The following is a 1,043,446-nucleotide window of genomic DNA, read 5'->3' as shown; positions in this document are numbered from 1 at the left end:
CAGCATGGCTGGGATAAATCTTAATTTTGTGTGATCGGTGCCAGTGAATGGCCAGTCAGTTTTACATCTTTCCCCACTTTAATTTCTATTTTAAGTTTATCTCAATAATTATAATTATTTTTGGCACATGTGTTTGCTGGTATCTATTGGTAAAATGCCAATTACCAAGTAATTGTACTTTCTTTCTTTCATGTTGTAAAAAGAGCTGCAGTGTTATTCAATGCTGAGAGTATTTGTAAAGACAGCTGTACTCAATGTTGAGGAGCAAATCAGAAAGCAGCTTCTAGAGTTTATCCATGTGTGGTTACAAAACAAAAATCACCCTCTTCAGATATGTTATTACACACCTCTGGTACAGGTGAGAGTTGAACCCAGGTCTCCTGGCTCTGATGCATGGACACTGCAACTGCACCAAGGGAGCCCCAGGTGTGGTTCCATGTGGAAACCTGAAATTTACAACAGTCTTTGTTGTGATAGTACCTCACTAATAAATTAAAATACATGTAAAAGAGTGGAGTTGGAGTAACCCAGTATTTGAAGAAATGAAGAACTTTAGTTCAACGGATAGATTGGAAAAACTGGGATTTTTCTCCTTGGAGAAGTCATGATTAAGAGAAGATTTGATTAGGGTATTCAAAATCACAAGGGTTGGGATGGATTGGGTAGTGAGAAACTGTCTTCACTGGCTGTAGAATTGAGAATCAGACAACATAAATTTAAAGCGATTGGGAAATATGGCAATGATGCCATGAGGAAAAGCTGTTTCATGTAGCTGGTAGTTGTTATTTGGGACTCATCACTGGGGTGTGTAATGAAGGTGGATTCAGTTGAGCGAAGCTGGGATGTTGTGGTGAGATGGTCTCCATGTTAAGATGACCATCTTGCTTGATTCTACCATTCATTTTGCCATAGGCCATGTCGCTCTGAGCCTGGCAAGATGCCACCCTCTGTCTCAGAAAGCAGCGGAGGTGGGGTCACTGAATGCTTTTAAGGCAGCGATGGATAGATTCTGGTTAGGCAGGGAACTCAAAGGTTATTGGGATTAGATGAAAATGTAGGATTTGGAAAACAAACAGATCAGCCATAGTCTTTTTGAATGGCAGTGCTGGATTGAAAATGTTGGACCCTACTCCCAGTTCATATGTATGTTTGTAACTGTGTGTGAGTGTTGTCACTTTCAGAGAATAATGGAAGTCAAACCATAACATTTTATTGTTATAAGCAGCCATAAAATTTGAGCCAAGAGGGTTTTCCTGAATTCCTTATTGATAATATTAGTAAACACGGTATATTTATGCCCTTTAGTATTTGATATCCCCCACAAGTGGAAACATCTCTATTTCAAGCCCATCTTATTTTTCTAGGCATCTTTTCGGTTGCCGTAGAGTCTTCTCTTTTCTAGCGAAAATAGTGCCAGCATGTTTTATTTCTCCAGTCTTGCAATTCTGCTATTACTACTGTAAATCCTTTTTGAAATTTTTCCTGTACTATTACATCATCTTAAATTTATTATTAAATGACTACTATGATTCCTCTTTTGGAAATGATAGGATTGATTATTACAATGAGTCATTGTAATTTCTAGGTCTATTGTGAAGGATTCTGAAGTCAAATGTCCTCAGATACTTCAATTAACAAAAGAACTCTATGATAAAACATGCTTAAGTACAGAGTTTGGCTTGTCCTAGAACATTTTGTCTGTCTGCTTGATCATAGAGATTATGAATTTGATGTCAATGTATTATACATACATCTGTTATACGGCTGCAACAACACAATGCAAGAAAGGATGAAGAATAAAGTCAACAGGGAAAATTCACAATAGTGCGCCAGAACAAACATCAAATTTGACAGACATACAGCAAATATCTATCCCTTTTCAAGATGGCAGCAGAGTAGCAGGGCTAAGCCTAGGACTTGTCCGCTCACACCTGCTTTCTTTCCTTTTTATCTTCTTTTTACTTTTACTCTTTTTTTTTCTTTTCTCTTCAGTTTCTTTTCTTTAAAGTCTGGACAGTGGCTGGTGAGGGAGGAGGTCTCCAGTGGTGATGGCAGCAACACCAGGATGAGCTGGACACAGCTCCACCACAGTCCAGGCTTCCCAATGGGTGAGGAGTAGGTAGCTTCAGGCTGGATGTATTCCTTTTCTCTCTATCCTTTTTGTTTGTTTCTTTTTCTTTTCCTTTTTCTTTTCTTCGTCTTTGTGATATCATGTGGAAGCCAGAGCGATGTTGACTTTGTAGGTCCGAGGCGTGGACTCCTGGAATGGCAGCAAGGCATTGACTGCAGTGATGATACAGTGGGGACTCCTGACTGCAGTTGGCCCGGAGTGTGGAGTCCTGGCAGCGGGTCGTCAACTGTGGTAGTGGTGGTGCCTGGAGTGGGGGACTCCTGGCTGCTGCAGGCCTGGAGCAGGGGCTCTTGAGGGTGAGCAGTGGGTCATCGACTTCACTGGCGTCGGTGCACAGAGTGGAGAGTTTGAGCTACCGCAGGACCAGAGTAGTGGCCTTGCAAAAGTCCTGGAGACATGTTTGGGACCCCGGCTATGAAGATGAACTCTATTTAAGTACTTCCATTTATTCTTCTTGCACCTCAAAATGACACTGTATTGTGGTGACACAACAGCATTCACACCAGCTGAAGGGGAAGATTTTAAACTATAGCTGAACTAAATGGTTTAGATTTCAAATTATGTGCATAAACAAAACACAGTTGTGAGTAGGAAAAGTACTTTTTATTCCATAAGGAACCTGATTCAGGTTAAATTGACTACTGACCAGCAACAAGTGCTTACACCAATCCTAAAGCAGGATCACAGAGTCACTAAAGGTTTTAATGCAAATCTACCTACTGTAAGTATTCTGCTACTATAAGGGTGAACATAGAGGAAAGGTAGTCATTTTGAGATAGAACATTGTACACAGTCATATTAGGTTTGGGAAACTGTAGCAATATGTGTTTGTATCTTCAGTGTTGTACTTAAAGAACCTTGGCACAGTTTGAATAACAGGTGAATCAAGCTCTTTTACGCTGATAGAATGAAGTCACAACACAAGGGATGTCCACCATTAGCAGAATGTTGCCTTGAAAACAAAATAAATGTTTGCTAATCACATAAATGAGTAATGTAAGATATGAATTTCAGTGTTGGTGTGATGCCAGCTAATAATCATATTAAACAGCATATTCCTTTGGCTGGTTATACTGAACTTACCCAACCAGGCTGTGCTTGCAAAATGTGCGGCACAGTGTGCAACTTTTGATATGATCCTGCAATTGGACGACATTTCCTTGATGATCCCTAGCGTGTAAAGAATAACGCTGACCACCAATTTCAGATTTCCAATTGGGTTCGCAGTCTGGTGCACTTTCAAGTACTGGAAGCTACATAGATTTTAAAATGTAAACAAAGCCTGGCCGTTAAGGGTCAGTTATCATCAACTGGTGTATTCACCATTGTAATGCTTCTACCAATCAGAATCCACTTGCAAATCAATCAATATGCACTCTCATGAAAAGTAAATGTTGGTTTTCTTCTTGAATTAGTATTCAAGTGACTTGTCTTGATGAGTGCAAGATAAAAAGCTTTGTAAAAATGTCTTTTTTCAGCAACATTCAAGATTCCAATCTCTTGGTTGTCTGTCATTTCAAAACTCTCAGTGGAGGTTAATTACTCATGAAGCTACGTGATAGAGGGGTGAGATATAAAGGACGGGATAAACTACATTTCCTGTTATATGCTCAAAAAATGGAAGCTTGCCTATTTTCTTCAGTGTGGGAATGAGGCTTAGCTTGGAGCAAGTTAAGTGAAAATGAAAATACCCAGTGGAATGGAGAGGATGAACATAGAGGAAAGGCAGTCATTTTTATATTTGACAATGCCATTGTGATTTGCTACAGAACATGAAATACCTGCATTTGTTACCAACAATATTCCCAGCCATTTTGTTGGGAGTTTATAGCAATTGATACAACTGAGTGGCTTGCTACACCATTTCAGAGGGCGGTTGAGAGTCAACCACATTGCTGTGGGTCTGGAGTCACATGCAGACCAGATCAGCTGAGTGTGGCAGTTTTTCTTCCCTGAAGGGCATTAGAAAGCCATATGGGTTTTTCTGACAAATCGACAATGATTGCCAATAGATTCTTAATTCCAGATATTTTTACTGAATTCAAATTCTACCATCTACCGTGGCAGGAATCAAACTTGGTTCCCCAGAACATTAGCTGGGTTTCTAACGTAATAGCGTAGCAGTAACTCCACTAGGCGATTGCCTCCCGTATGGTTTTCAATTTTTAGTAAGACCTAACCATAGTGAACATAGTGTCTGCAGGTCCATTCAACAGTAACACGGTATTATCTTGATGGAATGCAGAGATGATCCAGTCGTGCAAGAACCAGAATTCCTTCAGGCCAAGAACTTCAATAATATTTGATGTCCCTAGTACAAACTCCAGCCACGCATTAAAGCATATCTATGCAGTAAAACACTTGGAGAAATAGGCCAATAGTGTGTTCAAACCATATCATAAGCTATTACACTAAAATGAGACTAATCCAGTGGCTGTGTGCAATTTGCCAAATGAAATGAATGGTGTTGGAGGCCACTGATGACTGCAGTGTCTTAGCACTGTAGGCCCATGAGGTTATCTATCCCTGGAAGTGTCGTACGTCACATGTGAGAAATATTTACTTAAACAGTCTGGAAGGTAACCCCAACAACTCACTTCCAATGGAATGAAAGGACAGGATTGGCCACATTGGGGAACCAACAAAAATCATAAAGTGCTACGTTTCAGTCTTTTGTGAGAAAAGATAGCTTGTGAATGTATTTATTTCTGTTTGAGCTGGACCTGAAAGGATCACAAAGTCACTAAAGGTTTTAATGCAAATCTACCTACTGTAAGTATTCTGCTACTATAAGTAAAAAAAAATCATTAATGAGATGTTAGAATTTTTCACACATATTGCATCTTCATAAGGTGGTGAGTTTTTTCCTGAACTGTTGCAGTCTCTGTGATGAAGATACTCCCGCTGTGCTGCATTGAGAGTTTCAGGATTTTGACCCTTGAAGATTAAGAAATGTGATATTTTTCCTGTTATCTTGTACATGGTACACAGTGATGCTACTGTGTCAGCGGTGAAAGTTATGAATGTTTAATATGATGCAATTATTCCATTACACTCCCTTGAAGATGGTGAGCAGGTTTTCGAGTCACTTGCTACAGAATTCCCAGACTTCCGCTTGAAGCCATTGTATTTAGATCAGTGGTACAACTATTTTTCTGATAACCCCAAGGACATTGGTGATGAGTAATTCATTAATAGTAACAGCATTGAATATCAAGAAGAGGTGGATAGGCTCTTTCTTTCTGAATATCATCTTTGCAAGACATTTCTGTGATGTGAATGTTACTGCTACTTATCCCAAGCTTGAACATTGTCTAGCTCAATGAGGGAACAGATTGTTTCATTATCTGACACATTGTGAAAGGAACTGAACGCAGTGTAAGAATCAGGAAACAAATCTGCTTCTGATCTTATAACAGAGGCTATGTCATACACGAAACAGCTGAAGGCAGCTTTGCCTAGAACACCCCTGCGTGGGCTCATGAGGCTGAGATGACTGAGCTCCAACAACCACAAGGATCTTCCTTTGTATTAAGTAAGAAGCCAGCCACTGGGGAACTTTACTTTGATTTCCATTAACTTCTAAATCTCCTTTTTGTTACACTCAGTTAAATGAAACCAAGGGCACTAACTCTCACCTGACTTCTAATGTTCAGCTTTCATGTCCATGTTTGAAACATGGATGTAGCAAAGTTAGGAGCTGAATGGACTAAGGTCAGCATCAATGCTCAGTTTATTGTTGAGTAAGGGCCATTTTTTGAGCTGTTAACATTGTTTTCTATTACTTTGCCAATGACAGAGACTAAATTGTTGGGACAGTAATTGACTTGTTTGAATCTTCCCAGAAGGTGGTGGGCAATTTTCAAAGTTTTCTGGTAGATGCCAGTGTTGTAGCTCTAGTTGAACAGCTCAGCTAAAGTAGAATTAGTTCTGGAACACAAAATTCGTCACGACAGCCGGAATATTGTAAAGGCCCCTAGTCTTTTTAAGTGCATTCAAGAACTTTTTGATATTGCAGTGAGTTTATCACTTGGCTGAACGCTAGTACGATGGCAGTGATCTCAGGAAAAGGCCAAAATGGATCACCCAATTGACACGTTAGCTGGAGATGATTGTAAACACTTCAGTTTTATCTTGTGAAGTCATGTAATGGTTTCTGCCATCTTTGAGGATCAAGATGTTTGGAGGAACCATTCCTGATTGGCTGTGACAGCACCTTGAAATCATAGGTATTCAAATCCCATCAGCCAACCTGTGAAATGGGAATGGAACATAATCTGATATTTTGTGGGCTGGTATCTGGGTGGCACGGTGGCTCAGTGGTTAGCACTGTTGCCTCACAGCACCAGGGATTTGGGCTCAATTCCACGCTTGGGTGTCAGTCTGTGTGGAGTTTGTACATTCTCCCCACTCTGCGTGGGTTTCTTCCCACAGTCCAAAGATGTGCAGGTTAGAACATAGAACAGTACAGCACAGTACAGGCCCTTTAGCCCACAATGTTGTGCCAATCTACGTTCTTACTAAGCTCGATCTACCCCACATACCCTACAGTTTACAATCCTCCATGTGTCTATCCAAGTATCTGACTCCACTACCATTGCCGGCAGCACATTCCACACACCCATCACTCTCTGTGTGAAGAATCTACATCTGACATCTCCCCTATACCTTCCTCCAATCACTGTAAAATTATGCCCCCTCATGATAGTCATTTCCGCCCTGGCAAAAAGTCTCTGACTATCCACTCTATCTAAGCCTCTCATTATCTTGTACACCTCTATCAAGTCACCTCTCATCCTTCTTCACTCCAAAGAAAAAAACCCTATCTCCCTCAAACTTACCTCATAAGACCTGCCCTCCAGCCCAGGCAGCAGCCTGGTAAATCTCCTCTGCACCCTTTGTAAAGCTTCCACATCTTTCCTGTAATGAGATGACCAGAACTGAACACAATATTCCAAGTGTGGTCCAACCAGAGTTTTATAGAGCTGCAGCATAACCTCACGGCTCTGAAACTCAGTTCAAACTGTAAAAATAATGGTCACTTCTTTTATATGTATTCATTGATGGGGTGTGGGCATCACTGACTATGTCAGCATTTAGTGCCCATCCCTAATTATCCTTGAGATAGAGATGAGGTGAATTACCTTTTTTCACAGAGGATCATGAGTTTTTACAACTCTTCCTTGAAAGGTGGTGAAAGCAAAGTCATTAAATATTTTTCAGGTAGAGTTAGATACATTACCGATGATCAAGAGGATGGAAAGTCATCGGGGTAAGCAGGAATATGGAGTAATCAGATCAGCCATGATCTAACTGAATGGCGGAGCAGCTTCAAGGAACTAAGTAGCCTATTCCTAATCCCATTTTGTATGCTTTATGCTTTTGGCAATGATAGGACTGTTTTCTGTAGAAGATTGATTCTTTTGGATGTTAAGGCAGTAGAGCCCTGCGAATTTGTAGTTATTTGCACGGAGTCTTGGCACAGAATAAAAAATTGTCATCAACTGAATTAAATGATGTTGTGCACAAGGATTGGTTTCTATATTTTGATTTCATAATCAACAAAGATTACAATATTTAGCATGTGTGGAAAAGAAGCCAAAGTCTGCCACCAGCAATAAAGTAACATTTTGTATACTCCACATGTAATCAATTTTAGCTGTATATAGCCATTCAGTTTTGATTGTGCATACTGACAAATTTTTCTCAAACAATATCAGTCTGGGGCACTAAGAGTGTTTAGCCCATTGTAGCTCTGTTCAGAACATTTTAAATGATAATCAGTTTCTATTGAGATGACTGCATGCTCAGCTAGTTTTATTTTATATAATAACTTTAAACTAAAATCTAAGTACTGATGAATAAGTGTGATCAAATAATTTTTAAAATAAAATCTGTTGATAAAGTATGGGTAAATGAATTTTTTTCGTGAAAACAGGAACATTTAAGTGCCAGCAGAATGTGGTACTTTTAAAATAGGAATGATTAAGGGGAATACCAATCTGCAATGTAGATTTTAAAAGTGTTCAACCTCCATCTACCACTTTTGCAATCGTCAAATGAAGGAGATGTGTTGTGAAATCAGGTAAGGGTTTTTGGGTGTGTTTTATTCTGGCTTCCATTTACCTTGATCTTGGCTGCCAACATACCTTCTAAAGCTCACCCCCTCCTCACCATTTGATATCTGAGTTAGTCTGTTTTCGGAAGTGGCTAGTTGCATCAGGAAATACAATTGATATCCACAGCTTGTCAGAATTCATCAACCTAATGCCAGATTTTCTCACAGATTCACAGTGTAAGGAATTCATTGGCATTTATTGACCATCCCTAGTTTCTCTCAGTAGTGAGCTGCCTCTTGAACCAATGGAGTCATTTAGCCAAAGTTTTTTTCACAGAGTTCCAGGAATTTGATCTAGTAATGATGAGGGAATGGCAACGCAATGATACCTCAGGAAGTGTGTGACTTGGAGATGCCATTATTAAAGTGTCTGCTGTTGTTGTTCTTCTAACATAAAAAATTGGAAAAAGAATAGAAGATTTGGCCTTTTGAGTCTGCTCCAATGTTCAAAACAATTATGGCTGATCTTCTGTCTCAACTCTACTTTCCCATCCACTTCCCATATCTCTTGATTCACTGAGACACCAAAAGTCTGTCTCATCTTTAAATATATTCAGCATTTAACCATAAAAGAAAATCTCCTCTGGGTTAGACATTTCCAAAGCTTCACAATTCTTTAAATGAAGAAATTATTCATTGTGTTAGCTCTAAGTGATTAGTCTATTAATCTGTGACAGACACTGCATTTTCAATTCCCTGAACATGGGAAACATGGGAAATAGGAACAGGAGAAGGCCATTCAGCCTGTTGAACCTGCTTCACCATTCTAGATCATGGTTGATCATCTAACTCAATGCCATTTTTCTGCCCCATCCCCATATTCCTTGGTATCATTACTATCTTAAAATCTATCAACCTTTACTTTGAACATATTCAATGACTGAGCTTCCACAGCCCTCTGGAGTCAGGCAGTCCAAAGATTCACCACCTCTAGAGTGAAGAAGGTCCTCATCATTTCACTCCTAATTGGCTTGTAACTTATCCTGAGACTGTGCCCAGTGGTTCTAGACACCCTCAGCCAAGGGTGGCATCCATTCTACATCTACCTTTTAGAATTTTGTGAGTTCAAATGAAATCATCTCTCATTCTTCTAAACTCTTAAGAACATAGGCCAGTCTCCTAAAACTCTCTTCCCACCATCATAGGAATTAGTTGGGTGAACCTCTGTTAAACCTCTGCTGTGGAAAATATACAGTACCTTAGGCAAAGTGACCAGAACTACTTTGAATACTCCAGATGCAATACAAATGAAGCAAGATATCTTTACTGGTGTACTCAAATCCTGTTGTGATAAAAACAGTCTGAGTGTCTGTCTTTTCAACTCTTTCAGAATCTTGTATATTTCAATGAATGACCAGGTATTCTTCAAAACTCTCAACTTCTCATCACAGGACAGCCCTTTCATCCCAGGGACCAGTCTAATGAACACTCATAGAATCATAAAGCACGGAAACAGACTGTTCAGTCCAACCAATCTATGCCGGCCATAATTCCAAATTAAATTAGTATCACCTCCCTGCACTTGGCCCATATCCCTTCAAACATTTCTTATTCATATACTTATCGAAATGTCTTTGAAACATTGTATACAGGTACTTCTGCTCCAACATATTCCATTAACACGAATTGGCTGTATCGCGATTGATAATTAGTGGACGCTGTTTGGATAATGTGAATTTTCTACAGGACAATATAGCAATTTTCTATAGCCATCTCCTTATAAAGCAATTTTCTATGGTGATTTGTATAGCATTATTTTCTACAGTGCAAGGTCACACAAGAATGCAACCACCATGTTGCAGGAGAACTACCTGTACTACTGAACTGTAAGAAATTTAGAAGTAAGCCAAGAAATAAGCCTGAATCTCAGAAGCAGCATGCTACTCTTAGTCTACCAATGTAAGTGAAAGTGATAGTTGTAGCAGATTTGGGAGATGCTGTTGCCGAAGAGTTTCAGCAATATATCTTATAGGTGGATGCATATAACAATCACAGTACACTGGTGTTAGAGGGAGTGAACATTTCAGATCCAAGATTCAATATGGAGTGAGGTCTAAGCCTTTTGCTCTGGTCATATGTTTTCCATGTATTGCTAACTCTATGCTGCCTCCATAATAGTTCTTGATTTCTCCCCAGTTCATTTTTTGCAGTTGTAAACATTCTTTGCCTAATGTTGCCTAGCACAAAGCCATCACTCTTACAAATACCTGACTGATAATGAATAGAAGGCTTCTGGCGAAATGTAACTGAGTTCGACTGAATTAATACACAATGAATTGTATGCTTTATTCACTGAAGTCAGGTTTTATGTGACTTTCAGGTGTAATTATATTCCAATTATCACAGATTATTTAGGCTGCATCAGCCTCAAAAAATAATCTTTGATGAAGAAACAATGGTTTTGTTAGATTATGATGCAAGAATATCAGAAATGAATGTGAAATTGGTTGTGCACAATGAAGGAGGTTAGCAAGGTGCAAATTCTATAAACTTAAGTGGCTGTCTTTTTTTCATCGGACAAAAGCAATTTAGGGAAAATCTGAATCACATGGGACTTGGCTAAACTCACTACCATAACCTGGCTTCAAATGCAAACTAACTGAATAGAACCAAGAGCTTCTTTCCGATGCAGGTATAGCACAAAGTTGGAAATAAATGTAGTTTTCGGAAATATTAACTTTTGTCAACAGTGTTAAACTGGGATCGTAGTTTGGCCACATATTAGGCATCTCTCCCAATTGTTCCCTTTCATTTAAGTCTTGTCCAGATTACTCTACAGTGAAAGGCTTCCTCATAAGTTCAAATGAGTTATATTAAAAGCCTTTTAATCTTTAGCTTTATTGTTCTTAATCTGAAAAGAACCAGCTTCATTTTAGAAGCCTTCTTGAAAGCCTGAATGGATGCGATTAACGAAATAGGTACAATTAGCGGAAACTCACAATGATAGTTTATTTAATCTGGGGCAGTGGCATGTTTTAATGGAAAGTGCAGTGTGAAGTGTGGTGTGTATTAGGATGGCCAAGGATTGGGAACTCTGCTGGTTTGTGTCCTGCACAACAGATAGACCTGTGTGCAATGTTGTTTCCCTTTAAAAGACCTCATGACAGTGCGTGCTGTGGCCTGTTCTCTCACAGTTTAACACTTAGTCCACCTATGACTAGTGTTGGGGTTGGGGGGGGGGGCAACCCTTTTCTTTCCCATTGAGCACTTTTGATTTTCACAACTATACAGGGCAACACTGAGCACTCTTCATCCAGTGTTTCCAGCCTCCACCTCAGCTTGTCATTAAGGCCCCAAATATCCAGATTGCCTTCATGCTATAAGCTTTGCATCTCCCCATGTCCCAACTCACCCGTTCACACGGGCCCTGTATCTGTCCATCTTTCCCACCCAGACCCTGGGTATATGAAGTGACTGTGCCAGCTGTGGTCATACACTGTCCATCCCCTTGAAGCCAGGATGCTCTTGATTCTGGATGAACATGCCCTTCCTCCCACATTCCTCCTCCTCTCCATCCATGCGTTACCATTCCACGCCTTTGCAGATGCTAGTGCTATCTCTTCACAATTGTTGATTTCCCTTGCTCCTAGTGTGCAACCCCAATCTCAGAGAATAGGATGCCCCTGGCAGTAGCGACCAATGGAAGACACCAGTAATATACCAGAACTTCAGGACATCCAGGAAAGCAGAGTTTCATTGCCCATAAATACCTCTGCTAAGGGTTTGGTTTGTTAGCTCAGTTAGCTTCTCAGCTGAACTCTGATATGGAGTGTGGGAACAATTGCTGCTATAGTTACAATGAAGGAGTCTCGCTTTCAACCTCTCCCCTCTCCTGAGGTGTGGTGACCCTTAGGTTAAACTACCACCAATCATCTTTCTCTAACATGAGAGGAGCCCTATGGTCTGGCAAGGTGTAGCAACTTTATTGTTAAGGAGCCATTCCTAGAGGAGGTTAGTCTGATAAAGTGGTGTAAGTCATCTGAAGAAGGGTCCAGATCCGAAACGTCAGCTTTCCCGCTCCTCTGATGCTGCTTGGCCCACTATGTTCATCCAGCTCTACGCCTTGTTCTCTTAGTGAACTGTATCAAGGCTTGGGAGACATAAAATAAACCTAAGTCTCATTCTACATCTGAATTAACTCCAGAAAATGAGTTTGCTTATCAGAATTTTTGCAAAGGATGAGCTGACCCCAGGGGAAAGACAACATGTTGGGTTTCACTTCAGGACTTCACTAACCATAAGAGACTAGGCTCATGTTGAGGATTACCACCTCAGAATGGACATATTCCTAACGATATCATCACAGTTTCTGCTCTACCATTGGCCATATGTCATGTCCATCCTCACAATGCCCCGCCTTTCCTGCCCTGATTGGAAGGGAAACAACCCTTTGCTACCTGACTGGATCAATTTTGATTATAAACTGCGTTTTATTCTTATTATCAACATTTCACTGCAAAGATGATTGCGGGGTAAGTTGCTTCATGTGGGGCACCAGACTGCTCGCCAGTTCTTTTGCCTTTCCCTTTCATTTTTCTTCTTATTTCTCTCTCCTCTCTGTATTAATTCTATCCCTCTTACCCAGTCCCAGCCCTTTTAACCATCTACTGAAGGAGTTCGGTAGTGACTGGGAATGATGTGGCAGGAGCTGAATGCATGGACCATGATTTGCAGTGACAGTGGATTGAGCGTAGGCCGGTGATAGCGGTGAGAGCAGGGCCGGTGATGGTGCTGAAAGTGGGACCGGTGAGGCGGTGACGGAAGTGAGAGCAGGACCGGTGATGCTCGTGAGAATGGGCCTGGTGATGGTGGTGAGAACGGGGTCGTTGAAGCAGTGACGGTGATGAGAGTATGGGCCGGTGATGGTGTTGAGAGCAGGGCCGGTAATGGTTGTGAGAGTGGGGCCGGTGAGGTGGTGATGGCAGTGAGAGCAGGGCCGGTAGTGGTGGTGAGAGTGGGGCTGTTGAACCAGTGACGGCGATGAGAGCATGGGCCGGTGATGGTAGTGAGAGTGGGGCCAGTGACGGCGGTGAGAGTGGTGCCAGTGAGGTGGAGATGGTGGTGAGAGCGGGGCTGGTGAGAGTAGGGCTGGTGAAGTGGTGACGGCGGTGAAAGAGGGATGGTGAGAGCAGAGCTGGTGAGAGGGGGACTGTGAGGTGACGGCAGTGAGAGTGGGGCCAGTGAGGTGGTGATGGTGGTGAGAGTGAGCTGGTGAGAGGGGTCCATGAGGCAGTGATGGTGGTGAGAGCGGGGCTGGTGAGAGTAGGGCTGGTGAAGTGGTGACGGCGGTGAAAGAGGGATGGTGAGAGCAGAGCTGGTGAGAGGGGGACTGTGAGGTGACGGCAGTGAGAGTGGGGCCAGTGAGGTGGTGATGGTGGTGAGAGTGAGCTGGTGAGAGGGGTCCATGAGGCAGTGATGGTGGTGAAAGCGGGGCCGGTGAGAGTGGGGCTGGTGAGGTGGTGATGGCGGTGAGAGGGGGATGATGAGGCGGTGACAGCGGTCTAGCGATTGGCGCAGTACCTGCACATTGTGGAGATGGGACGTGGGACTCTGAGATCTGGACTTTTTTTTCTTGCTTACTTTTTGGCTCTGTTCAATCTTTTTAATTCTGGCTTTTGTAGCCAAGTGGGCACAAGTGAATGGCAACTGTGCACTTTTCGCTGTACTTAGGTATTCCTGTACTTAGTACATGTGACAAATAAATGAACGAAATCTATTTCTGTAGATTCTAGGTCACTTGTGTCAATTTGGAAACTCTGCCTTGCCTTGGTAGAGGTCCTGGAGATTTCTGCAGTTGCAAATCTATTCTTTCAATGTAAAGTGATGAGAACTGGAGAATGTGGATTGGGAGCATTTATTTGAGTGTAAATCTACATCTGGGATGTGGGACGCTTTTAAAGACCAGTTGATTACAGTGCAGGACGTGCGTGTCCCTGTAAAATTGAATGATAGAAATGGCAGGATCCAGGAACCATGGGTGACAAGAAAAATTGTAAACTTTGTCAAAAGGAAAAAGGAAGCATACGATAGATCTAGGCAGCTACAAACTGACAAACCCATTGAGGAGTATAGAGGAAGTTGGAAGGAAGGAACTTATACATGGAATTAGGAAGGCTAAAAGGGGCCACGAAATGTTTTTAGCAAACAGGATCAAGGGGAATCCCAAGGCTCTTTATTATTATACTAGAAGAAAGAGGGCAACAGGGAAAGAGTAGGCCCACTCAAGGACAAAGGAAGGAAGTTATGTATGGAGCCATATGAAGTGGGGGAGATCCTTATTAAGTACTTTGTATCGGTATTCACCAAGGAGCAGGACATGATTGATGTTGAGGTCAGGGCAAAGAAATGACAGACAAAGTTTAATCCAGACAAATGCAAGGCAATGCATTTTAAGCTATTTAGGTAGGAATTACGCTGTAAATGGCAGAACCCTTAGGAACATTAACATACAGGCAGATCTGGGCATGCAGGTCCACTGTTCCCTAGAAGTGGCAACACAGGTGGCCAAGGTGCTTAAGAAGGTATATGGCATGCTGGCCTTCATTGGCCAGGGCATATAGAGTACCAGAGTTGGCAAACCATGTTGCAGCTATATAAAACCCTTGTTAGGATACATTTGTAGTATTGTGTGCAGTTTTGGTCACCACACGACCAGAAGGAATGTGGAAGCTTTGGAGAGAGTACAGAGAAGGTTCACCAGGATGTTGCCTGGTCTCCAGGGCATTGACTATGAGGAAAGGTTAAAAAGACAAGGACTGTTGTCACTGGAAAGCCGATGGCTTTACAAGATTATGAGAGGCATAGGTGGAGAGAGGTGGATAGTCAGATGCTTTTTCCTAGGATTGAAGTTTCAATTACAAGGGGACACAGGTTCAAGATGAGAGGGGAAATTTTAAGGGAGATGTGGGAGGGAAGGTTTTCATGCAGAGAGTGGCAGGAACCTGGAACACACTGCCAGAGGAGGTGGTGGAAGTAGGCATGTTGGTGACATTTAAGAAGAACCTGGATGGTTACATGAACAGTGAGGGAATAGGCGGATATTGTCGGAATAAGGGCAGAAAGTCTTTTAGTTTAGTTAGGGCATGACAATCGGCACAGGCTTGGAGGGCCGAAGGGCCTGTTCCTGTGCTGTACTTCTCTTTGTTCATGTGTTCTTTTGAATTAGCTGAAGTCAGGGGGTTATTCCTTCAAGTGAGCCGACATCCTGTCCTGTAGAAAATCTGTGGAACTTCTGCAATAGCAGCAAACCAGAGCCAGTTTTGAGCCACAGAACAGGAACACTATGTACTGTAAGTGTGCAAATTGGAGTTTTAACAGCTTCCAGCTGCACAGTCCCTCCCCTGTCCCCAAGCCCTGGCCATATCAATGCCATTATGCGGCATATAGCTACTTCTGCACTTAACGTACAGGTCAAGCCCGATCTGATGCTTCATATGTGAAATTAATTCAGGTAGGTCCAACTTGAGCTGAATAATTTCTTCCTTACCCATTTAACAGATTTGAAAAGCTAGAAGCAGTAATATGTCCGATAATTCACCTCATTTATTACCATTATGAATCATAGCGACTGGGAAATTTTCTGCACTAGAGGAGGCTGCACATTGATTTTAGCACACACTGTGAAACCCCAGTGACTGTCATTATCTTTTATTCTCTTTAATTTGCTCTCTTTGTAATTTATTCTGCGTTCTTTCTCTTCCTCGAGCTCACTTTTTAGCAAAAAAAAGGAGGTGATTAGAAACCGAATGAGGTTGATTTAACTATCCTTCACTGTCCCTGCTTTTGGTGCTGATTCATAAAATTAGTCAGTGTTGCCAGAGTGGCATTGAATTACAGGTGAGGAAGTTGGCAGTGGCATGCTGTTTACGTCCAGCTTTTCATGTCAGTCATGCCAAGATGACGGACAGTTCACTTTGCAGAATAAAAAGCGAAAGAACTGCAGATGCTGTAAATCAGGAACAAAAACAGAAGTTGCTGGAAAAGCTCCATATTCAGATGGATTCTATGAAAGTATTTACATTGGCCAAAAACAACAAGTTGTGCTTTTATAGTAACTTCAATGTAGTAAACGGTCCTTAGGCACTGAAGCAGCGTTATCCATCAAAAATGAACACTTTGAAGATAGATATGTCTTTAAGACAGATCTTGATCAGAATGATAGGTCTAAGGAGTAAGTGAAAGGATGAGAGAGGAGTAGTGAGGGACTGAAGTTCAGAGGGGAATTACAGAAGCTTGAAATTCGCTATTATTTGCTATCAGTAAGCTTTGCATGGTCCAGAAGGAGAGATCGCATTCAGAGTGAGACACAGCCTGAGTGAATATATCATTCAGAGGTTTTGGAGTAGTGTGGGAGTAGAACTGGTAAAGTTTATTTTCTTTTTCCATTTTAAACATTTAACATTCAGTAGTCTAGTGAAAAGGTTAATAAGGTGGCTGACTCAGCTGACAGAGGGACAGTTATCAGTCAGTCACCTCAAGCCTGAAAAGGCCCTGAATAGGTATTAATTACTATCGAAGCTTCACTAGTGTGAGTCATCTCAGGTCACCTCAGCTTTATCGAAGAAAGAGCCTGTTGAAAGTGTACAATCAGTAGACTGCTTGTGGTCAGGAAGGAGAGATCACATTCAGAGAATGATGCAATTCTAGTGAGTATATAGTTTGGGGGATTTAGAGACAATGTGGGAATTCAGTGCAATGGGGAAGAGGTACTTTTGTTTTTGGTTTCTAGTTTGTAACGTTTTCATTAACAGGATAAATTAAAGCCCAGGATCAGCAGTCGAATACAGAAGAGTGACATCACAGGTAAGCCATAAATTTATTGGCTGGTGAATAGTTAACTATCTATGAGAGGTTACTATCAGATTGAAGGTAAAAAGGGGAAACATTTACAGTTTACAAACTAAAAGACCAGTATGATGATTTTTAAAAGTCAAATTGAGAATTACGTAATTAAAATGGAAACGCCAAGCCAGACAACGTATTGTAACTGCATGATGTGGGAACTTCTGGACCCCACTGTAGTTCACAGTGACCACATCTTTAGCATGTGTTGGTTGTTTGAGGAACTCCAGCTCAGAGTAGATGAGCTGAGGTCTGAGCTTCAATCACTGCAACACAGCAGAGATGGGGAGAATTACCTGGATGCTATGTTTCAGGTGGCAGTCAGATCCTCAGATCAACTACTTTTAAATTCAGTTAGTCTTAATGGACAGGAGGATCTGACTTTGAGTCAGGCAGGTAGAGCTGAAGGAGCCTCAGTCTCATGAGCTTGTCTAGGGCTGAAGAATCTACATTTTCTGAAGAAGGGTCTAGGCCTGAAATGTCAGCCTTCATACTCCTCTGATGCTGCTTGACCTGCTGTGTTCATCCAGCTCTACACCTTGTTATCTCAGATTCTCCAGCATCTGCAGTTCCTACTATCTCATGAGCTTGCCTGATAGGTTTGAGATTCTCTCTCCCTCTGTGGATGACAGTGGGAGCTGTAGGGAGGATGAGCAGCCTGACCACAGCACCATGGTATAGGGAGCTGTTCAAGAAGGGGGAGAGAAGAGAAATGTAGTTCTATTCAGGGAAAATGTAGTCAGGGGAATAGACACTGTTCTCTGCAGCCAGTTTGAGAATCCCGAAGGCTGTTTGGCCTGGATTCAGGATATCTCATTAGGGCTGCAGTGTAATTTGCATAGGGAAGGGAAAGATCCAGTTGTAGTGGCCTGCATAGGTATCAGTGACACAGGTAGAAAAGGAAAGAGGTCCTGGTGAGGGAATATGAGCAACTAGCGGCCAAGTTTAAAAAGCAAAACCAAAAAGGTAATCTCCAGATTACTACCAGAGCAACGATCTAATTAGCACAGTGTTAACAAGATTAAAGAGATAAATATGTGGATCAAAAGTTGGTGGAAAAGAAATTGTTTCAAATTCATGGGATATTGGCATCAGTACTGGGGAAGGAGGGAGCTGTTCCAAGGATGGGCTCCTCCTGAATCATGCTGCAATCAGAGTCCTGGGAAATTACGAACTCGCTCATGCTATGGGGTGAATTTGCATTTGCAGATTTGTAGTTGGAGATGAATTCTATTGTGTTCAAAAATCACACAATTTGTAGACAGTCAATATGGCATTTTATAAATTCCTACTTTGGAAATAAACAAGTCTGACTCCAAGTTGATACGCAGCCAACTTCTAAACAAGGCCTCACACCTAAAATGTATTGTCTCACCTCGTGCATCACCTCGAGTATACTGAGGGAACTAATAAAACATTTAGCTGTTTCAGGGCAGTGACTTGAAAGAAGTTTGGGAACGTCCATATTAATCCTTTCCAACTGATTAAAGATTTAACAGCCATCTTGGGTTTGTTCAACACCATGTAAGTTCTATGAACCTTTGATCTTTTGCTTATAAATTCTGTAGACGAAACTACCTCTCTCAGTGAGAGTCTCAGTGAGACTCCGAAAGCTTGTGTCTTGAAATAAACCTGTTGGACTATAACCTGGTGTTGTGGGATCTTTGACCTTGTCACATAACTAGGGCTGTGAATCGGATTTTACACTGAATAGTAGGGGAGGGTTTTGTGGAGGTCGGTTATTCAGTTGCATGGAAAATTATGGAAACGATTGGGGGGTTGCTTAGCAGAGATTATATTAAAGCTTCCAGAATAACTAATAGGACAGGGAGTATAAAAGGGTCAGAAATTAAACTTCAGCATCAGAAGATACGAGGAAAAGCGCAGTCAATGCAAGACTGAAGGTGTTGGACTTAAATGCATGCAGAATATGAAACAAGGTAAATAAGCTTGTAGTGCAGATTGCACCAGTGAATTTCAATGCTGTGGATATCACAGAGATATGGTTGCAATGGGTCGAGGGAACTACATACCCAAGAACTATGGATGCCTGTAAATCAGGAACAAAAACAGAAGTTGGTGGAAAAGCTCAGCAGATCTGGCAGCATCTGTGAAGAAAAAGAATCAATTAATGTTTTGGGTCTGGTGTCCCTTCATTATTAGTTAGGAAAGTGTTGGTTTATATGCAGAAGATAGGGAGAAAGATGGGGATGGGGTAGGGAGTAAACGATAGGATACAGCCCAAAAGTGAGAAGAGCAGTTGATAGACGAAGGAGTTGATAATGATCTGATGAGGAGGGTGAATAGTTGTTAATGTGAACTGTTAGTGACAAACAGCAGATAATGTGTAATGGCAGGCTATGTGATTTTTAAAAAGCCCTGGCGTGTTGGGTAGGAGGCTGGGGCATGGGGAGAGTTTAAGCCCTAAAATTATTGAACTCTATATTGAGTCCGGAGGGCTGCAGAGTCCCCGGGCTGAAAATGAGGTGCTGTTCTTCCAGCTTACACTGAGCTTTGCTGGAACACTGAAGCAAGCCTGAGACAGATGTTGGCCAGGGAACAGGGTGGTGTGTTAAAGTGGCAGGCAACAGGTAGCTCAGATCTTTTTTACAAGCAGAACATAGATATTTTGTGAGGCGTTCACGCAGTCTATGCTTCGTTTCCCCAATGTAGAGGAGACCACATTGTGAGCAGTGAATGCAGTAGACTAGATTCTGGGAAATGCAAATAAAGTGCTGCTTCACCTGGAGGGTATGTTTGGGCCCATGGATACTGGGGAGGAAGGAGGTAAATAGGCAGCTGTTGCACCTTCACTGGTAACAGGGGAAGGTGCTGTGGGGCTGTGTTGGGAGTGAAGGAAGAGTGGATCAGGGTGTCCCAGAGGGAATGGTTCTTATTGAAGGTGGACAAGGGAGGGGTGGGAAATATGTGTCTGGTGGTGGCATCTTGCTGGAGGTGGGGGAAATGGCATCTGATGATCTTCTGGATGTGGATGCTGGTGGGATGGTAGGTAAGGACATGGGGACCCCTAGTGCTGTTGTGGGAGGGAAGAGAAGGGGTGAGGGCAGATGGGTCGAACCTGGTTGAGGACCCTGCCAACAACAGTGCTGAGGAATCCTTGGTTGAGGAAGAAGGTGGACATTTTTGAGGCTCCTTTGTCAAAGTTGGCCTCATCTGAACGTATGTGACGGAGATGGAGGAGCTGAGAGAATGAGATGGAGTCTTTACAGGAGGCGGGGTGTGGGGATGTATAGTCCAGGTTGCTGTGGAAGTCAGTGGGTTTATAGTGAATATTAGTAGTGAATCTATCCCCAGAAATGGAAACAGAGATGTTGAAGAAGGGAAGAGAAGAGTCAGAGATGGATCAGGCGATAGTGAGGGCAGGGTGGAAATTGGAAGTGAAATCAATTAACTTTTCCAATTCTGGATGAGAGAGGGAAGCAGCACCAATGATATCATTGATATATCAGAGACAGAGTTGTGGGAGGGGTCCAGAATAGGACTGGAACAAGGAATGTTCCACGTACCCCATGAAGATACTGGCATAATCAGTAAATGAAGTAAATGAAAGGAGTTAAAAGAGAAGTTGTTGAGGGTGAGGACAACCTTGGCCAAGTGGAGGAGGATGATGGTGGGATGGGACAGTTCAGGCCTTTCCCAGGAAGAAGCGGAGAGCCCTAAGACCGTCCTGGTGAGGAATGGACAAGTAAAGGGATTGCGCATCCATGGTAAAGAGGAGGTGGCTGGAACCGGCAGACTGGAAGTTTTGAAACCAGCATAAAGCATCAGAGGAATCACGGATGAGTTCTGCGGGGCAGGAGCAGGCTGAAACAATGGGTCTGACTGGACAGGGCTGGGGGCGATTAGTGCGGAGGCAGTGGGGGGGAGATCACTAAATGGAATGAGATCAGTTAGCATAATAGATACAATGGTAGATACAACATGAGAGATGAACACAGTAAACTAGCGCACCAGGGGGTTTTGGGGCATGTTCGGGTGATGAAAACGTGGATCAGGGTGTACCAGAGGGAATGGTCCCTGCTACCATTGTATCTATTTGGCCCATCAATGTCCTAGGCCCATCTATTATAGCTGCTTCATCAATGACCTTCACTCTATCATAAGGTCAGAAGTGGAAATGTTCACCAGTGATTAGTGCTTAATGTTAACCATTCGTATGCCCTCAGACACTGAAGCAGCCCATGTTCAAATGCATCAAGATCTGAACAATATCCAGGCTTGGGTTGACAAATGAAAGTAACATTCATGCCACAGAAATGCCAGGCAATGACCATCTTGAATAGGAGAAAATTTAATCACCACACCTTGACATTCAGTGGTGTTACCATCACTGAATCTCCCACTATCAATATCTTTGGGCTTACCATTGACCAGAAACTCATCACATAAACACAGGGGCACAAGAATAGGTCAAAGGCTAGTAATATTGCAGCAAGTAACACATCTCCTGATCTCTCAACGCCTGTCCATCATCTACAAGGCATAAGACAGGAGTGTGATGGAATATTCCTCACTTGCCTGGATGGCTATAGCTCCGATAATACTCAAGAAGCTTGACACCATCCAGAATAAAGCAGCTACTTAATTATCACTGCAAGCATGTACCCCCTCCAACACCAAGGCTCAGTAGCAGCCTGGTATAATATCTACAAGATGCACTGCAGATTCACTAAAGGTTCTTAGGCAGCACCTTTCAAATCCATGATCACCTCCATTTAGAAGGGAAGAACAGCAGACACATGGGAACACCACCAACTGCAAGTTCCGCACCAAGCCACTTACCATCCTGACTCTGAAATATATTGCAGTTCCCTAATGGCATTGTGGATCAACTTGCAACAGTTCAAGTCGGCAGCTCGCCACTACTTTCTGAATGTGAACTTGGGCCAGACATAAATGGTGGCCAGTCACTGATGCCCAAGTCCCAAAAGTGAATATAAAAATAAGTTAGGCTGTGCCTTCCTTTCAAAAAAAAAGTTGCTGACAGACAAATCTAATGAATTATAATTTCCCATCATTGCCACTTTAGCAGTCTAACTACATTTGTTGAATTCCTATGTTTTTTCAACGTCTACTCCTGGGATCATGACTTCTACTAATGTCAAATGATAATGTGTTATCTCTTTTTGTGTTTGGATGAAAGCCAACTTAGGTCCTTACTTCTGAAGCGGTTTTAGTTTGTCAACTAAACTTCACACTGAAATATAATCATTACATTTTCATTTGATTGGATATTACCTAGAGCTAATTGCCTATTCCCAAATTCTCATTTTTCTTCAAACCACATGCTAAAAGATTAATGGGCCATAATTTGTTCTGGATTGAATCTGATGGTGTATGCTGTGAATTAGACATGCCTTTGCATGTTTAGGATTTTAAGAATTTTCTGTGATAAATTCTTGAAGGTGCTAATTGATAACATCACACCAAGGGGAAAGTGGTATCTGGGACCAGCAAGACCAGGGCAAGTTACTGCACATTCCCTAATGGATCTGATTGAAGGATTGTAAAATGAACAATGCAAGAACTGAGAAGGAAGTGCAAATAGAGTAGTTGAAGTCAGTACCAGATGAGGTATTGAGAGAAAAGCCACAGTAGATTGAAAGTCATTACAGTCCACTCTCCAAGTAGAGAGAGATAAAACTCATGGCGAATTTAACCTATGAATCACCACACCTCAGGTGAAGTTAAGCTTTCAAACTGGCACAGGAATTATCCTAGATAACAAAGTGTGGGGCTGGATGAACACAGCAGGCCAAGCAGCATCTTAGGAGCACAAAAGCTGACATTTCGTTTTCATCACTCTGCATTACAAAGCAGCCATCTGAGCAAAGTGATACTTACAAAACAATGGCGCCTAATGTGAGGCTGTCACCATAGATTGAGATTCAGGGTCATACTCTGTCAACTGAGCTCACTGGCATTACCGGAAAGAGATAATTAAGGCAGAAAAACATGGGGGAAAAGGAGATCAAATGGTATTTGAATTCCAATGTTACTGAAAAGACATGTTATCAAAGCGTTTTGTCTTCTAATCATCAGGATAATTGCAAGAATGCCAAATTTCAAGTGATCACAATAATTTAGACAACAGAAGAAAAGGATTCTGAGTGGTGAGTTGGTTATCATTGGCTGAGGTGTTACTATGGAGAAAACGACAGGGAAATATAAGATCCCAAGCCTCCTGGATAATTCAAAAAACATGCAAGGCTTGTATGTGTTTGGCTTGTTTTCAAACAACAAATCCTGCACATATGTCATTTCTAGCAAGCAGAAAAGAGCCAGATTACAAGTTTAACTAATTAGCTTAAATTAATTATTTGTGCAAATATTAACTGATTCTACCCAAATGTGAAAGTAGACCTCTGTAGGTAACTGATAAACAATTAAAGATGCTAAATTTGGAATTGCTGTATTTGTTTTTGAGTGCAAATCAAATGATTCAGCATCATATCTCTCACCAATACAAAGATGTCTAGACCTCCAAAATAAATTGTAAAGAAGATAACCCAATCTAAAGTTATACTCATTGGAAATTAAGAGATTGAGGGGTGATTTGATTGAAATGTTCAAAATATTAAATGAACTGATACTGTAGATGGAAACTATTCCCACTGGTTAGGGAAACAAAGACTATCAGACATCTAGAGTCAGACATTTCAGGAGTGAAGTCAGGAAACATTATTAAATGCAAAAAGTGATTCGAACTCTTTCTGCAAATGGCAGTTCATACTGGATTAATGGTTAATTTTATCTCTGACATGATAGATTTTAATGAAAGGCAGTTAAATGAAGACTGATCATAGATTGGTGTGATCTTGAATGGTGGAAAGGTTCATTGGCCAAATAATCTAGTCCTGTTCCTATATTTCCAAATGACAGTTAAAACAAAATTTTAAATTTTACATTTTTACGTTTCCAACAACAATTAAAACCTGAAGGAATGATACAATCATAAACGCAATTGTGCATTTCCCAGTGACAGGGGAGTTAAATAGCAACAAGTAATGTATCACATTGTTAAAAGGGCACTTAGGTTGAAATGGACAGGACGCTCCTTTCTATGGCCAGATCAACCAGTATAAATTGTAAAAGTGCAGTAAACTGACAAGTGTTCAATAATGAGTCCAACCATGAAATTCTGTTTTTGCGAAACTAATGACAGAATGGTGCAACTTGGACAGCAGCATTTAGATCTTTGAATTGAACCTCCTATGTTGTCTGAAGTTGCTGTAGCATTTGTCCTTAAGTAACAGTGAGCATCTTTATTCTCACCAATATTTTGACAGCAAATTATAGCCCATTATTATTTTAAGGCTGGTAAAATAACTACCGCTGAAACTTTTAAATTGCTCTTGGATTCTGGTCTCCTTTTTCTCAAGCATATTATAGAACTTGCAACTAGGATTTCGCAGAACATGATCATTAAACGAATGAAGCTATTGGAATATAAATAATGTAAACCTACCTTTTAATGCTTTTCCTCTTCCACATGTCAGTTCCTTTAGATCAGGTTGGGACATACTTCAAATTGTCAATTACCACTACTTGTCATATTCACCAGTAGAGATATTATTCACATTACTGCACACTAACTGAACACTATGATCTTGTATTTAAAAAAAAACTCAGCACTCTTTCTTGCAGAGAGAGATTCCATATTTTTATCACATTAACATTTTTACGAGCACATAAATAATTCAAAATCGTTGCGCAAACCACGTCAGCAACTGCACTAAAACATTCAGAATGCTAACGATATACGATGGTTGAAAATCTCCAACACTCTGGTAGATTTCTGTTGAAATCCTAGTCCAGGCCTTGAGCAGTTTTCTGTCGGTGTTGTTAACATCAGAGGCTTACCTGTTCTAACTCAGATTGGCCCATGAGTTCGTTGGGTAACCTAGCCCAGGAACTTATGCACTCTTGATCTGTGAAACACTTGAGGTGGAATTTTCCAGTCCCAGAGGAGCAGAGAATAATGACCACCGTGATGGCTTAATTGGGAGGAAATTCAAAAATTGGATTATCGCTGCCAAGATAAACTCGAGCAATTAAATCCCCTCTACTCCAAAATGAGTTAACCTTCTCAACATTATGTGGCGAAAACTTAATATGCATATATTTGCATCTCATTAATTGCACAACTTTTCATCTCCCAATTAATTTCCGTGTACTTGAGATCCCCAATGCTTCAAACATTTTGACTGTACACAGCAAGAGGATAGTGGTGTTACTGGCTAGGTCAGAATTTATTGTCCACTCTGAGTTGCCCTTGAGAAAGTGGTGAAGAGCTGCCTTTATAAATCTCTGAAGGCCCTTTGGTGTAGGCAAATCCACAATGCCATTAGGGATGGAGTTCCAGGATTTCGACCCAGCAACACTGAAGGAAAGGTGATATATTTTCACTTCAGGACGGTGAGTGGCTTGGAGGGAACTTGCCGGTGGTGGTGTTCCCATGTATCTGTTGCCCTTGTTGTTTTGATAGTATAGTCACAGGTTTGACACATGCTGTCTAAGGAACATTAGTGAACTTCTGCAGTTGTTACTGTACATAGAACTGCTACTGAGCATCATGTGGATATAATGCTAATTAAGCAGGCTGTTGTCTCTTCGATGGTATCAAGCTTCTTGAGTGTTGTTGGAGCTGCACAGTTCCAAGCAACTATGACATGCAGCTACTATTAGTGAACCATTTAGATCTGTGGAACACTGTAGGAGATTTGATCAAGGTTTGGAACATTATTGCTTCATGCCAAAACTCTTCCCCCATCAGGAGTAGCAGCTGTTATCAGCGAGCTGCAACTCATGGATCCATACCTGCACCCCCCCATCAGGTATTTCCCTGAGGGCATTAAGGAGCACACAGTCATCAGTACAATAATAGCTGATGGCAGTACAGGGACTCCGAGGCTGCCAGGGGCTTTTGCGGTCTTGAGGAGCCCATGATCCAGGTGTAGGCTGAGTGTAATAAATTGCAGCTCCCCTTTTTGCTTTTGGAGCAGGATTGCACTTCAGATTTTGTTTACACTTCAGGCCCACATGTCTGATTTTTGGCCACCTGGTGCAGAGGTAACTTTCTCACCTCCTGTTGGAACAATAAGATCACAGCAATTGAATGCTTATGCCACCACTCTGCCCTTAGGTTTCTCTTTCCCTTTTTGTCCAAATACACCAAGGTGCAGGCCTGATATCTATAGTTGGGAAGGAGGTTGTGGTCGTCCTCTGGGTTTAGGCCAAGTCCTCTTAGATCTTGGCCTCCTGACAGTCTCCTTCACAACTATGGATGCAGCCTCCTCGGCATCAGCTGGCCCTGGCAATGGCATCATTGGCAGAGCGATGGTAGAGGGGACCTTCTGTGTCTTGAACCAAAACTTTTGGAGGGAGGGTTGGAGGAATGTCTGTCATACGTCCTCCTTGAGGGTGCCTGCTGGCTTCAACCTGCCTCATTGTGCAGTATGGGGTCCCAGAGTGAGGTTGAGGTGCCTCACCCTTCCTCCCTATTTGTCTTGTCATTGATGCTGGATGAATAGCATGGAGGTTGGAGAACAAAGCCAGCAGTCACTGAGCGTTCTTATGGACCTGAGTCTCCAAGCCAGCTGCCAACCATTCCATGGACGAAGCCAAGTTCTCCATCTTTCACTTTATCTTCTGAGGGCATCTGGCACACCATCCTGATGTCTCCAATCAGCCCCAACCCCACCCTCGTCACCTCTCTTTATAGGTTCATCATGTCTTTGTGGGGCACAGCTGAATCATACGGGTTATGTAAGTAAAACGTTCTCACCCTTTGTGGGAGGTCCTGGGGTCACAGATTCTGGTGTTCAATTTCTTACCTGCTGCCTGTATGTAAACAAGCCATGTATTTCCCTCCTCCCAGAGAATGCTAATGATACACCAGGACTGGGATTTTCCATAGCACTTTGTAATTCAACAACATCATCCAGGATAAAGTAGCCTCTCGATTGACACAATTCAAACATCGACTCCCTCCACCCTGCACCGGAGACAACAGTGTGTACCATCTACACAATGCACTGCAGCAATGCACTAAACCTCCTTTGACGGGACCGTCTGTACCATATAGAAGGACAAGGGTAGCAAAGGCACGGTATCATCACCAGCAGTAGGCAGTCTATTGCCACCTGATGCCTATGCCCACCTGCTGGTTTGCTGACATTTCCCAATCCTTTTTGACCAGACAGCAGGTGCGGCCTATATGTTAGCTATCTGAACCCTAAGCAGTCAAGGTGAAGCTTAGCTGGGACTTTAACTACCACTCCAAGCCTCACTCCTATTGGAATCCCTCACTTACACTGTTTAAAAACAACCAAGGTGTAGTTGCTGCGAGAAATGTTCTTTCACCACATAAGAAAATTCTTTAATGTTTGTTCTCCATCCTGTTTCCTTCATGTTGTTTGTCTGATGTTTCATAATATGGCCCACTGTTGAAGGTTTTCTGTGAAGTGAGTGATTCTATCTACTGCAACTGAGATCAGTGGGAGCTTTCTTCCCTTAGAGAAACTCACTGTTGAAAGATGCTATATGTATTAATGCTGTCGAGAGCAGATGCAGGTCAGCAGAAGCAGAGGATGCAATCCTTCAGCACCTTGTTATAAAGTATGTCCCTGCCCACATCATCATTCTGTTGATGTGATCATGAACAGATAAACTTCTGGCTTAAAAATCAATGGGATATTTATTTAACATTGCCGAAGTTGGAACAGACAAAATCTTTCACTGGATGATTATTATTAAACCTGTAATTTCCAGAAATTTGGTTCATTCAAGTTGGTTTTTAATTTGATCTGAGAAAAATTAATTAGGTAAGTTACTATTTGAACATCTTTGGGGGGTTGGTTTAGCTTAGTTGGTTGGTTTGTAAAGCAGGGTGACACCAACAGAATGGGTCCAATTTCCACGTTGGCTGAGGTTACCATGAGTGTCCTTCCATCTCAAACTTTGCCCTCCCTGGGACATGGTGATGCTCAGATTAAATCACCACCAATCATCATTCTCTAATGAGAGAGTAGCCCCAAGATCTGGCAATATTATAAAGGTCAGAATTTACTGCCCAGGGCAGTTAAGCGTCAACTACATTGGTGTGGAGTCATAAGTAGGCAAATAGCAATCACTTTTGAAATACTACATTCAATTCTGGTCTCCTTCCTATAGAAAGGATGTTGTTAAACTTGAAAGGGTTCAGAAAAGATTTACAATGATGATGCTAGGGTTGGAGGGTTTGAGCTAACGGGGGAGGCTGAATATGCTGGGGCTAATTTCCCTGGAGTGTTGAAGGCTGAGGGGTGACCTTCTAAGATGTTTATAACATCATGAGATTCGTGGATAGGGTGAATAGCCAAGGAGAGAGGAGTCCAAAACTAGAGAGTATAGATTTAAGGTGAGAGGGAAAATATTTAAGAGAGCTGTAAGGGGAAACTTTTCTATGCAGAGAGTGGTGCGTGTGTGGAATGAGCCTCCAGAAGAAGTGGTGGAGGCTGGTATAATTACACCATTTAAGATGCATCTAGATGGGTATAAGCTTAGGAAGGGTTTAGAAGGATATGGGACAAATGCTAGCAAATGGAACTAGATGAATTTGGGATATCTGGTCGGTATGGGCAAGTTTGATCAAAGGGTCTGTTTCCATCCTGTACATCTCTCACAGCAGGGGAGCAGCTAAGTGGCTTTTTAACGTGTAGTCTCACTGCTTTGTGTGAATCTATAGTAGTAAGTAGAGTGGGTTCCTTTTTCATGAGATGTTTTATTAAGGTCTGTGTCCTGATTAAACTTTGTTTTATATTTTTACAGGTACTAAGCTAGCTTGGAGCAGTATTTTTAGAGCACTAAGATTGTGCTATTTTCTGGGTCTGTGGATTGTTCAGTTGTGAAAATGGCCTTTAGTAGAGTGATGTGCTCTTCCTGTTGGATGTGGGAGAGTTTCCACGTTACTGATGATTATGTCTGCTGGAAGTGCGTTTGGTTGTGAATCCTTTTGGATCACTTGGATTGGTTGGAGCGGCAGTTAGAGGCAATGAAGGATTTACAGGTGCTGGGGGGGGTGAGGTGTGCGGGGTGGTGTGATGGATGGCAGTTGCAGGAAGGGAGGTTAACCAAAGATATGAAGAAGTCAGGCAGGAATTTAAAATGGACGTCCTCAAGGATAGTAATATCAGGATCACTCCTGGTGCCATGAGCTTGTGAGGGTAGGAATAGAAGGATAGAATTGATGAATGTGTGGCTGAGCTGCTGGTGCAGGGGAGAAGGACTCACATCTTTGGATCATTGGGGTCTCTTCTGGAATAGAAGTAGCTTACAAAGAAGTCAGATTCTGCCAGAGGAAGTGGTGGAGGTTGCTACAATTTCAACATTTAAAAGGCAGCTCGATGGGTATATGAAGAGGAAGGGTTTAGAGGAATATGGGTGAAATGCTGGCAAATGGAACTAGATTTATTTATGATATTTGGTTGGCATGGACGAGTTGGACTGAAGGGTCTGTTTCCATGCTGCACATCTCTATCGTGCGATGACTATAAAGATCAATTTGTTTTTGCAATTGACAGAGGTCTTACATGGCCACTATTAGGCTACCATTTTATTCCAGGATACAAACACGCCCCCAGAATATTAACCTGCAGCTCAAGGTTAGTTGTCTAGTGACATTAACAGTGTGCCACTGCCTCCCCTAATCCAACCCTACACAGATATTGCATTGCCTATGCATATGTAATTCTAGTTCATTCATCAAACAACCCATTCTCAATGTTGATGACTGCAGTCAGTATTATCCAACGAGTTCATTACAAAATGTTGAATATTCGGCTACCAATCTGTTTGCATATATTGAAATGAATCCAGTCTTAAAGTTAATCATGGAATTCAAACAATTTGAATTTTCTACCTGGCCAAAACATTAAGTGAGCTATAGTGCGGTGGATTGAATTTTTGGAAAGGAAATATGTACCAGAAGTTATAACAGGCTGTGTCGATCTGTTCCTCTGTTCTACACCATGTGGGAAATTGAAAGTTTCACCATGTATCTCTTTTCAAGTCTTAATGCGAGGAAGCTCCGGTGTAGTGATAATATCACTAAAGTTGTAATTCGGTACTCTGCAGGTTGATATTCTGGGGCTGTGAGTTCAAATTTCCACATGGCAGATGATGAAACTTGGAAAAAAATTAAAATCTGAAATAAACAGTGAACCTAATAGTAATCATTATGGTAAAAACCCATTTGGTTCACTAATGTCATATTGGGAAGGAAATCTGCTGCCCTTATCCGGTCTGGCCTACATGTGAGTCCAGAACCACAGCAATGTTGTTGACTCTTAACTACCTACTGGGTCACAAGTGCTGACCCAGCCAACAACACCCACATCCTATGAACCTTTTTTAAAAAGTTCGAGTGACAAAAATAGAGGCTTGCATTTACATGGCACCTTTCATGCGTAAGGGAAGAAACAGTGTCGTGTGAAAGGATGGAATTAAGAAAAGGTAAGGTTGGAGGAATAAGCAGAAAGCCATGTGGAAAAGTGACATTCCTGCTCCAGCTTTGTGGTAGTGTAAATGTCGCAGCGTGTGTTTATGAGGATGACTCTCCTTGTGTATGCTGGAGTTAAAACAAACCGCTGGCATAAACATCCATCTATTGAGGTGATTGCTTAATGGGAAACCTGAAGGGTCACTTTCCCCTAATATTTGTTGATCAGAGTAAGATACATTACTATGGAACAACAGTGTGGAGACAAGTAGAAGAGGTAGTTAAGCGCACTTTACTTTAACCACCGTAGTTATGAAAGGTCTACCTCATATAGTCATGGGACCTGAAATTAACTGGGCACCAACAAACCAACACTTGGAGTTCTAGGTCCTGAGTGACCATACAGGACCAGGGGATGGAGCCATGAATAAGTCAAAATGATTGGCCTAGAGCATCCACAGAACACTGCAGGACCTGTGAGTGGTACTCACAGTTGCCCGTGAGTTGGTCAGACCAATACAAGAAGATCAGAACTTTGCAGCAGGCAGAACGGTCACTGTTGGAGAGATCCTGGGCTGTGCACAGGTATCCCTCACCAAATTTCAACAGGTGAAAGTCACCTTAGCCCTACTCTCTCAATAGAGAGAGGGGGAAAGACACATAACTGGTGATGGAGGGAGGGCCACCATACCTCCACAGCCGGTAAGATTGAGAAGGCAGGGCCTTCAAGGTAACTCAGCTGGTATAGGAATTGAACCCACTCTGTTGGTATGCGTCACTCTGTAGCTCAAACCAGCCATCCATCCAACTGAGCTAAGCAACTTCTGGTTGACTGGATGGCTGCTTTGCATTGCAGAGTGATGCCAATAGCGCAGGTTCAAGTTGCACACTGGCTGAGGTCACCATGAGAGTCCAGCCTTCTCAACCTGCCCCATCACCTGAGGCATGGTAACCCTCAGGAAAAACTCACCACCAGTCATCCCTTTCTCTAATGAGAGACCAGCCCTGTGATCATCAGGGACTATGCTGATTTTACTCTATAGATGGATATGAGAAACTTATCAGGAAAAATAGAAAAGAATGGGTCTAACCCCAAAAACATGTTAGGTACCCAAGGGTGTGTTGGAAATGATAAAAGAGACAGGAAAGATAAAGCAATCATAAGCACAATTAATTTGTATCTGGGTCCATGCTAGTAAGTCCACAAACATGCCTTAGGATGGAAAAGTCCAGGTCATGGCTTTTGCAATGACAGAAAATAGTAACAAGGACATCAAAGATAATGATGAGGATGTAAATTGGGGTGATTAAGGCTGGAGGATGGGGCTGTGGGATCCAGGGGAAGTTTCTCCCCATATGAAGAAATTCTGACTGAGCACTCTGCTAACTGTTGTCTAGTAATATGGCCTTGATGTTGTTGCTGATAAGGAGAGGGCGTAGGAAAAAAGAAGGTAGGCAAAAGAGAACATGAAGAGGAAGGAGCTGAAGGTGGGGAGGAGGAGATAAAGATTGAAAATGTGGTTGATATTCCCTTTACACTTGTGAACAAATAAGTGATCCTAAAGTATCTGCCCAAGCTAAAGCTCAATGATAATGTTAATATGATAGCACAGTCCTGATGAAGGGTCACTGGGCCTGAAATTTTAACTCTATTTCTCCCTCTGCAGATGCTACCAGAATTACTGAGTTTCTCCAACAATTTCTGTTTTTGTTGGACAATATTGACGGGTTCTGGAGTGAACTTTCAAAGGTGCAGTGCTTCCACATGATGCACCTAAACGGTATGCATGTCCTCATGTACTATAAATGTGCCAAAAATCTGCAGGACTGGTGGACTCTCCAGATCCAGGATGAAAACTGGGGAAGAAAACAGAGGCTATCTGAGAGATTTTGGAATCAACTATAGGACTCTGTCTGCTTCAGAGGCAGGGAATGGAGAAGACCACAATCAGAAAAGCTGGTGCCAGACTAGGAAAACCATGGGATGTGGGCACTGATGTGCCAACAGCTCCCTGAGGCCCGGTTACTGACAAGCAGGGTCATAGTTGGTGTACACGGAGCCGGTGATGTTTAATGGATCAGAGCATCAGACAAGGAAACAGTGCCCCATTAAATCCAAGTGAAGTGTACAACAGACAAGAGAAACAGGGTTAATCGAGCCCACTGCCTTTACATCCAACTATCTCATCTGATTTATGAAACTTAATTTCAGTGTAGATTAGTGTGATGTGGTACACTTTGGATGGACAAAGAAGGAGAGTGCATAATACTTGAAAAATGAGAGTTCAAATGGTGTGAAGGAACAAAGGGATCTGGGTGCAGTTTTTAAAAACAAAAAGCCATTTTCCTGACCTCAGGATGAATGGCAGCACTTTCCAGGCAGTGAGTTTCTTTTTGAAGTGTAGTATTCTTTTGGAAAATAGGAAATGTGCCAGCCAATAAGCACACAGAAATGCTCCACAAATAGCTTTGAAAAGAATGACCTGTTTTAGCACCTTAACATCACACCATTAGATGTGCATTGTTGTCTTAATTAAAGGAAAAAATAAATTACCAAGAAACGGTAGGTTAAAATGCAGCTGCTTTTTGCAACGACCAAGATGACTGTTTTTAAGTAACAACATGGCTGACTATGGAACCTGCTCTTTATGTCTGTTCAATTAGATGCTAAGCAACCACAGCCCTGTTCAGGCATTAAGAATACATTATTGGCCATCACATCATTAGCAATTTTCAGGATCTTAATGAGTTTAGCACAGCATGGGTACTCTTTCTGTAATTAGTTAAGAATAAGCCTTTGGGAAAATACCAGGACTGTGTGTTACGATCTATTACTATTCACTAATCTCTCATTAACCTCTGATTGATAACTTTCTGACACATCTGCATTCTTCACATTCATGATCGGTTTTCTGATTTCCGACAGTTTGTAACTAAAGGTGAGCAGGACTGTGAAGGATGACACCATCAGTCACTTACAAAACACTGCTGGTACTTATGAGGGGAAGTTGGCTGACTTGTGAGTGATTTCCACGAGGTTCTCCCAAACTCCTACCATGACTTTTAACAGAGACCCTATGAAACAGGTCAAAATGCCATTTGCACCATTTCTCCGCCGTCAATTTATCGCTGAAGTTGCTACAAGAGGTCCAGAAAAATTCCAAAGGAATTACAGGCGTAGATTACATTGAACATGGGGAGAAATGTAGATCACCCATGATTGATTAGTACCTTGCTCAAAATCACAGCCTGACTATCATACGAAAATAAATAACTAAGGGTCAGTTGCACTTTAGAAGCTCAACTTGATCCTGATACTATGCTGCCCATTTCATTCTGAGGGGTAGATCATGCCTCACAAATCTAATTGAATTCTTTGAAGAGGTGACCAAACATGTGGATGATGATAGAGCAGTGGATGTGGCATACAGAATTTAAGTAAGGCGTTTGATAGGGTTCCCCATGGTAGGCTCATGCAGGAAGTAAGGCGGTATGGGCCGGGGGAAATGTGACAGATTGGATTCAGAATTGGCTGACCCTTAGAAGACAAAGGGTGGTTATGGATGGAAAATATTCAACGTGGTGCTCAATTACGAGTGATGTACCACAAGGATCTGTTCTGGGTCCTCTTCTATTTGTGATTTTTGTAAATGATTTGGATGAAGGAGTGGAAGGGTGGATTAGTAAATTCGCAGACGATATGAAGGGGGGTCGAGTTGTAGATAGTGCAGAGGGCTGTTCTAGGTTACAAAGGGACATTGATAGAATGCAGAGCTGGGCTGAGAAGTGGCAGGTGGAGTTTAATCCTAAAAAGTGTGAGGTGATTCATTTCGGAAGGACAAACTTGAAAACAGATTACAGGATTAAGGGAAAGATTCTTCGCAGTGTGGAGGAGCAGAGGAACCTTGGGGATCATGTTCGTAGTTCCCTGAAAGCTGCCACCCAGGTGGATAGAGTTGTTAAGAAGGCATATGGCGTTTTAGCTTTCATTAATAGAGGGATTGAGTTCAAGAGCCATTAAGTTATGCTCCAGCTATACAAACGCCTGGTTCAGCCACATCTGCAGTATTGTGTCCGGTTCTGGTCGCCTCATTACAGGAAGGATGTGGAAACGTTGGAAAAGGTGCTAGGAGATTTACAAGGATGTTGCCTGGAATGGAGGGAATGTCTAATGAGGAAAAGTTGAGCGAGCTAGGACTTTTCTCTTTAGAATGACAAAGGATGAGAGGTGACTTGATAGAGGTGTACAAAATGATCAGAGGTATAGATAGAGCGGACAGCCAGAAACATTTTCCTAGGGTGGAGGTAGCTATTACAAGGGGGCATAGTTTTAAAGTGAGCGAAGGTAGATATAGGGGAGACGTCAGACGTAGGTTTTTTACTCAGAGAGTGGTGGGGCGTGGAATGCATTGCTATTAGGTAGGCATACGGATGACAGTATACAGTAGGGGTGGAGGTTAGATAGACCTTAGGTTTAGGGTAAAAGCTCAGCACAAGATCATGGGCTGAAGGGCCGGTGCAGTGCTGTACTGTTCTATGTTCTATGTTCTTTTATATGATTGGCATGGACAGCAAGACTTGAGTGGGCAGACTGACTTTTTAAAGGCTTTTCAAAGGCCATGAAGAAAGCAGTGGGGTACTATATTCCAGAGATGCTCTTCGCTCCTCAGGAGCAGCTATCCCTCATGTTTGGCAGACCCCTTCCTTCCTACTGGCTTGCTCTTCAAATCCAAGCCCTACCACCTTGCTCCACTCGCACCCTCTCAGCTGGACAACATCATCCTTCGCCAGAACTCACTATTTACCCTGAGATGGGGTAAGATAGGGAGATGATGGCCTAGTGGTATTATTGCTGGATTGTTAATCTAAAGACCCCTTTAATGTCCTTTAGGGAAGGAAACTGCCATCCTTACCTGGTCTGGTCTACAAGTGACTCCAAGACCCACAGCAATGTGGTTGACTCTTAACTGCCCTCTGGGCAATTAGGGATGGGCAATAAATGCTGGCCTAGGCAGCGATACCCTCATCCCATGACTGAATATAATGGAATATAAAAAGATTCCGGCCTACCTTCCTCATGGGCCTGCCTGCAGTATCAGCAGCAGGTACCACTGAGCTCTAGGTGCTGCTGGGACTGCAGGAGCTGCTGGTCAACATGTCATCCAGCAGCATCCGAGGGAGGAAACCCAGCCCTAAACCCTACATTTGCTTAGCCACCCTCAGCATGTTATTCCTGTGGCATAGGCTTCTTTTCAGAGGTAGTGATTGACAACAGTTGAAGATACACCACTTGAAGGCATGCGTACCTCTTCTTGCAGCACTCTGGTCTCTAAAGCATCCTTCCACGTTAAATTACCAATGTATCCACATCCAAGGAGTACCTTCATGTGGAGATTGTGTGAGTTAAAGCTCGCTACAATCGCTGATTTTCTGCTGCTGGGCTAGTAGTGGCTATTACTGTGGCTTAAGTAGTTTGGAGGGCCCTTCTCAGTGGCCCAAGTGGCCTATAGTGAGGGAGGTTGGGGATCACTGGCAGGCTAGCCCCAGTGATCATGGTAGGATCACATTGAACATAGATGCTCCAGGGATGGTCATTGTTATTGGGTAGTCTCCCTACAAGGAGGCCTCCACCTCTGTCCCCAAGCCCGATGATGAAAAAATGACAATATTGGGCATGCCCCAATGCTTTCCTGTGCTATTTCACCAGCTTCCCCACCAACGAGTTTATTGACAGAGGCCTGACATAATTCTGCCCTGTAATGTATACAGTTCTTGCATCCAGCCAGCATTTGGGTCTGGGGAAAGCTGTGTTGGTGCTGTCTAGCTCCACACTGAATTACCATTTCAGGTCAAAACAACAGCAGGAAACATGTGCTCCTGAGATGCTGCTTGGCCTGCTGTGTTCATCCAGCCTCACATTTTATTAGCAGGAAACATGCAATGAATGTCACAACCTGCAGGGCACAGCCACATTGTGCATATGATGCATGGTTAGTTTGCCTGTATCTGGAATTCATTCCTGTAGCCCAGCAATTCTGGGAGGGATTAGTGCCTGCCCACTGGACTCCAGCTCATTTGCCTTTTGAAATCCCAGCGATAAGGTTTAGAAGAAATACCTTGACAGCTCTCAGCACACTGATTTCACCAGCTGTAAAGTTGGCAAACCAAAAGGGCTAATTTTAATTTCTGCCAAGAATGAAGGCAATTCCAAGTGGAATTGTCATTGAAGGCAGCAGGGTGAGAGCAAACTTTCAAACACAATTACTGTGTATTTTGGACCATATAAGCAGATATAATGCAAATTTACAATTAGATGGATGATAGAACACAGTTCACTAACAACATTGGGATGAATTTTAGACTCGCAGCCTGTGCGTAAAACTGATGCTGATGATCAGACCCGCTTCCTTTGAATCCCAACTAACAACGTTCTGTGCAAAATGAATATAACACAAGACAACAGGAACAAATGAAAGCCTCAGTGAGTAGTAAAAATATAATTAACCAGAATAACTTAAATGACCTTTAACATATGGTTGGAGATCCACCTGAGGCTCTTTGACATCTCGTTTGTGTTCGTAAACTTTTCCAGTGGGATTACATTAACATGAGAAAAGCCTGAAAAAAAAATCAAGAAAAGTAAGGGCCATATTTTAGTTGTGGGGCTAAAAGGCTAATCATTATACTGTACTTCACAGTTTCAAATGATTATTTTAACAAAAACATCACCATGCTCTAAATAAGCCTGTTTGTGCAATACAAGTACACCATGGTGATAGATGATGTCTTTGTTTCAAGGAACAGGTTTTATGTTTGCAGCCATTATTGTTTCTAATGCAGCTATGTTGTTAAATTATTCTAAATATGTTTTGAGAATCTTTGTTTTAAAATCATGACAATTAATAGACAAAAACTTGCCATAATTCTATGCACCAGAAGTTAAAATTTACTTTAAAGGTAACATTGACAGAATTATTGTTGCGAAAATGTCACACGTGACTCAGAGATTTAATTTTGTTTTATCCTACTGATACAAAAATTCAGTACCTTTATTTAATTTACAGTAAATGCAAATTATGCATCCCCCCCATTAAAATGTCAAATTATTGAGAGTGGAGCCTAGAAGTATGTTATTTTAGGTCAATTTTTCAAAGTAGTTCAAAGGCTAGAACGAGAGAAGCTTAACCTTTTATATGACTTCCCACTTTGACCTCGTGAACACGGACAATTGGTTTCATGGACATGAAATTGAACGAGAGACGCCCCCACCGCCTCCCCCCCCACCCCACTGCTGAAGTTCAGAAGGGAAGTCCTACCAAGAACACCAACCCAACTGGAAATTAGAACTAGCACAAAAATGTATCCAAATCTAACTTGCTTTTATCCTATCACATCTTTGGTCCTAAGGAAGTATCAAAGCTTGAATTTTAAATGCATTCAAACCTGCAGAGTATGTTTTGCCACTCAAAAGTGTTCATGAAATCAGACAAATTACCTAAAAGAAGTCTTTTTTTTATTAGGTAAGCTAGATGATCAAAAATACAATGAAATGGCTTGAAATCTACATGTCATGCCTTCTGTATTGTTATTATTCTGATAGCCTGCTTGTTGAGATAGAAATTCTTTGATGTATTATGTTGAAAACTCCTTTGAAATTGAAGAAATGCTGCTGATTTCTCCTATGTACCCAGTACCAGACCTGTTGTACATTTTATTTCCATGATGAAATTGTGGCTTCTAAAACTTATACACTCACCCTTAAAATATCCTGAGCAGGAGTTTTCCTGTGAATGTCAGGAGCCTTATGTTCTGGTCAGAAAGATAAAGAGACTCACCATGTGGAGCTAACAGTTACCAAGCAGTAATTTTCCCTGGGAAACCTGTGTAACTTGCCAAGTCATGACTAAGCTAGCCATTCATTGGGGTTTAGCAAAATAAGAGGCAATCTTATTGAAACATACAAGATTCCTGAGGGACTTGACAGTGCAGATGCTGAGAGGTTGTTTCCCCAATTACAAGAGTCTAGGACAAGAGGGCATAATCTCAGAATAAGAAGGTGCACATATTTATAACAGTTAATGAAGAATTTCTTCCCAGAGGGGAGTGAATCTGTGAATTCTTTACCATAGAGGGCTGTTGAGGCTCTCGTGATTAAGTGTATTTCAGACTGAGATGGACAGCTTTTTAATCAGTGGTTGAATCAAGGATTGTTAGAAAAAGACAGGAAAGTGGAGTTGAAGATCAGCTACGATTTCATTGAATGGTGGAGCAGACTTGATGGGCTGAATAGCCTATTTCTGCTGCCATGTCCTATGGCTCTCAAAACTCAACCCTTCCTTTCTATATACTCATCTGGATACATTTTAAATGTAATTGTAACAGTCTCCACCACTTCTATTGGCAGCTCATTGCATACACACACCACCCTTTGCATGAAAAAGGCATTCCTTGAGTCCCTTTTTAAATCTTTCTCACCTTAAACCCATACACTCTAGTTTAGGATTCACGCACCCTGGGGAAAAGACCTTAACTATTCACCCCACCCATGCCCCTCATGATTGTAAAAAATGTCGCTCCTCAGCTTCTGATGCTCCAGAGGAAATAAGCCCAGCCAAACCCTTCAACTCTGGCAACATCCTTGTAAATCTTTTCTGAACCCTTTTAAGTTTCACAACATCCTTCCTACAGCAGGGAGACCAGAATTGAATGCAGTATTCCAACATGGCATAAACAATGCGCTGTACAGCCACAACATGATCTCCCAACTCTTATACTCAATGCACCGACCAATAAATGTAAGTGTACCAATTGCTGTCTTTACTATCTTTTCTACTTGCAACTCTACTTTCAATGAACTATGAACATGGGCTCCAGGTTTCTTTGCTCAGCAACACTCCCCAGGTCCATAAGAGTAAGTGGATAAGTCCTGCCCTGATTTGCTCTACCAAAATACAGCTCGTCACACTTATCTAAATTAAACTCCATCTGCCACTCCTTGGCCCATCTGATCAAGGTCCTGTTGTACTCCGGGGTAACCTTCTGTGCTTTCAATTACATCTTCAATTTTGCTGTCACCTGCAAACTTACTTACCATACCTTCTATTTTCACATCCAAATCATTCATATTAATGACAAAAAACAGTGTACCCAGAAACATGGAGCTAGCAAACCCATACATTAGCCAACATGGATATTCACACCCATCCGCCTCTGTGCTGACCCCCTACAGGGTCTAAAATCATGTGACACTACCCACGCCCTCCACCTCTTCCAGGACTTCCAATTCCCTGGCCCCCAACACCTCATCTTCACCATGGACGTCCAGTCCCTATACACCTGCATTCCGCATGCAGATGGCCTCAAGGCCCTCTGCTTCTTCCTGTCCCGCAGGCCTGACCAGTCCCCCTCCACCGACACCCTCATCCGCCTAGCTGAACTCGTCCTCACCCTCAACAATTTCTCTTTTGACTCCTCCCACTTCCTACAGACTAAGGGGGAGGCCATGGGCACCCGCATGGGCCCCAGCTATGCCTGCCTCTTTGTAGGTTACGTGGAACAGTCCCTCTTCCGCACCTACACAGGCCCCAAACCCCACCTCTTCCTCCGTTACATTGATGACTGTATCAGCGCCGCCTCTTGCTCCCCAGAGGAGCTCAAACAGTTCATCCACTTCACCAACACCTTCCACCCCAACCTTCAGTTCACCTGGGCCATCTCCAGCACATCCCTCACCTTCTTGGACCTCTCAGTCTCCATCTCAGGCAACCAGCTTGTAACTGATGTCCATTTCAAGCCCACCGGCTCCCACAGCTACCTAGAATACACCTCCTCCCACCCACCCTCCTGCAAAAATTCCATCCCCTATTCCCAATTCCTCCGCCTCCGCCGCATCTGCTCCCACGATAAGATATTCCACTCCCGCACATCCCAGATGTCCAAGTTCTTCAAGGACCGCAACTTTCCCCCCACAGTGATCGAGAACGCCCTTGACCGCGTCTCCCACATTTCCCGCAACACATCCCTCACACCCCGCCCCCGCCACAACCGCCCAAAGAGGATCCCCCTCGTTCTCACACACCACCCCACCAACCTCCGGATACAATGCATCATCCTCCAACACTTCCGCCATCTACAATCCGACCCCACCACCGAAGACATTTTTCCATCCCCACCCCTGTCTGCTTTCCAGAGAGACCGCTCTCTCCGTGACTCCCTTGTTCGCTCCACACTGCCCTCCAACCCCACCACACCCGGCACCTTCCCCTGCAACCGCAGGAAATGCTACACTTGCCCCCACACCTCCTCCCTCACCCCTATCCCAGGCCCCAAGATGACATTCCACATTAAGCAGAGGTTCACCTGCACATCTGCCAATGTGGTATACTGCATCCACTGTACCCGGTGTGGCTTCCTCTACATTGGGGAAACAAACAACTGCATCTCCCAGTCGCAAACCATTTCCACTCCCCCTCCCATTCTTTAGATGACATGTCCATCATGGGCCTCCTGCAGTGCCACAATGATGCCACCCGAAGGTTGCAGGAACAGCAACTCATATTCCACCTGGGAACCCTGCAGCCTAATGGTATCAATGTGGACGTCACCAGTTTCAAAATCTCCCCTTCCCCTACTGCATCCCTCAACCAGCCCAGTTCGTCCCCTCCCCCCACTGCACCACACCACCAGCTCAGCTCTTCCCCTCCACCCACTGCATCCCAAAACCAGTCCAACCTGTCTCTGCCTCCCTAACCTGTTCTTCCTCTCACCCATCCCTTCCTCCCACCCCAAGCCGCACCCCCATCTACCTACTAACCTCATCCCACCTCCTTGACCTGTCCATCTTCCCTGGACTGACCTATCCCCTCCCTACCTCCCCACCTATACTCTCTCCACCTATCTTCTTTTCTCTCCATCTTCGGTCCTCCTCCCCCTCGCTCCCTATTTATTCCAGAACCCTCACCCCATCCCCCTCTCTGATGAAGGGTCTAGGCCCGAAACGTCAGCTTCTGTGCTCCTGAGATGCTGCTTGGCCTGCTGTGTTCATCCAGCCTCACATTTTATTATCTAAAATAATGTCGTCTTTTTCTTAATAACCGCTTTTAATTCAGCTTCTTAATTATTTCATTTTGTACTGGTTCAAGTGTTCTATAAATAAATTATTGTGATACTGGTTGCTTACTATGATTTTTCTTCGGTGTCATTAAACATCTTTCACATAACTATGACTCTTCAATATTGATCTGAATATCACCACGTTTCTGAGTGTATGGCAGAGCATAATTAGTAACCTGCGTGATCTGAGGTGGGGTACTAAAGAAAATGGATAAGAGTTAATTCTGAAGACTGGCAACACCACTAAAATTAGATATCAAGTTTTCGTTCATATTGGCAACCTATACTCATCTCTGAATCAGAACATCAGATCCCACTCTAGTGAAAAGCACAGAGTGAAGACTAAGAATCATTAGATCATCAGGGCTATTGTCATTTGAAAGGAAGCTTAACTAACACCCTTCGTGCCTTTTTTGGTACCTGTAAAAGATGTGAAGACCATAAGAGTACAACGGAGTCTTTCTTTTGTTAATTAGCTTCACTTTTTTTTCATTTGTAGAAGCTAAAGCCTCCTTTTGGAACTGTGGCTTTGACTGTAAGACCTTATAATGTTGAAGAAGTGCCAGAGTTGTAACAAGTATATTACTATTTAATGTTAATTTATCATCTGTTTTCTTTGCTTTGTGTTATCAAGTGTCTGTTCATCTTTTAACCGACTTCTCTAGTTTAGTGTTAATGATTTTCTTTTTTTTCAGGATGAAGGGGTCAAGGTGAATTTTGTTTCTTTCATTCCTGGTATTGTTAGTCAATGAAGCAGACAACAGAAAATTATTTCAATTTTGTAGAAAGTCAAAAAGTTACATGAACCAAGAGACAAGAACTCACATTGTGAGTTTAATTAATTATTGAAGAATGACAATAAGGAGGCTATGTAGCAGAGTAATAAAGGCTGTTTTAAATAGGTTTGAAAAATAAAACAGACAAGATTATTATATTTCTATGAGCCAGTGCGTCACAAACATTTCTAAGCTAAATATTTCTCTATAAAGTTTTTGATTGTATTTCTTATGAGCAACTGTATGTAATCAAATCATACAATTGCATTTTTTCCAGTTATAACAACAGTCATGATAATTTTGTGTACTGAATTGGATTTTAATGTGGCCTATAATGCGCAAAATTAAACTATGAAACTTTTCATTTTTGAGATGATCTAGTGCTATTGCATTAGGTGTGCATTTCTAGGCTGAAAGGAAATACATTAAAAAACAAGAATTGCATCATTACCTGCTTTAACTCTGAGTTACAACAATTCAGTGCAAGCATTCCAAATGCTGAGTCTACTGGAAATGAGTCAGTATTCTTTTCTGATGGTGCACTGGGTGAAACCGCCTTCCAATGTACTCTGAGATACAGAAACTATACAAATATCTCAAATACCTGAGGAATTAATGGGGCAGCATATTATGGACTGGGATTGGACTTTGCACTTTTGGTTAAGGAGGTGAAAGAAAACCTCTCAGGACGGCAGTGTGGCTCAGTGGTTAACACTGCTGCCTCATAGCACCAGGGACCCGGGTTTGATTCCACCCTCAGGCGACTATCTGTGTGGAGTTTGCACATTCTCCATGTGTTTGTGCGGGTTTCCTCTGGGTGGTCTGGTTTCCTCCCGTGGTCCCATCCTCTTTCCATGGTGGAAGGTGGCTTCCTCCAGAGTGGAATTGTTATGTGTGTTAAATCTGTTAAATTGTTATGAAGAAAGGGAGTTTAAATGAAAGAAAATCCGTGATGTGAATAAGTAACAAACAACAATTTATTTATTTAATCCTAGCAGTGAACAATTTAAAAGAATTACTAGCAAGGCCAACAATTCCCCCTTAACTACTAACTATTTCCTAACTGCACTAAATTCTACTGGTATGGTGTTCCAATAAACACAATTCCCATTTATATGAACCCCAAGTAATAAGAAAACTAAATTAAAACGTAGTCTTTCAAGTCTACATGATTTTCTGCTGCTGTTCTCAAATCACAAATGTCTTTCTACCACTGATCCAGCTGCCAGGGATCTTTTCTCTGTGAACTGTCCTGTGAGGACTCTGAGCTAGAAGTGCCCTGGAACCTTTTACGGACAGGTGGTGCTCTTTTAGAGAGCTTAGTGATTTCTTGTGAAGCTAGATGTTTATTTCTCAGATGGCAATTTGCTCTCACACCGATTTTAAAAAACTCTCTTCTTATATTCCTTGGATGACATACCAATCTTTGCACAAAAGCATTGGTCTGAGCTTGTCAAAACCATCAGATTTAAATTCAATCAGCTTTCAATTGCTAAGTGCTTGGTTTAAATTATTTGGCCTTTTCTAGCTAGTTGCCAAAACGGCAAAACATGCCTAAGGTTTCCAATCACACAGCCAATTGATAAAAGTTTCAATTTCAGAACTGGCTGTACATCTTCAGCTACATACAGATACATTTTTTTTCTGTATAAATCTCTAAGTTTATAAAAGATTTTTACCTCTTAAAGGCACTCTTTTCCCTTGTAATTTTTGTTACAATCAAATTCTAGCTTCCTGCCTTCCAATTCATGATTACTCTACACAACTTTGTCACAGTACATTCTGGTTGATTCAAGTCTGTCATTTATTTGTGAATTATTTTTAAAGCAATACCTTTGGCTTTGTGACTGTTCCATTCCATGTTGAAGCAAATGATTTTTACCATGATAATCGACAAAGTCCTATTATGTTATCATTAAATGCATTAGAGACCTGTTCCAGTTAAAGTGCCAATGCTAATTCAGCAGTACAAATGTTACATTGTACAGCTGGATAATAATTGCTAGAATGTTAATGGTCAAGGGTGATAATCCAATCGCAAAGAATGTAAAATCAAGGTTTATTGTTAAATTCTATGTCTTGTATCATTGGCACGGCAAGTTCAGACTTGTTAATGAGAGACTTATGGATTTCGATGGAGCAGAAACTAAGTGATGCCTCTCAACTTTTAAATTTGAAATTGAAGCAGAAAGTTAATCACAATTCTATTTTTCTTGATCTGCACATTATCTGCTGATATAGATTGTAATGAAAATGATGATTTTTAGTTAGTTTTTTACTTCATCTGTGTTTTCTTTCACCAAGTTTAGATTTTAGATTTCTCCTAAGGTAGAATGAAACAGACAGCTGAACAGTAAATTGCCTCCTTGCAACAGTAAATCTCTGAATGGTAAACTGTTGTAAAGAAACAGTTGACTCAACACTGCTCAGCTCAGTTAAAAGTGTAGCAGCAACATGTAAAAGCTGGAAGGCAAAATGATGTTAGTGTTAGTTGGTGCCTGCACCCATCGTTTCTGATAGAATCCCTGTTGAACTGCTAACCTGCTAAAAATTTTGGTTTCTCCGCATCAAATCACCTTCATTGATGTGAGCCAATTTTTTTTCAGTTCGTTTTAGGGTGTGTTCACACACTAGCCTCACTGCAAAGTGATTCCTGCTGCATCGTGACAAAGAAAATGATGGGGTGGGGTGGGGGGCTGCAATTTAATGGGAGAGTGACAGGAAGGTTCCAGATTAAGCCAAGACCCAAGGTAACCAGTCCCACACTTTCTTGAGAATTTCCTTGAGGCAGTATGTAGTGTGGGATCTCTCTCTTCCTTAACCAAGGCCATTGGCATACATTCAGACAGAGTCATGAGGAATATACATCCTCAGGCTGAATTTTCACATGATGCAAAAAGATTAAAAGTATCTAACTAGGATCAGAGTTGCCGTGTGTACAAAATAAACCATCACAGACCATTTCAAGCTGAATGGTTGGGTTGTGTGTCATAAATGTGATTTAATTCCTACAAAGTCAGAGGAAAATGTTGCAGATGCTGGGAATCTGAAATAATAGTGGAAAACGCTGGACATGTTCATTTGAGTGAGGTGGCACAACATGGAGCATTAACTTTTTATTATCTTCTCCACAGATGCTTAGACCATTTCTGTTTCCATCTCGCAAGTTTGGATAAAGTTTGGGGCATAAATACGTGAGTGGCGCCACCAAATCTAAAGCAGACTTAGAAACAATGATATCTAGATGTACCATTAACATTCCCAGTGGGATAGTAGTGTGTCCCTGTCAGACGCACTGAATGGCCTACTCCTGCTTCTATTTCTTTTGCCATTTCATAAACAGAAGCAATAAGAAAACAACTGATAGCTTTTTTTTCCCTTGTCCATTTAATGTTCTTCCCCGCTATTATGCCATTCAATCACAATGCAAAACCGAGATAACAAAGTGTGGAGCTGGATGAACACAACAGGCCAAGCAGCATCTTAGGACCACAAAACCTCCTTGTTTGTTACTTCAGAATTTGTTCTAAACAAGTTAGTAGAAAACTTTCTCGGACAGTGCAACAGGTCATCAGACAAACAGAGAAAATATCATAAATGACTAACTTTGTTGTTTGTAATCTCCATTTCCTTCTTGGTGAAAGAGAAATATTGTGTTATGTCTCACAGTCAGTGTGCTTATCTTTGAGCGTCATGGTTACGATATCGTCACTTACGTGATCTGAGGGTTCAAAGCCTCACTCCATTTTAATCAAGGCAATCATTTGAAGTATTATGGCACATAGAAAGCATACTCTTCTGATGTAACCTACAAACTTAAAATTAGCCCACACGCTTAGGTGCCTGAGAAATGTAGAGTGGAATCTTCCCAGCCTCTGAACGATATGGCATTAGTGAGAAAGATGGGAAAATAGAGTGCAATCAGCAACAATGAGATTGGTAATGTGGAGACCAAACATCTAACTCTCAAACCAGGCTTTGAACAGTCAGACAAGAATCCACATGCAACAGGCCTATTTGCATATGTTAGCATTCATTAACACATCATTACTGCCTCATCTCACCTCAGTGATATGCAACTTCTCATCTTCCCACTCACTGGCTAGAAACTAGACTTGCCAATTCCTGATACGGACATCAGAGCAGGTATCTGGTGATACCAGGTCACCACTTGCTTCTCCAGACTTTCAACTTGGAGAGTAGCTTCCAATATCTCAGGGCATGCTCCATGGGAAAAGGCCATCCACAGTCCCAGCCGTGGAGGTTTACATTGGATTTGTACCAACTTCTCCACACCCTCATAGCACATCTCCGATCCACTTAAAATACAGTGCTGCACTTTGCGGTACACCAGTACGTGTCATAAGAATGCTGCTGCCAAGGCTAAGGGACAGGCACCCAGTGTGTGGATTCGACCAGGGTGCATCTCAGTTGCTCTCTTATCTTTCTTTCACTGTAAGCCTACTTCAGTACTCGCAGCATCTCTGCCTGGCCTTTCTGTACTTTCCACTCAGTCAGACTCTAAATGCTCACAGTATTTCATTCTTGCCTCACCTTTTAGCAGAGACATAAAGCCAGGAGACTTGTCATGGTTGTCAGCAGTGATCAGTAAAGGGGGTGGACATGTTGCTTTATGGAAACAGTGCCACTTCAATCTCAGACCTGCAGCATGTGCCAGCAGCTCACGTTGCAAATACATTGCATGTGCTTTGACCAAATGGCCATTTCTCAAAGACAAATGAGAGTAGTCCGTGATAAGCCCAAAGGTGTTCAGGCACAGTAAATCAAGGGCATTGTGTACTCTTAGTTCAGGGGGTTGGACATGGCTCAATGGCCACTTGAGTTGGTCAGAGTCAGTGAGCATATCTGTACAGTCTGGGGAGGAGGCCACGGTCAGTTTGAAAGTTGTGTAACCAGTCAGGGAGCTGCACACAGATCAGTCAGGACGGTCTGTTCAGGCATCACTTGGGGCTGTCCATTCAGGTTGGCCAAAAAGGTGCCCATTGTCAGTCCTGGGGTCAGCTCAGTGAAACAGCTTATTGGTGGGAAAGTCAGTAGTGGAGATTGAAAGTAGCATGCTGGGATACTGAGAGGATAATAATTGTAAAGATATAAGTCGGGGGAGATGACAGAGAATTGAAGGATGTGGGTTACTGTGAGGGGGAGTCATCAGCAGTCACAACCATCCTGGTTTGATCGAGAAACAATGCAGCACAATGTTTAGCATAACTAAACCATATGCCTCACTGGGCAATGGAGGAAGAGTAGCACTCCCTGTAGAGGGTTTGAAGATGGCAAGCTGCTAAAAACAGATAACCTGGTTCTTAAATAGTAACAGAGTTATGAACGTCGACTTGCACTTGCAATGATATATCAGTTGTAACACCTATGAATTCTGAGAAATGCTTGTTTTTTTCCGACTATGTGCACAATGGTAACTCTTGGCTGGCAGCGCCAGACCTGGTGCCCAGATAGGTTTTAAAAATGGCAGTATTGCCAGTGGGAGGCAGGGGTAATGATGAGAGGGAAGATAAGACAAATGTGGTGCCATAGAGGCATGATGGATAGCTAATAATGTGAGTTATGGGCAATAGCATGAGAAAACTCTTTCAGGTTCACAGAGAAGACTTTCATGAAACTTGCCAAAATTGACAGTCAATTTCAGACAAAATTCAGTAATAAATTTCTATTGAATTCTTCAATACCAGGTAAACACACCACATGCTTATGTTCATGGGTCAGGTAACTTAGTTGGTGGGACAGCTGGTTTGCAATATTGAGTGATGACGATAATATGGGTTTAATTTTTGCACTGACTGAAGTTATCATGAGGATTCCCTTTCAAAACTTCACTCCTCTTCTGGTCTGAGGTGAACCTCAGATTAAATTCACCACCAAGTGTCTCCCCCTAATGGGACCATGATGACTTTTATATTGAGGGAGATAACGTAATTATTGGTGCATTGGGTAAAATAGCCTATTGGAGGTGAAATCACATCCAAGGTGACATTTTAATTCTTCTTTTCTAAAGTGCAACTTCTTTCCAACAGATTTCTGCATTTTTTTCCCCCCATGTTGATGACAATCTTTTTAATGTATTGCTCATTCTCACCCTTACGCGTTCTGTAAATGTTTCAGGGACATGTACTCTTTGATGTCATTATTATCCGGTAGCAACAGTTGAAACAGACGGGCAGATAGCTGCCTCAAAATGGACAGTAGGATAAATTTCTCCAATGGATTGCTGCAGCGGTCACTGAAGATAGTGACTGACTTATTTCAAAATGATTTTTCACTGAAAAGTGATTCATCGTAAATGCTTCGCTGAGGTAAATGGCATTGTATTGGAGTGAAGCGCTGTCATTGTCATTTTGTGGCTGGCAAAATGAAAGGGAAAATAACAGTAATTCATAGTGCATGAGTTATGATGTAACAAAGAAATTAATTTAACGTGGATCAATGTGTAGAGACTTTGTTACCAGTACTATTGTGATGACACTCCGAACACTGCAGTGAAATTCCATTTGTAAACCTTGACACTTTTCATTTCTTTGTAATGTTAACAATTGGTCCACCTTTGAGTTCTTTCAAAAGCGCAGACATATTTACCGCAATTAAGTAAAATGTAAATGTCAGTGGTGTTGTTTCTGACCACCTTACAAAATGCAATTTTCTAAGTAAAACACTCTCCATCTCCCGAAGAAAATAATCATTCCAGCAGACATGTTCTCACAAAGGCGTGTGCAACATCAAACATTAAGCAACAGATGTCAAAATTACGCTGTGCTGACAACTAACATTTATCAAATTATCCACTGAAGTCCCTAAGTACCAGTCATCTGCCAAGTTTCTCACTGCAGCCATGATGACATATAGAACATAGAACATAGAACAGTACAGCACAGAACAGGCCCTTCAGCCCACAATGTTGTGCCGACCATTGATCCTCATGTCTGCACCCTCAAATTTCTGTGACCATATGCATGTCCAGCAGTCTCTTAAATGACCCCAATGACCTTGCTTCCACAACTGCTGCTGGCAATGCATTCCATGCTCTCACAACTCTCTGTGTAAAGAACCCGCCTCTGACATCCCCTCTATACTTTCCACCAACCAGCTTAAAACTATGACCCCTCGTGCTAGCCATTTCTGCCCTGGGAAATAGTCTCTGGCTATCAACTCTATCTATGCCTCTCATTATCTTGTATACCTCAATTAGGTCCCCTCTCCTCCTCCTTTTCTCCAATGAAAAGAGACCAAGCTCAGTCAACCTCTCTTCATAAGATAAGCCCTCCAGTCCAGGCAGCATCCTGGTAAACCTCCTTTGAACCCTCTCCAAAGCATCCACATCTTTCCTATAATACGGCGACCAGAACTGGACGCAGTATTCCAAGTGCGGTCTAACCAAAGCTTTATAGAGCTGCAACAAGATCTCACGACTCTTAAACTCAATCCCCCTGTTAATGAAAGCCAAAACACCATATGCTTTCTTAACAACCCTGTCCACTTGGGTCACCATTTTAAGGGATTTATGTATCTGCACACCAAGATCCCTCTGTTCCTCCACACTGCCAAGAATCCTATCCTTAATCCTGTACTCAGCTTTCAAATTCGACCTTCCAAAATGCATCACCTCACATTTATCCAGGTTGAACTCCATCTGCCACCTCTCAGCCCATCTCTGCATCCTGTCAATGTCCCGCTGCAGCCTACAACAGCCCTCTATACTGTCAACGACACCTCCGACCTTTGTGGCGTCTGCAAACTTGCTGACCCATCCTTCAATCCCCTCATCCAAGTCATTAATAAAAATTACAAACAGTAGAGGCCCAAGGACAGAGCCCTGTGGAACCCCACTCACCACTGACTTCCAGGCAGAATATTTTCCTTCTACTACCACTCACTGTCTTCTGTTGGCCAGCCAATTCTGTATCCAAACAGCTAAGTTCCCATGTATCCCATTCTTCCTGACCTTCTGAATGAGCCTACCATGGGGAACCTTATCAAATGCCTTACTGAAGTCCATATACACCACATCCACAGCTCGACCCTCATCAACTTTTCTAGTCACATCCTCAAAAAACTCGATAACGTTTGTGAGGCATGACCTACCCCTCACAAAGCCGTGTTGACTGTATTTGATCAAGCCATGCTCCTCCAGATGGTCATAAATCCTATCGCTCAGAATCCTTTCTAACACCTTGCAGACGATAGACGAGAGACTTACTGGTCTGTAATTGTCGGGGATTTCCCTGTTTCCTTTCTTGAAGAGAGGAATTACATTTGCCTCTCTCCAGTCCTCAGGTACGACTCCAATGGAGAGAGAGGATGCAAAGATCTTCACAAGTGGCGAAGCAATTTCATTTCTCGCTTCCCAAAGCAGCCGAGGACAAATCTGGTCCGGGCCTGGCGACTTGTCAATCTTAATGTTTGACAAAATTTTCAGCACGTCAGTTTCCTCTATCTCTATCCATTCCAGCATGCACACCTGCTCTTCAAAGGTTTCATTCACTACAAAGTTCGTTTCTTTCGTAAAGACAGAAGCAAAAAACTCATTTAGGGCTTCCCCTACCTCCTCAGACTCCACACACAAGTTCCCTATGCTATCCCTGATCGGCCCTACTCTTTCTTTGACCATTCTCTTATTCCTCACATAAGTGTAAAATGCCTTTGTGTTTTCCCTGATTCCTTCTTCCAAGCCTTTCTCGTGCCCCCTCCTGGCTCTCCTCAGACCTTTTTTGAGCTCCTTCCTTGCCTGCGAGTAATCCTCTCTAGCTGAACTTGACCCTAGCTTCCTCCACCTTATGTAAGCTACCTTCTTCCTTTTCACAAGAAGCTCCACCGGTCTCGTCATCCAAGGTTCCTTTATCTTACCCCTTCTTGCCTGTCTCAGAGGGACATATTTACTCATCACTCGCAACAACTGTTCCTTAAACAGTCTCCACATGTCTATAGTTCCCTTACCATGGAACAATTGCTCCCAGTCCATGCTTCCTAACTCGTGTCTAATCGCGTCATAGTTTCCTCTTCCCCAATTAAATATCCTCCCATTTTGCCTAATCCTCTCCTTCTCCATAGCTATGTAGAATGTGAGGCAGTTATGGTCACTATCACCAAAATGCTCTCCCACCACAAAATCTGATACCTGCCCCGGCTCGTTTCCGAGCACCAAGTCTAGAATGGCCTCTCCCCTCGTCGGCCTGTCAACGTACTGCGTTAGGAAACCCTCCTGAACACACCTTACAAATACAGCTCCATTCAAATCTTCTGCTCGAAGCAGGTTCCAATCAATATTAGGAAAGTTAAAGTCACCCATTACAACAACCCTACCGCAACCACACTTTTCCAAAATCTGTCGACCTATGCTTTCTTCAATCTCCCTGCTGCTATTGGGGGGCCTGTAGTAAACCCCTAACGAGGTGACTACTCCCTTGCTGTTCCTAATTTCCACCCATACTGACTCAGTAGGCAGATCTTCCTCGACAAAGGAAGCTTCTGTAGCTGTGATACCCTCTCTGATTAGTAGTGCTACACCCCCTCCTCTTTTCCCCCCCTCCCTATTCTTTTCAAATGTTCTAAACCCTGGAACATCCAGCAACCATTCCTGCCCATGAGAAACCCATGTCTCTGTTATGGCCACAACATCATAGCACCAGGTACTGATCCATGCTCTAAGTTCATCACTTTTATTCCTGATACTCCTTGCATTAAAGCAAACACACTTTAACCTAACCCTCCTTCCACTGACCCCTTCACCCGCTTCCAACACAAGTCCTCCTCCTGGACACCACCCCCAGGCCTCCTACCCTCCCTCGACCTCTTCATCTCCAACTGCCGTCGAGACATCAACCGCCTCAACCTCTCCACCCCTCTCACCCACTCCAACCTCTCCCCCGCAGAACGGGCAGCCCTCCGCTCCCTCCGCTCCAACCCCAACCTCACCATCAAACCCGCAGACAAGGGTGGTGCAGTGGTAGTATGGCGCACTGACCTCTACATTGCCGAGGCCAGACGCCAACTCTCCGACACCACCTCCTACCGCCTCCTCGATCATGACCCCACACCCGAGCACCAAACCATCATCTCCAACACCATTCACGACCTCATCACCTCAGGGGACCTCCCACCCACAGCCTCCAACCTCATTGTTCCCCAACCCCGCACGGCCCGTTTCTATCTCCTTCCCAAAATCCACAAACCTGCCTGCCCTGGTCGACCTATCGTCTCAGCCTGCTCCTGCCCCACCGAACTCATCTCCACCTATCTGGACTCCATTTTCTCCCCTTTGGTCCAGGAACTCGCCACCTACGTCCGTGACACCACCCACGCCCTCCACCTCCTCCAGGACTTCCAATTCCCTGGCCCCCAACACCTCATATTCACCATGGACGTCCAGTCCCTGTACACCTGCATTCCGCATGGAGATGGCCTCAAGGCCCTCCGCTTCTTCCTGTCCCGCAGGCCCGACCAGTCCCCCTCCACCGACACTCTCATCCGCCTAGCTGAACTCGTCCTCACACTCAACAACTTCTCTTTTGACTCCTCCCACTTCCTACAGACTAAGGGGGTGGCCATGGGCACCCGCATGGGCCCCAGCTATGCCTGCCTCTTTGTAGGTTACGTGGAACAGTCCCTCTTCCGCACCTACACAGGCCCCAAACCCCACCTCTTCCTCTGGTACATTGATGACTGTATCGGCGCCGCCTCTTGCTCCCCAGAGGAGCTCGAACAGTTCATCCACTTCACCAACACCTTCCACCCCAACCTTCAGTTCACCTGGGCCATCTCCAGCACATCCCTCACCTTCCTGGACCTCTCAGTCTCCATCTCAGGCAACCAGCTTGTAACTGATGTCCATTTCAAGCCCACCGACTCCCACAGCTACCTAGAATACACCTCCTCCCACCCACCCTCCTGCAAAAATTCCATCCCCTATTCCCAATTCCTCCGCCTCCGCCGCATCTGCTCCCACAACAAGACATTCCACTCCCGCACATCCCAGATGTCCAAGTTCTTTAAGGACCGCAACTTTCCCCCCACGGTGATCGAGAACGCCCCTGACCGCGTCTCCCGCATTTCCCGCGACACATCCCTCACACCCCGCCCCCGCCACAACCGCCCCAAGAGGATCCCCCTCATTCTCACACACCACCCTACCAACCTCCGGATACAACGCATTATCCTCCAACACTTCCGCCATTTACAATCCGACCCCACCACCCAAGACATTTTTCCATCCCCTCCCCTGTCTGCTTTCCGGAGAGACCACTCTCTCCGTGACTCCCTTGTTCGCTCCACACTGCCCTCCAACCCCACCACACCCGGCACCTTCCCCTGCAACCGCAGGAAATGCTACACTTGTCCCCACACCTCCTCCCTCACCCCCATCCCAGGCCCCAAGATGACATTCCACATTAAGCAGAGGTTCACCTGCACATCTGCCAATGTGGTATACTGCATCCACTGTACCCGGTGCGGCTTCCTCTACATTGGGGAAACCAAGCGGAGGCTTGGGGACTGCTTTGCAGAACACCTCCGCTCAGTTCGCAAAAAACAACTGCACCTCCCAGTCGCAAACCATTTCCACTCCCCCTCCCATTCTCTTGATGACATGTCCATCATGGGCCTCCTGCACTGCCACAATGATGCCACCCGAAGGTTGCAGGAACAGCAACTCATATTCCGCCTGGGAACCCTGCAGCCATATGGTATCAATGTGGACTTCACCAGTTTCAAAATCTCCCCTTCCCCTACTGCATCCCTCAACCAGCCCAGTTCGTCTCCTCCCCCCACTGCACCACACAACCAGCCCAGCTCTTCCCCCCCCACCCACTGCATCCCAAAACCAGTCCAACCTGTCTCTGCCTCCCTAACCTGTTCTTCCTCTCATCCATCCCTTCCTCCCACCCCAAGCCGCACCCCCCGCTACCTACTAACCTCATCCCACCTCCTTGACCTGTCCGTCTTCCCTGGACTGACCTATCCCCTCCCTACCTCCCCACCTACACTCTCTCCACCTATCTTCTTTACTCTCCATCTTCGGTCCGCCTCCCCCTCTCTCCCTATTTATTCCAGTTCCCTCCCCCCATCCCCCTCTCTGATGAAGGGTCTAGGCCCGAAACGTCAGCTTTTGTGCTCCTGAGATGCTGCTTGGCCTGCTGTGTTCGTCCAGCCTCACATTTTATTATCTTGGAATCTCCAGCATCTGCAGTTCCCATTATCTCTGACACTTTAACCGATCCCTTGGTTCCTTCCCACTAGCTGGTCTACCTCTTGCTACTGCCTCACCTGCATCAACGCTCACCTCTGGTATACAGCTCAGGTTCCCACCCCCCTGCCATACTAGTTTAAACCTTCTCGAACTACTCGAGCAAACCTTCCACCCAGGACATTGGTCCCCTTCCAGTTCAGATGCAACCCGTCCTTCTTGTACAGGTCCCACCTTCCCCAGAAGGCATCCCAATTATCTACATATCTGAAGCCCTCTCTCCTACACCAGCTGCGTAGCCACGTGTTCAGCTGCGCCCGCTCCCTGTTCCTCGCCTCGCTATCTCGTGGCACTGGTAGTAAACCAGAGAACGTGGCTAAGTAGGAAAGAAACTGTCAAGAAGACAAAAAACACATTTCTTTCTTTGCGTAAAGATAGTACAAAATTTGCCACGTGTTAACTGTTCAATCTATGTTTTCTTTAAATGAAGAAATTTTTGGTGGAGACAATACTGACATAGTTTTTGATACTGACACAGTCATAGGTTGCATAATGGTTGGCTTGGTGGTACAGCACAAGCTGTAGGTCTTGAGTATCATCTGTGGAAGAATTATGAAGAGGCCAAAGAAATCACTATAGGCAAAAATGAGATGAATCATCAGGTCAATTATGCTCAGTAAGCCTTTTTCCCTGTTAGTCAGCAGTTGCTGAACAGCATTGCCAAAGTTCTTGCTGAGTTTGCTAAGAATGGTCATGATTGTGAAAATGTCTAAAAAGCGATAAAGTATAAGACGAGGCAAAATGGCATGCAGGAGACTTTTACAAAGTTAACAGTTGAACAGAAATAATTGAACTGATATTGATCATTTTCTCCAGCCGGATTTGCAAATGGGGCAGTATCTTGCACAGCCAGCAATTGGTGTGGGGGCAGGGGTCCCATCAGCCATCTGGAGAGCTGGCAATAGAGCTCAGCTGACTCTTTAAGACAGTGTCTGCCGAATCTAATGGCAATCAGGCAATAGCAAGCAGAGCAGTGGGCCTTTACCTGAAATCAAGATCATTGGTGGTGGCAGAACCACCCTGCAAGACTGTTTGGCAGCTCTTGTACTTGGCAGTGCAACAGAAGAGGCCTGGGCCACTCTTGGAAGAACATGCAGGATTGTGGGGGTTTTGGATGTAAGGAAACTGGTTTTGTGGATGGAGGGATGAGGTGTTTCGATGGTAGGGGGTTGCAGGGAGAAGGGCCCAGGGTTGAAAGCAAGGGCAGAGTCAGCCTGGTCCTTCAATCAGGCCTAGCAAGCTAAGCCCCAGATGTCAGGCTGTTTGCACACAGGTTGACTTCCCGGACACACACATTGGAACAGGCCCCCTGTGATGGAGGAATAAGTTTGAAGTGTCAGTGACCTAATTAGCAGTGGGGCAGGTTAGCTGCGTAGGGGCTTTCGCAGCTGGAACTTAATTCTGGTAGAGGTAGGAAGGTGTTGGAGTTCTGGTGAAGCACGACTTTACCTATTTGTGTGCTTCCCATTTCCAGGAGCATAATATTTCATCTGTTGTGTTAAATTTATTGCCAGGGGTTCAGAGTAGAAGTGTATGGAAGCCTTCTGCAGTTATATAGGACCACGCGTGGAGTACTGAGTTGCATGTTCACCTCCTTTTCTATGAAAGGAAATGCTTACCCCGGGGAAAGTGCAATGAACATTCACTAGATTGATTCCTGGGATAACGGGACTGCTCCATGAAGAGACATTAAGTGGAATGGGTTTATATTCTCCCTATCAAGGGAAAGAATAGTGATCTCATTGAAAAACATCATGTCTTTGACAGGGTATATTTGGAGAGGCTGGCTGGAAAAGTTAGAACTAAATGTCATGGTCCAGATCTGCACATAGCCATGGAGTGTCAGGGTCTTATCTAAAGTGACATGCAACCCCTCCAAGCATTTCTGATGGATCCTATTTTCACTAGCAATGGAAGGGAGATTGACATTATTCCCACATGGATGATGAAAGGTCTAGGCCTGAAACATTGACTGTCCTGCTCCTCTCTTGCTGCCTGACATGCTGTTTTCATCCATGTTCACATTGTACCAACTCTGACTTCAACACCTGCAGTTCTTTCTATCTGCAGGTGACTATTATTTGGGGTCTACCTGCCTTTGATGTGGGTCTCTGACTATGTGCTTTCTTTTTCTTAATATAAGGGATTAAGTACTTTAGGGGATTTAAGTGTATCAAATAGACTTTTATCTGCAAGTTTTTTTGATATAGTCAAGTTTACAATAGATAATTAGAAATTTACTTTGTTTCAACTCATTATGTCTCCTGAGGTCTACCTATTGTGGTTACTGGATAAATTGCTACAGACACTATAAAGGCAAAGATTGGCGGTTAAGGTGCATGGGATTAAATAATTGGGGACTAAATTGACGATAGGTAAAAGGTCATAGGGATGAGTGGGGAGTCACATGTTGCTATGATTTGACACTAAGTTGGCAATAGGGCCATAAGGGATCATAGAGATATGTGGGGTGGTTGTGTTGTCATGTATTTACACTAAGTTGGCACAGGGCTACAAAGGGTATGGAGATCGGTGGGAGCATAATTGGCATGGAGAATAGGGGAGCATTGGAGCTGGGTAGAGATATGTTCAAATGGATGATATGTAGGATTTACAATTCTCTAAAGCTAGACTTCCAGTAGCTGAAGGACAGATGTATTACCCTAACTCACTTAACGAGCAGTCAACCATAAATAGCTGTGGGGCAAGTTGAAGGCTAGCATGGGGGGGTAGAACCACCAAAGTCCTGCCCAGGGTGTGCGAGATGAGGTAAGAGTATTAACCCTTAACATCAAGGTTTCATTCAGATCAATGTGGCATCAAGGAGCCCAGGCAAAACTGGAGTCAACGCGTATCGGGAATAAACAGTCCACAGATTGGAGTCATACTTGGCACGTGCTAGCTGGAGGTCAGTCACCTCAGCCCAGAATATCTTTGCAGGAGTTCCTCAGGGTAGTGTCCTAGGCCCAACCATCTTCAGCTGCTTCATCAATGACATTCCCTACATTGTAAGGTCAGAAGTGGGAATGTTCGCTGATGATTGCACAATGGTCAGTACCAGTCACGACTCGTCAGATACTGAAGTAGTCCAGGTTCAATTGCAACAAATCTGGACATTATCCGACTTGGACTGACAAGTGGCAAGTAACATTTGTGCCACACAAGTGTCAGACAATGACCATGTTCAATAAGAAGCAACCTAATCACTGCTCCTTGATATTCAATGGTGTTATCATCACTGAATCCCACACTATCAACATTCTTGGAGTTATCATTGACCAGAAACTCAACCGGACTTGCCACATTAACACAAGAGCATGTCAGAGGCTAGGAGTACAGCAGCAAGTAACTAACTTCTTGACTCCCCAAAGCTTGTTCACCATCTACAAGGCACAAGCCAGCAGTGTGATGAAATATTCCCCATGTGCTTGGATGGGTGCAGCTCCAATAATAGTCAAGAAGCTCGACACCATCCAGGACAACACAACTCATTTTATTGGCACCACGTCAATAATCATCCACTCCCTCTGCTACTGATACTCAGTAGCAGCAGTGTGTACTGTTTACAAGATGCACTGCAGAAATTTATCAAAGTTCCTCAGACAGCACCTTCCAAAATCATGACCATTTCCATCTAGAAGGACAAAGGCAGCAGATACAACACCACTATCTGCAAGTTCCCCTCAAGCATGCTCACTATCCTGATGTGGAAATGTATCACCATTCCTTCACTGTTGTTGGATCAAAATCCTGGAATTCCCTTCCCTACACAACATTATGGGTCAACTTACAGCATGTGGACAGCACAATTCAAGAAGCTGCTCACGGCCATCTTCTCGAAGGTAACTAGGGACAGGCAATAAATGTTGGCGATACCCTCATCCCATGAATAAATTTTTAAAAATCATTCAAAGAGAAGTCAATCTTTAGAATTCCCTATCCCAATGAACAGTGGATATTCAATGAATGACAGATCTATCAATCTTTGGATACAAGAATCAAGAGATATGGAATAAGTTAGGAAAATACATTTGATGTACAAATTCAGCCTGCTTGTTATTAAATAATGCAACTGGATCAAGAGGTTGAATAGCTTAGATACATTCTTAGGATTGTTCAGACCATCAAATTTCATATAACCCCTCCAAATATTCATTGTCACCAACACAAGCACTAGATCCTGTTAACTTCATTGTGGAAATAAATCAACAGCATTGATATTTTGTGACATTTTTGTCTGGCTATTTAACTGAAATGGATAATTAAGTGTTCTCTGAATAATCAAATATGCTATGATTTATGTAGATGTTACAGACCTAAAATGCTTCCTTACAAAATACAAACTTGGAAAGAGGAACCATGAGTCAGCCATGTACAAGTTGCTACAGTCACAGGCGATGATCTCTGCATGGGTGAGTACTGAGGCTTACGTTTGTGATTTGAAAGCACACAATTGGTGTGATTCAACTTCCCTGATGAATCATGGATTTAACCAAAGACTCAGAGAATTCAACTCAACTTGCAACTGAATAATGTTTTGAGTATTTTACTACACAATTGTTTAAACATTATAAAGTTGCAACAAAATATCTTTACAAACTTAACTCTGTTATAAGTCATTAGAAAGCATGACATCATAGAAACATTCTGATTGTCTGCTGTTTTCATGGTGGTACAATTTGAAAATGCTGGACTAGGAAATCAAACATTGAGATGGAATGAGTGAATTACATTCCTTTAAAAATGGATCACCTTGACCCTTGTACCCCTCTCTATTTAACTGCCAAAAAGTGGAAAGCTCACCCACACTAAGTAGAAGGAAATGGTTGATGGGCAACTTTCGGATTCAGTTTCATGATCTTGTTGGACTGGTGCTGTTTGCTAAACTGAAGTAAGCTAAATTCTTTGAACAATACCAACGGTAGTCTTAGAAGCAAGAAGTTAAGATGATATGTAATAAATAATTCACAAAACTTACCTGAACCGAGCCTTTACTTTGCAGATTTATCAGCTAAACAGAACAATTAGAAGGACTCCTTATTACAGCCACTTGCTCAGCCCAGCAGGACGCAAAACGAATGGTTTCGTCTTTCTGCTTCTTAAGTTAATCAGCAAGAGGGATGGCATTGCTACTGAACTTTTCATTTATCAAAAAACAACAAAGAACTCTTGAAATTTGTAGGTAGGAATTAGTTGATGTGCAGGATAATTACATTTTGATGTGCGTCCTTTGATGAATAATTTGTGATCCTGGCTAAAAGGCATGGGACCACATCATATGGTCACTGCTTTGCTAATAATGTGGCCTACAGCTGAACAACATTGGAATCAGCATCCTTACAGACGACTTAACCAAAGCTGGATGCTGGGTGCTAACTAACATTCTGCAGGAGGTGAGAAGTAATTTGAGCTGGGAACTGGGAATCTAATCCAATCTAACTTGGAAGTAGAAATAAATTTCAGGCAATGGTAATGCGATATAGAAGTATGAAGATGGTGAAAAAGAGTAAATAGGGCATGATAATAAAAAGAAGTCAGGAGATAGGGAGGCAAAGAAAAGGAAAACAATTGCCAAGACTGGGAAATCCAAGCTAAAATATATGTTCATTAATGTACAGAGGCTAAGAAACAAATCTGAGGAACTAGAATTATGAGTCCAATGCTTTCCTTTGTGTTCAACAACAAAGTAACAGTAGCCTGGAAAACTAAAGACTGCCTCTTCCCAAATGCATCTAATCCATTTGGACTGGATGCTTTTGCCAGCTGCTATTATCAGTATGGCTGAATTTCTGCCTTTGATACTGGACAGGGAGGGATTCACTCAAGTAGTAACAGTAATCGAAGTCTCAGTACAGAATGGCAGTGCTAGGTGGCTGGGAACAGATTGCCTGCCTGTTCACTTGCCAGTATGTGACACAGGAGGAGAGGAGGGAACCCGTAGGGGGAAAAGATTGAAATAAATTAGCAAAAGTGGTTTTATTATTTTGATATGGTGGATGATGACTTATTTCCATCAAATAATAAATCTATTTCAAACTCTTTGTGGTGCTGTGCTAGCTGAATTCATAACAGACTGTTCTGTACGTTTGATATATACAGGTCAACATAAGACTGCTTCAGGGTGAATGTGAAGCGAATACACAAAGCAATATGTTCACCCTTCTCATCACTGATGTTTTCTAATCCATTTTATTTTTATTTTTGTAAAAGGCCCTGGCAGATGCTGCACCTCTTAGGAACAATATAACTTCAGAGAATCATAACAACCAGCAGAAAGCTTGTTGGTTTCTTTTATTAGTGCAGTAAAATTGTACTTTCAATCAGAATAGAAATATCAGTGCAATTTTCTGAACTTCAAATAGTAGGAAATCTTCTGCAAAATGGGACCCAGTTATTCGTCTCAGCACTGATCGACAAAGCATGTTTAATTATTTCAAATCTAGGAAATACCATTGCATTGGTAACACATTGCAGCAATCAGTAAGTTCTTTTTAAACAATTTAAATTGGTTGGGAGAAAGCAGATTGCAGGCTAGGAATCAGACCAGTGGTGTTGGTCCATGTGTGCCGAGTAAATCTCTGCTGGTGAAATAAATTTGAATTATTTATTTTTCTAGAATATTTCTCTTCTCCTGTTTGAAAGTGAAAGTATTTAGCAATTATCAAAAAAAATTTTTTTTCAGATTTTGTTAAATATCAGCTGATTTTGTATCACTGTCCAAATGAGCCATTTTAATAAAGGTTGGAGGTTTTAGTATAACCACAGAGTCCAATTATTGCAAAGAATGTTTTCTTAAGTGCAGGATATCAGATCTTAGATTTTTCCAAGGCTAATCTTTTGTTGATTTTCTTTGGGAACTTGTTGTTTTGTTTGCTGGATGCAACTTACTGTAGGCTTTATCTTGCCTTCAGAATGAACTTTTCCCTCTTAGCGTGCTCCATGATTCCACTTCAGATAGTTAATTAATTAATTTGACATTATTTAACTACTTTTTCAAAATACTTATCCAAAATATTTTTACAAACCACTTACAAAAGCATTAACCAAGTTTCCTTAAGTAGTCTAGTATTTAGATAAGACACAGCCTAATTTTAAGTGCACCTTTACTGTCAATTCCTCTGAATGTGGCTTATTTTATCTTCTAATATAAGAAAGCATAAAGGAACTAGTTACTAAACATGGTGGCTGCTAAAACTCAAAGTTTTTGGACTCCATTGAAGACTGGGACTAATTTATAAAATTCACAAGCTTCCAAAGCATTGGCCACAGTGGTATTCGGGATAGCCAACTCATGTCTTATGTGTTGGCTGTATCACAATCTTTTCTGAGATAAACAAAGACAGTAGTGTTCTAAGCTTTATTTTTATTCGTGTATATCAAGATGACAAGCAATGCCATACTGCAGCAAAGGCATAAATAAAAGCAACTGTTTATACAGCAACACTAAAATTCCATGCCACAGGTACAAAGCAGAAATTATTTAAGAATAAATAAGAAATTCCTTGCGTTTCTTGTTAACTTTCATTCTCTTATAATTATCCCAAGAGCATAGGGGAGAAATGGATTTGCACTGTGATTAAAGCTTAATAGGTCAGAGCTTGGTAAAATGGATTTATATTTTTCCATGAGACTGGTGGAAAACTGTCACAGGTCTGCTAGTTTAGAGAAATAGAATGAGTATCAATGATCTGAGGCGCAAGTGCTTTCAAAAAATAATTATAATTGCATTGCCAGCACCTTGTGACATCATAGAAACATTCTGATTGTCTGCTGTTTTCATGGTGGTACAATTTGAAAATGCTGGACTAGGAAATCAAACAGCCAGCCAACTATACGGCTAACTAGAGGACTCAAACTTTATACATTTTACAATGACTCCAAGGATTAAAGTTTATCCAGGTATTTTATCACGAAGAAAGTTTGAGACCATTTCCTTCTCATTTTGTTTTTTCTGTGAATTCTTTAAAGTTGTTCTAATGAATTTAATTGAAGCTTTCTTGCTGTACTGCAAAATAAAATAACACCAGTAGTCATGCCACCAAATATGGCTGAAATTGACAAGTCGGCGCAAAATACTGGTGGCACAGAAAAAGAACAATGTTTTATTATAGCTCAAATAGCAGTGTCCTCCACAATTTAAGAACATTCTTCCATTCTAAACTCAGTAAATGCAATGTTTCAGCTGCAATGAAAATCTGCTCCCTTTGGTGCTCAGCTGCATCATTCTAGTGAGATAATCTTGCAGATTAAATTCGGAGACAGAGCAATACAATGGTGAAGCAGTGTTCGGTTAGATATCACATGTAGTGCAGGTCTATTTACATGTGAGGCTTTTACTTCAGCCTCAGTTCTTTCAGATAATTTTCACAGGATCTTTCTTGACCGTCAATCGATGCACTTTGGTTATTTTTAGCTTTATTCATGTCAAAAGTCAGTATCAGTGAAAGATGGACACCAATCCCCTTGCAATTTAATAGATCAATTTTTGAGCGATCAGTCAAAACTGGCATATAATATCTAATCTGTAAATTTCTCTGGCTGGGAATAATATAATCCGTATTGATCCAGCAGACTTGAAAAGCAAAAGGTAAATGTGCAATACAGTACTTTTATTTATTTGAAGGGTAACTTGCTATTTAATGGATGTATATCTTCTCCCTTTCCTCTTCCTACTGGTCTCTGTGTATAAAGTATCATGAATGGTCAGGAGGATGGCCAGGTAATTTCTTCCAATGATGGTCTGAAGCTCCATCAAGATGTGCATGAAAGCAATTAGGGGTCACTCTCTCTCACTTCCCTTCTGGTTGGAAGTGTGTGGTTTCCTTTTGGCATCTGCCTATAGCATAATGACTGAAACCAGAAAGAAAACAGAGAAGCCTGGAGACACCCAAGAGGTCAGGCTGCATTGATGGAAAGAAGATATGGTTAATGTTTCAGTCTTGCTGACCCTTTGTTTAATTGCACAGTGTCCTTATACCAGTAACATTTGTCAATCATGTTGATTTGCTTTTTACTGAGCAGGTCAAAGATACTGATTTCTGGATGAAAGACTCCTTATAAATATTCTTTAATATATCAATTCAGACCAACATCTGACTTCAAACCCCTAAATGCCACTCAAACAACTCAGAACAAATACAAGTCATCCCAAACAAAACCCATTTTGATTCTGCAGACTGCACATTTATTTGTATGTTACATTGGAAATTGTCAGCATCATCTAATCTACACAAAATAATGAACTTGCATCCAATCAAATCTGTTGGGGATTGGGCAGCTTCAAATAGTGCAATTTTAATTACAGGTGAAGAAGTGTATAATTTGTCAAATACAGAAAATACATTTCGAGAACTATGTTTGTGGTGTGCTACAAGTGGGAGCTCAAAGAGAGATTATCTTACCAAATCCCAGAGATTACTTTTTGGACTCTTAAGGTATTTATGGACCTATGTTCAGAAACCCATGCTACAAAGCATCAAGATATGCAACATTCCTTCCTCCATCTGGGGAAGGAATACAGAATGAATCAGATATGGAATCCATCTATTTCAACAAGCAAAACCAATCAATTTAACTTAGGTAAATTTTGCTACTGAGAATAAACAGGAGAAACTCATGTGTGCTTCAGCATGGCTAAAAGGAAGTGCCTACAAAGGGAACAAAAGAATCTAGAGTATTATCATAAAGAGATAAATGTACTCTTGTGATTCTGGAGATATGTAAGGTTTTACATTTTATTGTAGGAGGTACTGTGCTTAGTGTTGGATCTTTGTGCTTTACAGGCAGCCATAAATTGTAAATTAAACAACATTGAATAAATAAAGATAAACACAGATAGGTCTGTGAGGATTTATCTTGAACTGAGCCACAAACTTTCTGATAGAACTAGTTGGAGAATTCTGGAGCTGTAAAGGTACATGAAAGGAAAAATGATTATCTTTTATATAGACCGAATTGCATGATGGGAAAATACAGAAAAGGTATTCAATATTTTTTAAAAGAGTTTATTCATGCACCTGAATTTGCCCATCGTACTGACAGATTCCACTGTAACTTTACTACTACCAATAGAATTGTGGTAGTACAATAGTACATCTGTGCAAGTACTAATTAATTAAAGAAACAATGCATCATTACCTGGTAGAATACATGCCAAGATCTACACAAAAAGAGGGAGTGAATTCACTGGTGATCGCAAATGTTGCAAAACATGGACCTGACCACATTGCCATAAAATGCTCCATTCCATTGTGCCAGGCTATGCAGCTATCTCTTATGGATAAGCTTAGACAGAAGAATGCTTTTGACCACAATCCATCAGGCAGTAGTCAGAATGTAATCAGAGATAATGGGAACTGCATATGCTGGAGAATCCACGATAACAAAATGTGAAGCTGGATGAACACAGTAGGCCAAGCAGCATCTCAGAGCACAAAAGCTGACGTTTCGGGCCTAGACCCTTCATCAGAGAGGGGGATAGGGAGAGGGTTCTTAAATAAATAGGGAGAACCCTCTCCCCAACCCCCTGTCTGATGAAGGGCCTAGGCCCGAAACATCAGCTTTTGTGCTCCTGAGATGCTGCTTGGCTAGATGTGTTCATCCAGCTTCACATTTTTGTTATCTGGTAGTCAGAATGTAATCTCCTTAAGGCGATGCGGGAAAAGGAGATGATATATCTTCTTGGATGGCTCTTGAGCAGATCATGAAAACCATTTGGCAGAGTGCTTCATAGCCAGAACTTTCAAACAAGCAAAAGGATTTAGCATGTCTGGTGGGGAAAAAGACCCCTTTTATCAAATTCTTCCTGCATGTCTGAGTCTCACGCCTTCCACATGTCCCCGTCATGATGAGGAGAGGAAGACTTTTAGAATGAGACTTTGCAAGGAAGGAGCAGAAAGAGATGCAATGCTTTTTGTTGAGGCTCATCCTGAGCAGTTAGCTCTGTGATTCTGAATTTTGGGGTGTATGGGCTATTCCTCTGAACACACACTGAGGTAACCATCACCTGGGGCTGAGTTAAAGACGCTTTTCATTTTCAGTCTGCCTGAAGCTTGTCAGTCTTTCAATGCATGGAGCTGTCCATGACTAGGTATTGCAGGTTGGCAGATTCCAAAATCCATAACGAATGCTGAGAGATGCACTAAGCAAGGATGAAGTAAGGGTCAGGACCCTAAGTCAGCTCATGAGCTGAAATTTGGAGTTGCGATCTCAACTGCAGCAAATAGCATTTGCATCATACTTATACCAGTTACTTACCATCTCCAATAAGTGACATTCTAGCAAATGCTCCTTGGCATTCAACACCGTTACCATCTCCGAATCCTCCACTCTCAACATCCTGGGGGTTACCACTGACAAGAAGTTCAGTTGGACTCACTACATAAACACAGTGCCTACAGGAGCAGGTCAGAAGCTAGGAATACTGCAGCGAGTAACTCACTTCTTGACTCCCTAAAGACTGTCCACCACCTACACAGCACAAATCAGGAGTGTGATGGAATACACCCCACTTTCCCAGATGGGTGCAGCTCCAAGTAGAAGCTTGACACCATCCAGAACAAAGCAGTCTGCTTGACTGGCACTGCATCCACAAGCATCCACTCCATCCTCCACCAACGCTCAGCAGCAATTGTGTGTATAATCTACAAGATGCACTGTAGAAAGTCACCAAAGATCGTCAGACAGCAACTTCCGAACCCACAACCATTTCCACCTAGAAGGACAAGGGCAGCAAATACATAGGAGCATACCATATGGAAGTTCCCCTCTCAATCACTCACCATCCTGACTACAAAATATATTGCCATTCCTTCACAGTCGCTGGATCAAAATCCTGGAATTCCCTCCCTAATGGCATTGTGGGTCAACCTACAGCAAGTGAACTGCAGCAGTTCAAGAAGGCAGCTCACCACCACTATTTCAACACCATCTAGGGACAGTCAAGAAATGCTGGCCAGCCAGCACCACCCATGTCCCATGCATGAATAAAAAAAGGCAGCAATGTCCGATCCCTGCCTCACCACTCTCACACTCCACTCCACACCCCCACTTCACCAAAGGATTGCAACAATTTTCCAGCCACAAAATGGAGCCACAGAGTGAAAAACCTGTATGAAAGCTTGGGACAGCTGCCACAAAGGCACAGGAGGGGAAATCAAACATCTCAGACCATTCAGCCGTAGTACACAGGTGGGAAAATGAAAAAATGTGCAGAAGCTCCTCAGGTCAAATACCTGGTGTGGAATGTTTCACATTACTCTTTAAATGATTGACTTTATTAATCAGCATATTTTTGTGATAAAACCTGGTTCTTCAGGGAGAAAGGCCACCATCTAAGATCTTTGAGCCTTTGCATATTGAAATACTGGAAACTGGAAACAGGATCCACTGGGCTTCACAGGATGCATCTTGTAATTATCTAGAGTACTGCGTTTGTGTTGAGCTACCTGAGGGGGCTGAATCCTGCGTGCAGAAATGTTTGATGCAATTGCACACATTTTTATATTCAATTTGAAATGCTTTGGATTTTGTTTTATAAAATGTTCTGAATACGGTATGTTTTTACGATACCCCAAAGCAGATATTGTTAAACACAGAATCTGAATGTAAAAACCAGCCTCACACGCAGTTACACACCTTTCAGTGTCTAGACCCAGAGTAGTTCTGTGGACGATGGAGAGCGCAACACTGAACTATTCTCCTTATCACAGATGCTTTGGTGCAGAGGGACCAAGAGGTAGAAAAAGTAAATAGTTGAAAATGAGGTTGTTTCACTGACAACAACCATTATTAAATGGAAAGTAGTGAATCCTGTGCCGCTTTTGTTCATTTGGGCATCACAACACATTCAGCAGTGACTATGTTTCAGAACTACTGCCTGTTGGAAGTCCTGAGAATGCAAATTCATTATTAAGACAAATTTGTACCCTCCGCTAAACGGGTTCCTCTGCATCCTTGAAGTCGAAGCAAGTTTCCACTAAAGTATGAACAAATATACTTCAGATTTGTGATGAGACTGCTTTATGTTTTAGCAAATGTATACAGCACATACAGTCTGAAGGGCAGTATCTGTACTTACTGATCCTGTGCCCTCAGCAACGATGGCTTTGATGAAAGGGGTCATTGACATCGAAACGTGTGAAACCATTGAACACTTTTATTTTCATAGGAAACGCTCCTAAGTGTTGAATGCATGTGGGGTTTTGCAGACCGGCGTTTCCATTATTTATATCGATCGGAAATCCCCTGCCTTCTGCTTGTGATTAAAGACTATACCAACGCTGTAACTAAAAGAGCAACGATTGACTCCGCTAACTTCTCTCCTCTCCGCAGACCCAGCAAGCGGCTACGAGTTTATGGTGATGGGAGCGGCCAAGGATTTAGAATGAGGATGTACAATGACACCAAGCCACTAGGTGTCGTAATTACTTCACCATTGCAGACAAATACGAGTGAAAATGAACGCAGAGACTTGCAAACGGGAACTGAGCCCAACTAATGTTGAGCTTTAAATATTTTAACAGCAGTACTAACTGCATCACACTAAAAAATGAGATATTAATCAGTAAACTTCACTCCTAAATGTTCAGTGCTTCAGAATGCTTTTCAGACGTGTAATTCAGTGAATGTTCATCAGAGAGATTCTGCAATATTAAATACTTATGCTGTCTTAATGTGTCGCCTGCTTGTAAGATTGAAAAAGGTTTTGTTGAAAAGTGGATTTTTTTTGTTTTATTTAGATTTTAAGAAAGCCTCGTTAATCCAGTCATCGGATTTCTATCTTCATCAATCAACAGTTAAAAACGTTATTTTATATCAGGGAACTGAATTCTGAAAGACTTCTCTAATAAATATTTGCAATTTCATGGTTCGACTCTTTCAATTAGTATTTTTTTTTAAATGTGCAAAGCCTGGCTGATACCAGGTGCTCTCAACAAAGGCATATTAATGATCGGAAATTGCACTTTGACTAATTTATAATTTGTATGAGATTAGTCTATCAAATATTTAATCTTTTAATTTCGAATTAAAGATAGCATAAGTCTAAATTAATGCGAGTTGAGAGACTCGAGAATATGAAATTGCAAACGCCCTTATTTTAAAATAAAACTGAGTTAAACACCAGCAAATAAAAACACCGATTTTGCCATCATTGTGTTGGCGTTTGTTTTAATTTCGAGGAGGCAGTTGACTTTTGGAGGCGATTTTTAAATGTTAAAAAATTGAAAGCGTGCCCTCATAAAACCAACGGGATAAGTAGTCGAAATGTTGGCAAGGACGGGCAGAGGGAAGCGAGGATCATTATCAATCATTTCCCAATTAGGTCATCAGCTGAAGGGACTGCTGCTCTGAATTCTTGACAAAGACGGTGTGGGTCCGAATGCAATCAGGTTGAAGAAAAAGGCAGAAGTGAGCGCTTTCGGAAAGTTTGTGAAGACTCTGCAAGATGGGGATGCAGAGAGGAGCCGCCCCAGGGCAGCTTTCTTTCTTTCTCTCTCTCTCTCTCTCTCTCTCTCTCACACACACACACACACACACATCACCTATCAGAGTCTAACACAGCTTGGGCATTAGGCAGCTCAGACACAAAAATTACTCATATACACAGACACGCTCATACAGAGACACTCAAACCTGTCGGCCTCCTGTGCCTCTGGGCTGGATGGCACTAGTCCCGCCCCGTCGCGCCCGTCAACCAATAGCAATCGGGCTACACCCGCTTGGTGGGCGGGGTCTTCAGGGTTCCTGGCTGCGACTGGTTACTTTGGCAGCCTATCACAAACCGGGGCCGCGGAGGCTGAGAGTGACTGTGGAGCATGATCACAGCGATAAGGCAGTAGGGAGCTGGGGGGCAAGTGGGTCTGGTTATCTCCTCTTCCCTTTTGGGCTCGTCTCCTCTCAACTGTGATCACTGGCTGCTTGGCAACTCCACTGCCCTGGCCTGGGCATGGACAGGAGGAAACAGTGCACGGAGTTTTAAAGAGAGAGCAAGCCTTTCCAAAGTCTCCTTGATTCCAACAGATAGTTAAGGTGTCCCATTGGGAAGATTACAAATATTTCCTGGGGCAACATGTGGACTTTGGGATTTGCAAAGCTGACTTCCCTACGCCCTTGCATAGCTGAGATTTTGATTTTTGCCGCATTACTCTGCAATGGTAAGTTTGAAGTTTACCAAGTCGACTTGCTTTGCACTTGTGAGCAATGGGTTATGTGTGAATCTTTAACTGCGGTAAGGTTCCGGGAGGTGGGCTGTAAAAAGTGATCTTGTGGCAATGTCCTACCTCCCAGGAGATAACGGGTTGTGCGGTGGGGAAAATGAAACACTCTGCTGACAGCTCATGGCCGGTATGTTTCTGCCAATGCAGCGGTCCAGCTACAGGTCTGATGGCGCTCGGTTGGGATGTTAGTCTGTCGTCTCAGTCCCTGGCCAAACGGGTTACAGTCTTATCTCAACCAGGGACAAGATTCCCAGCGACTGGGCGCCCTGGCTGAGGGAGTGGCGCTACCCCAGCTCGGATCACTGACATACTGGCTCGCCTTTTTTAAAACTAACTCCCGGCCGGAGATTTTGTAGGGCGTTTACTGGTGGAAGAAGTCAAATCTTTGTACTTCCGTTTAGGGGTCTGGAGAGCAGGGTCGTGAAAATGCAAGATTGAGCAAACTGTTGGTCAAGGTCAAGAACAGTGAAATCAACCTCCCCCTTCCCCACCTCCTCCCCACTTAGGGACCCTCTTAATGAAAGAAAAATGTCTCAACTTTCAGAGGCTTATAATTGAAGCAACCCCAACACATCACCCCAGGGTCACAGGCTTCTTAGCTACACACAGCACCTGGATCCAAATAATATCGACGGTGTTGCTTTAAAGAGAGAGAATGCGCGACCAGGCAGTAATGCTTGATTCACCTTGCTGACTTTTGGACTCTTCACCCCTCGTCTCCTGCCGAACTCCTCCTACCATTGAAACCACCTCCCAGCCCCATCAAAGCGGTTGGCTTTAGAGGAATCACGTCGCGGATCTCGCTGTGAGGTGGTCAGGCTGCTCTGAGAAGAGGGAGCGCGCATCATCCACGTCTGAGTGACTGGTTTGTGAAGATGTTGGCCGTGTGTGTGCGTTGTGTATGTAATCCTGCCAACCATCCGGATATAATGCTGATCAGGCCTCCGATAAAATAGAGATCTCTTCCCCGCCCCCCTCCAAATCCATTCCTGGTTTATCCGGGCTGCGATCTTATGCTGCAAGCTGCTCGTGAAAATATGCAGGGCTTGTCACCGCGGTAGTTTAACACTTTAATGAACTCTCAAATAACCTACACTGAATGCACAATGACCAGATCCGTAACGTTGCAAGGGCCCAGCGTATTAATGGTTTGAAACTTTTTAAAAGTTTGGCTTTATGATTTTAAACTTCAAGTGATGCAGTTACTTTTAAACACATTTCCCTAACTTACATTTTTTGGGACGATCTTTCGGGGGATCCCAGCAGCTAAACTCAACGTGTTGACGTAATAGTAAATGGATCTAATTACAACGGTGGGGATACAAAACCACAGGGTTAGTGCTGAGAGATTAAAACACTGTTGTGTGATCATACACAGACACTCCCTCTCCGATTTGCGGAACTTTAATTCTTGCCATCCCAATGATAATTATTATCCATCGCCGTTTGTTTTTCTTTAATGGGAGTGGGCTTAGGGCAGCTGTCAGCGCTGGGGGTGGGGAGTACCTGAAGAAGGGTCTCGGCCCGAAGCGTCGACCTTCCTGCTCCTCTGCTGCTTGGCCTGCTGTGTTCATCCAGCTCTACACCTTGCTATCTCTGCTCACTCAGGACGCGGCTCCCAGCTCACAGTCAGAGACTCGGAGATCTCACTCAGGGTTAACTCTGGGTTAGACTGGAGTGTGTGTGTATGTGTGAATGTATGTATAAAGGAGACATGTTTTATAGTGCAGTTTCTCATAACTTTAAAAACAAAGTGCATCTGAAAGTGAGGACGTGCCATTTTATTGGCGACACGTCCCTGCTCCTACTGATGTCGCTGTCCTCTTCACATTCACTCCCCTCACCCATTGAATCAACCCCATGGCGCTGCCGGAAGTCTGGGCTCGTTGGGGAGGGGGTGCTGGAGAGATTAACACCATGTATTTAATGATGGACGGGAAGTAATCGGCTTAACATCCCATCTTTATTTCAGGGTCAGTGCAGAGCCCCTGGATACCAGTATCTAAAACATATACATGTTCACAGCTGCTTGCCCCCGTCTTCGCTCTGATTTCTAGGTTTTCTTGCTTTTCTGCCTCTAAAGTTGCTGTGTAGTACTTTAATGTTTTTCCTACAAAAAAACTTGAACACTTCCTCACCACCACCCCACGCCAGTTTCCAGGGTAATGATACAACTATATAACGTTATGGTTAAATGGACAAGAATTTAACTTTGAAATGAAGGTCTCACAGAAATGAAAACAAAGACGTTACAAAATTGGGAACTGAGGAATGGAGGCGGGAAACAGACACATACTGATTTTTAAAGAGCCTAAACCACAAATCAGCATTAAACCAAATGTGTTTAACATTATGTCGATTTTTTAACACTATTGGATGATTGGGGTAGCCAGAAGGGGGGCTGAGGGTCAGGTATCTTCTTCCACCCCCATGCTCATGAGATTATCAATGTATTGACTAAATTTATTATTCACTGATAATAAAGAAGAAAATGAATGAATTCTTCTAATTTCACTTCTGTAATTTGAAGTGTTATAGCACTAACTCTGTGGTGGATATGACTGCTGCGTTTGTTTTCCCTTTTTTGTATTAAGATGTGAGGTCTAGTACTTGGTGGCTCTGCTTAAATCTCACCTGTCATCCAATTTCAGTGGAATCAAGTGCTCGCGTAAATACATTTGCCCTGTAAAGTGTTTCATAGGTTTTTTTGTTGAAGTGGCTGACAAGAATCAACAATTCTGATATGTTGTGAAATGCTTTTACATTTTTCTGTACATCACAGTGAAAGGTGCCAGTGCTGTGGTTCAGAGCATTTTCCACTCTGCTACAGTACAGGTTATATGCAAAGCAAAGTAAACCTTTAATTTCATCTTGACGATGCTGCTTAACTCCTAGCTCATTGATGTGACATTTTAGCCTTGATCTTTGCAATCACTTTGAATAAGATGGTCAATTTGTATCAAATTATTGATGCTCTTATTCTGTGAACTGTTTTCCACTGGCTGACTTTGTCCATATCCATTTTACTTAAGATCAGGGAAGTTCCATCACTCTGAACAGAACATAAGTGCTCTGATAAAAGCATTGCGGTACTGTTGTAATGGATTTCATCACGCATCTCACAATGCCCTTTATAAAACTCGTAATATCATAGGCTGCACTCTCTGTAGCTCTTTCTCCTTTTTCAGCTGAAGGCTACAATGGCAAGCAGAAGACTAATTTCGTCCAGCCAATGATAAATTGTTCTTTGAACCTCATTATGTTCCTTATGTTACGCAGATTGTGGGAATTTAAAATACCTTGTGGGATAAATAGATCTGTAGTAGAATCTGGATGATCTAGATTGAAAAGACAGCTTTATTAGGTAACCATATGGTGATTACACTGACACATCAGGACCTTAAAACGCCATTCACGTCTGGATGTGAGTTTGCTCGCTGAGCTGGAAGGTTAGTTTTCAGACATTTCATCACCACTCCAGGTAACATCATCAGTGAGCCTCTGATGAAGCGCTGGTGTTATGTCCCGCTTTCTATTTATCTGGTTAGGTTTCCTTGGGTTGGTGATGTCATTTCCATGATGTCAGAAACCATAACCACTCTCCCCTACATCAAAGACATTTCCGAAATGACTGCCAGACTACTCGGACCCCTTGGCATCAGGGTAGCCCACAAACCCACCAACACACTAAAACAGCAGCTAATTAACTTAAAAGACCCTATACAGACAACAAGCAAAACAAACGTCATCTACAAAATACCTTGCAAGAACTGTGACAAACACTACATTGGACAAACTGGCAGGAAGCTAGCCACCAGGATACATGAACATCAACTAGCCACAAAACGACATGACCCACTATCACTCGTATCCTTACACACAGATGAGGAAGGACACCACTTTGATTGGGACAACACATCCATCCTAGGACAAGCCAAACAGAGACACGCACGAGAATTCCTAGAAGCATGGCATTCCAACCAGAACTCATCAACAAACACATTGACTTGGAGCCAATCTACCATCCCCTGAGAAAAAGAACAGGAAATGACATCACCAATGCAGGAAATGACATGACCAACCCAAGGAAACCTAACCAGATAAATAGAAAGCGGGACATAACACCAGTGCTTCATCAGAGGCTCACTGATGTTACCGATGATTACGAAACGTCTGAAAACTAACCTTGCAGCTTAGCGAGCAAACTCACATCCAGAACCTCAACCTGAGCTACAAATCTTCTCAAAATTCACTTCTGTTCTCCATTGAAAAATTAAGTTTAAAAGCAAAAATTTCAACAGTAAAGAGTACAATAATATGTACTTAAATTGTTACAAACTTTAGAATGGAATCATGCTGTTTAGTATGTCTTGAAGTATTATACTGTAGGAAGCTACTGTACATGTTATGGGTTAATGATTGACAGTTAAGTGTGCATTTCACTTACACTCACTGCCAAATTGGAAGGAAGGCACATTCGGGCTAAGATAGTGAGCTCTGCCTTGCTCTAAGTTCTATTCCAATCAGTGTTCCTACGCCACCAGATTCTGCTCCTCAGACAAGGTGAAATAGCCTTGCATGAGATGATGCAGACTAACCGGGGAGTTCTGATTGAGGTGTGACACAAAGACTTGTGATGACAGTCAATCAACCAATGCCAGTGATAACTACTACTGATATGAGATAATTTAAGGGAGAAACTGGCATAATGCCAATGTAATTGGCAGGTTATTCAGAGGCTCACACTAATCCCAAGAGGTTTGGGTTAAAATTTCACCTGGTGGAATTTAAGTGTTATTAATATGTGCATTTCAAACTCTGAACCTGTTTCAGTGACAGTACCCATGAAGCTATCACTGATTGTTAACCCAACTGGATCAGCATTGTCATCTAGAGAAGGAAAACATGCCATCTTTACTCAGGTTAGCCTATTCGTGACTGCAGATCCACAGCAATGTGATTGATTCTTCACTGACTTCTGAAATGGTCAAGCAAGTCCCTCAGTTCAGAGATAATAAGGGATGAGCAACAAAGTTGGCCTTGCCAGTGAAGCTCATGTCTCATGAAAGAACGCTTCCTTAAAATCAAATGCCATTGGGACATTTCAAATGTCATCTACACTGTATGAATCTTCTGTGTAATTAAAGAATCACAGATGAAAGACTATAGCAAAATAAAATCAGTTGTATTCCATGTGCAAATAACCATTTCAGTTTGTTTCGTTGATATGTGTGCTTCCTGTAAGTGATGAGTTTCCACATGCAAACCTCTTGTCTTACTGTGCACTTTGCACTGATAGATCTCTTCAAGAGACTAACAAGTCTGTCTGAGCGGAGAGGAGTGGGCGCCTGAGTCTTTGTAACTTTCTCCTCATGGTTGCTAGAAATTACTGAAATGTGCTGAGCATAATGTGACTGCATCTTAGAGTTTGGAGCCTGGAATCGTCATAACAACAGCGAAAGCATCTGATGAACACTTGTGTGAGGAATGCTCCCACATCGCCTCTTATCTGTGTTACATATCTCAACTGGAATTGTTGCATTTCTTGACATGGAAGATGGGAGTGCATACACAGGCAGGCCCAAACTACCTTCATTTGTTATATGCATGTCAGTTATAGTCATGGCTTTGTGCTGCACTCTTCAAAGCAATGTCATTGAGGTTTATGGTGTAGATGTCTGTCTTGGGTGGCTATTAAAATGGATAGCATTGGATCTTCTGCCAATTATCAGAGTCGCCAGCATTCAGTCCAATTGGTTGAATTGAAGCTGAATATTGAGCACTGCATATTATGATTGGAGAATATGCTTCCACTAGTTTTGCATGAGGATCTTTTTATGGTGGGATATGAGCACTGTTGGCTAGCCCAGAATGTGTTGTCCATCCCTAATTACCCAGATGATGGTTAAGAGTCAACCAGATTGGTTGTGCATGAGGGTTTCAAATGTAGACTAGGTCAAGTAGGCATGGCAAATAACCTCCCCTAAAAGACATTAGTGAACCAGACATGGTTTTATAACAATTAGAGAAGGTTATATGGACTCTATTAGGTAAGCTCTTGTTTTTAGTTGATAATTTCTATCCTTGCATATCTTTCCAGACCAGTTGGGGAGTTGGCTTAAAGGTATTATTACGAGGCTGTTAATCTAGAAACTCGGCTAATATTCTGGTGACTTGGGTTTATATCCCATCAGATGGTGGAATTTGCATTCAATGTTTCAAAAAACATCTGGAATTATGAGTCTACTGATAACTGTGAAAATCCCATTTGGCTTACCTGGTCTGGCCTACGTGTGACTCTAGATCCACAGCAATGTGGTTGACTTCCAACTGAAATGGCTGGGCAAGCTACTCCATTCAAGGGCAGCTAGGGCCAGCCAATGACACCAATTGCCCACGAGTGAATAAAAAAGGTTGGTTCATAGTTTAGATTTTGACTTTATACTGAACTGTCAAAAACTAAAGGAGATTTCAACAATCACTCTCCCAGCTCCAAATCTACCCCTCTTTCAGAACCTCAGTACACAAAATGTACTCAGTCTGCTCCAGAGATAATGAGAACTGCAGATGCTGGAGAATTCCAAGATAATAAAATGTGATGCTGGATGAACACAGCAGGCCAAGCAGTATCTCAGGAGCACAAAAGCTTAGGCTGCTCCAGTCTGCTCCAGACCTGGTTAATAGATATTCTTTCTCATTTCCATGCTCGACAGTTGTTCCCATCTTCTACAAGTCACACCCAATAAACGTTTTGTGCCCGCTCTTTCCATGCCGCTGATTTACCCCCTCCTCCTTTTTATTGCCATCACTTTTCATCTTCATTCAGTAACCCCCAGCACCCGAATTTCCTGTTTTACTGTGCATTGTCCTCCCGCCCCCCCAAATACTGTGTAGTTTTCTCTGCCCACCAGTGCTACCTGAAACCAATGGCTCATGCATCTGAACTGTCCTTCTCCCCTCTGTACCTGTCTAACACTGGATTTGCTGCCTATCTGTGCCGTAGTCTGCACTCCCAGTCGTGGAACAGGTCCCAGCCATATTAAATAGAGACGGCGATGAACACCATTTGTGCTGAAATATGTGAGGAAAACGTGAAACCTGTCCACTGTAGACTATTTAAAAAAAAAATAAAGTTAGGTGGCGTGGGAGGGCTTTGTTTCTCTGACCTTTTGCCTCCAAGACACTGACATTGGCATAAAAGACTGCTGGCTGGCGTGACTGTTTCAGTTTCTCATCAGCGAGTGCTCCCTGACTCACCATACGTTTCCTTATCAACACCACTAATTACTTCTCATGCAGTGTGTGCGTCTTCATCGGCTCTTGTTTCAAGTCAGAATGGTGACATTCAGAGTTCTGGTGAGTGGTGCTCTTCAGATTACGGTATGACTGGTATCTCATTGCAGTGTGAGGAGAACAGATGGTACAATATGAATTAGCAGTCACACATTCATTTGGCTACTGCATGGTCATGACATTCGGTGTGATACACTAACGATGTGCATAGACTTGAAGTAATATATGGTGCACATTGCCGAATATCTCATTTTATCTCCATAGATCTCAATAATATGAAATCACCCTCCTAAATTAAAAAAACAAAATATGCACAGCCTGTTAATTAGAAATAAATTGTGTCATGACTGGAGGTGTTCCATCTGTTCCTTTATTGCATTGTTCAACTGTGCACAACCTTTGGAGAGTATGTAACATAAAAACGTGGGGATTGAGAGAGTGGCATTGTCCATTTTTAAAAAGTCCTCTTATATTGTCCATTCGTTCTTCCAGTGAATAAGACAATTTATATTATTGTGGAAATTTCGGCAATATTGGTCAACATGACTGGCACGTGAGCTGAAGATTAAGTTTCTTTTGCAAACTCTGGAGCTATTCTAGTACCTGTATGCTGCACATCTGGATAAATAACATTTGACTCATGCTTCTTCCAAGGCTTGGTAGCTGCTTGTGACAAGTTGAAAAGCTTCATTCGACAATTGTCATAACTTGTTGCTGTTTTATTTTAGTTCTTGTTGATCTCCCGGAAATCATTCATGTCATATCCACCCGTTCCTAAGTTGTATTTAGGAATCAGTCTTCTCATTTTTTTTTCCCAAAAGCAGGCAGAGATTCAAATAACTGCTGATAGCAAAGCAGAGAACCAAATCTCCTCTCTTTGACGTTTCATTATCTGCTAGTTTAGTGGAGCGGTTAGTCCATATGAAATAAACTGTGGAAGTCTTTTTGTTTAAAATAAAACATGAGTTTCATATTATTGTTTCAAGTACTCATTCACTGCTTGCATCAACGGCAAGCCTTTTTTTATTACATTGCAGTCTTCCATTAACTGTTTCTGGGAGCAGGAAGTAACCTTCGTATCCAAGAACATGCAAAATAATCTCTTAAAGTCTTCCCATTCCAATGTTACTGCATCCAAAATTTTTACGGGGATAAAACAAGAGGAAGGGTTGAACCTTTCAAAGTGAATTATTATCAAGTGAATAATTATTTAGGCAAACGGGCAAATTACTCATCTGGACTCGAGCATAAAATCTGTTTGGAAATGCACTTCAGGCATATCGTGAAGCATACATTTGTACTTGATTTATTTCTTGTATTTTAAACATTATACATACAGAAGGAAGTGTGCTGATTCAACATTTCTTCTATTTTGTTTCACTTTTCAGACATAAGAAAGATAGCATCCTGTATGTTAAGCTTAACTAGTTAACTGCAGTGGTCAAAGTGGTTAGACTTTCACTAGTTCTGCGTGCTCAATGCGCAATGAATGAGCCACACAGTAGAACAAAGAATCTCACTGTGTCTCAGATCTCAGCTGTAAATTTGGTTATCTGAGCAAACATCACAAGATTAACACAATTATGCAGTGAAGTGTGCTGAAAGTACAAGGTGATAAACAGGGTATTGATCATAACCATATAATAACGGAGCCAAAGTACTTGCTGTAAGACTTATATCGATACTGTGCTGATATAATCTGATTCATTCTCTGTGCCTGTCAGACTGGTGATATCATTAACAGTATGGGTTTTCATTTTATCTTTAAACAGATTGCCAGAAAAAATAACATTTATAAAAAAAAGCATATTATAGATCATCCACGCCAAGTCACTTATTTAAAAAAAAGTCCACAATATTGTGTTGCTTGACCACAATTATAAGAATCAGTTTGTCCATTGACAAACACGCAAATCCTAAACATCCATTTTCACTGTGATGTGAGGAACTTACGGCATGAAGAAAAGCCTGGAGTTACTTTAATCATGTGAGATTCTATTAATTCTTGAGTTACATTCAAATCAATTTAAGAAAGATAAGTCATATAACAAGATTAAATGTAAGGGTCAGAGATGTGCTGAATTAAGTTTTGAGAATATCAAAGATTTTGGGAATTTGCATTGCATTGCATCAGATAAAGTTGGCATTTACAGTAGACTGTGGATGATCTACAAAGCTTAATTGACCATAAGGCCATGAGACCATAAGGGAAAGCAGCAGAATTAGCCTGTTTGGCCCATTGACTCTGCTCCACCATTTGATATGTTTCTCAACTCCATTCTCCTGTGTTTTCCCCGTAATCCTTGATCCCCTTGCCAGTCAAGAACCTGTTTATGTCTGACTTAAATGCGCTTAATGACTTGGCCTCCGCAGCCCTTTGTGGTCATGAGTTCGACAGATTAACCACCCTCTGGCTGAAGAAACTCCTTCTTGTTTCACTTCTAAAAGATTTTCCCTTTTGCTTTGAGGCTGTGCCCTTGGATCCTAATCTCTCCTATAAGTGGAAATATTTTCTCCACATCCAATCTATCCAGGCCTTTCAGCATCACGTAAGTTACAATCTGATTTCCCTCCTCACCCTTCTAATTGAAACATTGAATTGACCACATGGTCTTGTCATTCTCAGTTTTTTTTTCTCTGTTTATCAAGACAAATGGAATAATAAATGAGCCTAATTAGCTCCTGCTTTTACTGGGCCCATAATTGATTCCCACATTCCTGGATGTGACATTATATCTAATGGCAGTGGAATAGAATATAATAGAACATAGATGAGTAATGGCAAACTCATTTCACTGTACCCATAGTTGTTAATCCAGATGGGTTACGCTGAGCAATGAATAACTTGTTTCCAGGGTAGGTTTCACTTGGGTCAAGCCTTTTGATTAAACTACATGTTCTACTTGTCATGTGTCACCAGCCTTTTTATCCATTCTTCCACAGTTGTACCTTTTACAGAGCATCTTTTAAAGAGAAATTTCTCTGCCATTTGTATCAATAAACATAACGAAGAGTTCTGATTCATAACACTAAAAACTCTGGAATATTTTTAATTCGGTGGTGTAGGAGAAGCTGCTGAATCTGACATACTAGAATTGCATTTAAATAATGTACACCTTTTAAAATGATTGGATTAATAAAATATGGTAAGCGGTTGCCTGTGTGTATATATGTGTGCGTGTGTGTTATATATATTATAGAAGTAAGTTTTTATGCTTTCAGCTTTTTCAACTGAAAATTGTCAAGAAAACTATATGTTTAAGCGTTTCTTTTTTGAAAGAATATTCTCAAATATGGATGACTGAATGCAACAAGTAGCTGAACAATATAGGTATCAGAGATAATGGGAACTGCAGATGCTGGAGAATTCCAAGATAATAAAATGTGAGGTTGGATGAACACAGCAGGCCAAGCAGCATCTCAGGAGCACAAAAGCTGACGTTTCGGGCCTGGACCCTTCATTGGAGAGGGGGATGGGGAGAGGGAACTGGAATAAAGAGGGAGAGAGGGGGAGGCGGACCGAAGATGGAGAGTAAAGAAGATAAGTGGAGAGAGTATAGGTGGGGAGTTAGGGAGGGGATAGGTCAGTCCAGGGAAGACGGACAGGTCAAGGAGGTGGGATGAGGTTAGTAGGTAGATGGGGGTGCGGCTTGGGGTGGGAGGAAGGGATGGGTGAGAGGAAGAACCGGTTAGGGGGGCAGAGACAGGTTGGACTGGTATTGGGATGCAGTGGGTGGGGGGGGGAAGAGCTGGGCTGGTTGTGTGGTGCAGTGGAGGGAGGGGACGAACTGGGCTGGTTCGTCCCCTCCCCCCACTGCACCACACAACCAGCCCAGCTCTTCGCCCCCCCCCACCCACTGCATCCCAATACCAGTCCAACCTGTCTCTGCCTCCCTAACCGGTTCTTCCTCTCACCCATCCCTTCCTCCCACCCCAAGCCGCACCCCCATCTACCTACTAACCTCATCCCACCTCCTTGACCTGTCCGTCTTCCCTGGACTGACCTATCCCCTCCCTGACTCCCCACCTATACTCTCTCCACTTATCTTCTTTACTCTCCATCTTCGGTCCGCCTCCCCCTCTCTCCCTCTTTATTCCAGTTCCCTCTCCCCATCCCCCTCTCCGATGAAGGGTCCAGGCCCGAAACGTCAGCTTTTGTGCTCCTGAGATGCTGCTTGGCCTGCTGTGTTCATCCAGCCTCACGTTTTATTAGCTGAACAATATAGATCAGTGAGGCATCAAGCGTAATGTTAGCATGTGCCTGAGTTCTGCAGCAGGATTACGACCAGTCAGGGCAATGTCTATCTGTAAATTTAATGAGTGACCTCTGCTGCAAGTGTAGATAATGGTTGGGGGGGGGGGGGGGGATAGGATGAGGATTGTAGAGAAGCTCACCTTTTCAATCACCTTGATAATAGAGACCCAGATAATGTTTTTCTGATGAAGGACCTAGGCCCGAAACATCAGCTTTTGTGCTCCTAAGATGCTGCTTGGCCTGCTGTGTTCATCCAGCTCCACACTTTGTTATCTCGGATTCTGCAGTTCCCATTAGCTCTAATGTTCTGGGGACCCAGGTTCAAATCCCACTGTGGCGGATGATGGAATTTGAATTCAGTTTTTTTTTATAAAGATATGTCTGGAACTCTCATGATAACTGAACGCATTGTCAATTGTTGGAAAAACCCCTCTGGTTCATTAATATCCTTTTGGAACGGAAACTGCCATCCTTAATTGGTCTTGCCTACATGTGACCCCAGAGCCACTGCAATGTGGTCAACTCTAAACTGCCCTCTGGGAAATTAGGGATGGGCATTAAATGCTGCTTGGCCAGTGACACCCTCATCCTGAGAATGAATAAAGGCGGGGTGGGTGGGGGGGGGAGTCAAATGTGAATAGTAGCAGTTGTACATGGATCATGGTTAATACTGAGGCATGCCATAAACACTACCAAAAATGAATATGTCATATGGACTTGTGGGCAGAACAGTTTAAGATCTCAGAGGAGAGAGACCCAACATCTGGTCCTCCTGACAGTATCTGTGATGATGTCCATCATATCAATGTAACCTGTAACTAGCACTAATGTTTAATAAACTATGCCTTGTTAACACAAGAGACTCTTCTAGGTCGACCAGAAAATGATTTTCTTCTTGTGCACTTGGTCAAGCAGGTCCTGTAAGTCCTTACACGTAGAGGACGTTGGCAGTAATGTTTGCTATGCAGTAGCCCATTTTAACAATAGCCATCTACTAATGGCTAACTAATAAGAGATAAATGGAACGTGTGCAACTGTACTTTGATCAGGGCCCAACATGTTTACCAAAGGAAAGTGTTGTAGGTCATTTCACTTTGTAGTTGGAAATAAAAACATGTTGAAATTATTCGGATTTCAAACTGAATCCTTTCTTCTTTTGTGAGAACCCTCTCTAATAAAGACAATATTTTTCACCCTAAAGTGATTGACTGATCTTTAGTTATAATTTTATATAGTTTGATAAGAAATGTACTCACCCTTTAAATTTTGAAAGTGATTTGACCAAGAGTCATGTGTGAAGATGTTATTCTGGAATCAAATAGTCTGTAATAACAAAGATTAAACATAGTTTGATTGAAGTGTTTAAGATAAGCTAATTGAAGGGGTATATACAGAGAAGCTATTTCTAACACTAGGGCCAGTCCAGTTCAGTGTATGGCCAATGGTAACCCATACCTTTTTGTTAAGATTGTTGCCTGCCATGTGTGTGGCATAAATATTACTCACCACTTGTCAGCCCACACCTGGATATTGTTCAGGTCTTCCTCAATTTAGACATGAATTCTTCAAAAAATAGCCATTGGTAGGCAAATTTGTTGATGATTAAAGGCCAGTGAGACTAACAGACTAAATTAACTGTTGCTGGAGTATGTCTTACCTGGAAGGTACACTGCAGCAATTCACTAAACTTACTTTGACAACATTTCCCAATCCCATAGTATTTATCATCTAAGAAAGAGAACTCTAAGCTGAAAGGAACACCACCGTAAAGTGTCTCTCCAAAGTACACAACATCCTGGTCGCGAGGAACATTGTTCCTTTAATTGAGATTGCCTGCATTTGGAGAATTCCTTATTTGACATCTCTGACACCACTGTTGCCACATGGACAGCATCAGGTCACGAAAGCTCATGCCACCTTTTATGGTTCAGTTATGAATTTTTGTAATTCAGTTTCTAGCTTTGCCAGTGTTGCTAGATCCAAGAACAAATTTAAATCACAAACAAAGTCAGAAATTGCTGGTAAAGCTGGTCTGGCAGCATCTCTGGAGAGAAAGCAGAGTTAACATTTCGCATCCAATGACCCTTCCTCAGAACAAATTTTAAGACCACATTACCTAATGAGAATCATCACAAGCAATCAATAAGAACAATGCAACTGTCTATCACATGCTCCCTTAGGGACGCCAGTGACACCATCACATAAATCAAGCAGCGAACTCCTTCTTTAAAAATGGAGAGTTAGCATGAAAATCAAGATTTGCTTTGCTTTTCAAACATGGCTTATTTAATCTGTAACAGGTCAGGGTTACTTACAAAGCTGTGCTAATATATATGAAATTGCCTTATTAGCTTTTTTTAAACAAACCTACTTATTAGTTGATTGTAATCATGGCTGTAGGTGTGGTTAAGGGTCTAATGTCACATTTTCCTCTTAGAACCTACTGCAAAAGATGCTGGACATGAGACTCGAGCTCAGTCTAGCTTGATACATGGCAGGGAGGGGAGAGGGCTTATCATGTGAACATGTTTATATGTCTATATGTCTCTTAGATTTTTTTATGTTTAAATGAATTGGGCTGAAACTTGTTATAATTAAATAACTCTCACTCAAACATTGAGCAAGGTATCAAGGTTATTTACATCATTGTGTTATTTATAAATGTATTTGTTTATTACTTTGAATATTTTGAGCAGCTGTACAAAAAGTATTTGTGTTATTGATTTAGTCCATGCAGTTTTGTTAGCTATCAGTATAACTGTCTATATGTTTGTTGTTAGTGAATGTATTTGCTCTCTATGATTGCAAACAAATGTACTGTCACCTGAGGGAGGAGAGTAACTTCTTCAAGGTAGGCATCCTTAGAAGAGACTTCGCAGTGGGGTTAAAATTGTTTGAGATAGTAGAAACTGCAGATGCCGGAGAATCCGAGGTAACAAAGTGTAGAGCTGGATGAACACCGCAGGCCAAGCAGCATCAGAGGAGCCAGAAAGCTGATGTTTTGGGGCTTGACCCTCCTTCTAGGCCTGAAACATTAGCTTTCCTGCTCCTGCTCCTATGATGCTGCTTGGCCTGCTGGGTTCATCCAGCTCTACACCTTGTTACCTCCAATGTACTGTCACTGCCTGAAATAAAAACACGTTGAATACTGCTAATGATTAAAATAAATGACTATTATATTCACTCCTGGGGGTGGGTTGAGGGTGGATTGGAGCCCAAGCTACACTCTAGACACTTGCCATGAAGGTGAGGAGTGGCTGACTGACTCAGCTGCTTAAAGTCCCCTAAAACTGGACCTGAGGGAGCTGGAATGGAGAGAGATTGAAGGTCAGGCTACGACTCGGGACTCGGGCTCCAGGCACAGTTTTAGGCACTGCAAAGTTTTTGAAAGGCAGATCTCGGAGGATTCATGCAAATAGTGAGTAATTCTCATGAAATCCTGGAGATCACTCAGATTTATCAGGAGACCGTGAATGAGGTGCAGTTTTTTTTTTCAAAGTCATACTACATGTGGCACGGTGGCTCAGTGGTTAGCTCTGCTGCTTCCCAGTGCCAGGGACCCGAGCTTGATTCTGTCCTTGGGCCACTGTCTGTGTGGAGTTTGCACACCCTCTCCATGTCTATATGGATTTCCTCCCACAGTCCAAAGATGTGCAGCTTAGGTGAATTGGCCCTGCTGAATTGCCCATAGTGTTGAGGGATGTGCAGTTTAGGTCGATTAGCCATGGGAAAAGCAGGGTTTGGATAGGGAGTTGAGTCTGTTACAGATGATCTCTGGAGAGTTGATGTGGACTCGATGGGCTGAGTAGTCTGCTTCCTCACGATAAGGACTCTCTGATACTTGCAACTAAACCATGGACTTGGCTTGTCCGCTCCCCAGTTTATTTGGCATTGATAGATTTGCCACATCCCACTTGAGCAATTTTCTTTTCAGCTGGATATATTGTTGTGAGTTTTCACTGAAAGTCCATATTTCGCAACAAAGGTAATAATAATTTCTTACCTTTTTGGGAATACCTTTTGATAGCAGATCAGAAGCTGAGATTGATTGGCAGGGAGTAGGTTCATATATGCTGATAATGAGGACAAATGACATAAGTCCATGAGAAATCCTTATAAACGTCTGACGGAATGAATTTGCTGATCAGACACAATTTTGCTAAAACCTTGAATAGATTGGCACAGGAAAACAAAATTAAGAGTTGGTACGTTCTGAATTGATAATGAGAAATCTAATCCAGATAGAGTCCAGAATAAGGCCCTTGAGACGGTTTGCCTAAAATAAAGGTTAATGATCACATTAACTGCTTTCATATGACAATGGTTGTCTACTTCCAGCTTCATAGCAGTGACCGCTCCCCATGCCTTTCCTGCCTCAAGACTTAATCATTCCAGTACACTAATGGTAAATCTTCCATGTTCTACCCCACATAACCTGAGTCATTCAAAACTCTGATAGTAACATTTGGCTTCTTGATCATTCCTTATTTTAATCACTACACTGTTCATGGCTGTGCCTCTGGCTCTCTAGGACCTAAACTCTGGAATCCACTCCCAAAACCACTATCTCAATTTATTATTTCTGTTGTGATCCTCTTTAAAATCTACCTCTTTTGAAGCTTTTGATCATTTGGTTTGAGATTGCCTCCAATGACTTGGTGCCACATTGTGTTCTATAAAGCTGCAGGTAAACCTTAGGATGCTTTACTGTGTTAAAGGCTTTATAATTAATTAAGGTATTAGCTTAGCTGGTTGGACAGGTGGTTTGCAGTGCAATAATGATACCAACAACATGGTTCAATTCCCGCTCTAACTGAGGTTACCATGAAGCAGTCACCTTCTTAATCTCTCCCCTCACCTGAGGAGTGCAGTGTGATCACTACACTCCTCGGGTGAGGCGAAGAGTTGTCTTTCTCTGAGAGAGCATGGCGACTTTACCTTCTGTCAAAATAAGAATTGAGGTTGGAGTAGACCTGAGAAGAAATGCTTGCGTGTTTAATCTATCTGCTCCCTTCTTTTCCCAGAATTGGCAAGAGATGTGATATGAGTGGAAATGTTCACTCTGTTCCTCGCTCCACTGCCAAACCTGCTGAGTTTCTCCAGTATTCTGTGTTTGTTTCAAACTTTCAACATCTACAGTGTTTTGCTTTTATTAAGCAAGTATATTGTTGCGTGGGTGTGAAAAACCAGAAATTCACTATCTCAGATAATGGGAACTGCAGACGCTGGAGAATCCAAGATAACAAAGTGTGGAACTGGATGAACACAACAGGCCAAGCAGCATCTCGGGAGCACAAAAGCTCACGTTTTGGGCCTAGACCCTTCTCTGATGAAGGGTCTAGGCCCGAAACATCAGCTTTTGTGCTCCTGAAATGCTGCTTGGCCTGTTGTGTTCATCCAGCTCCACACTTTGTTATCTTGAATTCACTATCTGTTGCCTGTTGACTGACTTACATCATAAGGTGATGGGCATTCTGTTCATCTCTAGCTCCCAATGTTAACATGAGCTACAGAGGAACCACTTAGGTTTTAAAGGGCCATAAAATTTCACAGCACAGGATATTGTTCTGCTAAGGAAAAATCCCAACTTGTTCCTTTTACCCCACAAAATTGCTGCTGCCTTCTGTAATAACTGCAGACTAATCATCATCAGGCTGGCGTTGCTTATTGTTGCCTCTGGACCCTTTACTTTGAGAAGCTTGCTGGCAAATTTAAAAACTGTCTGAGGCTCCGAGCTTCCTGTTGGACTCGTGACAGCATTTGGCAACAGTGATATTAACTGTAAAGTACCGAGATCAGTTCTGATTCCAGGAGAATAAAAGGAAGTACATTAAGGTTCCACAGAAACAGAAATAGCTACAGAAACTCGGTGGGTCTGGCAGCGTCTGTGGGGCGGCACGGTGATTAGCACTGGACCCCTCACAGCACCAGGGACCCGGGTTCGATTCCAGCCTCGGGCGACTGTCTGTGTGGAGTTTGCACATTCTCCCCGTGTCTGCGTGGGTTTCCTCCCACAGTCCAAAGATGTGCCGGCTAGGTGGATCGGCCATGCTAAATTGCCCGTAGTGTTCAGGGGTGTGTGGGTTATAGGGGGATGGGTTTGGGTGGGATGCTTCAAGGGGCGGTGTGGACTTGTTGGGCCGAAGTGCCTGTTCCCGCACTGTAGGGAATCTAATCTAATCTAAAGCAGTGTCGATGTTTTGAGTCCAATGACCCTTCATCAAAATTTTCATATGAATTTCATGTGTGTCTGCTCCTGATAGAAAAGCCGGAATAGTATTCCATTCCATTTGTGATTTCACAAATGCTGTGCCACAGATTAAATTCCACACTATATTTTACAAAGGATCAGCATATTTTTCTATTTATTTTGTAATCCTTCAGAGCTTTCTCTAGGGCTATTTAATGTACACCTTTTATGATATGTTGACTTACGTAGCTTTGATAATAGGCTTTCTTTCTTCCTTTGTTTACTTCAAGTACCTTCTGATATGATACAAATCCATTTTCTTGAGCTGCTTTTAGTTTGGAAACGCAGCCTGTAGTAAACCACTTTTCAAAGCCCCCTTCTATAGGGATTACTCCAGGAACTGCATGATCTTTTTATCCCATGTATTGAATGAGCACCTCCCAGAGTGGCTTTATTATAGTCACAATCCAGGCTGGTCCCTTCCACAACAAACTGACTGAGATCAATCCAAATTGTTTAAGAAGTTCCCAAGTGTATTTTACCTAAAGGCAACTATAAGCTATGATGCTTTTTCTTCAGTAAAACCTTCACAAAAAAAAGGGAAGTGTTAACAGGAAACAAAAAAAAATGTTGGCTGGTAGTACTGAACTTAAAAATTGCATAAAGGAGACGAGGTGAAGTTTTTCATCTCACTCGTCAGAGCTACAGTGTAAAAAACACTTTTTTAAAATGGGACCTTCTTGTAGGAGAGGTTGGTGCTGATTTTTGGGCCTTATCGACATAGCCTATTTTATCTTCCTGATGAACGTAAGACAAAAGTTTTAACTGCTTGTCTCCATTTAGGAATGTGAAGGAAGGTGCCAAATGGATATTTTAAGCTGGAGTTTGCTACTGATATCTTTAAAAGTCTGATGATTGAATCCATTTTTGCACTGAGGAATAATATTTGTTCTCTAGCAACTGATTTGTTTTGTAAATGCTCTTTTGCTATCTCTTGCAAAACTAACACAAGGAGAAAATATCCAACTAAATCATCCAGTTCCTTTTAATCAGGTTGAGAAATAGAGGAAGGGAAATTATTCCATTGCTTCCTCAGTGCAGACACTAGTCACGGATGTTAATTCCTTGTACTGTGTGACTGAATGCTTTGTGGTTGGAGCACTAAAGGATCTTTTGATAAATGGGTACACTGTGTTAACAGCACAAAGGGTTTGGAGGTCAAGCAGCCTGTGAGATACAGAGGCTGGGAACTGTGCTGTATATAACCATTGGCCCAGTGGCAGCACTCCTATGCATTGAATCAGCCACTGTCTTGGCTACCATTGCACTTGAAAGTTTCAATTAAGTGACACTGTTGATTATTTTTATTTAGCTGGGAATTCACCCTATCCATTCAGTACTATTGGGATGAGAGGAAGAAAAAAATCTCACTTCATTGACGGACTCCTTACAGTTTTTACACTCATTCTCTGGTTTTGACTCAATTCCAAATTACATGACGTAATATGCACACATTAACATTATCAAGTCTTAGCAGCATTTATAAAGAAAATTCCCCAATTTCCTTTGGTCTAACACAGATGGGACTCAAACAGTTGGCTGGTAGGATGAATAGTTTACGATTCTCTCGGACTGAGGGACTAGAATTATCCTCAAATTTATATTTGGGATCTGTGCAATGTAACATGAGATGTAATTTCAAACTATCAAAGAGCAAGTCTAGCATTAATATCATTGTTTATCTTGTCTCCAAGCAAAGGAATTAACATAGATGATGGACTTCCAATAAGGGTAGTGCCATGAGAATCCTGGAATAAAGAAGCAGTTGGCTTGGTGTTGTCAGATGGTCGAGAATTGTATGTTATTTGGAATGATGAGCTCAGATTAAATGGCAGGTTAGGGGATGTATGCTGTTGCTCATCCCTACCTGTCTTGAGACATTGTAATCATTATATTGAATTCCAAGACTGATAGCTGCATTCAAAATGTGGCCTTACAATGATATATTCTCTATTGAAATAACCTACTTTTGACTTGTAATTAAACGCACTTCAATACACACTCCTTGATAATAGCTTCTCGGTAAAGTGAAGCTTAGGACTGCAATTCTGCTGGCCTATACTCCAGGGTAAGTGGCATGCTTTTGCTTACGTTGTCAATTCTGTGTCGTTGGAGTCTATCTAGATTATATAAGTTAGAAAATATGATAAATAATCTTTTGTCGCTGACAAACTTTTTAAACTTTTTTAAAGATCTGTTTATTGAAGATGGAGTTGGTTTTGATTTATTGAGATAGTCTAAACAGTAATCTCGAACCAGCAACAGTCAGAACTTGCCTGTTTGACACCATGTATGATTTTTGAGTTTACGTATTGTTTAAGAAACCATTAATACATTTGGTACACACGTTCCATTTTATTTTGCTGTTGATTTCCAGCAATTTTCTATCCTTTTTGATTCTGATTTTTAACAATCTTAAATCCAGTGGTGACAGACCAATCTCTGCAAATTTACTGGTGGTGGACGTTGTAAGCAAAAAACAATTTTTAAAAAAGGTCCTTCATTGTGTGCATATATTTCATGTTGAATTTGACCTATTGTGTATCTTTATCTGAACTTTTTATCGCATTTACTTCATTGATTTGCCTCCCGTTGAGTTCTATTTGCCTTATAGCTTGGCCTTCAATTTTCTAGGTAGCTTTACATCATTGGCGTGTTCTATAAGGCTGCATGAGAGGTACCTTCCTTTATAGAAGGCTTCTCGATATTATGAGCCGCGATGAAACTTTAAAATAGACTGCGGAACTCTGTGACACTATTTACTTCACTCGTCACCTATTTGCTATTTCTGGCCTAACTAGCAAATGTTTCATTAAGTGGAAAAGTGCTAATTTTTACAGGCCTGAAATGTTTCTATGTGTTCGGAGAAATCCAAGCAGATTATATCTAGTGGATTGCAATTGTTTGCTAATCTAGCTATCAACAGTAGAATTCCTACATATTTAGTGACACAACCTGCCGGTGTTTCTTTGAAATATTATTTTTACTTTTTAAAAATTTTTGGTGAATATTGATCACATCCTGTAAAATGGTACCAAACACTGTCTCATTATTTTCACTGGTCTTACTCCTTTCACGAAGCTTAACACTCATAATCATCATGACCACTGACTCCTTGAATCAAGATAATCTATCACACTTTAGGATTTGAAGCAGCAATTCTTTTTAAAACAATTCTTGGTCTTTTGATATAAACCTGTCGTTCTAAGCCAATGCACAGCTATTCAGCAGTGTAGACCCTCAATCCAAATGTTCTAGAGCTTCTCAGAATATGTATTGATATACAAACTTATTAAGTTTAGAGTTTAAATTTTCACTTAGCAAAATGAGCAACTTTAATAAAATTGTTCTATTTGTGACTTTGTCCAACCCGGGAAGTAATTCTAAAGAGATCTCCAGTTCTTGTGAACAAGAGTATGTAGATGGTCACATGTTTTACAATGTTTTGTTCACTGACACTTTCTTTCAGACTCAAGTTTTTAAGCATATTGCAAAATAGACTTTTTTAAAGTGAGAATCTGCAGGTTGTCCAGTGTTTTAAAAGCAACAAGCCGGTTATGTGCCAGATATCTTTAGCTAGTTTGGTCTTTTATTCGATGTGCATCCCTCTTTTTGTTGTCCAAACATTAAACATCCTTCTGCACTGCAGCCAAGACTTGGCCACTAATGACATTGATGCTTTGCACCACCTCTGTGTTGCTTCCTCACTAATTTATCTTCGAGACTGTTCTTTTATGGAAGCACCTTTTACCTGATGGTGATTTGCACCAACTCTGAGTCAGGAAAGTTTGAGGGTTTTGCTAGAATGTGTGTAGCTAGCAGTTCCAGGGTCTGACTTCTCTGTAGCAACAAGACATTGCTTACCTTTAGGATGCTTGTGTCCATCAATGACCACTTTTAACTTTGGCAATGCAGCGATAGTGGACAATTATGCCAGATGCCTGTTGTTAATGACTAGGAAAAAAAGCATGATATGATATAGCTGTTGTGATGACTGAAGGATCAGTTAACTCACTTTCCCTGTGGGCAGTGTGATAGCTGATGGTACAGGCAAGACAGATGCTAGTCTATCGAAGGAAGCGGTCCAAAAATATTGTGTGAGAATACCATTGCCTTATAAGATTGTCAGCATATATCCACTTTTTCATTGTCTGGCTGAGCAAGCAAAACTTAATGTTCTCCTAAATTAGCTAATAAAGCTGTTGTTGGTATTCTTGTAATAAATGGTACAGCTCATTCCACCTGGTCATTTATGGGAGTGTACACGAACCAGCAAATCTAGTTAGTGAGAGTGTGGCCAATCTGCCTCTGCTTTCCAGTCACCTTTTATAGTGCTTTATTTTATCTTGTATCACACAAAGTGTGAAGTACTATTATTGTGGTTCTTTCCAAGATGTTTGCTGCCTCAGGTGTATTCTTGATGTGGACTGATTCTGCCCCCTGTCCATCGTCTTCCCAGATCCTCCTTGTTCTGAGGAATTTGTTGAAATAGATTCGGTGTCTGTGACTCCGATTCTGCTTCTTACCGTGGCTTCTAAACATTCCTGTCTGACGCAAAGTGCTGAGCAAGCATTGAAGATGTTTGGGAGTTATTAGCACACTGGATACATTGCGGAAGCTTTTGCAGATGAGTGTGCACTGTATTTCAAAAGATACAATGTATATAAAAACTAATTGGAAAGATTGGTCCTGATATTCCCCTCAAATATATCTAAGCTTGCTCTAAAACAAAAAGTGGAGAAAAATAGTACCAGTGGATGTGATCAATCAAGCTTCAATGGGAACAAAATCAAAAATTGCTGGAGAAACTCAGCAGGTCAGGCTGAGAAAGCAGCAAGAACATTTTAGGGTTCAGCGACCATTCTTCAGAACAGTTCTGCTTTCTCTCCACAGATGCTGCCTGACCTGCTGAACTTTTCCAGCAATTGTTGATTTTCTTTCTGCTTTCCATTGTTCATTGGTTTTCAAGCTTCAATGGGAAGACTGAGTAGGACCGTAGCAATGCTTTCTGCTTCATTTTTTCAGGGCTTATTGTAAGCCGCTCACATGTTGGAGACACAGCAGAGGTGGAATCATGGGGTCATAACAAACAGGGAGCTTGGGTCTGAGTGATTTCAGCCTGATGCCTAAAACTGGTAGCAGCAGCAGTTCTCTTAGTTAGAAGCTTCGCCCTTTTTTGTTGCCCATAGTCTGTGTTCTTGCAAAAAATGACGATCATTTAGAGGCCATGTTACACAAAATGCTTATTTTATCCCAGATTACCCAAACTTCTGGTTGACGGTGTGGCTGAACAGCTAATTTTAAATAAAGACTGACATCTTGAACAGTGGCAAAATTAAACCAAATCAATAAAATTTGGTATGTGAATTGATTATTTCAACAACTTACCACATCATATTGTTAATAGTATTATATCATTAAATAACTCTAATTATTGGCATCGCTTCTTAAGTTTCATGCCAAATATTGCTTTATGCTGTGCTTGTCTTCATGCTCTGCATTCAGTTAGTATGGGTATCAGGCAGCAAGTACTGTGCTAAGTCTGTGTACAAATAAATACTCCTTGAGTGACTATTTAATAAGGAAATTTTAATTAACCTCAACTGAACATGGAATGGGGTTGTTACAAAATATAAAGTGGACACCGTACAGTCTCAAACATTCAATGCTAACAGATCCTCCATCATAGTGTGTCTGTGTGTGGCCCGGAAAGCTTTTGATGGTAATTTCAAGACAAGCTTATAAATTATTAAAGCATAATCTCATCATGAATGTGCTTTGATCTCTGCTAAATTTTCCAAGCAATATATTTTCAGCATGAGTGTTCTGGAGAGCTTTTAATCTGTGGTGAAACTGTGTTTATTCAAAATAAAGTATTGCATCCCTATTTAAAGGGGCAGTTTCCTCATGGAAAAGTGCTTGTACGGACATACATTCTGAAGTTATAAATCATGTTGAAACATATCCAACTCGCATGTGTAGTCAATGACTATAACAGAAGTTATCCACGCTGCATTCTTTGCCTACCCCATTGATTCACCCTTCTCACAAATTTTGGTTTGCTGCTGTGCTAGCATCTGACCTTTTTGAGCCTAAAGGTCAGGGGTTCAAACTGCTCCCCACCACCATTCCCACTCTCCCCAACCCCCAACAGTCTTCAATATGGAAATGCCAGAGATGCTGTGATTTGGATGAAATACAGAGCCTTCTTTAAGTAACTGTATAGTTGGTAAGAGCCACCTGAAGAGAACAAGAATTAGTGAAATGCCTGATTTTCTTTTGAGTGCCTCAATTTGATTTCGATTTCGTTTCTCTACACTCCACACTGAATAGGGAAAAAAAAAGCATCATCAGGAGTTACCACCTGGGTCCTGTTAATCAGCCCTCAGCCCTGCCTAATGCCAGTTATTGTTAATAGTTTAAATTAAATTTAAATGCTTTTTTCTACAAGAGATCTTCCAGCTTTTACAGGAGAATGGGACCGAAGAAGCTGGAGAATTTATCCCTCTCCATTTTCGTAGTTTTCATGTATGATAGCTTGCTAACTGTGAACTCAGCAGTGTGAATGTATTTCTACCTTCAGCCATGATAAATAAAATCTGTTCATAAGTTATTTTGAAACAATCCAAATAAATGTATAATCCTGCAGCTCTAACAATTAATTATTGCAATCCCTTTGTTCAACAATGTGTTTGACTCATTATTCACACTGGATTACAATTTACTTACAAAGGATGGTGAAGTGCAAGTCAAATAGCATGCTGTCTTTGAATGGGACTTGAAATTATTTCATGTGTAGAAACCAATGGTTGCTTACGTCAGAATGGCTTGCTCATTTTGCTTGCTATCAGTTCAATGCATAAAGCAACAAGTTGGGAAAGCTTGACAAACATTGAAATCAATGACAGGTAACTCAGTTTTATGGATTTTCTTTCTTTAAATTGACAATTACACTGGAGGATTTCAAAACTGAGGTTGATACATTGAGGCCAGGGTATTCAGGGTTAATGAAACAAAGTGGATAAATTGACTTATGTTACAAATCAACCATGATCTAAATTAATGAATGAATATTCAAAGTGAATACACTTACTGTGCTATAGCATGTAATGGCCAGAGGAGTTATTCCCTCACTATTCTTGTCAGCAATTAAAGTTGCAGATGGCAAAATTAACACCTACGGAAAACAATCAATTATATTATTGTTGTCACATGACAGTATGGTGTCTGCCTGACACTTTATGTATAACTTCTATCGTGTGGAGGGGTTGAGGTTCAAGCCTCTAATTTCCAGGGTATCAGGATGCAGTTCTTGACTGATCCATCAGGAGGCACTGAGCAGGCCAAAAATAAGAGTGCAACACCTTGGGCTGTTCTTGTGCACCTTCTTATGGCTGTCTTCAGACTGATGCCCATAGATCTGTCAGAAAAGGGGCCATTTGGAATGAAGGGGTTAATTGTTGAGATGGATTACAGGTATATTCGGAGGCCATAAAGTAAGTGCGTCATTGTATAGGGCATCTGTACAAACAAAATAATTGAATCTCATTTGATGAAGATAATGCCAAGTAGAGACAGGAAATCATTGGATTTATATTGCAATCATGGGTTTAGAGATGCTGCTGTTACATTACATTGCTGGAATGTGTAGCACTGACTAGAGATATGACATGGAAAATCAGCTTTAGAACTTAAAAAGGGAGGATTTCTTGGGTATGTTTAAGCATGTTTATGTAAAAGTATTGAATCCAGGGAGAGGAGGTGAAGATCACCCTTGTAAAACATTATGATTTAGTTGCTTTAAATCCTAACATCAACTAAAAGGCAAACTCTAACTGAAAGCCCTATGTGAAATAAACTGGTTGGAAATGTGTAGGATATATAAATGGTTTGGTTTCCACTGGTTTGTTGCCTTGGAGTTTCCACGCAATCAAGGAGTGACTGTTGAGGGTGGTCTTGTAATGTTTGGTCTGATTCCTTCCAAAGCTTGAGCATGACTTGGTGCAATGCCTAAATAATTTACGCAAGAATATTAGCCGATGCATGAATACACAATGAACTTAGGAAATGTTGCTTCCTGAGCGCTCAGTCTGCCATTGATTCGGCAGATTAAAAACAGCTATCGAGGGTGATTGGGAAAGCTGCAAACAAGGGCCAATTAATTGAATCTTGGCTGAGGCTCCACCAGTTGGAGAATTGAAGGTAAGTTAGTTCGAGTCGGTTTGATTTAAGCTCAAGTAAAACACAGGATTTCAGGCATTGTGGTCAATGAGTGTTCATGTGTAATAAAGGTCTAAATAGAAACTACATCCAGCCATAAATTGTCATATCATGTATTGCAAAGCCTCTTCTGGTAAGTTGTTTTATATTTTCTTTAGGTTTTATGAACATGATTATAGTTTCTTGGAGTTTCAGACGAGTTATTCCGTTCTTTTTTCACTTTGTAATTGCATCCTTTCCAATTTTCCTTGTTATTGGAAACATTGATATAACAAAGCAAAAATGTGCATGGAAATTTATTCCCATATCATAACCCTTAGAAGGCATACTTCACATTTGCATTTTAAGTTTCTATTTCTAAAATAACACAAGGGAAATATAACAGAGAATTTGGATTTCAATTGATCTTGCTTTACAAGATCACAGTCTTCCAATATATATGAGAAAAACCACTCGACTGCTCCAGGCTTAATCATTGAAATCTTACGACCACCTCTGACAACCTCCCTACTAACCCCTAACTATCACAATATTCAAATTGTTTCTTAAATGTGGCTTCATTAACCTAAAGATTATGTTGATTATTGTTCTTGTGAAAAACAAATGTGCTGACGTCAAACTTAAATTTGCCTTCTACAGGTTCAGCCTGAGCTCCTTTATCTTTGGATTTCTGCTAAATTGTTGTGCCCCAGATGTGTTTTTTCCTGTTGTGCTATTTCCTTCAAGGTATAGACTGCCGTACAGCAGCATTCCAGGTCTCGGGTGATTTTTGAGCTGCCCCAATTAAAACTGGATTGGAATACACAGTTAATATGAAATCCAGTCTCGAAAGAATGTTTATGCGAAGGAATTGTTCCTTTTGAATGGATTTACAATTACTTAGGAACTGTTGACTTCAGGCTTCTCTGCAATAAAACATGAGTTAGTGCTGGCGGTTATTCTTTTTGACTCTATCTAACAATAAAAAACTCAAGCTTTTCACTTTGCAATTAAGATTGCAATTATTCACACAAATGAATGCTTTGCTAAGAAGTTCGCAACTGTAACCTGATGAAGACGAAAGAATATTTACTGAGCTCTAATGAATGCAGGTGTAAACACAGGCTGAGAGTGTGCCCATGTCTTCAGAATTATATGTATATACAGGGCAGGAGTGACAGGAAGAAAAATGAACAATTATCTTCAGTTCCATGCCTGTGGTCACTGGATACTTTTCCCCACATTGTGGTTGTCAGTTGTTTTCAGTTCTGGAATATTGTCAAAGGCTTAAACTCTCGAGTAACAGTAACCTTTTGGCTGCTCATAAAAGTTGATCTATTAAAGTAGTTTGGTGATCCGTGGTGGCAGCAATTTTTATAATGGAAAGTCCAACTGCTAGCGTATAATATATTGAGGAATTGAATTTTACATATTACTAAAAACGTCAAAGGTTAATAGCTGTATTGTCTATGACACCTGTTCTGAAGTGAACTTGTGTTCAGGGTCTAGACTGCCTTTTCCTTCAGGAAGCACAGGCTTCAGAATTTGCAACTTGTAATTTTACCAGTGAAATGTATTGAATTGCCTCCAAATCTGTGGTATTGTATTGAATTTTCTTAATGCTTCCTGTCTTGAAAATACAACTACAATATTGTTTTCTGGACAGGAGTGAGTGGGGGCTGTGAATGCAAACACTTCCCCGTGATGCACCGTAGTGTATTTATGTCTTTACCACATGAGTTCTGCCTGCATTAAAGAATAAATAATTCCTCCATACAAACAGTCACAAATTACAAATCAATGCTGTGTCGTTCTTGCATTGAGAAGCTAGTTGTGACTGACAGCAGATAACAAATTCAACATGACCACGCTGCCCCAGCCCCCCACACACACCCAAACAACATGCTTATCCAACCCCTAGTGTTTTTAATTTAATGATTTCTTCACATTTCATAGGCAATCTGAAATCTGTTATGGGACTGGGAATAAATAAAAGGGGCTTGAGTTGATTTGCTCACCACCCCAAACTGAGATTATATGCCTTTCTTTGCCAGGCCCACCATTTCCCTAATTAGCTATTTTTATTTTTGTATTCATTTTATATCAATTGTTTATACAATGTTTAGATTCCATCGGCACCTCTAAGGTTGAGAAATATACAGTTCAACAAAGTAAATATTTTCCTCAAATGCAAATTTATAGACATATAACTTTCATTTAAGCATCTTTTATTCAAGGAATATTATTCTCTTGTGTCACTTGTAAAATTGTTGCCCTGAAGATCCTTCATTTTTGAGGGAGCGACCATACACAGATCGACATTGTTATACTGATTTCACTGAAATCTAGTGTTGTCAAACAGTAGGGGAAGCTGATCTCTGGAAAACAAAAAATAAACAGCAATGTTCAAAATCCTTCAGGATCCACCACTGTACTATCTCCTCTGACTTGACTGTGTATTTTCAATATTTCTCTTTTTCTTTTGGGTTGCCCAGCAGTGGGCTTTGAGAACTAGTTATCGTTAGGCTGAAAGGTTCTGATGTAATCTTGGTCCTGATTTTGCAGTTATTGCAAACATGAAACTGACAGCGACTTCTGGAATCCACATCAGTGTGGTTGAAAGTGGAAATCCCAGAATTTGGAAGTAATTCCCGGCTCTTCCACGTGGTCTGCCCTTGAAGTTGCTGCAGCTTTGTAGTAAACACTGGATAGTGAGATCCTCTCCGCAAACTGTCATGTTGCTGTCTGAGCCTTTCCAAATGATGACTGTGGCAGATTCATGTGAACGTTGGGGTAATAGAAATCAGTGCCACAGCAGGCACTAGATCTTAGTTGGTAGATTTCAGCAATCCATAGGTAATTTTGCCACTTCGCCAGTGGCTACAAAATCTAAGCTGTTACATTTCAAATAATTTTTTTCTTTTTGCTTTCATGGGATGTGGGAGTCACTGACAAGGCCTAACTGTCCTTTGAATGTGGGTTGTGCAGGCCATTTCATAGTACAGTTAGAGGTCAATGACATTGTGATAAGTCTAGAATCGCTTGTCGGCCAGCCCAGGTGAGGATGGCAGGTTTCCTTCCCTAAAAGACGTTACTGAAACAGATGGGAATTTATGACTATCAGTTTTAGTTGTTGTGGTTAGCATTACTGAGACTAACTTTAACTTTATATTCCTGATTTATTCATTGAATTTTAAATTCCGTCAGTTGGCATAGTGAGATTTGAACCTGTGAGACCAACATTGTTAATCCCTGAGGATATTTGCTACATTTAGAAATAGTTTCTCGTACTGTTCCTCAGAGACAAACCATTTAAATGATAAGCAGATCAGATGCTCAGAGTTTCTCAATGTTGCAGACACTTTGCATAAGCTGATTTGGTTTTATGATGAAGGAAGATGAAGGTGTTTCAGTGTGAAAGGTAGGGATTCTATCATGTGGAAACAGACCATTCAGCCCATCAAGTTCACACCTCCAAACAGCCTTCCACTCAGATCCCTCCCCTTGGTAATCCACCTAACCTACATGTCCCAGAATGCTGTGGGCAAATTAACGTGGCCAATTCACCTAACCTTTGGACTGTGGGAGGAAACCAGAGCATCGGAGGAAACCCACGCAGGCATGGAGAATGTGCAACCTTCACACGGACAGTAGTCCGAGGATGGATAGAATCAAACCCGGATCCCTAGCGCCGTGAGGCAGCAGTGCTAACCACTCGGCCACCTTGCACAGTCCAGACCAATAAGCTGACTTTGTAAGAATGAAGGTGAACTGTTACATTGAGCCTGAGGTGTCATTCTTTAAAACAGTTTGAATCAGTTTGTCCAGAAGCTAAGATGAGAGGAACATCTGTACAGATTGCTGATCTGCTGAATAGTCATTAAGAGACTGGTGAGCATGAAACGAAATAAAATAAGGTCAGTGGTTTGAAGGTTCCCTCATGATCACAAAATTCTCACTTCAAAGACACATGCGAGTGGAGGTAGAGTTCGACGCTAGTGTGCCACGCAGCTGGATTCAACCTGAAAGTTAACTTGAGGTGACCAGGTGAAGAGCTGGATGAACACAGCAGGCCAAGCAGCAGCAGCGGAGCAGGAAAGCTGACGTTTCGGGCCTAGACCCTCTTTCAGAAGGTCTCGGCCCGAAACGTCAGCCTTTCTGCTGCTGCTGCTTGGCCTCTTGTGTTCATCCAGCTCTTCACCTTGTTATCTCAGATTCTCCAGCACCTGCAGTTGCTACTATCTCTGAAAGTTAACTTGCCAAGATTCCCTCCAGCTGGCAGCCATGCTGACATGTTTATTGGCTTTCAGACTGGATCCTACTGCATGCGAAATTGAATGAGACGCAAAATGAATGTTGAAAACACGTACCCCGGTACACGTTTGTGTTAGTGCAGACAAACAAAAGTTTTAATTTTAAGCCAGTTGAATAAGTGGGAAAATGTTGCCATTATGTGAACTAGCTTAGTGTCTGGTGGGCTACAGGATCTGTTGCAGAACTTTACAAGTTTTTATGGCTATGCTAGCAACTGACCGTTGCATGGAAAGATTCAATATTCAAGATCATTGAATTTACTACATTTTCCTTCATTAAATGCGTTATACAACTGTAAGTCGTTAAGAAAGGAAGGCTATTTCGCCAATTATGATGTCTCAGAAATCTGTGGATTTCATAGATAATTACTTAGTCCGAAATGGACTGATAGATTTGCTCATAAAGCAACAGTCATTTTGCATGCAGTAAGCACTCCCGTCAACACTAGTGAACTGGATCGCGCTAGTTTGTTTTCCGGGTTGGCTTGGTCACAGTAATGTTGCCCAGGACGCTAAGTAAGCACTTTGCTGTTCTGGCCACTTCCGATGTAACGTGAGTCCGAACCAGTGACGGAGGCAGATGAGGTATCGCTGACAATGCAGCACTCCTTTGCGCATACTCGATGAATACTTTCTTTCTTTCTTTGCCACAGTTTTATCGAACTTCTGTTTCCAGTTACAAGTTCGATAAGTATTTCAGCGCACTGAAGCATCGGAATCCACTTTATGCTTGTACCTGGAGTAACCAGTGTGGTTTGAAGTGAAATTGGTGTGCGAACTTGAGAGGACTATTCCACCCTTTTTAGCTTTAATACTACAGGGATTTTCGACTATCACCATTTAGCTTGGGCTGCATCTTGCAACTTGACCTGCAAGCACGTCATGACACAGTGTACGGGTATTATTCCACAAGCTACTACGTTGCTAGGCAACAGCAAAGGCTGGCAGGATATTTGTTACACTGGCTGACTGTTGATACTGGCTGGATTCCAGACTAAAACTGGACAGGAATCCCATGACTGATCCAGTAAGGGTTATTTTTTTATTAAATAATAGAAGCTGAATGGGACTGCCAGTGGAAGTTTTTACATTGCAGGTTTTATTCCGGAGTCTAACCGTGACTAATCTATCCATGAATAAAGTTTGCAATCTAAGCGCAGTCTTCTGATAGATCAGCCAGTGATTGTGTACAAGAGTGCAAGAGAGACGTGATTGATGGAAATTTCTGGAAGAGGGTCTTTTACTGGGACAGTTGCATTCATTCACTGCAAAGCTCCGTGCTATTAGCATAATCGTTAGTCATAATAGTGGTGTTTTCATTCACAATTCACTGTGACAGCCAAAGAATTAATTACACTGAGCCAGGATAGAGAGCTCTTCTGAAGAGTCCTGCAAGTTTGGCTGTTAATGGAGTGTTCTCCTGCTGATACTGTGCTGATGCTTGTCGGAGCATTCTGTCTGAATCCACAGGTCAATGATTCTCATTGCTACCCCAGTGCTAAGTTGGGGTGTCGCGGAATTTCCTGCGAGATAGATCTGTCCTGACTTGTTCTGACTCGATGTTTTTCTTTGTGCTTGAGCCTTTCCGTGGCTCCAATAATAATACATGAAGCAGAGAACTAATTTTCCCATCTCCTAACCCATGCTGTCTGACTCTATTTATAAATAAAATCAGATTCAGCTCAGATCTATTGGTTTCAGCTAAATTAGATCATTCCCTACTTCTACTTGTTACTTTCTTTTGAGGAGAAACAGGACAAACATCAGACAGCATCAAATGTAATCTGATGTCATTCTTTTGGGGGGTGTGGATTAGAAGTGGTGAGAGCAAATTTAGAGGTGCAGAGCAACCTATTCCACATAATTAGACAATTATTTGATACATTACGCTCTATTTTAACAGGGGACAAAAATTCATTGCAAAACAAATGCCAGTTTCTTAATCATAGCAACATAGCAAGATTTATGGCACAGAAGCAACGATTTGGCCCACCTTGTTTGAGCTGACTGAAAATGAGCTAACCAAGTCACTTGCCACCTCCCAGCTGTTGGTTCATGGACCTGTAGGCTTTCACTTTTTTTGTTTCTTTTTCTCTATACCTGTCATCTCTTCAGGTCAAACCTCCCTGAAGTTTCACTAGTATTTGAGAATCACGTTCTAAAATTTTGCGCTGTGCCCCAAGATAAAAATTGTTTAAAAACAAAGCTGCTCCCAACTTTTCATGAGTGTGACCTCTAGGACAAACATACTCACAATTTGCCTGTCCACATTGATCTCAGTCATAGCTATAAAGATCACAAAAGTAGTAATTGCTGGAAAAGCTCGGCTGTTCTGAAGAAAGGTGACAGGACCTGAAATGTTAACTCTGATTTCTCTCCACAGATGCCGCCAGACCTGCTGAGCTTTTCCAGTAACTCGTATTTTTGCTTCTGATTTCCAGCATCCGCCGATCTTTCAGTTTTTATGTAGCTACAAGGGTAGCTGTGCAGTTTTTTAGTACAGCAAGGGCTACGGACACTTCTGCAGTTGGCTTCAATGCAGTATGTTGAGAAATTGTGTGAAAATTGATGTTGTCTCAACTCATGGAGTGAAATTTGACCTCAGTGGACACTAGAATGGGTGGTAGCAGATTAGCAGCACATTGTGGTGACCCTCCCCTCTCCTCCTAAGTTAAAATCAAGTAGTGGATGGAAGATGTTAACCGCCAGCTCTAAGTTGTACTTACTCCCAATGTACAATATTGTCTCTTGTCTCTTGTCTCATCAGGAGTTTGATTTCGTTGAGTTCTTTCAATCTCAGTTTTTGATCAGTGTGACTGCTGTTTGCCTAGATTGCCCATTGGTTGAGATACTCAGCGGGCAGCTGTCTTTTTAAACAGAATATAGCAGGGTACCAATGGAGCTCATTGAGTTTTTGCTATCACTTTTGAAGAATAAGTCAATTAGACTTACTCCCCACTGTTTCTCCATTGTTTATCCAGTCTCTTCCAACAGTTACATTACTAATTGTATATTCATTATATCAGCCAACGTACTCCAAATCCTAACAACTGTTTGTGGTCTTTTTCTATTTCCAAATGCCAATGCCAAGTGAAGGAAGACTCCAGGATTTGACAGTACGGTGGCTGCTAAACGAGAGGGTGAACTTTCCTCTGAAATCCTGCACATCTAACGTAAGCAGGTTGGGAGTGAAATTGGTCTTTGGCGCAAGGCAGCAGTAACAAGGCAACAGACTGAAATCTGGAAACAGAACAAAGAACTGCGGCTGCTGGAAATCAGAAACAAATGCAGAATTTGCTGGAGAACCTCAGCAGCTCCAGCAGCATCTGTGGAGAGAGAAAGCAGAGTTAATGTTTCGAGTCCAGTCGCCTTCTGTAGAAGGGATACTGCTAGGTTATCTTTTAAGTTACTCATCGGCAAATGATGTCTAAAGCTGCTGGGAAGTTTCTAAAAACACTTTTTAAAGATGCCATAATACAGTAGTTATAGGAGGAGAACTGATTGTTGATATAGATGAAGATGCTTTACAACTTCATTTTTGGATGTAATTGCTAAGCTTAGGCTATGGTTCTGGGTCTGAACTGAAAAAGAGAGGTTTAAACTCTAAGCGTCTAAGGAGACAAGCCGAGGAGACTGGAATATGACTCTAGTGTCCAACTGGTTCTGCACTTAAACAGTACCAACAATTTACATTCATTAGACAGATGCAGTACAATAACCATTGCTGGAGAACTCAATCCACACAGAGACAATATTCATTCGAACTGCATATCTGGCTAAATTCAATCCATGTTGAAATACATATCGGATTACTTTTATGTGATCTGAAAGTAGCGAACTTTCAGATTGCCCTTCTGCAAATAGATTGCATGGTTCTTTCAGACCTGCATCTGCATTCATATATGCAGACAGTTATTTGTCTTTGAAGCATGAAGCTCTGATAACTATTTATAGTCTCCTACTCAAATATTAATCTGACCAGAACATAGAACATTGAACAGTACAACACAGTACAGGCTCTTTGGCCCACAATGTGGTGCCGAACTTTTACCAGAAACCTAAGGTCTATCTGACCTCCACTGCTACCTTTTATACTATCACCCATATGTCTATCTAAAGACTGCTTAACTTCCGAGAGCAGATGAGATTTGGCATTTCTAAACTAGTATGACGCCATAGGCAAAGGTAATGCCAAAGGGGCTTAATGATAAACTAACAACGCTATATGGAAAGGTGGTATTCATATTCACCTTTTAAACTAACCTGCACAATTAGTGATGCTACAGGTCAGTTTGGAAGTGGGTCATAGACATTCATCAATATGGGAAATCATTCATAAGTATTCAAGCGCTGTATATTTATTTTGGATCTAATGGAATCCTCTTGACATTTTCATGAGCTATTATGTGTTTAGTTCCACTAATTTTATCCTTGTACATTGACAATGTTTTAGCACAAAAGGGCATTATTTGGTCCATTGTATCTGTTCCCACTCTCCGCAAAAGCAATTTATCCAGTGTCATAGTCCCATCTTCTCCCTGTGGCACTGCACGATATTTGTTTCTTTTCAGAACAATCTAATTTCTTCTTGAACATGTCTACCTCACTCACAGGCAACATTCTCCTCTAAGCCGCATGACTACGTGCAGCTATTTGCAGGTTCTACACGTGCTGATCGATGCGCTAGTGCATTTGTTCCAGCTTCTGGAAGCTTCTACTGTGCACAGCCCTTGGAGATCCTCACAGCAGAGAAAATAACTTGAGTGAATGTTGCTTGCTCGCAGTACACTCCAGATCTAACCATTCATTGCGCATAAAAATTTTCCTTGTGTCACCAGAGCTGCTTTTACCAATTCCCTTACATCTTGTCCTCTTACTTGTATCATACGTGCTGTGTAGAGACACTTCATGATGTTGAATAGCTTTATCAAATTCTCCCTTAGCCGCCTTTTCTCCAAGGAGCACAGTCTGATCTTTTCAAACTTTAGAATTGAAGATCCCCATCCCTAGTACTATTTTTGAATGTTCTCTGCACTTTCGCCAATGGTCTCACATCCTTCCAAAGTATGGCACCCAGAACTGGACTTAGTTTTCTAATTGAGGCTGAATTAGTGTGCAATGTAACCTCATTACATATACTTGGCTGACATTCCAGTCATCCATTAGTTCATTGAAACAGGTGTATACAAGGGAAGACATTACCTGATTTACAGCTTTTCTTTAGATATATTTTGTCAGGTGTTTAAAGTGTATTACTGAAGGGAAAGAGGTGTCAAATGCTTGTAGTTTCTGCTGTCGAAACTCTAAAGTCCCATTAATTGACTGGGAGAATGGGCGTGGAAGTTGAGTTGGTGTGGAGACTGAGGGGTTAGGTATGGGGAGGCATAGAGAGGGGGTGTAGGTAATGAGGACTAGAGGGCTAAGCATTCCATAAATCAAACTGGATCAAAGTGTTGTAGAACCAAGATTGGCCTTTTCACCAGGCCTCCTCAGAAATGAGCAGACTCTATGCTGATGAACTGTTTCAACGGGTGGGGTGGAGGCCCAATTCTACAGTCTGACAGCTCCCACATTTCACAGATGAAATGTTCTGAACAATATGGCAGGAGGTCAGGGACGTATGACTATCATGAAAGCTGGCAGTTTTGCTGAGATGGACTGTAGCCCGTCATCGTTCATTGAATGCTGCACCTGTGGTACTATAATTAGGGGCTGGTTTAGCAGTCGGGGGGGCTATCCGTTCCTGAAAGTGCTCAGACATGGTTGTTCTGCCGGCCTGAATTCTGTCATGCTTTATTCTGAGCCTTTAGTAAGAATTCTGCTTTAAAGGGGCTGGAGCTGCTTCTTAGTTGATGCTGTACTGCAGATTGCAGTGAAACTGTATTGTGCTCTTATGGTATCTATAAAGAAAACAAAAGTTTCTGGAAAGTAACTGTTAATGATGGGTGTATCCTGGAGTCACACCTATTATTTGCTGCAAATCCTTTGGAGAATGTCCTCAGACTATACTTAGAATGTTCTTCAGATATTCCTAACATATAAGCACCCACCTCTAGCTCTGAATCTGTTGGTAAACTTTTCTCTCACATTCCCCTTTTTCAAGATCCTCACCCACTCCCTATTTCCCTGTTTTCCTCTAGCTCTATGAATCATCTGGTGCCTGGCATCGTTCCCATCTCTCACTTCCTTGGCAGTTTGTGAGGAAGATAAGGTAAAGTCAGCATGGTCTGTCAGGACCATAGGAAGACACTGAGAAATGGTTTATCCTGAGGGTCACCCTGCCTCAGTCAAGAGGTGAAATTGAGAAGATGGGACCTTTTATGGTGATCTCGGGTGGTGTGCAAATTGAATGCTAATCATGCTAACTGCATCACAAACAAGCCATCCAGCCAACTGACCCTTCCTCTAAATAAAGAAGCAGCTCTTAACAGGATAGGTGATGAAATCATGAGAAGTGACATCAGATCATATATAGTGATATAGAAGGGCTTACTCAAAGATAATTTTTCAACAATCTCTCTATGATTTGTGTATGATGTGTATAGTTCCATAAATTGTTCTGCTGACCAAGGCCTGTTCCATATCCATCTCTACACACTCTTACACATGGTGACTGGAGTAAAATGTTTCTTCAAGCAGTAGAGCCCGAACCCTGTGGTCTGCAGCACCAGCACAAAAATGAAAACAAAGACAGGTAACAAGGGGGCCATGCTCTGACACTAAAATACAGCAAGAGAACAAAGCACAGTAAAGCGAAACAGGAAGAAGAGGCTGAAGAGATGAAAATGAAGGAGGCCACTATATACAGTCTCTGGTGAAGCCCAACTAACTAAGTGGGTAAGAAAGCAGCAAACAAAGAGCAGTCAAACTCCAAAGTAATTGGAACCTAGTGGCTATCACACTCCAGAGGAAAGTACAGCAAACTAACAGCAACGATAAATGGAACTGGCAGAATGCAGGACAGACAGTGACCAGTGAGATCAGGATCGAAATGGATGGGAATGAGATTCATCTGTCTGGTATATGGAGTTGGCATGGTTTGTTAACCAAAGGGATTTCAATTCTCACTAATATAGACAGAAAGCACTACAGCCATCATTACCTCTTGTCTTAGATGTGGTTCTGAAAGACCCCACTGTTGTGAAGCAGGCCCACCATTGTGGACAGTTAGCCTGTAAGTAAAGAGACCATTGCAGGCCAAAATACCACAGCTGAAAACATCCGTCTCCAATATGATAGACATTCTTTGGGCCACAGATTTCAGTTTTCATAGAAGAAATAACAGTTTCCCAGCTATTATAGGAATCTTTCCAACATGATGCAGCCCAGATGGATCTCCAGGAAAGGAGGACAGACAAGTATGCACGATGCAAACAAAACCAAATACTGCGGATGCTGGAGATTTGAAATAAAAATAAAGTGTGGGAGAAACACAGGAGGCTTGGCAGCTTTCTTGAAGAAAGAAACAGTTAATGTTTCCAGTCCATTATGACTCTTGTTCACAGCTCTTCCGTAGATGATGGTGCCACACCTGCTGAGTTTCTCCAGCACTTTGTTTTTATTAGTAGGCATTAACCAGGATTAAGAAGACAGGAAAAAAAAAACAGACGGACGATTCTGTTTTTAAATGACTATCTTGGCAACAGTGTAAGTTTTCTGTAAATAAGCTGGCACTGGCAAGATGCTGCTGACCTTGCTATCCCTGACAGTGAGCTTACAAGAGATCTATGACCATGTGCTGAAGGAGGTGAGACATTCAAAAGTGTGGTATCTTTGGCAACTTGTCCTGCAAGATGCTAGGGAGACTGAAGGTAGTGTGAGCAAATGCGTGTGTTCCAAGTAGTAAGAAGGAGGTAAAGTAAGAGACCGAGCTGTGAGTAATTGCTGTCACAGGAACTCTGTAGTTCGTAGTGCAGTGTAGTAAATTCAAGTCTGCCTTAACCAGGATTCATTGTGAAGGGTTAGTTATGGACTTGTTTTCAATTGAGTGATATGTGCACTTGTAAGGGCATAAACAAAAAGGACAGTGTGTCTAGTGTGTAACTCAGCCAGGTCTGGTCAGGAGCAAATCTGTCACATTTATTTTGGGGTTGTGCCCAGCTGCATGAAATCTTCAAGCTGGGAGCTGGCAGCACCAGAGCACATCTTGCACAATGTCAACAGCACAATTTTAATGTTCATTGTGCCCCACCTTCTACCTTTAACTCCCACAGAGTAAGGAGAGATTTGGACTATATGAAGAGGTGGAGGTGACGCATTTTCCAAAAAAAAATAGAAGAATAATGAAAGACCCTTAGTTGGCTCAGCTCTCAAATCTCCTAGTAATTGGCAGAAGCCCCAGAACTGGTCAACTGTTTGGCCTGTGCTTGAATAGAAAACGACATGGGAAGAACTAAAGAAGGCAGAAAAAGTAACTTGAACCATTGGCAAAGCCTGCAGCCTGTTTCTATTTGAATTCACCAGTTGGTTCTCAATGGCACCAAGAGACTTCCTTTGTGAATGCTGGCAATGAAGTTCAGAACTAATCATACTGCTGGTGGATAAGCTAGCTTCTGCCACATTTCACAATGCTGATGAATCTTCTCTTCTTTTGAGATGAGAGCATTTGCATTTATTTCCAAATCAGTTCTCCCAAGCCTGCTTTGAGTATGGATTTAATCAAGACTGAACCAACCTTTTTATATCTTATAAACTACCAAAAGAATATGCTGGCTGCATCAGTCATCTCTGTCAGGCTTACCAGCTCTTTTAAAGATCTGTTTAAAATTGCCTAAATACTTCAAAGTGAGGAATCCTCCATTGTGCTGTTTTGTCTTTTGTGAATTGTGTTTAGATTGACCAATCTTGCTTCGTTTGAACACCCTTTATAGCCAGCTTGAAGTAATGGCTTGAAAGCCATTTGTGTGCGCTCCCAAATTTGAAGAGCCAGCTGTTCTGTACTTTGCAGTAAATTGATGAAAGTACTTAAACCGGATTGTGTTGAAGCTTATGTGCTTAGAATTGGTGTATAATAATATTTTGATTGGATTTTGGAGACTAGTAGGAAAGTTCAGTTTGAGCTAAAGGTTACCTGATATGAGAAATCATTTAATTGAGTGAATGATAAACCCTTTGAAAAGTATTAACAAATATCAGGAGTTTAGTTTGAAACATGGAAGTGGCACTTCATGTTTGTGTGCAAGATTCATTGGTCTGTATCGTAACTAAGACAAAAATGTGTTCAAGTTCAGCATAGATTACTTCTGTGCTATAGAGAAGTGATGGCTTAGATCAGAAGGTTGATGGACTAGCTTCCATGTGCAATCTACATTAATTGCCCAGCAAATTGGGGCACCATCTGTGTGTTTCACTCGAATTGGCTGTGACTGAAGTCAAAACTTTTTTGTGTGTGAAGTATCTCTATCGCTGGGAGATTTAGATACCAAAAGCAGAGGGTCTTCAGAAAACTGTAACCTAGCTAAAAGGAAGGATAACACAATTATTAAATTGGAAGAATGATGAGCTGAACCTTTTTAAGGGCATGAGCGCCATATTTGTATGTTTAACACAGAAATACTGTTATGCTTTCCTGTCACCTCTTATGCCCTAAATCCTCTCAAATCCAAGCCTGTAGCAATCCTTCCTCATAAGGCAACTATCCATTATTGTGGTAAGCCTACTCTGGACTGCTTCTGATGAATTGAAATCCTTCAAATGAGGCACCTAATACTGTACACAGTACTCCAAGTGTGAACTCACCAATGCCCTCTACCACTGAAGCCTAAGCTCCCTACCTTTCGTATTGCGGTCCCCTCACAATGAATGGTAGCATTCTATTAAGTATTAAGCACTGAAGCATCCTAAGCTGTGGGTGGGATGTGGACTGATTATATGCCTGATAAGCAGTGCTTCCATACTAGTAAAAGCAGCAAAAGAAAATCATTCAAGGGATGTAATAGCCTGAAATTGAAATTGAAATCCTTTTCACCAGTGAGTGTCTGGAGGTATCTCACAGGAATATACAACTCCAGTAGTTTCGATTGGAGGTTGCAGTGATCATGTTGGTGGACAAATAATCCAGAACTAAGTCTAATGCTCTGCCAACATAATTTTGAATCCCAACGTGACAGAGGGTGAAATTTAATTCAATTTTTAAAAAAATCTGGAGTTTAAAAGCTGATCTAATATATTGGTTACATGGTCAATCAATACAATTGATATATTAAAAAACGTCTGGTTCATAAATATCTTTTTGAGGAAGAAAATCTTGTCTTTAATTGGTTTGGTGTATATGTAACTCCAGACCCACAGCAAAATGATTGGCACTTCTCTAAAATGGCCCCAGCAAGGCACTTAATTCAAAAATGGGCAATAAATGCTCGGTCAGCCAAGAACGCCCACATCCCTATGAATTAAATAACAAAAGGATCTGAAATTAAGTTTTGTAAGGGCCACTGGTTGTCTATTCCCATATAGGGTTATTCATTGTGTCTAGTTTTTGGGATCTTTAATAGCAATGTATGAGATGGTTCTGAAGTTGTTAATATATACAGTAATTACTGTTTGTGTGTCTTTTCCTAACAAACTATTTTGAACTAGACATGCTGGAGGCTGTTAAGTCTGGCTAAAAAATGGCACAATCCTTTAAGTGCTGATAATTTATGATTTAAGATGAGGAGAGATATTTTCACTCGGAGGGTTGTGAATGTTTATAATTTTGTACTCCCAAAGGCTTGTTGCTGCTGCATTGTTCCTCATAAACTCAAGGTTAGGGCAAACAGTTGGAAAGTGGAGGTGTAGCACAAGGTTGCCTGTGAGCACATTGAGTGTTGAAGCTGGCTCCCTTTTCATATGTTCTTGTGAAGCAGTGCCCTTGGTAAAGAACGCCAGTGGTAGAAGCAGGTGAAATCTGCTCAAACTGTCTGCAGCAACTATAGAAGAAGTTGAACAAACTTCAGTTAGCATCTTTCACAACTGCACAACACCTGCACACCCCCAAAACGTTTTATTGACTGATCAAGTCTACTTGAAGAATAGCCATTATTGGAAGGTAAGAAGTACACCAGCCATTTTGCGCATCAAGTTTCGCAGACAGTTGTGGGGTAAATGACCTGATACCCTGGGCCTTAGTGATGTTGATGGAGGAATACTGGCCTGGGATATTAAAGAATCCATCCCCCACTCAATGAAATAGTGCATTGAGACCATTTTCATCCACATGACAGAGCAGTCAGTTCCTCACTTTAACATCCGATCTGAAATCAGGATTCAGTGCTCTTGGAGCAAGCCTCATTGTAGATTAAATATAGGATAATGCGTATTATTCTGATCCCAAACACCCTTCACACTAACAGTACAATATTTCTAACTCGTGTGCTAATTGTTGTTGAGCAGCTAGTGTCAATTGTGAGCAAAGGAATTGCACCTTTTAGAAACTTAAACTACTGAACCTTCTGTGAATTGTAACTTTTTTTATGGTGATATTTTGTTATCTGTTGTTCAGAGAGAAAAGGACAGTATTTCCAATCTTTCTTTCTACCTGAACACTTATTGTAAATACAAAGTTGTTCATTCTTCTGCTGCTCCCTGTGAATTTACAAAAGAAAATGTCAGCTGTTTTGCTTTTACTATTAATCAGTTGCTTGTAAAGTTGATACTGTTAACTGTTTCTGAATTTGACCAATGCATCACAATATGTTAAAAGAAAAGGGTAACTTGCACATTTTTCATCTTGCGTCGAAAGGGAGAAATTTTTGTCATGTCTTCACTGTCTTCCTCACTAACTGTCCATGGAAAATGAAACACTTCAAAAGAGTTTAGCACCTCTTCTGTTCTGTAGGCCGCTCAGTAATTGGAAATGTCACACTTACTTATGCATGCTAGGAAAGCGAACCCAGCAACACAGCATAGCATGGTATGATATTGCGTTTACTGTGAGGTGGAGAGGAGGAGAATTATCCTATGTTTTAAAGTTGGCCATATGGACGTCATATCTTAGCGTCATTGGGCTATATGTATTCGAAAAATGAATACTTTTGGTCTGGAACATTTCGACTGCAGAGGCTTGACGTGTCTCTGAACAACGTCCCTTTCATATTTTTAATATTAATGAGCTGCTGCAGATTGTCCTGCTTTAGCAGTAACATATTTACCATTACTGGTAAATTGTGGCATGAATGCCCAAAAGAAACCAAATCCATCTGCTATTAATCACAGCTAGAGTGCTGGAAAGCAATCGGATCCAGTGACTGTATAAATCAGAGCTTAATCATCCAGAAGGAATCAACCCTCACTGCTGCAAGTTGTGGTACGAGTGTTGAAAGTCATCAAAGCTAACTACCATAAACCGTACTTTCGGAACTTAAAAGGAGCAAATCCCACTTTCGAATTTGTGTTGCAGATATCTGATGGACGGTGATTTCGACTGCTACTGATCTGAATTCCTGTTCCAAACCTGATCACTAAGTCCTGATACCAATCTATCAAAGAAATCAAAATCAAAATCAAACCCCAGGGTATCAGTGTTTTCAAATAGAGGAAGCTAACAAGTGTAGGTGACAGCATAGATACCTTGAAATTGAAATGGAGGCTGGAAGAGTCAGTGCTGATATAATTGAAACGTATAAGATCCTGAGGGGATTTGACCAGATGGATGTTAAACCAATGTTTCCTCTTGTGGGAGAATCGAGAAATAGGGAATATAGTTAAACAGTAACGGCTCGCCCATTTAAAACAGATGAGAACTTTTTTTTTTCCTGAGGGTTGTGAACCTTCGGAATTTCCTTCCTCAAAAGGCAGTGGATACAGAATCTGTAAATATGTTTTTAAGTCAGTAGTAGATGGTTTCTTGATTACCAAGGGGATAAAACATGGTTGGGAATACACAGGAATATAGAGTTGAAGTAAAATCTGATCAGCCATGACCTTATTGAACGCAGAGCAGTCTTGAATTCCCCGGGCCTACTATTGTTCATTCTTTTTATGAATGAAAGCCAGTTTTGTTTTGAATTCACAATCTGTTTAATATTTGTTTGTGTTAATTTTCAGTAATGTGGGTTTGTATATTTGTTGTATGTAGTAACATTTGACAGACTTTTGAACTTGCTGATTGCCTGGTTAGCACTGCTGCCTGACAGTGCAAGGGACTTGGATTTAATTCTAACCTTGGGCAATTGTCTGTGTGGAGTTTACACATTCTCCTAGTGTCTGCATGGATTTCCTCTGGGTTGCTCTGGTTTTCTCCCACAATCCGAAAACGTGTGGGTTAGATAGATTAGCCATGCTAAATTACCCATATTGCCCAGGGATGTACAGGCGAGGTGGATTAGCCATGGGAAATGCAGGGATGTAGGGATAGGGTGGGGGTTGTTGGTCTGGTTGCGCTACTCTTTGGAGGGTCAGTGTGGAATTAATGGGCTGAATGGCCAGGTTCCACACTGTAGGGATTCAGTGATTCTGCTGCAATACGCCCCTGGCTGGTCTTGCATATTTCGCTTTCTGTAAACTTGGGATCTTCCCGAACTCTGCTGCCCATGTACTTATCTGGATCAAGTTCCACTTGCACGTTTTCCTGTGCTCATTAACCTTTTGGCCAGTCACTACCTTGATTTTAAAATTCTTACTCCTGTTTTCAAATCCCACCATGGCCTAACTAACACTGAAAGTTAGCCCATGCTCACAGCCCTCTGAGGTACATAGATACATCAAACAGTACAGAACAGGAACAGGTTTTTCTGCCCACCCTGTTTGGGGCAACCATGATGCTGTTCTAAACTAATCCCATCTGCCTGCACACAGCCCATATCCCTCTATTCTCTGCCTGTTCATGCATCTGTCTAAATGCCTCTTAAACTTTGCTAACATTCCTGCTTCTACCAGTTCCCTGACAACATGTTCCTGGCTAGGTTCATTCCCCAGTACAAAGTCTAACATGGCCCCTTCCCTGGACCATCTGTATATTGTTTCAAGAAACCCTCCTTGATGCACCTAGAAAATCTGCCCCATCCAAGCCCCTGGCATTGGGAGTCCACAATCAATATTGGGGAAATTAAAATCACCCATGTTTCTGAAGAAGTGTCTAGACCTGAAATGTCAGCCTTCCTGCTCCTCTGAAACTGCTTGGCCTGCTGTGTTCATCCTGCTGTACACTTTATCACTAACATCCCTGTTGTTTTTGCGTCTTTCCATGATCTGCTTACACATCTGTCCTCTATATCTCTCCCTAGTATTGGGAGACCTGAAATGATCCTCCATACCTCCTCTGTCTTCCTTTCTTGGTATAAGGCACTCTTTACACTCTGGCAACTGACTTTCTGCTGAAATTACTCCTTATATGTCTCATGCTGTTTCATTATGGTCCTGTGAATTTTTTCCCTTATGTTGAAGACACGATATAAATGTAAATTGTTGTTGGTGTTCCAAATCGGCTTTTCATTGTGGAAAGTAACCTGATTGTCAGTTCCATTTTACTATCAGCAACTGTTTATAATGAATCTGCAATACTGTTTTACAGCAGCAAGTTCAAAATTGTTATGCTATTTCCACAAATAAAACTGTTTACTTTTAAAAATAAATTTTGTATCCTGTTGATTCCTATATCTTTCTTAAATTTGGTTTGACTGGAAACTGATTTTTGATTTCCCAAATTACAAACTCAGCTAATTAGTGATCTCTGCATTATCATCAGCAAATGTTAGAATATACATTCTTAGTTTTTTAAATTCAGTTATGGAGATCTTGGAATGTGTTTTTAAATTTTACTCAAATGAATGTAGACTAATGCTTATTTTTCAGAATATACACTGCACTTAAGGATGTCTTGATAAACAGTTAACTGATTTACTTTGAGATATCTCTGAGGAATGATAGATATTCAGTGCATTTTCAACATGATTCATTGACTTTCCTTGATCTGAAAACAAAATAGCAATGGCTAATACCATGGGTGTTGTCACAAAGGCTAGTTGTTAGGGTCATTTCAGTGGGGTGACACATTGTAAACAATTGAGCTACACATGTCTACTTGTCAGAATATAGCTATCACCTCTTATATTTAAGAGCAGTCTGACCAAGCAAATACTAGTTCACTGAAAAAATTGTCAGAAGCATTAAATATTATTGAATAATCTATTTGTTGTGACTGAGGCTTCAGTAGTAACTGCTTGTTCAGGTTATCTGTTCCTGCATGTTCCCTAAAAATTGTACAACATCTTTTAATTCAAAAAAATGAGAACTGTGGCAGCTGTAAATCAGGAACAAAAAAGAAGTTTCTGGGAAAGTTCAGCAGGCCTGGCAGCATCTGTGAAGGAAAAATTAGTTAACGTTTTGGATCTGGTGACCCTTCCTCAGGGCAGAGAGTCACCGGACCCGAAACATTTAACTCTGATAGTTTTCTTCACAGATGCTGCCAGACTTGCTGAGTTTTTCCAGCAGCTTCTGTTTTAGTTCCAGGCATTTTATTAATATCTTCTCTGGAATACTCCCAAGCATTGAAATTTAGATGCTTTAGAGTGCTGAGTTCTCAGTACCTCTGAAAATGTAGATGCATTATTTGTGACCTTCAACTAACTTCATTGACACAAAAGAGATATCAGATTGGATAAGTTGTCTGCATACATTCGCCCCTTGGTGTATTCTTGTCCATTGCTGCTCTTTAGGTAAGAGCAAACTTCTGAGATTTACACTTTGCATCTCTTGCTAATTACTCATTCAATTAAAATGGTTTAATGCAAATGAGTCAATGGCAGTTTATTGTGTTACATTAGAAAACACGCTTCAATTAAATCATTACAGACAGAAGTGAAATTTTAAAAAAACTTCAGAAAGGTTGTTTCATTTTGTGAGATCAGTGCTTGTTGGACTTTAGGTGACCTAAAGGATTCATCTTTCTCTTTATCACTACTTTACAGAAAAGAGTGAAGATTCAAGTTATAATAACTTCAAAAAAAAATTTTACTTTTAATTTTGTGTATTCTGGCTGGAGGCAGGTCCTTGGTTCATCCTTGGCAAATTCTTTATCAGTGATGATGTGCCTTGAATTCCATGCTGAGGGGCAGAACCTGTGTCCACCTCAGTCAGAACAGGAAACTGAGCGATGTTTGTGACATTATCCTGTCCCACATGCTACATGCCGATCCAATTGAACTGATCAGCCCCAATGTATAAAATGCAACAATCTAATTTTATCTGCGTTTCAAATAAACTGTCTTTTACCTTTTAATATACAAGTGAAGTTTCAGATTGAAAACTGATTAAAGGAAATGATACAAGAGGATAGTAAAGAGAGAAAGCACTTGTGTTTTTAGAGTGATTTAGCATTTCCTCCTCATATCCCAATTGTATACCCACAAATGTTCATGACCAATAGTCCTTGTATACTATATTTTAATATGTGACATAACATTTGGAATTTAATTGGTCACTTTTCTTATCATTTTAGATGTTTTAAACAAGACTTATTCTTGTATTTGCAAACACACAAATCTTTTCCCATGGATATTTGAATACGTTCTACTTTGTTCAGTGTTCCAGTCTGGTAAAGACTGCTAACCATATATGTATTGATCTCAATTAGTTATAGCGTGTTGTGTAACTGGCTGAGAATTAAAGCAATTGAACAGTCTCTAAAGGCACTCTTACATTTCAATTGGCATCCCTGGAGAGCAGCAATCAAACAGAGATGTTCAAACTTCATGCTCTACAATTGTCTATTCACCTCATCTGTGCAGTCACTCCAAATCAAGGCTTGTTATAAGGGCAGTGATAATGGGAACTGCAGATGCTGGAGAATCCAAGATAATAAAATGTGAGGCTGGATGAACACAGCAGGCCAAGCAGCATCTCAGGAGCACAAAAGCTGATGTTTCAGGGCTAGACCTTCATCAGAGAGGGGGATGGGGAGAGGGAACTGGAATAAATAGGGAGAGAGGGGGAGGCGGACTGAAGATGGAGAGAAAAGAAGATAGGTGGAGAGGAGAGTATAGGTAGGGAGGGGATAGGTCAGTCCAGGGAAGACGGACAGGTCAAGGAGGTGGGATGAGGTTAGTAGGTAGGAGATGGAAGTGCGGCTTGGGGTGGGAGGAAGGGATGGGTGAGAAGAAGAACAGGTTAGGGAGGCAGAGACAGGTTGGACTGGTTTTGGGATGCAGTGGGTGGGGGGGAAGAGCTGGGCTGGTTGTGTGGTGCAGTGGGGGGAGGGGACAAACTGGGATGGTTTTGGGATGCGGTGGGGGAAGGGAAGATTTTGAAGCTGGTGAAGTCCACATTGATATCATTGGGCTGCAGGGTTCCCAAGCGGAATATGAGTTGCTGTTCCTGCAACCTTCGGGTGGCATCATTGTGGCATTGCAGGAGGCCCATGATGGACATGTCATCTAAAGAATGGGAGGGGGAGTGGAAATGGTTTGCGACTGGGAGGTGCCGTTGTTTATTGCGAACCGAGCGGAGGTGTTCCGCAAAGCGGTCCCCAAGCCTCCGCTACCCCTCCCATTCTTTAGATGACATGTCCATCATGGGCCTCCTGCAGTGCCGCAATGATGCCACCCGAAGGTTGCAGGAACAGCAACTCCTATTCCGCTTGGGAACCCTGCAGCCCAATGGTATCAATGTGGACTTCACCAGCTTCAAAATCTCCCCTTCCCGCACCGCATCCCAAAACCAGCCCAGTTCATCCCCTCCCCCCACTGCACCACACAACCAGCCCAGCTCTTCCCCACCACCCACTGCATCCCAAAACCAGTCCAACCTGTCTCTGCCTCCCTAACCTGTTCTTCCTCTCACCCATCCCTTCCTCCCACCCCAAGCCGCACCTCCATCTCCTACCTACTAACCTCATCCCACCTCCTTGACCTGTCCGTCTTCCCTGGACTGACCTATCCCCTCCCTACCTCACCACCTATACTCTCCTCTCCACCTATCTTCTTTTCTCTCCATCTTCGGTCCGCCTCCCCCTCTCTCTCCCTGTTTATTCCAGAACCCTCACCCCATCCCCCTCTCTGAAGGGTCTAGGCCCGAAACGTCAGCTTTTGTGCTCCTGAGATGCTGCTGGGCCTGCTGTGTTCATAGAGCCTCACATTTCATCATCTTGTTATAAGGGCACATGTTTTCTTCCTTTTATGCATAGTTGTGGTTGAGTATGCCCAAGAGGGTGGGACAGTGGGAGAATGATGCCATTGCATCAGTCCCTCAAAGCAAGAACTGTAACTGTGCGTCCTCTTGGTTAATTGAATCCTCAAGAGAGCAGTTGGAGCTACCCAGGAAATAAACTCTTCCAGTAAAGGAAAGGAAGTCAAAAAATTCTCCTGAAACATATAATGACCTCCGACTTGAAACTGTCTCTAGCTTCTATCGAACTGTAGTGTTTTGATATTGGAGAGGAGAGAAAGGCTGCTGCTCTGCCTGAGTTGCCTGTTCTGACCCAAAACATTTAACTCCGATTTGTCTCCACAGATGCTGCCAGACCTGCTGAACCTTTCCAGCAAATTCTGTTTCACTGCCTGCCTGAGTGCTGCAGTTATAACACAAAGCAGTGACATGATGCTCCATACAGAGAGCTTCAGCTTTTGTGCATTAGTGGCCACAGCTGATTATACCAGGTCCTTGAGGGGATCACTGAGTCCATTTACATCTGGTGTTTGAGTTCGCCTCTGGATGTTGGGTTCCTTTTTTAGAATTGAGTGGCCCTGTTGGTGGAATAACCAATACTTACTGGTAAGAGCAGCCACCTCAAGAGAAGAGTATTTTAAATGAACATGTTTACATTTGGGATCAAGAGTTTGTTTAAAAAGTAACCCACTGAACGCTATAGAACTCCATGCCCAATTCATAGTCACAATAATAGTAATTCCTCCACTATAGCAGCAATCTCAGTTGATGTCATCATGAAACATTAAGTTTTATCATTACACCATGTGGACAATCAACCTCTGTTATTGCTCCTTTAACTTTTACATTCACTGGTTTGTACAATGCACATAACCAAGTTGTGGTGTAAATGATGTACATTAGAATGGAGAATATGTATTGTGTTGCTACTCACTGTCCACTATTATGGGAAGTTTAACTTCTGGGTACAAGCCTTTGGAAGCCATCTTTGCACAGTTCAGCTCTTTTTATTGAGTTGCTGCATTCTTAAGAATTTGCTTTTCAGTAGAAGAACTCCAATTTCTTGCTTTCTTTTTCTGGTTGTGGGCATTGTTGCAAAATTGCTGTAAACTGGCACCTGTGCATGTTTCAATTGAATTCATGTTGAAATGGTGTTTCATAGGGACCAAACTTTCCGTAAAATATATTTCCTTTCTATTTGACCTTTTGAAACAAGCTGTAAAATTTACTGTCACTTTTTTAAATAAACACTATACTAACTTCTCATTTCCAGATTATTTTCAAAACTGAATTTAAATTCACCAAGTTCAATGGTGGGATTTGATTTAACTTCATTTTGATTAATGATGCATACATTAGTTGCCTGCAACATTAAAGTTCATGTAAATTATCAGTAAATTCAGTGCAACAAGATAGCGGGGAAGTTTAGGAAAGATATTAATTTTCAGTATAATCTTAAAAGGCTCTTGTGTCATCTTCCTGAGCACAATTACAATCACCCTATGATCGGAGTGTCCTTGTATGTTACCATCTGCCTGTACTGTGCGCAGAACAAAACTTTTTACTGTACACTTGACAATAATAAATCAAATCAAATTGTATAATTCTTGTGTTCTTGAGCCAATAAAATTAAAATGCTCGATACACCAGAATTGGAGAAACGTGTTTTGGTGGGTTGTAGATTTGGAGAAGATTGCAGAAAGGGGGGACATGGCTATGAAATGATTTATAAACAAGGAGCTCAATCTTCGAATCAAGGTGCTGCTTAATGGAGAGCATGGGGGTGAATAGAGTCTATTGTGAGTTAGGACACAGGCAGCAGAGGTTTTGGTGACCAAGTTTGCAGAATGCAGCATGTAGAAATACCAGACTCAGCTGTGCTAGAAAAGTCAAGTCTAGAAAACAAAAGCAGGAATCTGGGTTTCAGAAGCAGCTGCAGTGATGCAGGGGGGAGTACAACTTCAGCGTCAGATCGTTGCCAGAGAGAAGAACAGAATCAGTGGTCAGAGAACAAAACTTGTAGATGTGAATGACAACAAGGGCTTCATTCCTCACACCATTTAGTTTGCAGGAGATATTTATCACCCTGTGCTGCTAGTTAGCAGCCAAAAACAACCACTTAAGTGGTTTAAAAATTGAAAGAACTGTGGATGCTGTAAATCCAGAACAAAAACAGAAGTTGCTGGAAAAGCTCAGCAGGTCTGAGCAACTCAGCAACTTCAGTTCTGAGGAAGGGTCACTGGACCCGAAACGTTAACTCCGGCTTTTTCTTCACAGATACTGCCAGACCTGCTGAGCTTTTCCAGCAACAACTTCTGTTTTTGTTCCAAGTAAGCTGGTTTCTCAGCACATGCACTTTAACCAGTGAATTTTGTGTCGTTGTACAGTGTTTGCCAGATTGTTTTACATCTGTTTGCTTTTTGTGAGAATATAGTTAGTTTTTCATCAACACTAATGAAATATATTAACTATGTACAAATGCTGCAGATGTATTTGAATGTCCAAGATGTCACCTATAATCTATATCATTTAAATGTCACACATACACAATAATTGAAACATACTGAAGCAAAAGGGGCAGCACAGTGGCTCAGTGGTTAGCGCTGCTGTTTCACAGCGCCAAGAATTGATTTCTACCCTGGGGCGACTGTGCAAATTCCACACAGACGTTCTCCCTGTGTCACCAAGGATATGTAGATTAGGTGGGTTATAGAGGGATGGGTCTGGGTGGGATGCTGAGGGTCAGTGTGGACAGAAGGGCCTATTTCCACACTGTAGGGATTCTATATAAAGAAAAGAAAATAAAAATGATATAGAAACAGCCAGGTTGAAGTAAACAGTTCTTCAATATCAGATTTAGGAACTTGTGATGATCTGGGAGACAGGGGCACACAATTAGCTTGTTGTTCTATTGGCAAGTCAGTACATGTTGTTACCTTCTCAGGGTCACACTAATTTCTGGCTGATATTTTTGTTGGAATAATTAATGCAAGCCTTCAACCTGCATCAATTTTTGTTCACCTTAGGCCTTATAACTGGAGGAATATCTGCAGTTTTGATTCCATAGAAATAACTTTTAAAGTTGAAATATAGCTTTGACTGTTTTCACTTCAATCAATATTTTGGTTTGTTGCAGACAATAAAATCTAACATTCACATTAGGAAATGTGAATCACTCATGACACAGACAAGATCCTGAATAATTGGTATCAGACCAGCTTGTTCCAGGAGATATCTTCTCAGCCAAAGTTTGCATTAACCCAGGTGTTAATTGTACATGGAGCATAGAATAGTATGGCACAGGAATGTGCCCTTTGGCCTATTGATGTGCCTAACATGATGCCAAATTAAACTAATCTCTTCTGCCTGCCCTTGGTTCATATTCTCCATTCCTTGCATATTCATGTGCATTTCTAAAAGAAATCTTAAATGCCCCTATCCCATCTGCCTTTACCAGCACTCCTGGCAGCACGTTCCAGGCACCTACCACTCTGTAAGACACTTGCCCCTCACATCTCCTTTGAACTGTCCTCCTCTCACCTTAAATGCATGCCCCCTAGCATTAGACATTTCACCTCTGGGGCGGGAGAACGATTCTGACCATCGGCCCTGCCTATGCGCCTCATAATTTCCGCGACTTCAATCAAGTCTCCCCTTAGCCTCTGCTGCTCAAGGGAAGTCCTAGTTTTTCTAATTCCTCATGTGGAACATAAAGCGGTGCTTCCTAAACTTTTTCCCTTGGTTACTCCATTTCAAGGTTTGAAAGTTGTGTCCCCTGAAGGAAAACTGTTAGAGTGGGTGCATAGCTGAACAGTTGTTTCAACTTGGTCAGAACTCTGTCGGTCTTTAACTTCAGAGCAAAGTTTCAGCTTACCACCCTAATTGGCTCCCTGATCCCTAATGTAAAAAGTATTCATCTGCACTACTTTCTTTTAAAGGTTTAAAAAAAACTTGTAACAACTCTCTGTTTTGATGTGTTTAAGCCACTCTGCCTTTTTATGTTGCCTGACGCAGAACATATGGTCTATGCAGCAAGAATGCTAAGTGATTTGTACGACGATGTTTCCCATTACCAAGTCCCGGGGTAAAACCGTGTTTGGAGGAAAAGTGAAATTAGTGAACCTGCATCAATGAGTTTCACGTGGGCAGGAAATGTTTGGTCAGTTAAGTAATGACAAAAACAAAACTTATTTCGAACACTGTCATAGGATATGTCCAATACGATATGGGTGACCTTGAGAAAGCACAGCCTATATTTAAGCAGCAAATAAAGTACATAATGTAAATATACCAACAAATATCTGAAACTAGAGCACTAGAAATTATACACCGGAGCAGCTAATCCTCTTTCGGGACTGTCTAAACCAGGTCATTTTAAAGGCTGTATAAATTTGCTGTGGTTGTAATACATCTCCAAATTTAATAAGGCGTCAGAAAGCTACTAGAACATTCTCTGCATGGGGTGTATACAATGAAATAGGGTTTGAAACAAACTGGGGAAAAGTAACGGCAGATGTGGGAAGGGTAGGGTTAAAAAAGGAAATACTGAGAATGACCAGTAGGTCAGGTAGAGTCTACATGGTCCAGGTAGGTTGCAGTTTTGAAGAGGGCTCTACAACATCAGGTTAAACTGTGTGTCCCAAAACTCAACAGCTGCTGACTGACCTGAACGTTCCCAGAAGTTTCTGCTTTTTGTTGAGCTGACGCATGTTGCGAAGGAAACTGAGAGGTCTGAGGCTTTTTGTTGTGGAATTCAGTTTAAATGGGTTGTATTTCTTTTATTCAGTGAATTGCTACACTGCAGGGGTAGTGGAGCTACTGCGGTGTTTGATTTATAAATTGCTTGTGTTTTGTAGAATTTGATGCTTTTCAGTAACCTGCGATGTGGTGATGAGTGCTTCCCATTTATTGCCTTTTTTGACCTCCTTGCTTGGAAAGGTACAGAACCAATTTTGTTCGGCAAAGCATTTTTAAGGCAAACTGATTGATTTAGTCGGATGCTCCTCATGAATATTATCTATTTGGGGTACAGTTGTCCATAATTTTATTTGAATAAAGCTTGCAAAATACAATAAGATAGAGACTTTGTCCCTTTTGAATCAATTTTCTGCAATGCCACACATCCTGATGCTGAAACTGCTACTCATTTAAACTAACGTTCCCAATAATTCTCATTTTCAGATTTCACTGTAGGAATTCAGATGCAACTGTGCAGTCATTGGCAGCAGCTCGTGTGCAAAAAGGAGAGCACTATCACTCGATAGACTCCCTGTGGGCTGGCTAGCAAACAGCAAGAGCCAACTCGAAGTACGGCTTCGGGCACTTGACAATGGCCGGCAAACCAAGGGTGATGCCATGAGATTTTGATTAGCACAATAAGACAGCGGCATTTCCAATGATGATGCTTGCAGGCTATTTCATTATTGCTACGTACGTTTATGTTTATATGCTAAGATTCATAATATTGATGCTGTTGAATGGATGTTACATAACAATAACACAAGAACCTTTAATGCGCTTTGATCAACCCATGCAGGAGCTAATGAGGCAGCATCGATTTTTATATTATGGTGCATGCCTAATACCTAGGAGAAGAATTGAGAGGCAAGTAATGACTCAATTAAAGAGTACGTGAAAGAACAGTCTCCATTTCTAATATAAATTAAATGCAGTTAAATGATCTCGCAAATGTTCTATGTTCTAAATGCTACTCAATGCACTCTCCGTCTTTCACTGTTTTTTTTTCATGTGCTCACTTCCTGCTCTTCTCACGTTGTGCAGTATTTCTCGGCCCACTTATAAATCTCCCATTCGACCGCTAGATCACTTTCCAGCTCCAATTCCCCTCCCGCCACCGACAATTATATTTACGATGGTCTGTTCCTGGAGCTACTCTGATACATAGTCCAGATCTCACTGCAGCCCAAGGGCACGGTGATGGCAACTGGTCTGTGTGTGAGAGCTTTTGTTGACTTGCAGAGCTCTGTCTTGTCATAGGTTCACAGCTATTGTTTATAGAAGGCAGAACTGGCTCAGTGGATTTACTGGTGATTAGAAATAATGGGAACTGCAGATGCTGGAGAATCCGAGATAACAAAGTGTAGAGCTGGATGAACACAGCAGGTCAAGCAGCATCTTAGAAGCACAAAAGCTGACGTTTCGGGCCTAACCCTCCTTCAGAAGGGATTTACTGTTAGATCCCCTTTGCAACATTGGCCTTTTCAGAAGAGGTGGCTGCTGGGCATAGGAAGCACTCAGCACATTCCAGAGGGGAGGTGGAATATTGGCTGACCAGAAATGGTTAAATATGAGATTGTAGGAACTGCAGATGCTGGAGAATCTGAGGTAACAAGGTAGAAAGCTGGATGAACGCAGCAGACCAAGCAGAAAAGGGACTAGGCCTGAAATGCCAGCTTTCCTGCTCCTATGACCCTACTTGGTCTGCTGCATTTATCCAGCTCTACACCTTGTTAACTCTATATGGCGAAATATGATATGCATTTTTGTAACAGTTGAAGATGTGTAGGGCTGATTTTACATTTGTTTGGCTAACTGTGAGTGGTTTGGGTTTTTTTTTGGAAAAGGTTCTTGCTGTGAGGCCCAGGTAGATTTCACCCCATTGTTTTAGAAAACACGTGATCAAATACCCACTTAAAATTCTGGTCTCACTTTACCGCATGCCATTCCCGAAACAACTTGTCACTCCCCGGATATCTGCTGAAGACCAGCAGTCATTGTGCCTGCACAATCTTTAAAAGCCATTGTGCACCCAAGGAAGCACTGTTTAGAGTTGCCCTACCTGTTTGCCATGTGTGGAGCAAAGATTGGCAGACATAAATAAATTGGTGCCCTGCTGGGTGGGCTTGGTGCTGAAGATTCCATTGGATAGAGTGGTACAGATACTAGACTCCACGCTCCCCCCGCGCCCCCCCCCCCCCGAGCCCATGACGCCAGACTGTGCCAGTTGGCACAGTTACCATTTGTTCGGTGCAGTATCAATCATCTGGAGGAATGGTTGGCACTGTAGGAAGAAGATCATTGACTATCTCCACTATGCCAGAGTAGGTGTGGCAATCTTCTCCTTGAAACCTCGCACTGTCTCTGCCACTGCACCCACCTGCCAGCATGCTCTACCACTCTCACTAATGCCTCCAACATCATCATCATCTGTCTCTCTCGCTCTCACCCCCGACCCCACAAACCCTGCCTACCCTCTGTGCTGCCTGTTCACTTGCTCAGGGCACCTCCCCACCTGCACCAAAAGTAACGTGTGCCACCCACGTCCATCTCCCTTAATGCCTGCCCCCCTCTCTCGTTCTAGGAGGAATTTGAGTAGCAGGCTGCCCAACATTCGGCTCCTCACCTCTCATGAAGAGAGTGTCTGACCGACAGTGCCTGAGCCCTGGTATTGAAAGCTGCCCTTGCCTTACTGAGCTGGTGTCCCCTGACTGAAGGCTATTCCCCTTCAACCTGATTTGGCTTGTCAGCAGTCATAACAATTTTCACACCTCATATTTGTGCTCAAGGTCAAGGTGAGACAAAGATTGCATTACCTGGTAGCTCTGCCTGAGGGTGGGGGAGGGGGAAGTGTACAAACGCAAAATTTAACAAAGCAGAATGCCATCAGCATCCAGGAAAGGTCAGAATGAGTGAGTGAGCGACAGCAAGTGAAGAGCCCATAGTCTAGCCCAGTCCCTGAGCTGGATCCGTGTCCCTGAACACACACTGTCCTTACTGCAGCATCACAGTGAGTTACTGTTGCAGCCCGATGTGCAACATTGAAGCACAGAAATGTATGTGGATGGAAGATGTGCCACGCAGTTTGTTAAAGGCTGGAACAAGTCAGATGCCAGTACCTGTAGATGTGGGGTGTGGATGGTCAGTGCCCATGGATGTACAACATTGGGGTCCTCTGAAGCAAGTAGCAAGCTGACGTCACTATGTACCTGCTCTGATATCCATGCTGAGATTTCTTGACATTGAGCTTGTTTGGCGAGTTTGGCGACATAGGAAGCTGAATGCAAAGCGATAAGTTGGGCTTGAAACAAGGCATTTAGTAAGCAATAATTTCCTTTAATTGCCATCTTGCCGCTGCCTACTGAGAAACATGCCACACTTCTTGACAAGCTCTCATGATGCAGTTGTAGTGCTCCTGCCTTTGAGCAAGGACGCCCAGTTCAAGCCCCACCTGCTCTACAGGTGGGTAATAACATCTGTGAGCAGGTTGACTCAAAAATATTAAAGATGGGGTGAAACACTGCTGAGGTTGAGATTGACCTCTCTGCATTTCTCAACTGATTCTGCCCAAAATCATCATCTTAGCCCACCATGGACATACCCTACGAGGTTCTGCCTTTGTTTTGCCAACTTCATTAGAATATAGATTATCCTTGGGTTTAATGCATGGAATTGAGAAAATGCTTTTCCCATTTATAGAAGGGAATAATAATTAATCATAGATGAGAAATATTAGATAACCCTTTTTTTAGGGAAAATATATTAATATAGTCAAGATTACAAGGCTCATTATTCTGTAGTTAAATGTCCAGATGGCAGCTTCCAAGAATGTCAATCCATTGTGTCTACAGTTGCACTTCATCAGAGCCGATATTGTTTCTTTCACTGTTTTCTCTTGTTCACCGCCTACTGGGGGATTTGGGAGGATTCTGTTTAATAATTGTGGAAACGCTCCTCAGGGAGCTCCCATGCACAGTCTCTGCCTGGATGGTTTGAATTTATATTAAAATTTTTTAGATTCAGCCTGGAGATATTTAAAGTATAACTTTGAGCAAATATGGTCTTAGTGAATTATCAAAACAGCACCTGTATTGATCTGATCCCTCCTGCCTGTGATTATATTGTTGAAAGAGCAATCTTAAGAAATTTTTATTTGATATTCTCTCAAATTGCAATCCAGTGACATTTCAACTTGTGTTAAATTGAAATCTGCACAATTTTGTACCATGGTATTTCAGAATTATTTGATCCCATACAATTTGATAACGTCATAAGGATGTTACAACTCTCTCTGTTCCACAAAGTTCATCACCTCTTGGCTAATTTCACATTTAAAATAAATTATTCCCAGCTCATATCAAGCCACTAGGGAACTGAAACTCAGTGTACATGAATCAAAGAAAAAGAAAATAAATTAAAAGTTTGATTTTTACAGAATTTTAACATCAGTCTGATCGGTATCTGGTACACTAACTTACAACTTCAGGGAACATGTTGATTGGATGAAAATTTGTTGACATTAAGATTCTTGAATGAAGTGATCTTAGACAGCTTAAACTGATTTGAAGTGGATGTGGCCCCATTGTAAGGACTATTGGCTGTCTTAATTCAGTATTGAATTAGAGTTTTGTTGTGGCAGCTTCAAGGAACCTAATACAACTTCTGCATTTCCTAGCCTGATAAGAAATGTCTTTACCCAGATATGTTGGAGACCATGGTGACAGGGCCCAAGAACCACTTCTTTGTGTTGTCATTTAAAGTACTGCTTGAGGAGATAAGGCTCAGGCAAAGGCAGATTTACTGTGGATATGTACAAATCACATGAGGGGAAAAGGGCTAACCAATATCCTCAGTGACTCTTTCATACTTTGACGAACAGGTACTCAGTGCTACAAGAACTCAATGACCTGACCAGATCAGGCAACGTAAAGAATCAGCCTCATCTGTCTGCCACTTGTAGTTACTTATTCCTCGTTACAGTAAAAATATTTGGTTCCATTCCCAACAGTGTCCACAAGGTAGCACTATGTGTGCCGCTTACATGCCCATTCTACACATGAAAACATTTTTCTCATCACATGTTTACGTGCATTCAACTGCAAATGTTTGTGTTCAAATGTATTCACTTGATCTGTGCCCTTGTCAGTGCATCTGCCATTCTTTGCAACCTCTGCCCTCCACCTCATCAGGAAAAAATCTGACTCTGATTTGAATTCTTTGTGAAGTCTGGCCTATGTTGAGTGGAAGAAGCCTGTGTCAGGTGGCAAGCCCTGGAGCATTTACTGTCTTTCTGACACCGAAGTCGTAAATATCCTGCAGAACAAGGCTATAATAGCTGGTGAAACTAGGACAGCATTGACTGAAGGTTTACTTCATGTTCCCTCTGTGTTTGTTGTCGGTGAGTTATATGCTGAAACCCTCATGTTGCTTTCCATTCGTTCGACTGAAAATGACATGAGCACCATACCTGAGCAAACTAAGCGGAGTACTTCTTTTTCCTCTCTACACCCATCAAAGAAAGATGAACCAGACCTTTTTTGGGTATCTGGTCTCTGAACACTTTGTCTACTTTCATCAATCATTCTTTCCCTCCTGTACGCTACCACTCCCACCCCCACCCAACTGAGATATCCACCCAAGGTGAATTGGCAGAGTAGATGCTGGGGCAAGAAGGGTGCTGGAACAGAGGGAGCAATATTGACCAATTGACCAGACATCTCCAGTGCTTAGGGATCTCTGTCTCTCACCACCCACTTCTTTTTTTAAAAAAAGCAGAGCATCAGTTGCAAGGATGTGATGGCACAAGGAATAGTGTCTGGCACGATGCAGCAGACGGTGGCTCACAAACAATTACTTTTTAGCACAGACGTTAAACATTGCTAAACAGAGACTTGAAGTTGAGGCTTTTTTTTTTAAAAAAATTCATTCATGGGAAGAGGGTATCACTGGCTAGGTCAGCATTTATTGCCTGTCCCTAATTGTCCACATGGCAGTTAAGAATCAACTACATTGCTGTCAGTCTGGAGTCATATGTCAGCCAGGCCAGGTAAAGATGGCAGCTTCCTTCCCTGAAGGACATTAGTGAACCACATGGGTGTTTCTGACAATTGGCAATGGTCATTATTGCACTCTTAATTCCAGATTTTTTTAAATTTAAATTCCACGATCTGCTGTGGTCAGATTTGAACCCAGGTCCCCAGAACATGATCTGGGTCCTTTGAATTACCCAGCAATAATACAACTAGGCTGTTGTTGCTCCTCTTAAACTTGTCAGGTCTAGGAAGCAAGAGACATACTTAGGGGACAAAAGGGAACCAATTTAAGCAACATGAGAGGGAGTGCTGATTATTTGGGTCGTCACTGGTATGGAGATACAACAACATAGTTTACTATCCATCTTAATTTTTGCACCAGGTAGGTATGCTCTGATTATTCAGGGTGTTGGTCCAGGAATGCAGCAGAGATTGGCAGTCTCCATGACCACAGAGGGGCAATGTAAATACAAATACAGGGTCTTGTGCACCAATATATGTAGCTTCGAGTACACACAAATGCAAGCTCGACTTATAATCTTACAAAGATTGCTGGTGCAATTGTTAGCATTATTGGATTATTTAATAAATGATGACATAGCAGAATCATGTTTCATGCTAAATATACAGTTTTGAGGCTCATAAACATGGGCTGGCTGAGCATGTTCAGCATGTTGCCGATCTCTGGTCGGTGTAGATATTGGCATTCTCGAAATTTCACATGCTTAAGGATCAATCTTATGAACGACTTCAAATTGGACCCTAGCCACCTCACCGTGAAGCTTTTGAAACTGAGTTAGGGCATATCGAAACTATCCTGTACTGATCAAAACCACTTTGATCAAATCTTCACTCATTGTACTTTGCAAAGACTAACAAAAGGATCTCTGTCTGCCTTTATTGGCCCTGACCCAATTTACTGCAGATTTCCCTGAAAGGGAACATGTCTCAAAGTTGAACAAGGGGTGAAGTTAGCTGTCTCACGCAGCTATATTGCAGTGTACCTGAGAGTGGTTTTCTCCACTAACGGGATGCTGCCATCAAGCCAAAAAGTCATTTTGCCCACCATATCAATGAGTAATATCTGAGTTTTAGTGCTAGTCTGATGCCACATAAGTAGACCACACATTCCAACAACTGGCAGACTCTATCAAACAACATGTCCTGTTGACCATTTGGAATAGGCCTATGTTATGTAAGAAAGGGACTATTCTTGCATTACAACTTTATGATTCTAAAACTACAAGATTGTGGAGATTTCCATCCTCTGCTCCTTTCCCATGGTAGCACCTTGACCAAAACTTGAAAGGGTTGAGAAAAAATTGACAAAGATTTGCAGGGTTTGAGCTAGAGGATGAGGTTGAATAGGCTGGGGCTTTATTCCATGGAGCAAAGGAAGCTGAGGTGACCTTATACAGGTTTATGCAATCATAAGGGGCGTGGATAGGGTAAATAGACGAAGTCTTTTCTCCAGGGTGGGGGGGCATCCAAAACTAGAAGATAAGAAGTTTAAGGTGAGATGGGATTGATTTTAAAGGGACGTAAGGGACAGCTTCTGTGTGTATGGAATGAGCTGCCAAAGAAAGCAGTGGAGGCTGATACAATTACAACATTTAAAAGGCATCTGGATCAGTATATGAATACAAAAGGTTCAGAGAAATATGACCCAAATTCTGGGATGTGGGACTAGATTTATTTAGGATATCTGGTTGGCATAGATGAGTTGGACTGAACGGTCTGTTTCCACGCTGTACATCTCTATGACAATATGACTGTTGCCAGAATCTGTGTGCCTATTCTGAGAATTGAGATTGACAGTTAACTGTTCTTGTCGCATCTCCATACAGGTAATGGCCCAGCCGATCAGCATCCTCTCCTCATGCTGGATAAATTTTCCCTTGTGTCATGTCTGTTTCTTGCATCCTAGCTCTGAGTGCAAGATGGTAAGCTCTGACCTCTTGTCTCCTTTTATCAGTGTTTTCAGGGGTTCATTGGAGGACCGATGTCCAGTTCCTGCTGTAGTTTGTTGAATGGTTTCATGGATAGTGTCTTTGCTGGGGCTTTGTAGCACGAGGAATGACTGCAGGAGGTTTTGAATGACATGTTCAGTCTGCATTCATGGTATGGATAGCAGTTTGGATGGGATCTGTAATGCTAGGGGCTTTCACTGTTGATTTCCCTCAGTAGTTCTTCTGTTGTGCAAAGTTGGAACGAAATGGTTGAGGAAAGAAATTTCCCATTACACAGTAAGAAACAAAAAATATATGGTAATATTTTTGGCAGTAAAAATAAATTCCAGTAAGAGTGGGGAAGGATTTTGTAAAACTCTGAAACATCTATGCTTTGTGCATAAAGCCTTCCCTCTTGAAAATGGCTGGACAATGATACTCCAGAAACACTGAACTCACTTCGAAAATTCACCTCCCAGTTTTTCATTGTGCTTTTGGAAACAATTTTGTAAGACTGATCCTTGGTGCTTCTTCAGCAATGTTAACAATCGAGCTGAATCACAGTCTGGGAAATTGAGCCCTAAGGCATATGGAGCCGATTAATAATTGCTACCCAACAACCAAGAATGTGGAGTAACTCAGTGATGCTTCAATCCTTGGGAGTAATTTAATATCACTAAACCCTTACAAACAAATGAAATTTAATATTTCTCCAGCAGGTTTTATAAAAATGAAGCTCCAGCAAACTCAAATTGTTTTTCTTGCTCACGACTTGTTTTTCTCTTTCTTTGAAGATTGAGTTTTTGTGCACAATATTCTAGCAATTCTGCACTTTCCTGTCTTAACTTTTGACCTTTGTTGGTCACCATCTGCGTTCATTTTATTTCAACTTGAGTGACAGTTAAATTGTTACGATTGCTGAGACCTGGCTGCCAGGAAATATTTTTGGACAAAAGCAATATACAGAGGAATGCTGAAAATTGTCAACAAAAACAAAACAAAAATGCTCCATCTACACAACAGACCTGGCACAGTGGCGAGAGAGAGGGAGAAGAAATGAATGATTCAGGCCAGAAGATTTAATGAAAGTCTGTTGGTGAAATGTTATCCTTTTTCCAGTTCATTGAGATGAAATTTAATTTCTGCATGACAGAGGGGAAGTGACTATGTTTGGCGGTGAATCATAGAATCCCTGCAGTGTGGTAGCAGGCCATTCAGCCCATCAAATCCACACCAACCCTCTGAAAAGCATCCCACCCTATCCCTGTAACACTATTTCCCATGGCCAAACCAATGAGCCTGCACACTCTGGGCAATTATGCAGGTTAGGTGGACTGACAATGCTTATCTTCTGATTGTGGACAAAACCCCACACAGACAGGGGGAGAATGTGCAAACTCCAAACAGACAGTCACCTGAAGCTGGAATCAAACCCAGGTCCCGAGCAGTGTGAGAGGGCAGTGCTAACCACTCTGCCACCCGAGGGGAAGACTATGGGAAGCAGAGATAATGGGAACTGCAGATGCTGGAGAATTCCAAGATAATAAAATGTGAGGCTGGATGAACACAGCAGGCCAAGCAGCATCTCAGGAGCACAAAAGCTGACGTTTCGGGCCTAGACCCTTCATCAGAGAGGGGGATGGGTAGAGGGAACTGGAATAAATAGGGAGAGAGGGGGAGGCGGACCGAAGATGGAGGGTAAAGAAGATAGGTGGAGAGAGTATAGGTGGGGAGGTAGGGAGGGGATAGGTCAGTCCAGGGATGACGGACAGGTCAAGGAGGTGGGATGAGGTTAGTAGGTAGATGGGGGTGCGGCTTGGGGTGGGAGGAAGGGATGGGTGAGAGGAAGAACCGGTTAGGGAGGCAGAGACAGGTTGGACTGGTTTTAGGATGCAGTGGGTGGGGGGGAAGAGCTGGGCTGGTTGTGTGGTGCAGTGGGGGGAGGGGACGAACTGGGCTGGTTTAGGGATGCAGTAGGGGAAGGGGAGATTTTGAAACTGGTGAAGTCCACATTGATACCATATGGCTGCAGGGTTCCCAGGCGGAATATGAGTTGCTGTTCCTGCAACCTTCAGGTGGCATCATTGTGGCAGTGCAGGAGGCCCATGATGTGGAAGCATGTGGCCCAATGAGCTGCCTAGAACCTTTTTAATTTTAGATCTCGTTTCCAGACGCTGACACACTACTGGCAGTAGATATGAAATCCATTGTATTTCACTCAGTCAGAAGGCACCTTCCTTAGAGGACATGGTATTGGTTATATAGTAATTGAATTCCAGATTGTCGTAGGGTGCTTCTCTGAAGCATGTAAGGAAATTTACCTTTTCAGTAAACACCCAGGGAACAAAAGTATTCTTCTGATCAGATACTAGAGCACAACATCTCCCTACACTACTCCACTATTTCTTCCCCTCCCCCCACTGCACCACCTCTTGTCCAAATCAAGTAAAATCCTTAGCAGTATCCTGGAAAATATAAGCCACTTCCCATATTTTTAGAGCCTCCTGTCAGCGAAGTGAGATTGGAATAACAAAGTTCGCCAATGTCTCCAATGTGCTGAGCTCAGCCGTTGGTTGACCTGAGTAAAGAGACGAGATCTCAAGCCTGAGACAAAAGTTATGTTTTGACAAGTAGCGGTGATCCCTGTGTTCCTGTCTGCTTTGGACAATGTAGAGCAAGCACCTGAAAACACTGTATTAGAGCAAGAGGTGTCTTCACAAATAGCTCCAAACCTGGTGTAAGGAAAGGCAGTCCAATAATAGTCTTCTCCCTAGTCAACATGCCAATGTCCAGTCTCTGGTCACTCAAACCCAGCTGTGTGGAGCAGAACCAGTTGCTCATATGCCTGAAACCAGACCCCTGAAGCAACAGTATAATAAAATGTGAGGCTGGATGAACACAGCAGGCCAAGCAGCATCTCAGGAGCACAAAAGCTGACGTTTCGGGCCTAGACCCTTCATCAGAGAGGGGGATGGGGGGAGGGAACTGGAATAAATAGGGAGAGAGGGGGAGGCGGACCGAAGATGGAGAGTAAAGAAGATAGGTGGAGAAGGTGTGGGTGGGGAGGTAGGGAGGGGATAGGTCTCTCCCTATTTATTCCAGTTCCCTCCCCCCATCCCCCTCTCTGATGAAGGGTCTAGGCCCGAAACGTCAGCTTTTGTGCTCCTGAGATGCTGCTTGGCCTGCTGTGTTCATCCAGCCTCACATTTTATTATCTTGGAATCTCCAGCATCTGCAGTTCCCATTATCCCTGAAGCAACAGGTTGACTCAGAACTCAGTCACTGCAGGAGACCTCTTAGGGGAACAATGGGAATGTCAACAAAGCACCCCTGAAGACCTCAAATATCCCCACTAAGTTCTGAAAGCCCCTGGCTTATGACCAACCAAATTGTTGTGTGTTTGCTCAGAAAGATACTGAACACGTCAAGGTATTTTATCAAAAAGAAACAGAAGCAAAGTTGAGATAGCATAGAGAGCACACAAACCTCCAAACACCTCAACTATCTGAGCCTTTAAGTACCACGTGCTCTACATGTTGTGAAGTCATATGTTGGACTTGCCAGCCATCTTTAATATAGACTGTCTAAGAAGAAGAACTGAGTGCTTATTTGTATTCAGGAAGTAGGTAATTGCCTGGGGATGCTCCTCTTTATGAGAACAAACTGAGACTCTGGGTGTAGGAGTTTGGAGATACATCTGTGTAAAGTGTAAATAAACCTAAATACACTTATTAGCTTCTACGCTTCACTGCTTGGCTATTTAGAATAGGAGACTGACTGGAGTTCGCAAATCTTGATGCCTCCAATTGCCTCATCACTACACTCACAACACTGGTAGACCAGCATATCAAAGGGTTATATCCCACGTCTAACTATCCTCACACCAGAAAATCTCTCCCTTACCTATTACCCAGATGGTAACTCACAATCCATTTTAGCAATCAACAGGTACTCAAATGTGAATTATCCACAAACCTTAATAGATACTTCTTAAATTAGATAATTCTCAATATTTTTCACAGCACGTCATTGAATTATTACAAAGCTGTAGGTGAAATTAATCCAGAATGATGAGAGAAATAATAAAATATCTCATTGTTGGCCCAGCATGTTCTATTTAGGTAACAAGTTTGAAATTTTTTTTTATGTTTACATACTTTAATCATACATAAGTCCACTTGAAAAATCTCTTGACAATTCTAGACCGCACATTTTGGGGGAAAAGTGTCTTAAGATATTAATCACCTCCACGTAAGGAGCCAGAGAGGGTAGATGCATAGCACTGCAGGGTTAATAGACTGGATTCTTCATTGCGCTTTTACCTGCAGCCATCAAACATAAATCACCCTGCTGTCACCTTACATGCATACTGCACTGTTTTGTTAATTTGCTACTAAGCAAGTTCAGATTCCATTAATAACTTGCAAAGAAAAAGAAAGTCTGGTTTTATCACAGGAATCTTTGCATAATGAAGGGAATACAGTCCCATTTAAGAAAGAGCATCTCACTCAGCAAGGGCTGAGCTTCAAATGGGCAGCTTTATTTCATGGAATTCTTCATCACAGCTATTATGGAAATTAGTAATGATTACTGAAGTACCATGTGGTGTCAATTAGGCTCTGAAAGTGGAAAACATGAATTGGAGTGATAAGGGAGCAAGAAAAAAGACTTTGGACAACATGCAAGCATTGGCTCAGAATCTAAGAGTAGCATTCAACACTCAGCTTGTGTTTAATAGTTCAAACACTCATCACTTTATGCCCTTACATGTAATACAGTGAAATGTAGTCTTTATAGTAAAGGAACCAGTCACTGCCTCTGCTGTCTAGACTGTTGCGGGGTTCTTATCAACTGCTGGTTGCAGTGTTTTGTGTGGGTGACTAGCAGTTGCAAATCATGGTTGTAGGGCTCTTGAGCGACTTCACTGACACCTAATGCCTGCCTGGTACGATTTGCTAGAGGGCTTGCAAAAGAGTAAGAAACCCTGTTTCCAATATCATGCTGATATTTAAAAAAAACAAACACACAGGTGATAGGTCACCAAAATTAAGTAAACAATGGATAAAGGGAGAGCCACAGATATTCCACCCATTTTTACTCAGGCATTGAGCAGTAGTCCTTGAAGGGGACCACTAAGTATTATCTCATTTGCAGTGATGTCCCTTTTACGAGCTCAACATACAAATGAGACAAGTATCTGGACGTTACCACATGACTACTAAATCAGAGTTGACTCCTGACAGACTTAGCTGGAACATTACCCATGAAGATTTAGATGGAGTAAAAATTGTTCTACCTCTCAGGTAATTAAGCAACCACGTGCTCATCACTCTCACTGACTCCCATCCCACTATCCCCATCGACACTGAATCCTTCCCCAGCACTTGGGCACTGCAGTTTCCCACATCTCACTGTCAACCACCCTCAACCCACCTACACCAATCCCCTTCCTCCCAGGAAGCCTGAATTCCCACAGGACTCGGAGATCTGACGCTTGAACCCATTTCAATACACCACCTTCCAACCCTGACCAACTCCATACCTTCAGCCAGCAGTTCCCCTATCTACTTGCTGACCTCTTCATTTTTCTAATTAATTCAGTACCACCCCCACTCCTTCACTTAACTGGTGCCCTTCCCCCTAACCCATCTGCCTGTCACACTATCCCCCTCTCCTACCTGGCACCCCAGACAATCACGGACTGGTTCCTTCACTTCTTGCCCACTTGCTGCTTCACTCCTTCAGCTGTCTAACTTACACACCTAACTTCTCTCAGTAGCTGTCGAAGAGACTGTGGGACCTTTTAAACAGTGTTTACTGACTGAACATGGCAAGTATTGCTGTAACAAATTTCGTGACTTCCGTGAAGATTCCCTCCTGTGCTGCTCTGTAGTTTGTTCGGCTGTATCCATTGGAATGGATCTGACACTTGAATGTCGAGCCTGAAAAATCACAAGAAGTTAAGAAGATAAGATCAGACGAAAAATTAAGTGGAAATTAGATTCTGGCACAGAGGGGGATATTTGGGGCAAAACATTTCCACCGCAAAACTGGGAGACTGTGTTTTTAAAAATTATGGGTGCAATGATTTGATGATATTGTGCTCTGGGATCTGGCTGCAGAATCAGAACTCTGATCTGACTGCTGTATCAAATCGGCAGGTACCATATTCCCATTTCATCCTTGAACATGTTGAGATAAACTTGAAATACATAGTCACATGTGTATGTGGGTGCTGGAGGACATGAGGCCTGAGACATTGTTTGAAATGAATCAGACACAATTACCCAACATGCAGAGAAATGACCTTCATGGATGAGATCCTAGGTCTGAACTTCAACTGAGAGCCGATCAACTTAATAAGATAATAAAATGTGAGGCTGGATGAACACAGCAGGCCAAGCAGCATCTCAGGAGCACAAAAGCTGACGTTTCGGGCCTAGACCCTTCATCAGAGAAGGGGGATGGGGAGAGGGAACTGGAATAAATAGGGAGAGAGGGGGAGGCGGACCGAAGATGGAGAGAAAAGAAGATAGGTGGAGAGAGTATAGGTGGGGAGGTAGGGAGGGGATAGGTCAGTCCAGGGAAGACGGACAGGTCAAGGAGGTGGGATGAGGTTAGTAGGTAGATGGGGGTGCGGCTTGGGGTGGGAGGAAGGGATGGGTGAGAGGAAGAACAGGTTAGGGAGGCAGAGACAGGTTGGACTGGTTTTAGGATGCAGTGGGTGGGGGGGAAGAGCTGGGCTGGTTGTGTGGTGCAGTGGGGGGAGGGGACGAACTGGGCTGGTTTAGGGATGCAGTAGGGGAAGGGGAGATTTTGAAACTGGTGAAGTCCACATTGATACCATATGGCTGCAGGGTTCCCAGGCAGAATATGAGTTGCTGTTCCTGCAACCTTCGGGTGGCATCATTGTGGCAGTGCAGGAGGCCCATGATGGACATGTCATCTAGAGAATGGGAGGGGGAGTGGAAATGGTTTGCGACTGGGAGGTGCAGTTGTTTGTTGCGAACCGAGCGGAGGTGTTCCGCAAAGCGGTCCCCAAGCCTCCGCTTGGTTTCCCCAATGTAGAGGAAGCCACACTGGGTACAGTGGATGCAGCATACCACATTGGCAGATGTGCAGGTGAACCTCTGCTTAATGTGGAATGTCATCTTGGGACCTGGGATAGGGGTGAGGGAGGAGGTGTGGGGGCAAGTGTAACATTTCCTGCGGTTGCAGGGGAAGGTGCCGGGTGTGGTGGGGTTGGAGGGCAGTGTGGAGCGAACAAGGGAGTCACGGAGAGAGTGGTCTCTCCGGAAAGCAGACAGGGGTGGGGATGGAAAAATGTCTTGGGTGGTGGGGTCGGATTGTAAATGGCGGAAGTGTCAGAGGATGATGCGTTGTATCCGGATGTTGGTAGGGTGGTGTGTGAGAACGAGGGGGATCCTCTTTGGGCGGTTGTGGGGGGGGCGGGGTGTGAGGGATGTGTTGCAGGAAATATGGGAGACGCGGTCAAGGGCGTTCTCGATCACTGTAGGGGGAAAGTTGCGGTCCTTGAAGAAGTTGGACATCTGGGATGTGCGGGAGTGGAATGTCTTATTGTGGGAGCAGATGCGGCGGAGGCGGAGGAATTGGGAATAGGGGATGGAATTTTTGCAGGATGTTGGGTGGGAGGAGGTGTATTCCAGGTAGCTGTGGGAGTCGGTGGGCTTGAAATGGACATCAGTTACAAGCTGGTTGCCTGAGATGGAGACTGAGAGGTCCAGGAAGGTGAGGGATGTGCTGGAGATGGCCCAGGTGAACTGAAGGTTGGGGTGGAAGGTGTTGGTGAAGTGGATGAACTGTTCGAGCTCCTCTGGGGAGCAAGAGGCAGCGCCGATACAGTCATCAATGTACCGGAGGAAGAGGTGGGTTTTGGGGCCTGTGTAGGTGCGGAAGAGGGACTGTTCCACGTAACCTACAAAGAGGCAGGCATAGCTGGGGCCCATGCGGGTGCCCATGGCCACCAAGCTCACGCTGTCTGTGAGACGATAATTCATCAAAACACAGCTGAGGCTTCACTGCAGGGTCAATCTCTCAATCATTCCTCAGGGCTGTAGTGAAGCTGGTGATTAAGTTCTATGTCATAGACTGAGGATTTGGTCATGGAAACAACAGATTATCACATGGAGTGCTCTCTGACCCCTATCCATTCAATATAACCTTTTGTTGATAGTCAAATAGTCCCCTTGACCTGTACATTCTAAGAAAAGAAACCCACCTTTCCCTTTCAAAGCTCCTTGAAGCTTTTGTGAAAAGCTGTTTTGACTAATCTGTTTTGCCTCTTAATATACAATAGGTACAGATGGGAGAAAGTTCCTATCCCATTTTTTTTCTTGTGCAATTATCATTACGAGGGATGAAAGTAACTTTTTTTAAACAAGCTGGACAAGGCAATAATGTTTGTGAAGTTACAATAATAGAGGAGGACAAGACCTGAGGAAATTCATTCGCCATTCTTATCTCTCAATTGCAATCCTCATGTCAGCATTGTTCAAGGTCTCAATGTACTTTGATCAGTGCTGCCCACAGCTATTGCGGTATGAGCTAATTAATTTTGAGACAAATGTTATTTTTTGTTTAAAACGTGTTTCTGCACCTTTCTGTGTGCAGCTGTTGTTTTAGGTGTGTGTGAAAATCACTCATTGCATTAGGTTTTGGCAGCAATTTGTGTTTTCATCGGGCAGAATTGAGACTTGTTTGTTCTTGATCTTTTGTTGCTTCTTGCGCCTGAGGAAAGGGGAGAAATTGTGATTCCAATACCTCATTAATTATACAAATAAAACTCTGCTTCTGAGTGTGACCTTCAAACACTGGATTAACTCGCTTATTTCCACTTCATAGTCTCAATAGCTTCATAGTCCCACCAGCAGCCTTGCCTTGTTTGAGCTAGGTCAGTATCTTTAGCCAGTCAATACTGATCCTGTGGACTTCAGAATTTCCCAAATTCAAACCACATTGTGTGTTAAATGAAGCTGCCTCAGCCAGACCATTGTTGGAAGTGATGCTGCTGGACTCCAGTTTTCTCGGGTTAGAGATAGGTGAAATAGCTGGGCTTTCTGTTCCTGGGCAATGAACTGGGAAACTTACAAGAAGTGGCATGTTTTGGATGCTACATCAGAATGAGATCAGACTTCTGCCATTGCTATTCTTCTGAAACAAACGGCACTTGTTCTGTATTAGTACCTTTCCCATGAAAAATGCTGCATCTAAATTCATCTTTTTAGATACTGATGGACCTGGACTGCGTTCCCACACTTTCTCAGAAATGTGAAGTGTTCAGATGTTGAATTGCTCATAGAATTTTGTGAGAGATTTTCACGATTGAGTAGCATTGCAGGCAACGTATTTGCTACATTACCTAGCAATGTTATATTTACTGAGATTGGTGTTACTATAGGAAAATACAACTTGTGTGAACAATTGACTAAAGCTAGCTGCTTTGTTACTGTGTAATGTAGTCTGCACTATACGTACACTATTGTGTAGTGTGCACTGTAGCTCAGTGAGTAGCTGGGTTCCAAAGTTCAGAGTTCAAGCCCCCTCCTCTGGGGCTTGAGCATGAATATCTAGGCTGACAGTGCAGTATCAATGGAATGCTACACCCTCAGGAATACTACCTTTTCGAATAGATCTTAAACGACAATCCCCATCTGTCTAAGATAATAAAATGTGAGGCTGGATGAACACAGCAGGCCAAGCAGCATCTCAGGAGCACAAAAGCTGACGTTTCGGGCCTAGACCCTTCATCAGAGAGGGGGATGGGGAGAGGGAACTGGAATAAATAGGAAGAGAGGGGGAGGCGGACCGAAGATGGAGAGTAGGTGGAGAGAGTGTAGGTGGAGAGGTAGGGAGGGGATAGGTCAGTCCAGGGATGATGGACAGGTCAAGGAGGTGGGATGAGGTTAGTGGGTAGCTGGGGGTGCGGCTTGGGGTGGGAGGAAGGGATGGGTGCGAGGAAGAACCGGTTAGGGAGGCAGAGACAGGTTGGACTTGTTTTGGGATGCAGTGGGTGGGGGGGAAGAGCTGGGCTGGTTGTGTGGTGCAGTGGGGGGAGGGGATGAACTGGGCTGGTTTAGGGATGCAGTAGGGGAAGGGGAGATTTTGAAACTGGTGAAGTCCACATTGATACCATATGGCTGCAGGGTTCCCAGGCAGAATATGAGTTGCTGTTCCTGCAACCTTCGGGTGGCATCATTGTGGCAGTGCAGGAGGCCCATGATGGACATGTCATCTAGAGAATGGGAGGGGGAGTGGAAATGGTTTGCGACTGGGAGGTGCAGTTGTTTGTTGCGAACTGAGCGGAGGTGTTCTGCAAAGTGGTCCCCAAGCCTCCGCTTGGTTTCCCCAATGTAGAGGAAGCCGCACCGGGTACAGTGGATGCAGTATACCACATTGGCAGATGTGCAGGTGAACCTCTGCTTAATGTGGAATGTCATCTTGCGGCCTGGGATGGGGGTGAGGGAGGAGGTGTGGGGACAAGTGTAGCATTTCCTGCGGTTGCAGGGGAAGGTGCCGGGTGTGGTGGGGTTGGAGGGCAGTGTGGAGCGAACAAGGGAGACACGGAGAGAGTGGTCTCTCCAGAAAGCAGACAGGGGAGGGGATGGAAAAATGTCTTGGGTGGTGGGGTCGGATTGTAAATGGCGGAAGTGTCGGAGGATAATGCGTTGTATCCGGAGGTTGGTAGGGTGGCGTGTGAGAACGAGGGGGATCCTCTTTGGGCGGTTGTGGCGGGGGCGGGGTGTGAGGGATGTGTTGTGGGAAATACGGGAGACGCGGTCAATGGCGTTCTCAATCACTGTGGGGGGAAAGTTGCGGTCCTTAAAGAACTTGGACATCTGGGATGTGCGGGAGTGGAATGTCTTATCGTGGGAGCAGATGCGGCGGAGGCGGAGGAATTGGGAATAGGGGATGGAATTTTTGCAGGATGGTGGGTGGGAGGAGGTGTATTCCAGGTAGCTGTGGGAGTCGGTGGGCTTGAAATGGACATCAGTTACAAGCTGGTTGCCTGAGATGGAGACTGAGAGGTCCAGGAAGGTGAGGGATGTGCTGGAGATGGCCCAGGTGAACTGAAGGTTGGGGTGGAAGGTGTTGGTGAAGTGGATGAACTGTTCGAGCTCCTCTGGGGAGCAAGAGGCGGCGCCGATACAGTCATCAATAATTCTCCAGCATCTGCAGTTCCCATTATCTCTCCCCATCTGTCTGCTCATCTTGATGTACAAGATTCTATGATACTATTTCAAAGTAGTAGTGAGAGTGTTGTCATGGCCAGTGTTTCTCTCTGTCTATTGAAGGTTGCAGTGTGACCTGTTCTGAATTTTGCTCAACAAGAAGCATGGGTGGCTTGGTTGTTCAAACTTAGAGAAGGGATCCAGACTGATTTCCTGGAGAAAAGACGCAAAATACTTAGTTCTGAATAATCGCAAGGGCATCTGAAACGACTATTATTCGCCTCGTCACCAGGAGATGTCAGGGATGTAAGATTGCATAACTGCTTTAAAACTGACTATCCCAAAGATCCTAAATAGCATTTCTACCTGCATGCAAGGCCCATGTCTTTCAAGTAACCTGGGAGAGGTGATGTGTCTTTAGCAAGACCTAGTATCAGTTCAGAGGGTTCTTATTAAGATGTTCCTGAAATTTACAGACAGTCAATTAACAAGAATGTGTGAAATAAAAAGTGAGATGTCAGAATGATAGCAGTTTGTCCTGCACCTTAAGCAGACAAAATGCTGGTCCTAATGGACACCTGATAATGTAAATTTTGTAGTTTGGCCTCAGATAGAAGAGTCAGAATTGGTGAGGATTTGAATAAGATTGGAAGCTTCATGTAGCTTGAATCACTGAAAATCAGTTTAGAAACTGAGTTATCTGGCTGGAAAGGGAAGCGACCCATCAGGACCTGAGAACAGCTTTTGACTAGTTCCTGGAGAATAAAATGTCCACTTAAGGGATAACATGAAGTATATATGAAGCCTTTTAAAATTTAGATGGTGCTTTTTTCTGTGATATTGCTTTTTAGTTTGTTACAGTAAAAGTCCTAACTTGAAATCTTGCCATATGATCTTTTCAGTCAACCACTGAAATCAAGTATCTTTTTAAATGATACCAGTCTTTACAAGGATCATGAAGTATGTTGTGAATTGCCATTTCTGGGAGTACAATTAAGCAATTGCATGAGCCTTGGATGCTTGTATGGACTCTGAAGGAAAATAGTAAGATCTCAGGGGTGTTGATTTTGGTTCATGTAATAGAAAAGAAGATAGAGATCCTTTTGTAACGCAACGACTGTTGCACTTTTCAATGCATCAAAATGCAGCAAGGAAACTTCAGTTTGCTTATGTATTCTACGATTTACAAGAGATCGGTACTTAGTTTGCCAAAGGTAAGGTTACAAATGGAATTTTTTTCGGAATTCACAATCTCTTCAACTTTGTCTTTGGGAGCGATATGGTGTTGAGTGAGGGGAATGTGATGGAGGTATTATTTTGAAAGGAAGTATAATGGCGTAAAAGAGCATATTAGCAATGGGACTGCTGTGCTGTGAGATCTGACTTGCTACTTGGTGAAGAATCATTAAGGCTTTTTGTAAGTCTCTGCTCAGTCAATATAGTCAAGACACAAGATAAAGCAGTGTGAGAGCTTGAAGCAATGTGCCTAAATTAAGATTTTATCCTTGCTTGTGGGCTATATCCAACACATTACTAGTTTTTACTTTTCCCTCTGGAAAAATTTCTTTTTGAATAAATTGTAATCTCAAAGTTGTTTGTGTTTCCAGTATAAAGTAAATATTTACAGCTGACAGACAGGCCATTTGGTCCATCAGCTGATACTGTGATTATGCCCCACACTGGCTGACATTCAAGCTGTTCCACTGAGCCCAATCGATAGCTTATTTTATTTTTTTGCAGAAACATTCATGAGTTGCCAACGGGACAATCACCTCTCTTCCTGGAAATAGATATCAATGTTTATGTTGTAAAGAATATCCCAGTGTTTATGCTGCAGTTACAGGTGAAAGGAGTACTCTATATTGTAGTTTGCTATTCCATGCCTTTAGCAGTTTCTGTCTTGTGGTTTATTCTGTCATTCTGGCTTGAGATCACAGCTCGGAGGAAATTCCAGCTCTTGCCTGAAGAAAATGAATAGAGAAAATTAAAATGTGATAGGAATACATCCAGGTTTTTAGGTCAACGTTCAACATTTTTGGTTGCTGCTGGTCACAGTGAAGGACCTGAAGGCAAAGTGTAGAGGTATACCAACAGAATGAATAGCTTGAGGGTGACAGGGAATATTTTTTCACAGACATTTCACAATCCAAAATGCTGGGAAAGAGACTAATCTTGTGACAACTGCAGTCAAATGGAAGTCATAATTAATTCTGCCAGGGCTGGGTTAAAAGAAATGATACTTGTGGTGAACATCATTCCACTGCAGATTGCAAACTTTAAATAGAAGTTTTAAAAATAATTCCCAAGTGTGTTAATCTAATTAGATGAACCCAGTCGCTCCATTCTCTGTGTTACAGTTGACCAGATTACGAGTACTTCACATGCACTTCAAACTGGAGGAAAGTTTTCAGCAAGCAACTAATTAAAATGAGTCTGCACCTTTTTGTTTTGACATATAGTCCAGGATAAGAGGCTACACTTTTTATAGTGTGAGCAATCCTATGGTGATCCCATTATGTATTTTTATAGGGATTTTGGGGGGGAAAAAATGGATTCCTGAAAGCACTTAAATGTTTCCACATATTGCAAGTGAAGCCTTAATGCAGTTTGATTTGTTTATCTAAAGATTTTATTCACCTTAGTTCGGATTAGTGAATTAAAAGAATACTGCACAGTGGTAGGTGGGAACAGGATGACCATAATGCAGTCATGCTGCCAGCTGCGAAGGCTGTGCTTGTAGCTGCCCGTTATTTTCCATCACACAGTTGATCAGGAATCTCTGCTGCTTATGTCACCTGCTATTGATGTTTGTTGGAAGAATTTGCAGGTTGATTGTCTGGCCACATAATGAACACACGTCTTCAGCTGGAGTGAGCCTTGAAGCTGGTGCTTGGTTCGGAGGCAGGGATGTTATCCACTGAGCCATGGGACTGTGCAATTTATTTTTACATCTCAGATAGTGAAATCTTTTGTGTACGCCGAAGGGAATAAACAAGTCCTCTGTTTAGTAGCTTATGTGAAACACAGCACCTCCAGCTCTGAGAGGCAAGGAAGCTATAACTGGCCCATGACTAACATCTCCCATTCCTCAGACGACATGTCCATCATGGGCCTCCTGCAGTGCCACAATGATGCCACCTGAAGGTTGCAGGAACAGCAACTCATATTCCGCCTGGGAACCCTGCGGCCTAATGGTATCAATGTGGACTTCACAAGCTTCAAAATCTCCCCTCCCCCGCTGTATCCCAAAACCAGCCCAGCTTGTCCCCACCCCTCTAACCTGTTGTTCCTCTCACATTTCTCCTCCTCCCACCTCAAGCCACACCTCCATTTCCTACCTACTGACCTATCTCCTCCCTACCTCCCCACCTCTCCTCTCCCCTCCACCTATCTTCTTTTCTCTCCATCTTCAGTCTGCCTCCCCTCTCTCCCTATTTATTTCAGAACCCTCTCTCCATCCCCCTCTCTGATGAAGGGTCTAGGCCCGAAACATCAGCTTTTGTGCTCCTGAGAAGCCTCTTGGCCTGCTGTGTTCATCCAGCTCCACACTTTGTTATTTTTGAAGAGTGTGTTGGCAAGGCTGCTCATCCATGGTTGGATCCTCTCTTTATCTGATAGACACATTTCCATTAGGCATCACTGGACAGTAATCAGGCTGAGTCATCTGAAGAACAGGGGCAGCACGGTAGCTCAGTGGTTAGCACTGCTGCATCACAGCACCAGGGACTTGGGTTCGATTCCACCCTTGGGCGACTGTCTGTGTGGAGTTTGTATATTCTCCCCGTGTCTGTGTGGGTTTCCTTCAGTTTCCTCCCACAGTCTAAAGATGTGCAGGCTGGGTGGTTTGGTCATGCTAAATTGCCCATAGTGTTCAGGGATGTGTAGATTAGGTGGGTCTGGGTGGGATGCTCGGAGAGTCCGTGTGGACATGTTGGGCCCAAGGGGCCTGTTTCCACACTGTTGGGATTCTATGTACAGTCATATCAGACTCAAAACATTAACTCCATTTGTCTTTCCACAGATGCTGTTAAATCTGCTGAGTTTCTCAGCACTTTCTGTTTTGACTTAGTAATCCTAACTGAGTTTCCTATCCCACCAAAACTCAGAGTTAAATGAGATCCACTAATTAATGTATTGCACATTTTTAAAACGTTGGCAGCATCCACACTTGTGTCAATGTAAGTTGTTATTCATCATAAAGGTGTTATGCTGGCCCTTTTTATGCCTTATTTTTAAAGTTCAGAGCCTGGTAAAATTTGCATCGAACGCACCCAAGTGGATGTTGTAAATAACTGTGAGTGCATTTTTACAATGATTTCTCCAACAATACAGTTAGGTTTTATGTCACTGGCATCAGAATGTTTTTGTACACAACCACAACAGATCCAATCTCTAACGTGGTTCCTCATGTGGCAGATCTTTTTCCAGATTCCTCCCATTTTGAGCATTGATTTCCACCTTATGCAATCAAGTTTCAGAAATTTCTTTCCCTGAAAAGTAAATATTCAGCAATAAAGCTGCTATTCATGTATCCACAAAGGAATGGATACAGCCCAGATACGAAATTAAATTCTTATTTTCATTCCTTGTGTTTAAAAGCTTTGCAAAAGTGAATGTCGGCCCCTGGCAGAAATTCTTCCTCTTTCATAAACACAACATTATAATAGAAATATGGGGAGAATGCGCAAATATTCAAAGCCACTCACATGCCCCAAATTAATTTAGATTTTCCAAACCCAAAATAATGGACTTGTATCTAATTGTTTCTTTATGCTCCCAAATATTGAGCACCGAGCTGGCGACATATGGATTGCTTTACCTCATTTTTAAAATACGGATCATAGTCTAAGAAAGGTTGGTTTGGGAATCCAGTGAGCTGAATTGTCAGTAATTATGGTTAATCCATGCTACTTGTGCACAGTGGATGTTGGTACTGCATGGGAGCCCACTCAATGTGCTAAGGGAACACTTTTGTTTGGAATGAGCAATTTGTGTTAAATGCATTTGGATTTGTTGCTAAGAGCCACTCATTCAGTAGTGCTTTTTGAATCTGAAGAGCTTTTTTTTTGGCAGTTTATTGCCAGTAATTTTTACAGCCCTTAAACGTTTATTGAAAACATATGATCATTCGTTCAGACTCTGGATCACAGTGCACCATTTAATATTGCATAAATGTACATGAGTGACGTACTTCATTTGCCAGCTTTCTGTCCTTTTTCATTGTTTTTGTTTCGTCATCACCTCCCAATATCTAATATCATTTTGCCCGTTAGAAGTTCTACTTTTTTGCATGCCTGTCACAATTTCAAAATGTCTCAGACTGAAATTCATAATTAGTGAGCAGTAATTATTTTCTTCATTCCGACAAAGTACAATGAGAGTTTCTTTAATGCAGAAAAGATCTGTATTTCCAGCTGTGAGAAGAAAGCTGACTTTACGGTCCAGGTTTCAAGGACTGAGTTGTGAAACTCCTTCAGAACAGCTTATCCTAGAAGAAGCTGTGAAGAGGAGCTGTGTGGGAAGAACGCCGAGAAAGTGATTTCCTGATAGCAAGGGAGACAATCTGGATCAACCTGTTGCTAGGTACTAACTTTAGCTTTAATAGAGAAGACCACTGTAGTGATTTTAACAAGGTAAGGCAGGTGGACCTCATAGAATATGTACTCCATGATTGGGGTTATTAATCTGGTCCAATCAGGGAGCCCTGGCTGACAGATATAAACAGGAGTGACAAAGGCCCCGTTCGCTCAGATCTGGAGGATCTGGATCCTGTGTCAAGGACTCGCCATGCCTATATAACGGGTGACTTGGTGATGGGATACTGGCTTCTGTGGAGTTATTTCAACCACACGTTTAGAAAAATGCGAGCGCAAATGTTGATCAAACATGGAACTCATAGGAAAAGAGTGTTAGAGGATGGACGACTGGACAATTCCAAGCATTTTCATGACTGTTATGGGCAGTACTTTGTTCTAATCTTGGCTTCTATCTTTGATATCAGTCATATATGTGTGTATATAATGTATATGCATACATGTAATATCTTTCAAAGCCATGTTTATTAATCTATTGGGTTCCATATGCAAAACTTAATTTCTTTTATGTTAGTGTAAGTCATGGTTATTGCAAACAAAGGGACTTTGATCAAGTCTGCTTGTCGAGCGGCCCTGCAAATAATATGGTTTTCATTGCCTGTAAACCGTGAGGAGATCTGTCACAATGGTGAAAGAATTCAATCGCCACTCTAGTATTAGGGCAAACTTGGATCTTATCATGACATAATTCCCCTCATCGTTCTTTCTTTGTTTTAATATCCCAAGATCAAAATCTTTTCTCTTATTAAACCCATTCGTGGTCCCATGAGAAAACGGAAATTTCTGCTCCTGACAGTTCAGTGTGTTCATCCAATGATTAGCTGGAATTTGATTGCTTTTGGGTTAGGGAAGGGAGAACTACTCCTGAGCCATGCTGGAATTGGAGATGAAACAAGGATAGAGTTTTGGATTAGTCGTCATGTCTATCCTGTGAAATAATGTTAACTCATCAAGAACAGTGAGGGGCATTTGGCTGAAGTACTGGAAAGAAATTTGTTTTGTAAATATTTCCTCTCAAGGAGCCAGTGCTTATCACAGGCCAGCACAGTTTGAATTGACTGACCAAGTCAGATTGAAAGGCGGGTACTGAGGGAATGGTTTAACTTAAAAACACTCGGTGTAGTTGGTGAGTAAAAATATACACTGTGAGACCATGAATGGCTTGTCAGACAGCTGTGCTGCTTGTGAAGATCATATATAGTAAAGGTTATAGCTGTAACAGAGCTGGGAGTTGGGGGTCAGGGAGCCTAGCCCTCTACTTAGACATCAGAGCCTGTGAAAGCTACAAGGTAATCCTCTTGTCTATATCCAAAAGCTGAAGTTGACCAACACTGCAGCCAGAATTATATCCTGAAATAAAAGGTAGCTTTATTGCAGCATTTAGGGGGGTTTCCTTGTTCTCAGGAGTCCTGTGGGAGAGAAAATAATGCGAGTATTAACTCACAAGCTTGTTGAGAGGATTTCACGGCCACCGACAATGCTGCGGATTAACAGAAGAATGAAACTGGATGGCACTGCAGTGCAGTGAAGGGAGATTTGTCTGCATTGCAAACTTGGGTGATAACTGCCTGGTGAGCAATTCAGTGACATGAATGCATTTTATTACTGCTAAACAATAAAGCTAAGCTTAGTCAAATTTTCTTCTCATTGATATAGAAAAAGAGTAAAAGAATGAAATGGAATCAAAGAACACAATCACTTGAAAGACTGCATGTGTTTAATAAAAACTCTGAGCTTGACCCAAGTTCCCAAGTTTTATACTTTATGTTCTCCTCTTCTTTTAAAAATAAGGCCAGTTTTTTTTTCTGGATTCCACAACATGGGTCTCAGTCTGCTTTGCAAAGTAAACACAATCATCTGTCTGAGAGTCCAGACCAGTCTGTTGAAACAATTGGCTTTGTAAATGCAGAAGGTGCGGCTGTAATACGTGATTTTTCCACGACTTGTTTCCCACTTTCCAGGTTTGCAGCTGAGGGGACAGGACTCAAAATAAGGTGTACAATCAGAACAACTCAATTCAGTTTAAAACAAGAGTCATTTAATAGTTAGAAAAATTAAACACTTTAAACTTCCTTAAAAGGACTGATAGATTTACATTGGTGAACAATAAATTGATTAGTATTTGTGATAGAAAGGAATGAACTAAAATTTTCTCCTGTCTTACCTCTTGGCTCTGCCTGGGTCAGACAGTAACTCCAGTGCTCTCCAGTAACTTACCTAAGTGGGCATTCCTCATAAAAAAGAGCTTTGATAGGAAGTGTCAATGATTGCACTGTGGAGAGAGTGCAAGTGAATCCTGTTTCCAACCAAGATTCACATATGTACACTTAAAAAGAAAAAGAGACTTGTATTTGTTTAGCACCTTTCCTGACTTCAGGACATTCCATGCCACATTATAGGCAAGTAACTTCATTGTTCACCCAACAATATTCAGGATAATTGAGGAAGGATATTCTCCCCTCCTAAATTCTGGAACGACGAAAGCCACTGCTGCCCTACCTGAGATCTCACCTCAGCAGAGAATAGTGACTGAATTTGGAAGCTTGTTGTTCTGTGTGGTTCAGTAACTTACTTTACATACATGTTTCTCTTTCTGAGGGGCCCCAATTCTCCATGCACAAATAGGCATTGAACCGTTCTTCATTTTGTATTTTAAAAGTGTGCGTGTATTGTGACAGTTCAATGATGCCTGCTATCCATTTACTGGTTTACAAAATAGTCTGTTGGTTTCAACTACATTCAGTGGTGTGCGCACTTTATGGACATCGCACAGTTCAGCTGATGCTTTTTTTATACCCACACAGTGAATACTGTCAGAATTAGGTTTCAGCTAATGTCACCAATTGCAGGTTATATTCAAAAACAATTGGGATAGACGATCATAGTGAACTACGTTTTGTTCTTTGAGCTCAATGAATCCCTACAATATGGAAGTAGGCCATTCAGCCCATCAAGTCCAAACAGACCCTCCAAAGAATGTTCCATCCCATTCCATCCCTGTAACCCTGTGTTTCCCATGGCCAATCCACAGGACCTGCTCATCTTTGGACTATGGATGCTCTGGTTTCCTGGTGGAGAATGTGCAAACTCCACAGTCGCCCAAGGGTGGAATCAAACCTGGATCCCTGGCACTGTAAGGCAGCAGTGCTAACCACTGAGAGCCACCGTGTCGCCCTCATGTCAGGCAGGTCAAGGTTACAGTAACACATGGTTATCTTGTTTGATTAGAAACTTGGACAATCTATGTGGAGATGTGAGGTCAAATCCCAGCTGGTACTGGGGAATTTAAGTTCCCCTGATGAAAACAATATCTGAAACAAAAGCACTAATATTGATAATGATGGCTGTGGGACTGCTATAGTCTCCATTAAAATTTCACTTATGTCCATACCTTGTCTAGCTTGTATGTGACTACTGTCCATTGGTCGATTCAAAATTGGCCTCTGAAATGACCTAACAAGCTGCTGCTTTATATTCCAGATGATGCCTCACGTTTTCATTTTCTATGGAGCATTTAGGGATTGACAATAAATGTTGGCCTTGCCAATGATGACCAAATTCAATGAATGGATTTTTTAAAAAAAATCATTCACTCGCCATTCCTCTCGTTGTAATTATTGAATTGTCAGGTGAGAACGTCTGAAAAATGTTATGGCAAATAGAATATCACGAGCAAATAATAGAAACAACTATTGAACGCTGGTTATTTCAACTGGATGAGCAGTGGATGGACATAAATAAAGTTGATTAGGAGATTCTTATGCATCGATGTGTAGCTGTGAATTAACACAAGGAATAAAAAGTGACAAGACTAGGGGGCAGAAAATCTGCAGGGGATGGTCCTCCCTCCGGGAATTGTTCTTCAGTCTTCCAGGGTATGAGAAAATCATCAAAATGTGACAATTTTGGAGTGGGATTACTGAACAAGGCAAATTGTAAATGTAGGCCCAAGTGGTACAGAATGTTGGGTAACACACTGCCCTGTCAAATAAAATACTTTTGTCCTTTTTTGGTTATTAGACAGAGGAGAAACTCCTGCTACAGAATCTGAGGACTGTTAAAGAACAGATGGAGGCCATTCAGCAAATCCACAAACAGGGCTGTCTGTGCAGACCCATTGTTTGCCCCACAGAACTCATCTCTTTGTCTTGACGCAGGCTTCCCTCCCCGGCCCAGTCCCTGCCCGTGTACGTCCGTGATTCCTTTGATGCTTTACGCCAGTTTCAAAATTTCCGGTTTGCAGGCTCCAGCTGCCTCCTCTTTACCGTGGACATGCAAACTCTTTACGCATCCATCCCCCACCAGGAGGGTCTTGGGCTCTCCACTTCTTCCTGGAGCAAAGACCTGAACCATTCTCACCCACCACCACCCTCCTCCACTTGTCCAAACTCTTCCTCCCCCTCAACAACTTCTCTTTTAACTCATCTCATTATCTTCAGGTCAGAGGGGTTGCCATAGGGTACGTGGAACATTCCTTGTTCCAATCCTGTTCTGGACCCCTCCTCCCACGACTTTCTCTGGTATATTGACAATATCATCGGTTCAGCTTCCCTCTCTCGTCTGGAATTGGAAAAGTTCATCTTTCTTTTGCTTTGACTCCACCCTTCCCTTCCTTGACATCTCCGTTCCCATTTCTGGGGATAGACTTGCCACTAATATTGACTATAAACCCACTGACTCCCACAGCTACCTGGACTATACATCCCCACACCCCAGTTCCTGTAAAGACTCCATCCCATTCTCTCAGTTCCTCCATCTCCATCACATGTTCAGATGAGGCCAACTTCATCAAGTGAGCCCCTGAAATGTCCATCTTCCTCAACTGAGGATTCCCCAGCACCGTTGTTGACAGGGCCATCAACTGGGTCTGACCTAGCTCCCGCACTTCTGCCCTCACCCTTTCTCTTCCTTCCTGCAACAGCACTAGGGTTCCTCTTATCCTCGCCGACCATCCCACCAGCATCCACATCTGGAAGGTCATCAGGCACCATTTCGACCACCACCAGGCACACCTTCCCCCTCCCTTTCCCTCCCTTGTCCACCTTCCGCAGGGACCCTTTCTTCCAGGACACCCTGGTCCACACTTCTTTCACCCCCAACACCTCCCCACAGCCCTACGGCACCTTCCCTGTAGCCAGCGAAGGTGCAACACCTACCCATTTACCACCTCCTTCCCCAGTATCCAAGGGCCAAACATACCTTCCAGGAGAAGCAGCACTTCACCTGCAATTCCCAGAATCTAGTCTACTGCATTCGCTGCTCACAATGTGGTGTCCCCTACATTGGGGAAAGGAAGCGTGGAATGGGTGACCGCTTCACAGAACATCTACGTTCTGTTTGCTTAAGTAGACCCTGAGCTTCCTGTTGCCTGCCACTTTAACACACCACCCTGTTCCCTGGCCAATATCTGTCTCAGGCTTGCTACAGTGTTCCAGCAAAGCTCAATACAAGCAGAAGGAGCAGCACCTCACTTTCTGCTTTAGGACCCTGCAGCCCTCTGGACTCAATATCAAGTTCAATAATTTTAGGGCCTAAACTCTCCCATGTACTAGCCCCCTACCCCACACACCAGGCCTTGTTATCAGAGATAACAAGGTGCCGAGCTGGATGAACACAGCAGGTCAAGCAGCGTCAGAGGAGCAGGAAGGCTGACGTTTCAGGCCTAGACCCTTCTTCAGAAAATGAAGGCCTTGTTATCATACAGCTTGCCATTACACATTACCTATTGTTAGTCACTAGCACTCCCTATTGATAGCTGTTCACTCTCCTAGCCAGATCGTTATCAACTCCTTCGACTGTCCAACTGCTTTCCTCTCTCTTTTTCAGCTCTATCTTTTATCCTATCTAAAAACTCAGAACTGCAGATGCTGTGAATCAGGAACCAAAACAAAGTTGCTGGAAACATAGATAACAAAGTGTGGAGCTGGATGAACACAGGCCAAGCAGCATGTTAGGACCACAAAGGCTGACATTTCGGGCCTAGACCCTTGTGCTCCTAAGATGCTGCTTGGCCTGCTGTGTTCATCCAGCTCCACACTTTATCTCGGATTCTCCAGCATCTGCAGATCCCATTATCTCTTGCTAGAAACATAGACCTGCTGAGCTTTTCCAGTAACTTTGATTTTCTTCCTTTATCCTATGGTTTACTTCCTACCCCACATTCCTCCCTATCTTCTGAATATAAACCGACATTTCGCCGGTTACCATCAGTTCTGAGGAAGGGTCACTGAACCGGAATTGCGATTTTTTTTTTCTTTTCTTCTCAGATGCTGCAAGACCTGCTGAGCTTTTCTCGCAACTTTTGTTTTCCTGATTTACAGCATCTGCAATTCTTTAAGTTTTTATTCAGCATGTCCTGTTCATACTGGCCCTCTGCAAATGCAAGTCACCTAATCCCACTCCTCTTCTTCCATGCAGTCCTGCAAATTTATACCCTTCAGACCAACTGCTGCCTAAGGCCATTGCTTACTGCCTGCGATAGGGTTAAATTACCATGTATCTTCCAGCAGTCAGTATGTTAGACTATCTACACTGTAGGCTCCTCCAGCCCTGTAATATTGATCTTAAAGCAAAAATGCTGAAATTCTCAAAAATAAAACCAAGAACCACTGATGCTGGAGATCTGAAACAAAAGCAGAAATTGCTGGTGAAACTCGGCAGGTCTGACAGCATCTGTGGGAAGAAAGCAGCGTTAATGTTTTGAGTCCATTCTGAGGAAGAGTCATGGGGCTCAAGACATTAACTCTGCTTCCTCTCCACTGATGCTGCCAGGCCTGCTGAGTTTTGTCAACAATTTCTGTTTTTTTAGCCGAAATTCTCACCAGTTTGGGAGCCTCTATGGAGACAGGAGCACAGTTAACATTTAGATTCAAATGTGACATTTTTCCAGAACTGGAACTGTAGTGTTGGATGGTGTTCTTGCATTTAATTTTTGATATTCAGGAGGAGGTTGAAATTTTGGCAGTTCACTCTGTCTTCCTCACCTATTCTTTCGTGTGAAGGAAAAGTTTACGTCAACACGGCCCTCCATCTAGTGGAAATACTGAGAACTGACTCCACTTAGACAAACTGAAGCAACTTACTCGTGACAGGTCGTCCCTTTGACTCACTCGAGCTGATTGAAAATAAAGGAATCAACAGCTTGAGGTGTCGGTTCACCAACTGTTTGCAGTTTGGAGTTTATTTCAGCTGGCACAAACACTTACGAATGTCAGACTAAATCAGCCGTATGTCCTAGCAGAGGACAGGAACATTAAATCTTGTGTCTTATGTCAGTTTGTGTTTCAGATGCATTTTCAACTTCTTTTTCATGCGTTTCACATCTCATACATCTACTCACATTAACTGCATTCAGGGTTACTTTAAAGCAACAACGCTATGTAAGATAACATGGTGTAGATCTGGATGAACACAGTAGGCCAAGCAGCATCAGAGGAGCAGGAAAGCTGACCTTTTGGGCAGAGACGCTTCTTCAGAAAAGGGTCTAGGCCTGAAACCAGCTTTCCCGCTCCTCTGATGCTGCTTGGCCTGCTGTGTTCATCCAGCTCTACACCTTGTTGTCTCAGATTCTCCAGCATCTGCAGTTCCTACCATCCCTTCTTTATCACTTCCACATTTCCTTGGAAACTTTTTACCTTTGAAGTAAACCAACTAAGGGTACTTTTCATTTCCAGTGTGTTATTTTGCAGTCTGTCCACACGGTATGTATGCTAATCGATTAATTGTTCTTCTGAACAAGTCTGTTTAACACCTCATTAAGTCGCCAGCCACAGGGAGTCAGGCGAGAGTAAATGTCATCCTTCAAAGTTTTTGCTGTCCTAAACACTCACTCTCCATTTTGAGTCCACTTCTGCACATGGAGTGGCATTTGCAACCATCTCACAACCAATATGGCATTTTGGTAAATTTATTTCTGAGCTTAAAAAAACTCAGAAAAATAATAGATAATCAATGGCAGACAGAGTGGAGTATTTTCTGCAGCCTCTTACCGAGCCATTGTGTGAGAAGAAATCACGGCAGGCAAACGTCACTAGCAGACAGAGAAGCTGGGCTGCAGTAGACAAGGGAGCTCATTATGGACTGAAATGCCATGACATTTTACCTATACAAATGCTACATCGCACTTCATGACAAAGTAGCTATTAGTGATGCTTTCTTCCTTACGCAGCACAGGAGAAAAGGTCAGAACCTTTGTTATTTCACAGCTTGTGCACAAACACAAAATTGTTTAACAGGGCTCTGCAACACATGGCTACTAAGGTGGTTGCCTCCCTCAAGTATTTAGCACGACATGGATATTGTTAATGAGGATGTTGTAGTTCATACCGCTGACTCGTAAGTTGTATTTAAACGCAAGAACTCCTTGTTAGAAGATAAGAATGGTTTCACGTGGCTTCTCATTCCTTTGTGAGTTTCGTCTGGTCCGTTTGCAGTCAGCCTGAAGTAACCAGTCCACACAGGTTCAACAGCATCATTTCAATAACTACAGCAAAGATTGACACTCTTTTGTCAAGGTCACTGCTGTAGTCAATTAAACAGGGGCTGGAGTCAGTGGTTGAAATCCCAAACTTATTTTGTCACTGATTAAAAATTGATTAAAAATTTGATAACCTGAATAACTAGTATTGTTCAAGCCAAAAGTGGAGAAGGGGTGTTTGTGTTATTTTTAAAGGAGCAACAACTTCAGCATCCAATTTATAATGTTTACATTTCTGGACTCGATCCAAGGATGAATTTTACAAAGATTGGCAGAACTTTGATATCAGCCCGAATTCTGTGTTGTGAATCTGCAATTTGCCATGGTGTGTTAATGGTTACAATCACACCAAGGGTGGCTAGTTAATCATTATTTTTTTTAAAAAAAGCCCTTGTCATTTCTTGGATATCTGGGTGTTCGATGGCTTGTAATGGGTTAATCGCATGGTCAGGTTTACTAACAGTTCTACCTTCCTGCACTGACCTGTTACGTTATCACAGCGTGCACAATGTCTGTCTGTTTTCTCATGTGTTTGTGAGTTGGCGATGTTGCTATCTGGCCTGCATGCTTTTAGCTAAGTCAGTTTATTTAAACAGAACAAAGCATGAAAGGAATAGTATCTATCATTTTACTGAGCTTCATCTAGATTTAGAACACACCAAATACACTAATCACTAAAAGATGCACCAAAAATTAGCAAGGTCATTCAAACACAGACACAAAACAGGGTTTGTTTCCACAAGAGTAGAATTGAAAAGTAGGAAGACTGTACCAACCTGCTTCGTGCAATCCTGACCATCCTATTAGGAAAAGGATATGGTGACACTGGGGTTGGTGCAAGGAAAATTTCTAAGAATTGTACCAGAAGTGCATGGATTGTTCGGGGTTGGGGGGAGATGTCTCAGCTTGGGTTACTTTATGAAAGAAAGACTGAGTGGTCATTTAATGGACAGCTTCAAAATTCTGAAAGGTTTAGACAGAATGGATACAGAGAATGTAGAAACAAAAACAGAAATTGCTGGAAAAGCTCAGCAGATCTGGCAGCTCATGTGGAGAGACATTCAAGTTGACATTTTGGGTCCAGTGACCCTTCCTCAGAGCCCCTCGGAGATATTGTATCCTCTTCTCGGGAAGAGAATGATTCAAGGTCATGATTTTAAGATAGCCTCCAACAAATCCAATAGGAAATTCAGAAGAAACTTCTGTATTCAAGAAGAGTGGTAAGAACGAGGAACATGCGACTGGGAGACATTAAAGTAAATAAATTTGACACACTTAGAGACTGGCTAGACAAGCATGTGAGGGATAAGGATTGCACAGGACGATTCACATGGGTGGAGGCTCAAGTGGAGGGTGAACGTGAGCAAGGAATGGTTATCTTGAATGCTTAGTTTCCGTGCTGTATATCCTATGAGCAAATTCTCTCATTAAGGGTATAAGGTAGAATCCACCCACTCTTTGTACTGAGGGTCACCAAAAAATTCATTTATCTTCAGGAACATAATTCCTTTTATGCATAGTGGCCTCAGCAATAACTATCTTGATTTTTTTTACCAATAGTCTCGAGGGTAAAAAGAATCAATTCAAAGACAAATTCAACACTACTTTATCTTGCTTCAAGTTCTGGCTCATTGTGCAGTGGTCAAAGGGCATTGGCAACATGGAAAATATTGTATTGGAGGAAGTTTTCATTGCTGCTAAATACTGTTGCCTGGCTGCTGTCCAGTTGAAAATACTTCTGACAGGTTCTGGGCATCAATACAGTGTAGTGCTGCACAGCTGAGTGAAGTCCTGGGCATTGAGCAGCAGGCAGGTGCAGAAAAATGAAAGAGCTGGGACGTGTAGTTGGCACATTCCCACACTCAGCTACAACTGGAGGAAAACCCTGTAATGGGGGTCAATTAAGTGTCAAGCTCCAAGTAAGAAAATCTGTTTCAGACAATCATACAGTAGGCACAAAGGCCATTCCGACCATATTATAGCTTTTGAGAGAACTATTGAATTAGTTTTACTTCCCAACTCCTCCTCTACTGAAGTTTTTTTTTAGCAAAGTCCATGTACTGTAGGTGAATATTGGACTCACTTGCTAGCTTGCTTAAAAAATAAATGATTTTACCGAAAGCAGAATGATTTCTGGCAAGTCTTTCTGAAATTGTTTTAGAATATGTGACCAATATGAGAACAATATCAATGCAAGCAAGAACTCTGAATGAAAAAATATATTATCATGCAGCTGTGATAAATTTATTTTTATTTATTTTAAAAATATGCATAACAATACTTCCGTAGATTTCATAGAAATATGTGACCAATTTGAGAACAACATTTTAACACAAGCAAGAACCCCAAATGAAAAATGTATTACCTTGCAGCTATGAACATCTTTTTTTAAATTCTATTTTTCAAAGTAAGTATAACACAACACTTTGTACATCTAAGATAATAAAATGTGAGGCTGGATGAACACAGCAGGCCAAGCAGCATCTCAGGAGCACAAAAGCTGACGTTTTGGGCCTAGACCCATCATCTGATGAAGGGTCTAGGCCCGAAACGTCAGCTTTTGTGCTCCTGAGATGCTGCTTGGCCTGCTGTGTTCATCCAGCCTCACATTTTATTATCTTGGAATCTCCAGCATCTGCAGTTCCCATTATCTCTGATACTTTGTACATCTATTTTTCTGTGTAGTTATTCAGACTGAAGTAGGGGAATCAGCAGGATTGTTCAAGGAATGGTGTTAGCCTGGGACCATAGTGATTCAGCATTTACATTTTAAGATATTGATTTTTAAGAATAAGCAATTCAGTATCAGCATGCCCATTTGATATCATCAGAACATTTAGGTAACAGCGAGGAAGGGTACAGCGTGATGCAAGTAGAACTTTTGCAGATAGGGCAAATTGATGGCTAATGAATGTTTACATAGAAAAATGTGAGGAGATGCACTTTGGTAGGAAAAACAGAAGCAAGGTCAGTGCAGTAAGACCATAAGATGCACGAGCAGAAAGAGGCTATTTAAGCCATTGAGTCTACTTTGTTGTTTATTGAGTCTGCTAATCCTCATCTCTGTTCTCCTGCCTTATCCCCAAGATCTTTGATTCCATTACTGATTAAAACTGTACATCTTAGCCTTGAATATACTTAACCTTGCCTTCTAGGTAAATAATTTCACAGACACATTGAGAGAGAAAAATATCTTCCCCATCTTTGTCTTAGTGAGGCAACCCCTTAATTGGAGATTATGCCCCGTGGTCCTAGATTTTCCCACAAGCGGAAACAACCATTCCACATCTACCCTGTCCAGTCCCCTAAGAATCTTATTAGTTTCAATAAGGTTTTCTGTCATTCCTCTAAACTCCAATGAGTATAAACCTAATTTACTTAACCTCCCCTCAAAAGAAAATCCACCTCCCCACACCCCTGTACTTTGGGTGGGGAAGCACCATAATGAAGCAAAGAGAGAAAGTAGTTCAGGAGAACAAATCATTAAGGTAACATTGCAAATCAGCAAAACGATTCTATTTGTAACCAGAGCATTGGGATTAATTCCAAAGAGTATAGAAGGAGAAAGCAGCAATTTTATGCTAACCAGTTGGATCTCGATCAGGTGTTATACTGTACACAGTTCCACTTTCTGTACAAGAGAGAGAACTTGGAAACATTGGAGGAAGAATAAGCAAATTTGTAAGGATGGTACAAAACTGACAGACTATCAAGAAAGATTTTACTCTGGAAAGAAAAGACTTGGAGGAGATCAGCTGGCCATCTGAAATTGTAAATGTGTTAGACAGGGTATTTGTGGAGACAATGTATTTACTTTGGTATGTGGCATACAAAGTAAGGGTTCATAAATAAACATAATTGTTAATAAATGTAAAAGGAAAATAAGGAAGTACTTAATTGGTGAGTGAATGGAATATCGAACACCATTACCACAGGAGTGAAATAGCTTAGATGCTTTCAAGAGGAATCTAAATAATCATTTGAGGGGGGAAGAATGGAAAAATACTTGAGAACTGAGATTAGAGAGATGGAATTGGAGGGGTCTCATTTCACTATAAGCAGCACAGACTAGATCTGTGCCAGTTGTCCTATTTCCGAGTTGCATTTTCTCTATCAGCACATGAAAAGATATGCATTCAGTATGTAAACAAGAAACCCTGTCCATTTGTTATGGTCTGTTTTGTGAGTTTTCTCTCTGAGCATGATTGAAAGATCTCAGCCACATTTAGGTAAGAGAGCTGTCCACTACTTCATCCAGGTAGCCATTCATTGTGTTGTATCTAGGCAGTGAATATCAACACAGGGTAGTCAATTCAAACCCATCTTCAAGCTGTTCCAAAACTCACCAGCTCCTTCCCTTCTCTCTTTCTCCTTAAAGGTCTCTCTCACCTTTCATTTTGCTTTTTCTTTCTTTCACTTCGTCTCTACTTCACCTCTGCTGCTTTTTTATCTTATGAGTTGCATTTTAATTCTGTGTAAGTGAATAGGTTTTCGATGAATTAAAGTTGGATCTCTGTTTATCTCTCTCTCTCTACCTCTCTCCTCCTCTTTCCTTGCTTCATAGTTCCCTTTCCTTTCTTCCTCTACCTCTTTTGCACTTATTCCCTTAACACACTTGCCACCTCCCACTTTGTATCTATCTTCTCTGTTTTCCTTCTCTCCATCTCCTTCTGTCTTTTTAATATCGCTCCATTACCAACATCTCTCCTTTTTTAATTCTCCCCTCGCCATTCTTCTCTCTCTCGACAATGTCACTTCTCCCTTTTTTCAATTTACTTTTTCTGTTTGGTTGTTTCTTTTTGCTCCTGTGTGAATAGTGAGCATGAGTGGGACATCTAGCCTATTGTTATCCTACAAATGTCAGCAGCCTCTGCACCGATTAGACATTGGGCACAGTACTGCTTTTATATATGTTCACATTTTATGCATTTGTTTACCTCTTGAACCATATATCCAAGATTTCCTTCTTCTGTAGAAACTCAAGACTATCCAGGATTGAAAAATAATCAGTTAAATAGCAGAAATGTTGAAAAAAACTGTTTCTTCAAAAAAGGTCCAACTACCTCTGGTGCCATTTGCTTGCTTAAAACATGACACAGTTAAGTACAGTTCTCCAGATATCATTACAGTCAGACCTGATTTTGACATAACGTGGTTACAATCAGATGCAATGTTGGGAGTTTTATAGTGAGTAACAAATTGGATAAAGTTAAATTCTAGATATGGCGCCTCTTGCAAAAATAAAAGCCTTGTTTCGCTGTGATACTCCATATGTTGATGAAAAAGGTCTGCATTTATATATAACTTCCATAACAGCTGAAGTGCTCTTGAATTGTCATCACAATGGTAATGTTGGAAATGTGGCAGCCGATTTGCATTCAACAAATACTCATAAACAGCAATGCGATAATGAGCAAATAATTTGTTTTCTACATTTGTTAATCAAGGGATGAATGTTGGCCAGGAAAACATAATTACTATGGTGTCATGGGGTATTTTATGCTCCTTCTGAGGGGCCAAGCAGGGCCTTGTTTTGAAGTTTCATCTGGACGAGGGCTTTTTACGCACTATGTATATGTGGAACTGCCTATGAATCCATTGAGAGACATGTTAATTTTGTAAGAGGTGAGGGTTAATATTAATGGACGGGTTAGTACTACACAAACAATGTGCTTTAATTCTTAATCTTTTCAGCCAAGTATTACAATATAAATGCCACAGTCGGAACATTGTAAACTTGGATATTTGCCATTACTGCTGGTGATGCAGTACTTCAGTGATTGCCTCATGTCTTTGTGAAGAAAGAACCATTTTAGCTGGAGTTTCAAATTTGATGTTTCACTGATTATTACAGCTTTATGAATATGGCTATACAAAGGGATATACAACAGGTGAACAGTGTTGCATTACTCAAAATGGCACAAGTGAATACAAGAGTTGTCTTCGCAAATGTCATGAAATCAGTATTCCACTGTAATCTGCTGTGAATTCTGATTTATACAAAATGACACATGCATAAAGCTATTCAGGGCGACAAGATTGAAGAATGAGAATTGGAAGCTGGAAGAGATTTTATAGGGTATATTTCTGACGGATAGAGGAAAAAGTCACAAATGTAGAGGCATCAAGGCCAAAAATCTAAAGATTTATAGTTTAAGGAATAAATCAAGCATTTATGAAATGTCCCATTGTTAATGTGATGAGGAAGGTCACTGACTGAAGTGTGCTATTAAGATAATGCTTTGAAGTTGTGTGGGTTTTATGTGACAAGCCATTAGTAACAGCTGTAATAATTTAATTGGAGTTGAGAGCTGCAGAAAATGGTGCAGCAATTGAGACACTTCCGCTCCCTGCACTCGCTTTGTGTGCTCAAATCCAGCTTACAATGAATAAACCTTAGTGGAGTCACAACTGCACCTCACAAACAGCACAGAATTAATATTTTCATTTTTGAGTGAACTGTTACGTGGAAGAGGGAGAAATGTTCTATAATGAATGAGAATTTAAAAATGCTAGTTTTCTTTCACCTCGGTATTCCTAGAACTCCTAGTTCTGTGACATAGCTGAAGGAAAGTGAAATGATCCATTGAATCTGCGTATGATCCAAAATATTAAGAGAATCTTCCTTTATGTTTCTTTCTGTTAGCTTTTGTATTCAAGCTATCTAGTTTTAAAGTGCTCTTCAGAAGGAGCTTGGCAATGTTGCGGAGTATCCTCCCTCATTCCCTGATAGTGTTTTTAATGAATTGAGTTAATAAGCAGGCAGTCAGCTAGCTTGGCCACATTTTGGAGCATACAACAAATCCAGAGGAAAGCAGATTATGGCTGCTGACTGGTCCAGAACTATGTGCTGAGGGATACACTAAAGCTTTGGGAGGTTGCTGTAATAGGGGGATAGGTACTGTCTACGGCTTTTCAGTCACTGCACACTGCAGAGGTAAAGCTGTGAAAACCCTCAGGCTATATGATGGACGTGTAATGAACACTGTAAGTATTGACTGTAAGTAGCTGGTGAGTAACATACTGGCTAATTGGATAATTTGTTTTGCACTAAGTGATATCAACACTGGCCATGGAATGAATCTTTATAAGTCTTATGAATAAAGTATATTTTGAAATAAAATAATGCTCATACAAATATATTTTAAAAATATATTCTTGGGATGTGGGCATTGCTGGTTTGCCTAGCATTTATTGCCTGTCCCTAGTTACCCTAGAGAAGGTGGTGGTGAGCTGCCTCCTTGAACCATTTCAGTCCCTGTGCTATAGGTGGACCCTCTCAATGCCCTTGGGGAGAGAATTCCAGGATTTTGATCCAGTGACAGTGAAAATCGGCAATATGTTTTCAAGCCAGGATAGTGTGTGGCTTGGAAGGGAAATTGCCGTTCATGGTGTTGCCATGTATCTGCTGCCCTTGTTCTTCTAGATGAAAATTATCATGAGTTTGAAAGATTCTGATAAAGGATCCTCAGGTGTACACTGCTCCTGCAGAGTGTCAGTGGTAAAAACAGGTGAGTATTTGTGAATGTGGTGCCAATTAAGCAGCTGCTTTGTTGTGGATGGTGTCAAGCATCTAAAGTGTTGTTGGGCCTACACTCATCCAACTAAGAAGGGAATATTCCATCACACTCCTCCTGACATTTGCCTTGTGAAGATATGGCTTTGGGGAATCAGGAATTAAACTACTCATTGCCATCTCTAACCTGCTGTTGTAGTCACAGCAATTATATGGCGCTTCCAATTCAGTTTCTGGTCAATGGTAATCCCCAGGGATGTTGTCCATGGGCCGTTGAATATCAAGGAATGATGGATAGATTTTCTGTTGTTGGAGATTGTCATTGCCTCGCATTTGTATGGCATGAATGTTACTTGCCTGGATATTGTTCATACCTTGCTGCATATGAACATGGATTGCTTCTGTATCTGAATAGTGCTGAAAATTGTGCAATCTTTGGCGAACATCCCCAATTCTGACCTTTTAAGATGTAGGGAAGGTCATTGATGAAGCAGTTGAAGATAGCTGAGCCTAGGACATTATCTTGAGCAACTCCTGCAGAGATGTCCTGGAGCTGAGATGACTGACCTCCAAAAGCTACAACCATCTTCTTTTGTACCAGGCATGACTCCAATCAGTGGACTGTTTTCTGCCAATTCTCATTGTCTCTGTCTCTGGTTTTGCTATGGCTCCTTGATGCCACAGTTGGCCAAACCTAGCCTTAATGTTAAAGAGAGTCATTCAGCCCAATTTTTTTTTGTCTTCTATTCTTTGTTTTGTAAAGCATTGAAGTATTCACCTCATGGTTTTGTTTTTAAAGTTTCATGTAAATGCATGTAGAAGTGTTTCTAGGCAACCCAGAATAAAAGATGAAACTGAAACTGTCCTCCCCTTCTTAACCCACACAATGTAAAATATAAATCAAGCTGAAAGCTGTACATGGACTGGTTGCTTTAGAACCTAGGACCCCAAAAGGCAGTATCATGAACTTTCATCATACATGCAGTCCATCTGAACACCGGTTTATTTCTTTGAGGTTTGTTAGTTGATTTCCATGCAACTTTCTTTTCTTTTCTAAAACCAGACATCACTGTTTGTTTGTTTCATTTTTCAGTATGATGTTTGTTTACCTGTTTGATACTGCTGCTATCTCTGTTGTATTATCATGTGAAAATCTTCCTTTTTGTATTGCTGTGCTGGTAAATTACTTTTCTATCTTGTTAATTGCTTGGTTCAGTCCCGAAGAAGAGTCATATTGAACTTGAAATGTTTACTCTGTTTCTCTCTGCATAGATGATGCCAGGCTTGTTGAATTGCTCTGGTATTCTCTGTATTTGTTTGATTCTGGCATCCAGCGTATTTTATTTTTATTCTTGTCTTAGCATGAGAGAGTAGTACCTTTTGGTTTCAGCCTGGCTGACTAAATCAAAATACCCAGTGCAGTTCATCAACATTGTACATAGTTTATAGTTAGCATCTATAGGCACCCAAGATATCTTCCATGTCAAAAATAACAATGGATATCCCTTACACCTTTTAGATTAACTGTTTGAAAATCCTTCCCCAAGGAGCATGTGGCTTGAAGCTGCCAATCCTATCTCCCACTGGTTAGTTGCCAGGTCTGTATTAAAGATTGTGAATACATAGCATTAAATCTCTAGGCAGGTTCCCAAACAACACAATAAAATCTGCAAATGAAGCTCTACTATTATTTCTAAAGAGTCATTCATGTGTACTGAAAGCGTCCTTTATTGTGCTATTTGACATGTCATCGGTGAAGACATTAAATAGGATGGATGCTGGTGTAGAGTCTTGCTTCAGTCCATTTTGTTAGAGCGATAGTCTTGCTTCCTATCTGTCCATAAACAACATTTACGATTCAGAAGCCAATTTCCATCATATTTGACTCCTTTGTGAGAGTTAATCAAGAACTAGGCCAAAGACCATGTAAAACTTGGCATTGCAAAGAATGTAGTTTTTCCCTTAACTAATGATATTCCTTGTGATTTAGGATGTGTAACTTTAAAAATGTTATTTTTCAGTCTAGTGGCATATGGAGTTTTCTGTGTGGCTAAAGGGTTTAATGATTAACTTATGCATTTTCTGTAGCAATGGTGTTTTCTTTTTAAAAGCACTTTGAGAGAAATGGCCTCCAAGAACTATTGGATTTTTGTTTACATTGGAGGAATTTACAAGCACATAAAGGACATAGGTTTTTTGATGGAAGATTCTGGACTTGTATTTTCAACTAAAGGAAAACACCCACAGGCTGAAAAACTTTCAGCTGGAGAATTGGAATTAGCTTTACTGTCACAGGCACTCACATGAGTATGGTGAAACGTTTACAGGTCACCACGTATGGTAGCATCTAAGGTACAGATTAGTGTGTACAAATTCTTAGCGGGAAAATTGGAAAAATAAGAAAGTAAAAAGTCCAGCAATAAATTTTTAAAAAATAGAGAAATAGGAGTTCAGAATAGCAGTCCTTTCAACCCAGACCATGACAGGCTTCACCTCAAAGCTGGTAGTGCCCGGAGACTTGAGTCTGGGCCTGGTGGTCGAGGGCTGGGGGTCTGAGTCTGGACGAGGTGCTGGGGGTCGGTGTTGGCTTTCACCCCAAACATTGCCAATGTTGCCTGAGGACAGGAAGTGAAAAGAAAACATAATCTGAAAAGAGAGAGAAGAGAAGAAAGGAAATGGACAGAGCAGATGAGCTCTGGCTCAGGGATCCTACTGCCCCACCATCTTGGTGAGGAAATTCTGCAGGGTTTATAGCTGAAAATGGATATTAAAGTCTTTGTAACAGTGGAGAAACAGAAGATAATTTATATTTGTTAAAAATGCATTACCTCAGAGACAGGAGTTTAGTAATAGTTTTGGCCAAGGAGTGTTTGGCTAAACTCTAAAGGGAATTTTGAAACTGAGAAAATTTAAGCTCAAGCTACCAGATTGTCCAGACTGGAAGTTGACACCGCAGTTAAATTAATTGTATGGAGATTATAGAGAAGGCGACTCTGTCTGGTGTGAGTATTTTAAAGGCATTTTTGGGATATGTAAAGGAGTACACTGGGATTCATAAAATTATATTTTGTATGTTTTGAAATCTTCAAATATGTGTGTTATAGAATATAGAACATTACAGCACAGTACAGGCCCTTCGGCCCTCGATGTTGTGCTGACCTGTCATACCGATCTCAAGCCCATCGAACCTACACTATTCCATGTACGTCCATATGCTTGTCCAATGATGACTTAAATGTACTTAAAGTTGGCGAATCTACCACCGTTGCAGGCAAAGCGTTCCATTCCCTTACTACTCTCTGAGTAGGTCTGACAACTGGCTCTGAGGGAGCTGGATCAGTGTCAAGGACTCAGCACATATAAATGTGTCCTGGTGATGGGATACTGGCTTCTGTGGAGTTATTTCAGAACTCGTCAAAAGAACTTGCCTTTGTACGTTGGCCAGCCAGAAAATAATGCGTGCCACGAAAACAGATTTTCTACCAGTCATTTGGCACCATGTTGTTTGTGGAACAAGCAAATTTCTTAAGTATTCAACTATATGGAAATGGTTGCACTCTGGCCTCTGTGTCACAAGGCATTGTGTTCTAATCCCACTCTAAGACTTGAATACAAAATCACAGCTGACAATCCAGTGCAACACTGACAATAATGCTGGGTTTTGGATGAACAGTTAATCAAGTGTCTTCTGTCTTCTCAAGTGGCTATAAAAGATCCTATGACAATATTTCAAAAAGCAGAAGCATTCTCGCCAGCATCCTGACCAACATCTATCCCTCTATCAACATCACTTAAACTGATTAGCTGATCAGCAGCACATTTCTGTTTATGGGATCTTGCAGTGTGCAAATTACTAACCACAGATTCTCAATTACAACAATGATTACACTTCAGAAATATTTCATTGGCTGTGAAGCACGTTGTGATGTTCTGAAGGCAGGAATGGCACTATGGAAATGCAAGAATTACTGAAAGCAGTTCCTTCACTGCCTAACTTAACAGCAATTGCATATTTCTATAAAAGCAGTCATTAGCTGTGAAGTGTTTTGGATAACATGTGGTAGTAAAGAGTTATGCCAATAAGCACAAGATGTTTGTTAGACCTCAGCTGCAATACTGTGGACAGTTGTGGGCACCACACCACATTGGAGAGAGTACAGATGCAATTTACAAGTATGGTTCCGGGGCAAAGAACTTCAGCTGTGGGGTGGGGGAGACTGAGAAAGTTGGGACTGGTGTCTTTGGAGAGAAAGCTGAGAAGGATCTTCTTCTGATCTTCAAAATCATATGTGGGCTGGATGTGGGCTGGACAGAGTATGTAATTAGTTTGGTTTGATTTATATTATTTGCAGTTCATCTGTGAAAAGCATCTGCTTGTTAAAGCTAAGTCTACAAAATTGTTTATGTTTCAGTGAGCAATTACCTCTTTAACACAATTATTAAAAATATATGATCTATCTTTTACTTTGCAGTGTGTTATCTGTCTTGTCCAGCAATAACATCAGCCAGAATTATAAAACCTTCAATTCTTTACAAAGTCATGTGGTTATTAAAAAAGAGCTAGCAGAAGTTCTGGTTATTTCTTTACAAATATTGGATTTTTTTGTTGTGTTAAATCTGTTTGCTGGAAGAAACGCCACTGGTAACATTCCTCAGTAGCTTTTGATATCACTAGGATCCTATTGCAGTACGTTGAAATCATTCAGGCCTGACATTTCCCCCCCCCCCCCCCCCCCCCCCAGGTTAGAAGTCCACTACTGAGCAATTTCTTGGCTCTGGAAGCCTGTCTTTGGAGAAATTTCCTCTTGGGTGAGCAGGCATTAATGGGTGTCAGGTCCTCTGCCCCCTCAGAGTTCAGAGCTAGCCGCAGGGGCTGCCGAGTGCAGAGGCATTGTGAGAAAGATCCATCTCCGCAATGACTTTGTCCAAACTTTGAATGAACAATGAAACAAAAGGAGAAAACAGCTCTCCACCCATCACACCCCATCCATACCAATCCATTGGATTATAGAGATGCTGTTGAATAAAACCTAATAACAAGCTTTCAGGTTAGAGGTGTAGATGACTGAGGTGGCCTTCACAGTGCAGAGACCATTCCACCATTACATTTCCATTATGCACACATTGTAAATAAATGGTTGCTGATGACATCTGCTAGAAAGATGACCTAAAGACCAAGTAAGAGAACGTATATTTATCCAATGAGGGGAGCCTTTGCATTGGGTTACATGTGGTATAAATTAGTAGAAAAAATCTGCGTATATTGGGAAAGTATAGAGTTTGCCCCATTTCTGGGCATGGCAGCAAGCATCCTTCTATCTCAGACGCTCAGGGGTTATGTAGGTGGTAATGAGCATTTTTAAAAAAATCTCTGTCCCGAACCTTGGATGATATTAAGAGCACAGTGTCAGGAGAATCTCATCTGCATTTCTGAACCAAGTAGAATTACAAGCTGGTGTTCCAACATGCTGCACTCTGCAATGGTCTCCAATTAAAGTATAACCTCTTGATAGGTTTATGCAAATTGTAGGAAACTGTTCCATTGCTACTGGAATGAATTGTCATGTACACTATCCAATCTCACTATGTAATTAAGTGTCATTCCCAGGCACTGCAGAATAATAACCATTAGAATTACGTGAATTTGTGTAATTTGTTTTGTTTTGCTCTTTGACTTTATTTTACTTTCTGCATTTTGTAAATCAAAAATTTATTTAAATGTCCATCCACAATGCATCAATTTAGTCCCAGTGGGAGGCAATTCTGTTTAATCTATGATTTCTGGTTGTTTCCTGCTGTGTGGCTACAGTGACAATCCCAGAAAGAATTCTTATCTTTTCTTCACATTCACATTCATGAGACAAAACAAAATATCATTCTTGCTGAGATACAAGTTATTTTAATTGGAATGCTTATGCTGATGCAAACCTACAGCAGTGAGCGAGATCCACACCTATAATGATGCAGATTGTTATGAGTTGGAGAGTCCTATTAAGTCACTCTGCATATGCTAAAAGCTGCTCAAACTTGAGCCAATCCATGCTCAATTTTCAGAGGTGGTGCTATAGCCATCAATTAAATCAGTTATAAAATACATTGGCTTTAATTGCACCAGTGTAGCAGAACACTCTCAAAAATAACTAGCATTGCTAAGGGATTCCAAATGCACTGGGGAATGTAGAGCAACAGATGTGAAAAAGACTAATGAGAATACTTGGATAACATGTCTTGCACTCCAGGCTAAGAAATAATCTCTTAATGAATGTAATATTTGCCATTTCTGCAGAAGCTTATTTCTCCCTGGTGGCTTGTGAGATATTTCTATTGGGCAGCAGCTTTATTTGTTTCTGCAACTTCAGGTTCTCCTCAAATCTTCCACTCTCTGTGCAAATGAGCAATTATTTGTCAGCGGGATGGGGAAGCCCTAACCATTGACTTCACCAAGCACTTGCTTGTATTCAATGAGTGAGAAATTGATGACATGGGATAGGATGGAAACAGAGATTTTATCTCCCAGTGTGAGGCTACGTCTCACTGTAACTCCAGGGACTCGGTGCTCTGGTTTGACACATTTTCCCGTTCCTTCTGGAATTTGTATTCCGCTTCAGGCCCAAAATGACAGGTATCCCAGTTCATCTTTCTCAGCTGTTCCTGTAAAACAAAAGGAAGTGAGCTTTTTTTAATATACGTGTGGGATTCCTCCAGGTACTGTAAGCTGTTGATTTTGTTTTAATGGCTCTAAGGGACCAGTCTTGGAATTCCTTCAAGCTTACAGACTGGAAGTTTAATTGAAGTGTAACCAATGTGTGATGTCCTTCATATATGCTGCATGTTAATTTCTGCTACCCAGCAGGTTGTCATGACTTATTCCCATTTTGGCAATCACCCACCCTGCATTGTTAATTATATTATCCAAATGTTAGGTTAAGTAGAAACCAAGAGTGTCCTTTGCATTCCTGTTTAATGATGCTGCTTAAATATCCACCATTAATGTGGGACAATAGATGTAATGAGACCCAAGGAAAATGTTGAATTCTCATCGTGCAACCAGTCATGGAATCTTGTTTGAGGTGTGTTGACAGATCTGGAGCAGCCCTGTCAAATAGTTTGATTTGGTTCTTAAATAATTGCAACCGGCTTTACGTTACGCAATTATGATGCTTTTCCAGAGGTAGTAGGAACTGCTGATGCTGGAGTCTGAGATAACAAGGTGTGGAGCTGGATGAACACAGCAGGCCAGGCAGCATCAGAGAAGCAGGAAAGCTGACGTTTCGGGCCTAGACCCTTCTTCAGAAATTGGGAAAGGGAAGGGGGCTTTGAAATAAATATGGAGAGGGGGGTGCTGATAGAAGGTGGATGGTGGAGCAGAAAGGTGGAAGAGAAGATGGACAGGTCAAGGTGGCAGGGATGAAACTAGTAAAGGTAAATGTAGGTAGGATGTGGTACTGGGGCTAGGGGTTGGCCAGTGAAGTCGGAGAGAAGTCGGTCAGGTCAAGGAGGCAGGGCTGAAGGGGGTGGCTGGTCTTAGGATGAGGCTGTGGGTGGGGCGATTTTGAAGTTAGTAAAGTCCATATTGAGACCATTGGGTTTTAGGGTTCCAAGACGGAATATGAGGTGCTGTTCCTCCAGTTTCCAGGTGGCATCATTGTGATACTGGAGGAGGCCCAGGATGGACATGTCGTCAAAGAGTAGGAGGGGGTGTAGAAGTGGTTCGCAACTGGGAGGTGTTGTCATTCCAATACGCTGAGGGAATGCTCAATGATCAGAGGTACAGCCTTTCAGATGAAATGTTAATCCAAACCTCTTCTGCTATCCCAGATGAAGGTAAAAAAATTTGTGGCACTATTTCAAAGGGAATCCTTCAAAGTGTGTTGGATAATTATTATCCCTGAATCAGATCACTAAAGAACAGTTTATCAGGTCATTATCACATTGCTGTTTGTAGGAATTTACTCTATTTAAGTTGGCTCACTTTATTTACACTGGGCCTGAACTTGAATACAAATTCAAACCAGAGCACTGAGTCCCTGGAGTTACAGTGAGACATAGTTTCACACTGGGAGATAAAATCTGTTTCCATCCTATCCCATGTCATCAATTTCTCACTCATTGAATATGAACAAGTGCTTGATGGAGCTATAGAGTCAGACAGCATGGAAACACATCCTTTGCTCTAACTCGATGGTGCCAACTAGGTATCGTAAATTGATCCAGTCCCATTTGCCAGCATTTGGTCCATGTGTCTCTAAACCTTTCCTATTCATGTACCCATCCCAGATGCTTTTTAAATCAGAGGTATAGAGAGAGTGGTCAGCCGGAGACTCTTTCCTAGGGTGGAGGTAGCTATTACAAGGGCAATTACAGGCTATTACAAGTTTTGAAGTGAGTGGAGGTAGATATAGAGGAGACGTGAGAGGTAGGTTTGATACCCAGAGTAGTCGGGGCATGGAATGCATTGCCAGAGAGGGTAGTGGAGTCGGCCTCATTAGGGGCATTTAAGTGGCTATTAGATAGGCATATGGATGATAGTATAAGGTAGGGGCAGAGGTTAGATAGACCTTAGGTTTAGGGTAAAAGTTCGGCACAACACTGTGGGCTAAAGGGCCTGTACTGTGCTGTACAGTTCTGTGTTCTCTGTTCTAATTGTACCTTCACAAATTCCTCTGGCAGCTCATTCATGATTTGGTTCTTCTGAAGGATGATCGATCAGAATCAACTTTGTTTTATTGCAATGCTGTAAATGTTAGTGTTCCAAACATTTTCACTATTATAATCTTTGTCCAGTTACTTTTATCTTTTGGAAATGATGTGAACTGATTCTTCTTTTGGTTTTTACACCTCTTCATGGTAACATGAAGATCAAATAAGTGGGAAATTAGTTGGTCCACAAGACTCATTCCTTGAGAGAGATGGCCAGACCTTTTTATAAACTTCTTCCAATCAAGTTGTCACACTTTTTTTTTAAAAGTACAAGTTCATGGTGCTGATCACTCTCCTTTTTGTAATAAACTCTCTCTTTTCCAAGGCTCCTGAATATTGTGGCTTTGGAAGAGAAATCCTCATTAAACTACCAGCAAGGAAAGAACACGTGTGATGGGAGAAGGGACATTAAATGTCATCTGCTTCAGTGAGCACCACGTGCACTCCTCCTTGGCAGGTCACACAGTGGGAGACTAGGAAGTAAGAGGTAAACTGCCAGAAATAGCCTGGTCATAGAGCCATGAAGGGAAATGCACGGAAACTGACCCTTCGGTCCACGTTGACCGTGTTCCCAAACTGAGCTAGCCCCACCTGCCTCCATTTGGACCACTTCCATCGAAACCTTTCTGATTCACGTACCTTTTAAAATGCCTTTTAAACATTGTAACTGTACCTGCATCAACCACTTCCTCTCCCAATTCTTTCCACACACTAACCACTCTCTGTAAATGAGTTGCGCTTTTTAAATCTTCTCTCACCTTACAAATAAGCCCCTAGTTTTGAATTCCCCCATCATAAGAAAATGACCTTTTCTATTTACCTTATCTGTGCCCCTTTATGATTTTATAAGCCTCTGTAAGGTCACCCCTCAACCTCCTCGGCTCCAGTGAAAAAAGTCCCAGGCTACCCACAGTATTGTCCACATGTAGTCTCCAGTTGTGCAGCTTTATCTGGGTAGCTCAGTGGTTAGCACTGCAGCCTCATAGCACCAGGGACCCAGTTTCGATTCCAGCCTGTGTGGAGTTTGCACGTTCTCCCTGTGCCTGCGTGGGTTTCCTCTGGGTGCACCGGTTTCCTCCCACAGTCCAAAGATGTGCAGCCTAGGTGGATTGACCATGCTACATTTACCTGTAATGTTCAGGGATGTGTAGATTGGGGGGGGTTTGGTCTGGGTGGGATGCTCTGAGTGTTGGTGTGGACTTGTCGGGCCAAAGGTCCTGTTTCCACACTGTAGAGATTCTATGATTGTAGATTTCCTATCATAACAGGGTACATTTATAATGTTATTTACATGACAAAAACATGTAGGTATGATGATGAGACACACTTTTCAATAAAATATATGTGGGTGCTTGCGCTTATACCTTGCTTTATCTCAAAACCGAAACACTCTAGAAGGTGTGCAGGAGTCCACCTTCAGTGTCAATGAGCTCAACTGTCCCTGTCCTTATTTCCCTCAACACAAAGTATATCCACGGAGGGGCTTGAGAATTTAGTAACATTTCACACAGCAGAAGACCCCAGTTCCTCTACCAACTCTACCAACTCGATCAATCCCCCAGAATTTCCAAGCTGCATTGCATTTTCTTCTCTCTGTGACCACGAGCCATTCAGAAGTGGATATAGCAGTGGGACTACAACACAAGAAACAAAGCCAACCCCTTTCAGGTGGGTGAAGGAAGAAAACCCAGTCCCATATCACCACAGTCACTAACATTACAGCAGGATTATTGTTGGAAAGCAGATTTTCTTTGAAAATCACCAAAAATCATTAGCCTTGTCAAGTGTAATAAACCGCCACAGCATTTTCCAAAAAATTTACACTGATAGCTCTTCAAAAGAACCCATCATTACAATGGACGTGCCTAAATTGAAGTGTCTAACGGTTGCAGACTTCAGACCAAAAGCATCTTGATGAATGTTTTGAGCAGTACTATAATTGCAATGGTGGTATGATGGGCAAAGCAAAAAAAATGTGAAAACCATATGCATCTCAATAATTAACTTTAATAATGAGCAATAATCTGTGACCTACAGCCTCTGAGCCAGTAGAGCTTTGCCCAAAGCATCACAAATGTCCAATTCTGGAGATCCTGCAGGTTTCACATCTGCAGAAATTCAATTTATATCACACTGCCTATGGGCTATTATTCACTGTGCAACCTGGCTGTTCTACTTCCTCTTTTTTAAGGCCTCAGCTTCCAAGCTGTTTGTCTGTTTCTTGGCGAATTAACATAGTGTATAAATCCAAATGTTCGTAGTCTTTATCTATGCTCACAAGAATAGTTAATCTATACTAAAAGACATTGTTCAGAGGCATCACCCACTGGACGTGCAAGTTCTTCTGCTAGGCCTAGATTGAGGAGAATCTGATTGGCAAGAGGATGTGTTTGAGCCAGTGGTCAGTGAGTGAATAACCTTCTTGACTTGTCTTGTTTTGGCTATCTTTTTAAATAGGAGATTATTTAACATTAATATATAACTACATGGATTTTCAGATGATCTGTGAAACCTGTTGTTTGAACCTTAATTTGATCTATACAAACATGTTTTGAAAATAAAGGACCAAGAGGCAATGCCACCAACCCAGCTTTTGACACTTTTCGCTCCTATTCCTGACATGAAACCCCTTCTTGTTGGCTTCAGTCTCTCTACTGGATTCAAATATTTGTTCATTCCAGCTTCAATTGAGTTGGAACTGGCTCCTCTTAAAGTTAAGTCAACAGAAAATTCCAGAAATGATCATTAGCTCGGGCAATGCATTTGCAGAGAGATACAGAGAGCATCCAGTGTTTTGGGCAAGTATCATTTTTTTTTTATCAAGTGTGATGGAGGGCTTCTCTCTGTGAGGCCTAGTGGGTTTTGTAGTACTACTATCTCCCATCTCATTAGCTATCTATGACAACCATATGGTGCTCCTCTCACCCGATGGTGGGACCTACCAACGTCATTGGCACTGGCTGTCACTGTCACTGTCACCTTCTTGGGACCCCAGGCACTCAGTCTAGGCTTGGCACTCTGTATTGCCATTCACCATCAAATGAACAGCACAGCAGTCACAAAACACTCTTTCTCAAAGCATGTAGGTGCCATGGCTGACGCTTGCATCTATACAAATTGCTGTTTCAGCAGCAGGCTGTTTTGTACACCTCTTTTGAGTCACTGCTTTCATTTTCCCAAAGCTTACCTACCCAGCATCTAGTGAGTGGTCTACTTGGGACCATTACATAGAGGCTCCAAACATTCAGTCTTATTTGCGAACGCTGAAATTCAACAGAACTCAATATTAAAGAGAAGCTGCTTTTGCCTCTTGCAACAGAGGGGTTAATACCTTTAAAAGAAATGTAGGGATATGCATGAGAAATAAAGAGAAAGTAGGTTATATTGATGGGCTTTGATGAAGTAGACTGGGCGGAAGCATACGTGGAACGCATGGAACCAATTTGACTGTTGTAAAATCTGTATCATGTTCATAAATATGGCTAGTAAGTTTGCAGATGACAATAAAATTGGAGGTGTAGTGGATAGTGAAGAAGGTTACCTCAGAGTACAATGGGATCTTGATCAAATGGGCCAATGGGCTAAGGAGTGGCAGATGGCGTTTAATTTCGGCAAATATGTGGTACTGCATTTTGGAAAGGCAAATCAGGGCCGGACTTGTACATTTAATGCTAAGTCCTGGGGAGTGTTGCTGAACAAAGAGACTTCGCAGTGCAGAAAATTGAATCACAGGTAGACAACATTTGGTATGCTTGCCTTTATTGGCCAGGGTATGAGTGTAAGAGTTGGCAGGTCATGTTGTAGCTGTACAGGACATTGGTTCAGCCAGCTTTGGAACACTGCGTGCTGTGCTAGTCTCCCTGTTATGGGAAGGATGTTGTGAAACTTGAAAGGGTGTACAAAAGACTTACAAAGTTGTTGCCAAGGTTGGAAGGTTTGAGCTACAGGGTGAGGCTGAATACACTGAGGCTATTTTCCCTGGAGCATTGGAGGCTAAGGGGTGACTTTATACGGTTGATTAAATCATGAGGGGCATATGTAGGATAAATAGACAAATCCCTGGGATTAGGGAGTCCAAAACTAGAGGGCATAGGTTTAGGGTGACAGGGGAAAAATTTAAAATGGACCTAAGGGGCAACTTTTTCACAAATGATGGTGCGTGTACGGAATAAGTTGCCAAAGGAAGTGGTGAGGCTGATACAATAACAACATTTAAAAGGCATCTGAATGGGTATATGAACAGGAACGGTTTAGAGGGATATGGGCCAAATGCTGGCAAAAGGGACTAGATTAATTTAGGACATCTGGTCGGCAAGGACGTCTGTTTCTGCACTGTACATCTCTGTGATTCTGTGGTCACATGAGCTGTGCGTAGTGCTTCTCTGTTGTCCACGTGCATAATGTGTGCAAGTTTTACACCAGAAATTCCCAGAACACTGCACATAAAATCCACAGGGCCAGGGAAGTAATTCTGATCACCAAAGTCTTAGACATAGATTTTAAGGAGCGTCTTAGGGAAAGAAAGTAAGTCAGAGAGGTATGGGGAAGGTACTCCAGAGCTACAGCCCAAGTCAAATAAAGTTGCAACCACCAATGATCTAAAATTGGGGACAATGAAGAGGCCAGAATTGGATGATCGCAGACTTCTCAAACAGTTGTTGGAGCTGAAGGCAGCTCCTGTTAATGGGGAGCAAGGTCATTTGAGGAATGGGAGAAGAAGGATGAGATTCTGAAGATCAGTAGCTTGTCTGGGATCCAATGCAGTTCAACAAGTTCAGGAATGTTAGATGATAAAGCCTGTTGTGAGTTGGGGAACAGGCAGCGATGGTTTGAATGATCACATTTGTTGGCTAAATGTTTGGCAGACCAGCCAGGAGTGTGCTGGTATAATGAAGCTCAGACATAGCCCTAGCCAATGATGGTTTCAGGAACAGATGAACAGAGATAGGGAGAAGTTATATAATCTAACAATGTAGATGTAGGTGATAATGGGAACTGCAGATGCTGGAGAATCCAAGATAACAAAGTGTGGAGCTGGATGAACACAGGCCAAGCAGCATCTGAGGACCACAAAAGCTGACGTTTCGGGCCTAGACCCTCTGATGAAGGGTCTAGGCCCGAAACATCAGCTTTTGTGCTCCTGAGATGCTGCTTGGCCTGCTGTGTTCATCCAGCTCCACACTTTGTTATCTTAATATAGAATTAGGTGTTCTTTTGTAATGGCAGAATTAGAATTAGAATTAACTTCATTGTCGCATGAACTCACGCATGCATGGTGAAAAGTTTACAAGTCGTCACTTACAGCACCATCTTATCAAATGTACCTAGGTATAGATTCATATTGCAAATTCTTAAGAAAAAAGATTAGAACAATAAATAAATAAATCCAGCATTACAGACCTTTACACCATCTTGGGTACAAAAGTACAAAATCATAGGAATAAATTAGAAAAATAAAGAAATAAAAAGTTTAAAATAACATTGTGATTGTCATTGGAAGCTTATTTTGTAAACGTTTATGACTTCAAGAAGTAAAACAGTTTCTAAAATGCTTTTTCCTGCTCATTAGGGCCATGACTATAAATAGACCAGATACTGTCTTCTATTCGGAGTAGTCCACAGAATTTATGGTCCCCCATATATCTTCGATGGAAGTTCTGTAGGCTCGGCTATCCTTGGAGTTAATTGCTAGAAATCTGTTTTTCCCAGAGTCTTGTGCCATCCTTGGGCAAAACATGCAGTTTGAATCGGTCATTAGAAATCCTGTAGCTACCAGCAGCCCACATGGAGCCAATGGGAATGGCTGGAGAGCTGATCACATGTTTGTGTTGGTGAATTGAGGCATGGAACACTTGACTTCATGCGATTGAAATTATAATAATGAGATGGAAGGAGAGGTAGAAAGATTTGATCCAAGAAGTCTTTGACTGACTCAGCACCCCTCCCATAATACCTGAATGTGTCTTTAACAAAAATAGAAATAGCAGGAGAAACTCAGCAGGTCTGGCAGCATCTGTGGAGAGAACAGAGTTAACGTTTTGGGTCCAGTGACCCTTCTTCAGAACAGATTATAGCTAGAAAACAGGTTGGTATATATGCTGAAGATGGGGTGGAGAAGTGGAGGAGGAGTAAATGTTAGGTAGAGATGGAGCTCAGGAGATGGAGAAAGCAAAACAATTGGGCAGATAAAGAAATGGGTAAAGGTCAGCCTCAAGGAATTAAAAGCTGACAATGTGTTGGGTGTAGTAGTGGCCCATGTGATTATAAGGCCCAGTATGTGGGGTAAGGACATGGGAGAAGACCCTAAAATTATTGAACTCAATAATGAGTCCTAAAGGCTGTGGTGTCCCTAAGTGGAAACTGAGGTGTTGTTCTTTCAGCTTATGCTGTGCTTCACTGGAAGACTGCAGCAAGTCTGAGATACAGATGTGGGGCCAGGGAACTTGGTGTGTTGAAGTGGCAGGTACCTGGAAGCTCTGGGTCATTTTTGGAGACAAACATGGATGTTCTGTAAAGAGGTTGCCCAGTGTGTGTTCTATCTCCCCAGTGTAGAGGAGACACATTGTGAGCAGCGAATGCAGTAGACTAGATTGAGTGACGTGCAGGTAAATCAGTGCTTCACCTGGAGGTTGTGTTTGGGGCCTTGGACATGAGGAGGGAGGAAGTAAATGGGCAAGTTTTGCACCTTCTGTAATTGCAGGGGAAGATGTGGGGGTGTGTTGGGAGTGGAGAAAAAGTGGACCAAGGTATGCCAGAGGGACTGGTCTTTGCGCAAGGCTGATAAAGGAGGGGAGGGGAGGGGAATAAGTGTCTGGTGGTGGAAATACAGCTGATGATCCTTTGGATGTGGATGCATGTCCAGTGGTAAGTGAGGACCAGGGGGACCCTATCAGTGTTGTGGGAGGGAAGGGAAGGGGTTTGGGCAGAAGTGCAGGAAATGATCAAAAATGACTCAGGGCCTTCTAAACCATGGTGTTAGGAATCCTTGGTTCAGGCAAAAGATGGACATTTCAGAGGCCCCCTGTGGAGGGTGGAAACATCAGAACTGATGCAACAGAAGTAGAGAAACTGGGAAATGGAATGAAGTCCTTCAGGAAGCAGGGTGTGAAGATGTACAGTCGAGGTAACTGTGGGAGTTGAAGGGTTTCTTATGGATTTTAGCGGCCAGCCTATCTCTATAAATGGGAACAATGATGTTGAGGGAGTGAATGGAGGAGTCAGATGGACCAGGTGAAGGTGAGAGCAGGGTGGAAATTGGAAGTGAAACCAATAAACTTTTCCAATTCCGGGTGAGAGTGGGAAGCGGTACTAATGATGTCATTGATGTAGTGGGGAAGGAGTTGCAGGTGGAGGCCGAAGAAAGACTGGAATAAGGAATGTTCCTCGTACCCCACAAAGAGAAAGGCACACCTGAGGCTCACAATGGTACCCATGGCCAATCCTTTGACCTGAAGAGAGTGGGAGGAGTTAAAGTAAAAGTTGTTCAAAGTGAGGAGGAGCTCAGACAGGCAGGGGAGGCTGTTGGGGAATGGGGGCAGTTCAGTCCTGTTTCTTCAGACAAAGCAGAGAGTCCTAAGACCGTCTTGATGAGGGATGGACGTATAACATCATTGAAATCCATGGTGAAGACCAGAGTCTGTCTATACCTGTCCAATATCTTTGTGAAGTGTAGGAAGACCAATGAATCAATCAACAAGCCTCTGCCACTGCATTCCAGTTCAGTGGAATACATAACAGTTGCATATCAATCAGAATGAATTCAACTTGTAAACTGACATGTCTATTTAATATTAAACAGGTCATTGAGAAGGATTCCATATTCAGCCTATATTTACAGAAGTTGTAACCTTTACAGTTCCCCTTGAAATTTCAAAATAAAAGCACTTTTAAAACCTCTTAACAAAACCAATATGTTTAACATTTGAATTCTCATTATTTTCGTGCAGAATTTGAGTACAGAGCCAGATCTAAATCAGTATCCTTTTGCTCTGCCTGCAGTGTGAAGTCAGCCAAAGCTAGGTTATTCAAGCTTCTCTTACAATGCGTCGAAACAAGGAGATTCCTATAACACTTAGCAATGAAATTCAGTAACCGTTAATTCATTTGCAATGCTTCTCCAAACTGTACCTCTTAAAGGAGAAATATACTATCTAGTTAGTTGAAATCAATTCATAATTGATTCTGTCACATAGAAGATTCAACAATAGCACGCCACGAGCAAACATGGGCTCCAAGATTTCTTGACACTGACCTACAGGGTTTGATTGAGGAACTGAAGAGGAGGGGTGATGTGTTGCATTCATAAGAGGCTTGCTAGCCAAACTTTGCCGTTGCAGTCCATCCCAGAAATCAATCTGTGACGACCTGGGTGTAGTGCAGCACAAAACTCAATGTCTTTAAATGAGTGGTCAAAGTCAGAGACAGCATCTTCAACTTACACCACTAACCTCCTCTTCAGCTCAATTCACTATACAGACATGACTCACCTTTCAACAATGACAATGAGAACTGCAGATGCTGGAGAATCCAAGATAATAAAATGTGAGGCTGGATGAACACAGCAGGCCCAGCAGCATCCCAGGAGCACAAAAGCTGACATTTCGGGTCTAGACCTTTCATCGGAGAGCCACATCATCCAAACACGCTGCACCACATTCACTGACACAATTTCTTCTGTCTTGAAGAACAAGCTAGCTTCTAACTGGAGGTGGTTGATTTTTCTAAGCAGATGTTATGTCGGGGATGCATGGACATCACAGTCTCACCATCTGCCCTTGGCAGAGGTTGGCGCTGGTGGCAGGGTTGAAACTGTCCAAGATGGCACAATCCTCTTGCCTCAAATTTTCACATCCCACTAATTCCTCATTCCACAATGTACCTCTTACTGTTCCTGCCGCACACATCACCATAATATTTTCTTGGTTCCTCTTTTGCATATCCAAGAGCTCCAAACTGACCAGTAGAAGAGCAGATTGCAAATACAAGAATACAGTGATGGTGAAGAAATCTTGTGGAGGCTGCATTCAACCGAGTGTGGCTTCAAGGAGCCCGAGTAAACCTTGAATAAGTGAGAATCAAGAGGCAAACTGTCCACTGGCTTGAGTCGTATCTGACACATAGAAAGATGGCCGTAGATGTTGGAGATTTGTCTTCTCAGTTGCAGAACATCTCTGCAGGAGTTCCTCAGAGTGGTGTCCTTTGCCCAACTATGATTCATCAATCAGCTTCCCTCCATTGTAAACTCAGAAGTGGGAATGTTCATTCATCAGTGAACAATGTTCAGCATCATTCATGACTCCTCAGATATTGAAGCAGTCTGTGTTTGAATACATTGAGGTCTAGACAATATCCAGGCTTGGACTGACAAGTGGCAACTAACGTTGGCATCAATCAAATTCCAGACAATGACCATCTCCAATAAGAGGCAATCTAACATCACCCCTGATAGTCAATGGTGTTACTGTCGCTGAATACCCCACTAAAACAACATCCTGGGTGTTTTCATTGAGCAGAAACTCAACTGGACTCACCACATAAACACAGCAGCTACAAGAGCAGGCCTGATGCTAGGAATACTGTGGCGAGTAATTCGCCTCCTGACTCCCCAAAACCTGTCCACCGTGTACAAGGCATAAGTCGGGACTGTGATGGGATACTCACCACTTGTCTGGATGGGTATAGTCCCAACAACACTCAAGAAGCTTGACACTATCCAAGACAAAGCAGTCCGCTTGATTGGCACCACATCCACAAGCATTCACTCCCTCCATCACCGATGCTCAGTAGCAGCACTGTGTGCTGTCTACAAGATGGAGTGCAGAAATTCACCAAAGATCAGTTGACAGCATTTTCTAAACCCTTGACCTTTTCCATCTGGAAGGACAAGGGCAGCAGACACATGAGTACTGTTATGGTTTTCATTATATACCTGCTGCCCATGTCTGTCAGTTGTACATCAGAGCTACGAACCATGTTGTTAAAGTCCAGTAGCTACTCTCTGTTTTCTTCCAGTAGCTGAAATACAGATGGCAAAGCAGAATCCAACGGAAGGGAAGTGTCAACAGCTGCCAGGAGAATGGGCTATTACCTGCATGGTTTATTGCATTTGCTCGTAGAATAGTGGATATTAAGATAGTTGGATCCATTTTGATTGTGGTACCTCTTAGAATGGACATGCAGCACTGAAAAAGCCATACTGTGTGTTCAATGTCACCCTCCACAGTGGGAAAGCATGGACATGAGATTCAGGTATTAGAATTGCTTCCTCACATTCTGGGCAGATACTTTCTTCTGCTGGGAGTTCTCCTGCTCGGTCTCATAGCACTTTGTCCTACTAAGCTCGTTCTCCCAGTCATACTGTATCCCAAGAAAAATGTCTACTAGTGTGCCCTTGTCTGGGAGCATCTTATTTAGACAGAAGCCTCAATGTTAGGATCAAGTCCTCCCACACCTGCCACACCACTCCCTGTAGACTTCAGTAACGTTGAAGAACTTTAGAAAATGTCAAAAATTTGTACAATTGTATTGGTAGCCAAAAGGAATCAATCAGCAGCTAACTGAAAATCAGTGAAGATTTAGTGCGATTACAGCCAGGCTTGATTAGAAAACAGAGTTAACTGGGCGGTTTAGCATTAAAACAGCAGGACTACCAAGATGCTTTGAGTTACCCACACTGTTTGTTTTCTGGCAGATGCTGGCAGTCTGTGCACTAATGCTCTCACCAGCATGGCATTCATTGCAGCTTGCACCAGAAAATGCATGGTGGGCTGACTTCTGCTGGTGTCAGGAGAAATGCAGACATAATGTTAGTCCTAAAACAGACTCTCTATGTCTGAATTTTATGCTTTCAGTAGTGGAGGAGGACTGGAATTTTTGTGTGGGTTAATAGAACATGTTGGATTTGAATGCCTCAGCCGCTTCAGTATCCTAAAATAAAGCACTGTTGGCTGACATTCATCCAAGCACAATGGTGGAAATAAAACCATGCAGACCAATGCCACCTTGAATTAAACTGAGAGTCACAGGCAAAGAATGAATAGCAGTCAGATCTTAAATTGCATCAAGTTCACGGAAGACGACTCAATAACTGATTTAAATGTGTATGTGCTTTATACCAAAATAGTATAGCATCCAATACATAATCTAACAATGACAAATAATGTTTAGCTTTTGTCACTGTCCAGATTGGGAATTGGCTTGAATACATTTGGTTCAAATTAAACTGAAAACTTGCAATTGTGATATTGTTGAACACATTTTATGGAGGCTGGGCTCTCGACACTGTTCCAGAGATGAAGAAAGCTTACTGTCCTGACTTAAAGTAACCACCACCAGTATTAGTGATGCTGTTTCAGCTAGAATTGTGGAAAATACTCCATTCACAACCACAAAAACAGTATTTGCAGGAAAAGCTCAGCAGGTCTGACAGTAACTGTAGACAAAAATCAGAGTTAACGTTTTGGGTCTAGTGGAAGTGTCATTCAACCCGAAGCATTAACTTTGATTTCTCTTCCCAGATGCTGCCAGACTTGCTGAGCTTTCTCAGCAATTTCTGTTTTTGTTTCTGATTTCCAGGATCTGCAGTTTTTACAGTTTTATTTTCCATTTACAACTATATTGACATGAAGAAATTAATGTTTAGAATTCAAGAAGTCAGGTTACTTTGTTTGATTTACATAAATAATTAAGGAGAGATACTGGTCATTTAATTTACAAGAGTAAAGGCAAATGTATCTGAATTTGACTTTGATTATTTTAAACCTGCTACTGAGACTATATGCATTGTTTAAAATAATTTTCCTTTACAACAAAAGTACCAATGGCATATTTTAGTATAATAAGGTAGTTAATGTGTTTCTAACATGTTCAAAAAACAATCTGTCAGAAATCCAGATGAAAATAATAATGATTAGTTGTTTTTTGTTGGATAAGAAGGTATCAGTCACTGAGGAGCTATGGTGAGCCAGGTTTGAGACAGGGAAGCTTTATTCTTCAGGAAGCGCTGAGGTGAAATATTGATGTTTGTTTTGATTTGCCAATATAATCTATTCTAGTATAAGTTTTCACTGTTACAACTGGTCCCTGGCCGAGGATCCTCAATTTGTTACAATTCAAAAGGGGATCCTCCGCCCCCACCCTGCCGCCGACCAAGCCCACTATGGTTCTTCTGGGTGAGGAATGAGCCCCCTTTCTTAATCCAACCCTTCTCTCAGCCACAACAAAGTTAATTTAGAAAACAAAATCCCTTCCCTCAGATTAATTTTTTCCCATCTAATTATTCCTTGTTTTTATAGGAATCAAATTAATCAGGCTTTCTTGAGCTTTATAAAGGATGAGTTTATTAGCTATGAAATGTGAGAAAAGTCAACAAAATATGACATACATGTCCAGATTTGAAATCTGGATTGAGTAGAAAGATTTATGAGTCAGTCTTTGAGTCTCATGATGAATAGCTGGTGGAGAGTTTGTGCTGTCAAGTTGGATAGTCCCAGTAATGCTGATCTTGTTAGTAAAGCAGTTGATTTTGAGATTTAACACTCCAAGTTAGCTGACAGGCCTTTGTCCTGTTTCTTTTTAATGGTTGACTTCTAACATTCAGACTGGAAGAGCTTTGCATTACCTGCAGTGCAGAAGTGCCAAAAGATTGGCTTACCAACCCACCAAGACACACAGACCAGGAGCTGCAATTGGTTTTTAACCCTTTTCTTCCCCCCTTTTTCCGGGAAGGATATGAGAAAACTATAGTTTGAGTCATATTCTAGAAGAGCAGGCGTTCTGCTGACAGCAATAGTCAACCCATAAATTCTAGGTTACATGATAAAAATATCGAATCCCAGTATTAATTTGTTCATTTGAGACTTTAACGAATAGGGTCACAAGACAATCTGGTGGAATAACTTGAGCGCAAAACTTGGCACATGAAATGTACTGTGAGAAAACATGTGACATCGAACGTGGCCCACCACATCTGTGCCATTGTAAACTGATCCCATCTGCCTGCAGATGATCAGTATCCCTCTATTCACTGCCTCTTCATGTGTCTGTCTAAATGTCTCTTCAATGTTGTTATCTTGTCTGTTTCTTCCACCTCCCCTGGCAGAGTTCATGGCATCTAATCACACTCTAAGTAACAAAATTTGCCTTGTACATCTCATTTAAACTTTTCACCTCTCACCTTAAACCTATGCACTCTAGTATTTGGCACTTCCACCCTAGGAAAAAGACTCCGACAATCCACTCTATCCATACCTCTCATAATTTTATCAGGTTACCCTTTAGCCTCTGACATTCTGGTGAAAACAATCCAAGTTTGTCCAACCTCTCCTTACAACTGATAGACTGCAATCCAGGTGACCTCCTGGTAAACCTCTTTTGCACCCTCTACAAAGCATTCACATCGTTCGTGTGGTGTGGTGACCAGCACTGCATATAATACTCCAAATGTGGCCTAACTAAAGTTTTATACAGCTGCAACATGACTTGCCAACTTTAATACTCAATGCCCTGACCGATAAAGACAAGCATGCCGAATGCTGCCTCTTCCATTCGATCCACTTGTGTTTTCACTTTCATGGACTAATAGACTTGCACCCCAAGAACTCTCTGTATATCAATGCTCCTAAGGATCATGCCATTTACTGTATTATTTCATCTTGCATTTGACCTCCTAATGTGCAGTTGTCCAGATTAAACTCCATCTGCCATTTACCCCAAAGTTGTGCACTTTGGCAGGAAGAATAAACTTCCACTCATTCTTGCCTCATAATAGCCATCTGCCTCCAAACCCCCACCTGAAAAAGAAATCAGAATTTTAGATTTTTTTTCTATGCCTGCCACTTTGTGGCCTCTTCATGAATATGGCAGCAGTCGCTGACCGTTTTATTCTGCAGCCCATTTAGAGTAGAAACTGGATTGAGTGTGTCCACATTTGAGACATAGGAATTTTCCAATGAGCAAACAGCCAAGACACATGGGAACTTCTGAATTAAGAGCAGGTGTAGGGCACTCCTCCAGTCAAGCCTGCTCCACTGTTCAATAAAATCATGGTTGATTGGATTATTTCACATTCCTCCCTACTTAAAATAACCTTTCACCCCCTTATCTGGATTATATTTCGCATTAGCCAGAAATAAAAAATCAGCTGCCTTCCACATTGCAGTATCTAATTCAGTTTCGATGACAAGATATGAGGGTAGATCCAAAGTTGGTGATCTAATGTTGTAGTCAGAGATAATGGGAACTGCAGATGCTGGAGAATCCACGATAACAAAGTGTGAAGCTGGATGAACACATCAGGCCAAGCAGCATCTCAGGAGCACATCTCTGATGAAGGATCTAATGTTGTACATGTTTTTGCAGAGTGCTGTTTTTAAATGACTCTTTCCACTATCCGAAGGGACTAACCGATTTTTTACTTGAGAGTTAATATATCTGTTTGAATAGTGAGGAGAGCAGCTGAGTGCTTGAGTATTGGTACAATAATTTGACATTTGTCTTGGCATTCCACTTTTCCCAGAATATTGCACCTCAGGATTTGAATTCTTGAGAAGAACCTACTTTCTAATTAGTTTAATCTGTCTTTACAACTTGGGTCTTAATTACATGATTCATTGTTAGGTTCTTTTCCTGTCCTTTGTTTCTGCTCGATACTGTCAATATTGTAAACAAATAGAGGTTTGCCGCATTTGGGATTAAAGAAGAAGCAAGCCAAGGTTCATCACAACTGTACCTTAGCCTTTTTTGCTGGATGCATCAGCCTGCTTGACAGATAAAGCAAAGATGCCCCTGGTTCTGCTTAAACATTTGCTCACTGTCTTGGAGAGAAATTGTTGATGTCCCAAAAGGTCCTCTGAATACTCCAGTTTTACTTATCAACAAATATCAGTGTCAACTGATCAGTTTATCAACAAAAGATTAAAAAATTTATTCCATATTTTTGTTTTTGAAATGAAGCCAGTTTGTTACAGTCGCGCAGTGATCAGAAAAGCTCTGGAGAACCGCATGATCCAGTGCATATATCTTTCACAGTAACACGGACAGCTGGCTGGATGATGGAATAATTAACAGGTCATTTTTTTTGCTAAATTACTGATTTTGGTCAATAAAGTACATTTAATTAGCGCAATTTTACTCAGCAGGCATACAAGCAGAGCTATTTATCAGTGTTTATATGTATGCGCAAGTATTTTGGCATGGGATTTTAATTTAGCCCCAAGGAAAACTGAAATGTCCTTGCCAGAGGGCGTTTTAGTTAGAAATTTCACTGGTGTGTTTTGTTGAAGTGAGAAGCCACTTTGAAATTATTCTGCAGGACCTTTCATAGAAATAATGAACAAAAGACAAATAGCAAGCAGAATCTTTAACGTATTAAGCAAGTTTTTTTGAGGGATAAATGAAATAGTTAAATGGTCAAATCAGACAAATTATGTTGAATATTGGCTGACGTTGCAGGCCTAGACCCTTCATCAGAGATGGGGATGGGGTGAGGGTTCTGGAATACCACCCACGCCCTCCACCTCATCCAGAACTTCCAATTGCCTGGCCCCCAACACCTCATTTTCACCATGGACGTCCAGTCCCTATACACCTGTATTCCGCATGCAGGTGGCCTCAAGGCCCTCCGCTTCTTCCTGTCCCGCAGGCCCGACCAGTCCCCCTCCACCGACACCCTCATCCGCCTAGCCGAACTCGTCCTCACCCTCAACAACTTCTCTTTTGATTCCTCCCACTTCCTACAGACAAAGGGGGTGGCCATGGGCACCCGCGTGGGCCCCAGCTATGCCTGCCTCTTTGTAGGTTACGTGGAACAGTCCCTCTTCCGCACCTACATGGGCCCCAAACCCCACCTCTTCCTCCATTACATTGATGACTGTATCAGCGCCGCCTCTTGCTCCCCAGAGGAGCTCGAACAGTTCATCCACTTCACCAACACCTTCCACCCCAACCTTCAGTTCACCTGGGCCATCTCTAGCACATCCCACATCTTCCTGGACCTCTCAGTCTCCATCTCAGGCAACCAGCTTGTAACTGATGTCCATTTCAAGCCCACCGACTCCCACAGCTACCTAGAATACACCTCCTCCCACCCACCCTCCTGCAAAAATTCCATCCCCTATTCCCAATTCCTCCGCCTCCGCCGCATCTGCTCCCACGATGAGGCATTCCACTCCCACACATCCCAGGTGTCCAAGTTCTTCAAGGACCGCAATTTTCCCCCCACAGTGGTCGAGAACGCCCTTGACCGGGTCTCCCACATTTCCCGCAACACATCCCTCACACCCCACCCCCGCCACAACCGCCCAAAGAGGATCCCCCTCGTTCTCACACACCACCCCATCAACCTCCGGATACAACGCATCATCCTCCGACACTTCCGCCATCTACAATCTGACCCCACTACCCAAGACATTTTTCCATCCCCACCCTTGTCTGCTTTCCGGAGAGACCACTCTCTCTGTGACTCCCTTGTTTGCTCCACACTGCCCTCCAACCCCACCACACCCAGCACCTTCCCCTGCAGCCACAGGAAATGCTACACTTGCCCCCACACCTCCTCCCTCACCCCTATCCCAGGCCCCAAGATGACTTTCCATATTAAGCAGAGGTTCACCTGCACATCTGCCAATGTGGTATACTGTCTCCATTGTACCCGGTGTGGCTTCCTCTACATTGGGGAAACGAAGAGGAGGCTTGGGGACCGCTTTGCAGAACACCTCCGCTCGGTTCGCAATAAACAACTGCACCTCCCAGTCATGAACCATTTCCACTCCCCCTCCCATTCTTTAGACGACATGTCCATCATGGGCCTCCTGCAATGCCACAATGATGCCACCCGAAGGTTGCAGGAACAGCAATTCATATTCCGCTTGGGAACCCTACAGCACAATGGTATCAATGTGGACTTCACCAGCTTCAAAATCTCCCCTTCCCCCACCGCATCCCAAAACGAGCCCAGTTCGTCCCCTCCCCCCACTGCACCACACAACCAGCCCAGCCTGTCTCTGCCTCCCTAACCTGTTCTTCTTCTCACCCATCCCTTCCTCCCACCCCAAGCCGCACCTCCATTTCCTACCTACTAACCTCATCCCACCTCCTTGACCTGTCCGTCTTCCCTGGACTGACCTATCCCTTCCCTACCTCCCCACCTATACTCTCCTCTCCACCTATCTTCTTTTCTCTCCATCTTCGGTCTGCCTTCCCCTCTCTCCCTATTTATTCCAGAACCCTCACCCCATCCCCCTCTCTGATGAAGGGTCTAGGCCCGAAACGTCAGCTTTTGTGCTCCTGAGATGCTGCTGGGCCTGCTGTGTTCATCCAGCTTCACACTTTACTATCTTGGATTCTCCAGCATCTGCAGTTCCCATTATCACTTATGTTGAATACTGTTTGCACAGTCATCTAGAGAGTCCATGTGAGATACCAACATTAATTATGTTGTCCCAGTGTACGATAGACAAGCACTTAATAAACAAGAAAAGTACATTACTGCAAGCAAGATGAAACTGGTGAATTTATGACTCTTTAAGGACCAATTGTGGAAGATGTAAATGTTCAAAAATAACCAAGTAGCAAATATGTTTTCACTGCATTCTTGGTGAGGTGTACAGAAAAGCTTGCAATTTTATGCTCAAATGTAGTAAGACATCACAAATTACAATGAGAGCAAGCACGATATGCCAAATGATAGTTGGGTTATTTTTTCTCCTCATGATCTAGATTAGGGCTAAATTATATTCTTATTTTATAATATTTAATCTGAATTTTTATTTTAATAAATTCTTTATATTATGGGGAAGAAATAGCTTCATGGTATTATTGTTGGATTGTTAATCCAGAGACCCAGCTAATGTTCTGGGAAGCTGAGTTTAAATCCTGCTGTTGGCAGATTGTGCAATTTAAATTTCACAAAAAATCTCTGAGTCAAGAGATAACCATGAAACCATTGTCAATTGTCAGGGGAAAAATATCAACGGGTTTACTAGTATCCTTCAGCGAAGGAAATTTGCTGTCCTTGTCTGGTCTGGCCTACATTTGACTCCAGACGCACAGCAATGTGGTTGACTGTCAATTGCCCTCTGATTAGGGATGGGCACTGAATGCTGGCCTAGCCAGTGATGCCCACTGACATAACTCCACCAAGGCCAGCAACCCATTACCAAGTCACCTGTTATTTACATGTGCAAAGTACATGACACACTTTTTTTTAATCTGTCTGTCAGCCAGGGCTTCCTGATTGGCCCAGGTTAGTAGTGCTAATCAGGAAACTCACACTCTGTAAGATCCACCTGGCTGACATTGCTCCTACCATTACACCCACATCCTGTGAATGAATTGAAAAGATTGCTACAGCTCTTGAAACATGTTACAGTTCCCTGTCCTTTAAGTCTAGCTAACTGTTCAATCTTAAGGAGCAGTTTTGTTAAAATTCATTCATGCCAATGTGATTTGAATTAATACCTCAAAACCCTAATACCTTATCAACCACGCATATTTAGAAGATCTATTTGATACACATACACTACATCAGCCTTCCAATGGTTAGCTAACGGACTGTAGTAGAAAACTGAAGTATTTCTGTGTTGTATTGTGACATTGATTTCAAACCAGACAGTCTTGTATATTTAACACAGTTGACTGATGTCATGACATGTATGCACTCATCTCACCCACAATCACTTTCTCTGTGCAGTGGAGTCATTGTAGTGACTTCAGTCTGCTGTGTGTCTGTAATGTTCAGTAAGTGTAGAAACCAGACAATGTGTGTAAGTTTGTGATACTGTAGCCCTGTGACTAATTAGCATTGTTAATAAACTTCAAGGCATCTGCCTCAATAAAATCTTGACTCTCTATGGTATATGATAGGGAGGCTAACGTATAGAACATCACAAAGTGCATCATTCTACTAGATATTTGTGTTGTTGGCACAGGGAAAATTTGTCAACTAATATTTCCAGAATGCAGTTGTTTTCATGTTGCAGGAAAGTAACACCTCAACCTGCCAATGGCACCTGCTTACTAGTTATTGGCAAGTTTTATTCATGTAGTGTTGGATATTCCATGCCATATGAAGAGAAGGGGAGGGATATGGAACATGGGGGAGTCATGGTAGTGGCAGACTGTTGTGCAAACAGTGTGTTTGACCTCCTATTCTGATCTTGTCCGGAATAACCATATAACATTTTTCTTATGTGCGATCAGGAGGTGGATAGGAAACCTAAGGACTAACTGGACCTCTGCAATTAACATATCCATTTTTAATGTGCTATATTATAGTCAGACCAGCTTTTGATGCTATTACAATTACACATAGTCACCCTCTGCCACCACTCCTCTGTTCTCAACTTGATTAACTACAGTTTTATATTGCAATGTGCTCAGGAATGTAAAAAATAAAAGATACTTTTCCTCCTCATGTTTTTGGAGCTGGGTTTGCTAAACAGCTAATTTGTTTGCCCTGCTGTAGGCGGCCCGGCTCTTTTAAGATGTAAGATTTGAAAGCCATTTCCCTGGAGACAGCTGTCTAGATCGCACACACACACACACACACACACACACCAACCATGTTTATATTAAAGTGATATGCCACTCCCAAAAAATGTATGGGATAGCATTTTGCTTTGATTGAGATGAAAAAGAATTGTGATTGCCCCATTTGTATTCACAGCATGAAGGCATCATTATAAGATATCATCTTGTCGCATGCCTGTGATTTCATTGTGATACATGGCTTTTTGAGGCTCTTTTTCTTCCTAAAATGGCAGTGTGGACATTTTAGCAAAAGGAATGGAGACAAACATCATTCATTAATAAGCTAGTAAGTTTACAGGTTGTCAAAATCCTCATTTTTCATTGGGTTATGAATATAGCTCCATAAACCTTGCTCACACATCCATTCCACCTATGTCTTATTTAAATCTAATAGTGTCTCTGTAGTGTCGCACCACATTGTGAAAAGACTAACTCGGGCTGACTTGAAACCAAAGGCACTGTATTTAATACTTTATCTATCATTCAACATTAATTTAGTTGAATAACATGCTCTATCCAGATTTTCATAAAGTGACAGTGCCTGCAAATTCTTTTAAAATATTTCTCATCGTTGAATAAGTCTTTATAATAAAATCTGGCAATATTAGCTATCAAAGAGTAGCTGATGGCCTTGTGGTATTATCACTGGACTATTAAGGTGATATTTTGGGGAGACAGGTTTGAACCCTACCATGGCAGATGGTGGAAATTGAATCCATCAAAAATCTGGAATTAAGAATCTAGTGATGATCAAGCATCCATTTGTCAGTTGTCGGGGAAAAAAACCATCTGGGTTTGCTCATGCCCTTTAGGGAAGGAAATCTCTCATCCTTCCCTGGTCTGGCCAACATGTGACTCCAGACCCACAGCAATATGGACACTTATCTGATCTCTGGGGCAATTAGGATTGGGAAATAAATGCTGGCCTGGCTAGTGACATCCACATCCCTTATGAATTCATTTTAAAAAAAAGCTATCAGCTGTTGAATTAATTGTGTTAAAGTGGTGGTTCATTCTGCAGTGCAGATTGATCAATGGATTTACATCTGGCTGATGTGTTTGATCATTATGGAGAATTTCTCCATTGTTTCAAAAATGGCAGATGCCAATAATTGGAATTCCCACTCCTGAATACGACATCTACTATTTCTGCAGAGTGATGGGGAGAGCGTATCGGCTACCCTCTTTTTAATCTCCTTAATTCTTTTTAAGGCCAGGCTATGCTTCCCTCCAAATAAAATGTAGTTTGTTAATTTCTATTGTAGTGTTAACGAGCCAGTCACAAGATTTTCCTGCAAAAAAGAATCAGTTTTATTGTCTGCTAACCCCAAGAAAAAATAATGAAGTTGCAATGTCAAGCACACATTCACAGTGAAGTTAAAAGGGGATATGCCTTGAACCAAAGGAAGATTAAGCAGATGTACAGTTTAACCTCTGTGTTAAAATAAGATTTTAAACCAAGATCATGTTAATTGGAGTCTTAACTATATAATGATAGGAAATTTTGCAATTATTTGTTGATTTCTTGGTGTCCCAGATGTTTTTTAAATCCATGCTATTACTGGGTGCTTTTCCCTCTTGAGAAAGAGCTCTTCCCACCTCCAGTTCTGCCTTCTCTTTTCTACTAAAAACAGTTACTTGAAGTACGAGCTGTTTTGTATATCTCACTTGTGGAAGTTTCTTTTTCGGCTTGTTAATTATTGACGAGGAACTGTTTCCTCTATTTGAAAATAAAGCTGTAAACCAAAATAGAAAATGAGGGCCTTTTCATGTCTAATGGTATGGACTTGGCTCAGTGTCTTTTGGTAAATGTTAACTTCAGTCCAGACTGGTTTTGTTTGCTTGTTAAGCGTGGGTTTTATGAAGCTTGGCTCACCTGTGTGATCAGTTCATTGCTGTGGCCATTATAAGCCAGTGTTTGTAGCCATATTTAACATGATTCTGGAGCATGAAAATCCCAGAAATTAAAATCAGATGATTGAGTTTGAAAATTGATCGTCAGTAGAGCATATTTTGTCTCCACCGTGTCAGCTGGTATCTGGGTGAGTCACCTTTCATACAACTGCTATTTTGATACCCATATAGAGCAGCTACTACTTTGAGTCTCATGCTATTTAGGTGATCCAGTTGAGAGAAACGCTATATGAACTGATTAGCCCTGGTAGGAACAGGTCTGAACTTTGTCAGTCTTTTTGGGTAGCCATGATGTCCTTTTGGAGAGCTAAGGTTGCTTTTTGGATATAGCCTCAGGATTAAGAATATGCATGCTCTTGGAAGAGGTAAGTTGCACCTTCTGAGAGTAAGATTCCCTTTGGAATTGCTAAAAGAAGACACGAATGTTTGTAGCAAATTGCATTAACCCATTACCTGTCAACATAATTGCAATTCTCACCAGGCCTTTGCAGCAACTGTCTACAGTGCCTGTCGAAGGGAACAGCTAAGAAGTGTCAAAAGGACCTCTGACAAGTGAAAAGTGACTGTCAAAAGCAACTATAAACGGGAGTAGCCCACATGTTCATAACAATGCATTGATAGCATAACTTCTCCATTGAATAGCTGACATAAATGTTTGAAAAGTAACCAATAGATTACAGAATTCAAGTTATTTAATTTAATTTCCTGCTACAAGCTAGCTAACCAGTTTGCCAGAACCAGGTGCTGCCAACCCCAACTCGAGGTGCCAGCAACAGAGGGGAAATGCCACAACTGGCAGCAGTGGCTGAAATGGTGGCAAGAAGAGGAACCGAACCAGGAAGAAAATGGTTGTGCAGAGGAAAGACAGAAGCATGCTAATGGTGGTGGCATCAGACAGGACACCAAGGGACCATAGGTCTGTAGGTTTGGAGAGCAGGGTTGGGCAGTCCATAAACTGGTCAAGAATCCAGCACTCCTTTAGTAGCCAGTTCATTACTCAGGATTGGCTCTCATGAACAATAAAAGGTTGAACATGCCTGATGTAAAGAAACTGACACATTATCAGGGGACCTTTTGAAAGAAATTGTCAAAAGGAATTTTTGAAGGCAACTATTGAAAATATCAACACATTTGAAACTGCTACTTAAACTTTTGAAAAACAATGTCCACACATTTAATAAATATCATTGATTACTATTTCACTCTGTCAGTTGACAGAAGCCTGAAGGCTGCCAATATTGGAATCAGACTACACGAGTGATTTCCTAACCTTTCATTATCACAGGATGCATGCCATTTTACAGACTGACATTCCAATTTGCAGTTTCTTTGACGTGTGACTATGAATTCCAGTAACTTTTTCTATAAGGAATTATGCACTTGAATGTTTTTTTGTGGTAATTGGGAATTCTGCAGTTGAAGGAAATTAAATATGATGATTTTTGTTCTAACAGAAGAGTTTTTAAAATTAAAACCTACAATAGAAATTTACCTTTATTTTTTCACCTCCACATAGCTCCCAAAGCCTGCCCTAAGTGGAGTTTGGGTGATATTAACATGGCAAGTGTATGTGGAAAAGGAGATAGTTATGGGGACATGAATTGGCACTAATATGGCACAGGGACTATAAAGGACCATGGTAGCATATCGACAGCAAAGGTTTACATTGAGTATATGAGTGTTATGGAGGTAGGTTGGGAGCATGAGATGGCATGGAGGGTAAAAGGGCTTATCAATGATTGGAGCAGGCTGAGGTGGCATTGACTGGCATGAATGAGAGATGGAGAGTATGTGGGGTGATGATAGCTAAGAGCTGATGAGCTTTTAATGGTGATTTTAAGAGAATAAACCTCAACACAGCACCAGAGCACCGAGGCAGGCACTCTGCCCATTCAGCTTCCACACCCAACACCCTCTTCTTTGTGCCAAGGTCACCTGCCCCAACTCCCAGAGAAACTGGCTACCCTGAAAGGTAAGAATCCTAACTTCCAGGGGAGGGCACTTTCTCCTGGATCAGGTTTGTAAAACCAGCAAGTGTCCTGACTCAGGAGTGAAAATCTGGCCCTCTGACTTCACTTCTGGGAACCAAAAGCCACAATATCTTTTTTTGATGTGCCACAGGTTTTTCCAAACACTTGCAGGAACCTTTTTGGATACATACTGTATATGCCCCGTGTCTGTTGACAAGCCTGTGTTGTGGTTTGGTTAATGTTCCTAGTTTAGACAGGCATGCAGCAAAGCAAACAGTGCTGTCAAACTGCAGCTTGTTTAACAACATCATGGTCAAATGGCTGACCCACATCGACCGTCCTGAATTCAAGTATATTTGATGGATTGACAGGTGCATCAGATGTATGGGCATGTTGCCTGGTGATTCAATTGAGTAGCACTAAACCTTTTCATGAATATTATTAAGTCAGTGGGAGTGTTAAATCTTCCTGGGATTTCTGTAGCAAGTCCACCCTGACATACTGAAATGCTACCAGCTCTACAACTGTAGTTTAAAAAGTCTATATCTTAAACAGGGCGGCACGGTGGCTCAGTGGTTAGCACTGCAGCCTCACAGCACCAGGGGCCCAGGTTCGATTCCCGCCTCGGGCGACTGTCTGTGTGGAGTTTGCACGTTCTCCCTGTATCTGCGTGGGTTTCCTCTGTGTGCTCCGGTTTCCTCCCACAGTCCAAAGATGTGCAGGTTAGGTGGATTGGCCATGCTAAATTGCCCGTAGTGTTCAGGGTATGTGGGTGATGGGGGGATGCTTCAAGGGGCGGTGTGGACTTGTTGGGCCGAAGGGCCTGTTTCCACACTGTAGGGAATCTAAAAAAAGGCAGCAGGCTGTGTACCTCCTGATGGAATCACAGCTGGAATAATGTGTTTTTATTCTTGAAACCTCTCTTAAGCAGCACATGTATACTTCCATCCTTGATCAAGAAGGTAGAATGATGGAGCTCACAGGCACTTTCTTCAGCGCCTTCGATGGGTGGAAATTCTCAGGAGGTGTGCTTATGTGGTGTTAATATGCTTTCCTTTGTGCAAGTAATCACATCCCCAAACCATCCAACTGATGCAGGGCATACTTCAGACTGTCATCGGTCAAGGTGGAGTTCAACCTTTGACCTGCTTTTCAAACTGACCACGAAATTTTATTGCTACAGAGTGAGTAGGTCCTTTTTATATGTCGTTCTTAACCAATAATACACTAACTAGGCCTTGGCATTCAATATATATTCAACAAAATAAAGACTGTTTCTAAGGCTTGAAATGTAGCATTCATGTTTCTGAGTAAAAATAGCATGCATTATCTCTCACTTGATATATTTTAGTGGGCATTCTATGGGTTCTGAGGGAATGTTCCGTCTGCCTTTGCAATGTCTTCATGGATGAACTCCTCTCTATCTCTGTAACCATCCCCAGTCCTATAACTCTCTCAGATCACTGTGTGCTCCTTTTAATTCTGGCTTCTTGTGCATTCACAATTTCTACCACCTCATCTTTGACAGCTCTGCCTGTAGCTCCTTTGGACCCAATGAGGTCCGAACCTCCGTGCCTCCTTACCTCTTCCCCTTTTAAGATGTCTCTTTAAACCTCCTACTTTGACTTTAGTTTTTGGAAACTTGTCCAAGTATCCACAGGTGGCTTTGTATCAATTTTTGTCTTATAACACTGCTGCGAGGTGGCTTTTGATGCTTCACTAACTAAAAGGGACTACCTAAATTTTAGATTTGGGTTGTTTCTAAATAATTCAAAATGCTGACCTTATGCTATAATGATTTAGTGCACATTTTATATAGGAGTTAGAGATTTACTGCTGTATAGATGAAAATGTAAAAATATGGGTTGATATGATAAATATGCTATTAGATAGGGCGTGCAAGGAATAAATCTATTTTTACTGTGATGTAGCATAATTTAAACTTTGTCTTGAATAGATCTAGGCAAGACCTTTATGCCAATCGAGAGTAACTCTGTTGGAGGTAAATGCTAGAAGAAGTTAGGAATCACAAATTCCAATACAGAATTCAGTGTTTCTTATTTTTGTGGGAGGTGAGATTATGCAGACTTCATAGAATTGAACATACAACAGTTGAGCACAGTACAGGCCCTTCGGCCCATGATGTTATGCCGATCTATTGTCCTACTAAGATCAATCTACCCTGCATACCCTACAATTTACTATTCTCCATAAAGACCACTACAACTGTAATTCGCAGAGGCTGCTACACACTTAAATGACCAGCTGCCTCCGCTCAAGTCAGATTTTGGAGTTCCTGGTTTCTGGAGATTAAACTAGATAAGAGCAGATTTGTTCTCCTTGGATAGTTACAGCATCCTTTTTAGAGAGCTGTGATACTTCTTTGAGTATGATCACAATGCACTTTGGCAGTAAGGGATGGGTATCCTTCAAGGGTGAGGATCAAGGTCCAACTTGTCAAGACTGTTTAAGAATTTCCAAGAAGTGTCTAGAAGTGTCAACAAATGCCAAAATGTGTTTTTAATAATGAGAATGCTTTTCCTAACAAAATAGAGTCAGCAATATAGAATTTTAAAAGCGCCATTTTTTTTCTCTCATGCACCTGGGTACTTGTGGAAACTCAGAGAGTTGGCACAATAAGTGAAGGGGGAAGGTGGTGATAAAGTAGGTACGATGTTAGTATAGAGGTAACGAGGACTGTGGAGCTGGGTGGAGGGTATTAGGTTTCAAGAGTTGACATGGATAGAGCATTTAGAGTCTGTGGGAGTAAGGAGGTTGTGAGGGTTAAGGGTTGGAGGGACGGTTCATATTTCATCCCTTTTGGAGAATTTAGGGACTCCTTTTATCTGATCGTGGGATAATCTCAGTGAAGGCAAGGCACCCTTCGGCAGGGTTACGCTTCCCTTTGTTGGCAGGAAGTCATCCTTTAGGATGGTGAATAGGTATGCTTGTGTGTCATTTCCAGTCATTTTTGCAGGGCTGTTTTTCTCCGAAAAGGAAAGAAATGAACTAAGGTGCGAGGGGACAGAGAAAGAATATATCCTCAAATGCTGTCTCTGCTTGATATTAAATTAAATAAAAAAAATCACTTTTTTTCTTTCAGCTCATCCACCATGCATAAAACTGGAAGTCTGGTAGAAACAACGGAAATCACATGGTTTCTATAATGGAGAAAACACACCACTTTGACATTTGGCTAGTGAGTTCAAACTCCACTTCTGTAGACTGCTCAAAATTCTGTGATAGTGTACATCTACCAACAAGTTTGAAATGATCTTTAAAATCTTAACTATCAATCCATACAGGATGACAGTGGGGAATAGTCAATATTTCAATTCTGTGCTCACAATACAGATTTCAGATTTTGCTTCCAATAGTTTATTTATTATAAGCTTTCAGTTCCTCTATGTATACCAAGAAGTACCCTAATGTGTACTTTGAATCATACTCTTCAGACATGTCATTGTACACCTCCAGGGCGCAACTTTTTTTATTCATTTGATGAGGGCATCTCTGGCTAAACTAGTATTCATTGCCCATCCCTAATTGCCCAAAGGGCATAAGACCGTAAGACATAGGAGTGGAAGTAAGGCCGTTTGGCCCATCGAGTCCACTCCGCCATTTAATCATGGCTGATGGGCATTTCAACTCCACTTACCCCGCTCTCCCCATAGCCCTTAATTCCTTACGTGATCAAGAACTTATCAATCTCTGCCTTGAAGACATTTAACGTCCCAGCCCCCACTGTGCTCCGTGGCAATGATTTCCACAGGCCCACCACTCTTTGGCTGAAGAAATGTCCCTTCATTTCCATTCTAAATTGACCCCCTCTAATTATAAGGCTGTGCCCACGGGTCCTAGTCTTCCCGTCTAATGGAAACAACTTGCCAGTGTCCACCCTATCTAAGCCTTTCTAAGCAGTTGAGAATCAACCGCATTGCTGTGTGCCTGGAGTCACATGTAGGCCAGACTAGGTAATGATGCCAGTTTCCTTCCCGAAAGGATATTAGTGAACCAGCTGGGTTTTTCCAACATTCGACAATGGGTTCATGGTCATCATTAGACTCTTAATTCCAGATGTTTATGGAATTCAAATTTCACCATCTGCTATGGCAGGATTCAAACCCAGGTCCCCAGAACATGACCAGGGTCTCTGGATTAATGATCCAGTGATAGTATCAGTAGGCCGTTGCCTCCCACATGGGATTTGAGTCTGCACGTGCTGGCCTGGAGATAAGGACACTACCAGTGTGCCAAGGAGTTCTAAATAGCAGTCCCCATTTATTTTAGCTAAGCTTGTAATCTCTGTAGGTGCTGGAGAGGAATTATCATTTGCCACAGCTAGTTACGGGATAAAGTGCAACAGTTAAGTAATTTTGTTAGATCTTTCTCCATCGCCTTTAAAGTATTTAAGGCTGGAGTCCTCGCAATTGGTGTATTTTACACCCCAGCACCAGTCTCCAATTGATAACTAACTGCAGTTTGAGCGCCTTGAGACCAGTGGAACTTAATTTCACTTGTTTAGGCAACACACAATGCCTGTGCGGAAATACCTGTGTACCTTTGAGTTTCCCACTGGTGAGAAATTGAAATGTGTCAAAGTTGAGGTCTGGATAGCCCTTACTTGCTGAAAAATTCAAGCTGATGTCAGATAGAGTTAAAAATAGGACAGGTGGATGATCAAATCCTTTTGAGGGCTCTCTAAACTGCATTTGCTAGCACTTAATACTAAGCCTAGTAAGGCCGTAAAATCAGAATTATGTGACAATGCGGCAGCAACAGTATGTACGTGGGAAACCTTACTAGGCTTCACTCCAATATGACGTTGGGGGCCCAACTTCAGATTCACTCAAGTAGTTTATGGTGGATGCAAACTGGAAATAATCTAGCTGTTTGATTGCACCATTAGGGAAGAGGGAGTACTTTTTGAAGAAATCAGACTGGTGCTGTAGAGTCAAGGCCAGCCAGTGATTGTCTTCCTCACTGCTGATGCTCAAATAGTGATCCAGCAAATCACCTTGAGAATCTAGCTCTGCCTGATCAGCAGTAAGTCATTAATGAGTATATTGTGTTACATACTGGCAAGTTGTAGTCACAAGCTGAAGAAAAATCAATGCGTTAACTGTGAATAGGAAGCTTGTATCTTGTGCTCTGTCTCTTTTTCTCTCTCTCTCTCTCTCTCTCTCGTCTTATTTGTAGCTAGAAGACAGCTTCATAAGTCCACTGAGTCATCTGTAAAGTAAAAGAGGCACACTGTGCAGTTTTAACAAAATGTGGAGCTGGATGAACACAGCAGTCCAAACAGCATCTTCGAAGCACAAAAGCTGACCTTTCGGGCCTAGACCCTTCATCAGAAAAGCGCTGACATATTGGGCCTAGACCCTTCAAGATGCTGCTTGGCCTGCAGTGTTCATCCAGCTCTGTGCTGTGTTATCTTGGATTCTCCAGCGTCTGTAATTCCCATTAACACTGTGCTGTTTTGCATGCCTGAAGATCATGGTACTTGGATTACTAGAGAGGATTTGAGATGTTCATCACATTCTTCTATAGTCACGCTAGGGTCTGTAAGGCTTCCCCGGCATTAAACTTGTGTTTTTTTTTGAAAAGTAAAATCAAGATTTGGTGATAATCAAGTAATTTCCTCCGAGTGGTTCACTATTGAAATGGAGAGGGATTGCAGAATTTTACAGAGAGGTTTAGGTGTGCTGGTACATGAATTACATGAAGTTAGTAAGCAGATATAGTAAGTATTCAACAAATAGAATGTTGAGATGTATTACAAGGGAATAGAATGTAGTCGTAGGGACGTTTTACTGCAACTGTACAGGGGTGTAGTGAGAGTACATCTAGCCTGTAAAACTGTGTGCAGCTGATCTCCTTTTTTGAAAAAGGATACAATTGTGCCCAGAGAAGACTCACTTGACTTGTTCCTGGGATGTAAGGGTTATCTTGTGATAAAATGTTGGGCAGGTAGGACCTTTACAATACTGTGTACAAGAGGACAGGTAATCTTATTGAAACAGATAAGATCTGAGGGGACTTGATGGGGTAATAACTGGGAGGATGTTTTGTTGGGGAGAACAGAACCAAGGAGAAAAAGTACAAGAATAAAAGATCTCCCTGTTTAGCTAGAGCTGAAGAAAAACTTCTTATCTTATATTGAGTGATTGCTGGTATGTGGAATTTCTTTCCCCAGAAAAGAAGTGGAGCTGTTATTAAATCTATTTAGAGTTAGTTAGACTTTTGATAAATAAGCAAGTCAAGGGCTAAACAGGAAAGTTGAGATCAGTCATAATCTTGTTGAATGAGACAACAGACTCAAAGAGATGAATGGTCTAAGATTGTAGTAATTTGATTATTTGAGTAACAAAGGCCACTGGGTTGGAGCAAATTACTGCAACCGAACTGAAAACAACAAATGCTAGAGATCACAGTGGGTCAGACAGCATCCATGGAGGGAGAGCAAGCTAGTGTTTCAAGTTTCGATGACTCTTCAGAGCTGAGGTGAAGTGTAGATGGGGCAGCATTTATGCTATGGTTGGGAAGGATGTGGAGTTTAGTGTGCTGTGGAAGAAAGGATGTTGATGGTTCAGATTAAGTGATTGGAATGTGAGAATGGCAGAACAATGGTGTGTCTAACTGCCAAACTGGAAAGAACAGAGTCCCACTGGGGTGAGCAAGGGGGAGAAAGGACATGGTGACAGACAACGTAACAAGTAAAGTTAAAAGAAGGGGAAGGAATGGGAGCTGGCGCACAATCCGAAGATGCTGAACTCAATGTTAAGTCCAGAAAGCTGTAAAGTGCTTAGTCTGAAGATGAAATGTTGTTTGCGCTTTGATTCACTGGAGCATGCTGAGGACAGACAAGTGAGCACGTGAGCAGGACACTGTATTAAAACGACCGATGACGAGAAAGTTAGGGTCATGCTTGTCCATGGACAGGGGGTGTTCTGCAAAGCCATTACCCAGTCTGTGTTCAGTTTCTCCAGCGCAGAGTAGGCCACGTTGGGTGCAGTGATACAAAACACCAGATTCGATGAGGTACAAGTGAAATGCTGCTTTGATTCAGCTCTGAAGGGTCATCTAGACTTTAAACATTAGCTTGCTGTCTCTCTATGGATGCTGTCTGACCTGCTGTGATCTCCAGCTTTTGCTGTTTTCAGCACAAGTGACTGGGTATTTAGCTTATACATGTTTGAGACTAGTAATGGAAATTCCAGGAAATCACTTGGACTCTACTTTAATCCTAAAATTTGGATTATCCGTTTGTTGTCAATGGGTGGATATAGTGTTCGTTTTACTAAAATTTTGTGTGTGTGTGAGCTCCCTAGCAAAAGGTGTTGTTTTAAAATATTTAGTTAGAATTTTCAGAGTGTCTCCTGTGGCTTTGCTTTGTTCTTGGATGGCTACTGGGTTTTTGCTGCTTTCTTTTGACTTTCCAATCTCTTTGACTTGTAGGAGAAGATGTCTTTGCAGATCTTTACTCCAATCAGAGCCATGCCTGTGTCAGTTCATTGAGGTTGGGTTGATTCTTTGTACATCCAGCACAGGGGTAATGCGAGTTAAACACATTGAACCTCAGTTTGGAAGCTGAAAATCCAACAAAGGACAATAGTACCTTTCTGCCCCTTCTTTAGCCAGTGTAAGTAGTTTTGAACCAATGTGATAGTGAGTCATGTTTATGAAATTCAGCCATATCCAAAATTCTCTTGATGATCTCTCAGAAAGAAATTATTATTATTACTGTTAAAGTCATTGGGCATCTTAAAGGAATGAAGTTAATGTAAACTCCAAGGCTGCCATGCTCAGTTCAATATAATAAAATGTGAGGCTGGATGAACACAGCAGGCCAAGCAGCATCTCAGGAGCACAAAAGCTGACGTTTCGGGCCTAGGCCCAAAACGTCAGCTTTTGTGCTCCTGAGATGCTGCTTGGCCTGCTGTGTTCATCCAGCCTCACATTTTATTATCTTGGAATTCTCCAGCATCTGCAGTTCCCATTATCTCAGTTCAATATACTTGGCTTTTAATGGAAATTCAGAACTAGGCTTTTTATGGAAAATCAAAAGTGGACTTTTACGTGGCAATTAACTATCTTTAATAAGCTGTATTGTCTTAACCCTGATAATGATGCTTGGTATTTCAGTTTTATAAAATTACAGCCTCTCCAAGTGGCATTTTCCCCTCCTTGTAATTTTTAATGGATTTTCATGTCTGCCACATGACAACGTTACCTGAGTTTTAACTTGTATTCTACACTTCTATCATGGCCCATAAAGTGTTCAAGATCACCTCCTCTAAAAAAAAATCAACATTTCCCAGCTAAACCTGAGAAAGAATGGTGAGTTTTATCTAGTTGATGACCAGGAAGGCTGCTTGAGAATCAATTTCAAATGCAAGCACGTTGTCTGATTGGTCCCAATTAAGTCTCAGATTGCAGCTTTTTGAACTTAGTTATTTACTACATTTGGCTTGCTTCCTGTTATTGCATGGAAGAGACTGTTCAACCTTTCTTTTTCAAATTAGTGAATTTGATTTACAGCCTTCAAAGAGAAGTATCTGTCTGGAACCTCTGAAGAGAATAATGATCTGGAATTAATAAGGCTAAAATAAAGCCCAAATGTAGCCTGCCAATCACGATGGCAAGTGAAAATGATTTTGCTGTAGGAAATGTTGTAAATGTTGACTGTAGTTGGTAAGGAAATAGTTGGAAATACGTGTGTGTGTATATATGTATTTTAAGAACTAAGTAATTATAGTTACCGAGAGAGATTTTCAGTTTGCTACCAGTGTATAAAATTGATGTTGTGGATTGAGCACCTGTTCTAGAAACCTCCCAATTTCCATTTCTATTCTTCTCAATAGTACTAAAAAATGGAAAGTTTCTGTATCTGCAGCCAGTTAACAACAACATCCAATTATGTATGGAAGCAAATTGAAAATCCATTGTGTAATCTTAAAACCAGGGTCCTCATGGATAGATACAACCAAAAGGTGACCATTCGGTCCATTGTGTCTCAGTGGCTGTTTGATAGAGCCTTCCACTCCTGATTTTTCCTCATAAGGCCGTGCCTTTTAAGTATTTATCTAGTTGTCCTTTTGAGTGTTATGATAGAATATGCTTCCAATACCTTTTCAGGCACTGTGTTACAGATTACAATAACTTGGCAGTGTTTTAGAAAAAGGTTCTTTCCTGTTGCCTGTAGTTGTTTCACTGATCACCTTTAAACCTATGTCTTCTGGTTACTTACACTTTTTGCTGTTGGAAGCAATTTCTCTTCAATTATGGCCCGATTTGAAAACAATTCATTATTTTTGACTGTCAAACTGGCTATTATCAAGCTATTTTAAGGAACAGGAAAGACCCAAATGATATTTAGTGCAGTGAGCTCTGTTAAAAAGAGCAGGCAAGTCTAGAACCCCTGGTACCTGAAAGAATCTTTCTTTTTGCAAAGCAAAATATTTTATGTTCATTATGTTACAGGTGCAGTGATATTGCATTACAAGTAAAAACATTTTTGACAGGAAATTGAAGCTGAAGCACGGAAATTAAAAAAAAATGAGCTGCAGAACAGTAAAAGATGTTTAAAATGTAACTTATCAATCAAAATGACAAAAAACAAAACATGGTTTTGTTGCAGGCAGTTTTGTTAAAAATGAGGAAATCACAATGAGTCTCAAATAGTGTTTATATTATACTTCAGAAGTAGTCAAACAACCCTGTAAGCAGTAGAAATGATAAAACTTTTAGTAATTCAAGCATGGAGTACATAACCCTTGTAGAGTACTAAATCCACAAAAAACTGACATTCAATTTTCATTTTCTTTTCACTTTCAAAACACGAAAGGTTTATTTTAAATTGCATATTAGTTGGACACGCAGAGTTCCCCTTTAATGATCTGTTTTGATTGATTAAGTATACACAATGCAAACTGTAGTGCAAACAAGCCACAGTCACTATTACAACAAATACAGTAACTAAAAATAAAGAAGAACCCATGTAAAGGAAGAAATCCTTCTTCAGGAAAGAATTTCTGAATGCAAGATTCTTTACTTACCCGCTCGTCGGCTTCTTTTTTTGCCTCTACCATAAGGAGGGGATTGGGGAGAAAGTATAAATATGCAGGGATGAGTCCATTTAAAAGAAAGAACAGGTAGCTGAGCCTGGGGAGGTAGAGATATATGCTGCTGATGACATATTCAGAACTTCAGTACATAATGCAAATTTTTTACCTTATAGGAGTTGGTCTGTCTCTTTGAAGAATTACAGCATTCAGAATAATTGTGAAAATGTTTGGTTCTTTTCCTTGTGGAGGTTAGAACTCTAGGAATCTTTCAGCTCCGAAAAGAAAATGCTGTGGAGAGAAACAAAACATTGCTTTGTATTCTGTCTGTTGGATTTATGGCTGTTCATAAGGCATTCTACTTCCCCACCCCTCCCAGTTTCATCTTTTATTTTCTGGACAACAGTAAATTGAACACAGAATAGATTGGAGACCTATAACTTTGTATTGTACATCCAGGATTTACTCATACCTGTATTTAATATAATTAAATCATAGAGGAAAATCTAATCTTAGGTATCTGATGCAAACAGCAATGAGTGTTCCTCTGTGTATATTGTCTCATATTAGTGCCTGGTGAGGAATGTAATTTGAGATCCATGACAATCTCCAACAAGCAAGAATCTAATCATCTCCCCTTGATGGTCAATGCCATTACTATTACTGGGTTAGTGACGTGAATATGGAACATTTTGACTGGGAGGTGAGAGTGTCACCAATTCAGCCTTGGCTGACCCACAAGAAAGGTGAAAATTGTGACTGAATCTCTTATGAAAATCAAGGCATAAATTTGTCTCTGGTGGCACAAATATAGATTATCACATGGGTTGCTCCTTTCACTTGTCTTAATGGAACAGAATATCATGCATTTAAAAATCCTGCCTGTTACTCACTATGACAAATTTCTATTCTTCAAACCAGACAAAATAATAAAGCAGAGACAAAATTAAAAATCATCCTTTGGAGTAAGAACAATGTTTGGGTATCAATAACTTTGGAAGTGATCAATAAGGTTACCGATTATTATTTCAGCCTCAAATTATTTTTCAGCATTTCTCATACACTTGTGTATGAATTAATCAAGAGGTGTAACAGCAAACTTAAAGTTTTCGGAAAGTTTTGGAAAACCTCAGCAGAAGTGGCAGCATCTGTGGAGAGAAATCGGAGTTAACGTTTTGGATCTAGCCACCCTTAAAAACTGGAACATTTTTGTTTCTGATTTCCAGCATCCACCATTCTTTTGGTTTTTGTTTTGAAGTTTTCAGAAATGTGCCTGTTAAACAAGGGCAAAAATTTAGAATAACAAGGCGTAGAGCTGAATGAACACAGGAGACAAAGCAGCATCAGAGAAGCAGGAAAGCTGACGTTTCGGGTCTGGATGCCTTTCAGAAGAAGGGTCTAGGCCTGAAACATCAGCTTTCCCGCTCCTCTGATGCTGCTTGGTCTGCTGTGTTCATCCAGCTCTACATCTTGGTATCTCAGATTCTCCATCATCAGCAGTTCCTACTATCTCCAAAAATATAGGAAGCCTTACTTGCATTCTGAGGTAAAACTGCTTTCCCAAGAATATAAGATTAAGATCAGCTCTACAATTCAATTTGAAGAACTGAAACTAGAACTAAAATGACTTCCACGCAAACCGCAAAAGTGGGACCACAAAAGGTCACCGTTTTAAAAATTCAGAGCTACTAATTGATGATTTTTGTGCACTCAGACTAATACATAATTTAGATAAATACTTTTTAAAGTAGCAGTGGAATTGGAAAATTATTGCATCTCTAGATAAGAGACAATTCTACTGTTGAATGGGCTTAATGAAAGAACTTTACAGCCCAAAAAATGAGCAACTGTATTTTTATTATTTGATATTTGAAGGATTCCTTTTTTATGCACAGAATGCATTGGATCACAGTTTAAAATAATTTATGAAAAGTCTTTCGTAAATTTTGTTACCTTATCCATCCTAGCCATGTGCATTCACTGTTGTTATATCTCCCCAGCTGGAAGATTTAGATAGGATACAGACTTTTAAACTGCTTTTATTGTCAACACCATGTATGTTGTTGTAATGTTTACCAATGAGTTGATTGGCAAGATTGAAGAAGTGCCAGTTTCTCTGTGCAGAATGGTGCCCAATCCAATAGCCTGTCCGAGAGCTGACCAGCTATTTCACAGCTTATATTACAAAGCAGATGAAACTGGTAAGATTCTAGCTCCTTATAGCACTTTAATTATGTACTAAGGAAATAAGGCCCATACCTGTTGAATGTCTCGCATCAATAATTAAAAATGTCACTTCAGTGACCATCAACATGGGAAATGCAACAGCAAGATTTTTTAAGAACCATCCTTGTAGTAGAAAATGGGCCAGATTTTTCAGCCTGCTAATTAAATTTCTGAATGCTGTGTTGCTGCATAATAGCTGCTTCAAGAGAAGGTGAATAATAATTCAGTTATCCAATGAAGCCAAATATCTTCCACTCCTATATGTATTTCGTGACTTTGATTGTAAAGCTAGTTGTGAAGCTAATTGTATAGCCAGATAACCAACATGTAGGCTGAACAGAAAACCTGCTTGGGGATGCAGGCACTGTATTCAAAGTTTCAAAATACATAGTAAAATGTAAAACATCCTTGTTGGTCTCTAACCACACTCTCCATGCCCCCACCCATGCCAGCTGTGCCCTTGTACATAGCCCCATGGCCCTTTTTATCCCATCATGACTGAAGGCCCATATTATGTCTTAAGTCAATTTATCCATCTCCATGGCCCCTCATACTCTATGAGCAGTCCAGCATCCCCCAGGTACTTTATTGATCCTGTACCAACCCAGTGCCAGTTCACATCCTGCACCCATCAGTCTTGACCCTTCCTTACCCATGCCAGTTCACCTGTTATCTCAAAAGTCAGGCTGACAGAAAACACTGTCAATACTGTGAATTTATCCCTTATATAAGCAAGCATTTCACTCAAATGCTCAATGCCTTATGGAAACAAACATTTCCATTCTATAAGCGGTTGGAATTGTTCATCACATTCTTGAAAGGTACCTCAATATGAAAATGATAATTTGGAGAATCAGCCATTGTGAATATCTGAACTATTTAGTACTTTTTTAAAAAAAATTACTCCTTTTGGTCAGTTCTTTGACAATTTTGGCAGACCCATTGAGTTTATCCATATGCTTCTTCACAATTGCAAAGGGTGGCTTACCTCCATCAAGCCATACCATATCTTCAATAATGTGGTGACCGATAAAACATTCCTCCGAACTACACTCCCTGCACCCTACCCATGTCAACGCTAGGTTCAGGGAGGGCCTTGGGATTCCTGGCATCTTCCAGCATTTTCACCGCCACGGAAATGCTGTCCGTGTGGCAACTATTTTGGCTTACTTGTTGATTCTCACTTTGAATGGGGAATATTTGGATTTTTAAAGTTATAGTGATTACTCTGATGGGATTAATTCGTGCATTGAAAGTAAAATGACTTTTTATTACAAATCATATTACTGAAAAATAAATTTGCCTGGCTCAGTAAGTTATGCATATTTGCACAATGCAAACCCGTCAGTGATCTTAGCAGTTTTTTACAATATGCTGCCTCTGACTCTCTAATTTCAGATGGCAGTCTAATATAATTGTACATGTGATGAACTTCCTTTTGACTATTTTGAAAAGAAAACTACTTCTAGATTTCAGCAAAATGGTGCACTGCACATTGCAGTGAACGCTGCATCAAGGTTAAACAGGATGACAACTAAGTATCTTTCATACTTGTGCTACAACATCGGTGGCCTCTTATTTTTCCAAAAGCCATTGATACAAAATAATTTTGTTATCTGTACACTAATGTTCATTATTTTAACTTTCAGTGCACACTGTCAGTTCTGTGTGGTTGTGTAGAGTTTAATGACTGTTTAACCAATTAATACGGTGCAGTATTTCACAGTTGTCACCTGAATTTTTCTTTGTTGTATCACAATTCAACAAGATTTTCACTTTGCAAATGAGTTGTCACACAAATGCTTTTCCATTCCACAAAATATATTGAAGCTGACAACACAAATGAAAGTGATTTGAAATATCATTGCAAAGCAGTGACACAGAGCTAATGTAAATGCAAGAACATTTTCTTTCAGTATCACTTTTAATCCTCTTTCAATTAATACCTTACAAGTTCCATCCTGCAACACTGTTGAACGAGCTAGTGGAGTTGGCTGCAGAATGGTACACAGTAAGGACAGAGTCATAGGAACAGAAGTAATATGACCCCCTTGAGCATGCACCAACTTTCAATAAGATCATAGCCAATCTATTTGCCTTTCGAATTCCACATTTCCATCTATCCTGGATAACCTTTGCTTCCTAATAAAAAATCAATCCATTTCTGTCTTGAATATTCAGTGACTCTAGTTGCACTGCCTTCTGAAACAGATGTCCAAAATCACATACAGCCCTCTGAAAGAAATACTTTCTTCTCATCTCTGTTTTGAGGATGTCATCCTGAATGTTAAACATTTCTCCTTATTTCCGTACTTGCCTACAAGAGGAAACATCCATTCCATTTCCAACTTGTCAAGATTGATCTCGAGTCCTCAACATTGACTCCATCGGCCCATGAATTCTAAAGAAGAATTAGACTGAACTTGAAATATTCTCTGTGTTTCTCCCTCCATAGATGCTGCTGGACCTGCTGAGATTCTCCATCATTCTCTGCATTTGTCCCAAGAAATCTTGTGACATCAGGTCAAAATGAGCAAGGATTTCCATTCCCCCCCCCTTCCCCCCCCCCCCTCCCCCGCCAACCTCCCATGCTGGTTATTGCATATTGCACCCTCTCAGCAAATGACTCGGGACTGTTCATCACAAATGGGTCCGGTGGCTAATTTTGGAGAAGGAGAGAAAAGACTTGATAGAGATATTCAAATTCATGAAGGCTTTGGATGGACTTGATAGGGAAGATCTGTTCCTATTGGTGGAAGTTTTAAAAATAAAGGGGGGGAGGGACAGATTTAAGGTAATTGACAAAAGAAGAAAATCCTTGCAAAAAGTGGTTAATATTAGCCTGAGAGTATGGCGGAGGCATGTTCATTTAGGGCACTTAACAGGGAGTTAGATGGTTGCTTAAGAGGGAAGAACATGTAGGGTTACAGAGAGAAGATGGGGAGTGGCACGAGGTTAATTGCTCCTGTGAAGACCTAGTGCAGGTATAATGGGCAGAATAGCCTCGTTCAATGCTCCAGCAAGTCTGGCATTGCCAATTTGTCTGAATTTACTTCAGTTTTTAAATCCTCTTCAATTGCGTTCCCACTCTCTGACTTAACAGTGGCACCTCAATCTTGGACCTCTGATAGAGAACAAGAGGAGCAGCTAGACCAAGAGTAGCATCACCAGCTGCTTTCCCAGCTACCTGTGCTCTACAGGGCAGAGGGGATGAACACCAAGTTTGAGCTGGAAGAAGGCAAGACCCATAGCACTGGCTCTACAGGCAGAGAGGGGATCAGGTTTTTTGACATGTTTAGCACCAATGCCTCTGGATGCTCAGTGTTCACAGCAAATTGTTACTGACATCCTGGGATTGGACCTCCTTCCCAGTGAATCATACGGGCATGCTTCGTCACTGACCTGTCAGTGGGTCCCTACATCTCTTCAATGTTGTATGATCTCTTTCCCTGCAAGGAGAGTGAACAGAGAATAATGAGTGTCAGGAATGCCTTGTATGGGTGGAAGGGAAGGGTAACATTTTTGGAGGCTGTCTGTCAGGCATTGGTGCAATATGGCATAGCATTCAGTGAGTTGTGTGTATTCGCTGCTCTCACGGAGACATCCAAATCGTGAAGAGATAGAAAATCAGTGTAGCTGCAAGATGTATGGTTCTAGGGAGCACTGTGCTGGAGAATGCTTGAAAAGTCAGAATATGGGGCTGTGCACACACAGTGGGATGTCATTAATCAATCTTGTCATTTTTGGGCACTGAGTCCATTAGTACACACACAGATTGAAAGGACTGCACTCCTACAACTGGTCTCCTCAGCCACTTGCACCCATACCTTCCTCACAGATGAGCTCACCTCATTGCAGTTCGTAGAGACTCCAGCAGGACTTCCTGGTAAGAGCCCAGGGAGTAATCTTCACAGGATTTCTCTCGATTTGGTGGCTGCTGTTGGGGTCCCTTGAATTCAAAACAACCTTCCTTTTGGCATGTCTGGTGTAGCATTCTGCACCCCTGTTCTAACTGGGAAGCAGGAGGCTAGGCAGTAATGCCGTGGTTCAGTTAAACAGCTAAGTATAGTCCACTGAAGCATCCACAGGTTTTCAACTCGCTATAGCCCTTGCTGTTTCAGTAGGGACTATTATTTGAAAGTTCCGCCTAAAGCAGCAGCTATTTGACATCTGGTGTCTAAGACATTAATCCCAGCTGCCTTTTCAGGTGGAGAAAGTGATCCCGAAGCATTATTTTGAAGAAAAGCTCAGTAGTTCTTACTGGCAACTGAGCTAATATTTATCCCTCAATGAACATCACTAAATTGATTGCCTTGTTCTTAGGATCACGTTGTGCACAAATTGGCCACTCCAGTTTTCTGAACTACAATATCACTTCATCAGTACTTTCTGAACAGTACTTCTGAAAACAAATCATTGGCTGTGAGGCACTTTGGGATGATTGGAAGTTGTGAACCGTACCATCTGAATGGATGTTCTTCGTTATATGTCCCTCTAATAGGGTATGCTGCAGTGAGAAGATTGTAATAAATAGGATATGTGTGCCACAAGGCTCTGAGAAAAAAGGAGCAGCAGTTTGGAGACCAATAAAATGTGACAAAGTTTTTATGCAGTTTTTGGTCAGCATGGCAGCGATGTCCATTCCTCCAGAATGTTGGCCTTTTATGTTTTGAACTCTCTCTCCAGCCGGAAACCTCAAAGCCTTCACAATATTGAGAATCAGCTTTATTCTCAGACTCCAAATCATAATGAACTGATAATTCTACAGCCTGTGCCTCCTTAAGCACCATCTTATACACTCTCCATATCCCTGATCACATCAATGCGTCTATGCTTGCAACCCTATGTACCAATTGTGATTCCAATTCTTCCACTGTTTGTCCCTTCCATTCCCGAATAATGGATTCCCAACTGCATGTTCTATAATACGTCCTCTGCTCATCTGTCTTCAGAGTGCTGCATGTTTCTCTGCCTTTTGCTTTTTGTTTGGGAACAATTCATGTTGTTGAGGTTGTTCAGGATATTAGTGAAGCTACTTCTGGAATACTGTGTACAGTTCTAGTGGCTGTACTATAGGAAGGATATTATTCAATTGGAGAGGGTTCAGAAAAGATTTATCAGGATGTTGCCAGGACTGGAGAGTTTGAGTTATAAGGAAAGGCTGCGACTATTTTCAGTGGAGCGTACGAGATTGAGGGATGACTTTATAGGGGTTTATAAAATCATGAAGGGGGAGAGATAAGATGAATAGCAAAGGCATTTTCACCTGGTGTGGAAGAGTTCAAGCCTGAGGGCTATATTTTTAAGGTGAGAGGAGGAAGATTTCAAAGTGACCTGAGAGGCAACTTTTTCACACGGAGGATGGTTGTATGTGGAATGAACTGCCAGAAGAAGTGGTAGATGCAGATACAATTACAACATTTAGAAGAAACAATTGGACAGGTACATGAATGAGAGGTTTTGAGGGGTAAGGGCCAAATGCAAGGAAGTAGGACTAGTTTTGATTGGGGAAACTTGGTCGGCATGGATGAGTTGGATCAAAGGGTCTGTTTCCATGCTCTGTGGCTCAATGACTCTATATACTTGCCCTCGGGTAATAACTCTGAATCAATCACCTGATGTTTCTCTAATACGCTTCAAAAGTTTTGAAAAACTCTATCAATTATCATGTGCCTTCAATCTCTTGCTTCCCCAAGTTCTACCTTTCCAAGGCGTGTGTGATTTCACCTTGAAATGATTTCCTCCTTGAAGGATTCTGTACAGTACAAGAAATCATATCTAGGTTGGATTGTTCAAAGCTTCCGTTATGGTACTCAGGATGAGAAAGAGTTAACAAGCTCAAACTCTTGCCCTGTTCTACTTAAAATCATCCCCATGTCACCACTGTGCCTTCCAAATAAAAAAAAAACAGATGTAAAGAGTGCTTGACTCAGAATGATGAGGAGATGTTCAACAAATTGTTCTGTTTTTGCAGGTTAGAATGACATGAAGCCTTTCACTGAGAAGGTGGTGTGTTGATCTCCACAGAGTATGCCATTAGAATTTCCTTGCACATTTTCAATTTGTCATATTGTATCTTAGTAGAATAGATTTTTTAACGTGACTTACAACTGGACCTTTGTGCTGATCTTTTTTAACTACAGTATACGTATTTTATCTTCCATGTCTTCATGCTCACGGGTGCTTCATACTATAATCTACTTTGTAGATGCATGTTATAGAGTTTATGCCTGTTTGGTCTCGGGTAATTCGGCACTTGCACTGATAAATGTTAAGAACTAAATGGGTTCTTAGCTGCATGGACGTTCCTCGTAAGTGTATGTGTGCACAATTTCATGATTTCTGTAGCTGATCTTTATGGTATTTATTAAGGAGATATGACCCTAAGCCACATGGGAAGTTTCCTTTTAAAATTAATGAACTAGAAAGGCCCATCATTAAGCAAATCTTTGTGTTTTCTGGAGCTTCATGGATCGTTAATTCTTTACCAGTCAATGGACCAAAGCTAATCTGAAAGGCATTTTATCTTTTAAGCATTATTGTAACATTCAATTGACTTCTATTAGTGCAAACAATCTGACTGGACACACTGGATTGTGAAAAGTGACTAATAAAAAACATTGCTATTTATGTTGTGCTTGTAATTATAACCATCTTCATTCAAGGGATATGTACTATGATTGTGACAATCATTGGGCACGTAATAAGTGCTGGAGCAGCACAGTGGCTTTTTAAGGGTATTTGTAGATGTACGTGCGTAGGTGTGTGTAATTGTGATCTTTAATGGCTGTCATATCCATTGCAAACTCAGTCTAAAAAAATGTATTATTTGATTATAGTACATATTTAATAGTTTGCAAATTGAAAATGCTCCAATGCCTAGTATAAACATTCAAATAAAACTTATAAACATTATCCAGCACTTTTGCTGTGCAGTTTACAAAGTCGATTGCACTGGTAGATAATAGAAGTTGAAATTGTTATCAGGTGTTGCTGCAAAACAGTGGTTGATGGAGAATAGGTGATGGTGGTGGGATGAAGAGGGGAGGAGAACCGATACATGCAGTGCCCTGTTCACCTATTCTACATACCACTTGATGTTAGGTCCACTGCAACCTCTAGACATCGTTATAATCGGTGGCTGATTTGACACCACCCCTCTCTGCCACTGATAAGACAAATTCCTACCTTGCCAGCTTTAAGCTGAACTCTAAGCATTTCTGGACTCCTTTCACAACACATCACTGTGGCCAAGTGCCAGCTTAGTGGGGCCTGCATTGTGCATGCCATCATCAACCACACAGACAACAAACTCTGTTATCACTAAAATGTTTCAACAAGCCTGAAAATGTTCTGCACCTGCTGGTTTTTCAGGGCTATCTTTGACATCTCTAACTCTCAGGGTATAGATATACATTCATGTCGATGACAACATGTTACAAGTTCCCTGTCCTTTTGATTAGCTACCGTTTTGACGAGTCATTTCAAGTATGGCAGTGAATCTACTCCATACCAACAGAATGATGGAGAAGACTTTTTTCCTAAGTTTACCACAGATTAAACTTTCTCCAGCATTTATCAGCATCCACAAACATGGAAAAATCAATGCAATTATCCCATTGTCAACAATGAACAAATTTTTAAACATTGGAGTCAACCCATTTATGCCTGGCCTTCACTCAGTTCGGGTCCCTTGTAAAACTCAGATTAAAGAATACAATGACAAACACCACAAATAAACATTTGCTGAGAATCTTCTAAATATGCGCCATGTCCACTTGTTAACAACATGTTCTGATTTGTGATCAGAACGTCTTGAAATGATTGTTGTCAGCCAGATGAGATTGGGATTTCCATTGCTGCAGGAGACAACTATCCCAGTTTTGTCCTAGGGCTGAAATTGTCACCGGGAAATCAGCATTTGTTTCTGATTCAGGGAGTCCTCCTTTCTTGAAAAGATTTCATTCATTTGTATAGATCACATTGGAAGGCATTCAGTGGCAATGTGAAATCTGTCGCTGTGTTGCTCTAAGACAGTTTTGAAAGTCATCTGATGCAATTCTCAATTGCTGCTGGAAAACAAAACAACAAGCAGTCAAAAAGCGGAAGAAAGTTAACTGAGTGCCTAATGCCATTTTCAAGTTGGCTCAAAATAGGTGGCAATATTTGTGAAAGAAAAAGTATGGGAAAAGTTCATTCATTTTCAACAGAACAAGTGGAACATCATTTTGTGCAGTCATATCAAATCACACCTCCTCAGAGGTACTTACCAGCTTGGGGCAGCAAATTCAGCTCTTTCAATGTGAATTTGTGGCTCATTTTCCTGCCCCAGTGTGTGTATTTTCACATTCACACATGCTTCACAATCCCAGGTGCGGACTGGGAAGTTGCGAATTCCATTTAAAGCAGCAGGAAGACTTGGGATGCTGGGCCTGTCACCTTCCCAAGTGCCAATCTCACCCCCCCACCCCTACTAAACTATCTACTCTCCCTGTCCTGCATTAAAATCTGGACAGGAATGGTTGAGAATGACCCTTTGACCAACTGAGAACTTTGAGGGCCTCATCCCGCTGTTGCTGGTATCTATCCAGCAACCAGATAAGGGTTGCAGCACTTCAGAAAGCTTACATAGACTCTGGGTATGGCTTGGTGGGAGAACCACTTCTTCTTGGATCAATGTGCCTCATTGAAAAGACTCACCGGTGGCAAGGGCTGCACTCACAGCAAGTGCCACACCCCATCAGTTTCTGCACCACCTCCCTCCCTATTCAACGAGGTCTGCCTGTCTGACCCCAGCCGTTCACCCACAATTACCTATATTCTGGGCTCCATTGGCACAGCAGGACTGCCAGCCATTGATCAGAGACCACATGGATACCCTGATGGCAACCAGCAATCTGTAATATTTCTTGACTCACTCAGTTTGTGGGTGTTGCTGGCTGGTCCAGCATTTTTATTACCCATCCTTGGTTGCCTTGAGAAAATGGTGGTGAACTGTCACCTTGAACTACTGCAGTCCTTGTGCTGTAGGTTGACCCATAATACTGTTAGGGAGGGGGGTGGTTCCAGGATTTTGACCTGGTGATGGTAAAGGAATGACTATATATTCTGAAGTCAGGGTGCTGAGCTGGCTTAGAGGTGAACTTGCAGGTGGCGGTGTTCGCATGTATCTGCTGCCCTTGTTCATCTCGATGGAAGTGGTTGTGTGGTTTGGAAGATGCTACCAATGGATCCTTGGTGCATTCCTGCAGTGCATCTTGCAGATGGCTCTCACTGCTGTTACTTGGTGCAAGTGGTGGAGGAACTGAATGGCACCACATCCACAGGCAATCAAGTGGGCTGCTTTGTGTTAGCCACTGTCCTGAGACCATGTTACTAAGTTTGCAGATGACACAAAGATAAGTGGAGCAACAGGTAGTGTTGAAAAATAGGGGAAGCTTCATCCTAAGGAAGGATGTGCTGGCCCTGGAGGGGTCCAGAGTAGGTTTAGAAGAATGACCTGGTGCTGAAGAGCTTTTGTGTAAGGAATTGGTGAGGACTCTGGGTGTGTACTCAATGGAGTTTAGGAGAATAAGGAGGGATCTCATTGAAACTTACAGAATATTGAGAGGCTTGGATAGAGCGGATGTGGATAAGGTATTCCCACTTGTAGGAGAGGCGAGGATGTGGAGGCACAGTGTCAGAGTGAAGGGATGACCCTTTAGAACTGGGATGAGGAGGTATTTATTTAGTCAGAGAATGGTAAAGCTGTGGAATTCATTGCCACAGAACGCTGTGGAGGCCAAGTCATAGAGAACATTTAAGACAGAGATAGGGGTGGTGGGTTCTTGATTAGTAGGGGATCCAGGGTTACAGGGAGAAGGCAGGAGAATGGAATTGAGAAACATATCAGCCATGATTGAATGGCAGAACAAGCTCAATAGGTTGAATGGCTTAGTTCTGCTCCTATGTCTTAGGATTTTATAGTCATATGGCCATCTGAATGGGATTTAATCCTGATCAGACTCCCAGTAATGACTATGGCAGAGTTGCCACTGGCTTTGTAGCTTGTGGATGGATCTTCCACTGCGGCCATTAATTTCTACCCATTGTGGATGTCTGGCTATGCCTAGAATATAACATTGTCAGTTGCAATGGGTAGATAAGGAGCAAATGCAATTTGATTCTGAGAAATGTGACATACATTTTGAGCAGAAAACGGATAATGAAAGGAATTATTCCCAAAAATGGAAGACTTAAAAGAATGGAGAGATCTATCGTTGGATATATCTTCATCTTTCCTTTGGGAGTGCAGTTTGCGATAAAAGGGTTAATTGACTCCTTTATTTTACACTTAGTGGAAACTGAAAGCACAAGCAAATTATGTTGAATTTGTCCTAAATATTGGTTAGGGCATATTTGGAGTATTGTGTGTAGTTATAGGCATCTCATTATAGGTAGAAGGGCAAAGCATTTGGAAAGAAATTTCACAGGAATGTTGCCAGAAAAAGAAAATGATAATTCTGAATCAAGGATAAAATATTTTGACTTAATTAACTTTGAGAGGGTATAAGTGAAAGATTTTTACTGCTGGTTGGTCGGCCAATAAAAGTGGATAAAGTCAAGATTATAAAAGAGGACACAAAGTGGAGAGGTGGAAGAATTGGTTTCATTCAGAGGCTTATTTTGAAATGAAAATCTTTGCCACACATAGTTATTGAAGCAGAAACAATAACATTTACACAGCAATTGGATAGGTACTTGAAATCATAGAACATGAAAGGATAGAGAGAAAGGACAGCGAAATGTATTCGAATGGATCAATTCCACTTGAAAAGACAGCACCAGCGCAGGGACGATGGGCTCAAATAGCCCTCAGTGCTATAATTTCTGTAATTGTGCAATTTTATAATTATAGAAATATTACACAGACTTTGAATGGGAACATTATGAGAATGAGTTACTGTGCAAATTCCTATTTCATTCTAGCTTTTTAATGAGCCCAGCTGCACACTTTCAGTGATGGCACAGTGCCACTGTGGCAGGATCCAAATGATAACCATTAACATTCACCTGAGTAGTTTCAGATCTTGGTCACTCAGTTGTGAAAAGGAATCCAAAAAAGCAGTGAGGTGCACGCCCAAGGAGGGAATCCCGAGGTGCTGTCGATTGAGAACCCTCTCAGCAGCTGCTTATGGATTAGTGATAGAAGTGCACTAAAGGGAGACTACCATTTTGTTCTTTTTCCAATGTGTGAAATAGAAGGACCCAAGAGGGTACAAGGCAAAAAGAATATGTGTATCAAAGCAAAATTTACAGATTTCCCTTTTAAGTTGATTTTACATTTAAAGTGGAGCCCTTTGAATTTATTTGCCATTTAGCAGTCAGGCACGGACATTAAAACTGCTGATCCAATGTGCGTTCCTTGAGGGTAGCACTCTAGATTTGCCAACTGAGAACAAGTCATCCATGCTAGGTTTGATTAAAAGTGGATTATAAATTGGCTGAGGCAGATATGGGCAGTAACAGTCCTGTGGGGGGAGTTGGCGAGAGAGAGAGAAATCCTAGACAGGTAATGACAGCCTCAGCACCTGAACTTTCTGACCTTCACCTTGTAACATTTTGGATCAATTGAGATCAGAAGTTTCAAGGCAACCAATGCTTGGCATATGCAAGATATTCCAAGTGCAGCGATGTTCTTTAAAACATGAAATGGGAGGAGAATAGACATGTGGATATATGTACAAAATGTGGATAACGAGTAGGTATGAAAGGAAATGAACAGCAATAATTGCTTAAAGAGAAGGACTGTCCAATCTGAAAAATATTTGAATAAGGATCAGCTGTGAAGCATTTAGGAGGAAGTAATATTTGTTGTAATTGTATTACTGTCAGTAGTTTCCTCTGTAAGTAGCTGTGTCTTTGTCTTAATGTTAATGGGAATCAGATGCCTCCAGCTCATTTGTAACTTTGCCTGTTAGTTCCATTTAATTTGGCACTCTGTAACAAAATGCCACTTGAAAAGATTGAGAATAAAAGCACTCTCAGTGACTAATGAAATGCCTTCCCAGGAAAATACAAATATTTTGACATTTATCTCTTGACATGATCCCCTTTTGCTCACCTTGGGCAGTAAGCTCTTAGAAGGACAATCGAGTTTGAGATTCGGATTGATAAGGAGTAATTATTGAAGCAAATACTGCCTGGAACTGATGTAGCATGGGGGAGAGCTTGCATTGTTCCTGCCCATCAAAAACCTTGGGGCTTCCAAATCATGGGTGACAGGCAATTGCCTTCAATTCTTTGGTGGGTGACAAGTTGCGCCTGAGCAGCAGGCTGCTTTGTCCTAGTGAACAGCACTGACTGTGATCATCTCAAAGTGGATCCGGAAAGCATTACTATAAAACTGAAGCTTAGAGGCCACCAAGGACATAAAACACACATAGAGAAAGTGACTGAAATAGTCCAATCTCTTGGATTGCAATGGGTTCCCGAGAGTTGGCCTGCAATTTATAAACAGACTAATTGCACATTTAATTTGAATATTCTGTTGTCAGAAATCCATTTGATTCAAATAGGTTGAGCTAATCTCCATAGCTCAAAACAGAATAGTTTTTAATTGAAGCATTTAAATTTCAAACCTGTTTTAGACCTACACTACTCTGATAGGCTACACCTACAGTCAAAAGAAAAGTAAGCTAAGGATAATTGTGTTTTTTTAAGAATGGACCCCAATGTGAATTGACCCAGGTTTTGACAACCAGTTGGATTATTCATTTGGCAGCTAATTAGGCTAGTTGTTGTTATCTGCTGATCTGTTGCTATAAAGAAGGTGCAGGCCATTCACTGAAACTGAAGTGTACATCAGCCTGTGTGACAAAGCAGATTGTACAAGGTGCTTATCAGTGCAGGCACAGTGACAAACATCTGTTCAATCCCACAAAGCAGATGCCGCATTAAATAAATGTTCAAATATAACGCTGAAATGCATCATAATAACAATAATAGCATTGTGTTGGAACATTATGGTCATTACTGGGCCTAGGGCAGTTATTACCATCTCCTGCCTGGGCTGATAATGAGCTCTTCCAAGCCAGTAATGAGCAGAATGTCCAAACAAAACACTTTTTTTTTATTTGCAACTTATATATATACACACACATATGAATCTATAGTTTGTACACACAATCTATACACTTAAATTTGGAAAACCAGGGGAGAGAGAATGATGTCATGTCGACACTGTAGGTGGTGCTCTTTTGAAATTCTGATGAGAGTGCATTGTTATGGTAACATCAGAACCCTACATGACTGTGACTTGAGGCAGAGCAGATCGGCAGTGTTTGAGACTGACAGTGTCTGATCAGGAATTTGACATTAAATCCTCTAACATGTTGTCGCGCTAGCTGATTCGGACTTTCAAGCAAAAGGTGATCACCCCCACAATAGAGAAAATGAAATGAAAAGCATCACCTGCTCTTGACAGTGCAATAGCTTAGCACACTCGAGGACAGCAGCTGTCATTTGCAACTAGCTCATTAATTTTGTGGAAAAGAAGGACAGGACATTGCAGCTATTTTAATTGCTCAGTTACCGCGAGCATGAGGATGAGAAGAACTCGAGCAAGTGCTGTGTTAACATGGCATCTCTTCCTTGTGTCAAGTAGTTCTGTATCCTGCTGCTGTGCCTCAGTTTGTATCATACTTCTCTGTAAATCACAAGAGTCTGATTTCAAGCCCCATTCCAGGGCCTGAACATGTAAATCAAGGCGAACTCTCTAGTACCCAGTATTGAAGCAACAGTGCATTGTTGGATGAGCTGTCTTTCGGGCAGCCCCACCTGCCTTTCTGGCTGATGGTGAAAGGTCAGAGATGAGCAGAGCAGCAAGGCCTGGTGCCCTGTCAACACTTATTCCTGAAGCAGTATCAGACAAAGCACGCTATCTGGACATAGATAACAAGGTGTGGAGCTGGATGAACACAGCAGGCCAAGCAGCATCAGAGGAGCAGGAAGGCTGATGTTTTGGGTGTAGACCCTTCTTCAGAAATAGGGGAGGGGAAGGGGATTCTGAAATAAATAGAGAGGGGGAGGGAGATAGAAGATGGATAAAGGAGAAGATAGGTGGAGAGGAGACGGGCAGGCCAAGGAGGTGGGGATGGGGCTGGTAGGTAGGAGGTGTGGGTGGGGGTTGAGGTGGGAGGAGTGGATAGGTGGGAAAAAGGACGGACAGGTTTGTGAGGCAGGGATGAGCTGGGCAGGTTTTGGGATGAGTTGGGGGGGGGGGGGGTGGGGAGATTTTGAGGCTTGTGAAGTCCACATTGATACTGTTGGGCTGCAGGGTTCCCAAGCAGAATATGAGTTGCTGTTCCTGCAACCTTTGGGTGCCATTGTTGTGGCATTGGAGGAGGCCCAGGAATGACATGTCATTCAATGAGTGGGAGGGGGAGTTGAAAAGGTTCACAACTGGCAGGTATAGTCGTTCGCCACGAACTGAGTGTAGGTGTTCCACAAAGTGGTCTCCAAGATAACAAGGTATAGAGCTGGATGAACACAGCAGGCCAAGCAGCAGAGGAGCAGGAAAGCTGATGCTTCAGGCCTGGACCCTTCTGAAATGTCAGCTTTCCTGCTCCTCAGATGCTGCTTGGCCTGATGTGTTCATCCAGCTCCACACCTTGTTATCTCAGATTCTCCAGCATCTGCAGTTCCTACTATCTCCATGCTGCTGCTTGGTTTCCCTGATGTAGAGGAGGCCTCATCGGGAACAGCGGATACAATATACCACATTAGCAGATGTACAGGTGAACATCTGTTTGATGTGGAAGGTTTTCTTGGGGCCTGGGATGGGGGTGAAGGGGGAGGTGTATGGGCAGGTGTAGCACTTCCTGCAGTTGCAGGGAAAAGTGCCTGGGGTGATGGGGCTGGTGGGGAGTGTGGAGTGGAGGAGGGAGTCTTGGAGAGAGCGGTCCCTCTGGCAGATAAGGATGGGGGCGTGGTGTAAAATATCCTTGGTAGTGGGGTCAGATTGCAGATGGTGGAAGTGGCAGAGGATGATGTGTTGGATCCGGAGTTTGGTGGGGTGGTACGTGAGGATGAAGGAGAATTCTGTCTTTGTTGATATTGTGGGGAGGGGGTGTGAGGGATGAGGTGTGGGAAATGCGGGAGACATGGTCAAAGGTGTTTTTGACCACTGTGTAGAGGAAGTTGTGGCCCTCGAAAAACGAGCAGATGCAGCGGAGGCAAAGGATGGTGGGTGAGAGGCGGTACATTCTAGCTACCTGTGGGAGTCAGTGAGCTTGAAATGGATATCGGCTTCCAGGTGGTTGCCAGAGATGGAGACAGAGAGGTCCAGGAAGGAGAGAGGTATCGGAGATGGTCAAGGTGAACTTAAGGTTGGGGTGGAAGGTGTCAGTGAAGTGGATGAACTGTTCAAGCTGCTTGTGGGAGCACAAAACGGCGCTGATACAATCAATATTATGGAAGAAGATGTGGGGGATAGGGCTTCGGAAAAGGGATTGTTCCACGTATCCTATGAAGAGGCAGGCATAGCTTGGGTCCATGCGGGTACCCATGGTCACCCCATTTGTCTGTAGGAAGTGGGAGGAATTGAAGGAGAAGTTACTTGGGGTGAGGACGAGTTCAGATAAATGGACAAGGGTATCAGTGGAGGGGGACTGGTCGGGCCTGCGGGACAGGATGAAGACATGGGCCTTTAGGCCATCTGAAAGGGGAATGCAAGTGTATAGGGACTGGACATCCATGGTGAAGATGAGGTGTTAGGGACCAGGGAATCGGAAGTTTTGGAGGTGGTGTACGGCATGGGTACTGTCACAGACGTAGATGGGGAGTTCCTGGACCGGGTGGAGAAAATGGAGTCTAGATCATTGGAGATGAGTTCGGTGGGGCAGGAGAAGGTGGAGACAATGGGTCGACCAGGGCAGTCAGGTTTGTGGATTTTGGGAAGGAGATAGAAGCAGGCGGTGCGGCATTTGGGAACGATTCGGTTTGAGGCTGTGGGTGAGAGGTCACCTGAAGTGATGAGGTTGTGGGTGGTCTGGTCATAGCTGTTTGTGGGAGTTTTCCCCAACTTCTGTCCCTCACAGGTTGAAATTTAATGTCAGAAGCTAAACTTTGATTTATGAACCAACTCAGAATCATCTGCCATTTCCGATGCTAATCTTGAAATCTTAACTCCTTGTTCTTCCACATCATTGTCCTCATCGCTAATCCTACCTTCCACCTCACCCTCTCATTCATACAAAAAAATCCAGTAAAATGAAACTGCTTCAACTAATCCCTAATGAAAATAAACACCTAACCTAAGTGCTCAATGATGTAGGTAAGCAAACATTTCACTCATGATCAATGTATTATGCAGGCACGTCACAGTAATATTATAGTTTGAGAAGTCAGTCATGCAGCACAAATCTTAGAATGGATTGATGTGAACAGGTACTCCAAAATAGTTAGCATTGTTTTTTTTTGTTAACTCTTCATTTTGATTAGTTCCTTGGCAACTTTGCCAGTCCCAATAAATTTATGTACCTTTTGCATACAAACATGCCTTTGCAGATTGTTGAAGGATGCCTTATCTCTCCCGAACAGTGTCTTATCTCTAACAAAAGTGTCTTAACTCCAGATGGATCCCTAGCTCTCCAATAGGACAGAAAGATGAAACATTCTTCCAACTCTCATCAGTCACATCCCTGACACTCCCCTCAGCCACGTACATTTCCTATGCCCTACCCATGCTACTTAATTCCTTCTATCCAAACGCCATGGCCCCTCATTCCTCTATGCCAGCTTAGTGCCTACTTATGCCCACAACTCTTACCTCTTCGGGATGTAAGTTTGCTCGCTGAGCTGGAAGGTTCATTTTCGGATGTTCCGTCACCATTCTAGGTAACTTCATCAGTGAGGCTCCGGTGAAGTGCTGGTGTATGTTCCACTTTCTATTTATCTGTTTAGGTTTCCTTGGGTTGGTGATATCATTTCCTGTGTTGATATCATTTCCTGTTCTTTTTCTGAGAGAGTGGTAGATGGGCTCCAAATCAATGTGTTTGTTGATGGAGTTCCGGTTGGAATGCCATGCTTCTAGGAATTCTCATGCATGTCTCTGTTTGGCTTGTCCTAGGATGGATCTGTTGTCCCAATCAAAGTGGTGTCCTTCCTCATCTGTATGTAAGGATACGAGTGATAGTGGGTCATGTCGTTTTGTGGCTAGTTGATGTTCATGTATCCTGGTGGCTAGCTTTCTGCCTGTTTGTCCAATGTAGTGTTTGTCACAGTTCTTACAAGGTATTTTGTAGATGACGTTCGTTTTGTTTGTTGTCTGTACAGGGTCTTTTAAGTTCATTAGCTGCTGTTTTAGTGTGTTGGTGGGTTTGTGGGCTACCATGATGCCAAGAGGTCCGAGTAGTCTGGCAGTCATTTCGGAAACGTCTTTGATGTAGGGGAGAGTGGTTATGGTTTCTGAGCCCATTTTATCTGTTTGTTTGGGTTTGTTGCTGAGAAATCAGCGGACTGTGTTCATTGGGTACCCGTTCTTTTTGAATATGCTGTATTGGTGATTTTCTTCTGCTCTGCGTAGTTCCTTTGTGCTGCAGTGTGTGGTGGCTCGTTGGAATAATGTTCTAATGCAGCTTCGTTTGTGGGTGTTGGGATGGTTGCTCCTGTAGTTCAGTATTTGGTCCGTATGTGTTGTTTTCCTGTAAACGCTGGTTTGAAGTTCCCCATTGGCTGTTCGCTCTACTGTGACATCTAGGAATGGCAGTTTGCTGTTGTTTTCCTCCTCTTTTATGAATGCTACGCCAGTAAAGGGTATTATTGATGGTCTTGAAGATGGTCTGCAGCACAGAGGATCTTCGAAGAGCAGAAGAAAATCACCTATACAGCATATTCAAAAAGAACGGGCACCCAATGAACACAGTCCGCCGATTTCTCAGCAACAAACCCAAACAAACAGATAAAATGGGCTCAGAAACCATAACCACTCTCCCCTACATCAAAGACGTTTCCGAAATGACTGCCAGACTACTCGGACCTCTTGGCATCAGGGTAGCCCACAAACACACCAACACACTAAAACAGCAGCTAATGAACTTAAAAGACCCTATACAGACAACAAACAAAACGAACGTCATCTACAAAATACCTTGTAAGAACTGTGACAAACACTACATTGGACAAACAGGCAGAAAGCTAGCCACCAGGATACATGAACATCAACCAGCCACAAAACGACATGACCCACTATCACTCGTATCCTTACATACAGATGAGGAAGGACACCACTTTGATTGGGACAACAGATCCATCCTAGGACAAGCCAAACAGAGACATGCATGAGAATTCCTAGAAGCATGGCATTCCAACCGGAACTCCATCAACAAACACATTGATTTGGAGCCCATCTACCACTCTCTCAGAAAAAGAACAGGAAATGACATCACCAACACAGGAAATGACATCCTCAACACAGGAAATGACGTTACTAACCCAAGGAAACCTAAGCAGATAAATAGAAAGCAGAACATAACACCAGCGCTTCACCGGAGGCTCACTGATGATGTTAGAATGGTGATGGAAAGTCTGAAAATGAACCTTCCAGCTCAGCGAGCAAACTTACATCCAGAATCTCAACCTGAGCTACAAATCTTCTCAAAACTCGCTAACGCTTACCTCCTTCACTTCTCATACCAACTGAGTATGTACCAAAAAATAACCATGCAAAAATGGGAAATTAACCAGTTCTCTTACTTGAATTTCTATACTGAAAGCTACACTACATCGAAAAAGTCACTCATTCATTAGTACAGACCTTGGCACTTTGGACATTTCTTGAAAGGACAGTAAGTGTTGACATTTCTGGATACTTGGTGACACTTATTGACAGGCTTTAACTCAATGGACAGTTGTGAAGTGTTTACATTTATGGTCAGTCTTGTCCAAGATTAGCAAACCCATTGTGTGCCTAATGGTCCTCCCCACAAAGAACTCCCTGACTTTTATCCTCAAAAGAGATACCTGATGCCCTCATCTCTCCTTTCCAGTCACCTGAAAGGATCCCTGACCACCCCCTCCAAACCCAAATAAACTTGGGATTACACCTGCAAGAGTACCTCAGCCCTTGTGTGTTGACTCCTGGCTAATTAAAAGAAAATACACTGAGAACAGATGCCCTCTTACCTGGTCTGATCTTCGCACTCTGAATTTCAAACTCAAAGTAATCCAAACTCAGATTTTCAGCGGAGGCCACTTGTCTTTAGGAATCAAACATGTATGAACCATGTCGATGCCAATCCCATGAAAATGAGGAATGCCAGGTGAGACTTAGGATTTCCAACTTCTTCTGGCAATTTGAACCCAAATGGAGACATTCTCACCAGAGGCTGGTAGTTCTTGGACTCAGCAGCAGCACTCTGTCTCCTGCAGGAGGACAATTTAGCTCTCGGTTGCTCAACATCATCTCTCTCCAAAACTGAGAGCCAAGCTGCACTACTTTGCCAGTCAGGTGGGCCAACCCATTATAGCCCTGACCAGTGTGGGCCATTAAATGGTCCTTCAGCGGTCATTCGGTGATGATGTAAGGGCTTCAGTTGGCAATGGGGCATGGAGGTTGAGCTCAGATTTACCCATCCGGAACTGAGTTCAGGAGGAGGCACGAAGGTGACAGTCCTCTGGGATGCCAGCATCCTCCCTGATGCAATTGCCTTCCCAGATCCAGGCCTTTTACCTGTGGTATTTTCTGGCCTGGGTCCTTTGTAAAGGTGAGCACTTGCTGCCACTTGCTAATATACATCTTGGGTGCTCAAAGTTTAACTGTAAGTGAGTGAGCATAATTTTAGAAAGCAGCTTCAACAGGAGATCCCACACTTACAGATGGACGTAGAAAAGTGCCACAACACCCAGAAGACAGAGATTCCAATGGGGAGACAAAGAGCTGAAATTTGCAAGATCCTTCAACTTCAATGCCTGATTGTGACATTTGTTTTCACTTACATCACACCATTGGCATTTACTCCATTGTTCTTAGTTTTCTGACTTAATGTTGTAAAATGGGCTTTAAATTTCATGGATTTTGGGTGATTGCACAAGCATTGAGTTTCAGGATGATGCCTGGCTCTCTCATCAATTATTTAAACGTATTCTAGCCACAAATTATACTGATTCATGGATTTTCCAGGCAAATGTTTACCCTTATTCATTTCTGCTCATTGCAACAGACAGAAAGTGCCATCTTACTTTCTGCCTTAACAATGATGGAATCTCATGCTTTTTGGTCATGAAGTTGTGGTTTTGACCTTTAGTCCAGACTTGTGCAGATAATGCTGGCTACCTTTTCAGTGTGATGCTGATGGAGGTGCTCTCTTTCAGTGTCGCCCTTCTGTCTGATTAAATAGGCATAGAAAACCCTGCAGCACTTTCCTGAAGTAGAGCAGAAATTCTTCCATTAACCTTGTCAAAAGTCACAGAACTCCCAAAGTATGAAAGCAGGCCATTCAGCCCATCATGTCCACACACACTGTCTGAAGTGCATCCCACCCAGACCCACACCTGTCCCCTATCCTATCCCTGTAACCTTGCATTTCCCACCTAACCTGCACATCTCTGGAGCCACTGGACAATTTAACATGGCCAGTTCACCTAACCTGTACATCTTTGGACTGTGGGAGGAAACCCATGCAGACATGGCAAGAACATGCAAACTCCGCACATGAAGTCACCCAAGGCTGGAATTGAACCTGGGATCGTGGTGCTGTGAGGCAGCAGTGCTAACCACTGAGCTACCCGTGCCACCTAATCATGACATGATCAACCCAACAAAGCATTTTGTTTAAATGGAGATCTACACCTAACTCCTAAAATTGATGGAGTGGAAACAGTATTTAACGGAACCCTTTTAAAGCTGCAATAAAATTGAAGAAAATAAAACATCCTCTGTTGCAATGAAATCAATGGTGTAATGACAGAAAGCAGCATCTTCCTTTATAAAAGTGTGCTATCAGTTTTCATATTTGTTTGTTCGACAGACATTAGCAGACTTAAGTGACCAGCTATTCCCTTGTCAGTTCAATGTAGTATCCTGTGACATTTAATCAGCTTTGACATTGCCTTGAAGTTCAGAGCAGTTTCTTTGTAACCAATAAGCATGTGATGCAAACAAACAAGTTTTTTTTTCTCATTTTTCCAGTGATTGATAGGCACAGCTGGTAGAAAACTACATGTTTGCTTGTCAAGTTGTCAAACTCGTGTTGAAATCTTTGGACTCTCAACGTTTTTGGTACTGATTGCAAAATAGCAGATAATCGTTTGCCTATTATAATTAATGAGATCCATATTATCTGTAGTGATGAATTCTGTAGGAGAAAATTCAACAGAACAATTTTCCAGTTGTAAGTTGAGAGAGAGATGAGTCCTTCAGAAGACAACTGATCTATCCCATCACATTGAAGTGATTGTTTTGCTATACCTTCTAAACAAAAATTGGTTACTACATGAACTTTGCTATTACTTGCTGTCTGCCCAGTATGAAGCCTTTAAAAAAATACTATTTCTTTGAAATTTAAACAAATTGTGTAGAAAGTGAGCCAGCCTTTTAAAAAAGAACCCTTTAAAAAAGAAAGCATGCCTGGAAGTAGTCGGCCCAAAAATATGAGGAATGCCTGTTGAGCCCCAAGGGAGCTTCTATGATATGGAGACTTGGATGATGGCAGTCAATCGGTTAAGCCCCTTGAGAGCTTAATTAGGGCACTGTCCCCACTCAGCCAATGCAATAATTCCTGGCCTCAGAGAAGTGTGTATTTGCAGATTCGCCTCGAGCAAATTATCTCGAGGTTATTTCTGCTTGGATTTCTTTGATTTTGAGGGATGTCACTTTTATAGGCACTTTCCTGAAAGCACTTTGTTTGTGATTGCCTACAAATCTTTGCCCTTCCTTCTTAACGCACTGTCACTTTTGGTATTTGAGGATTACCAGAGCTTTTTGGATGAAAAGTATTAAAGTGGAGATTATTATTTTAAGCGTTCAAAATAAGATCTGAAAATCTATTGCTCATCTCATGGTTTAAATGACAATGATGAAAGATAGTGAGATAAGGTGTCAATAGAAGTCTATCTTAAAAAGACTGAATTAAGATTCCTAGCCATAAAATGATTTTGCAGCGTCCACGCTATTTGTAAAGTGACAAATTCCTTCAACAGCTCAGAACTTGAATGGTACTTTGCCAGAGAGTGTTCTCCTTTTCTGTACAATGGAAAGCTAGGAATGGTGCATTTGGTCTCTTTCTGCCAAATGGATTGCTTGCACAGACTGTTCTCAGTACAAGTGGAAATTCATTTATAACATTTCAACAACACTAGCACCCTTATTACAGTGCAGACTGCAATGAAACTCATTTTTATAGCTGGATGGCATCAACCCTATTAAAAGAAGTAATTTGCTCTGATGAAGTACCGTGGCAGCAAGATTGTCAAAGTATTTCATTGGGACTCGTTTTGCTGTGACAATAATGGTGATAGGAAAGCTTATTCACACACAAGCTGCATAGCAACTTTCAGTTTAGGGACATGCACAGTTAATCACAGAAATCCGACTGTCTGCGATATGATGTTCTTCCAAAAGCTTCTTTTGAATTACATCTCACCATCTGGTTCTCTGGTCAAGTGTATTAAACAGCTGGAAATTTCTGTACTTACTTCACAACTAAGGAATAAATTCACCATAACAATTTGAGACTTGCCCATTCCAGCCTAGGTACCCTTTTTAACTGTGATAATCATTGCCCAACATCAACAGTAGGGATACAAATGAGCCGTTTCGATTTCACAGTCATTTTTTTCAGATTTTAATTATTGTTGAAGGCGTTTAGTTTGAAACTTGAGCTAACTTTTTTTCATTTTCATTTCTGTTTCATTTGTCTTGCTTTCAAACCAATCTATCATGCCCTGTCTTTTTATTTTGCTTTTATGTGCCTAATGTCATATTGACTATTCCATGTGCCACGGGTCAGCTTTTCATCCTTTCGGTGGAATTGGATGTGTGAAAGAGATTTGTAGGCATTTTGATCCACCTTCCACCAGCCAATACCTGTCTAGGCTGTTATCATCTAATAGAGGATGGGCGTACTGGAGTTGAACCTGTCATCTCTCGCAGCAAACCTTAAAGGGATACTGAGGTGACTGATCCTGAGACAACCTCCATTCACAGAATCTTTGGCCCAGTTTTGGACATGGCTGTGAACCATGAGGTTAATCCTCAGCCTCCTCACCCTTTCCATTATCTCCTCAAATCTCCACATACCCCACCCCACTCATCTTCTATCCTCTACAAAGTAAAACTCAAGAGACTTAAAGTTCAAAAATGTGTAAGAACAAAACAAATATTATATAAATGGCCATTTTAAAAACCATTGTCTTCTTAAAAGCATAGAAATCTATCAACATAAGCAAACATTATTTGATTAGCCTCTTGAAAAACAATTTTCTCCATTGAAAGTTCATTAGTCTTTCAAAATAAACAAGCTCACGCTCTTTTTAATGGCTGCGTCAACAGGCCTGTTGAACAAAATTCATTAATGGCTTGAAAGGCAGCCAAACATTCATAATGACTTTTCACTGAACAACTGCTAAGGCAGGATGCATTACAGCCTTTGAACAGAGACAGTAACTCAACCATCTATCGAACTGTGAAACAGCCAAACCAGTGGTTGAGCTGAATGTGAAGGAAAATTGAATGTGATGGGAAAGCTCACACAATCCTACCTGTATTGAAATAGTGCATGATTAAGTGTAAAATAAGTCCGAAGATGTGCAGGTTAGGTGGATTGGCTATTCTAAATTGCCCATAGTGTCCAGGGCGGGGAATGCAGAAATAGGATAGGTGGTGCGTCTAGGTGGGATGCTCTTTGAAATGTTGGTATGGACTCGATGGGCCAAATGGCCTGCTTCCATGCTGTAGGGATTCAATGATTCTGAGTTCTCAGTAGCACATTATCCAGTGAAGGAAGGTGCTGTAATACATACAAAGACATTTTCTCTTTTACAATGGTGTTCCTTACCTTTGAGAACATGCTGACTATTAGATATAATAACTGAGCAACCGTATTATTTAATAGTCAACGTATTATGATGATTCACTGTTGTAAAAATAAACATAACTTATTCTACAGCATTTTGAAATGACATGTAACACCTTTGTGCTGACCTTTATTATTGTTTCTGCTGCCAAACCATGGGGATGAGGTAGAAATTCACTTTTAAAGTTCATTTGATGCACTTTTATCCTCCACATTGGGTGAGAAATGTGGTCCTAAATTGTTGATTCAGATTGCTCAGAAATAACTATTCAACCTGGGTTGATTAAGGGAATACTCCTTTAATGTTTTTGCATGCGCATAGCTGAAATATTCATTTGAGAAGCTGCACTCTTTGAACCTTTGGCTGACAGGACCGTACCATACAAACTGTCATTAGATGGTCTCTAGACAAGTGCAAGTCTAGAAAGTTAACAAGGTGTGGAACAGGATGAACACAGCAGGCCAAGAAGCATCTTAGGAGCAGGAAAGCTGACATTTCTTCAGAAGGGCCTCGGCCCGAAACGTCAGCTTTCCTGCTCCTAAGACGCTGCTTGGCCTGCTGTATTCATCCAGCTACACAGCTTGTTATCTCGGATTCTCCAGCATCTGCAAGTTCCTATTATCTCTCTCAAGTCTAGAAATTGACTGGTGCCCTTCCCTAAGTACTAACAGCAGACTCTGCCCCAATGTTTTAAACACACAGCCCTGGAGTTTAAATGCCTTTGGAAATTTTGATGTAAGGAGGTATAAAACCTGAGAATTTCTGAATGAGTTTGCTTCCCAAAATTAAAATCATTGCACTTCATCAATGTGAGGCTATCTACCTGGCCTGAAAGATATCTGCAAATAATTATACCTTGAGTTAGGGGTCTACAATTTTCTGACTTACATATACTCGGGAGCCGTTAGCAGAACAACTCAGCTACCATGCAGAGTGATACCACTGATATGTGTTCAATTCCTGTACTAGTTGAAGCCACCACAACAGCCCTGTCTTCTCAATGTTGCCTGAGCTATGGGGACTCTCAGGTTAAACTCACAAACTGTCGTGTCTCTGTGTCTCTGTGTCTCTGTCTCCATCCCTCTCTCTCTGGGTCCATGCTCTTCCAGCCAAATGTTGGAAAGTTATGAACATTGCTTTCTATTCTCACTTGATGGAATACGTGGTGCTGTACAGAACAAAAGCCGACATGCCCGGGGATGTCAACTGGAAGAGATGATATAGATCTAACCCTCAATGCAATATCCATACTGTCTGGTGGCCCAGGTACAGCCTGGCCAATGACTAATGAAACCGTCTGGAAGCATTGGTTCTGTGTGGAGATATGTGCATTCATTTCAAGACACCCTATGGAACATCCACAATAGAGACAGCCCTTTTTATCACAGGTAAGGTTATCATGCCCTCAATGCATATGGCTATCACCCTTTCTATGTTAGCATAGGCAACATGCTCAGTATCAAAGAGTTTAATGTCAACAGATAACTGATAAAGAAGCCTGACATTGACTAAGCCGCAGATTTGTCCCTTTCACAAACCCTGGTGCTTGCCTACCATTACAACCCTGGAAATGAACTTTTTTTAAATGTAAGCTCCCCTTTGTTGTTCTACATCATTAACTTCAATCTGATTCCACCATCCTCGATACCATTGTGGTTTGATGACTCCAGAATATCAGCTGACACTTTCATGGGAATGCTGAATGGCCCAGGAGTGCTGTTGGTCTGTAACAACAGCCCAACTCTTTCTTCAGTTATGCCCTGCTTCTGCGCCTTCCTTCAACTCATCTACAAATCTTTCTCTCAGACTGTGTTCCAGCCAGTGTTTCTACATCAGCTTCCTGTGCTGTGATTCCTTTCGGACTGAGTGCACAGACACTGCAAGTGGGCTCCTCTGTGTGACCAGCCAGACTATGGAGGGTGTTTTGGAGAGACTCATGTAATTCCTGCTTCAGTTGGGATTCTTCTCTTGCCCATCCAGAATTTGGGATGTTTAAACAAGGCCCCAGCAGAAGAAAATGGTTTGCCTCTCTGGGCAACCAGTTACTACTTCTGTGCTGACAACCTTTCCATCTTTTCTGTCACCTCGAAACAATTCCATAAGGTCCTCACCGTTGAAATTTGCTGCAACATGTGTCCCTGTATTGGTGCTTGTGAAAATTGATGACAGAGAAAATGATAGCTGATTTCCTGAAGATGGATAATACCCAAAATATTGACTGCTCCTTTCCTCTAGATGCTGCCTGACCTACTGTGTTTGTCTATCAGCTGATTTGACAAGTTGTGCTTTCAGGCCTATGAAGGGTAACATGCTGGCTCCACACCATATCTTCAGGGCTTGTTTGTATTGTAGAATAAGAACATGAGAATTGAAATCGACATTTTTGCACCTCAAACCTGTTCCACCGTTCAGTTACATCATGGTTAATCTACATCTTGATATCATCTACCTGCGTTGGTTTCAGAATCCTTAATACCTTCACCTAAACATTGCAGTCTCGGTTTTTAAATTTACAATTTACCTTGACTGCTGTTCTCATCCCTGAATAGCTGATATCTTTTCACATTCTCGCCTCTTGCTCTGGACTTGAGTATTGTTTCCATCTAGCCCTGTGTCGTGTTGGGCTTAAAGCTGATGTCTTTGAACTAGAGCATTAAGAGTTTATCATTAAGGGTTAACTGCTCCTGGCAATGAACAGCAATGAATCAAAGTGGTACAAACATGAGCGTAGACCTGGTTTTAAAAAAAGACATACCTGTTTGACTGAGAGATAACTGCATAACTTTGATCGTCATTGAGCCTAAGTCATAGAGACGTATAACATGGAAACAGACCCTTGCATCTAATTGCCTGTGCTGGCCAGATATCCTAGATAAATCTAGTCCCGTTTGCCAGCGTTTGGCCCATTTTCCTCTAAACCCTATTCATATATCCTTCCAGATGCCTTCTAAATCTGTGGTAACCATTTTATTATGCAGTTAACACAGCCACTTGGAGATATTTACAACTTTTTTCTGCATAATGGAATATCTGAAAAAGTACTGGAATGGAGATGCAGCATGTAATCTTTGACAAAGAATCGTATTAATATTGCCTCATTCATCACCTTTCCACCATCACGAGACCAGTGCCATGGGATCTGAGATAGAACTCTGAGTGCCACCGTTGCCAGAATCCCCAGTGGATAGAAAGCAGTGTGAGACTCACTTATTCATACATATATTGTGTAGTTTCAGCTAATAAATTCACTCATTAGTTTGCATATTTCTGTAATATATATAAAGCAGATTAAGCCAATAAATTTGCTTCATATTAAAGTGCATGTATCACCTGTGTTAAATTTGTTTAGACCTTAAAGAAACTGTTAGGTACTCTCAGCTTAACAATACAGTTTGTCAATCGTTTAACCATCTTAAACACACTGATTAAAAGACTCCTTAATTGTCAAAACTCAAAGGGCTACAAGCATAAACTTTGTAATCTGATTTTCTACCTTAGCCCTTCTAAGTTTATTTTCAGATTGAGTAACTCACAGGGCAACGCGAGAACAGATCCAAGATTAAGGGAACCTCAACTTCCCATTCTCCATTTGATTGGCTTATGACTAATGTTGCCCAGCATGGCCTCCACAAATAGGCATGTAATGCCTGGACCATTCTTCAGTGGATCTTGTACATTCCTGAGAGTGATTAGTAGGGCTAAATTGTTGAAATTTTGTTCTTGAGATTGCAATCAAGAAGGTACTTGACTCCCCAAGCACCACGTGGGTGAATGTGCCCTAGATGTTCAAAGCTTAATTCTGGACATGTGTTTCTGAACCAGGTTTGGACCCACAATCCCTGAAACGCTGCGGAAGAAGCCACAGGAGCTGCTGGGTGTTGAGCTGAGCTGATTTGAAAGGATCTGCTTGACAGGGAAAGAATAAAATGAAAAACAGCTGTGAAATCCATGCCCTCTCCCTCATACACAATGTATTATTCACGTCAATTCATGCCACTTCCTGTTCCCTCCACTCCCATGGTCCTTCATATCCCCATGCCAACCTGTGGTTCTTTACCAACCTCATGGCTTTTAACAGGCCCTCTGTGAATTTAGTGGTAATTCCCGGTCCGCAGTCACCATTCTTTGTCCTTACAGCCCTCTATGTCAACTCAGCAAGTATTCACCATGCTGATCTGTCAGCACAAGCGATGAAGAGGTCAATGTAAAAAAGAGTCTAGGATTGATCAGACGTCAGTACAGGGAGGGGAGAAAATGTCTTGAAATGACCTCACTGGAAAGCCATGAACTGATTTGCTATTGAACAACTACCGTTATGGATTGTATTTCAACTCCAGTACTTTCATAAAATGTAAATTTCTAAAGTAGCTTATAGAAAGTAAGTATTTATAGGCATAGGAGATGGAGCTCATTTGTGAATAAGGGCAAAGAGTTTCTACTTTCTACTAACTTCCAACTTTTAGTTAACAGTACACAAATAAGGTTAAAGCAACCTTAAAGTAGGGAAAGTAATGTAAAAATGTAAACCAAGGCATAGTGAGGCAGTTCAACCAAGCAGATTGCTCATCTGTGGCATGTTTCAAGTTGTGAACACTTGTAATCTATACAGGCCCATTTCAAATTGTGACCCAATGGCAACCCCAGTATTAACCCTGCAATGATAAACCTCATGCAGAAGTCAATGCTCGGTGAAATTGTAAACAGTGATTATTTTAAATTGACTTTTTTTAAATCTAAAGGGCAGGAGATTTATTTCTATCAAACACTTGACAGTCCACAGAGTTTAGCCACTTTTTATGATCGTCCATCCCAAGGAACACCTTACATTTTCCTCAAAAGTCTAAAGACTACAAGTGGTGCTCTGGAAATTCTCCTAACTGAAATTTGTTTGAAGACAATTTGACGTATGCAGTTGTCTCTATTGATACCTCAGTGAAAGTAGTGCAAGCTAGGTTTGGCAGGAGGAATTCCTGAATCCGGTCTCTGGCAATACTTTGGCAAAGTTGGCCTGTCAAAGGTTCAGGCCTCAATCTTGAGGTGCTCCAAGGGGAGACAGCTCATTGATTCATGAAATACTTAACTTGCAGCCCATTCTGTGCAGCAATGGAAGAATATGCAGAAGTTCAATGCATTTCGATAGGAAAATTTGATATATGTGTCTGCATTTCTGGTGTAAGTTATAGTTTGTATTTGTGCTTTGCTGCAGGATTGTGTTGCAATGACAAGCATTCAAATATTGGTAAAGATTACATGAATACTTTGGCCAGGACATCAATAGAACAGTTGCAAGTTCATGAATAAGGACTTTGGGGCATATGTACTTGGGGTAGCTATTTGGCAGAGATGTGGAAATCTGTTATGGAAATCTTAGTTTGACAGCTTTTCTTGTCTTGCATGTTTGGATCCAGGTCCTTTGGGTGTTACTGACTACATTCTAGCTGTCAGCTATCTCCTCCTAGGCTTATTGCACCAGTTATTTCAATGCCAAAGGGATAGTACTTCTGTTTGAAGAGATATCGGCCCAGCATCAGTAAACCTGAAGCGTTATGGTTGGGTTGCCTTGGCTTTGTGCAATGTTGTCTTATCAGAACCAAGATACTTGCACAACAGTCAAATGTAGGACTTTGGGATTAGGAAGAGGAAGATCAGTCGCAATTGCTCAATCCTTGCTAAAAATGCTTTTATTTGATGTCAAGTAAAGTCAAGATCATGCTGACCTCAGATTCTTATGATGCTGATTAACTTTTAATGTGTACTGAACCTGTCATGCAACAATTACTATTTTGGGAGAGGAAATGACATTTGCTACAGTCCTTGCTATGAAGCAAGTGTCTTGCCTACTGCCTGCGAAAGTGCCAAGTAGCCCTTGTTGACTGTTTGGGGGAAGCCCACCAGATTTGGTGCCCATCAGGCAATTAAGTGGACACTAACAGGTCTTTGTCCTGACTGAGCACCCCAGGGATGGATAACCTGGCCAATTAGACCGGTCAGCCATTCAGACCCTGGTAGAATACCATTATGTCAAGGAGGGGGACATATTTGCACATTCCACATCTATCCCATACTCTTGAGATAGTATGACTAGGTCTTCATGTGGGCACGGAATATTCCACCCAAGGAATCAAATCTACTCTGATAGCAACACAGAATGTAAATTGTTCAGAAAATGTTTGGCTAGGTTCGTGAAGGGACTTAAACTGTACTGTGTAGTAGAATCCCCTGCAAGGTATAGTGTTTCTTCGGAACTATCTGGAAACTGGCAAACCAGCAAGTGGCAGCTTCACTGAAAGATTAGTCAGAATAAAAAATGTTGCAAGCCTTGGGCCGTTTACTTTGGTAGAAAACGTATAGTATTGCTCTTGCAAAATTGAAACACAAACAACAATTAATGCTCCATGAGTAGAAATTAACACTCGCTGACCAATGAGTGTTGGGCCTGCAAAATCCTCCATCCTACTTCACATCTCCGTGACCACTCTCTAATTTTATCATGGAACAGGTGAGCTCTAGGCCATATTTCCTGCCTTTGATTTTATTTTTGTAATTCTCAATCGTTTGTTTATATTTTTTCCTTCTCCTTATTTTCCCGACCCGTGTGTGTGTGTCGGTACAGGGACTCAATTAAAACACCATTTGTGTAAATAATTTTGTTCAATATTCCAACACTGGGAAAATCACCCACTTGGCTGGTGAACCAGGAACAAGCAAAGCCCTGTAGGGGCCAATGCCTACGTGGGAAATAAAGTGAAAGGGGAGAGTAAGGATCAAATTAAAATAGCACTGGAAGGGGATGTAAAGCACTCCACCCACTGCGGTCCCCCTGAAGGCATCAAAAGCATTGGTGGGCACCACATACTCCCTCTTCAAAGACACCTGGGCTGGAACATGGCTGGGGAAGAGGGGCGGGCGGCAGGCTGAAATAGTCCCCTCCGCGGCCAACTACCTGGGCCTGTTTAAAGCAAGCCTGGCCAAGGCCAGGAGCAGACCCATGCGGAGATCCTCGGACCTGCCCACGCCTCGCCACACCGGGTGCCCGAAGATCAGCAGTGTTGTGCTGAAGTGCAACCAGAAGCAGAGAAGTAGGTCCTTTAGGTGATTTGAAAAGGGAGCGCAAAGACTCGCAACCAATAAATATTCATTTCATTTGACAATCCAAGTTTGCTATTATACAATTCATAGAACCCCTACAATGGCAAAGCAGGCCATTCAGCCCATCAAGACTGCAGCAATCCTCCAAAGAAGAGGACCCGCTTTCCCTTACACTTCCCATGGAAAATCCATCTAGTCTGCACACAATGGGCAATTTAGATGTCCAATCCATCTGACTGGCACATCTTTGGACTGTGGGAGTAAATCAGATTACCCAGAGGAAACCCACAAAGACTCTGGGAGAATGTGCAAACTTCACACAGACAGTTGCCCGAGCTGGAATTGAACCTAGGTCCCTGATGCTGTGAGGCAGCGGTGCCAAGCACTGAGCCACCGTGCTGCTCAAATTGGAACTTGTGTCCCCAGAGCATTAACCTGGACCCCTTGGATTATGAGCTCGGCATCATTACCATTACACCATTGTCTTTCTCCCCACTTTCCTGCCTTAGATTCAGTTGAGACATTAAGTGGCAACTAATAATCACTTCACTGTTTCCTGCCCAGCCTCAATTTCGAAATTGAAATTGCTCTGTTACATACTCATTTTAACACATGTCTATATACTTATGCGATGTGAATCTTAAAAGAATACTTGAGATGTGGTCTCACCAACACAATGTAAAGTCTAAGCATAATTTCCACAGCTGCATTCTTTTGCTCTGGTAATTTGTACTCACACTCTATTAAGCTTTTAATAGCTTCGCCAAATAGTCTAGTTTCTGAAAATGATATACTACTTTCATTCTCATGTCTATTTCTAAACTTCTCCTAATTCCATTCTTTTAATAAGGCTATATTTCACATTTTTGATCGAAGTGCAACAGTTCACATTTTTCAGCATTAAATTTCATTTACCTTCTGTCTTCTCAATTGCACACTAAACACGTTTTGCAAATCAATGGTCACATTCTATGCCTCAACTGTACTTCCTGTTTTTCCTCAGCAAGTTTTACCGGTTCAGGTTTGACTATGCCACGAGGTCAGGGAAACACGTATCAATGAGAAAGACATCACCATGCAACAAATCTGCCTGACAAGACATGGCTGATATTCTGAGATTGCATTTCTCACTAAGAACCTTGCTCTCAAATTGGATGCCTACGTGCATGACTTTTTGACCATTTGATATTCTTCGCAAGAACATTAGAAAGAAAAACAAGTTTATGCCACTCACCCCTTCAACTTTGTTCTACCATCATGGCTGAGAGTTAATATCAATGCCATTTGCCCACCTATCCCCATATCCCTTTACTCATGCTTGGTACTCAAAAATGAATCACTCTTTTACCATAAGACCCTGGGCAACAAGATCTTGGAGCAGAATTAGGCATTCGGCCCATTGAGTCTGCACCACTATTTGATCATGGCTGATATGTTTCTCAGTCACATTCTCCTGCCTTCTCCCCATAACCCTTGATCCTCTTATGAATCAACAACCTGTTTACCTCTGTCTCAGATACATTCAACAACGTGAGCTCAACAGCTTTCTGTGACAATATATTCCACAGATTAACCAGCCACTGGCTGAAGGAATTCCTCCTCATCTCATTTCTAAAGGGTTGTCCCTCTGAGGCTGTGCACTCAGGTCCTGGCCTCCCCGACTAGTGAAAGCATTTTCTCCATGTCCACCCTATCCAGACCTCTCAGTATTCGTAATTTTCACTGAGATCCTCCTTGCCCTTCTAAATTTCATTGAGCACAGAATGCTGATCTGCTCCTCTCATGACCAGCTCTTCATTCTAAGGATCATTCTTGTAAACCTTCTCTGGATCCCCTCAAAGCCAACACATCCTTCCTTAGATATGGAGCCTAAAACTGCCCAGAAAATTGCAACTGATCAGAGCCTTATACAGCCTCAGCAATACATCTTTGCTGTTGTATTTTGGCTGTCTTGGAATGAATGCTAACATTGCATTTGTCTTCCAAATTGCCTACTGAACCTGCATATTCACTTTAAGGGAATCCTAAACAAGAACTCCTAAGTCCCTTTGTGCTTGTGATTGCCAAAGCCATTCCCCATTTTGAAAATGGTTTAAACCTCAATTCATTCTACCAAAATGCATAACCTTATACTTTCCCACGTTATATTCCACCTGCCACTTCTTTGCCCACTCTCCTAGCCTGTCCAAGTCCTTCTGCATCTTCCTCACTTTCTCAACACTACATGACCCTCTGCCTATCACTGAGTGAGGGAAGTCCCGGAGGACTAGAAAGTGGCTGTTTAAGAAGGGAGGGAGGCAAAAGACAGGATACTATAGGTTGGTGACTATTGGTGCTCTGCAGGGGTTAGCATTGGGACCACAACTATTCATGTTATACATTAATGATCTGGATGAAGGCTTTGTTGCTAAGTTTGCAGATAACACAAAGATAGCTCTAGTCAGAAAGCATTTGGAATATTGTGAGCATTTTTGGGCCTTGCATCAAAGGAAATATGTGTTGGCCTTGGAGCCTGTCCAGAAGAACTTTCCTAAAATGGTCCTGGGCTGAAGGGCTTGTTACATGAGGAGTGGATGAAGACTGAGTCTGAAAGTGATGGAATTTAGAAGGATGAGGGGCAGCTCGTTGAAATTTACAGGATTCCGAGAAGCCTGGATAGAGTGGACGTGAAGATGTTTCTACCAGTCAGAGACACTAGGACCCAAGGGCACAACCTCAGTATGAGACGACTACCCTTTAGAACTGTGAGAGGAGGAATTCCTTCAGACAGAGGGTGGTGAACCTGTGGAACTCATTGCCACAGAGGGTTCAGGGAGTCCGCATCATTGAGTGTATTTAAGACAGAGCTGAAGAGGTTCTTGATTAGTAAGGGGATCAAGGGTAAAGGGGAGAAGCCAGGAGAATGGATTGAGAACCATATCAGCCATGAGTGAATTGCAGCAGAGATCTGATGGGCTGAATGGCCTAACTCTACTTCTGTATCTCATGGTTTATCTTTGTGTCATCTACAAACTTAGTAACAATGCTCTCAGTTCCTTTGTTCAGATTGTTCATGTGTAACATGAATTGTTGTAGTCCAAACATTGACCCTATGCAGAACTTTGCAGTCTAAAGATCTGCAGGCTAGGTGGATTGGTCATGCTAAATTGCTCATAGTATTCAGGAATATAGCCTGGACCTGCCTGAAACGTCAGCTTTTGTGCTCCTGAGACGCTGCTTGGCCTGCTGTGTTCATCTAGCTCCACACTTTTTGTTATCTCGGATTCTCCAGCATCTGCATTTCCCGTTATCTCTGTCACCGTTTCTGGCTGGCTGGAGAAGAACTACCCAAGGATTGTGATAGTGTTCCAAAAGAGAAGTTGCAGGAAAAGCTCAGCTGGTCTGCCAGCCTCTGAAGAAAAAAAATCAATGTTTTGGGTCTGGTGATTTGAACTGAAATGTTAACTCTGAATTGTTTTCCCCTTCACATCTACTGCTAGACCTGCTGAGCTTTTCCTGCAACTTCCGTTTGTTCCCAATTTACAGCATCCACAGTTCTTTCAGTTTTTATCATGATCGTGTTGTTTGGGACATGATATAGAAGGTCTGATTCCCTGAGTATGACTATTGTAGGCTGTTGCTTGACCTGCCTGTGAGATATACCTCCTAATGTGAGTAAGGAGGACTCTGCAGCTTGGATAAGGCTGGATTTACCTTTATAGGTGTAGAGCTGAATAAACACAGCAGGCCAGGCAGCATCAGAGAAGCAGGGAAGCTGACATTTCAGGTCTGGGCCCATCTTCAGAGATTTCTGATTTCTGAAGAAGGATCCAGACTCGAAACGTCAGCTGTCCTGCTGTTCTGATGCTGCTTGGCCTGCTGTGTGTATCCAGCTGCGTACATCTTGTTATCTCGGATTCTCCAGCATCGGCAGTTCCTACTATCTTTGGATTTACCATTGCTGGTTCCAGTACCAAGCTTGGTGCTGGGACCCAGCTGGTGTCACTTCCAATTTTGAGTTGTTTTAGCTGTATCGATTGTTGGAGTAGTGGCTCTGGAAGTGTGAAGGTTTTTTTCACATGTGCATGCAATGATATTGATTTCTCATCTCACAGAACCTTGGTAGCAGTTGGTAAAATGTCTTCCCTGGTCTCCATCAGCATTCCTAGAGTATATATCAATGCACCCAGAGAGGTGATCATTCCTAAATGTTTATATTGTCAAGAACCATTGCCATAATTATACTAAAATGCTCTCAACCTCTCCTGTGACAAACATTGTTTAGCACGTGAAAATTGATTTCTCTAATCAATGCCTTTGGAAAGTATTCATTTGGTTTTTACAGTCCAATTTTTTTGTGCAGTAAATAGGAAAAATGAATTTGTACAATTGTAGCTTCTTATTGTAACAATAAGTTTAAGGTACTTCCCTTAATTGTTATTGAAGCCCAGGTACTGTTGTTATGTCAGAAACACAGCAGCCAATTTAAACACTGTCAGATCCCTCAATATATAATCAAATTATTCCCTTTGTTTACTGTGTCGTTTGCAACATTCAGTATGATGCAACCTTTGAATTCATCCATTTATTTCATATTCCAGAACTTCTACAATGCATAGCTAATATTCGGACCAGTTTCTCTCCACTGGTCATAAATCAGGATCACAATGAAACTTTGAGCTCCCTATAAGTAGCTGTTCAGTGTGATTAGGAGCATTTCCTCCAGTTTTAAAATGAAAAAGGTGATTTATTTTCTCTCACAATACCAACCAAGATTTAAAAAGAGCACACATTGCTCAGATTGTCCAAATTGCAGTGAGAGAATTAAATTGATTTCTTTAAAATGTACTGACATCTCCATATGTCATCAGAATGAATGCAATTTCTTGGCATCCATCAGTTTGCTGCATGCAGGGAGATCAGAATTTTGACACGTAGTTGGTTTCTGACTAAATGGGAAGAGATTTATGAGGGATTACTTTAATTTTCAGGAGAAAAATATGAGGCCTTGAATTATGGAGAACAAAGTGAAGGACAATTACTTGCTTTTAAACATCATTTACTTTTTTCTGGAATGCCTTGGAGGAGGGCAATTTGTTAAATAGGAAAATGAGATAAAAATGTAAATGTAAATACAGAAAAAAGTGTATCATATCACGTTTCAGACCTGAGGTTTCCTTAATCAGTCTTGGAGCAAGCTTTGAGAGTTAGAGCAGATTGCTTTGCCTTTTTTAAAAAAGGGGTAGGTGGAGTGATGGGGTAGAGTTGCAGGAACGGTATGAGAGAGCTGGATGTGGAATACACATCCGGAAAGCTCAGAGGGTAGGCACAGCCCCATTTAACTCAAACTTTCCAGAGTCGCAGCCAGATTCACAAATGGCTGCTGGTCCTGATGGTAAAACCAGTAAAGCTGGTGAATGGATCACACTCAGAGCCATCTTGTACACTTCCAAAACAGAGGACCAGTGCAAGCAATATGCTCATTTCCAAGTATTGCTGTGTATTTTTTTAAGAAAACACTAACCTTTCCTCCAGTTGGGTCTGGAATCTGTTTGCAGATAGTCACTGCCATGGACCCTGGACACAGTTCTGACACTGGAGAGAAGTGGAGGTTGTGAGGGAGGTGGTGATTGCAGAAGGGGATTGATCTGACCAGAATTAGGATGGTGAATGGGGGCAGAGGGTGCAGTGAGAGTGTGGGATGGCGCCCTGGCCATGGCTGTTGGAAGCAATTTGGAGAAAGGCAGGCATTTTGCTACATCGTACAGATGGGGAGCCTTTGTGAGATTGACTTCTGTGTCAGATTAAGAACCACCTTGCTGACTCTGCAGGAAGAAACCTCAACTAGGACTTGGTCATGTTCCTTCTTTGGGTCCCTTGATTTGTCTTTTGACGGGATTGTTCTGACTAGTCACCTGCTCAGGACTCCAACTAAAATTTAATGATGACACCTCATGAACATTGAGCCTGGTCTGCATTCTTAACATAGCAATCTGCTGGGTTCTTGGAAAGTGTCTCACTTACCTGCTCAAAAGAACAGGTTAAGATTGGGACACAGCATGAAGAGAGTGGGATCAGAGGGACAGGTTTTAAGCAGTTGGATGTGGTTAAACCTCAATTATTTTCAGTTACCACTGGCCCCTGATTTAATTCTGCTTGTAATATTTAAAGCTTTGGACTGGAAGAATAGCTGAGACAGATTGAAATGATTTATTTTGCTGTTAAATTATTCTGCTAGGTTATGGGGCTGTGGGAAGGGGATATTCTTGTCACCCTCCTGGTGGGAAACCATCAACAGCCAACAATGTCAAGTTCCTGTCACTCCACCTGAAATTAACGACGCATCAAAAGAGAGGAAAAAAAGCACTTGAGCTTTTCTAGAAAATTAGTCACAGTCAGTTTTAAAAATGTGGAGAACACATGTGGCAGAAGTCATTGACAACATCATTTAAATAATCAATTCCAGCGCCAGTTGGATTTATATCTTCCCTTGCACATCTGCTGGCTACAGCAGTCAGGCAGGGAATTGCATGAGTGAAAGTGTCTGTTTCAACATCACAGGATCTGCTGAAAGGAGGCTAGACTGGGGTACCACATAAAGCATGCAGAGACATCAACATTTCATTCGACTGTTCTGCATTACTATTTGCCCTGAAGTTTGGAATTTAAAATTGCTATTTTGTAATTGGCAGTTTCCCTGGATTTCCTTGCATATGAATGCCATCGTTTCCTGAAGAGCTGCCTCAAAAAGAGACAGTCAGAAATTTGGGCTTGTGTTAGTTTGTTCACAACATCGACTTAGCACAGCAAATCAGGAGTATTGCCATTCAGCAGAGATTGTCAGACAACAATGCAACCAAGCCAAGGTCATTTCGTTGCTAATTCTGAATAAATGCCGACACTAAATTATGTTGTAAATTGTCAGCACAAAAACAGAAATTATGCATGTCCCAAAAAACATTTGTCTGAGGAAACTCATAATATCGTTGAAGTATAATTTTGTAGGTTGGTGTAAAGTGATGGCTGGGATGTTTCTGTTCTGCCCCTTGCAATGCACAACACTTTTCGAAACCATGAATTGCACGGTTGGAATATATTTGGTATGAACAGAGTACCATTTAATTTAAAAAAAAGCATCTGTGAAAGAATCTTTGATTCATTGCCTGTGCCTGGAAGGCTGCCACCGAAAGGCCATTGAAATCTAAGGCCCAAACACAGTCAGTGGATCCCAGTGGTGGCTAGGGTCCCCATCACTTACAATGTCATTCAGCATGATACTGGCAAGAGCGAACAAACACAGACATGGCATCCATTCCCCAATGGTCTATTGAATGAAACTCACAACAAACAGCGTACTCTAAAGATGTGATCAAATGACTTCAAACCGCACAGGATCAGATTTTTTTTAAAAAGGGCCTGTCTTTGCAGATTCAGCTTTGGCATTCTAGCAAAGACACCAGGGAGCAGATTTCAAACCAGTCATTTAATATTTGCGGAGTGCTCTGTTGTGACTGACAGTCATATGGACAGTGTTCAACAGTCTGTCACCAAGCATCAAGGAAGAGTCATCGTTACAGATGATGGCCAGCCTGCCATCAGATGAAAGATGTGTTTTGGATGAGTGCGTGCACTTGTGGGAACAAGTCTCAACCCACCAGGAAAAGAATTCTGGGCGGTCAAACACAAAATGTTTTAAAGACATTTACTTTCAAATTACTATGCAATGTGAACAGTAGTGTTTTGAAATCAAGGATGCTATTTTAACAACCTCCACTTGGCAGAAAGGGAATGGAGAGGAAGTTAAAATGGAGCAATTCTTTTTCCTGTTTTAGTCCCACCTTTTCTGTGATTTAACACCCAGTTTTGGTAGCAGATTCCCAAGGCCTCTGGCCTATAGGATGGAATTTTAACCTTTTCCTTTGTGGGCCTCCCAGCTCTTCCTCTCTGGTCACTGACCCTGTCTGAAACAGGCTTTTGTGAAAAAAAGGCCTCATAGGGACAGCTTAGAGTAGGGCCTAGTCAGACCAGGAATGAGCATGAGATTTGGGGAGGGGTCTAGGAAAGGGAAGACAGCAAGATGCGGAGAGCAGCAAGATATAAAATCCAGCCAAGGGACGCAGAAGCTCTGGAAGGAGTGGGCAATCTGTGCAAAAGGTATGGCAACTGGATCAAGAGGGGAAAGGACTGCTGAGGTCAAACAAAGGTTCGAGACTCACTGTGTGTGGAGAGAGTTAGTGGTGTGATGAGTTTCATCGCTTTCAGTCTGAGGTTGTCTTTGAAACAAGAAAACAGACATGAACAGCCTCAGCAACTCAGTAGGGACAAAATAATAAAATTGATGAATGAGACATACTGTTCTACTAGCTCCTTCAAAATGGACCTTCAGATTGACTACTACATCCATTCCCTCAGTATAACATTTTTCAAAGATAATGGGAATTGCAGATGCTGGAGAATCCAGGATAACAAAGTATGGAGCTGGATGAACACAGCAGGCCAAGCAGCATCTTACGAGCACATAAGCTGACGTTTCGGGCCTCTGATGAAGGGTCTAGGTCCGAAATCTCAGCTTATGTGCTCCTAAGATGCTGCTTGGCCTGCTGTGTTCGTTCAGCTCCACATTTTGTTGTCTATAACATTTTTCAATTCAGTTTTCCCTCTGAGGCAGATTTACATATATTGCCCTGGCCAATCCTTGCAATCATTTTAATGTGACGCTTTTTCAGTGTTTATCCTTTTGATGTGAAAGAAGTCAGAGGTGAACGTGGGATATAATAATGCAGAGAAGCAGCTGTACTGAAGTCTAGTCCAGTCTTCAGGGTTTGCCCAGTTCTGAAGAAGTGTTCTGACCCAAAATGTCAACTTGCCTGCTGCTCTGATGCTGCCTGACCTGCTGTGGTCCTCCAGCTTCACACTGTTGTTTCAGGGTTCGTAATCCCAGATCAATGTATTTTATTGCATTCAATATGATGTTCTGTTAGTTCAGAGGTTTACAATTTGTTGTGTGTTTGATGATTACTCCTTGATCATTACCATTAGGTTTCACAAGTTAGCATGCATGGTACTTAGATTCAATTATCTGAGATGGCTGAGTGGCCAGAATGAATAACAAGTAAAAGAACACTTCATGTGTGGCAGTATACTATGCAGAGCTGTCTTTGGGGGTCATCCTGCTGGTTCATTTTGGAACAGAAGAATGCAAAGAGATCATATAAAAAAAAGGTACAATTCCAAAGTTGGTGGAAGAGCAGAGGGGTCTGTGTTTATGTCCATAAACTGTTGAAGATGGCAGGATAGGAGAGAAGGATTAATAAAACATACAGCATTCTTCCTTTAATTAACAAGGGTATATGGTACAAAAGCAAGGAGATTATGTTAAACTTGTCTTGCACACTGCTTTAGCCTCAACTGGAGAAAGGCATCCAGGTTTCGGTGCAACACTTTAGGAAAGATGTGAAGGCACTAAAGAGAATGCAGAGAAGACTCTCCAAAAATGGTTGTAGAAATGGGGAACTTCAGTTACTGGAATAGTTTGGAGCGGCTGGGACTGTTTTTTGGAGTGGCTGAAGGTTTACAGGAGATTTGATGGAGGTCTTTGAAATCATGAGGAGTCTGGAGATAGTCTGTCAGGAAAATCTGTTCCCTCTAGGGGAAGGATTGAGAGTGAAAGGGCACAAATTTAAAGCAATTAGAGAAGAAGCAAGGTTAAAGTGAGGATAAAACATTTTAATGCATGAGTTGCTAGGGGACCTAGAATGCACTGCCAGAAAGTGGTGGAGAAACTTTGTTATCTGAAAAAGAACTTTGTGCAGGGCTATGGAGAGAAGGTGGGACCATGGCAGTGAGTAAATCATTTCTGCAGAGAGCTGGCACACACAAAAGACCAAATGGTCTCATCTTTATGTTTTACCACGTCTGTAATTTTGTAATGCAGTTCCACGCCCCATAAGGGGTTGCGCTCAGCTGATGAAAGAAAATCCAGCAGTTAATTCAGCAGAAGATTCGCCTCGGGAGCCTACAGCCCAATGGCCTAAATGTGGATTTTACTAGTTTCTAAATCTCCCCACCCCCGGCCTCATCCCATGTCCAACCCTCCCTCTCATCCCTGCCTCCTTGACCTGACACAACCTGTCCATCTTTCTCACCTATCCATCTCATCCACCTCATTGACCAATCCCCAACACTCCCTAACTGCACTCACCTATTACCACCCCACCTACCTTCCCCAGCCCTACCCCTCCTCTCTCTCTTTATTCTCTCTTTATAGCTGTCTTCCCTTCACCATTTCTGAAGAAGGGTCCCGACCTGAAACATCAACTTTCCTGCTCCTCTGCTGCCTGGCCTGCTGTGTTCCTCCAGCTCCACACCATGTCCCCTCAGCTGTTACTAGTAGTGCCCATGCTGCATTTCCAGTTTTCTTTGAATTATTGTCTGTCATATTCTGCACACCCTTCCTCCCCTCAGTTGAGGTCAGAGATTTGAATGTCAGGCTGATAAATAATCTTATTTATTGTACGGCACACTTGCATGTGAATTGAGTGGCTCGAATCCCTCAAGTAATCTGCCAGCAAGCACTGCAACAATGTAGCAAATTAATTTGGGATATGATTCCTACGAACTAAATTAGTGTTTAGATTTTTACTCACAGAATTAAAGAAACCAATACCAATGAAAACCTTAGACTAAAACTAAGCTGGCACTTCAGCAGTAGATGAAGGAAAAAATAGAATTGTTCAGGGACACATGGGGCAAATTTTGCTTCCTGTGATTGATTGGATGTGAAACTGACATCGCAGATTGCTTGCCAGCTCTAGAATGCACTTTTCCCATTGATAAAGGAGAAGAAGGATCATGCAGTTTCTATTATGAACAGTCTATATCACTGTTTTTAATTTTACACCATTATTGTTTTGGATCATTTTCACAGAGGTCGCATCTGCCTGCCTGGTGCTATTCTTCAGGTTAAAGCTCCCATGGTACAATTAAAACTCCTATGGAACAATCTTACATAATTGTACACAATTTTGTAGAAGAGCAGGGAGTTTTCCTGTTGTCTTGGCCAACATTCTACCTCCACCAGCAGTTTCAAAAACAGATCACCAAACCACTGATCTTATTGCTCCTTCTAGGAGCTTGTAACTCACACAGGTAACAAAAGGAACTTGTTTGGGACTCTTAAGAGAAACCAAAATTCTTTCTGGCTTTAAGTTTTTTTAAATACATAATCCTCTGCTTCAAACTTACCTCTTTCACTGTCAGAATTTCATTCAAGTCCCTGCTGCTTCCCTTCCTTCTAGTCACCAAGGTTTGACTTCTCTTTGAAGTGAAGTTCTACATTGACTCATGACCAACTGGAATCTAATCCAAATTGCCTTTCTTGTATGGGTTTAGGCTGTAACCCGATGGTGGGATGCTCACCTGTCAGAGGTGTATCAGCTAAGTGTGTGACATTCTTGTACATTGCATTGTTTGGCATGATTGTATGGTCCTCAGGCAAGGCTGAACTAAACTCAGGCTCTAATGTTCAGAACTTGAATTGCGCTTCCATTTTAGAATATTCTGTTTTTGTTGCACTAACTATTGCTTTACTTTTTGAGAGGCTAACCAACTAGTTTCTTCATCATTTTTCCTATTGAGCTTAATTTACTACATATTTTTCACTGTGTTTTCACTATTTATTGATGACATACACGTGTGCATGCACATGGACATGCATGCCTGCGCGTGCACACAGTTTGTCAGCTGAGCCCCAAATGACCCACATTTTAAAAATATTTTTATTTGGAATATCAGCTGTCACACTGATGGTAACACTCACATCTCTGAGCCACAAGGTTCTGGGTTCATGCTTTACTCCAGGACAAAGCTCAAGACTGAAACTCTAGTGCAGTGATGTAGAACTGCTTCATTGTCAGAGGTGACACATTTCAGACAAAATATTAAACCAAGGCTCCATCTGCCTCTTTGGCCTATTGAAAAAGATTTCAAAGCAAGTTTGGAGAAGAGCAGTGTGTTACAGGGGTCCCCTCCCCAATATTTGTCACTTAGTCAACATCACGAAATACAGATTAACTTATTATCACCACATTGCTGTTCTGGGAGTTTCCTGTGATTACATTTCAAAAGTACTTCATTAGTTATCAAGTACTTTGGGACATCTAGTGGTGGAGAAAAGCTCTATACACATGCATGTCTTTTCCTTTCCTGTGGAACATTTGATTTCTCATGACTTCCCTGATAACATTCGAGCCTGCTCTGCCATTCAACAGATCGTTTGCTGATTTGTTTGTGTTTTGAATTCTACCTTCCTATCTACCCCAATAACTCTTGATTTTGCCTGCCTAACAAGGATCTATCCACTTCTGTCTTTAACATATTCAAAGACCCTGTCTCCATCACCTTCTGAGACAATTCCAAAGTTACACAGCCCTCTGAGATCAAACAATAACTCCTCATCTCTGTCATGAAAGGGTGTCCCCTAATATTAAAACAGTTCTCCCTTCTGGACTGACAACAAGATGAAATACCTTTATCAGTAGTACAGAACTTGAGTATTGCTGTAAAAAGAAAGACTTTCGGTCAAAAAATGTTCAACCTGCTCACTCCGAAATGATGCACATTTTAAAAATATTCTTATTTGGAATGTCAGCTGTCACTGTTGACAAAGACAATTTGTAAGAATACCAATTTAAGGGGAAAATCAATTTGTATAATATAAGAGGAGAATGCAAGTTGGTTGGCTAGTGGACTTTGGTTTGACAGAGGCATGGCCAAGTGAAAATTTGCCAATTAATGATGATTAACAGTTAACTGCCAGGGTTTGTTTTAATTTTAAACCAGGCCTATTGACACAGATTAGTCAAAGCATGGCCTTGATAAATGAACCAGCCAATGGCTGTCATCTATTTTGTTGATTTGAAACGGAAACAGAAAGGCGCATGTATCTTCTCCATCTTTTAAAAATGGGGCCATTTTATGAACAGAGATACTTCCAGTACGTGCGAAGGTACACCACATTGCAAGGCTAACTATCAGTACTAAATCAGTTGTCTGCATGATTCTGTGCACACTCAGGATCATCCTGAACTGTGATAAAATATACCTTTTTCACCAATGGTGTTTATGGATTTTGTTTTTAAAAGATTACATTTGACTAACAGGTCATCCTGAGGATCTTCCCTCAGTGTAGTTCCCCTCAGGAACTATTTCCACTGATATTTTCTTCAGAACAAATGTAGTCATGTTCTGATTTACAACTTCTTTTTAGGACCCTTTCAACTTTGATGCAGTCAAACAGATCTTTTGTAAGGAACCTCATGAAATTCTTTCTGAAAATCAAGATAACTCTTAATTGTCTGCATCAAAAGCTCAAAATATCTGATGGATATGCAAAGTATAATCACAAACATTGGAACTTCCTCTTAGAAGACCTCAAATTGATTCCGTTATGTAAACCACTTTGCACCTTTTATCAGGGTGAATTGGATAGCACTTGAAAGCTAATCTTTCTATTTCCTAATTTAAGCACTAAGTTAACTCAAGGACACCTTTATCCACGAAGTTGAATTAACTATTTCATTTTCTTTTCATAACTAAGGTTCAACCATGTTTGGCAGCATTTAGAATTGTCTGAATGGAAAATAAGAATTAAAATGCCTAGTATTTATTTTATTTTGAAATGAAGTTTGAATGCTTGTAAACAAATGTCCTCATCATCTGTTTGTATTGGGTTTTGAAGGCACATTGTCAGTTATAGACATAGGCACAGACTCACCAGGGTGACATTGCTCCACATACAAAGATGGAGCAATGACTTCATTGAAAATCGTTTGACTACTACCGGTACATTAATGGGATTACTATTTGCTCAATTTACAGGAGTATGTGGTCAGTAAACATCTATCCATTGGATGATTGCAGTTGTTGTAAACACCAAATCTCCTCATCATTGAGCTGCTGTGCAGTCAGATTACATTGTGCTTGAATCAGCCATTCAGATTGTACATCATGGGCTAGCTTCCAGACTGAAAGAAACTGCAAATACTCTTTAGTCTTTCCTTATTAATTAATCAATGGAGGCTGGTATAAGCAGAAAGGTGTGATCCAAATAAATAGAGACTCATTTGACAGCAGTGCCAACATGATAGTATGACAGATGCCAAAGGCACATTGAAGCAAGATATAGCCCCAATGCAATCTTGATTAAATATTTAAATATCTAGCGGAACTTTCCATTTCCTAGGGGGATGACTATATTGTTAGGATGTGCTCCAGTTGAAGTCAAATGTCAGAAGCACAGAAACAACTGTTAGAATTAATCAGTATATTTTTCCAGTTTAGTTTGAAGATTATTGAACAAACCACTTCCTCACTAAAGAAAGTATGTGTCTGTGTGTGTGCGTGCGTAGAATAGTGCTAAACTTTGAAGGGGCCACATTTTCACCCAAGAGCAACAGAAAAAATTTAAAGGGATGTGGAAACAGAGAGACCTGGCTTTCACGGGCACAGGTGGTAAAGGTGATGTACAGAGATGCTAAGACTTTCAAACAAAAACCTCATGGGATCCCAGTTTTTATCATTGGATGAATATAGTACAAAAGAAAGTCATGATAAACAAGTTACTGACTGGCCTGGCCTCACTAGCATTATTGTGCCGTTGTCTGGTCATCACACTTTATAAAGGATGCTTCTGGTTTAAAGATAGAGGAAGGATTTATTATATTGATACCAGGGATGAGATTCTTTAGTACTATGGAGAGACTGGAGAAGCTGGGATTATTCTTCGTGGGTCCCAAAAGTTTAAATTTAAAACAGGAGTTCAACCAGCTCTGATGGAGTAGAAATTAATTCAGTAGCAGGGGAATTGACATCAAGAGGGCACAACTTTAAGATAACTGACAGATGAATGGTGGAGGTGGGGAGCGTTAGGTGAGAGATGGTGGAGGGGTTGGCAGAGGGCTAAATTTAGTTTTTTTTTAAACAACTGACTTGTTATGATTTGTCAAGATGTAAGCAGATTCAATAGTCACTGACTAGATGGAATTTACTCGAAAAGAAAATGATTGCAGGGCTTAAGGGTAGGGGCAAAATAAAGGAACTAATTGAATAGCTCCAATGATCAGCCAAAATGGTCTCTTTCTATGCTGTCAGGTTCCAATCTTGAATGATTGAATCAGAAATTTGAACTTTCATGATACCTCAAATTTCCAAAAGCACTTTTAATAGATGGTTGCACAATGTGTTCAGTGCTCAGAATCTTCTTCTGTTGTTAACGTATGCAAAATGTCCAATTTGCATATGATTTGTGAGCAAGTTTGTATCAGACCGTAAAATTGAAAATAGGTTATCTTATCTCCACATTCCTATAACCTGTCCCAGTTATACAGATCACTTCAGATAGTAATTGACTACAAAAGGGGCAATCAAAGCCCAGGAATGACTTATGGGGCTGCAACTTAATCAAAGAATTCAGATACTGTAGGAACTGCAGGTGCTGGAGAATCTGAGATAACAAGGTGTAGAGCTGGAGGAACTCAGCAGGCCAAGCAGCAGCAGAGGAGCAGGAAAGCTGATGTTTCGGGCCTAGACCCTTCTTCAGAAATGGGGGAGGGGAAGGAGATTCTGAAATAAATCGGGAGAGAGAGGGAGGTGGATAGAAGATGGATAGAGGAGAAGATAGGTGGAGACGAAACAGACAGGTCAAAGAGGCGGGGATGGAGCCAGTAAAGGTGAGTGTGGGTGGGGAGGTAGGGAGAGGATAGGTCAGTCCAGGGAGGACGGACAGGTCAGAGGGGCAGGCTGTGGCTAGTAGGCAGGCGATGGGGGTGGGGCTTGAGGTGTGAGGAGGGGATGGGTGGGAGAAAGGACAGATTAGGGAGGTGGGGGCGAGCTGCGCTGGTTTTGGGATGTGGTTGGGTGAGGGGAGACTCTGCCTCCCATTCCACAGATGACATGTCCATTCTGGGCCTCCTGCAGTGCCACATTGATGCCACCCGAAGGTTCCAGGAACAGCACATCATATTCCACTTGGGAACCCTGCAGCCCAATGGTATCAATGTGGACCTCCACAAACTTCAAAATCTCCCCTCCCCCAAATGCATCCCAAAACCAGCCCAGCTTGTCCCCACCTCCCTAACCTGTCCTTCCTCCCACCTATCTCCTCCTCCCACCTTAAGCCCCACCTCCATCTCCTACCTACTAGCCTCATCCCGCCCCCTTGACCTGTCTGTCCTCCCTAGACTGACCTATCCCTTCCCTACCTCCCCACCTACCCTAACCTTTACTGGCTCCATCCCTGCCTCTTTGACCAGTCTGTTTCCTCTCCACCTATCTCCTCCTCTATGCATCTACTATCCGTCTCCCCCCTCCCCCTATTTATTTCAGAACCCCTTCCCCTCCCCCACTTCCAAAGAAGGGTCTAGGCCCAAAACGTCAACTTTCCTGCTCCTCTGATGCTGCTTGCCCTGCTGCATTCACCGAGCTCTACGCCTTGTTATCATAGAATTCAGATAACTTCCTTGACAGAGAATGAATGGCTTTCTGTATTTAAAAAAGATCTAAAGTTTTAGTTCTGACAATCAATACCACTGTATTACCGAACGAGGATTCTCCTCTGTTTGATCTCCAGCGTGTGCCGAATTAGTTAACGTGAGCTAGGTTCAGAACCCTTGAATTAATGTCACAAAATATCTGAGAATTCTATTCCTGATTGCTGTTCAGAACTTCCTGTTGAAGATTTGTGACTGAGGAAACTCATGGACTTTGATACATATTATGGTGAAGCTGTTTTCTGTGGCTGGGACTCATTCATGAGCACATGCAAACCCAATGAGATTCCAGAGGATGATCGGTTTGTAGAACTAATCTTTTCAGCGGGGAGAATTAGGAGGAAATTTTCTTATTGACACAAACATGCATGTAAAACAAAATGAAAACACAGAAGGGAATAACGAGTTGAACCTGAAGTTTTGCAACTATAGAATGCAGGAATGGAGACCTGTCACATTTCAGACATGCATGTTTCATGGAGACAGCTGCTTATATAAATCAGCAGCTACCTTCAGTCATGTCAGATTCTGGTGATTCAGGTATGCAAAATGCAGCATGCACAGGTTAGACCTGGTAAGAGCTAATCTGAATTTTGTACATTTATTTGAACAGCCTAATACCCTTTTCGAGAGGTAAGGTACCCATTTGATTAATTCCTGCAATATACTGGGGAGAGATCAGGGGCCCTTTGAGAGAAGAAAGATGTGCTTTGGGATTGTAAAAGTATGTATAAAAATGTATTAAAAGTGAACAAATTCATTGGAACTGTGAAACTAATTGGAATTATTTGAAAAAATATCAAAAGGACTGCCAAAGGCTACTTACTCTTTTATTTAAGAGATGAGTGTGAAGCTGGAGGAAGGCAGCAGGCCAGGCAGCATCAGAGGAGCAGGAAGGTTGACATTTTGGGCCTAGACCCTTCTTCTGTCCTGCTCCTCTGATGTTGCCTGGCCTGCTGCCTTCCTCCAGCTTCACAGTGTCTTGTCCCTGACTCCTGCATCTGCAGTTCTTACTATCTCTGAGTGACTTACTTTTTATTTGACTTATTTTTCTAATCAACCTCATCAGAAATATTATTACACACCTCTGGACCATGGGACTTGAACCGAGGGGTTGGGACACTACTATCATGTAAAAAGAGAGCCCCTTCAAAGGCTACAATAATAGTTGTCAAGGCATTGAAAACACCTGCCTTTTAAATTTAGAAAGTGTTAGCTGATTTGTCAACATTATCCTGAGTGATATTGTCTTGGACTAGTGCTGCATTACTGACGTTTACAATCTTTAATTAACATTGAAGAATGCCTGCAAATTCACAGTTTGATTGGCAGCCCAAAATAGTTGTAAGCTTTCTGAAGTGGCATTTTCATTCCATTGTTTGTTCTGATTAGGGATTATGAAGTTGAATTAATATTTTTCATTGTCAGACAAAATGTAATTGCAAGACTGTAAATGTAGTTTTTTTTATGAATAGACAATAGGCAATAGACAATAGGTGCAGGAGTAGGCCATTCGGCCCTACAAGCCAGCACCACCATTCATTATGATCATGGCTGATCATCGACAATCCGTATCCTGTTCCTGCCCTATCCCCGTAACCCTTGATTCCACTATCTTTAAGAGCTCTATCCATCCCTTTCTTGAAAGTATCCAGAGAGTTGGCCTCCACTGCCTTCTGGGGCAGAGCATTCCATATATCCACCACTCTCTGGGTGAAGAAATTTTTCCTCAACTCTGTTCTAAATGGCCTACCCCTTATTTTTAAACTGTGTCCTCTGGTTCTGGACTCACCCATCAGCGGAAACATGCTTCCTGCCTCCAGAGCGTCCAATCCCTTAATAATCTTGTACGTCTCAATCAGATCCCCTCTCATCCTTCTGAACTCAAGTGTATACAAGCCCAGTCGCTCCAATCTTTCAACATGTGATAGTCCTGCCATTCCAGGAATTAACCTCGTGAATTAACCTCGTGAATCTACCTCAATATCCAGGTATTTCTGGATATAATGCAGAAGGTGCAGGATCAGTTCATTCCAAAGAGGAAGAAAGATCCTAAGGGGAAGCAGGGGTGGCTATGGCTAAGGAGGGAAGTTAAGGACTGTATAAAGATAAAAGAGAATAAGTATAACATAGCAAAGATGAGTGGGGAGCACTCCCACAATAGCAAGAATGTCCTTCCTCAAATTTGGAGACCAAAACGGCACACAATACTCCAGGTGTGGTCTCACCAGGGCCCTGTACAGCTGCGGAAGGACCTCTTTGCTCCTATACTCAATTCCTTTTGTTATGAAGGCCAGCATGCCATTAGCTTTCTTCACTGCCTGCTTGCTTTCATTGACTGATGTACAAGAACACCTAGATCTCGTTGTATTTCCCCTTTACCTAACTTGACTCCATTTAGATAGTACTCTGACTTCCTGTTTTTGCTACCAAAGTGGATAACCACACATTTATCCACATTAAACTGCATCTGCCATGCATCTGTCCACTCACCTAGCCTGTCCAAGTCACCCTGTATTTTCATAACATCCTTCCCACATTTCACACTGCCACTCAGCTTTGTGTCATCAGCAAATTTGCTAATATTACTTTTAATGTCTTCGTCTATGTCATTAATGTATATTGTAAACAGCTGTGGTCCCAGCGCCGAACCTTGCAGTACCCTACTGGTCACCGCCTGCCATTCTGAAAGGGACCCGTTTATCACTACTCTTTGCTTCCTGTCAGCCAGCCAATTTTCAACCCAAGTCAGTATTTTGCCCCCAATACCATGTGCCCTAGTTTTGCTCACCATCTCTTATGTGGGACTTTATCAAAGGCTTTCTGGAAGTCCAGGTACACTACATCCACTGGTTCTCCCTTGTCCATCTTCATAGATACATCCTCAAAAAATTCCAGAAGATTAGTCAAGCACAATTTCCCCTTCGTAAATTCATGCTGACTCTGACCTATCCTGTTACTGCTATCCAAATGAGTCGTAATTTCATCTTTTATAATTGACTCCAGCATCTTGCCCACCACTGATGTTAGGCTAACTGGTCTATAATTTCCTGTTTTCTCTCTCTCTCCTTTTCTTGAAAAGTGGGACAACATTAGCCACCCTCCAATCCACATGATCCTGAATCTATAGAACATTGGAAAATAATTACCAATGCATCCATGATTTCTACAGCCACCTCCATAAGTACCCTGGGATGCAGACCATCATGTCCCACGGACTTATCAGCCTTCAGACCGATCAATCAATCCAACACTATTTCCTGCCTAATATAAATTCCCTTCAGATCATCCATTACCTTAGGTCCTTCAGCCACTATTACATCTGGGAGATTGCTTGTGTCTTCCCTAGTGAAGACAGATCCGAAGTACCTATTCAACTTTTCTGCCATTTCCTTGTTCCCCATAATAAATTCATCCGTTTCTGTCTTCAAGGACCCAATTTTAGCCTTAGCCATTTTTTTCTTTTCACATACCTAAAAAAGCTTTTACTATCCTCCTTTATATTTTTTGGCCCGTTCTCCTTCGGACCTCATTTTTTCTCTGCGTATTGTTTTTTTAGTTATCTTCTGTTGCTCTTTAAAAGCTTCCCAGTCCTCCGGCTTCCCGCTCATCTTTGCGATGTTATACTTATTCTCTTTTATCTTTATACAGTCCTTAACTTCCCTCGTCAGCCACGGCCGCCCCTGCTTCCCCTTAGGATCTTTCTTCCTCTTTGGAATGAGCTGATCCTGCACCTTCTGCATTATATCCAGAAATACCTGCCATTGTTGTTCCACTGCCATCCCTGCTAGGGTATTGAACCATTGAACTTTGGCCAGCTCCTCCCTCATAGCTCCATTGTTCCCTTTGTTCAACCGCAATACTGACACTTCCGATTCTCCCCTCTCCCTCTCAAACTGCAGATTAAAACTTATCATATTATGGTCACTACCTCCTAATGGCTCCTTTACTTTGAGGTCCCTGATCCAATCCAGTTCGTTGCACAACACCAGATCCAGAATTGCCTCCTCCGTGGTAGGCTCCAGTACAAGCTGTTCTAAGAATCCATCTTGGAGGCACTCCACAAACTCCCTTTCTTGGGGTCCAGTACCATCTTGATTCTCCTAGTCTACCCGCATGTTGAAATCTCCCATATCAACTGTCATGATACCTTTGTGACAGGCCAATTTCAACTCCTGATTCAACTTGCACTGTACATCCAGACTACTGTTTGGGGGCCTGTAGATAACTCCCATTAGGGTCTTTCAGCTCTATCCATACTGACTCTACATCTCCTGATTCTATGTCCCCCCTCGCAAGGGACTGAATATCATTCCTCACCAACAGGGCCACCCCACCTCCTCTGCCCATCAGTCTGTCCTTTCGATGAGAGTGAAGTCTTCATAGACACTTACATTTTTATTATTTCATCTTTTCATGGATCCTCAGGTCTGCCCTTGTTGGAATCAGGGTGGGTTCATGGGTTGGCATGAGTGGGTATTAAATTGGTTTGGGGCAGTAGAAAGAAATGGGGGTGAGTGAAGGTATATGAGCTGGTATAGAAGGAATGGAAGATTTTGGAGTGGGGTGGAGTTAACCTGGGTTGGCATGGGTTAACCTGTTGGGGTACAGGGATTGTGCAGTGGGCCTGAGGGATATCGGGGTGTATGGCTAGAGGAATATGAAAGAACACCTTAACAAAGTGCTGATGCACTAAGGCAGGCTTTCTGTCATGCCCACCTCCACACCCAGCTGTCTCTACATTCATTCTGGAGTTGTCCTGTCAGACTCCCAGGGAACCCCACCACTCGGGATGGAAAATCCCAATGTTGGAGCACTTTCTCTTGAGCCAGGTCTACAGAGTTGGGAAATGTCCTAACTCTGTGCTGTGGACCTTGAAGTGAAAATCTAGGCCTTAATATTGAAATATTGACTGAGATGTTATCCAAATTCATTATTCTGTGTGCTTTTGTTTGAAAAAATCATAACAGGATTGATAATTAGTTAAGAATTTCTTTATATTTTCAATTAGCAAACTCCTTGCACTCACATTAAAGGCCAATTGGGAGGAGAATGAGTTTCCTGGCCTCTTCTATCTCCATACTTCATGTTCTCACAAAGCTGTTTAAAAAATTGGTCACCAAGAAAAAATGATAATGGCATTCAAAGAAGAGATTTAAAAGGTGTGACAAGTTTAAAAAAAACATAACATTATGAAAAAAGAGAATCAAGTAAATATAAAGAGGCTAACAAGGCTCAATAATTCTGTGCTGGATTCTTGTACCAGCGAGGGAGATAAAAGTATAAATCAACAGAGTCAAGATAGAAATAGATGTGTTTCTGATGAAAAGTAGAATAAAGGGCTACGTGGACCAGGCACGAAGGTGGAGTTGAGACAGGGATAAGATCAGCCATGATCATGTTAAATAGCAGAGCAGGCTTGAAGGGCTGTGTTGCTAATTTCTATGTTCCTATACATAACGTCGAGAACATTGAAGCTCAGGCTGATAAGTGACAAATAATGTTTGTAGCACACAAGTGCCAGGCAATGGCTCTACCATTGCAGAACCTTCTACCACAGACATCTCTGGTAACCATTGGCCAGTAACTCTCAGGACAAGTCACATAAATGCATTGCCTCCCAGAATAGATTAGAGGTTTGGAACTCTACAGCCAGTAACTCACCTCCTGGCTTTCCAAAGCCTGTCTAATACCTACAAAGAGAAAGTCAGGACTGTGATGGAAAACTCCCAAATGCTTAGGTACGTGCAGCTCCATTAACACTCAAGAAGCTCAACACCAATTTGGACAAAGTGTTTTACTTTACTGACCCTTCATCCACTACCTTCAACATTCTTCTCCTCCACCATGGATACACTGTGCCATCTTCAAGATGTGCTTACTGCAACTCACTAAGGCTCCCTCAAGAGAAATTTATAAGCTCTCAGCCTCCACCACTAGAAGGGCAAGGACAGTATATGGATGGGAACACTACCACTAGCAGATCTCCTCAAAGATACTGCACCACTCTGATATGGAACTGTTTCACTGTTCCTTCACTGATAGTAGATCACAATCCTGGAATTCCTTTCTTAACAACACCACTTCACAAGGACTGCAGTAGTTCAAGAAAGGAGCTCACCAGCATCCTCTTAAGGGCAATTATAAATGGGGACCAAATACTGGCCTCATACAGTGACACCCATACAGGGAAAAGGTACCAATCAGCAGATTACCCATCTCAACCTAACTGAATATCCTTATTTTCAGAAATGTGATAAATCATAGTGAACCGTAAGGAATAATTAATTGGCATTGTGCTGTTGCAGACTCAGGCTGGCAAGTGTTTTAGTGAAACTTCACAATGGGTGCTCAGAGTGAAGAAATGTGAGGATTTTTTGGTCTCGGAGCAGGAATGTGGCAGTGGAGCATAAGCAGGCAAAAGAAAAAAGCTTACGAATACAAGAAGATGCAGGAACTATATGTTACAGAAAGTACAACACAACCCAACACAATCACTATTTTATATGTTTTCCATAGTTCAAAAAAGTTGTTCCATTATTTTGGTTCAGTTGTAAATATTGAAACGTTTCTCCCCTTTATTTGCCTGTTTACTCTGCTATTCTGTGAAGGTTTTGACATCTTGCTGGATAGTAACTATTCTAAGTGCTAGTTCCTCTTTGACACCTGACCTAAGCAGTCTTTCTTCTTCAGTGTGGACTTCAAAAAGTGTCAACAAGCTGTTCACCACCGGACATCATTGACTGATTGATTAATTGATCACAGCACAGTCTAAACCAGTGACTGCAAATCCACACTTTCAGCCAGTATTGTTCAATGGTCAGAGGCAGGAAATCTGTCATATGTTCCCCTTCCTTAATTGGGGCCAATCATACTGCTCCACTCACTCTCCTCACTGGGGTAAGGTAGCTCAGTGAAAATTTTAGATCAAATCTGGGATGTTTGCAGTCAGTGGAGTTCAACTATTTTTGGCTTTCTACCAACTAGACCAGTGAAGAATCTCATTGAAGCATTTCTTCTCTGTACAGAAGAGTCATTGTTCCACAGCGAAAGGCCATTCAGCCTATTGAATGCTTTCTCTCTCCCTGCGGAGCAAGCCAGTCAGTCCCACCTTGCCCAGTTATTCTTGTAGCCCTGCAAGCTCACTTCCCTCAATTGTTTATCAAGGTTTTCTTTGGAAATAGTCTGATTTCTGTTTCCATTAGCCAGTGAGTTCCAAGGCATTGCTATTTGCTGTTAACTAAAGTCCTCTCTCACATCTACCCTGCATCTCATGCCCATAACTTTAGATCTATGTCCATCTCTGTACATAGGTCACTGACAACAGTACTCCCTTGTTTGCGTTATCTGAATTGGTCATAATTTTGTAGCTCTCTATCAAATATACCTTCAATCTTCTTTGTTGCAAGGAAAACAAGTCCGTCATTTACAATCTGACCTTGTAGCTAACTTTCTTCAATGCTGGAACCATTCTCTTCTGCATCTTCTCCGAGACCTCTCATCCTTCCTGAAGTGTGGTGATCAGAATTGGGAATGCACTCTAGCTGTTAATCAGTGATCTTTTTAAAGATTGAGCATAATGTTCCTGCTATTTTTTACTCAACACACCTATTTATGCAACCCAGGATCTCATATAACATTAGTATACCTTGCCACATTAAAAGATTGCTGCACATGGAAGCCCCAGGTTGCTGTGTTGCTGAACACTCCTTTTTGAGCTGTGCCATTTAACCTGTATTTCCTTATTCTATCTCTTCTGCCGAAATACATGACCTTGCACTTTTCTGTATTAAAATCCATTCCCTACCAGTCTGCCAATTTTACTAGCCTTTCAACGCCCTGCTAAATTTGATTGGTATCATCCTTAGCCTTTGTATTCCTCCAAGTTTGGTATCATTGGTAAGTTTTGAAATTTTGCCCTGTTTTACAATGCTGTGTCATTTAAAAAAGATGCATGGCCCTATCATTGATTTTTGAGGGTAGTGAAGGGAGTGGGAAGGGGGCGAGTGGATGTTGGGGGTGGGGGGTGGGAAGGGAATGGTGTGGGCACCAGTCTACCATCTTTCAGTATGCAAAGCCATCATCTACTATGACAGAGATAGTAGGAACTGCCAATGCTGGAGTATCTGAGATAACACAGTGTGAAGCTGGACGAACACAGCAGACCAAGCAGCATCAGAGGAGCAGGAAAGTTTGACCTTTTGGGTCGAGACCCTGTTTCAGAAAATGAATGTCAAACTTTCCTGCTCCTCTGATGCTGCTTGGCCTGCTGTATTCATCCAGCTTCACACCATGTTATCTTCTATGACAGTTTGTTTTTCCTAAATTCAATTATTTATTCAAGCAAACACTGGCCCTACTATTTCATAATCTTCAATTGTCATATTAATAAAGGTTTTGTGATATTTTATCAAGTACATTCTTAATATCCACATTGATAACTTCACTGCATTTCCTTCATTGACCTCTGTTCTACCAAAACATTAAACTTGGATTAGTCAGATATGTCCTGTCTTTTACAAATCTATTGAATAATTCAAACCTTTTAGTGTCTGTTCAGTTTTTCCCTTATAATTATTTCTGAAGCCTTACCCACCACTGATGTTGGACTAACCAACTTGTAGTTGCTAGGAACCCAGACATCCTTTTTTTGATTGAAGTTGTAACATATTCCACTTTCTGAACTTCTGACATCTCTAGGAAGATTATGGTAAGCCTTCCACTTCTCTGCCAACATTTCCTTGATGAAGTTGGGATGTAACCCACTGGGACCAGTTGACTGAACCACTCTAAACACAGTCAACCTTTCTGGTAGAATCAGCCTATCAATTTTCAGCACATGCACATTTGCCATCATTGTTTCCAGGGATAGTTTGTCAGAATTCCTTTCCTCAGTAAACTATGGTGAACAAAGTACTTAGTAAGTATTCTAGTATTGCCCTGTATCCCTCAGCATTTATCACTTCTCCTCAATAGGATCAACCACCCCACCTCTTACTACATGCAAACTATTTACATACTGGTAGAAAATAGTTGTTCTGAAGAAGGGAAACTGGACCTGAAATATTAATTCTGCTTTCTCTCCACAGACACTGCCAGACCTGCTGAATATCTCCAGCAATTTCTGCACTTGTTTCTGATTTCCAGCGTCTTTATCGCTTTGGCTTTTTGAACATATTTATGTTCTTGTTTATGTCAGCTGTCATTTTATTGTCTTTAATCTTTCTTTGCTCATCTGATTTGTATCTTCATTTCCTTCAGATTGCCAAGAAATCATAAAGTCACTTAGGCCTTTGCAGTTTCTTTCTGAGAACATGTTTCCTGTACATAAGTGGGACTCTGGGATGTTTAGTGGGAAGTTATGAATAAAGACCTTGATTCAAATATGCCTGTTAAAAATTGGACTTCTTTGTAAATGCAATCGGTTTATGGAGTCTGAAGATAAAAGACAAATTAATTTTAATTATTCAAATTTTAGGTTTCGCAGCCCTGATTATACACATCAAACAATATAGCATTTAGGTCATTGATTAATAACACAGAGGTCTGGATTAATAGGTTTGAGAATGGATTCAAATAACATCATTGCATATTGAGAATTTGAAAGCAGGTCAAAAAACTCTGGAGATCAACATAAATGACCTGAAAGCTGTTGGATTGAATCAAAACCAACTGATTCATTAACATTCTTTAGGGAAGAAAATTTGTCTCTCATTGGTCTAGCCCATAGGTAACTCCAGTCCAACACCAACCTGTTTGGCCCTTAACTGGCCTAGCACAACATTTAATTTTATCAAACACTAATTGCACAGTCTGCAGCGAGACAAACTTTGTGGCATATAAGGAAGGACAATGAATGTTGGCTTGACAGTGATACTGATTGCTTGAGAACAAATAATAAAAAGCTCTGCAAAACCATGGATCTATAGTAAAGAGGACAGTGTTCCTATTTGTTGTTCCAGCTGCAAGTGTTGTCTTGGCCGAAAGAACTTCCAATGTCCCTAAATAAATACAATTTTAGTTGCACCCAGGTGACTTAAAAATGAGAGAGACTCATGCTGCATGCATATTTTTGAGAAATTGCTAGGATACCGATAAAGAAGACTAACACCCATTTCACTGCAGGAAAATGATGAGTCTCTTCTCCGTAACTGTGCCATTTTATGAAGTTGTTGTGCTTTCCTTCATAAGTAACTGCAATAGATTAAAAATGCACATTTCTTACTACTTATTAATAAACAAAAAATAATTACTGGTTCTTTATAATAAGTGTGTGTGCTGAAGTATGTCAGGATATTTTCTTACCCCTCGTCCACAATGCTTAAACTCCAATGTTGCTCTATTGCACTAAAATGATGTTATGCTCCAGATGTAACAAATAGCAATCTTGGCATGAAATATTGTACAGAAGTCAACATTAATTATTGCATTATGATTTCTTCAGTAAGTCCATGGGGAAATATGGCCAATGGGAATAACAGTTCCATTACAATGAGGAATTATTGCGTTTCTGTATAAGTTTTCAAGCAGAAATTGTTATTGAAGTTGTTTGGCCTTGCATGCACTTTTGGAACTAATTCACTTCATTTTGAGCAGAGTCTCAGGCCCTCAAGTTATTATCTTTCCATTTAATGCAGTCATTAAGATTGTAGAAATTAATTTAGCTTTAGATAGACCACAGAGCTAGACATGCTAATGTGAGTCTTGAGGGAGAAGGCATTTTTACCAGCATAAGAAACAGGAATTATAGCTGTTGTTTTCATCACATAATTTGAGAGCAAAATGGAAGAAATTTTGCATTTCCCTTATAAGAGTAAGAAACATTGTGGATGAGGAAACATTATTTGGCCAATTGAAGCTGAATTCTCTAGTGCCCGAACATTTTGATCCTGGTCACAAGCTTGGCCAGAAATCATCATAGCTACTGGAAATGGAATGCTGTGGATGCTTGAAATCTGCAATGACAACAGAAAGCTCAGGAAATGCTAAGCAGGTCAGGCAGTATCTGTGTGGAGGTACACGGATTTAAGTAAAGACGAGATTTTCACCAGATTGTTTGTTTATTTCAGCAAATTTCTCGGCGAGGGATAGAATCAGACATGCTGGTCCTGGATGCAGATCAGAAGCAGCTCAAGGGCAGCTGAATGTGAAGGAAGGATGGTTAAAAGGCCCACTTTGGCTCTCTGAAACCTCATTTCAGTTTTTGTGCAAAGTATTAGGCCCTCTAGTTCTTACCTCTCACATCTTCCTCATCCACTCTCTCACATAATTTCCATGTCAAACCTATTTAAGTAGATCAATAAAACTCTCAAAGATGGCAGAACAGATGATGTGTCATGACTACAGTATATGGAGGCTCCTGGATGCCAGTGTGATTCTGGGTGCGCACATCTGTAGTAAGTGTTTACAGCCTGAGCAGTTTTGGTTCAGAATTCATGAGCTGGAGGCCAAACTACACACACTGTGACACATCAGAGAGGGGAAAGTTAAATGGATTTTTAAAAATCACCTCTTAGGATAGGGATCTCTGTATTTGGGTAGAGATGAGAAATTATAAAGGTAAATCACTTTTGGTGTGTTATATGAGTCTCCTTACAGTAAACACAGGGTAAGGTAGAGTGTTAAGGAAGAAATAATGGGAACTTGTCAGAAAATTATAATTTGAGAATTTTAATGTATATGTAGACTGGAAAAATCAGAAGAGTAGAGGTAGGTTAAATTTAAACAAAGCCAGACAATTAACTGTCAATCAGCACAAATGGGTGCATTCTCCATGGCAACGCCAAAGTCCATTTGTTGAACTATTAACACTGTCCTCTCATGCAGTATAAGTATTGATATCGCCTGAAATTGGTAATCTTGTGAATTGTCCTGGTGCATGCAAGACTGAAAACTTAATCAAAATGTTTCTTTTTCCAGCAATACTCAAGTTCTGTGTTACCAAATGGCTGTTTGGATAGGTGAGATAGATAAGTAGTGGCAGACATTTCAGGAGCTATTTTCGAATACACAAAATAAGCAAATTCCCACAAGAAAGACCAATAATTAGTGGATTATCTAACAAGTTAAAGCAGTTATCAAACTTAAAGAATTACCAAATAATTGTGCAAAAATGGGAAGCACGTCAGAAGATGGGATAAAAGATGAACAAACAGCAAATAATGACAAGATTAATAAGGGGGGGGATTAGAGTGCAAGAGAAATTTAGCTAAATACTTTTCAGGTAGTAGGAGTTTCTTTTGGTAATTAGACAAAGAGGTAACAAAGTAAATGTTGGTCCTATAGAAAGCGAATCTGGGGAATAAATAATGAAAAATAAGGAGATGGCAGTAGAATTGGTTCTTATTGTAGAGGATATAAATAATGTCCCAGAAATAGCTGTAATTCAAAAAATGGAATAAAAGGAGAAACCGGAGATTACAATCAACAGAGAAGTGGTACTAAGCAAATTGTTGGTGCAATGGACTGACATGAGCCTGGCTACTATGTATTTCACCTTAGGATCTTAAAGTTAATGGTTATAAAAATAGTTGACGCTTTGGTTTTAATTTTCCAAAATTCCTTTGTTATGGGAAGATCCCACTAAATTGGAAAATAGTGAACAGAGCTTCTTTATTCAAAAAAGGAGAAATACAGAAAACAGGAAATGACAGGCTAGTTAGCTTAACACCAGTTACTAGGAAGATTGTGGAAGCTATTATTAAATGTATTCCAGTAAGACACTAATAGAAGCCAAAGGCAATCACGCTGAGTCAACCTAGTTTTGCAAAGGGGAAATAATGTTTAACAAGTGGGCGTGTGTACTGTGCTGATATTTCCAGAAGACATTTGATAAAGTGCCACCTCAAAGGTTATTCTAGTAAATAAGAGCTATTGGGAGAGTATATTGGTAAAAGTAGAAGATTGGATAGCTATAAGGAAATAGGGTGTAAACATAAATAAGTCTTTTTTGAGTTGGTAAGGTACGAGTGCTGCACCAAAGGGACCTCAACATTTTTGATAATTGTATCAATGACTTTGATAAGGGATTTGAAAGTATGGTTGCTGAATTTACTGATTGGCACAACAATATTTATGAATGTTAAGTTGTGAAGAGGTCATAAGATGCGTACACAGGAATATAGCTAAGTGAGTGCGTAAAGATTTGGAAAATGGAGTATAATGTAGGAAATTGTGAAATTGTCTATTTAAGCAGAATGAATGGCAATCTTCACTAATAATTCAATGACTTTTTCATATCCTCAGATAATTCTAAGGTGTTTCATAACTAATATTTTCACATTGTTTGATAACCATGTCAGAAAGATGAAGGAGATAAAAATAGAATAATTGGCCAGTGGTTGAGGGAGGATTGTTAGCCTGAATAATGGATGAATTTCCTTCCCTTTTTTTGAATCATGACATTTAAATCTTTTTCATTCCCCTGAACAGACAGACAAGACCCTCGCTTGAGATTTCACCCAAATGCAGCATGTCTCTCCATGCGACATTTTCCTGTGACTCACTAAACAGACAGCCAGCATTCTCTGCACTCAAATTCTGGAGTGGTGCTTGAAATCTGATATTTGTTTTGACTGTAAGTGGGTAAACATTCAAAACTGAAAATTTTACATTGCTGTAGAGAAAGAGCAGGGGAGTAGGATGAGCTATTGCAAACATTTGGCTCAGACCTGATCAGCTGAATGATCACCTTTTCATTCTTTGATCCTAGAACAGGGCTGAACTGAGTTTAGGCTAGAGTAGAAAGATGGGGCAGGATTCTCCTGTGGTCTTGCAGATCCCACTGTCAGTCTGAAATAGGGATCAGAAGCCTGTACTGTGAAGGAAACAATCCCTCACCTGCAGTTTTTCCTCAGTAGGTGAATTAATAGTCAGGTGGTGGGTTTGCCAACCAATTAATGTCAGTGGGGAGGCTCTCTTAAGCTGGAGAGCCAAAAGGAGGTCACCCAGCTTCGAAGAAGCAGCAGGATGTCATGGTAGCCAAGTGAGAGCCCATCTGTCGCTACATTTCTCAAATTTAAAATGAAAACTGACGTTTGCAGCCATTTCACCACAAAATCCAAGTACGCAGGATGGACAATTAAATCTATGCGATCAGAGATAATGGGAACTGCAGATGCTGGAGAATTCCGAGATAATAAAATGTGAGGCTGGATGAACACAGCAGGCCAAGCAGCATCTCAGGAGCACAAAAGCTGACGTTTCGGGCCTAGACCCTTCATCAGAGAGGGGGCTGGGGAGAGGGAACTGGAATAAATAGGGAGAGAGGGGGAGGCGGACCGAAGATGGAGAGTAAAGAAGATAGGTGGAGAGAGTATAGGTGGGGAGGTAGGGAGGAGATAGGTCAGTCTAGGGAAGACGGACAGGTCAAGGAGGTGGGATGAGGTTAGTAGGTAGATGGGTGTGCGGCTTGGGGTGGGAGGAAGGGATGGGTGAGAGGAAGAACCGGTTAGGGAGGCAGAGACAGGTTGGACTGGTTTTGGGATGCAGTGGGTGGGGGGGAAGAGCTGGGCTGGTTGTGTGGTGCGGTGGGGGGAGGGGACGAACTGGGCTGGTTTAGGGATGCAGTAGGGGAAGGGGAGATTTTGAAACTGGTGAAGTCCACATTGATACCATATGGCTGCAGGGTTCCCAGGCGGAATATGAGTTGCTGTTCCTGCAACCTTCGGGTGGCATCATTGTGGCACTGCAGGAGGCCCATGATGGACATGTCATCTAAAGAATGGGAGAGGGAGTGGAAATGGTTTGCGACTGGGAGGTGCAGTTGTTTGTTGCGAACTGAGCGGAGGTGTTCTGCAAAGCGGTCCCCAAGCCTCCGCTTGGTTTCCCCAATGTAGAGGAGGCCACACCGGGTACAGTGGATACAGTATACCACATTGGCAGATGTGCAGGTGAACCTCTGCTTAATTTGGAATGTCATCTTGGGGCCTGGGATAGGGGTGAGGGAGGAGGTGTGGGGGCAAGTGTAGCATTTCCTGCGGTTGCAGGGGAAGGTGCCGGGTGTGGTGGGGTTGGAGGGCAGTGTGGAGCAAACAAGGGAGTCACGGAGAGAGTGGTCTCTCCGGAAAGCAGACAAGGGTGGGGATGGAAAAATGTCTTGGGTGGTGGGGTCGGATTGTAAATGGCGAAAGTGTCGGAGGATGATGCGTTGTGTCTGGAGGTTGGTGGGGTGGTGTGTGAGAACGAGGGGGAGGATGTTGGTTCCTGTTGTATAAGGGTGTAGTGGTACATAGGAGTTAATGCTGGAGGCACACTGAATGTGTCCAATATGGTAATGTCGTACAGCCTTTGGAAGGGGGATGGGAGTAGTGTTGCAGGAACAGCTTTAGATCTGAAAGGTGTATACCCTAACATTGAGGTCTCCTTCACAGTCTCAATGGAATTGCTACCGTTCAATAAATTGCATGTGTTTAAGATAGAGCCCAACTTTACAATAGACCAGCAGGTGTTTTTTTTCTGTACCAGACAAGACCAAGCAAGCTGCATAGATCCCTTCCAGATTCTCAGGAAAAAGGATAGTGGCAGCAAATTCAGAAGGATCAGATACGACGATGAGCTTTAGTGAGGATCAACTTACATCTGCTCCCTGGTCTGCCATTACTATGCCAAACTATTTGATAACAATATTTAGTTTTGAAAATATGATTGACCTTTGAGGAACTGCAGTCGTTGCAGTACCCATCAGGAGCTAATAGCGATAGTAACAAGTTCACTTTCCTAAGAAATAACTTCATAAAAGATCAAATTTCTATTGTCTTCGAGGGCTTTTGAACCATTGATCTCCTGTAAGTGATCGCAAGACATTTTTTTATGGAAGGCACGATGTGACTATTTCCCTGAATAATTGATTCTGTTCCACCTCAAAAAAAACAATTCAGGCAATTATGCAAAGCACCACCTGGTTTCCTGAACCTTCCATTTGAGCTTTTATTCATTGTCAGATGGTCTTGAATTTCTATCTCTATTTCAGCCCAAGCTAGGTGATCAGAAGACAGGCACGTATTCAAGTACAATGGTACACTGACTCTCTATCTGCTGAAATTAGCTAATAACAATGCGAGTGCTTATTTTGAGGTTACTTCAACAGTGCAGGTGGCCAGAATGAAAGAGAATAAATTTGCTGGACCCAAGTTTCCATCAGAGTTTTGCTTACCTTCACACCTTTTAGTTAAATATTGCATGAGAGAGTGTTTTCCATTGCTCCACTAGTTCATGATACCAATGGTGCACATAGTTCTTTAATTGCAATTTGTTCAAGTTTTTTTTGTAAACAATGACGTTACTCCAAAATTTGGAGATTAATATTTTAAAGCACAAGCACCCCTGCCCTCCTTATTTCAAAGAACTCATGCCCTTAGCCCACATCAAAGGGGTGCTGTTGTTTCTTGGCAGAAGGAGCCTTCTTTGCTGTTTCTATAAGAGATGATCTCCCATTACACAGTGTTATATTTGAATTAATAATTGTAATTGTTTGCGACAAAATGAATAGAATTTTTAAATGAATTATAAAACAGGCTTCATGGATAATGATTTCCGTGGTTCGCAGTGAATCATGTTAATTGTGGAGATACAAGTTCAGAGATTTAACATGTGATCAAATCTAAAGCTTCCCAAAAAAATTGGGAGTGTTGGTTGTTCTAAGTTTTCTTTAATGAAAAGCTTTAATCCTGACAGCACCCTCCACCCCACCACTTCAACCAAAACTAAACCTGATATTTGAAAGTTTTGTACATTTTAACAATGTGTTGGTAGTGTGCCCCTCTTTACAAAGGCAACCATGTGATGCGAGATTTTGCTTCATCTCTTTTGTATGTTCCTTTTAAATAGCCTACCATAACCTTCAGTGAGCAACTCACATCTTCATGTATGTTCTAAACATTGAATTAAAATAAACCTTGAGATCACTATGGTACTAAAATGACAACCATGAAATTAGTAATCTAATTTATACATGGATATGGTGTGTAGTCCAAATTTTGCAGTGGTGTTGTACAGATTCTCAAAACAGCAAAAAACAGTCCTTTTTTTGTTGCCTTGGGAAGGCCTGCTGTTAAAATGGCAATAATTAATAACTGTATTACACTGTCATGACTATGTTGACAGCATCTATCATACACCTCAATATTAAACACATTCTCTGTGTTACATACAGTTGCAGGTGCAGTGTTCTATTGAGACCTTTGGAATCTAAAATCTGGTGTTAAGGTAATTCTCAAGATCCTATGGAACATTTATTTTTAATTAGTATTTTTACTGTCTGTATTTTCGTCTCCTCATTAAGCTTCCAACAGTTTCTAGTGATCTATCTTGGCAGGGAGGCTGGAACAGTCTGTGTCATGGGATTTTCCTCAGTTGCTGCTATTTTTCCTCTGTGCTTGTCTTTTTTTTTGTAATCACTCTTAAGGTGTGGGTGACATGAACAAGGCTATATTTATTGCTTTCTCCTGTTACCCAGAGATGGTGATAGAGTGCTCTCTCTTTAGAAATAATGTTGGGTTTTGTCTCTGGTTCACTACAATAGTTATACGGGTGATTCTCCCAAAATTATTATGGCTTTGCAGAATTGTGGGTAGTGACAATGAAGGAGTAACGTTGTATATTCAAGACAGGCTAGTGTGTGAATTGTAGATGGTGCTATCTCCACAATATTTGCTGCTGTTGTTTTTCAGGCTTGATAGATGTTTTAGGGAAGGGAGAGAGGTCTAAATAACTTTGTAGACATCATATAATACAGCACAGTGTGGGGTGGAGAGGTTGGATTTTGAATTTAGTCCTAGGGACAACAATAAATACGTTGTATGGACTTGGATGGCATTGAGCTTCTTGAGTGTTATTGCGATTGTACACCTTCAGGGAAGTGGTGAATATTATATCACATTTCTTACTTGGGCTTTGTTGATTTGCGGAGGGATCTCAGGGATGAAGAGGTGAACCATCTTTCAGAGGTCTGTCCTGATCTTGTTACAATACTGCTGATGTGGCAGGTCTGGTCAGCTTTTAGTCAGTGATAATCTTAATTGGGCATTGATGGTAGGGTAGGAAGAGTTTTCACAGATGTTGTGGGGGTGGAGGCCAGAAGGTAGTGTAGTCTTCACCTGATTAAATGATACCTCCATCCCTAATCTTATATAGGGGAGGATACAATATTCTACTAGTAGACTTTGTTGAAAATGTTACACTCTCGACAATGTGTAATCCATAACAAGTTAGTAACCATTGTGTATTGCAGATTCTTATTAGGTGCAGGAAAAAAAAGGCAGAAGTCAGTCCTTCTCTAATACAATAAAAATACTTACGAAGGAAGAAAAATCCATATATAAAATCGAATACCTGATTTACATTGATAAAACATGAGCTCACTTGTGGAATATGATGGGTATATGGAATACATTCTTCACATGACCATGTTGTGATATCATCAGCAGAGCTGCTGAGGCCGCGCTTGCAATTGATTTATGTAAGAAATGAAGTTCTAAATCCTTTAACACTCTCTCATCTTGTAGATTGTGCAGACTATAGAATACAGACAAACTGAAAGCAGAGGGCACTAAGATATATAGGTCTATTGGCTGACAGTGTAATACTGCCAGAATAAAGTGGCAATCATCTTATACTGGTACAGCTGTTCCTCTAGGAGTGAATAGGCAGGTTGTGTGTGAAGCCAAGGAGGATACTTGGCTTGGGTTAACATCTTGCAGGACCTGAACTACAGTCCTCAACAGCACAATTCTCAGGAGGCACATTGGTACTTTTTAAAATGCAGAATCAGACTGACAACTCAAAGGTTATCATTGCAACTATGCTCCATTGTATCATTGTACAATCCTGAAGCTGGATGGTATTTGAAAACACACACATCCAATCAGCTACCTAGTTGGAATGAGCATTTGGCTTTTGTTGAGATCCGACTGGCTCGAAGAATGAGTGAAGCAACATACAATATGATATTATTGTAGTGCACAAAAGGCTTTCTGCAGAGATGAACTCTAGACAAATTCTTTTTGGCTTTTAACGAATAAGTGTTCTTGCTCATGCATCACTGTCTCTTTTTACATATAAAAATAATATTAATTACAACATTCTTATCACACCAAAAGAATTGCAATGTCTTCAGTATTTGAAATACATCTTGGTTTTGGATTAATGTTTTTCTGTAACTATCCAGATAAATTTGGCCATTTAATACCGTCTCAGTTTTTTTGTCGAGTCCATTTGCCATGTAGCTTGAAGTTAAATTGGTTTTAGTTCAGTTGCTTTTAATTTTTGCTTTGCAGTGCCCTGAGGGAAATTAGCTGCAATCAGGCCAGGTCTTGAAGGCTGATGCAGTTGTGCTTCCAATCAAATTACTTCTTTCTGTTTTATTAATGGTGACTGCTCAGAAATTTGGAAAAAAGACCCAAATGTCAAATTTTCACCGTTCAAATGCCCCATATGAAGCCACTTTGTTGCAAGATCTCAAAAATGTCTTCTTTCTTGCATTGCTTGAATGACAACTTGTGATATTTCAAGGTGATCAATAATGTACGAGTAAGGAATCCCACTTTGAAAATAAAAAGACACTGCAATTGGCCATGGTGGAGCCTTCAGAATTTAGTTATATTCCAGTCATCAGGGCCAATGTTTTAGTTTCTAATTTATTGGCATGAAAAGCAATGTGTATCAAAAGCAGGTTATTAATTTCACAAGCATTGCTCTGCTGAACAAATTGATCTAAAATGTTCAAAGGGAAAAAATTATTGAAAGAAATACTGTATTGTTGAATGGAAGGTTTCAGCCTCACCTTTTTAATTGGTCACAAGGCAAGTTCTAAATCACACTTAGCTTTTTGCTGGGCTAGAAAAAGAAAATGCTATTAATGCAAAACCCAGCAGGTCAGGCAGTATTGGTAGAGAGAAACAGAGTTACTGTTTCAGGCCAGCAAGAGGTCCAGATTTGGAAGTAATAATGATATGAAACTGTCAGTGATTGCTGTCATTATCCGTTTGAAACCTGTAGCTACTCTTGAGGCTTGGATTTTGCAACCTGTATGGAGTTTGAATGAAGACAATCAGTTGGAAAGAACTGTGATAACTGTTTGAGTGCCAGTGTCCCACCCCCATTCTGTTTGTCTCAAGTTTTTTGTGGAGGCATATGGAGAGGGGGTGGGGCCTATGAATTTCACAAACTCCTGAGGCCAATTGAGATCATTTGAAGACAAAAACAGAAAGTGCTGGAGAAATTCGGCAAGTTTGGCAGCATCTGTGCTCAGAGAAACAGAGTTAACATTTTGGCGACCCTTCTTCAGAATGATGTTCTTTGTGGGTTTTTTAAAGATCTTTTAAGAGCTTTTAAAAAAATCACTCTAAAGGTTTCAAAATTTGTTGGAGGTGGCCATTATTCCAGAGCTGCCCACCTCCAAGTAGCTGAAGGTAATATGGAGCAAGGTGAGGGTGCAACAGGGAGGCCTAGAAATGTCAGCAGGAAAGTACAATGGTGTTCATGGGTGAAAGGGCTTATGCCTTTTGAGGTGAAGCTGCAGCAGCCCATCACAAGTTTGGAGAGCAGCCAGTGTTTTGGAGTTGACACCTTCTTGGCATCGTGTGGGCATTGGAAAAGTGAGCCAGGGTGTTTTACCTCCACCTGACATTTACAAGGAAATAGCTAGAAACTGGTGCAGAAGTCTTCAAAACCCAGGCCTTTTTAGATCAAGAGTCATAGCTAGCAAAGAAAGGGTGCAGTGCCAAACATCTGGATGTCAGGGGAGGATGATGAAATGCATATAGTGAAGACATTGCCCCGAGTGCAGGATTCACAGGCAGAAGTGAGGATACGTGGGCTTTTATTTTTGATTTGTTCATAAATGGGGGAAACCCTGGCTGTACCAGCAATTATTTCCCATCCTTAAATGCCATTAAGAATGTGATTGTGAGCTGCCTTATTGATCTGCAGCAGTCCATGCCATGTTACCATGAGGGTGTTAATACAAAGAGAACACCTGAATTTTGACCCAGTGACATTGAAAGAAAGATGGTACAGTTCCAAATCTAGATGGTGTGTGGCTTGGACAGGTAATTGCAAGTGTTATTGTTCCCAAGCGGCCATACTGCCTTTGTCCTTGCAGCTGGTGGATGTCAGGGGTCAGAAGCATGCTGTTGAGGGAACCTTAGTGAGTACTGGTGCCACTAAGTGGTGGTGGACACAATGAATATTCCAGGTTATGAATGCAGTGTCAGTCAGGTGGGTTACATTGTCCTAGATGAAGTCAAGCTTCCTGAGCTTTGTTGTATTCATCTGGCCAAGTGGAAAATATTCTATCAATTTACTCTTGACTTGTTCTTTGTCGATAAATGACAAGCTTGTGAAAGCCACACAGTTTCCAGCCTTTGACCTGCTTTTGAAGCCACTGTATTTATGACTGGTCGAGTTCAGTTCCTGAGGGCCAGACTGTCAGGGAGGTGATGGCCTCGTGGTATTTTCACTGGACTGTTAATCCAGAGACCCAGACAACATTCTGGGTACCCAGGTTCGAATCCTGCCATGGCAGCTGGTGGAATTTGTGTTCAATAAATATCTGGAATTAAGAGGTTAATGATGACGGTGAATCCACTGCCAGTTATTGGGGAAAAACCCACCTGGTTCACTAATGTCCTTTAGGGAAGGAAACTGCCATCCTTACCTGGTCTGGCCTGCAAGTGACTCCAGACCCACAACAATGGCGTTGAGTCTGAAATGCTCTCTAAGCAATTAGGAATGGACAATAATTGCTACCTAGCCAGTGATGCCCTCATCCCTTGAATGAATTTTTAAAAAGGCAGATGGGCACACCCATCTGTGCCCTTATCAGCGATCACTGCTGATTGCTCTGCCCTGCCCTGCCCTGCCCATGGTGATCCTGAACTTCTTCAGAATTGCGTATCTTTGAAGAAAGCTCAGGTGCTTTCACACTGGTATGTGACCCTGGTGACAGGTATCCTCTTCACCAACACTGGACAACACATTAGTTCTGAATGTGATGGTGCACCGCAAGCCCATTGTGCATTGGTCTGGATTGCGGACCCCTGGGATGATGCCTCCTGCAAGGATCTTGGGTATAGTTCTACTGCACTCTCCATGGATCTCCAAAAAGATATGAACCTTTTGTGGAGGTAGATGCTCTGGAAGGGAACAGTTCGTCAGGCAGCAGACAGGAGGTGATTGAGCAGAAAGAGTCGGAGGCAAGTGGCAATGACACTGATCAGACATGTGTCTCAGCTACATTGTGAAGTGGCTCCCTTCTGCTATCCTTTGGGAAGCGGACTTTCCTCTGTTGTGGACCAAACTTCCTCAAAATATATTAAGAAGACAGTCTTGACCGTACTTTTTCTTATTTTAAAGGTTTGCGTAAGGCATTGCATTTTGAGTGCAACTGAATTGGTAAAAGTGAAACAAAACACACTTTATTCATGCACTCTAATTAAAATACAATAAAAACAAAAAGAAAGGAAAAGAATTGTCATTACTATAACTCTATTGAAATGCATAATAACATATTACCTCTTGATTAACTGTTCCAATATAGTAACATCCCATAAACACACACTTGGCAATGGCAAATTCAGTGTTGTTCCACATGCAATTCTGGCAGCAAGAAGAGAACCTTGGAGAGAGGAAAAAGAGCGTTCACATCCAGCGTCAAAGCAGCAACTGCTGCTGAAAGCTAAAACTAAAAACAAAATCCTGGTTCTGTGGGTGCTTGGCTGTACCCATTCAGGCTGCTTCTACTGTTTCAACTTGGGGAAAAAAAGCAATGCCCCATGAGCTGATTACTTTATTGGCTTTGGACTAGACTGCTCACCTCCAACTCAACCTTTCTTATTAAAAAAAAGGACAAAATAGATTTCTTAAAAACCATTGTATCATCACATCTCCTTTCCCTCCTGGTTACCAGGCTTTCAGCTGCTCTGTGACATTGCATTTCCCTGTGGTATACAGGAAGGATATGGCAGAAGCTGCAGATTAATCCCTCTGGACAGCCAGCAGTTTTAGCTGTGGGTGGCTAATGAAACTCAAACTTCATCTGACCCATCTCTATTCCCTTCTCCTTTTTACTCAAATTGGACAGGTAAGTAGTGTCCACATCAGTTAAGGGATCACTTCTGTAAAAGTCTGAACTGCAGCCCGTTTTCCTCCAGAGGCATGTTTTTGACCCATAAACAGGCACAACACTTGTCTTCCACATCTGTGGTGAAAGTTCACTTCCTGGAGTTTGCACATGCATGGAAATCAAGAAGTTGCAATGGTTCTCAAGTGGGAACACTTTAACGATACCTCCAGACTGCAAACAGTTAGAAATCTGTTGTTCAAAGCCAAATTTATTCATCACAATAAGAAACTGTACATTTTAAAGTTTATTTAAAGTTCATTTATGATATTCTAACTTCTAATTTATTTCCATGTAAATGTCCCAGTCAACAATTTCATTTGTTTTAAAAATGAATGGATCTGTTTTCTACAAAGGGCAGTGCAGTCTTTTGTCCTGTTTTGCAATTCTGATTCTGGGGTACATTTTGACCATGACACTGGGTACAACGCTTCAGCTTTTTTTTTAAACAATTGCTTTGAATATTGTATGCGTATGCGGTCTTAGCTTAACATCCCATCCCCATGTCCATCTCGCCCAACGTTACAGCATTTCCATAAAGCACAATTTGTAATTGTGGTTCATGGTGGTAACTTCATGTTTGATCAGATAACACAGAATCCAATGCACAGCAGAATATCTTCATATTACATTCTGACAATTTTTGTTTTGGGATAGGACACGGAATTGAGAGAGATTTCTTCTTCGAGCCTGATTCTGCAAAAAGGTCATATATATTGGAAATAATAAACTGTGTGTGATGTACAGCAAAGGCTGTGAAGTATAATGCAACACTGTTCATCTACAGCAGACAGAATCATTCTTTCACTCAAGACATTTTATTCTCTGGGGCTTTAATATTAAAGATAACCGCTGTCCAGGCACAAAACTCATTGTTTCTGCAACAGTTATAGAAATCACCCTCTTTTTTATGTCAGTATCAATGAGTAACTGACCCCTAAAAAAAACTTAGAATTACATATCATATTTCAATTCAAGGTGATCTTTTCACATTCCCAGAAAATCTACCCTCACATAAACAGACAAATTAGCAGGAAGGAATAGGCCACTCAGCACCTTGGCAAATTCCTGCCTATTTTGATAACCTTTCACCTCTTCACTCATCACGAATGGGTCAACCATTGCCATACAAGCCACCAAAGGCGGGACCAAGAAACTGATAAAGAAGGGAAAAACAATGTGAATGCAGGTTATGAGGAACATAAGAATAGACTATAAAAGTTTTTATTAATGTGTGACATCAAAATATTTTAGCAAGGATAAATATGGGCCCATTACAGGTGGAGATGGGGAATTTATGATGATAAACAAAGAAGTGGTAGAAATAAAGCAAAGCTACTTTGTATGTATCTCTTGTGTGTTTCTTCCTGAAACACCAGGCAACTGAGGGACTTGTTAAACTGAAGAGAGAAGCAAAATTAGATTCTGGAAAGGTCCCTGTTGACTGAAGTTAGCAAATGTATCCAGACTACTTTAAGAAGGAAAGAAGGAGAGTAGAGAACTACAGACCTGTTAGCTTGATGTAATAATATGGAAGATATTAGGATCTGTTATAAAGGATGTGTTAAAGTTCCATCTGCTCTAGAAGTGTGTAATAATATCTCTGAATAGGTTGCCTAGAAAAGAGGATGTGATAACACCATTTAGAAAAGAATGATAAACATGAATAGACCCAGACATGGATTTATGAAAGGGAAATAGTGTTTGACAATCTTGCTGAAGTTTTTGAGGGTGTTACTTTTAGCAAACACAAAGGAGAACCAATGAGGATGTAGTGTATTTCGATATTTCAGAGCATTTTTGACATGGTCCCACATAGGCGGTTAATAAACAAAAAATAGAGCATGTGGGATTAGAGGAGTGTCCTAATAATGCTGAATAACGGGTTAATGAACAGAAAGCCAAGTGCGAGACCAAATGAGTCTTAGTTGGAATGAAATTATTGGTAGGGTACTATAGGTTTCAGTGCTAGGCCTTCAACTCTTCACAATGTCTGGAAATGATTTGTTTGTGACAAGTAGTAGTAGTATTTTCAAATTTGCAGATGACACTGACTTGGATGGGAATGTAAGTTGAGAGGATGCAAGGAAGTGAATACACTATAACACATTAGATGGAATACAATGCAAATATGTTTGGAGTTCTTCAGTTGACAAGAACAAAAGAGACAGAAAATTTCTTAAATAATTTCTTAAATAATAAGAGATTGGGAAGTATGGTTCCCCCAAAGGGGCCTGGGTGTTCTTGTCCACAAATCCCTAAAAAAAAATGCAAGATGCAGCAAACAAATAAGAAGGCAAATTGTGCGATAGCATTTATCTGAAGGAGCTTTGAGTACAGAAAGAAAGATGTCTTGCTGCAATTCTGTGGAGCCTTATTGAGAGCACATCTGGAGTATTGTGAACAGTTTAGGACACCTTAACTAAGGAATTATACACTTGCCATTGATGGAGTGTAATGGACATTCACCAGGTTAATAAACAGAAAGGTGGGGATTGTCTTAAGAGAAGAAATTGAGGAAACTGTGTTGTCAAGAGTTTCAAAAAGTGAAATGTAATCTCATTGAAACTTACAACATCCTTAGACCGTGTAAGAGGGTGGATATAGATAGCATGTTCTCCCAGGCTGATGACTTGACAACCACGGAACAGAGTCTCAGGATAAAGGACAGGCCATTTAAGTCTGAGATGGGAAGAATTTCTTCTATCAAACAGTGGTGAATCTTTGGAAATCTCGTTTCCACAGTCCCCTGGTATTTTGTTCATTAAGCAGGTTCAAGATACAAATCGACCAATGACATCACGAGATACACAGTTCAGGAAAATAGCATTGAGGAGATGATCAACCATGATGTAGAGTGGTGGGGCAAGTTCAGTGGGCTGAATGGCCTTTTCTATTACTATATTCTTTACAATTTCTGATTTACAGCTGTTTCTGGGATATTACTTATATCCTCTGAATCGGATACCAATGTAAAGTACCTTTTCAGTTCATCTGTCATCGACTTATTTTCCTCTATTCATTCCCTAGACCCATGCTTTGTCAACCAGCACTCACTTTGTTAATTCTTTTTTCTACTTTTAAATATCTTTAGAAACTCTTGTGCTTTTATATTTTTAGTAGTGTTCGTTCACACTCTTATTTTTCTGCTTCATTAATTTGAAATCATTCTGTGCTGTTTTTATGTTCTGTTCAACCTTTTGATTAGCTACTCATTTTGCTTTATGTTTGATCCTTTCTTTAAGTATTTTAGTTAACCACAAATGGCCTGTTCTCGCCTTCTGGATTTTTTTTCACATTAGAATGCATTCAGAAATATCCCCTGAAATGTCTGCACCACATCTCTGTTGACCTATCCCTCGGTCTAATTTACCAGTCCACCTATGCTCCCTACATATTTTAAGAACATTCATTTAATTTTTTCTACTGCATACTAAAAGTAATGCAGTTTTATCATTGCATTAGAAGTCATTCACTAAACATCAATACAGCAATGTTTGTAGTAGTCCCATTTTTAGGCATCACTCAAAATCAGAGCAGGAACTGTTCAATCAATTGATTAGTGAAAGCTGCATTTTTCACCTTAGAGTGGTGCTTTGGCTTTATTTAGTTATTTTGCAATTACATGGGACAGTATTGTGATTTCTGCAATCACCATCATTTCCAATTTCCCCTACTTGCTTGGCATAAGAATGAATAAATAAGCTTTTCCTGGCTTGCTTTGTAGTCGTAGAATTTTTTACATCCTATATATCTTGCATTTCAGCTCAAGAATGGGCTACTGCCCTTGTCGTTTAGAAATCAAATTGAATTTGAAGGTTGATATCTTCCATGAAATTCAACACTTGAATACCATTAAAGCTTCACAAAACGTTTCTGATTTGTTTATGGTCACAAATTATTGTTATATCAAAGAATAAATACATCAGGGATAGTGTGCACTAAGCAATGCAAGATTACTGAGATTACAGTGGAAGCATTTGTCACTGGTGCAGGGACATGTTGCATACATGTCAGGACACATATTAACATAAAGGTACACATCGTATTTGGTGTAAAATCATTCATTAAGTGCAAGGGCACACATCAGAATTGAGAGCGTGCTTAATTGTTAGCGTAAGCATACATTGTTAGGTGTAAGAGCATAGATCATTAGTGTGAGGTTACTCAAAAGGGTACACAGCATCATTACTGGAGGGCAGCATGTTAATTAGTGCCTTGTGTAATTTGATTTAAAATGGTACAATTTAAATACAGAGACAATAATAGACATAGCAGAGCTGCAAGTATGATTATAATAAAAGTAATTGTGGAAAATAAACAAAGAAAATTGCTTTGGAAAGCATAAAGGTGTGACCTAATTATTATTCATGTTTATAAGAAACCTAGAAACATTCCCTTTAATCTTTTGTTTTTGTCCCATTCATTTAAGTGTATGAGTCCTTTAAATTGCACATCCAAGCATGCACACACATGGTTAAGTTAAAGGGGCCAACTTGTGCTTGGCCTGGTGGGGGACCATTTTGATAGCTGTGTAATCGTGCAGCAAAGAGATAATTTTGTATATAATCCTTGAAGTGTGTTCTTTTTATGCAGTTATGATATCTGGGGATTAATCATTTGAAAGATCAGCATTTCTTCAGCAGTGTTACATTTCTGCTCTTGCACTAATATCCATCCTTGACCTCCTTTTCTCACCCGCTCCTCTTTTGCTACAGGCGTGGGATCAGCTTTCCCAGAGTTCTTGCTATCATTAAGTCTTGGATGAGCAACAATTTCCTCTAGCTAAGTATTCTGCGGTCTAAAATCATCACTGTCAAGCTACAAACTACGTTTCCTTGTCAATGATACCATCACCACCCTGAGCCATTGTCTCAGGCTGAATCAGTCTGTTTGTAACATTAGCATTCCAGGCAATCCCACACTGAGCCTTTAACCCCATCTCTTTTCTACCTGACACCCACTGCTTTCCACCTCCATAACAATAACATTAACATAACACTTCTACCTATGAGCCCTCCTGCTATTGAAGCTCCCACTTGTACCATGACTTGACTATTCCAGAATCCCCCAAAAAACCTGACAATCTCTTCCTGGATAAACTTGGCTTATCTGTTGTTTGTGTTCTTTCCAGCACCAAATCTTGCTCGCTCCGTACCTCATGTGGCTGACTCACATTGGCTCCCAGTCATAGAGTCATATAGCACAGAAACTGACCCCTCAGTCCAACACATTCATGGTCAAATTAAACATTTTCCATTCTCCTGCTTACATCCCTTTGTTGCATCATTTCTCCCAATCTTGGGAACACTCAAGCTTTCTGTTCTTCTAATTCTGGTCTTTTTTGTGTCTGTACCGCTATTGTTTCACCAATAACGTCTATGTCATCAGTCATTTAAGTCCGACTTTCTGGAATCCCTTTCCTCAGCCACTCTATTTTTGGTTTTAATCTTTAAAGGGACGTACGCATCTCTGGCAATACCAGTTATTTATTGCCTGCCTATATCCGCCCTGACGAACTCCCATGCGTGAACTTCTGCAGCCTCTCTGGTGAAGGTACACACACTGCTGTTTGGAAAGGTGTTGCAGGATTTTACAGTGACAGTGAAGGAATGGCCATTCATTTCCAGCGGAGGGTGGCATATCATTTGGAGAGGAACCTGTTGGGGGACAGGGGGCGTAGCAGCGCTGATGTTCCTATGTGTTTGCTGTTCTAGTCCTCTAGGTGTTAGAGGTCAAGAGTTTAGATGGTGCTGTCAAAAGTGCTGAGGTGAGTTGCCACAGTGCATCTTGTAGCTGGTATGAATTGCTGCTGCTGTGCGCTATGGTACGGGTAAGTAAATGTTTAATTTGGTGGATAGGGTATTTATCGAGTGGCTGCTTTGTACTGAATGTTGTTGATCTTTAAGTGTTGTTGAACACACGCTCACCCAGTAACATTAGGACTAGTATTTCAGAAATACAGGTTAATGTTGTGGGGTGGGGGCAGGAAAGGATAGTAGATGGTGAAATTTGAACTCGATAAAATTCTACAATAAAAAAAGTAGACTAATAGTGAACATATGGATTGTTGTAAAAACCTGCCTTTGGGGAAGAAAGTCTGCTGTCCTTACCTGAATTGGCTTACCTGTGATTCCATATCCACACCAATTTCTTTGCGTTTTCACTGGTCAATAAATGCTGGCTAAGCCAGTGAGGCCTACGTCCCATGAAAGCATTTTTGAAAAAAATGATTTGTGCCTTGTAGATAGTGGACAAGTTTTGGGGAGTCAGGCGTCTAGTTTTGGACTCTCCCACCCTGGGAAAAAGGACTTGCCAATTCACCCTATCCATGCACCTCATGATGTAATAAACCTCCTATAAGGTCACCCGTCAGCCTCTGATACTCCAGGGAAAATAGGCCCAACCTCTCCCGAGAACACACAGCCTCCAAACCTGGCAACATCCTTGTATATCTTTTCTGAACTCTTTCAAGTTTTACAACACCCTTCCTCTAGCCAGGAGGGCAGAACTGAATGTAGTATTCCAAAAGTGTCCAAACCAATGTCCTGTACAGCCGCAACATGACATCCCAATTCCTATACTCAGTGCAGAGAACAATAAAGGCAAGCATACTAAATGCCTTCTTCACTATTCTGTCTACCTGTGATCTCATTTTCAAGGAACTTTGAACCTGCACTCCAAGGTCTGATGGTTCAGCCGCACTCCCCAGGACCTTACCATCAAGTGGAGAAGTGATTTGTCTTACCAAAATACAGCACTTCACATTTATCTAAATTAAACTCCATCTGCCACTCCTCAGCCTATTAGCCCATCTGACCAAGGTCCCATTCTACTCTGAGATAACCTTCTTTGCTGTGAATGACACCTCCAATTTTGGTGTTATTTGCAAACTTAATAACCATACCTCCTGTGTTCACCTCCAGATCATTTGTATAAATGATGAGAAATAGTGGGCCCAGCACTGATCCTTGTTACATAATGCTGATCTCAGATATCCAGTCTGAAAAGTAACCCTCCACCACCACCCTCTGTCTTTCACCTTTTGAGCCATTTTTGTATCCAAATGGCTAGTTCTCCTTGTATTCCATGTGATCTAACCTTGCCAACCAACCTGCTATGAGGAACATTGTTGAATGCTTTACTGGAGTCCATATTGATCAGATGCACCCCTCTGCCCTCATTAATCTCTCTTGTTAGTTCTTGAAAAACTCAATCAAGTTGGTGAAACATGATTTGCTATTCTCAAAGCCACATTGACTATCCCGAACCAGTTCTTGCTTTTTTAAACACACGTAAATCCCATCCCTCAGGATTCCCTCCAACAGCCTACCCACCACCGATATCAGGCTCACCAATCTATAGTTCCCTGGCTTTTCCTTACCACCTTTCTTAAATCATGGCACCATATTAGCCACTCCCCAGTCTTCCAGCACCTCGCCTGTGGCTATCGACGATACAAATCTGCGAATATGAATAATGGAAAAATTGAAATTAAGTGCTACACAAAGTCTATCATTTCTGAGCAATATGACAATTCTGTATGGACCCCATGTAGAATATGGCATGCTGTTCTGGGCAGAAAGGGTAAATGAGCCTTTAAGTAAATGTAGCATTATTTTGCTTAAATGCTACCCAGTCCGAAAGGGTTACATTATGAAGACAAGTTGTGTAGGCCAGGCTTATGTTCCTTTTACGTAAAGAAGACTCAGGGGCAACTTCATCATGATGGCTGAATTGATAGGATTTATAGGGGAAAATGGTCTTCTCTGGTGGTGGAATCCAAAACAAAGGAATGTAACCTTAAAATTAGAGCTAGATGATTCAAAGGTGACATGAGCACTTTAGACAGAGAAGCAGTTGAAATCTGGAAACCTATCTCTGAAAATGTTGTTGAGGCTGCATCAACTGAAAATATTAAAATTGACATTAATGGATTTTGTTTTGGTTAAGTAGGAGGATTAATTTCAATAGGACCGGGGCAGAGTAAGGGAAATCAAAAGGAAATTGGAAACATTGCACCTTTATCATAGAGAGTTAAAGGGATGTCTCGTGATAATTGAATAAGAATTGATATGTTCTGGAAATTTTTGCCACAACTGCAGTTCACCTAATGATAAACTTTGTCACATGGGTCATAATATGCAATTCCTGTTCCTTTCTGTTTAGAGTGAGATCATAACATTTTCTGTTGAGTGCAATCCTAGCACGAAAAAGGACTGGTGCTGTGGCATTTCTCATCTATGACTTCAAAACAATAACAGCAAATATTAAAGTCCCAAACCTCCTTTTTAGACATATTGTTCTAGTTTTATTACACTTTTAGTTGTATTAAATTTCCTAATCTGTTTTGAAAAATAGCAGTATTATTGTAGTGTAATGTATACAATTACAATGGGGAATGATTGAGAATCCGCCGTTGAGATTGCAATTGTTGGTAGCTCTGTCTGCAAACTGAAGAAAACCATTGCCTTGTCGGCTTGCTGTTTTGACCTTTTAACATACAGCACCTAAAATTATAGCAAGGACACGGGATCTAAAATTTATAAAGAATTTTATTATCGGTTTGATGGAACATTACCAGTGCAAAATTACTTAAGTGGTTTGGGGGTTACAAGTCATTTGTTGACAATACAAATTAACCATAATTCAGAATTCTGGTGAGATAGCAAGATGCTGGAGTCAGAGATGACGCAGTGTGGAGCTGGAGGAACACGGCAGGCCAGGCAGCATCAAAGGAGCAGGAAAGTTGATGTTTCGGGTTGGGACCATTCTACAGAAATGCTGGTATTTCTTTTCTGGACTGTGGAATCCCACAGGGGCAAGCTGCTAATTCTGGTTCCTCATGTCTATGGTACAGTACAAGCGCCTTTCAACCTGTCTAAATTCATTGTTTGTGTGCAGTGTTATTGCCAAGAAGATGAAAACTAAAAAAAGGAATTTGATGCACACCGTGAAAAAGAACAAATAAAGGATTTATACTTCATAAATTTAAGGCTGATGAAAGAGCTGATGATTAAATTAGTGTATTGAATATGATGGAATATCAAAAAGCAGGCACAGTTAACATTTTTAAAATTTTTATTTATTGCTCACTTACAGATGATCAAGAAGATTTTTTTGAAAAATTATGACACTGTAGAAGCCTGCTAATATTTGAGCTATAAGATCGTGGGTTCAATCCCTACTCTAGAAACTCAGCTGCCGAATCTGGTCTGACACCAGTCCATTACTGATGGAGTGCTGTATTGTCAAATAGGGGATGGTTCAGTTAAGATGTTAAACTCAGTTGGATATAAGAGATTATGTGAGGGAGAACAGTTTTTCAGTGCCTTGGATTACATTCACCCCTCAACCTACATTAGTTCTTTTTCAAAAACGACAGCTGGTTGCAAAATTTAACAAAGCATGTAAACTGGCATGAGGATCATGAAATGCAATTAATTTGTGCCCATTCCCTCTGATGTAGAGAGTTAGCAAACATTGTGCTATGTGCTTATTACTGTGATTGTCACATGGAACCAGTGATAGGGATGGCTGAGTGGTTGAATACATGTGTGCATGGAGTGCACGATTATGAGAAGCGAGCGTGACTTAGTTAAAAGTACAGAAGAGGAGTCGTACTGCTCTCAAAACAATAAATCTGTTCCTGTCTCCACACGTGATGCCAATCCTGCTGAGTTTCTCCAGCACATTCTGATTTTACTTCAGGTTTCCAGCATTCACAGTTTGTTGCTTTTCCTATTTGAAGCTAACCTGCACATCTTAAAGGGGATTTGTATTTTGATTGCTCAAATGCTGAAAGGCGATGCTTCACTAGCCTCACCACTGCTTTGTTCATTACTCCCCTTCATGAACCAACCAACATTCTCCAACGAGTATGACTGAAAACTAACGTTTGTAACTTGGCGCGCACCTGAGCACCACTGCAAGTCTCACATCAATACCTTAAGCTTCACTACAATTCCTGCTCTTGCAAAATGACAGGACACATTGCCCAAACACACTATACCGCACTCAGTGACACACTTTGCAGGACAACATGGTGCATAATCAGAAGTAGTAGCAGCACCTAACCAGCAGGAAAACAGCACTGCTGTGTATGTCCTGAATCTAGCAGCAGAGATTCTAGTGAGGCCACTTGTGAAACAATGTCCAATGATGGGACTGAAGGGATTGAGGAAGGATGATAGTACCATCCTCCCACATCCCGTGTCCCCTAACACCACAGTCCATTCTGATTAAGCAGCATTGGATTAAAAGTTTGCAAGAGATAGGAAATTGAGGCTTGATATAGCTGAGAATTTCTCAGATTGGAGATGAATTGGAAGTATTGTTCCCCAGGGATTGGTGCTGGGACCCTCGCTTTTTCTAATTTATATAACTGATTTAGAGTTGGGTGTTGAGGGTAAAATCTTGAAATTTACAGATGATACTAAGTGACGGAGATTAATGAATTATGAGGATGGTGCTGGACGATTTCAGAGGGACATTGAAAAGTTGGCCAAAAACACTGAGAAGATGAATTTCAATGCAGAGAAATGTGAGGTAATGCATTTTGGTCGAAGAAACATGGAGAGACAATACAGACTCAATTGTACACATTCTGGGGAAGTACATTGCTTATCTCTCCAAAGGTGGTCAGGCATGTTGAGGCAGTTGTTTAAAAGGCCTTCAAGATCTCTGAGTTTCTAAATAAAAGGAATTTAAAAGCAAGGAGGTGATGGCACACTTCAACAAATCACCTGACAGACTACATTTGGAGTATTGTGTTCAGTTCTAAGCACCTTATTTTGGAACAGATGTTAAAGCCTGAAGAGAAGGTAAAGGAAATTTACTAGAATGATACCAAGAATGAAGGATTTTATATACAAGGAAAGATTAGAGAAATTGGGTTTAATATCTCTGGAGCTGAAAAGATTAAGCAGTAACTGTATTGAGGCGTTCAAAATTCTGAACAATTTTGGCAGTGTAAACAAGGATATTTTGTTTTGACTAGTTGGTATGTCAGTCACTAGCAGTCACAATTTAAAGATTGTCAGCAAGAGACCGAGGACAGAGATGAGTTGTTAGGATTTGGAACACGTTGACTGGGACAGTAGTGGAGGCAGATTTCATATGAGTTTTCAAAAGAGAGCTGGATATATATTTGAAAGTGGTGAATTTAGAGGGCTGTGGAGATAGGGCTAGAGTATGGGATAAGCAGGATAGCTCTTTTGGCACCTGGTACAGACCTGAAGAATTGAATATCCTCCTTCTGTATTGTAAAATTCCCATGATTCTATATATCTATAACTTAGAATACCATCTTTTAGATGAAATCTTTAGGGGTACCTCTGCTCAGCTCACAAAGGTGAATGAAGAACTTAAAGATAAAGAAAGGAAGCAGGGCAAACTGGTCATTATACCACTACTGTTGCATTTTTAATGTAAAGCAAATGTTGCTGGTTTACAGAAAAAAATTGGAGTAAGTGGTATGTAAAATGAATGAGACTCAACAGGAGCAGCTACTGAAACATCGGCTTGAAATCAAAGCAGTGCTGGAGAAAGATGATAGGCAGGCAAAAATAGATGGAAATGCATTACACACACAGCCAAGAGCTACATATTACTCATGGGACAATCCTTTTAGGGAAAAAAAAAGTGACAGTGATACGCTAGTAAAATAATTAAAGCAGGACATAGAGGAAACCAAACAGCCACGAAAGCAGCAGATTCAAGATGATTGTGACTGAGAAGCAAGCATAAAGCAAAGAAGGCTGAAGGGGCTAGACAATTATTAAAACAGTTTCTGGAAGAGAAATTGTACTGGACCAACAGAAGTTGAAAAATTCGAAATTAGAAAAGTCTGAAGTATAAAACCAGAAGCTTCAAAATGAATTGGTAGCTCTTAAGGAACAAAATAGTAAAAGCTGAGAAGATTTAAATGACTTCAAACCTTGCAGAACAAGATCAATCTGGTGTAAACCTTGACTTTTATGCATCAAGTTAAGCAAATTCATTTTTAAGGACTCCATGTGCTGGCTGTGTAAACAATGTTGCACCTCTGACTGTCAGTTAACCTGTTATGGGTTTGCAGAATGTAGGCACTGAAATTAGTTGATTTGCTGTGATGCCTATTTCACAAGTTATAATGTGTTTTATCATTTTAAATAAACTAACTGATGGAGGTAATGAATTCCTGATGTATACTTACTAATCACAATGGATTAATAATCATGAACAATCTTACAGAGTTTCAGCTCATACGTCCTCCAGTACAATGTTGGGAGGCTCAGGTAACATCTGAGGGTAATAGCAATGATGCCATAGATCAAAAATCAATTGTAATCTGCCAATGCTAGCATCTATTCTCCAATTCTGTCAGAGCCCTTTGTGTAGCCTATTAGCAAGCCAAGGGTGCCCTCTGTGTACTTTGTCAATTTCCAGCACAGATCTCCAGCAACTGTGTCAATAATCTACCCATAATTGACCCATGTGGCCCATAGCAGAAATAAAGATGTGAGATACAGATATTATTTGGAATCCTAACAACACCGGTTGCAGCGAAAATGATCTGGTTATTATTAGCACTGCTGTTGTGAAATCTTGCTGCGTGCAATTTGATTGCTGCATTCTCTATGTTCCAGCAGTAGCTAGAATTCAGATGCTGTCCACTGGCTGGAAATTGCTATGAAACATGTCAAAATTATGAAAAATGCAGCATAAGCTTTCAAGATAGTGGGAACTGCCGATGCTAGAGAATCTGAGATAACAAGAGCTGGATGAATACAGCAGGCCAAGCAGGTCTAGACCCAAAACGCCAGCTTTCCTGCTCCTCTGATGCTGCTTGGCCTGCTGTGTTCATCCAGCTCTACACCCTGTTGTCACATAAACTTTCAATTTTTTTTTAGGGAAAATGTAAGCATAGTATTAAAGATGGAAAATGTCTTTGTATGTTGATTCTTGAAACAGAAATTTACTCACAGTACTACTGTAATGCATATCTGCAAACATGTGTAAATACTAGATAGGAGGAGATCAACTGATCCATCTGGTTTGTTCCATATAATCATAACAGTTAACACTTTGTACTATACTCCCAGTTGCTTGCAATCATTTCTGGCATGAATGACAACCCAGAGCAATTATAGAAAAAATATCTGATCAAATTTAGATCATCTTGACTCTAGTTAACATTATAAGGTATGTACTGAATTACTCCTTGTACGAGGTGATCTCTGGTCTAATAATATTCAATATAATACATCAAGGCTTATGGGTAGGAGCCAGCTTTCAAACCATTGTAGCTTATCCCACTTGCACATTTAATATCATGTACATTCAATTAACTATTCATCATGCTTTCAAGTAAAACAAGTGTTCTAAATGTCTATCCTTAATTTGGTTTTCAGTATCTTCTCTTGATGCTTTTTGATTCCAATTTCTGTAATGTCGAATAGCTTGCATGTCTTAGTAGAATACTTTCTCAGCCAGCTTTTTCCTAGATCCCATTAAGTTATTCCATCTGTCTTTCAAGTTCAACTGCTCTGATGCTCAATTATATTTCTTTCTTCTCTGCCATCTCGAATCAAAGCGTACGTATCTATAACACAAGGATCAAAACTGAAAACAGCAATTTTTTTTGCAGCAACAATTGCCTCACCTTTTTAGCTTATCTTGAAAGTGTTAATTGTTTGGTGCAGTGCAATTTCATAGATGCCAACAGCTCTTCAGTCCTACAGCTGAAGTGGCCCCTGTTTCAATGTTTGTCTTGATGGTGTCTCAGTGGGTTATTGAAACATGGATTCTGTAACAGCTGGACTCCAACATTCCCACATGCGCATACTTCCCACACAGTTGCTGGATAGTGACCAGGTTTAGGAACCCTTGGCAATTGCTTTCATTTTAATCTGGGAGTTCTAAGAGAGATGTTAGCATCCCTAATGTTTACTCACTTTAAATCACCTGTCTCAAAGCGGCCAGTGATTGAACGTGGGACATGTTTGCATGGTTCAACTACCTCCTCAATAAACTGTGAAGGCTGTTGTAAAACCATTCTCTTCTTTATTGTTTGTAAATTACTTGACCAAATGAATTTTGACAATGAAAATGGCTTATCTAAAATCAAATTCAGGTTCCTTCTGTATCTCCCAGTACCAATTCTTACTTCATTTATTTTGCCTTAGACCTGCAATTTGTGTTAAGGTCTATACTCTGCAATGAACAGTATTAAATTTAACCTGCCGTGCACGTCCCCAGTTGTAGCGTCCTACGGCCATATTCTCAAACTTACTATTTTCCTGATATTTGTACCACTGGTTTCATTGACCAGATCATGTTGTTTAGAATAGAAACATTATGGGTCAGCTATTTGAGTGCTGGGTTCATTCTCCTAATAATCCAATGGTTTAGTCTGTCTTCCATGTGAGGCTACTCCAATAATTACGGAGTTCACATTAAAACTATCTATGAAAAGAGTTCTTTTTAATGTCCATTGTCCTCCCTGCAGTTTGTCCCTGTGTAACGTACCAACTTCAGGAGCAGGTAAATTTCTGAAAAAGTGCCGAGACCCGAAACATCAGCTTTCCTGCTCCTCTGATGCTGCTTGGCCTGCTGTGTTCATCCATCTCTACCCCTTGCTATCCCTGCTGCTCAGATGATTGATTTTAAGGGTCTCTTCTTGATACGACCATTCGCGCATTTCAGCTGACTGTGGTACATAAACTGGTATTTCGTGTCCTCATTTCTCTGTGTCAGCTATTGATGGTCACTGAGTTGCAGCTATCAAATTGTCACTCTTCTGTGAAGACCAGACTTGAGAGGTAATTCAGCAAACATTCACATTAGAAACATTTTCTGACTAGTGAGGTCCTGTTGCTTTCAATATGAATTTCTGCTTCTAAGGAAAACATTTCTTTCAAATCTCCCCATCAAGACTTGCTTCACAAAATGTTTGTTTTAATTAGTGTCAGTATATCATGGTTTATCCTTACAAATGTTTTGTATTTGATGCTTGCTTTTAGCATTAGAGCAACATATTACATTAGTTGCCAAAGATTAATGATGTGAACCAGAATGACAGCTTTGAGAACATTACACTGCTGAAGAAGGAAACACGTTTTCTGTGGAGGGGTTGTAGGAACTGCAGATGCTGGAGAATCTGAGATAACAAGGCGTAGAGCTGGATGAGCGCAGCAGGCCAAGCAGCATCATAGGAGCGGGAAAGCTGTCGTTTCGAGTCTAGACCCTTCTTCAGAAATCAAGTTCAGAAACCTCTGAAGAAGGGTCTAGACCTGAAACAAAAACAAAGTTGCTGGAAAAGCTCAGCAGGCCTGGCAGCATCAGTAGAGGCGAAAACAGAGTTAAAGTTTCAGGTCCGCTGACCATTCCTCAGACCCGAGACATCAGCTTTCCTGCTCCCTCTGTTGCTGCTTGGCCTGCTATGTTCATCCAGCTCTACACCTTGTTATGTATGTTTTCGAGGGAGGTAGATGGGGTTGGTGATAATGGCTCAGACCTTTGTTAGCATGAGTATTTTATAATTAAGGGAAAATAATAATATGTCTTGAATACAATGTCAACCTGTTACCTCGACATACTTTTGGAATTTATAGGGGAATGTTAATTCCGAGACCAAGACCAGTATATACAGCTTTGCACAAATGGCAGTGAAACAGTTCAAATGTCACATCATAATATGGTTTGCATTTACTTTGTTTGTTATATTGACCAAATCCCTCCTCACACAATTTTTTTTAAGTAACTGACATACAGAAGAATAAATAATTTGCATGTGCCTTCCCCCAATGGATATGTTAACTTTGTTTTCCATTCCATTCAAACTTCTACAGCTTAAGAAAACCATCACATCTTTATTGGCTGCTCTTCATGAATACTTTCAGTGCTGAGTAATAATAGCGTGACAAGTGTTAGTATGAATAAAAGCATCAAAAAGCATTTATTTCCTGTGAGACAGCTGATGCAAACTCTTTTCCAATCTGTCACGAATTGTTCCACTTCCTACCTTGACGCTGCTCGGCTAATGATCTAGATGTAGGAACGGAGGGCACCGTTGCTAAGTTTGCAGATAACACAAAGATAGGTGGAGGGACAGGTAGTGTCGAGGAAGTGAGAGGCTGCAGAAGGACTTGGATAGACTAGTAGAGTAGGCAAAGAAGTGGAAGATGAAATACCACGCGGCAACGTGTGAGGTTATGCAATTGGGTAGCACGAATAGAGTTGTAGACTATTTTCCAAATGTGGAAAGGCTTTAGAAATCTGAAGCACAAAGCGACTTCGGAGGCCTGGTTCAGGATTCTCTTGAGATTGACTTGTGGTTTCATTTGGCACTTAGGAAATCAAATGCAATGTTAACATATATTTTGAGCATAGAGCCATAGAGTCTCAGCACAGAAACAGACCCTTTGGTCCAACCAGTCAATGCTGAACATGATCCCAAACTAAACTTATCCCACCTGCCTGCTCCTGGCCCATATCCCTCCAAATTTTTCCTATTCATGTATCCATCCAAAGGTCTTTTAAACGTTGTAATTGTACACACATTCAGCACTTCTGGAAGTTCATTCCACACGTGAACCACCATCTGTGTAAAATATTTGCCCCTTATGTCTTTTTTAAATCTCTCTCCTCTTACCTTAAAAACATTCCCCCAGTCTTGAAATCTCCTATCCTATGGAAAAGACAACCATCATTAACTCTATCTATACCTCCCATTATTTTATAAACGTCTGTCAGGTCGCTTTCAACCTCCTATGCTCCAGTGATAAAAGGTCCCAGCCTATCTAGCCTTTCTTTATAACTCATACCTTCCATAACTGCCAACATCTTGGTGAATGTAGAATACAAGAGCATGGATGTGCTGCTGAAACTGTACAAGGCTGTAGTCAGACCGTATATGGAATATTGTGAGCGGTTTTGTGCCCTTTATTTAAGGAAGGATTTGCTGGCCTTGGAGGGGGTCCACAGAAAGTTCACAAGAAAGATCGCAGGCGGAAGGGCTTGTCGTATGAGGAGTGGTTAAGGACTCCGGGTCTGCACTGAATGGAATTTAGAAGAATGAGGTGTAATTTCATTGAAATTCACAGAATACGGAGACAGCTGGACAAAGTGAACATGGAGAATGTGCTTCAACTGGTAAGAGAGACTAGGATCCAAAGGTACAGACTCAGAATGAAAGGACGGCCCTTTAGAACTGAGATAAGGAAGCATTTCTTCAGCCGGCGGGTGGTGAGTCTGTGGAACTCATTGCCACAGAGGGCTGTGGAAGCTGAGACTTTGCGTGTATTTAAGATAGATTCTTGATTAGTAAGGAGATCAAAGGTTACAGTGAGAACCAGTAGAATGGAGGTGAGAAACATATCAACTGTAATTGACTGTTGGAGCAGATTTGACGGACAGAATGGCCTAATTCTACTCCTATATCTTATGGTCTTAGCTGTTTCATGAGAGATTCAAATGTTTCAACACCAATTACATTGAACTCAGTGTTGTTAGTTCTAAAATGTCTAATGACCTAATTAAATAAATAGAACAAAATCTTTAATTACATGTGATTAAACCTAAAATCAAATCCCATTTCCAAACGTGTGTGCATGTACGCATTGCAGGGGTTCAAAAATGCAGCTTGCTACCATCTTCTCAAGGGTAATGACAGATGGGTAACAAATTCTGGCCAGCCAGTATTGCCCAAATCTGACAAATGAATAAAAAGAAAATTCAAATTTGGCATCAAGAAAGACAATCCAACAGAAACATCCTTTTTCAGATCAATTCACCCAGCATCAACAGGATAATCACTCAGTACCAGCCGAGTGGACCATGTGGTTTGGTTGCCTGACACCAGACTCCTAAAGCATCTACTCTACGCAGAATTTAGGAGATCCTCAGGTGGATAGTGGAAGCAGTTTAGATATTTCAATTTAGTCTGTTCAGACAGGTCAAGACATACATCGAGAGCAGGTGGGATGTGAATCAACGCCTCCTGGCTCAAATTTCAGAACATTACCACTGTACCACAGATACACCTTTGGGATGTCCTCAAAATATCCCTGAAGAGGTTAGACATCCCTGCCAACTCAGGGGAGTCTCTGGCTCCTAACTGAGGAAATGGAGATGATTAATTCTGGGAGACACCAAAGACATTGAGATACTTTGTTGGAACAGGCAGGGACAAAGTCAAAGCATTGGAGATAGCACACAAGTCTCCAAACACCTCATTGACCCAACCCTCAAAGTCCACAGATTGTACATTAGCCTTAACAGCCATCCTAAAACCAAATGAACGAGATTGAGGTGAGTCACCTTGGAGTTCCTGATATGTAAATTTGTGTATGGAATTAGCATTTAATGATATTTCAGGGAATTTTTATATAGTTGCTGAACTCAGCTGAAGTACTTAAATGGTCGATTTGATGCCATGATACTAAACCAGAACTTGGTGGGGCAGGGTATGTTGCAGAATATGCCAAAAGTTAGACATTGACCTTCAGTTCAAAGACTTTTATGTTGTAAGTTGCTGCAAGTGTAAGCTTAAAGTTATGGGCAAAGGCAATGGGTCCTTAAGTGAATTACAGGACCCACTGTGTTTTTCCTTCACCACATGGTTTAACAATTGAGGAAGAAGCAGTGGTTTAAGGGAGACAAATGGTGAATGAAGGCAAACCATGCGCCGAAGTGGAAATAAATAAAGAAAGAGAAGTCGATTCAAGAGATGAACAATGAAACAAAGGAAAATAAAATTTAAATATTAAATTTGCTGTTCCTTAAATCTTTAACTGTTAAGGCACTTGTCCTCTTAAGGTCAAGGCAAAAAATTCTTTGGTGATTTTGATGGGCAATTGATGTGAAAATTGGGAAATTCTTTAAAATAAGAGAGAAGTTAGGCTTGCTATATTATTTGTGAGATGTGAACACTAGAGTGGGGTATATCAATTGTGGGTCAATGATACCAGAGAACTCATAGCACATCTCTCCAATCCTTGAATTTGTAGACCAATTTTTACATTACTAATACTGTGCCTCGTTAACCTACCATTATTCTCTAAGAAATTTGAGCAAACTGTACTCCAATGCCAGTTCTCCCTCCTGAATTAAAGCTGAAAATGTGAGATCACTTCATCGTCTAGTTCTGAATGACAAATTACCAGTGTAAACAAATCATAAGTCTGAATTGTATTTAGTTGCAATTGATTCAGATTAGTGGCATTTTACTGGAATGGAAAATGGAGATAATGCTTTCAGCTACATTTCTTAATTCCTATTAGTTGATAACTGTCTGTAGTTAATCAGATTATGAGATGAACACATTATATTCATCTTTTTGAGTGGCTGTCTGACAGATGTTTCACAAAAAGAACCGCCCTTCCAACCTCCTTTCTTTCCTCTGAGTAGATTAAATCAGCCATTTCAACTAATACTGTTTTACTTGACTGACAACATCATAGGTGACCAGAGTATTGCTTTTGTCCTGAGGTTTGTTGTCTGGATTAGGTGTCTACTGGGACTGATGTTGATCTTTGATAGAGACTCGAGTCCAAATCCTGCTTTATACTTCCTGAGGATTTATATTTGTGAAATGGCTGTGAGAATACTCTGAGCTGTGACAGCTGAAAGAGCTTTATGAGAATGTAATAGGAACAAACTGTGTAAAGCATAAAAAAAACCAATTGCTTTTCATTTATCAGCTCACATGGGAACTCTAAACCTTATGTGACAAGCATTTTTAATAGGCAGCTCAACATCTATCACAGAGTTTGATACAATAAAAGACTAGGCCCTGTTCTGGTCAGTTTTAACTTGCCTGGTTGTATAATACTGCAGTGACATTTTTTTTAAAAAGTGCTTCCAGCTTCTTTCATCTTGGAACCAGGAACCAGCAATTTAAATGAAGCTTGGGCTGAGATTTTCCTGTTTTGCTGCTGATTTTGGACCTGCTTAGGATGGTCAATAACAGAAGGTTGTATGTCAAAAGCATTGCCTTTTTCTTTTCTGTTGCTGGAGGTGGCTAGCTAATACATCCTCACCCTATCAGATACAGATGCTAAATGAGTGAGTGGGGTTCCCTGTAGAATGTCATTTTTTCCCCATCTTGCTTGAAACTCCCTAGTGGCCATCAGGAAACAAGCATTGACTGGTCTGCTTGTCATGGGTCAAAAGTGCCTAATGAATGGTTTTGGAGTAAATGCTATTAAACTTTCTTTTTAAAACAAACTATGTTTTTAACAAGTTTTACATTTTTTTAAAAAAAGTTTCTTTTTGTTTAACTTTCTCTGTTCACTTTTAAAGGACTTGCATTTAATTATGTATGCCATGTTCTCCGGATGTCCCCACATCTCTCAGAGCTAAAAATTATTGTTGAAGTATAGTCATGGTTACTATGTGGTGATAAGCAGTTGGCAGTTGTGCCATGGAAGGTCCCACAGACATCTATGAGACAAATGATAACTAGTTGACAATGAGCTCTCCCACCATCCCCCCAATCCCACTCCTCAAACTCCTCCACAAGGATCCCATTTGAAGGTCATTCTGCTATTTTTAGTTAAGGCAGTCCTCTACTTCGTTACTTTACAACTACCACCACCTTTTCTAAATGAGATGTCAATTTGGAGTTCCAGCACATACATGCTGGGTGAATGGCCCATCTTTGCGATGTAACAATTCTTTGATACACTCCATTGGCTGTCATAGGTGATGGATGGTTCCATAGTCATCAAAGATCATAAATACAAGTCTGCCCTGTTTGTCTTTACATTGATTTGCAGAGGAACAACACTAGGTCATTCAGTCCCTTAAGTATGTTCTACCATTAAATAATATTGGGGCAGCGCAGTGGCTCAGTGGTTAGCACTGCTGCTTGGAGTCTGCACATTAGGGTGGATTGCCTTTACTAAATTGCCCATAGTGTCTGGGGCGGAAAGTGCCAGGGTTGGGATGCTCTTCTGGGAGAGATGGGGTGGGTGGTCAGTGTGGACTCAATGGGCTAAATGGCCTGCTTCCACACCGCCAAGATTCTATAAAGGGGTGGCATGGTGGCTCAGTGGTTAGCACTGCTGCCTCTCAGCACCAAGGACCTGGGTTCAATTTTACATTCGGTACACTGTCCGTGTGGAGTGTGCACATTCTCCCTGTGTCTGCGTGGGTTTCCTCCGGGTGCTCCAGTTTCCTGCTACAGTCCAAAGATGTGCAGGCTAGGTGGATTGACCATGATAAATTACCCATAATGTTGTGTAGGTGGGTTATGGGAGGATAGAACTGGGTGGGATGCTCTGAGGGTCAGTGTGGGGGTGTTGAGCAGAAGGGCCTGTTTCCACGTTGTAGGGATTGTATGAATATCATGCCTGACCCGTATGTGAACTCATCTATCACCATAAAACAAAGATATGTCCATACCGGAGATCTGAAACAAAACCAGAAATTGCTGCAGTAACTCAGAAGGTCTGGTAGCATCTCTGGAGAGATAGCAGAGTTAATGTTTTGAGTTCATTCTGATGAAGAACCACTGGACATGAAACATTAACTGTGCTTTGTCTCCACAGATGCTCCCAGACCTACTGAGTTTCTCCAGCAATTTTCGTTTTTGTTATTATCTCATCCACTTGGCTTGGCTTCATATCTCATAGTATGCTTGGCTAGCAAAGATTAATCTATTTTCAATTTAAAATCAATTGAGAGGGCATCTGTTGCTTTTTGTTGGTCACAATCGCAACAATTCGACCAGTGCTAGTATCCGTGGCTTGGCTTAGAAACTTCCACCAGAGGAAAACATTTCCATCTATCCTGCCAATTTACTTTCACAATCCTAGAAAGACCAATCAGAGCAGAGCAAGAAAATTGAATCCGTTTTGGATACTGAATCAAAATAAATGTGTAATTAGATGAGAGATGAGTATTTGTAATAAGTGAGTAATCTTTCCATCAGAGAATCACATCTGTTTAATCTTAATTGGCATGCTATCTTTTGCAGCCTGCTGCCGTTCTGTTGCGAGGCACCCTCATTGAATGCATCTGTAATGGAATAATGTTTTATTTACTCCAAAATTTTTCTTGAGCAGCGTTGTATTTCACACCTACAGCAACATCTGACAGAAGAACTGTCAACTGAGCATTGAGTGCTAACTGATTGCACATCAATACTGTCATGTAGTCAAGGGGAAAATTCATGATAAGCAGCCCTGTATTACTTGTTGAAGCAAAAATCTAAAATATATGATTTTGAGGATATCGAGGAACATTTCCATTAATTATGCATTTTTTTATTCCCAGTTGTAGAGAGTCGAACCATCACGGGCAATGTGGAAAGTGCGCAAAAATTTTCTTCTCTTCCAGTTTATCTGCCAGTGAATTACCGAATACATAAAGCCGGGAGTTCATTTTTTCTAAAAGAAGCCAACCAGGATATCATGCGAAACTCTAGTTTACAGTTCCGTGTGGAGCCGTTCTACATACATGAAACCAAGACACCCCCTGTAGTTAATGCCACTTATGGACCTTATGCTGTGGAGCAAGTTGTCCCCAAGGCTCTCTTGCAGCCTTCTAATGCTTTCAGCATGGTTGACAAATTCACTTTCAACTGGAAAATCAAAGCCAATATTATTGATGATAAAGTTTACTCCAATCAGCCAATCGTGCAGGTCTTATTTTACATCACCGGTCGAGATTGGGATGATTACAGTGTGAATGAAAACCTGCCATGTATTCGGGTGTATGCCTTTCGGGAGACGAGGGAGGTTAGAAACACTTGCCGCCTGAAGGGAGATCTTGGCTTATGCATTGTGGAGTTGGAGCTTCTACCGTCTTGGTTTAACCCCCCTACTGTGGTGCCCGGCCGTAAAAAGTTAGTTGATCAATCTGAGGGGAATCCAGTGGAACTTTATTACGTGGTGCAGAGTACTGATGAAGATGGGGACTGCGATGTTGATGAATCACGGAAGGGTAATGCTATCCGACCAGGCCGTGATGATGTTGGTGAAACGCTCCATTCTCTCCAGCGCATTGGCAGCATCCGACTTCGCCAAGGATCCGGGAACCCACAGCTTACAGAAATGAGGCTGGACAATAACATTGCCATCTCCGTTTTACAAAGACCTGTAAAACAAGGCGAAGTTGTCACTTTTCATGTGTTTCTGGCTAGCAGCTCAACAGTGGACTTGTTCACATTGCGGTAGGTCTTACATTGATTATAACGGGATGAAACGGGAACGTAAGTTACATCAAAGGGAGAGTAAATATGATGGAAGTGTTTTTAACCTGATATATTTAGTGTGAAATGTGCACCAGATATTTGCACAACATAGTCCTCATTTCTCCTGAAATCTTATTACTTTAATTGGAACCATTTTAAATTTTCTTTTTTAATTTGTTGGATGAAAAAACTTTATCTTTGCACAAGAAAGAGGAACTCAATTGTAATGTCAATTGAACTGTACAACAATTCTACCTGTGTCCATCAATTGCACAGACTTTACTGACCCACACTACAAATGTTTCTGACTTCCCAGATGAGATTGGTGATCTGTTTGAGGGAGGGCTTTAGGAAGGGGGAAGAACCGATGCGTGTGTTTCAAGATAATTTCCGAGCCAGCTGGATCCCAATTTTGAATTTGAGTACAGATTAATCATTCTTAAAGTCTGGGCCACGGACTGGGGTCTAAAATGTAAATAACAAATATGCAATGCCACAACCAAGAACATACTGGAGAACAGCATAGAACCCTCAACTGTCCACTTATATAGCATACATAAACCAGACAGATTCCCATACACTATTGCCAACTCAAATCTAAGTATCTCTTTTAACCTCTTCACCTTAGTTCTAACTCCTGTCGATCCTTGTCCCCATCCATGACCCTTTGTTCTTATATGCCCCGTGACAACTCACCTAGTATCCAATATGAGCAGATCCCATGAACTATGTAAAAGTGAAATAAAATAAATTTCTAAGTTTCTATTACAGTCAGCACTACAGAGTAAAATGCATAATTGTTCATGAAAATATATTCAATACGTTTAAATTCCTTCAAGTACTTAATTGCTCATGAAAGCAGAGTCGCACATCAAAAGGCTAATCCTTTAATAACCCCTTGGAACTGTCAATCAAACTGTAAAACTGAAGACACCCAAAGTGGTAATGACATGTTGTGGACACAGTTCAGCAGTACTAAGGTTATTATGATGACATTAGTATTTCGAAGATTTTTCATCAACAACCAAAATTGATAAAACAGATTTTTAATCCTCACAGACACATGTAGACAGATTTTTTTTCAAAATTTAGAGAAGAAGGATGTTAAATAATTGATAGCTTGACAGTTCAACATTTATATCTTCACCATGAAACAGTGGAATGTACATGGCAGCTTGAGGTCATTCTTGGAACAAAAATTAAATCTGATTATCCTACATAATTAGAATAAAAGGCTCAATTCATTTGTAATTCACACCTTTGTGCTTCATACCTTGTCCATTTTCCACTGCTGGTGAAAATGAGTACTGCTGAAAATAGAGGAAGACCTGGTCTATCATTCTTGAAGATTCCTGACTTTGTAAAATATTACCTCATAATCCAATGAAGTATCCATTTACCTTTTTAGTCTAGTAAAACATTGTGGCTATTCTATAAATGCATAAGATCAAATTGTTCTTCTGACTAAATTATTTTATGCAGTTACGATAGCACATGACATTATGAATTACATTGCAGTTTTTTTGGGGATATGTGGCAGCCATTTTGAAAACAGCAAGTTTTCACATTCACTGCCAATTTAATTCTAGTTTTTAGTGGGGGAAGAAAATAACCCTCTGGTCTTTTTTGTTCTAGGCCAACATTGCTGTCAGTGAAACTACACACCTGTGATCAATTGTGCTGAGTAATGATCTGTTGTAGCACAGTGTAAAAATAAAGCATGCTTTTTTTTCATTTTCGGATCATTAAGGTTAATAGCGTGCCCTAAAACAAATGGAAAAAACATTGTTTTGAAAGAAAATGAATTCTGATAGGGTTGCCTGTTTGAGTGCTGCTCCAGCAACACTCCAGAAGCTTGACACCACCTAGGACAAAGAAATCTGCTTGATTAACACTACATTCACAGGCATCCATTCCTCCACATAAATGCTCAGTAGCAGCAGTGTGTATTATCTACAAGATGCACTGCAGAAATTCACCAAAGATCTTTAGACATCACCTTCCAAATCCATAACTACTTCTCCCTAGAAGGACAAGGGCAGCAGATACATGGGAACACGACCACCAGGAAATTCCCCATCAAGCCACTCACCAGTCTGACTTGGAAATATATTGCCGTTCCTTCACTGTTGCTGGGTCAAAATTCTGGAAGTCCCTCCTGAAGGCTATTAGCCCACAGCAAGCGGACTGGAGCAGTTCAAGAAGACAGCTCACCACCACCTTCTCAAAGGCAACTCGGGATGGACCATAAGTGCTGTCACATCCAGCGATACCCGTGTCCCACAATGAATAAAAAAATTGAGTTAACTGAAGATCAGTGATTCATAAATGGCAGCTTCCAACAGAAATACAGTAGGAGTAGGCCATTCAGCCCTTTATGTCCATTCTGCCACTCAATATGATTATGGCTGGTCGTTGAATCCTGTTCCCACTTTCTCTTGAAAACATTGACTATTTTAGCTTCAATAGCTTTCTGTCTCAGAATCTCACAGGTTCACCACTCTGGGTGAAGAAATTTCTCCTCTTCTCAGTTCTAAATGGCCTACCCCATAACCTTAGTCTGTGTTCACATGCCTGGACTCCATAGTCATTGGGTTTTTCCTTTCTCCATTTACCCTGTCTGGTTCTGTTAGAATTTTAAATCTTCCTATGAAATTCTCCTTCACCTTTCTGAACTTCTGGAAATATTCTTCCTTCTAAGATAACAAGCTTATGAGAGCATACAGCAACCAGACAGGCTGGTAGGGTAAGGCTTAGGATGTTGACAAGCTCTCACATGACAACATTTCAAGATGTGGCACATTTAAATAGTTGGGCCATGCAAAGAAAAGTGAGATTGATGGTCACAATAAGTGAATAAATCAGTGCCAATTTCTTATTCACTTCAAAACAATTACAGGGCAAGTTTATGTCAGTGTGAAATTGAAATTACTTCACTTCAGTATATCTGTGTTCAGTACCCCAGAATACTCAAGGGAGGATACAGCTGAGGCCTTAACAGATATGTTTGCATCCTCATTGGCCTCAAGCGATGTTCCAGAGGACTGGAGAATGACCAATGTTGTTCCTTCATTTAAGAAGGGAAATAAAGCTAATCCAGGTAATTAAAGGCTGGTGAGCCTGATGTCAGTAGTGGGGAAGCTGTTGGAGAAGATACTAAGCGATAGGATTTACTCATATTCGGAAGTAAATAGACATGATAGTGATAGGCTGCATGGGTTTCTGCAGGGAAGGTCATGTTTCACTAACTTGGTTGAGTCTTTTGAGGAGGTGACAAGAATGATTGATGAGGGAAGGAGAGTGAATGTTTTGGTACCTCATGGCAAGGTCGTACAGAAGGTAGAGTCTCATGGGATTTGGGGTGAGCTGGGTAGATGATACAAAACTGTCTCAGTCATAAGGACAGAATGGTGGTGGAAGGATGCTTTTCGGAATAGAGATCAGTAACTAGTGGTGTTCTTTAGGGATCGGGGCTGGGACTTTTTGTTGTTTGTAACGTACACATAAATGATCTGGAGAAAAATGTACGTAGTCTGATTAGTAAGTTTGCGATGACACCAAAATTGACGTAGTTGCAGATAATGAGGATGATTGTCTAAGGATACAGCAGATTTGGGCAGAGAAATGATGGATAGAGTTTAATCCAGACAAATGTGAGGTGATGCATTTTTGAAAGATCAAATTCAGCTGCAAAATATACAATAAATGGCAGAGCCCTCAGGAGCATTAACATAGAGGAGGACCTAGGTGTACAGGTCCCCACATCCCTAAAAGTGGCAACACAGGTGGATGAGATAGTCAAGAAGGAAAACAGCATGCCCGTCTTCATCAGCTGGCGCTTTGAATATAAAAGTTGGAAAGTTATGTTACAGCTATACAAAACTTCAGTTAGGCCACATTTGGAATATTGCATGTCATGTTGGCTGTTATGGTTTTGCCACACTGCCAGAGGGATGTTGATGCTTTGGAGAGGGTGCAGAGAAGGTTTACCATGATGTTGCTTGGTATGGAGGGCTTTACTTATGAAGAGATGTTGGATAAGCTTGGTTTGTTTTCACTGGAAAGACAGGAGCTGATGGATGGCCTGATAGAGTTTGACAAAATTATCAGCGGTACAGATAGAGTGGATAGCCAGAGGCTTCTTGCCAGGGTGAAAAGGTCATCTACAAGAGGGCACAGGTTCAAGGTGAGAGGGCAGAAGTTTAGGGGATAAGTGCAAGGAAAAACGTTCACACAGAGTAGTGGATACCTGGAAGGCACTGCCAGTGGAAGTGGTGGAAGCAGGCATGTTAGCAACATTTAAGGTATATCTCAATAGACATGTGAAAGTGAGGTGAACAGGGATGGATGACGCATATAGGTAATACATAAGGGTCCAAGTAAGGATTAGGAAGCTTTGCAGGCTTAAAGGGCTGAAGGGCCTGCTCCTGTGCTTTATTATATTGTATATAATTGATAACAAAATAGAATCAAGGTAACACAGTGTGGAGCTGGATGAACACAGCAGGCCAGGCAGCATGAGAGGAGCAGGAAAGCTGACATTTCGGGTTGGGACCCTTCTTCAGAAATGGGAGAAGGGAACGGGGCTCTGAAATAAATAGAGAGGGGGGCTGGTGACAGCAGGTAGATAGTGGAGTGGGCAGGTGGAGAGAAGACAGACAGGTCAAGCAGGCAGGGATGAGGCAGGGGCTCGTTTTCAGATGAAGTTGGGGTGGGGAGATTTTGAAGCTAGTAAAGTCCACACTGAGTCTATTGGACTATAGGCTCCCAAAGCGAAATATGAGGTGCTGTTCCTCCAGTTTGTGTGTGGCATCGTTGTGACACTGGAGGAAGCCCAGGATGGACGTGTTGCCCAGGGAATGGGAGGGGGAGTTGAAGTGGTTTGCGACTGGAAGGTGTTGTTTGTCATGAACTGAGTGCAGGTGCTCTACAAAGTGGCATCCAAGCCTCCGCTTAGTGTCACTGATGTAGAGGAGGCTACATCGGGAACAGCGGATACAATATACCACGTTAGCAGATGTGCAGGTGAACATCTGTTTAGTGTAGAAGGTTTTCTTGGGGCCTGGGATGGGGGTGAGGGGGGAGGTGTAGGGGCAGGTGTAGCACTTTCTGCGGTTGCAGGGAAAGGTGCCGGGGTGGTGCGGGTACCTGGGAGAGTGGAGCGGACGAGGGAGTCGAGGAGAGAGCAGTCCCTCCGGAAAGCAGACGAGGGTGGGGATGGAATCATATCCTTTGTCGTGGGGTCAGATTGTAGGTGGTGGAGAATGATGCGTTGAATTTGGAGGTTAATGGGGTGATACTTGAGGACAAGGGGAATTCTGTCTTTGTTTTTATTGCAGGAAAGGGGTGTAAGGGCTGACGTGCGAGAAATGCAAGAGATGCAGTAGAGGGTGTTTTTGACCACTGAGGTGGGGGAGTTGCTGTTCTTGAAAAACGGGGGCATCTGGGATGTTCGGGAGTGGAATGCTCATCTTGGGAGCAGATGCAGCAGAGGCAGAAGAATTGTGAGTAGGGGATCGCACCCTTGCAGGAAGGTGGGTAAGAGGAGGTGTATTCTAGGTAGTTGTGGGAGTCAGTGGGCTTGAAATAGATATCAGTTTCGATCAAGGTATCACCTGAATCTGAAGGAAGCCACGTGATGAAAATTTTGACTTTTATTTTGAATATTATTAGTACGTATCAATCATGACTAAGTGCAAATGCAGCCCAGTGAAAATCTTTGTCATAAATTAAGCAAATTTTATCACATTTTCATTTTAGTTCCAGACCTTTACGATTCTCTGAGTACAGTGACAGGATGGCTCATGTGGTCAGTTAACACATTCACCCTGGAGAAAAATCCCTATGGTTGCAGTCAGTTTTGAAAGTTCCTTTTTGAGGAATATTTTTCAGAAGCTTTTTTTATTTACAAGTCTAACTTTTCTCAAGGGAGAACTTCTTAAATAAACACACCTGTAATTGTATCTCTCTGAAGCTGACTGCTGATACCCTTGTAAATTTGAATGTGTTTACCTTTCTGTTGCTGAGAGATTTTCAGCTGACTTTGCTTTAAGCTCTGGATTTTGCTACATTTTTAAATGAGATAGCTGGAGAAAAATGGAAAAGGAGTCCGTGGACCATGGACTTTATTTAAAATAGGAAAAGGACAGAATGAGAAATTTAGCAATATTGACTTATGAAAATACCTGTCCAATAGGCATTAAGGTTGTGTCGTTTGGAGTGTGATTGTAGAAAATTGTACAATAATTCACAGATAGTAATGACTGCTCCTTGGAGCCCAACATGTACAAGTGCTTCAGACCTTGCCTACCTTTTGAAGGGTAGTGGCATGGAAATAGTGGGCTTGGATATAGGCGTCTTATAACAGTCAGTTTGGGGTGAACACTGTAGTGTAGCTTGGGCCCAGTGATGCCTGCCTCTACACTGCTAGATAATAGTATCAAGGCAAGGAGATTCTCCAGGAAAGATGTACATGAATTGCAGAAGATATTGTCGGAGAAGTTGGCTACATGCAGATAAATGTGCATTATTATTCATGTCTCATCGAATTGAATTTGGAATTTCCAACAAAGTTCTGAGCCAACTAGCATCAGAGATGGCTTTCTCCATCTAACTAATGCTGCTCCTTATTTGGAACAAACTCATAATTACAACTGTATGTACTACTGAGTTAAGACCAGACAAATATATTTCCCAAAGTGTTAGATACCAGAAAATCTATGTTGAGATGCTCAATATTGTTTCTTAACGTAAGACCATGAACGTTTCATTAGCTGTAGGGCTAAACTATTCTATTTTTGTACATGATTTATATCCCAGGTGGGAAATTCTAAATCTTACGTGATCTCAAAATTGTATCATTCTGTGCATTTTCATAATTGTAATGCTGATCATTAAATAAAACATGTGGCTGATTCACATGCATGCTGCATGCTAGCAGTGTCACAGGCTGTGGTATTGTCCTCTTGATTAAACAATTGTTCTCATCCTGTATTTCTCTTACCAGCCGATTCAACCTTGAAAATTTGACAAATGAGCTTGCAGTAGTGAAGGAACTGAAATCCCAGAATAATACATGAAAAATCTCTTAGAAGTAACTGGAGGCATTTTATGCTGTGCTTTTAAGGTTTTGTAGAGGCTTTGAAACCTTCTTAGGTTCGGTTCAGTGGTGTGATGATAATCTCTTGGCATCAGCTAAATCCCAAAGGTTAGATGCAGTTAAAGATGGTCAAGTTAAACAGCCTAAGGATTTCCTTCCCAAAAAAGGCCGAGACACCTGATTCATCTCATTCAGTAAAAAAACAGAAGGACATTGACTAATTTGCTGCTCCTAATCCCTTAAAGCAAAATAACTTCCTTTGGTCATAGCCTTTCCATTTTTAGGTTTATAACACACACAAATAGCATCCTCTGTTCAGTTGTGTCAGCAAATAAGCTGAAATTAATGTAACATCTAGTGCATTTTTTGAAACTCAAGTTGCCTTGCTCACTCACACAAGTGATTAGCGTGTAAGCCGCACAAGGTAGCTTCAGAAACATTGGGTTGAATTTTGCTAAAAATTGGCCATGAGTCCATTTTAGGAAGTTTCACAGCAGGTTTCTCTTTGTGAGTTTTGGCGAGTTATCCTTTTCCGGACTTGTATGCTGAGTTCCCCACTTCACAGTTATTGATCCCTCTGCATCTCAGCTTGCTGCTTCCATACCCCAGACTCCACTTGCCCAGCTTCCCTGTCACAGCAGCGGCCCCCATGATCCCACTTCACTTTCATTGGGCTGACCCCCAGCACTGACTGTGTCCAACTTCCTGACTGACTTGGAAAGTGAGCTCTGTCAGATGAGTGACCAGAACCCTAGCTAATCTCTGTATGCAGCTGTCTGACCAACTTGCTCTAATACCTCGTCTCAAAACAGCAGTAGAATGAGATAAATAAATGGTTTATCTGGTGCAAAATTTGGCTGTAGTGTGACCTATACTTATAGAGATGCATTGATTCACCTGTCATTGAAAATAGTCATGGATAATGGGAACTGCAGATGCTGGAGAATTGGAGATAACACGGTGTGGAGCTGGATGAACACAGCAAGCCAAGCAGCATCAGAGGAGAAGGAAAGCTGACGTTTCGGGCCTAGACCCTTTTCTGATGAAGGGTCTAGGCCCAAAACGTCACCTTTAGTGCTCCTAAGATGCTGCTTGGGCTGCTGTGTTCATCGAAAATGGTCACAATTATTTTTGCACAGAAGGGAAATGATAAATACATGTCTTGTCGTTAAAGACTGCATTGCTGCATATACCACATTGCGCCTTTGCCTAGCAGTTAGTTTGCTTTGGATCTCTCACTCACTCACTCACTCACTGGTTTTCAGTGAGCTTTTTTAAAGATTAGATTCCCTACAGTGTGGAAACAGGCCCTTCGGCCCAACAAGTCCACACCACCCCTTGAAGCATCCCACCCAGACCGATCCCCCTATAACCCACATACTATGGGCAATTTAGCATGGCCGATCCACCTAGCCTGCACATCTTTGGACTGTGGGAAGAAGCCGGAGCACCTGAAGGAAACCCACGCAGACACGGGGAGAATGTGCAAACTCTGCACAGACAGTCACCCGAGGCTGGAATCGAACCTGGGTCCCTGGCGCTGTGAGGCTGCAGTGCTAACCACTGAGCCACAGTGCCGCCCTAATTTCTGCCTCATCGTGTCATACATTTTATAATGTTAAATAAACTAACCCATACTGTTAATCTTTGATGAAAAATTGATTGTTTGACCACTATCATTAACATGGCACGCATATGCAGTCAAACATGGAAATGTGGAAGTTGCTGTCTGATTTATCCTAGCTTCATCCTGCTCTCATATCTGAAAAAAATCTCTAATAGTGACTAATCTACCTCCTGGGAGCCTGCTCCATCTCTACACCTGCCTCTGTTAAAATGAGAAGTGGGCAGATTGGGTTCAGGGTGAGGAATTTTTATTTTCCTTAGACATTCAATTTGTTACAGGATTCATTGTTTTGGGCAAGAAAGGTTTATAAAAGAAAGTCTTTTCAAGGCTATGTTCAGTTTGTCTGCTTGAAAATATATTGTCAGATCTGTGTGGTATTTGCTTCTTTTTGACATGCAGCACAGTCATGCACCACAAGATAAATCACACACCTACATTCTTTTGTACTGTCCCCTTTCTGTTCCACTGTGATCTACTCCCCTGCACAACAATTCATCTTTAGTATTTCTTACTGTGTTGTCACAGTATGCACTGAGCATTTTTTTAAACTGCTTAGATTTTGATAGTAGCAAAATTGCATTGGAGAAACAACAGACCACTTGTAATCTCCCTCATTTTAAATTCAACATCTATACTTTGACTGTCTTTGACAGGAATGATCAGTAAATGCACTCTGAATACCCATATAGGTAATTTACACTCTGATCTTTTTGTCTCATCACGCACGTGGACTGGAAAAACAGAGGCATTGACATTGGTTGCCACACTGTCTGTTGCTTGGAGACAGATCAAAGAAGATTAGGATGAAAAAAATGTCCATTTACACCCTGCTGTCACTGATACTGTATGGCAGCACAACAAAGCTCCCTGTGCTGAGGTGTTTTAGTTCACAGGTCATACAGCTGTCTTTTAGTTTAGTTCTTAACATAAAAATAGAATACGAAAATCTGCAAATTTTGGGAATCAGAAACACAGAACCATAATATTTGATAAGTCGCACTAAGTTAAACGTCACCTGTGGAATGAACAAATAAGTTAACATTTAACTTGCTGTAACCCTTCCACTGAACTGGGAAAAATGTGACATCAGTAACACTGAAGTAGCAATAGGCCAAACTGAAGGGGGTTGAGGAATGAAAAATGAAAACAAAAACACCATTAGTTTAGAGAAATAGTAGGAACTGCCGATGCTGGGGAATCTGAGATAACACGGTGCGAAGATAACAAAGTGTGTAGCTGGATGAACACAGCCGGCCAAGCAGCATCTCAGGAGCACAAAAGCTGACATTTCGGGCCTAGGCTCCTGAGATGCTGCTTGGCCTGCTGTGTTCATCCAGCTGCACACTTTGTTATCTTGGATTCTCCAGCATCTGCAGTTCCCATTATCACTAACGTAGTGTGAAGCTGGATGAACACAGCAGGCCAAGCAGCATCAGAGGAGCAGGAAAGTTGATGTTTCAGGTTGAGACCCTTCTTCAGAAATGGAAGAGGGGAAGGGGATTCTGAAATAAATAGGGAGATGGGGAGGCGGATAGAAGATGGATAAAGGAGAAGATAGGGTGAGAGGAGACAGTCAAGTCAAAGAGGCAGGGTTAGAACCAGTGAAGGTGAACGTAGGTGGGGAGTTAGGGAGTGGATAGGTCGCTCCAGGGAGGACAGACAGGTCAAGGAGGCGGGATGAGGTTAGTGGGTAGGAGATGGGGGTGGAGCTTGAGCTGAGAGGAATCGTTAGGGAGGCGGGGACTAGCTGGGCTGGTTTTGGGATGTGGTCGGGGGAGGGGAGATTGTGAAGCTTGTGAAGTCCACATTGATACCCTTTGGCTGCAGGGTTCCCAAGCGAAATACTAAATGCTGTTCCTGCATCTTTCGAGTGGCGTCATTGTGGCAATGTAGAAGGCCCAGGATGGACATGTCGTCTGAGCAATGGGGGAGGGGGGGGAGTTGAAATGGTTCACGACTGGGAGGTGTAGTTGTTTGTTGTAAGCTGAGCGTAGGTGTTCCGCAAAGCCTGGGGACCGCTTTACGGAACACCTACGCTCAGTTTGCAACAAACAACTACACCTCCCAGTCGCGAACCATTTCAGTGCTACCCCCCCACCACATGACATGGATGACATACTGAGTTGATTTGCTGAGCATTTCAAGCAGCTTCATAATTTGTTTCAAGCTCTTGGTGTCCTTGCTTCAAGCATCATTACGTTTAAACATCGTTGGTTGGCTGCCAATAGTTGTGAGTCAAGCTGTCTGTAATTTAGCCTTTTGAGTCAGTTGGTAATCTTGCTGAAATTATCGGTGTCATGGAGCTCATTTTTTCAACTGGACAAGTAAAGTTACTGTATGGCATTTCATTAGATTTTTCTGCCACAGCTTATTAGCTGCTTACTGGTGCCTATCTTTATCTGTAACTGCAAGTGTCTTAGGTTGAGGGCAGATTGACGATGTGCAGTGTATATTAACCATTAACCGTCTTGGAAGAGGAAACGAGCTTTGCTCATAACTGATGATCATGTCTCTTACAACTTTGCAGGTGCAGACTGATAATGATGAATTGATAGTGGTTCTCTTGTTTGAAAGAAGGAGCAGGGTTTTGAACTTGCGCATCAGCTGAGGGGCCAGCATCTGGAGGTTTAAGTGTCTTGGCACTTAATGCAGTTTTCTAGGTTATCTGGAGGATATATCAGTGGAATTGGAGGCCAGTGACAAGTTACTCACTTCAGAGGCTAACATGTCAAGAGGCTGTCTAAAATCATGGAGATATGATCTCTGCAGGTAATTTGGGATGTTCAGACAGGAAGTCAGGAAATTCAGTATAAAGAGCGTTTGATGTTTGGAAAATGTGTTTTTCTTTGGGCTGAATAGGTTTCACTAAAAACATGAGGACACAATATATTTCTTCAATATTAAATCACCCATCATCCATATGTGCTCACTCACTTTTGAAAATCCCATTCTATTTTCACTGATTCCCTTGAGATTGTATGTTTCAGCACACTGCTATGGCCATACCTTCAGCCTTTGCTGAGTATAATCATTGAATCACTGCAGCTTGAACTTCTTTGACTCCTCTCACTTGACAGTGACACTGTTGTTTCTCCCATTTTTGCGTACGGTTAGATGATGAATGAGGAATGATCACTGCTATAACAAAAATTCTAAGCTTGACAAAATGGATGTTCAAAGCCGCTGCACGAATGGAAACGAGTCTTGAGAGGAGCTGTCTTTTCCAAAAAACTCTTGGAGAGGAAATTGGATCTTGGTATGCTAAGAGACAGTAACAACTGTCGATGCTGGAGACTGAGATAACACAGTGTGGAGCTGGAGGAGCACAGCAGGCCCAGCAGCATCAGAGGAGCAGGAAAGTTGACATTTCGGGTCAGGACTTTTCTTCAGAAATCAAGAAGGGTTCCGACCCGAAACGTCAACTTTCCTTCTCCTCTGATTCTCCCTGGACTGCTGTGTTCCTCCAGCTCCACACTGTGTTATCTCTGTTGGTAGGCTAAACTGTGTTGAAAGCCCACAGATTGATAACTTGTATAATACTCTATTCCACCCTCTCCCATTGGGCAGAAGATACAAAAGTTTGAAAACGCATAACTGTTTAGTTTGTTTTTTGGAGACCCTCATGGACTTGATGCATTAGCAAGACACTGACCTGGCTACAAAAACACAATCCTTTATTATTAAGCAAGTACAAGCTGTGGAGGATTGCTGTACGCAACCTGGCACAGAGTGCTGAGTTCCTTGAGCAATTGTCCCTGAACAGCGGACACTCCCCGCTTTTTATACTCTATTTTGGCTGCTACATAAAACAGTTACTACATTTGGAACATAAAGAGAACAGGATACAGCACTGATTGTTCACGAAGTGACTGATAACGACAGGATGTGATTTCAAGTTGCCAAAGTGTCTGGCTTGAACAAAGGTCACTGACCTTGCCACTTCAGTAGAAACAGAAGTTTCACCCCTTTACAGAAGTTTCACCCCTTTACAGTATCACAGAAGTCTCACACCTTTACAAACGTTTCCCACGCAGTCCTATTCAGGCAGGAAGTTTAAGACAGTTTCCACATAGCCCTGTGTGAGAAGATAGGGAACACATCATTAATGGGATGTTATCCCATTATCATCTCATCCCCTCCTTTTATCATTCCATGATAACCTACATTGGGGCTGAGAAGGGAGCTATTAGTCTGTCAGCAATAATTCTGCAACAGGAGTTCAGGCATACCATGAATACACAACAAACAGTTATGGCAATCATTAAGATAACCAACCCATGCAGTAGGTATGAGCCCCAAGAACTGCCCAGAAGCCATCCCAACTATCCTTCCCCAGGTTGTGATTCCTCTCTGTACCGGTCCAACTGTCCCTGTATGGCTTGGATGGCCTAGGTAATATTACAGGATTTATCAGTAATATGGGTAATGCATTTATCCCTTATAATCGTGCATACTCCTCCTTGTTGAACCAGCCGATAGCCCACTGCACACTGGGTTTGCTGAGCATTGAGCCGAGGTTCGGCTAATTCTTGATTTACTGCTTCCAATGCCAACACTGTGCTATTTCCCAGGGCAGTGAGTCCACATATAAGATAGTTCCGTTTTTTAGCAGACACCACCCCTGAGGAGCCTCCCAGGAAGCTGTATCCCAAGGGACAGCCCAAGGTGACCGGATCCTGCCACTCAATGCAAAACTCCTCACCTATGGAGGATGTGACAATTCGTCGTTATGCATGTGCTCGTTGGGGACAAGGGACCATGAGCGGTCAATGGCCCCAACAGCAAACAGCACCGGCAGAGTTGGAGTAGCAGTAGAAAAGTATCAAGAGATTCAAGAAGGGCTTCTTCCCCACTGTTATCAGACATATGAACAGACCTCTCATGTATTAAAGTTGGTCTTTCTCTGCACCTTCTCTGTCACTGTAACACTATATTCTGCTTTCTGTTCTATTACCCTGATGTATTTATGAAGGTATGATTTGTCTGGATATCACGCAAAACAATACTTCTCATTATATCTTTGTATGTGTGACAATAATAAATCAAATCAAATCAATCAAAGGTTTGGAGGTACTTCAAGGCAATAGCTGATGATTCAGCGTAATATGTAGAGTTACAGAAATGAGCATAAGAGACAACAAAATCCTCAACAGCCCAGAAGGCTAGAACATACACGGCCTGCCATTAACCAGGTTAGATATTTCAAGATTAGAATAGAATAGCCTTTATTGTCACGGGCACTCAAGTAAGTACAGTGAACAGTTTGTAAGGTGGCCTATTTGACACCATTTTAGGTACAGAGTCCCAAGGTACAGACACTTAGAGTGTTTTTTACAGAATTGAAAGAACAAAAGAAATAGTCTAGCATAGAAATACAAAGTTTTAAGAAGTATTTGAATTATTCAAAGTCCAGAATAAGAATAAAAAATATCTTTAAAAGTACTGAAGTTATAGTCCTTTTCTCTGAGTTGGTGCCTGTCAGATTTCAGAACATGTGATAATGGGAACTACAGATGCTGGAGAATCCAAGATAACGAAATGTGAGGCTGGATGAACACAGCAGGCTCTCTGATGAAGGGTCTAGGCCCGAAACGTCAGCTTTTGTGCCCCTGAGATGCTGCTGGGCCTGCTGTGTTCATCCAGCCTCACATTTCGTTATCTTAGATTTCAGAACATGATTTCATTGGTTATTTTCAGAGTTGGTAACTGGTCCAATAGCTTTAGAAAGTAATGATGTAAGGGAAATAGGTATGTCAAAGTTGGAAGGGATGGTCCAATTATTTTTCAATAGGAGAAGGTGATTGTGAGATGGACAGGTAAGCTGGGAGTTGGACATTGAAGAGGCAGAATAATTCAGGATCAAATCCAATGGTGGACATATTATGCAATCCAGGAGAGCTGATGTTGTCAAACTTTACTGCATAGTCAGAGGCCACTTGGCCCATAGCATGCTCAGAGGCAGGATGACAAATGTCCCACGTTTTTGTTAATTATATACTTTGTTTTGTTTAAATGGACTCTTACCAGATTTTAAAATGGCTGCTGTCGAACATAGAATAAGCAAATTGACTATCTAGAAATTTCTAGCGATTACCAGGACAAAAGTCAACTTGTCAGCTCCAGGAATATGGCATTTGTATGGCCTGAGCATTTCATCCAAACCAACACAAAATATTAGGAGACACAATCCCTGATCACAATCTCTACCTCAGCCAGTTATGAACAAATGAGACCATTGAAATTCATTATTAGTTGACTTGGTGCAAATATCCACCAGTTATCTCCTATAAAATGCAATGGTTTCTGATGAGGGAATATCAATCTACTTTAACTGAGTGTCCCAACCTCATGACCCAGTTACGTGACTGAATTTGCTGTGTTGTTTGACCTACATTTAATTGTATAGCTTGTGAGTCTGCTGGTAACATACGAAGCAGCTCCATTATTAGCTAAAAACCTGCCACTGATTTCAATATCTCTCAAAAGTCTGATTTCTGGGACGTGAAGGAAACCCTTATTTCCCCTGAAAAGTGAAAAGATAGCTTTTAACAACTATGCCTTCACCAGCAGGTGAAGGATTGCAAATATGACACTGTTGTTTAAGAAAGCAGCCAAGAATAACCCAGGAAACTACCAACGTGTCAGCCTGACATCAATACTGGGAAAACGGATAGAGGCCATAATGGGTGATACGATAAATATATACTTAGAGAAAAATTGAAACTTGACAGGCAACAAGGCTTTGTCAAGAGTAGGCTATGTCTGACAATTTTAACTGAATTCTTTGATGAGGTGACACAGGTAGTAGATGAGAGTAGTGCTGTGGATATTGAATATTTAGACTTTCCGAAAACATTTGGTACCACACAGCAAGTTGGTCATCAAATTAGAAATGTTTGGGATTGATGTGGCATAGTGGATTAGAATTTGACTTAAAAATAGGGAACTCTGGATAGTTAGAGATGGGAATTTCTCAGATTGTAGATGAGTTGAAAGTGAGTGTTCCCTAGGGATCAATATTGGGACCTTTACTTTTTCTATGAATGATTTGGAGATGGGTATTGAGGGCACACTCTCTAAATTTGTAGATGATACCAAGTGAGGATGATGTTGAGTGACTTCAGAAGCACATTGCAAAGTTGGCCAAATGGGCAAAGACGTAGAAGATGAATTTCAATGCAGAGAAATATGTGGTACTGCATTTTGTTAGAAGAAAGATGGACAGACAATTCAGGCTCAGTGGTACCATGCTGAGGGGAGTACGAGAGCAGAGCAACCTCAGTTCATCAGAGTTTTGATTAGTTCTGGGCACCTTACTTAAGGAAGAAAGTTAAAGCCCAGGAGAAAGTGTAAAGGAGGTATACTAGAATGATACTAGGAATGAAGGATTTTATGTATTAGGAAAGATAAGAGAAATTGGGGTTATTCTCCTTAAAGTGGAGAAGATTAAGAGGCGACCTTTATTGAGGTGTTCAAAATGACCATTTCTCAGCATTTCCTTCTTAAAATATTTATTCACTACTTTTAGACTGACTGCAGTTTCTGCTTGCATTGTTTCTGCGAGGACAATTTTACCAGAGAGGCATTTCTCCAAATCGATCATTTTTTCTGTGATTGTGAATGCTTTTTAATGTTGTTCCTCATTGACCCACTGAAAATATTTTCCCATTATGACCAGATTGTTGGAATCCATAATCCAAAAGAACCAACACACCCTGTGGTGATAGAACTTGGTATTTGTCATCGTAAAGAATGGATATGGACAGAGTTTCTTTATCAATATCATTGGAAGTTATAGTTTGAGGAGGAAAGCGAGTCACATGGGTCTCTCTGTATGATATTTAACAACTGTTGCGTCAGAATAGAAGAGGGCCAGGGAAGAGAAATCATTGAGGCTATGAGATAGTTTTACTGGTGGATTCAAAAACATAGAACAGTACAACACAGTACAGACCCTTCGGCCCACAATGTTGTGCTGACCTATTAGCCTACTAAGATCAATCTACCCTGCATACCCTACATTTTGTTATTATCCATGTGCCTTTCCAAGAGTTGTTTAAACGTCTCTAAAGTATCTGACTCCACTACCATTGCCGGCAGCGCATTCCACACGCCATCACCCTCCGTGTAAAGAAAAGATTGGCAAAAGAAAGATTAGCTTCAACAAAATGACACACTTGCTTTAATAATAACCGTTTATACAAGTTAAAAGCAAGAGTAATTAGAATGACAGGCACGATTGACTCACCTCGGTGTACTAGACCCAACAAATGAGGTAAGGGAAGTATTATCCCTTCCAAACTTACTTGGGTTTCCGCCCAGACATTTAATCTATACTTATTAATGTCTTGATGTGATATTCCTCTAAATGCCCTCTGTCTTTGCAAGAATATCCAATTCACAATACACAGTTATACGAAGGAACATCAAATGAGCACATATGAATCATAAGGAACATCAATATTCATTTACTGGTATCTGGTTCCTGTGAGGGGATTGATTTTAACCCATCTCAGTTTACATAAACTAGTAAGGTGGAGAGATAACAGTGTGGAATTGGAGGAACACAATAGGCCAGGCAGCATCAGAGGAGCAGGAAAGCTGATGTTTCGGCTGAAAATTTTCTGAAGAAGGGTCCCGACCTGAAACGTCAGCTTTCCTGCTTCTCTGATGCTGCCTGGCCTGCTGTGCTCTTCCAGCTCCACACTGTGTTATCTCTGAGCCCAGCATCGGCAGTTCTTACTATCTCTCAGGTAGAGATAGAAATCAATATTCAATCATGAACTCACCCTTCATGTGCTGCCTGTGATCTGAATGTGCGGTTGGATGGAATGCCATCCTAAAGCAGCTGGGTACCTCAAAAATTTATATAAATTGGGGTCCTGTCACGTCAAACCATTTTTCTTCTGAACATTCATGTATGATATTTTTCAGCAGGAAGGGTTCCCAAAGTTGTACATCGTATTCTTGATCAGACATTAAGAGCGAAGGCTTACAGGTCAAACTATTTCAAAAGATAGTTAAACGTTATCTAAATGTATTGTTACAATTGATTCTTCTTACTTAAACAGCATTGAATTGACTGGATGCTTTAAGCAAGCTCTTAGGAATAACTAGAGATAATGGGAACTGCAGATGCTGGAGAATTCCAAGATAATAAAATGTGAGGCTGGATGAACACAGCAGGCCAAGCAGCATCTCAGCTTTTGTGCTCCTGAGATGCTGCTTGGCCTGCTGTGTTCGTCCAGCCTCACATTTTATTATCTTAGGAATAACTAAACTGCTTTCCTTTTCCATCTTGGCTACTTGGCAACCACTCAGCTTTCTTGTTCCATTTTGCATCATCTTCCATTTGCACCTATTGAAATAGCACTTCTGTTCTGTGCTATCACATTAGGATTGGTCTAGTACTGGTTCTTCCAAATGCCATTAATGCCCTAGAATAAAAGGGTGGAATTATAGTGACATGCAACATTCATGGTTATCCACACTAAAACAGTTATCACATCAAAAGTACTTAATTTGATCTGTGAAGGCAAAAGACAATATACAAGTCATTTCACTTCCTGACAATGAATAAACGTTGCCTTTCTATCAATTCTGTCCTCACAGGACCAATTTTTATGCCCACCGTATCCTTATTCAAGTGCTCGTAAAATAGTTGTGTCCACTGTATGTGCGTTGTAGGAGAGCTCACATGACAACTGCAGACCAGGCAAGGTATTTATACATAATTGCGTTTTAGTCAAAACAGATTAGCCTTCCAAATTAACCAGGTTCAATTTTGTGACTACTTCAAGTGCAGTCTCTGTATTGCCTGGTTCAAAATAGTTGCAGGATATGGGGGGAAAAACATGATACAGACACTGAACAGGTGGAATAATATTTATGAGGATACCATAGCTATTAGACTAGATTCCCCAAACTGTGGAAACAGGCCCGTTGGCCCAACAAGCCCACACTACCGCTTGGACATTCCCACCCAGACCCATCCCCCCTATAACCCAAACACCCCTGAACACTACGGGCAGTTAAGCATGGCTGAATCACCTGGCCTGCACATCTTTGGACTGTGGGAGGAAACTGGAGCACCCAGAGGAAACCCACGCAGACACAGGGAGAATGTGCAAACTCCACACAGACAGTTATCCAAGGGTGGAATCGAACCCAGGTCCCTGGTGCTGTGAGGCTGCAGTGCTAACCACTGAGCCACTGTGTTGCCCCAGGTGAGGTTATATTTAACAGAAAAGGATGAACAGGTTGGGCCTCCTTTCAGTTGAAAAGACTAGATTGACTGACAATTTTGTACAGGTCATTAAACTTCCAAATGGTTTGATACAGCAACCAGAAGGAGTTTTTCCACCTGTAGGGAAGAGATCATCAATGTACAGAGGTTACCAAGAAATCAAATAGGAGATTCAGAAGAAGCCTCTTGACCCAAAATTGAGAGATTGTGGAATTCACTACAGGAAGTAGTTACAGCAAAGGAGATACTTTTGAAAAAGTTACAGTAAAATTAAAAAAGAACACATGAGAAAAAGACGCATAGATTAATTCAATGGAGAATAATGAAATATAAACACGGGCATGATCTTGTGCTAAAAGGTCAGTTTCTGTGTATTGTGTTCTACATAAAGTAGACAAAATATAAACATGGTTAATCAATTGTTTGAACAATATTGATTTTGTTTTCCCCCATTACTGTTCTTCAGGCAAGTGGTAGATATATATTTCAGGAAACTATGCAACCTCAGACATTAGTCTCCATGTAATTTATTCTGGTAGTAGAGAAGTAAACAGCTGGGAGTGCACACATTCCAAAAGCTTTTCACTTCAGACAGCAAGCTAGAAAATCACTCCCTTGGGAGACTGCTTGTCACCTTTCAATATGGAGCTAATCAATATCATACTGGCTCCATAACAAGGAATTTTGATTTTTCAGTTTTAGGAATTGAAATGACTCCACAGAGGCCAGCATCCTGTCATCGTCACCCTTTATTTACATGTGGAGAGTCCTTGACACTGATCCAAGTTCCTCAGAGCCAGTTCTCAGGGTGAACAAGACCTTTGACACTCCTGTTTACATCTGTCAGCCAGGGCTCCCTTTTTAGGGCTGTTAACCTGGTCCGTTCGGGGAGCTCACATTCTGTGAGGTCCACCTGGCTGACCTCATTACAATCACTACATCAATAAGGAAGGTTATTGGAAGTTTTACTTGTGACTTGCAGCTCCCTCAGGAGTTCAGTAAACTGAAGAGAGCCAGTGACTATGTAAATCGATACAGGGTGAGCAAGCTGTTTTATTTCAAAATCTAATATCTTTCTGTCCTGAAAAATTAATTTTCAGTAAAGAATGGAATTCCAATCAGCTGATGGGAAGGAGTGTGTTTAAATTGTCAATTCACTTGTGTGTCCCTCCTTGAAAAATCCTGTTTCTACCCACCATAATGCTTTTACTTATCTCTCATTTTGCAGATGTTCTGACTCTTCCATTTTATTTTTAGAATTTCCTATTTCATTCAGGTGGAAAAATGCTTTCTTTCTGTTGCTTACATACTTCTTCTTTTCCCATTCTAATGTTCTCCCTGCAACAGGCTCAGTGTCATGTTCCAAGGCCTTTGCTACTATAGGTTAATTTTGGCAGTCAGTGGCGATTCGTCTTCCATCTTCCTTTTCTCCAACAGAAGGAATTAGTCCATTATAATTATAGAACCAAATCTGGTATTTGTGGTGGGGGGTTTGGGTGGGGAACAGTGGCTAGCACTACTGCTTCACAGTGCCTGGGTTTCATTCCAGCCTTGGGTGACTGTCTGTGTGGACTTTGTACGTTGTCTCCATGTCTGCATGGGCCTCTGCCTAGTGCTCCGGTTTCCTTCCACAGTGCAAAGGTGTACAGGTTAGGTGGATAGGCCATGCTAAATTGCCCATTGTGTCCAGGAATGTCCAGGTTGGGTGGACTAGCCATGGTAAAATGCGACATTAGGGAGGCAGGATGGGTTCCTCTTGAAAGGATTGGTGCAGAATCAATGGGCTGAATGGCCTCTTTCTGCACTGTGGGGATTCTATGATATGTATTAAATTGTTATTATCATGAATCCTAATGATAAACCTTAATTTCTTCTCTGTGGAACAGTACAGCCTAACCCGCTTCTATGTTCACTTGCCCCATGATTGAGTAATTTTCCTGTCGGAGGAGGATTCATTTCCCTGGTTTGCAAGTCTGTCTGCCAAAGGGAAGTGACAGGTTAGAAACATTGCGATGCTTTGATGGAGGTGAGCAGTCAGTTAGATTGGCGATGGGTCTGCCAACTATTGCGGCAGGGGAAGAAAGGTGGGTCACTTTGAATATAGGACGTGTTCCCCGGTGACACTGTTGTTGCTGACATTTGAGAGGGCAGGTGACATGGAAGCCAGGATAGGGTAGGAAAATGAGCACTTGCTAGAAGTTTTTAGACTTATCTGCAGTGCAGTAAATCTGTTTGCTCCACTAAGTTTCTTCATTGTAACATTTAACTTGTTCTTCATGCAGCAGACCCCGTTCTCGCTTACTCAGTCAGAGTTAGTGAGGAATCAAAGCCAAGTTCTGAATGAGGTCTTTGGTTCTCTTAATTGGTCTAATCACTGCTGCAGGCACATTTGCTATCTCAACATCCCACACCCTCCTCTTGACTCGGCTTGGAACAGAGGCAGCACAGCGGCCCATGTTTGTGCCATTTATTTTAGTCTGTGTGTTCAGTCCTGAATCAGTCTGTTTGGGCCTCATTCTCTTCTGTTCTGTTCTGCCCTGGTATCAACTCATTTGTCTCCAGGTGAGTGGATGCACAGTCAGTCTGTTCACAGATAACAAGGTGTGGAGCTGGATGAACACAGCAGGCCAGGCAGCATCAGAGGAGCGCATCAGCAGTTCCTACTATCTCTCAATCTGTTCACAGATTCCTTTCTCTGATTAGCCTGGGGCATCTTCTCATTTCCTTTCATGGAGAAAACTTTCTCATCTCTTTATTCCAACCCTGAGATAGTAATCACAGATTGACAATAAATCCTCTGAACTACAACTTCTTGAGGCACAGATAGTGGAAACTGCTGATGCTGGAGAATCTGAGATAACAAAGTGTAGAGCTAGATGAGCACAGCAGGCCAAGCAGCATCAAAGGAGCAGAAAAGCTGATGTTTCGGGTCTAGACCCTTCTACAGAAATCAGAAATTCTTCAGAAATTTCTGAAGAAGGATGTAGATCCGAAATGTCAGCCTCCCTGCTCCTCTGATGCTGCTTGGCCTGCTGTGTTCATCCAGCTCTACACTTTGTTATCTCAATTTCTTGGGGCAGTTCTTTGTCAATTCAAATCATGGGAGCGAGTGAGTTTTCTATCTACATTTTTGATGAGGCATAATATCTGTGGAAATCCAATGGACTGAGGGCTCAGTTAGATAATTTCCCATGATGATGAAATCAAAGTCTTAAACCTCTGCATGGGTGGAAACTAACTGGATAGTATGGTAATTCATCACAATGAGAGGCAAGCTCTGAGGACTAATCAGTCCCTATTCTTTGTTTGAAGGTATCTGACTATATGGTGATGTTAACAGAGAGCTGAGTGAAGGTAAATAATCTGTTCTTTCTGTCGTGGAAAATGCATGGCACAGATAGGCTCTGACAGAAAGAGAAAACAAAGGTGAGACAAAGACTTAAGTTCAAACAGTGAGAATCTGCCCTTTGCTGGATGAAAACCATTGTGTTACACAGGGAATGGTGGATACAACAAATCAGCTTATGCCTTCATGCACTATTGCCTGAGATAATCATATCCAACAAAAAGTTATTGCTATTTGTCATAAAAATATATATTGGAAGAGTGCAGCAGGGTGAATAAACTAGTCTGCTTTGGACACCTACTTAAATTTAACCAAAATTGAACCAATCCATGTGGAAACATGGATGTGATATGAGTTTTTGTCAACTCCTAATTTCTATTTCTTGTAGCAGTCAATCATTTCACAGGAAATCAAGGACAGAGTCTGACCTCTTTGATCTTAATGAATTCAGATGGAATGGATTTGTGTCCGTTCCTGTTGTGTGTTAAAGCATTCAGATTTGTAGCGGAACACTGAGGAAATAAATCCCAATAATTGTTCAAATGCAGCACAAAAGCTCCCCAGGGTGAATGCTGTGCTTGTCTTTTCAACTTATCACAAAACTCCCGATCAATAACCAGGAAGTGAAGAAAGTGATGAAGCCACTGTGGTGTTATAGTGACTGTTTCATTGGAACATCTTAAAAAATGTTACAGCCATTGGGATTAAGAAACCATCTATGGGCATGCCTGTGGTTTTGTGATTAGCCTGGAAAAAGTGCTGCTGTGGATGACAATAAATGAGATCTTGAGATACAGAAGTGTGTGGTACTTATGGATAAGTTCCTGTTTTCTGTTCATGCGATACTTTAGCTACATTCAAAATGCCAGCCACTGGAATGTCTTCGGACAGATGATCAATCATAGAAGGGACTCGGGAAAAATAATTGTCACTACACAGGCAAAAGCCACGTGCCTCTCTTTCCCTTTTTGTATTGTCATTACAAACCACACTAAAGCAAGATTGATCGCTGCCATTAACTAAATATCTTGTCTACAATATCCTTCCAATGTTCAGGATCTTGTGATGCAGTAGTGTCCCTACTTCTGAGCCAGGAGGCCTGAGTCTCCAGTCCATACTCTTCCAGATGTGTGCAATAACATCTCTGAATGGGGTGATTAGGAAACGTCTATCCTTCCAATGTCACTTTTGTATCCTGACAGATTTCTTGGACCTTCTCATGGTGACTCAGGCAACAGACTGTTCTGTAATAGCAGATCTATTATACCAGTTACCACACCATTTACAATTGTGTTCTGAAGGTGCAGATGTGTCGAATTAAACTACATTTGCCAAATTGTTCTAAAGAGACCATTCGAGGGTCTAATGCAGACTAATTGCTGTTAGTGAGGGAGATGATAAATTCTTTGTTACAGTTCAGTAAAAGTAGGCAGGAAGTGACTCTATTTCCTTTTGGCTGCATTCTTTTGATACTTTGTGAGGCGGACTCAAATTTTTTATACAAAGGGAAACAAAAAGAATAAGTTACTACTAGATGTTAAAACAAAAGACTAGCTCAGCAATGACATCTCCAGGGAACTGATCAGATGAAGTGACAATTGAATAGCTTGGGGATTAATGGCTGGCTGAGAGGTCAATCATTCAGAACATCGCGATGGCGACCTCATGAAAAATAAACTAGGTGTTCAAAGATTTTTAAAAAGGTTTTTATTTAAAACAGTAACTGTTTGTTTTACAACTTGTGGTGAAATTAATTACACTACATTTAAACACCTTGTAATTCAAATGGAAATTTTATAGTAAGCCGTCACAAAGTGACTGCTTCACTGTAGTGATATTCCAACACCTCAGTGAATATGAACAACATATTTTGCAGACAACACGGCTGTGTTAGCATATGTGATAATGGGAACTGCAGATGCTGGAGAATCCAAGATAACAAAGTGTGAAGCTGGATAAACACAGCAGGCCAAGCAGCATCTCAGGAGCACAAAAGCTGACGTTTCGGGCCTAGACCCTTCATCAGAAAGGGGGATGGGGAGAGGGAACTGAAATAAATAGGGAGAGAGGGGGAGGCAGACCGAAGATGGAGAGAAAACAAGATACGTAGAGAGGAGAGAATAGGTGGGGAGGTAGGGAGGGGATAGGTCAGTCCAGGGAAGATGGACAGGTCAAGGAGGCAGGATGAGGTGGTAGGTAGGAAATGGAGGTGTGACTTGAGGTGGGAGGAAGGGATGGGTGAGAGGAAGAACAGGTTAGCGAAGCGGAGACAGGCTAGGCTGGTTTTGGGATGCAGTGAGGGGAGGGGTTGAGCTGGGCTGGTTTTGTGATGCACTGGGGGAAGGGGAGATTTTGAAGCTTGTGAAGTCCACATTGATACCATTGGACTGCAGGGTTCCCAAGCGGAATATGAGTTGCTGTTCCTGCAACCTTTGGGTGGCATCATTGTGGCACTGCAGGAGGCCCATGATGGACATATTGTCTGAGGAATGGGAGGGGGAGTTGAAATGGTTCGCGACTGGGAGGTGCAGTTGTTTGTTGCGAACTGAGCGGAGGTGTTCTGCAAAGCGGTCCCCAAGCCTCCGCTTGGTTTCCCCAATGTAGAGGAAGCCACACCGGGTGCAATGGATACAATATACCACATTGGCAGATGTGCAGGTGAACATCTGTTTGATATGGAAGGTCATCCTGGGGCCTGGGATGGGGGTGAGGGAGGAGGTGTGGGGGCAAGTGTAGCACTTCCTGCAGTTGCAGGGGAAGGTGCCGGGTGTGGTGGGGTTGGAGGGGAGTGTGGAGCGGTCAAGGGAATTGCGCAGAGAGTGGTCTCTCCAGAAGGCAGACAAGGGTGGGGATGGAAAAATGTCTTGGGTGGTGGGGTCGGATTGTAGATGGCGGAAGTGCCGGAGGATGATATGTTGTATCCGGAGGTTGGTGGGGTGGTATGTGAGGACGAGGGGGATCCTCTTGGGGCGGTTGTGGCGGGGGCGGGGTGTGAGGGATGTGTTGCGGGAAATGCGGGAGACGCGGTCAAGGGCGTTCTCGACCACTGTGGGGGAAATGTTGCGGTCCTTGAAGAATGTGGACATCTGGGATGTGCGGCAGTGGAATGCCTCATCCTGGGAGCAGATGCGGCAGAGGCGGAGGAATTGGGAATAGGGGATGGAATTTTTGCAGGAGGTTGGGTGGGAGGAGGTGCATTCTAGCTAGCTGTGGGAGTCCGTGGGCTTGAAATGGACATCAGTTTCTAGCTGGTTACCTGAGATGGAGACTGAGAGGTCCAGGAAGGTGAGGGATGTGTTGGAGATGGCCCAGGTGAACTTGAGGTTGGGGTGGAAGTTGTTGGTGAAGTGGATGAACTGTTCGAGCTCCTCTGGGGAGCAAGAGGTGGCACCGATACAGTCATCAATGTACCGGAGGAAGAGGTGGTGTTTGGGGCCTGTGTAGGTGCGGAAGAGGGACTGTTCCACGTAACCTACAAAGAGGCAGGCATAGCTGGGGCCCATGCGGGTGCCCATGGCCATCCCCTTTTTCTGTAGGAAGTGGGAGGAATCGAAAGAGAAGTTGTTGAGGGTGAGGACGAGTTCGGCTAAGCGGATGAGGGTGTCGGTGGAGGGGGATTGGTCGGGCCTGTGGGACAGGAAGAAGCAGAGGGCCTTGAGGCCACCTGCATGTGGAATACAGGCGTATAGGGACTGGACGTCCATGGTGAAAATGAAGTGTTGGGGGCCAGGGAATTGGAAGTCCTGGAGGAGGCGGAGGGCGTGGGTGGTGTCACGGACGTAGATGGGGAGTTTCTGGACCAAAGGGGAGAAAATGGAGTCCAGATGGGTGGAGATGAGTTCTGTGGGGCAGGAACAGGCTGAGACAATGGGTCGACCATGGGCAGGCTGGTTTGTCGATTTTGGGAAGGAGATAGAAACGGGTGGTGCGGGGTTGGGGAACAATGAGGTTGGAGGCTGTGGGTGGGAGGTCCCCTGAGGTGATGAGGTCATGGATGGTGTTGGAGATGATGATTTGGTGCTGGGGGGTGGGGTCATGTTCAAGGGAGCGGTAGGAGGAGGTGTCGGAGAGTTGGCAGTTGGCCTCGGCGATGTAGAGGTCAGTGCGCCATACTACCACTGCGTCATTTGGCCTCGGCGATGTTGACATCACAAAACCAGCCCAGCTCTTCCCCTCCCCCCACTGAATCCCAAAACCAGCCCAGCCTGTCTCTGTTTCCCTAACCTGTTCTTCCTCTCACCCATCCCTTCCTCCCACCTCAAGCCGCACCTCCATTTCTTACCTACCACCTCATCCCGCCTCCTTGACCTGTCCATCTTCTCTGGACTGACCTATCCCCTCCCTAACTCCCCACCTATACTCTCCTCTCCACCTATCTTGTTTTCTCTCCATCTTCGGTCTGCCTCCCCCTCTCTCCCTATTTATTCCAGTTCCCTCTCCCCATCCCTCTCTCTGATGAAGGGTCTAGGCCCGAAACGTCAGCTTTTGTGCTCCTGAGATGCTGCTTGGCCTGCTGTGTTCATCCAGCTCCACACTTTGTTATCTGTGTTAGCATATGCCTGTTTTATAATAGCTGAAGGCTTCCAAAAAAAATGGAAACCTATTCTCTGACAGGCAAACAGTCAAGAAGTGATTGCAATTAGGATTTCAATTAATAATGCTCCTGATGAACTGGAATGATTGTAAAATGATGAGCAATTGTGCTGGCTGCTTCCATTTATCAAGAAAATGGGAAAGCTTGGTACATTAGCATTTGTTGCATCATATATACTGCAATTATTTTGTGTTTAATCATTATTCCTCCTCAAGTCTGTACAGCAGCGGTGGCATGATCTGGAACTAAAAATTTCATTGGAAATTACCTATTTACATATTCAGACAGTTTCCTATCTTGTCAGTTTTTGTGTGAATGTGTTATGTGTTAGCTTTCAAGACTGGGTGTGTTTGGAGGGAAATCATAATGTTCTGGAAGTTGAGCATTTTCTGTAGTCATGTATTCAATTTTGAGGTGACCTGACAGAAGCGAAAGTTGTGCTAACAGAATCCCCATGGTGGATGTGTGAATATTCACAGACATTGTTATGTTGCTGCTTTGATGAGTCAAAATTTCCATCTTCTCAGGAGATGGAGATTTATCACATACATCTCTCCAAGAAGGCTGTATGTTGTTCCTATTTGTTAAATATCAGTTATAGAGGATGCTAGGTTTTACAGCGTTGCAATGATACTAGATGAACTGTATCTTCTCTTTGTTGCACTTTGCATCGAAAAGTTTTGATGTGAAAGTTAACAGCCAAGTTCAAAGTAGCATTTAGTGGATAAAACTTCAAGATAGCATTTACCAACTGATTGGGCACGCTGTCTCCCTCCAGCAATATGTTTTACAAGTAGTTGAAGCCAGCCTTGTTGTTTGAAGTGTGCAGATATTTGTTGCATGTTCCAATGTGTGTAGGGAGAAACTGATCTATTTAAGCATTACAAAGCGTTTGTAAAATTGATCATTGTAAAACTGAACATATCAAAATTGTGACACATTCCATCAGGAAAGGGCCCAGTAAATTTTTGAATTGTATTGTGACAGGAGTGCTCCTACTTTTCTGCAGAAAGTTTGGTATAAATGCAGCAGAAGTCAAGTTCAAACATGTAGTTCCAAAGAGTTGGTTTTAAATAGTCGGGGCAGTGCAACTGAATCCAATATATGTACAGCAGAAAAACCAGCCAGGATCCAACTCCTGATTGCTGTTTTTCTGGACGTGTGTAACTCTCATGATGGTAAGATTGAGCTCGGCCTGAATCGGTGACAATGGTTACCCAGGCTTTCAAAAAGATGACTAATTAGGTAAGCTTCGTGAGGACCGCGGAAGCTGTGGAATCACTACCCAGAATGAAGCACCATATTAGGATAGAAATAAATAATGTGAGGAGAAATTTCTATAATGATACAATATAATTCTAACTGATTTGTTGCAAGCTAAACAAAAAATGCCCAGTCACGATCAATCACGCGTTATATTACTGGAGGTTCTCTTTTATTTTTTAAGAATGTTGCCATGTCGTTAACATGAGGCTGTTGCCTTCATACTGTTAGGATTGGCAGCTTGTCTTAACAGTGATGTAGTGCCATTGTCATAAAAGCTTTCAAATACTTGATCACGGTAGCTAACTGTATTCCAACTTCATAACTGGCTAAAATTGTGCATTGAGTTCACTCGTGGTAAACATTTAATGCTGTATTAAAATCAGAGTGGAAAAAGGCAGCATTCAGTAGCAAATCTGAACAGGACCTGCAGTACTTTGAGCACCTTTTTCTATACAGCCGTAATTGGACAATTAAATCACAATTGGACAATCTGAATACGAGCTTCTGACTCCCTGATAAAGTAATTGGTACATAGAGTTTAACATTGAGGGCACCAATTATTGAAGTATGGGTAGAGGAGAATATTTGGAAGGAATGATGATGAGACTGTTTATGTGTACCCATGGCATAAATGACTGTTCACCATGTGAACTGGTCCCATAGTAAAGGTGATTCCCATGTGTCAAGGAAACATTGATTCTCAGCACACTTTGAACAGTAAATGACTCCAGCACGATCTTAAGATTGGATATGCCTTGTTCAAGTCCCCCATGCACCCCCGTCCCCTCTAATTATAGTTCCAAATCACATTTCAAATTATGAAAGATTTAGATGAAATAATTTTTGTTACTCAGCCCTTCATCTTTTATTTCAAGCGAACTAAGACCTAGCCTGTTTATCCTGTCCTGAAATGTGCACATTGTTTCCTGCCTTCATTTTTGGTATCATCCTTGTAGATCTGGGGATTGGTTAGCTGTGTTGGTTGGCAATTAGATGATGGCTCAAGATGACTGGAGTGTGGTGCAGGATAAAGCCAGCAATGTGAGTTGGACCAGCCTGTCCGTCATGGAAGTCCTGCTGTGCTTGTAGAGTGGTGCCCTTCAATCTATACCTAACCAACTGTTTGTCTCTCATGACGGAAGATGCCTCTGGTCCTTTGTGGATAGTGTCTGATAACCTGACTTTGCTTGGGATAGAAGTTAGACTTTGTATTGTGGTAATTGATGTTTGTTTTACGAGTAGAAAATCACACAGGGAGTATGTGCGTAACCTAGGTCAGTATTCTGGTACCCTGTTGAAATGACGTAGTGTCATACCTTCGAGAAGACTTGAAACAAATATCTCACCAATCCACTAAAACATACCCACAGCGTCATTCAGACATGAGGGAGTTCAGGCAGTGTCCTGGCCAGCACTTCTTCCACAATGAAGAAAATAGATGAAGTTATCATTCCTGGTTGAGAGGTGTTGCTGGCTGAACAGTTGCTGCAGATGCCTGAAAACAGACAGCTCACTACACGAATAATAAATAGTGTGAGCTCCTCCTAACCATTTCACTGTGATGAGATGTTATTATGAATGCAAGCATTATTCTTCTTTAGCAAAGATTTGCCTGTGTTGTAAACAAGTCAGGTTCCAGTATCAGTTTTCAAGGGAAGTGTTGAACCTCTCAATTATCTCTTGAAAGCAATTAACGTTGATTCCACCTCTGTGGAAATTAAGCAATTTGCTAATTCAGGATTTAACTGGGAATAATTAACAGCAAGTGCGAAGGTGGAAGCAATTCCTACCAACATTCTTACAATGTTGCCTGCAAAATGTAGTTCAAAACTGCAGTTATGGAGTTCTGTGCTTTGCTGGTCTGAACGTATTTTGGGATGAAGTTCCAGACCACCCATGTGAGATTACGGGTTTTACTTCAAAAAAGTAATCTCTCCTGTAAACGGAGGTGGAATGAAGTGATTTGCAACACATCACGGAGATGTTACAATATTTACCTATGTAATGCCTGTAGCATCTAAGAGAGAATGTGTATTCAATATGTTATGTTTGTTGCTGCTTTTGCATCTGTATAATGCCCAAATTATGAAGGCCTCAGTTCAGACAATCAGCTCTATTCCAAATTCATCCTAAGGCCCCAGCTCATTTCCACATTTTCCACTGAAAATTTAAATGATCATCCACAGACTTCAATGGTTAATAAGACATGAGAATTCAATGCTGACCGACAAGCTTACTTACAATTCCTACAAGCAATGTACAAATAAATTGCATATGGCAGAATTAAAGCCCTTAAAGGTTTTGGAAAATGCTGCTGCTTATTTATTTTGCATCCCAACAGTTATCTGTCTGTCAAAACCACAATATTCAGCTCCTTGGCCTTCTAAGAATGTTCTCTCTCTCTTTCTCTCCATTATAACAGTCTGGATTGTTATAATCCAGCAACATCTGTTGTTCTTGCACCTTAAAAGCTGAGCTTTAGTCAGTTAGTCCCACCTGCTGAGAGCATCTGCCAGTTTTCATGATCCCCTTCACAAGAGCCAAGTTTAGTGAGTTTGAGTGGCGTTCAGGGTCTTTTTCGGAGAAAAGTGGTTGTCTAGGAAGTTTGCCAGCTGGTGATCATCAGATAGTGTTTTGGAATGTATATGACAAGAACTCCCATTCTTCTAATCATTCTTTTTTGTTTGCATTCCTCATTGGCAACTCGTTTGTGGGATATTTGGCGTCTTTTTATTCTCGGTGACCAGTAAATGAAACAATTTGAAGAGGTGCTGCCAGTCTGCGCAATGAAAATGGAAGACAGATGGTGGGTTAGAGTGCAGCTGACAAGTTCTGAAGAGCTTTGTTTGCAGGTGCTGCTCCTGTCATCCATCACACTTTCAGCTAATGGCTGGAAATGTCAAATTGCACTCTGTAGATCTTTAAGTCATTCGTTAAACTGGATCAAACAGAAAACAGGACACATGAGGTTGGTGGGGGGTTGGGGTTGGTAGGAGAGGTGTATTAGAGGGTGGATGAGGTCAGTAGGGAAGTTTGCTGATTTGTGATCATTGAGGCACATTGTATAGTCTTTTCAAAGTATTATATAGTCTGCTTCTCCCACTTGATCTGGCATGTGTTCCTTCCTTTGAAACCTGAGACAGTCCACTTAAACCTGACTGTGTTCACATTTTCCTGAACTTGTCATCTGGCAAAATGTGATCTTTCACGGAATACTCTTTGATCTGTCACACTTGAGTTAGGAGATGTTTGCTACAAGCAAAGTCACTAGTTATTCCTCCTTTGCAAACAGTTTTTCAAATATTAGCAGCTTTGTCTTGGAAGATCAACTCACCTTTTGCTGCAAATCTCAAGTATACAAGTCACTGCAAATCAATCAAGTATTGCATTTTAAACAAATCAGAAGCGTAATGTGGTTTGCTTATTACAATAAAGTATGTTGACAGAGTGAGGTCCAAATATATTTTAAGGACTGCATTTAATAGAGTGCTGTTGCTCCCACTTGACAGTCAAGGGTGAGCCCAGTGATGATCCTGATGGCTGCTTTGAAGCAATTTAGTCCTGAAACCACCATTACTAGTTTTAAGGCAAGACTTCTGCCCTTATCCTGAGAGAGAGGTCCCACTCAGAGAGCTAATCGTTGATCACTCCAATTTTTTGCATTACGTCTTTGCAACTGATAGTTTCCTCCTCCTGTTGCTGATTTCCTATTTTACCAAATTTTATTTTTCTCCCCTCTCTTACTATTACATGTGATGTATGTTTTATGGCTCCCATTGACAGCACACATAGGAATTTGCAGTCGAAATACATACCATTCGACCCTGACAAGCCAATCAGTGCATCAAGGCAAAAATTTCATTTCTTCAAACATCCCATTTTATTTATATGTGTGTGTGTGTATGTTTGAATTATTTGCAGGTTTAAGGTGCTCAAGTTAACAATAAACATTGTCATAAAGAAAATAATCAATTATTAACAAGGTCAGTGTGTAAATTTTCATCAGTTGCACTTTCATCAATCTCTGCAAATGCATGCATGTCGGTGTTAAATTGTGCAGGTCTCCTAATAGTCTGGGTACACATTGCAGCTTGCTATTCCTCTTGTACCTGTACATTCTGAGGGTGGTGTTAGTTCTCAGTGGAGTGTTGTTCTCACGGTGAGCACTGTTGTTATGATAAGTGCTGTTGCTGATTCATTTCTGTTGGTGATGAACAGTGGACTGCTGGGACTGATGGTTGTTCTGTACATTGTACAGGTGGCAAGAACCCTTCTTCCTGATCTCATGCCTGTGCTGAAGGCACAGCGACTCTATTTGTACATTTATGTCTGTGGTAGCAACGTTATATCACCTTCATTGCAGTGGATTGTCATAACAACTGCTCAACACAGATTCCTAGTTGCCAGATAATAAAATGTGAGGCTGGATGAACACAGCAGGCCAAGCAGCATCTCAGGAGCACAAAAGCTGACGTTTCGGGCCTGGACCCTTCATCAGAGAGCCCCTCTCTGATGAAGGGTCCAGGCCCGAAACGTCAGCTTTTGTGCTCCTGAGATGCTGCTTGGCCTGCTGTGTTCATCCAGCCTCACATTTTATTATCTTGGATTCTCCAGCATCTGCAGTTCCCATTATCCCTAGTTGCCAGAGATAGTAGGAATTGCTGATGCTGGAGAATCTGAGACAACGAGGTGTAGAGCTGGATGAACACAGCAGGCCAAGCAGCATCAGAGGAGTAGGAAAGCCGAAATGTCAGCTTTCCTGCTCCTCTAATGCTGCTTGGCCTTCCTAGTTGCCACATGTGATGATCTATGTTGAGTACATTGAGCGTTTTTACTCTGATTGGCTCTTCATCGGTCGGTTCTGGGCATTATTTGGCAGTTTTATTAAAGTGAAAGCTTGTATCTTTCAGTTGTATCACCTTGGTTGTGTCACTTAGACCAGTTACTACTTCTGACTTCAGTCGTTTCTTTGCTTCTGGAAGAGTGGTGTGGATGTGGTGTGACATTAGTCTTTGTACTGAGCTACGATGCCTTCAGTAGGTGTACTGCTCCTCTCAAGGATTGTCCTATATGCATTTGTGCTGGATTTGCCCACTTTCTTTATGATCCCTTTGTTGATTTTTACTGCTACCTCAGCCTTTCCATTTGCTCGGGGGTAGTGTGGAGATGATGTGTGCTGCTGAATTTCTTAAACCTTTATGAAGTGTCTGAATTGTTCACTCATGAATTGTGGGCCATTGTTGCTCATCATAGTGTCTGAAATGCCGCAATAATTGAATGCTGCTTTCAGGTATGCTACAGTCTCACTGGTAGTCATTGGTGTCAGCTGGTCTAATTCCCAGCAGTCAGAATAACAGTGGTAGTGACAAGATAAACAGTTCCTGTGAAAGTGAAGGCTTTATTCATGGTTTGCCTGAGATGTCATGTGTCCTAAGTAGTTCTTTAGCTTACTGAACCTGGACTTCATTTCAGGCACTGCTTTGGTTGGTGTGGCCCTGAATCTCATTGCTCACCTTTGGTCATTCGAGCAGTTTTCTTGTCTTCCTCAGACTATAGTCAATTCCCTGTTGACTTGCATGGATGTGCTACAGCAGCTCTTTTCTCATCTGCTTGGGAGAAATGACTTTATTTCCTTTGTGTAAGATGCCATATTTGATTGTCAACTTCATATCTGTATGCCCAATATACACCGGTAGAAGTAGATGTATCCATGATGCTTTCAGGCTATCCCTTCTTTATTGCTTCGTATACACTTATAGAGTGGTATTTTGTTGCATGCTTTGCTTGGCTTGAGCAAGTTGTTTGTTTTGTGGATTCAGTATCTTTGTTGGGTTGGTGATTTTCTGGCCTTGACTAGCTATTGCTTCTCATTGATTCTGGAAGATTTCACACACTGTCTGATCACATCAACTTTCTTCATGGGTGGGCACTGCTCTTGACAGATGAAGTAAATAATGTATATCTGTTTCCCTTGTTTGTCTGTCATATCCAGATGATAGCTTTGCAAATAAGTAATATTCATTGTGGTCTCTTTGGTGTAGATAACAGCCATTTGAGGAAGATGCTTTGAAGTAGTTTGTGGCTGGACTCCACTGTCACTTTGTTTCTCCCAAATGAGAATTGATTAAAATGCTCAAAAGCAAAGATGATTTGTGGCACACTTTCTTAATCCTGTACTGTCTGCATTGATTGTCTTCTGGAGCAGTGAAAATGCAAAAGAGCATGACAGCCAACTTTATTTTCCAAACGGCATCCATAATGTAGATAGAAAATTGGTGCCTTCATGCAGCTACCTTAACAATAACCATTCTCAGCATGAAGGGTTGTAATGACCTTTGTGTTGCCAGGTTGTGCCAAACTTTCTTCAATGGTTGGCATAAGGCAGTGACATCACATCAAAGCTTTAGGATTCTTTGGATCTAATTCATACTGTCAGCTTTCTGGGTTTGTTTATTTCAACCAATTGAGTCAGCAAGAGTTCTGTTCTTCCTGATTACTCCACTACTTTTCCAGCTCTTCTACCTTGTTTACCAGGCTGGATTTGAATGGTTGAATCTGTTCCCTGCAGATGCTATATGATCTCACCCCCTTTATCTACTTCCCCTGGCCTAGTGGAGAGCAGCATGCTGCAAATCTCTTCTAGCATATTTAGGGTTGCTAGTTCAAGCTTTAGCTTAGCTTTGGCTGTGGATTTTGCTTAACATCTAATTCCTGAAGTTGAATAAATACTGTTAAAAGTACCATAATGTAGGATTCAAAGAATGTCTGCAAATTCTGAAAAATCTTTCCTGTTTAACTCTTCTGTTCCTCAGTGAGACCTCGGCTCCAATTTCCAGCACACACTTTCCAGCACCGTTAGGACATTGTTGCTTTATACGCTCAGTGTTATATTATGTCCATTACTATTTGACATTCTTGCCACTGAGAATGTAACAATTCCAACTCTGTCTATCTCCTTGCATTTCCACAAGAGCAAGGAGTAGCAAATGCTCAAACGTTTTGACTCACTCAGAATTTATAGACTTCACTTCATACTTCTTCCTTGCTGTTTCATTCAGGAGCTAGCTGCCTCACAGCTGTGAACATCCACACATTTTCAGCTGTATGACTTTGTGCAATGTTATAGCTGATGCGTCTTAAATGACTTTCACAGACTGCAAACAAAGACCCTTACAGCTCCCCTATTCCCAATTCCTCCGCCTCCGCCGCATCTGCTCCCACGATAAGACATTCCACTCCCGCACATCCCAGATGTCCAAGTTCTTTAAGGACCGCAACTTTCCCCCCACAGTGATCGAGAACGCCCTTGACCGCGTCTCCCGTATTTCCCGCAACACATCCCTCACACCCCGCCCCCGCCACAACCGCCCAAAGAGGATCCCCCTCGTTCTCACACACCACCCCACCAACCTCCGGATACAACGCATCATCCTCCGACACTTCCGCCATTTACAATCCGACCCCACCACCCAAGACATTTTTCCATCCCCTCCCCTGTCTGCTCTCCGGAGAGACCACTCTCTCCGTGACTCCCTTGTTCGCTCCACACTGCCCTCCAACCCCACCACACCCGGCACCTTCCCCTGCAACCGCAGGAAGTGCTACACTTGTCCCCACACCTCCTCCCTCACCCCTATCCCAGGCCGCAAGATGACATTCCACATTAAGCAGAGGTTCACCTGCACATCTGCCAATGTGGTATACTGCATCCACTGTACCCGGTGCGGCTTCCTCTACATTGGGGAAACCAAGCGGAGGCTTGGGGACCGCTTTGCAGAACACCTCCGCTCAGTTCGCAACAAACAACTGCACCTCCCAGTCGCAAACCATTTCCACTCCCCCTCCCATTCTCTTGATGACATGTCCATCATGGGCCTCCTGCACTGCCACAATGATGCCACCCGAAGGTTGCAGGAACAGCAACTCATATTCTGCCTGGGAACCCTGCAGCCATATGGTATCAATGTGGACTTCACCAGTTTCAAAATCTCCCCTTCCCCTACTGCATCCCTAAACCAGCCTAGTTCGTCCCCTCCCCCCACTGCACCACACAACCAGCCCAGCTCTTCCCCCCCACCCACTGCATCCCAAAACCAGTCCAACCTGTCTCTGAGATAATAAAATGTGAGGCTGGATGAACACAGCAGGCCAAGCAGCATCTCAGGAGCACAAAAGCTGACGTTTCGGGCCTAGACCCTTCATCAGAGAGGGGGATGGGGGGAGGGAACTGGAATAAATAGGGAGAGAGGGGGAGGTGGACCGAAGATGGAGAGTAATGAAGATAGGTGGAGAGAGTGTAGGTGGGGAGGTAGGGAGGGGATAGCTCAGTCCAGGGAAGACGGACAGGTCAAGGAGGTGGGATGAGGTTAGTAGGTAGCTGGGGGTGCGGCTTGGGGTGGGAGGAAGGGATGGGTGAGAGGAAGAACCGGTTAGGGAGGCAGAGACAGGTTGGACTGGTTTTGGGATGCAGTGGGTGGGGGGGAAGAGCTGGGCTGGTTGTGTGGTGCAGTGGGGGGAGGGGATGAACTGGGCTGGTTTAGGGATGCAGTAGGGGAAGGGGAGATTTTGAAACTGGTGAAGTCCACATTGATACCATGTGGCTGCAGGGTTCCCAGGCGGAATATGAGTTGCTGTTCCTGCAACCTTCGGGTGGCATCATTGTGGCAGTGCAGGAGGCCCATGATGGACATGTCATCAAGAGAATGCGAGGGGGAGTGGAAATGGTTTGCGACTGGGAGGTGCAGTTGTTTGTTGCGACCTGAGCGGAGGTGTTCTGCAAAGCGGTCCCCAAGCCTCCGCTTGGTTTCCCCAATGTAGAGGAAGCCGCACCGGGTACAGTGGATGCAGTATACCACATTGGCAGATGTGCAGGTGAACCTCTGCTTAATGTGGAATGTCATCTTGGGGCCTGGGATGGGGGTGAGGGAGGAGGTGTGGGGACAAGTGTAGCATTTCCTGCGGTTGCAGGGGAAGGTGCCGGATGTGGTGGGGTTGGAGGGCAGTGTGGAGCGAACAAGGGAGTCACGGAGAGAGTGGTCTCTCCGGAAAGCAGACAGGGGAGGGGATGGAAAAATGTCTTGGGTGGTGGGGTCGGATTGTAAATGGCGGAAGTGTCGGAGGATAATGCGTTGTATCCGGAGGTTGGTAGGGTGGTGTGTGAGAACGAGGGGGATCCTCTTGGGGCGGTTGTGGCGGGGGCGGGGTGTGAGGGATGTGTCGCGGGAAATGCGGGAGACGCGGTCAAGGGCGTTCTCGATCACCGTGGGGGGAAAGTTGCGGTCCTTAAAGAACTTGGACATCTGGGATGTGCGGGAGTGGAATGTCTTATCGTGGGAGCAGATGCGGCGGAGGCGGAGGAATTGGGAATAGGGGATGGAATTTTTGCAGGAGGGTGGGTGGGAGGAGGTGTATTCTAGGTAGCTGTGGGAGTCAGTGGGCTTGAAATGGACATCAGTTACAAGCTGGTTGCCTGAGATGGAGACTGAGAGGTCCAGGAAGGTGAGGGATGTGCTGGAGATGGCCCAGGTGAACTGAAGGTTGGGGTGGAAGGTGTTGGTGAAGTGGATGAACTGTTCGAGCTCCTCTGGGGAGCAAGAGGCGGCGCCGATACAGTCATCAATGTACCGGAGGAAGAGGTGGGGTTTGGGGCCTGTGTAGGTGCGGAAGAGGGACTGTTCCACGTAACCTACAAAGAGGCAGGCATAGCTGGGGCCCATACGGGTGCCCATGGCCACCCCCTTAGTCTGTAGGAAGTGGGAGGAGTCAAAAGAGAAGTTGTTGAGTGTGAGGACGAGTTCAGCTAGGCGGATGAGAGTGTCGGTGGAGGGGGTCTGGTCGGGCCTGCGGGACAGGAAGAAGCGGAGGGCCTTGAGGCCATCTCCATGCGGAATGCAGGTGTACAGGGACTGGACGTCCATGGTGAATATGAGGTGTTGGGGGCCAGGGAATTGGAAGTCCTGGAGGAGGTGGAGGGCGTGGGTGGTGTCACGGACGTAGGTGGGGAGTTCCTGGACCAAAGGGGAGAAAATGGAGTCCAGATAGGTGGAGATGAGTTCGGTGGGGCAGGAGCAGGCTGAGACGATGGGTCGACCAGGGCAGGCAGGTTTGTGGATTTTGGGAAGGAGATAGAAACGGGCCGTGCGGGGTCTCTGCCTCCCTAACCGGTTCTTCCTCGCACCCATCCCTTCTTCCCACCCCAAGCCGCACCCCCAGCTACCTACTAACCTCATCCCACCTCCTTGACCTGTCCGTCTTCCCTGGACTGACCTATCCCCTCCCTACCTCCCCACCTATACTCTCTCCACCTATCTTCTTTTCTCTCCATCTTCGGTCCGCCTCCCCCTCTCTCCCTATTTATTCCAGTTCCCTCTCCCCATCCCCCTCTCTGATGAAGGGTCTAGGCCCGAAACGTCAGCTTTTGTGCTCCTGAGATGCTGCTTGGCCTGCTGTGTTCATCCAGCCTCACATTTTATTATCTTGGAATTCTCCAGCATCTGCAGTTCCCATTATCTCTGACCCCTTACAGCAGAAGTTGGATTATATGGTTATAACGAGCCAATCAGTAGACAATTGCATTTCTCTAAACACTCAACTGTCAAACCACTCCTTTTCCCAAAGCTCAGTTTAGTATTACGATGTAGGTCTATGGTTCTGATATCCCACCTCGTTAGCCCTTCACTTTTATGTCCTTATACTAGATGATTTAATCTTAAAGCGTACATACTTAAAAGTGTTAGTGTAGTCAGAATCTGTTAGCAAACAGAGCGGGAAGCGAGAAATGCAATTGCTTCGCCACTTGCGAAGATCTTTGCATCCTCGCTCTCCACTGGAGTCGTACCTGAGGACTGGAGAGAGGCAAATGTAATTCCTCTCTTCAAGAAAGGAAATAGGGAAATCCCCGGCAATTATAGACCGGTAAGTCTCACGTCTGTCGTCTGCAAGGTGTTAGAAAGGATTCTGAGGGATAAGATTTATGACCATCTGGAAGAGCATGGCTTGATCAAATACAGTCAACACGGCTTTGTGAGGGGTAGGTCATGCCTTACGAACCTTATCGAGTTTTTTGAGGATGTGACTAGTAAGGTTGATGAGGGTCAAGCTGTGGATGTGGTGTATATGGACTTCAGTAAGGCATTTGATAAGGTTCCCCATGGAAGGCTCATTCAGAAGGTCAGGAGGAATGGGATACAGGGGAACTTAGCTGCTTGGATACAGAATTGGCTGGCCAACAGAAGACAGCGAGTGGTAGTAGAAGGAAAATATTCTGCCTGGAAGTCAGTGGTGAGTGGGGTTCCACAGGGCTCTGTCCTTGGGCCTCTACTGTTTGTAATTTTTATTAATGACTTGGACGAGGGAATTGAAGGATGGGTCAGCAAGTTTGCAGACGACACAAAGGTCGGAGGTGTCGTTGACAGTGTAGAGGGCTGTTGTAGGCTGCAGCGGGACATTGACAGGATGCAGAGATGGGCTGAGAGGTGGCAGATGGAGTTCAACCTGGATAAATGCGAGGTGATGCATTTTGGAAGGTCGAATTTGAAAGCTGAGTACAGGATTAAGGATAGGATTCTTGGCAGCGTGGAGGAACAGAGGGATCTTGGTGTGCAGATACATAGATCCCTTAAAATGGCCACCCAAGTGGACAGGGTTGTTAAGAAAGCATATGGTGTTTTGGCTTTCATTAACAGGGGGATTGAGTTTAAGAGTCGTGAGATCTTGTTGCAGCTCTATAAAACTTTGGTTAGACCGCACTTGGAATACTGCGTCCAGTTCTGGGCGCCCTATTATAGGAAAGATGTGGATGCTTTGGAGAGGGTTCAGAGGAGGTTTACCAGGATGCTGCCTGGACTGGAGGGCTTATCTTATGAAGAGAGGTTGACTGAGCTCGGTCTCTTTTCATTGGAGAAAAGGAGGAGGAGAGGGGACCTAATTGAGGTATACAAGATAATGAGAGGCATAGATAGAGTCGATAGCCAGAGACTATTTCCCAGGGCAGAAATGGCTAGCACGAGGGGTCATAGTTTTAAGCTGGTTGGTGGAAAGTATAGAGGGGATGTCAGAGGCAGGTTCTTTACGCAGAGAGTTGTGAGAGCATGGAATGCGTTGCCAGCAGCAGTTGTGGAAGCAAGGTCATTGGGGTCATTTAAGAGACTGCTGGACATGCATATGGTCACAGAAATTTGAGGGTGCATCCATGAGGATCAATGGTCGGCACAACATTGTGGGCTGAAGGGCCTGTTCTGTGCTGTACTGTTCTATGTTCTATGTTCTAAATAGAACACACTCCCAAATATCCAGTTATGGCTGTTTATCATGATAGTCACAGTCAGTATAGTAGAATTCATTTATGATCTAACTTAATAGATGCATAGGACTATTCCCTAGGGATTAGGAACAATCTAATCACCAGGTAAGCAATGGAAGTGCATCTTTGCACAACCCGTTATAGATGCTAATTGTTACAGTGGTAAAATACATGGTATAGCTTTTTCAATTATTTTGGATGAATGAATAATAATTGGTGAGCAAAATGATAGGAAGCAACAAAATAAAAGTAAAAAAAATACAGGAAGTCATTTTCAGATCTGTGGTATAATTTTTAAAAATTCTACCATGAGATGTTGGCGTCACTGGCAAGGACAGCATTTGTTGCCCATTCCTAATTGTTCTTGACAGTGTGGTAGAGAGTCACTTCAGTTATCTGGTGTAGCTACATCCATTTTGTGATTTGGAAAGGGAGCATTAAGATTTGACTCAGTGACTGTTGTAACGATGATGGATTTCAACTTTGAAGTATTTATAGACATCTTTTTACGTTTAATTCAAGAGTGTGTTTTTGTTTAAACAAGGACTTTACATAAAAATAAAACTGCAGATGTCAGTTCAGTGACTGGTAAAGTGATGTGCAAAGCCCACTGTGTTTCACACCTGTAAAGTGGTCATGGAAATTTCAGACAACAGGAAGTTTAGCAAGAAGTGATAACAACTATTCCCCTTTTCAGCAGAAAGCCACTTAGTGTCGTAAATTATGCAAGATGGAAAATAGAACTTCACACAGTCATGTCCATGTTGGTTACATAGCATCCATTTACTCTAGGCCCATTTCCTCACTCATTGCCTTGTATGTTCTGGTACTACAGATAATCATCTACTTACTTCTTAAATGTTATGATGGTTCTCATGTCGGCCACCTTTTCAAGCAACGAGCTCTAGGAATCCACCATGCACTGAATGAAAACATTCCCCTGTAAATCTATGCCCCTGGTTATTCATTCCCCTACTTCATTGAAAAGTTTCTTCCTATCTATCCTTTCTATGCCGGTCAAGATTTTCTAAGTTTCTGTCAGCACCGCCTCAGCTGTCTCTGCTCTAAGGAAAATAAATTGCTCTGTCTTCGTAACCGAAATGCTTCAGCCCAGGCAACACCCGGGTGAATCTTCTCTATACCCCATCCAGTTCAGTCATGTTCTCCCACTTCTTACTGACATCTCAGTTTTGCCATCCAGCAATAAACAAACAAAGGGGTTTAAAAGGGATTGTAGTCCAAGTCAGTCTGTGTTATAAGCCAGACATCCTCATGTGTGGACTAGTGTGCTGTGATGGCCACACCTTTGTGAACAGCTGATTTAAACAAGACTACACTGCATGGGAACCAAGGAGAAAAACTCACCTTATTCTGAATGCTGGACAGTTGAAGGGAATCAGAACAACAGAATTTCTGGCAATCTGCAAAACTGAGCATCTTGAAATCATTGCTGAACTGCCAATATCAATGCTATTGATGTCATACAATAACTGGTACAACTACTCTTCATAAACAATTCAGACTCTGATCTCTATGTTTTGATTTTGCATTTATCTTTTTGGACTCATCTTTCTCCTTTATGTGGTGTATTGCTATTTCTTCTTGCATTTAGTAACAAATAAGCTCACTGTTAATTCATGAAAGCCTGCTTATATTGGCTCCTTTTAAAATGTAAGTTCTTCTGAGTTGTGGAGGCCCGTGTTGGACTGGGCTGGACAAAGCCAGAAGTCACACCACGCTAGGTTATAGTCCAACCGGTTTATTTGAAATCATTTCACCTGATGAAGAAGCAGCAGTCTGAAAGCCTGTTATTTCAAATAAACTATAACCTGGTGTCTTGTGACTTCTGACCAAGCTCATTTTGGTCTAGAAAACAGTATCCACTTGGGAAAGGATTCTTTCTAAATTAACCTTGTAATGACCACCTAAGGGGGTGGATGCATCATCAAGGGGAGCCAATTCATCCATCCTCACTCAGAGTCTCAACGATTTGGGATAGCCCCTTGGAGCTATAACAAATTGGGCAATCTCACCAACACAGGGAAGGGACAGTGATATCGATGCAAATAAGGTGTGTGGCTTGGATGGAGTTTGCAGGTGGTGGTCTTCCCATGCATCTGCTGCCTTTCAAAGTGATCGAGGTCACATGTCGGGAAGGTGGTATTGGAGCAGGCCTTGTAAGTTTCTGACGTGCATCGTGCTGTGGTGCTCACTGACAATAGGAGGAGTTATGATCATAATGACAACTGGGGTGCCCAACAAGCAGCTGCTTTGTCATGGATGATATTCCTTGTTGGAGATGCACCCAGCCGGGCAAGTGGAACACAATTGTTATGCTCTTGATCTGTACTTTGTAGATGGTGGACAGGCAGCGGAGAAATGAGGGGGTGATTTGATAGCCACTGAATTCTCTGCCTCCAACCATAATTTTTATTTCAGTTTTTGTTCACTGGTAATCTCAAGGATGTTGATAGTGGAGGATTTTGCAATGGATAAACAATATATTTAGCCAAATAATCCATTATTGCAGTCTTTATCAACACAGTTTCAACACTCAAATACAGTAGGATGCTTGGTTGGAATATTTGAAATAAGGCAAATGAGTTTAAATAAATTGAATTGCTTTTGTCATATTGTTACATCCTCACCTTATCTTCTTCAAGAGGGCAGAGTGGGAGTAGGCTTGAGTGGAATTCTTTCATCTTTGATCCAAATGCATCTTGTATTAATATGTCAAAGTCTCCTTTTTGTTCACAGCTGTTAAAAGTTCTACTGAACTTGGTTTAGAAAATATGAATAAAAATTTCAATGAACATTGATTTAATTCTCAAAACTACTAATTCTGTGCCACTTGAAACTAATTTCACATTACCCCTCTGAAAGCATAATTGTGATAGATGTTGAGCAGAATGGAAGAAGCACAGCAAGACAGTATGTTGAGCTTTTCTGTTCTTGGATCACATTATTTAATTAATGCAATGAAAACTTTGTATTTGATTTGCTTTTGATATAGAAAATATTGGAGTTGTTGCTGAATGCCTGAGGAAATAAACTAGTTCCGTTTCTCAGTATTGTTGACATGCGTGTTTTCAAAGAAAGCTTTCAAATGGATCAATGTGATCACATTCCATTCTCAGTCAGGAGAACTGAATTGATATCATTCCTTTGATATTCACAGGCAAAGGTTTTTCCAGTCTTTTCACAGTCAGTAAATCAAAAGAAAAGGCAATGCCTGAACAAAGACAGTTGGCTAATCGAACTTATTCCTTTCACAGATTAAGTACAGTCAACTCTGTTGTTCAACACATCCAACCTCTTGATGAACATTTGTTCTTCAGTCTCTCACTGTCAGCTGTCAGCCAAGGTGATTTTTCAGCTCAGACGTCAAAGTGCTCCACAAAACATTCAATCTTCTCTGTGAGCCATCAGCAATTTTATGTCATTACAAGAACTCCCCAATGCATACCATTTATGAATAGTTTAAACAGCAAGTGACCCCGAACAGATCCCTGTGGAACTACTGCACTCATCAGTGTTCCCTGACCAGAACTTTCCCCATCCAACATCACCACCTGTTCTCTGTTGCTAAGCTAGTTTAAAACTCAATTAGATAATTTGTCATTGATTGCATGGCTCTGGGTCATCTTTCTGAGCCGCGCATGGAGAAACGTATCAAATGCGTTTTAAAAATTCAAGTAGTCTATTACTTCGGCTGGTTAAAAAAAAAGCAGGAAGTGGTATTCCGCAAGGATTGTTGCTGGGACCACAGTAGTTTCTAATTTGCATAAACAATTTGCACTTGTAAATTAGAAATTCAATTTCAAAGAATGAAGATAACACTAAATTTAGGAGTTATAATTAATGTAGACGTAGTTAATCTTAATTTTATAAAAAATTAAGAAGCAAATGAATAAACTTGTGAAACGGCTTGACCTGGCAAATAGACTCCAGCATATGATGTGAAGCTTACAACCTCAGAGAGTAATTGAGATAAATGTCATCGATGTGTTTCAGGAGACGCAAGGTAGACACAATGGGAAAAGGATAAATGTTTATATCAATGTTTATATCTTGGGGAGAAGACTCCTCCAGCGAGCCTTCCTGTGGAACATTTAGATTTCTTTTATGAATTTTCTGATAAAGTTTGAGCCTTCTCTGCCATTCAGTAAGATCATTTGCTGATCTGTTTGTGTTTTGAATTCCACCTTCCAGTCTATCTCAATAACCCTTGATTTTCCCCTGTCTATCAAGGGTCTATCCATATCTGTCTTTAACATTTTTAATGACCCTGCCTCCATCACCTTCTGGGACAGTGTTCCAAAGTTGCACAACACTCTGAGAGCAAACAATAGCTCCTCATCTCTGTCATGAAAGGGTGACCCCTAATATTAAACAATTTTCCCTACTTCTGGAAATTTTGTGATTCATACACAAGAATCTGGAGTGTATGATGAAACATCTTGGCTATTGCCTCTAATTCTCTGATTACCTTGTCTTATGAGCTCCTTTATCTTTGTAAAACTATTGATAGACTGACACAATATTCTTGTACATTTTCCCAATAATGTTAATTGAGTTCCAATTGCTATCAGGCTAACTTGTTATTTTCTAAAGATAGCGTTCCTACCTTGTTGAACTTTGCATTAACAATTTTTTGAGTACGTACCTAGTTAATCAGGCCTATACCTATTTCCTGTCATATGGCTCTGTCAGTTCATTCATATTTGGTACAAAAGATTCAATTATTTTGTACTTGTTCATGGGATGTAGGCATTGTTGGCAACGCCCACATTTATTAACATTCCTTAGTTATCTTAGCTGAAGTATCCACAATTCCTTTAGGAAGGGACTTCTAAAATCTCAACCCAGTGATGGTGAAGTCAAATTCAAATAGATCAGGCCGGTATGTTGAATGTCTTCAAAACACATGGGCTCAAACTTTGCTGGTTTGGGGCATCTTGTAATGTGCCAGGTTTAATCAGATTTTTCGCTGCACCCTTTACTTTAAAGAAATAGTCTCATGTAAGAATGAGTTGGCAATAGCTTTGCAAAAGCGATATGGCACTTAAGGTCTTTGTTTATTTTTATTTAGCCTCATCAACCTGTTCAGAGATGTCAGTAGGCACCTTTGGAGCAGATGGGACTTGTCCAGGGGTAGGGACACTCTCACTGTGCCACAAGAGGGCCCTCCTGTGGTATTAATGCACGACGGGGCAAATAGTCTACCTCCTTTTTTCACTATTGTGATGTGAGTGTTGAGCAGGTAACAGAGCAACAATGAGAAAGAAAGTGAATTAAGACTTAAATCAAGTAAACGAAATGAGGAAAGAAAGACTGTATTAAGAGAAAGAGAGAAAAGAGACCCAGAAAAAGTGACAAATTACATATTTAAGCAGAAATTTGCTTTATATGCAAAATTACACTTGAAATATCGATTGACATTCCATTAACAATTATCATATCATCAATAGTTTGCTTATTCTGTTTTGCTTTTAAGTAGCAACTTTAATGGGAAATTGGTGGGTAAAAAAACCCAGAAGGCTCTAAAACCGAGCTCTGAGTTCTGAGAGCATTCTCTTGTTTCTGCATCGTTTACATGCTGACAGCAACTCATGTTGACTTTCAACTCACAACATATCTGTTCCTTAACACAGTTGCCCATTTGCGAATGAAAAACAATGAGTGCCATTAAACGTGCTGTTAGTTTGTCAGCAGTTATATGATATGTCTTTAATGATCTCCAGGATGTCCCTTCTTGCAACTCTCCTGGATACAGGGTAATTTGTTGTAGTGTAAGAGTGAATGCCATCAGGTAAACTATAAAGTCAGAAATTGATGCTGGGACTGATGAAGGAAGGAAGAGGGAATTTTTGAGAATACTACGTTGTGAAGCAGAGATTATAAAACAATGATGCTGCAAGCTCTTATAATCATGAAAATATCAGCAGGAAGAGATGAAAACGACCAGAAGATGGGATTAAAAAGGTGGAAAAATATGTTGTGATGAGGACGTAAGGAATCTGCAAGGGGATATAAATAGGTTGCGTGAGCAAAAACATGGCTGGTAAAGTTTAATGTAGGAAAATATGGGGCTTTTAAAGAATCAAAAGGCTGACTATTATTTAAATGGAAGTAGACTTAAAAAAATGCGCCACAGAGGGATCTGAATGTTTTTGTGCATGACTTACAAAACATTAGCACACGTTAGGTGCAGCAAGTAATTAAGAATACAAATTCAAATTTGGCATTTATTGGGGGTTGGAGTTTAAAAATGTGGAAGTCTTGTTGCAAATATCTAGGCTGTTGTGTGAAGTAACTCCTGAAGCAATGTACACAATGTTGATCCATGTATTTAAGAAGGGTGCTGGCATTGGAGGCAGTTCAAAAGAGATTCACTCAGCTAAATCGTGGGATGAAAGGGTTGTCTTAGGAACTGCTAAACTATGCATTTGTTCATTAGAAGAACAATTCTTAGAAGAGTGAGGGGTGAATTTATAGAAGCATACAAGATTCTGAGGAGGCTTGTGAAGGTAGATGCTAGGAAGATGTTTCTGCTAGTTGGAAATCTTGAAATAAGGGAAAAGTTGCATAATTAGGGAACGCTCATTTGTAAAAAGAATTTCTCCTCCCAAACGATAGTGCATGTCTGGAATTCTCTAACTTAGAGAGTTGTGGAGGCTAGATCACTGAAATTATTTAAAGTGCAAGTGAGCAAACTTTGAAAGATCAAAATTGGGGGCTACGAGGAGCAGGTGAGAAAGAGGAGTTGAGGTCTGGGGCAGATCAGCAATGATCTTGTTGAATGGTGGATCAGGCTTGAGGGGCCGAATGGTCTATTACAATTCCTAGTTCTTAAGGTGCCCGTAACAATGCTACTGCCACACTGGAGCTACCTACTCTGATTCCAGTGTCCTGTCCTTTCCCTGCCCTTGAATAATTTCTTTTAAATGTTAATCTAATTTTGTCTTACATTTTGATGTGACGTGGCTTCATTTGATGTGTTCTGCATTCTGATAAGTACTTTCACGGCCTATGGTACAAATCCTATTTTAATTTCCCTTCGTTGATCAGTGAAAATAATCTTTAAGCATTTACTCACTCCAGATTTTTAAAAACTTTGAGCACATCTCTTGAATCTTCCCTCTAGCATTTTCTGCCTTCCTGAATAGGGGCCTAGTTTTGGAAAATTATTGAGCAGAACTATATTCCCTCTGAAATTATTAAAGGGATTCTATATTGCATTTTTCTTACAGCAAAACTTATGCTGATGTTCATAAAAATCTTTATATATGGATGACAAGTAAATAAAATTGCAAAGAGTTACTGAAATAATTTTGAAAATCCCAAAAAGATAAATACAATGGTTATTTAGATAGTGTTGTTTCTTCCAGCACAGTCATCTGAAATTGCACAAAACCTTACAGTATTTTAAGGGCAAGTTATGTCCATCATTTTGTCTCCCCTCTCTTTTATGCTCCAGTTCGTAAACAATTATAGCACTAGAAGCAGGTCTCAAATACAAAATTGGCCATACTCCAAATCAAATTGATCATCATTGGGAGGTTTTGCTAATTAGGGTTTATTTTATAAACCAGCAGGACATCTGGCGCAGTGGCAGTATCTCTATCTCAGGGCCAAAATGCACCAGTTCACCCATCTCCTGTTCTCGAGGCGTGTTACCATACGTCTGAACAGGTTGATTAAAAATAATTTCAAGCAGTGTCTAAACAATGGCCTATGAAACTGATTCTTTTGCTTACAAGAATATTAATCAAAGCATATTAAAAACTTTTTAACCCAGCTTTTAATTTACTAAGAAACTGAGTACTGAACTGAAATATAAGTAGCAAACAATTCAGTTCTTGTAAATATCCAAAAATGATATTAACTATCGAGATCCTCAGTGGCAATGAATGAAATAAAGATTAAAATGCTTATCTTTAGAATATTCTCACTTGGCAGTATAAATCAAGCTGCATCTGTCTACTCTTCTTTTAAAGCGAAATAAATTCTTTAAAAAATTGCTGTTAAAGTCTGCCCAATTGTGCTGGGTCATGCGTATTTGTCAATATGGAAGTAAGATTAAGTACAAACTTGAGGAACCGAAACTCTTTTTTAAAATGAGTGTGATTTGTGCCTTCATCAATTGGACCTAAAGTAGAAACTCTCCCCGCAATGTTTTCAATTTCTGGAATTGAAGTATCACGAGCACCTGCTTTTTTTTTCCCCAAAAAAGTGTCTCATTCTTTCTTACTCGCATATTAAAGATTTTATTACATTATCGTGGATGCAACGTGGATCTGAAAGGTTGTTGGTGTAAGTGAATAAGTTGACCATGAGCCTGGGAAGGGAAAGGGTAAGATTGGTCAGGCTTCCTATGCCGGCCTGTAATTCAGTATGCCTGTGAATGTGTGAATGTCAGGTGAGGACTGGATTGGCAATACTTACCAAATTTCCAATAGTGAAATAAACTGCTAACTTTAAATGTCTGACCTTGCAGAGTAATCATGGCCACTTGGATAAAATGTAATCTTTTGCCTATTGTCCACATTGTTTGAGGGTTGCAAATCAAGACTGAAACCACGATATCGCTATGAGGCAAAGTGAGGAATAACCTTATCCACAGTATAGGGAGTGAGTTTGCACGGCTCAGCACCTCACCTTAGTTGTCTAAGCTAACCAGTATCTGCTGTTAGAGTACTTCTGTGATCCCTGCCGGGAACGCAGGTCAGAGGCACCCAGTACAACATTCTAGAGGGATTATGGAGTTGCTCCTCAGAACTGAATAAACTGTCAAAACCTTGATGAGACGAAGAGAGTAAAAAGAAGTGAGGAAATGTGATTGATAAATGGGTAGTTTTCCCAAGCATCTCCTCAAGGAGCTGTAATAATGTGAATTTCTACGATCCTTTGTGAATCTACCTTGAATTTGAGGACAAAACTTAAAACTGGAGTAAGGATGCATTTATTTGTATGAAGAAATTTTTATTATGTATGTTGTCGTTTCTGTAATTTTCTTTTACAATATGCAAAGTTAGAAACCTAAGTGTAAAAGACTTTTGCATGTATGTACAGACAGATGTGTAGTCGCCATTCTACTCTAAATTGTGGTATAATGTTCAAAATGGGATTCATAACAGAGTGGAGATTGAGAAGAGCGTATTAACATTCCAACATCAAAGCTTCATTTTCTAAAGGTCATTCTTGGCTGTAGTATGATCCAAGATCATAGAATGTTATAGATAGACTGCAATCTGAAATAGTTTACCAAGACTGTCCTTTATACGAAAGATGTCAGTGTGGAAAGTAGCAGGGCCCATAGGAAATAACTTGATTTTGCGTACAAAATATTAACAGTGAAGGTCCACTCACATCATTAAAAAAAACCCTCTGGATGCTGAGAAGTTGAAAGATGAACCAGACAATGCTGGAAACATGTAGCAAGTGAAGTAGGGAGAGAATAACTGTTAATGGGGGAATTTTGAATTCCAGAAACACTCTGCTTGGGTAATATTTGAAAATTTAAAAGCATCTCAAAGATGAAGCCAAATTCCAAGCATCAGTTTTAAGGGAGGTGGACCAGCATTGGGTGGGATGGTGGTGGGGGAGGGAAGGATATTCACCCAGCAAGCTCTGTGGAAGCAGCTGAGCCATGTGAATTTTATAGTCAGAATTTTATAGAATCTATATTTCGGGTTTTACCTTGCTTTGTCATTCTTTCCAGGCCTCGGGAAAGCCCATAGTTAAAGGTAGGGGAGGATTGCTTCATAAAAGAAGTAATGCCTTTCAGACACTGCATATGGGTCACTTTCCATCAACAGATGGATGCACTCACCTATCCCCCACATCCCCCCCACCCCGCCACTGCGTTCTGTGCCACCACGGTTACCATCATCCCATCTTCGGAAATTGACCCCCATTCCCATTTCTTTCCTGCCCTGGGAGGAGTTGAGCCCTCCTTCCCCTCTATCACCGAAATGGTCCCACTGAGTTAACTGAAAGCTTCCTATCTCCTATTAGTTTGTGCCCTCAGACCCTGGCAGGCAGCCAGGCCTGTCAAAGCGAGCTTTTCGATGAAGTTTAAGATCCGCATAAACTTCAAAACATTTCATTACTGATTTCCCTATTCTATTCACAAAAAAAATCACTTGAATAAATATCAGGGTCATTGTTGCTGTTCGGTAAGTTTCTGTCACAACTGGAATGATTGAGATTAAATAATTTCCAAACAAGTCAAAAATCAAGGAAACAGGAGTCCCTGAGAGAGGGAGGGGTTGGGCATGGATGTGCTGGAGATCTGTAGGATCGACCTGTGATTGTGCAGAAGGCAGGAGTGATCACAAGATAAAATGGGCTGGTGCATGACAAACGTGGGAGATAATGGAATGTAAAATCAAAGATGGTTTTTGTCGATAAGTGGCAGTAGTGGACCTGTTCCCAATTCCTTTTATCCCAGAATATTGGATTGGCGGCGTAGGCTTTAAATTGTGGAACCCACTGAGGCTGGAAAGTGGCAAATCAAAAGGTGCCTCTCTGATGAAGGGTCTAGGCCCGAAACGTCAGCTTTTGTGCTCCTGAGATGCTGCTTGGCCTGCTGTGTTCATCCAGCCTCACATTTTATTATCTTATAATCAAAAGGTGCTGTTCCTTGAACTTGCATTAACTTCTTTAGCTGCCAAGCTCCTTCCTCAACAGTGTCCTTTCCTGGAATTCTTCCGTGCAGATTTAAATAGATTTATTTAAATAAATATTTAAATAGAGTCATTGAAACAAAATCGCTAGCAGTACAGTATGCTGAAGGGGAATGAATTATCTTCCCATCACGAACCTAGTGGTAATGACTCAAATCATTCTGTACTCCCTACAATCACCTCATCAAATTCATCAGACATCTCATCGGTTTACTGGTGTTTCTCGCTGTACCCTGCTGTTCGCTTGCTTGAGTGCACAAAAAGACGCATCTTTTACTACATAGCTTCATATGCAATCATTACAGGACTGAAAACCAACTTCTGTACATCCGGTGAGGGATAAAATCTGACATAGCAATTCAGTTCACTTTTTAAAATAAAAAGGTTCTTCATGAAATGTGGGTGTTACTGCGTGGACCAGCGTTGATTGCTCATTTGTAATTGGTCTTGAGTAGCCTTCTTGAAGCACTGCAGAATATGTATGCCCAGATGGTTAGGAGCAAGACTCGACCACTCAGACTTTTCAGCCAGCTTTGTCATTCATTAAGATCCTGATTTATTTTTTAAGTATCCCTACTGTGTGGAAGCAAGCCATTCAGCCCATCAAGTCCACACTAACTCATTGAACAGCATCCCACCCAGATCCACCCTACACCTGCAACCTGCATTTCCCAAGGCTAATCCACCAAGCCTGCATATCTGTGGACTCTGGAAGGAAACTGGAGCACCCAGAGGAAACTCATGCAGACTCAGAGAGAATGTATAAACTCTACACAGACAATCGTCCGAGGGTGGAATTGAACTCTGGTCCCTGGCACTGTGAGGCAACAGTGCTAACCACCGTGCCACTGTACTGCTCCCTTTGATAATGCCACATTACTGCCCATCCCTGATAATCTTTCATCCTCATGCTTCTCAACAATCTATCTCGCTCTGCTTAAAAAATCTTCAAAGACTTGACCTTTGCTGCCTTTCAAGCAAGAGTGTTTCAAAGACTTGTGACTCTCTATAATACATTTTTCTAATCTCTGTCTTGACTGGGTAATATCTTTGCATTTTTAAACAGTCGCCCATAGCTCTAGATTCTTCCACAAAGTGAACCACCCTTTCTGTATCCACCTTGCCAAGATCTTGTATATTTTAATCTAAATAACTCCTCAGGATCTTGTACGTTTCAATCAAGTCATCACTTACTCTTTGAAACTCCAGTGGCTACAAGCCTAGCGTGTCTAAATGTTCCTGAAAGAACTTGCCTATTCCAGCAAAACTTCTCAACTTCCAATAAAGTTCCACGCATCCTTAAAAATGGAGTCCAGTACTGTTCGCAGTACTCCACGTGTGGACTCCAGATGTGCCCTGTGTAAGTGAAGCGTAACCTCCCTGCTTTAATGTTCAATTCCTCTCACAATAAACAAGAACATTCTATTTGCTTTCCTAGTGAAATGGTTTAAGTGCATGGTAACATGGCAGCTTTTGCAATGCATCTTGCAGATGGTACACATCACCACCAACTGTGTATTGGTGGTGAAAGGAGTGAATATTGAAGATAGGGATATTTGTGGAGCTGCCTCTTCCAGAGAGTCATTGAAATGATCATCACTGTTTACAACTGGATGTGGTGGGACTGCAGAGCTCAGATCTGACCCTTTGGCTGTGAGAATGCTTAGCTCTGCTTATCACTTATTGCTTATGCTGCACGTCCAGCTCACGTTTAGGTATGTCTAAGGCTACTCTTGGTATACACTTCTGCTGGAAACAGAACCTTTGGTCCAACACGTATGTATGATCCAGACATTCTAATCTGACACAGTCCCATTTGCCATCATTTGGCCCTTATCCCTCTAAAGGCTTCCTATTCATTCACCCATCCAGATGCTGTTTGAATGTTGTAATTGTACTCATCTCCATCACTTCCTCTGGCAGCTTATTCCACACATGCACCATCCTCCGTGTCAAAACGTTGCCCCTCAGGTCCTTTTTAAATATTTCCCCTCTCACATTAAACCTATGCTCTCTAGTTTTAGATTCTCCTACCCTAAGGAAAAGAAACGCTTTGGCTAGTCACTCTATCCATGCTCTTCATGATTTTATAAATCTTCATAAGGTCACCCATCGACCTCTGACACTCCAAGAGGGGGAAAATCCAGCATTCCCTACACCTACCAGCCCTTCACCCTGACGGGAAGATATTATCTCTGAACTCTCGTTATCTCATTTTTAAAGGCCTCTGACTTCCCAACTGCTCCTTTATCTGTGAATAGCCTCCCCCAATCAACTTTTGAAATTTTCTGTCTCATACCATCAGAATTGCCTTTACTTCAGTTTAGAATTTTAACTTTTTGATCACTGACAAAGTTAAATGACATATTTTTTTAAAAAAGACAAAAAGGAAGCTTTGTCATTCTTTATTAATCAAGGTTATGGGAAAAAAGGAGAAGACAAACAGTCAATGTCAATAAAGCAGACCTGAAATACTTCAAGCAAGTGCGTCATTCCAGCAGAATGAAGTCGGTGAGAGAATCTGCATTTTTATCACAGCATTTAATGTGGAAGATAGTTATTTTTCATCTTCGTCTTCCAGACAGTTCAAACCTTTCAGTATGGCAGAGCTATAAATTAAATTACAAGAAAGGAAATATGTACAATACTGCAAAATATTTGCAAAATAAAGGAAAACTACAAATTGGAAGCTAACGTAAAAGTTTTTTCTGTTTGACATTCACAATGGATGGTACTCAGAGGCACTTACATTGTGTAATATCTTCATCCCTGTACCTTCTTCCTTGAAAGCCATGAAAGTTTCTTGTTTGACCACTGATTCCAATTCCTGTTCCTTATCGAGATAGTAGGAATTGTCGATGCTGGAGAATCTGAGATAACACGGTGTGAAGCTGGATGAACACAGCAGGCCAAGCAGCATCAGAGGACCAGGAAAAGTTGATGTTTCAGCTCGAGACTCTTCTTCTTCTTCTTCCTTATCACGGTTTTGCTGCAGGTCCTCATTTCTGTATTGAGATTCTCCAAGCCTTTCATAATTTTAAACACTCCTCCTGTACATTCCTTAATGACGGGAGAGAAGTGAAAAACCCTGGTGGTGGCTCTTATCTCATTCATTCATTATTCCTTTAAATTCTGAGAGAAGCTGTGCATCTCACTTCAATAACAGAAAATCGTGAATGAAATAGGGTGTCCAAAATGGGACATGGCATTCCAGTTCACATTATAGCATTCCTGGCTATGCAACAAATCCATAATGAGGTATCTCACCTTGCATTTTGCTCTGCCAAGCAGGGAGCATTGTGCTGACAGTTTTAGTGACCCATTCCCAAGACCTTTGAACTAGTCTAAAACTTAGTTGGAGAAAGTGTTCTTGTTGTTTTTGTCCATTTTTCTCAACAACGCACTGTTTTTTATTGGTAACATGTTTTAAAATCCCTCTGTTCTAGCCCTGTTGACTTTCCGAACAATAAAGGAAGTTTTCAGCAGCTATGTTACTAACAGTTGGAAGAGTCTGCGGCAAGTTCTCAGTTCACTGACAATGTTTTAAAGTATTTAGGTTAAGGTGACAGAGAGCTGGATTTGTGTAGCCCGTGTAATAAATTCTCTGAGATTTAGCAAAGAAGAACACAAACATTGTATTAATATTAAAATGCTGATGAGTAGATTGCCCAATCTTCACTCTGAGGTGCAAATTGCAAGATATAGTACGACACCAACTGGTTTCTCCAAACTCCAGTGTTACTTTCTGTGTTTTGTGGTACAATGCCTCCATCACTCAAAGCACAGTGTAACCACCTAAGCTTTGCATGTTTCCTCATCAGCAAGATCCACTTTTACATCTTTGTATGTAACATGACGATCAGTGGTTAAGAAAGGTTTAGAATTACAAATATTCACCTGTTAGAATTACATCCTCAGCGTGCAATACTGCCTGAGCCTATTGCTTGGTAACCCAGTCACAGGTATTGTCATTTATAATGAATTGACAGCAAACAGCAGGAGTGTGCAAGCTAAAAAGATTATGGACCAAAATTTTTAAAAATTTAGCAGCATTTTCTAGATCTCAAATAACTGGCACACTGTATGATAGTTTGGAGTTCATAGTGCAGGGTTAGCATGCATGCTTCTCCTCATTAATAGCAGTATTGTAATAACTGTGCTGATGATTAGTCATGGTTTACAGTATTAGTTCTATTTTTTGGTGGGTGCGTCTAAAATGTACTGTAAGATTATGAACATTGTTCTGTTTGTAATCTTCTCCGTAGCAGTGCAACGTTTTTCCATGGTTCATGGAAGGAAATGGCATTTTCCATTTTAACTCTAAGAAAGTAAATACAGAGAGTGAGAATTTTATCTTTGCTGTGGAGGCACTAGTAGAAAGGACAAGTGACGTTCGATCTATGGAACAATTTGTTCTGCCTTTCACCTATAACCTTTAAAACGTCCGTAGTAATGTTAGAGTGTTTTGAGCACAAAGGAATATGGAATGATGAATAGAAGTTTAAACTGACTTGCATATTTTGTTCTTTCTTTTGTATCATCCAATGGTTTCACAGCAACAAAGCATTTTATAAAGCATCTTTTGATGTAGAGAAAAATAATCCCAAGGTATATGGTGGGAGTGTAAAGAAAATTATTTGATAATGCTTTCATCAAAATTTGTACTCCAACCTTATTCAGTGCTGGAGTAATGATGCAATATTTTTCTGCTGTTTGTTTGACATCTGTTCAGAATAAAATGCAAATTTAGGGAATGTATCTGGTGTAAGCATTTTGAAAACGAATATAGGAGTTTGAATTTCTGTGATTATTCTGCTAACTGTTTACTGTGGATGGAGTTTTCTCCTTTTTTTTGTTGGTGTGAGTTAGTGACTAACAGGCCAATCCCAACGCTGAGGAAGTTCATCCAATTACCCACCAATCAATTCATTATGAACCGATCAGCAACTGTGGGTGAATTTCTCAGTGAATCACAGACCTCAACACAGGTGGCTTCTGGGTCCTAAAGTTTGCTGGACAAGCCCTACTCTTTGGGGATCCCAGGAAGAGGGATCATGGGGAGCTGGTGTCAGAGGAATTGTAGATAACTGTAGGAATAGCTTCAAGAATCCTCATATTCCATGCCTTTGATTGCCCCAGTTTGGGACAATTGGAGGCTCCCACCAATCTTGCAGGCAGGTCTGGTCAGTTTCCCTACTGGGAAACTATCCACTGGAGAGGCAGGTGATCGAGGAGGTGACGGGTTGAGTTACTTAAAGGTTTTCATTGGTGGTGAGTTGAGACAGTTGCCAAAGGCTCATTTCATCAGTCAGAACTGAAGTGAGGTGGGCTTTATGAGGTCAGCCATCGCAGACTGAATAGGTGTGTGGGTAGAGATTGCACCACTGGCATTCAAGTTAAATGTAAGACTGCATTCAAACTTAGGAGCCAAGACACTCAGTTGGAAGGATGTAAATGTGCCACATTAGGGATGTACCGACAATGGAAGTGGCCCAAGCTGTGTTGGTGGCATTTGAACCAACAACATTGAGAATGGGTCCCTGGGCCAAGAGAAAGCCTGGTCAGTATTCTGTTATAGTTAGCTGCTATCCACTGATCCTGAGCAAATGAGTTGTCCCAATAATGATCACACCACAAACTCCAATAAGTTCAGTACCAATTGTCTTTAGAGAAAATAGTCCATCTTGTCTTAGATACTGTTTGCATCAAAAGATGTTTCAAAGTCAACCATTTCTACTATCTTTTCCCACTCACCTGTTTTATCTTCCTCAGTACTTGCTATCTATACGGGGCAGCTGCAGTTGGCAATATATTGTACATGCTATCTTTTAGTATTTAAAATATCACAGAAAAAAAAATTAATTTCTGATATTTTGTCTTAAAAATGAAGTAATCTTAAATGATGAGGGACAGTTTTCTGCTGATTTTCTGGAATGTTCTATTTCTACAAAGCTGTGCAGAAAGGATGAGAATTCAGAATAGTAATTTCTAATATGTTCATTGAAAGAGTCCTCCTTGGAATTGTAATCTGCTGCCTGATGAGAACCAGAGCTTTTAAGAATTCCACAATATATTTAAAAGTATTGTGCTCCAGTCTTTGTTTTGTTTAGGAATAGCTGAAATCTTACAATAAAATCATGAATTAACATTCTTAAAGCTACATTAGGCAATCAATAACAAAGATGACTCATTAATTTAATCATTTTATCGTGAACTACTTAATAGTATCAATTTTATTTTTAAGAGAACAGGCCTATCAGTTACAGAGGGAAGGGATGAAATGCCATAATTGTTCAAACTATGTTTCTGGGCATTTGATATGACTGCTCCTTTCTTCATTGGAGTTTTAAGCAGACTGATCATGCAATATTGCTTGTTGTGTGCTAAGAGTTTTCGCCACTGACCTAACTTTTGCATAGAATCACGAAGAATAGAAGCAGGAGTAGGCCATTCAGCTCTATGAGTCTGGTCCTTCATTCGACATGATAATGGCTGATCATCCAGCTCAGTCCCCTGTTCCCACTTTCTCCCCATACCATTTGATTCTCAGTCCTAAGAACTGTATCTAATACCTTCTTAATCAGATTCAATGTTTTGGCCAATGTCTGACCACTCTCTGTGGCAGAGGATTCCACAGAGTCACCACTGTCTGGGTGAAGGAATTTCTCCTCATCTCAGTCCTGAATAGCCTACCCTTATTCTTAAACTGTGACTCTATTTCTAGCCTCCCCAGTCATCAAGAATATTTTTTCTGTGTTTACTCTGTCTGGTCCTGTTAAAAGTTTATAGTTTCTATGAGATCACCCCTGCAGTCTTCTAAACAGGAGTGAACATAGTGCTAGCTGATCCAGCCTGTCTTCATAAGTCAGTCCTGCCATCCCAGCAATCAGTCTGGTAAACGTTTATTGCGCTGTGTCCATAACCAGACCATCCTTCCTTAGGTAGGGAGACCAAAACTGTGCATGGCCCTCCAGATGTGATCTCATCAAAGCCCTGTACTATTGCAACAAGACATCCCTGTTCCTTTACTCAAATCATTTCACTATGAAGATCAACATACCATTTGCTGTCTTTACTCCCACTGCATTTGCATGCTTTCTTCCAGAGACTGGTGTGCAAGGACATCCCAGGTCTCAGTGTGTCTCCCCCTTTCCCAATCTGTTGCTATTCAGATATAATCTGCCTTCCTGGTTTTCTGACCAAAGTGGATAACCTCACATATATCCGTATTAAATTTTATCTGAGTCTTTTCTCCTACACCCAGTACCTTCAGGCCTGTGGCAGTAACTTCTGTTCCATTGGTCATAATATTTGATCTAATATGACAGTAATATTCATCCCTGTGCCAAGCTTAAATTTGACAAGATGCTGAATGAAAGTTGAGATTGTTGGATTCTCATGTTCCTTTAGGAGTGGTGTGGGGACTTGTTCCAAAGGAGGAGAACCAATCACTTTTAACTTCTTTGTAGAAGTGAATATCCAGCCTTTGGCTAACCTCAAGAAGTATCTTACTTCTGGTCATTCTTTAGAAGTGACTGACCTTTTTACATATATGTGATTCACTGTCATTGTTAGGTAATGCCTGTACCTGCGAGGTTTTATTGTTCCACAGCATTGACTCTGTCTCATAGGATCTGTTATTTGATCAGTTGAGTGCAATATTTTACTTGTTCAGCTTTAGCCTTAGTATTTACTTTTGAAGCATATTTGCATCTTAAGAGTTGTCTTCATCAAGATGTCTAATCCTGACTCTATTTGGATTATCTCTGACATTAAATCTTTTTGGAAGCACTTTATCTGTTTCTATTTCTTCTTAAGGTGTGTATTTACGCGTATTTCTTCAGAGTTGTTTGTAATTGTCTTGTTTTAAGTTAATGCTGTTCTAATTTTTGTTGTCAAAAGTATCTTCAGACTTCTAAACTCTGTTGTGCAGCAAGGCTGTTTGAAATTCTGCCATTAAAGCTTTAAATTCAGTTAACTAGCAATAATGTTTTGAGTTACTTCTTTCAAATTAGAATTTCTGCTCAGTAGCAATGTTTCATCTATATTGCTTCATGGGAATTCTCCCACATTTTAAAATGATCAAAATAGTGGTTCATTCCTTTTGGTGGGGTTTTCCACATTTTTCAGCCACAATAGAGTTTTTTTTTCTCAGTCATAGCCATAGCACAATGGGTCCATTATGTCTGCGTCATCCTATTTACACTAATCCCACTTTACAGTAATTCTTCCTGGATAAACTGAGTGTCTTCCTGTCTTTCATGGCCTAACACACAAAGCACATACCTATACTTGATTTTCATTATAAAGTTATTTGGCTTTGGTGTTAACAGTTCTTCCCAATTAACAATTCTATAATTTTATCTCCAGGGCATTCAATCGATTTCTATAGCACCGCCTTCTCATAGATCATTTGTCTCTTCCTAGCATAGCCAGTTTGAACTCTTTCCTACACCTCAGTGTTTTCAGCAATTCTTAAAAAAACAAAGGCGGGAGCACAATACTTTTAAGCATATAAGGGGAAGGTCTTCTTCAGGAGGGTTGTTTTCACCCTCCTGTTCCTCTCAACAACTGTTCCTCTCAACAAATCTGCCGACTCACTTTTTCCTTAAAGCAGTGGTATTCTTAGATTTTTCTTCAGGGTTAAATGGAATTCAAATCTGCAACATTATTCACCACATCACATTTTCACTTACCAGCCCTGCCACCATCTTGTTTTGATTACAAACCACTGGTTGGCTAGAGATGAGAGTAGTTCACTTCCACTGATCCTCCTTATTGTGCTGAGCATAAGGTACTATCTAGCTATCATTGCTGGAGGAATAGGTCAATGTGGAACCTTAACAAGAAAAGGCACTTTGCATCACAAGGTATACTTTATTGCTTGATAGCAATACATCTGGCATAACTACAACTATCAGAACCAAATGTACCTCATTTCTCTTCATCCCAAACTTTGTGCAGGATTCGCTGTTTCTCCCCCCAATGACTGTGTGACATCATTGGGTTGGGTTGACCATGGGGTGGCATAGTGGCACAGTGGTTAGCACTGCTGCCTCACAGCACCAGGGACCCGGGTTCAATTCCAGCCTCGGGTGACTGTCTGTGTGGAGTTTGCATGTTCTCCCTGTGTCTGCATGGGTTTCCTTCCAGTGGTCCAGTTTCCTCCCATAGTCCAAAGATGTGCAGGCTAGATGGATTGACCATGCTAAATTGCCTGTAGTGTTCAGGGATGTGTAGATTAGGTGGGTTATAGATGAATGGGTCTGGGTGGGTGCTCTGAGGGTCAGTGTGGACTTGTTAGGCTGAATTGCCTGTTTCCACACTGTAGGGATTCTATGATGATGATCTAATTTCAACATTAACACTTTCAAAACTTTACATAACAGAATAGAGATCAGATCTCTGCTCTATTAGGGGGATGCAAACATGTGTAAATTTAGTTTAGCGATTCTACTTTGCATAGTATTCTCCAGCTTTGACGCTAGAGAGGCTTGTGCTGAGCTATGACCCAGAGTCACATCATTCTCTGCTGTATCATCATTTCATCTGGCCATTTCCAATCTCTGCACTGTGAATATACTTTTCCCACTTTACTTAGCATTTTTATTGTGTGCTGCTTTCTCAACCTTCCCGTTGCTCCTCACTCTTGTGTCGTGTGGTTTTACACATACAAACATGAGTTTGGATGCAAGACAAAGTTAAGAATTGATTTTAGACTTGGACATCTGATGAATAATGATACTAATTACTCTTCTACATCGTATTTTGAGGTAAACCATTCTCTGATCTTACTGCTAATTCATTATGAGACTATTTGCTATGTGTGCTACTCCTTTTTTCACATTTGACAGATTACACTCACACTCTGCTATTTATGCCCAGTGGTGATCAACTCTGTGACATCATCACAGACATTGCTTTAGGGTCCGAAAGCCCTTCCATAATAGTCAAAATGTTCTCACAACTACTGGGCTCTATTTTGAAACTCCTTTAAACTGCTAAATTTCAGACAGCCTCCATTAAACTGCTTTAAAACATGTTAATAAAGGCATCAGATTAATTGAAAAATCATAATCCATGGTGGAATTCAACTCGTGAAATTATGTTTGAGCTATAGTTGCTGTATTTTAATTAGCATGGCATTGAATAGGTCTCCAGTTAAGTGTTTTGTTTTTCTCTGTTTTGCTCATGTTTAAAACATGAAATGGAGGACAGATTTTCAACATCAGCAGATTTTCACAGTTGTGCAGTTGTTTACTTTATCTGTCCAAAGACTGGAGCATACTTTTCAGATTACTGCTCTGCCAGTCAGGTTTTATTCAATGTGGCAGCAGTTCTAAGTGGAAGCATCTGGTGATGCTAAAATGTGTGAATGCTTCATCTGTGCCTAGGATTTTCCACATTACAGGTATGACTCCTATTAGCATTTCCAGAAGGTACATTGTGTGTCTAGCTTGCCTACAACGTATTAGACCTTAGGTATAATTTTTTTTCAAGAATATAACAGCATTAAAAAGTAATTGGTGCGTAAGTTAAATTTCATGCAAAGGCATTTTCCAGTTTCCTTCAAAATCTAAGAAATAGTTTATTCAGGGTTTTCCAGTTTGAGTTGTTTGTCAGTGAATGAGGTTAAGTTTGCCAAGGGCTTCTGACTCGGTGTCAAAGCTGTGGAAACACTGTTACAGATACCTCAATGCTATTATTGTATTTGTATTACTTACTTATATGCAGGTTGTAGCTGCCCTGACAAGGCCCATATTTATTCCCTAAGACCCTATGAGAAGACAGGAGTGAACTGTTTGTGCTGCCCCTGGCACACTCTTCTGTGCACTGCCTTGAACTTGGCAGGTCCTCTAGGTTAATGGTAATGGAATAAGGGAAATGCCAGACATGGAGCTTACAGATTTTGGTACAATGCAATTTCTGCTGTAGCTAGTGTCCCTGGTGTCCTCTCAGTGCGAAAACATAACTTTTGTCTACATGAGCACTAGTCCCTCCTGCCAGCGCTGCTGTTTATTGATGCATCTGGAGCAAGTTTGGGAAAGTTTGATTATTGTCTTTTAAATTTTGTGATTTTATTACATAGAAGCCAAATTTTCAACTGCTGTTATTAATGGAGCAAAGAAGTCACAGCTGAAAGCACTTTCAAAAATTATTTTGAGTCATTTGATTATACCAGTTTCTTCTTTCTTTCAATGATGGATTTGGCTGACAGTACCTGTTGGCTAATTTTCATTTCTCCACGTAGATCCTCACTGGGAGCCTATTTACCTGACCTTCTCTTGTGACTAATGTATGCCATATTGGTTCAACTGTAATTTGTTGGCATTCTGTGAAAATCTGAATAATGAAATCCCTTTAAAATGTGGCATCAAAATCTGCATGCATAAAAGGACTTCAAAATCTAATACCACAGATGAACAGACCTCGTTTCGCTTGTCCTACAGATTTGATTGGGTAGATCGATTAGAACACTAGAGATATTCTTGAAAAGATTTCTGCCTAACTTGCCTTCTTCATACTTTTTCATTAAGCAGTGTCTAATGAGTTGGGTTCAGCAGTTAAAATGTGACCGTACAGGCAAAAGAAAAAGAGCTGACCGTCAGTTCTAACCACAACCACTTTTGAAGCAGATGGGCAATTGAAATCACCCATGATATTTGGTCCCTGATTAGCCACCATAACACCCCAAGATCTGATTTTAAACAGGCATGAAGCAGTTGCACGAATCTTATTTTACCTCTCCTCTCAAATGCTCAGTCGATTAAAATGACCAGGGAATGAAACTAATGGATGTTTGTTCAGAGATCAAAGGATATGGAACAAAAGTGAGCAAATGGAGTTGAGGAGCTCAGGTTTCTTCATGGCCATCATTCTGCCCCTAAATCCTTATGCAGATACATTCTTCTGTTTGCCCTTAATGTGATCAATGAGATGTACAGGGACATGTTGTTATGTATTGTTTTTCAGTATGCCAGCAAAAACTTATAAATAGTACTTTGGCATTAAAGACTAAGCACTTCAAGAACCAATTTGTTTGATTTATGTAAATGCCCCTGGGGCTGGCATGTGGATTCTGTGTACGCTATTTCTCCCTGTTTTGCACTAAACTTGAATCTGGAATGAAAATAGAAGAACCAGAGGAAAAAAAATCATTGCCCAGGAAATATTAAATGCAAAGCAGATGCGGTCCGTTCTAAATTTTAAATTACCTTGTTAAACCATATTCCCATCAGTGAGTAACCGTCAGTGTCACCGCTTTAAACATAATTTGGAAATAGTTGATATTGCTGGTGAAGCAAGAGGGCATGATGATTCATTGAATTCTCTGAGCTAACGTGTCTCTGTGCGAAGCCTAAGACTAATGAACAATAGAACAGAATTACAGATGGATAAAGACTGTGTTACTCACTGTGCGTTTGACTCACTTTAAGCAGTTCTGTATTTTAGGTGACCTTGAAGCATTTATCTATATAAGTAGATTGTTTTGTTTAAGGCGTCAGCGTCACTTCTGACTATCATAATTAAGTTGCAACGTGATACTTTGAGGATTTTATGTGTTGTGAACAAGATGGTTGTGGTAGAAGGGCTTTGGAAAATGTCAAGGCTTCGACCGTGGTGTGCTAGCATTTGATAAACCTGAGTTAAGCATCGAACCAACTCTAATCTGACTTGTGACATGAGAAAAATCATAACCCAATAAAGGAAAAGGGTTAAAATCTCGTATCTGTATTGTTATAAAGTCATCTGCCAAACGGGCAGCGCTTTGAAAGCTTGTGATTTCAAATAAACCTATTGGACTATAACCTGGTGTTATGTGACTTCTGACTTGATACTATTATAGTTACAAAGCAGTGCACACAAGCTCCTTGGTGTAGATAAAGTATTGAAATAAACATTCTTGCATGTTCTGAGTGGATGTTTGATCTCCTTTTGTTTTTCTATAATTATGTGGTGTAGCATGCATAGCAGTTTGAAAATGCTTGGATACACTCACTGAGCTGCAGTTAATAGTGTTTTGGTGGTAGTGTGGTCACATTGTTTGTTGGAATGTAGCCCAGGAGAAGACGTCCTCTAGTTCTTTCAGATATTGTTGGTTCTGTAATTTTTTAATGGACCAATTATGCAGCACCAGGGGAGTAATTCTATCTTGTAATGTTAGTGTTCCATGAGTTTCAAGCAAATATGCCAAAGGGTTGCCTTGGATACAGCTGTGTGTTCAGCTGATGTGGAGAGTAACTGTAACGCCTAAGTTTTCAGTTGCTGCTGACTCATTTGGAAGTAGTTCTGGTCACCCGTCTCACACCAGTGGAATACAAATTTGCCAAATGCCACTCATATTAGGAAGGACACATCAACAGCTCCACCCTTGCTAAGACCTCTAGCAGCAAGAAGAATAAGCACAGCTATGTTATGGAAGCACCATCACCTCAAGCTCCCTCACCACTGAACCTTCAAATTCCCAACCACAAACCTGACTCCTTCTGATACAGCAGCTTTATGCTGAAGATTACAGACTGTGACCAGCCAGCCTGATCAATGTTATTTGTATCAAGTTGAAAGCTTGGGGCAGTGTGGAAAGAAGAATTCTCAAATGTGAGAGTTTGGAAATTCATATATGCTTTAAGCCTTCCTCCTCCAAATGTTATTTTATATGAAGCTGTACTAATTTATGACAACCTGTTGGATGTTGGATTTGTTGCTGAGTATGCTTGTTCCCAATAATTAGGTGAGTCAGTGCAATCAATACACAGCCCACTGGGGAAAGATTAGATATTCTCCTTTTTAGTCAGACTAGTTAGTGGTTCTTGCATTTAATCAATAGCCAACACTCCAGGGTTTTTATTTTGTAATAAGTTGCCTATGTGGTGTAGTTAGTGGTTACTGATAATGACTAATCATTCAATTATAACTGAGATTTTGAACATCTATTTCTTTGGCTTTATTTAAGGAGATGTGAAAAGGAAAGTAAAAGAACTTTTGACAAAACGTCCAATAGCTTCTACTGCACTTAGTGCTGTTGCAGTGCAGGTCTAATGAGGTCATTAATATGCCACATGTTACAACCGCCTGAAAAGCAACCGTAGGAATGCCAGCTGATCTTACATACTTCCGGTCTGCACAAGGGAATACATATTTACTGGGCCATGTGGTGCACTTTCTTGTGGAAAACCAGCATCTAAAATTGCCACACACAGTGGGGTCTGCAAAAAAGTTTTAAAAATGTTTCCTATTACAATGTTCATGCATCTTAAGGCCTGGCAAATATGGTACGTGCTAGTTTAGATTTTAGAATAAAAATAGTTTAAATATGAGAGTGTATATATGGTATATGTATTTCAAGACATCTTGTGTTCATGGGATGTTCATCATTTTTGCAACTGAGAGTATTACCCTATGGATGTGCTATTATCATACAGTATGGTGTCCACACTAACTTGTCTATCCATGGTTGCTTTTTGCAATACTGCGACAATAATGACAATACTTGAATTGAATTAGCTTAACTGTCACAAGTACTCAAATGAGTAAGGTGAAAATTTTCCAAGTTGCCACTTGCAGCGACATCTTATGCACAGTGTACCGAAGTACAGTCCTTAGTTACAGAATAGAGAAATGATGAAAAAAGTTACATTACAGCTATACACAATATAATCGTAAGCCAGAAAATCAAGAAGCAAAATTAAGAAGCCAAACATCACAGTCTCTCTCCAAAGGATCTGTGCAGCAGACTAGCGTAAGCGGCCTCCAGTGAAGGAGCTCTTTCTGGGGCAAGCATGCCAAGTACAGAGATGCTGATCAAGCAAAGAAGGTAGTGCTCGCTTAGCTTTGTGCATTGCAGGGAGATAGCTGCAATCACAAGGAACTGTTCTACAGTGAGGTGGCCCATACCAAGGAACCAACAGAGTGTCCAAAGCTTTGATTCAAGGTAGCTGCTAAAAGAGACATGAACGTCCCCAGTGGTGATCCTCACAAGTGGACTGCCAATGTAAAACAACTGTAGCCCAGATATACTATTTAATCTGACTTCTGAAACTCGAAAGCAGGCAGCAGCCCTGCAAGTAAAGCATCAGCAGTAGTCATTGAGTAGTGCTGGCAAGGGACAATTTCAAGCGTGGCATTTGTGAAAGACTTTGTCTTACTAGAATTTGTTTAGTCGTCAAAAGTAGTGCAGCAGATGATTCCGCTGAACATTTTGAAATTCTGAGACCACATTCCCATCATCTCCCATAGATGGATGGATGCCAGTGGTTTGAATATTTACACAGTGGATATGTTATTGTTGTCATAATAGTGATAAAATAAGAACAATTATTTTTCAACTTCCCTCATCTGATTTTAAGACCTGAGAGATTCATAGACTAAAATGGTTTCATGAAGGAAAAGCAATGGATTTCTAAATGGTCACAGTAATCACCTGACCACAGGTTGAGCCAAGCTTTGTGAAGTCATCAATAAATAAAAGTCCGTCTGAACTTAAATTAACTACTTTTATCAAAGGAGACTGAAACCAGTCAACTAGATCTGTTTCTCTGGTTTGTTTTATACAAATATGAATTGTTCACTTAAATAATGAATAACGAATCACCATCAACCCTCTAACGTGGAGGCAATGAACTCAGATACTAGAATGCACAAATGAGCTGCATTTCAAGCAACTACCTGAGCTGATCTGAGGAGGTAGATTTGTAACTGGAACTGGAGAAGGCTCTCCCCAAACAACACCCATACTCCTTTGCTGTCTCACAAGAGGAACAAAGACTAGTGACAAGGTAAATTGGAAAAACATCCGAACACTGATATTACAAAGATATCCACCTTTTGTTGAACCAAGAAATCCCTAATTAATCATCATCTCAAATTGAAACTTAAATCTTTAAAATTACCCTCAAGATTTTAAATTGCTTATTCTTTTATCTCCCTTTTTGTACTGGATGCTGTCTCCTTTTTAACCTGTGCTTTTTTTGTGTGTATTTGAAGTGATGTTTTAATTATTTTCCACAGAGTTGGCATAAAAGAAAATTACTTTTCCTTTTACTATCTTCTCACGCAGTGTAAACTGGTCATTTTCCCTTTACATAGGTATTCTTGCAAATTGTCCTGATGAGTTCAAGAGAAAATGCTTTGCCAATTGCGTATTTTATCAGCAATACTCCAAATTGTGTGCTACCGGATGATTTATAAATACACATTACAAACATGATCTTCTCAACCATTTATGTACAATATTTCAAAAATTGCTTTGCCATACATAGCCCTTTCTAATGTTAGTTATTCAGTGAAATACATTTATTATTTTTGTTTCATAGCATTTCTGTAAAGAGGTGAAGGAAGTTTTGACAAGCACAATGCAGAGCACGCTTGATGTTTATCCTGGTCTGTTTTAATTCTGGACGCCCTCCCCCTCCAGATCCAGCAGGAGATCTGCATTACTTCAGTCCTCTTCATCAGGAGCAATGACATGTGCTCTAGGCATTTATCTGACTGAAATTTCAAATTCACCACAGTCACGTTCCACAGAGGAAGGGCAGAAGTCCTGTCCCCATCACTGCTGGCCAATCAGATGCCTGTAGCTCACCACTGTTCGCTGCACCACAGAGAATTGTGGCCACAGCTGGTACTGCACTAAGGCCCTGTCCTAGGATTATTGCTGGATGCGAGGACACAGATGAGAGAGTGCAGAATTGGTGTTGTAGGGAGGTAGTTGCTGGTGAGAGAGAGAGGTTGATGGGTGCGGTGTGATCAGAAACAAGGCCAGTGAGATGGTTTTCAATTGCTCTGTTTCCTTTTCAGTGTTGGCACAGAATACCTGAAACCAAGGGATCACCCCACTGCAAGTCAGAGGGAAATCTGAGTCCCTTTTAATCCATGAGTCAACACTCAAGTCCGGCAGAGCCCAGGATAATTGATTTTCAATAAGTCATTAATGAACCCTTTAATGACTTCCCATGCCAGAGTGAGTGGGATTCCCACGTCGGGCTCCTGCCACCCTAAACTCATTGGTGATTGTTTCCACGAGGCCAGGAATCATATTCAATTCTCCATGCCCTGCAATGTTGTTGTGTCCAGCTGACTGTACTAAATCCAGCCTCTTGGCTGCATTATGCTCATCATCACCACAACCTCCTCCACTACGGATGGCTAAGAAGTGATGACTTTGCCAGGGAGGCTGACATTTCATGAATGAACTAAAACAGAAGTTACTTAAGTTTGTGGACTGTTGCTGAGGTTAGCTGATGCCCCTAGTGACGCAGTGAGACTGGTTGAGATTGGTGGACTGTGCGATGAGGTCAGTGGATTTTAACAATAAGGTTTACGGACTATGAGGCTGGTGGATTGGCACTGAAGCTGTTGGAATTGATGGTGATGATGTCTGTAGAAGCTCTCATTTCCCTCTTGAGTAGCCCAGGCTGTGTGGAATCTGCCACCTGAGACCAGACACTGTCTCTTTGACAGCACCATTTTTAACCAATCACCTTCAGGACAAGTTGTTGTATTCTCATTCTTCCCATTCTGTATTGAGCCGGAGATTAATGTGATACTTTGATATCAATCAATGATTTACAGCAGGATAGAAATGCGATGAAAAATCCATAGTTCAGAGATGGACAGGTTAGTTGGATTGGCCATGCTAAATTACCTATTGTGCTCAGGGATGTGTAGATTAGGCATGTCATTGGACTGGCTCTGGGTGGGATGCTCTGAGGGTTGGTGTGGACTCATTGGGCCAAAGGGCCTGTTTCCACACTGTGGGGATTGTATAAAATAGTACTTCAGAGACCAGGATTACAAATTTTTTTTTTGCGTTGTGGAGGGAGGGAGCTACTGATACTTCCTTGAAATCTTTGCATAACTCCTAGACAGTGATAGACTCACTCACAAAAGCAGTTATGAGTCCCATGTAATAGATAACTGATTCCAATGCCTGTTTGTGACAAAATGTTAAAACTCTAAGATAGCTCAGAGAAAATATGTCTTATTGAAGTTGAGCTGTTTGTTTCTCATTTTTTCCGTCTGAAAGTTGTTTTAGAGTTGAGCCACTGAGGTAATAACCAATACGGTTTACCTGTTGGCTCTCTAAACTGAGTAAGTCAGATATTTAGGAGTTGCATTTTTGCAGCCCATGGTACAATCAAAGAGTGAAAGGTCAAACTGAAGTGAGTGTAATCCTTCCAAATTGTAGGCTGCCCTCTCATTAGACAGAGATGACTGGTTGGTGGCTTAACCTGAGCTTGACCACAGCTAGGGCCAGGGGACAGGTTGAGAAGGAGACTTTGGCCGAAGCTGAAATTGAACCCACTTTGTTGGTGTCACTGTACATTTGCAAAACAGCTGTATTCTTACCTCCATTTCCTACCTACTACCTCAACCCGCCTCCTTGACCTGTCCATCTTCCTTGGACTGACCTATCCTCTCCCTACCTCCCCACCTATACTCTCCTCTCCACCTATCTTCTTTTCTCTCCATCTTCGGTCCACCTCCCCCTCTCTCCCTATTTATTCCAGAACCCTCTCCCCTTCCCCCTCTCTGATGAAGGGTCTCGGCCTGAAACGTCAGTTTTTGTGCTCCTGAGATGCTGCTTGGCCTGCTGTGTTCATCCAGCTCCAAACTTTGTTATCTTGGATTCTCCAGCATCTGCAGTTCCCATTATCACTGTATCCTTAATGGTTTGTTGAACTAATTCTTCTCTGTGCAGTAATGTACAGACCATTTTCCTTTTCCCACAAATTGTTCAATTCATCGAACCTTCTGGGTGTCAAGTCTAGGTTTGCCTTTTCATTTTCCCATGAGGCAAGACCCTTCCCTGGGCACTCGAAATAATGGGATGTTGGATAACCAGGTGACTCATTAGGTTAAGCATTGTCCTTGCATTTGTAGCTAGAGGATTAACGTCTAAAGCTGTTAGATAAATTGAAACCATACAGGTTCACATACACTGACACACAAACTCACTCATTCACGCATGCAAGCACTCCTGCACTCCCTGTCTCGCACACGTGCATGCACGTAGACTGTTTTGCACACACACTCACTCACTCACAAACACACACCCACGCACACATGCGCACACACACAATTGTGCACACATGATAATGCATACACACATACAATCACATGCACACATGCAATCATACATGTGCCATTACACACACACACACAGAATCTCTCTCCCTCTCTCTCTTACACACACACACACACACACACACACACACACACACACACACACACACACACACAGTCTCTCTCCCTCTCACACACACACACACACACACACACACACACACACACACAGACAGTCTCTCTCCCTCTCTCTCTCTCTCTCTCACACACACACACACACACACACACACAGACAGTCTCTCTCCCTCTCTCACACACACACACACACACACACACACACACACACACACACACACACACACACACACACAGTCTCTCTCCCTCTCACTCAAACACACACTCTGTCTCGCAAACAGACTCGCGCACCCTTATGTCACAATACCACCTCTGTTGACCTTGCTGTCTCTTTTGTTCTGTCTCTTTGTTTTGTTCACTCTCTCTCCTTCATAAATCCTATCTGTAAACCCAACTTTTACCAGCATTTTAGAAAGCTGAGTTTTTCATTTTTTAAAAAATTGCTAACATCGAAAACCAGTGGAACATGAACAAGAAGTTAAGAGCCAGAAACCCAAGTGTATCAGGAGAAAACAAATAAACCCAGTTCTTAATTTTATTGTTCTGAGACCTCAAAGAGAGCAATCGGTTGGGGGGGGGGAGGGGGGAGACTAACAATGCATAGTTAAATTAAATGACACCCTGTAATTACTCCAACTGTTCATCGGCACCGCTTTTATGGGCCTCAGTGGCAGCTTCAGAGATGTTGGCAAGCTAAGGCTCACAGAAGTTATGTTAATTAATGTTCACATGGTTTACTTGGCTGGAATCTGTAGTCAAATCTGGAAAACATTCTGATCATCAGTTGGGAAATTGAAGATTTAGGAAGCTGCATTTTTCAAATTTGGAAAGTCTGTGTGGCACATTGCCAAAAGCCCCCTGGATACCATGCCTTCAATTTCTTGAGGAGACAATTGTGGAACTGATTTGCGAGATAATAAAGTGTGAAGTTGGATGAACACAGCAGGCCAAGCAGCATCTCAGGAGCACAAAAGCTGACGTTTTGGGCCTAGACCCTTCATCTCAGCCCGAAACGTCAGCTCTTGTGCTCCTGAGATGCTGCTTGGCCTGCTGTGTTCATCCAGCTTCACACTTTATTATGTTGGATTCTCCAGCATCTGCAGTTCCCATTATCTCTGATTTGTGAGTTTCGCTTTATCTTCACAATAAGTCACACAACTGGAAGAAAATATTTTTTGGATTTTTTTAAAACCAAGTCAAATAGGGATTGTTATTGGGGCATCATCACTTTCTAGAGGAATGCTTCACTGTTGAATTTCTAAAAATAGAATCCCTACAGTATGGAAGCAGGCCATTTGGCACATTTAGGCACGCTGACCCTCCAAAGAAAATCTGATCCAGACTCCGCAACATTGTATCCCTGCACTTCCTATGGCTAATCCACCTAGCTTGCGCATCTCTAGATACTATGACATGGCCGATCTCCAATGATAGCTCAGAGAAAATGATAACTGTGGCTGCAGCTGGAGTATGACCATTGATGAGGTGGCTTTGTACTATAGGAAGAAACCCAAAAGGAGAACATGCAAACTCCACATGGACAGTCACCCAAGGGTGGAAAATTGAACCTGGGTCCCTGGTGCTGTGAGGAAGCAGTGCTAACCACTGAGCCATTGTGCTGCCCTTATATATTTGCATGTACACATATTTGAGGAAGGACACAATATTTACCACTGTGCTATACTCCTTTTTTTGGTTCTGAAAGAAGGAAAAACAAGATTTTCCCAAGTGAATCCCACCCGCTGCAAGTCCTAGTGAAGCAATGTCCTTTGAAAATGATTAGATTAAAAAATTGTCTTCAATTTTGGTGTGTAGATTTGGTTGGTTGCAATATCAGTTTCTGCCCGCAGTATTCAATGTAAATCAGTTTTCTACCATCACCAAAGTGAGATGAGATCATCTTCAGAAATGGGGGAGGGAAAATTTTAATGCAAACCATATCCCTCTGGTTCAAGAGTGCAAGTTATGAACAAGCTGTGGGGACACTTAAACAATAAACATTTTAACTAATTAGCATCAGTACACCACATTGTGCAGAAAAATTATATCACTGGGGAGTAGAACAGTTTGCACTTGCTGAAATCATAAAGGTACAATGATTTCCCGCTTTAAAAAACATTAAGGCCATCTCGTTTTCTGAAATTTATTCCAAAACTTAAACATAAAAGATGAATAATTGCTTTTTATATGATGCAGCTGGCACACAGCTTTGATGTAACAAGCGAGCTAACTATTAACTTCAGAGTTAATGAAGTAATGAAGTTATCCAGTGCCAAGCAGTATCCAAGTCTGTACTCCTCGAAAGCTGACAGCAAATTGTTTTGTGGCACAGCAAGCTCCCACAAACAGCAATATCCTAATGTCCATCAAATGTGTTTTTCAGTAATGCAGAAAAAGAGACAAACCTTGCACTATGGATGATTCTTCTGCTGTTTCTTCGTGCTATGGAATCGTTTGTTGCCTACCTTAGAGAGGTGACTGGACTGTGGTGTAATGTCATATGGGATCTACATTGCCGTTTTCTGCACACGTTCGGGATGAGTTAAATTATGGAATAATCTTTTCAAGATGGCAGAAGCAACAATGTTGGAGGCGTCCAGGCTTTCGGCCCGTCTGCACCCCCTCACGTGACCGACCGCATCCTTTCTTTTTATTTTATTTTCTTCACTTAACTTTTGGATCAAATTAATCTTTTCTTCTTTCTGCGGTTGAAGTAATTGGGAGAGGTTGTGGGAAGTTGGTGCGGGAAGGGATCCGGCCCAGACCATGTGGTTGTGGTAGTCAAGCCTTGAGTAACAGATCCAGGGTCAACAAACGGTGTGGTGGATCTGTTCTTTTCCTCTGCTTTGGTGGCGTCTGCTGCAGTAGCAGCCACGTGAATGATATCCTGGTCCTCAGGAGTTAGTTTTGGATGGTCACTTGGTTCTCAGTTGAGATAGGCCCCAATCCTTGAGAGTTGGGACCGCCTCCTGGCTGTGGCTGCAGCTGGAGTATGACCATTGATGAGGTGGCTTTGGCAGAGATAGCATGGGGAACTGCTTCAGCGTGCTTCCTCCCTGGTGTTGTGTCCTTTGGGACAGCTTTGGTGGCTTTGGAGTGTGGTGGTGTCCCGTATCCACTTAGGAAATCAAGAAGCCTGTGTATTGTAGAAAAGATTAAATTTTCCCTAATTTTGTTTGGTTAATTTGATTTTATAATAACTGTAATTAAAACAACACCAGCCTCTGGCATCTTGTAAACAATTTACTGTCACTTCATAATAATAATTTATTGTTACAAGTATTTGTGTTTGAGTCCCTGGCTTGGAACTTGAGCCTCTAACTATGAGTAGCTTAAGTTTTATGCTTGCTTAACATCCACTATTTGCACTACTTTCTGCTCATTTTGCACTTTTTCGTTGTATGTGATTTGCAGTGTATATTGCTATAAGTTGATAGGAGGTGCCTGTAAAAATAAGACATAAACATTTATGTGAAGGATCAAGGATATATGTGGTTCATTGTGTATGCAGAGTGCAGGTCTCAGTGTTTTAGGAGGATGCTGAATTGCTAGAATATTAGCACTCTTCAAATAATTAACAGCAATAAACTGGAGCTGACTTTCCTACAGTTCGATTTCTATCTATAGATAAAACCTTGCAAGGACTGAGGCTATGTGTTCTTTTATCAAGCACCCTTGTGGATGTCACTGTTTAATCTCTGGAAAGCAAGTTGTTAGTTGATGGTGGAAATTAAGATTTGGCAGGCTGCCAGGCTCAACACTGTGAGCGACATCCCAGATTGCTAATCATTGACGTGCAGAAAACCCAAATGGGATTTCGGGATAAACTGGAAATCAGACAAAAATACTGTTACAGGATTTTTTAGACCTAGGCTTTGTTTGGAGAAGTGGGAGGTCAGAGCTAAGAGGACAAATCTACAGTGTAAGGCAGTTCAGAATTAATTAGTTTAGTGAAGTGGCAAGACCTTGGGACTTGAACAAGGCAACAGCGATTTGAATACAAAGTGCATAAAACCCGAGATGTACAGCTACCTGGTGAATAAAAATTGTAAATTACTAAAAGGGTTTACAGTAAGCCAAGGTAGTGTATCCAACCAACATGATTTACTGTCAAATCCTGGTGGCAGTTCTTTATGATTGCAGACATTTGGATAAGATTTTTTTTAACGCTGAAACTGCTGAACCAGAGCTTTGCACTTGCCAAAAATGCACATAAACTGTGTCTGATTTTTCCAGTCTAAGGCCAATTAAATATACATAGCAAGCTCCCAAGCCAGACTGAGCCTGTAGGAAAGGGCATGCTGTTAACAATGGACTCAAGAAGTGGTGTGTTGTTGCAGTGCATGACAGATGTGATTTTCAATTGCCAGCTACAGATGTTTACTTAAACAGAGAGGGCAATCAGTGAAACATTTCCTTTTCCTACATTTGCGGAGATGTTTAAGCATCCCTAGTGGGAATTTTGCCTTTTTGTCAATAATACAAGGATGCCTCTGCATCCCCTTGGTGAAGTAGGAAATCCACAAATGATCATGAATATCAGAATCTCAGGCAACAAGTTAGATTAGTGTTTTAAATATATATGTATTCTGGAAAAGTGTCCAGTGTGTGCCAACAGTAGATAACTAAACCACTAATGTGTGCTTACTCTTACTTTGAGCCTGATGCTTCATAAGAGACTTTCATGAATTCTAGGCATATTGTAACTGACTGGTAAGTATTGTACAATAAACCTTTAGAGTTTGTACAAGATTGAACCTATCTTCTTTCATAGACATTGTGAAGGCGTCCTTGCCCAGTGGCCATCAATAATGTGACTAAATGTGTGGGTTATAGTGGGATGGGTCTGGGTGGGATGCTGCAAGGGGCGGTGTGGACTTGTTGGGCCGAAGGGCCTGTTTCCACACTGTAGATCTAGTCTAATCTAAAACCAATAAAAAGGATTGGTAGCATAGAATCTATCCATACAAGGTTGGCAGTGATGGCAACCAATTTAAGAACCAGGAGCCAACAATGCCCAAACCCCATAAATGGCAAAAGAGGGAAATCCTGAAGAGGTAAATATTTTCACAAAGAAACGTGATAAATGTCCTTGTTTATCTGCCTGTCTGTATGATAATGTTGTGCAGTTTACAAAAGTATTGGTAATTCAGTCTACTTTCACATAGCTTGCCTTTTAAAATAATGTGATGCGCTGCAGATCAAGTGACCCCAAGAATAAATTTCTCAGAGACTTTCCAGTGTGGAATTCATCCATTATGTTATAAGATTTTTTTTCTCTGTTTAAAAATGCCTGTGACTCCTAGGAGCATTTATGGATGTAAAAAAAATCTGCACTTATGTCAACATTGGATAAATAGTGATAATGTCATTAAGAATTCCCCACCAAGTCCTTCTGCTTGTGTCTGGCAGTCTGTTAGATTCAGTCATTTTGTTTGAATGAGTGCTTACAGCTCATCATATTATTGGGGAAGTGGCTTGATTACTGAGCCTAACCATTTGAGGGAGCTGAATTAACATGTGTAGCTGAATTTGAGGCAGTCTAGGTCAATGAATGCATTGCCATTGAAGTGAACTGTATTTGTTCACTGAACACTCCCAGCCAGTTCCTCTGCAAGTTTTCACGTTCAAACAAAATTACTTCAAATAATGAAAAATACAGATGTGGTAGAACTAACTAATTCTTTCAATTGTCACATTTACAAACAATAATATTAGGTGCACAGGGCAGTTTTTCACTAGTACAACCTTTCGCTGTAATACTGAAAATAGAAACTAGTACACTGACAGGTGCTGATTTTGCTGGAATGTAGCATCTTGCAGCAGTCTCTGTTCTAGTTTATTTCCTTAACCACCATTGTTTAGTGCTGCAGATTGCCAGAAGGTTGAGCTGAGAGTGGAGTGAGGGCAACAGATGCTTGGCGAAGAATAATGACCAACGTTCTATCTCCTTCATCAGAGAGATCTTGTAGATCGGGAAAGAAGAAGGGTGAAGGAAATTAAATAAATTTTGAGTCCAATCTGCTTAAGGAAGAGAAATAAAGAGAGGGGTTGAAAAATTAGGTAAAGAGAATGGAAAAATAAGAAAAATATTTTAAAATTTTGAAATTAAAGTGCTTGTAATAACACGCTTCTGTAAGAATGAAAATTCTCTTTCTGAGCTAGCTAGGTTTAGTAGCATTGCAGCAGTATAAATCTCCTTGTTAAAAATCGTATTCCTGGTGTGAAAGCTTGAGTTCACTAAGTGGAGGAAAGCCTAGCATTCAGTGACGTGTTGAATTGGTAACTAAGGCATTTCTGCAACAATTTCTTGAAGCTCTTAAACAGGTTGTGGATTGCCTATGGCCATACTTGACTGAAAACACCCGATCTTGGCTGGTCTTGGCTGCTGAGCAGACTTAGGATGGGTTAGGTCTAGGATAGGAGACCACCTGAAAATACCAGATGCAGCTGGTAGAATCCCTATCCTGGACCAGGAAGGCTGGGTTCAAGTCACACCTGCTCTAAAGGAGTGTAATAATGCCTGTAAACAGGTTGATTAGGGAAAAATAGGTTAAATTTAAGAAAACAAATTAAGGGTAATTTGTCAATTTTTTTCGTGAAACTTGGCAGAATGCTGCAAATTGTCTGAAGGCATCTGGCAGTTAAACCAAGGACGGTGATGGTGCAGTGGTAATGTCCCTACCTCTGAGTGAGAACACCTGGAGTCAAGTCCCACCTGCTCCAAAGGAGTGAAAAACCATCTTTGAACAGGCTGATTAATAAATATGTTCTTCAGCACAAGTTGTTGGGTGATTTACACATTTAAAACATCAAGTACTATTTAAACTCTCCTTTTCCAGCAAATTCTGAATCAATCTATTTGCTCCTGGAAGACTAGTTTACTTGTAAGAATTGTGGCTTTAGGCATTTTAGAAATGTCATAAGGTCACCTACACAAATTCTCATCGTAGCTATTGTAATTGTGCATTATGTAATGATCAGCAAATCAACAATAAGCAGATATTTTTAGTATGATTTAAAATGTATAAGCTAAGTAGGCACCTGGAAGACTGGAGAGTTCATTTTCAAAACTCCTGTTGGCTTTCCTCTCCCCAACTCTGTGATCTTCTTTACTTTTGGGTGTCGGTGTATCCCTACAGTTCTACTAACTAGCACCTTGTTGTGTATCTGTCCTGGGCTACACCATCTGTGCATTCTGCATTCAGGGATTCTCTTTCTTCAGCAATGCTAACCTTCTTCATTTTGTAAACTCTTGCCTGTTTAGCCTCTCCCTTTTCTTATTTACTATCTTTGATCGAATTTCTATTCCCTTCTTTGTATCCACTGCTGTCTCTGCAAGTATCTGAAAGATGCTGGATCAGCGGGAGTTGTAAAGTTTCACTTCGATTGCTGTTTATGTTTGGTGCTAAAGCAAAGGACATTTGTTGGTGTCGAGCTTTGAGATTGTTTGTCAAGTCGGATCAATATTTAAATTGCTGATATGAAACTCTTGGATCCATGCTCAGAAGGATTAAGAGGTATTAATGCTGAAAGGGCCATTTATTTCATAACTTTTAGACAGCAAGAAAAGATCAAGGGAAACATCACAGACATCTTTGCAACCTCAGCCCCATTTGGTTCAGAGGTTTGAGAGTTTATATTCATGTTGTGACAGGCACTGAGTAAAAATAATACCTGTTTAATAGGAACAAGCCCCTTTTAAGACATGTAATGTTACATAAGGTAACGGTTCTGAAAGGGTTCATTTTGGAGCCTGCGTTTAGTTCCGCCCGAATGGATAATGCCCTAAGAGCTTGAATGTGGGAAAGGCAGAGCATGTTAGGATCTTGAAGGGTGAAGACTTTTACTTTCAGGTCTCCCAGTCATCTTAGTAACAACTTCTAACCTACCTCATGTAATTGGTGCCTGATTGCTAACGCGCTAGAAAGTACATCTTCCCTTTTCTCATTTAAATCGCATGGTGATATTCCCTTCCATTATCAACCAAGAGGCCCTTCGACCCTGCCACACAAAGAGCATGGTGACTGCAAGCTACCCAACCACAAGCTTGCAGTGGCTGCTATTGCAGCAACATAAACAGATGAAACAAGGTGGAAAAGCTGCTTTTGAAACCATTACATTAATAATTGGTGTCCCAACATGAAATCAGTGGTTGGGTTGACAGCAAGAGTCTACTGAAGGAGTCAGAGAGGTAGACTAGCCCACATTCGGGATCATCTTTCATGTGTTATGACCAGTTGAGGAGGGGTGCATTGGCTTCGGTATTTTCAATTTGCAGTTTTTTTTTGGCATAACATCTTCATGAGCAAAAGGGAGAGCAATTTTATTGTCAGCTAACCCTGTGCAAAATAATAACATAAAAGTTACATACGCACAGGTACAAAGAGAAAAGGGGAAAGTGCCCAGCAAAAAAGGGGGTAACAGAATCTACAAGTTTATATTTCTTTGGGTATCCTTCAGGCTTTTAACCTGAGACTAGTATTGGTTAGTTAGGTTCTCGAAGCTTCAATATAGTAAATATTGCAGCTAGTATGTACGGTCCCAGGTAGTAGCTGTAATAACACCTCCTCTTTTATACAAGACATTAATCGTAAGGCAACATTCCTTTTCTGTTTTGATTATTCTAGCACCTGACTGTTACATCTTCTACAGATCTGTGTCTGTGGACTCCTTGCAATCCTTGAACCTCTCCATTAGTAATTTTTCACTATTTAAGTTAGACTCTGATTTGTACTGTTCTTGTACAAAATGGCTGACTTTGCATTTTGCTGCCTTGAAATTTATGTGTCATGGTTTGCCTGTTCACTTTATTAATGTCTCTTTTTTTATTTTATGTTCTAGTCTGCACTAATTTTTGAGGCCCCAGCGCAAGTCCTTGTTGGACACCACTATTCATTTCTTTCTGATTCGAGTGCACATCCATTATCTATATACTTTGGTATCCACTGCCTATCAAGGACAATATTTTTTCTTATATCTGTTCGTAGGATGTGAATATCATTGGCACAACCAGCAATTATTATACAACCTAATCTGTGTTTGAAAATCTGGTGGTGCCTTCAAACTTTCTGAATATCCATGAACCGTGTTTATAGCAATAAAACTAAAAGAGCTCTGAATGCTGGAAACCAAAAAGCAAAATAGAAATTGTTGGAAAAACTCAGCAGGCCTGGCATCATCAGTAGAGAGAAGTCAGAGTCAATACTTCGGGACCAGTAATTTTTCTTCAGAACTTATTGATAGCTAACAGTTTGTTATGTAGACACACAGAAGTAAGCAAAACAAAGCTTTCAAGGTGACAAATACTATGTAGGATTTCTGTGTATATTTTGATGAAATCATACATTCACCCTTAATTGATATTTCTTGAGTCAAATAATCCTATAATTTGGATACATTGAAACAGTTCACTTTTAAATTAAGTATGGTGGAATTGATATTTTTAAAATTGCACTTGAATCATTATTCCTCACCATGAGTTGAGATAATTGTGCTGAGAGCTGGCTGTGAGTGATGCCAGAGAGAAACCACAGTTGCTGGTGCTCAAGAGGCCCAGGTAAGTGATGGGATTACAATAATGCTGAATAGACTGGCAAAATCTCTGGTAAGTTCCACAAGTACCTTCACTGGTGATACATAATAATGATGGAACTGATGCCTTCAGCTATTGATAAAGTTAAACTGTAATGCTCTTGAATATTGTTTTTCAATCTTGGGGCTGCTTGATTGCTTTTTGATTTCAGTAGAACTGTAATTTCCTTCATCAGATAATGCTGTCAGATGAGAGCTGCCACCACTTTTAAACACACTGGATTTTCATTTACTCAACGCAAGGTATCGTGGCAACTCTTAAAATGTGCTACAATGAGAATAATTGTATTAGAAGTGTTGCAAGGCTCATGCATTACATTCTGCTTTTGTGTCTCAGTCCAGGAATGTAGTAGCAATTAACTCGTGATTCCTTCCAATATGTTTAACTAAGGTTTCTCATGGAATGAAGTACTTTATTCCGCTCAGTTTACAATATCAATTTTTAGAATGAAAAGGTATTCTAACTGACCATTAAAGTTTAAGGACAACTTAGGATCCCATCATGAAATGAAAATTCCGATTAAGAAAATAATAGGCATTTCTCATACATCTGTAGGTAAGGTACCCAATATACTTTGATAGGCTTAAAATCTGAAGAAGGGTCCTGACCCAAAACGTCCAGCTTTCCTGCTCCCCTGATGCTGCTTGGCCTGCTGTGTTCATCCAGCTTTATCTCAGATTCTCCAGCATCGGCAGTTCTTATTAACTCTGATCCAATAAGCAGTTGCCTTTTACCATGTTTATCAGTTATCTGAAGAAAGGTTGAATTTATCTAGCAACTTTCATGAACTCAGGGTATCTCAAATTGGTATAAGACAATGAAATACTTTTTGAAGTGAAGTCACTGTGGGAATGTAGAAAACCCTTAGTGTATCATTCCAATAAGACTGGAGCAGAAGTTATAGCCCAGGAAGGAATTCCCCATGATTAGGCTCATACTTTTAAATTGACTGTATCCTACTTGACTGTAGCCTAATGAGCTGAGATACCATTGATGCCAGCCCACAGAGCCAATAATGTCAAAGTCTGTACTGACTTAGCTAAACTCAAGTGAGGTACATGGAATTAAGTTAAAGATCAGGTATGACCGCACTTAAGGGCTGAAACATATTTGAAGAGCTAAATGGTTTATTCCTTTTCCTGTTTTATAATTGGGTGAATACAGTTGAGCTGAGTAATTTTGGAGTAGAGAGAATAAACTAAAAGCAAGTGTTTTCAATTTGTTTTATTTTGACCCATCTTTACCTTCTGAATGAATCCACCATTCTCTCTTTTGTTAATGTCCTGGGGCTGGGGGGGTGGGGGTGGCTTGAGTGGACAGAGGGCCATTAGTGTGGTATCTGATTGAAAGGTGCTCAAGGAGGATTCATCATGTGTGACACAGTTCTGCCAGTTGTCTCCTCACCAGGAGGAGAGAGCATTCTGTCCAGTGCTTCATCAAATACTAACATGGCTGGAAGCTGAGATTTCAACTTGCCACAAAATAATTTCAATTGTTGAATCAAATGTAATATTTACATATTGTTTGACTTTCGATTAATGGCCATAGAGTCATACTGAAAACCAAGTGAGGAGATGGTGATTGAAGGAGCAGCTTTGATACAATTTGTATCCCATAATACCCACACCAATCATCAGGCAGTCTGACTATCCTGTGGGCAGTCAGGAGTGGAAAAGGCCTCATGCTGAAGATCCAGCTTAGAGGGTGTTTACTCAGTGCTTTGTGCTGAATTGTTTGACTAAAACAGTGTGTTGGATATTGAGTGTGTTTATTGGAAATATTTCTCTCCTGACTTTCAGGCTGAGTTTTGTTGATGGCTGATTCCTGAATATGGAAGGTGAGGTGTAATTATCTGTAAGGTGCAGAGTGCTTGAGGATTCTTCCTGATTTCCCATTGTTGAGTTATGTGTGTGTGTGTTGGGAGCTGATAATTATCTTGTGAACTGTGAATAGTCAGTTCCCTCTGTGATTTGGGAGTCTGATGTTGCTTGTCTTTTCAAATGCCTCCAAAATCTCTCACCACCCCATCCCTGTAACTCAAGCATAAAAGGTAAAATATAATGACTTCTCTTTTATGTGGGGCCTTTCATTACCACCAGCTGTCCCAAAACTCTACAGCCAATGCAGCAGTTTTTAAATGTGGTCACTATTGTAATGCAGGGAATAAGGCAGTCAATGTGAACACAGCAAGCACGCATAAATGCCAATGAGATAATGACCAGAACTTTGATTTTCATGTTGGTGTTGATCAAGGGGTTAGTGTTGGCCACGAAACCAAGGATAACCCCTCTGTCCTTCAAAATATTGCCAAGGGATCTTTAAGGTTTTGCTTTAGTCTGACAGCATTCCATCTTTCCTTACACATAAAGCAGGGAAGATCTCTTTAACATCCATTTGAGAGAGAGCAGAAGGGGCCTTGCTTGAGATTTTATCTGAAATATGGCTCCTCTGACATCACAGCTCTGACCACTCCTTTTCTGATGGATGATTCTGTGATAATGGCTCATTCAATGGAGGGTTCTCTGTTACAATCCCTATCTGTCACTGTCATTTTTCAGTGATGATCAGGAAGAAGGACACATCACACAGGAAGAGGGACAAGATTCACTTCCAGGAAAGACTGGTGACTTGCTGGCTCAGTTCTTCTGCTGATGAAACCCTCATACATACCTTTTCATGTCAAAGTGTCAGTACTAATAGAGTCACATGTAGACCAGACCAGGCAATTGTAGCAGGTTCCCCTCCCTTGAAGAACAATATTTGTTTTTTTTCAGACAACCTGAAAGTTTTCATGTTTTTAATTTGATTCTGTTCCACAAATTCTAAATATTATGTAATTCAGCTTCATATCATAGAATGATAGTAGTAACGAGCAAAGATGCCTTTAAGGGAAAACTAGGTAAACACATGAGGGAGAAAGTCTCAGGAGGATCTACTGAGAGGGTGAGATGAAGAGGGGTGAGAGGGGGCTTGTGTCAAGTATAAACACTAACTGTGCAGAACAGCCTGTAATTTTTCATATGTAATTTTTCATGGTTAGATTTGAACTCTCAATCTCTGAATTGTTAACCAGCTCCATAGGAATTATGCCATACTTGACAACACTTTTAATAAAATGTCTTTTTATGCCTTCTTTCAAGATTTTACCTGGTGGCCTTGAGCTTTAGCCCAAAAGCCTGGGCTTGGATTTGGTAGTTTTGCCCAGGACTTGTGTAAAATAATGAGGGGTATAGACAGAGTTAATGGTAATTGTCTTTTCCCTAGAATGGGGGGAGGGGGGGGCACCTTTTTAAGGTAAGAGGAGAGAGGTTTAAAAAAGATATGAGGCACAAATGTTTTTCACTGAGGGTGGATCATGTGTGGAATGAACTCTCAGAGGAAGTGGCGGATCCAGATGAAATTACAACATTTAAAAGAAATTTGGATAAGTATATGAACAGGAAAGGTTGGGAGTGATATGAGCCAGAATTGGGCAGGTGGGACTCATTTAGTTTTGAATCATGGTCAGCGTGGACCTTTTGGACGACAGGATCTGTTTCCATGCTGTATGATTCCATCTGGTGATCTGTTGTCGTTTATATATTTGAATAGTGGACCAAGAAGCACTATCTAAATCCCACCAAAGTTAAATCCTTTCCAGAAATTACTGTCTGTTTGACTAAAGAGTTGAGAACCAGAAACACAGATTTAAGGTGATTCGCAAAGGAACCAAATAGTGAGTGGTTAGAATTGACAGGAATGGACTGGCTTAGAGAATGTTAAGACAAGGACAATTATGTTCATAAAAAAATGAAACATTCTTTCAGGAAAGAAATGCAGGGTAGTGGGGAAAAAGGTAGGAGGGACTGGCTAAATTAATAATATAAATGGCGAGCATATCCACAATGAGCTGAATGGCCTCCTTCAGTTCTGTAGCCATTATATATACTTACTTGTGTCCTTGTTTTTCAGCAGGATAACAATAATTTTCAGCCGGGTAAGTTTGCAGATCCAGATTGGGGAAAATGAAATGAGAAAGCTGGTATTTACTAATGACTACCACCAGAAAATATTAGATGTCAAATCAGTAAACTTTGCAGGAAATTTTGGGGTTATTTTTTGGAGGAGTTTGAGAATTCCACTGTTCACCTGCTCTGAAATTCTGGAAACAGCTATCTCTTGTCTTTGGTGTTCAGATTACATTGACAAACATAGTCATCACCCATGGGTGTCTGCTGATTGACCATGTTAGTAATACACTCACTTGTCTCCCATGATTGTGCCTATCCTGAGCAAAGGATTAGATTGAGTCAGTAGCATTCTTTCTTAAGCACAGTGCAGCCTCCTAAGACACTAAAGTTGTGTGTACAAGGTGTGTGCAGGACATCTGCTGTTCTGCTAAGCACAATCAAGAGCTGTCATCGACAGCACAGGAAGCAGGGAATGCCTCGTTAGTTTACTGAAGCAAGTTCAAGGCTTAATGTCTGTTGCAACATTGGCTCTCCCATGAAAAGAAATAAAGATTAACAAGACTGGTGTAAGCGATGAGTTTGGGGACAGCTGCTGCCGACAATGACTGGAGTAGATACATCACCCCCTGCCATTCTCGGGCACTGCTGTTCTTTTTTGTCGCTAGAAAGCTTCATGAACTCTGTGTCCATGTAGAGTTCCTTAGGGATAAATGTTGGCTGCAAGAGCTTCCACGTTGAACTGGCAAGCTGAGGTAGGTCTTCAATTTAACTTCTCCCCTGAAAGATAGCATTTTTAATGGTAGAGAACTCCTTCAGTACTGCACATGGCTTTTGGCTTGGAGTATCTGTCTTGACATTGAAACCACACAGCACAGCTCACAGAAATGTTATTTTATGTTAAAATATTTTAGTCAATTGATTGTTTGTAATTTTCTGTGCATTTTAATAATATTTTCATTTACCAATATATCTTAATTAGAGAAGTAATTACATAAAACAACTATTTAACCTGACATGTGTAAGTCCTTATTTAATCGGATGTTCAAATAACTCAAATCTGATTAAAAATGAAATGGATCCTTCTCATAGCTGGATTATTTTGGTACAGATTGTGTTTTTAAACACATTCAGGACTATTGTTCATTTTGTGTTCAAGGACAATAATCTAACTCACCAATCATTCCTGTCAGCTAGGTCAAAGCCTAACAACTAACAATTTGGCATTTCTCATCTCAAGGATGAATATTAAGGCATGATTGAAAAAATTACATTGCAAACTGTGAAGTTGATAACCAACTTGCTTGCTCAGCTATCTGCAAGAGACCAGCATAAGACTAATTTGACCTTGACAAGAAGACAATCGGATGGCAAAAGTAACAATTAAATTCCTAACATTTCCTGACCATCACTTAGTTTTCAGTTTAGGCGCTGCATAATCAAGATGTTGCTACCCTCCTGCTGTTATTTGAATGAAATGACATGTAGCAGAATGAGGCTTTGTATGCATATATACATTCTTTAGAAGCTGCTACTTTAGAAGATATTTCAAACAAAGAAGGGGTCCTTGCTATTATATGGTATTACAAATATACAGTGATTGGATCTCTAACTGTACCAACATTGGGAATAAAGAGGAAACCTTGAGACCATGAGTGAACATGAACCATAAAACTTCATTGTTGACTTAAACCTTGACTACAATCATCTTCAGTAAAAGAAAACCAGGATGTAACTTAAAAACATAAATATTGTCCAAGGCTCATAACCAATTCATTCTTTTCTATACATTTTTTTAAATGCATAGTTATATTTGTTACTATTGACATTTATAGTTAAAACTCAATGGATGTAAAAACTCTCATTTGTGGCTTGATGGTCGTAATCTTCACCCATGAATCAGAAAGTCATGAGTTCAAGTTTCAAATAATCAAGACTGACACTTCTGTAAAGTACTGAGAGTGCGCTAACCTATTATCATTCAGGTGCGATGTGAAACTAAGACAAAGTCTGAATGGCAACATCCAATGAAGAGACAAATCAGATAACCTGACTAACATTTAACCCTCAACCAATTTCTAAACTAGATTTTTTTTTCTGAAGAAGGGTCCAGACCCAAAATGTCAGCTTTCCTGCTCCTCTGATGCTGCCTGGCCTGCTGTGTTCATCCAGCTCTACAACTTATTATCTCTAAAGTAGACGGTCTGTTGACATATTTCGTTACTATTTGTGCAAACTTGCTAGGTGCAAATTGTTGTACAACACTACTCTTCCAAAGTACTTATTGGCTGTAAAGCTCTCAGGGAGGTATTGAGGTTGTGAAATGTGCAATGTAAAGGCAAATCTCTCAAATATTTAGAATAATTATAGAACATTGAGGTTGGTTCAGTCAAGTAATTATTTGTAAGAATTGCTTAATTGCTTTGTGAGAATGTTCAACTATTACATTTGTGTTCTTTAAGGAGTTGAATCCTGTAGTTCAAGTTCGCTAGATTTGGGACTGGAAGGAGCTAAGCGTAGAAATGTCTGGGATGGGAGAGGTGTAACAGGTGGGGCAGAAGAGAGTGTATTGAATTTTTAATATCAGGGTGTGTATGATGACAATGGAGGTAAAGAGGAGTGACTTGCTGTGTTGATGACCCAGGCTAATTTTGCAGAGCTGGGAATCTCAAGAATTTTGGTACCATAAAACTTACCTTCATACTTTTCCTCTTCTGGACTGCCAACTGACCAGGACCAGCATGTCAATAAGGCTACTCTTACAACTAGATCCCAAATGAGGTTACCACATTGAAACCAGGCCTAATGCCCAAATTGCCAAGCTTTTGAGTTACAGGATATGCACTGGCTCCCCTTTTTTAAAATTCATCCACTTTGTCAGTTTCTCACAATAAGGCTAATTTATGAAGGACCCCCTCCCTTGAGGATACATTTCCTCAAGATCAAATGAATTTATGCTTTGAAAGGATCCAGGCTTTCTGAGTAAACAGAAGAATGAACTTAGAAATTGCCAATGCAAGAGGAAATAATAATGCTACACACATACACACAGGTTGAAAATGAGAAGTCCAAACTATAATATTGAAAAATATATAGGTTAGCCTTGGGCATTTGTGATGGGTGGATAGTAGAGCATTTAATAGGTAAGTAGTCGATTTTGGGATTCCTGGCTGTGATGCACTTGTTCTTTCAGATTGTGGTCACCTTTTGGCACTCAGAAAAAGACAGTCCCTTACCTGCAACACAGAAGTGACTAGAGGATCGTTCTTCAACTATGACCTTTTACGGCATGCTAGTGCTCGAACCCAGGCTAGCACATTTAGTACCTCAGCCAACTGGCACACACATGGATTTTTAGAACAAAGCTTGCAGATCAGTCTAATGACAGATGTGACTATTCAGATGATCTACTTCTTGAAGTTTCCATGGATTAGATTGCCAATTTGAATCACAGCATCTGAACTGATATATATCACATCATGTGATTTCAACTAATGCACAGTGCATCACGTGGATAGCATCAAATCTGCGTGGAAGATGAGAAATAAATCATTTGTTGTGTACATGTGGACAGGAATTGCCTGCAACAATAAGCCTTGCACTAATTCTTCAACTTCATAAAAGAAGTGTTGCATGCTTTACTTAGTTTCTACAAAGAAGGCATCAATGGGGTAGTAATGCATGATTCCATGTACCTTTACACCAGAGCACAAGCTGAACCTCAGTGTCATATTGCAAGCAATACATGAAGTTGTTAATAAATTTGCTTGAATTGTGCCAGAGATAGTAAGAACTGCAGGTGCTGGAGTCAGAGATGACACAGTGTGGAGTTGGAGGAACACAGCAGAAAAGTTGATGTTTCAGGTCAAGACCCTTCTTCAGAAATGAGGAGGGGGAGGGGACCTCCAAAATAAATGGTGAGAGGACGGACGAGGCTGGGGAAGGTAGGTGGGATGGTGATGGGTGAATGCAGATTGGGTGGTGGGGATTGGTCAGTGAGGTGGGAGGGGTTGATAGGCAGCAGAGAAGATGGACAGGTTGTGTCAGGTCAAGGAGGTGGGGATGAGAGGGAGGGTTGGTCATGGGATGAGGCTGGGGATGGGGAGATTTTGTGTGTTTTGCATGAAAAACAGGTTAAAAACTTGCTAAATAATTTCCTTCTGTAGACTGTGGTTATAGTCAACTGCTAGAGTTCTGAAAAGTTTCCTTAATAGGTTTAGGAATTGGCAATGTAGCTGGGAAAATGAGGCACAGACTGAAAAATGTGATCATGTGCCACCCAGGACAGTGAGTGAATGTGCTAAGACTGATTTAATGCTCAGACTCTCATAAAATTCTCTCCTAGGTCTAAAATACATGAGAACAAGAATTTAATTCCCTCAAAAGAAATTGCTCAACTGTTGCTGAAAAATAAATACTTGGACAAGTAGATGTGAGCTTGTGCAACTAAATCTGAAAGATCTCATAAGACTTTACTTACTTTGGTTTCCCATAAAATAATGAGATCTCAGAAGAAAAAGAGTGAACATTTGTTGCAGTTTTTAAGATATATATGGCTGGTAATGCTACCAATGACTCTGATTGATTTCCAGTTTCCAGGTCCTGTAGATTTTGTGTAAGAATAAACAGACTGAGGGAATATAAAATGCTGTAAACACTCAATGGCTCAGGAGTCATCTGTGCAGAGAGAAAATGAGTTAATCTTTCATGTCAATGAACTACTTTTGGGAAGGCTGAAAGTGCTTTAGGTTTTAAGGTAGTGCAGGGTACAGTCTCTCAAATGCAACAGCCCCAGACTATGCCAGATTGTGGATTTTCTTTTACACATACATGGGAAATGGGCATTTATTGTACAGAGGATAGTTAAGGATCAATGGATTGCTGTGGGTCTGGATTCACATGTAGGCCAGTCCAGGTACAGCTGGCTGTTTTCCTTCCCTGAAGGATATTAGTCAATCCGGTAGGATTTTTCCCCAACAATTGGCAACAGTTTCATGGTCATCATTAGACTCTGAATCGGGAACAATAGCAAAGTTGCTGGAAAAGCGCAGCAGATCTGGCAGCACCTGAGTAGGATAAAAGAGTCAGGTGACCCTTCCTCAGACCCAACTCTCTTTTTCCTTCACAGATGCTGCCAGACATGCTGAGCTTTTCCAGTAACTGTGTTTTTGTTCCTGATTTACAGCATTCGCAGTTTTTTTTTGGTTTTTATCGGACTCTTAATTCCAGATTTCTATTGAATTGAAATTGCACTGTCTGCCATGTAGGATTTGAACAGAGGTCCCTAGAATATTGCCTGGATATGTGGAAGAATGGTCTAGTGGTAATATCACTAGGCTATCCACTGGGTCAAATGAGAGCAGGTAGGTGATAAAAATGAGCATTATCCGTTGAGGTTTATGAGCTTGCCTGTGGTAGTTCCATTTTCTATTTCTGAGACCAGCAATCCCTCCTGGAGGCCTGACTTCACCTGCAAGGTATTCTTGGTGAGGCAGGTTTCTCATTTTTAATCTGTATTTCGTACCAGTCTTTGAATTGATGGCACCAAAAAACACTGTTCAGTGGTTACAGTGATTTCAAGGATGAGGGTTTTGTAAGCACTCATGTATCTGCAAATAACAGTTCAAAGCATTTGCAAAAATTCATTTTCTCCCCTCCATCTTCGGTGTTCTGTGGGCTGAGGGACAACGCCCAGTTTTTGGTCAGTACCGATTTTCAGCCTTCAGAAGAAAGAGTAATGAGGTCCTGCAAGTAAACCTCAGAGTGAGGTCAGACTTGGTATACCATACCGGAGTGTGGAAAACAGGGAGGAGAGACAAAAGAAAATAGAAAGTCTGGTGAGGGTCTGAAGGCAGGATAAAATAAATGATAAAAAGGACAAATGGGAGGGAGAAAAACAAGGAAACTGTTGAGGAAAGAAACAAAAGCTGGACCCAGAGGAATTACATCACAGAATCATCTCCAACAGCTGCCTTTCTCAGGGGAGAGGAAGAATTGTGACAGGCAGTCAGTGTTACTGAGAGGAGTAGGTGAGGTGGGGGCCCTGTGACAGGCAGTCAGTGTCATGGAGAGGAGTAGGTGAGGTGGGGACCCTGTAACAGGCAGTCAGTGTTACTGAGAGGAGTAGGTGAGGTGGGGACCCTGTGTCAGGCAGTCAGTGTTACTGAGAGGAGTAGGTGAGGTGGGGACCGTGTGTCAGGCAGTCAGTGTTACTGAGAGGAGTAGGTGAGGTGGGGACCCTGTGACAGGCAGTCAGTGTTACTGAGAGGAGTAGTTGAGGTGCGGACCCTGTAACAGGCAGTCAGTGTTACAGAGAGGAGTAGGTGAGGGGAGGTGTCTGATACTCCCCTTTACAGCTCAGTGCTAGACCCCTGTTTTCAATGGCCACTCTGGGAAAGTTTGGCATGGTTTCCTCTCTGCTCTCAGCTATGACGTTGCTGGAGGACAACCTTCAGTTCTCTTTCTCTCCCTCATGTTCTTTGTTCTCCAGCAAGGAGGGAAACAAGAGACTCAGGAGTGAAAGTGATGAAATGCGCTGAACAAATAGGTGGATAACATTGTTGACGTTGACTATGAATGAGAGGAGAGACAGTGGATCAACAGATGGGGATGTGAAGAAGTATACAGTTCGAGGCATTTGGGTTTGTCTTTAGTTTAACGTGACATGATGTGTGATGTGCTGCAATCATAGAATCTCTACAGTGTAGGAGCAGGCCATGCAGCCCATTGAGTTCATACTGATTATCCAAAGACCATTCCACCGAGACCAAACTCCCCACTGTATATCCCTGCATTTCCCATGGCTAATCCACCTCACTTGTACATCCGTGAACATGATGGGCAATTTAACATGGCTAATCCACCTAACCTGCACATCTTTGGACTGTGGGTGAAAACTGAAGCATCCCCACAGAGACAACCATGGAGAATGTGCAAACTCCACATGTACAGTTGTCTGAGGCTAAAATTGACCCTGGGTCCCTGGTGTTGTGAGGCAGCAGTGCTTAATCACTCGACACAGTGCCATACTGAGCTGGAGTAGGTTCGGGGAAAGAAACATGAGGGAATTAGAGCGATTCAAACATCGGGATGTCAGGTGAATGTGCTCCAGGATTCAGCTTCCAGCCCTGTTTATACTATGCAATTACTGTTCCAACTGAATCCACAAACTTTATACCACAACTTTGTCCATAACTTCCAGTTCTGCTTCTCCGGCAGGATTCTTCCTCATGTAGGTGAGAACTGTTCTCCCTCCTGTGCCTTCTATCTCCCATTTGGAGAGGCATCATAAATGAAAACAGGGCACAGCCTTCAAATGTGTGTGTGTGAGCTCCGCTCTGTCATTTCATTGTGTTTAACTCCAAATTCTAGACTTCTTATTTCACAATTGTGATGTTGCCTTAAAGACCGGAGTTGAAGTTGACTCACGCTGTCCTTTGTTGTCTGCTCTGGGTAATTGGTCTGGGAATCCAGAGATGGTAATGTCATGACTGAGTTAAAAAACCACTGACTGATGTGCTGCCCTTGCACCTAGGTCCCCCATGCGGTGCCAAAACTTCTGCTCCCCTGTGTACTAGGAACTTACAGTCCAGCCAATGATGATGTACACTCTGAGCATTTAGTCAAAGCACAGACTGACAGAAGGACAATTAACTAAAATAAAACTCTTTGAATATCTGCTCTCATCACAGCAACTAAAACCCCTGCATATTGCTTGATTATTATTCCACTGTGAGCCACTGCATCAAAATACATACTGTGACAATTCAGTTCCATTCAACAATGGTTATCTTTTATACATTCAGGGGGAACAAGTTTAGGAAATGGTTAGCGCAAATAAACAGTCTCTCATGGTAAGAGGAAGAGACCTGTGAATGTAGCAGCATACCAAGTACACAGCATTAATTCTGATCCAAGGAAATAGTATAGTTGAAATTCTGGAAAGGCCGTTTTACTATCTTAAGAGAACAAGTACAGTGAAAATAATTGTAAACCCTAATATCCACAGAGAATGGGTTTACATTGGTGAAAAGTACACATTCGGAACAACAATTTCTCCTGATTTACACAACCTTAAATGGCTTTGTGCTTTGCTAGACTTCATATCATAAATTATTCTAACCCAATAGTATCTGAGGGACTCCCAATTCTCTTTCTGGTTAGTCTTAGAATGAATTTTCAATCAGTAAAACCATTAGTATAAAGTGGAGAAACATCAGAGCATCTTCCCCTGGTGGGAGATTGCGTTCTGTACGAGCTGACGGTACTGATTTTAAACAAAATCAGAGAAATGCCATAAAAATTACAGTAATTTGAATGTTATATTTTTAAAATGAAAACACTCTTAGAGAAGGTGAAGCATTTCCAGATCTGTAAGTGATTCTCTGCAGTTTGAGCTTTTGCATATTTCTCTGCAACCTGTTCAAAAGTTACAAGGTTACAAATGTTGCTGGAAAATCTAAATACAGGAAGTGTTTTGGAACATTTGCTTCACTGAAAGGCAACTGTTATTTAGACTATTTTCTTCCGAGTGTAATTCAATCTAATCCTGGTGTCTGTTTCCTTAGTACAGTACATTGATTCTTTATTGAAATTTTGTGCTTGCATGATCTTAATGCAAGGATAATTCTAGCAAGGTCACTTTCAATCTGATTTTGAAGACGTAGAAACCATTACACAGTGGGCTGCCTTGGCAATGTAGGTTTCCTAAAACTAGCCGATAATACTGAGGTAACAGAATTTACACACTGTAACTGCTTTTGACATGATTAATTAACTTGAACGAATATATTTGTAAAAAGCCCATTCAGACATCACGTAAATATAAATGGCTAAAATTCAAAAGATACACATCTCACTAATCATGCAGGAAGATTTAATTTGCACAGCTAGTCTTACATATGTGCACTGTATCACGTTAATCTGCTCCATCAGAATTGATAACTGTTGAATGCCACTGATTTTAATCAGAGGATTCAATTAAATCTTTGTGAACAAACGTATTTTTACCCCACTGCTCAATAAGTAAATGATTCTTAGAAGAAATAGTTAAAGTGAGTTGATAGTTGGTGCAAATTTGTCTAGAAGCCCATGTCTTCAATGAATGTGCAGATGGTTTTGGTAAATGTCAAATTAAATCAATACCAATATCTGTCCATTGTTAGTATAATGCACGTGTAACCTTTTATAAGAAAACCAATAACAATTTGCATTTGCGTAGCAACCTTGATTTAGTTTTATTCTCTTGTGGAACATTCGTATTGCTGGCTGGCCAGCAATTATTACTCATCCCCAGTTGTCCTTGAGTATGTGGTTTCTGCTTGAACCACTGCCATCCATGTGCTATAGGTAGACCCAAATGCCCTTAAAGGAAGAAATTGATGGTAGAAAATACATCCAAGTGCTTCACCAACTGAAGCCAATCAATAATAGATTTTGACCCCAAACTTGCATGACAACCTGGTTTTTGAGGAGGTTTTAACAGACTGGAAGCAAAGTTGAAGACTGTGAAGTCTCTGCTATCGAGTTTTTTTTTTTGCAGGAGGCCAGAGTCAGATATTGAGCGTGTTGGCCATGGTATTCTTCTGGAGGAGTTTGGAGAAGTAAGAATGACTAAGGCACTGAAAAGATTGGTAAATGAATCAAAAACCTAAAAAAATGTTAGCCAATATATCAGCAGTAAATTCCATGCATGTGCCATAATCAGCTCAAGTTATATTCTTTCATTCTAATGCCGTATGAAGTTTAACACTTTGACCAAGCTTTTGGTCACTTGTCCTTGCATGGTTCAGTAGCAAATGATGTTTGACAAAGCTCCTTGCAGCATCTAATGATGCTTTACTCCATGAAAGGCAGTAACATTACAAACACAAGTTGGTCACTCTGATGTGAAGTTTGACCATTTCAAATTATTAGAAAATACAAGTACTTCAAACAGTTTAACAATGGCATTTTAGTTGTGGTATTGATTGAGATAATTTATTTTTTGTGGTGCAAAAATGGTACTGAAATATCAGGTGTGAAGCCTTAGCTTCAGAGTGTTGCTGTCAGTCCCTTAGCCATAAGGTGTTTCGCATATTTCCACCAATGAATGTCTCTCACATACTTACCCTCAACTGCAGAATAGTAGTAGATAAATCAACAGCCTAGTAATGCTATCAGAGATAATGGGAACTGCAGATGCTGGAGATTCCAAGATAATAAAATGTGAGGCTGGATGAACACAGCAGGCCAAGCAGCATCTCGGGAGCACAAAAGCTGACGTTTCGGGCCTAGACCCTTCATCAGAGAGGGGGATGGGGGGAGGGAACTGGAATAAATAGGGAGAGAGGGGGAGGCGGACCGAAGATGGAGAGTAAAGAAGATAGGTGGAGAGGGTGTAGGTGGGGAGGTAGGGAGGGGATAGGTCAGTCCAGGGAAGACGGACAGGTCAAGGAGGTGGGATGAGGTTAGTAGGTAGCTGGGGGTGCGGCTTGGGGTGGGAGGAAGGGATGGGTGAGAGGAAGAACCGGTTAGGGAGGCAGAGACAGGTTGGACTGGTTTTGGGATGCAGTGGGTGGGGGGGAAGAGCTGGGCTGGTTGTGTGGTGCAGTGGGGGGAGGGGATGAACTGGGCTGGTTTAGGGATGCAGTGGGGCAAGGGGAGATTTTGAAACTGGTGAAGTCCACATTGATACCATATGGCTGCAGGGTTCCCAGGCGGAATATGAGTTGCTGTTCCTGCAACCTTCGGGTGGCATCATTGTGGCAGTGCAGGAGGCCCATGATGGACATGTCATCAAGAGAATGGGAGGGGGAGTGGAAATGGTTTGCGACTGGGAGGTGCAGTTGTTTGTTGCGAACTGAGCGGAGGTGTTCTGCAAAGCGGTCCCCAAGCCTCCGCTTGGTTTCCCCAATGTAGAGGAAGCCGCACCGGGTACAGTGGATGCAGTATACCACATTGGCAGATGTGCAGGTGAACCTCTGCTTAATGTGGAATGTCATCTTGGGGCCTGGGATGGGGGTGAGGGAGGAGGTGTGGGGACAAGTGTAGCATTTCCTGCGGTTGCAGGGGAAGGTGCCGGGTGTGGTGGGGTTGGAGGGCAGTGTGGAGCGAACAAGGGAGTCACGGAGAGAGTGGTCTCTCCGGAAAGCAGACAGGGGTGGGGATGGAAAAATGTCTTGGGTGGTGGGGTCGGATTGTAAATGGCGGAAGTGTCGGAGGATAATGCGTTGTATCCGGAGGTTGGTAGGGTGGTGTGTGAGAACGAGGGGGATCCTCTTGGGGCAGTTGTGGTGGGGGCGGGGTGTGAGGGATGTGTCGCGGGAGATGTGGGAGACGCGGTCAAGGGCGTTCTCAATCACCGTGGGGGGAAAGTTGCGGTCCTTGAAGAACTTGGACATCTGGGATGTGCGGGAGTGGAATGTCTTATCGTGGGAGCAGATGCGGCGGAGGCGGAGGAATTGGGAATAGGGGATGGAATTTTTGCAGGAGGGTGGGTGGGAGGAGGTGTATTCTAGGTAGCTGTGGGAGTCGGTGGGCTTGAAATGGACATCAGTTACAAGCTGGTTGCCTGAGATGGAGACTGAGAGGTCCAGGAAGGTGAGGGATGTGCTGGAGATGGCCCAGGTGAACTGAAGGTTGGGGTGGAAGGTGTTGGTGAAGTGGATGAACTGTTCGAGCTCCTCTGGGGAGCAAGAGGCGGCGCCGATACAGTCATCAATGTACCGGAGGAAGAGGTGGGGTTTGGGGCTAATGTAGGTGCGGAAGAGGGACTGTTCCACGTAACCTACAAAGAGGCAGGCATAGCTGGGGCCCATGCGGGTGCCCATGGCCACCCCCTTAGTCTGTAGGAAGTGGGAGGAGTCAAAAGAGAAGTTGTTGAGTGTGAGGACGAGTTCCGCTAGGCGGATGAGAGTGTCGGTGGAGGGGGACTGGTCGGGCCTGCGGGACAGGAAGAAGCGGAGGGCCTTGAGGCCATCTCCATGCGGAATGCAGGTGTACAGGGACTGGACGTCCATGGTGAATATGAGGTGTTGGGGGCCAGGGAATTGGAAGTCCTGGAGGAGGTGGAGGGCATGGGTGGTGTCACGGACATAGGTGGGGAGTTCCTGGACCAAAGGGGAGAAAATGGAGTCCAGATAGGTGGAGATGAGTTCGGTGGGGCAGGAGCAGGCTGAGACGATGGGTCGACCGGGGCAGGCAGGTTTGTGGATTTTGGGAAGGAGATAGAAACGGGCCGTGCGGGGTTGGGGAACAATGAGGTTGGAGGCTGTGGGTGGGAGGTCCCCTGAGGTGATGAGGTCATGAATGGTGTTGGAGATGATGGTTTGGTGCTCGGGTGTGGGGTCGTGATCGAGGAGGCGGTAGGAGGTGGTGTCGGAGAGTTGGCGTCTGGCCTCGGCGATGTAGAGGTCAGTGCGCCATATTACCACTGCGCCACCCTTGTCTGCGGGTTTGATGGTGAGGTTGGGGTTGGAGCGGAGGGAGCGGAGGGCTGCCCGTTCTGCGGGGGAGAGGTTGGAGTGGGTGAGAGGGGTGGAGAGGTTGAGGCGGTTGATGTCTCGACGGCAGTTGGAGATGAAGAGGTCGAGGGAGGGTAGGAGGCCTGGGGGTGGTGTCCAGGAGGAGGACTTGTGTTGGAAGCGGGTGAAGGGGTCAGTGGAAGGAGGGTTGGGTTCCCGGTTGAAGAAGTAGGCATGCAGGCGAAGACGGCGGAAAAACTGCTCTATGTCCGACCGTGACTGGTATTCATTGATGTGTGGTTGTAGGGGGACAAAGGTGAGCCCCTTGCTCAGGACTGACCGTTCGTCCTCAGTCAGTGGGAGGTCTGGGGGGATGGTGAAGATTCGGCAGGGCTCAGTGTGGCTGTCTTCTCTGGGGTTGCAGGCTGTGGAGGTTGTGGGCGGAGCGATGATGTCGTCGGCCGTGGGCGGGGTTCTGTCGGCCGTGGGCGGGGTTCCGTCGGCCGTGGGCGGGGTTCCGTCGGCGTCGACCGTGGGCGGGGTTCCGTCGGCGTCGACCGTGGGCGGGGTTCCGTCGGCGGTGGGAGGATCGGGGTGGGCGGCAACGGCTGAGGTGAGGGTGGTGTGTGGGCTGTAGTACCTGGACGTGGAGGTGGTGACTGCAGCAGCGGTTCCGGAAGTTCTGTGGCCGGCGGAGGCGGATGTGACGTCATCGGTGGGGTCTCCGGCCGTGTCCTCATGGTCAATGGCGGCGGGTGCATGGTGGGGGAGGGGCAGGGACAGAGTCGGGATTTGGGAGGCGCAGGAATCCGCCTCCGCCTCCGCCGCATCTGCTCCCACGATAAGACATTCCACTCCCGCACATCCCAGATGTCCAAGTTCTTTAAGGACCGCAACTTTCCCCCCACGGTGATTGAGAACGCCCTTGACCGCGTCTCCCGCATCTCCCGCGACACATCCCTCACACCCCGCCCCCGCCACAACTGCCCCAAGAGGATCCCCCTCGTTCTCACACACCACCCTACCAACCTCCGGATACAACGCATTATCCTCCGACACTTCCGCCATTTACAATCCGACCCCACCACCCAAGACATTTTTCCATCCCCTCCCCTGTCTGCTTTCCGGAGAGACCACTCTCTCCGTGACTCCCTTGTTCGCTCCACACTGCCCTCCAACCCCACCACACCCGGCACCTTCCCCTGCAACCGCAGGAAATGCTACACTTGTCCCCACACCTCCTCCCTCACCCCCATCCCAGGCCCCAAGATGACATTCCACATTAAGCAGAGGTTCACCTGCACATCTGTCAATGTGGTATACTGCATCCACTGTACCCGGTGCGGCTTCCTCTACATTGGGGAAACCAAGCGGAGGCTTGGGGACCGCTTTGCAGAACACCTCCGCTCAGTTCGCAACAAACAACTGCACCTCCCAGTCGCAAACCATTTCCACTCCCCCTCCCATTCTCTTGATGACATGTCCATCATGGGCCTCCTGCACTGCCACAATGATGCCACCCGAAGGTTGCAGGAACAGCAACTCATATTCCGCCTGGGAACCCTGCAGCCATATGGTATCAATGTGGACTTCACCAGTTTCAAAATCTCCCCTTCCCCCACTGCATCCCTAAACCAGCCCAGTTCATCCCCTCCCCCCACTGCACCACACAACCAGCCCAGCTCTTCCCCCCCACCCACTGCATCCCAAAACCAGTCCAACCTGTCTCTGCCTCCCTAACCGGTTCTTCCTCTCACCCATCCCTTCCTCCCACCCCAAGCCGCACCCCCAGCTACCTACTAACCTCATCCCACCTCCTTGACCTGTCCGTCTTCCCTGGACTGACCTATCCCCTCCCTACCTCCCCACCTACACCCTCTCCACCTATCTTCTTTACTCTCCATCTTCGGTCCGCCTCCCCCTCTCTCCCTATTTATTCCAGTTCCCTCCCCCCATCCCCCTCTCTGATGAAGGGTCTAGGCCCGAAACGTCAGATTTTGTGCTCCTGAGATGCTGCTTGGCCTGCTGTGTTCATCCAGCCTCACATTTTATTAGCCTAGTAATGCTGCCCGTTTTCAACAGTCTTATTTTTTGCCAAAATTTTGTTTTGGACCACTATGTTGAATTGTTTTAAACACATTGATTGTTCCAAGGGCACAGAGGTGGCAATGGGGGCCAATTTTATAATGAGCCAATTTTATTTTACTATTCTGGCTGGTGTTCAAGTTTTGCCTTCTGTGCTGTTGCACCCTCTGTTGGCTTCAGGATAAACATTTATTAAATGCTTCATACTTCCTGTTTATTTTTATTATAAGTAGTTCCATTATCTTTACCTGCCACTCTGCTCCACAGAACAGGAAAAGAGCAATACAAAAACAAATTGCTGGCGAAGCTCAGGAGATCTGGCAGCATTTGTGGGGAGAAACTAGAGTTAATGTTTCAGGCCCAGTGACCCTTCTTCAGAACTGATGGTAGCTAGGAATATGTTTTTTTTAAATGCAGAAGGTAGGGTGGGAAAAGAGGTGGACTGAAAATGATAAATGTAGGTAGAGCCTAACGAGTAAGAACAGTTGGACAGACAAAGGAGTGGATAATGATCAACCTGGGAAAATGAATAGCCACTCAGAGGGACTATTAATAGCTAGCAATGAGTTGCGTGTAATAGCAGAACTTGTGATATCAAGACCTGGTGTGGGGTTGGAGTAAGGATGTGGGAGAAGGCGCCTCAAGCCCTAAAATGATTGAACTTGATATTGAGTCCATAAGGCTATAGAGTTCCCAAGTAGAAAATGAGGTGTTGCTCTCCTAGAAACATTAACTCTGGTTTCTCTCCACAGATGCTGCCATACCTGCTGAGCTTCTCAAGCAATTACTATTTTTGTTCCAGATTTATAGTGTCCTCAGTTCTTTCAGTTTTTATCATGTGTATTCCATCTCCCTGTAATTAATGCTTTCTTTCCTATAAGTAATACTTCTAAATATTTATTTCTTTACATGATCGATGTTTTTTCACAGGGACAATATAATTCATTTTTGATGAAAACATAGACATAAATTGTTTTGATTTATTTAAGATTTGTTTAGATTCTGAATTTCCTTATGAGAAATATTATAGTTTATGTGGAGTATAGAACTTGACTATTGTTCCGAAGCTTCAAGGAGCATTTATTACTGAATAGAAACCTGTCTACGTACAGTGTAATGAAGCATGATTTTGAGTTGCTGGGTAATTGCTGAAGTTTTCACAGTCTATTTTCTCAGTATCATCTTTCATCAAATTAACAACATATCGAACAGCATTTCCCATGTTGTGTGAAGCTGGATAAAGCAGCTGCTACTGCAGGCACCAAGTGAAAATATTTGAATATGTGATAACGTGATAATGCACAATGCAATCCTGCATCCTGCAGTGTAACTCTGAACAATCCAATATTTCATCTCAACAACTATTGATCAACATAGAAGACCCATGATTCCCTTTAAGAAAATAAATAGGAGAGACTTTATTAACCATGCAGAAACAGAATTCCATTTACTTAACAGCAGCAAAATTCACTTTCACGTCGCAATTGTATAGGTCTCACAGTCAAGGTTAATGCAGAAAAAAATGAAACAATAATTGTCCTAACCTTTGTTTACCAGTTATGCATTCAATCACCATTTGAGCTTTATATTTAATGTGTTAGATATTTATGTTGCATTAAACTGTCTGCCAATGCACTTAACACCATTGTGAACTCTGTTTTATGTCCAGCTTGCTCTCTTTAACATGTTAAGTGAGGTCCAGTTTGGGTCCATTGTAAAGAATAATGTAAGCATTTTCAGCATACTCAATGAAATGTAGATATTAATATTTGATAACTAATTTGAGCAGCCATGGATGGTTCTATGGACTGAGCAATAGCAGAAAATTTTGTGCTGATCATTTTATCTCCATTCTTCTTTGGATTGTTTCCATCTGGGGGGACAGCGGGGAAAGAGTGAAAATCGAATTCGAGGGACTAACTTTTTACAACATCTGCCTTTTTTTTGGAATATATCTAATTGAAATGTTGTAACAGTTATGTGAGTAAAATGAATTTGGCTTTTCTGTCATGCTTCAACCCTCAGGCTTTCTTAGCATAACTTCTGAAGCACCATTGGGGAAATTGCTAGTGCAAAAGCTGTCACAAAAACGCAGAACTATTCCCTATATTTCAGTTTGTGATCTTGCTTCAGAAGATCAAAAAATGTCAGTGATCATAAAATGGCAGTTTTCATTAAAGCACGCAATTGCATATCCTCAGTCTGTCCAGCACTTGATAATCAATCAATTACTTTTAATTGGCAGTGGCATGATAAAGTGATTCAGGGAATAAATAAGATGATTGTTGAAATAGCCTGCTTGTTTGGGTGGTATTGGTTGTTTAGCATTGTTGACCACAATATTAGGAGAGCTTGCTGCTCTGTGTTACATTTCTTTTTGGTAATTTGCATGAGATAATTTCCCTTGGGATCAGAATGACTGTATATGGACCTTGTCTTCTCCACGTGTTCAGTGTTGGTTCGGGGGTTGAGTTCTGAATGTCATTAGAATCAGTTCAATGGCCTAAAGCCTTCAGCGATGCACTTGTTTTAAAAGAAGTCTTCTGAACCATGTAATGACTTAGGTAACTAAAAAAAATGCCAAGGATCAGCTAATCTAAGTGACACCAGATGGTGCTGGTCTCTGATATGTGCATCCAACTTAATAAGTAGATGACAACGAAGCTTCAGATATCAGCCACAATATATTCCTTTTTCCAAGAGTTGCACATCTGTCACAGAAGATGACAAACGTGGAAGTGATATTTTAAAAGCAATGTTTATTTTGCTACCTACTAGTCATTGTTTGGGGAATTATACATTATGGAATATTAATTCTACAAGTAATTGTATAGATACAAGATGGCAGTGGAGTAGGCAGCTCCCGGGATCTTGTGCCCCAGCTTGTCCCCCAGCTTGTCCTCTTTGTCCACTTTTTCCCTCTTCCCTTTTTTCTCAAACTTACCTGAAGGGAAGGTGGTTTCGATGGGCTCCAGAGCAACGTCTTCTGAGGCAGCGTGGCTACAGAGTCAATCGGTCGGTCTGTGAAGCCTAGAGCAGGACTCTTGTTCCATGTGGAGTAGGCCTCTGGCAGAGGCATGGAGCGGGCTGGCAAGCCTGGTGCAGGACTGTAACAGCAGAAAAGGAGCACTTGGACTCTCTTTAAGTTATCTTTCTTTAAAATTTTATTCTAAGTTAAAGTGAGTGGCACCTATGTACAGTGACGGCACACACCTTGCACTGAATTTTATATTGAATACCCGTGACAATAAAATGAATCAAATTAATTCAATTCAATTCAATTTTACTACTCCGACTCCCAATCACTTAAGAAGAGAGTTGAGGCAAAGTTTTTTTTCACATAGAGGGAGATTGGAGTCTGGAACTGACTGCCTGAAAGGTTGGTTGCATCAGAAAATGTTGTAGCATCTCAGCAGTATTTAAATATTCACTTGTTTTGCGATAGCCTTGACGACTGTAGGCCAACAGCTGGAAAATGGGATTAATGAAGTCAGACCTTTGTTGCATGGCACAGACAAAATGGGCCAAATGGTCTCTTTCTGTGCTGTAAATGTCTGAGTCTTCAGCTAATGAGTCAGAGGCTCTCATGTTCCATGTTGGAAGATAATTAGCATTTGAATGTACCAGTAATCCTTTTGAAGCTGCACTCCGCTTACGGTCTGAGAGCAGCAATAATATTACTGATGTTTTGAGGTTTAAATATAATTTTTGCATTATTATTATTAAGTGCAAAGAAGGTTTCAAATAACTGCCCAACACCAAAGGAAGATACTTTCTGTCTCCATCATTTTTTTTTAGTTATGTCTTCTAACAGTAATGCTATCTGGTCTAACGTGTACATTACAATTGATCTTAATGTCTCTCTGGCATCTTCTCTTCGCAAGACAATCTGGATCTTCTGGTCTTTTCTGGAAGACCTTACTGGACAGTACATTACATGCTGAGTAAGTGTGAGAATAAAACTGGCCCAGTTGTGATTTCTGTCGTGATAGAAAAACATATTGACAGAAGTTGACTGGGTCCACACATGGGAAATAAATCACTATCATAAGGTGGAGACCTTATTCAAATACTTTTGTTTACAATGCATTTAGATTGTGTTTACATTTGTTTACTTTTATACACACATTTAATTTCAAATGAAGACATGGCTGTCTTTGGGTTGACAGTATTGAGGCTAAAACACGTGTGTTCCGAGCAGATGATTTGTTTGCCTTGACATTGCATTGTAATTCAAGGGGATTCTTCAGGCCTTGGACTCCTGCAGGAAAAATGTCACTGTTCTGTTCCTTGGTGGGAGATTTTGTTGTTAAATCAGAGGACAAGTGCCTGCCTAGCCAATTCTACATAAGGCCAAGAGGAACATCCTATCTAATACCAAACTTAGTAACCAAATCCAAATTTGTAAAACAAAACATTGATTAACCACTTTTTTCACACTGTAACATTTTTCATGATCCTGCAAGGGACTGTAAATGCTTAAAAAAAATCCAAACATTCAGCAATCAGAATGTAAGCATGAGATTTCTCATTCTGGATTTTACCTCATTCTCATTTCACATGATGAATGATGAAGGTATTATTTTCTCTATTTGATGTACATTCCTAACTGACTCTCATCTCCTGTTGCATACTTAATCTGGTAACGTGCCCTACACCAAAGCAAAACTATAGTTGTCCTGTCTGTTCCCAAAACTGAACTATACATCAGCATAAGTAAAGGTATTGACTGCCTAGCCCACCTCTATGATGATGTGGAATGCACTGGGATTTAACAAACAGAAATTCAAGCAACTTGTTTACCTTCAGTGCCACCCTTTGATTCCCTAACCCAAATGAATAATTTATATTTCTCAAAGAGAGCATCCAACGTGAACGCCTTTAACTCATGAGCTGACGAGTCAGATATTTACAGTATCCAGAGAGACCGTTTGGCCCATTGCACAAAGGAACTCTTTGTTTTCTACAAAGCTGCTTTCAGCTTCCTTTCATTTGGAATGATGTGGAGGTGCCAGTGTTAGACGGGGGGTGCACAAAGTCAGAACTCACACGTCACTGGGTTATAGTCCAACAGTGTATTTGAAAACACAAGCTTTCACAGTGTAGCCCCTTCATCAGGTGAAGTCTTTCACTTTCATTTGGAAACTACATACATAATTTGTTTTTTCTTTAAAATATGGGCAGATTTTCTGATTTAATTAAGATATAAAACCCCAATCACTAATTCCATTATGACTCAACTTTCGAAATAACTTAGGATACCTTTTAAGTGTAATAAACTGAACTTTGTTATAATTGTATTTACACCTGAGTTATTACCAGTTTTTCAATGAGATGTCCATTTATCTTGCATATAACACTTTAGCTTCCAAACAGAAGTCTGAGGCATGAAACTTAAAAATGATACCTTGAGACAAATGAATTCTAAGCCAGATTTTGCAACACTTTTCCAATTGACCCTTCTTGAATGCAACTGATGATGGGATTTTACCTCTTGGGTTACTAAATAAACTTCAGCAGAACTAGAACGCTGAACATCTGTTGTCCTGCAGAAGTCAAAAAGTAAATTCAGTGCTTCTTCTCGAACAGTTTCAGAATAAGTTCTGCCAACATTAGTGCATCCTCTGGCAACTAACTTCAAAATGAGCATTGACTTCTGGAAGGTGAATCATGTAAAATAAACAGAGATAGTAAGAACTGCCGATGCTGGAGAATCTGAGATAACATGGTGTGAAGCTGTATGAACACAGCAGGCCAAGCAGCATCAGAGGAGCAGGAAAGCTTGACGTTTCATATTCTGGCTCTATCCCTCATGCTGTATGCAGGCACAAACACCATCAATGTGCTTGAAACTCTGCTTGAAGTCATGTTGGAATTCCAAGTGATAGGTTACTAAGTTAGACCCTGAGCTACTGTGACTGATTGCTGTCTTAACATGTGAAAGACAATTAGAACCAGACATGCAGTTGCCATCTCCCACTTTATTAAACAGAGAACTATTAGGCTATTGCAGGGTCCAACAGGTGTGCTTTTATAGATTTTTAGGAAAATTCTCCTCACTTACATAAAAGAAAGGCAACCAGTTCAGGATTCATGAAGTGATTGGAAATTAGTTTGAATTTTGTTTCATGCATGCATTCCTCCTGTGCCCAAATATGAAACTTGCAGAAGTGATTGTACATGACTATAATCTTTCTCGCTTGTGAACAGAAAATTGGAGCAGTGCATCTGAATGCTTTGGCCTGTTTTCATTTTCCTTTCTGGCTATTTCTGTGTAATGTCTGATTTGTGAGTAGAGAAAACTGGGTCATTGTCAACAGGGGCTCAATGATACAAAGGTTGACATCGTACATAATGAATACACATTACAGTGCAGTAATACTGATGCAAAGATCAAATAGTTAACGAAACAAAGCTTGATTAGGCAGCTTTCTTCCCCTCAAACTGTCATAAAGAAGAAATTTTAACCAAGTCCTTTTTTTATATAGAGCAAAAGCTATTGAATTGTAAGTTGCCCAGCTTCATTTCCTATAAGTTTATTTATAATGCTGAGATATATTTGCAAAATCCCATGCACTACCTCAGTTATAATATGAAATCTGATTTTCAAAACAACAGCTTCTTTTCCTTCTCTGCTAACTTTTTCTGAGGTTTAATAACCTCATCTAATTTACTATATCACAACATGATTAGCTCATGCTATTGAATAACTCTTCTGCCAGTGTACAGCTCAATGGGTTTCTGCTTTCTACCACTGGTTTAAAAAGCATGAGACATGCTGTGTTTTGAGTCATCCTGTAGCATGAATTTCCAGATGAATAATGTCAGAATTCTGGATCGCGGCTATTGCAGCACACGGAGTCTATGTTTATATGTCAGTCACTGGTACAAACTGATCTAAAGTGAGCCTGTGACCCCTTACCACAGTGTGGTGAAAGAATACAGGCAATCTGTATTTATGGCCCATGTCATGTTTCCTTAAGATCAAAGCATGTATTTCAAATTACTGCGTGTGGGAGTAGCCAGCACTGAAATTGCCCAACATAATGTTTTTCGCTTTGGCAATCGACAATGACCATTCCAGCCCCACACAGGCACTGTTGAATGCTTGCATTTTTGCAGTGCCACCAACTGTAGAGTTGCAGTGGCTTGACATGACAATACAGGGAGTTCTGCTATAACGTGTGGTTTGGCAACACAAATTGGCTGTAACGCAACTGACAAATAGGGGAATGCTGTTTCTTAAATGCAAATGTGTGTTGGCTGTAGCGCGACTACATCAGTGACCTTATTGTTGATATTTTGGAAGGTATTTTAAGAAAGTATTGCAGGAAAAAAAAAATTACATTTCAAGACTCTCCTCATTTTGGATAATGGTCTAATCCATCCTCCCACCACTGGTGAGCTTTCTGAAAACCGCAAAATGCTGTTTCACCCCCCAAACACAACTTCTCTCCTTCAACCCATGGAGCAGGGTGCAATAGCAGCTTTTAAAGCTTATTATTTATGACATCCATTTAAGAGGCTGCATGAAGCTACTGAGGGGGATAAGGACATGTTCTTCAGTTTTGGAAGAGTTTTTGCATCAAGAATGCAATTGGGGTGATGTCAGTAAGGACTGCTAACATGCAGTTTGATGGAAACTTCTCCCAGATTTTTTTCAAGATGTTAAAACCTTTGATCCATCCCAAGAATCAAAGAACATTGTGTTGCTGTTGGAAGCAAGTTGGATTTGAAGTGGAGAGTGAGGATGTTGAAGAGCTGCTTGAGTCTGACTGTGAAGACCTCTCTAAGCTGATCTACAACTTGTCACTGAGAGGGGAGTAGAATCCGGAGACGAAGTCTGGGATGCAGCACCACGAGAGCTTTCCACGTCTGTTTTGTCTTCCATCCTGAAGGAAATTGATAAGTATTTGCAGCTCTTAGAGGACAACAATTACAATGTAGAATGCAGCAGGGTGTAGTAGTTTGTGGAATAAGATCCTATTTAGCACCTTATGAACCGTTTCTTCATGAAAGAAGAAACAGGGCAAAGGAGCAAAAACTGGATGTCTTTTTAAAGCCAACCCCCAATAAGACAATGAGCCACAGCTGTCCACTTCAGGATTAACTGTTTTTCACCCTAACCATGCAACCACAACTGCACCTGAAGCTGGTGATGATGTTGATGATGATGACGACGACCCTCAGCCCCTGCATTTGACCACAGATCAACCTCAAAACCTCCCCTCCCATCAAGCTATCTTAACAATTTTTCAAGTTTGGGTGTTAAATTTACTTTTATTTCATTATTAGATATGAATTAAACATTTATTCAAACTGAGCTATCCTTTGTGTTAGGCATTTGAGTGATTTTTGGATGATTTTGAGTTATATTTTTAGGTGATCTGCCTGTAACCCTGTTTTTTCCCATAGGCCCCATTATTTCTCTAGCGTGTTTTTCTATAAATGTGATGTTGCGCAGGAATGCAACTATTACGTTCTAGCAGAACCCCCTGTATAAAGAATCCAGCAGAATAGCTCTGGAGAATTTCCCTTTCAGATTATGTTCTGATAATTTTTTAAAATGGTAATTTGAATGTCTAGACTTTCAGCTTTTAAGCCCATTTGACGAATGAATGTCCGAAAGGCACTTTCACATACATCGGTCAAAACCACTAATTAAATTGATATTGTTGCACCCAATAAATACCAGAATGCAATGAGGAACCAGATTCTATTATCATGAGTCAGAGATTTGTTAACTCATGATGAAGTCTTTTCGGGAAATAAAAATCAAGTTCACTGCTTTCTAATGAGTATTTTCAAAATGATAGCTGCTTGAGAACAGACAAACATTGACTTGGGACCGATGGTGTCTGGAAAGATTAAATATTTCTGCTGATACTCAACTTCAGTGAGGATATGTTTAGTGTTTAGAGTGTGGCTAGCAATGCTTCCCCCAGTTTATGGATAAGTAGTGTTGCTTACTGTCTCATGTGAGGAGCTGTTTTACTTTACAATATCTAAATGTGTACACAGGGAGGACTGAAACCCATACCTAATGAGTGGTCCTGGCAAAGTCATATTGTCACTAGACTATTTATCCAGAAACTCAACTAATGTACTCGGGACCTGGGTTTGAATTGGCCAGGAATGCCCGGTACACACAAAGCACAACAAATCCAACCCAGCTAACTACTGCCCCATCAGTCTACTCTTGATCATCAGTAAAGTGATGGAAGATGTCATCAACAGTACTATCAAGCAGCCCCAGCTCAACAATAACCTGCTCAGTGACACCTAGTTTGGTTTCTGCTTGGGCTACTCAGCTCCTGACCTCACTGCAGCCTTGATCCAAACATGGACAAAAGAGTTGAATTCCAGAGGTGATCTGAGAGTGATAACCCTTGACATCATGGATGCACTCAACCGAGTGTGGCATTAAGGATCCCTAGCAAAACTGGAATCAATGGATATCGAGGGGGAAAACTCTCTGGCGGTTGGAGTAATACCTGGCATATAGGAAGATGGTTGTGGTTGTTGGAGGTTAATTATCTCAGCTCCAGGGCATCCCTGTAGGAGTTCTTCAGCTGCTCCATCAATGAACTTCCCTCCACAATAAGATCAGAAGTGTGGATGTTCACCGATGATTGCACAAGGTTCAGCACCATTTGCGACTCCTCAGATACTGAAGCAGTCCATGTTCAAATGCAACAAGATCTGGACAATATCCAGGCTTAGGCTGACAAGTGGCAAGTGACATTCACGCCACACAAATGCCAGGCTATGACCATCACCAATAAGAGACAATCTAACCACCCCTCGACATTCAATGGTGTTACCATCACTGAATCCCCCATTATCAACATCCCAGGGGTTACCATTGACCAGAAGCTCAACTGGATTCACCACATAAACACAGTGGCTACAAGAACAGGTCAAAGGCTAGAAAGACTGCAACAAGTAATTCACCTGCTGACTCCTCAAAGCCTGTCTACCATCTCCAAGGCACAAGGCTGAAGTGTGATGGAATGCTCCCCACTTGCCTGGTTGGGTGTGGCTCCAAAGGCACTCACAAAGCTTGACACCATCCAGGAAAAAACAGCCCACTTGATTGGCAGTACACCCACAAGCATCTACTGCCTTCACCACTGATGCCCAGTAGCAGCAGTGTGTACTATCTACAAGATGCACTGCAGAAGTTCACCAAAGATCCTCAGACAGCACCTTGCAAACCCACAATCACTTCCATCTAGAAGGGCAAGGGCAGCAGACATATGGGAACACCAAAACAGCAACTCAAGAATGCAACTTACCACCACCATCTCAAGGGCAGCTAGGGAAGGGCAAGAAACGCTGGCCAGCCAGCGCCACCCACATTCCACAAAAATGAATAAAACAAAACATACTCAGGCAGGAGGCACAGAGTGGTGCTGAGTCTTTGTGGCTTGACCAGTGGTGGGAGGTATTGGTATTCATGGGCAGGGCTAATACAACCGTCATGAAAGGTTGGCAGTGACAATACATGTTACATGTCCTGGCAGAATTAATCAAGGATACTTGGTAGTATGTTACAGCAATTCTAATTCATCCAGCTAGGATTGTAGTTACCAGCTCAGTAAGCAGATCAGCTGGGTATAATGAAAACCATGCAGTGTGTTGTGTTCTAGAATGATGTGTATGAACAAGGCACCTGGAACAAGAGGCATCAGGTGGCTATCTGTGAGTGAGAATTCAGAATGTCTGCAATGAATGCAGCATCAGCAAAGTGTTCAATAACATCAGCGAGGTTGCCTCACAGAGAGGAACCGTAGCTTTTGTTTAATTACACAGTTGTCAGATTGCAAAATATGAGAAATAGGACAGTAAAGAAAGTATCACAGTTCAACAAGCGATGACAAATATTTGATTTGCTATTAAGCTTTCCATTATAGAAGTATTAACCGAACTTGGACTTTATGCCCTGTGTTTTCTGCCCTGTTTCAGCAAGTCCTGCCCTTTTTGTTTAATGTCTGGCTCAGAGGAAAGTTGCCTGTTTCACAGTTAGCTAATTGAAATGCAGCCCTTTCACTGAACTTACAATGTGCAGCTTGAGTCAGGATTAGATTTATAGCAGGTATCGTTCTAAGATCCTGTCTAGATTGTGGAACATTGAATTATTTTTATTTTAGGCTAATTAGGTACAGTGGCTACTTTGTTTCGAAAGCCAGTACTTTCCACAAAGAACACTGTCGATGTCCATTGAATCTTAAACATTTGTGTACAACAGTTTGGAGAAGTGCCCTTCTGAACAAAGACTGATGGTTTCGAATTTCTGCACCGAATGTTTCTGCTGCTGCATCTTTTTCAGCCGCCTACACTGGAGGAATGTATGATCTGCTCATCAACTTCAACCTTCTTAGTATCAAAGGGAATGGCACCTGAAGCCAACTGGCTGCAGGAGCTGGAGATAATTATTTGTGAGTTCGAGCCTGCTCATTTGCCCAGTGCTGAAAGTACTCACTCAAACTGAGGTCAAAAGTTGCTTCAAGTGTAACTTCACTGCAGAGTTGGAAATTCCTATGATGCCTGGCAGTGAGATAGCCCCCTTTGATTTTCACGAGCTGGGTTATTGTGTTAAATTCCGACATTTCTTCAGACAAAACAATCAAATGATAAAGTGCAGGACCTCTCAGTAGTGCTGACATTGTGCTTCGGTAGTTTGCTTCGATCTACCCAGCTGTTCCAGTTTAAATAACACCCTAGTGGAGCATTCATGCCCATCGCATGTCGGTCAAATTTCCTATAGGCAGCTTGTTGCATTTCGGAAGCCCAAAAAAATTCAAGTTGGCTTAAAAAGATATCTTTTTTTCTCTGTTTCTTTATTGAATTTAAAGGAGGATTGTATCCACACCCCCCACACTCTATCCCATTGGATCATGTTCAGAAAATTGTATCCAATTAGCCACTCTGGATACATTCAGTCAAGGCCAGGAACAATAGGTTCAAAACTGCAACCTTGCAGAGGAAGAGTCTACCTCTAGTCATCCCTTTCATATTGCTGCTGTTTAACTCTGGAGACCCACAGCCCGATAGAGGAAATGGAGGGCTGTAGGCAGTCATCTTAGAACTAATGTGTTTTCTTTTGCCTGCTGTTTTAACCATACTGTTGATGAATCCACATTGTAATTCAAACAAAAGAAAAGAAGGATCATCTGCACCTTTATAATGCTGAAAGGATATCAATATTGCAGTGGTAAACAAGTCATTAATTGGACTCGAGGACATCAGCATAAAATTAGCAAGCCACAAACAAGATTGGAGATTAGTAGAATTTTATTTTCTCCTTCTGCGTGTACAATGTATTTGTGGAATAGTCTCCAACTAAAGTAGTTAATCCTATGTGATTAGTTCCCTTATTATGACACTCTATGAAGAATCCCCTTGATCTTGGAATGTGTTAGTTAATCGATCATTTACTTTGTAGTACATGGTGCAACATTGTATTCAGGTGGCAGCAGGGAGGAAAGTCATCGCAATGTAACTGGGCCCAAGTCCTATAATGGATAACTGAATGCTGTACCATTATTTATACTGCAAAGAAAAAGCCAGACGAACTGACTAATCAATGGGACAGTGTGGAAATGGCTGCTATCTGATTAGAAAACTGATGTTTTCACCATTTTAAGCTCCAGAATTCTCATTTGGCAATACTACAGATAATTCATGGAGCAGAGGTTTTCATTCGGTTGTGCTGCTCTTTTCCATCACGTATTGTGTAATTGACTATATAAGTTAGAAACAGTGAGTTTAAAATTGGCCGCGCCCACAAACGTGATCATTCCTCCAAGGCCACTGTGCATTTCTGACACAGCAGCTCAATAAAATTTCAGGCCCAAGGATACGAGTTGACACATTTTAAACATGTTTACATATTTTACGAAGAAGCTGTCTCCTGTCCAGCAATATAACTAGCAAGTTGCACTGTAAAGTTTTAGTAGTCATTTCCAGTTGTTTGGTTTCAGATTATTCATAGGAGTTGGATTCAAAGCAGATTTGGTCTGTCTATTTTTGTGAAAGAATCATTTACAGTATTAAGAAAACTGCACCACAAGTTACCAAACTTAAGTGTGTCAAGGATAAATTAAGAATGCCTCTTATTGCAAAAAGGTTTATGGTGAAATTATGTTCTAAAACACTGGCTGTGCTGGATAATGGAGATTTTGTATCTGGTGATGTCTGATATTTGGCTTTGGTTGGAAACTGAAGAAAGAAAGGATGTTCAAAGCTAATGCGATGTGGGGCTAGATCACCAGTTCTGCCACAGGCAGAAACCATGGTTGGCCTTAACTGGTATTGTGAACAACCCTATTTGATACATTTTCTTTGCTTCTTTCTCTTCAGTTTGGTGGAAGCTGGTCTGTGTGTTTCAAAAGGAATGCTCTGGAGGAAGTTTTTGTTTGTAATCAGTGTTTGACGCAATTGTGACAGGCTTTTGACAACTTGGTTAAGACCTTCAAAATGAATAAGTCTCCTGTGGCCACTTAAATGCAGGATACATAGACTCAAGCTATCTATGTTGCGGTGTGTATGTACTGAGGTCATGGAGATTGTTGATGCCTGCAAAATGTCTCAGAATATTTTTGCTGGCATGTGGATTAGTTTAGCTCTGAGCATAGGTTCCTATTATTATACTTTTATTTTATTATATATCAAAATATTGTTGTATGCTAAGAATGCAACAATAATTCTGCATCCCAATTTGTCTAACCTTTACATTTCTCACATCTCTACATTGTTAGTCCAAAATCTAGTTTTGAATGAGCTAGAGTTTGCTTCAGGTAAATATTAAAAAGACTGAAATGATCGCCTTAGGCCCACACCCCAATCTCTGCACATTTGCCACCAATTCCCATACCTTGGTGCTACTATTTTAGGTTGAACCATCTTGCAAGCACACCATCTTATTGAACAGACTTTGAGAAAAAGCAGGGAAATGGAATTAGCTCCAGAGTTCTTCCAAAGAGCCAACACAAGTTCCATAAGCCTCAGTTGAATCCAAAGTGAATTTCTGTCACAACATCTGATCCAACACACAGATTCATGTGATACATCTCAGTAACATTGTCTTCCTCTATTGAAGTTCTTATCTATGTCTTTGATCCTTTCAGACTCTGCAGTGTTCTCATTTTAAGGGATTAAAATGAGGATGGGCTACATAAACTTAGTTTCTATTTGCTGCAGACAACAATTTTGAGGAGTAATAATTGCAGTACCTAAAGGCTTAGAAGGATTTGATATTGTTGGTACAGAAAACTTAATTCCACCTGTAGTGAAATTGAGAACAAAAAGAAATCATAAAATTAGAGTTAGGCCATTCAGGTGAAAAATCAGGAAGCAATTTTTCATGTAAATTTGGAGCAATCTGCCTCCAATGGTTGTGACTGCTGAGATGTATAAAGAAAGCTCAATTGTTATGTAGTTGAATGGCCTACTGCCGTTTTCTGTTCCTTACACATTAATGTCCCGAGTTTCAATGAACTATTTTTGAGGTTAGGTTGTGTTCCGTTTGGTACAATGAGTCAACTGATGATAAGGTACTGGTCCTAGTTTTGTGTAGAATTTGTCCCATCTCCAACCATTAATCTGGCATGAGGTTGGCTGAATTGCCAGAAAAGGAAAAACAGCAAAAATAACCACTGCTACTTTTCTGCAGATACAAACCTCCCCTTGAAGTTCTGCAGTGAACGGGGGAGACACCAGGGAATTTCCGGAACTGTAACTTTGATTGTTTTGTTTGGATCTTTATTAGGAGAATCCAGCCTATATGAATTTGCCTCATCTACTTCAGTAGACTGTTTAATGAGTATTAGTTGCAAGTTGACCCAAGTGTTAGTGTTGATTTAATATTATTCAATGAGACAAAATTAATCATTTGGGATTGCTTACCAAGTTGGTGAAAGGGATGAGGCTATCACTCATTGTAGCAGAGATAATGTTTTATAAGTGTAAATACTACATGAGAGAGATCTGTCAGTTTTTTTAATGTCTTTTTAGCTAATCCTATTTGACTGACAGCTTTGTCTGCTGTAAAATCATTGCTTTTGGTGAGGTTCCAGTTTGCAGTTAGAAGCAGTGAGATGGTATACGTAGTGTATCATCTCAAGGCACTATCACTAAAGCTGTGCCTTTCTGCACAGTGATTGAGCTAGTGTTGTTTATACTTAGCTCTTCCTCACAATTGTGTTTGAGATTTCCAGAATTGATGAAAGTTTTGAAATACTAATTTTGAAATGGATTCAAGACTTTCTTGACTGTAATGTTGTGAAATCTGTTGATTTTGAGCTTGTTTCTATTTAATGTTAGTATCTAATAAATCTGATTAATCCTTTACACAGAGTGATAAGGTTTACTGGAATATTATTTGTCCATCAGCTGGAGAGATTATGAGAATATGAGAAAAGATTTCTTATTTTCTTGAGCTTATGCAGGCATCTGATGTTCAATTTACAAATATTGGAATGGCTTGGCCAAATTGTTTTGCCTTTTTCTATGTTCTTAGTTGATATCAGTTTCAGTGTTAGTACCAGTGCAATGTAATGACCGTGAATGCATTTTGAAAGGAAGCCACAACAGCACTTTGCCACTGAACTCTCTGGCAGTGGTATAACTGGCATTGGGATAACATTTTAACAAGGCTAGGGAGGGGACAGGCAGGGGAACCAAAGCTAGCACTGTTGGATGATAGGGAAATGGAGAATTAATTCAGCAAAAAAGTGAGTTTTATGCTGCTTGGAATTTTTCAGGTGAAAATGTAATCAAATACAACAAGTTGAGAGAAAAATATTTTTCTTCATCCTTTTACAGAATGCGGTCATTGCTGCCAATTGTTGCCCATCATGAGGTGCCCTTGGAAAGGTGATGGTGATCTGCCTTGCTGATCTAGTGCAATCCTTGCGGTGTAGGGACACACATAGAATAGGAGCTGTAGGATTTAAATCCAGTGATAGTGAGAGGATAGTGATATGGTTCTTAGGCAGGATGGCACATGGTGTGGAGGGGATTTTGTTGGTAGCACTGTTCTGATGTATCTCCTGACATTTTCCTTCTAAGTGGGAGAGATCCTGTGTTTAGATGGTGCTTTTGGAAGGCACCTTGATGAGGCACTGCAGTACACCTTGTATTTAATGCACATTGCTGCTGCTGTGTATCAGTAATTAAGAGTGTAAATGTTAAGATTGAGGTTCGAGTGAAGTAGGCTGCTTTGTCCTACACAGAGCCGGGTTTCTTGAATGTAATTGGAGCTGCATTCATCCAGGATAGTGGAACATATTTCCATCACATTTTGACTTGTGCTTTGTAGATGCTGGTTTGGCTTTTGAGAGCCCAAGAAGAGGGCTTCAGAATTCTTGTTCCAGAATTCCCAATCTCTGACCCATTGTTAAAACTACAGCATATATATGGTTTCTGCAGTTTGGTTTCTGGTTAATGGTAATTTATTGGGGGATTCAGCAATGTAATGTCACTGAATTTCAAGGAGTGGAGGTGCTGGTGTTGGACTGGGGCGGACACATTCGGAAATCACACGGCACCAGCTTATAGTCCAACAGGTTTACTTGAAAACACAAGTTTTCGGAGCCTCAGTCCTCCTTCAGATATCAAGGGAGATGTTGTGCTCTGCCTTGTCAGAGATAGTCATTGCTTGGCACTTGTGTGGTGCAGATGTCAACAATGTCAAATGAAGATAAGATTGGTAAAGAGAAAATATGAGAACACAATGGCTGGAAATCCTGAGGCAAGTAATTAACTTGCTCTCCAAAAGGTAACGTAAAGATCCTAACGTAAATAGGAAGAAAGTGGTAGGGGCCATGAAGAAGCCTATTAGGTACAGAGGAAGTGATTCACACGTGAAGGTGCTAAGCAGGTGTATTGGCATTTACTGGGGATGAGGACACTTGGAAAATATCAGTAGAATAGAATATGGTGGAGGGAATGGATGGGGGATAATTGATACACAGTATGTACTGGAAAGACTGACTCAGGATGACTTACATCCTACATTGCTAAAGGATGTCCTACATCCTACATTGCTAAAGGATGTAGTGGAAGGCTTGTCATTATCTTCTCCAGATATGAGGGAGGTTTAAAGAGTGGCTAATGTGACATCTTTATTCAAAAAAGGATGTTAATTCCTTATAACTGCATGTCAATCAGTTAAATGTCAGTGATGAGTGAAGATTTATAAATAGTAATCAGGGAAATAATTAGGATGTTCTTTGAGAGATTTAAGTTAAGAAAAGCAGCACAGATTTGTTATAGAGATTGTATTTAACCAATACAATTGAATTCTTTGATGAAGTAACAAAAAGGTTGAAGCAAATCAAATGAAAGCTTTCTATCTGGTTTTAATAAGGTACCACATAAAAGACTGGCTGAGGTAATTAAGGGTCAGAGAATAGAAGAGCCAAAAAATTTGTTGAAGAACGTAGACAGCAGACTATTGTAAATGGGTTTTGTTCATGCTGCAGGAGGCAGAAAGAACTGCTCCCCAATTCTCAGTGCCACCTACTTGTGTTTTAAATACTTATGTACAAATCAATTGGATCCTGGAAGGCAGAGTAAAATTTCTGAATTTGCCAAAGAGGCTAAATTTGGTCTCAACTATAACAGACCAGAGATAGGCTAGAAGAATGAGTAGACAAATGGCAAATGGAATTTAATACAGAGAACTAAGTGTAAGGTGACAGAATTTGACAGAAGGAATAGAGACAGTCAAAATGGTCTTAATGGCATTGTTCTAAAGGCAGGGATAGAGGGATCTGGCAGCTCTTGCACACGGATGGGTACGACAGGTCAAATAGCCTCCTTCATCATATTTCCAAACTTCTCCAATCGTAAGTTTAGTTATCAGATCTAGATTATATGCTGAGGATACTATTTTTGATCTGCACAGCACAAGTATAAAGCACCCTGATTTACTTTGTTGAACAAAAAAATTTGGCCCAAACTTTTCTCCTTACTATTTCGAAGTGATGGACAGTTTTGTAATATTTGTGGCTCAGTTGGTAGCACTGTGACTTTTGAGCCTGAAGACATGGATTCAAGCCCCATTCTAGAGGTGGAAGCATAAATTCTAAGCTGACACAGTGATGCTGTACTGAGGGAATACTGCTGTGCCAGAGGTGTTGGATGAGACATGGATCCAGAGCCTTGACTATTCATTCTGGAGGTGGTATGAGATCCAATGGCACTACTTTGAAGAAAGGGAGTTTGTGCCAATGCCCTGGCCAATATATTTCCTTCAATCATTAATGCTGGAGCAGATTATCTGGCCATTGTCACAATATTGTTCAATGCGGCTGGTGGGAGTTGCTGTACCTAAATAAGCTGCCAGGTTTCCAACAATGTAACTTTGAAACGGCTACTACAGTTATAAACCACTTTGAAACATTTTGAGATGTTGAAAGGCACTATATAAATCCAAGCCCTTTTACTTTAAACATACCTGTGAATGAGCACTATCAATTTGATATCAAGCCACCAACCCTCCAGACAAACATATTTATTAAAACAAAAAGTAACGACCTTCTTCAAGAACAGGCAATTGATGCCTGTCAGGATTGATTGCCTTGGCGTAAGTAAGGCTTAGGCTGCTTCTAAGTATCTCAGCTAGATCAATGCTTCTGTAATGCTTTATATTCTTACAGCACAAAGCCCTGAGGTAGGCCAGAGATGCCCTGTTCTGTGTAGCAAATATGGAGAAGCCTTGAAATAACTGCTGCCAGCACATAACAATCTGGAACGAATGGAACACAATCGTAGCGGAACAGGATTTGACTATACTTTCAGACCTGATTGATATCTAGATTTCATCTTCAATTCTGCCTTTCCCCAGACTGGGATATTGGGCCCTGTTGTAACTGGTGCACGTTTTTTTAACTTGATGGATTCTGACCAGCCTCAGTTATAAGCACAGATATCCTGAGAGGATCCAGTCAAAATTGTGAATTTTTAATCTAAATAAACTTTTATACAGTTCTCATAGAGCCATAGAATTGCACAGCATGGAAACAGACCCTTCGGTCCAATGCCGACTATATGTCCTAAATTAATCCCGTCCCATTCGCTAGCATTTGGCCCATATCCCTTTAAACACTTAATATTCATGTACCCATCTGGATGTCTTTTACGTGTTGTAATTGTACCAGCCTCCACTGCTTCCTCTGGCAGCTCATTCCACTCATACACCACCCTCTGCATGAAAAAGTTACCCCTTAGGTCCCTTTCATATCTATTCCCTCTGACCTTAAACCCATGTCCACTAATTTTGGACTCCCTTACCGTGGGATAAAAGACCTTCACTATTCATCCTATCCAAGCCCGTCATGATTTTACGAACCTCTATAAGGTCTTGAAAATGCCTCTTCATACTTTTCCACTAATCCAAAGATGTTTTGCTCAACATTGTTGTTTCTATGGGTATAGCATTGCTACATACAGTGAGAAGGCTCTTTGTTGATTTTTTTTGCCATCCATAAAAGCAAGGAAGGATGAAAAATGATGCTTAAAACATTAGGATGTGTGTGCATTGTTTCACATCTAATTGAATCATGAGCATTAAAATAAATGTGCTCCTCTGTTACTCTGTTGACCTCACTTGCTCTGTCCCTCACTCTTCCTTCAAAATGTTGCGTCTTATCTGATCCCTCTCTTGCTCTCATTTGCTCTGATTTTCTTTTTTCTCTTGTGCTCATACTTGAAGTGGAGTCAAATATGTTTCCAATAAATTGACAAGGAATTGTTTGTATTGAAACTGAGTTATTATGAAGAGTAATCTAAGTAGATTTTTAATCGAACTGAACTGCATAACTCAAAGGTTTTAGCCTTGAGATATCTATTATAAAGCAGCTGGAAGTTGTGTAGAAATGTTACATCTTTGCAGGAGGAGTTGTTCGCTGAAAATGACATAGGACCAGTAGTCAGAGCTGACATTCTTGATTTAACAATGCTTTACCTGGCCTGTGAATGTTTGATGCTGGCACAGGCTGAGGATAGTGAAAGCTCTTTTTGTTCCTTTCTTGATAAGCAGAGAAATTCAAAACATCACAAAACTAAAATAATAATGGGGCTTCCAAATTACTCCACAAAGCTAATAATGTGGTAGAAATCAAACAGTAGTTGTTTGAAAGCCTGTTAAAACTCAGAGTAAATGCAACTCTTTCTAAAGCACGAGGCATTTTGACCAATTAGGAGCTGCAGGGGCCTGTTCTCTTCAACCCATTAAACTCTCAGTGGCAGCTGCAGTCATTATGATTTTCAGGAAACAGAAGTTGGAAATTCATAGGTCTCCAAGTATTAATGGTGAAAAGGTATGGTGTGAAAATCTGATGCTGAACATTTTAGAATAGTATAAGCATTGTAGGTCTGGAGGGAGGCACACTTTATTAATTCCTGTAGTATTTTCTTTGAAGTGTGTGTCTCATTCTGTTGTCACAGATAACTTACTTTGTCATAAACTAATGCTTCTTCATCCATTGGTGAACAGTGGGACCGCAGTAAGACAGGAGCAATGGATTTTGCTCCAGGCGGTCATATTTTCCATAGACTCACACCATGGTTCTTTTTTCACGCGAAGATATTTGAATTAAAATCTTGTTCTACCTACACTTCACTGTACAGAGTGAATCCAGCTGTGCAGAGTGCCACCTGTAGATCAGTCGATAGTACAGGCCTTCAAGTGAGAAAGTTGTCTGTTCAAGTCCAGCTCTGGGGGCTAAGATATTCAGTTGGAACACTGAAAGCTCACTGCATCCCGATAGTTTCAAGGAGCAAGCTTATCTACCAAGGGGAGCTGTGGGGGAACTGTGGTGCCATGTGATTGTCATGTTCATTCAGGAACGTTTGAATAGCACCTTTTAATTCTCAATCCCGAAATGCAGTGAGCATGAGCTTGCAGGGTCTCAGGTTTCACACAGTGAGGAGTCCTGAGAGCAAACGGATGCATTGGCTGACGTAATTTGGAAATGGAGATATCACCTTCACTCATCAACCAGGATTATTGCCTCTGCTGACTGGTTTGTATTTGTGAACAGCAAGGAGATAGAGACATAAGGGGGATGTGAGGCTGTAGGCATTCCTTTGTTAGCAGAGATTGATAGAGCAAGCCTTCGTCAATGACCAAGTGGCAGCTGAGGGAGTTCAGCGGGGAGCAGGTAATGGGTAGAATAGATGGGAGAAACCTTCCAGATACAGATAGTTCTGCTATAATGCAATGGTTGTGTTCTTGCGTGACCTTGCTCTACAGAAAATCACCATCAAAAATCACGTTCCAGGGAAATTGCTGTATAAAATTGCTATATCTATACAGCATTTACTATTCATTAGTCGTGTTATAACCAATTCATGTTCACAAAATATGCATTGTAGCAGAATTGTTTGTACATCCTTGGTGAGGGGAGCACAGCAGAAGGCTGCAAGAGGAGGAACGCACCAGGAATGCCATTGAGAGTCAGCTCCTTGCAAAAACAATGTTATAGGAGGCTGTACAGCTCAAAGCTCAGTTGCTCTTGAACAATTATACTTGTTTATAATTATTTGAGGCATCCCAGACCCCTGTAGTGGCTCTCTGTGTGCAGCCAAAGTATATTCGTTTTTCCAAAGATCAACCGAAGACATGGGTACTGTCTCACAGTCAGTAGCTCATCATGCCATCAGGCAGGCCACCAATGTCTTCTGCCAAAGGATGGGGTATGTTTCCAATCTGAAACAAATCAGCCAATCAGGCACCAGGGATTTTCCACCCCTGATGGATTTTCTCAGGTCCAGGAGCCATCACTTGTTCTTATGCAACCATCAAAGTACTAAAGACAGACAGATGGCTACCTGTCACTGAATGGCCAGCTGCTGTATGACCATAAGAAGAGCATGTTGCAAGTCAGTGCCCTGTTCTTAGCCAGATATTGTGATTCCTTCCAGTTCTTGCGCACTCTCATCAGCAACCAGACTTTCTAGATAACTGTTGGGGAAATTCTCTGAAAAAGGTGATTCCTGACCACATCTGGTACCTAGCCATGGTGGCAGAGAGATGTTGCACCAAGCTCATCGACTCCTATGTCCCTGCATTGAACAGACCTGTAGAATCTTGAGGATGTATTTCTGTGACCTTGACTGGTTGGGTAGCACTAACCTTGAATGGACAAGCAGGAGTGCCTAATGTTGTGACCATCTGCTTAGTCCTGCACTACATGATGCTATAAAAACAATTGGAGCTGGATGCAGGGGAGGACCTGAACTCTTCCTTAGAGTTAGACTGAAAAGAGGATGAATAGGGTGTTCCAGATGATTCCAGCCTTGAAGCATTAAGATCTTTCCAACTCACATAAATTGGCAATTATTACTCCTAACCTAAGTTCTAACCTTACTTTTCAAACATTCCAAAGATCAGGGGTAAGAATTTGCTGTGTAATAATGACGATGCTAATGCTATTCATGAATTGGTCAATGACTACAGCTGAGCACAAATGTGCAGTTAAATATTAAATTTACTGTCCTTATTTAAACTGAGCTAAAATGGCATCTCATCATCTGGTTCCCTGTCCATATGTAGCTTCTTTCATTTCAGTTTAAATAACCTTTTAATGGTGTTATAACTTTTCATTTTACTGATAAAAAACCTCTCTGGCACTGAAAATTAATTTTTACCGGTGTTGAATCCTATTCCTTTGTTTCGTAATTGTCATTGGTAATTTTAAAATTATCTAAATTATCTTGATGTTTCTACAACCTTTTGCTTTTTTTTAATCTCTTCTGCCGAATTGACACTTTCTGTCCCTCTTTTCATTTTGTTTGTTACTTGACATTTAATTCACAATATTAATTCATCCTTCTGGGTGCAGATCCCATTCTAATCTTCAATTATTCTTCAATCTGATTTTCTTAAGGAAGCACACGGTTGTTTGGCTTGTTCATAAATCCCAGATGCCTCATAAAGAGTACTGTGCTGTTTCAATCTCCCACTTGCAACAACTTACTGCACAAAATCTTGTAGAAATTAAACATGTGAAGACAAATTTAACAAATCGTGCAGTTCATTGGTTGGTTTCCATAAATTCTGGCTAAATATGTTCACACCATGAATATAATTAAATATGATCAGGAGTGAGTTTGGAGCATTTAGTTTCAAATTTGACAATGTAACTAGTTAAAAAGAATTGCACAAAAAAGACACAAGTACAATACTTAAACAATGTGGCGAATATATTTCTGTAAAATTGACATAGGTGTCTTGCAATTCCCTATTACTTAGAGATCAATAACAATGCTTTTATTAGTTATTATTAATCTGAGTGATAATAATTAATAGCGGAAATACCGGAATCATTATTTGTTGCTTCTCAGTTAAACTAAGTCATTTTCTGAAGAAGGGTCCAGTCTTGAAGCATCAGCTTCCCTGCCCCGCCACTCTGATGCTGCCTGGCTTGCTGTGTTCATCCAGCTTCACACCTTGTTATCTCTGACTCCAGCATCGGCAGTTCCTACTATCTCAAAAACATATTTATGTACTGTTACTTCTTCCAATACACATGGCAGTCCCTTTGAGTTAGTGTTATAAATTACAATGGTTATCAAACGTTAGTCACTAAAGGTTTCCTGGACATCAGTTGACATTTCTGCGCATGCTACAATAATGCATTGAGTCTGTATGGCATCTTCAAATTTGTGAAACAATGGTTTCTTGATATTCATAGCTGAAATGCTAAACACCTGCTAAGAACTATAGGTTCAAGCTGTTAAGATAGCAGTTCACTATCTCCTATACGAGAGATGTGATTCGAAGCAAAGAAAATGGAGGAAGTAATGCAGAATGAACTTATCACCCACAATTATTTTGAAACAATTTACTGTCCAGTTTGATTCCTATTTACCAGTTTATTCACTGCCATTTGTTAAGCAATGGAGTAGGGAGTGTTGAGTCTGATTCGTATAGGAGGGAATGTCAAGGTTTTTTAAAGATAGTCCAAAGAATTGGTAATAACATTTAATAGACACCGGGCACCATTTGTATAGGTAACTTTCTTTCAATCCAAACTAACATTCTTTCTTTGATTTTTGCAAGGTATTTTATCACCCAAGATTGAACAAAAGGGAATTCACATTTCATGACCTTGGGATGTCTCAAAGTGCTTTATAGGCAATTAAGTCTAGTCCTCATTGTAATGTAGGTAATAAATATATTTGCTTTGTTTTACATCCGAAAGTTATATCTAGGTGCTGTGGTGAACTTAATATTTTTAATATCTGCAGCATTTTGCCTTAAGTCAGTTGTCAAATTAAACGTTGTTAGATTGAAGGAATACTTCTAAATTGTACACTGAAAATAAAGGGAAACATTGATACTTTGTGAATTTCTGAGATCCACTGTAGCACCAATATGGCCTGCAGGGTGAAGCCTACTGCAGACTGTGGTGCCATTCAGTCAGCTTTGTCATGGATGTGTCCGTTATGCAATGTGACAAAGACCGTCTTCAGGCTAATGTGCAATGACTGTGGTTGCACCCCTAGTTCAGCTATATTCTTGGTAACCTTAATTACCATTGGTCATCTGGTGAGGAGACAAGAGGCAAACTGTCAGCTGACCTAAAACGTGATCACTGAGTTGGCTGAAGACTGATGAGACCAGTGGGAATGGCAGGAATTTACAGACAAGAATTTATAAGGTATTATTTCAATTAACTGATATGCGTTTTTGACAAGCGAGCTGTTATTTAATACTTTCCTTTCTTTCCTTTCTGAGATTGTGCTGTTAGCATTGATATTATGCAAAAGAGGACTCTTACATTGTTTTAAAAAAAACTTGGCATGCTATGACGCACTTCTGGAGCAGATGGAACTTGAACCTAGGCCTCCTGACACTGCCACTGTGCCACAAGAGGCCACTTACTAAAGTAAAGACATTGGAAAAGTTGGAGTCATTTGGGTTTCGAAGAATGAGAGAGAAACTTACTGAAACAAATAAGTTTCTCACGAGACTTGTCAGCTCAGATGCAGAGAGACTGTTTTTGCTTATTGAATATAGGATCAGAGGGCATCATCTAATGACAAGGGGTCACCCGTTTAACATAGACAGGGAGGAATTTGTTTCTCTCAGAGTAGTGAATCTGTGGAATTATTTACCACAGAGTGCTGTTGAGACTGAGTTCTAACGTGTCTTCAAGGCTGAGAAAAATACACAAACTTTTCCACAGTGAGGGGATCAAAGGCTATGGGGTTAAAACTGGAGAATGGAATTGAGGATTATCAGCATAGCCATGCTGAATGGTGGACAGAATGGCCTATTGCACTATAGTCACATTTTAAAAAATGCTTAAGCATGTAGAGTAATTCTTACTGTCAGCTGGCCGTTCTGATTTTTGATAAAATGATAAGTTTTTAATGAATTAGAATTGTGTCCATGCTGAAGCTCCTTTTGTAAAGCACTTACTCTGAAAATATGAAGAGTTTGTTCAGTGGATTTCAGGTCAGTGTTTTCTTTAAATCTCGGGTTTAAGCATCTACATTTGTTAAAGAAATTTCAAATAAAATTACTGTAGATTTGTGTAATATTAGCCTGAAATTTGAGTGTTTGAGCTTGGGGTCAAGTCTGTTTCCTATTCCCTGCCAGTGACCATCAAGGAGCGTTTGGATTTATCTATGCAAATGATTTGGATAAATATAGTTTGATATTATCACTACCTGAGGACATAATTATTTAATTTTAGAAAAGTTTTTTGAGATATTCAATTTTAAATCATAATGTCTTGGTCCAAAGACCTAAATGCACAAACAGTAACATATGAATAGGTCCAACTTCTGGTCTGGCCATTGAAGAGGTATAGAAGTGGGATTCTTCCTCTGAGACAAATTAAGCTAATGAAGGCATCACCATCTCAGGATCTAGAGTGTGAGCATTAAAGTGATAGGACCTCATCCATAATTCACAGCTTGAGCATACCAGTTAAAAAACATGTCAGCAACACAACATCACATGACAAACAGTATATATTTGCACTTGCTAGTAAGAAATAAATTAGTTGTATTATTTCTATAAATGAAAACCATTAAATTTATTGCCACATTCTCTTTCAAAATTCATGGGAAATACACACGTCAAGCTTTTGACTAACAATGTTTGTTAACCCTGCAGGCAGCGCTTACATTGACTTGTGTAATGTGCACATAGTCAGCTCTCATTTTGCTGTAATGGGAATTTTCCATTTTTATATAAAACAGGGGACTGTGGCTTCATTGTAGTCTTGTTAGGCTATTAAGAGTTAAAAGATAAAAGCCCTCATATATTAATCTGTCTGAACAATACCTGTTTATTTTAATTGGTGAAAGGTCCATCTTGATGGTCTGGTATCCCAATAATTCCTACAAACAGTGAAGTTCAGTGTGAATTCTAGACGTCCTGTCCCCACTTCCTCAATTTCCCAAATCTAGTTCGGTTATGACCACTTTTTTTTGAGTGGTTTTAAAACCTTTATCATCAAACCCAACTGTAGCAGCTCTTCAGCACCCAAACTGTCAGAATTGATTTTGATAAATCCAACTGAAGCAGTGGATTTTGTTTGATCTGATTCTACTACATTTGAAGGGTGGGAGTTGCAATTTCCATTACACCAATTGAAAGCTGAAGAAATGCAGGAAATGTCGCTTATGCTGTTACTCGAGATGTTTGCCAAGTTTATAGTGGAAAATTGGAAAAAACACCGTTGGAGATTTCATTTGATCATGCTTGGAGTTTGACAAGAGCCAATGTAAACAATTGAATAACATTACCATCCAGATCCACGCAAAGCACAACACTTTCTCGAATTTGACTCCATCAGTTTTGTGGCTCAAGCAGGACATGGAGGGGTTGTCTATAAAGCAGATGGCCAATGCTGTGCAGCTGACAAGTGTTCAGACAGCCAAAGAACACCTCGGTAGCAGCTACAGTTGAAATGATTCCACAGAGGCCAATATCCCATCACCAACTTGTCCTTCATTTACACGTGCATAATGCTTGAATTGGTGCCAGCTCTCAGAGTGAATTGGATGTCTGAAGCTCCTGTTTTTTTTATTATTAGGAACTTTCCCCACAGTACATTGTCTGTGGCCTGCCAGCTCGGAGTCAGTCCCCTGAACTGAGGAGATGCTAAATCCCCTGCTTGTATTTTTTTTGTTACCCCTACACTACTGTAACACAGCAGTAATGCTTATTTTTCACACAGCACCTATGTTCTGTGTGTGCAAGTGCAGAGACTCAGTGGAAGACACCATTGTTCAAATAGTTTTAGTCAATATTTCCACCATCAGGAAAAACGCCCATGTGGCCGCAAAACAGTAGAAAGCAAAACCTGATGGGGCAATGCAGATGTGAGAGACTCCTGTTCATATCTGTCAGCCAGGGCTCCCTGATTGGGGTTATTAATCTGGTCCAATCAGAAAACTAGGTCCACCCGACTGACCTTGTTACCATCGCCACAGCTGTGTTTGTTTCAGACCAGATTACCTCTCTACTGTTATTTAAAAGCTGGATAACTGGTTGTTAAAAATGTCTATCTACCTCATTTTGAAATTCACCTGAAAAGGGGAGCAGGATTGAAATACATTGAAGTGTCATGATCTGATTTTGAACAAAAGTTCATCGCTTTTTAAAAGTAAAGAAAAGGGAGGTTTGTGACGTTAGCTAAGATCTGGCAGAACATACAATTGTCAGATTGGTGGGAAGATGGCCCCTTGCCTCTGCCATGGTGTCAGGAATTGTGTGTTGGTAGTTGGTGTGTTGTTTAATGGTGATACATGAGGCATGTGTCCATGTAAAGCATTTTGAGGCATCAATCAGAGCCATTATGAAGTTGGCTGGTAATTTTGTTGGGCTGTAGTGCAAAAACAAGCATTTTAAATTGGCCAACTCTGACATCTGTCTCTCAATTAAAATTTCCATTCCCTCAATGAAGATCAGGAGAGATTTATAAACAGCAACTGATCCAATGTCAAAAGTATTTTGCCTCACTGGGCTGACACATTGGAAATCAAGGCCCACTCTTCCCCAAGTTGTGACAAGAGTTAAAGTTTTCAAAAGTATGGAGACTTCCCCTAATTTTACCAGTCTTTTAGTCCCAGATTGACAAGAAGCATGGATCAGATTTCTGTACTTAGTAAGAATGAGTATTTGTTACAAATAAATAAATTCGAACAATAGATAAACACTTATGAACCTTTGACAGATAACTATTGTTAAAACTCTAAATTGCTAATAAACTCCAACTGCGCGTGCATGCACACACAAACATGCACATACACATATACAAACCCACATATGTATACACACACACACGTGCACACACACACACACACACACACACACACACACACACACACACACACACGTGCACACATAGGCGCATGCGCCTGCATACACACACAGACATGTGCGCACACAGGATAATGAAAATGTTTTAATGGTTGGAGTGAAAGTTTGGCAACCCATTTCATTGGTCCCTGCTCTCAATGTTTGCTGAGCTGATTCTTGTACTATCAGAACACTACATTTCGATCCTATTTCTCCAGATACTTTTGCTTGTTTGTAGGAAATGGAAGGTGACTTGTTCCCACCCATAGAGTTTTTTTTGACTTAAGTTAAAAGTAATACCCTCCAGTAACTGGAATGCAGAAGTAAAGTATCTATTTTCAGGTCTGAGAAGCTTTTTCCTTCGGAACAATAAATAGCTCCTTCTCCTCTCGAGGTCCAATGGTTTCTGCCCAAATATTCATACCCACAAGCTGCTCAGGTACCTGGAGCTAATCACATAGTTATTGGCAGGCAGAAGGCCTTTGTCATTGGTCTGTTGACTAGTGACCAGTTTGCAATAATCTACCTGTTGCTAGCCAACCATCCGTTCTTGCACACTGCTTGATTCCAGCTCATCTGCAAACGAGGCTTCCAGTACTGCTTGAACAAGAGGCTGTATAACAGTACCTTACAGTGAGTGTCAACTTACTTGCTTTAAAAATGTGCAGCAATCCTTCAATAATCCTTGGTTTTTAAAATATCCTTTTCCCATTTCAGGTCGCAACAAAAATGCTGAAAATTTTAAAAAAGCATGGTCTTTACAACAGTCTTAAACTATTACCCAGAGCTTAAATTACCATCCACATCCATGACACTTCAGCTTGAGTATTACAGTGTCATAAAACTTCAGGAGGCTAGTTCCAATTCATTTTTACCGATATTCCACTTTGTTCAGTGCATAGTGCACGCAGTGCTATGGGCATAGAATTAATTTAAAGTGGTAAATGCCAGGAAGCCATTCCATGGCATCTTTCTAGATGTCTAAAAAAAAATCCACATCTACCCTGGGAAGGCAATGTTTATTTTTGTCATCCGACTCCTATTAGGGACTGCATAAAATTGCAGCAAGAGCCATTTCACAGCTTCACACATAACAATCATCTTCTTCAGCTAAATACCCAAACTGTCAACCATAAAAAGGGTTAGATCAACTCCTGTGATTTTAGGAGTTTTGAGAAGATTTGTAGCTCTGGTTGAGGTTCCTGTGATTTTCCATATCTGATCTGCCAGTTGTGTTCAATAGTAGCTATCAACCTCCCTTGGATGTCAAGACTTCTCATCATCTGCCACCTATTGATTTTTCTCCATTTGTGAAAAAGCACATTGGGACACACTTAAAGATGAGAACGATCCAGCTTTGAATGCATTGCATTAAATCCCTTGACTATTTCCGCAAAGGGTCACAGGAGTGCGGTAATCTTCATCCCATTTTGATTTTTAACCTGAAATGACCCTTTAAATCATTAAGTTTTCTTTTGCCAAGGCTATGATCAATTAAACCCAAAACCTCTAGTAAGCATTGACACTTATACAAGTTGGAATGGATTTGATAAACTATTGAGCACATTGAGTAGTGATTTGTAACTAGAAGGACAGGCAATCCCTGAATGTTTCAGACCAGAATTTGAATGTTACAGGAATATGGGCAGGTTCTTTCTCAGGGTCTGTGGGTTACAAAGACGTTGCCCTCCACCTCTAGAGTTCTTGTGTGGGATTATAGCAATTGTCAAGCTGTGGAATGGGGTCACAGTGGGGAAAAGTTTGGTAAGCTCTGATATACAATCATGTGAAGGGTCTCTCAAATCTTATACACCATTATTTCAGCCAGACATGCAAGCCACTCCAGCTGATGATTAACTGGGATTTAATAAAAGATATAGATTATACCATTTTCAGATGATGGTTGTTTTGGATTAACATTGACACAAACTGATATTTTGTAATTTCGTGAAAATTGTTGCTTGTTTTGAATTCATGAATGCAATCCAGCTGATATCACACTTGAAATTGCAATGGGCCAGACTTCGAGGAGTGGTGATCTCATGCAGACTGGCACTCCAGCTCTTTTGTTTGATGGAAAAAGAGAGATCCTCATTTCTGACAGGAGATTCTCATTTGGACAGCCTCAGAAATGCAGAGCCATATTTAAATTCTGACAGCTCTTTTGTAGTCTGGATTGTCAGAGGAAAGCAAGCCAAGTTCACTTTTCACAGCAGTCAGCTGCTCTATACTGAATTGAAAGATCTTGATAGCCATTTTGAAAGCTGCTGTCAAAATGGCTAAGTCTTTAGGATTAAGGGCAATATTAAGTGCAGGAAGAGCAAGATGTCAGATGGTTGGTGGTGAGGAGGGGGTAGGTGCCATGTAAGTATTGTGTCAGGTGAGTAGGGTGTCAGCTGGTAGGATGCCTGGTTGGTTGGGTGTAGCACGCCAGGTAAAGACTATGGCAGGTAGGTAGGGTGCTAGTTGGGGTGGGAGTGGAGCACTGGCTGGGTAGGGTGCAAGATTACATGGAGGGCAGTTAAGTGTTTAAGGTAGGTCAGCGTGTACTAGAGAAATAGATCCAACAGAGATGGTGGATTTTGGGACTGAGGTGTTCGAATTCAGCAGCACTCCTTCCATCAGCACTGGAATAACAATTTTGTGTTCCCTATTCTTACAAAGTAAAGTTGTTGGTCAGTCTCTTCCTGAATTCACTTGCAACATCACAACTGTAAAATCGTTCTTGGACAATTGCAATTGGGCAGTGTAGCAGAACGTACTTTTTAATTTCATTCCTTCTTGTATTTAAAGTGATAACCAGGTGCAACTTTATTAATTGAATGAAAATCATGAAATAAATAGTTTGAATGAGGGTATACTTCGCCTTTGGTTAATATGATATGAAAATCACTGAAAATAACTCAAAAATAAAAATATTCAGAGCCATTTGAACTTCACTGGGGAAGACACTAGTTTCTCAGTAATTTTTATTTGCATGATGTAAAAACTTTAAAAATGATCCTACTCCTGCCTGTTCCATTTAATTTGGAGACCAGCTAATCGCAGACCAATGGGCAGAAAATCACCATGTTTTTCAATCTGATTTGTGGGCCAGCTACTAGTAAAGTGGTTTTTAAACAACTATTAAATATGGTGGGAATGTTTTCACACTTGTTATAATCTGTGTTTAAAATTCCCCAATCTCTGGTGCTGGTTTGGCTGGTTTCAGCTGAATACTGCTGCTACTAACATCAGAGCAAACTGTGGGAAAGCTGCCTCCCATTCTTCAAGCCTGTACACCATCAGTGCAGTGTGTTACCCATTTCAGCTTTTCTCCTGATCTATCCTTACTGTCAGAGCCTTGAGAGAAGATGCCAAGAGATTTTCTGGATATTTGCTTTTACTTTTCAGAGCTTCAGAATTAAGCTAATCATTAATCTAGTCATTAATCTAATTTATGAACTGTTTGATTCATGGTTTTGTTTCTCCAAACAGGGCAAAAGCAAAGAAGGGTGTGAAGATTGTTAATGTCAGACCCAGCATCCCAAACTTGTGGGAAGTTAAACAGGAAATGGGAAATGGGGGCAAACACTCGATTGCAACTGTTGTTTGCCGAAAGAGACCTGGTGCTTTAAGTGGCAGGTAAGAGTTGATCAGTCACTTTAATCACACTACATAACTATGATGCATCTGGTAACAGTTGAATATGTCAGAGGCAATATTATATTCTATTACAGGTTGAGTCGCAAAATCAATGCTTTATTTGGGATGTTCACATTCAATGTTTGTTAACTGCATGTATTGTTGAGTAGTAAAACAGAAACAGGAGACCAGGCAGGAGCTGTGGAGAGAGGAACAGAGTTTACTGGCAGAGAGGGTTGATTCTTAATTGAGAGCACTGGAAAATTCCAGAATCCGTAAACCCAACTTGGGAGAAAGAACATCAATGCCACTTGTTCTAATTCAGGAGCTGGTGTAAACTGAAATCTGACCTACTACAGCCAGGATGAATTCAGAGAGAGACACAAGGGTCCCCAGGTTCGGAAACAAGCTTTATGAAAGGACTTTGTCCCAGTTTTAATAAAAGCAGAGTAACAAAAAGTAGCCCTTATCTCAGACAGCCACTCAGCTCCCACACACTCCCCAAACTTAATCCATGCTAACTCAACTAGTGGCCCTTGATGCCAACTCACTTAGTGTCTACCATGGATGCTGTCAAGAATCATGCTGGAACAAAATGAAATAAAGTTCTAGATGTTCATCAATGACCTCTTTGTTAAAGTAACACCACTCATAAGAAGGTATTGAATACATCTAAATTCCTTATAGTAGTGAATTGCTTATGGAAGCAAATTTCGCATTCATGTATTTGATCCCATATACATCTTTGTGTGCATAGCTCCACAGCAAAGATTTAGAATTGTCAAAGTGTGAATTTGACAGGACCATCACTGTGATAATAACAGGTAATGGAATCAGTCTTGTAGCACGGATTCTACAATGACAGCCCTCAGGCTTGTGTCAACAGACAATTTAATGCATTTCAGGTGCTGAATGTTTTTTTTTTCATTTGTAGAATGTTTCATTCTTCCAAAACAATAAAAATCTCCGAGAATAAATGCATTGACAACTTCACTATGCACAGCCATGCCTACTTTTACCAATTCTGATGTGCTCTTCTAATGAGAAATTTGCCTCTTCAGCTTGGCTGCCTGGACCTATCTGGTATCCAAACTATCTCAATGACTTCCCCAGCAGCTTTCGATCTTTTGCTCAAATACACATCCAATTAATGAAAATAGCATCCATTTGAAGGCAGCTGGACCTGTACATGTGCACCAAGGGGGCGCAAACTGGAAGCTCATCCCTTTCAGCCTCCTGCAACTCCATATTGGTAAAATGGTGTGTGCCAGGTTTCAGGGGAAGAGAAATGCTGGAATCAGGGCTTTGACATCATTTTGGCCACATTGGAGGCCCCTTGCATCCCCTGTAACCTCCAATTTGATGTTTCAGGTTGGTAACCTTTTACTAGGACGAGGGAAATTTAGAGACAAAAAATTTAAAACAAGTACAGAGGCAGGGGAGGATGAGACATGGAAAGGAAGTGAGGGAAAGATCTGTGAAGTGGTTGAAGACAGCAGTAATTAAATAACAAAAGTGATAATAGTGCAAGGCCAAAAAATGGTGACAACCAAGTCAAGTTTAAAAAACGGATGCGTCTCAAGGAGGTGTAAATGTTAAACAAAATCAATGACAATTGAAGCAGAGGTTATGATCCGAAATTGAACAAACTGTACAGTTCGGCTGTAGGGTGCTTATTTGCTGTTGAAAGATGAGATGATACTCATCAAGATTAAACGAAGCAAGGTAAGAATAGAGTAGAAGGCAGAGGATAGAGAGGCCTGCTTTGGAGTGAAGCAAAGTGAAACATTTGAAAGGTCAGGAAGTAATCCTGCTTGCTAATGCTGCTCAAAGTTTTCTGATGAATTCTGCTTTAATTTCAGCTATTTATTCAGTGTGAACATCCTTTAGAAATTTGATTTCAAGGAATTGGGTGGTGTGGTGAGTTTGCACACTGTGTTTGCTTTCAGGCTACTTCAAACTGACATGCAATCTCAGCTCTAGACTTTCAAAGTAGAATCAGTATGGGACATATTTAACGGTAAGGTGTTAAATGTATAAAATTACTGAAAGTTCAACATGATCTGGCAGACCTAGAAAGGCAGCTGAGGTGGACTACAATAATGATTGACTGTATGAGAAAATATGAACTGGTTAAGGAATATTGTAGAGTTTGAATTAGAGGATCTGTAATATTCCCAATCTGTGACCAGAGGGTGCTTGATAATGCAATACAGTGGAAAACAAAGTGTGATTCCATATTCCTGGAACTTTTCACTTTGTTGAATGCAGATACCACTTCCTAACTTCTGGGAATTCACAGTGATATTGGCTCTGAAAGAGAACTGTGAGATGCAGCATCTCAATTTTCATGACTTGCATTTGAATTACTTCATACCTGAATGGCTGAAAATTGGGAGAGGGGAGTACGCAGTGGGACCTGGGCGCCCTTGTACATCAGTTGCTGAAGGTAAGCATGCAGGTGCAACAGGTGTTAAAGAAAGCAAATGGTATGTTGGTCTTCATTGTGGGATGCTTCGTGTACAGGAGCAGGGATATGTTGTTGCAGTTATACAGGGCCTTGGTGAGGCTACACGTAGAATATTGTGTGCAGTTTTGGTCTCCTTTCCAGAGGAAGGATGCCCTTGCTCTCGAGGGAGTGCAGCAAAGGTTTACCACGCTGATTCCAGGGATCGTGGGACTGACGAATGAGGAGAGATTGTCTAGGTTGGGATTGTATTTTGATGGAGTTCAGATGAATGAGGGAGGAACTCTCATAGAGACTTATAAAATTCTAACAGGACTGGACAGGGTAGATGCAGGGAGGATGTTCCTGATGGTGGGTGTGTCCAGAACCAGGGGACACAATCTGAGGATTCAGGGGAGATCATTTAGGGTGGACATGAGGAGACATTTCTTCACCAAAGAGTGGTGAGCCTGTGGAATTCATTACCACAGGAAATAGTTGATGTTAGAACATTGAATGTATTCAAGAAGTAGCTGGATATAGCACTTGGGGCTAAAGGGATCAAAAGTTATGGGGAGAAAGCAGGATTAGGCTATTGAGTTGGATGATCAGCCATAATCGTGAAGAATGGCAGAGCAGGCTCGAAGGCCTGAATGGCCTCCTCCTGCTCCCGTCTTCTATGTTTCTACGTTAGACCTGTTTAATGGATTTACTCTTTACATTTGAAGTTGCGCGTCACTCCCAGAAGCGTCAGCTTGTGCTTCCATTCTTGTGCAAATCTGGCCATAATTTATGTTTAAATGCCTCTCTCTTTAATCAACCAGTCTTAAATTTTAACTTAAAAGATGTTGTTGCTTGAGTTACAGGCCCTAGTGTTAATTAACTTCATTTGTAGTGCCTTTGTGCATTTTAATAACTTAGCTAGATCAAAAAAAGTAGTGTTAATAATGGTAAGCTACTGTGACAGGTATAATTTCCTCGATTTGCAAGGCTTGTGTAGAAGTGAAGGCTTTAATCATGTTATCCGAAATGTTTGACAGGTTGCTTTTAAAAATACCAGTCCTGTTATCAAAGGAGATTTGTGTAGTAGTTTAAGGAGCAAACAAGATTTTCACATGAGTATCATGACAAGCCAGCAGGGGATTTTAATATTTTTAAAAATTTCTGCGGAGAATATATATGATTCAGAACTATGTTTCCATGGTTGTGAATACTTTGTATGCTGGCTTCATATCTCACTGTATTATATTAAATCATGAAAATTACAATTGTATATTTTATGAGTATAATGCTCTGCAGCTGTGTACTGTGCCTTATTGGCAAGAATTCTGTTGGTACGCTGCAAATTAAATGTATTTCGATAATATATTGCAACATTATCAGTAATTCTACATGGTTCTTGCAATAAATGCCAGTATTGTTGCTTTAAGAATTTGAGAGATGAATTATGATGAATAAGGCATTGAGCATAATTTGACGGTATTGTCAATTTGGAAGTGCTGCACAAAAATGAGAGATTTTAGTAATCGAATTTAAAATATACCTGTTTGGTCAGAAATGAAATTGAGGTATCGACCTAATTGTTTTTTACCATGTAGTTTGATGCCACATCAGGTTTGGCTTTTGTAGGAACTGGTTGGCGAGACGGCAGAATTGAGGACTCTCTTTGGGCTGAGACATCATCATTTTTTTGTACTTTTACATTGCATACTGTCATACATGGTAATGTTAATAATATTAGGATCTGACTTAGAATGCTCCATATCTAAGATACATCTTCTTTTGGGTGTTCATGCCAATGTTGTAGTATGGCCTGGTGTAGAGGTATTCCAGGGCACTCATTCTAATGTGAAATCTAATTCTGCCCATGCTATGGGATTTATTTTCAGTGACGTGCGCGTTCATGACATCATTACAATAGTACTCCAGGATCTCAATTCCCTTGCACAACAGATCAAGAGAGAGTTGGGCAGGGGCTGAATCACTGATTCATGTTCCTATGTTTCTACAAGTAACACACAATCTGTTTCATCTCGAATGATGTTGCTGGTGACTGTTGACTATCATCACATTATTGGTTAGCTTCTTCCTTTGCTCCTATTTACCTAGCATCAAGTTTAGGTTCGAATTCTGGTCTATGGCACTGTGGTCAAATGTGTGACATGATATCCATCATTGCAATTCTTTAATTGGTGTGTATTTGAAGTTCTGTCTCCTTTTTAAATACACATTAATTTTGAGGGGGGTGGGCATCAACACAATACACTGAGATGTGGGATATTTTCAAGTAGTGATTGCCAAAAATATATTGTGGCAAATGGGGTTAAAAGGTAACACAAACACAATGTTTCACTAGGATGGTTAACTTGCCAGATGTCATTTCCAGCAGCCTCTCATATAAACAATTAATAAAAAGCAAGGCAATAATCTACAACTCCCTATGCCCAACCTTTACCATGTCTTCCCCAATGACTGCCTTCATGGACGGACTTCCAAATTGCTTTACGGTTTCTCACCTAGGTTTGGGGTGAGGGAGTTTGCGTTGACGGTTTGCGCAGTTGTGCAAGGCTGTTATCAGATCTAAGGAAGTCATGCAACAAAGCCAGTGAATATCTGAAAGGACAAGTAAACCCAACTGACCATCTGCACTTAACAAAGTGTGGAGCTAGATGAACCCAGCCTGTATCCGCCTCTCTAACCTGTTCTTCCTCTCACCTATCCCTTCCTCCCACCTCAAGCCGCACCTCCATTTCCTACCTACCACCTCATCCCGCCTCCTTGACCTGTCCGTCTTCCCTGGACTGACCTATCCCCTCTCTACCTCCTCACCTTTACTCTCCTCTCTACCTAAGTCTTTTCTCTCCATCTTTGGTCCGCCTCCCCCTCCCTCCCTATTTATTCCAGAACCCTCTCCCCATCCCCCTCTCTGATGAAGGGTGTAGGCCCAAAACATCAGTTTTTGTGCTCCTGAGATGCTGCTTGGCCTGCTGTGTTCATGCAGCTCCACACTTTGTTATCTTGGATTCTCCAGCATCTGCAATTCCCATTATCACTGACCATCTGAACTTGGTTATCAGTGTAATTCTTCACACATTCGGGCATATGTTGTCCAATCCTAGGATCACATCTAATACTGGATACTGTATTGTGAAGTTTGCAGGCATGGACTAATTGGAAAGGTTCAGTACATTCCGTGTTTCAAACATCCAAAGGGATAAACTGTTTAATACAATCGACCAGTCTTTGGGATGTACATCATGACCATCAAACAACAAGGAAATTTGGGTACCACAGTGTTACTTTGCACGGGAAGCTAAAGGGCCCTTCTTATTCCCAAACAAACACTGAATGGTAATGATCATTCTCTGGTTCATTGCTACAGGTATTGCCTTGAGAAATCAATAACCTGCCTGATTTAAAGGTAAACAAAGATTGACAGTTAACAATCAGGCACAATCTAATAGGTCTATAGCACAGAAAAAGGGCCTTTGTCCATCAAGTCTACGCTGGTCAAAAATAAACACAACTATTCAGTCCCATTATCTAGCTCTTGGTCCATAGCCTTGTATGTTTTGGCATTACAAGTGGGCATCTAAATACTGCTTAAATACTATGAGAGTGTCTGCCTTTATCACTCTTGCAGGCAGTGAGTTCTAGATTCCAAGATTTTGGTGTGATCAGCTCAGGGTTGACACAGAACACTTTAGACTTGCTATACTTGCCTAGTACCAAGAAGGCTGAAAGAGGAATAATAAAACACAACCCTTCAACAAGCTGATCCTATATCAGTGTGTCAGTGATAATGGGAACTGCAGATGCTGGAGAATCCAAGATAATAAAATGTGAGGCTGGATGAACACATCTCAGGAGCACAAAAGCCGACGTTTTGGGCCTAGACCCTTCATCAGAGAGGGGGATGGGGTGAGGGTTCTGGAATAAATAGGGAGAGAGGGGGAGGCGGACCGAAGATGGAGAGAAAAGAAGATAGGTGGAGAGGAGAGTATAGGTGGGGAGGTAGGGAGGGGATAGGTCAGTCCAGGGAAGACGGACAGGTCAAGGAGGTGGGATGAGGTTAGTAGGTAGGAGATGGAGGTGCGTCTTGGGGTGGGAGGAAGGGATAGGTGAGAGGAAGAACAGGTTAGGGAGGCATAGACAGGTTGGATTGGTTTTGGGATGCAGTGCGTGGAGGGGAAGAGCTGGGCTGGTTGTGTGGTGCAGTGGGGGGAGTGGACGAACTGGGCTGGTTTTGGGATGCAGTGGGGGAAGGGGAGATTTTGAAGCTGGTGAAGTCCACATTGATACCATTGGGCTGCAGGGTTCCCAAGCGGAATATGAGTTGCTGTTCCTGCAACCTTTGGGTGGCATCATTGTGCAACTGCAGGAGGCCCATGATGGACATGTCATCTAAAGAATGGGAGGGGGCGTGGAAATGGTTTGCGACTGGGAGGTGCAGTTGTTTATTGCGAACCGAGCGGAGGTGTTCTGCAAAGCGGTCCCCAAGCCTCTGCTTGGTTTCCCCAATGTAGAGCAAGCCACACCGGGTACAGTGGATGCAGTATGCCACATTGGCAGATGTGCAGGTGAACCTCTGCTTAATGTGGAAAGTCTGACTTGGGGAAACCAAGCGGAGGCTTGGGGACCGCTTTGCAGAACACCTCCGCTCGGTTCGCAATAAACAACTGCACCTCCCAGTCGCAAACCATTTCCACGCCCCCTCCCATTCTTTAGATGACATGTCCATCATGGGCCTCCTGCAATGCCACAATGATGCCACCCGAAGGTTGCAGGAACAGCAACTCATATTCCGTTGGGAACCCTGCAGCCCAATGGTATCAATGTGGACTTCACCAGCTTCAAAATCTCCCCTTCCCCCACCGCATCCCAAAACCAGCCCAGTTCGTCCCCTCCCCCCACTGCACCACACAACCAGCCCAGCTCTTCCCCTCCACCCACTGCATCCCAAAACCAGTCCAACCTGTCTCTGCCTCCCTAACCTGTTCTTCCTCTCACCCATCCCTCCCTCCCACCCCAAGCCGCACCTCCATCTCCTACCTACTAACCTCATCCCACCTCCTTGACCTGTCCGTCTTCCCTGGACTGACCTATCCCCTCCCTACCTCCCCACCTATACTCTCCTCTCCACCTATCTTCTTTTCTCTCCATCTTCAGTGGGCCTCCCCCTCTCTCCCTATTTATTCCAGAACCCTCACCCCATCCCCCTCTCTGATGAAGGGTCTAGGCCCGAAACGTCAGCTTTTGTGCTCCTGAGATGCTGCTGGGCCTGCTGTGTTCATCCAGCCTCACATTTTATTATCCTATATCAGTGTGTCCTTGTTTACTTTACTCAGCAAATTTCCAGGGGCATTAGTTTCAAAGCCTCTACTCATCTGGGAGCTCCTTTCAATGTTAACAAAGTTATTAACCTGTCAAACCTGCCAAAGTATTCTACATACTATGAAAATTGATAGATTCCAGGTTTGGGGCTGACATGTATATATATCTCTGTGTAGCTCAAACGTAGACATTAATATTGCTTTCTTCCAGCAGTAGTTGTGAAGTTGGGTAGAGTATTTGTGAATTGAAAGGCAGGATGTTAGAATTTGATGTTTGTAAAATGGTGGGGAGAAGAGTGCGTGATCCCTTCAAAAGATAATGTACTTTTCCTAGGCTTGGAGATATTTTTAAAAATGTCTGCAAATGCACAGAGTGCTCTTGAAATTGAAACATTGTATCAAAAAGCTGTGTGGTTCGCAACCCAGGCAGTAGTTTATTTTGTTAGCAAGGCAACCAATTTGAATATCAGCCTTTTAATTTTAACCAGGCACTTAAAGAATGAAAACCCATTAAATTTAAATCTGATGTTTTTGGCGACCATTCTTATTCTAAGAAATTGATAGGTCATCATTGGTATAAAAGAAGAGGGTAGTTGAAAATCAGCATGAGAGGAAATGCTATCTGTTAGATTTAACAACCACCAGCCCTAAAGAGAAAATCACTGGCTCTCACAGAATTCTGTAAACTCTCAGAAAACTATTATCTGACTAAAGGTACAGCGGCACCTTTCGCTAGTATTGCTGACACCAGATTTCAACAGAGAAAGGTGTTCCTGACTGAAGAACAGCAGAGAAGGCACCAAACATTCTGGAAAATGTATCCAGGCTGTAATTTCGAGAGACTAAGTTTTAAGTTTCTTTAAGATTCTGTTTATGTACGTGGGACTGGTATTTATTGGAACAGCAGATCATTAAGAGTTTTGTTTTATTTTGGAATAGTTAGTATTTAAGGGGAAATTGTTTAGTTTGTTAGTAGTTCTGTGTAATTGGTTCTCTGTTAAAGTTAGATAAATAAATTGTTACTTGTTGATTATAGAGTGAGCGAAAGTATTTCATTTTATTTAACCACACTTTTATCATCAATTTGGAGGTGAAAGGCAGGTTATGCCACTTTTCCGATGTTCTTTAACAGATTATGAGGTGAGATGAGCATTTATGGGCGTCTCAGTTTTAGTTATCAGAGGCGGTCAACCTTTGCTTCATAACACAATCATTCTGTAAAGATACAAGTTGCTTAAAATAATATGACATACTGTACTCTTTCTTTTAAAGCCATGGAACTATTGAATGTTTCCTCTCTTAGGAAAATCAATTGATGTATTGTATCAATAAGATAACAACTGCTACTAGATTTTGTAATAACTCAAAATGCATTTGTCTTGTATATACCTGTATTTTTGTGAAGAACACTGCTCCTTGTTCATTATTTGCCTGATATCTTGGTTCAGTGCACCAAAATCCCTACTATATGCCAACAGTTTGCTGTACATCCGTGTAAAATTTTCTCTCTTACTTGCCTGGTCAGTAGGCATTAAGACAAATTCTGGTGTCTGGTAGTTACATAAACTTTTTACGTTGGAAAACGACAGGCATTCCAGACAGAGTTATATCCTTGACCTGACGATCATTCACAAATTGTTTTTCCTCTCTATTGAAGTTGCACAGCAGAGGTTAAGATATGGAGGTGTGGGTCTTGGACTGGCTTTGACAAGGTCAAAAATCTCACAACGATAGGTTATAGTCCAACAGGTTTATTTGAAAGCATGAGCTTTTGGAGCATTATTCCTTCATGAGGCGTAGTGAGAGAGGAGACATCAAGACTCAGAATTTATCAGTCAAAGATCAAATGATCATACAACTGATGCAAATGTATTGTAGAAACCTAAAATAACTGGCTGACTCCCACCCGTTAAATCTTTAATCAGTTAGAAAGGAGATGCAGATTTCAATTGATTAAAATGCAAATCCCAGAGTTTCTTTCAAGTCATTGCCACAAGGTAACTAAAGGTCTTATCACTGTATACAAGAGGCGACCTCTCAGGCCAGACAATGCATTTTAGGTGTGAGACCTTATTAAAACCTGTCTGTGTTTTAACCTGGAGTTAGGCTGGTTTTATTTCCAAAGTAGGAAGTTATCAAATGCCACATTGACTGTCTACAAATTGTGTGCTTTTTGAACAAACTAGAATACATCTGCAAATGCAAATTCATCCCATACATTTATATGTGTGTGTCTGTGTCTGCAGCAGGGAGAGAGAGAGAGAGAGAGAGAGAGAGAGAGAGAGAGAGAGAGAATTGTTATGTATCCTGAAGTCTGTCTTGGAGGATGTTTATCCAAAGATCTGAGGCTGAATGCCGTTGACCACTGAAATATCCCCCCAGTGGGAGAGAACATCCCTGTCTGGCGATTGTTGCATGGTCCCCATTCATCTGTTGTCGTAGCGTCGACATGGTTTCGTCAATATACTGTCCCCCGGGGCATCCTTGCCTGTAGCGTATGAGATGGATAACTTTGGCCGAGTCACATGAGTATCTGCAGTGTGGTGGGTGGTGTCCCCACATGTGATGGTCATAGCTATGTTGATGATCTGATGTATCTTGCAGAGATTTCCTCGGCAGGTTTGCATGGTATTGTGGCCAATGTTGTCCTGGAGGTTAAAGTTGGACCACATTTGATCAAAAAGCCATTTGCAACAGTTTTGAAAAGTCACTGGAAGCAAACTGAGAGCATTTCTAGCTCTATTGATTGCCTACTGCACCTGCATACCTGCTTCTAAAATATCACGTTTACATTCAATGCAATCACTTCATGGGCTTCATTCTGTCCAGTCTGGTTTGTACTGGAATGACCCCACTAGTGTAAAGGTCTTTGACTGCCAGAGCTTAACTTACGAATGCTCAGCATCAGAGCTACACTATTAACAAGGATCTGTTTTCTGTTGTGGCTTATAACCATAACAATCGCTTACTATTCCCTTACTTTGATAACCACAAGCCTTTATAATTAAGGCTGACTATGACAGATTAACAGAAAGTGAGCTGTGGAAAAACATGCCTTTTTAATTTAACAAATGAGATTATATTTCAAAGTTGAATAACCAAATGTTAATGGTTTTCAAATTTTTATCATAATCTGATGTTGAAAAACAGATTTCCTCATGTCATATTACCTGAATTCTGAGGCTTTGTAATTAATTGTTTTTTTTCTCAAGGAAGCTCTAATAAAATTGTGGAATGGTATATACACTTAGCTTTGAATATCAATTTCAAAGCCGTAATGTATTATATCTTGGTGCCGAAAAATGAGATCAGATATTAGTGGAGGTAGAAAAAACGAGGTCATGGAGCAATGGGATCTGTGAGTACAATCCCACCTCCATGAAAAGGACAATGCGGTTTAATAATGCTTTGAAAAATGTACAAAGTTTTATTTCTAGAGGATTATAAATGAAAAGTAGCAGGATTATTTGAGACCAGATGGAATGGCTGTTCCTACACATTTTCAGGTTACCACATGCCCCAGTAAGTGCCCCGTGTTCAGGGTTACAAGAATGGCAAACAATGGAACCAGTGAGCCGCACCTCCATTTCCCACCTACTAACCTCATCCCACTTCCTTGATCTGTCCGTCCTCCCTGGTCTGACCTATCCCCTCCCTACCTCTCCACCTATACTCTCCTCTCCACCTATCTTCTCCTCTATCCATCTTCGGTCTGCCTCCCCCTCTCTCCCTATTTATTTCAGAACCCTCTCCCCAGCCCCCTTTTCTGATGAAGGGTCTAGGCCCAAAATGTCAGCTTTTGTGCTCCTAAGATGCTGCTTGGCCTGCTGTGTTCATCCAGCCTCACACTTTGTTATCGTAGATTCTCCAGCATCTGCAGTTCTCATTATCTCTGAATGGAACCAGTGAAGTTTCCTTTAACTGGTCATGAAGAGCTATAACTGTGAGGGACAGCAACTGCTTACAACTGAGGCCCTTTTAGGTAGGAATGTGCAACACATGAGTTCTTTTGCCTCATCATGTTGGTCTTTGATGTTGAAAATAGCAAGCTCCTACAAAGATGCAAGTGCAAGTCTGCAAAGTGTGGAGTACTAAGCAGAAGACCTACCTTAGGCACACCACTACTACTGCATATAAATTATAAGTTGAGAAGCTGTGCTCATCCTGAATTGAACCTTGGTTAGCTGACACTTGCAGTAATGTGCCCCTTTCTGGTTACCGTATTACAGAAAAGGTATTCATACTCTGGTGAGAGTGCAGGGATTTACATACATAACACTAGAATTGTAAAGCTAGGCCTATAGGAAAGAATGAACAGTGTGGGTTACTGCTTCTCGAGGAAACAAAGGGACTGATATCTTGGAGGCCTTTAAAATTATGAAAAAGATAACCCAGGTAAAATGTTTCCACTTGTGAATGCTGCATAAAGAGAGCACATCAAAATCAGACAGTCACCAAGAAATTAAACAGAGAATTCGGAAGAAATTCTACTCCTAGGTGTGAATGTTGTTGCAGTGAATAGCATGGAGACATTTAATGGGGCCCAGGGAAAGCAGATGAGAGAGAACAGAATAGAGGATTTTGGTGATAGATGAAGAAAAATGGAATGAATCTCAAATGGTTTGCTTGTAATTCTGTACAATGTACAATAATTTTACCATCACAAATGTTGATGAATAATCAACTGTCAAGTTTGGGAAATTTTTCACCTATTTTTCCACAGAAATGATTTGGAAAATCATTGCATTTAAGGGTTGGATTCATATTGTAAATTTATACGTCAACTTTTTCTCGTAAAGACATTGAAACAAGAGATAATGAAAATGCTAAAGATTTGGGCGTTGAGGTTGTTGTCTCCAATATTGAATAAAGCACACCCACAAAGGAAATAGGAACTACAATTATAAATTTGACCACTTGTCCCTTCAAGCCTACTCTGTCATTCATTTAGATCATGGTTGATCAGTTTATCCTCCAAATTCCACATTCTCATCTGGTGCCTATAACCTTAGGCATGTAAGCTTAACAAGAATCTATTTACCTCTGCCTTAAAAATATGTAATGACCACCCCTTCCTTCACTGCCTGATGAAGCAGAGTGTTCCAAAGTCACACAACCCTTTGAGTGAAAACATTTCTCCTCATCTCTGTCTTAGAAGGGCAACTCCCAATTTTGAAACAGAGTCCTTTAATTCAAACAGATTCAGAAAGGGAATGGTTGACTTCTGAAAGAAAGCAATATTAGAACTCGCCTGAGATTTATAAGCTCCTTTTATCTTTATGGGTTCCTGATCCTGGCCACTAATGAGGTAGTGTCTAACATTGCTGCTTTCTTATATTAGGGAGATGGACAGATATGCTCTCTGAACAATCAAGGATTTTGCAAATAGACATCTGTTTCACTTGCTTTTGAAGGTTGAAATGCAGAAAACCAGTTAGAATTTACTTCATATTAAGCGAAATGACCCTCTGTGAGAACTGTGCACGACTCTGGTCTTCTTGCTATAGGAAGGATGTTGTGAAACTTGAAAAGGTTCAGAAAAGAACTTACAAGGATGTTGCCAGGTTTGGAGGGTTTGACCTATAAGGAGAGTCAGAATAGGCTGGGGCTACTTTCCCCAGAGCATCGGAGGCTGAGGGGTGACCTTATACAGGAAGCATTATTACTTATATTCTTTTGTGAACATGAGTAGTGCTGATTAAAACAATCAGAACCATTGCTCTTTTCGTTCACTTGCTATGAAATAAAGCAGCTCACTGCTATCTGGCCTCATCTTTTTAAGTGTTTTTCAATCCACTGTCAAAAGATTGGAAGACACATGAGCTAGGTGTGAAGTCTAGCTTGGGTCTTAAAACAGAGTGCTTTGTTAAGTTTCTCAATTTTGTCATTTTGTGTGTATGTAACAGCCGCATTCTAATGTTCATGCTTAATCTAGGGACTGATATCAGTACTGTACATGCGAAAGATTTATGTAAGCCCTGCTTATAATAATGGCTTATTGTTCTATTCCAAAAATGTTATATATCATAAATTTCAGGAAAACCCACCTAATTCACTTAAGATCGGCTAATGTAACGTGGTATGGAATTTGGTACTGATACTTGTTTGCTTTTCTCTTTTATTCACTGTAAATTCTGAGGGAAAGGAATGCTTTTTTAGAAATTAATGGATTCCACACTTTTTGAATGATTGTTGCACTGTGAAAAAATTACATTGTGACACTGCTGGTTATAATTATTTATTTATTCTTTGGCATGTCTATGAGCAAACTGGGAATGTTTACCTGACATTAACACAATGTATTTCCCTCTGTAACTGAGCTTTCCTTCTACAGAGAATTTATGATGATTTACAAATTTATATCCATAACTCATTAAAATTTTGGTAACAAATTTTTATATTTTCATTTATTTTCGATGTTATCATGTGACTACTATCTTCCTTTCACAGCTGCAGACTTAAACCTAAAATTATTGCGCAGGCAAATTACATTTTCAAAATTCCCTTTTTTAAAACATATATAGTAACTTAGAATCATTGAGCAATACAGCATGGAAACAGGCCCTTTGGTCCAAACTGGCCCATGCTGACAGTGGTGTCCAGTCAGCGAGTTCCAATTGCCTGCATTTGGTCCATACCCCTCTAAACTATTCTCATCCATGTGTCCGTCCGAATGTTTTTTAAATGTTGCTATTGTACCTGCTTCAACCACACTTTCTCCAGCGACCTATTCCATATACGCACCACTCTCAAGGTGAAGAAGTTGCCTCTCAGGTCCTTCAAAAGTCTATCCCTTCTCACTTTAAGCCTAGGCCCTCTAGTTTTCAATTCCCCATCCCTGGGAAAGAGACTACATGCATTCATCCTATCTATGCCCCTCATGATTTTATACACCTCAAAAAGGTCACCCCTCATTCTCCTACATTCCAACAAATAAAGTCCTATCCTGGCCAACCTCTTCCTCTAACTCAGGCCTACTAGTCCTGGCAACATCCTCGTAACTCTTCTTTGCACATTTGCCAGTTTAACTATGTCTTTCCTATAACAGAGTGACCAAAACTGTACACAATACTCCAAGTGCAGTCTCACCAATGAGCATCCTCATTCATAGAATTCTGACACTCAGATCTCTGATTCTTGAATTAGGTTACACCTTCCAAAGTTAATTCAGGTTTACATTAGGAAGTTAACAAAATATTGCCCAGGAGATAGTTGGAACTGCCGATGCTGGAGTCTGAGATAACAAGGTGTGGAGCTGGAGGAACACAGCAGGCCAGGCAGCTTCAGAGGAGCAGAAAAGCTGATGTTTTGGGTCTGGACCCTTCTTTTTCTGAAGAAAGGTCCAGGCCTGAAACATCAGCTTTCCTGCTCCTCTGATGCTGCCTGGCCTGCTGTGTCCCTGTAGCTCCACACCTTGTTATCTAAAATTTTGGCCTGATTTTGCTTGTGATCTGACATAGTAATATATGAGCAAAGATATCTGCCTGTGCCTGGGCTGAATATGAGTTTGGATTCTTTGGTGTGCTAAAATTCAGCTATTATATGATAACAGTATGATTAATAAGTTTGCAGATGGCACCAAAATTGGAGATACAGTGGACAGTGAAGAAAGTTACCTCAGAGTAAAATGGGACCTTGATCAGATGGGCTAATGGGACGAGGAGTGGCAGATGGAGTTTAATTTAGACGTGTGTCTGTTGCTGCCTTTTGGAAAAGCAAATCAGGGCAGGAATTAAACACTTAATGGTAAGGTCCTGGGGAGTGTGCTGAACAAAGAGACCTTGGGGTGGGATTCAGAGTTCCTTGAAAGATGAGTCTCAGATGGGTTGGATAGCGAAGAAGGCATTTGGTATGCTTGCCTTTATTAGTCAGTGCGTTCAGTGTAGGAGTTGGGAGGTCATGTTGCAGCTGTACAGGACATTGGTTAGGCCATTTTTGGAGAACTGTGCACGACTCTGGTCTTCTTGCTATAGGAAGGATGTTGTGAAACTTGAAAAGGTTCAGAAAAAAACTTACAAGGATGTTGCCAGGTTTGGAGGGTTTGACCTATAAGGAAAGTCAGCATAGGCTGGGGCTACTTTCCCCAGAGCATCGGAGGCTGAGGGGTGACCTTATACAGGTTTATAAAATCATGAGGGACATGGATAGAATGAATAGATGAGGTCTTTTCCCTGGGGTGGGCGAGTCCAAAACTGGAAAGTAAAGGTTTAAGGTGAGAGGGGAAAGATTTAAAACGGAACTAAGGGGCAACTTTTTCATGTAGAGGGTGGTGTATGTATGGAATGAGCTGTCAGAGGAAGTGGGAGAGGCTGGTACAATTACAACATTTAAAAGGCATCTGGATGGGTATATGAATTGTTAGGATTTAGAGGGATATGGGCCAAATCCTGGGAAATGCAATGAGATTGATTTGGGATATCTGATTAACATGGCCGAGTTGGACAGAAGGGTCTGTTTCCATGTTGTACAGCTCTATGACTCTAATCTAAGCTATTTGCACTCAACCACTGGAAATTTGGGCCTTGAGCTTTATTAGGTATTTTGTTGTTTCAATAAATGTAAGGTATTTTGATGTTGCAATAATATAATAGAACTTCAAAATGTCCTTTTCACATCTGTTGACTAATGCTCCAGTCTAGGGCATTTCATGCGATGAAACCTCCAGGAATAGATTTCCTTGCCGTTGGAAACCTTAATTAACATATGAGGTATTAGATGCCCTGTATAGCCAGATACTGTCACCACATTCTAAATAATGTATATATTTATGCCCAGCTGAAACAATGTAATGTTTCAGCCATTGGCAAGTACCCATGAATGTGTTCCACACATTTAGTTCTGACTCAAAATGCTTGAAATGTGGACCCAAGTAAGTTATGACTTCAGTTGTCTGCTGGGATACAGCAGTGTGAACAGCGTGCATAGGAGATGGCTGTGCAATTACATCTGGTCATCAAATGCTAAAGGATACTCATCAAACTGAGGAGTTCAAACTTCATAACAGTTCACACAGTTTCTGTTTGGGCTGATGCTTCCTTTTGTTAACATTATATTGATTCAACTCTCCCTTTCTTCTTTGAATAGATGACATCAGTTGGTTATCACAGTTACCTGGGCAGCTGTTTTGTACTGCAGTGAGACCAACAGCCTGAGTTTAATTCTCCCACTGGCTGAGATCACCATTAAGGTCTTGCCTGAGACTTGGAAACCTTTGAGTTCAACACCTTGCCAGCCATTTGTCTCGAATGAGAGTTTGGGACTTTGGCAACCTCTATTCTTGTATTGAAATAGTTAGGCGCTATGCTCATAAAGCAGGTAGAGAGAGATCCTAAATGTTAAATTGTCATCTGTTAATTTTTTTTAAAATGGATTTTCAGCAGATTTTAGAAAGCGTGCTGCCAAACACAGAATGAACAAATTGGCTGCTTCCAGAAATGTTCAGCAATCGCCAGGACTGAAGTATATTCATCATCTCCTGGAATTTAATACAACTTGCATTGTATAAACATTCCAAGAAAACCAACATAAATGACTGGTAGAGATAGTAAGAACTGCTTATGCTGGAGTCAGAAATAACACGGTGTGGAGCTGGAGGAACACAGCAAGCCAAGCAGTATCAGAGGAGCAGGAAAGCTGACGTTTCGGGTCAGGACACTTCTTCCCCCATTTCTGAAGAAGGGTCCCAACCCGAAACATCAGCTTTCCTGCTCCTCTGATACTGCTTGGCTTGCTGTGTTCGTCAAGCTCAACACCATGTTACAATTGATTCGTAAGTGGGATGTCTACCTCAGCCAGCTCTGACCAATGGAGACCATCATGACCTGTTTCTGTTGACTTGGTGTAAATGTCTCTCCAGTGATCTTATACCAAACACAATTGTTCCTGATAAGAGAACACCAAATCTGCCTCTTTAGTTGAATGTCTTAGCTCAAAGCCCTAGTTACACAAGTGAATGTGCTGCTTTGTTTGAACCACAGTTTAATTGTGCAGCTTCGACTTCTGTTTATCAGTTCCATAATAATACCAGAAGAGTAAACATTTTCTGAAGAAGGGCCCAGACGTTAGCTATCCTGCTGTGTTCATCCAGCTGTACACCTTGTCACCTGTATAACATTTCTAGGCTTTGTTAAATGCTTGTGTCTGACCTCAACATATCTGAAAGATCTGATTTCTGGTAAGAAACCTACGTTTTCATCTGTGAATTGAACCAATTTCCGGTGTACAGTGCCTAAACTTTCACCAACAGCTCAACTGTGTTTGAGCCCCCATGAAAGATACTTCTGTAAGCATCTAACCGGAAGAACTTCAACTGGACGTTGACTTGCTAAATCCTGCAGTTCACATAAACTAATTCTGATATCTTTGACATTTTATTAAGTTGTAATTTGTAACTTTCCTCCTTTCATTTTTCTTCTGCTTCTTTTCTGGGTGTGTGCAATGATCCATGCCATCCCTTTCCCCAAGGGTTGAATGCAGGCCCTAACTTTTTTAACCATATAGAATTTGCTGTAGATCATTTTGAATCAGAGTTAATTACCAGTATTTGGGGAAACACACCACCACCTATTTCCACAAGGGAAACGAAATAAGAAAGAAAACAAACACCTCAGTTGTAGACAAGTGGGGAGGACAGTAGGAATATTTCAATTCAACTTTCCTTATCTATGATACTGGTGTAAATAAACTTAGAATTTGTTGAAAAGATCAAAACTGGACAAGTTCAGAAGACATGAAAATTTATCAAAACCCACATTGCCTCTATATCGTGACAATCAGTTTTTGAGAAAATGGCTTTCATTCAACATTGGGGAAAGAAAAATAATTTGAAGGAACTAAGTGTTGATTGTGGAATGGAATTCCTTATGCAGACTCAATATACTTTTATCTTAAAATGCTGTACTTGTACAGGACTTCAAATTTGTGGATTTATGCCTGAAGCTATAGTTTATTGTGAGAAAAGTAGAGAAATGGGAAATGACAATGTATTCCTCTGGCAACATTTACAGTGGGATTAGATAATTGATCATATTACAAATGACAGGCTTTTTCATTTAGAAATTTATAAGAGCTTTTTAGGTTGATATTGAATAAAGTACATATGCTGATAAATGGATGTGTTTCCCTGATAAGATGCAGCATTTGACTTCATTCAGTTTGCATTTGCTGTGCAAACGAATTCAGCACTTGGGAGATAAAATTGGTGTATAAGTGAAAGACAATTATAATGTCCCAGACAGAAATGGGAATATAATGGCACTAGCGGTAGTTATCTACTCATTGCCTGTAATCTAATAAAACTGCTTTGCAATCCCAGTCAGGAAGAAACAGTAACATCTATCAGAGATCAGTACAGAGAGGAGAAAAAAAGTGAAATGCGCCCGGATGTAATTCACTGCTGATAAAGATCAGGCAGAACTGATACCAGATAGATAGAGCTCAAGGGTACTCAGCCATGACTGTTACACTCATATAAGCCTGAATCTCATTCAGATTTCCCTCCTACAGGGTTAGATTATGTGCCTGCAGTTCTTAACATTAGCAAGAACAAAAGACTAAGTGGAACTCTCAGATATTACTGTACCCAAGGCTAAACAATAGGCTTTATTGTTTTCTTATATCCTCACACCCCATTTTGCAACTTGTATTGCTCCTCCACCTCAGTCTTTGTCAATGTTTAACCAACTATATACCCCATGTATATACATTGGGCTTTTATTTGGTATTTAAATATTAGCACATTCCAAATTGTTGCCAACTGAATTCCTTCATACTCTCATTGATGATCTTCTGCTGCTGTTCTTGGTACATCATGTTCCACCTTATGGAAATTTCAACTTACCCAGAGCAACTGCTGTTACCGAGAATTTCCATACACCTATTACTCATGTCAGCCTGCATTGGTTCCAAATCCCCAATTAGTTTAACTTTAAAATGCCATATTGATTTTCAGATGCGACCAACCATTCTAAACCTTCTCCAGCCATGTTGCCTAATGCATACCAACCACTTCTTTCTCTATGGTTTTGTGTACATCTCCTCCAGTCTCCTTGCACCTGCATTCTCTGGATGTGTCATTCTAAATCATGGCACTTTGCTATTTCACACCCAATCAGCAATTTCTTTCCAAAAAAAATCCTCACCTTTTCAACTCCTGCTTTCTTCACCTCAAAATAATTCTCTCTGATGGCCTGTTTGATGCCTGTTAATTTCCAATGATTCAGTGATACTTTCCATACATGTAATTATAACTGCAATCTGTATGTTGGATTATAGATTAACATGTTTTCACTGATTGCCTGTGGATCACTGGAGTCATTTATTACGTTTAAATGTGCAAAATTTGTTAGTATTGTTTGCAAGCAAATTTAATACAGTCACATGAGGTGTAGTTTAGGTCAGAGTGGACTTTAAGGAATGGCTTAAAAGGAAGAAAGTAAGTCGGAGAGCTTGAAGAAGAAAATCCCAGTGTTTAAGGCCTAGAGTTGAGGGCAGAATGGGGGTGGGGGTTGTCTCAGAGTGGTGGTGAGTAAAATAAGTCTTGTAAGGAGATGAAGCAAGGATATTGTTGGATTGGCAAGGGAGAGAGGGAGCACCTGTGGGTAGCAGGCTTTGTAGGAGGCGGCTGGAATACATGTTATATAGGAAGGTGACTGTTTATGGAGTTGAACCAGCCTTCCAGCCCTCGATCTCATTTTGCAAACCGTGGAATTGAGTCTGGGTGGAAAGCATTCTCATAGTTGGCTACTTAAGGGTCAGTTGGAGTGAGGGCAGGCAGATCACACACTCCCATATCTCAAACACAGGGGAAGATGATAGCGTAGTGGTATTAATTTTGGACTGTCAACCCAGAGACCCAGTTAACATTTTGGGGACCCGGGTTCGAATCCCGCCATGGCAGATGGTGAAATTTGAATTCAGAAAATATCTGGAATTAAGACACTAATGATGGCCATGAATCCATTATTGATTGTTGGGGAAAAACCCATCTGGTTCACTAATGTACTTCAGGGAAGGAAACTGCCATCCTTACCTGGTCTGGCCTACATGTGACTCCAGACCCACAGCAATGTGGTTGACTCTTAACTGCGGTCTGGGCAATTACAGATGGGCAATAAACGCTGCAGAGCCAGTGATACCTTCGTCCTGTGAACGAATAAAGAAAAGAAAAATTGTGCAATAGTTGGAGGTGGATGAGATGTTAGGTAATAGGAAGGTCACCCAGAGAATTTTGAGACTTCCATCCATGAATCCACAGGACATTGGACCTCAAAATTCTGGTCCATGTACTCTGTACCAGTTCCTGAATTAATCCAAGATATTCAAGCATTGTGGTTGCAAAGCTTTACAAAGGTTGCAATATAGGTGCCTAGGAACAAACTGATAGTGGCTAGTCCCCCATGAGATATCAGTAACCTATTTGGAGAACATTGGGACCCTCGTATCACCTCTTTCTTGGGAATCTGCTGAACCTTGTGTCCTCAAGTGCTTAACTGGACAGGACCAAGTCACAGTTAAGCTGAATGCTGTCAGCCAATCAGAGGCCAGCAACTTTATTACCTAAATATTGTCACTAGGAGGCAGTGATAATGGGAACTGCAGATGCTGGAGAAACCGAGAAGAACGAAGTGTGGAGCTGGATGAGCACAGCAGGCCAAACAGCATTTTAGGAGCATAAGAGCTGACGTTTCGGGCCTAGACCCTTCATCAGAAAAGGGGGATGGGGAGGCGGATCGAAGATGGATAGAGGAGAAGATAGGTGGAGAGAAGACAGACAAGTTAAAGGGGTGGGGATGGAAACTGTACAGGTGAGTATAGATGGGGAGGTGGGGAGGGGATAGGTCAGTCCGGGGAGGACGGACAGGTCAAGGGGGCGGGATGAGGTTAGTAGGTAGGAAATGGAGGTGTGGCTTGAGGTGGGAGGAGGGGATAGGTGAGAGGAAGAACAGGTTTGGGAGGGGGTACGAACTGGGCTGGTTTTGGGACACAGTAGGGGAAGGGGAGATTTTGAAGCTTGTGAAATCCACATTGATACCATTGGGATGCAGGGTTCCCAAGCGGAATATGAGTTGCTGTTCCTGCAACCTTCGGGTGGCATCATTGTGGCACTGCAGGAGGCCCATGATGGACATGTCATCTAAGGAATGGGAGGGGGAGTTAAAATGGCTTGCGACTGGGAGTGCAGTTGTTTATTGCGAACTGAGCGTAGGTGTTCTGCAAAGCGGTCCCCAAGCCTCCACTTGGTTTCCCCAATGTAGAGGAGGCCACAATGGGAACAGCGGATACAGTATACCACATTAGCAGATGTGCAGGTGATGAACATCTGCTTGATGTGGAAAGTCATCTTGGGGCCTGGGATGTGGGTGAGGGAGGAGGTGGTGGGGGGTTCAAGTGTAGCATTTCCTGTGGTTGCAGGGGAAAGTTCCCAGTGTGGTGGTGTTGGAGGGGAGTGTGGAGCAGACAAGGGAGTCCCGGAAGGGGTGGGATGGAAAAATGTCTTTGCTGGTGGGGTCGGATTGTAGTTGCAGAAGTGTTCGTGGATGAAGCGTTGTATCTGGAGGTTGGTGGGGTGGCATGTGAGGACGAGGGGGATTCTCTTTTGGCAGTTGTGGTGGGGGCGGGGTGTGAGGGATGTGTTGCGGGAAATACGGTCGAGGGCATTCTCGACCATCGCAGGGGGGATGTTGCGGTCCTTGAAGAACGGGATGTGCAGGAGTGGAATGTCTCATCCTGGGAGCAGATGTGGCGGAGGCGAAGGAATTGGGAATAGGGGATGGAATTTTTGTAGGAAGTTGGGTAGGAGGAGGTGTATTCTAGGTAGCTCTGAGAGTCGGTGGGCTTGAAATGGATGTTGGTTTGTAGGGTGGTTGCCTGAGATTGAGACAGAGAGGTCCAGGAAGGTGAGGGATGTGTTGGAGGTGGTCCAGGTGAACTTGAGGTTGGGGTGGAAGGTGTTGGTGAAGTGGATGAACTGTTTGAGCTCCTCTTGGGAGCATGAGGTGGCGCCGATACAGTTATCAGTGTAACGCACGAAGACGTGGGATTTAGGGCCAGTGTAGGTGCGGAAGAGGGACTGTTCCACATAACGTACAAAGAGGCAGGCATAGCTTGGGCCCATGCGGGTACCCACGGCCACCCGGTTTGTCTGTAGGAAGTGGGAGGAATTGAAAGAGAAGTTGTTGAGGGTGAGGGACGGGTTCGGCTGGGCGGATGAGGGTGTCAGTGGAGGGGGACTGGTTGGGCCTGCCAGACAGGAAGAAGCTGAGGGCCTTGACGCCATTTGCATGAGGAATGCAGGTGTATAGGGACTGGATGTCCATGGTGAAAATGAGGTGTTGTGGACCGGGGAATTGGAAGTTAGAAGTTCTGGAGGAGGTGGAGGGCATGGGTGGTGTCACAGACATAGGTGAGGAGTTCCTGGACCAAGGGGGAGAAAACGGAATCCAGATAGGTGGAGATGAGTTTGGTGGGGCAGGAGCAGGCGGAGACAATGGGTCAACCAGGCAGGAGGGTTTGTGGATTTTGGGAAAGAGATAGAAGCGGGCGGTGCGGGGTTGGGGAACAATGAGGTTGGTGGCAGTGGGTGGAAGGTCGCCTGAGGTGATGAGGTAAATCTCCCCTCCCCCACTGCATCCCAAAACCTGCCCAGCTCATCCTTGCCTTCCTAACCTGTTCTTCCTCTCACCATCTCCTCCTCCCACCTCAAGCCATACCCCCATTTCCTATCTACTAACCTCATCCCGCCCCCTTGACCTGTCCATCCTCCCTAGACTGACCTATCCCCTTCTCACCTCCCACCTATACTCACATCTACCGGCTCCATCACCTCCCCTTTAACATGTCTGTCTCCTCTCCACCTATCTTCTCCTCTATCCATCTTCATTCCGCCACCCCTCTCTCCCTATTTATTTCAGAACCGTCTCCCCATCCCACTTTTCTGATGAAGGGTCTAGGCCTGAAACGTAGCTTTTGTGCTCCTAAGATGCTGCTTGGCCTGCTGTGTTCATCCAGCTCCACACTTTGTTATCACTAGGAGGCAGTGTTGCTCCCCGTACTACACCAGCCTAACACTTTGCATTGTTGTTGGATTCCAGGCCATGGCTGAATGATGGTGTGAGGGTAGTCTCACTGAGAGAATTATAGTGAGTAAGGGGAGCATGGAGGAGGGAGAGGGCAATCAGTGGCAAGGACAGCAAATGGATCTCAATGACCTACATCTTCCCAATACAGTTACCTCAAGGGGGTACTTGGAATGAAGGATGTCCCTGGTGACCCTACAAGCAATCCTGCATTATTTTGCTCATTGCTTCCGGCATGTTGAGACCCTGTCCACCAATAGATTCATACGAGCAGCAGCAGCAGGATGAATCCCCGAGGGAGCATTAATTGCCACAGGCTAATACAGGGTTCTTGCCTACCATCATCCTGCCCAATTAAATGCCCTTGCCATCAATCCCATCATGGGGCTGAGATCAGAAGGTTTTGGCCTAAATAATGCATGTCATGTCCTCCAATAACCATTGAGCTAAATAAGAATTGCACAATGTAATGCAATAAAAGACACACTATGTACATCTCTTGTCTGGATTTGACTTTGATCTGTATTTAAACAATTATCGCTCAGGATATTACAGAATGATAACAGAATTGCAGACAGAGCGCTAAGTAAAAGATAAGTACTGAGCTAGGGCTGGTTATGGCGCAGAGAAAAATTCTTCAAGAATTTCTAGGGGGGTAAAAAAAGTCCCTGGCTTCTAAACACAACTAAATGTTATAAGAGCTTCTTGAGAGAGTGTAATTAGAAAAATAATTACTCTAAAATATAATTGGAAACATCTTCAAGCCACCCAGTTTCTGTAAAAGTTAAAATATGTCCTGAAAATATTGTATATAATATATATACAAAAATATATAAAGTAATGCTGAAGTATGAAATCATTTGAATAAAATTGTAGTTATAGTCTGCACTAAAGTAATAAATTAAATTAATTACAAACATTATGATGGGTTCAGACACCATAAACTTTAAACCCATTCCATAGTTTCACTCCCAATTGGACAGTGCATTGATTTTACACAAATAAAATACTTTTTGTAAATGCTTTCAAAATACTTACAATGCAGTTGAACTTCAACTGTGTAAATGAACAAAGGAGAAAATGTGAAATTCTATTAATGATCCTTGCTTCTAATTCAATTCTCTCGACTGGTCTGCGCATTTTTGGAAGGGATTGTGATACAAAGTTACTATTCTATACTGTTGAATAATTTGATTAAAATTCTGATTGTAAACTGCTCTGCCGCACACATTCAAATTAATTACATGCCATCATAACATTCCTGATGAAAGCATTAAATAATGTGCTTGCCCGTTTAAAGCTTGCACTCCAACCATAAATTGTTGCTCTTTGTACCAATCACTTGGAGGTGGCCCCTGGCCAAAACCAACAGCATGGATCTCCCAGGAGGGAGAACTACTTGTCTACTGGCTTAGGTTGACCAATTTCTGAGCCAAACAATTATTGCACGTATTTGTGTTAGTTTATGTTGAACAGATTCCTCTCAAGGCAGTTCTGGAGTGAATCATTTCATTGGCTATGCATATCTCCATATATTATTCTTTGTTGGACTAACTATTATTCCAAACGATCAGAATTTTATTTCAACAGTAAATTAAGCAAACCTAAGTTCAAATACAAATGTAATATCTGGCAGATGCCTGGATAATAAATGCAGAGCACAATATTATTCAGATTAGTATGAAATAATGGTAATGGCAAAATGTGTAGAAATAATGACATTTCACAATATGTAAACAAAGAGGTATTTTCAATCTTTTTGTTGGCAGTGCAAGCAAACCAGCAATGCAAATCCTTTATAACAAGCCATAATTTGTGCTGGAAGTGCTATTTTGTTGTTGTTGCATCCACTCCAAAGCAGGACAGACTCTGTCACTGTAGTTTGAAAGTGAAGCATGTGGAGGTTCAGCGGTTTTGTCTTGTGCAAAGTGAGGTTTTTCAGCAACCTCTGTAATTTATGAACTGATGGGTTCCAGAGTGATTTCTTTTGTCAGGATGCTTGTTTAAAGGTTTGTAAATGTTATACATTGTTTTGTGGACTGAATATAAGAAAACGGTGAAATAAATTGGGATAAGAAGTTATGCATTTCTCATCCAAGCCAATCTGTCAATTTCAATCTCAGTGACTTTGGGTTGCATTATACCAAAAATCAACTATGTGTCAACTTTGAGAACTTCCAAGGTGTGTTCCTCTCCCTGAACTCAAGTGAGTTATCCTGCATAATTCTCTGCTGCACACCTCCTTTATGGCACCACTCACACACTGTGTTCATCAGCAGAAATACTCATCACTGCTGGTACCTTCTGGGATTTCCACCGTCAGTGCCCCGATGCACCAGTTCAACAGCTCTTCACAGTGCATACATAGAACATAGGACATTACAGCACAGTACAGGCCCTTCAGCCCTCGATGTTGTGCCGGCCTGTCATACCGATCTCAAGCCCATCTAACCTACACTAATCCATGTACGTCATGTACAACGGCAGAGAAATGAAAAATAAAAAAATTCTGGGCATGGGCGACACTTCATTGGAAGTAGAAGCTCATATTTCTCAGTGTGTTGCTAATTTGCATCATTATCTGCCTGGTTGGTTGCCATTGTAACTGCACTTACAAGAATTTAGTTATACATGTCACCTGGCCTTATTACCATTCCATATTCAAACCTTGTCTACTCTTTCCTTAATGCCCAGCATAGCCTAATAGCTTGCCATAGGTTAGGACTGATTGTGACTCAATAACCTGACCAAAAGATAGCCTTGACTGATGAGTGACAAGATTCCAGACTAGATTCTGTGCAGCTCCAGACTGACCTACCACTCATACCCTGTGATAGTGGGAACTGCAGATGCTGGAGAATCCAAGATAACAAAGTGTGAAGCTGGATGAACACAGCAGGCCAAGCAGCATCTCAGGAGCACAAAAGCTGACGTTTCGGGCCGAGACCCTTCATCAGAGAGAGGGAAGGGGAGAGGGTTCTGGAATAAATAGGGAGAGAGGGAGAGGCGGACCGAAGATGGAGAGAAAAGAAGATAGGTGGAGAGGAGAGTATAGGTGGGGAGGTAGGGAGGGGATAGGTCATTCCAGGGAAGACAGACAGGTCAAGGAGGCGGGATGAGGTAGTAGGTAGGAAATGGAGGTGCGGCTTGAGGTGGGAGGAAGGGATGGGTGAGAGGAAGAACAGGTTAGGGAAGCGGAGACAGGCTGGGCTGGTTTTGGGATGCAGTGGGGGGAGGGGATGAGCTGGGCTGGTTTTGCGATGCAGTGGGGGAAGGGGAGATATTGAAGCTTGTGAAGTCCACATTGATATCATTGGACTGCAGGGTTCCCAAGCGGAATATGAGTTGCTGTTCCTGCAACCTTTGGGTGGCATCATTGTGGGACTGCAGGAGGCCCATGATGTACATGTCGTCTGAGGAATGGGAGGGGGAGTTAAAATGGTTCGCGACTTGGAGGTGCAGTTGTTTATTGCGAATCGAGCGGAGGTGTTCTGCAAAGCGGTCCCCAAGCCTCCTCTTGGTTTCCCCAATGTAAAGGAAGCCACACTGGGTACAATGGATGCAGTATACCACATTGGCAGATGTGCAGGTGAACCTCTGCTTAATATGGAAAGTCATCTTGGGGCCTGGGATGGGGGTGAGGGAGGAGGTGTGGGAGCAAGTGTAGCACTTCCTGCGGTTGCAGGGGAAGGTTCTGGAGAGTGGTCTCTCGAGAAGGCAGAGAAGGGTGGGGATGGAAAAATGTCTTGGGTGGTGGGGTCGGATTGTAGATGGCGGAAGTGTCGGAGGATGATGCGTTGTATCTGGAGGTTGTATCCGACCCCATCACCCAAGCCATTTTTCCATCCCCACCCTTGTCTGCCTTCCGGAGAGACCACTCTTTCCACGACTCCCTTGTCTGCTCCACACTCCCCTCCAACCCCACCACACTCGGCACCTTCCCCTGCAACCGCAGAAAGTGCTACACCTGCCCCCCACACTCCTCCCTCACCCCCATCCCAGGGCCAAGATGACCTTCCATATTAAGCAGATGTTCACCTGCACATCTGCCAATGTGGTATACTATATCCACGGTACACGGTGTGGCTTCCTGTACATTGGGGAAACCAAGTGGAGGCTTGGGGACCGCTTTGCAGAACACCTCCGCTCGGTTCGCAATAAACAACTGCACCTCCCAGTCGCGAACCATTTTAACCTCCCCTCCCATTCTTTAGATGACATGTCCATCATGGGCCTCCTGCAGTGCCACAATGATGCCACCCGATGGTTGCAGGAACAGCAACTCATATTCCACTTGGGAACCCTGCATCCCAATGGTATCAATGTGGACTTCACCAGCTTCAAAATCTCCCCTTCCCCCACCGCATCCCAAAACCAGCCCAGCTCATCCCCTCCCCCCACTGCATCCCAAAACCAGCTCAGCCTGTCTCCGCTTCCCTAACCTGTTCTTCTTCTCACCCATCCCTTCCTCCCACCTCAAGCCACACCTCCATTTCCTACCTACTAACCTCATCCCACCTCCTTGACCTGTCCATCTTCCCTGGACTGACCTATCCCCTCCCTACCTCCTCGCCTATACTCTCCTCTCCACCTATCTTCTTTTCTCTCCATCTTAGGTCCTTCTCCCCCCGCCTTCCTATTTATTCAGAACCCTCTCCCCATCCCCCTCTCTGATGAAGGGTCCAGGCCCGAAACATCGGCTTTTGTGCTCCTAAGATGCTGCTTGGCCTGCTGTGTTCATCCAGCTCCACACTTTGTTACCACTAATACCCTGGCTGGTTGCAAGGCGCCTGCAGGACTGACTGTGGCTCACTCCCCAGACTGTTTGAGTAACCCCAACATGTTGACTGATCAAGTTGAAGCTGTGGACTCATTTCGGACACTGTTCCTGACTGATGATGATGGTTGGTGATAGCCCCAGTTGACTGAGGACTGCTTCCATTAGACACATGACCATTTGGTTGATACACATGCAGTGTATTTGCCACATAAGTTGCTGGCACACACAAGTGGGACATTGGTGATGGCAATATGCTGTGCCCATATGTATGCCCTCTTGACTGATCACTGCTGGCAATCATGACAGGCTGCCTGTCAAGTTCCTGCATTTAACAGGGCAGGTTAAAATCAAAGTAGGAGCTTTTAAATTCTGAACGAAGCAGCAAAGTGAAAAACACAAGACTGAGCTGCCAGGAGCAATTACGTGGGTGCATCATAAGTGAGTGCTAAGAGAGAGAGCGAAGATCCATGAAGTGGATCCTTTTCCAATTCTAGGGCAGCATGGTGCTTCAGTGGGTAACCTGCCTCACAGCACCAGGGACCCGGGTTCAATTCCAGCCTCGGGCGACTGTCTGTTGGAGTTTGCACATTCTCCTCGTGTCTGCATGGGTTTCCTCCGGGTGCTCTGGTTTCCTCCCACAGTCCAAAGATGTGCAGGCTAGGTGGATTGGCCATGCTAAATTGCTGGTAGTGTTCAGGGATCTGTAGATTTGATGTGCTCGCCATTGGAAATGCAGAGTTACAGGGAAAGGGTGGGAATGGGTCTGGGTGGGATGCTGTTCGGAGGGCCAGTGTGGACTTGTTGGGCTGAAGGGCCTGTTCCCAAACTGTCGGGATTCTGTGACTGTATGAGGTGGGTACCTGTCTCTAATTGCAAAGTGGCCATGAAACCGTATCACAACGAGAGATGTCAGTGCACTCTAAAGTGTAGCACTTTAAAAGCAGTGAATAGTCTCAGTGAGGTGGTGAGGTGTGTGCCTGGGGGCTTCAGGCAATCACTAACCATGGAGATGTTGGGAAATATTGGCTAAGATGGAAGTCCAGAGGAGCTCTCGGTGAGCTGGAGTCACCAAAACCCACTTTGGCATTCAGCAGTTGTCACTATTTGGATTCTGTCCGCTAAGGGAGACATTAGCAAACTGGATATAGATGAGGCGAGAATAGGGGAGAACAAGATGTTAATGTGCGGAAACACTTCTTATTACTCATTAGCAAGATTTTCATCTCGCCGTTCAAACTTTGGGTGACAAATCGGACCTTCCTTTCTTTTCATTCACAATCTCGTTTTTCCAATTTCACTGTATTTTTCTGACTGGCTTGTCGTTGCCCGCATTGTTCAGGCGCTAAGAACATTCAGCTTACAGGTTGCTTCCTGTTTTTTTACCCTCATCTCTATCTTGAAGGCACTCACTCATGCTGAAAGGTGGCTCCTTGCCTCAGTGCCTCAACTTTGTGAGTGCTGGCAGGCTATTTAAGCTCAGGCAAGATACCCACAACAGCCCATTCAGCTTAGCTGAACTGGCAAAGGGTGATATGAATCCTGGCTGATTATTTTTTTCCTTCCCTTCTCCCTAGACAAAAAGAACAGAAGTGATTTAAATCTCCCAATTCTCTCAACTGAGATCAATTCACTCATCACAGCGTCATGATTATAGTTGAGACCTTCACCTCCACATTGCGCAATGAATTCACCAAGTTTTCAAGGGCAACCCAAACATGTAAATGATTTTTCCATCATTAGGCAAAGAAGCAGAGATTGGCCATTCGGCCCATTGAGCCCACTCTGCCATTCAATCAGGTCGATGTGAAAATACTCAACTCCACATTCCTGTCTTATCACTGGACTTGTTTGATTGCCTTACTGATCAAAAACCACACTATTTGAACTGTTAAGTTTAATCTAACCAAATCTGACTCAAGGTATTGATTTGGTTTTGTTGATCTACAAGTTCAGCAAATGTCCATTTTCTTTGTCTCTGTTCCATTTTCAGGCAGTAACTAATGAATACTCATTCTCCATTCAGTCTAATGTGGAAATATGGCTGACCATTATGTTGCAAACCGTACAAATGTCACCAAAGGATAAGGACTCTCTGATTTTTGAGAACAATGTTTTGTCTCTGAGTAGAAAATGAAGGGTAAGTGCAGTCAGGAATAAAATGTGAACAGCTAAGTGCCATCTACAATAAACAGAAATGAACACAATTGATTAATTAGAAGAATTTTTCAGTACTGAAGCAGATTATAGTTCAGACCTTCAAATAGTCTCCAACAGTCCAGAAGCCACATTTGAAAGGGCCCCCTAATGATGACTGAAGTGTGCGTTCATAATTTCTCTTTCCTACTGGTGACATTTAGATCAAGATGACAGTGGTGAAGTTCCTTTCTGTATTCTTTCAACTTTGTGATTTTGAGCATCTCTTTAATGTTGAATTTCCAATGAAATGCAATTCATTATAATGATCTTATACTGTTAAACAATAGCAGAAATGTCTAGAAACTGAGCATCACCCTGAGAAAACTAATATAGTCGGAAAAGTGATTTGTGCTGTATGGATTAACTGTTAGGTTAGAATAGTTACAGTTTAAACCTTAGTGAAGTGAAATGAAAGAGATTCCAACTGTGATTTAGGCTTCAAATTTTCAATTTACGCATTTAGTGCACAGACATAAATCACTTTGGAACCTCAATAGCTTACTTTAGAAACTGTCATGTGATATTTTAAACCTGCGCTGTCTTTTGATAATCACAGCTGGGCGCAGTAAGTGTCAGTGAAGGAATGGAAATGCAGAAGGTGAGCTGACAGAGGCTGATTTCTATTCAGCAATTTGAAAATGAGTGTGCAGTCTGCTGACAGCAGTATAGCGAAAGAGGTAATCAAAACACAATTTCATGGAGCATTTAGGGAGCTATGTGTATGAACTACTAAACATAACAGATCTAAAGCCAGTGATAGCAACATCTGTAAGTTCATCTCTCCACTATAGTATCCATTAATGATTGTGGATATCTTATCGTGCAGAATGCTAGCAGCATCTTGCCTTTTCTATTCAGGAAATCTGCTATAGATTCCCCTGTCATCAGCTTTGATGCCAATTGATTAATGTTCCAAGTGAGTAGCAAAACATTTACAGCAAAACTGAAATTTTTAGACAAGTACCCAATTCACATAATTTACAGGCTCATCTTATCATCAGTTAATTTTTTTAGAAAGACTATTATTTTAGAATAGAATGGAATGTCCTTTATTATCCTGTACATTCTAGTACAGGAGTACAATGAAAAATTTTTACAAAGGCTGCCTCTAATGGTGCATCTCAGGTACAGGTACCTACATACAAATCTTGGATACAAAAGAGGAATAAAAGGAAAAGTAGTAGCATTAGTAACAGTGTTTAAAAAAATGTTAGAAATAGGATAGTTAATACATAGCTAAAGATTGACATTACAGTCTGGTAAAGAATTTCAAATAGATCTTACACTGCAGCAGCTCAGTGAGCACATAGTCTGACCACCCGTGCCAGGCTCCAGTCCAACAACTGTGCCGTTCAAATTTATTTTCAAGTAAATATTTTTGAGTCACTATTATCAAATGAGAAAACATGGCAGCTAATGTGCACAAACAAGGTCAATAGCAGATAAAAGTGATCAGTTAATTGTATTTTTTTGATAGTTGGTGACTGAAGAATGAATGCTAACCAGAATACCAGAAAACACCCTGTTCATCTTTGACTAATGCTACGGGATTGTTTACACTGCCACAGTTTCAGCAGCAGGAACCTAAGAGAATCCCTTGTGGACTTTCAGGGACACAGTAGTAGTGAACCCATGAAAAATCTGCTGTCCTGACACACCCCAGTTTGACAACCATGTTGGTGGCCTTGGTGTATGATGGAAATTCTCCTGCTTGCATGTTGTAGCCAGTGGACCTCTTGGGGCTGTGAGTTAATAGCAGTCTCTGTGAGAGATAGAAAGGAGACCCAGGAGAATTTTTGGGACAGTATTTTGAAACCAACAGAATTTGGTTGTTCCATGCATCTAATTATAACTCAGCACTTCGGTCTTTCTGATACAAAGGCTTAATCGCATCCACTTTAAGAGCTATTGTATGGGCTGATTCACTATGTGATCAATTATGGCATTATGCTTTGAATGTCTATTTTATGCCAAGCCAGTTCGCCTCTTGCTCAAAGCAAGTCAGTTAAGGATGATTGAATTGTACCTAGAATAGAAAGAGTGGATGGGATTCCAGTGGAGTGGTCAGATGCAGATGGAAGGAGACAGAACTGGTGGGGGAAAAGGGGAGGGAAAGATGAACTGAGAGGGTACAATGTGGATGGAGGGACAAAGGAAACATTAGAGAGGGAGAGGAGAATGAGGCAAGGAACAGATAATGCAAAGTGAAAAGGGGAGGAAATTTCCATTTTGGAATTTATTTTGTGTGACTTTGAGGCTCTAACTCAAATCTAAAAATGAAAGAGGCAGAAAGTGCGATTGAATTTCCTGGTCTCTCAGGAAATCAGGAGCAAACTGATATTGGGAAGTCAAAACTAAACCTTGATGGATCATGTAAAAGAGACACAAATCAGTCCAGGCTGAGCAGTAACGCTCGCTGTGTTCATTGAACAGATAAGATAAACCAATAAAGACTCATGGAGAATAGACTAGGTCCAGATGCTGAGAATAAATTGTGTTGGCTGTTTCTGTTACTTGGAAATGGCTGGTGGATCAATGCCATCCAAACTGAGTTGGGTTGAGCAAGTTCTGCAGAAATGTGTCATTATGGTGAAGACTATTCCCAATGATCAGTGGTTTGTCGTTTGCTGCTCTCGGCAGGGATCAGACTTTGTCCTAGAAAGATTGGACCCAATATTCCTCATGACTAAAGACAAAATTCTAAGGATTTGGTAACTGAGTGCGCTCACAATGATCTGAGTGGACCAATGAACCAATCATAAAATCTGTCTTGGCTGTATCGGGCATTTATGTGCAATTTATAGTTCATATTCAGTCACAATATGCCTGTTCATTTATGTTTAACTTATGATAATCCTGAATGTTAAAGTATAGGATAGATTTTAGTGTTTGCTTTGTTAATTTCCCTAAGGCAAAAATTCTTTGGTTTTAAATTTGTGGAATCTTGTGTCTAGCCACTAGGAGGGATTTCAAACTTAGTTCACTATGGAAAGAAGTTACTGGTTGCGACTGAGATTGAAACTACATCCATCCTGTTTAATCTGTGTGGATGAGACTAGGGATTTTGTAAAATACTGCTCAGTGTGGGAACCCACTGTTAAGGTTCAGGGGAAGTGCTTTGTTGTGTTGTTATCACAGCTTTAATATTAATATTTTTTGAGGTTTTTTTTATTCATTGCAAAGAATTGTGGAAGTTGATTTATTTGAAAATAGTTCATTTGAACTACTGAGGAGATACCCAGGTCTGATTTTTAAAGATCACTGAATGCATTTATTTTAAAACAAGACACATTTTTGAAGCCACATGACTTAAGCTGTTTGGATTTATTGGAAATTGTGTACCTGCACTTACAGCTGTCAGGATAATGTGATATTATTTGGTGTTCAATTGGAATATAGCTTGTGAAGAAATAAGACCACCAGATCAATATTGGCCACCTTCCTAAGAAACTGCATTTAGAATCCCACATAAGACCTAAAAGTGAAACAGAATTTTTCTTTGAGATGCTTTTAGAAGATTGCTCACTCATCTCTCCTGGACAAAGTGTGTCTGAAGTGACCCCAGTGAAAGCCAACTGTGGCTAGTGACCCATCGAGTTGTAAGGACATGAGGCTGAAAGCAACATTTTGTATTTTATCCTTTAGTGCTCCAAGAATTAATAGGTTATTAGGCCACAGTGTCTTGCTTTCTGAATGTTAATCGCTGCAGAGAGAAAAGAAAATTCCTTTACCTGGTATGTACAAGCATGTATGTTTAAGCATAGAAGAACGGCATTGTTATGGTGCAAAAAGTGACAATTTGAAGTGATTTAAAGGGATAAATAATTCATACTTTTATATTGCAACCTGAGTTACTCAATTTTGCATTTTTGCTGAATGAGTTTCGTTCATATGATAAATCAATAATTATGTTGCTTATTTAAAACTTGGATTGTGAATTTTGTTTTTCTGAATTTAATATAGATAACATATATTGCTGACTGGTTATATATATGTTGTGACTGGTAGAGTGACGGGTGTACAAAGAGACATTGACCTTCTTCAGCTTTGATAATAATACCATTTGGAAAGGTGGTGGTGGTGGGGTTTAGAGAAATTAATAAATCCATTGAATAAAGCACCAGTTTCAGTTTCAGTTTCATGGGGCTGAAATTTTGGCTCACTGCATGGTTAATGCAGTTCAAAAAGATACAGGAAGGCTTGATCCTGAATTAGAAAGGGGCTATTCACTTGTGAGCTTTGGGAGCAATTCTTGAGGCATGGTGCATATTGTTACATCTTTTGGTTCCTATAAACTCAGAATAACTCTTGCTGTTTCCCACATGGCTGGTGTACTGACATATTGTTACTTGGCACACATTGTGGAGTAACGCAGACTGCAGTGCCTGGGACATATATTTACCTCAGTTCCTGGATCTTTATGAACAATATAACCAGATCAGTATATTGTCGAGTTTGAGGTTAGAATGGTGACATTCATTATTCTCTCAGGCTGTAAAGCTGGAGTGGGGTGGGGTCCGTGTCATTCACTCTGTATGATAGGGTTGGGCTGTCAATGTACTGCTCAGTTGATGACGGTGATTTCTAAATACGCTAACCACTTGATGATGGAACAGTGAAGCAGGGGACATGCTTCATGTTAGTTTGCAGATCAATGCAGAAGGTGCAGTTTAATTGCAAGAAGTTGCTTATGGTGTGGGGATGAGAGGGTGTTTGCGTTTGTAGGTTCAGTTCACCATTTTGTTGCTTAGTCATGGTTCACTTTCTCAAAGTGTGCCTCAGATCTGGGTGGAGTCGGTTCTTTTCAACTATCATGTTCCTGTATATTCTAAACTTTGAACTAAATGGTATATTTTATAAACCAAGCATAGAAAGGCTGAACAAAGGTGAATTGAACCAGTTTTCTGTTTTCAGATTGAACAAAAGGAATTTTCCAGACTGATGTTGACTCAATGCTTTTTCCTGAAACTAATTTGAAGAGGTCATTTCAGAAGTTAATTTCAGCTACAAAGGCAATGGGGGTTTTAAATTTTGTGGTGTGAAAGCTAAAACACAGCACTTATAACTGACCTAACCACCTACCTTATTTAGAAAACAATTCTCAGTTTATAAAAGGCTCACATATTGAGACAGCCGTACTTCTACTTTGTTTTAAAAACATCAAGAATTTGTTCTAGGAGAAAGCCGTTGACCCAACTACAAGCAAACATATGAAGGTGCAAGTGTGTAATTGACACAGCATGTGCGATAATGCTACATCTCTGCCACCTTGACTGATCGTGTTAGCAAACATGACAATCTGTTTCGATTTGTGTCAGTGCTAAGAGGCAAGGCAAAACAGAACTACTGTGAATTTGTAAGCTCTGAACAATGCAGTAATGAGTAAAAAGGCAAGGTAAGGTGGATATGCTATGAGCACTCAACTGAGCATGGAGTGAATGAGTGCTGAGGACAGATGGCCCATACAGTTTGATTGTAATTGTTACTGCAGCTACGAGAATCGGACAAGGGAATGTGCAAAGAGATACTGCATTTACAAATGTGAGATTCTGTTTTCAAGTAAATGTCACCTGTGCCACCTATGTAACTTCAGAATCTATTCTTGTCATTTCCCTCCCACTATGCCTATTGTGAAGGGCTTTTTGTGGCTGGCAGCTATTGACCTAATGTACGGTTAAGCTTTAAGTATGGTGCTGGCAGCCAAAATCTCAGCAGGTCCTGGAACTAGTGAGAGTAATTCTGCGACAGGGAGCACACAATAGTGCGAGTGCAAAGTAATAACGTTGTGCAACATTCACAATGAGGAGCAAAACATAATATTGTGTGATTGAGCTTGTTTAAGCTGATGGAGCAAAGCCTTCCATGAATCTCCCTGAAATTAACACTTAGCTAATTTTTGGCACAATTCAACCCATTTGTTTTTCTTTCCATGACATAGTGGAAGGTCTTTAATCTGGCCTGTTAATTCTGTCTTTGCTGTCTGCACAGATGCTGTCTGTTCTTCCAGCTTTTTGCAGCATTTTCTGATTCTTTAAATTTGAATTTCCAGTAGTATTTTTGCTCCTCTATTAAATGGATGATGTTTGCAACAAAGGATCAGATTATCGCTTCACTCTGACTTGTGCAGCAGATATTTCCCTTTAACTGCATTACTTGGAGCCCCTCTATGCTAATTTGAGCATACATTTCTAGAAAACAAACAAGGTTTCTGCGTAATGCATTATGACAGCATGTCCCCCATAACCAGTTCAGAGTTCAGCTGCCTAACCGCAATTCTTTAACTTTCCTTTGATCTTGATTTCTCTGAAGGAGGCTTTCTTTTGAATACAAGGATCTGACATCTTCCAAATGTTCTTCTATTTACATTATCAAAGAGGTCAAATTAGATTACCCCTCAAACATATTTTCCTCTTCCTATTACTAAGCTTCAAGTAGATGAGAATCCACCAACCTCTATATAGATCATTGGAGTAGGTATCCATTCATTCTATGTTGCTTGCAGTGTTCATTATTAAAGTTAGGCATAGTCTCTTTCTTATCCGACACCTCTTTTAATAGTGTTCATATGCTAATGCTAATTATTACAACTAAATATTGTTTAGATTGTGTTGATTTCAAATTAACAAAAGACTGTTTTGGATTAAATGTTGATCAGTTTCAAAGGGTAATTCAGCATTCTGTACATTGGTACAATAAATATCCAGTCTGCATGACTTGACTATGTGTTAAATCCCAATATAAGCAATTGTGAAGTAATTTCCTGAAGGTATAGTTTAGACACCTAAAGTAATGTAGTAAGCATGTTTGCATCAGAGTTGAATTTATTTTAATTTGCTTTAGTAAGTGACTTGAAGAGTGCTTGTTATAACAACTGGAGGTGAGGACAATCCAAGGTACAAAGATTTTTTGTTGTATGCATTTGAGATTACAATTATCTGTTGTGGTATTTCATTCCTGTGCAATCTTACATAGAATTACTTCTTATTTCTCATCCAACAGTGACGAGCAAAACTAATGAATCTATTAATCAAAACAACAGTTTGAATCTAAAATGTCATATCTTTAATTGCATATTCACAAGAGTGATAAATCTAGTCCTGTTTGCCAGCATTTGGCCCTTATCCCCCTAAATTCTTCCTATTCATATATCCATATTGTTGCATTTAAAATATTGTAATTGTATGAGCTTCTGGTGGCTCATTCCATGCATGCATCACCCTCTGCGTGAAAATGTTACCCCTTAGGCCTCTTTTAAGTCTGTCCCCATCACCTTAAACCTATGCCTTCCTGTTTTTGACTCTTCCACCTTGGGGAAAAGACCTTGGCTATTCAACCTATCCGTGCCCCTCATGATTTTATAAACTCTATAAGGTCACCCCTCATCCTCCAATGTCCCAGGGAAAATATAGCCCCAGCCTATTCAGCCTCTCCCTGTATTTCAACCCCTCTGCCCTGGCAAGTTCCTTGTAAATCTTTTCTGAACCCTTTCAAGTTTCACAATATCCTTCCTATATCAGGGAAGGAACTTGTTACAAATGCTATGTATATTCAGAGAAAGAGACTTAAGCTTTAATTTGTACCATCATTACACATTCTAGTTTTAATTTCTGCTGCACTCTTCCGCTTATATTTTCTGCCAATTTCTGTTAAATTTTGGTTATTTGTCTCTTCCATACCCTACCTTGCTCGGGTTGTGAATGGTGTGGATGGTTGGCTTGCCACAGCATCCACAACCCGAGCTACAAATCTACTCTAAAACCTCAAAGACCGACGGGCGAAGCACCCTCAAATTGGCACAAAAATAGGAAAACTACGCCAAATGACAGAGCGCTATCTGCAAACAACTCTACTTCCTACAGGGGTGCCTCAGGAAGCAGATATTATCATGAAGTGTGAAATACAAACCACCCCATCAACAACCCACACAGCTTGGTGAAGAAACAAACAAAACTACCTTGCTCTCTCATATATGCCTTTCTGTTATTTTAAACTTCACTTCAAATGAACGTATTTACTACTACCACGAATCATTTTAAAACTTCTGCAAGTAACATCTTTTATTATTTGATGGTCACCCAACTGTGGCTTATGATCTGATTTTATTAAACAAGACTAAGAAGGTGCAGGTCAGAATGGGGATTGTACTTCACATTTTTGGCATTTGGCTGAAACACACGTTATCCAACTGACCCGACTGCTGGCTGTTGCAATTAACTGTAAGAAAATCCAAGTTCTCCAATGTTTATGATATATTTACCAGAATGGCTTCCTGTTCATGACCAAGTCCATCTGAAGTTTTTGCTCAAATGCTCAAACACTGAAGGATTTGCTTTCTCTTAATTTTGTGCAGTATCTATCGTTCACATTATAAGCAAGAAACTTTGTTTGGCATAAAAACAATTTTGGGTATTAACAACAAGAGTCATTAGTACACAAGCTCTGCCCCAAGTGTATTCATATCTTTATTTGCTTTATTTGGCCCAGATGTAGAAGAAGGACAATTTTGAATAGTCAAAGAGCCAGTAGGTTCCAGAATCCATGCTAATTCATAGATGAAACAATATCACCTGGGCAATAGCAAAATGCATCCCATATGTTCTACTTGTAAACAGTGAATTTGGAGCACCACTGATCACAATCCTGTTACCATTTACTGAGAGAGATGGAGTGCAGATCGGTCACCTGTATTTTTCTGCACTTGGCTGTTTTCCAGCAACATACTGTTCATTGCACAGCTGATGCATGGGTGCAGTGCTAAGTATTTTTACTTACACAACAGAACAGTGTTATTCTTGAGAATGGAAAACATTTTAACCTGCCACATGAATGTCTGATGAATTTTTCTTGTCCTCAGTTCACAACTGGAAGCTAATACCTTGCAGCACTACAATGCCATGTATTAGAGAAAAACATGATACTTCTCCAGAATCAGGCCCCTTTTCAGGGGATGATTCATTGGCGTTTCACCTTGTCTCTTGCAATGCCCCTCCAGAGAGTCAACCTCCAAAGGTCAGAGCCATCAGTAACTGTCCATTGCCTGGGTGAATTAGCACAGCTGTGAGTCTATGCTGATGGAGTTGGCATACTCCAGGAGCTCTGGATTGGTGACCTTGTCCTGCCAAGGGATCCTGAGGATAGCTCTGAGATAGCAAAGATGGAAACAGTTCAGCTTTTTTGCTCCCTTGCACACATTGTCTAGATATCACGGCAGTAGAGGAGCACAGTGAAAATGCAGGGACCGTCAGTTCACAGTTTTCTATTCTCAGACAGCTTACTGGTGTTCCACGAGCTTTCTTATTCAGAGTTGACTGACGGCCAGAACTTTTTCAATGTGCATTTTGTTGGTGCTTTGATATTTGAGGCAATCAAAACATCTGACTTCATATTGATAGTGGTGTGGTAAGACTATGGGCTGTGACATCTGTCCTCCTGATGGTCAAACTTAAACCCTCTTTAGAGGCATGAAAAAGTCGATCCATTTGTGAATTATGGTGTGGCACGGTCTGTAATGTTAGTGTGGCTTGGAGAAACTCTCTTTTGAGAGATTGTGGATGTCGGATAAACAGGGAGGAACAGCATCCCTTCAGTTCTGGAAAGTAGACCTGAAAGAATGTGAGGGCAGCAAAAGGGAGAGTGTAAGTGTCAGGACACAACCCTCCCTGTTTGACTCCACTGCAGATTACAAAGGGTTTTCAATGTTGCTGTCTCATTGCTGACCTGACACATTATGTTGCCAAGGAAAGAGGAGGTCACAGTTAGAAATTGCAGCAAGCGGCCAAAAACAAGATTGTTAACATCTGTGATAGCCTTTAATTCGAAATGGAAGGTGTAGTCAATGTATTAAGTCGTTGTTTGCTATTTGTTGGATTTGATTGTATGCAGACAGGCTGCTGCCATTACTTGCATAACAGCAGTAGCTACAAATGAGAAGGTATTACATTGATTTTAAAATACTAGAGGATGTGATAAGATGCATATGTGACAATTACTTAATTTATTATTATTCAGTTTTTTTTGGTGAAAACCAAATGATCCAGTTCCAATTTACAGCAAGGATTAAAGATTGTTAACCAACAATTCATTTGTTTTGTTTGTTGGCTTTTATGGGGTCATTCTGCATTGTTAAAGCAAATTATGCCTTAATTATTAATCATTGCATCTTATTGAATAAATAGTGACAGAGTCTCGAGGTTTACGCATTTGCTTTGAGGACAATATAATCCAGCAAAACACAATGAAAGTGAAGGGCAAGCAGCAATGCAACATTTTAAATCTGACAGTTTCTGAAATTACAATGATATGAATTTCAAATGGGCTCTTTTGTTTCTATTAATCTAACACTTCATTGAATTACATTTGTGTAGGTGAGATATTACAGCTGGTGTTAATCACTGTTGCCTACAGTGTGGTGCACTGATGGACAGGCTACTTAGTATTCCCCTACTTAACACAGAAACTAATCATTCAATTCTTCCTATAATATGATAGCACTCCTAATTCAAATTTGGCCATTGCAAACAACATTTAGACATTAAAAATGTCACTGTATTTCTTCTGAGGGACGTGAATGTATTTAATGATGGTGATTTCAATGTGAAGGGTGAGGAGGTTTTGAAAGCGATCCATTTTCGTGAAAGGCCATCGACCTGAAACATGAATTCTGTTTCTCTCTTCACAGATGCTGCCTGATATGTCGAGCATTTCCAGAATTTTCAGTTTTCAGTTTAGAATCCCTGATTCTACATGTTGTGTTAGCACTTATTTTGACAGCCACTATTCCCTATGTTCTCATAGAATGCCTACAATGTGGAAGCAGGCCATTTGGCCCATTGAATCCAACCTGACCCCTCCAAAGAGTGTCCCACCCAGACCCACCTCCTGCCATATTCCTGTATTTCCCATGACCGTTCCACCTATCTTGCACATCTTTGGACTGTGGGAGGAAACTGGAGCACCTGGAGGAAACACACGCAGACACAGGGAGAATATGCAAACTCCACACAGACAGTCGCGTGAAGGTGGAATCAAACCCGGGTCCCTGGCGCTGTGAGGCTGCAGTGCTAACTGCTGAGCCACTGTGCTGCTCATGTTAAGTCATCAATTTAGCTTATGAACAAACACTGACCTCTGTATAATCAAAGGAGGATAACAGAGAATCTTAGGACAAAAGAATGAAGTTGTAAACTGTAGCTCAGTAGTTTAGATAGTAAAGGAAAATCAGCACTGTTGAGGTGGAATACTAACAATTCCTTCTAAATAGAAACATGAAACAATAGTGTGCACTAATGTGAGGGATCTCAACATATTAGCTCCGAAACAGAGCACCGGCGGTGTTTTTTTTATTTAAACAGCCTTTGGTCATGCTGATTTGCTTCAAAATTGTATTTTCTCTTTCATTTGTAACAGTGGAGGAGATCTCAGGAAGGATTGATTCAATCACGGCACTGGATGCAACAGAGAACCATTTATGTGCATGCTGGTCCCTGGTAATTCCTAGCAATTTGAGGGCAATGTAACTTTACTGTGGTATGATAGAACTGGTAATGGTTCTTTACCGCACAAAGATCTGCAGTGGAGTGTGATAGAGGCTAACAAGTCTTTCAAGACTGGTGGGTGTAAAATGAAACAATGCCTATTAATAAGATTTTGGTGACATAATAGGCTCAGAATATTCCCAACCAGATTACATTCACCACATTTAGGGAAATGTTTTTGTGTGAGATATTGGCTCAGATTTTCCAGTGGCCAGATAATTGTTATTCTGGTACAGATGAGAGTTACATTTTGGGGCCGTGCAGAATCCCCATAGTACTAGGTTCTGTAGGAAATATCCAGGAAAAATTAAAGATTTCACTGGGCAGAACCCCTACACCCGGAACTTCCAAAAGTCTCCATTTAAATCAGAGAATTCAGAGGGGTCTGGTGTAAGTAAACTCAGGAAAAGTTAGACCATTAAGTACATGGTCTAACTCCTGAGTAAATATTATTGACTCTGTAGTTATCTTACACAGTCCTAAAATATACTTCCACTAGAACATTTACACCTCCCAGCCCCTGACCCGAATCCAATGGGACATGACCATCCCTCTCCCTCTCCCAACTCCCCCCATCCCCCACCCCAGCCCTTCCATAACTTCAGACCCAGTGAGACACAATGGCTCTACCCTTTTCCCTGCTTTCTGCCTAACAGTCCCTCTCCTGTTACTGGACACATTCCTCCACCTCTATGCCCAGCCCACTTTCCCCCTCCACTGACAGGGTCCCTTCTTCCCCAGCTCTACGAGCAAGCCCCCTTCCCTTGCCTGTACCAACTTCCCTGTCCCCCATTGCCAGACTCAGTTCCCCTCACCCCTGCTCCCACTTTGCACCTAATGCTCCCTCTCCCACACTTCCCCTACTCGCCCCACCCACAGCACCCCATCCCCAATGCCACTGCTCCACACCCAGCCTCTTCCTTCCCCTACTGCCAGAGCTGAGACCCTCTTCAGACATAATACCTACCCTCCCTTCCCGCCCGCATCCCCCGACCCGACTCAGTTCCCCTCTCGCACCCCATACTACCCCAAACAATGCATCAATTACCCAGCCTTCTTGCCATCTCACACCATGGCTCTGTACTGCATTGGCACGCAACCTGCCTGGTACCTCTCAGCCATTTGGCACCATACCTACCTTGGCCCTCTATTCACCTTGTACCTAACCCGCATGCCCCCTCTACACCATATTTACTTCATACCTGACCCTCCCAGGATCCTGCCATCACATTTTATTCATTGCTGTCAAAGTGGCTGTTTGGATCGTTACGTCGATAGCTGACTATTTTGTAAAGGGAGAATGTTTTTTCTTCCTCTGGCAGTACCACGGTCAGAATGGAAGTAAAGCTCTGCATTTCTGAGGTAGACCCACGTGGAATCTCCTCCCAGAAATGTGGAGCTCCCACCTTTCGTAAAAAAATTCTGCATGAAATTGTCACCTTGGGAAAATCAGGCCCAGTTGTTTTCTTAGATTATAAACAATCCTCTGAGGCTTTGTCCCAATTGAAATTGAAGTGATGATACTCATTGAAGTGTGTACATGCAACATGTACATTTGGTACACAAATGACATAGTACCTGCAACTTCCATTTTTTTCACTTTAAATAACAACTGTGAATGTTGTTCATTTCAAGTCACTCTCCTGATCATAGTTGTACATCAGTGAACAATTAAAAAATGATGCAACAAAGTATTTTATAGCTTAGCACTAATTAGTTCATCAACCACCATTCCTATTAACTTTGAAAGATTTATTTTACTTCAAGCTATTGAAGAATTACATAAAATCACTGTCAAAAACAAGTGGCAACTTACTTGGACTGTGAAACTTGAGATAGGAGAGGATTCACAATGACATGGCAACAAGTGAAGCAAATCATATTCCGCTGTCTAAAGAAGAGGGAACCAAATGAAATCTGAGTAAGATTGGCCTCCAGGTCAATATGACTTCCAATGTCCTACATTTGGGAAACTTAATTTGTAAGGATTGAATTTCACTGTCATGCAAGTACTCTTGTTGATTGGGAAGTGAGTCATAGCTGTTATCACAGCCATTACTGGATAAAGCATTACTTTTAAAACACTGAACATTTTATTGAGCAAAAAATTGCATCAATATACATCGGTGACCTATACTCTTCACATGTTAGTACATCTTTAATCCTTACAGACAGATATGACAGGCATCAATAGATGAAACAATTCATTTTGAATGACAAATATATTCATCATTTGCCCCCTGTAATTTTAAAAGTGTGCACACTTTCTGAAGGGTTAATGCATAAAGGAATAACTTCTCTTTATGTAGCCTTTTTCACATCCAGTAGACATTCCAATGCAAGCAGTTAATGACTCAGAGATGAGAGTGCTACCACTGACAGTCGTAAGTGTAAGATATTAAGAATTAACCATAATCGCTCTGAGAAAATTGTAATATGTTTAGGCAGAGTCAACATGGTTTTAGGGAAAAAAAATTGCATTTGACAGACCTTTTCAGTGTTTTCACGATGAAGCAAAGATTGCTGTTGGAGTTTCCAATGGTATCTGATAAAGTGGCCTATGAACACAAGACAGGTGCTTATGGGATAGAGTTCATATTTTAGCATTGATACAGGGTAATTAAATGGCATAATATAAAGGATATTTTCTGGTGTGTAGGCTGATACCAATGGAGTGTTGCAATTGTCAGTCCTAGGACCTTGTCTGTCTGCACTGTGTGTTTATGAATATAAGAACTTAACAGAAGAACCTATGAAATAGGAGCAGGAGTAGACCATCTGGCCCATCAAGCCTGTTCCACTATTCAGTAAGATCATGGCCGATCTTTCCGTGAACTTATCCCCACTTAATTGCCCGCTCACCATAATGCCAGATGATGGGACTGGCTGTAGCATTGATGATGCTAAATTAGGTGGGAATAGAAGCTGTGAAGATGACATATAGGGTACAATTGGCCCAACGCTGGCAGTAAAGACTGAAATCTGAGGTATGGTGCCAGTTCCCTGATGACGTTCTGCCTCTGAGCTATCTTGCCAGTGACTGGCTGTATGTGGCAGTGGCTCCATCCTGAAACTGACCAGTTTGGGTCAGTCAAGCAACCACTTCTAGATGCCATCAGAAGGAACTATGAGGAACCTTGTTTTGCCATACCAAAGAGCCACAAGTCCTTTATCACATTAAGTTGCATGAGTACAAAAGACAGAGTCTGAACTTCTCACCTGCCTCATGAATGTCCAGATAAACTGGAAGGGCTGTCATCAGTCAATTTGCTGCAGGTCTTCTGGGTCTCCCTCCATGGGACTTCACGCATTAGGATATGGAGATCAACTTCACATAATGATTGTCCATGTTTGGCTCAAACCCCAACTTAATTTCATTAGTTATAACTGAATCCAACTGCTCCCCTGTCGATCCAGGCCCATGAATGTGCTGTTCACCTGGGATAAATAATCTGAACTGCTAAACTTTCCACTTTGCCAAGCCACAATACAAATACTGTCACCACAAGGAAATATATCTTTGAACCTTGGTTCCACCAATATGCCAAGCCAAATTAATCAAAAACTACATGGCTAGAAATAAGAAAACTCAACAAAAATGTTAAAGCTTATATAAAGCACAACATATTTCACAAGCTTGTGAAATGTTGAGAGCTGGCCTCCCCCACATCAAAACATGGAGCCATGTCTCAACTATTTTTACAATCATAATCAAGGCTAAATTGTATGGCCTGAAAAATATTTTCTACCAATAAATTTAGAATAATGGTGGTCCGAGATTGTTGCTCACTGCTTTGAGACTAAGCTGATGTTTCACTACAGTACAGTCGTATTTCAATTGAATCAGTGGCTATTTAGTTTAGTAATCACCACTATTCAGTCCCAAAAATAAATTAATGATTCTGAGTTGGACCCACATTGGGATCGCACCTGAGATCAGCACCAAAGAGGTTTCTGACAATGGACAGATGTTATTGTGCGATAGCTGCTTTTGCTAGGTCAGTTTATTTAAGCATTTACACTAGTATCTTTTAGATTGCTTTTAGAGTTCTGACAATGGTGTTATAGATAACAGAATAGTGATTAAATGTAGTCATGATGTGTCACTGATAAATGCTGGAGTGGTTTCATTGTGATTGGCCAAGATTACAAAAGACCATTAAAACACAATGCAACATTGGCTTATAGCTCGGTTTTCAACCAGGGTCAAAAGCAGCAATCAGATTAGTAAAGGTGTTCAGTAAGGTTGGATTATACACAGGTTTGGGTATGAATGTTTGGGGCTGTATATGAAACAACTCTGAAACATCAGTCACAGCTTTGCAGGTTTTACATTCTTTAATTGTAGGATTGTCAATCTACAATTTATTATGCTATTAGCTGAATAAGCAATAAATATAATGAAGTACTTTATTTTGCAACACAAGTTGCCCAGAAAAAGATGTAATCCTTCAGAAAGACCATATTTTAAAATTTGATTAAAAATGAGTTACAGTAACTAAATTTATCCTAGAATTAGCAGTTAAGTGCAACTCAAAACTTCAGTTGGCATTTCTGTGAGGTCATCAACAAGAGTGAGACAGGATTAAATTGTAAAGGTTTGCACAGTTACTGTTCGCAGAATAGTGGCATACCGGTGATACAATTCACTATCAGCTTCCGCAGTGGCCAGCAAGCTCAGTGCATTGTGAGACATATCACAAGTTGTGAATGTCTAAAACTTGCTTTTTGATTTATGCTACTCCAGTGTTTGCTTCTCACAAGAAGTGGCTACCCTTAGCCTCATCATTACAATTCAGAAATTGCTGGAGTTGCACATTAATTGCCAATTAAACACATACAAATGTAAGTCTAAGAATTAAGAGCAAACCTATCATTTTAAGTTCAAGACTGGTACTGTGTTAACAATCAAGCACTTTAGCCAAGAAAGAGAATTATTTAAAGCCATTCAGTCAGATTAGTGCATCTAATCCAAATAGTTCAAGGTTTTGTATTTTGTTCCTTCCTTTGACTTTTTTTCTCAATACAACCTGTCTTTCTCTCTTCTGTACCTGATTTGACTTGATTCACTGACCTTTTCTGCTGCCCTCTCGCTCTTTCTCAATCAACATTGAGGTTAAGAGAAGGGCTATTGGCCCCACCATTCACAAAGGTCTGCACAGCCTTGTTGTCCTGCCTGTGCCACTGCCAGCCCTCCCTTCCAACAGTTATGGTGCAAAATCTTTTTACGTTTAAGCGTGTGGATCAGAGTCCAACAGCACATTGCCAAATGCCCTACTTCTGTGAAATTCAGTTCATTCATTTCTGTAACTGCAGACAACTGTGGTGTAGAATCAATTTGCATATAACTAAATGACTCTTTAGTAATGCAACACATGTACAGAGTTGGCGAGAGCAAGAACCCTTGTACAAATGAAAATGTTTGTGCTTCCAAACAGGCACCTGTGAATTTGGAAGAAACAATAGCTATGTTAATGGGGAATCTGCAGTGTAGTGCAGTATAGTTAAAATTTACCACAGAGACTTTCTAGTCAAAACACAATATCCATTATCTTCCGTTGGATATGCCATTCTCATTATCATAATGCCACTTTGTTCATTTTCATCCATCCCTTTTGACAGTTTCATCTGTTGATGAAAACAAGTGCTTTGCAATTTTGCTTTAGAATAATGTCATACAAACGCCTCTCTGCTCCTTCAGAGATGCACTAACCCATTTATTTCAAATAGCAGAAAGAGGAATTGGAAATGGGATTATCACACAGACAACGGACAAGCCTTCAAATTCCTAAAGCTCCCTGCTCAGTTGTCTGGAGTGTTAATGCTATTCCTTTGTATTATATCCTGTTATGTGAAGAAGTGAATGTATAAAACAGCCACGGGAAAAGCCAGAAAATAAAGGACTTCATAGAATCCCCACAATGTTGAAGCAGGTCGTTCAGCCTATCAAGTCCACACCGATGCTCCAAAGAGCATCCCACCCAGATCGACCCCCCTACCCTATCCCTATAACCGTGCATGTCCCATGGCTGACCCACTGAGCCTGTGCATCCCTGGATACAGTGGACAATTTAGCATGGCCAATCCACCTAACCTGCACATCCTTGGACCCTGGGAGGAAACAGGACCACTGGGAAGAAACCCATGCAGACACAGGGAGAATATGCAGACTCCACGCAGACAGTCACTCGAGGCTAGAATCAAACTTTGGTGCCTGGTGCTGTGAGGCAGCAATGCTAACCACCAAGCCACTGTGCCACCCCATCATTAGGACACCACCTCACCTGAATGGGAATTATAAACATGCACTCTATGGAGAACAATTGCCCAGTAGCAGCCTTTGCCAAATCAGTCAACAACTGGCTAGAGTGCAGGCTTACCATCTTGTGATTAAAGCAAGTGGCTTCACTGATTTTTTGTTTGCAAAGGCAAGACTGAAGACTTCACATCCCTCATTATGGGATGTTGAAGATGGTAAAATCATGCTCCAAGCCCGACTGATCGGATTGATGGGAAACAGGTAGCCTGAATGCTTTTTCACTATTCTTGGTTATGTTGGACCACTACATAAAAGATATTCTGGAACTGTTTTCTCAAAATATCCAATAATTTCAATACAAATGACAACAAACCTACTAAATACAGGAGGTGTGAGCTGAAACCTGGTTGAATTTAATGACAATCTAGCATGGAGAGTAAATTTCTAGCCTAACAGGACATTTAAAAAGCTGGTATAATTTATGGAAACATGTGACTCATAAGATCAGGCTGTGGCGGAACTGTCTGATAGAGCCTCAGAAATTTGAAAAGATCGATGAGGCAATAATAATATAACACACCCCAGTTAACAAGAACAGAAAGTATAATCATATGAAAGCTTGTGTCAACACAGTGGCCTTATTGAAAATTTGAAGTCATACCCAATCCTGCATTATTACACTGGTATTTATGTATTTCATAGAGAATCATTGACTGCCAGGGTAAATTGTGGATATGTTTTCCCCTTATTCCAAGAGATTGTTAATAAGGAAGTGGCAGTATATATCAATTGCACCATGCCAGCAGGGGACAGATCAATGAACCCTTCCCAATATCCATAACCCCGACAGTGCTGGTCAACCCACTGTCTCTGCCTGCTCCTGCCCCACCAAACTTATCTCCACTTAACTCGACTCCATTTTCTCCCCCCGGTCCAGAAACTCCCCAACTATGTTCCTGCCACGAACCGCCCATTCCACCTCCTCCAAAACTTCCAATTCCCCTGATTCTCAACACTGGTTCTTCACTAAGGACATCCAATCCCTAAATGCTTGCATGGCCCTCGCAGATAGCCTAAAAGCCCTTTGCTTCTTCCTGCCCCACAGACCCGACCAGTCCTCCTCCACTGACACCCTCATCTGCTTAACCAAACTCGTCCTCACCCTTAGCAATTTCTCCTTCAACTCCGCCCACTTCCTACAGACTGAGGGGGTGGCCGTGAGTACCCGCATGGGCCCAAGCTATGCCTGCCTCTCTACGATACATGGAACAATCCCTCTTCTGCAGCTACACTGGCCCCATCCCCCACCTTTTCCTCTGTTATATCGATGATTGTATCAGCGCTGCCTTGGGCTCCCATGAGGAGCCCGAATAGTTCATCCACTTTACTAACACCTTCCACTCCAACCTTAAGTTCACCTGGACCATCTCTGATACCATTCCCTCCTTCCTGGACCTCTCTGTCTCCATCTCTGGTAACCACCTGGAAACTGACATCTATTTCAAGCCCACCGACTCCCATGGCTACCTAGAATACACCTCCTCTCACCCACCTTCCTGCAAGAATGCCACCCCCTATTCCCAATTCCTTCGCCTCCACCGCATCTGCTCCCAAGATGAGACATTCCACTCCCACCCATCTCAGATATCTTCATTTTTCAACGACTGCAATTTCCCCTCTACAGTGGTCTAAAATGCCCTCACACCCACTCCCTGCAATAACAACAAAGACAGAATTCCTGTTGTCCTCGCATATCACTCATCAACCTCCAAATTCAATGCATCATCATCTGCCACTTCTGCCTGCAATCTGACCCCCCCCCCACCAAGGATATTTTCCCCTCCCCACCCTTATCTGCCTTCTCTCAATGACTCCACTCTCCCTACTAGCCTCACCACCCCTGGCACTTTTCCCTGCAACCGCAGGAAGTGCTACACCTGCCCCTACACCTCTCCACTCACCCCCATCCTTGGCCCCAAGAAAACCTTCCACATTAAACAAATGTTCACCTGCACATCTGCGAATGTGGTATACTGTGTCCGCTGTTCCAGATGTGGCTGCCTCTACATTGAGGAAACCAAGTGGAGGCTTGGAGACTGCTTTGTGGAGCACCTATGCTGTGACAAATGACAACATCTACCAGTCGTGAACCATTTCGACTCCCCCTCCCACCCCTTGAATGACATGTCCATCCTGGGCTGCCTCAAGTGCCACAACGATGGCACCCAGAGGCTGGAGGAACAGCATCTAATATTCTGCTTGGGAACCCTGCAGCCCAAGGGTATCAATGTGGACTTCACAAGCTTCAAAATTTCTCCTTCACCCACTGCATCCCAAAACCAGCCCATCTCATCCCAGCCTCCTTGACCTGTCTGCCTTTTCTCCCACCTATCTGCTCCTCACGCCTCACTGACCAATACCCACCTCCATTTCCTACCTACTAGCCTCATCCTTGCCTCCTTGACCAGTCCGCCTTTTCTCTCACTTACTGCCCCTCCCTCCTCCCTGACCATCCCACATCCCAACTCCCTACGTACACTCACCTGTACTGGCTTCATTCCTGTCTCCTTGACGCATCTGTCTTTTCTCCACCTATCTGCTCCTCTATCCACCTTCTATCCTTGCCCCCCCCCCCCATTTATTTCAAGCATCCCCTTTCCCTCCCCCATTTCTGAAGAAGCGTCCAGTCCCAAAACGTCAGCTTTCCTGCTCCTGTGGTGCCGCTTGGCCTGCCATGTTCGGCCAGCTCTACACCGTGTTATCTCAGACTCCAGCATCGGTAGTTCCTACTATCTCTGAATGAATCAGCTGGGCTTTTTCCTACCTTTTACTCAGATATTTAACATGACTACAAGAAACTGCTGCCTCACTTAAATTCTTCATGAAATGCCACAATATTTTTCTCAAACAGCATTAAGAACTTTGCACAATAAATGGGCCTGAGCTTTGCCAACAGACTCATGGTCCGTGCACTTCCAAAGAGATGTTAGAAAAGTAAAATTCTGTGTGGTGGATCTAACCAAGTTCTGTGGTTGGATTGCAGGGTTATGCGTATAGGGTGGGGTCAGGGTCTGGTTGTGATGCTGTTTGGAGGGTCAGTGTGGACTCGAAGGGCCAAATGGCCTGCTTCCACACTGTGTGGTAATTCAATGATTCTAACCCAAATGCCAAAGTACTACCCCAGAAAAATCCACCTGATAGAATCCCCACAATGTGGAAGCAAGCCATTCAGCCTACTGAGTTCATACTGACCCCCTGAAGAGCATCCCACCCAGACCTACCCGCTTACCCAATTCTCCTAACCCTGCATTTCCTGTGGCCAACCCATTTAACCTGTACATCCCTGGACAGTATAGGCAATGTAGCATGGCCAACCCACCTAAACTGCATATCTTTAGACCGAGGGAGGAAACCGGACCTCAGAGAAAACCCACATAGACACGGGGAGAATGTATAAACTCCACTCAGGGTAGAATTGAACGTGAGTCCCTGGTGCTGTGAGGCACCATTACTAACCACTGAGCCACTGCGCTGCCCTGTGAGTCGAGTCATCGAATCCATGGAAAGGCTTTGGTTCAAGATTTTACTCAAACTATGAAATGTCCAATGCTACTCTCCATACAAGTGGAATACTTCTCAAGCCTGTGACCATGAACCACAATTTAGGTTATGTGCTAAAATTCACGGACTGAGTGCCAAGTCAATCAAGTTGAATTTAAAAATCCATTTTTATTCATCCATTTGTACTGTGTAAGTGAGCAGATTGTAACATTTAAGTACAGAGTGTTCCGTTGCTGCTTACATTTGATTCTGCCTGGAAGTAAGGATGTGATGCTCTGGAAATGTTTCAATAGCTAATTTAAAACAGTTCAAGTCTCACTGAACAGCAGCTCAGCAGTTAGTCACGGAGAAAGGCAGAGAAGCTGACATGCCGCTGAGAGTTCTTCTGTTAGGTGAATAAAGTTAGGGCTAACGAAAGCCCCAAGGAACCATCGAGAGTTCAGCGAAGCTGAGAGTTGGGGCTTAAGGTAGCCTGTGAGCAACATCTATAGCTCAGGTCGGCAATGAGACAGAAATTCCAAAAAAACAGTGCCAGCTTGGTGATGTTAATTGTCTGTGAAAGAGTTTGCCTATATCAACGTTAGGTACTGGGGTGTTTGCACCTTGTTTATTAATGTAAAAAGACACATCTTCTCCAAGGTTTTCATTTTGCACTCATCAAGACAATTCACAAGAAATACCAAGATAACAAAATGTGAGGCTGGATGAACACAGCAGGCCAAGCAGCATCTCAGGAGCACAAAAGCTGACGTTTCGGGCCTAGACCCTTCATCAGAGAGGGGGATGGGGAGAGGGAACTGGAATAAACAGGGAGAGGAGGGAGGCGGACCGAAGATGGAGAGTAGAGAAGATAGGTGGAGAGAGTGTAGGTGGGGAGGTAGGGAGGGGATAGGTCAGTCCAGGGAAGACGGACAGGTCAAGGAGGTGGGATGAGGTTAGTAGGTAGCTGGGGGTGCGGCTTGGGGTGGGAGGAAGGGATGGGTGAGAGGAAGAACCGGTTAGGGAGGCAGAGACAGGTTGGACTGGTTTTGGGATGCAGTGGGTGGGGGGGAAGAGCTGGACTGGTTGTGTGGTGCAGTGGGGGGAGGGGACGAACTGGGCTGGTTTAGGGATGCAGTGGGGGAAGGGGAGATTTTGAAACTGGTGAAGTCCACATTGATACCATATGGCTGCAGGGTTCCCAGGCGGAATATGAGTTGCTGTTCCTGCAACCTTCGGGTGGCATCATTGTGGCAGTGCAGGAGGCCCATGATGGACATGTCATCAAGAGAATGGGAGGGGGAGTGGAAATGGTTTGCGACTGGGAGGTGCAGTTGTTTGTTGCGAACTGAGCGGAGGTGTTCTGCAAAGCGGTCCCCAAGCCTCCGCTTGGTTTCCCCAATGTAGAGAAAGCCGCACTGGGTACAGTGGATGCAGTATACCACATTGGCAGATGTGCAGGTGAACCTCTGCTTAATGTGGAATGTCATTTTGGGGCCTGGGATGGGGGTGAGGGAGGAGGTGTGGGGACAAGTGTAGCATTTCCTGCGGTTGCAGGGGAAGGTGCCGGGTGTGGTGAGGTTGGAGGGCAGTGTGGAGCGAACAAGGGAGTCACGGAGAGAGTGGTCTCTCCGGAAAGCAGACAGGGGAGGGGATGGAAAAATGTCTACGGTGGTGGGGTCGGATTGTAAATGGCGGAAGTGTCGGAGGATAATGTGTTGTATCCGGAGGTTGGTAGGGTGGTGTGTGAGAACGAGGGGGATCCTCTTGGGGCGGTTGTGGCGGGGGCGGGGTGTGAGGGATGTGTCGCGGGAAATGCGGGAGACGCGGTCAAGGGCGTTCTCGATCACTGTGGGGGGAAAGTTGCGGTCCTTAAAGAACTTGGACATCTGGGATGTGCGGGAGTGGAATGTCTTATCGTGGGAGCAGATGCGGCGGAGGCGGAGGAATTGGGAATAGGGGATGGAATTTTTGCAGGAGGGTGGGTGGGAGGAGGTGTATTCTAGGTAGCTGTGGGAGTCGGTGGGCTTGAAATGGACATCAGTTACAAGGTGGTTGCCTGAGATGGAGACTGAGAGGTCCAGGAAGGTGAGGGATGTGCTGGAGATGGCCCAGGTGAACTGAAGGTTGGGGTGGAAGGTGTTGGTGAAGTGGATGAACTGTTCGAGCTCCTCTGGGGAGCAAGAGGCGGCGCCGATACAGTCATCAATGTACCGGAGGAAGAGGTGGGGTTTGGGGCCTGTGTAGGTGCGGAAGAGGGACTGTTCCACGTAACCTACAAAGAGGCAGGCATAGCTGGGGCCCATGCGGGTGCCCATGGCCACCCCCTTAGTCTGTAGGAAGTGGGAGGAGTCAAAAGAGAAGTTGTTGAGTGTGAGGACGAGTTCAGCGAGGCGGATGAGAGTGTCGGTGGAGGGGGCCTGGTCGGGCCTGCGGGACAGGAAGAAGCGGAGGGCCTTGAGGCCATCTCCATGCGGAATGCAGGTGTACAGGGACTGGACGTCCATGGTGAATATGAGGTGTTGGGGGCCAGGGAATTGGAAGTCCTGGAGGAGGTGGAGGGCGTGGGTGGTGTCACGGACGTAGGTGGGGAGTTCCTGGACCAAAGGGGAGAAAATGGAGTCCAGATAGGTGGAGATGAGTTCGGTGGGGCAGGAGCAGGCTGAGACAATGGGTCGACCAGGGCAGGCAGATTTGTGGATTTTGGGAAGGAGATAGAAACGGGCCGTGCGGGTTGGGGAACAATGAGGTTGGAGGCTGTGGGTGGGAGGTCCCCTGAGGTGATGAGGTCGTGAATGGTGTTGGAGATGATGGTTTGGTGCTCGGGTGTGGGGTCATGATCGAGGAGGCGGTAGGAGGTGGTGTCGGAGAGTTGGCGTCTGGCCTCGGCGATGTAGAGGTCAGACGAAATACCAGTGTGAAGGGAAAACATTTATACTAGGCAAGAGGAGAGTGTTGAATGGCTAGTAAATAAGCTCTGGTTAGCAGAGATGTTGCCATGGAAAATATAGTAGTTAGATGATTACTGTCAGTATAGACAATTTAAACCAGAGAGCTTTGTTTGAATTCTGAATCAGGTTGATCAAGGCATTGCCCTGAGAAATGAACCAGAGAATGGCTGTCACCTATTTTATAGAGGTGAAACAGGCCCAGTAAGTGTTTTTCTGTCTGCAAGAACAGAGACCTCTGTATTAATATATTTAACTTCAGCTTCCTGCATATGTATGTATGCCATGCTGCAAGCTTGACTGACATTCCTAAATTGGTTGTCAACATCATTATTTGAACAGTCTGGATTATTTAGCAAATGTTGTCCAATTGCAGAATCATATCAAGTTTTGTAAGCAGGAGTTGGTAGGAGACAGTCGGCTGAAGGGACATGAAGTATGTTAAAATGTGCTTTTCTTAGAGATGTATGGCTTTTGCACCTGGTGTTACACCAGTATTGACATTCATTACATATTTGTCCAATAGGCAGAATGTATATGCTGCCCTTGTCCTTCTAGATGCAAGTGGTCGTGGGTTTGGAAGGTGCTGTCTGAGGATCCTGGGTGAATTTCTGCAGTGCATCTTGTAGATCGTACACATAGCAGCTGCTGAGCATCGATGGTGGAGGGAGTAGATGTTTATGGATGTAGTGCCAATCAAGTGGGTTACTTTGTCCTAGACGGTGTCAAGTTTCTTGAATATTGTTGGAGCTGCATTCTTCTGGGCAAGTGGGGAATGTTCCAGCACTCTCCTGTCTCCACACCTAATACAGAATGGACAGGCTTTGAGGAGGCAGGAGGTGAGTTACTCGCTGTAGTATTTGTAGCTTCTGACCTGTTCTTGTAGCCACTGCGTTTATGTGGTGAATCCAGTTGAGTGTCTGGTCCGATGGTAACACCCAGGGTGTTGACAGTGGGAGATTTAGCGATGGGGGTGGTGGTCAGATTTTCTCTTATTGGTGATGGTCATAGCCTGGCAATTCTGTGGCACGAATGTTACTTGCCATTCAAATGCCAGGCTATGACCATCAACATTAAGGGGACAGAATGTGCTGAAGGTTGCTGAAAGGAAACTCTTGCAACCTTATCAGTTCAGCAAGATATTTTGAAGTGAAGGTGAGAGTGCTATTCCACTGGGCTTGAAGGATTGTGAAATATATTTCTGGGAAAAGATAGGTCAGTTTGTTTTTGCTTTTTATGAAAAGATCTTTCAAAATTATCTTATTTTTGGCTTCTTTTCTTCACATTTTTAATATTATTCAGACCATGTAAAATTCGATAAACTTTAAAATTGTCGAATTTAATTAACAAATATATCGTTATTGTTATTCGCGAAAAACTAAATTTTTATTCATTCCAGTAAGTCTCATTTGATTGATATAACAAGATATAGACATGGATGAGCAAAGCAGGCCAAGCAGCATCAGAGGAGCAGGAAAACTGACGTTTCGGGTCTGGACACTTCTTCAGAAAAAGGGTCCAGACCCAAAATGTTAACTTTTCTAATCCTCTCGTGCTGCTTGGCCTGCTGTGTTCATTCAGCTCTTCACCTTGTTATCTCAGATTCTCCAGCATTGGCAGTTCCTACTATCTCTCATTTTGTGGATAACTTTGCTCTGGGCATATTTGTTCAGTTTTCTACAAGGATTCACATTTAATGCTAATCATAGAAGTCATGGTAATCTGACTTACTTGTGAATGAATATGATTTGTAGCTTTGGAAGACAATATTTTCGAAACCATTTCCAGGGAGACATAGTGTGGGAGCACAGCTTTTGTATACGTGGACAGAAAGAGCCACAGCCAGTCTCACTGTTCTCATAAGATTGTGTATCTTTCAAATGCTGAGAACCGTCTGCAGGTTTACACAAATGCTTCCACTTGACTTCATTAATGCATCCTCAATGTTACCCTGGGCTGTGGATCACATAGTGACACTGCCATCACAACTCTGATGCAAACAAAACCATCCCACCGGCCAGTATGCCCTCCCAACCCCCACTCTGTCCTTCCATTGGTCTCAACAGAAGCCAATTTGGTCAAGGTTAACCTGTCGCCATGAACTTGATCTGCTCTTTCTTTGTCAGCAGGTGGTTGGCCCTGTTAGGTGGTTGTTCTGATCAGGTGCTGAGTTCAAAGACAGATTGCTGAAATGACTGTGAATGGACCTTCTTCTGGGGGCAAGAAATACAGAATATTTGAAACTGAATTTTGTTACCTGGGGTCTGTTGGATCTGACAGGGTGGAGCTATACAGGGATATCCTGTATACGGATATCCTGCCTCGTGGTGTAAATGAGGGATTTGTACATTTTAGTCACATTTTTGTTCATTAAATCTGTTCTGAATAGATTCTTGGATAAAGAAAATCAAATAAACATGTGGAAAGTCAGAACTTTGTCAAAACATTAATTTTCGTCCTAGTTCCTTCCTACTGAAACTTAAACTAAAAGGATGCAATGATGTACCATTTTGTTAAAATCATTCATGTTCCACTGTTTGTTTTGTTGTTAATGTTTTCTTCCCTTTTCCTAGCTTCCTATTGTTCTACTTTGATTGCTTTTCCCACTGTTCTTCTTTGCCTGTGCCCATATTGCTCTCACCACAGCTTCTCACTCATGAAACATGAACAAATTGATTAATCGTTTTTAACTTTCTTACCCTCTGGGAAAGTCCTTCAGCTCCATGTGCCTTTCCAGAATGTCCTGTGGAAATCCCAGTCTCCTAAGTGCCTTTTTTACTCCCTGGTGTGTTTGTCAGAACTTTGCTGTGATTTTCTGTTGGACCTTTCTTCCTGTTGACTTGCTTCCTACAGGATTTAACCTGGAGGTGCAGTGTGTTACAGAGACATTTGATTGATCTGGATCTGTTGCATTGAACTTGTGGAGATCAACACCAAGTCTGCATGATAACCAAGAAACTTCTTTTCTCAATGATGAGAAAAATAAGTACAACTTAGAAACTGTAGCTTCAGGAAGATTAGTTTTGTCATGGCAAATATGTTAGCATTTTCAGTGTGAGCAGAGTAGATGGATAATTTTTGATCCTTCTGTTGATAGATTCATGTATCACAGGAATTGATGAATGTTTTTATTTGCTCTGAATGTTTTCTTAAGCTAATTGACTGTTTCCAACATTGACAGATGATTCTTATTCTTGTGAAATTACTAACTATGGAAGATAACCTATGAGCAGCAAATGTATTTTTACTTAATTCTTTAATCTTTAAATTCCTGAAGTTGCTTTTTTTCAGGTTGCTACCTCTTGTACTCTTGCTTGTTCAGAATATAAAGGATCTAAAGAAGTTATGCCTATAACTTCAGAGAACGCTCTGAGCCTGAAAACTCAGTGATGATGTACTCGTTCTATTTCTGCAGCTTTTTTTTAACGTCTCTCAGTTCTCCAACTCATTTCATCGACACCACATGTGAATATTTCCCTTGACTTAATTACTATGGCTGCCCTGTATCCCATAACCAAGTGCATTGGGCTGGATTTTTGCTGCAGGGTCCTTATTCTGACAGTGAACTGAATTGTATGCTGGGAAACCGGAACTGCTGGTGGCAGGACAAGGTAAGTAATTTTTTAGGAGTGTGCCAGTTATAAATAGCAACTTTTCAAGGGCCTCATCTGGTTAAGAACAGGAGGGCTAATAAAAGGCAACAGAAATATTGGTGGCCCAAGTGCCAGAGGGAGGCCCATGTGCCAACTGCTGGACTGTTTTCCATTGGCATAATGGCTCTGATAGTCTGTTAAGGATAAAAATAGGAAGGGAAAGTGCTGGAGAAACTCAACAGGTCATGGAGTTGTACAGCATGGAAACAGACCCTTCAGTCTGACCAGTCGATGCTGACCATAGTCCCAAGGGCCTAGGCCCAAAATGTCAGCCTTCCTGCTCCTATGATGCTGCTTGGCCTGCTCTGTTCATCCAACTCTACACATTGTTATCTCAAATTCTCCAGCGTCTGCAGTTTCTACTACCTCTAAACTAGTCCCACCTGCCCACACTTGGCCCAGATCTCTCCAAGCATTTTCCAATCATGTACTCATCCAAATGTCTTTTAAACATTGTAGCTGTTCCTACATCCACCTCTTCTTCTGGAAATTTATTCCACACACAGCTATTCTGTGTAAAAACATTGCCCCTCATGTCTTTTTTAAATCTGTCTCCTCTCACTTCAAAAATATGCCCCCTAGTCTTGAAATCCCCCAACCCCCACCTGCCATTTACCTCATCTATACTCCTCGTGATTTTATAAACCCGTATAATGTTATCCTTCAACTTCCTATACTCCGGTGAAAAATGCCCCAGCCTATCCAGCCGTGCCTTTTAACTCAAACCCTCTTCAGCCCTGGCAACATCTGGCAGGACAGGAGTCATACTTGAAACGTTAACTCTGTTTCTCTCTCCACAAATACAGTTGGTTCTGCTGAGATTTTCCAGCAGTTCCTGATTTTATTTGAGATCTCCAGCAGCTGCAGCATTTAGCCCCTTAGGGTGTTAAATGTGTCTGATTGACTTGTGGACTGGTAACCATACATCTCCACCCCAGTCACCTGAAAAATGGCCCAAACATAGTAATGTTGGCACATGCAGTTATGGAGAACTTGAGCACGTGCCACCCTAAAATAGAGGCCGAGATCGAGTTGTTGACTACAGTACAGAACAATGTCAATACCACCTTTAATCAGAAGTTTTACTATTAACACTCACTTTCTTGATTTTGTAGTGATTGCAATTAGGTCAGCCAGGTAGACCTCATGGAAAAGGAATTTCCTGATTGGAGATGTTAACCTGGCCCAATCAGGGAACCCTGGCTGACAGATACGATCAGGATATCAGGGGTGCTGTTCACTCTAGGGGTGAACATTCTGGCTGTGAGGTAGCTGGTCAGTGTTAAGGACCATCCCTGTGTAAGTGGAGGTGACTTGGTGAAAGGATACTGGCCCCTGTGGGGTTATTTCAGATTCTGTTTAGAAAATCTCTGAGTGTAAACTGGAAAATTCAGATGAACAGTTCATGTCAGAAGTGTTTGTTAAAACCCAAACTAATGAAAAGAAAAGAATCAATTGCATTCTACTTGGGGATGAACTGAGGTAACAAATATGTGGCTAATAATTTCCATTGGCCTCAGGGCTTATGTATATAAATGGTATCTTAACTCTCTGATATACATCCATTATTTCATAAGTCAATCTGAAGGGCATTTACAATGATAATGAATGATAGCCACCTTAGGACAATGGAAAACGTGTGGTTTACATGGGTATTAATTCAGTAATTATGCAGTGGCATGTAACTTACTGTATTTGATTAGACTGCACCAGTGATTTTTCTCACATGGGCCAGAGGTACTTGTTAAACAGTTGTAAAGTGCCTGGCAAAAATTCATTGATTTATGGACGGCCTGAAGTGCAGGCAAAGTCGTGCTCTCAGTTATTGGTAACTTCAGCGAGGAGCTAAATCAATGCTCCACTAATGTTAGTTTTCTACACCTTGCATCACCTGGACCTATTGATCTCACAACAGAAAACGATGAGAAACATGTTTCCCTGGAGTTTGGTTGGTTTATTCGCAAACTATGCAACTGCAGCCCTTTATGTTACATCTTAAATTGCTTTTCTTCGCAACCTCAAGTCTAAGCTCTTTGTGATCTCAAATTTAAGCTCGCCACTGCAGTGATCCTGAGATTATTTCAGGTAGCCTTACTACCAATTTTTAGTTTTGCCCGTGATTTCAGTCATGCAATGTTGAGTACTTAGCAACCTCCCTGGCACCATCCCTCAAAATGAATTATCTGTTGAACTGAATTTGATCGGGTGAATGGGAAACCTGACAGCAAATTGAAAATTTTCATAGACCAATCATAGGAGTGATACCTCAGGCTGGTATTTATTTCTGAGGTATGCAGGGGAGCTAGAGCCAATACGAGGTATGAATAAAAGAAACTAATGTAAAAACTTGAGGGTAAACTCCTTCTTTTGCCCATCAACCACTTCGCTGGGTGACTGTTGGCAAGGTGGCATTCCCATTCGGTGAGAAGTCTTCCGGCATTTGGCAATGCAAGATGGCCCCTAGTTGGACCTTTGATCATGCAAAGTGTTCCAGCTGTCTTCTTGGAGACGGAAGACCCCCTTCCCCATTGTGGTCCCACCAACAGTTAAACTGCCCCGATAACGAGACCTTGACAGCGACAAGATTGATGCAGCTCTCTGTCATTTCACTGGTTTTCTTTTCTCTCAAGCTCAACCTGTTTTTCCTGATCGTCTGCAGTTTCTATCATATTCTCTGACCAAGCAAATGTTGTTTTATTTGTTTGCAGGATGTGGACATTGCTTGCTAGGCCAGCATTTATTGCCCATGTCTAGTTGCCCACAGAGCAGTGAGGAGTCAGGCATTTTGATGTGAGTCCGGAGCCATATGTAGACCAGACCAGGTAAGGGTGGTAGAGTTCCTTCCCAAAAGGATGTCAGTGAACCCCATGGGTCTTCACAACTATTAGCAATGGTAACAAGAGTTCCAGTAGGCTTGCTTTTTCACTTTAGATTTTTAATCAGTTTCAAATTTCACCATCTGTTGTGGTGGGATTTGAATCCACCTTCCCTGTAGCCTGAAGCCAGCAACATTTTCATTGCACCACTAACTACTGCTAACACACAAGTGCGCCTTGGGCACGTACCTGTTTGGGATATGTGGATCGTCTGCCCTCATGAAATAGGATTTTGGTGGCCAGGTGACTATTTAGACTCTTTATAAATACTGCAGTATGCAGAAATTTAAAACATGGATCTTACATTGTGTGCAGAAGAGCTGAAACCCCTTCTGATTCACTTCTTCATTCTTTACCAGTGTACAGCAATGACTTGCTTTTAAACGTTGCCATTCACATAGTAGACAATTCCAAGAGCACAGGAGACAATATTTGACACATCAGCCCACACCATACTGATTACAGTGGAATCAGTTACCAAAAAAAATGAATGCCTTCTTGTTACTTAGCTCCAACAATTTTCACCTTCTGGCTTTGTTTTCTCAAGGCCCATTTTTTAATTATTCTTGAAAAACAGTAGGTTAAAAGTAAAACAAACTGCTGCTGGTATACAACAGGAAAATTAGTATCTGAAAGAGGAAGAATGTTTGATGTGCCATCACCAGGATTGATACTGTCAGCATTCAGCTTTCGAATGTATTTATAGCTTTTCCACACAAAAGAGATCATCCCATTTGTACTTTTTCTTATTGTCAAATAATACATTGACAAGTCATACAAATACCATTTAGCATGTCCATATTTGAAGAATATTGCAAGAAAGAACAGTCTCAATGATAATCGTTTTACACAGCAATATATTGTGTGGCTGAAATCTTGCAAATAAGGAGAGTGATTTCTCAGTTCAGACAGCAATCTTTTGAGTGCTTTTAAATTGATGTCCTGATGATGTCTTTTATATCTGTCCTTTGTCCTGTTAGATCTAAAAATGCTCTTGTTGATTCACAGAATTAATCCAATTACTGTCCTGATTGTTACTCCAGTTTTGGGCTTACAGGCTATTAGTAACTTGGAAGAAATTTAAGACATCCCATCTGATGCCCTTCAACATTATGCAGGGCAAATTTATTCTATACACGCAAATGAATCTCTTAACAGATACAAACAAAGGAGCTCAATTATATTGGCGGCAGTAAATGTGCGAAATGGCACTTCATTGTAGGGAGAAAATGTGCCCATGTTTGTTGATTCCTGTCCAAGGACTTTGTCTGAAACAAATAGCATCAAGAATATCAGGCACTTGTTGATTCTTTCCCATTATGTTAAAGATTTATACATCTCAGCACGTTTGATGAAACTGCAAGTTCCTTCCAATTATCTCTTCCCCCAATAAAACTGAATACATGGATCCATTTGCCAATTATCTAAAATCTGTGTCCCTCACCCCTATCCCAGGCCCCAAGATGACTTTCCACATTAAGCAGAGGTTCACCTGCACATCTGCCGATGTAGTATACTGTATCCATTGTACCCGGTGTGGCTTCCCCTACATTGGGGAAACCAAGCGGAGGCTTGGGGACCGCTTTGCAGAACACCTCCGCTCGGTTCGCAATAAACAACTGCACCTCCCAGTCGCGAACCATTTCCATTCCCCTCCCATTCTTTAGATGACATGTCCATCATGGGCCTCCTGCAGTGCCACAATGATGCCACCCAAAGGTTGCAGGAACAGCAACTCATATTCCGCTTGGGAACCCTGCAGCCCAATGGTATCAATGTGGACTTCACCAGCTTCAAAATCTCCCCTTCCCTCACCGCATCCCAAAACCAGCTCAGTTTGTCCCCTCCACACAACCAGCCCAGCTCTTCCCCTCCACCCACTGCATCCCAAAACCAGTCCAGCCTGTCTCTGCCTCCCTAACCTGTTCTTCCTTTCACCCATCCCTTCCTCCCACCCCAAGCCGCACCTCCATCTCCTACCTACTAACCTCATCCCACCTCCTTGACCTGTCCGTCTTCCCTGGACTGACCTATCCCCTCCCTACCTCCCCACCTATACTCTCCTCTCCACCTATCTTCTTTTCTCTCCATCTTCGGTCAGCCTTCCCCTCTCTCCCTATTTATTTCAGAACCTTCACCCCATCCCCCTCTCTGAAGAAGGGTCTAGGCCTAAAACGTCAGCTTTTGTGCTCCTGAGATGCTGCTTGGCCTGCTGTGTTCATCCAGCCTCACATTTTATTATCTTGGATTCTCCAGCATCTGCAGTTCCCATTACCTCTGGATTAACAGTTCAGTGATAATACTACTAAGGCCATACCCTAAGGTGGTTGATGAATTTGTTCACAATGTCAAGAGCAAGAAGTCCCATCTTTGCTCCTCTGGCCCATCATTTCAGACACCAGGCACCAACATCTTGGGGCACACTACACAACTGTTCATGCATCCCGACATTTGATCCATACCGGCCTCACCACACAACCAGTCCACATGCAGTACGGTTCTGTACTTCGATGGTGCCCCTTGGAGTGTGTCAGCATCTTTCATTGGAATGCTGGTAACAGGGCACTTTGCACACAGCGATGGGCACCCAGCTCATGGGTTGGACCCAGCTGCTCCTCGAGCCCCTCACTTGCTCTCTCAGCCCTCGCTCACTATGCGCTTGCTTCCATGTTCACGTCTTTTCCTTGTGTTGCCTTTTTGCACTGTGCCTCCTAAGCCAGTTTTCTGTTTTCTGTCGTATCAGAAGCAATGACACAAATTTTTTACAGGGCAGCTCTGACTGACAGCATTTAGCCGTTTAAGTATGGCACTGATACCAGGAATCCTGAAAGTGCTAAGTACTTCTGTGTATTGTGAGTGGGAGAAGAGGTGAGCAGAGTGCCAGAGGGAAGTGGTTCATTGGTAATGGGGTGAGTTTGGGAAGATGATGTGAGAAACCTCACCAGGCCTCATGGAAAGAAGCCCTCTAAAAACTTGCTAAAAATGGCACTTTGCCGATTTCAGGTAATATTCAGTCCTGGCAGACTCCAGTACAAATCTTATTCCATTCTAAACTGGTATAGTTTATTTGGTCATAGTCCTATCTTATCACAAAATCCATTTTGGTCTCTACTAATGTACTTTTCCTGTTTTACTCCAGATTTTCTTGATGCAACAATGCAATTACACTCTTGATGGGCTTCATATAATTATTATTTCAATATCAAACTAATTATTACCATTGCCTGATACTTGGGCAAACTCAGTAAATTGCTGACATTACATATTCCTTGAAATAGTGTGTTATCAGCTACATTGTAATTAAACAAAGGTGCCTGTTATAATTCTAGCCTGAATTTGGGACTTGCTGATGTCCAGCTGATCAGTCTACAGAGATTTTCATACAAGGAAGAAAATAAACAGTAATAACAGCCAATGTGAAGGTGAGGTGTGTTAATAACTCTGGAAACATATGGAACAGGCTGTACAAACAAAATTCAGTTTGTATTTTAAAGTTTTATATTCTTTTTAAAAATATATTGTTCCATCATAAAATCCTCCTGGTGGCAATAATGATGCTTCAGCGCCTCTACTGGACCAATAATGTAATTACAACAATTCAACTTGACTACAAAAAATAATGGCGAAGAATAATAATGAAAAAGTTTGACAAAGTGCATATGTGACTTTTATTGTACATAAATTTTAAAAATTCCAAACACAGCATTCCTGGTTACTTGGTGTTGCAGTAGTACAGACAACCAATCGTGTCAGACAATGGATATTGCTGACTGAAGTAAGTTTACTTAGTTAAAGGTTCTGCTCTCTGAAACTCTGCGCACCCCTTGAGGACTCTTTAAATGTTTTTTTGCATTTTAGCCTGTTGTGCTGAGGTCTAATATAAGGATGGAGAAATACACTGCTCATGTCTGTTGCTTTCTGACAGGCATTAAAGCTAATTTGTAAATATAGTGAGTTTTGAAGCCCCAGTGCTGAAATCTGCCGCTTTCTTCATTGAATGTGGACAGCCAGTTTCTTTGTCAGGAAGAAAATGTATCACAGGTCAGCAATTAAGTCAGCAGCAATTTCTGAGGAAGGGTCACCGGACCCGAAACGTTAACTCAGTTTTCTCCTCCACAGATGCTGCCAGACCTGCTGAGCTTTTCCAGCAACTTTGTTTTTGTTCCAGCAGCAAATTTGCTTGGACGGTTTTGCAGCTTCTGGAGAGAAATGGTTTGAGAAATTGGTTCGAGAAAGCCTGATCAGTACCCATGGAAGGAAAACAAGGGTACAATCATAACCTGAGAATCCAAACTATCTGAAGGAAAGAAAGCCTTTAAAATATTAAAATACTGCTAGTAAGGCAACATTAAGGCATTAATTTCATGTCTGATTACAGTGGGCCAGGCAGCAGCGGCTTTGATGTGTGATGTAACTGGAGCAAGCCATTGCTTGAGTAGCAATAGATCTCAGAACTTATGTGGATGCTCGCTAAAAGACAGTTGGAAAGGAAGCAAGTGTCTTCTGAATGGAGACATGGATTGTGTCAGTATACTTTGCATAACAACATTCTAAAGATAGTTTTCAAACCAGTGATTCAGTCGTCAAAAATACATTTCCCCTCCTTTTTTCAACATCTTTTTGGTACACACTGAGACAAGTTCTCAGTGCTGCATTGTCATTGCACTCCTCAAGCAGTGTTCTATCCAGCTAGCTAGCTCTACTTACACATCACATCAAAATTGTGCCTCTGCTATTGGGTTGCCTAAGAACGTGAATAATACGTTTAAAAGCACCATCACTGGTTGAATTGTGTAAAAGAAAACTTAGCCAGTTCAAAGCTTCCTTTCCTCCAAATGCTAAGGTCATAATTGAATTCTTGCTTTTCTTCAACAAGCCTGATTTATTTGTAAACAGATCACAGAGAGAAACCTCTTCACGTTTAATTTAGCCACAAACACTTAGTGATGTAAAAGGCCTCTCCCAAATCTAGTGTCTAGTCATTTCTAGCTGTTCTAAAATCATGATCAAAAATGCTATCACTGATCAACAGAAGGGCTAAAATTCAAGCAAATTAACAGTTTAAAACTCTTCTCTGTTTCTTGTTAATACAATGCTGAAGTAGCCTGCCTTTGGACAATGTGGTATGATTAAAAGAAGAATAAGGAAGGTAATTTCATTTCAAGTTCAAAGTAAATTGAAACTGATGCTCTTGCCCTTTGGTAAAATGGGTTTTATTTTTGCTGCTGTTTCAACAGACTCTGCTCAAATACTGAATGTGCTAACAATGTGTCACTATTTAAAAAAAGTGTTTTATCAGTGAGAAGATTTGCTGGCGTGAATTTGGAATTTTACACTATCGATAGACCAAATTTCAACACTGGAAGCCCAGATGTTTTTCGAAATGAGTGCTGTTGAGGAGTGATTTATTTCATAAAGTGGGATTTTTGGGCACAAGTTAGACTGTCTGATGCAGTGTTTTTGCCTCAGTCACAACTGGAATGTTGATGGTCCGAGCATTCTAATTTGGAAAGGTAGGAGAAGGATTTACTCCTTTGCAGATGTGTGGGCTGCAAGGGAAAGAAGGGACTGAAATGTACTAGGACCCTATAATTTACTGAGCAAGAGAAATTCCATAAGGAGAGGAGCATCTCCACCTATCAGTCTGGATGTTAGAGGAGAGGTAAGGTTATGCCATTGAGTAGAAATGCAGTACAGTAACTTGACAAGCCTTCTTCCAAACTCATAGCCAGTGCCACATTTAAGATAAAACCAGCAGATTTGTGCAAACACCACAACGTCCAATTGAGTTCCCCATTCTGATTTGGAAATAATTGTTTACCGTTGCCGGTTGAACCCCTTCCCAGCAGCATGGTGGGTTGTACTTACACCACGTGAACTACAGTTCAAGATGGCAGCTCACCATAGCCCTCCCAAGGGCAATTAGGGACGGATACCAATACTGGCCTTGGCAACAATGCAAACACCTTAACGATGATTAGAAAGAGAATAAATCACAGCAGCGTTCTCTGTATGTGATAGATAGGATAGATGACTTTGCCGTTGCACTTCTAATTAACAGAGAAACAGGGTCAACTGGTTGCTAGTTCAATATTTGAGCCATTTTTTTTAAACTGGCCTGGTGGAAAGCTAAGAGAACTGGATTGTAGATAACAAAGTGTGAAGCTGGATGAACACAGCAGGCCAAGCAGCATCTCAGGAGCACAAAAGCTGATGTTTCGGGTCTGGACCCTTCATCAGAGAGGGGGATGGGGAGAGGGAACTGGAATAAATAGGGAGAGAGGGGGAGGTGGACCGAAGATGGAGAGTTGCCTGTTCTACACTCTGACTGTTCTTACAATTCTCTGAAAAGTGACATAACTGCCTGATCTTTTCCAGTTGATTTTCAGGCAGGTAACCTTATCTAAACTGAGACCTCTACCATAGGGCAGACATTCAAGGATTACTGCAAATGGAGATTACCCTTTTCCTTATGTAACTGCACCTCCTCCCCCACTAAGATTTGGGATGGGCCGATACCAAGGTCAGAAGAGCAGCAAGCCACCCTGCGGCAATTCCCAACGCACACCAGGTCCACAGAGTTTTTAATTGAGGTCCCTCTTTCATTTCTGACTCTACCAGTGTTTGCCTGGGATTATAAAGAACAAGAAGAAAGAACAGTAACTGCACAGGAACAAGCCCTTTGGTCCTCTAAACCTGCACCAACACATTTTGCCCTTCCATATTAAACTGTCTTCACTTGCAGGATCAGTATAGGGTGGGGAATGATTTATATGGTCAGGAAAACCAAACTCAGCAGAACCTTTTGTCCTCAGTTGAATTCAAAACACTTCATTTTGGCTGATTTAATGGTGTTAGCCCAAAGTGTGGGAGACACAGATAGATAGCATTGAATTTAATGGTGTTGAAGGTTGGATAAGCTTTATAACTGTCTTGATATGAAGGGATTTTAATGCCATTCTCTTTAAACTTTAAAAATAACCGATTGCAATTGTCAGAGTGAGTGAAAGGAAATCTGCTGTACTGCTTCGATCGTCAAGTTTAGATTAGAAGAAATTGCAATGTTTGTTCATGCTGCTTTAATGGAGTATTTGTTGATGTTTCTCCAAGCACTGAAATAAGGAAGTGTGATGTCACTGAAATTTTATCAGACCATATAACAGAGATGCTTGGTGGTGCTTTAACCTGAGAGTCATGTTCCCTCAGGCGAGGGGAGTAATTGAGAAGGAGAATCAATCATGGTAATCTCAGCTGGTGCAGAAATTGCATCCGTGCTGTTGGCATCACTCTGCATCACAAATCAGCCATTCAGCCAACTGAACTAACCAAAAGCATGTGATTATGAGTGCTTGCCTGGGTTTCAAACACCACAGTCATCTCATCAGGGGTTTGAGTTCACAGTTTGAATGATAGGTTTAAAAGGCTATAAAAAGGTTAGCTGTCTTTGTTGTTACTGAAGAGTTTTTGTTTTTATTAACCACTTGAATAGATTTATGAGTGTGAGCTTTTTATTTTACTGTCTGGTGTTTAGTAGTGAGAGTTATTATATTTTTGTAAATTTGCTTTTGCCACATTTTCACATGGCTCCTGAGATCTGCCTATAGTGCACACTAGGTAAATGCTATCTAATTGTCATGGGGTGGGGTGGGGGAGGGCACAGTGGTGTTCGGGATGGGGGATTTAAACATGGACAGTGTAGACGGCAACATGAGCTGGCATTGAGTTTGTATGGAAGGTATGACATGCAATAGTGCATGAGGGCCAGGGAGTTTTAAAAATCAACTGAGACGAAGTCACAGAAAATCAAGGTGTGCCTTATAATCAGCTCATGTTAGCACTTGCCCACTCCCCCAGTACACCCACCTGTGCTCTACTTCTGAGAGATATGGGCCAGGAGCAGGTAGATGGGACTAGTTTAGTTTGGGATTATGTTTGACACGGACTGGTTGGGCCAGAGATCTGTTTCCGTGCTTTATGACTCTATGATTATGTGCTCCCTAGAGTGAAAATGGGGTTGTTTTTACTAAGGCAGGTCCAGCAACTTGAGCTATCTACCTTTGTGGACTAAATCTAGCCTTGAGAACAGCAACCAAAAACAACTAAGAACAATGACCTGGCTTTATATTGGAAGTTTAATGAAATAAGACAATCTAAATTGCTTATAGGAGTATTGTGATGCATAACTAGACATAAATGCATAAGACAATAATGGGGCAGGTATGTATAAGCTTGACAAAAGAAGCAGATTTTAAGGAGCACTGTTATGGCAAAGAGACAGGAAGGATTCGGAATAGAATGATGATGGGACTTTGGGCCTAAGTAACCAAAGAAATAGGCACCAGTGATGGAACAGTTAAATTTAGGGATTCTCATTAGAGATGCCAAAGGTATATTTTTCTCTATTCTTTTGTGGAATGTGAGCATCACAAGTAAGACAAACGTTTGTAGCTATTCCTAATTGCTCCTGAATTGATTGGCTTGCGAGCCCTCTTCAGAGGAGAGATAAGAGTCACAAATTGATCACACTAACTGTCATTTGAGCAAGATGAGAGGGAAAGTTGAGCTTTGTCACAGTCTCTTTGCAAGTCAATTGTGATTTTAGTAAGATTGGCTTGGCATAGGGGCAGAGGTGGAGAATCTGCTTGGAGGAATTCGAATATGGAGTTTTAGACGGGCACAACTTTTCGGAGAGCAAAAGGAAGTTGGAGGTTGGATGATAATTTGTAAGAATGAGTTGGAGACGGGTTAATTTATTGATGAGGGGCTGCTAATAGTAGAAGAGAGAGGGCCAATACCCAGACAGAGAGAGCAATTAACCATTCAGCTAATGTGAGGCTTGAAAGAGGAATTACAGTGGTCATACCTTTCATGGGAATAGGTTCAAGGAATCAGGACCCGGTTCTCACGGACAAGAAGAGCTTGCAGAGGGCATGAGGAGAGATGGGAGAGCAATTAACAAGCACTCCATGATTGAATTGTACTGATTTTGCACTTTCTAGATTAAATGATGTTATAAATCATCATGTTGCACTCTAAAGGTCAGGTCTGTTAGAATTTCCATTGGCTCCCTGGGGATTGACGGGTCCCATGGTAATTGCTGAAAAATCAAGCTCATGATCACAATCCTGACTCTTGCTGGGAATTATATATTTGTAAATGAGAGGGAGACATGTTAGGGAGAGGCTTGGGGTAGACCATAATGATTTGCCCTCTAGCATGGTCAGACAACTTGTTGAAACTCAGATATGAAGAATGGACACTTGAGTGAGGGTTGCCAAAACAAGTTGAGCCATTCCATGGGATGAATTAGTGTCTTCGGGAGAGGAGTGGAGAAAAAAAAACAATTACAGGTGGCCGACTTATCATAGAATTCTGTACTTTACTGTGAAGTATCACTGGTGGGCAATGAACTGTAAAAGACTGTGCATTAAGCTTGCCTATTATGGGAGCCTAATAATAAAAAGCAATAATGAAGCCATGAAATAGCAAGCCTGATGCCTAGAATTGACCTCTAAACCAATTATAAAGCAAGTAACAGACCCTTAATTAACATGGAGGTAACACTTAACAGCACTGAGTCCAAATTGTATTTTAACATTGTAATTCTGAGCAGAAAAGTAATTTTCATGCATGACAACTGGTTACTGCACTGATGTACTTGGGGTCAGTGGTGCAAATCTTCAAGGTCTTCTGTTTGAGAAATGCTTGGGTCACATCTGTGGGCTATTTAATTAGTTCCACTGTTGTAGATTTTTGAATTGTCATGTTTCCTAGTGAGAAAGTGGGAGTCACTATTTCCTGGAATGGGATTTGGTTTGTTAGTGAAATTACTGAATAGAAATAGGATCAAGCTGTTTAAGCTGTGCTGTTTGTTGGTTTCAGAAGGACTTGAGCTCTATTCATATCATGCATGTAAATCTTGGGGAGCAGGAGAAAGCATTTGTTTTGCTTTTTTAAAGATAAAACCCAAATGAATGTACTTACAGTCATAGAGTCATTCAGCTGTACAGCATGGAAACAGGCCTTTCAGTTCAATCCATATGCACTGACCAGATTTCCCAAATCAATCTAGCCCCATTTGCCCAGCATTTGGCCCATATCCCTCCAGACTCTTCTACTCATATATTGATCCAAATGCCTTTAAAATGTTGTTCGTGCCCCAGCCTCCACCACTTCCTCTGGCAGTTTGTTCCATACCCACACACCTTCTGCATGAAAACGTTGCCCCTTAGGTCCCTTTTAAATCTTACCCCTCTAACCTTAAGCTGATGCCCCTCTAATTTTCGACCCCGCTACCCTGGGGAAAAGACCTTGGCTATTCACCCCATCCATGTCAATCATGATTTTATAAACTTCTATAAAGTCACCCCCAGTCTCCGATGCATCGGGGAATATAACCTCAGTCTGTTCAGTCTCTCCCTATTGCTCAAACCCTCCAACCCTGGCAACATCCTTGTAAATCATTTCTGAACCTGTTCAAGTTTCACAACATCCTTCCTTTAGCAGGGAGACCAGCACTGAACACAGTACTCCAATAACCAATATCCTGTACAGCCACAACATGACCTCCCAACCCCTGTACTCAATGCACTTACCAATTACTTAGTCTACACTGAATTGCCTAATACTTGTGCAGTAGAGATTTGAAATTGATTTCAACATCTCTCAGGGGAACAAAAATCAGCGAGGCTTTCTGTTACTGTGTCCTTTGCTGGAAGTCCAGGTCTGGGTGAAGTATGATGAAAATGCAATCAACCTCTGTTCTTTTATTGCCTGTGGTTAATGAGTCTTTCAGCTTTCATCTCCGTCTGAATTATGTCCAATCCAAGCAGGGTGGACAATGTCTGTGCTCCACATCTTGGCACAAAACAGTTCTTTAATGTTTTGAAAGAAAGAGAAATGGTGGAGACAAAGGCGGATTAAAAATTGTACTTTAATTTGAAATCCGGTCATCTGCTGGATCTATGGGAAAGTGACATCAAAATGCAGAAAACTGTTCCTGGTCCATGTTAACGGTGTGATATAAATGCAGGCTGTTATTTTTGTAGTTGTTTAGATGCATCTTGTATCATCAAGCAATTTAGCCCCTAATACATTTGGAAGACATTTGTCTGTCCATCACTTTCATTATCAGAGTAACCCCATTTAGAAGTGCATTGCAGTTTATCGCTACGTTTTAATTCAGTATACAAATATACATGCCTCACAGTTGTTGTTGAGGAGTCCCACAGGATCCCATAACTTCATTAGCATTTTATTAAACTGCCCAAACAACATTTGTACTGTCCTTTATTTTCAACAGAGGAATTCTGATCACCAGTCAACTTAAACATAATAATAAAAATTACAGGCTTGCTTTGAATTTGATACCACTGAAACTTTGTTTTCAGGATTTATTTTCTTCTGCTGATCTTTGCATTTCTAATTGATGCAGATGCTATTATTTTTATGCTAGATTGGTTATGGGCCATTAAATATTATTGGCATATCACAAATAGAACTAGCCCATCCTATAGAGCACGAAGTAGTGTGACATTGTGTCTGTCCATTGACAATATGGGAACTGCCTGCACCTGCACCACTTCTGATCAAGTGCTCTCTTTATTTAGTGAACATGAACGTTTTTGCATTGCTGACTGAATGAATATTTTGAATGGGCAGAAAGAAAACATGAGCAACCCCATGAATAAAATAGCATTTACTAGTTTGGTGCAGCAGGGTGCTTTGTTGAGCCATTAATTTAGGAACATACTGGCAATTTCTCCCTGGAGCTGTCCACTTCTGAGTAAAGACAGGTCACTGCACTGACAGTGACTTCCAGGTCTTCATTCACTTGAGTGAAGAAAACTATAACTCATCTGGACGGGAGCTGCCCTACCTTTGTACAATAAGGAGGCACATCCATTAATCTTTAACTTTTATTTTCATACGACTCTATGGAACCATTACGGCTACAAACCGTTAAATGGCATGAACTTGATATGAAGCCCTCTGATATGCTCACTCCTAGCTATGTTTTGAATGATTAGCCCAAACTTATTTCAGTCCTTCAGTCACCATGTTTTTCTTCATACCTGTTTTAATTTGACTTGAGTTTTTTTACATTTAAGGCTCCCAGCTGATTCCCAGTTGATCTCAAATTAATCTTCAGCTCATCATTATTTGTTTAATATTTGCATCTCCAGTTTGAGTTTCTCTAATTTTTTTCATAAGTTAACCTCCTCATGTTCCTCTCTGCACAATGGATCAGCACTTTTCACCATGAACAGAATTAACATTGCTGTCTAATTCTTCTTCTAACTATTACTATCAAAAACATACTTCCTATTATTCCTTTCATTTTTTGATACTTATCCTTGGTGTACCTCAATTGTTGCTTCTCTTTCCGCAGTTGAGCTTCTCTGTCTTGCTGTCTAGAGTTCCTCTGTCCACTGATCATGCCTTTAATGGTCTTCTTGTCTGAGGTGCGCAGAATACTTCAGATCCTGTATTATGTAACCATGTTCCTGCAATAATCCTTTTCAAACGCAGGTCCAAGTGTCCACTGGCATTAAACCCATTGAAAAAAAGAAAGACTTGCAGTTATATCAATCCTTTTGTTACTGCAAAATGCTGCAGAATACTGCGAAGTGCTTTACAGCTAATGAAATACTTTTTGAAGGGTGAGCATTTCATAATTCAGGCTGACACAATAGCCATTTGTGCACAGCAAGCTCACAAGAAACGTAATGTGATGGTGATGAGATAATCTAATTTAGTGATGTTGGTCGAACAAGTTTGGCCAGGCTATTTGAGAGAACTCCCCTCTTTAAAATTGTGCCATTTGTTCCTTTAAACACAGCCAAGTGGCAAACCCGCTCTGAATCACTTGAAAGATTACATCTGTAAAAGAGCAGCACTCCCTGAATACAGCTTTATAGTGCCTTTGTGCTCAACATATTGTGCATACACCATCTTCTCATTTCAGCTTTCTTTTGCTTTTGTGACAGAAGAGATGAGTACCAACTTTGCGCAATATAAAATATTCTTAAACAGCTCAAAGAAGTTTAAAATTATTTGCTAATGCTCTTCTGAGAACTTTAAAACCACTTTATATAGAGGAATGTGCTTGTCCAGCTCACAGTAATCCGAGTCTGGAAATTTACCATGGAAGTTGGCTCATGAGGTCATGTTGTTGCACAACAGCAATTGAGATGTAGCTGCTGACCTTTCCTAGTGAGTCAGAGGCCTGAAAAGGTTAATTGGTTTGTAGCTGTGCTTTACTGGAGGAATGTGAACTGTATTTTGGATTTTACTGCGTGCTTTCTGTACAGTGAGATAACAGCATGTGGTGGATTACACTAAAATGAATGAATGAACTTGGTTTAATACTAGCAACATAACCGACAGTGCAAGTGGGAAGCACCCAGTTAATGACTTCAAGAGATTTAGCTAGGATCACAGTTTTTAGGGAAACTGATGAATGTGCAGTGATTGAGATTTGGTAAATTTTAAGGTTTTGCTTTCTTTACAAATAATTTTCAAATTAAACATAGGATAGAATTTGACCATTTGGCCCTTGAAGCTGTACTTCTATTCAATTTAGCTGACTTGCACCTCAACTGCACTTACCAATTTAGGCTCCATATCCCTTATGTAATATCCTCGCTCACTGACAAGTCATGAATCTCCATTCCAAAATTTTCAACTGATCAAGGCACAATTTTTGTTTTTGTCAGGGCAGGGGGTAGATGTTGGTCGGGAGAATAGACTGACCAATTTCCACAACCCTATGTGTGAAGAAGTTATATTCTAACGTCGCCCCTAGAATTTTAAGATTCTGTTGTCTGAACTGACTCACTGGATGAAATTTGTTGAATTATGCAAAAATTCTCTCTCAGTCATGTCACAATGCAGCAGATCATGAATCATGACAACATGGGGTTTGTGTTAACATTAATCAAATGTTCTGAAATGCATAGGTAAATCACGCAATTTAACAAACATTTCTAAATAAGTGGAGATATTAGGCTGGGTGTCAAAAGAAAAGTTCATGTACTGGGGTTTTAAGAAGATCCTGGGAGGAGAGGAATGACATGCCAGAGCACAAGCCTAGACACATGGAAATGTGGTTGCAATTGGTGTGGCGAAAGAAGGGAGCATCTAAATCCATTAGAGTTCAGGAAATAGAAAGTTCCAGCGGAGGGAGAGGAATGGCTGAGACCTAAAATGACATCAACATTTGGTGGGAATTTTAATTACGGGGCTTTGGATATATAAGAGCAGTTGAGCTCCTTAAGTTTAATCTGCCATTCAGTTGGTTCCATCAAATTTTTTATCTGTAGTCAGCAAAAACAAGATGATGAGTGAATGGCACTTATGGTGAAATTTCATACCTTCTTCAGAGGCAAGTTTAGTGACAAGGAGGTATTTAATTGGGGGGAGAATGGGACCACACTATCCTTCTGTCTCCATCCTGATGTGATTCCATAGCATGAGGTCTGGTTAACAACTTCCTGCCCTGTTGTTGATTGAAGCCCCAGTCATCAATTATTGTCCATTTAAAGGCTTCATCTCACTGGTGATGAGTTTAATCTTGTGGTGGGCAGGTTTTGCCATGCAGTGGGCTCAATAAGCAAATGCTAGCATCTTTGTATGCAAGCTTCCAAAGAAGGGGATGCTTTCTTGTTCAAAGGTACAGTGTCTGATTGCGGGACCCAGCTTAGGCGGAAGGGAGTCCCATTGCGAACCAAGGTCTGCATTTGCTACTAATTGGCTTGTCTGTCTTCTAGGACCGCCACCACATGATCCCCTTTTGGCATCACTTGTGTGGCTTACGTCTGTATTTAATAAAGAGGACTTGGCTGGATGTTGTGCTAGCAGCAGACCCCACATCCCAGAAACTTTGCAGACTACAAAAGAGCTGCTGGTTTCCATTCAAAAAGTTCCAAAAAGAGCAAGAAACTGATTAAAATTCCATACTTTTCTGAAAATGTCAGACTTCCTTTCAGTGCTGGAAAATCCCATTGCAGGGCAGAGTTAGGTTATTGTTACTTATCCAATTGAAAGTCCTTGTGTTGAATGGCCAATTGTAACACAGTTGAGCCCTAACAGAAGTAAGTGTTGAGTTCTTACAGGGGTATCCTTCAGCAACAAATTTAATTTAACAAGGCACAGCACACACCCTGGATTTCTGCAGTGATAACAAATTACCTTATGAAGCAACAGGTTAAGTTGTTAACACATTTGTTGGTTGTGACTCAATATTTGATAATATTCATTTTAAGAATGTAGAAATTGGATGGCAAAATTTCATAACATAAGCAATGTCCAATATTCTTTGATTGCTACCCATTTTATCTGAATAATGTTTGCATACACATGATGTATGATAAAACAAGTATTTGTTTACAACAAACAGATGTCTCTTGGTTAATTTTATATAAAGTGATTTGCTTTCGTACCATTGAAAATTGAAATAATCATCTACCTGATGCAAGTGGAAAATGTGGATTTACATCAAAGGTAGGTTAGTAAATGTGAGAAATTTTAAAACTGACCTTGTATTTGATAGAATAAATTGCTCTAGTGAGACATAATTAAACGTAATTTTATATATGGCCACAGAATCATGGAAAATAGGAGCAGTTGTCCGTCATATTATGGCCTGTCAAGTCTGTTCCACCACTCCTATGATCATGGCTGATCATCCAATTTAGTACCCTATTCTCTCTTTTACCCCATACCTTTTTATTCCTTTTAGCCTGAAGAACTATTTCAACCTCTTTCTTGAAAATATTCAATAGTTTGGCCTCAATTACTTTCTGTGGTGGAGAACGCCACAGGTCACCATTCTGAAGACATTGGTCCTCATTTCAATCCGAAATGGCCAACGCTATATCCATAGACTATGACCCCCTGATTCTGGATTCCTCTGTCATTGACAATATCCGTGTTTACCCTGTCTGGTCCTGTTAGAATTTTGTAGGTTTCCATGACGCTATCACCCCTACTTCCATCCTCACCCCCACCCTCACCATTCTTCAAAACTCCAGTGAATATCATCCTAACCGGTACAGTCTCTCTTCATACATCAGTCTTGACATCCCAGGTAGGAATCTGGTAAACCTTCATTGCGTTCCTCCATAATCAGAATGTCCTTCCTCAGATAAGGATACAAGAATTGCACAGAATGTTCTAGGTGTGGTCTCACCAAGGCCCTGTACAATTTCACCAAGACATTCCTGCTACTGTACTCAAATCCTCTCACTTGTTATTTGGCTACATTTCATCCCAAGTAGGATGCCTTCTGGCTACAAAAGAATGATACAGAACAATTCCACTATGTTGCATATTTTTCATTACTTTTTCCCGACAGTTGAGTGAATCTCATGATTTAACGGCACTTGGGAGTTGACGAGCTGGAATACACATTTGTTTTCTCAATGTATAGCTTTTTGACCTCAATAGATTGTGGCAATCTTCAGGAATTTCTGCACAAGACTATAATTTGTGACAAGGAATAGATATGAAAATTACAATGGAGAGGAGATATGACAGATCTTTGAAGAAAAGCCTCTAGAATTGCTGTAAAGACCTTTGAACACCTATCTGTCAGAATGCTCAAGAATTGTTGAAATGTTTTCTTAAAAGATTTCACATCTGACGAACTGTAGCACTTGTGATAAAAATCTGTTGGCAGTTTGGTTCTGTTTGTTTTCTGTATTTGACTATCGTAAGTAGGCAGGGCAACTATTTCAGTTGGTGAGTGTTTTTATTCTGCTCTCGAGGTGATACATTAAGAAATGGTTATGGAATATGGAATCAGTTTCTGGATAGTTTTCTTTACCTTTCAGACATGACTGAAATTGGAACATTCACCCCTCAAGCAATATTTAATTTGAATAAAGTCTAGACAGGCATTTTGAAACATGCCCGTCGGTTGGTGGATCCATAGCTCAGGATGTTGTTATTTGACTGCCTTTCATTCTTGAACATTGATTGTAAGAATATCGAAAGCAATGCATCTGCCTCTAAGCATGTGTTCTGAGAATTTGAAGTATCTTAGGCAATCTAGTTTTCATTACAGTAGTCTTATAAAGGTCATTGGGCAGATGTTTAAAGACTTTCAATTTAATTGAGAAATAATTTTCTTTAATACAGGCACTATTTTATAGCCATAGGCTATCTTGATATTTCACATTTATTGATGTACTTTTGATGTGTAGCCGCTGTTTCAATGGAAGAAAAGCAGCAGCCAGTTTCCAGACAACACATGGCAGTGAGACAAATGACTGGATAGTTGATTTTTGCAATTTCGATTGAGGGATAAATATTAGTCAGGACATGAAAAGATGAGGATTCGTTCTGAGTTGTACACAAGTGTATCCCATCTGCTCTTCTCCATGGTCCATGGCTCCCAGACATGGAATGCAAGGTGGTTTCCAACTGGGTTCAGACTCAGCAAGAACACCGAGGAATGCTGCAAACATTCTGTCAAGTTTCCAATCTAACAATACATGTGGTCATTATGGTCACAGAATGCAAAATATTTGTGTGATATTCCTGTTCCTCTTGGTGTAAGGCAATAACAGCGACAACTTACATTTATATCGAAACACAACACGTTCTGTCACATCCACATGGCTTTAGATTTGTGTCTTTCCAGCTTGGTAACGGTTTTGGTTTTGTTCTGGTTGCCATGAGGCCTCCTCCTGAGAGAGGCCAGTGCCCCGTGTTATCTCCATCCCCACTCCATCTCAGGGGAGGGCCCAACATTGGAGAGCGAGCAGGAGACCTGATGTGCAGCGTCGGGGGGGAGGTGCGGGATTGGTGCAGCATGATGGTCTCCAGCTCAGCGAGGCGGCAGATGCGGGAGCAATGGTGGTGGTAGGAAAGGAACACGTTGCCAGAACCCCAGTGACTGGAGGAGTAGAGAGAGTGAAGGCTACAGAGTGGGAAATATGAACTTTTGAAGCTCTTTCAGGCTTAGTAATTTAAATTTAATATACGTTTATTCAGCATTTTGCCACTTATCGAATTTTTTCAATAATTTATTTGTAATCCAAGATGGAGCCGGAGTGTGGCGACATTATGCGCTTTTCACTGTACCTCTACTGAGAAGAACAGTTGGTCATCTGCAAATACCATTTGATTGTGTACATCCACCTGGGAAGCCAGACAAGGACATTAGCTTAATACCTCATTCTAAAGGCAGCATCTCCACTGATGTAGCACTTGCACTGGCTCAGCCCATGTGATCGAGTCAATAGAGCATACAAAATATATCACCTGACAACCTTTTCTATTCCAAGCCGCCAGCTACAGTGCCCAAGAGATAGACCATCCAGATCAGGAATGTTAGGAATTCTAAAGTGAGGGACAGTTTTTTCCACTCGCAGGCAGATGTGCTTCCACTGATCTATGCTGTGACTGTGTGGGGCTGAAGTGGGACGTGGGTGACAAAGGAGCAGGCTCTGAACTGGAACTTCTCCAAAGCAGCCAGTGAAAGCAGAACAAGATAATGTCATACAGAGATGTAGAGATACCAGAGTTGGCCAGCCCTCTAAGTCATTTCTTTGGTCAAAACCAGTGAAATGCACTAGAGACGATTGGGCAGTAAGAAATTAGCATAAATCACTTGCGACTTTTGGTTCCAATGTTATGCACGTGGATTATTTTTACAGTTAAGTATCTGTGAAGTATGTAATTGATTGTGCACTGTGTGTTACTGATGGACCATGAAAGCACAGTCTGACATGATAGTAATTACTTATGTTGTACTCCAACATGTTTCTTAAATTCATACTGAGGAAACTTTGAGATTATAAGTCTGACTTTGATTCCAATTGCAATGCCTATTGCATTCATTGGTCATTGGGCAAAATCAAAGTCTTTACAAATATGTGGAAGTGTGAGTTCTGGTGCCTTCTGTTGTTTCAAACTTGCCACGCAATTCCCAGGTCTTATTTTTGTTGCCTGATGCATCTGAATGCTGCTGTTTGGGTGATTGTGCATGGATCAAGCGTAAAATCCTTTCCTCAAAGAAAGAATGTGATCGTTTTACGTCTAGTAGTGGGAGTGAAGAGGAATTCATCCAAATGGCCAATCTATGTTTAGTGGAACCTCTTTCTTTCAACTTGTGAAGTTTGTGGTTTGTCACTCCTAATTCCTTTAGCTTCCTTTGGTGGAGAAGGGTCAATTTTAATCCCTGTCCCCAGGGCAAAAATGAACAGATGGAGGGGCACCAAGCCATCAGAGGAAGGAAGGAATGTGCCACAGAAGGTGGATTGAGAAGTGCAGAAATACATCTTTTTGATTTGTTTGTGGAATGCTACATCACTGGGCAGCCCACTTTTCATTGCCCATCCCTAATTGCCCAGAGGGCAGTTAAGAGTTAGCCACATTGCTGTGGGTTTGGAGGCCAGGTGTGGTAATGATAGCAGTTTCCCCTAAAGGAAATCAGGTTCCACCATCTGCAATGGTGGTATTTGAATCGGGGTCCCCAGAACATTACCTGGGTCTCTGCATTAATAGTCTAGGTAATACCACTAGACCATCGCCTCCCCTGCTAAGCTAAGGGATGAGGGAAGTGTGCCATGTTATTAAAGGTTTGTAGAAAGCTATTGGCAAATGATGTAATTGAAACTGAGATTATAGTGAATGAAGGGTCGAATAGAATTCTTTCATTAATTGACATGAAAAAGGGAAGGAAAACGAGCACGCAGGAGGATAATTGAATTGACTTTTTAAAAGAAATTTGCTCAGCTTCATCAATCTTCCTGAAAGTATCATGTTTTGCAACTCTTTGTTCAGATCCATGTTGCAATAAAAGTGGGGTCAATTCTCGCTTAATATTGGGTGGCAGAGGACACCTCAGAGGAAGGGTCACCGGACCCAAAACGTTAACTCTGATATTTTCTCCACAGATGCTGCCAAACTTGTTGAGCTTTTCCAGGAACTTCTGTTTCTGTTCCTGATTTACAGCATCTGCAGTTCTTTTGGTTTTTATTTGTGAAATAGAAAGTTCATTGTTGATTAACCAAATAACCGTGGAAGGAATGAATCAGTAATACTTGAAAGAAATGCATGTTTCGAACTATTTAAGGTATAATGTTCGAGTTAACATTCGTCATAATCTTATTCCAGTGTATCCTCTTCGGTGAGCAACATTTGGGCACCTGTGCATGATGTAAGTGACTAAAAGCATGCTCGATGTGATTGCTGCTTGTTGATATGAAGGGATGAGGTGACGCTGTGCCAAGCAAGATGTGAAACTGCATATATCATAGTTAATCTGGAGTATGTCAAGACTATGTTCACAAATTTCACTGAAGTTACCCAGATTTTGGAATTGATCTCTTTAGTAATGTTTGTCTTGGCTAAAATCAGAAGGTGTATTTATAATCTGGTGCATTGGTCAAGCAAAGCAAGAAAATGCAGTAAGACCAGGGGCTAAAGCTTGTGTTCCTGGCCTGGCACTAGGGTGAGAGCACAATTCTGCCTCCTGCTTTACCGGAAATGCAGTCTAAATCCACACGTGGAGATGCGGTGATGGCCACAAAGCTATCGTTTCATAATTTGAAGGAAATGACCAATCAAAATCTGGAGTTCGGACCTAAGGTGTTGGCATCCAAGTGGTAATGGAATTAGCTACAGCGCGTCCTCCACAAGGAACACCGATCCCTGTTCTCCAGCGAGTTGAGTTCTGAATGGCCCAAACTAGTCCATGTATTTTCACTCCTCAGTTCTCACTTATTCCAGATTGACTGCTGATACTCCAATGGCAGTTGGTCAGATCAAATGCTGCTTGAGTGCAATAATTTGAGCCCCATTTCTGGGTTTGGGTACCATACTGCCTGCAGACTGTGGTTATGAAGGAAACAAGATATGAGGAAACTTCCACATCTTTCAAAATTATTCCACAATGAAAGGAATTTTACATTTGAAGCCCAAAGTTCTCTACCTGAGACGAAGGTGGATTCAGCATCTAGGGCATTGTTAACTGGAGGACAGAATAACTGTGATAAAGCCACCCACAAGGATCTTGTAAAAGTTCAATATTTTCTGTGCTGTTAATTCGGAAAACAGTGGCTGTGCGAAAGAAGCTTATACTTTTTAAAAAATCAACATTTTTTAATGGTTGACTGGCTTTCTGGAGGGATGGCACTTGAAATACTGAGAGGTGTAACAAAAAGAGCTCAGTGCAGCTCTAAAGTGAGCACAAGAAACAAGACAATCAATTAGAGATGGAACTGTAGGATTAGGCGTATGTCGGTGGAATAAGGTGGACTGAAGTGCCCTGGTGGGAGGTTATTACATCTGGCCCTGCTAGGATCAGCTGTTTTCTGCTTTTACTAAACTTTTACATGTAGCTGCAACCAAGAGATGATAAAATCACAGCAGGCAGTGAAAATTAAAGAAGGTATTTGAAAGGAACAATGAAATCAAGTGTTTTGTACAACTAAAGGCCTGATCCACAATGTAGATTTTTTTCTCAGGACATGAAGGCAATTTTAGATCAAAAGCATGATCTGCTTAGAGATTATCAACTTGAGCGTGGACCTTAAATCATCCTTGGAGATAGGTTGGCCTGTAGATCTGAAAAAAGCGCAGCAGATCTGGCAGCATCTGTGAAGAAAGAAAGAGTTAACATTTTGGGTCTGGTGACCCTTCCTCAGAACTGAAGGAAAGGTCACCAGACCCAAAATATTAACTCTTTTTTTTCTTCACAGGAGCTGCCAGGCCTGGTGAGCTTTTCACAGCAGCTTCTGTTTTTGTGATAATGGGAACTGCAGAGGCTGGAGAATCCAAGATAATAAAATGTGAGGCTGGATGAACTCAGCAGGCCCAGCAGCATCTCCTGAGTCCTCCTGAGATGTTGCTGAGCTTCTGTTTTTGTGCCTGATTTAGAGCATCTGCAGTTCTTTCAGGTTTTTTTTGGCCTGTAGATCTCTTGTGTTTGGTGTAAATCAGTGGAATTGGCCAGAACTGTGCAGAGTATTTTAATTGTGGTCTGACCAGGTCTTTGTATGACTGAAGCATGTGTCGGCCTCCTTTAATGCTTATCTCTAAATATAAAGTCAGCATTTTGTTTATTTTCTATAGTTATTCACAACCTTTGAATGATCAATGGACCTGTTTGATCCTGAACTGTTCCTATTCCTATTCTTTTCATAATTTAAGGACTATATTGTTGGTATCATTTTTCGGTCCAAATTGGATGACTTCATTTATCTACCTTGAAATCTGTTCTCATAGTTTTCATTTACTTAATTTATTGATACTTTCTGGTCATTTTAGCTTCAATTTACATAATTTTTACATCAAGTTTAGATACTTGGCTTTCTATTCCATCATTAAACTTGTTCATAAATACACGAATAGGTGAGGCCCCAATCCAGATCTTTGTGAGGCAGCACCGGTCACATTTTGTCACTTTTTGCTTGCCTATCGTATCTATTCCCCATCTCATACTGTGCTGCCAATTTCTCATCCTGGCTAAAAATCTATCTGCAATTGCCCAAGCTTCAATTTTTGCTAATAGTCACCTCTGATTACTTTACCGAATGCAAGAAAAGCGAAAAAAAAAACCCTGCCAAATGATCAGAGATGAATAGGGGCCTTAGAAGCGAAATTATGGCTCGCTGTACTCGCATGGTGATGAACATGTATACGGATGACTAGGCCTACTCCAATCAACATGAAGACCCACCAGATCAAGCTCCAAATAGCCACTTAAGAGCTGATCAACACTGAAGTCCCAACCCTGGCACAACTGCAACCAATCAGAAACTGGCAGCCCTTGAGAGCTGGAGATCAACACTGGAGGCCCAGGCTGTGTGGCCATGAGGGGCTGCAATGGTGAAAAGGTGAAGGGTTTAAGTTTTAGGGGAGAATACTCCTAATCGTTGTAAGAGGCACTTAAAAATTACAAGGCAATTTTAAACATTTGTTTCATGGCCCTAATTGCATATGGTTGGTCACCCAAGCTAATCCCACTGACCACAACTATAACCTCAGACAAGGTGTTCTGGGTGCTGAAAATCTGAAAGAAAAACCAATTTTATCAGGCCATCAGGATTTGATGAAAGATTTCAACCTACAATAGTGGCTCTTATCGCCCTGTCTCTCTCACCATAGATGGTGCTGGAGCTGATGTTTCCAACATTTCCTATTGTTATCCAGGATTTATACCTGCTCTTCTGAGCAGTCTAGGAGAAAGCCACAGGAAGTCAATGGGACTCTTCAAGTACACAAACCTCTCAATATGTTATTGGGGCTTGACTATTAGTTTGGCAGTGGAGCCTAAAATATGAAAATGTTGTGGCTTTGCCATTTAAGTCCATTTCATGGGAAGGAGAGTCAATATCAGAAAGAGACAATCACTTCATTTTTTCTTGTCGGTTCAGAAGGAGGAGGAGTGTTAAGAGTAAATCGAAATTTCCTCGCCTCCTATTGCTCAGGTCAGCTGCTTACCTCAAACCCTGCTCTTCTGAATCCTGGCCAAGTTATAACTGGAGCTCTCATGATACCGCATTGGAAAGAAGTCCATGGAGCAAGTCATTATGTAAAATACAAAGCCAATTCTCAAACACCGGCCAATCTGGAAACTCATCAGTGCTTAACATTATCGATCCTTGACAGAAACTCTGCTTGGATTCATTCTCATCTGATGTGACTGGGATTAACTGTCCTTTACCAGTTCTTAATATTTTCTAACTAACGGCTCAAAAATGTCCATTTTTAATGCCACAGTAGAACAAAATCATGCCAAACCACTCTGATAAAGGTGGATTTGAGTTTAAAATAAATGTCATTAAGAGTTACTTGCAGTGACAAGATGATGTGAGGAACAGGCCTTAATAAATGTTTGATCATCATGGAAGGTATGTGTCAACAGGTTAAAGGTCTCAGTGATGATATCAGACAAACTGAAATTACTGTCTGTAATTACTGAACTCCTTAAAGGGCTTGCTGTCAAGAGCAATGCTTTGTCTTTGTTCTCACCCCAATTTCACTCGTTTCTTTCAATCTTTCTCTGCCTTCAGGCAGGGTATGATCCAGTTAGAATAACGGAGAACCTTGATGAACAAATGTTTATCTTGCAGCTTAAGGTCTGGCTTCTAAATTTTGCCTGCCTGAAGTACATTATACATAAGCCACACACTGACAATGTTCAACAGTTTTTCTGCATGAACTATAACGTTCTGGATTTAAACACTAATGTGACTACAGGGCAAATTTAATGAAGGTCAGAGTTAGGCAGGTTAAAAAGACAGGTGTTGTTGAGGCCAATGCTGAAGGCTCTTAAAGAATGGGTAAGGTTTTAAGCAGTATTAAACGTTGTAGTAGGGCTCAAAATAGGCAATATTTAGACACAAAAGTCAGCATACTTGCTGGTAGCCAGAATGCGAAGTAAGCAAGATACTGAGATAGTTGACCAATGTGCAGACAGATGTGGATAATGACAAATGATTCTCACAATCCCATGTCGATATTGGAAATGTGCAATAAATGTGTTTATATTGCTGGAAGTAAAGATTTTGTGTTTTTGAAAATGATGGAAATAAGGTGATCAGAGTTGAAGGAGGTAGCAAAAGGTTAATGCTTATCATATTAAATTAGAACTGTCTTCCGATGATTGTTTTGGGGGCAAACAGGCTTTCATAAAATTTTGGGAAGAACTGCTGATGCTGAAGTTAGAGATAACGCAGTGTGGAGCTGGATGAACACAGCAGGCCGGGCAGCATCAGACGAACCGGAAAGCTGATGTCTCAGGCCTAGACCCTTCTTTGAAAAAATGAAGGGTTTGAACAAGGTTCCCGACCCAAAACATCAACTTTCCTGCTCCTCTGATGCTGCCTGGCCTGCTCTGTTAATCTAGCTCCACACTGCGTTATCTTCATAAAGTTTTGCTTTTTTAATTTCAGTACAGGCCTTTGTAGGAATTTAAACGCATGTAAAACTCCCTCCAAAGGCATCGGGAAAAATGTTCAACCAATCAATAGCTCAATTTTTAAAGCTACTGTCCAAGATCATGAGTACCTATTGTGCTGCAATGGGTGATATACCCAGACACATTGCAGTAATGCCCCAGGTGAGTAATCTAGTAAATCCAGGCTGATCTTCTGAGAGCATGAGTTCAGATCCCACCAAGAAAGCTGATGAAATTAAACTTAATTTATGAGTATGAATATAAAGCTCGTTATGCTGGCTGTGACAACTATCGTTATTTGTTTCTTTTTCAATACCTGGTTCACTGATGTACCGTTTGCTGTTCTCACTTGGCCTGGACTCTAGACCTACAGTCATGCAGTTGACTCTTAATCACTGCCTGAAATGTCCAGGCAAGTCACTCAGTTAATGATTGGCAACAAATGCTCGTCTGGCCAGCTGAATTCACGCACCAGGGAAGAACAATGTGAAAAAGTTCCATTTCTTGTTTAGTGTTGGTTCTCCTCTAATAGCAAGTGTCTGATAGCACTGGAGAGGAAACATGTCAGTGCCAATTATTCACATAGCTTCTGCTGGGTGATGTGTGAACGCTGACCTTATTTCACTGAGTGAGACCACAATTCAAAGCGAACTTCAAGCATTACGATGACAACAAATTAACATTTTAGTAGCAACATTAATGTAGGAAAACATTCTGGAGTGCAACGTGGAAGAGTAAGATTGGACACCAGGCATAAGTTATGTAGTCGGAGGCACTCCAACCGCCTGGCCTGATATGTAAATGTATGACAAATTATTTGAAAGCAAGACTTGGGACAGGGGTTCTGGAGAGTAGAATGAAAGCAGCTTCTTTGGCGAAATGGAAGGAATGCCATGGAACACCAGAAATGAATTCATCTGGGATAGGACATAAAGGGAGTGGGTTTTACAGGGTAGGGTAGAACAATGTTGTGGAGAGGTATATAGATGAGAACACACAAATTTAGACAAATGCACTCAGAAACAGCGAGCCAATAAATGGTGTTATAAACCACGTCGGAATGCTGAATTTAATGAAGGTCAGAGTTTGGCAGGTTAAAAAGACATGTTGTTGAGACCAATGCTGAAGGCTCTTAAAGAATGGGTAAGGTTTTAAGCAGTGTTAAAAGTTGTAGTGGGGCTTAAAATAGGCCATATTTAGACATTAAAGTCAGCATACTTGCTGGTAGCCAGAATGTGAAGTAAGCAAGATACTGAGATACTTGATCAATGTGCAGACAGATGTGGATAATGACAAAATTATGCGGTGGGGGTTGTGCGCAGGGGTGGAAAATGGCATTATGATTGTTCTTGTCTTCAACCTGTGGCCCATCTATGACAATGTTTAACAGGCCAGTTAATGTCATAAATTATCAGTTACATGACTGATGGAAATAAATAAATGCCATCAGCATTGACATGAAAACAGACTCCAGTAGTAGACCAGTCGGTGCTGGGTGCCTTTGAAGAAGACTGGGGAAGCTTAGAGGAAAAGAGTCAGAAAGCCAGAGCCCAGTGATGGTTTCAGTATCTGGCAGTGTCATGCTACACTTGTGGTGCTGTTATTGTGAGGGCACCCTTTTGGGGTTAAGGGGTGGGAGAGGGCATCTTTCAAACCAGGAGCATTCAATGGGCACCACTGAGAAGTTACCAGCTTTCATACAGCGGCCCAGTTCTGACAAAGTTCAGAATTGAAACATTAACTGTGTCTTTCTCTACAAATGCTACTAGAGGTTCTCCAGCACTTGGTGATTTATGTAAAAAAAAAGGAAATCATTAATCACAAGTGACTTAAACTTCATGCGGATTGGGAAAATCAAATTGTCAGGAAGTCATGAGGAAGAATTCATATTGTGTGTTTGGGACAGTTTATTAGAATAATCCATTGTGGATCCAACCAGGAACAGGCTATTTTGGATCTGGTAATGTGTGATAAGGCAGAATAATAAACAATCTCATTGTAAAAGATCCCTTTCGAAACATTGACCATAACTTTGTAGAATTCAGCATTCAATTTCAAAGTGACAAACTTGGGTCAGAAACATTTAAGACAGAAATGAGGGGGATTTTTTGACTCGGAGAGTAGTGTATCATGGAATTCAAAACTGCAGAGGGCTGTCAAGGCTGGGCCATTTAAGAACATTGAAGACAGAGAAGGACAGATTTCTGATCAGTAAGAATATAGAACATAGAACACAGAACATAGACCATTACCGCACAGCACAGGCCCTTTGGCCCTCAATGTTGTGCCGACCTGTCATACCAATCTGAAGCCCATCTAACCTACACCATTCCATGTACGTCCATATGCTTGTCCAATGACAACTTAAATGTACTTGTCCAATGACGACTTAAATGTACTTAAAATGTACTACTGTTGCAGGCAAAGCATTCCATACCCTTACTACACTCTGAGTAAAGAAACTACCTCTGACATCTGTCCTATATCTTTCATCCCTCAATTTAAAGCTATGCCCCCTCGTGCTCGCCGTCAACATCCTAGGAAAAAGGCTCTCCCTATCCACCCTATCTGACCCTCTGATTATCTTTTATGCCTCAATTAAGTCACCTCTCAACCTTCTTCTCACTAATGAAAACAGCCTCAAGTCCCTCAGCCTTTTCTAGTAAGACCTTCCCTCCATACCAGGCAACATCCTAGTAAATCTCCTTTGCACCCTTTCCAAAGCTTCCACATCCTTCTTATAATGGGGTGACCAGAACTGCACGCAATACTCCAAGTGCGGCCGCACCAGAGTTTTGTACAGCTGCAGCATAACCTCATGATTCCGGAACTCGATCCCTCTATTAATAAAAGCTAAAACACTGTATGCCTTCTTAACAGCCCTGTCAACCTGGGTGGCAACTTTCAAGGATCTGTGTACATGGACAGTGAGATCTCTCTGCTCATCTACACTACCAAGAATCTTACCATTAGCCCAGTACTTTGCATTCCGGTTACTCCCACCATAGTGCATCACCTCACACTTGTCCGTATTAAACTCCATTTGCCACCTTTCAGCCCAGCTCTGCAGCTTATCTATGTCTCTCGGTAACCTACAACATCCTTCGTCACTATCCACAACTCCACCAATCTTAGTGTCGTCTGCAAATTTACTAACCCATCCTTTTACGCCCGCATCCAGATCATTTATAAAAATGACGAACAACAGTGGACCCAACACTGACCCTTGTGGTACACCACTAGTAACTGGACTCCAGGATGAACATTTCCCATCAACCACCACCCTCTGTCTTCTTTCAGCAAGCCAATTTCCAATCCAGACTGCTATATCTCCCACAATTCCATTCCTCCGCATTTTGTACAACAGCCTACTGTGGGAAACCTTATTGAACGACTTGCTGATATCCATATTCACCACATCAACCGGTTTACTCTCATCTACCTGTTTGGTCACCTTCTCAAAGAACTCAATAAGGTTTGTGAAGCACGACCTACCCTTCACAGAACCGTGCTGACTATCCCTCATCAAATTATTCTTTTCTAGATGATTATAAATGCTATCTATCATAACCTTTTCCAACACTTTACCAACTGAAGTAAGGCTCACTGGTCCATAATTACCAGGGTTGTCTCTACTCCTCTTCTTGAACAGGGGAACCATATTTGCTATCCTCCAGTCTTCTGGCACTATTCCTGTGGACAATGACGAGTTAAAGATCAATGCCAAAGGCTCGGCAATCTCCTCCCTGGCTTCCCAGAGGACCCTAGGATAAATCCCATCCGGCCCAGGGACTTATCTATTTTCACACTCTGTCGGATTTCTAATAACTCTTCCTTGTGAGCCTCAATCCCACCTAGTCTAGTAGCCTGTATCTCAGTATTCTCCTCGACAACATTGTCATTTTCTAGAGTGAATACTGTCGAAAAATATTCATTTAGTGCTTCCCCTATCTCCACTGACTCCACACACAACTTCCTACTACTATCCTTGATTGGCCCTAATCTTCATTCTTTAAATATTCGGTATTCCTTAAATAGCTACATGTCATGGATTTGTGAGGAAAAGGCAGGAAACTGGAGTTCTTATTGATCTTATTGAATGGCAGAGCAGTGTTAATGGGTTGAATAACCTACTTCTGCTCCTTCATCATATCATGTCATAATTCTTTTCTTGGATGAATCAGTTCTCTTGTGTTAATTGCCAAGCACAACACCTCACATTTGGACTTAAACCCATCTGGTTTTTATTCAGTCTTGCAAAACTGATTTATTGTCAGACTTTATTCAAATATATTAATATTTTTGTTAGGCAAAATGCCTTTTTTACAGGACAACATTGACCAGGACAAAGTGAACCCCCATGGTGAAGAAAAATGATGTGATCTGTCTAGCCAGCACACAGTCTGAGGGAGTAATTACAGTCCACAGTGGAAATAAATCCCTTCAGCATGAAAAGATTTCCTAGCACTTTATCTTCTGCCTGATAGTGACAGGCCAACATTAATCCTTTCAGTCATCACAGGTAAAATGTCATTTTTTTGGGTGGGTTTTAAAAGGATGTTGCCAAAATATTTAACACAAAAATCTTCTCAACAACTTTTAATCAATTTTAAAATTAGATTTTCCATCATATTATCAACATATTCTTTCAGTTCAGGTAGTTTTGCCATTCAAATTATCTTATTGGTGTGTTCAAAGACTACAATAATATTGCATCAGAGACATCAAGTGTGAGGAAGTATTTTTTGAACAGTGTGAGATAGTGTTGTCAAGAATAATGTGATTTTATGCAAGTGATAAAATGTATTTAAATGGTGCATGGTGTGGAATGTTGTAAGCCACTTTTAAATAGAAACAAGAATAGAAATTTATTGTTACGTGTACTTTTACATGAAAAATACAGTGAAAAATTTTATAACTTGCCCTTCTGCAGTGCCTATATTTATGACAGAAATCATGCATAATAATTTTATGAAGTAAAATTAAGACAAAAGTTCATCATAGTTCAGTTAGCTGCTCCTGGCCCTGGGTGGGGAAAGCCAATGAAGGAATGATGGAATACCCAGAAGCCTCAGCCAGGCTGAGACCATCATTCCAGGACGAGAATGCCGTGCCAGCCCCAAGACCACTATGCTTGAATACTTAGCTGGAAGCCTCTGTTGAAGAAGACAACAATGCTGTGCTGAGACTGCTCCTCCTGGGTGGGACTGCTTGCTGGGTTGCTGAAATACCTGGAAGCCGATGCTGAGGAAGATCTCCACACGGGGATGAGACCTCCAAGTCGGGATAAAACCGTCACATCAGGGAGACTGCCATACCAGGACAACACCACCATGCCAGGCTGCTGGAAGCCACCTTGTCATTGCGCCGAGGAAAGCCTTCTGGCGAAGCCATTAAAAGAAAGTAAAGTGAGTCTTGCTGATAACTATAGTAACTGGAAACATTAAAGAAGAACAGAGAAAGCAAAATAAAAGTAAAAGATTTGGGCCCTGTATCTCAGGAAGCTTGTGCTGGCTTTGGAAGAGGTCCACAGGAGATTTAAAAGAATGATCCTGTGGGTGAAGGACTTGCCATTTGAGGAGCAGTTAAGAACTCAGTGTCTGCACATGATGGTGTTTGGAAGGATAATGGGGAACTCACTGAAAATTAGAGAATTCTGACAGGCCTGGATGGAGGGGACCTGGAGAAGATGTTTCCCCTTGTAGGAGATTCTATGACCCGAGGGCACAGCCTCAGAGTGAAGGGATGACCCTGTCAATCTAAGGCAAGAAGGAATTTCTTCAGCTAGAGGGTGGTTAATCTGTGGAACTCATTGCTGCAGAGGCCTCTGGGAGGCAAGTCATTGAGTGTATTTAAGATACAGACAGATTCTTGATTAATAAGGGGACCAAAGGTTGCAGGGAAAATGCGGGAGAATGGGGTTGAAGAACATGTCAGCCATGATTGAATGCTGAAGCAGGCACAATGGGCTGAATGGCCTAATTCTGTTCGTATGTGTTATGACCTTATTGTCTTAGGGTGTGGAATAAGGTATAGTGACACAAATGACATACATCATCATGAGTACCAGAATAAATGTAAATGAGTAGGACAAATAGGTACATATCATATGAAAACAGGCCTCTGCAAAAACTCTAATGCAAAATGTAACATTATAGGAGGTCATTTCTGGCTATGTAGTGTCATATGTGCTAATTAATCTTCGCATCAACTAAGTTCGAAATTGTCTGTGATTTTAGCAATGGTTTACCTTTTGTAACTATATAAACTTCTTTCTTCCAGTAATGGTAATAGTGTTGCTGCTTCCTGGCTACAGTAATGCTGATTTCCCCATTTCCTCAGTTTATTTCCATGTTGGCTTTTCTCCCATGTTAAACCAACATTGGGAATTTGAATGTTGGGAGTTGGGAAGTTGGATGTTGGGAGTTGGGAAGTTGGTTCAGATATTACCCTTAGCAGTCTAATAAGCTAAGTATTGAATGGGAGTTGGAGGCTGGTACTGGTGTGTAACATGTTGGCCTTTGTCTCCTGCTTCTCAAAGTTTGCTTCTCTGCCAGTTTCCACTGGCTGGTTGAGCTGGATAATCTCTGAATTTCCACTCACCTCTGGCCAAATTTTGTATCTGCCAGCCCTCATCTCTCCATCCAGAGCTTTCTGCCTGTTTCCACTTGTTTCTGGAGGAGATAATCAGCTCGCACAGTAACCAGTTGGCATTAAAATCATCATTCGTTGTACTGAATGGGTTTTCAGTTTCATATTTAAATTTATCATTTATTTTGGCTGTGTTTGAACTTAATAAAAACGTAGAATTAGAGTCACAGGCCAACTTTAGTCCCGAGGGCTTCAATGCTTATTTTGCGATTTAATTGTAGAGTTGGTATGAAGTTCTGCATTTTGTACTCTTCTGTGGTCTGCTGTGAAGAGAGACCTTATTTCTCTTGCTTTGTTTTGCTCCCAGCAGCCTTTAATCATGATCCTATCATTGTGGGGCACATAGATATAACAGTTATTTATATTGAGAGTGGCAGGATATGACATTCTCCATAATGATATCGCTCGAGCAAAGTAAACTGTGATTCCAGCTTTGGTATCCTTTGTATATTGAAGTCTGCTGGCAGATATATTAGATTTTATATCCACAGAAAAGGGAATGTTAACATTTCCATGTCAAACACACCTGCTGTTAAAGAAACTATATAGGTTCAAGTGATTTTTGGCTTTCACATCACTACATTCTCAGCTGTCTCTTCAGTGTAACCTCTCACTGAAAGTGAAACTTTCGAATGAAATACCATTCATCTAATTGCTGTTAGTGGGTGCTTGCTGTGCAGAAATTAGCTGCTCCTTTTCTGACATTACACCAGTGATTACCCTTCCAATGTGCTTAATTGGTGCTTATGGATGTGCTGAGGTAGTGAATGGTGTTGTGTCTAATTAGAAATCCTTTGTTTTTGTTGATGTTACAGCTGTTTGGATACACAATGTACAGTGCTTTACTAATTCTGAATTTGCTCTTTTAAACGGATTAGACTGTCAGAGATGTCTGATTCAAAGCTGCCACATTAACCTAAGCATAACTCATTTTATTAATACTGGTCCATTCCATTTCAAAAAATGATATGTACAAAGCTGCTTCACTTGCTGCGATTTTATTTTTATGCTTATGTTTGAAATGCAATGAATCACTTATTCAGAAGGTGCCCCTGGAAAATATAACTAAAATAACCGTTTCAATGTGGAAAGGCATACAACATGCTCGCAATAGTTCTTTCATTTTAAATTAGCAGGTATTTCTGGTACAGAATGCAGAATACAGGGATGGCAAATCATTCCATATTTCACTTATGGAGTATGATTTAGTAAAGCTATCAACCTGAACCTCTTCTAGGGCTCCTGGATGTATGGTACCAGGAAATAAAGAACAGTTCAGAATGGCTCCCAGCATTAATCATGCAATATGACATTTTAACAAATTCATTGCTAGCATAAAGCTAATCAGCTAATGCCAGGAAATGGTAAAAACAACAATTGTTCAGATATTAGGATATTTGTATTGGTTGGTCAATTTTATGTTTAAATATTGGCTTAATCACTTGAAATTATAAAGCTACAATGGCATCTCCTAATGTGGTTTTCTTCACTATTACAGATTTGAATTTGGTGAACAATTTTTTTTTCACATTTAGCTTATAGCTGAATCAGTTTCAAAGCCCGAGAAGAAACAATGTGTTGGAGAAACTCAGCAAGTCTGGCAGCATCTGTGGAGAGAGAAACAGGATGAATGTTTTGTGACTAGTGACCGTTTGTCAGAACTGACTATAGATGGAAAAAGGTGGTATCGATGCTGTTGATGGGCAGAAGTGCGGCAAATAGAATACTCCATGCAAGAGAGCCTGTCGGATAGCTGGATTGGTGCAGGAGTTGGGCTGGTGGTGGCGTTTATGGGTTGGTGTGCCCATTGCCTAGCAACTGACGTGCTGTGTTGTCAGCAGCGCAGAAGGTTGTGAATGGTTCTCCTTCCCAGAAAACAATGTAACTGGCATTTTATCAGCAGTGAATAGGTCTTCCACCCACACAGTGAAAATGGCTGCCTCTCTGTGGACTGCAGTGAGTTGCTGTGTAACCAACACGTTTTGCCAGTTGTAATGGTACCACTCCTGGTGGCACTGCTGGGGTTGCTGTGTTGTGGCACTCAGATTTCCTGCTCCAGTGGCAGCTGTTACAATTGATTCCTTTTTAGAGGCAGAGTCCCCAGTTTGTTTCTATTTCTGGTGGGATAATTCCAAATTGGGGATCAGTTAGCTCAGAAGGCTGGACAACTGGTTTGCAATGTAGAGACGAACGCCAACAGCAAGGTCTAAATTCCTGCACCAGCTGAGGTTACCATTCAGGACAACCCTTCCCAACCTCTCCCCTTGCCTTGGGCATGGTGGCCCTCCCATTACACAACCTCCCGTTGTCTGCCTCTAATGAGACAGCAGTCCTATGATCTGATAAGACTCTGGTGATGTTGTCTGTGCTTTGAACACCTCAACCAATTTGTGTATTAAAAACACTTTACTCAAGCGCTGTGATAACAAAGTGTGAAGCTAGATGAACACAGCAGGCCACGCAGCATCTCAGGAGCATAAAAGCTGACGTTTCGGGCCTAGACCCTTCATCAGAAAAAGGTCCTTTTTCTCAAGGCCCGAAACGTCAGCTTTTGTGCTCCTAAAATGCTGCTTGGCCTGTTGTGTTCTTCCAGCTCCACACTTTATTATCTTGGATTCTCCAGCATCTGCAGTTCCCATTATCACTTACTCAAGCGCTGTGTCAGGGTAAAAAAAATCTTGATGCGACTTATGTACAGGCCTCCTAACACCATTCAGGATATGGGGCAGAAAATAAATCAGGAGACAGAAACGGCATGTAAGGAGCAATCACAATAATCATAAGGTGGACTGGGAATATCCAGCTGGTAGTGAATCCCCAAGGAAAGGAATGTGTGGAATATTTTAAAAAATGGTGTTTTGGAGCAGCTTGTGGCACAGTTCACAATGGTGCTGGCAATTCTGGATTGATGAGGGAAGTCAGGGACAGTATAAAGAAAGAAAAAGTACACAATGTGGTGAAGACTAATGGGAAGCCAGCAGATTGGGAAGTCTTTAAAAACCCATGGAGAACAACTGAAAAAGCAATGAGGGGACAAAATAAAATATGAGCATAAACTTGCTAGTAACATAAAAGATTATGTGAGTGTTTTTGGTATATGAGAAGTAAGAGAGATAGGCAAGAGTGGATATTAGACTACTGAAAAATGAGGCTGGAGAAGTAATGGGGAAGAAAGAAATGGCAGAGCACCTGAATACTTATTTTCTATCGGGTTTCACGTTGGAAGACACCAGTAGTATACCAGAAATTCAAAAGAGTCAGAGGGGCAAACTGTTGAGCTTCTATGTGTGGAGTGATTAATAGGCTCCCCTTCTTAATTCAGTCACTCTCTCTGTTGCCCACAATAAGCTTAATTTAAAAAGCATCCCTTTCCTTACAGTTACCTTATGCTAATCTAGATGTACGTATTTTTAAAGGGAGCCAAGTGAGCCAGTCTTTTTTGAGTTAAAGAAAGGGTCATTTTATTAGCTACTAAACATGAGAAAAGATGGTAAAACAAGGCAGACACACAAGGATACACACAGATTAGAAATGTACATTGCGTAAAGAAGCACCAATTTAAAAGATACATAGACCTGTCTCCAGGTTCTTTGAAGAGCAGATAGTGGAAAGTTGCCCATTAAGTTGGATGATAGTGGTTACATATGCATTAGTAGTGAAGCAGTTGAGTTCGGGAATCTTGGCTCTGCAGGTAGCCAACAGTGTAGAATCTCTTGAGTTCTTTGTGCCCAGATTAGTTATGACATAACCCTTTTTATACTTTGCACGCACTGGCAATTTGCCAGACACCTGTAACTCTTAGTACTTTACTAACAAATAGAAGCTTTGTTCTATACGCACACTTCCTATTTACTGCTGACATTGATTCAATTATTATTTGTTAATTTGAAATCTTTTAAATAAGTCTCTCAGAAACCAATAAACGAGTTCTCTGACAAAGCTATTAAAAGAGGCAATTATGTGATATGGAGTAAAAAGAATTACAAAGAAATAACAACAACGCATCACCCTGCCCATTTTGGTGTTATTTCTACATGTGGACAGTAATCTTCATCCTATGTGAATTCTCTGTTTCTCTACCCCTTTGTTCTCTTGAACCTATGGTAACATTGTCAAGTGTTGACCTTGGCTGCAATTTTCGAGGATTGCTGTGGTAATGTGCAAAAAGTTGAAGTGACAAAGCAGGAGCAAATTCAAGGCATATCTCCAGGCATAGGCTCTAATTCAGTCATTCATTCTGGTAGTGCCTTACCCAGTTTGACAATCCTTTTATGTTGTTTTATTGTTTGTTTCCTGCTTCTGTCTTTAATTTCTTTCATTTAATGTAAGAACTTTTGTTCATCATGGTAGACCATTCAGTTACCAGAAGTCATCTATTTCCAGTACTCCAAGAACTGCCTTGTCTAGTGATTACTTCAGTCTTTCAGTTTTCCTACATTTTGAATTTCTTCATACTCAGCTATGGCAGAGGGATGGAAACAAAAGTGTAGGTTTAAACAGGTCAGATTCTTATCAGGAAATGGGAGGTGTGAGGAGGCAGTGGTATGGTAGTAATATTATTGGCAGGCAATCCGAAGACCCAGACTATTAAGGGTGACACAGTGGCTCAGTGGTTAGCACTGCTGCCTCACAGCGCCAGGGACCCGGGTTCGATTCCAGCCTCAGGTGATGGTTTCTGTGGAGCTTGCACGTTCCCCCCGTGTCTGCGTGGGTTTCCTCCGGGTGCTTCGGTATCCTCCCACAGTCCAAAGATGTTCAGGGTATGTGGACTGACCATGCTAAATTGCACATAGTGCCCAGGGATGTTTAGGTTAGGCGGGTTAGACGTAGGAAATTCAGAGGTAGGCGAGTTGGGATTCTCTTCGGAGGGATGGTGTGGACTTGTTGGGCCGAATGGCCTGTTTCCATAGTGTTCAATGATCAATGGTCAATAGTCATTCAATGATCAATGAAAACATTAGTTAGTGATGCAGTCAGTGATTCAGAAAGACAAAGAAAAACAAGGATTAAATGGTTAAAAACCGAAGGGACTGCAGATGCTACAAATCGGGAACAAAAACAGAAGTTGCTGTAAAAGCTCAGCACGTCTGGCCGCATCTATGAAGAGAAAATCAGAGTCAATGTTTCGGGTACGGTCACCCTTCCTCAGAACTAGAAGGTTCACAACCTGGCCTACAAATGTACTCCAGAACCTTAGGTATTGAAGGAGATCATGGAAGAAATAACATGCTCTGAGGATTATTTTCCAATCTTCATTGGATACATGTTAGGTGCTGGTGAACTGGAGGAATGCAGGTATAGTTCCATTGTTTAAGAAGGGAACAAAGTAAATGCCAAACAATTAAAGGCCAGTTAGTCTTACTTCAGTTGTGGCCAAGTTGTTAGAATCAGACCTGCGTGTATGGATAAACTGTCACTTAGAAAGTGACTCATCGTGGATAGTTAGCATGGCTTTGTTAAAGATGGTTCATGTCTTACAAATTTGATTAAATTCTTTGAGGAAGCGACAAGGAGGATTGGTAAAGGTAGTGCAGTGGATGTTGTCTGCATGGGTTTTAGTAAAGCATTTGACAAGGTCCCCGTAGCAGATTTGTCAAAAATGCAAAAGCCCATGGGATACAGGATAATGTGTCAAATTTGCTGCAAAGTGGGCTTAATAACAGGGAACAAAGGATAGTGGGCAATGGCTGCCCTTGTGAATGGAGAGCTGTTTCAGGCGATGTTCTGCAGGGACCCTTGTGTAATGTGTAATGTTTTATACATTAATGATTTGAAATTAATTGTGGGGAACATAATTGGGAAGTATACATATTGATGCAAAACTGTAGTGGACAGTGCAAAGGATAGTTGTAAGCCTCAAAATGGTATAGATTGGTTGGTGGAATGGGCAGGAAAGTGTCAGATGGAGCTCAACTCCAGTAAGTGTAAGACAATGCATTTAAGGAGGTCAAACAGTAAAAAGGAATAGACAATAAATGAGAATATACTGAGAGGTGTAGATGAAGTGAGACGTCTTGGTGTAAAAGTGCCCAGGTCCTTAAAAGTAGCAGTACAAGTAGAGAAGATTGTAAAGAAAATCTACAGTCTACTCTCCTTCATTGACAGGTATACAGTACAAAAGTTGGGATGTAATGATAAAATAACATAAGATGCTGCCAAGACCACAGCTGGAGTATTGCGTATTGTTCTGCTCACCACTTTACTGGAAGGACGTAATTGCTGTGGAGAGAGTTCAGAGAAGATTTACAGTTCTGAGGAAGGGTCACCAAACCTGAAACGTTAACTCTGATTTTTTTCTTCACAGATGCTGCCAGACCTGCTGAGCTTTTCCAGCAACTTCTGTTTTTGTTCCATGAGTTAGTTGCTTTGAAGCAGGAAATTAAAGTTGAAGAATTCCAAATAATTGAGACATTTTGCAGGTAATGTTGTGGTTTATAATTTACAATGCTTATACGTGATAAAAATGCTTTTAATTAAACAATGGAGTTTGTTTATGTGGCAATTGTAATGTATTGGTAGAAAGATTTGACCATCTGACCACCTCTCCCACGCTCTCAGAGATGGCAAGAACTGCCAATGCTGGAGTCAGAGGTAACACAGTGTGGTGCTGGAGGAACACAGCAGGCCAGGCAGCATCAGAGGAGCAGGAACATCAACTTTCCTGCTTCTCAGATGCTGCCTGGCCTGCTGTGTCGCTCCAGTTCCACACTGCGTAATCCCTCATGCTCTCCTAGTTCACATTGTTTCCCTGTACTGAAGCTGATCTAGTCCACAGATATCAATGTGACACCATTCACGCTGCTTCTTGTCTGGCCAACTGAGGTGTACTTGACAGGCGTTCAGAGAGCCGTACGCCGGCTTGCCTCCTTCCCTGCCACAGAAAGAAAGAAGGGGCTTTCTCCTTTCTGCCACAGGAAACACTGCTGAGGCTGGCAACCTTGCCACGTAATCCAGAGGGAAAATGTCAGCCAAAACTGAAATTCAGAGTGGGCTTCCTTTGTTAAGCCTGACAATCTGCAGCAAGGCAGCTGCGTCTACCTCCTGTGACATATCCTCCGTTTAAAGCTGTGAATTCAGCAAAGCGGTATCTGTAATTTTGTCAGTGAATTGCGTGCTAGTTCATTTGGCAGTCATTGTAACTCACAGTTCACGTCTCTAATTTAAAAGTAAACAGACTGAGCCGTTTCCATTAAAAGAAAGTCTTACTCAATTTTAAGTTCTGTTTTATCCAGTCATGGCTAACACAATACATTTTAAACATAGACAAATGTGATTGTTTCATTATTTAGATGAAAGAATATATTTGATTTCATAAAATGTTATAAAACTCTCATGGATTTGTCATAAAATATGGTAACTGAAGACCTCTGATAAAACTGATGGCTACCTTTTCCGTTTTAACACAAAGGGCAATACATTCTTGTAAAAATGGTTTTGTTTTAGTTCTGATATTTGAATTGAATGGGACTGATCCATCACTGAAACAGCATATTCGTGGGAGAGACCTCAGTGTGTCTTGGAAGTCTCCTGGCATTGTGGCAGTGTGTGTAGAATTGATGAAGTTTAATCTGACAGCTACTTGCATTTTGAAGTTGTCCCATGGAGATGGTACTAGTGGTCCAGATTTTCCATGAGACTTGTACCACTGGCATGATGCCTCTGAGGCATTGGGTTTGTTTCACACTGTGCAGTCCCTGAAAAGGATTGCACCATCACTCACACTGCGATGTGAACTCCTCTCGCTTTTATAGTGTCACAACAATGCCCTGAACAAAACATACCCAACTGACTATCGCAGCTTTGTGCCCTCCAATTAAGTCAATGGCTAGTGCAGATTTCCAGTATTTATGCCAGCTATCTCACAAGCATGCAAATGAAAATTGTTGAGGGAGCTGAAAATAAGTGACATGACTAAAGTTATGAGTGGTGTTTAATGGCCGCATCCTAGATGTGGGCTTGCCACTAGATGTGGGAAGTGATTGAGATTCTGACCTTTGCTGGTAGCATTGCTTGTCCTGTTTGCTCTTGGGGCAGTGCCTTCTGTGAGTCTCCAATTCGGCCTAACTGTTGTTTCAGGTTGGGGAGTGTTAGTAGGGGTTTTGGGGTGGGGGAAGTAGTCACCTGGTCAGGTGAAGGGACTAGCCTGAATTTTCAGCTTGGTGGGAGTGGAGAGGTGCACTGTCCATGCATAGATCTCTGAGCTGCATCCCTGCTTTCATTTGATATTTTTAATTCTTATATATAAATCCCACCAGAAATCTCTGATGTCGCTATGTTTGGTTCAATTTGTATCATATGCACAGTATAAGGCAAAAGTACAAGCCTGTACATGCAACTGATGAAAGGAATCCTGGTCAAGAAATTTGTTTTGACCTGCTTTTGGGTATGAAATGCTTGGTGTCTTCACAGCAAATGTTAGAAAGTGATGGCCTTTGACTTGTTCAAATGTAAGACTTTGGATTTACATGAATAACTCTGTGGAGCTATGAACACATTGTCTCCCAAGGCAACTTCATAGCTTCAGCTTCTCCAGAAGAGAGTCCCTGAGGGCAGTGGTTCTGTCTCTTCCTGGTTGGACTGGGGCCATGAATTTGGCAGATGACGCAATTTGAATTCAATAATGTTTTGTAATTTTTGGTCACCATGAGGCTACCTTTTTATTCTGAAGTGTTATTGCATTCAAATCTCACCATCTACAATGGCAGGATTGAACCTGTGTCTCCAGAGCCTTAATCTTGGCTCGGGAATACCTGTCCAAGTACATTATCACTACACCACCACCTTCCCTAATGTGACTCAATTTTGAAAGCTTAAAATGTGCTTTGAAACATTGGAGCAGATGTAGTCCACTCAGGCTGTCAGGCCTGTCTGACCATTTTGTTAAATTAAAGTTGATGTTTATCCGAACTTCATAATCCCTTAACATCCTCTGTCTGTCAGTTGTGGAGGTTTTACTCAAAAGGTCTGAAGTAAACAAAATAACACTAGTTTCTATTCTAATCCATTGTACTATGCTAATCCATGGTACACAATTCTCCCTCAGCTTGACCACTGTTACCGGTACATTGCAAGTATCATAGGGGAAGCCACAAGGTGGAAGAAATGAGTAAATAACACTGGGGGAGACAAACAGTATACAGAATGGGAATTGCATCGCGGACAAACATACTTAAGAGTTTATTAACATTTGTGTGAGTAATACAGGTGTGTTTTAGTTTGTTCCCAATGGCTGAAATTTGGCAGTGGTAATTAGCTTCCCTTTAATGAGACTGAAAATGAGGGTAGTTGTGGGGCTAGTGTTGGTTTCATTTCAACAATTTGTGGGACCTGGACAGTGTCTTGATAGCAGAAGCCAGCTAAGGTAAAGGTAAGGTCACTGTAATCCCAGAAGACCACAGAGCTGTTCTCTTTTTAGAGTGAGATGACTGGCGGTGGGTTATATTGAGGGCCAACATGTCTCAGGCAAGGGGAGAGGTTGAGAAGTCCCTCACGGTAACCTCATCTGGTGTGGGAATTGAACTCATGCTATTGGCATTACGAAGCATTGCCAGTCATCTACTCAACTGAGCTAACGATCCCCCCAGCAGCAATTAGAGATATCCTCAAGTCAGTTTGAGACCCTGTAGCTCAGTAGCCTCTGCAATACCACCAGGAGTTCAGGCAATTGCTGGAACTGTACCTGAAGGACAAACACACAAACGTGGATGCATACACTTACAATCAGTTAAGTAAAATCTAGGGCCACTCAACCGCCCCTGGAGAAGTGGGGTAGAATGGCAAATGTAGTGATTGTAATGAGGTGAGCCATTAAATGTGATTTCCCTGGTGGGGGCTGTTAAACTGATCCAATTAGGAACTCTGGCTGACAGATAAGAACAATGGTGTCAGGCATCCTGTTCGTTCTGAGAGCTGACTCTGAGGGAGCTGGATCTGTTTCAGGACTCTTTGCGTGTAAATAAAATGATGTGATACTGGCCTCTGTGGAGTTACTTCTGTGAAGACAGGGAGTGTCATTGCTTGCAGGGAAGACCATTGCTGTCAAGCAACCCTTCTGTGTCTTGAGGAATGTTGAGACACATGACTGCTGTGCCTCCAAGTGTGCCAGGGTATGCTTGGTTATGTCTGCCAAATAGTGCAGGACACCAGCTCCAAGTAATGCTGACGGTAAAATGCCACAGGGGAGCAGAGGTGCTTATTTAGCTACTTAGACATTCCCTACAACAATCCACCACTTGCTCCACTGTTGACACAATGACTTTGTCATGGGAAGATGGCAGGAACACTGCCCCAATCTTCTTGTACTGTGGCCATACTGTTGCAGGTATGATGGGCCAAAAGGCCACCTTCTGTGCTTTTCTGTGATTTTATCCCCCTCTAACCCTGCTGCCTCCTATCTGTCCTCAGAGAGCTGATAAAAATCAAGCCAATGTACTTGTCATACATTAGAGTTTGTGGTACACACCTATTGAATGTTGAAAGCTAAAAGACCTGTGGATACTGTAAATCCGGCACACAAAGTTGCTGTAAAACCTCGGCAGGTCTGGCAGCATCTGTGAAGGAGAAAACAGAGTTAACATTTTGGCTCAATTCTGATGAAGGGTCACTGGACCCAAACTGATAACTCTGTTTAATCCTTCACAGATGCTGCCAGACTGCTGAGCTTTTCCAGCAACTTTGTTTTTGTATCAAGTGTTGAAGTTGGACTGAGTGAATTGCCACAGAACCTAGGCTGCACGGTTGTTCAGTGGTTAGCACTGCAGCCTCACAGTGCCAGGGACCCGGGTTCGATTCCAGCCTTGGGTAACTGTCTGTGTGGAGTTTGCACATTCTCCCCGTGTCTGCATGGGTTTCCTCCAAGTTCTCCGGTTTCCTCCCACAGTCCAAAGATGTGCGGGCTAGGCAGATCGGCCACGCTAAATTGCCCGTAGTGTTCAGGGGTGTGTGGGTTATAGGGGGATGGGTCTGGGAGGGATGCTGCAAGGGGTGGTGTGGACTTGTTGGGCGGATGGGCCTGTTTCCACACTGTAGGGAATCTAATCTAATCTAAGATACTGAGTGCCCCAAGGTGGAGCCTTTTACTGACAAACAGAATGTTACTATGCACCTTTCTTTCTGCAGACATAAAAGCTGATTTGTAAAGGATGATGGCCATTCTTTGCCAAATTCCTGGATGCTTCATGTATCTGATTGTCCTCAAGCACTTCAGTGGCTTCAGCGTCTCGGGCATTTTGTAACTCTGATTTTTCTACAATTGTACATTCAGTTATGCAGCAGTGAGTTTACTTGAGTGTCAGTGCAAAATGTAATAAAGTGGTGGATACAGGATGTGGATCCACCCTTTATCATCCTCATGCTCACAGTCTTACCTTTCTAATTTCACTTCCACTGGCTTCTGTTGCAATTTTCTAATTAGAGGAGTGGGCATTTGCGGGGTGCGGGGGGCGGTTGGGGAGCACAAAAGGAAATCAACAGATTTGTTTCGAAACAATTATCTCATGTTCTGACTGCTGGTTCAGAGACATACTGACAGAGATTGTTGAATTCCTAAGGAGAATGTAGATATATCAGCAAATTTAGTGTAGAGTTATCAATGCCTGGAAACATTTACCTCTTATGATTCATTAGAGGTGTTTCAAGTTTCAAGAGCTGTTTGATCAAGAATGGGAATTAATAAACCTCCCTATTGCTTTGGTTCTGTATTAGTCACCCCTGAATGCCGTTAGTAGGAATCTGCGTCAAGGTCTTTCAGAAGCACACATTATGACAAGATGGATAATATCTCTTTCAAAACAAAAACGAAAAGAAAGGCACATCAACCAACATTCATTCCTAATCAACTCCCGCACCACCTTCACATTGTCTAAATTAAATACACTATTTCTGAACGTTCCTCCCTTATGAAAACAAAGTGAAAATTAATTTAATAATTCATTAATTTCCTGGCTCTCTATCCTCCTTATTCTTTAGAAAACTGACTTTCATTTTAACTTTTTGCTTTCTGCCAATATAACGGAGCAATTTGTTTTTATTTCCCCAATGGCTTTCATCCTTTCATTCCTTCCTTTCTTTTTCATGCTTCAATTTCTGCCTCCCCCAGATCTCATGTTTATAATTCTAATATATTCATCCTTTGTTCCTGTACCTGTTCAGTTCCGTGTAAAAACTCCTGTCTTCTTTGTATACCAGAGCTGACGGTTCAACTGTATTTTTCATCTCTTATTATGCTTGACAATGTATGTTTGATTTCTTCAAAAAAGACCCTCTTCTACTGTCTTTCTACTCAGTATAATATCCAGAGTACCTTTTTCTTAGAGCATAATGACCTGGCATTCTCAAAACTCTAATAATAATGCCTGTTTGAAACATCCTGTAATTCAGAGAAACCTACCACACTTAGATTAATCATTGTTGCTAATTTATCATGGAACTTTCGATCCAATCTGTTTGGTCTCGTGCCTATCTTTATACATTGTGACAAGAAGCAGTACTTGATTAGCAAGAAATTTGCTCCCACGTTTCAATTCCTGTTGAGTTATTCTTCATTCTATCCAATTAATCACTGAAGAGTTGAAATCTCCCTTTGATTTTACCTTCATGTTCTCAGCAACTTTAAATTGTATGGTAGTCAGCTTGTGGACTTTGTGTTTTTATCCAAAGTGAGAGTCTGTGAGCAGTTCCCTGTCCTGGAATGTTTTTACTTAAATTTATTGAGGGAATGCAAATCCTTAAAGCCAAGCCAAATGTGTTTTTGTTTCAACAAACCACAGCTCCCTGGTTGGAATCCTGGCCAGATTACCATCAAGGGCAACAAGGCTTGGCTTGCCATTTCATTTCTGAGGGTGGTGGGTGCACTTTGTGTGGTGCATCAGTGGAACCCCAAGCCAACTTCTTGCAGAACATGTTGGAGTTGGGCTGGTAGTCGGGAACTGGCATGGAGAATAGCAGTGTCAAATCGTGGGCTTTGTGGGCAGAAAGGCCATTTATTAGTTACTTAAATAAATTTCCTACCATGACACTTTGTCCAGTGTTAAGGGTTCATTCTGGGGTTGCGACTTCATAAAATTATCCCAGTGTCCTTTGAGGACCACTTTATATATTGATTTTGTTTGAAGTAAATCCTATTAGTTTATTGGACTTTAATTCTGGTTACAACAGTGATGAAGAGGTGTGTTTCCAGTGGACCTCATTTCTGAAGTTGTTTGACAGATTATGAAAATTTAAGAATTATTCTTCTGTTTCAATACCACGGTAATTTCAAATGTGGGGCAATAATTGCCAAGTGCCCAGGGTGACTCAAGATAAAGCATAATGGTACAATTACTCAAGTGAATTGGAGTGCTGGTGTTAGCCCCTGAGGCAATCATGTCTACGAGCATTATGTGCTATGAATTCACCAAAGGCCAATTTTCATCAGCTTATTATCATACTTCTGCAAAATAGATTTACCTTGTCCAGTGTATTTTAACATTCATCTGGATCACCTGCAAACCTGTGACCACCAGAAGAACGAGGAACATATAGATCCCTTTCAAATTTTAATAGCTATTTATATTAATAAACTTGCTGACTGTTCTGTTCTAAATTAGGTGAAATATGCATGAACTCTGGTTTGCTGAAGAAACATACTCCAGTTATAATCCCAATTATCCACAAAGGAGGTATATGTGCTGTGAGGATGTCAAAAGAATTTTCTATAACGTGTGAAGCTGTATAGTTAGAGGAGAACTGCAGCAAGCTTTTAAGCAAATGGCAATCAGTCTACTTTCAATATATTGTTCAAACCCTGGAGTCTGCCCTGATTGTGAGGAATTTCACAAAACTACTTTCAAAGATGGAATAAATGATACTAATCTGTTTTGTAACATCAGAGAAAAGAAACTTTCATTAAATGTTCTCATTTGTAAGACAGGAATCAGAGTCATGGAGTCATACAGCATAGAAACAGACCTTTCAGTCCAACCAGACCATGGTGACCATGTTACCAAACTGAACTAGTCCCACCGGCCTGCACTTGGCCTGTATCCCTCCAAACCTTTCATTATCCAGCTTATAGAGTCCTGGGATAGGTACCCCATATAGTAAAGGAGATACCTCCTAAAGACAGCAAGAGCTGATACCATGTATCTGTAAGGTTGGGTAAGTGATTTTCTTTATGTGAACTTAAACTCACCCCTTTGTTATTGCAAAGCTGACGCTCATGAAACAATTCCCATTGTGGCTGGTTTTAGAATTTTATAGAAGTAACACTCCTGAGAAATTTAGATATTGTCCTAACGTGGAGATGATGAAGTTGCTTGGGCTCCCTCTGGGGATGGGTTTGTTTCACATTCGCACGCCAAGTAACTGGTCTCAGATCTAAGTCAGTTACTTGTGCTGAAAAGTTGATTGTGAGAAGGCATCCAGCGCTATTGGATTTGGTGGTTCTCACGGACAGGTTGCCTCCTTCCCTTTCTGGGCCTGAATCTAATACCTGGATGCAGCATCATTTCTGGCATCTCTCTTGCTGTCAGGCAACAGCTTCATGATAACCATAATCCTATACAAATTGCTGTCCCTCGCTCACCAGCTGGAAAACACGATCTGAGACGAACATCCACCACTGTATCTACAAATAGATAAAGACAGAAATGAAGCACAAGGAAAGGGGTAGCGGCAAAAAAAAGTCACAATGAGTTGCTGTTTGTGGCCCAAATGCTGCTTTTAACCATATTTACATTTTGAGGTCTGCTGTTCATAACTCAAATATTCCCCTGATGGGTGGAATCTTACACTGTCCCCTGCGGCAAGTTTTGATGGTAGGAAATTTATTTAAGTAGCTAATAAATGGCCTTTCTGCTCTACTAACCATTGAGGTCCTTAAATGGTCAATTAATGTATACTCAAGGCCTTGCCCCATCAGCACTGCAAATCAGCTGGAGGTGGGTGAGGATATGAAAGGAACCTGACAAACAAACCCATGAGGATGCGACCCTTGCCTGATCGAGTGGGAGGCCGACAGAGAGTCACCTCATACCCTTTGTTCCTGAGCTCAGCTTCCATCACAATCCACACCCTGTGACTCTGTTCCTTCCACCATTCACTCTGACCTGGCATTCAACAACAAAATGAAGGCTTGAGTAGTTGCTGCACTGTTTTAAGTTGCTGTTCAACTGGCAGCTCTTGGCAGACAGAACTTCTACCTCTAGCATCCTTGTTTTGGGGAAAAGACCCACTTCAGGCCTCCCTGCTGTGGGCCCCATGCTTGTTCTCCAGGTCATGGTGAGGAACCCCATTCCTCCGCAAGAACCAGCCTGATTTCTGAGTGATGTTGAAGCACAGGATCAACTGCATGTGTGATATCAGTATGTACACTTTGCACACATGATTAGCAGCAAAGTGATGCACAAGAATGGTTTAGACATGACGTACCATAGCATTTCGTGAGCTCCTAGCTTTTATAAATTTTGTCATCTGTGCATACATAATATACGCATGCAATAATTCCTGACCACAGGCTGTTGACAGCGTGGACCATGTGGTCTACATCATTGATATTATTGAAGACTGGGAGAGTCTAGGACCAGAGGGCATAATCTCAGAATTAGGGTTGCTCATTTCATCCAGAGATGAAGAGGAAATTCTTCTCCGAGGATAGTGAATTTGTGGGATCCTTTACCACAGGGCAGTTGTGGCTACATTGTTAAGTATATTCAAGGCTGAGATAGACAATTTTCTTAATCTGTAAAGGAATCAAAGGTTGTGGGGAAAGGCAGGAAAATGGAGGTGAAGATTTTCAGATTCCCCCATCGTTTCAGTGAATGGCGGACCAGACTCAATGGGCTGAATGGCCAACTTCTGCTGTTAAAGCTTATGGTCTTATGAGTGTTGCATAGTTTACAGGGTTAGCAACTCATGGTGGCTGTCTACAGACCAAGAGAATCCACATAGCCTGCATAGCATCACTTCAAATGAACTTCTCGCTCAGTGATTTGCAATGCCAGCAAAGCATGACAGTTACAATAGACACTGGCGAAAGAAGTGCAGTATTGCACCCTACTCATTCATCTTTACCTAATTATAGAAATCAGTTAATTGCAGGAATTTGTAAAAGTTGCATCCCTGCACAGACAGAATATATGGTTGCCTTGTGAACTGCTCCCTCGGGTTGCAAAAATATATACACACCAAACACAGGAACTAAGATGTAGATGTTCCGTGACTAATGGCATGTGCAATGTACCGCTGAAGTACTGTCATTACTTGTATATCTGTAATTAACAAGCACATGTTTTCCATATGAATTTACATAAGGAACTGCATTTCAGCTTTCTATCTGTAGTGCAATTAATTTTCTTTGCTTCTCCACACCCTTGCTGTCACTGTACAAGTCACAAAGGTTCAGTGGCTTATTTTTATGAACATTTTGTTATTCATGTTGCCACTGGTGGAGCAAAAGCAATTACTTTGCACTGCAATGTTAAATTCAATAATTTCGAATTTGTTAATTGCTGCCATTTGTTGGGAATTTGGGTAAGCGAGTTTGGTGTCCACATGGCATGTTCTGAGTTGTATTGAATGACTACAAGCTCCAAATTTAACCTCACGGGGTGTTTTCACTGTATTTGACCTTTTGACAGGGGACAAGGTGTGGTGATGATATCACTGGACTCCTAACACAGAGGCCCAGGCTAATGTTCTGTGGACACAGCTTCAAATCCTACCATGGTGGCTTCATTAGGAACTCTGGAATTGAAAGCTCATTTTTAATCCGTATCCATGAAGCTATCATTGCTTGTTCACTAGTTTGAAGAAAATTTTGCTATTTTTAACTGATCTGGTCGACATGTGAATCCAGACCACTGTCTTAATTGCCCTCTGAGATGGCCTAGCAAGATGCTAAGTTCAAGGGCAAGAAGGCAATGGGCACACATGCTAACCTTGCCAGCAATGCCCACGTCCTGTGAAAGGATAAAAAATAAAGTATGTGCAGGGTGCAGGGAATGTGTGTTTGAACTGTTGGGGCCCAGAGAGGTGTATGAGAGGTGGCTGGAGTAGCTGAAGCATGGGAAGAAATGTGGAGAGATAACCAATAAAGGAATCGCTTGCATTTTGGGCTTGTTTGGGATGGCCCTTGTTTTTGAACTATATCCAAAATGTGCACAATGAAAATGGTTACCTTTATCCACTAAATTATGTTGGGTAATTTCATAATGACTAACAGATTAAGTTTCAAAAACATCTTGGATTATCAATGTTTTCTTAAATAAGCCTGATTGTATGACTATTTAAGTGAAAGAATTAGGTGATAGTACATAATTCTGTGCTCTATTAGAGGGATAATGCACAGCCGTTTCTTCACAAGATGAGTTGAAAGAAAATCCTTCAGTCCATTTGATCTTCTTTCTCGAGGACAGTCATTTCTGACAAGGCATTATTCAATTTCTCTTTGACAGTCTCCATAGCTCAGCCTGACTGGTCCTTTCAGTTTGCAATCACTCTTTTGAATTGGGAAATATTCTCCGATATCTGCCCTAAGTTTGCTATTCATAACCCTAAATCTGTGCTCTGTCATCTGTGGCTTTGACATGTTCTATATTTATTTTCTCTTTCTTTTTAAAGATGCCCAAAACCCATTCCAAAACATTTTCTTCCAAAGCTAATGAGCTTTAGTCAAGTTATTTGTTCCTGATCATCTTAATCATCCTTCTTGCTGTTAAATTTGTTGTTTACTATTTCTGTGGTCAGATCATTCTGATTTACCAACTGAGCCACCCGAAAATGCTTACAGTTAATTATCAGTGACGGATATTACGATGGAGTCTGATAGTCTGTATGAATGCTCCACCATTATTTGCAGTAAAGGACTGAGGCTGAGCTCATCAGTAGGGTCTGATTTTCAGCTAGTGGCTTTTGATTACATCAATTTACCTAGAATTCTGTTGGGAAAATAACTTAATAAAAGTCTCTTAAGTAAGTAATAACCAAGAAATAAATATCCATGATAATTAAGTGGAGGGAAGTGTATAAGGATAAATTATCTACTGCCGTTTAAATCTACTATTTCTGTTTCTTTCTCAAATGAAATTAGGCCCTTCCATATTAATGTTTGATAAAAAAAATTAGAAAATGCATCATCAAATGTATGGTATCAGCACTGAGTGACAACTATGCCAGATCCATTATTGTACATTAATCACATTGATAATTTATCGATCTTAAATCATCACTTAAAATATTTGTTTTCTTTAATGGTATGGTATCAGCACTGAGTGACAACTATACCAGATCCATTATTGTACATTAATCACATTGATAATTTATCGATCTTAAATCATCACTTAAAATATTTGTTTTCTTTAATGTCCAGCTGGGCATTTTCTTCACAAGTCTATGACCATTATGCAGTGCCTGTTTTGAAGCAGAAATTCAATAACTCTTCAAAGCTGTACGGTAAAACTGGGCCAGATTAATGCTGAGGACATCTCATCCATCACATCTGCAATTTAGTGTCTCTGTGGAAATGAAGAGGCATGTGGAAGGTGCACGAACGCAGAATATTCTTACCGTTTTCCATAAACCCTGACCCCTTAGAACATGTGAAGAGAATTTGTCAAACAACTAAATCCTTATTATATAAGCCATCAGAAGCAGATTAATGTTCCAGTTCAAACTGATTTCCAATTTTCTGCTGTTAGCCACAGAATCAAACAACCCATCTTGACTAGTCAAATGCTGAACAGGCTGAGCAAACAGTATCATTTTTTAAGGTCAGTCTAGAAGCTAAAACCAGTCTTACTGCTGGCTGACATTGGATTGCTGTTAATTAAAGCTGTATTCCTGTCTAGTGCTAGACCATAGTGTTGGTTTGAATAGTGATAGTTAGTGTGGATAATGGACATGATGAACGTTGATTGTAACATTCAGGCAGGAAGATGTCTGTACATTTGTAACAAAAAAAGACTGTTGATTTTCTGATGGCTTGAGAGGTTTATTTAGTAAGTAACTAACCTATAAAGAGTCAGGGACTAGATTAGTTTAGGATATCTGGTTGGCATGGATGAGTTGGATCGAAGGGCCTGTTTCCATGCCGTACACCTCCATGACTCGATGGCATAGGGTTAGGGAGAGGAGGATCGAATGATTCACCGTCTGAGTCTAGGAGGGCATCTAGTGCCTGTGAAACTGTGGGCAGGAATTTTCCAGCTGGGCAAGTGGCAAGACAGTTAGAAAAATGCAGCAAGAATGAAAAAAGTCAGATTCCCAAAATCAAGCAAAATGTTCTGATTTTCCCTGTTAAGGTTAAAGTGACAAGTTCTGCATCTCATTGATGAGTGGTGACTGCTTTAATTCCTTACATTTTCACCTTATTAATAATGAATCTTGCCTAATGTCTATGCATCTCCCCGTACTCCCCTCCATCCCCAAGAAACCAATCATTGGCATGAAATTCAGAATGTTCATCCCATCATCCAGCTACCTGTCATCAAACATCACTGGCTAGGCTAGCATTTATTGCTCATCCCTCGTCTCCCCTGTAGGGAGTTAAGAGTCAATACTTTGTTGTGGAGTCACATGTAGGCCAGAGCAAAAGAGGACAGCAGATTTCCTTCTTCAAAGGATGTTATTGAATTTGATGGGTTTTTGCAACGATCAACTGCATGATCACTGCTGGACTGGTCTCTTACTCTAGATTTTTATTGAATTCAAATTTCACCACTTGCCATGATGGGACTCAATGTCATGTCATCAGAACATGAACCTGGGTTTCTGGATTACCCGTTGAATGACAATACCACAATGCCACCACCTCTCACTGAAGTGTCACCTGTGTCCATGAATGCACAAATGCATTCCACAGGTCTTATTGCTGCACAATGCTTCTGAGCTTTCGTCTTCACACACTGAACTGTATGTATTTAAGAATATCACCAATTGTCGTTAATGGTATAGCATTTGGATGCTTTCGTGCTGGTAGTGGATGCATTGAAAGTGTGTCCTGCCAGACTTCTAAACTCTCAGGCTTATTGGGTGAAATAGCTAGCATTACATTCATCTGAACAAGGTGAAATAACTGAGATCATGTAGATGTATTACCCTGCCGCTTCTGGGAGGCCTCCACGCTGTAGTGTATTGCAGCAGAAGACTTGTCTGTGGTTGCGTGGCTGCTCAGGAAGTATGACATAGAAGAGATATTCTGGCTTTGACCTCCCCCACATAATATCAGCATAACATCCTGAATGCATACAGAAAGAGTAGTGCTCTTATTGCTGTTTCAGTCCAATGCAGACAACAGGGGGTAGCATGGCACTGATAATATTGGTGGAGCTGATGTGTCACTGGAACCTGCATAAGAGAAGGGATGCCACTGCGTGTGCCAGAGGAACCGTCAGCATCATAAAAATGAATTAACCTTGGCGATAATGGGAGAGCAACACAATGAAGCTGATTGTGTTCACTGGACATGGAGCTTTCAGCTTCGCGATCCGAATGGTCTCAATCCTCTTTCACAATCTCCACAATTTCCTCCTTTTAGAGACTAAGGATAACTGTCAGCAATCACCAAATCACCCCCCTTCCCCTGCACCATCTTTTCTCTCTCGGTCTGGTTCTGTGACAGCTTCTCCTGCAATGAGACAAAAGGAGGGATTGAGTAAGATGGAAAAGCTGTTAGTAGCTACACAGGAGAGACAGTGGATGAGTAAGAAGTATAGAGAGCAGCAAGGAACGGTCATCATAGATTATAGAGTCTGTGCAGTGTGGGTACAGTCCCTTTGGCCTAACAAGTCCACACTGACCCTCAGAGCATCGCACCCAGACCCATCCCCCTCTAACCCATCTAATCTACACACCCCTGAACACTACGGGCAATTTAGCATGTCCAATCCGCCTAACCTGCACATCTTTGGACTGTGGGAGGAAACCGGAGCACCCGGAGGAAATCCATGCAGACACAGGGAGAATGTACAAACTCCACACAGACAGTCGCTCAGGGATGGAATTGAACCCTGGTGCTGTGAGGCAGCAGTGCTAACCACTGAGCCACCATCCCGGCCCAAGTAGTAAGTTAGGGGGACAAGGTGTGTGAGAGCTGTTGAGTGGAGATGCTGCATGCAATAGTGAGAGTTGTAGACCATTGTTGAGAGATGTGTGCATTGATAGAGTTAGAGTGAGTTTGATGTAGCAGAGAGAAGATGGTGGTGCTTACCCCTGTGGAGTGCAGAAGATCATTGACTTTCTTGCTGTGCTGCTATGTGTTTTGTATGATCTGCATCCAGGCTGGATGAGGGTAGCCTCTTTTGCAATTCTGCAGGATAGAGGATGGATCTCCTCTCTACCACTGTAATCACCAGCACTTCCATGTCCCTGTCTGGAAGCAAAGTGTGACCTTTGTGTTCTGGCCCATGTCCTCAGTGAAAATGTTTAAATGTATGGACCATTTCTGACTTGCAGCATCTACAGTGCTGTGGAGCTGGACTTCGTGTACGGAGCCTTCACCTTGAATACTGCAAAGTCCAGTCAGCACTGAACACTTTCACCTCTCCAGCCCTACAGTTGTATGAGCTGGGGACCATAGGGGTCAGTTGCCTAATGGATGAGCTCAAAAAGCAGATGATTAAATAAAATTTGTAATGGGCCATAGTGGGAAGCCTGTCACGTATCTGACTGAAAATGACACTTTGCCAAAAAAAGGGGGAATTCAGCTCCATTTTACAACAAGGACACTACACCCTCAACAGTGAATGGAAGAGGAGAATGTTGGCAGAAAAAGATCAGAAAACCAACTGGACAAACCTGGGTTGACTGAAAGTGACTAATATATTTAGCATAACACGGTGTGAAGCTGGATGAACACAGCAGGCCAAGCAGCATCAGAGGAGCAGGAAAGGTGATGTTTCTGGTCGAGATCCTTCTTCAGAAGAAGGGTTTCAACTCGAAACGTCAACTTTCCTGCTCCTCTGATGCTGCTTGTCCTGCTGTGTTCATCCAGCTTCACAGCATTTTATCTCAGATTCTCCAGCATCGGCAGTTCCTACTATCTCTGTAACATATTTAGCAATCCATTTATGAAGTCTTTCTACCTTCTATTAATCTCATTGATGTGTGCTATTGCTGTTAATCTTTATCTATTGACTATTTATGAACTTTAGATTACATTGACCCAGCTCTTCCTCTTCAGACAGCTGGAATCAGATTCACATCCACATTTTTTTGCTATTATTTCTAACCAGTCTTCACAGACATATTAACATTAAGCAGTGCTAACATAGCCATTCATATGGTCATAATTACATTAAATCAGATTATTAGTGATGAACATATTTCAAAATCTGCGAAGTAAAAGGATAAAGCTCATCAAGAAATGGTACATAAACTTCCATACATAGGGTGTTCAAAATCACAGGAAATCAGTGTAAAGTCATCACTAGTAAATCCAGTGCACAAGAAATGCCTTTTACCAAAAGATGGGTTAGAATATAGAACTCACTGCCCAAAGGGGTAGCTGAGTTGTATAATCTGTATGTTGTGTAAAGAAAGATGGAGTTATAAAAGGAGGAGAATGGGCTGCTGGAATGCTCAGATAGGGATGAATGAAGAGGGGTTCCATAGAGCATTAATGCTGCAAACAGACCAAATCAGGTACCCATCTGAATGATTCCAGCCCAAGTCAAAGAAAATGATGAAGTGGTCCTGCCAATTTGATGTGTCAATGCAAGTCAATAAAAAAAAAACAAGCAGCTGGTAAAGTCTGTGTGTTGAATGTGGGCCCTGTGCTAATTCTCTTCAGATTACAGGAACTTTAACCCTCCTAAAAAACGTTAGTGAAGAAAATCTAAAATGCTGTTGCTAAACATGAGCATTACACTGTTAAAGCTCTAAAGTTGACTGGAGCTCATTTTTTTTTATTACAGCTTATTCCCAGCTTTTCACCAGAATACAATTATCTTACAAATGAGGTGAAGAAGTTCAAAAGTCCAGTTGAAAGCAATGCATGTTAATGCACCCTATTGTAACTGAACTGTGAATTGAACTGGTTACTGGGTTAGTCAAAGGGGAGATGAGGACTCCTTAATTATAAATTTTGACAGTGAGTTCAGTGCAGAAGAAAGGTCACTTACTGCCCTGCAAACTCCTTTTCAAAAATGAACTGTTTCTATTGGTATAACTGTAGCCTTCTAATCAGAATGCCTTTATACCAAATGCACTGTAGATGCCCAACACTCGATTTATTTCCACGGGATTTCAGCAGTTTCTGAAATGTATTTGGATGATTGTGTATTGTAATCAATAAAACATTGGTACACACTGGAATGTCAATTATATCATAGAAAGTGTGCTGCAAGATGACCTCAGCTCTTCAGAATGCATGGTATTTTCAAAGTGATGTTTTGTTGAGAAAATAAGACTGCTTGACTTTTTCAGCAGCACGCTAGCCCTGCTGAGGGATAACCTGAAGAATGACTCCAAAAAACTGACAGCTGCACGGAAAGAGAGTTCTACACGAGAGAGCAACCAGCCAGGATTGTCTGTTTTGGCCGCCAGACCCCAGTGTTTGAACAGTTGGTTGGTCTAAAACAAATAATAGTCAATTAAACCAGCAACCTGCTGTGGCAGCGATGGCGGCAGCAAGAGATGAGCTTCCGCACTGCTGTCCTTCATACACTTACACAGCCACAAATTATCATTAAACGTGCTTTCATTAACAGCAATATCAGAGGTACTGTGTTGAAGGCTGTAAGGATAACTCTTGATTATTTGCCATTGTATCTGATTGCAGTTGTCCATCATTTGAGTATCTAGTAAGACTAAAACATTTTTGGCCAACATGTTCCTCAGCTTATCTCAGACCATATAGGAAAGATGTGGATGCTTTGGAGAGGGTTCAGAGGAGGTTTACCAGGATGCTGCCTGGACTGGAGGGCTTATCTTATGAAGAGAGGTTGACTGAGCTCGGTCTCTTTTCATTGGAGAAAAGGAGGAGGAGAGGGGACCTAATTGAGGTATACAAGATAATGAGAGGCATAGATAGAGTCGATAGCCAGAGACTATTTCCCAGGGCAGAAATGGCTAGCACGAGGGGTCATAGTTTTAAGCTGGTTGGTGGAAAGTATAGAGGGGATGTCAGAGGCAGGTTCTTTACGCAGAGAGTTGTGAGAGCATGGAATGCGTTGCCAGCAGCAGTTGTGGAAGCAAGGTCATTGGGGTCATTTAAGAGACTGCTGGACATGCATATGGTCACAGAAATTTGAGGGTGCATCCATGAGGATCAATGGTCGGCACAACATTGTGGGCTGAAGGGCCTGTTCTGTGCTGTACTGTTCTATGTTCTATGTTCTATGTTCTAGTAGTAAACTCGCGGGTGGAGCACATGGTTCAGGCTGGGAGGCTGGAAGCTGATCAGCAGTTGGTGTCTCATTGACATGAACGGCATGAGCTACTGGAACCTGTGGGACATCCACAGGTAGCTGACCTTTTTTTAAGGAGAGCCTGTTCACGTTTTTCTTGCCTTTGCTTCTATGGTCCACCAGAGGAGAGGCAGTTGGGACAGTGACAAGAATTTTCTTTTGGAGTCAGGGAATCACTCCTCATGCTCCTGGTTCTGCAGGATCTAGTTTTGAACATTAGAAATTACGTATTGTTGGCGATTACTGCTTATTGGAGCCTGCAGCCCCTGAATGTGCCCAAGTGGAGCAGCCTTGTGCCTATCTCTAGGGTGCCAAACATCTTGACTGGGCTGGCTACCAGCTAAAACTGAAAAACAGGCTGAAGCAATTTTGGTTAGGGCATCTCCTAGTCATTCGTGTTTTATTGGTTCCTAAAATCAGCCTTCATGCCTATTTGATTACCATGAAACTGATGTAACTGGGTGCAATTTGGAACCTTTTATTTGTACAAGAGGGAATTCCTGAAATTGTTTTCCCGTTTTTGACCTGTATTCTGATTTCGGTCCTTTTCTCCTTTCTCAGTCAGCAAAAGTTAAAATAAACAGCCAGTAATTTGATACCAGTTTCCTGCAAATGCCATAATGTGAAACCAATGGTTAAGGTTTGGTCGATAGAGGCTGGATTGTTGAAGGATTGTTCCACTTTTGTCAGTTTCAATTACAGTTTCACCTCAAAACCTCTCTTGATCTGGTTCATGGCCTCTGACTGGTGAGAAGCATGTACAGGTTAACTACTAAATCAACAACAATCTCAGGTTATAAACGAGCTGCTCCCAAAGGTTTTGGAGCAATATTAGAGGAAATGAACCTGGCCCCTTTCCTTTCAAATGTTTACTAATATTTGCAAATCTCAAATGGACCCTGCAAAATAGTGCGCAGGTGTTTGCACAGCCAGGTGGATAAGATTTTTGACAAAATTGGAATAAATAGATCAAAGCACAAATTGTCCCTGTTAGAGCTAATGTTGCGTGTTTCAAACTTAAAAGGGAGATCATCTTATTTCCAATTCTGTAATAGAGATAAACAAAGGATGTTGTTTTAGCTCAGTTGGCTGGATGGCTAACTTGTGATGCACAGTAACACCAACAATGAGAGATGTGGGGTGGGGGGGGGGGGTTCAGTTCTCACACTGGCAAAGGTTACCATGAAGGGCTGTCCCTCTCAATCTCTCTCCTTGCCTGAAGCAAGGTGAGTCTCAGGTTAGACCACGACCAGTCATCTCTCTCTCTCTTTCATGAGACAGCAGCCCAATGGTAAGACTATGGCAATTTTACCTTCACCTTTTATAGATAAAGAAAGTGCTCTTTTGAAATGGTTGTCCACATAATTATTTTAATACTTCTCTCCCCTTGATGCTAATGAATCCATGGTTGAACAAAGCTGCAGCTAGATATAGCTGTTCATGAAAGGACCAACCAAAAGCCTACATCAGATTAAAATAGTTTGGAACAGTGTATACCTAGCCTGTGAGCTGTTCTGCTACGCTGCTACTTGGACACATTTCTTTAGGAAATAAATGTTGCTCATTGCTGGAAATATTCAAACAGAAGGTATCATTGTGACGAATGTTTTTACAGGACCAGATTGTGATTTGTGAGAAGGGCTTGTCTCCAATGAACTTAGAAAATACTTTAACTGAAGAATTATAATAGATGGATTCAGTTTGGTGAGGATGTAAAAATGAAATTCCCAAGTCAGATTTTAGTATCTTCATAACATGTAAATAATTAAATACAGAAGCAGGAACATGCCTATAATGAGCATTGGTATCGAATGGGACAGCTTTTGTTGGGACACACCATTTTAGTTAGACTTTCTCATGTAAGTTTGGCTTTAAATAAAAGTCCCAACAGTTTGCTGAAGTTGTGAATTGATGATGTACAGTGAAAAAGGGTAAAAGGGAATCTATAACCTTGATGGACAATGGAACAATTTATCTCCTTAAGCAATGGGAGATCAGGGTTGAGAAATAAACTGAATTGAAAAGCAGAGTGCGCAAGAGTTAACTAAGGAGGAGAAATAAAGAGTCAGAAATAAAGATTGGATTGTGGTGTTGGGAGGTAGAACAACTCGAAGGAGATATAAGTTAGAACTGCTTGTGACAGATGAGAGTGTGTGACAGTCATTTTTAATTATGCTGCTGAAAGGATGCTTACACTGTTAAGTGCTAGGCTTAGTTTGATAAGATTCTAGGCAATTACAATGCAAAGACGACGATTTCATGAAAATCACAGTGAGGTTCAGTGTGAAATGCCATTTTCCAGAAGCTAACAGCGAGCATAGAAAATTAACGAACAAATTGTTGTGTTGCATAATCCATAAGACATCGTCTCATGGCTATAAGTTGCTAATTCGTGGATTAGTAATTTGCAGCAAAGTATTTTCTAGCATGTCATAGCAGTGAAGGAAACAATTTTCCTTCAGTGTAACAAGGACCATGTATCACAAGCATTGTGCAAACACCACCATCGTTATGGTGTTGTTGTTGTCATTTGAATTGATCCACGAAATACTCTGAGAACTTTAACATGAATGCAGAGAGAATATCGTCCCTATTTGACAGATTTTATATCTCCCGTAATGGTCCTCGTATGAGGCCGAAAGAGAATAAATCACTGCTACAATAACACTATAGCATAGCGTAGACCTCTCTCTTATGGCTGGCTTTGGATACTTTCTAGAAATGGGAATGGTTTGAACTGAGTGGAAAAATGATAAAATTCAACTTATCTCACTGATAAGAAGTCAACGTAAAAGCACCCCAGGCTTAAGGGTTACAGAATTGAATCCAAAGAACATTAAGCCCATGTCTGCAGAATGCCACTGATTATTTTTGAAGTTATTTTGAGGTTTTGTCTGTGTGAGATTGGCATGTTTTTAATTGCCACTACTTACCACAGACATCTAAAGATGGTCAGTATTATATTTATCAATGACAGATGTTGCTAAGTCTGAACTGAGATGAAACGGTGGGTACAGCTTGTTATTAAAACTGCTTTGGCTTCTGAGAAAGGTCAGGCTCTGGCAGACATGATATTTGTTTCCCCCATGGACTGTTAAACCAATGCTTTCTGGAATCCCCCACCCTGTGTTGTGTAAATAATGTGTGAAATTTCCTGAAGGATGGATGAACAGAAGGAGTTTGTGTCGCATGGTTTCAGATTCACAATGGTAAGGATAAATCGAAGTTTCAAATATTTTCAGTCAAACCAGGCAAACAGTTAGACTGTTGAATTTTACTCCTGTGAATGTGTAAAAGATAAAGTCACCACAGTCCCCTCGGGCTGCTCTTTCATTAGGGAGAGAGAACCGGTGGCGTTTAAACTGAGGGTCACTATGCCTCAGGCAAGGGGTAAGGTTGAGAAGGTGCAAAATCATGGTGACCTCAGCCAGTGTGGGAATTTAACCTGTGCTATTCATGTCATTCTGCAGCAAAAGCCAGCCATCTAGCCAACTGAGCTGAATATGGTAGCTTTTTCTCTGTGAGCTCCCGCGAGTTTTCTTCTGCAATTTTACACTGCCCATCTCATTAACAGTGCACCGCGACTCCCTGGCTCAGCACTTGTGTTGTCTTCCTGTCACCAGCAGCGACATTGCTGCCTCGTGTCAGGACCATCCTCTGTTTCTCGTGCCACATTTACAACCCAGCTGAACACCAGTTCAAATACTGCCAGCCAGAAACTGCACTTTACAGCCTGAGTGTGAGGGAAATTGATAAGGCAATGGCTGATAGAAGAAATACTGCCCTCATGCCACTTTGCCAATGGGTGCCTGGAGGTCTGAGTAAATGATGTGCTGGAAAGGACAGCCAGAGAAGACCCCAGCACCACACTGTGCCAGCCTGCTCTGAAGTTTCCACATGGATCAGCGGAGAATCTACGGTCTGGAGGAATGCCCAACATTGCAGGAAGAAGGTCAGTGATCTCTGTGCTCCACAAGGAAGTGTCACCATTTTCTCTGCTTCATCTTCTTCTACTACACCCACCTCATTCACTTGCTCAGAACATCTCACAAACATTTCTCCACCTGTACCAGCACTAACAGCTGCACTGGCCACTTGCACCTCACTGAATCCCCCTGTCCTTGTCTCATTCCAGGAGAAAATGGCACACAGTAGGGCAGTGAGGCCAAAGATGGGTGATGGAGTGTCCGACATTGTCTGTTCAACTTTATTTCAGATTTTCAACATCTGCAGTATTTTCCTCGAAATTTCTAGAAAGCCCAGTTAGAGTCTGGGACAGTGTAAATGTGCGAAGAATGTTTCTACTCAGTAGAGATTACAAGCCCAGTGGCCATAAATTTAAGGTAGTTTCTAATAAATGGAAATAGTTACAGGGGTGAGGATGTGCAGCAGGGGGATTGTGGGTCACAAAATTGTCAAATGTCTAACCTGTGAATACTCATACACAATCTTAAACAAAGTGTAATTTCAAAGATCTGACATATGAACATTTCCCATTATTAAGTATGGTGCCTTTATGTATTGTCCTATGTTCTAACCTGTATGCAAATTGACTTGTGAACAGACTCCCAGGATGGAACTTGATCGGAACAGGGGAGGGGATTGCCCAGTTGGTATTATTGCTAGACTATTAATCCAGAGAGAGAAGTTTCCTGGGTTTGAATTCTACCATGGCTGACAGTGAAATATGAATTCAATAAAAATCTGGAATTAAGAGTCTAATGATGACCATGAAACTATTGCTGATTATCAGAAAAACCCATCTGTTTCACTAATGTCCTTGAGGGAAGGAAACTGCTGTCCTTACCTGGTCTGGCCTACATGTGACTCCAGACCCACGGCAAGGTGGGTGACTCTTAACTGTCCTCTGGGCAATTAGGGATGGGCAATAAATGCTGCCTGGCCAGTGATGCCCACATCCTATGCATAAATTTAATAAAAACTAGCACTGCCCATCATACTTTATTTATATAGGGAGTGGTTAAAATATGGAATTTGCATCTGCAGAAAGTGTTTGTTTAAAAACCTTCAAAACTTTCAAAGCAAAACTAACAAGTAAATGAGAGATAAGGGAATAGGGTGATAAGCTTCAAGGTTGAGATGAGGCAGGCGAATGGGAGAATATGCACTGAATTTTTTTTTTAATCTGAATTGGGCCCTTGCAGCTATTCGAATAAATATTCACTGCTCTTGGCATTTAATAATGGAGCTGCCTTCAAGGAAGTTGATACCTTAGAGGATTTTGTTTCTTTTATCTCAATCCAAGCTAATTTACATGCACAATATTTTATGCTAGGTTTTCTACTGAATTGCCATTGCACTTTCTCAGAAGTGCATGTCTCAAAACTGTGGAGTAATTTAGTAATGTAAGGGTGTGACAGAAAAAAATATCCTCCACCTGGATTAGTCACTGCAAAACAGCTTTCTGTTGCACTTGAATTAGCTGGAGAACAAATTCTGGGCTGGACATTTGTTCAAACCTGTTCCCTGCCAGAGAGGTTTGGGTTAAAATTGGGGATCAGGCATTTGCTCAGTTAATGTAGACTGGCAGGTCTGTAGTTACTCCTTTATCCTCTGCTGGCTGTTGCATTATATCGTTTGGTGATGGTCTTCATCCTCAATGCTTTAGTGTCATTGAATTTTCAGGGATGCAGGACACACAATGCTCAAAGCTGATGTCAATATAATGTTTAATTTTCCTGCACAATGCACAACAATAAGAATTGACCCCATTTCCACTCTTGACAGGATTTGATGCAATGATGCATTAGCACCCAAATAAATATAATTCATAATTGCTTGTGCAGTGACATGAAATAGGACCTCCAGTCTCTAACTAAATAGGTTTAGCTGCGCTTCAATGTACTAAAATGGCTAATATCTGAAGTTAGAATTCAGCACGCTGAAAAAAAATCACATATAGCCTTGAGTTTAGGATTGAACAAATTACGTCCCAGGCATGTTAATTTTGATTTTGCTTTCTACTTGTTTTTTTCCTCCCTCTCTCTTCTGTTACTTAAACTAATTTGGTTCACGTTTTGAAAATTTAGCCACTAACTTGTAGAAAATGTTGCAACTTCAAAAAATACTATGTTACAAATTATTGCTGATTAATGACAGAAAAGAATTTGGTCATGTTTTCCCCCAGGTGAACAGAGCCGTCTTGAAAGTAAGCAATTAAAATGGTCAGTGTGCAAATAGAAACATTTCAATGAGCCATCGGTCACATCACATCCATTTCACTAATCCTGTTCAGTTCATTGCAGATTAATTGCCAGTTTGTATTTTGAGTGGAAACTGGTAAACTGACTCAAATATATTTCAAATTTGCTTCCACTGGAGTTCAGCGCAACTCATTTCGGGATCCCTTTCTGTGTATTTGTCAATTAGTTGGATTTAATAACATGATTAAGAAGTTTTACAAAACATTGTGTTGTTGCAAGTGAAGAAGAACATTGTAGGAAGCAGAATGATGTCAATGGATTAGTGGAGTGGGCTGAAAAGTGGCACATCAAATAGAATTGGAGGGTTTGGAGATTCTTCATTTGGGAAGGGAAAGCAAGCCTAGATAATAAATAATAGGAAATTAGGAAGTGTAAATAGGAAATTAGGGAGGAGCAGACAGACCTTGGAATGCAGGCTCACAGTTATACTAAAGGTTCCCAAGGCTGATAAAGTATACTGAATGCTGTCTTTTCACGGTTATGACCCAATGTTTCAGAGCATGGAAGGTTGTGTTGGAACTGCATGAAACACTTGTTAGTCCACAACTACAGCACTGAATGAAATTGTCCTAGACAGAGTACAAAGGAGATTTACAAGGATGCTGCCAGGAAATGGAGATCTTTAGCAGTGAGGAAAAATTGGACAGGCTGGTGTAAGTTGACAGCGGTGGCTGAGGGGAGACTTTTACTCAGAATGTACTGGGGGGTTGGAAGCTACTATGTCAAAGGGTTTTGAAGATGGATACCCTAGTCACAGGAAATGTACATGAAACAAGTGATTTGACAAGGCAGTGAGTCCAGAGCTGGAAATTGAGTTGAGCCAAGGTAATTTGTTCTTGTCCTTTAGCAAGACAAGGGGCAAATATTAGTATTTTAATGATTGCACAGTTTTCTTTTTGTTAATTGAGGCATTTAGATGAAGGCTTGAATTCTACAGTGAGGGAGAGAAGATGAGGCAGTCCAAGCAGTAATGAGTAAGTGAGCCTATAAATGTTATTTAAACCTGTGGTATTTATCCCATTAGGCAGCTTGTACTCTAATGAAACCCTCATTCATGCCTTTGCACCTCCAAAGTCACTGCAATTACAGCAAGAATCTCCTGCCTATAGTTTCAACACTCCGTCTCAGCTCCGGTACATTTCTGCAGGAATTCCTCAGGGTAGTGTCATAGAATCCGTATAGTGTGGAAGCAGGCCCTTCGGCCCAAGAAGTCCACACCAACCCACAGAGCATCGCGCATAGACCCATCCCCCTAATCTACACAGCCCTAGGCACTATGGGCAATTTAGCTTGGCCAGTCCATCTAACCTGCACGTCTTTGGAATGTGGGAGGAAACTGGAGGTCCCAGAGGAAACCCATGCAGGCACAGGGAGAATGTGCAAACTCCACACAGACAGCCACCCAAGAGTGGAATTGAACCCGGGTCCTTGGTGCTGTGCGGGTGCAGTGCTAACCACTGAGACACCGTGCTTCTCCTCCTTGGCCCAAATATCTTTAACTGTTTCATCAATGACCTTCCCTCCGTCATAAGGCCAGAAATGGAGATTGTGCAACCATCAGCAACTATGTTTAGCACCACTTGTGACTCCTTGGATCCTGATGTAGCCCATATGGAAATGTAGCAAACCCGGACAATGTTTAGTTTTGGGCTGATAAGTGATAAGTCACATTCAAGTTGCACAAATGCCAGGCAATGACCATCTCGATTCCACTCTTGGGCGGGCGGCACAGTGGCTCAGTGATTAGCACTGCAGCCTCACAGCACCAGGGACCCGGGTTCGATTCCAGCCTCGGGTAACTGTCTGTGTGGAGTTTGCACGTTCTCCCTGTGTCTGCGTGGGTTTCCTCCGGATGCTCCGGTTTCCTCCCACAGTCCAAAGATGTGCAGGTTAGGTGGATCGGCCATGCTAAATTGCCTGCAGTGTTCAGGGGTGTGTGGGTTACAGGGGAATGGGTCTGGGTGGGATGCTGCAAGGGGCAGTGTGGACTTGTTGGGCTGAAGGGCCTGTTTCCACACTGTAGGGAATCTAATCTAATCTAATCTCTAAAACGAGAGAATCTAACCATCACCACTTGACATTCAGTGGTATTACCAACACTGAATTCCTACTTATCAACACCATGGTGGTTACCATTGACCAGGAACTGAACTGGATCAACCATGTCATCAACAGCTAGTCACAACTCCACAGACCAATCAACTACTTGTTGTCTTTGGAATCTCAATTCATACAAATCCTGGCTGAAAGTTTGACTACAACTAGCCTTCCCCTCTAGCTGAATGAATAACAATGTCAATGGCACTTAGATGAAGCACTAGTACTGTTTGAAATGTGCAGCAATCCCATGCACAATCCTTTGTTTTAGATCCATCTTTTCCCCATTTCCGAATGCAAACAAAAATACCGAAAAATCAGACAATGTGATCTTTACAATATTACTACATCCACTACCTTCAGCATTTGCTCCCATCACTGCAATGGCTGCACTGTGCACCACCTACAAGTTGCACTGCAAATAATCATCAAATCTCCTCTTACTGTACATTACAAACTTTCAATCTCTACCACTAGAAAAACAAGGGTTGCAGATGCATGGAAACATCAATGTACTCCCCTGCAAGCCACACACCACTCTGACTTGCAGTTAGTCTTGTTCCTTCACTGTTGTTGGGTCAAAATCCTAACAGCATTGAGGGTGCCATTATACCCCACCCAAAGACTGAAGCAATTTAAGAAGGCAGCTCACCGACATCTTCTCCAGGGCAGGTATGGATGGGCAATAAGTGCTGACCTAACCAACAATGTGCACATTCCATGAACAATATTTTCCAAAATTTCCAACTATTTTGCGGGTGGTGCCCAATTTAAAAATCTAAACCTTTATGTTTAGAACCTTCCATTGTCTCATCCACCCCTCATTCACCTTAAGCCCAATAATGTACCAAGCTGCATTCTCTGTTCCTCTCCCTCCACCACTCTACCTACCTGCCACCCCACCGCTACAGGGCTGTGCCTTCACCAGCCACTCCCTAAAACCTGGAATTCTCACTCTAAACATCTCCTCTTGTAAAACGACCTACTTCATCCCTTTTCATCAATCTCTCCTAATTACCTGTACTCCGGTTAAGTAGCCATTCTGTGGTGCTTCTGTGACTTGATAAGTTCTCCGACTTTAACAGTAGGACATAAATGCACACTGATGTTGTTGTTGTTTCCTTCAGTTAGAAAAGGGAGGAGTTTGGATAATAAGAGATAAACACTGAAGCAGTTTCAGTATTTTGAGATTTGTAAGGTTTGTCGTTGCAGTTAGTTCTTTAGAAGGGGTGAAAATGAACGTACACAGCCAAAAACCTTACTACTGATTTTAAACAATAAATGTAATTAAAAAAGTAATTTTTTTTCTCACCAGCAGCAGAGGAATTTTGTGGGAGCTAAGCAAATGACCTTGGATGTGCATGCTGTCAGTCTGCACAAAATCCCCAGGGCAATACTCTACCACAATTGCCCTCAACAACAACACTGTTTGTAGTACAGTAATAGGAAAATTAGGACGGCATGTGATGGATGTTTTTTCACTACACTTGAAATGGATGCTTAAAAAAAGGCCTCCCTTATAAGCTGTTGTAAAGCCATTCTTCAATATATAAACCACATTGGTTGTGTGTCGTTAGGTAGTAATTGCCTTTCAAAAGCCAGCACAAAAAGTGCACAAAACACAGATTGTATAGCCAGCAAGAAAATGAAAATGCAATGTACGAGGACGTGTCAGTCTGTTATAGTCTTACGTCCATGGGATGTTGACGCCTCACAACAGAACATTGAGGGTTTAAGAAATTCTGAAATTCAGCTCCTGAATAAAGCAGTATTTGGCAGAAATGTGCAAAGCTGTCTCTGGATCTCCGATTTTAAGTCGTGCTTTCCTGTGGGGATTGTCCCAACCACCTGCTGTAAAAAAAGGGGGATTGACAATTTCTAGGGGCAAGAGTACAAGCGGTGATTTATAAAATTGCCTCAAAGAATCTGCTGGCCTTTTGCTAGGGCTCGTAATTTTTATTTTCTACAGTGTCCCATAGAGATTAAAGTCTATTTCTTTCCACTCTGTCAAGTAGCCATTGACCAGAGTGTGCACAGTATAATAGGAGCATGAACTTGTCAATAAAAGTATGACAACCCAAAAGGTGCACACAGGGATGTTTGCAACAGATGAGTAATTATTAAGGGAAACTGGTTCAGTGTATGAATGTAAGTGAAAATCTCTGGATTTATGCTAATATTTTCTAATTTAGGGAACCCTAGAAATAAGCAGCAGGTTCTGTGGCTGTGTTTTTACACACACACTCGTACGTGGACAGCATTGAGGCTGAGGAGGGTATTAGAGGGACAAATCTTACTCTGGATTACTTCATATTGGTGACTAGGATCAAATGGGAGTAAAAACTTTGAACTTACACGTTAGGAACAGAAGTAGGCAATTCAGCCTGTGAGCCTGTTCTACCATTCAATACGATAATGGCGGGTTCAATTGTAACATTAAATCTGCATTTCTGACTATCCCTGATAATCCTTCACTCCTTTTTATTCTGGACTAGACCAAATGCCCCTCAAAATATTCATAAGATAGTCTAGATCCTAAAGGTTTCTTATTTTAAAGGTAAATGTAAGATGTTGCATTCCAGATGCAATTTGATTGGCCAAACTACCGCATCTAAACCAAAACACCCTTTATTCGTCCACTATAGTTAAAATACAACAAAGAAAGAAGGAATTTGATTAACTTAACTCTATTGGAAAATTTCACAGAATAATAGATGCAGTAACAATGATGAATTAACTGTTCCAATTTGGTAATAACCCATAATTACAACCTTGGCAAAAGGCAGCTTCAAAAAAACAGATGGTCTCACATGCAATACCTGTAACAGGCAGAGAAGCCCCCAGCTTCTGGTTGTAACTGAGAGAGGGGAAAAAATACCTTTCACTTCTTCCAGAGCCCTAACAGCTTCTGCTGAAAACTAAATCTCCTGGTTCTGTGGGAGTTTAACCACACCCATTCAGGCTGCTTCTATTGTTCTAACTTTTAAAAACAAAACCCAAGGCCTCTCAAGCCATTTACTAGTGGTTCTGGTAATTTGATCAGTGCCTCTGCCTTCAAATAAAAAAAACAAAATATCCTCTTAAAGCCACAGCACTGTCGCACCTTAATTTAAAAAAATCCATCCACCTTTGCCTTAAAAATACTCAAGAACTCCGCTCTCACTGCCATTTCAGAAAAAGAGCTCCAAAACTCTGAGAAAAAAAAATCATTTTGCCTAATATCTATTACAAATGGGTTTCCCCCTGATTTTTAAACAGTGAGCCATAGTTCTGGATTCTCCCATTAGGGGAAATGTTGTCTTCACATCTACCTAAATTACTTGACAATCCTTTTGAGGAATGTAAGATGGTACAGTTCTGGCCTGATGAAAGATAGGACAGGCTCAATGGCTGAATGACCAACACCCCTGTTCCTGTGTTCCTACAGATGTCACAGTTAAAATATTTCTGAATAAGACAAAGGAATAATTCCAAGAAGAAAGTCCTTTCAGTCTCTGTGGCTAACAATGCAGCCAGTTGTTTGTTACTGAAGCAAAGAGGTAAACACTGAAAATCAGATCCAGAAACCATGATGTCTTCCACAGTTGGATAGTTGGCGTTTTCTTGTACAAGTGGACTAGCCGGACAGCAGATCTTGGGAGAGAGTGAAGATTCCTCGATCTTCATTAGTTCTGTGGTTTTGCACTGCCCGACTTCCCATCAATACAACAGTATCTGTTTTTGTTTTGTAAAACCTTTTGTCTGACCTTCTTTCCTTTATAAGGGTGGTCCTCAAAGCCACAGTTCTACAAAATATCTATTCTTAGCCAGGTTTCTTTTTACAGTTCATGGCTCGAAACTGCTAATTTGGAGGAAGCAAGAGTTCCACTTCATTGAAAATACATTTTTAAAAATTTGCATATTTTTATCGATTAGTGAAGAAATTTAATACTGCACAAAGATATAATTGGCTTTAGAGGAGCACTAAGGGTGTTGTTGCCAGTCATGAAGTAAGTACACCATTAAATTTAGTACACTATTACATTATTTGGGGGAAGCAATGGCTTAGTGGTATTATGGCTGGACTGTTGATCCAAAGTACCCAGGTTATATTCTGGGGACATGGGCTCAAATTCCACCACGGCAGATGATGGAATTTGCAATCCACAAAAATATCTGGAATTAAGAGTTTAGTGATGACCATGAATCCATTACTGATTGTTGGAAAAACCGACCTGGTTCACAAATGTCCTTCAGGGAAGGAAACTGCCATCCTTACCTGGTCTGGCCTACATGTGACTCCAGACGTACAGCAGTATAGTCGACTCTGAACTGTCCTCTGGGCAATTAGAGATGGGCAATAAATGCTGGCCTGTCCAGCGATTCCCTCATTCCCCTTAATGAATAAAAGGAAATCGCACTTATATCTCATTCAGCAAGCCATAATTTTACAAGGGTTTTTAAAGCGTGATTATAAGTGTAAAAGTGGAAATGTTCATCACTTCATTGATTTTCCTCAATAGTGTATGCTCTGGAGAAGTGTGGGATCGCAAACAGTAATTTCTGCATTTCCACATTATTCTGTACTTGTGCAGGCTCTTGAAGATGTCAGTTTGGGCAGACTAATAGAAGTGGAAGCTTTACAAATAATACTGTCACAAAAACCAGACCAAGGTGTTTATGTAAGCAGCCCTTTTATTGGGGTTTGGTGGTGACAGAATTCTCCGGAAAAATTTTGGGTGAACTATTTGTAGAAATTGAGATGCAAAGTTCCAAGTTTTTTCTTTGAATTATACTGATCAAAATTGGTTGTATTTTGACTCAGAAAAGTGGTATTTATACTATTAATCTCCACACTCCCTGTTCAAAATTAGCTTAATCCATGATTGTAAGTATCATTTCATTGTGTTAATGTGGCTGATTTCAGATTCAACTGTAGAAGCAATTGCTGCTGAAATTGGGAAAGAATCTCTGAATCAAGCGTGCACTACATAATTGGGCTGTAAATGCTGAATGAATTATGTAGATCACACACATTACTTGCAATATAATATTTATTGACACAATAAATTAGCTTACTTAAATCAACCTGGAATGTCTTAAATATGCTTTCCATGACATTATTTTAAATCAAATTTTCACCTTAATTTCTTCCTTTGAAAGTTTCTTTCACTCTCCTACTGTTCTCGTGACCAAGAAAGCAGTGAAATGCCTTGTTTCAGTGATAATGGGAACTGCAGATGCTGTAGAATCCTCTGATGAAGGGTCAAGGCCTGAAACGTCAGCTTTGGTGCTCCTGAGATGCTGCTTGGCCTGCTGTGTTCATCCAGCTCCACACTTTGTTGTCAGTGAAATGCCCTGTTTCAAGTTTCTCATGTGAATTTCATCTGCACATCTCTCTCCACAGATGCTGCCAGACCTGCTGAGTTTCTTCCAGCAATTTCTGTTTTTGTTTTCACTCCTGACTTGTGCCTCATAAATGGCGCACAGATTTGGGGCAGTCTGAAGATGAATTACTTCCTGCAGGATTCCTAGAGTCTGACCATATATTAACTAAATTTAAATTTTACAAGTCTTGGTAATGTCTACTGTTATGAACAGACCCCAGTAAGAATTCCCAATTTATGATTCCAAACAAGATACTCCCAACAGTTAAGCTCCGGGAAGAGGCAGGATAAACTGATTCTCCTCGGTATTCACACCCACTTAATTGGTTACAGAAGGTGAATTTAAGCAAGATCCCAGCCTCTTGTGGAGTCCTTTCTCAAGTTTCAAATAAAATTAAGTTTAAAGGGCTCAAATTTAAACAGTCTTTCTTGAATGATCGAACAGACCATATTTAAAAATTGTTAAACAACAGAAGAAATAGTAACATGGCATATATGCATACAGACCAAAAATAAGAGGTGACTATAAAATGTTAAAAGCAAAATGAAAATGGATCACTTTGGGAAGTCTTTGTGAAGAGCAGATAAGACAATACTGCATCTATTATTGGATGGCACTGGTACTGTTGACATTGATAGTTGAGCATTTGATTCCAAAATTCTTGGTTTTGCAGATTGACAGGAATTCTGTTTTTATACCTTTTATAGCCAAGTGAATTCGAGCGTCTGGACTGAGAGAAAGCCAGCGCAGTGACGTTAAAATGGCCATTCTTAAAGTTGTAACCTTGACAGGACTCTAGTCCTTACACTACAATGCCTGGCTAATAACACACCCACTAGTTGTAGCTAGTCTTTAATCATTTTTGTACATTCCTGAAGGCTGAAACAGACATATTTGCAAGAAGTGGTATTTTGCTGATGTGAGAAAGATATTCCAACCCTGCGCTAGCTCTTCCTGTTTCAGGTTTGAAATTTCCCTGATAATTTTCAGATCTGGTATTCCATGGCTTCATATAGGACTTTGCCAGAGAGACTCCGAATTTATATTTGCAATTTTTTTCTATATCTGTAGCTGTCTTCCTTTTCATGTAAGCACATTTTTAAAAACTAAACTGCCTCTAAATATTTCAGAGTTCTGATCCATCATCATTGCACTATGTTATCCATTTTTTGAAAAACAAGCAAAATATATTCTAGATGAGCATAATTTGAGAAGCATGGCGTCCTGTGGTCAACAAGCAATGCTGATGATGCATTTTGCTGTCATAGAGTGTGTAGGCAGGGTTGTGAAAAGGAGACCAGTGCAGAGGCACAGGTATTGCTGGTGAAATTACCTTGATTAGATGGATATGTGCTAATTTTGTCTTATTCACTTTGAACCAAATGTGCCAGTGATCCATTGATCAGAGTTTTATTTGCCTTTGGGACTTTTGTTTTCAACAAAGCAACCTGCCTAATGTTAGATCAGATCATCATTGAACAAATAAAACAAAGGCTAGAGATGGCAGGGCAGGCAGTGGTGTCAAGATTGTGAAACGTATGGTGTTTGTGGAGGGTATAACCTTCAAACTTTCTCACATCTGGGGTAATTGTCAGTCTCTGGCTCAGAGTGACTGAGTGCAAAGTGGGTGAGAGTCACTGTTAAACATTGGGGAGTTGAGGGGACAGAATTTCTGTCTAATTTTCTCGAAGGTGTCACATTACAGATGGAAGGCACAGGGTCAGAAAACAGAGAGTGTGACTGTCAGAGAGAGTAAGGAGACATTTTAAATTAAATCCTATATATAATGGTCCTGTACAACATGCTTATTGCCTGTCAGGACAAGGTAAAACACCTGGGGGGGTCACCCACAATGCAGACCAAGACACCATACCTCAGAAGGCTGTCCAGTGGAACAGAAGAGAATACAAATGTGGTAGTGATAGGGGATCCTATAATAAAGGAGATGGATAAAGGCTCGGTGGTTAGCACTGCTGCCTCACAGCACCTGGGAACAGAGTTCAATTCCAGCCTTGGGTGACTGTGTGGAGTTTGCACATTCGCCCCATGTCTGTGTGGATTTCTTCTGGGTGCTCTGGTTTCCTCCCACAGTCTAAAGATGTGCAGACTACGCGGATTGGTCATGCTAAATTGTCCACAATGTCCAGGGACATGTAGGCGAGGTTGGTTAGCCATGGGAAATGCAGGGTCACAGAGATAAAGTAGGGGGTGGGCCTGGATGGGATATCTTCAGAGGACTGGTATGGACTTGATGGGCTGAATGGCCTGCTTCCATACCGTTGGGAATCTGTGAGATTCTATGCAGTCTGCTGTTTACCTGGTGCCAAGGCGAGGAATCAGACATTGGGATTATCGAGACATTAAAACAGAAAAATCAGGATTGGAAATTAAACATTGCAAGGTATAACATATTTGAACTTTTGGGAATAGAGAAAGTAGGAAGTAGGGTTAATGGAGTTACTAGAAGTGACATGGTGGGGTGAAAGTTTATTGGGGATATGCAGATCTTTAGATTTGAAGTTAAAACCAGATCAGCCGTGATACTGTTGGATGACAGAGCAGGCTAGAAGGGCCAAGTGGCCCTACTGCTGTTCCTTATTTGTACAATGAAAAAATGTGAGTGGTCATTGCTAAAACAGGAATAGTGGATCCTTGGGGGATTGCAGTTACAGTTGGAACTTCAGACAAGTTATAGTGAGAAGAATGGAGTATTGTTTATGGATGGGGCTGGTGTTGTTGGCGTTGATAGAGGTCAATGCATCACTGAAATATGGAAGGGATGGAAGAAGAAATATGCAATTGATTAAAGAGGAAAATAGTAAACAAAAATCTGTAGAGTTTTCTGCCAGTTCTAAATGATGGAAAATAATGAATCAGAGTATTATGTTAAAGGGTTGAGGGAATGGAGTTCAAGTAATGCGTGCAAAATTAATTTCTAATCCATTATCTAAGAAAGACAGACTTGGATTTATTCAGAGATAACAAAGTGTGGAGCTACAGGAACACAGCAGGCCAGGCAGAAGAATGGGCAAGTTGACGCTTCTGGTCGGGATCCCCAAGAGAAGGAGGTTAAACTTTCAACTTTCCTGCTCCTCTGATGCTGCCTGGCCTGCTGTGTCCCTCCCGCTCCACACTGTGTGATCTCTGACTCCGGCATCAGCAATTCTTACTTGCTCTTGAAATTATTTGGTCTGTTTTACAAACTCAGGATGACCCAACATGCTTACCAGTCAATGAAATACACTTGAAATGTAGTCAATGTTGTATTATAGGAAGCACAATTGTCGTTTTTCATGCAGCAAGCTCACACAGCCGACAATGTGATAATGACTAGATAATTTTTTTTATGGTGTTGATTGAGGGTTATATATTGGCTAGAAATTTATAGATAACTCCCTGTTCCTCACAGGAGTGTCATTTAACTTCACCTGAGAAGGTAGACCGAGTCTTAGATTGATGTCTCATCCATGAAATGACACTTCCATAGTTCAGCATTCCTTCAGCTCACAATTTAGAGCCTGGGTTCTGTAGTGCAATGTGAACTCATCACCTCCTGACTCAGACGTAAGTGTGTGAATGACTGATCAATAGCTGACAGTACCCAACTAGGCATCATCTGCTGCTGGATACAGTGAAGAGCTGAAAGTAAAAGTAGGGAAACTTATAGGCAATAGTGACCATATTGGAATATTTTTTAGGAAAATAATAATCAGGAATGTGTTGGAATACTCCTGACTTGCCTGGATGAGTTCAGCTCCAGCAACACTCAAGAAACATGACTCTATCCAGGCCACAGATGGCGGATACATGGTAACACCACACACCGCAAGTGTCCCTGCAAGCCACTCACCATCTTAACTTGGAAATGTATCGCCATTCTTTCACTGCGATCAGGCCAAAAATATGGAACTCGCTGCCTCATGACATTCGGCATCGAATGGACTGCAACAGTTCAAGAAGGCAAGACACCAGCAACTTCTCAAGGGCAACCAAAAGTGAGACACTCACATCTTATGAATTAATTTTAGAATATTGTGAACAACAAAAGGATAACAAAGAAAAGTTGATTTGGAACAGCTGAGATCAGAACTTGCAAAATAAAGTGGATGATACTTTTTGGCAAACAACGATGTTGAAAAGTAATAGAAATAATTTGAGATGGTGTTTAACAAAGCCGGTTTTCCAGGGAAACAAGAACAAAAGAAACACAAGTAAGACACCATGAATGACTTAAAACATAAGGGAAAAATTGAGGGTAAGGAAACAGGCATTACTAATATAGTATTGGAGTATTGCATACAGTTCTGGTCGCCACATTGTAGGAAGGATGTGGAAGCATTAGAAAGGGTGCAGAGGAGATTTACCAGGATGTGGCCTGGTATGGAGGGAGGGTCTTATGAAGAAAGGCTAAGGGAATTGAGGCTGTTTTCGTTAGAGAGAAGAAGGTTAAGAAACCTAATAGAGACATACAAGATGATCAGAGGATTAGATAAGGTGGACAGTGAGAGCCTTTTTCCATGGATAGTGATGGCTAGCAGAGGGGCCATAATTTTAAATTGAGGGGTGATAGATTTAGGACAGAAATCAGAAGTAGCTTCTTTACTCAGAGAATAGTAAGGGCGTGGAATGCCCTGCCTGCAACAGTAGTAGGCTCACCAACTTTAAGGGCATTTAAATGGTCATTGGATAAACATATGGACAATAATGAAATAGTGTAGGTTAGATGGGCTTCAGATTGGTTTTGCAGGTTGGCGCAATGTTCTATGTTCTGTGTTCTAATACATGGAAAGCAAAGGACATATGAAAAAAATCAGAAAAAAGTAATTAGGAAGGCAAAAAGGAACAATAATATTAAACTATCAAGGAAGAAAATAAAATATTTCATAGACAAATAGGGTCACAAGGGATAGTCATCATAAAACCACAGACTACAATAATGAAATGGCAAAAATATTAAATAATTACTTTGCTTCTCTGTTAACCAGGGAGACTAGGTCAGGTGGACATAGCATTGGAAGATGAAATTGGAAACAACATAACTGGATTTAAAATAAAAATAACAGAATATTTAATAAGCTAATCAACCTTAATCAGATAAAACTGGTCCAGACAGATTGCCTCTATACATTTTAAAATAATAGACAAAAGAATAGGCAAGGATTGGCAATGTGCCAGCGAATTGGTGTTGAGCCTATATCTAAGAAACAAGATGGAGCATATCCAAGTGCCTAGATTGGTGAACTTCAATTTGTTGACAGGAAAATTAAACATTCTCGACAAAAGAAAAGTTGAAAACCTTTTCGAAACTGTAAATATATCTTGTGGTTGTCAGTGTGGATATGACAAGGAAAATCAAGAAAGGCCGTGTTTCCTATCCCTTCACAAGAGAAATTTAAATGTTTACTCAGCAGAGGTAGTTAAAATTATAAAAGGTTTTGATCACATAGTTACATAGACACTATTTTCAGAGGCCATTGAGTTTTGCACATCAATTGGATAAGAAAGAATAAGAAAGGTTTGAGTAGAGCGTAAACAGTAGTATGGACTGATTGGGCTAAATAGCCTGTTTCAGTGGTTTGTATTCTCTATAATTATATCTAAACAAGTAATAAAAAGTTTCAAAATCTTTCACTACAAAAGTAGACCATTTGGTCCCACAGATCAATGCCTGTGTTGATGCTCCACATGTGCATTCCCCTCCTAACCATCCCAAAATATTCCAGCTTTATCTAACCCAAACAGTGTAACCTATTGTTTTCTCTCTCATCTTTACCTTGACTCCTCCTAAAGTATCTATACTATTTGCCTCAGCTGCTTCCTTTTGTAGTGTCTTGCGCATTCTTCCCAACCTTTACATAAAACAATCTTTTCTGAGTTTGCTTTTGGGTATAATGGTATCTCTCTGGATTTGGTCTCCTTCAAAACTAAACATGTCCTTTGAAAATCTACTTCAATCAATATCCTTCATAATTTTGAAAACTCTCAATTTGGATTACTTTTTATTTGAAAATAGTTACTTTTTTGCAAGGTATTTGTCTATCATTAATGTTTCAAACAGAAGCTGTTGGATAGCAAGCTTGCCATGAATTCAATTTCTTTCAAAAGAATTGATGTTTTCAGCATTAATTTGAGGAAACAGGTAAAGAAAAATGTTGGTGAGTGAAGAAAAAATGTTGGCCTTGTGTTACCTAACAATGTACTAAATCTTTGCCGCATCAGGTGAGGGGCTGAAGTTTTGTTGTTAAAATTCCCTTGACACCCAGCTACTCATACAAAGGCCAGTTGGGGAGAGCCTGTTTCATCCAAAGTACCTGTTTTTCCATCTAGAAGCTAACTCCTGAATGAAGAGGCAGAAACAGACCGGGATTAGGATTGGTGAAATTCTGAAGGGAGCTAAGTAAATGGAACAAAACAGCTATGATTGTGGAAGATAGAAAATTTCAAAGTGATGCGCTAGTTTCCTTTGCTTAAAAGGTTCTGTGAATTGTGCAGAAAAAAATATAGGTTTGCTAAAAAAGAAATATATATAAGTTCTGTTTGTGTGGTTTTACAACATGTAATTAATTATTTAAGAAGTCAGGTTGTCACTATTACACAACGATAATGTAAGTAGGACTTAGTTCTAATGTGTCAATAAGTTAATGATTTATTCCATTGTATTAAAAAACTTGGTTACATTTTATCCTTTTAAAACAGCAGTGACCCCATGATTGATGCTGACATCCACATTTGAATTCAAACCTATTAACCCTCATCTTGCATTACTAATGTGAGCCATATATCTAGGAGTTTTTTTGGCTGACCTCCTGTCCAAGCAGAAGATCAATTTATCTACTTTTTGATTTGTCTGCCAGTAATAGTGTGCTCTTGACTTGGGTTTCTACGTGGCCTCACCTGTTAATCAGTTTTAATGGAGTAATCCTTTATATGCTCAGGAGATAGCATTTCTTCGAAAGTAGCCTACATTATTCAACGCCTCATTCCCATATTTCTGTATCTTGACTACAAAATGAGACAGACAGAAAAAGATTACATGTCAAAGTACTAGTGGAGAATGGTGCTTTTGTAGAAAGTTAAAATTGTGCTCTGTCAATTAAAATGGAAAGCTGGGATTGAAATGTTTACTGGGATCTTACTGATCCAGGACAACAGGCCAGGTGTTGGGGTTGTGGTGGCAATGGACATAGAATGTTCCAGTGAGCCACATCTGGATGGTTCCCAGACACAGTTCTTGGCTGGCAGAGTTTTCCAGTTGCTCAAATGATTGCCTGACAACTGGAGACTGGTTGCAGACTTGGACAATTAAAATCCCAATTGAGAGCCATTTTCCTGGGCATTAACATGAACCCACCAGCTACAAAGAGATGACCACCTTATGGCTTCACAGGGGTCATTATCAAAGCCACAATCTCAATGGCTGAGATAGGAGGCTGACCAATAGTCCTCAGTGCCACTGCTAATGGAAAGGTTTCTGCTCCCATCGCCAGGATCTGCCAAATTGCCACAAGTTAAGATTTGATTAATCCTATTGCTCTAAATGAAGCATGAATGTGAACTGTCGGCACACCCCATTGCCTGTAGGTTTTAGTCCATAACATATATAACTTTAACAAGTGGCTATGATTTTCCATTTTTTGAGACATTTGCTTACGTTTTGGGTCTTGTTCCGGAGCTGATGCCACTAAAGTTACATGAGGTATTGTCTGCCTTATTTAGAAAGTGTCTATTTTAAAACAAATGCTTAAAATTCGTAGTATTTTATCCCTATCCTAAGTAAGACAAGTCTTTTTACTCAGTCAACACCCATGCCCCAAATCCAAGGAAATTAAGTCAACATGCTGGCACTTTCAAATCAACAGCATTGTTTTAATGGTCACACTGAACAGGATAACTAATTATAATTGCTCATGGATTACACTCAGTAACTGATTAACTTTTAACTGTTTTGTCGCAGGGCTATAACAGTATATTCATTGTTTGTCTCACAAGAACAATTTAAATTAATGTTGCCTGGATTTTAGAATCAATATAATTTCAAATACTATTCTTTTTTGTTCTTAACCTGATGGTTAGTTTATCTCCAGTTCGAAAGTTCCTCACAGATAATCTCACGTGTGGAATCCTCTGCTTCAGAACAATGAAATTGAACCAGTTGGTTCTTTAAGAACACAAGGACATTTTGTCACTGAAAGCTGTCATTAAGCCTTTCAAATCGATCCCTTCTGATGGAGTTCACTGTTCCAAAACCCCGAATTAATCCTGTCCCATTTGCTGTCCAGACAATTAACTTTGGATTCAATTCAACAAACTCCCTTACTGAAGTAAGTCATTGATGAAATAAACCTTGAAAGTCATCGATGGTCAAAAAATTAAACATTTTTTTAATGCTGTGCGATGTTACGTCATTGTGAAAGAATCCAAAAAATTGCTTCACAAAAATTATCATGGAAGTACAATTCTGTTGCAGATAAATATTCCCAGCAAGGGTGGCAGGGGGGCTCAGTGGTTAGCGCTGCTCCCTCAGTGCCAGAGACCCGTGTTTGATTCCAGCTTTGGGTGACCGCTTGTGCAAAGCTTTCACATTCACTGTGTGTCTGTGTGAGTTTCCTCCTGGCGCTCTAGTTTCATCCCACAGCCCAACACTTTGCAGGTTGGTGGACTGGACATGTTAAATTGTTCAGGGATGTACGGGCTAGGTAGATTAGCCATGGTAAATGTGGGGCTTTGGGGATTGGGTGGAGGTCTGGATGGGATGCACTTTGGAGGGTTGGCCTAGGTGTGATGGGCCAAATGGCATACTTCCACATTACAGAGATAGTATGATTCTATGAAGATCTTACATCTAGTGAGATGAACAGTTCGTGAATTTGTTTTTGATGAAGCTGGTTCAGGGAGGAATATTGACCAAAACATTGAGATTCAAGAATGCTTCTTTGAATGGAATGCATGGGAACTTTAATACCTAAATGAGCATCTCAAAAATGTTATTCCTCCCATATATTTGTACAATCCCTCTCTCATTTGGCCTTGTACTTTATCTCTGTCATACACTCCCTTACACTTGCTTTCTCTCTCGCTCTCTCTCTCTCCCTCCACCCGCAACCCCCCTCCCCCTCCCTCACACCCCATCTCTTCCATCCCCTGCAATGGTGATATTTCCCATGTTGAGACGTGGTGGAAAAGATATTTTGACGATTCCATTCAACTTGCATAAAAATAAATTTAGTAGTTGACCAGCTTAAGCTTTGAACAGAGGCGCTTCAGTGTTCTGCTATTGGGTTTGATTACTTTATGCTATAGCTTCGGGCAGTTTGAATCTGAATACCTAATATTTCTTTAAAAATGGCCTTTTGCTTGACAGAAATGTATTTTCAGATTATAATTTGATTCAGTACTGCATCCTAAATGGCTGGTCCCTGGTGGAGGATCAATGACAGCAGTTCAGGCCAAATTGTAATAAGTTATAGGTGGTACGGTACCATATGAATAAAATTTTGTGAGCAAAGTCCATGGCCATTCGACAACCGCAAAAACCAAGAAAGGTCGTCCCTGGTTACACTTCTATAAATGATCCAGTATGAAAATACAGAAAGGGGAGGCGGTAGTGGCAAACAAACAAGATGGTTTAAGGGAGTTACAATCCCCCCACAATAGAGCTTAACAAATAAGAGCAGAAGTGGACCATTTGGCCTCTTGAGCCTGCTCTTCCACTCACTATGATTGTAACTTATCATCTGCCTCAACTCCACTTTCCTATCTGCTCCCCATATCCATCAATTCCCCAAGGGATCAACAATCTGTCTATTCCCAACTTTTGAATACATTCAATGGTAGAATATCCACAACATTCTGGGGTAGAGAATTCAAATGATTCAAAATCCTTTGAGTGATAAAGTCTCTTTTTCTCTCAGTCCTAAATGATTGACCCTTTATCCTGAGATGCCATGTTTGAGATTCACCAACCAAGAGAAACAATCCCCTGGTGTCCAGCCTTCAAACCTGTTTGAAATTCTGTATGTTCCAGTAAGATGATCCCTGATTCTTTAAACCCCTAGCCATACAAGACCTTTTCACTCAAACCCTCAGTGAACCTTCCCTGCTGACTTCCAAGGTAAATATATCCTACCTGAAATCTGGACACCAAAGCAATGCACAGCATTCCAGGTGCAATCTCACCAAAGCTGTGTACGATTGGAGAAAAAAAAATCCTCATTTTTGTACTTTAGTCCTCTTGCTTTCCTAAATACTCGTTGTATCTACATACTTTCTGCATCCCTATTTTAAATACATCCAAATCCATCTGAACATCATCACCATTTCCAAGCTTCTTGTCTTTCAAAAAGCATTTCTGCTTTAATATGATAACCAGACTGAATAATCTCTCACTTTTACACATTATACTCCATCCTTCTTAATGTTCCCCACTTATTTAACCCCATCTGTGCAGCTTCTTTCTGTCCCCCTCACAGTTTATAATGCAACATGAGGAGACCTAGAAACTTATTTTCCTTAAACTTTTTTCCTATGTTATTAATATGGATTGTAAACAACTGGGATCCAGTGCTGAACACTGTGACACTCTGCTAGCCATATCTGGTATATGTGAAACTGTCCTGTTTATCCCGATTCATTGCTTCCTGTCTGTTAACCAGCCAGCTGTTCACATGCACACACTACCCTAATTCCATGAACTTTTTCTTGTATTGGACTTAAAAAATCTTTTCTTTAAATTTGTTAAACACAACTTCCGTTCTGTAAAATCATGCTGACTTCGATCCTGAAATGATTTTGTAAGTACCCTGTACTAATTACCTTTATAACAAGATCTGACATTTCCTGGTGACTGATGCCAACCCAACAGACCTATAGTTCTCTCCTTTCATGAAAAATGATGTTACATTTGCTAATCTACTGTCTGCTGAAATGATTCTAGAAATCTGTGAAATATGGAAAAAAATAACTTTAATAAAACTAAATAACTAATACCTTTTGTCTGCTGGCCTTATTTGCCTAAAATTCCCCACTCTTATAAGATTTTCAATAACTGATATTTAATTTGCTGGAGTATAAGTTGCTCCATCACAGAAAGTAATGAAGTGTGTAGCAAATGTGCCTCATTGAGACAAGATGCGGTCAAAACATATAAAATAGTTAACTTACATCTCTAATGACAGAAAATAACGCCAGAGTAATTTATATTTACATTCTAGGCCTGTTATATATACTTTCAAAAGCATGTAACTTTGTCCTTCAAAGCACTTAAGTTAAAATTGAGCCTACTTTAAACAAAAGCTGTTTCACTTAAAAGCTTCTTCATGAACATTTATCCAACAATTAAGCCATGAAAATGAGCTTCAGCCTGGAGTAATAAAGCCATTAACCCATGATCTTACTTCTGACCTCAGACATCTGGCTCTTCTCACTGGCAACAAAATTGTTGTATGTTGACCACAATGGAACAGAATACAATATTAATACCTCACTTGCTGGATTAAGTTAAATTAACTGGGCTAAAACTTTATTAAATTTTGATTTCCTGACACAGCTGTAAAAATTACTGAACTGTAGCTCGAATTCTAAATATCTGTTTTGTGTTTTCACAAAGTACGGGCCTGGCTTGCTAAATTGACCTTGAAATATTCTGATTATTCCAAGCTTGTTAAACACTGACTTGTGAAGTCAACTCTCATCACTGAAACAACTTGGCTGGAGATACTGCCTTTTGAAAGAGATGGTGACCTGCCTGGTCATGTGACACTATTTACAGAGCAGTAAAGGCCAATATGCATCCCTCAAGCAGCGAAGTGGATTAATTGGGTTATTTATTTCATTGCCGTTTGCACCTTGCTGGATATTGGCTGTTGACATGACAAAGGACTACATTTAAAGGCACTATTTAAACTCAAATTCTTACTTAATTATTTCAAATGTCCGAGCAATGGATCTCATTTTAAATGTATTGAACTACAATGGTTACAAAAGAGTGGAGAGGGCTCTTCTGGCATATTAGTAGGAACTCTACCTCTGAGCCAGGAGGCCTGTGTTCAAGTCCCACTTGTTCTGGTGATGTGTACCCACCAAAACAGGTCTTAGTCATGAACTGAAACCTTGGTTTCAAGATAGGCGCTTTCTTGGATGAGCCAAGCACATTATTTTAATTTCTTTCATGTTGAATAGGTGTCCAAATTGTTAATTGTATGTGACTCAGATGTTCAGCTGTCAGTCAGTGTGATTTTCGAATTTGATGGCATGATCACTGTCATGGAGGGCATTGGAGAGAATGGGGAAGAAAACAAGCCCCAGGGGTACAGGAACTAGCACTCAGTCCTCTTTACTTCCATTACTGTCTGCGACTCAGTCAAGAGACCCATCAACTTTGGTTAGACCGCACTTGGAATACTGCGTCCAGTTCTGGGCGCCCTATTATAGGAAAGATGTGGATGCTTTGGAGAGGGTTCAGAGGAGGTTTACCAGGATGCTGCCTGGACTGGAGGGCTTACCTTATGAAGAGAGGTTGACTGAGCTCGGTCTCTTTTCATTGGAGAAAAGGAGGAGGAGAGGGGACCTAATTGAGGTATACAAGATAATGAGAGGCATAGATAGAGTTGATAGCCAGAGACTATTTCCCAGGGCAGAAATGGCTAGCACGAGGGGTCATAGTTTTAAGCTAGTTGGTGGAAAGTATAGAGGGGATGTCAGAGGCAGGTTCTTTACGCAGAGAGTTGTGAGAGCATGGAATGCGTTGCCAGCAGCAGTTGTGGAAGCAAGGTCATTGGGGTCATTTAAGAGACTGCTGGACATGTATATGGTCACAGAAATTTGAGGGTGCATACATGAGGATCAATGGTCGGCACAACATTGTGGGCTGAAGGGCCTGTTCTGTGCTGTACTGTTCTATGTTCTATGTTCTAACTTTCAGAACAGGCAAGAGCATGCCATCATGGAACTGTTGACCCAGAATGGTGCTCTGAGAACCCAGTTCCAAATCCCGCCATGGCAAACGGTGGATTGAATTCAAAGAAAAAAAATCCTGTAAGTAAGAGTCTAATGATGACAAGTACAGTGGCTCAGTAGTTAGCACTGCTGCTTCACAGTACCAGGGACCCAGGTTCAACTCCATCCTCAGGTGACTGTGTGGAGTTTGCACATTCTCCCACTGTCTGCATGGGTTTCCTCCAGGTGCTCTGGTTTCCTTCCACAGCCCAAAGACGTGCAGGCTAGGTGGATTGGCCAGGCTAAATTGACTGTTGTGTTCAGGGATGTGTAGGTTAGGTGGGTTACAGGGGGATGGGTCTGGGTGGGATGCTCTGACAGTCAGTGTGGACTTGTTGGGCTGAAGGGCCTGTTTTGACACTGTGGAGATTTTATGGTCTATGAACTGGTAATTAGTGGAAAAAAATACCTATCTGGTTCACTAAACTCCTTTAGGGAGGTAAGTCTGCCATTTTTTACCAAGTCTGGCCTACACGTGACTCCAGATCCACAGCAATATGGTTAATTTTGAACTGCCCTCTGGGAATTAAGAGTTAGATAGTAAATGCTTCCCTCGCCAATGATGCTGGCATCCTTTGAATCAATTAAAGTACTGGAGGCCAAGGCTCCACTGGGTGGTGGAGTCAATTACACCCCTGAAATGTCTCAATGCGTTGAATATTAATTTTCACAGCACACAAATAACATTCAAATTCTCTGAGTAAGCTTCCTCCATAACTGATTATTTGAAACTTGAGATATGAAAATGCTTCTGCACGTTCAGACTTCGGGGATTGATTTGGATGTTTAGGTTTGAAATTACAATATGGTGGTCTGTTGCATGCACATCCTGCCTAGTCCTCTATTGGCTATGACATGTTTAATCAGATGGTTCCAGATTTATGTCTTTTTGTGATTGGAGAGGCTGGAAAACTGATGGTGGTTTTAAGGCCCAATTTGTTCAACCTTCTTCATAAACCCTTCATTGCAGGAATGGGTTTGATGATCCTTCTACAGATGTGAACGTCAATATAGAATTTATCCTTGACTTCATCAGGGTTGGTCATGGTAGGGATTTTCAGACGAGTGAGAGTTGCTTACCTGTTACCATGTAAAAGAGATTTAAGCACCGTCAGACCATTATTAACACTGTCAGAAGGCAACTTCTAAAGATTTCAACGATATATCAAATCCCAGAGTGACAAATGCCTTGTTGAGGAGCATCGATATGGACAAAAGAACAATATCTAACTTGGAATCTCTTTCTTTTCGCTGATGCTCTCTAGTTAGTGTGCTGTGAGAAGTACTAGCACTAGACAAAAGCAAAGACCTATGTGATGCATCCTTTTTTAATACCATTATTGAAGATAACTTTGCAATATTTAAACCAACTAAGGGCATCTGAATCAACACAATTGATAACTGCTAATTAAATAGTTGCAACATTTGACCATTGGGAAGAATACCCCTCGCTTTTGTTCCTCCTTAAAGCTATATCGAAGTAGTTGGCAGTTAGAGACGACAACTTTAAGACTTTCTTAACCACATAGCTGAAAATTTATAAACCATCCCAATATGAATCAAGACATTGTCTTACTAAAGGTACATGCAGTAAAATTTCACAACTCAATCCTTATAATCTCCATAAATCTACCAATGAGGGTGAAATCTAATAAAGTCTACTTACTGCTGGAGTGGTTAATGACAGCAATGCCTATGCCAACTTCATCCTGTTCTCTGTTCCATGACCACTCCGAAACAATGTGTGACTTGCTTTGTGTTTACCCTGCTCAGGTGGTTGAGACTTGCTGAGGTTCACAGTCTGGATGTAGTGCCTAACCAGCTGTCCGTTGACAAGAGTAGTTCTTTTCTCCAATATGTTGACTGTCAAGCTGTTCATGAGAGTGTGTATGTACTCTCTATCAATGGTAACCAGTGTGACCTTTAGATTTTTTTGAGAGTGACTACATTAATACAATCTTTGCCAGCTCCAGCTGTTTATTCCAAGGGGAATAGAACATAAAAGAAGATTCACTGAAGCTTCACAGGGCATTTGCGAGACTACAACCATAGTATTGTGCACAGTTTTGATCTCTTTATTGGGGGAGGAAAAGATATGATTGCTGTAAGTGCAGTTCAGAGAAGGTCACTCAACTAATTCCTGGAATGAAAGGTTTGTCTTATGAAGACCTATGAAAGTTGAACAGATTGAGCCTTTACTCATTCACATTTAGAAGAATGAGAAGTGATCTTACTGAAACACTCAAGATCCTGAAGAGCTGGATTATTTGGAACTAGACATCTGCTTGTTGAGGAGACTAAAAGATAGTTTACGAATGAAAGGTTTTCCCTTTGAAGATAGAGATATAGATAATGTTTTCCACTCAGAGGTTTATGGTTTGTGGATTTCTCTTCATGTGAAGGTAGTGGAGGCCATGCCATTCAGTTTGATTTCTGATTTTTGGTTTTATTGTCATATGTATTTTGCAGTAAGAATACAATAAAATACAGTGAAAAAGTTTCATTTGATGTCACAATGTGGTGCCAATTTGAATAATTTAAAGATAAGGAAAAAAAGATGTAGCTTGAAGACAGTCCATTAGTCCTGAGCCAGCTAATCATCACCAACAAGACCTGAGCTGCCATCCCTCCACCATCGCGTCACTGCTGTCTATGCTGGAGCCAACTAGCATTGACGTTGCTGATCCTTGGGCCCATCTTTGCTGCTGGGCTGATGCTCTTCAGCCACTGCCTGTGCCAGACCAACCAACATCAGAGTGGACCCACCTCCTTGATGTTGCTGTGATGCCCTTCTACCAACCCTTCACTGCCACCAGCGCTGGATCCAGCCAATAATAAAAGTTGCTAATCCTCAGGAGCCATCTTTTATCGCTGGGCCCACCTCTTTAGTTTATGAATAGCTGAATTAGTTAGTTGTTTGAGAGAGAAGACAGACAAAGCTTATAGGGTTGGGTGGAAAGAATAAAGTGGAACAGAGTCCACAGCCAGGTTAGCTGTGATCTTTTTGCATGATGGAGCAGGCTTGAAAAACTGAATGGTCTCTTCCTGTTCTTATTTTTCATTGTTGCAATAATTAGAACACTTTTCTAATCTCTTCCTCAAACTTGAGAGGTGAACAGTGTTGTCTTAGAAAGGCCCGCTCAATCACTTCGGCTGCCAAGTTTCACTTCTGTGTTCTTTTGATGAAAAACCCTGTGTGGTCTGAGCTGCCCTGTCCATTGGCTCATAGCTACAACTCCCAATAATTCCACATCTGCTGCTACTTCACTTGCTCATCACTTACAGGTTTTGTGACAGATAGATGATGGTTGGCGGATGACAGAAAGCTGATGAATGTGACTTGCATGTAGTTTGAAATATGCTGGAGGGATGTTTCAAGTTGTCAGCCTTGTACTCTCATTCTGGGCAAGTTTGATCAAGTGGTAGGATGAGTCTAACTGCCTGTAGATAGATCCAGATGCAGTGGGTGAGCAGGATGCTTCCTATATTTTGTTGAACTCTTTTGTTCCAGGACACAAGGTTGACTTACCTTCAGGATCATTGGACCTTAGGTTGGTCTTATCTGTTTCACCACTTGGAACCGTGTATTCCAGGGGAGACAAATCCTGAAATTGCTGTTGGAAGGCAATGTAAATAGTCACTTACTTTTGCTGATCTGTCAGTGGTTTGCTGGGTAATATATGTTTAGAGCTACAGTTGAGAGCAAGTTAAAGGTAAGGACACGTACAGGATAAGTTACTCCAAAGCATATGGCAAGCCCAGCTATGAAAGACTCCCTTCCCTCACACCCTGGCGATTGGCATCTGTCTTTGTAAGTAGATGGTTTGCTTGTGGTGGTCAACACTGAATTAAGCATTACCTGGTGTAATTCAGGAGCCTGTACTCTAGCATGGCTGTTTTCCACAGTATTTGCTGCAGACAAAGATAACAGATACCTTGAGAAGATACAAGATTCATTGGCCTTTGTTACCTTTTAGCTCTGCTCTGGCCAACTGAGCTTTTTGTTTCTTCCCACTACTTTCAATGTCTTTCTAAAGTGCCTCCAGAGATCACATCTGTAAATGACTCTCTCCCAGATGTTAGAGTCAATGTCAATTATCTTCATAACTCCCTGCGAGCTATCCTTGTGGCAGAGCTATATTGTGTATTAAAAGTGAAAGTTGCCCTATGAATAAAAGTGATGACTGATGCTAAATTTCAACTGAAGCCACTTCACCTCAGGCAAGGTCTTCATAGTGACTACAGCTAGTATAGGAATTGAACTCTCACTGTCAGTACCACTCCAGCTGTCTGACAAACTGAGCTATTGCCCAGCTCACTTTACAAAAGCTCTGTGAGCACTATTACTGCTATCATCCATCCAATGAACATGGTCGTACTAGAGCAGTTGTCCTTGATTTAATAATGTTTCTATAGAGATGAAATGGCAGGGGCTCCTGTGGTACAATGGTACAGTCACTAGCTCTGGGCTAGGAGGCCCAAATTCAAGTCCCACCAGCTCCAGAGATGTGTGATAGCAGCTCTGCACAGGTTGTTATAAGGAAAGTATCTATACTGGTGGAATGAACACACTTCAGGACCCAAGTTGGTGACTTTGGTCTGTAAGGATACATTCGCCACACTGATGGTGGAAACTGCTAAGTCTTTGTTCCTGCCTGGCATATGTTGCTCATGGCTCAGCACAGTAATTGAGTATGCAGAGGATGCAGGTTTGGCGTTCCCATCAATTTGCTGTTGCTTCACTCCCTTACTTAGACATAACAGCTGTAGTTGGCGTTGATTCCAGCATCAAGTGACAGATTGTTGTTGATTGTCTCACCTGGATACATGAAGTGATCAACTATCTCCAGTGATACATTCTCAGTGCTGATAGATGGCAATATTGTAAACATCAACATTTGTATTCCTTATACTGATACCCAAAACAAATGTTTTATAGTTGAGAGAGAGTCTGTCCAATTGCCACAGAAGTTGTTTATGCCAGTATTGAGTGTTAAAGCAGTAATGTCAGCATGGAGCAAATCTTCGACGGAGACTTGGCGCACCTTTGTCAAGTGAACATGACTTTGTAGGTCTGTGTCAGTTCTGATCTGTACGTAGAAACCCTCTGTTGATGACCTGAAAGCACATGGAGGCAATAAAGAGAAGCTTGTGCATGGGCCAGAACATAACCCGGTTTGCCTGCACTGTGGATCCGAAAGGGTCTTGCTGTTGACTATCATAGCTGTCCTTACAAGCAAATTTTCAGGAAAGGGGAAGGTCAAATTGAGCGCTTTCAGTGGGCAGCTGATTTTTTCCAGCAGCTTAAATATAGCACCTCTTTTCACTTGGTTGAATACTCTGGTGAGATCTACGAAGGTTTCCTTTTTTCATGGCATTTCCCTTGCTGCCACCGGAATAAGAAGATCATGCCGACAATAGATCCTCTAGTTCTGAAAACCACACTGGGATTCAGTGGTGGAGATGTTGAGATGGCTTCAGATTGATCAGGCCCAACTATTTTCTCTGATGTTCGGTAGAGTGTTGATTAATTTAATGATTACACTACATTGGTTCCACCCATTCAACGGATGTCTCACAGGGTCTGTGGGCAGTAACAATGAGTTCTGCTGTAGCTTTCAGAGGAAGTTAGATGCGTCTGTACTAGCTCTTAAGGCCCTACTTATTATGCCTGACTGAATGCTGTAGCATGCAATAAACTGTCTTGTTATCTAAAAAGAGTCCTTATCCAGTGTTACACAGCTGGGAAAATACCGCAGGGAGACGCCTCAGTAGATGCTGCAATCAGTGCACTCACCCTTTGGTCTTGTACAGGATCGCAATGTTTGTATTCACAAGACACTGGGCCTTCCCTCCCTCCAGCAGGAACAAAACATTGATGCAGATGTTAGAGTGCTAGTTTCCCATGATTGATTGAATTCAAGCAGTATTGCAACATTCACCTCTTATATCCATTTGCGATGTTGTAAGATATTGTTGTGCACAGGAGATGACCTCACTGCTCCAGGTGGGTTCAGTCGATCTTTTTCAAAACAGTAAAATTTTTTTTTTAGTGTTATATTGGAACTTTCCAAGATTTGGGGGAAGAAGTGACTGCACTGTACGAGCAGGGATGGAGGAGTGATAAAAGAAAAGAAATAAAAATCAGCTGGAAAAGGAGACATAAGGCAGCTGAAGGAGAGGAGCAAATAACTGTAAAACTCATTTATCAGTTATGATCCTTACTGTGGGTTCTGTCTGAAGCTTATGTAATAACATCTTGTTTTTAATGTATCTTGGAGATTCTGTTACATTTATTGAAATTTATGGCCCGGAAGGAGCATAAAGTTTTCTTTAACTTTTTAAATTTATAAACAACTTCTAGATATTATGCACCTCAGCACAAGTCACAGAATTCACAGATTCATTACCTCTCAATTGAGTGCTGATCTACTCTGCTGTACTGGTGTCTGGTGTCATTCTTAGCAATCTATACTGCTGGGAACATGTGAGACTGAGAAATACATGTAAGAAATTCAACACCTTGTTGGTGATGAGGAGTCCTTCATTGAGAAAGTACAACACTCAAGTCATAAGTACAGAACAAGATTACTCCATTCTCTTCAGAGTGCAGATGCTCTACTTTCTCAGATATTTCCCCCTGTGACATGATCCTCCTCTCCTGACCTTAGACTGCGGTTATACAGGTCTTGTAATCAGTACAATCTTGATACTTGCAATTTGAGACACTGTTTCTCTGTTATAACAAGGTTAAATTGAATGGCTGTTACCAGCTGAATGTATTTAGATTGGAGGCATGCAGCCATAAACTAAATGTTAACAGGCTAATTTCTTTTAAATATTGTCCATTCCACAGTGTTTAAAATAAATGGTAGCCAATCATGAGCAACTGATCTCAGCAAAGCATTCTTACCCAATTCTTTTAAAGACATTACCTTGGATTGCAGCACTTGCAATATTGAAGCACGACTTACTTCAGTATGTTCGTGTGAATGGCTTCACTGCCAGGCAGTCTGTTAAAATTATATAATCATATCATCATGGGCTTTTGATCTTCCTTCACTTGTTCATCTGACCAGCAACTAACTGAAATGCTGTTCACATTTACTAACATTTACATGGAAAGTGGTTCCCACAAGGGAGATGAGAAAGCATGCATTTGTGAAAATGTTTCAAGGCCTAGATCAAAATATCAATTTCTCAGAACATTTGTGACACACCCATGTAATTCAACTTGTCTTACGAATTTTGTCCAGTCTCAGAACACAAGTTTTAAGCAGATCAGTCAGACTAGCTTATGAATCTAGATAAGTGAGAAACGAGAATTTATGCAAATACATTCTTTTAGAGTCTTGTCCTCACCAATCTAGCTGTCATAGATGCATCCATCCATTGGTCAGAGTGATAAAAATGGTTGGTGTGATTCTGTCACAAACCCCCACACTCCTGAATCCCACACGCAAAGTTTTGTGGACACAAAATTCCATCCTCAGACTCAGGACACTCTCTATCGTGTTGTATGACACTACTGGCAGTTAATTTGATGGATGAAGCTCCATAAGTATGACCTAAATGAATGTGCATAAGTTCAAAAGATTGAGTTGAAGCATTTGCTGTGATCTTCAGCCAGCAGTGTCAAGTGCATGTTTTATCTTGATCTCCTCCTGAGGCCCTCAGCATTACAAAAGGCAGTCTTCAATTAGATTCACTCCATGTATTATCAAGAAGGAAGTGAACGTACTTCATATGGTGTTTCTGAAGAAGGGTCCTGACCTGAAACTTCAACTTTCCTGCTCCTTTGATGCTGCCTGGCCTGCTGTGTTCTTCCAGCTCTAGGCTGTGTTATCTTATACAGTGTATGTTGTGTGCTCTACCAACGTTCTGGTTGTAAGTTGAAGATTTGTGTTCCAGAACTGGATGCATTTGACTCACAGTGCCCCAGTACAACTTCAATACTGGAAACGATCCAAAAAAGGTAGAAAGATTGCCAAAGTATGACCTGTCATTGAAAAGCAGGACAAATCAAGCCCCAATAATTACAGCCCCTTCAGCAAACCTATTGGTTATCAGCCGGATGCCAGTGAGCATCGCTTTCTGAATGCCAAAAGTGAGCGGAATTGGGAGTACCTGATCTTGACATCAAAGCAGCATTGGAACAAGTGTGGTAATTGGGAGCCCTGTAAAATTGAAGTTGATGGGAATCATTGGGAAAAAATACTTATTGGCTGAACTCAAACCTAGCATAGAGAAGATGTTTGTGGTTGTTGGAACTCAATTATCCCAACTGTATAAGGTCAGAAGGTATGGATACTTGCTGATGATTGCACAGTGTTCACTGCCATTCACAATGCTCCAGATAATGACGTGCAGTATCTGCAGGCCTCAAAGACTGGACAGCTTTCAGTTTTGACCTGATAAGTGACAAATCACACTTGGGACACATAAATGCCAGGTATCTGTAGTCCCTTATGTAAGAATCCAACTATCTCCCCTTCATGTTCAATGACATTGCCTTTGCTTTATTCCCCACCATCAACATCCTTATCATCACACAATTGGGAGAGACCTGTTTGTGTCAATACAAAGGATTGGCCCAAGCGAATGGGAAGGCAGCAACGGGAAGAGGTGTAAGCAGAATTTGGTGGGGACAATTGGAAGGTGGCAGCTGCTTTATTGTGGAACCAGCAAGAGAAATACCACACCACCTGGCTCAATGTTCCAGTCAAAAGCTTGACATTCTGGGTGGACCACGCTTCATTGAAAACATGTTCGAAGACGCTAAATTTTACCAAGAACACTTCAGACAAGGCATTAAGCCATTTCTGTGCGATGGACCACATGTCTTTCTCAGGTTGGGTGCCCCTTAACGGTGTTTTTTTCCATCATCATTTATGTGGTGAGTGGAGTACCTCTGGGGAAATAAACTTGGACTTCCTGGGCACCTGCCATACGGAATCTTTTGTATTCTTTTTTGTCTTTATTAAGCATACAATATTGTTTGTTTATTGCTCAATTCAGTGCGAATGCAGCAGACATATACGATGCAACGTTTTGTGTAGCTGTACAAGAGGAGCATATTGAATGGTTGGGTAAGTAAGAGTTGAAAGCCAGGACCATCCATGATCATATTGCATGGCAGAGTAAGCTTGACAGTCCTTCTTCTGCTCCTGTTTCTTTTGTTTTCATGGTTTCAATGAATTAGACTGAGGATTGTTTTATTCGCTAAAAACAACCAAAGTTTTCCTGCATCAGTCTCAACAATGTGCCTGACAGCTTTGGACTTTAATTGATGTGGGGCCAAAACTGAGTGATCCTTGCAATACGTTCAGATGTTACCCTTGTGAACCTGTTCAACTATCTCTGTCTACACTTGTACTCTAATGAATCCATTTTCCTGATTGTTCCTTTGGACTAAAGTTTTTGAAATGTAGAAACCAAGTAATTTTCTTAACGTGGATTTTTTTTATGTGTGAATTTTGTTTCTTTCTCTGCCATGTGGCATTTGAAATTTATTATTTCCATCCAGTCCTGTGCTTCCTTCACTCCTGCTGGTATGTTTTTAAAGGCAAATGTATTTTTGTTCAACATCCTTGAAATTCTTTATGGTATTTAGTACTTTTCCAAGGTGGAGGTTTTTTTACTTTGAAAGATCGAGAGAATCACAGTCAAGAAGCCTATGCGCACTTTGTGCATTAAAATAGGATACTGCTTAAATTATTTGTTACAATCTCTAGTACTCCAGGTATCAGTTGGTTTTACATGAAACCAAAGTTGTCTTTTACAAAATTTTCTCATTTAGTACATTGTATTGCAGAAACGTGACGAATGCAGTGTTCCGCCGATTGTCACAAGTTTGGCTACTGGACTCAGATTCCAATGAGATGCTGCATTGTCAGATTTTACTTTATGCTCATGCCATTTATGCACAATCTTAAAGGAGGATTAGGGAGATGAAATCATGTTTTTTTAATACACCAGGACTCATCTCAAATCTAAATTGTTCGGGAATGTTTCACAAGGGAACCAGGCATATGGATGTAATCTCACTTTGATATTACAATATTAGCAGTGCTGGCTTCAAGACTGGAAAAAGTCCTCTACTCCTCAAATTCAGTGAGTGCCTTGAGGGCACACTGTAGGCATAGTCTGGTCCATTGCCCAAGCTATGATATTCAGTCTCTGTGGACTTTCTTGCTTAACAAATGGTGTCAAGAATTTGTAAAAACACAACAAATGTTGCTCATGTACAAAAGCTGTTCTGCTCTTTGAAGGTTATGCAATAAAAATGAAAAATAAAACTATAAAATAGGCTGCCTGTAATAAATCGTTCTGTTGTCTAAGAAAATAATCTTTGGCTTCTAGGCTAAAAGATTTTTTTTCCCAGTCTGCTACCTTGGTCACAAAAACATTGCACACCTGGGATAATTGTAGCTGAGGTGATGTGACATTGATATGACTTCAAGGATTATTTCAATTGTAAATGGATAAACTGATGTGATTCTGCACTGTCAATTCTACAGTCCTTTGTGTCCTGTCAAGCTCTTCCTCAAAACCTAAGATGTATATGTTGGGAATGATGGCATGTACCCACACAGGCTTTAACTTTAGAGTCAATTCCATTTTTGAGACAAAGGCAATAAATGTTAAGCACAGCAACTGAGTAGACAACTCTCTGAGGCTTTAGGCTGCAACAGACCTCTCCACAGTGAGTTTACTTGACTAGCTGGGATTTACCAGCCTAACTGTCCTATCAGTCCAGTAAAGCCTTGCATTTCTCTTTGGCCACTTAACATAAGAATCATGTTTCTTCCATTTGTCTGATGAGGTATTGTGGGCATAATGGAAGTTTATGTTCTGACAGCTAGACAGAGGCTATTTCGGTCTGATTTTCAAAACTGCAGTTTATTATTGAACTACAGTTATATTTCATCAATAAAGACTCATTTCTGAATCTAACATTTGCACTATAGCTGTCAATAAAACTTTAATAATACAATTAGGTAATAATAGCATAGTCAACAAGAAAGAATGCTCTTTGATCAACAGCTTTTCAAAGTTTCAGTATTTCCTTGTTTGATAACAAACATTTTCATAGCCTTTGGGTGCATCAGCTTTCATTCCAGATTTCTACTCAGTGCTGTTCTATCTTTCATGCCCAGTGGTGAGTAGCTGCAGGAAAAGTCTTGTCAGTTATCGGCATACAATATTATTTATGGACAAACCTTAACTGGTGTCATGAAGACAAATTGTTTGCAATATTGATTAGTATTGGTATTCCTTTTATTGGTCAGTTTTTAATTCCCCCTCTATCTTTTCCATGTCATGGAACCAACCCTGGGCTAAGGGCAGCAGCATGTGATGACTTTTGGACCTCTACTTCTATCCATTTTTTAGTGGCCTATTAGGTGATATATGATCGAGGGGCCTACCTCACTTTTGAAGTTACACTTGATTTCATTCAACGCCAGCTCTTCCTAATTGCACACGTAATCAGTAAATTGCAGAGATAGGAAAAACCTGATGACAATCCAGGTCCAGTTACATTGGCACATGGCTTTGGGATAACACAGGACCGTTATGATTTGGGAACTCCTTCACACCAACCGAAAAAGCTCTCAATTCAACCATAGTCTGTAATCTCATGACTTGCCATATTCCTCACTCTTTCACTGGCATCAAGCCAGGGGATATCTGTGGTATTTCTTACCACAGTTGGATGTTGAGATTGGGTTATTCAGTAAATTCAAGGCTGAGATAGATTTTTAATCGGGATTTCAATTTAAAAGAGAAAATTTAAAATTTAAATGGAATCAAGGGTCATGGGGAAAAGGCAGGAAGGTGGAGTCGAAGACAATCAGATCTGCCAAGTTCCCACTGAATGATTTAATCTCCAATAAAAGAGAATCTAGCCATTGTCCGTGGGCAATAAATGGCATTACCGTGAATCTTGTACTATTAACATCCTGTCAATTACTATTGACCAAAAACTGAACTGAACAAGCAATATAAATACTGTGGCTACAAGAGCAAGTCAGAGGCTAGGAATTCTGTTGTGATTGTCTCACCTCCTAAATTCTTGAAACCTACCAAGCATTTACTAGGCACAAGTCAGGAATATGATGGAATACTCTTCATGTGCCTGAAAAGCTGCAACTCCAGCAACACTCAAGAATGCCACCTAGAACAAAGCAGTGCTTCTGATTAGTACCTCACTCATCAAACTAAACATTGACTTCCCCAATCACTGACACACAGTGGTAGCAGCACATACCATCTACAAGATATCCTGCAGCAACTCACCAAAACTTGTTCGACAGCACCTTCTAAACTCTCAACCTCTACCACCAGCAGATACATGGCGATACCACCACCTGCAATTTTCTACCAATTCTCTCACAAGGTTGAAGTGCAGCTTTATCATTGTTACTTCACACTTGCTTACTGATTTACTGGAACACTTCCTAACAACACTGCTACCAGCTTCTCAAGACCATTTAGGGATGAGCAATAAAAGCTGAACTAGTCACAGATGCACAGTTCCCTTGAATAAAAATAAAATTACAAGCTTACACTTCCCATAGGCAGAAATTTGGCTGGAATATGTGAAGTAGATAACGTGCTACATTAATAACTAATAACACCAGAAATGGAGAGGCTTCCTACAGTGCCCTCCAGATCTTTGCAGTAGATGGAAAAAACACCACCCTGACAGACCAATGTCCTACATTACATAGTTCAATATGTGCTCACTAAACTAGCCATATCCACAGAACGTAATAAATTCAACAGATATAAGGATGGTTACTATTATTAACAAGGCAAAGACCTGGATGAACGCAGCAGGCCAAGCAGCATCAGAGGCACAGGAAAGCTGACGTTTTGGATCTGGACCCTTTTTCAGAAATGGTGGAGGGGAATGGTATTCTGAAATAAATAGAAAGAAAGAGAGGGATGGAAGGTGGATAGAGGAGCTGATAGGTGGGGAGGAGACGGACAGCTCAAGAAGGCAGGAATGAGGCTGGTAGGTAGGAGGTAGGGTGGGGTTTGAGGTGAGAGGAGTGGACAGGTGCTAGAAAGGATGGACAGGTCAAGGAGGTGGGGACGAGCTGGGCTGGTTTTGGGATGAGGTTGGGGGTGGGGACCAGCTTGGCTGGTTTTGGGATGAAGTTAGAGATGGGGACATTTTGAAGATTGTGAAATCCACATTGAAATCATTGGGGTGCAGGGGTCCCAAGTGAACTATGAGGTGCTGTTTCTGCAATATTTGGGTGGCATCATTGTGGCAATGCAGGAGGCCCAGGATGGACATGTCGTCCAAGGAATGGGAGGGGGAGTTGAAATGGTTCTCGACTGGGAGGTGTAGTCGTTTGTCGCGAACCAAGCGTAGATGTTTCCAAAAAGCGGTCTCCAAGCCTCCGCTTGGTTTCCCCGATGTAGAGAAAGCCACATTGGGAACAGTGGATACAATATACAACATTAAACAGATGTTCGCCTGCACATCTGCTAATGTGGAAGGTTTTCGTAGAGCCTGGGATCGGGGTGAGGGGGGAGGTGTAGGGGCAGGTGTAGCACTTTCCATGGTTTCAGGGAAAAGTGCTGGGTGTGGTGGGGCTGGAGGGGAGTGTGGAGCGGATAAAGGAGTCACGGAGAAAGTGGTCCCTCCGGAAAGGTTCTCTGTACCTGATTGGTAAGGTAACAAGTTTATTTTTTATTCTTTATTTTTAAGTCTTGGGAATTTAAAATAATGGGAACGGAGGTCAGGGCAGTTGAATGTTCCTCCTGCAGAATGTGGGAGGTAAGGGTCACCACTAGTGTCCCTGCTGACTACATCTGCGGGAAGTGCACCCAACTCCAGCTCCTTGAAAACCACGTTAGGGAACTGGAGCTGGAGCTGGATGAACTTCGGATCATTCGGGAGGCAGAGGGGGTTATTGAGAGGACTTACAGGGAGGTAGTCACTCCTCAAGTACAGGAAAAAGGCAGATGGGTTACGGTTAGGGGACGGAAAGGGAACCGGCAGGCAGTGCAGGGATCTCCTGTGGCCATTCCCCGCAACGATAAGTATACCGTTTTGGATACTGTTGGGGGAGACGACTTACCAGGGGAAAGCAGTGGGGCACAGGTCTCTGGCACAGAGTCTGTCCCTGCTGCTCAGAAGGGAAGGGGGAAGAGGAGCAGAGCATTAGTCATTGGGGACTCCATAGTTAGGGGGACAGATGGGAGGTTCTGTGGGGACGAGAGAGACTCACGGTTGGTGTGTTGCCTCCCAGGTGCCAGGGTGTGTGATGTCTCTGATGGTGTTTTTGGGATCCTTAAGGGGGAGGGGGAGCAGCCCCAAGTTGTGGTCCACATTGGCACCAATGACATAGGTAGGAAGAGAGATGGGGATTTAAGGCAGAAATTCAGGGAGCTAGGATGGAAGCTGAGAGCTAGGACGAACAGAGTTGATGTCTCTGGTTTGTTGCCTGTGACACGTGCTAGTGAGGCGAGGAATAGGGAGAGTGAGGAGTTGAACACGTGGCTACAGGGATGGTGCAGGAGGGAGGGTTTTGGATTCTTGGATCATTGGTGCTCTTTCTGGGGTAGGCGGGACCTCTACAAGCAAGATGGTCTTCACCTGACCCAGAGGGGTACCGATATCCTGGGGGGGAAATTTGCTAAGGCTGTTCGGGTGGGTTTAAACTTATTCAGCAGGGGGATGGGCACCAAAATTGTAGTTCGACTATAGAAAAGGTTGAGAGTAGGGTGGTCCGAAATAAAGTTTCAGGGAAGCAACATGGCACCGGCAAACAAGAAGTCGGATTGAAGTGTGTCTCCGTCAGTGCCAGGAGCGTCCGGAATAAGGTGGTTGAACTTGCAGCATGGGTTAGTACCTGGGACTTCGATGTTGTGGCCATTTCGGAGACATGGATAGAGCAGGGACAGGAATGGTTGTTGCAGGTTCCGGGATTTAGATGTTTCAGTAAGAACAGAGAAGATGGCAAAAGGGGCGGAGGTGTGGCATTGTTGGTCAAGGACAGTATTACAGTTGCAGAAAGGATGTTTGGGGACTCGTCAACTGAGGTAGTATGGGCTGAGGTTAGAAACAGGAAAGGAGAGGTCACCCTGCTGGGAGTTTTCTATAGGCCTCCAAATAGCTCCAGAGATGTAGAGGAAAGGATAGCAAAGATGATTCTCGATAGGAGTGAGAGAGACAGGGTAGTTGTCATGGGGGACTTCAACTTTCCAGATATTGATTGGGAACACTATAGTTTGAGTACTATAGATGCGTCAGTTTTTGTCCAGAGTGTGCAGGAGGGCTTCCTGACACAGTATGTAGATAGGCCAACAAGGGATGAAGCCACATTAGATTTGGTACTGGGTAATGAGCCTGGCCAGGTGTTAGATTTGGAAGTAAGTGAGCACTTTGGTGATAGTGATCACAATTCTGTTATGTTTACTTTAGTGATGGAAAGGGATAGGTGTATATCACTGGGCAAGAGTTATAGCTGGGGGAAAGGCAATTACGATGAGATTAGGCAAGATTTAGGGAGCGTAGAATGGGGAAGGAAACTGCAGGGGATGTGCACATTAGAAATGTGGAGCTTATTCAAGGAAACGCTCCTGTGTGTCCTAGATAAATATGTATCTGTCAGGCAGGGAGGAAGCTATAGAGTGCGGGAGCCGTGGTTTACGAAGGAGGTGGAATCTCTGGTCAAGAGGAAGAAGAAGGCTTATGTTAGGATGAGATGTGAAGGCTCAGTTAGGGCACTTGAGGGCTACGAGGTAGCCCGGAAAGACCTAAAGAGAGAGCTCAGAAGAGCCAGGAGGAGACATGAGAAGTTGTTGGCGGATAGGATCAGGGTAAACCCTAAGGCTTTCTATAGGTATTTAAGGAATAAAAGAATGACGAAAGTAAGATTAGGGCCAATCAAGGATAGTAGTGGTAAGTTGTGTGTGGAGTCAGATAAGATAGGGGAAGCGCTAAATGAATATTTTTCAACAGTACTCACTCTAGAAAATGACAATGTTGTCGAGGAGAATACTGAGATACAGGCTACTAGACTAGGTGGGATTGAGGTTCAGAAGGAAGAGGTATTAGAAATCCTTCAGAAGGTGAAGATAGCTAAGTCCCCTGGGCCGGATGGGATTTATCCCCGGATCCTCTGGGAAGCCAGGGAGGAGATTGCCGAGCCTTTGGCATTGATCTTTAACTCGTCGTTGACTACAGGAATAGTGCCAGATGACTGGAGGATAGCAAATGTGGTTCCCCTGTTCAAGAAGGGGAGTAGAGACAACCCTGGTAATTATAGACCAGTGAGCCTTACCTCAGTTGTTGATAAAGTGTTGGAAAAGGTTATAAGAGATAGGATTTATAATCATCTAGAAAAGAATAAATTGATTAGGGATAGTCAGCACGGTTTTGTGAAGGGAAGGTCGTGCCTCACAAACCTTATTAAGTTCTTTGAGAAGGTGACCAAACAGGTAGATGAGAGTAAACCAGTTGATGTGCTGTATATGGATTTCAGCAAGGGGTTCGATAAGGTTCCCCACATTAGGCTATTGTACAAAATGTGGAGGAATGGAATTGTGGGAGAGAGAGCAGTTTGGGTCGGAAATTGGCTTGCTGAAAGACAACAGAGGTTGGTAGTTGATGGGAAATGTTCATCCTGGAGACCAGTTACTAGTGGTGTACTGCAAGGGTCGGGGTTGGGTCCACTGCTCTTTGTCATTTTTATAAATGACCTGGATGAGGGCGTAGAAGGATGGGTTTGTAAATTTGCAGACGACACTAAAGTCGGTGGAGTTGTGGATAGTGACGAAGGATGCTGTAGGTTGCAGAGAGACAGATAAGCTGCAGACCTGGGCTGAGAGGTGGCAAATGGAGTTTATTGCAGACAAGTGTGAGGTGATGCACTTTGGTAGGAGTAACCGGAAGGCAAAGTACTGGGCTAATAGTAAGATTCTTAGCAGTGTAGATGAGCAGAGAGATCTTGGTGTCCATATACACAGATCCTTGAAAGTTGCCACCCAGGTTGACAGGGCTGTTAAGAAGGCATACAGTGATTTAGCGTTTATTAATAGAGGGATTGAGTTCTGGAACCAAGAGGTTATGGTGAAGCTGTACAAACCTCTGATGTGGCTGCACTTGGAGTATTGTGTACAGTTCTGGTCACCACATTATAAGAAGGATGTGGAAGCCTTGGAAAGGGTGCAGAGGAGATTTACTAGGATGTTGCCTGGTATGGAGGGAAGGCCTTACGAGGAAAGGCTGAGGGATTTGAGGCTGTTTTCATTAGTGAGAAGACGGTTGAGAGGTGACTTAATTGAGGCATATAAAATAATCAGAGGGTTAGATAGGGTGGATAGGGAGAGCCTTTTTCCTAGGATGGAGACGGCGAGCACGAGGGGGCATAGCTTTAAATTGAGGGGTGAAAGATATAGGACAGATGCCAGAGGTAGTTTCTTTACTCAGAGAGTAGTAAGGGAATGGAACGCCTTGCCTGCAACGGTAGTAGATTCGCCAACTTTAGGTACATTTAAGTCGTCATTGGACAAGCATATAGACGTACATGGAATGGTGTAGGTTAGATGGGCTTGAGATCGGTATGATTAGTCGGCACAACATCGAGGGCCGAAGGGCCTGTACTGTGCTGTAATGTTCAATGTTCTATGTTCTAAAGCAGATAAGGATGGGGAGGGAAAAATATCCTTGGTAGTGGGGTCAGATTGCAGGTGGCGATAATGCCAGAGGATGATGCATTGAATCTGGAGGTTGGTGGGGTGGTACGTAAGGACGAGGGAGATTCTGTTTTGGTTGTTATTGTGGTGAGGGGGTGTGAGGGATGGGTTGTGGGAAACTTGAGAGACACGGTCGAAGGCATTTTTGACCACCGTGGAGGGGAAGTTGCAGTCCTTGGGATGTCTGGGACTGGAATGCTTCATCTTGGGAGCAGATGCGATGGAGGAAAAGGAATTGGGAATAGGGGATGGCCTTTTTGCAGGAAGGTGGGTGGGAGGAAATGTATTCTAGGTAGCTGTGGGAGTCGATGGGCTTGAAATAGGTAGCAGTTTCCAGGTGGTTGCCAGAGTTGGAAACAGGGAGGTCCAGGAAGGAGAGAGAGGCATCAGAGTTGGTCCAGGTTAACTTAAGTTTGGGGTGGAAGGTATTAGTAAGGTGGATGAAATGTTTGAGCTCCTCAAGGGAGCACGAGGTGGCGCCGATAGTCATCAATATAACGGAGGAAGGGGTGGAGGATGGGGCCAGTGTAGCAGCAGAAGAGGGATTGTTCCAAGTATCCTACAAAGAGGCAGGCATAGCTTTGTCCCATGCGGATACCCATGGCCACGCGTCATCCCCACATCCTTGACCTGCCCATTTTCGCTTGACTGACAAATCCCCATCCTCATTCCTCACCGACACTTACCATTACTGGCTCCATCCTTGCCTCCTCGATCTGTCTGTCTCCTCTCCACCTATCTGCTCCCTTATCCACCTTCCATCCGCCTCCCCCCTTCTCTCTATTTATTTCTGAGCCCCCTTCCCCTCCCCCATTTCTGAACAAGGGCCCAGACCCGAAACGTCAGCCTTCCTGCTCCTCTGATGCTGCTTGGCCTGCTGTGTTCATCCAGCTCTTCACCTTGTTATCTCAGATTCTCCAGCATCGGCAGTTCCCATTATCTCTGAATCAGTTATTAGAATTAGATTTTATTGCCATGTACAATCAAGTATAGAAATGCATGAATACAGTGAATAGGATACAAAGTCACCATTCCCTGGTGCTATCTTGGTTAAAAAGCCAGAATGAGAAAAAACAGAGAAAGTGTAAAAAGAGCCAAAAGGTAAGGAAATGTCCAGATCTTTAAGTCTGAGGTCTTATCTCCGTGCCATGAGACTCAAAATATGAAACTTCAGAAAGTGTTCGGAGTAACCGGAATGCAAAGTACTGGACTAATGGTAAGATTCATGGTAATGTAGATGAGCAGAGAGATCTCGGTGTCCATGTACACAGATCTTTGAAAGTTGCCACCCAGGTTGACAGAGTTGTTAAGAAGGCATTCAGTGTTTTGGCTTTTATTAATAGAGGGATCGAGTTCCGGAACCATGAGGTTATGCTGCAGCTGTACAAAACCCTGGTGCAGCCGCACTTGGAGTATTGTGTACAGTTCTGGTCACCGCATTATAAGAAGGATGTGGAAGCTTTGGAAAGGGTGCAGAGGAGATTTACTAGGATGTTGCCTGGTATGGAGGGAAGGTCTTACAAGGAAAGGCTGAGGGACTTGAGGCTGTTTTCGTTAGAGAGAAGGTTGAGAGGTGACTTAATTGAGACACATAAAATAATCAGAGGGTTAGATAGGGTGGATAGGGAGAGCCTTTTTCCTAGGATGGTGATGGCAAGCACGAGGGGGCATAGCTTTAAATTGAGGTGTGAAAGATGTAGGGCAGATGTCAGAGGTAGTTTCTTTACTCAGAGAGTAGTAAGTGAATGGAACGCTTTGCCTGCAATGGTAGTAGATTTGCCAACCTTAAGAACATTTAAGTCATCATTGGACAAGCATATGGACATACATGGAATAGTTTCAGTTAGATGGGCTTCAGTTTGGTATGACAGGTCGGCACCACATTGGAGGCTGAAGGGCCTGTACTGTGCTGTAATGTTCTATGTTCTATGTTCTATTACCTACTGTTCACATATTCCTGGCAGTCAGCTGCCAGCTGCAGAAAAACCAGTTGAGACAGAATTACGATACAATGGGAGAGATGCTGAAATTTTGTGCTAATAAGCATTGACATTTCTATCTGTGATATGAAATACAGTGAGCACTTGATTAATTACCTAAACAGAGCAAAGGTTCTGTTCCTAGGTCACAAGAGAAATGACAGCATTGACTTTAACCAGTTTGGGAAAAATAACCAAATTTCTAAGAGCAGCTTTCTAAAACTTCATTCATTTAGTAAAGACCCTCAGCACAGGCAATTCTCTGACCACATTACAGACAGAAAACAACAGCTTTACATCGACGTCAGGGGAATGAAGTGGGGGAGATATGACTAACGGTCAGATTGAACCTATTAGTTGTGAGAATGTTTTTAAAGGGTGAAAGAATTCAAGACTTGGATGAGTTTAAGTAGATAGTTGAAGAGTGTCAGGCTGAGATGAGTGAAAGCTCTTCCACTTTTGATGCAGTGAATGGAGGGATGATACACAGGATGCCAGGGTATTGAAGGATGTGAGAGTACGTGGCGTTTGAGAAATTTGCTGAGGTAAAGGTTATGGAAATGTTTACAGATAAGACAGGATGTTATACTGGTTGAAAAGTGTGAAGCTGGATGAACACAGCAGGCCAAGCAGCATCTCAGGAGCACAAAAGCTGATGTTTCGGGCCAAGACCCTTCTTCAAAGAGGGGGATGGGGAGAGGTTTCTGGAATAAATAGGGAGAGAGGGGGAGGCGGACCGAAGATGGAGAGAAAAGAAGATAGGTGGAGAGGAGAGTATAGGTGGGGAGGTAGGGAGGGGATAGGTCAGTCCAGGGAAGACGGACAGGTCAAGGAGGCAGGATGAGGTTAGTAGGTAGGAAATGGAGGTGCGGCTTGAGGTGGGAGGAAGGGATGGGTGAGAGGAAAAACAGGTCAGGGAGGCAGAGACAGGCTGGGCTGGTTTTGGGATGCAGTGCGGGGAAGGGGATGAGCTGGGCTAGTTGTGTGATGCAGTTGGGGGAGGGGACGAACTGGGCTGGTTTTGGGATGCGCCCAGTTCGTCCCCTCCCCTTTGTAAGGGCCTGTTATCGGTTGTGAAATGGTGGCCCAAAGTGACTGGCAACAAGACAGTTTGTCACCTTTGGATGAAGTGCCAAATTTCTGCAGAGGTGTGATTATGACCTGATTTCACAAGGATTCAAATTATTTCAAAATTTCTGGGGAATTGGCACCAAGAAGGATGTAATAAGAAGATGAACGGTTGTTTTTTTTTTCAAAAGTTATAATAAAGATTACAAACATTTTATTTTGACCAGAGCAGGGCCAAGTTGAATTATGGCCACATTGAATGTTTAAATTGTACTCTATATTGCTAGAAGCAACATGGTTTAGTGCGTGAGGAGGGAGATTTGGGAATTTGTGTGATTGTGCATTAGAGATGAGAATGAGCTGGCAGCCCATTTGAAAACTCTTCATAGTCATTTCCATTGAAGTGCTGCTTGCTTTTTGATCTTTTTGCATTTAGTGAGATATAGCTTTTACATCTTTATGTCTGTTTCTTCCCACACTCTGAAGCTCTGCAGGCTAGGTGGATTGGCTGTACTAAACTACCTATAGTGCTTAGGGATGTTTAGGTTAGTTGAGCTAGATGTGGGAAATGCAGGGGTAGGGGGATGGGATGCTCTCTGGAGGGGCAGTGTGGACTTATTGGGCTGAATAGCCTGTTTTCCACACTGTAGGCGTTCTATGGTTTCTTTATGCCAGCACGGTGGCTTAGTGGTTCGAACTGCTGCCTTACAGTGCTTAGGATCTGGGTTTGATTCCATCTTCAGGTGACTGACTGTGTGGAGTTTCCACAGTCTTCCTGTATCTGTGTGGGTTTCCTCCCTCTCCTAAGATGTGCAGGTTAGATGGATTGGCCCTACTTAATTGCCTACAGTGACCAAGGATCTGCAGGCTCATTTAGGGATAGGGTGGGTTTGGGTGAGATGCTTTTTGGAGCGTCAGTCTGGGCTGAATGGCCTGATTTTACATGTAATTCCACCTTCCACTAATGTCAATGTCAGGTGGGACTTCAAGTTGGTGCTTGTAGCAAATGCTTGAGAGAAAGTAAATCTGAAAATTAAATGTGCGGTTGCAGGTCATTCAATATCTAATTGTTTTACAAAAACAAATGCGTTCATGAAACAACTTAAAGGGCTCTGGAGGAGGCGGCTCACAATGTGTAATAAATTTTAAAGAAATTTGGAATCCTTTTGATTTAATCTGTTTGAAAATTTAGTTGTGCAGATAAACTTTATATATTGTTTGAAAGAAGAAGAAGGGATTCTGTTAATTAGTTGTTTATTGTACTGTTAGTTATAAATTAATTGTGTTTTATGATAGATAGTTGTAGGTATTATCTGCTACTTTGTAATGAGATTAATTAATTACCTCGTGGTGAAAGCAGCTGTATGCAACAGTGACCATAATATGATTGAAACTCACAATGAAACAGGAATAGATTGAAGACTAGACTTTTAAACTTGAATAAGGCAATTAGGAGGTCATGAAAGCAGATCCAGCTGAAGTGAACTGACAAATGAGGTGAAGGGAAACCTGAATAAAGCTACAGTGATTGCTGTTTCAGAATACATCGAATGGATGAGTAAGAAAAACTCCAAGGGGTGGACCCACCGTCAGTGGTTAATGAAAAATGTTGAAGATAATACCAAACATAAAGAAAAACAATATAGTTACACAAAAATGGGTGGCAGGTCAGAAGGTCAGTCAGAATGTTTGTAAAAAAAATGTTTGATAAAATGATTAATAAGGGCAGAAAAAAATTAGAACTTGATAAAGCTAGCTGGAACTGAAGGTATGTTTGACAAATTTGTTGACAACCACGGAGGTAAGTAGGAAGGTAAGTTGTGAAATGAAAGTCAAGTGGCTACAAAGAGATATAGATTGGTTAAGATGAATGGGCCAATCTCTGGCAAATACAATATGATGTGGAGAATGTGAAAATGACCATTTTGGCTGGAAGAACAAAAAGAAGCAAATATCTAAATGACAAGCGATTGGGGTGCACTCAGTAGCTGGGTGTCTTAGTGAATGAATCACAAAAGGTACAAATCCAACAAGTAACTGGGAAATTAATAGATAGTTAATGTTTATTGCAAATGGATTGACCAGAGAAGTAGGGAATTATATGGAGCTTTGCTGAGACTACACCTGAAGTACTGTGTCAAATATCGGTCATCATTTTTAAGGATGAATTTAAATGTGTTAGAACCAGTTAAGAGAGGGTTTACCTGACTATTACCTGGGATCTGTAGGTTAGTTCATGAGAAGATGTGATGTTTCCACTCAAGTTTAGAAGAATAAGAGATGACTAAATTGAAACTTACATCGTTTCTGAAAAGTCTTGATAGGAAGGGTTTAGAAAGGATGTTTCTTCTCATGGGAGAATCAAGAACCAGGAGTCATCGTTTAAAAATCAGGATTCATTCATTTAAAACAGAGCTGTGGAGAATTTCATTCCTAGAAGGTCGTAAGTCTTCTAAACATTTTAAGGCAGAGGTAGATAATTTCTTGATTAGCATGGAAGGTTGGTGAAAGGTCATGAGGGTGGTCAGGAAAGTAGAATAATCAGATCTGCCATGATTTTATTGAATGATAAAGTCGGCCTGAGGGGCCGAGTCGCCTCCTTCTGTTCCGGATTTGGGATTCTGGGGAAGGGTCACCGTTAACTCTGCTTTTTCCTTCACAGATGCTGCCAGACCTGCTGAGCTTTTCCAGCAACTTTGCTTTTGTACTTCATATGCTTGTTTGTTCCTTCTGATTCAGTCCTTAATTCATTTTCAACCGCTTCTTGAGTTAAGTGTTGTAATGCTTGTAAACTGTAGCTCTATAAACAAATTTCAGTAAGCGTGTGGAAGGATTGTGTTCAATTCTAGTCTTACTGGAATATAACATATCACTGCTGGCTACAGCAAATGTAGGAAAATTGAAAATGGAGGACTAGGCCTTCAGGGAGTCAGCCTAATTTTCCTTAACTTAGACATGGGAAAATTTGGTGCACTTCCTCTCAGGGAGATTCCTCTGGCCACTGTTTTCCTGTATTCCTTCTGCTAATACAAAACAATATGCTCAGGCACAGGCGCAGGAACAGGAAGATCACCAGAAAAAAATCTTTATAATGAAGACGTAGGCTGAATTACCTTCAAAGCGGCAATTACTCTGATTTCTCAGGACTGCAAAATGAATGTTGGTTTTCAGTTCATTTATTTTGCAGTTTATTCCCCTGTCTGGTCTCGACATAATTTAAAGCATGAATTTATTTTGTGACTTTTCCATTCATCAAGAAACTACACAGCTCTATTGTTGACTGACTGGCCAGACATAGTCAGTCATGAACTGAATTAGTAACACAGGCTTTGTATCAGGATTCTCAGGCTCAAACTCTGAAATCCTTTTGTCCAAATGACTTAGAATCTAGGCTTGTGGATCTTGAAAAAGCTTTTATTGCGAGTGTTTCCATTATTACACTTAATAATATACATCATGTCCAATAACATGGGATTGCAGATATTGTGTACAGAAGTAATCAACTGAACAATAATACATCTGAAACATCCCTGCTGCTCTGCTGACCTCTTGAATACAAAGCACAGCCCAATTATAGCTACGTTCCAGTTTGATGTTAGCCAACTCCTGTTGTTATTTGCTGTAACTGACACTTGATTGCATGGAATCAATGCAGTTCCGAAATTGTAACAGATTACTTTCCTAAAAACAGAAAGAGATGGTATTAGTTACTTTTCCTGTGTCTGAATTGCTGAGACGTTGTTCAGGTAAACTTTATTAATGAAATTTTCGATGAACTTTAACAAGATGAGATGTTCTTACAAGATTTAAGCCCAATTATGTCCTGGGTTATCAAGTACACCAAGTAGTAAATGATTTCTATGCTTTAATGAAAGCTGGAGTCAGGCCTGCAGAAATTCGACCAGCATATTGGACATGTTTGGACCTTCTACTTTTTCTAATATGCTAATACTGTGCCTTGGACATGGAGATGGGTTTACAAACATCGATAACGAAAGCAAAACACTGCAGATACTTGAACCTTGAATGAAAACAACTTGCTGGAAATGCACAGAAGGTAGTCCATGGAAAGTCAGGTTAATTTTTCACTATTCGTTTCTAAGTGAGTAGTATTGACGTCAAAGTATGAAAGTCAAAGTTGACGTCAAAGTTTTAAAAACCCGGAAGAAATTATTCTGGCATGGATTTGTACTAATGACAAATGCACCAGGCCCAGATGAGATTCATCCACCAATACTAAAGGAAGTGAGAAAATTGCAGAGGGACTTGTTCCAATCTTTCATTTGCATCATAGAATCTTAAAGGCCTGTAACACAGGATAAAAAGGGCCTTCAGCCCATTGAGTCTGTGCTTGTTGAAAACAACCACCTAACTAATCGTATTTTTTGACACTTGGCCCATAGCCTTGTATGCCTTGACATTGCAATTGCATATCTGAATACTTCTTCAGTGTTATGAGGACTTCTTCCTCTACCACCCTTACAGGCAGTGACTTCCAGATTCCTACCACCCTCTGGGTGAACATTTTTTTCTCACATCCCCTCTAAACCCTTTGGCTTTAATCTATGCCCCCTGCTCATTGATGTCTCTACCAAGGAAAAAAAATTCTTCCTGTATATCCTATCTTTGCCCCTCATCAGTTTTTTAAAATAATTTTCAATCTCTCCTGGATTTGTGGCCTGTATCAGAAGATTGAAAAATTGCAAAAATTATGGCTAATTTCAAATAACGGTTGTAAAGATAGAGCCAGTAATTATGGACCAGTCAGTTTAATGTGAGTGGTTGAAAAACCTCAAAACAATTATTCAGGACAGAATTAATAGTCACATGGAAAAATGTGAGCTAATTTGCAAATATCAGCATTGATTTGTAGAGGGAATTTTTTTTCTAACTGTGTAGTAACCAGAATGTTGACATTGAATGATAATACCAAGTTAGATGGTTAGATTGAATGAATCTCAAAAGGAGATGCTTGGATTCTCTCATATTAGACATGGTCACTGCCTGCGTTGTGTGCAGTGAGATTTATTGCTACATGTTATTCCATGCCTGGATGTATCTGTGTTTAAAATGGTACTGAATATTGTGCTATCATCAGTGGACAGCCCCATTTCTGACCTTACTTTGGGGAGAAGGCCATCGATGAAGTATCTGAAGGTGGTTGGCCTAGGACACTAGTCTGAGGAACTTCTGTAGCCATGGCCTGGGACTGAAATGATTTGTCTCTGGAAATCACATTTTTTTTTCATGTGCTCAGTAAGACTCCAACCAATGCAAAGATTGTGGCTTTGGGAATGGGAGTGGCATTCAATTATGGGAATGGATTTTTTTTGACAAGGAACAAGAACAGTGGTCTTTTCTTCCCAGTGTTTGGTTGAAGGAATTCTCTGTTTCTTCAGTCCTGGATGTTAGATAAGCAGTATGACATTTCTAAAAGAGTTTAGGGTTCGGTAGAGATCAGGTACAGTCACATATTGTTAGTGTTTGTATGGAAACTGACATAACACGAAGATGTGAAGCAGCAAGAATTCAAGGATAGATCCTTGGGGGACACCAGAGCTAATGGTGTGTGTGTGGAAGAGCAATCTTTGCAATCCATTCATTGCTAATGAGGTGAAGTGTCAATTCATTAAAAGTAAATGGGGTATTAGCAGCATTAAAATAGCAAACAAAGAAAAGGCACATGAATGCACTAAGATAACACTGCAATCAGTAAATTATAGACTAACCCGTGACAGCAGGTTATTATGCCGCATCCTTTTAAAAGTTTGATTGGTGAGGTCAATTTTTTCCCCAATGATTTTTCTACCACTTTATCAGCATCAATCACAATGGACAGGGCATACCTGTAATTAACTCACAATTAATGCCACTCTATCAGGAGTTGATAACAGAAGTGAAAATTTGCTTTGGGAGAATAGTGTAACCTGTATAAATTATATATTACTGTGTTTAGAACACCAGGTTTCCTTTGTAAGCACTCATTTAGTTTAGATACTGGTGTGGAAATATTGGTGATATGGACAGAGAGCTCAGTTTAGTCAGATATCTTCATGCTTCAAGCAATGTTGAAATGATTCACACTGAATTCTAAAAGCATCTAGCGTGGCATTGTTAATGTTTGTCTCAGGTTTCTGTGTGCCTCTAATTTAGTGCACTTGTGAATTCATTTCAAACTAAACAGTTTAAGATTAATGTGTACTCTCTACAAGATGAACTGCAGAAATTCACCAAAGATCTTCAGACAGTACCTTCGAAACCCACCCCCATTTCATCTAGAAGGATAAGGGTGGTAGATATATGGGAGCACAACCCCCCTCCATGTTCCCCTCCAAGACACTCATCATCCAGACTTGGAAATAGATCACTGTTCCTTCACTGTCGCTGGTTCAAAATCCTGAAATTCCCTCCCTGACAGCATTGTGGGTCAACCACTGCATGTGGACTGCCGTGGTTCGAGAAGGCCGTAGTGCAGCTCACCACTACCTTCTCACGGGCAACTAGGGACAGGCAATAAATGCTGGTCAGCCAAGTATGTCCCATGATTGAACAAAAAGAAAAATTTCCCAGGCTTGATCAAATTTGGCTTGCAAGTAGGTGGCAAAGGGTGATGGTGGAGGGTTGCTTTTGTGGTTATGCCTCTGACCAGTGGCATAACACAGGGATTCATGCTTGGACCCTTGCTGTTTGTTATGTGCATTAATGACTTGGATGTGAATGTAAAAGGTATAATTTGTACGTTTGCAGGTAGCACAAAAATTGTTGATTTTGTTGACAGTGAGGAGAATGGTCTTAGACTACAGCCTGACATTGATCAGCTGGTAAATTAGGTGGAGCAATGGCAGATGGAATTTAATCCTGATAAGTGAGAAATTATGCATTTTAGGAGGTCTAACATGGGAAGGAACAAAAAAAGTATGTTAGGTCTCTAGGGAGTACTGAGGAACAAAAGAACCTTGCAGTACAATTCCATAGATCCCTGAAAGTGTCAATGCACATAGACAGGGTGATGAAGAAGGCATGCAGGATGCTTGCCTTCAGTGGCCCATGTGAAGAATATAGAAACAAGGTAGTCTTGTTACAATTTTACTAACCATTCATTAGGCCATAGATGGAATGGTGTGTGCACCTTCTCAAGGACAAGTAGGAGCGAGCAATAAATGCTGGCACCCAGCTATACCCTCATTCATGAGTGACTAAAATGTTTAACGAATTTTACACAAACATGTGGCACAAAATTACCAAACCACCAATACGCAACCAAACCCTATCTTCAGAGACTCATCAATTAAAACTTCATTTTCTTTTTTGCTCATCTTAATCCTAAGAGGAAATTGCAGTATTTTATTTGTGTAATAATATGTATTTTACCAGTATGATGAATACCTTATCTGATTGAAAGTGGTTACAATAAACAGATTTTTAGCCTGAAACCTTTCTCGACCATTGAAAAAAGCCATACTTGAATTGGAAGGGTCTTGAAGTATTTGAAGTTAGATGGTTGTGGCATCAGTGACTGGTGTGAGCAATCCCATTTATTATCCCTGTGGAATCAAAGCAAAGAGCTAAAACAATTTAAACCAGATCAAATATATTGAGGTGATTGAGTGAGACTGTCAAACAGAAGTATTGCAGTTCATAAATGGAGATTTAAATCTGTCAGAAATTTGGGTTGTCTGTTGAAACAAATGGAAATAAGTTACTTTCCTTGTTATAAAACAACTTCCTTTCTATCAGTTAGTAGCTCAGGACATTTGACCCTCAGCTACAATTCTGTCACTCAAAAAGCTGTTACAATCTAGGACACTTCTGTTGGTTGGATTATAAAATGGAACTTGGGTTGATTGATAAGTATCTGGTTATGCAAACATGCTTGTTATTTTCCCATTATATCAGCTATTGTATGATGCTCAGGCAGCTACAGGCTAGAGATAACGTTGCTAATGTTTGTCTGGTGGTAATGCAGCTGTAGAGAGTGGATTGGGATCAGTGGTATGGATATAGGGAAGGAACTTAGCAGGTGGAGCTGTGGCTCAAGAGAATGGGGAAGAACTGGTGAGGCTCACTATTTTGTGTCCAGTGCTGCCAACAATTCTCCCTGGTCATCACTGCTTATACTCATACAGTGGTGTTTCCAGAGAGTCAGAGGCAAATTAATTCATGCTAATAAGACTGGTGCTGGCAGAAACAGGACTGACCAATGGCATTAGCAGCCCATCTGAGCATTCAAGTGTTTTGGGGTAGGGGCAGGGTGGGGTGAGTCTTATGCTGATTCTGTTAAAAAGGAATAATCCCTCATTAAAGGGACCATAACATAAGCTGTCAGCGCACCCTTGGAAATGGAGAGGAGACCTGGGAGGTTGCCTCTGGATTTCTCACTTTTAATTGATGATCCTGCTCCAGGCATTGAGGGTCGGCAATGATATGAATTGATCAAGGGACAGGGGGAACAGGGTACCCACTCCCACTTCGCATTGACTGAGGAAGCCAGCAGAAGGTGTGTGCTGTCTCCAATGGGACAGTGTTGAACAAGAGGGCTCAGCTTCCAAGGCCCACATCCCTACTTTGGCAGCATTTTCCTGAAAGACACACCTCAGAGCAATACACTTCGCAGATCCACTCATTCCTCACATTGGAAAAGCCAGATGTCCCTGTGTGAGAAGCCAACATTCCACACTCAGGTTCATCTTGTCGCCCTTTTGCTGGTAAACCTACCACGAAACTTGTGGTTCCCTGTCTCCACATAAGCCGTGATGTGGAGGTGCCGGTGTAGGACTGGGGTGGACAACGTCAGAAGTCACATGACAGCAGGTCATAGTCCTACTAGATTATGTAAAATCACAAGCTTTCAGAGCACTGCTCCTTCGTCAGGTGAAATCACATAAGCCATAAGGACCCTTCAAGAGAAAAGGCTGCAGGAGAAGCCAGCACATAACTTAGTGAGATACAAAGACCTGGGAGAGGAAATGTGGTGGATGATGGTGTCCTACCAGTGACAGCCATCTTTACAGCCAATGATAGATGTGCCCAGCTGCTGCAGTATTGTAAATGTCAGCAGTGACCTGCTGTGACAACCTGTGCCTCCTCAGAAACTGGAGAGAGTCGATCCTCTTCCTGGAGACCTTGTCTTGGCTCCCTCCAGCAGGAGCCAAGCATCTACCTCCTTTTCCTGAGGAGCAGCATGTTGTAAGGAGCAGACATCTGGAGCTGGTGGTGTTGTTGACCCCTTTGCTGTTTGTCGAGCAGACGAGGCAGAGTAGCCCGAGCTGTCCCCATGCCATAGTGAAGGCTGGTAGCTGGCAGCTACAAGTGAAAAAAATGGAAGACGGGCGAAGTGACTTCCCAGAAGTTGAGAGCCATCTGTCAAGCACTATCTGAGAGAAGGAATCTTACAGCAGTGTTTCACCCAGCAGTGGCTGCAGCTCCTCACTTTCATTGATCAAATATTGAGGCTAGAATACTAGATAAAGACAACAATAGGAACTTATTACAATATTTATACACTTTGCCTTCTAGCTGCACAGGGGTTCCCCGCTCACATTTGAATGTAGGGAGGGAGCAGGATGATGTCTGGATTTTGGCATTTTTGGTGAATTTAAGAGCCACACATATACAAACCCACTGCTCCTTCTCTGTGTTCATTCTGCACTCCGTGCTTTCTCCCACTGAGCCTCACGAAGCCCGCGTTGAATTTTGCCTTAGAACCATATTCAGAGCCAACATTTGCACTTTGTAACTCATTTGACACACTTGGCTGTGTGTGATTGTTGGAAATATGTTAATTCCTTCCGGTTCTGCTTCTTCTTGAATACTGTCCATTGACTATATCTTTGAAAAGTGATTATATCTGAATCATCAACTAACTCGTGTTTCCTCAAAAGATGCTGTTTGACCTCCTGAGTCTCCAGTGTTTTCTGTTTGTAATTGTAGGATTTGTTGCATGTTGTTTTCTGTCCATGGGAATTATTTAGTTTATCTTCTCTCAAACTGTAAAAAATACACAGGAACATTCATCAGTGAAAGTGCAAATTGTTGTCATTTCTAATTTCCTTCATTTCACTCTATGTCTCTCTCACTGCTTCCCTGTTATTCCATTGTGGTCTTTAACATCTATGTGCAGCTTAAAATATGTCAACATTACTGCAATAGAAGTGCACTTTTCCTGCGAGTTCCTTAATCTCCAGGGAGTAAGAATAGACCCAACCAAGGGGTATCTAATGGATGGTAATACAAAGGGCTATGGAAAGATCAAAGAGGGGTAAAAGGATGATGAAGCACAGCACGATCACAGATGTAACATTTATAACACAACCATGTGTGGAGCTGGATGAACACAGCAGGGCGAGCAGCATCTCAGGAGCACAAAAGCTGACGTTTCGGGCCTAGACCCTTCATCAGAGAGGGGGATGGGGTGAGGGTTCTGGAATAAATAGGGAGAGAGGGGGAGGCAGACCGAAGATGGATAGAGGAGAAGGAAGGTGGAGAGGAGAGTATAGGTGGGGAGGTAGTCGGGTTTAGGTCATCTGGGGAGGATGGACAGGTCAAGGAGGTGGGATGAGGTGGTAGGTAGGAGATGGAGGCGCGGCTTGAGGTGGGAGGAAGGGATGGGTGAGAGGAAGAACAGGTTAGGGAAGCAGAGACAGGCTGGGCTGGTTTTGTGATGCAGTGGGGGGAGGGGAAGAACTGGGCTGGTTTTGGGATGCGGTGGGGGGAGGGGAGATTTTGAAGCTTGTGAAGTCCACATTGATGCCATTGGGCTGCAGGGTTCCCAAGCGGAATATGAGTTGCTGTTCCTGCAACCTTCGGGTGGCATCATTGTGGCACTGCAGGAGGCCCATGATGGACATGTCGTCTAAGGAATGGGAGGGGGAGTTAAAATGGCTCGCGACTGGGAGGTGTAGTTGTTTATTGCGAACCGAGCAGAGGTGTTCTGCAAAGCGGTCCCCAAGCCTCTGCTTGGTTTCCCCAATGTAGAGGAAGCCACACCAGGTACAGTGGATGCAGTATACCACATTGGCATTTGTCCAGGTGAACATCTGCTTAATATGGAAAGTCATCTTGGGGCCTGGGATAGGGGTGAGGGAGGAGGTATGGGGGCAAGTGTAGCACCTCCTGCAGTTGCACGGGAAGGTGCCAAGTGTGGTGGGGTTGGAGGGGTGTGTGGAGTGGACAAGGGAGTCACGGAAGGAGTGGTCTCTCTGGAAGGCAGACAAGGGTAGGGATAGAAAAATGTCTTGGGTGGTGGGGTCGGATTGTAGATGGTGGAAGTGTCGGAGGATGATGCGTTGCATCCGGAGGTTGGTGGGGTAGTGTATGTGAGGACCCAGGGGATCCTTTTGGGGTGGTTGTGGCACGGGCGGAGTGTGAGGGATGTGTTGCGGGAAATGTGGGAGACGCGGTCAAGGGCGTTCTCGACCACTGCGGGGGTCGTGGGGGGGGAAGTTGCGGTCCTTGAAGAATGTGGACATCTGGGATGTGCAGGAGTGGAATGCCTGATCCTGGGAGCAGATGTGGCAGAGGCGAAGGAATTGGGAATGCGGATGGAATTTTTGCAGGAGGGTGGGTGGGAGGAGGTGTATTCTAGGTAGTCCACCCACCCTCCTGCAAAAATTCCATCCCCTATGCAGGAGGGTGGGTGGGAGGAGGTGTATTCTAGGTAGTCCACCCACCCTCCTGCAAAAATTCCATCCCCTATTCCCAATTCCTTCGCCCTGCCGCATCTGCTCCCCGGATCAGGCATTCCACTCCCGCACATTCCAGATGTCCAAGTTCTTCAAGGACAGCAACTCTGCCCCCCCCCCCCCCCACAGTGGTCGAGAACGCCCTTGACCACGTCTCCCACATTTCCCGCAACATATCACTCACACCCCGCCCCCGCCACAACAGCCCCAGGAGGATCCCCCTTGTCCTCACATACCATCCCACCAACCTCTGGATACAACGCATCATCCTCCGACACTTCCGCCATCTACCATCCGACCCCATCGCCCAAGACATTTTTCCATCCCCACCCCTGTCTGCATTCCAGAGAGATCACTCTCTCCGTAACTCCCTTGTCCGCTCCACACTCCCCTCCAACCCCACCACACCCAGCACCTTCCCCTGCAACCACAGGAAGTGCTACACTTGCCCCCACACCTCCTCCCTCACCTCCATCCCAGGCCCCAAGATGACTTTCCATATTAAGCAGATGTTCACCTGCACATCTGCCAATGTGGTATACTGTATCCACTGTACATGGTGTGGCTTCTTCTACATTGGGGAAACCAAGCGGAGGCTTGGGGACCGCTTTGCAGAACACCTCTGCTCGGTTCGCAATAAACAACTGCACCTCCCAGCCGCAAGCCATTTTAACTCCCCCTCCCATTCCTTAGACGACATGTCCATCATGGGCCTCCTACAGATGCCACCCGAAGGTTGCAGGAACAGCAACTCATATTCCGCTTGGGAACCCTGCAGCCCAATGGTATCAATGTGGACTTCACAAGCTTCAAAATCTCCCCTTCCCCCACTGCATCCCAAAACCAGTCCAGCTCATCCCCGCCTCCCTAACCTGTTCATCCTCTCACCTATCCCCTCCTCCCACCTCAAGCCACACCTCCATTATCTACCTACTAACCTCATCCCGCCTCCTTCACCTGTCCGTTCTCCCCGGACTGACCTATCCCCCCTACCTCCCTCTCCTATACTCTCCTATACTCTCCTCTCCACCTATCTTCTTTTCTCTCCATCTTCAGTCCGCCTCCCCCTCTCTCCCTATTTATTCTAGAACCCTCTCCCCATCCCCCTCTCTGATGAAGGGTCTAGGCCCAAAACGTCAGCTTTTGTGCTCCTGAGATGCTGCTTGGCCTGCTGTGTTCATCCAGCCTCACATTTTATTATCTTGGATTCTCCAGCATCTGCAGTTCCCATTATCTCTGCAACATTTATAAATTTGGTTAATTGGTTTGAGCTGTTTCCTTGCTGGGATGCTGTGGCAGGATAGAAACATGCGCAGTCTAGCAGGGCATACGCATTGCTTATAGTATTCATCATGGGTTAAATTTTTCATCTGCAAACATGAGCCTGTGCCTTTGGAGCCCGTTTCTTACACCAAAATTTATTTCAATCCTTGAGGCTCTTTTGATAATCTGTACAGGCTATTATTCTTCAACAGGCAGGATATTACGGCTATCATTGCTGGTTAATTGAGATTGAAGATGGATGGGAGCAATTATATGCAATGTTAGTGATCCTGAATAGTCAGAATTGGGCAAACTGCAGTGTGTTTAGAAGTGGGGGTGGGTGGCATGAACTGGGAACAGATGGCAGCTGGCTAGGAAGTGGGAGTGCACCTCAGACTGGTGCTATTACAATCAATTTAGGAGCATGCCTAGTTTAACTCTTGGACTGTAAGTAATTTGCACACATTAAACATGCAGAAGTGGGGAGCTGGTTAGTATGAGATAATCAGGCAGCTTGGTGGCTGCTGACATACAGCTTAGATGTGGGAAGAATCTTGTCAGGGCTTCTTAGCTGGCGGTTGTAGGAAATAGGGATCGTGGGTTCAGACACACAATGCCAATTCATGCTGAGCTGATTCAATTAGCAGATTACAAGACAGCCAAGCATTCATGATAAGATGCTATTGCATAACAATGTGCACAGCTTCTGCTGAATTAATTACTGGGTTGGAACTTAGCCAGCAAATTAACAGTGGATTCCTTTGAACAGCCGGGTCAATAAAACCTTCAGAGCTGTTTACATCAAAGCCTTTGAAATCAGCCAGAATCTCAGGCATCACCCAAACATTTGCAACAGCCAAACAGATGGCTGAGACAGAATGTAAACTGCTCAGCTATCTGTCAAAGCTTCGAAACAGCCTGAGCTGTCAATCATAGTGTCATAGTCTTACAGCATAGAGTCATAGAGTCTTAGCAATTCTTTGATCCAACTCATCCATGCCAACCAATTTTCCTGAAGAGGCTAGTCTTATTCACCTACATTCGGCCTGTATCCCTCTAAACCATTCCTATTCATGCATCTGTCCAAATGTCTTTTAAATGTTGTAACTGTACTGGCATCAACCACTTCCTCTGGCAGCTCATTCCACACACGAACCACCCTCGGTGTGAAAACATTGTTCCTCTGGTCCCTTTAAAATCTTTCCTCTCTTATCCGAAAATCATGCCTTATAGTTTTGAACTTCTCTACCCTAGGGAAAAGACCTTTGCTGTTCACCTTTGCTATGCCTGTCATGATTTTAGAAACCTCTACAAGGTTCCCCCTCAACCAGCGAAACAAGTCCCAAGCTATCCAGCCTCTCCTTATAACTCAAACCCTCCAGTCCTGGTAAGATCCTTATAACTCATTTCTGCACCTTTCCCAACTTAGGATGCCAGCTTCACATTTTCACTATGTTATTCAATTTAGTGTTCACATACTATTTTGTAACAAAGCCTTTTAATTAATCACTATGTTAAGAAGATGTATAATTTATCAGTCAGCATTCTTTTCTGGCATGTGAAGTTGGGAACATCTTTTGAACTGATCTTTCACATGGATTTTTACTCTGGGCCAGGTTTCAATTATGGTTTGTAGTATCTCTGAGCTGCTGTAAACTTGGTCTCCTTCAAAAGTTGGTACAAATCCAGAAAACTTACGAGTGGTCTGAAATGCTCCCTCTGCAATGGAACGGGCTACACTGGAATACAGTCGGTTCTGCTGTAACACATGTTTCTTCAATGCGAATTGGGTTTAATGTGATAAAAGAATTTAGACTGCTGTTTGGAGAATGCGAATCCTCCTTACTTGTACTGGCTACAATGCAATCCTGGCCCCATTAGTTTCAATGACAGAGCTATTGAGCGATTTTCTCACAATGCAAGATCGCATGAGAATGGAATATCAGAACCGACTGCACTCTCATAATTTACCAGTTTATCCCATGCCAATTAAAGTCACTCTTGATAGAATTGGGGCAGGAATTAGTTTCTGACTGCCATTTTTAAAGGTTGGTCCCATGGAAATGGAAAATTTGGTTTTGAGGTAACAAATGGCATCATTGAGTCATACAGCACAGAAGACGTCCTTCAGCCCATCGAGTCTGTATTGACCTAACTATAATAATTCCACTTTTCAGCACTTGACCAGTAACCTTAAATGGTACATCATTTCAAGGGCTGATCTACATAGGAGCAGGAAAGCTGACGTTTCGGGTCAACACGCTTCTTCAGTGAAGAAGGGTCCCGACCTGAAACGTCAGCTTTCCTGCTCCTCTGATGCTGCTTGGCCTGCTGTGTTTATCCAGCTCTACACCTTGTTGTCTCAGATTCTCCAGCACCAGCAGTTCCTACTATCTGTAATTAAAGAACCTGTTTACTATGCTCTGCAAAACCATTTGGGTGAATTCAAGGCGTTGGGAGTTTATGTAATAATCTGAATGGGCTGTTCATTTTGAGGCTTTTGGTTCTTTCTGTGGGAAAACTCCAATGCTGGTTTTTGTTGCAAATGTAACAATACATGCATTCTGATATTAACAAGCCTAACAAAATTACATTGATGATGACTTTTTCAAACATCCTCGAAACGTTTTAATGATGAGAATAAAATAAGCACATACTACAGTACAATTGTACGTACCAAATATTTTGATATTTTACTGAGCCTTTGTTTAACAGGGACACGTTTATGAAAAAAATGTTTAATATGACAGCTAATCAACTCATTGTTTCTGCACCAGCTTTTTGGCTATGAATTACTATTTATAAAGGTTCTGGTCTTCCAATTTTCCAGAATATTTCAATGACAAAAAAGTAATCATCCATGTTCAGATTACAGGAATGGCTGATATTTTGCAATTGAAAGAGTTTTACATTTGCTTATTTGGGTATTTCAATTTTTTATGTGGCTTTTCTGTCAACCGACTATCAGATTCACAGATTAAATAGCATTGAGTGGCATGACTGCCAGGATTGATACAGCATGTGCAGTCATTAATGTACCACTTGACATTGATTCATGGTAAATGACAAAAGGCTGTCAGTTCCCAGTCCTCTTTCTGTCTCTCAGCAAATTTCAGTGGGCGCTTTGGTCTATGCTAAGCATAACAATATAACTAAGAGCCTGAAATTTCCAAGGGAATTTTCTTCTTTAAGTTGGCCAAATTTTATATTCACTGTTGTAAGATAAGAGCTCCATTCTGCTTTAAAATAAGACATGCTTTCCATTAATTAAAACTGTTTGCCTTAATATTAACTGTTCTTTAATGCACCAGGACTGAGATTATTGGTAGCAACAAGATAGGTCATGCATCTGAAATTTTATGCAAGTCCCCGGAACTGCATAATTAATTCATGATTGATAATTATCAAGCAAAGTTCAGAATAGCAGCACCTTGAGAGAAAACTTAATAAGGGCATACAATTTATCAAGGTACTAACTGTTTCCATGGTACTAAATTCACGAAATTGACCGCAAAGACTAACCTTTATGATGAATGAAAGATTAAATGGCCTTTTTCTGCCCCATAGATCAGTTCATAAGAGCATTTTGTGAAATGGCACTGAGTTGATGGTAGGAAGGTGCTTGGATCAGTGCCTGGGCTCTTGCCTCAGTTGGAGCACCATTATGGAGCACACAATAGGCATAAAAAGGAGTAAAAATGGTTTGGTTTGTGTTTTTAATAGCATTCAATGACCCAAAGGACAGCACAATATTCAATTTTGTGACGATACAATGGCTTTAAGAGGTACATTTTCTCCTGGTTTTCTTTAATGAGAAACAGTTGAGATCAGAGGTGGTAATTGGCCTGTTTCAACGTCCATAGTAAACAGCTTGTGAGGATTGGATTTTTTTTTTCTAAGGTTGGAACAACAGAAGCAGCCTGAATGGTGGGGTCAAGCTCCCACATCACCAGAATTTTTAGTTTTAGGTTTTCAGGAACAATTTTTGTTGTAGTCTTGAAACTGGGTTTGGAAGCTAAAGTACATCCTTCCTTGCTACACTCTCTCTGAGTTTTCTCTTGAAGTTTTTCCTCCTGGAGTTGAGAATTGCCTCTGAGACAATCTTTTTTAGTGAGTTTCCCTTTGCCAAGTGTGTTTTCTTTTATCATGTGTTACTATTTTGGAACAGTTAATTTATTGTAGTTAATATATCTATTGTTTTATTAAGCATTTCAGTACAGTTACAGTCAAGCCTTTTTTTTGTCTGTATTTTAACTGTAATGTAAAAATAAGATGTGTTTTGCTTAACATTGTGCAGTTTGACCAATCAAATTGCATCTGGAACACAACACCTTACAATGTGCCTTTAAAAGAAGAAACAAATTAAGATTTAGACTATCATCTGAACGTATTTTAAGGGGGTTTGGTGTGCCCTGTAACAATTTATCTTGTTCAAGTTGTGTCTTCAAATAGCATTGAGTATTCATTCATTACATGCTGCCGATCAAAGTACTGAATGGGACTTTTTAAAAAATTCATTATTGAGATGTGTTTACTGCTATCTGGGTCAGCATTTATTGTTCATCCCTAATTGCCCTGGAGAAGTTAGTGGTGAACTGCTGCAATTTCAGCGATGTAGGGTCAATGAGTTCTTTAATGAGATACCAGAAAACTACTGCCACTCCAGATATATTATCCATTCTTTCTAATGTTGTGGAAAGTAGTTGGAAGGGGAGAAAAATAAAGCTCTGAAGAGAGCTTTGATCTTATTGTCTGAAAGTTCAAATTCCTTCGCACATTTTGCATGAGTCAGGGATTTTTTGAAAGATGGTTAATCAGTCCGCTCATAATCAAGGGTAGATGAAAATTTACAGACTGACTATTAGTTGTGTTCATGGTTATATTCAGATATTCCTATTGACATTTCACGATAGTCAGAATTAAATGTACAATATATTGATTCTCACTTTCTGAGTATAATAGATTATGTCTTCATACATTTGCAGAAATAATTCTTTTAACCTTAAAATTGCTCTGTGTGTGTTATTGATACTTGACATTTGCTAAGAAAGCTATTTAATGCATGATTTTTCTATTTCCTGTTCATGGGTTAAAACATTGCTAAGATACACTCCGCGCAGTTCAACCAGTAATCTGGAAGAAACAATAATCCTGATGATTGATCATGAATTGTGTTTGGGAGCCATTTGGCCCAGTTACATTATACTAAGGAGACATGACTAGACGCTAACTAGAAAAAAGGCAGGTTCAGAGTCCAGGTTCTGGAAGTCTTATTACAAAAAGCAAAGGGAAACATCTTAAGGGACCCAGCTCAGGAGCACCTATGCAGAAAACATTGGCGATTGTCACTAAAAGACAATGCTAACTGAGGATTTGCGTGGGTGAGCCACATGCTGTGCCTCCTTGGTCTAAAGACAGTGAAACCTGCAGCCAGTACATCTACATAGGCCCTTGTACAATAAAATCACTTAAAATGCACCAAATTAATTTGGGCATGGTGTTGCCTATTCAATTGGCACTAGTTAAAATTAAAGAGGTCATTCAGCAAATACGCAGATGCATAACATTGAGCATGTCGGTGCTCAGGAAGCTAAATTATGTTGGTTAGGACAGTTATACCCTAAAAGTATTTCAACAGAAGCCCAATCCACACTTTTACTGAGTGCTTCAGTTAACCACGCTTCATAAAACTCACTCCAATTAATAGTTAGCTCCCCACATTTATGGAACCAAATCACAACCAATGAACTGTTAATACATATATATTCTTCCCTCATTCTATTAGGTCTCCAGCATTCCTTCAGACTACATTGGATGATAACCATGACAGTGGTTAGAAACTTTAAGATCTATTCACTGAGGACACTATAGAGTTTGGCATGCACCCTTACCCCCTATTGCATTGCTGAAAATAATTCCTGTGTAACTTTCTGATTTCTTCCTCTGCTGGCAGCAGATTAACCTGGTGAGGCCTCTTTACAGGATAAAGTTATGGTATGAAGCAGTTAAATGTGAAACTTTATGAATCCTGTTCTGTAAGATTTCCACTTTTGGTTGAGGTGTCCAGAGCATTGCTTTAAGATCCTAAATGTATGCTTGGCTGGAAGACTAGTTGTAGTGTGAAGTTAATTGTGTCTGTGCTCTGCTTCTGTTATCGTTTGTTTGACTGCTGCAAGCAAATGTTCCCACATTACAACAGTTGCTGTTGTTTAATAGTATGTAATTGGTTGTAAAGCACATTGGGATGCCTTGAGGTCATGAAAGGTTCTATATTCTTGTTTATTCAATCTGGAGGTATTCCTGAAGGGGAAGGCATGGCTGTCACAGTTTATATGTTGAATCTCTGTAGTTCTCAGCATGTACAGAATGGAATATTATGGATACATTGAGTCATACAGCATGGAAACAGCCACTTTGGTCCAACTTGTCCACATTGAGCAAGTTTCCCCAAACAAAGCTGGTTGCACCTGCCAGTTTTTGGCCATATCCCGCTAGCCTTTTGCTATCCATATACATGTACAATTGTGTTTTAAATTTGTGACTGTACCTGCACCTACCATTTCTTCTGGCAGTTCATTCTGCTGCGAGCCACCATCTGTGTGAAAAAGTTGCCCTTCAGGTTCCTTTTAAATCTTTCTCTTCTTACCTCAAAAATATGTCCATTTTGAACTCCCCGACTCTTTACTATTCATCTAAGCTATGCCCCTGATGATTTTATACACCTCAATAAGGCGGCCCCTCATGCTCCAGCAAGAAAAGTCCGAACCTTTCTTTCTCATTCAAACACTCCAGTCCTGGTAACATACTCATAAATCTTTTCTGCACCACCTCCAATTTAATAATATCCTTCTAATTGCAGGGCACCGGAACTGTGCACAATACTCCAAAAGTGGCCTCACGAACGTCGTAGACAGCCACAACATGAAATCCCAACTCCTATACTGAATGGTCTGACCAATGAAGGCAAGCGTGTCAAATGCCTTCTTCAACACCTTGTCTACCGGTGATGCAACTTTCAAAAAACTATTTAACGGAACCCCTAGGTCTCTCTGTTCGACAGCACTCCCCAAGGCCCTACCATTAATTGTATAAGTCCTGCCCTTGCTCATCTTACCAAATGCAGCATCTCACATTTATCTAAATTAAAGTCCGTTTGCTACTCCTCAGCTCATTGGCCCAATTGATCAAGATCCCTCTGTAATCATAGATAATCTTTCTCATTGTTCAATATACTACCAATTTTGCTGTCATCTTAAAAATTACTAACCATACTTCTTAAATTATCATCCAAGTCATTTATAAAAATGACAAGCAACAGTGGACCTGGCACTGGTCCCTACGGAACACCACTAGCCACAGACCTCCAGTCTGAGAAAGAACCACCCATCACCACCGTGTCTCCCACTGTCAAGCCAATTTTGTATCCAGTTGGCAAGGTCTCCTTGAAACCTGTGTGTTCTAACTATAGTAACCAATCGACCATACAGAACCCTGTCAAAGGCTTTACTGAAGTCCATTTCGACAACATTTACCGCTTTGCCCTCATCTATCTCCTCGGTTATGTCCTCAATAAAAAATCAAGTTTGTGAGACACTATTTCCCACACATAAAGCCATGCTGACTGTCCCTAATCAGACCTTGCCTCTCCAAATGCATGTAAATCCTATCTCTCAGCATTCCCTCCTGCAACTTACCCACCACTGACGTCTGATTCACTGGCCTATTGTTCTCAGGCTTCTCCTAGCAGCCTTTCTTAAATAAAGACATAACATTAGCCACCTTTCAATCCTCTGGCACCTCACCTGTGGATGTAGATGATGCAAATATCTCTGCTGGGGGCTGTGCAATTTCTTACCTAGCTTTCCACAACACCCTGGGATACATCCAATCAGGCTCCAGAAATATTTTCCACCTTTATGTTTTTAAAGACTTACCTTTTCTGTAATGTGGATTGTTTTCAAGGCATCGGTACCAATGTGCCCGATTTCCCTGGCCTCCATGTCTTTCTCTGTGGAAAATACTGATGTGAAATATCTGTTTAGTATCTCTCCTATCTCCTGTGGTTCCAATACATAGACAACATTGTTGATCTTTATGGGGCCCTGTTCTCTGCCTAGTCGCTGGTTTGCTCTTAATGTACTTGTAGAATCTCATTAGATTATCCTTAATGTTATCTATCTAAGCGATCTCAAATCCCCTTTTTGCCCTCCTGACTTCCCCAAGAATGCCCCATCCCCTAATAGTCTTCAAGAGATTCACTTGATTGCAGCTCTCTGGTATTATGTGAATCTAACATATGCACCTTATTCTTGACTAGAACCTCTATGTTTCTATTGGCCCCTACTTCTACAAGCCTTGCCCTTCACTCTAACAGGAACATACTGCCTCTGAACTCTTTTTATCTCACTTCTGAAAATCTCGCACTTGCCAGTCATCCCATTACCTGTCTACACTCTGCCCCAATCAACTTTTGAAAGTTCCTATCTCATACTGTCAAATACTGTCATACACACACTGTCAAATTTGGACTTACTTCAATTTAGAACTTTAACTTTTACACAAGGCTTATCGTTTTTCACAACTGTTTTAAAACTAATAGAATTATGATCACTGGTGTCAAAGTACTGCCCTACTACACTTCAGTTAGTTGCCCTGCCTTACTTCCCAAGAGAGGGTTATGTTTTGCACCTTCTCTGGTAGGTACATCTACGTATTGATGAGGAAAATTTTCTTAAACATTTAACAAATTCATCCTCATTCAAGCTCTTAACATTAAAGCAGTCTTAGTCCATATCTGGAAAATTAAAATCCCTCCTATTACAACCCTTTCATTCTTACATAAATCTAGGATCTCTCTATATATTTTTTTCTCAGTTTCCGGCTGACTGCTGGAGGGCCTATGGTACAATCCTATCAAGATGATCATCCCCTTCTTATTTCTGAGTTCTACCCATATAACTTCATTGGATGATCTCCCTGGAATATCCTCTCTAATTACAGCAGTCATGTCTGCCCTTATCAAAAATGCTACTCCCCCTTCTCTCTTGTCTTCTTTTCTATCCTTCCTACAGCACCTTAATCCTGGAACATTGAGCCACCAGTCACGTCCCTCCCTCAGCCATGCTCCTCTAATAGTTATGATGACCCGGACCATGTTACCATACATGCTTTGAGTTCATCCACCTTACCTATCAGACCCGTTGCCTTGAAACAAATACAGTTTAACCTCATTCTCTGACTTATTGTTGCCTTGCCTTTTTCAATATTACATGTTCCCTTTAACTTCCGAACCATCCTCGTCTGTCTCTCTCATCTCACTACTGCTCAGGATTCCAATTAACAGTGACAAATCTCCCTGCCAAGGTATTTTTCCCTCTTTACTTCAGGTGAAACCCACCCCTTTTCAACAGTTCTCTTCTGTCCCAGAAGAGATCCCATTGATTCAAAAATCTGCATGTTTTCCCCCTCCGTAAGAATCCTTACCAGCTCCTCAGCCACTGATTTATCTGCTCTATTATCCCATTCCTACTCTCGCAAGCATATGGCACCAGAAGTAATCCCAAAACAACTACCTTTGAGGCTCTGCTTATTAACCTCCTATCTAACTTCCTACATTCGTTCTGCAAAGCCTCAATACTTCCCCTTCTTATGTTGTTTTTACCAATGTGTACAGCGCCTTCTGACTTTTCACTCTCCCCTTTGAGAATCTGCTGTAACCACTCTGAGAGGTTCTTGATCCTGGCAGCAGGGAGGCAACACACCATCTTGAACTTTCTCTCATGGCTATCTATTTGAGTGAGGAATAGCCACAGGAGATTTCTGAACAACCTTCCTACCTCTCCTGATAGTCACCCATCTAGCAGGCTGAACCTGAGGTGTGACCACCTCTCTAAATCTAGTAACCGTCATACTTTGTACCTCCTGTATGCTCCTCAGTAACTCCAACCGATCCAAATGGTCTGAAATGAGATGCATCCAAATACACAATTTGCAGATATAGTCTCTAAGGACAGCCAACTGTTCCCTGATCTTCCATATCCGACAGGAGAAACATATCACTCCACTGACTGTCATGTTTTCCCGTTTAAAAATTAGCTAACATAGACTTGTCTAAAAAGACCCACACTTTGCTTAAATCCACTCCGATGTTCTCAAGTAGGTTTGTAGCACAGCCTGTGGATGCTGTGGTTGGTTTCCTTGCCAAGCTGGTTCGTTAGTTTGTAGACGTTTCATTACCCTGCATCATTAGTGCAGCCTCCGATGAAGTGTTGTTGTATTTTTCCACCTGGTATTTAAATTTTGGGGTCTGTTGGAGTTAATTACTTCATTTCTGGTTTCCCTTTGCAGTGGTGTACATATAGGGTCTAATTTTAGGTGCTTATTGATGGCCTTCTTGGTGGAGAACCAGGACTCGAGAAATTCCCGTGGTTGTATCCATTTGGCTTGTCCTAGTATCCTGGTGATGTTCTAATCAAACTGGTGGTTTTCCTTGTCTGTGTGTATGGAGACAAGTGAGTATCATTCGTGTCTTTTTGTCGCTGGTTGGTGTTCATGTACTCTTGTAGCCAGTTTCTTTCCTGTCTGCCCAATATAATGTTTGTTGCAGTCATTGCATTGAATCTTGTAGACCTCATTGGTTCTGTCCATAGAGGGTAAGATTTGAGTTAGCAGTTGAAGTGGGGTTGACGTTGGTTTGTGTGCCACTAGATTGCCCCATGGTCTTAGGACACTTGTGGTCAGTTTGAATATGTTCCTGATGTACACTAATGTGACAAGTGCGTCGGGACATGCAGTATTGTTGGGTATCTGTGGTCCTTAAATACTTGGTAGAGGTATTCTTCTTCTTTTTGGTGTAGTTCTGGGTTGCTGTCATGTGTTGTCACTCATTTAAATGGTTTTTACGCAACTTCATTTGTGGGTGTTCAGGTGGTTACTGTTGAAATTCAGGACTTGGCCGGTGTATTTACAGACTGTTACTGCTGGCATTTTTCCCTGGGAGAACTTAACCTATATTTTACATATGTGGCCTAACAGAAGAAGCTCTAAATTAAAAAAAAATTACCCTTCCCTTACCTGCAGATTTTAATTTTAAGTATGCAAAACAGAAAAAAAAATTAAGATTTAAATTGTTAAAATCTAATACTTAGCTTAGGTCACAGGAACCGAAAGCAGGCGCCCCCCTGACATCCTCTATCAGGAGGTGCTCTTTCCTCTTGTTCTGAGTAAAGGAATACCAAACTCTCTGACTCCTGGATTCAGCCTGAAAAAATTACACATCCAGGAACCATGCTCCCTGTTGGTATTTCATCACTACTAATGAGACTGTGACAAACACTTGAAAAATCTCAATCTCCTGAGTCCCATCCACTAAAAAGACAATCTCTCTGCAGAATCCTGGAAAGCCATATAGAACAGGCCTCTTCCAAACTCTGTCTTCCAATCTCTCCTTCCTCCGTATTCTAATTTACGTATTAATTTATTTGGACCGTAAGCGTTCCAGAAGTAATGTTTTTTTCTGCTCTAAAAGACCGAGGAAAATCACATGGAAACCTCCAACTTGGGAGCAGTTTCACACTACTCTCCTTCTGCCATTTTTGTTTGCCACATGAATACACAAGCTGTTCTTGCCATTGCCTGACTGGTGTTATTCTGCTAATTTCAATCTGAGTTCAGCATGAACGCAGTGCCAATGTACTTTCTGTTAAAATATACAGTAACACACCTTTGACAAAACCCTGCAACAGTAACAATTCAATGTAAGAACACCCAATGCAGGACTCATAGGGCCAGTTAACATTGGAATATGTAATGTATTTTGAGCTCTATCATGCTGTAGATTGTAATTACCGCTGTGACTGTTTACAACTTGTGTTATGTGAGAGCTAATGGCACTCACAATATTGCTATTGCATGATGTTCTATTACGTTGCATTAGACCAAACATTATACTGAACACTTGTTTTGGACTTCTAAACAAACTAATTATCTGCAAAGCACTTTGATGTGTTAAGGGACTCCATAAATATAAGTATTCATATTGAGCACCATTAAGTCACAGCAACGGCCATCCACAATAATAAAGATCTGAGATTGATTAAGTTAATCTCATAACTCCATAATTAAGTATTTTGCATCTTGTACTCAGTTTTCTGACTGCGGTCAAAATTAATCATTAAAATCTCCTTTGTGCCAACTTGATTTTTGGCCATAATAAATACCAATATGCCTGTTAAAAGACTGAACATTTTAACCTTTATCTCTCCATTTGGTTCTATAGATCATGAAATCTCTCTCAGTTGGGGCGGAGGCAAAAAGAAAGCATAGAGAGAAAGGAGAAAAAGAAAGGTGTTTGGGTGTATTGCTGTTACCATCCCCTTGTCTAACTCAGTCTACTTGGTCTAAAGTGGTAGAGGGAAGCCATTAGGTAGTCTGGCAAGAGGAGGCTCTTGTCTTAAAATGTAATTTATTGCATGCTTGCAATCAGGTACAAGTTACTTTAGTAAGATAGATTTTGTTACAAACAGCAGAGATGGTGGGTTTGTATTTCATGATTATCATTAGATGTGCTGCCTTTCCCCACCCCATCCTAACGATATCATCAGACTGGCTGGAACTTGATACGGTGTCCAACATTAACCCTTTCAGAACCATTATCCATAGAACAATGGGGGGCTGTGGGGATGATGGTGCTGAAGAACACAATAGAGTGAAGGGAGTGAGAAGAGGAGGTGGTCAAGAAACATCAGACCAGGGAAGACAACATTAAAGGAGTGGAAAATTGAGATTGAGAGACAGTGATGAAAAAGAGAGAGCACAAAGGAGGAAAGGGTAATCAAAGAATCTTGGGTGGCATAGAAGAGAGGGAGAAGAGAGAAGGAGGGGGCAGTTAAAGGGAATGGCTAACAGAGAGAAGGCGAATGGAGGAAGCTGACAGGGTGAAAAATGGAATGGACATCTACACTTAATTCAACTGCCTTTTTGCCTTACAGTGTACAATGCTGATAACACAGTGTGGAGCTGGAAGAACAGAGTAGGCCAGGCAGCATCAGAAGAGCAGGAAAGTTGATGCTTTGGTTCGGGACCCTTCTTCAGAAAGTTCCGAAACGTCAGCTTTCCTGCTCCTTTGATGCTGCCTGGCCTGTTGTGTTCTTTCAGCTCCAAACTGTGTTATCTCTGACACCAGCATCTGCAGTCCTTGTTATCTCTGAGTATACAACACAGGCTACGTTTTGAAAATACAACACCCCCTTCAATCACCAACATCCCTGTAAGTGGAAAAAGGAAAGTCTATGACAGCAGTCCAATGGTTAAACTTGCTGTCCGCCCCAACACCACACAGACCTCCCATTGTCATTTTAGTTGAGAATATACTTGGCCTAAAAGTATGACTGCCTGTCTCTTCAAGTTTTACTTTAACCAACCACACTCTCTATGTCGTGACTGAGAGTAGCCCAAGACATATATCAGGGGGTGATTAGATCACACGTCTATAAGAATACATTTTCAGAAATAGACAGAAAAGAATAAAATTGCTACAGTTCTTCTCCATCACCCTCGAGTATTTTTGCATTCCTGACTGAATCACAAACTGCAGCAACCTGTGCAAACAATCAATTCAACTCCAATTCCAAGAATTGCCAAGCCTCCAAATTGCCCAGGAGTCTCTAGGAATTAAAGTGAAAATTTTCTTTGCTTTTTAAAATGAGTGGGCATCTGGGGGAAAAAATGCTGTTTGATCAAAGATTAGGAATCATCCCATCAGGTTCTGAAGGGAAGGCAGCGCATGTGAGGATGTCAGATAACAGTGAAAGCTGGAGGAAGGAAATCATGTTCTAAAGCCTAGGGCTGGGAGCCGTCCACACAGTACAAATACACATGCTATCGTTCTACAAGGTATCAGTGAAGCTGGATTTTCACATTCCGTAGGCTGTTAAAATGCAGTTAATATTAAAGCAACAAAACCCAGTTTGAACAGACGGTATTCAATGTATTACATACCGATCAGCTTTAAAAGAAAGTCCCAAAGATCATCTTGCAGTATGCCTGAAGCTTTTGTTTGCAACTGTGTTTGCTTAAAGCAGCTGCTGTTTAATCTCTTTAATTTCCATGGCCGCCTTCTCTTGGGTTTAACGGCTATGTAGGTCACCTGCATTTACTGTGAATTATGATTCAAATAGCGGTAAAGATGAAGATGACAATAAAGGAGTACAAGATGGGGATTGAAAGACAGTGACGAAAATGGAGCACAAAGGAAGAAAGAGTAACTGAAGGGTGTTGGGTGACATAGGGGAGAGGGAGAAGAGAGAAAGGTGGGGACAGTTAAAGGGAATGGTGAGCAAGGAGAAGGGGAATGAAGGGAGCTGACAGGGAGGAGATAATAAAGGGTGGAAAGTGAAATGGGCGTCTACACTTTTTGCCTTACAGTGTACACTGGCTACGAATCAGATCACCCTAGGCCAAAGTTGAATATAAGGATGGCGGTTTGGATCGAGACGGTTTCCTCTAGTTCCCACAGTCTCAAATGCACACAGCAGTTGGTGGGTGGTCACATACTCCCTTGTCTATCAGAAGTTAGGCACATATCAGTTTCTGCATAATGTGGGCAGGGTGAGGAAGAGAGCTCAACAACTGCTGCAGAAAGTGAAGATTAAAAACCTGCAGAAATATAACTGGAGAAACTCCCCTAAATTCAGTTTAGCACGCTGGTGCTCAAAACGCATCTAGCTATTGTGGTCAACCCTATCTTAAAAGGAAATCTTTTGAAATGGAATGAAAAATGCTATTGTGTAGGGAAAGAATGTCTTTTTTTTTGTACACATTGTACCAGCTTTTAAATACACTCTCTTATCTTAAATCTGAAATGATTTGAAACAAACCAAGCGGTTAATAAATTTGTTCTGAAAACTTTTGGTGGAATACAAAGTGAAACATTCCCAAGACATATATCCAAGAATGCTGAGGGAAGCTGGTGCAGTTTGTCCATAATTTTTCGCTTGCTTTTAAGCTTCCTCACACCCTGTTTGAAAAACATAGCTGTATTTGGATGTGTTTTATTCCAAACGAAGCCTCATGGAATAAAAGTGGAGCATGCTGGAGAAACCCATCTGTGGAGAGAGGAACAAAGTTCACATTTTGAATCTAGTATGACTTTTCCTTGGGACCAAGCAGTGAGGTGGAACTATAATGGACTTTATGCTGTAGAAAAATGTGGGAAGGAGCGTATGGAACAGAAAGGGTAGGTCACAGGATGAAGGGAGTAATAATTATAGAATCCCAACAGTGTGAATACAGGCTATTCAGCCACACTAACCCTCTGAAACATATCCTACCCTATCCCTGCATCTCCCATAATCCACTTAACTTAAACATTCATGGTGACTACAGGCCGGTTAGCATGGCCAATTCACATAACCTGCACATCTTTGGACCAGGGAAAGATACCTGAGAACATGCAAACTCCACATAGACAGTCACCCAAGGCTGGGATTGAACGTGGGTTCCAGGTGCTGTGAGGCAGTAGTGCGAACTGCTGAGTCACCATGTTGCCCTTCTGATAATGGTTGTCAAAAAGGGAGATAGATTTAGTGTAGGTGTTAATTCCAGAATATAAATCACCTCTGCTAAAAATAAAATCAAGAAAGCCAGATACTTTGGAGCAGGCTTGATGGCAGTGAGGAGAACACATTTGTCCCATGTATATTTGGATTGAGTTGGAATCCTGAGGAGGCAATTGTGACCGAGTGGTAGCATAAAGGGGGACATTTGTGTTCAGCTACCTGTTATATAACTCACCTGGTTCTCAATTCCATTGACTTCAGCATCAACTCACATCACTGTTTAAAATGTGTTCAGTTTAACAGTTTAGAAGTAACATGGTTATTGAAAAGTCAAGCTTTCCAAAATAATGTTTTATTGCAGTTCAACATCTTTCTAACAGCTGTCTAAATTCCTCAAGATTAAAAAGAGTATGTGAGAATGATCAAGACATGTGAAGCATTTACAAATTCTGATTTATTTCAGATTTTGAGCTAACACTCTGAAGAGTGAATCCTTCGATGCTGAACTGAGCAAATTGACTTCAGAAGAGTAAAAATAGAGCTGGATCCCAAAAGATTTCATTTAACCTCTGAAATTTTCTGTTAGGACACTTGAGAGTTGGATCCAGGATTTCAAATTAGCTCAGTTTTGATTGCTTAGATAAGGCTTAATTTGTTTCAGTAGAAAACCATTGCTTTTCTGTTTACTAATACTTTAATTAACTTAAAACAATGTGAAGCAGCAATCAACGTAAATAAATTGCTTGTGGTGTATGAGATGCCAGTGTTTAAATACTAAAGGACATAGAATTGTTCCACATAATGAAAATGAGACCACTTTTTACCTTTCATGATGATACAGATGGCTCCCAAAAAAATGTCAGAAACTCTTCTTGTTTCTGAAGTTAAAACTGCTGAAAAATCCAAAATAGATTTTGATGTTTAATGTAATCATGTCATCCACATATTGTACATGAGGATTTTCCAGCTTTATAAACCTAAGGGACGTCATTAATGCACGGCTTCAAGAACATTGGAGCCTGTATTAATCCACCGGCGTATCCACCCTCTGCCTGCCTTGGATTTGATAGATGAAGCTAATTGAATTTAAGAAGTTGTCTAACTTGAAACTGATACAAAAGCCATTCTTTTAAAAAGTTCATTGTGTCTTTTTTTTTGATACAACAGATTTTGAAAGAATTGCGATGACAGCCTTTTTCCTCCTTGTGCTGGGCTTTGACTCTGCCCTGTACTTCATGTTTTGTCATTTTTGCCAGTTTATATTTTGAATGTGGAGTACATTTGTAGTGTTGTAACGTGGTGGTCCCCACCCCAGGCAGGATTCTTAGCTCCATGTTAGAAGCATGCTCAAAGGCACGTGAGTGTGAGAATTCATGTTGTAAGCTAACGTGGAACCATTCTACCACTGGATCATGTTGTTAGCCAATTCTGGTGAGTAAGTGCTCCCTAAAGATAAGCTAATAGAGGCTGAAAGACGGGAACTCTCCAGTCAGCCTAGGGGCCAGTCAGGGGTGCCAGGGAGACCCTGTCACTGCTCTGGTCACAACCTCCCAATGATGTATAAGGGAGCCAGCTGGCTGAGTCGTTCTTCAGGCCTGATCTATCTGCTAGGCTAAAGCTGGGGGTGACTACAGACTGTCCTGTAGTTGGATCTGCGTCTGCCAGGTGCTGACTCCAGTTCCAAAGTTAACAAATGAAACGATCGCGAGAAGGCACTTCATTACAGAGGCTCCCTTTCTCTCAATCTCTCTCACTTGATCTGCAGGAGTCATGTCCTTTCGAGTTAGAGATCCTCCTGTGTGCCCTGCAGCCTGTCTGGTGTGCTAACTGGAAGCTAATGTCTTGCCACTTAGTGGCCAGTTTGGGGAAAATGCCAGCTGACGGAAGCATATGCATTTGACACCCATTTGGCCCTAAGGTCAGCGTCCTGATCCAAGGGGCAAAATTCTGCTCTATTTTGTTGTACTTTTCTTCTCCCTTGTTTTTTAGCTTACCATTCCATTGCTAAGTAAGTGTACATTTGACCCATTTCATGTCTTTTGTTAGCACCATTCTGTCACTGGGTATAAAGAGACGGAGGTGGCCTGGATAAGCAAACCACATCAATTTCAGCAAACACTGTGGCCTATGCAAGGTTCACCAATTAAAGATGCATTTTTAAAAAATACCTCCTGTGTTGCACCACAACATTTCTTGTTGTCAGTTAGAAACAAGCAGAAACACCTCGTTCCCACCTCTTGCCAGTGCTAAGGCAAATGACCTGAAATCTACTGTTGCAAAAGGAGGAATTTCCCGTGGACATTTGAATGGTGTCAGCAACCCACCCATATTATTTAGGTGAGGCCCGAGGCCTGGGCTTTCAGATTTGTGCGGCCTCTGTGGCTATGCTAAGCAGTTGGCGTCCCACACCCTGGGCTGACTGAAATCAGACTTAACTCAAATTGATGAGCAGAAGATTATGTGAGCAAAGTCACTCTGAACTACAGTGGATTGGATAAAACCTTTAATTTGTGACTGGGAAAGCTTTGCCCACACTTTTTTAGTTTCAGTTGTGATTTAGTTATAAACATTCCACAACTGTCCATTTGAATTAAGTTTCAAAACATTCCTTGTATTTTAGCTGTATCGCAGTGCCTGACCTACATCCCAGTCGATAGTCCAAACAAGAAAAGTCATAGGGTCCCTTAGAATCCATAGACTAGCAGACCTAAATCACTTCCATTTCAGGATGATTTATAGGAAATGTTTTCAGGAAATGTTAAATTTACATGCACAGCTATCTGTCTCCCCCAAATGGTGTCCAGAATGTAATAAGAAAATTACTGTGCTTATTCAACTTCACTTGTCAATAACCATTCTTTAGTATTAAGGACAGTAAAGACCTTTGTCTTGGCAAGTTGTGGCACAATTTTTTTCTATGGTCAGCATGGGGTTGTGAGATCTCTTCAAAGTTCTATTGAGAGCCTTTGTACTTATGCATACCCTTGGCTTTCCAAGTTTTTCACTGCAACTGTGCTGTTCATGCAGTCCATAAGAACTGTCACCTTTTTGATTTCTCCGTTCTTTTCCAGCCCTTCTATCTTGTCTTTCAAGCTGATCTTGAGGGCAGCTGGAACTTTGCCCAGCTAATGCTGAGTTGATCTTCCACCCTTAGCTACTTCAAGGTAGTATTTTCCAGGAAGGCACCCAAGACCTATAAAAATGTCTTTGTAAGTTTCTAGGGTCTGTTCAGCAGTGAATGAGATAATATGTTGTGAAATAGTGTAGATCTCCTTTGTTCCATGCAGGGTTACCAGCTCAAACTTTAGATTTCCTTCAGCTGAGATGAATGGATTTTGCTAAATGTTTTCTATCTGCAACTCCAGATCTTTATTTTTCTGCTTGCTTTGAATTCTCATCTTCAATTGTCCTCTTGGAATCAGTGTTATTCCATCATACAGCCTCAGCCTTGTCTTTGAGGGCTTTATGTTTGTGTCTGCAGAGTGATGAAGCTGATGCCATCTGGCTCTTCTGTTTTGCTTGATTTTCTCCTTCTAGCAGTCATCATTCACAAGCCATTTGTTGCTTTCAGACTTGACAATACCAGTTTCTATGGTGTAGAGCGATTCTTTGGGTCATGGTTTGACATCTCCCTAGTAGTATGTGTCTGATTTAGCTACACACCCTGTGAACAAAGTGACCCATCTTCTTGAAGTTACAGCACTTTCCACAATTGGACATGCTTTCTCAGCATGATGCCCACTGCAATATTTGCACCCTATACCCTGACTTTGATTTTTTTTGCTGTATCTTCTGCTAAATATTTTTTATATTCATTCACGGGATGAGGGCATCTCTGGCCAGGCAGCATTTATTGCCCATCCCTAATTGCCCAGAGGGCAGCTGACAGTGAAACACATTGCTGTGTGTCTGGGATCACATGTAGGCCAGACCAGGTAAGGATAGCAGTTTCCTTCCCTAAAGGACATTAGTGAACCAGATGGGTTTTTCCAATAATTGACACGTAGTCATCATTAGATTCTTAATTCCAGATACTTTTATTGAATTCAATTTCCACAATCTGCCGCAGCAGGATTTGAACCTGGCTCCTCAGAACGCTCTTTGGATTAACAGTCCAGCAATAATACCATTAGGCCGTCGCTTCCCCATTTCTTAATCAAGAGTTCAAACTGCATCTTCAAGGCCTCCAAGATTGCCTCAACTTTTCTGCTCCTCAGTGAGATCTAAGGTGCAACACAGCACGTTTCTAAAGAAGGGTCCTGACCCAAAACATTAGCTTTCCTAGTCCTCTGATGCTGCCTGGCCTGCTGTGTTCTTCCAGCTCCATACTGTGTTATCTCTGGCTCCAGCATTGGCAGTTCTTACTATCTCTTCTAGCACTCTTTGCCTGGCAACTGATCATAGAGTTGCTACTTGTATTTATTCAGGCTTCTGAATCAATTGTGTACCTACCTCTTAGTTTTGCCACTGAGACTACAAGAAATTCCAATTCTGTCACATATCTCTTCCCATTTCCAAGCTATTCTAATTCATGAAACTGCTTTAATTCTTCATTGTTTAATAAAAAAATTCCATAACCAAAAAAGGCAGTGGAAAGTTTTCCTCATGATTCCCAATAATTTCAGTTTTATTGTGGTTCTTTTAGTCGAGTTCTGTTTTGACGCTTTCACCTCATTTTTGAAAATAGCTCCTTTCGTCCATGTTTAGGCTAAGGTACGTATTAAGGTCGGAAGTGTTAACTCTGTTTATCATGCATGTAGTCCTGTGTGGTAACTTCACCTGGTTGGCACGTTTTTTTGCAGGTACATTTGGTGCTCCTCCAGGTGATGGAGGTAAGAGCAGAGCAATGATTCCTGTACCAATTGACAGGCAAATGTTTGTGTTTATCTGCAAGTGTGTTTTAGGATGCATGGAAACCTGAAATTTCCAATGTGAGAACGGTTTAAGCTGATTAAAACGTGTTGGGGGTGAAATTTGTCTCTGCAGAGTGAGATAGAGTGCATCAGCCATCTGTATTCCACTCTAACCATTTATCTTTTTCATTGATGTCAGGTAACAGAGGGAGAGGAATGAGGAGGGCAATAATTTGTCTCTTAATGAATGACATAAGAATGACTGCATTTGTCTAATATTAATGATTCACTGATGAAATCATATTTTCAGAAATTCAAAGCTTTGAAGGCTCATTAGAGAGCCAGTAATTAGTTAAAATACAAACTTTTTCTTGTTTTGTATTAAAATTGCAACTTCCTCCCCTGGATAAATGAGAAAACCAGGATGGCATTGAGGCGGACAGCAGGCCATAATTTTGGATTTATATGGCCAACTCTTATGCTTCTATTAAATTACTATTTTTGCCTTCATTTTGCAAGTGAAGTTAATTGAGATATCAAGGAATCTGTTATGTCTGGAGGAGTCAAGTCGTTCCCTTTTTGCTCTCCCATTGTTTGCCCACAACAGGTTTTGTGGTTGAAACAGATATAATTGCTAAGTCAGTGAGTACTTGACTCTTTATGCTGTGTGATAGGACAACCAACAGGGCAGATTTTATTGCATTTAACAAAGAAAGAGGTTAGTTTTATTACACTTAACACCACACACACAGACACAGACAGGCATACATACACATACACGCACACGCGCGCGCGCGCGCGCACACACACACACACACACACACACACACACACACACATGCGCACATACACACACATGCACACATGCACTCGCACACATACACACACACACAATGAATGACAGATTGATCAAAAATTCAGCCTCTAGTTCAAAGACTCAGCTGGTTTCAGGAACAGTTGGTTCATCGTGCTACTTTTACTTGGTGGTCTTCTGCTTTCAGTGCCAAGACAGCTTAAAACATTTTCTGAAAAAGGGCCCAGACCCGAAACATCAGACTTCCTGCTCCCCTGATGCTGCCTGGTCTGCTGTGTTCACCCAGCTCTACAACTTGTTATCTCAGATTCTCCAGCATCTGCAGTTCCTACTATCTCTGAGCTTAAAATTACCGCTGTATGATTTCTGTTCTACTGGAAAGACAGCCATGGAGTTGAGTTTGTTCTTCAAAATCTTTCTCTTATGAGAGAAAGTCAAACAAAAACAGTCTAAGCTTGGAAGCTGGACAGTCAGGAAGAAAGGATCTCTTTGCAGCTTTTCAGTTGCTTATACTGTTTGGAGAATAAAGAATGTGTTTACCAAGTCAACCCCTTTGTGTGTTTTATGTGATTGCTTTCTCCAGTTGCCATTGTTCAGGAAATTAGCCTTCAATGGTCCATCTTCAACAGTTGAAAATTATTGATGGTTGCCAAAGATCTTTTCAAAAGGACAAGAGACATGGGGATCTTCACATTCATAGAGTCGTAGAGATGTACAGTGCCAAAACAGACCCTTCAGTCCAACTTGTTTATGCTGACCAGATAACCTTAATAAATCTAGTCCCATTTGCCACCATTTGGCCCATATCCTTCAAAACCCTTCCTATTCATGTATCCATGCAGATGCCTTTTAACTGTTTGAATTCTACCAGCCTCCTCCACTCCTCATTAGGTCATATTCTGTTGTAGGTTTTGCCCACTCATTCTGAATGATGTTGGAATGTAGAATGTATAGTAAGGCAAATTGAAGTTCACCATCTTGAGTTTTGAGTTTAAGTCCATTTAGTCTGTGAGCTTAGGAGTCTGCTTTATTTGAAAAAAAGGCTCACTTTATGTTTCCAGCAAGCAAATATTAAAATTTTAATTATTTAATTTAAGCATGACTTTGTGACAATATTCAAGTATAATATGAGAGAGGTCGCATAATCCTAAAATGGTTGTACAGTTACCCAGGTTTTCAATTCCCATCAGTGGATCTTTCCATCCTGCACTTATTTCAGTGTTCATTTGTTGACTATGTGCTGAATTTGAGAATATCCAACATGTTTTCAATATCTGTTCGCAGCACCAGGTATTAGACTGAGGCTGCACAGATGTATTCAGTCATGTATCAATGTCAGATTCCTTGTAATTGTTTTGCTCCAGGGTGACTGCCACTTGTTCCTTGTCTCTTTTTTCATTCCCGTGTATTTCTCTCTCCTGACTATGTCTGCTTCACACTTATGGGCTGGATTTAATCTTCCTGATGTGGATCCCATAATGGACACCCATTTTGTTTCACCTCAATCAAATGAAATGCCCTTCAGGCACTTATCTGGCCAGCAATGGATGTTCCCTGAGTTTTAGGACTCAGCGGCAGAAAACCCAACAATCAGAGGTTGTTCATCGCTGGCAGGACCACCGAAAGCAATGGCTTCTGCCAGTAATACAGTAAGGGTTTCACCAAAGATTGGGATGGTATCCCTGGAGAAAGAAGTGTAGTTAAGCTGGGGATTATAGATTTACCAGTGAGGGGCATTGAATGGGTCAGATGTAAGGGCATGGGAGGGGGTTCACCCTGATTTCCATCCAGAAGAGTTCACTGCCAAACAGGGTTCACTAGGCAACCTTCAGGAGGCACTGGAAAACCACACGAATGAGGGAAAACACCAGAACCACTACTAAATCCCAGTGGACTCATAACAGACTTGAGGGCCCACAGCTGTGTTCATTTCCTGTTTGTGAAAGTAGAAGAAGATCAAAGGCCAGTGACTTTCCAATAGGGATGGTAGATCCAAATTATAAACATTATTGTGTGTCTTTTATTCCAGTTATTTGCCCCTTACCTGAGCCTATTTGCTGAATGCAACTCACTCAATCCTATTATTAGTTGGTTGAAACGATGGTACACAGAACAAATTGCTCTTAAGTGACTCGCTTTTAACTAGAGTAACTTGTATGGATTTTGTCAAAATGTCAAAGTGCCATTAAGGTAGATTTAGGTTTAAATGCCAATATTTTCTATTGTGCAACCGAAAAAGTTTAAACTTTCATTGAATGAAGTATGTGCATAATGGGTGCAGTTCGATAGAATCTTCAGTCGATTTAATGAATTTCAAACGTCTAATCAAATAATCAAACAAAGAGTGAACTGCAGCATGATCTATATCTATACTAGACACTTCCAGAAAATATGGCAAAGATTTCAAAAGCAGAAAAATGAACAAAAAAAGGTTGTAAAAACAAATTTATACAAATGTGCCATCTTTGAGATCACAACCGCAAATCAGCAACGACAATTTGTAGGAAATTCATATGACAATGAGGCGATAAATATGAAGGAATTTAATTTATGGTCAAGTTAATGTTATGGACAGGGAAAGAGAGATAATCTGAAACTAGTAATTCCCTTCCCCTCTGCTCATAATCAATGTAGTTTAGTTTGAAAAAGACTGATGCATGTGTTTCTAAACCCTATTAGTGTGTAGCCACCTTGAAGATCACTAGCAGTGGACTTAGTGAGTTTAAACCAAGAGGACTATTTATTCTTACACTCAATCCTCCTGCCCAAAAATATCTAAATGCTATGTCAATCACATATCATTCACTCAAGCAGGATAAAATAGAAGACTGATAGAAGTAATAAATCAACAAATAGTTAATTGTTCAGAGATAGCAAGAAATGCAGATGCTGTAGTCAGAAATAGCGCAGTATAGAGCTGGAGATGCGTAGCAGGCCAGGCAGCACGAGAGGAGCAGGAAAGTTGACGTTTCTGAAGAAAGGTCCCGACCTCAAACGTCAACTTTCCCGCTCCTCTGAGGCTGCCTAACCTGCTGTGTTTCTCCAGCTCCATATTGGTTAATGGTTCATGTATTCCTGAGATTGAAGTAAAAAAGGGAACTTTTTCCCACTGTGGAATAATAGTTTGAGTAAGCTCAAATGGCTAAGGTCAGATGTGGGTCAACTGCAGGGGATTCCTTTGTACTGAAGACTCTTGGGCAAGTCATGTAGACAGACACTCATGCCTGTTGTATCAGGTGGTTTACTCAGAGCTTTGGAATCAGGCTTGAGGCTTCTAAAAAGTTTATTATGCCACATGGAACTCAAAAGGTAAAGGTATCAGTTGTTCCATTGTTGGATGGTACAAGTTAGATGGTACACTCTCAGCATCGGAGAACCAGTTTCAGCAATTTGGTGAAAAGCTATCAATACTCATTTGGAGGTAAAAGTTAGTCTTTCACACTAAACATGTGGATAAGCAGTCTTGTTAACTTTCCAATGTCTCAAGAGTCTAGGAGCCCATTGTCTCTCAGTTTTGAAGTGAGCTTTCAAAATGACGTGTGTGAAATTCGATAAAGGAGTGCTGTTTAGATATGCTCATTTGATGGGGAGACCCCTGCCCTTTATAATTAAAGTTGGAACTCTTCAGATGCTTGATAGTCTGTGTTGAATTTGGAAAGGTCACATGACAGTTTTGGCAGCCATCTTAAATTTTTTTACAGAATTTACAAAATTTTTACAAAAAAGTTTCGAAGTTTGTAATTTCTTCACGCATCTTCACTGAAGTAACTCCGAGTTTATACTCTTTTGGAGCAGCCATTCTTGATTCGGTGAGGTAGTATACTGCTGCATGTTACAGATTCAAGTAATTTTATGTTTACTGTTCCACTTTGTCATAGAGTTGTAAGGCTATGGAAGAATGCTGTTTGGCCCATTGACCACTTCTAAACTATATACCATGATGTTTATTCCTTCAGCTCTAGTATTGTGAGGTAATATACTACTGTATATTACCTCACAATACTAGAGCTGAAGGAATAAACAAAAAAAAATAGTACTTTAAACATGTCAAATTCAGTAGTGTGATGCATTATATTTGTTTAATGTATAAAGAGTGGTTTTCTCATTAGTGGAGAAGACAATGTGAAAAATGGAAAATAGTAGGGAAAGTCATTTCCAACATACATTGACAAAGACAGATGAAAGACTGGAACATAAACTGGATGATGGTACGGAGGAACTGACAGAATTAGAGAGTAGAAAAGAGTTAGACAGAGACATCAATACTATTTTCATTTCTATCTACGTGACATCATGGTATATAGTTTAGAAGTAGTCAATGGGCCAAACAGCATTCTTCCATAGCCTGACAAAATGTAACAGTAAACATAAAATTACTTGAATCCATAACATACAATACTGAGGCACAACATGTGGAGATGGGGTAAATTCTAATCTTTCTTTTGAACTGTAACATGCAAACAGCTGTAATTTCCTGCATTATTTTGAACTTTATTGTTTCCTTTATGGCATTTGTGATTTAGATCTCCAGTTTCAATTCACTCTTGCCTATCAACTCTTACATAGGAACCCTGCCTTCTGTGAAATAAATTGTGAGAAGGAACCATGAAGTGGGTTCCCTCTTGCAAGTAGAGTGTGACTATAGCTATCAAATCTGTTGGACAGTTGCAGCAGAACATGAATCACCGCACAGGCAAAAAAACCACTGTGAAGTCTTTGACCGGTCTCAAAGGAGCCCAGCAAATGGTGCATTTGAACTAATTGAAACCCAGGATGAGCCTTAGATCACAAGGTGTAGCGCTGGATGAACACAGCAGGCCAAGCAGCATCAGAGGAGCAGGAAGGCTGACGTTTCGGGTCTAGGCCCAAAATGTCAACCTTCCTGCTCCTCTGATGCTGCTTGGCCCGCTGTGTTCATCCAGCTCTACACCTTCTTACCTCAGATTCTCCAGCATCTGCAGTTCCCACTATCTCTGAGCCTTAGATTGTCTGGGCCTGCAGACATCAATCCATCACCTCTCATCTCCTGGTTAACACAGAGCTTTGTGCTTTGCACAATTCTTATTCCCGAATTCTAGCTGGGACATAAACTAGTGTTAGTTGTAAAAAAGTTAACTGTCAGACTTTGGAAGAAATTTTCAAATGAGTGTATATATTTTACCACACTGAGGTGATTGGTTGTTAGTTAAGGTCAGCATTCACTCACTTTTTACAAATTATGATGACTTCTTCACAGGATATTTTATAGTATTGAGCAGAATTCAATCAACTCAAAATGGGGTTTTGATTAAAAATGCAAAGCTTTCCAATGCAATCCTATAAAAATCCCAGAATTTTAATCCAGGGAAGTGTTTACAGTTGTATATAGCAGTGGAATATGCTATGTTCCATGCAAATTGCTAATTTTAATGCTGTAACATTGAGGTTTGCTTCAGAATGTGAAAAAGAAGTTGTGTGTTTTGTTGACAGACAGGACCATTTTTTTTCAATTCACTATTCCCATTAAGTAATTAGGTGGATATGCTGACAAGGTGGTAGAAAGTAAAATGGAAGAAGGGTTGAACAGAATGGAAGAACCGGCACAGATCCAGTGTAAAAAAAAGCGTTCACTTATAGAGTCAGTCAGAGGGATGTATGGGATAGGAGTGCCATTGTTCAGGCCAAGATTTATTGTCCATCCATTATTGCTCTCCAAAAAGTGATGGTGACCTATCTTCTTCAATTTCTATGGCTCATGTGGTGTATGTCCTCCCACAGTGCTGTCAGAGAAGGAATTTCATGACTTTTATGCAGTGCCAATGATGAAATGGCAACACAGTTTGAAGTCAGGAAGTTGGGTGACTGGAAAGGAAACTTTCCCTCCCAAATTGGTGAGACCACGTGATTGGGAGGTGCTATTGAAATTTTGGTGATTTCCCACAGGATATCATTTCTGTGTCATGGAACTTTGTTTATGGAATTTCATCCATTACCACTTGTGATAGTTTTGACCCAGAACTGTCATAACAAAAGTTATCAGAACATTTACCACAGTGAGTTAATTGCAATTTTACTTGTAAGCATTTGGAAATGAATGGAAAACTTATAATGCAGGCATGAGAATTGCCTGAGTAGTACATTTAATCATTGCTGTGCAAATTCTGAACGTTCACCAATATTTACAGTATGAGTGGTGAAGCTGTCCTGAATTAATTACGTAGGAAAGTCACATCTCATGAATATTCCTTGTGACATGCAGAAGACTATCATTCAATTTTGCTGAAGGTGAAGTAATTCAGAATGCCATCCATGTTGATTTATTTCTCTTGTCCACAGAGCTTGTCAGTTTGTTTACATATTGTTGTGAGTTAGGATTTAACTGCAAAAGATCACACACTTGTGAGCTCAATAAGAATGATCTGCAAGAAATTTTGCAGACTCGACCCATTGAGATGGATGTCATCATATTTGACCATGCGTTGGAACAGTCATTGTTTCTAACTGATCACATACATGTTTTGTGGTGACTGGTATTAGGTTACATCTTGGACCATTTCTTCACATGATACCTGACGCAGTTACTTGTAAATTTCTCTCTGATCTCCATTTATGTAGATAGTTAGTTTGGATAAACAGAACTCACATTTTTTAAGAGATTCTTTTCTACCAGGCCTAACCTGTTGACCTTCATAAAGAGTCATAAACTAAGCCAATTAATGTTGAGTTTAACTTTGCAAAAATAGTGCAGCTAATATGACTATTTTCCAGCAGGCAGTCATTAATTTATCAGTAAACAACAGAGAGAATGTATCATCTCCAGGGAGAAGGAACATGAGGTGAAAACGAGTTGAGAGAATTTCATGGCTACCGATTCCACTCTAAGTCAAATCTTGAACCATAAGCATGTTTAACTGGTTAGCATGTCATCCCTTTTGTGCCAAATACAAGCAAAATGTGCCGTTAGGTTTGATGCAGTGAAAATGTACATTCAAACATGAAAGAGTTGTACCCGGTTGTTGAAACTCTACCTCTGCTGGTCCTCGAGTGTTAGGACATCGCTTCTTTGCCCACCCCCTTGACCAGTACCGACAAGACCCTGAAGGAGACTTGCTGTGCCGTCTTGTCCTTGTCCAAAATCTTTGAGAAACGTTCTTAGCCGAGCAAGGCACTTTCAGAATATCGTGGCTTATCCGGTGCACAGCAACCTTTTAAAGATAGGCAGATGCAAGGAATGCTGGCCTTTCAGTGATATCACTGGCTGGGTGTGTTGTTCTTGGAGTGACATGTGGTAAAGTGGCGACAGAATCTGATGTGACAGACACCATGGGATGGGTTAGAAGTTAATGAGACGTTAATGAGGCATTTGGTGAGACATGGCAGAAAGGCAGGAATCGCTCCAGAAGAATTCAATATAACTCACACTTTGCCAAAAAAATGAAGATTTCAGCCATCCAATTATCTTGCATCATTGAGGACTATACTTTATCTGTATTCAGCCGATCTTGATAGCTTGAGAACACCCGAGAATAATCATATCCTTGGAGCAATGAAAGTAGTGGAGTTTTTATAGAGAGCTGAAGTGGGTAGGTGCAGCCCTCAGAGTGGTGGCGCTAGTACCACAGAGTGTAACCTTTTCTGCTGCCGGCCGCTCCTTTTGTGGATGGAGCTAAAGAATGTTCTACCTTTTACATTGGGTCTGATCTTCAAGTGCCATAATGGGCAAACTCCTGTTGTTTACTGTTCGGAAAAATCCAATTCAAGGGCATACGACAGCAAAATTCATCCTTCTGCAATGATAACATGAAATTTCTCACACGTTTTATTTTCAGATGCACCAGGAGTAACAAAAATACAGCTAGTCTGTTAGTAACCATTGAAATGCATGGATCTGGTTATTTAAGACAGTGACCCCACTATCTGACTCATGGCTGTCTTGCTGCAGTGCAAAGCTCGGTGGAGTGATAGATTTTCAGATGGAGGTCGCAGTGCATGGATTTCAAAATGCCATGCTGTCATTTCCTGATTCTTGCAGACTGGCAGGGAATTGCCTTTTTGGGGTCACAGAACCAAATAAACTGGATGCTCTATCTGTCAGCTTGTCAGCTATCAGTATAAGGAACCTGATAGTTTTAATGGATCAATCTGTCAGTAGATTTATTTGCCATATTATCGAACTGTTGCTTCAATTCAGAATGCAACTGCCAATGGAAATCACACTATTCCACTAGTGTTGCATTGCGATATCATCACACTGAGTGGAATTTTTCTGAGAGTTGGGTCAGTTTCAGAAATCTTTAGAAATGGCGGCAGCACCCAATGCTGAATTGCCAACCTCATTTCCGATAGATCCTAATTTTGTTAGCAGCGGCAGCAACATAGACAATGCTGTCAAGTTGAACATTTATTACCTGTTCTTAATCATCTGTAATGAGTTGTAGTCATCAACTGCCATAGTCTTTGTATATGTAAATCTACAGTCCGGTGTGGATAGTTTGGTTAAGGTAGCTGATTTTGGTCTTTTGTTTCAGGAAGGAAATGAAATTGATCTTTGTGTCTGTACACTTCACTAAGAGATGCAGTGTGCAGCTATGCTTAATGACAGTCCAGTGACCACTGTTGGACTGTGTGTGTGTGTGCATGTGTGTGTGTGTGTGTGTGTGTGTGTGTGTGTGTGTGTGTGTGTGTGTGTGTGTGTGTGTGTGTGTGTGTGTGTGTGTGTGTGTGTGTGTGAGAGAGACTATCCGTGTTCTTGAAATTGTGCCGTAGAATACATCATTGTCCTCAAAAGTAGGAAAGAGAACATAAATAATTCATTAAGTACACTTTTTTAAAGAAAGAAGCACATTCTAAATTGTATTCTTCAAAACTGCTTGAAAGAAAGTTCTTGGCAGGAGTGGCTAGAATCTCAAGAAAATATTCCATCAGATGAACAATATGATGCATTCTGCAAATTAAATACATTAAATAGTGATAAAATCCAAATTTAGCTCACAGAATTCAAGTTCAAAACCGAGCTTCTGAGAAAAGTTGAGACTGTCAAAAGGCTTTCATCAAGTTATGAACAGACAAAAGACAATTAAATTGATAAATGGGATCACGTTATTGCAAGATAATGTTCTCTTGAAATGACTTTTGTTAAAATCTATATCTTGCATTGTTAGCTATGAGGAAGGCAGTAAATTACTTCTAAAGGTCATTGACAAGTTGGTGGAATGGGCAGATGATGGCCGAAAAGGTTCAACGTGCGGTGATACATTTTGGAACAAAGACTATGGAAAGATAGTATAATTAGCTTAAAGGGTGTGCAGGAGCACAGTGATTCAGATATGTAAGTCATTAAAGGTGGCAGGATAGGTGCAGAGAGTAGTTAACAAAACAGACAGTATCCTGGACTTTATTAATAGTGGCATAGATTATGAGACTGAGTTTCTGCTCAACTTCTATAATACACCAGTTTGCAGTTGTTCCTCAACTGGAGTATTGTGTATAGTTTGAGGTTGATGTGAACCACTCCAGGGATGAAAATTTTCAGTTATGGGAATAGATTGGATGGGTTGGGTCTTAAGGAGAAGACAAAGAGGAAATTGGACTAAAGTTTCAAAACAAAATGGTATGTCTGGACAGAATAGATTGGGTGAAATTATTACCCTGTCTTGAAATGATCAAGAACTTGAGGGTATAGATTTAAAATGATTTGCAAAAGACGTAAATTCAATGTGAAAAACACTTTCTAAGAAGACATTCAAGAGGATATTAGATGATTATTTAAATAAAAATAATGTGAAGGGTTGTGAAGGAAACTCAGGGAAACTCACTAAGTCATGATGCGCCTTGAAAGAGCTAGACCAGACACAATGGACTGAATGGCTGCCATCTGTGATTTTGCAACATTAGACCTTTTACTTATGAAGAAAATGGTAGATGAAAGAAACTAGCAAACCTTTTGTTAAATTGAGCAGAAACTAATGGCCAGATTGCACAGGCTCAGATTGATACACTCTCTCTCTCTGTAACTTAAGAACTATTCTGTGTCTTGAAGTGTAACTGTTTAAGTACTTAAAATGCCTACACAGTATTATGTAAAAGTAGTAATAGGCAATTACAATATATTCCCAATGAAATACCATATGCTAAGATTTCTGCATAACATGCTGTATATGTGATGCAGCTGTGTATTCACTCAATGAATTAATTTTGACTGTAAAGCTATGCAAAATTAGTTTATATATCTCTTTGCTCATCCTTTCAATGTGTTTGGAGAAGTGTTAAATATGAAAATAACAACAAAGTCATCCTTTTAGAGTTTGCGTTGCACATTCAACACTACCATTTAATGGACAACTGCTGTTTCAAAACATCTGTCATATTATAATGATTCCAGCTGATACCCCTGCTAGACAAGTCAGATCACACATTGAAATTTGGCTTGACCTCATTGATTAGTTTGTTTATTTTAATTTAACAATTTAATTTAACAGGCTGTTCTTTCACTGAAACATAAGCAAGCAATGTCACAGATTTGGTCTTAACACTAAAATAGAAGTTAGTTACACAATAGAAAAGAAGATAAAATAGAACCAGTCAAACTATTTACATACAATGCAACTTGAAACTTTGCACATCAAAATAAAACATCTTCTATTCCCAACATCATCACTTTAACAGCACTCAAATGCTGGAGAAAGTTCCCTTTTCTGTCACATGTACATGTTTAACTTAACAGTTTCAGCCAGTTCCTGGTCTAATGGGTTTATTAGCATTTTCCTTGATTAATCACATAATCAAGCTTTAACATTTCTAGCTTCAAATATCCCTTTCAGGGCTCTTAGCCGAACACTTCTGATCTGAAATTTTCAAACCAAAATCTTTACAATGAGGTAACCTATTTTGTAACTGTTCTGAACTAAGTCCTTTCTCAATTAGAGCCTGTTCATGCTTCTGACCCCAGGCAAGTCTTCTATGCACTACTGCCAAAGCTTTCCGAATTATGGGTTTTCCTCAACACAATTCAACTCTTGACTTTTCTCAACCAAAATCAAATTAATGCCTTTCAAGTTTTCGCCTCACTAATTGTAAAATTCTCACAATCCAGACAAGTTTGTAAAATTACTCCAGATGGGTTTCAGTCAACCCTTCTCTGACATATATTGGTTTTAAATCAAGGCTCTAGAGAGATTAATAGATTAACATTAACATTAAGAGACTAAAACTTCCATGCCACTCGTTCAACATTTAAAATCTAAAACAAATGTTTTCAATATATATATACATACAAATCATCCACTGTACATCACACAGATCCTTGTTACACATGATCTTGTCAGCAATTGCTTCTGTCTAAGCATGCAGGAAGACATATCAACAAACTAATTATTCACCCAAAGGTGTGTGACTTGAAGGGCAGACAATGTGTGACATTTCTGACAGTATTTCATGCAAAACCTTTCTCTGGTGGAGATCTTTGACTTTTAATTGAAGACAAATCTGAAGGAGCCGGTGAACGTGACAGCACTGGCTAACCAAACTATCTGGCATTTCCCTTTGAACTTTGTTAGTGATGTTGGCCTTTGGCATTGCTTTGTGGGATCAGTCTGACATATCGATCTAAGATAGCAATTTATTAAGACCCTGGTCGTAGTAATTTGTCTAGACATTGAGAGCCACTGTTGTTCTAATGAAAAGCCCAAATCTATTTCTGCCATATTGTATTGATCTCCTCTTTTTTTGTCATTTTATCTCCTAGCCTCATCCATCACCAAAATTCTCTTCTCTGACTCTTTTTATGAATTATTATTGGCAGGTATGGCCTAATTGAACTGACGTGTTTCACTAAACTGGTAAGAAAAGCAAATCATTCCTTAGGTAAACCAAGTATATTAAATGAGAGCTGATTGTAATATTTAAAGTGATGTTTGGAGTAATCTGAACAGCACGGGACATTTTCAGCACTTTTCCCAACAAAAAGCCCAGAAGCTTTGCATTGGTGTGTTAATAACCATTGGAAGATCTCCTTATTAAATAAATTATCTGTTTGATTTTTAACAAGTCTGGGCAAATTATCATAAGCCGACATTGTAATTTGAACATATAATTAGTTCATTAGTTAACTGCCAGTTACCTATGGCTACTCAGCCATGTTCATGAAAGTCTTCAGGCAGAAGCAGGAAGCCCTGGAAAGCTGTGAACAATGGGCTGAATGAGTTGTCTGAAATAGTCAGTCATTGCTCTCCTAATGCTTTTTCTCATTGGGAACATTTCCTTTGACATTAAGGGCTGCAGTCTTTTACCTTGCACAGTCTTTATTTTTGGAAAATAATTAACATAAATAAATAAAAGTGGACTAATTGAGGAATGTAGAAAATAATTCTATTCAGCCAGAATGTAAAGCAGCTGGTTTTATGTTGATCCTGTTGAACTGCGATTGAAGTCTAATTGCACCAGATATTTTTAATTACATGTGTCATTTTGTTTTACTGCTTGGTAGATTAAAGACAATACTGCAGGAAAGAACATTTTAAATGTTGGTGGTGGCAGTCCAGAGTGCTGTGCTGCCATTGTTAGTTGATGACCAATGAGTTCCAGAATAGGTTCTGGAAATAGCTACAGGTGCAGAGGAATTTTCAATGACATGGTCAGAGGTGTCACGTTTCAGATGGGATTTTAAACTGAGATCCCATCTGCCTACTCAGGTCAGCATAAAGTCTTCCATGTCGCTAATTATAAGAAGAACAGAGGAATCATCTCTGATATTGTAATCAATATTTATCTATCAATCAATAGCACAAAAACAGACTGGTTATCACATTGCAGCTATAGGAGCTTGCTCAGTGCATATTAGGAGCTGCATTTCCAAGATTTTTTTACTTCATTCACGTGACATGGATGTCAGTGGCTAGGCCAGCATTTATTGTCATCCCTAATTGGAACAAAGACCACTGTACAAAGTATTTCATTGGCTGTGGTCAGGGATGGGCCAAACAGACTATTGGATTGGGGATTTTGGTGAAAACCATTCTAAAGGTACAAAATTGCTTCCAAGCTAAACACTTAATCACAATCCGAACAAGTAAATGCAGTATTATTCGCACTAGGTCCAATTGATAATGGTGCTTTACATCCCCAAAATATAAAAGAAGTTCCATAGTTTTTGATAATTACGTCAATTTGCAAACAAGCAAAATTCTTGAAAAAGTCTAACAGAAGAGGCCAGTGTCCAGGGAAGTGCATGGACAATTTCATTAATATCCTTTACAGATTAGCGGAGATCGGAAGAGTTCAAATTATTGACAAGTTTTTATCAGATTTATTATCATCGAAGTAAGATTTGGCTTTGGAGAAAACTATGCAAATTTTGCTGATAGCAGAAATCATGAAGACTCTAGACAAATCATAGAAGAAGAAGGGCAACTGCGTGGGATGAACAGAACTTATCTATGTTATAAACTGTCTGCAGTAGCACATGACAAGCCGACATAAGGAGTAGGCCAAATATCAGTTACAAATAGTCAGTGTTACCACTGGAACAAAAAAGCCATATAAACAATGCCCAGCTATGACGTAAGAATGCTACATCTATAAAATAATGGATCAGCTCCACAAGATGAACAATCGTATACTCAGTTTTTGAGCAGCAGAAAGCCAAATGCTCATTCATGCATTAGAACCTCCTGCTTTCAAAAACATATTGATGTTAGACAACATATCTACATTTAAAAAAATACACTCAGGCAATCTCATGGGAAGTTGTTGATCCAATCAATTTGAATTGGACAGCAATTGTGTATGATAAAGGGTGTCACACAATTTTTAAACTCAGCAAAGGTGGATGTTCTCCCTCCAATCAGATCAAGTACCTTGACTATAAGAACCAAATTTATAGCCAATAGACATGAAATAACAGATGCCAAAAGTATACTACAAAGACCTTATAGTATCATTATCTGCAACACAGAGAATAAATAAAGCCCAAAATGTTTACATTATTCACAATCAACTTCTCACTTTTGAGCCTGAAAACATATAGAGTCATAGAATTGTAGAGATGTACAGCATGGAAACAGACTCTTCGATTCAACGTGACGATGTTGACCAGATATCCTAAATTAATATGGTCTTGTTTGACAGCATTTGGCCCATATCCCTCTAGACTCTTCCGAATTCATGTACCCATCCAGATACCTTATAAATATTGTAATAGTACACACCTGCACTTCCTCCTCTGGCAGCTCATTCCATGCAATCATCACCCTCTACTTTAATAAGTTGTTCCTTACTAGTTACTAGTGGTGTACCGCAAGGGTCGGTGTTGGGTCCACTGCTGTTTTTCATTTTTATAAATGACTTGGATGAGGGCGTAGAAGGATGGGTTAGTAATTTTGCAGATGACACTAAGGTCGGTGGAGTTGTGGATAGTGACGAAGGATGCTATAGGTTGCAGAGAGATGTAGATAAGCTGCAGAGCTGGGCTGAGAGGTGGCAAATGGAGTTTATTGCAGACAAGTGTGAGGTGATGCACTTTGGCAGGAGTAAGTGGAAGGCAAAGCACTGGGCTAATGGTAAGATTCTCAGTAGTGTAGATGAGCAGAGAGATCTCGGTGTCCATGTACACAGATGCTTGAAAGTTGCCACCCAGGTTGACAGGGCTGTTAAGAAGGCATACAGTGTTTTAGCTTTTATTAATAGAGAGATCGAGTTCCGGAACCAAGAGGTTATACTGTAGCTGTACAAAACTTTGGTGCGGCTGCACTTGGAGTATTGCGTACAGTTCTGGTCACTGCATTATAAGAAGGATGTGGAAGCTTTGGAAAGGGTGCAGAGGAGATTTACTAGGATGTTGCCTGTTATGGAGGGAAGGTCTTATGAGGAAAGGCTGACAGACTTGAGGCTGTTTTCGTTAGAGAGAAGAAGGTTGAGAGGTGACTTAATTGAGACATGTAAAATAATCAGCGGGTTAGATAGGGTGGATAGGGAGAACCTTTTTCCTAGGATGGTGATGGCGAGCACGAGGGGGCATAGCTGTAAATTGAGGGGTGAAAGATATAGGACAGATGTCAGAGATAGTTTCTTTACTCAGAGAGTAGTAATGGAATGGAACGCTTTGCCTGCAACAGTAGTAGATTCACCAACTTTAGGTACATTTAAGTCGTCATTGGACAAGCATATGGACGTACATGGAATAGTGTAGGTTAGATGGGCTTGAGATCGGTATGACAGGTCGGCACAACATCGAGGGCCGAAGGGCCTGTATTGTGCTGTAATGTTCTATGTTTTAAATCTTTTGACCTCAATATTATTTAGATAGCAGAAGGAGTTCACTTAATTCAAAGAAAATAAAAACTGTCCAGTAACAAACCATCATTGTCGAATTGGTCCAGGGGCTATTGGTAGAAGATTTCGTCAGGCTTTCTGTACTCATGACAGAACCACAAAGTAGGATCTATTGCCATTACCCATGTTGGTCTCAGAGAAGTGTTTCGTTCTTTCAATAGTAAATTGCAGACATTACAGGAGCTGTGGAAATATTTTCTCCTCCTATCATCACTGTAGGTGGATCTGAAGGTCAAATCAGCAAAGTTTACCAGTAGAAGCAAATACTGAGAACAAGAATCAGCAATACAACCCACTGGAGCTCATTAATGAACCTTAAACTGAAGTTATTCACACAGCAAATCAGCCTACTGAACAATTTGATGCAGCAGACTTGACTTTTTCTGGGAACTGATCCAAAGTTCAAGAGCAACATTCTTTTTATCAATTATCAGGACTAGTGATATGTAATGCTAAGGAATCAGCAATGCTGTAGTCCCAAGACCGAAATGTAACTAAGTCTATTTCACCTGGAAGACATCCACAGATCACAAGACCATAAAACATAGGAGCAATTTTCGGTCATTCAGCCCATCAAATCCTCTCCACCATTCAATCATTGCTGAAGTGTTTCTCAGTCCCATTCTCCTCCCTCCCCCCCCCCCCCCCTCCCCCCATAAACCTTGCTTGCCTTACTAATCAAGAACCTAAATACCTTTGTCTGAAACACACTCACTGACGTGGCTTCCATGCCCCTCTGTAATGATGATTAGATTTAGATTAGATTAGGTTTCCTACAGTGTGGAAACAGGCCCTTCGGCGCAACAAGTCCATACCGCCCCTTGGAGCATCCCACCCAGACCCATCCCCCTATAACCCACATACCCCTGAACACTACAGGCAATTTAGCATGGTCGATCCACCTAGCCCGCACATCTTTGGACTGTGGGAGGAAACCGGAGCACCCGTGCAGACACGGGGAGAATGTGCAAACTCCACATAGACAGTTGCCCGAGGCTGGAATCGAACCTTGTCCCTGGTGCTGTGAGGCTGCAGTGCTAACCACTGAGCCACCGTGCTGCCAATAGTTGAATGATGAATTCCACAGATTCACTGGCTGAAGAAATACCTCCTCCTCTCAGTTCTGAAGGGTTATCTCTTCACTCTGAGGCTATAGCCCTTGGGTCCTAGTCTGTCTGACAAGTGGAAACACTTTTTGCCCCTCCACTCTGTGGCCTTTCAGTATTCTGTAAGTGCCAATAAGATCTCTCATTATTCTTTTAAACTCTCTCAAGTACAGACCCAGAGTCCTCAACCGTTCCTCCGTATGACAAACTCTTCATTCCAGAGGTTGTTCTTGTAAACCTCCTCTGGACCCCCTCCAATGACAAAACATCCTTCCTTAGAATTGGGGCCCAAAACTGCTCACTATACTGCAAATGCAGTCTGACGAGCACCTTATACAGCTTTAACAGTACATTTCTTCTCTTATATTCAGGTATATAATACAAAGTACATCATGTTAAATGTGGGGGGAAAAATTTGGCAGGATTTATTGTATAAATTAGTAGTTGTGAAAGCGGTAATATTGAAGCTGCATTAAATTCCACCTATTCTGATGATGCTGCATAGTCTTTAGATGGGAAAGATGCATTCTAGCAAAAAATTCTGATGGAGATAGATTGTCACCTCCAGCTCTTCAAAGTCTTTGTTATTATGTCTGATTAGTCAATGTAACATGAATCTGTTGCTATCTTGTAACTATCAACATCTTGTGTAAGACAAATGTCTCCACTCATTAAGATTTAATAATGCTTTATCCTGTACCACTTAATTATTATATGCCTTTTGACTCAGTTTATAAAGGAGGATTAGGGGATATTCATGGTGATAATGTCCCTACTGCTGGGCTAGAAGGTCCAGGTTCAAATGCCACCTGCCACAGAGATGTGTCATGACATGTCTAAACAGGTTACATTAAATATTGATTTAAAAAGAAGGATTGGTGGCTGTAATCTACCCCAACCACAAGCTACGATGATTTGTACCAAGACACTACAGTCCCAGGAACAAAATGTCTTTAGAAGCCAAAGTCTCAAAAGAAAATGGGATGTGGAACATGCAATGAGAAAATCAAATTTAAAAAGCTACAACCTTTCAGCATAATTAAGTCATTGAAAACATGATAGTATTGTCCAATTAATTTAAATTGACCAATTCCCCTGTTTAGTTAACATACAAATATCAAAAATGTTTACAATGGTTAGGTTATTGAAAGTAATAGACTGGCAATCTAATGTGCAGAGAACTGATTTGTACATTCCACATTTATGAGCTGTACATCAGTCTTTATAAAATAATTCAAAAGAGACACAATAGTTTAGAATTGGGTGTCATCTTATCTTTACCTTATAAGGATATCATTTTATACCAAATGGATCAGATTGCTGTAAGGAAAATTAAACAGAAATTAGAATTTTTACTTTAATTCAACACCTGATTATTGACAAACAGGAAGAACATATCCTTGACTGAAATTTGGTGAAACACATCCAGTCTTTGGGGGTCGGGTACGATTCCTCACTGGACCAGGAAAAGATCTTTTTTGAGCACTTAATATATGCTGCACTACTTCACATGGTAGCATAATGGAGCACTTTTGATGGTTCAATGACCTCTGCCTTGTTTTATTGAAGACATGTGACTTGTCTTGTGCTTAGAATGTAAGCTCTTTTCATCATGAGGAATCCATGTGAAGCTAATTCTAAATCTGAATTTTGTAACAAAAGAGACCAAAGAATATTTGATTCAAAGATGGAATATTAGAATTTCTAAAAGTGTCAAGAAACAGATTTATGAATCATCTTAACTTTCCTAAACTATGCTACCCATCCTGACTAACTTTCTGTGTGCCTGTGAGAGTATAATTACAAAACAAAATTTCCCTTAAAACACCTCCAGCTGGCATTTCCATAGACATTCCTCGATTGGCAGTGATGTCACAAACCTAGCTTAAAATTATTACTTATGCCATTTCTGTGAGGATTTTGCAGAACAGAACGTTGAAAAATATTATACTTGAACCCCTCTTAATAATCTCAGAATACAACCAGGGCAAGTTTATGGATAGCACCATTGACTAAAATCAGTTTTCTCGCTGAGATGAAAGACTGAGAAGAGCTTGCAGCTAGAAATTTTGCCTCAGTGACTTTCCATTTTCTTCAGAGCAGGGAATGGGTATAGGAGATATTTCACACACCCACAGTTCATTGGAGCAACAATGTATTCAAAAGTGTAGCTGCCTTCATTTAGAAGAATATTTAATACTGGGATTTCCAAAACATGATTTGTGGGCCTTGGACATTTGAGAGAAATATGTAAATCTACTTGAGTCAGTGAGATGGCATATGTTTACATGAATAGGTAATTGGAAATGTGTGAGGGGGAGAATTGTGGCTTTTTAAAAATTTTAATATCTCTTATTATAACTAGGATGAAATCCCTGGGCATTCAGGTGAAGCTTATAAGCCCCTGCAGCTGCCCCCTCAACTCTGTGTGCCGAACTCAGGAATGAGAATTCACCCTTGTGTCTGTCGTCAGTGGATAGTGTTATATGGTATATGTGTTCCCACTTAATCTTTCTGATCAACTTCCTACCTCTCAATAAGTCCAAAATTAGCTGGTGATAGAAAAAGGCAGGAAAGGAGATGTGATTTTGATAGCTCACGGAATAATTAGGTTCTTTGCGTCATAAAACATTGAATCATTGGAAGAAAACATCTTGATTTTATTTTGGAAGCAGACTTTTTGGAGTAGATATTCATTGCAGTCGGTATGAGGTCTGTCACCTATTTTACCAAATATTAGATAAGCAGCTTCATTTCAGGCAATAGAAATAATGCTGTGCAGCTGAACTCGTGCTGCCTTTTCATGCTGTCACTCAACAATAACGCTTACTGTCTTGTGTTATGTTTTCCCTTCAGTAATCTCTGTACTATCCAGTTCAATTGAACGGGTGGTCAAAATGCTTTCAAACGGAAAGCTTCCTGCCAAAGGCACCACACTTTGATTTTGCACAATTATCCTGCACCTCAAGAAAAAAGAAAACTAAACTAAAATGCTGCTGATGCAAGCAATCTGAAATAAAAACAGGAAATGTGTGGAAATCCCTTGTCAGATGAAGTAGTACTGGTGAAGAGAGAAATTATTGATGCAGGTTAATGGACTCTTGTTGAAACTGGAAGATTTTGGTTATTAATCTCTGACATTGTGATGACAGGTCAGCCTGAAATGTAAAGGGTCATTTTATCACAGTCTTCTCCAACAATGGGTGGATTGTGGGTCAGTAGGAAGTTTAAGTATAGAAGCTCTGAAAGCTGAACTCAATCCATCCGTTTCTGTACTACAAGGATCTATTCCAGGTCCTCTTCTATTTGTGATTTATGTAAATGATTTGGATGAAGGAGTGGAAGGGTGGGTTAGTAAGTTCGTGGACGATACGAAGGTGGGTCACGTTGTGGGCAGTGAGGAGGGCTGTTCTAGGTTACAAAGGGACATTGATAGACTGCAGAGCTAGGCTGAGAAGTGGCTGGTGGAGTTTAATCCTGAAAAGTATGAGGTGATTCATTTTGGAAGGACAAACTTGAAAGCAGGATACAGGGTTAATGGAAATATTCTTGGCAGTGTGGAAGAGCAGAGGGAACTTGGAGTTCATGTTCATAGTTCCCTGAGAGCTGCCACCCAGGTGGATAGAGTTGTTAAGAAGGTGTATGATGTGTTAATTTTCATTAATAGAGAGATTAAATTCAAGAGCCGTGAAGTTATGCTCCAGCTATACAAAAGCCTGGTTCGGCCACATCTGGAGTATTGTGTCCAGCTCTGGTCACCTCATTTTAGGAAAGATGTAAAAGTTTTGGAAAAGGTGCAGAGGAGGTTTACCAGGATGTTACCTAGAATGGAGGGAGGGTCTTATGAGGAAAGGTTGAGAGAGCTAGGGCTTTTCTCTTTAGAGCGATGACGGATGAGAGGTGACTTAATAGAGGTGTACAAAATGATCAGAGGTATAGATAGAGTGGAGATAGCTGTTACGAGGAGACATAGTTTTAAAGTGAAAGGAGGTAGATATTGGGGAGACATCAGAGGTAGGTTCTTTACTCAGAGAGTGGTAGGGGCATACTCAGGGAGTGGTAGGCATGTGGATGATAGTATTAGGTAGTGGTGGAGGTTAGCTAGATCTTAGATTTAGGGTAAAAGTTTGGCGCAACATCATGGGCCGAAGGGCTTGTTCTGTGCTGTACTGTTCTATGTTCTATGTTCTAACATCATGAGTTATGTGGGCACAGGGAAACTGTTGGCATTGGTGGAAGAATTGAGGATGAGAGGACACCAATTTAAAGAAATTGGCAAAAAAAGCATAACTGATTTTTGGACAAAACATTTTTGACACAGTGAGTTGTCAGGATCTGACAAGATGAAGGAAGCAGATTCCATCACGGCTGTCAAAAGGAAATAGAATAAAAACCTGAAAGGCATGGCTTTGTGGAAAATGCCGGGGATTGAGATGAACAATGTTTCACTTGCAGAAAACATATGGGCTGACTGACCTGTTTCTTTCTTGCTCACATTCTGTGAATAATGTGCTTCTGAGCAAACTTCCATGCACAGAAAAGATTGTTAAAAAAAATTGAAAATTTAAGACCGCTGCTCATTCGAATTCCAACCTATGTTAGTTATAATAGGCTCAAAGGAAAATGCAGCAGGAGATTTGATGAAAGGTGCAACAGGAAAATGGACATTGTTTGTGGAATTTTGCAATGTCAATTTATTGGAACATTCATAAGAGAGTTGAGAAGTCATGTTATCATTTAGTCAAATTAGACATTTACATGAATGTACCTGAAATTTAGATGTCCCTCTGTTTTATATTACTTATTTCTTTCGAACCTTTAAGGTTGTGAGAGAAGTTACATAATTAACTGGGAATAACAAAGGGATCAGCCAAAATTCCTCCCATTTTAATGCAGTGTTTTGAGTCAGGCAAACGTCATGGCAACTGGGTGTTGACTTGTTCTATACCGTTCGTTGATGAATGAATTTAATTCTTTAGCTTGCTTTGTTTTAAGAACTGAAGCTTTAGGAACTGAACCAGTGGGCTGCCATCCATGACAAATGCTAATTAAATATGTAATAGATTTCAAATGCAGTGAACAAGACCTGAATCTGCAGTGGAGCATGGTAATACATACAACTGTAACAATTAAAAAGATCAATGAACTGTTTGTGACAATAATTCAACTCAGTTCACCGGAAGACCAGAAAAGGCGAGGACAAATAAGTAGAGTTGAAGTTAGTTTTGATGTTGATGAAGGCTGTGTGAAATGGTATGAAAATAAACTAATGAAAACAGAAAGTGGTGGAATTGCACAGCAGACGAGTCATCATCCGAAAGAGAATTATGCTCTTCTCTCATAATAACTCTTTGGTTTTCCTGAAGTGTGCTGTAAATACCACCATTCTATCCACAGCATATTGACTCCATAAGAACATACATTTGATCAAGGAACAAGAATAGGCTACTCAACTCTTTGAGCCTGCTCCACCATTCATGGCTGTTCTGATTTTAACCTTGATTCTACATATCTGCATATCCCCAATAATCTGTCATTCCCATGATAATCAAGAATCCATCTATCTCTGCCATAAAGATATTTAAAGATTTTGCAACCTCTGCCTTTTGACAACGGAAATTCTAACGACTCTCATCCTTCTTAGAGAAAAATTGTTTCCTCATCTCTGTTTTAAATGGACACCTTGTTTAAAAACTATGACCCCTTGTTTTAGATTTCCTCACAAGTGGAAACATCCCTTCAACACCCACTGGTCAAGTCCCCTCAGGATCTTATATGTTTCAATTAAGTCACCTCTTGAGTCTTCTAACTCCAGATGATCCTGATCTAGCCTGCCTAGCCCTTCCTTATAAGGCAATCTGCTTATTCCGGGTATTAATCTGGGAAACATCCTCTGAATTGATTTCAATGCACCTGTATCCTTCCGTAAGTACAATGATCAGTACTGTACACAATACTCTATATGTGGTCTCACCAATGTCATGTGTAACTGAAGCATTACTCCCTTATCCTTGCAATTCTCCTCACAATGAACTATAACATTCTATTAACTTTTCTGGTTAATTGCTATACTTGTATACTAACTTTCTGTAATTCAAGCACTAAGACACTCTGATTTCTCTCTGTCTTCAAGTTCTTCAACCTTTCACTGTTTAGAACTAGGGGAGATAGTCTCAAAATAAGGTGCGCCAGGTTTAGAAATGAGTTGAAGAGGAACTTCTTCACACAAAGGGTTGTGAATCTATGGAATTCCCTGCCCAGTGAAGCAGTTGAGGCTACCTTGTTGAATGTTTGAACAGTAAACGAATTAAGTGTTATGTGATTGGGTAGGTAATTGGAGCTGAGTCCATGAAATGATCAACCATAACGGTATTGAATGGCAGAGAAGGCTCTACTCCTGCTCCTATTTCTTATGTTTATTATTCTTTCGGCCAAAATGGACAATTTCACACTGTTCTACATTTATTCTTTATCTATATTCATTCACAGGATGAGGGTGTTGCTGCCCTGGCAGCATTTATTGCCCATCCCTAACTGCCTGGAGGGCACTTAAGAGTCAACCACATTGCTGTGGAACAAAAACAAAAAGTGCTGGAAACACTTAGCACATCTGGCAGCATCTGTGAAGAAAAATCTGAGTTAACGTTTCGGGTTCGGAACTGTTCTGAGGAAGAGTCACCAGACCCAAAACATTAACTCAGATTTTTCTGAGAGCTTTTCCAGCAACTTCCGTTTTTGTTCTTGACTTACAACATCTGCAGTTCTTTTGGTTTTTATTTCACATTGCTATGGGTCTGGAATCACATGTAGGCCAGACCAGGCAAGGACAGCAGTTTCCTTCCTTAAAGTGAACCAGATGGGTTTTTCCTGACAGTTGACAATGGATTCACAGTCATCATTAGATAGTTGTTGAATTTAAATTCCACTAAGTGCAGTGCTGGGATTTGTACCCGGATCCCCAGAATGTTTTCTGGGTCTCTGGATTAACAGTCCAGCGATAATACGACTAGACCATTTCCTAGCATACTCCATTTGCCAGCTCTTTCCCCACTTATTTAGTCCATCTATACCCCTTTTTAAGCTCCTTATGTTCTCTTCAGAACTCACTTCCCTACTTTTCTCTAATTCACCAGCAAATTTTTGAAGACCCAGCACCAACCCCTGTGGCACATCATTCGTGACATCCTGCCAGTTTACAAAAGACTCCTTTACTCCTGTTAGCAAGCCAGCCTTCTAAAGATGCCAACATTGTCAACCCGTACACCACGAGCTTTAATTGTCTGCAGTGATCTTGGATGTGGCATCTTTCAAATGCCTTTGGAAAATTTAAATACTAAACATCCAATGGTTCCCCTTTAAATACAGCTCAAATTACTACTTCCGAGAACTCCAATAAATGTGTTAAACATAATTTTTCTTTGACAGAACCATAAGCTCTGCTTAGTTGCCTTGACTGTAGATATTCCCCTTAGTTGACGGGTCAGTAATGAGGGGACACAGGTTCAGGGTAAGGTGCAGGAGGTTTCAGAGGGGCAAATGAGGGAAAATCTTTTTTATCCAGAAGGTGGTGACGGGCTAGAATTGTGCTGCCTGGGATGGTGTAGAGGTGAGTTGCCTCACGTCCTTTATAAAGTACCTGGATGAGAACTCGGTTCATCATAATATTCAAGGCTGCAGGCCAAGTGCTAGTAAATGGGGTTAAGTCGAAGTTCAGGTGTTCCTCACATATCAGTGAAGACTCAATGGATCAAAGGGTCTCTTCTGCAATCTTTTGTTCTATGATTTTATGAATCTATAACCAAGTGGCCTGTCAAAATGCCTTAAAAATTGGTTCTAACATTTCCCCAGAGGCAGATGATTGGCCTGCAATTTCCTGCTTTCTGCTTTCCTCCCTTTTTGAATATATTAGTTACATTATTCACTTTTCAAACTAAAGGAAATTTCCCTGAATCTAATGAATTTTAGAAAATTAGAACCAGCACATCAATTATTTCAAATGAAAATGGGAACTGCTGAAGAATCTCAGTAGGTCTGGGACTAGATGCAGAGAGAAAAACAGACTTAATATTTTGAGTCCAGTGGCTGTATATTGCTGGCGATAGGTTAGCTCTGTTTTTCACTCGATAAATGCTGTCAGACTTGATGAGTTTCTCTAGCATTTTCTCACTTTGTTTCAGATTTCCAGCATCGGCAGTTCTTTTCTTTTACTTCAGCAACAGCTATTTCACTAGCTACTTCTTTTCAGACCCCAGGAGACTTCCTTCAGGTCTGGGACTTGTCAGTTTGGAGCTGCAACAACTAAATCTGTGCTATTTCCCCAGTTGTTGGAATTTCCTTGAGCTTCTCCCTCCCTTTCAGTTCCTGATTTGCAGCCATTTTCTGGATGCTACCTGTTTCCTCTCTCTTGAAGACTGATGCAACTCCTTGTCTGATTCTGTCACAAATCCCGCCTTAGCCCAGTCACTCCAACCAATCTAATATTCTGCTGTATGTAGATCAGCAGACAAAGGGATGATGTTGAAACGGATTTGGCATCAGGTATGATACGGGCAGAGAGTTTTAATTCAGCTGAAGGACAATCATTTAGCTGAAAGAGAGTGGTAGGTGGGAGTTGGTTAAGGCTTGAGTTAACAAAGGCCTGACAAAGAGTTCTGATTGAGCCGATGTGAATATATAGTTGGAAATTAAGAACAGGACAAAAGAGAATACCTATATACATACAGCCATGTAAACCCAAGCTGATGTCTAATCCTCATTGACCTTTGAATGAAGTCAACCTGATTTTTGTTTTCAGTCTGCAGTGCCTTCTAGCAGCTGTTCTTCTCAAAATAGGATTGTTCTGTGGTGATCGGGAACAACAGTTGAAATAAATATAACAGCAGTGTTCATGAATGGATCTAATTGTAGCCTGTGATGTCCATACAGGGGGCTTAATTAGAGTTTAATCAGTTCTTGTATCATTATGTAGTTGGTATATATTGGACTTAGCCCAATCCCAAATAATTCAGTGAATTGTTAAAAAAAGGCAGAGATTCAAAAAAAAACAAATAGTACCCTGAACATGCGGAGAGACAGTTAGTCACAGCAATGACTTAAATTGCTTGTCAAGTTTGATTTGACGATTACATTCTGTTGAAAGTTTCATCAAACTATTAAGCACCTGTTGTTATGCTATCATCTTAACTAAAGTTACACCATTAACCCTAAAAATAACTTCTCAAATGCTTCACGTGGCAAAGAGAAATAGTCATCACAAGATTATAGTTTCAAAGGGTTCAGCAGCGTGTTAAAGTTAACATCTAATTTGAAATGTTTTCTGCAATCCCTGCTTTATAGTTATGTACAGTGTTCACCTTGCATTATAATTCAATGCTTTTGAAATGATCTTATTCAAAATGTTCTGTTTCTGTAAATATAGAATACAGAACACCACTGAAACCTCTGAACCAGTCAACCTGCTAAATAGCTGCAAGACATCCCGAGGGATGGTTTTGTCCTGGTTCTGTTGTGCAGCTGCATCATCAACCTGCACCCACAGCTGCCTTCCAACTATGACTAAGGGAGTTGCCACCTTACTTGCACAGGGCTGACATACACCCAACAAAAAGAGAAATTTCTTGAAAAACGCAGTAGATCTGGCAGCATCTTTTATTAGGTAGAATCCTTACAGTGTGAAAACAGGCCCTTCAGCCCAACAAGTCCACACTGACCCTCAGAGCATCCCACCCAGACCTATCCCTCTATAACCCACCTAATCTACACATCCCTGAACACTACGGGCAATTGAGCATGGCCAATCCGCCCAGCCTGCACATCTTTGGACTGTGGGAGGAAACCGGAGCACCTGGAGGAAACCCACGTAGACACGGGGAGAATGTGCAAACTCCGCACAGACAGTCGCCTGAGGCTGGAATTGAACCCATTAATGTTTTTGGTCCAGTGACTCTTCTTCAGAACAGAAGTTTCTGGTTTTGTTTCTGATTTCCAGTATCCATAGTTCTTTGGGGTTTTTTTTGTTGTTATATGCCCGCTCTACTAGGGTTTTATTTATGAACTTACCTAATGCTATTTAACTGGGAAGTTTGGCACTTGCCGGAACATTCCCATATACCTTTTCCTCTCCACCCCAATTCTATTCCAGCCAATGCTCTCGCCCTGTGTAAGAGTCTCAATGTACAAGAAAAAATATTTCATTTTATTTTTGGTGGGTGTCAGGTGGCAGTGTGATCTAAAACAAAGCCTGAATTTTCTTGAGAAACACAGCAGACCTAGCAGCATTGAAGGAGAAAGAAACAAGTCAATGTTTCGAGTCCAGTGACCTTTCTTCGGAACTTTTTTTCAGTTTTTCTTTCAGATTTCTAGTATCAACAGTTCTCTGTTTTATTGTCAGGCAATGGGACCTAGTCTGTTCTGAGGAAGGGTCACTCGACTCAGAACGTTAACTCTGATTTCTCTCTACAGATGCTGCCAGACCTGCTGGGCTTTTCTAGTAACTTCTATTTTTGGATCTAGACTGATCCTGTTACTTGGATCCTTCATTAGATCTCACAAACCCATATATATAGGTCATTACACATCTTCTCCCTTGGTTGGCTGGATTAAAAAAGGTCAGATCATTGTACTATGGATTTGAGGAAATGGGAATATCAAGGATAATGAGTCACCATCCCCATCCAGATTGACCCTTGGTGAAAACTTCCAATCTTTCCATGATCTTTCTTTCCAAAAAGGCAGCTTATTCATAAATTTTCCAAACAAAAACATTTCAACATAAACATTACAGAAATGGCAAGAAAAGTCACCTTTTCCAGTTGTAGCAGTCTTCATATTTAGTAAATCATACCATATTAGAAATGAAGCCAAAGAGCAAGATATTTCAAACTACAAATATTACAATTGATATTAATTTCTTTGTGTAACATGTTTCATTCTGAAGTGCCTCATTACATTTTTGCTACTTTTGATGTACATTACAACTTGGCCATGCCTGCCGGATACTTGAAACTCCAACAGACAGCGAGGACCTTGCAGAACTAGGCCACTGCCATTTTTCAGGTGAGTTCCATAAGATTCCCACCAGAGTTGTGGTGGTAGATCTGTGAACTCACCAAGTAAATGAGGGTCCCTTTTCTTGAATAAATGGACCTGTGATATCACAACACATGGCTTTCAGTAACCAGAGATACTGTTGTTAGGGTTAATGGGATCAAAAGTATGGGATGAAAGTTGGAACAGGGCACTGAGTTGGATGATCAGCCGTGATTACATTGAATGGTGGAGCAGGTTTGAAGGGGTGAATGGTCTGCTCCTATTTTCTCCGCTTCTATGATCAGAATAGTTGCACCCTGATACACTTTTGGATATCAGCATAATAATGCCTCAATACATTTTGTAGGAATATTTCAGGAGAATTATCTGAAGGTTCTAATACAGTTATTTGGGGAACTTATTTATGTATGGTATATATTTTCCATAGTTTTAAGAAATAATAATGAGAGTATAACAAGGTTATAATAACAAGGTTATTTCCAATTCAGTAACTTTTTATGGAGTTCTGCTTTGAATCTTGCTTGAATTAACAAAAGTATGTTTCCTGACCACTATTTGAGTGTTTGATTGGGCATGTCCCAATAATTATTAGAGAATGCAAAGTTAATTCAAATATAAAAGGGAGTAACTGAAATGGAAGGTAATTTCAGAATGATATACTTCCTTTCTATTCCCAAATTGTTTTTTAATTGTTTCCTTTGTTTACAAATTATTAATGAAGCCTTCCTTCCAGATTTGTCATTTGGCATGTAATCAAATGGCGTATGGAGAGCAAGAGTCTGCTGATGTTGGACTCAGTTGGGGTTGCCAGTGGCTCAGTGACTTTGGCTCAACGTAGCAACATTAATAAATGGTAGACATTAACTTTTGTAATGTCAGTTGGCCACGCTACACATAAACTATAGTTCTACTCAGATATATGTGCCATATATTTATAGATATTTAATAATGTACACTTTATTTCTGACTGGAATTATTGTTTATTGATTACCTACTTTTTTTTAAACTATTCATTTTTGGCATATGAGCACTACTGGAAAGGCCAGTATTTAACGGCCTGATTGTCTCAAATAGATGTTGGCGAGCTGCTTACTTGAATCACTGCAGTCTGTCTGACATAAGTGCTTCTTCAATATTCTTCAGGAGGGTGTTCCACAATCCTGATCCCCTGAAAATGGAGAAATGCTGATGTATATAGTAGAAGACTATCATGGTCCATGTGTTAGAGGGGATGTTGATGGTCGTGGTCCATCCATGTATCTGCTTCCCTTGTAGTTCTTGGTATTCAAGGTCATGGGTTTAGAAGATGATGCCAAAGGATCTTCGGTAGTTATAGATGTACAATTTGTAAATGGTACATACTGCTGCCACTGTGCTTTGGTGGAAAAGGGAGTGGATGTTTAAGGTTGTGGATGGGATCCAAAATGTGAGATTGTTTTATCCTGGATGGTGTCAAATGTCTTGAGTGTTGTGGAAGCTGCACTCATCCAGGCAAGTGGAGAGTATTCTGCCTTGCAGAATGAGTATTATAGCTGTTTGACCTACTTCTGCTCCAATGTTACACTTCTGCTAACCTTTGACTGTAAGGTTTCCAAATGTGCTGATGACCTAAAACTAGCTGGAAACATAGTCTGTGGAAATGGTGCAAGGAGGCTTCAAAAGGTGTAGGACAGGTTAGGTGAGTAGGCTAGAAAATGATAGATCGAAATAATGTGAAGAGGTAAAGATGTCTGGCTGCAATAATATAGATCTTTATTAGGACCAGATCTGAAGTATTGTAGCTGGATAACCTACTTCTGCTCTAATGTTCCTGTCAGGTAGTGGGGTCCAGATTAGTATCATTGCCTGAATCCCTGCACAATATCTTAAATCTGTGTTTCCTAGTTCTTGTACCATCAACTCATGAACACAGTTTTTTTCTGGTTCACCTTATTAAAGGCCTGAATATTCATGAGGTCAGAGAGGCTCTCTGTCTTGATGGAAGCAGCATCAGAAGCACGAACCAAAAGACCTGTTCCCAGACTTCACAGGGATCTGCATGGGGTTTTACATGAGGCAGGGTATGGGGTGGGGGCTGGGTGGTGGCAATGGGCATGCTGCTGGAGAGAATGAGCGTGGGTTTTAATTGCACATCTGTGGTTTATGGAGGTATCTGTATCTGTTGAAGTGAAACTGCTTCAGTCAAATCCAAATGTTCCCCAGTGGCATATCTAAAGTATGAATTGTGCACATGAGACCCGGTGAGAGAATGTGTGAAGCTGCTAAAATTCTTTGGAGAGCTAAGGTAGCCTTCTGGATATGGCCCCATGTTGGGGTCAGATGTTTTTTGGGATTGGTAAAATTAGGCATGAACGTGAATGAAAATTTCGAAATCTTGTTGAATTGTCATGAATGCTGTAATGAGAAATATTGAGCTGTCCATGCATTAAATTTCTGCCCTATCCAATTTGAAAAAAGTGTCAGAAGTGTTTTTAGAAATTAGTGCTGGATATGTCACTCTATCCATTGATGTAGGCCTAGTGGCTATTCCTACAGTATTATTGTTACATGACTGATTTCACAACCTTTCATTATCGCAGTGGATGTCTGTGTGTTCATAGTTTAACTATCATCTCCATTCATTGTGAATATCATGAATTGCAACTATACATTCATTTGTTTTTATGCTTGTTTTTATAACATAAATCAGTACAGCACAGGAACAGACCCTTCGCCCCAATATGCTTGCCCTGACCATGATTCCATTCTAAATGAATCCCTTCTACCTGCACATGCTCTGTATCCTTCCATATCATCTGTCTGTCTAAATGCCTCTTAGGCATTCCTATCATATGTGCTTCTATTACCTCCACTGACAGCACATTCCAGGTACCTACTGCTATGTAGGAAAAAAATATGTTGTACATCTCCTTTAAACTTACCCCCCTTTCACCTTAACCCTATATCCTTAATATTTGACTTTTCTATCTTGGGAAAAAGACTCTGACTATCCACCCGATCTTTCACTTTCATAATTTTATACAGTTCTGTCAAATGCTCCTCAGTCTCTGACACTCTGGTGAAAACAGCACACATTTGCCCCATGTATCCTTACAGCTATTACATTCCATCCCAGGCAACATCCTGGTAAAACTCTTCTGCACCTTCTCCAAAGCTTGCACATCCTTCCTATAGTGTGGCAACCAGATTTGGACACAATTCACCAAATGTGGTCTAACAAAATTCTTCTATGGCTGCAACATGACTTGTCAACTTTTATACTGAATGCTCTGAACCATGGAGGAAAGCATGCCTTAAAGGGGCAAAGGAAAGTAAATGTAGTAAATAGATTTCTAAAAAAAACCAATGAAAGATTTAAAAAAAAATAAATTCATCAGTAGATAATAAGAACTTTATTTTTTATCAAATGGGTCCCGGTATCTGGTCATGTGAATATTCAGTAAGCTGACATGGTAAATGTAAAGGCAAAGGGTGGTAGTTGATCAGCATGAACTGGCAAATAATTAATTACCTGGTGGTAGAATTTAAATATTGCTAAAAGCAATGTGAAGTTGAAGTTTTTTCCCTTGATCACATTTCACCTGCCTGTGATTTGAAGCCTCAGAACAGCACACCCAACGATAAATCTGATTCTGCTGTAGGATAACATTCACTGAACAATCCAGACACTGCTAAAAATGAAAACCAATTTAAGATTATCAGTGTGACTCATGGAGTCTTGCATTTACATGTGCTAAAGGCTATATATTATATTAACACATAGGATAATGTAGTTAAGAGAAATCTGTGCATAGATTTCCCATTTTCAATGGGAAAAGGACAATGGAGACTGGCAATCATGTCTGCATTCCAATAGCATCACCTTGACCAATCAGAGTCTACCTGCCTCATCTGAAAAACTAGATTGACAGTTAACTGTTCCTGCTGTATTCCTTTGCCAACAATAGCCCAACCAATAAGCACCCACTTCTCATCCCGTATAAAGTAGTAGCATTGCCAGGTATGATGGACCATGGTTGGTGAGAAGGGTCTGATATGGCACACAGAGCATAGGGGACCGTGGAGGTGGATAAAAACATCATACTATGGCATGATTTGCACGTGGTGCCTTTTAAGCATTTGTGGGGACCATGGGGTTTGTGTAAGTTGACATGGCTGGGGCATAGGGAGGTGGAGCTATGAGGGGCGAGGGATGGTCACCTTTTTTTTTAGTTTTAATCTTTTTTTTGTCAGAGCTTTGATGATAAATGCCAATGCACCAGGATTGGTCTTTCACTTAGTCCACCTCTACAAATGATAGCCTCTAAGCTCTTTCCTGAATAGCTTACCGTGATTCCCACTTTCACCCACCCAACCCTGGTCCAGGGAAGAAAGTTCAAACTCTGGGGGGTGTTTTCCCCTAGGTCAGCTCGAAATGGTCCTGACTCAGTGCTGCTGAATTCAGAATGAACCCTCAGGCTGTAATCTCCTTCAGCTATATCACATTCTATATCAACCAAGGCAAACAACACAGCTTCTCCAACCTAATTTTGTAGCTAAATTTCCTCATTAATAGAACTATACTTGTCAAACTACACTGTATCTTATCAAGAATTCATACACATTTCCCAGGTGTGATAACCAGAATTTGCTTAAATAATCCAGTTGTGGCCTAACTAGAGATTTGTACAGGTTGGGCATCCATTCCATGCTTCTATATTGGGTACTTCAATTTGTGAAGCCTAAGCTTTATAACTGCCAATGACTGTCTCAGTATGTGCTACTACCTTGAAGCATCTAAGCACGGGAACTCTCAGGCACCTCTTTCCCTGCACATTTGCTTAGAACTTAGCCATTTAGTCCGAACCACCTGTCCCTTTTTCTTCTTACAAAATACATCACGTCACAATTATCTGCAATTAATTCCATCTGTCACTGGCCTGGTCATGCTGACAGCTGACCTATATCCTGTCATAATCAGTTGGTATCACCCTCAAGGTCAGCCACATCTGATGAAACAAACACGATGGTTGCAACTAGGACAGTACCCTAAGGACGCTGCAGTGATTTCCAAGGTGATTGGGTTCCATTAATCTCAGCCACCTTGCATCTTGCTACATTTGTCTCTAACAAGTGATGAGTTCCCCCCGATTCCCATTGACTGCAGTGTTGCCAAGGCTCTTTGATGACACACTTGGTCATATGCTTCCTTAGTGTCAATGGCAGGCACTCACACCTCATCTTTGGAAAGCAAGATTATTTAATTAAGATTAATTAATGACTGTTTTTCAACTTATTTTCTGTTTCTTTCATCAGGTTGGGGTATTAATAAATCCAACATCATTTATTCAGTAGCGTCAATACTTCATAAACTATTAGTAAATTATATAACCACAAACTTGAGCTGTTTACTTAGCAGTATTCATCACTTTCACAAATTCCTTGATAAACAGTGAACAGCTGGAATTTCCTAACCAACTGCATTTCTTTTTCGTTTTGGGTTCGGCAGTCTGCTTTCCCTATAAGTCCATGTTGCAAACATAATGTTGTTATCCAGCATCCAGCAGCTACTATCCATGTTGCGCACACAAAGCTGTTGAAGTTAACCTCTGCTCTGCAGTTTGGATGGCAATGATTCCTTGTGCCCCCCATCTGTGAGACCTACCTGGATGTCAAACTGCTTTATCCTTGTGCTTCTCATCAGGCTTAATGTTTAAAGGGAGAAAGCCCAGTTACTGGCCACAGATTAGTTGACCAGCTATAATGACTGTAGCATGCAATTTGTGCTTCCAATCCCAAATCTCTTAATCGCTAGAGCATAGAAGTGGTGGCTGAATTGAAGTCTGTGTTGTGATTTGAAGCTCAGATCCTTTTAAAGTGAAATATTTTTGTCATGAAGAGTGGTTTATTGTGAATGACTGCATTTATCAAAGCTGCGAATTTTTGCAGCTTTTCATCATTGGGATTTTATTCATCTAAAAAAGCAATTAAATGGATCATCTTGGGTTTCTAAATAAACTTGATGATTTTCTTCCAATTTAAATGAATGGATAAAACACTAGGGGGATTTGTAAGCTCACTGGGGTTCCTTTGTAGTCTTTCCAATTGACAGACAAGGGCTGAGTGGTCAGGGTGAAAAACTATCCCATTATGGCTTAACACGTTTCATGAAGATTGAAGGTATTATCAATAGAATCTGTTAGGTGAGAAAGATTTACATTTCTCTAGCAAAGTTTTAATTGCTTAATTAATTCAGTGAAACAAAAACAGAATGTGTTTTGTATGTTTGAAGATCAAACTGCTTTGTAATTTAAAGACTGGAATTTGCAGTGTGCTATTCACTAACTGAGAATGTCCCAAAACATTTTATAGTGAATAAAGCACTTTGGAAATGTAGTTACTGTTGTAATGTAGGAAATGCAACAGGCAATTTACACATGGCGGAGTTCTTCAAATATCAATGTCCAGATAATCTATTGTAGTGATGTTTGTTAAGGGGTAAATATTGATGAGGTCACTTTCTTTAAGGGGGTGTGCAGTCAGTGTGGAGCAACATGGCACAGGTCCTCCACTCTGCTTCATAAAGTAATTGTACCTTTGGCACAGGCAAGCAAAATATTCATGTCTTCCTGGGTATTCATCATTGTCATTGTCAAACGTCTGTTATTTTTGTTCATTTTGTTTGTTCTGAAGAAAAGTCATACCAGACGTGAAACATTTATTCTCTTTCTCTCTCCATCGATGCTGCCAGACCTGCTGAGTTTCTCCAGCATTCTCTGTGTTTTTTTTTGGATTTCTAGCATCCACAGTTTTCTGCTTTTACTACTTTTATTAATGATGTAGTTGTAATTTATTTTGCTTGGCGCAGCACTTTTATTCATATCAGACATCTGGCATGCTTCCTTGCCAGTGAGGCAAGTTGTGTGCACCTTGGTAAACTACTTTGCAGCTTTCTTATAAACAGGCTAGACTTTTTCTTTACTGATGGCTTACACTCACAATACACACAAAAAAAGACTTTTAATTGTTCTCATACACAACAATCTGTAGGGCCTAGTCAGGCTTGGAGCTAGCATTCCCAAAGTTTACCAGGCTCTTCTGTAGTCAAATAGTCATACAGATCAACAACATGAGCTTCATTTTTTAAATTACTTATGTGCCTATTCAGGAGCGGTACCACTGAATGAGTGCTCAGTTGTACATTACTTCTACTGTGGTCCCACTCACTCGGTGCACCTAAAAGGGGGACAAAAGGTAATTAACATTAGAAAAAATTAAATTCTAAGAAAAAAATAATGTTCCTTTGCATTTACTTTTGACCTTGGAAACACTGCAGCAAGGCAACTCTGAAGTGCTAAGCCAATCTGTTATTATTGATGCAAAGATATTTCATCAGAAATCATTTCAGGGCCTAATGATTCAATCTTCTTTACAGAGTTGATGGTGCTTCTTACGAGATCATGCAGATGGACTTCGAAATGGATAACTTCAGCAGTCTGTCAGTGACTCGTCGAATCATGTGGCAAGTGGAATATCCCGGGAGGACCTCACAGATAGACCAGGACAAAGCTGTGTCAGAGCTGCACGTCAGTCAGAGGGACATTACAAAGATTGTACCTCTTGCTATGGTAGGAGACTTCACAGAGAAACTATTTGCCTTTGCTAGGTATTTTGTAATGGTGCAATTGGCATGTGATTTGTGCCATACACGTGTAAAGTTGCACTTTGACCTCATGATAATCATTTTTCAAGAATTCCAGTTAGGACAGTGCTATGTTATGTATTCGTGTTTGTTTCGTGCATCTCTCACCTCTCTGTTAAGACGTTACTGAGCTTGAGTCCAAATCTGTCAATATGGAGGAGCTGAAAGGCTGTTTCTTTGTTTAACCATTGAAGAAAATTATAACGTCACTTTTACTAGGAATGAAAGAAAGCAGGAATGACAAAGCATACAAAATATCTTGAGCACTGTGATAGCTCAGGAAGCTCGACTTGAAAGGAACATCATTTATTGTTGAACTAAAGTGGAACCACTACTTCTGGCTATATTGCTATTGCCAGCCTGGGACAGACAGTTCTGCAGACCCATCTCGGAGTGTGCGTTTGTTTTTGTAATTTAATCAATTTTTCAAACCAACCTGTTCAGAGATGTTGTTATAAACCTCTAGAGCAGTTGGGACTTGAACCCAGGCCTCTTTGTTTCAGGGGCAGGGACGCAACAACTGTAACACAAGAAGGCCCTCTGTTATGCTTTATAAAGGGCTCATGTGATGAGTTCTAGCTAAGTAGGCCATTGCCAGTTAGGGAACTTACAGCCAATGAACTCTTCAAGGGGATTGATTAGTGATTCCCCTGAGTTTTGTAGGGGTTATCACAAACTGTTACCCTTATATAACATACACAGACAAACAGGAAAACAATACTGCACTCTGTACAGACTACATCTTGTCTTTACGTTCAATGGAAAAGAATAGCATAGTGTTAATATTCCACATTGTATGATTTATCTGACAAATGCGGAACGTAAGTGAAAAGGCCAGGAAAATTGAGTCATTTCTATGACTGACATCATGACCTGATAAGCTGAGAGGGCAGCTCTTTGACTTCCACTCAAAAATACTGAAGGAGGCCATTCAACCACTCACTGTTTGCCCTCGATGATCAGGATTTTTACAGATCCCTCTATAAGGGCAGAAAATTTCCTTGAAACCTCTCTCATTCAGTTTTGCTCCTTCATTACATTACCACACAATGCTTCAAAATACAAGCGATTGGAGATTTGGAACACACGTGTTAATGTAAATTTATTGATTATTATAGTCACAGGGAAGCATTGAAAAGAGATAGGCCAATGATTTACATATCTAGTTGTCCAACCTTTGATTCTGAGTATGGCAACATACTAGAAGCGTGGGCTGAGTATGTTTACTTCACTTTGGTTGGTATCGTTGAGAAAAAAAAACTGGCGCATTGGCTGAGGACTCTGCATAAGGCCTCAGTCGGTGTGCAGCAGATTAAAAGGAAACAGTTCGTGGTATGCATGCTTTGCCTATCAGTGTTATAAAAGGAAACATGGTGATGTCTTATTATGCAGATTAAAGCCGTCAGGTTCTTTAAATGCCAGGTATCGGTCGGACTTCCCTCCTGGATGCTCCTTCCACACAGTTTTTATAGAGACAATGCCCTTTCATGTGAAACCAGGTAACTATTCTTCGATCAAAAGTCAGGCTGAGGGAACTGGACTTGATGGATCTGATGCCTCTGATTACTTTGTGGCAAAACAAAATTACATCCAGAATATCTACACCAATGATGGGGTGTATCAGTGCTATTGTGAATGATTTGCAGGTTTGTAGAGACCATAACTCCTCCCTGAGCCATGCTGACGCTGTCTTTTGAAAAGCCTGCATGTATTCTGGATTGTCTGTCTTCTTAGAGAGGAAATTAGTAATCCCAAGTTATTAGGAAGAGATCCAAACTGTCCAGTTAGATGAATAATCGCTGATGACTGTTCGATCTTTTATTTCAGTTAATTGTCATAAATACCAAGCCATGCCGACAAGTGTTAATGTGTCATTCTCTCTGAAGTTTATTTTTAGCTGATTGATATACCAGGTGACTATAGATAAGTTCACTAGCACTGATCAAGTAACTGGCAACTGACATAGATCATGGTTTTGTGCCCAATATGGAGGAAGGGGTTTAATTTCACCCTGGCAGCTGGAGTTCCATTTTGCAGAAACCATCCCAACCATTAAACCACTCTCAGGATAGTTGGATTGGGATGGAATTACTATCCAGTCGCAGGTATTTTGTTAATTAAAATGTCAATGAACGCCGTTAATCAAATGGTGATTTGTGAATGTTCCTTTTTGACTGCAGGGCTCCCCGTGGTATTAGTAGGATTAGTCAGCACCTTATGTACAACCATAACATAGCTCCTTTGGTGCTGATGGACTTCCTGCTGGTTCTCCAACTTCAAGGTCACCATCTTTTCTTAAACCACCGCAGTTTGTGTGGTAAAGGTATTTCCACAGTTCTGTTATACAGATTGTTCTGGGATGATGACCAAGCATCGATGAAGGAACAGCGATGTCTAAGTTCCAATGGTGTGTGATTTGCAGGTGATGGTCTTCTCATGCAGCTCGAGGTTGAAGGATTAGGAGGTGCTGCCTAAGGAACCTTTGTGCCATATGTTGTATAGGAATCTGAAAGGGTGAGTACTCAGGAGTGCCTAAGTACTGTCCACATGCTGATGTCATATGGACTTGTGGGCAAGGGGATGAGGCTCTTGAAGTTATGAGATCTAATATGTGGATTTTTCAGAGCATTTTAGCTCTAAAAGATAAATTCATTTAATGCACAAGATGCTAGGTGGAATAGAAAGGGTTGATCCAGGGCATGTTTCAAAATTAAATCAGATCATAAAATAAGATGAAGATGTTTAGAAAATATAAAAAGGCCAACAGCTCATTATGCAATTAATAAGTTTATGTAGTATTGTCTTATGAACAATATATCATGGATAAACCATTTTGCTGGTATACTGATATCCTAAATTTCAATGGAAGAATCAGCTAGATAGCCCAAATAGCCAATCTTACTTGTGAAATCCACTGCCTTCTCTTCAAGCCATATCCTACATGTGATGATGCAACTAAAACATGGAGTTACTTCTGATTCGCCCAACACTCTGAGGGTCACATTTACCTTGATATTTCCTTACTATGTTAATGTCATCTTCTTTTGCTGTCCAAGCAATGTGCAAGCAATAATAAACAAATTACAGCCCCACAAATCAAATATTATATTTTACTTTATGCACTTTAAATTAAACACTTTCTGGAAAGCTGCAAACATTTACAACCAAGGTAAGCTCAAATTAAAGCAGTGGGAGGCTCAATTCATTACATTGAAAAGCGTTTTTGTGAAAAAGTTGTTCCCTTGTCCAAATTACTTTATCTTAGTGCAGGTATGGAGCATTTAATGTTTTTCTCAGTGAAAGTGAAAATTCATGAATGTGGTAAATGAAGCTCATTTCCAAGACTTTGGCAAAATATTTCCATTAATAGAACAAATGTTCAAGCAGTTAGTACATGGAGTGGTTGTGGAGTATTTCCCTCTGAATACACTGTGTGCAACCGTTAAGATGAACATGTATTGAGGAATGTAACACCAGGAATGGGTCTGTCGGCAGTGTTGGGGTAATTTCAAGGGTGTGGAGATGGGTTGCTGGGGACTTATGCAGATTTTGTTCAGAAGGCACTTTCATTCCAAGCATCATTTAATACTGTTTGAGTAGCTACCTACAGGAGAATAAAAAAAAACGTAGATGGACTTTAAGCAACCACAAATTTTATTGCAGGTCCTTGAAAAACAATTTAGTGCTTATTCAAGGACTCATCTATCTTCTCATTCCCTTGAATTAACTAAATAGACAGGTTCTGCCTGTAATCAATAGGGATGCACAGAAACTGACCCTTGCTTTTTATTATTGGCCCTGATCAGGTGAAATGTTAACTAGAGCAACAAGACAAACTACACTTTCTTCACATTAAATGTCTCAAAACAATATCTGTTGTTATTCCTCATGGGGGTAGTGAGTTGAAAATCAAACCCAGCTATTTCTGGAGTCACCATAGAAGTAAAGCATGTAAAATTCCTCAATTTTCCTGTCTCTCAGACCAGTGTCGACAGAAAGCATGGATTTGATTTCTGTAAAACAATGATCACTATTTATTATGAATAATTTGATTCTAGCTACAGAAAAATAATTATGAATCATTGACGAATATACAGCTACTAGTTACAACTTTAATTCCCTTAAAAACCACCGCTACACACACATACTTGTTGATACAGGAGGAATGGATGTTATGGGCAGAGGGCAAGCTGGGAATTTCAATGGTCCCTGACTCAGAGTTCCATAAAATCCCTGCAGTGTGGAAGCAGGCTATTTGGCCTGTCAGTTCCTCACAGAGCCTCTGAAGAGCGTGCCACCCACACCCACAGCCTTACCTTCCCTACCCTCTCCCTGTAACCATGCATTTTTCATGGCTAATCCACCTAGACTGCACATCCCGGGACACTGTGGGCAATTTAACATGGTCAGCCATCTAACCTGTACGTCTTTGGACATTGGGAGGAAACCAGAGAAAACCCACACAGACATGGGGAGAACGTGCAAACTCCACACAGGCAGTTGCCCAAAGCTGTAATCAGACCCAGGTCTCTGGTGCTGTGAGGCAGCAGTGCTAACCGCTGAGCTACCATGCCACAGTTCATTGAAATGATCCTTCTGGTTTGTCAGAACCTGCTGCTCCTTGATCTTCCTTCTTCAGGTACTTTCACTTGCTTGCAGGAGTGACTGATTCACATCTCTAAAGTCTCTGATTTATTGGTTAAGAGCCGTTACTTACTACAACTGATGGCGGGGGTGGGGGGGTGGTGGGTAGAATCCGGTTTTTGTCAGGCTTGAGGTTTTTTTTTACTTTTGAGAACAGGACAGCACCTTCCTTTTCCAAGTCCTGCTGGCTCCTGACCATATATTCATACTGACAATGTGTTCAGCTCTCTGGCAGCCAATCACAATACTTGTTAGCAGCCAGAAGGCCTTTGTCACTGACAACCAGTCAGCATTCCACAAACTGATCAGCTACTTATTGCTGGCCAAAACCCATGCTGGATACACCCCCTGGCTCTCACTCGCCCAGAGTCGTCTCTCTCACTGCTTGAACAAACAGCAGTATAAACAGCATTTGTTGGGAATTTTCTTTTAAATCTTTCCCCACTGTTTGGTTTTTAAATTAGACCTTTCCCCTCAGTCCACAAACAGAAATGCAGAAAAATAAAAGAATACTGACTTTTACACTGTGTACCTGGGTATTTGGGTGTCATAATTCAACTATTTGGCCAATATATAAATGAACAGCTTATATTCAAACACGTGAATTAGTCTAGTTCTTTTCTTAGGATAGTGTACAAGAGCTTATGTGGACTAGTGTCTTGGTGCGTGTGTGGGTAGATGTTAATATCTCTGTGCATCAGTGTCCTGGTCTCTGTGTGGGTCAGTATCAATATGTCTGCATAGCTCAGTGTCGATGTCTCTGTGTGGGTCAGTGCTGTGCCTGTGTGAGTTGAGTGGAGAGTTTGTGTGTGCTAGTGTCCAGGTTTGTGTGTGGGTCAGCCTCTGAGACCGTGTGAGCCACTTGGGTATATAATACAAAGTTCAACTCTGTGAGTTCTACGTGAGCTGCTGTTTAATTACAATTAGGTGTTCACAATGCAGCAGTGAATCCAATTAATTGAAAGTCATAAAAGGTGCCACATATGTGTAAATATTTCTGCTTGAATGTGCATTCTTTCTATTGCCGTTCATGCACACGGTTCAGTTATGGCATCTCAAAGCGGGTTCTAAGCTCTAACAGGAATTTGAATTACATTCTAAGCTTGATAAGAGCGAGGAGCAGACTCCAATCAACCAGAAGACATTCACCCTTTGGTGTTGCCCTCTTTTACAAACCATTCTATAAAAACTGGAAATAAATATTTAAGTGAGCTGTCAAAATAAAACACTTCTTCACGGGTTTTGCACAAAATTTACGTATTTTTTCCTATTTGATGATTACCTCGTTGATCTGTTGTTTTGCACAAGACCAAAGGCATTATTCAAATCAAACTGGGTGAGATAACTAGGCCAAGGTAAGGATTAAATTGCTTGCCACATTTCAGGATGCAGGTACCCAATGCAGTTAGTTCTGACCTAACACGTCTTTCTTCAGCGTGAGAAATAATGGGAACTGCAGATGCTGGAGAATCCAAGATAACAAAGTGTGATGCTGGATGAACACAGCAGGCCAAGCAGCATCTCAGGAGCACAAAATATGATGAAGGGTCTAGGCCCGAAATGTCAGCTTTTGTGCTCCTGAGGTGCTGCTTGGCCTGCTGTGTTCATCCAGCTTCGCACTTGGTTATCTATTTCTTCAGCTTGAATTGTGTTGAACGTGATTGAAGGATTTAGACTGCTGTTTGCAGAACATGAACTGCCCTTCGCTGTATTGGCTATAATGCGATTCCAGCCCCATTCGTTTAAATGGTGTGGCTATTGTGTGATATTCTTATAACGCGAGATCGCACAAGAACCAAACTATTTGCATTATATCGGAACCGGCTGTGTGCAGCTTAATTAGGGAATGGGTCTATAACTTAAGTGGGGCTTTTCAACTAACATTTTACCAGGTTGGAGGGAGGAGGGAAAGAGAGCAAGAGAGAGAGATAGAGTGCGCATGTGTGTGATCGAAGGAAGGTAGCCAATTTAATAATGCAACTCCCAAAGAGCTGGTGATGTTTTGTGTACGCTGGCATTAGCGGACTGATTCCCTGTCAGACCTGAGGGTTGAGAGCTCCATGGAGATAGTTCCCCTCTGTGAAAGGCTGGAAATCAGTAGGGCTAAAATCTTCATCCCCCAAAAGACCCCACTTGCAGTGTAATTTATTTCTGGAGGAGTCTCCCCTCTGCTCCACTACCCCATGGAATTTTTAATTCCGATGTTTTTCTACCTAGAGTGTTCCCTGAGGGATTTGCTAAGGCTCTAGAATTTCCAGCTCTGTCATTGGGCTGGTAGCTTCCACAGGCTGCTCACCATCGTTTGTAGGACAATGGATACATAGATAAGTCTGCATCTTGGGTAACAGTTCCTCTGGTTTGGTGCCCAGTTAGTGTGGGCCTATGGAAAAACTCTTGCCTTATGAATTCCCGAACTATTTGCCAGTCTTTAATGTTCTGATATTAGAGAGTGATCACAGGTGACTGATACATAATGTGGGAGATGTCTACATTAATCAGTTGTTATATGACAATATGTTCATTCCTACAGGCTCAGCCTGCTGGTGCCTACAGGCTCAGTTACATTTGAGCTTTGAGATGAGAACAGAGAATGCTAAAAACACGTAGTCAAGGTCATACCTATGGAGAGAGAAACAGCTCTAATTTGTGGTCAATGTTTAAATTTCTAGCATTTTCTTTTTCACTGAACGTTTGATATTACATTAATGTAATTATACATGGTTTATAAAAGTCAGTTAGTCCTACAGCAGTCGTGTTTAAATTTGCTTTCTGAGCAGCTCTTGCTTAATTTGGTTTGACTGGTTGTCAATTCATTCACTGAGCAAATTAAAATAGTTCTGGTGAAGAGTCAATGGTCTCGAAATGTTAACTCTGCTCTGCTTTAACTTTTCTTCCCACTGATTCTGCCGGACCTGCTGAGTTTCTCCAGCAATTTCTGTCTTTGTTTCAGAACTCCAGCAAATTAAAAGTTACGTGTTTGCACCTGAGTGAACCGCAAATGCCCAGAAAGCAAAAGAAATTATGCCGCAGTTCAAAAAAGATATGATTTACATTATAACATGGTCACCTTGTAAAGGTTTTGCAGATTGCTGGAGTATTTACTGGTAACAAGTGTTGATTGATCATGACAGTGGCAGATATCAAATCTGCAGAGTTTAACTCTTGACCTTTGGAATATGTGAAGTAGTTTGTACACAAGTGGGTAATAGGAGGGAAGCAACAAAGCTCTAAATGTCATTGCTGTCAGTCCCATGCTGATGGTAAAGGAAAAGTCAAGCTTAACTATAGCCTGAGCAAATATCTCATTGAATTGAGATGGATTTGACTTCGAAACATTCAGCGAGTAATATTTTCATCTACTCAGGTGAGTATATTTATTTTTGTGGAAGCTACCACAAGGTGCTAAAATTTAATCATAATGGTATTTTTAAGAAAAACTTCCCTTATGCAACAAACAAATAATCAAACTCTCAACATAAATTTGTCTATTTTTCCAATAGTTTTACGGCGCTATTGTCTCACAATTCAAGATGTAAAGAGCTGATTTCACTCTTTCCAGTATTCATGTTCAGAATGTTACATGGTTATAGTGCCCCCGAATGTGGCACTCTCAAAATCAGTCTTTCCCACTGAAACAACTCCATGTATCTGTTACCAAGTCACCCCATATTTACATGTGCAAAGTACATGACACTGACCCACCTAGCTCAGAGCTGTTTCCTGGAGTAAGCAGAACCTCTGACACTCCTGTTCTTGTCTGTCAGCCAGAACTCCCTGATTGGACCAGATTAACAGTTTCAATCAGGGAATTCATATTCTGTGAGGCCACCTGGCTAACTTCATTGCAATCACTCCACCCTTGCTGTGAAAGAAGGAACCTAGTCCTGAAGATCTTACTTGCAACAAAATTAAAATAACTTGCCTTCAATTCTCAATTGGTCTAGGGCTGTCTTAAAACATTCTGATTTGAGGACGATCCTGCTCTGAAGTGTTTTTGGGGTGCCGCGCCTTTGAGCATCATGTGGAAAAAGATGGAGTAACATGGTATGGGTCGCTGAAAGTTGGCCTTCCTGTCTGATATCCTCAGCAACACCTCGCCCATGTCTGCCCTCTGAAAGAGACTCTGTAAAACCCAGGTCATCACCCCAGGAGCACACACATGACAGCCACTTCCAATGTGTCGCCATGAGGAGAAACTGGCTGTTAGAACTCACTCTGCATTCATGGCAAGTCATTAATCATTCCATGTGCAAAAGGGCTTTTTATAATCATTAGTTGTTGAAAGTCTTTCATCTCAGCCAGGTCTTCAAAATGGAACATATATTTAATGGCAATATTACAGCAAAAATATTATATTTCAAGGTTATTAAATCAGAGTCTTTTTGTGGGCAGATGTTCTGTTGCTGTTGAGGTTGACTGTATTCTTGTACTTCTCAATATTGAGGTAGTCGGCTTGTAATATAAGGCTTCAAAAAGCAAGAGTTACAAGGCTGACATCTTGGACTGAATGCAGCCTATTCCCTGTCAAGGTTATTTTATAAATACTCATATCATAACTTTATTACTTCGTGTAAGATGTAAAATCTGCTGTGGCTCTTAATTAGACAGTCCATGTCCAGATTTGAGTGTGATGTGAGATGGTATATAAGCACTTGAACATGGCAGTATGAGAACAGATCCATCACATTTACTGTCTTGGACTGTCTGAAGTAGTTATCTACACAAGGAACTCTGCTTTATATTTAACCGTGCTTCATAACCCACTACGTAGTAATCCAAGGGAAACTACTCCTGTGATTAGGGATTCTAAAACTTGAGACTAAAAGAAAAAGTGTTTGCAAAATCTTTCTATCAATGGCTTCCCTCTTTTCCGGAATTTGTCACTCGCGATAGAGTTGTCCATTCAGTGAACAGCCTGGGAATGACCAAAATCTGAGCATCTTGTTTAAATAGGGGGCTTTTCAGAGAACTCATGTCGACAGTTTACCTTCTGGTCAGACTGTCTCGGGGGCAGCCAGTTCTGTTCCCAGTGAAGAATTAGCAGTGGTCTCTCTGGCAGGGTGTGACACTGCCAAGGAAGGATGCTGACAGTGAGGGTACTTCCTCCTTGAAGCTCTGCCCTGATGAGGTGTCAGGTTTGTTTGCTTGAGCAGTGGTCATAGGTCACTGCTGTGAATGTGAAGGCCTGCACACAAAGACAGGTCATAGCTGCAGCCCACTCCTGCATGGGGGCTTTCTCAGGGGGAACGGGGGTGTTTGACAAAGGCTGCAAACCCTCTGAGCACCTTCATCTGCCACCTGCCAACTGCCTCCTGGCTTCCTGGCTTCCTGTTGCACTTCGGTCTCATTCCAGCGGGGAAAAACATCAATATATTCGGCAGTATGTGAAAGTAACATATTGGTCATACTGGAGCTCCATTTTGAAGTGCCCAAGGTGAGTGTGTCGTTTGGAAATGATACTATTTTTCACTTTTCTGTGGGCGGGAAGTGGAGCCCGTCTGCTGGGAAAATCTTGACACTGTGTGTCAATCTGTGTGATGTGACACATGCTTCCAGGTCAGCCAAAGGTTACAACTTGACAGTCTTCCCAGACAATGTCTTCCCACCCCACCTCAAGTCTGTCTGTCTGGGCCAAAGAAGATCGTGCCAAAGATTGGCTAAATATTCAACAACTGAAGGAATCACGGTAAAATTCAAAACTGCCCTCCTGTAAGATGCCTGCACATGGACTGACTTCTGGCAGGGATCGTTTAATGTTGAGGAGAGGAATGAGCTGATTTTTCATCTCCCTAGTTCGGTGTTGACCCACAATAGATCCCTCAAGGCTGTTTGCTGTAGTTTCAAGACATGATGTCACCTATTTAGGACTGAGGCAAAGATCACTGACATGTAACATTGTGGTTATGTTATTAGACCCAGAATCCAGAGGCTTGCACGTAACAATCTGAAGTTGTCACTTTAAATTCCACATTGGCATTTAGGGAATTTAAGTTCAGTGCTTCAAGTAAATCTGGAGTTTATGAAGGAAATATCAGTAATGGTGCTCATGAAGCTGTCAGTTATTTTGTGTGAAAACCAAATTGCTTCACCAACGTGACTTTCGAGAACAAAAATTGATGTGGTGTATATGTGACTTCAGAAGTATAACTGACCTTTGTAATGGAAATGCTAGCAGCAGGTGGCACTGGTGAGGGAGGGCACCCACCCAGCTGCACAGCATGAGCAGTTGTGCCAAGATCTCAAGGAGCATTTGGTGACAATAAAGGAGAGCCCTGAGCAGGGGAGGAAGGGGTGTTCTGGGGGAAAAAAGATGTAAGCCACAAGGTTGATTCCATGTAAATATTGTGCTGAATGATGTTGCCTGAATAACAAGTCCCAAGCAGGGAAATGTGGAACAGAACTTACACATCACGTTGGTGAGGGAGCACACAAATCAGGGCAGCTCAAACAGTTGCGCTGGCACGTTCAGCAGCAGATGGTGCTGGTGAGGGAGGGCAGGGTACAGGGCAGCTCAAACAGCTGAATGGCCACTGTCTGGAGAAATGGGTGTCTTGGCAGGTAGCCCACCTCATTGGCAGAAGGATCAGATAACAAGCCATTTCCTCAACCAAATGTAAATGACAGACTTAGTTTTGTGTACATACAATGTGTTCCTTGTTTAACCTTAATTTCCGTTCATGTTTAATGACCTGGTGCCAGTGGAATAAAGAATCCGTGCGTCACGATCTTTGGGCTGGTCTTGAATTAAAATCTTAGGTTACACTCCTATTTGTCCTCTGAAATGGCCCAAAAGACCAGTCAATTTTATTGAAAATTGTCAGACAAAGCTATGTGGGAAATAAGACAGCTGAACAACCAAAAACCATCTGAGACACTGGAGACAATGAAGGCGCAAGCAGCATCCTGTTCAATCCTTCTCACTGCCTTCTGGTGACTCAGAGTCACACAGTACAGAAACAGATCCTTCGGTCCAACCAGTCCATGTCGAACATCATCCCAAACTAAACTAGTCCCACCTTCCCTGCTCCTAGCCCATGTCCCTCCAAACTTTCCTATTCATGTACGTATCCAAATGTCTTTTAAACGTTGTGATTGCACCTGCATCCCCACTTCCTCAGAAAGCTCATTCCACACACGAACCACCCTCTGTGTAAAAAATATTGCCTGTCGTGTCTTTTTTAAATCTCTTTCCTCTCACCTTAAACATGTGTCCCTAGTATTGAATTCCGCTATCCTTGGGAAAAGACAACTACCATTAACTTTATCAGGTTGCCTCCTAACCACCTACCCTCAAGTGAAAAAAGTTCTAGCCTATTCAGCCTTTCTTTATAACTCAAACCTTCCATACCTGGCAACATCCTGGCAAATCTCTTCTGATCCTGGCCGAGCTTAACTATATCCTTTCTGTAACTGATCAGACTGGACACAGTATTCAAAGTCTTGTACAACCACAATATGACTTTCCAACTCTTATAAGCAAAGGACTGAGAAATGAAAGCAAGCGTGCCGAATGCCTTTTTAACCTACATGCAATGCAAACTTCAAAGAATTATGTACCCATACCCCAGGTCCCTTTGTTCTACAACACTACCCAAGACCTCACCGTCAGTTGTATAAGCCTTACTTGTACAAAATCAGGAGAGCTGTCCTATGGGGCTTGAAACTAAATAGTAGAGGGGCTGGGTTCCATTGCATGGAAAATTGTAGAACATATTAAAGGGGGCGAGGGCTCAGCTGAGAGTTTCCAGAACATGTAATAGGACAAAGAGTATAAAAGGGTCAAGAATCTAACTTCAGGCACAGCAGATATGTGGATAACTATGAGAAGGGAGCCAATCAATGCATGACTAAGGGTGATGTACTGAAATGCATGCAGTATATGAAATAAGGTAAGTGAGCGTGTAGCGCAGATTGAAATTGGCAAGGATGATATCGTGGGTATCACAGAGATGTGAGTAAAAGGGGATCAGAGCTGGGAACTAAATACCCAAGGATACATGTCCTTTCGAAATGGTGGGTAGAGTGGGGTGGGGTTGATTTGTTAGTAAAAAATGAAACTAAATTAATAGCAAGAGGCATAGAAGACAGAGAATCTGTGTAGGTAGAGTTGAAGAATCACGAAAGGGAAAGGACCCTGATGTGAATAGCCGGGATGTGGGGAAATCCAAGGCCTGAAAGCAAAGAAGACCATTCTGAAGGGCACTCATAGTGACAGGCAGAAGAAAGTTAGGACAACACCTACCTTCAGAAGACCAAAGACACACAGACTGAGAAGGCAACCCAAGAATCCCAGAAAGAGCACTCTCAGAATTGGACTATTGAGCTGTCATTAAGTTCCCTCTGATCACTGAGTCTGCTGTGAAGAAAACTGAGGACAACAATACTTGGGTTTTCATTGTGATGTGAAGGCCAACAAGCACCAGATCGAACAGGCTGTCAAGAAATTATATCATGTTGATGTAGCGAAAGTCAATGCTGTTACCAGGCCTGAGATGAAAATAAAGTTTATGTTTGACTGGCCCCAGACTATGGTGCAATGAATGTTGCTCATAAAATTGGCATCATCTAAAGTGATTTCATGAAGGACTGTGTAAATGTTTCACTAAAACTTCCAAAAGAAAAGAAAGAAAATAAATCAGGAGATAGAAAAGGCATGTAAGAAAGGTACAATTACAATAATCATGCAGGATTTCAATATGGGAAAATGAGGTTGGTAGCAGATCTCATGAAAAGGAATTTATGGAACGTCTATGAGTTTTTTTTGGAACAGCTTGTGGTAAAGCCCACTAGGGAACAGGCAATTTTAGATTTAGTAATATGTAATGAAGCAGATTTGATTAGGGAGCTTTCGATCAAATTCATCCTGCAGAAGCTGGAATCAGATGTAATTTTGTAGGATAGTAAAATTTAGGGTATGCAGAGTAAATTGATCTGTGTAGGGTAGTAGGTCGGCACAGCATCGTGGGCCGAAGGGCCTGTACTGTGCTATGTTCTATGTAATGGCATTACAACTGAGTAAAGGTAACTACAAAGACATGAGAGAGGAGCTGGCCAGAGCTGATTGGAAGGGGAACCTGGCAGTGATGGTGGTGGAGCACCGGAGTTTCTGGGGGTAGTTTGGCCAGTACAGCAGAAATTCATCCAAGGAAGAAGAAATGTACTGAAGGGAGGATGAGATAGCTGTGGCTGACAAGAGAAATCAGGGGCAGCATAACTGCAAAAGAAAAAACATACAATGTGATGAAGACCACTGGGAGGCTAGATGTTTGGAAAATCTTTAAAACCCAGCAATAGACAACTAAAGAAACAATAAGACGGAGAAGGTGAAATATAGGAGTAAGCTGGCTAACAATAAAAGATTGCAAAAGTTTGTTTGATGTATAATGGGTAAGAGAGAGGCAAGAATGGAAATTGGACAACTGGGCAATGAGGCTGGAGAAGTAGTAATGGGGGACAAAGAAACATTGGAGGAACTGAATAGATACTTTGCGTCTGTTTTCACAGTGGAAGACGCCATCAGCATACCAGAGCTTCAAGAGAGTTCGGGGGCAGAGGTGAGTTTAGTGGCCATCAGTAAGGAGAAGCTGTTGGGAAGGCTGAAGGGTTTGAAGGTGGATATATCACCCATTTTAGGTGGACCCACCCCAGAGTTCTGAAGAAGATAGCTGAGAAGACCAAAGAGGAATTGCTGGTAATCACTGGAATCCGGGAGTGTCCCAGTGAACTCAAATGGCAAATATAACACCCCTGTTTAAGAAGTGGGGAGAGTAGAAGACAGGAAATTAAAGGAACATAGGAAATAGGAGTGGGACTTGGCAATCCAGCTCTTCGAGCCTGCTTTGCTATGTAACATGATCATGGCTGATCTTATCCTGTCTCATGCTTTCCTTCCTGCTGCCTATACCCTTTGCCCCAATTTTCATCAGAAACAGATCTATTTCTTTTTTGAATCTGTTGATTGATTCTGCCTCCACTGTGCTCTGCGGCAATGAGTTCCACAGAATTCACAACCCTCTGAGAAAAGTAGTTTCTCCTCATCTCCTCACCGGCTGGTTAGCTTGATCTTGGTTGTTGGTAAGATTGAAGAGTCCATTATTAAGGATGAAATTGCAGAGTACTTGGGTTTGCATGGTAAAAAGGGCTGAGTCAGCGCAGCTTTATCAAGAGAAAGTCATATGTGTGTCAAATCTGATAGAATTCTTTGAGAAGGTAATGAGCAGGTTACACAAAGAGAGCGTGTGGACGGGATCTATTTGGATTTCCAGAAGGCATTCATCAAGGTGCCATACAGGAAGCTGCAAAATAAGGTAAGGGCCCGTGATGATAGGAGCAGGATACTGACATGGATAGATGATTGGCTGACTGGCAGAAGGCAGAGAGAAGGGATAAAGCAGTCTTTTTCCGGAAGATAGGAGGTGACTAATGGAGTTCTACTCTGGTCCCAGTCAGAACCACAACTATTCACATTATACATTAATGATCTGGAAGAAGAAACTGAGGGCACTGTCGCTAAATATTTAGATTTACAAGGATAGGTGGAGGTGCAGGTCATGTTGAGGAAGCAGCCAGACTGTAGAAGGACTTAGGGTAGGAGAGTGGGCAAACAAATGGCAGATGGAATACAATGTGATATGGGTTATGCAGTTTGATAGAAAGAAAAGAGATGTATTTTCTAAATGGACAAAAGCTTCAGAAATTGGAAGCACAAAGGGACTTGGGAGACCCAGTTTAGGATTCTTTTAAGATTAACATGCCAATTTAGTTGGCAGTTAGGAAGGCAAATGCAGGGATGTACTGCTGGGTGGTATAAGGCTCTGGTCAGACTGCTTTTGGAATATTGTGAGCAGTTTTGGGCTCTGTTTCTACATGCTGGCCTTGGAGGGTGTCTAGAGGAGCTTTACAAGGATGATTCTGGGGAAAAGGGCTTTCATATGAGGGGCAGTTGAGGACTCTGGGTCTGTATTCAATGTGGTTTAGAAGGATGAGGGAGGTTCGCATTGAAACTTACAAAACACTCAGATTGGCTTGGTGTGGAGAAAATATTTCCACTAATAGGAGACATTAGGGCACAGCCTCAGAGTGAAAGGGTGACTCTTTGAAACTGAGATGAGAAGGAATTTCTTCAGCAAGAGAGTGGTGAATCTGTGGAATGCATTGCCATAGAGGGCTATGGATGGCAAGCCATTGAATGTCTTTAACACAGAGAGAATTAGGTTATTGATTGGTAAGGGGATCAACAGTTAAAGCATGAGAATGGGATTGAGAAATATGTCAGCCATGATCAAATGGTGGAGTAGACTTGATTGGCTAAATAGCATAATTCCCTTCCTATCTGTTATGGTCCTGTAGGCTTGCAAAGCAACAGTCTGGTATAGACATACTTAAATGCTTCATTGCTGGCCCTGGATATTTCCTACCCGACTAACAGGTCTGACCCAGTGGAGTTCCAGGTACAGTCAGAAAACTGGGGGAAACCTTAACATTGACTCTCGAGGCCATGAAATGTCATGGCATCAGGTCAAACATTGACAAGGAAACTCACTGCTCATTACCACCAACTTACCACCACTCAGTCTTCAGCTGATGAATCAGTTCTCTTCCATGTTGAACATCCCTCAGAAGAAGCTCTGAGTGTAGCTGAACAAGTGTGATGGGCGTGTTCACTGTTCGGCACCAGGTATGGCTTGGTGACTGGACAAGTGGCCAAGTTCTGAAGGACATAACTTCCAGACTGATCAGGTGATGTAAGAACCCCAATGAAGGAATGTGCGATCTACTTGTTCCATATGCATCTGTCCATTACTGTATTGGCAGGAATGACACAAAGGAAGGGTGACATTTTTTCAAATCAGAATGGTGAGTGGCTTGCTGGGGAACTTGCAGGTCATGGTGGTGTTCCCTTGTTTCTGCTACCCCTGTCGTTCACTCCATGCCTATTTGTAACAATTTTGTTTTAGGTCTTGTGCTTACTGTTTTCCAAACTGTTACATTTATCCTTTACAATTCTTTGTCAGAGAGAGCAGACAGGTTGATTGCTTCTACATAGCATATCATTTGGAAGCATCTTACTTTCCAGTCTTATAACCATTTCCATCAGAAACCCTATCACCTGGCACTTAGTTACAATTCTTGATGTAGAGAATGCACTCGTCTTTGGGGAACCCAAGCTCAAACCCACATTTCCATTCGCTGTGATTACTTGGGTGGGGACTTGAGCACCATGCAAGCCTTTTCTGTTATAACTCATCGCCTCTTGTTTATTTTTACATATTGAGGTAGTCTGTGGAATTAGTTACACAATTATTTTGAGGAATTGCAAGTATCTATACAAGTGGAGCTGAATAAATCAAGCAATTATAAGCTCTCCACAGATGTTTACATGCCCAGCATCGAAACCTGCTGCGTGTGTTGAATTTAGCATGAATTAATTTTTTTGAAGCAGTTGATTGTACCTGGCAATAATGGCTCCCTTGCAGAGTTATGAGCTAGATAAGACAGAGAAACTGTTTAAAATTGCTGACAAGTTGTTGTTGCTTGCTTTTGCTGTCAGAGAGGGTAAAAATGTCTTCCCCTGCAGTATTTATCGACCAGTTTACTTTCCCTAAATACCATATGATTTGTCTCTCCTGTCACATTCCAACCGCTACGCTTTTTGCTGGAGTTTTAGCTGGTGCTTTGATTGATGCAAGGACTATTTCCCATCTTGGAATTGTTCAAAATGATGAATTTAATATATTTGTTGAATGTGGGATAATATTCAACCCAAACAAGAATTGAAAATGCATAACAATAAATATCTGTTGGAGGACCCCACTTGAAATATTAACTCTACCCTGGATAGATATCTTTCAGCATCTTAGTACAATCCTGGCAGACCTGTTGATATTATATGTTATAACCCAGAAAAAGCCCTTCTGATGAGATATTGTGCTGTTATTTATTTAACGAGGGCCTGCCTGTGGTAGAAGACTAGTTGCTATTCATGCAGAGGTTGCTGTTGATAGAAATGATTCCACATGGACAAGTCGATGCTTAATTTATGACTATCAAGTGGATGATTTTGATGGAGATGACTTCATATTAGACAGGTCTGAAGGTCAGTCCTCATATGTAATGGTAGCTACATGTTGTTGAGTAGCTGAACAAATAATATTGTATTGTTAAAATGTTTGAATGTTGGAGCTATTTGTATAATGTGAGCTTTCACTGGGAAAAAAAAAATTGAGAGTGTTGGAAACGGTTGTTCAGGTGTAGGGTAAAGTTTAACTTAATTTTTATTTTTGGGCAAGTGTTCTCCCAATGGGTGCTGAAAAGTGAGCAGATTTGTGAACTAATTTTGAATATACACATTAAAAGGCTGTATTTTTGCAACTGAGGAGCGTGGCTTAATTTGACAAGCATTCAACTCTGCGGACTCACCTCAGTTTAAAACATACGGTCACACAAAATATTCACACAGTAGTAGGTGAGGTGGAGGGGCAGAGGGTCAAGCTGTTAGACTCCCAAAGTCGATCTGTGCGGGTGCAGAGTTGAGCGAGTGCAAGCGCAGGCTGATTAGCAGGCCCTCCCCAGTCCTTTAGGATGTGTCCCAATTATTATAAAAGCAGTTAGCACCTCTTTCCCTCACCTCTCATGTCATCTCACGCTTCCTCCCTCCTTGTGGGCTGTTGTACCCTCTATGTCATCACATTTTCCTGAACCCTTTGGACTCTCATACTCTTTATGCCAACTCGTGCCCATTCACCCATTCTGCTCTATATTCTAAACCAATAAACTGTGTAATAACAGTGACAAGTTAGCTACGGAGAGAAAAATAAATTAGAAATTGCTTTGGCAAGTACCCTGCGTTCCTACAATGCTACTAAAGTGTCAATCAGACAGACAACAAAAGCATCAATTGGCTTCAAACGCTCTTTGACACGTTTATGCTTGTCTGAATCAACACTGAAGCAATGAAAAAGGTGTCACATAAAAAGCAACTTATTGTTGCACTTAAAGGTGTTGATTATATCATCTCAACCATTTACTAATGAAAATAGATTCCCAACTAACTCAGCGCTTTTTTTGGTCTTAGCTGTGGGCTGGTACATTAATGAAGACTGTGAAGTGGCGAGGAGGCATGGGTAAGATCTTTTGAACTTCACCTAGATTGGGAGACTGTTTACAAGTTTTCATGTGAGGGTATGTGAACTGTAAGTCACGGAGAGGTTAGCCCAACTCCCCAAAACATTTGTGGTGCTAGAAGATGCCTAATCCTCACTATAGAGCTGTCAGTTTGGGATTGGAGGATAGGGATAACTGTCCATACTGTTATTCTGTGCTGGCAGAACTGGAAAAGGAGATGGGAACCCAAGATTGGGTCTAAGCCACTTCAGAGTCATCCCAACTCCACAAACGTCTAGCCCGAAGAATCTGATTGTGGCGCTGAGGAAACTGAAAATGCACGTAACCTTGATAATGGAGAGAGATAATGGGAACTGCAGATGCTGGAGAATCCAAGATAACAAAGTGTGAAGCTGGATAAACACAGCAGGCCAAGCAGCATCTCAGGAGCACAATTTGGTTTCTCAATGGCTTGTGGTTTGAAGGAGATCTCATTCCAGTGGAAACTGCTGATAACTGCTACCACAAAATATTACTTGCAGTGGAGACCGCTGCCAGTCACACACCAAAGGATCCAACATACCTAGAGTGAACAGCGAGCATTGAATCCTATTGCAGGTATTCTAAAATAAATTGTGACCCTGAAAATAAAATGCCCCAACAGTACAGAAGTGGTAAATGCAGGTAAGTAAGTGTTGCCAGAAACATATAGATGCTGCCAAATTGTGTACAAAATTGGAGGAGAAAGGAAGTCCTGCATGTCACAAAGCACTGTGAGGAATTAGTGGAAGGCAAGCCAAACATATAGTGTCCATCATTCTGATGAAGATCTGAACTTGCAGGCATGGCAGTTCATGTTAGTGAACAGAGATCGCCACTTGTTATCTTTCCCATTGTATGAAGACCTAGTTCCCAGTACTGTGGAATATCCACCTCAGGCTTTCCTTTTTAGTTGGCTGATCTATCCTACAGGAAAAAGATTAGTTGCTGTCACAGTGGGAAACCTGAAGTCAACGTTTGCTCAGCTTTCTGTTACTTCTGCTCTCACTGGAATCAAAAATTTAATGCGAAGCAGCCTAAATGTGCAGTAAATGGAAATAATAGTGATGAAACGGTTTAAGACATAGCCTCAGGAAAAGAAGCACCCAGCATCTAAATGTCCTTATTACACTCAGAAACTGCATGGAGGAGCAATGCAGTAAATCTATTCTCATAAGATGCATGAGGTTAAGGCTCTAACATGGTAAAGGTGGTATAAGATCAAAGTGTTGAGAAACTTGAGTAATTTATTCTTATCAATCAAGACCTTTGATGTTCACTGTTTTGGAACATAGTCTGTGTTGTTACGTTAATAGAAATCTAATGATTTCTTATCCTTTTCCAATTTGGTCTGTTGCTTGCTGTCTCCACTTTGAAGTTTGCCAGTGGCTCTGACCAGTTTGTTTCTACTCGTATAGCAGCATATAATTTGTCCGGAAGTGATTTGGAGATTATTTTATTGTTTGCTGCAAAAAACCCCACAAATTTTATACATTTTAACCATATTCTTTGGATCTAATCCCATATATTTTACAATACTGACTAGTTTGTCAATAAGGTACTCTCGCAAAACAAATTAAAGGTTAGAAAATAAATGAAAAATGAAGGAATAAACATGAAAGCTATTTAATAAGTTGGGAATAAAAGTATATGTCAACTGTCTGTGAGGAGTCGACTCTTCACTTGTTGGCCTTTTTTTTCTCTATTTTTTGTCCCTGGCATTTTGCATTGTACAATCAAATCACATGCTTTCCTATAGGATAAATGATCTAGAAGTACAGCTTAACACTATTCAGTTGAAAAATTATAATATATTAAAGATAAAAGACAGTGACTAAACTAATGATGAGTGGTGGCAATAAATTGCATAAAATCAAAGTGAATACCATCGTAAATCATACTAAAACAATGCTTACGGCTAGTTACTTTCTTACTCCTGTATTTTATGGCTATTTTACGCAAAAAGGGTCCTTTTAATGCACAGGAAAGGTAAGCACAATGAAAATAAGATAACTGCTGTTGGATATAACCTATTGACTAATTTCATGCCCTAAGTCCAAAACACCAGTACAATTGATCAATCATGAACCTTTGGAAAGTGAAATACTTTCACTCATGGAAAAGAGAAATCATTCAAAATTCTGGCATTAAGCTCTTCTGGTTCCCTGACACCTTGAAAGAGCCACCAAAATGTATTTGGTTCTGACTATACTTTTTTTTTCTCATTTAGCTCCTGAAGATGATATTTCATGCTTCTTATGGTCACACTTGTACAGACAGCCCTCTTGTACTTCACCCGAATGCCCAATCATCAATGCCAGAACCAAACAGTGAGGAATGGTACACAAATTAAACAAAGTTGGTTTCACAGCCAGGGCTTGGGTATATCATTTCACATGTATTACACATACACAGGCAGACAAACATTACTAACTAATCTTGTGTATTTTATTTGAATTATCACAATAAAAATCAGTGACATTGTAAGAATGTCTGAACATATGCTTAGCAGATGCAATGTCCTGTATTCACATCAGTGGCAGTATCGGAACTCAGGAGTAGCTGGCCTCTAATTGTCCAGCAGCTATTTGAGTCAGGACTGTTACAATTTGTGCTGTGTTTGATCATGGGTTTGCCTGGTATTTCATATTTATCTCATGTTAATTTTTGCTGTTAGAGAACATGATTGATAGTGTTAATTAATATTTTTCTGCTATGTGTAGATGTAATGCAAATCTGTTTCAAGTTGTTGAATCCTCTGACTTTATTCTGTCAGTGGGTAACTGGGATTTCCAATTTTCAACAAAAGTTACTAATCTCTAACTCCATCATATCAAATTTAGTGTGTGGTCTGGGATTGTACCAAAATAATAGAATCATGCAATAATAAGTAGAGACTTGAGATATTTAATTGTTGTAACTGTAATTTGACCACAGGCCAGTGCAAAGAAAAGAGAAAAATAAAACAGATTGTTACACTTCATTGGCACTGCAACCAGAAATTCAAATTCCACAGTTTGTGGAGTGGCCATGAAAGTTAAAGATTTGATAGAGGTGTACAAAACTCCCTAATTTATCAGTGATTTAGATTTGGGTTGACAAAGTGTTCAGACCAACCTTCTGTACTTAACAAGTATCACTATTTATTACAAGTAAGTAAATTTCAGCTTTTGGTAAAGAATTATGAACGATATTAACTTATAACTCCACAAGTTAATATTGAGTTAAAACCTTACCAAAACTTAAACACAGACAGACGAAAGTAAACATGGGTGTCATGGCCAAAAGGAAGGTAAGATCACTGAGATCAGAGATAATGGGAACTGCAGATGTTGGAGAATCCAAGATAACAAAGTGTGAAGCTGGATGAACACAGCAGGCCAAGCAGCATCTCAGGAGCACAAAAGCTGACGTTTCAGGTCTAGACCCGAAACGTCAGCTTTTGTGCTCCTGAGATGCTGCTTGGCCTGCTGTGTTCATCCAGCTTCACACATTGTTATCTAAGATCACTGAGATGATCCTCTCAATTCGTCAGGACCTGCTGTTTCTTGATCTTCCTTCTCTAGTTAGTTGCAGGAGGCACAGAGCAACTGGTTCAGACTTATAAAGTCTTTTGTTGGTTAGAAGTCACAGCTCACGGAAACAGATGAGGTAAACAAAGTGACTTTCTTTCGGCTTGATGTTTTCTTTAAACTACAGAGAAAGGTCACTTCTTTCCTTTTCAGAGGTATGATGACTTCTGACCAAACATTGACACCCACAAGTGACTCAGCTAACTGGGAGCCAATCACATAGGTGTTGACAGGCAGAAGGCCTTTGTCATCAGCAAGGTCCATTCCGCAGACCAATCAGCTACTTGTTGCTGGCTGAACTCCCTTCATATACACCCCTTGTCTCCAGCTTATTTGAGGCTTGACTCCATTCCCCCATCCTTCCATTCTTCTTGAACAAACAACAGTGTACACAGTACTTATAGTGAGAGTCAGGTGACTACTTTTTTAAAAGTGCATCAATCTTTTCCACAATCCTTAGTTTTTAACAAAGCCCTCTTGCCATTTCAGTCTACAGTCAAAATATTGGAAAATAGAAAAGATAACAGTATTTACAACTTTCAGGTACAGATCTGTTCTGGAGCATTTTTCTGTTTCAGTCAGTTAAATTGTTGGTGATACTTAGCAACACAAAGTGATTTCACTGTGTCAGTCATTTAACAATTCACCAGCTCAAATGACAAGAGATATTAAGAATGTAGTATGTAATTTTGTGTTGATATGGAGCTGAAATGACCAATAGTTAGCATTCTCTCTAATTTCTGTGCAAGCCTCTGAGGCCTAAACCCAGTTGTGATTTCTGGTCAATGTCATAATCACAGTACACAGAACATTGGAATAGCTCTGTATATGTGCAGCTTCGAGGGAACATTTTTGCTACAGTGTTGTGGATTTTTGATTGAGCATCTAAAATTCATCAAATGAGCAGATTCCTATTTAGCTATAGGGTTTACATTTGCTAAATAAATAAACAGAAAAGGAATATTACTCATTAGCTCCAAAAGTACACTTAAGTCAGAGTTAGTCTGTTTTCAGTGATAATTGTACTGCTTTGGTATGTGCCAATTCATGACATTATCCGTGATGTGTTAAAATTATCACCATTCATAACAGATAACTCAGATAGTAAGGTCCTCTGCCAACTATAAATGAAATTTGTGGCCAACCTATGCAGATTACCATGGTGGAGGAACTTGAATTGATATTGTTTTGACACTATTCAGGCAATCCAGTTTCCATTTAACTGTCAGCATTGCTCATATTCGGAAGATAGGCTGTATATACATCTATCTGATTCTCAGGTATTCACCTGAGCTGGTTGTCCCAAGTGCTTGCTAGTCACCTGAAACATTCTTGCAATATGAAGTAGGTGGCATAAGTGCCTAGACTGAAGCAAATTTCAGTGTTGTCTTTAGTACCAAGACATTGTTGATAACAAATGTTAATTGGCCAACTTTGATAGTGTAAGCTGGCACGGCAGCCTTATTTCAGTCCACTTGTGCAGGGCAGTTTCTATATTGCTTGATTCTGTAATGGTCCCTGACACGGGCGAAGATCTGTGCTTAGACATATTGATTTGCAAATGTGACTCAGTGTTCTGATTTCTTCTCATGCTGTTGCTAGTATTTGAGGTGAATTGAGAAAACCAGCAGACCCTCAGGAAGCAATTTCCAATATCAATCAGCCTTGGACACAGACTTGCCTCATCAACGCTAGAGAATTTTGTAATCACATTGTTATCAAATTTGTTCCCTCGATTCTTTATTCATGAACTACAGATTCTTGCAATACCATTTCATGACATAAAGTCACAAGTCAGCAGCATCTTTAAAGCATTCTTTGGAAGTAAAATCAATATTTCTCAACCTAGCAAGCTTTTCCCATGCTTTTTCGGTACCCTGTGCCAGTATTTAATAGATACAATAGACAGAAAAATCTTACTTCATGCCTTCAAGTGTTTGCTGCTGGTTGACTGATTTTGTAATCACCAATAATAGTGCAATACCACGGGCTCCCAGTTTAAAACAAAATTGGGTATTGAATAATCAGCACCAAATGGTAGCAGGCAAAGCTATTGTCAGCAAAGAAAATTGATATGGGGCATCCTGGAAAGGTTTTATCCAAGTGCTTTGTTGCGAAGCAAAAGAAATACAAGTAGATTATTCTATTGAATTAATCTCTTAAAAATGCAATTATCGACTGCTTCCAGAAATGATGTTCTGCTTTCCCCCATGAAACATGGAATATCTTGCAATATCTAAAGGCTATTAATAAAACTCTGTTTTGTAATATTCATGAAGCACTTTAATCATTTCCAAAGCTCCGGTGTTAATGTTTCATCTTTTGGCTCAGAGGTTGTGTAACTAAGTCCTACTGAGAGATGAAGTTTAAAAGTGACTCTGATAGCCTTATAGTCAGAGGTAGCATAGCGATAAAGGCCACCATGAATGAGATGCGTTTTCTTATCTGGTAAATGTTAGGGATTCCATAGCACCAATTATGGTATTGCAAGAGTATCTCTAGTGGTCTATTTAATTTATTCCCAGGAAACCCGTCTGCTCCACAACCCCAGTTATGAGGGCCTTCTACAGAAATGAGATGCCACACAAAACTGCATTAAATATATTCCCTTGTTTTACACCACTTCCACCACAGGCAAAATAATATTGTACAAACTTAAATGTTTTAATAATGATCCAATTGAATTCTAACTTGTCATTGATTACACTCCTTTTACCAGGTGTAGTGAACTGTAGAGAAATTGAATTAGGAAGTCACTTCATTCCCTCTACTCCCCCCATCCCCATTTACAAAATGATATTTTCATTAAAGTAACATTTCTAAATAAAGGTACTGCACCTCAGTTGAAATTAAAATTGAGCTCTGTTCTCATTACACGCAGAAGGATAACAAGTAAAAAAGCAAAACAAAAAGTGAAAAACTTGGCCCATCAAAATTGACTCCTTCCACAGTTTATGACCTCTACCCAATTAATTAATCACCATTTTTTTTTCCCAGCCCCAAATGTATTCAAACAAAATCAAATATGCCTCAGTAACACGTGCTACAAAATCAAACTGAAAATTAGTGGATGTTTCATTGGACAACTGTGTACATAGTTGAAGGTTGTAGTTTATTTCACTTATAATTCCACAAGTATTCTTGCATGAAAATGCCGTGCAGGGAGACAGCTCAATGTGGATTATGACTATTATGCATCCTATTACATAAAGATCCGAAATAACCTGATATGAAGACAGAAGAGGTAATTGATTGGAACATGACTGTGATGTTTAGCCATTAACCTGGCTTGTTCCTTTAAGGCCACTGTTCATGTTGTCTAACTGAGGCACAGTCTAAATATTAAAGTCTAGGTTAATGTGTCTGTTGAATCTACTTCCATTTCTGGAATGATGTTGATAGATACTTTGCTCAGCTCCTCCACCTTTGTAAGCTCCTGCAATGTTTCTAGACTGAGTAGATTGTGTTTAAAATACAATTTTGTGAAGAATCCAATTGTCATTCACAGCAGCAGGACTCTCCTATATTGTGATAATGCTAATGATTGAGAGAAGCTGGCATTCTAAATCTTGCGCTCCACCAGTTTTCTGATCTCCTACTAATATAATGCTTTTAAAAAACAAACTTGCTTTTCACCAAGTCACTACTTCTAAATCCACCTTGACATAACTCCACAGAGGCTGGTATCCCATCACCCTGTCACCCTTTGTTTACGTATGGAGAGTCCTTCACGCTGATCCAGCTCCCTCAGAGCCTGCTCCCAAAGTGACAGATGTCTGACATTCCTGATCTTATCTCTCAGCCAGGGCTCCCCAACTGGACCAGATTAACAGTTCCAGTGAGGGAACTCACATTCTATGGGGTCTACCTGGCTGACCTTGTTATAATCACTACACATCTTACCTTGTCTTTCCACCATTGTCCTTCACCTTTGCTCATGCCTGCACTGTTCTCTTGACTCTTCCCCAGAGTACGGATTGATTGTACACGAAATGGATAGTGAAGTGTTTCACCTCCAGCAAAACTAATTCTTTTGTTTAACTTACAATTCTTCCCAGAAGTGTGGTTTTGAAAAAAAAAGTATACAATCCCAAATTCAAGAAAGTAGGTTACTGGCAGTTAGTTTTTATTTTAGACTGTGAATCGAAATCACATGAGGAATAATGGTTTTGAATATTTCTCTGAGTGCTTTCACATATGTTTCAACGTGCCAGTCTCAGATAACTGTAAACTTTTCACAAGCAGCTAATCTCAAATAGAAAACTTACCTTTGCTGTACCGACAGAATGTGTTGCTGTAACTTTCTTGACACCTTCTCTGAAACTTGGTAATAGGGAAAGAGCATTGGCTCTACAAAGTGTAAACATTTGATATGAAAGGAAAAGTTATTTGTCTCAAATTTTACCCACTTTTTCTTTTGCTTATTAAAGAAGTAGTTCGTGGACCGGATAGAGTTCAATTTCAATGTAGTGCAAAACAGATGTTATCTGAGTCTCCTATTGTATGTTCTACTCGACTGACTTTAATGGAAAGGTTGGGAAGTGGATGGTCAATTCACTATGGCCTATTTTGTGCCCATTTTGAAGTTGAATTTCACTCTCTAAGTATCTTTTATGATTCTTTGCATTCAAACATTTCTAATTCCATGATGGTCAGTCAAGCTGAAACCTGTTAACAGACCATAATCTACAAACTATTGCTTCCTGTGTCTTGACTGTTCAATGCTGAGCCAGCACAGTGTCTGCCTGTCTAGTTGGCAACATTTGGAAATCTGTTGATTCCAATTCAGCCAAAGGAATCAATATTCACCTTCTCTATCCCTTCAGAGAATTCAAAATCTTTAGAGAATGCAACTATCTCAGGTTAAGCTGTTGGACTTGTTTCATTACAACAAAATGTGAGGCTGGATGAACACAGCAGGCCAAGCAGCATCTCAGGAGCACAAAAGCTGACGTTTTGGGCCTAGACCCTTTGTGCTCCTGAGATGCTGCTTGGCCTGCTGTGTTCATCCAGCCTCACATTTTGTTGTCTTGGATTCTCCAGCATCTGCAGTTCCCATTATCTCTGACTTGTTTCAATGTCTGGTGCTTTCTGTTAGAGCAAATCATTGTTAATTGGTGTTTAATTAGCCGACAATGTTTAATCACTGTTTTTGTTGAGTCTCAGTTTTGTTAAAAGATGTTGGGATGTGAGGAGTGGGGTGGTGTTCTAAATTCATTGGTCCTCACAGCCAGTTATGTGGATCATGATGCTCTATTAACCTCTGCCCATTGACTAAATGCTGACTGTGTACTCATTTTGTTATTAACTATCACCAGTTAAATCTAACCTGCACCACTTAAAGGACTGAAGCAGGTGCAATATCGGAAGAGCATCTGAACTATGAAACTGTGAATAATGGCCCAACATGAGAGAAAGCAAATCACAAGGCTTTTTTATGCTGAATTGTTGGAGGAGATGGGAGAGATGTGCTGGACTGGCACGAGGTCAGGAACCTTCCAGACTCAGATTCAGAGGCAATGGGAGCAGAGATCTATGGATGACAATCCCAGGAGTCGCTCACATGTTCACAATCCCTGCCAATCAGGGTTTGTGCCTAATGTTGTTACATTATGTTACACCCCCATACATTTCACACAGCTTTAAGTTTCACTACCAGCTGTTTAATTATATAACAATCACATCAGCCAAACACAAAGCATGATGTTCACTAACATACTCCCCTCTCTCTTGCAGGACAAGGTGATGCACAGATGGAGACAGTAGGAGCTAACCAGAGAGGAACAGGCTTGACCGATATTCTGGGGGATTGTACTGGCCATTATTTGGACTCTGTTCCTAAGGCAGTGCCCTAAGAGGCTGAAATCACAGAACATGGCAATACCCTCACACAACATCCCACCTCCCCTGACCTCCATTCAACACAACCTTCTCCATAACAAGCTGTTGATAATATCGGTCCCTCCCTGCTTTCAAACCCTTATCTATGTGCCTTTCTTCTTTCAGAAACATACAATGGAATGTAGTGAGAGAAGGGAACAAAAAGATAAAGACTCAGCTTCACTTGATTTCACACTTACTTTTCAGATGCTGATGCTGTGCATAATTTAGAGGATAGTATAGAGGCAGGAACTAAATCTGGTAGGTCACTGGGCATGAGCAGCCTGCAGGGATGACATGGAAAAAGACTGGTGCAAGCATCAGCTTTTCTGAGGGTGAAAGGGGGTGCATAAACTCTACCGTAGGGGACTCAGATGAGTACTTTGGTGGGACAGTCTACAGGATACTGATGGGTATGAACAATACAATGTTTAGTGCATCAGGAAGTCTGTGGTCAATGTCCAGGAAAGTGGAGAAGATTAGCGCCAATTTGGTACCTGCGTTTGTGGAGGCCGTCTTTTCCTGCATGAAGGTGTTGGCCAAATCTATTCACGCACCTGTGGAACTCAACTGTGATGCAGCTTCTGATGTTCAATGTCTCAGTTTCTACTGCAGCATAAGAGACTTCTGAAGAGCTCATTCTGAAAACATGAAAGGCCAACTTGCTGCTGTGCATGTTCCAACTGCTGCCATAGCGGCTGTGCATTGTATTGTCAATCCAGGCAGCAGAAGCATTATTTTGGCACACTGGAACAAATATATTTCTTTTTGGCAGCATTATCTTTGTTGTATGCATATTCCGCACATTTGTGTGGTTTGTTCATTGGAATAATCATGTCATTGGTAGCCCTTGTCATTAAGCAGACAGGCTTTGTTTTGTCATGATGACTCAAGTGCAGCTGCTGTCGTGACTCATTGCAAAAGAAGGCAACTTGATGGCTGTCAGTATGCCAGGCATTGATCATCATGAAATTCTGCCTTTGGCCACACCAGCTGGATACCTAAGGAGTGAGATTTGTGTGGGATGACTAAAAGTGCAGTTAATGACGCCCTGCACATGGGAACCTGCCATCTTAGCAAAGCCATGTGTTCTCTGGTAAGAGAGGATGAGATATCATTAGCTCTCACTATATAGAGTGACCTTTCTTATGTAACAATGGATGGAAAACTGTGAAATGTTTCAAATATCTCGAGACCAGAAGGAATCTGACATACAAAATTGCCCGTGACATTCACAGTCACTAACAATGTATCATGGTTTGAGGCTACAGGATTTGGCAGATTTTGTTGAGGATGTCTTGATTGAAGCATAAACATCACAGGGGTTATTCTTCACTGAGATGCTGCTCAGAACAAAGCTTCCTGGTTAGATAATAAAATGTGAGGCTGGATGAACACAGCAGGCCAAGCAGCATCTCAGGAGCACAAAAGCTGACGTTTCGGGCCTAGACCCTTCATCAGAGAGGGGGATGGGGGGAGGGAACTGGAATAAATAGGGAGAGAGGGGGAGGCGGACCGAAGATGGAGAGTAAAGAAGATAGGTGGAGAGAGTGTAGGTGGGGAGGTAGGGAGGGGATAGGTCAGTCCAGGGAAGACGGACAGGTCAAGGAGGTGGGATGAGGTTAGTAGGTAGCTGGGGGTGCGGCTTGGGGTGGGAGGAAGGGATGGGTGAGAGGAAGAACCGGTTAGGGAGGCAGAGACAGGTTGGACTGGTTTTGGGATGCAGTGGGTGGGGGGGAAGAGCTGGGCTGGTTGTGTGGTGCAGTGGGGGGAGGGGATGAACTGGGCTGGTTTAGGGATGCAGTAGGGGAAGGGGAGATTTTGAAACTGGTGAAGTCCACATTGATACCATATGGCTGCGGGGTTCATAGGCGGAATATGAGTTGCTGTTCCTGCAACCTTCGGGTGGCATCATTGTGGCAGTGCAGGAGGCCCATGATGGACATGTCATCTAGAGAATGGGAGGGGGAGTGGAAATGGTTTGCGACTGGGAGGTGCAGTTGTTTGTTGCGAACTGAGCGGAGGTGTTCTGCAAAGCGGTCCCCAAGCCTCCGCTTGGTTTCCCCAATGTAGAGGAAGCCGCACCGGGTACAGTGGATGCAGTATACCACATTGGCAGATGTGCAGGTGAACCTCTGCTTAATGTGGAATGTCATCTTGGGGCCTGGGATGGGGGTGAGGGAGGAGGTGTAGGGACAAGTGTAGCATTTCCTGCGGTTGCAGGGGAAGGTGCCGGGTGTGGTGGGGTTGGAGGGCAGTGTGGAGCGAACAAGGGAGTCACGGAGAGAGTGGTCTCTCCGGAAAGCAGACAGGGGAGGGGATGGAAAAATGTCTTGGGTGGTGGGGTCGGATTGTAAATGGCGGAAGTGTCGGAGGATAATGCGTTGTATCCGGAGGTTGGTAGGGTGGTGTGTGAGAACGAGGGGGATCCTCTTGGGGCGGTTGTGGTGGGGGCGGGGTGTGAGGGATGTGTCGCGGGAAATGCGGGAGACGCGGTCAAGGGCGTTCTCGATCACCGTGGGGGGAAAGTTGCAGTCCTTAAAGAACTTGGACATCTGGGATGTGCGGGAGTGGAATGTCTTATCGTGGGAGCAGATGCGGCGGAGGCGGAGGAATTGGGAATAGGGGATGGAATTTTTGCAGGAGGGTGGGTGGGAGGAGGTGTATTCTAGGTAGCTGTGGGAGTCGGTGGGCTTGAAATGGACATCAGTTACAAGCTGGTTGCCTGAGATGGAGACTGAGAGGTCCAGGAAGGTGAGGGATGTGCTGGAGATGGCCCAGGTGAACTGAAGGTTGGGGTGGAAGGTGTTGGTGAAGTGGATGAACTGTTCGAGCTCCTCTGGGGAGCAAGAGGCGGCGCCGATACAGTCATCAATGTACCGGAGGAAGAGGTGGGGTTTGGGGCCTGTGTAGGTGCGGAAGAGGGACTGTTCCACGTAACCTACAAAGAGGCAGGCATAGCTGGGGCCCATGCGGGTGCCCATGGCCACCCCCTTAGTCTGTAGGAAGTGGGAGGAGTCAAAAGAGAAGTTGTTGAGTGTGAGGACGAGTTCAGCTAGGCGGATGAGAGTGTCGGTGGAGGGGGCCTGGTCGGGCCTGCGGGACAGGAAGAAGCGGAGGGCCTTGAGGCCATCTCCATGCGGAATGCAGGTGTACAGGGACTGGACGTCCATGGTGAATATGAGGTGTTGGGGGCCAGGGAATTGGAAGTCCTGGAGGAGGTGGAGGGCGTGGGTGGTGTCACGGACGTAGGTGGGGAGTTCCTGGACCAAAGGGGAGAAAATGGAGTCCAGATAGGTGGAGATGAGTTCGGTGGGGCAGGAGCAGGCTGAGACGATGGGTCGACCAGGGCAGGCAGGTTTGTGGATTTTGGGAAGGAGATAGAAACGGGCCGTGCGGGGTTGGGTATCAATGATGCCACCCGAAGGTTGCAGGAACAGCAACTCATATTCCGCCTGGGAACCCTGCAGCCATATGGTATCAATGTGGACTTCACCAGTTTCAAAATCTCCCCTTCCCCTATTGCATCCCTAAACCAGCCCAGTTCATCCCCTCCCCCCACTGCACCACACAACCAGCCCAGCTCTTCCCCCCCACCCACTGCATCCCAAAACCAGTCCAACCTGTCTCTGCCTCCCTAACCGGTTCTTCCTCTCACCCATCCCTTCCTCCCACCCCAAGCCGCACCCCCAGCTACCTACTAACCTCATCCCACCTCCTTGACCTGTCCGTCTTCCCTGGACTGACCTATCCCCTCCCTACCTTCCCACCTACACTCTCTCCACCTATCTTCTTTACTCTCCATCTTCGGTCCACCTCCCCCTCTCTCCCTATTTATTCCAGTTCCCTCCCCCCATCCCCCTCTCTGATGAAGGGTCTAGGCCCGAAACGTCAGCTTTTGTGCTCCTGAGATGCTGCTTGGCCTGCTGTGTTCATCCAGCCTCACATTTTATTATCTTGGAATCTCCAGCATCTGCAGTTCCCATTATCTCTTCCTGGTTAGATGTAGCCTCTAGGCTCTCCTCTCTTTTTCCTCCCTCATCAAGCAACTTGTCCTGCTCTGAATACCGTCTGTTCATCCTCCAAAGAGACTGACTACTATTGCACCCATGATGCGTACTAAGAAGAAATTTTGAAGTTAGCAATATTTGCTTCTGCTTCAGTCTTACCACTCTTGTTAGATTTTTTCAACTTTGAACAAGCTTCCAAAGCAGCAACTGGAAGATGTCAGACAGCAAGAGCCCAGGGAACTCTTGATGATTCCTTTCAGTAGCACTGGTGGTGGGATGTGAGGCATTCCTGTAGCATAACACGCAATTCGATCTATGAGGTCAGCTGGAGCGCTAAGTTCCAAAACAGCACCACTATCCAGAGCTCACTGTTATGCACTGGGAGATGATATGTTTTCTTTGCACGCATAAATCAGCTCTTCACTGCTCTTATGTTAACTCCTTCACCACTATGGTGTATGGCACAATGCATCTTTGAAATGTGCACGTGGAATACAGACACTATTTTTGACCCACACAGTACCAGGAGTGGCAAAACCATGGGCACTACCAACCTAAGTGTGCACCTAAATAACTGCTGATCTGAGAATTGCTACGATACCAAATAGGATTTTTAATACTCAAGTCTGAGGGTATTTGTGCATATTTTGTATTGATTTTTATTTTGTACCTTGTCAGCTCTATATTGATTTCCATTATTTTGTTGAACTTCCCTTGCCTGTTTGACTGTGCTTAAATCAGTGGAGAGCGCTTTTCAACTCCTCACTCTAATTAACACCTTAAATAATTTATTTGCAATCATGTGAATTTCTAATGTGAAGGTTTAGCCATTTTAATTGCTCTGTCAACTTCATTTTAGATACAGACGGTGCTTACTGAATTCAAGTTAAAAATCAATTAGGAATCTTGCGTACTGACCTTTGCAATCATGGAATATTATAAAATTTGCACAAGAACAGCAGCACGGTGTGATGTTTAGGCACGATCCCACTGAACACAGGCTTATTTAATTACTTGTGCACATCAATTTTGTTGTTTTTGTTTCAATTCTTTAATTACCAAGTGCTGCAGAATATAATTTTCTTAAAATGTGTTGACACTGAGACTGGATGGAGGAGTTTATTCTATGTGATTCTTTACAGTCTATTTGAAGTCTCCAAAGGTAAAGTAGGATGTTTCAGCAAACCAATGACTGTTGTAAAATAATTTAAGTGATGGCAAAAACATTTGTTCTAATGGCTCAGACTAGGCAGAATCTGTACTCACCTTTCATTGTGATTTTCTTTTACTGTCATTGGACTACATTTGGCAATCATAATGGTTCATGTGTTAACCCTGACGTAGTATTTTCAAGCTGCAAAATCAAAGTAAGCCTTTACTGACTGGCACTTTGCCTTTTGCTGTAATATCTGGAGTTTACATCCTTTGCCATTTGTAGGATCTCAGGACAGCTGGATGCCATCACCTACCTCTCACAAGATTAAATTGTAGTACCAATCTTGATAGATGAGAAAGGAGCTTACAAAAAGTTCTAGCTTTCACTTGGTGCCATTGGGTATTGCGTAACCTGTTTAGCACCCAACCCAATTGACACCTGAGTTGAAAATGGCCCCAGTGATAATGGGAACTGCAGATGCTGTAGAATCCAAGATAAATGGCCCCAGTTGGTTTTCCCTTTATGTCATCACCCAGAATACTTATAGGCTGGGAACAGTTCATTAATAATTAGCAGTATGTTCTTTCTTCAATTCTAGATAGTTTCCATTATGTCACATTTTGCTGTCAGTCACTGAACTACACTTTGCGGCTGTTGACCTGATAGGATGAAGGGAAAATAAATAAGTGGTTGCCATGATCAACTGGTCTTAACTTCATTTCCAATTCAATACAAAGTACTGCTCAGGAAGGGTCATTTTCCTCAATTCTTTTTGTCCTCCTGTACCAGTCAACATTTTCTTTAAACATCCTCCAGTGCTTCTCCAATGTCTTTGAGTTGGGTCTGACTGTTATAATCTCTTCTATTCTTCTACATCCAGTCGTAACCAGAAAATCACCTGCAATGGTTTCTCTTCTCACTTGCGTAATGCTAAATCTGGTGCTACCCCACTTATCCTCCCCACCCCACCCCTCCCCCACCTACCTCTAATTTTTCATACTCATTGTCATGCAGCCTAAATAAGCAGTGAAAATCAAACCTATTTTCTTTATTCCACCCCCCCAACACTCCGTAATCACCAACTTCATCCATCACCACTGCAACTGTCAAAAATTGACCCCATCTACATGTTCACATTGCCCTTAATAACCCCATCTACATATTTTTGCCACCATGAAGACCATAGGGTTACATCTCCATTACATTATTTGAATCATACATAGTTACAGCTACAGCATTCAGCCCATCATGCCCATACCAACTCTTTTGAAGAGCAACTCACCTCAACCCATTCACTTGCCTTTTCCCCTAGCTTTGCAAATTTACTCTTTTCTGATAATCATGCATTCCTCTTCTGGAACCTAAAATTTAATCTATTTCAACCATACTCAATACCCATTTTACTCACTGTGTAAAGAGGTTTTCCCTCATGTTACCATTTTTTTTTGTTGTCAATTCTCTTAAATTGGTTTCTTCTGGTTCTGGACCCATCTGTCAATTGTTACAACTTTTCCCTATTGACTGCATGGCAGTAACTTACATGAAACCTCCTGTGTCAGCACTTTCCAGATCCACGGCCACTGTCAGATTGAAGGACTGAGATGGCCAATACATCAATACATGAGAACACCCACCCTCTGCAGGTTCGACACCGTCCTGACTTAGAACTATGGTGACATTCCTTCATTGTGTCTGGGTCAAAATCCCAGAACTCCTGAATGGCATTGTGAATGTACCTATGCCAAACTGACTACAGAAGTTCAAGGAGGAAGCTCACCACCATCTTCTTAAGGGCAATTAGAGATAGATAAATAATGCAGTCTTTTCAACAATGCCTATGTACAATTGAAAGAGTAAATTCAGATCCCTCGTGGTTCTGAATACTTCTCGCAAATCTCCTTTTAATATCACTTCTCCAATGAGAACGGTCCCAGCTTTCCCAATATAGCGCTGTCACTGAAGACACTCATCCTTGGAACCATTCTTTGGAAATTTTTTCTACATTCTTTCTGATGTTGTCACAGCCTTTGCAGTGAATTGGGCACAATACTCTAGTTGAGGCCCATTCAGTATTTTATCAAGGTTCACCATACTCTCATTGTTTTTGTACGCTATGTCCATATTTATAAAACCTAATTTCCTGAATTGTTATTGAGGAAAAGGTGAAATTTGGAACACACCCTTATACTGTCCAATGACTGCATGTCACTTTGCAGATGTTAATGTGAAAGGCTCTATCTCCTCTTTGCAAGAGACTCCAGTTTAGCCTCAGCTTATTACTTGCTAAACATCTCATTCATGCCTTTGTTACCACTAGACTTGACATTTTATTGCATTCCTTACCAGGATCCCACATTTAACAACCTGCAGTTTTCAAGTTACACAAAATTCTGCTACCTGTGTCCTAGCTTGCAAATCCCACTCGTTTCTATTCTTCCTGCTCAGTATTGGCCCTCTGCTAAGCACTGCCCTGATTTTTAAGTGTTTCATCCCTGTTTTCAATTCCTTCACCTCATCTCTCCCTATGTCTGCAACCTCCTCCCGCTCCATAACACCAAGATATCAGTGCTCCTACAGTTCTGACTGATTGTAATTGCTCCATCAGAAGCAGTTATGTCTTTAGCTACCAAGGCTCACAGCTCTGGAAATCCTTCCCCTATACCTTTCTGCCTCTTATCTTTCAACATTTATGATGCTTCATTGACCAAGCTTTCATTATAAAATGGATAGGAAAGAAATGGACAGAAGTACAATTCAATTCATTAAGATGTTACCAGCTTGGAAGATTTATAACTCTGAAGTGAAATGTGAAAAAAGCTGGACCACTTTCTCTCAAGAACATTAATAGGGGATCTAGAGTCATAGAGTCATACAGCACAGAAACAGACCCTTTGTTCCAACCAATCCATGCTGACCATGATCTCAAACTAAACTAGTCCTACCTGCCTATGTTTGCCCCATATTCCTCCAAACATTTCTTATTCATGTATTTATTCAAGTCTCTTTTAAACGTTGTAACTGTACCCACATCTACCACTTCCTCTCGAAGTTCATTCCACAAACAAACCACTCTCTGTGTAATATAATTGCCCCTCATGACTTTTTTAGATTTTTCTCCCTTTACTTTCGAAATATGCCCCTGGCCCTGAAATCCCTAGCCGAGAGAAAAGACACCTGGCATTCACCTTATCTATAAACCTCATGATTTTATAAACCTCTATAAGGTCGCTCTTCGACCTTCTACGTTCCAGTGAAAGAGTACCAGCTTATCCAGTCTGTCACTATAACTCAAACCCTCCGCTCTAAAGGAGACATTGAAATTTCTGAAGGGTTGTGGTGGACCCGACTGTCTCATGAGAAATTAAGAATGTTTTATAATCACAAAAATAATGAACGTTTTGGTTAGAAAATACATTTTTTTACATAGATTCTGGAGAAAATGCATACTTTTCCATTCAAAACTGTAGTTGAAAAATGCATAATTACTTTACAGGTTTAATTTCAGAAATTGAAGTAAAACTGATGGGGATGTAACAAGCTGGAGAATGGTTTAGACTTAGTGTATATGATGGTAGATTCTAATTGATACTGGATAGACTAAAAGGTGTGCTCGTGTTCAATAATATTCTCTGATTTTAAACTGGGTCGATAGTATGCACCAACATGTAATGACTTACCATCTTCCAGTTGCCCAAGCAAAATATGGAGAACGGATGTAAGGTGTTTTTTCCCCTGACAGTAGGAAATAATTTCAGTCATGGGTTGTATACAAAAAAGCCCAATAAACTTATCCCTACTCTGAAGGAAGAATAGTTTGCATTTACTGTAGTTCACAAACATTTAATCACCATTTGAGTTTCAGGTTATACTTATGGCATCCTGTATTGAATAATGACATAGTGCAAGTTAATTACATTTCTAAATAAATGCTTGGTATGTAATTAAAATCATGCAACAATTAATAGATTGCTTAAGTAAAGAGAATTTTATTGTGTCTACTGTAACATATTACAATCAGTAAGAAATCATACGAACTGAATTAATCAGTGTAGAAATTCAATAAATCAAATTAGATGTAAGTAAAAGAATCATTTAAGAAATTGAAAGACATGAAATTTATTTTCCTAAAAAGAGTAATGGTTCATTTTGGTTGTCACTTTGGCAAATGATGCTGGAAATTAAAATTGCTATCAATTAAATGACAATAGATTGATTGGTAATTAATTATTCAGTACAATTCATAAAAGAACAATTTTTATTTTTCTTCTTTATTATTTTGTAATTTTTAAGCTGTTGACCACTGGAAAACGCTTGGGTAATTATGGACTTCAAAAACTTGTTAAATATGCTGTTGAAGTGATGCCAAATCTCTGAAATCCTCCAATAACAAGCACATCTATGATCAGAATGAAAAAAAATCATGTTTCAACTCTGACCGCATTCTGATTCAAACATATGCCCACAAACCTCATGACTGAATTTCAAAAGTAATTGAAATTAATTTCCCAGAGTATGTTCGAAACAGAGTATATATAATTTGTTTGGATTGCTTTATCCTACACATAGGAACATGGGATTTAAGAGGAAATGTTGGCTGTTTGACCCTTTGAGCTGCTGTTGTGGTCTCAACTTCACTTTCCTATCTGTTTCCCCATTACCTTTGACTCCCTTGTCTATCAAAAATGTATCTAACTCAGCATTGTTCCAGCCTCCACTTTTTTTTGGGGAAGGAAATTGCACAGGCTAATGACCTTCAGAGGAAAGATTTCTCCTCATTTCGCTCTTAAGAGTGAGGTCTCTTATTATGATGTCTCCTAGTTCCAGTCTCTCTTACCAGTGGAAACGTGGATGAATATAGTTATTGTGATGTAATAAAAATTACTTTTGAAAAAACAAAGACTCTAGCCACATCTCTATCTTAAAGCAGCACATCCTTAAACATTATTTAAAACCACGTGACAAAAATAGACAGCCCAGTCCCTATACTATCACCTGTGGAAATAGTTTTCCCATGTCTTCCTTATCAAAGCTTCACATAATCTTATAGATTGTCATCAACCCTCCCTTAAGCTCCTTTACTCCTAGATGCATAACTTCTGGTGACCAGAACTAAATGCCAGTAATTTAGTTGACACACAGCTGCAGCTTTATAAGGGTTAAGCATAACTTCCACGCTCAATGTTTCTATTTATGATGTCTAACATCCCACATGGTTTGCTTTTACAGATGTCCTGCCATCATCAATGAGTGATGCACATATACTCCAGGCCTTTCTGTTCTTGTGTACTCTTTAGAACTGTACCATTAAATCTAATTTGTCTGTACAGTCTGGCAAGGCATATCATTTCACATTTCTTTGTATTAAAATTCTTCTTTCACCAGTGCACTCATCTTGCTTACCTGTTTATGTTCTATTCCAGGTGATTCATAACATCACTGTCAGTCCTCCAGGTTGATTATTATCATTTCATATTCCAACATGTAATTTACATATGGCTAAACAAAGAAAGTCCTGGCACTGACCACTGAGTTAAAGCAATTGTCTACTATCCTTCAGTTTGAAAAACAACCATTTAGAATGACTCATTAATTGGACACTGGCCCTCCTGTTCTTTCAGCCTCAAATTTTGATCTGTTTTTGGCAGGTCTGTGTAGGCTCCCCTTTAATGTAAAACACAGGAAGTGCTCGTTAAATTTCTTTTCCGAATTATGTATTCCGAAACCTGTGGTCAATTGTCTGACTTTAATAATGTCGCCTCATGACAAAGCCTTTGATAATTTCACATGGAATTGTGTAGAGTTTTGCAGCATGGAGCCAGGATCCACTAACACTTAATGGTCCACATCATAAAAAAGTAAACTATTACAAATGCTAGAAATCCAGCAGAAATGGAACAGAAGTTCAAGAAATACTCAGGAGATCAGACAGCACTCTGCTTCTGTCCATAGACAGTAGCTGACCTGTTGAGTACATCCAGAACTTACTGCTTTAATTTATTATTTATGCTCCACATGAACCGTACTTCACATCTAGGAAAAACATCTGAAGAAGGTCTGAAGATGATTCATACCAGACATTAATTCTGTTCCTTCTCCACTGATACTGCCAAACCTGCATTCTCTTCATTCTCCATCTCTTTTACCCCAAGTAATTACCTAATTTCTCCATAAATGTATCTGTTTAAATTCCATTTTATCAAGAATATCTTCATAAATCATTCTTCTCCAACTCAAAATTGAAGTATGCTTTCAAGAAAACTTTTCAGGTTAAGGTGTAGTTTAATTTGCTCCTTTTTACTTTTCAGGCATGACAGGCCATACAAAAGTTAACCATATTATAGTGCCCTTGGGACTTGGTCCATGATGTTGTAGCCAGTATCATTAGAAATATCTATAGATAGTTCAAACCTCTGGGCCTGTTTTGCTGATCAGTTAGGTCATAGCCAAGCCACATCTCAAATCTGTTTTCCCACTTTACTCAATATCTCTTAACATACTGAGCCAACAAAAAAAAATTCCTGATCTCAGTTTTGCAATTTATGGTTAGCTGAGCATCCATAACCTTTAAGTGTTGTTCACCAGCCCAATTCACTCTCGCATTCAGAACAGATTTAGTTCGTTTTAAATGACAATTCAAACAAGTATGTTGATGGCTGCTGAACTCTTCAGGAACTTTGTTATTTTAAAGTCCCAATTTGAAATAAATTTGTGCAGCTGTTACGCATAGTTTTTAGTCTTGTTCTGTCCAATTCATACAGAATCCAACTATATTTAAAAATAATGGAATTCAAATGTTCAAGGTTTTATTAATTGTATTGTTCAATATGACGTTTAAATTTAAATAACACCCCTTGATGGTGCAATACTGTGGCCAATGTGAAAAGTTATATTAGTGTCAATTAGTCTTTGGATACACTATGCTCAACACATCAATCAACAATTTCCATGTTGTTGGGGAAATATTTGTCAGAGTTGCTTAGGTCAATGAGAAAGCATGAAAGATTTCTGGTTATTGGAAGTCAGCAGGAGCTATGTTTTATTTACATATTTTATATGTTATTTACATTGCTTGACAGTAACACCTCGTCTGTTGTTTCTGTCATCTGTCAAATATTGATTACATGCTCGTTAAGCAAATAGATATCGCCACACAGTCATGGAAACGCTGCCATTGCACATTTAACTTGCTCTAGGTCTGTAAAAGAAACAGAAATTCCCCATCACTTACCCACAAGAATACAATTAAGATGCCACTTCCAACTTGAAATTGTTGCCATTAGATTGAGGTCAGTGTTGATCATTTGTTTTTCCTATTCAGGACAATTCAATGAGCTCAGACAGACTAGGCTTTTGCAAGCCTCCAAAAAAGTAGGATAGCATGCAGGAAATGTAAGGTCCACACCGATAGTAATCCTGAAATGATTCTTGAATATGATAATGCTGTTAGTTCTACACTTTATTTCTATCTGGAAGATGAGAATGACATTGTGTGGTAAGTAAATTAAAAGTGAAGGGGTGGTTATCAAGGGTTGTAATGATGGGATCACAGGGCAGTGTTACTAAAAAATACCTGCATTTCATACCAAATGAAACTGTCAGCAGTGTGACCAATTGGTGCCATTTCACATAATCCAACAACGTGTGTACTCTAATTATCCCCTCCACAGATTAAACATGTCCCTTTTCCTTCTCCATTGGGCAGCAGATAATAATATTTATTCTTCATCATTAAAGAATGTGTATATGCTTTTCTTGCCTAATTTCAGATTCTTACCGACTTGTTTGTCTGAAGCAAAAATAGTTACAATTAGGAGAGAAATAATCACCAAATTTTGCAGCTTCACAAAACCCTGCCATCCAGTATTATTTTTAAATTTCAATAAGACAAAAGAGAAGTCTTGCCCCTCTGAGGAAAAACCAGTTCAGTCTCAGAGATGCAGGATTATGCGATTGCATTTTGCTCTGGGTTTGATTGATTGCTGCTGTCCTGGCGACACACGAGTAGTCTCAGCTTTACATTTGTTATGTGGATAAGAGATTTGATTGACGAGGATGAGTGTTGTGTGGTGAAGAGCAATCTATCAACGCAAACATTTCATCTCTTCAGGTAGTGCCATGAGTATTCATGGAAAGTTAAGCATTTTTGGCTCAGGTAGTGCCTGATCAACGAATACTTATGGCAAGTTAAGCCTTCTTGCCTTTTGAAAGGACGGCACCATCCACCGAAATTAGAGTAGAATTATTTTTTATTTCAAACCCTGATAAATATTGTCAACACTAAACAGTTAAACATCAAATTCTGTACTGAGAGAAAAATAATCAAAATGTGGAAAGTATAAAAGTGTAATTTTAAAATTTCTTGCGGCATTGCATAGCAAAGAATTAGTTTTGAGGAATGCTCAGGTTCTCCCATGGTGTGCAACTCATCCTTCAGTTTTTTTCAACTGGAGGTGATACTGAGCAGATGTTTCTCTAAGGGAAGGAGTTTAATTTATTTATCGCAGCTGATTGTTACAGGGGTCTTCTGTTATTGGTATCGACTGTGTCATAAACTGAGGTGATGGAAATACTGTATAAGTCAGATCCCAGAGTGAACCCTGGCTTAATCAACCATAAGATTGAATTTTGCAATTTGGTTACAGCGGTAGTCAGTCACTGGCAGCCTCATGGGAACATGTTCACTGTACTTTTAACAAACAAATATAAGCTTATTGCAACAAAGGGAAGACAGTTCAGAAAGATCTTATCAATGACAAAAAAAAGTTAATCTCTGTGCCCAGCGACATCCTTTGGAGACACAGAAATGCAGCAGGTCTAGCAGCATTTGTGGAAATAGAAACAGAGCTAAAGCTTCAGTTTACTGACCTTTCAGAACATTAGGGTTCCTGCCTTAGTTAAGTTGATTCCATATTAAAATCAAGTTTTGAAAACCATTATGCAGATACATCATTTAAAAGCAAATAGCATGATGCATGAACATAACAGTAGAAGGGAATAGAAATTTGAAAAAGCCAAATCCCACAGATGCTTCATGTCTGAACAGATAATGTTGGAAACCCTCAACATATCATGCACCATCGTTAATTGGAGGAGTAGAATTAATGGAGGTAAGGCTAAAAACTAAAAATATGCTGGTTGGTTTTGGATGTGATATTAAAACCTTTTTAAAGATGCAAACTCAACTCCGACTCAGCCATTCTTATGTCTAACAGTGGTGAGAAACCAATCTACTGTGAGGGGTTTTGCTATTTAAGTATTTTAACAAGGCAGACAGTGTCACACTTGTTTTACAGACTTAAAACTGGCTGATCATGGACCTTAGGTCACTCAGGGGAAGCAAGGGCAGCTTCCAGGTAAAGATTTTGGCCTTTATAGAGTTGCTTTTAGAAATGCCCACCCACCTGCTGTCCCTGTTCACGCTTTTAAATTGAAAGATTCAGCTTGTGCTCTGGAATGTAATCCCTCCTTCTGTCTGACCCACACACAGTCACTAGCAACTACAGCCTCTGTGCTGCCTGGCTGGTAGCCAAACCTCTCAAACCTGAGCTGCCATCCAACTGGGGTGCTGTTGAAAAAGCTTGTTGGCCCATTAGAGATTCCTCCACACTGCTCGAAACATACTCTTGTCAATGTCAAGGTTGATGTTTCAGATCTTTCCTCAGTACAGAGAGTAGTATTTGAGTTTATTTCACCAGGGAAAATGTTCATAACTTGATGCATTATCTGGGAATTGTAACTTTTTATTGTGAAGTGTTGTTGTATGTCTTGCAGTAGATATGCAATGTCCCTTTAAAGACATGCTCATGATTCCGTCATTGTATCATGGCATATAGCATAGTGGCATGAAGATCTCAGCCTCCATCCTCCTAGGTCCTCATGCAGCATGACACACAGAATGAAGTATGGTACAGTTCAAATTGCTCAGCTAGAGCCCAGAGCACCAAGTGCGCACGATTGTAATGTACGTATGTAAACACTAGGAATGGTAATAAAGCTCCATTCAATTCTTCAGCACTCTGTGACCTGCATTTCAAATCTCTGTCACAAGAATTAACATAAGTATTAGATCATGATAGTTGAAGATCATCAGCTCTCATGCTATGTCAAGTCTCAATATACTTTGTAGATTTTTTTTAACAGAGTAATCAAGGATCGAGGCTGATAAATAATTTGATGAAATTTCAGGCTGAAGATTTCTTACACATAATCTACTGACGTGTCAGCAGGGGGGCAATTGCTCTGGACAGTATATGCAGCAAAAGTCTAAATTTATTCTTCTTGAATGCACTTATATTGTTGCTGTTATTAATGTCACACCCTCCCCTCTTCCACCACAGCTCTCAACCAAAGTTTCTGACAAACTCTTTTGAAGTGCAACAGAATTCAAATTGTGCTTTCAGACATGGATGATGTCTTTGAGGGAATCCTGTTTTATAGCTAAACAGCTGAAAGCCCCACTAGCATGTAAATAGATTTTGAACAGCAGCAGTTTTGTTCTGGAAATGGGCAGCATTTACTTGAGTTGAACTGGCAAGTGATTTATTAGATACTGTTACATCAGGGCCGTGCAAGTGAGACTGAATATTTGGATATCTTACCATTGGCTATACACAAATATAAAGGACCTGATAGTAAAATTAGGGGATTATAAATCTGTCATTAGACCAACAGTTGTTTTCACACAAGCTGAGCTTGATCTCGGCTGTCTCAGATTGTGAATCTAAGCAGTACTGACAGATGCTGACTCCAAACAACCAATCCGACCAAAGCAACCACTGAAATTAAAGAAAACATTAAAGTGCATTAAGATTAGACTGATCCATAAGCACACAATGATTTTATAATCATCCTGTGCCATCTCGCAGTGATATTGCACAGGTGAGTTTTCAGCAGCCCAAGGCATCCTTCAATATAAACATTGTAAACTCCAAGTTGGTGAGTTGGAAAATAAACTCTTTGCTCCTTATTAACATTACAATTTGAACCCTAGCAGAAATTCCTAAGGTGAGAAGCAAAGGTGAAAGTTTAAAAAAAATGATATAATGAGGTCTGGGCTTCCCTGGCTGGTCCACAATTTATAATCCATTCATAGTCTCCCCGGTGAAGGATGTGATGAGATGTCCTCTTGAAGCACTGTAATCCATGTTCTGTAGTTTGACCCACAATACTGCTAGGAGGCAGTTTCAGGATTTTAACCTGTGTTTAACATTGAAGGAATGGCGATACATTTCCAAGTCAGGATGGTGAATGGCTTGGAGGGAAACTTGTAGCTGGTGGCATTCTCATATAGCTTCCTGCCTTGTCTTTCTAGATGGAAGTGGTTTGGTTTGGCTGTCTAAGGATCTTTGGTGATTATCTGCATTGCATCCTGTAGATAGTAAACACTGTTGCTCCTGAGCATTGGTGATGGAAGGTGTGGATGTTTATGGATGATCTTATGCCAATCAAGAGGCTGCTTTATCCTGGATGGTGTAAGCTTCTTGAATATTGTTTGACTGCACCCATCCAGGCAAGTGGAGAATATTGCTTCACATTCCTGACTTTCACAGAGTCAGGTGATAGTCAGGCTTTGGGGAGTCAGAAATGATTTGCTAAGTGCAGGATTCCTGATCTTTGTCTTTCTCCTGTAGGCATTGTGCTTATGTGACTTATCCAGTTGAATTTCTGCTCAATGGTAAACCCCCCCCCACGATGTTGATAGTGGGGCATTTAGCGATGCTAACGCCATTGAATGTCAAGGTGTGATGTTTGATTCTGTTTTGCTGGAGATGATCACTGCCTTGCACATGTATTGTGTGAATGTTACTTGCCGCTTCTTAGCCCAAGTCTGGATATTTCCAAGTTTTTCTGCATTTGGGCATGGACTGCTTCAGTATCTAAGAATCATGAATAGTATTGAATGTTGTGAAATTAGCAGCAAATATCCCCCTTCCAACTTTACAATAGAGACAAGCTCATTGATGAAGCTGATTGGGCCTAGTTCACTCACCTGAGGAACTCCTGCCGTGAAGTCCTGGAGTTGAGATGACTGACCTCCAGCAACCACAAACAGCCTCCTTTGTGCCAGGTATGACTTCAACCAGTTGAAAGATTTCCCCTCATTTCGATTGAATGTACTTTTGCTGGGGCTCCATAATGTTACACTGAGTCAACTGTGACCTTGATATCACGGGTCATTACTCCCACCTCACCTCTGGAATTCAGCCCCTTTTGTCCATGAACCAAGGCTATAATAGGGTCAGGAGCTGAGTGGCACTGGTGAAACAAAAACTGTGAATCAATAAGCAAGTTATTGCTAAGCAAGTGCTGTTTGACAACATTATTGATGACTCAACGAGGAAGCGGGGCAAGAAAGGGAGCCGGGGCATGGGTAAGAATATTATCTGAAATGAGAAAACTCAATATCGAGTCCTCTGGGCTGTAAGGTGCTCAGGCGGAAGATAAGGTGTTCCTCAACTTTGCATTCTGAGTCGCTGCGACACTGGAGATGGTCGAAGATGGACACGTTAGAGGGAGACTGGAGGGTGGGGGTGGTGGGGAGTTGAAATGGGCAGTAACCTGGAGGACTGCGCCCACTCTCCAATCACCCACAACAGTCAGCCTAACCTCCAAGTCGCTACCCATTTCATCACCCCACACCCCCACTCCCCCTCCGAAATGTCCATCCTGAAATCGTGCCTACTATTGGTGTCCACTTATCTCCAAGATTGTGCTACCCCACCTCCTCCTACCTCTCTTTATCTGCAGCCCAGAGTCACACTGATTCAGAACGCAAATTTGAGGAGCAACACCTCGTCTTCCACCTGGGTATCCTACAGCCTGGAGGACTTAACATCGAGTTCTCTAATTTCTTCCTACCCATTCCCCGGCTCCCTTTCCAGCCCCACCTGTTCCCTTCCATTCCACCTTCTGATCCTCCCTTCCAGCCACCAACCAGATTCACCCTTCCCATTGACCAAGCAGGCCGTACCTACTACCAGTGTCCACCTATCACCACCATTTTGCTAACCCCGTCCTCCTATCTCTCTTTATCTGCAGCACCCCCTATCCCCATATCCAGTCCTGAAGAAGGATAACACTCAAAACATTAACTTCTCCTTACTTCCTGATGTTGCCTGGCTTGGTGCGTTTTTCCAGCCTCCTGTTTGTTTCCCATTTGGAATTTGCTGTCTAAGGATCTTTAGTGAATTTCTGCAGTGCATTTGTAGACAGTATACACTGCTGCTACTGATTGTCGGTGGTGGAGGGAGTGGATGTTTATGGATGGGGTGCCAATCAAGAGGAATGCTTGGTCCTGGGTGGCGTCAAGCTTCTTGAGTGCTGTGACAACACTATGGCTTTAAGAGGTGCATGTTGTTCTAGTTTATTGAATGAAGGGAGGTTGAGTCAGAGATGCCAAGCAGTCTGTTCCAAACCAGTAAAGTTAGCAGCCTTGGGATTTTTTCTTAAAAGTTGGAAGAACAGAAGCAACCTGAATGGATGGAGTCAGGCTCCTACAGAACCAAGGTTTTGTTTTGCTTTCAATTGTTGGGGTTTTGAAATTGCCACGCATCTCCCTCAGCTACAGCTGAAAGCTTGAGTTCTCTCTCTATCTCTCTGCCAGAGTATTCATTTGATGTTCTTTCCTCCTGGCCTGGGGAAACATCACATGTGGACAATCTATTTTACTGAATTTGCCTTTGCCAAGGGTGTGCTCATGGACTGTTACAGTATTGGAACAGTTGCAGTTTACTTATTAAATACTTCTGTTAAATACTTCTACTGAAATACTGATTCTGTTAAGTTTTCCATCGCGTTAAGTTATTCCAATTCTTCCTTCTTTTATTTGTATCTTAAGTAGAGATAAGAATAAAGTAGGCTTTTCTTAAAGCCAAGTAGAGTAACCGTTCAAATTACACCTGGAACACAGCACCTTGCACTTGCCTTGAAATAAGAAAAGTTAGGGTCTAGGCTATCTCCTTAATGCATTTGAAGGAGGTTTAGTCTGGTCCACAACAATATAGTTGGAGCTGCACCCATCCAGGAAAGTGGGGAATATTCCATCACACGCCTGCCTTGAATTTCCTGCATGGTAGTCAGGCTTTGGGGAGTCTCGAGATGAGTTACTTACTGCAGTGTTCCTAGCCTCTGACCTGATCTTGTAGCCATTGTGTTTGTGTGGTGAGTTCAGCTGAGTTCCTGGTCAATGGTAATGTCAAAGATATTGGTAATTGGCACTTCAGTGATGGTAACATAATTGAATGTCAAGGGGCGGGAATTAGATTGAATCTTATTGGTGGTGGTCATTGCTTGGCATTTGTGTGGTGGAAATGATACTTGCCACTTGCCAGCCCAAGCCTGGAGATTGTCCAGATCTTGTTGCATGTGAACATGGACTGCTTCAGTATCTGAGGAATCACGAATACTGTTGAACATTATGCAATCAGCAGTGAACATCCCCATTTCTGATCTTATGTTAGAGGGAAGATTATTGATGAAGCAGCTGAAGATGGTTGGGCTGAGGACACTACCCCGAGCAATTCCTACAGAGATGTCCTGGAGCTGAGGTGACAGAAGTCCAAAAACTTACAACCATCTTTCTAAGTATCAGGTATGACTCCAGCCAACAGAGAGTTTGTGCCCTAATGCCTTTTGATTCTGGTTTTGGTAGGGGCCTTTGATGTCAAGGGCTATCACTCTCAGCTCACCTTTGTTGGGTCTGTCTTGCTTCTGGGACAGGACATAGCCCGGGACAGTGATGATAGTATCTGGGACATTGTAAGATATAATTCCATGAGTATTACTGTGTCAGGTTGTTGCTTTATGAGCCTGTCAGACAGCTCTCCCAATTTGATTGCAAGCGCCCAGATTTTGAGAAAGAGGACTTGAATGTTCCTCTCTTCCCCTTGGTGCACCCTTTCCCAGAAATATTTTTTAAAATGCCTCCAATGGGAATATTATGATGCATCCTGACCCACTGAGGCAGAAGTGTTCCCTGCAGGTACATAACTGCGCAGAGACAAACAGTGACATCTGGATAGACATCATTCGGGTAGATTAGAAATTCTCCCTTTTCACTGTAATAGTATAGTCACTGAAGCTGAACCAATTAGTAGTAATGTTCATGTCGCTTGAGCTGGTGATCCATAATATTTGTGCAGAAGTGTTAAATGCAACCAGCATGCAGTGTGTACTTGGTCGGTGGAAACCTATGTGTTTAAACCAGAGATACAGCATGACTTTGAGAATCTCAGTGCCATAGCAAAACAACAGTCTCTACTCCGCTGATTAACACTTGGTGGATATACTCAGGCTGTGATTTATTAAGAAATGCCCTGAATACAAAACAGTTTGAACAGGGGGACAATGGACATTTCCTGAACATCCACCCCATTTTATTCAACATGGTACTTACTATTGCAACATCAGGCCAGACACTGTAATGGAGTTGCTGTACTGAGAGGTGGTAGACTTGCAACTGAAGTGACACAAGCCAGCTAAAACAACAATCAGACTCAGCCCTGGATTACACCTCAATGCCTGTTTGTGGCTGCCTATTTGATATTGTGTTAAGCACTTAGCAAAGCAATCGTACTCCCTTCCAGAAGTAAAGAGCCAAATGCAGAAATGTGACCACTTATCCACACTTCTGTGATAATTCTGGGATTTGCATCATGAAACACGAGGAAGGCTTACATCCTGATGGAAGATCATTTGTGCCAAAAGTATAGTGAAGACAAATCCCCTCATTGTCCTGGTGTGACAATGCCAAAAGGAATTTTTATGAACCTCACTGTGTATTCCTGTGGCCAACTGCTAGATTATTGGTTACTTTATTTGGCGTTAATGTAATTGCCAGTTTGAAATCAGTTTACAACTAGCAGCAGTTATCTTCTGCCCTCCCCACCCACCCACCACACCAACCCCCAACCTCCTCACATGTGATGGAATGATTTGATCGAGGCCGTTCCTGGGATTATCTGTTTTTAAATGTCAGAGAAAATAAGGCCAGCTGGGTGATGCTGGCATGATGATTTTTGAGCAAACTGTTATCTCTCTGACAAGGCTGGATTCCAGTTTGTGGCAAGCTCCATGCTTCACTGTGAGAGGAGGAGCTGCTGGATTTTAAAAAAACACATTTTAATCTAGGAGTTAGCAGTAAATTGCTAAAGTGGAGAGTGTACCATCTGTAATCAGTCACCGTCACTGAGGTGAGGAAAGGGTCCACTGTATTGTGTTTTTGCGGCTACTTTTGTGGCTGGGGGAAGTAGTTCAGCAGATCATCCCAAAAGAACCCACAGTTCCCTGCCAGCTTTGTCCTCCACCATCGTTCAAACAACAGCTCCCCCAGAAGGTGTCAGCAAATATGTTCTAAGGCAGAGGTGAATGAATTCTCACTAGGCTAGGCTCCCACTAGCTATCAGCAGTAAATAGGAATGCAGAAATCAAGACAAATATTTCAACCAAGGTGTGGTTGGATGGCAGAGTACATTCAAGGGACCATATGGTCTACTTCCAGACCTCTTTCATATGTGTATTAGTGTCCCCTACTTAGAAGCATACAACTAATAATAAACCTACGCAGAACCAAAGGCGACTTAAGAAGATGAAGAATAATCTGCACAAGCCACGGTGCCATTTAGTAGCCACCAGGCACAGAAAGCTTCAAGTGTACTGACAGACACTGCATGTTCCTTTTCAAGATCTCTCCTTGGGCACAGACAGGACTGTAGAAGAGAGACAAGCCAATCCGCTCTTCCTTCTTGACATTAGTTTGGATTCATTTCTCTGGCTTACATTTCTTTGCGTTTTCTGAGATCTCCCTTCAGCTGCCAATGCTGTTGTGAGATGAGAGCATTTTTCTTCATTAGAGATCTGCCTGTAGATTTTAAAGAATGAGGCTTGATTTGTTTATAGCTCCAAATTCTGTGGATCAGAGTAAGAAAGTAGCTTTCATCTTGGTGGTGGTTTCCACTTTTTTAAATTCAGAACTGATGGCTAATTTTACGTACAGTTAAGGCAACACACCTGACAGCTATTTTGTTCTCTTCCCAAATTGTGAAGCTTTGCCAATGATTGTTCAAAGACCAACTCTAGAAGCCAGACAATTTCTAATGAAATTAGGGAGTTTTCATGATTAGGGATTCTGTCAACAAGTGGCCAGCCTTCCTGTTTCATTTAGCTGGAGCTGAATTGCACTCTACTGGATGACTTTAGTAAAGTGAGCAGTCAAATTAAAAATAATTTCTCCAGAGACATTCCGCCAACTTTATCCCAAAGAGCATCCCAGTTAGTTTCTCATGAACCCTAATGGCCAAATCTTCCTGGGAAAATAGCAGCAAGTTCATGCTGGTGTTCCTGCAAAAAAAAACAGTCCAGTGTATTCAGGGTAAGAGGAGAAATGCCATGAATTGAGAATCTCTAGACTTTGTTGGTTGATATATGCTGCTATGCCCAAATGACTACTTCATCTCCTAGATATTCTTAAGACCTTGCTCAGTTTACATGAGGATTTCCTCTTGGGTCTCTTGCAGCAAGTTAAGATTTCAAATTAATGGTGTAAGCACCATTTTATTGGTGGGATATGCAATCCCAAGATGTCTTATATGCTTGGAAAGGGAATTATTGAAAACTATTCTGTCTCAACCTGTAGTAAGTGCATCTTAAAGATTTTATATACTTCATGTTTAATAGTTCTTTTTCTTCTTCATTTCCATTTACCTGTTTTTTTTTGTTGGTATCTTTCCCAGTGAAAATTTTCTTTGCCTCACTTTATTTCTTTTGCTATATCTGACTCCAAAGCACCCTCCTTCACTGTCCATTCCTTATGCCTTTTCCTCAATTCATAAATCACATTCATTAAGACAGACTGTTGGACTCACAGTTCACTGAAGTCCCAGAACTCCCATTGGCCTTGCCACAGCTCAAACCTCCAGAAGTTGTTGAAATAACTCTACAGAGGCTGGTATGCCATCACCCAATCACCCTTTGTATATACATGGAAAGCCCTTGACACTGGGTTGGCTCCATCAGACAGTGAACAGAACCTCTGACACTCCTGTTTGTATCTATCAGCCAGGGCTCCCCGATTGGACCAGATTAACAGCTTCAATGAAGGAATTCACATTCTATGAGGTCCACCTGGTTGAGCTCAATATCATCGCTACAGTTACTGTCCAAGTTCTATTCAAACTAAGCTGTATAGAGAAAGGTTTAACTAATGGCTAGCACAGCTCTGAATTCCCTAATCCTGCAAGATTTGGCTCAAATAACTGCAAAATTATCTAACATTGGAGTTAATAAATCTGTATGAATGTAGACTGAACATGGGAGAACACTTTTTATATTCATCTGGTAGGTGAACCAGGAGCTATCAAATTGCTAACTGAAACAATTTTTAGAAAGCTGAACACTACCTTCCAATTTTTCAGTGAGGCTCAATGAAATTCCCATTGATTCTCTGTAGAAGTGCTCCGTAGTATGCACTTGAAAAGGCAGTCAATGGGATTTGAGCTAAGGCTTTCCTTGAACCCATTTATCTTCACAGTCGGTGCTGTATTTGATTTTGGTTTCCACTGAGAAGTTTTCATGAATATGCAGGATGTTTGCAAATTTAACTCAAACTCTTGTCACTTCAATGTTAAAGGACAATAAATGTTAATGCTGTAGAAATTCACTTTGTGCTGGAAGTAGAAAACAGAAGCATCAGGATTTGACATGGCTGCAGGTTTTTTTTAAATTCCGTGCTCTATCATTTGACTACTCAACACAACTGCCAGCCAGATCCATGGTGAGCAATATATCTGAAGTCATGCTCAAGGCTGTTGGTAATGCTCTTAGCTTGTCACATTGTCAAACTAATTGATGCTTACATTTTTCCAGGGCCTGGCCATATCTCTTGTCTATAGACATATTCTCTCTATCTCCATCTATTCTTCCTCATTTTATATTAACCTGAAAATTAAAAATTGATTATAGTTGAACTATACATTCTACATCTTTATTTCACTAAGAAGCACCAGTAAGCTAATATATTTTTCTAAATGTCATTTCACATCAATACTATCTTGGTAACATTGTGAATTAACTATTAACTGGAAAATTGAACATGATCCTTAAAGACCCAGTGTTAAGCTGTTAGTTGGAGAGAATATTGTGATTTTTGCATGGGCTGAGAATACCCAAAAGGCTATTATTCTTAGTATAACGATGATATATTGGAGAGTTCAAATGTGGATATATTATTAATTTGATATAAGGAGATGGGAGAGTACAGCACATTTCAATGAGCTGCTTCAGAAACCAAAAGGGTATTGACCTCAACTCTGTGGCCTGTCACCTCTTGACAATCTTTAAAATTAAATGAATTTGTCAAAATGCAGTTGATAATTTTTTTCAGTTAAATACTGAAGAGCATTACCCTAATACAGAATATTCCTTTAACATCAAAATAGCTATCTGTCAGAATTACCACTGTTCGCAAAGTTGCAGATAAGAGCAAATTACAATTCAGTGAACACCTTGTTTTAATGATGGCACCGTACTTTTGATATCAAGGTTATTTTGGTTCCACTTGGCAGTGCTAAGTACAAACATTTAACCCAGAGTGATGAGACGGAGGCATTATCCCTATTAATAATGGCATCATGGGGAAAAGGGCTAGGGTGGGTACCCAACATTTTGGGAAGTGATAGAGAGACTCTTCTGATTATAATCAGGCTAGTCTTTTTTTTTAAATAAACCTCTGCAAACTCCTGTCCAACAGCCAGTGAAAATTTCTGGAGAAACTTGATGAGTCTGGCAGCATCTGTGGAGAGAAAATAGCGTTAACATTTTGAGTCCAGTGACCCTTCTTCTGAAGTCAACTTGACATCCAGGTCAGTGAGTGGAAGCACAAACAAGCATTAGAAAGTCATTCTCCATGGGAAGACTTCCTACAGTCAGGGGAGAATGGGATTCTGCTCTGGTTAAGATTGAAGGTGGCATGGACATCAGGACCCTGATTAGCCCAAAGCCAGACCACATCCATGTAAGGCCTAAGGAGCAAACCTGCTCCCTCTGACACTCAACACATTCTAAAAGGTGTTGACCTTCAGCACCTCCAGCCTGGTCTCTGATTCAGGGGAAAATGTAGTAATAGTTGGAAGTGAATGTACTGGTCACAGTGGAGTTCCATTTTGAGGAGTATTAGATGAGTCAGACCAGTGTATGTCATTTACAATTTTTTTTTGGTTTTTCCTTCTGGGCAATCTGCAGTGAAGGTCCCACAATGTATCTCTTCCCCAGTTAGCACCAATGACATTATTAGGTCTTACTGTGTTAATTAGGTCTACACTGGCCTTCTGCAGGAGCCTGGTGATGGCCTGATTTGACTTATGAGTTTGTGGGGCCAGGAGAGAGACATTCATTTCCAAATCATTTACTCACTCATTCCCATCCCCTGTTACTACCAGTTAGGATGAAAATATCACCAGTGCTGTGTGTGGTGGACATCTCAGTCTGCCCTTTGGATTTTCAAAAGTGTTGGTGAGTAAATACAATTGATTTAATTCAAGGTTCTCCTGGGATTTCCTGCCATTACCAAATCTTCAAACCAGCTTGTTAGGGATAGATTAGAGTAGCATCCACATTTTAAGCAATGACAATCAAGTATGGCATTGATTTGGATAAACTTACTGTTATATTCTTCCTTTTAAGTGCATCCTTAATGTTATGAAACATTTGAACATAAATGAATCCTTTATTAAAAACTGCAAAGAACACCATGACTAGAAATTCCAAACGCTTGGGAATTCTCTGCATGATGTCCTCATTTACAGCCTACCCCTTCCAGAAGTTTAAAGGTACTTTTCAAGAAATTTCACAAATTAGCTTTAATCTGTAAGATTGCAAATGTCTTTGCAGTGCTTAGACTGAATGTGATAATGCACATAAATGACTGAAAATAGGGGCACTGAGCCTTTTGAACAACATAACTTCATGAAAGGATTGAAAAAAGGATAATACTAATTAGGAGCAGGAGCAGGTCACTCAATCCCTTGAGTCTGCTTTGCCATTGAATAAGATCATGGCTGCTCTCATTATTCTACATTCGCAGCTACTCACGGTAACCTTTCCCCCCATACTAAGCAAAAATCTATCTACCTCTGCCTGAAAAATATTCAAAGGATCTGATTCCATGCCTTTTGATGAAAAGCATGACAAAGACGCACAATGCTGTAAGATTTAATTTCTCCTCATTTGCTGTCTTAAGTGGGTGACCCCTTATTTTTGAATCAGTGACCCCTGTTGTGGAATCTCCCACAAAAGGAAACATCCCTTTCAGGTGCAGCATATGAGGACCTCGCAGGATCTTGTATGTTTCAATCAACTCACCTCTTATTTTTCCCAACTGGATCCAAGCCGACTCTGTTCAACATTTCCTCATAAGACAACCTGCCCATTATAAGTATGAGTTTAGTATATCTCCTCTAAACTGCATCTTTTTTGTGTTAACAGGACCCAGTACTGTACACAGTACTCCAGATGTGGCCTCACTCATGCTTTTCACTGCTGAAGCATAAATGAGATTTTGTATCCAAGTTGCCTTCCAGTAAATGATAACATAGCTTTCCCAGTTACTTGCTGTCCTTCGTACTAACCATTTTGCAAGTCATGCACCAGGACACCAAGACCTCTCAGAAAAGCAGCGTTCTGCAATTCCTCACCACGTGGGTAACATGCTTTTTTTTATTCTTCCTGTCAAAATAGACAATTTCACATTTCTCTCTATTTTCCAGATTTTTGTCCATTCACCTACTGTATCTATATCTCTTTGCAATTTCTTTTCTCTTCAAAACTTACGCTCCCACCTATCTTTGGCTCATCCGGAAATTTAACAACCATACCTTCGGTCCCTTTATTCAAATCATTGATTAAAAATTGTAAATAACTGAGCACCGAATCATATGGCATTCATTCTACTAAGTAGAAAATGATTTTTACTGACTGACTGTTTCCTGTTCATTAGCAAACTTTCTAGACATGCCAAGATGTTATCACCTACAGCATGAGCACTTATTTTCTACAATAAGTTTTGGTGTGGCACCTTATTGAATGCCTAGAGAAATTCTGAGCACAGTATATCTACAGTTCACCTTTAGCCACAGAACATGACAACATTACCCTAATCAACCAACTGTGTCAGCTCTTTATTTAAACATGGATTTCCCTGGAGAAACACACATTGCCTTTCCTTAACTTACACACATTATCCACGCGATTGTAAATTTTATCCCAACATGTTGTTTCTAAAAGTTTGGTCATCGCCAAAATTAAACTGACTTGCCAGTAATTGTTTAGCTCATCCTTATACCTTTTGTTGAGACAAAGGTACAACTTTTCCAGTTCTTTGGTACTATCTGAGTCTAAGGAAAATTTAAAAAAAAACTTATCTCCTGTGATTCTACAATTTGTACTCTTACTTCCCTAATATCCTTGGATGTACCTCATCTGGTCCTGAAAGCCTGTCAATCCAATTTCGCCTCCTTATCAATTTTGCAACTTTTTAATGACTGAATTTCCATGGCATCTGCTTCCTTGATAAAAGCAGATGTGAAGTATTAATTTCATATCTCAGCCATACCCTCTGCTTCTACATGTGTATTCTTTTCTTGGTCACTAATCAACCCTACTTCTCTTCTTACCACACTCTTGTTATTTATTATTATTAGTGGAATTCACTACCCTAGTGTCAGTGGATGCTAGAACATCGAGTAAATTTAATGAGGAGATAGACAGGTTTTTAATTAGTGATGGGGTAAAGAGCTGTGGAGAGTGGGCAGAAAAGAGGAATTGAGGTGGAGATGAGATCAGTCATGATTGTAATGAATAGCAGAGGAGGTTTAAGGGACTGACTTGCCTGTTCCTAATCCATATGTTCTTATTCATATGCCTATAGAAAATTTTGGGATTTCCTTTCATGTTAGTTCCCAGTCTCTCTTCATAATCTCTCTTTGCTTAATATTTCTTTTTTCTCCTCTGTTCTGAACTTTTTGTGTATAGCCTGCTTCTGAATTGTATTTGCTGCCTGACTCCCACCATCCTTTGGCTCTACTTTATCTGGCCCAGCTCCCGTGACTTCCCATCAAAGTCAGCGCTTGTGCTGTTAACTATCTTAACAGTAACTTGCAATTATTTCTTTTCTGGTTCCAAAATCAACATCTACACATAACAGAGCTTTGATCATTCTTCTTCAGTTATAAAGCATGCCATATTTAATTTAACTTGAGGTCAGGAACAGGCTGCGAGATGTTGGTCAATGTTTAGTTCCATATGTTGAGCTCTCACAGGTTATTGCTAACAATGATCCTTAGAATATTGTGTTCAGTAACTTCTGAAATGTTCACAATACAGTTGATGGTTTATTTGGCAAATGCGCAATCCATTGACTATTTACTATTGATGTTAAATAAGGTCAAGACATGGCATAATCTTAATTTTTGACCATAAGTATTTTTCATTCCTTCGTGGGATGAATATCAGTCACAAAGCATTTGGCCCAACATGTCCATTCAAGCTCTCAATCAGTCTCACACCCCAATGTTATCCTTGTGGAAAGACATTATTGCCCATCCAAGTTACTTTTCAGTTTGTGGTGCGGAGCCATCCTCTTGGAATATTGTTGTCCACATGGTGTCAGTTTTTCAATAGTGCTGTTCAAGGAGGAGTTACACATTCTTGACTCAGCGACAATGAAGGAATGGCAATGTTGTTCCAAGCCAGCAGGGTATATAAGCTGGGGGTGAAACACGCAGATTGTGGTGATGAAAGCTGTGGCTTGGAAATAGCTCTCAATCAAGGCATGGCGAGTTGCCAGAATGCATTTTGTGGAGGTGTGCATTGCTGTTACTCTGAGCTGGGTGTGTAGGGAGTAAATATTTGAGTTGTTAGTTGTAATGTGGATCCAGCAGCCTGTTTTGTCCCAGGTAATGTTCAGTTTTGTTAGTGCTTTTTGATCTACACCCATCAAGTAAATGGAGAGTATTGCATCACACATCTGACTTAGACTTTCTCAATGGCTTTGGGCAGTAAGGACTTGACTATTCACAGCCTCCAAACCATTCTTGTAGCCATAGTATGGTCATGGCTGGTCCAGGTAAGTTTCTGGTCAGTAGTAAGCCTTAGATGTGGATGGTGACAGATTCAGCGATTTGTAATTGCATTGAAGGTCAAGGGAGGATTGCTAGATTTCTCCCTTAGGATACAGTCGATTCCTGGGCACTAGTGTGGCTACTTGCATTTATCAACCTACATGGCTTGCTCCACATGGGCTCAAACAGGTTCAGTATTTGAAGAGTTACAAATGGCGCAGGAAATCCTGCACTCATCAACAAACATCTTCACTTCTTACCTTATGTCACAGGGAGTGTCATTAATGAAGCAGCTGAACATGCTTGAGCTTGGATCTCTGACAGTGATATTCTGAGGCTTAAGTGATTGGCCTCCAACAGCTACAATCGTCTCCCTTTATGTTAGGTGTCATTTCATTCAGTGAAGAGTTTCACCTGATTCCCATTGACTTTACATTTGCTCATAGTCCTTAATATTACCCAGTCAATACTGCCTTGGTGTGCAGGACAATCACACTCTTACCCTTCAGATCTTTAAAATGCAATAACGTCTAAAGCCTGGTTGAAAAAAAACATGGACTTTAATGTAGAGATAGCAAGGACTGCCGATGCTGGAGCTAGAGATAGCACACTGTGCAACTAAAGGTACACAGTAGGCCAGGCAGCATCAGAGGAGCATGAAAGTTGAAGTTTTGGGTTGGGACCTTTTCTGAAGGAGGAAGTCGTCCTGAAATGCCAGCTTTCCTGCTCCTCTGATGCTGCCTGGCCAGTTATGGACTTTAATGTTAACTTTTCCTCCACTGATTCTGCAAGACCTGTTGAATGTTCCCAGTGTTTTCTTTTTTTATTTACATAATCCAAATGAGCATCCACGAGGAGGTTATTGCTGTATGAGTTCCCTGCAATAGCATTGTCATTGACACCTTCTATCATTTTGCCAAAGCTCAAGAGTAAACAGTTGGGTCTGAAAATGACCAAAATGAATTGACCCTGCTTTATGTGCACAGGATATTTTTAAAGAGGGTAAGGTAGGTGCCAGCATTGTTACTGGAAGGGGACGACTTGACTTCAGGTGCAGCTTGCTCTGGAATACAAATCTGGCGTAGTGCGGTTGGAATATTGTCAGGACCAATTCCTTTCTTGAATCCAATGACTTCAGCCACATCTTAATATCATGACGAATGAATTGAATTGGCTGAAGACTCTGACCTGTGGTGTTAAAGACTAAGATGACTGGGCATCTCCAGGCTTCAAATGCTTTGACTTCGCTTCTTGCACTATTTTGCTGGCTCTCCCATTACTGGGAATTGGGATATATATATGTAGAGTCTCTTTAGCTAATTGTCCACCACTATTCATGACTGGCTGTGCAGGTCTGCAGCATTTTAATCGGGTTTGTTGGTGGTGGGCTCTGTTTAGCTCTGACTGTGACATGCTGTTTTTCATTTTTATCACACATCTAATCCTGTATTTTACTTCCACCAAGTTGGCACCTTATTGTTAGGTACACCAATTGCTGCTGCTGGCATGGAAAAGGTGGTAGATGGTCATCAGCAGGTGGTTTTATTGCATCTGTTTGTCATGAAAGTTTATGGGGTTCAGAGCAAATGCTGAGGACTGACTTAATACCATATTGCCATTTCCCTTGATAGGTCTATCCTACTGGTGTGGGAGGACATACCTGGGACTGTTGAGGGATCAGGCACTTTGGCTGTGTGGCTGTGTAGTATCATTTGCTCAGTATAGTTACAGAGGCTGTTACTCGACTAGTCTATGGGACATATTCCACAAATTTGGAAAAGTCCCGAACATTGGTGAGGTGGCCTCTGCAGGCAGGGTGTACATTTGTCACTTCCAGTTCCTAAGTTAATGCCAGTTGGGTCGTTGGAGTTTTATGCATCTTCAATTTGTAAGCTATTCTCCTTTCAGAAAACTTTACCTGTGAGCCTGGAGTTACATGTCTCCTCGACCAGGCAACAATGAAAGGTTTTCTTTCTCAAAGGACATTACCTTTGCCTTTAATATGAGGTCCAAAACGGAAAATGTTAAAATGGGCATAGGGGTTGATCATAACAAAGCAGTTGGGTTCTGATTTGAGGTCCCTGCATTCTATTATAATCATAGAATCTTACAGTGTGGAATCAGGCCATTCAGCCTAATAAGTCCACAATGACTCTCCAAAGACCATCCCACCCAGCATCACCACCCTACCCTATAACCCTACATTTCCCATGGCTAATCTACACATTCTTGGTCATTATAAGCAATTTAGCACCACCAATCCACCAACCAAGCACATCTTTTGACTGTGGGATGGAAACCTATGCAGACACTGGGAGAATGTGCATACTCCACACACTCAGTTGCTAAAGGCTGGAATTGAACCCAGGTCCCTGGCACTGTGAGGCAGCAGCGCTAACCACTGTGCTCACTGTGATGAGAAAGTGTTGATTTATGAGAACAGATGTCGATGGTATTTTAAGCCATGTTTTAACATTACTGGTGAGGAGAAATGCCTTGCTTACCTCCTTGTTTTGTAGAACCAGTCTTCACTTCAAATGAACACAGTAATTACTTTTGCTCCATACTTGTAATGAATACCTGCAGCCTAACCATTTACCTTGCGCTGTAGGATCGCATTGTTGGAAATCCAACTTAATAGCTTTTAATCTTTTCAGGAAATTAAATATTGTAAGCATCTCATAAATATTCATTAATGTTTGAGATTTTCTTTTCACTAAGCTAAGCTCAAATGCTGATTTGCCATATTGGCACATTGATCATCCATATTCTTCTCAATGGACATTTCTGAGAAAGGATGGCCTCTAGTTCAGCGATGACCCAATGTATTTTAGGTAAATCACCTTGCATTTAGTTGCTTGTATTTCATCCAGCCATTATTCATAGTGGTGAAACTCATTCCTTCAACAGACTTGTTCAGTAATAGAGTTACAACATCTTAGAATCATAGTCATACAGCACAGAAACAGACCTGTCAGCCCAACCAGTCCATGCCATACATGATTTCAAATTAACCCAGTCCATTATGTGCTCCTAGCTCATTTCTGTCCAAACCTTTCCCATTCATGTACTTATCCAAATGTTTTTAAAATGTTGTAATTGTACGCACATCCAACACTTCCTCAGTAAGTTCTTCCCACACGTAAACCACTATCTGTGTAAAAAAAAATTGCCCCTCATGACTTTTTAAATTTCTCTCTTCTCACCATAAAAATGTGCCCAGTAGTCTTGAAATTCCCCCATCCTAGGGAAAATACAACAACCATTAATTTTATCTATACTCCTCATTATTTTATAAACTGCTATAAGGTTGCCTCTAAAACTCCTATGCTCCAGTGAAAAGTGTCCCACCCTACAGGTTACTCTTCAAGTTATACAGTATCCTGACTTGGCAGTATATCACCATTACTTCACTGTCACTGGATCAAATCCTGGAATTCCCTTCCTAGTAGCACTGCGGGTGTTCATCCCAAGGATTGTGGTAGTTCAAGAAGGCAGCTTACCACCAACCTCCCAGGGCAATTGGGGATGGGCAGTAGTTGCTGGTCCAGCCACATTCCATGAACACTGTTTGCCTATCTGCCCTCAGTAAAGAGAGCTGTGTATTCCTCGATCTTCTGTCAAACAGCAATAATTGGTTTGTAATAACACATTTTAGACCACTGCTGACTACTGTCACACCATCTGTCTTGGCTTTTTATTTGCATTTAAATAACTGTGTCAAACTGGTTTTCATTAATATACCTGTGTTTGTCAAGTTGCGTTACATAACATGTTTGATGTTCTGCTGAAATAGAATCAATTGTTACAGTGTTTTTTTTAAATAAAGTAATGCTTTAATCATTCTCTAGGAGTTTATCCATTGTGATTGTATTTAATTGAACCAGTGGCTCTTGATATAATTAATGCACATTCATGCATTTCATTAAAATTATTTCAATTCAGAATAACAGCACAACATTAACTGAAATCTGTTGACTGAGAAGTTTGCTTAACCAAGTCAAATTTGTACCTGGTTTAATAAGTATTTGTTAAGTAATCTTTCTGAGATACATGTACGTAATGTGAGTACATTTGTTCTCTGATATACTGAAAGAAGTTAGCATCGATTGAGAGAAGATTCTAAGTGGTCTGGAGGCTTTAATATAGATAAATCTCCAGGGTTGGATGAAATGTATTCTAGTCTATTGAGTGAGCTAAGGAAGGAAATAACAGGGATGCTGGTAATAATTTTAAATTCCTCCCTGGGTGCAGGAGGGATGCTAGAGGACTGGAGGGTAGTACCATTGGGTATGAAATAAGCCAGGATTCTATTCAGTACAACCTCAGTGGTGGGGTAACTGTTGGAAGCAGTCCTGAGGGGCAGAATTAATCTGCACTTGGAGAAGCAGGGATTAATGAAGATCAGTCAGTTTAGTTTTGTTAAAGGGTGGTCAATCCTTCATAATCCCTAGAGTGTGGAAATAGGCCTTTTGGCCCAACACATCCAAACTGCCCCATCCCCCTATAACTCACCAAATCTCCAGATCCCTGAATACTATGGGAAGTTTAGCACGGCCAATCCACCTAGCTTGCACATCTTTTGGACTATGGAGAAAACTGGAGCGCCCAGAGAAAACCAACGCAGATACGGGGAGAATGTACAAACTCCACACAGACAGTTGCCCGGTAGTGGAATCAAACCTGGGTCCCTGGCACTGAGAGACTGCAGTGCTAACTACTGAGCCACCGTGTCATCATGAATGACCGACTTTGACTGAAGTTGTTGAAGAGGTAACCAGGTGTGTAGATGAGGGCAGTGGATTCAGTTTAGTCTACTTAGACTTTAGCAAGTCATTTGATAAGGTCCCACATACAAGATTGAGACCAAAGGTAAGGGATTCAAGGAAATTTGGCAAGTTGGACACAGAATTGACGAAGTGGAAAGAAGCAGAATATGATGTTCAGGGGTGTGGGTGTCTTTGTGACTGGATGCCCGTGTCCATTGGAGTTCTGTAGGCATCATTGTTGGGGACCTTGCTGTTTATAGTGTATATATATATTTGATATAGTCTTGATTGTCGGACGGCTGAACAGTAAGTTCATGGGTGATACAAAAATTAGTGTGGTGGTAAAAAGGGAGGAAGATAGCCTTAGATTACAGGAGGATATAGATAGGCTGATCAATGGCAAATTGAATTCAAACAAGATAATATGAGATGATGCACTTAGACAGGACAAACAAGGAAAGGGAATACATGATGAGTGGCAGGGCTCTGGAAAGCACCAAGGGTCAGAGAGATCTTCACATGTATATCCACGAAGATAGCAGGAGAAGTACACAAAGTGGTTAGGAAGGCATATGGAATACATCTGTATTGGCCAAGGTACTGTGTTTAAGAACAGGGATGTAATGCTGGAACTGCATAAATAGTTAGCTGGGCCACAGCTATAGAGTATTATATGCAGATGTGGAATCCATATTACCAAAGTAATGTGATTGTACTGGAGAGGGTGCAGCGAAGGTTGAGCAAGATGTTGCTTGGACTGGGGAATTTCAGTTGTGAAGAGAGATTGGATAGGCTGGGGTTGTTTTCATTGGTGCAGGGATCAATGACCAGGGACATAGATTTAAGATAAGAGGCAGGCAGTTGAGAGGGGATGTGAGGATTTTTTTCTGCCCAAGGATGCTGGGAATCTAGAACTCATTGCCTGTAAGACTTGCAGGCAGAAACCCTCCTAATATTTCAGGAATATTTAGACTTGCTTTTGCAATGCCCAGAATGGGAACAGAATAGTGTACTTCCGTTTGCAGTTCTCCATTTGCCTTGTGCTCTACTGCATTGAACTCGACCCTATATACACTCCACTACGAAGGAAACCCGGAAGTGTGGCGATCCATCGCAATGGGCCCCAGAGTTTAAAAGCCAGACGAGAAAACACACCGATGCTTCATTGGAGGCTGTACTGAGGATGTTACCAAGTATGGTAACAAAACGTCTGCGGAACAACAAACCAGCTTGGCGAGCCAACCAACCTCAACACATTTTAACGGCGACAACTTCTAAAGTGCAGCATCAAACACATGATTGTGGCATGCAAAATGATTCAGGATTGCTGAGAAAATATATCTTTTGACTAAACTTTTCATTTTGATATCATCAGGATAATTCACAAGAAATGCCAACATAGAGGAAGAACTATCTTTGTACAACTGTATGGGAACAGAGTGCTAAGCAGTTAGCCGTTGGTACATACAGAAAACACAGGTTAAATAATAACTGACAGTTAACTAACAAGCTTTATTTAAATTTAGACCAGGTAGTTTGATTCTGCGTGATCAAGGCGGTGCCCAGAGAATGGCTGTCACCTGTTTGTTGATTTGAGGCAGGTACAATGCAGTCCATATACCAAGCATCACACCGGCACTAAAATTCATATAGCACACTATTGATTTGAATGAAAGATGGAATGTATTTTTGACTTGATGGCCGTGGCCTGTTAATCACAGACACCACTTGTGTCGCTACTGCATAGTGGTGTGATGAAGCAGCTACCTTCATTTTTCACTGAAAACTTTGAGATATCATCAGGGTAATCTGATTTAGACTGGGCGCATATCAGGACCAAAAGTGAGTGCAAGAAGAAAACTAAATTTTTTTTTGTATTTAGTCTGTTGGTTATAATTACGTGGAGAGTAGTTTAGCAATGCAATGAGCACAGTTACTTGTGCACCAAAAAGAACAGCGAAATTTCTAGATCAGATGCCACTTCCTCCATTATCATTTGATTGTGTGTAATTAAACAAAAAAGCTGGAAATGCTTGAAGAAATCTTGTGTATCTATGACTTTGCTATACAGAAAGCGCTAAACTGAAGTATTAGAGAATCATACATTTCATTAACCTTTTAAATCTCTGCAAATACTGACGAAATGTATGAATACTTAATGAAGTGATGTGGAGGAGGGGAATTGCTGCAAGTTACATCACATTAACCTCAGAGAGATAGTAACAGGCAAACTTTCCACACTGACATAATTTTAAACACTGTAGTATATGTGCAACAATTTTATGTTGCTTTGCAAAATACTAGAGTGAAGGAAGAAAGCTTGAATTCTTTTCCACTTCAGCAAGTGGCTTAAAGAGCTATAATTTGGAGAGTAAAGAGCATATTAATGGACTGACAATACATTAACTCAGTGCCATCAATAAATCAGTGTAATTAGTACAATGGGGTCATTTAAGTCCTCTGGGGAGGAAAATCTCGTACATAAAATTAGTACAGGATATTAATTTAATTTGAATTGCATTTACCACAAAGACAATGGGGAAAGAAAAAGAAACTGGAATAAATGGTTCAACAAAGGCTGATAGGTTTATAAAATTAATAATGCATTAGAAATATTACTGACTGATTTAAGTTGTGGTGACATTGAAACTCTTGACTGCAAGATTTGAGAATATCATTTTCGAGGAGGATAGTTTTTGCCCCTGACATGTTGTAGGAATAACTGAAATCTATAACTAGTATATTGACCCATGGTTGAACTGCAACATAATCCCCCCTCGAGCTTTTACATAAAGATCACACATTAAACACTGTCAAGGAAATATTTATCAATCGCTTGAACCTATCACTGAAATCTTCCATGGCGCTGCATCAGTCCTCCTTTCGGCGGAAGTTCAGTGATGCTCTGTGCTAATGTTAAGAGAAACTATCTTTTTCTTGCAAGTAAGGTGCACTGGTAACTTACTGATATGTTGTGGCAGATTGCCATGGATGCCTCAGCTGCAATAAAGTTACATGTTAAGGTTCTCACTGTTTGGTCGGTGCAACAGATTATAGGTTTCCTGAACATAAATCAGCAGCAGCCGGTACAGGTGGAAAAGGATTGGCCCGAGATTTCTTTATTATTCACTCATGCAAAGTGGGTGTGACTGGCTGGGCCAATATTAATGCCATCCCTAGTTACCCCTCAGCAGCTGATGGTGATTCTGCTCGGGAGGTATCTTTCAGGATTTTGACCCAACAATGCTGAAAGTATAGCGATGTATTTCCAAATCGGAATGGTTTGACCTGGAGAGGGAATTTGCAAATGCTGGTGTTCCCATTTTTCTATGCGACCTGCTAAAATATGACACACCCAGGAGTACAATTTGATCTGCCAAAGAGGACAGAGATTACAGTTTTTCAGGGGTCTGCTGGCCTTTAAAAGAAACATGCATTGGACCCCTCTGCAAGGGCTTTTCAGCAATATGTTGGACAAGTTTTTCAGGGGTCTGCTGGCCTTTAAAAGAAACATGCATTGGACCCCTCTGCAAGGGCTTTTCAGCAATATGTTGGAGAATGTGGATCAGTCCCCTCCCAACTTCTGACAGATGCTAGTGTAGGGCATTAACATTGTGCAGCAGTCACTGTGTATCCAACCTCTCAGGTACCCGACCTGAATTTTGTGGGCTATGTAGTCTTTGGGTTGAATAAGCCTGCAGATTAGTTCAATCGAAGACGTCAGTTATGAGAAGCCTTCAATTTGTGCAAACCCTGGAGCCCTGTCTTACTGCTTGTGGTTGCTGTGAAAATTGTGATGAATTGTTTAATAGAGCAAAGTGCAATGGATTCTAGAGCCTGAAGTAAAAACAGAAGTGCAATACTCAGCAGGTCTACAGAGCGTGAAACAGTTAACGTTTTAGGTTGATGACCCTCAGTCAGAACTGTGAATACTTAGCAACATTGCACTTTTAAAGCGAGGCAGACAACTGCAGGAGGGAAAGAGAGGAAAGAACAGAATGGAAGGCCGTTTTAATGTGACAAACACATGAGCAATTAAGTGAGAAAAGGAAGAGTGGTGCAAGGCAAAAGGAGTTGTTAATGGGCTGATGAAAGAAACAAATGATGTGTCCAGAGGGAGTTTAAAAGAGAGCAAACCAGATTCTTTACCAAGAACAGCCATGCAAAAGCACCCAATCCCCGAAAAAACACGGACAAAAATTTCAAACGAGAGGAAATCAGGGCAGTGGACATAATCTGAAATTGTTGAATTAACGTTGAACACAGATGGTTATAAAATGGAAGATGAGCTGTTTTTCCTCAGTTAACTCTTTGCACAGAAGCTGGTAGACCTGCTGGTTTTGTCAAGAACTTTCTGTGGTGCTATGTTGCCCCAAGCAAAAGTGGTGCTGTTTAATCCTCAACTGGATGTATAGAACCAAAGCAATAGGAACAGAGCTTAGCACAGCTTCACATCAATCAGTGGCAGAAGTTTCAAGAACGTCTCAGTATGGATGTTTAAATTTTCTAAGAGGCATAGGCTAAGTATATACATGCATACAAGAGTGGAAAATCATTTCTGGTTGATCATCAGTTAAGCAGCTGATCAGGTTCCAGAAATGGCTTGACAAGCACATTAAAGACACGATTGTATGGTCAAATGACTGATGGTCCCATGGATGTTGCGAAGCAAACCACTGATCTTTGTGTTGGCAAGGCAAGCCTTTCCCTGAACAACAGAACAAGAGCTACACACATGGCTAATAGTGATAAATTGAAGGCATAATTAATTTTAAAACAGTGGTATTTGAAAAACAACCTACTGTCAATGTTCAGTCTGAGACTAGTGTCTCCTACACTACACTAATAATTGCACTTCTGAAGTAATTCATTGCTTGTAAAGCACCTTCGGACAGCCCTAGATCATGGAAGTTACTACATAGCTGCACTTTTTTTTCCCTTTGGTCAGTTGGAGGAAGTCTACCATTCATATGCTCCAAGTCTTTCGTGGATATTGACTGCATCTAGCAAACATCCAGATGGTGGCAAAATTGTAATAATGAACAATCACAGCACATCTACAAACTTAGCAACAATTCTTACATGTAACATTTATTGACTGCCCACAGTTACTGTTCGGAAGCTGTAGATGGAAAACAATAAGCAAAATGAGAAAATCTGTTGAAATGTGACTAGGAGCCTGTCCCCTTGATGTCTACATTTCAAAAAAGAACTTCATTGGCTTATAACATGTCAGCATTATTTAGATATTGACTTGCACTGCTATAGTCTCCAAGGCTATTGGCCAAGTGCTGGAAAGTAGAATTGGTATAGTCCGATCAGAGAGGTGGCACGGTGGCTCAGTGGTTAGCACAGCTGTCTCACAACACCAGGGACCACAGTTCAATTCTGTCCCTTGGGCGACTGTCTGTGTGGAGTTTGCACATCCTCCCTGTGTCAGTGTGGGTTTCCTCCTGGTGCTCTGGTTCTACAATCCAAAGATGTGTAGGTTAGGTAGATTGGCGGTGCTAAATTGCTGATAGTGTCCAAGGATATATAAGATAAGTGGATAAGCCAAAGGATGTGCAGGGTTAGAGAGTGAGGGTGTGGGTCTGGGTGGGATGGTCTTCAGAAAATTGGTGTTTATTTGATGGGCTGAATGGCCTGCGTCTATACAGTGGGGATTCTATGATTATGATTCAGGTCACAGATGCTGATTAGAAGCTGTTTTCAAGAATAATCCCAGGGATAAGGAGCTTCAGTTATGAACATAGATTGAAGAAATTGGGACATCTTTCCTTAGAGGGATGAACGCTAAGAGGAGATCTGATGGAGGTTTTCAAATCATGAGCTTGCTTGGATATAATAAATAGGGAGAAACTGCTCCAGTTTCTAAAAGGAACAAAATCAGGAAGGCAAAAAAATCTGCACGAGAAGCAAGGGCAAAGCAAGAAATTTATTTTTTTACTTAGCAAGTAGTTAGAATATGTAATTGTCTGGTGGATGGCAGGTTCACAATTGAGGCAATCAAGAGGGCATTAGATGATTTAAAGAAGCAGGAAATTGTCATGAGGTAATGATGCTCATTTAGTGAGCCAGTGCAGATACAATAGGCAGAATGGCCTTCTTCCATACCATAACGCGTTTATGATTCTGTGACACGATAATCTGGATGGCTCTGCTTTATGCTGTTAATGTCTATGAGGCTGTGAATTGCTTTGTGATGCCTGGTAGTCATGTAAAACACTATATAAATGCATTTTTTTTTTCCCAGTGGTTCCAAGAAAAGATTTAGAGTGGTGTAGTTATACCAAATCTAAGAATCAGACATTGCTGAGGGTGAAAATGCTACAGAAAACTAAATTTTACATATTAGCGTTAGGCATTGTGAAGGACTTTGAGTTGAAGTAGTTGAGTGCTAGTGTCCTGGCTCTGCTCATTTTAATTTTATACATTGTTGTAGCTTTTCGTGATTAGTAATTTAATGAATGTTGTAACATTTAATGTAAACTTCATATGGAGTAACTTATTTAAGCATTTTAGATATTTGTTGATTGTGAATATTGTTTTATATTCCAAAAGGTGCATGTGAAGAATAGATGAGTAGATGGTGTAACATGTTTACAAAATCCCACACAATATTGATATAATGAATAAATAATTGATAACAAAAACAGACATTGCTGGAAAAGCTCAGCAAGTCTGGCAGCATCTGTGGAGTGAAATCAGATTTAATATTTCAGGTTGAGTGACCCTTCTTCAGACCCTTCCTCAAAATAATTGATAGCCCGGTTCTCAAACCATCATGACTTAGTGCTCCTCTGAATTAACATATCATGGTATATACAACACACGTTTTAAACCAAAACCAAGGCTGATAGTTTGCTGCATTTCTGACAAGTTTTAATACATTGTTGCTGATGTTCTTGCTGGTTCAATAGAAGATCCCATTGCCTGTTTTGAAGAAGAGTAGGAAAGATGACCAGCCATGTTTATTTATCAACCAACATCAGGAAAAAAACAGATCAAGTAATGATAATTGATCTGTTTACTGCTTGCAGGACCTTGCTGTATGCAATTAGCTGTATGTCACATTTTCCTACACAAGTGATTGGATTTCCCTCAATGGAATTCTTCAGTACGAGTGTTCCCAAGTGCTGAGAGTAAGGTCACTGGACCACTTGGGAAGAGCTACAAAAGTCGCTGTGTATCCACTGTGTCCAAAGGGGTGAAGGACGGGTTGTGATGGGAGAGAATTCTGATTCTTTTTAGATGCTACGATTTGTCACATTGATGCATTCGGAATCCAGAAATAACAGGTTGGCAATGCGTGGCTTGCCTACCGATCCTTCTGATCATTGCTTTTGCCCTTGAGAATCTGCCAATAACAAGGTTTTCACCTCAAGTTCACAAGTAAAGGGCAACCTCCAAGTACACAGAGTACAAGCACTTGATATCGATCACTGTTGTAAAATAAATTATACCGTGCAAATAATAATATTCATGACATAAGCATTAACAATTAGTCTCCTTGACCTAGTACTCGCACACTAGAGAGACTGTCTTTAAATGCACAGTTGGGTTGACGCACTGTTATAACCAATCCCAGGGTGGTGTTCTCCATTTTATTGCAGTTCCAATCTGCATACCCCAAATTTGTCAATCTCCCGAGTGAGGAGGGATGAACTGGTTTTTCTGCCTTAATCACCCAGCCTCTCAGTTGGATGCAACAAGGTTAATTTCAAAAGGATCCCTTGCCTGGAGTGTGTGTCTCTTCCAGACCAAATTGCTGTTTTAACCAGAGCCGATTGAAACCGACATTTTTTGAGTTAACAAGAAAGCAGTTTATTGGTTAGTAAAGGTGGGAAGATATCAAATTGCGACACACAAACACACTGGTTGGAAATATGAGATAAATCCAAAAAAAAATACATGTTATAAAAGATCGATGCGCCAGGAGGGGTTACTCTTGCAGCATAGCCAAATGCTCATTGACATACGGTTGTCACCCACCAGGACATGCAGACCAAAGTTGAAGAAGGGTCCCGACCTGAAAGGGCAGCTTTCCTGCTCCTCTGATGCTGCCTGGCCTGCTGTGTTTCTGCAGCTTCGCACTGTCATCTCAGACTCCAGCATCAGCAGTTCCTACTATCTCTGACCAAAGTTGAAATTGCCCATTATTCCCTTTTCTTGTGTGATCTTGGGAAGGGAAACAAAGTGTCTGTTACCCAGGCAGCTTTCTTTGCTCCCATTCTGTTCTCAGTGTAAAATAACCCATAGGAGATTATATTTAAGATTGCAATGCATTTCTCCCTGTCAGATGTGATGTTTCAGGGTTTCAAGGCTGAGGATAATCCATGCAGGTCTTGCAGACATTCACTGAATCTCATTGCTCAGAATTTACATCCTCATTCTTTTTTTAAGTACATGTCCCTCTTTAAAAATTCGATCTATAATTAAAAATTCAATCTGTACATTCAGTTTGTCAATGTTCTGGGATTATGTTATCTCATGTCCGCCATCAGTGTTCTAAAATTAGCAGGGAGAGATTTCAGACCTATTTACCAATAAAGAGTTTTCAAAGATAGCTTTTCATAATCCATTTAGAAAAATTCTCACATTAGTTCCACAGAAACTGATTATTGTATAGTGAATCCGTTCAGATTGGCACAAAATTGGGAATTCAAACTGTGTTGTAATTTCTCTGCTGACTTTGTTGGGGAAAAAGAGGTAGATGTTTTTTATATGATTAAATTAAGCTGAAATCCGCTCAGTTTCACTCTGACTTCTAATGTGTTCCTCTGGCTAAGTGGGCTGGCAATGCTGGCTTTTATTGTTGGCCAGCAATACCTATTCATGTCCTCCATCTTCCTCTGCCTACCACCAGTGTGGTGTTCCCTGTGTGCCAGTTCAGAAATCACTGATTTGTTCCTTGTTCCACACAGTATGTTGATCAGCTAATTCATCAGTGGTTTTTTTTTATGGCTCATTCACGTTTCCTGGAAATGATTCATTTATTTGTGAAGATTGGGCAAGATTTGAGAAATGAAAAATGAAAAGTATGAAAACAAAATCAAACAGTAAACTTTGCTGCCAAATAGTTGTCTATTTATAGAAGTAGACATTGCTGCACTGGTAAGGTGACCAAACATCTTGAATTTAACAGGATTTCCTCTAATCAGAAGGACCCAAAATGTTTACTCTGCTTTCTCTCCAAAAATGCTGCCAGACCTGCGGGGTTTTCCAGCATTCTCTGTTTTCAATTCTGTAATCGGTGAGGTTTTCCCACGCCCAGGGTTGTTTGCTGCTGGGACGTCCTGCGTCCCATCTTCTTAAGATGACCATTGGGAGGTTGTTTTTGTGAATCTCCCCTTGCTGCTGCCTGAGGAGCTTTGATTTTCATGCTTGTGTAGAACCAACCTGTGACTCCTGCTCCAACTCAAATCCCAGCCCCCAGCTCCCTCCCTCCCTCTCTCCTGCTGTTTTGTCTAATGCTGTCACTTACCAGCACTGTCAAACTCACCATGTGCTCTCCTGTACCATCCCATCCCCAACTTCGCTCTGATTCCTTGAATCCTATCAACACTTTCTCATTCCTTTATCTGCATGTGGGACTGTTAGTTCTAGACTGATGCCAATTCATTTCAGAGATAATGGGAACTGCAGATGCTGGAGAATCCAACATAATAAAGTGTGAAGCTGGATGAACACAGCAGGCCAAGCAGCATCTCAGGAGCACAAAAGCTAAAAGCTTTTGTGCTCCTGAGATGCTGCTTGGCCTGCTGTGTTCATAGAACATAGAACACAGAACATTACAGCACAGTCCAGGCCCTTCGGCCCTCGATGTTGTGCCGACCTGTCATACCAATCTCAAGCCCATCTAACCTACACTATTCCATGTACGTCCATATGCTTATCCAATGACGACTTAAATGTACCTAAAGTTGGCGAATCTACTACCGTTGCAAACAAAGCGTTCCATTCCTTTACTACCCTCTGAGTAAAGAAACCACCTCTGACATCTGTCCTATATCTTTCACCCCTCAATTTAAAGCTATGCTCCTCGTGCTCGCTGTCACCATCCTAGGAAAAAGGCTCTCCCTTTCCACCCTATCTAACTCTCTGATTATTTTATACGTTTCAATTAAAGAACAAAGAACAAAGAAACCTACAGCACAGGAACAGGCCCTTCAGCCCTCCAAGCCTGCGCCAATCAAGATCCTCTGACTAACCCGTCATCTATTTTCTAACGGTCTGTGTCCATTTGCTCCCTGCCCATCCATGTACCTGTCCAAATATATCTTAAAAGATGCTAACGTGTCTGCGTCTACCACCTCCGCTGGCAACGCGTTCCAGGCGCCCACCATCCTCTGTGTAAAGAACTTTCCACGCATATCTCCCTTACACTTTCCTCCTCTCACTTTGAACTCATGACCCCCAGTGATTGAGTCCCCGACTCTGGGAAAAAGCTTTTCGTTATTCACCCTGTCTATACCCCTCATGATTTTGTAGACCTCAATCAGGCCCCCCTTCAATCTCCATCTTTCTAATGAAAATAATCCTAATCTATTCAACCTCTCTTCATAGCTAGCACCCTTCATACCAGGCAACATCCTGGTGAACCTTCTCTGCACCCTCTCCAAAGCATCCACATCCTTTTGGTAATGTGGCAACCAGAACTGTACACAGTACTCCAAATGTGGCCGAACCAAAGTCCTATACAACTGCAACATGACCTGCCAACTCTTGTACTCAATACCCCGCCTAATGAAGGAAAGCATGCCATATGCCTTCTTGACCACCCTATTGACCTGCATTGTCACCTTCAGGGAACAATGGACCTGAACACCCAGATCTCTCTGTTCATCAATTTTCCCTCAGACCCTTCCATTTATTGTATAGTTCGCCCTTGAATTTGATCTTCCAAAATGCATCACCTCGCATTTGCCCGGATTGAACTCCATCTGCCATTTATCTGCCCAACGCTCCAGGCTATCTATATTCTGCTGTGATTTCTGACAGTCCCCTTCACTATGAGCTACTCCACCAATCTTAGTGTCATCAGCAAACTTGCTGATCAGACCACTTACACCTTCCTCCAGATCATTTACGTATATCACAAGTCACCTCTCAACCTTTTTTCTAATGAAAACACCCTCAAGTCCCTCAGCCTTTCCTCATAAGACCTTCCCTCCATACCAGGCAACATCCTAGTAAATCTCCTCTGCACCCTTTCCAAAGCTTCCACATCCTTCTTAGAGTGCAGTGACCAGAACTGTACGCAATACTCCAAGTGCGGCCGCACCAGAGTTTTGTACAGCTTCACCATAACCTCTTGGTTCTGGAACTCGATCCCTCTATTAATAAAAGCTAAAACACTGTGTGCCTTCTTAACAGCCCTGTCAACCTGGGTGGCAACTTTCAAGGATCTGTGTACATGGACACCGAGATCTCTCTGCTCATCTACACTACTAAGAATCTTACCATTAGCCCAGTACTTTGCCTTCCGGTTACTCCTACCAAAGTGCATCACCTCACACTTGTCTGCATTAAACTCCTTTTTGCCACCTCTCAGCCCAGCTCTGCTGCTTATCTATGTCTCTCTGCAACCTACAGCATCCTGCGTCACTATCCACAACTCCACCGACCTTAGTGTCATCTGCAAATTTACAAACCCATCCTTCTACGCGCTCATCCAGGTCATTTATAAAAATGACAAACAGCAGTGGACCCAACACCGACCCTTGCGGTACACCACTAGTAACTGGTCTCCAGGATGAACATTTCCCATCAACTACCACCCTCTGTCGTCTTTCAGCAAGCCAAATTCCGATTTAAACTGCTATATCTCCCACAATTCCATTCCTCCGCATTTTGTACAATTCATCCAGCTTCACACTTTATTATCACCACTTCATTTCAGATGCTTTTAAAACACACCTTAAAATTCTAGGTATGGTGCAGAGGAAGAGAAGGAGAGATATAGTAGATAGATAACAATATAACAATGGAGAAACCTAGATAGATAGCAATAGAGATATACAGATACATCGAGATATGGAGATACATGGACATAAAGTCATTGAGATAGAGATATCACGATAGAGAGACTTAGAGATATTGAGATTGATAGAGATAACCTGATAGAAATAGATGGAAACAGATAGATACAAAGACAAATGATAGGCAAATGGAGATACAGATCACCCCCAGTACTTTTGTCTTCTTGTTAGACAGTTCTTCAAGATTGGTTTTGACATTCTCCCAAAGTGGTGTTGAATCAATGAATCTCGAAGTGATAAACCAGTGGAATGCTGGATATGCACACTCTGCCATAGGTAGTGCAGATGGTATTTGACGGGGTGTGTGGGTGCAATGCCAAGCTTTCGCATGCTCCTTTCACTGTTTCCCGAGCTCCACCTGGGCCTGTTGAAAATGCTTGAGGTGGCTGACACTTCAGCAGCAAGGGATTGCCTCAAGTCAGTGGGCATGTCACATTTCTTTTCAGGGACACTTTGAGGATGTCCTGCAAGTGTTTTCTCTGCTCTTCTAGTAGCCACTTGCCATGACAGGACGTGAAGTGGAGAGTTTGTTTTGCAAGTCTTATGTCTGTCATGTGGGTAATGTAGCTTACCCAACGCAGATTGTTGACCATGAACAGTGGCTTGATGCTGGGGGGTGTTCTCCATGTGCAGTGACACACCCATGTCCTCAACCTTCTCCCCTAGCCCAACACTGACTGTCTGTGACCCCAGCAGCATCCACGACTCCCTTGGACCCGCATGCCTCAGTGTCCTTTCCAGTTAGCCTGAAATTTGGTCACCCAGCACTTTCGTTTTCACAATGGAGGCCTGTTCGTTGTTTTATGTGATGATAATGCAGTCATTGAATGTTAATATTTCCCACCAAAACATCACAAAACGTTTGATCAAGATTATTGCAAAATTTCCTTTGCTGACACCTTACTACTTTGCAGTACTCAAACCTTTGAGGTTATAAATCATTGCTTCGGTCGCTGCTAGTTACCTCTGCTCTTAATCAAGTGCTAATAAGTGTCTCTAGTTTCAATTGGACAGCAGCATTGTGTGGAAGTGGTTCTGAGCTTGAGTTAATGTCCACATTAACTTTATTTTTATCGAAAGCCTAATGGATAATAAAATCTGATAATGCACAAGACAGCTATCAGCTTGCATTTAACTTAACATCATATTAAACATTAAATCAGAAATTTGGAAAGGCACACCACATCTTCCTTTTACCAAGTTATCCTACATCAGGCAGAGTTCATATATTATGGCTCGTTGCAAACTCTTGTCATAAATTCTGGTTTAATTCATCTGTGCAGTGGCGAGCAGCCCTGGAGCACAATGTGCTTATTAAAGCTTGAAGCAAATGTTCTGCATTGCATGGTTGGCTTTGAAGAACTGTTCTGTGTAAAAACATTTTTCCCACATCAGTCAATGGTGGAAAAGTAGTGGAAACTGGTTCTGCATTGACAATTAACCTGGTATATGTTCACCTTTATGCATCTGGTGAATGTATGAAACTGGTGTTACCGGTTACTGGTTACTGGTGTTGATGTTGGCCCAACTTCTAGTTTAATGGATAACTTAGATCAAATACTCCAAGCCTAGCCTAGTATTTATCTTGTTCCTTTCTAACAGTAATATTTAGTTATCCATTAAAATTTGAATTGGTGGTGGTGTTTGCTATTACAGATTAATTGAGAGTTTTTTTTAAAACAGTTTTCTATTTGTTTCAGCGTGGAGCTTACATCTCTCGTGAGATTTTAGTCTTTGAATGGACTTCATTTGTATCTTGCTTGATTTGTTTATTTCTAATTCGTTTGCATGTCAAATTTTGATATTACGCCAATCTTTTATTTATGGAATTAATTGTAATGGACAACCAATCATAATTCTGCTTTATAAATAATCTAGTTATAAGTCTCCACTTCTCTTCGTGTGATTTAGATCCGTTACTGAACTGATAACAAAATAGATTATTAGTTTTCCTGTAACTATTAAGTGAACCAAGTTAGTTTTATGTTGCCTAGAGAAGCTACAGCAACCAAACGGTAGAATGGAAGTGGTTTTAATTAGAAAAGGAATAATCAACACTTAATACTATTAAAATGAGGAGCAATTAATCCTATGCGTTTTGTATTTTCACAGCATATCATAGGTGTTGGCTAACACGGTGACCCAGTGGTTAGCACTGCTGCGTTACAGCACTAAGGACCTGGCTTCAACTCCACCCTCGGGCGAGTGTCTGTTTGGATATTGCACATTCTCCCCCATGTCTCCATGAGTTTCCTCCAGGTGCTTCAGTTTCCTCCCACAGCCCAAGATACGCAAGTTAGGGTGGATTGGCCATGCTGAATTGCCCATAGCACCTAGGGATGTGCAGACTAGGTGGATTAGCTATGACCATAAGACCATAAGACATAGGAGTGGAAGTAAGGCAATTTGGTCCATCAAGTCCACTCTGCCATGACAAATGCAGCATTATAGAATAAGGTAAGGGGTGTGTCCAGGTGGGATTTTTAGAGGATCGCTGAGGACTCAAGGGGCTGAATGGCCTGCTTCCACACTGTAGGGATTCTATGATCTAGGCCAGGGCATGGCAGAATATGGACCCTGGCAGAACGTAGAACAAAAACAGAAGTTTCTGGAAAAGCTGAGCAAGTCTGGCAGCAGCTGTGGAGAAAAAAATCAGAGTTAACATTTCAGGTCCCGTGACCCTTCCTCAGGTCTCCATTGCTGGATTCCAAATTTCCAACAGAGTCCATGCATGTTTCTTTTGATGCCAAAACAATCTTGCCCAAAAATATATCTGGTTTTCGTGACAGACCCTTTAAAGATCACTGATTATCACACTCAACACATCTTGCCTCATGCATGCGTATTGCATGGATAGTGCATGCTTTATTGGCTGGTGCAGACAATTGGGTTCGAACCTGATTTCAGTATTGTGACAGGTGGGTATGCTTGGCAGCCCACTCTAAGGCCTGATCCAAAGTGGAGACAGATGAACTTTCAGGCCCATGCGATTTCTTTTTGGCATTCTTGTGCACTTTTTGCCTCGGCTGTAAAACAGGATGGTAATCAAGATGAAAACCATTTTTACCAGGGCTGGCCAGTTGTGGAGGAGAGGGACCAATTGATTCAGTTCAAATAAATCTTGGGGGTATGTCTGCTTGACAATTGTTCTATGCTTAAGAGATGAACACTTGAATTTTCCTTGCCCTCATCACTTGTTGAGAAGTATTTCTAAGTTTGAATTGTGAAAGTTGATCCAGTTATTTGAAGTCATCAGAGAGAAGCAAAGAGACTATTCATAGAGTTGTCAGCGAAAGCCACTTAAAGGACCCTGCCCCAGCCTACTTTCAATTGTAATGTAGTACAGCCAATTAGTTATTTCTCCTATGAAAATGAGGAGCAATTAATTCTATGCGTTTTGTATTTTCACAGCACATCATTATGCTGATCACTTGGTCGCTTTGAAGTATATGCGGCAATGTTAAAATTATGTTCAAAGTGCAGCTGAAAATGTATGGATTTTCAGAGCTGCAAGACAGCTAGCAACTGTAAGAAATAGCAAGGAAGAATTTGAATTGTAGTCTGCAACTTTAAATATTGGGTGAGTTAGGACGGTTATGAAATTTCCAGTCCCCTTTCCTGTGGAAATGAAAGAGAATATGGGATGAATTGGAATTTCTTCCTGTTTCAACAGCAAAATCATGATTTAGGAAAGAAATTAAATAGAAGGCCTGAACAAATAAGAGTACTGACTGTTATCAAAACAATGGGACGAATGAAGATCTGAAGTTCCACTTGATAGACATTAAACATAACCACCTGACCTCAACTGAAGCAAGTCAAAAGCTCATACTGGTATCCCTGCACAGGCCAGAAGACATTTGCAACCAGTAAACCATTGACTGTTGGACAAATTCTAAACCGGTCCAAAGATACTTTTACGATCCTGGACACCTTCCTGACGAATAAGAAAGTTCTTGAAGTTAATGAAAGTATGGGACAAACATAGGGTCTGCCAGGGAGAGTTACAGCTGCCCTCAAGTCCAGAAAATGAAAGATAAAATAGAAGAAATAAAGGGAGTAACCAAGAAAGTGAAGAACACCATCAGAATGGATTGGCAACACAGTAGCTAGGAACAAAACTGGAAAACTGAGAGCAGACATCAATCCAAAAGATCTCAATGAAGCTTTGAAGATATCTCACTATCTCATGCTAAACATAGAAGAAATTCTGCCACAGATTTCCAAGGTAAAGGACTTGATTTGAAGCAGGCTATTTTCAAGTGAAGCTGGATGAATACAATAGTATTTTTTTTCTAAACTAAGACTGGTTGCCCTTTGGGAGATGCAGATAATTGAACATCCTGTTTGGTAAATTCACTGTTCCAGAAGAGTATCAACACAAACAGCATGAGATAGTCAGTAGTATTTCTGGAGTGGAGGTTATTATGGATGATCTGCCAGTTTTGAATGTGGAAAAACAATTGAATATGCAATCACAGGTCACAATCAGTATCTGATTGTGTTAAAGAAAGCTCACCAGGTGAACATGAAAATGAACAAGATAACATTGCAATTGAAGATATCTAAAAACAAGCTCATGGGTCATGTATCTTGACAATGTGAGAGGTGTAGCGGAGATATTCTGATTAATAGATGTGAAAACAGTGCAGTAATTTCTTGCATTCATGAACTACCAAGCAGAGTTCTTGCTTAATTTGTCATCAGAGTGTTAATTGTGCAAGCGATCCTGGGCTCAAATCCTGATGAGCCCCCAACTTGTTATGAATCAGACCAAACCCCCTCAAAATGCATCAAGACGACAGTCTATACCTTAACTTTTATCTTATTTAAATTACAAGTGTGAGGTGCTGTGTTTGATTGGTCACACTACTCAGCTTCAAGCAAAACACAGTTTATTACCCTGTTGTTAAAATACAAGCAAAGGAAAGAAGAATTTGTACAATCTTAATTATATTGTAAAACTTACAGAGTGATAGATTATTTAAGTACTAAACAGCAACTGTTCCAATATAATAACATCCCATAAAGACACCCTTTGCAAAGGCAAATTCAGTAAAATAGATTGCCTCACATGCAATGTTTCTCCAGTCCAGCAGAAAAGAACACCAAGGGAAAATTCTGGAAGAGAGGGAGGACTCAAGCTTATCTGCTGTGGCTGGGAGTGATGTATAGCAGCTTCCGCACCCAACTTCAAAACTACAACTGAAAGCTAAACTAAAAGCCTGGGTGCCTGGGAGCCTGACTCCACCCATTCATGCTGCTTCTATTGTTCTAAGTTTTTAAAATAAAACCCAGGGTCTCACAAGCTGTGTACTTCATTGGCTTGAAAGAGACAGTTCTGTCCCTCCTGTCTGAACCACTCTTCACAAAACAAATACAGTACACCTCTTAAAGCCATAGTATCATCACGTAAGATTGAATCTCTCCAGAGTATTGCACAGAAACCCATGGCCCAGAACATGACTAAACCATTTAATTTTACACCCAGGGTTTGAATGGAGAGTCCTCTTCACTTATTTTGCTTATACTTGGTAGTAATTATTCATCCTGCTGGTCTTCCTCCGCCTCTAACAATTGTAACAAATATTTCACCAGATCGTGTCTTTGAAGCCATGTAGTGTTTCTTCTAAAGTTAAAGCAAGTTACAGTAGAGATTACATGACAATGACAAACTCCAACTATACAGCGTAATTACAAATCTATTTCTTCAAACACAATACCTCAATGTTTGGTGTATGTGTTTTTCTGATGAACCTGTTGTAGAGAAACATAAAATTTCATGATCCTGTAGATGATTGCTTTCAATCAATCAGTTGGAATGCAGAGGAAACAATATTTATATCTTCCAGTACAAATACAGATGTTATAAATTGGTAAACAGTCGGCAGATTGGGAAAAGTCTTGGCCACTATCTTCTCAAATGAGTCTAGAGAATGAAAACAGAAAAATCTATAGTCATTTCATACTGCAAAAGCATTCTGTAGAAAATCAGCAGCCAATGTTTCAGTTTCAAGGATCAGGGAGCAGCTTTTTAAAAATGCAGTCAGAATTTTAAAAAAGTAACACAGGAAAAGATATCAAACAAAGAGTGAAGACTTTAAGTGGAAGACAGCTGAAGATGATTGGCAGATTTGATGTTAGCATGAGACAAAGTCTAATAAACAGTGGCAAAAGGTGGAGTGGGAGGATTCCTCTGGTAATGCAAGAGTTGAATGCTGTTGAGTGATTGGTGAGGCTAAATTTGAAGCAAGAAGGGTAAAATCTACACGGGAGTTGCTTTGGAATTGAACCAGCATGGAGGCAGGTGCTGAGGATAGAAGTACAGTTTTACAAATGTTTCTTAGCAAAGACCTCCAAACATGTGAAGGGGCAAAGATAGCAATGGAAATGAATAGGGTAAAAATGACAAACAATTATCACATTGACGATCAGAGAAAAGTTTCTTCAAGGTGCGCTTCAGTCAAGGAGGATTGACAGTGAACTCTTTTTGATTCTACATTGGGTCTCACCAGTTCCAACAAGTTGGAGTGAGCTCCTTAAATAGTTATTGTAAACCAGGATTTCCTATTGCAGCCATATTCAACAATAATGAAATAATTCATAACATAATTTATTGACAATGAAGCACTTTTGGATCTTCTGAGAAAAGATGTATGGGATATATTACAGGTTAAATACATTCTTTTATATTCTTTATTGTAAACTGTTGGAAAAGCCCAACTGGTTTGTCAGCAACTGAAAGGGAAGAACAGGTTAGTTCTTTATGTCGGAACATTACTCATTAATATCGATAGTCGCTCACTTGTATCTTTCTGCTAATGCTGGCCTGTTGTGCATGTATCACCTTGTCTGTTTTTCATTTCAGATTTCCAGTCTCCTATGTCTTTCTTGCATCTCTGTTTATAATCCATTTATAAGTTAACTTTGATGCTAAAATGCTGTTGCAGCTCTGGTTTTAATTGCTTTGTTGTGGTGATATATACCAAATGACTTGTTGATGTATTATTGAATTCACTAGACATTGTAATTAAATAATATTTGCATTATTCAAAGTTCCAATTAATTAAATAGAGTCAGACAGCACCAAAATAGACCCCTCTGCCTGACTTGTTCATGCCAACCAAGTTTCCCAAACCAAACCAGTTCCAGTTATCTGCTTTTGGCCCATATCCCTTTAAATATTTCTTATTCATGGACCTGTCCAAACATCTTTTAAACTTCTAACTGTACCTGCATTTACCACTCCCTCTGGCAGTTCATTCTGCACACATGAACCACCCTCTGTGTGAAAAAGTTTGCCCCACAAGTTCCTTTTATATCTTTTATCTCTCACTTTAAAAATATACCCCCTCGTTTTGAACTCCCCCACCCTAGGGAAAAGACTTTTTGTTATCCACCTTATCTATGCCCCTCATGATTTTATCAACTTCTATAATGTCACCCCTTAACCTCCTACACTGCAGTGAAAACTAGTCCCAGCCTGTGCAGCCTCTCCCTATAACTCAGATCCTCTCTAATTTAGTAAGAATCATATGATGATTGTGAAGATAGCAATTTAACTGAATCAGTAAGCTGGAATCCCAGGCTACTATTCTGGGACAGGGATTTGAATCCCACCACTGCAGATGGTGAAATTTGAATTCAATAAAAAAGTTGGAATAAAAGTGTAGCCTAATAGTGACCATGTAACCACTGCCTATTGTTGGAAAAACCCTTCTGGTTCACTAATACACTTCAGGGAGGGAAACTGCCACCCTTACCTGGTCTGGCCTACAAGAGACTCCAGACCCACAGCAATGTGGTTGACTCTTAACTGCCCTCTGGGCAATTAGGGATAGGAAATAAATAGCCAAAGAAGCTTGCATCCCATGAATGATTTTCTTTGAAATGTGTGAACATGGAGATAGGTTAATAAAAGTTTCTATTCAAATCCAGAGTGGCAACTACAATTCCTTTTGTCTTTGTTTGTTAGGAAAACAATTCGTGCTTCTAATGAGAACAAAATGTTTCTTTGAATTTAAATTAGGTTTGATGCGGAATCTCAGACTAAATCAACAAATTTGTGAATAGCCAAGTGGGAAATGATTCCACTGCTGCTTCATGGAATTTGTCTGTTTACTGATCATGTCCTTTCATAAATCTAAGAAGTATTCCTAAGAACTAAATAGAAATATTTTCAAACTTTAGTTCTTACATGAGACATTCAGAAAACTGTAATCATACTCAAGCACACCGCATACCATTCTGTGACAAAAAAAACAAAAGAATCGCAGATGCTGGAAATCCGAAACAGAAACAGAAATTGCTGGAAAATGTCAGCAGGTCTGGCAGAATCTTTTGAGGAGAAATCAGAGTCTACATTTTGGGTCCAGTGACTGTTCTTCAGAAATGAAGCTCTGAAGAAGATGCTGTCAGACCCATAGAGATTTTCTGGCAACGTCTGTTTTTACACCACTCTGTGAGTGCAGAACTTTGAGTGCAGATCTGCGTGTGCTGTTCAGAAGCTTGAGTTTGCCTGCCACAACATTGCCTTACTAGAAGCGATGCCATGAGTATATGCTTGGGCTGTTGCTCATTAATTTTGGAGTAGTTCCTTATTTTTCTCCTCTGTTGGGGTTAGTTACTCAGTTCATGTTTCTGGGCCAATCTGATTAATACATTTGGCCAGAAGTGACATCACTGAATTGACATAACAGGCAGAGATCTACATTTCGGTGAGGCTATTTTGTGGTTCCAGTCCAGCTGCCCATTTGCACCTTATCCTTTCCAGTGAAGACATTAAACGCCAGAAATTTGACTTTGGTCCTGCTGTGCCTTTGAGGTGCACGTGTAAACTTTAGGTGTAAGTTTAAAGAATGTTCATGTGAACATAAGTACAGCAAAACATTTTCCATTCTTTTACGGGTGGCCTGGTGGCTTAGTGGTTAACACTGCTACCTCACAGCACTAGGGACCCAGGTTCAATTCCACCCTCGGGCAACTGCCTGTGAGGAGTTTGCACATTCTCCCCATGTCTGTGTGGGTTTCATCAAGGTGCTCCAGTTTCCTCCCAATGTGCAGGTTAGGTGCCCAGGGATGTATAGATTAGGTGGGTTACAGGGAAATGGGTCTGGGTGGGATGCTTTGAGTGTCAGTGTGGACTTGTTGGTCCAAAGGGCCTGTTTCCACACTGTAGGGATCCAATGATTCTTTTATCGGGGCAAGTGATGTTGGGGAGCACATTGATGAACAGCAAAGACTTATGACGAAGGTTTTGTCAAATAATACAAAAGATGAAAACCGCTTGAGCGTGTCCTAAATGTGCATTTAAGTTATGCCCATATTCCCTTGATATGTTGCCTTGAAGATAAATACTACACTGTAGTTGCACACTGTTTTGGTGCATGTATGATAAAAATTCATGTTAATAGGCTTTGCTGTTTTAAAATAGATACAAATCTGAGAGCATATAAATTAGGAGCAGATTAAAGTAATTTGAATCCTTAGGTTTTGTTGTGTTATTTGGTGAGATCATGGATAGTCAGTTTGTGTTTCAGATTTCATGTTCCTAATTACTCTGAATAATATTTGATTTTCCCTTGTCCAACAGAATCTAACTATTTCCACCTTAAAAATATACAATAGTCCCACCTTCATATTTAGCCAGAGAGTTCCAAAGTCGGACAACTGTTTGAGAGAAAAGATTTCTCCTGATCGCTGACCTAAAAGGACGACCCCTAGTTTTTAACCAATGCCTCCTAGTTCTGGACTCAGAAAATGTTGATATCATTCTTGTATCCAAATACACTCAAAACATTCAATAACATCATTTGGCATCAAATGTGCAATTTAAGAGTTTTTGTCATAGAAGCAGTTATAATTTGCCACCAAAAAACACTTAATTGCCATTTTTTAACATCTTCATAATTCTTTTAAATCACTTCTGAATACAACACAGCTCTCACAGCTATCATGGCTTTTGTAGATTTTAAAAAAGTGATCATTAGCAATCACATGGTATCTTCTGTGCTGAAATATTGGTTAGTCCCACAACCTCATCCCTCCATTGTAGGCCCCTCCCATTTTCTAAGCATATCTCTTCTCTAGCCCCTCTCTCTTCCCTTTCTGCAGTTCCTCTCTCCCACCTTTTGCAAGCCATTTTCCCCTTTGTGGCCTTTTATTTTGCCTTTGCAGTCTCTTGCTATCCTACCTAGCCTTACCAACCTGTCCCCAGCCACCCCCTCCCAGTTTGCTTTATCCACTCCCATACCTCACCTTGCCAGACTCTCTTTCCCTCTCACTGGTTAGCCTGACCTCATTCACTACTCTTGCCGATGAAACGTCGTGTGATTTTTGAGCGAAAGCAAGATGTCTTTGGTTTACATGCTAGGTTAGTCATTGCGTTGCACTGCGGAAAGCCGTGTGCTTCTCTTTTGCCTGAGAGAGTGCGAAGACGAGGACAATTTCTGTTACGAGAATTTTTAACCCAAGTGTTCAAATATGTATGCAATAAAGCGATGAGAGATACTCTTAATGTATTGTTTAAAGTGGAGCAGTCTGTGCAATTGGCTTCATTATTGTGTGAAATTCAGTTTCTAGAAAGGCAGAGTTGTAGCAGTAAGCTGACCTTTATAACTGCCTCTGGAGCAGCAATGGTTTTATTTGCTGAAAGTGTTACAGCTCTTAACATGGATCAAGGGTGAAAGTATCAGCTCTGAGTGCTGACTGATGTTACAGGAGATTGATTTGCACATGCTATGAGCCTGGAAGAGATGTCAAAGTGTCACCTGTAGCTTTGCGTGCTGCATGTTTCCAGTAATCATGTCATGGAATGGTAGAGAAGCTGCAGATTAATAAATACATAACAACGATGGTGGCAGCAGATTGATCTCCTGAAACATTTCTAGAATGGATTTCACATGTTCAGCCATAATCTCGACAGGAGGATTATTGATCAGCAAACATAAGATTTGCAAAGAGCAATTTGGACGCATCGAGTTACATTTGAAAAAATGCACAAAAACCACTTGGCTCCAACCATTTTCATGCTGTTACCACAGCCTGCTGGATGTTTTCCATAATCAATTTAAAGCTGTTACATATGTCTCTCTCAGTAAGTACCTGTGCAAGCAATTCACTTTAAATAACGTAAAACGAAGGGATAAAACTAAGAGGAAAGAAGGGATCTGAGAAAATCTTGAAATGAGATCTCTACCGGCAGCTGAAGCAATCAAAATTGAGAACTGAATTTGCCCGTTGATTGGAATCAAGTATAAATAACAGGCAAACGTTGAGGAATACATTAATAGATGAGTGTGGAGGTGCATTTGAATCTAACAAACAATTTATGTTTATATATAATGTAAGAATTGATGATGCATGTAATAACCTTTTATTTTCATTAAGACAATATTAGATTCCTTAACTAGACATAGAGGCAGGAGGGTATTTAATTTGGGTCTTGATGGAGAGACACCCATGAACAAGACCTAAGAAAGCCCAGTCCTCAGGATGGAAAGTGAAATGCAATCCTTAAATGCAAATAAAATTGTGTAAAAGTGATGTTGTGAATGATAGAATTAAACACTTAGTTACAATTAATTTAACATTGGCTCATTATTGCTTTATTTATACTTTGTAGTTTTGTGCACCAAATTAGTCCCTGTCATCGTTCACCCTAATTTTAGACACTGAAAAGTGCTCTCTAGAGTTGGATCGCTCCAGTGTTCTTTCTGATGATGGGATAAGCCTGAATCTATCAAGCGTGACATCTAGTGATAGGTAACAGGCAGACTTCTGACAAAATACAACCATTGAAATTCAGAGTGATTCTTTACAGCAGTTCTGGGAATACTGTAGTCCCATGCAAAATGCATGTCAATGGAAGCAGTGTGTGAGTTTGATTTCTCTCTGCTCAATGTAGTTGGTTCGTTATGGAGAATTATATTAAACTCACAGCTGTTCTAAGGAGTTATACCCACTTGCACCTTTACCAAGCTGGCTGTTAATTCCATTCATAAAGTCTTCTGAAATGTTTTTGGTACAATCATTAGATAGCTGAGGTCAGACAGTTCAGGACCCTTTGAGAATGTAAATAGTTGACTAAAATAGTTTTATAGGTTCTCAATAGACTGAATTTGCAAGAGGACCAATGTCCCTTGGCCTCTTACCCATCAGTTTTAAAGTGATATCCCTGCAGCCATCCAATTCATTGCCCATTTAAGGGCCTCATCCTGCTACTGCTGCTGTTAACAGAGCAATGGGAAGGAGAGGGTATACTGCACCAGGAGTATGATGAGTAAATCCCATGTGGCTGTGCTTGTGCATTTCTTGGAGAGGGCAGTGGTAGGGAAATGGAGTTCCCTTTTTTATGGCAATCAGTACCTGATGGTGAGACACAGTATGAGAGCTCCCCTCCTCCTAACATCCATCCTGTTTTCTCCTCCTTTGTGATCCTCTTACCATTATACACATCTGGCCTGGGATCCAATGATGATCCCAAACCTCAGATATTGTCTACCTTATTGGAAATAGGAACAAGAGTAGGGCAATTAACTTCCTCAAACCTGCTCTGCCATTCATCCAGATCATACCGGATCTTCTACCTCAATGCCATTTTCCCCCATTATCTCCATATCTCTCTAGACTTCCAGATATTGAAAAATATTGAACACTCTTGAACATAGTCAGTGACTGGGCTTTCAAAGTTCTCTGGGGTTAAGAACTCTATAGATTCACCACTCTCTTCATATCCAACAGAAATGGGTACCCCTTATTCTGACCCCTTGATCTAAACATCCTAGCTAGGGGAATTATCCTTCCAGTAACTACCATGCTGAGTCCTGAAAGAATTTTGAATGCTTCACTAAGATGACCTAACATTCTTCTAAAATCTGGAGAATACTGGCCTGTCTCCTTAATGTATGATGTGGAAGTGCCAGTGTTGGACTGGGGTGGACAAAATCAGAAGTCACATGGCACCAAGTTATTGTGCAATAGGTCAATTGGAAATCACAAGCTTTCAGAGCACAGCCCCTTCATCAGGTGAAGTGAGAAAGGAGCACACAGACACAGAATTTATCGGCAGAGAAATCAAGGGCAGAGAAATCAAAAGATCTCATAAATGGCGTGAGTGGAGTGTTGAATAATAAGACTCTGCGGGTGATCAAAAGTGTCAGACAGTGTGAGTAAAGTGTCAACAGCTGAAAAACAAGTGAAGGGATGACCTATAATCTGTTTAAATGAGGCAGAGAGATAATTATAAGAAATTAAAAATAAGATGGTGCTGGAAACAAACCAAATGACTGCAATCACATAATATTTATGAGATTCACATGCTGAGGACCGAACCAAAGTGATAAGTAATTCAAACTGTACAAACTAACTAAGGTAGAGAGATCATAATAATTTATAAAGGTGATGGTTTGAAAACAGGACAGAAAGGAAGATTTTACAGATACAGGACAGGGTGGTGGGATCACATGTAGCGTGACATGAACCCAAGTTCACGGTTGAGGCCACCTTCATGGGTACAGAACTTGGCTATCGGTCCCTGCTCAGTGATTCGGTGTTATTGTGTGTCTCAAAGGCCACATTAGTGGACACTTACCCGAAGATCAGAGGCTGAATGTCTTTGACCACTGAAGTGTTTCCCGACTGGGAATGAACATTCTGTCTGGCATTGTTGCACAGTGTCCATTCTTCCATTGTCTTCATTCTTGGACACATGCATCACCATCAGTACCTCGGTCTACTGCAAGCCCATGGATGACCTCATGATATTGCACTTCCCGAGCTTCCACCCTAAATATATTAAAGAACCAGTCCCCTATGACAAGCCCTGGTCGTACACAGGATCTGCTCAGATGAGGAAGAATGTGACGGACACCTGAAAATTTTGAAGGATGCCCTCGTATGACCAGGATAAGATGCTCAGCTCTCCAGCTGCCAGCTCTAATGTTCTGTGGTGAAAAACCTCCTCAGAAGACAGACACAGGATACGACTAATACAGTACTCTTCATCATCCAGTGTTACCCAGATTGAAGAAACTACACCATGTTCTTCACAGCCTTCAACATGTCATTGATGAAGACGAGCATCTCACCAAGATCATCCCTTTGGCACCACTTCTCGCTTAGAAACAACCTCCAAATCTTAAACAGACCATTTTTGGCAGCAAACAACCCAGCCTTCAGGACAACCACAACATCACACAACCCTGACATGGCAACTTATGCAAGACATATCAGATCATCGACATGGACATTACCATCACACTTGGAGCACCACCCACCATGTGCACAGTAGATACCTATGTGACTCATACACCACAGGCAAAGATGTCCCGAAGCATGGTACATTGGTGAGACCATGCAGATGCTACAACAATGGATGAATGGACACTGTGCAACAGTCTCTAGACAGGAATGTTCCCTCGCAGTCAGGGAACACTTCAGCGGTCAAGGACATTCAGCCTCTAATCTTCGGGTAAGCGTCCTCCAAGGCATCTTTTGAGATACACAACAGCACAGAATCACCGAGCAGAAACTGACAGCCAAGTTCATTTCACCTGATGAAGAGGCTATGCTGTGAAAGCTTGTGATGTGAGATAAACTGCTGCACTATAACCTTTTGTTGTGTGACTTCTGAACTTGTCCTTAATCTATTCTCATGGGACAATCCCACCACCCCTCAAACACTTTTGTAAAGCATTGTGAATTCCCTCTGTGGCCTCGGCAGCAGGGCTACTATTAAATAGAACTAATTGTCTTCAGATTATTTGGAATCTATCGATGGGCTTTTATATCTCCAAAGTCCTCAATCCTGAGTGAAAGCACACTATTGGCCTCTTGCCAGGGGCCAAGCCTCCTGTCACTTCCACAAGATTCTGCACCCAGTAGCTGATTAAGGGAACTTCTAAGGAGAGCCCTAATATATGTATTGAAACTTTTATTATGCTCAGGTACAAGAAACTTGCCTACCTCCTTGCAACAGTATGTGGGTGAGACCTCAATTCTAATATTTGATTGAAGAAAATGGCATTGTGAAGTAACATATTCCACATTTTTAAAAATATTTCAGCATCTGTTATACACTCAGTCAAAAGCCATCGACTCACAGTCAGGCCCAATGTCTTTGGAGAAGTCAAGAAAGAAGGTGAAGCAACTTAATGAGTAACTTATCTAAAATTGCTACTACTTCCTTCATGTAAAGACAAATGATAACACATTTCCATAGGTACTATGAGAAACTGCATTGAAGTACCTTTGCTAATTAAAATGTGTAGATTCACCATGAACTCTCTCCAGTGGGCCATGCTTTGGTTTATATTGTAAAGAAGGCGATGTGGAAATTCAGGAAAGGAGTCTGTATGTATGTGTTTGGGCCTGTTTTTTTAATGTATTGAGCCCTTCGTTTGATTCCTTTCAATATGACCTTTACAGAATAAACAATTTAAGATCTGTGCAGAAATAACACACATGCAAATATGACAATTTTAAGTACACGTACTTCTCAGACCAGAATTTCTGGACTTAGTTTTCAACCCAGCCACGGATAAGTGTATAAAGTGCCTATTTACATATAATATATGCAGTCCAGAAACAATGCGTTCAGTCCTCCGCTCTGTGTTGGTTTTGTTTATGTTGTACATCCAAAGTGAGTTTAGAAGAAAAATGACTCTAGTAATGAAAGTAAAACATGGTCCAGAAAGGTTTCAATGAACATGGGAAGATTGTCAGTGAGAGGCAAGAGAGGAATGATTTTACAGATGATAAGCTGCAATTATTATGAAGTATTTTTGCCAGTGTAAAATTTTTTAAGCTTTTCCATCGAGCAGCTGACAGTCTTTTCTAGAGAAAATGATGCATAATTACATGTTGGAACTCAAACGTTCAGTATTTTTAAATAAATTACCATATTATAGGATTGCAGCAATCTTCTTCAGTATAGGGCCTTCCGATTCTCATGTCTATGCCAATGTGACTTGGGCTCATCATATTCGATGCAAGCACAGTTATTACTTTGTGTAGCTGTTCCTTCTATAACTGTATCCTGCATTTCTTTTTACCAAAAGTCAGATACCACTTGTGTAATTTGCATCTTAACTTTAATGGGGATCAGAGACCATCTTCCTAGAATATATTATGCAGTCTAAAAACCAAATTACTGCATTATGCAGACTGCAACAGATTTGGCATAATTTAATTCCATATACGTTCAGCTTAGTAGTTTTGCCTTTCGTTTCTGTCCATGTCTATTTTGTTCTTATTTAAGTGTTTTGATGTAGCTAAAATGAATTCATTCAGAGTGCTTGTAGGCGAAATGTCCTGAGACCATGATAGGAATTTGCATTTTACTGAACACTTCAAATCTCATTGTAGAAACTTAATGAACATATGCGCATCATCAGGGGTTCACAGTGTAATCAAAAGATCAGATGATGTTGTGATAACTTTAAGAGTTTTGAGTAGATTATATTCATTCATTAAATCCTGTGATTAGAGTACAGTCTTCAAACCATTGTTTGATAATTATTAGCTAGTCCATCTGTTGCTTTGTTTCATGGGGGAAGATAGAGAATAAACCCCTGCGCTGCACACTTCAGTTGTTCATTTACCACCCTGTCAGAATTATTTGTGCGTCTCTTAACTCTTCTGCTTCCATTGTCTCACCCATCACTTTCCTTACATCTTCAGGTTTGTACTTTTCCAACCAGAATACTGTTCTGTCCTAGTGATAGTAGGAAGTGCAGATGCTGGAGAATCTGAGATAACAAGATGTAGAGCTGGATGAACACAGCAGGCCAAGCAGCATCAGAGGAGCAGGAAGGCTGACGTTTCGGGCCTAGACCCTTCTTCAGAAAAGGGTCTCAAGACCTGAAATGTCGGCTTTCCTGCTCCTCTGATGCTGCTTGGCCTGCTGTGTTCATCCAGATCTACACTTGTTATCTCTACTGCCCTGTCCTTTTGGCTTCACTGTCATCCAGTTCAAATTTCAGCTTTTTTCTGTACCTCACCTCTCCAATTTCCCCTGAAAACTGAGAGAAACCTGTTCGCCACTAAGCTATTTTCAAACATTTTTCTGAATTTCTCTATTCACCGTGCTCTCTTTAAAACAACGTGATTTGCTTTGAAATTCAAAATTCTTGGTTTAAAAATAAATGAGGAAGAAATTGCCTGCCTTTGCTAGGCTGCTATTGTCCGCAAACGGTAATCTGTGCCCATATTTTTGTGCCTGTGTGTCCCTCTGTCACGGGCCTCAGCAATTACTGCCAACAGCATGAGTCAAAAATAACCCATGTCCCTGCACTTGATTCTCACTGATATTTGATCCATATAAAAAGCTTATCCGTTTATATTTACTGAAGTTTATATTTAGTAAAGTGATAAATACTAGGAAGACAAAATAAAAAGACCTGAATGGTCATTGAAGCGTTTGCGCTAGCCCAATCATACATAGACACACACAGAGATGCACACAAACACACAGAACACACACACACAAACACGCAAATATACACACACAGACACACATGCACATATATACCCAAAAACACTCAGATACACAGGCACACACACATACACACGCAGAGTCACTCACTTGTATGTTCTGAAATTTCTGAATGATGTTGTCATTTTGGATGAAGAAGACTTTTTTTTCCTTGTGGATGAGCCAGAAGTTTGTACTTTAATGATACCAGAAGCAGCACAATATTGCCCCTGAAGAGATCTTGTTTTGAAGCAGCGAGCTATTTGTACTTCAGTACATGAACTCAATTACTGTCCTCAGCAGTCAACATTTTTTGGAGGCAGCAGATTTGAAAATAAAACTGGAAAAGGTCAGCTATTGGGGCTAAACAACTTTATTTCCCTTTTTAATATCCTCTTGTTTTTTCCTCACAGAGAAGCTTATATTGCCCATTCTCCTCACAGCACATGGCTCATCTGCCACTCCATCCCTCCTGGCATGAATTTCATGGGCTGCATAAAACTATCTAAAAAAAACCTGTAACTTCAATAAGCTGGAGGGAAAATGAAATATCTTGTGGGGGGAAAAATTCAGCCCTTCGTTCCAGTAAAGTTGCGTCTCTTTATGTGTTAATATATAAAGCAGTTTGCATTTTAGAAGGGTGCAGGAGAAATGAACAAAAGCAAAGTGACAGCCTTATTGCCCTTTAATGATATGGACTAGTTTCAAAACAATTTGATTTTGCATTATACTTCATAGGGCGGCATGGTGGTTCAGTGGTTAGCACTGCTGATTCACAGAACCAGGGATCTGGATTCGATAAGCAGCCCTGAGCATTGCTAGCTCCAATGAATTGAATACTTGGCTTCAGCAACATCTCATTTTGCTCAGAGCCCATGTTTCAGACATTTCCATTTTCAAACTCTCTGTATGGAGTTTGCATATTCTCCCTATGCCTGTGTGGGTTTCCTCCCATGGCACTAAAGATGTGCAGGCTAGGTAGATTGGCCGTGCTAAATTGCCCGTAGTGTTCAGGGGTGTTTAGGTTAGGTGGGTTATAGAGGGATGTGTCTGATTGTCGGTGGGATGCTCTTTGGAGGGGTGGTGTGAACTTATTGAACCAAATGGCATGCTGTAGGGATTCTATGACCTCAGAAAGTGGTTCTTGAATGTAATGAAGAGAAGAGGAAGGTGGAAATGAATAAGATGCTTCTATTTGGCTAAAATATATCAAGAATGGGGAACTTTCTAATATAAGGAGTAGTTGAAGTAAATAGTATTAGATGCAATCAAGGGATATGTAAGTGAGCAGATGAGGGATAAAGGAGTATAACAATGTACTAATGAAGCAGGGTGAATGGAGGATTTTGTGGATCATACGTTTTGGATGGACGAGTTAGGCTGAATCGACTGTTTTTCCATTGCACATTCCCAGTGATTCTATGCAATGTAAAACCAGCCAGCGGCATTGGCACCAGAGTCAACGTTCCAAGCGGTGAAAAAAGTAAAATTAACTATTGAGATCATATTAAAATGGTGCACAAAGAAAGACCTTACAGTGCTGCAGTGAAATAAATTAAAGGGGTAACAAATTTTCTTTGTAGGTTTTCATTTCAGCAGTGCCTCATAATATTTCAGGAATATAAAAGGGTGTGCCAAAAGGGAACAGTGCTAACAGATTATTAAGTTGTACATTTAGTTTTGTACTGAGGTGCTGCACTCGTTATTAAAGAAGTTGTGGATGTTACAGTTTATTGTACTGAATGACCAAGGGAAGTGAATAATAAGGTTGAATGCATTTATGCAAGTGCAAACAAACAGAAATAAAGAAAAAAGCCAGCTGCTGATAGACTAAAATGACTACTCAGCTGGAAAGATCACTATGGCAAGATTAAATTGAACAACAAGCCTTTGTCTTCTTACTTTCTGGTAGTTTGAACGACTGCGTGTGGCATTTCTCCAGATTAATGCATTTTTTGATGAATTATTCAGTTTAGCGTATTAACTCTAGTGATGTTAGAAGATACACTTAAATTACTTGATGTTAGACCTTCACGAGAGCCTCAGAGCAGAGACATCGAGGCCAAAAGCCAGTTTGGACAGGAGTGCAAAGTGAGTGGTCAAGGCAATTATTCACCCCACTTTGTTCTCCTTTTCTTGAGGTGGATAGCAGGCAATGCTCCTGTTAAAACTCCCTATAACTAGAGAGTTAATGTGACCCCTCACTCAATAAACGTTTGTTTTGGGCTCAATTCCAGACCTTCACATCAGTTCACATGTCACGTTAGTTTCGGTATGAAACAGTTCTGGCTAAGCCATGTGATTGTGAGTCTCAATCCCTTTGGCATAAAGTTGAAAAAAAAATCTTTCGCTAAGTGCAGAGATTTGCAAGAGATTAGTGAAAGAATTTTCCAAAGTTTTGGATGGAGATGAAAATGCACACATTAATGGAGACACCTCGGATATATTGCAATTCTACAATTCTTGAGCAATTTTGGATGTATTTGCTCAAATTGTGGCAACAAAATTCTTACATATTAGTTGTACTAAATTTTTAAAAATGCTGAAAGAACCACAGTTGATTGAAACCAGAAACCCAAACAGAAATTTCTGGAGAAACTCAGCAGGCCTGGCAGCAAGAGAAAGTAGAGTTAACTTTTTGTTTCCAGTGACCCTTCTTCAGAACTGATTGCAGCTTGGGAAAGTTTGGTATATTTGTTGATGATCAGGTGGGAGGGGGCAGTAAATGAAAGGTCAAGATGGAGTCTGGAGAGAGAGAGAAAAACTGTTGGACAGAGGAATGGGTAAAAGGTCAGCCTCGGAAAATCAATAGCTGTAAATGCAGTCTATTAGTAGCTGACAATGGGAGAGGTTGTGGTAGCAGTCTATGTAATGGTAAGGTCTGGTGTTTCGAGGTTGGGGTAATGACATGGAAGAAGGTGCTCAGCGGCAAAAATAATTGAAATCAGTATTGAGTCCTGAATACTGTAGGGTTCCCAAGTAGAAAATGAGGTGCTGTTCTTCCAGCTTGCACTGAGTTTCACTAGAACAATGCAATAAGCCTGAGAAAGAGACGTTGGCCAGGTAACATGTTGGCGTGTTGAATTGGCAAGCTCCGATGTTTTGCAAAGTGGCTGCCCAGTTTGGGTTGCGACTCCAATGTAGAGGGGGCCATGTTATGAGCAGTGAAGAAGTAAGTCGCTGCTTCACCTGGAAGGTGGGCCTTAGGCCTTGGACGATACAGAGAGGGGCATGTAAGTTGGCAATCGCAGATGCTGGAAATCTGAAACTAAAACAGAAATTACTGGAGAAACTCAGCAGGCCTGGCTCCGATCTGAAAAAGGGTCACTGGATCCGAAACATTAACTCCGTTTCTCTCTGCAAAAGCTGCCAGACCTGCTGTGTCTTTTTCCAATGATTTCTGTTTGTAGTTCAACAAAATATTGCTTTTAATTGAGTTTTCTTTTCAAAAAGTAGTCATCTCATGGCTGAATGAGGCCAAAGTCATTAAAATATGGACTCTGGGATAAACCTCATCATTGATTCAGAGAATGTAATATTTTACAAGCCTATTGGCCTCTGGTTTGGAAGAAAGAAGGGTTGCAAAATGTTGGAGTTGGGCATCACTAAAAGAGACCAAAGTCTTCCCTCCACCATGCCAGTTTGCCAGTGGGAAAACTGGCAGCTTAGCCATCTACCAAGTGGCCAATTGAACCACAAGATGGATCCATTATTGGTCACTTCCCACCTGAAATTGTGTATCCCAATGGGTGGCTCCTCTGCACCTGGAAATCTCTGAAAGTCTCTGTTTTGCCTGCATGAGGAGGATCCAGCACCACATGGGGAAATCACCCAGTGAAAGCTGGTGTGATGTCCTGGTGAGGTTCAGAAAGTGGCCAGAGTGGTGCTGCTTTATGGGTACTGTTTGCTCTGCTGAGGTTTGCCACAGTACCAATGTGCTGCCAATATTTACCATCCCTTCAGTCCGCTGACTGCCGAAGCCTGCTTACCCAATCCTGGTTCCTCCAAAGACACTTATCCTTTATTCAACAATGCCCTGTCATTGAACTTCACTGTCCCCGCTGAAGCAACTCAGCAGTATTCCTCACCAGGTGAGGACTAATCTCCAGAAGCTCAATTACCCTAGCTGGTAAATCAGATAAAGTTTCTGCTTAGCGGACTTGCGTCGACCACTGCTGGCTTTCCTAGATTCATGATAGCAATGGCATCATCAAAATAGCCTCAGAAATAGTAGATAGTCTGGATATGATTTTCCTATATAGCTTAGATTGAGGAACAGTCCTAGATTGAAAGTTGCTGATCATTTGCACCACTTTTGAAGAAAGAGGAAAGAGAGCACAGGACAATTCGACTAAAATCAACTGGTGGGAAAGTGTTGGAATCCTACAACTAAGAAAAATTGAGATTGTTGTGTTTAGTGTGAGAACTTCACAGGACACAGTCTCAAGGTAATGGGTTGATTATTTAGGAATGAAATGAAGAGAAGTGTCATCTCCTAGAGTTGTGGAGTTCTTTGTTTCAGTAGTTTGTAGAGTCTGCCTTGTTGGGTACATTCAAGGCTGGGGAAACACAGATCTTCAGTTTCAGAGAATCAAAGGAAGTGGAGAGTGAGCAGGAAAGTGTAGCGGAACCCAAAATCAGCAGGTTTGCAGGCCTGCAGCTCCTTAACAGAAAGAAAGCCCCTTTAAGGCAGGTTCTTGCCTTTGTGTGAATTTAGAAGCGTCAAGTTGAGTCAAGGGGTAGAAACCCCATCTACAATCCTTGCTGTGTCCACCTCTATCATTCCTGTGGAATGGCGGACAAGAGTTAAGTTGAAACTTGAAATTCACTGAATTGTGAACCTATTTGCCTGATGACCGTAACATAATCTTAAAGTTGAAAAGCTCGACCTTAACCACAGTGTAACATGTTGTGTATTGATCCTGTCTTGCAAAAGAGAATGTGTTTAGATTTATATTAGGCACCTAACAGTCAAACAGGAATGGATATATGTTCATCTCAATTCTTCTGTCACATTTCCTGTATTGCACTGAAGCAAATTGTTAGAAAAATGTCTTTTTAATCATTGTTTTTGCAGCTAATTGCGTTAGAACTCATTTCTAATTTTCATTAAAAAACCACTCACAGAAACATATAAGGATCAAAAATTAAGTTAATCGGTAAAGGTACGTTTTCAAAACTACATTGATCACTTAGTTCCATAACATAAAGAGTAAATAAAATAACAACAATTGCATACATTCATGTTCTTACTCAAGCTGTCTATATTTTAACTCTAATTGTCCAGGAATCAAAATATTCTCTGCAGTGGTATTTCCACATTCTGCCCTTCCCTGGTTCTGTGAATAATTGTCCATGAATTGCATTGCTACTATAATGCCCAACTCCTCTAACCTCTCCATTCCTTCCCTCCCATTCCACTTCTTCCCTGACACACCTGCCCATTAACATCTGCCAGCCCTTGGCTTCAATTTGCCTGTCACAGAACATTTATTTACAATCCTCAGCCTCCCTCTAAAGTCACACATCAATGCTTCACACCTCCAAGGGGCAGAGACCAGAGCAGATTCCACAGATCTTCCATTAATGAAAGGGGGACACATCTCCCGAGCAGCCGCAATCACATATTGCATCAAACACTTCAGGAGCATTGCTGTGACATCAGCCCTTCTTTACAATTGTTCCCAGTCAGTGACAGCAAACCTCAAGTTCACCATGTCTTTAGTACAGTAGAAACATCTCAGGGGGCTTCACAGGAGTCCTTGACAATATTTGACTCCAAGCAACTTAAACAGATACTTGGGCTATAAAGCCAAAAAATCAAATGATGAGAAAAATTTTAAATGCAGTGGTTTTTTTAAAGTTTAATCAATTTTGCATAATTTTATTCATTGAAAACGAATATGCAGTTTACCCCAACTGCAACAAATTTGAGAAAATTCTCTCTGGTATGGATTTTCCACTGCTGGATGTTATTCCAGAGTAGATGGGAGATGCACATGGGTACCCGGAGGAGTCCCCATCACAACGCACTCCAAAGGAATATCCCAGAAAATTGAACTTTTCCACTGGGGAATTCCTCAATGCTGGGAACTGTCTGAAAGATTACATTTAAAGTGGAGGCTTTGGAAGGGTTCCAAAAACAAAACCACCCCCATCCCCACACCGCACCCTTCCCCAGGACCCCCAAACCACCCAAACCTACTCTGACACAACCACATAATCCAATCCAGCATCTACCCCCCCCCCACCCCGCCCAACCGCAGCGAACTCCACTGAGCCAATTCTGTAAGCCCCTCCATCAAGTTAAACCAACCCATCACCCTCCCTGCTATGGACACACGACCCAATCTTCCTCATCTTTCACAATCTGCCCTAACCACTGCATCATCTACCAAAGCACTACCTTGGCACTCTACTCAGTTGGCACCCTACCTCCTCCTCACTTGGTATCTCACCCACATGGAATGCTACCACCTACCCAACAGGCATCTTACCAGCTGGCATGCTACTTAACTAGCACCCTGGTCCCTTGCCCAACTAGCATCCTAACCCCTCCCCAGATGGAACCTTTCCCACCTGGCATCCTATTTAACTGATGCAACATTCCTACCCATCTGGCACCCTACCCTCTCTAAACGCTAAATCTCATATGTCTTTTGTACTTATGCTTTGACAACAGCTTTCAAAGTGGCTGCCAGGATCTTTAAATGTCAGAATATACCAGCTGACCACTGTGAAAAAAGGGGCAGGGATTGCCTTCCTCTGCCAGTCCTGTGCATCAAAGAAATGGTCAGGATGAAAATGCAGCTCTGCATTCCTGAGGGAGCCCAAAGCTGAATCTCCTCTCAGAAATGCAGAGCTCCCTTCTTTCATACAACAGAGAATGTGTGGAGCAGTAATCTGTGTGAGATCACGGCTCCTCATAAAATCTGACCCTCTAGTTCCTGTCAGAGCCTGGCTGTTAACCCTGGTTTTGTCTGTACCCTGTAAGAGACAAGTTGCACATAGCCCCAACTGGCAACAGAATCAACACAGCACATTACATGCTACAATTCACCTGTTTGTTTTAAACAGAATAACCTTTAACAGTGAGCAGCACCAGGGAGTACAGCAACATGAGTGACATCACTAGGGAAGAACCTGTAGCATTAAGTAATATTTGCAACAATCTTTGTTTCAGTAAAGAGCACATATTGCAACCACCCTGAGTCTGGGAATGGAAATGTCGAAATGTAAGGGTAACCCCTTGATTTATTGTCTCTGCTGCAAAATGTCTTATTAAACCTCTCTCCCGTGTCCCCTTCAACATAGACTCTTAATAACAAATGTAAGGAACCCATGTTTCTTTATCACCAGGGTTGAGACCATCTAATCAGGTGCCTCTGCTACATTCTTCCTTTCTGCTAGCTCTCCAGGTCCAACCTCCTTTGACGTTGCCCCATGCCCTGAACCTCTCGAGGTGAACTTCATGGTCTGTCACTGAGGTACTTAAAGATTGGGGCACTTTAACTATAAAATGGGGTTCTGCCTGCAATCTTTCCATCCTTAATATGTCATCCTGAATATTATAGATGGAAAATGGATTGTGGAATTCTTAGGTCTATTGAGATCCTTAAGGGGCCACTTAGTGGTTGGGAAAGGACCTCATTCTGCCTCTGCTGATGCTTTATACGTGGCTGGAGAAGGTAAGAGAAGACAGAAGCAAAGCAAGTTGCCCATCAGCTTTCACAGTGGTAATAAAATGTGAGGCTGGATGAACACAGCAGGACCAGCAGCATCTCAGGAGCACAAAAGCTGACGTTTCGGGCCTAGACCTAGCCCGAAATGTCAGCTTTTGTGCTCCTGAGATGCTGCTGGGCCTGCTGTTTTCATCCAGCCTCACATTTTATTATCTTGGAACTGCATCTGCAGTTCCCATTATCACTGATTCAGCTTTCACAGTGAGGCTGCTATCAGGAAGAAAAGCTAGGTGCCTCCTTTTGGGGAATGAGGTATCCCCTACGCACATAGGGGGCACCTTATTCATGCCCTCCAAGGATAAACCCAACACCCACCCCTCCCTTTTACCCCTCCCTTCCATGACGAATCACCTATTCATGTCTGTGGGCTGTGTGTGATCCCAGAAGTGGCTGTGACTCAGCTTTTGTGCTGATGGGATTAAAGAGCTGTTGACCTGTTGGGGTTAGATGCCCTACACTGACTCCAATAAAGTTGCCCCCACTCTGTTATTGCCTTTAAGTCTGCCGTCATCATACATCTCCTAAAGAAGCAAATGTTAGCTCCCCTGCCCTTAAAAACTATCGGCCCATTTCCAACCTCCTTTTTCTCCCAAAGTTCTTAAACTTGTCCCCTCTAAACTTGCATCTGTTTCTCCTAAAGCTTCATGAATAAATCCCTCCAGTCAGGTTTCCCATGTTCACACTAGGACAAAATATCAAAGCCACAATGAATGACCCCTCCTTCTAGATTTGTCTACAGCCCTTGGTACAGTGACCAAGCTATACTCATCCACCATCACTCTCCTGTCATCTAGCTTGGTGCAACTGTATTTGCCTGGTCCCACTCTTATTCACCCACTCAGAGCCAGAGATTCGCCAGTAACATCTTCCTTTCCCACTCCTGGGTCATGGCCATGAATACCCCTGAAGTATTGATCTCCTTCAAAGATTGTGAAATTTGCTGACTTGGCCAGTATTTATTGCCCATCCCTAATTACCCTTGAAAAGGTGGTGTTGGGCTGCCAGTCTGAACTGCTGCAGTCCAGGAGGTAACTCTCTTTTCCATGTGGGAGAGAATTCCAAGACAGCAAAGGTTCAGAGATATATTTTCAAGTCAGGATGATGAATGGTTTGGAGGGGAACATGCCAGCACTGCTGAAGAAGCCTTGATGAATATATGCAGGATATATTGTAGATGGTACTGCCACTGAGTGTCGATAGAGGATGGAGTGAATGTTTGTGGATGTGGTGCCAGTGAAGCAGGCTGCTTTGTGCTGGACAATTCAAGCTTCTTGTTGTTGTTGAAGTTGCACACATAAAGGTATTTCCAAATACATACTTTCTCTCAGTGACATTCAGTTTTGCCAGGTTTATCTCACCACTACCTCTCTTTTTGACAGCTCATCTGACATCGATGACTCGACAAGCTAATCTTTCCTTCAGTTAAACGTTGAAAATACTGAAGCTATTTCCTTTGGGTTGTTTGCCAATATGGCAAATTGGCATTTGAAATCGACATAGAATCCTTACAGTGTGAAACCAGACTATTCAGTCCATCGAGCCCACACTGCCCTTCCGAAGAGCATCCCACCCAGACCCCATCCCCAGCCTATAACCTTGCATTTTACATGGCTAATCCACTTAGCCTGCACTTCCCTGGATACTACAGGACAATTTACCAAGACCGATCCATCTTGTCTGCACGTCCCTGGATGCTACAGGACATTTTACCAAGACCTATCCACTTAGCCTACACATCCCTGGATACTACAGGACAATTTACCAAGAACTAACCACCTTGCCTGCGCATCCCTAGACACTATATGACAATTAACCAAGACCTGTCCACCTTGTCTGCATATCCCTGGACTTGATAGGACAATTTACCAAGACTTATCCACTTAGCCTGCACATTGTAATGTTGCTAATGTTGTCCCCTTGTTTCAGAAGGGTAGTAAGGATAATCCAGGTAATGATAGACCAGTGAGCCTGACATCAGTGGTTGGGAAGCTGCTGGAAAGGATACTGAGGGATAAGATCTCTTTACAATTGGAAGAAAATGGGGTTATTAGTGATAGGCAGCATGGTTTTGTGTAGGGAAGGTCATGTCTTGCCAACTTGATAGAATTCTTTGAGGAAGTAACAAAGTTGATAGTTGAGGGAAGGGCTGTGGATTTCATATACCTGGACTTCAGTAGGGCGTTTGATAAAGTTCCCCATGGTAGGCTGATGGAGAAAGTGAAGTTGCATGGGGTCCAGGGTGTACTAGCTAGATGGATAGAGAACTGGCTGGGCAACAGGAGACAGGGAGTTGTAGTGGAAGGGAGAACTGTGACCAGTGGTGTTGGGACCACTGTTGTTTGTGATATACATAAATGACCTGGAGGAAGGTACAGATGGTCTGATTAGCAAGTTTGCAGATGACACTGAGATTGGTGGAGTATCAGGTAGTGAAGGGGACTGTTGGAGAATGCAGCAGAATGTAGATAAATGGAGAGTTGGGTGGAAAAATGGCGGATGGAGTTCAATCCAGGCAAATGTGAGGTGACACATTTTGGAAGACTCAATTCAAGAGCAGACTATACGGTAAATGGAGAAGCCCTGGGGAAAACAGATGCACAGAGAGGTCTAGTTTTCAGTTCCACTGTACCCTGAAGGTGGCAACACAGGTGGATAGAGTGGTGAAGAAGGCATATGGCATGCTTTCATTCATAAGATGGAGTATTGAGTACAAGAGTTGGCAGGCCATGTTACAGTTGTATAGGACTTTGGTTTGATCACATTTGGAATACTGCGTACAGTTCTGGTCGCCACATTACCAAAAGCATGTGAATGCTTTGGAGAGGGTACAGAGGAGTTTCACCAGAATGTTGCCTGGTATGGAGGGTGCTAGCTATGAACAGAGATTGAGTAGGTTAGGATTACTTACATTAGAAAGATGGAGGTTGAAGGGGGACCTGATTGAGGTCTACAAAATCATGAGGGGTATCGACAGGGTGGATAGCAAGAAGCTTTTTCCCAGAGTCGGGGGCTCAATTACTAGGGGTCATGATTTCAAGGTGAGAGGGGAAAAGTTTAAGGGAGATATGCGTGGAAAGTTCTTTACGCAGAGGGTGGTGTGTACCTGGAATGCATTTCCAGTGGAGGTGGTACAGGCAGGCACAATAGAGTCATTTAAGATGTATTTAGACAGATACATGAATGGGCAGGGTGGGATACAGATGCTTGGAAAATAGGCGACATGTTTAGGTAGAGGATCTGGATCAGCACAGGCTTGGAGTGCTGAAGGGCCTGTTGCTGTGCTGTGATTTTCTTTGTTCTTTGTATCCCTGGATACTACAGGCCAGTTTAGTAAGACCTATCCACCTAGCCTGCATATCTTTGGACTGTGGGAGGAAACTGGAGCACCCAGAGGAAGCCCACAGGAGAGAACATGCAAACTCCACACAGACAGTTGCCCAAGGCTGGAATTGAACTCAGGTCCCTGGCGCTGTGAGGCTGCAGTGCTAACCACTGAGCCACCGTGCTGCCGATCATGAATACAAAATCACTCAAATATTAATGAATATTTATAAGATGCTTATAATATTTAATTTTCTTTAGAAGTGAGAAATGATTAAGTTAGATTCCTGACCTCAGTTCATCTGTTACTGAAGCACTCATTCAAGCCTTTGCCTCCAGAGTTGACAATTCCATCACACTTTGTCTGACCTTCCACATTCTGCATTGTGTAAACTTGGAAGTCATTGAAAATTCTACCGCTTGTGTTTTAACTCACGGCAAGACCTATTCCCTCCAAGCTGTGTGCTTACTGACCTATACTGGCTCCTAATTAGGTATTGCCTTGGTTTTAAAATAATCACTGCATTGCCTCAGCCCTCCCTGTCTCTGTAAGCTCCTCCAGTCCCACCAGCTGCTGTACTCTTCCTGGCTCTTCAGCATTTCTGCTTTGAAGCATTGCACCATAGTTGACCATGCCTTCAGCTGCTTTGGTCCAAAACTCCAATCTCTTCCTGCCTCTCGGTAACATTTTTCTTCTTTAGCTTGTTACTAAAATCTACCTCTTGTGACCAATGTGCTGGTCTTTCTTCCCATGAATTGCCTTGTTGCATTTTATTACATTGAATGTGCTACATAAATAGTGTGACTGGACTGGTAATCCAGAGGCCCAGTCTAATGCTCTGGTGACACTGTCTTAACTCCCACAGCTGGTTGAATTTAAATTCAGTTGATAAAATCTAGCATTAGGGGCTTTTGTGATGCAGTGGTAATGTTCCTACCTCTGGCAAAGGGCATCCAGTTCAATTCTCATCTGTACCAGACGTGTGTAGCAATACCTCCAAACATGTTGTTTAAAAATATCTAAGACCTGCCACATAAAGCTTGTCTCAGTAAAGGCAACTACAAGCAATTATTATAAGAAACCATCAGTAATGTTCTCCAGATAAGGTAAGCTGGCATCCTTACCTAGTCAGGCTTCGGATGCATGGCCATATGGGTACTCTTAATTAGTCTCAAGGGCAGCAAATGCAGATGCACACATCCAAGGATGTGATAAGTAAAACGTCCCTGCTCGTGAAAGAACTGAAATGGTTAAAATCAGATTCAGTAACCTCATCTGAAAACAGAAACTACTTAGCAAGTTGGGACAGCATCTGTGATGTGAGAATTGGAGTTATTTTTTTAAATGAAGATGTCCCATTCTCGGAAACCCTAATGCTAAAGCAATAGTCTGATATTAGAGCCTATCCTCTCAGAAGTGAAATTCGGGAGCATTTCTTTCCCTGCACAGTGGTATCTCTCTTCTAAGAATCACACTTTGTGCTATACCATATCATATCTTCAATTTCAAAACAAAAATTGAAGTAAATGATTAAAGATGAATATTCAGCAGCCAAACCACCATGAACTCAATGAATGGTAGGATAGACTTGAGGGGATGAAGAGTCTACTTGCTGCTATGTTGGGGCACCAGAAAACAGTTAAAATCAATCAAACATCTGCAGTACAATTACTCCAAAGAACAAATGTAATCATTACTAGGGCCAGATTACAATGTTGAAAAATTGCATCTGTGCAATGATGCAAGCTGCAAATGTAGCTTTGCGATTCACGCATGATGGTTCTTTATTGTCTTAACCATGTGTGTGGTGAATTACATGAATCCTGGACTTTTCTCAATGGTTAAGGCCTTGGGGAGTATTGCCAAGCAAAGAGATCTTAGAATTAGGTTCATCGTTCCTTGAAGGTGGAGTCGCAGGTAGCCAGGGTAATGAAGAAGCCATTTGGTACACTTACCTTTATTGGTCAGTGCAATGAGTATAAGAGTTGGGAAGTCATGTTGTGGTTGTACAGGACATTGGTTAGGCCACTTTTGAAATACTGCAATCAATTCTGGTCTCTCTGTTGTAGGAAAAATTTTGTTAAGCTTGAAAGAGTGCAGAAGGATTTAAAAGTATGTTGCTGGGATTGGAGGGTTTGAGCTATAAGGAGAATCTGAAAAGGCTGGGGCTATTTTCCCTGGAGGGTCAGAAGCTGAGGCGTGATCTTATTGAGGCTTATAAAATCGTTAAGGGCATGAGTAGGGTGAATAGCCAAGGTCTTTTTCCCAGGGCAGGGAAGTCCAAAGCTAGAGGTCATTGGTTTAAGATGAGAGGGGAATGATTTGAAAGGGAGCTAAGGGGCAACTTTTTCACGCAGAGGGTGGTGCATGTATAGAATGAATTGCCAGAAGAAGTGGTGGAGCTGGTACAGTTACAACATTTAAAAGGCATCTGGATGGGTATATATGAATAGAAAGGGTTTAGAGGGATATGAGCCAAATGCTTGCAGATGGGACTAGATTAATTTAGGGTATTGGGTCAGCATGGACAAGGTGGATTGAAGGGTTTATTTCCATGCTGTACAGCTCTATGACTCTGTGACTCTACTGCAGCTTTATCAGCTATCACTTAGATTTGGAGCAGCAAACAGTTGTGCTGCGTTTTAGTGATCAGTGTTTCATTGGCAGTCAGTTCCCCTTCGGCCCTGACAGTGGGACCCCTTTAAAATCTATGCTTTTATAAATTTCTCGAGACTGGTGCAGGACATCGAACAAGGGCTCTGTAACTTGTACTGCTACCATTAGATTTTTTTCCTCCATTCCTCAGCTCAAATACTTTGCCTTTGCAAATTGTTCCATGTGAGATGATAATGGGCAGTGGGCACATTGGATAGTAATGAATGACAGGAATAACCAGTGAGAGTGAAGAACAAGGAAAGAAACGGGTGAAAAACTGAAGATGAACCTGGGTGAATGAAGTCACATTCATGTAGAGAACGAGGAAAGAAAAACTTGATAATATTAGAGAAAAAAAGACATAGAAAAATCAGGTAAAATAGAACATGCTGGGAACAATTCACGAACTGCAGAAATAATTCCTCAGTTTCAGACTCAGAAAAGCCAAGTGACTGTATAGGAAATTTAATCTTGTCTTTCGAAGAATATTTACATTGATCTGTATGAGCCAAAACTTTTACAATTAGTTTAATTCATACCTATGGTCAAATCCAGCAAATTCTTGGAACTCAGATACAGATTAACATTTGTCAGGCTAATGGCAACTTAAGGTGATTTCCAAAACACAGCAGATATTGTCCTTGACACAGATGGTTCACTTTTTTAAGCATTAGTAATATCATGAGCCATGAACTTCGTGTTATATTCATATTATGTGTATGAACTGTGACAATTTCTGAAAATAACAGTTATTCTTGTACGATTTTAGTGTAGAAAAGCTAACTGTAAATCACTGTGACATATCTTGTATCAAAAATTTTGAATCACAATGATGTTTAACATGCCAAATATTGGACCTTTTTCACATCTCTGAATGAATCTGTGTTATCTCATTGACATCACTAGCTCAAAAGATGGTTTTTCAGGTTGCTGTGCAAAACAGGCACTTTGGGGATTTGATCAGAAAGAAGCAGGCTGCAGTTTATTGTTGTGCAAAATGTGTAGGGTGAGTAGTGGCTTTACACAAGATCACAGGACATTGTTAAGCTTGCCTCTTGGGGAATCTTCCCTTGCACTGCTTTCCTTAGTGCTAATAAAGCTTCCAACAGTGTGCCTCAGGCAGCCCTCTGAGAGGAACTGGAGGCTGTAAGAATAACATGTAAATCTCAGGTTTCATCAAGATGGGCATTACAAGTGCATAATGTTTAACTGAACAATTTTGGAAGATTGTCCACTGCTAACTGGGGCTGCATGTTGACTCAGTGGTTAGCACTGATGTCTTACAGTACCAGGGACCTGGGTTCAAGCGCACCCTTGGGCAACTGTCTGCATGGAGTTTGCATGTTCTCCCTGTTTCTGTGTGGGTTTGATGGGTTGGCTTTGCTAAACTGTAGTTTCCAGGGATGTACAGGCTAGGTGGGTTAGACATAGTAAATGCAGCGTTGCAAGGAAAGGGTAGGGGGTTGGGTCTGGGATGGATGCTTTTTGGAGTGTTGGTGTGAACTTGATGGGCCCAATGGCCTCCTTCCTCACTGTAGGGATTTCTATGATCATCACCCAGTTGCAGGTCCTCTTCAATAAGGAATGGACTAGACTCATGTGAGATCCTGGGATCTCTAACATGTGTTCCTTTTCTGAATACGGTTTTTATTTGATTTTTTTTCTGTGGTTTACATTTAATCCCACATGTGATGTAATCTTTATTTCTCTTCCTGTACAGAGATTTAAATACATGTCTCCTGTTCTTTACTTGCTATTGTGCTGCCTGTGAGGATCATTCAGTATGATAAGCTGACCAGCTTTCCTGATGCTTGACCTGTTTACAGGTGCTGTGAACCTTCTGTAGAAGGTGTTGAAATCAGGCATGCAAGAAGTGATTGGAGATTCCTGCTCACAAGCACATGATATCTCTCAGTAAATGTATGTAAGGCAACTGGTGAAAACCATCCCTTTGCCTTGCAACAAAATCTTGGCCAACATAAACTGAGGGAACAGTCACATCGGCTAGGACATGGTACCCAACCTTTGGATTTATGTACTTCACAGACATTGGAAATATAAGAGTAGATTGTCTGCTTGCCTCTTGAATGCTATTGTGTGTCACCTGGGACCTTTCTTACATTCTTTCAAAAAAAATTCTGTTTCACTAACACTCCCTGGCTTAAATGAATCTTGGATCTGGTCATATTTTCTGTTCTTTATTTTGTCCAAAGCTTCTACTTCTGCTCCAACAACTTTATTCATCTCAGCCTACCTGCTTAGCCAAATGTCAATGTTACTCATGTTCATATCACACTAATTGGAATCCTTTTTTATTATGGAATGTGGGCATCACCGGGAAGGCCAGCACTTGTTGCCTCTTGCATTGAGAGGCTGGCTGGGCCATTTTGGAAGAGTCAACCGCATTGCTGTTTGCTTGAAATCCATGTTGATTGGGAGGCCTGCAAAATGCCCTTCTATCTAGCATATTCGCGAAGAAGGTGTTTTTACAGCAATTGACAACAGTGGCCATGCTGACCATTACTGAGACTAGCTTTGTATTCATGATTTATTCATTCAATTCTGTAGTGCTGTGGAGATTTGACCCCATGTTTCCCATTAGCATGGGCTTCTTAACTGTTGTTTAAAGACATTACCACTCTGCCACCATATCTCCCTGCAATACTTTAATTACTTTTTCCACCAAAGCATTTTGACAGAGGTGGAGAATACCCAAGTTGTATATTGTTCCCTTGACGTGGAACATGTACCCCACCACAAAAATGTGAACCTCTCTCTCCTTTGGCAAGCACACATTCCAAGGCCTAATGCTCCCTATTCTAGCCAACACTTCTGGCAGGTCATCTGGAGATTACTATTCTCGAAGGCTTCTTCTTTTTCAAGAGTTAGTGCCTAACTCTTTAAAATCTGTAACATCACAACGAGTGAATGTCTCATTAATTGTGCCAAGAGTTACTACATGTAACTGCTCCATGTGTATTCCTGAAATCTGCAAAGCGCTTTCATACTGAGAGAGGCAAAGCCATTCAAGACTCCTGAATAGGACTTAGAATTTTCTGAATCAATGTTGTATATTTCCGCCAAATATTTGTCTTAACGATAATGTTTTTAAGTGAATTGGATAGAGGCAGCAAAGCTTGTGAGCTGTAGGCTGTTACATATAGGGAGAAAGCTATGAACAGCAAGTTCTGTTGAAACATTTCCCAACTTTGCCCTTCAGTTTTACTACATGATTAAACTGGACAAAAAATTGCACGTCGGTTGAAATAACTCCACAATACCAAAAGCAATGCCTGAAGCTGTTTCTTGTGTGCAGGAGGAATGGTTTCCAGTACACAGCTCAGTTACATATATTCTGCCAATGCTCTCACCATTACATTTAGATCCTTCGGATTTATCTTTCCACGAGAATCAACTTGCCAGATAATTCTATTAAGATTCTGAGCAGTGAACACCAATTGTAATTTTTATTAAAAACGCTTTCTGCCACATACCATTGATAAAAACAATTTTCTGTACATTTCTTCAGGGCAAAATATTATTACAAAGCACAGATCAAGAAATGTTTAATTGAAAAAGTGGATAAATGTTGACATTATAATTTAATGCGCATGACCAATTTTGTGAGGCGGTTTTCCAGGATAGCAGTCCCAGGGCCAACAAGATCTGTCCTCTGAGGGAGTCTGGTAATCAAATCTCTCAATAATAGATATATAAAAGTATACAGTGAATATAAAATTTCTCTTCTAATTAATCTCAATACAAGTAAAATTTTGGATCCAGTTTTACAGGCAGTTCTTACAAAAATTAATTAGTTACATAGATTACACAATATCAAACTAGCACTCCTTATGAATTGCATGTATGTGCAGATTTTGCATTCTTGTGGTAGGCTGCATGTTTTGAATCAAGGGAACGATATACCGCATGGGTATTCTCCACCTCTCTCCTCATAGCTGAGTGGGATTATATATTGTCTGTACAGGATTAGTCCTTAGAAATTTCATTCACTCAGACGTGAGCAGCGTTATTAAGGGAGACGGGGAAGTGAGGAGGCAGGTTCCATTGGGTAATGAGGCGGCATCTTCTTGACAGAAGGGAGGAAGCTCTGATCTGTATTGAATGAACTAAAATACTTTTAACCATCTTACACCGATAAAAGAGCAAGAACTCTTTTATAATACCCTGTTCAAATTTCTTCCTTAAGCCAACACGTGCAAAAGAATAATAAATGGATGATTTACCTTATTGTTAGTCTGATCTTGCCTAATGCAAAATGCCTACTGTCTTGGCTCACTTAAAATTTGTCAGCAATGAAGTACGAAAAATGCTTTGAGGCATTTCTGAGACAGGTAATAACAGCAAGATGTAAGTGGAAGGCCTATGTTCTTTGTAAGCTACGTGTCTGCATAGTGACCTGAAAATATCATAATGTTTTATTTGCTGTACATGTGTGGCCACACAAATGAATTCAGAGGTGTAACACAATTAAGCAAATCTCTTACATCAAAGAAAACAAACTTCGAAGGTACATTTATCAAACTGCACTGCTGTTTAAGAGAGTACCCGAAAGTGCCAAATGACATCACAAGATATGCTCTTCCCATCAGGAACGGGGAGGAGGCTAACCAGTTCAGCTTGTTCAGCTGTCAGTGTTAAATTCTATGCAGTTAAGCACTAATGCCCAACAATAATGTGTACTTACTCTTAATTCTAGCTAGAGGTCTCTCAGGATTCCATCAGGTAACCTAAATGTGATATGATCGGTTACTATGTACTAAGTTTACCCTGTTCAAGGACACTCAACCAATCTTCAGGCAATGACATAACTTGGACTTCCTTCTCCGCTCAGTGTCAGTAACTTAGACTAATATCAATAAGAAGCCATTGGTGGCAGTGTTTTTTACTGAAGGCATTTCAGATGATGCTGGTGGACGTGAACACAACAAAAGCCAAGCCCTTTCTTGAGTGAGTGAGTTAATGGGCCAGATACCTGCTCTAGAACCTTGACAATTATGCTCCTGAGTTAGACATTGGAGAGCAGGGGAGAATGACCTGATGTCCCTCTGGGTTTCTCATATTTTTGCAAAATAACCTTCTGGCTTGATGTATCTTTTTTTTCCTGTCTGTAGAAAGCCCCAGGCTAACACTTTGCCCTGGCCTCTCAAAACACAGTGGAGCTCAGGAGCTTGACATCTGAACGATTTCAGATTTCAGTCTTCAGATTTCGGCCCTCCATGGAACAGTATGTTAAAGAACTAACTGCTGATCTTTATTTTGGCAGGCTATTTATACACATCCACCGTTTCTGCTATAGAGGAAACATGGTGAACTAGTAACTGCCCGGAATCTGTAATTATCTGTTTCAAAAAAGAAAACTTCCCAGAAGCTTATCCACAGTTTGAAGATGTCCCACTATTATTGTCAGGATTGAAGGTTGTTTTTAAAATTCAATATGAAGATTATCCCAGTTTCAGGCTCATGTCAGCTGTTAAGCTTCAACTTGACTGGATTTTGCTTCGTAATGTAATCTAATCGGCTTTAGGATTTAATTAAACAAGCTGTCACTGCACTTCTTAATTCAGCTTTGGCCCAATGGTGAATTAGGCTTTAAATTAGTCTTGAGTGGCTGATGAGCACCTTCCTGTACATTTGTTGGAAGCAGTCATCAGAACAATGGGAAACTTGTCACCCATGGCAGTCAAACATGATCTGGATATGTTGCCAGACCCTGCATGGGTTTATCCCCCTTGGGAGTTGTTTTGGTGTGAAGAAACTCGCTAAGCACTTTCAAATCTCTTTTTGGAAAATATGTTGTCATTGTGCCATATTGTAAAGATTCCAGAACTATTTCCAGCCCCTGGGTGAATCTGAATGCTAATTATTAGATTGAGCAGCAAACACCGTAGGCAAAAATTGTCAACAAGTACAATATACAAATTTTAGTCATGAATTAAAACATAGAGTCATGGAGATGTACAGCACAGAAACAGACCCTTTGGTCCAACTCGTCCATGCTGACCAGATATCCGAAATCACTTTAGTCCAATTTGCCAGCATTTGGCCCATTTCTCTCTAAACCCTTCCTATTCATGTGCCCATCCAGATGCTTTTTAAATGTTGTAATTGTACCAGCCTTCACCATTTCCTCTGGCAATTTATTCCATACATCCTCTAACTGAAAAAGTTGCTTCTTTGGTCCCTTTCCCTTCTCACCTTAAATTTATCTGCTCAGTCCCCTAGCCTGGGAGGAAGACATTGGCTATTCACCCTATATATGCCCCTCATGATTTTATAAATCTTTATGAGATCATCCCTCAGCCTCCCCTACTAGGACAATTATCTTAGACTGTTGAGCCACTTCTTATAGAACAAACTCTCCAAACCTGGCAAAATCTTTTTAAATCTTTTGAACACCCTTTCAGATTTAACAACATCTTTCCTATAGCAGGGAGACTAGAATTGAATGCATTATTCCAAAAGTGGCCTAACAAATATCCTGTAAAGCTGCAACACCACCTCCCACCTCTTATACTCAATGCACTGATCAATAAAGGCAAGTGTACCAAATGCTGCCTTCGCTATGCTGACGGCCTGTGACTCCATCTTCAAGGAACTATAAACCTGCGCACCAAGGACTCTTTGTTTGGCAACATTCCCCATTAAGTGTATAAGTCCTGCCCCGATCTGCCTCACCAAAATGCAACACCTCTCATTTATCTAAATGAAACTCCATCCACTGCTCTTCGGCCCATCAGTCCATCTGATCTAGGTCCCATCATACTCTGAGGTAAACATCTTTGTTGTCCACTACACCTCCAGTTTTGGTGTCATCTGCAAAAATATTAACCGTTCCTCTTCTATTCACATCCCAATTGTTTATATCAATGACAAAAAGCAGTGAACACTGCACCGATCCTTGTGGCACACTGCTAGTCACAGGCCACAGGTCTAAAAAAAACCCTCCACCAACAGCCTCCATCTCCTACCTTCAAGCCACACAAACAATATGTCAATATTATTTCCTCAGGATTGATTTTGAGAATGGTTTTCAATTTAAAAAGTAAATTTATCAGGGACTTCCTGAGCATTTTCATTGACTGGCTTTTTTATTGTTCCAATAGAATTTCATTACACGCCATAGATTTTTTAAAATCTGTAATTTGTGTCTTATTTTCATTGGTGACTTTTTATTTATCAGCATCACTTGCAGAATGAAGATTAAATTAATATTTCTTAAAACCCATACAGATACCAACTAAAGGCAGCATCGAAATTAGTTGTGTACATGTGACATTTAAATAAATACCTATTAAACATCAACCCTTTTAGAAATATTCTGTGTATAACTGGCCAATAAAAGCATCCATGGAGCACTGGGAATGGACATATAAGTCCCCAAGGACAGATATACAATGACCGACAAAATAGAGTTGAACGATTACCCTTTAAATTTAACTTTTCATTTTAATACAAGTATTTGACCATTTTAAATGGATTAATGTTGGCAATAACTAATGGCATATTGAAATATCTAGATCTTTGTCCTTTTCGAAGAATCATAGGAATTTCAGCGGAGACGAAATAGTTCCACTCGTGAGTGAAGCTATTAATTTAGTCATAATTATGGCAGTGGTGGATCAACACCAGAGCTTTCTGTTCTAATCTCACTTGGTCTGTGTTTTTCTCTGTACTCTGTATTCTGTATTTTCATTGTCCAGTGATTATTTCATTCCCTTCTTGAATCTGCTAGATTAGCTGAAGTATATGAAAGGTGGTGATCTTTGCAAAAAATTATATTTCGAAAAGCAATTCCTATGCATGTGGCACAATGGTAATGTCCTTACCTCTGGGTGAAGAGGCCTGGATTCAAGTCCTACCCAGGGTGTGGAATAACATCTCTGAATAGCTGATATGAAAATATCTAAAAACCAGTTCCTGAAGGGATTGGGAGATGGATTCAGACATCAGCTGTGTAAGGAGGAAGAAGAGATGTAGGGCTTTAAAGTAATTTTTTTGGGAAAGGAAGTGTGATTTTAATCCTGCTGTCCCACCCAGCCTGTGCCCATTTTTCTCAAAATTCTTGTATTCAAATTCCTGCTTCCATTATGCACACAGCACCAAAAGTCACAAACAACTTTTGACTGTAAATGTATTCTGTTGTATCTTTCTATCCTACAGAATTTCTCCATAACATTTAATACTGTCATTCTTATCATCCGTTCTGCAGTTGTTTTCATTAAAATTGCTCTTCTGTTGTGCCATCCTAAACTCTTCTAATGCCACTCATGCCCTTTTGTTCTCCATGCTTTGGGCATTTTGACCAGTTTCTGCATGAACTCGCTTTACTTGGGCACTATATTTGTGGCATGAACGGGAGTCAGAGTCGACTTCCAACTCAATGCAATTTTATTCACAAAACGTATTAAAGGCGCAGAAGTGGCCATAATATCCGAAACCCTGCTCTTTCATGATAACATTCCCGATTCTTAAATTAACTACTTTACCAATCACAGCATTAAGTCTTTGCTGTGATCCTGACCTAACCTGCTGCTAGGACTAGGTGCTACCCTAGTAGTTAAACCTGGCCGGGCTGTATTGTCAGCTCCGATAATCTTGGCAAATGTGCTTGTTGTCTTTCTCTTTCCAGGTGGTTGGAGCTCTGCTGCTGATCTAGGTGGAGCACTTGCTGAGGGAATGGCCAACAGGTGTCTATAACCAGCGCCCGAGCTACAAATCTTCACTCAAACCACAGCCGACAGGTGTCCCTTCTTATCCTTCCCTGCTGCATCTTTCCAGAATGTTCTCCAGCCTTCAGCCAATCGATCTTCCAGGTCAAGGCCATGGTGTCCAATGGGATCCCCGGTGTCTCTGATGTGTCACTGGCATGTCCCCTTCTCCCTACATTCATGATTGGAGCCCAGGGCATCAGCGAGGCTGCTCATCATATTCTAGTGCACAAAGCACTTTCATTCTCCACAGCAAATCTGCCTTTCTGTTCTGTGGATGCTTTGTGCTTCACCTGCCCTGAGAGTCCCATTGGGTCTACAGGCTGAAAGGTTGCCCGTTCCGTTTTGGGACTCGCCGTTCAGGCTCTGGGCTATCTGACCTCACTTCATATCTCTTCTTGCTCAATCATCGCCACTTCCAGCCTCCCTCTAGGGTTCTTAGTCAGGCCCCTTCTCCTCTCCCTGGATCCTGCCCTTTCTGCATTCATGTGCAAGTATGAAATATTCCATGTGTACCTCAATGATGCCCAGCACTATCCCGGCTGTTTTGTTTTGATCATGTGACCATGTCAACACTCTTAGATTCACTCAATCGTTCATCTGTGCTCAGGTTGAAAGCAGGTCCTTTGTTCAAGTTCAGTTACTGAACCATTTTCTGGGCACTTTTTGTCAGTGGGTTTGCCATTGCATTCTGCTGTGAGGGGTAGGCTGCGAAGGCAGGTCCCAAGTTTATCTCAACTGGAATACTATGAGCAGTTTTAGGCCTGTATCTGAGGAAAGATATTGAGGCAGGCCAGAGAAGGCTCATTAGTTTCATAGAATAATAGAATCCTTACAGTATGTAAACAGGCCCTTTGGCCCAACAAGTCCACATAGACCCTTAGAGCATTCCACTCATACCCATCCCCCATAACCCACCTAATCTACATATCCCTGAACACTACAGGCAATTTATCATGGCCAATCCACCAAGCCTGCACATCTTTGGATTGTGGGAGGAAGTCGGAGCACCCGGAGGAGACCCACGCAGACCGAGGGAGAACGTGCCCCGTGCTCCACACAGATAGTCGCCGGAGGCTGGAATCGAACCTGAGTCCCTGGCACTGTGAGGCAGCAGTGCTAACTAATGAGCCACCATGATGCCCCTGGGTATGGACTGATTATCTAATTAGAGGTTGAGTAGTTTGGACCTGTACTCATTAAAGTTTAGAAGAATAAAAAGAGACCATATTGAAGCTTATAAGATGCGTAGAGGACTTGATGGAGTGGACATTGTTTCCCCTTGTGAGATAGCCTAGGACCAGAGGGCATAATCTCAGAATTATGGTACATTTAGAGGGCAGTGAATCTATGGAATTCTTTACTGCAAAGCTATTGAGGTTTGGCCATTAAGTATATTGAAGCAATAGACAGATTTTAAATCAGTAGGTGAATCTAGGTTTCTGGAAGAAAAGACAGGAAAGTGAAATTGAGCATTACCCAAGATCAGCCATGATCTCATTAAATGATGAAGCAGACTCGATGGGCTGAATGGCCTATTTCTGCTCCTACATCTAAGAATCTTTGGTCTTTTTGGAATCAGAATCAAACCAGCAGTGTTGACATTATTCTGAACCACAAACAGGTCACCTAACAGCAAGCTAACTACCCAACTACCACTGTCAGGTATCAAACATGAGCAAGTAACAATATCAATCCACTAAAAGATAAAATGTATTGTTTTTGCTCCCCCACTGCATTGTGAACTGAACTCATCTACTATAGATTCTACCCCGTTTCCCCCCCTCCAACCCGCAACCCCCCAGCCCCCGTCAGCCATGATCTCACTGTATTATGTTGTTATCCCATTTTACAAGAGTGAAGCTACAAACCCTACCTCCTGTTCCCACCTGCACTACATAGATGTTCTATAGATCTCCTTCAATACCTCAGCTCCACAAATACAGATCCTTCAATTTGATTTCACCAATGTCTTTTTTTGGTGGCTTACATCCTCCAACTCCATAAAGTCCACCTTGTCCAAACCATTCTAAGTCTCAAACTGTTCCGCCTCCAACATCTATGATCTACTTTGCTTTCCAGTGACCCAACGTACTGCATTTGATTTATTCCTGTCTTCACATTTTTCTCACCCTCCTTTCTGCAGTCTCTTTCAGCATCATACCATCACCAAGGGTTTTATCCTGTGCTCCCTGCCTCTTGTGCAACCCCCTTCACTGCACCTTATCACTGAAGACAAATCCTTGATTAATCTCAACTTTATTCTTTGAATGCTCTCCTGAACACTCTCAGTCTTTCGCATTTCCTTTTTAATATTTTAAATCCCTGAAAACTGATCATTTCAAAGAGGCTTTGATTGTCTGTGTAAATAATTTCCTCTTTACTGTAGCTGCTTTCACTTGTCAATTTATTTTGGGAAGCACTAGCCTTGTTACCATGTGATAACCGTGACATTTATAGGCTTAACTTGTCTATCCATGCAACTTCCGCCCTCTTTCAGCCCATTTGAATAAGTCGTGATCCCCATTTCACTCCCAGTCAAGCAAATCTCTTTGTTTTAAAAACTCCTTGCCCCTGCCTATCACTGTAAACCCCCATAACCCACCAACATATCTGGTCTCCCCTATCTCTGTCCTCTCGTACATTGCCAAGGTTAATTGCTGCACTGCTGGTGATGTTGTCCAAGCTCTGGAATTATCTCTGTAGACCGCTGTGTCCCCCTCTATCCTTTAAGGCACATTTAAAACCTACCGCTTTCACTAAGGTTTTGCTCTTGACCTTATGTGGCTGAGTATTGTAGTTTGTTTTATAATGCTGCTGTGAAGAACCTGGGAACATTTCATGGCATTGAAGGTTCTGTATAAATCTAAGTTGTTGTTGGAGCTACACAGCAGGCAGTTGAAGCTAGTAGAGGGTTGGTTATGAAACTGCTGTGCATAGGCTCTTGCTGAATCAACTAACATCAAAGTTTTGAAACTATTAGAGAATACACCATGGAAAGTAAGATAACCAAGATGCAGCTCTTTGACTAAATTGAAGTGTTGGCTGAAAATTGGTTGGTGGGGGGTGGGGGGGGGTGGTGGGTGTGGGGGGTTGGCGAACAAAGTTCGGAGATACTATGTGAGAAGCTGGTGACCACTTAAGCAAATGCATTATTAAAATAATAGCCCTGGCTAAAATAATGGGAAAAGTGTCAAAACACTCTGGGACTGGAAGCATAGATTCCTGTGGAGACATAACAGGTCCAGCATCAGGAATGTAAATTTTTTGCAAATATATCCCACAGACTTCAAAACAATGCTTAGGCAATTTCAACAATTCTAAGTACAACAACGATAAAATCACAATTCCAAACTGCCTTGCAGTGCTGCACAAAGCCCACTCACATTCAACATATACAGCCAACAATGTAATGCTGCAAATGGTGCCAAATCACATTCTATGAATACTACAAGATGTGAACAGACATCTCTCACCATAGCCCTCACTTCTCGCTCTGTTCTTGTGTTCCAACTGAAGGTACTGTTCGCAGGACTTCTACACCTGGAAACTTAACAGCTCTCCAAATTGGACTCTGGTATCACTGATGCTGACTGTTAATTAAAATTAATAGAGCAGGCAATCAGCACTAAGCATGCCACTGATTGACTGTGTGCCTGAGCAAAGGATGAAATGTCTTCAGAAGTTAGCAGAAGTTCAAGCTAGCCTGCAGTAGCTGAAAGCTAACCTACACGTCTAGAAGGTTCTGAAGTTCTGAAGAAGGTTTGCCGGATCCAGATTGTTAACACTGCTTTCTCTCCACAGACCTGCTGAGTTTTCCTTACAATTTCTGTTTTTGTTACCTCTGGAAGGTTGGGTACATTTTGGCAGAGGGAAGTGCTGGAAGAGAATCTAGGAGATTGCAATCCTGATGATCTGGATTCAATGCCCCAAGGGGTTTGGTGTCCTTGCGTGAATGACTCAGATCAGTGAATGTACCTTCAGATTGCTTTTTCTCACTAATTTAGATATTAGCCTCACACAGTGCTCATTAGTCACTTCTAGCAATTGCAGCTCAAATCTAAATTCAGTTTGTCCTCACCCTCACACATGTAGCACTTTTTGCAGCTTATCCAGGCTGCCAGCTGTTCAACCTTGACAGCCACATTACCCAAATGCATCTTACTATGCTGACTGGCACTCTTCCCTGTCCCTGCAGGGTAAAGTTTTACTTAACCCAAGGGAGCAACATCAAACTAGCAAGCGACAGGAACACAGTACACCTTTAACCCATGGTGCTCACCACCATTTGAATGGCTATGACTAAGCCTTAGCTAGCAATGGGACACAATGCATTAAAATGACATAATGTTCTTACCTAAATCACCACTTCCCATTGTGTTTTCTCCTCTTACAGTCTCCATTGATTTATAAGCTGTAGGTTCTGCAAACATAAACCTCTTACTTCCTCTTCCCTCATGACAATCCTACTTGTAATTGCAGTTGACTGAGTTGATTGTGAACAGTGATGGACTGTGTTGGTTGTCTCCTTCATCCATCTTCTGCCTTCTCCTCCTCCTCGTGCATGCTGAGTAGCTGCTTGCAGGGGTTGTAATCTGATAATGGTGAGACTGTGCAGCAATCGGTGACGGATCGTGACATCCTCTCTGCTGAATATTGCAGGGCTACCCCCGGAGCAGTCCAAGCAGTGGAATCTTTGTTTATGTGCTCCAAGGGCTGCTACATAAACTGATGACACAAGATAAAAGGAAAGTAGCTTGTGAAGAGGAGATAAGTTACAAAGGGATATAGATAGGTTAAGTGATCGGGCAAAGAGCCAGAAATTTGAGTACACTAAGGAAACTATGAAATTGTCTATTTTGGCAGGAAGAATATCCAAATAAGCATATTATTTAAATGACAAGAGATTGTCGATATCTGAGATGCAAATGTATCTGGGTGTCCTATTGTGTAAATTTCCAAAGATGCAGCGAATAAAAATAAAGTTGGCATTGTTCTAGCGTATCAGAAGATTGCTCTCTATTAGAGAGAGATGACTAGCAGCTTAAGTAATTCGCAACACGAATAGAATAATCTAATTTTTTTACAAAGGGGACCTGGAAGCAAAGTGAGGGAGTGATGCTTCTGTTATACAGGGCATTGGTCAAACCAGATCTGTAGCACTGTTTGTATATTTGTCTCTATATTTATGGAAAGATGTAAATGCATTGAAAACAGTTCAGGAAAGTTTATTAAACTAATCCCTGAAATAGATGGGTTGCCTTACCAGGAAAGTTTGGAGGCCAGGTTTGTGTAGAAGAGTAAGAGGCAACTTGATTGAAACACACTGAGCCCTAGAAATGTCAGCAAGGTTTCCTTACCTTCATTCATAGGATGTGGCTGTCATCTGCCAGTATTTATTGCCCTGAGGGCAGTTAAGACCCAACCACAACTGCCATGGATTTGGAGTCACATGTAAACCATGTCAGGTAAAGACAGCAGTTATTCATGGAATAGATTCCCTACAGTGTGGAAGCAGGCCACTAGGCCGATCAATTCACCTACTGAGCAGCATCTCACCCAGACCTATTGCCCCCCATCCTGTACCTGTAACCCTGCATTTCCCATTGGCAATCCACCCAAACCACATATTCCTGAACACTATGGGCAATGTAGCATGGTCAATCCACCTGGGTCCTTGGCTCTGTGAGGCAGCAGTGCTAACCACTATGCCACCGCATCTTCCTTATAGGACATGAGTGAGCAAAATGAGTTTTTTTTAATGACAACTGCTACGTAGTTACCATTAGACTCACTTTTTATTTCAGAACATTTTTAGTTTTGAATTTCACCATCCGTCGCAGGTGGAGTTTGAATCCACTTTCTCAAATCATTAGCCTGTGGTTATGAGACCAGTGATATGTGACTACAGCACCACCATTGGAAACAGAAAGGATATTTCCTCTTGTGGGCAATCTAGAATTAAGGGTGACTGTTTAAAACTGAGAAGTAACCCGTTTAAGACAGACGTGAGGAGATATTTTACATGGGGGTGTATTCCCTGAACACACACACTCCCTTACGCAAAGAGCCTTGACTTGGAACCCAGAACCTGTCTGTGTAGCTGTGATAATACTCTGTCAGTCTGTAGAGCTGGATGAACACAACAGGCCAAGCAGCATCAGAGGAGCAGGAAAACTGATGTTTCGAGTCTAGACCCTTCTTCAGAGCTTTCCTCCTCCTCTGATGCTGTGTGACCTGTTGTATTCATCCCGCTCTATACCTTATTCTCTCAGATTCTCCAGCATCTGCAGTTCCTACTATCTCTTTAATGAATTCCATCTGAGATTTCCATCACCATTAGGGGAGAGGAACCACGTTACAGAGTTGCTTCCAATTGGATTTTTTGGAAGCTTTGTAGTTTCAGGATTGAGTGCCGGCCCCTACTGGAACTACAGGCTGTCCCTAAAGAAGGTCAGTCCTGGAGGCCAGTCTCAGAGATAAATCTAGCATTTTGGATGGACCTGGGGGGATGGGAATTAACACCCCATTGAAAGGCTGCAGGGACGGGATGCCCAGGCTGGAGATGCATCTGAATAGGCATCTCTGATAAGGACAGGGAAATCACAAAAAAAAAACCCCTGCTTTCCTTTCTTGATGGTAACAAGTATGGTGAAAGCTGCTCAGTTAACCATCTTCCCCTGCCACGTGTTAAATGTGGGGATAAAATAAGACACTAATCAGCCACTTATGAGCCTTAATAGGAGGCAGCTTGGGGGTTGCAGGAAGGTGGTACAATGGCCACTGGTTTTATGTTATGACTGCTACCACCCTACCTTCAAGAATTTTCGGAAAAAGTCAGAAAATCCAACCTACAATGTTGTTCATAGTTCTTGAATTTTGATCTGGTGGCAGTGAAGGAATGGCAGGAGAGTTCCAAGTCATGATGGGTGTCTTGAAGGGCAACCTGTTGTTGGTAGTACCCCCTGTGTATTTGCTACCCCTGCCCTTCTGGGTGGCAGGGGTTGAGGATTTGTGAGATTGTGTTCACGGAGGCTTGTTGTGTTATTGCAGTGTGGTGCATCTTCACTCATCCACAATGGCAGTATTCAGTGGCACTCAATCACATTGGATCTGGTACTTAGTGGAAAGGCATTGTGGAGCCAGGAGTAGAGTGCAGCTCAGTTTCTAATCAATGGGTTGTTGATGCCATGAGATTGAGTGATGCTAATCTAATTGAAAGCAAAGAGAGAAGATGGATCTAATTTTCTTTGAGATGGCCATTGCCTGGTACTTGTGTGCCGTGGATATTACTTGCCATTTGTCAGCCCCTGCCTGAATGTTATTGGAATGAATCTTGCTGCAGTGGATATGGATTGTTTCAGTATCTGTGGAGTTGAAAATGGAGCTGACATTGTGCAGTCATCCCCATTTCTGACCTTCTGATGGAAGTACAGCCATTGCTGAAACTGTTGAAGATGATTTGGCCTGGACCACTAACAGGGCTGGGGTAGTTGTTGGGGGGACTCGGCTTGTGTGGTCTGGTGGTGCAGTCCCTGCCTCTGAACCAGGATGCCCAGGCTCAAGTCCAAAGTGTAATAACATCTCTAAGCTAATAAAATGTGAGGCTGGATGAACACAGCAGGCCAAGCAGCATCTCAGGAGCACAAAAGCTGACGTTTCGGGCCTAGACCCTTCATCAGAGAGGAGGATGGGGAGAGGGAACTGGAATAAATAGGGAGAGAGGGGGAGGCGGACCAAAGATGGAGAGTAAAGAAGATAGGTGGAGAGAGTATAGGTGGGGAGGTAGGGAGGGGATAGGTCAGTCCAGGGAAGACGGACAGGTCAAGGAGGTGGGATGAGGTTAGTAGGTAGATGGGGGTGCGGCTTGGGGTGGGAGGAAGGGATGGGTGAGAGGAAGAACCGGTTAGGGAGGTAGAGACAGGTTGGACTGGTTTTGGGATGCAGTGGGTGGGGGGGAAGAGCTGGGCTGGTTGTGTGGTGCAGTGGGGGGAGGGGACGAACTGGGCTGGTTTAGGGAAGCAGTAGGGGAAGGGGAGATTTTGAAACTGGTGAAGTCCATATTGATACCATTAGGCTGCAGGGTTCCCAGGCGGAATATGAGTTGCTGTTCCTGCAGCCTTCGGGTGGCATCATTGTGGCAGTGCAGGAGGCCCATGATGGACATGTCATCGAGAGAATGGGAGGGGGTGTGGAAATGTTTTGCGACTGGGAGGTGCAGTTGTTTGTTGCGAACTGAGCGGAGGTGTTCTGCAAAGCGGTCTCCAAGCCTCCGCTTGGTTTCCCCAATGTAGAGGAGGCCACACCGGGTACAATGGATGCAGTATACCACATTGGCAGATGTGCAGGTGAACCTCTGCTTAATGTGGAATGTCATCTTGGGGCCTGGGATAGGGGTGAGGGAGGAGGTGTGGGGGCAAGTGTAGCATTTCCTGCGGTTGCAGGGGAAGGTGCCGGGTGTGGTGGGGTTGGAGGGCAGTGTGGAGCGAACAAGGGAGTCACGGAGAGAGTGGTCTCTCCGGAAAGCAGACAGGGGTGGGGATGGAAAAATGTCTTGGGTGGTGGGGTCGGATTGTAAATGGCGAAAGTGTCGGAGGATGATGCGTTGTATCTGGAGGTTGGTAGGGTGGTGTGTGAGAACGAGGGGGATCCTCTTAGGGCGGTTGTGGCGGGGGCGGGGTGTGAGGGATGTGTTGCGGGAAATACTCCCACTGACTGAGGACGAACGGTCAATCCTTAGTAAGGGGCTCACCTTTGTCCCCCTACAACCACACATCAACGAATACCAGTCACGGTTGGACATAGAGCAGTTTTTCCGCCGTCTTCGCCTCTATGCCTACTTCTTCAACCGGGAACCTAACCCTCCTTCCACTGACCCCTTCACCCGCTTCCAACACAAGTCCTCCTCCTGGACACCACCCCCAGGCCTCCTACCCTCCCTCAACCTCTTCATCTCCAACTGCCGTCGAGACATTAACCGCCTCAACCTCACCACCCCTCTCACCCACTCCAACCTCTCCCCCACAGAACGGGCAGCCCCCCGCTCCCTCCGCTCCAACCCCAACCTCACCATCAAACCCGCAGACAAGGGGGGCGCAGTGGTAGTATGGCGCACTGACCTTTACATCGCCGAGGCCAGACGCCAACTCTCCGACACCACCTCCTACCCCCTCGATCATGACCCCACACCCAAGCACCAAACCATCATCTCCAACACCATTCACAGCCTCATCACCTCAGGGGACCTCCCACCCACAGCCTCCAACCTCATTGTTCCCCAACCCCGCACGGCCCGCTTCTATCTCCTTCCCAAAATCCACAAACCTGCCTGCCCTGGTCGACCCATCGTCTCAGCCTGCTCCTGCCCCACCGAACTCATCTCCACCTATCTGGACTCCATTTTCTCCCCTTTGGTCCAGGAACTCCCACCTACGTCCGTGACACCACCCATGCCCTCCACCTCCTCCAGGACTTCCAATTCCCTGGCCCCCAACACCTCATATTCACCATGGACGTCCAGTCCCTATACAGCTGCATTCCGCATGCAGATGGCCTCAAGGCCCTCCGCTTCTTCCTGTCCCGCAGGCCCGACCAGTCCCCCTCCACCGACACTCTCATCCGCCTAGCTGAACTCGTCCTCACCCTCAACAACTTCTCTTTTGACTCCTCCCACTTCCTACAGACTAAGGGGGTGGCCATGGGCACCCGCATGGGCCCCAGCTATGCCTGCCTCTTTGTAGGTTACGTGGAACAGTCCCTCTTCCGCACCTACACAGGCCCCAAACCCCACCTCTTCCTCCGGTACATTGATGACTGTATCGGCGCCGCCTCTTGCTCCCCAGAGGAGCTCGAACAGTTCATCCACTTCACCAACACCTTCCACCCCAACCTTCAGTTCACCTGGGCCATCTCCAGCACATCCCTCACCTTCCTGGACCTCTCAGTCTCCATCTCAGGCAACCAGCTTGTAACTGATGTCCATTTCAAGCCCACCGACTCCCACAGCTACCTAGAATACACCTCCTCCCACCCACCCTCCTGCAAAAATTCCATCCCCTATTCCCAATTCCTCCGCCTCCGCCGCATCTGCTCCCACGATAAGACATTCCACTCCCGCACATCCCAGATGTCCAAATTCTATAAGGACCACAACTTTCCCCCCACAGTGATCGAGAACGCCCTTGACCGCGTCTCCCGTATTTCCCGCAACACATCCCTCACACCCCGCCCCCGCCACAACCGCCCTAAGAGGATCCCCCTCGTTCTCACACACCACCCTACCAACCTCCGGATACAACGCATCATCCTCCGACACTTTCGCCATTTACAATCCGACCCCACCACCCAAGACATTTTTCCATCCCCACCGCTGTATGCTTTCCGGAGAGACCACTCTCTCCGTGACTCCCTTGTTCGCTCCACACTGCCCTCCAACCCCACCACACCCGGCACCTTCCCCTGCAACCGCAGGAAATGCTACACTTGCCCCCACACCTCCTCCCTCACCCCTATCCCAGGCCCCAAGATGACATTCCACATTAAGCAGAGGTTCACCTGCACATCTGCCAATGTGGTATACTGCATCCATTGTACCCGGCGTGGCCTCCTCTACATTGGGGAAACCAAGCGGAGGCTTGGAGACCGCTTTGCAGAACACCTCCGCTCAGTTCGCAACAAACAACTGCACCTCCCAGTCGCAAACCATTTCCACTCCCCCTCCCATTCTCTAGATGACATGTCCATCATGGGCCTCCTGCACTGCCACAATGATGCCACCCGAAGGCTGCAGGAACAGCAACTCATATTCCGCCTGGGAACCCTGCAGCCTAATGGTATCAATATGGACTTCACCAGTTTCAAAATCTCCCCTTCCCCTACTGCTTCCCTAAACCAGCCCAGTTCGTCCCCTCCCCCCACTGCACCACACAACCAGCCCAGCTCTTCCCCCCCCCCACCCACTGCATCCCAAAACCAGTCCAACCTGTCTCTGCCTCCCTAACTGGTTCTTCCTCTCACCCATCCCTTCCTCCCACCCCAAGCCGCACCCCCATCTACCTACTAACCTCATCCCACCTCCTTGACCTGTCCGTCTTCCCTGGACTGACCTATCCCCTCCCTACCTCCCCACCTATACTCTCTCCATCTATCTTCTTTTCTCTCCATCTTCGGTCCACCTCCCCCTCTCTCCCTATTTATTCCAGTTCCCTCTCCCCATCCCCCTCTCTGATGAAGGGTCTAGGCCCGAAACGTCAGCTTTTGTGCTCCTGAGATGCTGCTTGGCCTGCTGTGTTCATCCAGCCTCACATTTTATTATCCAGGTATGTTGTATGTCTTTTGCTGCAGAAGGTGTGTCAACCCCCCACCCCCCCCACCCTGTGTAGTTGGGATGGTTCTACATTTTTGATGATACAAAGGAGTGTCAGCAACTAGAGTTTCTATTTACTTTACTTCTCCAGGGAGTCTACCAGCCTCCTGCTAAAGGTATAAGAGGAGATCAGAAGCTGCCCCTACCCCTAATGAAATTCAAAGCTGACAAGTTTAGACTTGATGCCAGGTACCGTACTGACATTAATCATGTGAAGCATACATCAGATGTCAGGACGCAAACTGTCTGTGAGGTGAGTCTCCCACTTCTGGAGATTTCTGATCTACTCTGCTGTAATGCCAGATCAGGCTGAATCCACACTGCAGTGCATAGACATTCCATTTACAGTCTGAATGCATCCTCAGGAAGTAACAGGCTGGGACAACGTTTGACACAGCTCTCATAGAAAGCTCTCCACAATTATCAAATGAACACTGGCACGAATTTCTCCATTCTTGATGTTAGTTTCAAACTGGCACCTATTAAAGATGAACTCTCGCAACTGAGATGCCACCGATCAATGTTTCCAACCAAAAATATTGAAATATTCCCATAGACAACAAATCAGGAAGTGACAACTATTCAATACTTTCACTCTTCATATTAAATTCTACAAAAACGTATGGGACTTGCACACAAGATCAAGGTGGAAGCTAAAACAGAAAAAAAATTGTATATTTTATCATCTTAAGATTTTCATTTTAATGGAACAAATTGAAATTCAAGAAATATTAAGTTTCTCTTTGAGGATTTATAAGCATAGTTAACAATAATTGTGAAGTTAGTACACTGTTTAGAATCTCACTTATACCTCATTTGAGGTGATATAAACTTCTCAAAGGTTTTTACAGCGAGGCTAAGACTAAAATCTAAGGAGGTTTTCATAGGTTCAGTGATTTCTAATGATCACATTCTTGGGAGAACCTGAACAGTGACGAAGTGCAAGAACTTTGGCAGCAACTTCTGGATTTCCAAGCTTATCTGTGCTTGTGTAGTTCCAGAAGTTGCTGTCAGATTCAGAAGAGCTGATATTTCACCATTGAAAGTATTGCATGATTTGGATTGTTGGTAGTAAAACAAAATTAGCACAATACACATTTTTTAGGTATATTTGTTCCAAGTCTTCCAAAGAGAGCTCTTTGGATTCTGCATGTAACCGATTTTGGGCCATCTCTTCACCAGCCCTCATAAGCACAAGCCAATTGTTGATTCATTTACAAATTTGCACTGATTTAACAATCTGACTTCAAGAGTCCTTGAGGATTCTCAGGATGGGAATTGTGCTAGGTAGAGCACTCTTCTGAGATTTGACCAAGCTGTAAGAGCTTTGTTTTACAATGATTAGATTTTTTGACCTGCAGGTGCTTACTACTGACATTGGATGATCCAAGTGGGAACCTATTACATTTTCCAGCATTGATAGGGCTTGAACTCATGAGCATACAAATTACTAATTTTTAATACTGCTGGTGCGGTCCAGTTGCAGTATGCAGTGTTTATAAATTGAGGGTTGAATTTTGGTGGCACATTAAATAGTTTCCAAACTTTAAGGAACTTTTAAACACAAAATCTAGGGAGACCACCATTTAGTTGTCCTGTATGATGCTAAAATGCAGGGTGAAATTAGTTTACCTACTCTACAAGATGAAGCATTGAAATAAACTAATTAATGCGCATATTCAATCAAGAACAAATAAGTCACTTACAGTGAAGCACCAGCATAGGACTGTTCACAGTGACATTTCTAGACTATAGATACATCTTTGCTCACAATAAAATACATATTTTCATTTACATTTCTGGCATTGACTGCTGTTGCAGCTGTATCATTCTGACACCCCTCTGTTCAATTTTACAGGACATTGGAATACTACTTTTGAATCTTGTAATTTTAAAAAATTTTTAAAGATCTCAGCTAAAATTTTCTTTACCGTTGATCATTGAAACATGCAGCTATTTATTTAGTTTGAATGAAAGATGCGGTGGCCATTTTCAAGCAGACGCGGTCTGAAAATGGTAACATATTAGTCTAATTAATCACATTAATTACTGTGCTAAACATCAAATGCAGATTCCATTAATGGATTCATTAAAACAGCAAATCTGACAATTTGGCAAGGAGAGAAAAGGGAGCTCAAAGCATTTTAATTATAACCAAAAAGGCTATACAGTATTTAAGTCTTGACTGTTTTTTGAAGGTCGTTGGTAAAGCTTGTGTTCTTGTAACCTTTTGTTTCAGGTGATTTATGTCAGATTCACTCATGCATTATAACTAAGTACAATGCTGCATAAGGGACTGAAATGGAGCAACAAAAGCTGGCAACCTGCCAAATATCATCCCAATGCAACTTGAGATTTGAAACCTTTGCTGCAAATATTGGATACCACAGGGAGGAGGAAAGGCTTGAAATATGTAGCTTTCCCAATTACTCTCTTGAACTTTGAGTATGTTTACTTTCCTTCATTTTTCTTTTAACGGAGGAAGAAATACAATGTTTACTTAAGTTTCAAAAGTAAGATATTAGTTTGGTGTTTACAAAGGAAAGAATTGCAATGACTTGGTGCATTACTATATCTCAAAATGTTTTGCATCCAAAAAATTACTGTTTTCAGTGCACTCCATGCTGTTGCTGTGGGAAAATCTGGTCCTCTATTTCCTCATGACAAAAATGCAAGTGGAATGAGTAAGCTGCGAGTGTGGCTGATGTGTTGTTTGGTGTATTAATATTGGTAGACTAATAAGAGAACTCGGATCCTTCTTTTTCCACTATACTGAGATCTTTAATATATTTTGAAACAGTATCTTCAATGTTTCATCTCAGAGCCATACAGCACAGAAAGAGGCCCTTTGGTCCATCATGTCCCTGCCAGCCAGCAAATGTCTATCTATCCTAGTCCCAATTTCTAGAAGTAGGCCCATAAGCCTTGTATGTTTGGGAGTTTCAGGTGTTTATCTAATAATTTTTAAATGTTGCATGGGTGGCCGAGGAACAATCAGACAGCGCACTCCAGATACACACCACCCCCGAGATGAAAACATTCTTCCTTAAACCCTTGACAAATTTACTGTCCTTTGCCTTGCTCCCATGCTGATTGATCTCTCTACTAGGAGGGGAAGGATTCTTCCAGTCTACCTTATCTATGCCCCTACAATTTTTGTACATCTCAGTTAGGTCCTGTCTCGGTCTTCTCTGCTTTGAGGAAAAAAATCCCAGCCTATCCAGACTGTTTTTTTAGCTGAATCGCTGAAACCCAGGCAGCATCCTGGTGAGCCTCCTCTGCACCCTCTCCATGTGTAATCAAATCCTTCCTTTAGTGTGACAACCAGAACTGCAACCCGTCTCCTTTGTGGTTTACCACATCATTAATTTTCATGCCATTCGTAAACTTACTGATCATACCTCCTGAGAACATAAGATATAGGAGTGGAAGTAAGGCCATTCGGCCTATTGAGTCCACTCTGCCATTTAAATCATGGCTGATGGGCATTTCAACTCCACTTCCCTGCACTCTCCCCGTAGCCCTTGATTCCTTGTGAGATGAAGAATTTATCAATCTCTGCCTTGAAGGCATTTAACGTCCCGGCCTCCCGTGGCAATGAATTTCACAAGCCCACCACTCTCTGGCTGAAGAAATGTCTCCTTATTTCCGTTTTAAATTTGTCCCCTCTAATTCTAAGGCCGTGCCCACGGGTCCTAGTCTCCCTGCTTAGTGGAAACAACTTCCCAGCGTCCACCCTATCTAAGCCATCCATGTATACTTTAAACATGCAAGGACCTAGCACCAAATTAATGGACACCGGTTTCTAGTCACAGAAACAACCTTCAATCATCAGCCTCTGCCTCCTGCCACTAAGCCAATTTTGGATCCAGTTTGCCCACTTGCTCTGGATCCCACATGTTCTCAACTTCTTGACCAGTCTTGTATGCAAGACCTCATCAAAAGCCTTACCAAAGCCCATGCAGATTACTTTCAACTGCACTGTTTGCACCTACACATCTAGTCAACTGGAAAGTTCAGTCAAATTTGTCAAACGTGATCTCTCCTGATAAAGCCATTCTGACGATACCTGATTAATCCTTCCCTCTCCAAGTGGAGGCTAATTCTGTCTGTCAGAAATTTTTCCTTGCCACTGATGTTATCTAACTGGCGTACCATTCCTGGATTTACCCCTGACACCCTTCTTGAATAATGGTATCTATTTCTAGTCCTGTGACAACTTACTTTTCTATGACTCGAGAGGACTTGAGAATTAAAGTTAGGGCCCCTACAATATCCTCCCTAGCCTCTTTTTGTAGCCTAGGATACCCCACATTTGATCCTTTGGCATTTATCCAATTTTAAGCCTGTTAACACTGCTAATACCTCCTCCCTCTCAATCATAATTTTTCAAGTATATCGCCATCTGTCTCCGTGATTTATATATCTACATCGGCTTTCTCTACAGTGGTAATAGATGCAAATGGCTCATTTAAATCCTTGACTATGTCCTGCAGTTCCACATACCGGTTGCCAATTTTGCCCCTCATCTAATTAAAGCGCTTTCAAATTTTAAGTTATTTTACCTATCAGTCATTTTTCATGGCTCACTTTACCTTACTTACTTTCTTTTTAAGCAACGCCCTGCGATGTTTATTTGCCTCTTGGTCTTCTCTAAGTTTTTGAGCCATCGGTATCTGCCATATGCTTCCCATTTTCTCTTTATCCATTTCTGTACATTCCTCAATATCTATTGTTCTCTGGGTTTGTCAGTTCCCCATTCATACTTCTGGGCAATTATTGGTCTTTTGCTCTCACTGTTTCCTTCTGACAGACTCTATCTTCTCTGGTGTATATTTTCCTACACGTAGCTACTCCCAGTCCACTTTGGTTAAATTATCCCTTATTCTATTAAAGATGGCCTGCCCCCAGCTCGGAGCTTACATTTCTGGTCAATTTTTGACCTTTTCCATGACTACCTTCAATCTTACTGAGTTAAGGTCATTATCAATAAACTACTCCCACACTGACACTCCATACACCTTACCTATTTCATCCCCTAAAATTATGTCCAGGACTATGCCCTTTCTTGTAGGATTTTCTGCATCCTGGCTTAAAAAGCTCTACTGGATACCTTTACAGAATTCTGCTCCCACTAAGCTTTTCACACTTTGACTGTCCCATTTAATATTGGAGTGTGGAAATCTTCAATTATTATTAATCTATTATTTTCATACTTCTCTGAAATGCGTCTACATTTCTGCCCTTCTGACTTTCACTGACTGTTTAGGTGTCTGTAGAATACTCCCAACAATATGATTACTTCCTATTTATTAGAAATGGCTTCAATTGAAGAACCTCTAAGATGTCATTCTCCTTATTGCAGTAACTGATCAATTTGAGTCACTTCCTCCTCTTTTACACCCGTCCCTGTCTTACCTGAATGTTCTATATGCTGAAATATTGAGCTGCCAATCCTATCTCTGAACCATGTCTGTGTCATACGATGATATAATAATTTCCTACATTAATCTGTACTCTCATCTCATCCACCCTACTCACAAGACTCCTTGCATTAAAATAAATGCCATGCTGCCCTTGTGCATTAACTGTGTTCTGCCTTGCAGACTAAGGTTTTCTTTTCTACATGTCTGTGCATCACCATGTTTTGTACCTCCATGCCATATGCTACCCCTCGCCAAATACTTCAAAGCTCTACGAATAGCACTCAGACACGTAGGTGTGATGAGTGGAAGTATCTTGTGAGGAGTCCCCCATAGGCATGTTCCTTTCTCCATCTTCCTCTACGTGGATAACCCCCACTTCCTGGCTAACCAAGAGAAGGCGAACATGTGAAAGTATGCAGGAATGTGGAGTTGAGGTTAAAATCACATAATTCATAATGGTATTGTATGGCAGAACAGGCTTGGATGGAGTGACCTACTCTTGCTCCCAATTTGTATGTTCATATAACGTGGTGAAGGTGATGTTTTGTTCTATCCACTCCTTGTTCGGAAGTGCAGGCCATTGGCCTGGATCACCTGGCAATCTATAGCCTGTCTTTCTGATTCTCCAAGAGGACAGCCACTCTTTCCACAATGGTGACCATTCGCATAGAAGCCCTCTTGAGATATTTTCTCTCAAATGTCTCTCCAAGGATGCGCGCTGTGTCTAGAAATATCGGGAGAATCTCACACACATCCTGTTGCTACTCCACCACCTCCCTTTCTATTCTTTGCGATGATCCTTGTTCCCAGCATCTATATCCAGCTGCGCAAAGCCTGGGGTGTCCAACCACCTTCCTGTGGGGACTTTTCAATGATGTCACTGCCTCTAGCATCTCCTCATCCTCAGACGGGATCAGCTGCTCACCATGTGACAGCTGAACCTTCTCCAGAACTTGACCCACTGAGAATGCTTCTGTGCTGGAGAAAGAACATATATGCACTGGCACAAGACCTGAGTGTGTGCTTTCCTCTGTGAGCTTGCTGACAATCTCTGAAGAAAGCCAACTAAAGCAGTTGCGTGAGATATGTGCTTGTAAGATCTTGACTATATGCTGAGGTTGTCCCTTGCAAGCATTTACAAGCACTGCAGAAACCTGGCCATCGGGAACAATGCACAACTAACAGAGGCTTCCCTGAATCAGCGATCATTCAAGTTATTTTTCTCAAAACTTTGGGTGATTAAAAGTTACAGTCAAACAGCAAAATATTTAACAGCCGGTTAACACGTCCCTATTCAATGTTATGGTTCATGTTTCTAAATCAGGCTGCAATATATGCAAAGAGTAAACGACATTTAATTCCAAATACAAACAGACAGCTTGACAGTCATTTGAAAAGATTATTTCCTAAGTGAGTTAATTGAATGCTTGTATCAAATATAAATCCCCTTAAGTGTCACTAATTAAATGAGAGTAATTTTGAGAAATCAGTGTTACACCGGATGTTTGATTCAGTTGAGTATACTGAGTGTTCTGAGCAGGAAGTAATGCAGGCATGCATTAGGACAGGCTGCCCCGTCAGAACAATCACATAATAGCCAAAGAACATTCATAGTCAATAGGCTCAGAAAAATGAATGTTGAAAAATTAATTATTACTGGACATCTTTGAACAACAAAAAGTTATCATTATTATTGCATTTATAAAGCAACTTTAATAAAAAAAAATCACAAGGCACTTTAAAATACTGTCATAAAACAAAACATTAAACTGATATCAGGAAGGATGCCCAAACGTTTGGTCAAAGAGGTGGATTTGAAGAACATTGTGAAGGAAAAAAGGCAAGAAGAGAGTTCGAGAGCTTAGATTCTTACTGCTGAATGCACAGACACTAGTGAAGGAGTGATTATATTTCGGGATACTTGACACGTCAGAATTAAAGGACCACAGATATCACAAAGGGTTGTAGCTCTTAGGAAGGTTACTGGGTTGGAGAGATTGGAGCTATACAGCTGGGCATGGCCAAGATATAGCTCACGCACCAGAATCCATCTTGTCATGTTGTTCTGTCTGGCCTGCAGGCTCTGCTTAAGATGCAGGTGGGTGAAAGTGGCAGACCTGTAAGGAGCAGCTTCTTCAATCATAACTCTGTCTCTGTCATGAGTTTGTTACGGACAGCTTCATTCGTGACCAGTGGTGGCTTCTTTCAGCCAGGATACATTCTCTTCTCTTCCCGCATTCGCTTGCGGTTTCGCTCATTCACACCACCCCTTCTTTCACCGCACAGCCACAGTCAGCTCTCACATACCCCTCACTGCGCGCCCTCCCCAATCACTGTGAAGGGCCAGCCTCCTAAAGCAACACAAATTACAAGATGGCAGAGCAGGCCAGGGAGGCTGTAGGAACCAGAGCGTCAGAAACAGCACATGCCCACTCACCCAAGGCAGCTTGACTGTCTGTCAGGGTGGAACAAGAAAGCTGCTTTCACCGCTGCCCCAATTCGATCCTTAACATCAAAATGTCCAAAACCTTGTAGATTCAGGTAGAGTCAGGGAGTCTGTGCAAGTGGCAGTCTGTTAGAGGGGTGCAGTAGTGCGGATGGGAGTGAGTGAGTCTGTGAGAGTGAGCAAATCTGAGTGTGATGAAGGAAGTGAGTATGAGTGGGAGTGAGTGAATGAGAAGGAGGGAGATTTGGAGCCTGTTTTGGCAGGGGAGGGGACAGTGCTATACATATGTGTGTGAGCGAGGAAAAGCCCTGACACTGGAGTGAACCAGACACGCACACCTTTCCCCAAAACATATCCAAACACCTGGCCAGAGGAGGAGAATCCAAGCTGAAAGGAAACTTGCATCTGACCCCCACTTTCTTTGAATTCCGCTGAGGCCGGCTCAGAGTCTGGACCACCAGAGCAAACTCAAGGTCAATATTCCATAAAGCCAGCTCCTTAACTTGTTCCTGGGCCTGGACTGCAACCTAGCCTGTCTTCTAAGCTCTGCTTCTGAAATGAAAATGCAAACAAAAATTATTGGTTGGCTCTGCTGCTTCATACTTTTTAATAGTGATTTAATTCATCACTGTTTTTTGTGATGCTGTGCCACAGTTGACCATTCTGAAATTTGGTCCTGGGCCCATGGAGTGAGAAAAAACATTGAAATATAGCTGTTTGTGCAATATGCTTAGACTGCCCTTCCTTGGAGGCCTTTAAACAAGGATGAGTGTTTTATAATCCAGATAATGCTGAACTGGTTGCCAATGTAGGCCAGAGAGGGAAGGGCAATAGATGATGCACATCAGGTTACAAGCTGCACAATTTTGGATGACTTTAAGTTCAGGGAGAATGAAAAATTGGAAGGCATTCAGGAATGATTGGAATGATCACATCTAAATGGGCAAAGGCAGAGATAAAGGTTTCAACTGGAGATGATTGGAGTTAGGCAGCAATGGGAATATTGTGATGTATCAGTTATGATTTGGATCAGATATGACACCAAGATTGTCAATGTCCTGTTTAAGTCACAGGCAGATTTTCAGAAGAGGGTTGAAAGTGTTTGCTAGAGACCAAAAACAATAACTTCAGTCTTCCCAATATCAAGTCAGAGGAAATTTCTTTATATAGAATACCGGATGCGATCTGATGTTTTATAAACAGTGAATGGTGGTGAAGTAAGTATCTGTTCTTTATGGGGAAATAAATGTGGACAGTGCCCATAGATGAACTTGTGGCGGGGTCAGTATCCCATACTGTATATTTTAACTGACATGCTCATGATATCATCTCTGTGGCATGTTATGTGACCTGATGGTAGAGAATTCAGTCTCCACCTTGCTGGGACCTCTTGCAACATGACAAGCTGAGGGAAGCAACTGTGGTACACTCCAATTGCTTAGCTTGAGCTCAGACACACAAGTGCCTCTGATTGTAGTGTACATATATAAACACCAGGTGCTGTAATAAAACCTTAGTGAATTCCTCAGTACTGTGTGAGCCATGTCTCATCCATACCTCAAGGGAGCTGATGTAATTATCATAGGTGATAGTGGCAGATCATCAGAACAGCAGCATCATGATGCCTTATCTTGTCAGCTACAAACAATGTTGTGTGTCAACCTACAGTATATGGTCTGTAACAATTCAAGAAGCCAACTTATCACCACCACCTCATGGGCAGCTAAGGACGGGCAATAAATGCTGGTCCAGCTAGCACTGCTCACAATACTGTGAGTGAAGAAAACACACTAGTAACCTGCTGTATGTTGACTTCATTTGGAGTGGGTCTAATTGGATTGGATTGAAGAATTGAAAATCAGGCTGATATGTCCAATTTGCTGGGAATTTGTGGTCATCTCTGTCAATCCCCCTGTTGGTTTGACTGTGCTGACTCAGTATAGAGCCACAACTAAAGCTGGAACCTTCTTGTATGTGATACTCAGCCTGAGTCATCAGAGAAATTAGCTTCCTCAGTGATAGTGTAGCTGAGCGGTCTAAGCCTCTGGATTCAGGTTCCAGTCTCTAAGGTGGCGTGGGTTTGAATGCCACCACTGCCACCTGTGCTGAATGCTTTGGGGTAGCACTGTGGCTAGCACTGCTGCCTCACAGGACCAGGAACCTGGGTTCAATTCCACTCTTGGACATCTGTCTGCATGGAGTTTGCACATTCTCCCCATGTCTGTGTGGATTTCCTCCTGGTGCTCCGGTTTCTTCCCACAGTCCAAAGATGTGCAGGTTAGGTGGATTGGCCATGCTAAATTGCCCATAGTGTTCAGGGATGTGTAGATTAGGTGGGTTATAGGGGGGTGGGTCTGGGTAGGATGTTCTGATTTTCGGCGTGAACTTATTGGGCCGAAGGGCCTATTTCCACACTGTAGCAAGTTAAAGCCTAAGTTTGCAGCACATATAGCAGTTTATAGCAGTTGATTATATTTGTGACAGACCTTTGATTTAAAAAGGGAACATTTTCTGTAGTTAGCCAATGGTGCCTTGCAGGCATGAGGATATTGAGTTAGCTGTGAAGCCTGATCCTAATGTGTTTAGAATGCAGGCCTAAAATACCATTCAGTGTTTTTCTATCTCTCCTCTGCAAATCTCTGTCAAATGTAAGGGATTTGTTCGCAGAACCTTGTACTCTTTTGGAACGCAACTTGAAGGGGATTTTCAGAAACATTTCAATCCAATGAAAACTACGCAAATAGTAGAAAGATTGTACAATAGAAGATAGGAGCAGGAGGCGGCCATTCGCCCCTTTGAGCCTGCTCTGCCATTCTCCACGATTGTGGCTGATAGTCCAACTCAATAGCCAAATCCTGCTTTCTCCCCTTAACCTGTGATCCCATTCACCCCAAGTGCTATATCTAGGTGCCTCTTGAATACATTCAATGTTTTGGCATCAACTACTTCCTATGGTAATAAATTCCACAGGCTCACCACTCTTTGGGTGAAGAAATGTCTCCTCATCTCCGTCCTAAATGGTCTACCCAGAATCCTCAGATTGTGGCCCCTGGTTCTGGACTCATTCACCAGCAGGAAATAACAGCGTAGAAATCTGAGTGCATGTGATATGTTGCTCAGCATGCACTCTGTCAGTCTGTCCCACAAATGTGCTGCATGTGACATTGGTAAGGGGCCAAAAGTGGTTTTAGTGCTTCCTCTGGTTTGATTTAAGTTTGTTTGTAGAATCCTTCATGACTGACTGCAGCTTGCCAACCCAGAGGGAAGTTTCCAGATTTTGTTTGCATTGCAAATTGCATGTGATCCAGTTTCTAGGCCCACATTTCTGTTAAGAGAAAGATTTATAGTGCTGTTTCCGGCAGATTGTCCATTAATCATTCACAGTTGGTCAAAGGCGACAGTAGTATCTCAGGAAGGAAACACCCTGGGGTCTGGTAAAATTGCTACAGGCACTGGAGACAGGGATTGGTGGTAGGAGAAAATATTCAAGTCAGAAACACCCATCGGCTAAGAGTTAGGGACAGTGAATTATACTGAGCAGTTTGGCAGCATTGTTGCATTGTCATGGGACTCGTTACTATTTTAAAGGTGCTTGAAAAATCTGAGTTGTCATTGTTGAGGAGATCTTGGGAATATTTCTGAACACCGAGAGAAGGAGATCGTGATGCCTAGGTTTTGAGAAAGAGTTGTAAGATTTGATACCGTTAAATGAAGCTGATCTTGAGGTTCAGCAATGTTGAGCTAAGCTTCCTGAAGTAAATAGCAAAATAAAATAGTTTACCTCTGAGTATCACCTGAAAGCAACTTTCTTTAAATTAAATTTTGAGAATTTAAGAGTTGTACTAAAGCAGACAATGCCCCCAGAATACGGCACCAATGATTGAAGACAGTTTCTCTTGAGCTTTGGCAGTGTCTAACCTTATCCCTGAAAGGAATTGAGCAGAACACCCATAGAATACCAAGCTATTTTGTAGAAACAATAACTGTCTGACTTTTCAAGAAATGTAAAAGCCTATTAGATATAAAGATCCCTTCCAGCTGAGTTTTGATAATGCTAAGACCATCTTTTTGAATTTGCACAAGTAAGACTGTGCCTCACAGACCTGTTGAGTTTCTCCAGCAATTTCAGTAGAAGTTTAGTGTTTGACTCAATCTTAATTTCTTTTTCAATATTCATTGAGGTACTTTCTTCCCAATGTTTTCTGCCTCCAGTCTTATCTTTCCCAGCCCTAAAAGTGAAATCATCTTCCATGTTTCCATCATTTATAAGGCATGTTTGCTCTGACTCCCTATTGCTCTGACTTTTCACCTCAACTGTCAACAGGTTCAACCAGAATGCTTTCCCCTGTAGCTTCACGCATATTTTTTCCCCCACCTCGCTTCCAAACACCAGTAATGTGTCATAACCCAGCAACTGACTTCAGAATTCTCCATTTCTTCAAATCTCCCCCTTGTCTTAAATAACCCTAATTCATGAGCTCCTTTTGCATTTCATCCCTAGCTATTTGTTTTATTTTCCCAGTACCCTTCATTTCCTCTCTGTGTTAGTGTTGCCTAAGCAGTTACTATGCCTTATCCTTTTCAATTCCATTTACCTTCTAATTCGCAAAATCCCATTTTTCAACCTTATCTTTAATTTGCCCATTTCAATCTCTCCAACATTTCACTTTGTCTGTGTGTGTTGCCTACTTTACAATAATAGCTTCCTCCTTGCTGAAAAATATTCTGGGACATTTTACAAATGAGGAATAGTATACAAAGCAAGTCATTGCTGTTGTTGTAATCATTCTTTCTATTCCCGGTCTGTATTTTTTTTCTCTCAGATGTAAAAATCAAGCTTAACTTGCAAAAGTGTTCAATGTTTGGTCATCAGCTTGTTTCAAACTTTGTTGAGAAAAATGAAATGCATAAATTGTAAGACCAGTTTAAGGGACACTCATTCCAATTGCATTGGAAAACTACCCCCGACACATCCTGAAAGCCTTCAGATGCTGCATATCATCAATCCACAGGGTTCTGGAAATTATCGGTATTCCTGAAAGAAAGCTTTGGAAATGCACATGGTTACTCTTGTAGATTTTGTGAAATTCTGCACAAGGTCTCAAGTTGGAAACATTAAGGAGTATACTCAAAGACACAATAAGCTTAATTGTATAATTTGTAAATGTTTTTACTATGCTAAAATTAATATTTTGAACTTGCAGTCTCAGGAAAGATCCTGTCTCCTGACAGGCCGTTCAGATCTCCCTGGCCTCTCACATCCAACTTTCCTTTTCATGAAACTTTTCCGGCTGCTCATCAGTTCCAATAAATCGTTGTTTAATGTCATCCATGTGAGATGTGTTACATCCGAGTTAGACCTGACTGTGACATAGAGAGCATAAAACATGTGCTAAATTGCCATGTTAAATCCTATAATGAAATGATAAAAACACAATGAAAATAAGCCCTGACTTTACAATTAGGTGAAATTAATACAACCATCACGTCCAAAGTCTGATTTTGGTCACTGTTACACCTCACTGGGATAGAGTACTGGAAACATGCCTTGCTATTCCTGGAGTGAACGATTTATCAAAGTTTGCAGGATTCCCCAATTCACCTGTCTGTTCAGCCTGAGATTTATTTAAAACACCTACCAAGCTTCTGTACTTAACAAGAGCTATTATTTACTATAAATAAGTAGATCCTAACCCTTTATTAACACTGAATGTGAACTGCCAACATATAACTCTAGTATTTAAAAGTCTAACTCCCCTTATAAAATCCAATCCTATACACATATGCAGACACAGACTACAAAAAATGGTGTTATAGATGGAGGACTTGCTGTTCTTTGATCTGTTTTTTTCCTCCCCAGGTTATTTTTCACTTCTACATAGGAAGCCCAGGTGACAAATATATTAATTACAAAGTCTCTTAGTTACTGGCTAAAGGCCACAGTTAACAGCAACTGGTGAGGGAAAATGGTGAGACCTTCTTTAGACTTTATGTGTTTTTAACAGCAGCGAGAGATACCGCCTCTCCTACCATAAATCCAAAGGCTTCTGGTGATATTGTTCAAACCCACAAGCATCCTAAGACCACCTAAGAGTCAGTCACATAGTTATTTGAAGGCTGATAACTGTCATTAACAACTGGTCACGGTTCCACAAACCAATCAGCTTTTTTTTGCCAGTCGCATCTCACTTTGTACCCACCTCTGGTGCCATCATATCTGCAACCAGCTTCCCCAACTCATGTACAAAGCAGCAATGTAAACATCACTTAATATGAGTTTCAGTAATTTGCTCTTAAAAAGTATAGCAGTTCCTTCCACAATCATTGGTTTTAAAGCAGTCTTTTCCCATTTCAGTCTACATTCAACAAGACAGAACAATAAAAAACTCAGTCTTTACATCACCATTGTCCTATTCAACCATGAAGTGCTAATACACTTGAGAATCTTGAGTTTTTCTGTCATGAATGTACAATACCCTAATAAAATGTTTACATATTATACAATATTTCTTGGTACAAAAGCTGAGAACCTTTTGCAGAGAAGTACAGCCAATGATTGAGGGCTTCTCAAACTCTAGAAAAAAAAGTCTATTAATCCAATAATCTGCAATCTATGTGATTTAATGTGCAATAGTAAAATTAGAAAGTTCACACCTCAGCATGGATTCGTATTGTCTTGTATATTCAATTAACCTCATGTTAAAGTGAAGAGGTTGTCGAAGATCATTCCAGTATATCCACTTCTGCAGAATCTCAAGCACCACTGCCATAAAATAATTAACCTGGGCTTCAGTCAAAATGTTAATCGCATGTAACTGAATAAGTCATCTCTGTCTCTCTACTGGATTTAATGCAATACCTGTAGTAATTCTTGCTTGAATAATTTAAAAAGGCCAATAGGGGTTTGGGTTTTTCATTGCAATATTGTTTTGACATCTTTTACTACATTCTTTTAAAAGCTGGTATTTCTAATAGTGGCTTAAACATTTCTGTTAAATCACAAATTGGAGGGTTGTTAAAATTTATCAGTCTAGAAATTTCTGTGGTATAGGTGTTCAAAAGCTTCTTGTGTTTGTTTGACAAGACCTTTTCTACAGTATTTAAAAATATGTTGTCATTTATTTAAATAGATAATAGTTTTGCCCAAATAGCGGATGTAATGCGCTACATTGGCATTAAGTATATATAATAAAATTGAAATAACTTCAAAGATTTTACCATTAAAGACTTTTCCTGTTGAATGTAACATATCACGTTTTAATGTGTGGCGAAATTGAAATTGCTGAATATTGTCACCATACACTCTCAAAGGTTTAGGTAGAGAGTAGCTAAGAGATATCAGTTCTGAAGAAGGTTCACTGAACCTGAAATGCTAACTTTGCTTTCTCTCTCCACCGATGCTGCCAGACCGGCCGAGTTTCTCTGGCAATTTCTGTTTTTGTTTCAGATTTCCAGCATCCGCAGTTCTTTGTTGTAAGAGAGATCAGGGTTGAAAGAAGATTTTATGTACAATGGACAATGTAAACCATTGATGGTTTGCAGAACACACTCCAGAACAGGGCATCTTAGAATTAGATAAGAACCTTCTTTACGAAAGTTTAGCTCACCATAATAGATTTTTTCAAATGAGAATATTTGCATTCATATAGTCTTTCACATCCCTTGAGATTTCCTAAAATGTTTCGCCACATTGGAACTTTGAAATTTTAATCACAATAATACTGGTAGTCTATTAAGATGTTGGGTTAATTTTGCATTCAGCAAGCAGGTGGAGGTGAAAACAGGTATAACGTCCACTCCCACCCAGGCCTGTGGCCTTGCAGTAATTTTTTTTTAGTCCGTTAGATGTTTATTAACTTGAAGCTAAATTTATGAACCCATCTGCAGCCAATTTGCTTGAGCGGCCAGGGCAGCGCATCTGTTTCTCTTCCCCCACTGAAAAACAGAGATTTTCCTGCTATAACTGCAGCTTCTGCTTCCCTTCAAATGCCAGGTTTCTTGAATCTTGAGAAACGCATCCAGCCAGCGATAAATTTAAAGAGCTGTCAAAATATGATAAACCAAGCCTCAATGAACTAATCTAATCATGGGCTCACCACTCCGGAGAAATTCTGGGACACTCTTAGAGTCTCCAAATATCTGTACTTCCATCTACCTCGTGAAAACCTGAAGTGGCCTGCAATTAGGTGAAGAATTGGATGAACACAGCAGGCCAAGCACATCATAGGAGCAGGAGAGCTGATGTTTCGGGCCTGAAGAAGGGTCTAGGTCCGAAACATCAGCTTTCCTGCCCCTATGATGCTGCTTGGCCTGCTGTGTTCATCCAGCTCTTCACCTTGTTATCTTGGATTCTCCAGCATCTGCAGTTCCTACTGTCCCTGTAGACTGTAATTAATTCTCACAGTGTCAAAACTAGCTTGGTTGGAAAAGAAGTGGACATCTATCAAGCTAGAATGGTCCAGACCGGAAACATCAGCTTTCCTGCTCCCCGGTGCTGCTTGGCCTGCTGTATTCCTCTAGCTCTACACCTTGTTATCTCAGATTCTCCAGCATCAGCAGTTCCTACTATCTCTAAAGTAATTTGACTTTGTTAGCAGCCAAAGTTGCACATGGGAAGTCATCACATTTCATCATTTGTTTCTAGATACTTGGCCCAAAGAGGTTATTTCTTCCTTTTGCCTGGTTAAAACAAAACAAATAATCCCTGTAGAGACTTGTCTTTTTTAGTTGTGTTTGTTTGTGAGATTAAGGGGAAATAGTTTATTCTCCAGATGATAGATTAGATGTTGGAGATTAGTTGCCACTAGCTTTAAGAATAATTGGATAAATTGATTATTGTTTAATTTATAAAACAACTCTAGCTGACCTTTCTTTTAATCATGATAGTAGTACTAAAGAGAAGCAATTAGCTATTTTGGACCAATGGTGTGGTTGATGGAGTCATGGGGATCTCATTATCAATGCATTACTCCTGTCACAATCATAGCATATGTCACCAATTATTATTCTATCTATTACATCATTCTCAGAGGAAGCTGTTGGCTATGGTTCAGTGGTAGCACGTTGTCTCTGAATCAGAAAGTTTTGATTTCAGGACGAAATAATCTACACTGACCTTTTGTGCAGTTCTAAGAGAGTGCTGACCTGTAGTGATGTAGGTTTTCTCTCTCGCAGATTGTTTCACCCAATGCAGCAATGGTACATTATCACCCACGATATAAATTTTAACATAGATAATGTGGTATAGAACTATCCAACAGAAATTGATTGTGGCTGGTGATCTGTGTACAAGCAATATATTTACAGGCATATCAGTTTCTGGGATCACTTGAAGCAAAGAGCAGCATGCATTCGGTGCTGTGTCATGCTTCAAGTGATCTAAGTTACAAGTCTTCAATCTTTATATTCTCAGATGACAAGCTACGATACACAATTACATAATTATGTCATGAACATAAAAACTGAAAGAGCTACAGATGCTGTAAATCAGGAACAAAAACAGAAGTTGCTGGAAAAGCTCAGCAGGCCTGGCAGCATCTGTGAAGGAAAAAAAAGCAGAGTTAACGTTTGGGCTAACTCTAATCTTTCCTTCACAGATGCTGCCAGGCCTGCTGAGTTTTTCCAGCAACTTCTGTGTATGTCATGAGCATGTCTGTTAGAGGTATACTGACATGCTGACCACGAGACATAACACATGTAGATCTGCTGTCTTTTGAATAGCAGTAAAAAAAGGTGTCATATGTTCTTTCCAGCTGGTGTGCAAGACATCCATTGAAGGATACTGGTAGAATTTTCACGGTGTACTGACCAACATTTATCCCTGAACAAATTTGCTGAAATGGATTAATGGGTCATTAAACGATCTTTTGTTTATGGGATCTTGCTCTGCACACAATAGCTGTTGTAATCCTCATTGTTAATTGTGCTTATAGTTTATTGGCTATAAACCTGACCTCTTGGAAGGCAAGCAATAAATGCAGGTTCTTTTCATACAACTATGGTAACAAATTAAACACAGAGAACATTAATAGATTTATTCAATAATCCAGTAGCTTGTTTGATAGCAGCGCAAGTCAAACATGTTTCCAGAATGCTGTAGGTCTAGTGATCCATTATGTATTTTTTATATGGGTGTGCGTTAGTTATGGAAGCACTGCGATTACCTTTACCAGGCTTAGGGATTTGTTGTGCATTAATGCCATCGCGAGGGCACGTGCCTTGATGTCGTTCACTTATAATTCAATTGTACTTCCACCAACAATGTTATTGTTGACTCTCTAGGGCAAAATCCTGGAGATGTTAATAAGCTTCCAAATTAAACAAATTACTGAGCAAATGAAAGAATCAGTTCTTTTCCTTAGTGAGATACAGTTACAATATCAAAAGTTTGTGCTATGCAATTGAGCTCTTCAAGGTCAAAGCATAAGGCTACAGTTGCGTGTATGCTGAGTAAGAAAATGATCAGCATATGCCCTAACTTACTAAGACACTTGCAGAGAAAATATAAGCACTTATTGAAGTTTCTCAGGATGTTCTGTACAGTAAACCAATGCATGCAGTACAACTGCGCAATGTTAATGTTTTAGTGATTCATGAGGTGCTTGGATGTGGATTTAAATGGCCTTGTATAGTTTTGCTGTTTGGCAGGAAAGAAGACAGAAGAAGACATTGCTTATGTATAAATAATATGGATAAATGACAATTTGATGAATTGATATAAGACACATTTTAAATTATTACAACGTACAACATGGCGGTTGAGGAGGTTTCTGCTTTAGTTGCTATGAAGGTTGTATATTTAACAATTTTTGTGCACTTAAATTTGGAGAAATGAAAGTACTTTGGAATTTCCTCTTAAACAAGGCATTCCTTGGTCACTTGCCTTGTGATTTTTCTTGTTTATTAGAGACCCCTGCCTGGGTTTATGACTGTCAGTTTTTAGTGCCTCTTTTAAATGTTGTTTGGTGTAGTTAATGATCAACTCGCTGAAGGAAAAGAGTTTCCCAGCTCAGCTCTTCTGTTTTTGAAAAAGACTTATTGTATAGGTGCAGCGCAGTACCTGGTCTAGCTGCTGTTATATGAGAAACTTCTGAAAGAATTAATTGACATTTCCTGAACTGTAGCTCTGCAGTGACATCTATATCTGTTCAATGATATCCTTTTGCATGAGAATGTCAGACTAGCAACAATCTGAACATACCTAACCATTTCCTCCTTGCCTTCAAGAATGATGCATGTTGACCAAAAGTGATTTTCTTTTCCATTTTTTCTCCTTTACCTGGTGTGTTTGTGTGTGTATTGGGCTATTTAGAGGAGTAGATGCTTTATTTTCTTGTTATCATCTGTGTTAACCAGTATTTTACATCTTAATTGAATAAGTTTAATAATAAGTTAATTATTTTGTGTTAATTACAGAAACCTGATTAACAGATATTTTTCAAAATAGATCTAATACAAAGAAAGTGTATGGTGGCTATACCGGGAACTGGGTATAATAATTAAATTTATGTTATGACTCATGGAGGAGTGGGACTATTAATTAAACACAGTGATTGTTGTGTTAGTTAATAATGTCCAGCACAAAGGCAGAAGTACTGCCATTAACCTTTGCATACCCTGGAAACAAAGGGTTTCCACTCCCGATGACTGTCCATAACTCCTGGTGCCATTGACATGTGTGGCTCTCAAGAAGAGAAATGACTGATCTGTCTTCGAATGGCCTGTTAACCCTCACGCAGCAAGGTCACAGAAGGATAGCTCATGAACTGAAGTGGTCAGAGGTTTGTTCTACTCATGGAAGTGGAACCAATGTGTGCCTCCATCTTCCAAGTGAGAACTGAAGGGAAGCATACTTATACCTAGGAAGTTATCGTATATGGCAAAAATTCATCCTTTTTTCACCGTGTCATTAATTAAGTTCTCAGCAAGCAGATCCAAAGGATGCCACCTAACCACCACTGGCTGAAGCCCTTAAGTGATCAATTAATGGCTACTTAGCAGTTTTAACAGCTCCCTGGTCACCTGCCTCCAAGGTAGTCAAGGGAAGCGGCTGATTCCCTGACCAGCAAACTGTGGCATGCTACGGTTAGTCATAGCAAAATTGCAAATCAACCCGGGGACAAGTCGGGGTATGGATGAGGCACAAGGGGCTGGCTTTTGAAAGCCATTGCTCTCTTGCCATGACTCCCACCCTGGGAGAAGTGCATAACAAAGTACTTGTTGCCTTCCAGCTGGATCTTCTTAAGGGGGCATCCTGGGTGGATAACTGCTGACAACCTCGCCTGGCTTCGCAGCTGTTACTAAGCTGACTGGCAGATGATTAGACAAGTGTTCTTGGCTCTTTGTGTGTGTGTGATTGTGTGTGTGTGTATACAGACTGTGAATTCCTGAACATGCTCCCATCAAACTGTGCAAATGTTTACACCTCATTGAATGGTTTGTAATACTAAGCTCTCAAACTGTGTTTTGCAGCTAAACTTTGGAATGTCCAAACTCCAGCAAATGAAGGAACCCTTGAGCTAGTTGTCAATCAGCAGGTTACAGTATTCCATCTGCACCTACTCTTGTTCACATACTTTGTGCTTGACCAAGTTTGATCTGATGCAGCTATGACCCAGTCCCAGGATAGATTTGTTATTGCAAAGACAGGGAGGGGGGCGAGTAGACTGACTGTGGCTGATCACTTGGCTCAGCCACCTTCAGCATTTGGTTTCCAGAGGGAGTGGAAGCACATTCTTTAACATGTTAGCAATAACATGCATCAGATAGAGTCACACCTGACAAGGGATCATCATCAACAATGCGAAGCCATTGGTGTGAATGAAAAATTAATGAAAAGAAAGAGTTGCATTATATTCCACTTTTGATAGAACATATTGCAACTAATTTGAACATAGAAAACTCCGATAAAACCCAAAGGGATTAAGGTCAGGAACTCTCTTCAGTATTACTTTGAAAAATACAATGGAACCTTTTATGAGAGGACAGAAAGGGTTTTGATTGAGTGGGAAAAAATCGCAGAAATGCAAATGGTGGTACTACACCCAATGCTTGGAGAATGCCTCATTCATCCAAACCTCCCATCTTTCACTCTTGCTAATAGCCCCCAGGAGCTGATGCTCAGTAAGACTTCTGTGTGTTCACACAAATTATGTACAGCCTTCTCTGGAAAGCAGGTGACACATGTTAGAACAAGATACATTTGAAAAGATGTGGTTAATGTTCTCAGGTCAACAAGCATCTTAGCTGGATGCAGATTTGTAGCATGTCGGTATCTCATGTGACAGTGCATAGCTCTATGACATAGTTTGAATTGTGCAAGACAATCTGGAAATTGCAGTTCTAATATATCTCTTCCTGTGCATGGGCTTGAAAAAAATGTACATTGATCCTGCTTAATAAGTCAATATTTAACTGCTCAGATCAGCAGATCAAAAGATGTTATTAAAGTGATGCATAAGGCTGTATGGTTCCCGAAAGATATTAACCTGAGAAACTTTTTTATTTGCAGAACACTGAAATTCTCAATACTGCAATTCTAACTGGCAAGACAGTGGCAGTTCCTGTGAAAGTCATTGTGGTGGAAGAGGACAGCACCGTGACGGATGTGTCTGAGTTTGTGGCCTGTAAATCAGCAGATCAAAACGTGTTGAAGGTAACTCCCATGATTCTCCTGTTCTGTTCTGCTAATACAAAAGTGCAGAAAGCAGTCCGTACCTTTGTCTCCTTTTGTGTGATCTTGATGTAAATACAATTAATCACTTGGTAGGGGAAGAATCAAAATGAGATGTTTCTTCTTGTGTCCTAATTTCGAGTCACAGGAAATCTTTAGTGTGTATTTCAGCAGCCAAGTTTGCATAGCACAGCTTTGAAGGCATTTTTAAGCAGAATTTTTTGAATATTGTAAAAGATTTTGATATGTTTTAATCACAGCAGCAATGATGATTGAAGTTTTCCATTGAGGTTGCTATGTAGCCTGGCATGTAGCTATTTTGTGATTATTTGCTGGTTTGAGAATTGGAAAGTAATGGAATAATTTAGAACTGCAGCAATTTGGAGATCATGTCCTTGCACAAGAGTGCTTGTGCATTTAGCCCCTTATCTCCTTTTAAGGTAAAGGCAGAACAGTTCCCTACCACGAGGGAGTGAACATTCAAGAAGTACCATCTTGTGTCTCTATACTGTGGGAACAGGCCATTTGGCCCAACAAGTCCACACTTCCCCTCCAAAGAGCATCCCACCCAAACCCATTCCCCTAATTTTCCATGTCTAACTCACCTAACCTAAACATCCCTGGGCACTATGGGCGATTTAGCAGAGCCAACCCACCTAACCTACACATCTTTGAACTGTGGGAGGAAACTGGAGCACCCAGAAGAAACCCACGCCGACGCAGGGAGAATGTGCAAACTCCACATAAACAGTCACCCGAGGCTGGAATTGAACCTGGGTCCTTGGTTCTGTGAGGCTGCAGCACTAACCACTGAGCCACTGTGCTGCCCAACTCTGATGCACGACGGCGGTCTCTGACAGTTGGAAAAATGCAGAAAACTTGGGAGCAGCTCATTCACTCCATCTGTGCACTATATTTGACATACAAGTAGCTGCAAAGAGGAAGATTGAAAGTGCATCTTTAAAATGATATCTGCGTAAGGAATCTAGCTTGGCTTATAGAACAATGTCTCAATTCAACTCTCATTTAACTCATGTTTATTGTCCCATTTCAGAACTTAGAGACAAAAGATAAATGATTGAAATCTCACAGGGCTTCCAGAGGTGAATTCCAGAGGTGAAGTGAGAATGACAGCCTTTGACATCAAGGCTACATTCAACTGAATGTGGCATCAAGGAGCCCCAGCAAAACTGGAATCAATGGGTATCAGGGGGTAAACTCTCCTGGGGTTAGAGTCATACCTGGAGGAATGTTGTGGTTGTTGGAGGTTGGTCATTTCAAGCTTCAGGAAATCTCTGCAGCAGTTCCTTAGGGTTGTATCTTAAGCCCAACCATCTTCAGCTGCTTCATCAATCACATTCCCTCCATAATAAGGTCAGGAGTGGGGCTGTTCGCCGATGACTTGCATGACATTCAGTACCATTCCTGACTCCTCAGATATGGAAGCAGTCCATGTTCAAATATAACAAGATCTGGACAATATCCAGGCTTGGGCTGACAAGTGACAAGTAACATTTGCACCACACAAATTCCAGGCAATGACCATGTCCAGTAAGATAATATTAACGTCAATTGCCTTTCAATCGTGTTACCATTCTTGAATTCCCCACTATCAACTTCCTGGGGATTGCCATTGACGAGAAGATAACTGGAATTGCCTTTTAAACAGGGTAGCTACAAGAGCAGATCAGAGGCTGGGAATACTCTGGTGACTAATTCACCTCCTGACTGCCCAAAGCCTGTCCACCACCTGCAAGGCACAAGTCAGGAATGTGATGGAATACTCCCCACTTGCCTGGATGAGTGCAGCCCCAACAACTCTCAAGAAGCTTGACATCATCCAGGACAAAGCAGCCTGCTTAATTTGCATCATGTCCAAAAGCATCTACTCCCTCAATCACCGACAATCAGTAGCAGCAATATTTACTATCAACAAGATGCACTGCAGAAGTTCACCAAAGATTTTCTGAGAACACCTTCCAACTCATGACCACTTCCATCTAGAAGGATAAGGGCAGTGAATACATGGGAACACCACCACCAACAAGTTGCCCTCCAAATCACTCACCATCCCTGACTTGGAAATATATTGCCATTTCTTCACTGCCATCAGGTCCAAATCCTGGAATTCCTTTCCTAAGGGAATCTGGTGTCTACCTAAAGGACATAGACTGTAGCAGTTCGAGGAGACAGCTCACCAGTACACCTCAACGGCAGCAAGGGATTGGCAATAAATGCTGGTTAGACAGCAATGCCCACATGGCACAAGTGAATTTAAAAAATCTTTTCATAATCTTCTTTAAACTGTCTGTCAAACAATGAACTTAAAACACTGTGCTGAGAAGATTGTAGTGATTGAAATGCAGCCAAGCATTGATAATGAATGACCCTGTGGGAGATATCAACAAATATCTCTATTGAAAATGCTTGAACAAATGTCTTGCCAGCTACCTTTTCAATTAAAGCAGTCCTATAGAGATTTTGTTAACAATCACTGACAACTGCAGTCAGTTTTTATATAAGGAGCAGTGGATTTAAAACAAAGCTTCAGATCGTGAAAGTTAAAGTGACCTCATCTGCCTCCAAAGGTGTTTTCACCTCCGACATTAATTAGTGACTCACACACTGCAGGCTAAAATCTTTGTAACAGTAAAATTAGGGGTTGTTTAAACTCAGCACTGAAGTCAAAGGGTATTGCTGAGTTCGAGTTTTCCTGCTGTGTCAATCATACTTTTCCACTTTTCCACTTTTCCCCCTACCAGCAAAAATTGGGAAGATTGGTAAAGTTCTTTAGGTCCCGTGAAAATTACATCCCAATTAATTTCCTATATTCAGGAATCTTCATGAGGCATAAGTCCTGCCATCCAGGTCTAAAAGTGGGAGGTGACAGCTACCTCAGCTGCCAGTCCATTAAATGTGGCCAAGAGCTATCAGCCAAAGCACAATACTGGCAGCTCAGTGCTGCCACACTCAGTAGTGGTCAATGCTATGACTGCACCTTCAGGATTAGCCCATACTCAAAAGTTGGATGTAGCTGGAGCTGGTGGACAAGCCCCGGTGTTTGGGAGAAGGACTGCAGAGTGCAGGCAGTACCATTCTCATGCGGGGTGCCATCAGTGTTGGGGGACATTCTCCTGTGGGTCATGAAGTGTCCCAAAAGGTTGCACCCCCCCACCCCCATCTCCTTGGACAATCTACTAGGAGGCAGCCAGCCTTGGCTAACAAACATGGCTGTAAGCCCCCTCACCCAATGTGTGTAAAACACCCATGGAGGTGGGAGTGGCCATCTTCTGGTCACTTATATGGTTTAGTTGGTCTCTCATTGACCAACCGAACTGTCAGTGTTCCAGCCACTGGATAATTGGCCTGCCAATAGGAAGATTGGCTAGCTGTTCCCCAAAAAGCTTGTAAGATTCAGCTCACAGTGAATGGTTTCCATAAAACTGAGATTTGTTTGGTACAGGAGTAGGGGTAGTTAGTTTTTGAACCTTTAATGGCATGTCGAAGATGGTACTAAAATGCAGAGAAACGTGAAAATTAACTCTTTTTGCCCATGAGGAAATTTCATAGAACAGGCTTTAGCTGGCTATTTGGTGGTAAAGGAAATCTGTGTAATCAAAACCGAAAGAACTGCGGATGCTGTAAATCAGGAACAAAAACAAAGTTGCTGGAGAAGCCCAGCAGGTCTGGACGCATTTGTGAAGGAAAAAAAGAGCTAACGTTTCAGGTCCGGTGACCCTTCCTCATTACTTTTGTTTGCGTAACGTTCCATCTGTTGAAAGGAGAAAAAATTTGAAACACATAGAAATAGGTTTTCATGTAATATCAGGCAGCAGTGGCCAATGCAATATCGTAATCTTGTGGCTAAAATTCTACTAATGATCTCAATGTGTTCAAAAAGTGAAAAAAACATACTTTGAAACTCAAGTTCCACACTCTATAAGAAACACATTTATTTTTGCAGTTGGCCGTTGTTGTTATTCTGAAGCTCCTTTCCAAAATAAGAGCCTGTCTCATCTTCTGTGCTGAGAGATGGGATGCTAACCTTTATCTGAAGGACTTGGGTTTGCTCCCAATGTAGATTGACAGGATGAGAATCCTGGCTGTCCATTGGCTGAGAGATTGTACTGTAAGAGAAATATTAAACCTACCTGTCAGTTGACAATGTTATTCAGGTGTAATGAAGACTGATACTGTGGAGAATGGACAGATACCACAGGTTCTGAATTGATTATTTTGACTCTAGCTGGGGTTAGTGTTCATTCTTGGAATCTGGGAATACTGCTACTGGCAGAGCGAGTGAGGTGTGGGGGCATTTTCTATTCCTGAGTGCTAACAGTTCTCCTGCACTGAAGTAAAATCCTTAAATCAACAGAACTCACCATGTCCCCACTGCCCTCCCATAAAATGAATGATTTTCCCTACTGTGAAACCTCCGTGTAGTTTCTTTAAAAGCAGCCTTTTCTGATGGTACATGCAGATAATATAGGCACAAACTTGGTCGCAGGAACTGGCCTGAAGTCATGGTCAAGGCTGTGTTTGGCAATTACACTCCAGAATGTTGGCATTGAACAACTTCCAATCAGAATAAACAGGCAACAGTATATGTATGGAAATGAAAGGGACATCCACACAATTTTGCCTGGAATTTGTTTACCTGTGAATTTGATTTGTATCCAAGCAGCCTGTATAAAGTGGCTGTTCCACAGTTCAGGTTATGTGCTGGCAGGTGGTTAACATTTACAGGGGAAAAGAGATTTTTTTCCTGTTCAATGTTTTAATTCCTCCCCCTCTCCATCCACCATTGGAGACTGACTGTGGCTCACTCCCTTGAATGACTTAGCCGGATATCCCCAGCGATGAGTGACCAGACCCCTGACTGATATCTGCACACTCTCGGACCGTGTTTCCTTGACTCCCTGGATTGATCTCTGAAACTACAGGGCTGACCTGGACCCATTCCCTGGATTGCAGACTCACGGGTCCTCTGACTCTGATCACCCTGAGAGGCCGGCTGACTGTGCCCAATCCCCGAGACTAACATCAGACATTTCTTTTGACTTACTGTGCCAGGAACACCTGCCTGTAAAGTGTCTCACTGGAGTTGACTGTGGATTACTCCCCTTGCACTTTAAGTCATGGCTATTTACTTGCAGTACGTACAGTGTGTTTGGAACAGTGATATGGGTTGGAGCATGTGCCATACAGGAACATGTTTGCCTCTTGACTGCTGAGTGCTGACAAGCTTCCTGGCTTTAAATCAACACTTGCAATCAACAAGCAAGGCAAGAAAGAGGCACTGTGGCACTGAGGCACTGTGATCCCTTATTGTCTAGCTGGAGGGCCAAAGTGCCATGTGGAAAGGCAAGGCAGGGATGTTATGAGCACCCAAATAGCAGCACAGTGAGTGAATGAGCAGCCCTGAGGTGCAGCTCAGTTCAGTCCATGAGCTGCCTGTGTGGACAAAGTGTCCTTCCAGAGGCACTACAATGAGGGGAGCTGGTAGCCTGCCATAGTGCACCATTGACGTGTAGGCAGTAAATGGATCAGAAATGGCCCAAGATGATGTGGCGAGGCTGCTGTGTGTCAGATGCCAATGTCTGTGAACATGAGGTGTGTGTGACTTCCTCCCATGGACCATGCCCTGAGACTTTGCTGAGACTGTCCACTTTAGCAGGAAGAATAGAAAAGCAGAGTATTATTTAAATGGAGAGAGACTGCAGGATGCTGCAGTACAAAGGAGTCTGGGTGACCTTGTAGATGAATCACTGAATGTTAGCAAGCAAGTATAGTCAGTAATTGGGCAGAATGTTGGCATTTGTTGCAAGGTGGATGAAGTGTCTTCTCTGCATAGGCTTACTCTCAGCAGAGTTGACCTATTTTCTATTATTCACACTTACCATTGAAACCTATTCTGCATCGACACTCGCTCCCATACCATTGTCAGTACGCCACACCTTCACCATCTTCCATTTGCTCCTCCTACCCCTTTGTTTATAGCATTAAAAAATAATTTTCCAGCCTCCCTTCAGTTCTGGAAATAAAGCCATTGTGGATTCAAAAGATTAACTCCATTCCTTTTGAGCCGTTTGCCAAAGTTATCGACAGCTATGGTTCAAAGGAAGAAAATAAGAGATGAGATTGCAGATCAATGTAATCTTATTGAATGGTGGAACAGAATCAAAGGATTAGCAACCTTCTCCTGTGTCTCTGATCCGATGTTTCTAAAGTGGACCTATGTTATTTCTCTACTATTTATATCTGGTATAAATGTGAAAATATCAATTGGTGCTTGGATGTACATTTCAACTTAACTGCCTTTTTCAGTCAGCTATATTGAAAAGGACCAGCAATAATCTCATAAATAAATATTTCAAAGATAAAGAATTTCTTATCATACGAATGATGGATTCCCCTATATGCTGTTCTGATCTCCAGCCAAATTCCAACACTAACTGCTAAAGTTACCACAGCATCCGATATTTATGGCTGAGGCTCATTTTCGACTGCCACTGGGGCATCAGTCAATCAGCCAGATACAGATGTAATGAGCAGGTGACTGATGCCTTGTTTGCTGGGAAAAGCAATTACATCACTTTCCCTTTGGTCAACCAACCACAGCATGATAGACTATACTTCAGTTTCTCAAATGCAAAAGTTTTATGTGTGCAAAACATTACTAAATGTCCATGTGGCCCTTTTAGACCCTGTATTCAATGCATTCAGGAAATGCAAAGCTATCACTCCATCAATGTTCACCTCATCTGTGATAATCGACTTAGGTTCATGTAATGCTTATTCGCTAGGCATCGGGTGGGATGCAGCTATTTAAGGGCATTCCAGTTTGACCTCGATATTTGACCCATGAAGACCCATGCAACATTGGCTCCCAACAGCCCTGTTCTGCCCTAGCTCAGGAAGACCACAGGAATCTGCCAACTGCACGTACATAAACATGTACGAGGCTTTGAGGGTCATTGGTGAACAGATAGTGGCAGATTAAGCAAACTGCACAACATTATGAACCAAATAAGCTTAACTAATGCCTAGAGGAGGATACCCAATTGCATCATGGTGACAAAGAGAATGAGATGTGGGACACTGCAAATCTTGCTGCAGTCCCTTTTCAGGCACTAGGGTTTTATCTTCAGGACTTTCTCTTCAGTTCTCTGTACACGCACTGTCTCTATAGATTTGTGATCACCCTCATCATTCCATCATCAAAGACATTTATCAATCATTGCTTATACATAAACCCCCAAGTGCCCTATTACAGAGTCTGATGATTCACTATTTCACACTAGTCCGTGCAGATTCTCGGAAGAGAATTTAAGCTCAGGTCAATAACATTTCTATGCAACCACAAAGGTATTTGTCTTTCATGTGCTTCTCTCTTGCTGAGTCCCAGAGTGTTGTGTGTCAGTGAATAGGACTGTACTTTCAGAACTGAGACATCTAACAGCCCAGCTACTGGTTGTTCCATATCTGCAACATTGGGGCTTTATAAGTTACAGTACACTTCCCATGACCACCTCTAAAGGAGGATTACATCAGAAAATGTTACATGGCGGGAACCTTGTTGTGAACTTTGACATCAATGAGTGAGTAGAATGAGAAGGAAGAGCAAGAGGAAGAGAGAATTCACCCTGTTTGTGAATACACTCGCCAGTATTTCTCCAAGCCTTGTTGACCAATGACCTGAAGGGAAAAATCACAATATTTTTCAAGTTCTCTGGTACCTTTTCTACCCACGATCTATGCCCTTATTCGGCAAACAAAGCTGATAAGTTCAAAATGCCAGGATTTGAACACCAAGCCCAATCATTTTTGAGGATCATAGTGCAGCCTGTAGTGGATGTGGTTATATGTGAATACAACTGTATGCAGATGCAAGGATTTGTTTTGAGATGAATACCTTTATGCAACTGACTGAAGTCATGTGGAAAGGTATAATTTATTTGTGTAGAATGCACTCTGCAAACACATGTGATGACGATAAATGCTAATAGTGAACAGTCCTGTACAATTGTATGAGGGGAAGAAACCTGTATGTGCCACTCATATTCTGAATAACTAATAGACAAAGAGAGGTCACCCTAGTAGGAGATTAACAAATCTCTTTCTGACTGGCTGTCAGTTCTTCACAATTACAGAACCATGAATTGTCATTTCTTGGGGTGGATGCTGCACTGAGGTGCCAAATGCTACCATCCTGCTCTCCTGCACTGGCTTCAGAAAATTTGGGAGCTTGAATGCTGCAACATGTCAAGGTACCATTACTTGTATGAAATATTGCCACCAAAGCCACGTGAATAGACCATATCCAGGCTTGGGCTGACAAGTAGTAAGTAACATTCATGTCACACATACGCCAGGCAATGGCCATCTTCAAGATAGAATCTATCCATTACCCTTTGACAGTCAACAGAATTGTCATCATTGAATCCACTGCTATCAACTTCCTAGCGGTAATAATTGATCAGAAACCAAACTGGACTATCCATATGAATGTTCTAACAGCACATCAGAAGTAACTCATCTCCTGACTCCTCAAAGCTTATCCACCATCTACAAGCCACAAGTCAGGACTGTGATGGAATACTCCCCACTTGTCTGGGTTGACGCAGCTTCAACAACACTCAAGATGCTCAATGCCATCCAGGACAAAGCAACTCACTTGATTCGCACTGCATCGACAAACGTTCAGTTGTTTAACCACCAATACTCAGTGGCAGCAGTATATACCACCAACAAAATATGCTGCAGAAACTCACCAAACTTCTTAGATGGCATCTTCCAAATCCAGAACCACTACCATCTAAAAGGACAAGGGCAGCAGACAGCTGGCAGTATTACCACCTGCAGGTTCCCCCTCCAAGCTGTTGAGCATCACGACTTGGGAATATATCCTTTCTTCAGTATCACTGGATAAAAATCCTGGAACTATTCTCATCAGTGGCATTGTGATTTTACCTGTACCTGTACCAAATGGACTACAGTCAAGAAGGCTGCTCACCTCCTCAAGAGCAACTAGCAATGGGCAATCATTTTTTGAAATCAATTTGTGACGTGAGGGCATTGCAGGCTGGACCAGCGTTTATTGCCCATCCCTAGTTGCCCTTGAGAAGATGAGCTGCCTTCTTGAAGCGCTGCAGTCCACGTACTGACTTTGTTGACATTGGACAGACATAATTCTCGTGAAGAGCTCGGTTATTAGACTGATTACAGATCATTCCAGAACACCAGTTCTTCCCAAGTTTATGGATATGAAAGCTGCTCTGACTAGACATGCCACCCTTATAGAATATTTACTGGATAGTCAATCACATGCCTTCCAATGTGAAAACTCATCATGCAAGTAGCCTTTATCTCCATTGCTAGTGTGCTTGTAACTAATGCAAAATATTCAAAGACAATAGAAAAGTCATACACTTCTTTTAACTGACTGTTCTTCTCATAAAGCTCTGCGAAAGAGTCACCGGACCTGAAACATTAAGTCTCAGTACCCTCCGCAGATGCTGCCAGCCCTGCTCAGTTTTTCCAGCAATTTCTGTTTTTGATTCTTCTCATAGGTTGGTGTTAGTAATTCATCCGCGGAGACTTGAGGACAGTCATTAAGGTTTGGGAAAACTCATTGTGCCCCTATCCTGCCTGCTCAGATCCAGGGGTCAGATCAACCCACATTCAGAGACTATTTTATAAAGCAGGCAGGTATGTCAGAACCGCTAAATGTCTTTCTGACCACTTCATGCAATTCAATGAAGCAGTACATATGTCCGGTACCCTCCTGCCGTGAGAGTGAGGATTATGATCTAAATTACAAATGATTGTTCATTTGCTTTTTAGAAAATGAGAAAGTTATTGAAGCACCAGGTCTATTACACTGGAAGGATTTAAAGTAATGCTTCTGACAAGCTGAAAAGATTAAAGGGATTCTAAAATCTGTCAAAGGCTGTGAATGGTATGGTGCACTGGCCTTGTGGCGCGTGTGCATTTTCCCTTTTCAATTTGCAATGCTTTGTTACTGGAGTCCATGCATCATCAAATTTATGAACTCCAAATCGTATTGGTTGGAGGAGTACCGTGATGCTTCGTAGTTGGTTTGTCAGAATAAGGTATGATTACAGATTTGTTCTACTCTACAGCACAGTGTGAGGCTGGGTTTGTGTTTATACCTGACCTTGACTTGACCTCTAACATGAAGCTGGATAACAGGATTCCAAAGTAGAATTAATAAAGTATGAAAATATGACCTTGGGGCCGAGTATTTAATGCTTAACCATACAGGCTGTGGCAAAATCAGTGTTTAAAAAAAATTAATTTAATCACTCAACATTTTAGTTTGTATATATGAATAAATTAAGTGCTTGCAGCCCGTAGTATCAATGATTAATATGCTATTTGGGTTATTGTCATGTGTTAACACAGTTTAATTAATTTAAAATGACCCACATTGTACAAGTGGTATTTCCTGAAAATGTAACTTTCCCTCTGTGGTTACAATAGGGAGCTTCTCAGTGATTAAGCTACATATTGTGACCTGGGATCTGTTCTGACAGCTTCCGTTATCTGGGATTATCATGGCCTGATTGTTACATGGGATCCACATCTGTAAATTAATTCTCCATAGGCAAGTATATTTCATGAATCAGTCATTAGTGTATTCCACGTTCTCCCGAAATAAAAATTAAAAACTGCAATCAGGAAATGTTGGAAATGCACAGATCAGAGCACATTTGAATTTGAGAAATTGGTTAATATTTCATGTTTGGGTCTTTAACTTTTGATGAAAGGACCTATTAGAAATATTAATTTATTTTGCTCATTTTGGATTCATTTTGTGCATTGGAGTGTGGTGATGTATATCCACTATTTCCTGATTTTGACTTAGGTTTATATACAGAAATGTTACTCAATTCCTCATGTTTGTTTCAGTTTGTTTCACCTTCATTTAGATTATGACCAATCTGTAGAACTCCATGTATTTGTTTCGTAGCATTCTTGCATTTCCAGCATTTCCTGATTTTAGTTTTTAATTTTAATTTAGGGAGAATGTGGAAAATTCTAATGATTGATTCATGAAATATGATTACCTATGGAGAATTCATTTGCAGATTTTGATCCCAGGCACCAATCAAATCATGATAATCCCAGATGACATTGGCCATACATCCCACCGTAGTTAATATCAAAATGCAGAGTTATCTTAAAGATACTTTATTCTGTCATGTAAAGCTCTATAAAAACACAGCTCAGTCACTTCCTTTCAAAGCTGTAAAGCCCAGATTACTGCATGTTTTTCATCATCACAGATCCCTAATGCTCAGAGTCAGTCCCTGGCACAACATTACAGTTTCTCTTATCCTTTTCCTGCACTGGGCATAGTTCTCAAGCATTGCTGTCTAGTCATTTGTTCAAATGTTTGGAAAAGCAGATAATATTAGGGAAGTTAATTAAACTAAAGATGTATCTGCCTATTTTGACAGATGCCTCCAGTAGCTTCGTTCAAGGACCACTGTTTAAGCGGTTGTAGACCTTGTACAACTTCAAAGCTTAAAGTGCAAGCTTTGGTTTCTTTTAAAATTTATTGAACAAATTAATTCTGCAAAGAAAATAACAGCTTGACCTTAATATTGAGATGAAGTGTCTTCTCTCATTGCAAGGGCCACCTGCGAAAATGACCTGATGAATATAACGATAGCCGGAATACATGTGCAAATTGGGCATCGCGGTAGTAAATTAATCAGCATTGCATCCATTTTAAACCTCTCAACTAGCACAAGGCAACAGTCTGCATTGTGGATTGGGGTAAAGACCTAAATGTGGTAATCTTGATATAATTTTATACATAATATTCATCTCCATACCCTCTCCCTCTGTTACTTATTCTAATTCTTTCCCTTCAGTTACAGTGAACTAATTTAAGAAAGTTATCCTTTACATAAGAAAGTTAATTATGTGATCCAAATAATTTGATTGCTTGGTATTGTGAAACCCCAAAGTCAATAAAAAAAACTAGGAGTATATTTTTTTCCTAGAGCCTCTCTGAATGAGCAGAATCTCTGGTCTTGACTTACGATTTCTTATGAAATGGTGGCAGTTCAACCCATGATTGAAACTGTCATAATAAAATGTTGATGTTTGCCATGTAGCCATTTCTGTGCCAGCTAAATTGAGGCTTTATATTATTATGCAAAGCACATTCCCTCCAGCATCAAAATCTGTAGAGAGAAGAAGCGTCCAAAAACATATAAAGAGCAAATTTTCAGCTTCAATGACATCTGAACCAGACTTATTCTGGATCCCAAGCAGTTATGAAAGGCAGGAAAATCCACTGATCTGCTTCCTTATAATTCTTAATTGAGAAAAAGAGCAGGGGAGCTTTCAGATCATGGTCACTGCTTTCTCAATAGCCCAAGATCAATATAAAAGTACAACAGCGATGTAAGGATATTAGCTTGTCTCCCTGCACCTCCCAGATTCTGTTTGATGTTTGGACTGATCATCGTTAATGGATAATATTGAGCAAATTAGTTTCAGATCAATATATTATGCCATAACACACTCTTGTGTAGCTAATATAAAACACTTGAAAAAGTAGCCACATTATAAAGCATATTTGGTCCTTCTCTATTAATTGACCACTTGTCCGAACTATTTCATTAAACAGTTAAAACTGCTTGCCCCGAAGCATCTTAATTAATATCAAACCTGTTCTCTGTTTGAGACTTAAATAAACTTCAAAAGGCATACAGACTTTCGCAATTCAGGCTTTTCACTGAATGTGTCAATATAATTCTCAGATTACTTCACTCTAGTAATTTAATCCTGATTTTACGCCTGGGATTCAACACCAGACCAAAACAAAACATAATTAATAATTTCACACTGTGACAGAGGTCCGAAACAGTGAGTGGGCTGAGGCCATGTTAAAATTTGATATCCTATGTATCCATAACTGTGAACTATTTTGAACATCTTATGTGCAAATACGTGCCAATTATTTTTTAGTAATAAATGAGGAGGTCAGAAGCCCAGACTATTAATTGAAATGAAAGGTAATCAAATATTCATTTATATGAAGGGCGTTGAGATGAGCTACTCAAGATGAATTGGATTCATCCCCTGAAGTGTGATCTGAACACAATCACACTGCACCACAACTGGGCCCACTTCTTCCTGTCTGCCTATTGCCATAAATCTGACATATTCAGACACTGCAGCAGTTCAACTACATGCCTCATGGCCTTCTGTGCAAAATTGGATCAGTTAATTTCAGAATACCATCTGTAGAGCAGCCAAGTACATTGGTTAATAAATTCAGATGTAGTTATCTGGAGCCGTGGATAAACATTCATATGGCCTCTGTAACCCACTGATAAAATCTTTGTAAGGTCATTTAGGGATGGCCGTGGGTGCTCACATCCATGAACATATTTAAAAATATGTAGATTTGGGGGGATATCAGGAAGGGGTTTCTTCTAGATTTTAGGAGTTATAAATTCAAAATTGAAGTTTATGGACTTTTGTTCAGCTTAAGTATTTAGGACTACAGTACAACATAATATAATATATGGAGCTTATTTAGTCGTTAGCTACGATTGGAAATGTTGAATATCCTACTCATGTTTCTGCTGTCATTCATCCTGTTTTAAACGAGTAAGTAGGATGATAGAGAGTTATTTCTGCCGGAACATATGTAAGGCTATTAAGTATTTTTTGCACTTGTAATCCCTGATTAAGTCTATATCTGTTATCAGGAAATTGGAGTTATTCTATGTTTGGATACAAGCTAGAGAGTACTACCTCGCCTTGCTATGCCAACAGTCTGGTTGACAGGATACAACCATATTGAGACTTGGTCTGTACATTTATCAAGTTTAAGTAATTTTAGAATGGCCTCATGTAATTCTGTCAACTTTATACAGGCAGCAATGTTGAAACTAAACTTTGATAATCCCATTACTTTGTAATGTGATTCATTGACTCCAGTTCATTTTTGCTTTTATTCTTCCAACCCAGATCATTGAATCATTACCCCAGTCATCAGTATGAAGTAATTGAAATGGAGATGCGTTTTGGACAAGGTTTCAGTTATTAAAATGTATTTGGCCATTTTGACAGAACTTTGTCTTGCTGAATGAAGAGACTTGTTATGACTTAATTGCAATGATTGGTTGGCTGTTATTCTAGCTGTTGCTGTTGTTTAAAATATAACAAAAATATGGAAACAGAATAAAACATTGTATTGCTTTTAATGACTCAAGATGCGTAGTTCCTATCTTTATTCTAATTAAGTAACCTATTAAATCAATTATATCGATGACACTTAATTTGCATTTGGAATTTAGGCTAATTAGATTATACAGTTTCCTTATTACCCAAATGTAAATATTCTGTGCAATGTAAATGACAGATTTGCTTTATTAAAAGGCAACATATTGCTGAAGAACACTCACTTGACTCCTTTTCATATATTAATTAGATAATACACTTACCTCAATAATTTGAGTATCATAGGCAATATTTGTGCAATTGCTCAGCTCTTTTATCTTACTGTAGCTAATTTAATTCAATTTACAAAGGCCATTGGGCATTTAGCAAATTAATACAGAAGTTTGACGATACACATCGGGTGTCGTGATATGGAAATAGAGGAGGAAGTGAATGTTTAAGTAAAGATGGGGTGCAAATCAAGTTGACTGCTTTGTCCTGTATGGCACTGAGTTCTCTGGCTGCACTCACAAGTACAGGGCATTCATTCACTCTTAAACTTATGTCCTGTAACTTGTTGAAGTCAGGAGATGAGTTGTTCATTGTAAAATGCTCAATCTTTGACTGGCTGTTCTAGTCACAGTATTTATGTACTGTTTCAGTTACATTTCTGGTCTATGGTCATCTCCACGATGCTGATAGTGTGGCCTTCAATGATGGCTAATGAATGCTAAGGGGAGTGATTAGATTCTGTCCTGTTGGAGATGGTCATTACCTAACTTCTGTGTGACATAATTGTTACACCCTCCCCGCTTTACCATTGTTTGATTTTGGGAAGTCAGTCGGAGAAGCATAAACCAATCTTACTCGGTCTTGCATTTATTTTTAGATTGAAACATTACAAGAATACACCACCGAACTTATGCATACTGTAAACAGCACCCCCCCCAACCCTCATCTCCATGAACTCCACTTTTACTAATACTTCTTGTCAAATGGTGCTGATGTCAAGGGCATTACCCTTGCTTCTGAATTCAGCTCAGTTGACTATCTTTGGACCAAGGCTTGGAGTTACGTGGTACTGGTGAATGCCAAACTAAGCTGGATCTTGCTGAACAAATTAAGTCACTTGTCATGTTTATGATAATGACCTAATAAGCAGTCACTCATTACGGATTGATTAGCTCAGTGAGTTAGTTTATTTAGAACAGTTATACAAACAGACAGTATGAAGGAGACATTACAGTAAGCAGCTGGTTTCCATTGGAGCAGTTTGCAGACCTAAAGCAGACTAAGTGCCAGCAAGAGTTACAATGTTGCTCAAGACAAGATATATCTACACAATATCCATCACCTTTCCAAAAGAAGGTTTATCTGTTTACGATAATATGTGAGCCTATAAATAGGTAACTCACTGATAAATCCAGACCTAGTGAAGGTGAGTTTATTTAGAGCTCTAGTTTGATTTCCCACAGTCATCAGTGATGTTACCTGTCATTCCTCATTGTATTTGGGAACCTGTCTATGCTGTAACAGGACTGAGGGGTAGTCAGGAAGCTGAAACAAACTTGATTTGACTCACTGTTGTACCATCAGTATACAGGCTCAGAGTATCCTTTCTCTACAATTATCATGCCCCTTGCCATGTATCTGCTGCAGAATCCTGGATGTGAACTTGTTGTCTAAAATGTAATTTTGACAGTTTGGTGCCCATATTTTTATCATGCATGTTGGTCATCTAGGCTTGCAGTTTCACAAGTTGCTCTTGAGTTTAAATAGAGAGCTTTGGGTAAGTGGCGGTAAATTGGTACACACTGGTCTGCTAACCTGGGCCCTGCCAGTGATTGAATGATTGCATTCAAGGTATTGCTCTCAAATATATGACAATGTCTAGAACTTGCTTGGTCTGTCTGCATGTCGGGATGAGATTTTTTGACAGTGTGAATTATGCGCTCAGCTAGACAGTTTGACCTGAGGTAATATGGAGAAGTAGTATTCTGTTCGATATTCCATTTTTCACACGTCCTGGAACCCCTTACGAATAAATTGAGGACCATTGTCCATAATGATCTCTCTTGGGGAATCTAATAAAATAAAAATGGAGCTTTAGGTGTCTGTGACAGTTGTGCACTTGTTGTCCAATTGACAGTGGTGTCGGTGGTGATCGTATAATTATTTCCATGGATGCTAGAAACCTCAGATACAATTTTTGATGTACAATGCCAGGGATTTCATACACTAATGGTCCAGTGTTTTTCTTGCGCTGACTTCGTACATGCTCTTCGTATGCCTCACACTTCTTAACGAGGTCATTGCAGATAACCAGTCAATATATTGATTCACTCATGAGTCTACTTGTCCACTCTGTCTATGTTTGAATGACTGAGTTGTTGAAGAATATCAAGTTGCAAACATTCTGATATAATGACCAGCATTTCTTCAAAAATGATTTCTGAGAGGTGGCTATTTCATCCCAAAAAGTTTAATATGCTTTCTACCTTTTTTGGACATGCTGAATTGAATCAGGCCATCCTTCAATAATATTTTTCATCATTTCTTAAGTGCAGAATCTTTTGCTGTTTCTTCTTACAGCTGCTTGCATTTGCCTTCGACAAAATGCACTCGGTCAATGTCTTCAAGCTTGATGGTAATCAAGTCATCTTGCAAATCCAGAGGTATATCTTGTGTTTTTACTGGGTTGAGCAAGTGAATGTGATGTGATTGCCTGGTTTTCTGACTTATACCTAATCTCACGGCCATAACCTTGGGCCTTTATCAGGTGACTCAACAATCTTTGCAGTGTCCTAGTCAATAATTTTCACTGAAATATTTCCAGCGGCTTGCAGTTTGGCGCCTTCCACAAATCTTTTACCAAGTATAATAGTATGAAAATACACAACTCCAGAAAACCAAAGCTCATGTGTCTGCTAAATGCTTGAGAAGTTGGACTGTGCTACAGACAGTGCTTCGAAGCAAATACTTTTGGTTTGCCTCTTTCTAGCAAGCGTATTCCTGGACCTGACTGTGAAGCATTTATCTTCAGGATAGTTGTCTCCCCGGCATTGTAAAGTTGCAATTTTGATCCATCTGATAATGATGATTTCAGTGCATTGAAAAGGTCTTGGTGGTCTCAGTGCTGTAGGAAAGGCATTTCTTTTCTGAATAATTCTCTATTTATCAAAACTTCTATGAAAAATTGAAAATGTATAATAACAAGAAATGAAAGAATTCTAGACTTCTTTGAAGAGGGCTGTATAGGCTGGGGCTATTTTTGCTGGAATGTCAGAGGCTGAAGAGTGACTTTATGGAGGTTTATAAAATCATGAGGGGCATGGTTAGAGTGAATAGCCAAGGTCTTTTCCCCAGGGTAGGGGTTCCAAAACTAGAGGGTGTAGGTTTAAGGTAAGAGGGGAAACATTATAAAAGGGACCTCAGAGTCAACTTTGTCATGCAGAGAGTGGGATGTGTCTGGAATGAATTGCCAGAGGAAGTGGTCGAGGTTGGTACCGTTGCAACGTTTAAGAGGCATCTGGATACCTGTATGAATAGAAAGGGTTTAGAGAGATCTGGGCCAAATGCTGGCAAATGGGACTAGGTTAATTTAGGATATCTGGTCAGCATTGATGAGTTGGATCATGGCTCATCTCTATGGCTCAATAACTCTATAATATCCTTATCTTGAAGAGTGAGCATAGCTTTTATGTCATATATTTCACTTGGATCTAGATGTATATGCCCGTGTTGAAATAAATAAAACCAAAAATGTTGATCTGTGATACATTCATGTAACTTCTCTAATTGTTGAACATCAGTCATTTGTAGTATGCTGCCTGCATTAGTAAATGCAGATTGTGATCGTGTTCACTCTTTGTTCTCCCTACCATGGTAATGTCATGCCAATGCAGACACATCCTGACACCATTGGTGTAATACAATGCAGATGAGTTTGAAAGAAAATATAGAAAATACACGACTTGAAGGGAAATCATTGAAAACAATATCATCCGAATGAGTTACAGATTTTAGTGAGCTCTTGGGTCTCTTCAGCAAGATGTGTTCACCAGAAACCATGCTTGACATTAAAAACTTGCACTAAAACTTTCAAACTGCAAACCTCAGATTTAGTTCTTCTAAAATCAGTACTTTGTAAGGGCACCATTTTGAAGCTGCATCTATGTGTCATAGATGCAACGTACTGTCAAAGATCCATCCTCCTTCGTGATGCATGTTACTGAACTACACCAATCTGTGAGCTTCTGGGTTCTTTTAATGATTCCATTTCTTTCCAGCTTGCCTAGAGTAACGTGCAATTTGTACATTACTTAGGTGATGATTCAATACAGAAGCTTGTGTTCTGCTTCACTGCAATGCTTCTGCTCCCTTAAAACTGTCTATTTTAACAAAGCATTCTGGATATTTAAAGGTTGGGCCATGCATTGAAGTTGAGTTTATTTCTGTGTTTGATTCGTTGTCTGGTGTCTGATTGATTATACGGATTATGACTTGTGTGAGGTCATGGCATGTCAGTAGACCAGCAGTTGCAGGTCCAAAGTGTCTACAATGTAAAGCATATGAGAGGCTCAGGCAGACTGATTGTATTTGCACTCCAGCAATATTAATTCAGCCATATACTCAGTTCTAGGCAAGATCCTGATGTGTTAAAAGTGTGAATCCAGTTGTTGTAATTTATATCAATACCAATGTTATGGGGAGGACTGGGAATGAGTTTTGCTGAGATGGTATGAGGAGCTAGGCATCAAACTGAAGAGCTGAACCTCAAGAGTAATAGTCTCTGGGTTATTACTGGAGCCACATGCCATTTTGCGGCACACAAATAAGATTAGTGAAATTAATACATGGCTGAAAGACTGGGGAGGGACAAGTGAGCTCTAGTTTGTGGGTAATGCATCTGAACTGGGAAAGGTGGGAGCTGTTTTATTGGGATAAATTGTGCTGGGACCAATGTTCCTTCTAAGCTGCATGGCCATCCAGCCACTTTGAGGCTCTGTGCATACTGATCAGCATACTGACATCGTGATTTCTGGTTTCAGAGCAGTGGTCTGCATGCCGAGAAAGAGTTTAGAGGGAGCATTGGCCAGGACCAGTGTTTTCGCGTACTATGTAACTAATGAGGTAGAGACATCTTTAAATAATGGGAAGAGTTAACAAATCAAGGATAGAGTCGAAATAGCATTCTAAGAAATGAAGGTTATAGAATGGCTAGAGGGTCAGAAAAAATAAACGAATGAATACACCAACAGTCAAGACTAGATCTTGCAAAGGTAATGAAAAGTCGAAGCTGAAGGTTCTGTATCTAAATGCATATAGCAATTGAAACAAAATAAATAAATTGGTAGCATGCAATGAAGTCAATAACTAAAATCTGACAGTTATTATGGAGACATGGCTGCATGATGTCAAGAATTAGGCCCTGAAAATTGAGGGGTATACGAGCCTTGAGAAGAATGGTAAGCTAGGTAAAGGTGGAGAGGTAGCACTGTTAGGTATGGCACTGGTTTGAGATGACCTTGGTTCAGGAGATCAGGGTGTAGAATCAGTTTGAGTGGAGTTGAGGAATAGCAGGGGAAAAAAGACACTGAAATTCTACATGTTCTCAATAGTAGCCATAATGTAGGCTAATGTATAGGTGTTTGTAATAAAGATACAGCAATAATCATATGTAATTTTATTCCAATCGTAAACTCAACAACCACATATGATTAAATTTTATATCCAGTTTGAAAGGGAGCAGTGTGGATCTAGGAGTCAAATTAGGTGGAGAGAAGATGGACAGGTCAAGGAGGTGGGGATGAAGCCAGTACAGGTGACCGTAAGTAGGGAGTTGGGATGGGGGTTGGTCACTTCCTCCCTATACTCACCTCACCCCCTACTAGCCTCATCCCTGCCTCCTTGAACTGTCCATCTTCCCACCCACCTACCTGTCCCTCCCTCCTCACTGACCAACGCCTATCCCAACTCCCTACCTACACTCACCTGTACTGGCTTCATCCCTGCCTCTGCGACCGGTTCATCTTCTCTCCACCTATCTGCTCCTCTGTCCACCTCCTATCATCGCTTCCCCCCTTTCTATTTATTTTAGAGCCCCCTTCCCCCCCTCCACCTATTTCTGAAGAAGGGCCCCAACCCAAAACATCAGCTTTCCTGCTCCTTTGATGCTGCCTGGCCTCATGTGTTCATCCAGCTCCACACCTTGTTATCTCAGGTTCTCCAGCAATGGCAGTTCCTACTATCTCAGACTGAGAGGAAGCTAACTAGAAATATAAAAATGTGTAGCAAGAGATTCTACAGGCATTTGGAATGGAAACAATAGTAAACTGAGTGTTTTTCTGCTAGAGAATGGAATTGGTCAGCCATAAGAAAATGAGGGAAGGAGTGAACCAATGTTTTATTTCTGCCTTCACAACAGAGGATACAAAAACATTTCGTTATAGCTGTAATTTAAGATATCTAATAATCAATTGGTCATCAGGGATTCATTAACACTATGTTAGTTAGTTTAATACCATAACACATGAAAATCTATGAAGCAGACATTACATCAACCAATTAGTTTCAGTGAGTGCAGTCTGTAAACCCAAAGCAGGCTAAATAGCAAGAGTTGCAACATTGTTTACACAGACTTCATGGAGTTCCTTTTAAGGTGAATTCTCCCAAAGGCAAGGGTCTGTATACAATATGTTCATCTTAACATCTTGTGAAATTCCTCTATCAAAGTTTGGCAGTTGACAATTATAATTACTCTCTGCCTTGCTTGTTGTATTTGGAGGTTCGCTATAATTGTTCATTGAGCATGATCTCAGACTGAGAACATGACATAACATTAAAAAGGGATGTTGTACTAAAAAAGTAGCCCTCTGCTTTGAGTTTGAACCTTGTTCATTGCTAATCTCAATATTTTTCCTCGCTAACTTTTGTTTCCCTTTTTATTAAGCAGCAGTTCCCTCCCACACTCATGCACTGACATGCCTGGAACTGACATTTGAGGAATAATTCATCATATTCAAGATGATGTAAAGAAAAAAAAGGCAATTTGAATTGGAGTGATGAATGCAGAAAGGATAATTGAAGCAAACCACCCCAGTTGAATCAAATGACAATGCAGCCCATCAATGCGTAAAGAAAAAACTGCTGAGTTCTGTATTTAGAGTTATGGAAGGTTCAGTCGGTGGATTTAGGCTTAAATTTTAACTCTGTACATTTGTAAGCATATTGCAGGGGTAATTCCATGTAGACCATGAAAAAATATGTATAATAGTCCACAGGGCTATGAAAATTGCAAGTTGTAAAACCACTTGTTCTAAGATGGTCTATCAATGCACTAGCCATAAATATTGTTGTTTACAAGCCTCGATAAAACTTGATACTTTTATTTCTTCCTGGAGTCACTATTGAAGTGGCTTTCACTTTTATTGCTCTTGTCAACACCAGCTTCTTTAGAGAGCTCCCTAGATGCCCCCTTACTTTGAGGTTAATTTTATTTGGTGCCTGAACTCATCTTCTTTGTTTCGTTTAAAGAAATGTCAGTATTTAGCCTTCCAAGGTATCAGGCCCTGTGGGATAGAAAAAGTGCTGAGTGACTATCCCTGGCTTTAGTTTGCATTTACTAGCTTGTTATGTTGCTGTCAGTTGTCTGGTTCCTGTAGCAAAGCTAATTACGGGGACAATTGCCAAGTCAGGGACTCTGAAGCTATGAGGCACCTGAGGTTTTAATGCCCAGCGTATAACTGCAACTAGAAAGGTTAATGTAAACAATCTGACAGCAATTTAATGAATGCCGGAAGAGGACAGTAATTTGAAATGATCGATAGCAGATTGTGTAGCTCAGCAGTATCTGAGAAATAATCTCATTTCCTAGAGCACTTCCTGTTTGTCTGATGATAGAGTGAATTAAATACCTTGTGATTTAGATAAGCCCAGTTTGAACTGACAACAGCCTCTGGAATTCAAACCCACTTCAGCGCCTCCCCTATCTCTCCCTCCATGCTGACAATTTCAATTTCCTAGCAGCCCCTGAGGACCACTGCTAGAAAGTGGTCCCTTTAATTTTTCTATGTAGAACTGCTCGATCTCACTGATTGTGACAGCTGACCTTAAATAACATCTGTAGCTCGGTTCAGGGATCTCTTAAGTGGCTGCAAAGTGCTTCCATTACTGCAATTACTGGATCATTTTATTTTTAGAACAAGCTTTATTTTTGGGAAATATTTCCTTCTGTGAGTTTGTTACGTCAACCATGATTGCTCCTTCAACCTGGAAAATGACTAGTACTAGAATTATGTCCATCCATCTTGAGTGGACACTGAGTCCCAAAGGGCACCCTTACTGCCAAATATTGTCTTGGGTCAAATCATTGACAAACACTTAACTACTGCCCTTGAAGACATCAATTCGCAGAATTTCTCTGCACCAATAATTCAGGCCTGCATGGCATGAGATGCACAGTTTTGCAGCTTTCGATCTGGTGATTTAGGGTGTGGTTTTCCCCTTGCTGGAGGTGGTTGGAAAGGTGGTGAGAAAGTCCAGTGTTTGGATGTCAAGATCAGAAGTCACACGACACCAGCTTATAGACCAAGAGGTTTATTTGAAAACACAAGCTTTCGGAGCCTCTGTCCTTCTTCAGGTGTTAGTGAGAAAGGTAGTATCAGACACAGAAGTGTGAGTAAAAGGTCAAAGGTTCACACCATGAATGCCATGATGTGGAGGTGCTGGTGTTGGACTGGGGCGGACAAATTCAGAAGTCACACAACACCAGGTTATAGTCCAATAGGTTTATTCATAATCACAAGCTTTTGGAGCACTGCTCCTTCATCAGGTGAAGTGGAGGGGACTGCACCGGCACAGAATTTACAAGCAGAGAAATCATCGCAAGATAATTCTAGGTAATTAAGAGTGTTGAAAGAAAGTAGAAATGGTGTGAGTGAAGTGTCGATGGGCTGAATAATAAGTCTTTCGAGGTGATCAAAAATGTCAAATGGTGTGAGTAAAGTGTCAAAAGCTGAATAACAAGGGAAAGGATCACCTATAATCTGATTAAATGAGGCAGAGATATAATTACAACAAATTAAAAATGAGATGTAGCTGGAGACAAACCAAACGGCTGGAATAGCATGATAGGTATAAGAGTCGCATGATGAGAGTTTGACAAAAGTAACAAGTAATCCAAGACTGTACAAAAAATAATGGTAGAGCAATCGTAATAAGTTGTCAAAGTGATGGTGTCCAAACAGGATGGTAAGGAAGATTTTACAAGCACAGAATTGTATGGCGGGGTCACATGCAGCACAACATGAACCCAACATCATGGTTGTTGCTGTTTTCATGGGTACAGAACATGGCTGTCAGTTTCTGCTCGGTGATCCTGCATTGTTGTGTATCTTAAAGGCCGCCTTGGTGGATGCTTACTTGAAGATTGAAGACTGAATGTCCTTGCCCGCTGAAATGTTCCCTGACTGGGTGTGAATACGCCTGCCTGGCGATATTTGGATGAATTGGCCTTGGACAGAAACCAGTCCCCTCCTTGCCTTGCTGGCAAGTAGTGCCCATTAATTATCACTTAACAGCCTGAACCTGGCACTAGCCTAACAATCTGCCTTGAGGGTGGGCAAGAAAAGATTCTGAAGAAGTAAAGGTAAACTCACCCAAAGACCTACTGGACCCTGAAGCTACTCTCTCATTAGGGAGAGAGACTGTGGTTGCTTAACCTGAGGGTCACCACGCCTCAGGTCAGGAGAGGGCTTGAAAAGTGAAGTCCTTCTTGGTAACCTCAGCTGGTGCAGGAATTGAACCCATGAGCCCACCCTCTGAAGAAGAATCATGTCGGACTCAAAACATTAACTCTGATTCTATCTCCAGAGATACTGCCAGACCTGCTGACTTTCTCCAGCACTTTTTCTCTTTATTTCAGATTTCCAACGCACACAGCATCTTGCTTTTCTGTGGCAGCTTTCCTGACTGGAAAACCAAGATGATTTGCCTAACAACCTTGGAGTGGGTTGGTGTTGATTAGTGGGGTAGTGGTATCCAATTACCCTAATCTGAGGCCACTTGGGACAGGGTTGGGTACAAAGCTGATAGCTGCCTGAAGCAACTGACAGTTCTGATGGTCCCCACCGCACGAGATCTGAAAGAAAAGGACTAAGCTTTCACGTTGCCTCATCCCGTGAAGACCCAGCTTCCAGCCCAACACAAAAGGTGCAGGCCTCTGATTCCGAGGTCGAGGCCTGAGATCCACCAAGAAATCACCTCTTAAACTGATCGGAGCTCAATCCAGCAAACTCCCTCAGTGGCATGTGTCGAGAATAAATTGCCAGGAAACATAACCGCATCCTACCTGCTTTATCTGCAAAATGGAAAATTCCAACCTAATTCCTTTCCAGATAGCTGGATATCTGCTGTCCTGCATTGAACACCATTGAAAAATGCAGTTTGAGTTGGGTGCACCTTTGCTCATTCCAACAATACTCTGTGAAATATTTTGAGTTATTTTTCTTCTATGTGTTGGTGCATAAACTAGTCCTTTTTAATAGCAAGGGTGGGGGACCAATGTCCTACTCCAGTCCTTATTTCTTAATGTGGCTGTGTAGGTTAAATCAATGTTTCTCACAGGTCAAATCTGTACAACTATATTAATGGTTGGTTCATTTGTCTCTGCTATTAGTTAGTTAGTTTCTTTCATTTGGGGTTGTTTCTTTCCATCTGTTGTCATGGCACTTCTGTAAAATTAAAAATTTTATTGCAGATGAAACATTGTGGGTTTTCAGTGCTGCTTATGTACCGAACAACGTGCTGACAGTTATAGTGTAGGTATGTTCATAGTGTTCAAATACAAACGATGATGGATAACTCAAGATCTTTGGTTCATTCAGCCTGTCTGATACAATTGGGACATTCATAACATATAATGTATCACAAAATGTAGACTGTCTACTCCATCCAAAACTGCATGGTCTCGCGGGAGAACCAAAAGAATAGATAAAAAAAACCGGGCCAGTTTGTTGAAAGGAAGGATTCTGGGAAATTCCTTCATGGCGTCTGTATTATGTGCATGTATATTTTGTTACCACAAGATCCTAGGCGAAGTTCCCTAAATTATTACAAATCCAGGCAAATTGTCAAGGTCCAGGTGAGAGGGATAAACCAGCTCCCATTCTTTATTTCACCTGGCCCCTTCGTTTACTGGCAACAAGATTAATTTGCAAAGAATTCTCTCCCTTGTGGATATCTTTCTCCCAGACCAAATGAATTGGTGTTTTAAAAGGAACCAATTTATCTAGGCTTTCTTGCGTTCACAAAAAGAGTGAGCTTATTAATTGCTAAATGCAAAAGAAACAATACTATAGTACGTGTACAGAGCTTAGAATCTCTCGGTGAGTTTGATAAAGGTTAAGAGGTTGGATCTGTCTGTGAGTCATTTGTAAGAAATAGACAGAAAACTGTTGCAGTGGATATTACAGATAGTATTAACTTTGATAGTTGAACAGCCAATGTCAAGATTCTTGATTTTGCAGGTGGATTGAAATTCTTTTGTCCTGATTCCTTTCAATGTGGCTGGTGAGCAGCATTCAGAGTGAAAGAGTATCTTTTTCCTGTGCAGCAGGGAGTGTTTAATGGCTCTTCTCAAAGTTGTGACCTTCACTCATGAGGACATCTGGCCACTACACATGCAGCTCAGTAGAAGTGTGTATTGTCAAAAGGGAAAAAGCAAATATGCCTATCATCCAGACTGCTGTCTTTTTTTAAGTAATCATGTTCACAGTTTAAAACACTTACAGGCTTTTGCAGTACAATTTGTAATGAATTTCTCCACTTGAAGCTTCTTTAGCATCTTGTAAGTGTGATATTCCAGATTCAGCCTCCCTCTCTTTCTCTCTCTCTCTCTTCCTCTTCCTCCCTTCTGGCAACCTTAGATTACATCTGCAGTTATTTTGGTTGCATCAGTCTTCTGTTAAAGAAAACACAACACATATTGGAAAGTAAAAGCTTAATATGTCCAAGGTGGTCTTGGATTATGTCCATGACCATGTCAATGCGCACGTATACATTTTTGCATAGGAAGGGATTAAATAGCTAACTTTCAGCATCACTTCTGCTGTTGTCTCTTGGTTGTGATGTGTGTTAACTCCAAATGAATTTATGTCAAGTTATTGGACTGAATGGGTCTCAAATGCATGGATTCCCAATTCTTGAAGACCATACACTTTTTGCAACTGCAATTGGCACAACTTTGTTGTGAGAATTCCAAAATAACATTAAAATGAAATTCAGTTTTTTTTATATGTTTCTTTGGTCTTTATGCCTCGATTACAAGGAAAATCCATTGTTTACTGCTTTGAACAACATCTTGGAATTGCATGGAGGTGAAAATCAACTTTTAATACCAAACATCCTTTCTTATTAAGTCACAAGTGGTCTTAACTAATATAACTTTATTCATTGTGCAGTGTGTGAAAACTGGTGCATGCACATTGAATAATTAATATGACACAGAAAAAGCTGTAACTGGAACAGTGTATTGACTGTTCAATCCACCTTGAGCAGAATGGAGGCAAGTTAAGGAGATGAAAAATATTCAATGTCTCAATCTGAATGTCTTTGTATTATGATGCCACACAGTTAATGGCACAAAGCCAAGAATCCAGGCTGAGGGTAGCCATTTAATAACTGGATTGATTTTCATTTCCAAGATCATTCTGACCCCTGCTCAGGTGGTAAATATTTGTTAATGTGGATCATTCAGGTGCCTTGCACTGTCAGCTGATGTTTGCTCACAGGTTCCAATGTTTATTCTCACTGAATCCGAAGTGGAGGCAGGGTGGCATTTTATTTTGTTAAAAGTATAAATCTTTCAGCTTGTGCATTTCTCCCCATAACTTGAATAGCCAAGCAATTTTTTAAATATAAACAGAGATTGTTGTCATTTTCCATGGGATTGGTAGTGAACTAAAAGGGGAGCAGCTTTAGTGTTAGAACAATAACATCGCAGCACATAGACTTTTTTAATTCATTGTTGCGGACTGATCTTATAGGAGTTTGTAAAATCATGAGGGGCATGGATAAGGTGAATATAAAAAGCCTTTTTCCCTAGGGATGGGGAGTTCAAAACCAGAGGGCATATTTTTAAGTTGAGAGGAGAAAGGTTTAAAAGGGACCTGTGAGGCAACTTCCTCACACAGGGCAGTTCGTATGTGGAATGAACTGCCTGAGCAAGTGGTAGATGTAGGTGCAGTTACAACATTTAATTTGGACACTTGGATAGGTACTTGAATAAGAAATGTTTAGAGAGGTATGGGCCAAACACAGGAAAGTGGGCCAAGTTTAGTTTGGGAAACCTGGCCGGCATGGACGAGTTGGACAGAAGGATATGCTTCCAGGCATTATGAGGCCTTGTAAGCCCACAGGAGAGTGAAAAACACATTCTCATTATGGACTGCTAATGTGCCATCCACCGAATGTGATTTTAAAACAAAGTTATCATTTCTAGTTACTTATCAGACCCTGAGTTATTTCATTTCCAGATAGGATACCTGAAATGGTCAAGGTCCTGACTGAGAAGGGACGAACTGGACTCCCTTCTTTATTCACTCACCCCTAGGATGATCACAACAAGATTAATTTCAAAAGGGTCCCATTTCTTATGGATATCTCTCTTTCAGATTAAATGAATTTGTGTTTTAAATGAAGATAGCATTTTTTTGAATGAAGAATGAACTACTAGTACTAAACTCAAGAAGAATGCAACACACACACATACACGCACACACACACACACATGCATGCACACACACACATGTCCACACATTGATAAAAGTTAAATGATATATGCTGTTAGGAGATATATACTTCAATTTCTGTGGGTTATTCATACAGAGCAGATTGTGGAATGCTAATAATTAAAAAGTCAATCTTGGGATTTGGCTTTGCTAGTGACTAAAAATAATGTTGTCCTGTTTTCTTTTGATTGTCTTGCTGGTTTCTCACACTCAGAGCAAGAGAGTCCTTTACCTTCAACACTGGGATGACTAATGGTGGTTCATTGGCCATGACTTTTGCAGAACACTAGCACTTGGATAGAGGCTCATACACTAAAACACCTACTTCCACTGGCACACACACACCATGTTTGAACTGGCATTTAGTAACAGTAATAATTGACTGTTATTTCTTATATTGAAAGCATTCATTTAATGTCAGTCTTTCATATTGGTTCCAAATCCTTCAGTGTTCTGCAGTGAGAGTTTTGTAGAACAATGGTTGGTTGCACTTTAGTGGGTTTAACGTGAGATGGGGGAAGAAGCTTTGCTTCCAACTAGCTCCAACTTCTGACAAGGTTAAGTTAGACACTTAGCTGGCCAGTTGTGGTTTGTAGTGAACCCTATTAAATACCATGTGTTTGGTTGCATATAGACTTAGTTATGTTCTAAACACCTTGATATTATGTTGTGATGGGATAGGATGTTCAAAAAAATGTAAGGTATTGGAATATGCAAAAGGCGTAATGCTCGTTTCAGTTTCGTGATCGTAGATCATCACCCTGGCTCACCCATGGACAAATAGAACATTAATTCTGATGTACTTTTCTTAAAAAAGAGGACTGATACAGACTGAATGACTGCAGATCAGAGAAACAGCAGCAGTCTTTTGTATTCTTGATAGGGATGACAGATAAATGTCTGTTTCCCAAGTGTTGGCTTTTCTTCCATCAGGATTGCTGTTTGGGAGATTACAGTTCAGATGGGAGCTCATTTCTGACTTTATCATTTGTTGAAGATTCCTTGACACCTTGGAGGGTGTGACATTCCAGGGTCTCTTTCTTTAGAGAGCCACTGAATCTAAATTCGTGATCATTATGGCTGTATCTGTTGGTCCTGTAAAAATCATGGGTTGGAGTTAAAGTTTAATTATGATCCACAGTCATGATATTGAAACAACATTGGGTCCCTGCATATTCAGATATCTTACACCACTCATAACCCCTCCCACAATGCAATATTGGGATGCTCAGAACATAACAAGGCCTACATCTGGTAGAATTTAAATTCACCCAATAAATATGGCATCAAAAGCTAGTCCCAGTTATGGTGATCATGAAATTCATTGATTGACATTCAGTTCCCTCTAGCTTATTACCGAGGGATGGAAACATGCTATCATTACCTTGTGCAGCCTACTTATGACTCCAGATGCACAGCAACAATTCCCAGACCAACGGCAATGCGCTGACTCTTAACAGTCTTTTGAAATGCCCTAGGGAACAACTCGGAACAAGACCAATTAGAGATAGACAACAAATGCCAGTGATGACCACATCCTATGAAAGAAGAAAGAATTGCTGATATTGTGATTCAGCTGCCATTTTGCCAAGTTATTAAAATGTACTCTGGATTATAATATAAACATAATATGGTATGTAATCATCTCTAATTTTTATTGCTCTACCATTGACACTGTACTTTCAGCTGCCTTGCCCCTACGTTCTGGATTTCCTGGCCTAAGCCATTTTATCCCTTTACTTCTCACCCTTTATGTTTAAAATACAATTTCAAAATTATATGAATGACTTGCAGGGAGATTGCAAGCAATTTAAGAGAAGTTCGTATACAAAATAATATTCTGGTTAAATATCACTGACAAGCAAGATCAAAAATAATGAACACACTTTTTCCATTGGTAGTTGCACAAGATCCATGGCGAGTCCTTTCACAGATAATATTCTCTTCTGTAAAACATTCGCAGAATGTTCTATCATTTGGAGCAGTATGGTATTAAACACATGACCACCACTGATAAAAGAAGAATCTGTTGTGTTTCATTCCTCCAGTCCTTACCAATGCACAGTATCTATCAAAAGGAGGGCATTTGTGAGGATAGCTGTGCAGAGTTAGCAATAATACCTTTTGTACCTTTCAGATTTCAGGTGTGTGGAAGAAAAGTCCAATGAAAGACAGTGATCAACTAGAATTGAAATATGGTGAATGACTGCCAAGATTCAACTTTTCTGAAATTGTCACAAAGTAGTTGTTTGTCCAATATAATGCTCAAAAGTTTTCTTGCATAATTTAGACAATTTGTCTCTTCCAAAGTTTCTAAATTAATTCGTATTAGTATGGTAATTATTCCTTCAATAGTTGGGCTGGTTTACAAGTGGGCTGTGAAGAACCCAGTGAAATAAGTGCAGGTCTGAAGGTTGTATATCAACTGGGTTTCTCTGGGTGAGAACATGGTGAAATTAATCTCCCTGGCATTGCTTGAGTTGCAGGGGCATTTATTCTTAAGCCTCATCAAACTTGCATTAAATGGAAAATACTCCACATTTGTTTAAATGCCAACTCCAGTTATAAGAATGAAAATCTAAGTCCATGCACAGACAGAACATTAATTTCAACCTTGTGTTGGTTATGAAACACTGTGGGTTGGATTTTTACCGTTATGGAGAGCTTTGCCATAAATGCCACAGGTGGATTAGGGAGAGGGGCATAACTACATAAGGATTATAAAGGACTTGAAGTTGTGTGTTAGGAAAATGGGGTGAGCAGAAGATGATGAGTTGGCATGGTTAGGTCATGGTGGGAGTAGGTCTGTTGGCAGGCTGCACGGTACGGGGAGGAGGTAAGGGCTGGAAGTGTCTCTATGTTTTATTCTTTTTTAGAGTCTTCAGCATCATGACATTATGACATGGACCAAGCCTATGTCATAGCTGGTGTCCTTTATTCTTTCAGAGGTGCTGAGCCCAACTCCCTGGGAGCACTGCCATCCTGGAATAAATATGCCAACTCCCACGCCATGATTTCCCAGGCAGGGCTTGCTGACTCAGCACTCCTGGCCCGAAAACAGAAGTCCAGGCTTGTGCATGATCATCAATGCAGCAGTTCCTGACTGTTGCGGGGGTACAGTGTATATTATATCATAATCCTGAGACCTGGATACTGATTCAAAGGTATGAGTTTGGGGCAGTGCAATGGTGACTTTTAAACGTACCTTATTCATCAAACTCGTATCAATAAGAAAGGCCAGGTAACCATCAGATTTTCCTAAAAACCCATCAGGTTCATGAATATTCTTTGGGCGTATTTGTGCAGAGATATCTGCTGCCCTTAACTAATCAGTCCTACATGTAACTCCAGACCTACACGCTCTTAACTATTCCCTGATGTGGTCTGAGAATTCATTGTGGTGCAATAGGCATTATGTTCTGACTCTTGCCAGCAATGCCCACAACCTGTGATTGAATTAAAAAGAAAATTGTATCATGCCTTTAATGCACTGATTTCAAATGTTCCCTTTCTCACAGCTGCAGTCTGCACAATGAAATGAGTGGAACCATGGTTTTATACTGTTAGAAACAGATACTGGCTGATATTTTTTCAAGTATTGGCTTTGTTGAGTGGCAGCTGCTTCTGCAGACAGACTTAACCACAGTCCAGACATGATTTGATTGTAGCATTTCACCCATCCCCACCCCAGCACTTCCAAAAAAAATACATTAGAGTGGAAGGCTTTAGGCCTTAATCTTATAACTATGTTCCTGCTCAGTGAATCAGAGTGGAGCTCAGATGCATTTGGGAATACAGACAGGAGATTTTTGGATGCAATCAATGTGCCAGCTTTGTGGACTGTCATACGAATAAGCATTAATGCACATTTTTGTTATAGATCATAAATGTGAGGTGACAGGCCACAGATTAGGTATTGGGATTTATAAAGAAATTTTATTACTTAACCACAAAAAGAATAATACAGGAAATTGAGAATACAGGAGTAGGTGTGTAATAGAATTGTGCATTGACATAAATATAAATCACCAGTGAAGATTGGTATAACACAAGATATGAAATTCAGCAGCAAAAAGATTGCTGTATAGATTAACAACTCGTGAAGATTCATGAAAGGCAGTTTGCGAGAGGCTGTCCGTTTGTGACATTATCAAAGCCAGACAAGAGGAGTTATGGAGAGTGGAATGGCTTTTCCTGCTTGAATGTGTGCTGGTCTGGAGAAGATTTGTTGGCTGAACTTGTGGCTTGTGTTTTTTTTAATCAATACCGAATTCCATACGGAGACAGTGAGGAAGGACAGAGATTGGTGGACGGGTGAGGGTGAGACCAAAGTTGTGATGCTCAGGAAGTCCAAATCCTGACCTTCGGCCAAGCGATCACTTCATTGTTGCCTTGCGTTGCCACTGTAGAGCAGACTCCCTTTGAGGAGCATACGTAGTAAACTAGATTAGGAGAAATACACTAACATGGCATCTCTCTTGGAACAAATGTTTGGATCCTGGATACTTTTTCATGAGATTACAATTGGAAGCTACTGCATGTCATGGACAAGAGTTTTCAACGGTTTCTACTGTTTTTCAGTGAAATTCATCCTAAAATCTGCCAAGCTGGTATAGAAAGGCAAATATTGCAATTGATATTCATGGATATTCCATTGGTAGAAATAGTCTGGGAAATTGAAAAAGGTGGTAGGAAGATGAGAAGTAATTCCCTTTGAAAGATCCTATCCACTTTTGTCCAGCTGTCTATCAGATAGTGGATTCTGAATTCCAGCTGCTTGTTCCACATAAAATAACTTCATGCTGTCTCTGGTTCTTTTGTCAATCATGTCAAAGCTATGCCCTCTGGCTATCAACCATTGGAAATAGATAATCTTTACTTACCATAACGAAACACTTTCTGATTTTAAACATCTATTTCAAAACTTCTTTTTGCTTTCACCACTCAAAGGCGAACAGCCCTCTTCTCCAGTTTCTCCAAGGGAACTGTAATCATTCATTCTCTTGATCTATGCGATTGGTTTGTAAGGTATCAATGGGGGAGCCACTTCCTGACAAGGTGTGACCCTTTTCACTGCCAAATTGATACCTTGGGCTGAAAATGGTTAAGTAAAGCTAAAGAAGTTTCCAGAGATGAAGAATAACTCCCCCCAGAAAAGATATACAGGAGAAATGAGAGCAAAAAGGCAAAATGCTAATAATCTTACTATTTACCAGGGAAACTAATTGATATGGTGGGTATGACATTGATAAGAATAAGAGATCAAAACAGATGGGGGAGATCATTGGTGAGGAACTCAGACTTGGATTGTATAAGCTCCTGGTCCAGATGGATCACATCTGTACAGATTAAATGGAGTTAGGAAAGAAATTGCAGAGGTACAGTGATACAATGCTGTTTAAGTTATAACCTTACTTACCTCGCTCCTTACCAATGGTCAACCATTAAATTCCACTCCATAGATCAAAGACATAAAAATATCTAAAATCTGAAAACATAGCACAAGGACATCATTTTTGACCAACTTTACTGAATTCTCTGAAGGAAGGTCAGTCAGGACAATGCGGTAGTTATAGGAAAGAAGTGGTATCAATCAGTAACATTGTATATTGTGGTTTAAATAGGAGTGATTGGGTAAAATATTGAGTTGCTCCTGGTTTTAGGAGTAGGGATCACAAATTGTGACCAGCCTACATCCATGCCTATTCCGCTGGATCCCAGAAAATGCTCTTAATCCCTCTTCACCGACATGATTGCAATGTTGTGGTGTTGGCCTGAGCAGATACACTTCTCTGTCATCCAGCCTGAGATCTCAGAGGCTGCTGGCTGCGTTGTTTGTCCAAAGTGTGGACAGTCAGTATGTCCCTCTTGAAAGTAGCCTGCACCTTAAATGGTAGCTGCAATGTAAATTATTGCAAAGTTGACACCACCAGGACTGATGGGACATGGAGTTCCGGAATGACAATACAGTGCTGGGAGAATTAGCAGGGCAGGTAGAGAAAGATCTTTTTTTTCCCACAAGGACCATGAAATGAAGCAGGATGCCCTCAAGGACCACCCTGAGAAGGAAGTGGGAAGAGGGAACTAGGAAAATCAATTCCCCTTATAAGGTATTTATTTTTGCTTAAATATATCCAATTACTTTACCTCCTCATCCTTCTGTGGCAAAGAATTCCACTGGTTCACCACCCTCCGAGTGAAGATATTTCTCTCCACCTGAGTCCAAAATGCCCAATTCTGTATCCTGAGACAGTGCCCCTTATTCTGGAAACCTCTGGTCAAGAGCATGCTCCATTGAATGCCAGTCTAATTGATGCAATCTCCCTTCACACAACAAGCCTGCCATCCCAGGAATCAGTCCACTGAACCTTCACTGCACACTCCCTTTGCCAAGTATATCTTTTCTTAGGTAAGGAGACCAAAACTGCACACAATGCTCCAGGTGCAGTTTTACTAAAGCCCCATACAGCTGCAGTAAGACTTCCTTCGTCCTGTACTCAACCGCCACCTTGAATGAAGGCCAACATATCAGTTGCCTTCCTAACCACTCGGTACTCCTCACGCTTGCTTTCAATGATGAAAGTACAAGGGTGCCCTGTTTCCTTTGAACATTAACATATCTAATCTTACACTTTTTTTTCCTGACAAAAGTAGACAAGTTCACACTCATTTTGTGAATGGTTAGGACCCAAGCACAGATCCCCACAGTACCCCGCTGTCACCGCCTTCCCCTTTGAAAATTGTTCATACATTCCCAAATTGTTTCCTCTCTATTGACCAATTCTCAGTCCAAGTCAGTATCTTGCAGCATTCCCATATGCTTTGATTTTGCTCAACAATCTCTTACATGGGATTTTATCAAAAACATTCTGAAAACCCAAATACGCCATACCCACTGTTCCTCTCTTTTTTATTCTACTAGTAATGTCTTCAAAAGGACTTCAGCAAGTTTGTCAAACAAGGTTCCCTTTCATAAATTCATGTTGACTTTGTATCATTCCATTGTTATTTTCTAAATGTCCTGTTGTAACATTCTTCACAATAAGCTCTATAATTGCCCTTACTGTTGATGTTAGACTACAGGTCATGAATTCTGGATTTTCCTTTCCCTCCTTTTAAGATACTGGCAAATATATTTTCACATGACATCTCCTACCAATGTTCCCATATGCTGCTTAATTCACCAACTCTACCATTCATCCAGAAACATTCCTATGCCAAGGACAAAATTGGATATAGAAAAATCTTTCTGATGGACAGCAATACCTTTCTTCTGCTGAGGCCAAGTTTGGCTAATTGCCCCCATCTTCACTCAAAAACAGCCTCTATATTCACTAGTACCTTCACACTGCTTGCTTATTGCTTATGTGTTTGTCCCTTCCTTTGCTTCCAAGCTCTCTCTCTGCCCCTCCTTCTTTACCCTTGTCCACCCATGCTTTCTTCTCCCACATTATTCTCTCTTCTCAATTCTGCTTTCCCTCCCACAACTCCCAACTCACCCAGTTTCTTACAGTTTTCTCCATTCCCCTCTTGCCTCCCCATGGGAAGCTAACTAAAAAAGAATAAGATTTCAAATAACTTTTCTCAAAAAGAAAGATTGGACATCCAGATGACATGCATTGATCACTAAAAGGACAAGGGTGGTAGAGAACGCCACCACCCGGACGTTCCCTTTCAAACCTCTCAGCTTGCTGACTTGGAAGCATAAGGGCGCACGGTGGCTCAGTGATTAGCACTGCTGCCTCACAGCACCAGGGACCCGGGTTTGTTTCAGCCTCTGGTGACTGTCTGTGTAGTGTTTGCACATTCTCCCGGTGTCGACGTGAGTTTTCCCCAACAGTTTAAAGATGTGCAGGTTAGGTGGATTGGCCATGCTAAATTGCCCGTAATGTTCAGGGATGTGTAGATTAGATGGGTTATAGGGGGATGGGTCTGGGTGGGATGCTCTGTGCTTTTGTGTGGACTTGTGGGGCCGAAGGGCCTGTTTTCACACTGTAAGGATTCTATGATATCACTGTTTCTTCAGTGCCACTGGGTCAAAATCCTGGAATTTGCTCCCTAATAGCATTGTGGGTTCACCTTTTGCACATGGACTGCAGCTCACCACTACCTTCTCAAGGGCAGGTAGGAATGGGCAATAAATATTGGCCCAGCCAGCAATTTGCACATCCCATGAATGGCTAAAACTAAATGTTTTCTATGAACAGGCTACTAGACTAGGTGGGATTGAGGTTCACAAGGAAGAGGTATTCGAAATCCTTCAGAAGGTGAAGATAGATAAGTCCCCTGGGCCGGATGGGATCTATCCTCGGATCCTCTGGGAAGCCAGGGAGGAGATTGCCGAGCCTTTGGCATTGATCTTTATCTCGTCATTGTCTACAGGAATAGTGCCAGATGACTGGAGGATAGCAAATGTGGTTCCCCTGTTCAAGAAGGGGAGTAGAGACAGCTCTGGTAATTACAGACCTTACCTGAGCCTTACCTCAGTTGTTGGTAAAGTGTTGGAAAAGGTTATAAGGGATAGGATTTATAATCATCTAGAAAAGAATAAATTGACTAGGGATAGTCAGCACGGTTTGGTGAAGGGAAGGTCGTGCCTCACAAACCTTATTGAGTTCTTTGAGAAGGTGACCAAACAGGTAGATGAGAGTAAACCGGTTGATGTGGTGTATATGGATTTCACCAAGGCGTTCGATAAGGTTCCCCACAGTAGGCTATTGTACAAAATGCGGAGGAATGGAATTGTGGGAGATATAGCAGTTGGATCAGAAATTGGCTTGCTGAAAGAAGACAGAGGGTGGTAGTTGATGGGAAATGTTCATCCTGAAGACCAGTTACTAGTGGTGTACCACAAGGGTCGGTGTTGGGTCCACTGCTGTTTGTCATTTTTATAAATGACCTGGATGAGGCTGTAGAAGGATGGGTTTGTAACTTTGCAGGCGACACTAAGGTCGGTGGAGTTGTGGATAGTGACGAAGGATGCTGTAGGTTGCAGAGAGACATAGATAAGCTGCAGAACTGGGCTGAGAGGTGGCAAATGGAGTTTAATGCAGACAAGTGTGAGGTAATGCACTTCGGTAGGAGCAACCGGAAGGCAAAGTACAGGGCTAATGGTAAGATGCTTAGTAGTGTAGATGAGCAGAGAGATCTCGGTGTCCATGTACACAGATCCTTGAAAGTTGCCACCCAGGTTGACAGGGCTGTTAAGAAGGCATACAGTGTTTTAGCTTTTATTAATAGAGGGATCGAGTTCCGGAACCAAGAGGTTACGATGAAGCTGTACAAAACTCTGGTGCAGCCGCACTTGGAATATTGCGTACTGTTCTGGTCACTGCATTATAAGAAGGATGTGGAAGCTTTGGAAAGGGTGCAGAGAAGATTTGCTAGGATGTTGCCTGGTATGGAGGGAAGGTCTTACGAGGAAAGGCTGAGGGACTGGGGGCTGTTTTCATTAGAGAGTAGAAGGTTGAGAGGTGACTTAATTGAAACATATAAAATAATCAGAGGGTTAGATAGGGTGGCTAGGGAGAGCCTTTTTCCTAGGATGGTGATGGCGAGCACGAGGGGGCATAGCTTTAAATTGAGGGGTGAAAGATATAGGACAGATGTCAGAGGTAGTCTCTTTACTCAGAGAGTAGTAAGGGAATGGAACGCTTTGCCTGCAACAGTAGTAGATTCACCAACTTTAGGTACATTTAAGTCGTCATTGGATAAGCATATGGATGTACATGGAATAGTGTAGGTTAGATGGGCTTGAGGTCGGTACAACATCGAGGGCCAAAGGGCCCGTACTGTGCTGTAATGTTCTATGTTCTATGTTCTATGTAAAAGGTAAGGCCCCTTCTCTCTAAAAAGGAACAAAAGATATTATTCCATGGTCCTCAGCCATCTATTTAAAAGTTCTAAAATATGTAAGCTGGTATTCTGCGCTGAGTTGCTTTCAGAACCTGCAGTCACCGTACTATACATCAGGGAACCTCCCTCCCTCCATCCTGCCTGAACTTCCACTGACTGCGCTTCCCCCAACTACCAGTCATATTTGTGACATACCTTCACTGTTTGCCATTCTTGGTGCCACTATTTTCGTTCTCCGAGCTGTAAATTGCTTCCAATGTTTTTTCTTGTTTGTATGGTGGGCGCTTGCTCACCTTTATGCTTTATTAAACTAAAACCCATCTAACTTTTAGATGAATTCTTTCGCGCGACAGGCAGCTGTGCTATCCTGGTGTGCCAATCAATGCGTGGCCTTTACATTCCCCACTGATGTTATGGATCTGAATGTTTCTCCAATCTGCTGCCCATGAGTTATTGTGTTGTCTTTGATGGGGGAAAGGCAGTGTTTCTAATTTTATCAACAAAAGCCTGCTGTCAAGATTGGTGCAAATGCAGCTGGATTGCCGAATAAATTAAGGTAGAAACTCAAAATACTGATTTTCTGCCACCCTTTGTAGTGTCATGGGGCTTTCTGTGGTGGGTTTGAAGTTTGAAACTCACCTGATGTAGCGTTGTGATTTCATTTGACTGAAATGAGAGTAATATACAAGCATGCACCACCACCCCCAGTACCCTACCCAGTTTGTCTCCTGTTCCTACATCAGCTGGATGGGCAGCAAGAAGTGAGTCTTGCATATCACTCACCTTAGAGTGAAAAAGGCAAGCAGCAAGACTGGAGAGATGTCGGAGAAGCCCCATGTTTGAAGCCCATCAGATCTTCAGGACTTGGGGCCATTTTGAACAGCAGCGAAAGGGTCACAAAGCAGAGACTGGGTTTTCCTGTCCATTGTCAAACCTCAAATAGGAGGTGGGCAGGTAAGAAAGGTCATTGCATTATTGATAAAGGAAAATATCACTGCAGTAATGAGGGACGATGCTCTGAAAAGGTCTGTAAATGAGGCCAACTGGTTAGTGTAGAAATAAAAAAAAAGATGATTACTTTGCAGGGATTGTACGACAGGTCTCCCAACAGCCGATGGAAATAACGGAACAGATGTTGTTGTAGCAGATTTTAACTTTGCTAACATTAACTGGGATTGCCTCAGTGTGAAAGGATTAGATGGGGTAGAATTTTGAAAATGCATTCAGGAGAGCTTTTTATGCCAGTATATGATTAGTCTCAGTGGAGATGGGGCAGTGCTCAACCTTATCTAAGGGGATGAAGCTGGTCAAGTGGTTAAGGTTTCAGTGGTCGAGCATGTTAGGGATAGTGACAATAAGTTTCAAAGTCATTTATGAAAGGGATAAGGATAGTACACATGTTAAGTGTCTAAATTGGTGCAAGGCCAGTTTCAGTATCATTAGTTAGGATCACACAAACATAGACTGGGATAACATGTCGAGCTGGATGAACACAGCAGGCCAAGCAGCACCAGAGGAGCGGGAAAGCTAACGTTTTGGGCCTAGACCCTTTAGGCCCGAAATGTCAGCCTTCCTGCACCTCTGATGCTGCTTGGCCTGCTGTGTTCATCGAGCTCTACACCTTGTTATCTCAGATTCTCCAGCATCTGCAATATCTACTATCTCTGAAACATAAACTGGGAGCAGCTTCTCGCAAGTATGTCTACATTTGGAAAGTGGGAGTCTTCTAAAAGTAATACAGTGAGAATTCAGGGTAAATATGCTCCTCAAAGAGCGAAGGGCAAGGACAGAATGTCCAGGGAATGCTGAATATCAAATGATTTTGAGAATTTGATAAAGAAAAAGAAGGAAGCATGTGTCAGGCCCAGCGCTTTAAAACAGGGAGGCCCTTCAACAGTCTATAGAGTGTCGGAGATTGCTTGAAAAAGAAATGAGGAAGGCAAAGAGGGGCAAGAAATGTCTTCGGTTGATAGGATTAAGGAAAGTTCCAAGGCATTTTATAAATTCTTTTGAGTGCAAGGGAAATGGTGGTACCTTTCAGACACCAAAGAGACAAGCTGTACATAGAGCCAGTGGATGTGGATGAGGTCTTAAATGATACTTCTCACCTGTGTTCACAGGGGAGAAAGACAGTGTAGCTGGGGATTTCAGTTAGGATAGTGAGGTTCTAGCCCGCAGTAAGATTAATAAGGAGGAGCTATTAGATGTTTTAGCAGGCATTAAAGTGCATACATCCCCAGGAGCTGGTAAGATGTATCCTAGGCTGCTATGGGAGGCAGGGGAGGGGACTGAAGGAGATATTTAATACTTCACTGGTCGCAAGTAAAGTGCCAGGTGACTGGAGGATAGCTAATGTGGATCTTTTGTTCAAGAAGGGCAGCAGGAATAGGCCAGATAATTGCAGAGCAATATGTTTGATGTCAGTGATAGGGAAATTATTTGAAACAATTCTGAAGGACAAGATTAGTCAATAGTTGGAAAGGCAAGGATTGATCAGGGATAGTCAGTACAGATTTGTTAGAGGAAGATCCTTTCTGACTGGTTTAATTGTATGTTTTGGAAAGGTGAATATATATATTGATGAATCTAGGGCAGTTGATGTGGTTTGCGTGGACTTCAGTAAGGCCTTTGACAAGGTCCCATATGGAAGGCCGTGCCAAATGTAAGACCCTGTGGGATCCAAGTCAAGTTGACAAACTGGATCCAAACTTGCCTTCCGAATAAGTGCCAAAGTGTTAGGATAGAGGATCTGCAGTTCTTTTGGTTTTTATTTTGTGAAGGTGGAGGGTTGTTTTTGTGATTAGAAACATGTGACCGGCAGTGTACCACAAGCCTCGGTGCTGGGACCTTTGTACATTCACAACTTGGATGCGAATGTAGAAGGTGTAATTAGTGAGCTTGCAGATGATACAAATTATGGTTATGTCGTTGATAGAGAATGGCCTCAGGCTACAGTCTGATATTGATCAGCTGAAAAACTGGGCAGAACAATGGCCAGTAGATTTTAATCCCAACAAGTGTGAGGTGATACATTCTCAAAAGTCTAATAAGAGAAGGATACACACAGTGAATGGTAGGTCCCTACGGAGAACTGAGGGACGAAGTGACCTTGGTGTACACATCCATAGAACCCTGAAGGTATCAGCACAGGCAGACAGGGTGATGAAGAAGGCGTATGGGATTCATGTCTTCTTTAGCTGGGGCTGTAGGATATAGAAGCAGGGAAAACCAAAAGGACTGCGGATGCCGTAAATCAGAAACAAAAACAGAAGTTGCTGGAAAAGCTTAGCAAGTCTGGTTCACATTTCGGGCCAGGTGGCCCTTCCTCAGAACTGATGGTAGCTGGGAAAAGCCAGTCTATATGCAGAAAATATAGGGGGTTGGGGAAGGGAGTAAATGTTAGCATAGAGTCCAAAGACAGAGGAGAGCAGTTGACAGACAAGCGAGTTGATTATGATCTGGCTGGGAGGGTGATTAGCTGTTAATGAGGACTGTTAGTGACTAACAGTAGGTAGTGTGTAATGGCAGGCTTTGTGATAATAAGGCCTGGTGTGTGGGGTAAGGGGCGAAGACATGGGAGAGTTTAGGCCAAAAAATTATTGATATTGAGTCCGGGGGCTGCAGAGTCCCCTAGTGGAAAATGAGGTGTTGTTCCTCCAGCTTGCGTTGAACTTCGCTGGAACAGTGCAGCAAGCCAGAGACAGAGATATGGGCCGGGAAACAGGGTGGTGCAGAAAAATGGCAGGCAACTGGAAGCTCAGGGTCTATTTTGCGAGCAGAATATAAATGTTCCGTGAGCAGTCACCCAGTCTACGCTTCCTTTCCCCAATGTCGAGGAGACGACATTGTGAGCAGCAAATGCAGGTGAAGTATTGTTTCACCTAGAAGGTACGTTTGGGCTCTTGGATACTATGGATGGAGGAGGTAAATGGGCAGGTGTTACACCTTGTTGCAGGGGAAGATGCTGTGGGGCCGTGGAGTGTGTTGGGAGTGAAGGATGTGTGGACCAGGGTGTCCCAGAGGGAGTGGGTCGCTGCAGAAGGCAGACAAGGGAGGGGAGGGGAATATGTGTCTGGTGGTGGCATCTCGCTGGAGGTGGCGGAAATGGCGTCTGATGATCTTCTGGATGTGGATGCTGGTGGGATGGTAGGTAAGGACAAGGGGTCGCTATCGCTATTGCAGGAGGGAAGAGAAGGGGTGAGGGCAGAAGTGTGGGAGATGGTCGGACCTGGGTGAGGGCCCTGTCAACAACAATGCTGGGGAATCCTTGGTTGAGGAAGAAAGTGGACATGTTGGAGGCTCGCTTGTCGAAGTTGGCCTCATCTGAACATATGTGACGGAGATGGAGGAACTGAGAGAATGGGCTAGAGTCTTCACAGGAAGCAGGGTGCAAGGATACATAGTCCAGGTAGCTATGGGAGTCAGTGGGTTTATAGTGGAAGGAGCAGGGAAGACTTGTTACAATTTTATAAAACATCAATTATACCACAGGTGAAATACTGTGTGTAATTCCGGTTGCCAAAATATCAGAAGGACATGATTGCATTGGAGAGGGTGCAGAGGAGATTTACCTGGATGTTGTCTGGGATGGAAAGCCTCAGTAATGAGGAGAGACTGGATTGGTTGGGTTTGTTTTCCTTAGATCAGAGCAGGCTGAGGGCGTATCTGACTGAGATATACAGAATTATGAGAGGCATAGACACAGAGTAGATTGTGAGACTCTCTTCCCTATGCTCAATGTGCCTAAGACCAGGGGACATAAGTTTAAGGCGAGGAGCACATATTTCAAGGAGATCTGAGAAAAAATGTTTTCACACATAGGATGGTAGAAAAGCTGTCTGAGAGGCTGGTAGAGGCAGGTACTCCTGCAAATTTTAAGAAGCATCTGGACGAGTACTTAAAATGCCGGGACATTGACAGCTGTGGACTAAGAGCAGGTATATGCAGTTAGTGTAAATTAGAGTTTGTTGCTCAGCATAATCATGGTGGTCCGAAGGGTCTGTTTCTAAGCTGTATGACTCAATGAATCTACGATGAGAATGACTGGAACTGAAAAAAAGGCGTTTAATTTAGGCGAGTTTGGTCAGAATAGCCTCGTGATAGAGTCCTCTTATTTGATGCTGAGGCAAAGAGGGGAGGGGATTGAAAATCATTCCTTGTGCCTCATAGGTTGAGGCTCTTCCTGCTGCCGACAAATGTTAACAGCCTCTGAAGTTGCTGTATAGTTAACACTGAGTGCTACTCATGTCACTGCTATTTTGGCAGTGCATGCTCACCCCATATAATACCAAAGGTGGGATGGTTCAGATTGTCCTTTCCTGCTCATCATTTTCAAATGGTATAAAACAACAGAAGAAACACTATTTATACCTCCAAACTTATTGTTCCCCAATCCCGCACGGCCTGTTTCTATCTCCTTCCCAAAATCCACGAACCTGCCTACCCTGGTCGACCCATCGTCTCAGCCTGCTCCTGCCCCACCGAACTCATCTCCACCTATCTGGACTCCATTTTCTCCCCTTTGGTCCAGGAACTCCCCACCTACGTCCGTGACACCACCCACGCTATCCACCTCCTCCAGGACTTCTAATTCCCTGGCCCCCAACACCTCATTTTCACCATGGATGTCCAGTCCCTATACACCTGCATTCCGCATGCATGTGGCCTCAAGGCCCTCCGCTTCTTCCAGTCCTGCAGGCCCAACCAATCCTCCTCCACCGACACCCTCATCCGCCCAGCCAAGCTCGTCCTCACCCTCAACAACTTCTCTTTCAATTCCTCCCACTTCCTACAGACAAAGGGGGTGGCCATGGGCCCCAGCTATGCCTGCCTCTTTGTAGGTTACGTGGAACAGTCCCTCTTCCGCACCTACACAGGCCCCAAACCCCACGTCTTCCTCCGTTACATTGATGACCGTATCGGCGCCGCCTCTTGCTCCCCAGAGGAGCTCGAACAGTTCATCCACTTCACCAACACCTTCCACCCCAACCTTCAGTTCACCTGGGCCATCTCCAGCACATCCCTCACCTTCCTGGACCCCTCAGTCTCCATCTCAGGCAACCAGCTTGTAACTGATGTCCATTTCAAGCCCACCGACTCGCACAGCTACCTAGAATACACCTCCTCCCACCCACCCTCCTGCAAAAATTCCATCCCCTATTCCCAATTCCTCCGCCTCCGCCGCATCTGCTCCCACGATGAGGCATTCCACTCTCGCACATCCCAAATGTCCAAGTTCTTCAAGGACCAGAACTTTCCCCCCACAGTGGTCGAGAACGCCCTTGACCGCATCTCCTGCATTTCCCGCAACACATCCCTCACACCCCGCCCCCGCCACAACCGCCCCAAGAGGATCCCCATCGTTCTCACACACCACCCCACCAACCTCCGGATACAACGCATCATCCTCCGACACTTCTGCCATCTACAATCCAACCCCACCACCCAAGACATTTTTCCATCCCCACCCTTGTCTGCCTTCCGGAGAGACCACTCTCTCCGTGGCTCCCTTGTTCACTCCACGCTGCCCTCCAACCCCACCACACCTGGCACCTTCCCCTGCAACCACAGGAAATGCTACACTTGCCCCCACACCTCCTCCCTCACCCCTATCCCAGGCCCCAAGATGACTTTCCATATTAAGCAGAGGTTCACCTGCACATCTGCCAATGTGGTATACTGCATCCACTGTACCCGGTGTGGCTTCCTCTACACTGGGGAAACCAAGCGGAGGCTTGGGGACCGCTTTGCAGAACACCTCCACTCGGTTCGCAATAAACAACTGCACCTCCCAGTCGCAAACCATTTCCACTCCCCCTCCCATTCTTTAGATGACATGTCCATCATGGGCCTTCTGCAGTGCCACAATGATGCCACCCGAAGGTTGCAGGAACAGCAACTCATATTCCGCTTGGGAATCCTGCAGCCCAATGGTATCAATGTGGACTTCACAAGCTTCAAAATCTCCCCTTCCCCTACCGCATCCCAAAACCAGCCCAGTTCTTCCCCTCCCCCCACTGCATCCCAAAAACAGCCCAACCTGTCTCTGCCTCCCTAACCTGTTCTTCCTCTCACCCATCCCTTCCTCCCACCCCAAGGCGCACCTCCATCTCCTACCTACTAACCTCATCCCACCTCCTTGACCTGTCTGTCTTCCCTGGACTGACCTATCCCCTCCCTACCTCCCCACCTATACTTTCCTCTCTACCTATCTTCTTTTCTCTCCATCTTCGGTCCGCCTCCCCCTCTTTCCCTATTTATTCCACAACCCTCACCCCATCCCCCTCTCTGATGAAGCGTCTAGGCCCGAAACGTCAGCTTTTGTGCTCCTGAGATGCTGCTGGGCCTGCTGTGTTCATCCAGCTCCACACTTTATTATCTTGGATTCTCCAGCATCTACAGTTCACATTATCACTATTTATAACTCATGTTCTTTGATAAATAAAACATGTGAAAGGATTTAGAATGACATATCTAACCTCACCAAAGAGTTGTTCTGCAGTAATTCTTCCATTTAATAGGGATTCCTGTATGCTTTTGAATAGAATTTCCAGACAGCATAGGAGGGATATCTACGGTTTTGAAGAGTTATATTGCCGTAGCTGACTTAACATAGTCACCACATCTTTGTCATTGTGCACTGTTTTTCCTTTTTAACTTCTCATCACACTGTTTATTAATCCTTTCTTGAAACAATTAGTAGAAACCAATATTACATAATACAAAAAAACAATTGACAGACAACCCATGAAGAAAGCAGCTGCATGTCAGTGGGAGGTGCAACAGTAAAGGAAGCTGTTTCAAATTTGTCAGACCATCTGCAAACCTGGCTGTGCTCAGTGGGTGTTCACTCGCTCTGTGAAGTCGGGTGCTGTGTCAGACTGACAAACAAACAATAACATGGGTGGTTGTCACATACTTGCTGAAAAATCCCTTACCACTTTGCTTCCCCATGGGTTTTGAAGCTTGCCCTGCAAGTTAAAACATCAAAGCCATTTAATTTATGGAAAATGCTCAGAAATTATCTGCATATTTCATCTGCACATATTAGGGAAGTTGTGTTCCGGACTCCTTATACAGTTGAATAAGCAATTAGAGTGCTCGTATTTTAGTTAATGCCTCTGCTTTTAATACTGATCAGGTTATATCGAAGTGCAACATGGAGGAAGCTCAGTCCTCTAACCATCCAATTACATTTGAATTCTTAGGTTAGGATTCCTAACTTGTACTGTTCTTTATAAAGGGAGGAAGGGCTAGATTAATTACAGGATTGTCAACCTGGCATCTGGTGGATAAATTGTTGGAAACCATTTTGAAGGACAGTATAAATCGTCATTTGGTAAAAACATCGATCAATTAAATCAGCAAAGGCTTGTTAAGGAAGGATAATGTCTCACTAAAATGATTGAATTTTTTGAGGAAGTAACGAATATGTCTGAATTAGTCCATGTGACCTTTATTGAGCCTTTTGCCAAGGCTTCGCATGTCAGACTGATCAGAAAAGCCAATGGATAAGTTCAAATAAATTATTAATAGAAGCATGTAAAGTTTCTAAAGGCTACTTTTTACATACATATGTATTTTACAGCCATTCGTGGTACAAGCCAGAAGCAGCTATTGGAAAATTGTACAATCCAAACCTATTGAGCAACACCCCATTGAGTTCTTAGTAAACTTTGAAGGATTTTACATCATGGAGCTCAATGGGAAATCTAGGCGTTGAAAGGTAAATAGGTAGATAGAAATTTATTGTGAAAGTACTGTAAAATGTATATAAGTCTCCACAAAAACAGTGCCATTTAATTACATAAATTATATATAAAAAGAGAGACATAGTTCAGACAAATATCACTTTTTGTTCATTCTATGGCTTCTTGGTTTCACTGCCAAAGACTGAGGCCTGCCCAATTGCCGAGGAATGAGGACCTATTGAAACTGCCAAGGATCGGAGACCTGCAAAACCGTTGTCGGCCCAGGGCCTGTTGAAACTGCCAAGGATCATAGGCCTGCCAAACCGTTGCAGACCCGGGGCCTGTTGAAACTGCCGAGGGCCACAGCCGGTAGAATCCACCAAAGATTGGGGATGGTGTATCAAAACTGTCAAACACTGTTGAAACTACTGAGGACTTGGGACTTGCCAACTGAAACAGCCACACCTTAGCCGAAGAAAGAAGAAAAGATGAATTTCCAATAAAAGATGGAAATTCAGAAATGATAATAAGATATAATTTTTAACAAGAAGGATGCGGCCAGTCAACCAGAAGGGAGTGGAAGGGCCAAAAGCCTGAACACTGTCCAGCCTGCGGTCTCCACCGTCTGGCCATCTAATCTACTGGAACCACAGAACAAGTTGACAAGCTGTGAAAATAAACAGGAAATGGATTCCCAGACACTATGAAGTACAGAAGTAAAACAATGTTTACTGTCTCATTTCTAGACGTAATCTCAGGAAAAGTAGAAAATTCTTAGTGGGTTTGACATCATTGATAAGAAGCCAGTTTCCCAGGCAATTCCCTGTAGTGAATTGTAGTTCTAAACTAGAGTCCAAATCAGGACAGGAGGTCAGTCATTGCTGAGGTGAAGAGATATTCCATCGTTCAGAAAGTATTGAGTCTTTCTCATTTTCTATTCTCTACTCAAGGGACCTGAGGGGTACCTTTTCCACACAGAGCGTGGTGCATATATGGAAGAGCTACCAGAGGAAGTGGTAAAGTGTATACAATGCAACATTTAAAAGAGATTTGGACAGGTACATGGATAGGAAAGGTTAGAGGGATATGGGCCAAATGCAGACAAATGAGTTTAGTTCAGTTTAGGAAACATGGTTGGCATGGAGGAATTTGGCCGAAGGGCCTGTTTCTGTGCTGTATACCTCCATGAAAGTATAATTATGATTCAGAGAACTGTGGATGCTCCTTCATTGAGTATATTCAAGAATAAGATTGAAGGATTTTTGTAGACTGAGGGATTCAAAGGACAAAAGGATCGTGTAGAAAAGTAGTCTTGGCATAGGAGATCATTTATGATCTCACTGAATACCAGATGGGGCTCAAGGACCTTTACAACTTACTCCTCCTCTCAGTTCCTCTTTTCTTAAAGCAGAAATGCTAAACCCATATAAACCACTGGTTTGCTGCAGTAAGCATATTGTGCCCAGTTTGGGCCCTCTTTCTTCAGGAGAGAGCATGGAAGAAATTCATGAAGGTGATACCAGAGGTGAGGAGCTTTAATTCTGTAGAGAAATCATAAAACATGAGATTATTTTTATATGACACTGAAGGTCAAGAGGAAGTTTAAAAAAAATGTTCAGAATTGTGCCAGCTTTTTCAAAACAGAAAAATGTGCTGTGAGTTGGTAATGAGAATACCTTTAGTGAAGATTTTCACCAACAAATGAAGGTAGAGGTGGGAGAATTCTTTTTCTTCTACACAGAGGTTTTTAAGAAATGTATTTGCATAAAAACTCTAAAAAAGAGCATAGAGATACTTGATGGTAACAGAACATGGAAAAAATCGGGGGGAATTGAACAAAATAGTTTGTCCTTTCAGCCAATTGGCACAAGCATAATAGATCAAATGACTTTCTTCTATTCTGTAAAATCCTATGTTTCCATGACAACATGACAAACTGTGCATGCTTGACCAAGACTTCTCATATAGTGTAGATGGATGAATTTCTGGGTAACTAAGGAATTTTGTTCCCATTTTTAAGATGGAGGGAGGAAGCACTGAGACAGTGGAGAAGAAATGTGAATATGCAGGATTTGCATTCTTTCAGATCCCAAACAGCAATTCTGTTGAAGAAGCCAAATCTTCTGCTGGCCACAGTTTGATTGAGTATTAACTTGGGACTATCTCAATGATATACTTCAGCTCCATTCTAAGAACTCATAAGGTATACTTCAGAGAAGTTCAGCGTTATCTACACCAACCTGGAACATCCTGGACTTCATGTGAGCCTGATCACACAGGTGTTAAATAATGGTCAATTCCAGAGAGGCTCAAGGAGTTAGATTTTACCAGCAAGCTTCAGGACCTCTGCTCAGGGTCAACTGGGGTTCAGAGGTCAACAGTCATACAGCTGTGTCTGTCAGTTGGCCAATTAGTGGCTGGTGGACATGTTTACTGTCCAATAGAGTTTGGTGGATGAACTCTGAAAGGACCAATAGGAGGTCTTCCAAACTAGAAGAAGCATCACACTCCCTCTTCAGATAAGAGGGTGCTTCCATTTTCAGGTGCTCTCTGTCTAAATTGCCCCACGACCAAAATGGGCCTAAGTGGTCTCATGGCAGACACAGAGGAATTCATCAGATAAATGAGACTTCGGACATTATTCTGAGATGTCAGCAGTGAGCCCAATGAGACAACCAACAAACCAATCAGTCGGCAGAAAGATCCGTGGGCAAAGGAGTCGAATTGTACCCCTCTGGAGGGACATTGTCTGGGCTTGACAGCTATGCTCAAGCCATCAGATGAATAACCAGGAACACTACAGACAAATACCTGCCGTCCTGATCAACGAACACATCCGTCATCTAAACATACCAATCAAGACAACAGACTGACCTGCACTCCCATCCTGCGTACTTCCCGCGCAGGGGATTTCTACTCCCTTCCAAAGATACACAAAGCCAACATACCTGGTTGTCACATTGTATCAGGCAATATCAACAAGTCTCATCCCACCATCACACTTACTGTGGACTATTCTTTATAATCAGTCTCATTCTTTGACATATGCATCTCCATCAGTGATCAACACCTCAGTACCTCACTCTACCACAAGCCCCTGGATAACCACACAATGCTGCACTTCTCTAGCTTCCACCCTAAACATATTAAAACAGACATCTCCTATAGACAAATCCTGTGCATACTCAGGATCTGCTCAGATGAGGAAGAGCGAGGCAGACATCTGAAAGATACTGAAGGACATTGTCATAGGAACAGGATACAATGCTCAATCATCGATCACCAGTTCCGACGTGCCACAGTGAAAATCTCTCCTCAGAAGACAGCCACAGGATACATCCAAAAGGTATCCTTCATTGTCCACCACTTCCTGGGAGCAGAAAAACTGCACCATGTTCTTTACAGCCTTCAACACATTATCGATTACAATGAGCACCTCACCAAGATCTTTCCCACTTCTCGCCTTCAAACAACCACCAAACCTTAAACAGAGCAAACTACCCAGCCTTCAGGACAATATCGACCACAGCACCACAAAACCCTGCCATGGTAACCTCTGCAAGACATGTCAGATCTTCAACTTGGACACTACCATCACACCTGGGAACACCAGCCACTGCATACACAGCAGATACTCATGTGACTGAGCAACGTTGTCTCTCTCATACGCTATAGGCAAGGATGCACCGAAGTATGGTAAACTGGCGAAACCATGCAGACGCCATGAATGGCCACCATGCAACAATCGCCAAACAGGAATGTTCCTTCACAGTTGGGGAACACTTCAAGAATCAAGGATATTTGGCCTTAGATCTTCAGGTAAACATTCCTCCAAGGCAGACTACAGGACACACAACAATAAAGAGTCGCCGAGCAGAGGCTGAAAGTTAAGTTTGGTACTCATGACAACGGCCTCAACTGGGATCTTGTTGCACTACATGTGATACACCACACACTCACACACACACAGTCATACACACACACACAGACACGTACACACACATTCATACACACACACACTCTCACAAACTCACTCACACAAACTCACTCATACACACACACACACACACACACACACACACGCACACAACTCTTACATGCACACAGTCATACACACACACACACACATTCATGCACACACTCTCTCAAACTCACTCACACACATACACTCTCACACACACACTCATGCACAAACTCACTCTCACACACACATGTTCATACAGACATATTCATACACAAATACTCTCACACATACACAAACAGTCACACAAACACTCACACACACTCACATATACACTCTCGCGCACACACTTGCGCACACACTCTCAGACACATTCTTACACAGACTCTCACACATACGCAAACACTCTCACGCACATTCATACATACACACTCTCTCTCACACAGACACACACACACTCACATGCACTCTCTCATACACTCACACACACATACTCATAGACATACACACTCTCTCTCACACTCACACAGACACACACAGACACACACAGACACACACACACACACACACACACACACACGTGAACCTGGGGGTGAATTTGTAGTTGTAGATACATTCTATTTTGTTCAAAATTTATACAACTTGTAGACAGTCAGTCAGTGTGACGTTTCATAAATTTTTACTTAGAAATAAAACCAGTCTGACTCCAAACCAAAACACAAACAGATTCTAAACAAGGCCTTACACTTAACATGCATTGCTCTGTGCCTGATACCCTTCTCATTAACACCTAAAGAAGGAGCAAAGACAAGTAGAGTGTTGTAACAAGATATCGTACTCAACTCATACCACTATCTGTGGTATACATTACATTGGCTAACACACAGGTACATCCATCCATAAACAGCATCACCATCCTCGCTTCCATCAGTGTTTCAAAGGTTAATCCTGGTCTCTATAAGCATCAGAGCATTAGAGGAGAGGAAAATACATAGCAATTCTATTGAAAGTGTTTTGATTTGTTTTCCTTTTACTCTGCTACTGATACAAATGTCTATCCCCATATATCTTTGTCAAAACAGAATCAAAAGTTGACTCAAAGTCTTATTTTTGTACGGTTGATCAGCAAGTACCTTCATACCGACTTGCTAACTTTATTCCCTTTAATGGTTTTAGCTGGCACTTAGCTGAACTTAGCAGGTCTGTCCAGCAGCCCGTGATAAGAGTGTAAACCCGAAATGTCGACTTTCCTGCTCCTCTGATGCTAACTGATCTGCTGTGTTCCTCCAGCTCCACACTGTGTTGACTTTAATAATTTAACAGACTGCCACATGTGGTCCCTGGAACTGCTTTCTTACAGAATCTCTGCTGTATTGTCTCTCAAGAGTTTGTATCCTGCAGCAACAACTGAACTACTTGTTAACACAGTGAACAGCACAACACAAAAAGAGCACATTACATGCTTGGTTTACGCTTTCTCAAATACCATTATATTCTGCAAAATCTAGTGAGGTGGAATAAATAAATTTGTACAAGTACATTGAGGTTTTTCCTCTGATAACTACTTTGAAATTTGCTTCCTACAATGCTACATGATAATGTTGCGGATCCATCACCAGAAGTACAAGTCCAGCATGTTGAGTAATGCATAATTATCCTGCTAACTTTGCATTCACATAATGTAATGTTTATAAGGTGAATACAAATTACTATTTTTCAGCAGTTTGTTTATTCAGTGTGAATTATTCCCACTAACATGTAAGCATTTGTTTACTTTCAGTCATGTGTGTAGCTTTTAGCAGGAATAAAGAGGTGCAGGGAATATAAATACATTGTAATCTTCAATTAAGCAATCTATGTTAAGGCAGAAAGTCCAGAATTTATTGTAGAGCCCGAACTACACAGAATATCTGAGAATTAACAATTCTTGAAGAAAGACAAAAATATATGTTCTATAGGTATGAATAAATATCTTTATTGTTACATGCCATATAAAATTTACTACCATAATAATAAAGATATTTGCTTAAAAGCAGTTTCTGTTACCGTCGGGAATGAGGCTTTTTTTCTGAAAAGGCATATTTCCCATATTAGCTGGTGAGCCGAATTTAAGTGCAGGTTTAAATATTGTATGTCTTACCAATTTGCTCCTGAGGAAGGGTTTTACTTTACTCTTCAAAGCTTCTGATAGAGAGAGGGGAGGTAGGCAGCATACTTTATTTCCCCAGTTCTTGCTGCTCCATTAGTAGTATTCAGTCAGAATTCTCCCACATTTTTCTTGCAACAACAGGCTAGGCATCCCATGTCTATATGAAGCAAGACCTGGACAACATGCAGATTTGGGCTGATAAGTAGCAAGTAGTTTTTTGCTGCACAGGTGCCAGGCAGGAAGACAGGATTTATCCATCTCCCTTTAACATTCAATGGTGTGAACATCTCTGAATCTTCACCCTATCACCCCACCCCCACCCCAAAAAATAGATAGCATCGCCTTTGTACATCTGCAGTTTGAATGTTAGCAACTTGCTATGGCTTTCTTAACAGTGTCTCACCTACACGAACGCAGGCAGCATACGCATGGGAACATCATCACTGTGAATTCCCTTTTAGGTCACATGCCATCCTAACTTTGAGATATATCTCCACTCCTTCATTGCTGCTGAGTCAAGAAGCTAGTATCTCTTCCTAATCATGCCGTGACACACTGTGTGATTTATACATTTATAACATTTGAGCAAGCTTGGATTCATGAATCCCTTGTAAGTGAGAGACATAGATTTTTACTGTGTGTCTGAAGTTAATAATGAACTTTAAAGTATTTCTGTGATTTCTTTTAAAAAAGTTTTAGAGAGCTAGCTTTATAATTTTTTTGTACATTAGTTGGCTTTTACAAATGGACATAGTAATCAAGTTTAAAAGGCCTGAAGGGGTGTTTTTAGACTTCAGGGAAACAGTGATAGCTCAGAGAGAGTGTGTTTTAGTTTTACATTGAGTCCTGTGCAGGCATGTGAAGTCTTTTCATGAATATAGTTGTAAAGACCAACTGTCTTGAGAAGAGAAGTGAAATAACTGCAGAGACACTGATATCCTAGCACCAAGTCCTGCTGTATTTACATGTGCACTGTACATGGGTTTTTATCAGCGAGTTCAGAGCCAGTCCCTGGAATGAAGAGACTCTCTGAATCTCCTGTTTATATCTGTCAGCCAGGACTCCCTGATTGGCCCAGGTAACAACCTCAATCAAGGATCTCATAGTCAATGAATTCCACCTGGCCCTTATTCCAATCACTACAGGAAGGATGTATTAAAACTAAATTACATTGAAGCAAAAACTTAGTGTTAGTTCCACAACACAAGTGGTGGGATAAATCAGAGGTGGTTATTTAAAGCTAAGTATATCTAAACTCAGGTATATAATTGTTACAGGAAAAAGCTATCTGTAATTACAGTCTATTAATTGTTAACAAGTTACTTAAGTGACACCACTGTGGTGTCAGTGACCGTAATCTTGGTGTGAGTACTGTGTTAAGTGTGGTATTTTCGGAAACCATACAATGTGTAATTGGTTACGATACAAGGGTGTGTTTCAGGCACTACACAAAATCTATTGTTTGTCATTTCAATTGGTATAGCAGTGTTTTGAGATTAAACTTTTACTGTGTGTTTAAAAATCTTTGTGTATTAAGTGGATAATTTAGTTTATTTATTTTCATTTTCTTCAATAATAGTCTGTTTTATTGTTAGAGCAAAATCTGCAGCGTTGTCTGCTGATGTTTCAGGAAAAGCCCACTTCAGGTAAAACCACAAAAAATGTCAAAATATCAACCATCAAACCAGGTTTCAGTCTGGTATCTGACTTATCCAGTAATAACATCAGCTAGGATCATAGCAGTAAGGTGGGGTACCTTCTCCTCATGAATTTCTGCAGTTCGAGAAGACAACTCACCTCCACCACCTTCCTAGAGATAATTAGCATAGTGGAATAAATGTTGGCCGAGACAGTGACTTGACATGCTGAGAATGAATACACTTTTTAAAATGTCCACAGACTTTTTCACTCAGAAGGTAGTGCATGTATGGAATGAGCTGCCAGAGGAGGTGGTGGAGGCTGGTACAGCTATGACATTTAAAAGGCATCTGGATGGGAATTTGTATAGAAAGGGTTTAGAAGGATATGGGCCTAATGCTGGTAAATGGGAATGGATTAATTTAGGATATCCGGTCAGCATGGAGCAGTTGGACTGAAAGGTCTATTTCTGTGCTGTACAACTCCATGACTCTATGACTGAATATCACAGGGGGAGTAGCATCTTGATTGCTAAGTGGTGCACCACAGCATTGCAGCCTTCAGCCAGAGGCAAAGCAAGGTGGAATTGGATGATCACAACTGATGGTTAATTTGTGGCAGAATAGTTCCATTGGTGTGTGTCTGTTATGGGCCATAAATAATGACAAAGAAGCAAGCAGTCACTCAGAAAGAAGAAAGGGAAGACGCAGGGGATGAATAGGCCACTAATTGTTGGCTGGGAAAAGCTAATGTATAAGAACCCCCAAAAAACACTAGGAAGAGGAACAAGAAGCTAGGCAAAGGTAATGAAGACACCAGGGTAAAATGAGACAGCGAAATGTGATAACTGGCTTAGTTGGGTGATTCATGACACTGAGGATAGATGGGGGTAACGGAAGTCCAGTGAAAGAAATGCATAGAGGTAAATTTGGTAAGTTTAACATTATGACAAAAAAGAGAGAGAAGGCAACAAAGATCTCGGCTTCCACAGTATTGCTGGAGTTCATTATGAAAGATTTAACAGCAGACATTGGAAAACAGGATTGGTAGCATGAATTTATGCTTTACAAACTACAGGAATGTTGTTTCAAGAAAATCACCAGTACAGTTGGTAAGTGGGAGTCAGTGGAAGCAGTTTAGTTGGGACTTTCAGAAGGTGGTCAATAAAAGCTTCCATATAAAAGATTAGCATGTGAAATTAAAGCACATGGAATTGGGGGTAGCGTACTGACATGACAGAGAGCTGGCTGACAGTCAGGAAACAAAAAAAATGAGATTAAATGTATCTTTTTCATTTTCTGGACAGACATTGACTATTGAGGTACTACAGTTTTTGGACCCAGTTATTACAATATGTATTAATAATTTCAATGAAAGAAGTAAACACTCCAAGACTACAGTTGACAATGCTGTTTTGGAGGATGAGCTGTGTGGGGGATGCAGGGATCTTTCAGTGTGATTTGGACATATTGAGTGAGTGGGCAAATGCATGAAGTAAAATGTGGATAAATGTAAGGTTATCCACTTTGGCAGCAGAAGCAGGAAGGCAGATTATTATCCGAATGGCAATGGATTGGGTAAGGAGGGGGTGCAGTGAGACTTGGGTGTCCTTATTCACCAGATGCTGAAAATAAGCGTGCACACACGCGAGCAGCGAAAAAAGCAGATGGATGTTGGCCTTCATAGCAAGGGGATGCAAATATAGGAGCTAGAGTGTCTTGCTGCAATTGTACAGGGGCCTTGATGAGACCACACGTGGAGTACTGAGTGCCGTTTTGGTCTCCTTATCTTAGGAAGAATTCTCCGGCTATGGAGGGAGTCCACAAAGGTTTACCAGGCTCGTTCCTCGGATGGCAAGACTGACATGTGAAGAGTGACTAGATTGGTGAGAATTATATCCACTGGAATTCAGAAAAATAAGAGGGGGATCTCAGGGAAACTTAAAAAAAATTTAATAAGCCTAGGTATGGTACACACAGGAAGAATGTTCCCGATGGCAGGGAAGATGATCAAAGTGTACTGGGTGAAAGCAAATAGAGGGTACTGAGTGTGACAATCAACCATCATCATATTGAATGGCAGCACAGGTTATAAAGGATTGAATAGCCTACTCCTGCTCCACTGGCACTTTGCCACAAATTTTCCATGCCCTTCCATACAGCTTAAGAGCTGCAAAGTCAGATTGAAGGGATATCTATCTTTATTCAGTTGGAATGGTCTAACTTGTACTTATGTCTGAAATCTCTGACCCAAGAGTGCTTTCTGAATGTTGTTGCACGGAGAAAAAAGTACGTCATTTAAGATGAGATTCAGAATAATTGCTGGGCAAACCAGATCTGTTAATATCTTTAACAACATCGTAACCCTTTGTAACCTATTTTTAACTTTCAAGCTATCATTAAGTTTTAATCTGTCAAGGTTGTGCCTCTAGAAATCATTGTTTGCTTCTAAATGAGGATGGCTTCAGCATTTGCACTGTGGCAGAATGAATGCATTAGAGAGAAAAGGTCAAAAACAATGGTTGCATTTATAAAGAAAGCAATTCAAACAAATTATATACTAGTGTTCAGATCTGAAATTCCAAAGAAAAATGTATTCATGAAAAGCCTATTAAACTGGTTGTCTGAGAATCAATTCAGTTTGAATAGGAGAAATGAAATCCTCAGCAGATTCTGCAAGATGTAACATTAAAAAGATCAACTTTTGTTATTTACCATCTATTTTAAAAAGCCCATTCTCAATCGAATGAGACTGTCTTTAGGGCTTTAAAGAGTTGATACTCCTAATGTTGTAAAAAGGGTCAGGCAGATAAATTTACGAATGCAAATATAAGGCTGTAGTTACAATGTGCTTTTGCCCCTGCCATCACAAGGCTAGTATAATAAAGCTTTATCCCAGTACCTCACAGGTCCTGTTACATGACCCTGGCTTGCCAGGCTTGTTTGATTGCAGGACAGTGAAAAGTAATAGTTGAAGTCCATCTTAAAACAAATTCTGGATTTTGGTCTTTGAAAGTTTACAGGATGTCAACAATGTTGATTATACTTTGAGAATGAGCACCGTCCTCTCTGCAGACATAAAATGATATGACAGGCAATTTTGTATTAGTTCTTGCCTGTGCTTGCTTGTCCCTTTTCAAATCATTTTTGATTGTTATGATTATTTGTGACTCTGTGTAGGGTCACAGAACGGAGGGTCATTATTTTGCGACTCCTCTACGGTGAGTGACGAAATCATTCACTAGCCCATGGCAAGTTTAAATCAGTGCATCAGCCATCCGGATTAATACTATCCAAGCTAGTTGGAGAGATAGAAACAAAGATATGGCATTCCTTTGTGGAGAATATATTGATTCCCACCTCCAGTGTCATAGCAGCTCCCTATGTTTTCAGGGACAATTAATATCTACTACCTGTTTCTCTTTTCCTTACCAAAGACATCAAGAAACCTTTACAATCCTATTGATGTTATGACAAGGTGAGGAAGAAGAATGGCTCCTTTCTTTTTAATTCACAAACATTTTCTTTTTAGCAGCCAGCCATTCTATTAAAGAATCCAAATTGAGTCAGTTTACTACCCTGAAAAACGAAATTAAAAACACAATGTTCAACAGAAGTGATAAGGTTAAAAAGGAAAGACAGTCTCTGGTACAGATGGCAAGGTAAGAACAATTGCAATTTAGAGTGCTTGGCATCCTTGTTTTGTGAGAATAACCTGAGTTCCAGCACAGGGTGTGAAGGTCTCAGATTCCAGCTTAACTTTCGACACTTGAAGCATGACATGCTGATAGAAGATACTACTGTTTGTAGCCAAATAGCTTAGCCCAGACAGAGACATGTCTGTAAATATGATATTTGTATATATTAATAAACTGCACTAAATGTCTGTAGGATCTTTCAATACCATGTTGCCCACCTTCTAACTTTTTTATGTAATAAGAGCTAACATAAGCAATGCCACACTGGATAAAAATAGCCTGCTCTAGGCAAAATGCACATCAAGCAACAACATTGCCAAGACTTAATTAGGAATGGAAGGTGCCTGCAGTCACTTCTATGTGGAATAACCTCTTTACTCCATTGTATGACTTGAAATTGAAAGAATTTTACAGACTGGAAGGGAATCCTTAATGCAATGTAGGTGGACAAGGGAAATATACTGAGGGAAATAAAACTTCCCAAATTACTCTTTCACTGAATTCCTCACCTGGATGATATGCTTTTTATGAGTAAGTTGACAGTCAGTGCAGAAAGTTGTTATGTTATTCAAAGCTACTGCAATTGAGGGGATCAATCTTTCACTGCATATGTACGTTCCTCTAATTACAAACTGTAAGTTTAAAATAATGTAAAATTAGTGGGCATGTGTAACCAGAAAGCAATTGGCAGTGTGTGAAGCCCATGACTGTTTTGCAGTTTTGATTAATCAGCAAATCAGTAATGGATAGAAAATCACTGACCTATTGATTGCCAGTGCCTAGCACCCTCCGGCAACAACATTCAGTACGTATCATTTTTTGGCTTGATGGATATACAGTCACTGCCGACAATTCTGTATTAGCTCAGCCTTTTATTCCAAGGATTTTGATTCCAACAATCAGTTGTCTTTTAACAAGCCGTGTCTAGGGTTTGTACTACCTGCTGCAAAGCTGCAGGAAAATTTGAATATCAATACAGCTCTTGCAATCACCAGCTGTCAGGTTTTTTTAGCTGGAGCAGGATAATTAGAGCCGACACAATGTGCATCATTGGCTTTCAAGATTTGCAGAAGAGGAAAACATCTTTGCTATATTTGTATACTTGCCAGGTGTCCAGATTTTTTAGACACGATGAGAAACAAAATGTTCAAATCACCTGACATCTCTGTTCGAGCTCTTCCATAATTACAAGTAACAACTTAAAAGGAAAATATTGACGGTGGAATCATATAAGACTTTCAAGACTTTCCAGTTTTAATTGGAAACGTGTGGTCTGTTAAATAATCACATCAACTACTTTTGTTGGATTTTAGGATTTTACCTGGTATCTGTGAAAGAGGTAAAGGTCTCATAGTTGGAGGAAATTGGAACTTTACATTGAGGGCTTTGTGCGTGAATGTTAGTCAATTCCAGCCAGCCAGACGGGGTGGTGGCTAATGGCTTTATATAGTTCTGTGGTATGTTTGTCAAAGACTAATTAATTCCCTGGTGAATAAGTGCACAATATCTCACCATTTGGCTCTTGACAATGCTGTTTAGTGTAAACTGGGTCTGATACCAGTGATGTATGAGATTGGGTTGGCACATTTCTGAGTAAGGGGGTAGTAAGACAATATGACTGGGTTTAGTCAAATATTTACTCAGTATTTGAAATGAAACCTGTTTTTAAAATTGTTGGGAAGAAGGATGAAAATTGAGTTGCATGAGGGCACAAAACAAGCATTATTGCATCTACTGCCTATCACATACCTGACCAATATTCACATCCATTGAAGATCACGGGACTAATTATGAGTTAGGTATAATAGGTGGATATGATAACCCAGTTTCGTATTCCTGCCAAGGCAAATGTCATCCCATTATCTTTTGAAACATTTGCTCTCTGAATTTTTGTGTGTCATGGATAAATAATTAGAAATTGTATAATACTTTTGAGTGGATGCATCCAGCTGTACAATTGCAAAACAGAACTGTGTTAACTGCATTAACAAAAAAAGCAATGCAGCAGCTATGTTTATTGATAATGAAGATTTTTATTCATTGGACTAAATTTCTGGACAAGTAATGAATAGCCTACCTGCGAACTCACATGAATACCTGTAGCTCAGATATTTTTGAAACTTTTTGAAGACTGTGTGCATGTTTAAAAGCAGCAGGCAGAGCCCAAAACAGGTGTTCTGTCCCAATATCCTACTCTTTCAGGAGGGGAAAAGGTGTGGGTTCTCACACAAGTGGAATCTGAACTCATCAAGCCACTGCAACTCATTGCTGAATTCAAGCAGATGCATTTTTACAGCACCAAGGGCCTTAATTCACCGTGTGAGAGTCTCAAATTCTTGCAATAGATATAAGTACTCTTGGAGGGCCGATAAGGGCTATTAAACTGTCATGATGTGAAGTTATTTAAATCTCTGGCCCTTTAAAAAAATCAAACCCATGCCTTCTAAGTCCGTGAGAGTTGAATAAAAACTGCATCAACAGTTACATCAGCTATTTGGTGACATTTCATCAGGGGCTATAATTTTGCTACTCTGATTGCTTGGTCTTTTCACAACCTATAATTATTTCAGCAGAAGGTCCTATAGTTTGATTGACAATTAAAATATGTTATAAAAAAGATTAACTGTCTTTGCAATGAGGTTATATTTAGAAGTTTGTTTGTGTTTATGAGAGATTAAGTACTTGACATTAAACAGTTTTGACCAGGCCTTCATTGGTGGAACTTACTTTTTTTGTTAGAAAAGCGAAGTTTGTATATATATATATATATACATACACACACACACTGCACCAGCTACTCATTGTGGATTTGGATATGTTTGCATGGAGGGTGTTAGTGCTCAGAGTAGTGTATGGCTAAACATGAGTTTCATTTAGTTGGCATTAAGTTGGACTGGGTCATGGTTGTGCCATGGGAAGTGGATGAAGTAGTGTGAAAAATGATGGGTGGATCAGGAGTGTCTAAAATTTTACACAGCATTGAATGAAGTCCCAGAGAACTGTGGTGGGTCTTTTAGACACCCTGCCACAGCCTACAATGGCCCTGTGACCATCCGCAATTGTGTCGGGGACAGCAGCTCTGCCTTATCCTGAAGCAAAGATCTCAATATTCAGGGAAGTTTCTCATGCAGCAGCTGTAATGAGCTAAGGAATTTTTGGACATGCACCATACTGCATGGGAGGAAAAATCCAGAACCATGTTTATATAAGACAGCAGATACTTCATCTTAAATGCAATAGATCACTGCAGTCATATTTTTATTTTGTTTTCTGAAAGAGACATTATTCATGGAATCTTCCCATCCTTTGAATGGCCTGAGTAATAATGTGAAGGATGGGAAAATGTGGAGTGAATGAAGTGTCTTGACATTGGAATTTTTTTTGCAATTTGCGCTTCAAGCTTAAAATGGTAACTTCAGAATCTTACTATTGAGCTGTATTGACCGCGCTTTTATGTCTTTTGCAACTTGTTAAAGCCCTGACCTATCTTATTTATATGCCACTTCCAATTCTTGGCCCCCATCCTGAGAAATTAGATGGTGTAAAATCAGTCTGGGTTGCAGCTCATTAAATACTTGCCCTGGCCATCATTGAACTACTTCACATCAATGTCCCTGCATGCTCTTTGGTCAAAGTCCTCCTCGACTCTTTGCCCAGGAAAGTCAGTATCAGCGAACCAACAACCTTACTACATTACCATGCCTGTCCTTGGACCAATGTGTTTTACTTCAGCCCTTCAACACTTTATGCATGTGTTTAGGGATATCTATGACTTACAAGCTTCTGCCAGGCTCGCTTGCAACAGGGACGCACATGCATCTGCACAAGATATATCTTATGACTCCTGTTTACTTGGTGCTCACTCATTTTGTGCTGACTTGAAAACTGCAAGCCTCCGTGCTGTTTTAAATATCTGAGGCTACATTGCTGGTTAGACAGCATAAAGTTGCATAATTTTCCAATCAGAGTTTTATTTCTAGTTTGCTCATCAACTCCAACAACACTGATAACAAATAATTTAAATATGTGGAGAAAGTAATCAACCAGCCCTGGCTCGTTATGGCATATCCCTGGACCACACGGATCTTGAATCTGAATCTTCGAGCATGAAGTTAGAAATGCAATCACTGTGCCATGAGCCGAAAACATCCAAAGAGGGTCAGTAAAGATTGAACTCACAAACCCAGGTTTACAAGGCACTATTCTAACCTCTGAACTATGAAGCCTGAGTGTTCCTGTAGTTATAAACCCAGTTCTCATCCAGTTACCCCTTAATTATCATATAAGGATTACTTGTTTCATCAGGTCTCTTAAAATCCATGCCCGTTTGACTAGATGCTAGCAGATTCACCTTTCTATTTTTAAGTACATCTATATATACAGTAATACTGAAAACAGAACTAAACCCAACAATAAGTACAGAATTAAAACATATATTCTCGCTTCTGTTTTTTATTGTTTAAACTATATTTCCAAGCATCCCTTTTCCAGTACTTTCAGAGCTTGCTCCTTTGTTCATTAAGTGATCAGGTAGCTGCCTGCAGCTACCACTCCATTTCAATTTCACGATTTCTCCATTCTACAGCATCTGTTTTAAGACTGCGATATTGATCCTCGCCCACCAGTCATTTACATGTTTCACTGAATGTAAATTATCCCATAGTAATTTATTATCAATGTTGCATTGTTGCTTTTTAACTGCCTTCTAGACAATTTGAAGTGGGCAGTTAATGCGGCCTAGCCATCAATGCCCCCATCCCAAGGGTAAGCATGCTTGAAAGCTGCACACCACCCCTATTATGGTAGGGTTTTCTTTTTACTGAAGACAGCTCAGTTTTAATAAGATGGACTTAATGAAAGGTTCTATACTTGGCAACCATCATTTAGGCTAGATACGCAGTTACTCAATACCCAGTGTCCCCACTCTTTTTGGTACCTCTTTTGGAGGGCAAAGAGATACTTTCCTGTTGGTCTGCTCTCCCAGCGGAACTTTAATATCAATTGATCAACGTTGCCATGCATTTGTTCCTAACGAATATCTTCAAAATTGCAGGTCAACAAATCCGCTTTTATGTCTTAGTCAGCAGTTTTTCTATGAAACCTCATGGCATTGAGCATTGCTTCAGCTTAATAAGTCCTATTGGGAGACATGAATCCCATGCGTATCCTTCAATATGATATAACTGGTTGTTCCCTACCTGGCACCTCTGAGGACACGTCAGCTTTATAACTGATGTTGGCTGTCAGTTTCTTTTTAATTGTCTTGTAATTTATTTGTCACCACCAAATCACATTCCTGGCCTGAACTGTGTTTTTAGACTTTAAGTAACACCCTCTACCTTGCCTATCTTACAGTTTGATATTCTCCCTCCTATTGAAAGGATTCCTTTCCAGGATTTATGATCTCTATCTAGGAATATGTTATCCCCCAGATCTGCTCTCCTAACTTCATCCCTTCCATTTTCGTACTTCATATTCCCTATCTATGTGCCTAACCTTTCACCCCTCATCCTGTACATCCATCCACTTATATCTAGTGCTCATCCCTGCTCTAACTGTAATTGTTGCATTTCTCTACTCACCTTCCCCTTCTGGTAAATATTTGACTTTAATGCTTGCTTTTGGGAATCATCCTTTGGAACCAATTGCCTCTTCTTGATCTGGTCTTCTTTCATCCAACAGGACTGTCAAAAAAAGCCTACTTTGTAATCAAGTGGGCCAGGCAGTGTCAGAGGAGCAGGAAAGCTGCTGACGTTTTGGATCTGGACCCTTATTCAGAAATAAGGGAGAGGAAGGGGACTCCAAAATAAATAGAGGGCGGAAGGTGACAGTGACAGAAGATGGATTGTGGTGGGGATTGGTCAGTGAGATGGGAGGAGCAGACAGTGGGAGAGGAGACTGACAGGGCAATGAGGCGGGGATGAGGAGGGTGCTGGTTTTGGGATGAGGTTGGGGTGGGGAGATTTTGAAGTTAGTAAAGTCCACATTGAGACCATTGGGTTGTAGGCATCCAAGATGAAATATGAGGTGCTGCTCCTTCAGTTTCCGGGTGGCGTCATTGTGACACTGGACGAGGCCCAGGAGAGACATGTCGCCCAGGGGGTGGGAGAGGGAGTTAAAGTGGTTCACGACTGAGAAGTGTTCGTTTGTCGCTAAGGTACTCCATAAAGCTGTCTCCAAGCCTCCACTTGGTCTCCCCGATGTAGAGGAGACCACATCGGGAACAGAGGATACAGTATGCCACATTAGCAGATGTGCAGGTCTGTTTAAAGTGTAAGTTTCATCAACTTTACTAAGACCTTCCACCCCAACCTCAAGTTCACCTGGATCGTCTCCAATACGCCTCTCTCTCTCCTTCCTGGACCTCTTTGTCGCCATCTCTGGTAACCACCTGAAACCTAATATCTATTTCAAGCTCACCAACTCCCATACTACCTAGAAAACACCTCCTCTCACCCACCTTCCTGCAAGGATGTGACCCACTATTCCCAATTCCTTCACTTTGGCCACATCTGCTCTCAAGATGAGGCATTCCACTCCTGGATATCCCAGATGTCCTTGTTTTTCAAGGACCGCAACTTCCCCTCCACAGTGGTCGAAAACGCCCTCACACCCCCTCCCTGCAATAACACAAAGACAGAATTTTGCTTGTCCTCACGTATCATCCCATTAACCTCCGGATTCAACGCATCATTCTCCGCCACTTCTGCCGCCTGCAATCTGACCCCACTGTGAAAGATATATTTCCCTCCCCACCCTTATCTGCCTTCCAGAGGGATCACTCTCTCCGTGACTCCCTCATCCACTCCATGCTCCCCATTAGCCCCACCATCCCCAACACCTTTCCCTGCAATCGCAGGAAGTGCTACACCTGCCCCTACGCCTCCCCCCATCACCTCCATCCCAAACCCCAAAAAAACCTTCCACATTAAACAGATGTTCACCTGCGCATTTGCTAATGTGGTCTTTTTATCCGCTGTTCCTGATGTGGCCTCCCTTACATCAATGAGACCAAGCGGAGGTTCAGAGACCGCTTTGTAGAGCACCTATGCTCGGTTCACGACAAATGACAACACCTTCCACTCCAACTCCTCCTCCCACTCCCTGGGCGACATGTCCATCCTGGGCCTCCTCCAGTGTCACAACGATGCCACCGGAAACTGGAGGAACAGCACCTCATATTCCACCTTGGAAGCCAATGGTCTCAATGTAGACTTTACTAGCTTCAAAATCTCCTCACCCCGACCTTATTCCAAGACCAACACTTCCTTCTCAACCCTGCCTCATTGACCAGTCTGTCATCTCTTGCATCTTTCCGCTCCTCCCACCTCACTGATCAATCCCCACCACTGCCTACCTACACTCACTTTTTCTGGCTTCATCCCCGCCTCATTGACCTGTCCATCTTCTTTCCCACCTATCCGCTCCTCTATCTATCTTCTCTCACTGTCCCCCCTCTCTGTCTATTTCAGAGCCCCTTCCCCTCCCCCATTTTGGAAGAAGTGTTCAGACCCAAAATGTCAGCTTTCCTGCTCCTCTGATACTGCCTGGCCTGCTGCATTCCTCCAGCTCCACACAGTGTTATCTCAGACTCCAGCATCGGCGTTCCTACTATCCCTACTTTGTAATCAGCCAGTTCAAAAACAATATTCTGGAACAGGTGGGACTTGAACACAAGTTTCTTGGTTCAAAGGTAGGGGGATACTCCCACCCTGTACTACAGGAGCCCCCCTACAGATAGTCGGTTGTGACAGACTAACCTTCATAATTATGTAACACGTGGTCATGTGGTGTACTTGATTTCTTGTTACTTTGTATAAATCTCTCAGAGTCAGCAAATGTGTAATCCACACCCACCCTTGAAGATTGTATCCAAACCATCTGTACAATTATTCCATCAGAGATAATAGGAACTGCAGATGCTGGAGAATCCGAGATAACAAAGTGTGGAGCTGGATGAACACAGCAGGCCAAGCAGTATCTTAGTTGTACAATTATTCCATGCTGTCCAATTATCGATTTTTAGTTTATCAAAAAAATCTGACGTTTTAAGCCCTCTCTTTCATAAAAAACTGTGTCCCCACAATTGAAAATAGTTTCCTTATAGGCTGTCCATTATGTCTGAAGGCTTGTCAAATTCTTCCCAAGACTTGGATTTTTATGAAAATCTTTCTGCCTGTAGCATTCAAATGCTCAAAATAAAGAACTAATTGTAGCTGAGCGTTGATCACTTGTTACAGATCGAACTTTAGATTTTCGACCTGAAATTGACTGATTTGGAGGTACCCACTACAGCAAATTCTTGGCATGTACAGTTCATGCTGGTGCAGGTAATAATTTACAGTTTTGTTTGTCTGCCTATATTTTATGAACCATTTCACTTGTTAGTGTATGGTTCTTTTCACACACCCGATTGCTAGAAGAGTTTTCTGTTGCTAACTAGTGTGCTCACATTTGTGCATGCGTCTCTAAATTCATTGTTAGCAAACTCACCTCCTCCCAATTATCAGTGAGAAATTTTGCTGGAGATCCAAGTTGAGCCCCTATCTACTTTTCTGTTACATTTTCCAGTTATTTTCTTAACTTCATTATATATTATTGTTAACAGACTCGTTGCCGAATTCTGGTTTCCAAAGGCACAAAATATAAAATGAACTTCTGTTTTTCTTACCCCCTACTGTTATCTCCACAGCCACTATCTCTTCAAAGCCCTTGATATGGATAGCAGACTGTGATCATGTCCTTCCGTATTTCTCACAAACCTCACATCTATCACTAGTCTCTTTCCCAAACTTATTGTATTCTTCATCGTTCGCCAGCCCAAGAACATTGAGTCCTCCATTTTCTGTTATATCCTTTATAAAGTGTTTTAAACTTTTGAAGGATAGCTGGGCAAATTGTTTGCGTAGTTTTACCACGATAGCTCTTCTATTTTCTAAATTTCTGCCCCCAATGTCAGCAGTCTTAAGTAGTTTTTAAATTTATTTTAAAGAAAAGATTGTGTTCTATCACAGGAATTTAATAATGTCCCAATTTCGTGAATTGCAACTTCACAGATTTTCCAAAATTTCATCAGAGCTCCTTTCACCAATAGCCTACTGAATAACACTGGTATTTTATTGAATGCTGCATTCATTCTGATAATATGATTAACTCCAGCCATTTTATCAGGAATTAACACTCTTTTTAAAGTTTTTAAATGAGCCATGATTCCCAGATCCGAAACTGGTGGAAATCTCAAATTCCTTATCTTTGTACTGGTCCTTATTACTCAGGCTCTCTAAGCAACACTTTAATCAGCTTATTCTACACACTGTAGACATGCACCCACTGTCTACAATACAGCACAATTAAAAGATTCTCTGACATCAATATATTCTTCACTGGTTTCAAACTTCTTGTGACAAATAAAATATCCTGTCTTTGATCTGTGTCTCCTTCATCTTTCTCCGAATCTTCTGGTTTTAATGTGGCTTTGTGTTTTACTATTTGGGATAGTTCATGATACTTTGAAACATGCATAGAACATCAATCAACCACATCCTTTGTTTGTAAGTCCATAATAATCTTTGCTTCTTAAAATTGTCAAAAGCTATACTGTCTACATTTCTCTCAGAAATTCTTCTTTTGTATTGTCACTTATAACTTGCCACCAGCCTATGAACATTGGGTCCTCTGTTTTTACTGTCATATAGCCTAACATCACATTTGCACCATGTTAGAAAGAATGCTTCTGACATTTCTTCAAAGCAGCATGTGTCTTTCTGTAAATTTAACTCCTTTCAAAACTAGAAGTCTGTCTGTACTCAATACTTTTGCACAGTCTAATTACTTAAATGCCAGCGCAGAATTTCTAGCTGGAATTTCTTGATTAGTTATTCATGTACGTACTATTTTCACTTTTTCTAAATTTATCCAAATATGACCATGCTTAATTGGCATCTTTTTGATCAATTTTGTCCATGAAAGTTCATAATTTAACTGAATCTTCATTTGTGTTGACATCATCAGGCTCCAATCCTGAAACAAAAACTGAATTACTTACCTTGCAATTGTATGGTAGCAAAAGTGCCAGGGATGTTTGTTGTTTATTCTTTGGTAAGGCATTTACCAATGTTCTTTTCTCCACAAGTCATTAAATTTGCTTTCAGAAAATGAGTGAGTAATCAGACCCAGAAACCTGACGTATTGTTTCAGCAATCTATCTGTATTATGTCCAAGTTATCTTTTGGATAGGATCATCTTTGACTGAAAAATCATGAACCATCCCCTTCTCCCAATATTAAATGCGAAAAATTAAAATGCTGGCTAGACAGAGTCCAGTCATACAACTTTTCTGTCGGAGTTCACATCACAAACTCCAAAAATACTGACAACTTTCTCCCCATATTTATACAGTGAACCTCTCATTCGATTATACTTTAATATATAACCATCACCTGTTCCCTGGCTCCATTAACTATGTTCCATCAAAGTTACACGTACAGCATGTGCCAGCAGCTTACGCTGCAAACACATTGCCTGTACTTCAAATGAATGGCCATTTATGAAAGTCGGAGGGGCATGATCCTTCGTGAAGTGAAGTGGGACTATGGTCAGCCAGGGGTACTAGTTAGTCAAGGGGCTTGTACAATTCCAGCCCAGAGAGTTGGCCACTGTTAGAGTCCAGGATCTGTGTCCTTGCAGCCTGGGGATTTGGTCATGGTTAATCCTGCAGGTCAAATACAATGAGTCTGGGGACTAAAGTTATGTCAGCCAGATGCTGTGAATTCATCACTCTGGGGGAATGGGCCAATTTTTCCTGCAGTGAGATAAAAGGTTTTGTGAGCCAAATGGAACTGGATAGAAGAGCTGTTGCACAAGCAAGAGAGAATGGAAGATGACCTCAATGACTGAATAGGAAGCACAGAAAGCAGAAGAGATAGGTAGCTTGGGAGGACGAGATGGGTGAGAGTTATTGCGTGGACATGATGCATGCAGCGGTGAGAGTTTTAATCCATGAATCTCAGTGAGAGATGTGTGAATTGGCAGAGTTAAAGTGAATGGTCATCCTTTGACTGTCTATAACAGAGCAGAGAGAAGATGGTGACACTTAACCTTGTGGAAGAACAAAAGATGATTGATTCTCTTCCTGCAATGCTGAACATCTCTTTTCACCCACGGCGCTGCACTTCCTGGGCTACAGATGGGTCCTGGCCGGGGTGCTCCATTGGTGTCATCTCCGAAAGACTGCAGGAAGAAGAACTGGCATTCTATCCACCAGCTCACGCACCAAGATGTCCTCATCCCTGTCAGTGAAACAGCGACTGAGCTCTCCTCTGGTCCATGTCCTCGGTTATAACAATTGAGCACCAAAGTGTGAGGGGCAGTCCCTGGCTTGCAGCATCTGAGAGAGTGAGCAGCAGAGCTTTAAATGCAGCACCAGTGACATATATGCTGGAACGTGCTGCCAGTGAGGAGCACAGCCCCCCTCAGCTGCTAAGTAATTCTGGGGAAATGTGCCCAAGAGCCTGGTTGCATAATTACTGAGGTGAAGAAAGGCAGATCTCATGGGAAAAATGACTAGGAGCCATAGAGAGACTGGGAGAGTTGGCAACTCACTCAGCAAAACACCTTGACTCCAGATGTGAACATTCTGCCGTTAATTTTCAAATTGTGCAGTTTAATGGTGTGCTGTTCTTGACATGCTGTGTTTACTATTAATCCCAAGAGGTAGATCTTGTCTTTCAGTAAAATAAGCAAAAAGAAGTTAGCAACCTGTTTTGCATCTTTCCTGAAATTGGAAAGGTAGAGAACAGGTTACTTAATGGCTATCAGCATTTTGTACAATCTCATAAGGTCAAGAGCAACTCTCATTACAATTCAACAATGATCAGTCAGAGAGAACTAGTTAGGTTTGTTATTTGAGCAATCGTACTCATACTTGGAGCAGTACAAAATGTTAGAAAGAATATTAAGTTCAATTTTCAAAAGTTCCTTTTCTCCTGCTAATTTTACTTTTGCTTTGTGTATTAAGATGGTTTCCACAGCACAACGAGGCTGTGGATAGGAGGATGTTCTGCAAAATATTACTACACAGTTTACTCTTCCTTCCAGATTCAACATTTTGACAGAGATTTGGTATGCCATAAGTTAAACTAGCACAGAATGTTATTGACATTCTTCATAATCCAAGTCTAATGCATTTACTTGTTCTGTGAATGTGTTACCGGCCTTTAGACTTAATTACTACTAATGTTATGAGAAACAATGTGTGATAGATTATTAATGTTTTGTCCATTGGTCATTTTATGATCTCATCCTGTCAAAACAATGCATAATACTTGTATAAAGTAATCATGGATTTCATACCATACCACAAAAATTATCTCAGATCCTCAATCCTTTGAAATTGTTTTGAAAAAGCTAACTAGAACAGTGAATGATAAGCTTAAGATTTTTTTCTACTGTTATCTGCTCCCAACCTTCTTTGTTGAAGGAATATTCAGTCATCAGACTCTGATTAAACCAGCACTTGGTTATCAGGAAACAAAGGGTCTGCATTCAGCGCACGCACAATACTAAGAAAATGTATCAAGGGAAAAATAAGTATTTTGAATGTATTTTGTAGTGTAGTTTTCCCTAATCAGCAACAAGGCTATCTTGACAGTAGCCCTTCAGAATTTGCTGATTGTTCAGTTAAACCACTGAAGAGTTTAACTGCATTCATCCTGGGAATCAAATATAAAAATGAACTTCACCTTTGGTCTTTGAAAATCTCGGTGGATTTATCCAGGCTGATTGTACTGCAATTTATTTTTTTTAAAAATCAAAACATTATGTATTAGAGCACAGAGACAAAGAATTGAAAAAATCTGCTGTAAATTGTAAAATTCCATGAATTAGAATTTAGAATCATTAAGGTAGACTTTGCACCCTATGTAGGGTGAAAACCCAAAATGTCAACTTTTCCTGCTCTCCTGATGCTGACTGACCTGCTGTATTCCTCCAGCTCCACACTGTATTGACTCTGACTCCAGCATCTGCAGTTCTTGGTATCTCCAATTTGTATTTTGGTCTGGTATTCAAAAAGGTACATTTTGCAAAGGGAATGTGGCGGTTACTCCATGGCAGATTTCTTATAGTTGTTTTTCAAAACACTTCACTAAATCTGCAACTGTAACAACATACTTTCATTGTATCTTGTAACAAGCTGGAGAAGCTATTCAATTATATATAGACACAATCACATTGTATGTTGTGTTTTACATGTTTCTGATGAAAGAAACACTTGCAGACTGTGTATTTGCTTTAATTCAAATGTCAGGCACAAGGAGGCGTTAATAAAACTGAGATAATGGGAACTGCAGATGCTGGAGAATTCCAAGATAATAAAATGTGAGGCTGGATGAACACAGCAGGCCAAGCAGCATCTCAGGAGCACAAAAGCTGACGTTTCGGGCCTAGACCCTTCATCAGAGAGGGGGATGGGGAGAGGGAACTGGAATAAATAGGGAGAGAGGGGGAGGCGGACCGAAGATGGAGAGTAAAGAAGATAGGTGGAGAGAGTATAGGTGGGGAGGTAGGGAGGGGATAGGTCAGTCCAGGGAAGACGGACAGGTCAAGGAGGTGGGATGAGGTTAGTAGGTAGCTGGGGGTGCGGCTTGGGGTGGGAGGAAGGGATGGGTGAGACGAAGAACCGGTTAGGGAGGCAGAGACAGGTTGGACTGGTTTTGGGATGCAGTGGGTGGGGGGGAAGAGCTGGGCTGGTTGTGTGGTGCAGTGGAGGGAGGGGACAAACTGGGCTGGTTTAGGGATGCAGTAGGGGAAGGGGAGATTTTGAAACTGGTGAAGTCCACATTGATACCATATGGCTGCAGGGTTCCCAGGCGGAATATGAGTTGCTGTTCCTGCAACCTTTGGGTGGCATCATTGTGGCAGTGCAGGAGGCCCATGATGGACATGTCATCTAGAGAATGGGAGGGGGAGTGGAAATGGTTTGCGACTGGGAGGTGCAGTTGTTTGTTGCGAACTGAGCGGAGGTGTTCTGCAAAGCGGTCCCCAAGCCTCCGCTTGGTTTCCCCAATGTAGAGGAAGCCGCACCGGGTACAGTGGATGCAGTATACCACATTGGCAGATGTGCAGGTGAACCTCTGCTTAATGTGGAATGTCATCATGGGGCCTGGGACAGGGGTGAGGGAGGATTCCTGCGCCTCCCAAATCCCGACTCTGTCCCTGCCCCTCCCCCACCATGCACCCGCCGCCATTGACCATGAGGACACGGCCGGAGACCCCACCGATGACGTCACATCCGCCTCCGCCGGCCACAGAACTTCCGGAACCGCTGCTGCAGTCACCACCTCCACGTCCAGGTACAACACCCCACACACCACCCTCACCTCAGCTGCTGCCGCCCACCCCGATCCTCCAACCGCCGACGCAACCCCGCCCACGTCCGACGCCGACGGAACCCCGCCCACGGCCGACAGAACCCCGCCCACGGCCAACGACCTCATCGCTCCGCCCACAACCTCCACAGCCAGCAACCCCAGAGGAGACAGCCACACTGAGCCCTGCCGCATCTTCACCATCCCCCACGACCTCCCACTGACAGGACGAACGGTCAGTCCTCAGTAAGGGGCTCACCTTTGTCCCCCTACAACCACACATCAACGAATACCAGTCACGGTTGGACATAGAGCAGTTTTTCCGCCGTCTTCGCCTCCATGCCTACTTCTTCAACCGGGAACCTAACCCTCCTTCCACTGACCCCTTCACCCGCTTCCAACACAAGTCCTCCTCCTGGACACCACCCCCAGGCCTCCTACCCTCCCTCGACCTCTTCATCTCCAACTGCCGTCAAGACATTAACCGCCTCAACCTCTCCACCCCTCTCACCCACTCCAACCTCTCCCCCACAGAACGGGCGGCCCTCCGCTCCAACCCCAACCTCACCATCAAACCCGCAGACAAGGGTGGCGCAGTGGTAGTATGGCGCACTGACCTCTACATCGCCGAGGCCAGACGCCAACTCTCCGACACCACCTCCTACCGCCTCCTCGATCATGACCCCACACCCGAGCACCAAACCATCATCTCCAACACCGTTCACGATGTCATCACCTCAGGGGACCTCCCACCCACAGCCTCCAACCTCATTGTTCCCCAACCCCGCACGGCCCGTTTCTATCTCCTTCCCAAAATCCACAAACCTGCCTGCCCTGGTCGATCCATCGTCTCAGCCTGCTCCTGCCCCACCGAACTCATCTCCACCTATCTGGACTCCATTTTCTCCCCTTTGGTCCAGGAACTCCCCACCTACGTCCGTGACACCACCCACGCCCTCCACCTCCTCCAGGACTTCCAATTCCCTGGCCCCCAACACCTCATATTCACCATGGACATCCAGTCCCTATACACCTGCATTCCGCATGCAGATGGCCTCAAGGCCCTCCGCTTCTTCCTGTCCCGCAGGCCCGACCAGTCCCCCTCCACCGACACTCTCATCCGCCTAGCTGAACTCGTCCTCATCCTCAACAACTTCTCTTTTGACTCCTCCCACTTCCTACAGACTAAGGGGGTGGCCATGGGCACCCGCATGGGCCCCAGCTATGCCTGCCTCTTTGTAGGTTACGTGGAACAGTCCCTCTTCCGCACCAACACAGGCCCCAAACCCCACCTCTTCCTCCGGTACATTGATGACTGTATCGGCGCCGCCTCTTGCTCCCCAGAGGAGCTCGAACAGTTCATCCACTTCACCAACACCTTCCACCCCAACCTTCAGTTCACCTGGGCCATCTCCAGCACATCCCTCACCTTCCTGGACCTCTCAGTCTCCATCTCAGGCAACCAGCTTGTAACTGATGTCCATTTCAAGCCCACCGACTCCCACAGCTACCTAGAATACACCTCCTCCCACCCACCCTCCTGCAAAAATTCCATCCCCTATTCCCAATTCCTCCGCCTCCGCCGCATCTGCTCCCACGATAAGACATTCCACTCCTGCACATCCCAGATGTCCAAGTTCTTCAAGGACTGCAACTTTCCCCCCACAGTGATCGAGAACGCCCTTGACCACGTCTCCTGTATTTCCCGCAACACATCCCTCACACCCCGCCCCCGCCACAACCGCCCAAAGAGGATCCCCCTCGTTCTCACACACCACCCCACCAACCTCCGGATACAACGCATCATCCTCCGACACTTCCGCCATTTACAATCCGACCCCACCACCCAAGACATTTTTCCATCCCCTCCCCTGTCTGCTTTCTGGAGAGACCACTCTCTCCGTGACTCCCTTGTTCACTCCACACTGCCCTCCAACCCCACCACACCCGGCACCTTCCCCTGCAACCGCAGGAAATGCTACACTTGTCCCCACACCTCCTCCCTCACCCCTATCCCAGGCCCCAAGATGACATTCCACATTAAGCAGAGGTTCACCTGCACATCTGCCAATGTGGTATACTGCATCCACTGTACCCGGTGCGGCTTCCTCTACATTGGGGAAACCAAGCGGAGGCTTGGGGACCACTTTGCAGAACACCTCCGCTCAGTTCGCAACAAACAACTGCACCTCCCAGTCGCAAACCATTTCCACTCCCCCTCCCATTCTCTAGATGACATGTCCATCATGGGCCTCCTGCACTGCCACAATGATGCCACCCGAAGGTTGCAGGAACAGCAACTCATATTCCGCCTGGGAACCCTGCAGCCTAATGGTATCAATGTGGACGTCACCAGTTTCAAAATCTCCCCTTCCCCTCCTGCATCCGTAAACCAGCCCAGTTTGTCCCCTCCCCCCACTGCACCACACAACCAGCCCAGCTCTTCCCCCCCACCCACTGCATCCCAAAACCAGTCCAACCTGTCTCTGCCTCCCTAACCGGTTCTTCGTCTCACCCATCCCTTCCTCCCACCCCAAGCCGCACCCCCAGCTACCTACTAACCTCATCCCACCTCCTTGACCTGTCCGTCTTCCCTGGACTGACCTATCCCCTCCCTAGCTCCCCACCTATACTCTCTCCACCTATCTTTGTTAATAAAACTGAACTTGATATCATGAAAACAGATTGTAAGGAGTCACGATTGTGTAAGCAGGCAAACGGTAATCACAAAAGCATAAAACACGAGTACAAAATTGGAAGGCTGCAAACGAGCCTTAAATAAAGAAATTTTTCCCCACAATGTAGGAAAATATGGAAATGACACACAAGGCCACTTATTGTTGCGTTAATTAGCTCCTGACATAAGAACTGGATGTACTTCCAGTTAGGAATTAGTTGCAATTTGTACCAATGGTCTGAACAACACAAATACAGATTTATCTGTAATCAATTTAACATTCACTTTTCATCAAAGAGTGGAGTGAAACCTGTGTTAAGGAATTACGGTAAAGTCAATCTAAAATAACATGGGAAAAGTATCATTCATCTCCCAAGGCCAGTTTCATCTTTTAAGTAGATCATGGCAGATACCTCAACTTCATTTATTAATTTTTGCTCCATATTCCTTCATACACTTAGCAACAAAAATCTGTCAACCTCAGCCTTGAACAATTTTGATTGATGCTGCATTCTTTTTGAGAAATTAGTTGCAGGATTCTACTGTCCTTATTGTGGATCAATCGCTTGCCCATTGCAGTCCTGAGCAACCCTCATCTCCTTTTAAAATGATGCCTCTGAGGAAGCAATTACGCCACTGACCCCTTTTAAATTCCTTTATAATTTTGAACACCTTCAGCCTTGTAAACTCAAGAGAATCCAAGACAACTTTATCAAACTATATATTTTTTTTTAATCCCAAGGATCATTCTGGTGAATCTGTGCTCCACTTATCCAACAACCAATATATATTTCCTGCGCTTTGGTCCCCAACACAGGATGCAGTGCTCCAGGTACAATCTGACTAAGGCCCTTCATGCCTAAAGACATATTTGTTCACTTTTGAACTCAATCCCTTTGAGGTGCAAGCTGCTGTTCTGCTAATATTCATTAGGCCTATAGCTATGCTGTAAAAGCCTTTTCTTCCTATATAATTTCTTATATATTTTTAAGAGGGTGTTGATGACAATGGACTTCCATTTTTTGATTATGTTAGTCTCTGATTATGGCTAGCTGTTTAATGTAGTCGTGTGCATTGTCTACATCAGCCAGTGGCCAAGGAGTGGAAGATGGAGTCTAATTTAGATAAGTGTGAGGTGTTGCATTTTGGAAAGGCAAATCAGGGCAGGATTTAGACATTTAATGGTAAGGCCATGGGGAGTGCAGGTTCATAGTTTCTTGAAAGTGGAGTCCCTGGTAGACAGGGAAGTGGATAAGATGTTTGGTGTGCTTATCTTTATTGGTCAGTGCATTTGAGTATAAGAGTTGACAGGTCATGTTGCAGCTGTACAGGACATTGGTTCGGCCACTTTTGGAATACTGCATTCAATGCTCGTCTCCCTGCTATAGGAAGGATGTTGTGAAACTTGAAAGGGTTCAGAAAAGATTTACAAGGATGTTGCCAGGGTTGGAGGGTTTGAGCTATCGGAAAAGGCTGAATTGGATGGGGCTGTTTTCCCTGGAGCATCGGAGGCTGAGGGATGACTTTATAGAGCTTTATAAAATTGTGAGGGGCATGGATAGGGTGAATAAACAAGGTCTTTTCCCTGGGGTGGTGGAGTCTAGAACTAGAGGGCACAGGTTTGAGGTGACAGGGGAATGATTTAAAAGAGACCTAAGGGACAACTTTTTCAAGCAGAGGGTGGTGCATCTATGGAAGGAGCTGCCAGAGGATGTGATGGAGGCTGGTAAAATTACAACATTTAAAAAGCATCTTAATGGGTATATGAATGGGTAGGGTTTAAAGGGATATGGCCCAAATGCTGGCAAATGGGACTAGATTAATTCAGGATATCTGTTCGCCATGAATGAGTTGGACTGAAGGGTCTGATTCCATGCTACATGACTCTATAACTCTATCAGTAAAGCTGCTGAGAAAGTTGACATTCAAACTGTCTGGCCATCTTGTGAGGACACATGAGATAACAAAGTGTAGAGCTGGATGAACACAGCAGGCCAAGCAGCATCTTAGGAGCACAAAAGCTGATGTTTCGGGCTGAAGGGTCTAGGCCCGAAACATCAACTTCTGTGCTCCTAAGATGTTGCTTGGCCTGCTGTGTTCATCCAGCTACACACTTTATTATCTAGGATTCTCCAGCATCTGCAGTTCCAATTATCTCTTGTGAGGACACATTCCTTGACTATCAAACCCGGAGATTTCAATTTAAAAGTAGAGATTTTCTTCATTATGCCCTCAGACCTGCTACTGGTATAAACCTATTTAAATTAAATAGATTATAACAGCACATTCTTGTTAAAACATGGGATTGTCAAAAAATTATTATGAAAAATATGTTGCCTACATAAATCTGTTCTAAGAAGACTTTATAGCAAGAAAGTAAATTGAATGTGGATTTACATCATTCAATTGTAAATTAAGACCATTTTATCCTATGTTTATTAGAAATAATTTGGTACCTCCTGAACATAACTGCGCACAAATACATTCTGTTCACTTTTCAGTCATTCCTTCAAGTAAATTCTACTTCTAGACATGATGGAAGTATGTTTGCAGATAATCAGTTTGGATGGAAATAGAGTATTCAGAAGGCCAATGTGGGTACGTTCTGTATTTGCACTGTGCAGATTATTGACTTTTGCTATCAAGGGATGTTCCTCATGAGACCTAATAATGAGAATGGCTGATAAATAAACATTTATTGAGAAACCTTTTGGTAGGCACATTCATATGCTGAGTCTTTCTTCTTTTCATTTGTTTTAGCAATAGTGCAAACAGTTTTCTATAACAGTGAAATGGAATGAGGACAAATGGTACAGTTTTGTCAAAGTGGTATTTTTTTAACAACAACAGAGCCTCCACTTAGTTTTAAACTTAGTTTCCACTGGATGTGTTATTCTATAATTTCCAATGTGTAGAATAATTGTATGTTTCTCTGTGTTCCATCTGGCAAAATTGCAGTTTTTCCAAGGAGCAGTATTCAGGTCATGTCTTTTATGGATAACCATACATGAACAGGGGAGCAAATTTCACTCTCATTTGGGAAGTAAACAGGTAAAGACAGTATTCCCACTGAGTACAGAACTCAAAATCTATCATTTGGAAGACATCTCGGACAATTTTTGTGGTGGGAAGTTATCCACTCTGCCAAGTCTCCACCCAGTGTCAATGTGAAACAAAATACATTTAGCAGGGATATAAAGGATAAGACATGATGTGACATGGAGTTGTAGAATGGGTAAAAGGGGGAATATATGCTGTAGGAAATGTCAATATTGACAGGGAAGGGGTGCAGGCATACAAGCAAATTGTTGGTGAAATCAGTATGTCAGGCAGCACCTGTGGAGAGAGGAATAGAGGGCAGACTTGGAGTTCAATATAACCTCTTCTTTGGAACCCATTTCAGATCTGCAGCAACAACAGTACTTTGCATTTATTTTAGGAGTAAAGACATAATTGATATCTTTGGAGCTCAAAGATAAACTGGCTTGTTACATTCTTCATTTCTCAAACCAAACGGCGTTTGAGGAAAAGCACATGCCTACATTTGTTTCCAAAGAGATTTTCCTGGAACATGCAGTTTTTTACTTGCTTAGTTGGCAGGAAATTCACCATTGAAACAAATTGTAATCTGTTTGGAATAGTCTGCCGCAAGCCACTAACAAATACACAACCATGTTTACAACTTCTATTGTCAGGGTGCAAGAAATTTGATGTGAGTTACAAACAAGGTACTAGCATAATTGTGTCTGACACACTAACACATTACCCAACTCTCATAAAGACCCTTTATCTACACGTTTTTGCTCTTGACCATGCAGTTGAAGACATTGTTAATGTTGACCTGTTATACTTTGGCCAGAGCCAACGTGAGAGTTGCAATTGGCAACTGCTAAAGCTGAGAAACTACAAGAATTGCAAAAGATCATCAAGGGATGGCCTAACAGTACTAAAGAAGCACCCAAGAAGATTTGTTCATTGACCAAACAGAGACAAATTTGACATATCAACCTAAGTTATGTTCAAGGGCAAACAAGCCCTCGTATCAGAAGTATTATGCTAAGACATCATGTCCATGTTATACCAGAGATCCGTGGGAATTGAATACACAAGCAACTAGCACATGGGGTCTAGGCACGAAACGTCAGCCTTCATGCTCTTCTGATGCTGCTTGGCCTGCTGTGTTCATCCAGCTCTATACCTTGTTTTCTCAGATTCTCCAGCATCTGCAGTTCCTACTATCTCTGAAACAGCTAGCATGTGTATCTGTTTATTGACCAGGGATGAATCAGGCTATTCAATGATCCATGAATTCATGTAAGGGCATGGCAAACATGTCAACCCCAACAGGGGAGGAAGCCTCTATATCCATGTGATGCTCCATCCATTCCTTTGATAAAAGTAGCAATAACCTATTCACAGAACAGGAGGAATATTACAGACTTGTGACAGGTTAGTTCTGTAAATTTCTTCCTGTCAGTGATAAAATGAGTGTGACTGCCCTGACAGAATGAACACTACTTTTAGTTTATTTGGTATCCTGGAACGGATGGTGTGTGCCAGTACACTAACACACAGTTTGATGATGGGAAGGCGATGGCCTAGTGATATTATTGCTGGACTAAAAATCCAGAGACCCAGATAGTGTTCTGGGGACCTGGGTTCGAATCTTGCCACGGTGGATGGTGGAATTTGAATTCAATAAAATATCTGGAATTAAGAATCTAATGATGACCATGAATCCATTGCCGATTGTTGGAAAAACCCATCTGGTTCACTAATGTCCTTTAGGGAAGGAAACTGCCATCTTTACCTGGTCTGGCCTACATATGACTCCAGACCCACAGCAATGTGGTTGACTCTCAACTGTGCTCTGGGTAATTAGTGATAGGGAATAAATGCTGCCTGATCAGTGACACCCTCATCCCATGAATGAATAAAGAAAAATAAAATGGTTATGTGTCTTCAGTGGGGACGGAGGCATATAATGTCACCCCACTATCCACGTTCAGCAGAATGAATGGTCTGTATAACCATATCAGTTGAGCAACAAAGCCAGGATTTTTCATTGCTGCACTTTTGAGAACTAACAATAGAAGAGAGATTACCACCCTCAGCACTACCTTTGTTTAGAAGGTGAGAGTAAATGGCCTTGCCCAGCAACCAATTGTCTAATTCCAAGAGACGGAACATTCTTTTCCAAAGACAGAAGAGAATGAAAGAGTTACACAATGAGTGAGAGGGATGATTAACAAAATGACATGCTAACCAGACCAGGCAAGTGAGAAATGCAAATATTTGGAGACCAGCAATATGCAACCAACCCAGATCATACAAATGTCATTGCTGATTATGATGCCAAATTGTGAAAGAACAAAATACAACACACATCAATTTACAACACATCATTCATGCATGCAGAGAGTGAGAAAGAAAGCTCCAATGATTGTACAGTGACGTGGAGTAACAGCAACCAGCAAGGAGACAATCAAGTTATTAAACAAGAGCAACAGAGAACAACAAGCACATCTCCAGACAGGAATACAATCACCAGATCAGGATGAGTTGTTAAACCTATAAAGTGTTATATTGAAATATGAAATATTAATCTGGTGAACTCTAGTTTATCTGTTTTTATAATTATCAAATTGCTGATGTGCCCATGTGGAGCCATATTGATCTGTTGGGAATAAATGCTGTTTATCTTTGGAAAAAGGCAGCTATTGGGGCGGCACAGTGGCTCACTGGTTAGCACAGCAGCCTCACAGCACCAGGGACCTGAGTGTGATTCCAGCCTCGGGTAACTGTCTGTGTGGAGTTTGCACATTCTCCCTGTGTCTGCGTGGGTTTCCTCTGGGTGCTCCAGTTTCCTCCCACAGCCCAAAGATGTGCAGGCTAGGTGGATTGGCCACGCTAAATTGCTCGTAGTGTTCAGGGGTGTGTGGGTTATAGGGGGATGGGTCTGGGTGGGATGCTGCAAGGGGCGGTGTGGACTTGTTAGACGGAAGAGCCTGTTTACGCATTGTAGGAAATCGAATCTAATCTAATCTAATCTAAACTATGTCTCACAGTCAGTGACCTGACAGTATAAAGATTATATGTACCATCTTAATTCAGATCATTTCAAACATTTCCTGCTACTAGAAATATGCTACTGTTTGCAGTGTCACACCTTGAGGTTAGCCCAAACTCTGGTGTACCTGTGATTATAATATTTATGTGTAAAAGCTATGGTTGTAATAATTATCGGTTGGCTCCTTCAATACCACAATATCCATAATGCCCACTTACTTTTGTTTATGAGAGAGTATAACTATTGCAGCATCTGATAAAATAGGCTGCTTGAGGTAAAATGCACATCAGTAGAAGACACACAGAAACAGTGAAAAAAAATGGATTGCAACAGTACAGAGTAAATCTATTCCTTTCAAAACTGGAAATGATTAGTAATTTTGTGATACCATCATTAAATAAAGAGATCTGAAACCAATCAAAAAGTGAAGAAGAGTCCTGGAAATTAGGTGCAGGTATTTAGTACACAGTTTGTATCAGTTATGGATTTTGGGAACGTGATGAATCCTGAAGTAGCTGACACAGTGCCTCCCAACTCTGTTACAGGGCTATCCCAAAGCTATCCCTCTACTATTTTATGCAGAAATTAATTGACAGTCAAGGGTTGCTTGACCTTAACTTGCTGACAGCCGCTTTGTGTTTTGTGTCCTGCTCCCATCTGTTTAAGTAGATCGGTCAGATCGGAGGTGAGTTATCTCCATTGACTAGTTTGTGATGCACAGTGACACCAATAGCATGGGTTCAGTGCCCACACCGGCTGGTGTTACTGTGAAAGTCCTGCCTCTTGACCTTGCCCCTCACCAGAGGTGTGGTCAGGTTAAACGCTGATGAGAGAGCAACCCATTGGTCCTCTGCTACTATGATAAATTTACCTGCATGGATCAGGGGTAATTAAATGTGGCCTGACTATTAAAGTACTGGACCTTAATCTTCAGACCAGTGAAGAAATTTCAGCCCTGACTTATATGATACTATCACCAATCCTGCCACAATTGATATATGGCACAGACTACCAGCAAAATGACTGGACGTTGAGTTCTTTAACTGGTTCAAAAAGTAATGAACAAATATATGGTCAGAAACAGGGCTGTAGGTTTAGGCATGGGTGTAACATGAAATGATCAACTACTACATCAGACACAATTATCCTCCACATCTTATGCTGCTGGGGAAAGAGAGATGAAGCCATGAAATAAAGCAGATCCAGATTGGATACTGAAGATTAAAACATGAGCTGAAGCTGTAATAAAAACAAAGTCTTGGGAGTAGAGATAGCAGGAACTGCAGATGCTGAAATCAGAGACAACACAGTGTGGAGTTGGAGGAACACAGCAGGCCAGGCAATATCAGAAGAGTAGGGAAGTTAATGTTTTGAGTCGGGTCCCTTCTTCAGAAATGGCTGAGGAAGGGTCCCCAACCGAAATGTCAACTTTGCTGCTCTTCTGATGCTGCCTGGCTTGCTGTGTTCCTCCAGCTTCACACTGTACAGTCTTAGAAGTAACCAGCAACTGGCAGCAACTGTGGAGAGAGAAATCAAGTTAATGTTTTGAGTCAAATGCCACTTTCCTTTACAGAGCCGCTGATGTTGCACTGATTTATTTTTGGGCAGTTTAGAATACTTATACAGAATGTTTCTTTGCCATCAACTGAATGGGAAGATAAACTGTGTTCAAATAATTTGTACATGATTCATGGAAGGAGAAAGCACAATAACTTTTTATTCTCCCGAATGTCCTTGTGTCCTCATGTAACAACCATACAAATGGACTTTAAAGTGGGGCTGTTGAATTGTAATTAAGATCTTATTATTTTCCCTTCTCTAGCCATGAGTCAGTAATTCCAAAAGCAGTGCCTCAATCATTGCCGAAGGATTAAATCTGGGATCTCCTGAGGTAGTGAACTAATTACACTGAATAATTGGGAGATCTCTGTAATTTTGGTAACAATGATAGCAATAACTCTTTAAATATCACAGAAATGCATTGTAGCTGTATATTTTAATACATTACAACATTTAATGACAGTTTTACGTCAATTTGAGAAGTAATTTATGTGAGTTACTACAGTTAATCATCATACTTCATCGATCTATTGATTGATTGAAACATGTGTAGGTTAAATAAATACCGTAGAAGTAAATAAATAAGACAAGCATGTTGTTAAATGTAGTGACATAAACTGTTTTGGTAAAGCTGGTAATGGTACATCTTTTTCATTTGATTATTTTAATCTAAGACACAAGTATCAAATAGGGCAATGCTTTGGCAGTTTTTAACTGAACTTGCTGTTGTGTGAAGTTACATAGGAGCAAAAAAAAATCTATGACCCAGAAGACCCTGGTGTGTATATTGATCAAAAAAGAGCAATTCAGCATAATCCTACTTTCTAGCCCTGTAACCCTACTGGTTATAGCACCTGAAATGCTGATTGGAATATTCCTTGTTAATGCAAGGAACTACAGGGCAATTTAGCATAGCCATTCCACCTAACCCGCAAATCTTTAGCCTGTGGGAGGAAACCCACATAGATAATGGAAAATAAGTTCTTCCTATGTCCATTATATGAGCCTGTGAATGTATAAGCTCTGTAGTAGCAGTTGCCTGAGGCTGGAATTGAACCTGGTTCCTTGGTGCTTTGAGGCAGCGGTACTGACCACTGAGCCACTATGCTGTCTTATAGAATGTTCGGGAGTGCTTGAGTTCCCAGCCAGACAGGTAGAGCACATCTTTAGTTCTGTGCAGTTGACTGAGTTTTTTGTTCATTGTTGGCCTCAAGGGCTACGATCCAAAATCCCTATTACTTAAGTGAACTGCCTACCCAAACTCACCAGCAATCTGTTCCCAGGAAGGCAGCCCCTACCAGTATTTGTATCTGAATTTAAACTTATACAAGCTAAATTTTTGATTGGAGCAAAGATGTATTGACAAAAAGCCAAACACGTACTCATGAGGTGTATGATTCAAAAGGCAAGCTATGGAGTATTTTAAATCAAGAGGGGTTTCTTTCTTCTGAGTCTGCATATAAATCTGTCAAGTTTAGCATTTTTATTGTTTCATTTATTTGGTGCTTGGAGGTAGGCGATGTAAATGTTTATTCTGCTTGCAGTTGATTGTCTAGTCATGGCAGGCAAAATACAGCTTTCAGATTGCAGAGAGCATCTGCATGCGGTTGATTTTAAACCAAAGTTATTTCTTACAGGCGTTGTACGTTTCAGTATTTCTGAGGCTGACGTTTTAAGTTCATTTTAATTTCTTGATAATAAATAGCTACTGTCATCATCAGATTTTTAGGCTTGTGTACACAGCTGGAAATATCAATAAGGTGAGTATTCAGAGGTTTATGATAGAAAAGATTCTTCTTGGGAGAAAAATACAGTCCTAGTAGCTGAAAATGCTGAATCAACCAAAATTGGGAAATATGATTTTGATAATATTGGGCGACACAGTGGCTCACTGTGTACACTGCTGCCTCACAGCACCAGGGGCTCAGGATTGATTCCACCCTCAGACAACTGTCTGTGTGAAGATTGCATGTTCTCCCCATTGTCAGTGTGGATTTATTCCTGGTGCTTAGATTTCCTCCCACAGTCCAAACATATGCACAATGGTTGGATTAGCCATGAGAAATGCAGGGTTACAATGATCTGATAGCATACGGGTGTAGGTCTGGGAAGGATGCTGTTTGGAGGGTTGGAATGGACTCAATGGGCAGAATGGCCTGCTTCCACTGTGTAGGGATTCTATGATAATAACATCTAGCCTTGTTAATTCAAATGTGTTCCAGTCCATCAAATAATTATTTTGCATTTTGTGTCTGGATACTAATAATATAGCTGCAGATTCTCTTCCAAACTGTTTCTTTCAATCTGTATTGCAGTTTATTTAGCAAAAACAGATTACCAAAGGGTATGATTCATTCTCAGAATAGTTAAGAAGGAATTGTGTGTGACTCTTCTATTGTGCACATACCAGTATTCAGCACCATTTCTTTACAGACACAAAAAAAAAATTGAGGCTTGGGTTCCTGGTGCCAGCTCAACTCTCACTTAATAGTCACTTGTGTGAGCGAGAGCATGTTTGTGAGGTGCAAGAGCAGTCTGTCACTGTATGTGTTTGGCAGCTTCAGAATCAGTGAGAAGGTAGGAAAATGAGGGCCATGGGTAGAGGAAGCTGCTTTCGGTCAAATGTGCATTATTTGGTAATGCTAATGAAAATAATGCATTTGCATTAATAATGAACATCTTGTTCTTTGAGCAGAATATTAAAGTACTGCTTCTCATGTTTTAAACTGATCAAACCAGTTTATAACACTGTAAATACTGGCAGGTAGCGCAGCATAGATCGGGGGGTTGAGTGGTGTTTCCACGCATTCCATCCGTTCTGTGAAATTCCATTGCACTTTTGCCAACATAACTTTCATGGCTGGGCAGTAGCTTTGAGAAGTTCCCTGTCATTGCATGAAGATTCACAGGAGAAAAGTTGAGCTTAATCTCTGGGGAATATAATGTGCTGGCTAGCCGTCCCTTTCATGTTTAATTTTCTTCGTCTATCATCTGCCACTGGCATCTCATTCCAAGAGTAATCCCCCCTGGGGGAAGTACGCTGCTTGAAACAAATAAAAGCAGCTTGCTTTGTAAAAGGGCTCCAGATCTTATGAACCTTCGTGCCAAATTAATACAGAGGCTTAGGTTTTTCTCTCCTTTCAGTCTGCTTGAAAGTGTGAAGAGACCATCTGCAGCATAGAATTACTTTCTGATCTGGAAATACTGCCAGGGCTGAGGGATGCGTCTCTGTTTGACAGACAGATGCCCAATGTCCATCTACTGAATGCCTTCCAATTTGCAGGCTTAGGCCAGGATGTTTGGTTCAGAGACTCACAGATAGGTGAGTTGTGATCTGCACCAATTTTTTCTTTGCAAAATGCTGAATCCCTTCTGCACCAAACATGAATAATTACATATGTTTCTTGCTTGTGTGTATAAGTGCTGCTCACAGAGTGATAGCGACACAAGAACCTGAGCAGGAAGGCTGAGAAACTCTTCAAGATCGCTGTCCATATCAAGCCATGTGCTTTCACATAAACATTACTGAATTACAAGGAAGTGCCAGTCTGACTGTCACTCACATGCAGCCTGTTCAGGATGACATGTCAGTGATTGCGCTCGGCAGGATTCACATTTTTCTTACTCATCTCCTTCCAACCTCAAGATCATCTTCACACCCATCTTAGCAAAGAGGTTTTGCACCTTGGAAATCTGAATGGAAGTGGTGCCTTTGTGTCAGCTGAATAAAGAAGCGACAATCCCGGATGAGCTCCCTGGCTTGAGTAACATGGATGTAAAATAAAGCCCTGTCCACTTAACCATTATAATTAATAGCACTGTCTCATGTATCATTCGTTTGCCAAAAATTGCTACTTTGTTTCTTGTTTTAACTCTGGCAGAAAATAAGATGTGGATTGTAAAGTGTCATGAAGGCTGTTGACATCGGGAGAGACAGACTTTTCTGTCCAAAACAGCTTTCCTTCATAGTTGTTGAAGGCATTTCGAATTGACAGCCCACAGGCTGGTTGGGTCCTCATTACTGACATCAATTATCTAGTATACCTGGCCTGCCTGTAAAATATTAGAATCATGAGCGAAAAAAGCTGATTTCCTTTCAAATATTAAACCACCACAGGGTAAAAGGGGAAAGAATTTCTTTTGCTGTCATAAAAACTGTCAGTCACCTGAGAAATTGAAGGAGAAAAATCTTCCTCATATGATTGAATAATTGGTTTTTCAACTGTTAGCAACTTAGCCAAATTACCCAGACTACATGTCACCATTTTTTCACACCAACAGTTTCTTTTTAAATTTTTCAATCTCTTTTGTAAGTTCTATGCACTTGGGAAGTTGAGACTTTCCACTTTAGGAGGTGAGCAATGTAATCATTTCCGATAGTGCGAAGTGAGTGTCCACTCAACGCCTTCTCACAATAAGCAGGCTAAGGAATGGCTGAAATGAGCATTTCTATTCAGTGCAATTTACTGTAAAGAGTCTTTACAGCAAACAGTTGTAGCATCAGTGAGAATGCTGTTTAAAGCCAATCCTCGCATAAATTAACAAGTACAAGTAAAATCTAAAACTATATACGGTAGATGATGGGAACTGCAGATGTTGGAGAATCCGAGTTAACAAAGTGTGGAGCTGGATGAACACAGCAGACCAAGCAGCATCTTAGGAGCACAAAAGCTGACGGTCTAGGCCCGAAACGTCAGCTTTTGTGCTCCTAAGATGCTGCTTGGCCTGCTGTGTTCATCCAGCTCTACACCTTGTTATCTCACTACATACAGTCGCTTGGATGTCAGCATCAATCCCTGGGAAGCCACCTGAACTTTGGAGTAATGATCTCTTCATTGTCCTTTAATAATGCATCTCAGTCCCAGTTAAGGTAAAACCACTCCTCTTACGGCCCGAAATGTCAGCTTTTGTGCTCCTGAGATGCTGCTTGGCCTGCTGTGTTCATCCAGCTTCACACTTTGTTATCTTGGATTCTCCAGCATCTGCAGTTCCCATTATCACTGCAGTATGACTCAGCACCTCAATGCTGCATTTTAGAGCGCACTGACACCTATCATTGAAAGCTGCTGCTAGGACACTTTGTGCACAGGGATGGGCACCCATCCCAAGGGTTATACCAAGAAGCCTCATTGGCTGACTTAGCACTCACTCACTTTGCGACTCTTTGAACAGTAGTTCCTTTGCCTCCCTTTTGTTGCTTTGCACTCTCAACCAGAGTATTAAAAGCTCACTGTACTCCTGTGATGCCTTGGTGTTTAGCACAGACAAAAAGCCAACCAATGGTTATGATTGTTAGCAGCTAGTCAGTAGATGACAGTTTCCATACTCTGTCAGTCTCACACTGGCACCATGCCCTGGCAGCTTACACAGCAAACACACTGCATATGCTCAGACCAAATGGCCATTCCTCAGAGTTTTCAGGGAGGAGACCTCAGTCAGTCCAAGGGAGATAGCTTTCGGGAAGGGAGTCCTGGCATAGTAAGTTCAGGAAACTGCACACTATCAGTCCAGATGTTCGGGGATGATATGCCTGCCACAAGGTTCAGTAGATCCATACCTCCATTGACCAAGAAGTGGGTTACGGTCACTCCTGCAAGTACAGTGCGTTCAAGCCAGGGATGCGCAGTAGGTTAGCTAGGGAGCAGTACACGGATCAGTCAGGAGTCTGGTCTGTCTGAGTGCATCGGGGGGTGAACCATTGTCAGTTCTGGAGGTCATCTCAGTGAAAGTCAATGGGTTTTATCCGGAGCCACTGCCGTGCTAGTGAAGTCAAATGCAGGGGTTGGAGACAGCATGCTGGGAGGCAGAGTGGGCAGCAGTTGTGAAGGTGGAAATACAACATCGAACGAGAACTAAAAGAGTGCTTTGAACACATGGGTTTTAGTGTTGGGGGTGCTCTGTATGTGTTGTTGATGGTCAGGAACATCTTGGTTTCAGCAAGGAGATGTTGTAACATGATGGTTGGCATGATTAAATTGTATGCTACACTGGGCATTGGTAGCTCTCCCCTGGACACCATCCTAAGATGGGATGACATGAAGGATAGGTAACCTGTGTAGCTTGGTTCTTGAGATGGTAGGAGCTGTCGATGCCGGACAATCTGAGGTAACATGGTGTGAAGCTGGATGAACACAGCAGAAGAAGGGTCTCAACCCGAAACATCAACGTTCCTGCTCCTCTGACGCTGCTTGGCCTGCTGTGTTTATCCAGCTTCACACCGTGGTATATTAGCTTGGTTCTTAGTATTGTGCACATGCATGTGCAATGAAATGTTAGTCATGCCACCTATGTGCTCTTAAAAATATTTCTTTCTGGGTTACCTCCCACTAAATGCAAAGTGAGTGGTAACTCCCAGCTAGCAGTACTTGACCTCGTGCGTGACCGGGATTTAGAAGCGGAACCGGCTGCAGAAATGCCTAGAAGTCCCAGCATTGGGAAGTTTGCCAGCTTTGGTGAGGGGAAGGATAGGACAAACCTTCCCATTTGTGCTAAATTTCAGCTCAACATCACTGCTGCTGTGTAGAAAATATAGCACCCAATTTGCACACAAACAGCCTAGTTGAATGATCAGATAATTTGTACTCTGATGCTAACTAATACTGGCTAGGACACTAGGGGGAGAAAAAACATTGCTGTATGATAGGTGAAGATAATAAGTTGACTTGAGAATAACATTTAAATTTTGTATTGGGGCAAGGATTTGACTTTGTTGAATAGTTTGAATATTGTTTATCTGAACTGCAGTATTAATCTTCACATGGTCCAGGTATTCCTTTTGGACATTCCTTAGCTGGGTAACTGTAGATGGTATCTCAATGCTGTGAATATGAGTGAATACTGTTTCAAGCAGGCCATTGCTTGACTGGCTGATTGACTGCAGAAGGAGTAGAACTATATGAAGGAAAGTATTTATTTGAACAGAAAAGGGAAGTACTGAGATTTGGTCTGAGAACAATTTAATGTTGTGGATACTTGTAACTAAATAATTTGGAAACAAGTTGAAAATTGGAAACCTTTACATTGAGCTATTTTTGTAGTCAATATAAAATATGACAAAAAAGACTTGTTCCTGGCTCTTTAATATGTATAAATTCAATATTACCATTTTAAATTGTTCTTGGCATTTCTTCTTTGTACTATATATCACTGTAATGAATAAATTAGTAAATTAGCGTTTAGTAATTCATCAGCTTTTCCCTACACTTGACTCTAGAGTCATTTGAATTAAAAGCACCAGTGAATGTCATATCCCTCAAGGTTCTCTGGATATTAAAGTGATTTATTCTGGCTGCAGATACATTTGCTTGGCATCAATTTCTGTTTCACTTTGGAAGGTTGCCTGCAACTTCATGTTATTGTCCTGACAAAATATATATATGTTAAAAATGTATTCACCATTGAGAGCTTCAGATGGTTCATTTCCACCTAGTGTCTCTGGAGGGAAAGGAAGTGGGGTTATCTTTCATATTTTACTTAAATGCTGGTTTTTGTCTTCTAAAAATTAATTTCAAGAAGCTGTCACTGGGGATGCAGCACTATTGTTCCTGCAGTAATTGTTGTGCTATAAGGGATCTATGAAAACTGGCAAGATATTAAAATGGTTTTATATGTAACTATAAAGCTCAATAGAGTTATCAGAAATATTTTTTTTCTAAATAAGCAAGGGCCCTGTGAAAATCTTCAACTTCTTTTATGCAGCAGCTTATTGGAAGCTTTTGGTCACAAACAAATCTCCAGTGGCATAACTCATAGAAAGTAAAGGATTTATTGTTTTATAATATGAGAAGTACTTGTGTTGTGTTGTTTTCATGTAAGGTCTTATTAGGCAAGAGAGGAAGTTGTTTGTCCATTATTGTCTTAAAGAAAACTTGTTTGCTGGAATGTGGATATGTTTTCAACCTTTGGCTTTGTCAAGGGCAAAGGTTGAACACATTTTGATTGAGTTCTTTGATGGGGAAAGATAGGCAGTGGATGAGGATAGTGCCGTGGATTTTGCATATTTGGACTTTCTGAAAGTGTTTGATATGGTTGCTGACAGCAGGTTGGTTAGCAGATTAGAAATGCTTGGAATTGATGGGACCTTGGCAGCATGGAATAGAAGTTGGCGAAAAGATAGGAAACAGACAGTAGGTATAGATGGGAATACAGACTGGAGATGAGTTGAACATTATGTTCCCCAGGTATCGATGTTGGGACCCTTGCTTTTTCTGATTTAAGTAAATGATTTAGAGATGGGAGTAGAGGGAAAATGATACTAAGCTAGGGAGAACAGGGAATTGTGTAAGGATGATGCTGAGTGACTTCAAAGGGTATTGACAAGTTGGCTAAACGGTAGACACCTGGCAAATGAATTTCAATGCACAGAAATGTGAGGTTCAATGGTACAACTTTCAGGGCAGTACAGGAACCTTAGGGTTCATGTGCATAATTCTCTGAAGGAAACCAGGCAAGGTGAGATAATTATGAAGAAGTCTTATAGGTTCCTTAGGTTTGTAAATAGAGACGTAATGTATAAAAGCAAGGAAGTGATGTCACACCTCTACAGGTCATTGTTTACACCACATTTGGAGTATTGTGTTTACTTCTGGATGCCTTATTTAAGGAAGGATGTTAAAGCCCTAGAGAGAGTTCGAAGGATATTTACTGGAATGATACCAAGTATGAGGAGTTTTAGACATTTGCAAGTATTTGAGAAATTGGGCTTATTTTCCTTGGATCACAGAAGACTAAAAGGTGACTTTAGTGAGGTGTTCAAAATTATGTACAATTTTGATGCTAAAGAAAGATATTCTGTTTCAATGAGTTGAAATATCGGTAACTAGGGGGTCACAGTTTCCATGATTGTTAGCAAGGGAGCTAGGAATGTTTTGGGGAGGGGTGTCAAAGAAGAGTATCCAGTTTAGTGCTCAGTAGTACAAGTAACCTTTATTCAGAGTACACATGTGGGAGAAGCCCGAGACCGTTCCAAGTCTGGCTTTCACATGGGGCCCAATTGCCCTCTTAATTACAGGTGCGATTGGTGAGGTCAGTGACACTCTACCTTTCCCAATAAAGTACAGAAAATTTAGACATACCATGTTACAATTGTTACATACAACATTGATAGCAGCGCATGCACATACCCTCTGACCTACACATCCAATCGTGTAGATACACAATCAATGATGGACAACTTTATCATCTACCTAGACCTTCCCATCATCTCATGATGTTTGCTGGACCCGCCCATCACCTGTCCTTGGGCTCTTTCCAATACATCTAACTGACCATATTCTAACTTCAGTGGTTACTTCCCTTCCTAGATATTTGCCAGCTGCATGGTATACTTATTACCAATGACTTCTCAAATTTACTCATGCAATTCATATCCTTAGCTGACCTTTGTGCAAAAGATTAAAAGGATGTTCATTTCTACCAATTGTTTTATTTGTACTATCAGCTCTAATATACAGTTCCTTATAAAGTTATGCATAGTTAAACTAATACTATGATTCTGTGACAAAGCTATCAATTTTGGGAGCAGCTTCTCTCTTATCCAATTTGAAAAAGTTAAACAAACCCAGTCTGTCTGTTAGGTTAAAAGCAGTGATTCCTTATTCTCTCGAGGTCATACTGATCGCGTTCAACAATTGTTTCTGCCCCCTCCCCACCCCAGCTATGTTATTTGTCTCTTGGTATTGTTACAAGGTTAACTTGTTTATACCTTCCTGTTCTTCTGCAGAAGCTAAAATGTTCTTGTAGGGATGTTTATCAAAACCAGTCTCTCCATCAAGGCTCACTGTCTCCAAAAATCTAACTCCCCAATATCTAATAAATTTAAACTTCTATTATTGTGCAAATGTGTGTCTACTTTAATATGCAATTCTAATTATTTTAAAAAGCCTCAGCTCAGGTCGGTCAATCTTTCACTTCCTATTTCAAATAGAAATCAAAAATTTCAAATCAGACAGTTTTCACCTGAGCTTCCTTATCAGATTTTACTGTTTGCGTTCTAGTCCCATCTTACTAAGACTCAGCGGCATTTTGTTGTCTGGCTGTGAAGGCCATGATTTGAATTATATGAAATGCTACTTCAACTAAAACTTCCTTTGATTCCCTGTATCAGTTAAAAAGAAAACCCCTAATAGCCAGTTTCTCACACTCAGTCACAGGCAACTGCAACAGAGTGAGATGAAGAGAAACTTCTTCATTGAGAGAGTTGCTAGGATTTGGAATATGCTTCCCAGGAGAGTTATCGAGGTGGATTCCATATGAGGTTTCAAAAGAGCAATAGATAAATATTTGAAAGCGATGAATTTAAAGGATCACGGAGATAGGGCTAGAACGTGGGATGAGCTGGGTAGCTCTTTCAGGAGTCAGTACAGACACGGTGGGTTAACTACTATCCTTCTATCTTGTAAAATGCTATCCTTCTAATCCGGCACTTGTGAAGTCTCTCTGGGCCAGAAATCTGATCAGCCTCTTCCCTGAAAACAAATTTCTAAATATCAACCTGAAGCTAATTGCCATTGGTCATGGAAGTTTGTAAAAGAAAAAAAAAATAACCAGTAATCGCTTTGCTCTTTCTGAAAAGGAGTAGGAGGGATCAGTTTCCAGTGCCATAGACTAATAACCGCTTAGAAATCTTTAGCTTCTCTCAGAGAATTCAAATAATAACATTTCAACAAATCACATTGCAAAAAGACATTTTGCATTTATCCCTACTTCAACAGTCCAATTTTAAAGATCTTGCTTCTGTAATTGCAACCTGCTTCTTTTTATAATATGATATCCAAGCAAGGTAGTTAGCTGTGCGATGTATATGTTATAATCCGCATTTTTGAGTCAGACATCATTTGAAGAGCTCTTTTACGTGGTGCGTAATTTATAACATGTATTTGGATGTATAAATTCTTTGGCATGTCCTGGCATGCTGTGTTTATCAGAATTAGATGTGTACAATAAAGACAGAGAAAATCATTGAGGATAATCTTCACCTTCATTACCTGGCTGCCAATTCAATTTCAGTGGAAAATTGAACAGGTCCTACCATAGACTGGTGATCTACTCCACTGAATTATTATCCAGGCATGAAAGGTGAAGATTGTCTGCCTGCCATAAGTGACACTACTTTAAAAATAAATGCATTTACAAGACATAGGGGATGCTTGCTAGGCCAGCATTTATTGCTCATTCTAAATTGCCCTTGAATGGATGGCAGTGAGCATTCCAAATGGTAAACAAATGCTCACTTTCTTCAGACAGTTCCAGGATTTTGACCCAGTGACAATAACTGGACAGCAACATAGTTCCAAGTCGGGATGGTATGTTGCTTGGAGGGGGACTTTCGGATGCTAGTGTTCCCATATTCCTGTTGCCCTTGACCTTCCAGGAGAAAATGACTTAATCAGGAACAGATAGAAGCCCAGCCACATTGGATGATACTGCTGAAGGAATGGTAGACATGTTCCATCAGCAGTTCACAAATAATTAAATTGCATTTGCAAATGAGCAATGAAATGGCTCATTGAAATCTGAATTGTTGGAGGTTTTACTGCTTTAATAGATAGAGATTTCTCTGATGTAATGGAACAAAGTGATCAGTGCAATATATATATGGCCTGTTTTAAGGATTGATCTAGTTAATGTAATTTCCAATTTATGGAAGGCCTATTTATTGATGGGTCATGGAGGTGAACGTCACAGCTAATTCTATATTCAGTGAAGAAAAATGTGCCATTATGGAGGGCTAGACATTATTGAAAAGGTCTTTGATTACTGAAATGTTGATATTTTAGCTACACTGCAATAAGGTCATTACATGTACTCAGGAAGATGTATTCTCGGAAAATGTTGAGCATTCCTCCCAGTATTTCAATAAGTGAAGGTAACATTGCCTTCACTGATCGGTTGAATTGAAAAGAGGGAACGGTGTTTAGTTGGAATGTGTTGCAATAATTTCAAAGCTGGTCAAAATAATTGTTTAAAATACATACTGGGTGTGATTTTCCACTCCCAGAAGGTAAATGAGAAGTTGCAAGAAGAGGAAATAACTGGGTGATTAGAAACTTGCATACCTCTCAGCACCTCAGCAATGCTGGGCGAGAAGGTTTATTGGGGGCTTTCTCAACTTACCAATTAATGGCTACTGAAGGGCTTAAGCTCTCTGCTTCCCTGATCACCTGTTTCCCCAGTAGGCAAGAAGTGTATGGAGGAAATGTTCTGAGGAAGGATCACACAATTTCTCTCCACAGATATTGCCAGACCTGCTGAGCTTTTACAGCAATTTCTGTTTATTGTTTGTGTTTGAGACAAGAAGTGTGGCTCATTCCCTGAGTGGTAAACCAGGGGCTTGCCCTGTCAGTTAAGAAGAAAGCCACCCCCTTGATGCTGCTTTGACTACACGCTCTCCATGACTCCCTGACCACCACAAGAAGCTAATAATGTTTTACCCTCTCACCTCAAGAGTAGGCATTGACCATTGTCTTCAGGACCCAGAGGTTTCTGGCCTTTCATTTCTTTCAGACTCTGGTGGTCAGGCCAGATACTCGCTCATGCTCACCTATTAGTTCTCAATGAGCTAATTGATGGGTGATCACTGAGTTACCACAGTGGGTGAGGTGGCATGTTCTTCGCTATCCGTCATGCTTGCCCCCATGGTATGAGTATTTGTGACAGACGTAGGGCAGAATCCACAGCCATGGGCTACAGTAAGAAATGCAGCAGAATCACAGAAGAAACCAGGGAGGCCCATCATGACATAGAGCAGAATTCACTGTGTCTTTTAACTAAGTTCCAGGCATTGAGGTGAGATTCTCTCACAAGGCAGCAGATAGTTGCCTATTAAAGAGGATAAATGCATGTTATTAACTATGTGACCTGCGGATCTCAGTTCTTTAATTGTATTATCTGCTGCTAATAAACTGGACACTGGGAGGTTTCAACGTAGAAGTCAGAGCAGGTTCCTGACAATTTCAGCTGACTGTTTGCTCCAAAGGAGCTCTATATGAGACACCAGCATCTCAAGACATGCTCCATAGACACTGGCCACACCCACCATGTTTCCATTAACATCCGACATGGGCCGGCCTATAAGCACACTCATAACATATCTCTGATCCACTTAAGGGATACTTTTGCATTTCAATGCTGCTCCTCAGGCTGCAAAAGTAACTCTCATTGTGAGGCTGCAGCAAGGATCCTGTGTGCTCAAGGACACAGACCCAGTTCATGGACAGGACCAGGCTGTATCTCTGGCTGTATGCTTGATCTCTTCACGCTTTGTCACTTTAGGTCTAGCTGGATGTTGAAAGCAACCCTTTGTTGTCTTGCCTTTTCAGCCAGTGATACCAATACTGCTGTATTGCCTTCCTGTTTAGTGCAGACACAAAGCTAGGAAACTTGTCATGGTTGTCAGCAGGCCTCAGTCAAATTGAGGAGGATAGCTTTCATTCAGGGTGTTACAGCACAGTAAGGAAAGGGCTACCTCCAGTACCAGTCCAGGGGCTCAGACATGGTCAGTCAAGCACTTGGAGTGGTCAGAGGCAGGATTCTCTCCTTAAAAGGGGTGAGGAGCCGAATATTGGGCCTTACACAACCAATGTTAAGTCTTCTATCCTATTCTGGGCAGATTTCCTTGGGTATTAAGAGAGTTAAAGTGGATGGGGCAGCTGTTACTTTTGGTGCAGGTGGGGAGGTGCCCTGAATGAGTGTCTAGGCAGCACAGAGGGCATACTGTAAGGTTTGGAGTGGGTTTCAGTGACTGAGGGGCGATGTTGCAGGAAATAATGGACATAGTAGCACATGGTCCTTGGTGAGAGGTAGATGCAGTAGCAGAGATGGAGGTGAGGTATTGGTGGGAAGATATTGGCACTTGTGGTCATGGAATGGAGGTCATTGACCTTCTTCCTGCATTGCTGTCCATGCCTCCAGAGACCTGAGACTGCACTGACTCTGGCGGCAACTTCCAGCCAGGCTGGAGAAGGCCCAGACCCAAAATGTCAGCTTTCATGCTGTCCTGATGCTGCCTGGCTTCTGTGTTCCTCCAGCTCTACACCTTGTGATCTCACACTCCAGCATCGGCAGTTCCTGCCATCTCTGGCAAGTCGTAGCCTTCATTGCTACGCTGTGGGTGGCTTTTCTCCTGCTCCCCAGCCAATGCACCACTCCATCCAGCAGGACTTCCAGGCCCCTGCCTACGAAGCAGGGCATCAGTATTCCCTTGGCTTCAAATATCAGGAACCGGGCAAGGCAGCCTAGGGTCAACAGTGTTTGCCTGGCTGCCCAGTGGCTTTTAGAAGAGGCATGTTTCCAGGGCTGCCAGCCCATTCCTGAATATCCCAGCAGTGGTGAGTTGTTCAGGGTGCAGTGAGTAGTGGAATGGAGCTAGTATTGTATGAGAGGAGTGCCGTAGGGCAGTGCAGGGATTTAATGAGTTTGGTTTGATGTGGTGAAAAATCTCACCAGGCCTCACAAAGAGAAATCTTCTGGGAAACTCAACTAAGCTGACAATTAACTGAGAAAAAAGTAAGAATTTGCTCATTGACCCAAAACGCTTGTCAGTTTTCGACTCTTGCCCATTGTCAGGCAAGGCAGAGAGCAGTTTCATTATACCTGCAATTATTGCTCATTCCAGTCAAAGTTCAACTTCATTCATCATAAAAATTTGCTTTTTATTTGTGCGCTAATGATATTCAGTTCAATGACCTCTAGTAAACCCCCCAGAGTCTCAGTGTTTGTTTGTGTGATGATTCTTCATTTTCTTCCACTAACTATTGGGAAAATCAAAGCCAAAGGTGTCATTTTAACTTTAGTTTCTGGTTAGGAAATCCATGGGATGAGTGGAAGAATTGTTTTGTTCTGGCCCAAAGTTGCTCTCTTTTGAAGTAATTGAACTACAAAGTCATGAATCTTTACCCTTCCTTCGCTTTCACATGACCGATCCCTGACACTTCCCTTCTACAGCTTCTCTGGAGATTGTTCAATATTCAGTGTAAACCTGCTCACTCTGAAAGCAACCATGCTTACACCTCCTCCTAGTCCGTTTCCAGGAAGGATTATATTCTAAGATAACAAAGTGTGAAGCTGGATGAACACAGCAGGCCAAGCAGCATCTCAGGAGCACAAAAGCTGACGTTTCGGGCCTAGACCCATTCCTATAATCTCTGATCACAGGATTATATTCTACGTTCCCTCTTGATGATTGTACTTTTCATACCAGTACTTCTGACACATTTCCTTTTCCCAGAACTGAGACTTCCCTTTCTTCCTGGTTAGTGAATATGGATTACGTCCGTTCCCTCTTCTGTACTTTTCTTCTCACCCTTTCCTCTCCCTTCAAGTACCACAATAGCAGTCCTCTTTTTCCACATTTTGCAGCCCATCACACCTTCTCATACAAATGCAGGAAATGCAACACAGCACACCCACTTTTCCCTTGCATTTCTCAAAGGTCCCAAAATACTCTGCCTGAATGAAGTAATGATTTATTCTTTCAATTTGAAGTATTGCATTTACTGCACACACTGGGGCCTGCTTGAGAGATGGGTGACCACATTGTGGAATATCTCTATCAGTTTAACTCTACCTTCTTCTCCCAACTTCCATTCCGAACCCTCTGGCTTTGGTCTCCAAATTGTTCCAACAAAGCATAATAGGAAGTTGAAGAACTGCATCTTATCTTTAGATTAGGCACTTTACTGCCTTCCAGATTCAGCACTGGAGGTCAACAATTTGAGATTGTAACTTTTGCTTCCAAATTATTTTAGACAGCAACTGTTGGTAATAACATTATTACATCTGTTTACTTCTGCTGTTGTGGGCTGTTTACAGTGCGGTGATAGTGTGCACTGGGTTCAAGTCCCACCTGCTTCGGAAGTGAGTGGTAGCAGCTCTGAGCCAGTTGATTAGAATACATCTCGCCTACAAAACTTTTTTTTTTGTTGCTTGTTTTTCAACCATCTCCTTTTGCCTTGCATCCTCAAGCCTTTTGCCATCTACTCTCTCCTGACTTCCACCTTATCACAGACTTTCTCTTCAGTCTTTCCCCTGACATCACCCAGCCATCACTTTCCCACCTCTGTATTTGCTTAAAACCTGTTACATCTCCTATGCTTCCTGTCTGATGAAAGTGCATCGACGTGAGATGTTAACTTTAACTGCTTCTCTCTCCACAGAATTTTCACACCATCAGTTCCATACCTCGAAGGGAGTTTATTGTAAAGCTATAGTTTATGAAGCTTCGGTCAGGACTTTGAGCCAGTGCACAGTTGCACCACAGTGACATACAGTTGACAATTACATTAAAAGGAGAAAGGCATTTGTAGGCAGCTTTCAGAGATAATGGGAACTGCAGATGCTGGAGAATTCCAAGATAATAAAATGTGAGGCTGGATGAACACAGCAGGCCAAGCAGCATCTCAGGAGCACAAGAGCTGACGTTTCGGGCCTAGACCCTCTCTGATGAAGGGTCTAGGCCCGAAACGTCAGCTTTTGTGCTCCTGAGATGCTGCTTGGCCTACTGTGTTCATCCAGCCTCACATTTTATTATTATGTAGGCAGCTTTGTTTTCTTTGAGTAAAGCAATTCTCAAAATTTGAATTATATATGGCATTTCCTATTCTCAGGGAAATAGTGAAACATCTTTGTTTTATTATTATTGCCATTCTCGCTTGGAGACTGGCTATTTTGGTCCCCTCTGATACTCTGAATTGCTTCGATGTTTTTTTTAACGGCAGCAAACATATATGTTTGAGTAATTCCTTTTCATCTTGTGAGACCATTCCGACAGTTAATATGAAAACATTGAAGATATTGAAACATCCAGTCCTGATGGGAACAACAGCAGAAATCAGTCAGTGCTGTCTTTTTTCCTGCATTACACACTTGCAGTTCAGCCTTCATGACTATGGGTGGCATTTTGTTTGCTCAGCAATAAGTCATGTCATTGAAGCAATTCAGGTTGCAAATGGAACTCGGAATGCCAAAATGGCCGGAAAGAAACTCGACTGAATAACAGCCATTTTGTGCAGTTAATAAGTTGGAAATGTCTTGTCTGGTTTTTAAAATGGAACAGAAAATGAAACACCTTGTCCAGAAATTGCTTTTCAACGCTTCCTTCTCTTTTGAGTATTTTCTGTTAAGACTGATGATTCCTTGCACATGGTACGTGAACTGTACTTTAAATTTCTGAGTGTGCAGACTCTTGGTATGTTGCATGTTGAGAGCTAGGTTGTATTAATGAAGATACACTGGTGACTGAAATTCACTGAGTTATAGGTGAATTACAAAGCAGAGATGAAGTGATTTCCTGATGCCTTCTGCATGACTACTGTCTTCAGGGTACCCCTGCTAGACAGGGTTTAACCAAGAATTAAGAGACCCAGCAACATTTTGCAATGAGGGCAGGAGTTATATGCACTCATGGGCATCACCTGCATATCAACCCAGTATTCACAGCTATTATTCTGCACTGAACCTAATTCTTCTGGTTCGGAAACTGGAATAGTGTCAATGAGCAAAAATTCAACTGGATTCACCATATGTGGCTTCTTGCAGGTCAGAGGCAAGGAATCCTGCCATGAGTAACTCACCTCCTGACCTTCCAAAGCCCATCCACTGCTTACAAGGCATGAGTCAGGAGAATACTGGAACGGTGCAGCTCCAACAACAGTCAAGAATCCTGACAACATTCAGAACAATACACCCATTTGATTGGCTCCAGAACCACATTCAGCCCTTCTACCATCAATGCGCAGTCTCAGCAGTGTGTACTATCTACAAGATGCACTGCAGAAATTCACCAAAGATCCTTCCAAACCTACAGCTGTCATTATCTACAAGGACAAGAGCATCAGATACATGGTATCACTACCACTTGCAAGATGCCCTCCAAGCCACTCACTATCTTGACTTGGAAATATATTACTGTTCCTTCAGTATCACAGGTCAAAACCCTGGAAGTCTCTTCCAAATGTCATTGTGGGCGTACCTACACCAAATGGACTGCAGTTGTTCAAGAAGGCAGCTCACCCCTGCATTCTCAATGGACAAATAGGAGGATCAATAAATACTTGTGCAGTTAGTGATGCCCTCATTCTTTGAGTGAGTATAACATAAATAAACCACAATAATTTCATCTTGGCAGGGGTTTTCAACTGGATGTCAACCCACTAATTATATTCCAGTCTGTATGCTCAGGGTCTGTCTATTGACTTAAACTTCTTACTTCGAAGCAGGAAACGGGCACTAAGCTGAAGTCTGACATAGTTTATGTTATTACTCATTACAGCATCAGTATTAGGAGTATAAGCAGTCCACACGGCCCTTTGAACTTTCTTTGCCATTCAATAAGATGATGGCTGATTTTCCGTATTAACCCCACAGTACTCAACCTAGTCATCATATCCTTTGATTTTCCCTAGATCCCAAAAGCTTACAGTTTTAATTCCTGAATATAATTATGACTGAACAAGGACCCTTTGTGGGAAAAAAATTTCCTTAACTCAATGTTAAATCGATAGGTCACTCATTCTTCCACAGAGAGTTTGAACCCACTCTGCTCACTCTCTTTTCACAGGACAGTCTTCTGATCCCAACAATCATTCTAGGGACCTTCGCTGTGTTCTTTTCCAAGGCATCTATATCCTGCATTAAGTAAGAGAATCAAACTTATGCACAGTACATCAGCCGTGGTCTCACTAAAGTGTTCTGTAATTACAAGCCTTCTTACTCTTATGTATCAACACACTTGCAATAAAAGCTAACATCTGCCTTCAAATCTCTTATTGCTTTCTGTATCTCCATGTCAATTTTCTGAGACCTGTGGACAAATTCCCCCAAATCCCCATGAATAGCAGCATTCACTTCAATGGCATCATTATATTTTGCTTTTCTACTCTTCCTACCAAAAGAATAATTTAAATGTTCTTGTTTTTTATTCTCTAATTGCTGTATCATTTCCCACTCAATTAACCACATTATAACTCTTCACAACATCTTTGCAATGTCCTCGTATCTTCTTATCCAATATAACTATGGATTCTAGGCCAATTTGGTTATATTACACTTGGTCCTCTAAAATATAATTCCTTATATTGGTAAAGATGGTAAATTGCTGTGACAAGTGCACGTCCTTGTAACGTTTCACTTACAACCAGTTAACCCAACAAAGATGGCCCATTTATTCCTACTCTTTGTTTTTCTCCATGAGCCATACTTCAATCCATCCTAGTGTAATACTACCAGTTCCATGATCCCTAATCTTTCCAAACAATCTCTCCTGTGAAATCCTTCATCAATGTTTTCTGAAAATTCTGATATTCAATTGTTCCTTCCATATCTGTCATCAGTCACTGTCAGGAAAGATTTCAAAAACACAATTTTCCTTTCATAAATCCATATTGACTCTGTGTAATCACATTCTGATTTTCTGAGTACTTTCCTAGCATGAGCCTTATACTGGATTCGAGCCTTTTCCTCACTATAAATATCAGGTAACTCTCTGTTTGCCATCTGCCTTCTCTCTTGACCTGCGGAGTTACCTTTCTACCTTCTAATTCACGGGGACCACATTGAACCCAGGGAATGCTGGAAAAAAAAATCAGTGTATCCATTGTAACAAGGGGTAGAGCTGGATGAATGCAGCAGGCCAAGCAGCGTCTTAGGAGCAGGAAAGCTGACGCTTCAGGCCTAGACCCTTCATCAGATGAAGGATTATCTCGGATTCTCCGGCATCTGCAGTTCCTATTATCTCAGTGTATCCATTATCTCTGCACTCTTTCAAAATAAATATAAAATTTCGATGATGCTGGAGATCTGAAATGAAAACATAAACTACTGAAGAAACAGCTCTTTCTCCTTTAGACTGTAATGAAATCGGGATATCACAGGGATGTCTGGCATTTGTAGAACCACAAATTGCCCTTAAACTGAGTGGCTTGCTCGACCATCTAAGAGGACATTTCAGAGTTGACCACACTGACTCACATATAGACCAGACTGAGTAAGGATAACCATTTTCCTTACCTAAAGGGCGTTGGTGAACCAGATGCATTTTCATGACAAATGATAATAAGTTCATCGTCACCATTACTGAGACTAACTGTCCATTCCAGATTCACTCGTTGATTTTAAATTCCACCAGCAACTGTGGTGATAGATATGATTTGAAGACATGTTCTGAGACCATTATCCCAGATTTCTGAATCATTAGTCCAGTACCAATACCAGGACACCACCATCTCCCCCTCTGGCAGCACCTGAGACAAAGGAAATAGTTTTTAATGTTTTGAACCCAATATGACACTCCTTCAGAACTAAAGAGATGTGATGGTTTGTATGCTCTTGGAAACAAGGGAGTAACAAACAGAATGTGGTCAAGTTAGAGGGCAAGTAGGATTAAAGGTCAAAAGAGCAATAGAACAAAAGACAAAAGACAAAGGGAGGCTAGTGGTTGTAAATGTAATTTCTGGTTCTCCTGACTCCATGAAACAAGATGTAGAAACAGGGAAGAAGTAGCAAACTGGAAGACAGACACTGAAGTTGTTGAATTTAATGTTGAGCCCAAAAGCCTGTGGAGTCCTTACTGTTCCTTCAGTTAGTTCCGGGTTTCACCAGAATACTGCAGCAAGCCTGGGACAGGAATGTGACAACAAGGTAGCAGAAAACCCTAGCATGTTGATATTTTTAATCAACCTGCTCAGGTACACTGTGGCACATTGTAAATGAAACTAATCTGCAAATTAGCATTGCACAAGTTTCTGTGATGGAAACTTCCAGATGCAGCTGTTTAGCTCGAGTTGGGGTCAATCCGGTCACGTGACTTTTTCATTTTAGTAACTGATTGTACTCGTGTGGTCTCTGAACCAACTGCCTGTCATATGGATTGTGCTTGGGATATAGAGCAATCAATATATAAGCATGTGGCTCTAATGCCAACAATAAAATGGTTTTTTCAGTCTCATTTATGGTCTTTCAGATCACAGATGTTTTCAACTCCCTGCCCCTCTTTGGCTGATATAACCAGATGATCTTTTGCTGGCAGCCCCTGTTAGGTCATTTAGCTTCCACCCCTCATAACCCATCAGCTCCACCATAACTACTCCTCATGTCCCTACACATCCCCATGGCCCCTTGTCAGTTCTTGCTGTTATATGAGTACTCATGTGCCCTATTAGCCTCCATACCCCCTCACACTGTCCATACTGAATCAAGGTCCTTTCATGCCCAGTCACCCTGTATACACAATGTGCATATCCAGTGAGCTGTTTAGTAATAGTGACATATCTAGGACTGCTCAGAGAGAAAGAAGCACCCATTCAAAACTGCTGATTCTTTAACCCTACTAAAATCTCAATTAGATAGGCCATTAAAATATTAGTGACAAAGGCCTCAAACACTTAATGTCTTAATCTTGTGAAAAAAATGTTTTTATTCACTCAGGGGATGTGGACATAGCTGGACCAGTATTTATTACCCATCCTTAGTTGCCCTCGAGAAAGTGGTGGGGAGCTGCCTTCTTGAGCTGCTGAAATCCGCATGCTGTGGGTTAACTCACAATGCCCTTTGAGAGAGAGTTCCAGGATTTTGACCCATTCTGGATGTGAGTTTGCTTGCTGAGCTGGAAGGTTAGTTTTCAGACGTTTCATCACCATTCTAGGTAACATCATCAGTGAGCCTCCGATGAGGCACTGGTGTTATGTCCCGCTTTCTATTTATCTGGTTAGGTTTCCTTGGGTTGGTGATGTCATTTCCTGTTCTTTTTCTCAGGGGATGGTACATTGGCTCCAAATCAATGTGTTTGTTGATGGAGTTCTGGTTGGAATGCCATGCTTCTAGGAATTCTCGTGCATGTCTCTGTTTGGCTTGTCCTAGGATGGATGTGTTGTCCCAATCAAAGTGGTGTCCTTCCTTATCTGTATGTAAGGATACGAGTGATAGTGGGTCATGTCGTTTTGTGGCTAGTTGATGTTCATGTATCCTGGTGGCTAGCTTCCTGCCAGTTTGTCCAATGTAGTGTTTGTCACAGTTCTTGCAAGGTATTTTGTAGATGACGTTTGTTTTATTTGTTGTCTGTATAGAGTCTTTTAAGTTCATTAGCTGCTGTTTTAGTGTGTTGGTGGGTTTGTGGGCTACCCTGATGCCAAGAGGTCCGAGTAGTCTGGCAGTCATTTTGGAAATGTCTTTGATGTAGGGGAGAGTGGTTATGGTTTCTGGGCCCGCTTTGTCTGTTTGTTTGGGTTTGTTACTGAGAAATCGGCGGACTGTGTTCATTGGGTACCCATTCTTTTTGAATATGCTGTATTGGTGATTTTCCTCTGCTGTGCGTAGTTCCTTTGTGCTGCAGTGTGTGGTGGCTCGTTGGAATAATGTTCGAATGCAGCTTCGTTTGTGGGTGTTGGGATGGTTGCTCCTGTAGTTCAGTATTTGGTCCGTATGTGTTGTTTTCCTGTAGACGCTGGTTTGAAGTTCCCCATTGGCTGTTCGCTCTACTGTGACATCTAGGAATGGCAGGTTGTTGTTGTTTTCCTCCTCTTTTGTGAATGTTATGCCAGTAAAGGGGATTATTGATGGTCTTGAAGGTTTCCTCTAATTTGTTTTGTTTAGTGATGACAAAGGTGTCATCCACATAGCGGACCCAAAGTTTGGGTTGGATGATTGGCAGAGCTGTTTGTCCTGTCTGCATGTCATCTACAAAATACCTTGTAAGAACTGTGACAAACACTACTTTGGACAAACCGACAGAAAGCTAGCCACCAGGATACATGAACATCAACTAGCCACAAAACGACATGACCCACTATCACTCATATCCTTACATACAGATAAGGAAGGACACCACTTTGATTGGGACAACACATCCATCCTAGGACAAGCCAAACAGAGACATGCACGAGAATTCCTAGAAGCATGGCATTCCAACTGGAACTCCATCAACAAACACATTGACTTGGAGCCAATGTACCATCCCCTGAGAAAAAGAACAGGAAATGACATCACCAACCCAAGGAAACCTAACCAGATAAATAGAAAGCGGGACATAACACCAGCGCTTTGTCGGAGGCACACTGATGATGTTACCTAGAATGGTGATGAAACGTCTGAAAACTAACCTTCCAGCTCAGCGAGCAATCTCACATCCAGAACCTCAACCTGAGCTACAAATCTTCTCAAAACTCGCTATTTTGACCCATTGACAGTGCAGCCACAGCAATATATTTCCAAGTCAGGATGATGACTGGCTTGCAGGGGAACTTGCAGGTGATGGTGTTCCTGTATATCTACAGCTCTTCTCCTTCTAGATGGAAGTAGTCATTAGTTTGGAAGGTGCTGTCAAAGGATCTGTGGTGAATTTCTGCAGTGCATCTTGGAGTAGCTACTGCTACTGAGCGTTGGTGGTGGAGAGAGTGAATGTTTGTGGATGTGGTGCTACAGGCTGCTTTGTTCTGAATGGTGTCAAGCATCTTGAGTGTTGTTGGGGCTGCACTCATCCAGACAAGTGAGTAGTATTCCATCTCAATCCGGACTTGTGCCTTGTAGATGGGGGGCAGGCTTTGAGCAGTCAGGAGGTGAGTTACTCACTGCAGCATTCCTAGCTTCTGACCTGCTCCTGTAGCCACTGTGTTTATGTAATGAGTCCAGTTGAGTTTTTGATCAACGATAACCCCCAGGATGTTGATAGTGGGGCATTCAGTGATAGTAACATCATTGAATGTCAAAGGGTGGTGCTTTGATTATGTCTAATTGGCGATGATCGTAGACTGGCATTTGTGTGGTGTGAATGTTACTAATAAGCTGTCAGCCTAAGCCTGGATATTGTCCAGGTTTTGAGCATGACAACTTATGACAACCACTTAAAGATGTGAATCAAGCAATGTTAGAAGTTCAGGCAATTTGTCACAGGAGAACCCTCTGATGATAGATATCTCAGCTCTGAGCCAAGCATGGATATTGAGGCCATTCAATTCTACTGTAAAATCATCCTGTATGCACATTGGTTATGTACATTGTCTACGCTGAGTGAATGGCCATGAAAGGGTCATGATTTGGTGTGGATGCTATAAGGGGGCTATGGGGATGGGTGAAGAGCATGGGTTTGAGTTGAAATGGATGGGTCATTGGGACATGGATAAGACCTTTTAAATGGAAAGTTTCCAAATCCAGACTATGGTTCATGACTGCTCGAAAGTTCTTTAAATGTAAGTACTCCAAAAACTAGTCCAACTTCATGAAAATTGCAGCAACTGGAAGATGCCTAGTTTCCGTAATAGAATAGGTTCACCAGCCACACTGCAATCCTGCACTGGCAGAACCTGGGGGTAACAGGAGGCAGGGCTGGAATTCTACAACTGGGTCCTACTCATTATTTTTAAGTGATTCTGCTGTTGTTCCAATTCTGTAAAAGTCTATTCCTTTGTGTGAACTTTAAAGATTAACCAAATAGCTCTGCAGCAGCAATGTGCAACTATCCTTCACTTACTACAAATAGGCCAGAAATGGCACTTAACAGATGTGTCCCAAGGGGTAAACACATTCATGCTGGATTTTCAATTCACAAAGGTCCTAAAAATAAGAATGAAACCGTTGAATTTTTGCTGTGATGAATGAGCTGTTGGTCATTGCCATAAACTATAGGTTGCCTGGGAGACATTCTATGAATGAACGCTGATGCACTGAGGCTGAACCACTGACATTTATTCACACATATCTGCCTTCAAATAAGGCAGTGCTGTGAGGGACACAGTCTTCGATCAATCTAAAATAATGCATAATATTCAATAAAGCCTGTCAAAATGCTTTATTACTTCTTTCCTCCCATCTCTTGTTAATTATAACTGCCTGAGTATAGTGCTAATTTCAAGGGCAGTTCTAGAGATATATCAGTCTGTCTGATATAGTAATGTAATTGCATCTTCTGTTGGCGGTAACTATTGCTGATTAATGTGCCTAAAGATTCTTCAGGACAGTTATGGCACCTCTTTGGGCCTGATATGACAAAGTATTTACAGTACATAAATGACAGAAATTGCATTTATTCCTGAAAGCGATAAAAGCTGAATGCTCCAGCTTACTCTTAAAAAGCATTCAGGACCGTAACAGAAAGAAGTTGGAAGTATGTGAATTCTCATTTTGGTTGGAATAAGGACTGTTAATGTAATTTATGTGACTTCATAATGGCTGAAGATTTTTCAAACTTACAATTTTATTGTAAAGATCCGCCAAATTTTTGGATAGTCGGAGATTGACCATGTCCTGGAAGACCATGCGTGAGCCCTGATTCACTGACTGTGGTAATTGCCCAGTCACTTCCAGCGGACAATTACCTGTTTCTGGAAACTTCTGAAAATGTCTGCAATTCTGTGCTCAAGGCGGAGAGTTTGGAGATTACAACTGATATACCTGAACAATTCGATGAGAAGCCAAAGAGGATTAAAACATTTTCCCACTCCTGGCGAACTACAAAACTAAAGCCCCAACCCTACCCTCCATGCCCACACCTCCGACAAAACACCCACACTAACCACTGTCACAGACAGCCAACTCCTTCTGCCTCCACAATGACCTCTAGACCCAATCTGACCATTGTTCATACTGTGGACCCAGAGCCAACTCTCAACCCTCATATCCACAACTCTAAATCTACCAACCAACTGGCCATGCCCCCCCTCCCCCCATGACTCTCCACCTTCAAATCTGCCCTAACTATTCACCAACTTACTTGGAATCCTATCCCACCATCCACCTACCACTGACACCCTCTTACCATCAGGTACCCTAACTGCCCCGTATCTACTTGCCAACTTATCCACACTCCTTTCTGTCCCAACCATCTGAAACGCCACTCTCTCTCTGATTTGCCTTACATTCTCTCTGCATCTCTCAAGGTGCCTCCAGGTCCTTTAAATATTGGAATGCAGCAATCAGTGTTGAACAAAGGGACATGGTCTCACTGCACTGCATTTTGCATGGATTCTTCTTCAGGTAACTTCTTCAGGGTAGGCATCCTCTTAGACCCTTCATCAGAAATGGGGGAGGGGAAGAGGGTTCTGACATAAATAGGGAGAGAAGGGGAGGCGGATCGAAGAGAGATAGGGGAGAAAATTGGTGGAGAGGAGACAGACAAGTTAAAGAAGCGCACCTCCCCCATTTCTGATTACGTATCTAGGCCTGAAACATCAGCTTTTGTGCTCCTAAGATGCTGCTTGGCCTGCTGTGTTCATCCAACTCCACACCTTGTTATCTCGAATTCCCCAGCATCTGCCGTTCCTATTATCTCTGATACAATTTTAACCCCACTGCGAAGCCTCTTCTAAGGATGCTTAACCTGAAGAAGTTACCTTCCTCCCTCTGGACAAACCTCAGGGGATCTCACTGCAACTCTCTCATAATCCATCCTCGCCTCTTTAACTTGTCTGTCTCCTCCCCACTTCTTGTCTCCTCTATCCATCTTCGATCTGCCTCCCCCTCTCTCCCTATTTATTTCAGAACCCTCTTCCCCTCTCCTATTTCTGATGAAGGGTCTAGGCCCAAAACGTCAGCTTACCTGCTCCTAAGATGCCACTTGGCCTGCTGTGTTCATCCAGCTCAACACCTTGTTGTCTCAGTTTCTCGAGCATCTGCAGTTCCTATTATCTATGTGTTGATACAGTTTTCTGCAATTGAAAAGGTTGTGTGGCATGTCTTGAGCAAAGATAAAGGGCACATCCTCACATCTGGGCAAGATCTTGAAGTCTTGGGTGAAAAAATCAAGTTTTCAGGCCACATGTAGAAACAACACCATATGTAGAATGTGGAGTGGTGTTTTGAGGGCCTGGGATCTAATTGAAAAAGTGGTTCTTCATCTTCCCAAAGCTGTTGGATTTATAATGTTAGCTGTATGGAAATTAGCTTGGGGAACTCAGATGAAAGTGTGAAGGTATCACTCAAAGAATGTTATTGGACGCAAGGGCTTCAGTTCCAGAGGCTGTGGCACTGGAGAATGAGGGAACTGTTTGGATTGGGATGGGCTCCACTTAAACCAGGTTGCTGTTAGTATTCTATTGAATTGAACAGTCAAGGCTGCAGTGAAGACCTTTAGCCTAAAGAGTGAAGGACAGCGTTTGGGTAAAGGGAAGTATATGAACCTAATGAGAAAAGTTAAGGTTACACAGTGTGATGATTTGAGTAAGGATAATCATGGTGACATGATGACTAAAGGGTTAAACGGTAATTGTGAGAAGAAGGTGTGACTGTTATCTTTGAAAAGCAGTAGGCAGAGGGGAGATTTGATAGAAAATTTCAGGATCGTGAAGTGTCTGGGCAACATAGAGAGAAAAAAGTTGCCAATCCTAAGAAGATAGAGAACCAGAGGGCACAGTTTTAAACTGCAGAAGCAAATGCAAAGTGAGAGAAAAATAACATCTCCACACAGACTGCAGTTAGGGTCTAGAATCCACTGTCTGAAAGTGCGATGGACCAGCTTCAATGGAGGAATTCAAAAGGACCTAAACATTTAGATAATTATTTAAACAGAAGCAAAGTGCAAAGTTACAGGGGAAAGGCAGGAGATTGGCAGTAAGTTAACATGCTCAGAGGACTGGCACATACATGAAAGGCTGACTGGCCTCCCTTTGTACTGTAATAGTGGGATTTTGTGTTTCAGTTAAAATGAGACTGGGGCTTTTTGTCTGAATTCACAAGGCATTAAGAATAAGATAGATATATTGATGGTACAAATACAGAGAGAGACAGGCTGCAAGATGTCAGGAGTGGAAGTGGCAGTGTCAGTAAATTAGCAGAGAGTCATGTTGGAACAGCTGCCTTTCGCAGCCCCATGGCCAGCTGAGTTTCCCATCAGTGGGCAGGGGTCGAAATTATCAGTACAGTGTGGAGCTGGAGGAACACAGCAGGTCAGGGTGATGCTGCCTGACGTGCTGTGTTCCCCCAGTTCCACATTATATCAAATGACTCTAGCATCTGCACTTCTTGCTTCTCCTAGGAGTGGAGATTGGTTGTCCGTTCTGTGGAGCTAGGTAAGTGGTTTGTAATGTTAGGACCATTGATAGGGGCTGTCAAGTGGAGTGTCCCATGCCCTGTTGGGAAGCAACGAGCTTGATGGAAGGATTTTCCTGTCTCTCTCCAGGGCAGTGACAATCAGTTCCCAGGTTCCAGGCCCAAATTAGGGCTAATGCCCACACTTCCTCAATGACCCCCCAAAGTGGAGACCCCTAAAATGGATGAGCCCTTTCATTTTTTGGATGTATTATGATATGTTTTAATCGCTTTATACTTATAAGTAATTACATTTGTATTTATATTATTTCTGCTTATTGCTTCACTGGCGACCACTGCTTCTGTTGCTGATGCAGGATCTTCAAAAGTTGGCCTTCTGATTGGCTCTTTTAATGGAAAACTGTCAAGGAGATGGCCAATGAGATTGTTGCAGCTAGTGAAATTTTTAAGCTGATCCCACTGACAGCAAATGTAGGCTCTGCTCAGCCTACTTTACGCTCTTGCAGGGAATCCTCCAATTTCTGCTGTCTATACCTGACACATGCTTCCTTGTTATTCTTATTCTTGACCAAAACCTCAACTTCTCTCGTCATCCAGCATTCCCTACACCTACCAGCCTTGCCCGTCAGCCTAACTGGAAGATACTGTCTCTGGATTCTCGGTATCTCATTTTTGACAGCTTCCCATTTTCCAGCCATCCCTTTACCTGCAAACGTTCACCCCCAATCAACTTTTGAAAGTTCTTGCCTAATGCCATCAAAGTTCCCTTTCTCCAATTTAGAACTTTAACTCTTAGATCCAGTCTATCCATTTCCATCACTGTTTTAAAACTAATAGAATTATGCTCACTGAAAAAAGATTATCTGCCAGCTCATTTCCTGCTTCTGCATCGGTCAGAAATGCTGTTATCACAATAAATTAGCAGAATTGATCAACTCTCATTCACTGACCAGGAATCGAACCCAAGCCATGGCAGTGAGAGTGCCAAATCCTAATCTCTAGACCACCAGGAATACTGTGTCCAGTTCTCAGAAGAGATTTAACAGTATATTCCCGGGTATGGAAGGTTTGAGTTATAAAGAAAGGCTGGATAGGCTGGGACTTTTCCCACTTCAATGTAGGAGGTCTAGAGAAGACTTTGTAGAAGTTTATAAAATAATGAGGGGTCTAGATAGAATTGATGGTAGATGTCTTTTCCCTGGGATGGAAGATTTAAAGACACATTTTTAAGGTGAGAAGAGAGAGATTTAAAACATACATGAAGGGCAATTTTTTTTACACAGAGGATGGTTTGTGTGTAGAGCGATTTTCCTGAGGAAGTGGTAGATGTGGGTAGAATTACAATTTGGGTGAGTGCATGAATAGGAAAGGTTTGGAGGGATATGGGCCAGGAGCAGGCAGGTGGGACTAGTTTAGATTCAGATTATGCTCAGCATGGACTGGTTGGACCTAAGGGTCTGCTTCCTTGCTGGATGACCTGATGACTCTAAGAGTAGAAAATCTGGCCAGGAAGTTGGCAAAGGATGGCAAAAAATTTGTTGAAGAGGGAGGAAATATAATACAAGAGTAAACTAGCGAGAAATCTTTAAAAGCAACAGAACTAAGCCTGGGGCAGGAACGCGGGAAGGCAGTTGCCAAGAGTGAGCCACATGAAAGTTGATGTCCATTCCCTGGGGCAACAGCCATTTGTCCTGGGCACACCAGCCTACAACCCTCAGCTACATTCATCACCCTCTCTTGGCTTCCTCCTTACCCCCATGGCACTAACATCGCTCTAACCCCTCTGTATACCAATGTAACTATCATGCCTCCTACATCCTCCACATGCCTGTACCCCTCCATACTCTGTATATAGCCCAATGCTCCTCTAGAATGCCATGCCCCTTCAATGCTAACTCATCCAGCATCCACGAAGAGAAAATGTCTTCCATGTAATAAGAATGGAAAGTTTTTAAAGAGTTTATCAAATAAATAAATAAACAAAAATAAGCTATTCAAACTCCACATTAGGAGCTTATAAAATTATTGACCAAACAGACAACCATTCAAAATCTCCCTTTGTTGCCCTAAGTCCTTTGAAATGCTCAGAAATCCATCGAGATAATAAAAAAAAGACATTCAAGAAAATCTCTTTAGAACATTTGAAGTATTTTAGGTTTTTATAAAACTGTCAGTCAAATGAAATGACAGAGTGATAGAATCATAGAGGTCTACAGCATGGAAACCGGCCTTTTGTCCTAACTTGCCCATGGCGCTCAGTTTTCACAATTTAAACAGGCCCCATTTATCTGTGTTTGGTCTGTACCCTTCTATCCCAATCCCATCCATGTACCTGGGCAGCATGGTGGCTCAGTGGTTAGCACTGCAGCCTCACAGCGCCTGGAACCCAGGTTCAATTCCAGCCTCGGGCAACTGCCTGTGTGGAGTTAGCACATTCTCCCCGTGTCTGCGTGGGTTTCCTCCGGGTGCTCCGGTTTCCTCCCACAGTCCAAAGGCTAGGTGGATCGGCCATGCTAAATTGCCCGTAGTGTTCAGGGGTGTGTGGGTTACGGGGGGATGGGTCTGGGTGGGATGCTTCAAGGGGCGGTGTGGACTTGTTGGGCCAAAGGGCCTGTTTCCACACTGTAGGGACTCTAATCTAAATGTTTCTTCAATGACAAAATTGTACTTGCCTCCACTCCTACCTCTGACAGTTCCATCTCCTCACCACCCTGTGTGAAAAAATTTCCCCTCTGGACCCTTTTGTATCTATCCCCTCTCACATTGAATCTATGTCCTGTAGTTTTAGACACTCCCACCATGGGAAAAAGCTGTTTGTTGTCACGGATCACAATGTAACACGAGTGCAGGCAAAACAGTTGACTTACAAATAGGACTGATGAGTATTTCTAATCTTTAAAAGAAAAGCAAGGTCTTCAGTTTGTGGTCTTTCTTCTTGATTTCCTTTTTAAAAAGATGCTTGTTAAGAATAAGATTGATGGTTGTATAAAAGAATTATAAAGAGCAGGGAATTCTTCAATTGTGAAGATAAGAAGTTAAAGTATTTCATTAATAATTAAATTATATGCCAGTGATAGCCGAAATGGTGATTTGTTGCCGTTATAGTATATGGGAGCTTATGGACACGAAAGCAATCCGTAGTGAACACATCTGTAGTAAGTGTTTACATCTGGACTGGAAAAAGCCTTCAATGTAAAGACAGTTGGTGAGCAATGGTGGACAGTTATGAAAATGCATCTTAACTGATAACAATGCTATATCCCCATAGGGAAGAGGATTTTAGCCATTTTCACCTGAGAGAATTTGGTGACGCTTACCCTGGCAGAGCAGAGAAGGCCATTAACCTTCTTGTTACATTGCTGGGCATCTCTCTGGATTAATGAAAAGGCACTGACTGGGGTGGTACTCTGGGACCAGTTTGCAGTGTCCGGAGTCGTGGCCTGTCTGTAAAGTAGGGTGTCAATTTTCCCTTATCTTCTATGTTTGGTGCCTTGCAGGACAGCTCCATTCTACCAGTACTTGACTGGGTGCACAATTGCACCAACAGCACATGGGATACCCTGACATTTGGTGAAGACATTGGGAGAATACAACAAATAAGGCACACAGGTGTTTGTTCTGTTACCCCTATTTGTTCTGAGCTCCCTCTATACTGCTGTATGCACTGGGATATATCAGTACAGTTCAACACACAGAGATTATGAGGAAATTTCTAATTTAACATGGGCACAAAAAGAGTTGATATAGGATTGGCCATCCACTCAGAGATCTGCTTAATTGTGTTTTTTGTTGACTTCAATGAGATGATTTGACACAGCATGTAAAGTAGAATTTTATGTCCATTGTCTTTCCTGCTTGTCCAATAGACAGATTCTAATGTCTCTTTTTTTTTCTATTTTGTTCAAGTTTTGATTTGTCCTTTAGTCAGTTTATTATTTAATAATCACAAATAACCTGGGAAGTCCCAGGTTTAGTTTATGATCAGGGATTATGAATTAGTCCATTATATAATCCATCAATATGATGGCCCCAGTGTAATTAGCCCAATGGATGGAAAATAATAGTTCACCTTCCTTCTACCAGACTGGCACCCAAAAATATCAGCCCAAAGTGCATACAAGGTTGAGGCTTTTTTACTTTATGAATTTACATTGGCAACTGTGTGTGAATCAATAATTTCTGATATGTGTAATCTTGTAAGTATTCAAGAACAGTTTGTGTACTGATTTGAAGAAGTCAAAATGATTTACTGGATAAAGAGCATTACAGTCGAGAATAGATCGACACGACCACATAACAAGACCGTGGAACTAATGGTTCATCGAAGAAAAATCACTTGTTTGGTTATTTGTTTATGCCAAGGCCTTCATGTAAATATTATCAGCAACCTTCTGACTGTAATTTCAGTTTGTAAAAATGAGACTATACTAATATGTTTGAAGTGAAATGATCTTACTTGAATTGATTACTTCAACTGACAGCGAGTAGTCATTTTAAACTGAGTTCAAAACATGGAAACCATTTCTCAGCAGATATAATGGGAACTGCAGATGCTGGAGATTCCAAGATAATAAAATGTGAGGCTGGATGAACACAGCAGGCCAAGCAGCATCTCAGGAGCACAAAAGCTGATGTTTCGGGCCTAGACCCTTCATCAGAGAGCTTTTCTCAGCATTTCTCAGCAGCTGTCTTTCTGCTTCCCTATAGGAAAAGATTTGAGCTGCAACACAAAGTACCATGTTTAAATGATTCCTGACTGAAGATGTTGTGTGACGCACTGCAATACTTAACATAGAATGATAGGTGGGAAGGGGCAGAATGAAATGGGTGGGGAAGAGGGAAGGAGCCCAGGGAATATAAAGGCTCCCCGTTGCCTTTCAATGCTCCTGTAATAGCTCTAAGTCGGTTCCTTCCCCTCAGTCAACAGTATAAAGGCAGTTTAACAACTGGCTGCCTTATTTGCATTGATGGTAAATCACTCCATGTTATCACCACTGTCTAAAAGAATGTAACTTCACTTCACTCTTGACAAACTCTTATCAGTCGCACTTGGTTTCTTGACAGTGGATATGGGACATTTAAAGAAGTTCACTCCCCACACCAATATGATGCTGTTCTCCTGATTAAATACCCTTGGCTCAGATGAATGAAGTTTTAGAAGCTGCTAGGACACATTTAGGAAAGGGCTGACATTTTTCCATGACAGCTCTGCAATGTTCTGGAAGGGCTTGGCTGCCAGAATCTAGAACAGACTGAGCAGATCATACCTTAAAAATACCACTTATTTCAATCTGTCCTTTCCATGCCTTCAAAATGTCTTATGATGCCTTCGCCACACAACATATGTCATTAATTTGCATGGGAGAGGTTCTCCCAATGCTTTTAGTAACTTCCGAGAACAATTTTGGCCAACACCCTTGGAAATTCAACCCCAAAGACTCTTCAGCTGCCGTGGAACATTAAATAACCAGAATATTTATTCAGCACAAAAATCTGTTTAATTTCCGTAACTCTGTATTATAACAAAAACAAGCCCTTTGAGTTGCACGTAAAATGCACAATTCATTAAAGCTGCTATTTAAGCTTGGTCATTTATGTATGTGGTGTTAAGTTTAGTAACACTGCCACCTAATGAATAAAACTTTAAATTCAGCAGTCACATGGTCTCATCCACTTTAAAACATTTCCTTGCTACACTGTTTAATTTAGCAGAACATGAGTCTCTCAGGCAGTTCTAATAAATCTAGGGGGCTTAGATCCTATGTATCAGCAGAGAGAATTGAAAAGAGTTGCAGTGGAGCCAGGCTGTACAATCACCTTTCGTCTCTGCTGTGATGGTTTTAATGTGGTCAAAATGAGGATTTGTCACTTTAATCTCCAATTCATGCTCGACAAAATATATTAGGATTAATAGGGCTATCTGTGAGGCTAATAAATAGAAGTCTTTGACTATAATAACCCTCAGTGCAAAATACCTGCAATGAGAAGATATTTTCATTGCTTCTGTTTTAATTAATTTGATTGAATTTCTTTCCTCTCCAATGAAGTGCAAAGGGCCAGATTTTTTGTTTGCCCCAATTACAAGTTTGAAGAGGGGGGGCTATGTAAACAGTAGAATATAAGAAATAGGAGCAAGAGTAGGCCTTTAGAGCTTGATTTGCCATTGAATAAGACCGTGGTTGGTTTATTATACCACCATTTGCGTGCATTATCCCTGTACCTTTTGTTGTTTTTATAATGTGGACATTTATCAATCTCAGTTGTGAATGACTCAGCCCCACTGCCCTCTGGACAGAGAATTCCAAAGAATTTCCCCCTTATCTCATTCGAAATGGTCTGTCCCTCATTCTCAGACAATGTTCTTTTATTCTCGACCTCTTCAGCCAGGGAAACCTCCTTCCTACAGCCACCACACTGAGTCCTGTCAACGTTTTCAGTGTTCCGTTACGATTTATCTCTCATTCTTCTAAACTCTCGAGACTATGGGAGCAGTCTGTTTAATCTTTCCTCATAGAACAATCCATCCAGCCCAGGAATTAATTTGATGAGCCTTTGTTGCCTCTTCCATTTCATTAAGTCAGGAGACCAAAACTGTACACAATACTCCACATGTGGCCTGACCAAGATCCATATAAATGCATTAAAGTTGAGGAGGTGGTCATCCTATGCTTACGTGACCTAACCCCAGACTGGTCTGAACTTTTGCAGGAAGGAGTGGAACCCCATCTCCCCCCCGTTGTGGAGACGGGGGCAGGGTGCTCTATACCATGTAGGCTGTGTGATTGGTAACAGATAATGTGTAAAGGTTCTCTTTGCATTTCCTGCGATCTATCAGAGGCATTAGCCAACAGCATCCCCTCTGTAAGCTTCTCTGACTTCTTGAATGTGGTGCCCTAGCTATACACACAGCATCCAACATTACATCTAATTCGATAGCATTTCCTGAATAATCCTGAATGTGTGAAGAATTATGCTGACAACTAATGTGAGACCAGTTCACAGTCTTGTCCACTTGTGTGCACTAAATGCTGCATGTATTAATTTACATGGCCCTGTACTGTACAAACAGTATTCACATCATGCCTGTTTCAACTAAACAAAATAGGTAATAACAATTCTGTAGTTCATTTCTCACTGCAGTAGCTTAGTTCCTTATGGGTAAATCTGTCTGGTTTGAAGGTAAACATCACTGGAAAGTTAACTGTCAGTTATAATGTAATTGGTAATTTCCATGGCAATGCCTCTGCCAATCAGAGTCTATTTGCCACCAATCTGCATGCTCTTCTCGTACAGTATAAAAATGTTGAACAAAAACAGAAGTTTCTGGAAAAGCTCAGCAGGTCTGGCAGTATCAATGAAGAAAAAAAATCAGAGTAAACATTTCAGGTCCTGTGACCTTTTATGATGTTATTCTTGCGAATTGTTTTGAGGAGTAGCAAGATGAACAGGTTCAACAAAAGCGTTCTTTCCAGCAATAACCAAATTCTGTTCTATCAAATAACAATGCTCACCTTTCTTCATAGGAAATGCTATTCTTGACAGCATGTCAACAGTATCCGATCTCTTGCTTATGTTTCATGTCCAGATGATCTCTCTGCAAAGTAACAGACTTTGCAGGCACTTTGAAGCAGATAGCGGTAGTTTGAGGGAGATGGTCTGAAGGGTCTTCTGACTGGATACTCAAAGAGATATTGATTAAAATCTTCACAATTAAAGACAGTTGGCAAGTGCTGTTTCTCAATCTGCATGTAGTGTCATTGAGTTCGCATTAATGCCCTGGGTGTGAGTGTCTCTCATTGCTGTGTAAAAGTTGATCCAATCCCTGTCATGCTGGCATCAATTTGCAATGGGACTTCATGATCGACAAAGTAGTACCTCAGAATTGCCATTGTCATCATTATTGGCTTGTTTCTTGTGAAAGCTGCTTCTTGTTCTGTATTACAACACCACTAGCAGTGATCTTGCATCAAAGTTCACGATCTAATTACAAAACTAGATAACAATTTTGCTAAATATTTTACAAATCCAGGCCATCATGAAATTGCTTCAACTTCCAATCACTGCATCTCTCCTATACCTCTCATTTTGTCAGGATCCAGACACTGTCCTTTTGTCATCAATACATGTCATATGCACTTGACTTCAGGCGTCATTAAGTACGTAAAGACCGTAAGATGTAGGAGCAAATTAAGCCATTCAGCCCATCAAGTCTGCTCCGCCATTCGATTATGGCTGATATTTTCCTGAAGCTGTTCTCCTGCCTTCTCCCTGTGACCCTTGATCTGGTTACTAATCAAGAATCTATCTATCTTTGACTTAACTGTATTCAGTGTTCCAAATGCAATTTGACCAGAGCCTTATACAGTCTCAGGAACACACCCCTGCTTTTATATTCTAGGTCCCCTCGAAATGTACATTCGTGTTGCATTCATCTTCCTAACTGCCAGCTGAACGTGCATATTAATGCTTAGAGAATCCAGAACTAGGACTCGTAAGTGTCTTTGTGGTTCAGACTTCTGAAGCCTTTCTAAATTTTGAAAGTACATGTTTATTCTTCCTACCACAGTGTATAACAACTCACTTTCTCGCATTGTGTTCTACCTGCCATTTATTTGTCCATTCTCCAAGCCTTCCAAACAATTTTTAACTCCCCCCCAACTTCCTCAACACCTCCTCAACTCATCCATCCATCTTTGTGTTATCTGCAGACTTAGCAACAATGCCCTCAGTTCCCTTGTCCAAATCGTTAATAGATAACATGAATAGTTGTGGTCCCAATGCAGTTCTCTGCAGAACTCTGCTAGTCACTGACTGCCATCTTGAAAAAGACCCCTTTAGCTCCACTCTCTACCTTCTGCCAGTCAGCTAACCTTCTATCTATGCCAGTAACTTGCCTGTAACACAATGGGCTCTTATCTTATTTAGCAGCCTCCTATACAGCACCTTGTGAAAAGTCTTCTGGAAATCCGAATGCCTGACTCAGCCCTGTTTGACCATGCAATTCCAAGTACTTCAGAATCTCATCCTTAATAATAGACTCCAGAATGTCACCAACGATTGAGGTCAGGCTAACTGGCTTGTTGGCTTACTGCTTTCATCCAGCTTCATTTGTGAGTCACTAACCTCCATATCAAGTGTAGTACAGACCCTAGCATTGACAATTTGTGGCAAAATTTCTTTAGTGATAGGGTAGTGAGAATACTTCAAAGCTTTATTGAGACCCTTTAGATCTATGCAGGCTCTCAGATTGTGAGGTATTTTAGTTGCTACCATGCTGCTAATCTAGTCAGTAGGAGTGTCACAATCTTGATTACTCCCTTCCTTTCTAGCTCTTCAATCTCATCTTTCAGGCTGGCCTTGATTGCAGCTGGACTTCCCTCGGCAATGCTGAGTTAGTTTGATACTTCTATCTGCCTTGAGGCGATATTTACCAGGAAGACATCGCAGACCTGTAAAAGCACCTTTGTAATCTTCTGGGATCTGTTCATGGCTTTGTGACTTGTGAAGTGTTGCAAATGTTTCCTGGCGTGTTTAGGCTTAGGGTTGCTTCAGCTGAGATGAGTAGATTTTACTCTATCGGGATCTCCAGATCTTTGTTCTTCCCTTTGCATTGGAGTCTGAACTTCACTTGTTCCCCTGGTGCAAAGATGGCTCCATCGCATAAACTCAACATTGCTATCCAGGACTTCATTTCCAGTTCATCGTCCTGAGCCTCTTCACAAAGGTCTGTGAGAAATGTGATGTTGCACAAAGCACTGATGTTTATCTGACATGTCATATTCACTTGATGCCCCCTTGCAGTTGCAAACCATTTATCACCTTTAGACGTGATGACTCCTACCTGTTGTACAGTGTGGAGTGGCTGTCAGAATCATCAGTTGACATCCCTCCAGAGACAATCTTTATTGGCTTGCTTTACTTCTTTCCAGCTAAACACTGGCATGCAAAGTCGTTCAGCTTCTTGCAGTTAAAATGCTGCTTCCCTCATACCGGACGTGCTTTCTTTTCTGTATTATGCTGTCCTCCACAGTCTATACATCCGGCCTTTTAGCCTTGATCTTTCTGCTGGCTTTTCTGTGAATTATTTCTTCCTTTTTCTCAATCTGTTGTTTTCATTTGGTCCAGAATGTGTCTCAGCATAATATAACGCTTTGACTGTTCTCCCTTAACTGATGATTGACAGTCCCAGAGTTTCTGCACATCTTGGTGCCTTCATTGAGAGTAAGTTTCTGCTCTGTCTCTCTGCAGATGTGTTGTCATGGCAGAACCTTTGAAGCCTGAGACCTTACTATCGGTGCTGAGACCAGCATTCAGTTGCCTTTCTTTGAACAGTAACTGTTTGTATGTAGCCATCGTTTGGATGTTTTGATTACATAACCAAAATATCTGGAATTCCACGACTGATCAAGAAAGGCCCCTAAGGCATTCAAATTGAAGGAAAGGAAATTATTGGAAGATTTTGTACTTGCAATGTTAATTTCATTGCTCTGACATAAAGTATGATGTGTTGATCATATCACCTCAGAGCTATGTTTTCTTTTCAAATTACAAATTTAAACCCAATCCTCAGCATAATTTCTGGTCTGCTAATAAAATAGTCCTGGAAAATCCTGACAATGTAATGCGCATAATAAAACCAACGAGTCGTGACACATCTACATCAATGCTCCCTCAATGTAACGAACAATTCACAGAAATCTGAAAAAGATCAATTATCCAGATATCCAGTGACAACTTTTGGCAATTGAGAATTGAGGTGCAAGGTTTCAGGCTTCAACGAAGAAAATATGTTAGGACCAGTGAACTGTTATGTCATTGAAGTGTTTCAGAGCCAAACAAACGGGCACCGTAGCAGAGGATTACTTCCCAAATCTGTTTGAATCTTGCACTGTTCTTCCTCAGCCAAATTCCCTTTGGTCTATTACAACTCACTATTCCCTTTGTTCAAAAGTATTATTTGCAAATAGTCATCATCTTGATCACCTCCATTTAGCTTTCTTTGCTCCAATCAAAAGTGGTCCAGATCCAGATTCTGTCATCTGTCCTAGCTCATAGGCCTCATACGTCTTTGATATCATTCCAGTAAATATGTTCTGTGCCCTTTTCCTAGTTTTATCATTCCTAAGTAAAAAGGCCAAGGATGGACATCACATTCTGCCACCAAACCTTCGTATTGCATACTGTATCGACGTCCGAGTGTAGACTGAAATATGATCCTTTATAGAGGACCTCACACCTTGCAACATTGTGACTCTTAGCCTTCCTCACAATTCCTTTGATAACGTTTCTTCCTTCAACCTCCTTCAGCCTGCCACCCCCCACCCCCTACGCTGGCACCTTAACCTTCCTTAAACTTGTCTATCACCAGAGTTTTGCTTCAGGATCTCCTTATTCTTTTCTGACCACACCCTCTCAATTTAATGTCTCCTTATTCTCTGTGATTGTACTCTCCACCTCTCTTTCTGTTTTCTTCTCTGAATTCACTGATCCCTGATCGCATTGTTTTCCATAAGCTCCCCATACACGCTGCTTCCCATTTCTATGGTTACAATTTGGCCTCCACTGCTCCTGTGGCCTTTCTCATCCAATTCTATCAATTATTATCAAGATCATAGGGACTTAGGAATGGGCTACTCAGCACTACGGCCCAGCTTTGCAATTCCGTTAGATCATGGTTTATCAGCATCTCTACTCTAAATACCAGGTTTGGTCCATGTCCCTTGATACCAATGTCTACCAGAAATATATAAGACTTGAAAGTTATGATTCACCTAGCACCCACAGCCAATTAAATATAAAATATAGTACCTACTTTTAACTTCCTAAAAACGAAGCTGTTCATTGGATGTGGGTGTTGTTGACTAGCCCTGTATTATTGTGCAACCCTAATTGCCGTGCAGAAGGTAGCTTTGAGCCCGCTACTCAAACTACTGTGTATATATACCCATAGTTCTGCCAGGAAGTTCTAGATTTTGACCCAGTAACACTGAAGGAATGACAATATCATTCCAAGTCAGGACAGTGTGACGATTAGAATGTACTGGTGCAGTTTCTGGTGGATCATGAATGATGCTGAGCATTGTACAATCATCAGTGAACATCTCCACATTTGACTTAATGATGGAGGAAAAGTCATTGATGATACAGCTGAAGATGGTTCAGCCGAGGGCACTATCCTGAGGAATTCTTGTGGCTGAGATAAATTGACCTTCAGCAACCATAGCCATCTTCCTTTGTGCTGGACTTGACATCAACTAGTGGAAAATTTCTCCCTGATACACAACGACGTTAGTTTTGTGAGGGTTCGTCAATGCCACACTCTGTCAAATGCCGCCTTGATATCATGAAGTGATTCTCACCTCATCAGTTCAGCTCTTTTGTCCATGTTTGGAACAATGATGTAATGAGGTTTAAACTGAGAGGCTCTGATGGAGCTCAAATATGAATGCAAGTGAATAGGTTTTGCTGAATAAGTGCCACATGAAGGCAATAGACCTTCCATTCACTTTACTGATGATTCAGAGCAACCTGATGGTTCCACAGTTAGCTGGTTTATATCTCCTTGATTTTTGTGGACAGGACATACTGGGCGAGTACCCTCGTTATCAGGTAGATGCCAGTGTTGTAACTGTCCTAGAACAGCTTGTCTCAGGATGTAGCTAGTTGTGGAAAGGAGTGCTTCCTGATTTCACCCCTATTTTGAGCCAATGAGCTCCAATTTGAAGATTCAGTCAATTTCTAGTTAAACTTGTCACCTGTTGGCTGGATGTTGCTTTTCTTCATTAGCAGATTTGACCGGTTATGGTGGGGGCGTATATAATTCTGTAGGTGGCTTTCATGTTCCTTTGATGATCCCCCCCTCTCCATCTCCATGAAGACCTGTGACCTTATGGGGACCTTCAGCATGGTGGCACCGGCAGTGCCTGCCAATCAGATTGGCTGACAGCTCACTAAGGTAGAGCTTCCACCTGAGAAATGGCCAGAAAACTCAGCATAAAACAATCCAGGCTGCTCCCTGAATTGGCATGCCGAAGAACATGGACCTCTGTGGCCAGTAACATCTGGGCCACACCTCCTTCCAATCAACCAGATTAGCACCTTTGAGCACCCTAAATAAACAAACTTCTTTTTAGCTTCTTGCAGATTGGAAAGTTGCAAATATAACCCCACTGTTTAAGAAAGGATGGCTGGAGAAAATGTTGAACTACAGACCTGTTAGCCTGAGATATCAAGATGTGGAGCTGGATGAACACAGCAGGCCAAGCAGCATCAGAGGAGCAGGAAGGCTGATGTTTCGGGTCTAGACCCTTCTTCAGAAATTCTGAATTTTCTGAATGAAATTCTTCATTTCTGAAGAAGGGTCTAGACCGGAAACATCAGCTTTCCTGCTCCTCTGATGCTGCTTGGCCTGCCGTGTTCATCCAGCTCTACACCTTGTTATCTCAGATTCTCCAGCATCTACAGTTACTCGACCTGTTAGCCTGCTGTCATTAGTAGGAGAGATCTAGAATCTACTATCAATAATGTTGTCACTTAGGCCACTTCATTTTTGCAGAATTAATAGTTCATCTTTAAAATACTGAAGAGATTGCTGGACTGTTTCTTTTAAAAGGGGTCACTAAAAGACAGTTTCCAAAGAAACCTCTTGGAAGTCACATACTTTCAGATAAATGCTTGGACTTGGTTATTAGAAATCAAATGCCTGGGTTTATGGCTGTTGGGGATGAAGTCTTGTTTGGATAGTGTTCGGAGTGCTTTTGGGGTACCCAATTCATCCTGTGCCCTTCAGAGAAAACCTTTTTGCAGGGATCAGTGTGGTAACTGAAACTCTGACCCAACTGTTCTCCTGCAAAACTTTTGAATTCCCATTGTTTCCTAAAGGTACAAGGTCTGCAAAGGTCCCAGTGACACCTGTCAACATGAGCCGGAGTGTCAACTGAAGCTATTTCACAGCTTATACTTTTCCTTCGATAACTAATAACCATTGGGCAAAGCATTTTTTCTAACCCCCCACTTAATTTCTGCTGGATATTTTTCTTTCTTTAAATACCACCACCTTCTGAGGGGTAACTAGAGTTATGGAATAAATACTGGCCAGCCAGTGCCATGTACATCGCATGAGTGAATAAAAAAAGAGAATTCTACTTGCAACTGGAAAAGCAGTAGCTCCATTGCTATGTCCAGGATTTTGCAATTTCAAAAAACATTGTGTCTCTCTTTTTCTCTCACGTCAAAATAGGAAGAGTTTAGAGAGATATGGACTAAATACTGGCAAATGGGACGAGATTTATCTCGGATGTCTGCTTGGCTTGGATGAGTTGGACCGAAGGGTCTGTTTCCATGCTGTACATCTCTATGACTGTATTATATATAATCTATTTAATATCTCTACAGTTCTCATAGCTTAAATAAGAATAGTTCATCATGGACACAGTCCAAATAATTTTTTTCTCTGTTCTATTCTTTGATGTCAACTGCAATGATAATATTTTGAAATGTTCTTATTTGCTGAGCCTGCTAATGCAAGATCAGGCTTGAAGTAAAACTTTTACTCTTCGATGTAAGTACAGTTACAAAAAATTGAACAGTAAGGAGAAATTTGTTTACAGTGATGGTTGTTGGACTGTGTCATGCTATAGCACATGCACTGGTTGCAGCAGATACCGTTGTGTCTTTTAGGGGAAAATTGGATAAGTAGTTCTGGCAGAGAAAAATAGCAGGCTCTGGGGAGATGCTAAGATTGTGAGATTAGTTTTGGATTGCTCCAGCAATGAGTCACACGGGCATGATGGCTTTGATAGCTTTTCTCTTTGTTGAAAACTTCTATAACTCCATCAGACATGACCTTAACCAGTGAAGAAGCAGCAATAGCTAATAAAGGAGCTTTGTAGCAGTGAAAAATTCTTTGGCTTTGAGGTTTTCCATGTGGCATTGAGAGTTAATGGGAAAAGAAGAGCTGACAAATACATGAAATAAAAGAATAAAACAAGACAAATGTAGAGGTTTCGTTATTAATTGTTTCAGGGTTTGTGACCTTTGTTGGCTGGGCCAGCATTTATTGGGCCTAACTCTTGTTCTATTGCTCATTACTCTTGAGGAGATGGTGGTGAATAGCTTTCTTGAATTCCATCAGTTTGTCCAACAGGACAAACATTTGGAGTGCTGTTAGGTTTTAACTTGGTGTCATGTGACTTCTGACCTTGTCCACCCCCAGTCCAAAACTGGCAGCTCCATTTCTTGAATTACTGTAGCCCTTTCAGTATAGATATACACACAGTGGTGTAAGGGAAGGATTTTCAAGATTTTAGCCCAATAATGCTAAAGGAACAATGATACCATTCCAAGTCAGGATGGTGAGTGGCTTGGAGCAAACTTGCAGGTGGTGGCGTTCCCTTGTCTCTGCTGCCTTTGTCTTTCTAGATGACAGTGGTCACCTGTTTGGAGGGTGGTGTCGAAGGAGCCTTTGTGACTTTCTGCAGTGCATCGTGTAAACACTGCTGCTATTGAGCAGAGAGAGTGAATGTTTGTGGATGTGGTGCCAGTCAAGTGGGCTAATTTGTCCTGGGTCATGTCAAGCTTCTAGAGTGTTATTGGAGGGCTGATCTCATGGAGTCAAGTAGGGAATATTCCACCACACTCCTGACTCTTACCTTGTAGATGATCGTATGCCTTTGGGAAGTCAGAAGATGAGTTACCTGCCACAGTATTGCTAGCCTCTGATCTACTTTTGTGACACATATGTAAATGATTACCCCAGTTCAGTTTCCGGTCAATGATGACCCCCAGGCCATTGACAGTGGAGGTTTCAGCAATGGTCATACTGTTTGATGTTAAGAGGACATGGTTAGGCTCACTCTTGTTGAAGTCAGACATTGCCTGGCACTTGTGTAGTACAATTGTTATTTGTCACTGATATCTTCCGGATATTGCGGCATTCGGATATGGACTACTTCAGTTTTCGGAGGTGTTGTGAACCGTACTGAACATTGTGCAATCATCAGCACGCATCCCATGTTTGACCTTAGGATGAAAGGAAAGTCATTGATGAAGCAGTTGGAGATGTTTGGGTTTTGTACACTACCCTGAGGAACTCCTGCAGAGTTGTATTGGAGCTGAGATGACTGCCGTCCAACAACCATGACCATCTTCATTTAACCCAGGTACACCTCCAACCAGTGGATTGGATTCCCATTATCTCTAGTTTTGATACCAAACTCCATTAATATCCTGACTCCAAGAGTAGCCACTGGAAGTGTGGAAGGAGCTACATGATGTGAAATCACAGGGAACTGGACCATGTGCTTGTAAGGCTTCAGAATCAGTGGAGTTGCCTGTGTTAGTGAGCAGATGCTAGAGCTGGTGCAATTGACATAGAGTCCAGGAATCACTCTCCATGGGTGATTCGTCAACCCTAACTCTGCAACAAAGTATTCATCATAGATTCATAGAATCTCTACAGTATGGAAACAGGCCATTTGACCCAACAAGCCAACACTGCCCCTCCAAAGAGCATTCCCTGCGACTCATTCCTTCACCCTAGCATTTCCCCTTGTCTAACCCACACATCCCTGGACACTACAGGCAATTTAGCATGGCCAATCCACCTACTCTGCACATCTTTGGACTGTGGGAGGAAACCGGCACACCTGGAGGAAACCCACGCAACCACGAGGAGAATGTGCAAACTCCACACAGACAGTCGCCCGAGGGTGAAATTGAACTCAGGTCCCTGGTGCTGTGAGGCAGAAGTGCTAACCACTGAGCCACCGTTCCACCCAGTATTGCTGACCTCCCAGTTTTTTTTTCAAAGGAGGAGCTGCATACTGGGGGAGAGAAAGACTTAAAACGGAGTAGCCATCCTGCAGAGGACATTCCAGAGCTTCCCTCACTCTTTCAAAATACTGTCATAGAGATTCAGGTTGTTTGTTTATTTGATACTGAAACTTGAACCATAAGGCCATAAGATATAAGAACATAATTAAGCCATTCAGCCTATCGAGGCTGATCTACCATTTCAATCATGGCTGATCTGTTTCTCAGCCCAATTCTCCTGTCATCTTCCTGTAATTCTGGATCCCCTTATTAATCAAGAACCTATGTATCTCTGTTTTAATTACACTCTCATGACTTGGCCTCTACAACCTTCTGCAGAGTCGTACAGATTCACCACCCTGAGACAGAAGAAACTCTTCCTCATCTCAGTTCTAAAGGGTCATCCCTTCATTCAGAGGCTGTGCCTTCAGGTCCTAGTCTATCCTAATTGTGGAAGCACTTTCTCCACATCCACTCTACACAGGCCCCACAGTATTCTGTAAGTTTCAATGAGATCTCCCCTCATTCTCCAAACTCCATCAAGAACCCTCCTGAACTCTTGCATTTGTGCGCCAAAGTCCTAACTGTCTCCCTTGAGGAGAATCATCCATCTCATGTAAAAGATTTAAAAGAAAGGCCCTGGCACAACAGGAGAAATCACAAATGCAGCTGAAGAGAAAGTTGCTCCTCGTGTAGAATGCCGGACCCAGTATGGGAAGCGGGTATAAAATCTTGTGCTAGCTCCATCACTGAGAGAAGCGGGTGAATTTTAAATAATGCTACAGCTGCTAACATGAGTAGAGAACCACAGAGGTTTTTGGATTACAGAGTTAGAAACAGATCTTCAATCATCCAGTGTAAATTCAATGCCATTTGGCTTTTAGGCTGGGTGCAGGGTGTCCCACAGCAGTTAAAGCCAACCATATGCAACCCATCCAGAATGCAGATGACAGTGCTGTACAGCAAATTTTCAGACCTTCAGAACCAGACAGGTTTTTCCTCACAGATAATGATGAAGTTTTGCTCCCAGATGGAGTTCCAGAAATGCCTTTGTCCACAAAGAAGTGGCCATCCCACTCCACCCATGCATTCAGTCTTTGTGACAGTGACAAAAGATCTCAAGCACCCCTTAATGTTCAAGAAGGCTTAGCATGCTGCTGGAGATCAATGTCATACTGAAGAGGGAGGTGAGTGTGGGGCCGGACTGAGGATGAAGAATGAAATGTTCATGGGTAATTGTTACAAAGTATGGATAATGGTTAATGGTTGCAAGTTGTGCTACAAAAGAACTTGGGGTAAGATATAGAGTAAAAGTTAATTATTTCCTTGGTTTAAGAATAGCAGCTGAGTATGTGCGAAAGGAGCTCTGTCATAGTGATGCTAGGAAAGGAGCCTCTCCCTAAAGAATCAGACCCATGATCTCTGTCTTACCATGTCTTCTACATAGTTAGTGTTAAAAAATTGTTAATTTTCATTCGTGAGAATGTGATGTACACCTTTCTACAACAATTAATGTCCATAGCTTGAGGACTTTCTCCACGATCTGCTGCAACAAGGATAGTTCTGCCTAGCATTCACATTAACGGGCCCTTTTGTGGCAACAAGCTAATCAAAGATAACAGTCCTTCATCCTAAAATCACCTGTTTTCCAAAACCACACATGTGTGCTTAGGCGCATAATAGGTATTTTGCTGCTGTAAAGCATCATACAAGATCATATAGGTCAATACTGGTCATACGTTCCTGATTTCTTCACCACTTACATCATCAAAATGATAATATTTGATAGATTAGTCTTTCCCATAAAAATTGTTCTATAGTGAAGTTCTTGTCATTGTCAAATGAATTCCCCTTCCAGTCCATCTTTCACATGTTAGATGCTGCATAATGTGAGTAAAAATTAAGAACAGTAGCTTCTACAGTTCAAACTCAGATGATGTTGAGGTTAAAGAACATACATTTCCGTGCATACACCATCAGCTGAAGTGTGTTTGTCAAAATCTTACATAGCCCAACATCTTTAGACCATTTAGCTAGATTCCTTGCTCGGAGCTAGTTCAGGTGTGAAGCTGAATCTCAAAATGTTATTGACAGCCACAAATTTCTAATGTCAGCATGTATATTTATTATCTCTCTTTCTAATCCTTGGGGGAGATAGCAGTCAGACATTTTGGATAGTTAAGAAGTGCAGTGAAATATTGACTAAAGCACAATATTATGTAACAATATTGCATAAACTGTTTGTAGAAATCTGTACTTGCTTAATTCCTTCAAATTGTAACGCACTACTTGTTGGCCATCAAGATGTTAAATGGTAGTGAGGGTGTAATCACTGTAGCAAAGAGATTTAATGATATGATAAGTCTGTAATAAGAGACTTAGATATCTAAGTCCTGACTTCGGATGCAAATCCAACAGCAACTACCATTCACATAAATGTCAAATAAAAGTCATGTGTCCTCAGCATATTTTAGGGACAACAATGATGATCAAAGAGGCAATGCAGTAAAAGCAAAGGCAAAACCAGACTACTTTCTAAACATTTTTATCAGTGTTTGGGCACCTGCGATGGACATTATGCATAGTCTGCTGTGCAACTATACATTACTTAAGAAGAACTTATAAACCGGAACAAACCAGTAAGTCTTGTTTAATTCAGGTGTTCTGAATCTATCCATTTTAGTAGCACATTCCATTTGACTTCCTGATTGAATGTGAGTGAGCGACCTGCTTTGTGATTACTATTCTACTGGTTTATCCTCTTGGCACATCACCCAATCCTTATAAAATGGTTAATAGAGGGTATTTACCAAATCAGGAATTACACAATTCTACCTACTCCACATTGTGAATGAGTAACAATGAGTTAACCCAGTAATTCATTCTTTGTTTCTTTTATTTTGTTTGTCTCTTTGTGTGCTTTTAGGTTGAAATTATACTGTATATTATCAAGAATTTTGTAACTGATGTATTTGGGGTTTGTCTGGTTGATGTTATTTTCATTCTTGCCGTGTGTTTATGTTAATTTTTATAGCAGTCCTCAGCGCATGTCAGTAGGATGTTGTCTCATGCAGAGCTGTGACAGCTTCAGCTGAGTTGGGATTGTTAAGCAGTGCTCTTTGGAGCAATTGCTTTAAGTGTACACTGATGACATGTTTGTGTAGTTGAGACTGGAGCTGGCTGACATTAATCTAAATGTTACTCTAGAAATGTAATTGAACTAAAATTATGATCCTAATTTTATATAGGCAGTGGTGCAGCATTTTGGAATGGTGTATGTAATTGCAGACTCATTGTCAATTCTTCAGTCATAAAGTGATGCCATCTATTTTCTCAGTAGGACATACTAACATTACTTTTTTAGTTGTAAATGTGTTTAACTAATGATATAAAGGTTGAGATGTAAACAATTGCTGATATCAAGATTCCAGTTGCATAAAGTGACATATGTAAAAAAACGGGGCAGTATTTGGACTGCTGTGTTATGGTAAATAGTAACTTGAAACTTAACTAAATTTGTACGTTCCAAAGTCAGTTGATTTTTCTTCATAAGATTAGTATAACCATTTTAGACTACCTGTTTTCCAAAGGTGATGATAAAGTAATTTATGAAGGAGCTTTATAACTTTAATAGATGATTATATTAGTGTTGGGTGTGGGACCACTCAGCTGAGTGACAGCATCTGTCTTGTGTAAAGTGGCATTTTCATCTCTATGCTACTGTACTGATTAGATTTTTCCCCTTTGTCACAGGTTTCAGACAGATGTGACTATGTTTTAGTGAACGGCAAGGAGATGAGAGGCAAAGTGAACGCGATTGTCAATTTTACTTATGAACATTTGAGTGCACCGCTGGAAATTACTGTTTGGGTGCCTCGTCTTCCCCTTCAGATTGAGGTCTCTGACACTGAGCTCAGCCAAATCAAAGGATGGCGTGTCCCTGTCGTCTCAGATAAAAGGTATGAATGATAGGAAAATGTACAGCTGAAAAAATTGGTTATTTTTCTTTTCTTTTCAGATATAAAATAGAAGTTTTAAGCTTGCTCATATTATAAGTGCCTAAAGGATACTTAGCTCCTCCAACAGCATTCCCCCTCAGCATCTGGCCCTGTTGATTCTGAAAATGTATTCTGAACATACAATTCCAAGGAATGCACACAGCAGAAGCAAACAATTCTGTCTAACGAGCCCATGCTAGTGTTTCTACTCAACATAAGCCTCCATCCTCCTTACTTTATCAATCCTATGAACATATCCTTCTTTCCTTTCTCCCTCATGTACTTATCTGGCTTTTTCTATTCACCAAAACAATGTTACAGAGTAGCAAGATCCACATTCAACCCACTCTAAATGAAGAAATTACTGCTGAATAGTGACTTTCTATAAATGGGGCCTTGTAATGGATCCCACACATGTGGAAAAAATAGGTCATTCCCATCACTAGACGCTTATCACTTTTATTTACTTTTTGTTTTTCTAAAGTAGTAAGAAGTTCTGTCCATGATCTCCTCCCCCAGCCACATTCCCCCATCATCTACTTCAATAGCACCTTTTCCTAGCTGGTTCTAGTTTGGAAGAAGGGTCACAAAATTCAAAATATTAACTCTGTTTTCTCTTCACAGATGCTGCCAGACCTGCTGAGTTTCTCCAGCAATTCCTGTTTCAGATCTCCATCCACAGTTCTTTATTTTGTATGAAGGCTTTCTGTATTGCCTCATTCATGCCTTGCTTGCATATTGTCAAACACATGAAAAAAGATGTATAAACCATGGAGCTATGTAAAGTTACATATCCAAGTTATGAAGTCTGGAGGAAATGGAAACTCCCATCTCATTCCATATTTCCCACATGGCAAACACAATTGCCTGACTAAGGCACCATATTATAGAAAAGACTTTCATTTTGCTTTAAGCATATGATCATAGATATAAATTGCATTGAATTAGATCATTGGTCACTCACTCACTCAGTGGCATGCAACAAGTTCAAACTAAAGTTGTTGCACAGCTGTTTTGACCCTTGTTTCTCCTCAACAGAACAGGAATGCTTGTCAAATACTTCCCAGGGTGACCTTGCCCCTGTAGATGACTTTAATACTCATATGTAAATGGGTGTATTTGAATGAATAAATGGCTAAAAAAATTTTCATTGTATTCAGATGAGATAAACCGTTGGAGCAAAGTTGGAAGCAATTAGAATCAGAACAAAAAATCCTGTTTACATTGTCCATCTAAAATCCATAAAGCATTAAAATTTGAGTTTCCTTCGATGGAGGTTGGGACTGCAGGGCTGCTAGAAATATCTGAAATAATTATAATCCAAGTTCCTATGATGTTTGTGTCATAGAAATTGCCATGTGATGATATTTTAATAACATTATCACATCATTACATAAGTTAATTACCATTGATTTTGAAACATTAACTGTATTACCAAAATCTTTCGTCAAAGTGCAATAAATTCCCGATCATTCTCTTTAGCATAATCTTCCCTGCTATATGAATAGTAACATGCCAAAGGCAAGCTATGTTAGAGTGTCTCGCAATTCACTTCAGCTGCTAATGATCTGCCAAATTGAAGTGTTGTTTTGCCTTAAACATCCTGCATTCCTTTTAATAAAATTGTTTCTAATGCAACATTATGCTTCTGCTGTTTTGGTAGGGTCATAGTTTATAAAGTAAGCAGGAGATGGCGTCTGTAACTATTATATTCTCTTATAACCACAACTGGAGTTTCTAATCCTTGGAACTATTTCTTGCTTGTGGAGAGCTGCGGAAAATCTTTGATCTCAGTACAAGCAAATGGGGTTGAGTTAGGAAAGCTGACCTAAAGCTTGGTTGAAAATATGGTGTTTAAGTTTTTTCTTACAGATGGAGAATTTTAGTAAACTGGCCTAAGAGGTCAAAACAAAAGGAACTGAAAGCTGTGGTACCAGAGGAAGGGCAAAATAAGGGGAAAGACAAGAGACCAAAAGTAGAAGTCTAAAGGCATAGGAAGAACTTAAAGAAGGTGAGAGGGACAGAGAAATGAGGCAAGGTCATGGAAGGATTTAAAACTAAGGGTGAGAATTTTATATCCATTGTGCTGAGGGAACATCCAAGCCAGTGATAACAGGATTGACAATTGATTTCAGGAATGGACACAGGTCACAGGGTTCTCGAAACTACAGAAAGGAGTACAAGAGGCTCACTGAAGAATTTGAGTCCAGAATTGATGCACATGGGGGTGAGAGTTTAACTGGGAATGGGGAGGAAAGTGAGGCAATGATGTCATGGTGCTGGAAATGAACACCCATTAGTGATTCAAACTGAAGGGAAAAATGTTTGTGAACTGGTGTGATAATTTGCTCTCTCCTGGTTGTTGACCTGACACCATCCTGACAGGAGTTGATTTCTCTATGGTAGGACAGCAGGGTGACCAGGCCCCTTGCTTACACACCAGTCAAATGCCTTTAAGTCCTATCATTGAAATGATTCAATCAGCCTCTGGGTATCAGCAGAGGCATTGGAGTACAGTGCATCTGCCTGGAGGTGGCCTCATGGTGGCAATCTAGGGTGAGAGTGCTCCAGACCAGCATTCAGGCCCTCCTTGACTGTCTGTTTTCATCCACAGGCAACATGTGGATGGACTCGCTGTCTGAAACTGTGGCTCAGCTGCTTAGGTGTATCTTTATTTTAATTCAAAAACGCTGACAGAGGTTTCTGTCAACTTGGGCCGCAGTCTTTCTGACTTTTCTGAGAAAGCAGCCTGCTACCTTTCAGTGCTAGGGGAAAGCTGCTTTTGTTCTCCAGCCTTGAAGACCCACCTCCATCTTTAGTTGGACAGCGATCCCACCTTCTGATGGGTTCGGGAAAAACTTTATGCTCATAGTGGCACCGTGAAACCTGCAGGGAACATCTGAAGAAGGGTCTAGGCCCGAAACGTCATCCTTCCTGCTCCTCTGATGCTGCTTGGCCTGCTGTATTCATCCAGCTCTACACCTTGTCAGCTCAGGAATATCCTGTCCAATGGGTTTGAAATTCAGTACTGATCGAGATGCCAAGGATTCATCCAGTGATTTCAAGCAGAGCACTTGGTTGAGGAGAGGGATGGAATCAGCGATGAGGGAGCAGAGTTTACAATGGATCTGAAGACAAATAGTCAAGTACTCATTTCATAGTGTCAGAGAGTTACACAGCACAGAAACAAACCCTTTGCTTTCAACGAAGTTTCTGACCAAGGTTCCCAAACTAAACTCGTCCCATTTGCCTACATTTGGCCCATATCCATCTAAACTGTTCCTAATAAAGTACCTGGCCAAAAGCCTTTTAAATGTTGTAATTGTACCCATGTATACCACTTTACTCAGCTTTACTCATTCTTTACATAGTACCATCAGAGGTTCTCGGGTGCTGTATGACACATTCCCTCCAATTTATGATAATATTCTGAAAAAAAAGGTTGCAATCTGTTAGTAAATCAAATTACAGCTTTTATGTTTCATTAGTTTAGACAGTTTATACATAACATTTGTGTCTCTGAAGCTCTTCAAAGGGTAGCAGTTATTTTTTGGTACATTATTTATACAAGCCCCTAATTAGTAATTACAAAGATGACTAAACACTAATTAGCTCGTATATTGGTATATATTCCAAGTTTGTACAAGCCGTTAATTACTTGTTACTGCACTGTTGGATGCTGAAGATGAAGTGTGAGCCGTTAACAGCTTTACAACCCTGTTACCTTGTAGCCTATCTACACAGAGAGATAAAACTACATTGTACCTTGAGATGATTTAATAGTGAGAGAACATGATAAGTGAGAAGAGAGAAGTCTGCCTAGAATTCTGTTTGGCTGCAGTCCTTTTGGTTTGACTCCAAACCAGCAAAAAGGAAATAGGCTGCCAGTCAGATTGGACAAAATGCTGGCATTATCAACCCCTTCATCTGTCTTCTTTCACAACAGTTGATTTGAACAAACAAGTGAACAGATTGCAAAGCTTCATTATTTTTTTCTTAACTTAACATTTCCACTCTCCCAAGACAGGTGAATGGATTATTAAGAAAAGACGGGGGTGAGGAGTTAAAGGGAGCGAGGGAAAGCTTGCTGATGGCAACCAAAGTTTGAGGAAAGCCATTCCAGTGCACTGCCAACTTTTAAAGAATGGTATAAATTTAGAGATTCCATTTAAGCCTGACATTATTTCACCTGTTGTTCATGCAAAAAAAACATTTTGGGTGAGAACTATGCTTTGTTTTTACTGTGAAACTGTAAAACAAGACCACACATTTTATAATGTTCTAGTTCAGAAGAAAGAATTAGCAGCAGAGTGAAAATTACAGCCATTGTTTCAGCTTGTTCAGATTGCTGACTCCTCTACCAAATGACAGCAGATGTTTGCACTCCTTTACAAAGACCTGCGGACAGAATTGTGGTGTTAACATTGCCACTTACAATAAAAACAATTGGGCTGTTGTAATCAACTTTTATTTCAGTTGTAAATGTCTCCAGTGTTTGTCATATAAATAGAATATGCTGCTGAGCTTCCTCTCTATACTGTTGTTTTGGAACAGGGCTTGATTTAATCAGAAACCTTATGAGCTGCTTTGCAGTCTTGTTGTGTTTGTTTAGTTCATGCCCAATTAAACTAAACTGTTTGGTTCCCTCCTTTGTTCACTCGGTCAATGTTCCATTTGCTTTGGCCCTGCACTGCACACATCAGAAATGTCAGGACTGTGCTGAGCTGGCACACCTCAGCTGGATTGGCAATGGGGTGGCGTGGTGCTGAGGAGAAGGAAAACCAGCTCAGCTTCACATCATCAAGCAATGACCCTTGATTAAAAAAATGCTTTTTTACTTTGATGACCAACCAGAATAGTGTCAGGACAAGGCATGGTATTTCCATAACGGTGAGGTGAAAGCATTGATAATTAAAACTCCAGGTGAAATCCTAGCACTGCAACGTTTCGGGTCTGGACCCTGCTTCAGATATTCTGAATTTTCTGAAAGAAATTCTTCATTTCTGAAGAAGGGACCAGACCTGAAACGTCAAACTTTCCTGCTCCTCTGATGCTGCTTGGCCTGCTGTGTTCATCCAGCTCCACACCTTGTTATCTCAGATTCTCCAGCATCGGCAGTTCCTACTATCTCTGTTGCAATACGCATGTTCCCTCAGAAAATATTGCGGTGATATTATTTCTAAAAGAATGTTTTAGTGGAGACTCTTGACTTCTTGGATTACATTAATTTTCCAGGATAAATGCTGTCATAAAATGTTGTAATTATACATATAATTAATGTCTCGAGGTGATAAAAGATAACAGGTTGTACCTCTTTGCTATTACCAAATGTGGGCATTTGTCCTGTGTGGTGGGGCATTGCAGATGTGACTCTTCAGATGTCATGTTTCAACTGATCATTTATTGATCCTCATCTTAAAACTCTTATACAAGTGTTTGCAGTCTGCATGAAACTTCCAGTTGTATTTTGTTTCAATATTTCACCGTTGTGAAATATGTGATCATACTTATGTGCTTGCGTCCTGTCTAATTATCCCATAGCATCACATGTTCTGGAAATTACACATTTCTTTGACTAGTTTTGTACAGTTCCATGGGAAGTTGACACATCTCAAGTGAAACTATGAAATAGAGGCAAAAAGTCTGTTCTTGTGATATCTTTATTTAATATCAGTGACTTTCTTCTCCAGTCAGAAACCAGTAGTTGTCAAACAACTGCCAAGTTATAAATACTGGTTAACAATTTGAGTCTGATCCCCTTATCATGTGCCATGATAGATACTAAAGATGTTATGATGCTAATTGACAAGTTGCAATGAGATCCCTACATCCACCTCCAACTTTGCTTGACTTAACATTTAACCCTCAGTCTACACCACAAATAAAGCATTGTGTCTGGCAAGTCTTTAAGAACCTGCCTGTACTATGTCCAAATTGATATTTATCCACAGGTAGTCATCTTCGTCTAGCTCTATGCTAGGCAAACCATCTAATTACTTTTCCCTCACAAATCTGTCTCTACACTAAACTCAAGCATCGTCTTGCATTCTGAGGTGAATAGTGTTCTCAGTATTTTCTCTGCTTAAGGTACAGGCCTGAATTACATTTATCCCCATTGCTGTCTCCACTCAGTGAGCTGCAGTTGTCTCTGCCCAGTCCTAAAGGGAACTGCTGATTGTCTGTTTCTGTGAACAAAAACACACGCTATTAGTTAATCCAAAACACCCTCCCTAACTCCCACAGCCCATCTCCAAGTTAACATCATCTACCTGGGACATTTCAAGCAGAAGTAAAAATCACCTTTTAACTTCAAAACAACTCTAATTTGTTTATGGCTTAAATGAATGAATGTATATTTTAAAGAATATATTTGGCCTCTCTCCCAATTAACTAGTCCCACCAAGGATCTCCTTTATATGACTTTAGCTTCTTTCCATCTTGGACCTGCATAAAAAAATTGTTTTTTTTTATTGAGTGTAGATCCCTTCGCTTTCATAATGTTAATGCTTACTCTTTTTCTACTTCTGACTTTATTAAGTGAGCACTAAGTTGGAATTACTCTTGGTGTATTTGATTTGTATTTCTTCAGGATTGGTTACCATTTTTACAGTCAGAGACTCCCATTTATCTTATATTTAACACTTTAATCCCCAAACTAAAAGTTATAATCCCAAACCTAGAAGTTCAAATAATAAAATGTGTGAATTAAGGTGTCAGATGTTTGCAGTGCTGTTCCTTATCCAAGGGGTATTGCTGATGAAATGCGGGCTTTTCTCTCCCTCAGGGTGCTGAGTATTGTATCAATTCTCCCCAAAACCTCATGTCTTATTTATATTACAGTGCTGTTCCTGGGAAGTGTTTTTAAAGACACCATGAGATTCCACTATTTGCTCTATTTTCAATCAACTTCATCCCTATTATCAAGTAAACATTTGTACTTCACATCTTCCAGCTCATAATTGGGTGTTCAAAATGTGATTCTTTTCTGCATTAATTTTGATCTTATTCTTTTGTGTTTATTGTTAGAATTTCAAGATTTTAAACAGTAACTCACTCACTATCAAGGAGTCAGATTTTCCCAAAATGTAATTAAAAGTTAGAAGGGCTGTGCAGATAAGGCTGGATGTCTCTTTCGGGAGCTGGCACAGACACAGTGGGTCAAATGGCTTCCTTCTGTTCTGTAAAATTCTATGGAAGACATAATTACAAACCTTTATTGTATTTTTATGCAGGAATTGGAGACTAAGTTGATTATGGTGTGAGGCAACACCAAGGATTTAATTTGATTGAGAGTTCCGATCAAAGCATAAAACACAGGATCATTTAATATTGCCACTAATAGATGTGGGTCATTTATTAATAAAGGTTTTTACCAAAAGCCACATGCACTCTCTCAGCCGGTGTGATAGCTAGTTTAGTTTAATCAACCTATGATTCAATTATTCTCCGGCTCGCAGCTTTAAAATTTGCATATAGGAAAATGAAAGAAGTTGCAAGATTGCAATTTGTGTCTGGCATTCAAAGCTGTCATAATCTGAGATAGTTTAGTGTGAGATGCTCCTTAGCATTGGCAATCCCTTAATTGCATAATTTAATTACCATTGCACACTGTATCTAGAAGGACCACTAAGCATTGTCACTAATCAGAGGCCTGATCACCTAAAGTTGCTCAAGACTGTCAGCATGAACAGGCCTACAGGAGAAAGTGGAACTGTGCTATGTGGCCCATTGATTTGTAGCGCTGAGGTTTTCCATAAGAGTTGTACAGAGAGAAAGAAAATTGGAAATAAAAATAGGTCTTTTTGTGTTTTAGTTCTATACAATATAGTATTGAGACCATGTGTTGGGGTTGAGAGAGTGGTATAGCTGAATAGATTTTTCAAGCAGACATAAACTCAGACATAAAGCAACAAATAACCTCTGTCTATGCTGCATGAATCTATGATTCTAACTATAATTTTGAAGTAAAGAGACCTAAAAAAAAGCTATAATTTCATTACTTAGTAGACACAGAAGCAATAGTAATAACAGTTGTAAGTGAACAATGATGCTGAGAGAAAGAATTACTAACAATGGAATAAGATGTTTTCTACTGAGGCTTTCTGAGCATACAAATATAGAATTAGAGTAAGGAATTAATGGGCCATTCAGCCTCTCAAGATGCTCCACCATTCAATAGATTCAATCCACATTGCCACCCACCCTCAACAATCTTTCAATCCTTTGCTTAACAAGATGTACCACTGCCTGAATAATACGCAAGGACACCATTTCCACTCCTTTTGAGAAAGAATTCAAAAGACTCAATACCTCGAAGAAAAAATGATTTTGCCTAATCTCAGTTTGAAAATGGGTGAAGCGTGATTTTTAAGCTGTCACTGTAATTCTAGATTCACCCAGAAGAGGAGATATCCTCTCCACATCTACCTTGACAATACCCTTCAGGATCTTTTATGTTTCAGTAAAATTGCCACTTACTCATCTAAATACCAGGGAATACAAGCTTAACCTGTCCTACATTTCCTTCTAAGATAACCTGCCCACTCCCCAGATGAGTCCAGTAAGCCTTCTCACAACCGCTTCCGGATAGCTATAGTCCCAAATCTTTAATCATTTAAATCTTTGTTAAATAGTGACCAATATTGTGCACAAGACTTCAGATGAATTCTTACTTCTCTAGAAATAGAGAAGCATAACTTCCCTATTTTGATTTCAATTCCTCTCATGATAAATGTTAATATTCTAACACATTTCTGAGTTAATTTTGGCACCTGCGGACTAATCTTTTGCTCAGTATTACATCAAAGAGTGCTGGCAAAACTGACACCCGTGGAAATCTGGAGAAAACTGTCCACTGGTTGGAGGCATACCTGGCAAATAGGAAGATTGTTGTTATTGGAGGTCAGTTACCTCAGCTCTAGGGTATCTCTGCACGACTTCCTCAGGATAGTGTCCTAGGTCCAACCATCTTCAGCTCCTTCATCAATGACCTTGCCTCCATCATAAGGCCAGAAATAGGAATGATTGCTGATGATTGCACAATGTCCAGCATCATTCATTACTCAGATATTGAAGCAGTCCATGTGCAAATGCAGGAAGACCTGGACAATACCCAAGCTTGGGTTGACAAGTGGCAAGTAACATTAACATGATTCAAGTGCCTGACCATTTCCCCTTGACAATCAATGGCATTATTAATGCTGCATCCCCAGCTATCAACATCTTGAGAGTTACCATTGAGAAGAAACTGACCTGGACGAGTCATTGCATACTGTTGCTATGAGATCAGGTCAGAGGCTAGGAATCCTTTGGCAAGTGACTCACTTTCTAACTCCCCAAAGCCTGTTCACCATCTACAAAACACAGGTCAGGATTGTGAAGGAATACTGAGGGGTCACTAGACTCCAAACATTAACTTTGTTGCCTCTCTGTGGATGCTGCCAGACCTGCTGAGTTTCTCCTGCCATTTCTGTTTTTGTTTCAGATTTCCAGCACCTGCAGTTCTATGTTCTATTTTGTTGTTGTGATGGAATCGTCTCCATTTGTCTGGATGAGTATACCTTATTCAAGAATCTAGACACCAGGATAAAGCAACCCACCTCCACTAGTAACCTATCTATTACCTTCAACATTCACTGCCTTAACCACTGATGCACGTTGTCATCGGTGTGTAGTAAATACAAGATGCTCTGCAGCTTTCCAAGAGTATCTTCCAAACCTGGAATCTCTACCACCTTGAAAGACAAGGACAGCGCATTTCGTGGAATCACCCACACCTATAAATTCCCTTTCAAGCCACGTATCATCCTGAATTGAAGGTAAAATGGGAGACAAAGTCTGAAAAATTCATTGCCTTCGCCCATTATTCAACCTGAAATTCTCTAACTAGTTCCCTTCGAGCACTACCTCACAATTGGAAAGTTTCTGCTATCGTGGTGAAGTTGTACAGATCAGAAAGCTGACTGGTGTAATATGTGGAATCATGTTAACACAGTGAGATGTATTTCTTTGAAGCTGTAATGCATCTTAGCGCTTATTTCTGGGTAAAATAAGGGAGATTTAGGTCTCGGGTATCTAATCTGGATGCGTTTGGAATCAATTCTCATTAGTAACACGCCTCATCTTGGCATGTCGAAGAAAAACCCTGTAAAAGGTCTCGTTTCCATAGTTAAATAAGCAAAACAAATCAGCCAGCAGAAGCTCAAATTTATCATTTATATATATATATCCTATACTATTTTTACACCCTGTCCTCAAGCAAACCAAACAATCTTGTAATAAATCTGTAAGGCAAATTGCATTTTTTTTTCATTTTCCCTGGTATCAACATGAATTAATTCCAAGGCAGTCTTACTGATGATATAGCTGAAACCACTTAAGAGGAAATATTGTCCATTCTATTTCAAAACATGCTGCGCTGTTTATGTGCATTAAATACTTTTGAGAGCGAACAGATAATAATTGATTACCTTTGTACCTGTTACAACACACGTTTCACATTGAGCTTTTTAATCAGATGCCAATGAACTATTTCACCAAGAATTCTGAGATTTCACATTGATAAAGACAAGTGGTCGATGCTTGTGAATTGAATAATTTCAGCTACCAATACAGCTAAAAATCCTATGCCCTATACTACCTGTTGAAATGTGTACATGACTATGAAACTGTACTGCTGCAAGCCAGGAAAACTTATGCCAATGTTTTTTGGTAGGCCAACGCGAGACAGTGATGACGAGGATGATGATGACAAAAAAGGGAGAGGATGTACTCTTCAGTACCAACGTGCTATGGTGAGGGTCCTTACCCAGTTTGTAGCGGAAACCTCCGACCCAGGTGGGCAGCTAGCCTATATGTTAGGCAGTGACTGGCAGGTGGACATTACAGAGCTGGTGACTGACTTCCTGAAAATGGACAACCCACATATCGCCAAGCTGGAAAACGGAAGGATCCTGAGTGGGCAGGAGCTTGGAATGGCCACGATTCAGGTATGTTCCGCCTTTCTGAGTAGACGTAATGACTGTTCTGTATGACTGAGCCTTGCACTGCTCCTGCCTGCCCTCTGGAGTGTATTGCTTCTCAAGCAGCCTCAGTTTGCAACAGAGGAACTGCTCTCAGAAAGTTCAAGGCAATCTGCTGCAGAACGAGGTATTAATGTATTCAGAACATTGTATTGTTGTATGGTCACATAGTTCCTGAGAGGTAAATGACAACTCCTGAAGAATAATAATTAACTAGTCACTGAATATTAGTGCAGCCATTGTGAAAAGATCAGTTTGATTAGATTAACTAAGTAAATCTGTTGTTTTCTTTTAAGCAGTGCAAATTCATTTTCATTTGTATTAGCTAATCAGTTGTCAGAATGACTAAAAGGTTGTATAACATTTGGTCACATTTTCACAGGTGAATTAACAGCAAATTAATTTACAGATGCTATTTTTCTTTCAATTGCTTCAGCAGTTTTGTTCTGTCATTTCTGTGCCTTGCTGTTGGAACCTGTCCCCCACAGGGCTGCTGTTAATTGCCCAAGAAAAGTGATGCCATCTGCTGGGTGTGTTTGGACAGAAGGGGGCCCTGACAGATTGTTGTTCTCTCTAAGACAGAACATATTGCAACATGGTATTTGGTATCTATCACCCCAGTCTTTAATTGTTTGAGTCAAAAATCGATCAGTTTGCAAATTCCAAACTGATGATCCAACCTTCCCCTAGTTGTCATTGATCAGTTGTGGTTTATTCATCTAAATTTTTATTTACAGCAAAAATTTTGAAACTAATGTCCACTACCTAGTGCAATATTCTTGGCCTCATGCTACCAAATATTTTTTACGGAGGCTGTTCAGGAACAGAGAACATTGGCTTTGTTTAAGAAACAGCTCTACACGGCATCATCTTGCCACATGGCTGAAAGAGAGAACAAGAACATGTGACATTACATCACTTCTTGTGATGATGTATACCAAGTTACCTAGTTGACTGGCTCAGTAGGTTAGATAGCTGATACAAATTGACACCAACAGCATGGGTTCAATTGCCACACCAGCCGAGGTTACCATGAAGGAGTCTCCTCACAACCTCTTCCCTCGCCTGAGCTGTGGTAATCCTCAAGTTACACCACCTCCCATCAACTCTCTAATGAATGAGCAGCACTATGGTCCTTTACCATGCCTTTGTATTGTTTGATTTAGTGCATCACACTGTCAGATTACATAGCTTAACTCTACTTCCCATGAAGAACATTAACTTATATGGTTATCTCAGATATTTTTGTCTTCAATTCAATTGAAGAATTAAGTCTAATATTTAATAACTTTGATAAAATAAATGAGACATATGTCATTCGAATTCATTGTCCCACTGACTGGAATGAAACTTGTTTTTACTTTTAATTCTACACACAAGTGACAAATTGTTCTTGGTGTAGGAAGGACGTTCATGAAAATTTGCTTGGTTCAGTCCTTCCGAAGTGCTATACATAGTCTTTAGAACGTATGAATTTCTTAACAATTTTTACAGTGATTAGACTGTGCATTTGTCAGAAAACACTTCCCAAAAGTGAAGGAGGAAATCTTGACTGAAGAATTATCATAATCAGCTGCTTTTCACTACTGGTGACCTACTGCAGATCAACATTTGCAGAAGTTTGGCAGCAAGTCAGCTTGATTCCCACTTGACAATAAACAAAATAATAATAATTTCAGGGTCTTTTATTTCAGTTTACATTTCCCATTGTTTCTTTAAGCCAAATCGTAATGTCTAAGTGTAGACCAGCAATATCTAATTGATCTGCCTTGAATATTCTAAACAAATTGTTGAAAGGGGGTTATTGTGTAAGATTTGTTGGAAAAGCTAAATTTGCAATAACTTATCAATGTCAAGCTGAATCTCCAAATCTCAGCATTCGTTTCAAAGCCACTGTGTAATGTTGTGGTAGACATGATATATGACATATATCTGATGGCATTGAAACCAGTAGTCACAGGAACTCTTCTGGCCTTAAAGATTAAAACAAACAATGTTGAATGACACTTCTACAGAATATTACTCTCTCTGCCTCCAGGCCAATAGGGAATTTAGGGTTATGTTTGTGTAGTAATATATCTGCCAGAGAAATCAGCCAGGACCACTCAAAAAAAATGTTCAACACACCACTAAGTCTGTGAGAGAAAACTGGCATTTCAGAGCTTTTAAATGCTGGTTCAGAATTAATGGATCCATTCTGCAGGAAAAATAGCTTTAGATCAGTCCGTCTATTGCAAGAAATGCAGCGAGTACATTCCTGAGGGATTGCCTATAACAGCAAAGGCTGTTGGCCTTTCTCTTATTGAATGTCTCAACTAAGCTCCTTAAGGAATCTCACTCAAACTGTTAGTGACAGTTGCAAAGTGCAACCATTGTGTATCCATTGCAACATTTATAAGATAGGGTCATGTTGAACTGAAGCCTGAAACTATTTTCAAGGCGAAGAATAAAAGCTAATTATAAATAATATATGGGTGAACAAAATGGATTCCACTTATCTTATTTTCACTGTGTAAAAGTCTTTTTATTTATTTGACCACCAAGATTCATGATAGAACTGTACACAGATTGTTTTCTTTTATATAAAAATGTTACATCTAAAGGAAAGGTAAGATATGAGATCTTGCAGCATTGAATAAATAAGCTTCGCCCATGTACTGAAGAACTGAAGAGCATCATGTTTTACTCTACACTAAGTCATCCTAGTATTTAAAGAATTGTTCAACACATCATGTTTATTTTGAAGAACAGTAGGACTGCAGATGCAGCAGAATCTGAGATAACAAGATGTAGAGCTGGATGAACACATTCTTCAGAGTCTAGGCCCGAAACATCAGCTTTCCTGCTCCTCTGAGGCTGCTTGGTCTGCTGTGTTCATCCAGCTCTACACCTTGTTATCTCTATGTTTATTTTGAATGTGTTTTTCGCATGTCCAAAGACGTGAAGCCTGAAAGGTGCCAAAGTTAATTGTGCTCTTTGCATTTGTATTGAGTTTAGCATCTAGGAAAGGTCCAGGCTAGCCAGAGGCTAAGTAAGCACTACACCCCAATTCCCCAACATACTGCAAATACGACTTTAAAAGGGAGATCGCTGCATCAGTGTAATTTATTGCCCGACTGCTGATGAATCATTTTCTGAAGGTGAAAGGTTAGTATCAGTGCGAAGCAATTGTAATGAATATACAGTACCAACTTTGCCACATCAATCTATTGATAACAAAGTGTGGAGCTGGATGAACACAGCAGGCCAAGCAGCATCTTAGGAGCACAAAAGCTGATGTTTCAGGCCTGGACCCTTCATCAGAAAAGGGGAATGGGGAGAGGATTCTGAAATAAATAGGGAGAGAGGGGGAGGCGGACTGAAGATGGATAGAGGAGAAGATAGGTGCAGAGGAGAGTATGGGTGGGGAGGTAGGGAGGGGATAGGTCAGTCCAGGAAGGACGGACAGGTCAAGGGTCAGGATGAAGTTAGTAGGTAGGACATGGAGGTGCGGCTTGAGGTGGGAGGAGAGGATAGGTGAGAGGAAGAAGAGGTTAGGGAGGCGGGGATGATCTGGGCTGGTTTTGGGATGCAGTGGGGGGAGGGGAGATTTTGAAGCTTGTGAAATCCACATTGATACCATTGGGCTGCAGGGTTCCCAAGCGGAATATGAGTTGCTGTTCCTGCAGCCTACGGGTGGCCTCGTTCGCAGTGAACAAATGCACCTCCCAGTCGTGAACCATTTCAACTCCCCCTCCCATTCCTTAGGCAAATTGTCCATTCTGGGCCTCCTGCTCATAATGATGCCACCTGTAGGTTGCAGGAACAGCAACTCATATTCCGCTGGGAACCCTGTAGCCCAATGGTATCAATGTGGGTTTCACCAGCTTCAAAATCTCCCCTCCCCCCACTGCATCCCAAAACCAGCCCAGCTCGTCCCCACCTGCCTAACCTGTTCTTACTCTCACCTATCCCCTCCTCCCACCTCAAGCCGCACCTCCATTTCCTACCTACTGACCTCATCCCGCCCCCTTGACCGGTCCATCCTCCCCAGACTGACCTATCCCCTCCCTACCTCCCCACCCATACTCTCCTCTGCACCTATCTTCTCCTCTATCCATCTTCAGTCCGCCTCCCCCTCTCTCCCTATTTATTTCGGAATCCTCTCCCCATCCCATTTTTCTGATGAAGAATCCAGGCCCAAAACATCAGCTTTTGTGCTCCTGTGATGCTGCTTGGCCTGCTGTGTTCATCCAGCTGCACACTTTGTTACCTTGGATTCTCCAGCATCTGCAGGTCCCATTATCTCTGACATCAATCTATTGACCTGGGCTGCAATGAAGTACAGCAGCACTCCACAGAGAATGGAGTCTCACATCACTTGGGTTTGACATCTCATAGACATTTGCTGCATGGTAAAATGGTGCGTGTGCAACCTATGGATTGTATCATTTAAATTAATCATTTCTAAAGATATAGTATTGAAAAGTAGATTATTTTTAAACTCACATAGACCTGTGTTTAGATCATACTTAGAACTAGAACTGAACACTGTCCTCTGACATTACAAAATGTTATGAAGCGGACCAAGCCGCCTCAAAATATATCAAGAAGATAGCCTAAATCCTAACTCCTTTCATATTTTAAAAGTAAGTGTAAGGTGTTGCATTCCAGATGCAATTCAATTGGCCAATTACTTGATTTTAAGGAAAATATACTTTTGTGTTTACACTCCACTTAAAATACAGACAAAATTAGAAAATGATTGGCTTAACTATAACTTTATTGAAATGTTTAACAAAATATTATATATGGGTAACTACAACTAATTAACTGTTCCAATATCGTAACATCCCATAAGCACACCCTTGGCAAAAGCAAATTCAATAAAATAGATTGTCTGACATACAATTGTAGCAGCAGGAAGAGAACTTTAGCTTTTTGCAGTAACAGAGAGAGAGGAATAAGAGCTTCCAAGTCCAGCTTTAACATCCCAGCAACTGCTGAAAGTTAAAACTAAAAATCCTGATTCTGACGGAGCTTCACCCACCCATTCAAGCTGCTTCTATTGTTCATACCTTAAAAACAAACCCCAAGGCCTCACTAGCTATTTACTTTATTAGCTTTGAGCAGACTGCTCACTACCTCTGACTCAACTTTTCTTCATAAAACAAAATGGCAAAATACACCTCTAAAAGCCATAGTATTGTCACAAAAATAACATGTATTGAACCACTGAAGAAAGTTAAAAAAAACACCATTTAAAATGTCAGAATTGGGAGCATACAGTTATCAGAAAGAACTTAATGTGTTTAAGCTCATTTCTTCAGACAAGAAGACTGACATGACTTGATGGCGATATTTAAGATTGTACTGTGCTAGCTAGGGGAGTCGTAGATGTGTTTCCCCATGTAGAAAAGAAAAAACAAAAAGAACAAATCCAGAAGTAAGTTCAGAAAAAACACTTTGTTCACTTCATTGATGTAAGTTTGGAGTTCATTACGGAGTAATTAAGATAAATAGCGCAGTTCCATTTAAGAAGAAACTAGATAGGTACAGGGGAATTTACAGAAGTTGAATATTGATGGAATGTGATGTAATTATGTGGGAGGACGCTTCACAGATCTCAAAGCCTTTTATTGACCAAGATGCTACATAGATGTACTCAAAATTTAGGGCACCAGTCAAAACTATTGTTGTCCAGCATTATAAAGGATTGAAATAATTACAATCTCAGTGTGTACAACTTTGGTGTAGATTGTTAAGGATTTTTGAGAATGATGGATTAATGGTTCCCCTTGCTCGAGGTCTGTGACCTAGACTTGGTTGTTTGGACGTTCCATGGGAACTTAGAATGAATACAATGACATGGATTATCAAAGGACCCAACACAATAGACTTTGTTTGGATTATTCTGGAGGAGCCCTCCAGTGTGATCATCGAAAGTACGAAAGACATTCCCAGAGGTTATACGCAGCGCTGATGTGCTCCCCAGTAAAATGCACATGCCAAAACCTGAAAAGGGAGATGAAACGTATTGGTCAGAACAGGGCCTTTGCTTTTGGCAGTTTGGAGGGAATACATTGGCAGAATCCAGTATAATCAAAGTCCATCTCATTAAACAATATCTGAACTTGAAAGTCTGCAACTGGTAAAATCAAAGACGATAACTTGACAGTAAATTGAAGCCCCATTGTGCGATTGTTGAAAATCATCTGAAATAGCACAGCATAAATCCCAAAAGAAAATTATAACTTTTTTTAAAAATCTGAAAACACTTTATTTACTTCCATAGGCCACAATGCATTGTACCCAATAGGATTATGTTCAACTGATCTGAAAAGAACACCATACTGCTGAAGAATCACGAACGTAAATTGTGTAGTTTTTAAACTTCTTTCTGGAAATTAATAATGTCTATCACCTAATAATAAGCTACAAATAGCATTTTTAGTTTACAAGAATTAGGCAAGAATTTCAGATCACTGTTTTGACAACGTAAAGCAAATATTTGCCTTTTTTGCTCAATTGTTGAATTATGATTAGATTCTCCAGGCTGCTCATAATCTCACTTTGGACCTTCCAGAATTTCTAGCTTCTGCTCAGTTTTGGAGATTAAACCATGTAATGAGCCATGGGGGCATCTGAGAAGTACCAACATTTACAACAGGGAAACACTGAACTGTTAAAAAAATACCCAGCTGCTATAATAACTCAATTAAGCATCCAACGTTTGTTACAATGATGCATTACATACACATTAAGATTGTCCTATTCATAAGAATGTGTGTTCCACCAAATGTCAGCCTTATCTATTTTGTGTTGTTTATATACTGGAAAGAATACATCATTCTTAATGAGTGTTTAGTTACTAGTGTTCAGGAAGTGCACTGCCGCCTTTAGCACTGTTGGTAAAGAGTATCAACTCATCCAACAATGCATGGGCAAAGTCAAAGCTGAGATAGTTCCTTGTTAAAACATCCAGTTGCTTTTTTTAAATCATCTAACATTGTTTGAGGAACCCTTGCCCTATGTAAGGGTCCCAAGTCAAGTTACACATTGACATTGGTCTCCACAATATCCTGAGTCCTTATTGTTCTGCCACTCAGCAATTAGAAGCACTAATGACAGAGCACAGTTAATGTTGCATCATAACTATCTGCAATATTGCATTCATATCATTTCCAGGAGTTTGTATGTTAGATTATGAATGAGTAAGAATTCATGTACTTTGAATGTAAATTGGGAAGCTTTACAAGCCTTTCCTGCTTGTCTGTAGCACTTCTTTCACAATGACATAACTTTCCATGGACATAACACATTATCTCACTGAACATGAGCAATACTGAAGGAAATTAACTCATGATTTAGATTTGATTAAGAACGATGCTGGCACATAACATCAATGGGTCAGCATTACCCTGTCCATAATTACTACTGTGAAGAGATTTTGTATCCATTAAAGTTCACTCTCTCATAGTCCAGCTTCAATTTGTAAGTAACTAGTGTGCTAACATCTTTGTAACTGCAGTTGTTAAAATATTTAACATAAATTAGCAACAGGATAATATGTTTAAGGCATTTACCAAACTAGTGGTGGTTAAGAATATGGCTTTCTACTTTGGTAATTGTGCTTAGACAGTGGAAAGGGTAATTAGAATTTGCTTTGACGCTACGCAGGAAATTGAAGTAATATGTATTTAGGTTTGAAATTTCTTCTTTTCAAAGGTACTATCCCCGCTTTCTGATTCAATCCTTGCTGAAAAGACAATAACGGTGATTGAGGAGAAGGTGTCTGTCACGGACCTCGGGATCCAATTAGTGGCTGGACTTTCCCTCTCCTTCCAACTAAGTGCTGCCAGCAGCCGCGTCATCATTGCAACAGCAACAGCAAAAGAACATCTTCGCAGTTTGAAACAGGTACTCATTCTGAATTTCAGTTTCATGCTGTCTCCATTCATTGCAGCTTACTCCTGGTCAACTCATCTCCCTCAGAAAACTTGTATCTCTTTCCCATTTTTATCTATTGTGCAGAGAGGCAGCAGTGAGCAGGGGTCGAAAGGAGGCAGTAATATAGTCATTCTGGGTTGTCTGCACTGTCCATTTCGAAACCAGTTTTAAAGTGCTGTTTTTAGAGGTTTGGTAGTGGATTATAAACCTGATTTCCCAACTTGTGATGACGTCAACCAGAGAAGGTCCATGGGGGAATAGAGAAGAATTAAAGTAGATTATGAAAAGGAAGTGCAAGTAAAAGGAAGCTGAAATCAATAGTACTCATTAAATTAACTAGAAGCAAAAATCATGATTGTGATCCTTTTAGTTTGATAGCGATTACAATTTTTACAGAATTGAGTTTAAAGTGATTGCTTTTAGTTCGTGACCTGCCTGTCACAAGAGATACTGTTATACCATAAATTGTGAAGTTGGAAACAAACTCTTTTCTTAAAAAAGCTTCTTCTTCACATGCAGAGAGAAATATTAATGGTGATACCAAAAAAAATTATTGAATGAATTTAACTGTTGCTTTAGAGTCGTATTTTGGATTATGAGAGCAATTAGGAAAACAGATGGTTAGTCAATGTAGCAGGAATTTCAGATGCAAATGGGTGATGTGTAGGATCAATTTTTGTATGATTTCTGTAATTTCATCACTGGTAAAACATCGGTATTGTGTATTGATAATAAAAGATCAAACCAATGAAGATGACAGAGGTGAGCTTGCGATGATTTACTTTTGCTTGAGTGAAGGATAAAGTAGAACTTGCTGCATTTGTAAGATATTGTACTTAAACTATGAAAGAGAGAAATACTGGATTCAAGGGATAGTTTTGACTTTGGTGACACTGTAATGGCCACCCAAAGGTTGCAGGAACAGCAACTCATATTCCGCTTGGGAACTCTGCAGCCCAATGGTATCAATGTGGACTTCACCAGCTTCAAAATCTCCCCTTCCCCCACCGCATCCCAAAACCAGCCCAGCTTGTCCCCTCCCCCCACTGCACCACACAACCAGCCCAGCTCTTCCCCTCCACCCACTGCATCCCAAAACCAGTCCAACCTGTCCTCCCTAACCTGTTCTTCCTCTCACCCATCCCTTCCTCCCACCCCAAGCCGCACCTCCATCTCCTACCTACTAACCTCATCCCACCTCCTTGACCTGTCCGTCTTCCCTGGACTGACCTATTCCCTCCCTACCTCCCCACCTATACTCTCCTCTCCACCTATCTTCTTTTCTCTCCATCTTCGGTCCGCCTCCCCCTCTCTCCCTATTTATTCCAGAACCCTCACCCCATCCCCCTCTCTGATGAAGGGTCTAGGCCCGAAACGTCAGCTTTTGTGCTCCTGAGATGCTGCTGAGCCTGCTGTGTTCATCCAGCCTCACATTTTATTATATGATAATAAAATGTGAGGCTGGATGAACACAGCAGGCCAAGCAGCATCTCAGGAGCACAAAAGCTGACGTTTCGGGCCTAGACCCTTCATCAGAGAGGGGGATGGGGGGAGGGAACTGGAATAAATAGGGAGAGAGGGGGAGGCGGACCGAAGATGGAGAGTAAAGAAGATAGGTGGAGAAGGTGTGGGTGGGGAGGTAGGGAGGGGATAGGTCAGTCCAGGGAAGACGGACAGGTCAAGCAGGTGGGATGAGGTTAGTAGGTAGCTGGGGGTGCGGCTTGGGGTGGGAGGAAGGGATGGGTGAGAGGAAGAACCGGTTAGGGAGGCAGAGACAGGTTGGACTGGTTTTGGGATGCAGTGGGTGGGGGGGGAAGAGCTGGGCTGGTTGTGTGGTGCAGTGGGGGGAGGGGATGAACTGGGCTGGTTTAGGGATGCAGTGGGGGAAGGGGAGATTTTGAAACTGGTGAAGTCCACATTGATACCATATGGCTGCAGGGTTCCCAGGCGGAATATGAGTTGCTGTTCCTGCAACCTTCGGGTGGCATCATTGTGGCAGTGCAGGAGGCCCATGATGGACATGTCATCAAGAGAATGGGAGGGGGAGTGGAAATGGTTTGCGACTGGGAGGTGCAGTTGTTTGTTGCGAACTGAGCGGAGGTGTTCTGCAAAGCGGTCCCCAAGCCTCCGCTTGGTTTCCCCAATGTAGAGAAAGCCGCACCGGGTACAGTGGATGCAGTATACCACATTGGCAGATGTGCAGGTGAACCTCTGCTTAATGTGGAATGTCATCTTGGGGCCTGGGATGGGGGTGAGGGAGGAGTTGTGGGGACAAGTGTAGCATTTCCTGCGGTTGCAGGGGAAGGTGCCGGGTGTGGTGGGGTTGGAGGGCAGTGTGGAGCGAACAAGGGAGTCACGGAGAGAGTGGTCTCTCCGGAAAGCAGACAGGGGTGGGGATGGAAAAATGTCTTGGGTGGTGGGGTCGGATTGTAAATGGCGGAAGTGTCGGAGGATAATGCGTTGTATCCGGAGGTTGGTAGGTCTGCCAATGTGGTATACTGCATCCACTGTACCCGGTGCGGCTTTCTCTACATTGGGGAAACCAAGCGGAGGCTTGGGGACCGCTTTGCAGAACACCTCCGCTCAGTTCGCAACAAACAACTGCACCTCCCAGTCGCAAACCATTTCCACTCCCCCTCCCATTCTCTTGATGACATGTCCATCATGGGCCTCCTGCACTGCCACAATGATGCCACCCGAAGGTTGCAGGAACAGCAACTCATATTCCGCCTGGGAACCCTGCAGCCATATGGTATCAATGTGGACTTCACCAGTTTCAAAATCTCCCCTTCCCCCACTGCATCCCTAAACCAGCCCAGTTCATCCCCTCCCCCCACTGCACCACACAACCAGCCCAGCTCTTCCCCCCCACCCACTGCATCCCAAAACCAGTCCAACCTGTCTCTGCCTCCCTAACCGGTTCTTCCTCTCACCCATCCCTTCCTCCCACCCCAAGCCGCACCCCCAGCTACCTACTAACCTCATCCCACCTGCTTGACCTGTCCGTCTTCCCTGGACTGACCTATCCCCTCCCTACCTCCCCACCCACACCTTCTCCACCTATCTTCTTTACTCTCCATCTTCGGTCCGCCTCCCCCTCTCTCCCTATTTATTCCAGTTCCCTCCCCCCATCCCCCTCTCTGATGAAGGGTCTAGGCCCGAAACGTCAGCTTTTGTGCTCCTGAGATGCTGCTTGGCCTGCTGTGTTCATCCAGCCTCACATTTTATTATCTTGGAATCTCCAGCATCTGCAGTTCCCATTATCTCTCACATTTTATTATCTTGGATTCTCCAGCATCTGCAGTTCCCATTATCACTAATATTATTCAGCTGCTGGTTTGACATTTTTTCCAACTGCATTCCCAATTACTTCAAATCAGGAAGGATACATAATAAATAACCAATATGCTATAGACAAAGTCCAAATGAACTCTTCCTGCCCCAAGAGGATTTTATGTGGTATGCAGGTCCTATTCCAAAAGCCATAAATCTTCCTGTGATTGCCAATTTTCATATTTGTTTTTGGATGGTGAAATAAAATTATTCTTTTTGAAAGTAAAAATAAGATAAATTCAGCTGCTCATTAATTCTGCAGCTTAGACCTGCTGTTGTCTGAAAAAAAAATCCATTTTAAACAGTACCTTGAGAATGTCAGCTAATATTTTAGAATGTATTTTTAAGATGAGGATTGCATAGGGAAAGAAACAGCTATGCTTCACCAAACAAGACATTTGCCACATGCAGTATTAACCTAGACCTACAATATTAGGTTCTGTCTACATTTTTTTTTAACTTTCTCTCTATCATATGTCTTTCCTATTATAGCCTGAGTCATTGTTAAAAGTTGTTGGTACATTCCATACAGGTGTTGCAGGTTTTTATACAGTTCTTCAAAAGTGATCCATTGAAATATGTGATAGTATTCATTGGAGAGCTGTTTATAGTTTCTGGACTTTAGCATTCTGGCTATGCTATATTTTAACCTTCAGCATCCCTGAAAGTCTCATAGAATGAACTTTTCGAATATTACCACTTCGAATTGCATCATAACCTGAAGTATATCCCACTTCATAAATGTGTTGAAGCATTGGCTGCAACTATTAGACATACCGAAAGCTGCGGAAGCTATTTATCCATGAGATATAGCCTTGACTTTGTTCAAAACACAATCATTTTGCGTGTCACAAAAACCATACAATCATAAGATATAGGAGCATAATTAAACCATTCGGTCCATTGTGCCTGCTCTGCCATTTGGTCACAGCTGATATGTTTCTCAACCCTATTCTCCTGCCTTTGATCTCCATACTAATCAAGAACTTATACATCTCTGTATTAAATGCAGTCAATGACTTGGCCTCAACAGCTTTCTGCAGCATGAGTTCCACAGATGCACTACACTGACCAAAGAAATTCCTCCTCATCTCAGTTCTAAGTGGTTGTTCCTTCATTCTGAGGTGGTGTCCTTGGGTCCTGGTCTCTCCAATACTGGAAACACCACCCCTATAGCCACTCTATTCAGGCCTGTCAGTGTTTTGTAAGTTTCAATCAGATCCCCCTCTTATCCTTCTAATCTCCTTCAAGTACAGACCCAGAGTCATCAATCGCTCCTCATTTGACAAGCCTTTCATTCCCAGGATCATTCTGGTGAACTTCTTCTGGGTCCTCTCCTTCACGAGCACATCCTCCTTAGAAAAGGTGCCCAAAATTGTTCATAGTATCACAAGTGGGATTTGTCAGAGCCTTATGCAGCCTCAGCAGTATATCCCTGCTCTTGTATTCTAGCCTTGTTGAAATGAATGCTAACATTGCATTTGTCCTCCTAACTGCCAACTGAACCTGCATGTCAACTTTAAGATCCTGTACTACAACTCCTGAGAACTTTTGTGCTTCAGATTTCAGAAGCCTTTCCCCGCATAGAAACTAGTCCACGCCCCTGTTCTTCCTACCAAAGACCATAACCTCATAATTTCCCACATTGTATTCCATCTGCGACTTATTTGTCCACCCTTCCCTCCTTTCTGCAGCCTCCCTGCTTCACTCCTATCTTTGTGTCATCTGCAAACCTAGCAAAATTACCTGCAGTTCCTTTGTCCAGATCATTAGTAGTAATATCCACTTTTGGTCATTGTCCTTTGGAACTGATAGTCTCACTTTGATCAGAAGAACTGATCCGTCCTTCATCAGAATTGCCAATTGCAATATTCTGATCTACATAGTTATATGATATATTGTAATGAAATGTATATAGTTCTTTGGTGTTTTCCAAAACTCCTTATTTTCTGCAGGTTAGTAACCTATACCAAGCAAACCTGAAGCTTGTACTTGAACATTCTGGTTCTTAAGTTGTAATTTTTATATTTTCATCCTTACCAATAACCTTTCATGGTCCTCTCTGTTCGTCAAGCCCCTGTATTTTATAAGGAACTGTGTTTCCCTGTTTGAAACTGGTTTCTAATGGCCTTGCATTATTTCTTAATACTCATCAAATTCTGTAAGAAACTTTGGCTTTTCTGAAAGAATTTCTGTCTCTTTGGAGTGCATTAAATTGCTCCAAAAAGGATAGAGTTGATTGTGGTGTCTTCCAAAGTTGGAGGCTCATTACATTAATCTCAGAGTTTTAGGATTTCTATAAAGATGATCTGATATGGACTACATCCTCTGACTATCTGCAGCACCTATGTCCATATTTCTCTTCATTAAAATTCTTCTTTCATACAACTGCCGGCAGGTTTCATATAGGTGGTCTTGCCATTCTAATAACATAGTGCCCTTAGTTTCCTGTAATACAGATAATTGCACTATTTGCACCATGACTAGTGCTGAATGCTTTGTAAGGAATATTTTCATGCTTCCAACATTTGTTCTAACAGTGTATGTCTTCCTGTAAGTTTAGCTCCTGTCGATACTCATCTAAACTTGATACTTTGACACATAACGTAAATGCCAGTGGACACTGAGAAATTTCCAGATGGACAATCTGTGGTCTTGCATACAATCTATTGAATTCCATTAGGTACTCTTCTGTTGAATGAATTTCCTTTTTTATTGAATTTGTCAAAATCTGACCACACCTCATATGCACTTTGGTAACTCATGTTTTTGTTTCATTTTATCCACGCGAGTTAATAATTTATCTATACCTTCAGCTATATTCGAATAATCAATCCCAATTCTAAAAGAAACATTCTACCTTATCCTGCTTTCAGAGTAAGCCAAAGTCCCAAGACCATACTTTGTTTCTTCTTCGCTAAAGAAGGAACGTGAGTCCGACTGATTCCTTCACTCTTCCATTAGTCATAAGGTTTGCAGTCAGGAATGAGTAATCATAGCCCGATAATTTAGGTAATGATTTGGCTATCTCTCTGATGCTTTCTCTTTGGTTGGAATAATGCTTAGTTTTCAATCTTTGACTTACAAACAGCTGGCCATTCTCTGCTACCACTGTTAAACACTGGACGTTAAAGGTTGATAAGATAGAATCCAGACATATACTTTTCTGCTCAGAGTACAATTCCAACTCTCATTGCCCCAACTCCAACACTCTGAATACTCTTTCCTCTTACATACCTATGGTCAAGTTCTCACCCACAACCCCCTTGAGATATTTTCCAATGAGAGATGTGTAATAACAAGTGGGACTTGAACCTGGGCCTCCTGGCTCAGAGGTACAGACATTACTACTGCACCACCACAGCCATTTCTCACCCAATTACCATCAATTAATGTAGAGCCATCGACTGTTCCCTAATTCCATTTGACTTTAAGTGTGCCTGATCAGACCTTACTGGATGATCACAGCTGGGGCTCCTGGGAACTATCCGATTTCTTAGATTAAATAGAAACGTTGTTGTTGGTTTGCCCAGGTTTGAGGAATGCATGGACTCTCAACTACAAGGAACGCTATTTTTATTTGGTAAGCATAAAGCTAACTTTGGGCAGGAGTTGTACATCATGTGATCCAATGTCACTTAATCAAACCTGCAGGATGACATCTAACCAGAGTCAATAATCCTGGGTAGAAATTCTGAGTCGATTTGGAAAAGAAGAATGTGAAAATTCCAAGTTACATACAACCACTTAAACAGTCACATACATCAGTGATAATTTACTTCACAGTAAAGGAAACGAAGGTCTTGTTCACTCGTTTTACGATCTCTAAAGTATCTTATAGTGAATACAGCACTGACATAAAGTGATGTTTGCAATTTTAATGGAGCATTTAATGACAGATCAGTACCTTGGGATATTACTGATGGCAGTTTGCTGATGTTTAGTTATTCAGTATATTGGATCCCTGACCTTTGCAGTTGAGCTGCGTGTAGCAGAAAAATAAAGAAGTATAAATTCCAAGTAACCAGGATGACAGGAGCATTCAAAAAAATGATTTGTGCTGCCTGTTTATCAGTATTAGTTCCTCTGACACTGGTGCAGCTATACCCCAGCAAGGGGTTGTCACATCTTCAGGGGGGAGATATAAGGTTACATTAAACCTCATTTTTAAAAAAAAACCTTTTCTTTTAAATGGAGTGTGTCCTTTTAAGAGAAAGAAAAAGCCTGCAAGTCAGTTTTCTGAGGGGGTGGATATCAGAGGCACAAAAAAATTAGTCAATGAAAAGCATCACTGCTAAACAATTAATGAACACAAGAAGGTGTTGACTCATCCTCCCATTTGGCAGATTTTAACACCCCAAAAGCAGTGGCTTTGCAGATAAGAAGGCACTAATTCATCTTCATTTGTTGATGTTAATTGGAAGAACCTGTCAAGGCTAGTGGGAGGGGATTTATTGATGCAGTGGTTGCGATTTATAGGAGAAGCCCATTAAAACTAACAGCAATAAAGTACACCTGAAGTTTGCAATATCATGGAGAGCAAAGAAAGCAATTATACAACAGCAAATACTTTTAAATTGCTAAATCTTTGGGAGTTTGTGTACATGCAAATTCATGATTGAATTTTAATTTTTAGCTCTTCAAGATATATGCCCCAGTGCATGGGAAAATTGGACCATGTATATAAAGCATGCCTGATCCAATATCATGCATTTTATTATGTTAAAGGGAACACTCAAGGGAAAGTTCTTGTAGTTGTTGATATTGCCCATTTTGCAAAAGGTATAATTAACCCTGTGAAGTGAGGATTATATTAGGTATAACTGCATTGATAATCCCAGGGCCAAATATCCTGCCAGTCTCAACAATAAAAAAAAGCAACAAAACTGCAAATGCAGGAAATCTAAAACAAAAACAGAAATTGCTGGAGAAATTCAGCAGGTTAGCAGAGTCTGTGGAGAGAAAGCAGAGTTAACAATTTGGGTCCAGTGACCCTTCTTCAGAAATGATAGGAGCTAGGAAAAGATGCTGCAAGTGGGTGTGGGGTGGGCTGGAGCATATGATGGGTGGATATGGAGCCCTGAGAGGGAGAGAACAGCAGTTAAGCAGACAAAGGAATGAATATTGTGAGCTAGGAATAAAGAAAAGCTGATAATAAGGACCATCAATGGGTGAAAATGGGTTGGCAGTAATTAAAGCAGCTCATGTCATGACAGGGCCTGAGTTGTCAACATGGGTAATGGACAGGAAAAAGGTGCTCAATCCCTAAAGTTGTTGAACTTGATATTAAGTCCTGAAGAATGCAGCGCCCCCAAGTGAAAAATGAGATGCTGTTTGTCCAGTGTGCACTGAACTTTGCTGGAGTGCTGCAACAAGCCTAAGACAGGGATATTGGCCAAGGAACAGGGTGGTGTGTTAAATGGATAGTCATCAGGAGGCTCAGGATCATTTTTGTGGACAAAACATAGGTGTTATGCAAAACGGTCGCCCAGTCTGAGTTTCATGTCAATAATGTGGAGGATACCATATTGTGAGCAGCCAATACAGTAGACTACATTGAGTGAAGTGCAGGTAAATTGCTGCTTCACCTGCAAGGTGTATCTGGAGCCTTGGACATGAGGGAGCAAGTAAAGTGCTGCCACTTTCAGCAATTACATGGTAAAGCGCCAGAGGGCTGTGGGGAGGTTTTGGGAGTGCTGGAGAAGTGGACCAAGGTGTTCCAGACGGAGCAATCCCTGTGGAAGGTGGACAAGGGAGGGGAGGAGAATGGTGTTTGGTGGTGGCATCCTGCTGGAAGTGGTGGTTAATGATCTTCGGAATGTGGATGCTTGTGGCGTGGTAAATGAGGACCAGGTGGATCCTATCAGTATTATAGGAGTGAAGAGAAAGGGAGAGAAAGGCTGAGGGTCCTGTCAACCACCCAAAGTGGTGACTCCTTGGTTGAGGTAAAAGGTGAATATTTTTGAGAACCCCTGCTGAATGTGGGGTCATCAGAATTGAAGCAACAATAATAGAGAAACTGGGTGAATGGAATGCAGTTTTTACAGGACGCAGGGTGTGAGGATGTACAGTCCAGGTAATCGTGGGAGAAGGTGGACTTGGGTGGCCAGGCTGTCCCTGGAAATGGAAACAGAGATATCGAGGTAGTGAAGGGAGGAGTCAGAAATGGACCAGATAAAGGTGAGAGTGGGGTGGAAATTGGGAGGGAAATTGATATCCTTCCAGCATCACTGACTTACACGGCTTTGTTCCTCCCGTTTGCAATAACATACTCCAGCTCCTCAAGTCTGACATGTTTACAATTCTCCAATTCCTGAGTATGCTTGATTTTCATTGCCTTACCTTTTACAGCCATATTTTCAGCTGCCTAGAACCTACCAACACAATGGAAATTCCTCTTTAAGCCTCGATCTTCTTCTTTCAAGATATTGCTTAAACCTTGGCTCTTTGTTCTCTCCTAATAGCTCTTTTTGCAACTTCTTGTCAGATTTTTGCTTACTGTTCTGTGAAATACCATTACTATGATAACGGTAGTAAATGCAAGTTATTGGTTTTCTTTTTCATTTTTTTTCTGGGATATGTGCATCACTGGCTAGGCCAGTATCTGGTTTCCATTCTTTTGAGATGGTGACGGGAAGTCGTTTTCTTGATCCACTGCTGTCACTGTCAATGTGGTGTATGTACACTCTCAGTATTGTTGGGAAGGGAGTTACAGGATTTTGATCAGTGACGGTGAGGGAAATCTGATACAGTTTTTAAGTCAGGATTGAATGAGGCTTGGAAGGAAGCTTGCAGCTGGTGCTCGTGTCCTAATAGAAGTTGCAAATTTGGAAGATGCTTTCGAAGAAGCCTTAGTGAATTGCTCCATTGAATCTTATTACTGCCATTGTGTGTTGATGGAGTAGTGAGTGAATGTTTAATGTGGTATTTGGCGTACTAATTAAGTGAACTCATTTGTCCTGGATGGTTTTGAGCTCGTGTGGTAATTATTCTTATCTGCACAGAAAATTGATGGGAGTCGCCTGTTGTTTTGAGCACTAAACACAACAAACTGAGTTTCTGTGTGATGTAACCACATTACTCTATTTGGAGACATGTGACAGCAACTCAGCAAGAAAAGAAAACTTTGAGATGGTAAAGCAATGTTTAAACTTGTGCTGAAAATGGAGTAGAAACATTTAAGCAAATCACCAGGAGAAAATCCTTGCCGTGTTGACAGACACAGAAAAACTATTGGCACCTCTATGGGCCAGTTGAAAATGTATAGTCTATTAATTTCAGGATCATTTTGCCCAGTTATAGGTTGGCCTGGAAGACAATAAGGACTGCAGATGCTGGAAGTCAGAGTCTATAGTTATGAAGCTGGAAAAGTACAGAAAGTCAGACAGCATCAGAGGAGCAGCAAAGTTAAGATTTTGGACTGAAACCCTTCATCGGTCCTGACAAAGGATTTTGACCAGAAACATTGCCTTTCCTGCTCCTTTGATGCCGTCTGACCTGCTGTGCTTTTCCAGCTTCACACCTATAGATACAGATTGGTCTAAGGGCCATTCGGCCCACATCCTACTGGTTGCTGCACATCATAGAGCATAGAACAAAGAACAATACAGCGCAGAACAGGCCCTTCGGCCCTCAATGTTGCGCCAACCTGTGAACTAATCTAAGCCCCTCCCCTGCACTATCCCATCATTATCAGCGCATACATCATTGCATGTGCTTGTGTAAAAATAGAAAGAGCACTAATCACAGGGGACAGTGCATATTCTGTGCTCCATCAGTTTTGCCACTGCAATGCCAGTTGCAAAGATTGTCCATGTGTTATTAGAATCCATTGTTTCCATGATGGATAAGGAGGTAGTTAAATTCTAAAAAGTGTCCTGCCTGGTAATGTTAAAATTTAACAATTTGAGAAATAAAATTATGAATTGTCTTGATCTACTCCACAGCCTACAATCATCTTTTTCCTGTTGTAGGAACCCAAAGGCAAGAACTTCTTAATTCCAAGATTTAAGACAGATTTCCCAGTGCAGGAAGAACCCCTAGTTGCAAATATTGTAATCAGCCTGGTTCACTGAAAGCCCAGTAGATTATCCACCCGGTGATAGGTAATATCCTGACCGAAATCTGATTTCGTGATAATATATGAAGATGTAATTTTGAGTTTACTTTCATCAGTCAGTTCTGTTTTTACATAAAGCAAGTGAGAATCCAGTCCCTGTGATCATGACTTGTAAAGATGTCAACACATTCACGTGGAAATGCTTTATTTGCTCTAGTACCAAAAATTACAAAAGATCTTTTGCCCATGATCACTGTGCAACTTCCAGGCTGTTCTCTTTATTGTCTGGTAAATCCAAATCAAGAAAACCAATACAGCTTTGATCTGTCCTCATAAAATAATCCTGTATAGGTTTTGAATACATTTGCAAAAACGTTGCTCTCTTGTTCTTGGAACCCATTCAAAAAAACAGGCAGGCGCATCACCCAACATTTGAAATGTTCACATGTACGTTTTTAGAGTTCCCGAGGCCAAAACAGTCTCATTTAAAAATAAAAAATAATAAGCAAATTGTTATAACTGTAGCCAACAACTGAAACACAGTGACTCAGTGGTTAGTACCTGCTGTCTCATAGCACAGGGACCCAGGTTTGATCTCAGCCTTGGACAACTGCCTGTGTGGAATTTGCACATTCTCCCCCTGTCTGGGTGGATTTCCTCTGGTTTTCTCCCACAGTCCATGGATGTACAGTTTAGGTGGACTGGCCATGGGAAATTGTGCAGGCTAGGTGGATTAACCATGGGACATGCAGGGTTATACGGTAGAGGCATGGGTCTGGGTGAGATACTCGTTGGTGGGTCACACTGGACCTGTTGGGCTGAATGGCCTGCTCCCACACTTGTAAAGATTCTATGATATGCAAATTGCAGGATTTCTCCCAGTTTCTGATCTAAATTGGAACTGCCTTCACAAAACAATGTGCAATTCCCTTTTAACATTCTCAGGCAGCTATCTCCGAATGATGCTGGAAACTTTGTGTTAAAGATTCAGATCAACTTGTAAAAGGGAGAACAAACACTCACCAGCAATATAAACAGAAAAGTATACAGCCATGTGGCTGCTGATACACTGATATTGCTGTGTTGGTAATCAGGGCTGCCACTGCTAATTTTGAAACTTTTTTATTTAAAATTAACACTGTAAAGTGACGAATTGGTTTACTACTAAATCATAAGTAAAAATTTCCTTTACAACTATATGGTTGTCCTGAATTCCCTCGGAACTTTTCCCGTATCTCCGTAAAAGAAGGAATAAGGCACTCAGAAATATGTGGAAACAAACTCTTAAGGGATATGGACCATATCGTGAATGGTCCCTCTTTTTCACTTTTAACTAAAATCCATTCACATTGATCTTGTCCATTCTTCAAAGTGTTTTAAACCACCCATTACTAAACAAGTTAACCAAAGCAAAATGCAGGAGGCACGGTCAGGAAATTTGCAGACAACACAATAATTGGCTGCGTAGTTGATAGTGAAGGGGATTGCTGTTGACAGTAGTGTTTTCTTAAATTCTCTCATGGGACGTAGATATTGCTAGCTGGGCCAGCATTCATCACCCATTCCTACTTGCCCTTAAGGAGGCAGTGATGAGTTGCTTGCTTGAACCTCTGTGTTTAGGATGACATCAACGCTTTTGCTGAGTGAGTGGAAAACTGGCAAATGGAACTCAGTTCAGAGAAGTGTGAGGTTGTGCATTTGTTAAGGTCAAATAAAGCAAGAAATATTCAAAACAAGAGGATTCGGGAGGGATGGAGGAGGTGAAAGACTGTGCAGTGTATGTCCACAGGGCACGACAGGTAGATAAGCCATGGTAGAATGCTTTCCTTCATTGTCGGAGATATTAAATGCAAAAATATGCAGTAATGGTTAAGCCACAACTGAGATTTTGTGCACCATTTTCTGGTCACCATATGAGAAGGACCTAACCGTTCAAACAAAATGTTGGATAGGATCATTTTTCCTTGGAACAGGAGGAGGCTGAGGTGTGATGTCATTATGTATACAATATATTGAGGGACTTGAATAGAGTGGGCAGGGCAGAGCTGCTTCCCCTGGTGGAAAGGTCAGTTATCAGAGGGCACGGCTTTCAGATGATTGTTAGAAGGATTAGAAAGGGTACGAGGAAACAGTTTTTCACCTGGAAGGCTGTGGTGCCTGGAATTTGCTGCTGGTTTGGTGCTTGATATGGAAACACCGAACTCATTTCAAAGGAATTTGGATCGGCACCTGAAGTGCGGTAGCCTGTAAGGCTATGGACCAGATGCTGGTATTAGAATGTGCAGCTAGTTTATTCAACCACCTGGACTGAATGGACTCTTTTTGTCCATTCTCTGGTTGCATGGTAGTACAGTGTAAGCACAAAGAAGTGTAAGTACAAACTGCTGCGTGTTCATCCTGTTGATTGAATAATTCTTCAGTATGTTCGCTATATTTGCATTAATACCAAAGCTTTGCCATAAGACTTAAACAAGATATTTTACCTCAGTGAGACAGCCAGGAAGGGGAGTACATCTTTCCAGTCAACTAAAACAGGTCAAGGTGACTAATGGATAACAGTAGGATTTAGAAAACTGAGCAACCCTGAGACTTTTGTAGAATTGAAGACCTTAGAACAAAAACTGGGAAGAATTCTCACACTCTTCCAATCCTTCCAATATTTAAAGGATAATACCTTCACTACCTCAACTGGCACTGCTGTCCAGAGATTTCATGGCTGACATTCTGTCCTTTTGTTCAGGGTTTCAATTGTCTATCCACGTAATGGAGAGCATACCTACACTACATGCTATCTCGGCAACATAAGATTGGAGAAATGTTTAACAATTGCAGTAATGAATGGACCATGCACAATGTAATTAGAATAACATTTAATTCAAGCAAGCTTTATGGAGAAGTATATTGCACTTTTTATTTCCATGCTGATTTGAAATTAAACCAATTGAAGGGAACAATGCAGTGGCAGATGAGGCATGAATAATAATTGAGCCTGGAGCCATAACTTGATGTAATAAATGTAATTAAGTTATAAAACTGCTTGGCCCAGTTTGTAAGTTCACTGTTGTGTGTTGATTACCTGGAGGTTTTCAGTGAATCATTACTCATCAGATGATACTTTTTATTGATAGAGAGATTTAGTTATTTTTCTTGGATTACAGACATGTCCCATTGTTGCCTTTCTGTACCTGAACCACTCTAATATTAAAATTGGCACCGAGGTTCATGGAGACACTGGCCAGTCCAGTGAGCATTGCGTTCAGGTACCAATTTGCCCAAAGAATCGTAGCAACCATTTCAAAACTTTTTACAAATTCATGAAGGAATTTGTTAATAGAGGAAGAATCAGCATTGATCAGGCAGAGTTTTCAGCAGTTTAACAGGATATAATAGGGAAGTGTTGAAACTGCAAAGCTTCTGGGTGCCTAGATTATATCCACTGCTTCTGAAAAGGGTGCTGCACTTTCTTTTGTCATGATAGCATAAGCATTGCTGCATGAGGTAAAATAGTCTGCTGGAGGCAAGATCACGTCAGAGTCAATTTGTATACCACAATTTATGGCAATGCATTGAACTAGATTCTCCCAACATTAATGTGTCTAATAATCAATAATATATTTGTATGAAAATATTTAGTTGTATAAATGGCTTTTATTACATTGAACAGTCCCCCTATGTAGATTCATTGATTATAAATTTTAAATTATATAATTATTTACAGAGCACGTTCGATAGGCCAATCGGTTAGAAATTGCATGGCATGACAGTGAAACAAACTAAAATATAAAACAAAATTTAGAATCAGCATCATGGTGAGTAAGAAAAATGGTAAAAAATATGTGATACGAAAGTGGGCTTTGTCGTACCTGTCATTTGGGCACGACTGCTACAACTCAGATATCAAATTAGCATGCACAATGAACGAACACTGACTTTGGGTTTTTCTGCTAATTAGCAAACACTAAATTCAATACTATGACAGACAGTGCATTCATTCGTTTGAATTTTTGATTTTGCTGTTGTATTTCAGTGTTTGGATTATACTGTGATTACATTGTAGGTAAGCATGGTTGACATGGAGCAGATGGGAAATTATAGGTTGAGCTTCATTGATCAAATATTTCATTGATCTAAAGGATTAAAGATGGTTGAAAAGGTCCTGGTGAACAGAAGTCAGATGGCAATAAAATCTAGTGGTGTGACAACAAATAATTGGATGTGTGGGGACAGCAAAATTAAATATTTAGTCAAATAAGGCTGAAACCACGTGAGCACAGCTCTGCCATATATCAGGCTGGACACAATAGGCACGTGTATAGTTAGTGTCATTAGATATATGAAGAGCAAGCAATTCACTATTGCCTGTTAGTGGTGTGATTATAGAGCAAAATATCAAGCCAAGGCCACAAATAACCGTGTAGAATGGAACATAAGTTGCAGAAAGGAACTCTGTCCCTGCCTTGTCATCAGCTCTATTTAAAGGGATCATCAGCTATTCCTGGATTGTTTTCCGTTTGATTTATTGAGGCTATTGCTATGACTTTCTTTCTAATTTCTCCCCTCATGGATATTAGCCTCGCCAGGCAGCAATTGTTGGCCATCTCTAGTTGCCTTTGAACTTAAGGGGAGATAACGTGGTGATTATATGACTGGACAATTAACCCAGAGCCCCATGCTAAAATTGGCAGAAGGTGACATTTTTAAAAAATAAGTCTGAATTAGTAGCTCGTCTAATGGCCATTGTTGATTGCCATAAAAACTCAACTGGTTCACTAATGACTTTCAAGGAAGGAAATCTCCTGTTCATACTTGATTTGACCTGCCTCTGACACCAAATCCACAGCAATGTTGTTGACTCCTGAGTGGTCTCTGAAATGACCTAGTAAGCAGTTGTGTCAAGCTGCTACAAAGTCTAAACAACGGAATTAAACCAGATGGATCATTTGGCATTGACCTAGGCACTAGAACGACAACAGCTAAGGCAGCTCTGCTGACCATTTAAAACCTCCCCCCATTATTAATCTCTGGTGAGCTTTCCCACAAACTAGTGAAGCAATAACCTGACATAAGCATACTCATGGAATTATACCTTGCAGGTAATGTCCTAGACACCACCATCATCATCCCTGGGCAGGATGGACCATCTGAGGTGGTAACACTATGGTATACAGTCAGAAAGGAGGGTCAGGGACTTACCTGCATTGTCTGTAGATCCCATGAACTATCATAGAACCCCACAGTACGGAAGCAGTCATTTGGCCTATCGAGTCCACACTGACCCTTTGAAGAACATCCCACCCAGGACAACCCTTGGCCAAGAAAACCTGCTACTGATTACTACCTACTCTTACCCACCCCTTGGCTGATGGATCATAAGCCCTACAAGTTGCGTGCCACTTGAAGGAGGTACTGAGGGTGGAAAAGGCACAGAATGTACTCTGGATGGGGGATTTCAATGTGTAACTCTACCAAGGATGATGTGCTACCACCACAACTGACCATACTGGTTGAGCCCTAAAAAAAATGCATAGCTGCGAGCCTCAGTCTGTGACAGAGAGTAAGGGAACCAACAAGAGAAAAAAAATAATTGATCATGTCCTTACCATTTTGCAGAGGTATCCATTTACAACAATATTGGTATTTGTGACTACAGCACAGTCCTTGTGTCATCAAAGTCCCAACTTCACATTGAAGATACCCTCTATTATCTGGTGTGGCATTTATCACCAGCTAAATTGGTTAGAATTCGATCGGATCTAGTAATTCAAGACTGGGCATCCATAAAGTGCCAAGAGCTATAAGCAGCAGCAAAATAACATTCAAACATGCCTGTAACTTCGGGACCTGTCATATCTCCCACTCTACCATCAGCATTAAAGCCAGAAGGACAAGCTTGGTTCAATGAAGAGGGCACGATAGCATGCGGTGTCAATCTTGTGAAGCTACAACACAGGACTATTTGTAAACCAAACAGCAGGAACATGCAGTGGACAATGCTAAGTGACCTCATAAGTAAGGGATCAGATCTGAGCTCTGCAGTCCTGCCACTCCTGTTTTGAATCGTGGTGAACACTTAACAATGAACCGGAGGTGCCAATTCCACAAATAGCCCCATCCTCAATGCTTCAGGAGCCCGGCACATCATTGTAAAAAACAAGGCTGAAGCATTCACATCATTCTGCCAGAGGTGCCAAGTAGATGATCCATCATTGCTTCTCCTAGAGGTCCCCAGCATCCCAGATGCCAATATTTAACTGCAACAACAACAAAAACAAAGTTGCCTGAAAAGCCCAACAGGCCTGGCAGCATCTGTGAAGGAAAAAACAGAGTTAACGTTTTGGGTTTGGTGAGCCTTCCTCAGAACTCTTCCATCGACTTTGTTTCTGTTCCTGATTTGCAGCATCCAAGGTTCTTTCAGATTTTAGCCAATATTTAACTAATTCAATGCACTCCACATAATATTATGAAACAGTTGGAGGTACTACATATTACAAAGCATATGAGCCCTGACAACATTCCAGTGCTCCAGAACTAGCTACACTCCTACCAAGCTGTTCCAGTACAGCTGAAACACTAGCATCTATTTGGCAACATGGAAAATTGCAAGGTATGTTCTGAGCTAAAAAAGAAGAACAAGTCCAACCTGGCCAATTATTACCCCATCAGCAAGGTTTTGCATTTTGGTAAAACAAACAAGGGCAGGACTTATACAGTTATTGGAAGGCCTTGGGGAGTGCTACAGAAAAGACAGAATAGAGACTATTTTCTAATGGGGGAAAGGTTTTAGAAATCTGAAACACATAGGGACTTTGGAGTACGAGTTCAAGATTCTCTTAAGGTTAACGTGCAGGTTCAGTTGCCAGTTAGGAAGGCAAATGCAATGTTAGCATGCATTTTGAGAGGTCTAGAATACAACAGCAGAGATGTACTGCTGAGGCTGTATAAGACTCTGGTCAGACCACATTTGAAATATTGTGAACAGTTTTTGGCCTCGTATCGAACAAAGAATGAGCTGGTCTTTTGAGTGAGCCCAGAGGAGGTTTAAAAGAATTATTCTGGGGATGAGGGACTTGTCAAATGAGGAGCAGTTGAGACTCTGGATCTGTACTTGATGCATGTTAGAAGGGTTAGGGGGGATCTGACTGAAACTTACAGGATACAGAGAAACTTGGATAGTGTGTGCTTGGAGATGTTTCCACTAACAGGAGAGTCTGGGACCCAAGGGCACAGCCTCAGATGAAGGGACGACCTTTTAGAATTGATCGGAGGGATTTCGTCGGTCGGACGGTGGTGAATCTGTGGAACTCATTGCTGCAGAGGCCTGTGGAGGCCAAATCATTGAGCATAATTAAGTCAGAGACAAACAGGTTCTTGATTAGTAAGGGGATCAAATGTTATGGGGAGAAGGCAGAAGAATGGGGTTAAGAAACATATCAGCCATAATTGAATGGCAGAGCAGACCCATTGGGCGAAATGACCTAATTTTGTTCCTTTAGTTTATGACCTTTTGGTCTTACCAAGCCAATCAAGAAGGCAGCAAAGAATCCAAGTTTTCCCCTGGAGGGCAAGGACCTTAATACAACCGTATCTCCTTCCAGTCAAACACAGGGACTGACCCACTGAAGGCCACAGTCTCTCAGTTTAGACTTTCAGCAGGAGGCTTCCTAAGGGATATTATCTAAGGGATGTTTCATCCCATTTGTGGTCCTCCACGGTTTTGCCTGTGCAGCTGACACCTCCCTAGTCTGGCACCACCAGATTTTCCACACTCACACAGTAGGCTCCCTCTCCACATAGAAACACTGACCAGGAATCAGTTATTCTCTCAGAATAAACCTCAAGCTGAATATTGAGAATTTAGGCAGAAATCATGCCTGCAATTAGTCCCCCAAAATGAGGACTGTCTTCCAGTTTGCTACCACTTTCTATCAAATCCACAATCTAAAAATGCAGAACGTAGATCTGCTCAGAAATCTATTTGAAGAATGGGGTCAATTTAAGTTGTAGTATGCTGGAACTGAATGTGAACCTAATGCTTTTCTATTGCTGTCAGTAAACTGGCTAATAACTAATGCAGGGAAGTCTGTCACAGCAAAAGCAGTATTTTGTTTCTACACATAGCAATTCTGTTGCCACCTTCAAACTCAATTGTCATTGACTGTGTCCTGATTGTCTTATTTACCAGTTATCCACTGCACCAAAAAGTCAATGTTCTTGACATGTTGACAGGTGTCATTAGATTTAATTCCCATCACATTTGCCACCTTTCACTTACAGTGCAAAACCATTCACTTTGTCACTAATTGACACTAAATTGGCAATCTCATTCAGAGACTGGCTGGGCTGTCGAATTGAAAAATGGCACTGTAGTAGAGAAGAAAATGTTTTACAACAAATGGGATTGTTTGGAATCTATGAATCCCTTTTGGAAATTCAAATAAGTGATATCCACTGGATTCTCTGCATCCATTCTACTTGCTATACCCATCAAAGTGTTCTAACAAGTTTGCAAAACACAATTTCCCTTCCGTACACCCATGTTAACTCTGTCAAATTGTATTGAGACTTTCTAAATATTCTATTCCTACCTGTACGGTGGCTAAGTGGTTAGCACTGCTGCCTCACAGCGCCAGGGACTTTGGTTCAATTCCACCCTCAGGCAACTGCTTATGTGGGATTTGCACATTCTCCCCGTGTCTGCATGGATTTCCTCCAGGTGCTCCAGCTTCCTCCCACAGTCCAAAGATGTGCACGTTAGGTAGATTAGCCATGCTACATTACCCGTAGTGTTCAGGAATGTTTAGGATAGGTGCATTCGCCATGGGAGATGCAGGGTTATAGGATTGGGGAATGGGTCTGGGTGGGATGCTCTTTGGGGGGTCGGTATAGATTGTTGGGCCAAATGGCCTGTTTCCACACTGTGAGGATTCTATGGTCTACCTCTATAAAATGAAATCTAGTATTTTCCAAGTGAACAAATTAGAGTGTCTGGTCTGTAGTTTCTGCTCTCTGCCTCCTTCCTTCCTTGAATAGTTACACTTTCAGATTACAAGCCATACATCTGCTATCTCTGCAGCTATACCTTTATGGCGCTTGCGTTCAAGCCATCAGGTGCACGGATCTTAAGTGGCTTTTAGTCTCATTAGTTTCCCAGTATTTTTTCTCTGTTATTGTGATTGTTTTAAGTTTTTCATTTACTTTTGCTGCTTGATTTTTTTTACTGTTCTTGGGATGCTTCTCATCTCTTCTACTGTGAAGATAGATGCAAAATACTTTTTGAAAGGCAGTGCCATTTTTTTGTTCCCATTGTTAATTCTCCAGCCGTTTAAGTGCATGCTTGCAAAACTCAAAATATTGAGCCCAACATTCAACTGATTCTGAATTCAATAACATTGGCTAACTAATCATGAAGGCTTGAAGATTACCAATTTAGGATTGTCAGTCAGGCTGACAGTGTGGAAAACCTGCACGTGCTGGAAGCTGCATGTGCTAATGTACAGAGCTCTGTTCTTTGTGGACAGAAAGAACGTGCATGCACACTGCGCTTGTTTCAACTCAACAAGACAGGTCACACCCCATTGCTGGTTTCATTTGTCAGTGCAATGCTAATTGATCAATCAGCTTTATTTTTTTTAAATTGGCAGTTAGTCATCAGTCATCATCTAATTGGAGCATTTTCCTCAGCAGCATCTCTACCAATCGGAGTCCACTTGCCGACCAATCAGCACTTTTCGTTCATGCCGTATAAATATTATTTCCTCTTTATTAGTGTCTTTATTAATTGTGTGCTAGATGAAAATCTTTAATCAAAACTGTCTTTTGTCAGCAGTACTCAAGTTCCATGCTGCAAAACAACTCCGAAGAAATTAAATTGGATTGAGTCAATTGCATGTGATTGAAACCTGAAATTCAATAGGCTCAAGGCTTTGTTTTGAAATTTAGACAAAATATTTGAGCCTTAAAACTGCTTTCAGAATTCTGTACATTTTGGAACAGTCCCTGCAGATCAGAGGGTCGCTAATGTCACTCCAATATTCAAAAAGGAAGGTAGACAGAAAACAGAGAATTATAGACTAGTTAGCTTAACAATGTTAGTGGAAAAAATTCTCAAATCTATTTTCAAGGACATTATAATGGAGCATTTAGAAAGCAGTGGCAGGATCAGACAGAGTCAGTATGGATTTATAAAGGGGAAATCAGGCTTGACAAATCTGGAATTCTATGAAGATGTAACTAGTAGAGTTAACATGGGGAAACTTGTCAATGTGGTGTATCTGGACTTTCAGAAGGCATTTGATAAAGTCCCGCATAAGAGATTATTGTGCAAGATAAAAGTGCGTGGGATTAGGGAAGTGTATTGAGATGGATAGAAAACTAGTTGGCAGAGAGGAAACAAGGAGTAGGTTATAAATGAGTCCTTTTCAAATTGGCAGGCAGTAACTAGTGGGGTGCCACAGGGATTGGATAAAATAATGAAAAAATGAAATATCTGAAAGTTTGCAGATGATACCAGGTTGGGTGGGTGGGTGAACTGTGACGAGGATGCAGAGATCCTTCAACATAATCTCAACAGGTTGGGTGAGAGGACAAATCAATGGCAGATGCAGTACAGTTTGGATAAATGTGAGGTTATTCACTTTGGAAGCAAAAACAAGAAGGCAGATTACTACCTGAATGGCTATAAATTGTGAGAGTGGAGTGTGCAGCAGGAGCTGGGTGTTTTGTGCACCAGTCGCCGAAGTTAAAGCACGCAGGTGCAGAAGGTTTTGAGTACAGGAGCAGGGATGTATTGTTGCAGTTATACAGGGACTTGGTGAGGCCACACCCAGAATATTGTGTGCAGTTTGGACTCCTTTTTCTGAGGACACATGCTCTTGCATTTGAGGGAGTGCAGCGAAGGTTTACCAGGCCAGAATGGGATGGTGGGGTCTGACGTAAGAGGAGGGATTGACAAGGTTAGGATTGTTTCTGCTAGAGTTCGGACAAGTGAGGGGAAATCTCATAGACACTGATACAATTCTAACAGGCCTAGGCAAGGTACATGCAGAGAGGATGTTCTTGATGGTGGATGTGTCCAGACCCAGGGGTCACAGTCTGAGGATTCGGGATTGACGATTTAGGACGGAGATGAGGAGACATTTCATCACCCAAAGAACAGTGAGCCTGTGGAGTTCATTACCACAGGAAGTAGTTGATGCCAAAACATTGAATGTATTCAACATACAGCTAGATATAGCACTTGGGGTCAATGGGATCAAAGTTATGGTGAGAAAGCAGGATTAGGCTATTGAGTTGGACTATCAGCCATGATCGCGATGAATGACGAGAATGCTCAAAGGGCCGAATGGTCTCCCCCTCTCCTGTCATCTATGTTGCTAGGTAACACTTGCAATTGACACAAATTTACACTTGTTGATATTTAATATTTTGATATGGCTTTTGAACTTTCACATTTCCAGTATGAAGGAAATAATCTTTATTTTAACATGGGCTGTAATCTTCCCAGTCCCTGAATGGCATGGGCCATGGCAGGCAAGTTGGGAGAATTGCATGAGATAACTAGGGAGGAACTTCTTGATGTTGAGAGGAGGAAGTTCCATTTTCCAACCAAGTGCTGAATGGCGTGATGAGATGTTGGCTAGTCAGTGGTGGGAGGTCTGTTTGCAAGCAGTAACATCCTCAAAATTATGTGATCATTGATAACCAGTTTCTCATTTTCCCACCAGCCATATGGAGACTACATGATGACGATTCCCAACATGAAATTGAGAGGGGTAACCTGGAGACTCCAGCTCACCATTTGCTCCTCTGGACCTTCATCAGTCATCAGTTTCTCATGGGTGTGCTTCATGGGCAGCATGCACGGCCATCTCCCTAATCTAGAAGGACCTTTAGATTCCTGTGAGCAAAAGGGTGCATTGTGGGGGTGGGGGTCTGGCATGAGGAGTTGGGAATTTCTACCCATCTCATGCAGTTCAAAAGAATCATGCAGGCAGCTGCAGACTGTCAGCCTTTGACCAGGTGCATGGCTGACCATGCCAGGAGTCCCAGGAGGTTATAGCAGTGGTCAGTACTCCCAACTACGTGAAAGGGGGAATACAAGAGGGGCATCATGGGGTGTGGTGCAGAGGTGCTGATGCTAGTCTGGGATTATAGTGTGAGAAAATTCACTAGGACTCACAGAGGGAAACCCTCCATGAAACCCAGCAAAATTGTCATTTCATCAATTGCTGGTAAAATTCAACCCAGTGCGTTTGTATCTTCAGCATGTACCAAGAGAGTTCACAGTCAATAACTTACCTGAAGTGCAGTCATTACTGAAAAGAGCACACCACTGGAATGCTTCAACATACCAGTGTGAATTATACCCTGACGTTTTTGATGCTCAAATCCAGATCCTTCTAAAACAGAAGTGAGAGTGCTGTCAATAAACTGAACTAATGCTATGAACTGTGGAGATTTGAAAAAGTTACAGCCACACATTTTTCAAGTAAATTAATTTTTGTGTAATAGTATTAAATGCTTTGAAAAATTGTTATAGGTCGACATTTTCTGGTAGAAAAAGCATGGTCTTTGAAAATAAATATCACCCCGTGCTAAAAGCAAAACACCATTCAGGCTTGAACATTCTGGTCTGTTTCCTAGTTAAAAACAATATCTTGTTTATATAATTTTCTCTCGATTTATTTATACATTGCAGTGTGTGAATTTTATCAGTGATCTCTATGGAAATCAGTTCTGTAACTGTGCTGAAATAGAACAATCTCACCTTTACTTTGTTATTAAATGACTCTCTGATAGGTTGACACCAGCTAGAGTCTGAGCCCTGAGGAATTTTCAACCTGTTTAAAATATCCAATCACTCAGGTAGTGGAGAGTCACAAAAATCTTTTCCACCAGAGTTGCCTCAAATGCACTTGTTCGTAAATGTGGATAAGGGAAATGACATGCTAAGCTGCTGTTCATGTTCTTTCTTGGCTTCTTGAACCCATTGTTCAAGGCCCAGAGGAAGTAGACAGAAGTGGGCCTGGGTCTCATATGAACAGAAACATGTCATGATATGTATGGCACGAATGGAGCCCCTTGCACAAGATGAACATTGTCTCTTTCCTGAAGTGTTACGGACCAACAAACACACATAAGCTGTGTATCACATTCTCCTGGACACTTTGAAAGCATCCAAACACACTTTTAGCAAACCGATAATGTTAAAACTGCCAGTTGAATTCAACAATGAGAAAAATAATCACACTTGTGCTAATAATAATGGAAGCAGCCTGCATAGGACTTAGTTTACACTAAAACAGTTCTGATCAAATTACAAAGCTTGAACTCTTGGCTTTCCAGATGGTTTGGTTGAAAATTAAAGAACAAACTTGCATCAAATCAAGTAGTCCTACCATTCTTACAGTAGGATCGTTGTTGGGCAAGAAACTTAAATGGGGGAACATGTGGTACAAATAGTTTTCTGCTGGAACAATTCTATATTACCCTACTGGACTTGAAAACACAGTAAACATTACAGGGTTCTTGATTTGAGACAGACATTCATAAGGATAGGAGTAAGCCGTTTCTCCATGAGTCAGTGGGATCATGAATGATCTGAATCCAGCTCCATTCAAAGAACAAAGAACAAAGAAACCTACAGCACAGGAACAGGCCCTTCTGCTCTCCAAGCCTGCACCGATCAAGATCCTCTGTCTAACCAGTCATCTACTTTCTAACGGTCCGTGTTCATTTGCTCCCTGCCCATCCATGTACCTGTCCAAACATATCTTAAAAGACGCTAACGTGTCTGCGTCTACTACCTCCGCTCGCAACACGTTCCAGGCACCCACCACTCTCTGTGTATATCTATCTTGGCTTCCTATCTCTTGATTCACTTTGCTACCAAAATCCATTGATCTCAGAGTTGAATTGATTAATGGAGCTGCATCGATTTTTGTGTGTGTGAGAGAGAGAGATCTCCACACTTCAAACATCCTTTATATGAAGAATTGTTTGTCAACGCCTGACCAAAATGGTGAGGCTCTGCTTTTAAGATAATGCTTCGTATCTTAGACCCCCACACCAACAGAGAGACTCTTCTCTCTGAACCCTAATTTAAACCTCAAAAGGCTTAACACAATACCGTTAAACTTCAGTCTTGATTATTCTAATTGTTTCTCATTTTTCACCTTCCACGCCATTCAATGTGTCCAAACATTTCCCAGATTGCTCCTTCCTCAAAACTAAAATTATATTTTTAGGCATGATCTGCCCTTTATAAATCCATGTTGGCTCTCTCTAATTAGCTCAAATTTCTTTAAGTGTTCAGTCATCTGTCCTTAATTTAAAATTTCAATAACTTCCTCGCAACAGATGTTTGACTAATAGGTTTCTAATTTCCTGGCCTCACTGTCTTCCACCTTTTTTTAATAATGGATATTAATCAATCCTATCAATAAGATAAATGTCTACTAATCTTTTACTGTTTTTGGCTTGTTTGTGCAGAATATTTGGTCAGAGTACAACTCAATGCACATAAGAACTTTGACCAGCATGAGTTTGCTTTGAAGGTCCAGCAGTCAAAGATAGAGAGTTTTTTGACTTGTGTCTCAGTTGGGAACTTGAATTCTTAAATACTTCAAGGATATGGAGTAGTTTTTGATGTAGTTTGCCTCTAAACCTGGCAATAATATCAATGAAGGAAGTAAGTTAAGCAGGCTGATTTGCCCCTTGGAGATATGAGCCTTTCAGACAACTTAGTGCATTAATTCAAATATTCCTCATTGGGGGCAACAATTGATTTTATTGCCTATGACTGCCTTCACTGAGGGAAGCTGCTGAAAATATAAATAATGATCAACATCTGCAAGGATCGTACCTTGAAAATAATCAATAGGATGCAGTGTTTTGTTGAGGGAACTAATTGGAAGGGCATCAATGTTTTCTGAGTGTTCGGTGGAAGATCCATTTTCTCTTCCAAGAAAGCATGGAACTTGGTCCAGCCAAGTGAGGAGCAGCAGAATGGCTCCTTTTGTTTTCTACACTTCAGTTAAGGTATTCTGACAGAATTTGTCTACCGTCGTGGAGAACACTTAACTGCTTAAATGCTACGGCTATAAACAGTTCAGGCTCCTTCATTTTCCCTGCGCTGAAGTGATTGACTTATCAAGAACAGCGAAATAAGTTTGGCCTTTATTCATTAGAGTTTAGAAGAATGGAGGTGATTTTACTGAGACATACGAGAAGATTCTAAGAGAATTTGACAAGATCAATGTTGGGACATGATCCTACTAGTGGGGGTATCTCAAACTAGGGGACATAGTTACATAATAACGGGTGCTCATTTAAAACTGAGATGCCACTCTACCCCAACAAGTTTTGGAGGTTAGACTACTGAAGGAGTAGATTTTTGAGATAGCAAGTTGAGAAATGTGAGAACAGGCAGAAGACAGAAGTTCCAAAATGGGGAAGATCGGATTGAGTGGTTGAATGGCATACTCCTCCTCCTATTTCTTATGTTCTTGTAAGTTTTAAAAGGAAAAGGAATAATATTTACTGAGTTTGGTCAATGTTGCCAGGTCCTGCAGCAAAATAACTCAAAATGTCGAAGGATTATCTTTGTCCTTTCCTCCAAAGTTTACGTTGAACTTCTCCCTGCAGCATTTGACTATTCAGAATTCAGGTAGAACAACTGAAGGGTGAAGAAATCACTAGTTTTAAGATAAGTATTACAACTGCAAGGTAGAGCCACTGTTGTGCAAATACCTACAAGCAGCTCTTTTAATGTGGGAACAGGAGAAGACTAAGTATAATATGGATCACATTTAACCATGGAATAGTGATTTTTTTTTAAAAAATCCTTGGAATGTTAGACTCAGTAAATGGCAAATTAATATTTGCATCAAGCATTTCCAGATATCTCTCCTTCCATCTCCCATTCTCATTCCCATGCCCAATCATCTGTAACCTTTCAAACTGGTAAAATGAAATTATTAATGCGAAGTGCCAATCTGTATCGATTCTGTTTTCAGAATTGGCTGTATCTTGATTTTGGCTTTGACAGCTGGTAATTTGACAACTTAAAGCACTTGCCTCTCTACCTTCCCAAATCCCACCTGCTGCTGCTGTTGGGAAGTTCTGCAATTTGTTATATAACAGTCATGCTTTGAGCAGTGGTCCGCCAAACTTTCCATTCCCAGCTGTAATCACTGTCTCTTCTCTGGTATGGAATTAATTCTTCCTCCCTTTGTTTAAACCTCCTATGGTTTTCAGTTCTACTGCCCCACGTCAATTCTGCTCCACAATTCTATCACGCTATCCAATTTTGACAACTTCAGTACCATGCTATGTCAACAGTCTTGTACCCATCAGGAGAACTTTGCTGGACTGGTTCATACCTTCGCATATCATCTGGTGCAGGAAGAAGTAAAACTGAGGGAAAAGCAGTAGCCAAATTTTATGGAGCCAGGAGGAAAGCTTTCAAAACTTTTTCTGATCAACTGACAACAGTTACTCAAGATCTAGGTCAACTTGCTTAATACAAATTCTGCACATTAGTCATTAGGGTCATGAAACTGATGTTAGAACCCTGCATGGTACAAATGTGAATCAGTCATCCTTAAGCATCTGCATTCCACGTAGGTGCCTGCCATTCAGCTGGGCAAGTTTAGTTGCAGCACTTTGAGATCCAAAATTAGCCCCACAAATATACATGTTAAGCCCCAAAATAGGAAAATCTACAATAAACTTCTTTCTCTTGACTGCAATTTCCCAATCCCATTATTTTAACAGAGCACATCATCTTGTGGCCCTATTTCACTCTTGCTACAAATCGCTCTACACTGCAAAATATGTTCTCTTCTCAATTGTCCTGACACATTTTTAACCAAGATTTCACGTAGTAGATTTCGAAAAAGGAGTATTTAAAATTTACTTTGAGTACTTTGAATCAATAACCTGGAAATATTACACAGATTCTCGTGACTTTTCCCTCTATGAGGTTGCTAAGGGATGAATGGATGATTCAGAGATATAGTCATTAATGCTACCTCTCTGGGAGACTCCACCAATTCACTGCTGAGATTATTCCAGGGAATTTGGAGAGGGTTTGCAGAATTTCAGAACCTCTGTCTTCTCTGGCGTGTGAAAACAAACAGCAGATGGACAAGATAACGGGAAACAGAAATTGTTTCTCATAAAATCTGAATGTTGCACTGGATGTTTTTCTGGAGTGAGTCATCTCGCACTGAGCACCATGAGTTGGATCTTTTAATTACCATTCGTATCCTGTTAATTCAAAGCTGCGAATTATCAACCTTGAGTTGTTGACTGCTGAGATCACTCGGGAATGACTATTATTCACCAACATTCTTGTAAGAAAATGTGTTGTTCTAAACCTTTTTGTGTAACATGACACACCAACATGTAAATCAAAATCAAAAACATATAAATCATCCTCTGGCCTCAGGATTATTGGGACCCTGAAGGCAGTGGCAGGGGAAAACAATTGGGCACGTAGGTCCCGGAGAGACAGTCATTCTCTCCTTAACGCCTAAACAAATAACTTCTGCTTGTGAAAGTTAACCAGTGACCTTTGCAATCAGCCACCAATTAAGACCCTTAACAGGTAAATGAATGGTCTCAACCAGTTCAATTACCTGCCTTTGCTGCCAGCCAGAAAAGTGACTGCTTTCCCAACAGGGAAATCCAGACAACCTGCCTGCCAGGTTTGGGGTAAGGTGCTTTCATTAGTCCCCCATCAGGGAGTAATCAGTGCAGAAATAGGGGAGTGGATCTGCCTGTTGAAAGCCAGCCCACTGGCTCTCCATGGCTGTATAACTTGGGCCTCCAGTGACATTCTTCAGCTTCTGACACTGCTTGCCTCTGCTTGACTTACAGCCTCGCAAGGGCTAGGACTTCAGTGACAAAGGGACAAGGGTTCAATTAGACAAGAAATTTACTGAACAGCATTTAAGTGCCCAAATTGTGTTCGATTTGGTGAATTTCCCTACTGGGGAGGGGGAGTTAGGCATTGCTGAAGCCACCTACCCTAACACCAAGCCTTAAATCCCAGCCATTACTTGAAGGCAGCTGCTGCTCCTTGTAAAATCTGTATCCATTACAGCAACTCAATGTATGATATTACTGATGAAATCAGCATGGTAATTGCTGGACACTGAGAAATTCATCAACACATCATTTGAGGACAAGGAAGAATACTTTCTAAAGCTTCTCAAACTGAAATGAATTTGGCATTAACTTTATTCCAATTCAAAACCTACAACAAGCCAATATATCAAATCAGTTTACTCAGTCAAGCAAAAAGATGAACTTACATGGTGTGTCATGTGATAATGACCATTTCAATGTTAAACGTTTTCATAGTGAAAGCCCATTTGAAAAGTAAAGTAGCTCATTATAGGATTCTTTCATCAGTCCAGTCCAGCTTTTTGATGTCCAATGTCTGGTTGATCACAAGCTCCAGATTTTCCCTTGTACCTTTAAGAGTATTAAATATACAATAATGCTTTCACTTCTACCTCACAATTAAATTACCAGTAAATTCTAAGTCAATAAGTGGTTCATTAGCTTGCTTAGATATTCACAAAGTCACCTGTCATTGCTCTGACAGAAAGCTCTGATTTCTCTCAGCCTGCCAAAGATGAAAAGGGGCAATCTGTTCGACAGAGCAAGCGTCTTCTTTTAAAAATAAAAGCAGAACACAGCTGCATTAATATCAGAAGACAGAAATAATGCTGCAAGGAGGCATGAGGAAAAGAAAGGAAGCTCTCCCTCGGCTAGACAACAAGACACAGAGAAGATGTTCTCTTTAAGTCAAGTCAAATGGCCCATCAATGTGGAAAAGCATCGATACCCTTTTATATCAATTACCAATTATGCAAGTTGGAAATGTACACATCGAACTGAGGGATTCTGATCAAATCCTGAATGCATTTTTACTATACTGTGAGATAAAGTCATTTAGCGATACTAAATAGAGGTTTGTCTTATCAGCTCTGAAGAAGGGGCACTGAACCCAAAACATTAATTCTTCTTTCTTTCCATAGATCCTGCCAGACCAACTGAGTTATTTCAGTAATTCCTATTTTTGTTTCAGATCTTCAGCATCCACAGTTCTTGTCTCACCCAGCATTAGTTCAATATACCTTTAATGAGATTAAAGAAATCCTCACAGCAAACCCATAGAGATTTGAAGCATATCACAAAGAGAGGGAGTTAATTATTTTTGTCAGCATGCACATCATTCCCAGCAAGTTCAGTGCATTTCATCACATTCTGGACTCATATCTAGTACATGGTGGAGAGTCAGTGGGCAGTCAGGAAGTGGGCTGCTGACTGCTGAAATGCCCATTTCTGACTTGCTCCAGCACAACCGTTTTTATGTGGCAATTCCCATTGAGATTCTGGTTTTGTAGATGGTAGGGAATTAGGCAGCGATGTTGTCATGAGGACACAGTTAAGTTTGCCTTCTTGGAGATCACCATTGTCCAGCATTCTTTTGGTGTGAATTTGACCTGGCCTTTATCTGTTCAAGTTCAGATGTTGTTCTCCTGCATGCAAGGAGTGGAGAGTTTCATGATCTGAGGAATTGTGAATGGAGGTCAACAGCCCTACTCTGTCTTTGGAGTTGGGTAAAGTACCTGAGGATAGTTGCCTGTTCATTGTTACTGTAGTTCTGCAGCAATGAACTGGAACTGAGAAGGCTGACTTCCAGAAGCGTAAGTACCTTGCTTGTCCCACATATCACTCTAGCCAGTGGAGAGGTTTTAACTGGGCTCCTTGATGCCGCACTCAGACAAATGCTGCCTTAATTTCTGAAGCAGTCACTCTTCCTTCTGGCATTCAGGTTTTGTTTCCATATTGGACACTGATTCTATAAGGTTTGGAATGAATTGTCTTAGGAACCGAAACAAAGCATTTCTGAGTAGGTGCACTTGATAACAGTATTACTAACAACTTCTTCACTTTGATAATGATTGCAAGTCTCCTGATAGGTTGGTAGTATTCTAGATTGGATTTGTTGTGATGTTGGTGATCATAATGTACTTGGGCAATTTTCTGCATTGTTGGATAGATACCTGTATTTGGGAGGGTTGCAGAGCGTTGACCAAATCCATCGGCTGTGATTTGTTATTTGAGAATGTCTACAATTTGCTGCTTTTAGTACATAGTCTGCAGGTAGCCCCATATTGTAGCTGCATCAGGTTAGCACTTCAATTTCAATCTCACTGCTCCTTGTTAATTATATATTAATTGATGGTTACTGATGATTCCATGTATAAAAAAAAGATCATTTTGTTTACCTTTCAGATTGGGTACTTAATAGTAAGGGGCTTATAAAAAAGATTACTTTAGTAGCATTATGAAACTATAGTTATTGAGTTAAGAGATACATGTTTCCAACATGTGCCTGTCTGAATAAAGGCTTATATATGTCGAAAGATTAGATTCCAGTTCTGTCTTCCACTAACTAGCTTCTGGAAAAGAGCAGTCCTGGCAATCTGTTCCACATTACAAATTCTTCACCGCCTTTAATTGAGAAATCTTCTTAATTGATCATTCATAGGAGGTGAACATTTTTGGCAAAGCTAGTTTTTGTTGCCTATCCTAGCTTACCCTCGAAAAAGTGGTGACAAGTTGCCTTTTTGATCCGTGAAGTACTTTACCCTACCCCAAAGTCAGAGTAGGGGTGTTGCCCCCCACTCACAATTCCTCAGATCATGAAACTCATCGCTCCTTGCATGCAGGAGAACAACATCTGAACTTGAACAGATAAGTGCCAGGTCAAATTCACACCAAAAAAGAGATATGCAAAGCCTAAGACTACAGACTGGGGAGGTATGCAGTCCTGTTGCTATAGATCAGTGGTTCTCAAACTTTTTGATTGAAGGACCTCTTTCCAAATGGATTGCTAATCACGGACCCTTATCTAAATTATAATTCTAAGTAGAAAGCACTTTAGCAATGCTTTTCTGGAAAAAGGTAATTATTTAGAGTGACAATTTGAGCATAATTTCACTGATGTAGACAATGATGAGATCCACTGAACAAACCAGTAATAAACTCTGCTAATGTTCTTATGCATATGATAAACTGCATGGCTTTAAAAGTGGTTAAACGTTTGTCTTGATGTGTGGGATACAACCTAGTCAATTGACAAATCCCATCCAAAGCCAATAGCTATTGGCCAAAGCAGTACTAACAGCACTCATACTCCATTTAGAGACTAAAATATATTAATGTTCTGATTTCAAACAACAACTTCCCATAATAAAAAAAATTCTGTTATAATTGACATTCTCAGAAATACTATACTGACCTGTGGAAACCCAGCCCAGTTTCTTTTCTGGTATCTTATTCAATGAATACACTTCTTTTTCAACATAATACAGTTTTTAAATTAAAATGGCAACTGCTCCATGACTGCAAATGTCAAACAAGCAGGAGATTGGTATAGGCAGAAAATGTTGAAATACTCAGCAGACCAGGCAGCATAATGTAATGGCATTTGCTCACAGCATGAGACCAAATTGAATTCACTGTAGTATCACATCAGCAAATGGTGTCCCACCTTCCCACCACTTCTGCTGAGAGCAAATAGGAGCCTCATGACTGAAAACAATGGCAACTGGAGCACCTGTCACTGTGAAGAAAGCCCGGATTATTTTGGGAGCTTCAGAGGTAGACAACTTGTCAGCTACTTGTGAATTAGTTTATACAAAGTGGCTTCCTTATCCTTTTCTCTCTCTGTCATCCCATCCCTGTGCTTTTCTCTCTTTCATGTCTGCTGGAGAGACTATTTTGCAGATCTCCCTGTAAAATCTCTATAGATTCCTGTGTCCGCAAACCTCACCAGGAGAACCACTGCTATAGATGGTGCACAATATCTCATGGAGGTCTTGAGCTACTAGATCTTTTCCTAACTATACCACTCACTGTAATTATTTCTTCAATTTCTTTCTCCCACAGTCTATTACAAACCCAGCCTGATGACCAAATCCCTCATAACTAGACCAGCTGTGCTGGGAATGCTACTGAGCATCTCTTAATAATGAACATTATTACCCCCATCCACTGAGCTACTGTCAGTGCTGCTTCCAGGTAGTGTTCAAAATATGGAAATAATAATGCATCACTTGAGGCAGTGTGGGTGGTGACTATGTGCAGGAGGTCTCCTTTTTACTGGAAGCCATGAAACTCCATGGAGTCCGGTCCATGGGAATTCCCACCCACCCATGACATCGATCTCCACACATTATTGAGGAGTACTCAACCCCAGTCGTGTTGAGTATGCACTTGTGGTATTGTGAATCAATGCCAAGGTTTCAACCGAGCAGGTGGTCTAGCTCAGTTCCTGTGTTTCTGCCTAACACTTTGATGTAATGGATTGAACAGCTGTTGAAAGCCTAGGTCAGACATGCTGCTGGGGAATGGAAATCACAGACTGGCCACGCCATGCCGGGATGGCAGCTTGCATCTCCGAAGGACATGAGTGAATTGTTCAATTGTTACAAGAGCTTCAAGAGCTATTTTTAATGACTATTTTTCACCTGGAATTTCAAACAGCCATAATGAGAATTGAATGCATATTCTGTCCAAAGACGTGCAGTCTGGGCGGATTGGCCATGCTACATTGCCCGTAGTGTTCAGGGATGCGTAGATTAGGTGGGTTACAGGGGATGGATCTGGGTGGGATGCTCTGAGGGTCAGCGTGGACTAGTTGGGCCGAAGGGCCTATTTCCACACTGTAGGGATTCTATGATGATTCTATAAATTATCAGTCCAGTTTCTGGAGTCTAGCTACTATAGTCCTGTTCTCAGTCTTTGCTGGGAGTTGGAGGGCAACTTCGTGTCTCGCTGCATTTCATCCTCAAAAGCATTTGAACATCTCTTTCAGTATTTTGCGGTATATGACACATTAATTCACTACTGACATGGGACCACTGTGGGCAAGAAAACAAGTGGGTGGACTCATAAGTAAGGGAGTCGTGCCGCTGGCACTGGGCCACATATCCTTCATAGTTTAATGGATGGCAAGGGAAGTGTCACATGTGCTACCTGTCTGTGGTCCAATTGAGGCCCTCATGTGGACAAATAATACCCAGTTAAGGACCTCACTGCTCCATTTCAATGGGGAGGCGATGTGGGAGAGAACTGCACCGAGCATGTAACCTGTCATATTTAACCCTCCGGACTGCTGTTCAATCAAAATGAACAGTGGTGCTTCCTTCCCTCGCACAATGTGCAATTGAAGCCCTTCCCCCAACTACCCCCTGCCCCTCCCCCCAATCTCCTCACACTACCATGCCTCCCTACTGCCCTCACTGGAGCCTGGCGTGGCACAGCCCTGCTGAGAGCTCAGACATGTCTATGACTGCAGTCAGGAATCTCTGCTTCCTTTTCCTTCTGCAGTATTGGCAGGGACCATCAATCCTGGGTGTGGCACACAGTTGCTGACCTCCAGTTGTTCAGGCAACTCCATGAGGAGGGACATTCTCCTGAAAACAGATGGGAATCTCGCTTCATGCTATTAAAGGGCCATTGCCTGAAAAATTGAAGCGGGGTTGAGACAGTGTGTGACATTAATACACAGGTTGTATGGGATGGGACCTGGGAGGGGTATGGAGGAACCTGCCCTTACCATTTAATCTTGTCCACGGCATGAGATTTGCTCAGAATGTTTCACTATCAGCACTGGCCTGAGTGAAGCCTATGATGCCTTCAGTACTAGGAATGTCATATATTTGAGTCAATGAAACCCATTAGTTGATTCTGCGTTTTATATTTTGAAGTTTTGATTGTCCATTTAGGGGATGATATCACTGAAAGAGCAATTTATTGCCCATCCCTAACTGTCGGTGAGAAGGTGTCAATGGAGCTAATGCTGGGGGGCATCAATACTGTGATCCCAGTAGAGCCACCAAAGACATGGCCCAATGAAATTTAGGGCCAAAATCTGAAAGCAATGTTAACAAAGCTGAATTTTATTTATTCCCTTCTAGGAGGCGATTATCAGTGGTTGGATCCAGTTCAGTGATAACAGTTTGACCCCACTGGATATTTATGACCCGAAGGACTTTATACTTACTGTTACTTCACGGGAGGAAGCCATCGTCTCAACCTATCAGGACTTCCAGCTACGGTGGCCAGTCATCACTGCAGAGGGAGAGGGTCAAGGGAATTTGGTGAAAGTTGAACTGGTAATCTGTGAAGTCTGCCAGAAATCGAAACGAAAAAGCACCCTGGCAGTTGGAAGTAGCAATGTCCAGGTAAAATTTGGCCAGAGTGATGCAGACCTGAAGAGTGGCCGTACTGACAATGGTGCTGATGGAGAAATGGAGAACCACGCGAGTGACCGGAGGCAAAAGAATGTAGATCAAGACCGGGCAGGGCAGAATGGACGCTACTTCAGCAGTGCTGCTTCAGATCGTGAAGAAAACTTCATAGGCAAAGTGAGCAGTACAACCAAAGCTTCTGTGAACAAGAAAGTGAATGGAGTAGATCAGTTTACAGAAGATAACAGTCAGCTCCAGAACATCCCACTAGATGCTGCCAACTTCCCCTCAAATGATTTAACTAGGACTGGTGCAGGTGGTGAGAGCATGGAGGAAAATGATCTGGTCCAGGCTCCTAGAGGTCTGACTGACTTGGAGATTGGAATGTATGCTTTACTGGGTGTTTTTTGCCTGGCTATCCTCGTCTTCTTAATTAACTGCGTCATGTTTGCTTTGAAGTACCGGCATAAGCGAATTCCCACAGAAGCACAGGGGAACATGAATCATTCCCATGACTGGGTTTGGTTAGGTAATGAGACTGAACTGCTGGAGAATTCAGCTGATATATCCCCACAGCAGCTCTGTGAACACACAACGGTCATAGACAAGGCAGCAGGTTTTGAGGAGAGCAATCATCTGCTTAATGGGGGATCCCAGAAAAACATTCAGGGCCAGATACATAGATCTGCGCACTCCAGTGACGGGAAGGACCGCAAGGACGAACCTTTGAATTCTCCCACCACAAAACGAAAACGGGTAAAGTTTACAACGTTCACTACAATTCCACCAGATGATGGGTGCCCTGCTACAAATTCAATCCTTTTGGGTAATGAGGAAGATATTAAATGGGTCTGCCAGGACATGGGCTTAGGAGACTCGCACGAACTGAGAAACTACATGGAGAGAATACATGATAATGTGTAACCATGTTATCCTATCTGTTTTCATTCTTTGCTCACCTTTATGCCTTCAGTTTTGGGTGATTGTGCAGGGAATCCAGTCAGCAATGGGACCGGTTTGTGGGAATTAAGTACTGGCAGAAAAGCACAGAATTGTACAGGTTACTGGATAATTCAGCACATGGTGACCTGTCAAGATTAATATTCATTGTAATGCAAAATTCAAATGAATTAGGGTGTCATTTTGATGGACAGTGGAATAAGAGGCCAACTGAGGAGATGTCAATGGACATTTATATGGCACAGACTTTGAATCAGGAAATGGAAGGTCAGTGCAAATACAGAGGTACAAGAAGCACTGATGGGAAGGAATAAATGCCAGATTAATTCAGAAAGGGGTATTACAACACAGAGAAGAAGCAATGAACAGAGGGAGAAAGTGCACTCTAAACTGAATAAACATTAGCGATGAGCACCCCTGAATAGAGGCACTTTTCTGAATAGGGAGCCTATGGAAGAGGCTCTTCTGATTGGATGACATTATGGCAGTGGTCCATGGGAGATGGCCTTTATCACCAGTGTCTTAAGGGCCAACTCCAAATGTAATCATTTTGTATGATTTGTTAATCTTGGACTTCAGTTGTATTCTGAGTTCTTGGACCCTATGTTCTGTGTAAAATTTATTTTATAATGTCTTGTTTATAATTAGGCTCTCGGTTTTTCATTTTATTATTTATGCTGTAGTAATGAGCCGTACCTACCTTTATAACATCGGTGAAATATTTTAACAAAACGTACCTAGAATGCATTGTAGATTACTAGAATGTAAAATTTATTTATAAATATTATACACTTGTAAATAAAAGTTGCTTAAGATAGCTTGAAAAATCTATCCCTTTTCTGCCCACTTTCTAACCTGCCTTTGTCATATGCAATTCTTCCATTTGTTTTATGAATAGCTGCATATACACTTAGCCTGGAGAGAGTTCCAGCAAAACCCAGAGATAGTTGTTGGCATAGCATCACAAAAAGTAAGTAGATTATGGGGAATTTGAAAACCCCAACAAAACAAATGAAAAAGGTGGATATATTTCATCAGATGTATACCAATCTCAGTGTTGTCCACAGCCAAAAAAAATGCTTTAATTGTGGCTAATTGAAGCGTCCACAGTAACAAGGAGACTTAATGATAACTCAAAGCCCATACATAGATCAATTTTGTTGACCTATCTGTAATCACCTCGATTGGGTTTATTCATTGATGTAAATTTGGGAAACATTTTAATCTGTTTATATTTAGATTCAAAGAAATCATGCTGAAACCACATAAACCACGTAAAAAATGTATGTAGCTACTCCGTGCCGAAAACTAATCGGTTTCAGTAAAGCCATAAGTAACAGTTTAGTAAATATAAACTTGATTTATGATTCAGCTGAAAGGTCACCAATGGAAACAAAAAACTGGAGAAAAATATTACACCGGATTGAAGGGCACATGTCACCAGGAATGCCATTCAAAGACATATATCCAAATTATTGTGCACTCTGTTAATCTAAAGATAGCCAATTCATAACATTGTTTATGAACTATTGAGAAATCAATTGCATTTACATGTGACCACTTAGTTCCTAAATTTAGGCTTAACTTTCAGCAGGTTCTAGTGAAACATGTTTCACATTTTACCAAGGAAAGGAACAACATGGGGACTTTTTATCGTGGATCTCAGTCAGTTTTGCTGCTTCACTTGAACAGCACTGACCCTGGTCTGGTAAAACCAGGTCAAGGCCATTTTTTGAGCTCCAGATTACTATTAAATGATGTGTACTTGTGTTTACCTTTTGATAAGCTGTGGGGCAGCATGGTGGCTCACAGTACCAAGCACCCAGGTTCAATTCCAGCCTCAGGCAACTGTCTGTTTGTGTGGAGTTTGCACATTCTCCCTGAGTCTGCATGGGTTTCCCCTGGGTGCTGTGGTTTCCTCCCACAGTCCAAAGATGTGCAGGTTAAGTGAATTGGCCATGTTTAGTTGCCCATAATTCTAGGGTGGAAAATGCAAGGATTGGGTAGGGGGTGCATCTGTGTGGGATGCTCTTTGGAGGGTCAGTGTGGATTGAATGTTCTGCTTCCGCACTGTAGGGATTCTATATTAAGTTTTAACTGGTATATTTCCCAAGCTGTCACTGATTTATAACAGCAGTGGGATGGTGTCATGTGAGGCTTAATAACAAAAACTTTGATTTCCAACCGAGGGTTCAGGACAAAATCCATTTCCATCATAAATTCCATAATTTATCCTTTACACCAGCTTGATTGTCATTGTTCTGTGTGATCCTCAAAAGGATGACCTTTATTTCATATACATATAATTCCATTATGTTCTGTGTATAGTTTTTATCGCTGATCAGTGCTTTGCTGGAGTACTGCAGCCAACTTAAGACAGAGATGTTAGCCAGGGACGTGGCAGATATCAGGAAGCTCAAGGTCTTTTTTGTGGACAGAAACTTTGCTTCCAATTTCCACCCAGCCCTCACTTTCACCTGGTTTATCTCTGACTTGTACCTTCCTCAACATTTCCAATTCCATTTCTGGGGATAGGCTGGCCATCAATACCCATTATAAACCCTCCGACTCCCACAGTTACCTTGTCCATGTATCCTCACACCTTGCTTCCTGTAAAGACTCTATTCCATGCTCCCAGTTCCTCCATCTCCATTGCACCTGTTCTGATGGTGCCAACTTTGACAAGGAGCCTCTGAAATGCCCACCTTCTTCCTCACTTGAAGATTCTCCAGCACCGCAGTTGACAGGGCCCTCAGCTGGGTCCAACCCATCTCTCACACTTCAGCCCTCACCCTATTTTTCCCCTTCCATAACAGCGCTAAGATCCCCCTCATCTTCACTTACCACCGGCATCCATATCCAGATGATCATTAGCCAGCATTTCTACCACCTCCAATGAGATGCTACCACCAGACACATATTCCCTCCCCTCCCTTGTTAGCCTTCTGTAGGGAATGTTCTCTCCTGAACACCCGAGACCACTCTTCCTTCACTCCTAACGCTGCCCCCACAACACCTGCCCCTGCAACCACAGAAGGTGTAACATCTGCCTATTTACTTCCTCCCTCCTTAGTACCCAGGGTCATAAACACATCTTCCAGGTGAAGCATAATTTTACCTGCACGTCATTCAATCTACTCTACTGCATTCACTGCTCACAATGTGGTTTCCTCTACCCTGGGGAAACAAATATACGCTGGGTGACTGCTTCACAGAACACCTACATTCTGTCTGTAAACAAAGACCCTGAGCTTCCCATTGCCTGTCATTTCAATACACCATCTCGTTCCCTGATCAACATCTCTGTCACAGGCTTGCTACAGTGCTTCAGCAAAGTTCAGTGAGAGCTGGAAGAACAGCACCTTGTTTTCTGCTTGGAAACTTTACAGCCTTTTGGACTCAATATCAAGTTCAACAATTTTAGGGCTTGAACACCTTCCACACACTTTCCCCCACTTTCCTCCACACTCACACACTAGGCCTTGTTAGCACACACTCTATTGTTACATACAACCCATTGTTAGCTACTAATAGTCCTCATTGGCAGCTATTCATTGTCCTAGACTGACGATTACCCACTCCTTTGTCTGTTTAACTGTTCTTCTCTCTCTTTGGGCTATATCTCCAGCTTTTATTTAGTATTAACCTCACCCCCACCCTATTTTCCTGGCTACTCTCAGTTCTGAAGAAGGATCACTAAACCTGAAACGTTAACTCTCTGATTTCTCTCCACAGATGCTGTCAGACCTGCTGAGCTTTTCCAGCAATTTCTGTTTTTGTTTCACAACTCTGGATACGCATTTTAATTGAATGGGCAGGCTTTTAACACAGTTTGGACAAAACTTCAGAGTCAAAGCTCTTTGAATACCTTGCTTAAACACCATGATGGAAATGATAATTTTCAGTTATTGAAGAAATGAGACAGTTCTATTTCTCTAAAAGCATCATACGTGATTCAGATTGTACAGTTTATCCCTTTCCTTAGGTAAATGTTAATGTTATTGTAATTGGTTATTCAGCATTAATTCTTTGCCAAAGTACCTCCTTGGCAGTTTCCAATTCACTTTTCTCACGATTATCTCTTCAATTCTGACCCGGTGCTGTATCTGATGGCAAAGGCATGGCTGAAATTGGTACAAGAAATGTACGCATGCAAGAATGTTAACACAGATCTGGAAACATCAGCAATGATATTTCTGATTTCATAAGGATGACCAATGTTGAGACAGATTCTAATGCTGTGCAAGAAGCTGATCGAGGTGTACAAGGTAATGAGAGGCATGGATGGAGTCAATAGCCAGAGACTTTTCCCCAGGGCAGGATTGACTGCCACGAGGGGTCATAGTTTTAAGGTGTTAGGAGGATGGTATAGAGGAGACGTCAGAGGGAGATTCTTCACCCAGAGAGTTGTGAGCGCATGGAATAGTTTACCAGTGGTAGATGTGGAAGCGGAGTCATTAATGACATTTAAGTGACTGCTGGACATGCACATGGACAGCAGTGAATTGAGGGGAATGTAGGTTAGGTTATTTTATTTTTGGATTAGGATTATTCCACGGCACAACATCGTGGGCCGAAGGGCCTGTACTGTGCTGTACTTTTCTATGTTCTACGTTCTATGTTCTAAGAAGAAGTACCACTAATCTCAACTAAGAAATCTCTTTACACTAACCAATAATGCTGCGCAATTGCCTGTTACAAACAGACCAAGGGTGAGGTTTCCCAATTTGTTACAGGTCAAGATGGGATATCCTAAATTGTTAAGGTCCTGGGTGAAGAGGATGAACCAGTTCCCCTTCTTTATTCACCTATCCCCTCAGTTGGTTGCAACAAGGTTAATTCAGGAAGGATCCCATTCCTTGTAAATACCTTTCTCCCAGATCCAAATGAACATTTTTTAAGTTAAACAATGAGTGACTTTATTAATTTGTTAAACCAGAGAAACATTGGTAACACAACACATAGGCACCAGGTTAGAAATAAGAGATGAGACTAAACAGTTAAGTTAACAAAAACACCAACAAGGATCAGTCTTTGAATTATTCACAAAGAGTACATAGTTGAATGTTGTGACTATTGCAGTAGGCATTACTGCCAGCTTTAATGCTGGTGGTTGAATAGTTGATTTCATGATGCCTTGTTTTGCAGATTGGTTAAGATTCTATAGTTTTGATTCCTTTTGATTTTGATTGAATTCCAGCATTCGTGTGAGAGAGAAAGTCCTTTCGTTATCCTGTTTTCCTTTTGTCTGGCTGCAAGCTAGCTGACTTCTGACAGAGTGAGAGATATTCTTTACCTGCAACACAGGAGTAACTAGATGATGGTTCTGCAACTGTGAATTGCACAGCACACCTAAGCTGGTACACGCAAGAGCATTCAATCCTACAAGCAATGTCTGATAGAGTTGAAACTGACTTTTTAATCCCTGTTCTTCTGTATTTCTCAAAGAGAAAAAATAAGAGGTGTCTTCAGTTTAGGATGTAAACCGTGGGGAGTAGCCTGCAATTGAGCAGGCATTCATCAACCCCTGATTATTTTAGTAATCACAAGAGATTACAGTCCATCCTGTTTGAATTTGCCTCTTCCCCACTTTCGAGGACTGTAGCATGAACTTTCCTTCCCTTCCAATGGTGTGACATTCTGTGGACCCCTGCCTCCAGGCAGCCATTTAATTTACATTTGCAGCCGTTTTTGCATCTTTTAAAAAGACACATTTTGAAATTAAAAGTTAAGAATATTCAAAGTACTCCAGAGTTCTGACCCATCGTCATGACAACTTCTGCATCCTTTTTAGGATTCTTTCATTTCCAAAATAAAAACAAAAATAACAAAAGGTAATGCATTCATGCAAAAGGATGGTATGAAATATAATGCAGATATCTATGTACCAGCCAAGCTGGAACTGAGCTGGCACATGGTCATCTGTGCTAGAACAGAGTTCGGAAATTAAAGCTCAGTAAATCCATCTTTTTATGAGCTGTCTTGTACACTGTAAGCATAAGACCTCTATGTTCTATATAACGGAAATATTTAGATGACTGAATTATTACCTATTTTATCAAATGGCCTGAAGGAAAAAAAATAAACTTCAGTGACGGCTCTAATCTGTGGTCGAAGCTTGTGTGTCCAGAAATTGCTAACAGTTCAAATGGCAAGTCTGTGGCAATACTCTTTGGCATAGATAATGATTATGGAATTATTTGTATGTTTAAAATGTAAGTTTGCAAATAAAATTAGTTCAATAAGACACTAGGTGTTAACATACGTACGGACCCTTGTTCTTTGTGGTGCAATCAGTAAAGAGACTGCATATTCTGTGGCAATTAGTCAATGCGAATTAAACAAAAATCAAAATTTTATGTTTCAGTCAAATAAATATACAGCAATTCATCCCAAAGGTAAGAAACCATGAGGAGCTAATAATAAATCATTTTTAATTTCTCATTGGTTTAATTCAAAATCTGTTTTAATAATTTCATTTGTAGCTGCTGCCATTTGGGTGCACAAACATCATTCCACAGCTTTCAAGGTGATGTTCGCAAATATAATGAGCAGCATTAGGGAATGGTCAAATTCAAGGGCTTTTATTCCTGGAATCATGACTGGTTCTCTGATGTTCACCGAATGTGGTCTTACAACATGACTGTCACAGAGGCATGCACAGAGGCTTCTCTGTTGAATGAAGTCCAAAGAGACAGAACGTAGAACATAGAACATTACAGCACAGTACAGGCCCTTCGGCCCTCGATGTTGTCCTGTCATACCGATCTCAAGCCCATCTAACCTACACTATTCCATGTACGTCCATATGCTTGTCCAATGACGACTTATGTACCTAAAGTTGGCGAATCTACTACCGTTGCAGGCATCAAAGATAGCTTTGAAAGAGGATGTAATGACCTTTAATCCATGTGTTTCCTGAGGAATGGAAGAACAAGCTAATGCTACAACCATTGCTCCTTGGCAGACAGCACACCTGTTGCTGAAGGTTTGGCACCTGATGGCTACAGCCTAATACAGTCTTGCCCCTGCTCCACTGCTGAGATTGATATGGTCTGATGATGCATTGATCTTCTTATTTCAGCACAAATCTCTATGTTTATTATCTTCTCAGGAGCATGCCCAATACACTGTCAGCCTTAGGAAGAGTTGAATCCTCAATTTTGAAAAGTCATGGCTGAAGAATTGTCCTGAAACCTGCTATTGAGCTCTTCGTCCAGAACCTCTATGTGGCTGATCCCAGTAAAAGGTAGGTACAAATATATCGTGGCCACAGTGTGCAGCCTTGCTGTCACTTGAGTCTTCAATCCCACTTCAGTGAAGAGTAGCACAGACAATTGCCTTAAAATGAAAGACTTTGGGGAAACATGTGTTTCCCAGTTGGTTTCTGTAATGGTGGTCATTACAGTACACTTTTCAGGAAATAAAATCCCTTTCAGTTCCATAACCAGGTGTTGTGCAGAAGGACTTAAAGGGTAATGTAGGTCAGTTCATCATACACCCTCTGGGCACTGAGAAAGCCAACGGACCTGGAGAATTGCACTGATGGCCAGGGACAACATTACAAAGCAGTTGATCCTGTTCTGTGATGTATCTGTATATGTGACCACTTTAGTACATGCCTGCAAATATATAAACATACAAAATAGGAGAAGAACTCCACCATTTGGCCTTTTGAGCCTGATCAACCATTCAATAAGGTCACTCATAGAAACGCCACAGTGTGGAAACAGGCCATTTGGCCCATTGAGGCCACACTGTTCCTCCAAAGAGCATTCCATTCAGACCCAACTCCACTACCCTATCCCTGTAATTCCCATGGCTAATCCACTTAGTCTGCACATCCCAAGACTCTGTGGGTAATTTAGCATGGCCAGTTTAACTAACCTGCACATCTTTGCAAGGTGGGAAGAAACCAGAGCACCCAGAAGGAACCCCATGCAGATATGGGGAGAATGTGCAAACTGTTGCCTGAGGCTGGAATCGAACCTGAGTCCCTGCTGCTGTCAGGGTAGCAGTGCTAACCACTGAGCCACCATTGTGCCGCTAGATCAGCGCTGGTCTAGTTGTGTTTTGAGTTTCATGTTCACAACCACTCCCCATTAATCTATCGATTCCTCTGCCTAACAAGAATCCATTCACCCAGGTCTTAAAAATATTCAATCACCCTGTCTCCACTGCTCTCTGAGGCAAAGAGTTCCAAAGTCACACATAGGCGTCTGAGAGAAAAAAAAATTCTCCTCATCTCTGACTGAAAAGGGTGACCCCGAATTTCACCTTCTAATTCTGGACAAGCCTACAAGAGGAAACATCCTTGCCATTCAGGATCTTATACATTTCAGTCAAGTCACCTCTCACTCTCTGTACGCTAGCGGTCAAGCTTTGGGTTGCTATAATAATCCATGTGAATGCAAATTATTATTGTGTTCCCCCTCTATGAGCTGGCAAGAGCAGCCCTGTTGCACAATGGTATACAGGTTGGTAATTAGTGTGTGAACACACTTGACACAGAACTGGTTCCTTTTCTATTGGTTTGGACTTCTGTTGTTACAAATGTTACTTGTAACTTGTCACTTTTTAAGTTGGTGGAGCATGTAAGCCTGAAGGTCAAATTGGTGACTTCTTCCTAAATTGCGGCTGCTTTCTGACCAAAGATAATGGGAACTGCAGATGCTGGAGAATCTAAGATAACAAAGTGTGGAGCTGGATGAACACAGCAGGCCAAGCAGCATCGCAGGAGCACAAAAGCTGACGTTTCGGGCCTAGACCCTAGCTCTGATGAAGGGTTTAGGCCCGAAACATCAGCTTTTGTGCTCCTGAGATGCTTGGCTTGCTGTGTTCATCCAGCTTCACACTTTGTTATCTTGCTTTCTGACCAAATCTCTTTTGACTGGCAGAAAGATTGATAGTTTTCATTCCTGTCGCAATGATTGAGATGGCACCAAATTCCCTTTGCAATCTGTTACTTTCTGTTGCAAAATTTAAGCTAAATACAAAGAAAATTGCTTATAAAATGTCAGCAAGGATCTGTATTTCTCCCATTCCCTGCCCATTCATGTATCTGTCTAGATACATTTTAAATGATGGAATTGTGCCCACCTCTACCACCTCCATTGGCAACACGTTCTAGGCACCCACCACCCTCTGTGTAAAGAACTTTCCACGCATATCTCCCTTAAACTTACCCCCTCTCACCTTGAAATCCTGATCCCTAGTAATTGAGTCCCCCACTCTGGGGGAGAAAACTTCTTGCTATCCACCCTGTCTATACCCCTCATGATTTTGTAGACCTCAATCAGGTCCCACCTCAACCTCTGCCTTTCTAATGTAAATAATTCTAATCTACTCAACCTCTCTTCATAGCTAGTGCACTCCATACCAGGGAACGTCCTGGTGAACCTCCTCTGCACCCTCTCCAAATCATCCACATTCTTTCGGTAATATGGTGACCAGAATTGTACGTAGTATTCCAAATGGGGTTGAACGAAAGTCCTCTGCAACTGTAACATGACCTGCCAACTCTTGTACTCAATACCCCGTCTGATGAAGGAAAGCATGCTGTATGCCTGCTTGACCACTCAATCCACCTGCATTGCCAACTTCAGGGCAGACTGGACCTGAACACCCAGGTCCCTCTGCGCATCAGTTTTCCCGAGGGTTTTTCCATTTACCGTATAGTTCGCTCATGAATTGGATCTTCCAAAATGCATCAGCTCGCATTTGCCTGGATTGAACTCCATCTGCCATTTCTCTGCCCAACACTCCAAACTATCTATATTCTGCGGTATTCTCCGACAGTCCCCTTCACTATCTGCTACTCCACCAATCTTGGTGTCATCTGCAAACTTGCTAACCAAACCATCTATATCGTCCTCCGGATCATTTATGTATAACACAAACAATAGTGCTTCCAACATGAATCCCGGTGGAACACCACTGGTTATAGTTGTCTGTTTTGAAAAACTCCCTTCCACTACAACTTTCTGTCTCCTGTTGCCCAGCCAGTTCTCCACCCGTCTAGCTAGTACACCCTGGACCCCGTGCGACTTAACTTTCTCCAACAGCCTACCATGGGGAACCTTCTCGAACACCTCACTAAAGTCCATGTATATAATATTGACAGCCCTTCCCTCCTCTATCAACTTTGTCACTTCCTCAAAGAAGGTGGTGATCCTTGCCCTAGTGGAGTGGAGAACATCATTCAAATTTTTCCTGCATTGCTGGGTGTTTCTCCAAATTGTGGATACCTCACTGACCTGGGTGGCAACTCTGGCCCAGGCTGGCAACACCTGGTGGCAACATCTGGCGCTCCTCATCTACCAGGATCTCAAGCTCCCTGTTGACAAATTGAGGCACCAATGTGCCCTTATCTGCAATGCCCATATTGTGTGGAACCCTGCTGGACAGCTCTGAACTACCAGCCCTTAACCAGGAACGCAAAGAGCAATTAATATGGCATCAGTGCCAGAGGTGCTTGGGTATCTGAACAGTGGTGAGCATTTCCAGCCACAGTGGGTGGGTGAATCAGGCTAGCACTGAATGAGAGGAGATGTCACAGGGTGCAGCACGTAGTTGATAAGATGGGTTTGGTTGGATAATAAAAGAAAGCTCACTGGGCCTCACATAGTGAGACTGTCCATGAAACTGGATGAAAATGACAGTTTGACAAAATCTGGTAAGATTGCCTTCACCAGATGAAAACAAGGCAGTAATCACCCTGAAAATCTCAGCAGTATACGTGGCCATTCGATCCATCTAATAACATCACAAAAAGAGGCCTGTTGCCAGGTAGTCAGAGTACATCCTTCCTCCAGGATCTTTCAGTGTGTATATCAGAATACTACAACATACAGAGGACCCTGGTTTCCAGCTGAGGGTTCCACAGTAGAATGTGCCTCGGCCAAATGAGCACCAGAAATAAAAGGAAAGGATTGGCCTTGGCTGATGCCTCACTATATGAGAGTTAGGAGCAGCTATAGACTTTTTGGCCCCTTGAGCTTGCTCTGTTATTCAATGGCTTATCTGATTACTCTACATACCGACATACTACCAAAAATCTTTCACTCCCTTGCTTACCAAGTCTCCATTTTTGTGTGTCTCAAAAATATTCAAAGACTCTTCTTCCACCACTTTTTGAGGCAAAAAATTTCAAGAACCCACAATCATGTGTGAGAAAAAAATCTCAATTTTGTTTTTAAATTTACTAAAACACTTAGATCTGTCTATATCTCAGAGTTCTGCAATATCTCACCATCTTGACAATGTACTTAAACTGGGCAAATGGGCAATTTCACATTTTCCCATGTTACATTCAATTTATCAGATTTTTACTCACTCAACTGGTCTATACCCCTTTGCAACCTTCTTATGGCCTCTCCTCAACTTATTTTTCTACCTGTATTTGAATCACCAGCAAATTTGGCAACTATACCTTCTGTCCTGACATCAAAGTCACTTACATAAAGAGTCAATTGTTGAGATTCCAGCACCAAGCCTCATGGCTCATCACTTGTTGCATCTGTCACTTTTGAAAAGCCTCATTTTTGCCAACTCTTTGCTTGCCATTAGCCAGCTAGTCTTCCATATGCGCTAATCCCTACACCATGAGCTTTGATGTGGCACCTTACCAAACGCATTCTGGAAATTTAAATACAGTACATTCACTGCTTTCCCCTCTATCTACAGCATACTTCTTTAAGAGCTCCAATAAATATACAAAACACAATTTCCCTTTCACAAAACCATGTTGACTCTGCTTGATTATCTTGAACCTTTCTAGGTGCCCTGCAATAGTATCTTCAATCATAGCTTCTAACGTCTTCCCTATTAAGCTATCTGGTTCATAGTTTCTGGCTTTCTTTGTCCCTCTCTCTTTGAATTCACTAATACATTCACTATTTTCACATAATGGAATCTTCCTGAATGTGGAGAACTTTGGAAAATTAAAACAAATGCTTCATCTGTCTATGTCAGCACTTCTTTAATGATCTTAGTAATGAAGTCTGTCATCAGAGGGCTTATCAGCTCTAATAACTTCTTCAGGCACACGTTTCCCCAACCCTGCTGCAGGCTAACCCTAAAGTCAGCTGGGCTTCTCTGTGGGCCACTCTATGTAGTACTAGCTCGGAGTGGGTGACTGAGGCAGCATCATGAAAATGGGCCAGGCATCCTGTTGACACTGTCAACAGCCTGTGCTCTGCCACTTACCTGGTTACAGTAATCTCCACAATGACTGGAGCTTCCCATGCCAATTATTGTTGTCCCACCTATTCCGTTTCAATTTGTCTCTGTGACCTCAAGCAAGTGTGAAGTTGCAGTCTGAAAAATGAGGTAGTCATTCTAAAATATAGCTTTAACTTTTTTAATCCTTCAGTTGAAACAAAAATTTTCCAATTCTTTTTAAACTCTGGAAGTTTTGTGTGCCTGCTTTTCTTAGTCAGTATTGATCGAGTTGAAGTGAGACCTCATTGAGCATAGCAGCACATTTAGCTTTGCGTCAAGGCTTTGTCAGCTGTTGATGTATCGCACTTCTATGCCTGAAAATGTGCTTCTTCAGACTGAGCATCAATTAACCTTCTGTCAGAAGCCTCTGCTTTCTCCCCTTCCTGGATCACATATATGTACGTAGTCCTTTGAGAAGCTGGAATGGCTTTGTGAATCAGACAATCAGGAGCATCACAAGCTGATGTTCTGCTAACAGAAATTCATCATTTCTAGCCAAAGATCTAATTAATGTTGAGGATTTCTGAGAAAAGGTTAAAAGTGTAATATTGATCACCCTGTGCAAATGCACATTGCTTCCACAGATAGAAAATTTACAGACTCTTCGCTCACTTCAGCACAGTTGGATTCTTCTAATAAGTGATGAAGCCATAGTTTTATGATGAGAAGGTTTGAGCAATTTATCTTTTGTTTTAGAAAGTGCTGGTTGAGTTACCTGAAAGAATCATGCCACACCAGTCACTATTAATGTTCTGTTTATAGAAAAAAAGACTGGGCCATATTTGTATGCTTTTTCTACCATTGGCTGGCTCCTGCCTTCAGTGTAGAATATTGCTTCCTCTGCAAGTGTGCAAAAGCTCTGGCTGACATTTGCAATAAAATAGAGGTCAGCATCTTCTCTATGTATGCATTTAAAAACAACATTGGATGTGAGAGTCTCTAGCGAGGTGGTTGTGTAGTGGTAACATCACTGGGTGAATAATCCAGAGATTTTTTTCTAATGCTTTTGGGACATGGCTTCAAATCCGATCACAGCAATAGGGGAAGTTTGAATTCAGTTCTTATTTGTGAGGTTAAAAACTAGTCTATTGGTGACCACGGAAATCTTCTCCATTTTATTGATCCACCTTGTCCTTTTGGGGAAGGAAATCTATTACCCTTGCCTTGTCTGCCCTACATATGACTCCAGATCGACAGCAAAGTGTCTAACTCATAAATTCCCTCTGAGACAGCCAAGCTAGATACTCAGTTGTATCAAATTGCTAGAAATGACTTTTGACTTCATAACATTTGAAGTTAGTCAGTTCCAGTAGGACTATCCTAGTTAGTGCCATATAAGGGACGAATGTGGGGCCATGGAATAGCTAGCCATCCATTTTAAAATAGACAGTTGGAAACTACAATTAATTGGTGTTGTGTGTTTAACAGTTTCTGCCTTCAATATTTTCAGATGTTCATAGAATCTTTTACAGTGTGGAAACAGGTCCTTTGTCCCAGCAAGTCTACACTGACCCTTAGAGCATCCCACCTACACCCATTCCGCTTTAACTCACATCATCTACACATCCCTGAACACCATGGGCAATTTAGCATCACCAATCCACCTAATATGCACATCTTTGGACTGTGGGACAAAACCAGAACAACCAGAGACACAGGGAGAATGTGCAACCTCCACACTGACAATCGCCTGAGGGTAGAATCGAACCCGGGTGCCTGGCGCTATGAGACAGCCGTGCTAACCACTGAGCAACTGTGCCAATTAGTTACTGGCATCTACATCGCACCATACATTATGGTGACAGTGGGAGCTCTTCGTAGGTTCCTACCATACTGCATCAGAAAGGGAAGTTCATGAAAACGTAATCAACACAGTTTTAATAACACTTGAGCTGTTCCATCCCCACCCCTGTCATTACTCAGACTTGTCTTTACAGAGCCTTCCACATATATCTGGATATATTAAAGGAGACCAGTTTCACATTGTGGGTGGTACATAATTTTATCATCTTCCTTCCCGTAGCTGGAGTTGTCCTTCATTTGCCCTTCTCTTGATAGAGCCCTGGAGAAAATAAACAAAATCTTCCTGATAGTGATACCCTCATCTCTACCACACCATTGTACACGTTTAGTCCTTTGGTCTGTCAGTACACAGCTCTTCTTTGGTAAACACTGCCTTTTATGAGCTGCTGCACTAACAAGTTTTACAATTCCTTCTGTAAATTACTGTATAGGGAAAACTGTCTGGAAAAAAAAATTACTAGTGCACCAACAATCTGTTCAAAATATAATGGAGCCTGCTGGAATGCCAGACCTGATTGTGTGCCACAGGTCAACTGAAACGCATTGTAGTCAGCCTTGTAAATTTGGGGCTACAGAGATATGGTGAATGGCTAATGTTTTAAATGGATAAATCATGTTGCTGACTTACATTTGTAGCTGGCTTTATGGATGGGAGTTTAATTACTCACCAAAGAATTCCCAATCTCTGAGATAGCAGAAACTGCAAAAGCTGGAGAATCTGAGATCTCTTAATATAGCCACAATGTTCATGTGGCTTATCTAGTTAAGCTTTTTGTCAATGATAACCCCTAAGGTGTTGATTGTGAGGGATCTGGTCGTAGTAATGCCGCTGAATGCATTACAAGTTTGTTCGGCATTCCCTTCATAAAGAGATGAACATTTCTTAGCATTTGTATGCAGTGAATTTCACTTTCTGCTGACTCACCCACATCTGAATATTTTCTAGTCTTGCCACATTCATTCAATCTGAGTGTTTGTAAATGAAACTGACCACGGCAATCATCAGTGAACATTTCATTTCTGACTTTCCAGAAGAGGGAATGTCATTAATGGAGCAATTGAAAGTACTTGAGTCAAGAATACCACTCTGAGGAATTCCTGCAGAGATGATCTGGGGCTGACATTATTAGCTTCCAACAGCCACAAGCATCTTCCCACCTGCTAGTTATAATTCCAATCAACAGAGAAATTTCCCCTGATTTCAACTGGCTTCAATTTTACTCAGCCCCTTGCCTGCCACACTCAGGGAAATGCTGTCTTCCTAACACGGATAGTCTCTCTCACCTCACCAAAGTCGGTGCAACGTGTAAGTCGGTTTGCAGCAGACGAAATGGATCGATATTGTGTGAGGTTTTATAGCTGATACTTCATTGAGTGTCAAGGTTTTATATTACCAGGAAATAGTGTTTTTACATATTTAAACTAATGTTCCAGTTAAGCAACTAGCTTAGGAAGAATACTTCAGCCCGGGCAAAGAACATAGAATTTATTAGAAAGGTTCAAATGCTGTGTATAATGTCCGGCCTTAAAAATGTGACTCCTCAGCATTCAATCTTGGTTTGCAAAGAAATATGTTCAAAACAAGAGTATTACTCATGAGTTTAAAAATAGGCACTTCAAGGTCAATGCCGAAGTGCTGACTGTCAAGCTCCTGTACAGCATGCCAAGCGCAGTTATTGCTATCTCTCTTATTGTCACTGTTTTCTGCAACTTTGTTTATCTTTGCTCATTACGTGCCTCATATACTGGATGAAGTAAGTCATAAATTGGAAAACGTCAGGGAAGTTTTTGTTATGGGGGGGGGTGGGGGGAAAGAAAAATTACACAAATCTCAGATCTATATGTCTCTTGTTAACCACATTTTCTGAGACTGTAAGTGACTTTATTTCACATTGCAATTTGCGCAATATGGATAATGGATTCATAACCACACAAGAAAGAAAAATAAAATTGATTTTGCAAACTTTCTGGACAGTGCTGTTCTAATGATCTGGTGCAGTCATTTATTTCCTCAGCTCATGAACGTTAATTTGTAGTTTTCCTTTTAGACAGATTTATTTGCAATTTTATACTCTCAATTGAACCCACCCCTTGGCCAACTTCACCTGACAAAGGCAAAACTTGAAGAGATTTTTACCTGTACATAGAATAACACTGACCTAACCCTAACCCTAACCCTAACCCAGTTTCACATTTTATAAAATTGTATTTCAAGCAGCATTAGGACCCTCACTTTAAAACATAGAACATAGAATAGTACAGCACAGTACAGGCCCTATAGAACATAGATAGGCATTTGAGAATGTAAAGTTAAAGGGTTGAATCTTACAATATTTTGGCTGTCGATTTTTTTGAAGTTTCAGGGAAGGTTTCCCAACACAAATCCAGGCATATCTTCCCATGCAATTGCCCAAGCTTTCCCAATGACTTACCTATAGCACCCCAATGGCGTAAGCCAGTATTAACTATGAACCTCATCCTTATGGCATCCTTCTTGTCTGATGTTAGCCCTGTTCCACCTTTTGCATTATCTGGATTTTGTGGTGTGGTGCCATTTTTAACTGGCACCCAGTTAAGCACTGTCAGTCAGGTACTGTCTCACACAGCTTGTGACATTTGCCCTGGACAGGAAGGAGATTGTATTTGATGTCCCCCCTTAGTGAGCAGGGACCTAGAGTTCCTGGCAGACAGGGTGGTGCAGGAGGCCAGAATGCCCAGCCCTGCCAGCCTAGCCTGAGGTTTGCCATTCAGGTCAGTGCTGTCTCAGTCACCTGGAGGAACATCCAGCAGAGTGCAAAGAAAGTCAATGGCATTCTCCATTCTGCCAGAGTAAGTAATACCATCTCCTCTCTGCAAACACACACACACACTCATTCACTCTCCCTGATACTGCACCCACTTCCCACCAAGGCTCATGCTTTACCAATCTCACTATTGCATACAACATCTTCTCCTTCTCACACTCACACTCACACTCACACTCACACTCACACTCACACTCACACTCACACCATTACATCTGCAAGCCATGTGTGCTGCCTACTTACTCTGTCTAGACACCTGCCCACCTTTCCCCAATTACATCATTATATGGAGCCATCCCACTCACTTTCATCTTGCTCAATCTCTCCCATTCTCTCATATTAGGGTTAATCAGGCCAAAATAGGGCTTAACGAGCCAATTCAGGTGGTGGGGTATCTGACACTCAGCTCCTCACCTGCTTTGTGGAAAGGATCCTGAAACTGATTGCTCTGAGCAGCCAATGGACCAAGCCCCAACTCTTGGGATGTTGGAGGTTGCCCTTGTCATGTTGTGCCAGGATCCCCTGACTGAAGAGTGTCTCAACTGACATGACTGAGAACTAGGGTCTATTGAGACAGGGCTATTCGATGAAGAACACGCAGTGTGTTTGTCCTCTCGGCTGCAGCCACACAGTGCAAGTGTGACATTGACACGGCAACTTGCCCACCACCTTGACTGTTCACTGCTAATGACCATGGCACCTACCTGGCTTATGTCTGCACTAAAAGGCCATGTGGGAATGCTGTGAGCATCCAGGTAGGCTCAAATTAATGGAGTGGTGAATGAATGAACAAGCATCCCTGAGTTGCAACCTGGTCCACTTAATGAATGGGGCACCTGTCCTCAAGAGGAAAATGTCCTTGCTGCAGCATTTCAATGATAGCCACCAGTGCACTCCTATGCACAGCAGGGCAGTGCAACTTCATGGCACAAGTAGAGTGGAGATGTGCCACAATGTCTCAGAGAGGCTGGCAGGAGCCAGATGCCAGTGTTTGTGGATGTAGGGTGTGTGTAGTCACTGTCCACAGAGCACCATTTAGTATCTGGTGTCTGTCTTACTCACGTTGGCTAATCATGGTGTTTCTTTTGTGGTTCTGCACTTTTAGAATTAAAATAAATGGATTCCAAAGATTTCCTGTGCGATATTTAATCTTCTTCCCTGAGGACTAAGCTGTGTTGCATCTGTACCTCTGCTTCACTCACCATCTGAATGAGTTTCCAGAGAGTCAGGTCTTTTTTGGATTGTAAATAAAATCTCATTCACTCGATCTTTTATGAATTCCAAGTTTAAGTCACCATCTCTCATTGTCGAGAGATTGTTAATGAAATCATCAGTGGATTCTACAGGATGCTGAGTTATTCAGTTAAATCTTATTCTGTCAGGAATTTTATTAGGTCTGAGGTTAAAACAAAGATTCATCAGTACCCCATGGCAACACACAACACAAAAGAGGATGATATAGCAAGTATTTGAAATCTGACAACAGAAGCACAGGAACAGACAAATTCACAGTTCCAGGTAAGGGGTACAGGCTGCAACATGAGGCACTGGCCTACGGGAGAAGTCCCAAGTCCGATGTGAACCAGAGAGCTCAAAATGTGTGTGTTTAGCCAAAATCCATTGTATATAAGGGGAGCCTGAAATAAAGCAGAAATTCAGGCTAAAACGTCAGTAATTTAGAAAGAAATAAGTTGTAGCTTTGATTGAGCATCACCCCCATAATGGACAGATCCCACAATACAATGATTAGAACTGAATCTAAGAGGGCCATTAGATTAAATTCATATCCTCTGGGAGTGGGGAGCCAGGCCAATTGCTAAGGCACTTAAAGCGGATAAATGTTGGACAATTGAAAAACGTGTGCTATTCTGGTCCAACATGGCAATGTTTCCAGAACATCTTCATTACATCCATGAAGCGGAGAAAAATCTCCATTCAACTGCAAAGCAGTGAGGGAAAGCCCTCTGAAAGAGCAGTGGCATCCAGGAGAACAACCATGATGGCAGGGTCAAAAAATCGTGGTCAGGATCTTACAAAAGCCTGAGCAATGTGGGCTATGGCCAAAAATCATGACAGAATCACTCAATAAATCCAGTAAGGCCTATCTCAACCTCAAACAACTTGCTGCATCTTTTAAATAAGATCCAGGAAGCAGTGAGTTGTATAATTCAGGGGGATTACTACTTGGGAATGACCTTATTAACTGCACATCTTACCTCATTAATACACAGCTTTCTATTGTAACGCCAGCAAGAAAACCGGGCATCAAGAATTCTCAAACCAGAAGTCAGAACAGGTACTTGGTGGCTTCAGCTCACCAGGCCCCAACATCTCAGGGCAGACTCCATGAGCACTGTCCACATGTACCTCAATTCCATAGATATTTACAAGTGGCATATGTCAGCCTCGAAGAACTCACATGGCATATCTCTAATTCAATCACAGTATACTTTGGCGCTTTGATGCTGCATCCCAGGGAAAAACAGAAAGTCTCGTTGTAATGCAGCAGCAAGGACAGTGTGCACGCAAGGACACACGTACCAGCTAATGGACTGGGCCAGGCTGTATCTCTGGATGTTAACCTGCTGACATAGCACTCATTTAGAACCTACCTGAATGCTCACAGCTTCCCTGCCTTGCCTTGCCTCTTCGCACTTTGCCCCTCAGCCCAGAGATACCTGGCTCATAGTACGATTGGCTTGCCTTCCTGTGTAGAACAGGATCAAAGCCAGAAAGCTTGTCTTGGTTGTTGACAGTCAGGTTGAGGGTGATGGCTCAAGTCAGGAGGTCCTGGCCTAATAAATCAAGGCCTCTGATATCAGTCAAGAGGCTTGGAAATAGTCAGTAACTCAGAATGGTCTGAGTCTTCATAAGGAGTGAGGAGCCAAACAAGAACATAAGAACTGGGAGCAGGAGTAGGCCATTTGGCCCCTCAAATCTGCCCCGCCATTTAATGAGATCATGGCTGATCTTTTTGAAACTCAGCTCCACTTACCCACCCACCCACCATAACTCTTAATTCCTTTACTGTTCAAAAATCTATCTAGCCTTGCCTTAAAAACATTCAGCAAGGTAGCTTCAACCGCTTCACTGGGCAGGGAATTCCACAGATTCACAACCCTTTGGGTGAAGAAGTTCCTCTTGACGTCAATCCTACATCTGCTTCCCTTTATTTTGAGGCTATGCCCTCTAGTCCTAGTTCAACCTGCGAGTGGAAACAACCTCCCTGCCTCCATCTTATATATTTTCTTCATAATCTTATATATTTCTATAAGATCTCCCCTCATTCTACTGAATTCCAATGAGTGTAATCCCAGTCTACTCAGTCTGTTCTCATATTCCAACCCACTCAAAATTGTACTTCATCTGCCAGACCTTTGCCTACTCACTTCCACTATCTATATCCCTCTGCAGGCTTTCAGTGTCATCTGCAAATTTTGACACACCACACTTAGTCCCCAACTACAAATCATTTAATTAAATTGTAAACAATGATCCCTGAGGAACATCACTAGCCACTGACCGCCAACCAGAAAAACACCCATTTACCCCTACTCTTTGCTTTCTACTGGTCAACCAATCCTCTATCCATGCCAATACATTACTTGTAATATCGTGCAACTTTATCTTATGTAGCAGCCTTTGGTGTGGCACCTTGTCAAATATTTGGCAACCCATCCCTGTTTTGACTCAGTCTACTGTAATGTGGGTGTTTTCCTCCTGGGATGAGAGAGAGAGACAGAGAGAAAAATGCAAGTATTAAGAGAAATGAAAGTGGGTGGCACATTGTGACAGAGATAAAAACTGCAGATGCTGGAGAATCTGAAATAACAAGGTGTCGAGCTGGATGACCACAGCAGGCCAAGCAGCATCAGAGGAGCAGGAAGGCTGATGTTTTGGGCCTAGACCCTTCTTCAGAAAATGAAGAAGGGTCTAGGCCCAAAACATCAGCCTTCCTGCTCTTCTGATGCGGCTTGACCTGCTGTGTTGATCCAGCTCGGCACATTGTAGCATTGTGGCAAAGTAGGAGATGCCCCGGGAGAGTGAGCAGGCAGCACAGAGGGCATGATGGGTGAGGGATGTCAGGGGGTCAGGCATGTGACATTGGGTGAGGACAGATGTTGCAGGAATTAGTGAGAATGGTAAAATGTGTGCCTAGGAGGGAGGTGAATAAAATAGCTGTGATAGAGTGAGTGTGTGATATAGGAGAGAAGATGGTGGCACTTGCTTTGACAGAATGACAAAGGTCATTGATCTTCTTCCTGCATTGCTGTGCATCCCTCCAGACAGCGGAGACTGCACTAATGCTAGGGGCAACCTTCGACCAGGTTGACACCATTTGATGTTGTGGCCTCCATTGTTTGTCCTGTGATAAATGGATGTCTGCCTCTGCAATACCCTGTATACCAGAACTTCCTGATCCCTGCCCAAAAAGCAAGGCAACAAGTTTCCTCTATCTGCCATGACATATGGTAGTGTGGCCAGTGTATTAGGGTGTACTGTGTCCTCTTGGTGCTGTCTATCTAGTAGGCATCTGTGGATGAAGTTCTTGGGCTATCCATTGATAGTGAAGACCTTGTAGAGGCGCTCTTCTTCCTTCTTGCGAAGTTCAGGTGTATTGTAGTGTGTTGCGGGCCATTTGAATTTTTGCCCTCATACAGCTTTGCTTGTGGATGTTGGAGTGATTGCTGTGGAAACTGCGGATTTGGTCAGTGTGGGTTGGCTTCCTGTCTCCTGTGGTTTGGAATTCCCTGTTCATCATTTGTTCCACCCTGACGTCTTGGAACGGAGGTTGATTGTTGTTTTCCTCTTCTTTTGTGAATTTGATCTCAGTGAATACATTGCTGATGAGGTGATGTGTCTCTTCCAACTCAGTGCGTTTAATGAGGACAAATGTGTCATCCTCATATCATATCCACAGTTTTGGCAGTATGCAGGGGAAGCGTCATGTGTTCCAATCTTTTAACGATTGCCTCTGCAATAAGTCCTGAGATGGGTGATCCCATAGGCATTAATCAGTTTGTAGACTTGACCGTTAAAGTTGAAGTGTGTGGTGAGGCATAGGTCAATAGTCTGAGTATGTTGTCCTTGCTGATGGAGTTGTCAGTCAGTGTTCCTGCTTCCTCTCGTAATGTGGCCAGTGTTTCTTTGGCTAGTGGGATGTTAATGGGCGTGAATAGCGCTGTGACACAAAAGGATACCATAATCTCGTCATCGTTGACTTTGACATTCCTGAGGTTATTAAGGACTTCCTGGGTTGAGTGGACAGAGTGGGGTGATCTGTCAACCGGGTGTTTCAGTCTCTATTGTAAGGTCCTTAGCTAGCTTGTTGTAGGTGTGCCTGGCTGGGGGACACTGGGTTTGAGGGGGATGTCTGGTTTGTGGACTTTGGTGTAGAAGCGGTGGGGCACGGGGCGGTGGTGTTCGAGCCTTCTGGTTTCACTTTTACGCAGTGTGTCTTGGTTATCTGTCCTGCATTCTTTGGTCTCTTCAGTGTTTGGGTGGTCCTATTTCCTAGCTGCTGTACCTATCACCACCTGTTGGTAAGTATCTGTACCTGCAAGCAGTGCCTGTGCTTTCTCAATGTGGCCTGATTTGTTCATAATGATGGTCATGCACCCTATGTCCGCTGGTAGGATTATGATGTTCCTGTCTCTCTTGAGTCCTTCGAGTGCTTTTCTCCTCTCTGATGTGTTTAGGGTGTCCCAATCATTGCTCCAGTTCAATGCAGGGATTATAGTCTGTTGGATGGCCTGTTGAGTTTCATCTGGAAGTCTGTTGTCTTTTAGTGTCGCTTCCAGAGTGAACATGCAGTCTGTTCTGTTTGCATCTCTTTTGTTATAGTTTAGTCTGCATACTCAGGCAGCTTTCTCGGTTTTTGTAAGTCGTCTGTTGAATAGGTTTCTTACCCATGAATCTTCTTTGTTGTTGTCCTTGTCTTTGTGGTAGATCAGTTTGGTCAGCTTCTCCTGCAGTTTGTCTCTTTTCTTTGTTCTGGTCCTATGTTGTTAGTGGTGAATTAGACCCCATATACAAACCCTTGCAAAAAAGAACCGGAAATGACACAAAACACCTCAACAGACCGGATCATATAAATACTAAGCGGAGTAGAACAACATCGTTTCATCAGAGGCCGCACTGATGATGTTGCCTAGCGTGGTGATGAAACGTCTGAGGTATAACCAGTCAGCTCAGCAAGCAAGTCAACAACCTGAAGCAGAACTTCACTATTCCTGCGTTTAAACTCTCCTCAAATTAGCCTTCCTAACAACTTGCGGCACCAATACTGTTCAACAATTTAAAAAAAAGGAACACTTTGCACATCCATTCCTCCTACAGAAGTGGATAACATCACATTGTTTACATTACATTACATTCTATCCACCATGTCCTTGCCCCATCACTAAGCTTGTCCAAATCCTTTTGAAGCCATGTTGCGTTTTCTTCACAACACACATTCCTGTTTAGCTTTGTATCAACATAGATTTCTAAACATTAAACTTGTTCCCCACATCCAAATCATTACATATTGTGAGCAACTGGGGCCCAACTATTAATCCTTGTGCTATCCCATTAGTCATCGTTTGACACCTGTTCCACAAACAGTCAAGGAACACTCTATGATTTATTGTTGTACCTATATGAATAATCCAATTACCAAACTGTTATTTTCATATCACCAATTGCTGTAGAGAAATCTGTAGAGTCGTAGAGCCCTTCAGCACTGAGATAGGTCCTTTGGCCCAAACTGGTACGTTCTGACCAAAACGTCCATCCACGTTAAGCCCATTTCCCTGCACTTCGCCTATATCCTTCCAAACCTTTTCTATCCATGTATTTGTCCAAATTTCTTTTAAACGTTGTTCATATATCCACCTCAACCACTTCTGCTGGCAGCTTATTCCATATGAGTATCATCTTCTGTGTAAAAAAGTTGCCCCTCAGGTTCCCATATATTCTTCCCCGCTTATCTTAAACTGATGCCCTCTAGTCTTCGATTCCCCAACCTTAGGAAAATTACTGAATGTGTTCATCCTATCCATGCCTTTCATGATCTTGTACACTTCTACAAGATGCCCCCTCAGTCTCCTATCCTCTCAAGAAAAAAGTCCCAGCTTGTCCAACCTCTCTCTATAACTCAGTCCCTTGAGTCCTGGCAAATCCTTATAAATTTCTTCTGCACTCTTTCCAGTTTAATAACATCCTTCCCATAGCAAGGTGACCAAAACTGAACACAATACTCCAATTGTGGCCTCACCAACATCATGTACAAATACATCATAACTTCCCAACTTCTATACTCAATACCCTGACTGATGAAGGCCAGTGTGCCAAAAGCCTTCTTCACTGCCCTATCTACTTGTGACTCCACTTTCAGAAAACCGTGCAACTGAACTCCAAGGCCCTCTCTTCCACTACACTCCTCAAGGCCCTACCTTTCACCATGAAACTCCTACCAGGATTTGGCTTTCCAAAATGCAACACCTGACACTTACCTATCCTTTTACACTGTGGTAATCCCAGTCCATGTTAGGAAAATTAAAATCCCCCACTACACAACCCTATTGTTCCTGCAGATCTCCCCAGTCTCCCTGCATATTTGTCCCTGTAATTCCTGTTGACTATTTTGGGGCCTATAGTACAACCCAATAATGTCACCACCCCCTTCTTATTTCTGAGCTCCACCCACAAACTCTCACTAGATGATCCCTCAGTTATTTCATCTCTGACTATTGCTGTGATAGTCCCCTTAATCAAAAATGCCACTCCCCCTCCCTGCTTTCCATCACCTCTGTTCTGCCTAAAGCACCTGCACGCTGGCACATTAAGCTGCCAGTCCCATCCCTCCCTTAACCACGTTTCTTTAATGGCTGTAATATCCCAGTCCCACATACCTATCCATGCCCTGAGCTCATTGGCTTTACCTGTCAGCCCTTTTGCACTGAAATCAATGCAATTTAATCCAACAGACATTCCTCACTCACTGTCCTGTTCCATCCTGACCTGCCTCTTCAACTTTCTAGTTCTGATACCTGTATCTCCTTCCAGCCTCACACTTGCCTCCCTGCTGTTGAGGATCCCACTCCCCTGCCAATCTAGTTTTAACCCTCCCTTGCAGCATTAGTCAATCTGCCCACCAGGATTTTGGTTCTCCCTCCAGTTCAGGTGCAACCTGTCCCTCTTGAACAGATCACCTCTGCCCCAGAAAAGATGCCAATGATCTAGGAATCTGAGTGCCTGTCCCTTGCACTAATTCTTTAGCCACACATTCATCTGCCATATTCTCCTGTTCTTACCCTCGCTGACACGTGGCACTGGAAGCAATCTGGAGATTACCACCTTCGAGTTCCTGGTTTTTAACTTCTTTCCTCACTCTCCATGATCACTCCGCAGGACCTCATCTCTATTTCTCCCTTGTCCATTTGAGCCAATATGCACAATTATTCCTGGCTGCTCACCCTCCCCATTGAGAATGTTCTGCAGCTCCTCCAAGACATCCTGAACCCCAGCACTTGAGAAGCAACACACCATCCTGAATTTACATCTGCAGCCACAAAATCTCTGTCCCCCTAACTATTGTGTCTTCTATCACCAAGATCCTGTTTACCTTTATCCTTTCCCGTTGTACCCAAGAACCAGTTGTAGCGTCACTGTCCTGGCTACGGTTGCTTTCCCCTGAATGGTCAACCCCTGAACAGTATCCAAAATGGTATCAGAGATAATGGGAACTGCAGATGCTGGAGATTCCAAGATAATAAAATGTGAGGCTGGATGAACACAGCAGGCCAAGCAGCATCTCAGGAGCACAAAAGCTGACGTTTCGGGCCTAGACCCTTCATCAGAGAGGGGGATGGGGGGAGGGAACTGGAATAAATAGGGAGAGAGGGGGAGGCTCTCCATCTTCGGTCCGCCTCCCCCTCTCTCCCCTATTTATTCCAGTTCCCTCTCCCCATCCCCCTCTCTGATGAAGGGTCCAGGCCCGAAACGTCAGCTTTTGTGCTCCTGAGATGCTGCTTGGCCTGCTGTGTTCATCCAGCCTCACATTTTATTATCCAAAATGGTATATTTGTTTCTGAGGGGAATGGCCACAGGGAATTCCTGCACACTCTGTCTACTCCCTTTGCCTTTCCTGTTGGTCACCCAGCTACTCTCTGCCTTAGGTGTGACCATCTCACTAAAATTCTAATTTGTGATACACTCAGCATCTCAGATGATCCTGAGTGTATACAGCTCCAGCTCCAGTTCTCTAACATGGTCTCCCAGGAGCTGGAGCTTGGTGCACTTCCCACAGGTATAGTCCTCGGGGACAATGGAAGTCTCCGTGAGCTCCCACAACCTGCAGGAGGAGCATGCCACTCCCTAACTACCATCTCAACTGCTCTAAGATTAAGAGGGAAGTTAAAAGGACTTTACCTGAGCTTATCTGTACTTTCTGCTGAGCCGCTGCTCACCAAAGCCTATTGTACCACTGCCTTTATTCTCACTCTGTCACCAACAACATTGCACAACTCCCTCACCCCTTTTTTGGTTAGACAAAGAGGGAGAGAGGGAAACAGTACATTGATATAATCTTTTACCTTGAAGAGTGCGTGTATTTTGAAAAGTTTAGAGGGGTGAGCATTTATTCTTCTACATTACTGACTGTGTATGTCAACTATTGTTGTAGCTTTGTTAAACAGGTTTTCGTCTTGATAATAAACACAATTATTGGTTTATTAGGAAATCTAGTTCACAGGTCTTGTTTTATTTGAAACCTGATATTGATAGATTATTTTGTTGATTATTTTCGTAACAAGCAGAAGTATTCTTATTTTGTGATGTGACCTTTGAGGTAGTGAGGCTTGAGTGACACTGCTCGTCTCCAGACTCAGCTATAATATTTTAAGACTGAAGTGAAACAAGCAAATACAACTCTCTACACAATTGTGGATTTGAGGGATGATGCTAATTCCTCACCATGGCTTAAAAGAAGAATCAGATAAATTCAAAGGTACATTGGAAGTCTTTCAACCTCAGAACTACTGAAGATCATGAAAGGGCAATATTTAACGAAGGTATGCAACGTCGAATTGAACCCATAGATGATTTCATTTATGATCTTTACAGGCTAGTGAAGGCATGTGGCAACGGTGACTTAATATCAAAATTCATAAGGGACCAGATTATGGCAGACATTACTGTTGAGCCTTTGCAGATTTATTTCTGTCCAAAGGCCTAAATCTGGAGAAAGTAATTCAGATGGTGAGTGAAGCAGAGGTCTAAAAGAAAAACTGGTCAATCCTAAGAGTGGAGGATAAAACATTGCACAGGAGATCTGCAGAATCTATTCATTTCTTAATGTACAAACCTTAAAAACAGATAAGTCCATGCAGGGGGTAAGACAGACAGCAAGCATATCACTCATAGGCACAAGCGGTGCTTGATTTTAAAAGCTGATTGTTTTTATTGTAATAAAATAGGCCTCTTACAGAAGGTCTGCTAAAATAGAACAAAACTGCAGGAAAGAAAAAAAAACTACCATACAAAAAGGAGAGGTTTAACAGACTGCAGTAGAAATAAACCTATCATTTTCCTAAGGGAATTCAAAGTCCCAGGCCAAAGATTTTGCCTTAGAGACATTTATATCAATGAGCATTTTATGAATATTAAGTTAGAAATAACAGCATGTGTCACAATATTATCCGATAGCAAGCCTTCATTGACAATACATTGCTAAAAACCAACAGAAATCCAACCACACAGACAAGAAAGCATTGTGCATGATGTTAACGGTATGCTACAAGCAACTCTGTAACACAGGGGATATCGAATACTAGAAAGCCTACATGAAGTTCAAAAGCAGGAGTTTTCACTCTTGAGTAAATCATTGTCTATTAATCTCAATCTCATTCAAGAGGTGGAAGAGGTTAAGCAACAAAGTAGAAAATCTTGCTGAGCTCTGTAAATTCATGGGAGAAACTAAACAAAACAGATTTCAGACCATCAAGGGGACAGTGTAAGTACTGAACAAACTAACATTCTGTGAAGACTTGTGAGGGCGTAAGGTTGGAGTAAATGTAAATATATAAACAAATATACATAATAATAAGTTTCAGAGATAGTAGGAACTGCAGATGCTGGAGAATCTGAGATAACAAGGTATACAGCTGCATGAATACATCAGGCCAAGCAGCATCAGAAGAGCAGGAAAGAAGGGTCTAGACCCAAAACATCAGCTTTCCTGCTCCTCTGATGTTGGTTGGCCTGCTGTGTTCACCCAGCTGTACACCTTGTTATCTTACATAATAATAATATGAGCAAAAAATGACTTAGGCAGAGGGAGGGTCAGGTGATGTATATGGGTCTGAAAGGGTTGTGACTGCTGTAAGAACCACCAATAAAATTCAGACAAGCACTGAAAGTCCTGGAGAAACTGAATGGGTCTGACAGCATCAAGGGAAGGAGATACAGAGTTAAAATTTTCAGTCCAATATGATACATCTTGAAGAAAATGGTTCTGTGTTTCTTTCAGATTTGCATCATCCGCAGTCTTTGAGAACTAATAAAAATTATATATTGTTTCTTCAACAAGGCTATTCTAGTTAGACCAGAAAGATAGTAATTCTCATTCACACTAAACCATTACGAGCTGAAAGGAATACATATTTACAACAGTTATCATGCTACGGGCTATTTGCCCATCATGGATTCTGTAATCTGTTGGTTTCTAGGGTGTTGGATATCTATATTGGCATTCTTAGAGGCTATGCTGTTTTAACAGGTTGCCACTGAAACCCTGGTTCATTTTTATTCCAGGGTATGTCTCTCTCACTCTCTTTGGTAATAAAAGTAATACTTAGATATAAATATTACTGAACACAGTTCTCTAGTGCACTGTTCCACATCTGTTCTATTTCAGATTTCTGTCTAATCTGTTCTCTCATGCTCTTCCCTGCTCTCTGAAATCAGGAGAGCATCCTTCAGATGTTTCATCAGTTCATGTTATCATTTCAACAAGGAGCAGGAATAGGCCATTTGGCTCTTCAAGCCTGTTCCACCATTTAATAAGACTATAGTTGATCTGATTATAATCTTAAATCCACATTCCTGCTTACCCAATGACTTTCCAACCCTTTGATTATCAATTATCTATATACCACTGCTTTAAACATGGTCAAACTCTCAGCTCCCACCATCTTTTCGGAGAGAGAGTTGTGCAAGGTTTTATTTTCATAATCATGAGTTTAGATTCAAGACATGCTGGTTGAGGGGAAGTAAAGAACAAGAACTGTCTCCAGATTTGAGCCTTGCTGGATGTCTGCATGTTGCAGATCATCATTAAATATTACTGTACATGGGAATCTTACAAATACATGTCTCTAATCTTGTTGTTATATGTTAAGAGACTATTCCCTGAACGCTATCCATTTTCCCTTTGCTTCAAATATAATTAACTCTGCTCACACTGTGCTATTTATACCCAGTGAGGAATGGGTCTGTGACATCATCAGAAGATTTCACCAGGATCCTAAAGCCCATTCATAACATCTAATACTCCAGGACCAATCAGATACAGTATTTATTCTGTTTGCTCATTAATCTATGTTCAGACATGACTGAAAGGGAAACAAAATGGGTGGGGAGTTGCATTATTGATTAAGGATTACATCACAGTTGTGTTGAGGGTGGACACATCAGAGGGATCTTGCAGTGAGGCATTATGGGTGGAGCTCAGGAATAGAAAGGGTGAAATCACAATGTTAGGAGTTTCTTACAGACCTCCCAAGTGCCTACAGGAGACAGACGAGCAGCTATGTAGTCAAATAATGGAAAGGCGTAAAAAAAGCAAAGTAGTTGGAGTCAGTGCCTTAAACATTCCTCTTATTGTCAAGAACTCCCTTAGAGCCGGGGGCTCAGATGGTGAGCAAGTTGTTAGATACATCCAAGAGACCTTTTTGAGACAGTATGTCAACAATCCAACTAGAGAAGAGTGCATACTGGATTGTATTAGGGAATTAACCAGGACAGATGATCAATGTTTCATCAGGAGAGCACTTTGGGCTTAGTGACCATAAATCCATAAAATTTTGAGTGGTCTTGGACAAGGACAGGAGTAGCACTTGGTTGAGGGCGCTGAACTGGGCAAGGGCCAATTATATCCACATTAGACAGGAATTGGGGAATGTGGATTGGGAGAAGTTATTTGAGAGCAAATCTACATCTGGCTTATGGAAGGCTTTTAAAGACCAGTTGATTAAAGTGCAGGACGTGTGTGTCCCTGCAAAACTGAAGGATAGGAATGGCAGGATTCAGGAACCATTGATGACAAGGGAGATTGTAAGCTTAGTCAAAAGGAAAAAGGAAGCATACGATCGGTCTAGGCAGCTACAAACTGACAAACTCATTGAGGAGTATAGAGGAAGTAGGAAGGAAATCAAACGCAGAATTAGTTTGGCTAAAAGGGGCCATGAAATGTCTTTAACAAATAGGGCCAAGGAGAATCCCAAGAATTTTTATGCATATATTAGAAGAGAAAGCGTAGCAAGGGAAAGAATAGTCCCATTCAAGGACAAAGGAGGGGAGTTATATGAGGAGCCATAGAGAGTGAGGGAAATCCTTAATGAGGAATTTGTATCGGTATTCACTGAGGAGAAGGACATGACTAAAGTTGAGGTCAGGGATGAGTGTGTAATTACCCTAGAGAATATCAATATATCGAAGAAGGAAGTTTTGGGTTTCCTAAATTACACTAAAGTAGACAAATCCCCAGGACCAGATGGGATCTATCCCATGTTATTGCAAGAGGCAAGGGAAGAAATAGCTGGGGCATTAGCAGATATCTTCACATCCTCTTTGACCCTAGGTGAAGATCCAGAGGAATGGGAATTAGCCAATGTTGTTCCCTTGTTTAAGAAAAGAAGCCAGGATAATGCAGGAAATAAGAGGTCAGTCTGATGTTTATGGTGGGGAAGCTCTTAGAGACTATACTGAGGGACAAGATAAATGCACATTTGGAAGAAAATGGACTAGTTAGTGACAGGCAGCATGGTTTTGTACGGGGAAGGTCATGTCTCACCAATCTGATTGAATTTTTTGAAGAGGTAACAAAGATTATTGATGAGGTAAGGGCTGTGAATATAGTTTATATGGTCTTTAATAAGACAGTTGATAAAATCCCACATGGCAGATTAGTACAAAAACTAAAATCACATGGGATTTGGGGTGGGCTGGCTAGATGGATACAAAACTGGCTTGGTCATAGAAGACAAAGGGTGTCGATGGAAGGGTGGTTTGCAGAATGGAGACTGGTAACTAATGGCGTTCCACAGGAATCAATCTTAAGTCCTCTGTTGTTGGTCTGAAGCAAAATGTGGGTGGTCTGATTAATAAGATGGCAGATGACACAAGATTGGTAGAGTTGCTGATAGTGCTAACAATTGTGAAAGGATACAACAGGATATTGATAGATTGGTGACTTGGGCACAGAAATGGCAGATAGAGTTTAATCCCAACAAATGCAAGGTGATGCGTTTTGGAGGCTCAAATTTAGGTGTGAATTATACAGTAAATGGCATAACCCTTAGGAACATTAACATTCAAGTTAACTGATCTGGGCATGCAGGTCCCCAGTGCTCCAACAATGTCAACACAGGTGGCCAAGGTGCTTAAGAAGGCATATGGCATGCTTGCCTTCATTGGCCAGGGCATTTGGAGAATGAGGGTTGGCAAACCATGTTGCAGGAATATAAAACTCTTGTTAGGCTGCTTTTGAAGTATTGTGTGCAGTTTTGGTTGCCACACTACCAGAAGGATGTGGAAGCTTTGGAGAGGGCATAGAGAAGGTTCACAAGGATGTTGCCTGGCCTCAAGGGTATTGACTATGAGGAAAAGTCAGCTTTCCTGCTCCTCTGATGCTGCCTGGCCTGCTGTGTTCCTCCAGCTCCACACCTTGTTATCTCTAAATCTCTTTTCTGTTGAGCTTAGCGGGGCATTGTTGAGCTCTGGGGCTGAAGCCTTAGCAGAAGCCATGTCACCTCTTTTAGGGAAGCTCTGCCAAATTAAGTGCCATTCAACTACTTAAGTGGACAGTGGAGAGAGCATGAGAGTGGCAGCCCTTCCCTGAGATCAAGTACCCTGGGGTAGAAGTCCCTCCTCCGAAAGTTGATAGCCAACTGGAGGTCAGTGGGTCTATTGAACAACAGTGCCACCAGTGGGGTGGATGGGGACGAGGGTGGGTGGGGTGGGGGGGAAATGCTGCTGCCAGTACTACATTCATCTGAGGATCACAACTGGAATGTGGTTCAGAGATGTGTGATGGGGGAGGAAGTGGTCAGCAGCAAAGATGAGGGAATGGCTCTTAGCAGGTATAATGTCAAAGCCAGGATTATTGAGGAACAAAATCAGGAAGGAGTAGCTCACACAAAGAACAGTGGAAATTAGGAAATCTAGTCCCTCAGGCCACATGTCACCTTTCCCCTCTTTCAAATGTTGTGGGCATTGGATCAGTGAAATTTTCAAGACTGTAGATTAATGAACGTTTCTAAGGCAATACTCTCAATGGATATGAATCAAAGGTGGGTAATTGTTGTTGAGATGCAGAACTGGCATGATTGAACAAAATGGGTATCAGGCTAGAGGGGCTGAATGAACTACTCCTGCTCCTATATTTTGATGCCTCTGACAATATTTATTCCGAAGGTAAATTACACCAAACAATATCAGTTGTCTATGTATTGTTATCCAATTCAACCCATCTCTTTTCATATTGTCTCAATCTCTGTATATATTCACTTCTGCTGCAATAAAACATTAATCAGCAATTTTACCTCACATTTACTGAACCATGCTTTCATATGGAATGACAGGCTTCACAAGAGTGTCAGCCAGAATCACTGTGGGAAATGCTTCTAAATGAACAATTACACTTTCCTCAGAACAAATCACATTTCAACTGCACATTGACACATGCCTCAATATATCAGGATCTGAATGTTTTCTTTTGCACCAGTCACTGACACAAATATACCAAGGCTTCGGAAGATGGCCCTGCAGTGCCTGTTTTTCAGCCCTTTTAAAGCCCCCAGTATGACATGCAAGAAGTGAAGGCACAATTTGAAATGGAGGTGCACTATCTACTATTGTAGCTCTTCAGTTACACTGAGAAAGGAACATGAACATTTTGTTAAAATATATTTGTTGAAGTGTATGATTGTTAGATGGATAGACAAAGCATATCCACAATATTCTTTTAAATTAGAATAACACTTTTAAAACTCATGGCAAAAAAGCTGAAATCAGCAGATCCAAGATTTTCTTCAGGCAAATGGTGATAGCAGAGTGAATGTTCGGTCAAATAGACCCGTGGACAATATGCAGAATTGAAAGTCTAGTTGGATCAGAATTTGGCAGAGTTTGGGATCATGAAGGATGAGTATTTTGGTTTAGTAGATTAATAGGTTTTACTTGTCCTAAAAACGAAAGCATGCATTATCCGGCAAATAAAAATCCTGCTGACCTGGTGTTACTTCTAATTGCCAACGTTAAAAAAAAATTGGTTTTGCATGTCACATAAACCAGTGGAATGATTCACGTGGATCTGTGAACAACTGTCTCATCAAAGGTTAAGAACATAGTTCTATCTGACAGGATCTTTTGGGTACATCTGCAAGACACATTTTAATGAAAGGACTTGGTGGCACGGTGGCTCAGTGGTTAACACTGCTGCCCGACAGCACCAGGGACCTTGCTTTGATTCCCCACCTTGGGAGACTGTTTCTATGGAGTTTGCATTCTCGCTGTGTCTGCCTGGTTTTCCAGTGGGTGTTCCGGTTTCCTCCCACAGTGCAAAGATGTGCAGGTTGGTTGGATTGGCATTGCTAAGTTACCCACAGTGTTCAAGCATGTGTAGATTAGGTGTGTTAGCCATTGGAAATGCAAGGTTCCATGGAAAGGGTAGGGGGATTGGTCTGGGTAGGATGCTCTTCGGAGGGTCAGTGTGGAATTTTCGGGCCAAATGGCCTGCTTCCACACTGTAGAGATTCTATGACTGAAACAAGTTGAAAAATATCTGAGATAACAAAGTGTGTAGCTGGAAGAAGACAGCAGGCCAAGCAGCATCTCAGGAGCACAAAAGCTGACGTTTTGGGCCTAGACCCTTCATCAGATTATTTGTTTATATGAATACAAATGATTTATGTGGTATCCTTCCATCTACATAACAGAAGAAAGAAAACATAAGAAGTACGAGTTGGTGTAGGCAGTTCAGCCCATCAATGATAACAAAGTGTGGAGCTGGATGAACACAGCAGGCCAAGCAGCATCTTAGAAGCACAAAAGCTGACGTTTCGGGGCTGAAGGGTCTAGGCCCAAAACGTCAGCTTTTGTGCTCCTGAGATGCTGCTTGGCCTGCTGTGTTCATCCAGCTCCACACTTTGTTATCTTGGATTCTCCAGTATCTGCAGTTCCCATTATCTCTGAAAAATATCTGATATTATTTTTCTAGTACGTCTATAAAATGTTCACATATCATTCAAGTGGTAATTATTTTTTCTAAATATTGATCTCACCACGTGTTATGTTTCATTTGGCTTTTGTACTTCATTTTTTGATCTATGAGTCCACCCTCAGTACATAAGGTGAAGACTTTGATCTGGGTCACCAGGTAGTGACACTCTAACATTTCGTTCAATGAGCAACTTTACATCAACGGCAGAAACAATCTGCTTTATCAATACATAAAAGGGTAGAATGTCTCAAAGAGATTCACTGGATTGATAGCGAACAGAATTTGACACCAAGTGACATTTGGAGATATGACATCGGATGACCAAATGTTTGATAAAAGAGCTAGGTTTTAAGGTGCACCTTAAATGAGGGAAATAACACTGGAGGCAGAGAGACCTTTGGAGGGATTTTCACAGCTTAGACCCTTTACAGGTGAACACTGTACTGATAGTACAGCAATTTAATTTGATTTGATTTGATTTATAATTGTCACTTGTACCTAAGTACAGTGAAATGTTCTGTTTTGCCTGCAGTACAGGCAGATCATAACATACAAAATTCATCAGGGTAATAGAACAGAGTAAGGAATAAAGTGTTACAGCTGCAGAGAAGGTGCACAAAGAGTGAGGCATTTACAAGAACATTGTTAATAACTGTAACAGACTTAAAATTGAGGTTTAGAGCAGGACGATTGTAAGGCACGTAAGAATAAGATTTGCTGTAGAGAGCTTGCAAAGAATTGCCATGTGGCGACACCATCTTGAGTTTAAGATTTAAAGTGGGGATGCTGGAGTTGGGGAGGCTGAGATATTGCACAGGATCCCAAAGCTGCAGGAGATTTGAGAGATAAGGATAGACGGCAGGAATGGCAGGAATAGAAAACTCAATTGAGAATTTTTAAAATCAAGGCATAAATTAAGCAGAAACCAGTGTAGATCAAACATGGGGCGAATGAACCAGCCATTCAATGAGCAGGACAATTTTGGATATGCCCAAAATCAGGCAATCAGTATTGACTCTAAACATTGATATGCAATGCACCCACAAGGGGCAAGACAGATCAGTTCTCTCTGGCCTATAACCAAAATCTGTGCACACAACAGTGCAACAGAAGTTGCTGGGTACCTACCAGAACAGAGATCCTGAAGGATGAATTACAAGGCAAACTGAGACCATTTTAGGCAGGTATTGAACCACGGATCAGAAGATTTTCATTAGTCTTTGGGTATCAATGGGGACAAGTGTTATCTCTTGATACTTTGATATTCAGAAAGTACTTTAAAAATGTATGAAACTAGAGCCAAGGAATGTTATTGAACATATTTCTGGGTGCAGGATGTAAGGTGGGGTGGAAGCACAGGTACCTGATACAGTCCTTCTCTCTGAACGTCCCAAGGAACCCCGAAATAGGGCCATGTTTCAACGAGTGAGCGGTTTGCCTGGCACAATGTCACTGGGCATTGGGCTGGCTATTGCATCAATAACATTAACCCTCAGCCAAGTGAAGAGGGGAGGCATTTTGGGTGGGTGGGTGTACGGTCGGCAGGAGTTCACCTGCTAAGAAATAAACCAAAAAAAAACTGCAGATGCTGTGTAACAGGAACAAAAACAGAAGTTGTTGGAAAAACTCAGCAGGTCTGGCAGCATCTGTGAAGAGAAATCAGAGTTAATGTCTCGGGTCTGGTGACCCTTGCTCAGAACTGATGGTAGCTGGGAAAATGTTGGTTTATATGCAGAAGGTAGGGCGGGGGAAAGGGGTCAGGGGTAAATGATAGGTGGGGATAGAGCCCAAAGAGTTTACTAGCTGTTGGATTGATGGAGAGGAGACCGGGGGTGTTGGCAGAGGAGCGTTTCAGTTACTATAACGAGGGTGGGGGCGGATCAATCAGACCCTCAGGCAGTGGTGGGGTAAGAACAGTACTCAGCTTTGGGGAATCAGAAGCCAGGAGAGGAAGGGCTAGAGGCAGAGAGTCATCTCCATGACTTCAATGGTGGATCTGGAGGAGCACTGCATCTTCCTCTGGTTCCACACTTGGGACTGGCCTGACAAAGAATTTTGGCCCAAAATGCTGACTTCTCTTTTCCTTGGATGCTATCTGACCTGCTGTGCTTCCCCAGATCCACATTTATTGATCTGTTGAATACAGGCCCCAGGTGAAAAAATAAATTTGGACAGTTTTGTCCCCTTGTCCAGACAACATGTTTGGAAAAATCCATGTGTCCAAAATTTCAGATGGGTGAAGTGGGAAATGAATGATCACATGGATAAAACAGGGATCAGGACCTAAAGTGTACTGTCAGGTGGGTGTAGAGAGAGCTTTTACACAGTTTGGCCCATTTGACACTTTCTTATAAACCTGCAATTCAAGAGGAACAAAGCAACAAGGGTCATATTTCTAGGCGACACTGCCTTAATGAGACGCAACTCTCAAAACAAATAATTGTGGAATTTGTCGGGAGCATAGTGAGTGGGGTGGTGACACACACATTTCAGGCTCACAAACTCCTTGTGAAGATTTAAGCTGAATGCTGGATTTTGATACTCCCCCAGTACATTCTCATTGTGACAACCAAACTTGGGGATGTCTACACTACGGCCAGAAAACCAATTAGGCAATCATCTTAGTGAAGCTACCAACAACCAATCTAGCTTGGCAGCTTCTATTAGTAGGGGACAGTTGAAGCAACCAAAATAATGTATTAAAATATTAACTATTAAAATACTAAATGATCTCTCATATTGCAATGATAAAGTCACACAGGGTCTCAGCAACATTATTACTGTAATTGTTACCATAAGGTTAAATGAGAAGCATTCAGGAGATAGCAGTCCCTGGAGATGACTGTGCTGTCGGGTTTGTATGATTGAGTTCAGCATTTCATTCAGTGGCGTTGATCTGACAGTGCTTTGTACATTTTTATCATACATACAGCACTTTGAGAAATGAAATCCTTGAATGGTGTACTGTTTGTGGCTGTCTGATAGCCTACCATGACTCTCAAAACCCTGCAAAATCTAAAGAACAACAGCAGACAAACACATTTATATGCAGTTCACAAGGGCTTGACACAATACTGTTTGACTCCAGATTTCAAAGATCCTCGATGTCAGAACCAAGTATTGAATACAATACTTCAGGACGCTTGCTGGAACAATTAAACCATTATACCAAGAAGCCATGCTGGTTTTGATATTTTTCAAAAATGTTGTTAATATTTTCAGCTAGCTTCTTCCATAATTTTGATAGATCAAAGACCTTTTCCATAATTAGACATTTTATGGGATTTTTGGTATTTATGTGGCAAACAAGTAGGATTAAACCGGTTTCTCCAAAAATCTTTGGGATTATGGTCGGTATGGACCGATTGCACCAAAGGGTCTGTTTCTGTGCTGTATGGATCTATGACTCTACTTTTTATAAAAATTTCATTGAACAAATGAAAGGGTAGCCTTGAGGACAAGTTACTAGACTGTCTTTAGGATAGATTCTTAGAACAATAGGTTGTGGAAGCAACCAAGCAGCAGGCTTTTTAAGGGTTAGTCATTTCTTAATCTGATGAAATCTTCTATGTGGATCGTTCTTATTTGCACTGAGCAAACAGCTAGTAACATTTATGGAACATATAGTTCCAAACATTGCTGGGTAGCAGCATTTAAATCTGCTTGCAATAGGGGAGAGGCTTCTTACCAAGAATTTCAATAGGTCACTGAGGGCACTGAAGCATACAAGGGTCACTAAAGAGGAGTTCAAAGGTCACAGACAGTGTGTGGGGGAAGGAGGAACAGACCGAGAAATGTAGACCCCATGTCAGAAGTTATGTAGCTAGCTGCACTGCTGGGAAGCCAGCTGAATTACACAGAATCAGTGAGAAGTCAAAAACAGTTGGATGCCTGAATGCTGTCAGAACTCAGGAAGAAATCGTCAGAATTAGCAGCCAGCTACGTATTGACTGAAGTGGCTGACAGGCATTCTACTAAACCTTCCACAATCAAGATGGAGCGGGGCTTCTGTTGGTGAATAAGATACTCATTGTCACGATTCAAATCCACCCACAGTATCAAATTATTCTGTAACACAGGGGTCCACTGATGTATTTAATACCCTTTCACTGTTCACTGCCTTTGCCACCAGTTTTCAGCTTTCCTTTTGTAATTCTGCACCTGCCTTTGTAAGACTGGGGGATTGCAATCCACTGGAATAGTTTACTTTCTGCACTTTTTGAATGTATTCATCAAATCACCAAAGGATACTGCCTGCAACACCGGAATGCCATTTCCAGCTCCCATTCCAAACATCCTTCTGACCTCTGACTGAGAATTCTGAATTGCCCTATTTACTTTCCAAATGGTTGGTAATTTTGTGTCATGGACTATTTAAGTGTCATTTAAAAATGTATGTATTATATCTATTTCACTCGTGTCTCCTCACGGACAACAAGGATAAATTTCTCAAGTGGTTATCCGACTGGACTTGTCCAGGTTTTATGGATTATAGGAAAAATGTCCTAGCTCACCACATGACCCAATCCCCCAAAATTGCTAATTTCAAGTTCCAGACGGGGACCCAACTAGCAGTACAGCAAAAGTGAAGGTTGGAAAGATCTATTTAATAAACTGCAATTCAGCATCTTGAAAACGATCTCACATTCTCACCTACGCTGAACTAAATAAAAGCTGAAAGCTAAGTGATAGGATGTCAACGAGTAACACCACGGTCAACAGTGAATGACGGACAATGGAAAGTGGAACAAAAAAATTGTAAAACCAAGAGGCAGCATTGTCACTGGCTGCTAAAAATGCACAGCTACGCACAGCTCACTTTCATTCCCAGGTAAATGAAAAGAAAATCATCTTCTCAACTGATGGTGGTAAATAATGGCACTCGACGTGGCTGAACCAACAACAGCGGTTGAAGGGGAGTGAACTGACAGCCGAAGCTCAGACAGACAACTAATTGGTCACAGTCAGAGGGAGTAGAGAAATGCTTCAGCCTGCTGACAGCCAAGCTAACAAAAAATATGACAAGGGTCAAACCAAGGCTCATAACAAACGCTAGATATAGGCATAAAAGACAGCAGGGAAAATAAGCAGAACTGATATCTGAGTTTGCTGTTGCAAACGTAAACATTAGTATTCACAGCACAATCAACAAAGTGCTTATGATTTGCCCAAGGTCCAATATGCTTTGCATGGGGGAAAAAAAAGGACCTTTAAGGAGGTGCTATTGATTTTCAACTTACTACCTGACTTGTTTTGCTCCTTATAAAACTGACGGTATTAATGATTAAAGATTTGTCACTGATGCTGTTATTGCTGCTTTGGGTAGTTCCAGGTCCCTTGTTCATTTTCAGGTTTGTGTAATGCACGAGAATTTCGATATGTTTTCATATAATGCAGGGTAAGAGATATTGGTTAGTATATACTTTTTAATAAAAACCTGAAGTACCATAAAATAACTAATGCTGATTATGTAATCTAATGCTGTATTATGACATGGAGCAGTGTGTTTTCTGCATCCTAAGGCTAAAATGTCATTTATTCTTTGCCAGGTTTTTGGGCAACGTGTGGTTAGTTATCAACAAGATTCCCATTATACCCTTGATGTGCCAGTAACACTAATGTTTCAATTATCTCACCCTGTACATAATCAAAAGGAAAGTGGTCAGGATAGAATCAGATTAATTTGGATGGAATCTCAGACGGAGCCTGAACAATGAAGGCTATTGTAAGAAACTGGGGGTATCATGCGAGATGTTCAATGAAGTCTGTCTTGATGTTCAGAGCGAGTATTTGTAGAGTAATGGGCATGGAGATGAGATTCTCACCAGCCAGTGACAGAATGGCAATTATTGCTTGTTATCAGTTCCATTAACTGTACATTTTCTCCAACTAATATGCAGCCTTCCTATCTGACCACCTAACCATGAGGAAACTAGTCACTGGGAGTTCTCAATGTGAAAGTTTGAGTAGTTACTCACTGACTCCAGCTTGTTGCTTGCTACTCCAAACGTCAGCAAAATGAAGAAGCTGGGTTATTGACTTCAGGAAGCAGAGTGGAGAGCACGTTCCTGTCTGCATCAATGGTGCTGAAGTGGAGATAGTTGAAAGCATCAAGTTCCTGGGAGTGATGATCACCAGCAATCTGTTCTGGTCCACCCACGTCAATGTGATGACCAAGAAAGCGCAACTTCATTAAGAGGCTAAGGAAATTCAGCATGTCCATAAAAGATTCTTACCATTATCTATAGAAAGCATTCCATCTGGATGCGTCACAGCATTACATGGTAACTGCTCTTCCCAAGACCACAAGAAAGTACAGAGAGTCATGAACACAGCCCTAGCCATCACAGAAGCCAGCCTTCCATCCATTGACTGCGTTTGTACTTCCCACTGCCTTGGGAAAGCAACCAACATAATCAAACACCCCTCCCACCCTGCTTATACTCTCTTCCATCCTCTTCCATCAGACAGAAGATATATAAGTTTGAATGCATCTACAAAACGATTCAAGAACAGCTTCTTCCCTGCTGTTATCAGACTTTTGAATGGACCTCTCAAATGATAGTGAAATGTGAGGCTGGATGAACACAGCAGGCCCAGCATCATCTCAGGAGCACAAAAGCTGACGTTTCTGGCCTAGACCCTTCATCAGACCCTCTGATGAAGGGTCTAGGCCCGAAACGTCAGCTTTTGTTCTCCTGAGATGCTGCTGGGCCTGCTGTGTTCATCCAGCCTCACATTTCATTATCTTGGATTCTCCAGCATCTGCAGTTCCCATTATCACTCTCAAATGATAGTGTTGCTTTCTCTCTCTGCACCTTCCCTGCGGCTGTAACACTGTATTCTGCACTCTGTTCTGCTACCCTGATGCACTTTGTATGGTATGATCTGCCCGTATAGCACGCAAAACAACACTTTTCACTGTATCTCAGTATTTGTGACAACAATAAATCAAACCAAATCAAATCAGAATCTTCAACATCCAACCACCTCTGAGGGCACCCTGCATTGGCACTGATCATACATACCCCACATTCATTGATGTTAGCATGAGAAACACGGCAGTCTTTCAGGATCATCATGGCACTGTGCTGATCTATTTACAGGGCATTTCTCCACATTAAAACTGGCTTTGGGAGCACTGGCAACTCACATTGAAATGCTGCTGTAAGGACACTTTGTGCATTGGAACGTGGAGCTCAGCTGTTGTATTGGACTAGGCTGTATGTCAGCTGACTTGCTGTCTCAATGCTCACTCGCATAGCACCTATCTGAATGCTCACACTATCCCTGCCTTGCTTTCTCTTGTTTTTTTCTGCATTTTGAGCCCCCAGCTATAGGTGCCAGGCTCATTGCCTTGCTGTTTGGCACAGACACAAAGCCAGAAAACCTGTCATTGTTGTCAATCCTTAATCAAGTCAAGATAACCTTCAGTCAGGCAGTCACAGCCCAGTAGGTCAAGTCAGGCTTCAGTATTGGTTAAGAGGTTTGGAGCATGATCAGGAGGTCAGAGTCAGGCTCCAGACCATATAGGGGCAGCAAATGCAATATACAAATTGGAGGAGGTACAGATGAAATGCTGCTTCACCTGGAAAGACTGTTTAGGCCCTTGGACAGTGAGGAGGAAGGAAGTGTAGGGGCGGGTGTTGCACCTTCTACTGCTACACGGGAAGGGGCCGTGGGGAGGGCTGGTGGTGTTGATAGACATGGAAGGGGCTAGGGTTTCCTGACGGGAATGATCCCTGTGAAATGCAGATGGTGGGAGTGAGGGGAAGATGTGTTTGGTGGTGGCATTCTGCTGGAATGGTCTGAAAGGGCAGAGAATGATCCTTTGCTTACGAAGGCTGGTGGGGTAAAAAGTGATGACACGGGGGACACGATCACACCAGAGTGGACAGATACAGTACAGGTGAAGGAATTGGATGGAGTCCTTGCAGGCCGTGGGATGTGAACAGCTGCAGTGATGGTAGCTATGGGAA

At 41.5% G+C, this 1,043,446-nt stretch overlaps 1 protein-coding gene and 1 long non-coding RNA gene across 5 annotated transcripts; one reads left to right on the top strand and one right to left on the bottom strand.

Annotated features, from left to right (window-relative positions):
- Positions 1 to 69,556: 69,556 nt before the first annotated feature.
- Positions 69,557 to 1,001,884, top strand: LOC125464333 (transmembrane protein 132C-like). 4 transcript variants are annotated; one of them, XM_059655068.1, is made up of 10 exons: positions 69,557 to 69,902; positions 199,064 to 199,159; positions 301,302 to 302,199; positions 432,474 to 432,620; positions 666,704 to 666,896; positions 813,963 to 814,106; positions 945,326 to 945,531; positions 956,285 to 956,558; positions 964,299 to 964,490; positions 999,921 to 1,001,884. In XM_059655068.1, the coding sequence occupies exons 3-10, from the start codon at positions 301,439 to 301,441 to the stop codon at positions 1,001,115 to 1,001,117; spliced, it is 3,114 nt and encodes a 1,037-aa protein (XP_059511051.1). In that variant the 5' UTR covers positions 69,557 to 69,902; positions 199,064 to 199,159; positions 301,302 to 301,438; the 3' UTR covers positions 1,001,118 to 1,001,884. The 4 variants fall into 4 exon arrangements, with proteins under 4 accessions (XP_059511051.1, XP_048412598.2, XP_059511050.1 ...); XM_048556641.2 differs by lacking the exon at positions 199,064 to 199,159; XM_059655067.1 differs by lacking the exons at positions 199,064 to 199,159; positions 432,474 to 432,620.
- LOC125464334 (uncharacterized) lies at positions 746,173 to 785,927 on the bottom strand. The gene is made up of 2 exons (XR_007249994.1): positions 785,573 to 785,927; positions 746,173 to 747,223 (listed from the first exon to the last, which is right to left on the bottom strand). It is a non-coding gene; the product is annotated as an uncharacterized LOC125464334 (long non-coding RNA).
- Positions 1,001,885 to 1,043,446: the final 41,562 nt, after the last annotated feature.

Source organism: Stegostoma tigrinum, chromosome 26 (genome assembly GCF_030684315.1).
Source record: "Stegostoma tigrinum isolate sSteTig4 chromosome 26, sSteTig4.hap1, whole genome shotgun sequence".
In the NCBI taxonomy this organism is placed as follows: Eukaryota; Metazoa; Chordata; class Chondrichthyes; order Orectolobiformes; family Stegostomatidae; genus Stegostoma; species Stegostoma tigrinum.
The sequence above is the reverse complement of the archived record's forward strand: the minus strand, read 5'-3'. Positions and strand labels throughout refer to the sequence as shown.

Excerpts from the sequence above, each read along its gene's own strand:
- LOC125464333 (XM_048556641.2), top strand. The coding sequence starts at position 69,818 with ATGTGGACTTTGGGATTTGCAAAGCTGACTTCCCTACGCCCTTGCATA. Across the intron at positions 69,903-301,301 it reads TGCCGCATTACTCTGCAATG|TTGTAGAGAGTCGAACCATC; the intron begins GTAAGTTTGAAG and ends TTTTATTCCCAG. Across the intron at positions 432,621-666,703 it reads CCTGGTGCTTTAAGTGGCAG|AGTTGATGGTGCTTCTTACG; the intron begins GTAAGAGTTGAT and ends TCTTCTTTACAG.